General features: G+C 37.7%; 8 protein-coding genes and 1 long non-coding RNA gene across 9 annotated transcripts; 6 read left to right on the top strand and 3 right to left on the bottom strand.

The window, feature by feature from the left end:
- Window positions 1–12,133: 12,133 nt before the first annotated feature.
- On the top strand, window positions 12,134–44,082 carry Rad1 (Radiation insensitive 1). The gene is made up of 8 exons (XM_090369024.1): window positions 12,134–12,348; window positions 14,559–14,714; window positions 27,489–27,583; window positions 28,721–28,832; window positions 30,510–30,632; window positions 31,157–31,221; window positions 34,167–34,311; window positions 43,963–44,082. The coding sequence occupies exons 1-8, from the start codon at window positions 12,229–12,231 to the stop codon at window positions 43,987–43,989; spliced, it is 843 nt and encodes a 280-aa protein (XP_090225150.1). The 5' UTR covers window positions 12,134–12,228; the 3' UTR covers window positions 43,990–44,082.
- A 2,810-nt stretch (window positions 44,083–46,892) lies between these two features.
- Window positions 46,893–60,945, bottom strand: LOC150090220 (uncharacterized). Its single transcript, XR_016546699.1, has 2 exons — window positions 60,787–60,945; window positions 46,893–47,198 (listed from the first exon to the last, which is right to left on the bottom strand). It is a non-coding gene; the product is annotated as an uncharacterized LOC150090220 (long non-coding RNA).
- A 33,277-nt stretch (window positions 60,946–94,222) lies between these two features.
- LOC150090221 (NAD(+) hydrolase sarm1-like) lies at window positions 94,223–127,984 on the top strand. Its single transcript, XM_090389781.1, has 10 exons — window positions 94,223–94,390; window positions 103,449–103,792; window positions 104,852–106,285; window positions 108,131–108,307; window positions 112,718–112,842; window positions 114,131–114,366; window positions 118,462–118,561; window positions 119,983–120,172; window positions 121,662–121,783; window positions 125,545–127,984. The coding sequence occupies exons 2-10, from the start codon at window positions 103,598–103,600 to the stop codon at window positions 125,792–125,794; spliced, it is 2,829 nt and encodes a 942-aa protein (XP_090245907.1). The 5' UTR covers window positions 94,223–94,390; window positions 103,449–103,597; the 3' UTR covers window positions 125,795–127,984.
- Window positions 127,985–151,319: 23,335 nt separating this feature from the next.
- On the bottom strand, window positions 151,320–687,980 carry LOC150090222 (uncharacterized). Its single transcript, XM_090390210.1, has 18 exons — window positions 687,582–687,980; window positions 436,462–436,611; window positions 420,619–420,723; window positions 398,020–398,055; window positions 360,928–360,954; window positions 350,231–350,276; window positions 335,913–337,317; window positions 309,497–309,798; window positions 285,560–285,741; window positions 284,353–284,400; window positions 245,505–245,612; window positions 240,345–240,374; window positions 221,767–221,989; window positions 205,747–205,824; window positions 196,747–196,824; window positions 179,430–179,682; window positions 169,425–169,457; window positions 151,320–152,370 (listed from the first exon to the last, which is right to left on the bottom strand). Exons 1-18 carry the CDS (start codon window positions 687,831–687,833, stop codon window positions 151,320–151,322), a joined length of 4,407 nt encoding a protein of 1,468 aa, XP_090246336.1. The 5' UTR covers window positions 687,834–687,980.
- A 122,545-nt stretch (window positions 687,981–810,525) lies between these two features.
- LOC150090223 (monocarboxylate transporter 12-like) lies at window positions 810,526–813,386 on the bottom strand. The gene is made up of 3 exons (XM_090390211.1): window positions 813,329–813,386; window positions 811,266–812,183; window positions 810,526–810,650 (listed from the first exon to the last, which is right to left on the bottom strand). The coding sequence occupies exons 1-3, from the start codon at window positions 813,384–813,386 to the stop codon at window positions 810,526–810,528; spliced, it is 1,101 nt and encodes a 366-aa protein (XP_090246337.1).
- Window positions 813,387–855,965: 42,579 nt separating this feature from the next.
- Window positions 855,966–862,193, top strand: LOC150090224 (monocarboxylate transporter 9-like). The gene is made up of 4 exons (XM_090390212.1): window positions 855,966–856,092; window positions 856,285–856,425; window positions 860,946–861,953; window positions 862,084–862,193. The coding sequence occupies exons 1-4, from the start codon at window positions 855,966–855,968 to the stop codon at window positions 862,191–862,193; spliced, it is 1,386 nt and encodes a 461-aa protein (XP_090246338.1).
- Window positions 862,194–958,152: 95,959 nt separating this feature from the next.
- On the top strand, window positions 958,153–1,008,166 carry LOC150090225 (monocarboxylate transporter 9-like). The gene is made up of 5 exons (XM_090390213.1): window positions 958,153–958,225; window positions 968,342–968,485; window positions 986,798–987,730; window positions 1,006,338–1,006,482; window positions 1,007,962–1,008,166. The coding sequence occupies exons 1-5, from the start codon at window positions 958,153–958,155 to the stop codon at window positions 1,008,164–1,008,166; spliced, it is 1,500 nt and encodes a 499-aa protein (XP_090246339.1).
- Window positions 1,008,167–1,008,181: 15 nt separating this feature from the next.
- On the top strand, window positions 1,008,182–1,037,579 carry LOC150090226 (monocarboxylate transporter 9-like). Its single transcript, XM_090390214.1, has 4 exons — window positions 1,008,182–1,008,380; window positions 1,021,966–1,022,109; window positions 1,031,666–1,032,598; window positions 1,037,467–1,037,579. Exons 1-4 carry the CDS (start codon window positions 1,008,182–1,008,184, stop codon window positions 1,037,577–1,037,579), a joined length of 1,389 nt encoding a protein of 462 aa, XP_090246340.1.
- Window positions 1,037,580–1,098,406: 60,827 nt separating this feature from the next.
- LOC150090227 (monocarboxylate transporter 9-like) lies at window positions 1,098,407–1,117,578 on the top strand. Its single transcript, XM_090389782.1, has 4 exons — window positions 1,098,407–1,098,619; window positions 1,100,837–1,100,980; window positions 1,107,719–1,108,648; window positions 1,117,002–1,117,578. The coding sequence occupies exons 1-4, from the start codon at window positions 1,098,424–1,098,426 to the stop codon at window positions 1,117,094–1,117,096; spliced, it is 1,365 nt and encodes a 454-aa protein (XP_090245908.1). The 5' UTR covers window positions 1,098,407–1,098,423; the 3' UTR covers window positions 1,117,097–1,117,578.
- Window positions 1,117,579–1,153,433: the final 35,855 nt, after the last annotated feature.

Below are 1,153,433 nucleotides of genomic sequence, written 5' to 3' on the forward strand. Positions count from 1 at the left end.
ACATCTATGAGAGAGAGAGAGAGAGAGAGAGAGAGAGAGAGAGAGAGAGAGAGAGAGAGAGAGAGATTAGAAATAAGGGTAATCCCCAACAGAGATATATGATCTTGCCTAGAAATCGAAGTGTCATCGAAGATAAACATAGGAGCAGAAGAATCCTTTGTGCGAGATATAAGACAGGTTTTAGTTTTAGAAGGATTGAAATCAACTAAGTTAACTTTGCCCCACTGGAGAATTACCTGGAAATCAGCATTTAAGAAATTGGCATTGGATATTCGAGAAGTTGAAGTTGTTTGTGCAGGGCAAGGTTTCTCAAACTGGAAGGAAGAATACAATGTGCTATCATCGGCAAAACTATAGATAGAATTTCCAGTCAATGGAAGTAGGTCATTAATGTACAAGAGGAAAAGAGTGGGAGAAAGAACTGAACCTTGGGGGACATCAGCATTAGTGGAGAAGTTAGAAGACAGAGAGCCATCTACCATCACCCGCAGTGAGCGGTCAGAGAGGAAACTGAATACCAAATTACAAAAAACAGTTGGCAAACCATAAGATGGAAGCTTATTTAGAAGATCTTTATGCCAAACACGATCGATCAAAAGTCTTTGAAATGTCAAAAGCAATTTCTTGGGTTGAACACACAATGGACCTTTCTTCAAGTTTACTGTAAAATAAGTTACCTGAATCGCCTCTATCTTGAACTACTTCCAGGACCTCTAACCTCTAACTTGCAGGACCGCGCAAGTTAGAGGTTACCCCAGCGTGATCAGTCGACCATGCTATTGGAAAGACATAAAATGGGCCGAAGCGGTTACGTCGATAACATCATGTACAGGAGGTGGACAAAACAAAACACCTGATATGAAAGTAGTAGTTTTTGTAATGACTGTGACGTATGTATACGACCATGTAGATGATTATTTTTTGGTTGTTTCTTTCAAGTAATTCTGTGAAGGAGAGACGATAAAAACTGATGTTTATTTAGACTTTTTTAGAGTAATATAAAAATGTACACGAAAAAAAGATGACCTGTGTGAATTCCAAAGAGGTCAAACTGTTGGTGCACATTTATCAGAGTTACTGATGTTCGCATGAGGCTTAACGACACGAGGACTACTGAGGCCAATATTAAGCAGGGGCATCGGACTAAAACTGTTGATTTATTTAATGTGTCCAGGCCAATTGTATCGAAAGTGCTGTTTACATTCACCAAGTATAGTAAAACAAACTGATAGGACGAATTCTGGCAGAAAATCGCAACTGAGTGAAAGAGATTGCCGGAGACTGAAAAGGATTTTAACCAGAGAACATAAAAAACTATTGCCTCATTTACTGCAGAACTTAATGTGAGTCTCCGCAATCCAGTTTCTAGCAAAGCAGTTCGGCGAGATCTTAAAAAAAAAAAAAAAAAAAAAGGTTCTTGTTTATACTCCGGCATAAGGTGGTAGAAAATGAAAAAGACCTGGGAGTAATTGTGCAGTCAGATATGAAGTTTTCTGAACAATGCAGACAGGCTGCCAGGGCAGGTCATGGGGTTTTGTCAATGATATATAGGAATTTTGCTAGCAGGAAAAGGAGATGATTGTCCCTCTGTATAAGGCAATGGTCAGGCCACGCCTTGAGTACTGCGTACAGGTCTGGAGGCCTCATTTTAGGAAGGATATAGATTTACTTGAGCGTGTACAGAGAAGGGCAACAAGATTGGTGAGGGGAATGAAGGGATCCTCTTACCAAGAGAGGCTTAAGTTCTGCAAATTGCAGTGGCTGGAGACTAGGCACCTGCGCGGTGATCTGATCGAGGTATATAAGGCATTGAATGGTTTGAGCACGCTGAATTCTGATGGGATCCTTCCACTTGTTCAGATTACGAACCTAAGGGGGCATAAATTCAAATTAAGAAAAGACAGATGTAGATTAGATGTGCGGAAATTTGCCTTTAGCCAGCGGGTGCTTAATTGCTGGAACAAACTTCCATCTGTCGTTGTGGAAGTTGATAGGTTGAATAAATTTAAGGAGGAACTGGACAGGCATTTGGAGGGAATGGTGTGATTTTTTTTTTTTTTTTTTGGCTGATGCTGCATAAGCTCATACACTTGCTTTCTTGCATCAAATGCTACTACTACTATAATCATCAGGTCGGTGGAGTTTACAATAAATCACCACTATGTCAGGCCTCATAAAGCTGAAATTTATGGGAGCGCCGCTATTGCCAAGCCACTCATTACTGATGGTAATGTTACAAACAGGATACGATATGAGCACAAAACCTGGACACTCGATAATTGGAAACGTCATATTTTTAGATGAATCATCATTCACATTTTTTTCAACATCAACAAAGTTTACCTTTGGCGAATGCCAAAAGAAGCACATCATCCTAAGGATATGTATATTTCTTGCCTCATTGTTCTCCTGTTTTTAGCACCCTTTAAATAATAGCGCCCCGGGCAAACCTTATTAGCCCGTGCCTTAATCCGGCACTGCCGACACGGCCCCAATCGAGCATAACGAACTTTACAATCTGGCTAGTAAGAAGGAAAGGTAATGTATTCGAGTTTTCGATTTCTAATCAAGGACATAAAAAATTATTACGCTCGAATAAAGACGCGTGGACCTTACACACACACACATAGAATGTTTTAATTTATTTATCGTATAGAGTAAATTAATATCGTAAAACAACATTAACATAATTTTTATTCAAAATCACATACTGGGAGAGTTATTATTAGTCCACTGACAAGCAACAATAGCTTCCTATGTGATTCGAAGACATTCTCAAATTAATTTTCGTTAATGCATACTGTAACGAAGCTTGGTACACAGTATAAGACATTCAGTTATAAGTGTTTTGTGCTGAGCTAATTTTAAATTATTCAAAATGCATCTGTATACGGTAGGTATTAAAACATTAGTACATACTGCGCCTCTACTATTATTGGCATATACATTTTAATATGTACTAATATAGTATTCACAGAAGGTACATTGTAATATATTTAATATAGTATTCAGAGAAGGTACATTTTAATATATTTTATATAGTATTCACAGAAGGTACATTTTAATATATTTTAGCATTTAGCATTAGAATTAGTAGAGGCATTTGATGATATTTAATATATTTTAGCATTTAGCATTAGCATTAGTAGAGGCATTTAATATAGTATTGACAACAGGTAGAAGAAAGTGTACCTCACAATTTTAGTAACAATGATATTCAATTACTCAAAATTTATTAAATATTAATATATTCTAAATATAGGTAGGTTACGTTCCCTTTGATCCCATCATTTACATTCGTTAAATTTCGACCAAGCAATTCACGATTACGTAAAATGGCAGTATAAAAACTGGTAATGTGTATTTTATTATCAAAATACACATTACCATTTGAAAGTAATTTGCAGATCTTGCGCTTACCTTCAAAGCTGTCGAAAGGTTTCGAAGTTCTACTTTTGATAAATTGTATAAATCGTTGAAACATTCGAAATTGAAATGGAGAGTGTTTGACGTCGATAACAGAGCTCGAGTATCAACAAAACTCTGCAATGCCACGCTCTAACATGTGGTACAATACTGAAGCTTTACAAAAAAAAAAAAAAAAAATGACATAATTTTATTAAATATTAGATAACATCAAAAGCTTTAAAATCAATTTCAATATTTTATTCATCGAGTGAAATTTAATTATTTTCCTTTACTTTTAATTTTAATTTCATTCTCATTCAAAATATAACTTAATTTTTTTAAAAATTTAACTGCAAATTCAAATGTTAGTACCCGATATTCATTTATATCCAGTCATTACTTCGAAGACTGCAGTTCCTATTATTTAAAAGAAGAAAATAATAAAATATCTTCTTTGGAAAAAAAAATATATATTTTTTTAACCATGGAGGTCTATGCAAAATACGCAATTCATAAAACATTTGTGCAATTTTAAATAAAATTTGTAAGTTTTAAAGTTCAGTTCGCTAAAATCCTTAAACGTCTTAAACACACCAACAATGTACAAATATTATATATCCAAGCAACACCTATAGGAGCTTAGTTCTTATTATGTAGTAGTAGTAGTAGTGGCACGTGATGCAAGAAAGCAAGGGTATGAGCTTGTGCAGCATCAGCTAAAAAAAAAATTCACACAACCATTCCTTCCAAATGCTTGTCCAGTTCCTCCTTAAATTTATTCAACCTATCAACTTCCACAACGACAGATGGAAGTTTCTTCCAGCAATTAACCACCCGCTGGCTAAAGGCAAATTTCCGCACATCTATTCTACATCTGTCCTTTCTTAATTTGAATTTATTCCCCCTTCGGTTCGTAATCTGAACAAGTGGAAGGATCCCATCAGAATTCAGCGTGCTCAACCCATTCAAAAGGCCTTATACACCTCAATCAGATCACCGCGCAGGTGCCTAGTCTCCAGCCACTCAGTTTGGAGAACTTAAGCCTCTCTTGGCAAGAGGATCCCTTCATTCCCCTCACCAATCTTGTTCTCCTTCTCTGTACACGCTCAAGCAAATCTATATCCTTCCTAAAATGAGGCCTCCAGACCTGTACGCAGTACTCAAGGCGTGGCCTGACCATTGCCTTATACAGAGGGACAATCACTTCCTTTTCCCTGCTAGCAAAATTCCTATATAACATTGACAAAACCCCATGACCTGCCCTGGCAGCCTGTCTGCATTGCTCAGAAAACTTCATATCTGACTGCACAATTACTCCCAGGTCTTTTTCATTTTCTACCACCTTAAGTATAGTACCACACAGTTGGTACGTTTCTCTGGGGTTACTTCTACGCATATGCAGTACTTTGCATTTGTCAAGGTTAAACTTCAGTTGCCACTTCTTAGCCCATCTGCCCAAATTATCTAGATCCTGTTCCAGTAGCACACTGCCATTACTGTCATTAACAACCCTGCCAACCTTTGTATCATCTGCAAACTTCGACATTAAGCCTGATATACCTTCATCAATATACAAAACAACAGTGGACCCAACACCGAACCCTGTGGGACTCCATTAATAACATTAGTCCACGAAGAGCAGCACCCATTGATTACCACCCTCTGTCTTCTCCCACTTAACCATCCTTTTATCCATTGTAGCAACTTACCCTTAATACCATTCTGCTCCAATTTGTACAATAGTCTTCCATGCGCAACAGTGTCAAAAGCTTTCCTGAAATCCAAATATATGATATCAAAATTATTTTTTGCATCCAGTTCCTTTGTAATCACATCATAATATCCTATCAAATTTGACAGACAAGACTTTCCCTTAACAAACCCATGCTGTGTCTGAATAATTGCTGCAGGCTTGTCTAGATGATCCTGCAATGCATCTTTAACCAGTGACTCCATTATTTTACCCGGAGCAGAAGTTAAACTAACTGGTCTGTAATTACTTGTGTCACCCTTCGATCCCCCTTTGTGAATTGGGGATACATTTGCACATCTCCAGTCCGTGTGAACTTCCCCTGAGTCCAAGGATGCTCTCATAATTATGGCTAAGGGTTTGCTTAGTTGCTTTGCCGCCTCCTTTAATATAACTGGATAGATCCCAGGTGCTTTTCTTATGTTTAACTTTAACAATTTCTCCTCCACTTTGCTCTCAGTTATTACAAAATCATTAAGTATCCTGCTACAATTTGATAACCTTCTTCCATTTTCAAACCTTAATAATTCCTCATGTGTGAATGTAGATGCAAAATACTCATTCAGTTTGTTTGCTATCTAAGCAGGATCATCAACAGTTCATCCATCGATGTCAAGTGGACCAATCAGATTCATCCCCTTCCTTTTAGAGTTTATATAAGTAAAGAAATCCTTGCTGTTTTTCTTAGCATCTTTTGCCAAGTATTTCTCGTAATCTGCCTTCGCCTGCCTAACCTTCTTTGTGACCTGATTACAGACTAGCTCATATCTGCCATAGGCTTCTGATTCGCTTGATAATTTATATGCATCCCATGCATTTTTATTCTCTGTTACGAGTCTCATTAGTTCATTAGCTAACCATTTAGGCCTAAACCTTGAACAATATTTCTTTATAGGTATGAAACTTTTAGCAGCATCCACGATTAATTCCTTGAATGCTTCCCACTTAGAATTTACTGTTGGTAACATCGTCAGTTGATCCCACAGTACAGAATTTAAAAACTTTCTGAGACCACTGTACCCACCATATATACACTGAATAGCCACTTTATTTATAGTCGCACCTCTCCCATTTCCATGAAATAGAGTGCTCCTTCAGTAACAGGCCTTGGCAGGAGAGAAATGGTTGATGTCACCGTCCGCCCACACTGAATGAGAAAAGCCTGAGTTCCCATCATGTAAATAAGGCGAGAATTTTTATTTGTTTTTTTCTTCAATGTGACTGAGTTGGTCGGTCTCAGGCGTGGGAAAGGGTTGCATGACAGAAATTCGGGTATTTAGTCGAGCAAACATCAAATCGACGACAGAGCACACGAATCTACAGACATATTATATGTGGCGCAATATGGTCAAAATTGCGGATGAGTGTAAGCCTTGCAACAACACCCACCCACCACACCATTTTACCTCAATTTCAGTGGCAATGGCAGTGACAAACCTGAGCGATGGGTACTCAGCTGAGTTTACCATAGGGAGAGTGACATTAATGTTTGAGAATGATATTTAAATGCGTCGGATTCGTTGATTTCTGACGCCTATATCGGATGCATTGTTTTAGGAAACAACACCGACAGAACAACGGAAACAAAACGGTACAGAGAGACTTTATTCAAAAATGGCAACATAGCACAGGCTGCCATGATACAGATGCCTCACTGCCAAAGATGGAAAAAAGGGAAGAGGTGGTCCTCAGTAGGAGATATAGCCACCCCTAATGTCGATGCAGGCTTTGCACCGCCTGTCCATACTTAGAACAATGTTTTTGATAAGTTATTGCGGTAACATCGTCTATTCCTCTGTCGGACCCATTTTCAGCTGGTTAACATTTTCTGCTGGGTGTGGACGTATCGCTAGGCGTCTCCCCAGAGCATTCCATATGTGTTCGATGGGATTTAAATCGATGGAATGGGCAGGCCAATCCATACGAACAATGTCCTCTTTCCAAAAGCATATCAACAGTTGCAGTGCGATGGAGTGTGGCGTTATCATCCATAAACACGAACTCGGAGTCAGTGACACCTCGGAATAGATGCACATTGGGAAGAATTACCTCAATACAGTAGCGTGCACCAGTTACAGCACCGCCTTCCAGTATCTGGAGTTGTGTACGTCCATCTAAGATAATCCCTCCCCAGACGAGAACACCTCGACCGCCATATCGATCCCTTTCAGTGATGTTTGCGGGGTGATACCGTGTGCCAACCTCTCGCCAGATTAGCTGACATCCAGGATCGCTGCTGAGACTGAATCTACTCTCATCAGTAAAGAGTACCTTACCCCATTCCGCTGCTTTCTAGTGCTTGTGTTCGATGCACCACTGTAAACGGTGTCTCCGATGGGCAGGTGTTAAAGGAACACATAGTACTGGCCGTCAGACAAACAGTCCACCTATCTGGATTCGCCTGGCCACATGAAACCGCGATTTCCTGCGTTCTGTGAGCCAGTTCAGCTGGTTTGCAATGGATCCTGCTGTCTGGTGTCGGTCCCTCTTGGTCTGTAGGAGTATATACCGGTCATCATTGGGCGTTGTTTTTCGTGAACGACCACCACTGGTCCTTCGAACAGCTGTCGTTCTGAAGGTCGACCAGGCACGTGAGATGATGCTATGGGCGAACTCTGCAGCCACAGTCCTCGCACTTCGGCCTTCCTCGTGCTTCCCAATTATTCGACCCCCGGTAAAGTCATCCAAATGTTGTGAACTGGCCATTTCGTTGTCTGTAGCACTGTATGAATCTAATCGAACGTCTGTAACAATCGTGCTCACCATTCGGTAATTTGCATATAATTGCTGAACTGCTGCTTTTATCTGTTTATGTGGGCCCTCTCATCACGATTCAAATTTTTGCATGTGCACCAGCTTTCTACTGAACGGCCACAGTTATGCAAATCGTCAAAGGCTGCTTCGTTTGATTTTGTGGTTGTAACCTTTAGAAATAGAGTTAGTTTTAGGTTTGGCACACAAGTGTACTGAGTAAATTAAAAATATTTGCTGAACTGTGTTCTGTATTTTCATTTATCTTTCAGATTTATTGTTTTCAGTAGTGAATTAGCGCAAGAAACGTAACGCTGAAACACTAAAATACCATTAGAAAAAATATAAAATCCAGTTAAAGCCAGCCTCAGGCCAATTCAGCTGTTTGAACCCAATCGGGCCCAGCAACTTGGAAGAGCCTCATGTTTTTTTTTTTTTTTTTTTATGGACTGTTATCTGACTTTGAGTTTGCGAATCATTTGAGAAATAACATTAAGTGCTAAATTTCTACTTGTTGTTCTACTGTGTACCATGAAGTGTAGCAAAAACAGGGACAAAATAAACTGAAGTTACAAAGAGAAAATCAAGAAAGATTAGTATTTAATTTTAAATATAATCTCTGCAGTTATAAACTAAATGCAATTTATGCAAGAAGACAAGAGTCGTGACTGTGTACAGACCTATATCTGTTTAACATTAACGATCTATTGTAAAATAGTCCTTTGTCATGGAAATTGTATGAAAAATATCACACAGTTGCATACATATTTTTAGCATTAGTATTAGTAGTTGAAAATCATGCAAGAAGCAAGAGGTTATACAACATCAGACAGAAAAAAAAACAAAAAAACAAAACCAGTTTCCATATCACTTGTCCGTTCCCTCTAACAGTTTGTCTGTTTGGTTGTTGTTGTAGGGTTTTAGGATGATCAGCAAATTAGACAATATTATGTCGCATGTGTTATGTCTGCAAATAGCGTATGTTCTGTAGTCGATTTGCTGTTTGTTGAACGAAAAACCCGAGTTTCCGGGAGAAAAAGTCCACCCTCACCTACGTGAGGGTACAAGACTGCAGTAATAATTCAGACACAGCATGGGTTTGTTAAGGGAAAGTTTGTCTGACAAATTTGATTGGTTATTATGATGTGGTTACAGAGGAACTGGATGCAAAAAATAATTTTGATATCATATACTTGGATTTCAGGAAAGATTTTGACACTGTTGCGTATGGAGACTATTGTACCAATTGGAGCAGCATGGTATTATGGGTAAGTTGCTACAATGGCTAAAAGGGTGGTTGATTGGGAGAGGACAGAGGGTGGTAATCAATGTGTGCTGCTATTCGTGGAGTCCCACAGGGTTCGCTGTTGGGTTCACTATTGTTTTGTATATTTATCAATGATATTGACGAAGGTATATCAGGCTTAGTGTCGAAGTTTGCAGATGATACAAAGGTTGGCAGGGTTGTTAATGACAGTAATGACAGTGTGCTACTGCAACAGGATCTAGATCATTTGGGCAGATGGGCTAAGAAGTGGCAACTGAAGTTTAACCATGACAAATGCAAAGTACTGCATATGGATAGAAGTAACTCCAGAGAAATGTACCAACTGTGTGGTACTACACTTAAGATGGTAGAAAATGAAAAAGACCTGGGATTAATTGTCAGTCAGATATGAAGTTTTCTGAGCAATGCAGATAGACTGCCAGGGCAGATCATGGGGTTTTGTCAATGATATATAGGAATTTTGCTAGCAGGGAAAAGGAGGTGATTGCCCCTCTGTATAAGGCAATGGTGAGGCTACGCCTTGAGTAATGCGTACAGGTGTGGAGGCCTCATTTTAGGAAGGATGTAGATTTGCTTGAGCGTGTACAGAGAAGGGCAACAAGATTGGTGAGGGGGATGAAGGGATCTTCTTACTAGGAGAGGCTTAAGTTCTGCAAATTGCAGTTGCTGGAGACTAGGCACCTGCGAGGTGATCTGATTGAGCTGTATAAAGCCTTGAATGGGTTGAGCACGCTGAATTCTGATGGGATTCTTCCACTTGTTCAGATTACGAACCTAAGGGGGCATAAATTGAAATTGAGGAAGGACAGATGTAGAATGGATGTGCGGAAATTTTTAGTCATCGGGTGGTTAACTTCCATCTGTCGTTGTGGAAGTTGATAGGTTAAATAAATTTAAGGAGGAACTGGACAAATATTTAGTGGGAATGGTTGTGTGAAATTTTTTTTGGCTGATGGCGCATAAGCTCATACCCTTGCTTTCTTGCATCACATGCCACTACTACTACTACTACTACGTGGCTGAGTTAGTGGATCACACCAGAGATCGACCAACTCAGCTACGTTGTGAAAAGGGTCCATAAAAATTTCCCAAAAAAACAGGTTGTCTAGTTCTTCCTTGGATTTATTTAAACTACTTGGAAGAGCCCCATTAACCTCTAACTCTTAACCAGAAGCGGATTAAGGTCGGTTGAGGCCCCGGGCTCAGAAGGAAATATTGGGCCCCTTAAAAGAAAAAGAGAGAGAGACAGGGAAAATAACAAGACATGTTAACCATTTTTTAAAATAAATAAAAATATTTTATGTACTATTAATGTTTTATTTCCAATAAAATTTGAATATAATATATGTATTATATTATATTCTCGTCTTTTTTAAATTTGTCTCTTTTCAGCCCCTGATAGATGTCGTTTCATTTTTCCAGCTACCATTGGTAGCCTACCAATGAAAAGAAAAATATAAAATTTAAGTCTGAATGATTAGCATACTAGAGAAGAGATTTTTCGTTATAGTGCAATAAATTAATGATTAATTAACATTCAAAAATTATTCATAAATACGAAAATCCAGGCGCTGATGTAACAACAGGAATTAATTTCATCTTAATATAATTTCAACAATATACGATATACGCGTATTTGCGTATATCGTAAGTCTGCACTGTAGGAGAACCTTTGTAGCGCTGCCGCGCGGGGCATTTTCCATTTTTCCATTTATTTGTACACACAATTCTTTACATTTTATATACAAGAACTTACAGAGAATATATATATATACAATTTTATATACATTAGCATTATCATTCTCATTATACCTATATATATACTATATTATATATGAACACGTGTGTGTGTGTGTGTGTGTGTGTGTGTATTACCTGTATCAAGGGTGGCTCCTAGGCCTTAGCCCATCTCCACCTTGCACGTCTGTGGTGGTGCAGAAACTCAGCAAGCTTTTTATCGCTTGTGTATGTCCACCTTGCCACCAGGGAGCAGCCAACACCCAGGCAGCCGCTGCCTGCCCCCAGGCACAAGCAGCCAAGCCTGGGTCTACTATTACCTTTAGTGCCATGGGCACAAGCCGCGCGGGGCATACGCAGCGTAGTATGTGCATAATATGCAGCGTAGTAATGAAATAATGAAAATAAGCGAATTTAAATAGACTATCAGATTTTACTGCCGATTGTAAATTTGAACGTAATTAAAATTTCACATATGAAACCAAACTTGGTGTCATTAGAAAAAAGTGTAAAGTTGGGGTTTTGAGGGCCCTTCAGTGGTCGAGGCCCAGGACGCGCGCCCGGTGCGCCCGCCGTTAAATCCGCCTCTGCTCTTAACATCTACAACATCAGTAGGAGTTCGTTCCAGTCATCAAGCACCCGCTGGCTGAAGGCAAACTTCCTCACAGTTTGCAATCATAATGATAAAATAAAATATATCTATATTCGGAGGGTCACCCTAAATATAGGCAATTCTGAAATACAATATCAAAGCAATATAAAGTGATCGGAAAACAAGACGACTACCCTGTTCTTTTTTCCTACCATATTTGGTTTCGTTTTTTTTTTTTTTTTTTACTTTCTGTTTTCTTTTTTTTTCTACACTATTTTGTTAGAATGGATTAAATTAAAGGTAAAAATATTCAGTCAATTGTTGTCCCTTTCAATTATATCTAAAGTGCTAGTGTTTTATGTTTTAATTTATTTGTATTCTTGTAATGGATGAACAGGAACCGCAGAAAGGATATTTAATTAGCTACTTTGGGCTACCTGAGTGGAATTATTTGATTGGTTCCTTAAATTTTTCATGGTAGCTGGCTGCTGTAAAACAACGCGTTTTGAAACACTTTTTGAATGTTTTCTTTTACTTTCTGCTTTTTTCTCCCCCCCCTTATTTTGTTAGAATGGATTAATTTAAAGATAAATATTTAGTTAGTTGTTTTCCCTTTCAGTTATAGCTAAAATGCTAGTGTTTTATGTTTTAAGTTAGTTGTATTCCTATAATTTCTGCTGTGAGCAGTGTAAATCAGAAGAGATGTCTCAAAGTCTTCTTCAGACCCAGGAAAGTGATGACAGTGATTCTTATGTTCTTGTTGCTACTATGGACGATACTAGAAATATATCCCAGTTACTTAAAGCTATCCACTTTAAAGAGGTATGTGTGGCAACATTTTCAGGAAAGAATAACAGCAATATATTCAGGATCGACACTTATGGAACCAAGTGGAAAAATTACTGCAAGACCGGAGATTAATGTTCAGTCTTCTCCCTTTCCCCACCTAAATAAATAAATAGTATAAAATAAATAAATGCTCAGTATCATATACTTTCAGGAACAGAAACACGAGGTATAATTATAAGCTTCAGTTTACCGTGATCGATACGCGATAACCGTCGAAGTATGCTGCAGCACATACTTTGAAGAAGCCTAAGACCTCCCTATTAGTTCACGAGCCTTTTCCCTTTGCCTAGATACTAAAATCATAAATGCAAGAGGGAGAAGCTTTTTGTTTCCTCAAAATCTCTACACTACTTGACTTCAGCACATGTTCTGTGAAGTAGTAGTTGTGATCTCTGTGCCACCACATCATTCTGCCACCGAAAAATACTGGTAGTACTTGATTGACTAGATATTCGGGCATAACTTCCTGCAGCCCATTTGTTCTTATTCACATATCAACACAAAAACGAACTGTTCAGTTTACAGTGAGACACATTTTCAGCTGAATGGATTTCTGTTTTAATTTGGGCATTATTTGTATAACTTTTTCACACACACAGAAAAATTCCTAATGGCTTTTATCTAAATTTATTAAAAACAAAAGGCATATTTCACAATTCTAAATATTCGTAGAGCATGTCATTTTATAAATATAAGTAAAAATATCAATTCACCTCATGCTGACTGATATTATTCAATTATGCTATTCCGAAAATTCCTAAACCTTCAGAAGCAACACGTGCATTTATCAAAAAAAAAAGCACATTGATTTATAATATTTGTTAGAAAATGTTCTGTGATGAAGTCAAGGTTTAGCCATTAGCTTATTTTAATTTTTAAAAATTCTGTTTAAAAATATAGTGTGAACTTATGACAGTGGAACAAAACCTCAAAATTTGTGATTGCCCTACAAAAATGCAATATTTGGCCACTTTACACATAGATGCTGTATCAAACTGCAGGCAGTTTAAATCGTAGCACCTGCAGTATGTTCATATTGCACAATTAGAGACAAAAAGACCTACATTTCTAATGAAATGGACAACGCAATATTTGCAGTTATGAATTTTGACAGATCACTCCTATTCATTGATTTTTATTAGTGATGCAAAATGTCCAAGATACTTCATTTCCTTCAAAATTCATTATTTGGTTAATTTGGACAGAGATGTAATTTGGATTACATCTCTGTCCAAAATAATTTGGATAGGCATGTATCCATGCCTATCCAAATTATTTTTTTGTTAGAAGTGAAACATTCAGTGTAGAGGGAAATGAAAAAGACCTGGGGATAATTGTGTAGTCAGATATGAAATTCCCTGAGCAGTGCAAACATGCTGCCAGGACAACTCATGGGGTTTTGTTAATCATTTACAGAAATTTTGCTAGCAGGGTTAAGGATGTGATTATCCCTTTGCTCAAGGCAATGGTTAGGGTGCATCTTGAGTATTGTATACAGATCTAGAGGCTTCACTTTAGGAAGGATGTAGATCTGCTGGAATGGGTGCAGAGAAAGGCAACGAGATTGGTGAAGAGAACAAAAGGGTGTTCTTACCTAGAAAAGCTTTGGTTCTGCAAATTGCAGCATCTGGAGACAGGTAACTGTGAGGTGATCTGATTTAGATGTTTAAGGCCTTGAATGGATTGAGTAAGCTGATTGTTAATGGCATTCTTCCTCTTGCTGAGACCACACACGAGGGGGCATAAATTCAAATTGAGAATAGATGGCTGCAGGATAGATGTGCAGAAGTCTGCCTTCAGCCAGTGGGTGGTTGATTGTTGGAACAGGCTTCCATCTGTTGTTGTGAGAGTAGATGGCTTGAATAAATTCAAGGAAGAACTAGGTAAATTCTTGGGCAGTATGGATGGGTGAAATGGAAAAGTTTTTTTTTTTTTATTTGACTGATGCTGTATAAGCTTGCTTTCTTGCATCATTTGGAACTACTATTACTACTACTATATGTAAATACAGTTTTTTCAGAAAGAATAAAAAAAATGAATTGCTATTTCAAGAAAAATACAACTTTATATTCACTTTTCATTAAATGAAATAATTTCAAGCTAATGTTTGTGTTTTTCTGAAAAGTATTTTTGATAATTATACATAATATTCATAGTCAAATTGTTTACATTTACTCTGATAGACAGCCACCGTTTTTGCAAGTTCCAATGGATTAAAAGTTACTGTAGAAGATTTCAAATGTGTTCAAGCCAATGCATTTATTCAGGCAGCAGTTTTCCAGCAGTTCATATTGAAAGAAGATACAATTGCTTTCAGTATTAATTTAACAGTGCTGTTAGTAAGTAATCAATATTTTTTCTATAACATCTATATTATTCATAGGCTGAATTAGTTAATTCATAGGGAATAAAAAATTTATCTATTTATTAATTTAAAGTCTGTGATAAAGGCAGTTTTCTATTATGTTATAGGCATTCTTACTAAGCTTCACAAGTCAGAATGACACACATTTCAAAGTTCTTACTTAAAATGAAATTAGAATTTGCAATTATCTATTTCATGTTGTAGCTAATTGATCTTATGTTTGTCCCCATTTGTTGCTAATTGAAATTTTCCATTGATGTCGATGATCTTTTGTCAAGTAAAGGTGGAGTTGTTTCTCATTCACCAGTTACTTTTGACATCTTTAATAGTGTCTGGTGATGATCCAGCTAAGATATAATCTTTGTGTAGATAACAACAGAGCCTGCAATTCTTTTATATCTTCAAATCTAAAATCCATGGGTAGTGCAATAAGTGTAGTGCATAATGGGTAGTGCAATAAGTGTACACCATAAATTCCCTCCTTCCTTATGTACCCATGCATGTGTGAGTAATTGTGCACTACTTATTGATCTTCCCTTGTATAAGGTGGTGGTTAAAGGCAAATTTCCGCACGTCTATCCTACATCTGTCTTTCCTGAATTTGAATTTATGCCCTCTCAGGTGATTTTTCTGAGCTAGAGGAAGAATCCCATCAGCATTGAGCATGCTCAAACCATTCAATGCTTTATACACCTCTATCAGATCACCTCGCTGGTGCCTAGTCTCCAGACACTGTAATTTGCAAAACTTAAGCCTTTCTTCGTAAGAGCACCCCTTTGTTCCATTCACTAATCTTGTTGCCCTTCTCTGTACTCGTTCCAGCAGCTCTACATCCTTCTTGAAATGAGGCCTCCAGACCTGTATACAGTACTCTAGGTGTGGCCTGACCATCGCCTTATACAATGGAATAATCACCTCCTTATCCCTGCTGGAAAAATTCCTGTATATCATTGACAATACTCCATGAGCTACTCTTGCAGCCCGTCTGCACTGCTCAGAGAACTTCATATCTGCCTGCACAACCACCCCCAAGTCCCTTTCATTCTCTACCACTGTCAGTGTAGTACCACAGAGTTGATACGTTGCTCTGGGGTTGCTGTTTCCCATGTGTAGTACTTTACATTTGTCAATGTTAAACTTCATTTGCCACCTCTCGGCCCATCTGCTCAACCTTTCCAGATCCTGTTGCAGCAGCATAGTGTCAGTAGTGTCCTTGACAACCTTGTCAACCTTTGTATCGTCTGCAAACTTGGACATTAAGCCCGATATACCATCATCAATATCATTTATAAATACAGAAAACAATAATGGACCCAACACTGAGCCCTGAGGGACTCCACTAATAACATCAGTCCACGATGAGCAGTGTCCATTGATTACCACTCTCTGTCTTCTCCCCCTCAACCACCCCTTTATCCATAGCAGCAATTTGCCTCCAATGTCACACTGCTCCAATTTGTGTAGCAGTCTTCCATGTGCAACAGTATCAAAAGCCTTTCTAAGATCCAAGTATATAATATCAAAGTTATTCCCTGCATCCAGTTCTTTTGTGACTGCATCATAGTATCCAATCAAGTTGGTCAGGCAAGACTTCCCCTTAACAAAACCATGCTGTGTCTGAGCTATAACTGAAGTCTTGTCTAAATGATCCTGCAGTGCTTCTTTAACCAGTGCCTCCATTAATTTTCCTGGAACAGAAGTTAAGCTCACAGATCTATAATTACTTGTGTCAGCCTTTGATCCTCCTTTGTGAATTGGGGTCACATTTGCACATTTCCAGTCTATGGGTACCTCCCCTGAGTCCAAGGAAGCTCTCATAATTATGGCTAAGGGTTTGCTTACTTCCTTTGCTGCCTCCTTTAATATAACTGGATAGATCCCATCCACCCCGGGTGCCTTTCTTGTGTTTATCTTCAACAGTTTCTCCTCCACTTTACTCCCAGTTATTTCAAGATTCTGTAGCTTACTGCTAGAGTTGAATACACCTCTGGCATTCCCCTCGCTGAATAACTCCTCATGTGTGAATGTCGATGCAAAATATTCATTTAGTTTGTTAGCTACCTGAGCAGGATCATCAACAGTTGACCCATCAATATCAATTGCATTTCACATACAGTAGAATCTCGTTAATACAAACTCAGTTTATACAAAATACTCATTTATATGAAGCATATACCATTCCCCTGTGAAAGAATAAACTTTTCTAGGTAAACTTATTTGTTGATTACAAAATTTGATTAATTTGTATTACACATTAATCAAAGTCTGTTTTCACGAAGTGAAAATAAATGTTACTTTGTAAGTTTAATACAAAGCCCTGTACAGTTGTCACATTATTGCCAGTGAACACAGGCAATAATATGACAACTTCTGTAAACACAGACGCAGGCCAGTCTGTGTTTACAGAAATACAACACCGACTTTTTAGAATTTACTTTTATGTTAACAAAACTAGTATATGGTAGCTAGAACATAAATATGGTCTGAAAAACATCATTAGAGTTACTTGCAATTGTTAAGCTGGGTTCAAAGAGCCAATTTTTACAATTATGATCTATTTTGTGTGATTTTTACCACAGCTGTTTTTTTGGAACTTGTCTTTAAAATATTAGTTGAAAGTTTGCTTATGTTAAATGTCATCTAGCAGTGTTATGGCCAAAAAACATAAATGCAGAGAATTAAGCCTGGAAATAAAACTGAAAATAGGATGCTAATAGGATGGAATAAAGCAAAATGGATATTGCAAAGTAATACAACATACCTTTACTTACTTTATCTATGATACTGAAAAACCTAAAAGACTTGAAGAAGATTTTTATTGCGGCTCCATGACACTGGAGCTGCAATAAAAAACTGGAAATAAATTTGTGGTGCTAAACATAAGGAGCTTGAAACTAAACTTTTCAAGTGGTACAACAAATGCATGTATCAAATTTGCCAATATCAGGTCCAATTTTGCAAGAGGAATGGATGACTCTACTAATGCTAATGCTAATTTTGCAAAACTTAGTTATTTCTGTCCTTAAATCTTTGGAGCCAGCGACTGATGCATTTGAAGTCACTAACTCCATTTTGCTGAGCTAGATAAGTAGCCTTTTCTTACAAAATTGGACCTGATATTGGCAAATTTTAAATGTTTGCAGCAAGTGTGGATTAGTTGACAAAGAAAAGACTACAGACTGGTTGTGTTCTCTTAAGTTGATTCTTGAAAATATGAGGTAAAGGATATTTTTAATCTTGACAGGATGAGTTTATTTTATAATTTGCTGTTTGAGAAGTGTTGTAATGGTGGAAAATTAAGCAAACAAAGAATCACTGTTCTGTTATGCTGCAATGCAGATGGCAGTACAAAACTACGCTTTCTTGTAATTGACAAATTTTCCGAGCCAAGAAGTTTTAAAACAGTTAACCAACTTCCGTGCAATTACGAGGCCAATAGAAATGCTTGGCTTATGGTCAGAATTTTTCATTCTTGGCTATCAAAAGTGAACAGAAGAATGGCTTCAGGAAAAAAGGGACATTTTGATGATTATGAATCGTTGCACAGCACATTTTGCTGGGACTCTTTTAAGTTGACAAATATATGGCTGTTGTTTTTGCCTCCTAATACCACCAGTTTTATGCAGTCACTGGGATCAAAGAATTATTTATAATTTAAAGAGAGCACATAGAGCCTCCCTGATAAGGTACTTGATCTGAAACATAGGAGGAGAGAACAATTTGCAGCCAAAGTGGATGTGTCCTGGATTCTATCCATAATCTTGTTATTGCTTGGGACACAGTATTTCATCTAGTGTAATAATCAATTGCTTTGGAAAGAGAATGTTATTGAAAAACAGGATTCATCAGATGAATGCAATGGCAATGTTGAGGAATGGGGGAATTATGGATTTTGTTTGTGAATTTGAGGAGTGTTAAAGTGGACACGTACCCATTACACAAGATTCCAATCTGATTGTTTTCTTCTTTGTATTCACATATATAAAAGACTCCTTGTCCCTGTTCTTTTTCTCTCATAACCAGTGTTACTTTATGCTCTTCTTTTTTCCAACATAACCGTTTCTGTGGCATTATTGCAGATCAACTTGTAGCTTTTATATGCTTCAGTACTTTTCATCTCTCTCTAACTATCACATGCAATCCTTTTCTGTTCTGTTAGACTGCCCAGCTCTTTATTTATCCATCTTGACATCCTCTTTGTGCTATATATTCTTAATGGTATGCATGCATTTGTGGTTTCTGTGGCTATTGTTTTAAACAGTTATGATAGAAGCCATGTAGCATCTTAATGTCACAGTCCCTTTTCCTGAAATTAAAACATATGCCTTTAACAGCTGCAACCTCTTTCTTCATTGTCCAACTCAGAATTGCAGGATTACTTTCTGCTAATGGTTCTTGTACTGTGAATCGTATGATGTTATTGTTCGTGGGTGATGATCAAGTCTAAAATATTCTTACTCAACTCCAGTAATTTCTCTAACTGCTGATACAAATAATAATAATCTTGTTTATTCAATAATTTTGTCCTCCATGATGAGTTTCCCTTCTGCTTGTGCCAGTCAATAAGGAGGCAAATGGAAATTCCTTATAAAAAAACATTCACACTTGCTGGCCCATTCAATTTGCATGTAAAGACTGTCATCATGCTCCTCACAATCTTCTAGTCTGCAGCATACCCCCACTCTCATTTTACCTTTGCTTTCACCTGCCTCATCATACAGATTCTAAGCTGGCATGCCTAAGTTCTGAATCAGGGAAAATTTTTGTTGTACTCATGCTGCTTTTAATAAGAAACATCTCCCCAACTCTGTCTTGCCCATCATTCCTCAATACATTATATATGCTATTGTGAAACTCATCATACCTTATTTCTGTGTTATACCGTTAGTTGTTGAGGTGACACTATATGCTTCTGTTAGCTTTATTATGTAAGCAAGTTGTCCTAACTAGGAGTTCAAATTTGTTATTTTACTGCCACATGACATTGCTATAGACATAGTAAGAAAGGTCACTACATTTAGAGCATTGCATTCTTGCAGATGTGGCTTAAAAAAGTCCTGCACTGTAAATTTTCTATATTCCCAACCACATTTTCTTCATAAAAATTCAGACTGATGACAGATGAACCCATGAAGCTGCACCAGATAGTCACCTTTTAGCTGTGTAAGGGAACAAACATAGATGTTAGGGTTTTCAAAGGCCTAGATACAGAATTGGTGACAGCACATTATATTGTACATCATCTGATGAGAAAACTTTGGCCTAAGTCTTTCTATTAGCAACTTTATATAATATCGGTGTGTAGATACACCATAGACAACTCTTAAAAAACTACAAAGTAGTTGTTGTGGGCATCATTTGCTCTTTCTCATATTGTGCTCTGCCTTCACGACGAGTTGCCATGATATTGCACTACCTCAAATAAGTAACGCTTCACTAATAGAGAAGACTATTGTTACTTATTCTCAGTGAGTACTACCACCCAGACATGTTTCAAGGCTATTGGCCTATCATCAGTGGGTGGGCAGGTACCCTAGTATTGCAGACATGACGACCCAGTTGTGAAGATAATCACACAATATGAGAGATGCCAAAAGGTATATAAGACAATATTTAAAATAATTAAATGCAGAAGGCAGAGCACAATATGAGAAAGAGCAAATGATGCCCACAACAACTATTTTGTAGTTTTTTAAGAGTTGTTTATGGTGTATCTACACACCAATATTATATAGATATTAAACTCTTAATGTATTATGCCTTGTGCATTTAATTATTTTAAATATTGTCTTATACACCTTTTGGCATCTCTCATATTGTGTGATTATCTTCACAACTGGGTTGTCATGTCTGCAATACTAGGGTACCTGCCCACCCACTGATGATAGGCCAATAGCCTTGAAACATGTCTAGAGGCTAGTTTGTGAATTGTTTCGTTCATTGGTGTTCTACTCGTTCTGAAGTTTGAGGAAAGTGTCCGATCGTATCAAGAGGTTAGCGGCGGTCCTTTCAGCTGAGGTTACCCCGTTGTGGGGAACCTCCTTTAGGAGGGTAGTAAGTGATTGATTTTCTTTTGTTTTTCATTTCTTTGAAATTTATTTCTGCCAAGTTAGCTATTTTATTTTTTCGTTTTGCTGGTGTCAGGCAGGACACGGGATTTTTTAACTATTCATTTTCCTTAAGGAACCGAGATTAATTATGGCACAGTTCTTTTTTAGAGAAAGAACAGTGGAGTTTCAGACTACAGAGGTTTGTCCAATTAGAGAGGTAATGCGTGGAGTGAATCAGGTTGTTTCGGTTCACGAGATAAAAGGATTAACTCCATTACCGAGGCAGAAATATCAGTTGGTCTTGAAAACAATAGAGGCAAGAGAAAAGGTTTTGAAAGGGTTTTCTATTAGAAACGTAATGATCAAACCTGTGCAAATTGGTAACATACACAAAGTGGTTACTATTGACAGGTTTCCAGTAGAAATGTCTAATAATCCTGTCGAGAGTTTTTTTAACAAGTTTGGTAAAGTTGTAAAGATTCACAGGAAAGAATATGAGGAATGGCCAGGCGTAGAAACAGGTACGGTGCAAATTCATATTGACATGAAAATGCACGTGCCAAACATCATCGATTTGATGGGTCATAGATTATTAATAAATTACCCAGGAGTTCAGAAAGTTTGCTTGAGGTGTGGAGGTAAAGACCATTTGGGAGCAGAATGCCAAAAATCACGTTGTTTTAATTGTAATGGCACCGGTCATATTATGGCCAACTGCCTTAATAATTGTAAAAAATGCGGAGCTTCCACGCATAAATTCATTCAATGCCCGGAACGCACGTTTGCCAAAAGAGTTGCTGGTGGGGGAGGACAGCAGAAAGTGAGCGAGCTGCCAAAAGATATGCCTAACGCTGAGAGCGCGGAAACTATAGTAGCGCAGAGGGGTGAGACGCAGATTAAAGAAATCACACCAACGTTTACAATAGCGTACGATGTGTCGGTAACACAATCGGAACACGCAGAACTAACCGAGGATATGGAAGCAAAAAATACAGTACAAAATGTACATAAGCGGGGGGGAGAAGGAAGAAATAAGCGGTAAAACTAAAAGAGCAAAAGGGGGAACAGAGGAAATTCAAGAAGAGACCGAAACAAAACAAATAGAGGGGGAAGAGGTATCAATTTTGTCAGGCGGTAAGAAAGATTGCAAAACACTTTTGGGGTCTGATTCGGATTCAGATGGCATACAAACGAGGGAATACGAAGGAATAGGATGGTTAAATGTAGTAAGAAACACAAAAGAATACAGGGAATATAGGCGAAGCTTGGCGGAAATTGTTAAAACTCGAGGAGAACCAAATTTTCTTTAGAATGAAAACGAGGAGGGTCAAGTAGTTAATATTCAGTTCAATTGGGGCGATTTCGTTATTTCCAATATTAAAAACAAGAATGCTGGAGATCTCACCGTGTTGCTCACCAGTAACAAGTTAAAGTTAAATGCCAAACATAGGAATATCTTAGCAGAAGTTCTAGTAAAGTTCTGCTCATAATGTCCGGAATAACATTTATGTCGTTAAATGTACAGGGTCTGAGAGCGATTAACAAACAAAGGATGATATGGCAAATTATGATGAACATGGGGGTGAAGATTTGGTTTCTACAAGAAACCCACTTCGCAAGTTTAGCAGACATCCAGCAGTTTCAAAACAGATACCGGTTGTTAGGATTTTGGAGTTTTGGGACAAATCGATCTACAGGGGTGGGAATAGTAGTGGTTCCTCCAATTTTAGGGACTGTACAACTGGCGGGTAGGGATACAGAAGGTCGGGTTGTGGCAGTGGATTGGAAAGTGGATTGTGGCAGAAAGTGAAAATTAAAGAAAGTGGAGTTATGGGCGCACAATTAGACTAATCTGTGTCTATAGTCCAAATTCCACTTTAGGAAGGAAAACTCTGTTTCAGGGGCTGGGCAACTATATGAGGGGGGTGCAGTGGGTTATAATGGCAGGGGACTGGAACTGCGTTCCTGACCCCATTATGGACAAAATTCTGGCGGGTGCCCCGCATCATGGTACGGGGGGGGGGTTCGTGAATTAATCGAGGTGTGTACTAAATTGGACTTGGTAGACGTCTGGAGGGAAAAAAATCCAGGGAAACGAGCGGCCACGAGAATAGCCAATAATATAGGAACTAGGATAGATCGCATTTATGCAACAAGTCAGTTGAAGGATAAGATAACAATGATACGGCATGTGAAATTTGCGGGAGGTCGACAAGTTTCAGATCACATGGGAGTAATGTGGAAGGGAGATTTATTTACGAATGTTAGTCTGGGTAAAGGCTATTGGAAGCTCAACCCAGCAGTTCTGGAGAGAGAGAGGACTGGGACTTTACAACAGTTATTAAAGAGATAGTAGAGCAAGGTGGAAATGAGTGGGAAATGTTGGCGAAAATTAAAGAAAGTGCTAAATCATTTTATTACTCCAAAATTAAGGAAAGAAACGAACAACGCAGAAATAGACTGAAAGATCTCTTACAAGAAAAAAGAATTTACCAACGGTGCGGGGATGGAAGGGCAACAGCGGAAGTACAAGCGATTCTTGACTGTATGATATTGGAAGAAGAGAAAGAAAAGGCGTGAAAAGTACAGCTGAAATTTAGGGAGGCTGATAGTCCTTCAGCTGCGTTTTACCAAAGAAGACTAAGGCTAAATAATTTAGCCAAAACGGTTCAGGAAATTAAAGACGATGACAACACACATTCAACAACGCTAACTATTATGAATAATTTTGTAAATTACTATGAAAAAGAGCTTGCTTTGCAGAAAAAAGAGAGAGACGACTCCGTTTGGGCGATTAGACAATTCACACCTGAGCAAAAAGCATTACAGGACAGGGAAATAATTATGGGGGATCTAACTGTGGCTCTAAAATCATGTAAATTACGACGCGTGCCGGGACCGGATGGTTTGGGGGTTGAATTTTATAAGAAATTTTGGAACTTGTTAGCGCCTATTCTTCTGGCCATCTTTAACAAATTTTTTCGGGAAGGGGTTGTACCCGAAGGCTTTTTAAATGCCTATACTACTTTCATTCCGAAGCATGGACGGGATTTAACGAAAATTGCTAACTGGAGACCTATAACGTTGGCTAATTGTGACTACAAAATATTTGCAAAGATTTTGACAACTAAGCTAAAACGCAACGTAACCCAGGTAGTTAGAAGCACACAGTGCTACGGTATACCGGGGAGGCGGATAGAATATAACCTTTGGCTATTAAAAGATATATTAGAATATCGGAAAAGAAAGAGTTACAATTTAGCGTTAGTGGCAATTGACCTAGAAAAGGCTTTCGATAGAATCGATCACTACTACCTTTTCTCTATTATTAAAGATACGAACATAGGATCTAAGTTGTTTACAGTCTTGATAAATCTATATACACGTAGTAGCACACGACTTTTGATAAATGGAGAAATTTCGAAAAACAATAAAATTGATAGGGGAGTAAAACAAGGATGTCCGCTTAGTCCTTTGTTATTTACGTTAGCACTCGAACCACTACTGGGTAGAATAGACAGAACTGAGGCCATTCAGGGGATACCGTTGCCAAAGCTGGCAGAGCAGTGTAAATGTATAGTGTATGCGGATGATGTTACTGCCACTCTCACTACGAGTTATGCTGCGGAAGAATTTATGTCACTGGTTACTTCTTTTGGTAAGAAGTCAGGGTTAAACATAAACGAAGACAAGACTAGGATCAAATTGCTAGGGGAATGGGTACATCGGCCTTTACCACAACGAGAAGTGGAGTCTGATAAATCGATCCCGTAGGAGGGCTCACCACTAAAATACGGGAAAGTTTAAAAGAGTGGGAAGTGGGACAATTTTCTTTTGAGAACAAATCCATTATTGTCAGAACCGTAATTCTTCCTATGATCTTATACACGGTGTTTATAACAGGAATCACAGCTAGGACAATGAGACGATTTTACGTTCCAACATTTCAGTTTCTATGGGGAGGAAAATGGCAAGAGATAGCGCAGAAATTTTTATTTTTACTGTGGGAAGATGGGGGAATAAGTATTCCAAAAATTAATTTGAGGTGCAGCTGTAAGAGACTGCTGGATGTGGCTAATATGGTGCAATCTAACCATTTAGAAGCGGTGCTGATAAAATATTTTATGGGATTTAATACAGCCTTAATTAAAGGCGGCAATTATCTAGGGCCAAAAGCAGAGACAATTCCTATATATTACAAAAAAATTCGGGATATGTGCACGCTGTTAAGGGAGAAAGATATAGATCCTTTTAAGGGTGGTTTAAAACGACTCTACTGGACGCTGTTTAATTCAGAAAATCCAGAAAAGCCAAATTTAGGAAACCATAATGCACAATTGTTTTTTAAAAATCTAAAAATTGGCGGAAACTACCCATCGCGTATTGATTTTTCGTGGAGGGCTGGTTACGGAAATATACCAGTGAACGATATTACGTATAGATTTAGTCAGACAGGCAACAGATTATGCGATTTTTGTACTGAAATTGAAACAGTGTACCATTTATTTTATTACTGTCGATTCGCGCAGGAAGTTTGGAAAAGAATTTGTAGATTTTTGAGGATAAGACAGTTCACATTAGAGGAGGTAATTTACTTGCAATTCGATCATCCCTTGGGCAAGAAAAAAATGTTCACAATATTTTTAATTACAGAGGCAAAATATCATGTGTGGAAGCTTCGAAAACGGAAAAGGTTTGGGACCTTTAGGGGATATCTTTGGGACTTGAAACAATGTCTGCTTCCATGCAAAGGTTTTTACAGTTGGAAAAATGGCGTTTAGGGTCTGATAAGTTTCTGAAAATGTGGGGAGAGCCACCTCTTCTGTGCAGTTTGGTTGGAGATGAGGTTCATCTTAAGTACTGGTTTTAGTTATTTGAAAAAAAAAAAAAAAAAAAAAATTTTTTTCGTTTATTACAAAATTCAGTTTTCTTGATAAAAATGTAGATCTCTTAGGCTCTCATCAAAACAGTTCCATGATATAGGTTTAAATTTTATAACTCATTTGTTTGGTTTAATAGACCTGGTCCAATGGATTATTTTTCACATTAAATTCACAAATAGCTTTGAAATGATCATCTGAATTAAGATTTTTCATGATTTAGGTTTGGATTTTATAATTCATTTGTTTGATTTAATAGATCTGGTCCAATGGGTTTTTTTTCACATTAAATTCACAATAGCCTTGAAACATGTCTTGGTGGTGGTACTCACTGAGAATAAGTAACAATAGTCTTCTCTATTAGTGAAGCGTTACTTATTTGAGGTAGTGCAATATCATGGCAACTCGTCGTGAAGGCAGAGCACAATATGAGAAAGAGCAAATGATGCCCACAACAACTACTTTATAGTTTTTTAAGAATTGTCTATGGTGTATCTACACACTGATATTATATAGATATTAAACTCTTAATGTATTTTAAATTAATTTAATTATTTTAAATATTAGCAACTTTGGAGAGCATTCAGTCAATGAATTTACACCATTTTTGGAAATCCAGCAATATTATATGTTGTTTGAGCTCTTCTGTTTGTACTGTCTTTTACACAAAACTGCACATTTGCATCCTTAGTCTTGAAGAAAGCTTATTGAGTAATAAGCAGTTACAAATAGTATCAGTTCTTTTTGCAGCATGTAAGAAGTGTTTATGTAGTAGAGTCAGAAAGTTTTTTGAAACTTTCAAAAGTACCAGCAAAGGTGTTCTTGTATCGAAATTGAATAATGATAAAACATCAGATTATATGTAAGTTTGGGAAAGACTTTCCCACAGGACTTTCTGAGATGTTTACAAAACCTGATGCTTGTTTGTTGTTCAGATTGTCATGTCCTAACGTACAGTACAGAAAAGCTAGTTTCAGTGAAGAGCATATTGCACATAGCCATACCTGTCCTGTTTTTCACAAACTGACTTGGGTATACATGCCTTAACTATTCATGTATATCCATGCATATTTCCATATGTGCGTTGATATAAAGATGGACACAGGTACTTCCTTTGGCAGTTTTTTTTTTTTTTTTTTTATCACTCATGATAATTCTTACTCAGTTCTTACACAAATTTATAACAATGGATGTCACAAAACAAATATTGGTGGTAATTTTCAAGTGTCATTGAACAAGGGTTACTTGTAGTTTCAAAATGACAGGAACACCTTGCTCAGCAATACCTGTACATTTCTATTTTTCCCATTTCCAAAAATCCCAGCTATTGCTCTTAAGAACAAAGGTTAGGATTTTTGGAAATGAAGCCACTTTTCACATTCAGAAAATAAGATTTTCTGTTTTCATATAACCATTTAGAGAGAATTGTGGTTCATGTTTCCATTTGAATAACAATATGGTATGTATGCATACTGCTCCTTGCTTGAATTGCCTTTGTAATTCGAGCAAGGAGCAGTATGGTGGTAATCAAGCTTAATCACTTGATTACCCCCTTTGTTATCATGTTGTTAGTTAGAATAATTTTTTAATGATGGTTGGTGATGGTAATTTCACACATATGCTGAAATATTTTTATGCTTTAATACTCATAAGTTCAGTACTCATATTAAGTTCAATATATGAATAAAGTTTACAAATTTACCTTTACAGTTATAAATTGTTCCAGTTTTTAGTGCTATATATAATTGTAATGTTTGCATGCTTTAGTTACTTACATACATATATTAGAGTTCAGATTTTCTGCTACTGTTTGTATAGGAATGCTTAAACATTTTTGGAAATAGTAATATCCCTGGTATAACAACTGCTCTAAAGATGTGCTATGGTGGCTATGGTTACCCACTTATATTAGTGTAAGTATGTTTATTATGTGGGTCAAAATACATTTTAATTCCAAGCTTTTCACATGTTTTGTTTAGGTGATGAATTTTAAAATTCATTACTATATGTAATCATACATAATACTAGGTCTTACATTTAGAATATTGCTTTTTAACTTTTACCAAAAAATAAAAAAAAATAAATTATTCCTTAAAAAATCTGTTAAATCCTTGGAAACCTGTCATCTGTTGATGACAGGTTTCCATTAATATACATTAAATGGCATATTAATGTCATCTAATCATATTAATATACTAGAAATTGCATGTGTAATTTTTGTATATTAATTAATCATATTATAGTATTCCATTCATCCATGTTTTTTTTATATATATACGTCATAATATATAATATAGTACAAGCTACATTTTATATATATATATATATATATATATATATATATATATATATATATATAATAAATATATATAAGGATATACACAAATACTTTTATAATTTCAAACTAATATGAGAAATTGAGTGATACGAGTTAAAATGCTATGGTTTGCTACTTGTAACAAAACATTTCTCAAAATTTTATTGACATGTATTTTCCTTTCTAGGCATGATACATAAAAAAAAGTGTATTGACATTGTCATTTGAAATTTTTTATGGGAAACAGATGCAGTTGTGGATAAATATCAAATATTTTATGCACTTTTAGTATGCTCAGCATTTATATTTTGGTAATCTGCTTCTCCTACAATACACTATTGATCTCTGTGAATTTAATTTTTTGTGCCATCACAGGTTTTGATGGTGATTTTCTTGTTCATTGTTTTGACTTCCTTTTATGATCCTGTATATCTTATTTGGTCTTAATAAAACAGGTAATTTACACTTTCTTATATTAACATCACATGCAATAAAAACGACATTACAAATTACAGGGGGCCCATATGGGGAGGAAAACAAGAAAAATCTGATAAAACTTTTAAGTATTGTTTTCTTATATGAGCAAATTATACTTCTCTTTAGTCATTTTTAATTAGGTATTAACTTGTAAAGGCTATTTGCAAATAACTAGTGTGTTCTTAGATGTGTATGTATGTGCATGCATGTTGGTGAATATATGTGCAAGTAAGCTTTAGAACTTTTATTTTCTTAGTCTTGAAGAAGGAGGAGTTCTTACTGATTGCAAGATTCAAACTCAAGAGCCTGATGACATTGTTGATTTTGACTTTACTCCTGCTAATGTTGTAAACAAAATCATTATGAAGGTATTAAACACTATTATTTATATCTGTATATTATATTATTATTACCAAAAAAAATTTCCGAGTTACCCCTGAGAGAGAGAGAGAGAGAGAGAGAGAGAGAGAGAGAGAGAGAGAGAGAGAGAGAGAGAGAGAGAGAGAGAGAGAGAGAGAGAGAGAGAGAGTCAGAAATAGAAGGGAATCACCAAGAAAGAGAAGAATGATGATATTCAACTGAAGACCCTTGGTGTGCCAAGCCCATACTCACCAGATGTGAGCCCCTGGGGTTAAAACAGAACATTAAACAGAAAAGAGCATTTGTAGATTATGAAAAGGCATTTGACTCCATACAGCATAAGGCAATGTTTCGGGCATTGGAAAGAAAAGGCATAGTTCCCCATATGTTTTGATTTTGAAGAAAATATATGAGAATGCTAGCTCCTTTATTAGACTAGACAAAGACAGTAGCAAATTTAAAATTGAGAAAGGATTTCGACAAGGGGAGACAATGTCTCCAAAGGTGTTTACTGCTGCCCTTGAGGAAGCTTTCAGAAGATTAGACTGGTCACAGAAAGGAGTCAATGTGAATGGAGAGTACCTAAACCATTTACGATTTGCAGATGACATTATGGTTATAAGCCCCGATACCAAAGAATTAGAGGAAAATCTTAATTAGTTATGCAGAGTTAGTAAGGATTTTGGACTAAAGATAAATATGGCTAAAACAAAAGTAATGATGAACAAGTATGCCACAGAAAGGGATATAATGATTGAAGTAGTAGTAATTGAAAAGGTGGGGTCATATACTGGGACAAGCCATTAGCTGTAATAATGATAAATGGCTGGAAGTCAAGAGAAGAATAATTTTTGGATGGATGGCATTCAGGAAATATAGTCACATACTGAAGAGCAATATCCCAATTTGTCTGAAACGTAAAATAATGAACTGATGTATACTCCCCACCATGACTTATGGAAGTGAAACTTGGGCACTCACCAAAAGAATGGAAGAGAAGCTGAGAACAGCAAAGAATGGAACAAATTATATTGGGAATCAGACTGTTAGATAAGAAGAGAAACGCATGGATTAGGCAGCAAACTCAAGTAAAGGAAATTCTTATAAAAACTAAAGAACTAAAATGGTCTTGGGCAGGACACATAGCTCAAAGACATGATGACAGATGGACTAAGAAAATCACAGAATGGTACCCAAGAGGAGCCAGAAGAAAACCTGGAAGACAACGACAGAGATGGACAAATGAAATTCAAAAGTTTGTGGGTAGTAAATGGATGGCCATTGCACAAAACAGAAGGAACTGAAAAGTTGCTGGAAAGGCCTTCATTCTGCAATGGATTGAAAATGGCTGATGATGATGGGAGAAAAAAATGGTAATTGTGAATAATTGTTATTAATTTATGAAAAACTCAATAGACATTGAGTTTTTCTTTATCATTATACCTTATTTTCAGTGTATCTTTTGTTGTTTTTTTCTTAATAAATTATTGAAAGATCATTTGTAATCAGCTTGTATCTAGTTTTCTGATTGGTTGATATTGTTATCTCAGAGTAGATATGTGGACTCATTTTTGTTCTTTTCAGGGTCAGTGACAGGCTGAACTGTATGTAGCAGCCAGATCAGTATGGATTTTAGTATAAATGCAAGTTTTTTTTTTTTTTTTTTTTTTTTTTTTGTGTTTTAGTCAGAGGTAATGAAAGAGACATGGAATGATTTGGATATGAGTGGTGAGACCTTAGAAATCTTTATGTCACCTCAGACACCATATCTCAGATTTTCTACTGTGAGCCCTGCAGGAACTGTACACGTGAGTATTAATTACAGTCTTTGTAATACTATGAAACAGTATTCTTGGGTCTGATTGTAACATTGAAACCTACTTTTTTCATAAACTAAGATAGCCATTCTATAAACATAAGCAAGTGTTATTGTGATTATAAACACAATTCTTTCTTTCTCTCTCTGTCTTTTACATCCAGAATTAGCCATTTTCATTCAGTATTTAGAGTTTTTAAACTTCAAATAGATAAACTGACTTCAGAATATGGTACACCGACGTCTCATAGTCATGCATGTGCTATTACTGCATGACTACATTGCAACACTCTACATTTTGTTTTCCTTTGCAGTTCCCTCCATAAATTATTCTGTTACTTTTATGTCTTTCATGCCTACCCTTTAAAACCAAAATTGTTTTAAATGTTTTTAAAAAAAATTAATTTTTAAAACTTAACTTGCATTATAATTTTCTTATATTACTTTATATGTGCTTCTTTTATTTTTTTTCTTGCATCTAATTTTTTCTGTTCCTTCAAATTGATTTTATTGTAGATTGATTATTCCAAAGAATCTGACATGACAGAATGTTTTCAGTGTACTGAAACCCAAACCAACAGGTATTATTTTATAATTTGTCTCATAACAGAGTACATCTGTATATTCTCTTTTAATGTTCAAACAAAATAGTTATTTTTATATGAACTTTATTAATTATAATAATAAATAACACTTGGGAAAGTGATAAGTTGCAAGATATATTTGGATGATTTGTGGACAAATGCCACAACACGGGTTGGTAACACTAATTCAAAATCAATAATAGAAACACTTATACACCATGTTTGTCATTGTAATTATTTTATTGTGAAATGGAACGATGATTCAAATTGCCAAAAATATTTATATATATATATCTCAACACCTAGGTAGTACAATTCAGTTAAACTAATTTGACTGTTTGGTTACATTTTTTGCGGTTTGGAATCCACTTCAGAATTTCATCATCAGCTCAAAATTAAACTAAATTAAAGAAAAGGGATTATTAAATAACAAAACCAAGATTACTACTAAATGTTTACAAAGAACTATTAAGAATAAATATATAAATTATAAAATCTAAAATAAATTCTAAAAAATTCCCCAAACAACAATAGACAACTCTTACTGTTGGCACTTTCTTAAACCTAATCTGTAATCCCATATCATATTACAACCTTGGTTTTTCACACTGTTAACTTACTTCAGTTTGCAGTAGCTGCACGCAGGAGAGGTCAGCACCGAGAAACCAGCATTTGTCTTTTTCCACCTTGGGATATTTATAGTTAAGGGATGGTCTAAGCAATTAGTCATCATTGTGGGAAGTTGTTTGTTTTGCCTGGGGTAAGAATTTTTTTAGAAAATATCTTAGATTTTCTAATTCATATATATATATATTCTTAATAACTCTCTTTGTTAGCATTTAGTGGTAATCTTCTTTTTTAATATTTCATAATTGCTTTTATTTTTCTTTACTTTAGTTTAGTTTTCTTTTGACTTGATGATGGAATCCCAAAATGGGTTCCAAAATGTATCTCGGTAGTCAGTTAGTTTACTGAATGTACTTGGTGATGGGATATATATCAATTAGCAGTTCATATTAACAATTGTTGATATACTTCTGGCATCCCCATCCCCAAAAAATTCCTTGCATGTGAATATAGATAAAAAATATCTATTCAGTTTGCCAGCAACCTGGACGAGATGATCAACAGTTATACCATTTAGTCTTAATGGTCCTAATACCATTTGGATGGTATTAGGACACAAATATGAAGAAAAGGGAAAAAAAAACTCTTTGAAAATTAAAGAATTCAAATAAAATACAAATAATATTATTATTTAAACAAAAAATTTTAATTAATGCATTAAATATTGACCATAAATTTAATCAAATGTAGACAGCCCTTTCCCCATAATATTGTTGTTTATAAAGAAATAAAAATTTTTCCGAAAAAAGGTCCTATTATGTTGCCATCTCACTGTCATTTTTCATTTCTCCTAGAACATACATGAAAGTATTTTTCAAATTCCTCACAGGAATTAGCAAATTTTAACGAGTTTTGATGAAACATCATCAACACTCGTTAAAATTTGCTGTGAAGCATCTGGCTTTATGTAATTTAATTCCTTTTTTTCTACTTCATTTCCTGCTTTACATACAGATTTCCCTTTTCTTTGCTTTCTTTTCCTTCCATTACCATATGATATCCGTCCTCATCTTCTTCAAACAGTGTTCTTACATCCCAATTAATATGCTTTTCACAACTATTATGCAACATATTTTGACACACTTTTCATCTTTGATTTCATCTAATCATATTATAGTATTCCATATTCCATATCATATTATAGTTATTGATTTAATAACTTTTTCTTAAAATTGTTCTCTGCTTTATTTCATTCTAACTTGTAGCCCAGTTGTAAAAAGCACTTTTTATATTATTATTTTTAATATTGCCCAACATCTCCCCCCCTCCCCCCAGTATGCTTCTCTCTCTGTTAGAATCATCAAAACAACCAAACGGTCTTCAATTATTTCTTCAGTACGGATATTTACAGCTGAGTATGACTCCTGATTCATACATTATATGAGGGCTGTGGTACTGGACAGTATGCAAAGGAACTTGATATTGTCATTGTTGCTTGATGAAATCAGTGGAAGGATGTGAAAGTGCATTGTCTAACGGTAACAGTGACTTAATTTTTCATTTGCATTTTAAAATTTTTCCTGTTGGTTTTACTTCTCTTACAAAGTGATTGTGAAACCATTCTCTGAAATGACTTTTTGGAATTGTATCATTAAATTCTTGTTTGGGAAAAATCTCTGTTCCGAATAAATAAAATACAAACATAAAAAAGAAGGCCATCTGAATTATGAAGGATTCTTTAGTGAGGATTTCTCTAGGCTTTCTCTTTTGCTCTCAGTACTACCTCTCTTCTAAATAGCTCTTAACTCTGTGCAAATCAAAAATTTTCCCTACCAAGGATTACTGCTTTCACATTTGGGGTTATTCCTCTGAACTTCTGAAACTCCTTGACTCTATCCAGGTTTAAAGAGAGCAGTTAGTCATCTCTTACTGACTCACTTTACTATCACACAGATGTTCAATTTCTTCTATATGCCTTTTCTACTGATATTTCCATTATCATTGTTCTTTTGAATTAGTATCTGTGTTTCCACCTTTTTTTTTCTCCTAACCAGTCCAGACACATGCATCCATTAGACTAAATTTACACAAACTAACTCCTACTACTATTACTTCATTTATCCCTTCTGTTCTTTGGAACAAACTTCCTTAAGTATTTTTGAAAATTACAGTTTATAGAAATTCACATCCATTGTCAGTAAGTGAATTCTGCTTCTCAACCCATACCCAATACTAGAGTGCTTGAGGTTCCATCAACTTTGTGTGTTTGAGATTACCAGAAAAAAAAAATTCTTGTAAGAACAGGTTGACATTATTAAAGTTTGCAATAATTTAATACTTATTTCTTATACAGTATGATGGATTTTTTCCCTCAGGTATAAGATTAGCTTGCTAAAGCCATCTGTGAAAGCTCTTCACCAGTCAATAAAGATATCCATACGTACAGATGATAGGGGTTTTCTCTGTCTACAGTATATGATAAAGACTGAAGACGGAAACATTTGCTTTGTGGAATATTTTGTAAGTGTTACAATACAACATTAAATGTAGAGCATTTCAACTGCATTGTCATTTGTTAACTAATGCTCATTAATAATAAAATGTTAAGGTGTATGTACCATAATAGCAACTGGATTTAGTGTGCTTATTGTAATATTTTTATTACTATTATTATTATGTGTATATGCCTTTATTTTAGCATTAGCATTAGCATTAGCATTAGTAGAGGCATTTGATGCAAGAAAGCAAGCTTATGCAGCATCAGCCAAAAAAAAAAAAAAAAAAAAAGTAACATAAATAAATAAAAATAACCACTTCCACTTCACCCCTCTGTTCGTTCGAAATACCTGTCCAGCTGAGCCTTAAACTTATTTAGGCTATCAACTTCCACGACAAGGGATGGAAGTCTGTTCCACCCACCAACCACCCGCTGGCTAAAGGCAAATTTCCGCACATCTATCCTACATCTGTCTTTCCTCAATTTGAATTTATGCCCTCTCAGGTGATTTTTCTGAGCTAGAGGAAGAATCCCATCAGCATTGAGCATGCTCAAACCATTCAAGGCTTTGTACACCTCTATCAGATCACCCCGCTGGTGCCTAGTTTCCAGACACTGTAATTTGCAAAACTTAAGCCTTTCTTCGTAAGAGAACCCCTTTGTCCCATTCACCAATCTAGTTGCCCTTCTCTGTACTCGTTCCAGCAGCTCTACATCCTTCCTGAAATGAGGCCTCCAGGCCTGTATACAGTACTCTAGGTGTGGCCTGACCATTGCCTTATACAAGGGAATAATCACCTCCTTATCCCTGCTAGAAAAATTCCTATATATCATTGACAATACACCATGAGCTACTCTTGCAGCTCGTCTGCACTGCTCAGAGAACTTCATATCTGCCTGCACCACCACCCCCAGGTCCCTTTCATTCTCTACCACTGTCAGTGTAGTACCACAGAGTTGATACGTTGCTCTGGGGTTGCTGTTTCCCATATGTAGTACTTTACATTTGTCAATGTTAAACTTCATTTGCCACCTCGAAGCCCATCTGCTCAACCTTTCCAAATCCTGTTGCAGCAGCATAGTGTCAGTAGTGTCCTTGACAACCCTGCCAACCTTCGTATCGTCTGCAAACTTGGACATTAAGCCTGATATACCATCATCAATATCATTTATAAATACAGAAAACAATAAAGGCCCCAATACTGAACCCTGAGGGACTCCACTAATAACATTAGTCCACGATGAGCAGTGTCCATTGATTACCACTCTCTGTCTTCTCCCCCTCAACCACCCCTTTATCCATAGCAGCAACTTGCCTCCAATGCCACACTGCTCCAATTTGTGCAGCAGTCTTCCATGTGCAACAGTATCAAAAGCCTTTCTAAGATCCAAGTATATAATATCAAAGTTATTCCCTGCATCCAGTTCTTTTGTGACTGCATCATAGTATCCAATCAAATTGGTCAGGCAAGACTTCCCCTTAACAAAACCATGCTGTGTCCTAGCTATAACTGAAGTCTTGTCTAGATGATCCTGCAGTGCTTCTTTCACCAGTGCCTCCATTAATTTTCCGGGAACAGAAGTTAAACTCACAGGTCTATAATTACTTGTGTCAGCCTTTGATCCCCCTTTGTGAATTGGGGTCACATTTGCACATCTCCAGTCAATGGGTACCTCCCCTGAGTCCAAGGAAGCTCTCATAATTATGGCTAAGGGTTTGCTTACCTCCTTTGCTGCCTCCTTTAATATAACTGGATAGATCCCATCCACCCCAGGTGCCTTTCTTGTGTTTATCTTCAACAATTTCTCCTCCACTTTGCTCTCAGTTATTACAAGATTCTCTAGCTTACTGCTAGAGTTGAATACACCTCTGGCATTCCCCTCGCTGAATAACTACTCATGTGTGAATGTCGATGCAAAATATTCATTTAGTTTGTTAGCTACCCGAGCAGGGTCATCAACAGTTGACCCATCGATCTCAAGTGGACCAATCTGATTCATCCCCTTCCTTCTAGAGTTTACATAAGTAAAGAACTCTTTGCTGTTTTTCTTCGCATCCCTTGCCAAGGATCTCTCGTAATCTGCCTTCGCCTGCCTAACCTCCTTTGTAACTTGGTTACAGATCAACTTGTATCTATCATAGGCGTCCGTGTCACGTGTTAATTTGTATGTATCCCATGCATTTTTCTTCTCTGCCATATGCCTCATTAGTTCATCTGACAACCATTTAGGCCTAAACCTTGAACAATATTTCTTAGTTGGTATGTAAAGCCTAGTAGCTTCCACGATAAGTTCTTTGAATGCTTCCCATTTTGAATTTGCTGTTGGCAATATCATCAGTTGATCCCACTGTATAGAATTTAAATACTGTCTCAGTCCATTGTAGTCGCCTTTACGAAAGCAATACCCCTTCCCTTTACCCCTAATGGTAGTTACCTCTTTGAGTAACTCCCACTTCAGCACACTGTGATCACTGCCACCAAGTGGTTCATTTATCTGCAGATTCTTAATGCATGAAGAATCACTACTGATAATCAAATCAAGAGTATTACTCCCTCTAGTTGCCTCCCGAACATGCTGATGTAGAAAACAATCATCCAATAAATCCACAAAAGCCTTGCTACTGTGTGAGTGACCAGCCCCCAAATTCCAGTCAATATCTGGGAAATTAAAATCCCCCATTATAAGACTCTCTGATTTACTGGCCCACTCTATTTCTCCGAACAGTTTCTTATTATACTCATCAGAGTCATTAGGCCTATAGCACACTCCTACTCTCAATTTTGATCTCCCAATGCTTATGTCATACCAAACTGACTCGACACTGCACTGTCCAGCGATGTCGACTGGCTTCACTTCCTTGGATTTTATGTGTTTTTTAACTAATAGCATAACCCCTCCTCCCTTCCTATCCTGTCTATCCTTTCTGTAGACATTGTACTCCCCAAATTCCAGTTCTGCATTTCTTATATCTGTGTGACACCACGTCTCTGAAATCCCCACAATATCTGCCTTTGATGTTTTGAGCAATACCTCAAATTCATCAAATTTATTTACTAAACTCCTAGCATTGGTGTACACACAAGTATACATGCACCTGTTCTTTTTCTTAGCTACCCTAACACAACCCATGTGTTTACTTGTACCCCAATGATTCCCAGCAGTCTCTGAAATATCCTGCATCTTATTTTCCAGGCTGCGGCTCATTCCAATAGAAGCAGTGCAAGAATCACTTTCACCTCTGCCAGTGGCTACTGTTAATCTATTAGTCCTTGTATCCCCCCAATCTAGCAGTTTTCCGACCCACCTAACATTGCCTCGATAGCATCAGCAAACATTCTTGCACCCTTTCTATTTAAGTGTATCCCATCCCTGTAGAAGCAGTCTCTCCTGTTAACAAGTACAGACCAGGCTGAAAAAAATTCTACCCCTTGAGCCCTGCACAATCTTTCCAGGGCCGAATTGATTGACAGGGCTCTCATCATATACTCCCTCCTATCGTGTCTGGGCAGAATTGCAGACACTTTCAATTTCAACCCTAATTCACAGCTTTTTTTCATCAGTGACCTGTACTTGTCAAGTAATTCCGCCGGTCTCCTACTCTTAATGTCATTAGTGCCAACGTGTACAACTATATCACCTTTTGTGCCCTTAAAAGATGATATCCGCTCTACAACGTCATCAACTTTTGCCCCTGGCAGACATACCCTGGTCCTATTCCACCTATCCTTTTTACAAAGCATGTTTCCCGTTTCCCTGACAATAGAGTCACCAACAACTACTAGTTCCTTTGGGACCAGCGCATTCTGCCTTGGGGGTTGCCGCTGTGTTCCGCGATGACCAAGTGCAAGCTCTGGCATTGGTGTGGGCAGCTGAGAGCTTGATGGGCCCCTCACTTGTAATCCTTCGAGGGCATCCACCCTATCCTTCAAGCTCTCATATAGGCCCATAACAACGCTGAGTTGTCGCCTTATCTCCTTACACTCCTTGCATCGCACACACACAAAGACATCCCCCATGGCAGTATCATGTCCCATACTTGACTGCTCCGCAAACATCAAGCAAATAGTGCATCTTACAAGGCTGTGATTCAGAGGACAACTGCCCCCCTCAGTTCTCCCCTGGGCCACAGCATTCCCATTAGCTTGAGCCCTTTGCTTTGCTGCTCTGGTTTGAGTCATGATTTAGAGTTACTTTCAATAAAATTTCGATTTCTGTACAAAATTAAATCCTAAACTTGTATCCAAACACAGTTATAACGCTATATTTATGTTTCAGTAACGAGTGTTATCTACGGAATATTTACGTTTCAGTAACGAGTGTTATCTACGAAATATTTACGTTTCAGTAACGAGTGTTATCTGCGAAATCCCTTTATATAACTTTCGTATCAAGTTATGTATTAATTATTTGTTTTTACTAATTATTTATGTTACGTAACCTAAGTGGTTATATGTATAATTAATTATGTTAAATAAAATTAATTATATTACGTTTGTAATCTAAGTCGTTATATGTATTTATTTAAACGTACAATTTAACTGCTAACGAAGTTCAACTAACGCTATCTAGTACGGTATATCGTATACAAAGGCGGGAAAATTACGAACGGTTAGCGGAGTTGAAACACGTGGAAACCTTTACCGATACTTTTATGCAATTACAAGGCCGAGTAAAGAATAAATACACCAAATTAATCAGAAAATCACAAAATAATGTTATACTACTAAATTTAAATCAAAAGTTTTAGAAAAACAATAATTTCAAATCAATAAATAAGAAAAATCCACTTAGCGGCTTTGAAAACGACCGTCTGTAGTAGCCTCGTCAGCAGAACTTGAATTTTCTAATAATTTTTCTAATAATATTGTGAATTTTCTAATAATATTGTGATGTAAATGAAATAAAATTGCTGATATTATTACTGCTAATATTATATATAACACTGGTAATATTGCCTTTTAAACAGCATTCATAATGCAGGAATGTTACCACCAATCAAAGTTTTGCTGTGGTTCAAAATGTTACCACTAATCAAAGTTTTGCCTGTGGTTTAAATAGCTCTCTTCTCATTTTATAAAACTTTTTTAAAATATACTTCACAATGTTTGCAGTATTGAAAAGGACTGTACTCTTAAGAATTCTGCAAAAGAATTAATACAGATACTCATATTTTCAATTATCTGATATATTCACATAATATTAATTCATTGCCTTTATGCACTGCTATTATACATGAATATTTAAATAATAGGAGAGGGAATAACAGTTGTACCTACAGAGATATTTTAGGAAATGGAGAGGGAGGGCTAAACTTAACTGTACTAAAAAAGAATTTTATGGAAGTCACGCGCTCTTAATAACGTACATAGTATTATGGCATAAAGATAGTCACAAAATTTATGTGAAGAGAGCATAACAGAAACAAAAAAAAAAAAAAACTAGTTGCTTAGCGTTAAATATAAGATATATGAAAAAAAAGAATTAGCATTAGCATTAGCATTAGTAGAGGCATATGATGCAAGAAAGCAAGCTTATTCAGCATCAGCCAAAAAAAAAAAAAAAAAAAAAACACACCACTCCCATTTCACCCCTCCGTTCCCTCAAAATACCTGTCCAGTTGAGCCTTAAATTTGTTTAGGTTATCAACTTCAACAACAAGTGATGGAAGTCGGTTCCACCAACCAACCACCTGCTGGCCGAAGGCAAATTTCCGCACATCTATCCGACATCCGTCCTTCCTCAATTTGAATTTATGCCCTCTGAGCTGATTATTCTGAGCAAGATGAAGAATCCCATTGGCATTGAGCATGCTCAAACCATTCAAAGCCTTATACACCTCTATCAGATCACATGGAATTACATGGATAAAAATCAAAGCTTTCAAATTTGTCACCAAACACTAAATATACAGTTCTTCTTGCCAAAAAAGTTAAATAACATTCCTAATGCCAACATGACTTCAGATGAAGAATGGCAAAAATTCTTGAGGACTTTAGTGTAAGCTGCAAAAGAGATATATGAGGAAAAGTTATTTGCAGAACTTCTCTCCATATATTTCTTTTGCAGTTTCCACTAAAGGGAATTTAGCTGTGTTGGACCTAAGAAGTTAGAAGCAATTAGAGAAGAAAAAAATTACGTTAAGCAATTTTTGCAAATAATATTACTAATTGGCATTTTAAAGAACAAATTAGTTAATAGAATAGAATAGAATCTTTAATTGCAGCAATGATAGACATACAATTAGTCCCGTCACGGCATGGTGGTGCCAGGGGTTTACAAAACATATTTACAAAAGATACATGAGAAAAACATAAGTTACAACAGATTATTAACAAAGCACAGTTTTACATTTTCAGTTCGACGAGGATACCCTTCCTGTATTTTTTATTATTGACCACTTCTTGGAGGTCCCCGTCGATGGCTTGCAGTGAGGGCATCATTTGCTTTGGCAGGAATCTGTTGGTTAGTACTAGCCGGTTGCGGTTTGCTAGCAGCTGTGCTGAAGACCGGAGATAAGGGGGAGGAATGCGCCAAGAGCAGTGATCCCAGAAGTTCGGCTCTGTAATTTTACCGGTGGCCATCTTGATGGTGAACAGCAGCCTTCTTAATCTATGTTGCGTGTCACATTTTAGGCACATAGGCAATTAGTAATAATTCATGATTTACAACAACAACAACAAAAAAAAAAAAAAATAGCAAAATACAGTGACTTTTATGTGCAAACTGAGAACATTTTGTTTCTGTGCATCTGACATATTGACCATTCATTCCTCCAACCAACACATGGCAAAAAACAATATCTAGTACTTCAGCAGTATTATACAATATATGGGTAACCTGTGTGATAAGTATAAAAAAATAAATAAATAAATAAATAAAATAATAATTACAAAATTTCTAGTGGTCCAATTTAATGAAATTTGGGATGGCTCAAAACATCTTTCTAAAAGAGCCAAAAATAAAATTTTATGAAAATTCATCCTCTAAAAGTCCAATTATTACATGCAGACACACAGACATAGTGAAGACAATAGGCACTTTATGCATATATGCTAATACACCTAAAAATGTAAGAAGGCTAAGATATATGTGGAATAGGCTAAAGAAAAATCTTGAGAAGATTTTGGGAAAGATATGGAAAACAAGTATCAGGAAGGTGGAAATATATTTTGTCATTTAGTTAAAAATTTCAATGCAGGTGAAAAACTATAAGGTAATGAAAAATTATAAGGACAAAGCTAAAACAGATCAGAAGGAGCATGGAAGAAATGCCAAACAGAGAAGCTGAAGGCATCACTGAAGAAGAGGAAAGATTGCAATGGAAGATTTCATTATTAAAATCTATTGACATCCCTAGACAGCCATAGGCTGGCAGGATATAATCTGCAAGGAATATTAAGACTAACTTAGATAAAGGTTATAGACAATTTGGTGTGAAAATCAATTGCACAAAAACAAAAGTTACAAAAGATGGGGGCAGGAGAGATGGAAAGGGTAGGTGGTAGACTAAATAACCAAAAATGTGAATATGATAAATGAGTTGAAGGCCACTCTTCCATATACAACATGATTGATATAACTGAGGAAATTGAAGCTATGTTTATCAAGCAGTGGCTGTCCGGGAAGTTTACAAAATAGTGCCAAATGGCAGTATACAGCCAGAGGTAAATAATTTTAGAGCTGCATGGAGATAATCAAAGAAAGTAAAATAAGGTAAAATAAAATACAATATAACAGATTAAGATAAAATACAATAAAATAAAGGCTGGGGGGTGAGAGAGAGACCATATATTATGACTGAAATGTTACAGCCTTCATTGTCAGATTTGTTAGGGCGGGATTGAAGAAAACAAGGAAGAGCTGGGATGATATTGTCTTGCATCCTGATGAATGATCTGAACTAGCATTATAGAATGTTGTAGGCCCTTCTTAGTCTCCCATGTGCTGCATAGCTCTCACCTGGACCTAGATATGAGTCATGTCTCTCTGCTGGGTGGTCAGACTTTTTTTCTCAACTTTAGACCCGAACTTGTTTTTTATTGAGATAATACTGTACTGTATACAGGAAAAAGGTGCAATGTATTCATTAAATAAAGAATGCATCAACTATTGGTTTCCTTGTATCATTTGCTATTCTAGTACCAACCACTCTGTAATAGACTCGGGATTTTTGTTTATATATGGGAAAATCATCCCAATTTACAGACTTTCAAGTTGTGAACTACATTTTAAGAGTGCACAGCATTTGCAAAAATCAAGAGATTATGGTAAATTTTTCTTCTTCGTAGCTGAGCCTCTTAGGCTCTTAGCTGCAAGTGCAACTTCCCTCCATTTCTTTCTGTCCCCAACTAACTCCCTCGAGTTATTTATACCTGTCTTCTCAAACTAGTCATTACCTTTTTCTACCTGTTTTTTGGTCATCCTCTTGGTCTAGTTCCTTCAGGCTGCAGTACATAGCTCTTAACCACGCTGTCTTCTTCCATCCTTTCAATATGTCCCAGCCATAGTTGGTTGGTTATGATTTCTATAGTCAGAGTTGGTGTTTAGTTCAAAAAATAAATAAACTAGCAATCACATTGCTATTATGTATATTCCCTTTATATTTGTAAATTCCAAGTATGTAATATCTAGGATTTGAGAGATCAGGTTTTTATTAGCTAAGTAAGTTTTTGATTTCATAATATGATTGTCTCTTTGGTTATCTGTGTAAACCAGTTGCATATGAAATATTAACAAAGATAAAAGATACAGATTAGCTTTTGTTTTACAATAAGCGTGATCCAGAATATCTAATTTTTTGTTCATTGACTTGTTATAGAAGAATTGCTATATTGAAAGAAGCGCTTAGGAAAAAGAAATCATTTATTGCAAGCAAAATAAACAAAGAAAAGAGGAAGATATTTGTGAAAACCTATATATGGAGTAAACTGCTTTATGGTTGTGAAACATGGTCAATAACAACAACAGAGCAGAATTGAAGCATTTGAGATGTTTTGCTGGAGAACATTGATGAAAATCAACTGGAGACAAAAAGATATGAATGAATGAAGAGGTCCTCAGAGTAGCTGAACAAAGAAAACCATAATAAAGAGGAAGATGTATTCCTTGGACATTTCTGTAGGCACAATGATTGGATAGTAAACATACTAGGACAGCTTGAAGGGAAAAGAAGCAAAGGATGACCAAGAATCACACCACTTGATGATGTGCTCTGACTCTCAAGAATGAATTACAGGGAAGCAGAACAAAAAGCCCAAATGCAAGTTGAGTGGAGAAAAAAGATCTCTATGGTGACAGGGCTTGGTCCTTAGAATGATGATGACTTGTTAAGCCAGTCAAATGAAAGTTTAGATGAAAATATTTGCTTGAACTCTAAAACGTTACCAGATAAAGTTTTTGCTATCATTATATTATATTGTATTTTGTTTTGTTTTCTTTCCTTGTTTCACTTTTAGGAAATGTGGCAATAACTTTTCTTAATGCATATTTCTAATTTCCTTTCCTGTGATTAAGAAATGCCTAATTTAATTATTGTTTTGAAAATAGCCACCTCTGTGTTCAGTAGTATGCAGTTGCATTTCATACAGATCAGTAATATTAAAAATTTGTAATAATTAGTTAAGTGTGTAAATTGGTAGCATTTTAATATATTATCTTTACCTTTTTTACAGTGTGCACCAGTTGAGGAACCTGATTGAAATGGATGCTTATAAATGAAAGTCCTTTGTATTTATACTAATGTACAGTGACTTAATTTGCAGTGGTTGAAAATTAAAGAAGAGCACCATCAGCATGGTGTGATTGAATCTTTTCAATGTGCATGATGAAAGTGTAAATACTCAAAGTAAACTTTATATCAGAATTGCTTTGGTAGTCTGAAATAGTTAAAACATAAAGGAATAAATAGATAAAAATAATTGGTAATAATTCCTATTCATAAAAAAAGAGAAAATATCCTGCCATAATTATAGAAGGAATGCAATTTACACCAAAATTATTAACATTTTTGCTGCTGGCTTGATCTCCAAGCTTAATGAACTGAATCCAAAAATAACAGGGTTGTGGCAGTCTGGATTGGGGAGGGCAGAGACATTTTTGAGCTTTCTTCTCACTCTGTCTAAGTTAGTCAGGTGCTGGTGAAGGTTGCTTAACAGAAATATCTGGTTTATCATCAAGGTGGATTAAAAACCCCTTAAACCAGCAGCGAATGTGTTAAAGAACATATTTTAATGTGCTCAAAAATTTGTTAAAATATTGCTTGTTGTATTTTCATGTATCACAGAGTGGAAAAACAAAACATTTTTTGATGAACGAATCAAAACCTTTAAATTGCAAAGAAAAAACTGAATTTATAATTAGAATGACTGAAATTAATGTAAATTATTCATAAAGTTATATAAAGTAGATGTACATTATCAGACACATTTTAAATAAAGAATGATGTTAAAATAAAAATTGATGGAAACATAAAACATGAAAATTTTGGCCTTTAGACTAACTTCATTGAAGTAAATAGCTAGATAGTATGAAGAACACTCAAAATTACCAAAAGTTTGAATTGTTTAATAACATTGGAATTGTTTAAATGTCACATTTTGTTCACATTGTTTAAAATTTTTTAAGATAAGTTTTATGCCCACACCAACCATCTGATTTGAACACTGCATATTGCAACTTGTCATTCCATGGAACCTATTTCCACTGTTCCATGCCTCAAGAACAATGGGCTAGACACAACTGCAAATGATATCTGGCATCCTTTGGTGTGATATTGAGGCTTGTAAGCAACAGCTCTGCCAGCAAACCCATCTAGCTCCTCACAGAACATAGCTGATGGATGCACTTATAGAAGATACTTCTGGATATCCATCAGTTTTTTTTTTTGACCTATCTGTCATGCTTTGCACACCTATATCATCCTCATTCTTCCATCAGCTATGTTTGACTTTGTAAGATTCAAACTTTTCACACGCACAGAGTGAAAAATTGCTAACATAGCATTTGATAATCAAGCTTCAGTATATATAGTGATATATTGAAAGGGCAAAGGAGAAAACTGTTACTATTGAATTTACAGTACACACAAGAAATTAAGGTAAAACTGTTATAAAGAACAAGCAGAAAAGGAAATGAGGTAAAATAATATAAAATATGAAAAGATAACACATTGCCGTATTGCTCACAATTTCAGTGTCTTCGCAGTGTCCCTGGTCCGTAATACCTAATATTTCACTTTCTCTCCAATCCTTGTACATTATTATTATTAGCCATATGGTCAAGGAAGCCTGAGGCTTATGCTGCACCAGCCAAAACAAAAAAAAATTCCCTAGTTATCATGAGTGAGTGAGAGGGAGAGAAGTAGAAAGCAATCGCCAAGAAAGAGAAGAATGATGATATCCACCTCAGGACCCTGTGTGTGCTAAGCCCATACTCACCAGATGTGAGCCTCTGGGGATAATACATATGTACATTATATCCTTGTACATTATATACATACAGTAAACCCTTGATTTAACGGACCCCGATATAACTGATTTCGGATTTAACAGACAGGACAAATAATAATACAGTAATGTACATATTAATCTTGACCATATTTTTTTTTTAGGTTATACAAAACTTTGGTGTTATTATTAATTAAAAATCGATAATTACCTATTTCCATTATTGGTTTGATAATTACCTACTTTTATTTTTATAATCAAATTCAGGAAATTGTTTTTTATTCTTTCTGAAAACATGTTCAAATAGCTGTTTTCCCAGATTACAGATAAGAGCAGATGGTGACTTGCAAGCTGAACGGTGCTTGGGACACTAAACTGCAGGTCTACCAGCTCGCTTTGTTTCAGTCTGCCTCAAGCTGTCGTGCAGTCAGTTTGTATACAGAGTGTTTCTGTGATTTCTGAATTGACTTTATTTATTAAATAATTTTGCAATCCTTACAATTTAAAATGGCATCAAGTGATAGAGGAGTTAAAAGAAAGTGTGTGAACTTAAATGTGGCTCAGAAATTAGAACAAGGCATATCAGTAGCACATGTTTGTGAAATTTACGGCATAAAAAAACAAACTGTTTCTGATATCCGTAAATCAAAGGCCAAATTGCAACACAATTTTATATTGTATAATACTGTATATTGTATTAAAGCTTTTTTTTTACTTTAAGAACAATAAAAAATTCCCCCCCCAGGTTACATTCGATTTAGCAGACTTTTGCCATTAATGGACACCCCTTCTCCCCTATTAGTCCGTTAAATTGAGGGTTTACTGTATATATTGAAATCTTAATTATACAATATTTTATAAAATTATTTCACTTAAGCTATTAATATGTGGTGTCAATGTTATTGCTGTTATATACAATTAGTCATTATATGCACATGAAATTTGATATTGTAATATTTAAGATTAATGCATATTTTAGCATGGGAAAATTATGTGATATCAAATGTTTTGTGCAGTTGCATAATAGGCAAACTAAGCCTATATTGTGCTGACTAATAATGTGTCTAATGGCACAAATTAGCAGCAACATTTTTACCAGTTTAGAATGAACAATTTGTTTTTTTACCATAATGAGAATTTTGCATCAGCAAGGCCACTTTCACAATGAACATTTTATTAAAAAATTATATTATATTACACTACATGAATATTTAGGCACGAATTAGGCCTTTTTATTTGGATCCTGTTCCAGATTTCTTTGATGCAGAGGAAAGAGATAGGCAGACACAGTTGCACCCAGCTCCTCTTTGACATTTCCATTGACATCCTGGTTCTCTCTGACAACTCTCTCGAAATTCTTTACCCGGATTACTGCTACCTCGAAGTTGATAACGTGCTGCTGGCTTAGAGATCTGCACAAATTTCTTTTTATTGTTGGTTTCTCCAGTACACTGGTCTATGACCTAAGAGAAATAAGGAAAATATCACTATATGATCTTTTCATTTATAACAGTTTAAAATAAAATACTTTTTTTTGGTATCCTTTTGAGTATATGCATACTCAAAGACCAGAAAAAATACATATAGAAGCCTAGATCAAGGGTTCTTTAGTTGCTAATTGAAAAAGTTTAAAATTTTCAAAAATTGTCTAATTTTACATTCTCTGTGTACAAGGTTCCAAAGTGGTGTTCTTTGTATGTGTGATGGTTAAATAATTCTGAAAATTCAGTAATCTGTTTCTGGGAAATTAAATACTTTTTAAATATGTGGTAAGTTGTGAATATGAATGATAAATTTATAATTTATTAAAATCTCTTCTTCGCAAGTTAGCATTTCTTTGGCAATGTTTATAAAATAAGCTATTTTTGACTAAACTTGCTACACATCCTGAAAATGATAAGCAAACAAATGTAGCATGTACAGTTTTTTTGTTAACCATAGCATCTGAATATCAAAACCATTGAGAGATGGTATATAATATTTGCACATGTGAACTCCAAGTTTTCTTACCTTTAATTACAAAATTTTGACCTTATAAACTTTTCCGCAACTTCATAAAATATCACCTTTCAAAAGTTTTTGCTGATAAGAATGATGTATTCTTGGCTTTTATATACTACATTTAATATAATTAATAGTTTACATGTACTGTGTGGTTAAATATAAAGCAGTTAAAGCATATTTTTGATGAAATGTATCTCCTGTTAGATAAAATGAAATTTTGTTTACATTAGTTTAATAGCAGTTTCAAGAATAGCAAGCAGTTTTCCTTGGCAAGCAAAATCTATTTGCCCAGGAAAACTGCTTGCTATTCTTTTCAAACTAAATGCATTTTAGGGCTTATGCCTCAGCTGTTTAAAAGTTTAACTGATGTGCAAGTTAATGCAAGAGCATCATATTAGTACACAGCAAACTCTAAAATAGCCGAGAATGGCATCATTTTAAGTATATCTCACATTGTGAATGCCTTCACAAAGCATTGCCATGATTACGGCCGCTTAGCTGAGTGGTCAGGTGTGCGGATGCATAAGTGTACGTGCCTTGAGTGACTGGGGTTCAAGCCCGTGGCTGCTAAATACGGTGCTGTTTCTGTTAAGCTTGTGAACTCCTTTGACTGTTTGGTCATCCCGGAGTATAAACATTTATATTCCACTACCTCAAATAAGTAACGCTTCACCAATGGAGAGGAGAAGACTATTGTTACTTATTCTCAGTGGATACCACAACCCAGATGGCACTGTTTTAAGGCTATTTGGCCTTTCCTCTGTGGGTGGGTAGGTATCCTGGTGATGCAATGATGATATGTCATGGCAATAGCCTTGAAACAGTGCCGTCTGGGTGGTGGTATTCACTGAGAATAAGTAACAATAGTCTTCTCCATTGGTGAAGCATTACTTATTCGAGGTAGTGCAATATCATGGCAAATCATGAAGGTATTCACAATATGAGATATACTTAAAATTATGCTGTTCCTAGCTATTTTAGATTTAAAGAATAATTAACTTGTATGTCAGTTATTCTTTTTTGAAGTAATTTCCTGTTTACAGTAATAGGTATCTTTTTTTGATAATTTTATTGTTGCTATATAAGGTATGAAGAGCTTCCATTTTAGTCACACTTCAATTTGTAGAAATAAATGGCTGAGTATTAACCAGTCGTAAAAAAAAGTTAAAATTCCAAGCATACACTGTAATAAGGAAAAAAGCAATATGTTGCTGAAGATTACACACTAAGCTTCTCACCCTCACTATTGTAGGTATAGTTTTGACCTGCCTTTTTCAATAGAAAAAGTGTTACTCCCATGATTATTTCTATTTAAATTATCCAGTAATAACATATCCTACCTACCTGTCAACCTTGCAGCATTAATATTTTTGGAAAGCCAAGCAAACAATGGGAAAAATTTGCCCATTTTTTTTTTTACCCATCCTTTCACTAATTTGTCAAAACCTTCATTAAATTTGTTCAAACTATCCATCCACAGCACTAGGTGGAAGTTTATTCTAATGATTGATTATTCTTTGGCTCTGTGCAAACCACGAAATACACATCTCATGTTTAATGACACCTGGTAACCCCTACCATTGGTGCATAATGGCCTTTAGCTGCCGTTGTGCATTAAAACCTTCAACAACAACAACAACTCTGTGCAGTCACCATTTCCATTTTGTATTTTATTTGTAGTATACCTGGTTTGCTGTTGGCAAGATATTTTTTGGGTTTTCCATTGGGAGGATGGCCTTTGTTTCTGGATTATCATACACTCATGATTTGACAGCAAAGATGGATGAAACAAGTGTGAGTTGGCAGAAGCATGTTGATGAAATCCTGACATGCAAGAACTAACTGCTGTCTGTGATAATGAGTTTGGATGTGAGGCACAAACTTGGCTGAAGATGTTACAGATGTTCCCAAATCATGTGTTAAAGTTAGTTGACATGTCCAGAAACGTTAATCACACCTGATTATATCATGAACACAAGTGACAGAATCATTGGGCTTTGAAGATGAAGGGAGGTCAGAGCGTTGGTCATCTTGGATGGAACAATGGTCCATCTGAGCGGTAAAGATTATCTCTTGTGAGAGTGCAATTTTTAAAAAGAGTCCATTGCAATTATGAATAGCAAAATCACCAAAGGAAATTACCTATAGTAAAGTTGGACTGAAGAATGGTTGCTTCAATATTAAAAAAAAAAAAAAAAATTCCTAGCATTTTGTTGGAAAGCTAGAGAAGCAGTAAATCAGTTTGAACCAAAAGTGAAGATTGCAAGTTGGGTTGTCTATTATTAGAATAACAAACACCGAACATACACAAAATTATCATCTTCAAAATGGAAAGGATTGTTCAATGAAAAAGTGAAAAGAAAAGTGATTTTCAGGAGAGGTATTTGAGGCTAGCACATGGGGCAGGCTGAAATGGGTGAAAAAGTTCAGAGCTTCAGCAGTGTTCATATGATGTACATATTTGGGGAAGGGGGGCCTGAATGCTGAAATACCTCATTGCATCTTTGAAATATTTGCAGTTGCCTGCAATAGCAATGGTGGAAAAGCCCAATTGAATGAAATTAATGTGACTGCTCAAAAACACAGTCTTTTAGTTTAAAATATCACCTTGAACACTAGATACTCAGTACCCCCACCCAAATGGTATAAAAAGTGGAAAAAATTTTTGGTTAATACTTTTCAATATAGCAAGATCAATTTGAATTTCACTGTGTAATTCAAATTTCTCAATAGTACAGTTTAAACGGATTTTTGAAAAAACATAGGAATGGTATATACTTGTCTTTCTAATGCCAAGAACTGAATTTTGCTGTATTTGAAATTCTAATGCTTCTTTCACCCTCACACCAGTCATAATAACTTATAACTTATGATTAAGGGTTAACAAGAAAAGATCATCGTGATTGTAAAATCCATACCACATACCCCACAGTAGCAAATGAAGCAAAATTTATTTTATCCCTCAGTAAATATCTTAGGTATAAAATCAATAGACGAATTTCTTGCTGGATTTCGCTCTTTTTTTCCAATTACTGGTTTTCTGCTTTGGTCTGTTTAAAGAACTCTGTTATGCTTCACAGATCGGTTAGCACAGCCTCGTAGTGAGCTAGTATAGTACAGGTAAAGTGATGAAAATAACGTTATTGAACGCATCGATTTCTGTTAATGCTATCTGGTGTTTGGCTACATTCATAAGTCAGCCATCTCTTCTCCAGTTCCTTAAATATATGGTTCATGGCCAAAAGTTCCCTAGGTGGCAGAGATTTTCTTAAAACATTGATATAATTAACCCGAATGAGCTGTCCCGAGGGTGAAAGGGGTGCACTGCACTGCACCCGGGCGCCAACGTTCAAGGGGTGCCTGAAAACCTGAAACGTATAAATAAAATTTTAAACGGGGTGCCAAATTTTAATTGGCATCTGGGCATCAAATTGCAATTGCGAACCACATACCCTAGGAATGCCACTACTAATGACTGTCTTTGAACAACCAGAGAAGGACAAAGTTTCATAATAGTCATTTTTTCACTTTTAAAATATAATGAATATCCATACTCTTAAAACGAGACTGATTCAGATATGTGATTCAAAACGGTGGTAACGATATAAACTATTAATCTATACTGAAAACCAGTTTTTTGAAATTAATTATTACAATGGATTACTTCGAACTGAACTGTCTGACATCTGCACACTTCTAATCATACTCAAATAAAATAGGCGCGTGATGTTCTGGGCATGTGGTATTAAGTATCTCTAAGAATGGCTACAGCGCTTTGAGGAGAAACATCGTGTGGAGAATTTTCGTGGTATATTACGGTCCTATCTTTACTTTGAAGGGCCTTGGGGCGCGCCAGAGTAATAAGGGAGTATCATAACGTTCTTGTGGGCCAGCTTCATCCCATAATTGCGGACGAAGATGTAATGCAACAAACTTCGGGACATCAATACCCTCTCAGTCCCCTTTGACCTTTATGACATATTCTGTTCTTCTTGCAAAAAAGTACCCAGTTGAGCTACCGATGTGGGATGTGTTGGTCTGGCCCTTACCCAAAGTTCAGGTTCATCCATAAGTGTTTCATAGAATTCAAATTTAGACTCTGCATTGGTCACAAATTTAAAAGTTAGGCATTCTAATTTTTACATTTGTGACGAACAGAATAATGGAGCATTGTCCTGTTGAAACAAACAAGTGGTCTAGACCAAAGACCTGCCAGAGTGTAGAAAGCATGGAATTGTCCAAATGTTAAGGTGGGCAAAGGATTCACAAGTCCACACACAACCACTAAAAAATCCTAAGCCTCGCTAGATGAAACAGCTCCACATAATAATTTCACCTCCTCCAAACTTAATTATTGCACAATATATTCTGACAGTACACGTTCAGGCGTCCTCTGCACCCACACCTACCTACCTGATTGGAGATTCGTCGTTTCATAAACCTTATATAAAGGTTTATGAAAAAAAACGTCTATGGACCAATAATGGCAATCGTTGCCCCATGCAAGGCGAGGCTGCGATTGCCGTTTGTGATAAACGTCATGTGCTGCCGCTGTCTCATGAAAAACCGAGGTTGTAGAGCTCTGTACATAGTGTGCTCGTGTGGACTTTAACCCTGTTAACGATGTTCTGCAGGAATGTCTAATGAGATTGTCGTACTGTCTTTCCTGACCGGAGGGTCACGTAGAGTGAGCTTCTGTGGTCTCCCTGTATATTGCTTACGATGGCAGTATCCTCACGTTTCCATTTCATGATAACATTACCCGGTTGACTTTGAATGGTACATGCCAGTGGTTCCCAACAATGTACCCCGCACACTGATGCGGGGTACACAACATTTTTCAAGTGTACCAGAAGATTAAGAAAACTCCACTGAGCTCAATGGCAATCAATATTTAGGTTTGCCGTGAATATCTTAATTTCAAGTGAGATTTGAGTGACAAAATATTGGGAACCACTGGTGTAGGCTGTCAACAACACGTCGAAGGATACTGTTTGGAGCGTAATTGCATGAATAAAGATGTCAGCAATGTGACATCCGACACAAACACACCTCTCTCAAAATCAGTCAGTTCAGCTCTACTTGCCACGAAGGCTTCCTTATATACTAGTTTGAGTACAGTACAGGAACTTTACTATCAGGGACAAGGAAGTGATTATCCCATTGTACAAGGCATGGATCAGACCACGTCTTGAGTATCGCATACAGGTCTAAAGGCCTCATTTTAAGAAGAATGTAGATTTGCTGGGATGGATGCAAAGAAGGGCAAAGTTATTGGTGAAAGGAGCAAAAGAGTGGTCTTACCAAGAAAGGCTTCAGTTCTGAAAATTGCAGCATCTGGATTCTAGAAAAAAATCTGCAAGGAGATCTTATTGAGGTGTTTAAGGTCTTGAATGGAATCAATGGCCTGAGTAAGCTCAATTCTGATGATTCTAAATTCTTCCTGTTGCTCAGACTACGCACATGCGTGGGCATGACATGAATTCAAATTGAGGAGGGATGGTTTCAGGACAGATGTGTGGAAGTTTGCTTTCAGCCAGCAGGTGGTTGATTGTTGGAACAAGCTTCCATCTGTTGTTGTGGAAGTGGGTAGTTTGAATAATTCAAGGAAAATGATTGAGCCACATGTTTATCAGGGAAGGTACAATTGACTATGAAAATAAGAGTGCCCGAATTCTTTTTGGATCGTAGTGTAATATATATCGGCTTATTTTAGAATACCATTAAGATCAAGATAAATTTTACGAAACGGAATGCTCGTTAATTAACTATTTCAGGGTGACTAGCCTTTTCCTGCAACGTGTCACATATTTATATCGGAAATGTGTCGTGTGCCACCGAAGGCAAAAGAAGAGAAAGGAAAAAGAAACGCACGAACTACATACATTTAAGGATTCGGTTACCACTTATCTACAAAAAAAAAAAAAAAAAAAAAAAACATACCTCTAAGTAGTTAGCTGATATTTTTGCTAAGATATTTTTGGTAAGAGCACTCTTTTGTTTCCACTCACCAACCTCTCTGCCTTTCTCTGTGCTCGTTCCAGCAGCTGTACGTCCTAAAATGAGGCCTCCAGATCTGTATACAATACTGACGATGTAGCCTGACCATTGATTTATACAAAGGGATAATCACCTCCTTATCCCCGCTAGCAAAATTTCTCTATATCATTGACAAAACCCCATGAGCTGTCCTGGCAGCCTGTCTGTACTGTCAGAGAAATTCATACCTGCTTGCACAATTTGTCAATTTGCATGTGTCAATGTTAAACTGCAGGTGCCACTTCTGAACCCATCTGCCGAAATTTTCTAGATCCTGTTGCAGTAGCATTCTGTCATTACTGTCTTTAACAACCTCGCCAACTTTTGTATCATATGCAAACTTGGACATTAAGCCTGATATTTGATTGGATACTACGATGTGGTTAGAAAGGAACTGGATTCAAACAATAATTTTGATATCAAATCATCGGATTTCAGAAAACCGTTTGATGCTGTTGCACATAAAAGACTGCTGTATAAATTGGAGCAGTGTGTTATTAAGGACAAGTTGTTACTATGGATAAAAGGATGGTTGAGTGGGAGAAGACAGAGTGGTAATCAATGGACGCTGCTCTTCGTGGACTTCCTTTATGTGTTTCTGTTCCCACCGGGCCGTTATCCCCATCATTGAAATCCGGTTCGTAATTTCTAACAGTAAAAATACAGGTTAAAATGTTGTGTTCTTCTTAATTTCGAATTTTTCAAATCAGTTGTATAAATTTTTAAATTATTTTTATTCTATATCGAGAGGTGTACCGCAAACGAGCTGCGCGTGCCTAAAGTGGTACGCGTGCTGCGGTTGGCCATTGGCCATCCCCTGAACTATGTTATTCTTAATAATCACGTACTTAAAATACAATTTTAAGGACAAAAGCATTGTAGTATTTTACATTAATTTATAAACATTTCTTTTTCATTACCGTTTTCCATTTCATTTTCTTCTTCTTTTTTTGCTTTTCTGATCATTTTCCTATCACAGACAATTTATGTATTTCAGCAAAACCTCATTTGTTTACACTCAGTTACGAGTTACTAAAACACGGCTGTTTATAGTATATGGGAGAAGTACTCTACCCTCCTCCCTACTAAAGCCCCCGTTCAAACAGACACATAAAGGAAGTTCGGTGAATTAAGTTTAAGTAGGAAACTGGAAGTGATCTGGGAAGAGGATAAGCAAAGAAAGGCCGAACTAAAAATTGACAAAAGAACATTGACGTCTATTTTTCACTTGAAGAACATTCGAGCTGTTGGCAGTCAACAAATAATCTTTATATAAAAGTTAACTTTGGAACTATTATGTTTTAGTGAAACCAGTAATGCATTTTAGATTTTATATAGGAAATGAGATGTTTCACTTAAATTAATTATTTTAAATTAACCTAATATAAATTTTCAATTGTTTAGCTTTTACTTATTTCTATGTCATACTTATAACAGGTATCAGCTCCAGTCTGTAGGCTTTATCTAAAATTGATACTTTGATTTAAAAGTGTTTATGTATTTGACCTAATAGTCTGATGAAGGTAATACAACTAGTACGGATTATACTTTGAAATAAGTTTACTGGAATAAACTTATTTCTTTCAGTTGAATAATGTTTTGGGGTAAACTGAAATACAGCTCCTATACATTGATTGGCCATTTTATTAGGCACACCTGCCTAAAGTGGCCTCTTCGTGTATTACCACAAATGGTAAAAGTACATCCTATTACATTTTATGCCCTCTCCTCCACAAATCGACTTGAAGGCTCCGGTGCAGCTCTTTTTAAGTGTTCTCTCATGTTTACTTGCCTTTTGAATTACATTCTGAATTTTTGCCACCACGTGATGTACATGGTGGTTATAATGAACTGCGCCGCTTTGAATGCATGTAGACCGAAAATGGATAATCACAGATCTGAAATAAACTATGGACAATAGTGAGGTAATACAAAAAAGACTGGTGCAAAAAAAGTTCAGTAAGTGCCACAATGAGGTAAATTGCTCTCTACATTGAAAAGGGTGAATAGCTATGCAAACGGTATCAATGTTTCAACATTAATCTTCGTAAAATTTTCGATGTGATGATGTCCACATGCTGAAACATGTTGATCCTGATCCTGAAACATGTTGTCAATTGTCACTCGTATCATTTACTTAGAAAATTCCTAACAGTACTCGTTATGTTATTTACATCTGCCAGGGTCTCTGTGTTGTCTCAAATAATCTGTCCAAATAACATCACAATCAAAAATCGCATAGATTAAGAACGGTCAGTAAGGTGATCAAGCAACTGGAAGTAATTAGTAAATTATATAGTGAATTGCAAAATAATATGCAGTGGTGCGCTATTCTGCGTGATCCAAGCGGCCTCCAGCATGAAGATTCGGAATAATACACTGAGCAGAGCCATGCGATTGAGCTTCCTGAGAGCAGGGTCTGATAAGGACAGTTGCGTTTAAGTTGAACCACACAGTAACATACGGAAAATGCAGTGGAATTCCATCGACGACTCTTGGATATGATTCCCCACATTTGGCAATTGTGAGTGTTAATAATATTATTTAGTTGGAAGTGTTCCTTCTTAGTCCACAGAACATTCCAAAGCCAGTTAGTTGCAATGCCCGTCTCCATCCCAGTCACAAATTGAAGAGAAAAATCCAAATATTTCTCAGGATCATTAAATTCAGTTGCTACAACATGCTCGGTTTCTGCAGGTATAGTGTAGCACGCTTCGCAGGACCTTGTTGAGAGTTGACCATGAAAGGTTCAATTGTGTAAACACCCTGTCAATGGCGGACAATTTATCATCGTCATCATTGAAACAGCAATCGCATTAATAATACCTTCAAGAATGTCTGACCTCGCTGGATGCAAACTATTCGTCTCTTCAGACTTCTGTATTATATTGGCTAACCCAATTTGCGACAAAAACCTACGTTTCAATTTTGTGCGTCGAAGATATTCGGTCCTCATGTGTAGCACAGTTGGTATAATCACTGTCCTCCTTACACTGAGTGGAAAAGACCTGAGTTCGAATTCCGTCAATGATGTGAGGAATTTTTATGGGCTTTTTTTCACAATGTGGCTTAGTTAATCGGTCTCAGGCGAGGATGGCTTGTTTTTTACCTCCTGGTCTGATTTTAAGTGTTCTAAGTGCCAAATTTTGCTAAAATCGATTTTTGCCTTAGAACAGTCCTTTGTGCCAGTGCAGTGCCGATACTCTCTATGTGTTCTAATATGTATGCTAATTATAATCACCCTGTATAGTGTTAAATTCAGAAGGCTTCTAGGAGGGCCATTCTTTCCTGGAATACAGAATAGTAAATATGTTAAGTTAGAACGTTATTATTACTTACTCCTTGCTGACATTAAATTCCATCCTACGGAAAATTCTGGTCTGACACTCCCAAGAATTTCTTTACTAAAGACAGTAAATAAATATGGCAATAGCGGCAACAGAAAATAGGGTAAACTGTGCAAAAAAAAAAAAAAAAAATAGGATGTGCTCAGTGATCGATTTTTTGTCCAAGTTTTTGGAACATTGTGATGGTTGATTTGTTGTGGACCTTGCCCAGCCCAACAAAAGCTTTCGCATATGCCGATGATTTATTGGTTTTGGTGGAAGCGGACTCTAGGTATCAGCTGGAAACAAAGCCAAAAAGTATCCTCAACGTTGTTCAGGAGTGGACACGAGAAAATAAGTTGGAAAGCTCAATACCGAAGCCCAAATGTATGTTACTCAAAGGTAAGCTGAGTGAAAGAAGACATCTCACGATTAAGGAAGAACGGATCACAGTGGCATATTCTAGGACGTAATTTATATGAAATTACGAAGAGTGCTTCGCGAAAGTTGTGTGATAATATCATTGGCTGAGTTAATCGGTCTCAGGCGTAGACAGCAAAATGTTTCCCCAGAAACTGTAGTTTTCGTCCAGCAAAGTAGGCAAATCGACCAGAGAACACACGCAATTTACAGATATAAGCACGTGGGTAGATGTAATCAATTACGGATGACCCTAATAAATAGTATATTTTTTTGTATAATAAAATGAAACATTTAAATATGCTGTATGCATGTTTATTTGCTGTCATAATAACTTACGCGGCAGGATCATGGGGACACAGAGTTGATAAAGTTTCAATAAGAAGGTAGTTGTTACCTGCGCAAAGACCAGCCCTACCTTGTACTACCAAAGTGAATAGAACTTTGTCGAATGATGTTCGGCATGTTTTTTTCGGAACGATTCCACGTTGCACGTTTTATGTAATAATTCTGTTAAAAATTATATCCATGAAGTCCCCTGGACAAGAAATCAAGTAGATTGTTGTAGGATGTCTCTATTTTCAAGCATATGTAAAGTTGAAACAGGGCAATATTATGCAAATATATAATAATAATAATAATGATGTAAGTGCGTATAGACATCAGTCCAGAAACCACCGTATGGTTAAATAAATTAAATTAAATTTTAAAAAAAAGCGTCTTAATTTACGTTAATTAAGAGAGTTTTTTTTCTCCCTTCGGCCATAGATGTAAATGAGCCTTCCCCTTCCACAACACGTACGTTATGTAGATCCATTAATCTGTCATTGCCCTGATGGCTTCTCTTTAGTGGGGAACTCGCGTTGGAGTTCAATGTTTCCCAAAAAATCAATTAAATTGTAACATTTTCAATAAAACAGCATAATCGTCACACGTATCAGATTAGTGTCGCTCATTCCCTGAGCAAACGGCTTCAACTTCTCGAATATCCACTGCCAATTTCATAAATGCTGATCTCCAAGTAATTCTTCAGTGAAGCAAAGATAATTTAGTTGCTTTCAATATTTCTAAAACCCAGTCGTGTCTTATATCTTGCAAAAAGGGGTTCTTCTGCTCCTATGCTTATCTGTGACACTCTGATTTCTAGACAAGATCACATATCTCTATTAAGGATTACCCTGACTTCTAATCTCTCTCGGCATAAGCACATCACAAATATTGCTTCCTTTGCATCTAAAAAACTGAGTTTTCTCTTTCGCTGTCGGCGTTAATTTCTTTTCAAACAGCTCTTCACTCTGTACAAATGGAAATCCGCCCCACCATGAAATATTGTTCCCACGTCTGGGGCGGTGCCCCTAAAACTTCTCCCAGGCTTCTAGATTCCATTCAAAGGAGGTCAGTTAGGTTAATTAATGAACCATCTCTAACAAAGTCCTTCCATCCCCTCTCACATAGACCTCCTGTTTCTGCTGCATGTCTTTTCTGAAGATAGTTTCATGAGCACTGTTCATCCTCTCAACTTTGAACCCACGCACGGTAATAAGTACTATGAATTCTAATATCTTTCGTGTTAGGGGTTTTCATAAAAAAATAGCTCATACCCATAGATCAGAGGTTTCAAAAGTGTAGGGCGGGCTAGCCTAGGGTGGTGGCGCATTTAATATTTTTAAGGGGAAGGGATAAGTGTTGTTTTTATGAAGCACGTTTTAACAAAATATAGATAAACCATCTCACAAATCCAGATATGAAGCGTGTTTCATTTCATTCTTTGAGATTTAACGTATTGAAGTATGTATTAATTTATAAAAGTATGTACACTCATAGCTAAATTTTACATTAAATCTGTTTATTTTCACTTGTTCTGGAAGAAAGGGACGCCTGCTATTTGCAAATAGCAGGTAAAGATCAAAACCAATGTATCACTGCGCAGTTGTTTACAAGGATGAATAATTCGTTGAATATCTCAGCAGTAGTAGCCACACTCCATCATGAAGGAAGACATAGCGGAAGTTAGCGACCTTCTATCATTGAAAGGCAACTTGAGAAGCCTAACGAGGCTAGACAGGATGTCCCCAGTGATTCTTTCAATGTTCAACGCATTGCAAATCGATGCTGAATGTCTCTGTGATGACAAATTCTGATAGTGACCGACTGCACATTAACGTCTAACAAGCCCTTCAAGGTTTGCACCAACAATCCCTTTATAATGGGTAGAAGATCTTTTATAATAACTTTTGTGTACACTTTCTTTCGAACGCTTTTTTAAGTTCAAGATATTTTTTTTTCTATTTACAACACTCCCTCTGCTAATCAATCTATAAACATATTACCGTATGCAATTTCTAGACAAATGTAACACTCTAAGTGATATGCCGTATAGAGGTTGGCTGACATTTTAGCCAATTTTGATTTAAATAAAAATTTTAAAAAGTCACTCTGTTTGCTACCTTTTTATCCTTTTTTTTTCATAAACACTCATGAATACCCAATTCCATATTCGCCGATTTCAAAAATACTAATAGAACTTTATCATTTTGGGTTCCTGGCAGTCAGTAAATAAGTGGGTATATATAATAGCACTAAATGGCTTAGTTGGAATTAAGAGTTTATAGGCCTTTTATCAGATGCAATCCGATTTAGGATTATCTTTATTGCTTTAAACACCCCAACTCCCATTTAATTCAGTATTTTTAAACATATATATTTTGTTGTTATATGTAAAAACAGGTTTTTCAGCGAAAAGTATCGGTAATTCAGTAGCATTTTATCGTTCTTGGACAAACTGTCTATAAGGGGGATGTCCTCTATAGTATAAGTTAGGGAAGAAGTATCAACTACCATTTAAAATAATGTCAAGATTACAAGGTCATACATTATTTTTGTGTGATGTATAACTCTGAACAAATAGAACTATTTCGAAAAATAACATATTTATGGATAACTATTCAATTTTCTGATGTATATATTGAACAGTAATAGAGATTTGGGTACATATACTACTCTTAAAGGTGGCGTGAATACCAAACAGTAGACTACAATTACACTCCAACTAAGAGATTTAATGCTAAAGAACGTGTAGAGAGCTTTTAAAACACGAAATAAATACAATAAATTAAAGTTGCTAATAGGGTAATATTTCATAGTTTCATGGCTTTTTGTTCTCAATATATTTTTAATATTTTTAGCGATATAACCACGTATTTCTCCCCTTAGTAAAAGAGCTAATTCTTACTAAATTTAAACAAACAAGTCGCATACTTACTAATGTGATTAGTAAAATAGCAACCACAGTCAACACGAATTTCATTCTGTACATAATTTATCACAGTAGACCTTGGAGAATTAGAGGTAGAATCGTTATATTAATTATCTGGCACTGAGCAAGCTTGCTGTAATTGCTGCACAAATCCAAGCAAGAACTGACCTCTGAAGTATTTAAAGCGACTCGAGTGTATAATACTTACTTCAAGTAGGCCTTTAATAACTACAATCGTCCAATAGGAATGAAAATATTAAAACATGAGGGAGGAGACGAAAAAATATTAAAAAAAAAGGAAGAAAAATCACATCTGGATTCTATTCGTGTCCTCTACAACTATGATGTTATTCTGTACAGGGAAAGATTTCCACGCTGTTATTACAGTAAAATTTTAATGGCCAAATGAAACCAGATGTTGAATAAGAGAATTCTTTGTAAAATAAATGATCTTATGCTAATTAACCTATTTAATTATTCGTTCCTTTCTCGTTAACGTCATTACGTAGTCTTAAGAAAATTTTTTGTTCACCGAATATACTGCATGATAAATATAGAACTATGTCCAGAATCATTTATTAAGTTATGTAAGATTAAGTTACATTCTCAGAATGATAACTGTGTCCTGTAATGCATTCCAGCTGTTTGAAAGCGTAAACAAAAAGGAGAAGCAGATGGAGAATACATTTCTTAAATATCCGACAAAGTTGGTAATTTAAGATGGATCGGAACAATAATGTCTTTCTAAGCAATGACCTAAATGTCCATCTACAATGTCGTGTTGACAAAACAGTTTGTTTATTGTCAAGAGTTACCAGCTTCTTTTCGCCGATTTATTATTATTATTATTAGTATAAAATTAGGTTAACTTACAAAGGAACAACATAATAGAACCACGAACGTAAACGCATTCTATATAACGCACAATAAAACTAACAATTCAAGGTATTCAAAATGTAAAGATGAATTAACTTCACTGTCCTCTACAAACTATACATATAATATCAGAGACAAGTAAAATTTGGATAATCAACAAAATTAGGGAACTCATAATACAAAGGGGTTAACTGTACAAACAGTTCAGAAATTGTCCCATCGAGAAAATGAAAATTAAAAGAATTTAAGGAACAAAATAAACGAATGATTAAAACACTATGAGAATATTTATTGTACAAAACCTTACGTGGATAAAAGTATACCTCAAAAAGATAAATGGATTGTAATTAACCAATTATGTGGTGGCAACAACAACTTGGTTCGACACTAGAGGAATAAAAGTGTGATGATCGGGTGAGTCCAAATACCTGGTGCAACACGCCGACGGACGCCTTTGTGTGTGGTGTAAGCAACAGGAATTCATGGATCCATCGTGCACGGTGTCTACTATCCAGAGAGGTGGTGTGGTTGCTTAATATGGGACGTGTTTTGCTAGCAAGAACTAAGACCTTTGGGGCACATGGACCAACGTTTCGGTGAGGTCTACCGGCAGCTTTTAGGAGTCTGCACAGTAGCACAGTGGTATCGTCACCATCCTCCCCACACTGGGTGGAAAAGCCCCGGGTTCGAATCCCGCCGCGAGGAACTTTAATGGGCTTTTTTTCCCTCCGTGGAAGTGTTAGTCAGTCTCAGGAGTAGATAGCAAGGTATTTCCCCAAAAACTGGAAGTTTTTCGTCCAGAAAAACATAAAAATCAGCATGGAACACACACAATTAACAAACATAAGACACATAGCACGGCATATGAATTTAAATATTCGGGTGGCCTAATATAATAGTTTGGTTTGTTTTTTTGGCAGCTCTTAGAAGATCATGTGCACCCTGCCATGTTGCATCCCGGACAGAAACGGGATCTTCCAAAACGATAATGCTCCGTGTCGTCGGGTCAGCACAGTGCATAAGTGGTTCAAGGAACACAGTGAAGATATCACCCATCTTGATTGGCCTCCAAATTCGTTTGACTTCAATCCAATTGAACACCTGTGGGATGTTTTGGAACAGGAAGTGAGGTGTATTGACACGCAACCGTCATCTATTCTGACATTGTGGAAAGCCTTGCAGACAGCATGGCTGCAGATCCCTACAGACGTCTTCAAACATCTAGTGGAGTCAATGCCTAGGCGAATAGCGGGAGTTATCCGTGCGAACGGTGGCCCAACACGGTATTAGGTGGGTGGTTATAATTCGTGATCACTCAGTGTAATTGTACACACATTATTTGTCTGAGCTGGTAGTGCAGTGCGATGTGGCATTTTCCCACCTGATGTGGGAGCAACGGCGATTGTCCCCCAAATCGGGTGGGAAAAGGCCGAGCTCAAATCCCTTCAATAACGCGAGGAACTTGAATTTGCCTTTTCACTTCGTGACTGAGTTAATCGATCTCAGGCCTGTACAGCAAGGTTTTTCTCCCTGTAACTAGATTTTTTCGTCCATCAAAACAGGAAACTCGACCAAAGAACATACGTAAATTATGGACATAAAGCACTTGGGCAGTTGCGTTAATTCTGGGATAGTTCTAATATGAGACTTTACTTTCATCATAATCATCATCATTGGCCATTTCGATCTACTGCAGAATGAAAGCTTCTCCAGCAACTTTCCAGTTCCTTCTGTTTTGTGCAATGGCCATCCATTTACTACCCACAAACTCATGAATTTCATCTGTCCATTCTCCGTCATTGTTTTCCTGGTTTCCTTCTAGCTCCTCTTGGGCACCATTCTGTGATTTTCTTAGTCCAAATGTCATCATGTCTTTGAGCTATGTGTCCTGCCCAAGTCCATTTCAGTGCTTAACATTTGATAAGAATGCCCTTTGGTTGTGTTTGCTGCCTAATCCATTTGTTTCTCTTCTTATCCAATAGTCTGATTCCTAATACGATTCGTTCCATTCTTCGCTGTGTAGTTCTCAGCTTCTCTTCCATTCTTTTGCTGAGTGCCCAAGTTTCACTTCCATAAGTCATGGTGGGGAGTATACATTGGTTCATTATTTTACGTTTCAGACAAAGTGGGATATTGCTCTTCAGTATGTGACTATATTTCCTGAATGCTATTCATCCAAAATTTATTCTTCTCTTGACTTCCAGCCATTTATCATTGTTACAGCTAATGACTTGTCCAAGATAAGTATATGAATCCACTTTTTCAATTTCTATCCCTTCATTTCTACTGCATCCCTTATTCATTCCTACTGCAAAACTGATATTAATCAGGGTTTGGGGAAACAGGAAGGCGTGAATTGGTTGTTAAATAAGCAGATCGTAGCGCCCAACGCGCTGGAGAATATATTCCTCCATAACAGGGTGTATGCGGGTTCCCCTGTTGCAATTAACATTCGGACTTTGGACTCGCCACCTGAAATGGAACGGTTTGAACCACGAGGGAAGGCGATAATTGTGCATGAGGTCTATGATCTCAGTATGGGAACGTAGGTTAAGATTTATATGCTACTCTATCTAATAATGATTTGCAAAAGCAGAACGTTCAAAATTAGCCAGGCACATAGACCTCTGTCATGCAAGACACGATCGCATAACCTACGAACAATTTCACCTATATAGCAGACCTTACAATCTGTCCAGGAAATCCGATAGACGGATCCGTCTCGTTATAATAGGAGAATAACCGATTTTGTCCTAGAAACCGTGGATGGTAATCTCATTCCCGGTAGTTGAACGCAAACATTATGATAGCGTCTCAACACCCATACGACACGACCGGAAATTCCTGGACAGTAGGGAATGTAGGTGGTAGAAATAGTTTCATTTCTGTCTGTATTTTCATTTTTCACTGGGATTGCTCAGTCTCCATTTGAACTTTGTAAAGAACATGGGGAGAGTATCTGCATTTTTGCAAATTCATTGTAACTCTGGCTACAGAACCGGAGTGGGACTACGCCCTATTAAATGTAGTATGTGCAGGGCCATGCAAAGGGGATGGTGCACCGGATGCATCGCACCCGGACTTCGACATAAAAAGGAACCCAAAACATTTCTTAAATGGTTACAATACGACGATAGTTATAGATTAGTTATAGAGTTATAGCTATAGTTATAATACAGAATCCAACAAAAGAAAAGGCCCCAAAAACAATCAATCATGCATCCAAACCCTCTCCCCCAAATATCATTGTACATTCCTGCGCACGAGCTGTACTGTGTAAATGCCCCGAGGCATGCACAGATCCTTAATTTGTAAACTGCCCTCTCGGACATGATGAAGACAACAGGCGCATTATGCATATTGATGCTGACGCGCTTTAAAAATGAGGGAAAAAAAGCAACGACTTTTATGAGAAATGAGAAAATTCCGTTTCTACACATTCGCCCTATTAACCTTTCATTCCCTCAATCAGCGCACAGCAGTAAACATAATATCCAGTAGCCGACCGGCTAGCCAGGTGGATAAAATGCCTGCCTGGCAACGCAAAGGTCGCGGGTTCGAATCCCGACTTGGGCTTGAATTAGAGAAAAAAAATGCAAAAACTTTGGGAGGTGCATTATGGCCACAGAAGCCGATGCGCCAACAACTAATAATAAATAAATAATATCCAGTTCAATCGTTTTAAAAGAGCCAAATATAAAATTTCTTTAAATACATCCATTAAGAGTCTGGTTATTAGATGTACACGTACAGAAAAAGAAATGATACTTGTCACATTTCTATTGTTCTGATTTTAATGAAATTTGGAATGGCTGAACAAATAATTCAAATATCAAATTTCATGAAAATCCACATATTGAGAATCGAATTATACATGCGGATGGACGAAAGAAAAATAACAATCGCCAGAACTTTTGGTCGGATTTTAATCAAATTTGGGATGGCAGGACAAATCTTTCTGAAAGGCCAAATATCAAATTTTATAAAAATCTATCCACTACCAGCCGAGTTATTACATGCTGACGGACTGACACGGTGAACACAATAAAGTTTTACGTGTATATGCTAACGCTGTTAAACAAACTAATTTAGTATGTATTTTGAAAATTAAGGTTTAATTTATTGTTTACCTCTTCGCACTATTTCGGTCTGTGTCTTCCATTTAAATCACTGTTATCATTTAAATTTTGCATTTTAAAACTGTAAACTCTAAAATTCAAAACTGCAAAGGGATTGTCTTTTGTCTGAAATTGAAGCTCATAGCAGTGCCTTGCTTTCAAAATTTTAACATTAAAACATGCGAAGTCTTAAAAATAAAGTACTGTACTGTATTATATCTAAGTATATTCGAGGAATACACTGCTCCACAAAATTAACAGAACACAGAAAATGTGGTGTAACTCGTGCAGCTTGCGATAAAGCGGGACAAAATCTTGTATGGTGGTATACCAGAGAATAACGATGAAATTAGATGAGAGCGAGAAACTTCGGACAGGTATAAAGAACATCTATAGGGGTTGTATAAGAATTACCAACAAGATCACATTATAGAAGTCGAAAATAAAAGAAAGAAGTATATAACGCTATTTCTACAGAGCTTGTTTCGGCATTTTTGATGAGCCATTGAGAATATCAAGTGTCAGATCATTATCTAAAAGTAAAAATCTGAATTTTCCATCACTTGGTTTATAAATTTAATAACACGCCACTAGTACAATCTGTGGATCATTGCACAGAAGTTGAATCTAATTAGAATAAATGAGATTTGACCTGCCTTAATGTTTCCTATTTCATTTCTTCCGATGTTAAGCACCTGCTTCTTATCTCTGCACTTCCTGCCGTATCATTGATATCCTGTTCCAATGCAATCTTTTTCTCGAAATCATACACTTATCGTAACGAAATTTCTCTTGCTAAATTAATTCTTTGCGATGTATGAGAATCATTTATAACCAAGAACATTTCGTCCTCATTCATTTTGCTTTTGCCTTTCAAAGCCTTAAACACATCAAGTCTCCTCTAAGGTGCCTAGTTTCCAAACTGCGCAACCCACATATTCGAAGTCTATCCCCATATGCCATATGGACGCTCTTTTGCTGATCTCACCAGGCGAGTTACCCGTCTTTGGACCCTTTCAAGCAGCTCGATGTCTTGTTTCAGGTGCGATCTCCATACTTGAACACAGTATTCCAAGTGTGGTCTAACAATATCCTTGTATAATGGGATTATGGCGTCCTTATCTCTACTAGCAAATGTTCGATAAATCATGGATAAGATACTATGGGCATTCCTTGCAACCTGTCTACAATGCTCGGAGAACTTCATGTCTGGCCGTTCTGAAGAACTTCTGCTTGGCGATGATCATTAACTACTCTACCAATCTTTATATTATCTGCAAATTTAGACATCACGCCCTCTATCCCTTCATCGATGTCATATTAGAAAATCAGAAACGACAGTGGTCCTAATACTGATCTCTGGGGAACCCCACTTCTTACATTAACCCAATCTGAGAAATAACCATTTATCACAACCCTCTGCCTCCTGCCCTGAAGCCATTGAGCTATCTATTTAAGGTATTTTTCCTGTAATTCCAACTTGTTCCAGCTTATAAAATAACCGCTCATGTGGGACTGAGTCAAATACTATGCTGAAATCTAAATAAACAATGTCGAAATTATTCCCTAAATCGAGCTCATAAGTGACTCTGTCAAAATAGCTAACTAGGTTGGTTAAACATGGTTTTCCCTTTACAAAACCATGCTGCCTATCCTTCAGAATTCCAATTCTATCTAAATGATCTTGAATTCCACCCTTGATCATTGTCTCCATGATTTTCCCTACTGCTGGAGTTAGACTGGCCGGTCGGTAATTTCCTACTATAATCTTAGAACCGCCTTTATATATTAGCGTTACATTTGACACTTTTCCAATCCAACGAAATCTCTACTGAACCCAGGGATGCTCTCATAATTAGCCTTAATGGTTCAATGCGCTCACTTGCCGCCTCCCTTAAAATTATAGCGTACATGCCATTAATTCCAGGAGCTCGTTTCACCTCATCCCACAGCTGCTCAATTTGATTGAGATCTGAGATCTGATACATGGGGATGCCATCGAAGTTCGCTGTCATTCGCTTTCATGTTTCTCAAACCATTTCTGTCCAGTTCTACATTATAACATGGTGCCTTATCGTGTGTGTTCCAAGAACCCATTTGTAGATGGTTACACTGTAGCAATGAAGGGATTCACCTGGTCGGTAACAATTTCTGTATAATCAATGGCATCCAAATATTGCTTAATTGGTATCAAGGTGCCCAATTTGCACTACGAAAACGCTCTCCACACCATTGCATTTCCACGAACAGCCCTCAAGAGGAGCAAAACAGGGCCAAGCAACGTTTTTCCATGATGTGTTCAGTAGCAAGAAAAGGTGAGGAGGATATGCTGTATGAAGTAATGAAATTTTCAACCTCCGTTGTCCAGCATTGAGTGTTCCTGGGCTCACTATAACTCTACTTTCTTGAATTTTGCTGGAATGAAGTTTTTGCTGACTTGGAATCAAGTTCGGTCGTTGGTTGCGACATTTCATCCTTGACAAGGTACGATGAGTTGTGCGTTCTGAAATGTCTCTTTGTTACCAGTGTTGTACTGGATTGTTATTTAACTAACTGTAGCCTTTCTGTTATGCTACTCAAGTCTTGCCACATCAATGAGCCGTTTGCGAGCTCAGTATCGTCGTCGGCCGGATGTTATTTGGTTTTTGGACCAATTTCAATACACTGGACTGCACACGTACAGCATCTCTACGTATCTGTCTACCCCCCCCCCCTCGCGTGGAACGTGAGTTGCCTCTGTAGGATGCCCCTCAGTTCCCCATCCTTCAAATTCATGGTAAAAGTCTTCCTATCTTCCATAAAAAATGGTTATTTCTCAGATTCGGTAGTGTTCCACGGGTCCCTAGGCTAAGTGGCCAGATGAACACACACACACACACACACACACACACACACACACACACACACACACACACACACACACACAATCTGGCCTTTACAGAATTTGTATTACGTCACGATACGGAGTTGGGGGGAAACCCCCTGGCCACATGACTTGTAACACTATACCCTATGTATTCGCCCACCCACTTTACATCGCATCGTAAGAACACGTGATCTCTTTTCCCCCTTACTGTTCAGACGTGTCACCTTCAGATTTTTACCTCTTCACCCTTTCAAATGAATGTTCGGGAGGACAGAAAATTGGCAGCAAGTCGGAATGCAGGTGTGTATTCCAGTGAATGCGAACTCGCCCTAAAGAATTCAATAATACTGGATGGCTACTGGCATTCTCACAGTACTGAGAAAAGTATGTACATGCAGGGGGAAAACACCCCGAGAAGAGTGCTTCATACGAATGCAGTTGTACCCCGAGAAGAGTGTTTCATGCGATTGCAGTTGTACCCTCTGCAGAATGTGCAATCGCGAACTCAGCAGATTCTCCTCAACCATTCTTCTCAACGACAGAACAGTTAAGACGATTTACGGACACACACTACGATTGAAATTTGGACCAAATTTGAATCCCTTGGTGTTTTCTATACATGTTTTCTTGTAGGTAGACGAATAGCATACATTTATCCTTAGTACTTAATATGTGGTTAATAAAAGTTATCAAAACTGATTTTTATGTTTATATCCCCCCCTAGTATGCGCATAACATCTTGCAGATTTAAAGAAAGAAGATCCCATTCTTGCTTAAACTTAAAAAAAAACTATTTAAGGAGGGCAGGTAACGGACATTATAATTGTATAAGATACTTAAATATTATTTCAGCGCCGTGGGGCGCAGGTACACCAAGAAATGTAAATTGGTGAAATAATGAATATTACAAGAATTCACTGAAAAAGTGGTACAGGAAATACAATTAAACGTCTGAGAATAATCTGTAATTCTTTAAGAAATTAAAGGCAGATTACACTTCACGCAGGTTTAAGCGCTCATTATTTCACCAGTTTATATTTGTGGTACTTTCATTTTACACAGTGGTTATATTAAGTTAGTAAATATATCTCCAGTTATCTATCTCCATTTATAAATATCCAGGATAATGTCTCAATTGATGTGAAAACTCTAATAACGCAGATAACACTGTATCCAATGACCTTTGAAGTTAATGATAACAATGGAAAGAAGTGATATGGTTGCAACTTCCTCATTAGCAAGCGAGATTTGTCCAGTTATGTTGAGTATTTCCACAGCCTAGCGGTGATTCTCCAGCATCACTGATAGACTCTCAGGAACGCAAGGAATCAACTGGATAATAATTGTTCTGGATTTTGTTGTCAGTAATAGTTATCAATGAGTAATATCTTGGATGATGTATTTTTTAATATACTTCACATGGGTCACGATCCACCAAAACACCGAGCGTCTATTTAAAAGTCGAGCTCGGACTTTTGATTAGTGTAAATCGGTTTCCATCTGCTTACTTTTTTTTGCAGAGACACAAGAGTTCTATGAACCACCAACAATAGTGCATTCATCAAATTATTACTTATAGAACGTATTTTGAAATGAACTTTTTTAAACTTGCATATTTATTTATTTTATAAAATGTTTAAATTTATCCCATCCATTAAAATCTGTTGTTATGTTAAAATTTCAATAAAGGTTTGCATTAGATTTTAACGCAATTGAAATGGACAAAACTTTGATCTCTGTAGAGTATAATAACAGATACCTATTAATCATCTAACAAACTTTTATTGACTTTTGGCTATCCGTTGACATTGGCCACCAATAGTCAGGTTCAGCTTCTCCCAAAAATATTCGTAATATCCGCCTACGTGGTGTGTAGCAGTATATTCGTAATCAGAAGTCTGTAGAAGCGTGCGTGAAGTGTACCCAAATGAAATCATTAATTTTATTCATGGATGGAGGAATTATCGCAAAAAATCATTTATCACTTTAGGGAAGTCACGTTATCACAATATTTGAGAACCCCTGAGTTAAGGTAGGACAATGTTCAACTTAATTCCTGTATGTTAGTGAAGTATTTGTTAATTTGCAGTTTTGGAAACCATTGAGTTCTTTTGTAAGGTGAAGATAGCAAACAGAAGCTTCGATGAGGTGCACCATCCTGAATTACTTATAGGTTCGGAGACTTCATTTTAGGAAGGATGTGGATCTGCTGGAAAGGGTGCAGAGAAGGGCAAGGAGATGAGTGAGGAAGGCAAAAGGGTGTTCTTACCAAGAATGACTTCAGTTCTGCAAATTGCAGCATTTGGAAACTAGGCACCTGCGAGACATTCTGATTGAAGTGTTTCTGATTGACATTCTGATTGAAAAGTTTTTATGGGACCTTAAATCAGAGAATTTCTGCAGATGGAAGTTTGAAATATGCCTTATTGTGCGAGAAATAAAAGCATGGCAGTTTTTCAAAAAGCTTTGTAGACTTGTTTTTGAGTAACCACGGGTCTCCCGCAAACAATGAGTGCAGAAACTGCTCAATGCATATAAAGAAATGAGATGTCACATATCCGTCGTATTACGAAAACTCTCTGACAAAAAAAAAAAAAGTGAAAAACAGACCATATTTAAAATCAGTGGGCAAAACAGGTTTTAAAAAAGTTTGTTTACATTTTTGGTGGGTTATGAGATGGGTAATTTTTTTAAGCTTGCTTCCTTGCATTGTTACACTACCAATATTAAAAAGTAGCAAGGAAATCCTTAGCGCTCTGACTTATACCTAAAAAACATAAAAATAAAGAGCTTATTTGATGATTATGTGCTGCATACGGTTAAAACTAAGAATTTCAAGTGGGGTATACACTTCCTAACCTTTATTCACACTTTCAAGAACACCGATGGAGATACTCGAATCAAGCTGAGGTTAACGAAACTTAAGCACACGGATAACAGCTCCTTGATTTTTATATAGATCGAAATTATTTCAAAACAACACACCAATGTACGCAGTATAATCGCTGTATTTGATTTACTGTTCAAATCAGTCTAGAACAACTTCTTTGAGGTCATGCGTAGGCTGAGGATGTCTGAATCATACATCCATTTGCACCACAAGCAAGAAATTTACTCACGGGAAACACTAAAATTAAATTCAGCAAAGAGCGTTCGAAATAATAATCATTACAATTTATATTAATTATGACTGAGTCGATATAAATTAATTCAAAGTTTAAATGCTTCCTGCATAAACCATATAAACTGATCAAAGTGCATAAGTGTACATTGTTTGTTAATGACGCGTGTTCTTACGTCACTATGTGATAAGAAAACCGTATAGTAGTTGAAGATAAGCTTCAACTCCATCATAACTAACTTAATACGAAGCTGAGACTACCCACATAATCCGAAAGGGAATCAAAATATATAATATCGGTCACTACGTCGCCATCCTCCGATAAACCAAAGCCACTCGAATGGAGATTCATGTACCAGACTTTGCAACTCATGATAAAATACTAGTATGTGCTAGATTATTCTTTATGTCTTGGCTCATTGACAAAGGTTATTTGTATCTGTTTCTATCATTTTACATGAATGGGACAATCTCGCCCTTTGTGTTGCTCAACTACATAAGTTATCCCGGTTGAATTCCTTCTTTAACCAGCAAAGGTGAGTGGAAATTTTAAATGTTAATCTATACTTACGGAATTACTTTTATATCCTGAAACCTCTGGTATTTAGAAACAGATAAGGAGTTTGTAATACAGATAATACAATCTCTGGAGGAAATACTTTGATACCATTTTCAGGCTTCTTCGCATATATATGCGTATAATGCCTATTGATTTCACTATATCTGTCTGTCCGTCCACATATAATAACTCCACTCCCATTGATATATATATATATATATATATATATATTTCTATTTCATGTATTTCATTTTTCTATTTCATTTTTCTCTTCTATTAATCACGGGAAAAAAATCAATCAGTTTAAGAAATAAAAATCAAATGTCTCAAGTGTCTGGAATGCAACGCCCTCTGTACTTTACCTAATTTGTTAATAACAATTATCAGTGAAAAATAGTGGTGACTGAATTGCTGAAAGACGTTAAGTGCTTGTTTTTTCCTTTTTTATTCTACTATTTTGATTTTTAAAGTAAGATTTTAATCAGTATTTGATGTCTTTATGTAACGTCATTGCCAACTGAATGTTTAAAATCTCCTGAACGTTAAGAAACTTCCAGCCCACATAACCAATTAAGTAAATGAAATCATTGTTGGCTCTACGCCCACTCACCACATGTTAGTTTGAAAAGCCTTGCTCTGAATAATACAACAGCCCTTCGTTCTCTTTGCACGGTGCGAGGCCTTGAAGTCACTGACCTGAAAAGTTATTTGGAATAAAAGAAGGGAGTACATAACACTATTTCTACAGAGGCTTGTTTCGGCATTTTAGTTGAGCCATTAAGAATATAAAGTGTCAGTTCGTTATCTAAAAGTAAAAATCTAAATTTTCCATCATTTGGTTTGTAAATTTAATAACATGGCTGCAGTACAATCTTGGAGTTATTGCAGAGAAGTTGAATTTATTTATAAGAAATGTGATTGGACTTGCCTTAATGTATCCTATTTCATTTCTTCCAACGTTAAGCACCTGCTTCTTACCTCTGCACTTCCTGCCGTTTCATTGATATCCTGTTCCAATGCAATCTTTTTCTCGAAATCATACACTTATCATAACGAAATTTCGCTCCCTAAATTAATTTTTTGCGATGTATATAGCATCCCAGATTTATTCCACGTTTCATTTATAAACTGCTCGACAAAATTAACAGAACACGTAGAAAAACGTGATGTAACTCGTGCAGCTTGCGATGAAGCGGGACAAAATATAGTGTGGTGGTGCATCATAGAATAACGATGAAATAGGAATACAGTGAGAAATTTCGAGTAGGTATAAGGGTTGTACAAGAATCACCAAAAACGTCACATTAGAGAAGTCGCAAATATGGGCACATGACATCAGTATGGCGCATGATCCCCTACAACGGCTAAACAGGCCTGACAGCGGTGAACCATGATCGATATACGGGTGTCTATAAGATTCGGTGGCAACAAATCTATTCTTCCACCAGCGCAGACCTTAGTTCACCAAGTGACCGAGGAGTTGGCTGTCGGAGTACAATGTGACGCCCAAGGGCGTCCCACACATGATCGATCGGATTTAAGTCTAGTGATCGTGCTGGCCACGGCAGTCGTTGGATATCTTCAGTTTCAAGATGTTCCTCCACCACTTGATCTCTATGTGCAGTGGCGTTGTCACATGAAAAGAAAATCCTGGGCCAACCGCACCAATAAAAAATCGCAAATAGGGTTCGAGGATCTGTTCTCGATACCTCCGCGCTACGGTACCCCTATCAAAAACATGAAGAGGGGGTTCGGCCATTGATCATTATTCCACTCCACACGAGAACACCGCCTCCACCGTAAGCGTTCCTTTCTCTGATGTTGTAGGGATGGTACCGCATTCTTCGTTCTCTCCAGATGAAATAACGTCTAGAATATGTTTGTAGGCTTGTAGAATCCCGTTTTAACGGGACTCATCAGAGAACAGAATTGTATCTCATTTGTCAGGGCTCCAATGATAATGGAATCTAGAAAACAGAAAACATTTTTATCTTACAAATTCCGCTGACCGTGCTAACAAGAAATAAATGTGCTGTTTGAGTACATTGGCCTTTAATCACTTACGATGTTTATTTAGCTTAGTTAAATTTTTTTACCGAATAAAAGCAAAGTTGTAAACATTACCAAATGAAAGAAAATGGTGAAAATAATTTCCAGAACAGATTTCCTCATTGTTTTGAATAATCATTTTCATTCAGGTTTATCTTATTCCTATAGGTCCTAATAACGATGTAAAATTTGATTCGGATATACGTTTTTTTTTGTTTGTTTGTTTGTACAGCCTACATTTAAGACAAAGGTATTTTGTATACTCTTATTCTCACCTTTTCTTAAACACCAAGCATTGCCATTAGCACGATGATTAGCAGTAATAATGACAAATGCTGAAAGAAAGCAAGCTTATATAGCATCACCCAAAAAAAAAAAAAAAAAAATTCACACATGCGTGCCCTCCAAGGATTTGTCTACTTCTTCCTTTCTTCCTTTAATTATTCAACCCATCCACTTCCACAACAACAGATGGAAATCTATTTCAGCAACCAACAATTTGCTGGCTGAAGGCAAACTTCCGCACATCTATCCTGCAGCTGTCCTTCATGCCCCTCATGTCTCAGCAAGCGGAAGAATGCCATTAACATTCAGCTCACTCAATCCATTCAAGACTTTAAACACCTCAATCAGATCTCCCCGAAGGTGCCTAGTCTAGAGAAGCTGCAATTTTGCAGAATTGAAGCCTTTATAGCTAAGAGAACCCTTTTGTTCCCTTCTCTACACCCATTCCAGCAGATCCATCATTCCTAAAGCGATGCCTCCAGACCTGTATATAGTACTCAAGGTGCCGCCTAACGATGGCCTTGTACAAAAGGATAATCACCTCCTTATCCCTGCTAGCAAAGTTTCTGTATATTATTAACAAATCCATGCGTGATGTCCTGGCAGCATGTCTGCACTGCTCAGAGAACTTCATGTCTGACTTTTTCATTCTCAGCTACCCTTAGTGTACTACCATACAGTTGATAAGTTACTCTGGGGGTTACTGCTGCCCATATGCAGTACCTTGAATTTGTCAATGTTGAACTTCAACTGCCAATGTATTAGGTTCGTAGCGCCTCCGTAGCCAAGTGGGCAGGAGCAGCAGTGCGTAGCACACGCTTCTTGATTAGACCGGGGTTCGAGCCCGTGACCACCAAATACGGAGGATGCGGAAAGGTCAGGGAATGACCACCACATCTCCCCGGAGCAATATGGCCTTAGTTGCTGATGCTCCTAAAAACCAAATAACACCATTAGGTTCGCGTTGTTCCGAAAAAAAGGTGTGAGTACGAATCCTGTCTCTATGGAAGGAAGGAACTTTTATTAGCTTTTCTCACAATGTGGACGAGTTAGTCGGTCTGTAGCGTAGGTTTCATTGCTGTCCCCCCCCCCGGAAACTCGAGTTTTTTCATTCAGCAAACAGCCAAACCGACCGAAGAATATCATTACAGTATACTCACCCCCTCATTGCTTTAGTTGCTTTGGCGCTAAACGCACACCTAACACCTATTGGATATTGGCACCTTACTCCAAATTAAGAAAATATGAAAAGAGTTCAAAGTAAATATTAGTCAATCATATTATTATATGCAATACATACACTGACCAAAAAAATACGATTCTTTGTATTAACAATACTTCAAGTGCGAAGCCGTCGTAATCTAAGGAAGATTGTACGGAAAAATAAGACATCCAGTGTGCAACAAATAACATCTGAATTCAATCAGGAAATTGAAGAAATTGGGTATTGGGCAGACGCAAGCCATTGGTTTCAGAGAAAAATCAGAAAAATCCACTTGCAGTGGTGTCAAGAACATCGTCATTGGACAGTGGAGTTTGAACAGGCTAAGAGTAGAAAACTTGCTTCATGCCCTAATGGTAGCCGAGCATTCTGGTCTCTTGCCAAAGCTATTGGCCGCAACTTTTGCCCATCTCTGCTCCCACCTCTGTCCAAACCAGATGGTTCTGTTGTCACTTCAGCCAAGGATAAAACTGACCTGCTAGCATCCCATTTTTTTTCAACTCATGTATTAATGATCTTGGTAAAACACCTCCCCATTCCCAACACGCTCCATTCAATGTCTCCTGTGGTCTTCCGTCAAAAGGATGTCAGAAGGATTTTGACGAATCTTGATGCTAAGAAAGCTCCAGGTCCCGATGGTATTTCTCCACTTGTTCTCAAAACCTGTGCTCCTGAACTTACTCCTATTCTTTGCCGCCTTTTTTCACTTTCTTATTCCAAAGGTGATTTTCCTTCAGCTTGGAAATTTACTCATATCCAGCCAGTTCCTAAAAAGGGTGACAAATCCCTCCCATCCAATTATCTTCCGTTGAAATTACTTCTACTCTTTCTAAAGTAATGGAGAAATCAATTAACCGCCAACTTTTAAACTACCTAGAAACCTTCCGTCTGATCAATGATCGCCAGTATGGTTTCCGTCGGTGTTGATCCACTGGTGATATTCTTGCTTATGTTACCCATTTATGGACTAATTCAATGGAAAGGTTCGGTGAAACACAAGTAGTTGCTCTTGACATCTCAAAGGCTTTTGATCGTGTTTGGCATAAAGGTCTTCTAAAGAAGCTTCCATCATATGGTTTGCCAACTGTTTTTAGTAATTGGTTATCCAGTTTTCTCTCTGATCGCTCACTGAGGATGATGGTAGATGTCTTCTAACTTCTCTCTGTCTTCGAACGTCTCCACTGATGCCGGTGTCCCCCAAGGTTCAGTTCTTTCCCCCACTCTTTTCCTCTTGTATATTAATGACCTTCTTCCATTTACTGGAAATCCTATCCATAGTTTTGCCGATGATAGCACATTGCATTCCACTTTCCATTTTGAGAAACCTTGCCCTGCTCAATCAGCTTCAATTTCTCGAAAATCTGCTAACAATTCCTTAAATGCTGATCTTCAGGTAATTCTCCAGTGGGGCAAAGACAACTTAGTTGATTTCAATCCTTGTAAAACTCAATCTTTTCTTATATCTCGCAAAAGGATTCTTCTGCTCTTATGCTTATCTTTGTGACACTCCTATTTCTAGCCAAAATGATATATCTCTTTTGGGGATTACACTGACTTCTAATCTCTCTTGGCACAAGCACATTACAAATATTGCTTCCTCTGCATCTAAAAAACTTGGTTTTCTCTTTCGCTCTCGGCGTTACTTTTCTTCTAAACAGCTGTTCACTCTGTACTAATCGCAAATTCACCTTACCATACAATATTGTTCCCACATCTGGGGTGGTGCCCCAAAACCTCTCTCAGGCTTCTTGATTCCATTCAGAAGACGGCAGTTAGGTTAATTAATGACTCATCTCTAACAGAGTCTTTCCACTCTCTGTCTCATAGACGTACTGTTTCTGCTGCATGCCTCTTCTACAGATACTTCCATGGGCACTGTTCTTCTGAATTGGCTTCTATAATTCCCGCTCTCTCTTTCAAAACAGTCAGAACACGTGCTGCCACCAGCCAACATCCATTAACTGTCCAACTTCAAACTCACAGAACCAACTTTTCATCTTCCTCATTTATTCATTCAACTGCCGTTTTCTGGACTAACCTTCCTTCATACGTATTTCCTGAAAATTACAGTCTACAGAAGTTCAAGTCTAATGTCAACAAATATCTTCTCAGCCTCCAACCCAAGCACGGTACTAAGTACTGTAGGTTCTAATACCTCTCGCGTTTGGGGTTTACATTAAAAAAAATAAAAAAAAAACAGTGGAACAATGGAAGAAAGTCATGGGGTTAGACGACTCACAATACATTTTGTTTTACTGATGGTAGGCAAGAGTGTGGCGAGAACCTCCGAAGCAAATCGACCTTGTTAAGACAAACTAAGCATCTGAAGATGGTATCATGGTGTGGAGAATGTTTTGTTGAAACGGACTGGGTCCGTTGATACCAGTGAAAGGTCGAATGTCATCCAGAGATTACCTGAATTTTGTCTCAGATCTGCTGCAACCTGCAATGTTACACTATTATTCCGAAGGTGATGAACACTTTATGGATGACAACAGAACAGAATCGTGCAAGAATGGTTCGAAGGACATGGCACGGATTTCCACCATCTTCCCTGGGCCCCCACATTGAGCTAATCTTAACCCTATTGAGAATGTGTGAGATATGCTGGAGTGAGCTATTTTCCCACGAAGTACTCTTCCATTTTGTTGGAAGAATGGTTATAATAAGACCAAAACTCACTATAAAACTTTATAGATCCCATGCCTGACCGCTCACTTGTTGTTATTCGACACAAAGCCAGCCATATTCGATACTGAATAAAGGTTCGTACTTAGAAGTTTTACATTGTACAGAGCTAAGGGCAACCATTTACATTTGGTACATAATGCACCAAACTATTATTATTATCATTTTATTATTATATCAAAACATGCGGTTTGAAAGGAACATGGTACGTCTATAATATATAATAACTTTTTATATTTGCACTTTTTCTTGGTACTTAATTAATTTATTATCTTTCCTAATAAGCAATTAAATATATCAACATATTAATTAAACTGATGCCATAGCTACCAAAGAAACAACTTTTGTACGGTAGCGTTTCAAGAGAAGCAGAAAAACAAAAATTAATCAGAGAGAACGCATATTTGTGACATAAAACAGATCCTAATCTGAAAATTTGTATAATTCAACCCGAATCAGTCGCCAACGCTTGTTAAGATTCTCTGTGACACTAAGCTATAAACACTAAAAACGTTGTACCTTTATTTTTATCTCTTCCTCTAAAGAATTACAGATGCCATCGAATTGGAATAGATTTTTTTCCCTCTTTCGCTGGTGTAGCTTACCATCGATTATGAGCATGCATTAAGCTCGAAATCTGAGTTCAGTAAGACTCATTATTGGTAGATCAATTACACTCTGAGAGAGACAAAGCTGTGGAGGAAAGAGGCTAGCAAAGAAGGATACATAAATTTACATGAATTGGCAAAAACCTCTTGTGTACTGTAGATTAAGCAAACTAGGTTTTCTACAAAATGGAAAGTCATCTCATGTTATGACTTTCTGAATATGAGATGTTCGATGGGATATTTGATGAATTTTACTTTAGTTCCGAAGGAAGTACGTTTGCTTGTCTCCTCTGATAGATGGAATGGCCTTAATATTCCGTGTCAAATTTATTTATGTCGTGTGTTTTGAAAATAGTGTTGGATTAACTGCATAACTGTTCCCAAAAGAATGGGACTTCATATCGATAAATGGATGCTTTAGTTATGGACGGTCATCATCAGCAGTTGCAGGTATAAATCATAACTGTTGAGTATATTACTCAATACATTTAGGGACCCTTTTCATCATATTCGATTAAACCTTCTGTTATGTTTTAATGTATATGTTTGGAATTCTATTCTGTGTACTGGTTTTCACTTCCTCCAATGTGTTAATTTTATATACATTGCTTTTCAATGGGCCCTACAAATAATAATTCGGCGACGTTAAATCTGAAAATCATGAGTGCTACGATTTTTTCGAAGTAAGATGATCGTCGAAATATTCTTTTAGCATTTACAGGGTTTCATTGAATGCATCACTGAAGACCTGAGTTCGAATCCCATCGATGACGTTAGGAATCCTTGTGGGCTCTTTTAATTCTTATCGCCAAAAGAAAAACAAACACAGTAAATTCGACAATGATATGAAAAAAGACCATAAATATTGCTACTGTCTCGAAGGGATTCGAATCCTGTCCTGTTCCACACGGCGAGAAACATAACAAGAGCAGCTACTGTGCGGACTGTGAAGACTCAGTCGATTTTAAGGTAATCTGGGTAAAATAGTCATGAATATTCTTGTATTGCAGTAGTAATACTGCAATACAAGTAGTAATACTGCAATAAATTTAGAAAACAGAACTAAATTCTGCTTGCTTAAGATTGTTGTTGTTGTAATAGGGCAGTGGTTTTCGACCATAAAATATTCCACCTTAAAAAAAAACCAAGCTGAGCTAACACCGGTAATATGGACCACATTGGAGTTGGTAGCAACTTTAAGAATAGTCGGGAGCAGATAGGATTCATCTTTTTTTAATGATATGGTTTATCAAGATAACTTAAATGTTGTCCTCTAGTAAGAAAGATACAATTATTAGATAAACATATTGCAATAATTAATACAGCCTTATCATATAACGTTGGTAGAGGAAACGCATTCTTTGTCTGTGTGATGCGATAATTTAGTGATGTTTGTATTTGGAGTGGCAATATGGTGATCCGAAGCACTACAAGTCCAAGTCCTTGTTCCTCACTGTTGAGTGTTGCGAGTATCTGGAGTCTATACTGTTTCTGTTATCGCAGAATCTGTCTGACTCAAGCCAATTGTATTCAATGAAAACGTGCATTTGAAGTTTTCCACACTATTTTCACCAGTCTTAGAGGAAGACGAACGTCTATCTGGCTTTTACCAGCAATTCTGGAGCTCATGACCAAGTCTACGCTCCGAAGTGCATCTAACCATCCAGTTAATAGTCGAGCAAGGATGAGTAGCAACTATTGGTTGTCTGCAGCGGGTGATTTCCAGATTTATATACAGCATACAGTATATTTTGACATGGTAAGTTGATTGATTTTCTATCGTCTTAGCATCCAATATTGAAGGTTTATAATTTTGTTGATAGTTTGTTATCAGCAACTTGTTGATACATATAACAGGATGGGACATGCGTGATGGACAAAATAATTGAAACACCTGATATGAAAGTAATAATTTTGACGTATTTGTGAACATGCAGTAATGATTTTTTTTTTTTTTTTTGTTTCTTGCAGATGTGCCCAATAGGTGTCCAATACTGTGGAGGTAAAACGGTAAAAGTTTATTTAGAGGTGATACAAAAAGGTACATGAAGAAAATGACCGACCTCTGTGAATTCCAAAGATGTTAAATGCTTGCTTTGCTGGACGAAAACCCAGTTTTCTCGGAGAAAAAGCCTTTCTATCTATGCTTGAGACCGTCTAACTCAGTCTTGGAGTGAAAAAAGTCCATAAAAGTTCCTCGCGTCAACGATGGGATTCGAACCGGGGCTTTTCCACTAGGAGTGGGAAGGACGGTGACGATACCACTGTGCTATCCGCGCTGACGAACTGTGTCGAATGCGATATCTACATTCACCAAGAATGGAAAAACAAAGTCCGATAGGAAGAACTGTGGCAGAAAATTGCAGTTGACTGAAATATACCGATGGACACTGAAAAGGACTGTAGCCCGAAAATATAAAACTACTGCCTCAAAAATAACTACACAACTTAATGTGTCTCAGCAATTCAATTTTTAGACATTCGGCGAGAACTTCATAAAGCTAAAATTTATGGCAGAGCCGCTATTGCCAAGTTACTCGTTGCTGATGGTAATGCTAGAAAGAAGATGTAGTGTTGTGAGAAGCACAAAAAAAATCGACATTTGATCATTGGAAACTCATATTTTCAAATGAATCATGTCACACTTTTTCCAAATCAGAGAGTTTACGTTTGACGAATGCCAAAGGAAATGCATCATCATGACTGTCTTGCATCCAACTGTCAAACGTGAAGGAGGATAAACAATGGTTTGGGCAGCAACATCTCGATATTCTTCAGGTCCTGTCATCAACCTAAACTGGCGAATTACTGCCGCTAATTACCCTGATATTCTGAATGATCAGATTCATCCTATGGTGCGAACGTTGCTTCCCCACAAACGAGACCATGTTTCAAGATGAGGATACGCCAATGCATATAGCCAGATGTGTCCAATATTGGTTTTTGAGGAGCATTAAAATGAGCCTAAGCATCTCCCATGGCCGGCACAATCACCAGACTTAAAGGAGAGAAGAATAAGAAGCAGATTTCCTCCACCTTCATCACTCAATGAGCCTGAAATGTATCTCCACAAAGTACAGTCCAATTTTAAGACAGTTCAAGATTTATTTTAAATCTATTTCACATAGAATAGAAGCCGTTTTAATAGCAGAGGGTGGCCCAACACCGTATTTGTTCATACCTATAACTCTTATCACAAGGTGTTTCCATTTATTTTGTCCAACCCCTGTATGCAGTTTCATCAAAATGAGTTTGGTCTATTGTGATTTTCCTCCCACCAATGGTAACAATGTTAATTTCAACCCTTTCGTTAGTGGAAGGAATTTGCATCATTTTTGTAGAATTTAGTTCCGCGCCCGTCGGTATGATGTATCTATTCTTCTAATTGCTACTTGGTAACCTTCGTTTGATGGTTTATCTCTGCTACTTGATTGGGATCAGAATAAAATACGTATATCTTTTAAGTTGTAAGCAAAAGATATGAAGTTAGGATGTGAGGCTCTGAAGGGTCCCAGTGAAACAGCGGTGAAAAAAGCTACTGAAAAAATCCCCCCCCTCCTTTTGGGACATCCCTCTTCATTTGGCACTGGTACTAGTACTGGAAGTTGTGGCGGTTAACTGTCTGCGCATGTGTAGCACAGTGGTATCGTCACCGTCTTCCCCACACCAAGTGAAAAAGGCCAGGGTTCGAATCGCGTCGATAATGCGAGGAACTTTAGTGGACTTTTTTCACTCCGTGGCTGAGTTAGTCGGTCTCAGGCGTAGATAGCAAGGTTTTACCCACTAGAAACTGGGGTTTTTACGTCCAGCAAAACAGGCAAATCGACAAGAGAACACACAATTTACAGACAAATTAGGTAGATGTAATCATTTACGGGAGACCTTAATAATTTTTTTTTTTTTTTTTTTGTGGCGGTTAACTGATAAGGTTCTCTTGTCTAAACTATTCGCAGACTAGTTGGAAGAGCCGGTGGGAGATATTGAAATGGTGTTCGATAATATAGATTAAGGATGAGATGTCAAGTATATCGCGAGGTGCTTTAAATATCTCAAAAGATCAACTTAATATTGTGTCAAGTGGCTCGTGACTGAACTAAAATCTCGATAAACTCGGTGACATGGGTCAGGAGATTAGAGCACGCACATCTAGAAATACGATTTGCCTTGCTGCCTGCAGAATCCCACAGTTTTAACACATTAGTCGGTGGTGAAACATTTAGTGCGTACCAATAGCACAGTTTCAGGGAGGCGTTCACTTCCGAACACAACACCGTGCAGTTCAGACCCATTTTTCCATTCAATACAAATCATCTAGTGCAATAGTATGGCGCGTAGCAAACAATTTATACAGTTATTGCACAAAGATTTGCAAAATGATTACAATCGCCAGCAGTCTACACCATGCTGAAACGATCTGGATTTATATGTCGTCAAGATGGAGGGGACTTCCTATGGTCTTTTTTCTACCATGGCCAAGTTAGTTGGTCTCGGAGGAGAGTTGCAAGGTCGTAGGTGAGCAGTCAGAGAGAAAACTAGCTACTAAATTGTGAAAATAATAATAATAATAATAATAAAATAAATTGTAAAAAAAAATACTAAGCAAGCTTCATGTTGATCGAAAGTCGTAGAAATGTCAAAATTTCAAAAATAGCAACTTTCTGAATTTATGTGAACTTTCCTATGAAAATTGTTCAAGGACGAGTAACATAACTAAGGTATCCAAATTTACCAAGATCATCAACATTTACTGAATCTAATTTGTGATTATAAATCAGATAGAAAGTTTTGAGACAGTGTAAGAGACCATTTTATGGTATCTTAGTCGCAATGGAGCGATACTGGAAAGGCGGGATTTGTCATCCTTTCTAGAAATTGGCTGGATTTAAACATATTTCTCACGCAGAAGACAAAAAAAGAAGAACACAAAAGAGAAGTTAACTCGGAACACAAGTATTAAGAACAAATGGAGAAACATTTTTTAACATCAAGATTTTTCTAATATCTTTCTGTCGAAAAACCAGAGATGGAACTGAATGAAACATATTGGGTTCAAAATGAGAGGAGGTTTATCACGATCACAAGACATGATACATTGCTTCATAAATGGGGGTATAATCCCCATGGGCAAGCACACTGTGGGTGACCACCCAGATGTGAACCAAAATCAGCAGGGGTCGAGGCGTGACGCCCACACCACACAGAGTAATTAGGCCCCCCCCCCCGTGTTACTACGCAATACTATGTGGTAAGGAGCAGGGGAATGATGCCAGCAGTGGAGAAGATGGATTGCAAAGTAGCAACACATATGACATACCCAATATTCTTCCTGATGAGGTAGAACATGCATTGAAGAAAATGAAGAATCAGAAAGCCCCGGAGGAAGATGAAGTTACTGTAGAGTTGTTAAAATTGGGAGGAAGAGACATAACACAAAAACTGGCAAGGCTCTTCACAAAGTGCATTAGAAAAGGTGTGACGCCTAAGCAGTGGAATAATGCAATCATAGTTTTGCTGCATAAGAAAGGAGATAAATCAGAAATTGGAAATTATAGACCAATTAGCTTGTTATCCCACATCTACAAGTTGTTCACTCACAAGGGTCATTACTAACAGATTAGAAAGAATACGTGATGAGAATCAACCGAAAGAGCAAGCTGGCTTTAGGACAGGATTCTCAACTATGGATCACCTTCACGTAATATCACAGCTAATGGAGAAAGCAAATGAATATAAAACACCATTATGCCTGGCATTTGTGGATTATGAAAAGGCATTTGACTCCATACAGCATAAGGCAATGTTTCGGGCACTGGAAAGACAAGGCATTGATACCCCATATATTATGATTTTGAAGAAAATATGTAAGAGTGCTACCTCCTTTATTAGACTAGACAAAAGACAGTAGCAAATTTAAAATTGAGAAAGGAGTTCGACAAGGAGACAATATCTCCGAAGCTGTTTACTGCTGCCCTTGAGGAAGCTTTCGGAAGATTGGACTGGTCGCAGAATGGAGTTAATGTGAACGGAGAGTACCTAAACCATTTACGGTTTGCAGATGACATTGTGGTCATAAGCTATGATCCCAAAGAATTAGAGGAAAATCTTAATCAGTTATGCACAGCTAGTAAGGATTTTGGACTAAAGATGAATATGGCTAAAACAAAAGTAATGATGAACAAGTATGCCACAGAAAGGGAAATAATGATTGAAGGAGCAGTAATTGAAAAGGTGGAGTCATATACTTATCTGGGACAAGTTATTAGCTGTAATAATGATAAATGGCTGGAAGTCAAGAGAAGAATAAATTTTGGATGGATAGCATTCAGGAAATATAGTCACATACTGAAGAGCAATATCCCACTTTGTCTGAAACGTAAAATAATGAACCAATGTATACTCCCCACCATGACTTATGGAAGTGAAACTTGGGCACTCACCAAAAGAATGGAAGAGAAGCTGAGAACTACACAGCGAAGAATGGAACGAATCATATTGGGAATCAGACTGTTAGATAAGAAGAGAAACACATGGATTAGGCAACAAACTGAAGTAAAGGACATTCTTATCAAAACTAAAGAACTAAAATGGTCTTGGGCAGGACACATAGCTCGAAGACATGATGACAGATGGACTACGAAAATAACAGAATGGTATCCAAGAGGAGCTAGAAGAAAACCTGGAAGACAAAGGCGGAGATGGATAGATGAAATTCATGAGTTTGTGGGTAGTAAATGGATGGCCAATGCTCAAAACAGAAGGAACTGGAAAGTTGCTGGATAGGCCTTCATCCTGCAGTGGATTGAAAATGGCTGATGATGATGATGATGACTAGGTGGTAGGTGACTCTCATCAACCGGTGCAATACTACCACTTTGTTTATTGGAGTCTTTAAGTGGTGGAACCTATGTTTAGTCTCCAGAGCTAAGTTCCGGTCAACCCTTCCCCATCTCTTCCATCAATGCGGTATGACTGATGACTTTTGAGGTTAAGATGGACATCATGGCGAGATCCACTCTTTCTTACCGAGGATACAGCTATAAAACGATGTTCGCAGGCCGGCCACTAGTTAGTACACCGGACCGAATCTATTGCTGACTCTTTAGGAGGCTTCCAGATCAGCTAGTGTATAATCTTGCTACCTCTACTCTGCCAGATATTGACTGGAGGGAGTCCGAGTAGTGTGTATGCGGGGAGCATTGTCGAGGCCACGTTATGTCAAGGATCTGGGTATATTCTTACCATGTGCACGCCATATCCAAAAATTTCATTACTTCATACAGCATGTCCCACCCACTTTTTCTCACTATTGAATGCACCATGAATTGTCAAACTAACAGAGCAAGCTTATCTGCGAAAAGATCTAAACCTCCCAAACATTTCCTAGTTCATTTCACAAATATACGTGGTCTCAGTTCTAATCTCAACGATGTCAATTTTCACTTGCAGTCTGTCAAACCGCATGCACTTTTTCTGACAGAATCTCAGATATCGGTTGATTCAACCACTGCTCATCTCTGTTGCCCAATTTATTCGCTGTACTACTCCTTTCGCCTCAAAGGTGGTACTTGTGCATATGTCCGTTCCAATATTTCCTGTCAGAGACTTGGCAATTTGGAATCTCCTCTTTTCGATCTTCTCTGGCTTAAAATCTCTCTACCTCATTGTGGTAAATTCATCTGTTGTCTCTACCGTTTTCCCAATTCCGCTAATCGCTTGGAGCTGTTTGACTTCCTCTCAATGCAACTTGACTTTTTCCAGTCCAACCTTCCTAACAGTGAGTTAATTTTTTTCCTTGGTGATTTTAATGTTCAGAACTCTAGCACAGACCCAGCTGGTCGAGATGCTGAGGCTTTTGCAATTACTAATGACCTTGCACAGATTGTTCATTTACCTACAAGAATACCGGACAATCCTAATCATACAGCCAATACGCTTGATCTTTTTCTCACAAACAACCCTTCTAAGTACACGGTCGATGTGAGAGGTCCTTTAGGCACTTCAGATCACAACTTAGTGATTGTCTCTTCTCCAATGGAATCTTTATCTCATGGCTATTCCTAACCTCGTGTCGTTTGGCATTACAAGAATGCAAAATGGATGACCTGCGAGACTTCTTTTCTTCTTTTCCTTGGTCCGATCACTGTTTCAAAACTTCTGATGTCAACGTTTGCTCAGATCGTGTCAGTGAAATTATTCTCTTCTTTCTTTATCTCCTCCCTCTGGAATGGGCCCCCAGAGGAATCTGTCGCATCTTCTGGCAACACTAGGTGGGTCAGAGTCTCTCTTGAGACAGTACGTGTTTTGCTGGGACTGGCCCACCTTCCCGTGGGGTGGACGAGTACCCAGAATCATCTGTCCATGTGTCTGATGCTTCTGGGTAGCCAAGCGGCCAGAACATAACAACAGAACACACACAAACGTACGTCACACAAATATCTGGCCCATTTGTAGTCATACTACAAATATTCGCAGAGACACGAAGCGGAGTTGAACAAACGTTCTAGGTGCTGCCCTTACCTATACACATGTCCACATGTATTCTTGTAGGAATGGAATTCTTTATTCCACACTACACTTTAAAATCTCGTCCTTTATCTAAACCTTGGTTTTCCGATAAATATGCTAAAGCCGTTCAAGAGAAAAATGTTGCATATCGAAATTGGCTTATTTCCAAATCTCCAAGTTTATTTTCTGCCTACAGCAAAGCTCACAACAAATGTAAAACAATTGTTAACCAGTCCAAACTTGACTTTGAACAGGCTAAGAGTAGAAAACTTGCTTCTTGTCCAAATGGAAGCCGAGCATTATGGTCTCTAGCCAAAGCTATTTGCCGCAACTTTTCACCATCTCTGCTCCCAACTCTGTTGTCACTTCATCCAAGGATAAAGCTGACCTGCTATCATCCCATTTTTCTTCCAACTCATGTATTAATGATCTTAGTAAAACAGTTCCCACCATTCCCAACACGCTCTATTCAATGCCAGATGTGGTCTGCCTTCAAAAGGACGTTTGAAGGATTTTGACGAATCTCGATGCTAAGAAAGCTGAAGGTCCTGATGGAATGTCTCCGCTTTTTCTCGAAACTTGTGCTCCTGAACTTACTCCTGTTCTTTGCCGCATTTTTTCACTTTCTTATTTCAAAGGTGTTTTTCCTTCTGGTTAGAAATTTGCTCATATCCATATCCAGTCAGTACCAAAATATCAACAAAAAAAAAAAAAAAAAACAGTCAGTTCCTAAAAAGGGTGACAAATCCTTCCCATCTAATTATCATCCCATTGCAATTAGTTCTACTCTTTCTAAAGTAATGGAGAAATCAATTAACCGCCAACTCTTAAACTACCTAGAAACCTTCCGTCTGATCAATGATCGCCAGTATGGATTCCGTCGGTGTCGATCCACTGGTGATGTTCTGGCTTATGTTACCCATTTATGGATAAATTCAATGGAAAAATTTGATGAAAAACAAGCAGTTCCTCTAGACATCTCAAAGACTTTCGATCGCGTTTGGCATAAAGGTCTTTTAAACAAGCTTCCATCTTATGGTTTGCCAACTGTTTTTGTAATTGGTTATCCAGTTTTCTCTCTGATCGCTCACTCAGGGTGACAGTATTTGGCTCTCTGTCTTCTAACTTCTCCACTAATGCTGGTCTTCCCCAAGGTTCAGTTCTTTCCCCACTCTTTTCCTCTTGTATATTAATGACCTTCTTCTATTGACTTGACTGGAAATCCTATCCATAATTTTGCCGATGATAGCACATTGCATTCTACTTTCTATTTTGAGAAACCTTGCCCTGCTCAATCAGCTTCGGCTTCTCGAAAATCTGCTAACAATTCCTTAAATGCTGCTCTCCAGGTAATTCTCCAGTGGGGCAAAGACAACTTGGTTGATTTCAACCCTTCTAAAACTCAGTCTATATCTCGCAAAAAGGATTCTTCTGCTCCTATGCTTATAGTGACACTCCGATTTCTAGGCAAGTTGATATATCTCTTTTGGGAATTACCCTCTAATCTCTCTTGGCACAAGTACATTACAAATATTGCTTCCTCTGCATCTAAAAAACTTGATTTTCTCTTTCGCTCTCGGCGTTACCTTTCTTCCAAACAGCTGTTCACTCTGTACAAATAGCAAATTCGCCTTACCATACAATATTGTTCCCACATCTGGGGGGGGGGGTCCCCAAAACCTCTCTCAGGCTTCTAGATTCCATTCAGAAGAGGCCAGTTAGATTAATTAATGACTCATCTCTAACAGAGTCTCTCCACTCTCTGTCTCATAGACGTACTGTTTCTGCTGCATGCCTTTTCTACAGATACTTCCATGGGCACTGTTCTTCTGAATTATCTTCTATAATTCCCTCTCTCTCTTTCAAAACAGTCCGAACATGAGCCGCCACCAGCCAACATCCATTTACTGTCCAACTTCGAACTCACAGAACCAACTTTTCATCTTCCTCGTTTATTCATTCAACTGCCGTTTTCTGGAATAACCTTCCTTCATACGTATTTCCTGAAAATTACAATCTACAGAAGTTCAAGTGCAATGTCAACAAATATCTTCTTTCGTCTTCTCAACCTCCAACCCAAGCACGGTACTAAGTACTATAAGTTCCAATATCTCTCGTGTTTGGGGTTTTCATAAAAAAAATATATATATTAATAGTATTCTTCTTCCTTTGTTATCAATATAATTTGCCTTATAATCTTGAAATGAATTTTTTGAATGTGAACTCTCCCTTCAGATCTTTACTGTATTACTCCACTTAAATAATTACAAAATTTATACACAGTAATACTTCCACAACCTAGGGTTGCACCAGCGAATACAGCATTGAACAAATCCACATTAATTCAATTTGTCATCCTTTCTAGGATGACAAATTGTAGATTTTTAATAGATCATCAAATTTAAAAAAAAAGGAAAAAAGAAAACAAGGTTCAATTTATTAGCTTTGCTGAAATAAACATTTTTTTTTTCTTTTTTACAAATACAGGAAAATAGCTCAGATTTGCTATGGCACATAGAATAAATCTACTATAGTACATGTATTAATAGAATATAATACTTTAATACTTAACCTCGTGGGCAGCGTAGTTGGTAGAATCGCCATCATCCACTTACCGGGTGTAAAAAGACCTGAGTTTGGGTGACGTGAGGAATTTTTATGGGCCTTTCTCATAAAGTGGCTGAGTTAGAGAGTCTCAGGGAGGGTGGGGTGGTTTTTCTCTCGGAAACTCGGATTTTTCGCGAGGCAAACAGAAAATCGACCACAGAACACGCAAGTTAGAGACAGTATTTAGGGAGCAACATGGCCTTAGCCACTGATGCTGCTAAAACCCTACTATAGCAACTATACATACAAATCTTTTCACTTAACGATTATTTTTTCTGAATCTTTCTTCAGACAAAATCGAGATCTTTTATTATGTTGAGAGAAAATTTTTAATTAAGCTAGCTGTATTAACTGATATCAATATGCATTTCTCGGGAACTTTAAATGATAAAAATTTCAATAAAAGACATTGTTAATGAACAAAAAAAACTTCTCTGCTGGAAACAGCCATCTGTAATGAGAGGCTTATTGGTATAACCACTCCGAGATAGAAGTGCTCTTTCATTACTGATGAGGAGTTTTTATAAAATGGGAAGACTGAACATTAACCATATAGGTTGCTTTTTTTCGTGTTCTATTTCTTAGAATTAAAGTTAAATGAAATATAATAATATATGAAACTATGAAAATCTAGCTTTTGCAAGTTGGATTTTCGGTGTAGATCCGCGTATTAATGAATTATATCACACAGGTCACAAATATTTGTCAAATTTACCATGCAAGGTTGAATTCCGTTTGCAGGAAGATTCATTTTATAGGGAGATTATAAATTATCTTTCACATTTGAAGCCTTGTATGTTTATTAAAGTACAATGAAAAGAGTTAACTTTTTTAGAATGTTACTACAATAAGCATGCACTCGAGATATCCAACATGATATTAGCATAATTTAAATTTGTTCCACCAGATTTTTATTTATGATTATAATTTACTTGTTTTATTTATTTATGATGATTATTTATTTATTCTAAAAGAGAAAAGCAATCATTTATCCAAGCAACGGTACAATGATGAAGCTGAACTACATGAATACCAACGTGTGCATGTAATCCAGTAAAGCTCTGAGCAATTTGATAAAGAAATAATTGAGGCGACAGGCTGCATGTGCAATAGATCACGTAAAGAACACCATTATGCTAGTATGAAAGGTGTTTCTGAAATTTTAACTTCAAGCAGAACAGAAATCCAAAGAGTACTGTTACTGACAGAGCCTATAGCCACGGAAGGAACGGCTCTTTGAAAAATACTTAGCACATATTTTGACTTTGCACAAGAATTTTTTGCCAAGACAGGGTAAGTATGAGAAATGGCCAACAACGTCCTGTAGACATACAAACTATACTTCAATGTGTCAGATGATGTGAACATACAAACCTGTGTAATTTGATCAGAATCAATCTCGCATTCCACTGATCACATTTCCTTTCATGATGTAAAATTAGCAGTCTGGTGAGAATTCACTGCTCTTTTCATACGTAATCCGTAATTTTTTTAAGGAACAATCGGCGCACGGACAAAAACTTGTGTCGTCTGATGGTGGCCAGGTTTTTGGTGGCAAAGCGTGTATACCCAGACTACGCTTTGCAAGAGCAATAAGCGACGCGAGGGAAAAACTATTTTCGTTCAAGATGGTGCCCACCATGTATATTGGCCGAAGAGTCAAAGAGATCCTTAATAAATATTTTCCTAGACTATTTCCAGTCTCTTTCCATTCATTTGAATGGAAGCATTTGTAGGATTTACCAGTTTGCGTGGGCAGCACAGTAATTATGAGGTGCTCATATTAGGGCTAACCGAGAACTAACTCATCTGCCCTTAGGAGATATGTCCATCAACTGCTTGTGTTCTAGTCGATTTTCCCTGTTTTGCTGGACGAAAAACCCATCCACGCTTGAGCCTGACTAACTTGGCCACAGAGTGAAAAAAACCTATGAAAGTTCCTCGCGTCATTGATGAGATTCGAACCAGAGCCTTTTCTAGCCAGTGTGCAGAGGACGGTAATTATAACCACTGTGCCACTCGCGCGGGCTCGAGTGGCACAGTGGTTATAATTACCTTAACACCATGTAATTTCTAGTTATTGAGATTTTTCAAGTCCATAGTTTACGTTTCTACTGCTGTGAATCCGCACAACGGTACCAAAACAGAAAGCGGCTTTAATTAAAGAGAAAACAAACATCCTATGTGAAATGCTTTCATCAGCTGTTTCATTAGTGATTTCATTTCATTAGTGATAAACAATGTTTTTTAGACTTTAGGTGGTTGTCATGTCGAAGGAATGGTGTAAAGTTTGATCTCGTATTCAAGTTATTAAAGTAAAATGGGACAGCACACTACCATGAAGAATTTATCAAAGAAGGAGTTTATTAATAATTATATCATAAATGGAACTTTTATAAAATGTTAGTACTCCTTGTTTCTCCCCCCCCCCCTTCTACTCACGTGAATCCTTGTGATTTTTGGTGATGAGGTAATTTAAAGCAGTATGCCTGCTATGGAACATGCATCGTGAAAAGTCTGCACATATTCAGCGCTCCACTGCGGATTATGCGGCAAAGAGGTTCCAGTTTTTACTAGGACAAGGCTTATGCCTACAGGAGATTTGCTATAATGGATTCCTTTCGTACATAAAATTATATAGATGTAGAGTAAATCCACAGCCACTATAAAACATAAAACTTCAAGTTACATTTAGGAACACGAGAAGCCCGCCAACATTTTTTTAAATAAAGTTCAGTCTTTTATAACTAATGTTATTCAGTCCGAAAATCAAAACTGCATTATCCCACTTTTATATTTCTCACCACTGATGAAAAGCATCAAATTCAAGATTAGCAATCAAACATTAACTTAATGAAATTTTATTGTTAATATTATTAGCAAAATTTCGAAATAATATTAGTTTTTATCTTAAATTTTATAGAAATTTCATATTTATGATTTTAAAAATTAATATTTAAATGAAATCAATGCAAGCATTATAAGTATGTTCCCCTCCCATGTCTGTAGTTCTCATTAAAACGCCAGTCAGGAGATTCATTCAACATAACTTCAGATCAGCTGCTTTTATGTGAGTTGTGGAATAATCGAAGTCTCTCTTAACTGCGTTGCTCCATCATGCGTTATTTAGCTGGAGCGTGACAAATTTAAAGACTACGCATCAATACAGGTTGTAGTACAATGCGGTTAAGTAGGAGATAGGGTCTAATACCGCAGAAAATATTCAGGATTCTGGAAATTATCATAAGCTAATATAACACTAAAGTTTATTTTCTTTCACTTTCAACCCTTATACTACCATGCCATACAATATTGCGAACTGTGCATGTTCGTGTGTCACAATTAGTTGACTTTGATCCCCATTTTTTTAAATATTACTACTACGTTCTTCATTATGATTATCTGTTACTGAAATTAAAAAAGCAGTTCATATTGAGAGAAAAATATTTCGTTCTAGAAAATTAAAGCTGTTTTGATATTTAAAAGCATAATCTTCAAATTTAATCTTTATTAATATTGAAATGTTAGTAAAGTTTAGCAAAGTACACAGCTAAGGGTATAAAACTGCACATAATAAGCTATTCTATTTAATACATATTCCATTAATAACCTAAAAATAATTAAGGTTTTAAAATTGCATGGTGGTAATAACGAAAATGCGATATTTTAATATTTTATAATTAAGTTGCGATTTAAAAAAAATTATTTTCTACAGTTTTAAAAACGCAATATTATTCTGTGGGAAACTGACATTTTTGACTGATATTAGAAACATATATTTTCTTAATTTAAAGGTTTAATTAAAATTTGAATTTATGTTTTCAGAATGCTACAAAATAATAAAAATATATATATAGAATTATCTCTTTTGGGCTGTATTCTTTTTTTATCTCACGAGAGGGCGTTCGGGAGAATTATCTCTTCAGCTACAAGGATGCCGGAGAGACAAGTTTGTTGGAACGGATATTTTCTGTGTAAATGTGTGAACTAGGGGAGTGTGTAAACACGGTGATATCTGCAGTTAAACGGGTACTGATGAGATCTGTCTTATCTACCTCATTTATTAAACTACAAGACGTACAAATCAAAATTAGCGATGTCAGGTGGTGAGTAAATAATTTTCTACATGTGTCGCTAGTCCTAGTTAGGTAGGGCTAAGCTGACTTCATTTCGTTGGATTAAGCTGCATGCTGCTTCCTTTCAATATTATCAATACTAGTACCATAGTATAGCTATATTGTATCGAGGAATGATTATTTTTCACAAAATAATCTGCAGAAAAATATTTGCTGTGTTTGTATATTACTAAAATATATATTTATGAAAAGATAAAATTTATGCATTTAACCCGGAAATTGATGGATCGTAAATTTTTGAATTATTATTATTGTAAATAGTTATTATACTGCATTGTATTACATTTATTATAATATATATATATATATATATATATATAATTTTAATAATAATAATTATTACTATTATTGCATTTGTATATATTTCATAACTTGCTGATAAGGGTGATATATTTTAATAGACTGTATTGTATATATTCGATAAAATTGTTTACCTTTGCATTTTATCACCTTCACCATACATTTTATTTACAGTTTAAAGCATTTGATTTATTTCCCTTTTGTTTACTTATTAATAAATAGAGTAGATATATAGTCCGGCTAAAGGAAATAAATCAGATTTGCAACCAATGAACCTCAAACATCGGTAAAATTTACTGAAAATTCATAACAGTTTTCAGTAAATAATTGGAGTAAACAAAGCCAGATTTTTTGTCTATTTTTTAATAGACATAATATGATTATTCTGTATACCTCCAACATTTTTTTAATACATTCTAGTAGCTAAAACTTTTATGTAGTGGGTAAGTGCACAAAGTAAATAAGAAAGAAGAAAACAAATGATATAAAAATAACTTGCCAAGACTAAAATTTATATAAAATTGAATAACATTATTATTATTAATAATAATAAAGTATTTTACATAATTTCTGCTTATATTTAAAATTTTATAATTATTTTCTTTAATTTTGTTACTTTCTGCACGTGGTATTTACACAACGATGTTTTTATATGCTTTATTTCATTGTCACACTAAAGTGGATTTAGTTTTTCACCATCTATAAAATGTGTGTAATTACTACTTCAATGACACCACTTATTGGAATCAATCAACTTCATATGGAAAAGAACGAAAGGCCATGGTTTCCGTGATCGTGACTTTTATTGGATGCTCTCCATGAGAATGTTGTGGTTTCGCTGTACTGTCATATCATTCGTTTAGATAGGTCTAGGTTCGAATTCTTTTGGAGACTGGAATCCTCTTTATAGCCTCTTTAATTATGGTTCTAGTGAGATGATCTCAGGTTATGGAGTAGGGGTTTCTTTTTGAGTTTTTCGGGATTTTCAGCCTGCATACATGACGATACAGAGTTGAACGTAATACAGTGGCGTATTATGGCCTAAGGTAATGAAGAGGGGAAAGACCAGAGGAATAACACGATGTGTATTCATGTAGTTTTTTTTTATGTTTTTGTGCAGCCCTTATATTGTACATCACTTCTGGATTTTTGATGCGAGCTGATGGAAGGACTTTGTATTTTAATAGTTTTGTTATGGATTGTGGAAATTAGTTTATAAGTGTAGATGAAAACCAAGCATGCACGTACCAACTTTTAGGGACGGCATCTAGTGAACCTTTTCATGTACTGGGGAAGGGCGGAATTTTCTCATTTTTTTGTATCTAGGCTCTTAAAATACTTCACAGGCTTGGTAGGATAATCTAAAATTCAGGAACCTAACTTATTTACTGCATGTGGAAAACTTGCGCAATGAAGATAACTGAGTAGGAGCTGTACATGTTCACCAGCAACGCCCACACAAGTGTTTACTCGGCGACACATATTGTCAGAAATACGACATAAAATCCCACTAGGGATGTTTTCAATAAGATTCTTAATGATCTATTTAAGTTCTTCAAATGAATGCCAATTGATTTCAAAAGTATGTTTCTTGCATAGCATAGAAACGGTTGGTATGGTACGTTGTCCATGTTATTGAAATTAATCATAATGACAGTTATCCAGTTGAAAAATAGCTTGGATATTTTGTTTTCTACAAAGAAAGCTTTGTAGAAATTTTGAAAGTTTTCAAAATTTGACATGTTTTCCAAGATTTTTGGTCCGATCACATACATGAAATGTCTGTAGAATTCTCGCTCTCAAGATACTTTTGTTTTAGCTGCGTATGTGTAAACTGTGCATTTTGTCATCTCCAAATTATTCTTGGATGTAAATGAAACCATTAGCGATAAGCAAATCTCTACCATAATCGGGTTCTTTGAACAAGTAGACAGCACCGTTGCAGTAGGACTAATTTTTTTATTGTGTGCTGCTCTTTGGAAAGATCATACGTGATTGGGAGACCTACATGTATGTAACCCTCGATTGAATTTTTGCCTATACAGTATACGACAAATTTTTTTTCGACTAGAACTTACTCCTTTGCACGAGGCCTGGCCGAAAAGTAATGCCCAAGGATAAAAACAACGCTGTTCCAAAGTCATCACCATCTTTCAATTACTGTTAGTTGTTGATTTTCTATCAGCCCACTGCGCTATCAGCTACGCAAGTTTTAAACTGCATTTCTCATTTTCACAAGATCATCTGTATCTTATGTGTCATATTAATAACATGCAAATAAGCAAAATTATTTTGGTTCCGTGATCGTATATCAGTTATCAAGAAAGTTAGCCAGGATGCAAGTGAAGGAAAATAAAATTCAACAGTTCCGGAGGGTGAGGCCCTACATTCATAAAATAGATATCTCTTCTAATATCTATATTTTAAATTACTTTTAAATTAATAAAAGTTTAAACATTATGTTGATATTTGGTCACATTGTACGTTTATTTTTGCAATCTTTAATACTTGAATACATCAAATGTATTACATTTCTTATTTTTTAATTATTTCTTAATCTTTTAAAACTTCCTGATTTCAATATTGTAACTCTATTATTAGTTCTAATAAGTGTTCTGACCTTAACTAAAGAAATTACGCATATGTTTACTTTCTGCATATTTCAATGCGTGCAGGAAATAAATATCATCATTATTGTTATTATCTGTTATACTTTTGTTTTAATAATCCCATTTGTTTTATTCTATGTGGAAAATGTATCCTATTTGGTAATGAAAATTATCTCCTTTATTCATATTAGCTCCATAAGGAAGTAGTTTATCTTTTCCTGATAGTTTAGTTTTAGGTCACTTCAAAAATCAGAGACGCTGAGAAATGTATCCTGTTATGTTGATAAGGCAATTGAAGTATGTAAATATCTCTTATGCAGATATTTACCTGGTTTGTCATTAAAATATGAAATAATAGATATTTGCCTGTTTAATTTTTTGTTTCTGAAATAATGACAAATTATCTATGGGATTATGACATCATTTGTTGTACTTTACTAAGTATTAAGTGTTAGTAAGACAAATAATTTTCATCCAGGAATTTATTTAACCCCTTTTCCAATTTATAAAATTAAATGGTAGTTACTATTAATAATCCTAGTAGTATTAGGCTAAAATAAAATAAAATAAAAAAATAATAATAAAATAAAACAAGATATTCATACTCCTCCTATTGCCACAAGGTATTAACCATTCAATATTGCCTTGAACTTAGCCAGACTCAATTGCCTCTGTCACGTTAGAAGAAAACTTATTCCACTGTTCGACAGGAATAAGTGAACTTCATGAGATCCAATCTTCTGTTATTCTTTGAGAGTTTATATTTGTGCTTCCCGGTTCTTAGCTCGCCTACGAGGGAGAACAAACCTTCCTCATTCATTTTACTAATCCCCTTCAGCATTCCCCCTTCAGCGAGTAGATGACGCCAGGATTTCTATTTCAATAATTAATTAATTTTGGCTAAAATAAAAATTTCCTATTAACTAGTCTGCAGTTGTCTTTTTTTAATTTCTTACATGTAGTAACAGAAGAAAGAGAAAATATATCCATTAGTTCAGTTTACTCGCCTTTTAAAGCCTTCAAAAACCGCATTCAAATTTTCATGGATAATAATGGTTAGAATCACCCTTTTTCTAATAACTTGATTTCGAGTTGCCAAAACTTGAAAATATCTTTTAAGTTTTCATTACATCAAAGTCGGGAAAGCCCTTTGACCTTGGCTTCTCCTTGGCTTTCTTTTCGTAGACATCAGAAAACTTTGCCTTATTGAACTTTATATTTCGTGAGTCATGCATTTTTAGGTCAAGGATGTTTCCCACAAGGCTACTCATTAAACATCGAACCACAGTTTATTTCTTATCGTTGAGTAATTTCAGCTAACTTGGTTTTAAAATTTCACTTATCGCTCTGTTAAGTATTACCGTAAATCCCAGACTGTCAGTGCGTGTGTCACTGTGAAATGCTAACCCACTTACAGCTTTCTGGGCATCGTATGTCACTATGAAATGCTAACCCACTTGCAGCTTTCTGGGCATTGTATGTCCAACTTAACTTCAGCCCTCTGCATTTAGATTAGCCGCTATTTGGATCTTCTTACTCTTTTCGATTTCGCTGGCGGGTTAGATAAATACATTTCAAATAAACAAACTGCTCGAAGAGGAAGCCTGAAGTAATCCCCTCCCCTTCCTTTACCGCTGTGTGGCTTTGCCCACTAACCGAAATTCTCACGCGTATCTACGATACATTAGCTGTATTGCTACTGTAATTCCTTTTTAGTGTGGCAGGCTGCCTTTCGTCGCTAATGACAACTCAGCGATTACTGGTGGCAGCCAGGCAGTAGAGATAAGTCCAATCAGAACTGTTGCTACAGAAACGTAATTTAAATGAAACCTTTGTACCTCTTTTTGAGCATCATTTATAGTTGTAATTTGCACATCATAATTCATTATTGTGACCGCTGATGGGCGTTGGTTTGTAGGCTACTTTGGATCATAAATGTTCATTCGACTTATGGTGTTATGGGTAGAAATTTTTACGCTGAGTCAGTGCCGTTGGGTGAGTCAAAATTTCGTTGTAAAAAAAAAGTGTAACGCTGTAGTTTCATAACATCATTTGTGGACGTCAGTTGTGTAGAAAAGTATGTGAGTATAAACAAGTAATTAATGGTCCTGTGAATATGTGTCACTGGAAAGTATTGCTCAGCCATGAGTGGAAGAGAAAGAGACCACATCAGTTACTCTAGCCATTGGCCTATATTGATGTGGGAACTTGATGAGATCAACGGCCGCTTTGTTAGGATAGCGCTTATAATTACTTAATTTTCTGGAAGCACATGATTCCTTAATAAAAATAAGGACAAGAAAGAAGTAGTTAAAAACAGGCCACATCACTCAACAAACAAGTAACTTTGTAAAAATCATCATAGAATTATGATGGTAAAATAAATTATGCTGTTTATAACTGTTTTTTAAATGTATTAATATCCAAAATAAATCAACAAAGACTATATTTTCAGCTTTTCACATCTGCTTAACATCACATACGATTCTTTATTAACACAATATTAACGAACTTAAGTTAATTAAGAAAGTCAACTTAATTTTCATAAAATTAGCTTGAGCACTCGGTTTTTTCAGTAAAACCCATCACAAGATGAATGAAATGCGATGACGTGTGTTCGTCGGTGAAACTTACCCTTCATCAGTTTTTAGAACTAAGGCCAAGTAATTCATTAAATTGTTCAAGGTTTAAAAAATGAGGCAGGCTATTTCTTATGTCAATGAGAAGACAAGCAGGAAAGAAGATACAGTCGAACTGCACAAATATGGCAGCCCATTATTCGGCACCACCCATTTTTCCGACTATGTTTAGGAAAATGCGCGAATTCAGCAAACCACCCGATAATCAGCAAATTTAATCCTACAATTTTCCATTCGCCAGATCAGTGTTAGAGCTCACTGTGCAGGGTGGAGATTTCCCCTCAGATAAGTAAGTTTTTACTGCTCCTGACATCGACTAGTTTGTTATGTCATGGAGAAATCTAATTGCTATTCGTAAAAGATTAGCGGCTAATTATAATCAGAGATTCAGAGCTTCTGGGCCTCACGATTTGGGTTTCACGCCATATCCAAAAACTTCATTATTCATACACGCTTTCCCCCTCTACTTTTTACTTTATGTACTGAAAATATCATGAATTACTTGGTCTCAGTTCCAATCTCAATGATGTCAATTTCCACCTACAATCTGCGAAGCCCCACTTACTTTTTCTGAAAGAATCTCAATTACCATTTGCCTCAATCACTAATCATGTCAGTTGAATAGTGGTTAATTATTTGTTCTGTGATTCCTTTCGTTTCAAAAGTGGTACTTGTGTGCATATATTCGCGCTGACATTTCTTGTCAGAGACATCCTAATTTGGAGTGTACTCTTATTGATCTCCTCTGTTTTAAAATCTCACTGCCCCATTCCGTCAAATTCATCTGTTGCCGATGTCCTTTTGACCAGTCTGCTAACCTGTTGGAATTCTTTGAAACTCGACTTTCTCCATGCGAACTTTTCTAACACCAAGGTAATTTACTTGAAGATTTTAATATTCACAACTCCAGATGGCTTCAGTTTTTGAGTAACACGGGCCCAGCTGGTCGAGATGCCGAGGCTTTTACGATTAATAACGACCTCACACAGCTTGTTCGTTTATCTACCAGAATACCAGACAGTCCTGATCTTTTCTTCAACAACAGCTCTTCAAAGTACACTGTCAATGTCAGTGGTCCTCTAGGCACCCCAGATGGCAATTCGATTATCTCTTTTTTCTAACGTCTTCACTAATACTGGCGTTCCCCAAAGTTCACTTTTGCCTTCCATTCTTCTCATCTTGTACATTAAAGATTTTTTTCTTCCACTGACAGGGAATCATATCTATAGATTCGCTGATGACAGAACACTGCCTTCTAGTTTGAGAAAGTTTGCCTCGAACAAACAACTTCAACTTCTCGAATGTCTACAACCAGTTCTTAAATGTCGATCTACAGGTAGTTTAATGTGGGGAAGAAAACTTAGTTACTTCATTCCTTCTAAAGTTCAATATTGTCTTATTCTCCCAAAAAAGAGTCTACTGCTCCTGTGCTAATCTTTGGTGGCACTCAGATTTCTAGAAAAGATCACTATCTCTGTTAGGGATTACCCTGACTTCCAGTCTCTCCTGGCATGAGCACATCACTAATATTGCTTCCTCTGAATCAAAAAACTGAGGTTTTTTTTTTTTTTTTTTTCGTTCTCGGCGTTACTTTTATTCTAAATAACTGCTCACTCTGTACAAATCGAAAACGTCCTACCATGGAACATTGGTATAGTGCGCTCAAAACCTCTCTTGATTCCGTTCAAAAGAGAACAGCCAGGTTATGATCTATCTCTTACAAAGACTTCAACGAGTATCTCCTGTCTTCTTAGCCTTCAACCCATGCACGGTAATAAGTACCATAGGTTCTAATGCTTTTCGTTTTTTTTTTGGGGGGGGGGTCTTTAAAAAATTGTGCATGCAATGTACTTTTCCACGTACTGTGAATTATCTTTATTTCTCATAAAAAAAGGCTGCACTAGTTCAACATTATGCACATTAATTTTCACTAATAGAAATTAACTATGATATGACCACCGGAAATCCGGAAAATTCCAATATCCAGTATATACAGTCGAATTTCCCAAGTTCGGCATTTCGGATTTGAGAAGTTCGACTGTATATGGTAGCAAGTACATGTTTTAAATGGCGGTTTCGCTGATATTTTCTTATACTTTACTAACGTGTCCACTGGTGTAATTGTTTTCATTCAAAACTTTCACCCTAATGATCGTTTACATACTTTATAATTCTTTAAATTCGATCCGTAATGCTTTTACAAATCTTGTCATTCACTGAGATGGTATTTGTTGGGATTGTAATTAGTATACATAGTGAGAATGTTACTTATAAGTGCAGAAATCGTTGATTGCAACGACCCCTGAGGCTAGTATCTATAATTATCTTAACTCTACAAATCGATATCAATACATCCGTTATAGTAGTGCTTTCTTTCACTCTGTTTACCTCGTTGTGCAAGAAACACACATTTAAATAAGAGCTTTAGGAAGATACGTAGAAACATATACTCCTCACCTAGCCTCGTGGGTAGCATAGTTGGTAGGATCGCCTTCTTTTCACACTGCGTGGAAAAGACCTGAGTTTGAGTCCCTTCGATAACGTGAGGAATTTTTATGGCGCTTTTTCACAACGTGGCTGAGTTAGTCGGTCTCAGATGAGTTTAGCATGTTTTTCCCCCCTAGAAACTCTGGGGGGTTTTTGTCCAGCAAGCAGAAAATTGACCTCAGAACACACGAAATTTGCAGACAATATACACTGAGCATTCTTTCTTTCTTCTCATCCACCCCTCTTCTACTAGACACTTTATTTGTTCTCCTCTGCTCAAAAAGTTTAATTCTTGTTTAGAATTGTCGAGGGTTATACCGATAATGGTTAAGTATTGTCCTCTAGTGTCATAAGTCTGAATTATTTATGTACGAGTTATAAAAATTGCACTAGCAAGTTAATGTCTGATCAGTGTCTTGCAATCATATAGAACCTATGACTCAACCCTTTTGCTTCTTCCGTCGAATTTTATGGAAATGAAGTACGCTGATGGCATGCTATTGATCTGACATCTGAAGCTCACTTTTGAATCTAAAACTGTAGCATCTATATATCACGTGTACTTGTAACTAATAAAATCCACGGAAAAAATCTACCACACGTTGATTATAGTGTAATAACTACCACCTACGTCTAATATCCACATATTAATAACTACCATCCTTTCTCTTTTAAGCGTGCTATTATTAATTAATAGATTCAGTTTTTTACCACTTTTACAGATAGCCAAAAGGAAATTATGTGTTAATTACAACCGATTTTTAACAAGGTTAAAAATCCCTCTTAATTAATGTATCTGCCATTATCTATGCTCCGCTGTCAATCATCTTCGATGTGGATTAATTAACATTAGGCATTTTCTGATTGCCTCTTTTTTATATTCTTTCTGTTTCCATTTTCGATTAAAAATTTAATGAAAATGGTCGACTATTTAATTAACGAATTTGAAGTTATCTTCTTTGGAGTCTTCTAAGATGACTTTTTTGTTTGTAGATTACGGATTTTTCTCGGGATCCCGTGAAGCTTTCGCCATCATCCATCAATCTCCATCTATTGTTTGATGATTTGCGTAACTTTACAAAGCTACTCGTGTTTATTCAGCTCAGTCCTGCTTCACTTCTTTTACCCAGAAAGGCTTCGAAATGGCATCTTCCAACAATTCGAACTCGAAGACAGAGGTAACGCATTCCATTTCAACTCAAGAGTTGAAGCAGGACAAATCCTTTCAGAACCGCAACTTTAACCGCAGCGTCAGCTCGTGCACCAACAGTAACGAGTCGAACCTGCACACAATGTCCAGTGAAAGAAGGGTTTCTTTGGACAGTGTGCTGGATGAGGTAAGAAAAATGCAATGTCACAATTGGGTTTTTCATAAATGTATTTATTTATTTATTTAATCAGTTTAAGTACATAAACAGTTCCCCACGAAACAGTCAAGATATGAGGTAAAAATACCGGTGTTTACCTTGCTTGTTAGCTTTAAATTCATGTAATATCATCTTCCCTAAACAGCAGATATCATTCAACCTCAGTCTTTGAATTGGTTGGTCCATTGATAAGTAAACTCTGTGAAAATTAAAAGCCTTTAAATGTCTTTACGTGATTAACTTTAATCTGTATGTCAAATTAATTATAAAAGATATATTAAAACTATTACCAACACATCGAAGCAACACAAATCGAAACAGCACAAGAGATGTTTAATTTACGAGTCACTCCTCTAGTTACAAACACCCCACATACAACATCATGCGTGCGTATAAAGCTCCTTAATATAAATCGTTTAATAATTTCACGAATGAAAACATTTGAATATTTATTTGTTTTTATCTCTGATCAAATAAAAAAAAGGATAAAGTTGTTGTATCTATGATGAATAAGAAAAATGCAATGTCACATTACGAAATGCTCTCCATATAACTTGAATTTTCTCACTCTCCTTATTATCCGTTATGTTTTTTCAACCAGTAAGATTTGTTTCGTAAAATAATGCCGTCAATAGTTTTGCATCTATATTAAGAGTCCATCGTACTGTACCTTTGTCAAAACGTTGCGCCAATCGGAACACAGTGGTTGTCAAAGTAGATTTCTTAATTGTCATGGCGACCATGTTTGTCGAACCCTGACTAGGCCTGTTTAAATCATAAATAAATAAATACCTTTAATTTATTTCCTTTTCTGTAGTTTTTGAAGTTTATAGATTTGGGGGTGGATATGCGATGATTATAACATAAAGTTATAGACCGTTATATCCACATGATACAAATACTATACATGTATTTATGATAAATGCATCTATCTCTTCAGAAAGCTCAGAAAAAGTTACTTAAACTTAAATGCTTAAATGCTTGTTATTCATATGTTTTTATTATTATTTTTTTTTTTCATATCTACAGGAAATGACGATTTCTAAGTTTACCACGTCTTCCAACCGAAAGATGGCCAAAGATGGAATTACGTCAGAGAAAACGATAATCAGCTCTGACGAGGAGCTGAAGAATTGGGTAAAAGACCAGGAGAAGACCGAAGTGGGCGAGGAAAATTCAAACAGACTTACTTCAGATGGACAAAATGTAGAGGATACGGACTATCTAGAAAAGAGCAGGACTACTCAGGAAGCTTGCCAGAAGAGACTAAAATCACGACAAGAAGAGCGACATACATTCTCGCAGAAGAGGATTCAAGAAGAACGAAATTCTTCCAGGGTAGTGGTTTCTGCCAAAGGGATATCTATAAAGGGAGCCCACAGTGGAATTCCAACTTTCACAGCAGATCATAACATACCGTGTTCGCCCTCTCGGGCCCGAGGTGGTTCAGGACACTGCTCTACTCTAGAAACAGCGGTGTCGTCAACGAAAATAACAGAAATTCTGGAACATCTGGATGAAGACATTGACATCTTGAAGTGCTCGCCGACAGCAGCAGAGAAGGATGCAGCCGTGGAAAGGCTACTGAGTCGCATGCGCTCATGTTTGCAAATACTTAAAGCCGCCGGAAACGACGAGGCTGTTATTGTACTATCCACCATGAACGACATCATAAGAAAAGCTTGGGCCGTACCTACTTATGGGTACGATCTCGGATCAAACATGTGTAGCGTTCTAAGAAGCAACGGGGGATTGGACATCCTTATCGACAACTGCGTATCTGATGACGAACATCTGCAGTTCAGCAGTGCCTGTCTACTCGAGCAGTGTCTCTGCACCGAAAATCGAGCCTATGTGGTTCAGAGCGGTTTGCAAAAGGTTGTTCGAGTCGCTTGCACGTGCAGCATCACCTATTCGGTGGACCACTCTCGTATCGGCACTGGCATATTAGAACATCTCTTCAAACATTCCGAAGCTACCTGCAGCGAAATCATTCGAATGGGGGGCCTGAAAGCTATCCTTTACAACTGTCGCAATTCAGACGTGGAAACGCTTCGCCACTGCGCCGCCGCACTAGCCAATCTGTCTTTGTACGGGGGTCCAGATAATCAGCAAGTGATGATAATGCATCAAGTTCAGGTGTGGTTGTTCCCTTTGGCTTTTCACAACGACGACAACATTAAATATTACGCCTGTTTGGCTATTGCCACTCTTGTTGCTAACAAAGAGATCGAAGCTGCGGTTTTGAGATCGGGAACACTCGAACTTGTTGAACCTTTCGTGACCAGTCACAATCCGGAGGAATTCGCCAACAGTACAGTTGCTTACGTTCATGGGCAGTCAAAGAACTGGCTTCATCGTCTTGTTCCAGTGCTGAATAGTAAGAGAGAGGAAGCGAGAAGTCTTGCAGCTTTCCACTTTGCGATGGAAGCAGGAATCAAAAGAAGACAAGGATACACGATGGTAAGTTGTTATTTTGCAGCTCCTTTTATTCCTTATAAAAATATGTCTCTGTTGGTTGTATGTAAATTCCATTAGCTTCAATGGTAGGTCCTTTTTATTGTTCATGAAATTTTGTTTTGTTGGTTGAACCATTCATTATCGATGAAGATTTCTCATGGAACTGTTAGTCGGATGGGTTGGCCACATGTCTGACCAGTATGTCGTTCGGCATGACTTATGTATGTCATTTTACTAATTGTAACGTTGTCGATTTACTAAATCATGCAGAACAACATACTTTTCAGGAGTGAAGGGCGTGGGTGGAATGTCAATTGCTTGTTAATAAACAGCACTTTCTGCACGCCGTTTATGAGGCTATGAAAAAGAATAGGTGGAAATGATATCCATTGGTCAACAGCCCTCGTGGTGGATAACACAGTTGGTATAATCAGTCCTCCCCATACCGGGTGGAAAAGACTTGAGTTCAAATCCCGTCATTGACGCTAGCAGTTTTATGGGTCTTTTCATAACGTGGCCGAGTTAATCGGTCTCAGTTGAGAGCAGATGGTTTTTTCTCCCGAAATTCGAAATTTTCGGAATCGACCACAGAACACACACGATTTACAGACATATTATATACGGCGCAATATAGCCTAAGTTGCCGATACCCCTAAAACACTACAACACCAATTAACCAACTTTTGATCAACGAATATTCGACTGCACTTATAGCGAGTTTTGGATGTGACCGAAAGGAGCAATAAACCTTACAAGAACCTTCCAAGCATGTACTATAGGACTGTGGTTAAAATATCGAGTTGGCCACGTTATGTGAATAATGGCGTTCGTTATCTGATAGGGATCAACCAGTCTGTACGTGATGTGTTTGGCCATTAAGTCGCTTATGATGAAATTATCTCCTGTTCCACGTACTTAAGGTCTCGCTTAGGATCCAGGATGTCACTTCTGTACCTGCGCGCAATCATTGTTCCCCCTGAAAGCATATACTGCCACCCAAAGCGATGCCTACCCAAACTAACACACCTCCCTCCGTTCACCTAAGCGTTCTTTTCAGTGATATCAAGGAAATGCCGTACTCCTGACTCCCTTCATATGAGTAAACATCCTGAATCACTCTATAGAGCAAATATGAAAATTTGGGTTCATCACAAAAAAGAAATGCAGTTGAGGTGGTGCCAGTCTGTCGTTCCGTATCCTTCGATAACTCTTGGAAAATTCTCCAAAATCGCAGTGAACATTGGGCCATTTGGCTATATCTGCTTAAGATGGTTCAGACATTCATAGAACATTGGGCCATCTGGCTATATCTGCTTAAGATGGTTCAGACATTCATAGAACATTGGCATCGACAAATAAGCCCACTTTTCTGACCTATTAAGTGAGTTTGCCAAATAGGCTATACAGTGTCAAGCTATGTTAACTTACATACAATATGTGAAAGTACAATCTTTTGATCAGGTATCCATCCATTAAATGCACGTTTACAATATATGTGAAAAATTTTAAAAGTAGATATGCTGCTTAAGTTTTGGAAACCAGTGTATGTGTGTCCCAAAAAACTTTTATGGAGTAACTTGAAGTTGGTCGTGTTCTAAGGTTAGTTGTCTGTAGATTAAAGTATTGACAGAATTGTGTCTATACCTTTCGATGGCAGAACACGAAAATTTCTTTTGTGGGTTGATTTAGAATAATTTTCAAGGATCTAATTATGCAATTTCCAAATTGATAAGCGAAATTTCAAGACCTGCAGAACCAGGTCTCTGAAATTCTTCCATTAATGTTTTCTGTGAATTTTTCTTCATTAATGCATTTTTACTGCTTATTTCTCATCCTGGTTTCTTTCAGATATTTTATGAGATCGGCGCTGTAGAAGTGTTAAGAAAGGTCGCTAGCTCTCCAAACGCTATTGCATCGAAATTTGCTGCCCAGACTCTTCAGCTGATAGGTGAAGAGCTGCCACACAAACTGTCCCAACAAGTACCCCTCTGGACAGTGGAAGATGTCAAGGAGTGGCTGATTCAGGTGAATTCAATAACTTCTATATTCTTTTGTTTGTGATGAATAATTATCACATTTAAAGATTTTGCGAAAAGTCAGGAAATGTACTCAGAGTTCTGAAATCAATAATCAACGATCAATGAATAAAGTGCATTAATTTATTAACTTGACCTTAAGAATTTTATAAAATTTCAAGTTGAAATATTCAACTATATCCCGAGAATAGCGTTTCGCAATCTGTGAGTCGCGACCTACTAGTAGACCGCAAAAAAATCTGGATGGGTTAGTCGCAAAATTTTTGATAAAGCACCATGGTTACATTAAAAATATAATATAATATAATATAATATAATATGTATGTATATAAGTACTGTACTTTTTTAATTATATACTTTGGAAATGAAATAGTGCCACACTGATGATAACTCCTTTTGATAATGAAATATGACCAGAACTGGGGTAAGGTAAATTGGAAAGAAAAAAATCGTAGTTTTTGTAGACTACAAGTTTTTGGAATCTTAATCGATTTTTTTTCTCATTTACTCCAGATCTGTTCATATTTATGATCAAAAGGATAAAGAGAAGTAACGATATTCTAAGAATACTGTAGATCAGCGTTTGATTTAAATTAACTTGTTATTGTAGATGTTTTAGGCGATTAGCAACTTAGACTATATTGCTCCGTATATATATATGTTTTAATTGGGTGGGTTGTGTAGTCGGTTTGCCCGTTTTCCTGAAAAACCTCAGGTTACAGGAGAAAAAACTATGTAACCCTCCCTTGAGACCGACAACTCAGCCACATAATGAAAAAAAAAAGCCTTCCCGAAGAAAAACATTCATCGCGTCATTACGGGATTCGAACCTGGACTTTTTCCACTCGGTGCTTATGTGCACTATGTTACTGCGAGGGTATGTAAATTAAAGCAGATTTGCTATAACTGTTTGCAATAGTTGATAATATGTCTAGTCGCCTGCAACGTTTAATGTCGGAAAGTCTGTTGTATTCTTTTGCACAAGTATATCAAGAATTGGAATCTGGAGAAATGATTGAGCACTTAAACCTGCCTGGAGTGTAATCTGCCTTTAATTTCTTAAATAATTACAAAATATTCTTAGACGTTTCGTGGTACTTCTCGTACCACTTCTTAAAAGTGGAGGGGAAAAAAACTATGGTAAACTATGAAGTGCATGGCCCTCGTGGGTAGCACAGTTGGTAGAATTGCCATCCTCCACACATAAGGTGGAAAAGACCTGAATCCGAGTCCCGTCGATGATGTGAGGAATTTTTATGGACCTCTTTCACAACGTGGCTGAATTAGTCGGTCTCCGGAGAGGATAACGTGGTTTTTTCTCCCGGAAACATGAGTTTTTCGTCCAACAAACAGAAAATCGACCACAGAACACACGCAATTTACAGACTATTTACGGAGCAATATGGCCTTAGTTACCCCATGCTTCTCAAAAACCCTATTACAACATGAAGTGGAGGAGAGAAAAAACTATACCACTTCTAAAGAAGTGGCACGAGAAGTATCACGTTCCCGAAAATCAGTTACATTAAAATATTAATAATTCTCTTTAAAATGTTAATGGAAAATTTAAAGAAAACGAGATGTTTTTTGAAATCCGATTCTCGACAATCACGCATTTGAATCGAATCTTGACTTGAATGTTTTGATTCATAATAAACCGTTCATTATTTGAATGAACTAAAATGCATGAACTAAAATTAAAAAGCATGCTATTTTATTTTTATTAGTTTTGTGTTAAACGTATTTTGTAGTGTTTTATTAAAAATATTTACGAAATAACGTATATATGAAAACCCATTTTGAATTACATATACTGTTTATAAAAGCATTCAAGGGAATTTCGTATAATGCATTGAAGCTTTTATTTATTTATTTGCTCCTGAAGATCAAAAATTTATGCTAACCCTGAATGATACTTGTCCCGTAGTGTTACACTGCTAAACAGTGAAACTACATATACAGGGGTTATTTTTTGCTAAACAGCTCACACTATACTGTATTCCAGGGCTGGCTAACTTAATTTGTGATGCGATCTATTTTTTTTCTTCAAAAGGTGCCACAATCTACCATCTCAAGAATTTCTTTGCACATGGTTAAAAAAGTTAATTAACACATATCGAAAAATGTTGTTTATAAATTTTAAAATTCAATTCAGAATTCTTATTTTAAATTCATACGTATTTCAATTTTTAATTCATGTGAAGTTTGTCTTCATGTTATCTGCCAAGCTTTCAAAATCGGGGATATATTGCGATAAGGCTAACCGTAAAGAATCTTCTGTATGCAAGTCCGTAAGAGTAGAGCGATTCTTAATCTTTTTCAAATACGAAAAGGCCGATTCATATAGATATGTGGAACCAAAACAGGAATTTAAAAGTTCACTGCATTTTTTTTTTTTTTTTTTTAATTTAGGTACTTTTCTCGGAAACGTATTTCCAAAAGTCTTTTTCTAATGAGCTGGCTTTTAGGAAGATATTGTTTCTTAATGTAATAATTTCATTTTCAAGTAATATTTTCTACGTTTTTTCCGCAATTTGTTTCGTATCTAAGTCGACATTAAATGGATAAGAAATATATTGAACAATGCCTTCAATTGTTTTAAGATCACTGAATCTAGTTTCAAAATCGTCCACAACAGTCTCAATTTCAGAAAAATTTTTCTCACTATTACATTCAAAAACAGGATATTTTTGCAAATGATTTTGCGTATTTGCAAAATGATCGAATTCTTTTTCTTTTAGATCCTTAGCCATTGCCAAAAATTGATATTTATATGCATAAATACTACTAATCATGTCACCCACATTTTTATTTTTTTCTCGTAATTCCAAATTCAGATTATTTTAATTTACTGGTAAAATCTACCAAAAAAAAAAAAAAAAAAAGGCAGTTTACACAACCACTCCCTACCTTGCAGCTGCTGATAATCATCTCCCCTTTGTTGAACAAATTCTTTAATTTCATTCAGAAAATTTCGAAATCTCTGTAGAAACTCCGACTCAGCCATCAGATCTGTGTGTAATATCAGATCTGGTTCATTTTCATTGGGTTGCAGGGGTATCCGTAGCCAGATGGGCAGGAGCAGCAGCAGTGCGTAGCACACGCTTCTTGATTAGGCTGCGGTTCGAGCCCGTGACCACCAAATGCGCAGAAGTCAGGGAATAACCACCGCATAACGAACAATTGAGCTGTATCACTGACTGTAGATTCATCCAGTTGTAAAGAAAAGGATACACCATGAGCACGCAATTATTCGCTCACATCTTTACTCAATTTTTCAATGCGTCGCGTCACAGTATTTCGAGATAATTGCAGATCTTGAAGAGCACTTTTAATTTTATTTTTGTTCTTAAAATTTTCAAAAAGAGAATCTGTTATTTCTAAAAATGCGTCTTTGATGAATTTACCGCCAGAAAATGGTTTGCATTTTTTGCAAGAAGATGACTTACTTTAAATGATGCTACAGTTACTGCTTTAGATTGTAAATTAGGTGTCACGAAGAAATTTTGTTGTGCGAATAATCTGGATTTAAGTTCTTTTAATTTATTTTTTTTTAAGGTAGGCAGAAAATTTTACTCTTAGGCAGAAAATCCGATTGCCATTTACCATGGAGTGCTTTGAAGTGCCTTTCTAAATTTCTTTTTTTTTTGGGGGGATATAACCACGGAAGCACATTGCAAATCAAATGAAAATGAAAATTTTTTTCTAAAAATGAAAATTTTTATAAAAAAATTTTCATTTTTTTACTAGCTGATTTCTAAACGTAAACTAATTTTATGCTGTTAAATCATTTTCTGATTATAACGAAACAAAGATACTAAATTATTTTAAATACTTAAGTATTTAAAAATAAGATAATTTGTATAAATTGAATACTATCTCAATTAATGTTATTGCAATTTAATATAAGATATAGCTTTTATTTTTATAAACTTATGGTACATTTTCTGAGATAAATCACGATTTTGTACGAAATTTGTTAAAATAAATAATTTCCTAGTACAAATCAATATATTCTTAATGTTTTGTGAGAAATTGAGCCATCGTGTTATAAATATTAATTAATTAATTAATAATTAGTATAGAATTTACTGATTTGTATAATTGTTATTTCAATACAAAGGTATATTAATAAAATATTTTTACGAAATTAGTAGTTTGTGTCATTCACGACTGGTAATGAATATAATAATATTCATTATTCATTAGAAATGGTCAGTTATAATCTTAAATGTGCCCTATACTTTTTCCTGCGTAGTGTATAATAATTGTTTAAAATAGTTCCTGATATTATTAAGGAGTTACGTTATATCAATATACTTAGATTTACCATTTACCATTTCTACTGTAAGATTTACAGTAGAAATTTACCATTTTTAGCTCTACTATTTTCTTTCAGATTGGCTTCGGCGGTTATAGTCAAGAATTCGTGAACAGTCGGGTTGATGGGGACCTCCTTTTACAGATCACAGAGGATATGCTGAGTGATGATATCGGAATCAAAAATGGAATTCTGAGGAGACGGTAAACCTAAATCTTGTTCTATATATTTTATATTTATCATAATTTAATTGTTTAAACATAAAAGTTCTTAAAATGTATGAAAAACTTAAAAAATGAACAATCTCGAAGTCATCAAGTAAAAAAGCTCAGATATTCTAATATTATTGGAATATTTTAATAATAGTCACGTGGACTTCCATTTTAAATATTGAAAATGTTATCCTAAAGAAATTGCGATCAGTCAGTTATTTCTTCATTCAATTAAAAGACATATAAGACCAAGGAGTCCGTGTTAGCGGAATTGTAATAATAAAAAGGACACTAAAGTCTTCTTAACTGTCAACTATTCTTAAAAGGCTGGGTTTAGTTGGATATTAAACAGTGAATGGAGAGTTCGTATTTCGTACCCACTTTTCTCTTAGATAAATTAAGAAACGTAAGCTTATTTTTAAAATAAGGTTAACCAACCCAAAATTTAGTTCCTTCTTTGTTCTATAAAGAGTAGATGGAACAAAGGAAGGAACATATGTCCGCGGTAGTTGATCTCTCACAGGCTGAAATCTTTTTAATATTTCCAAACTGAGGAAATATTAAAAAGATTTCTTTTTAATGCCGTTCAAAGTTGCTTAATAAATAAAGTGGAGGTAATAGATAACATCAAAAAGAAAACGGTGATTGGCACAGATAGCTCAATTCTAATTAAACGATCTTATAGGTAACACAGTGGTTACGATCGGTGTTTTGCCGCATTGTGCAGAAAAGGGTTTTTTTACACCATGGCCAAGTTAGTCCTTGAGCGAGAATTTCAAGATTTTGTTTTTATTCCTGCAACTTCTGTTTTTCATCCAGAGTTTTGTAGACACAACACACCGACGCCTCATGTTCTTACTTGCCTTCCACAAAATAGCTATCCGAACTATCTAATTAAGCGTTGTTCTATTTTATACATCTGTATTGTCTACCCTTCGATGAAACAAACCTTTGGTATTCAATTATGAATACCAATATGAAATTTTAAAATAAAATTTAAATTAATCCAAAAATTCTGCATATTCTTCTTTTCGAATTTGATATCCCCATAAAAGACGAAGTTTTTATTGCAATAACGACGTGCGGTTACAGTAAACTTGCATTTTTCTTTGTGATTTCGGTTCAAAGGACAACGCGAGCGAGTTAAAGCTGAGTAGTTGTAACCATAATACTTCAATCCGAAGAATAACGGTTTCAGGGATAACACCTTGCGTGTTGTAGGAATTTTCCCTTCTTCATACAAACATTCTCAGTTAATCTTTATTTTAACATCTTTAAGGTTCGTGAGGGAGTTGAATCAGCTTAAAAGATTGGCTGATTATACGTCGTGTGACCCTACTTATGTGAATGAAATCCTGTCATCTCTGGGGACAGAGTTCTGCCAGTATACTTATCAGATGCTTCTCAGTGGTGTAAGAAGGGATACTGTCCGCTATCTGAACGAGGAACAGTTAACCGCAGAGTGTGGAGTTAACAACAGCATCCATCGGCAAAGGATCCTTCAAACTATAAGAGGTTAGTTTCCAGCTTATATATATGTGCTGTCACACGTTCCTGCCTCCTATAAACTAAATTTAAATAAGTTTTTTTTTAAATTTACATTATTTTTCAAGAGCGCAAAAGCTAATGCAGCATTTTTGAATATCATCCAAATCAACAGTGTTTATCGGATTTAGCCATTCCGTGTTTTTACACTGACATTTCATACAAGATATACTACACTCATCTAAAAAAATTAGAAACCTTTATTTAAAATCTAGTAAGGCCACCTTTACAGGCCGTGGCATGGATTCCACTAGGTGTCTGAGGAAGTCACCTCCAGATTTGACCTTTCCCACGTCAGGTGCCAGCTGCTCTATTCTAGTCGGTAGAGAGCCGCGAAGCCGAACTCCCCCTTTCCAACATATCCTAGACATTCTCAGTTGTATTCAGATCTGCAAAATTAGGCGACCAAGGTAGATGTTGTAAATCTTGGGAATGTTCCTCAAATCATTCAGATACAATTTTTGCACAGTGGATAGTTGCGTTGTCGTCTTGAAAGAATCCATCACAATACGGGTAAAAATGAAGCGCTGCAGAGTGAAGTTGATCCGATACGACAGAAAGATATTCATTGGAGATAACACGACTTAATGGTATGAGCTGACCTGGTCCGAACCAATAGAACATATCTCATACCATGATACCACATCCAGTCGCTTGAGTGGTGACGCAAGGTAGTCTGGATGCTTAGCTTCATGAGGTTCACCCAACATTTTCACTACACTTTCACATTGGCGCAAAAAGTTTTTATCAGAATGCGTTAGCTTTTTTCACTCTTCCACAATCCAGTCTTGGCGTTGGAGGAGCCAATTAGGACGACTCTTTTGGTTTTTTACTGAACGAAGCTGCTTTCGCGAAAGCACACGACTATCAAGTGCCGCCCCATGGTTTGGTTGGAAATGGGTCTTTGCTTAAATTTAATTTTCAGTCATTTACTGCACACTGGACCTTTAATTCTGACGGATAATTCGCTTTAGCTTCCTGCGATCTCGTTCTTGGAGATCTTTCTGCCGAGAGCTGTAAAAGAGATGCATTCTCCTTTCATCTTCTACTCGTTATATATTTTTGAGATTGTTGCTTTCGACACACCAGTGATTTCCTTTGTTATCTCTAGAATAATTTCGACATTGTTTATTTAGATTTCAGCAAAGCTTTTGACTCAGTCCCACATGAGCGGTTGCTTTATAAGCTGGAACAGGTTGGAATCACTGGGAAAATCCTTAGATGGATAGAAGGATGGCTTCAGGGCAGGAGGCAGAGGGTTGTGATAAATGGCTATTCCTCACATTGGGTTGATGAAAGAAGTGGAGTTCCCCAAGGATCAGTATTAGGACCACTGTTGTTTTTAATTTTAATAAACGACATCGATGAAGGGATAGAGGGCGTGATGTCTAAATTTGCAGATGACGTTAAAATTGGTAGAGTAGTTAATGATCATTGTCAAGCTAAGCTTCTTCAGAGAGACCTAGATAGATTTCGGGAATGGTCAGAAAAATGGCAGCTGTGCTTTAATCCAACAAAGTGTAAGGTATTACACCTGGGAAACAGTAATCCCAAAATAACTTATTCACTTGGTGAAGTTCAACTAAACCCAGTACTGGAGGAAAGGGACTTGGGTGTTACGATACGGTCAGACACGAAATTTCTGAGCATTGTAAACAGGTTGCAAGGAAGGCCCATGGTGTCCTATCGATGATCTATCGAACTTTTGCAAGTAGAGATAGGGACGTGATAATCCCATTATATAAGGCTTATGTTAGACCACACTTGGAATACTGTATTCAAGTATGGAGACCGCACCTAAAGAAAGACATCGAGCTTCTTGAAAGGGTGCAAAGAAGGGTAACTGGCCTGGTGAGATCGGCAAAAGGGTGTCCTTATGAAGAAAGACTTCGAATATGTGGGTTGCAGAGTTTGGAAACTAGACACCTTAGAGGAGATTTGATTGAGGTGTTTAAGGCTCTGAGAGGCATCAGTAAAATGAATGAGGACGAAATTTTCAAGATTATAAATGATGCTAGAACTAGGGGACATAAATTCAAGTTATGGGGGGAAATGTTTAGATTGGACTGCAGGAAGTTTTATTTTAGCCAGAGAGTTATAAATTACTGGAATAAGTTGCCTACATGGGTGGTAGAGGCTGACAGTTTGGGGAAATTCAAAGGTCATCTGGATAGTACCTTCGGGTGAGGAAAGCGCATAGGATGATAGGTTTAATTTCCTTTTATTTTATTAATTATTATTATCATTATTTTTTTAATCATTATTTTATTCGGTTTTTTTTTTTTTTTTTTTTTTTTGCTGGTGCAGCATAAACCATAGACTTTCTTGCACCATGCGGCCATTACTAATACTAATACTAATGTAGCTCCTGCTAAACGAGCTGCAGCTATATTCAGATATATTAATGAGTGTGTATTAATGTTTTTTTTTCTACACTCTATGAAGAATACGTATTTATGGACTTTATGGCGATTTCGAAGATTGCCAGATCACTGGTCGTTTTTCCTCCCGGAAACTCGGCTTTTAATCCAGAAAACAGAACATCGACCGCAGAACACACGCAATTTACAGACATATTTAAATACGGTGTAATATTCCTAGGTTGTTGATGCGTATAAAACCTTACAACAACAATTGGCAAAAACATACTAGTGAAAATATTAGCGTGCATATCTGAGTTCGACCCTCTCTCTCTACTTCACGGAATCTTTCAGGCATCTTACCTATACGGTATCGGTAAGATGCTTGAAAACTTGTGGGGCCCTCTTCAAAAATTACTTGCGGGCCCTGGGATCCTTTTTTTTAAATAACGTAATATGTTCGTTATCAAACGATACATACACATTGAGAATAAGGTATTCGCTTTACGTCTAGCAAGTTTCAAGTCGACTCGCGCAAGCGCTCTTGGAGTGAAGATAACGTGGGTAACTAGATATCAAGAAATACGGAAAAGACGCGGATGATATTATTTAGACCATTTGAGGGTGGGGTCCTGTTTGGCAGAACCGGTTGAACATTCTTGTGACCGGCCCTGCCGATATCCATCATCAGATCATGCTGTTAGAGAAACAGAAAATAGAAACGGTTGCAAATTTTGAATATATTACAATTACAATTAATGTTACAAAATTACAATATTTGTAATTGTAATAGTAATGTTGGTAATTGTAATACATTCAAATTTGTAATCCTTTCTATTTTCTGTTCCCCCAACAGCATGATCTGATGATGGGTATCGGTAAGATTCCTGAAACGTCACCTTAATGCATAGTAAAAAAAGTAAAGTGCAGCCATTATCAACCCACTGCAGGATGGGAGCCTCCTCAACAATTCATGCTGAGGGAAATGGACCATAACTGCCACGCTGGTCCAGTGCGGGTTGGCAGATCGACCGTATTCAGCAGTCAGGTGTTTGAACCGCGGTCTACTCAAAGAGCGTGTGCTACTGCACTCCCGCTCCTACCCACTCGGCTACGGAGGCCGTCCCTGCATAGTAGTTTAGGCGAATAGCTTAATAAAATATTAATTTCACGTGTTTTATGAGTGGTATTAAATATAGTAATAACTATATAGACCTTTTTTTTTTAGACTGATGTTTCAAAATCTCGTCTTTCTTGAGTGGTTAAAACATAGCTACAGTAAAAGCATGTATGATTGGAAGGTGGGAAGGTGGTATTTTAATAAAAAGAAATGTTCAAAGTCAGAGATTTCTCTACATTTTCCATTTCTTAAACTATTTATCTTTCTTAATCTAAATTATCCGCGGGAAACATCGCTTAACTTTTCCAACTTCATCTTTCCATCATTACTGGAATGCGTACATTATCCCGCTGTAAGAAGGCTTCGAGAAGTCACGTTCTGAAGCTATTACCGGCGTAGATCGATATTTCCTCTTCCCTGTCACATTCGCCACTCCTTCCGCAGTCATGTTTAGAGTAGCCACGTGACGTGATCACTTTAATTGAAACGTAACGGGTCTGTAAACACACACGCGGAAATGTAGTTGGGGATTGCGAGTGAGTGCAGTGATGTGAGTACACACTGATTCTGATTGCTCCTTTGCAGGTCTCTCCCAGTTCTTGGAAGATGGGGAAGAAAACGATAAAACTAAGTGCCTCGATGTCTTCATCTCCTATAGGAGATCCAATGGCTCTCAGCTTGCTAGGTAAACCTAATTTCAGTCAGTCATCTTGGATTTTATTCTTTCCAAATGTACAAAATAATTATGTTATTATCTTACCAGATCGCAGTGATAATTATAAAGCTTCGTTTTCGAGATTAAGAATTAATCTTACTCTTTACTAAAATGTCTGCAATAAGTTATTAAATGCATTAAATGCTCAATTAAGAATAGTTCACTACTACACTGCCCTAACAAAGTATTAAAGTATGAACATCCCGATAGGCGAATTCCTCCCATCGAAATTAAATGGAACAACTTGTTACTTAGTACAGTATGGATATGTTTTAGTTTATAAAAAGTGTTTTGCAGATTTATTGTCATTATTAATTGGTTACAATGGGAAAAGCAGTAAATATTAGCAAATTCACTACAGGCGTGATTATAGAAGCGAAGGTGACGTATATATCGGTGCAGACTGCACCAGGGATCTATAATCTATAGCTATCGTCGATCCCAATCGTTATATTTCGAGAATGGGATGGATCGATGTCATGACTTCTTTTTGTGGCTTAAGAAAAAATACTATGGCATCATTGCGTAAAATCACGGACACCCAAGCTGCTAGAAGAGAGGAACTCATATTGGCTAGAACATATCGCTCGGAGTTAAGAATGTCGGGCTACAGAACAGTATTGCTGCCTTTTTTCTCCTCTGAGCGGAAGATGGAAATCAATTTTGTAGTAGTGGCATCAGGAATGTCCAGGAAAGGTTAGAGCATTGTAAACATGTATTGTAGTCCAACTAATTTAATTTTTCAGAGGGCCATCTAGTTTAATATTGTTAACCTCACCTTAGGAAGCAGTAGATCCGTTTGTATCGTTCACTGCTTGGTCAAGCATGTAATGGTGAAGTTCTGACGCAGAAAACGCATTCTTCATATGGACTTTAATGGTGTCATATACGTATTGCAGTTCTATTCAGAATATGAAATGTCAGTTTGAGTTAACCCACATAGTTGTGTATTTATTGGTTCTCTGAGTTCTGCAGCTTTCAAAGGTACCAAAGTATTCTGTGTACATCTTCCTGCATAGATGACAATCTACTCAGATGGTAATATAATCTTCCAAGACGACAGTGCCATTGTGTATAGGGTAAGAACTATCCCTGGATTTGATTCCAATTGAAAACTTGTGAGATCACCTGAAAATACACCGGGAGAGTGAGAGCAACTGCCAATGTATATGAAAAACCTGAAGAGTTTGCACCTAAAGGAGTGAACTAATATAACCAGGCATACTGGAATACACTTTGGAGAATCGATGCTAAAACGGATTTTTCGCCTTTAAAGGATGACCAATATGCTGTTATTTGCAATCTGTAATATTTCAGTAGGGCAGTGTATTTTTTTCGCTCCGCTATTTCTTAACAATTAGAATTTTTATCTGTCTTGTTTCTTCTTCCAGTTTATTAAAAGTTCATCTCCAGCTGCGAGGGTTTTCTGTTTTTATTGATGTGGAGCGTCTAGAAGCAGGAAAATTTGACAACAACCTTCTGAACAGTGTTCAGCAAGCCAAACATTTCCTGTTGGTCCTCACTCCAAATGCACTGGACAGATGTATCGCAGATACAGAGTGCAAGGACTGGGTGCATAAGGTACGTTGTCCTCATGGATCATTCCTCCATGGAATGAAATTTGAAGTTTCGCAAAATTTGGTCATTAAAGATAACTGTTTATACTGTACACTGAGTGTCTGCTTTATTAGGTACATCTACGCTTTTCATGAAATGGAGCGCCCATGCAGTGAATATGGCATGGTAGTCGGCATCACACGCACTGATATGTCTCGGAAACTGCAGCCCTGCTGGGGTTGTCACGTACGTCTGAGTCTCCGGTTTATCGAGATTGGTCCAATAACCAAATTAACATCCAGCCAGTCGCATTCCCATGGTCGTAAACAGTTCGTTGATGCATTGGCCAACAGAGTCTGACAAGACTTGTGCAGGGTATGAGAAAGGCTATAATCAGTGAAATAACAACAATCAACAATGGCAGCCAAAGAGGTATTTCAGAACGAATAACTTGTCGTATCTTGTCACCGATGGCATACCGCAGCCAATGATCGAACCGGGTTCGGCCTCCCGTCAGCAAAATGTAAGAATGTATGGTTACAGTAGCTTTAGGAACACAAACATTGGACAAAAGAGGATTAAGGAAACGTCTGGGCTGACGAATCTCGTTTACAGGTGTATAGCCAAAACAGTATGGACCGTGGGCCCGTTTTGCAGATGTGAACTATGCAGATATCGGTGCAATGGTGTAGGAACCCTTTGATACCAGCGGAACAACATTTGGATGCCATGTGTTATCTGGAAATTTGTTTCGGGCCACACCGCTCATCCCATCTCAGCTGCAGTTATCCATCTGCGAAGGGGTTCTATAAACAAGATAGTGCCAGTTCTGTACAATTCTGGCCACTTCAGAAGGCCAGAATTGTACAGAACTGGTTCCAGGACACGAGAGTGAATTCAGCTTATAACAGGGGTCTTCCCAGTTCTCCGTCTAATTAAGCATATGTGGGATGAGGTAGAAAGAGCTCTTCGGAGTAGAGATATTCTACCATCCAATTTCTTTCCACAGTTGTTGCTGATCTCAGAAGCGGACCTACTAGTAATTAGGTAATGTACCTAATAAAATGGCCTCTCAGGGAATGCTTACTCTTGTAAAGTGATCCTCAATCCATTTATTTATTTATTCAGTTTTAAATATAATTTTATATGCTTTCCTCATGGCATACATTGTTCATGTCGCTGATAAAAATGAATGGTGGAACATCCAGAACACCGTAAACCTTACGTGTGTCGACAATTAACATAGCGTATTCGAATGAAAGGCACGAGTATAAGTGAGCCTCTTGATTAATCCAATGAACTGAAATAGAATGAATATAATGGAGTATGAAGAGTGAATTGAAAATTTAAAATCGGTTTGTTCTATTTCCATGTCAGGAAGAATTGGAAGCTATGACTATTTATACAGTTATTATAAACAGAAGAATATACAGATGTACAAGAATGTACGAACTGTATTATTTGTCATGTGTGCTTGCTAAGAGATATTGATCACTTTTTTAAATCCTTTCAGGAAATCGTAGAAGCTCTTCAGAGTCAATGCAATATCATTCCAATTTTAGACAACTTCCAGTGGCCAGACCCCGAGATGCTTCCAGAAGATATGAGGGCGGTCTGCTACTTTAATGGAGTCAGGTGTGTATTGCAATTCTATTCTGGATGTGCCAAATCGGTTTGAGTTGCCGGTGTTAATTTATTTCGATGTAATTCATTTGGTTCTTCTCTAACATCTCCCCCTTTCCTTATAAATTGTGATGTAGCGCATTACACTAAAAGGACAGAATTCATGGGATATATGGTTCCTGGGCAACGCGACGCTGTCACCCCTCTTGATAGAGGACGAACTCACCGCTTGGCAGGTATGTAGATTCACTGCATTCAAGTAGACGGTAATTCGATGTCAGTATAGATAAACGTCGTGAGTTAAGCGACTTTGAAAGAGATGATAGTGGGTGCCTGACGCATCGGTCACTCTATCGCGGAGGTGGTACAGAAATTGCACTATCCGCGTTCGACAGTATCAAGAATGTATCGGGAATGCGCCATTTCCGGAATAAGATCTCATCGTGGACAGCGCTGTGGGTGGAGTTCAATGAACGTGGCCGTCGACGTCTGTCTTGCATTGTTTCGGCCAACCGGAGAGAGACAGTAGCACAAATCACCGCTGACTCCAATTACGGGAGCCGCCGACTCACCAGAGTCCCATTGGTAACGCCGCGACACAGAACTCTACGTCTCAACTCGGCAAAAGAACATCGGCACTGGACCTTGGATGATTAGAGACAGGTCTCCTTCTCCGATGAGGCCCGTTTCCAGTTACTTCGAGCGGACGGGAGGGTGCGTAACTGGCGGAAACCGCACGAAGCTATGCACCCGTTATGTCAACAAGGAACTGTTCAGGCAGGTCGCCAATGCTCTGGGGCATGTTCAACTGGTACACGTTGGGACCTCTGGTACATCTAGACGTATCTCTGAACAATCCAGGTTACGTGTCCATCCTTGAAGACCATCTGATCCCTTCATGGTCATCGTGCACCCGTAGGACAATGGACTCTTCTAGCAGGACAATGCATCTCCCCACAGAGCCGTGGTGACTAGAACATGGTTCGAAGAACTGTCTGCAGATTTTACCACCATGGAATGGCCTCCCTATTCACCGGGCATGAACCCTGTGGAGCATCTTTGGGATGCTGTGGAAAGGTCCGTTCGAGCTTTGGATCCTTCGGCCAGGAATGCGACCGAATTATGGGCAGAGGTGCAGCAAGCATGAATGCAAATGCCTCTGGAACCCATTCGTGAACTAGTGGACTCAATGCCTCGCCGTATGACTGCCCTTATCCTGGCGAAAGGTGGGCCTACCCGTTCCTAGGTTGTTATCCCATGATTTCTGTCCGCTCAGTGTATAATCATAGTTGTTGTTGATCTTATGATTCCAATGCTTGATCTTATGATTCTTTTCAAATATTCTATCATAAGATAAGATAAAATATTCTATCATAAGATAAAGCATAAAGCATTTCGAGAATATGGAATTTTGAGTCAATTTCGAAAATGTAGAATTTCGAGAATTTTGATTCAATTTCGAGAATTTACAATTTCGGGTCAGTTTCGAGATTATCAAATTTCCAGAATTTAGGCAATTTTGAGAATGTCGAATTTCGAGAATTTAGAGTTTATAGTATTTATGTTACTAAAGAAATATAAAAGTCGAAAAAACTGTGGCGACATATTCATTGTACACTCACTCCAACAGCTGAACACACAAATCTTTCTTACAGTAGTGATGTCATTCGAAAACAATGTTCCTCATTCCATGCAATTCACCAGTGAAGAGATCGGATACCTCAGAATTATTTTCACAAACTTCTCATTAATTGCCCCAGACTTCCATTTAATATTAGTTCAATCTATTTTTTCTGGTTTCAAGTTTCATATTTATGCCGGCTCACCAAACCTTGCATTAAGTAACCTACAGAAAATGAATCAAGTCATCTAACAGTGCGTATTGCTCATCTGATTAAAACTGAATCACGATTATTGTGTCTAATTAACACATCATATTCACAACTGTGGCAATTAAAATGTTATTTTCCGTGTTCACGAGGATAGTTAGAGGCAGATGAGTTATGGAATTCGATTATGGAATAAAAAATAGCACAATAGGAAACAAAAAAAAGAGTTAAGTAATAATAAAATTAAATAAAATAAATACTTAATCAATAATAAAAGGAAAGGAAGTAGACAACCTATGCATTTCCCTCCTCCCGTAAGTAATTATCCCGCTGACCTTTGAATTTCCCCAAACTGTCAGCCTTTACTACCCATGTAAGTAACTTATTCCAGTAATTTATAACTCGCTGGTTAAAATAAAACCTTCTGTAATCTAGTATAAACATCTCCCCCCATAACTTGAATTTACGCCCCTAGTTCTAGAATAATTTATAACCGTGAAAATTTCGCCCTCATTCATTTTAATTTTCCCTCTTAGAGCCTTAAACATCTCAACAAGTCTCCTCTAAGGTGCCTAGTTTCCAAGCTCTGCAACCCACATATTCGAAGTCTTCCCTCATATGGATGCCTTTTTGCCGATCTCACCGGGCGAGTTACACGTCTTTGGACCCTTTCAAGAAGCTCGATGCCTTTTTTTAAGTGCGGTTAGTGTGAATCGGTTTGTGAGCTGCATAATAGAGGATTGGAAGACTGAGCAAACGTTGTCACACTTGTGTTCGACGTGGTATTAGAGAGACTGTGAGAGAAATTCCAGAGGTTTACAGAGACATGCGTTGGACTAAAACAGCAATTTGACAGCGGCACAGGTGCATTAACGAAGGTCAAAAACGTATGGCTCAACTACCATTCTCAAAGGCCTATCAAGAAAGGGCTTCCGGGAGTGCTTCTGCGAGTAGATTCATAGAACACTGGCAGACCTCAGCGACAAAGATTAAATTAAAGTAGGTCCATTTCGCGAATTAAATAATCAACTTGCGTATTTACAAACTCCTAACAATTTGAATATAAGAATTATAAACTCTAACAATTGTTATATTAGGTATAACAATGGAGTTCCAGGACAGAATTTTTTCTCTCCAGATAGTAGCTTCAGTTCTGGTTTTGCTTGGTCTTGGCGAATTATAGCCTTAGTAGCTAATGCGCCAATAAAATCAAAACCAACCAACCAATCTGTTTTGCTACTGGACGTTTTTACTAGTCTTCCTAACAGTATTATGAGAATGTGTAATGCCCATCGGTCATATTTTGCAGCCGTCTAGAGAAGTTAATTGTCTCCATCGGCATTTGAAGAAACTAAAAATCATGAACACAGGGTGGGGCTTTCAGGTTGATATCGTAACCGAAAATTTGGACGTGAGAAGAGTATGTACCAAATTTTCGGTTACGATATCAACCTGAAAGCCCCACCCTGTGTTCAGGTTGATATCGTAACCGAAAATTTGGACGTGAGAAGAGTATGTACCAAGATGGTTCCGAAGAGTCTGAAAAATGTACGAAAAAAGGAGGCTCTATATGTGTCGCTGGCCTGTTTGCTTGTTCCAAGAGCTAAAATGGCCTTTCTTAAAACGACTTTCAAGGGTTCTTTGAGCATGGTATCAAACGTTAACAAACGTATACACCTCACAGGGAGATCACTTTGAAGGCGATCCAAAAACATTATTGGTAAATTTGAATAAAATTTTATATATTAAATTAATCCTGAATCTTTATGATCCTATATTGGATTAATAATGGTTAAGGAATTCTATGTATGTTTGATAATTATTATATAAATTTAAATATAACTTTTAAATTTTAATTCGAATTATAAAATTGTAACGCCTTTTTAGTGTATAGTAATTATTTGGCATTGATGGATTATATTAGTAGTTGTTTCTGGTTTACAGATGGATCCACGACTATCAGGATGCTTGTGTTGACAAATTAGAACGTTTCATGAGAGGAGAAATGAATGTTCGAAGTGACGGGCCACTTGGTCGCTACGTTGGAATGGGACCTGGTACTCCTGGCACTCCCGGAAGTTTAATACGAGTGCCTCAATATCAAAGAAGTTTTAGCAATGACAGCGCTAAGGGAAGCACTGGCTCTGACAAAGAAATCAACGGTTGTGGAAGAGTATCAGAACTACATCATTGAAAAATGTTTTCATTCCTTCTAAGAGGTACTAGGAGATCAAAGTCATCCCCCAGGTGCTGAAAAACATGTTCCTTCCTTCGGGACACAATATAATATATGTTGGCGGTGAGGTGCAGTAGAAATATTTTTATTTGCGCTGCAGGGGTCTGTTTCGCAGTTGAACGTTTGTTTCTGCACCATAAGTTGTAAATAGTGTGAGTATCAAGCCAATCGTCTCTGTTAAGTTATTTGACCCAATTGTCACTGCTGAATTATCATCCCAGGTGGGACTGTAAACAGAGTAGTTGGGGTATGGTTCCAGTGCTGTATTAGTACGTAGCGTATGCATTTCGCCTAGTAGAGCGGTGTTTTGCTGATACTAATACACCTGGTAGCCAGAAACCCCCAGAAATCACGGTTTTCATTGTGCAATGGATTCAGTACCCATAGGGTATTAAATACGATTTATAGGGTAGTGAAACTATCCTGTAGCTCCACCCACATAACGAGCATTTTATGTGCCATGTTGAATAATATTTCGTGAATTGAATAAACATGGAAACATTACGAAGCGTGTTATGTGTGTACTGAACTGTCCGGATTCAGCACCTTTTTTTCTTTCCCTCTTAAATTTCTTGTTGTTGTCATCCAATTTTCCAGTAACCAGTGAAAAATCGAACTATAAAATTTCGATTTTTGACGATTTTGATTTATATTTTCTCGTTTATAAAGTGCACCACCTATTAGCTGTCAAAATATATCGTAATGAGCCAGCCTACTCTGTACTTAATTATCATATTTTTCGAAAGTCATAATATAGGTGGCGTCAAATGTCAGATGAGATCATGTTAAGTTACCAAGGCTAAATTTAAACAGAATTTACTGTGTGTTTGAAATTAGCTTATTGACCTAGGATAATGTTCTCTATTTGCGTACGGACAAAAGCCGAAGCAGACAGAAACTGCATATCAATAAAAGATGTAACGTTTCGAGTATTCTAAATCCATCTTCATGGCATGTGAGGCATGAAAATATACAATATCCAACAATGATTAATGTCCCAGCATAATAGTTAAAACTTAAATGCAGTTTTTTAATAAATGCATTGTTTAAAGGTATTCTAGTATGCTCCCGACAAGATACCATTTTTCCCTTCGCTCTCACTCCGTGACATACTGACTGACATTGGTGCTGCTAATCACTGATATGAGGAACGACAAATAAAATGAGGTTTGTTTGTAGATTCTAGAAAAGAAAGCTCTATTTCACTGGTGTTCTGTTTGCAGAAATTGAATTACTAGCCTACAACAGGGACCACCAAAAAAAATTTTTTTTTTAAACATTCTTGCCTTAAGGTTTTGCTCACGTAGCTGTGCCACCCATTATCGATCTAGAAAATGGTTGTCCATAATTAAAATAACACAACGCCCCCTCACGGGTCTGATAAACTCATTAAGCTGCGTGCTCTTGTATCGGTGGCACGTGTATAACGTAATGAAATAACAACACACGTATGGAAAATAAGAAAAAAGAAGGCGTCCGTCCAGCCGTTTGAATAGCGGATAGCCTGAAACGTTTATCGAACCATTTAGCGATAGAACCGATAAGTATGGAATGCATCATCAAATGGACAGCATAACCTTGATTAGTACCTGAATGAGTTCAAAGTACATAAAATATCAGTGATGTCAGAATGGCTTGTTCCATCCAGTTAGGCTACAGTATGTAGATGGCGAGTACTTCTAAAGATGTTGATAAAATCGTGGCCAAGTGTACAGGATTAATCACTAAGGAGATTGTAAATAGCGAAAGAATATATTTGGACAATGGCACGGTTCACTAGTCGATTTAGAATTAGAATGCCAAGTAACATTTGAATCTTTGAGCTTAAAGATTGTCATCTATGAGTTTCATTTGTCCGGTGGCTTTCTATTGGCGGGTTTTTCCAACTGGTTCATTTTTTTAACGTACCGTATGTTTTTCAACTTTTATGCAGGGCAGTCTTGCTCACTCCATGCACAAAACAGTACAAGGAAATACCCGAGTCTGATGGTAGAATCAGGTTATCTGTAGTTCAGTCCTTTTGTAATTGTTTACTGGGGATCAAATGTATACTTCGAAGTTCACATTCCACCCAACTGTACCGAAACATGCCAATTATCGAGGTATAAAAATATCCCTCTATAAAAAGCATGTTTGAATTTGCTTGCAAGCACCATTTTCATTTCCTTGCGGATAATTTATATTAAATACCAATGCAGCTATGCTGACTGCGTATTTCCGCATACTTCTTTATGTAACTAGGTGCTGGCGCCTTGTATTGAGCAATAAATTTTGTAAAATAAACATTTTTGTTGTGTATTGTGATATATTTTGCTTTCAACAAAACGCAGTTGCATGGCTGATGTCCAAAATCTGTTATACATTGCAAAAGAGTCATCTGTCCTGACATATGCAGAACAGACATGGTATGCATGGGCAGTTGTGGTTCCTACACCAGGTGGAAAAGACGTGAGTTCGAATCCTGTCGATGACGGGAGAAATTTTTGTAGGTCTTTTTCACAACGTGGCTGAGTTAGTCGGTCTTAGGCGAGGATAGCATGGGTTTTCATCCAGCAAACAGAAAACGACCTCAAAACATACACGGAGCAACGTGCCCTCAGTTGCTGATGCTCCTAAAACCGAACAACAACTCAACCTATTGAGGTTAGGTATGTATTAAGCGCCAAAATGACTAAGGCTAAGAGGCGTCAGTATATTAATTATGTCTTAGCAGCGTGTATTATTTGCTTGCTTTGCTATTTCTAGACGAAAAACCAGTTTCCGGGATAAAAGCCATATAACCCTTTAATGAGACCGATTACCTACGCCCCGTTGTGAAAACGTCCATAAAAAATTCCTCGCGCACTTAACGGGATTCAAACTCAGCCTCTTCTAACTACGGTGGGAGGAGGATGATTATAACGACCTCACTGTCTGCCAATGCATTTTTACTGTTCTTTATCATTTGTCTTCGTGGGTAGCACAGTTGGTTTAATGACCGTCCTCCCCCACACCGGGTGGAAAAGACGAGTTCGAATATTGTCAATGATATGAGGAATATTTATGGGCCTTTTTCGCGACTGAGTTAGTCGTTCTCAGGCGAGGACAGCATGGTTTTTCTCTCGGAAACTCAAGTTTCTCGCCCAACAAACGGCAAATCGACCACAGAACAGCAATTTACAGACACATATACGGCTCAATATGGCCTAAGTTGCTGATGCGCAACACACACCCTCATTTCACATTAAGTTTATTTGTAACTCTATTTGTTATTCAGTAAAACAGACATTTTCAAGTTGGTGTGGTCTGGGACATCGTATCTCAACCTCTGAGAATCATGACTCGCCAGTAAGCCATAAAAAACTAGATGGATCATGAAAATTTTGATAAAATAGACATTTAAAACTTTTTAATGGTGTGCTTAATAAATATGCTCATAAAATCATATTATGGACAACCTCGAACCAACTTATCTGCTCATATGTAATATGTCCATAAACTGCTTATACAAATCTTGTTGATTCGCCTATACCTTTCTGTCCACGCCTGAGACTGAGTAATTCGGTCGCAGAGTGAAAACAATCCCTCACATCATTGACAGGATTGGAACCCGGACCTTTTCCATTCTGTGTGGGGAGGACGGTAATTATAATGACTGAGCTACGCGCGCGGGCCAAAAATTAAGAAAAGCCAAAATGATAATTTCTTACAGGTCTGAAAATATAACTTCTAAAATGATTAACCGCAGATTTTGTTTACAGTTTAGTTGGGTCGCCTTATAAGAAAAGGGTTGAGAAAAGTTGATCTAGAGCCACACAGTGTTATTATTATTGTTTCCTCCGATGTGTCCAGCGCAATTCATTTACTAATTATAGGCACATACAGTCATGAATATGCTAATACTTTGTTTAAAATATTAAATGCAATTAATGATAATTCAAGTAGGCATGTTAATCATAGAACTATTTATAAATGCAGCTGATGCTAGTTCGTTTCGTTCACCCAATAACGCCGACCTTTATTATGAGTATATGTAAATAATTACGAACTTTGAAGAATAAATATTTAATTCACAATGTAGGCGGCAATACCCTGATGTATGGAGTTTTACTTCACAAACCTTAGTTTTCTTTAATTTCTTGACTTAGAAAAGTTTCTCGTCGATGAAGTGAGAAACTTTTACGAGCCTCTCACAATGTAGCTGAGTTAGTCGGTCTCAGGAGAGGACAGCATGGTTTTTTCTCCCGGAAACTTTGGTTTTTTTCGTCCAGAAAACAAAAAATCGACCTTAGAACACATGCAGTTTAAAGACATGGAGCAATATGGCCTTAGTCGCTGGTGCTCGTAACACCCTACTATAGTGGTTCCCAAACTATTGAGATCTACGGAACCCTTCAAAAATCAAAACGTTTGCGGACCCCTATATATATATATATGTGTATTTCTCTTTGTGTGTATACTGTATATGCATGAACACTGGGTTTTCTGAAAAGAAAATTAAAAGTTTTATGTTTAAAACAACTCAACTTTATTCTTATTTTTACATAAAAATATAATAACTTTATTTATCATCAATTTGCTATACATATAATGAATAATTTGATCAGTTCCAGAGGAACTGCTCAAATTATTCGTTTCCCAAACGGGTCCGCGAACCCTAGTTTGGGAAACGCTGCCCTACTACAACTAGAAAAGTTAAAATGAAAAAAAAAAAAAAAAAACAATAATTTTAAGAAGTTACTGAACAGATTAAAACAGTGATACATATTTTTAATTGATTAAACAGCTACAGAAATCTTTAGAAACGCCAAAGTCCAACTCTACCCTACAAGTTGTGGTAAAAAATTCTGAGAAGGGACTATAAAAGAAATTTATTTTTTATATATATTTAGTTTCTTCATCCCGAAATTAAATACATTTGTGTACTGTATTTAATTTCGGAATTAAGTTTTTAATCCTTCAAAAATTCAAAAAAAAAAAGTTCAGGTCGAACATCAAACAACGGTTAACTCTCCATCTTTAAAATGAATTCTACGAATATGAGATCAAATATCTTGAATTAAAAAATAAATATTTCCCTATTTTCGTTTATCCTAATCTTAAGATCAATTCCACGGAATTAAGAGATCATTTCTGTATAAATCAGACGGTTAACGGGGTGTGTGATCACCTGACAAAGTGATCACACTCCCTGTCATCAGCTCTCAAAAGGAGCTCCAAATGATGCTGTTTACAAGGTTTGTGAGATTAAATCGAAATTCGCCACAAGATGAAGCACATGAAAAGTGCTCAGAGCAAGTTGACAGGCTCCAGTGTGTGGGTGTGTAAACAAAATATGCAGATTTATCCGTTAATTTGATCTGCTGCGTGGTCTTTCCACTTTTGAAAAAATCTATGCGTCCATTTTTTAATGTTTTTTTTTTTTTTTTTTTTTGCTTAATGTGCGCAGTTAACTGAAAGGAGGAGGTGAGTGTGCGTTAAGCCCCAAAACAACTAAGGCTATGGGGTATATAAATATCTGCAAATACGTGTACCCTTTGGTCGATTTGCTGGACTAAAACCTGAGTTTCTGTGAGGGAAAACCATGCAACCTTCGTCTGACACTGACAATTCAACTACTTTGCGAAAAAAAAGTCCATAAAAATTCCTGGCTTCATTGACGCGATTCGAACCCGGGCATTATTCACCGGGTGTGGGGAGGACGGTGGTTATAACCACTGAGCGACGGCCGAAACAGAACAAAATAATAATCAGTGTACGTAAACATCAAAATAAACATCAGTGTATGTGCCTTGCACAAATAAAAATAATTCTTTTTCTATACCCTGTACTGTCACAATAGCCAGATTGTGCATTTTCTGTGACAACATATAGGTTCGTTCTCGCAATGTATGGTCATTATCAGAGGACTAGATGTGACCAGACATATCCGGGAAAATCCCAGTGAAAACAATGCAAATGCAGGAACCTTAAGAAGGAACGAAATTAAGTTACCATTGTGGGTACACAGTGGTTATAATCACCGTCGTCCAATTGTACGGAAAAGGTCCCAGTTCAAATCCCGTTAAGGTACTTTTATGGGCTTTTTTTCACAATGTGGCTTGGTCTCAGGAGAGGGTTGCATGGCTTTTTCAGCAAGTCGACTACAGAACACACGCAATTTAATAGAGATAATATATAAGGTGCAACATGGTCTAAGTCCCTGGTGCGTTTAACACCCAATAAAAACAAACAACTGGACATCGGCCACTCCGCTTCGACCTCTATGATCAGTTTTATTTATATTTTTATTAATAAGATACACAACAGGTAACCATTAACAGTGTATCTGAGAGAACAACAAAGACCAGAGTTGATAACAATAATAAGAAATCCAACAGTAAGATAAACCATTGATACAGATTCAAACATTGAAATTATATGCACGAAAGAAGTATGCATTAAATTAAGTTACCGGTAAAATAAATAATAAATAAATTAATTAGAGAATAGAAAATGGTAAAAGAAATAAAATAATAAATTACAATAATTAAATGAGAGCTAGTCACTTTGCAATTCAAGAGAAGAGGCAAACTTTTGGATGGAGTTCACCAGTGCTTGGGAGTCGTCAAAGAAGTCAATGAGAGAGTCATTTGCTGATTCTGTTCAGTGGACTGAACTTCATAAAGTCCGGTGGCAGAGTCAAGTCGAAACAATGCAAAGTTCCTGACTTGTCTACAAGGAGCATTGAAGTTAATTTTACTTCAATGCTCCTTCATAAGTTCCAGTGATTACTTTGGCTAAAAGGGTGAACAATAACTCTTCTAGTGCACAGAGGCCTCAGATGAAAGTAATCACACAACGATTCATAGTACGCTGAGTGATAAAAAAAAAAAAGAAGAGGATTATGAGACGTAAGGTAACGGACAAAATTTTTTTGGACTGCTTCAATTTTGTTAGTTAAAGTCTTTGTGTGAGGATTCCAGATAGGTGAACTAAATTCAAGGATTGGCAGAACAATAGTTTTATAAAGGATAACAGTATATCTGTAGTTTTTGAACTTGTATGTGTTCCGTTTGATAAATCCCAGTGTCTTAAATGCTTTACTGATGATTTTAAGGACATGGGCATCAAAGTTGAATATTGGTTACTGAAATGGCTAGTATACAAACATAAGCTCCAACAAACGCTCAATACCTCGGATATGATGAAAACTCTCTAAAATATATATATATATATATATATATATGAGCCAAGAAATAGAACCAAACCAGCCTTATTGACTATTCGAGATTGCTTTGAACTTCGTCAGATTCCTCCAAACGTAAAATGATCGACAACAACTTAGTTTGATGGGAGACCTTCAAAAATTTAGTATAAATACCAAATGCAGGAAATCTATTTTCAAACTAATGCTCAAATACTATATGACTTATGTGGCATCTTGTATACTGTGACTCCTGTTTTCCTTTAGCCAGCGGGTGGTTAATTGCTGGAACAAACTTCCATCTCTCGTTGTGGAAGTTGATAGGTTGAATAAATTTAAGGAGGAACTGGACAGGCATTTGGAGGGAATGATGTGATTTTTTTTTTTTTTTTTTTTGGCTGATGCTGCATAAGCTCATACATTTGCTTTCTTGCATCACATGCCACTACTACTACTACTACTAATACAAATGCAGGAACCTTAAGTATTCAAACATAAGCTCCAACAAACGCTCAATACCTCGGATATGATGAAAACTCTCTAAAATATATATATATATATATATATATATGTATGAGCCAAGAAATAGAACCAAACCAAACCAAACACATCACCACAGTACCACGCTGTGGCGATGCAGACACTAAAATATTAAATATTAGTCGTATGTGTTATTTAGAGCATATAACAGATTGAACGCATATATCTTTTATGCCGGTTTGCTTACAGCACAGAAATTACATTAGAAAATTAACCTGTTTAGAGTTATACCATCTGTGACAGAAAAAGTAAGGATTTTAACCATTTAACATTAAAAAAAAAATGTTAGTGAGTGAAAAAAGGGAAGTAATAACATTTGGCAGGTCTAAAGGACATCCTGTTAAAGAAGTTGGTAAATTTTGGTGTTTCAGAAAGAACAGAAATGTTTTTAAGGAAGGGTAAATCGAAATCAGCTGCAGAATGGTGGTCGGAAAGTGTGCCAAGTGATCGCAATCGGTGATGAATATCGCCTTAGTAAAAGAAAAACGATCTCAAACAAGATAAGAACTTCTGCGAGCAGTTAACCAAGTACCTTGTGAACCAATTTCTGAGATAACCAAATTCTGTAAAGAGAACTTCATAACACGGATATCCGGAATAGGATCCAGTAAAAAGAATAAATTTAACAGCTGCACATAAAAAGTCCGCCTAACATGGGCTGAAATGCATATTAACTAGACTGTTGATGATTGGAAAGTTGGGACTGGTCTGACGGATTCAAATTTTCTCTATAAACCAATGCCAGCTACTGGTTTCACGGGAGAAGCAATGGGGCATTTTATTCAGACTGTGCGCAACGTATCGTACAATCTGGTGGTGGGCTGATGCTTGGAGGATGCTTTTACTATTGTGAAGCAGGTCTCCTACTTGAAATACTAACCAGGATGAACATTCAAGGAATAGCCATGATTTCGATACTCCTGTATTCCAGGATGACAACTTTCTGGTTCAGCAGGATTTTTTTTTTTTTTTTTTTAAAGTCGCAAGAGGAACTCGGGGGAATGGGAAGGTATTTAATAATTTAAATATAATGGGATCACAGGAAGGCAGAAACTAAGCCTGAATGGCAGCAAGCCTTGGAGTACCAGCAATCCTATCTCAAGATGACTAACTAGTTGCGAATCGTGGTCGGCGATCCGCCACTAGTCATAGCGCATGCGCAAAGCTACACTATTGCACTATATTTTGACCTGCTGTCGTGAACATCATTAAGTTGACAGACACATCGCCTTGAAAGCTACTTACCTTGTGTATATTTTATCGCTTTTATTCTATTAGTATATATTTTCTCGCTTTACCCTAATTTTTCTTATATGATAGTTTATTTTAATCATATTCATTTTTATTATTTTAATAATACTTTTCTTATTTATCTGTTCGTCAGTAGACGCAATATTATTTCTATGTCTCCTCCCTGTCTAAGGATTTCATTGGTGACACAGATGATGTTGTCATCCAATGAAATGTTCCAACTTATGTTCCAACATGTTCCAACTTATGCAATAACCACTAGCGAAGGATAAAGTTAAATTATTTTCTAAAATCCAAATAAACAATGTTGAAATTATTTCCTACATCCAGCTCAAATAACTGTCGAAATAGTTAACCAGGTTATTATTATCCATATGGTACAAGGAAACCTGAGGATTATGCTGCACCAGCCAAAAATTAGCTGCTGAAAGCGAGTGATGTACACCACAGTTTAGATCCAAAACTCCTGTAGAAAAAAAAATGATGGTTAATTATGTACTAGAAGACTGGAACACGCGATAAAAAAAAATCCAACGATCGAAATCCTTAGACAGGGTATTACTGATGACTGTTGACTTGCATAATATGAACACATGTAATTTACAATAAACGATGGATGCATGAGTTACTTTGGTGACCGAAATGGAAAGTGATTGACCACTCCAACTGAAGTAGAATATTTGTCACTTCGACTGGCTCATATCGTCCATCAAAATGAATTTAAGGCCCATGTCAACTCTGAATAGCCTCACATATGGCTGACGGATCTTGTTCCCAGGGCCGGCGGAAGCGGGCCTGCATTGCAGGCGGGCGCCACTACAAAGTGGGCGCCGTTTCGAAATGTTAGTATGAAGTTTAGTATGTTTGGGGGCACCCGCCTTGCAATGCAGGAGCGCCCATTTCAGCTTTGCAGTCGGGCGACGTCCAGCCTAGCGCCCGCCCTGCTTGTTCCTATGCCTTTTTGCATTTAAAGTGCCTTCTCGAAAACTGAGAATAACAGAGTAGTTATGAACACTTCTACACTGTGGCAAAGGTAGTATTTAATATTAATCATATACTGCAAGGAAGCCATAGGCTTCTATTGTACCAGCCAAAAAACACAATACTAATAATAAATAAACAAACATAAAGTAAATTAGGTTTTTTAAAACTTTGTGACACCGCGACCCCCTTAAAATGTTAAATGAATTTGTATGTCCCCTCACCCCATCCTCCATGAGTAAAACGAATTATTAAGATATTTATTGCTTAATTTTATTCGAAATAAACAAAACAATATCAAATTTGGTATCCTGTAGTAAGAAATATAAATAGGGTTAACTAATGAACAGACGTCAAATAAAACTTCATTAACCTTAATTTTTTTTTACCGACTACAACACTATGATAAAAATAGAAAAAAAAAAAAAAAAAAACAATAATAGCATGAGCTGGAAAAGGGACTTGTAACTTGCGATTTGGTTAGTGAATTAATAACTATTTGAAATTTAACTTTCATTTTTACTATGAAGATTTTTTATACATTATGCATTCAACCGATCCAACTATGACACCCATGGGGTCGCGACTCTCAGTTTGAGAAACGCTGATGTAAATAAATAGTAAAAATGAATAATACAGTTAATAATAAAAATAAAAAAATATATAAAGAGAAAATTAACTACCTATGTGTTTTCTTCCTCATGTAGAGTATCGGGTATCCACTTGACCTTTAATTTTCCCAAGCTATCAGATTTAACCATCCATGGAGGCAACCTGTTCCTGTAATTAACAAGTCACTGGCTAAAATAAAACTTCCTACAATCTAATCTAAATCTCTTTCCCTGTGATTTGAACTTCTGCTCCTGGTTCATTTATAAAAATGAAAATTTTGCCTTTATTCGTTTTGCTGTCACCTATCAGAGCCTTCACTGAGGCTTTATAACCTCGATGAAAGAAGGCGTCTGGTTTCCAAGCTCTGTAACCCACATATACGAGTCTTTTCTGACACAGGTGTGTGCTCTTTTGAAGATCTCACCAAGTAGAATGTTTGTAGTCCTTGTCGGCCGTCTACACTATTTGGAGAACTTCATGTCCACCCGTAATCAGAACTTCCAAATCCCTTTCTTCTTCTGTTTGGGATTACTATTTCCAAGTGTAAGACCTTGCATTTTGATGCATTAAAATATAGCTGCTACTTGATTATCCTTGGAAGAGACCATCCTTCAAGTATATTTTAGTTATCCCGAAGTATGTCTTTGCACTGATCATTAATCACCCACTCAATCAGCATCAACAAATTTGACATCACGCCCTCTGTCCATTCGTTGATGCCATTTAATCACGACCCTCTGCCGCCTGCTCTGCAATCTATCCCAGACCATGAGCCCTAAACATGTTCCAACTTATGCAATAACCACTAGCGAAGGATAAAGTTAAATTATTTTCTAAAATCCAAATAAACAATGTTGAAATTATTTCCTACATCCAGCTCAAATAACTGTCGAAATAGTTAACCAGGTTATTATTATCCATATGGTACAAGGAAACCTGAGGATTATGCTGCACCAGCCAAAAAAAATTCCCCGAGTTAATGATTTTCCCCTTTATAAAACTGTGCAATTTATTCTTCAGAATTCCATTTCTATCTAAATATCGCTGTGTTGCTCTATTAATCATTGCCCTCGTGATTTTCCTCACTACTAAAGTCAGGGCCGGATTAAGGATGAAATAGGTCCCCAGCCATATTTAAATTTGAGGTTTCATATATATATATATATATATATATTACAAAAATACATATAAATATAAATAATACATAGGTTTTATATTTATATTGTGAATAATAATTCCTTGATAAAAATGTAACTAAGAGGTAAAAAATGTTTTATATTTTTGACTTGAAAAATAAAATAAAAAAAACAATTTTAATAGAAACTTATTTCTTGTACAATAAAAAATTATAAGAATAAAGTTTAAACACTTAACAACTAAGTTTAAGAATGCTTTTATATTACAAGTTTTCTTGGTTTATTATTATTATTATAAAGTTTTATCACTACTTTAGCAGATATTTACACTGAAACCGAGGCCCATTTTTGCGTGAGGCTCCCGGCAATGGCCGGTTTGTCCTTAGCGTTAAAGTGCACCTGACTAAAGTAAGTCAGATAAGCAGTCTGTAGTCACCCATTTCGCTCATAGAACCACCTTTGTACTCGTGACACACCGGAACTTTTCCGAACCAAAGGAATCTCTCTCTCTCTCTCTCTCAAGTCCAGCAATGCCTCATAATTAACCTACGACTCAGTGCATCCTCTCTGAAAATTAAAGCCCTGAAATATATGATAAAATCCAGGAGTCTTAGTTGCCCTTAGGCTTGAAAGTTTTTCTAATAAACCGTCTTCTGTAATTTCAGTATCGCTAATTTAATTCTGTCCAGCCTTTGCTCATTATGGAGGGTGTTTCATCTGTAAAGATCGAGGAGAAATACCTATTCGGCTCATAGCTGGAAGGCCAGCAATTGTAATAGCTGCGTTAATCGATCTCAGAAAGGTTTCCCTTTCGGAATCTCGCATTTTTTATCCAGATTAACAGACAAAACAATTTAAAGACATAATATTGTTGCTTTATATCCTTAATTTCTTTGGTGCAAAAACCAAACAATATGTGAAGATTAGTGCTATTATCTATCATGCCTCCCACTCCAGAATCAAGACAGAGGTCGCATTCTTTGATGTTCCATTCAGTATAAATCAGAACACAATGAAATTCAATTTTAAAACAAATCTATAAAGAAAAAAATAAAATTTGTTTATACTTTGGATGCCCACACAGTCAGAGGAGTTCACGGGGGAGGGAAAACAAAAAATAGCATGGTATTTAGTAGACACGTGTGCCTGAACCATGTGTACTTATGTATGCTCACACCTGACCACTCGGCTATAGGAACTCACCTGTGCAGCATATTGAATATGCCCTTTACAGATGAATGGGGTCATATTAGCATCATCCTCATGCTTTAATAACGGGAGGCCAATACTGATATGACCCCATTCCACAGTACTTCCACTTTCAGTGTACATAACACATAATTGTTCAAAAAGTTCAGTAGACCATAGGCTTCATCAAGGTTTCAGGCACTGCAAACTAATGGCAGTCTGTCAGCTGAGAGCACCATACAAACAGCCTGCCTGCACCAAGATTCATAATCAAGACATCAATGATAAAACTACTATATTGCCATGCCTGCTGTGAGGAAGAGATCAGAATATGCAGTTTCTTCACTCTACAGTATAACCTTCTGCCACAGTTTGAGTTCATGAATGTTGGGAATGACACCCCTCTCTAATCCATTTTGCATTGGTGACTAATATTGGACTTAACAGGTGCACGCTACTGAGCACAAGGCCAAGCTTCCTTCACATGATTGACATACTGATGTTCCTGACCTCTTGGACTGCTTTGTAATGTTATGAACTGCCCTCTTTATGGTTTGAGGAACACATTCTGCAAGTTTGATGTTGTCAACCTTTTTTCCCTTGAATTATCATCTATGGTCTTCCATCTTCAAATAACATCTTTTACTATGCAATGCTCATGTTTGGGAAGTTCAGATGTCACACTGTGTATGCAGAAATCTTACCACTGTGTTACAAGCATCCCACTTTGCAATCTGTAAATTCCAATAGATGAGCCATAGTGGAGTTTAATGTGCTGCTTATGTACAGGCAGGCACACCAAATTTATATTATGTTTGAGATGATGTTACTTTATCGTTTCCTTGAGCTAAAACTATGCAATGCTTGTTCAATATCAATTCCATGTGAGAAGGAAAAAAAAAAAAAAAAAAAAAATGCCAATAGCTCATCTTGAGACTAGACCTTTTTTGCACAAAGTGGAAGGATAGTGATCACAATCACTGTTCATTATGAGGGCAATATTTATGGAGGAATGTCAATACTTTTAGTCGCATACTATAGGTTCATAAAGCTAATCTTTGCCCTTGAATTATCCAAAAATAAATAACTATTATGTATCTCTTTCAATGTCCTTTTTTTACCAAAAAAAAAAAAAAAGGACATTGAAAGAGATACATAGTAGTTATTCAAATGCCCAATTGTGGACCACCTAAAATAGACTTATAGTACTATGTGCAGGAAGCCTTGTGGCAGAGAGATATACGACCCAGTCATGAACATTTCAGTGGATTTCAGAAGAAAGAAGTCTACCAGAGCACATACACTACTTACAGAGTATCCAGATACCCATTTTTATAGTCCACCAGACCTTCTTGAATAAACAAGTGACTCATACCAGTATATAGGGAGGGTGCATCAGCCACACAAGTTAGTTGTTTGTCACAGCATGCAGAGTTCATTTGAATGACTGAGATAGGTCACATTGCTAGCTTGTTGATTCATGCAACTGCTCACAGCCTACACCACTGAAAATCAACTGTCAGTAATATTATAATGAAATGGAAGTGCGATGGTACCACCACTTTCCATCAATGCACAGAAAGACCACAGAAGCTCATTCCATTTGACCGGAGGGTATTCAGAAGGGTAGCATGAAAAGTTTGTCAGACATTCCTGCAAAACATCAGACAGGAGTTGTTCTGTATGAACACATATTATGTACAGAGCTTCACAGCCTCAATTTTCATGTAAGAACAGTGGTGCATAAGCCAAATATCACCAACCACAATCAGTGGATTCACTTTGTATGGTGCAAAGAATGCCATAATTAGTCAGTGGGCACGCTTGCAGTCAGTTTTATTACTTGAGAACATGCAACAAAATCCAACCAAAAATGTGAAAATTTGAGGAGCAAAGGTTTCAATTCTGACAGAAATTTTCACACATTGATGGTGGCCAATGGTTTCATCCCACACTCTATATGCTTTAGTGTGTGCGAGTGTACTGGCACAAATGTTAATCACCAGACTTGACCTACTTTTTGCAACAAAACTGAAGGCTTAATATCTGGGACCAACAAATATTTAGTCAATGAATTTCTGTGTTTGTACTTCCATCCACTACAAATGGGACAATAAAAAATAATTATCATTATTCTGTGATAAGATTGTTTATATGTTGCAACCTCCTCTTTTGGAAGTCAAGAGTGATTACTTTATCACAGCAAAAAAAAAAAAAATTGCTAACTGCAAATTGAGTGATGTGTCTATACTGTCATTTGCACATTAGGGAAGCAAAGGGCAAGGACTGTGAAATCAAGCTGCCTATACCCAATTCTATAGTCACCTGCATTGGAACCCTCCTCTGGGCTTTTATAAAACAATTTATTTGGATAGTAACAGTATTCCTATTTTGAGTTTCTGTTTTAATTCCCTCTAACACCTATGGCTGGGGCTAAATTGACAATATCGTAATTAGAACTCTTGAGAATATCATAATGATGACAATGCACTGAAGAATGCTGTCTATGGTGACTAAACGTGTATAGAAGTTTGAGAGAGTGAGAGTCCCCAGCATTCAAATGTAAATAAAATAAATATTTTAATTTTGATGTTTTATAACTCCTTCAACTCGCACCACTCAAAAACTCAAACTCCTCGAATAGGCAATGCTTCCCCAGTGGAGAAGGCTGTTGTTACCTATTCTTGGAAACTCCGGACATCATCAGGCTCCCCCTGGTGCCGCTTCAGGGCTACTTTGTATATATGTGGGATAATAACTCAACTATCCACTTGTCCCTATTAGACTTAGAAAAGCAAAAAGGTAGAGGGAAAGTAATAGTGCCGTACATAAATAGTTCAGTACATAAATAAATGTTAAATGCTCTAGATTCTTTTTATACTCCTGTATGGTGCTTTGTAGTTTGAACTAATAAAGCACCATACAGGAGTATAAAAAGAATCTAGAGCATTTAACATTTATGTACTGAACTATTTATGTACGGCACTATTACTTTCCCTCTACCTTTTTGCTTTTCTAAGTCTAATAGGGACAAGTGGATAGTTGAGTTATTATCCCACATATATACAAAGTAGCCCTGAAACGGCACCAGGGGGAGCCTGATGATGTCCGGAGTTTCCAAGAATAGGTAACAACAGCCTTCTCCACTGGGGAAGCATTGCCTATTCGAGGAGTTTGAGTTTTTGAGTGGTGCGAGTTGAAGGAGTTACTGTCCCTTTCATTCTTCTGTTTGTTTGTTATTTGGTTTTTAGGAGCATTAGCAACTAAGGCCATATTGCTCCGGGGATATGCGGTGGTCATTCCCTGACCTTTCCACATCCTCCGTATTTGGTGGTCATGGGCTCGAACCCCAGTCTAATCAAGAGGCGTGTGCTACACACTGCTGCTCCTGCCCACCTGGCTACAGAAGCGCCTTCATTCTTCTACACTGTTTCTTTTCCTCTTCGACTCCTACTTTCCCTCTACCTTTTTTGCTTTTCTAAGTCTAATAGGGACAACTGGTAGTCAAGTTATTATCCCACACAAATACAAAATAGCCCTGAAACGGCATCAGGGGGAGCCTGATGATGTCCGGAGTTTCCAAGAATAGGTAACAACAGCCTTCTCCACTGAGGAAGCGTTGCCTATTCAAGGAGTTTATGAGTTTTTGAGTGGTGTGAGTTGAAGGAGTTACTGTCCCCTTCATTCTTCTACACCGTTTCTTTTACTCTTCCACTCCTACTATTACTTTCCCTCTATCTTTTTGCTTTTCTAAGTCTAATAGGGACAACTGAATAGATGGGTTATTATCCCACACAAATACAAAATAGCCCTGAAACAGTGCCATCTGGGCGGTGGTATCCATCTGAGAATAAGTAACATTAGTCTTCTCCTCAGGTGAAGCGTTACTTATTCAAAGCAGTGCAATATCTTGGGAACTCGTTGTGAAGGTATTCACAATATGAGATATAACTTAAAACGATGCCGCTTTGCTAATATTCTGTACATTCAGATTTGGCTATGTATTATTGATGCTTTCGCATTATACTTATACATGAGATATAACTTAAACGATGCTGCCTTTGCAAAAATTTGCTAATTCAAAGTTTAGCTGTGTACTAATATGGTGCATTTGCACTAACTTGTAGGTAATATTTATATTAGCCTATATAATACATCATTTTAAGGATATCCAACTAAAAAATTCTGATTAGGCAAAATCAGTTCATTTGGATCTGATACTGGATTTCAACAGCTCTCTTAAGTACTTTTTGACACCGGCCATTACGTGCCAAAATTTACTCTTGCAACTTGTGACAGTTTTAGTACTGGAAAAGTGTTGTATGGATACTGTATTTGACATAACAGAAAATGCCAAAGCAGAAACAGAAAGATAATAATAATAATGAAAATTGCTATAAAGAAGATCAGATTAACACCTCTTCTGGGGTGTTAATCTGAGCTCAAATGTTAGGGATCAGATTAACACCCCTTCTGGGGTGTTAATCTGATCCCTAACATTTGAATAGGTAAAATGGATCCTTGCATAGAATGAATCCTGAACTTTGCTATAAATGAACACAAAAATTAATAGTCTCGAATACTCAAAGTTAGTATATTTAACGCTAGCCATAAGCATGTTCATGCAGTTCTGTTGAATAGGGCCCCGTGCTTGAATGGTCTAAATAATAATACCCGCATCTTTTCTGCGTTTCTATCAATGAATCAAAATGAAAGGAGATTAGGCAGGCAAAGGCAGATTATGAGAAATCCTTGGCAAAGGATGCAAAGAAAAACAGAATAGAGTTCTTTACCTATTTAAACTCAAGAAGGAAAGGGATGAATCAGATTGGTCCACTGGAAGTTGATGGTTCAACAGTTGAGGATCCTGCTCAGGTGGCTAACAATCTAAACAAGTATTTTGCATCTACATTCACACATGAGGAGTTATTCAGGAAGGGGAATGTCATAGGTGAAGTAAACATTGGCAGTGAGCTAGATGATTTTCTAATAACTGAGAGGAAAGTGGAGGAGAAATTGTTGAGGATAAACATAAAAAAGGCACCCGGGGTGGATGGGATCTATCCAGTTATATTAAAGGAGGCAGCAAAGGAAGTCAGCAAACCCCTAGCCATAATTATGAGAGCTTCTTTGGACTCAGGGGAGGTACCCATAGACTGGAGATGTGCAAATGTAACCCCAATTCACAAAGGAGGATCAAAGGCTGACACAAGTAATTATAGACCTGTTAGTTAAACTTCGGTTCCAGGAAAATTAATGGAGGCACTGGTTAAAGAAGCACTGCAGGATCATCTGGACAAGAATTCAGTTATAGCTCAGACACAGCATGGTTTTGTTAAGGGCAGGTCTTGTCTGACCAATTTGATTGGATACTATGATGTAGTCACAAAAGAACTGGATGCAGGGAATAACTTTGATATTATATATTTGGATCTTAGAAACTTAGAAAGGCTTTTGATACAGTTGCGCATGGAAGACTGCTGCACAAATTGGAGCAGTGTGGCATTGGAGGCAAATTGCTGCTATGGATAAAGGGGTGGTTGAGGGGGAGAAGACGGAGAGCGGTAATCAATGGACACTGCTCAACGTGGACTAATGTTATTAGTGGAGTTCCTCAGGGTTCAGTGTTGGGTCCATTGTTGTTTTCTGTATTTATAAATGATATAGATGATGGTATATCAAGCTTAATGTCCAAGTTGGCAGACGATACAAAGGTTGGTAGGGTTGTTAAGGACACTACTGATGCTATGCTGCTGCAACAGGATCTGGAAAGGTTGAGCAGATGGGCTGAGAGGTGGCAAATGAAGTTTAACATTGACAAATGTAAAGTACTACATATGGGAAACAGTAACCCCAGATCAACGTATCAACTCTGTGGTACTACGCTGACAGTGGTAGAGAATGAAAAGGACCTGGGGGTGATTGTGCAGGCAGATATGATGTTCTCTGAGCAGTGCAGACAAGCTGCAAGAGTAGCTCCTGGTGTCTTGTCAATGATATACAGGAATTTTTCTAGCAGGGATAGGGATGTGATTATTCCCTTGTATAAGGCATTGGTCAGGCCACACCTTGAGTACTATATACAGGTCTGGAGGCCTCTTTTCAAGAAGGATGTAGAGCTGCTGGAACGAGTACAGAGAAGGGCAACAAGATTAGTGAATGGAACAAAGGGTTGCACTTACGAAGAAAGGCTTAAGTTTTGCAAATTACAGAGTCTGGAGACTAGGCATCGGCGAGGTGATCTGATAGAGGTGTATAAGGCTTTGAATGGCTTGAGCATGCTCAATGCTGATGGAATTTTTCCTCTTGCTCAGAATAATCACCTGAGAGGACAAATTCAAATTGAGGAAGGACGGATGTCGGATAGATGTATGGAAATTTGCCTTTAGCCAGCGGGCAGTTGGGTTGTGGAATAGACTTCCATCACTTGTTGTTGAAGTTAATAGCCTAAACAAATTTAAGGCTCAGTTGGACAGATATTTCGAATGAACGGAGGGGTGAAATGGGAGTAGTGGTTGTGCTTTTTTTTTTTTTTTTTTTTGGCTGATGCTGAATAAGCTTGCTTTCTTGCATCATATGCCTCTACTAATGCTAATGCTAATCTACCGCTGTCTTAATGCCTAGTTACCCACATTATTGTCACTCCAAGGGTGTTTGCACAAGTAGACTTGAAAATTGCTAGAAGTAGAATGTATACTTCATTCTCAAATGTGTATGTTTCATTTGATATTGAACATAGGCATTATTTAAAAATGTAATTTTTATGTTATACCCACTTTCGGTAATATCTGTATTGTTTTTAATAAGTGGCTGGCATTGAGTGAAAGATCCAACTCCAAGCTAAAAATAGTTTTTAAGGTCATCCATTTCCCAGGAAATAACTTCAGTATCAATTATTTACATTCAAAATGATGTAGCAAAAAAAATTGGTTATGACAACATCATTAATGACTTTGCAGCCAATTATTGTGTGCAATAATTGCTTTAATAATATGTAAATGTGTGTGATTATTTGTTCCTATTATTTATTCATGTTCCTATTTTTATAAGATGACTGCAATTGTTAAACAATATTGTTGATTAATGTATTAAATATTATTCATATTTAAAATTTTTGTTCAGTATAATATAAAATTATTTAATTATTTCTTAGTTACCATAAAATTTTAAAAAATAAAAAAATCACTATTACAAAAACACCCTATATAAGTTTTTTACAGTACCCCAAGGCTCGCAAGTAATTCTTGAACAGAGCCCCACAAATTTTGGGGCTTGCCCTGTGTATGATGGAAGGTTAGGCATAAATAGTTGAGTTGTTTGTCAGTATTGCAGTGTCCTCCATGACAGCTTAACATGCAACACATTACTGTCTGCCACTCGTTTGGTGTGATCTGGGCTTAATTCTCATTAGTAACTGAAAGATTTTCTAAAAATGCCCTTCAATCGAGGCTATAGTTAGACAATTTCGGATGGAGGGAGCAGGGTTTCTACCATTAGTTATTCTGGGTTTTTCATCCCACACATGAAAAGCAGCCCATAAAAACCTACTTCTACAGAGAAAATACACAAATACAGATATGAATAGCAAGGTCAGTAGCGCTAAAATAATAATCGGAATGTGAACTTTGCCAGTACTATAAAATACAGTAATGCAGAAATTGGCATACTAAGAAATACTATGAAAACATAGAAGAGAGTTCTGAATATATATATATATATGTGGTTAAAACATGGAATAAATGTTCTGCTGAATTAAACATATCAATGTAATGTACCATAATACTTGTTAACACTGAGAATCTCCAAAATAGGATATTTTTATCTTGATAAAGTTGTTCAAAATATTTATTATGTAACTGAAAAGGTTTAAATGAACTCTGACATGATTGACAAATGCTTTTAAAAATACACTATACCATAATCTTATGAAGTTGGAGTGAGTTCCAGAAAAATTCCTGATTATACAAGTCTGGATTAGGGGTGCTTACTCTATTTATAATCAGATGCTTGAAGAGTATTCCTTGTAATCTTTTATACATATCTATTTTATTCCTTTAAACTAAAAGTTACTTTCAGAAGCAGTCGTTCCTAATTTTTCTGAAGTCTGCCTTGATGTTATCCATACATCGGAAATAATAAATGGTCAATTAACATTAGCTTATTATCCAAAGTTTCTGAAATAAGTAGCTTACAAAAATTAGGGTGAAGATTTAAAACAGAAATACCGAGTTCTAGATCAGCTTGAATGCTCCCTAGTGGCCAGCCTCAACTGATTTTATATGGTTATACATCCCTATCCATAAGAGTGCAGTGAAATGAGCCTTGGTATGAGGAATTATATTAGGCATTCAAAGTTATGTCTGGTTAAAACAACATATGCTTAAAATAATTTTTTTTTTAACCAGACAGTGTAGTATATCGCACTGATTGTTCTGGATGCAATTTCTCATACAAAGGCTCAACTCATTGCACTCGTGTGATAGAATGTATAACCATATAAAATCAGTTTAGGCTGGCTGCTCAGGGACACCCAAGCTTATCTGCTCAGTATCCCAGAGCCACAGTTTCAATTTTGATAGTATTTCTATTTTAGATTATTAGCCCAATTTTTGTAAGCTACTTGTTTTGGAAACTGCATAAGAAACTACACTGGAATTTTATTAATATCTGTAGACCATTTATTATTTCCAACACATGGGGCTACAATAGCTTACATGAACAAGTAGTCTGCAGTTTCCACTGACCCATCCTGAGTCATAGTAGTTAAGTCCTGGTTATAGGTGCATTCCCTCAAAATCTGTCATTTATACTGTTCCCTTGATATCGATGTGAAAAGTAATTGTCCTGAACATAACGAAACAGGCCTACGCGCTCTGGATTCATTGAGGAATTTATTGTAGCTTAAACACAGAGCGTACAGATAAAGCAGAAATATATGAGCTTTCGGCTATATGGTAGCCTTCGTCAGAATTAAAATACATGAATGGCATTCATGTATTTTAATTCTGACGAAGGCTACCATATAGCCGAAAGCTCATATATTTCTGCTTTATCTGTACGCTCTGTGTTTAAGCTACAATAAATTCCTCAGTAATTGTCCTGATTTGGGGAAGTCTTTTCCACAGTTGTTATCAACAATACTAGTGCCAAGATCTCACTGTCCACGTGTGTGATAAAGTATGCATTTAACTAACTTGATGATTTCACTTTGGCATGCCTCTCACTAATAAACAGCAGCTTTTAGTTTTAGCTTTATTCTTACATCTGTAATATAGACATTTTAGGAAAGCTCCTGAATAAAATTCAGGAGCTTTCCTAAAATGTCACAGGCAAATTTGAAATATAAATTACAGAAAGAAATCTGATATCATCTATCATTGAAGTTCTTTACTCTTTTGGATCTAATTCAAAATCTGTAGATGATCACACAATCATTCCTGCCAGTTCCAGAGATTCATAGTTGACTAAATTAGGACAATGGTCTAAGGGGAATATCCTATGCACATGGGATTAACAGTTACAATGAAAAGACATTTAGATTTCTTTATGCATTTAACTTTTATTCCTATATATGAGGGTATCACCTTGAGCCACTGGTCAGCATTTGTAATATGGTGTCTAACTTTCTCGCTTCTAAGTGCAATGTCTAATTTTCACTGAAATTTTCAGGTGCGTTAAGTTAATTTGTACCACAGACTGCACAGTCAAATATCTTCTAGATTTCCATGCAGTTACAACTGGCAGAATTAATGAATGGTCAGTATGTATAAAATATATTAATATAGTACTCAAATATATTTTATACCAAAATATCTCCTGCTGTATTAAATAAATATCTAGATACTCACGTCTAGATACTTTATTAAATAAATGTGTAGAATTATGCTTAATAAGTTACAGGGTTTCTCAAAAGGAATGTTATATAGCTAAACTTAACACTAGTGTAGTGTAGTGTAGTGTAGTGTAGTGTCATCAAACCAAAAAGTCTGAACAATTGATTTGTATTATATTATGGTGTGAAATATAAATCAGGGGAAAAAATTATATACAGTAGACTGTTGAAATAACGAAACATTTGAGCTAACGACACATTGATATCAGATGTTTACATACAGCGAAGATGTCTTGCAGTGTAGAAAAAAGAAAATGGCAAGGTCATGTGATTACTGTATTTGTTTACATTCGCCACTTTCAAAGTGAATTCTGTACTGATATCACGGATTATAATGCTGTTTTACATTTATTTTAACTTAAAAACCCTTCACTATGACTACTAAAGTTAATAAACCTCATATGGAGAAGAACAACATTAAAGATTAGTGACAAACTTGATATAATCCAAACTATTACATTAGGGTCACCCAGAAAGTTAATTCATATACCCATGTGTATTGTGTCTATAAATTGCGTGCTCTCTGGTCGATTTGCCTGTTTTGCTGGACAAAAAACCCCCAGCTTCTGGGGGAGAACCTTGCTCTTTATGCCTGCAATCAACTAATTCAGCCACAGAGTAAAAAAAGCCTATAAAAGTTCCTCACATCATCGACAGAATTTGAACCCAGGCCTTTTCCACCCGGTGTGGGTTGGACGGTGATGATACCACTGTGGTACCCGTGCAGACTAAACTTGATATAATAAAGAAAATAGAATGGGGTGTAGGAATGCATTAATGGCAGAATATAACATTGGATCATCAATATGTTTATGTATGTGCTGTTAATAATATTGCATTTTTAACTTCTCTATTTCTTATTTAGCCTCATTATTTCTGCATTAAATATATTAAACATAAAACTTTCTAGATAACTGAAAAATCGAAATAACGGCACCACAAGTCCCTGAAGGTGCCGTTATTCTGAACGTCTACTGTGTGTATATATATATATATATAATTAAATAAAGAGATGATAGCATAATCTTAAACATGGACCTTACTATCAGTTCTTTTCATAAGATATAAACTATTTCTTACAGAGCAATAAGTAATGGTAAATGAAAGTTTTAGGTAATTTATATGTTATAAGCTGTTATATAAACATTTAAGAAAGTTCTAGATTTCTAGATTGCAAAGGATCATCACAATTATGAGTGAAAATTACTATTGCAAATAAAATAAACTTGTTTGATTGCTGAGCTTGTTTCCTAGGCATGTTTGGCTATCTTTAATCTGGAACGTGTTTGAAATGTATGCAATGTACAGTAAACCCTTGCTAATCCGGAGTAATGGGGGGAAGGGGGTCATCTGGATTAAGTGATAATCCGGATTAGTGAAGCAAAAGATAGCCTTAAAAGAGAAAAAAAACAAATAAATGAAAAATTAATGATATAGGTAGTGCTGATGAAAATAAATTTAAAAATATCACTGTAGAGCCTTTATTTAAAAACTATAAAAAGCCAATACATTTATCCATCGGTAGATGGAGAAATGTATTGTCTTTTGTCTTTTTATACATTTATCAGGTGGCGCTAGCATCGCATGCCAATGCCACTTAAATACAGCTTCTTCCAGCAACACTTCTTTTGAATTTTTTAATGTCTGTCTATTTGATACACCGATTTTATCACTCCACACATTGAATTTTAAAGGAGATGTCTTTATAGATTCTTTTTGTTTTTTTAATATCTGACACAGCCTGTTGGCCAATACCAAAATTTTTTTTTTTCCAGGAACACCATTTTGAAGTTGTTCTATCACTTTGAGCTTATTAATGACAGTTAAAGTATAAAGTGTTTTCTTTTTATTTCACTTTTTAATTCTTTAGAACCCATAATTATATAAAATGTTAACTTATGTACATATGTATACACGTATAAAGAAACGCAAATAAAGCTATATAAGAAATAACATCCATCCAACTCAGAGTCAACAATGATACTGAACGACACGCAAGACAATGTGATCTATGTTCTGTCCCTCCCTGTGCAGTCAATCAGCATGTAGTGAGAGTTACTCATCTGCCTTCCTAAATCTTGTATGTCTTTCAAAGTACTCACTGTGAACAGAATTTTTCATATTTCGATCCGGATTATCCAGCATCTGGATTAACTGTAACCAGATTAGCGAGGGTTTACTGTATTACAAAAGTTTTGGTCTTTATCTTCAAAAATACAAACAAGATTTTATTTATATTTGTGTAAAAAAAAAATATATATATATATATATATATATATATAAGAAAGTTTTTCTTTGTCTGCATGCATGTTCATGTATGTTTGTGTTTGTAATAAGAAATATAGGAAATATACAGACAACAATTAAATGATTCTGCAAATTATATTCTGCTACCAACATCTTTTATCAAAACCAACTGCGATGAACGATTCAATTCAACCATTTAACATAAATTATATAAAACAGATCTTTCAATCCACATGCCTTTAAGTTTTGAAGACTCATCACTGTACACAACAAGGCACATAGGTTGAAAGAAAGTACTTCCGATGTCGGCACAGCAACTTACGTAATTTTTCTTTGTAATGTGACTGAGGATAAACATCAAGGAGACCCACTTACTTCAGACATGATTCTATTGTCAGTGCATATTTTACATACAGAAAGAAAATATATACACAACTTTTATGTACCAGCTACTAACACGTTAGACATCTGTCATAATCGTAAATGTGAGTCCAAATCTGTAGGATGTCCATTCATTTCTCGCCTATCTTTTGGAAAGTATGCTTCATGTAAGTTTGCAATACTAGAGCCTGCGATGGCCCCAAGTTTGTGCGGAAGAGGGGAAGGGACTCTGTTGCCATGGAAATTTGCATGATTCTGTACAGGAAAAGTGCATGGGATAAGAGGGGGAGGAAGGCCATTGACTGCAACAGCAGGTGCTGTAGTCTTGGTTCTAACGGCAGAGGTACACAAACTGTTCAGATATGGACTAACTGGAGGAGAAAAGAAACCAGACACTGAGGCAGGGGGTAACGTTGAAGAGGGTGGAGCTATGTATGGAGGATCATTTGTTCTTAAGGGAGGAGGAAGTAGCTTGGTACGGTCATAAGCTACAACTTGATGTTCCCGATCAATTAGCTGACGATCAAGGTCAGTAACTGCTGGTCCAGCTAGCTGTCTAGTTAATTCAGTACTACCACAACAGCTTCGAGAGGACACAGGCATCACAGTTTGCAAAGATTCGTATCTACGTTCCTGCTCTAGATTTCTGGATTGCAAGAGATCTCTAGTACGATAGTGATCAGTGGCACCAGTTACAGTTGTAGTAGCACTTGGTGATGATACCACAAGAGGACCCCACGGTGATGACACCTGAGAATGTGGGTGGTCTTTTGGAACTAACCCGAGTGGTCCCACGGCATGAGTACGTTCCAGCGTATTCAAAGTCATGGAGTTGTGAGTAATGTTCCTAGTTAATGTACTTTCAATTTCGGTCTGAGGTGTGCTGCCAGTTCTTTTCCTTTCTCTGTCAACAAATAATTTGCTGCTGCTTTTAACCATATCTTCATCCCTCCTTTCTTGTTTCACTTTAATGTCTAATTTAGGAAGAGCACCATCATACCTAGAGGCGCCACTGTGAATTCCAAACACTGGAGATCTTTCCACTTCTCTTCTTTCTCTTATCCTATCCCATTCTCTAACTTCACCATTCTGTACATTTGTAGCAGTCCTAGCTTGGTGTAATAAGCGAACATCTCTATCTCTGAAAAATAAAACAATAATAATTACAAAAAAAAAAAAAGGAAAGTCATCAAAAATAGATCAACATATATAGTATTTTTAAAGATCAATATGATGAAATACTATGAGATGAGAAAAATATTTAACTATTTCAGGCATACATTACTTATTAATTGCACTTATTAAATGTCTATAATAATCTTATACATTTTAAAATATCAGAATGCAATGGAAAATACTTTATGAAACACTGACTGTAAAAGAGAAGTATATACTTAAAAATTTTAGACAAACATTTTACTTTCTGAATACAATATCACAAAAATAGCTTCCTCCACAATCTATATAGCATATTTGTCAGTATTGTCTGAATTTCTTCTTGGATTTGATATTTTAGTTCAACAATATTCTGGCAATGATATAGTTCAGAACAACTGCCATAAAACATTCACTGTCAAAATTACTATGACTTCTTGTCTCAACTTTCCAGAACCATATCTCTTTATGGTTCAAATGGAGATAGTGTTTGTTTGTTTGTTTGTTTTAGGATTTCATGGCACATTAGCATCTAAGGATATAATGCGCCAAGTCCAAAAGTTGTAAAATATAAAACTATAATATTACAATTGTTTGTATATTATTGTAAAAGAGTATACGATATAAAACGTTCATAAAGCATAAATGATAAAAACATTCTAGATAGAATTATTCAGATTAATAAGTTGTAAAAACTTAAAAACAGCTGACACGTCATTGTCCGATAAAATCTGTCTGAGTGTATAAGGCTCAGACAGATGGCTAAAACATAAACAACGGTCATTATAAAAAGACGGATATTCAATTAAAATATGATGGACTGTTAAAATGGTGTCACAATTTCTACACATAGGACGGTTGTCTGCCCTCAGCAGATAGCAATGTGTCATGTGACAATGTCCTATGCAGAGCCGAGATAGAACAACTTTCTCTTTTCGGTTCCTGCGCAGACTAGACTGCCAATGTTCAATTACAGGCTTAATCTCATATAACTTGTTTGCAGCCTGTCCATGACATGAGTGTTGCCATTGGGATACCAGTTTCTTTCGAATTACTTGCCTATAGTCTGTATAGGGGACTAACAGGCACGAGTTAAAGAGGTTTGCTGATTTGGCTGCAAAGTCTGCCATATCATTTCCTGAGATTCCAATGTGGTCTGGGATCCAGCAGAAATGAACATCAAATTCAGATTGTGCAAGGAAGTGCAGCTTCTGCTGAAGGAGATGGTGCAACTCTGGTATTAAGAAATTCTGTAGCATGTTGACATATTAAGTTGATGTAACAGTTATTGAAATGCGACTGTCATCCTCAAAAATATGAGGTCCAACAAGTCCAAATGATACTACTGGCCTCTATTAACTGGGTAGATATCTCACAGAGAGCAAATACAATTGAATTATGGTATACCTTTAAAACATTAATCACAGAAGCATTGAATGCGTATATATCATTAAAAAATATTCTGTGAGGAGGATTCCAAGTTGGATTAATATTGAAGTTGCCAGATTACTTGAGCAAAAAAAGACAACATGGAAGATTTACAGAGCAATAAAAAGTACTGGAGCCTATAACAGCTACAAATTGATCTGTAATAATGCCACAGAAAAGGTTAGGCTGGCAAAGGCAGATTATGAGAAATCGCTGGCGAAGAGAGCAAAGAGTGGGGATAAGGAATTCTTCACACATATATAAATGCTAAGAAGAGGACTAACCAGCAGGACCCTAATGTAATGGATGTCAGACAGTACAGTCAGTCCTCGTATAGCACAATAGTTCTGTTCCTAGAAACCCTCGTGCAATGCAAAATCATGCAATATAAACAACAGGCATTATGGGAAAAGTAGGGTTAGGTGCCAACCACCCAAGATTGAACATACATTTGTAACTAAAACATTACCAAACACAATAAATAATCGTAATAAAATACGTAAGTATTTTATTATGACTATTACGTAATAAAATATGGTCCTTGAGGTTGTCACAGACATTCTCTCAGATATGCCAGACAAGCTGTACTTGCTACCTGGGAGTTTAAAACGTTAATGGAACTGATATTCGGGTGACACTCAAGTCAAGTGGACCCAATTTCGGCGAAGACTGTACAGTCTGTGGCAGCCAAATCCTCTGCTTGCACCTTCACGATGGTGGGACTGTTAGTAATCTTGGGTATAACCTCCATGCACAAGTACATGGTGGGTGACCACCCAAGTGTGAACCAATGTAAGCAGGGAGAAATGCCGCCCCTCTATGTTACCAGGCAGTACTAGGTGGTAGATGACTCTCATCAACCGGTGCAACACCACCACTTTGCTTATTGGAGGCTTGAAGTGGCGGAACCCAGGTTTAGCCTCTAGAGCTAAGTTCCGGTCAACCTTCCCTATCTCTTCCATAATGCAGTATGATTGATGCCTTTTGAGGTTATGATGAACATCGTGGCGAAATCCAATATTCCTTACATTTCGAAGGTACAGCTCTAAAACGGTGTTCGCAGGGCGGCCACTAGTTAGTACACCGGACCGAACCTATTGGTAACTCTCTAGGAGGCTTCCGGATCAGCTAGTGTATAATCATGCTACCTCTACTATGCCAGATAGTAACTAGAGGGAGTCCGAGTAGTGTGTATGTGGGGAGCATTGTTGAGGCCACATTATGACAAGGATCTGGGTATATTCTTACCATGTGTACGCCATATCCAAAAATTTTATTACTTCATACAGCATGTCCCACCCACTTTTTCTCACTATTGAATACACAATGAATTGTCAAACTAATAGAGCAAGCTTATCTGCGAAAATATCTAAGCCTCCCAAGCACTTCCTAATTCATTTCACAAATATATGTGGTCTCAATTCTAATCTCAACAATGTCCATTTCCACTTGCAGTCTGCCAAACCCCATGTACTTTTTCTGACAGAATCTCAGTTATTGGTTGATTCAACTACTACTCATCTCAGATGCCCAGATTATTCGATGTATGATTCCTTTCGCCTCAAAGGTGGTACTTGTGCATATGTCCGTTCTGATAGACTTGGCAATTTGGAATATCCTCTCTTTGATCTTCTCTGCCTTAAAATCTCTCTACCTCATTGTGTCAAATTCATCTGTTGTCTCTACCATTCTCCCAACTCCACTAATCACTTGGAGCTCTTTGACTTCCTCTCTTTGCAACGTGACTTTCTCCAGTCCAACTTTCCTAACAGTGAGGTAATTTTCCTTGGTGATTTTAATGTTCACAATTCCAGCTGGCTTCCGTTTTCTAGTCACACCGACCCAGCTGGTCAAGATGCTGAGGCTTTTGCAATTACTAATGACTTTGCACAGATTGTTCATTCACCTACAAGAATACCGGACAATCCTAATCATACAGCCAACACGCTTGATCTTTTTCTCACAAACAACTCTTCTAAGTACATGGTTGAAGTGAGAGGTACTTCAGATCACAACTTGGTGATTGTCTCTTCTCCAATGGAGCCTTTATCTCATGGCTGTTCCCAACCTCATGTTGTTTGGCATTACAAGAATGCAAAATGGGATGACCTGCATGATTTCTTTTCTTCTTTTCCTTGGTCGGATTACTGTTTCAAAACTTCTGATGCCAATGTTTGCTCAGATTGTGTAAGTGAAATTATTCTTGCAGGAATGGAATCCTTTATCCCACACTCCACTTTAAAACCTCGTCTTTTATCTAAACCTTGGTTTTCCATTAAATGTGCTAAGGCTGTTCAAGAGAAGAATGTTGCATATCGTAATTGGTTTGTTTCCAATTCTTCAGTTTCATTTTCTGCCTACACCAAAGCTCGCAACAATTGTAAAGCAGTTATTAACCAGTCCAAACTAGAGTTTGAACAGGCTAAGAGTAGAAAACTTGCTTCTTGCCCTAATGGTAGCCGAGCATTCTGGTCTCTTGCCAAAGCTATTGGCCGCAACTTTTGCCCATCTCTGCTCCCACCTCTGTCCAAACTAGATGGTTCTGTTGTCACTTCAGCCAAGATAAAGCTGACCTGCTAGCATCACATTTTTCTTCCAACTCATGTATTAATGATCTTGGTAAAACAATTCCCACCATTCCCAACACGCTCCATTCAATGCCCCGTGTGGTCTTCCGTCAAAAGGATGTCAGAAGGATTTTGACGAATCTTGATGCTAAGAAAGCTCCAAGTCCCAATGGTATTTCTCCACTTGTTCTCAAAACCTGTGCTCCTGAACTTACTCCTATTCTTTGCCGCCTTTTTTCACTTTCTTATTCCAAAGGTGTTTTTCCTTCTGCTTGGAAATTTGCTCATATCCAGCCAGTTCCTAAAAAGGGTGAAAAATCCCTCCTATCCAATTATCGTCCCATTGCAATTACTTCTACTCTTTCTAAAGTAACGGAGAAATCAATTAACCGCCAACTCTTAAACTACCTAAAAACCTTCCGTCTGATCAACGATCACCAGTATGGATTCTGTCAGTGTTGATCCACTGGTGATATTCTGGCTTATGTTACCCATTTATGAACTAATTCAATGGAAAGGTTCGGTGAAACAAAAGTAGTTGCTCTTGACATCTCAAAGGCTTTCGATTGTGTTTGGCATAAAAGTCTTCTAAACAAGCTTCCATCTTATGGTTTGCCAACTGTTTTTAGTAATTGGTTATCCAGTTTTCTCTCTGATTGCTCCTGAGGGTGATGGTAGATGGCTCTCTGTCTTCTAACTTTTCCACTAATACCGGTGTCCCCCAAGGTTCAGTACTTTCCCCCACTCTTTTCCTCTTGTATATTAATGACCTTCTTCCATTGACTGGAAATCCTATCCATTTTGCCGATGATAGCACATTGCATTCCACTTTCCATTTTGAGAAACCTTGTCCTGCTCAATCAGCTTCAACTTCTCGAAAATCTGTTACCAATTCCTTAAATGCCGATCTTCAGGTAATTCTCCAGTGGGGCAAAGACAACTTAGTTGATTTCAACCCTTCTAAAACTCAGTCTTGTCTTATATCTCGCAAAAAGGATTCTTCTGCTCCTATGCTTATCTTTAGTGACACTCCGATTTCTAGGCAAAATGATATATCTCTTTTGGGGATTACCCTGACTTCTAATCTCTCTTGGCACAAGCACATTACAAATATTGCTTCCTCTGCATCTAAAAAACTTGGTTTTCTCTTTCTCTTTACTTATCTTCCAAACAGCTGCTCACTCTGTATAAATCGCAAATCCGGCCTGCCATGGAATATTGTTCCCACATCTGGAGTGGTTCCCCGAAAACCTCTCTCAGGCTTCTCGATTCCATTCAGAAGAGGGTAGTTAGGTTAATTAATGATTCATCTTTAACAAAGTCTCTCCACTCGCTGTCTCATAGACATACTGTTTCTGCTGCATGCCTCTTCTACAGTTACTTCCATGAGCACTGTTCTTCTGAATTGGCTTCTATAATTCCCGCTCTCTCTTTGAAAACAATTTTATACACATGCCGCCACCAGCCAACATCCATTTACTGTCCAACTCCAAACTCACAGAACCAACTTTTTATCTTCCTTGTTTATTCATTCAACTGCCATTTTCTGGAATAACCTTCGTTCATACGTATTTCCTGAAAATTACAGTCTACAGAAGTTCAAGTCCAATGTTAACAAATATCTTCTTTTGTGTTCTCAACCTCTAACCCAAGCATGGTACTAAGTACTATAGGTTCTGATACCTGTCGTGTTTGGGGTTTACATAAAAAAAAAAAAAAAAAAAATATTGCTAATGCTTTTGTTTCTATCGTAAGCAAACTTGTTTTTTTTTTTTTTCATTTTCTGTCCAAACAGATGACAGCCATTCCATCCCTTCCAACTCTTTGTGTCTTGATCTAATGGATTTTAATTACGCTTTGAGTTGTTCCTGCTATGAAAGCTTTTTTTCTCTGCATTCATTCTAATTCTCGGCGTTGCCTCATTTAGGCCTATAGCACGTGCAACAGGTCTTTCATTTCGCTCAAAGCGTTTCACAATTTCATATTTTTTTCTCTATTGACAGTGGTGGACTGGCCATAAGGCTTAACGGGGGAAACCCTGGTGGGCCGGAGGCCGGTGTGATTTTGGCCATAAACCATAGTATGAGGCCACTACAAATTTTCCCGGGTAAGAATTTTTGACCCAGTCTGCCTCTGTTTATCGATATTGCTCTTCTTTTTCTCTCTGAATCTATAGTGTATTCACCAGGACGCTTCCTTTTCACACCTTTTAAGTATTTCACTAATTTGGAGAGAATAAAGCACAATTACAAAATGAGAGGCACGCTTGATACACATAAACAAAGCTGCGCGCGTGTAGCAACTGAATAAACAACACTATAAAGGCAGAGATACACTATTAACACCTCACATTTTACTAAAGCACATTTCTGGGGATTACTACCATAAAACAATAAAAACAATTTCCAGTTGCATTTCTACTAGTTTGTTTTTTGTTATTTGGTTTTTAGGAGCATTAGCAACTAAGGCCATATTGCTCCTGGATATGCGGTGGTCATTCCCTGACCTTTCCGCATCCTCCGTATTTGGTGGTTTCTGCTAGTAGAATCTGTTATAAACTGGTAGTAAACTCGATCTAATGCTATTTGCGATAATACCGATAGCTGGAATTGTGTGGGTTTTTACTTTATTATGGTGAAATGTGTTTCCCCTTCACTGATATAAAAAACATAAATACATTTTCAGAATCTTCTCTTCATTCCTATCGTGTTGTGTTCAGTTTGGGTGATTCTGCATTCGACTCCCATTTATTGACAACACAAAGGCGAATCGTGCATAAGCGAATTCGGTTCGTGTTATATACGATATCGTTCCCCTATTTATAAATCGTGTATGATCTAATTCGTGTGGTGCAAGCATGTGTTATACGAGGACTGATTGTATTACATACCCCAGCTGATGTTGCAGATGAGCTCAATTTTTATTTTGCATTGACATTTACAGAAGAAAAACCCTTTATGTCAATGAGAATTCATAAGTGTGAAATTGAAAAATATGTAATTAATGATACTGAAATTTCACGATTTTTTAATTAAAAAACTTGAGCCTACAGGCGAGTAAGGCATATATACCCTATAATTTTAAGGGAGTGAATTGAACCATTAAGGCTAATTATCAGAGCATCACTGGACTCGAGAGAGATTCTGTGGGTGGAAAAGTGCAAATGTATCTCCAATACATAAGGGTGGTTCTAAGAGTGTAGTGGGAAATTATCAACCAGTCAGTCTAACTTCAGTAGTAGGGAAAATCATGGAGGCAATGATCAAGGGTGGAATTCAGGACCATTTAAATAGAAACGGTATTCTGAAGGATATGCAGCATGGTTTGGAAAAGGGAAAATAGTGTGTAACAAATTTAGTTAGCTATTTTGTCAGGATCACTCATGAGCTGGATTTAGGAAATAATTTTGACATTGTGTTTTTTTTTTTTTTTTTTTTTTTTCCCCAGCAAAGTATTTGACTCAGTCCCACATGAGCAGTTACACTGGAACATGTTGGAATTACAGGGAAAATCCTTATATGGATAGCAGGATGGCTTCAGGGAAAGGGGGGGGGGTGGCAGCAGAGGGTTGTGATAAATGGGTATTCCTCATATTGGGTTAATGTAAGAAGTGGGATTCCCCAGGGATCAGTATTGGGGCCACTCTTGTTTCTGATTTTCTTAAATGACATTGATGAAGGGATAGAGGGTGTGATGTCTAAATTTGATAATGATATAAAGATTGGTAGAGTAGGTAATGATCACTTCCAAGCACAATTACTTCAGTGACCTAGATAGACTTCAGAGATGGTCAGAAAAGTGGCAGCTTTGCATTAATCCAGCAAAGTGCAATGTCTTACACCAGGGGAACCGTAACCCCAAAATAACTTATATACTTGGTGGAGTTGAACTAAAGTCAGTAATGGAAGAAAGGGACTTGGGAGATACGATACAGTCAGCCATGAAGTTCTGAGCATTGTAGGTAGGTTGCAAGGAAGACCCATAGTATCGTATCGATGATTTATCAAACATTTGATAGTAGAGATAAGGATGTCATAATCCCATTATATAAGGCTATTGTATTCACTTGATTGAGGTGATTAAGGCTCTGAGAGGCAAAAGTAAAATTAATGAGGACGAATTTTTCATGGGTATAAATGACAGTAGTAATAGTAGGGGCATGTGATGCAAGAAAGCAAGCATATGAGCTTATGTAGCATCAGCCATAAAAAAAAGAAAAGAAAAATTTCACACATCCATTCCCTCTAAAAGTTTGTCCAGTTTCGCCTTGAATTTTAAGCTATCAACTTCCACAATGACAGATGGAAGTTTATTCAGGCAATCAACTATCCAATGGCTAAAGACAAATTTCTGCATATCTATTCTACAACTGTCTTTCCTCAATTTGAATTTATGACCTCTCAGGTTCATAATCTGAGCAAGCAGAAGAATCCCATCAGAATTGAGTGTGCTCAACCCATTCAAGCCCTTATACACCTCAATCAGATCACCTCGAAGGTGCCTAGACTCCAGCCACTGCAATTTGTAGAACTTAGGCCTTTCTTGGTAAAAGGAACCCTTCATTCCCCTTACTAATCTTGTTGCCCTTCTCTGTACATGCTCAAGCAACTCTACATTCTTCCTAAAATGAGGCCTTCAGACCTGTACACAGTACTCAAAGCATGGCCTGACCACTGCTTTATAGAAAGGGATAATCACCTTTTCCCTACTAGCAAAATTCTTGTATATCACTGACAATACCCCATGTCCTGATCTGGCAGTCTGTCTGCATTGCTCAGAAAACTTCATATCTGACTGCACAATTACTCCTGAGTCTTTTTCATTTTCTACCATCCGAAGTGTAGTATTACACAGTTGTTACATTTCTCTGGAGTTGTTGTTGTTTATTTGGCTTTTAGGAGCATTAGCAACTAAGGCCATATTGCTCCGGGGATATGCGGTGGTCATTCCCTGACCTTTCTTCATCCTCCGTATTTGGTGGTCACAGGTTGAACCCCGGTCTAATCAAGAAGTGTGTGCTACACACTGCTGCTTGTTAGTTAGTTAGTTTGTTATTTGGTTTTTAGGAGCATTAGCAACTAAGGCCATATTGCTCCGGGATATGCGGTGGTCATTTCCCTGACCTTTCCGCATCCTCCGTATTTGGTGGTGACGGGCTTGAACCCCGGTCTAATCAAGAAGCGTGTGCTATGCCTCACTGCTGCTCCTGCCCACCTGGCTACGGAGGCGGCCTCTCTGGAGTTACTTCTGCTCATATGCAGTACTTTGCATTTGTCAATGTTAAAACTTCAGTTGCCACTTCTCGGCCCATCTACCAAACTTCTAGATCCTGTTAGCATAAGCATTAGTTGAGGAATATGATACAAGAAAGCAAGATTATAGAGCATCAGCCAAAAAAAAAAAAAAAAAATCCCTTCCCATTTCACCCATCCGGTCACTCCAAATGTTTGTCTAGTTCAGCCTTAAATTTATTTAACCTATCAGCTTCCACAACAACAGGTGGAAGTCTGCTCCAGCAATCAACTAACCACTGGCTAAAGGCAAACTTCTGCACATCTATTCTACAACTGTCTTTCCTCAATTTGAATTGATGGCCCCTTAGATTCTTAATTTCAGCAATTGGAAGTATCCCATCAGCATTGAGCCTGCTCCAACCATTCACGGCCTTGTACACCTCAATCAGATGCCTAGTCTCTAGATGCTGCAACTTACAGAATTTAAGCCTTTCCTGGTAAGAGAACTCCTTTGTTCTTCTCACAATCTTGTTGCCCTTCCCTGTACTCATTCTAGCAACTCTACATACTTTCTAAAATGAGGCCTCCAGACCTATACGTAGTACTTAAGGTGTGGCCTGAGCCTTGCATTATACAAAGGTATCCCTGCTAGCAAAATTCCTATACATCATTGACAAAACTACATGACTTGCTATGGCAGCATGCCTGCACTGCTCAGAGAACTTCATATCCGACTGAACAATTATCCCCAGGTCTTTTTCATTCTCCACCTCCCTGAGTGTAGTACCATGCAGTTGGTACATTTCTCTTGGGTTACTGCTATCCATATGCAGTACTTTGCATTTGTCAATATTAAACTTCAGTTGCCCCTCTCAGGCTATCTACCTAACTTTTCTAGACACTGTTGCAGTAGCATACTGTCTTTACTATCATTAACAACCTTGCCAACCTTTGTATCATCTACAAATTGGACATTAAGCCTGATATTCCTTCATCGACATCATTAATAAATATGCTAAACAACAATTGGTCCAGCACCAAACACTGAGGGACTCCCCTAATAACATTAGTCCACGCAGAGCAGTATCCATTTATTACCACTCTCTGCCATCTCCCACTCGACCATTCCTTTATCCATTGCAGTAACTTGCCCTTAATGCCATACCACTCCAATTTGTACAGCAGTCTTCCATGTGCAACAGTATCGAAAGATTTCCTGAAATCTAAGTATTTGATATCAAAATTATTTTTTGCATCCAGTTCCTTTTGTATCCAATCAAATTTCTTAGGCAAGACTTTCCCTTAACAAACCCATGCTGTGTCTGAATTATTACTCCAGTCTTGTCTAGATTATCCTGCAATGCTTCTTTAACCAGTGACTCCATTATTTTCCCCGGAACAGAAGTTAAACTAACAAGTCTGTAATTACTTGTGTCACCTTTTGATCCCCCAAGTGGGATCAAAAGGTGACACTCAGGGTACCTTCCCCGAGTCCGAGGAAGCTCTCATAATTATGGCTAAGGGTTTGCTTACTTCCTTTGCTGCCTCCTTTAATATAACTGTATAGATCCCATCCACCCCAGGCGCCTTTCTTATGTTTAACTGCAACAATTTCTCCTCTGCTACCAGTTATTACAAAATTATTAAGCACCCTGTTAAAGTTTGATAAACTTCTGGCATTTTCCTCCTTTAATAACTCCTCATGTGTGAATGTTGATGCAAAATACTCATTCTGATTATCAGCTATCTGAGCAGGATCATCAACAGTCGAACCATCGATATCAAGCGGACCAATCTGATTCATCCCCTTCCTTCTAGAGTTTATATTAGTAAAGAAGTCCTTGCTGTTTTTATTAGCATTCTTTCCCAAAGATTTGTCGTAATCTGCCTGCGATTGCGTTGTCTAATGTAAGCCTAATTCCAATGTATGGTCAGTGGTACCTTCATCAATAGGCTATACGAACTGCACCGGGGGTGCCAGCCTTTCAGGGTGCCCTCCTTTTTTTTTTTTTTTTTTTTGTTGCTGTTACAAGAATTTCTATTGCTTTTATTATGAAATATAAATTCTATACTTAATTTAAAATAAATATTTAGCTAGTATTACTGAATATGCATTTTATGACTTTTATTACTTAATATGCATTTTACTGATTATAAGAGGGAGCATCATGTTATCAAGCATTCATATTTAAGATGGCCTTACCTTCAGCAAAAAATCACCATGCGTGTTCGCGTGCGTGTGTGTGTGTGAAAAAATTTGACTTGAAAATGTTTACATAAGTTGTTAGTGAATAAAACTGAAGATATGTAAAAACCATTTTTATAATAACTATAATACAACATTGGCTCATGTAGGTAGCACAATGCATAGCTGCCAAATCAAAGAATGAAATTAAACAAGCACATGAAGTTATCTTGGCAGTTACATTGGAGAGTGTTTGTCATTCAGCTGTTTACCAAAATGGACAATTTGATGAATAAATTGCACATCTGCACTAGTGCACAAAGTGCCACAAACTAATGTTTCTTTACACACTCAATAATAAGCTACTGAGGTTTATAATTAATTTTATCAATTTTCTAAAATGTGTGCACAACTTTATAAATCACTGTGTGGTAAAATGTCATATCTGCCAATGGAAATAGGTTGTTAAAATGGCTTCTCCATGGAGAAAGAGCATTTTGCATTGTCCATTTTCAAAGACAAATTCAGCGACTAGTGTACAACATGACTCACTTATGCTACTAAAAGGATTCACCTCAATGTAAGTCAATTTGAAATTAGTGTGAGCAGTTTGAAATCAAAGGCTATGTCTGCAAGGAAGGGTCTAAATTGCCCACACCACAGATGAAACAGTACAACATGTAAGAGAAGTCTTTCAGCAAAGTATACAAAAACACACTTACAGATGCAGCCATGAAATAAGTCAAAAATAACAGTCTGGTATATTCTTCAGAAGCATTTACTTTTGAAAGCTTAAAGTTGCAGTTAGTGCAGGCATTAAAAACCAAACGACTAGCATAAGCAGAGTTCTGCTGACTTTCAACAGAAAGCAGAAGAGAATGGCATGGCAAAATGGCCTTGCTTTCATTTCCAAAGCCACTTTCCACCTGAGCTAGAAAGTCAACAACCACAACATAATAATTTTCAGTTGGGTACCAAAAATCCTCATGAAGTCATCAAGAATGAACAGCACCCCCCAAACCCTGCAAAAATTGCCAACTTATAAACACCAGACTGTTGTGAGGCATATTTAGCTCATGTAGCCTTAAGCTGAATATGCCTCACAAAGTCTGGTGTATTCTTCTAAAGCGTTTACTTTACAGTTACAAGTTGAATGGGACACTGAAAAATCCATCAGGAAATTAATGAGAATGAATGGAACTCCCAAAAACAAATGTGCTTTGTGCCATTTCACATTTGGAAAATTTATAGGACTTTCTTTATTATAAAAAATATAATCAATGGGAACATTCACATGTATGTTGAATAACTGGCTTATGCCACAACTTCAATAAGATTCCCATGATTTCATCTTCCAGCAAGATGGTGCCTTCTCACTTTCATGTGAATGGGTGAGAGTATCTCAATAACAAGCTACCTCCATGACAGGTAGATGAGGCACTGAAGAAGGTAACCTTCTCCGCCCCCCTCAAGGCTTACACAAAACATCATGTGACTATGTAAATGGTGCTATTAGTGCCAACAGTCATTCATGAATCAAAATGCAGTATCACTAAGGCAGTGTCATCAATTACCACAGCCATACTGGCAAAGTCTGGGAAGAAATGAACCATGGAATTAATGATGGTCCATCTATCGTGTGACTCATGAGGCTTATAGTGAGGACCAATAGGTTCAATAAGAAACTTCTGGAGATTTTCTATCCATCTCTGTGTGTATTCCACAACAATAAATGGTAATTTTATTTCATTGATTTTTGAAACTATTTACTTCTAATATATAATGTTTAGATTTGCACAGGCTATCTTGATAAAATTTCTTGAAATGAAAGCATCTTACTTGTGAATGGTTTAGAATCTATTTATTAATAACAGTCTAAAAATCATGTGTTTTGTGAATGTTTTCCCACTGCTTCTTAAGTGACTGTACTCCTGCAGTTGCACTGTCACAAAAACACCAAAAGACCAAACTGATTAACTGTCAGTTTGGAAAACTGACTACTGCAGTTTGTCAGCTTAGTCCTTTGAAGTTTTTTGATGGTGCAATAGCACCATCAAATCATTGACTCCATTAGTACTCCAATCATTGACTCCATGAGTGGCCAACTTAATTTGTGATGCGATCTACTTTTTTCCTTCAAAATGTGCCACGATCTACCATCTCAAAAATTTCATTGCACAAGGTGCACAAATCAAGGGATGACCGTATATTTAAAATTCGTTGTGATTGACAGAAATTAAATCCGCAATCGACTCTTGGCCACCCCTAATTGACTCCATTAATAATAAATAGATTCTAAATTCTAAACAGGAGAAGTGCTTTCATTTCAAGATATTTACTTCTTTTTGAATAACCCTGTATATAGAGCTAGCACAAGGTATTTTGGTATTAATGACATATTTTAGTTCCTCTTTAATACAAGTAATGGACATGTCGTTGTGCCATTTTATATATATGGGGGAGCAGGGCTATAGTGGAGGGTACATGCTGTATACGCGCTGGATTCTTTTCAGTGAACAGCGTATACCTTCTGGTTTTTGAAAGACTTGAAAAAACAGATATTATTAAAATATTTACTGAAAATTAAAAAATAAATTTATTAGAATTGGTTTCTTAGGCAATACTTATAGTTTTATTATTTTTAATATATATGCCATATATATAAGTAAGTAAATATGCCATATATATATATATATGAAATATGAGATATAATACTGGGTTAAAACGTGGAGTAGTAGTGGAAAGATAAAAATAAATAAGATATGACAAATGCACCTGAGCACGCAAAGGATGCAAAAGTTTATGTGTATGTTTTAATAAATAAGTCAATTAGGTGTGACAGAAATATGAGAAATTGCATATGTGAAAAGGGGAAAAAGATTCTGAATATCCTATATGTTATAATGAATTAAGTAAAATTATAGGCTGAATTGTAAAGCCAATTAGAGAGGAATGACCTGTAAAGTAAAAATGATTAAATCAAAATGATAAATTAATAAAAGTAATGGTAGCTAGCATCAGATAAGGGTGGAGAGCAAGTATGCAATTAAATCTGATGTTAGCAAATGTAAATATTGATACATGATCAGGTATTTCATCAGGGGCCTACACCTGATCATGCATCAAGGACTGTGTTTCTATACTTGTCCATAACTGTGGAAGAGAAGAATTTTAAGAATAAATCAAGTGGGATTGAAAAGGGAAAGCAGTATAACTTTCACAAAGTATGGACAATTGAATATTTGCTCTACCCTCTTTTTGATTTTTGGCATTTTGTGTAATTTATACTTCCAGCTTCACACCTAACTGATTTATTTATTAAAACACACACACACACACACATATATATATATATATATATTCAAGTGGTTTATAAGCTATTATTCTTATTGTAATTGTTCTCAAATACTTGCTTATCTTGTGCAAGCTGCAAAGATAAAGCAGTAGGTAAATATTTTTATGTATTGACATTTCTAAGTGTGGGTAGTTTCTGCCCGTATTCCATGTCTGGCTATACAGCAAGTGGAAGGTGAAATTAGGTAAGTACTTAGGACAGCAATAGACACTCCTACTCTCGTATTGCACTAACAGCTCAGAGTGTTGGGGGGAAAAATTTAAGGGGAAGGATAGCAAATAGAATATGATTGCCGTATTAGTAATGGCCCTGGATTAGGTAGTTATTTGCTATTTGGTAAGGGTTATCTTTGTCTCTTTGTATATCCAGCATTTTTTATGTCTACTTTTAATTTAGAAATGACCATAAACTATAATAGCTTCACTAGTTTTAAGAGCTCAATTTTTTGCAATTTAGAATATTATTAACCAACAATTTTATGTTCTGAATAGTATTTACCATAATCATCTTATTTGTATTACAAACTAAATTTTTAACAAATATTAACCATCAATTTTATACTGAATAGTTTTTACCATAATAGCCTCCCTAGTATTAGGAACTCAATTACAAACTAAATTTTTAACAAATATTAACCATCAATTTTATACTGAATAGTTTTTACCATAATAGCCTCCCTAGTATTAGGAACTCAATTTTTATTAAAATCTTAAATTTTAAAATATTCACTTTATAACTACACTTTATAGTTTTTTATTAATAGACTTCCTAGCTTTAAGAACTCCATTTTTATTTTAATACAATTTATTTTCTGAATGGTTTTTTATTCCAAGATTTACTAGCTTTAAGAATTCATTTTTATATTTTAATTTTACAATATTAACTATCAAATTTGCTTTCTGAGTATGCTCACTAGTTTTAAGTATTCAATTTTTATATATGTTAAATTTAAATTTTAAAATATTAACCATTGTATTTACTTTCTGAGAAGTATTACAATAAAATAGGCTCACAGGCCTTACCAACTGAATATTAAATTTAAAACTAACAACCCGACTTGCATTTATAAAGGTTTAACATAAGCATTAAAAATTAGAAATTATTAGGTAACTGGCAGATATATGCTAAATGGTAATATGCTCTTCAGGATGCCACACCGTTTCACTATTTCAGCATATGTACTGAAATAGTACATATATGCTGCCATTAACATTTCAATTGTTTCCTGTCCATTTTTTTTTTTGTTTTTATTAGTGTTAGCCCTAACACTAATATTTAAATAAAAAAAAAAAAAAAAAAAATGGACAGGAAACTACTGAAACGTTAATGGCAGCATATATGTACTATTTCAGTACATATGCTGAAATAACGGACAGCAAATATTCTATTTGCTATCCTTCCCCTTAAAATTTTTCCCCCCAACACTCCGAGCTGTTAGTGCAATACGACAGCAGGAGTGTCTATTGCTGTCCTAAGTACTTGCCTAATTTCACCTTCCACTTGCTGTATAGCCATACATGGAATACGGGAAGAAACTACCCACACTTAGAAATGTCAATACATACATATATATATATTATTATTATTAGTAGTAGTATGCATAATCGGTTAGATTTTAGCTTATAGTTTAATGAATACTTTTGTGCAACGTTAATGCCATTGTAATTATGCCAATTGGACATTATACGTGCCTGTACATATATGTGAGTGTATGTGTTTTTCTTTTTAATGGCGCTTTGACATAAGTATTATTGTGCATACAAATCTGGTAATCAAGTTAGCCCAACTAGGTTATCTTAATTCAGCATGGCCTATACATATTAATTTTAAGAAGTATATTACTATAATGATAATGAATTTTTCATTACACTTTACTGATGAATTTTCATTACCTTCAGCTAAAATTATATTAAAACTAATGGTTATGTTTATGTCAATGCTAATTTTAAATAACAACGTTGATATAAAATATTTTTATTGTCTACATATGAGGAACTCATTCCTGAAGTTATGCCATGTATTTTTGAGACATCCTGTATATGGGTATGTGCTGTATACCCTCTGGAATTCCATTAATAACAAAGTATACTCTCTGCATACATAACATTCGCAGAGTATACCTTCTGCTAATTTTATGACTACAGCACTGTTGGGAGGGTTAATTTAGTCTCACAGCTTGTGACCCCTTTATAATCAGAAGTTGGTCACCCTGAGCAAAAAAAAAACCACAGAAATGATTTATACTTCATTCAAATATGATTAGAAACTAACCTTTCTTTCTGCCTTTCCTGCTCCTTTCTTTCCCTAAAGGAAAAAATAAAAAATAAAAAAATAATAAAAAACACAGAATAAAGATTGGATATCTAATTTTTATAATTCAATATACAGTAAACCCTTGCTAATTCAGATTGAAACAGGAAAATTCTGTTCACAGTTGAGCACTTTGAAAGAGAGGATTTAGGAAGGAAGGCAGATGAGAAACTCTCACTGCGTGCTGATTGATTGTGCAGAGAGAGATGGAACGTACATTACATTGTCTTGTGTGTTGTTCAGTATCGTTGTTCACTCTGAGTCGGATGGATGTTATTGCTTATATCGATTCATTTGAATACTTCTTTATACATATATCTGTACATAAGTTACCCTATTTTATATAATTATGGGTACTAAAGAATTAAAAAGTGAAATAAAAAGAAAACGCTTTACTTTAACTATTAACTTGAAAATGGTACTCCTGGAAAAAAAAAATAAAAAATTGCTGAAGAATTTGGTATTGGCCAACAGGCTGTGTCAGATATTAAAAAACAAAAAGAATCTATAAAGACATTTCCTTTAAAATTCAATGTGGGGAGTGATAAAGGCTGTGTATTAAATAGAGAGACATTTAAAAAGTTAAAAGAAGTGTTGCTGAAAGAAGCTGTATTTAAGTGATATTCACAGCAATGCTCAAAGTTGCATTGGTATGCAATGCCAGCGACACCTGATAAATGTATAAAAAGACAAAAGACAATTAACAACATAAAAACTATTGTCTTTTTATAGTTTTTAAATAAAGGCTCTACAGTAATTTTGATTTATTTATTTTTGTCAGCACTACCTATATCATTAAATTTTCCATTTATTTGTCTTCTAAGTTTTTTTTTGTCTTTTAGGGCTATCTTTTGCTTCACTAATCCAAATTCTCACATAAACCGGATGACCTATCCCCCCATTACTCCGGATTAGCGAGGGTTTACTGTATATATATTTTTTCAGTTTACATTATTACAGAGGCCATCAACTTTTCAAAGCTGAAGAGCCAGACTTCATGCTATTTTAGAAAAATTGATGTACACACAGTAATTGTGATTTTTTTTTTTTTTTTTTAATGCTTTGAGTGGGTGGAGGAGCTTCCATTAAAATTAAATGGGATTATGAGCATGCCCACACACTACACTACACTAATGCAGCCTTTACACTAGTAAGTGCAGTTAAGTTGCTGACCCCTGCACTACTGAATTATTCTTCAATCACTGAATAATATATATATCATACTAAATTTTGATGAGACTCAGTAATAATGGCTGCAAGGAATAGATGTTTTAAATACTACATATGCTAATAAAGAACTAACAAGACAATGTACAGAGAAATAGGATAACACAGATAATGATCAAGAGAAATATGAATATTTCTCATGACAATTACATACTTGAAGACTAGTTTTGATAATAAAACAGAAAAAATTAATATTTTTCAGTTTTAGTAGCCATTTTGGTTTAGTACCTCTCCTGCTTACTAGTAAAGAAATCAGAATTTATATCTTGTAATGTAGTAAGTTCAACAGAAACTTGTTCAGAGGTCACTTGCCTATGATCTGTTTAAACTGATTCATGCATCACCACTGTGTTAAGACACAAATCTTATGTTTCAATACGTGCCTTTCCCATACAAATCCTTTGGTATTGTAGAATTGTTTGCTACTGAAAATAATGAGTCTACTACATTTATGATCAAACTGGAATCAGCAACCTTTCAACACATTTTTTTTATATAGGCACAGAGAGATTTTAATATTCAATTTAACATAGTCTTGAATAAGTTCAAAACATTGGTGTACTACAAGGAGTGTACCCATTGGGTGCTCACTTACCTTGTGAAGAGTAAAATTCAACTACCAACATTCAGAGCTCCTTACATCAGCCCACAATAGTTACTTTGGAAACACAAATTTCCATGTCTGCATCCAAAAATCTCTGCTAACTGACAATCCAATGCACCACCAAAACTAAATCAGTATGCTGGTCACATCTGGATAGTAATGGAATTTTATACTTTTCAATTTGTGACTAATTGTCAATGAGAACTATAAGTAATATGATATGGGATGCCTGTCAAAATATTGTTTAATGCTGTGTACAGCTTTCTATTCAACCTGTACAGAGCATTATATAAAAAATAAATACTGTATATTATGGCAAATATGGTGATTGACTAGGAATATAACATATAAGCTGACCTGTTTCTTGCCTTCAAAAATCCATTCTTAATCATATATTCAGCATACAATCATCTTTCATGTCTTGTGTATTCCAGTAAAATCTTCATTAAGAACCACTGTCTACTTTTTACTTCAATTATTTCTACTCTTTCTTTAAAAGTTTACATTTTAATACGGTGCACTGTAAACTATAAACAAAACAGTTAGCGTATGCAGCACTCCCTTAGGAAGAAAGATCATGAAACCAAAACCTATAGGCATGGGTGACAACTATAGATGCTAAATGTGTGTACATGGGGATATTTGATTACATAATTGAACCATTCCTTCTTGCCTGTTTAGTACTCTCTGCAAATTGGTTTCTCTATAAATGCTTCAACATGGAAGCACTTTTGCTACATGAAATTGAAAATCTCTCTTTCAGGCTTACTTTTCGAGAACTTAGAAAGTAAGTCTGGAAACATAACTCCAATGAATTCCATGAATTGTTTTCATCCAATGAAGAAGTTGAATAAATTCTTGGTAGGGAAGGGGGATATTAAAAAGTGTGGAACAATATATATTTGTGTAAAAATTATACATAAATATATTTTAACAGAGCTCCTTACATGTGGTTTAAATATTAATTCATATTTTACTTATGGCATCCAAATATTGCTCTACTGGTATCAATGTGTGCTGTGAAAACACTTCCCAGACTATTACATCACCTTTGTCAGCCTGCATCATTAACATCTGTCAGGAGATGGATCCATGGACTCATGCAATTTATACCATATTCTAGTCCCCTCCATTGCCTGAGATTATTCAACCCAGGCAATGTTTTCTCAATCTCTACCACCCAGTGTGTTGGTGTTCCTGAGCCCATTATAACTGTACTGTCTTGATTTTTGCTAACAAGGGGATGGAATGTGGTTCATTTATCAGCGACAATATCTCATCTGTGATAAGGTATGATGAGCTGTGCATTCTGAAATGCCTTTTTGGTTATCAATGTTGTACTGAGTTGTTATTGGACTGACTGTAGCTTTTCTGCTATCTGCACAAGTCCTGCCAGCCTCCACTGGGATGTTATTGGCTAATGGACCACTCAGAATACACCTGAGACACAGTTAGTTGTACATGGAAACTCCTACAGGATTGCAGTTTCTGAGATACTCATATGCTGTGTCTGGTGTACCTGCACTGACTACCAACCATGTTCAAAATCACTTAAATCTTTCATCTTGCCCATTCTCGCACTGAATTACACACAAACAACACCCCTGCATATCAGCCCATCTGCTTTATATTGCATGGTATGAATATATGGCACTTTTACTGGAGGAAAACTCTGGTTCGTGAAAAGAGTAGGTGTATCTAATAAAGTGGTCATTCAGAGTATAGTATTAATAAATGAGAACAAATATCTTGAGTGGTGAGGAAGGCTGAATGTGATAATCATATAAATACATTTATTTTAAACATTTTCAATACTAAGTAAGTGCTTGGTAATGAAACAGACACAAGCAGTTTTTGGATTATAGCAAGTTACAGTCCTATAAAAAGTGGGTGCTACAAGCCAGAATGTTGCAAGTCAAAACCAATTTTCCAATAGACAAGGATATAATAAGGGATAATGTTCCTCTTCAAGGATCTGATATGTAACTTTTTATAGATATGAACAGAATCAGTGCTTGTTTTAACTTATCATTACTTGATAATCCACTGTCACTAAGTGTTATTACCTTTCCCATCATGTGTAAGGTAATAGGCTTTCTGCTGTTTTTTCAAGATGTTGATCATTTGGGCACTAGCCTTTCCTTTTATCAGACATTTTTTAAAGGACAAATGAAAAAAAAAAAAAAAAAAAAAGCTTAAAAATTAACAAAACCCGTATACACTGTATGTAGACTTTTTGTTCTGGAAAGCAGGCTGGCTGAGTGATTTATGTTTCTTTATGGATCGAGAAGCAAAACTGAGCCACCATTATGACAGCTCAAAGCATTTGCATACACCTAATGCTCAATTACCATACATCTGGTTATAGGTATATTGCATAATAACACAATCTCTGACCTGTGTGGTTGTCCTGGAATATAAATACAAAATTTATTTATTTATTTGAGATTAGAAGTTAATGTGTCTTATAAATCAAAAAGAAAAACTATACATAAAACTATACATTTGGTTTTGATTTTAGCAGCTACATGCTTGGTTACACATTCTCATGGTTATAGTCTAATAGCAACTGTAGAAATGCTTTTGTAATAGTGTTGTTTAACATGTGGTTCAGATGAATGAAAACAGAATACAAAATTCCTGGTTGTGGCAGAGTGAAAAAGAAAAGATGCAATTACTTTTGAAGAGAAAAACATGGTGTCTATTGGTTGTGGGTCAGAGTTAGTATGCTCAAAAATAATTATAGCATGATCTGTTATTCATCATATTATTTCTTTTCTTTGCAACTTCAACATGCATGATGGACCAACCAACAAACCATACAGTCTTGAGGTTACTGGATCAATCTGAGAGAGCAGGCAGTGTTTTAAATGAAATGAGAGGTCAAGCAGCCTGCTGCTTGACCTTTGCTATGAATCTTGCTATGAAGTTCAAGGAAGAGTTTGCATAAACTTTCACAACAGATGAGGATGTCTCACAGCACAGTAAGGAAGATTTAATGATGTGACTGGTCTGAAATATCCTTTAAAAATTCAGCTCAGCCAGCTAATAACACCAAATGTGAAAGAATGGCATGTTCAATTTGCCATGAAATTCAGTGCACTCTCAGTTCAAGAACCTGATATTATAAATTTGGTTTTCTGACAAAACACACTGTCGTTCAGATGGGTATGCGAATAAATAAAATGTAAGGTTTGGTCTCTGGAGAATCCAAGTTACTCTTGACAATCCATTACATGCACAAAGGATTATGGTGTGGTGTGCACTCTGTATTTGACATTTTTGGACCAGTGTTGGTCGATGGAATCATCTCAAGTGACTTCAATCTCAGTGTCATTAAAAACAATTTTGTGCCCTTTTTATGTCTATGGCACTGACGTGGATAACAGTGTGAGGCCCACACTACAGGAGTTGTCTTAGAGTTCCAGGATTAAATTTTGAACAACAGGATGATTTCTAACTGTCCCTGGGGTTTATGCCAAAGGAATGGTATAAGCCTAAAACATCACTTGATTTAAATCCATGTACTTTTTATTTCTGGGGTTATCTCAGAGAGGAATGTTTCTGAGGAATCTGTGAACCATTTCCACACTAAAGAAAGTGATATGACATGATTATCTGGGTCAGAAGAAACACTGGAGTATGTTCTTCAAAACTTCACACTCCAAGTGCAATGCATTATTGATAAATGTGGAGGATGCATGAACAAGTTGTGCCACGAATTTCCCAACACTACTAAATATAGTCTTGTGTTAATTTCTGTTTCTAAACAATATTTTACATCATATCATCAAAGTTTCTTGCTATTAACCGACTAAATGGAATTCACGAGAACGTGAAATATCACGTTAAAATACAATAAGATAAGTGCCTCTTCATCAGCTTGTGAAGCTGATGAAGAGGCAACCCACGCACAAGGCCTGTTTTCTAATATTTTACATTTTTTAGATGAAAAAAAAATTTTTTTTTTTTTTTAAATAAAAAATCACTGTGTACAACAGCAAAGGATAAAGAGTGAATTATGAAACATGTGAGAAAGTGTATGACCAGTCAGTGAATTTTTTTTACTCATGCACATAGTGGCATAATGGAAGAAATAGAAAGACTTGAAAATAGGGACTGATGAAAAATATATGCACCAGATTCCAGTTAACCTCAATGATTTGACAGAAAGCAAAACGTGATTTTCTGAAATCATTGTGGCTACATTGGGTAGGGACATTATTCTGGAAGAAGATACCTTCAAGTGCAAACACTGCAAATGAGGAGAAGAAATTGACTGGTTTCAATGCTGAAAAAAAACTGCTTGACCTTAGTGATAGCTGGTAATGCAAATGATGAGTTCAAACCAAAGTCACTTTTAGTGTAACACAGTGTGAATTCACAGGCTGCCAAGAATGCTCCAGTCTCCACTGCTAATAATTTAGAAATCAAATCTGAAAGCATAGGTTAATGCAATTATTTTCCAGGACTGGTTCATACACTATTTTGTGCCAAAAATGGAAAAATATTTATTGTAAAAGAACACTACATTTAAGGCTGTTAATTCTTAACAACACTCCTGATCATCTTCCTCGTATTGTGGATTTTCATCTTCAAGCAGTATTATTTGAAGCTAACCACAGCCCAAGCTACTGCTGGGAAGGAAGTAACTCTCCTGCAGTTTTGCAATGGGCAAAACATACTTATAGTATTGGGAAATATTGTTGCAAGCTAGAAAGATGTTAAACAATCTGCTAAGAAGTGTTGCTGGAGGAAGCTTTGCCTGCAGTTTGTTCATGACAATGAAGATTTCCAAGAAATGCATGAAAATATCACAGTGGAAATTTTAGATATAGCAAAACACCTTAACTTGGAAGTGGATACTGAAAACATGAATGAGCTGCTGGAGTCTCAACAGAGAAGATCACAATTTGGTCAAGCTGTAGGCAGAAATACAGAATGAAAAAAGGGATGATAGTAATAATGATATCTCCTGTATCCCTTCAAAGAGCATAAAACTCAAAAGTTTTAAGAGAAATCACAATGAAGATGGAAAGAGACAACAGAAGTCATAGTGGATTTGAATCTCAATGCTAAGAGAAGCAGCAATGTTCAGGAACATTCATGATGTCATGAATGTTCCTGAACATTGCTGGCTTACTATAAGTTTCTTTATGGTGAAAAGAAGAATGCCACTCATTAGTTTTCTTTGAATGAACTTTTCAGAGGATTAATGGGTCAGGTATATACAGTAACTGTATTTATTCATATTTAATTTTAAAAAACTATAGGACCTTGATTACCTGAGTTGACAAACCATAGCAAAAAAAAATAATAATAATAATAAAGAATGTTAGAAGCACAACTAATCTGGGGGTTGAAAGATTTCTAGTCAGCCAATGATGCTAATCTTGAAATTTTGCTTTATTCATCAGTGTACACTGATGAGTCATGCCACTAATAACCATAATTTAAATTATAAATATATTAACAACTGGAATGCTAGTATTTGGCAACAAAACAAGATTAATGTTTTTTGTTAAAATTTGATCCAATGTACACAAATACTATATGCCACTGTTTTCAGGTTCTAATAGTGAGATGCCACAATTAATTGCAAATGTACTTGAACTTGTAACATGGAATGGCTATTTTAAGATTCTGGAAAACTTTTTTGGGATGTCTTAAAAAACTGGAGTGCTTTGTGCTTAATCTAAAACAAGAAACCCAACAACTAATGCAATTCAGAAATTTCTACACAATCCCAGTCCATAAGCTACACACAACACTGGAAATGATGTTATCTCTCAGGGTAGTTAACAATGACCACCTAAGGTTAAGAAAGGAAATATGCATCATCATAACCTCATTCCTGCAACATTTTATATCTGCCGGTAAGAGAATAGACGAGTCAACACAATCTCATTCCCGGCAACAAAGGTTATCCCTAACCCCGACTTTCCCAGATAAAAAGAGAAGCATACTCTTTGTTGACATCAGAGACTTCAGAGTTGTTCCCATTTGTCAAGGCTGTGGCATAACAGCCAAAACATTACAGCACCATATTAATTTTTTGAATATTGTAATTGTGCAAGCCAGATTAAGATAATGCATTTTAAAATTAAAAATTCAGTGTTTGGTGTTTCTCCCTGAATTCAAAAAATCAAATTATTCACAAATCTTCAGGAATATATCCAGACATGTTGCATGAGTTTATATGGGAAATTTATACTCAGTTAATGTATGGTTTCCAGGACACCACACTGGCATGTTATTGGTACATTAAACCTGGCTAACCAAGAATTAGGTGTGTTTAAAACCAATTTTTTTTTTTAAAATACAAATACACTGAGTTGGTATAATGTTGAATCAGTTGTGCTTCTATATCCTTTTAAATTATTTTCATATGTATATACATTTTATTTTTATTCTGCTATATTGGTACTGTATGGATAAATATAGGATGGTTATAACTGAACTACATCACTGAAGGGATGTAGATGGAAAACACTTACTCACATAGAGTTGAAATTTAGCATGGACAGCAGTTGGGAAATGTGGAATGACACACACACAAGTTCTATAAAATGCCACAATGCTGTATAGAATAATTACACAAATTATAATATAATGTGATGATGTGTCCACAGATCAGCTATAAAAACATGACACCAAAAAACTCAAGCTTTGCTAGTTACTATGTGATCAGAATGATTGGAATTCCTTAGCTGCTCTTTGCAAATCATTGACCAAAGTGATTGACATGTGGACCCCTATCACAAAATGGTTATGCAATATGACAGAAATTGAAGGAGCAACAGACAGTTTGTCTATATGCCATGGCAGAGGATGTCAATCACTTTCTGAGGGCATCACTGATGAAACTACTTTGTGATCAACAAGAGCACAGCACATAGTTTGCTGCTTATCTGCATATGATGAATATCTGCATATTCATCTGCTAGTTGCCGAGCAGTTGTTATGCATAATTGTACATGGTGCAGTACCTACTCCAAGTGATCCATGAAAAACATTTCAATTTTGCTTTTCAGTTCCTGGTTGGGATGGAGGCAATGACACATCACCATTCAATTGCACTTCCAACTGAATGGTAATATCGGAAACAGAACTGTCAGATATGAAGAACATCACATCTGTGTGTCACTGATGAAATTCCTGTGGAATTTCATCAGTGACACACAGATGTGATGTTCTGTGACACACAGATGAAATGTTCTGTGACACACAGATGTGATGTTCTGTGACACATCAGTGACACACAGATGAAATGTCACTGATGAAATTCCTGTGGAATTTCATCAGTGACATTTCTACTGGCATTGCCTGATTAATGTCAATTTTAAATTAGCATTTTCTGTCTACAAATTTAAAGTTTATCATAACTACCATGTGTAATAAAAAGTGTGTCATACTGGAATAAGTAATAATATGAATGAAAATTCAACAAGTCAGTTAATGTATGCAGTGCATTACAGTCACAGTTCATGAGTTACAACAAAAAAAAACAAAAAAAGAACCAAAAAGGGCAAAAAGCAATGACTGTTTGTTTCTCAGTTCACATAAGTGAACATTTCATTTCTGTGCACCAGCCACATTGCCCATTCATTCCTCTAACTAGCACAATGTACAGTATATGGAGATAGCCCATGGAATATTTTTCACAAAACTTAATATTTGGGCCTTTTAATGAAATTTGGGAAGAGTCAACAAATCTTTCTAAAAGGTACAAATATGAAATTTTGTGAAAATCCATCCACTGACAGTCAAGTTGTTACATGTGGAAGGATGGATGGACATGGTGAAGATAATAGGCACATTATGCATTGCTAGCACACCAAATAATGACATAAGTGTGACTCAGTAAACTGAGGGCTACCTGTATATAAACATGCTTATCTATCTCATAAGTGTATTTCTATTTGAAATACCAACAAAATCAACATTTGTTAAATCATAACCACACTCAGTGTACCTATTAGTACTCATAGATACTCTGAGTACCTGAGTACCAATTTCTCATCAGAATTACTTTAATGGAATTTTTTTTTTATATTTTAATTCAAACCAAATAGGTCAAAATCATATACAGGTCAAGTTTTTCGGTGTGAATTATCATACTTGAATTATTTTACCTTTCCAGCTCTTTACTCCTTTCTAATTCTTTTTCACGCCGCTCACGTTCTCTCTCTAGTTCTACTCTTCTTTGTCTTTCTTCCTCTCTTTTACGTTCCTGTTCCCTTTGTAATCGCTCACGTTCTGTTTCTTCTTTCAATCCACCCCATGGTGCAGCACCAGAAAAGGCTAGTGGTGCATGTTGTGGCCATGGGTCCTGAGGTAAGCAATTCACTCCCAAATCACTCCCTAATACACTGCCACTAGGCAGTCCTATAAAGAGACAGGAAAGCAATATTAAAAAGCACACAGCTGTACTAAGCAAAATGAATTTAATAGAGAGCCATATTTATTTATCTAAGTAGAATTATTGCACACAAAGGCCAATAACTCCAAAAAAAAAAAACCAGTAAAGCAAACAACAAAGTTAGAATTGAATAGTAAAAAAAATAAAAATACAAGAAAGAATACAAATGTATGATTAAATTAAGTGAATAATAATAACTTGGGGGCTGTTCTTGCTTCTTTTGATAAAATACTTACAGAAGCTTTTGACACTGTGTGTGTGTGTGTGTGTGTGTGTGTGTGTGTGTGTGTGTGTGTGTGTGTGTGTGTGTGTGTGTGTGTGTGTGTGTGTGTTTGTGTGTGTGTCTTCCCCAGGTATGAATACATAAATATGTTACATATAGAAATCAAGAATAGTACTGCATGGTCATGTTAGATAAACATGGCGTGTGACCACTCTTAAACAGAAGCTTGTTTTACCACAGTAAAACGAGCCTTCTGTTACTATTTTAGTATTTGTTACATATTACCACGTAACCCACATCTCTCTTCTCCCATTAGCTGAATTAATATCACTAGGAGGAAAATTATTTTAATGTATAGAAAGCTGATAAAAAAAAACCAGTCCATTAGAGAGGAAATCCAGGATGTTTTTAAACTGTTGCTGAAATGAGTGTTAAATGTGTGCAAGATTGAGATAAAATTCAGACTTGCTTAAGTTTTTCACACCAGATATGGCAAGTGCAGTTCTTGTATAGCAGGGTGTCCACAGAAATGTGAAACTCAATTTCGTTGACTTTTCCTAACTTTTACAAAATAACTATTTGGATTTGAACAGTAAAAACATCAAATTTTATTCGAAGTCTACTTCATCCTCACAGTTGATCAATGCTCTCTTTTATTTTTGTTCATATTACACAATATGACACACACACACACGCACACGCACGCACGTTTATGTCATATTCATGCTTTTATGTGAAGGAAAATTCTTAACACCTTACAGCAAAACTTAAATAAAATTTAGAAACTGAAATTAACATGAACCTGCAATGTGATTACTGAGCTACAATACTACAGATCACTTTTTCTTGAAAACTTTTTTTTTTTTTTTTTTGAGACATACATTTACTAAATAGCAAAGAGTGCAATCATATATTACTTTCTTCTTATTTTATAACTGATATTTTTATTTGCAATACTTGATTCTTCTAGGTGATGTCCTTGATGTCTTTTTCTTTTATTTCAATTCTCTCAACTATTGGTCAATTTCTTTTTTTTTTGTTTTTCACTTTGTAACAACTTTTATTTTTCAAGGTAATCCTCATACTTTTTACATGAAAGAATTACATGCACTCCACTACCCCTACATTCTTGATAGCATTAAGGACTACACATCGCAAAATAAGCAGTTCTTCAACTGCAAAAACTGAGTCTTCAAAGTAGCTTCTTCTGCTTCCATGCATAAAGTAACACATACACACAAAGTGGAGGGGGGGGGGGGGTCCAATTTAAAAGCAGAAAAGGATGGTTACAGGACAGATGGTACAGAAATTTGTTTTCAAATAGAGAACAATTGTTAGAACAAACTTTAATTTATTTAAACTACTCATTTCCATATGGAAGTGGAAAGTCAGAATAAATTCAAAGGATTGAACAAATTATTAGAAAACATGGTCTTGGTGTTTTCCCACTTAGCCATTCTTACAAATATCTGATTTTGTTTAACACTGAACCAAACAAACAATATTCAAAAATAAATCAACCCACATGCATACTTAAAACCAATCTTAAGAAGGATGTAGAGCTGTTGGAATGAGTACACAGAAAGGCAACAAGATTAGTGAATGTAACAAAGGGTTGCTCTTATGAATAAAGGCTTAAGTTTTGCAAATTACAGTGTCTGGAGACTAGGCACCTACGAGGCGATCTGATTGAGGTGTATAAAGCCTTGAATGGTTTGAGCATGCTCAATGCTAATAGGATTCTTCCTCTTGTTCAGAATAATCGCCGAATAATCGCCTGAGAGGGCATAAATTCAAATTGAGGAAAGACAGTTGTAGGATAGATGTGCGGAAGTTTGCCTTTAGTCAGCGGGTGGTCGATTGCTGGAACAAACTTCCATCTGTCGTTGTAGAAGTTGATAGCTTAAACAGATTCAAGGCAGAACTAGACAAACATTTGGAGCGAGTGGATGGGTGAAATGAGAAGGGTGTGTGTGTGTGTGTGTGTGTGTGTGTGTGTGTGTGTGTGTGTGTGTGTGTGTGTGTGTGTGTGTGTGTGTTTTGTTTTTTGGCTGATGCTATATAAGCTTGCTTTCTTGCATCATGTGCCCTTGCTAATGCTAAACACAGGTTGTGCAACTGCACTCTAAACTTCTTAACTGAGAATTCCGAGAAGAGAGTATTTCTTTAAAGAAACCTACAGAAGATCAATTACAGTTTCTTAGTGTTGGGCTTTCCAGTTTTAGCACACAGGTTCAGATAGCTGATGCTTCTATGTTGACTGTACATGTGAATCTTATACATAAAATGAAACATAACATAAGTCGTCTGGAAAAAAAAGAACAACTGATTACATTTTTGTCTTCTAAACAAAACAATATTATTGCATAATTACAGTCTCTCTCATTTACCACAATATATTTTATGTAGAACTCTTATTCAAAGTGTTAAATTCATTAAGCCACTGATTAAAACTATTTTCATCTTATTACTAAATTTTGGAAACATTTTAAATAAGGGCAGTAATTCTTTCAAATGAAATCTCATTTCTAATTTCAAATTAAAAGGGGGAAAAAAAAGTCAAATTATTATTGGAAACTAGGCACCTTAGGGGACACTTGATTGAAGTGTTTAAGGCTCTGAGAATGTAGAATCTCAGAGCCTTAATGATGCTAGAACTAGGGGCATAAAAAATTCAAGTTGAGGGGGGGATATTTAGACTGGATTGCAGGAAGTTTTATTTCAGCCAGTGAGTTATAAATTACTGAAATAAGTAACCTACATTGGTGGTTGAGGCTGACAGTCTGAGGAAATTCAAAGGTCAGCTAGATAGTTACCTACAGGAGGAGGGAAATGTCCATTTCCTTTTCTTTTATTATTTACTTATTTTATTCTGATTATAATGTTATCTTTTTTTTTTTTTTTTTTTTTTTGGCTGGTGCAGCATAAGCCTTCACAAAGGGGAAACAAAAGGTGACAAGTAATTACAGACATGTTGGTTTAACTTCTGTTCCGGGGAAAATAATGGAGTCACTGGTTAAAGAAACAGTGCAGGATCATCTAGACAAGCAGTTATAGTTCAGACACGTCAACATGTCAGGGAAAGTACTAGAGGAAAGAATATTAGCATTTAGTATTAGTAGAGGCATTTGATGCAAGAAAGCAAGCTTATGCAGCATCAGCCAAAAAAAACCACTTCCACTTCACCCCTCTGTTCGTTCAAAATACCTGTCCAGCTGAGCCTTAAACTTATTTAGGCTATCAACTTCCACGACAAGGGATGGAAGTCTGTTCCACCAACCAACCAACCACCCACTGGCTAAAGGCAAATTTCCACATGTCTATCCTACATCTGTCTTTCCTCAATTTGAATTTATGCCCTCTCAGGTGATTATTCTGAGTGAGAGGAAGAATCCCATCAGCATTGAGCATGCTCAAACCATTCAAGGCTTTATACACCTCTATCAGATCACCTCGCTGGTGCCTAGTCTCCAGACACTGTAATTTGCAAAACTTAAGCTTTTCTTCGTAAGAGCACCCCTTTGTTCCATTCACTAATCTTGTTGCCCTTCTCTGTACTAGTTCCAGCAGCTCTACATCCTTCTTGAAATGAGGCCTCCAGACCTGTATACAGTACTCTAGGTGTGGCCTGACCATTGCCTTATACAAGGGAATAATCACCTCCTTATCCCTGCTAGAAAAATTCCTATATATCATTGACAATACACCATGAGCTACTCTTGCAGCCCATCTGCACTGCTCAGAGAACTTCATATCTGCCTGCACAACCACCCCCAGGTCCCTTTCATTCTCTACCACTGTCAGTGTAGTACCACAGAGTTGATACGTTGCTCTGGGGTTGCTGTTTCCCATGTGTAGTACTTTACATTTGTCAATGTTAAACTTCATTTGCCACCTCTCAACCCATCTACTCAACCTTTCCAGATCCTGTTGCAGCAGCATAGTGTCAGTAGTGTCCTTGACAACCCTGCCTACCTTTGTATCGTCTGCAAACTTCAACATTAAGCTTGATATACCATCATCAATATCATTTATGAATACAGAAAACAATAATGGACCCAACACTGAGCCCTGAGGGACTCCACTAATAACATTAGTCTACGACGAGCAGTGTCCATTGATTACCACTCTCTGTCTTCTCCCCCTCAGCCACCCCTTTATCCACAGCAGCAATTTGCCTCCAATGTCACACTGCTCCAATTTGTGCAGCAGTCTTCCATGTGCAACAGTATCAAAAGCCTTTCTAAGATCCAAGTATATAATATCAAAGTTATTCCCTGCATCCAGTTCCTTTGTGACTGCATCATAGTATCCAATCAAATTGGTCAGGCAAGACTTCCCCTTAACAAAACCATGCTGTGTCCAAGCTATAACTGAAGTCTTGTTTAAATGATCCTGCAGTGCTTCTTTAACTAGTGCCTCCATTAATTTTCCTGGAACAGAAGTTAAACTCATAGGTCTATAATTACTTGTGTCAGCCTTTGATCCTCCTTTGTGAATTGGGGTCACATTTGCACATCTCCAGTCTGTGGGTACCTCCCCTGAGTCAAAGGAAGCTCTCATAATTTTGGCTAAGGGTTTGCTTATTTCCTTTGCTGCCTCCTTTAATATAACTGGATAGATCCCATCCACCCCAGGTGCCTTTCTTGTGTTTATCTTCAACAATTTCTCGTCCACTTTACTCTCAGTTATTACAAGATTCTCTAGCTTACTGCTAGAGTTGAATACACCTCTGGCTTTCCCCTCGCTAATTAACTCCTCATGTGTGAATGTCAATGCAAAATATTCATTTAGTTTGTTAGCTACCTGAGCAGGATCATCAACAGTTGACCCATCGATATCAAGTGGACCAATCTGATTCATCCCCTTCCTTCTAGAGTTTACATAAGTAAAGAACTCTTTGCTGTTTTTCTTTGCATCCCTTACCAAAGATTTCTCGTAATCTGCCTTCGCCTGCCTAACCTCCTTTGTAACTTGGTTACAGATCAACTTGTATCTATCATAGGCTTCTGTGTCATGTGTTAATTTGTATGTGTCCCATGCATGTTTCTTCTCTGCCATATGCCTCATCAGTTCATCTGACATCCATTTAGGCCTAAACCTTGAATATTTCTTAGTTGGTATGTAAAGCCTAGTAGCATCCAAGATAAGTTCTTTGAATGCTTCCCATTTTGCATTTGCTGTTGGTAACATCATCAGTTGGTTCCACTGTATAGAATTTAAATACTGTCTCAGTCCATCGTAGTCGCCTTTACGAAAGCAATAACCCTTCCCTTTACCCCTAATGGTAGTTACCTCTTTGAGTAAATCCCACTTCAGCACACTGTGATCACTGCCACCTAGTGGTTCATTTATCTGCAGATTCTTAATGCATGAAGAATCACTGCTGATAATCAAATCAAGAGTATTCCTCCCTCTAGTTGCCTCCTGAAAATGCTGATGTAGAAAACAATCATCCAATAAATCCACAAAAGCCTTGCTAGTGTGTGAGTGACCAGCCCCCAAATTAGTCAATATCTGGGAAATTAAAATTTCCTATTATAAGACTCTCTGATTTACTGGCCCACTCTATTTCCCTGTACAGTTTCTTATTATACTCATCAGAGTCATTAGGCCTATAGCACACTCCTACTCTCAATTTTGATCTCCCAATACTTATGTCACACCAAACTGACTCGATACTGCACTGTCCAGCGATGTCCACTGGCTTCACTTCCTTGGATTTTATGTATTTCTTAACTAATAGCATAACCCCTCCTCCCTTCCTATATAGTCTATCCTGTCTGTAGACGTTGTACTCCCCAAATTCCAGTTCTGCATTCCTTATATCTGTGTGACACCACGTCTCTGATATCCCAACAATATCTGCCTTTGATGTTTTGAGCAATACCTCAAATTCATCAAATTTATTTACTAAACTCCTAGCATTGGTGTACACGCAAGTATACACGCACCTATTTCTATTCTTAGCTACCCTAACACAACCCATGTGTTTACTTGTACCGCAATGACTCCCGGCAGTCTCTGAAATATCCTGCATTTTTTTTTTTTTTTTTTTCAGGCTTCTGCTCATTCCAATAGAAGCAGTGCAAGAATCTCTTTCACCTCTGCCAGTGGCTACTGTTAATCTATTCGTCTTTGTCTCCACCCAAGCTAGCAGTTTTCCGACCCACCTAACACTGCCTCAGCAAATATTCTTGCACCCTTTCTATTTAAGTGTATCCCATCCTTGTAGAAGCAATCTCTCCTGTTAACAAGTACAGTCCAGGCTGAAAAAAATTCTACCCCTTGGAGTCTTGCACAATCTTTCCAGGGCCGAATTGATCGACCTAGACCTCACCATCACACATGAATTAGATGACATAACAGGGCTGACAGTAGAGGAACCAGTAGCAGGAAGTGATCACAGAGTTCTACGGTGGATGATGACAAGAGAGGTAGCAGAAGTAAAAGGCAAAGGAATGGGTTTTAATTTCAGAAAAGGAAATTACGATGCCTTAAGGTACTACATGGCCTCTATTAACTGGGTAGATATCACGCAGAGAATGAATACAATTGAACTGTGGTACGCTTTTAAAAAATTAATCACAGATGCCTTGAAAGCATATATACCATTAAAAAAATACTCCACGAGAAGGGTTCTAAGTTGGATGAATAGTGAAGTTGCCACATTACTTGAGCAGAAAAAGTACTGAAGCCTATAACAGCTACAAGGTGATGTGTAATAGAGCCACAGAAAAGGTTCGACAGGCAAAGGCAGTTTATGAGAAATCACTAGCAAACAGAGCAAAGAGGGGGGATAAAGAATTCTTCACATATATAAATGCCAAGAAGAGCAGAAAAAACCAGATCAGACCTTTACGTAAGGGAAAGGGGATAGTAATAAATACACCAGCTGCCGTTGCAGATGAACTCAAAAGTTATTTTGCATCGATATTTACAAATGAAAAGCCTTTTGTGCCAATGGGAAATTGTGGGAGCGAAGTTAAAAAATATGTAATTAATGATATTGAAATTTCGCAAGATTATTTAATGAAAAAACTTTCGAGCCTACAAACCAGTAAGGCTCCTGGAGTTGATGGAATATACCCTATAATCTTAAGAGAGGCCGCAAGCGAGTGCATTGAACCATTGAGGCTAATTATGCGAGCATCACTAGACTCTGGGGAGATTCCCTTGGATTCGAAAAGTGCAAATGTATCTCCCATACATAAGGGTGGCTCTAAAAGTAAAGTTGCAAATTATCGACCTGTCAGTCTGACTTCAGTAGTAGGGAAAATCATGGAGACAATGATCAAGGGTGGAATTCAGGATCATTTGGATCGAATTGAAATTCTCAAGGATACTCAGCATGGTTTTGTAAAGGGAAAATCATGTTTAACAAATCTGGTTTGCTATTTCGAAAGGGTAACTCACAAGCTGGATTTAGGGAATAATTTCGACATTGTTTATTTAGATTTCAGCAAAGCTTTTGACTCAGTCCCACATGAGCGGTTGCTTTATAAGCTGGAACAGGCTGTAATCACTGAGAAAATCCTTAGATGGATAGAAGGATGGCTTCAGGGAAGGAGGCAGAGGTTTGTGATAAATGGCTGTTCCTTAAATTGGTTTGATGTAAGAAGTGGGGTTCCCCAAGGATCAGTATTAGGACCGCTGTTGTTTTTAATTTTCATAAACAACACTGATGAAGGGATAGAGGGCGTGATGTCTAAATTTGCAGATGATGTTAAAATTGGTAGAGTAGTTAATGATCACTGTCAAGCTGAGCTTCTTCAGAGAGACCTAGATAGACTTCAGGAATGGTCAGAAAAATGGCAGCTGTGCTTTAATCCAACAAAGTGTAAGGTATTACACCTGGGAAACAGTAATCCCAAAATAACTTATTCACTTGGTGGAGTTCAACTAAACCCAGTGCTGGAGGAAAAGGACTTGGGTGTTATGATACGGTCAGACATGAAATTCTCTGAGCATTGTAAACAGGTTGCAAGGAAGGCCCATGGTGTCCTATCTACGATCTATCGAACTTTTGCAAGTAGAGATAGGGACGTGATAATCCCATTATATAAGGCTTATGTTAGACCACACTTGGAATACTGTGTTCAAGTATGGAGACCGCATCTAAAGAAAGACATCGAGCTTCTTGAAAGGGTGCAAAGAAGGGTAACTGGCCTAGTGAGATCGGCAAAAGGGCGTCCTTATGAAGAAAGACTTCGAATATGTGGGTTGCAGAGTTTGGAAACTAGACACCTTAGAGGTTATGTTGTTGTTATTATTTGGTTTTTAGGAGCATTAGCAACTAAGGCCATATTGCTCCGGGGATATGCGGTGGTCATTCCCTGACCTTTCCGCATCCTCCATATTTGGTGGTCACGGGTTAGAACCCCGGTCTAATCAAGAAGCGTGTGCTACGCACTGCTGCTCCTGCCCACCTGGCTGTTTGTTTGTTATTTGGTTTTTAGGAGCATTAGCAACTAAGGCCATATTGCTCCAGGGATATGCGGTGGTTATTCCTTGACCTTTCCGCCTCCTCCGTATTTGGTGGTCACGGGCTCGAACCCCGGTCTAATCAAGAAGCGTGTGCTATGCACTGCTGCTCCTTCCCACCTGGCTACGGAGGCGCCACACCTTAGAGGAGATTTGATTGAGGTGTTTAAGGCTCTGAGAGGCATCAGTAAAATGAATGAGGACAAAATTTTCAAGATTATAAATGATGCTAGAACTAGGGGACATAAATTCAAGTTACGGGGGGAAATGTTTAGATTGGACTGCAGGAAGTTTTATTTCAGCCAGCAAGTTATAAATTACTGGAATAAGTTGCCTTCATGGGTGGTAGAAGCCGACAGTTTGGGGAAATTCAAAGGTCATCTGGATAGTACTTTCGGGTAAGGGAAGCGCATAGGATGATAGGTTTAATTTCCTTTTTTTCTTTTTTTTTTTTTTTATTAATTATTATTATTTAGTTATTTATTTTATTTTATTTATTTATTTTTTATTTTTTTTTTTTTTGTTTTTATCATTGTTTTGTTCGGATTTTTTTTTTTGGCTGGTGCAGCATAAGCCATAGGCTTTCTTGCACCATGCAGCCGTTACTAATACTAATGGGTTTGTTAAGGGTAAGTCTTGCATGACAAATATAATCAGATATTATGATGTGGTCACACAAAGGAACTGGATGCAAAAAATAATTTCGATATTGTATACTTGGATTTCAGGAAAGCTTTTGATACTGTTGCACCTGGAAGACTACTGTACAAGTTGGAGCAGTATGGCATTAAGGGCAAGTTGCTGCTATGGATAAAGGGATGGTTGAGCGGGAGAAGACAGAGAGTGGTAATCACTGTACACTGCTCTTTGTGGAATAATGTTATTAGTGGAGTCCCCCAGGGGCCCATTGTTGTTTTCTGTATTTATCAATAATATTGATGAAGGTATATCAGGCTTAATGTCCAAGTTTGCAGGCAATAAAAAGGTTGGTAGGGTTGTTAATGACAATAAGGATGGTATGCTACTGCAACAGGATCTAGAAAAGCTGAGCAGACGGGCTGAGTGGTGGCAACTGAAGTTTAACATTGACAAATGCAAATTACTGCATATGGATAGCAGTATCCCCAGAGTAACATAGCAATTGTGTAGTACTACACTCAAGGTAGTGGAGAATGAAAAAGAACTGGGAGTAATTGTTTTTTTTTTTTTTTTTGTTAGTTGTTGGTGCATCGGCTTCTGTGGCCATAATGCACCTCCCAAAGTTTTTTTTTTTTTTTTTGTATTTTCTGATCCGAGCCCGAGGCGGGATTGAACCCACGACCTTTGGGTTGCCAGGCAGGCACTTTACCCACTCTGCTAGCCCGGTTGGCTGGGGGTAATCGTGCAGTCATATATGAAGTTGTCGGACAGTGCAGACAGGCTGCAAGAGTAGCTCATGGGGTTTTGTCAATGATATATCTAGGAATTTTGCTAACATGGATAAGGAGGTGATTATCCCCTTGTATAAGGCAATTGTCAGGCCACACCTTGAGTACTGCATACAGGTCTGGAGGCCTCATTTTAGGAAAGATGCAGAGCTGCTAGAACAAATATAGAGAAGGGCAACAAGAGTAGTGAGTGAAAGAAGGGGTTACTGTTACCAAGAAAGGCTTAAGTTCTGCAAATTGCAGCATACGGAGACTAGGCACCTGTGAGGTGATCTGCTTGAGGTGCACAAGGCCTTGAATGGGTTGGGCAAGCTCAATGCTGGTGGAATTATTCCTCTTGCTCAGATTCTGCATGTGAGAGGACACAAATTCAAATTTAGGAAAGAGTTGTAGAATAGATGTGCAGAAATTTGACTTTAGCCAGTGGGTGGGTGATTGCTGGAATAAACTTCCATCTGTTGTTGTGGAAGTTGACAGCTTAAATAAATTGAAGGCTGAACTAGACAAACTTTTGGAGTGAACAGAGGGGTGAAATTGGGTTTTTTTTTTATTTTATTTTAGCTGATGCTATATAAGCTTGCTTTCTAGGATCATATGCCTCTTTCTCTCACAATAATTCCTCTAAAAAATTCCTTCATGTGTGAATGTATATACAAAATCTTTATTCCGTTTGTCAGAAACCTGTATAAGATCATCAATATTTATGCCATTCATATCAAGTGGACCAATGTGATTCATCCCTTTCCTTCTAGTGTTAACATATGCAAAAAATTCCTTATTACTTTTCTTTGCACTCTTAGCAAAAGAGTGCTGTAAGTGAATGCAAGTAAGAATGCAAGTGCTGCAAGTAATGCAGATTCTCATAATCTGCATTCATCATCATCATCATCAGCCATTTTCAATCCACTGCAGGATGAAGGCCTCTCCAGCAACTTTCCAGTTCCTTCTGTTTTGAGCACTGGCCATCCATTTACTACCCAAAAACTCATGAATTTCATCTATCCATCTCCGCCTTTGTCTTCCAGGTTTTATTCTAGCTCCTCTTGGGTACCATTCTGTTATTTTCTTAGTCCATCTGTCATCATGTCTTCGAGCTATGTGTCCTGCCCAAGACCAGTTTAGTTCTTTAGTTTTGATAAGAATGTCCTTTACTTGAGTTTGCTGCCTAATCCATGTGTTTCTCTTCTTATCTAACAGTCTGATTCCCAATATAATTCGTTCCATTCTTCGCTGTGTAGTTCTCAGCTTCTCTTCCATTCTTTTGGTTATGTTATGTTATTTTTGGTTTTTAGGAGCATTAGCAACTAAGGCCATATTGCTCCGGGATATGCGATTGTCATTCCCTGACCTTTCCGCATCCTATGTATTTGGTGGTGACGGGCTCGAACACTGGTCTAAACAAGAAGCGTGTGCTACACACTGCTGCTCCTTCCCACCTGGCTACGGAGGGCCCCCCCCCATTCTTTTGGTGAGTGCCCAAGTTTCACTTCCATAAGTCATGGTGGGGAGTATACATTGATTCATTATTTTACGTTTCAGACAAACTGGGATATTGCTCTTCAGTATGTGACTATATTTCCTGAATGCTATCCATCCAAAATTTATTCTTCTCTTGACTTCCAGCCATTTGTCATTATTACAGCTAACAACTTGTCCCAGATAAGTATATGACTCCACCTTTTCAATTACTGCTCCTTCAATCATTATTTCCCTTTCCGTGGCATACTTGTTCATCATTACTTTTGTTTTAGCCATATTCATCTTTAGTCCAAAATCCTTACTAACTGTGCATAACTGATTAAGATTTTCCTCTAATTCTTTGGGATCGTGGCTTATAACCACAATGTCATCTGCAAATCGTAAATGGTTTAGGTACTCTCCGTTCACATTGACTCCTTTCTGCAACCAGTCTAATCTTCTGAAAGCTTCCTCAAGGGCAGCAGTAAACAGCTTCAGAGATATTGTGTCTCCTTGTCGAACTCCTTTGTCTTTGTCTAGTCTAATAAAGGAGGTAGCACTCTCATATATTTTCTTCAAAATCATAATATATGGGGTATCTATGCCTTGTCTTTCCAGTGCCCAAAACATTGCTTTATGCTGTATGGAGTCAAATGCCTTTTCATAATCCACAAATGCCAGGCATAATGGTGTTTTATATTCATTTGCTTTCTCCATTAGCTGTGATATTACGTGAAGGTGATCCATAGCTGAGAATCCTGTCCTAAAGCCAGCTTGCTCTTTCGGTTGATTCTCATCAAGTATTCTTTCTAATCTGTTAGTAATGACCCTTGTGAACAACTTGTAGATGTGGGATAACAAGCTAATTGGTCTATAATTTCCAATTTCTGATTTATCTCCTTTCTTATGCAGCAAAACTATGATTGCGTTATTCCACTGCTTAGGTGTCACCCCTTTTCTAATGCACTTTGTGAAGAGCCTTACCAGTTTTTGTGTTATGTCTCTTCCTCTCAATTTTAACAACTCTACAGTAACTTCATCTTCCCCAGGGGCTTTCCGATTCTTCATTTTCTTCAATGCATGTTCTACCTCATCAGGAAGAATATCGGGTATGTCGTATGTGTTGCTACTTTGCAATCCATCTTTCCCACTGCTGGTATCATTCCCTCGCTCCTTGTATAATTCTCTATAGTAGTCTTCTGCTATTTGAATTATACCTTCTCTGCTGTTTATAAGTACACCATCGCTATTCTTCAGTTTCAGTATCATTTGTCTTTCTGTATTACTGCTCATGGCTGCTGATTTAAATCCTTTGTTTTCCCTTAATGCTTGTTCTACTTTTCTTGTGTTAAATCTTCTTATGTCCTCTCTGAGTCTCTTTCTAATGGCTTTGCATAACTCAGTATACTCAATTTTCTCCCTGTCAGTGTTTTTCTTGCTCTTCATTTCTCGTCTTCGGTTCATCGTGACAAGTGTTTCTTGACTAATTTTTTCTTCTTTGGATTTCTGTTTCCCTATAGGTTTCTTGGGCTTTATCACTTTCAGAAAGTTGTAATATTCCTCGTCGATATCTTGGTCCTGAGCAGTCTGCAGAAGCTCATACTTGTTCTTGTATATACTGCTTTTTCTCCTCCTCTGTTATCTGAAAGACCTTTGTATTATTTACTCGAGTCAGTTTTTTCCTTTCCTTTCCTACATCTATATCAAGTGTACATCTTACCATTCTGTGATCACTTCCAACACTTACCTTATTCAGGATGGTAACATCATTCACAATATATCTTCTGTTAGTGAGGATGAAGTCGATTTCATTAGTTGTTAATCCATTTGGACTCTTCCATGTCCACTTTCTGTTCACCCTTTTCTTGAAAAAAGTGTTCATTACTGACAGTCCTTGATATATCATGCCTAATATGCCCTGGTATATCATGTTTAACCTCCAAGTTTGCTGACAAAACAAAAGATGCCGTGAGGTTTAATGACAGGAATCAGAATATGCTACAACAAGAAAATCTAGAGAAATTCTAGATGGCGTCGGACAGGCTGAGAAGTGTCAGTAACATTGACAGATGTATATGAATAGAAGTAATCCCAGAATAAAACAACAATTGGGCAATACTACACTCAAGGTAGTGGAGATGATTATCCCACTATATAAGGCAATGGTTAGGTTACATCTTGAATACTGCATACAGGTCTGGAGGCCTCACTTTAAGGAGGACGTAGATCTGTTGGTGCAGAGAAGAGCAACAAGATTAGCCAAGGACACAAGAGGGCACCCTTACCAAAAAAGGCTTTGGTTTTGAAAACTCCAGAAATTAACTGATTTCTGGAGCAATCTTCCAATCTAGCCAGCGAGTTATAAATTACTGGAATAAGTTGCCTTCATGGGTGGTAGAGGCCAACAGTTTGGGGAAATTCAAAGGTCATCTGGATAGTACTTTCGGGTAAGGGATGGGATGATAGGATGATAGGATAGGATAGGATGATAGGATTAATTTCCTTTTTATTTATTTTTTATTTCATTTTATTATTTTTATTTATTTATTAATTATTATTATTTATTTAATTTTTGTTTTTATCATTGTTTTGTTTGGATTTTTTTTTTTTTTTTTTTTTTTTGGCTGGTGCAGCATAAGCCATAGGCTTTCTTGTACCATACGGCCGTTACTAATACTAATACTAATATCTTCTGTCAGCAAAAGGGATGGAAGATTGTTCATAATTTTTTAAAACATTCCTTGTAAAGCTTACTGTTTCGTGTATTTAGGCTTTTTTTTTTATGTGAAAACATCTATGGTGACACTAGAGTAAAATTGATTGGTAATGAAATTTTCTTGTAATGGAAATGATGAAATTCATTGGTAATGAGGAAAGCTGACTGTTTAGCTCACCTCCTATTAGGTGGCTGTTAGATTTTAAATGATGCAAATGATGTCACTTCCTAAATGGTGCTAACTATGATAACTCAGTTGCTAACATTGATTCAGTAGAGCAAGTTCATACTAAGATACGGAAATGGCATCACTTCCTAAGGGCCACTAACTCAGTCACTAACGTTGATTCGGTAGAGTAAGCAGCGGGTAGTAATATTATGCAAGAATAAAAGCTTTGAAGCCTCTCATGCTGAAAAGGAATGAGTTCAAAAACGTGGAGAACGAATAAAATGCAGACTTTAATAAAACCTGCAGATTTTATTAAAGAATATTCTTCCAAAATATTCTTACACACAAGATCACTTAATTGCTTAAAATTTAAACGGCTTTAATTCATTAACGCAACAATAAAATAATCACTTCAACAAACAATAATGTCTTGCAGTAGTTTTTGGTTATGATAGCATACTAGTCTACAAATGGATTTCACAAACTATTGAATTGTAAAAATACCTATAAAAGTATTTCAAAGATGGCTAAAAGCTGAGGGAAATCAAGAGAAGTATGCAAGAATAAAAGCTTCAAAGCCACCGAAAAAGCTTCTCATGTCGACTAAAGAACGAGTTCAAAAACATAGAGAATGAGAAAAAATGCAGAGTTTAATAAAATCTGCTTCTCAAGATTTTGATCAACATCAACCTTCTACATAGACTTCTCATAAAGAAGCTACTTCAAAGCCATACTGCTTTGAAGGATTTCCAGGATCATCTGCGGTGGGTAGACTTGCTAGAACAAAGACTCGTCGGTTTGCTATGGCTAGAGAAATCAATTTAGAAGCTGTACCGAAATACGAATGTTTCATTGAATAACAACAGAAAGATCTCGGCTAAACAAAATCATTTTCCACTAATACCGGCTTGTGCTATTACCATCTCTAGATCTCAAGGAGGTACTTTTGATTCCGTAGTTCATGAATACGAGAAATGTCACGATATCAATGATCTTTACATTATAGCTGCAAATGGGGAAAAGTAATTTTATCATGGACTGAGAAACACTACATCTACTCTTGCACTTCAAGCTGAAAAGACCAGGTTGTCGAGTAATCCTCTATTTATCATGCAAGATACTTTATACGAGTTCATCAGTAAATGACAAGATCTTTCCATTCTAATGTTAAATTGTCAAAGTTTACTTGCTCACAGTGACAATCTCACTAATATAGTCACACAATACAATTTACTTCTACTTTCTAAAATGTGGCTAAATAACAAAGTAAACATACCTAACTTCGATTGTGTTGTTCAATTCAAATGAAAAGATCAACAAGCTGGTGGTGTAGCAGTTTATCATAAGAGAGAAAATCGTACTCATCTTGTTACTTCTCATATGGAAGTGATTTATCGACAAACTGTTGGCAAATCCATGAGTGTTAGACCTGTTGGAGACATTTGTGCAGCTGGATGCCTTCTTCCTGATGGTCAAATGATATTGTCGGTAGTCATTTACATTTCGCTTAATAAGAAATGTTGAAACTGTGAACTACCTCGAGCTAGTAGTTCGTGCGGTATCCGAGTATTGATGTTTTCCTGGAAAATTTAAAATATTCCACGGCACACAGTTTGGGAACTGCAATTTTATGCAATAAACATTTAATTCCATAATTATTTTCATTATCTTTTACATTGTATACAGTTAAAAAGTTATTTAAAATTCTTTATGGACGTTCCAGAAGGTCAAGGACCAATTATAATTTTTTTTGTTGATTATTATATTCGATTAACGCGTTTCCATTTTGTGCGATGCGCTCGCGGGACAAATTAATCGCATTAATCGAGGCCAGCCTGTATAACAAAGTCACATGGTGTTACATGGCAATTTCTGTTTACCAACAGCATAAGAGGAAATCTAGCTTTTAACTTTTGTTCCTCTGTTCTATAGTATACCCCACGGCTGTTATACAAAAATTTCCATGCAATAAGTGGGACTGCAATTCTAATAGGAGCTGCTTTTCAACCAATCAAGTCAGCCACATTTTCCAGTGGTTGATATAATGAGTCATGATGAACATCAGCCAAAGAGCGTCCACAGTTTAATAAATTCAACCTTTTTCACTAAAAATTGTTTTTTTTTTTTTGTTTTTTTTTTTTGTTTCTTTTTTTATTTCTCAATGAAAATATCCAACAGACTGTAAATGATAATTTCTTTGCTGCTAAAATTCTGTGAACAGTAAAAACAAAATTCTGACCTGTAAAAATGATGGACATGTGGGCATATAACAACAAATGTGACTTTCCCCAGTTTACCAAGAACCTTAAGAATTTTAGGGCCTTCTGAACGTGAGGTCCCATACTGTATATTTAATGAAATTCTGTGGGAAATACTCCTCAGGGATCACACACAAAAACACACACACACATATATATATATATATATATATATATATATATATATATATATATATATATATATATATAGGTACATACTGCAGAATAAATTAATAATATTTCAAAATTTCATAATTTTTTTTATCCTGCATTAAAAAAAAAAAAAAAAACTTACCTAATGTTCCCAGTCCTGTAAAACTATTTCCAGGTGTACCAAATCCTGGGTAGCTTGGACGGGCATACGTGCTTACACCTAGAAAGTAATTTTATTTATCATTGATATGATACAAGAGACATGGTTCTATGCAGATTTTTAATTGTACACAAACATTTATTTCTGTGTACATGAGAAAGTTAAGTTAAAAAAAGAAAAAGAAGAGAAAATATTTTCCACTATGTACTGGAACACTTCACTCCTAGGAAGTAATGGTTAATTCCAGGGGTTACCTGTTATAAAGGGCATGCTCATTCAATGACAGACAGATAAAGTATAATGGAATGAGAAAGAACCTGCAATGATAACAGGTTACCACACAGCAAACATGCCCATTCACCAGAAAGTTTGTGCCTGCAGCATGTTCACATGCTCTCTCTCATTGAATTACTAAAAAAAAATCGCATATCTTCAGTCAATAACTGGCATGAAATGTATTTATAGCTGCAGCAATTTTGCTTGTTTAGCATGAATGCTTTCAACAATTTCTGAATGTTATGCAAAAACCAAATTACAGTACTAGACACATGTACAGTAGGTCACATGATTTTGTCATGTGAATTGTTGCAATGAGTGGTACCAGTGGATTTTCTATTTAGCTTATACTGGTTTTGTTGTTTAACTGGTTGTATTTTCAGAGCAGATACACTTCAGTAACAGTTTCCACTCTGGGCAAATACCTCCAAAGAGAAAAATAAGTCATTAAGCAGTACAAAGGGTGAAGAAGGTCTGGTTTCTGCTGAATTTGGGATTCAATTGACAATTTCATTAAGGCTAGGATTCTTCCTGATATTTCATTGATCCAGAGATAGTTTCATTTCCTATACACAAAAACACTAAAAGAGTGAATGGAAGATGATTACAATAATGCAGAAGAGGGAATTAATGTACCTACCTGCCAGGATATTTGGAAGGCAGCAGATACATAATGTGTAGATTTACTGATGGTTATACAACTGAAAATAATCTCTGCAAAAAATCACACTGAAAATATTGTAGAACAGGAATCGATGAAGAAAATGCATCAGAATATTTTTAATGAATAACTAAATGAAGTGAATATATATATTTCAATTTACATTTTTAATACAGTGAATATTTTATGGACTGTACTCTAATATGGTAGTGCATCACTCCACAGAAATCTCACCCAGTCAACTCCATCTATAGCACAATGTAGGCATAGCCACCTGTGATCAACAATATTTGTTAGTTTCACAAAATATTGAATTTCAAAGTAAGTGTACTGTCTAATTTTTGCTGCAATTTACAAATAAAAATTTTATTAACTGATCCCAATTTTACTAAACTAACCAAACATAACCATTTTATCAAGATAAGCTAGGTGAAGGCAAGTAAGGAACAAGGGAAAACATCCAAACTCATCAGCAACACTAGTAGCAGCAGCACATATAATGCATTGGTAGAAAGCTCCTTTGGTAAACTCAGAATCTTGGGCCCTTACTGATACAAGGTCAGGCGTTTGCTATTGCTGTTTTCATTATACATTTTATATTAAAATATATCAGCAAAATACTGATTCTTGGCAAAGCATGTCATATTGCTATTAATCTTGTTCCAGCTCACTCCTCAAATGGGCATAATAACCAGACTGCTAGTTTAGTTTCTATCATTAACTATGGTATCCCAGGCCTCCACTGTCATACACAGTCTGACTCTTTTACTTAATTTTGGTTAGAATTTTGAAAATGTTCTCAAGGCCACTTGGTGTTCTCCCCCCCTCCCAAAAAATTCATTCACAGCAAGTGCACTGATTTTCGGAAAGTGTATCATGCTCTTTTTGAACATGTAGCTAAAATGTGGTTACATTCAGCACAGTCACAATTTGTAAAAGCTAATGGGATGGGAGGGGAGAGGGGATAGATGCCTAGCTATCAAATGTATTTAGTGAAATTCAATGAGAGCTAAATTCAGCTGTGCCAAAACAGTAAAAAAAATCGACGTTGGTTCCATGGAGCTGAAGGTGGATCCATGAATAACGTCATGTGAAATGAAAAAATACAATTTAAGCTTAATAAAATCAGTTTTATTTTATTCAGTATTTTCGTTTACAATCAACAATAAAAGTTGTGGTAACTAAAGTAGGATACATAGTTGAAACAATTCAAACTATTAAAATTGTGATTGAAGATCATGTTGATACATTGAAGCGTGTAGAAGATTTTGTAGGATTTGATGTGAGTTTAAGATCGAATGTTGAAATCACCCTCTAAAATTATTGAGATCTTTTGAAACTTGAATTTCCTTACAACTTTAAGTATGCCTCCAAACTTTGGCATATAAATCGCTAGATTGGATATTAAGAAAACTTTAATCTGCTCCAATGAATTAGGTGAGATGTAGAATGTTACAAGCAAAGTCTTCTGCCCATTTATTTCAACTTCAGCTGCACAAATGTTGCCACAATTATCTGTACCAGTCATTTGCCGTAGCGAGTCTGCATCCATGGTAATGAGAATATGTGGTGTACGTATTGTTGATTCAACTTTATTGTATATTGCAACACCATCAGATCACACAGAAGGTCTTTTGAATTGTGTGATACGTTTGTATCCTCGAACATCAACATTTACATTGTTTTCAAGCTATGTTTCATTTAATGCCAAGATATTCGATTCCATGAGAATTTGATTGGTTACAATGTCTTCACTATGAAGTTTCAAACTCTGTGTATTCAACAATATCATTCTGAAACTCGACGAAGCAACTTGATCCCATAATTGTAATGCGGTTGTAGAGAGCGTTTCCAAATGATGGTTATTCAAACGTTTCAATTCAGTTTGAAGATTGTGCATCTTAGGTGCGTTATAACTGTGAGCATGGTAGAATGTAAAGTGGTCTTTCTGATTTTTGATGTAAAGACCATCGTTGCTTCTAACTCTCGACAATGCAATGTATACCAGTTGCTGTTCGAGACTCTTATCGTAATTGAATACGATTTCGTTGAAAGTTCCACCCTGAGATTTATGAACTGTTATGGCACAAGCTTCAACCAAAGGAAATTGGATTCTTTTGCATTTTGCTTTTGAAAGATACTGTGGCTGAATGTTTCGTAATTGGAGTCCAGCCAGATTTTAATATGCCACGATGCGACAATATGTACAGGTGAGACTTGAGAGACTCTTAGTTCCAACATTTATGCTTTCAAAATATAACCACCATCTTTTGATTTCTGTTTCTTCCATCTCAACGTGCTGTGAAGTTCCGATCGCTCCACTGACCAAACCATCTTCAACATCGATGTTTGTAGTGATCATGTAACATTTTCCAGTAGACAGATGCAATACGTATGGCAAACCTCTGGTCTCTGCTACACTCATTTGATGGAGTTTTGTTCGCATACTAGTCAACTGTTCATGACTCTTGTAACCGGTGAAGTGATCGTCAGCTGTACAATCGATGTGGTGTTTCCTTCCAATGCTTGAGTGTTATATTGAACAACATTGTTATTACGATGAAACAAATGAACAGCATTTGGTACTTGTTCCACGACAAAATCTTGTGTTGCTAAATCGACTTTCGATTAACTTCTTTTCTTCAGTGTCTAAAGTTTCACCATTTCCAATTTTAGTGAATATGCCAGAGAATACAACATCACTCCGTCTCATCAATTGAACCAGTGGAAAGAAACTGAGAGACTGCCACAAAATTGCACCACCGACGGAATTCTTATGAGGCTTGAATATTTGCCTTGCATTCACTGGTGGCAACTGATGCAAATCTCCACAAAATATGATATCTAAGCCACCAAACTCTCGATCAAATTCTCCAGTGATCTCTTGCAGTCTGGCGTTGATCGTAAGCAAAATGTCAGCTCTGATCATGCTAACTTCATCGATGAATACTGCTTGAACATTTTGAAATGTGTTACGATAGAGGTGTAAAGTTTCTCATGCAAGACCACCATGTATTTGCATCATACCAACTTTGAACAGCAAATGAACTTTAGTACCGCTGAACACTATGGCTGCCTTCCCTGTTGACGCGCATGTGACGAATGCATTGGTAAGCAAGTTGTGCACCAAACTTAACTGGTTGTAAGTTTCCATCATAATAATTTTCAAGGTAAATGTCTTGCCACAGCTTGCTGGATCAGTAAAGAATATTTGAAGCGGTGTTGTGTTAGCTAGATCTGTTACTCGATGTATAACTTCAAGAATCAATGTGTTGTTCTCTATTCGTCATTCAAACCAACTTGTGTTGTTCTCTATTCATCATTCAAACCAACTTGCAGTAATCGTTGTTGGTCATGACATTATCTCGCCAACATACCACAGCAGATAGCAAGTTTGCCGAAATCATTTCAATATCATGATTGTTCTATTGAAGTCTGTTACTAGCATCCTCTGTGATTTGACTTGAACATATTCCTCGCATTTTGCTCGAGCATCCTCTTTATCGTCTATTTTGATGCAAAGTTTTCTGCAATACTCTAATGGTGCCTCCGTAGCCAGGTGGGCAGGAGCAGCAGTGTATAGCACACGCTTCTTGATTAGACCGGGGTTCAAGCCCATGCCTACCAAATACGGAGGATGCGGAAAGGTCAGAGAATGACCACCGCATATCCCCGGAGCAATATGGCCTTAGTTGCTAATGCTCCTAAAAACCAAATAACAAACAAACAATACTCTAATGTTTTGTCAATATCGATGTCCAACTTGCATCTCTTGCAGCAATTCATAAAGTACTCTTCATTTTCATCATATATCTGAAGACATTTGTTTGAATCTAAGATATCAACCATTTCATTTCCAAAAGGCCAGTAAAGTAAAACCATCTCACGTTTATACTTTGCCAATTCAGGCATTTCATAGTGGCGATTCCTTATGACTCGCATCTGTTTTCTAGTTTTACATTGTCCCTTCACAACACTGTATTTGTATTTTGTTGCAAAATCAGCCAAGCAAAGCTGACCAAGCTCTCAATCTTTTGGTCTTTTCTCATATTTCTGTATAATATTTTCCTTCCATATGTCAGTAAAATCATCATAGAGATTTTCTTGAGCCATTCGCTTCTTGCTCTTCTTACTTTTCTGATGCTTGTGAGGCCAAGTAGTTGGAATGTACACAACTACTCTACTAGCCTCAGGCATTGGCTGGTGAAGCCAATACACCAAGCTGCTTCTTGTGAGCTCATTCCAACACTGTTCAATATTTTAATGCTAACACATTTTAACAAGTCAGTGTAGTCTTGATCTGGATACTCTTCTTATAATTTGATTAACTCTCAATACAAATGGCTTATGCCTCTGTTGTTTTTGTTAACATATTCTACAACGTATGATGTGCACGAATGCTCCTCAAGTATGAACTGTAAATCCATGTTAGAATTTAATATACCAGCTATCCAAGGGTTGATGGTATTCGTCCAAAGTTGTGTTATATTGTTTTTCTTTAGAACGGTAGATCTCGTCAATCTTGATAGAATAACATCCAACTTGTGCTCTTCTAGAAATTGCTCAAGAGTATTGTAATGTTTCTCTTCAAGATCTTTCTTATATTGTTGAAAACGCCGTTTGGCACTTGAATGCCAATTGTCTTGTGTGTTCATCGGTATTAAAACTCAAGTTTGATCTATAGGCCAATATGGAATATTGAATCTGCATCGATCATCATTCTTCTTGAAACAAGTAAATGTATGCTTGTGCACTTGATTTGAGTAAAATATCGGAAGATCCGAAGCATCGATGCTGCACAATTCATCTATTATTTCTACAGTCTTTGGCATATCTTCCAAAACCAATTCTTTAGGATCGTTTTGTAGCCACAGCAAAATGTAAGCATGCAGACTGTCAAGATGCTGGAACTCTATACACTTGAAGAAATCGATTACTTTGAATTTCCCAAAAGGATTGTACCTTTTCGATTGCAGTATATGCATTATAACATCAACTAGCTTACTGAAGTGTATTACACATGTGACTGGATCCTCGTTGACTAGCTTCGTACACTTTCTTTTTTTTTTTTTTTTGTCAATTCTTTCATGGGATCATCAACTTCTGTATCTTCACTACTGTTTAGTCTGTGAAGTGTTTTCAAGAGATGTGGTCAGCGAACCTCCATCACACTCAATGTCAGAAACATGGGCACTTTACCAAGTTGTCTGATCATAGCAAAGACATCTTTCCTGCGTTGAGACCAGTAGTGTACAGAATTTGGAATGGATTTGAGAAACAACAAGTTATGTTTTACACATTTTTCAACAAATCTTTGGTCTTCTATCATACGTTTTGTTATGTTGGAAGTTTCTCCGATGCATTTTAAAGTGGAATATAAATCTTCGGTTATTCTCAAGAGTAAAATTTTCATAGCCATGTATAGAATATGATGTGGCATTACTCCTTGGCAATCTTTCCGTCTTATTTAGTTAGTTGCCATCATAAACGGAATAACACGTAATCCATCTTTAAATTTATGTGGATGGCCTAAGTATATCGCTGGAAACGACAGTTTCTCGGCATGTTCATCGTAAACTATTGACATCGGTTGATTTGTGTTGTCCAGGAGTAATTTCAAGATATTTGTCTTCATTCCAAAGTAAAGTGTGTTGCTGTGCCATAAATAATTCAATGTCACTTTCAGACGATACGATCTTCTCTACATTGTCTACTTGTTCGCAATTGGTAACTATCGATGAAACTGTAGCAAACAACTGACAATTGACTGTGATGTTATAACGTTTGTACAGAGAAGTATTGATTAAATACCTTAGCCATGATTTGACCATTTCTTTTCTCATATATCCTTGCAAGTAAGTCGATTTATGAATCAAATGCTTCTTGATGTGAATGTTGAATGCATAATCATCGTCTAAATCACAAGCAACTCTAACCATATTATTCATATCGACTGGAACATTTATGACTTGTCTGATGATACTATAACTGCCAGTTTCATATCGCAAATGTCAAATCTGCATGAATTGCAATCAAGTCGAAACCAACCGTTTGCTTATACAATCGAACGGCGGCAAATTTGATGGAAACGGATGATATGTGAAAACCGATGGACTTGGATAACGACAGTACATTTCCCAATTCTAAACTTGTGAAGAATGTATTGCAAAGCATAAACAATGCCACGTTCTCTGATTCTGGAAATTCATCTTCAAGAATTTGTATATGGTTTGGCTTTGGTAATCTCAAATCATTCTGCAACCACAGTCTGTCGCAAACACTGCAGACATACCTGAATGAGTTGTTCGAAAATGTTCTTTCAAATTCTTTTGAAGCTAACGTATAACACTTTTGATGATCTTCATTCGCTGATTGCACTGTTCCTTTCGATGTTGATGGCCAGACATCTGCCTCTAATTGATCTTGCTCGCATTTACGCTTACAACTCTCTCTCTCTTGCATTCTGCCACCGACTTTGGTGCTTGGTTTTCAACGTTAGATTTGTGATTTTGTCGAAATCTTTGAACACGTTTAGTTGATGTAACTTTCGGCATCATCACAACTTAACTAAATGAAACACTACACTTCTTGACAAATGTGAAGTAACTGAACGAAGTAGTTACTGTAACGAGTTGTTCTGCAACTCTTGAAAACTAAAAACCCGATTTGAAATCTAGTTATATATCCTTGTAGAGCTCTTGAGGGGCAACAATTTTTCTTGCTTACTGTTTTTGTCTAACATTTATAGTTTTCAAGATATTGCAAAAACAAATTTGAAAATGCTCAAATTTTTCAACTCTCTCAACTTTGCATCAGTATTACTTGGGAACCATAAGAGTTACATTGAAACTATTTATAGATGTAAAAACTATGTTTCCTACTGAACAATTTTGTCACTTACTGTTTGTCTATCTATCATAGTTTAGAAGTTATTGAGAGTGAAAGTAACCAAGGTGCAATGGCAAATGACCAAAATGTGAACGTTTTAGTTTTTTCGAAAAAAATTATATTAAATATCAAAATTTCTAATTGTTTCTTGCATATTTGTCGACGGCATAATATATACCCAACAAAATAAGTATAAACTGTTTATACTATTGTCTATTAGTTTCGGAGATATAACAGTGGTTAGACGTTTCACTTTTCGTGTCAGTGTGATCACCGTAGGGTATCCCCAGCATAGACGTTATTCACGTCAAAAAAAAAAAAAAAAAAAAACCGCTACTCTTGCTATATCTGAGTACAGTTCACAAAAACTCCCTGTATGTAGTACAATTCTATTAGTGTAGGTTTTCCTTTTTTTTTTTTTTTTAGGTTAAAATTTTAATGGCAAAGCAATTAATAAGGTCAACTGTATTTTAGCAGTTGTGTTTATACAATAACTTATTTTAAATAGAAAAGCATTAAGGTTAACAATGTATTTTTATATTTTACACACTGATGAAACTAAACTATCTAAGTTTTAGGAGTGGGACAAATAATACAGTTTTCTATTTTTTACATTATAGAACCCTGGTAATACAGACATTTATCAAATACAACACAATATTTAATTTGTTCTAGGTTAACCAGAATAAAGTGATAAATAAATTTCAAATTTAATCTCGGTGCAAAAAAAAAAAAAAAGCTGTAACAGAATATGTGTTATGAATATCTGTTCAAAATGAACTATCTAACCACTGCTTTAAGCGTATTTTAATATCACAAAGAAAATAATCATCTAGTCATGTTACAGAAATAATATGGAAATTGAAGAGCAATCTCTAACGACAGTTTAAAAAACATTATTAAAAGATCAAGGTTCAAATTGTAGTCAAATTATAACTCATAAGTCTAATTATATTTAACAAGTTCCCTTAGAGTTCTTAAGTTTTAGTTTAAAAGAACTGCTGTACATGTGATCCAGAATGGAAAGATGTTCTGAAACAATGTTGAGTTCTGTATAATTTGCTAGAATTGAAAAAATTAGGAACTCAATCTTATCATTACAGAAAGCTCAGATTTCATCAATCTGTTATAAAATTTATCAGAGTTTATCAATTTACCTAAATGTGCAGGAGATGGATTCAAGAATCCACTATGATGAGGAGATGACTCGAAGGGAGCTCTGGGATGTGTAGAGGCTAAATACAATAAGAAGAATAAACTATATTGGTTTTTGGAATTCTTGTAGTAACTTCAAAACTGCAGAACAATCTTGTATACAGCGTATAATCTCCACTGATCATATTACTGAGGTATACGCTTAATAATATCAGATTTTCAAAAATGATAATATTATAATAAACAAATTTGTATTGGTATTCCTGAAAAGAAAAGCAGCAAATATTAGCTTATTTTTTTTTTTCTTTTTTGTAATTATTGAGTGATATAGTGAATGAAGTACAAGAAGGGATAGTTCCAAATCCATATAACACGTTAGAATGGAACAAAGGGGTGCTCTTACGAAGAAAGGCTTAAGTTTTGCAAATTACAGTGTCTGGAGACTAGGCACCAGCGAGGTGATCTGATAGAGGTGTATAAAGCCTTGAATGGTTTAAGCATGCTCAATGCTGATGGGATTCTTCCTCTAGCTCAGAAAAATCACCTGAGAGGGCATAAATTCAAATTGAGGAAAGACAGATGTAGGATAGACGTGCGGAAATTTGCCTTTAGCCAGCGGGTGGTTGGTTGGTGGAACAGACTTCCATCCCTTGTGGTGGAGGTTGATAGCCTAAATAAGTTTAAGGCTCAGCTGGACAGGTATTTTGAACGAACAGAGGGGTGAAGTTGAAGTGGGTTTTTTTTTTTTTTTTTTGGCTGATACTGCATAAGCTTGCTTTCTTGCATCAAATGCCTCTACTAATGCGAATGCTAATATATTTATTTACATACTTGTAGTTAAGGCATTATTCTATACGGAGTGCCACCAAAATACACTAGAAAAACTGAGGCTGCTACACAAGAAATTTCCTGATTATTATTATTATTATTATTAGCCATATGGCGCAAGGAAGCCTGAGGCTTATGCTGCACCAGCCAAAAAAAAAAAAAATTTTCTGAGTTACCCTGAGAGAGAGAGAGAGAGAGAGAGAACTAGAAGGGAATCACCAAGAGAAAGAATAATGATGATATGCAGCTCAGGACAGGACCCTGGGTGTGTCAAGCCCATACTTGCCAAATGTGAGCCCCTGCGTTTGATTATATGAAAATTAATTCCTTCACAGCTTTGTTAGAAAACTACTCTTCTGATAGAAGCGCAATGGCACTCTGACACACTTCTTCAGTCAATTAACTTCTTTGATGCATAATTACTTGGAAAAATCTTAGCCTAACCTGATATACTATAAATAAAAAAAATATATAAATAAATAAAATAGCTATTTCACTAACACAACTTGTGAACTGAGAAGGAACTGGTAAAATTTTCTTATCATATGCTAAAACTGACAAAACAGATATCTGGACAGATTCATAAAATATAAAGAAAAATAGTACCTGTTTAACCAATAAATAACATGTGCTGAAACAATGCACTGGTTTTTCACCTCATGCTTGGTGCAGTGTAGACTATATAATATCTGCACTTAACTGTGAATGCATAACTGTCCACTTTTAAATGTAGACATGTAATTGTCCACTTCATGGATACTTAAGCTGTGCTTAACTATTAACAATAGTGGCAGGTGGATTTTACATTATACTGTACATATATATTTTACCTGTACTTGTTATATATATAACCTGTATTTGTTATATATATAACAAATACAGGTTATTTACCTGTACTTGTTATATATATTGACCTGTACTTGTTATATATATAACAAGTACAGGTCAATGTTAAAAAAAGTCGTAAGTTAGGGTTGAATTTGAAAGTGTCTGCAATTCTGCCCAAACCCTCAATCAATTCAGCCCTGGAGAGACTGTATCGAGACAGAGTTAGGTGAGTCAGAAAACTGCTAGCTTGTGAGGATACACAGAGTAATAGATTAACAGTAGCTGCTGGCAGAGGTGAAAGTGATTCTTGCACTGCTTCTATTGAAATGAGCAGCAGTCTGGAAAACAAGGTGCAGGGGATTCCAGAGACTGCTGGGAGTGATTGCGGAACAAGTAAATACATGGGCTGTGTTAGGATAGCTAAGAATACGAACAGGTGCATGTATACTTGTGTGTACACCAATGCTAGGAGTTTGGTAAATAAATTTGACGAATTTGGGGTGTTGGTCAAAACTTCAAAGGCAGATATTGTTGGGATAACAGATATAAGGAATGAAGAACTGCAATTTGGGGAGTACAATAAGTACAGGAAGGATAGACAGAATAGGAAGGGAGGAGGTTGTTAGTTAGGAAACACATAAATCTAAGGAAGTGCATCCAGTTGACATAGATGGACAGTGTAATGTTGAGTCAGCTTGGTGTGACATAAGCACAGGGAAAGCAAAATTGAGAGTAGGAGTGTGTTATAGACCTAATGACTCTGGTGAGTATAAACAACTGTAAAGAGAAACAGAGTGGGGCCAGTAAATCAGAGTGTCTTATAATGGGGGATTTTAATTTCCCACATACTGACTGGAATTTGTGGGTTGGTCACTCACACACTAGCAAGGCTTTTGTGGATTTATTGGATGATTGTTTTCTACAGCAGCATGTTCGGGAGGGGATTTCAGAGACTGCTGGGAGTCATTGCAGTACAAGGGTTTCTTAGCTACCCAAACACATGGGTTGTGTTAGAGTAGCTAAGAATAGGAACAGGTGCATGTACACCAATGCTAGAAGTCTGGTAAATAAATTTGACGAATTTGAGGTGTTGATCAAAGGCAGATATTGTTGGGATATGAGAAACATGGTGTAACACAGATATACGAAAAGCAGAACTGGAATTTGGGGAGTACAATATGTACAGAAAGGATAGACAGGAGAGGAAGGGAGGAGGGGTTATGCTATTAGTTAAAAAAACACATAAAATCTAAGAAGTGCATCCAATTGATGTTGGTGGACAATGCAATGTTGAGTCTGTTTGGTGTGACATAAGCACTGGGAAAGGAAAAATGAGAGTAGGTGTGTGTTATAAGCCTAATGAATCTGATGAGTATAATGAACAATTGTGCAGAGAAATAGAGTGGACCAGTAAATTGGCGAGTCTTATAATGGGAGATTTTAATTTCCCAGATATTGACGGGAATTGGTGGGCTGTAACTCACACACTAGCAAGACTTTTGTGGATTTATTGGATGATTGTTTTCTACATCAGCATGTTCGGGAGGCAACTGGAGGGAGTAATACTCTTGATCTGATTATCAGTAGTGATTCTTCATGCATTAAGAATCTGCAGATAAAGGAACCACTAGGTGGTAGTGATCACAGTGTGCTCAAGTGGGATTTACTCAAAGAGGTAACTACCATCAGGTGTAAAGGGAATGGGTTTTGCTTTCGTAAAAGTGACTACGGTGGTCTGAGACAGTATTTAAATTCTATACGGTGGGACCAACTGATGATGTTACCAACAACAAATTCAAAATGGGAAGCATTCAAAGATTTAACCTTGGAAGCTACTAGGCTTTTCATACCAACAAAGAAATATTATTCAAGATTTAGGTCTAAATGGATGTCAGACGAACTAATGAGACATGTGGCAGAGACGAAAAATGCATGTGATACATATAAATTAACAGGTGACATGGAAGCCTATGATAGATAAAAGCTGGTCTGTAACCATGTCACAGATAAGGTTAGGCAGGCGAAAGGCAGATTAAAAAGAGGGCACTGACTCTCTTTAAAAATTACAGCTGTGAGTTGCAGGCTCCGAAAAAATGATAAGTGTTTGCCTTTTTATTTACATAATTGTTATTTTATATTGTACTTAATACGTAGTCTTATAGTTATAGTTACGCTGGTTATTTTTATTTTAATTTAGATAAACAGTTTTTGTAGATATACGTAATACTTAATATACGTAAAACCGTTATTTCATTCGAATCTTGCAGCCATTGTTTTTGTATATAGTGGTAGGGAATTCAAATTTTTAATTGAGGTAGTTAGGTAGCTCTAATGTATAATTTATAGAGTAATATGCTTCACTGTTTCTATTATATAGCGTAGTACTGACATTTAATTAATTTAATTTATTGATTTTATTAATTTAAAGTATCATGCCCCAAACTAGAGCAGCAAAGCAATGGGCACAATGTGGCAGGAGTGCTGTGACTCGGGGGAGAACTGAGGGGGGCGATTCTCCAACGCATCAGAGCCTAAAAAAATGTGCGACTTGTCAAATGTTTGCCGAACTCTCTGGAACGGAACGTGATATTGCCATGGGGGATGTCTTTGTGTGTGCGCGATGTAAGGAGTGTAAGGAAATCAGGCGACAACCCAGCGTTGTAATAGGCCTATATGAGAGTTTGAAGGACAGGGTGGATGCCCTCGAAAGATCTAAATTGAGGGGCCCATCAGGCTCTCAGCTGCCCACATCAACGCCAGAGCTTCCACTTGGTCATCACGCAACATAGCAGCAACCACCAAAGCAGAATGCGCTGGTCCCACAGGAACTAGTAGTTTTTGGTGACTCTATTGTCAGGGAAACGGGAAACATGCTTTGTAAAAAGGATAGGTGGAATAGGACCGGGGTATGTCTGCCAGGGGCAAAGGTTGATGACGTTGTAGAGCGGATATCATCTTTTAAGGGCACAAAAGGTGATATAGTTGTACACGTTGGCACTAATGATATTAGGAGTAGGAGACCGGCAGAATTACTTAACAAGTACAGTCCACTGTTGAACAAAAGCCGAGAATTAGGGTTGAATTTGAAAGTGTCTGCAATTCTGCCCAGACACGATAGGAGGGAGTATATGATGAGAGCCTTGTCGATCAATTCGGCCCTGGAAAGAATGTGCAAGGCTCAGGGGGTAGAATTTTTTTCAGCCTGGACTGTACTTGTTAACAGGAGAGACTGCTTCTATAGGGATGGGATACACTTAAATAGAAAGGGTGCAAGAATATTTGCTGATGCTATCGAGGCAGTGTTAGGTGGGTCGGAAAACAGATAGCTTGGGGGGGGGATACAAGGACTAATAGATTAACAGTAGCCGTAGGCAGAGGTGAAGGTGAGTCTTGCACAACTTCCATTAGAATAAGTAGCGACCTGGAGCGTGGGGGTGTTGGGGGTTTTAGGGACGGATGGCAGTCATGCTGAAATAGGTGGATATATGGGATGTGTTAGGGTAACTAGGAATAGCAGTAAGAGCATGTATGCTTGCATGTATACCAATGCTAGAAGTATAGAAAATAAATTTGATGAATTTGAAGTGTTGGTCAAGACATCAAAGGGGGATATTGTTGGGATAGCAGAGACGTGGTGTCACACAGATATAAGGAATGCTGAACTGGAATTTGGGGAGTACAATGTGTACAGAAAGGATAGACAGGATAGAAAGGGAGGAGGTGTTATGCTGTTAATTAAGAAACACATAAAATCAAAAGAAGTGCATCCAGTTGATATAGATGAACAGTGCACTGCTGAGTCAGTTTGGTGTGACATAAGCACTGCAAAAGCAAAAATAAGAGTATTAGTGTGTTATAGGCTTAATGACTCGACTGAGTACAATGAACAATTGTACAGAGAAAGAGAGTGGGCTAGTAAATCGGAATGTCTTATAATGGGGGATTTTAACTTCCCAGATATTGACTGGAACTTGTGGGTTGTTCACTCACACACTAGTCAGACTTTTGTGGATTTATTGGATGATTGTTTTCTGCAGCAGCATGTTCGACAGGCAACCAGAGAAAGTAATACTCTTGATCTGGTTATCAGCAGTGATCATTCGTGTATTAAGAATTTGCAGATAAAGGAACCACTAGGTGGCAGTGATCACAGTGTACTGATGTGGGATTTACTTAAAGATTTAATTACCATTAGGGGTAAAGGAAAGGGTTTTTGTTTCCATAAAGGTGAATACAGTGGTCTCCGACAGTTTTTAAATTCTGTACAGTGGGATCAACTAACGATGTTACCAACAGAAAATTCTAAGTGGGAAGCAATCAAGGAATTAATCGTGGATGCTACTAAAGGTTTCATACCTATTAAGAAATATTGTTCGGAGTTTAGGCCTAAATGGTTATCTAATGAATAATGAGACTTGTAACAGAGAAGAAAATGCATGGGATGCATATAAATTATCAAGCAACTCAGAAGCCTATGGCAGATATAAGGTAGTCTGTAATCAGGTCACAAAGGAGGTTAGGCAGGCGAAGGCAGATTACGAGAAATCGTTGGCAAAAGATGCCAAGAAAAACAGCAAGGATTTCTTTACTTATATAAACTCTAAAAGGAAGGGGATGAATCTGATTGGTCCACTTGACATCGATGGTTCGACTGTTGATGATCCTGCTCAGATAGCAAACAAACTGAATGAGTATTCTGCATCTACATTCACACATGAGGAATTATTAAGGGTTGAAAATGGCAGGTTATCAAATTATAGCAGGATACTTAATGATTTTGTAATAACTGAAAGCAAAGTGGAGAAGAAATTGTTAAAGTTAAACATAAGAAAGGCACCTGGGGTGGATTGGATCTATCCAGTTATATTAAAGGAGGCGGCAAAGCAACTAAGCAAACCCTTAGCCATAATTATGAGAGCATCCTTGGACTCAGGGGAGGGTTCCCACGGACTGGAGATGTGCAAATGTATCCCCAATTCACAAAGGGGGTTCGAAGGGAGACACAAGTAATTACAGACCAGTTAGTTTAACTTCTGTTCCGGGTAAAATAATGGAGTCACTGGTTAAAGATGCATTGCAGGATCATCTAGACAAGACTGCAGCAATAATTCAGACACAGCATGGGTTTGTTAAGGGAAAGTCTTGTCTGACAAATTTGATAAGATATTATGATGTGGTTACAAAGGAACTGGATGCAAAAAATAATTTTGATATCATATATTTGGATTTCAGGAAAGCTTTTGACACTGTTGCGCATGTAAGACGATTGTACAAATTGCAGCAGAATGGTATTAAGGGTAAGTTGCTACAATGGATAAAAGGATGGTTAAGTTGGAGAAGGCAGAGGGTGGTAATCAATGGGTGCTGCTCTTCGTGGACTAATGTTATTAGTGGAGTCCCACAGGGTTCGGTGTTAGGTCCACTGTTGTTTTGTATAATTATCAATGATATTGATGAAAGTATATCAGGCTTAATGTCGAAGTTTGCAGATGATACAAAGGTTGACAGGGTTGTTAATGACAGTAATGGCAGTGTGCTACTGCAACAGGATCTAGATAATTTGGGCAGATGGGCTAAGAAGTGGCAACTGAAGTTTAACCTTGACAAATGCAAAGTACTGCATATGGGTAGAAGTAACCCCAGAGACACGTACCAACTGTGTGGTACTATACTTAAGGTGGTAGAAAATGAAAAAGACCTGGGGGTAATTGTGCAGTCAGATATGAAGTTTTCTGAGCAATGCAGACAGGCTGCCAGGGCAGGTCATGGGGTTTTGTCAATGATATATAGCGATTTTGCTAGCAGGGAGAAGGAGGTGATTGTCCCTCTGTATAAGGCAATGGTCAGCCCACGCCTTGAGTACTGCGTACAGGTCTGGAGGCCTCATTTTAGGAAGAATGTAGATTTACGTGAGCGTGTACAGAGAAGAGCAACAAGATTGGTGAGGGGAATGAAGGGATCCTCTTACCAAGAGAGGCTTAAGTTCTGCAAATTGCAGTGGCTGGAGACTAGGCACCTGCGCGGTGAACTGATTGAGGTGTATAAAGCCTTGAATGGGTTGAGCATGCTGAACTCTGATGAGATCCTTCCACTTGTTCAGATTATGAACCTAAGGGGGCATAAATTCAAATTAAGAAAAGACAGATGTAGAATAGATGTGCGGAAATTTGCCTTTGGCTAGCGGGTGGTTAATTGCTGGAACAAACTTCCATGTGTTGTTGTGGAAGTGGACAGGTTAAATAAATTTAAGGAGGAACTGGACAGGCATTTGGAGGGAATGGTGTGATTTTTTTTTTTTTGGCTGATGCTGCATAAGCTCATACACTTGCTTTTTTGCATCACATGCCACTACTACTACTACGAGAAATCTTTAGCAAAGGATACAATGAAAAACAGCAAAGAGTTCTTTACTTATGTAAACTCTAGAAGAAAGGGGATGAATCAGATTGGTCCACTTGATATCGATGGTTCAACTGTTGATGATCCTGCTCAGATAGCTAACAAACTAAATGAATATTTTGCATCTACATTCACACATCAGGGGTTATTCAGGGAGGGGAATGCCAGAGGTGTATAAAACTCAGAGAGTAAGGTAGATAATTGTAATAACTGAGAGTCAAGTGGAGAAGAAATTGTTGAAGATAAACACAAAAAGCACCTGGGGTGGATGGAATCTATCTAGTTATATTAAAGGAGGCAGCAAAGGAAGGTACCCATGGACTAGAGATGTGCAAATGTGACTCCAATCCACAAAGGAGGATCAAAGGGAGGCATAGGTAATTACAGGCCTGTTAGATTAACTTCTGTTCCAGGGAAATTAATGGAGGCACTGGTTAAAGAAGCATTACAGGATCATCTGGACAAAACTTCAGTTATAGCTCGGACACAGCATGGATTTGTTAAGGGGAAGTCTTGTCTGACCAATTTGATTGGATATTATGATGTGGTCACAAAGGAACTGGATGCAAAGAACAATTTTGATATCATATATTTGGATCTTAGAAAGGCTTTTGATACTGTTGCACATGGAAGACTGCTGCACAAATTGGAGCAGTGTGGCATTGGAGACAAACTGCTATTATGGATAAAGGGATGGTTGAGTGGGAGAAGACAGAGAGTGGTAATCAATGGACATTGCTTTTCATGGACTAATGTTATTAGTGGAGTTCGTCAGGGTTTAGTGTTAGGTCCATTGTTGTTTTCTGTATTTATTAATGATGGTATATCAGGTTAAAGTCCAAGTTTGCAGACGATACGAAGATCAGCAGGTTTGTTAATGACAGCATGCTGCTGCAACAGGATCTAGAAAAGTTGAGCAGGTGGCAACTGAAGTTGAACATGACAAATATAAAGTACTGCATAGGGGAAGCAGTAACCCCAGTGTAATGTATCAACTGTGTGGTACTACACTGACAGTGGTAGAGAGCGAAAAGGACCTGGGGGTAATTGTGCAGGCAGATATGAATTTTTCTTAATAGTGAAGATGGTCTGCAAGGGTAGCTAATGGTGTCTTGTCAATGATATACAGGAATTTTTCTAGCAGGGATAAGGAGGCAATTATCCCCTTGTATAAGGCAATAGTCAGGCCACATCTTGAGTACTGTATACAGGTCTGGAGGCCTCATTTCAAGAAAGATGTAGAGCTGCTGGAACTAGTACAGAGAAGGGCAACAAGATTAGTGAATGGAACAAAGGGTTGCTCTTATGAAGAAAGGCTTAAATTTTGCAAATTACAGTGTCTGGAGACTAGGCACCTGCAAGATGATCTGATTGAGCTGTATAAAGTCTTGAGTGGTTTCAGCACGCTCAATGGTGATGGAATTTTTCCTCTTGCTCAGAATAATCACCTGAGAGGGTATAAATTCAAATTGAGGAAAGACAGTTAGATAGGATAGATGTCCGGAAGTTTGCCTTTAGCCAGCGGCTGGTTGATTGCTGAAACAAACTTCCATCTGTCATTGTAGAAGTTGATAGCTTAAACAGATTAAAGGTAGAACTAGACAAACATTTGGAGCAAGCGAATGGGTGAAATGAGAAGGGTGTATGTTTTTCTTTTTTCTTTTGGCTGATGCTATATAAGCTTGCTTTCTTACATCATGTGCCTTATGTGTATATATATATATATAGAGAGAGAGAGAGAGAGAGAGAGAGTGAGTGAGAAGACTGATGAAGTAATGCAAAACCTTACCTGAAAGTTTCATGTAATCAAACTTTATAAACCAAACAACAGGGGGGAAAAATTTCAAAGAATAAACTCATGATATCTAACTAAACCTGAAATCTAGCCTTGTTCATCTTTTCTTGTCCTCAATCCCAGCTCACCCCAGAAACATTATTAATATCTTCAATAGTTTACTGGAAATAAAAAAATTGAGTATTACGAGAGGCAGATCATGCCATAGTGGTATATAGATTAAGGGTCAAACACCACTCTCTGTGTTGCTCGTGACATTTCTCCTGCATGGTCAATTTCTGATCAGGAATATGTAAAAGTAAATGGGACAATGTGATAACAAAGTGAATGTGGAGTTATTATCACTTGCTTTTTAGGTTATTATCACTTGCTTTTTGAAAATGCATAACGTGCTTATTGCCCTAACCATGTGTTCCATCTATCTGCATGAAACAACTTAACTCTAATAGATAGATGGCCATCTGCCCATTGCACTTCAACTTACTAAAGTGCAGCCCCAGCTGCAGATCTTGCAAGCTGGAGGAGGGGGGGGGGTTGGCATATAGTTGAGACTCTGTTGCCTCCGTAGCCGAGTGGGCAGGAGCGGGAGTGCAGTAGCACACGCTCTTTGAGTAGACCGGGGTTCAAGCCCCTGACTGCCAAATACAGTCGATCTGCCAACCCGCACTGGACCAGCGTGGCAGATTATGGTCCATTTCCCTCAGCATGAATTGTTGAGGAGGCTTCCTGCAGTGGGTTGATAATGGCTGCACGTTACTTTTTTTTTTTTTTTTTTTAGTATTTCTAATAAATATATTGTTAACTATGTATTCTACCACTCACAATCATCATTCACTGTCTGCTTTCATTCTGGTTTTATAATTTTTTCTTATATTTTATACTGCTATTGTGTTTTTTTTTTTTACATTTTTTGTTAGGTTATAAATTTCTCCCTCCCCCACACATCCATGTTCTTTCTCACACTGGGGGAATGCAATGGTGTGTAGCGTAATTACTATATTAAATATCTAATAATTAAAAGTAAGTGGCTAAAGACTAAGGGTTAGTAAATACTTATATTAATCAATATGTGGTGTGCACCCTTTCACACTCACAGACATAGCTCTCATTTATTCTGATGGCATTTGTCTCATTCTTTTTTACTGCACATCTCTCCCTGGGCACTTCAACTTACTAAAGTGCAGCCCCAGCTGCAGATCTTGCAAGCCCCGAGGGGGAGGCGGTTGGTATATAGTTCAGATTCTTTTAGTATTTCTAATAAATATATTGTTAACTATGTATTCTTGCAGCCAATTTCATTCATTCCTTCACTCACTCCCATTTACCAAAACACTCTCTCTCTCTCTCTCTCTCTCTCTCTCCCTTGCTGGGTCACTCTCTCTCTCTCTCTCTCTCTCTCTCTTTCAACAAAACTAACATTCATTCCCTTTTACCACATTTCCTATTTCACTCTATCATTCAATGCCCAGCTCATTCACTCAGTTTTATACACTCTTTCATTCATTCTACATTGCATCACTATGCTGCTAGCTTACTAATATTTTTCAGCTAAGCTGCTTCCCTGGCTGCCTGTACATCTAAATGAACAGCCAATATGATGGATATGCAGTGAGGAAAAATTCTTAGTTTAAACAGTGTGAATATGAAAGTGATTGCTGGGTGGTTTTTTTTTTTTTTTTTTTTTTTGAAGAGCTGCTTTTTTTCTGTTATCAGTTTGCTAAATGTAAATAATGAATGATTACTATTTTTTATTTTATTAATCATAGAAGATATGAGAAATACATGTTATCATAAAAATTCAGGAGGAAATAAGTAAAGTATTGCAGAGTTCAGGAAATATTACATTATAAAGTATATATACCATAAAATTAATTAGTTATTATTACTTTTAATTTCTGTTAATCATAGAAAAATAAAAATTTGATGGTGGGGGAGTTTGGAAGAAGAAACAGAATTAGGCTGATCTGAAGGCAGAAAATGCATGAATTTTTGGCATTTTCAATGTAGCAGTTTGAAAGAATGAATAGCCTTTTTATTATCATTATTATTAATATTAGTTTCTTGGCACCAAAAAAATTTACCCCTATACAACCTGTTGACTAGGAGCATGGGTGTTATTAGTGAAAAGTCATTATACAATATAACATATTATATATATTAGATGTATATATATTTATATACATCTAGTATTTTATATACTAAGCTCATTCATTTAAAATTTAAGTATTATCTCCAAGGCTCATTCATCTAAAATTTAAGTATTATTGACACCAAGGCATATTCATCAAATTTCTCATTCATTGAGAGTTTCTACTAGCATAAACCATTCTATGGTATTTATTTTTCCTTAAGTTAGACTATAACATGCAAACTGGTGAGAATAATATATAACAGCCTTTCCTGACCAGTGTTTTGCAAGAAAATTCAGATAAGCTTGGGAAAAAAATTTAGAAATTGAAATTTATTTCTATTTCTGAAATTCTTGCCATTATTTCAGTTTCTTTTTATTTATTAAAGAAAGGAAATATGAACTGCCCACCTTTCATAAGAAAACAAGCCTGTACATTTCTTGGTCTCTCATCAAGATTTGAATTAGCATTAGCATTAGCAGAGGCATACGATGCAAGAAAGAAAGCTTATGCAGCATCAGCCAAAAAAAAAAAAAAAAAAAAAAACCACTCCCATTTCACCCCTCCGTTCGTTCCAAATACCTGTCCAGCTCAGGTTTAAATTTATTATATTTAGGCTATCAACTTCCATAACAAAAGATGGAAGTCTGTTCCACCAACCAACTACCCGCTGGCTAAAGGCAAATTTCCACACATCTATCCTACAACTGTCTTTCCTCAATTTGAATTTATGCCTTCTCAGATGATTATTCTGAGCAAGAGGAAGAATCCCATCAGCATTGAGCATGCTCAAACCATTCAAGGCTTTATACACTTCAATCAGATCACTTCGCAGGTGCCTAGTTTCCAGATACTGCAATCTGCAAAACTTAAGCCTTTCTTCATAAGAGCAATCCTTCGTTACATTCACTAATCTTGTTGACCTTTTCTGTACTCTTTCCAACAGCTCTACATCCTTCTTAAAATAAGGCCTCCAGACCAGTATACAGTACTCAAGGTGTGGTCTGTGGTGATTATTCCCTTATACAAGGGAATAATCACCTCCTCCTTATCCCTGCTAGAAAAATTCCTGTATATCATTGACAAGACACCATGAGCGACTCTTGCGGACCGTATGCACTGCTCATAAAACTTCATATCTGCCTGCACAATTACCTCCAGGTCCTTTTCATTCTCTACCACAGTCAGTGTAGTACCAGAGAGTTGATACGTTTCACTGGGGTTACTGTTTCCCATATGTAGTACTTTACATTTGTCAATGTTAAACTTCATTTGCCACCTCTCAGGCCACCTGCTCAACTGTTCTAGATCCTGCTGCAGCAGCGTACTGTCATTAGTGTCCTTAACAAAACTGCCAACCTTCGTATCGTCTGAAAACTTGGGCATTAAGCCTGATATACCATCATCAATATCATGTATAAATACAGAAAACAACAATAGACCCAACACTGAACCCTGAGGGACTCTACTAATAACATTAGTCCACGAAGAGCAGTGTCCATTGATTACCACTCTATTGTCTTCTCCCACTCAACCATCCCTTTATCCATAGAAGCAACACTCTATTGTCTTCTCCCACTCAACCATCCCTTTATCCATAGAAGCAATTTGCATCCAATGGCATACTGCTCCAATTTGTGCAGCAGTCTTCCATGTGCAACAGTATCAAAAGCCTTTCTAAGATCCAAATATATGATATCAAAATTGTTCTTTGCATCCAGTTCCTTTGTGACCACATCATAGTATCTAATCAAACTGGTCAGACAAGACTTCCCCTTAACAAAACCATGCTGTGTCCGAGCTAGAACTGAAGCTTTGTCCAGATGACCCTGCAATGCTTCTTTAACCAGTGCCTCCATTAATTTCCCTCCATTAATAACAGGTCTATAATTACTTGTGTCACCCTTTGATCCTATGTGAATTGGGGTCACAATTGCACACCTCCAGTGCATGGGTACCTCCACTGAGTCCAAGGAAGCTCTCATAATTATGGCTAAGAGTTTGCTTACTTCCTTTGCTGCCTCCTTTAATATAACTGGATAGATCTCATCCACCCAAGGTGCCTTTTTTATTTTTATCTTCAACAATTTCTCCTCCACTTTCCTCTCAGTTATTACGAAATCATCTAGCTCACTGCCAGAGTTTAATTCACCTCTGGCATTCCCCTCTCTGAATAACTCCTCGTGTGTGAATTTAGATGCAAAATACTCATATAGTGTGTTAGCCAACTGAGCAGGATCATCAACAGTTGAACCATCAATATTAAGTGGACCAATCTAATTCATCCCTTTGCTTCTTGAGTTTATATAGGTAAAGAACTCTTTGCTGTTTTTCTTTGCATCCTTTGCCAAAGATTTCTCATAATCTGCCTTTGCCTGCCTAATCTCCTTTGTGACTTGGTTACAGACCAGCTTATATCATAGGCTTCAATGTCATATTGTAGTAGCAAAATTGTGCATATTGTAGTAGAGGCTCGTGATGCAAGAAAGCAAGTGTATGTGCTTATGTAGCATCAGCCAAAAAAAAAAAAAAAACACACACACATCCATTTCCTCTACAAGTTTGTCCAGTTCCTTCTTGAATTTATTTAACCTATCATTTTCCACAATGACAGATGGAAGTTTGTTCCACCAATCAACCACCTGCTGGCTAAAGGCAAACTTCCGCACATCTATCCTACAAATGACATTCCTCAATTTGAATTTATGCCCTCTCAGGTTAGTAATTTGAGCAAGTGGAAGAATCCCATCAGAATTCAGTGTGCTCAACCCAATCAAGGCCTTATACACCTCAATCAGATCACCTTGCAGAACTTAAGCCTTTCTTCATAAGAGCATCCCCCCCCCCTCTGATCCCTTCACCAGTCTTGTTGCCCTTGATGATGTAGTTAAAATCTTACGACTTACAGCATTAAGTACCATTAATATAATTTTTTTATGTAATCTACTTTTATTTTTCAGGCACTTTTAATTTTTTTTTCATTGTAGCTACACCTGTCAGGCCCACACTCCTGCTCATACACTTATCTAAACTATTTGCCTATATATATATAAAACTGTCTTATTTATTAAAAAAAAAAAAAAATATACATATAGGGTGATTCACTACCAGTGCGACAAACTTGCAGGAGGTGTAGGGGGCACAAAGATGAATCGGAATCACATAGCATTGCAGGGTTCGAAATACCTTCATCATGCGGTAGAGGACATTGAACGGGAGGTCGCGTGAACAGCGATCCCGCTGGAAGTCAGCATTTGCGAACCCTTTCTGTTGAAGAAACCAAGTAGCAAAAGTCCTCCGGAGTGGATAATCCACAGGCTCCAATAATTGGACGCGTTGCAGATGGTATGAACTCATTTGGTTTGTTGACAGTATCCTCCATACAGTGGATTGGGAAATACCCAATCGTTGGCCTATTGCTCGAGTACTCCTACTTGGATTGCCTTCTGCAAGACGTAGGACATTCTCCTCATTGTCTGGCGTCCTCGTCGTTCGCTCTCAATTCATGGTACCTCTCGTGAAACAACCAGTCTCACGTAACCTTCTGTGCACACTTGTGAAAATCGTATGATGAGGAGCACGCCTGTGCGGGAAACATTCCTGGTACAAGCGCAGAGTGGCGCGCCCGTTACAGTCCGCAGCTCCATACGCGAGGTGCATGTCGGCCAGTTCAACGTTTGAATACTCGTCCATCCTACTGCCTCGGGAACCGGTTCGCAAATGCTGACTTCCAGCGGGATCGCTGTTCACGTGACCTCCCATTCAACGTCCTTTACCGCACGACGAAGGCATTTTGGACCCTGCAATGTTATGTGATTCCAATTCGTTTTTGTGCCCCCTATACCTCCTGCAAGTTTGTCGCACTGGTAATGAATCACCCTCTATATGTTTTAATATATATATATGTTAAACCTACACCACTTCAAAGAGGTATGATGAGCATCAAACTCAATATACTGTCATGAAGGACTACAATCTGAAAAGAAATACTTAATTCAGCATTCTACTTTAAAAAAAAAAAAATAATAATATTTTTTAATTACCTGTTGTTCCAAGGAGTGTAGTAGAAAATGGTGATAAATCATGAGACCTTGGAAGTGAGGTAAATATATGACCAGCTGGATGTAAGGAATCTGACGGTGGTTTGACTGTGGCAGCAGACAGTGGTAATCCTGATTTATGAACTTCTACTCTCTTCTGCTTTTGCTGATGATTGTATATCTCCCAAGCAATACGTACATGCATTGCACACCATTTTCCAGGTTTCTGGATAATTATAAAACAAATTATATATAAGCTTCATATTCTGCATTCTACAGATGATAAGACTACACATTAAATGACACTTTCAAAATCTAACTTAATCTTAAAGTTACAGTACACTGAAAATAGATAGACTTCCTTCTTGAAGGAAGTCTGTCTATTTTTGTCTCAATACCCAGATTTCCTTCTTGAAGGAAGTTTGGGTATTTTCTTCCTTCTTGATGATTTGTGCAGAACCATCTTTACTTTCCATAAAAAGTCATTCATTTGTTTATTTAAAGAGGCTATATTGTCAAATACTTTACATGTGTTCACAAGAAAACATAAGGTAGTTGTCGTGTAGGGCAAAAAATAATAATAAAAGCTTAGCAGTTGGGGGGACGAAGAGTATTAAAAATGTTAGAAGTAATTTAAGTGCAAAAAGAAATTACAATTAAGAACAAATTCCCAATCAGTTATCAATGAAATATATAATCACATAAAGAAGCTCAATGACATTTGCTGCATTTTTTTAATTGAAAATTAAACTAAAATCATGCCCCAGACAAAGCAAAAAGCTCAGGGAAGTCAGAATGCATTGGCTTGGGAAAAAACTATCAAGGATGGTTTTCCTTGGATCAGGTTTTACTGTATATGCTATTTGTGACATGCATGCAAAGTTATCTGTATATTAAAATATATACAGATTAATCATGCATTACTTCAAGGTAAGCTTAATTAGTAAAGGCCAAATGGCAACATATTAACAGGTTGGCAACAGATTTGCAGGGCTTTTGTCCGGGGGCCCCTTTGATGAAACATTCTATTTTACACATGATTGGAGAAGCCTTTTCCCAAAGTTGAGTTTATCCTATACAGATGACTTATTGGTCCTTTTGGTCAAGCAATCCAGAGTGAAACTTGAGGAAACCTCCAATACCATTCTGGTAGAACTGGAAACAGGACCCCAATAGCATAGGAACGCCTTGGCAGGTGCCAAGGGTGCTGGTATCAGGACGCACTGACAGGCCACATCACTTATGTGTCAAGCTATTTCGAAACACGAGGCTAGCTGTCGAAATTCACTCTTAGATGATGTCGCATTAGGATGAGAGCAGAGGGCGGGGTGAAGCAGCGCATAGCACACGCTTCTTGATTAGACCGGGGTTCAAGCCCGTGACCACCAAATACGGAGGATGCGGAAAGGTCATGGAATGACCACCGCATATCCCAGAGCAATATGGCCTTAGTTGCTAATGCTCCTAAAAACCAAATAACAAACAACAAACAAACATACTGCATAGCAGCTTAGATCTATTTGCCTTCCAGAACCAAACTTTGAAGGGTCCGATCAAATGACTGCTTCATCAGCGCATGCTCGACTGCATAACAGTTTGCAATTCACACATTGTGTATGTGAATACACAATGTGTGAATTGCGAATACTGAATAAGTTAGAGGTTATAAATAATGTGTGTAGTGTTTTTGTGCTTGCTATATAAACAGGTAATCATGAATATTGTGATTTATAATTTAAATAAAACAACAAAAGCCCAATAAATTTTAGACATGCCACCAAAGAAAAAACCGGACATCGTTACTGGTAGAAAGACTGCATAAAGAGGAGATTTAAAAAAAAAAAAAAAAACATTCCGCCAGTTTACAAAACTGGTTTACAATATGCCACTCCAAACTTGAAAGTGACAACGAAAGTGCCACTGGTAGTTTCCCACATCTGCACCATAGTACTTTGTGAAGAAGTATAGAATCTCTGTAAAAGCCAGAAAAGTTTAATGTCTGGTTGCGTCAGGATACTGCTATGTTTATCACTGTCTCTGGCTGCTTGGCTGCAGGAACCCCTAGTGGGACTCTGCTTTGCCTACCACCACCACCACTGGGAGGTGCACCGGGCTGCCTATCATACTCTGTTCATTAAACAGAGGTCCAACTGTACTTATTATTATTTATTACGATTTTAGCAATTATCCAAACGAAAAAGGAGCATAACCAGGAATTTGCCAAGGGTGCCAAAAACCTAGCTACACCTCTGTAGAACGCAATGCAGACACTCCACATTTCCACACACAAGCTTGCCAGATGCCATCAAAAGGAAGAATGGACACCATCCATCAGATATTACAATAAAGCCATAAGGTATAGAAACACTCATAAGTACTTGGGTGTTACATTTGCCAAAATACTGTATTTCATTCCCCACACCCAATATCCCACAGAAAAGGTCAAGCATACATTCCAAAATACACTTAAGAGATACTTAAGTATACTTAATTACACTGTGATCACTGAATTATGACCACCTACCTAATAGCATATTGGGCCACTGTTCACTTGGTTAAAAACCACTATTCACCTAGGCACTGACTCCACTAGATGTCTGTAGGGATCTGCAGCCATGCTAACTGAAAGACTTTCACGGTGTCGGAATAGATGACAGTCCATGGGCATGTCCATACACAACATCTCCCACTCCAAAACATCCCACAGGTGTTCAATTGGATTGAGTTCAGAAAAGTATAGAGGCCAGTCAAGATGGGTGATATCTTCACTGCATTCCTCAAACCACTTGTGCAAAGTAGTGGCCTGATGACTTGGCACATTATAGTCTTGGAAGATCCCATTTCTTTTCAGGAAAAAATAAAACATGGCAGGGTGCACGTGGTCTCCCAATAGCTATTGGTAAACCTCACCAATGAAAGATATGCACCAAGAGTTAGCTCTTGCTAGCAAAATGAGCTCTTTTTGAACAGCCATGGCCAGCTGCTTGGATAGTAGGCACCATGCATGATGGGTCCATGGACTTGTGTTGCTTGTGCCACACACAACGGTGTCTGTGGACATGTTGCACCAGGTATTCGGACTCATTTCATTCCAGTTGGACACTGGAGTTTCCAGAACTCCAGAGTCCACCCTGTATGTTGTTGACACCACAATGTTTGCCATTGATGATAATCAGTGGTGAAGAGATGGTATCTCTTGGACTGTGATATGTGGAAACCCATACATCTGAATGTGCAGCAAGTTGTTTTTGCATTCCCCATATTGTATTGTGATGTCAACTACTGTACAGTGACCTGTTGTTGAGCCCACACAACATGCTACACCCTTCGCTCACCATGAACATCCACTTGGCATAATCCTTTACAGTTCTGTCGACAGGTGGTTGTTTGTCACTATCCTGTGTACACCTTAACCATAGTAAGCCATGAGCAACTGATAAGATGTGCTATTTCCGACATGGAAGCACACAAGCTCATACAGTTATTCACTTTTGAAACTCCACAATATCTTTACTACGTCCCATTACTGCTAATTTATCACTCTGGCTTACACAACCAGATGCAAATTACCACTATACTAGTGTATGAAGCTCTTTAGCTTTATATACTGCGAGCCTATGCGGAATTGTCCATTATACCTATTAAGAAATATTGTTCAAAGTTTAGGCCTAAATGGTTGTCAAATGAGACTTGTGGGATAGAAGAAAAATGCATGGGATGCATATAAATTATCAGATGACACAGAAGCCTATGGCAGATATAAGCTGTTTGTTTGTTTGTTATTTGGTTTTTAGGAGCATTAGCAACTAAGGCCATATTGCTCCGGGGATACGTGGTGGTCATTTGCTGACCTTTCCGCATCCTCCGTATTTGGTGTATACGGGATCGAACCCCGGTCTAATCAAGAAGCGCGTGCTACGCACTGCTGCTCCTGCCCACCTGGCAATGGAGACACCCAGATATAAGCTAGTCTGTAATCAAGTCACAAAGGAGATTAGGCAAGCGAAGGCAGATTACGAGAAATCTTTGGCAAAGGATGCTAAGAAAAACAGCAAGGATTTCTTTACTTATATAAACTCTAAAAGCAAGGGAATGAATCAGATTGGTCCACTTGATATCGATGGTTCAACTGTTGATGATCCTGCTCAGATAGCAAACAAACTGAATGAGTATTTTGCATCTACATTCACACATGAGGAGTTATTAAGGAAGGAAAATGCCAGAAGGTTATCAAATTGTAGCAGGGTGCTTAACGATTTTGTAATAACTGAGAGCAAAGTGGAGGAGAAATTGTTGAAGTTAAACATAAGAAAGGCACCTGGGATGGATGTGATCTATCCAGTTGTATTAAAGGAGGTAGCAAAGGAACTAAGCAAACCCTTAGCCATAATTACGAGAGCATCCTTGGACTCAGGGAAGGTCCCCACGGACTGGAGGTGTGCAAAGGTATCCCCCAATTCACAAAGGGAAATCGAAGGGTGACACGAGTAATTACAGACCAGTTAGTTTAACTTCCATTCCGGGTAAAATAATGGAGTCACTATTAAAGATGCACTGCAGGATCATCTAGACAAGACTGCAGCAATAATTCAGACACAGCATGGGTTTGTTAAGGGAAAGTCTTGTTTGACAAATTTGATTGGATACTATGATGTGGTTACAAAGGAGCTGGTTGCAAAAAATAATTTTGATATCATATACTTGGATTTCAGGAAAGCTTTTGACACTGTTGCGTATGGAAGACTACTGTACAAATTGGAGCAGAATGGTATTAAGGGTAAGTTGCAACAATGGATAAAACGGTGGTTGAGTGGGAGAAGACAGAGAGTGGTAATCAATGGACACTGCTCTTCGTAGACTAATGTTATTAGTGGAGTCCCACAGGGTTCGGTGATGGGCCCACTGTTGTTTTGTATATTTATCAGTGATATTGATGAAGGTATAGGCTTAGTTTTGAAGTTCGCAGATGATACGAAGGTTGATAGGGTTGTTAATGACAGTAACGGCAGTGTGCTAGAAGTGGCAACTGAAAAGTGGCAACTGAGAAGTGGCAACTGAAATTTAACATTGACAAATGCAAAGTACTGCATATGAGTAGAAGTAACCCCAGAGGAATGTACCAACTGTGCGGTACTACACTTAAGGTGGTAGAAAATGAAAAAGACCTGGGATTAATTGTGCAGTCAGATATGAAGTTTTCTGAGCAATGCAGACTGACTGCAAGAGCGGGTCATGGGGTTTTGTCAATGATTACAGGAATTTTTCTAGAAGGGAAAAGGAGGTGATTGTCCCTCTGTATAAGGCAATGGTTAGGCCACGCCTTGAGTACTGCGTACAGGTCTGGAGGCCTCATTTTAGGAAGGATTTAGATTTGCTTGAGCGTGTACAGAGAAGGGCAACAAGATTGGTGAGGGGAATGATGGGATCCTCTTACGAAGAGAGGCTTAAGTTCTGCAAATTGCAACGGCTGGAGACTAGGACCTTCGAGGTGATCTGATTGAGGTGTATAAGGCCTTGAATGGGTTGAGCACACTGAATTCTGATGGGATTCTTCCACTTGCTCAGATTACAAACCTAAGGGGGCATAAATTCAAATTGAGGAAAGACAGTTGTGGAATAGATGTGCGGAAATTTGCCTTTAACCAGCGGGTGGTTAATTGCTGGAACAAACTTCCATCTGTCGTTGTGGAAATTGATAGGTTAAATAAATTCAAAGAGGAACTGGACAAATACAGTATTTAGAGGGAATGGTTATGTTAATTTTTTTTTTTTTTTTTGGCTGATGCTACATAAGCTCATATGCTTGCTTTCTTGCATGACATGCCACTATTACTATTATGCATGGGATGGCCATAATTCAGTGATCACTGAGTGTATAACTGGGAGGAAAATAATTTTATGATAACTGTAAAAAAAAAGAAATGAAATTGCTGAACTAAACATAATAAGGCACTTGGGACTGATGGAATCTATTCAATTATATTCATAAAGTTCAGTAAAAGAGGTAATCAAAACTTCAGCCATAAATATGAGAATATTCTTGGGTTAGAGGGAAGGTTCCTATATACTGAAAATGTGCAAAAATCTCTTCTCATGAAGGGGTTGTCAAAGGGCAAAGTGAGTAATTACATATCTGTAAGCATGACTACTATTTCAATAAAAATAATGGCATTAATGGTTAAAGAAATAATGCAGCGATATGGCAATCACAGTATGGATTTGTTAAGGGAGATCTTTTCTAACCAATCTAATTAGCTACTATGAGGTAGCCACAAAATGAACTGGATACAAAGAACAATTTTTACATCATATACATACATTTTAATAAAGCTATTGATACTGTTCAGTACAAAAAATTGCTGTAAAAACTTGAGAAGTGTGGTGCTAAAGCTAAGTCACTGCTGTGGATAAAGGGATGGTTGAGTGGCAGAAGACAGTGGCAGAAGACAGTGGCCACCACTCTTCACTGACTAATGTATTGATGGGGAGGTTCTCTAAGATTTCGATGTTAGGGCACTTAATGTTTTTAATATTTATTAACAATACTGACTTTTGATATGTTAAGTTTAACGTCTACGTTGATGATGTTAAGGCTGGGAAGAGTGGTTAATGACAGTAATTGAGATATGCTACTCCGGCGAGACCTGGATAAATTAGGGAGATGGGATAAAAAGTGGCAATTTAAATTTAACAGTGCAAAATGTTAAACACTGTTAAGAACAAAAAAGACCTAGAGTTAACTTTACAGCCTAGGCAGGCTGATAGGACAGCCCGTGAGGTTCTGTCAATGGTATACAATAGCAGTTACCAACCTGTGCACCGCAGTGCCTCAGGGTGCCGCGAGATATTTTAAATTTTCAAGGGAATACTCAATAAATTTTCAAAGAAATACACAGCAATACTCAACATCTGTTGGACACCACGCAAACTACTAGCTCGAAGTAGTTCGCAGTTTCAACATTACTTAAGCTGTTTGGACCCAACTACTTAATAAACGGAACTGTTAGGTATTTCTTTTGGCCTAGGGGCACCGTGAAAAAATTGCTGAGACACTAAGGGCACCGTGAACCGAGAAAGTTTGGGAACCTTTGGTATACAGGAATTGTACACAAAATGCAGTGTGGCATTATTTTCTCAAATTTTGAGAAAAATTTATATTTATATAAACATGCACAATTTCTGGGTGGCATTGATCACAGTGTACTAATGAAGAATTTAATTAAAGGCATAACTACTATCAAAGGTAAAGGGAAAGGCTTTTTCTTTTGTAAGGGCAACTACAGTGGTCCGAGACAGTTTTTAAATTCTGTGCAGTTGGACCAACTGATGATATTACCAAAAGCAAATTCTAAATGGAAAGTAATGAAGCTACTAGGCTTTTCATAACACTGAAAAAATACTGTTCAAGGCTTAGACCTAAATGGATGTCAGATGAACTACTGAGACACATGGCAGAGAAGAAAACTGCATGGAATGCATATAAATTATCGGGTGATATGAAGCCTATGGTAGATATAAATTAGTCTGTAATCAAGTCACAAAGGAGGTTAGGCAAGCTAAGGCAGATAATGAGAAGTCTCTGGCAAAGAATTCAAAGAAAAAAACAAAGACTTCTATGCTTATATTAACAGTAAGCGGAAGGGGTTGAATCACATTGGGACACTTGGTGTTTCACAGGTTAACTGCTGATGACCCTGCTCAGATTGCAGACAAACTGAACAGGTATTTTGCATCTGCATACAAGCATAAAGAATTCTTTAGGGAAGGGGGGGGGGAGGCCAAAAGTTTATCAAACTTTAACAAGAAGCTAAATGACTTTGTGATAACTGAAAGGAAAGCAGAGGAGAAATTGTTGAAGATGGACATAAAAAAGGCATCTGGGGTGAATGAAATCTGTCCAATTATATTAAGGGATGCAACAAAGGAGGTAAGTAAACCCTTAGCCATAATTACGAGATCATCCGTGGATTCAGAGGAGGGATCCCTATGAACTGGAGATATGCAAATGTATCCCCAATTCATAAAGGGGAATCAAAAGGCAATGTGAGTACAGACCTGTCAGCTTAACGTCTGTTCCAGGGGAAAATAACGGAATCACTGGTGCAAGAGGTAATGCAGGACCATCTGGACAGGCATGCAATTATACTGCAATCACAGCATGGCTCTGTTAAGAGGCAGTCTTGTCTAACCAATTTGGGAGGTTACTATGATGCAGTGACCAAGGAACTGGATGCAAAAAATAATTTTGACATCACATACTTGGATTTCAGGAAGGCTTTTGATACTGTTGTACATAAAACACTGCTGTACAAACTGGAGCAATGTGGCATTTATGGCAAGTTACTGCTATAGATAAAAAAGGTAAACTGCAGCCATTATCAACCCACTGCAGGACAGAAGCCTCCTCAACAATTCATGTTGAGGGAAATGGACCATAATCTGCCATGCTGGTCCAGTGCGGGTGGTAGATCGGCCACATTTAGCAGTCGGGGGCTTGATTGTTATGTTGTTATTTGGTTTTTTTTTAGGAGCATTAGCAACTAAGGCCATATTGCTCCAGGAATATGTGGTGGTCATTCGCTGAGCTTTCCGCATCCTCCGTATCTGGTGGTCACGGGCTCGAACCCCGGTCTAATCAAGAAGCGTGTGCTATGCACTGCTGCTCCTACCCACCTGGATATGGAGGTGCCTCAGGGGCTTGAACCCTGGTCTATTCAAAGAATGTGTGCTATGCACTCTCGTTCATGACCACTGGGCTACAAAGGAATGGTTAAGTGACAAAGGAATGGTTAAATGGAAGAAGACAGGGAGTGGTTATCAATGGGCACTGCTCTTCATGGACTAATGTTATTAGTGAAGTTCCCCCAGGGTTCAGTGCTGGGCCCATTGTTGTTTTTAATATTTATTAATGATATTGATGAAGGCATATCAGGCTTAAAGGTTGGCAGGTGGTTAATGACAGTAGTGACAGCATGCTACTGAAAACAGGCTCTGGAAAAATTAGGCAGGTGGGCTGAGAAATGGCAATTAAAGATTAACACTGACAAATGCAAATTACTGCATTTAGGTAGCTATAACCTCCACAGTAACATACCAATTGTGTGGTACTACACTCAAGGTTAGTGTAGAATGAAAAAGATCTGGAGATAATTGCGCAGTCAGATATGAAGTTTTCTGAGCTGTGCAGACAGGCTGCAAGGACAGCTCACAGGGTCATGTCAATGATATACATAAACTTTGCTAGCGGGGATAAGGAGGTGATTATCCCTTTGTTTAAGGCCATAGCTATGCCACATCTTGTGTACTTTATAATAATTTGGAGGCCTCACTTTAGGAACGATGTAGATCTGCTGGAATGGGTGCAGAGAAGGGAAACCAGACTAGTGAAGGGAACAAAAGAGTGCTCTTACTTAGAAAGGCTTCAGTTCTGAAAACTGCAGCATCTCAGGACTAGGCACCTGCAGGGAAATCTGACTGAGGTATTTAAAGCCTTGTGTGGATTGAGTAAGGTGAATGTTAATGGCACTCTTCCACTTTCTGAGACTAACATGAGGGGGCATAAATTTTAAGTTGAGGAAGGATGGTTGCAAGATAGATGTGTGAAAGTCTGCCTTCAGCCAGCAGGTGGCTGACTTTTTGGAGCAGACTTCCATCTATTTTTGTGGAAGTTAATGGGATGAGGTGAATAAATTCAAGGAAGAACTAGCGAAATTCTTGAAGAATACAGATGGGTGAATTGTAGGGTTTTTTTTACTGATGTTGTATAAGCTTGATTTTTATAGCTGTGGGAATTTTAAAAAATGGCCATGGATTTTCAATGGTAAAAAACATTTTAAAAAATCAATAAGAATAAGCAAACATAAACCTAGTATGAATAAACATTTTACTGGGTATATGTCTGTGCTTCTTCTTACTTATTACTTTTTATGAATTTTTTATTGAACAACTCCATAGCCATATTTAGGCACATTAGCATATATGCATAATGCACCTATTGCGGTCACCATGTCCATCTAATGTAATAACCTGGCTCTCAGTGGATGGATTTTCATGAAATTTTATATTTCAGCTTTTTAAAAGATTTTTCAAGCCAGCTCCAATTTCATTAAAATCAGACCAACAGAAATCTGGCAATTATTATTTCTTTGTCCACATATAATAACTTGACTCACTGTGGCTGGATTTTCATGAAATTTGATATTTTGTTCTGTTAGAGCAATTTGTCAAACTTTCCCAAATTTCATTAAAATTGGACCAACAGGAATCTGGAAATTATTATTATTATTTTTTTATCATATATACATCTATCTATCTTTGGTCCTTGAGGTTTTCACAGACATTCTCTCAGATATTTACTGTTACAAACAGTAAATTCTAAGTGGGAAGCATTCAAAGAATTAATCGTGGAAGCTACTAGACTTTATATACCGATTAAGAAATAGTTCAAGGTTTAGGCCTAAATGGTTATCAAATGAACTAATGAGACTCGTGACAGAGAAGAAAAATGCATGGGATGCATATAAATTATCAGGTGACGCAGAAGCCTGTGGCAGATATAAGCTAGTCTGTAATCAGGTCACAAAGGAGGTTCAGCAGGCGAAGGCAGATTACGAGAAATCTTTGGCAAAAGATGCTAAGAAAAACAGCAAGGATTTCTTTACTTATATAAACTCTAAAAGGAAGGGGGGGATGAATATGATTGGTCCACTTGACATCGATGGTTCGACTGTTGATGATCCTGCTCAGATAGCAAACAAACTGAATGAGTATTTTGCATCTACATTCACACGTGAGGAATTATTACAATTTGAAAATGGAAGAAGGTTATGAAATTGTAGCAGTGTGCTTAATGATTTTGTAATAACTGAGAGCAAAGTGGAGGAGAAATTGTTGAAGTTAAACATAAGAAAGGCACCTGGGGTGGATGGGATCTATCCAGTTATTTTAAAGGAGGCGGCAAAGCAACTAAGCAAACCCTTAGCCATAATTATGAGAGCATCCTTGGACTCAGGGGAGGTTCCCACGGACTGGAGATGTGCAAATGTGTCCCCAATTCACAAAGGTGGATCGAAGGGTGACACGAGTAATTACAGACCACTTAGTTTAACTTCTGTTCCGGGTAAAATAATGGAGTCGCTGGTTAAAGATGCATTGCAGGATCATCTAGACAAGACTGCAGCAATAATTCAAACACAGCATGGGTTTGTTAAGGGAAAGTCTTGTCTGACAAATTTGATTGGTTATTATGATGTGGTCACAAAGGAACTGGATGCAAAAAATAATTTTGATATCATATACTTGGATTTCAGGAAAGCTTTTGACACTGTTGCGCATGGAAGACTACTGTACAAATTGGAGCAGAATGGTATTAAGGGTAAGTTGCTACAATGGATAAAAGGATGGTTAAGTGGGAGAAGACAGAGGGTGGTAATCAATGGGTGCTGCTCTTCGTGGACTAATGTTATTAGTGGAGTCCCACAGGGTTCGGTGTTGGGTTCACTGTTGTTTTGTGTATTTATCAATGATATTGATGAAGGTATATCAGGCTTAATGTCGAAGTTTGCAGATGACACAAAGGTTGGCAGGGTTGTTAATGACAGTAATGGCAGTGTGCTACTGCAACAGGATCTAGATAATTTGGGCAGATGGACTAAGAAGTGGCAACTGAAGTTCAACCTTGACAAATGCAAAGTACTGCATATGGGTAGAAGTAACCCCAGAGAAACGTACCAACTGTGTGGTACTACACTTAAGGTGGTAGAAAATGAAAAAGACCTGGGAGTAATTGTGCAGTCAGATATGAAGTTTTCTGAGCAATGCAGACAGGCTGCCAGGGCAGGTCATGGGGTTTTGTCAATGATATATAGGAATTTTGCTAGCAGGGAAAAGGAGGTGATTATCCCTCTGTATAAGGCAATGGTCAGGCCACGCCTTGAGTACTGCGTACAGGTCTGGAGGCCTCATTTTAGGAAGGATGTAGATTTGCTTGAGCGTGTACAGAGAAGAGCAACACGATTGGTGAGGGGAATGAAGGGATCCTCTTACCAAGAGAGGCTTAAGTTCTGCAAATTGCAGTGGCTGGAGACTAGGCACCTGCGCGGTGATCTGATTGAGGTCTATAAGGCCTTGAATGGGTTGAGCACGCTGAATTCTGATGGGATCCTTCCACTTGTTCAGATTACCAACCTACGGGGACATAAGTTCAAATTAAGAAAGGACAGATGTAGAATAGATGTGCGGAAATTTGCCTTTAGCCAGCGGGTGGTTAATTGCTGGAACAAACTTCCATCTGTCGTTGTAGAAGTTGATAGGTTAAATAAATTTAAGGAGGAACTGGACAGGCATTTGGAGGGAATGGTGTGATTTTTTTTTTTTTTTTTTGGCTGATGCTGCATAAGCTCCTACACTTGCTTTCTTGCATCATGTGCCACTACTACTACTACTACTACTACTACTACTACTACTATATGCCAGACAAGCTGTACTTGCAACCTGGGAGTCTAAAACGCTGATGGAACTGATATTTGGGTGGCACTCAAGTCAAGTGGACCCAATTTCGGCGAAGTCCGGACAGTCTGTAACAGCCAAATCCTCTGCTTGCACCTTCACGATGGTGGGACTGTTAGTAATCCTGGGTATAACCTCATGCACAAGTACATGGTGGGTGACCACCCAGGTGTGAACCAACGTAAGCAGGGGTCGGTTGAGGTGTGGCGCCCACACCACATGGAGGAATGCCGCCCCTCTATGTTACCACGCAATACAAGGTGGTAGGTGACTCTCATCAACCGGTGCAATACCACCACTTTGCTTATAGGAAGCTTGAAGTGGTGGAACCCATGTTTAGTCTCTAGAGCTAAGTTCCGGTCAACCCTTCCCTATCGCTGCCATAATGCAGTATGACTGATGACTTTTGAGCTTATGATGAACATCATGGCAAGATCCAATATTCCTTACATTTCGAGGGTACAGCTCTAAAATGGTGTTCGTAGGCCGGCTGCTAGTTAGTACACCGGACCGAACCTATTGGTAACTCTCTAGGAGGCTTCCGGATCAGCTAGTGTATAATCTTGCTACCTCTGCTCTGCCAGATAGTGACTGGAGGGAGTCCGAGTAGTGTGTATGCGGGGAGCATTGTCGAGGCCACGTTATTTTTTATTTATTTATTTTTTTTTTTATGCGAACCCCAAACACGAGAGGTATTAGAACCTATAGTACTTAGTACTGTGCTTGGGTTGGAAGTTGAGAAGACGAAAGAAGATATTTGTTGGCATTGGACTTGAACTTCTGTAGATTGTAATTTTCAGGAAATACGTATGAAGGAAGGTTGTTCCAGAAAACGGCAGTTGAATGAATAAATGTGGAAGATGAAAAGTTGGTTCCGTGGGTTTGAAGTTGGACAGTAAATGGATGTTGGCTGGTGGCGGCACGTGTTCGGACTGTGTTGAAAGAGAGAGCGGGAATTATAGAAGCCAATTCAGAAGAACAGAGCCCATGGAAGTATCTGTAGAAGAGGCATGCAGCAGGAACAGTACGTCTATGAGAAAGCGAGTTAGAGATGAATCATTAATTAACCTAACTGCCCTCTTCTGAATGGAATCAAGAAGCCTGATAGAGGTTTTGGGGGCACCACCCCACATGTGGGAACAATATTCCATGGCAGGGCGGATTTGCGATTTATACAGAGTGAGCAGCTGTTTGGAAGAAAAGTAATAATGCCGAGAGTGAAAGAGAAAACCAAGTTTTTTAGATGCAGAGGAAGCAATATTTGTAATGTGCTTGTGCCAAGAGAGATTAGAAGTCAGGGTAATCCCCAAAAGAGATATATCATTTTGCCTAGAAATTGGAGTGTCACTAAAAATAAGCATAGGAGCAGAAGAATCCTTTTTGCGAGATATAAGACAAGACTGAGTTTTAGCAGGTTTGAAATCAATAAGTTGTCTTTGCCCCACTGGAGAATTACCTGGAGATCAGCATTTAAGGAATTGGTAGCGGAAAACTTGAAGCTGATTGAGCAGGGCAAGGTTTCTCAAAATGGAAAGTGGAATGCAATGTGCTATCACCGACAAAATTATGGATAGGATTTCCAGTCAATGGAAAAAGGTGATTAATATACAAGAGGAAAAGACTAGGGGAAAGAACTGAACCTTGAGAGACACCAGCATTAGTGGAAAAGTTAGAAGACAGAGAGCCATCTACCATCATCCTCAGTGAGCAATCAGAGAGAAAACTGGATAACCAATTACTAAAAACAGTTGCCAAACCATAAGATGGAAGCTTGTTTAGAAGACCTTTATGCCAAACACGATCAAAAGCCTTTGAGATGTCAAGAGCAACTACTTGTGTTTCACCGAACCTTTCCATTGAATTAGTCCATAAATGGGTAACATAAACCAGAATATCACCAGTGGATCGACACTGACAGAATCCATACTGGTGATCGTTGATCAGACGGAAGGTTTCAAGGTAGTTTAAGAGTTGGCGGTTAATTGATTTCTCCATTACTTTAGAAAGAGTAGAAGTAATTGGAATGGGACGATAATTGTATGGGAGGGATTTGTCACCCTTTTTAGGAACTCGCTGGATATGAGAAAATTTCCAAGCAGAAGGAAAAACACCTTTGGAATAAGAAAGTGAAAAAAGGCGGCAAAGAATAGATGTAAGTTCAGGAGCACAGGTTTTGAGAACAAGTGGAGAAATAGCATCAGGACCTGGAGCTTTCTTAGCATCAAGATTCATCAAAATTCTTCTGATATCCTTTTGACGGAAGACCACAGGAGTCATTGAATGGAGCGTGTTGGGAATGGTGGGAGGTATTTTACCTAGATCATTAATACATGAGCTGGAAGAAAAATGGGATGCTAGCAGGTCAGCTTTATCCTTGGCTGAAGTGACAACAGAAACATCTGGTTTGGACAGAGGTGGGAGCAGAGATGGGCAAAAGTTGTGGCCAATAGCTTTGGCAAGAGACCAGAATGCTTGGCTACCATTAGGGCAAGAAGCAAGTTTTCTACTCTTAGCCTGTTCAAACTCTAGTTTGGACTGATTAATAACTGCTTTACAATTGTTGCGAACTTTGGTGTTGGCAGAAAATGAAGCTGATGAATTAGAAACAAGCCAATTACGATATGCAACATTCTTCTCTTGAACAGCCTTAGCACATTTATTGGAAAACCAAGGTTTAGATAAAGGACGAGATTTTAAAGTGGAGTGTGGGATAAAGGATTCCATTCCTGCAAGAATAATTTCACTGACACGATCTGAGCAAACATTGACATCAGAAGTTTTGAAACAGTAATCCGACCAAGGACACAACCAAATACAGAGGATGCGGAAAGGTCAAGGAATGACCACCGCATATTCCCGGAGCAATATGGCCTTAGTTGCTAATGCTCCTAAAAACCAAATAACAACAACAACAGCCTCCTGTGGTCTTCAACAGGATGTCAGAAGGATTTTGATGAATCTTGATGCTAAGAAAGGAAGGTATCTCTCCCGATGGTATCTCTCCACTTGTTCTAAAAAAATGTGCTCCTGAACTTACTCCTATTCTTTGCTGCCTTTTTTCACTTTCTTATTCCAAAGGTGTTTTTCCTTCTGCTTGGAAATTTTCTCATATCCAGCCAGTTCCTAAAAAGGGTGACAAATCCCTCCCATCCAATTATCGTCCCATTGCAACTACTTCTACTCTTTCTAAAGTAATGGAGAAATCAATTAACCACCAACTCTTAAAGTACCTAGAAACCTTCCGTCTGATCAACGATCGCCAGTATGGATTCCGTCAGTGTCGATCCACTAGTGATATTCTGGCTTATGTTACCCATTTATGGACTAATTCAATGGAAAGGTTCGGTGAAACACAAGTAGTTGCTCTTGACATCTCAAAGGTTTTTGATTGTGTTTTGGCATAAAGGTCTTCTAAACAAGCTTCCATCTTATGGTTTTCCAACTGTTTTTAGTAATTGGTTATCCAGTTTTCTCTCTGATTGCTCACTGAGGGTGATGGTAGATGGCTCTCTGTCTTCTAACTTCTCTCTCCACTGATGCCAGTGTTCCCCAAGGTTCAGTTCTTTCCATCACTCTTTACCTCTTGTATATTAATGACCTTCTTCCACTGACTGGAAATCCTATCCATAGTTTAGCCGATGATAGCACATTGCATTCTACTTTCCATTTTGAGAAACCTTGCCCTGCACAATCAGCTTCAACTTCTTGAAAATCTGCTGCAATTCCTTAAATGCCGATCTTCTGTAATTCTCCATTGGGGCAAAGGCAACTTAGTTGATTTCATCCGTTCTAAAACTGAGTCTTGTCTTATATCTCACAAAAAGGATTCTTCTACTCCTCTGCTTATCTTTAGTGACACTCCGATTTCTAGGCAAAATGATATATCTCTTTTGGGAATTACCCTGACTTCTAATCTCTCTTGGCACAAGCACATTACAAATATTGCTTCCCCTGCATCTAAAAAACTTGGTTTTCTCTTTCGCTCTCGGCATTACTTTTCTTCCAAACAGCTGCTCACTCTGTACAAATCGGAAATCCGCACTACCATGGAATGTTGTTCCCATATCTAGGGGCAGTGCCTTTGGCCAGTGGGTGGTTGGTTGGTGGAACCGACTTCCATCACTTGTTGTTGAAGTTGATAGCCTAAACAAATTTAAAGCTCAACTGGACAGGTATTTCGAACGAACGGAGGGGTGAAATGGGAGTGGTGTGTGTGTGTTATTTTTTTTTTGGCTGATGCTGAATAAGCTTGCTTTCTTGCATCATATGCCTCTACTAATGCTAATGCTAAAACTTCTCTCAGGCTTCTAGATTCCATTCAGAAGAGGGTGGTTTGGTTAATTAATGACTCCTCTCTAACAGAGTCTCTCCACTTACTGTCTCATAGACGTACTGTTTCCGCTGCATGCCTCTTCTACAGATACTTCCATGGGCACTGTTTTTCTGAATTGGCTTCTATAATTCCCGCTGTCTCTTTCAAAACAGTCTGAACACATGCCGCCACCAGCCACCATCCATTTACTGTCCAACTTCAAACTCACAGAACCAACTTTTCATCTTCCTCGTTTATTCATTCAACTGCTATTTTCTGGAACAACCTTCCTTCATACGTATTTTCCTGAACATTAAAGTCTACAGAAATATCTTCTTTTGTCTTCTCAACCTCCAACCCAAGCACGGTACTAAGTACTATAGGTTCTAATACGTCTCGTGTTTGGGGTTTACATAAAAAAAAAAAAATCTAGGCTATCCATATACCATATATTTGAGCTGAAGCACTGGATACTGTTTGTTGCCATCCACTGGTTGGAGAAATGATATAGCAGATGACAATACAGTGGATTCACAGAAACAAATTGTTTTCAGTTTGTGCATAAAAGTTGTTGCTTTTTGCTTGTGTGTGTATTTGTTTTTTTGTTATAAACTATCACAAATAATTACTATTTGCTAATGTACTTGAAATGTAATGCACAGCATACATTTATTTATCTAGCTTGTTTAAAGTTCAAACAACAACTTTTCTCATTGTTTTCAGGTCCTGAATCAATCTTTTTTTTCTTTTTTGAAGATAAATTTAATAAATCTGACTTCACTAGAATCACCTATTCCACTTTAAGGAGAGAATGAAAATGGTCTGAGTTTAAAATGTAAAATATGAAACATGACATAATCATCACTACAAAATGATACATCTAATTTTACATTTCTTTCTATGAACTGCAGATTTTCCTAACGTCTCCCACTCTAAGCTGAAAATAACATCTACATATAGTACCAAAGGCAAATGTGTTACCTTTTTCAGATTTTACAATGTGAAAATCTTGCATGTCTTCTGAAATTTTACTTTGTATTTCTTTGGCATCTTTATTAAAGATGTGTTAATTAGCTTTGCTCTACATAAATACAATGAAACTGTCACACATTACAAACAATACTATTATCCAGCATTCCTATCATGAAATGTAGAATAGCACACATGATAGCCAATTAATTTACAAAAATAAGCAAAAAACTGCAATTATTTTTAAAAAATTCAGATTCTAACAGTTTTAAAAAAAACAAGACAGAAAAAACTGTATTTTTAAAAAACAATAGCTTCTCCATATTAAACATGGGGAGTTAGCAGCTATGTATAAGTATTCCACTACTGGATGGAACAGTAATTTTTTTATAGAGCCACATTAAGATGGTGTTAATCCTTAAAGCTTTTTGTAACAGGATAAATGCTCTTCATTTTTTTCTACATGCCATTTCATAACCATGTAGGTACTACATGTGCATGTGTTGGAAAATGCTGTTTTGGAGGATAAAATATTTCCGAAAAAATATCAATTATATCTCTTCACAGAGGCTTACAGTAAAGTTACAATAGTAACACAGTAAGTTGGCTACAAAGAAAAAAAGGAAACTCAGGTTAATATCATTTCAGGTCAAATTCAGGTTAAAGTCATTTCAAAAACCTGTCAATGAAAAACGCTTACACTCAAATTTTCTAACAGATATGAAAAAAAAAATAATAAAATAAAAATAAAATAACAATTAGATATAAGACAAGGTGGATAAAAAATACTCACAACATGCTTATTCTTCACATTGGTGCTCACCTGTGAAAAAAGAATTAAACAAAAACTTAAAACAAAATATGATTTATTACATTTCTTGGGATATTAGCAATGGCAAAAAAATATACATAAGAAAGAAACAAAACTATGTAGTATATTATTCTTTATTTTTTTTTTCCCAAAACTAGACCATTCTCTGAAAAGTACTGAAGAATTGATTCTCTGAATTTGATATTAAAGTAAAGTAAAATGATATTTAATGCTTTTAGCACTTTTAACTGCATACGTAAACATGATAGGTTTAATCACAATAGAAAGTCTACTGACCACCAAGCAAAGTTCACAATTACTAAATTTATTTATTTATTTATTTTATTTTTGTAAAATTGAATACTATGTCTATACCTACACAGTATGTAAAAAAAAAGTAGAGGAGAAAGAAATTAGTACAAGTCATACAGTGCAAGGAAGCCACAGGCTTTTGTTGCACTGTCCCAAAAAGAAAAAAGAAAAAAAAAGAAGTAGATGATAAAAATACAAATTATGCACTTCCCTCGTTACATAGGTAACTATTCAATGACCTATGACTTTCTTCAGACTGTAAGAAGCAACTTGTTCCAGTAATCAACAACCCTGGCTAAAAGAAAAAAAAAAAAAAAACTAGACTTTTCCCCCTATTATTTGAAATTAGCATTAGTATAGGCATATGGTGCAAGAAAGCAAGCTTATGCAGCATCAGCCAAAAAAAAAAAAAAAAACCGCTCCCATTTTACCCCTCCGTTCGTTCCAAATACCTGTCCAGCTCAGCCTTAAATTTATTTAGGCTATCAACTTCCACAACAAAGATAGAAGTCTGTTCCACCAACCAATTATCCGCTGTCTAAAGGCAAACTTCCGCACATCTATCTTCCTCAATTTGAATTTATGACCTCTCAGGTGATTATTCTGAGCAAGAGGAAGAATCCTGTCAGCATTGAGCATGCTCAAACCATTCAAGGCTTTATGCACCTCAATCAGATCATCTCGCAGGTGCCTAGTCTCCAGACACTAATTTGCAAAATTTAAGCCTTTCTTCGTAAGAGCAACCCTTTGTTCCATTCACTAATCTTGTTGCCCTTCTCTGTACTCATTCCAACAGCTCTACATCCTTCTTAATATGAGGCCTCCAGACCTGTAGTACTCAAGGTGTGGCCTGACCATTGCCTTATACAAGGGGATAATCACCTCCTTATCCCTGCCAGAAAAATTCCTGTATCTCATTGACAAGACACTATGAGCTACTCTTTTCTGCACTGCTCAGAAAACTTCATATCTGCCTGCACAATTACCCCAGCTCCTTTTCGTTCTCTACCACTGTCAGTATATTACCACAGGGTTGATTCGTCACTCTGGGGTTACTGCTTTCCTAATGTAGTACTTTACATTTGTCAATGTTAAACTTCATTTTCTACCTTTCAGCCCAACTGCTCAACTTTTATAGATCCTGTTGCAGCACCGTATACTGTCAGTAGTGTCCTTGACAACACTGCCAACCTTTGTATCATCTGCAAACTTTGGACATTAAGCTTGATATACCATCATCAATATCATTTATAAATACAGAAAACAACAATGGACCCATCACTGAACTCTGAGGGACTCCATTAATAACATTAGTCCACGACGAGCAGTGTCCATTGATTACCACTCTCTGTCTTCTCCCACTCAACCATTCATTTTTCTTTAGCAGCAATTTGCCTCCAATGCCACACTGTTCCAATTTGTGCAGCAGTCTTCTATGTGTAACAGTATCAAAAGCCTTTCTAAGATCCAAATATATGATATCTAAGTTATTCCCTGCATCCAGTTCCTTTGTGACCACATCATAGTATCCAATCAAATTTGTCAGGCAAGACTTTCCCTTAACAAAACCATGCTGTGTCCAAACTATAACTGAAGTCTTGTCAAGATGATCCTGCAGTGCTTCTTTAACCAGTGCCTCCATTAATTTTCCTGGAACAGAAGTTAAACTAACAGGTCTATAATTACTTGTGACCCCCAATTCTGTAATTCTTTATAACAGTGAAAATTTCACTGTTGTCCATTTTACTAACCCCTCTCAGAGCCTTATAAACCTCAATCTGGTCCTCTCTAAGGTGCCTGGTCAACTATTAACCTGTATAATGCTCATGATGTAATCTGTACTTGTTTCTTGCTGGTCATTAAAAATTGTTGTTAGCAGAGTTTTGGTTCATATTTTTGAACTACCAACTCAGCGACTGGCAACTCTAACTTGCAAGAGATGCAAGTTAAGAGTTGCCATTCTATACATTTAATTTATTTGAAAAGTAATCTTTACTGATATTAATTTTTACTGCTTTCTAAAGTAAGGGAGAATAGCACCTCTGGGCCATATCATTTGCATTGCCCCATAAATAAAAAAACCTGCATCTCGAAGGCTCCATAATAAACATGTAGGAAAGTTTTTTCCGCAGTGTTTATTACATCCATATTCATTACTATTGCCTTTCTAATTACATACTGCGTACTTTATTAAAGGTATCTAACACAGCTATTGAGAACAGAATTATGTTCTTCATTTCCAATTTCATCCCATCTCAGGTTTACCAGATAAACTGACATCTGCATTATATGCCAAAAGATTATTATCCAGACTCCACATTTTAAATAAAACACATAATATTTCCTTTCTTAAAAGGTATTTTTTTTCTTTGCATTGATTTCAAGGTAATTGAAGTTGTTCTGATAGTTGGAAAACTTTCCCGTGGACACCAAAGCAGAGGCAAAGTGTGTGGCATCAATCATGTGAGGGGTTGGGTGGGAGGATCTGAAGCCTTTACTTTTATTCCTAATAAACTGTACAAAACATCTTATGGATTATTTTATTTTATTAAAATGGAATATTACTGGAGAAATTTTAGGTGATCACTTTGGTAACTTCATGGTGTCAAGTTTCTTTTTTCCAAATTTTTATCAATGGCCTAAGAGATAAAAGAATAAATGAGAATAAAATAATGTAGTTAATAAAAATAAGTTAATCATGTAGAAAAATTATCAGAAAGTAGATCTCTGCACTGTTGATGTATTCTTTCTACTTGCATGAAATGTCAAAATTCATGCTTGCTTGAATTTTGACATTTCACGCTAGGTTAAATATTTTATCCAAAAACTAGAAAAGTCCAAAACCAGCAATCTCAAGGTCCAGAGGCCCTAAAAAATACTCTTTTTATATACTCTCTGAATATATACACTATCCAGCTCAAGTAGTTTTACTGACAGCCATAAATTATGGATGACCACTGGTAATTCTGTACAAGCAACATGTTTCCTACTTTCAATCTGAAAGTTTGAGTAGTATGTGTCATCCTGTATGGCAATCAAACTCTACTAAATTTGGTAGTTACAAACAAGAACTTTCATTACTGCTTTTATGCAACTTAAATAACTAAGTCTGATGAAAAAGCATTTTTTTAATGTAACTTACAATTGTGAAAGATTCATATTGGCATAGAAAGCCATGTAAAACTCATAAATATAAATATAAACTGAACTTTTCTCACCAAAAAAAGTTATTTTATATATCTGGAAAAAAAGTTTGGCTGAGCTTCTGTTTAGTATTCTGTATCTTCATATAAATAACTGCAAAAAATCCATTTTAATGAAAATTTCTTAATTTAGTTAGTTTGGTAAATAATAATGTATAAGTTTTCTTTTGGGCTTTATACTGTACTATTTGGTTCAATTTCTTTTGTAATATCACTGTTATAATTTTATGATCCCTAGAATACAGTTATCATAAAATCATTTGCCTTCCAGTCAGTATTACTTAGGTTACTGCATCTTAAAGTTTAAAATGCATTCATTTTTATAATTTACATTGCAGTGGCCTGCTTCTTATCAAACTGTTCAGTCTTCATTAATGTTCCAGTTACTATACTGTGGAAAGCTAATACATGATCAGCACTTTCCTTCTAGTGCTCGTAAATACACTGTTTTGTGGTTATTCTTTGCACTATGGTACTATGGGGTCTCACATGCCTGCAAGACATTAATAACCAGTATTATATATATAAATCAGAAATGTTTGCAGTTTTAGAATCCAAAATATTAGCATTGGCCCAGTAGTATGAAAAATAAAAAAAATACATAAATCAGTTATTACAGAAGCAAATTCCCCTTGTGAGAAACATGACTTATTAAGACATGTACAAATTAAATTAAGATATACATGCCACCAGGCTTCATACATTCCATCTCAAGAGATGCGATCGAAACCAAAAAAAAAAAAAAAAAAAAGATAAGTAATTATCTTTGGGTTAAGTACCAGCTCCGATCCTCATTCCACTCCCACCCCGCTCCTCACCCAAAGAAAAATCCAAGCAGCATCACTGCTGATGACATTGGGAGTTGGGTCTATTATCCTAGAACTGTGTAAACAAAAAAGTGCCCATATTGCTCTGAAAACCCATTTCCATCCTTGGCCCATATGTTTCCTAAAAGAAAATTAAGTTTCCCAGAGAATCATACCCTTTCAACAGGATCTATTGTGGAAAGGGTTGTGTGTGTCAAAGATGTGCAATATTGGGGCTTCAGTAAAGCAACTGTGGGATATTTAACTTCTTCGCTTTTCCATACTAAACACTGTGAATGAAATGGTACATTTTGGAAGGGGATATAATTTATAATATAATAATTTTTGTTTTACTTTTATTTTAGATTTCTCCTCTTCTTTGTGCTGTATATGGAAAGAACAAAAAAAAAAAAAAAAAAGTTACAGTCCTACAGTACTATATAGAATAAGTTTCAGTGTAGAGATGAATATTTTTCATGGACTTTTTTTTGACTATGATATCTGGCAACAATGGGATCTCAAAGTTGCCAAATTCAGGAGGTTCAACTACATTGCAATTGTTTCTGATATAAAGAGTATTTGTACATTAAGTTAATTTAAATATTTAAACAATTAACACTAATAAGAAGTAATGTCATGAATATTTAAAATTTGTACACATTTAAAAATGGTATGATCATGAACAATGATTTGAATTAATAGTGCCTAATTTTTTACTCCTTCAAAGTGTCAAGCATTTTTTTTTAAAATGAAATTGCAATATTCCTATGGATTTTAAAATCTATTAGAAAATTTCAAGGAAATAAAAATATTTAACTCACTTTAGGTTGCAATCCTGCAAGATGACCAGGAGGTACAAATGGTGTTGATGTACCTGTTCCTGCACGGGCAAAAAGGGATGACATTCCCTGATAACTTGACAGTCCCAACTAGAGTGGAAAAAAGAAAACAACATATATATGTTGATATATATATATACATTGTACACAAACACACACCCGTATATGATATTAGAATTAAATGTATTCTATACATTATTAAATTTCAGAGTAATTCCTTTCCCAATGCAGTGCGTACAGTGAATACCCTTCAGGGAACACAGCCAAGTATGGGTAATTAATTAATTAGTTAGGAACTTGTGAATGGTTACATATATGTAATTACATTTTATGTCATATTTTAATGCTTTACTTTGTTATACCTTTGTTCAAAATTTTTGGATTGACAAAATGTAGTCTTCTGTTAGAAGGTGCTTAACTATCTTCTCCTAGAGAGCAGCCCAAGCCAACCATTAAAATTAATAAAGTATTTTCCTCTTTGTGAATTACCATGTGTGGCTGTGGAAAAGTCTCTCTCTTTAGCTTTACTTTACTATATATATTAAGTTGTTTAACATTATGAATATAACTTAAAAAATTCTTAATGGTTTTTAAGTTTTTAATATTATCAACTAGAGAGAAAATAATAGGTGTTATCTATAAATTATTAATCTTGGTAATGTAACATAGGTGGTACAGTTGCTTGTGCAAATGCCACTAAAATTTGGATTATGCTTGGTGCTGTGCAAGAAACTATCAAAATGTTAGAGGCTGCAAATATGGACTACTCAGTACAATTTATGGTAATAGTGAAATGATATGGCATCCTAAAGAGATATCATTTTGCATATATCAACCAGTACTCCTATAATTATAGCCATAGTCTTAATTAACATAAATATTAAATAATTAGCACATATGAAAATCTTAGTAAGCTATGTAATAAGATGGAAAACTGCTTCTTACTTGCTATTACCTAAATCTTCAACGTTCCTAATCATTAATGAATAATTTAATGCAGGAATGTTCATTTCTACTTCTATCATTAAATAATAATTTTCACTTTACTTTGAAAGAACTTTGATTGCTGAATAGGAAATAGTTAGAACTGCAAGAGCTCATTAGTCTCAATTATTTCCTAATAATCAGTCAACTTTCTTTATCCGCATACATACAATAACTATGCACCCAGTTGACATGGGTAGCCAGTTTAATGTTGACTCAGTTCGGTTTGATGTACAGCATGAGGTGCTGGGAAGACAAAATGTTAATAGTCATTTGGCTTGTAACATACAGGCCAAAAGACTGTGATGAGTAACAGCTATACAGACAAACAGAGAAAGCCAGTAATTAAAATATCTTATAATGGGGGGTTTAACTTTTCAGATATTGACTAGAATTTGTGGGTTGGTCACTCACACAATAACGAGGCTTTTCTGGAAGACTTTTCAACACCAGCATGTTAGACAGTCAATGAGAGAAGCTATCATGCTTGACGTGATTATCACCAGTGGCTCTTCATGCATTAAGAATCTACAGATAAAAGAACTACTAGGTTGCAATGAACACAATGCACAGTGCATTGACATGCTGTTGTTGTTGTTATTTGGTTTTTAGGAGCATTAGCAACTAAGGCCATATTGCTTCGGGATATGCGGTCGTCATTCCCCGAACTTTCCACATCCTCCGTATTCGGTAGTGACGGGCTCGAACCCTGGTCTAATTAAGAAGCGTGTGCTACGCACTGCTGCTCCTTCGCACCTGGCTACGAAGGCGCCTTGGGATTTATGTAAAGATGTAATTACTCTCAAGGGTTGAGGGGAGGGATTTTGCACTCGTAAAGGTGACTACAATGGTCTTAGATAGCTGTTTTTAAATTACAGTGGAACTTCTATTTAACGAATTTCTCTATATTACAAATTTCTTTGCAAAACATTGCACTTTGAAACAAAATTACATGTAAAATTAACCCCATATAGTGAAGTATTAGCCTTTCTATAATGAATTTTTTTAAAAACTTAGCATAAGTATTTTTAAAGATTTTCAAGCATTTACTGCTACACAGTCGCTCAAATATAATACAACCTCCTTCCCTCCAAAATCGCTCAATTAGCATCTGGAATTAACCATCCTTTTAGTGAACACTTGTGGCCACTGATGCCCATAGGAGGGCCTTTGTTTCATTTTTGTTACAGTTATAAAACCAAATGGGTTTTCTTAAAAGTGATCATAAACTTTGCAATAAGTAGGGTACGATTTGTAAATTGATGTTGGCTAAGGGGAAAACGAAATTCTCTGTGGGTAAACCTTTAGAGCTCTGCGGTGTCAATATATAGAATGCTTTGATACTCTGTTTTTAGTAACGTTTGAGTGACATTCTCTTCTCACCTCAACCATACCACGTGACCTTCCTGTCAATCATTATATGATAATTTTTGTATCTAACTGGACTCCCAGTAGATGATTTTCATGAATTTTTTTTTTTAAATTTCATTCTTTTGGAACGATTTGCCACCAATCACATAGGCTATGCTTTTTTTTTTTTTTTTCCTTTTTTTTTGCTGAAAAGTAACATACAGCATACATTAACCAAAAATTTTCTTTCAGGTATACATGAATGAAAGCTGAATAAAAGGAATTCACAAAGTCTCATATTTCTTCAAAGTGATTGATAGGAAAGGTCACGTGATACCATTGGATTGACAAGCTGATGTCATTGGGTAGACGGTACTAACAATTCACTATTTGGCCAGTGAAGGGAAGTTTGCAGTGGATACATGGTGTATGTATCGGCAGTGAGCTACAGCCTGTCGCTGTAGCTCACTGCCGATTAATTTTTACCGTTGCAGAAACAATGTTGAAGAGAAAGTGTTTAAGTATTAATGATAAAGTTAAGATTCTTCATGATATTGACCAGGATTTTAAGAAAAAAGATATTGTGGAGAAATATAGCATACCTTCAAGCAGTTTATCTATTATTTTAAAAAAATCAATAACCAATTTTAAATGCAATTGAAGGAGGAGCAGACAAGAAGCAAATTAAGCTGTGTGTATACAAAGGTGTTAATCTAAAATGGGTGCAAATGATACGTGAAAAGAATATACCGATATCAGGCCCAATAATTAAGCAACAAGCTCTGAAATTTGCACAGTCCCTTGGACATACAGAATTTAATGCAAGCACTGGGTGGTTAGATAAATTTAAGAAGTGAAACAGAATTGTGGAAAAGGTTATTTGTGGAGAAAGTGTTGATATAAGTGAAGAAGATTGCAACAGTTGGAGGCACAACACCGTAAAAGAAGATTTTGAAAGAATATGAACCTAGGGACATTTTTAATGCTGACAAATGGGTTTATTCTTTTAATATTTATCTAATAGAACACTTGCTTTTAAGGATGATAAATGTTTTGGCAGAAAACAAAGCAAAGAAAAAATCACTGTGCTAGTTGGAGCCAATATGACAGGAAGTGAAAAATTAAGACTTTTAGTCATCAGATAATCAAAAAACCCAAGATGTTTTAGAGGCACAAAATCATTGGAAGTTGACTACACCTTTAATAAAAAAAAAAAAAAAGTATGGATGACAAGTGATATTTTCGAAGAATGGATGTTAAAACTAGATAAGCGTATAACAAAAAAAAAAAATTGTGTTGATTACTGACAACTGTCTGGCACACATCCTGCCAGTATTTCTGCCAAACTTAAAATGTGTGAATTTATTGTTTTACCACCGAACATAACGTCAAAACTTCAGCCAATGGACCAAAACATTATTAGAAATTTTAAATTTCATAATCAAAAGAGAATATTAATGAAGATTGTTGAGGCATTACAAAAAAATAGAAACTTGGAAGTTACAACTAACCTTAGAAATTGCATCTCTGAACTGTCAAAAGTTTGGACAAACAATGTCAATGAATATACTATTCAAAATTGTTTTTCAAAAGCAGGATTTGTATTGAATACAGAAGTCATATGACAACCGGACAAACAAGATGAATTGCCGCTTTCACAACTAAAAAACTTTTGGACATTATTAGAATTGTCTGGAAACATCGAAAATCATATAACACTGGATGGTTGTGTTTATGTAGATCAACATCTGGCTACAACAGAACAATGAAATGAAGATGAAATACTGCTGAACAGTGTTAGATGCTACCATGATCATGAAGAAATTAACGATGAGGCTGAAGATGCATCAGAACAACCCACAGAAAAGTCATCCTGCAAAAAAATGATTCACGCTTTTAAAACGGCTTGATGGGTCTACAGTTTTGTGAAAATGTTCCTGATAATGTTTTTAATGCACTGAATAAATGTGAGATTTTCTTTGAGAATCAGAAATTTTTTAATTGTACTGTACAAACAAAATTTATTGATTCTTTTAAATTTGTAATACTTACCGGAAAAAATTGTGTAAATGTAATTTAAATAAATATGTTTTTGAAATAAAATACATTAAAAATAAATGTAGATTCGTTTTCATTATATAATTTCCAATAAAAAAGATATTCTCTATATAACGGAATTTGATGAATTTGAAGTGCTGATCAAGATATCAAAGGCAGATATGGTTGGGATATCAGAGACATGGTGTCAAACAGATATAAGCAGTGTAGAATTGGAATTTGGGGAGTACAATGTGTACAGAAAGGATAGACAGGGCAAGAATGAAGGAGGGGTTACGCTGTTAGTTAAGAAACACATAAAATCTAAGGGAATGCATCCAGTTGACATGGGTGGACAGTGCAATGTTGAGTCAGTTTGGTGTGACAAACACTCAGAAAGGGAAAATGAGAGTAGGAGTGTGTTATAGGCCTAATGACTCTGATCAATACAGTGAATAATTGTGTAGAGACATAGAATGGGCCAGTTGTTTGTTTGTTTGTTATTTGGTTTTTAGGAGCATTAGCAACTAAGACCATATTGCTCCGGGATATGCGGTGGTCATTCCCTGACCTTTCTGCATCCTCCGTATTTGGTGGTGACGGGCTCGAACCCCGGTCTAATCAAGAAGTATGTGCTACGCACTGCTGCTCCTTCCCACCTGGCTACGGAGGCACCAATGGGCCAGTAAATCAGAATGTCCTGTCAGAGGGGATTTTAACTTTCCAGATATTGACTGGAACTTGTGGATTGGCCACTCGCGCACTAGCAAGGCTTTTGTGGATTTATTGGATGATTGTATTCTACAGCAGCATGTGAGAGAGGTGGCAACAAGATGGAGTAACACTCTTGATATGATTATCAGGTGTGATTATTCATGCATTAAGAATTTGCAGATAAAGGAACCACTAGGTGACAGTGACCATAGTGTACTGATGTGAGATTTACTTAAAGATGTAACTACCATCAAGGGTAAAGGGAAGAGTTTTTGTGAAGGTGACTACAGTGGTCTCAGACAGTTTTTAAATTCTATACAGTGGGATCAACTGATGGTGTTAAAAACAGAGAATTCGAAATGAGAAGCCTTCAAGGAATTAATCTTGGAAGCTACTAGGCTTTTTATACCAACTAAGAAATACCGTTTTCAAGATTTAGACCTAAATGGATGTCAGATAAACTAATGAGGCTATGCAGAGAAGAAGAATATGTGGGAAGCATATAATTTATCAGGTGACACAGAAGCCTATGGCAAATATAAGCTAGTCTGTAATCAAGTCATAACGGAGGTTAGGCAAGTGAAGGCCGATTATGAGAAATCCTTAGCAAAGGCCAAAGTATTCTTTACTTACAAACTCTAGAAGGAAGGGGATGAATCAGATTGGTCTACTTGATGATGGTGGTTCAACCGTTGATGATTCTGCTCAGAGAGCTGACAAACTGAATGAGTATTTTACATCTACATTCACACATGAGGAATTCTGTAAGGAAGGGGAGGACTGAAGTTTACTAAACTCTAACAGGGAGTGTAATGATTTTATAATAACTGAGAGCAAAGTGGAGGAGAAATTGTTGAAGTTAAAAAAAAAAAAAAAAGAGGCAACTAGGGAAGACGTAATCTATCCAGTTATATTGAAGGAGGCAGTGAAAGAAGTAAGCAAATCCTTAGCCATAATTATGAGAGCATCCTTAGATTCAGGGAAGGTCGTCATGGACTGGAGATGTGCATATGTATCCCCAATTCACAAAGGGATTCAATGGGGACACAAATAATTATAGAATGTTAGTTTAACTTCTGTTCCGGGAAAAATAATGGAGTCACTGGTTAAAGAAGCATTGCAGGATCATCTAGATAGGGTTTGTTAAGGGGAAGTCTTGTCTGACCAATTTGAATACTACAATGTGGTCACAAAGAATTGGATGCAAAAAATAATTTTGATATCATATACTTGGATTTCAGGAAAGTTTTTGATGCTGGATGAAAGACTGCTGTACAAACTGGAGCAGTGTGCCATTAAGGGCAAGTTGCTACAAAGGATAAAGGGATGGTTGAGTGGGAGACAACATAGTGGTAATCAATGGATGCTATTCTTTGTGGACTAATGTTATTAGTGGAGTCCCCCAGGATTAGATGTTGGCCCCATTGTTGTTTTGTGTATTTATCAATGATATCGATGATGGTATATCAGGCTTAATGTCGAAGTTTGCAGATGATACAAAGGTTGGCAGGGTTGTTAATGACAGTAAAGACAGTATGCTACTGCAACAGGATCTAGAAAAGTTAGGCAGATGGGCTGAGAAGTGGGAACTGAAGTTTAACATTGACAAATGCAAAGTACTGCATATGGGTAGCAGTAACCCAAGATAAACGTACCAACTGTGTGGTACTACACTCAGGGAGGTGGAGAATGAAAAAGACCTCGGGGTAATTGTGCAGTCAGATATGAAGTTCTCTGAACAGTGCAGACAAGCTGCCAGAGCAGGTCATGGAGTTTTGTCAATGATATAGAAGAATTTTGCTAGCAGATATAAGGAGGTGATTATCCCTCTGTATAAGGCAATGGTCACGCCGCACTTTGAGTACTGTGTACAGGTCTGGAGGCCTCATTTTAGGAAGGATGTGTAGTTGCTAGAACAAGTACAGAGAAGGGCAACAAAATTGGTGAGAGGAACAAAGGGGTGCTCTTACCAAAAGAGGCTTATGTTCTGCAACACATCTGGTGAATATGGACTTGGCACACCCAGGGTCCTAAGCTGGATATCATCATTCTTCTTTTTCTTGGCGATTCCCTTCTACTTCTGGCTCTTGCTCTCTCTAGGTAAATCGAATTTTTTTTTTTTTTTTTTTTTGCTGGTGCTGCAAAAGCCTTAGGCTTCCTTGCACCATATAGCTAATAATAATAATAATAAGCTGCAGCATCTGGAGATTAGGCACCTGCGAGATGATCTTATTGAGCTGTATAAGGTCTTGAATGGTTTGAGCAGGCTCAATGCTGATGGGATATGTCTTCTTGCTCAGATTAGTAGTAGTAGCAGTAGTAGTAGTGGCACTTGATGCAAGAAAGCAAGTGTAGGAGCTTATGCAGCATCAGCCAAAAAAAAAAAAAAAAAAAATCACACCATACCCTCCAATTGCCTGTCCAGTTCCTCCTTAAATTTATTTAACCTATCAACTTCCACAACGACAGATGGAAGTTTGTTCCAGCAATTAACCACCCGCTGGCTAAAGGCAAATTTCCGCACATCTATTCTACATCTATCCTTTCTTAATTTGAACTTATGTCCCCGTAGGTTCGTATTCTGAACAAGTGGGAGGATCCCATCAGAATTCAGCGTGCTCAACCCATTCAAGGCCTTATAGACCTTCAATTAACTGCCTGATGCCTTATATTAACTGCCTGATGGGATATAAATTCAAATTGGGGAAAGACAATTGTAGAATAGATGTGCGGAAATTTGCATTTAGTGTGGTTGATTGCTGGAACAACTTCCATCTGTCGTAGAAGTTGACGGCTTAAATGAATTCATGGAAGAACTAGACAAACATTTGGAGCGAATGGATGGGTGAATTGAGAAGATTTTTTTTTTTATTTTTAGTTTTGATTTGATTTGGTTTTTAATGGCGCATTGGCAGCTGATGCCATAATGCGCCAAGTCAACTTTTTTTTTTTTAGTCTGATGCTGTATAAGCTTGCTTTCTTGCAAAGAAAAGCATAAAGAATTCTTTGCTTCTGAAAGGAATGGGATGAACCATGTTGTTCCTCTAGCTAAAAATGGCATAACTACTGATACTGTTCAGGTTGTTGACAAGTTTTTAGGGATGGAACACCAGAAATACACAGAGTTATAACTAGAAACTTAATGATGCTCTGATGACTGACAAAAAAAGTTAAAGAGAAATTTTTGAAGCTAAAAGTAAATGAAACACTGGGGCCATTATGGCATCTCCAATTATATTAAAAGCAGAAGCAAAAGAGGCAAGCAGGACCTTGCACATAATTATGAGAGTATCCTTGAATTCAGGGGAAGTCCCAATGGATTGGAGATGTGCAAATGTCTCTCCAGTTCACAAAGGGTGAACTGAATAATTAGACTTGTAAGCTTGGGTTCTGTATCAGGGAAAATAATGGAGTCACTGGTTAACAAAGTAATGCAAGACCATCTACACAGGAATACAGTTATATATCAGTCACAGCATGAATTTGTTAAAGGGCGATGTTGTCTGACCAATCTGAGTGGATACTAATTTAAAGTAACAAAGGAAATGGATGTAAAAAATAATTTTGACACTGTTCCACACAAAAGGCTTCTGCTATGGATGGCTGAGTGGGAGAAGACAGAGCGTTCATCAATGGGCACTGCTCTTGACTAATCAGAGTGCCTTGTGGTTCTGTGCAGAGGTCCATTGTTGTTTTCTATATTTATTAATGATATTGATGAAGGTATATTAGGCTTAATGTATAAGTTTGCAGATGATACAGAGGATGGAGGAGTGATTAATGACAATAATCAGGGTAGGCTATTCCAACAAGATCTAGAAAAATTAAGCAGATGGGCTGAGAGGTGGCAATTAAAGTTTAACACTGACAAGTGCAAGGTGCTACATGTGGGCAGCAGTAATCCAATAATAACATATAAATTTATGGTACAACGCTAAGGGTGGTGGAAAACAACAAAAGACCTGGTGATAATTGTGCAGTCAGACATGATATTCTCTGAGCAGTGCAGCCTGGCTACCAAGATAGCTAATGGGGTTTTATCACTGATATAAAGAAAGTTTGCCACCTGAGATAAGGAGGTAATTATTCTGTTATATAGAGAATGGTAACCCATATCTTTAGTATTTCATAAGGTCTAGAAGCCTCAATTTAGGAAGAATGAGATTTGTTGCAATGGGCAGAGAAGAGCAACAGAACTAGTGAGGGTAACAAACCAAAGGGTACTATTATCAAGAAAGAATTCATTTCTACAAATTGTGGCATCTGGAAACTAGGTATCTGTGAGGAGATCTGATTGAAGTGTTTAAGGCTCAATGGATTGAGTACACTAAATGTTGAAGCATTCTTACTCTAGTTCAGACAATACCCTTATAAAGGGGCACAAATTTAAACTGGGGAAGTATGGTTGCAGGATAGATAGATGCCACCGTAGCCAGGTGAGCAGGAGCAGCAGTGCGTAGCACATGCTTCTTGATTAGACTGGGGTTCCAGCCCGTGACCATCAAATACGGAGGATGCGGAAAGGACAGGGAATGACCACCGCATATCCCCGGAGCAATATGGCCTTAGTTGCTAATGCTCCTAAAAAACATCTATCCTGCTGCAAACAAACAGCAGGATAGATGTGCAGAAATTTGTTTTCAGCTAGAGTGTAATTGACTGTTAGAACAAACTTCCATTTAGTGTTGCGGAAGTGGGTAATTTTAATAAATTTAAGGAAGAATTATACAAATTAGAAGTGGATGAATAACTTTACTAATGGTATTTAAAGTGATGAGGATTCTCCTCAACAAGGGCAAGCACATTATTTTGTGGCACCAGAAGTAGCAGCAGTGGAAGAACTCATATTAAGGAAATTATCACATTACTATTGAAGAAACTCCCATGATGCACAAGATATTTCAGCACATACTATCGTCAGGGGCATATGCTCCCTAACCATGCGTATAAGTGTATACGTAAAAAAAAAAAAAAAAAAACACTCAAAAACCTGGTTGTCATGCTCCCCTTATGATGATACTTGGATACGATAGTGACTATCGTTAGCGACAAGTTTGCACTTTGGAAAAATCTTTGCTTAATGAATTCCTCATCTTTCAACAACATCAAAGCTGCAGGAAGGATGACTTAATGTGTTCCATGTTTTTGGAAGGTACAAGCACAAAGGCATATACCTTAGAACAGCAGTTCCCAAACTACTGAGATCTGCAGGCACTACATATATATATATATAAATAAGTATAATAATGGGTTAAAAAGTGAAGTGGCAAAGGAGAGATAAAATAAAGATGCTATGACAAATGCACCTAAGTGTGCAAAGCAGCAGCAAAGGAACAAAAGTTTATATATGCAAGGTGGAATTAATAGGCCTGATAATAAGTGTGAAGATGGAAGCATAAATAAAATGCCATAACTAATAGGAGAAGGATAGCAGAAATTGGAGATATTGTAGGTATGAAAAAGAAAGAATGTGAATATCCTATATGTTATAATGAATTAAGCAAAATTATAGGCTGAATTGAAAAGCCAATTAGAGAGGAGGGGAACTGTAATGCAAAAAATGATTAAATTGATATAAGGAGTAATAGCAAGCATCCGATATGGGTGGGTAAATTTGATTATAAGTAAAAAAAAAAGGGGGGGGGGGTAGAGAAAATATGAAATAAAATCTTATGTTAGCTGAAAGTAAATATTGATACATGATCAGGTATTCCATCAGGGGACTACACCTGATCATGTATCAAGGACTGTGTATCTATATTTGTCCATACCAATGGAATAAAAGAAAATTTAAGAATAAAACTGAATGAGATCAAAAAGGGGATAAAGAAGTATAATTTCACAAAATATGGACAAGGTAGTCCCAATGTAGTGTATGTTTTATAACAAAATAAATTAAGGTGAATTAAGAAGTAAAGTGGTAATAAAATAAAGTGTTTACAGTGTAACCAAGATGCAAAAATAAGTGGTTATAGGCAAATGATGTGATTTAGAATAAATTTAAGGAGAAAATGTAAATAGAATTTAGTGCAGGCAAATGGTATAAGGCAAGGGAGTGAATTGAGGATAGGGAAGGGATAAAAGTGTGGCTAAATAAAGGCAAAGACAGCGAGAGATTCGTATCACCCTTGTATTGCACTAATAGCTTTACGAACGGGAAAAAGTTGCAGTATAAAGATAAAAAGTTAAGAAAAAGAAAAAGATATTAAAAGTACTAGGTTAGCTGGGATTGTAAAGCTCATCCTTTTAATAAGAGCCCTGACTGTGCGAGCATTAGTAAGAAAAAAGAGACCAATACTAAATGCATGCGTTGTAGGAAGCTGAAAAATAAGAGCCAAAAAAATAAAATGAGCTGAAAACAAGAAACAAAAGTCTTATGAAAAAGTAGATAGTTGCTAAAATAGAGAATAAAATCGATGCTCGGTAAAAAGTTGAGGTGGGAAATAACAGTGAGAACATATCTGGCTGGATAGATAAATGTAGCTAAAGCAGTGACACATTCTCTAATGTGTCACTAATGTGTTTATATATATATATATATATATATATATATATATATATATATATATATATATATATATATATATAAAAACACATATCACTTGACGCTGAATCAGTAGCAGCATAGCTGAGGTCATGACAACCTGGGAAATTACAAGAAATACTGAAAATGGTTGGAAATTCAAAGACAGGCAGACTGGCATCAGTACTCCACATTTTTAAACCTGCACTGCAAATGTGTTGGCTATAATGGATACAATTTCTGGCAAATGTTTGTTTTCCATTTTTCTATTGTGTGAGGCTTATTCCTGTGCACTTTTCTCTTTAGCATGTTCCATATAATAAAGTTAAGTGGAAACAAATATGGAGACCTGGGCAGCCACCTCTGCTAATTACTACCAACCTTGAAAAAGTTTCAAATTCTGATAAACTTAAATACAAGTGATTTGTGACAGGTGGCTCTATCCTTTTGGAAATAACCACATGTCAACTCATTATCACTTAACTAAATATGGCAGGTCTGTTTGACATGACCTTGGGCACAATGCTACTAAATTTTTATGATATTTAATGCTTTATTAAAAGTTATTAGTAAAATTCTGGATCTAGCAGAAGAGGATCATCTGAAATAAGTTTAAAATCGAAATGAAGGCAATATGTGATTCCAATTAATGAAAATTTGGGCTGTCAAAATCTGCTGAAACAAACTTGACTAACAATAAAAAAAAATTAAATCAGCCACTAAGTCCATTTTTTTAGAAGACCACAAAATCACAATGGCTGGCAGAATAACTACTGCAAAATAGTTAGATAATTTAGTGCCGTGCTATAATTGATAATCAAAATTAATCAGCAAAATAATACAACTAATTTGAATAATGCTAGGAGAGAAAGCAGAAATGAAATAAAGCGATACCCTTGCAAGATTGTCCAACCATTTTGATAGTTGCCCAACCAACTAAAAACCCCTAAGATAGAAGAGGAGAAAGTAGTGTGTCAAACTAATTATTTTAATTATTCTGTTAGTGTATAAATAAAAAGGGTGTTACCATATTCTGGCATGTAATTTGAAAGAGATTTTCTTCTTTTGTAGGCTTGAACTATGATCTGAAGGTTAATATAGTGTAAGGTTGAATTAGTGTTACTGCATGTAGCTGGAATGAGCTGAAGGATGCCTGCACCTAATTTCAAAAAAGACAGAATGCATTTTTGATAAGGATCAGTTTTTTGTGAATGCCATCTGCAAACTTTCTGCATGCCTCCTAGCTCATTCTAACTACATGCAGCAATGCTAATTCAACCATCTCTTGTGGGGAATATGCCATATTGATCTTCAAAACATAGTTCAGGCCAGCAAAAGAAGAAAAGCTGTTACAATCCCATTAGGCTGGTATAAATACATCTGTAATGAACGACCAGCACTACTCAAAAATTAGTTTGAAATAATCAGTTAGTTTATCCTGGCAATCTTCAATCTCTTTTAATTTACTGGCCACTTTTTATCATACTTTGCTACTTGAAATAAGTTCATGCCCACTTTCCTTGTCAACTTAATGAAATTTTTTATTAAAAAAAAAAAGCTTAAAAGATATCAAATTTAACCATGTTTATTAATCCCCAAATCAATATTAAAATAAATATTTAACAAACAACAAGGTTGAAAGGGTTGTTATAGCTCCTCTTTGTTACTTGTAAGCTATTTCTTTTTTTGGACAGGAAATTTTGGGTACTTTTATTTATCACAGAACTCCATAAGCAAACACTTTTATTTGCCAGAATAACTGTAATAATTTAATTTTATTGAAGTCTTTAGCATATATACCAACCTGTATATATGCTAAAGACTTCAATAAAATAAAATTTAATTAAACACAGGATAAAACTGCATATTTAATATAAAACTATGGAGTTAATAGTGATAAAAATAAGAAACAGATAAAATTAAAAATATATTAATATTACAGAGTTAAAAGTGATAAAAACAACATCCAAGCTTTCAAAGGCAATTGCCTCCTTTGTCAAAAGAGGAACTTTTACAGCCACAATACATTCTTAAATCTTCTTCTTCAAGAGGAGTGTTTCCATTTACAATGGGTTTCCTCAGCCTACAAGTTATTTCTTGTTAGGAATTTTTTCCCGCCATAAAGTGCGGTTCAGGGTGTCTTCGTCGGTTAAGCCTCGGGCTGCAATGCACTCCTGTACTCCATCTATCCATGACCTCCTAGGTCTTCCTCTTCTCCTTCTTCCAGGAGGTATCCATTCCAGGATAGCATTTGGATATATGTTTTCTTGCATCCGTTTTACATGTCCATACCATGTTAGACGCTTTTCTTTAATGGTGTCAATAATAGTCTTTTTCACTTCTATTTTTTCGCTTATGTCTTCATTCTGTTTTCTGTCTCTTCTAGAAGTTCCTGCTGAGCGTCTCCAAAAATCCATTTCTGTGGAGAGCAATTTGTTTTCCGCTAGCCTATTCAATGTCCAGGTTTCCGCTCCATACAATCGTTTGAAATATGTTTCTTTGTTTTATTTAGTCAAGGATCTGGGTATATTCTTACCATGTGTACACCATATCCAAAAATTTCATTACTTCATACAGCATGTCCCACCCACTTGTTCTTACTATTGAATACACAATGAATTGTCAAACTAATAGAGTAAGCTTATCTGCGAAAAGATCTAAACCTCCCAAGCACTTCCTAATTCATTTCACAAATATACGTGGTCTCAATTCTAATCTCAACGATGTCCATTTCCACTTGCAGTCTGCCAAACCCCACGTACTTTTTCTGACAGAATCTCAGTTATCGGTTGATTCAACTACTGCTCATCTCAGATTCCCAAATTATTCGCTGTATGATTCCTTTCGCCTCAAAAGTGGTACTTGTGCATATGTCCATTCTGATATTCCGTGTCAGAGACTTGACAATTTGGAATCTCCTCTCTTTGATCTTCTCTGGCTTAAAATCTCTCTACCTCATTGTGTCAAATTCATCAGTTGTCTCTACTGTTCTCCCAACTCCACTAATCACTTGGAGCTCTTTGACTTCCTCTCTTTGCAACTTGACTTTCTACAGTTCAACTTTCCTAACAGTGAAGTAATTTTCTTTGGTGATTTTAATGTTCACAACTCCAGCTGGCTTCCGTTTTCTAGTCACACTGACCCAGCAGGTCGAGATGCTGAGGCTTTTGCAATTACTAATGACCTAGCACAGATTGTTCATTTACCTACAAGAATACCGAACAATCCTAATCATAAAGCCAATACGCTTGATCTTTTTCTCACAAACAACCCTTCTAAGTACACGGTCGAAGTGAGAGGTCCTTTAGGCACTTCAGATCACAACTTGGTGATTGTCTCTTCTCCAATGGAACCTTTATCTCATGGCTATTCCCAACCTCGTGTTGTTTGGCATTACAAGAATGTAAAATGGGATGACCTGCGAAATTTCTTTTCTTCTTTTCCTTGGTCGGATTACTGTTTCAAAATTTCTGATGTCAATGTTTGCTCAGATTGTGTCAGTGAAATTATTCTTGCAGGAATGGAATCCTTTATCCCACATTCCACTTTAAAATCTCGTCCTTTATCTAAACCTTGGTTTTCCAATAAATGTGCTAAGGCTGTTCAAGAGAAGAATGTTGCATATCATAATTGGCTTGTTTCTAATTCTCCAGTTTCATTTTCTGCGTACACCAAAGTTCGCAACAATTGTAAAGCAGTTATTAATCGATCAAAACTAGAGTTTGAACAGGCTAAGAGTAGAAAACTTGCTTCTTGCCCTAATGGTAGCCAAGCATTCTGGTCTCTTGCCAAAGCTATTGGCCGCAACTTTTGCCCATCTGTGCTCCCACCTCTGTCCAAACCAGATGGTTCTGTTGTCACTTCAGCCAAGGATAAAGCTGACCTGCTAGCATCCCATTTTTCTTCCAACTCATGTATTAATGATCTTGGTAAAACAATTCCAACCATTCCCAACACGCTCCATTCAATGGCCCCTGTGGTCTTCCGTCAAAGGGATGTCAGAAGGATTTTGACGAATCTTGATGCTAAGAAAGCTCCAGGTCCCGATGGTATTTCTCCACTTGTTCTCAAAACCTGTACTCCTGAACTTACTCCTATTCTTTGCCGCCTTTTTTTCACTTTCTTATTCCAAAGGTGTTTTCCTTCTGCTTGGAAATTTGCTCATATCCAGCCAGTTCCTAAAAAGGGTGACAAATCCCTCCCATCCAATTATCATCCCATTGCAATTACTTCTACTTTTTCTAAAGTAATGGAGAAATCAATTAACCGCCAACTCTTAAACTACCTAGAAACGTTCCGTCTAATCAACGATCGCCAGTACGGATTCCGTCAGTGTCGATCCACTATTGATATTCTGGCTTATGTTACCCATTTATGGACTAATTCAATGGAAAGGTTCGGTGAAACACAAGTAGTTGCTCTTGACATCTCAAAGGCTTTCGATCATATTTGGCATAAAGGTCTTCTAAACAAGCTTTCATCTTATGGTTTGCCAACTGTTTTTAGTAATTGGTTATCCAGTTTTCTCTCTGATCGCTCACTGAGGGTGATGGTAGATGGCTCACTGTCTTCTAACTTCTTCACTAATACCGGTGTCCCCCAAGGTTCAGTTCTTTCCCCCACTCTTTTCCTCTTGTATATTAATGACCTTCTTCCATTGACTGGAAATCCTATCCATAGTTTTGCCAATGACAGCACATTGCATTCCACTTTCCATTTTGAGAAACCTTGTCCTGCTCAATCAGCTTCAACTTCTCGAAAATCTGCTACCAATTCCTTAAATGCCGATCTTCAGGTAATTCTCCAGTGGGGCAAAGACAACTTGGTTGATTTCAACCCTTCTAAAACTCAGTCTTGTCTTATATCTCGCAAAAAAGGATTCTTCTGCTCCTATGCTTATCTTTAGTTACACTCCGATTTCTAGGCAAAATGATATATCTCTTTTGGGGATTACCCTGACTTCTAATCTCTCCTGGCACAAGCACATTACAAATATTGCTTCCTCTGCATCTAAAAAACTTGGTTTTCTCTTTTTCTCTTTCTCTTTACTTTTCTTCCAAACAGCTGCTCACTCTGTATAAATTGCAAATCCGCCCTGCCATGGAATATTGTTCCCACATGTGGGGTGGTGCCCCCAAAACCTCTCTCAGGCTTCTCGATTCCATTCAGAAGAGGGTAGTTAGGTTAATTAATGATTCATCTTTAACAAAGTCTCTCCACTCGTTGTTTCATAGACGTACTGTTTCTGCTGCATGCCTCTTCTACAGATACTTCCATGGGCACTGTTCTTCTGAATTGGCTTCTATAATTTCTGCTCTCTCTCTTTCAAAACAGTCCGAACACGTGCCGCCACCAGCCAACATCCCATTTTCTGTCCAACTCCAAACTCACAGAACCAAATTTTCATCTTCCTCATTTATTCATTCAACTGCCGTTTTCTGGAACAATCTTCCTTCATATGTATTACCTGAAAATTACAGAAGTTCAAGTCCAATGTCAACAAATATCTTCTTTTGTCTTCTCAACCTCCAACCCAAGCATGGTACTAAGTACTATAGGTTCTAATACCTCTCGTGTTTGGGGTTTACATAAAAAAAAAAATTTAGAATATTTTTGCTCCACAGAACAGAGTTTAACATGCCAATAGCCTTTCTGCTGTCTGCAATTCTCTTATTGATCTATGCTTTGGATGATCCATCACTTTGTAAGATTGATCCCAAATATTTGAATTTATCGACTTGTTTGATTTTAAAACCTGCAATATTTAGAACGTGTCCTGGTCCTGAAGACAACATTTCAGTTTTGCTAAAATTGATTTTTAGACCCCCATTGTTTATATTCCTCAAGCAATTGACGACATGCATACTTTGCATCTTCTAAGTCTTGTGCTATCACCACCTGATCATCTGCAAAAAGTAAATTGTGAATATAGGTGTTCTTATTAATCGGAAATCCCATTTTATTACCTTTTTTTGACCAGGATCTTAGGCAGATGTCGATATAAATTTTGAAAATGTTGGTGACATGCAACAAACCTTGTAATAAGCCTTTTGAAGTGTGGAATTCAGGTGACAAAGCTGATCCCACTTTAATTCTGCATCTATTATTCCTGTAAATTGCCTTAATAATGTAATCAAATGTCCATCAATATTTGCCTCTTTCAGTGCTTCCCATAAGTTTTCTTGAAACACTGTCATATGCCTTTTCAAGGTCAATGAAAATCAAAAAAGATTTTTTTTTCCTTTTGATTGGCATTTTTCAAAGATCTGTCATACTGTTGAGATACGGTCTATACGTGACCTCCCGGCTGAAAAACCACTTTGTTCTTCTGATACCTCGATTCACGCTTCTAAATGGTTCCTGATTCATTTTCCAAGGATCTTTAACAGCGGGTTCAGTACGCATATTCCTCTGTAATTTGAACAGCTTTTCCGATTACCCTTCTTATAAATTGATGTAATGTATCCTGTTATCATTTCTTTTAGTATTTCTTCTCCTCTCAGTACACTATTTAACAGTTTTTGTATCAGAACAGCCACTCCTCTTCCTCTATATTTCTGAAGTTCCATGTAAACTCCTCCAGGTCCAGGTGATTTGCCATTCCTTCCTTCCTTCCTTCCTTCCTTTAGTAGGAGTTCCACTTCCCTAACAGAAACTTTTAAGCCCGAGTCTTCTACACCAAAATCCTCCATCGTCTTGAACTCTTCCCGGTCTTCTTTTAAGTCTTTCATAGTACTCCATCCAGTCTTTCAAAGGTATTAATTGCAAACAAGCGTTGTGTTTATTCTGTTTTCTCAAATCTTTAAGGACCTTCCATGATTCCACTGATTGCTTGAAGCCCAATTTGCTATTAATAGTTGCACATTTCCTTTCCCATTCTTCATTTTTCGCTTCTACTACCAACTGATTGGCTATTTTCTTCTTTTCAACATAAATGTTCCTATATGCATCATTCCTATCACGCAGCCATTTCTGATATGCAAGTTTCTTTTCCTCTACAGCAGCTCTTACTTTCTCTGTAATCCAGGTCTTTTTTGGTCCCTGGCTCGTCTTTTTGCCTAGGATTTCATGAGCTATTTTTTTTAACAGTATTTTTTAAATATTCGTAGATTTCTTCCGTATTACCTTTTATCTCTATGTTAATTGCAGCATCCAGTCTTTGGGTGAAGTTTTTTCTAATGCTGTCATCCTGGAGTAGGTCAACGTTAAATTGATCCACTTGTAGCATTTCTTCTTCCCTGCATTGTTGGTTGTCCACACATATTTTCTTAATCCAATTCCACCTCAGTGTTGTTTTAACAAGAAAATGGTCAGATCCACATTCAGCTCCTCTATAAACTCTGACATCTTTCAATACGTATGTCCCTGAATGTTTTGAAATAATGTAATCTATAACTGATCTAATTTGTCTTGTCTCCTGTGACCAAGTATATTTATGGATATCCTTGAGTTGGAAAAATGTGTTGTTTATTCTCAAGTCGAACTGTTCACAAAGATTGCATAGTCTATCTCCGTTGTCATTCCTCTCTTTCTCTCCAAATCTTCCAATAACTTTGCTATTTTGTTCAGTTCCTACTCTTGCATTGAAATCTCCCATTAGAAATATCTCTTTGTTCTTAGGGATTTTTTCTATTAGTTCTCTTAGTTCCTCCCTAAATTCATCCTTCAAGGTATCGGCGGTGTCATTAGTTGGGGCATATATTCCCAAAATACATATTTTTCTCCCATACATTGTCAGTTCCAATGAGATCATTCTATCATTAATAAATTGCCAGTTTCTGATGTTGTGTCTCAATTTCTTTTTAACAGCAATAGAAACTCCTGCTCTTGCTCTTTCACTCTTATTGACTCCACTCCAAAAATGGTAGTATTCTCCCATTATTTCCTCTCCACATCCTTTTTTCTTTGTTTCTGATAACACGACGATTTTTTCTATTAGTTCTCTTAGATCCTCCCAAAATTCATCCTTCAAGGTATCAGCGATTTCATTAGTTGGGGCATATATTCCCAAAATACATATTTCTCTCCCATACATTGTCAGTTCCAATGAGATCATTCTATCATTAATAAATTGCCAGTTTTTGATGTTGTGTCTCAATTTCTTTTTAACAGCAATAGAAACTCCTGCTCTTGCTCTTTCACTCTTATTGACTCCACTCCAAAAATGGTAGTATTCTCCCATTATTTCCTCTCCACATCCCTTTTTCTTTGTCTCTGATAACACGATGATGTCTAACTTGAATTTTTGCAGTTCGTCCAGAAGAAAGTTTCTTTTAGTTGAAAGGCCTTAAATATTCCAGCATCCCAAAATCATAGTCCTTTTCCGTTTGCCAAATCGTTTCCGAAAGTGCAGTCCGTTTTCATTTTCACTTGTAGGTCGTTTAGCATTTGTGTATTTTTTTACACTGAACGAGGGGCTAGCTCGCTGCAGCAACCCCCAAGGGGTATCTCTCTTAGTCTGCCCTTTGACCTGTCTGGCTTGGGAGGCCCTACCAGTAGCTAAGCTACCGCCGACTTAGCTCTGTGGGTCACGCAAGGCCCCCCCCACGACAAGGTGGAGATTCTCACATTCTTAAATGTGACAAATAATTCCCGTGATCCTCCAGTAACACGTACTGAGAGCTGTGATCCTGCTGGTATTATTTAAGGATGTACTATAGTGGTAAAGTTCCACTGTTGACAAAGAAGGCAGTCGCTTTTGAAAGCTTCAGTGTTGTTTTTAGTGCTTTTAACTCCATAATATTCAGATATTTTTAGTTTTATCTATTTATTATTTTTATTGCTTTTAACTCCATAGTTTCATCAATGTATTCTATTAGTATTAGTATTGCCATATAGTGCAATGAAGTCACAGGCCTTTGCTGCATCGCCCAAAAAACAAAAGTAGATAAGAAAATACAAATTATGTGCTTCCCTCTTTTCATGCAGGTAACTATCCAGTTGACTCCAGAATTTCTTCAAACTACCAGCCTCAACTACCTGCAAAGGCAACTTGCTGGCTAAAAGAAAATTCCTAAAATCTAATCTAAACCTGCTTCCCTGTAATTTGAATTTATGGCCCCTAGTTCTGGAATTCTTTATAACAGTGAAAGTTCTGCCTTCATTCATTTTATTAACCCCTTTCAGAGCCTTATAAACCTCAATAAGGTCCATTCTAAGGTGCCTGGTTGTCAAGCTCTGTAGCCTACAATCAAAGCCTTTCCTCATAGTCACCCTTTTGCTGATCTAACCATGCGATCTTCTATGGACCCTTCAAGAAGCTCAAAGTCTTTTTTAAGATGATGTCTCCATAATTGGGCACAGTATTTGAAATGCACTCTTATGATTGCCTTGTACAGTGGAATTATGACCTCTCTATCTCGGATATTGTTCAATAAATCATCAGCAGGACATTACAGGCTTTCCTGGCAGCCTGTTTATACTGCTCAGAAAACTACATACCTACCCATATTGTAACTCCCAGCTTCCTTTCTTCCTTCTATACTGTTTTTATTTCAAACCCACCAAGTGTATAATTTATTAAAGTGTTGCTATTCCCCAAGTGTAAGACCTTGCATTTAGCAGCATTAAAGCATGCCGTTTCTCTGACAATTTTTGAAATCTTCAAATCTGAAGATTTCAAATCTCTCCCAATCTTTATGTTGTCAGCAAATTTTGACATCATGCCCTTTATCCCTTCATCAATGTTGTTAATGAAAATCATAAACAGCAATCCAGAACTGCTCTTGTGGTAACCCACTTCTGACATTACACCAATCTGAAGAATATCCATTAATCACAATCCTCTGCCTTTTGCCCTGCAGCCCATCTTTGCAATCCATCTTAGAATCTTTCCAGTAATCCCAATGTTCCAGCTTATACAATAACTTCTCACGAGGGATTGAGTCAAATGCCTTCCTAAAATATAAATAAACTATGTCGAAACTGTTCCCTACATCAAGCTCATGAGTGATTGTGTTAAAATAGCTTACCAAGTTAGTTAACATGAATTTCACTTAACAAAACCATGTTGTGCATCTTTCAGAATGCCAGTTCCATCTATATATATTGTAAGTTCTGCAAACTGCAACATCTGGAGACTAGGCACCTGTGAGATGATCTGATTGAGGTGTACGAGGCCTTGAATGGTTAGAGCAAGCTCAATGCTGATAGGACATAAATTCAAATTGAGGAAAGACCATTGCAGAATATACATGCAGAAATTTGCCTTTAGCCAGTGGGGTGGTTGATTGTTGAAACAAAGTTCCATCAGTTGTTCTGGAAGTTGATAGCTTAAATAAATACAAGAAAGAACTGGATAAACTATTGGAGTGAATGGATGGGTGAAATGGGAAGGGTGCTGTTTTTTTTTTTTTTTTTGGCTAATGCTGTATAAGCTTGCTTTCTTGCATCATATGCCTCTGCTAATGCTAATATGTCCCTGAACTGCACTCTTGATCATTGCCTCTAAGATTTTCCTTACTGCTAAAGTCAAACTAATTGGTCTGTAGTTCTTTATATATCTAAATTAAATCTTAACTTATATTCACCTTTGGACCAGTCGTAGTGCATATTCATTACTTAAACAGAGGACCAGAAATGTTGTTGCTTTTCATTTCAGTCTTAATGGTTGGCTCCACGAAAAAGTCATTAGGACTGGAGGTATACAACATTACATGTCCCCGAGTCACAGTTTAGAAAACAATAAAGGAGCAAAAAAACAAACTAAAGAAAATGAAAACTGACTGCACCAATAAAAAAAAACAGCAAAATACAAGTCCACTGGGGTTCCCACTAAGCATATACAAGTTTCAGGTCTCTAATTTTTTCTGCTATTATGCTGTCACTATTAACAAAGCAGCAATTGAAATCATTAGGCAAAAAAACAAAACAAAACAGGACACCACAAAATTGTCGCATTACTTTATATATTACCTTTGAAATTAAATAAATGACTTTACAATTGCTTGCCTTTAAAACAAATTTTTTTCAAACAATAATTACATTCATTGCATTTCAATTTTAACACGGTGGCAGTATCACACTGCCTGGTTGGGGGTTGGCAGTTGTTACTTTTTATACCTTCTGAATAGTGTCTTGAGTCTTCTATGTGTTGCTGCTTTTTTTTTTTTTTTTTTTTGTCCATTTATATTACTGTTCACTTTGTGTAAGCTGAGTGGGCCTGTGAGGCAATGTGATATCATTTACATTACTTCATTGTGTATGGCCAAATATATTTTGTCATGTAGTGACACACTGCTTTTCACTGGTAGAGTTTTTGGCCACAAACTGTAAATCAGCTAACTCCAGGGAATTTTCAGTAGTGAAAAGAACCTTGAAAAAATAAAGGATACAAATGATTTCATGGTACTATTTCATGTTTATAATATTTGTTACATAGTAGACAGGCAGCATTAAATTAATTAAACTAATTTATTTATTTATTTTTCATTGTAATATGCTAATTTCAAAGCAGCATTTTGTAAATATTGGATTAATTTGTTGTTTGAGTAGTGGTGAAGTTTCGTGCACTTTTATTTTAAGATTGGCTGACAGAGGATATGATAAAAGAAATGGAAGAAAGAAGGAAATCGAGAAATAATAATCTTGAAGATGACAGGAAGAGGTAAGAGAGAGATCAACAATAGGCTTACATGAATATCATATAAAACAAGAGTGAAATTGAAATGTGGGATGGGTTTTGTATGGAATTAGAAAAGTTAAGAAAATATGACTTAATGTATGAGAGAGTAAGGAATATGGGCATGACAAAAAAAGGGAAGAGGTCACAAGGTGGGTGGAATAAATTCTATTTCATGTTTATAATATTTGTTACATAGCAGACAGGCCCATATGCTATACGGGCCAAATGAACAGTACCAGAAAGAGGATGAAAGAGAAGGGAGGCAGGGAGGGAGAGAGAGAGAGAGCAAGGGCAAATAGAATAGATGAGCGAGTATGTATAGTTATTTAAGAAACCTAATAGTGAAAAAAGTAAAAAGCAAAAGAAAAATAAGAATAGCAATTGAGTAAAAAAAGAATATCATGGGAGAAATCAGGAACTGGTTTAAGAAAATGTTTGGTATGATGTCCATGTTTCTGCTCCATAAAATGTTACTTAAGGGAGCAGAGATATGGATATTAAGAATGGAAGACATTAGAAGACCAGAGAGTATTGAGATGTGGCTATAGAGGTGGATGTAAAAAGATAAGATGGGTTGATAAAGTGAGAAATGAGGAAGTGTTGAGATGAGTGGGTGAGAAGAGGTGTTTGATTGAAATCAGTAGAAGGCACAAGAGAACATGGATTGGATTGCTGTGAAGTGAGGGATTAATGAAGGATCTGACAGAGTGAAAAGCTGAAGAGAAGAGGCCCAGAGCAGGAGTGAGGAAAACTCTGAAGATTTGAGAGTGGATGATGGATATAAGGGCTGAGGATAGAGAGATATGGTTGTTGAGTTGTGTACTTGGACCTGCCCTTTGCAGAACACTAATGATGACAACACAGATGTAAATAGAAACAAGTCTTAGCTAACGCAAATGATGACTGTCTAGAATATTCGAGATTACCAATAAATGAATCTTGTAAAACCTACCACATTATCCTAAATCACAATCCAAACTGGAACACACTTTGGACTTTCTAGCTTAAAAATCAACATGAATGATAAGCCCGTAACCAACTTTCATTGTTCCAGAAATCACAATTAATATGTGATGTGATGTTGTTTTACTGCTTATTTTTTTTTTTTTTTGATAGAGAATGTATTCTATAATTATACAATTGTATACTATAATTTCATTAATTGTATACTATAATTTTGACATTGCATGCTATAATTATACAAGAAAAACTCTACAATATACCCCAAAATATTCCACTTATTACTGTCAGATTTTAATTTCAACTGCTGGTTGGAACACAACTCGCTTCAACAATGAAACAAATCCTTGCCCAGAATTTAAAGAATGCATGCTGTCCATCAACAAATTAAACAGTATTTCTATCTTGAAAGAAGTGATGAAAGACACGATGAAAAATCTCCCCTCCAAAGGTACTGCAGGACAAGACAATATACCGATCTTTATGATCAAAATTGCTAGTGTCTACATTCTAGATGTTCTTGTCTTATTTTTCGATCAGGCCATAAATAATAACTTTTCCCCTCCGAATAGGCTCACTACAAAATTTTCCCACTACCAAAATGCAAAAACATTAAAAGCAACAAAGATATCAGGCCAATATCAATCTCATCCTCTGTCCTAAAATTACTAGAAAGATCTATCCTACTAACAATTAAGAAACAACTCTTCCCAATACATCACAATCAGATCAACTATGGAATTATCGGCAGATCCACACTGACCAACTTTCTCACAACAAACCAAATAATTCTGAAGGCCATTAATTCTAAAAATCAAATCGACATAATTTACACAGACATCAGCTCCACATTCAATGCAGTCTCAACATACTCTCTCTTGATCTCCTTGAACAGTTTTACCTCATCAATGGTAACCTATTAAATCTCTTTGCCAACTTCTCAAAAAAAAAGGTTCCTTGTAGCAAACTTCAAAAACAAATCCTATCGTTCCATTTGCTCATCTGGAATCCCCCGGGGCAGAACACTATCGGCATTAATGTTCTCTGCAATCCTCCAACCGTTCTTACTAACCCATAAGCATGTAACATCTTATGCGGACGACGTTAAAATCATTGCCACCTCAGAGTCAAGTCAGTCAGCTACCTGCATTCAAGAGCTGATCTGCAACACCCTCCAAGAATTCGCCTCGTACCTCAAATCCTTCAATCTCTCGCTCAACCCCCTCAAAATCTAGTCACCTCCAAATTTCACTTAAAAAGAGCATCTTTCTGATAACCACCTAGTTGAATGTGCAAACAATTCCTACTGTATCGGACCATATGGAGCTGGGAATTTTCTACGACTCCAAATTCAATTTCTCTAGTCATCTAAACTATGTACGTGACTAAAAAACTCACAAGAACTATTTGCCTGGAAAAACAAAACCTTCGACATATCCATTCTGCCCATATTATAATCCATCTTCTCCAAATTCATCAAGCCAAAAATTCTTTATGCTTCCCCTATTTGGACTGGCATGGCCAACACAAATTTCAAAAAGGTCTCTTCTCTTGAATACTGGCTTCTTAAATGGACTTTTTTAAAGTCCAGCTACAAACCTGTCTCTTCCTGGACCTTCATGGTTGATTGTCTAAATTACTCGGATTTTCCACTTTCAATTTGGTACAACAACCTTTCTTTCTTGACAAAACTACAACTCTGACATTGACTGCCTAGAGATGTGGGAAGTCATAGTTTGGAGAATTCCTAGGAAAGCTGCAATATCCAAACCAGCACTGGTTCCTCTACTAACATGACTCAGTTTAATTCAAAAGCACTTTCCATTCAACACTCTCTTCTTGATTAACTTACTGAATCTAGACCCTGTCAAAATAAAACTTTCCTGTCACAAACAGCTAAACTTATACTAAGAAATCTCAACCAAACTAAAAATAACCACAATGTTACATCTTTCCTCTTCTTTCACCCTGACTTTACAGTTTAGATGTCCGTGTGATCACACATCTTCCACATTACAGGTAACTCCGGTTTTCATGTACTCGTGAACTCCATTTTTCTGATTAGCTATGTGTACATTTCAAAAATTTAGTGCTAGTCCAGTCATGTCAGTTGTTTGTACCTATTTTTTTTACTACTTGTGTCAATAATGTCGGTTTCCTATTAGTGATATAATTTTCTAAATGTATGTTTACATTCTACTATAAGCCCCTATAGTTGTCTCATTAGTTGTCCCAGGACAAGCTCAGCATTGTCAGTATATTTCTGTACAATATAAATGGTACGTCTCAACATGCCACACTGGCCCATCACTTTATCCACAAAGGCCTCTGGATACACTTGCAACCACTGGCCTGTTTGTAGCTGTTGCCTGGATGTATTGTTGGTACTCCTGACCAAGAGATAATAAACGGAATTTAGTTAAGTAATAATTTTGACATTGTATACTATAATTTTTAAAAAGATTGTATACTATAATTATGTAAATCTCAAACTCTACTTATAAGGAGACACGCAGTCGAACTATATCAAGGAACAATAATCACTGCAGTCCCTTTTAAGTTAAACTAAGAAAAGATATTACTATTTTAAAAATTTTTTCTCTGGCGTTTACAATTCCCAATGTATATTTTTCACAACTCCAGTCTTCTAGAAAGACCATAAATTGGCCATTTCTTTTCGAAATGTAAATTAAGCAAATAAATTAGGACACATCTTTGTTTAAAAAGAATAACATTAAGTTCAGTTATATTTTCTCTGATTAAGAAAGCTTGTACAGATACACAGAGTTGAGGCAAAAGAGAATAGATCTTTATGTCTTCTAAAGCTGTTGACTATTCTACTGCACAAAATGAGTGGTGATAATAAGTAATCCTTATAGATTTGGGATACTATAATACAATTTGAAGGCATCTGAATACTATAATGCAATTTTGAAGACATTTGAATACTATAATACATTACTCCATTTTTCATCACTGAAAAGGTTGTAATAGTTTTTCATATACATTTAAAGTATTTTCAGAAGGGGATAATGTGTTCATTGATTTCTCCATTTCCTTTTTTTTTTTTTTGTTAATAATTTTCCCATAGTAGCAAAATTTTACTATAAAAGTTACCCCTACCTTAGTTCTTCAGTTATCGGCAATTAGCCTTTTATCCATCTCATCACAAGGTAAATTTGTTTTTATTTTTGAATGTGATACTGAAGTTTTTCTAAAAATACAATTCTTCCAAAATTTGATTAGGCACTTTAATCACTGACATCACATATAACCAAAATTTCATTTCTGGTGATGTAGGGGGAAGTAGAAAGAGAGATCAATAACAGGCTTAGATGAGTAACATATAAAACAAGAGAGGAAGTGTGTGATGGGTTTTGTAAGGAATCAGAAAAGTTAAGAAAATAATAATTTTTCCAGTTTCATATAAAACATGTGCAAAAAATTTTAAACCGAAATATAACACTTTTATTCAACTTGATTTTATATAAATTCTCAATTTATATAAAAGCAATTATAAATCATACCACTAATTATAAATGATTACTTAAAAATAACAATAATAGTCTTAATTATACTAATTAAGACTAATTATAAAACATACCACTCCTACTTTTTATTAACATTTGCATTAACAAGCTTGGCCTTCCGTTTTTTTTTTTTTTATAGCCTTTCATTCTCTCTCTCTCCTTTTTAACTCTTCTCACTCATAGTGCCTTTCATAATTAACTATGTATTCTGCTTCAAATCTTGCATGTGCATGCTAGCATGAGTGCAGTGCATTATTGCCATTGTAGTTTATCACTGTGTAAAACATGTTTGTTTCTCTGATAAAAAGCTAACAATACCTATTTTAAAAGTATTGGCAATGAATATATAATGAATTAAGCTATCTATTTTACTTTTTTACAAATTAATAAAGCAGCATAAGTAATATTTATATATTTCAAATTTAGTCATTTTTTACATTACAAATATAGTCATTGCTGCTCAAGTGTGTCTTGAGCGGCAATTAGGTACAGTTCACATTTTGGGAGTCTCTTTAAAAAAAAAAAAAAAAAAAAACAGAAGCAAGCACTAATCCATGCACTAATTCAAGTTCTTTGAATTAGTGCATGGATTAACAAACAACATAAAGGTGAAAGTGTTCCCCAGTCTACATAATAACATTTTATAAAAAAACCTAAAAAATACTCAACCGTGACATATTACTCATATCCCATCTACCTTGGATTTTGTGAGCTTGGGAATGTACAAGTGCCGATGAAACAAGGCTGACATCCATGAAACTTAAAAAAGTAGCTGCTCATTTTTTTAAAATATATTTTTAAATTTTAATTATGTTGTATGAAGATTTAATTGATCAATTTTTTTCACTGCAAGAATTTTATAATGACGTGAAAAAGTATAGTCATTCAAAAGTTATTTTGAACAACTGTACTTTAGAAAAGTATTCACTAGGCTTATACACTAAACTTAAAAATTGATGAAAATAATCCAGTTTTTGTTTTTTATTCTACAATGCATTGCTACCTTAATATAATAAACATAATATACTTTCCTCCATTGTGTACTACATTGTGTACACAAACCAGGTTGCACATCGAGTAAACAATTGTAGCTGTGCTATCCACACCTCCAATGAGTTGAAGAAAGTAGTCTCATTGATTACTTTTTCTTAAGTAATTCCATAACCAACAAGCTGGTCCTAAACTAATTTCTTCTTGTGTTTTTATATTAAACATACAGTTTTATCCTGTGTTTAATTTTATTTTATTTTATTAAAGTCTTTGTTATATATATATATATGGGTTGATGTATTTATTACAGCTATTATGAATAGAATCTTTTCGTTGAATTTTTTTTTTAAATTTAATTCATACTACTACATGCATTGTGTCAATAAAATATGTTAATCATAAAACAAAGCACAGTAGACTGTTGAAATAACGGCATCCCAAATAACAACACATTCGAAATAATGGCACATTGAGATCGGATGCGTACATACAGCACAGATGTCTTGCAGGGCCAAAAAAAAAAAAAAATGGCAAGTCACGTTTGCCACTTTCAAAGTGAATTCTGTACTGATATCATGGATTATTCCACTGTTTTACATTTATTTTAAATTAAAAGCCTCTCACTATGGTTCCTAAAGTTAATAAACCTCATACAGAGAAGAAAAGAAGAACAACATTAATGCTTAGCGACAAACTTCATATAATCCAAACTATTACATTAGGGTCACCCGGAATGTTAATTCATATATCCATGTGTATCGTGTCTTTAAATCTCGATTTGCCTGTTCTGCTGGATGCAAAAACCCAGTTTCTGGGGGGGAACCTTGCTATCTATGCCTGAGACCCACTAACTCAGCCATGGAGTGAAAAAGCCTATAAAAGTTCTTCGCGTCATTGACGGGATTTGAACCCGGGCCTTTTCCACCTGGTGTGGGGAAGATGGTGACGATACCATTGTGCTACCCATGCAGACTAAACTTGACATAATAAAGAAAATAGAATGGTGCGTAAGCAGAAGTGTATTAATGGCAGAATATAACATTGGATCGTCAACATGTTTATGTTTTCTTATGTGCAGTTAATAAAATTGCATTCTTAATCTCTCTATTTCTTATTTGACCTCATTATTTCTGCATTAAATACATTAAAAATAAAACTTTCTAGATAACAGAAAAATTGAAATAATGGCACTTTGAATCCCTGAAGGTGTCGTTATTTTGAAAGTCTACTGTATTACCTTTTAAAAAATATTTTATAACCTTAGTAATCCTGTTTGTTTATCCAAATTAATTAATTTGGCCATGAACAAATTTTCTATTAAAATTTTTTTGAATTTCAAATTACAAGATGCTACATCTGTTTTCAGATTTCTTTGTATGCACTGCAAATGTCATTCTTATGCTGCTTTTTTTTTAACAAAAGTCTGATTACGTCGCATTTCCTGCCCACTGAAGATAAAATTCATATATCCACATATGGTACTCAAAGCAAATGTATTACTTATTATTTATTATTATTATTATTATTATTATTATTATTAAGAGCTACAAAACAGCAATCAAACATGCCTGAGGATGTAGCTACAAAGCATCATTACGCAGCTCCAAAGCAGAAGGTTGGAGTATAAATTTCCAATGTAAAAAGAAAAGTAAATGTACATAAAGAGAACACAAAACAGTAAATTGAAATCTACAGATAAAAATAAAACTAAATAAATAAAAAGAGGAGGGATCAGTCACACTGACTGAAGTGAACAGGAAGGAGAAAGGTTTAACACTGTTATTTCTTCACACACATTACAGAATCAGTCTTAGAACTTGTAAGAAGAGTCAATTTTAAGGTTCAGGTAACGGATGCAGTCAGCAATTTCAGTTGCTTTTTTGATTTTATAATAGATGAAAAATCTCCAACATATATCTTCTTATACATTGCATCACATTTCTTTGGCATTAACTGTTCACTGTTTAAAAATTTTGAATTTAATGACAAACCCAATTTTAAAGCTTTATGTGAAAAAGTTAAATAAAACTATGTTAGCATGGTGGGCAGAATAAGGTATCATAAATTAGAATTTCTGATTCTGATCAATTCAGAGTTGGCACTGTGTAACTAACAGGAACCGCAAATAGAAAAAAAAATTTCAGAAGCCAAGAACTTGTTTTTGGCTTCCGAATATAATCCTTTAATTTCTAAAAATAGTTTATGGAATGCCCTGTATCCTAACATATTTATACTATCACAAATGTTTTATCGATCAATAAACTAGTAGTGAGCAAAATTTATTCATTATTTTACCAGACTTTTCAATGTCTTAATCTTATCTCTCATATATAAGACAGCTTCAGAAATTTTTACATAGGGACCAACATCTTCAATCTAGTAGCGCTAAGAACCTCTTAAATGAAGTTGCATTAAAAGTATCCTTTGGGAGGTATACTTTTTCCAGTTGTGCATAGCTGTTCTATGTTTTTGGAAGCCACCATAAACAATCTTCTCCAATGGCATTTTCAAAACCTTTTGAGCCTCTGCTGTGGTTTAAGTGGCAGCCTTTCATCTATGAAAGGCTGAAAGAATACAATAACCATGCTCGGTGAATTGCTGCTGCACAAGCAGTAACTGATATGCTAGGGTATTCTCATGCAGGAATAGTCTCTGGTCAATCACAATGTGTGTGTGTGTGTGTGAAGGGGGGGGTTGGACAGGCAAATGCTTCCTGCAGATGGGTGTGCATCACCTTTGTACCTCTCCTCACTGCCTGTGGCATCCTCAGGAATAAATTCATAGTGCATAATGCCCTACCAGTCTAAAGTACTTTCAATCTCACCTTCCCGTCCTTTTGAACAATTCCGCCAAAACTTCTTGGCTCTCAGTAATGATGATGTGTTCCATGAAGATTATTTACCTTGGCAATCGTACAGGGAATACAAAGCTTTGTCACCCATGACTTCAGAGAAAATCTAGACATTATTATTTTCTGCACTGTTCCTACATCAGCATTCTCGGTATAATGTGTTGGAATACATAATGCATCTTCAGATTCTTTCTGTGACAAACACCAACTGAAATTCTAACTTTTTCTAAAATTGTCTCTGTCTCATGATGATCAGAATACCCAACTTTCTGCACCTGTTTCATAATGTTCTCATTCCACAGTGTCGCAAATAATCTATGTGTGAAGCTTATCCCAACAATTCATGATTGTCCATGATTCTGTGATGCCACTAAACTACCTTGGACTGGAATACTGTGTCTTTGCCAAATACTACCCCGAAGCATATGCAATGTTTTTGTTGTAGAGCTGATCAACTGCTGGCTAACTCTTATGTTTATCTGCAGCTCTAAGTATTCCATTTCTTCACTTTAAGATACTCAATACAATACACTCTCCTCTAGAGTTTGAATATCCAAATCTTTTGGAATCTTATCTCTAAATAGGCCTACAAGGCTGGGACACTTCATATTGAACAATTAGACTTTACACCAGCAGGTATTCAAATAAACAAATTCCAATCCTGCAACTAAAACACTTTATTTACAATAAAATAAAATACGAGCGTATAAAATTAAATGAAATAAAATAAAATATATAATAGTCTAAAACTGATGTGATTTAATTTACAATAAAATACAAAAATATAAAATATGATGATAAAAGCGATAAAAACAATTAATAAAATACCGTAACAACTGGAGCTTTCGGAGATAGCGATCCCCTTTCTCAACAGCATATTTCTGCTGTGTGGCACATCCTTAAATAGCAGATCCACGGCACTTGTCACATGGTTCCTCGGGAGTAAGGCCGGAATTTCCCATTTATGCACCGGAAATGGCTCGGGAGCGCGCTAGCTGAAACCGTTCATCTCGCCCAAGAACTACGGTTTCCAAGAGGAGATGTAAACGTACACCCTTGTCTCTATTAATGGAATTGCTAGCTGCCCCAATACGTAAACTCTCAAGCCATTTACGGTTCCAGAACCCCTGTGCATGATCCGTGATGACAGTATCCTCCAGGGAGATTTGATGTTGCTTCTCCCAGAAATGTTCTGCCACGGCAGACTTCCCATAATTTGTGGACTTTATTGCACTCATATGCTCCTCCAGACGGTCTTTCAGTTGTCACCACGTCTCACCTACATAACACACCCCACAATCCGGGCATTAAATCTCGTATACCACCCCACTGTTGGCTTCTTTTGTTATGGGGTCTTTGACACAAGATATCACTGTGTACAACCTCCATCCCGGGAGTTGCACACAGCGTATCTGGCACCCCCGAATTACTCGTGCAATGTGGTCTGAAAGGCCCAGATAGTAGGGAATGTATGCAGTGCTCACAGGGGCGAATGGCTCAGAATGGGTGGACTCTGCTCCTCTAATAATTCTGTCCAACATCCTCTGGGAGTAGCCGCATTTCTTGAGGTCTGCCATGACACGAATAATTTCGTTATCTCTGTCCTCGGAGGTGTTACAGTGAGACCACACCCTATCTACTAAAGCCTTGGCAACACTACCCTTGTGTTGGCTGGCTTGTGCCGAGGTATAATGAGTATATTGACCTCGGCACATGGTCTTGAGCCTACAACCATCCCTAATAACCAACACGTCAAGGAATGGTAGGGTCCCCTCTGCTTCCACCTCCGAAGTAAATTTAATAAAAGGGGAGAAGCTATTAAGTACATCAAGTATCTGATCCTCCCTCCCCTTTTGTATAATGGTGAATGTGTCATCAACAAATCTTTTCCATTTATGCATGGGAAATTCCAAACCCTCAAAAATTCGAACTTCCAACTCTTCCATAGCTAAGTTAGCCACTATGGCACTAATGGGGGAACCCATTAGTGCCATAGTGGCTAACTTAGGATATGGATCTGCTTATACATGACATCTTGGAAAACCATGGTGGTACTGGATAAACAGAACTCCACACCCTCACAAATATCATTAACACTAAGAGGAGACCTAGCACTTAACAAAACATCCTTTTCTAATGCCATTCTGACACACTGGACTCTGAATTTAATAGGGATACAAGTGAACAATGATGTAACATCAAAAGAAATCATAATCTCGTCTTCTCATATAGTCTGTCCTTTTATAAAATTCACAAACTCTTTGCTATTCTTGATAACCAAGTTCGAAAGACCTACTATGGGTGCGATCAACTTGGCTAGATACCTTGATAGAGCATACGTGGGACTATTTACAAATGATACAATTGGCTTGAGTGGTACACCCACTTTATGTATCTTGGGGAGCCCGTAAAATCTGGGTAAGCGGAATCCAGCAGCATGTAATGACAAATATACCTCCTTGGATATCCATCCTGACTTGTGCCAATGCTGTATAAGGTTATTCACTTGTCGTTCCACACTAACCAATGGATTTCTACGGACAACTTTGTACGTAGTGGTATCTTGCAATAATTCCAAAGCTTTATTAAAATATTGCTCCTTGTCTAAAATAACTGTGGCTCTACCCTTGTCAGTGGGTAAGACTATGATTTCATCGTCTTGTTATGTAGGTGAGACGGGACGACGACTGAAAGACCGTCTGGGGGAGCATATGAGTGCAATAAAGTCTGCAAATTATGGGAAGTCTGCTGTGGCAGAACATTTCTGGGAGAAGCAACATCAAATCTCCCCAGAGGATGCTGTCATCACGGATCATGCACAGGGGTTCTGGGCCCGTAAATGGCTTGAGAGTTTATGTATTGGGGCAGCTAGCAATTCCATTAATAGAGACAAGGGTGTACATTTACATCCTCTCTTGGAAACCGTGGTTCTTGGGCGAGATGAACGGTTTCAGCTAGCGCGCTCCCGAGCCATTTCCGGTGCATAAATGGGAAATTCCGGCCTTACTCCCGAGGAACCATGTGACAAGTGCCGTGGATCTGCTATTTAAAGATGTGCCACACAGCAGAAATATGCTGTTGAGAAAGGGGATCGCTATCTCTGAAATCTCCAGTTGTTACCGTATTTTATTAATTGTTTTTATCGCTTTTATCATCATATTTTATATTTTTGTATTTTATTGTAAATTAAATCACATCAGTTTTAGACTATTATATATTTTATTTTATTTCATTTCATTTTATACTCACATATTTTATTTTATTGTAAATAAAGTGTTTTAGTTGCAGGATTGGAATTTGTTTATTTGAATACCGGCTGATTGTTCAATATTTTGGAATCTTTTATCATGTGGAAATAAGACAGATTTCTAATGAGTGGCTAGTTACCTCAATAAAATGTGTGGAGTTACTACATTTTTTTGGTATTTGGTAATTGAAAGAAATGTACTGTTCATAACTGCATACTGATCTTCCTTAATAATCGTCACAACACAATTTTAAAACAAAAAAAATAACCCTTGAAATGGCTATATAGGTAATGCACACTACTCATAAAAAGCAATGCATTTTTCCATGGGAAGCAATGCTGTTTATTTGTAGTCTTAGACTGATGTAAAATTGAAACAAAAGTAAGCATGAAGTAAGACAACAGTTTAAGGAATTTAAATTTGTCAGTATTATCAATATACAATCTGTTAATTTATATATTTATTGGTGCCTCCGTAGCCAGGTGGGCAGGAGCAGCAGTGCGTAGCACACGCTTCTTGATTAGACCAGGGTTCGAGCCTGTGCCCACCAAATACAGAGGATGCGGAAAGGTCAGGGAATAACCATCACATATCCCCAGAGCAATATGGCCTTAGTTGCTAATGCTCCTAAAAAACAAATAACAAACAAACAATTTATATATTAAAAATTATATTTAAAAAATACACATATTAGAATGATGATAGCAAAATTAAACATAACAAACTTAAGCAGAAATACTATCTGCATAATTTATATTATGGATTAATTTAAATCCATATTAATTGCCTATAAGTATATTAACAGACAACTGAATATATTCTCGGAAAAGTTGTTTTCAACCAGTTCCAATAATTTGCCTATTATTCCAAAATATACATAATTTCAATATGTTATTATTATTATTATTATTATTTGTTTTTTTTTTTTTTTAGGAGCATTAGCAACTAAGGTCATATTGCTCCGGGGATATGCGGTGGACATTCCCTGACCTTTCCACATCCTCCATATTTGGTGGTCATGGGCTCAAACCCCGGTCTAATCAAGAAGTGTGTGCTACGCACTGCTGCTCCTGCCCACCTGGCTATGGAGGTGCCATTTCAATATGTAGTCTTCTCTCTACAACACAATCACCAATGTGGAAGTCATTATTTTGCCAGTCTTCATTAAATAATTTAGATTCACTGCAAAACTAAGAAATTGCATCTAATCAAGTGACTTGATTTCATTATAATATAATGAATATAAAAGTTGAAACTAAGTGAGAGAGAGAGAGAGAGTAATCAGAAGAAAAACACAAACCTTCCTTTAATTCATCCACAGTAACTTCAGATTTAAATGTTATATTAATTATCTCAGTTTACGCAAAACCTTTCAAATACTAATGTAGTAATCAGGGTCATAGCTGAAAAGGCCTGAATTGTGCAGTCCACGAACAAAATTACTTTAACAATTAAGGTAAAATAATCTTAAATTAAATTTAAAAAAAAAAGGCAAGGAAACCTACAAGGGATTGGTATTCCCAGAAGAAAGAGCTCATAAAGAGAGAGAGAGAGAGACTTTATTTAAATTGTTTTGTTTTACCTTGTTTTAAAATTAACTGTGGACATTAGGTATTTTCCCCTTCAATGAGCACCATGGAATGTTTTGGGCAGATGGGTTGTGAATTTGCATTTATAGAGGTGGTAATGGCAATTGCTTTTTCTTATCCCTTTAATTTAATTTGATGAGTAATTCATTTTGTTTTAATTGTTAAAGTAATTTTGGTTCACAAATAACAAAATTTGCATTTTACCAAGTATGAACTTAATGGCCACTTCAGTATGTGGTATAATAGTGTTCTTTTCTATGAGTACAATATTGATTATATAACCATATTTTGTTTTGTAATTGATTTAATATTGTACTCATATAATGGTGTTCTTTTCTATGAGTACAATATTAACGAACTAATGAGACTTGTGACAGAGAAGAAAAATACATGGGATGCATATAAATTATCAAGCGACTCAGAAGAATATGGCAGATATAAGCTAGTCTGTAATCAGGTCACAAAGGAGGTTAGCCAGGCGAAGGCAGATTACGAGAAATCTTTGACAAAGGATGCTAAGAAAAACAGCAAGGATTTCTTTACTTATATAAACTCTAAAGGAAGGGGATGAATCTGATTGGTCCACTTGATATCGATGGTTCGACTGTTGATGATCCTGCTCAGATAGCAAACAAACTGAATGAGTATTTTGCACCTACATTCACAAATGAGGAGTTATTAAGGAAGGAAAATGCCAGAAGGTTATCAAATTGTAGTAGGGTGCTTAATGATTTTGTAATAACTAAGAGCAAAGTGGAAGAGAAATTTTTGAAGTTAAACATAAGAAAGGCACCTGGGATGGATGGGATCTATCCAGTTATATTAAAGGAGGCGGCAAAGCAACTAAGCAAACCCTTAGCCATAATTATGAGAGCATCCTTGGACTCAGGAAGGTCCCCACAGACTGGATATTGGATATGTGCAAATGTGTCCCCAATTCACAAAGGGGGATCAAAGGGTGACACGAGTAATTACAGACCAGTTAGTTTAGTTTAACTTCTGTTCCGGGTAAAATTATGGAGTCACTGGTTAAAGATGCATTGCAGGATCATCTAGACAAGACTGCAGCAATAATTCAGACACAGCATGGGTTTGTTAAGGGAAAGTCTTGTCTGACAAATTTTATTAAATACTATGATGTGGTTACAAGGAACTGGATGCAAAAAAAAAAATTTTGATATCATATATTTGGATTTCAGGAAAACTGTTGACACTGCTGCGCAAGGAAGACTATTGTGCAAATTGGAGCAGAATGGTATTAAGGGTAAGTTGCTACAATGGATAAAAGGATGATTGAGTGGGAGAAGACAGAGTGGTAATCAATGGACACTGCTCTTCATGGACTAATGTTATTAGTAGAGTCCCACAGGGTTCGGTGTTGGGTCCTCTGTTGTTTTGTATATTTATCAATGATATTGATGAAGGTATATCAGGTTTAGTGTCGAAGTTTGCAGATGATACAAAGGTTGGCAGGGTTGTTAATGACAGTAATGGCAGTGTGCTACTGCAACAGGATCTAGATAATTTGAGCAGATGGACTAAGAAGTGGCAACTGAAGTTTAACCTTGACAAATGCAAAGTACTGCATATGGGTAAAAGTAACCCTAGAGAAACGTACCAACTGTGTGGTACTACACTTAAGGTGGTAGAAAATGAAAAAGACCTGGGAGTAATTGTGCAGTCAGATATGAAGATTTCTGAGCAATGCAGACAGGTGCCAGGGCAGGTCATGGGGTTTTGTCAATGATATATAGGAATTTTGCTAGGAGGGAAAAGGAGGTAATTGTCCCTTTGTATAAGGCAATGGTCAGGCCATGCCTTGAGTACTGCGAGTACTGCGTACAGGTCTGGAGGCCTCATTTTAGGAAGGATGTAGATTTGCTTGAGTGTGTACAGAGAAGGGCAACAAGATTGGTGAGGGGAATGAAGGGATCCTCTTACAAAGAGAGGCTTAAGTTCTGCAAACTGAGTGGCTGGAGACTAGGTACCTGCGCAGTGATCTGATTGAGGTGTATAAGGCCTTGAATGGGTTGAGCACGCTGAACTCTGATGAGATCCTTCCACTTGTTCAGATTACGAACCTAAGGGGGCATAAATTCAAATTAAGAAAAGACAGATGTAGAATAGATGTGCGGAAATTTGCCTTTAGCCAGCGGGTGGTTAATTGCTGGAACAAACTTCCATCTGTCGTCGTGGATGTTGATAGGTTAAATAAATTTAAGGAGGAACTGAACAGGCATTTGGAGGGAATGGTGTGATTTTTTTTTTTTTTTTTTTGGCTGATGCTGCATAAGCTCATACACTTGCTTTCTTGCATCACATGCCACTACTACTACTACTACTACTACTACTATATAACTATGTTTTGTTTTGTAATTAATTTACTTTAAAATATGATTTCATCAACATAAAATAAACCAAGCATACTTACAGATGGCCTTCCATAAAGTGAAGAATCAAGCTTGGGATATTTATCATACTAAAAAATAATAATAAAAAACATGAACTACAAATAGATAAATAAAATGTACATAATAATATGTGAATGTGTCAGAAAAAAAATTCTAAAATATTACAGGGTATGTTCATACATTATTTGCCATAGCACTACAATCCCCTAATATTGTTAAACTGGTTTTTTCATGTGGAAAAAACCAGTGGGAAAAAAAAAAATTTTTTTTTTCAGGGTTGACACAGACTTCATTTCATGGCTATCACCAAATAGGTATGAAACTATGATCACATGATTTTGTGAATCGAAGACATTATTAAGGGTTTATGGGCATTGAGTAATATGACATTCTTGGGGGGGAAGGGGATTCCATGTGACCTTAATTCAAAAATATCCCAATGGCAACAATGCACACCTGTAGAAGATGTTCCTACTCCCCCCCCCCCAATCCAATCCAATCCAATCCACAATTGATGTTGTCTTAGTCCTGTCCATTTGTTGTAGCAGCACTTTTATGGTTCAATCTGTTTTCATGGTCAAAAATAAAAAAGAAAAAAAAAATAATAAAATAAAATAAAAATATTCATGAATGATCACCCTACAAGTTTCTAATTCTGGAAACCAGTTATCTATACACAGCCTAACATAACAGAAAATTAAAGGGTGGGAGGAGACATACAGAATAAGAACATGAAAATTCACAACAGTGCTGAAAATTAGTCAGGTTTAAAATATTCTATTATTCATTTGCTTTTTCCCACACCTATACTATCTAAACCCAGGTAAAAGATATACTAGTCTTTCTTTAATCATAAAAGTCAATTCTAACACAAAAAAAAAAATAAATAATAAAGGTTATAAGGAACGTCATGGCAAGAAAAATATTAATTCTTTGACAGGAAAAGAAGAAAAAGTGCTAATATTAAACATCCAATAACTAAATCATCATGAATGAACAACTTTCTCTCTCTCTCTCTCTCTATATATATATATATATATAAAAATATATATATATATATATATAAAAATATATAAAACACATGAGAGAGAGAGAGAGAGATGTTGTTCATTCATGTTGATTTAGGTTTTTATATATATATATATATATATATTTCCCCCCCCCTGCTTTTCCCTGTTTAGGTTTCTATGTTCTAACTGCCCTATACAGAAATTTTAGAACACATACCAGGTGCGGAGAAGGCTGAGATACAAGAGATCCACCTATTGGTGTAAGGAAAGTGTTTTGTTGGTGCAGATGACTATGTTGATGCACTTCACTTTGCATATAAGGAGGTGGAGGTATTGGAATTGAACGATCTTGAGAAGCAAGAAAGCGAGTATCTAGTTCTCGTCGAAGTAGATCAGGATCTAAGTAATACAAATATTAATAGCATATAAATAAACATAATGACATTCAAAAATATATGCCTATTAAAAGTATGTCAATACGTTAATATTGTATATTCCTCTACTACAATATGATGTCCAGGGGGGAAAAAACAAAAAAAGGTTGAGGAATTGGTACTGGTTTTGCTCTTTTATATTATAAAATTGATGTTTAGAGGAAAAAGTATGACTGAATTTTACTTTTCAGTAAAACTGAATCAAAGGTATATTTGATTATTCTCTTATATAAATAAATTATTCTGCTTCATATTGCTTAATAATATCAGCTTAAAATAAATAATATAAAAATTATCCCTTGGAAAATTTTTCTTTCCAAGGGCCAATTTTTTTTTTTCCGGAATTCTTCCTAAAGTCCTTCAAAGTATCCTAAACTAATATACACAGTTGGTTCTGTTATAATGTGGTACATGTGTTCCTAAAAATCTCCGTGTTATGGTATTTCGTGCATTAAAAACAACAGGGCATATGGGAAAAATAGGGACAGGGACAGTGCACTCAAAAAAATGTTCAGTCTGGTAATTAAAACACTAAAAAATGTTAAAAAACTGATAAAATTGCTAACACAGGTTTAAACATCTTAAATTTCTAATAAATAAATAAATATTATAGTAAATATAACACCTTACCAACAAGACACAAGATACCTTGTATTGGTCAGAGACTATGAACGCTTATGTACATAGCTTAATTAATACTGTAATATAGGAATAATAACCGATATTTCAAAATGGAAAAAAAAAATAAGCAATCAATAACAACGAACATGGCACACACAAATTGTACAAGTGAGACATGGAGTAACACGTTTACGAAGCTTAAAAAATAGGAATAAAGAGAAGATTCTGAAAATTTATTTAAAATTTTTATATGATTAAAGATTTCGTGAAAGGGGAAACACATTTCACCAAATTAGCAATCAATAATGTAAAAACCCACAGTATTCCAGCTATCAGTATCATCGTAAATGCAATAAGATCTAGTTTACTACCCATTTATAATTGGATTGCACTAACAGAAAAGCCCAATATACCAGGAACTCCAGGTTGTTTTATGGTAGTGACCTCTAGAAATGTGCTCCTCTGCTCATGCTATCAAGCCTCGCGAAATAGGTGCCTCTGTAGTCAGGCGGGCAGGAGCAGCAGTGTGTAGCACATGTTTCTTGATTAGACTGGAGTTGGAGCCCGTGACCACCAAATACGGAGGATGCAGAAAGGTCAGGGAATGACCACCACATATCCCAGGAGCAATATGGACTTAGTTGCTAATGCTCCTAAGAACCAAATAACAAACGTGCCTCACAAAATTTCTTTTTGAACAGTAAAATGTGAACTCCTGAAAACATAAGTCTGCCTACAATATCACCTGTTATCTTTTGAATAAAACGAATGACAACAGTGTCTCCAACCAATAAAATTACAGTAAATGGGAAATATAGCTCTCACGATTTGACATTTTTTAAGCTTCGTAAACTTGTATGTATTGCTGCACAGGTTGCAATGTTCACCTTGGTGCCGGGTTTTGTGTTCACTTGGTGTTACTCACAGATGAAATCATATAATGAGTCAATGTGAAAATCATGTTATAGTCACATTGTTCCCTAATATATCAGTCGTGTTGGAGCAAATTTGTGTTGTGAAAATACGTGTTATAGCAGAACTGACTGTACATTTTTGTGTGTGTGTGTGTGCGTGCGTGCATGCATGCGCGCACGTGTGTGTGTGTGTGTGGAGTCACTATATTTTTTGGTATTTGGTAATTGAAAGAAATGTATTGTACTTAAGTGCATACTGATCTTCCTTAATAATGGTCACAACACAATTTTAAAACAAAAAATACAGAGTGTTTCTTTATTCATTGAACCATTTTAGTTATTACACATATTGTTCTAATCCTTAGTCTCAGAAATGAAACTTTAAAAGACGCTATATACATATCTGGAATTTTTTCTGGCAACTTTGAACTGGGTTAGTTTAACTCCAAGCATCATGGTGGCTTATAGAATGTAGAAAAGTTTTCACTATACAAGGGTACCATAAAAATAAAATTCTAAGGTGCACCAACAAAAACTACTGTTCAGCATTTAGTTAAGTTTAAAGAAATGGTTTACCTTTCTGTATCAGCAGAAAGGACATGCTGAGCAACCAGTATTGAGAAATCTTAAGAAAAGTTCATGACATCTCTCAAAAAATATGAATATACCTCATATTCATGTTTTGGCATTTATTTTAGGCAACAGCACATTCACGAAATTTTGACCCTACTTCACTGTATTACCATTTTCATAATCCTAAGAAATTGCTGTTGGATATTACACAATTTGTAGATGTTTATGCAGAGCAAGGTTTACTGAACTTTAAGGAACACTGCTAACATGTACTCATCAGAAAAACTACAGATGGCATTTCCAGTCGGCAGAAAAGGTCATTAATATACAAGAGAAAAAGAAGGGGTTAGAAAACAGAAACTTGAATAATTCCAGCATTAGCTGAAAAGTTTGAAAACAAAAAGGCATTCACCAACACTCACAGTGAGCAGCCTGAGAGAAAATTGGCTATTCGGCTGCAAAAACCAAAAAAAAACGGACTATGATCAGGGAATCCTTAGAATAAAATCTAAAGGTAGTAAGTAAAATCTAATAAAATCTAAAGTAAGCTTCCTTAAATCCATCTTCAAATCTAAAATAAGCTTCCTTACATCAAAGTCTAAGAAATGCCAAAAGCAACCATTTGAATTTCTTCAAACTTTCCAATGTAATTTGTCCGGAGATGAGTAACATAAGCAAAGACATAACTGGAGAATTGACGTGACAGAATCCATCCATCATTAATCAGGCTAAAGATTTCAAACCACCATAAGGAGTTGGTAATTGATGGATTTCTCCATTATTTTGGAAAGATTTGAATTAAATGCAATGGAACAATAATTGGAAGGAAGGAAGGAAGTTAGTATTATTACTAGTAGTGGCAAATGATGCAAGGAAGCAAGCTTATACGAAAAAACAAAAAAGGGGGGGGAGTTTGAGTAAATTCTTTTACTCAAAGAAAACTATGCACTCCCACAACACCAGTTGGAAATTTGTTCCAACAATCAACTAGCCACTGGCTGTAAGCAACTTCCTGCACATCTATCCTGCAACCATCCTCCCTTAATTAAAATTTATTCCCCCTCACGTGTGTTGTCTGAGCAAGAGTAAGAATGCTATCATCATTTAAATTACTCAAAACTATTCAAAACCTTAAAACTTCAACAGATCTCCTCATGAGTGCCTAGTTTCCAGATGCAAGTTGCAGAACTGAAGTATTTCTTGGTAAGAATACCCTTTTTTTCCCCTTCACTAATCCTATTGCTCTTCTCTACACCCATTCCAAAGATTCACAACTTTCTTAAAGAGGAGCTTGCAGATGTGTATGCAGTACTAAAGATATACCTTGCCATTTCCTTATAGAACAGGATAATCACCTCCTTTTCTCTGCTGGAAAAATTCCTGTACATCATTAACAAAACCTCATGAGCTGTCCTAGCAGCCTGTCTGCACTGCTCAGAGAACTTCACATCTGACTACATAATTACTCTGAGGTCTTTTTCAATCTCCACTATTCAGAGTGTGGTACTAATAAATGAAAAGTACTACCAATATGTAGTACTTTTCATTTATTAATGTTAAACTACAATTGCTACAGTTCAGCCCATCTTTTCTAGATCTTGTTGCAGTAGCATAAATGATTAACCACCCTACTTAGACATTAAACTGGATATGCCTTAAATAATATTAGTAATAAATATTGAAAACGGCATTGTGACCAGCACCAAACCCAGGAGGTCTCCACAATCACCCAGAAGTCCAAGAAGAGCAATGCCCATTCTCTCTCTCTCTTTTTTTCCAATCAACTGGTTCTGTATCCATATCAGTAACTTGCTACTAATGTCACGCTGCTCCAATCTGTACAGCAATCTTTTATGTAAAAAAGTAGTAAAAACTTTTCTGAAATTGTGTACAACAATAAAATCATTTTTTGCATCCAATTCTTATGCTATTATAGAATAGAATAGAATAGAATAGAATCTTTAATTGCAACAATGATAGACATACAATTAGTCCCGTCACAGCATGGTGGTGCCAAGGGTTGTCACAGTACCCAATCAGATTGGTTAGACAAGTTCGCTCCTTAACAAATCCAAGCTGTGGCTGCTGTATAACTGCATTCCTGTCTTGATGTTCCTACATTACATCTTTAACCAGGGACTCGAATGTGATTCATCATTTTCCGTCTAGTGTTTACATAAGTAAAGCTGTTTATAAGTAGAGAAGTTATCCTTTTTTTTTTAGGGGAAAAAAAACCAGAAACAGCAAATTCAACACCGAAATAAATCAGAAATGGAATAATTAATGGGGTGTGAAAAAGGACAAGTTGCTACAATGGATAAAAGGATGGTTGAGTAGGAGAAGACAGAGTGGTAATTAATGGACATTACGCTTTGTGGACTGTTATTAGTGGAGTCTCCCATAATCAGTGTTGAGCCCATTGTTGTTTTGTATATTTATCAATGATATTGATGAAGGTATATCAGGCTTAATGTAGAAATTTGCAGATGATACCAAGCTTGACAGTATCCTATTGCAACAGGATATAGAAAAGTTTGGCAGAAGGGCTGAAAAGCGGCAACTGAAATTTAACATTGACAAATGCAAAGTACTACATATAGGTAGCAGTAACCTCAGAGAAATATACCAACTGTGTGGTACTTCGCTCAGGGTAGTGGAGAATGAAAAAGACCTGGGGGTAATTGTGCAGTCAGATATGAAGTTTTCTGAGCAGTGCAGACAGGCTGAAGAGCAGGTCATGGGAGTCTTGTCAATGATATACAAGAATTTTGGTAGGAGGGATAAGGAGGTGATTATCCCCTTGTATAACATAATGTCCAGGCCACATCTTGAATACTGTGTACAGGTCTGGAGGCCTAATTTTAGGAAGGATGTAGAGTTTCTAGAATGAGTACAAAGAAGGGCAACAAGACTGGTTAGGGGAACAAAGGGATGCTCTTACCAAGAAAGGCCTAAGTTCTGCAAATTGCAGCATCTGGAGACTAGGCACTTGCGAGGTGATCTGATTGAGGCTTTGAATAGTTTGAACAGGCTCAATGCTTATGGAATTCTTCCTCTTGCTCAGATTACGAACCTGAGGAGGCATACACTCAAATTGAGCAAAGACAGTTATAGAACAGATGTGTGGAAATTTGCCTTTAGCCAGCGGGTAGTTGATTGCTGGAACAAACTTCCATTTGTCGTTGTGGAAGTTCATAGCTTAAATAGCCGACCAGGCTAGCCAGGTAGGTAAAGTGCATGCCTGGCAACCCAAAGGTCGTGGATTCGATTCTCGCCTCGGGCTTGGATCACAGTAAAATGCAAAAACTTTGGGAGGTGCATTGTGGCCATAGAAGCTGATGTGCCAACAACTAACAAGAAAAAAAAAAAAAAAGCTTAAACAAATTCAAGGAAGAAGTGGGCTTTTGGAGCGAATGGATGGGTGAAACGGGAAGGGTTTTTTTTTTTTTTTTTTTTTTGGCTGATGATGTATAGGCTCGCTTTCTTGCATCATATGCCTCTGCTAATGCTAAAGGTAACAAAAAACAGGAAGGACTAAATTTTAGAGCACAGGTTTTCAGAATAAGTGAAGAAATGCCATCAGGATCTGGAAGATTCTTGGCAATAAGATTATTTATCATTCTTTTTTTTATATATATCTTTATGTCAAAAGAACAAGGGAGCACTGAGTGGAACGTGTTTGGTATGGCAGGAGGAAATTTACCAAGGTCATTGGGTTACAGGAAAAGTAAAATTCTAATAGGTCAGCTTTACCTCTACGGGAGAAATCAGCAGAGTCATTACATCATAATGTAAGAGGTGACAATCTGGATAGCCATCACTCTAGCTAGAGACTAGAATGCTATATTGGGGCATTGAAATTGCAAAAAAAGTCAACACCAAAAATCATAATGGCAACAATGAAAATGTCGAGTAAAAATGCTCACAGCAGTAAAATATCCAAACGTTGAAATGTCAACAAGGTCAAAACAGACACCTCAAAAAATCGTCAATAAAACAACAATTCAAACCAATGACTACTCAGATGCCAACCAATTCATTATCAACACTATCATTATGTCAAAAGTGTGTATTAATACTGCAGTTGAAAAATTTCCTATCATTCACATCATGGGTGCATAACAGGGTAAATTTTTCAACTGCATTTCACCCAGTATTTCATCATAGGTGGTAGATGACTTTCATCAACTGGTGAAATACCACCACTTTGCTTATTGGAGGCTTGAAGTGGTGAAACCCATGTTTAGTCTCTAGAGGGAAGTTTCCAGCTCCCCCCCCCCATACTTCTCCTTCAACCCATGCATGGTACTAAGTACTATAGGTTTTGATACCTTTCGTGTTTGGGGGTTTCATAAAAAAATATATATATATCATTTCATTAGTTACCAAAAAATCTCTTAGAGATGATAAAGGAAATGATACAAAACCATATCTCACCAACTGTTTTTGTTAGTGTCAAAAACAACTATACCATACATCTGCCATATTAAAAGTATTCAAAATATAATTTGTCATATTCCCAATATTAACTTACAAACACATAATAAAGAACTGATTTAAAAAAATAATACAATATATTACAATATAATACAATACAATACAGTAATACCCCGAAGTTATGCGATAGGTGGGTCCGACGAAAATCGCGTAAGTCGAATTCGCGTAAGTCGGGGTACAACTTTGCATATAAATACATATAAATTTTGCTAAATTGGGACCAAGGACTAACAAAAACACTAGTTTAGAAGAAAAATATTAATAAAATTGCAGTTCTTTATACATATTAATACAAAATATGTATTAAAAAACAAATGACTTACGTTAAAAAGTTATTTCGATGTCGATGGCTTCATAAAATCTAACAAATTCGTCTGACGACACAGCGCCTTCTTTTTTTCACGCAGAATTTCTTCGTAGCAAGCTAATAATTTTTTTATTCCTTGCTTTGTAGCTATAACGCGTTCTTCGTTGGAGTCTATGTTTTCTAAAATTTTTAAGCCCTTTACAATTGAGCCCTTTTCAATTTTCAACCTGTCAAGTTTGCAATTGTCATGTGCTTTTCGCCGTTGCTTCATTTAGGCCTGTAGCACGTGCAATATCACATGGTCTTTCATTTCGCTCAAAGCGTTTCACAATTTCATATTTTTTCTCTATCGACAGAGGCGGATTGGCCATAAGCCTTACCGGGGAAACCTCGGTGGGCCAGTGTGATTTTGGCCATAAACCATAGTATGAGGCATACTATAATAATTAATGATAGACACCAGCCAGGAATTAAACTAAAAATTTACTATACAATGAAATAATATACAATGAAATATGATGCAAATAAAATAAAACACTGATTAAATTATAGTTAAAATATAGTTAAAAACAATAAAATTAATTAAAATAAACTAGGTTAAAAGCGATAAAACAATACAATCTTTCAGAACGTATTGTACGGGCATTGCGGGAGTGCCAGACTCGCTGTGTGCAACTTCCGGGTCGGAGGTTGCACACAGTGATATCCCAAGTTAAAGATCCCGTAGCCCAGGACCATACTAGCAATGTGGTCTACGAGATTAAGTGCCCGGATTGTGAGGAGTGTTATGTGGGGGAAACGGGCCGACGTTTAAAGGACCGTCTGGGGGAACACACGACCGCTATCAAGACTGCTAACTATGCGAGGTCTGCTGTGGCAGAGCATTTCTGGGAAAAGCAGCATCGGATCTCCCCTGAAGACGCGGTCATTACCGACCGCGCCCATGGATTTTGGGAACGCAAGTGGCTCGAGAGTTTGCGAATCGGTTCATCCAGTCACAATACTATTAATAGGGACAGGGGGATCCGTTTACACCCCCTGTTTGAGGCAGTTGTCCTCAGAAGGGATGACCGTTTCTGTTTGACACGCTCCCAAGCCACTTCCATTTCCGATACGCGCATGGAGAATGTAGATCATGTGTCTGATGATCACGTGCATGAGTGCCATGGACCGGCTACTTAAGGATGTGTTTTAGCACTGGTAGTATGCTGTTGAAGAAGGAGACGGCAGTTCTCCGAAAGCTCCAGATTTTATTGTTTTATCGCTTTTAACCTAGTTTATTTTAATTAATTTTATTGTTTTTAACTATATTTTAACTATAATTTAATCAGTGTTTTATTTTATTTGCATCATATTTCATTGTATATTATTTCATTGTATAGTAAATTTTTAGTTTAATTCCTGGCTGGTGTCTATCATTAATTATTATAGTATGGAAATTCCCAGCCCCATAGGCCTGTTTCAAGACATAGTATGAGGCCACTATAAATTTTCCCGGGTAAGAATTTTTGATCCAGTCCGCCTCTGTTTATCGATAATTGCTTTTCTTTTTCTCTCTGAATCTGCAGTGTCTTCACCAGGACGCTTCCTTTTCACACCTTTTAATTAAGTATTTTACTCATTTTTAGGGAATAAAGCACAATTACAAAACGAGGAGGCACGCTTGATACGCATAAACAAAGCTGCGCGCATGTAGCAACTGAATAAACAACACCATAAAGGCAGAGATACACTATTAACACCTCACATTTCTAGGGGTTACTACCATAAAACAATAAAAATCCAGTTGCGTTTCTGCTAGTGAAATCTGTTATAAACTGGTAGTAAACTCGATCTAATTGCATTTGCGATTATACCGATAGCTGGAATTGTGTTGGTTTTTACGTTATTATGGTGAAATGTGTTTCCCCTTCACTGATATAAAAAACATAAAAGCAGCAAAGTTGAATTTTGTTCATCTTTCGCTCTCATTCTCCGCCGTCGCACCGTATATCGATAACATATGAAAAACGACCTTGAAGATAGTGGGCGGCAGCGTTGCCAAACGAAAAAATCAAGAACCGCGTAACTCCGAGTTCGCGTAAGTCGGGGTATTACTGTACAATAAATAATACAAAATACAATATAATACTTATTTGTCATCATTAGTTACAATTACTTATCCAAACTCATTAGGGATTAGCAGATTTATAAAATCCGTATCAAGTGATTGTTAAGCATTTCCAATATTAGTAATATATAAAATTTTTATTCACCATAAAATGAAAAAAGAATAAAATAAAATTTAAAAAAATTATGGAACAACATGAAAACTGCTTGATCCTCCAAAAATAGAAAAGGAAATAAACTATTATGATTCTAATATAAGAATAATAATAATCAGTCGGTAATACAAGTAAGTTCTTCATGAGTTATCATGAGTTGGTGACCCATCAAAAAATTTCTATGAGAAATTTTAATATCACATATATTTTATGTAACTACAACCTATTATAAGCAGTCAGAATTTCGTTCAGTTGGCATTTCTGAAGCATATGTTTTCAGGGCTGGCCTATAATGACTTATTGGTATTTTGATCCACTTGAACTTTTAATTGTTGGCATTTTGATATTTTTACTCAATAATTTTAACTAAATCCAGAATTATTATTTGTAAAAGAAGTTTTCTATTCTTAGCCTTTTCAAAATCAAGTGGATTCACTGATAATTTATTTACAATTGGTGCAAGCTTTAGTGTATGCAGAAAAATAAAGCTGTAGATCTGGATACAAGCCAATTATGATATGCTGTATTCTTATGTTGAACAGCCTTAGCACATTTACCAAAACACCACAGTTTATGGTTCAGGTAGAGGATCAGAATTTAGGGGAATAAGGAATAAAAGATTTCATCCCTACACGAATAATGTCACTGACACCATCTGATAGTATAGAAATAAAAATCACGAGATCCTATTTTGCATCATTCAAGTCTCCATACATAGGAAAAATGGTCACGTTTTTAACAAACTGTCACTTTATTCACAAAACATGCTCTACGTGGTTGCCATTCCTTTGAAAACACATACAGATGCATCTCTCCCACTCACATTGAACTTGCATTAACACATCTGGTGTTATGCACATAACTGCATTTCAAATGCATTCCGCCGACCGGGCTAGCCGAGTGGGTAAAGTACCTGCCCGGCAACCCAAAGGTCGCGGGTTCGATTCCCGCCTCGGGCTTGGATCAAAGTACTGCAAAAACCTTTGGAGGTGCAATATGGCCACAGAAGCCGATGCGCCAACAACTACCAAATCAAAATCAAAAAAATGCATTCCTTTAGAAGATTCATGTTTTGTATCTTTTCCTGGTACACCATGGCCTTCAAGTGCCCCCACAAGTAAAAATCGAGTGGGCTGAGGTCTGGGGACCGCGAAGGCAACCCCGCAGGACCACGGCGACTAATCCAGGAACCCAATCCACCAACCTATATATGGAGACTTTTGAATCACCCTGTATTAGTACTCAGATTTATGTTAGGGTTCCCAATAAATGAGACTCAAAAGTAAAATTGCACATCATGATACCATTTCCCATGGTAAAAGTTGGAAATATCACAGATTAGTTCTTGTAATAACACATCAAAACACTTTACACTATATAAATTTTATACTGTTTCAACATATAAAATGTTGAAACAGTATAAAATTGAAGAAGTAAATAATACATACATTATTAATGAAAACAAACATTTGATTTCAAAATAAGTGACTCCATGAATTGAATCACCATAAAAAACAAAAACATACCAAAAACTTAATTTACTGTGATCTTATCTACCAGCTATCCGAAGTTAGTTAAGATGGCTGCTGTTTTTTCTTCTCCACATATTTTATATTTTGTTCGTAACAATTTATAGTGTCTGCTAAGCTTGTTTGAACCTCACTCTGGAGCATCTTCGGAAAAGATCTCCACAACCATATCAATTAAGTGCATTTCTTGAGATGTGTCCTCCATAGCAGCATAGTCGGCAAAATATATCACCATCTGTCACTCATCTGGAAAGGTCTGGGTTCAATTCACTTCAACAACTGGAGTAATTTCTAAAGTCCTCCTTGATTGAGGTTGTAGTTAGCTAATTTCAGAAGCAGGGAGTAGGGGGCTTACCTCCATGAATTTTTCTGGATTTTACATCCCTTGCAACGTGCAAATCAGTCCATAAACACACTTTTCTAGGATCAAAAGATGAACTAATGAGACATGTGGCAGAGAAGAAAAATGCATGGGATACATACAAATTAATGGGTGACATGGAAGCCTAAGATAGATATAAGTTGGTCTGTAACCAAGTCACAAAGGAGATTAGGCAGGCAAAGGCAGACTACGAAAAATCCTTGGCAAAGGATGCAAAGAAGAACAGAAAAGAGTTCTTTACATATTTGAACTCGAGAAGGAAAGGGATGAATCAGATTGGTCCACTGGATATTGATGGTTCAACAGTTGAGGATCCTGCTCAGGTGGCTAACAATCTAAATGAGTATTTTGCATCTACATTCACGCATGAGGAGTTATTCAGGAAGGAGAATGATGTAGGTAAAGTAAACATTGGCAGTGAGCTGGATGATTTTGTAATAACTGAGAGGAAAGTGGAGGAGAGATTGTTCAGGATAAACATAAAAAAGGCACCTGGGGTGGATGGGATCTATCCAGTTATATTAAAGGAGGCAGCAAAGGAAGTATGCAAACCCCTAGCCATAATTATGAGAGCTTCTTTGGACTCAGGGGAGGTACCCATAGACTGGAGATGTGCAAATGTAACCCCAATTCACAAAGGAGGATCAAAGGCTGACACAAGTAATTATAGACCTGTTAGTTTAACTTCTGTTCCAGGTAAATTAATGGAGGCACTGGTTAAAGAAGCACTGCAGGAACATCTAGACAAGAATTCAGTTATAGCTCAGACGCAGCATGGTTTTGTTAAGGGCAGGTCTTGCCTGACCAATTTGATTGGATACTATGATGTAGTCACAAAAGAACTGGATGCAGGGAATAACTTTGATATTATATATTTGGATCTTAGAAAGGCTTTTGATACTGTTGCACATGGAAGACTGCTGCACAAATTGGAGCAGTGTGGCATTGGAGGCAAATTGCTGCTATGGATAAGGGGATGGTTGAGTGGCAGAAGACAGAGAGTGGTAATCAATAGACACTGCTCAACGTGGACTAATGTTATTAGTGGAGTTCCTCAAGGTTCAGTGTTGGGTCCGTTGTTGTTTTCGGTGTTTATGAATGATATTGATGATGGGATATCAAGTTTAATGTCCAAGTTTGCAGATGATACAAAGGTTGGCAGGGTCGTTAAGGACACTACTGACGCTATGCTGCTGCAACAGGATCTGGAAAGGTTGAACAGATGGGCTGAGAGGTGGCAAATGAAGTTTAACATTGACAAATGTAAAGTACTACATATGGGAAACAGTAACCCCAGAGCAACGTATCAACTCTGCGGTACTACACTGACAGTGGTGGAGAATGAAAAGGACCTGGGGGTAATTGTGCAGGCAGATATGAAGTTCTCTGATCAGTGCAGACGAGCTGCAAGAGTAGCTCATGGTGTATTGTCAATGATATACAGGAATTTTTCTAGCAGGGATAAGGAGGTGATTATTCCCTTGTATAAGGCAATGGTTAGGCCACATCTTGAGTACTGTATACAGGTCTGGAGGCCTCATTTCAAGAAGGATGTAGAGCTTCTGGAACGGGTACAGAGAAGGGCAACAAGATTAGTGAATGGAACAAAGGGTTGCTCTTACGAAGAAAGGCTTAAGTTTTGCAAATTACAGAGTCTGGAGACTAGGCACCGGCGAGGTGATCTGATAGAGGTGTATAAGGCTTTGAATGGTTTGAGCATGCTCAATGCCAATGGGATGCTCAGAATAATCACCTCAGAGGGCATAAATTCAAATTGAGGAAGGACGGATGTCGGACAGATGTGCGGAAATTTGCCTTTGGCCAGCGGGTGGTTGGTTGGTGGAACCGACTTCCATCACTTGTTGTTGAAGTTGATAGCCTAAACAAATTTAAAGCTCAACTGGACAGGTATTTCGAACGAACGGAGGGGTGAAATGGGAGTGGAGTTTTTTTTTTTTTTTTTGGCTGATGCTGAATAAGCTTGCTTTCTTGCATCATATAATGCTAATGCTAATGCTAATGAGTGAACAAGCTCCAATGACATTAAATAATGCTTTCAATTTGCTTGAAATATGCATTTGCATTCAAAAGTAATTTCTTGGGAACTGCAATGGCAGTATCCTCATCATAGGCATAGTCTGGTGTGTTTGACATCATTCAATTTTATCTCATATTGTGGCTACCTTCATAATGAGATACCAGGTATTGTGCTACTTTGAATAAATAATGCTTCTCTAGTAGAGGGGGCTATTGTTATTTATTCTCAGTGGGCACCACCACCCAGATACGTTTTGAAGCTTGTTGGCTTACTCATTGGTGGGTGAGCAAGTACCCTGATAAAGCAAACGTGCCATCACAGTTGCAAAGAAAGTAAAATTCCACAATATGAGAGATGCCAAATGGTGAACAGAATAATACTGTATTTAGACTAAATAAATCATAATATACATACAAGGTACCTCGTTGTAAAGGTAGCCACAATATGAGATAAAATTAAATGATGCCTTTACACTACATATGTAGTAAATTTATGGGTAAACTATGGTGTATCTACACCGATATTATATAGTTAATTTAAACCCATATCACATTATGCCTTGTGCATTTCATCTTTAAATACAATATCATTCTGTTCACCATTTGGCATCTCTCCATTTGTTCACCATTTGGCATCTGGAATTAATTTCACAACTGTGATGGCATGTTTGCATTATCAGGGTACCTGCCCATCCACCGGTGAATAGGCGAACAAGCTTCGAAACACGTCTTGGTAGTGGTGGTGCCCACTGAGAATAAATAACAGTAGCCGCCTCTACTAGAGAAGTGTTATTTATTCGAAGTAGTGCAATACCTGATATCTCATTGTGGAGGTAGCCACAATATGAGATAAAATTAAATGATGCCTTTACACTACATATGTAGTTAAATTTATGGGTAAACTATGGTGTATCTACACCGATATTATATACTGGTAAATAGTATAAAGTATAAAGTTGAAAATTTATGAAGTGTATATGCTGTACACATGATATTTTGTATTGCAACATGTATAGCATTTAAAAACACACAAGTCAATATTATCTTAAATCTTGGAAAACAACCCAATCATTACTCTTTTTCCTCTTACTGTTAAATGCATACTATCTAGCAGCAAAATGACTGGATATTCCCAGAAAAAAGGTAATGCAACTCTAAATTTTAATTATGCAAAACTGAGTTTGTCATATTTTGTGAATAATACAACTTCAAAACAGCACAAATCAGGGTATTTGTGTAATGTCAAAGGACACAAGTTAGAGAACGGCCATGACGCAGGCACCACCAAGTGAGGACAATCACCAAGTTGTAACCTGTGGTACCTAGATAACATCTAACATTAACTGTGTACTATGAAAGATTGCTGGTGAGAAAAGATCAAGAATGTTAGGTATGTCATTAGAACTATCCAATATTCTAGCAGGTATATAAAGAAGTGTGAGGTCACTAGCAGCAAAAGCCTGTCTGTTTCTAGTTGTGCGGATCCATCTCTGTCACTTGGATCCGCACAACTAGAAAACGGGAACCAACTGGAGTTGTGAATGTCATTAAAGAAAATTACCCCACTACCAGCACTGTTTAGGTACAGAAAGCCAAATTTCAAAGAAAGAGAGGCAAAAAATTCTGAGTGATCTGTAGAGTTGGGAGAATGAAAGAGGAAACAAATGAATCTGACTTAAAGAGATTTTAGCCTATAGGAGATCAAAATGAGGAGGTTCCAGATTAGGAAGTCTCTGATAAGGAATATCAGAGTAGAACAGTGCATAAGTACAATTTTAAAGTAATCTAGCAGGCAGAAAGGAGTTGCAAGTTGTACGAGTTTATCTAGTTCAGTATGGTTGATTTGATATAAGATATATCAAGATACCAGAGTAAGAATAATTACAAGTGCAAACTGTATATTGCAACTCTATCTAAGGAAATCTGTAGTGGTGTATGTCTAGAGGGGACTTGGGTATCCAATAGTACTGCCACTCAACCATGTACATTATGGGCAGAGATCCCATCTTGTCTAAAGAGAATGTAGTTTTCGAGTGTGAGGAATACAGTCAAAAATTACAAGCTTAAAATGCAAGATAGGATTTTTTTCTTATAGACAGATGCCTAGAGGACTAAACTGATTGATTAAGTTACAAATATCATCAATGTTGTTATACAGACATCTGTAGTTCAACTATAATACTGTCTACTAATTGGTTTTAGAATTAGTCTGGTTCTGGCTGCTTTTATCAATCCAATTTTAGTTTGAGAAAACATAACACAGCACTGCATTATGTTTTTCTGTAATGACTGCCTGGGGACTCTTCTTCTGCCCCACTCCAGTGACAAACTTTGGGCTTATTCTTTTTAGAAATGGCTATGTCAATCTATGAGTCAACCTAAAGTAACTAATCTAACTAAATATCATTTTTAATGGAATAACATCAAGTAGCAGAATCCATTATTAGTTAAAAACTTGAAGGCACTGTTGTGACTGGTTTTGGACTGCATTATACCCACTAATGGTCACCAATCAGATAAGTTGCCTCAATTAATGAGTTTCAATCAGAAGTTTTTGTTCTGCACACCAATTTTCAAACTTTGATAGGTGTAGTCCCTTCAATTTCAATTTCTGGAGGGAGAGATGTAGCAGCTGGAGGTACTGTAACTGGGATGTTATTAGCTGGATTGATGAACATGATGAGACTGCTGGGGAGTCTATAGGACAGTCTGAGCCCAATCAACAAGAGATGTGCTTGGAGGTATAGACACTTCAGTTTACATATCTTTTGATTGATATTCCTTGGTTGCAGGTGAATATGAGTATTTTGGCTCACTTTGTAAAATTTATTTCCTGCTTCCTGATAGGTTGCTTTATGTACTATCTTATATTTCTGCAATAATTTTATTCAGTTTCTCAAAGCTCAAAATCCTTAGAAGCTGGATAACTGCTTTTACAATTCAGCCAGACTCAAGTTTGTGCCATACAATCTGTTTGTATGTCTATTCTTTAGATCCATGGTAGTACAGTATTGAGAGTGTCATGAAGGGAAGGAGCACACTGAACAGACTTTTGAATATATGATTGTGTATAACAGCTGAAGTATCCAGCTTTAACTGTTGGAGCAGAAAAGATGAGAATTACATCATGTGTACTGAAACAACAGATCTTGTAACTATAAACAAAATGTAAAAATATAAAATTAAACTTTATTAAAATATAGTGAAAAATATAAAGTACAATATACGGAAACTTTATAAATAATAGAAGCTAAGACATATAGAAATAAAATATACAGGTAAATGCTAAATGTGATAAAAACAAAATATACTAAGAAGCTTTCAGAGTGATGTGCTCCTTTATCGATGATGATATGTCATACAAGTAGTATGACATATCCTCATTCACTCTGTATTCACTCTGACATTCACTCCGTATAAATCGCAAATCTGCCCTGCCACGGAATATTGTTCCCACATCTGAGGTGGTGCCCCCAAAACCTCTCTCATGATTCCATTCAGAAGAGGGCAGTTAGGTTAATTAATGATTCATCTCTAACAGAGTCTCTCCACTCGCTTTCTCATAGACGTACTGTTTCTGCTGCATGCCTCTTCTACAGATACTTCCATGGGCACTGTTCTTCTGAATTGGCTTCTATAATTCCTGCTCTCTCTTTCAAAACAGTCCGAACACGTGCCCACACCAGCCAACATCCATTTATTGTCCAACTTCAAACCCACAGAACCAACTTTTCATCTTCCTCATTTATTCATTCAACTGCCGTTTTCTGGAACAATCTTCCTTCATACATATTTCCTGAAAATTACAATCTACAGAAGTTCAAGTCCAATGTCAACAAATATCTTCTTTCGTCTTCTCAACCTCCAACCCAAGCACTGTACTGAGTACTATAGGTTCTAATACCTCTCGTGTTTGGGGTTCACATAAAAAAAAAAAAAAAAAAATTATATTTTTCAGAGTGACATATACACATGTGCTACATAGACCAATGTAGCCTGTGAATGGGGAAAGAAAGAAAAAAAAAGAAAGAGAGGCTGAGAATGGGGGGGGGGACAGACTCTGAGGAAGTAGGATGATGTATTTTTTCCACGTTATAAGCTCACTATCTCTCATCATGCCCTGCAATAGCCACTTCCATAACAGAGTGTATGCAGGTTCCACAACTGTGATTAATGTTGGAACCGGCCATAGCTATATGGAGTGCTTCCAACCAGGAGTGATGATGAGAATCATGTGCATAGTCCAAAATTTCAACACTGGACAGTGGATTACAGTTAACATGCTGCTCATATCAAAAATGCTCAAGAACAGCAGAGTGGGTGAAGTTGGCCTGATGAATAGCCCTATGCTCCAAGATGTGATCACAAAGCCTACGATCTGACTCACCAATATAACAAACCCCATAATCTAAGTATGTGATCTGAAAAACAGAATCTCTATACTGCAGCATGAGAATAATAGATTTAACTTTGAAAACCACTGACTGCAACTTCCTAACAGAGAGCTGCACACAACCAATATGGTGTTGTAATTGTGAATGTGTAGCCGCTTTGTGTGGGGCTACAAGTTCACAGACTTTTCTGGTTTTATTTTTTATTTATTTATTTTTTTTTTTGCTGTATAACTTTTTGTTCCTGTAGTTCCTGAGCTAGTCCATTTTCAGAAACATTTAGCAAGTGACATTCAGATAGGATACCTTTTGAAGTACAGCACTGAGAATTGCATGAGGGGTAACTTTTACAGGAATACCAGCAAGTTTGAAAGCCTGAGATTCAGAGTCTATAATTCATAGTTTTTATAAGATATCCAGAATAGCCTTTTCACCATTCTCAAGACATTTTTGTAAGAAATGGTGAAAGGGAATTCACAGATTGGCTAATTTGCAAACAGTGGATGAGAAAAGGTGGCGATTCCTTTCAGAATACTTCAGTTCTGTTTCTTGCATGTGATTTGAGATGGAGGCTCAAGTGATGAATAACTTTTGTGATTCATTTTGGCTTATTTTAGTTCTGAGGGGTGACTTGCCACTCAAGATTCTGGCCCTGTCATGTAAGGGCAAGAGTGGTGCTCCCAGTGACTTAAGTGATAAGGAGAAGTTAGTCATTAGTATGTTAATAAAATTATATAAGATGAAGAAATGTATTTTTCTTTTCTTTTTAATAAGCTCTTCCCTTTTCTTTTTAATAACTTCTTTAGCAGAGCTTTAGAAATTAAAAATCTCCTTATTTACAATGAAATAACTGTATAAATCAGAAGTTCATACATTTATTTCATTGTGTAAATCAGAAGACTTTAATACTTTGTATAATCAACTGATTTGAGAGAAAAGGTGCTTAGAAATCGCTATGGTCGCTCATTTGGCATTCAGGGCTTGGGGGGTGGGCAAAAATTTCAAAATAGAATTATGCATATTTTGTAAATTTTATGTCAGTTCTGAGTGCTTTGTCATAACACAGCTTTTCACACTTTAAACTCAATCTGTTGACACTACAAACAAACAAACAGTGTCTGTCAAGATCATATATTATAGATTTCTTAATGACCACAGATCCTTCCACAATGCCGCTTTTACCATGTGAATGCACCAGAATTGCATCTATGTCTAAATGAAAATCAAGACTACATAATAGCAATTTTGTCTAAGGCAAACTTGCTATCGTGTAGTCTTGATTTGCTGCATTGGCTCTAATTAGAATTGACTTCTTGGGTAATAATTAGCAATGCTTTTGTGTATAATACTTGAATTTTGGCTTAATTTCATTAATCACAAAACCTTTTACTAGAATGAATTAAACACATAGATCCACAATTGGAGAACCCTTCTTTAAGCAAGCGACAATATTATGCTCACTCAAATACATCAAAAGTGTATTTGTCTGTACACTATATATATATATATATATATAGTGTACAGAATAGTGTATTTACATACTAGTTACAGTTACTTTCGTTTTAACTTTCTTTACTTTTTTATCAATAATTATAATTATACACAAAAGCTTTGCTTGGGTTAAGTACACACTACCTAAGATTGCTTTTTCTTCTTTTTCTATTTTCTTAACTGCATCGATCCTTCTTAATTTTACCTTCATGGATTTATGATTGCGCATCTTGATTTTATTTTATATTAACTTTGCTTTTACTTTATTTTATATTAACTTTGCTCTTATTTTATATTAACTTTGCTCTTATTATGTCACTTAAATATAATAATAATAATATACTACATCGGCAGAGTAGGATAAAAGTGACCGAGGATACTATTGTTGCCCTGGATAGTAATCCTAACCATGTTAATACATCGACACATACACAAATATCACACACTTTACAGAGCAGTTTAGCATATAATGCTTCTGGCACTAATATCCGATCACCATCTCTTAAATTTCAACCTTGTAACAACAAATTATGTCTTACTTGCCCCTATATGCATCCAAATCATGCTACAATTAATACGAATTCACATATATTCTGTAAAATGAATAACGTCATATATATGATCACATGTCGCACTTGCAATGTTAAATATATTGGTCAAACTAGCAATAAACTAAATATTAGAATGAACCTTCATCGTTCCGATATTAAAACTTATAATAACAAATCCAGCAAGAAAACAGGTAATTTGGAACATGATATTGAATTCAGACATTTCCAAAAACATACTTTTGGTAATATTTTCATTTCAATACTTAACGTAATTAATAACGCAAATGATAGATTATTGCAAGAAGATATTAGCATGTTACAATATAAAACACTATATCCATACGGTCTAAATAATAAATTTAATCAAAAATATTTGACGAATAATTTAAAAGATATTTGCGTTTATAATATGTTTCAAATTGCCAAACTTCGTAAATATAATCGCAATAGAAAATATAGTAAATCCAACACATATAATAGCAACCGAGAACATCTAGGAGACTTCATAGATTTATTCAAAATGTGGGACACGGATCCTATAAATATTAGTAAAATACACAACACACTTTTCAGTATTAAACTTAGTGTACTCAAAGCACTAAATAGAAAAACCAATGATTGCGTCTTTGTATCTTCTCATCTTATGCACATCATATCAGACATTGTCAAATTCAGATGTCATATTTTGAATGTTAGCAAGCAGCCGGAAAATTCTGTCCTCATCTTATACTTTCAAAATAAATTAATGAATGATTTAGATATACATAAAACTATTAATTTACGTAATGACTTGCTGCCTATTAATAACTTACATATTAATATCAGATTTAGATATTCTAGACCATTTGGTCTTAAAGCGTGTAACTATAAAACAATAGCTACAAACCTTCACAATATTAACATCGGACAGGATACATGTGTTTGCCACAAACCTTCATTTCATAGATACGTGGATCCTAACCATAATCACATTATAACCGGCAATTTAGATATAATCCCATATCCTGAACTTAGAGATATTTTATCACTGGGTTTTAAATTTCGACCTAATTTACCTATTAATAAATCTAATTTTAAAAAATTGTTATATCTAGATTTACTTAAATATTGCATAAGATCAGCATACAACCATAACATACCGGTTGAAGCATACCACATGTGGCTATTTACAATGCTTAATATCATATCTAGCAAATATAATCAATTGAAATTCATACAAGATAATCTATATAATACCAAATTAATAAATAGGCAGCTCAAAGATATACATGAACATTTTGTGATTACTCCCGTTGACAAAGCTGCTTGTAATTATGCTGCTTGTAATTATGCAATATAATATGTAAATCATATTATATAGAAAATCATTAAAAATGAACTACAGTCTAGCCATACATATAAACAGATAGCATCTTCCCATAATATAATAATCAAAAAATTAATTGCATTGCATAAAAAATTAAAGTTAAAGTATAATAACCTAAAATTTCCATTTATATATGGCATACCCAAATTTCACAAAACACCAATTGCTTTTAGATTCATAACATCATGTAGAGATAGTTATGCTAAATTTCCCGGAAAAACGTTAGAAAAGTTACTTAAAATTATATTAAATAACTTAAATAAAACTATTATAATAAATAATAACTTACCTATTGATATTTTAAGGAGTCCTTATGTGCTGTAATGTAATAACTGAAAATTAAGCTAAGCTATACGTACGATCTAACTTACCTATTATAAATGCTCTAAAAAATAACAATATTTATCAAATACAAACATTTGACTTTAACAGTCTATTTACGAGCATTAATCTTGATAACTTAGAAGTCGTCCTCCAGAAACTATATTTAGAAAATAAAAATGCTATAAAGGTTGATTTAACCTATTGGGATTCTCTAATAAAATTATGCATCTTTAATAATTATATATATGACGGAACATCGTTATACCTACAAGTGACTGGCACCCCTATGGGAAGTCCAGCATCAAGCATAATCGCAAACCTTTATCTACATTATACAGAAAGAGAATTCCAAGATAACCTACTTATATATAGATACGTAGATGATATATGTGTTTTTAATTGTCCACATTTTGTCCAGGATTACAGTAAATTATATCCAGTAGAACTTGTATTAGAAAAAACTAATAGTTCTGATACTATAGCAAATTATCTGGATCTTCATATAGAAATATTGCATAATAATAATATAGACGTAAACGTATATAATAAAAGAGATGCATTCAATTTTAACGTAGTAAGCCTTACAAATTGGAAATCCAATATATCAAAATCAGTGCATGCTAATACAATTTTATCACAATGTCTAAGGATTGCTTATATCTGCAATAGTAATAAAAATTGTTCAGCGGGCTTAACAGTGTTGTACGGCAGGTTGATCAATAATAATTTCCCTATTGCTTACCTGAAATATCATTTCAGGAAAGCGATAAACATTATTAATTTCAAAAATTTGTTTTCTGAACCTATTGTTTTAATATAATATAATCGTTATATTTAGTGCCATGTATATAGGTAAATAGGATACACTTTGCATTCTTGGTGTCTTACGGCGTAGAAAACTTGTACCCACCGGCTTGCAAATTACAGTGTATCATTTTTTTTTTTTTTTTTTTTTTTAAATATATAGTTAATATATAGTTAAATTCATTTAAATTTACTTAAATTCACGCTGAGATAACATGCAAATTCAGCTCAGGGTCCTACTATAGGAAGGGGTTTGCGATCCCGGGCATATCCGAGCCACAACTTATATCTTGTAATGTCTTTAAACTGTCCTACACTCTTTATTTTTATTTCTCCGAAATTATTAGGGAAATCCGAGGACGTAGGAGAAACTATTTCTTATCTATACCACTATTTTTCGCCTTTGTGGAGTTCAGGTTCTATTATTCCTACTCCTTTAGTTTTTCTTCTTACTATCTGCATGTTTCTCTATGCGTTAATTTAATTTAATTATTTATTTTTACCGTATCCATCACATAGGGGGCACCACATATTATTTTGACGACTATTACATTATGTCCTAGATATGGTCAATATGTAGTATGTATTATATATTTAATCTTATTTTAATCATTAAATTACGTTCTCTGTCGGGTCAACGATGATTAATATATGCTTACATTTATATTTTACTTATATTTCTTACCTTTGATTCTAATATTTCTAAATTTTATTACCATCTTTCGATTTATATTCGATTTATTTTCGGCCTATACCGGTTTACATTTGGTTTAGATTTAAATTACTTAGCATATATTGATCATCACAGAAACAGAGAACCTTGTCGTTTTTTGCCTTCATTCTGGGTGGTTGGCCCCAGTTGACGTCATCTAGATTGTCGGTAAAAAGCGATAATAATTTTTTTTTTTTTTTTTTTTGCGTTGTCTTAGGTCCCTGATGGTATTATTGTTGGATTTATTTTCTTTATATTATCCGTAATATTATATATATATATATATATATATATATATATATATATATATATATGTGGTCAATTTTCTTGCTGCTAAACAAAAATTCAGTTTCTGGCAGGATATACATGCTTTTCCTCAATCAAGGCCAGTTAACTTGCCCACAACAAAAATAGCTCACAGTATAGATCAACTCACATCCAACTGATTGATCTCAGACAGACAGAATGGGATTTCCATCACGAGTCATTTTTAGCCAGCATATCATGCAAATCAGTCAGTTAACACACACACACACACTTTTTTTTTTCATATGTAGTAAAGTACTCAAGTATGGGAAAGAATTAAAATTTTGTTTAATTAACAGTGCACACCTAAGATTTCATGTGATCCTACTCATTTCCCAAACTGTATGCCACAAAATTAAGGAAAACTCCATTGAGATCAATAGAAATCATTCTTTAGGTGTCCTGGTATAGGATCTTTTAACTCAATGCATGGATGAAATGACAAAAGTGTGGGAACCACTGATATGAACAATATTTGATTTCTCATAATCAAAATGAGTTTTATCCAGATATTTTTCTGGTGCAACACAACATAACTGTGAAGAAAATCAGCTGTTCATTCTCTATCATTCAACGAAGCAAAACTTGTAATTCAAATTATTTTATACCATTATATATACATTACAATGATATATTACAAAAACCACTCACTTGGCTGTGTGAAGATAGATTCACTTCTAAAAGTTGAAGGTCCAGCACTTGCTTCCAAAGGAAGTGTAGGAGTCAAGGAACCATGTGGAGGAATTGGAGAAGCAAACATACCATGATGAGAGGCTACTGGTAGAAGAGGAGGCGGGGGTGGTGCAGGATGAGTACTGAATGTTGCAGAGTGATGTGAAGAATGAACTGATGGTGGCAACGCTATAGTAGAATTCAAAACCGGTGATGAAGGGCACGTAGGAAGAGGTGGAGTGATGTGTGAACCAGAGCTGGATAAAATGTTGGCACTTGAGCTAGAAAGACATCAATTCAAAAAAGACATATCATATCACCAAACATCTCATATTTTTAAATTACCAATAAACTTAAGTTTAATGTTTAAGTCTAATATTTACAACTAGAGAGGGAGGGGCATTAAGAGGTTAGCAAATAGCCCCTTGCAGCTACAGCCATGCTCGACCAGTTCTATCTGGTTTATCTCCATGCTAGCCATGAATAACTTTGTGCTAGACCAGCTAGTGTTCATGTACAACTATTTTGTGCCACATATTCTGCTAAGAAGCGTAGTATCCAAATTCCACACAAGAATAAAATTAATAACTTAGTAAATAAGATGACCACCAAAGGTATATAACTAAATACTAAAACCAAAACAAGACAAGCAAGCATTAACAGAGGCAAAATTAGCAAAAACTGATGCTTGTCTAACATTCATTACAAAAGTTTTCTAAGCATCTAGCACAAGAAACAGGAATGTCAAAGAGTACTTCAAGAATGGCAACAAATCTGTTAAAACATTGGTCATACAAAAAAAAAAGTAGTGCAGTCTTTGGAGCCATAAGATCCCATAGCCAGAGTCCATTATTGTAAATGGTTCCTTTACTCAGTTCATCATGAACTGAATAAATTGACCCAGAATTTACTTCTTTTAAGATGAAGCATGGTTTTATTTGAATAGATAAGTGAACAGCCAAAATGAGAGATATAATATTTAAATAGACAGAATAGAATTTTAAACACACTTCGAAGATGGATGTGATATCATTAAGGATGATGCAAGGCATGGACTTGCATCTCAACAAATGAAAAACTTCTCTCTCTCTCACATTGGAATCATTATTTAGGCCAATCATAAAATAAGAATTTAAGGCATCCTCTCAAGTTGGAATATGATATGGTAGTTGCCGATCCATCATATCTGATATTTTAAATATGAAAAGATTATGCAACTTATTTGTTCCCAAAGCTTGGACAGCAACAGCAGCTGAAATTTTGGTTCTGTGGCCAGAACCAAGATTTTAAAAACAACAACAGAAGATGAGATGGGGTGTTACCTTTACAACTTGTAGGGAAAAACATGAATCCTCTGAATGCAAGCCTGCATATCAATTAGGAAGAGAAAAAAAAAATCAGATTTACGGATCTAAAGGTAAAGTTATGCTACAATTATTTCTTGACTATAAACGCATAATTCATTTTGAATTTATGCTAGGAGAACATACTAATAATGAAAAGTACACAGCATGTACTTAGAAATCATTAAATGATTGAAAGGTGCAATCAGAAGGAAGAGGCCTGATCTGTAGCATAATTACTCAATGACAATGCTCCAACTCATCATGCAAAAATAATTTCTCAATATCTTTCAAGTGTTCTGTGAACTGTCATAAATCTTCCTTATTAACCTGACTTTAGGTCATTTGATTTTTATTTTTCTCCAAACTAAAGAATTTTTACTCATTTAAGGGACAATGAATTTCCAGTATAGCAAAAGGTGTGACAGTTATGACAAATGCAATTGAGGACTTTTAATAAAAGAACTTCAAATAATCTTTTTGCAATTATATATATATGAGATATGAAAATGAAGAAGTGGAAGGAAAAAAAAAAAAGAAAGAAAGAGAAAAAAATACAAAAACAGAACGTGTACCTGAATGCGCCAATCAGCAAAACAGGATATATGTATATAAATAAGTGTTGCAAATGAAAGTAAAATAAAATAAATATAGATGGAGAAGTTATTAATCACAAAATGCCAAGCCTAGTTGAAGAGAAAAAAAGAGAGAAAGAATGTTAAGAACCTATATTAAAAAAAAAAAAAAAAAAATCATTAAGTAGAATTAAGTCTGAATTAATGCCGAATTAACAGGCTAATCATATGTACAAAAGCTGAAAGAAAAAGAGGGAAGGGTAATATAGATAAAAATTATAAAATTAAATTCAAAAATAAAAATTAAATTTTTTTTTAATTTAAAATATTTTTAAAAATTAAAAATTGGTACACTGGAATAGAAACAAAGTGTTTGGTACATGATCAGGTGTAGCCCCCTGATGAAATACCTGATCTATGTACCAATTTTTAATTCTTTAATTTTTATTTTTGAATTTAATTTTATAATTTTTATCTATATTACCCTTCCCTCTTTTTCTTTCAGCTTTTGTACATATGATTAGCCTGTTAATTCGACATTAATTCAGACTTAATTCTACTTAATGTTTTTTTTTTTTTTTTTTTTTATATATAGGTTGTTAACATTCTTTCTCTCTTTTTTCTCTTCAACCAGGCTTGGCATTTTGTGATTAATAACTTCTCCATCTATATTTATTTTTATTTTATTTTCATTTGTAACATATATATATATATTATTCTTTTGTATTATCATTCTATTGTGGTTTAATCCGTCTTTTGTGCATCGTTAATGCCATTGTTTTTCGCCATGTTGTATCTATCCATCTATCTATCATGTATCTATCACAGCTTTGCTATTTTATTTAATTCTAGATTCTAATTGAACATTATACGTGCCAGTATATATTCGTTTCCAATAGTTCGATTTTCTTAAATACTGGTGTTTTTTACATATAGGTGTTATTGTTAATACAGTACTGGTCTTTAAGCTAGCCTTATCTCGGTTATCTTAATTTCCCATGGCCTATACATTTAGGATTTAGAAGCTTATTGCGTATTGCTAAAGAAATTTTCATGATAATTATTGATGAAAATTTTATTTATTTTTATTTAAATCTGTAACAATAGGCAATTATCAATACTATTTTATAACTATATAATATTATTTATACATTTTTATACATTTTTGTATTACATCACGTGGACGTCAATCCCCTACTTCATCGGGGGCTTTGAGTGGATTGATGGCCCATTCGATGTAATGCATTTTTTACTTACTCGTTTCTGTTTGTATCTATCACAGCTTTGCTATTTTATTTAATTCTAGATTCTAAGGTTCTTTTTAAAATTTTTTGAACTTATGTTTATATTATTCTTCTTAATTGTTGTTAAGAATTTAATTCATAATTAATACTAATTTAACTAACAACAATTAAGAAGAATAATATAAACAAGTTCAAAAAATTTTAAAAAGAACCTTATTAAGAATTTAATTCATAATTAATACTAATTTAACTAACAACAATTAAGAAGAATAATATAAACATAAGTTCAAAAAATTTTAAAAAGAACCTTAGAATCTAGAATTAAATAAAATAAAATAACAAAATAATAAATAAATAATAAATAAATAAATAAATAATAAAATAGCAAAGCTGTGATAGATACAAACAGAAACGAGTAAGTAAAAAATGCATTACATCGAATCGAATGGGCCGTCAATTCACTCAAAGCCCCCCGATGAAGTAGGGGATTGACGCCCACGTGATGTAACACAAAAATGTATAAAAATGTATAAATAATATTATATAGTTATAAAATAGTATTGATAATTGCCTATTGTTACAGATTTAAATAAAAAAAAAATTTCATCAATAATTATCATGAAAATTTCTTTAGCAATACGCAATAAGCTTCTAAATCCTAAATGTATAGGCCATGGGAAATTAAGATAACCGAGATAAGGCTAGCTTAAAGAACAGTATTGTATTAACAATAATACCTATATGTAAAAAACACCAGTATTTAAGAAAATCGAACTATTGGAAATGTGTATATATATATATATATATATATATATATACACATACATGGGTATTCAATGTAACACCTTAAAGGTAATGTTTAAATTACATATGAAAAGAGGTATACAGTTCATGAAATGGTTTCAGTGAATGCAAGATTAATAAATCAGGTTCATAATAACTGCACAATCATACACCAACCATTATTAAAATTATAAATAGTGTTATGTTATATTAAAATAATGATGTAGATAAATGAAATAAATAGAATGATAAAATTCCACTGGATAAAACTAATAAAAAGGTAACTGTCTGTACAATAAAATATGAAATTTTAAACTGCAAAGAATTATTTACAATAAAGCAATGTAGATAAAACACAGGATGATAAAAGTGCTAAAACACCGTGTTTTATCGCTTGAGGCTGCTATTCCATGGACTGCTTTTTACTTTCAGGGTCGATATGGTGTATCCAACTTTCTTCCTGAGTGATTAGTTGAGAGAAAAAGTCTTCCTCATTTTTTTGGCACAGGGCTAACAACTCTTGTGATTTCTGTTGTCGATCAGCCTTCTGGAAACCAGTCAATAATCAGGGAATCCATCTTGCACTCAATTTCTGTAAATGGAGTTGGTCATGAAGGACTGTTTCAACAGAACCCACACTAATCTTCACCTCCTGGGCCAATTCACACACAGATATCTGGCGATCTTCCAGAACTAACAACTCCACTTTTCTGATCATGCTGTGATCAATGGCTGAATGGGGATGACCTGGAATGGGCTCAGATTCAACCGATGTCCGACCACACCTAAACTGTCTATGCCAGTGCTTCACACTGCCATAGGATGGGGCTTCATCCTTATATACAGCGGTCATCTCCTCATGGATTTCCCCTTCAAGAACAGATACCGGATTACAGCTCTGCATTCAACTTTGTCCATGATGCTACTTTGTCACACATTCAGCTCTGTAAAATAAAAACAAATTAAGACACAGGGCTGAAATTTTACACCTTTAGTACAGAGATACATATGATGCTACTCACAAAATATCGTGACTCTGCGATACGTGGATTGTTTGTTTGTTTTTGGTTTTTTATTGGCGCATTGGCAGCTGTGGCCATAATGCGCCAAGACTATGCAATATTTAAAAGTTTAAATTCTCGGTGACCTAATTAGTTAGGTCACCATGTCCAGATAAATAATAACAAATATATAAAAATTAAATCAATAAAGAGATAACAATAACAAATTTTAAATACAATTAAAAACTTTTATTGATTTAAAATAGCTAAAAACAGCAGACACGTTGTCATTGTCGGATAAAATCTGACTGAGTGTATAAGGCTCAGTCAGATGACTAAAAGCGGTAAAACGGGTGCTGCTAAAATCTGGACAGTCAATTAAAAGGTGTCTAATCGTTAGGATTGTGCCACAGGACACACACATAGGAGGGTCATCAGCCCTCAGCGATACGTGGAAGTAGGTGAGGGTGATTCTTTATTGAACCACCCTCGTAAGTAGTATTAATATATTCAATTAATTTTGCATAAATGGATGTGAAAGTTACACAAAGTGCCAGTAACTAGAAGGGTGAGGAAAGTAGAAAAAGAAGTGTAGTAGATTTGTGAAAGTTGAAAGAATGTTAATATCCTAGAGGTTATGATGAATTAAGAAAATTATGGGCTGAATTACCAAGCCAATATAAAGTGGGGGAACTGTTAGTTATTTATTTAGTTAGTTAGTTATTTGGTTTTTAAGAGCATTAGCAACTAAGGCCATATTGCTCCGGGATATGCGGGTCATTCTCTGACCTTTCCGCATCCTCAGTATTTGGTGGTGACGGGCTCGAACCCCGGTCTAATCAAGAAGCGTGTGCTACGCACTGCTGCTCCTTCCCACCTGGCTACGGAGGTGCTGGGGGAACTGTAAAGTAAAATTGGTACACCAAAATACTAATAAAATGCAAATAAAAATAAAATGAAAATGGTATAGCTGTCATCAGATATGGGGGAAAACATTTTTAGTAAATGGTCTAATATAGATAATACAAAAATGCTTGATCTGATGTCAGCTGAAATAAAGATTGATACATGGTCAGGTATTTCATCAGGGGACTACACCTGACCATGTATCAGGAACTGCATTTCTATACTTGTCCATAGTAGTAGTAGAAGAAAAGTGAAAGGCCAAAAAACACAGCAACGAAAATTAAATTAGCACTTTCTAATACAGTATTGACAAGGTAGTCCCAACACAGTGTAATTTATTTAGGTAAAAATAAGTATCAAGTTGGGATAAAAATGGTTAATATCAATATGTTTAATATAAATATGTAGAATTTAGTGTAAGATTTAATTTTGAATAGATAGGAAATAATTTATTTTAAAAATAGATTTAGAACAAGCAAATGGTATAAGGGTGAGGTATTAAATTGAGGATGGGGAAAGGAAAAAGGAGTATTTTAAATAAATAAAGACTAAAAGCAGCAACAGAAGTAGGATAGTAGGAACGTTCGTGTCACCCTTGTATTGCACTAATAGTTTAACGAATGGGAAGAACTTTAGAATTAGACAGCAGAAAGATAAAAAGCATAGAAAAAGTTATTAAATAACACTAAGCTTGCTGGGGTTGGGAAGCCCAACCTTATAGTAAAGCTCTGGCATTTGTAAGCGTTAGTATAAAAGGGAGCTAATACCAAATGCTTGTATTGAAAGGAAAAATGTGTCGAAACATGCCGAGAAATGAAACCAAAAGTATGATTTTTTTTTTTTTTTTTTTTATGAAAACCCCAAACACGAAAGGTATCAAAACCTATAGTACTTAGTACCGTGCATGAGTTGAAGGAGAAGTATGGGGGGAGGGGGATGCCGGAAACTTTGCTCTAGAGACTAAACATGGGTTTCACCACTTCAAGCCTCCAATAAGCAAAGTGGTGGCATTTCACTGGTTGATAAAAGTCATCTACCACCTACCATAAGACAGTGAAAGTGTACGATGCCTGGAGTATTTCAATAGAGTAGATGAATGCATGCAAGCTTCAACCAAATGAGCATTATATCAACATGATAAAGCAATTTATAGCAGCAAAGCAGACTTAATAGTAAGCTGTGAAGAAATTCAAAATAGCGGGAAAATAGTGACCTCTATAGTCGTATTTAGAATACAAGTGCATGGAGATAATTTATAATTAGTGCTAGAAAAAGAAAAGGGGTTGGAATAGTATGGCTTTACTGTGATAAAATCGTACAAAATTAAACATTACCATTAATCTATAAAGAAATATAAGGTGGCAAAAAACATATACGTTAGACCAAATGATGAAGCTACTTTATAATAAGCTGAAAAGTAAACGTATCAGAGTATGGGAAACAAGAATAAGCAAATATTTTGAGATATAAATAAATTTATAATTATAATCTATCCAAATTTGCATGAAAGTACAGCCAAGGAAAAGGAACTGGTTTAAATCCATAGAAATAAGTAACACGGTGACTTAAGATCCAAAGGTGGTGTAGTTAAGGATCCGATTATAAAAGAACATGAAATAAGTCCATGTATGTGAAACAATTCCAAGGAAACACTTATAGTATAGCAGAACAGGAAATAATTCCATGTATATAAAACTGGACAAATCCACACGTAGTATCAGGTGTGAATTTATTGTGGAAATAGTAGTAAATGAAACCAAGGAAAAAGAATCAGTTGACATTATATCCAATGGTAGAATAATCCAGTAATGAAGAATCCAGTTATGAAGTGATATAATTTCAGGGATATAAGTAACAAGGTGACTAAAGATGAAATAAGTCCATGTACATGAAACATTTATAGTATAGAAGAACAGGAAATAATTCCATGTATATAAACCCAGGGACTCACATCTGGTGAGTATGTGATTGGCAAACCCAGGGTCCTGAGCTGGTTATCATCATTCTTCTCTTTCTTGCTTTCTTGGTGATTCCCTACTTCTGACTCTCTCTCTCTCAGATTAATGCAGGATTTTTTTTTTTTTTTTTTGGCTGGTGCAGCATAAGCCTCAGGCTTATTTTCACCATATGGCTAATAATAATAATAATAATAATAATAATAATCCCGAAGTTTCTGACTCAAGGAATCACACATCTGAAGCCTAAAGACAAAGATACAACAAACCCAGTGAAATATAGGCTAATCACCTGCCTCCCAACAATGTATGGGATACACTTAAATAGAAAGGGTGCAAGAATATTTGCTGATGCTATCGAGGCAGTGTTAGGTGGGTCGGAAAACTGCTAGATTGGGGGGGATACAAGGACTAATAGATTAACAGTAGCCACTGGCAGAGGTGAAAGTGATTCTTGCACTGCTTCTATTGGAATGAGCAACAGCTTGGAAAATAAGATGCAGGATATTTCAGAGACTGCTGGGAGTCATTGGGGTACAGGTAAACACATGGGTTGTGTTAGGGTAGCTAAGAAAAAGAACAGGTGCATGTATACTTGCATGTACACCAATGCTAGGAGCTTGGTAAATAAATTTGATGAATATGAGATAATGCTCAAAGCATCAAAGGCGTGGTGTCACACAGATATAAGTAATGCAGAACTGGAATTTGGGGAGTACAACGTCTACAGAAAGGATAGACAGGATAGGAAGGGAGGAGGGGTTATGCTATTAGTTAAAAAACACATAAAATCCAAGGAAGTGAAGCCAGTCAACATCGCTGGACAGTGCAGTGTCGAGTCATTTGGTGTGACATAAGCATTGGGAGATCAAATTTGAGAGTAGGAGTGTGCTATAGGCCTAATGGCTCTGATGAGTATAATAAGAAACTGTACAGGGAAATAGAGTGGGCCAGTAAAATTCATGAATTAAAAATCTGCAGATAAAGGAACCACTAGGTGGCAGTGATCACAGTGTGCTGAAGTGGGATTTACTCAACGAGGTAACTACCATCGGGGTAAAGGGAAGGATTATTGCTTTCGTAAAGACGACTACGATGGTCTGAGACAGTATTTAAATTCTATACAGTGGAACCAACTGATGATGTTGCCAACAGCAAACTCAAAATGGGAAGCATTCAAAGAACTTATCTTGGAAGCTACTAGGCTTTACATACCAACTAAGAAATATTGTTCAAGGTTCAGGCCTAAATGGATGTCAGATGAACTAATGAGACATATGGCAGAGAAGAAAAATGCATGGGATACATATAAATTAACATATGATACAGAAGCCTATGATAGATATAAGTTGATCTGTAACCAAGTTACAAAGGAGGTTAGGCAGGCGAAGGCAGATTACGAGAAATCTTTAGCAAGGTATGCAAAGAAAAACAGCAAGGAGTTCTTTACTTATGTAAACTCTAGAAGGAAGGGGATGAATCAGATTGGTCCACTTGATATCGATTGTTCAACTGTTCATGATCTTGCTCAGGTAGCTAACAAACTAAATCAATATTTTGCATCTACATTCACACATGAGGAGTTATTCAGGAAGGGGAATGCCATAGTTGAAGTAAACACTGGCAGTGAGCTAGATAATCTTGTAATAATTGAGAGTAAAGTGGAGGAGAAGTTGAAGATAAATACAAGAAAGGCACCTGGGGTGGATGGGATCTATCCAGTTATATTAAAGGAGGCAGAAAAAAGCAAGTTTGGTGGTTTTTTTTTTTTTTTTTTTTTTTGTTTTTAGGAGCATTAGCAACTAAGGCCATATTGCTCCAGGATATGCTGTGTTAATTCCCTGACCTTTCCACATCTTCCGTATTTGGTGGTGATGGGCTCGAACCCCGGTCTAATCAAGAAGCGTGTGCTACGCACTGCTCTTCCTTCCCACCTGGCTACAGAGGCGCCAGTAAAGGAAGTAAGCAATCCGTTAGCCATAATTATGAGAGCTTCCTTGGACTCAGGGGAGGTACCCACAAATTGGAGATATGCAAATGTAAACCTAATTCACAAAGGAGGATCAAAGGCTGACACAAGTAATTATAGACCTGTGAGTTTAACTTCTGTTCCAGGAAAATTAATGAAAGCACTGGTTAAAGAAGCACTGCAGGATCATCTTGAGAAGAATTCAGTTAAAGCTCAGACACAGCATGGTTTTGTTAAGGGAAGGTCTTGCCTGACCAATTTGATTGGATACTATGATGTAGTCACAAAAGAATTGGATGCCGGGAATAACTTTGATATTATATACTTGGATCTTAGAAAGGCTTTTGATACTGTTGCACATGCAAGACTGCTGCACAAATTGGAGCAGTGTGGCATTGGTGGCAAATTGTTGCTATGGATAAAGGGATGGTTGAGTGGCAGAAGACAGAGAGTGGTAATCACTGGACACTGCTCATCATGGACTAATGTTATTAGTGGAGTCCCTCAGGGTTCAGTGTTGGGTCCATTGTTATTTTCTGTATTTATAAATAATATTGATGATGGTATATCAAGCTTAATGTCCAAATTTGCATACGATACGAAGGTTGGCAGGGTTGTTAAGGATGCTACTGACGCTATGCTGCTGCAACAGGATCTGGAAAGGTTGGCAGATGGGCTGAGAGGTGGCAAATGAAGTTTAACGTTGACAAATGTAAAGTACTACATATGGGAAACAGCAACCCCAGAGCAACGTATCAACTCTGTGGTACTACACTGACAGTGGTAGAGAATGAAAAGGACCTGGGGGTAATTGTGCAGGCAGATATGAAGTTCTCTGAGCAGTGCACACGGGCTGCAAGAGTAGCTCATGGTGTCTTATCAATGATATACAGGAATTTTTCTAGCAGGGATAGGGAGGTGATTATTCCCTTGTATAAGGCAATGGTCAGGCCGCACCTTGAGTACTGTATACAGGTCTGGAGGCCTCATTTCAAGAAGGATGTAGAGCTGTTGGAACGAGTACAGAGAAGGGCAACAAGGTTAGTGAACGGAACAAAGGGTTGCTCTTACGAAGAAAAGCTTAAGTTTTGCAAATTACAGTGTCTGGAAACTAGGCACCGGCGAGGTGATCTGATTCTGATAGAGGTGTACAAAGCCTTGAATGGTTTGAGCATGCTCAATGCTGATGGGATAGTGCCTCTTGCTCAGAATAATCACCTGAGAGGGCATAAATTCAAATTGAGGAAAGACAGATGTAGGATAGATATGCAGAAATTTGCCTTTAGCCAGCGGGTAGTTGGTTGGTCGATACCCTAAATAAATTTAAAGCTCAGCTGGACAGGTATTTCGAACGAACGGAGGGGTGAAGTGGAAGGGTTTTTTTTTTTTTTTTTTTTTTTTTTTGGCTGATGCTGCATAAGCTTGCTTTCTTGCATCATATGCCTCTACTAATGCTAATGTACATGATCCTGACCAGCTGCATAACCAGGAAGATAACAGACCAATTGAAGAGCCAAAGCATAATGGCCGAACAGCAGAAAGGATGCAAGGAGCAATTAATTATGGATGCTGCAGTTATGGAGCAAGTATACAAGAAGCAGCACAACCTGTACACAGCCTACATCGATTACCGCAAGGCCTTCGACTCCGTGCCTCATAGCTGGCTAACAGAGGCGCTGAAAATCTACAAAGTCAATCTGATAGTGACAACTTCCTAGGAGAAACAATGGCGAAATGGAGTACCACCATTAAGGTCGAAAACATCACAACCAGGCCAATCCCCATCAGGAGAGGAATCTGTCAGGGAGATGCCCTGAGCCCACTGTGGTTCTGTCTAACACTTAACCCGCTATCTACCATGCTCAACAGTAGCAAGTATGGATATAACCACAAAGAAGCAAGGAGGAACCTATGCACCCTCACTCACCTGATGTATATAGATGACATCAAGCTCTACGCGGGAACCGAGAAGCACCTTCAGCAACTACTCCAGATGACCGAAGAATTCAGCAAGTATATTAGGATGGAATTTGGTCTAGACAAATGCAAGACCCACGGATTGCAGCAGCACAAGGAAATAAGGCCTGCCTGACCAAAAAATGCCATCAGAGACTCAGAAGCATGTTGAAAGCAAAGCTGAACGGAGGGAACACAGTTAAAGCCATAAACACCTATGCAGTCCCAGTGCTAACATATTCCTTCGGGGTCAAAGATTGGACTAACACCGAGCTGGAGAATATCATGAGAAAGACAAGGACAATGATGAACAAGAGCCGCCAACACAACCAGAAATCTGCCATGGAGAGAGTGACAATTGCCCAGACCGAAGGTGGAAAGGCCCTGATAGACCTCATTGAGCAACAGAAGACAACGATAGTTAACCTGAAGGATTACTTCCAGAAACACACAGCAGCACTCCACCAGGCCATAAGGAAGACAGACAAGCAGTATACCCCACTCAACCTAAGCGAGGATTCCCCCCCCAACCAGGAGGTACAAACAAAGCTAGAAAGATGGGCAGAGAAAACACTCCGGGGCAGAAACTACAATGATCTCCATCAGGGTAACATAGATAAAGCTGCTTCAAATGCATGGCTCACAAGCGGGATGCTCTTCCCCGAGACTGAAGGATTCATGCTCGCCATCCAAGACCAGGTAATCAACACCAGGAACTATAGAAAATATCCCAAAATCAATCAATGATTTGGAAATTATTAGAATGATGTGTTGTACAACATTAATGGCTAAAAATTATGTTTATTTCAATATTATTTACTTTAATTAAAATTTGTTTCTTTTTCTTTTTCTGTTTTTTTTTTTTTTTTTATGAAAACCCCAAACACGAGACGTATTAGAACCTATAATACTTAGTACTGTGTGGCGCCTCCGTAGCCAGGTGGGAAGGAGCAGCAGTGCGTAGCACACGCTTCTTGATTAGACCGGGGTTCGAGCCTGTCACCACCAAATACGGAGGTTGCGGAAAGGTCAGGGAATGACCACCGCATATCCCCGGAGCAATATGGCCTTAGTTGCTAATGCTCCTAAAAACCAAATAACAAACCACAAACAACATACTTAGTACTGTGCTTGGGTTGGAGGTTGAGAAGACAAAAGAAGATATTTGTTGACATTAGACTTGAACTTCTGTAGATTGTAATTTTCAGGAAATACATATGAAGGAAGGTTGTTGCAGAAAATGGCAGTTGAATGAATAAACAAGGAAGACGAAAAGTTGGTTCTGTGAGTTTGAAGTTGGACAGTAAATGGATGTTGGCTGGTGGCGGCATGTGTTCGAACTGTTTTGAAAGAGAGAGTGGGAATTATAGAAGCCAATTCAGAAGAACAGGGCCCACTGAAGTATCTGTAGAAAAGGCATGCAGCAGAAACAGTATGTTTATGAAACAGCGAGTGGAGAGACTCTGTTACAGAGGAGTCATTAATTAACCTAACTGCCCTCTTCTGAATGAAATCTAGAAGCCTGAGAGAGGTTTTGGGGTCACCGCCCCAGATGTGGGAACAATATTCCATGGTAGGGCAGATTTGCAATTTGTACAGAGTGACCAGCTGTTTCGAAGAAAAGTAACACCGAGCAAAAGAGAAAACCAAGTTTTTTCGATGCAGAGGAAGCAATATTTGAAATGTGCTTGTGCCAAGAGAGATTAGAACTCAGGGTAATCTCCAAAAGAGATGTATCATTTTGCCTAGAAATCGGAGTGTCACCAAAGATAAGCATAGGAGCAGAAGAATCCTTTTTGTGAGATATAAGACAAGAATGAGTTTTAGAAGGACTGAAATCAACTAAGTTGTCTTTGCCCCACTGGAGAATTACCTGGAGATCAGCATTTATGGAATTGGTAGTGGATATTCGAGAAGTTGAATATAATTGAATGTAGTGAGAAGATAAGGTTTCTGAAAATGGAAAATGGAATGCAATGTGCTATTATAGGCAAAACTGTGGATAGGATTTCCAGTCAACGGAAGAAGATCATTAATATACAAGAGGAAAAGTGTGGGGGAAAGAACTGAACCTTGGGGGCACCAGCATTAGTGCAGAAGTTAGAAGACAGAGAGTCATCTATCATAACCCTAAGTGAACGATCAGAGAGAAAACTGGATAACCAATTACTAAAAACAGTTGGCAAACCATAAGATGGAAGCTTGTTTAGAAGACCTTTATGCCAAACACAATCAAAGCCTTTGAGATGTCAAGAGCAACTGCTTGTGTTTCGCCGAACTTTTCCATTAAATTTATCCATAAATGGGTAACATAAGCCAGAATATCACCAGTGGATCGACACTGACAGAATCCATACTGGCGATCGTTGATCAGACGAAAGGTTTCTAGGTAGTTTAAGAGTTGGTGGTTAATTGATTTCTCCATTACTTTAGAAAGAGTAGACTTAATTGCAATGGAACGATAACTGGATGGGAGGGATTTGTCACCCTTTTTTAGGAACTGGCTAGATATGAGAAAATTTCCGAGCAGAAGGAAAAACACCTTTGGAATAAAATAGTGAAAAAAGGCAGCAAAGAACAGGAGTAAGTTCAGAAGCACAGGTTTTGAGAACAAGTGGAGAAATACCATCAGGACCTGGAGCTTTCTTAGCTTCAAGATTCGTAAAATCCTTCTGACATCCTTTTGAAGGAAGACCACATCTGGCATTGAATGGAGCGTGTTGAGAATGGCAGGAGGTGTTTTACCAAGATCATTAACACACGAGTTGGAAGAAAAATGGAATGCTAGCAGGTCAACTTTATCCTTGACTGAAGTGACAACAGAGGTGGGAGCAGAGATGGGCAAAAGTTGCAGCCAATAGCTTTGGTAAGAGACCAGAATGCTTGGCTACCATTAGGGCAAGAAGCAAGTTTTCTACTCTTAGCGTGTTCAGAATCTAGTTCTGAATTATTAATAACTGCTTTACAATTGTTGCAAGCTTTGGTGTAGGCAGAAAATGAAAATGAAGAATTAGAAACAAGCCAATTACGATATGTAACATTCTTCTCTTGAACAGCCTTAGCACATTTATTGGAAACCAAGGACAAGATTTTAAAATGGAGTGTGGAATAAAGGATTCCATTCCTTTAAGAATAATTTCACTGACACGCACTGAGCAAATGTTGACATCAGGAGTTTTGAAACAGTAATCCGACCAAGGAAAAGAAGAAAAGAAATCTCGCAGGTCATCCCATTTTGCATTCTTGTAATGCCAAACAATATGAGGTTGGGAATAGCAATGAGATAAAGGCTGGTTTGGTTTGGTTGGTTTTTAGGAGCATTAGCAACTAAGGCCATATTGCTCCGGGATATGCGGTGGTCATTCCTTGACCTTTCCGCATCCTCCGTATTTGGTGGTGACGGGCTCGAACCCCGGTCTAATCAAGAAACGTGTGCTGCGCACTGCTGCTCCTTCCCACCTGGCTACAGAGGCGCCGTAGAGATAAAGGCTCCATTGGAGAAAAGACAATCACCATTACAGACAATGACCATTATACAATTGCCATTACAGTTTGTTTTTCTTATTTTTGATTACATGCATTCCCTATACATAATTTTATCTTAGCATACCGGTTGTAAAATAATTTGAATATCACCACTGATTATAAGTACACACCAAATTTGGAGCAAATCAAAATAAATGGTTCTGAAATCATCAGGAATAGTAGGGTTTAAACATTTAGGGATCAGAATGGTTTCATAACATTTTCAGTTGGTTAGCAACTTGCAAGAGTTGAACCATATATGCCTTCTTAACATCATTCATCTTAGTTGAATAAGCTTATTCAGCATCATATGCTGAATAAGCTTGCTTTCTTGCATCATATGCCTCTACTAATGCTAATGCTAATGCTAATAGTTGAATGATGATAAGAAGCTCCCAATTTTAAGAGCAGAAGTATAGACGATATTTTCCTCATTGTCAGAAGCAATTATCACAAAAAAGAGATACAAAGATAGTCCACAGGGCATCTGGATCTGCCCAATGTCAGAGGACTTTACCAAGATGAACATTCCTGCATTTTGTTAATGCTAGGATCTGATACAACATGCTAATTTGTTTTGGATTTGCTCCTATAATAATTTTTCAAAGGTGGATCACAGAGAATCAGTTGTCAAACAGGATATGCAGGCAGGCATTAAATTTTAGTTGTATAATTGAGTAGTGGCATCTTTCTTCTGATACCGAGTGGAGGTACATGGGTCTCAACATACAGACTGTGTTTGAAATTTTAAAAGCACATAGGGAAATCCCAAGGGCAGAATATTGATAGGGTAAAGCAAGTCAAACCACTCTTCATGACAGATTCAGAAACAGGTGTGCCACAGTCTAGATGAGATTTGACTGTGGATCTATAATCATACGATTATAGATCCACAGAAAAAGCAATGAGCCATGTAAGAGAGATCGATTCTTTCAGGTTAATAATGCAGACAAACTTGCAAGTCTAATAGTCTAATTAGCATTAGCATTAGCATTAGTAGAGGCATTTGATGCAAGAAAGCAAGCTTATGCAGCATCAGCCAAAAAAAAAAAAAAAAAAAAAAAAAAGTAACATAAATAAATAAAAATAACCACTTCCACTTCACCCCTCTGTTCGTTCGAAATACCTGTCCAGCTGAGCCTTAAACTTATTTAGGCTATCAACTTCCACGACAAGGGATGGAAGTCTGTTCCACCCACCAACCACCCGCTGGCTAAAGGCAAATTTCCGCACATCTATCCTACATCTGTCTTTCCTCAATTTGAATTTATGCCCTCTCAGGTGATTTTTCTGAGCTAGAGGAAGAATCCCATCAGCATTGAGCATGCTCAAACCATTCAAGGCTTTGTACACCTCTATCAGATCACCCCGCTGGTGCCTAGTTTCCAGACACTGTAATTTGCAAAACTTAAGCCTTTCTTCGTAAGAGAACCCCTTTGTCCCATTCACCAATCTAGTTGCCCTTCTCTGTACTCGTTCCAGCAGCTCTACATCCTTCCTGAAATGAGGCCTCCAGGCCTGTATACAGTACTCTAGGTGTGGCCTGACCATTGCCTTATACAAGGGAATAATCACCTCCTTATCCCTGCTAGAAAAATTCCTATATATCATTGACAATACACCATGAGCTACTCTTGCAGCTCGTCTGCACTGCTCAGAGAACTTCATATCTGCCTGCACCACCACCCCCAGGTCCCTTTCATTCTCTACCACTGTCAGTGTAGTACCACAGAGTTGATACGTTGCTCTGGGGTTGCTGTTTCCCATATGTAGTACTTTACATTTGTCAATGTTAAACTTCATTTGCCACCTCGAAGCCCATCTGCTCAACCTTTCCAAATCCTGTTGCAGCAGCATAGTGTCAGTAGTGTCCTTGACAACCCTGCCAACCTTCGTATCGTCTGCAAACTTGGACATTAAGCCTGATATACCATCATCAATATCATTTATAAATACAGAAAACAATAAAGGCCCCAATACTGAGCCCTGAGGGACTCCACTAATAACATTAGTCCACGATGAGCAGTGTCCATTGATTACCACTCTCTGTCTTCTCCCCCTCAACCACCCCTTTATCCATAGCAGCAACTTGCCTCCAATGCCACACTGCTCCAATTTGTGCAGCAGTCTTCCATGTGCAACAGTATCAAAAGCCTTTCTAAGATCCAAGTATATAATATCAAAGTTATTCCCTGCATCCAGTTCTTTTGTGACTGCATCATAGTATCCAATCAAATTGGTCAGGCAAGACTTCCCCTTAACAAAACCATGCTGTGTCCTAGCTATAACTGAAGTCTTGTCTAGATGATCCTGCAGTGCTTCTTTCACCAGTGCCTCCATTAATTTTCCGGGAACAGAAGTTAAACTCACAGGTCTATAATTACTTGTGTCAGCCTTTGATCCCCCTTTGTGAATTGGGGTCACATTTGCACATCTCCAGTCAATGGGTACCGCCCCTGAGTCCAAGGAAGCTCTCATAATTATGGCTAAGGGTTTGCTTACCTCCTTTGCTGCCTCCTTTAATATAACTGGATAGATCCCATCCACCCCAGGTGCCTTTCTTGTGTTTATCTTCAACAATTTCTCCTCCACTTTGCTCTCAGTTATTACAAGATTCTCTAGCTTACTGCTAGAGTTGGATACACCTCTGGCATTCCCCTCGCTGAATAACTCCTCATGTGTGAATGTCGATGCAAAATATTCATTTAGTTTGTTAGCTACCCGAGCAGGGTCATCAACAGTTGACCCATCGATCTCAAGTGGACCAATCTGATTCATCCCCTTCCTTCTAGAGTTTACATAAGTAAAGAACTCTTTGCTGTTTTTCTTTGCATCCCTTGCCAAGGATCTCTCGTAATCTGCCTTCGCCTGCCTAACCTCCTTTGTAACTTGGTTACAGATCAACTTGTATCTATCATAGGCGTCCGTGTCACGTGTTAATTTGTATGTATCCCATGCATTTTTCTTCTCTGCCATATGCCTCATTAGTTCATCTGACAACCATTTAGGCCTAAACCTTGAACAATATTTCTTAGTTGGTATGTAAAGCCTAGTAGCTTCCACGATAAGTTCTTTGAATGCTTCCCATTTTGAATTTGCTGTTGGCAATATCATCAGTTGATCCCACTGTATAGAATTTAAATACTGTCTCAGTCCATTGTAGTCGCCTTTACGAAAGCAATACCCCTTCCCTTTACCCCTAATGGTAGTTACCTCTTTGAGTAACTCCCACTTCAGCACACTGTGATCACTGCACTGTGATCATTACATTTAATAAAATGTCAGGTTGCATGTACCTAATACATACAATCTGACATTTGCAATATCAATTGAAAATAATAAACTATATGCAGAAATATAGTAATTCCTGTTTAACACAAAAGATGATGTGAAAAGTACCATGAATAGCAAAAATGCATTAAGTGAAAATGTTATTTAGCCTAATCAGGAAACATTCGAGGCTGGGATACACTGAACAGGGTAGAAAACTCAACATTAGTCTTTCCTGATTGGGCCTGATGACAAGATTCAAGAAATAATAGGAAAAAAAGTGGTGGCTGCATCTCCATATGAAATTTTACAATGAGACATTTTTAATGAATTAATTTAAAATGTAAACAACACTAATTAAACTATGTGACTTGTTTTCAAGTGATGTTTACTGTGTATTGCAATACATAAATTAAACTCCCACACAATAGAGCCACTTATAATTGATTAAGTGGGGATATTTCTGGATTGCAAGTTGAATCTTGTTATCAGACCTAATCAGGAAAGACTGAAGGCTGTACAGGATAGAAGTGGAGCTTCCTACACTGTAGAGTTTATCCCAGCCTTCAATATTTCCTTACTGACCCTTATTATAAAATACACCGAAAAATATTTTTAAATATCACATGTCTGAGAGCTATATATTATAAAAATAAATAATTACATGAAATGCTTTATGGAAAGAACATATGACAACAAAACATTTAATCACACTGACTATGTTTATACACTTTGGATAAATAACAACATTAATACAGAAAGCTGAATACAAGTCAAACACAAAATCCTTAAATATAAGTATTATGGGGAATCATGATTCACTGAATAAGTTAAGTATATGTGGGAAAGTATTAAAATAAAGATGATAATAGATACTTTTTATTCTGATAATATCCAGAACTTTCTGGATATTATCAGAATAAAATTCCTTAATCAAACTACAATATTAAGGTTGGAAATTTTAAAAGCACATAGGGAAATCCCAAGGGCAGAATATTGTATACCAACACCAAAAATGTTTCTGGCTTGAAAATAGTCAATTCTTCTTAATTTTAGCATGAGAAAAACGAATATAACATTTAAAACTCTTAGTTAGCTCTCGGTTCCATGATATAGCTCCTCTTTTGATTTAGGGGAATATTGGTGAATACTAGGGAATTTTGGAGTCTAAAAAATAGACAGGTTGGTAACACTGAAACAGAAACTGATACGGCATGTTGTTTTTTTGTATTTCTGTTTATCATTTACCTTGAAAGTGATGTTACGAGTGATGTTCATTTCTTTCTTTCTTTCTTTCTTTTTTTTTTTTTTTTTTTTCAGGTTTATGGACAAAAATTACGTAAAAAGCCAGGATGCCACGTAAATGTGTTAACAGTGTTGACAATTTTTGTTATGTGTGTGGTGATGTGACATTTTCCACTCAAACGCCAATTGACTCCACTTGTGAAGCCAGCCTACTAACCACTATTTTAGCTTTAAGGGATGAAGACAAACCCTGGGCACCTCATATTTGCTGCAACATGTGCTGTAAATCTCCATGGATGGTTGAATAACAATGGATTTCAATGCCTTTTGGCATCCCAACAATTTGGAGGGAGCCTTCAAATCATGTAAATGACTTATTTCAACATGGTGCCTCCTCCTGAGCATGGCATGTCAAAAAAAGGGAAGTGGACTGTGGAATACCCCAACATCCCATCAGCTATCCGACCAGTGGCACATGGGGATGGTCTGCCTGTACCTCACCCTCCAGAAGAGCACGCTTTAGAGTCTGATGAAGATGGGGACCATGTAAGGAATGATGGTCAACCTGGGCCTTCAACATCACAGGATCCTGATTTTGTGCCAGAACCTGAGTTGCTGAATGAGTCACACAGAATCACTCACTCAAGGTAAACTAAGTGGTCTAATTCGAGACCTAGATCTATCGAAAGATAAAGCAGAGCTTCTGAGATCAAGACTGCAATAGTGGAATCTTCTGCAACCAAATGTCAAGGTGTCCACGTACAGAGGCAGGCAGAATGCTTTGACTCCATATTTTAAAAGTGAAAAAAACTTTGTTGCCTGCTGTGATGTCAATGGTTTGATGACAGCTTTGGATGCGGAGCACAACCCACAGGACTGGAGGCTACTCATAGACTCATCAAGAGTTTAAAAGATGTTTTGCTCCACAATGGTAACACTCTTCCTTCAATTCCTCTAGGCCATGCTGTCCACACGAAAGAGACATATGAGAATATGTCTTGGAAGCTACTAGGCTTTACATACCAACTAAGAAATATTGTTCAAGGTTTAGGCCTAAATGGATGTCAGATGAACTAATGAGACATATGGCAGAGAACAAAAATGCATGGGATACATACAAATTAACACGAGACACAGAAGCTTATGATAGATATAAGTTGATTTATAACCAAGTTACAAAGGAGGTTAGGTAGGCGAAAGCAGATTACGAGAAATCTTTGGCAAGGGATGCAAAGAAAAACAGCAAAGAGTTCTTTACTTATGTAAACTCTAGAAGGAAGGGGATGAATCAGATTGGTCCACTTGATATCGATGGCTCAACTGTTGATGATCCTACTCAGGTAGCTAACAAACTAAATGAATATTTTGCATCGACATTCACACATGACGAGTTATTCAGCGACGGGAATGCCAGAAGTGTATTCAACTCTGGCAGTAAGCTAGAGAATCTTGTAATAACTGAGAGTAAAGTGTAGGAGAAATTGTTGAAGATAAACATAAAAAAGGCACCTGGGGTGGATGGGATCTATCCAGTTATATTAAAGGAGGCAGTAAAGGAAGTAAGCAAACCCTTAGCCATAATTATGAGAGCTTCCTAAGACTCAGGGGAGGTACCCACAGACTGGAGATGTGCAAATGTGACCCCAATTCACAAAGTTGGATCAAAGGCTGACACAAGTAATTATAGACCTGTGAGTTTAACTTCTGTTCCAGGAAAATTAATGGAGGCACTGCTTAAAGAAGCACTGCAGGATCATCTAGACAAGACTTCAGTTATAGCTCGAACACAGCATGCTTTTTTGTAAAGGGGAAGTCTTGCCTGACCAATTTGATTGGATACTATGATGCAGTCACAAAAGAACTGGATGCAAGGAATAACTTTGATATTATATACTTGGATCTTAGAAAGGCTTTTGATACTGTTGCACATGGAAGACTGCTGCACAAATTGGAGCAGTGTGGCATTGGAGGCAAATTGCTGCTATGGATAAAGGGGTGGTTGAGGGGGAGAAGACAGAGAGTGGTAATCAATGGACAATGTTCATCGTGGACTAATGTTATTAGTGGAGTCCTTCAGGGTTCAGTGTTGGGTCCATTATTGTTTTCTGTATTTATAAATGATATTGATGATGGTATATCAAGCTTAATGTCGAAGTGTGCAGACGATACGAAGGTTGGCAGGGTTGTCAAGGACACTACTGACACTATGCTGCTATAACAGGATCTGGAAAGGTTGAGCAGATGGGCTGAGAGGTGGCAAATGAAATTTAACATTGACAAATGTAAAGTACTACATATGGGAAACAGCAACCCCAGAGCAATGTATCAACTCTGTGGTACTACACTGACAGTGGTAGAGAATGAAAGGGACCTGGGGGTGATTGTGCAGGCAGATATGAAGTTCTCTGGACAGTGCAGACGGGCTGCAAGAGTAGCCCATGGTGTATTGTCAATGATATATAGGAATTTTTCAAGCAGGGATAAGGAGGTGATTATTCCCGTGTATAAGGCAATGGTCAGGCCACACCTAGAGTACTATATACAGGTCTGTAGGCCTCATTTCAAGAAGGATGTAGAGCTGCTGAAACGTGTACAGAGAAGGGCAACAAGATTAGTGAATGGAACAAAGGGGTGCTCTTACGAAGAAAGGTTTAAGTTTTGCAAATTACAGTGTCTGGAGACTAGGCACCAACGAGGTGATCTGATAGAGGTGTATAAAGCCTTGAATGGTTTTTTAGCATGCTCAATGCTGATGGGATTTTTCCTCTAGCTCAGAATAATCACCTGAGAGGGCATAAATTCAAATTGAGGAAAGACAGATGTAGGATAGACGTGCGGAAATTTGCCTTTAGCCAGCGGGTGGTTGGTTGGTGGAACAGACTTCCATCCCTTGTCGTGGAAGTTGATAGCCTAAATAAGTTTAAGGCTCAGCTGGACAGGTATTTCGAATGAACAGAGGGGTGAAGTGGAAGTGGTTTTTTTTTTTTTTTTTGTTTTTTTTTGGCTGATGCTGCATAAACTTGATTTCTTGCATCAAATGCCTCTACTAATGCTAATGCTATTTCTCTGTACAATTGTTCATTGTACTCATTCGAGGCATTAGGGCTATAACACACTCCTACTCTCAATTTTGATCTCCAAATGCTTATGTCACACCAAACTGACTCAATAGTGCACTGTTCATCTATATCAACTGAGTGCACTTCCTTAGATTTTATGATTTTCTTAATTAACAGCATAACACCTCCCTTCCTATCCTGTCTATCCTTTCTGTACACATTGTACTCCCCAAATTACAGTTCTGCATTCCTTATATCTGTGTGACACGTCTCTGCTATCCCAACAATACCCACATTTGATGTCTTGACCAACACTTCAAATTCATCAAATTTATTTACTATACTTCTAGTATTGGTATACATACAAATATACATGTACCTATTCTTATAAGTAGTTACCCTAACACATCCCATATACCCACCTGTTTCGTGATGACTGCCATCCGTCCCTGAAACCCCCAGCACCCCTCGCTCCAGGTCGCTACTTATTCTAATATAAGTTGTGCAAGAGTCACCTTCACCTCTGCCTGCGGCTACTTTTAAACTTTTAGTCTGTGAATCCCCCCCAAGCTAGCAGTTTTCCAACCCACGTATATGGCATACACATGGTAAGAATATACCCAGATCCTTGACGTAATGTGGCCTCGACAATGCCCCTGCATACACACTACTCGGACTCCCTCCAGTCACTATCTGGCAGAGTAGAGGTAGCTAGATTATACACTAGTTGATCTGGAAGCCTCCTAAAGAGTTACCAATAGGTTCGGTCCAGTGTACTAACTAGCAGCCGGCCAAGGAGTTAAGTAGTCCCCCCCTTTTTTTTACTTTCCCCCCTATTAACCCTTTGCAGTCCAGCATAATTTCACTGTCTTCCCTAAGCAGTCTCGCTATAATAATAATGATAATAATAATAATATAAAAATGACTAGCTGAAATGTGATGTTCAAAAATTATTTATTTTTGAGTTTACATGAACTAACATATAAAACAGTATGCTCTAATACCTACTATTTTATATGTTAAAAGGTCTAATGCAATATTTCTTCCTGGAAGAAAATATTCACAAACTTTTTATCCAGGTAATCAAACATTTTTTTTTTTTTAGAGCACCTGCTTTGAATTCTTTTTGTAGGTGGGAAAGGGATGTGCAACTTCCAAAATATCTGCAGAAATTTCTTCTACTAAATAAATTCTTGAAAAAGTGAATTCTGTCTGTCCATTCTCAGACTAATATTTCTTTATATCAATTATTTTCATTTAGCTGCATGTTTATAATAATGCCAAAAATCTCCTAGTTCATTTAGTGAAAATAAAACCTACTAACACCATATGGAACAGTCGGAAAGCATTTTATTTGTAAGAGGTTTTTTTTTTCCCTGAAATTCTCAATTTCATCATCAGTTGTGACTTCTACACTGAAAAAAAAAAAAAAAAAAAAACTGTCTGCCACTAACAGCTGATTATAAACATCAATACAGGTTGACTTAGCGTTTTCAGATAATTTATATGAAGTATAAGTGGATGGCAATACAATGGGAAACCAAATTTGATAATTATTTATATAAATAATACTTCATTTATATGAAGTATAAACAGATGACAGTAAAATAATTGAACCAGTAGAGCAGAAGAAACATATTTCATTACTGGAAATGTCAACGGTCACAGTACCAGGACACGACACACCCTACTGAAAGAGGACTTGAAAAAAAAAAAAAAACCACAAAACTTGCCATTAACAATTGAATATAAACATCAATTTAGCTTTTCAGATTGTTTATATAATATATAAATAGATGATGGTAAAATAATTGTGCCAGCACAGAAGGAAAACAAATTCTGTAAACAGAAATGCCAATGAGCATGGTGGGCACAACATTAGAACATCTGTAAAGCAGTGATTCTGACAAGATTTACAAAAGTGAGTCTTTTTATATCACATATTGTTACTAATCCTAGTTTCTACCCATTTGAATTAAAATGCCACCAATTCACAGTAATAATTTATTTTTCAATGACCATTATTACTCAGGCTCAAAGTTAAAAGATACAGGTGTCAATCTACATTTGCAGTTTATCTCACAGTCAGTTTTATGTAGGCATGTTCAACAGTAAGTAATTTGCATACTTTTTTCCCACATGGAAGACCATTAACATTGTCTATAAAAAGCACTGTATTTGTAAAGGCTTTCTGGTATACTTTTAAAATTATTTGACTCAAATAATAATAGCCTAACCTAGATGAAGACTAGATACATCAAATAAAACTTTTATAAAAAATTAATGACAATTATTAATAAAATTTAAATAGTAAAAATTATAAATTATAACAAACTGTAAATTACTGCTAAGCAACATCTTCCAAAAATTAGTTTGTCATCACCACAAAAGCCACAATAATGAAATCAGTAACATAAAACTGCATTAAAAGGGGAATTACTTTACATTATTAATATTGTAAATGTACAATTTATAACATATTTAATCCATGGGGCAAATTAACTTTTAAAATAAATTATTTTAGTAAGTTTTAATGATTACCTCAGAGCCACTAAAGTTGTCAATTGTGTCACTTGCATTGAACAAGTCATATGAATGCTGACTGACTATTTAAATATCAACAACTATTTATTTCCATTTGGAGTTTTATGATGTTAGCCTACCTTAGTTCGCAACATTTCCTCTGGACATGAACCAATGTGTTTTCTTAAAGTGGAAACATCAACTGGTATAATTTCAAATACTGGGATGGTGAAAATCATCATTTTTATATTGAGTTACAGCTGAATAAATGGTTTGGTATGGAATTTATATAAATACCTCATTGGGGGGGGTAATGCATATACAGTAGAACATCGGTTATTCAGAAGTCAGTTATCTGGAACATCAGTTATCCAGAATAATTTGAAAGGCTAATTTTTCTTCTTTTTTATTAATGGTAGTATTTGAGACATGTTTATTATGTTATGAGAGTAATTCTGTCTGTTTTTTTTTTACTTTGTATGAGTGATAGAATTTAGTCATTTGCTTCGTGAACCCAATTTTCCATGGAATATTTTGATCTCTTCATTTCATATTATGTTTAGCTTAACTCCAGATTTGTTAAGAATAATATTGGTGAAACTGTGCAATTTATTATTTTTCTGTATCTTTAGGTAAAATGTCAACAAAAAGAAACAGCACTGAAATGGGCAGAAAAACAGGAAGAATGCAATATGATTATGATCAAACTGATATTGTTAAAGAACTTGAAATATTTAGTAGCAAAAAAAAAAAAAAAAAAAAAAGTCAAACAAAATCCAAATATACATGCATATGGAAATGTGCAAATTATTTTTTTAATTAAATAAATTCGTTTTTTTTCACGATATTTTAAAGTCTTTTTCTTTTACCTTAATACATTATAATAGAATTTAATCTTACCTTGTGTTCGATTATCTGGTAAATTTGGCTATCCGGAAAAGGTCTTGACATTAATTATTCCAGATAACTGATGCTCTACTATATACATATATCAAAAAAAAAAAAAAAATTACCTAACTCATTGTAAGATTTTATACATACCTCACCCAATTATGTGATTTTGAGAAGACAAGACTAGTAAGATTGCTGCTAGCACTGTAGGTGGCTCCACTTGATGCCGAAGCTGCACTAACAGAAGGAGTATTGTTTCTTGAACTACTACGGCTACGACTTGTTGCACCCTCTCTGCTGGCATCTTTATGAACTGGTGTGCTTAACTGACTAAGGCTCGAGAGGCTGCTGTTACTATGTGAACTATGAGTGTCTCGTGCTGGAATAGGAGTTGGAGTGTTTGGATGAGAAACTGTTACGACAGGACTACTGCTGCTCCTTCCAAGAACAGCATGGGAAGACGTAGAAGTAATCGTTGTAGATGAGCTAGTGATGGAAGCACGAGTACTAACAGGCGTCACAGTTGCTGAAGTCAAAACATTAGATACACAGAGTGATGACAATGATGATGCTGATAAAGTTGACGATGGCACTGTTGCTGCTACAGATGATGGTAGAGATACATGTAAACGAGGTGCTAAGGGAGATGGTGGTCTTTGCATCTGTGAGGTAGAAACAGGGATGGAAAAATGCAGCCTTGCCTGAGATGAAGAAATCTGTCGATGTTCATTACTTATAACGGGCACATTGTTTACAGAAATGTCATTTTTAATGCATGTAACTGGCTTGCTCATAGTTTCGACCATGTTTTTGTGATTATTGTGGCTAAGGGAAGTGGTCAGCACAGGCACTGGTGAAACTGTGTGAGATGATATGACAGTCTGCCCATTGATTACTTTGTTTTTCTCAGCAATACTTTCCTTGCCAGTATTAGAAATGGGTGGAGGCACCACTTTGTGGTGGAATTTGGACTGGGAAAGAAAGACAACACCATCTGGAGATGAAGGTGCAGAATGATCTGATACAAAATCATACACATTAATTGCAGACACGTTAGAATTATTTTCTCTATTGGCTGGTACAGGTGGTAACCTTTTATGGAGAAACTTGTTTGGAGATAGCTTATTGGTAAAATTCACTGGTGTTGAATGATTAGAGACAAAGTCATATCCATTACTTACAAATTTACTAGTAGATGCAGTGTCTTTGGAGGCAGAAGAGGAGGGTGGCTCTCCTCTATGCAGGAATGGAGGTGATACACGTGGAACAATGCCACCTGGTGGAGATGGTGGGGAAGAACATTTTAAGGGTGCCATTGCAGGACTACCAACCTGAGGCTCTTGTGGACTAGTGGCACTTATAACCACAGCAGCCAGAGTATTAGTGGGGCTAGTTGTTGCTGTTACTGCTGCCACTGCCATGGAGGGTTCTAGATGACATGGATCATTCTGGAGTGGTGGCATGGGTGGCAATACAGGTGGTGACCTACAACTTTGTGAATGATTATGGCTACTTGTGATAATAGTAGGAAGCACTTCTAAAATGGAAACTTTTTCTGTAATAAAATAGAAAATAACATTAATTACTAAATAAAGTATAAATAACCTACTATTAAATAAAATTTAAAAGAAAATCTTCATAAGTACAGAATTTTGTACAATGCTACAAGGGGCATTTGAAAAGTTTGTAGCCTGAGTATGAAGGGTTTATTCGAGGAATCTGGTAATATGTTACTTTTCAGGACATTCCCCTTTGGAGTCACTTACCATTTTACCCATCCATTTGCTCCAAAAGTTTGTCCACTTCTTCCTTGAATATATTTAAGCTATCAACTTCCACAATGACAGATGGAAGTTTATTCCAGCAATCAACTACCCGATGGCTAAATGAAAATTTCCACAGTTTGTCCCTTCGGGTTTGTAATCTGACCAAGAAGAAATGTAGTATTCACAAGATATAAACAGCACTAATTTCATCTTGTATAACCACAGAATTCACCTTTGTATATCACTTGGTTTGTTTTGTGATAATCAGTGAACAAGCTGCTGTTGTTTTTCATGATTTTATTTTTTGGGAGGGTGGTTCCTTGATACATCATTCAGTATTAGCATTAGTAGAGTCATACTATGCAAGAAAGAAAGCTTATGCAGCATCAGCCAAAAACACTCCCATTTCACCACACCATTCATTCCAAATGTCAGTCCAGCTCATCCTTAAATTTATTTAGTCTATCAACTTCCACAACAAGAGATGGAAGTCTGTTCCACCAATCAACTACCCTCTGGCTAAAGGCAAATTTCCACATATCTATTCTACAACTGTCTTTCCTCAATTTGAACCTATGCCCCCTTAGGTTATTAATCTGAGCAAGAGGAAGAATCCCATCAGCATTCAGCTTACTCAACCCATTCAAGGCCTTATACACCTCAATCAGATCACCTCGCAGGTGCCTACTCTCCAGATGCTGCAATTTGCAGAACTTAAGCCTTTCTTGGTAAGAGCACCAATTTGTTCCCCTCACCAATGTTGTTGCCCTTCTTTCTACTTGTTCAAGCAACTCTACATCATTCCTAAAATAAGGTTTCCAGACCAGTACACAGTACTCTAGGTGTGGCCTGATCATTGCCTTGTACAACGGGATAATCACTTCCCTGTCCCTGCTAGCAAAATTCATATATATCATCATTGACAAGACTCCATGACCTGCCCTGACAGCCTGTCTGCACTATTCAGCAAACTTCATATTTGACTGCACAATTACCCCCAGATCTTTTTCACTTTCCACTTCCCTCAGCGTAGTAGCACACAGTTGGTAAGTTTCTCATGGGTTATTGCTACCCATATGCAGCACCTTGCATTTGTCAAAGTTAAACTTCAGTTGCCACTTCTCAGCCCATTTGTCCAACTTATCTAGATCCATTTGGAGTAGCATACTGTCTTTACTGTTGTTTACAACCCTACCAACCTTTTTATCATCTGCAAACTTGGACATTAAGCCTGATATACCTACATATGAGAACACTTCCTCCTTTATTAGACTACCAAAGACTGTAGCAAATTTAGTATTGAGAAAGGAGTTCGACAAGGAGACACAATATCTCTGAAGTTGTTTACTGCTACCCTTGAGGAAGCTTTCAGAAGATTAGACTGGTCGCAAAAAGGAGTCAATGTGAATGGAGAGTACCTAAACACTTTGCAGATGACATTGTGATCATAAGCCATGATTCCAAAGAATTAGAGGAAAATCTTAATCAGTTATGCAGAGTTAGTAAGGATTTAGGACTAAAGATGAATATGGCTAAAACAAAAGTAATGATGAACAAGTATGCCACAGAAAGGGATATAATGATTTAAGAAGCAGAAATTGAAAAGGTGGAGTCATATACTTATCTGGGACAAGTCATTAGCTGTAATAATGATAAATGGCTGGAAGTCAAGAGAAGAATAAATTTTGGATGGATAGCAATCAGGAAATATAGTCACATACTGAGGAGCAATATCCCAATTTGTCTGAAATGTAAAATAATGAACCAATGTATACTCCCTATCATAACTTATGCAAGTGAAACTTGGGCACTCACCAAAAGAATAGAAGAGAAGCTGAGAACTACACAGTGAAGAATGGAACGAGTTATATTGGGAATTAGACTGTTAGATAAGAAGAGAAACATGAATTAGGCAGCAAACTCAAGTAAAGGACATTCTTATCAAAACTAAAGAACTAAAATGGTTTTGGGCAGGACACATAGCTCGAAGACATGATGACAGATGGACTCAGAAAATAACAGAATGATACCTAAAAGCAGCTAGAAGAAAACCTGGATGACAACAACGGAGATGGACAGGTGAAATTTATGTGTTTGTGGGTAGTAAATGGATGGCCATTGCACAAAACAGAAGGAACTGGAAAGTTGCTGGAGAAGCCTTCATCCTGAAGTGGATTGAAAATGGCTGATGATGATTATGATATTTTCACGATAGCTCCATTTATTCCTACGGGATGCAAAATACGTTTCCATGATTTTTTAAAGTTTGCACTGGCCGGCAAAAACTTACATAAAGTCGAGTATTACGTAAGCCGGGGAGTGGCTGTATAGACCTGTTTTAACTTCTGTTCCAGGGAAAATAATGAAGTCACTGGATAAAGAAGTGTTGAGGGGATACCTAGACAAGACTGCAGTAATAGTTCAGACACAGCATGGGTTTGTTAAGGGGAGAACTTGTCTTTTGATATCATATACTTGGTATATGATATCATAATTGTATAGTGAATTTATCAATGATATAAATATCATAAGTGTATTTATCAATATCAATGAAGGTATATCAGTCTTAATGTCCAAGTTTCCAGATGATACAATAGGTTGGCAGGGTTGTTAATGACAGTAAAGACAGTATGCTACTGCAACAGGATCTAGAAAAGTTAGGCAGATGGGATGAGAAGTGGCAACTGAAGTTTAACATTTGCAAATACCAAGTACTGCATATAGGTAGCAGTAACCCAAGAGAAACATACCAACTGTGTGGTACTACACTCAAGGAAGTGGAGAATGAAAAATACCTAGTGGTAATTGTGCAGTCAGAGAAGTTCTCTGAGTAGTGCAGACGGGCTGCCAGAGCAGGTCACGGAATCTTGTCAATGATATATAGGAATTTTGCTAGCAAAGACAAGGAGGTGGTCACGGCAATGGTCAGGCCCCACCTTGAGTACCGTGTACAGGTCTGGAGGCCTCATTTTAGAAAGGATGTAGAGTTGCTAGAATGAGTACAGAGAAGGGCAACAAGACTGGTGAGAGGAACAAGGAGGTGCTCTTACCAATTCTGTAAGTTGCAGCATCTGGAGACTAGGCACCTCCAAGGTGATCTGACTGAATTGTATACGGCCTTAAATTGTTTGAGGAGGCTCAATGCTGATGGGATTCTTCCACTTGCTCAGAGTAAGAACCTGAGTGGGGGCATAAATTCAAATTGAGGAGCAACAGATGTAGGATAGATGTGCAGAAGTTTGTCTTTAGCCAGCTGTTGTTGTTGTTGTTGTTATTTGGTTTTTAGGAGCATTAGCAACTAAGGCCATATTGCTCCGGGATATGCGGTGGTTATTCCCTGACCTTTCCACATCCTCCATATTTGGTGGTGACGGGCTCGAACCCCGGTCTAATCAAGAAGCGTGTGCTAACGCACCGCTGCTCCTTCCCACCTGGCTACGGAGGCGCCTCTCTTTAGCCAGCGGGTAGTTAATTGCTGGAACAGACTTCCATCTGTTGTTGTGGAAGTTGTTAGCTTAAATTTAAGGCTAAACTAGACAAACCGCCCCTTTCCCATTTCACCCATCCAGGTGAAATAGGAAGGGGTGTTTTTTTTTTTTTTGGCTAATGCTATCATAAGCTGGTTTTCTTGCATCATATGCCTCAATTAATGGTAATGCTGTATCCAGCTACAGTCAGGTTTGCATACATGCCATACTCAGTGCAAGTAATAAAGCCTCCATCATTCATTGACCTGCCTTCAGCAGTAGCCCACCCTCCCTACACAAGGCATGCTCACGGTCCTGGGGCATATGCTTTCCTGTTCTATTTCATGGTATAATTCCATTTAAAAAATTAAATTAGATGTACAGTACTTTACCTGAATACTACACTACTGCCACAGTAACGCTATGCAATATATTCTAGTACAATAATAGTAATACTACTAAATGACTCAGCAATACTACTCTACACTCAGAAATATACATATATATGTATATGCATTATGTAAAATTTATAAAACACTATAATATTAAATACGGAACCACACAAAAGAAATATTCAAGAATTATATTTATCCATTCTTGTTTAGAAATTTACTGGTAATAAGGTTAATAACTGCACTATTATATCTGGACTCCACAATGTTCATTGGCAACTGTCGACTTTATATTAATATAGACTTCTGTGCAATTAAAGTGCTTAAAACTTTACTGCAGATCAGAACATTTGATAAGCAAACAAACACTGAAATCATTACAAAAAAAAAGTGCTGAATAACTGCACTATTATATCTGGACTCCACAATGTTCATTGGCAACTGTCGACTTTATATTAATATAGACTTCTGTGCAATTAAAGTGCTTAAAACTTTACTGCAGATCAGAACATTTGATAAGCAAACAAACACTGAAATCATTACAAAAAAAAAGTGCTGAATTTATGAGGAAGCACTAAATGCCACAGATAGTCTCACGTTCCCATTTAGTAATAAAACTGCCTCTGAATTTACTTCAGCTGAATCAAATAGCCAATACTTTCCATTTTTGTACTGTAATTCCAATACTTTCATCAGTCCATTTATAGTTAGGTGTAAACCCAAAGTGAACCCTCAGCAGTATTTATTATTAATTTTTTAAATTTAGACTGTATTTTAATTTGATTTTAATTTTAAAATATATATATGCATTAAGTAAAATTTATAAAACACTATAACATTAAATATATATATACCAAAAGAACTACACAAAAGAAATATTCAAGAATTACATTTATCCATTCTAGTTTAGAAATTTACTGGTACTATGGCTATTTAGCCATAGTACCAGTAAATTACCATTAATTGAGGCATATGATGCAAGAAAACCAGCTTATATAGTATTAGATAAAAACTGAATTAGTATTTTGCATCTACATTCACACAAGGCGTTATTAAGGATTGAAAATGCCAGAAGGTTATCAAATTGTAGCAGGGAATGATTTTGTAATAACTGAGAGCAAAGTGGAGGAGAAATAGTTAAACATAAGAAAGGCACTGGGGTGGATGGGATCTATCCAGTTATATTAAAGGAGGTGGCAAAGGAACTAAGCAAACCCTCAGCCATAATGATGAGAGCATCCTTGGACTCAGGGGATACATTTGCACATCCTCACGGACAGGAGATGTGCAAATGTATCCCCAAATCACAAAGGGGGGATCGAAGGGTGACACGAGTAATTACAGACCTGTTAGTTTAACTTCAGACATGACAAGACTGCAGCAATAATTCAGACACAGCATGGGTTTGTTAAGGGAAAGTCTTGTCTGACATTGATAGGATATTATGATGTGGATACAAAGGAACTGGATGCAAAAAAATAATTTTGATATCATATACTTGGATTTCAGGAAAGCTTTTGACACTGTTGCGCATGGAAGACTACTGTCCAAATTGGAGCAGAATGGTATTAAGGGTAAGTTACTACAATGGATAAAAGGATGGTTGAGCGAGAGAAGACAGAGGGTGGTAATAAATGGATGCCGCTCTTCGTGGACTAATGTTATTAGTGGAGTCTCACAGGGTTCAGTGTTGGGTCCACTGTTGTTTTGTATATTTATCAATGATATTGATGAAGGTATATCAGGCTTAGTATCGAAGTTTGCAGATGATACAAAGGTTGGCAGGGTTGACAACCTTTGACATTTTGACATTAATGACAGTAACTGCCATTACTGTCATTAACGTTAATGACAGTAATGGCAGTGTGTTACTGCAACAGAATCTAGAAAATTTCGGCAGATGGGCTGAGAAGTGGCAACTGAAGTTTAACATTGAAAAATGCAAAGTACTGCATATGGCTAGAAGAAACCCCAGAGAAACGTACCAACTGTGTGGTACTACACTTAAGGTGGTAGAATATGAAAAAGACTTGAGAGTAATTGTGCAGTCAGATATGAAGTTTTCTGAGCAATGCAGACAGGCTGCCAGGGGAGGTCATGAGGTGTTCTCAATGATATACAGGAATTTTGTTAGCAGGGAAAAGCAGGTGATTGTCCCTCTGTATAAGGCAATGGTCAAGCCACGCCTTGAGTACTGCGTATAGGTCTGGAGGCCTCATTTTAGGAAGGATGTAGATTTGCTTGAGCGTGTACAGAGAAGGGCAACAAGATTGGTGAGGGGAATGATGGGATCCTCTTACCAAGAGAGGCTTAAGTTCTGCAAACTGCAGTGGCTGGAGACTAGGCACCTACGAGGTGATCTGATTGAGGTGTTTAAAGCATTGAATGGGTTGAGCACGCTGAATTCTGATGAGATTCTTCCACTTGTTCAGATTACAAACCTAAGGGGGCATAAATTCAAATTCAGGAAAGACAGCTGTAGAATAGATGTGCGGAAATTTGCCTTTAGCCAGCGGGTGGTTAATTGGTGAAACAAACTTCCATCTGTCATTGTGGAAGTTGATAGTTTAAATAAATTTAAGGAGGAACTGGACAAACATTTAGAGGGATTGTTTGTGTGAATTTTTTTTTTTTTCTTTTTTTTTTTTGGGCTGATGCTACATAAGCTCATACGGTAGCTTTCTTGTATCACATGCCATGATTACTATTACTACTATTACTATAGTACCAGAAAATTTCTAAACAGGAATGGCTAAATGGATAAATAACTGCAACTGTTATTTATTCACAGGGGCAATACTCTACACAGTGACAATTCTCCATAGTTACAGTTCGCAGTGACTATATTCAATAATATTCACAGTGACAATTCTCCATAGTTACAGTTCACAGTGACTACATTCAATAATATTCACAGTGACTGTAAGTAAAAAAAAAGTAAAGTGCAGCCATTATCAACCCACTGCAGGATGGAAGCCTCCTCAACAATTCATGCTGAGGGAAATGGACCATAATCTGCCACGCTGGTCCAATGTGGGTTGGCAGATCGACCGTATTCAGCAGTCAGGGACTTGAACCCCGATCTACTCAAAGAGCGTGTGCTACTGCACTCCCGCTCCTGCCCACTCGGGTACAGAGGCCGTCGACTGTATTCAACAATATTCACAGTGACTATATTCAACAATATTCACAGTGGCAACTGTGGACTTTATATTAATTTGGACTTCTGTGCAATTAATGTGCTTAAAACTTCACTACAGATCGGAACATTCTCCATTTTGCACTGTAATTCCAATACTTTCATCAGTCCATTTATAGTGAGGTGCAAACCCAAAGTAAATCCTCAGCAGCATTTATTATTCATTTTTCTAAATTAGACTTTTTAAGAAATGCTGATATTGTTAGAGAAAAAAAAGTTGTCTGGTATCATCAGTGCATTCTTTAAGTAGGCATCAGGAATGATAGAAATTCTTTTACTTTCCCAGAAAGGTGGTTTCACTGTAACAAAACCAGGTAGTACAGAGAAACATGCACAGCCTTGGGAACTAAGTAGATTTTATTAATAGAACCAATATGTGGATCATTTAATGGCAGCTGGCAGAGTGTGTGAAGCTCAGCCTACACAAAAAATTCAGTATGTGGCAGGATGGGGTATCAAATATTCCAGGGTCAGTTTGACTGTAGTTGTGTCCAGAATCACTAAACTTAAATGGATTTTACTGTTATTCATTCACGGACTTTCTTATGAGCTACTGGAAATATATACATCCATTATGTACATATTTCCAATTCGGATATAAACATAATAATACCAATGTAGGTTTTGAGTTTCTTTGTTATCTTCAAACAAACTACTCCCTGTATGTTAAATGAATAAAACCATTTTGATTGTTAGTCATCAGAGTTCAGTCAATATAATTTGCTATATTCGTTAATCTAGGATACTTTAATAAGATACTGATAAAGTGAATATTACTTTGATATGACTGGCCATATAACTATCAGTTATATGGCAAATCATGACTTCATTCCGAAACGGAATTTTAAGGACACAATAATAAAGATACTTTTGAAATTCACAAAGCATGAAATTCAAAACAAACACTAGCAGAAGCAAATTTCATATACTTCACAGAGGGAAATTTGCTATTACAATATTTGGCAAAGTGTCAACCACTGACATACTGCATTCTCTTCCACAGTTTTAACTTAATTAGACAATTAATTTTTATCAAACAACAGTAAATATTGAAAAGTAATTACTACAGATGATCAGTTTCTTTCCTGTCTTGCCTCAATTAGAGATACAATAAAAAATACATCGATGAAACATTAAGTGCAAGTGGGACCCTACCATCATAAAACAACAATTTTCATCTGAGAGAGGAAGCAGTACCATATTTGGTAGTTGCAATATGTTAAGTATTAGATATATTTATAATTAACAGAATGTGACATTCTTTTCATGGATGATAAAAAAAAAAAAAAAAAAAAAACCAGCTAAAGGCAAAATTCAAAGTGTGCACGAATTGGCAAACAGATTGTATATCTTTATAAGGTGCTGCTACCATGGGCACCGGCAGGATATTTTTAAAGGTGGTGCAAAAAAAAAAAAAAAAAAAAAACTACAGTAGAACATTGATTGGGCCTCTGTAGCCAGGTGGGCAGGAGCAGCAGTGCGTAGCACACGCTTTTTGATTAGACCGGGGTTCGAGCTCATGACCACCAAATACGGAGGATGCGGAAAGGTCAGGGAATGACCACCGCATGGAGCAATATGGCCTTAGTTACTAATGCTCCAAATAATGATTCATGAGCAGTTTCTTTATAAGCTGGAACAGGTTGGAATCACTGGGAAAATCCTTAGATGGATAGAAGGATGGCTTCAGGGCAGGAAGCAGAGGGTTATAATAAATGGCTATTCCTCAGATTGAGTTGATGTAAGAAGTGGGGTTCCCCAAGGATCAGTATTAGGACCACTTGTTTTTAATTTTCATAAATGACATCAATAAAGGGATAGAGGGCGTGATGTCTAAATTTGCAGATGATGTTAAAATTGGTAGAGTAGTTAATGATCACTGCTGAGCTTCTTCAGAGAGACCTAGATAGACTTCAGGAATGGTCAGAAAAATGGCAGCTATGCTTTAATCCAACAAAGTGTAAGGTATTAAACCTGGGAAACAGTAATCCCAAAATAACTTATTCACCTGGTGGAGTTCAACTAAACCCAGTACTGGAGGAAAGGGACTTGGGTGTTACGATACGGTCAGACATGAAATTCTCTGAGCATTGTAAACATATTGCAAGGAAGACCCATGGTGTCCTATCGATGATCTATCGAACTTTTGCAAGTAGAGATAGGGACATGATAATCCCATTATATAAGGCTTTTGTTAGATCACATTTAGAATACTGTGTTCAAGTATGGAGACTGCACCTAAAGAAAGACATCGAGCTTCTCGAAAGGGATGCAAAGACGGGTAACTCGCCTGGTGAGATCGGCAAAAGGGTGTTCTTCTGAAGAAAGACTTCGAATATGTGGGTTGCAGAGTTTGGAAACTAGACACCTTGGAGGAGATTTGATTGAGGGGTTTAAGGCTCTGAGAGGCATCAGTAAAATGAATGAGGACGAAATTTTGAAGATTATAAATGATGCTAGAACTAGGGGACATAAATTCAAGTTATATAGATGTTTAGATTGGACTGCAGGAAGTTTTATTTTAGCCAGCGAGTTACAAATTACTGGAATAAGTTGCCTACATGGGTGGTAGAGGCTGACAGTTGGGGGAAATTCAAAGGTCATCTGGATAGTACCTTCGGGTCAGGGAAGCGCATAGGATGATAGGTTTAATTTCCTTTTCTTTTATTAATTATTATTTATTTATTTTATTATTTTTTTTTTATCATTGTTTTATTCGGGTTTTTTTTTTTTTTTTTTTTTTGGCTGGTGTAGCATAAGCCATAGGCTTTCTTGCACCATGTGGACATTACTAATACTAATAAGAACATAACATAACATAACATAACAGAACATTGATTATCTCCCCCCTCCCCCTCCCCAAAATTATAGTATCTACTTTTAATGCATTGGTTGTTATGCTGAAATATTACTCCTGGCACTTAATGTATTTGTTTCTGATTATTTGTTCAAAGATATATGCAATTTAGCATAGAAATAGTCTTAATTGGTCATTACAGGAGTTAAAAATAAAATGTTAGCTTTAGCTACTGTGTGGACCCAAGACAGTCTTCCGTGACCGTGTTGCATCGTTGTCTGTGTGGGGGGTGGTTAACTTTCACTCAGTCTGCCACGAACCACTGCAGTGTGAGGTTATTTCAGACATTTTGTTTCTAATCACTCAATGTTCGAGTTTTTGTTCGTGGCTATTTCAAAGTGAAATATTGTGCCATTTTGCTTTTTAATTTTAATATTGCTGCCCCTTTGTGTTAATAATGGCATCTACAGGCAAAAGAAACTGCAACATGTTGTCAATAGAAAACAAGATAACAATTATTAATAGACTGGAAAAGGATGAAACCAATGTATCTCTTGCTAAGATCATTAACATTGATAAAGAAACCATATCTGACATAAAGAGCATTAAAAATAAGTCTGAAGTTTATTTCAAAGTTAGACGATGAATATGGCTCTAAAAAAGGAAAACTATGAAAAAGGGTAGTGATGAGAAATTAGAAGACTATTTATGGTTTCTACAAAAGAGAAGTCAAGGCGAACCTATTTTTGGACAGCTATTATGCGAAAAAGTGTGACAATTGAATCAAAAGTTTAAAAGCCAATCTGAATCTAAAACTAGTACAGGATGGCTCAAAATTTTCAAATCTTGCCACAGTATAAGGGAGCTTGAAATTCAAGAAGCTTTATCAGGTGATGTCCCAGAAGCAGAAGCTTTTAAAGAGTCTTTTCTGAAAATGGTGGAGGAAGAAAGTTTTCCAAGTATGACATTTACAATGCATTTGAAACTGGTCTTAACTGGACGTCACTCCCTCGTAAATAATGTTCATCATGACGTGAAATGGCTGTTCCTCATCTGAAAGTTAACAAACAGTGTGTTACAGTTATGGTGTGTGCAAATGCAAGTGGATAGCATGTTTTACCATTGCTGGTGATTGGAAATTGCAAGAATTCAAGATGCTTTAAAGGTGTTTCATTATTTACATTCTTAAGGTGACACAAGTCACATTAAGAATGAAAATCACTCAAGCCAGATGTGACACTGTCAATTTTAAATTGTGAATATCTTGTTAAATTAGTGTTAGATTGAAACACAGAATATATTTGGTTTATTTTTGGACGAGGAATCATTTACCATGCTGACTACATGGCGTTAACAATAGATGCTGTACAAACACTGAAAGGACAGAATTCATAGGATACCTGGTTCCTAGGCAATGCGATGCTGTCACCCCTCTCACTAGTGGATGAACCTACCACTTGGCAGGTATATAGGTACACTACATTCACACAGTTGGTAATTCGATGTCAGTATGGATAAACGTCATGAGTTAATTGACTTTGAAAAAGAGATGATAGTGGGTGCCCAATGCACGAGTCACTCAATCACGGAGGTGGTACAGAAATTGCACAATCCCCGTTTGAGAGTATCAAGAATACAGCATTTCCCGAATAACATCTCATTGTGGACAGTCCGTGGGCGGAGAAAGGTGGTGGATGAACATGGCCATCCACGTCTGTCTCGCATTATTTCAGCCAACTAGAGAGCAACAGTGGCACAAATCACCACCGACTTCCATGAGGAAGGTGCAAGAAATGTCTCTACCAAGACCATCAGGCAATCATTAGCCACAATAGGTTATGGGAGCTGCCGACCCACCAGAGTCCCATTGCTAACACAGGATTTAATGCCTCGACTGGGTGAAAGAACATCAACACTGGACCTTGGATGATTGCAGACTGGTCTCCTGGTCTGATGAGTCACATTTCCTGTTATTTCAAGCAGACAAGAGGGTGCATATCTGGTGGAAACCACACGAATCTATGCACTCGTTGTATCCACAAGGAACTGTTCAGGCAGGTGGACAGTTGCTAATGGTCTGGGGAATGTTCAACTGACACATGCTGGGATCTCTAGTACGTCTAGACACATCTCTGAATGGTCCAGGTTACATATCCATCCTTGCAGACCATCCACATCCCTTCATGGTCATCGTGCATCACAGGGCAATGGACTCTTCCAGCAGGACAATGTGCCTCCCCACAGAGCCAAGGTGACTAGAACATGGTTCTAAGAGCATTCCACAGATTTTACCACCATGGAATGGCCTCCCCATTCACCAGACATAAGCCCTGTGGAGAATCTTTGGAATGCTTTGGAAAGGTCCGGTCAAGCTTTGGATCCTCCACTCAGAAATGCGATGGAATTATGGAAAGTGGTGCAGCAGGCATGGACGGAAATACCTGTGGAATGTTTTCATGAACTAGTGCACTCAATGCCTCGGGGATGTGACTGTCCTTATTCGGGTGAAAGGGCGGGCCTACCCATTACTAGGTAGGTATCCCACGATTTCTGTCCACTCTGTATTTCCTGAAAAGTACGATTGAGAAAACTTAGGATGAATATCAAGTACAGATGTGTTGAAAAGTGAACATCTCTGGCTTTACAACTCTTCTATTCTGTGCTTGAATATTAAGTAGTTTTCAATAACCTTCATATTTGTTATCACTATTCAAAAAATAATAAAAATATATACCAATATTTAAGTGAACAAATAATTCCAGCATTTCCAAGACATATTAAGAATTAGATTTTATATAAAGAATACAAAACGGAAAAAGCAATTATTGATGTAGAATTCTTACTTACTTTCAGTAGGATTATTACTGAACAAGTCAGACTCTGCATCAGAACCCTAAAGGTGGTGGGAAAAAAGGAGTTAAAATAAAAGAAAGTAAAGTTTCATGTATTATATATATTTCAAAGCTAAATTTTTAAAAAAGAATGTCAACATTTGCACAACATTTACTGATAGTATATTGTTATGTTTCTATGTTTCAATTTTTTTTTTTCATACTAATGTTTTTGTAAAAAAATGTCACAGTTGTTCTCCACCAACAGCTCCAAGGGTTTAACAGCATATTTCAGGGAATTTCTAAATCCATGAAAGAGAACCGCGTTTAAAGTGTGTTTAGCAGCAAGATTCAAACCTATACTTCTCTAATCTTTGAGAGCAAGATTACTAAAATATATGACATAGTGAAAACAAGTTCAAATTAAATATTTGATTAATAAGCAAGGTTTGAATCTAATCAGATTCTCCATTGTATCAAACTGTCTTTAGTATGTCAAAATTCCAAAAATTCTGGAATATTACCAAAATTTAAGTAAATATTCTCCTATATTGTTATTATAATATTATAAGAGGTTCTTCCGTGATGTCAGCTTTCATGAAATTGAACAGATTCTATAGTACATTGAAATTAAAAGCACAAGTCACATCAGTAAAAAAATTTTCTAAGAATGTTTTTTTTGTTTCGTTTTGTTTTTTTAAATCTAAATTCAGTGTAAAGGCATTTTCCAATTACTCTTTTTTCTTTATTAGCATTAGTAGAGGCACATGATGCAAAAAAGCAAGCTTATACATATAAAGGAAGACAAATCCCTCCCATCCAATTATCGTCCCATTGCAATTACTTCTACTCTTTCTAAAGTAATAAAGAAATCAATTAACCACCAACTCGTTTTAAACTACCTAGAAACCTTCGTCTGATCAATGATCGCCAGTATGGATTCCGTCAGTGTCGATCCACTGGTGATATTCTGGCTTATGTTACCCATTTATGGACTAATTAAATGGAACGGTTCGGTGAAACACAAGTAGTTGCTCTTGTCTTTCACCGAACCGTTGAAACACAAGTAGTTGCTCTTGCTTTTGATCATGTTTGGCATAAAGGTCTTCTAAACAAGCTTCCATCTTATGGTTTACCAACTGTTTTTAGTAATTGGTTATCCAGTTTTCTCTCTGATCGCTCACTGAAGGTGATGGTAGATGGCTCTCTGTCTTCTAACTTCTCCACTAATGCCGTTGTCCCCCCCAAGGTTCAGTTCTTTTCCCCACTATTTTCCTCTTGTATATTAATGACCTTCTTCCATTAACTGGAAATCCTATCCATAGTTTTGCCGATGATAGTACATTGTATTCTACTTTCCATTTTGAGAAACCTTGCCCTGCTCAATCAGCTTCAACTTCTCGAAAATCTACTACCAATTCCTTGAACGCCGATCTTCAGGTAATTCTCCAGGGGGCAATGACAACTTAGTTGATTTCAACCCTTCTAAAACTCAGTCTTGTCTTATATCTCGCAAAAAGGATTCTTCTGCTCCTATGCTTATCTTTAGTGACACTCCGATTTCTAGGCAAAATGATATATCTCTTTTGGGGATTACCCTGACTTCTAATCTTTCTCTCTCTCTCTTGGCACAAGCACATTACAAATATTGCTTCCTCTGTATCTAAAAAACTTGGTTTTCTCTTTACTTTTCTTCCAAACAGCTGCTCACTTGTATAAATCGCAAATCTGCCCGACCATGGAATATTGTTCCCACATGTGGGGTGGCGCCCCCAAAACCTCTCTCAGGCTTCTTGATTCCATTCAGAAGAAGGCAGTTAGGTTAATTAATGATTTATCTCTAACAGAGTCTCTCCACTCGCTGTCTCATAGACATACTGTTTCTGCTGGATGCCACTTCTACAGATACTTCCATGTGCACTGTTCTTCTGAATTGGCTTCTATAATTCCCGCTCTCTCTCTCTCTCTTTCAAAACAGTCTGAACATGTGCTGCCACCAGCCAACATCCATTTACTATCCAAGTTCAAACTCACAGAACCAACTTTTCATTGTCCTCGTTTATTCATTCAACTGCTGTTTTTTGGAACAACCTTCCTTCTTAGGGTTGAAATTGAAAGTGTCTGCAATTCTGCCCAGACACGATAGGAGGGAGTATATGATGAGAGCCCTGTCAATCAATTCGGCCCTGGAAAGATTGTGCAGGGCTCAAGGGGTAGAATTTTTTTCAGCCTGGTCTGTACTTGTTAACAGGAGAGACTGCTTCTACAGGGATGGGATACACTTAAATAGAAAGGGTGCAAGAATGTTTGCTGATGCTATCGAGGCAATGTTAGGTGGGTCGGAAAACTGCTAGATTGGGGGGATACAAGGACTAATAGATTAACAGTAGCCACTGGCAGAGGTGAAAGTGATTCTTGCACTGCTTCTATTGGAATGAGCCGCAGCCTGGAAAATAAGATGCAGGATATTTCAGAGACTGCTGGGAATCATTGGGGTACAAGTAAACACACGGGTTGTGTTAGGGTAGCTAAGAAAAAGAACAGGTGCATGTATACTTGTGTGTACACCAATGCTAGGAGTTTAGTAAATAAATTTGATGAATTTGAGGTATTGCTCAAAACATCAAAGGCAGATATTGTGGGGATTTCAGAGACGTGGTGTCACACAGATATAAGAAATGCAGAACTGGAATTTGGGGAGTACAATGTCTACAGAAAGGATAGACAGGATAGGAAGGGAGGAGAGGTTATGCTATTAGTTAAAAAACACATAAAATCCAAGGAAGTGAAGCCAGTCGACATCGCTGGACAGTGCAGTGTCGAGTCAGTTTGGTGTGACATAAGCATTGGGAGATCAAAATTGAGAGTAGGAGTGTGCTATAGGCCTAATGACTCTGATGAGTATAATAAGAAACTGTTCGGAGAAATAGAGTGGGCCAGTAAATCAGAGAGTCTTATAATGGGGGATTTTAATTTCCCAGATATTGACTGGAATTTGGGGGCTGGTCACTCACACAGTAGCAAGGCTTTTGTGGATTTATTGGATGATTGTTTTCTACATCAGCATGTTCGGGAGGCAACTAGAGGGAGTAATACTCTTGATTTGATTATCAGTAGTGATTCTTCATGCATTAAGAATCTGCAGATAAATGAACCACTTGGTGGCAGTGATCACAGTGTGCTGAAGTGGGAGTTACTCAAAGAGGTAACTACCATTAGGGGTAAAGGGAAGGGGTATTGCTTTCGTAAAGGCGACTACAATGGACTGAGACAGTATTTAAATTCTATACAGTGGCATCAACTGATGATATTGCCAACAGCAAATTCAAAATGGGAAGCATTCAAAGAACTTATCGTGGAAGCTACTAGGCTTTACATACCAACTAAGAAATATTGTTCAAGGTTTAGGCCTAAATGGTTGTCAGATGAACTAATGAGGCATATGGCAGAGAAGAAAAATGCATGGGATACATACAAATTAACACGTGACACGGACGCCTATGATAGATACAAGTTGATCTGTAACCAAGTTACAAAGGAGGTTAGGCAGGCGAAGGCAGATTACGAGAGATCCTTGGCAAGGGATGCGAAGAAAAACAGCAAAGAGTTCTTTACTTATGTAAACTCTAGAAGGAAGGGGATGAATCAGATTGGTCCACTTGAGATCGATGGGTCAACTGTTGATGACCCTGCTCGGGTAGCTAACAAACTAAATGAATATTTTGCATCGACATTCACACATGAGGAGTTATTCAGCGAGGGGAATGCCAGAGGTGTATTCAACTCTAGCAGTAAGCTAGAGAATCTTGTAATAACTGAGAGCAAAGTGGAGGAGAAATTGTTGAAGATAAACACGAGAAAGGCACCTGGGGTGGATGGGATCTATCCAGTTATATTAAAGGAGGCAGCAAAGGAGGTAAGCAAACCCTTAGCCATAATTATGAGAGCTTCCTTGGACTCAGGGGAGGTACCCATTGACTGGAGATGTGCAAATGTGACCCCAATTCACAAAGGGGGATCAAAGGCTGACACAAGTAATTATAGACCTGTGAGTTTAACTTCTGTTCCCGGAAAATTAATGGAGGCACTGGTGAAAGAAGCACTGCAGGATCATCTAGACAAGACTTCAGTTATAGCTAGGACACAGCATGGTTTTGTTAAGGGGAAGTCTTGCCTGACCAATTTGATTGGATACTATGATGCAGTCACAAAAGAACTGGATGCAGGGAATAACTTTGATATTATATACTTGGATCTTAGAAAGGCTTTTGATACTGTTGCACATGGAAGACTGCTGCACAAATTGGAGCAGTGTGGCATTGGAGGCAAGTTGCTGCTATGGATAAAGGGGTGGTTGAGGGGGAGAAGACAGAGAGTGGTAATCAATGGACACTGCTCATCGTGGACTAATGTTATTAGTGGAGTCCCTCAGGGTTCAGTATTGGGGCCTTTATTGTTTTCTGTATTTATAAATGATATTGATGATGGTATATCAGGCTTAATGTCCAAGTTTGCAGACGATACGAAGGTTGGCAGGGTTGTCAAGGACACTACTGACACTATGCTGCTGCAACAGGATTTGGAAAGGTTGAGCAGATGGGCTTCGAGGTGGCAAATGAAGTTTAACATTGACAAATGTAAAGTACTACATATGGGAAACAGCAACCCCAGAGCAACGTATCAACTCTGTGGTACTACACTGACAGTGGTAGAGAATGAAAGGGACCTGGGGGTGGTGGTGCAGGCAGATATGAAGTTCTCTGAGCAGTGCAGACGAGCTGCAAGAGTAGCTCATGGTGTATTGTCAATGATATATAGGAATTTTTCTAGCAGGGATAAGGAGGTGATTATTCCCTTGTATAAGGCAATGGTCAGGCCACACCTAGAGTACTGTATACAGGCCTGGAGGCCTCATTTCAGGAAGGATGTAGAGCTGCTGGAACGAGTACAGAGAAGGGCAACTAGATTGGTGAATGGGACAAAGGGGTTCTCTTACGAAGAAAGGCTTAAGTTTTGCAAATTACAGTGTCTGGAAACTAGGCACCAGCGGGGTGATCTGATAGAGGTGTACAAAGCCTTGAATGGTTTGAGCATGCTCAATGCTGATGGGATTCTTCCTCTAGCTCAGAAAAATCACCTGAGAGGGCATAAATTCAAATTGAGGAAAGACAGATGTAGGATAGATGTGCGGAAATTTGCCTTTAGCCAGCGGGTGGTTGGTGGGTGGAACAGACTTCCATCCCTTGTCGTGGAAGTTGATAGCCTAAATAAGTTTAAGGCTCAGCTGGACAGGTATTTCGAACGAACAGAGGGGTGAAGTGGAAGTGGTTATTTTTATTTATTTATGTTACTTTTTTTTTTTTTTTTTTTTTTTTGGCTGATGCTGCATAAGCTTGCTTTCTTGCATCAAATGCCTCTACTAATGCTAATGCTAATGCTAATGCTTACGTATTTCCTGAAAATTACAGTGTACAGAAATTCAAGTCCAATATCAACAAATATCTTCTTTTGTCTTCTAAACCTCCAACCCAAGCACAGTACTAAGTACTATAGGTTCTAATGCCTCTCGTGTTTGGGGTTTATATTAAAAAAAAAAAAAAAATTCCCATTCAGCAACTGACTGGAACACAGCTGGAATGTTGTTCAGAAAGGGTTCGGTATTTGTTTCAGGTGTGGCTCATTTCTGTTAATCTGGTTATTATTGACTGCTAAGTTAGTTTAGTTACAGATCACATTTTACAGAGTTTTGGCTGATATTTTGAAAAAACTATTTTTGAAATATTAATCTGAATATCTTGAGAGCAAATGCCAAAGTTCTGGGTTTGAAACATTATCATTAAAATGAGTGAGGTTATCAAGTAGTTGAGTACAGGATCAATTTATTCATTAATTAGCTTACTAAATTGTAATTTAGTAAGCTTACTAAATTGAATTCTATTCAGTACCTAAGAAATTTTCAATTTAAGATCAAATTTTATGAAGAGTTTTTTTTTTTTTTTTTGTTTTGTTTTTTTTTTGGTAGTTGTTGGCGCATCAGCTTCTGTGGCCATAGTGCACCTCCCAAGGTTTTTGCAGTACTTTGATCCAAGCCCGAGGCGGGATTCAAACCCGCGACCTTTGGGTTGCCAGGCAGGCACTTTACCCACCTGGCTAGTCCGGTTGGCTTATGAAGTTAAATGTCCACCATTTGGGACATTTGGGAGTTTATTCTAAGCAATAATTATCTAGACTTTAGTTTCCCATCCCCATATATGTTTTTCACACAACATTTAAAATTCAAATTCAAATCTACACATCACGCAGGAGCTCATATAGCATACAATATTTTGAAATGTTACACATCTTGTATAAAAATATAGGAGAACATTTACTTAAATTTTGGTATTACCAAAAAACAAGTAAAATATGGTGGAGAATCTGTGCCATACTATATTCTCAGATGTCAACAGTATGATGCTGACATCTGAATATTGATGTCACAATGGACTGTGCCCATTTGCTGGCAATGTGGTTCCCATGTTTTACTTACTATTAATATAATCAAAACCTAGAACTTGCTTTCTGGAAAAATCCAACAGTACAATATATGATACCCTTTTCTAAACACGTCTACATCCTTTTTTTTTAAACATGTCTGTGATTGCCAATTTGCTCCATTTCTGGCAAAATACCTCTGAAGCTCTTGATAATCATCTTCAAGTTGACGCTATTTACATAGACATCTCCAAGGCATTTGATAAAGTCCCTTATGAACAACTAATTGAAAAACTTAAGGTACATGGTAACTGTAACATTCCCTGAGCATTATCATCAACCAAGTGAACTCGGACCGTTTTATCCCACTAAGTAGAGTATTCCTTCCTTGTTCCTCTCCTATTCATAACTTTTATTAATGATCTTCCTTCTTTCATCAACACCCCCAGACATCCAAGCTTCTCTCCATGCAAATGACCTCAAGATCTATTCAAGCTGTGAAGGAGATAACTGATTCTCAATAGCTTTAATGCACTCTCAATAAATTCTCTCTCTGGTTATCTCTGAATGGATTGTCTGCTAATCCCTTGAAGTGTAAAGTAATCTCTTTCTCATCCTGCAGATCCTCACAACTAATAAATATAGAATACATTGTAAGTCTAAGATTAGAAAGATGTGACCATGTCAATGACTTGGGGTTCTTCTCTCTAATAGCGCTAAATTTGATGTCCATGTCCCTAAAATCACTAGTAAAGCATTCAAAACACTGCGATTTATTAAAAGGAAAACCTATAAGTTCAAAAACTACAGATGTGCTGTTACCTTATATAAAACCATAGTACTGCCAATCCTTGAATTCAGCTCACACATCCGAAACCCTCATACCAAGAGTTTACTTAACAAAATTGAAGCAGCCCCCCAAAATTTTGCCCACTATCCCATGTTCCACAAACCTCTATTTTATCACCCAGTACACTGTGAATTGCTGGGTGATTACTTTTATCTGACAATCTAAGCACCAGAAGAATTATCACTGACATCACTCTTCTTGCCAAAGTAAACACTGGAACCTACAAAGAAACTGGTATCCTAAGCAATATAAACTCATGCTCCTCCTAGACAAGTCAGGAGTCTCAAGCTGTTTTGCCTTGACTCTGCCAACGTGGACTTGACATGAAATTCAGTCCACTGAACAGAATTACCAGATCAGCAAATGACGCTCTTACTGACTTTTTTGACAATTCTCAATCTCTGATGAACTCCATCCACAAGTATACCTCATCTCTTGGACTGAAAAGTGATTAGTTCTCATTTAACCTTTGTGGTTTATTATTTATTTATTTAATTTTTTTGTGTTTTTCTTTTATTTTCTTTTATCAGTAATTAATCTTACTGCACACTTCTTTTGTACATATGATTTTAATGTTTGAACCTATTTAAATAGTTTATTTTAATGTTGAATTTCAATCATTATTATTATCAAACTCTGTTACCATTAACAGATACACTGTTAATGGTAACTTGCTGTGTATCGTGTTATCAATAAAATAAAATAAAAATAGAAATCTAATATTTTAGATGTCAAAAAAAAAAAAAAAAAAAGAAAGAAAGAAAGGGGGAAAAAAGAAAGTAAGAAAGAAAGGGGGTGAAAGAAAAAAAGAGGGAGGAAGAGTAATGCTATGTTGCTAAATTATTTTATTGATCAAATTAAACTGAAAATTGAAAGTATTACAGTTTTATACAAAGAATTTGCTCACTTTAATTTACTTTTTAACAGATGGTTGAGGTACTAATGGATGTTCCTATGACCACTTGGATTAGCTCTGGGACAACATGTGTGAGGCTCAACCCACCCTCTTTATGGTTTGTCAATTTCAAACCAGGTTCGTGATTTCAGAAGTTGTTCAGATCCCCCCCTTTATTAGGGTATCATCTATGGTTTTCCAACACTGGATTTTGTGAGGTCTTGGTGAACTACCATTGCTGAAGAGAAAGGGTACCAGTGTGGCATCCAAAAAAGCCCTTCCTTTTACTCTTGACATTATGTCTTTAAGTAAATCTCACACCAGTACATTGTAATCGCTGGCGCCCAGTGAGTCTTGCAAATTTATAATGCATAAAGAATCACTGCTGATAACCTCTCTAACATGCTGCTGTAGAAAACAGCATTCAATAAATCCATTAGTTACTAGCATAAAAGTTATACTAGTAACTTTTGTTGCTAGTGACCAACACACAAATTCCAGTCAACATCTGGAAAATTAAAATCCCTATTATAAGATATTCTGATTTACTGGCTCACTCTTTCTCTTTATAGTTGTCTGTTATACTCATCACAGTCATTATCCCTACAGCACACTCCTATCGGTGCCTCCGTAGCCAGGTGGGCAGGAGTAGCAGTGTGTAGCACACACTTCTTGATTAGACCGGGGTTCGAGCCCGTGACCACCAAATACGGAGGATGCAGAAAGGTCAGGGAATGACCACCACATATCCCCGGAGCAATATGGCTTAGTTGCTAATGCTCCTAAAAACCAAGAATAACAAATAACAATAACACTCCTATCTCATTTTAGTTTTTCCAGTGCTTATGTCACACCAAACTGACTCAATGTTGTACTGGGCAGCCATGTTGACTGGAAACATTACTTTGAATTTAATACGCTTCTGAACTAACTACCTGCCACCTCTTCTAAAGTGCTAAAGAAAATTAATGCAGAGATGTAAATTAGTCATGGGCATGAAAAATTACTTTTGGGACAATTTCTCCTTGACAGACACTGTCATCAAAGTTTCTCCTTGTCATAAATGGGAAATGCTTTGTAGCATTAGAGTAGGGGACAACTTATATAACTTTTAAATTTAAAAATTCATGCTAAAGCTAAGTAAAAAGCAACTGGTGGGAGGGATTAGGCCTGTCAATCATTGATACTCGCAATGATCAATTGGAAGGGGGTACCAGATTGCTCAAACACAGAAAATGGGCTCTTTGGTGTGAGAGATAAAAACATATAAGTATATAAAAATGTAGTACTGCATAAACGAGGAACACTTATTCACAAATATCGAAACACCAATCAATATTGAGGAACTTCATTATGAACACATAAAATGAAATTATTAACATAAATGTAATATTATTAAGCATTATTATAATTCTTAATGATTTTACTTACAATATGACTGCAAAATTTCAGCAGCTTTAACACTATTCAGAAATACATGCACTTGGTCTAAACCAGAGGTTCCCAACCACCGGCATGTGAACTGGTACCGGTATGCAGGCTGTGAATAAAACCACCTGCACTTTTCCTCATGGGAGAGTAAACTTTTTAAATATTCATAACTTACTAAAGCCAAAACTTCTTTTTATTTTTCACAGTTCGTATCTATGCGAGTATTTCACTTGGAAAATATACCTCTTTTCTTTCTTGTACTTCTTAATTCATATAACTTTATCTCTTTACTTCCACTCTTTTTTTTTTTCTTATTGTATACAGTCAGTTTTCCTTCAGAGGTTGGTTAGTGAACATTAAAAGTGGTGTTTGCAGTTATAGTGATTTTCACAGGTAATTTATACAATTTATAAATTGTATACTCTTAATTAATAAATGTTTTTCTGTTTTTAGTATAATAGCTCGGCTTTACTTACCTAATTATTTATGTGACTTTTCAAAACAGATTTATGTACTCATTACTTAACACACCAGTATGTCATAAGATACCAATGTGGTTGACTGGTATGTGGGCTTATAAAGGTTGGGAACCTCTGGTCTAGACAACACATGAAGAAGAAGAAGAAATTACTTTATAAGATATCTTTATAAGAACTAATACATTAACTTTAGTGTGGAATGTTAAAACCCTCACAGGGAAATGACAGATATGTCATAAGCTTAGAATTGAGCAGATGCAGTCAATATACAACACATAATGGAGGGGTTAAGCTAACCATGGAAACAAATATTGCATTAAAATCAGAATAAACATACTGAAAGTCAAGCAAATCCTTATTCTTTTGCCTGAGAATGTCAGCGATTTTGGATTATTCAATGCTGAATTGATGAGGTTTTCTTGTACAAAAATAAATATTTTTTATTCTATTTATGGAAGATAACTGAACACATTTTTGGAATAAAAACTGGTATAATTAGCTTTCTCTGACTTTGGCATACTATGTAGTTTGTCATTATCTATTCAAGTTATCTACTTTAGTTATATAAACCAAAATACACTTACCCTATCATTTCCACTCTCACTGTCACACTGAAAAGTAAAAAAGAGATGCACATTAAATATTAAAGGTTATGAATAATTATAATTAAAAATAAATTTTACTTACAATGTAAATGCAAAAATTCATCAGAGTTTAACACTTCAAAAACACATGCACTTGGATTATCTTAATTGAATTATTTAACTGATTATATTAATCTTAATTGATTATCTTAATCTAATTGATTATCTTAATCTAATTGATTATCTCAATCTTGGATTATCTTAATTGAATTTCCTATACTGTTTCCCATTCTACACAGATGGGTATCATCATACTTAATATGTATCATGCTTAGTCAATATGCATCACTAGGAAAATGCATTTCATAGTTTTCTTTCTCAGTGAAAGAACCATTAGAAAACTTAAAATGCCATCCATATGTGTTTAATTCTGAGAAACAACCATAATTCAATGATGTAAAGTTTTTGGTACTTAGCATTTTTGGTACAAGAATGCTGTGGGCTTTTGCTGAACCAGCCAAAAAGTAATAATAATAATAAAATGAAATAAAAATAAACTACCTATATGACTCCCTCCTCACACATATCTATCCAGCTGAGCTTTGAATTTCTCCAAACTGTCAACCTCATCACCCATCCACGGAGGCAATTTATTCCAACAATTAACAGCTCACCAGCTGAAAGAAAACTTCCTGCAATGCACTTTAACCCCCCCCCCCATTAATTTGAATTTATGACTTCTAGTTCTGGAATTATTCATAATAGTGCAAATTTCACCCTCATTCATTTTACTTTTACCTCTTAGCCCCTTGTACATGTCAATCAAATCTCCTATAAGGCATCTAGTTTCCAAGTTCCAAGGAAAAACTTTGCCACTATTTGTTATTTAATCTCTGAAATTACACTTCACATTAATATAAAAAATCTCACCCAAAAACTTCCAAAGCTGTATGTACATGAGGAGAAGGTTATAAAATTCTAAATTTCTATTTACATTCTACTTTCACAAGGGAGCAGAATTCCTGACTTCATCATAACTGCTTTATTGCAGCTGATAAACCACCACATCAGTTAACAGTGGCTGTGTATTTTAGGATGGCAGTATATGGACTTGATCTCATATTCTGCACAAGAATCCATCTAAATACATTATATCAGAACTATAACAATTCAGATATGATCATTATTATCAAAATCATCAGAAACATTAACGTTTATCATACATAAATATAAAATAAAAAAAACTGGATCTCTTTTCAAATATCCATTTAAAATTATTTTGGACTTCATTTAGCAGACTCCTAGTTTATTTTTGTATATAAAATATTTTCATTTCACAGAAACATAACATAGATGGTTCAACTATTGATGATCCTGCTCAAGTAGCCGATAAACTGAATGAGTATTTTGCATCTACATTACTGTATCACAGAGTAACTATAACAACAGTACAGATTAACTCCTTCATTGCCTATCAGCCAAGGGTAATCAGTATCTAAAAGGTAATAAAAGGTCTTTCCAGCAATCAATAGGTACAAGATGGATGTGCATTGGCAGATCCCAGCATTTCTAGGATCTGCCAACGATGACTGGAATTGTTTTATAGTTTAGACACCCACTGTGTGCCACAAATCACAACTAATTGAATGCATAGTGTTCCATTAGTCATGTTATTTATATTATATAAAGATATAAACAGAACAAAAATGCATGGGATGCATATAAATTATAAGGCAACACAGAAGATAGATGCTAGTCTGTAATCAAGTCACAAAGGAGGTTAGGCAGGCAAAGGCAGATTATGGAAAATCTTTGGCAAAGGATGCAAAGAAAAAAGCAAAGAGTTGTTTACTTATGTAAACTCTAGAAGGAAGGGGGATGAATCAGAATGGTCCACATAACAGATGGTTCAACTATTGATGATCCTGCTCAAGTAGCTGATAAACTGAATGAGTATTTTGCATCTACATTCACACATGAGGAGTTATTCAAGGAGGCGAATGCCAGAAGTTTATCAAACTAACAGGGAGCTAAGTGATTTTGTAATAACTGAGAGAAAAGTGAAGGAAAAATTGTTGAAGCTAAACATAAAAAAGGCACCTGGGGCAGATGGAATCCATCCAGTTATATTAAAGGAGGCAGCAAAGGAAATAGGCAAAGCCTTAGCCACAATTATGGGAGCATCCTTATAGTCAGGGGAGGTCCCCATGGACTGGAGATGTGCAAATATATCCCCAATTCACAAAGGGAGTGCAAAGGGTGACACAAATAATTATAGTTTAACTTCTGTTCTGGGGAAAATAATGGAGTCAGTGGTTAAAGAGGTGATACAGAATCACCTCTTTAACCTCAAGGCGTGGCCTGACCATTGCCTTAAACAGAGGGATAATCACCTCCTTTTCCCTGCTAGCAAAATTCCTATACAGGGTGATTCACTACCAGTGCGACAAATGCAGGAGGTGTAGGGGGCACAAAGACAAATCGGAATCACATAGCATTGCAGGGTCTGAAATGCATTCGTCATGAGGTAGAGGACGTTGAACGGGTGGTCACATGAACAGCGATCCCGCTGGAAGTCAGCATTTGCAAACTATTTCTGTTGAAGAAACCAAGTAGCAGAAGTCCTCCGGAGTGGATAATCCGCAGGCTCCAATGATTGGACGTATTGCAAATGGTATGAACTCAATTGGTTTGTTGACAGTATCCTCCATACAGTGGATTGGTAAATACCCAATCGTTGGCCTATTGCTCGAGTACTTGTACTCAGATTGCCTTCTGCAAGACGTAGGACATTCTCCTCATTGCCTGGCATCCTCGTCATTCGCTTGCAATTCATGGTACCTCTCGTGAAACAACCAGTTTCACGTAACCATCTGTGTACATGTGCAAAAATCGTATTATAAAGAGCACGCCTGTGCAGGAAACGTTCCTGGTACAAGCACAGAGCGGTGCGCCCGTTACAGTCGGCAGCTCTGTACGCAAGGTGCATGTCGGCCAGTTCAACGTTTGAATACTCATCCATCCTACTGCCTCGGGAACCGGTTCGCAAATGCTGACTTCTGGCAGGATTGCTGTTCACGCGACCTCCCGTTCAACGTCCTCTACCGCATGACGAATGCATTTCAGACCCTGCAATGCTATGTGATTCCGATTCGTCTTTGTGCCCGCTACACTTCTTGCAACTTTGTCGCACTGGTAGTGAATGACCCTGTATATCATTGACAAAACCCCATGACCTGCCCTGGCAGCCTGTCTGCATTGCTCATGAGTTCTGCAAATTGCAGTGGCTGGAGACTAGGCACCTGCGCGGTGATCTGATTGAGGTGTATAAGGCCTTGAATAGGTTGAGTACGCTGAATTCTGATGGGATCCTTCCACTTGTTCAGATTATGAACCTAAGGGGACATAAATTCAAATTAAGAAAAGACAGTTGTAGAACAGATGTGCGGAAATTTGCCTTTAGCCAGCGGGCGGTTAATTGCTGGAACAAACTTCCATCTGTCATTGTGGAAGTTGATAGGCTGAATAAATTTAAGGAGGAACTGGACAGGTATTTGGAGGGAATGGAGTGATTTTTTTTTTTTTTTGGCTGATGCTGCATAAGCTCATACACATGCTTTCTTGCATCACATGCCACTGCCACTACTACTACCTAGACAAGACTGCAGTAATAGTTCAGACACAGTATGGGTTTGTTAAGGGGAAGTCTTGTCTGACCAATTTGATTGGATACTACGATGTGATCACAAAGGAACTGGATGAAAAAAATAATTTTGATATTGTTGCACATGGAAGACTGCTGAACAAATTGGAGAGGTATGGCATTAAGGGTAAGTTGCTACAATGGATAAAGGGATGGTTGAGTGGGAGAGGGCAGAAAGTGGTAATAAATGAACACTGCTCTACGTGCATTAATGTTATTAATGGAGTCCACCAGGGCCCATTGTTGTTTTGTGTATTTATCAATGATATCGATGAAGGTATATTAGGCTTAATGTCCATGTTTGTAGATGATAGAGGGTTGTTAATGACAGTAAAGACAGTATGCTACTACAACAGGATCTAAAAAAGTTAGGCAGATGGGCTGAGAAGTGGCAACTGAAGTTTAACAATGACAAATGCAAAGTACTGCATATGGGTAGAGGTAAACCCATATGCAGAGATACAAGAGGTACAAGCTAAAGGTTAGAATGATTTATGCACCAATATCGATGATGAAAAGGCTGAAGAAATGTACACCGAAATTGAGAGTCTTCTAGATGAGCGGAAAACCCACTACACTATCATTATAGGAGACTTCAATGCTAAGGTTGGAAAAAGACAAAACAGTGCAGAAAGGGGAACTATAGGAAATTTTGGAATTGGTGAAAGAAATGAAAGAGGTGAAAGATGTGGAATTTGCAGAATTGAGGATTGTCAGTAATAAACACTTTTTTTCAAGAAAAGGGTGAACAGGAAGTGGACATGGAAGAGCCCAAATGGATTAACAACTAATGAAATCGACTTCATCCTCACTAACAGAAGATATATTGTGAATGATGTTACCGTCCTGAACACGGTTAGTTAGTTAGTTATTTGGTTTTTAGGAGCATTAGCAACTAAGGCCATATTGCTCCGGGATATGCGGTGGTCGTTCCCTGACCTTTCCACATCCTCCATATTTGGTGGTGACGGGCTCGAATCCTGAACAAGGTAAATGTTGGAAGTGATCACAGAATGGAAAGATGCACACTTGATATAGATGTAAAAAAAGAAAGGAAAAAACTGACTCAAGTAAATAATACGAAGGTCTTTGAGATAACAGAGAGGAGAAAAAGCAGTATGTACTGGAACTTCGGAACAAGTTTCAGCTTCTGCAGACTGCTCAGGATCAAGATAACGAAAGATTTCGAAAATTTCAAATATTACAACTTTCTGAAAAAGTGATAACGCCCAAGAAACCTATAGGTAAAAAGAAATCCAAAGAGAAAAAATTAGTCAAGAAACACTTGTCATGATGAACCGAAGACAACAAATGAACAGCAAGATAAACACTGACAAGGAGAAAATTGAGTATACAGTCAGTCCTCATATAGCACGATAGTTGTGTTCCTAGGAACCCTCGTGCAATGCAAAATCGTGCAATATAAACAACAGGTCCTATGGGAAAAATAGGGTTAGGTGCCGACCACCCAAGATTGAACACACATTTGTAACCAAAACATTACCAAACACGATAAATAATCGTAATAAAATACGTAAGTATTTTTTTACGACCATTACGTAATAAAATATTGCTAATGCTTTTGCTTCTATCATAAGCAAACTTGTTTTTTGTTTGATTTTCTACCCAAACAGATGACAGCGGTTCCATCTCTTCCAATTCTTTGTGTCTTAATCTAATGGATTTTAATTACACTTTGAGTTGTTCCTGCTATGAAAATTGTTTTTATTTTCTCTGCATTTTTTGTAATTCTCGGCATTGCCTCATTTAGGTCTATGGCACCTGCAATATCACATGGTCTTTCATTTCTCTCAAAGCGTTTCACAATTTCATATTTTTTTTCTATCGACAGAGGAGGACTGGCCATAAGCCTTACCAGGGAAACCCTGGTGGGCCGGAGGCCGGTGTGATTTTGGCCATAAACCGTAGTATGAGGCCACTATAAATTTCCCCGGGTAAGAATTTTTGACCCAGTCCGTCTCTGTTTATCGATATTGCTTTTCTTTTTCTCTCTGAATCTGCAGTGTCTTCCTTTTCACACCTTTTAAGTATTTTACTCATTTTTAGGCAATAAAGCACAATTACAAAATGAGGAGGCACGCTTGATACACATAAACAAAGCTGCTCGAGTGTAGCAACTGAATAAACAACACCGTAAAGGCAGAGATACACTATTAACACCTCACATTTTATAAAGCACATTTCTGGGGGTTACTACAATAAAACAATAAAAACAATTTCCAGTTGCGTTTCTGCTAGTTGAATCTGTTATAAACTGGTAGTAAACTCGATCTAATTGCATTTGCGATAATACCGATAGCTGGAATTTTGTGGGTTTTTACGTTATTATGGTGAAATGTGTTTCCCCTTCACTGATATAAAAAAACATAAATACATTTTCAGAATCTTCTCTTCATTCCTATCGTGTTGCGTTCGGTTGGGGTGATTCCACATTCGAATGCCATTTCTTGTAAACACAAAGGCAAATCGTGCATAAGCAAATTCGGTTCATGTTATATAAGACATTGTTCCCCTATTTATAAATCATGCATGATCGAATTTGTGTAATGTAAACATGTGTTATACGAGGACTGACTGTACTGAGTTATGCAAAGCCATTAGAAAGAGACTCATAGAGGACATAAGAAGATTTAACACAAAAAAAGTAGAACAAGCATTAAGGGAAAACAAAGGACTTAAATCAGTAGCCATGAGCAGTAATACAAAAAGACAAATGATACTGAAACTGAAAAATAGCGATGGTGTACTTATAAATTGCAGAGAAGGCATAATTCAAATAACAGACGACTACTATAGAGAATTATACAAGGAGCGAGGGAATGATGGCAGCAGTGGGGAAGATGGATCACAAATTAGTAACACGTATAACATACCCGATATTCTTCCTGATGAGGTAGAACATGCGTTGAAGAAAATGAAGCATCAGAAAGCCACAGGTGAAGTTGAAGTTACTGTAGAGTTTTTAAAATTGGGAGGAAGAGACATGACATAAAAACTGGCAACTCTTCAAAAAATGCATTAGAAAAGGTGTGATACCTAAGGAGTGGAATAATGCAATCATAGTTTTGCTGCATAAGAAAGGAGAGAAATCAGAAATTGGAAATTATAGACGAATTGGCTTGTTATCCCACATCTACAAGTTGTTCACAAGGGTCATTACTAACAGATTAGAGAGAATACTTGATGAGAATCAACCGAAAGAGCAAGCTGGCTTTAGGACAGGATTCTCAACTATGAATCACCTTCACGTAATATCACAGCTAATGGAGAAAGAAAATGAATGTAAAACACCATTATGCCTGGCATTTGTGGATTATGAAAGGGCATTTGACTTCATACAGCATAAGGCAATGTTTCGGGCACTGGTTGACAAGGCATAGATACCCATATATTATGATTTTGAAGAAAATATATGAGTACGCAACCTCCTTTATTAGACTAGACAAAGACAGTAGCAAATTTAAAATTGAGAAAGGAGTTCGACAAGGAGACACAATATCTCTGAAGTTGTTTACTGCTGCCCTTGAGGAAGCTTTCAGAAGATTAGATTGGTCACAGAAAGGAGTCGATGTGAATGGAGAGTATCTGAACCATTTAAGATTTGCAGATGACATTGTGGTCATAAGCCACGATCCCAAAGAATTAGAGGAAAATCTTAATCAGTTATGCACAGTTAGTAAGGATTTTGGACTAAAGATGAATATGGCTAAAATAAAAGTAATAATGAACAAGTACGCCACAGAAAGGAACATAATGATTGAAGGAGCAGTAATTGAAAAGGTAGAGTCATATACTTATCTGGGACAAGTTATTAGCTGTAATAATGATAAATGGCTGGAAGTCAAGAGAAAAATAAATTTTGGATGGATAGCATTCAGGAAATATAGTCACATTCTGAGGAGCAATATCCGAGTTTGTCTGAAACGTAAAATAATGAACCAATGTATACTCCCCATCATGACTTATGCAAGTGAAACTTGGGCACTCACCAAAAGAATGGAAGAGATGCTGAGAACTACACAGCGAAGAATGGAACAAATTATATTGGGAATCAGACTGTTAGATAAGAAGAGAAACACATGGATTAGGCAACAAACTCAAGTAAACAACATTCTTATCTAAACTATAAAGAACTAAAATGGTCTTGGGCAGGACATATAGCTCAAAGACATGATGACAGATGGACTAAGAAAATAACAGGATGGTACCCAAGAGGAGCTAGAAGAAAACCTGGAAGACAACAGCGGAGATGGATAGATGAAATTCATGAGTTTGTGGGTAGTAAATGGATGGCCATTGCACAAAACAGAAGTAACTGGAAAGTTGCTGGAGAGGCCTTCATCCTGGAGTGGATTGCAAATGGCTGATGATGATGATGATGATGAACCTAAGAGAAACATACTAACTGTGTGGTATGTTACATTCAGAGAGGTGGAGAATGAAAAAGACCTGGGGGTAATTGTGCAGTCAGATAAGAAGTTCTTTGAGCAGTGTAGACAGGCTGCCAGAGCAGATCATGGAATTTTGCTAACAGAGATAAGGAGGTCATTATCCCTTTGTATAAGGCAATGGTTATGCCTCACCTTGAGTACTGTGTACAGGTCTGGAGGCCTCATTTTAGGAAGGATGTAGAGTTGCTAGAATGAGTACAGAGAAGGGCAACAAGATTGGTGAGAGGAACAAAGGGGATGCGTTTACGAGGAAAGGCTTTAAGCTGCAAGTTGCAGCATTTTGAGACTAGGCACCTGCAAGGTGATCGGATTGAGGTGTATAAGGCCTTGAATGGTTTGAGCAGGCTCAATGCTGATGGGATACTTCCTCTTGTTTGAATTAACAACCTGAGGGGGCATAGATTCAAATTGAGGAAAGACAGTTGTAGAATAGATGTGCAGAAGTTTGCCTTTAGCCAGAGGGTAGTTGATTGCTGGAACAAACTTTCATCTGTTGTTGTGGAAGTTGATAGCATAAATAAATTTAAGGCAAGACTAGACAAACATTTGGAGTGACCGGATGGGTGAAATGGGAAGGGTTTTTTTTTTTTTTTTTTTTTGGCTGATGCTGTATAAGCTTGCTTTCTTGCATCATATGCCTCAACTAATGCTAATATCACCAAAAGTATTTTGACATAGGTAGTTGCAAAAAGTGGACTTTTAATTCAAAAACTTAAGTAGTAATAGGGCCACTTTTGGTCTGTATGACAGCCTCAATCCTCCTAAACATATTTTTTTGTTAGCTTCCGGTAGGTGTGGCTCGACGGAAGAAATATGTTTTGGTTGCAGCCTAATTCAGTGCACCAATTTGTCCAATAGGTCTTTTCTTTTTCTTTTTTTTTTTTTTGATAGTTGTTGGCGCATCGGCTTCTGTGGCCATAATGCACCTCCAAAGTTTTTGCATTTACTCTGATCCAAGCCCGAGACGGGATTCGAACCCACGACCTTTGGGTTGCCAGGCAGGCACTTTACCCACCTGGCTAGCCCAGTCGGCTGTCCAATAGGTGTTCAGTGGAGTTGAGGTTCAGGCTCTAGGCTGGTCAGTTCAAATTTTCAACATCATCATCCACAAACTAATCCTGTTTGATATGAAGCAGTTGTGCCGATATCAACAAAGCCCATTATTAATATTCACAATATTACTACAGTATAGGTAGGATAAAATTGTACAAATGTCCAAGTATGTCATGAACTTTGTGGTTTCTGGCACTAGCACCAAGGGACCAAGTCCGAACAAGCTGAAACATTCCTATATCATCAGACTACCTCCTCCATACTTCATGGTTCAGACAATACACTCCGACAGAAAGCACTCCTCAGGCATTCTCCATGCCCAAACAGGTCCATGGAATGAAACAGCTTAGTGAGATATGTCACTCCATGGTACCTCCTGCTGAGTTCTGGAGCCCATGAGCACTGAAAACAATACCATCCGAAATGCCATTTCATACTGGTAACTGTGATGTTGGTTTATGTGCAGTAACCTTCTTACTGAACCCAAAACTATGTGGCTCCCCCACATATAGCTGAAATACTTACAGATGTTCAGTGACCTCTTGGATCTATGATGAGTGTGACAGATAACATGGATAAGGCACAAATCACTACTTTATAGTTCATCGAACAAGTTCTGTGACTTTGTGAGGCCATCTGGCTCTTTTCTTTTTTCACTGAGGTAAAGCCTACAATTTTTCCATCTTTTAGTTTTCCATCTTGGATTCCTTCCAACAAATCTATGCATAACTGCATTAAATGATTACCAAATTGCTAGTTCAGTATCCTGTAGCTCTCTTTCAAATACATCATCTTTGGGGAAACTTCTTTATTTAAGGCATAATGAAAATTCCAGTTTAGCAACTGTTAAATTGGGAAAATTCCCTCAGATAGCAGTGTTCACTTCCTTCTTTATCCAGAGCCTTAACAAAATCTTTCATTAATTCTTTTTTTGGTTCAAACAGTGGAAGATAATTTATATTACTTCTCCTTGGTAAAGATTTCTCCCTCTTTTCTCGCTGCTGCACAATGTTTTTATATATATATATATATTAGATGCTATTATTCGCTTGCACTTTCAGACTTTTTTCCAAAATTTATTTCAAATGTGGTATGCTGCACAGTGCGTGAAATTGGAAACTACGCATCTTTTTTCCTGCAGTGTAGCAGCCGTCTGGAGAGATTATCAGGTTTCATGTTCCCGTCTTTGCAATGTGAAAACAATAATAAATCTTTCAAAAACAACTAGGGTAAGACTAGATGTTTATTGAACTAATTAGCATTAGCAGAGGCATACAATGCAAGAAAGGAAACATATAGCATCACCAAAAAAAAACTTTCCTGTTTCACCCAGCCATTCAATCCAAAAGTTTGTCTAGTTCGGCCTTCAATTTATTTAGGCTGACAACTTCCACAATCGCAGATGGAAGTTTGTTCCAGTAATCACCCGCTGGCTAAAGGAAAATTTCCACACATCCATTCTACAACTGTGTTTCCTCAATTTGAATTTATGCCCCCTTAGGTGTGGAATCTGAGCAAGTGGAAGAATCCCATCAGCATTGAGCTTGCTCAAACCATTCGAGGCCTTATACACTTCAATCAGATCCCCTCACAGGTGCCTAGTCTCCAGATGCTGCAATTTGCAGAACTTAAGCCTTTTTTGGTAACAGTAACCATTTGTTTCACTCACTAATGTTATTGCCTTTCTCTGTACTCGTTCTAGCAGCTCTACATCTTTTCTAAAATGAGGCCTCCAGACCTTTATGAGGTACTCAAAGTGTGGCCTGATCATTGCCTTAAACAAGGGGATAATCACTTCTTTATCCCTGCTAGCAAAATTCCTATATATCATTGACAAGACCCCCCCCCCATGAACTACTCTTGCAGCCTGTCTGCACTGCTCAGAAAACTTCAATATCTGACTGCACAATTACCCCCAGGTTTTTTTTTTTTTTTTTTTTTTTGTCATTCTCCACTATCCTGAGTGTAGTACCACACAGTTGGTATGTTACTCTGGGTTTACTTTGCATTTGTCAATGTTAAACTTCAGTTGCTACCTCTCAGCCCATCTACTCAACTTTTCTAGATCCTGTTGCACTAGCATACTGTCATTACTGTCATTAACAACTCTACTCACCTTCGTATCATCTGCAAAGTTGGACATTAAGCCTGATATACCTTCATCAATATCACTGATAAATACAGAAAACAACAATGGGCCCAACACAGACCTATGGGGGGACACCACTAACAACATTAGTCCGCGAAGAGCAGTGTCCATTTATTACCACTCTCTGTCTTCTCCCGGTCAACCATCCCTTTATCCATAGCAGCAACTTGCCCTTAATGCCATACTGCTCCAACATATATAGTAGTCTTCCATGTGCTATATGATATCAAAATATTTTTTTGCATCCAGTTCTTTTATGACCACATGACAGTATCCAAATAAAATTGGCCAGACTAACGGAAGAGTAAAAACGAGTAAAATGAACTATAAAAAAACACAATTTGAAACTTTGTGATGGGTAACCTGACAGGTTCTTATACTCAATTGCTATATGAAAACTGTAAAAAATCACTTCAGAGATGATTGCACTAAAAGATTGTCTATATTTCGGAAGGGACAAAAATATTTCATATTTTTTAATCACTAATTAACAGTTAATGCAGAATTGTTATTTCTGAGGGTCACCTGTCAGGTGACTCACCAGTTTAATCTCTTCCACAGGTAGGTCTGTGCTGTGCATGGGTATTTACCATACATGTATTGTTTTGTATATACAGTTTGGTAAAGTATATAAAGGCTTTTTTTTGCAGCTGCCATGTAGCTGATCCTTTAACAACCTTACAGGAGTTAAAGAATCTGCTGGTTATGTGTTGATACCAGATACCACAAGACACATTTAGAAGTATTGTAGCGTCCATGCCTCGCCAGGTACGAGCTGTTTTGGCTGCACATGGAGGACCAACATCATATAGGTAGGTGGTCATAATGTTTTGGCTCATCGGTGTATGTGTGTGTGGGTTATTTATAAATATTTATTTATTTATTATTTTTTTTTTAATGTATATATGTGGTTTTCGCTATTGAGCAGGTCTATTTACTAGCCTATCTTGCATATGCAGCAAAGACAGTGCTTGGTAGTATTACATGTATATATTAGTTTTTGTGTGTGCATGTTGTATGCTGTGGTCACAGGCAATGATATAGCAGTTTAGCTAATAGGAGGCACAAAATACTGTAGATAGCATCCTCTTGAATAGTCTTGGCTATTCAGGAGGATGCTATCTATAGTATGCATTACATTAACCCTACTTTTAAGATTGAGGATTTTGCTATAGCTCACTACATGTTGTTTTGTCATATGACAGAACTGCATAGTTTATCATATTGCAGAAGTGTCAATTTGCATGTTCTTGTGTCACATTAGGGATTTGTTGTACAGGCAACTCCCGTATAACACGGTACTTCTATAACACAGTTTCGCTCTAACACAGTTAGAGAATTGTGGCAACCTCGCATAACATGGTATTTTTCAGCTTTTGTGCAGGGAAAATCTGCTATTATGTTGGATGGAAATTTTCAACATTTCCATTCTTTTTTATGAATCCCCGCTTTTGGCTTGCTAATCGTTATGCAAAAAAAATTATTGGGAAATCCCCGTGTTAGGTTTTGTGATATTGAACTTGTGGAAAAATCTAGATTTCAAAGTTTTATTACTATTGGATAATGAGCCAAGCCATCTAAAAGATTTAAGTCATCCAAAAATTGAAGTAATGTTCCTAGCACCTAATACAACTTCTTTAATTACATCAAAGCATTATATCTACCACTGAACCTCATTACAACAGAAAATCATTACAGTGGATTTTGGAAAAAAAATTATCCCAAATTGAATTGATGGAAAATTGAAGTGATGGAGGCATGAAAACATTTTTAAATTGTGAACTGTACCAGAATCATAGCTTTATTGCTCAAAGAAGTAAAACTGCCAACATTAAATGTGTGTTGGAAAAATGTATGGCCAGAATCAGTTCATTCAGGAAATGCGGTGAAACCGACAGAAAACAGAATCCATGCAATAGATTCCATTTTGAGGAGGGGAAGGTTTTGATGATATGACTACTGAAGTCCTTGTGGGTATCACAGTTGATAGAATCGCCACCATCCCCACACCGGGTGAAAAAAGACCTAAGTTGGAATCCCGTCGATGATGGGAGGAATTTTTATGGGTCTCTTTCACAATGTGATAGAGTTAGTTGGTCTCAGGCGAAGGTAGCATGGTTTTTTCTCGAGGAAACTCGAGTTTCTTGTCCAGGAAAAACAGAAAATTGACCTCAGAACACACGCAATTTGAACACATGGAACCACATAGAGCCTTAGTCGTCAATGCTCCTAAAAAAAAAAAATATATATATATATATATGATTACTGAAGGCATTCAAGAATTACTGGTAGAAAAAGAGCTGGCAAAAGATTTGGTGGAAACAGCATCAGAGGCAAATCAAATCAATTCAGAGGATGATAGCGCAGATGAATATTTGAACTTCTAAATTTTACACTAAAAAGTATATGGAAAGGCATAAAGTTGGCATATTTCTGTTAGCTCTTAGCAATTAGAATCTTATTTTTTGAATTCAGATTCTTCAACTGAAAGGAGCCCAAAGTTCAAAAGGGAGCTTCAAAAATGCAGAGTTCCATAAGATGAAATTACAAAGATCTATCAAGCAGAAATAAACAAACCCAGATTAATGATTTTTTAAAGTGAGCAGAAGATACATGAAATCTAGAATGGTGTATTTTTGTCAATTTTTTTAACATTTTGTTAACGGTGTATTTTTGTCAAGTTTTTTTAACATTTTGTTAACGAAATGGCATATTTCTGTTAGCTCTTAGAACGTAACTCCCATTTTTGTACTGGTTTGCACTACATGAGATTTTATAGGAACGTAACAACCGTGTTATACGAGGATTACCTGTATTATGTTTATTGTCAGGTATCACTATGGTCTAATAAGAGAGGGCTATGGAAAACAATAACATGCTAACATACTGCACTTTCAAAGTTAAAAAAAAAAAAAAAAAGTAATTATATTCTACATTGAATATACACAGGATAAAAGTGTCTGTTTACTCTTTTGAATCCCAATATCTCAGAATCACCTTCCACTACTGACAATATTAAGGCACATAAAGAGAATTTCTCTACTGCCCATGATCAAATGAAACTCCACCTCAGAAAGGTTAGCTGGCTTGTGAGGATCACATGAAGCCTAACTCTCAATAATCCACATGCCGATAAAAATGAAGATATCTTTTCATTAAACTACAATATTCAAAAATCCATCCGTGAGATGTAGTGTGTTCCTACGTTGATGCCATATTCCTACTAGATGCCATTTCTGAGCTTTGAAATTTCCTTAATATCAAGATATTTATTGGATTCCTCCTCAATCCAGCAAAACAGAATCCTAGAACTAATAAGAACACAAAAAAGTAAATGGCACCTATAGTATTTTGGAACCATGTATTAGTTTAGGAATGAGAAGATACAAGGTAATTGTCAATGAACTTTAATTTCTGAAGAATGATTTTCAGGACATGCATAAGAAGGAATGATGTAACACAGAATACTGTAAATGAGATAAATGAAGAATAAAAGTTAGTTTGGTGAGTTTGAATTAAAATATGAATGGATGCTGACTATTTGATGCATATCTAGGACTGATCTTGAAGAAAGAGTTGAAAGTCTCCAAAAGAATTATATGCATACAACAGAAACTGAACACATATGAACAATAAGGAGTAGAATGAATTTGTAACAGAGGAATCATTAACTAACCTGGCTGCCCTCTTTTGGATATAATCATGGAGTGTAAGAGAAGTTTTCATGGTTCCACCCTAGATTTATGGGAAGAATACTCCATACAGATTTGTATAGAATCAGCTGTGGTTTAGAAGAAAAGTAACAGGTAGTTGAGGCTGACAGTTTTAAGAAATTCAAAGGTCAACTAAATACTTATCCATTAAGTCACTGGTTAAAGAAGCATTTCAGGATCATCTAAACAAGATTGCAGTAGTAATTCAGACATAGCATGGATTTGTTAAGTGGAAGCTTTGTCTGATCAATTTGATTGGATACTATGATGTGGTCACAAAATAACTGGATGCAAAAAATTAATTTTATACTGTTGCATATGGAAGACCACTATACAAACTGGAACAGCATGGCACTGATGGCAAGTTGCTAAAATGGACAAAAAGATGGTTGAGTGGGAGAAGGAAAAGAGCTGTAATCAACGGACACTGCTCTTCATGGACTATTTTTTTTTTTTTTCGGTAGTTGTTGACTCATCGGCTTCTGTGGCCATAATGCACCTCCCAAGGTTTTTGCAGTACTTTGATCCAAACCCGAGGCGTGATTCGAACCCGCGACCTTTGGGTTGCTAGGTAGGCACTTTACCCACCCGGCTAGCCCGGTCGGCTCTTCATAGACTGATGTTATTGGCGGAGTCCCCTACGGTTCATGTTGGGCCCATTATTGTTTTGTATATTTATCAATGATATTCATCACTGATAAATATGCAAGGTTGAAGTTTGAAGATAAATATTACTGTCGGAAGTTTGTAGATGATACAAAGGTTGGCAGGGTTGTTAATGACAGAATGCTACTGCAACAGGGTCTAGAAAAGTTGGGCAGATGGGCTGAGAAGTGGCAACTGAAGTTTAACATTGACAAATGCATAGCATTGAATATGGGCACCAGTTAACCCAGAAAAATGTACCAACTGTGTGGCACTACACTCAGAGTTGTGGAGAATGAAAAAAGACCTGGGGGTAATTTTGCATTTGGATATAAAGTTTTCTGAGCAGTGCAGACAGGCTAACAAAGTAGGTCATGGGGTTTCTCAATGATATACAGAAATTTTGCTAGCAGGGATAAGGAGGTGATTATCCCTTTGTATAAGGCAATGGTCAGGCCACACCTTGAGTACTGCATACAGGTCTGGAGGCCTCATTTTGGAAAGTATGTAGAATTGCCACAATGTGTACAAAAAAGGGCAACAAGATTGGTGAGGGGAACAAAGGGGTGGTCTTACCAAGAAAGGCTTAAGTTCTGCAAATTGCAGTGTCTGGAGACTAGGCACATGCAAGGTGATCTGATTGAGATGTATAAGGCCTCGAACAGTTTGAGTAAGTTCAATGCTGATGGAATTCTTCCCTGTGCTCGGATTACGAATTTGAGGGGAAATGAACTCAAATCGAGGAAAGACAGTTGTAGAATAGATGTGCAGAAATTTGCCTTTAGTCAGCGGGTGGTTGATTGCCTGAGCAAACTTTCATCGGTCATTGCAGAAGCTTAAATAAATTCAAGGAAGAACTGGAGAAACTTTTAGAGCAAATGGATGGGTGAAATAGGAAGGGGTTTTTTTTTTTTTTTTTTGGTTGATGCTGTATAAGCTTGCTTTCTTGCATCATATACCTCTATTAATGATAATGCGAGGAGGAAAGCACAATTTATATTTTCCTTTCTACTTTTTATTCCCCCCCCCTTTTTTTTTTTGGCTGCTGCAAAAAGCCTGTGGTATCCTTGCACTATTACTGCTAATACTAATCCTAACACAGAAAGTGAATGAGGAAACCTTAATTTTTCAATGTAGAACAGAGTAATATTTGTGATATGTTCATGCCAAGTAAGGTTAGAAGTTATGGTTATGCGCAGTAAAGATAAGCGATCCTGTCCAGCAATCAGTGAGTAGCAGACTCAGTATTTGCATAAAATTAGACAAGATTAAGTTTTAGAAGGATTCAAGTTTTCTTCTCTTCCACTGGAGAATTGTCTGTATATATGTGTTATAACAATTAGTGCTAGAATTTGAGTTGTCATTTGTACAGAGCAAGGTTTGTCCAACTGGAAATCAGAATGTAGTGTACTATTATCAGCAAACTATGGGTAGGATTTCCACTCCATGGTCATTAACATATTGGAGGTAAAGAGAATATTAGTTGTATTTCAGTATATAAGGCAATGGTTAGGCCACATTTTGAGTACTGCATATGGAAGCCTCATTGAAGGGTGTGGAACTGTTGGAATGAGTGCAGTGAAGAGCAACAAAATCAGTCAATAACACAAAAAGGGTACTCCTAAAGACTTCAGGTCTGTAAATTGCAGCTGTTGGAAACTGGACACCTGTGAAGGGACCTGCTTGAAGTGTTTAAGGATTTAAATGGCTTGAGTAAACTAAATGCTGAGGACATCTTTACTCTTTCTGGGACAGAGTAAGGATGTCCAAACAAGGAGAGAAATTTTAAGTTGAAAAAGGATGTCTGTAAGATAGATGTGAGAAAATTTGCTTTTAGTCAAAGAATAACTGAGTGCTGCAACAAACTTACATCTAGTATTATGAAAGTGTGCATAGTTTGAATAAGTTTAAGGAAGAATTAGACAAATTATAAGAGGGAAAAGAAAAGAGGTGTGTTTTTTTTTTTTTTTTTTGGCTGATGCTGTATAAGTCTGCTTCCTAGCATCATTTGCCACTACTAATTGCAGAATTATTTGAGAAAGCATGCTCAGGTCATTACACCAAACCCAATCACATGCCTTAGAAAAGTCAACTGCTTCTTGCAAGTGACATTTATCTTCAAATTCTGCAATAAAAATTATAACTGCTATTAAATGACATACCTTTCACTACACAATGTTGTACTATATATTCTGGAAAATAAGTCAACTTTATTTTTTGCCTTGCAAATTCATGCTTAATCATATATTCACCACAGAAGTCGATTCCCCTTTTTACTGTCATCTTTTGCATCATGCCAATGGTATATAATAAAAACTGCATTAGCAACCACTGCCTACTTTTTAATTCTAATTATTTCTGCTCCTGCAAGGTTACAATAGCATTTTATTACACTGCACAGTAAACTGGAAAGAAAGAGGTAAGCAGATACAGTACTTCCTTACATAGATAGTTACAAAATTAAAACCAACAGGCATAGGTGACAACGTGACATTGCTCTTTTACTGATGCTAAGTATATATTGTGTATGTATATGGGAGGCTTTGACTGTGTAACTAAGCCATTCCTTGTTACCTATTTAGTACTGTACTATAAAGTGGTTTATCTTTAAAAATGCCTCACTGTGGAAGAATAATTACTATAAAAAAAATTGATAATCTCAAAAGTTTATTTTTTAAGAATACAAAAAAGTACACTTAAAAAACATAATTCCCAATTAATTTGATGAACTCATGAAAGAGTTCAGACTGGAGCAGCAAAGCAAATAACTCAAAGTAGTGGGAATGCTTTGGCTTGGAGGAGAACTGGAGAAGGCAGTTCTCCCATGAATCAGGATTTTATAATGAATACTAAATGCTGCATGTTTGTGAAGTATCTGTAGCAAGAAATGATATATACAGCCAAAGGTGTGCCTTTGTGAGTTTTTGAAAAAGTACGAGTTATCAGAGTTTTGAAAGAGTATGAGGAGATTAATCACAAATTCAGAGATAATGATAATGAGAACCTGAAGGGATAATCTGCTCAAAGGAATCAAATGAAAGACCAATTAAAGCAGTCAGCAGCACAGCTCAATGTCTGAGCCTATGCTTGTGCATCACACAACACAGTGGAATCCCCAATGGTAGAAGGCACTGGTCTTACAGAAAGTAGCTACTGTTATAGGGACTATATAGTCAGAGAAATGAGAAATATACTGTGCAATAAAGGACAGGTGGAATAAGACTAGGTTCTGGCTGTCAGGGACTAAAATAAAAGGTATTATACAAAAATTGGCATCTTGAAGGGGCACAAAAGTTGGCAATAATGATATTAAGAATACAGGCATACCTCGATTAACGAATAGGATGCGTTCCACGAAATTACTTCGTTAAGCGAAACTTCGTTTTCAGAGGTAAAAATACTATGGCCAGAATAGGGATACGTTCCTACTTAAAGAAAATGAAAAGCTTTTTTTCGAACAAAGAAAAAAGTTTTATTAAATAAACAGTCAACTTACATACAAAGTGAAATCACATTTTAAAATATGAGGTTAAAGTTGATTGTTTATGCTTTTTTTCTCTTTCATTTAACAATTGCCTATACGGAGTTATTGCATTTAACACTGATCGCTTAACTATAACACTTCTTCCTAAATCAGGATCATTTTCACTAAAAAAATTTAAAACGTTTTCAATGTCATTTAAGCACCTTTTTAAATCTTTGGTTGTTAACACTTTTTCGGCAGGAACTTCTTTAACTTCGCCTTCATTATCTTTGTCTTCGTTGCTAACAGGGTTTTCTAAATCTTCCACTGAAAAACCATCATCTTCTGCATTCAATAAATTTCTAACATCCTCTTCATCGACATTTTCGAAACCTATTGATTGAGCCATCTGGATAACTTCATTTCTAATTTCTTGGATGTTATTTTCTTCTTCTAGTACAACTTCTGGCCATATTTTGCGCCAAACTCCATTTAAACATTTCTTAGTGACTTCTTTCCAAGAACTATCAATGGTTTCAATTGCGTTTTTAATAGTGTAGTTTTTCCAAAAAGTTTTAACTGTCATTTCCTCTTTATCCTCTAGTTCAGGTAAATTGCTTAAAATTCGACGCAGATAATAAGCTTTAAATGATGCTATTACTCCCTGATCCAATGGTTGAATCAGGAAAGTTGTGTTTGCTGGAAGAAACACAACTTTGACAGGAATGCATGTGTCCAACGTGTTAAGATCAGTAGGATGTCCCGGAGCATTGTCTAACAACAAAAGAGCTTTTTCTTCAAAGTTGTTTTTTTTTTTGACAATACCGTTTTACTCCAGGACAAAAGTGGTTAACAAACCAATCAGTAAATAACTCCTTGGTAACCCACGCTTTTCTATTTGCTTTCCATATTACAGGTAAATTCATTTTTATGTTACCTTTTAACGCCCTCGGATTTTCTGAATGGTAAACTAATAACAATTTTAATTTATAATCGCCAGAGGCATTTGATCCAAAGGGTAACGTTAAACGGTCTTTGGCTGCTTTGAACCCAGCAGCTGATTTTTCTTCAATAGAAATGAAGCTTTTTGTTGGTAGCCGTTTCCAGAACAAACGGCTTTCGTCAACATTTAACACCAAATTTGGTGGAAAATTTTCACGTTCAATTATTTCCTTTAGTTTTTCTGGAAACTTATTTGCAGCTTCTCCTGTTAATTTTACACTATGAATCCTGGCCCGTTTTTTTAAATTTCTCGAACCAACCACGAGAAGCCCTAAAGGTTTCCGTAATTTCTTCAGTTTGTTTAGATTTCGGGTGATTAAACAAAAATAATGCTTTTTCTTGAATCACCATTTGACTTAAAGGCATATGACGTTGTGACATATCATCTATCCACAAACTTAACATTTTCTCCATTTTTTCTAAAATTGGATTCCTTAAGCGAGTTAATTTTGCCGCTGTAACATCTGTACAATTCTGAGCAGACTGTTTTATTTTTTCTGATTGACTTAGTATGGTTGTTAAAGTTGATTGCGCTAATCCTAAAGAATGTGCCACATCGGATTTTCTTTCGCCGCTTTCAACACGTCGTACGATATTTAGTTTAGTTTCCAAAGAAATTGCTTTTCTTTTCTTTGATTCTGACATTTTAATTAACTAAAACAAAAATATTTCTATTAAAATTTACAAAATCTAGGTTATGTAATGCTACAAAGAACCTACGTCGATTATTGCAATGCGCCACACTGAAACAACGTCAAATCATGTAAGCAACAACTAAATTATGCGATTGACGCGCAAAACTGTTATAATAGACACGCCCGCAGCTCGGGAATACGTAACGAGTCGCCGTCAGTCACCAATCGAATGATTGTCGGGCGTTGGTCTTAAATTGGAATATTTTTTTATGTTAAATGGGGCTTGAAATTGCCGACTTCGTTATATCGAGGCTTCGTTATCAGAGGTAACGTTAACCGAGGTATGCCTGTAGATCTGAAGATTTACTTAAGAGTTTATAGTGCAACGTTGAGAAAAGGCTACAGGTTATGATTAAATTTGAAAGTTCTGGGCATTTTTCCTACACAACAGGAGAGAGTACATGATGAGAGCTTGCTCGAACAATTTAGTCCCAGAAAGTTTCATAGTATATAATTTTTTCTCAGCACAGTCTGTGTTTGTCAATTGGATAAACTGTTTTAACAGGGATGAGATACCATTTAAATAGAAGGGGTGCAAGAATATTTGCTGAAAATTTTTTCTCAGCACAGTCTGTGTTTGTCAATTGGATAAACTGTTTAAACAGGGATGAGATACCATTTAAATAGATGGGGTGCAAGAATATTTGCTGAGGCAATTGAAGCATGCTAGGTGGGTCAGAAAACTGCAAGGTGAGGGGATAATACAAAGACTATTAGTTTAACAGCAGCTGCCAGAAAATGTGAAACTAATCCTTGCCCTGCTCCTGTTGGGACATGCAGCTTCCCGAAAAACAAGGTGGAGAATTACATGGCCTGACTAGGGATATTCATGGGACAAGCATAAAAAAATAAAACCATGTGTGTACCCTGTACCCACAAAAGAGGTTTTATTTTATGCGAAAACATCTTTGAAGAAATTCAAAATCATTTAAATTTTTAAAATCGAACAGCTTGAACCAAAGTTATGAACGATGTTCACAATGACTGCATTCTCCTACAAGAACCATTATAAACTTTTATTATATAAAATAAAATAAATTAGAGTTGTTAAGATGATAATAATAAAATGAAATAAAATTAATAGTAAAATTATATTGGATAAAACTGATAAAATAAGATACCTGTCTGTACAATAAAAATAAAATAAAACAATGTAGATAAAAGCGATAAAACACCGAGGCTTTTAGAGGCATCCGCCTGCTTTTTTGAGAATGAAGCTTAACATACAGTACATCCTTAAATAACAGCAGGCTCACTGTTCAGAGCACATGTTTCTACAGGAGCATGGCCAGTATTCTCCATATGTGCACTGGAACTCGAAATGGCTCGGAAGTGTGCCAGGTGGAACTGTTCATCCCGTCCAAGAACCACAGCTTCAAAGAGGGGATGAAGGTAGTAGTAGTAGTAGTAGTAGTAGTGGTGGCATGTGATGCAAGAAAGCAAATGTATGAGCTTATGCAGCATCAGCCAAAAAAAAAAAATCACACCATTCCCTCCAAATGCCTGTCCAGTTCCTCCTTAAATTTATTCAACCTATCAACTTCCACAACGACAAATGGAAGTTTGTTCCAGCAATTAACCCTCCGCTGGCTAAAGGCAAATTTCCGCACATCTATTCTACATCTGTCCTTTCGTAATTTGAATTTATGCCCCCTTAGGTTCGTAATCTGAACAAGTGGAAGGATCCCATCAGAATTCAGCGTGCTGAACCCATTCAACGCCTTATACACCTCAATCAGATCACCGTGCAGGTGCCTAGTCTCCAGCCACCGTGCAGGTGCCTAGTCTCCAGCCTCTCTTGATAAGTGGATCCCTTAATTCCCCTCACCAATCTTGTTGCCCTTCTCTGTATATGTTCAAGTAAATCTACATCCTTCCTAAAATGAGGCCTCCAGACCTGTACGCAGTACTCAAGGTGTGGCCTAACCATTGCCTTATACAGAGGGATAATCACCTCCTTTTCCCTGCTAGCAAAATTCCTATATATCATTGACAAAACCCCATGACCTGCCCTAGCAGCCTGTCAGCATTGCTCAGAAAACTTCTTATCTGCCTGCACAATTACTCCCAGGTCTTTTTCATTTTCTACCACCTTAAGTGTAGTACCACACAGTTGGTACGTTTCTCTGGGGTTACTTCTACCCATATGCAGTACTTTGCATTTGTCAAGGTTAAACTTCAGTTGCCACTTCTTAGCCCATCTGCCCAAATTATCTAGATCCTGTTGCAGTAGCAGGACTCCCCTGTCTCTATTAATAGTGTTACTCTCAGAGGAGCAAATTCGCAAGTTCTCGAGCCACTTGCGTTCCTAAAATCTGTGTGCCTGGTCGACGATAACAGCTTCGTCAGGAGAGATTTGATGGTCCTCCCAAAAATGCTCCGCCACAGCAGACCTCCCATAATCCGCGATCTTTATTGCACTGATATGCTCCCCCATACGATTTATAAACCGACGCTTTGTTTCACCAACGTAACATTCCCTGCAATCTGGGCATTTTATCTCATATACGATCCCACTTGCACATTACATAGGTATGGGGTCCTTAACCTTTGATACAACTGTGTGCAACCTCCACCCTGGTAGCTGCACACAGCATGTCTGGCAATCGCGCAACACCCAAGTTCTAGCTCAATTAAGCCTGTATAGTAGGGAACTTAAGCAGTGGCAATGGGTGTAAGCGGCCCCCCCAAAGACCATGCTCCACTTCTCGGATACATTTATCTATGATCCTCTAGATGTAACCTCATTTCCTGAGACCTGCTATGACACATTTAATTTCTTCTTTTCTATCCTTATAGATGCTGCAATGGGACCCAGTCCTATCCAGTAATGCCCTACCAACACTATTCTTATGATGGTTGGCTTGTGCCATATTGTAATGTGTGTATTTGCCCCGGCACATGGGTTTCCTATACACACTAGTTTTCACTCTGCGGACCTTCCTATGTACCAACACATTAAGGAAAGGGGGTTACCCTCTATTTCCACCTCCAAGGTGAAGTAAATAAATGAAGAGAAGCTACTAAGGAAACCAAACACCTCATCCTGTCTCCCCCTCCGAATAACTGCAAATGTATCACTGATGTATCGTTTCCATGCGCGCATGGGGAGAACAGACCCATCAAAAATCCTGGACTCAAGATCTTCCATAGCTAAATTTGCTATGACAGAACTAATAGGGGAGCCCATCACTGCGGCGTGAACCTGCTTATACATAGTGTTTTGAAATACCAGGTTGGTACTCAAGAGACAGCTCCACCCCACTACAAATATCCTCCACACTTAAAGGAGTCCAATTCCTTTATCATCTTTCTCTAATGCCATACATGCACATTTCACCCCATGGTCAATAGGAAATACATATAAAAAAAGGATACCACATCAAATGACACCATGGTCTCACCCTCTTCTATAATCTGATTCCTTACAAATTGTACGAAATCTCCACTATCCCTGATGGTAAAATCGGAACATCAAACAATAGGAGAAATTAGTCTGGCTAAGAACCTGGACAAAGCATGTGTAGGGCTGCCCATAAATTACATAATCAGCCTAAGCAGAACCCCACCTTAGGAATCTAAATAATAAACCAATAAACATCTTTAGAACTCCTCTCAGCCTTCAGCCAACCCTGTAAAGTCTTGTTTACCTGTCGTTATAATCTCACCAACGGATTCCTACGAGTAACCCTGTATGTCGTTCTATCATTCTAAAGTTCCAAGGCTTTTTTACAATACTCTTCTTTGTCAAGGATCACCGTTGACCTTCCTTTATTTGCAGACAAAACTATGATGCTATCATCTTGTCTCGGCTCCATAAGCGCCTTCCTCTGACGAATACTAAGATTGAAGGGTGCTGCCCGAGCCTGACTCAAAATCATCGAGGTTCTTGTATGGATTTCACTAGCCACAACAAAAGGCAATTTACTCACAGCTCTTTCAATGCCTGCCCATAGCCACTTCCGCTATTGGCGGATTTGGGGGATCACTGCAAACTTCGGACCTAGGTTTAAAATCCCCTCTTGTTCTTCAGTTAATTGATTGCTGCTCAAATTACATATAAAGTTACAGGTCACATTCCCATTTCTGATATTACATTCGGCTGTAGTCTCCTCCATTAATCTATTAATACTGATGCTATGCTGCTCTGGAAAGGTTGAGCAGATGGGCTGAGAGGTGGAAAATGAAGTTTAACATTGACAAATGTAAAGTACTACATATGGGAAACAGTAACCCCAGATCAACGTATCAACTCTGTGGTACTACGCTGACAGTGGTAGAGAATGAAAAGGACCTGGGGGTAATTGTGCAGGCAGATATGAAGTTCTCTGAGCAGTGCAGATGGGCTGCAAGAGTAGCTCATGGTGTCTTGTCAATGATATACAGGAATTTTTCTAAAAGGGATAGGGATGTGATTATTCCCTTGTATAAGGCATTGGTTAGGCCACACCTTGAGTACTGTATACAGGTCTGGAGACCTCATTTCAAGAAGGATGTAGAGCTGCTGGAACAACTACAGAGAAGGGCAACAAGATTAGTGAATGGAACAATGGGTTGCTCTTACGAAGAAAGGCTAAGTTTTGCAAATTACAGAGTCTGGAGACTAGGCATCGGCTAGGTGATCTGATAGAGGTGTATAAGGCTTTGAATGGCTTGAGCATGCTCAATGCCGATGGGATTCTTCCTCTTGCTCAGAATAATCACCTGAGAGGGCATAGATTCAAATTGAGGAAGAACGGATGTCGGATAGATGTGCGGAAATTTGCCTTTAGCCAGCGGGCAGTTGGTTTGTGGAATAGACTTCCATCACTTGTTGTTGAAGTTGATAGCCTAAACAAATTTAAGGCTCAGCTGGACAGGTATTTCGAACGAACGGAGGGGTGAAATGGGAGTAGTGGTTGTGTTTTTTTTTTTTTTTTTGGCTGATGCTGAATAAGCTTGCTTTCTTGCATCATATGCCTCTACTAATGCTAATGCTAATGCTAATTAAACTTACTCACTTGCCTTTGTCTCTAAATATCTAAAATTTGGCTGCTTTGGCCGACACTACCCTCATAATAAGTAAAAGGTGTGCAGGAGTCACACTACCACTTAAATTACCCAAAAATAAATCTTTTCGTGTCCTAATATAGTTCAGACTATTATAGCTTTCCGATCCAAATTTTTAACACTCTCTTCTGGCACCATTTAGCAGCACAAAACAGATGATCATCATCAAAGGGCAACTTAACACGGAATCCATGGGCATAAGACCATATCCTTTGCAAGGATTTTTTATGGGTCTGTTCACCCCATCTGCAATTCTGCCCAGACACGATAGGAGGGAGTATATGATGAGAGCCCCGTCGATCAATTCGGCCCTGGAAAGATTGTGCAAGGCTCAAGGGGTAGAATTTTTTTCAGCCTGGTCTGTACTTGTTAACAGGAGAGACTGCTTCTACAGGGATGGGATACACTTAAATAGAAAGGGTGCAAGAATGTTTGCTGATGCTATTGAGGCAGTGTTAGGTGGGTCGGAAAACTGCTATATTGGGGGGATACAAGGACTAATAGATTAACAGTAGCCACTGGCAGAGGTGAAAGTGATTCTCGCACTGCTTCTAATGGAATGAGTCGCAGCCTGGAAAATAAGATGCAGGATATTTCAGAGACTGCAGGGAATCATTGGGGTACAAATAAACACATGGATTGTGTTATGGTAGCTAAGAAAAAGAACAGGTGCATGTATACTTGCGTGTACACCAATGCTAGGAGTTTAGTAAATAAATTTGATGAATTTGAGGTATTGCTCAAAACATCAAAGGCAGATATTGTGGGGATTTCAGAGACGTGGTGTCACACAGATATAAGGAATGCAGAACTGGAATTTGGGGAGTACAATGTCTACAGAAAGGATAGACAGGATAGGAAGGGAGGAGGGGTTATGCTATTAGTTAAGAAATACATAAAATCAAAGGAAGTGAAGCCAGTTGACATTGCTGGATGGTGCAGTGTCGAGTCAGTTTGGTGTGACATAAGCATTGGGAGATCAAAATTGAGAGTAGGAGTGTGCTATAGGAATAATGACTCTGATTAGTATAATAAGAATCTGTACAGGGAAATAGAGTGGGCCAGTAAATCAGAGAGTCTTATAATGGGGGATTTTAATTTCCAAGATACTGACTGGAATTTGGGGGCTAGTCGCTCACACACTAGCAAGGCTTTTGTGGATTTATTGGATGACTGTTTTCTACATCAGCTGTTCGGGAGGCAACTAGAGGGAGTAATACTCTTGATTTGATTATCAGTAGTGATTCTTCATGCATTAAGAATCTGCAGGTAAATGAACCACTAGGTGGCAGTGATCACAGTGTGCTGAAGTGGGATTTACTCAAAGAGGTAACTACCATTAGGGGTAAAGGGAAGGATTATTGCTTTCGTAAAGGCGACTACGATGGACTGAAACAGTATTTAAATTCTATATAGCGGGACCAACTGATGATGTTACCAACAGCAATTTCAAAATGGGAAGCATTTAAAGAACTTATCTTGGAAGCTACTAGGCTTTACATACCAACTAAGAAATATTGTTCAAGGTTTAGGCCTAAGTGGATGTCAGATGAACTAATGAGACATATGGCAGAGAAGAAAATTGCATGGGATACATACAAATTAACACGTGACACAGAAGCCTATTATAGATACAAGTTGATCTGTAACGAAGTTACAAAGGAGGTTAGACAGGCGAAGGCAGATTACGAGAAATCTTTGGCAAGGGATGCAAAGAAAAACAGCAAAGAGTTCTTTACTTATGTAAACTCTAGAAGGAAGGGGATGAATCAGATTGGTCCACTTGATATCGATGGGTCAACTGTTGATGATCCTGCTCAGGTAGCTAACAAACTAAATGAATATTTTGCATCAACATTCACACATGAGGAGTTATTCAGCGAGGGGAATGCCAGAGGTGTATTCAACTCTGGCAGTAAGCTAGAGAATTTTGTAATAACTGAGAGTAAAGTGGAGGAGAAATTGTTGAAGATAAATACAAGAAAGGCACCTGGGGTGGATGGGATCTATCCAGTTATATTAAAGGAGGCAGTAAAGGAAGTAAGCAAACCCTTAGCCATAATTATGAGAGCTTCCTTGGACTCAGGGGAAGTACCCATGGACTGGAGATGTCCAAATGTGACCCCAATTCACAAAGGAGGATCAAAGGGCGACACAATAATTATAGACCTGTTAGTTTAACTTCTGTTCCCAGAAAATTAATGAGGGCACTAGTTAAAGAAGCACTGCAGGATCATCTAGACAAGACTTCAGTTATAGCTCAGACACAGCATGGTTTTGTTAAGGGGAAGTCTTGCCTGACCAATTTGATTGGATACTATGATGCAGTCACAAAAGAACTGGATGCAGGGAATAACTTTGATATTATATACTTGGATCTTAGAAAGGCTTTTGATACTGTTGCACATGGAAGACTGCTGCACAAATTGGAGCAGTGTGGCATTGGAGGCAAATTGCTGCTATGGATAAAGGGGTGGTTGAGGGGGAGAAGACAGAGAGTGGTAATCAATGGACACTGCTCATCGTGGACTAATGTTATTAGTGGAGTCCCTCAGGGTTCAGTATTGTGTCCATTATTGTTTTCTGTATTTATAAATGATATTGATGATTCTATATCAAACTTAATGTTCAAGTTTGCAGCCGATACGAAGGTTGGCAGGGTTGTCAAGGACACTACTGACACTATGCTACTGAAACAGGATCTGGAAAGGTTGAGCAGATGGGCTGAGAGGTGGCAAATGAAGTTTAACATTGACAAATGTAAAGTACTACACATGGGAAACAGCAACCCCAGAGCAACGTATCAACTCTGTGGTACTACACTGACAGTGGTAGAGAATGAAAGGGACCTGGGGGTGGTTGTGCAGGCAGATATGAAGTTTTCTGAGCAGTGCAGATGGGCTGCAAGAGTAGCTCATGGTGTATTGTCGATGATATATAGGAATTTTTCTAGCAGGGATAAGGAGGTGATTATTCCCTTGTATAAGGCAATGGTCAGGCCACACCTAGAGTACTGTATACAGGTCTGGAGGCCTCATTTCAAGAAGGATGTAGAGCTGCTGGAACGAGTACAGAGAAGGGCAACAAGATTAGTGAATGGAACAAAGGGGTGCTCTTACAAAGAAAGGCTTAAGTTTTGAAAATTACAGTGTCTGGAGACTAGGCGATCTGATAGAGGGGTATAAAGCGAGGTGATCTGATAGAAGTGTATAAAGCCTTGAATGGTTTGAGCATGCTCAATGCTGATGGGATTCTTCCTCTTGCTCAGAATAATCACCTGAGAGGGCATAAATTCAAATCGTGGAAGGACAGATGTAGGATAGACGTGAGGAAATTTGCCTTTAGCCAGCGGGTGGTTGGTTGGTGGAACAGACTTCCATCCCTTGTCGTGGAAGTTGATAGCCTAAATAAGTTTAAGGCTCAGCTGGACAGGTATTTCGAACGAACAGAGGGGTGAAGTGGAAGTAGTTATTTTTTTATTTATTTATTTTTGGCTGATGCTACATAAGCTTGCTTTCTTGCATCAAATGCCTCTACTAATGCTAATGTGCACGTGGAAACAATACATCGACGATACATTTGCAATTATTTGGAGGGGGAGAGTGGATGAGGTACTTGGTTTCCTCATTCAGTTCACCTCAGAGGTGGAAGCAGAGGGTACCCTCCCTTTCCATGATGTGCTGAAAATGAAGATAAATACAAGAAAGGCACCTGGGGTGGATGGGATCTATCCAGTTATATTAAAGGAGGCAGTAAAGGAAGTAAGCAAAGCCTTAGCCATAATTATGAGAGCTTCCTTGGACTCAGGGGAGTAAAAACCAGTGTGTATAGGAAACCAGTGTCTAGAGTGAAAACCAGTGTGTATAGGAAACCCATGGGTCGCGGCCAATACATACATTGCAATACGGCATAAGCCAACCATCATAAGAATAGTATCATTAGAGCATTACTGGATAGTACTGGGTCTCATTGCAGCACCTCCGAGTATAGAAAAGAAGAAATTAAACGTGTCACAGCAGAACTCAGGAAATGTGGCTCCCCCTCACCCCCAGAGGGGCATAGATAAATGTATCCAAGAAGAGGGGCACGAATTTAGAGAGTCGTTCACACCCAATGCCACTGCATACATTCCTTATTATCTGGGCTTAAATGAGAGTATAACTCGTGTGTTGTGCGATTGCAAGACATGCTGTATGCAGCTACCAGGGTGCAGATTGCACACAGTTGTGTCAAAGGTTAAGGACCCCATACCTATGGAATGTGTAAGTGGGGTCGTATATGAGATAAAATGCCTGGATTGCGGGGAATGTTACATTGGTGAAACAAAGCATTGGTTTAAAGAACGTATGGGGGAGCATATCAGTATGATAAAGGCTGCGGATTATGGGAGGTCTGGTGTGGCGTAGCATTTTTGGAAGGAGAACCATCAAATTTCACCTGACGAAGCTGTTATCATCAACCAGGCACACAGATATTGGGACTGCAAGTGGCCCGAGAGCTTGTGAATTTGCTCTTCAAAGAGTAACACTATTAATAAATTTTTTCGGGCTTAATATTCAAATTTGCAGCTGATACAAAGGTTGGCAGGGTTGTTAATGACAGTAAAGACAGTATGCTACTGCAACAGGATCTAGAAACGTTAAGCAGATGGGCTGAGAAGTGGTAACTGAAGTTTAAAATTGACATATGCAAAGTACTGCATATGGGTAGCAGTAACCCAAGAGAAACGTACCGTGTGGTACTACACTCAGGGAAGTGGAGAATGAAAAAGACCTGGGGGTAATTGTGCAGTCAGCTATGAAGCTCTCTGAGCAATGAAGACTGGCTGCCAGACCGGTAATGGAGTCTTGTCAATGATATATAGCAATTTTGCTAGCAGAGACAAGGGGGTGATTACTCACTTGTATAAGGCAATGATCAGGCCACACCTTGAGTACTGCATACAGGTCTGGAGGCTTCATTTTAGGAAGGATGTAGAAGGATTTAGGAAGGCTGCTAGAGCGAGTACAAAGGGCAACAAGATTGGTGAGAGGAACAAAGTTGTGCTCTTACCAAGAAAGGCTTAAGTGCTGCAAGTTGCAGCATCTGGAGACTAGGCACCTGCGATGTGATCTGATTGAGGTGTATAAGGTGTTGAATGGTTTGAGCAGGCTCAATGCTGATAGGGTTCTTCCACTTGCTCATATTACCGACTTGAGGAGGCACAGATTAAAATTAAGGCAAGACAGTTGGCCTCTAGTCTGCGGGCAGTTGATTGCTGAAACAGACTTCCATCTGTTGTTGTGGAAGTTGATAGCTTAAATAAATTTAAGGCTTAACTAGGCAAACATTTGGAGTGACCGGATGGGTGAAATTGAAAGGTTTTTTTTTTTTTGGCTGACGCTGTAAAAGGTTGCTTTCTTGCATCATATGCCTCGAGTAATGCTAATGCTAAATAGAAACAGGTGAGTCCGCATTCATCCCCTCTTTGAAGCTGTAGTTCTTGGATGGGATAAACAGTTCCCCTTATCATGCTCCCGAGCCATTTCTAGTTCTAGTGCACATATGGAGAATACTGCCCCTGCTCCTGTAGAGAGAGACATGCTGTGAACTGTGAGTCTGCTGATATTTAAATATGTACTGTATGTTAGTTAAGCTTCACTGTTGAAAAAGGAAGCAGACACCTCTGAAAACACCTCAGTGTTTTATCGCTTTTATCTACATTGTTTTATTTTATTGTACAGACAGGTATCTTATTTTATCAGTTTTATCTGGTGTAATTGTACTATTCATGTTACTTATTTTATTTCATTTTATTATCTTAACAACTTTAATTTATTTCATTTAATTTACTAAAAGTTTATAACGGTTGCTGTAGCCAGTGGGTAGTTGGTTGGTGGAACAGACTTCCATCCTTTGTTGTGGAAGTTGATAGCCTAGATAAATGCTTTCTTGCATCATATGCCTCTATTAATCCTAATGCTAACTTTAACTATGGTGGCTCTCGAACACCCCACCAGTTCAGCCACTTGGGAAATCGAGGCCCCAGTTCGTCGAGCACCCACAATCTTTCCTTTATCGAAGTCCGATAAATCCTTCCTTTTACCCATCGCTCTGGATTTTACTACCTACTGAACCACTGACACTTTATCTATGCTACGTAGGTCGACTAACTCTGACTCTTGTACCTCACATGATCAACGGGTTGCATTCAGTTTTCATAGGGGGTGGTCATAATTCAGTGATCACTCAGTGTATATCTGCTTATACTAATACTAGGCATATAGTAAATAATTTCATGAATTTGAAGTATTGGTTAAGTCCTCAAACACAGACATCATAGGTATATCAGAAACATGGTGCCACTCAGAAATAGGGAAAGCTGTTGTTGTGCATGGAGACTAGGGCAGCTAAAGCCTAAATGTGTGTCTCTGAAATTCACTCAAAAATTGAATTATCAGTAGCATGTCAATGTGAATAACAATGCAGGCACAAAGTTTTATCTGTCTGAGAAAATTTTTGAGGTTCAGTTTTAATGTGACCAAGTTTGTTATAAGTTTGTTCTGTCCATATCTGTGCTCACTGAAGGCTACACGCTTTATGGGTAATGCTCTTAAAATACATGTAGGGAACTAGAGAAGAAGACTGAGCCAGTTTGTGGTCAGTCTTCTTCTATAATTTGTTCAGCTGCATGATCTGCTGTTTCATTTCCTTGAATACCTGAGAGTCCCAGTATCAGAAGAGTATTATTTCTTTACCTTGTTCTTGATAGTGCTGAAGATGACTTCTGATGTTTTTCAAAACTGGATGAGAAGAGAACAGATTATTTTGAATAGCTGATACTACACAGAGGAAATCTGTATAAATTATGGCAATCATACGGAAAACTGCAGGTTTCTATTAAGGATAGCTGGATTGTGAACAGCTCAGCTGTTCATATGCTACATTCCACGGATAGTGAAATACTGTCTGTGAAGGAAGAAAAAATTACTGTTGTATCTATGTGACTGTCAGATGCCACACCATCTGTGTATACTGTAAATTTATATGAATTTCTAAGGAATAGGCAGCATGCAGTTGTTGAAAACTATGGACTGGCACACTAAACTATTTTTACCTCATTGTGTGTAGGTTTGTTTGTTTGTTATTTGGTTTTTAGCAGCATTAACAACTAAGGCCATATTGCTCCGGGATATGCGGTGGTCATTCCCTGACCTTTCCTCATCCTCTGTATTTGGTGGTGATGGGCTCGAACCCCGGTCTAATCAAGAAGCGTGTGCTACGCACTGCTGCTCCTTCCCACCTAGCTACGGAGGCGCCCATTGTGTGTAGGAGTCATCAGAGTGAGGAGTAAGAGTCCTCCATGGTGAATTAGGCAAATAAGTATCCTGATGAATGTTACTGAAATCCAAATTCCAGTTGTGTATTTTTTTTAGCATACAGACATCAGTGTGTGGGGGGAGGGGGGGGGATTGCCTTCAAAGAGATAATGGTGTTCATTAGCTTCAATATACAAACTGTGCACTGAGAAAATTCTAAATGCTCCAAGAGCTGTCTGAAGAACACTATACTGAATGGTACAAAGTCATTGAAAAACACTTTTCCTGGTTGAGGGATCTGTAATCAAGCCACAACCTGATTAATGCCTTACAGAGATATAATAGTGAATATCTTATAATATAATATAATATACTATTATAATATAACAGTGATATAATAGTGAATATTGTGGGTCTGCGCCCCACAATGTAACTGATACCATTTGGAGAATATTTTGTTTCTTTAAGCAGTAAATTCAGTGTCATGTTGTTACCTGAGCCTGAAATTTAAGTTTATTATCCATTATCAAGCCCAGAAAATTAGAACTGGGATCAGATTATTCTTTATTCAAAGTTTGAGGTCATGATATTATTATTAGACATATGATGCAAGGAAGCCTGAGGCTTATGCTGCAACAGCCAAAAAAAATTATTTCCGAGTTACCCTGAGAGAGAGAGAGAGAGCAAGTCAGAAGTAGAAAGGAATCACCAAGAAAGAGAAGAATGATGATATCCAGCTCAGGACTCTGGGTGTGCCAAGCCCATACTCACCAGATGTTAGCCCCTGGGGGGGTAATGATATAATGCATGTTGTTTGCAGAAGTGGATGGCTGTACTTTTCCTCATATATTTAGTCTCCATTTTGCAGAGTCCAATATTGTAATTTTTTTTAATGCCAATTGGAGTTGTCTTTCTATGATAATTATATTTTGAGAGTGACAGGAAATGGTGAGATAACATGTATGCTTCAACAGTGGCGAGGATGTCTTGGGTTATGCTGTTTTACTCTGACTGCAAATAATGTTGCACTGAGAAGGGAATATTGTGTACACTCTCTTCTTGAACACATACGGAGTATAATGAAGTCTAGCAGCAAACCTGAAAAGTCCTAAGGTTGAGGGAGTTCTGTATCATTTGGGTCAAGTAACTGCTTAAGCCAAAATTATGTAGGTCTTTGATGATGCCATGTCTCCATGTAGTGTCAGAGGCTTTTTCAATATCTAGCAATACTTTCACCAAACATTGTCTCTTAACAAATGCATTGCAGATGTTAGCTTCAGCTTCAATATAAAGTTCTTTTGAAAGCTATACTGAAGGTCAAGGATTGGTTCTTTTGAAAGCTATACTGAAGGTCAATTGAGTGTTTTTTAGATCCTACACATCTCCAATATACCATATTTTCCAGTATCTTGCCTAAGCAACTAGTAAGGGAGATTGGTCTATAATTATTTGGTAATGAAGAGCTCTTTCCCTGATTTCAGGAAGGCCAATACAACTGAATATCGCACACCCTGGGAGGGATATATGTTTTCTCTCAAGATCCAGTTGTAAAAGATCAATAGGGAGGGCATAGCTTTCTCATTAAGATGTTGCAGCATGATGTAGCAGCTGCTATCTGGATATGCAGCAATGCTAGAAGAATTGTATCTGTTTAAGTTCTATTAATGTAAAAGGTTTATTATATGGATAGGAGGAACCTGTTTGATCTTTCATCTGATTCACCATGCTTCAGCTTTTTTTTTTTGTAATTAATGAGGTTCGAAACTGTGAGAAATTTATGGAATTGGTTCTAGGCTGTAATCCTCCTTGATTTCAAAGTCACTCTCCCTATTCCACCAGTGATTGCAAAGTTGTCTACCTGCTCATGATTTTGGTAATAACATAGTGGCAACAGCTAATAATTGGTTAGTGATATATGAGGTTACATTTTCAATAGGAGAAGACTGAATTAACTGATCATCAAGATGGGTGTGTTTTGAGTAATTATTCCAATTTGTCATATGGAAGTTTCCATGGAAGTGTGACTTGAAAACTGAGGAGTCAGCTTAGTTTGTATTTTAGAGATAATAGGGATGTGACCACTATGATAATTAATTGTTAAAATAACCACTCTTTTACCATGCAAGATAATAATATAGTTTATTAAGCTTATAGCCCAAACCACTATACCAGTGGTTTTCAACCGGGGTGCCACATAATTTGGGCTTAAATGACTTAAACTTAATTCTTTTTTTTTAAATTTATATGTTTATTTCATTATAAAAAGGTGTACAGTATCTTTTTAATTTTGTGGTGATCTATAATTGATGTTTACTTAGTACCTCTACATAAAGAATAAAATTATTATATACTGTATATATATAATTTGTATTATGAAATTTAATTTTTATAATTATATTATTGTAATAACTATCATATAACATATATATTTTTAATATTATATATATATATATATATATATATACAGAGAGAGAGAGAGAGAGAGAAAATCCGGATCGAACAGACAGAAAATTGAGTAGGGGTGCCACAAAATAAAATAAATTACTTAGGGGTGCCGTTATTAAAAAAAAGGTTGAAAACCACTGCACTATACATTTATCTACCTACCTATCATCAGACTATACACCGACTGCTGTCTGGCTGCTGCCTGCCAATGCTAGCAAAACTTGTGGTGCATACTGGTAGCATTGGCAAGTAGGCACTCAATCCACTTAAAGCCTTAAACACTTCAATCACATCTCTTCACAGGTGCACAGTTTCCAACAGCTGTAATTTACAGACCTGAAAGTTTTTTTGTGGTAAGAGTGCTCCCTTTGGTTTCTTGACTAATCTGGTTGCTCTTTCTGCACCCGTTCAGTAATCAGAGTGCAGTCTAACTACTGTCTTATACAGTGTGTTAGTTGTCTGACGGCACAGGGGGGTATTATACAATGGGATAATCACCTCCTTGTCCCTATTATGAAAATTCCTCTATATTATTGACAGAACTCCATAAGCTGACCTAACAGCCTGGTGGTACTGTTTAGAGAACTTCACATTGGTCTGGACAATTACCCCTGCTGCTATCTCCTACCTGTTTCCAACTGATAGTACACAGTTTTAATAGATGGCAACACAAAAATAGTTTTGTAAATTAAAAGAGGAGATCACATCTCTTGGTAGTTTTTTTCTGATTTTGGTTTAAAAAAAGCTGATATTTTCTGCATTTCTGATCAAGAAATGATAAATAAATAGATATAGCAGATTGTATTATTATTGTATTAAGCTTCTTTATATGATTTTCATTTTAATGATTTTTTTATTTGTTTCAAATTTTTTAATAGTTTTTAAACTTTTTGATTCGATTTTTAGCATAATTTCATATAGTCATAATTTTCATAATTATTTCATAGTTTTCTAAAAATTCCACTAAAAAAAAGACACCCCACAGAGCTAGCCATAGTTAAAACATCACTAATTGAACCCACTCATTCAGCAAGCTCATGAACGAAAGTGCTAAATAAATAATGACTCGAATATAGGTTTGGCTAGCACATAATTATTTTTGCTCCAATCACAAGAAAATTGTTCCTTCATGTATTACAATGCAGTAATGCAGAAATTTTTGACTCGAATATAGGTTTGGCTAGCACATAATTATTTTTGCTCCAATCACAAGAAAATTGTTCCTTCATGTATTACAATGCAGTAATGCAGAAATTTTTATAATAAAAAAAAAATAAAAAAAAGTAATTCTTAAGAGAACTGAAAAATACAGAAACTGGTCCAATAAAACCAATTTAAAAATGATATTATTATGCAACTTTTACATTACTTTTACAAAGGATGGAGATATGGCAGATGTACTCACCATGTATCCTTTTTCTAGACTTTCATGGCTACTGACCTAAATAAGAAAAGAAAATATATCAATAATTTAATATTGACTTACACACACACACACACACACACACACACACACACACACACACACACACACACACACACACACACACACACACACACACACAATGCAACCTCAATATAACATGGGTTAAGGTGAAAACTTTAATAACTGCATTATAAGCATATAAGCAAAGCACATTATAGCTAAAAAAAATTTACCATTTTTTTTCCCAGTTTTTTTTTATTATTTTTTTTATTTCAGAACAGATGCGTAGACAATGCTGTTGTGTTTACACATCCAATCTAAAACAGTCATGTAATTTAGTTTGTGACAAAACACAGTTTTTTTAGTACATAATTTTTAATGGTCATATGTAATAAATGAAGATGTTCACTATCACTCTGACGTTCTAACCACACCATCACCTCGTTAATATTTTCAAGAACTTTGATAATTTCTGGTGCTGTTTTCCTTTCAAAAATCATCCATATTATCTTTTGAGTCACTCCCCATGTCACTGGCCTTTTGTTTGTCGATTGTCTTCCCACTGTTCACAGAGGCTGCAATTTCTTCCTCATTAAGGTAATGCACAACTGGAGTTTCTGCATCCATCTCAATCTAAGTAAGCAGGTCATTTGCTCCAAGACTGCCACCAAGTATATTACAGGCAGCCTTTGCTTCTTGTTCTGAAAATACTGCTAATTGAAGGTTATTATTAGTGATCTCATCTTTTCCAACACAATCTTTCCAGCAGTTTTCAGTTGCTGTTGAACTTATTTTTCTCCCCATGCTAATCCAATAGTGTATGTTAATGTTTCCAGCTATTCTAGAACATGAATTTTTGAGTTTGCAACACTAGCAAGTAGCTCATCGCAACAGTAGGCTTTGAAGCCTTGGATAATGCCCTGATCCATGGGCCAAATTAGTACAGTTGTGTTCTGTAGCAGAAATGCAACTCTGATCCTGCAATCTTTCGATTCCAGGACATTAGCCAAAGAATGAGCTGAGCAGTGATCCAACAGTAACAGAGCCTTTTCTTCAAGTTTTTTGGAAAGCAAGTAGCATCTCACCAATGGTACAAACTCACTTTCAAACTATGAACCAAAATTATCACTCATCATCCAAGTGTTGGAGCTATTTTTATAAATCACAGGCAGAGATTTCATGGTGATGTGCTTAAAACACTGGGGACTTGGACTTTTCCTCAATGCACAATGGCCTTGGCCTGTGATTTCCAGTCTTGTTTGTGCAGAGTAACACAGTAATTCTCACTTTGTTAGTTTTCATGCCCACTTTTTTGGTGAAATTAAAAAGGTGCCTTTTTTAATGGTGTCTCTTTAATTAAAGGCATTTTTTCAATGCCTTCAAGCTCCAAAGCCATCGTTCAAAAACTGCAAATGTGTCATCATCTCCAACAAGCAGCTTATGAAACTTAAGTGCTTGTGCTTTAAAATTTACCCCATTTATTGGTACTCCTTCACTACACTTCTAATGAAAACACCTGTATAAGCATTGGTGCATATCACTGTTTTCACAAAGTCTAGTTTTCTTTCCCTAATTAATCTTCTACAGAGTATAGGAATAAATGCAATTTTAGTTCCTCTTTCATCCAACCATAAATTGTTCCTTCTGGAATTTCAGACTCATGAAGTATACTGCATTTTGTTCCACCACTCCTATCTCTATCGATTATCTTTAATTTTCAGTATTAGTATTAGTAATGGATGCATGGTGCAAGAAAGCCTATGGCTTATGCTGCATCAGCCAAAAAAAAAAAAAAACCCAATAAAACAATGATGAAAAAAAAAAATAAATAAAAAAATGAAAAAAAAAATAAAATAAATAAAAAAATGAAAAAAATAAAATAAATAAAAAAAAATGAAAAAAATAAAATAAATAATAATTAATAAAAGAAAAGGAAATTAAACCTATCAACCTATGCGCTTCCCTCACCTGAAGGTACTATCCAGATGACTTTTGAATTTCTCCAAACTGCCAGCCTCTACCACCCATGTAGGCAACTTATTCCAGTAATTTATAACTCGCTGGCTAAAATAAAACTTCCTGCAGTCCAATCTAAACATTTCCCCCCGTAACTTCAATTTATGTCCCCTAGTTCTAGCATCATTTATAATCTTGAAAATTTCGTCCTCATTCATTTTACTGATGCCGCTCAGTGATCATTAAATACCTCAATCAAATCTCCTCTAAGGTGTCTAGTTTTCAAACTCTGCAACCCACATATTCGAAGTCTTTCTTCATAAGAACTCCCTTTTGCCGATCTCACCAGGCGAGTTACCCATCTTTGCACCCTTTCAAGAAGCTCGATGTCTTTCTTTAGGTGCGGTCTACATACTTGAACACAGTATTCCAAGTGTGGTCTAAGCCTTATATAATGGGATTATCACGTCCCTATCTCTACTTGCAAAAGTTCGATAGATCATAGATAGGACACCATGGGCCTTCCTTGCAACCTGTTTACAATGCTCAGAGAATTTCATGTCTGACCGTATCATAGCACCCAAGTCCCTTTTCTCCAGTACTGCGTTTAGTTGAACTCCACCAAGTGAATAAGTTATTTTGGGATTACTGTTTACCAGGTGTAATACCTTACACTTTGTTGGATTAAAGCATAGCTGCCATTTTTCTGATCATTCCTGAAGTCTATCTAGGTCGCTCTGAAGAAACTCAGCTTGACAGTGATCATTAATTACTCTACCAATTTTAAAATCATCTGCAAATTTAGACATCACGCCCTCTATCCCTTCATCGATGTCGTTTATGAAAATTAAGAACAACAGTGGTCCAAATACTGATCCTTGGGGAACCCCACTTCTTACACCAACCCAATCTGAGGAATAGCCATTTATCACAACCCTCTGCCTCCTGCCCTGAAGTCATCCTTCTATCCATCTAAGGATTTTCCCAGTGATTCCAACCTCTTCCAGCTTATAAAGCAACCGCTCATGTGGGACTGAGTCAAAAGCTTCGCTGAAATCTAAATAAACAATGTTGAAATTATTCCCTAAATCCAGCTCATGAGTGACCCTTTCAAAATAGTGAACCAGATTTGTTAAACATCATTCTCCCTTTACAAAACCATGCTGAGTATCCTTGAGAATTTCAATTCGAACCAAATGATCCTGAATTCCACTCTTGATCATTGCCTCCATGATTTTCCCTACCACTGAAGTCAGACTGACAGGTCAATAATTTCCCACTTCACTCTTAGAGCCACCCTTATGTATGGGAGATACATTGGCACTTTTCCAATCCAAGGGAATCTCCCCAGAGTCTACTGATGCTCGCATAATTAGCCTCAATGGTTCAATGCACTCACTTGCCACCTCCCTAAAGATTACAGGGTATATTCCATCAACTCCAGTATCCTTACTGGCCTGTAGGCTCGAAAGTTTTTTCATGAAATAATCTTGCGAAATTTCAATATCATTAATTACATTTTTTTCAACTTCGCTCCAACAATTTCCCATTGCCACAAAAGGTTTTTCATTTGTAAATATCAATGTAAAATAACTGTTGAGTTCATCTGCAAAGGCAGCTGGTGTATTTAATACTATCCCCTTTCCCTTATGTAAAGGTCCGATCTGGTTTGTTCTACTCTTCTTGGTATTTATATATGTGAAGAATTCCTTATCCCTCCCCCCCTCTTTGCTCTGTTTGCTAGTGATTTCTCATAAACTGCCTTTGCCTGTTGAACCTTTATTGTGGCTCTATTACAGATCATCTTGTAGCTGTTATAGGCTTCAGTACTTTTTATTGCTCTGTAACCTTTCCATGTCATCTTTTTCTGCTCAAGTAATGTGGCAACTTCACTATTCATCCAACTTGGAACTCTCCTTGTGGAGTATTTTTTTAATGGTAAATACACATTCAAGGCATCTGTGATTAATGTTTTAAAAGCATACCACAGTTCAATTGTATTCATTCTCTGTGCAATATCTACCCAGTTAATAGAGGCCATGTAGCACCTTAAGGCATCGTAATTTCCTTTTCTGAAATTAAAACCCATTCCTTTGCCTTTTGATACTGCTACCTCTCTCTCTTCATCCACCATAGAACTCCATGATCACTTCGTGCTACTGGTTTCTCTACTGTCAGCCCTGTTGTCATCTGATTCATGGATTATTATGAGGTCTAGGATATTCTTTTCTCTAGTACTTTCCCTGACATGTTGATACAAATAACAGTCATCTAGTTGATTTAAAAATTTTGTTCCCCATGTCGAGTTTCCTCCCCATTTACTCCAATCAATTAGAGGCAAATTGAAATCACCAATAATAAGACATTGACGCTTACTTGCCCATTCCATTGCATGTAGAGGCTTTCGTCATAATCTTCACAATCACCTGGTCGGTAGATTACTCCTACTCGCATTATACTTTTGTTTCCAACTATCTCACACCATACAGATTCTATACTAGCATGTGAAACATCTGAATCCGGGAAAGCTATCATCGCACTCAGGCTGCTTCTGATAAGAAGTATTACCTCACCACCCCTTCTATCTACCCTATCCTTCCTAAATACATTATACAAGCCATACTGAAACTCATCATCCCCTATTTCCAGGTGGCACCACATCTCCGTAAGCCCTATTATGTCCGTGTTACTTGTTTTAACCAGCAGTTCAAATTCGCTCATTTTATTGACGACACTTCTAACATTACTATATAAACAATTAAGACTTACTGTTCTTGTATATTTAATTACTCTAACACAACCCTTGAAGTTTTTTAGGCTCTCTTCCCTGGCATTAGCTACCCACTCACTTCAGACGTTTCTGCTCCCAGAACATCAAGATAATATGTCCAGTTGGGGTAAAAGATAACAACTCTTGAGGTATATGCAAGAGTTACTTTAACCAATATTATCAGATATATGCATGTCAGTATTATCCTAACTAGCAGTTCCCCTGAACCTTTAAGGTATCCTCAATAATACTGGCAAAAACTTTTGCACCACCTTTGTTTAAGTGTATCCCGTCTCTACAAAACAAATTCCTTCTACCTACAAGTGTGGGCCATGCTGATAGAAATTTTCTTCAACTGTATAATTTTTTCTTTTGAAAGGCTTTACTTCGGTCCTACTGATTTACTAATTTTGCCATGTATTTATTTTTGATGACCCAGACTTTACTGTGTTTTGAGAAAACTAAATCAAAACCAAACTGTCTGACCTATTATAGTGCTGAAGTGAAGTCGCATGACATTAGCATAGGCACATGATGCAAGAAAGCAAGTTTATATAGCATCAACCAAAAAAAAAAAAAAAAAAACCCACCCTTATTTCACCCATCCACTCGCTTGAAATGTTTGTCAAGTTCCGCCTTGAATCTATTTAAGCTATCAACTTCTTCAACAGATGGAAGTTTGTTTCCCTAACCAACTACCCGCTGTCTAAAGGCAAACTTCCGCACGTCTATCCTACATCTGTCTTTCCTCAATTTGAATTTATGACCTCTCAGGTGATTATTCTGAGCAAGAGGAAGTATCCTATCAGCATTGAGCTTGCTCAAACCATTCAAGGCTTTATACACCTCAATCAGATCACCTCACAGGTGCCTAGTCTCCAGACACTGTAATTTGCAAAATTTAAGCCTTTTTTCATAAGAGCAACCCTTTGTTCCATTCACTAATTAGCATTAGCATTAGTAGAGGCATTTGATGCAAGAAAGCAAGCTTATGCAGCATCAGCCAAAAAAAAAAATAAATAAAATAAAATAAAATAAAATAAACCACTTCCACTTCACCCCTCTGTTCGTTCAAAATACCTGTCCAGCTGAGCCTTAAACTTATTTAGGCTATCAACCTCCACCACAAGGGATGGAAGTCTGTTCCACCAACCAACCACCCGCTGGCTAAAGGCAAATTTCCGCACGTCTATCCTACATCTGTCTTTCCTCAATTTGAATTTATGCCCTCTCAGGTGATTTTTCTGAGCTAGAAGAAGAATCCCATCAGCATTGAGCATGCTTAAACCATTCAAGGCTTTATACACCTCTATCAGATCACCTCGCTGGTGCCTAGTCTCCAGACACTGTAATTTGCAAAACTTAAGCCTTTCTTCGTAAGAGCACCCCTTTGTTCCATTCACTAATCTTGTTGCCCTTCTCTGTACTCGTTCCAGCAGCTCTACATCCTTCTTGAAATGAGGCCTCCAGACCTGTATACAGTACTCTAGGTGTGGCCTGACCATCGCCTGATACAATGGAATAATCACCTCCTTATCCCTGCTGGAAAAATTCCTGTATATCATTGACAATACTCCTTGAGCTACTCTTGCAGCCCATCTGCACTGCTCAGAGAACTTCATATCTGCCTGCACAACCACCCCCAAGTCCCTTTCATTCTTTACCACTGTCAGTGTTGTACCACAGAGTTGATACGTTGCTCTGGGGTTGCTGTTTCCCATGTGTAGTACTTTACATTTGTCAATGTTAAACTTCATTTGCCACCTCTCAGCCCATCTACTCAACCTTTCCAGATCCTGTTGCAGCAGCATAGTGTCAGTAGTGCCCTTGACAACCCTGCCAACCTTTGTACCGTCTGCAAACTTGGACATTAAGCCCGATATACCATCATCAATATCATTTATAAATACAGAAAACAACAATGGACCCAACACTGAGCCCTGAGGGACTGCACTAATAACATCAGTCCACGATGAGCAGTGTCCATTGATTACCACTCTCTGTCTTCTCCCCCTCAACCACCCCTTTATCCATAGCAGCAATTTGCCTCCAATGTCACACTGCTCCAATTTGTGTAGCAGTCTTCCAAATCAAATCAGTATCAAAAGCCTTTCTAAGATCCAAGTATATAATATCAAAGTTATTCCCTGCATCCAGTTCTTTTGTGACTACATCATAGTATCCAATCAAGTTGGTCAGGCAAGACTTCCCCTTAACAAAACCATGCTGTGTCTGAGCTATAACTGAAGTCTTGTCTAAATGATCCTGCAGTGCTTCTTTAACCAGTGCCTCCATTAATTTTCCTGGAACAGAAGTTAAGCTCACAGGTCTATAATTACTTGTGTCAGCCTTTGATCCTCCTTTGTGAATTGGGGTCACATTTGCACATTTCCAGTCCATGGGTACCTCCCCTGAGTCCAAGGAAGCTCTCATACTTATGGCTAAGGGTTTGCTTACTTCCTTTGCTGCCTCCTTTAGTATAACTGGATAGATCCCATCCACCCCGGGTGCCTTTCTTGTGTTTATCTTCAACAGTTTCTCCTCCACTTTACTCCCAGTTATTTCAAGATTCTGTAGCTTACTGCTAGAGTTGAATACACCTCTGGCATTCCCCTCGCTGAATAACTCCTCATGTGTGAATGTCGATGCAAAATATTCATTTAGTTTGTTAGCTACCTGAGCAGGATCATCAACACTTGACCCATTAATATCAAGTGGACCAATCTGATTCATCCCCTTCCTTCTAGAGTTTACGTAAGTAAAGAACTCTTTGCTGTTTTTCTTTGCATCCCTTGCCAAGGATTTCTCGTAATCTGCCTTCGCCTGCCTAACCTCCTTTGTAACTTGGTTGCATATCAACTTGTATCTATCATAGGCTTCTGTGTCATGTGTTAATTTGTATGTATCCCATGCATTTTTCTTCTCTGCCATATGCCTCATTAGTTCATCTGACATCCATTTTGGCCTAAACCTTGAACAATATTTCTTAGTTGGTATGTAAAGCCTAGTAGCTTCCAAGATAAGTTCTTTGAATGCTTCCCATTTTGAATTTGCTGTTGGTAACATCATCAGTTGGTCCCACTGTATAGAATTTAAATACTGTCTGAGTCCATCGTAGTTGCCTTTACGGAAGCAATAACCCTTCCCTTTAACCCTAATGGTAGTTACCTCTTTGAGTAACTCCCACTTCAGCACACTGTGATCACTGCCACCTAGTGGTTCATTTATCTGCAGATTTTTAATGCATGAAGAATCACTGCTGATAATCAAATCAAGAGTATTACTTCCTCTAGTTGCCTCCCGAACATGCTGATGTAGAAAACAATCATCCAATAAATCTACAAAAGCCCTGCTAGTGTGTGAGTAACCAGCCCCCAAAATCCAGTCAATATCTGGGAAATTAAAATCTCCCATTATAAGACACTCTGATTTACTGGCCCACTCTATTTCCCTGTACAGTTCCTTATTATACTCATCAGAGTCATTAGGCCTATAGCACACTCCTACTCTCAATTTTGATCTCCCAATGTTTATGTCACACCAAACTGACTCCACACTGCACTGTCCAGCGATGTCGACTGGCTTCACTTCCTTGGTTTTTATGTGTTTCTTAACTAATAGCATAACACCTCCCCCCTTCCTATCCTGTCTGTCCTTTCTGTAGACGTTGTACTCCCCAAATTGCAGTTCCGCATCCCTTATATCTGTGTGACACCACGTCTCTGATATCCCAACAATATCTGCCTTCGATGTTTTGAGCAATACCTCAAATTCATCAAATTTATTTACTAAACTCCTAGCATTGGTGTACACGCAAGTATACCTGCACCTGTTTCTATTCTTAGCTACCCTAACACAACCCATGTGTTTACTTGTACCGCAATGGCTCCCAGCAGTCCTCTGAAATACCATGCATCTTGTTTTTCAGGCTTCTGCTCATTCTAATAGAAGCAGTGCAAGAATCTCTTTCACCTCTGCCAGTGGGCTACTGTCAATCTATTGGTCCTTTGTCTCCCCCCAAGCTAGCAGATTTCCGACCCACCTAACACTGCCTCGATAGCATCAGCAAATATTCTTGCACCCTTTCTATTTAAGTGTATCCCATCCCTGTAATCTTGTTGCCCTTCTCTGTACTCGTTCCAACAGCTCTACATCCTTCCTAAAATGAAGCCTCCAGACCTGTATACAGTACTCAAGGTGTGGCCTGGACCATTGTTTTTATACAAGGGGATAATCACCTCCTTATCACTGCTAGAAAAAATTCAAGTATATCATTAACAAGACACCACGAGCTACTCTTTCAGACTGTCTGCACTGTTCAGAAAACTTCATATCTGCCTGCACAATTACCCCCAGGTCCTTTTCATTCTCTACCACTATCAGTGTAGTACCACAGAGTTGATACGTTACTCTGGGGTTACTGCTTCCCATATGTAGTACTTTATATTTGTCAATGTTAAACTTCATTTTCCACCTCTCAGCCCACCTTCGCAACTTTTCTAGATCCTGTTGCAGTGCACTGTCCTTAGTGTCATTAACAACACTGCCAACTTTCGTATCGTCTGCAAACTTGGACATTAAGCCTGATATACCATCATCAATATCATGTATAAATACAGAAAAACAACAATGGACCCAACCCTGAACCCTAAGGGACTCCACTAATAACATTAGTCCCATGATGAGCAGTGTCCATTGATTACCACTCTCTGTCTTCTCCCCCTCAACCACCCCTTTATCCATAGCAGCAATTTGCCTCCAAAGCCACACTGCTCCAATTTGTGCAGCAGTCTTCCATGTGCAACAGTATCAAAGGCCTTTCTAAGATCCAAATACAACAGATTCCAGTTATTTTGGGACACATCAGGACTAGTGCATTTTGGCCCGATTAAGCGGCTGCCCCAATTATCCGAAGTTTCACATAAATAGATAAAAATACAATGCCCCCCTCCTTTACAATTGGTTCAGTGTACAATCAAATCACATTACGATGGAGTCACCATTGTAAAGTACCGTTCACTATATGATGTGTAATAAGCACCGATCATTGTGATAACGTTTGTGAATTGAATTTTAATTCAATTAAACAGCGATTCTAATTAGCGAAAATAGGAGGAATATTATCCACAGGCTATAAAAGTAAAGATACATGTATATTAAGTATAAATTTACCCTCTACTACCTTACCAATTAAAAAATTAAATGATACGTGAAATTCGGAAGAATATATGTGATAATCAGAAGAATTAATACATACTGTAATATGTACATACTAACTAAACTAGTTGACATTCCTGTTCACTGTCATTTGTGGATGGGGGTTAAAATTTAAAACAGTAAATTGCAAGTAACACAATATGGGCAAGTGGGAATGGAGTAACAAATTACGAAGCTTTAAAAATAGGAATAAAGAGAAAATTCTGAAAATTAATTTTTTTATATGATTGAAGATTCCATAGAAGTGTAAACACATTTTACCATAATAACCCACAGAATTCCAGCTGTCGGTATTATCGCAAATTCAATAAGATCGAGTATACTATCAGTTTATGATAGATTTCACTAACACAAAAGCCCAATACACAGGTGACTGCTAATTTTTTTTATTATTTTATGGTTGTGACCTTCAGAAATCCGACCGAACTACGTGGTACGGTCAGAGACAATCGCAGGGTAATCTTCAGTGCTGCGGTCTCCTGCCCCGATTAAACAGTATTTTGTCCCAATTAAGCGAAGCAAACCTGGCTATTTTCTCGATTGGGTTCTGTTTTTTAAGATTTGCCCCAAATAAACGGCTGCCCCGATTAACCGGTGGCCCAAATAACCGGAATCCACTGTATATGATATCAAAATTATTCTTTGCATCCAGTTCCTTTGAGACTACATCATAGTATCCCAGCAAATTGGTCAAACAAGACTTCCCCTTAACAAACCCCGAGCTATAACTGAAATCTTGTCTAGAAGATCCTGCAATGCTTCTTTAACCAGTGCCTCCATCCCTGGAACAGAAGTTAAACTAACAGGTCTGTAATTATCTACCCACTTGCATTTAGCCAGCGACTAAGGCCATATTGCTCCAGGAATATGTGGTGGCCATTCTCTTGACCTTTCCGCATCCTCCGTATTTGGTGAGCTTATACCTATCATAGGCTTCTGTGTCACTTGTTATTTTATATGTATCCCATGCATTTTTCTTCTCTGTCACATGTAGTAGTAGTAGTAGTGGCATGTGATGCAAGAAAGCAAGTGTATGAGCTTATGCAGCATCAGCCAAAAAAAAAAAAAAAAAAAAAAAATCACACCATTCCCTCCAAATGCCTGTCCAGTTCCTCCTTAAATTTATTCAGCCTATCAACTTCCACAACGACAGATGGAAGTTTGTTCCAGCAATTAACCACCCGCTGGCTAAATGCAAATTTCCACACATCTATTCTACATCTGTCCTTTCTTAATTTGAATTTATGCCCCCTTAGGTTCGTAATCTGAACAAGTGGAAGGATCCCATCAGAATTCAGCGTGCTCAACCCATTCAAGCCATGTCTAATTAGTACATCTGACATCCATTTAGGCCTAAATCTTGAACAATATTTCTTAGTTGGTATGAAAAAGTATGGACTTTTATTATTATTTGTTATTATTATTACTAGCCATATAGTGCAAGGAAGCCTGAGGCTTATGCCGCACCAGCTTAAAAAAATTTCCAAAGTTACAGAGAGAGAGAGAGAGAGAGAGAGAAAGAGAAGTAGAAGGGAATCACCAAGAAGAGAAGAATGATGATATCCAGCTCAGAACCCTGGGTGTGCCAAGCCCATACTCACCAGATGTGAGCCCCTGGACTTCTCATGAATCACTTGAATCAATATACTCAGTTCATGTATATTTTTGTCTATTTTAGCCCTTAGCAATTTTTGCTATTTTAAGTGTAACTTCTAGTTGAAGGAAGGATGCCATGTGCTACTGTTTACAAAAATTTACTTTGTAACTAATGTAATGCACTTGACGAATGGTAGCCATATTCCCCTCTAGAGATAGCTCCAGAAGTTTGTAATTAGCATTCCACTGGCATACTCTTTTATTGCATCTCTAGGTGAGGGGAGAAACATTGTCTACAGTAATTAGTCTCTGAGGAGTCCCGTTGTTTACAAAAAACTGAATAATGAATATATTGAAGCAAATATACAGCCAATTTTTAACTAATCTATAATGGATACAAGTATAAACAGTATTCACTTTTATCAGTTTCCAATATGAAATTGCTAGCTCTTTGAACACTACTTTTCATCAAAATTTGTCTCGGAGAACATGATCATACTCATTGTATATCCAAAACCATGGTATGAAGATGCAAGTGATATTAAGGTTGCACTGTGTATATATACACAGACAAACCCACCGCTTTGCAGGTATATAGGTACACTGCATTACTGCTTTCACATACACGATAATTCGATGTCAGTATGAAGAAATGTTGTGAGTTTACCGACCTTGAAAGAGAGATGATGATACAGGGTGCCCGACACATGGGTCACTCTATCACAGAGGTGGTAGAGAAATTGCACTATCTTGCATTGTTTCAGCCAACCGGAGAGCAACAGTGGCACAAATCACCACCGATTTCAATAAGGGAGGTGCCAGAAATGTCACCACCAAGACCATCAGGTGATCATTAGCCACACAGGTTATGGGAACCGCCAACCCACCAGAGTCCCATTGCTAACGCCACAACACAGGACTCTAGCCTCAACTGGGTGAAAGAACATCAGCACTGGAACTTGGATGATTGGAGACGGGTCTCCTGGTCCAATGAGTCTGGTTTACAGTTATTTCGAGTGAACAGGAGGGGGCTTATCCGGCGGAAACCACACAAAGCTATGCAGACATCATGTCAACATGGAACTGTTCGGGCAGCTGGACAGTCGGTAATGGTCTAGGGCGTGTTCAACTGGTACATGTTGGGACTTTTGGTATGTCTAGCCACATCTCTAAACAGCCAGGCACCCATGGAGCAATGGACTCTTCCAGCAGGACAATGCACCTCCCCACAGAGCTGTGGTGACTAGACCATGATTCGAAGAGCATTTTGCAGATTTTACCACCATGGAATAGCCTCCCCATTCATCAGACATGAATCCCTGTGGAGCATCTTTGGGATGCTGTGGAAAGAAGGTCCGTCCGAGCTTTGGATCCTCCACCCAGGAATGCAACAGAATTATGGACAAGGGTGCAGCAAGCATGGATGGAAATACCTGTGTAACACTTTCATGAACTAGTGGACTCAATGCCTTGCCAAGTGACTGCCCTTATCCGGGAGAAAGGTGGGCCTACCCGTTACTAGGTAGGTATCCCATGATTTCTGTCCACTCAATGTATAACATGCTTGGTGACCTCTATGTTTATCTCTGTGAGCACCTCCCATAATATGCATGTGTCATGTTAAGGTAAACTTTAAAAAATTAAGAATTCTGTTGTCTTGGCATTAGTACATTAATATAAAAATAATATATTAATTTATACATGTAAGATTTAGAGCTAACAAGTCTCAGACTGTGAGAAGAGTTTACAGTCATATAAGTTAGTGCAATAGCATCATTTCTATATGCAGTAAACCAACAACAGAAGTTATGCAGTGGCATCATTATATAACATATGATATTGTGAATTCTTTCACAAGTTGCCTAGCTCATTATACTTTGAATAAGTAACGGGTCCCTGGTATAGAAGACTATTGTTACTTAATCTCAGTGGTATCACCCAAGCCACTGAGAATAAGTACCTCCACCTAAACAGCTGTTTCAGAGCTATTTGGCCCGCTTATTGGTGAGTGGGTGGATATCCCGATACAACTGACAACCCAGTTGTGGATTAATTTCACAATATAAGAGATGCCAAGTGGGGTAGTCTGATACATATAAGATTTAGGGCTAAAATGCCTCAGACTGAAAAGAGTTTACTGTCATATAAGTTAGTGCAATACCATCACTTCTATATGCAGTAAAACAATGGAAGTCGTGCAGTGGCATCATCACATAACATCCCATATTGTAAATTTGTCTTGCCTATCTCATTATACCTCAAATAAGTAATGCTTCCCTGTTGAAGAAGTTAAGTAACAATAGTTTTCTCTATCAGGGAAGCATTATTTATTCAAAGTATAATGATATAGGCAACTCATTGTCAAGGAATTCACAATATGAGATTTATGTAAGGATGCCACCGCACAAATTTGATTTTACTGCATATAGAAATGATGCCATTGCACTAATTTATATGACAGTATATATTAATTTATTTATTAGCTATAGAAAATTGCATTTCTATTAATTCGATGTACATCCTGAATACTAAATTACAATTTTTTTTTTTACTCTCCAATCAGAGGGGTCTTGAGATTTTGGGCTACTATTCCCCAAGCATAAGACCTTTGTCACATTAAAACAGCTGCCACTTTCCTGATCATCCCTGAAGCCTACCCAAAACAATCTGAAGAAGGATGTGCTGCTTGGCACTATCATTAACCATTTTCCCAATCTTCACATCATTAGCTAATTTTGGAATCACACCCTCTATCCCTTCATTGATATCATTTATGAAAACCAGAAACAACAATGGTCCCAGAACCAATATCTTTGAGGGATCCACTTCTAACATCAGACCAATCTGAAGAGTAATCATAAGTGCAACCATGTGCTTCCTCCTTACAGCTGCAATGTGATCCATGTTAGATTCATCTTAGAATCTTTCTCGTGGTCCCAACATGTTCCAGCCTATACAGTAACCTCTCATAAGGGACTGAGTGAAATGCTTTGGTAAAATAAAAAGAAACTAAAATAAAAATGTCAAAAAATTAAGAGTAACTGTGTCAAAATAACTAACTAGATTATTTAAATATGATTTTCCCTTAGTAAAACTATCTTATGTGGCCTTCAGAATTTTATTTCTATTTAAATGTTCCTATATTGCACTATCACCGACTCCATGATTGTCCCCTACCACCGAAGTCAGACCGACAGGTTTGTAGTTACCCATTTCACTCTTCTCCAATCCAGAAGGGATCTTTTCCAAGCCCAATGATGCCCTCATAATTAACCTTAATTTTCAAAGAATTCAACTGCCACGTCCTTCAAAATTATTGGGTATATGCCATCAAAAGCAGGATCCTTATTGCCTTCAGGTTAGAACATTTATCTAATAAACAGCTGTAATTTCAGTATCCCTAATTTCATGCTGCTCAGCCTCATTCACACAACCTCAACTCAACTATGAAGGGTCTTTCATTTGTAAAAATCAACGCAAAGTAACTGATCAATTCCTCAGCAACATCAGCTGGATTATCTAAGACTTTTCCACACCATTATACAAGGGTCCCATCTGATTAATTTTGACAAACACAAAAAAACTACTCCCATTCTTTGCACTATTAGACAATGATTTCTCATACTCATCCTTTGCCGATCTCACCTTTTCTGTGTACTATTACAGATCAACTTATTGCTGTCATAGGCTCTGTTACTTCTCATTGCCCTGTTACTGACCCATGCCTTCTTCGTGCTTTATGTTTCAGGGTTTCCTCCCTTTCCACTGCTTTAAAAATATTCCATAACTCTAATGTATCAATCCTCCCTCTGCTATTTGCCCAGTTTATAATGTCTATGTAGCATTTTAGTCCCCCTTCCTGAAATTAAACCCTATGCCTTTACCTTTAACAACTGAAACTTTTTTTCTTCATCTTCCAACTAAGAACTGTAAGAACTGTGAGATCAGTTCTTGCTAACGGTTCCTGTACCGTGAACCCTATTATGTCACCTGGTTTCTGGGTAGTGAGCAGGTATAGGATAATCTTACCTGTGGCATTTTCTCTAACATACTGATACAAATAATAATCATCTACATCTAATCATACTCTTTACAATATTCTGGTTGGAAGTATACTCCTATGCTCATTTTACGTCTCATATCATGTTTGGGCAGAACTGCAGGCACAACAAACCTAACTTGTGGCATTTTTTAATGCATGATTCTATATTTATCCAACAAATCATCAGTTCATGTGCTTTTAATATCATTTTGTCCCACACAAAGAATAAGACATCATCCAATTATTTCACACCACACAGATTCTATGTTAGCAAACATAAGTTCTAAATTGCACAAAACTTAATTGCACTCAAGCTTCTTTTGATAAGAACCATGACTCTCTAACTCCCTTCTATTTTGTCTATCCTTCCTAAATACATTATATATACCAGAGTGAAACTCATCATTGCCTATTTCTGGGTGACACTGCATTTCTGTTAGCCCTATTATATTGGCATTAGTTGTCCTAACCAGGAGTTATAATTCAATCTTTTTATTAACAAACTCCTGACAATACTGTAGACCAAGTTAAGACTAGAGTTTATTACACTGACACACCATTTGAAGTTATTTAAGTTTGATTCCTTAGCATTAACTTCCCAATTGTTTGCTACATTGCTACCCTTGGCACATATTGTCAAATCATCTGTTGTGGCAAAAAACCAGTGCTAGTGAGATGTGTTCGAGCATTACTGTTTGACTCGTATCATTAGATAAATGTATATCTATGCTCTAAAAGTCTCCTCTTCTATATATGCATATCCATATTAACTCTTCTATATATGTGTATCTATATTACCATCCCTAACTAGCAGTTTCCCTGAGCACAGTACCATCAATAATATTGGCAAAAACCCTTGCACTACCATTGTTCATATTGATCTCTACAAAAAAATAGATTCCTTCTACCTACTATGCAGGTGACTTTGACCAAAAACCTTTCAGAATTCCTGAAGCCTTAAGTTAACCAACAAAGCTTTCAGCATAAAGTCTCTCCTAGCATGCCTGAGCAGAATTGCACACACAAACATTCTGACCTAACTCACGGCATTTTTTAAGCATGGTTCTATATATATCCAAAAAACATAAGTTCATGTGCATTTAATGTCATTTGTCTGCACAAAAAAGAGTGAGATATCACCTTATCCAGACAAGCTTCAAAAGAATGGATCAAGGCATTAACACTTTCACTGCCAATGCCAATCTCTGTATAATTGCTGATTAGCATGGTGATATCAATTCTGACATAGTTACTAGTTGAAAGCAAAAATAATTTATCATTTTCAGTTATAATATTTTAGTTAAAATTCATTATGTCTACAAAAAAATGTGGATTCTGCATGTTGTCAACATAAAAAACTAAGTGATGCTCTAGAAAGACGAAACTGAATAAGGAGAAATGGAAGACTTATACAATATCTAGAAACACAACAATAGCAGACTTTCTTGGATTTGATATGCGAAACCATTTCTATTCTGCCAAACAGTTTGATTTTATTGCTACTCATTTGCCAATACTTGGGACCATCAAATGGTGGGTTCAGGGTTACTTGCTACCAATTATGGCCAGATTGAATTAGGCAATACTGAGAAAAATCTCAGCGGCCCTCAGCCTCCTCTGGTGCAACAATGAAGTCTTTCACACACAGATCCAAATAAAAATACCTCTATTTTCTGTGGGACTTTGTTCCGAGCACTGTAAAATCGTAAAATGTCTTGGTACTAATCATGGTCAAACTGGAATGAAAAAATACCAAGGATAATCTCTGGGGAGCCCGCTAAGATCATATATACATTTGCTCACAGATCTAAACAAAAATACTATTAATTTTCTTGGGGAAACTTTTTTTTCCATTTCAATCCCATAACCATTCTTCTGATTCAAGTGCATATTATGGTATTATGACCAGCATTGTAAATATACTCTGTATATTTACAATGCTGGTCATAATATATAAAAAGAGAAAAGTTGAATGCAAAAATCACAGAGCAGTTTTACTCCTTAGTGTACAAGGTAAAATCTACACAAGTAACTTAGAAAATAGTTAAGTATTACTAAATGTATCCTGTAGCTGGCTGCTGCAGGATACAGTCAGTAATCCATTCTACAACCTGGAAGTTCTTCAATGTTCTTTTAGGCTAAGCAGGGAATGCCAGGATCAAATATTCATTCTAATGCCAATATAGAAAAGTAATGGAAACGTAACCAGAACCTGTACTTAGGATGTGGTGATCTCTAAAAAGCATATAACAAAGTACCTGGCAATCTGCTCTTTAAAATTTTATAAAAATATCATATCAAGCATAACATTTTAAGGGAAACAAAAAGTTTGTGTAAATATGGCAAATCCACAGTTTGAATTTCGATATTGCCAAAGAATGATATTTTTGGCAATATCAAGAGCCTGTACGGCAATTTCAACCAGTGACTTAACAGGTAACTTACCCCTGGACCTGGCAGTCACTTACAGAAGATTCCTTTACTGCCTGAGGAGGCAGATACCAGCAAACTTCCTGGGAATAACAATAGACCTTACAAGAGATGCAAAGACAGAGGAAAGAGAAATTTTATAAAGAACTTACAGAAATCTTAAATCAAAAACTTAAAAGAACCCTACATTTCACGACATTAACAACACATCACACACTTTCTGGCTTTTACAGGGAACTGTACCTCAACACAAGAGAACACAGCACAGTTTAATGTGTAAATGTTTAATGAGCATGTTTAATGTGTAAATTCTAATGAATTTACACATTAAACATGTACATATCAATGAATAATAACCTTAGTAAATGGATGATTTAAGGCATGTGTTTGACTGAAAAATGATCTATGTGCAGATTTTCAAATGTTGGCATAACATATAAAAGAAACATGCAAAATGCCTTATTCAAACCAGAAGAGATGAACACAAATAAAACACAAATCTCCTGCACACGAGGATAAGCTGCCTAGAACTGCTTGGATTGTTTAGGATACCCGTGCAACAGAAGTTCTTTTCCTTAAGGAATTCAATAATCGTCTTATTTCAAACATTTTTTTCTAGATCATGAGTTAGATTTAATCATGAGTCAGTGTCTCATACTAGTGACTGCTTGTATTTTTCAATTTGGTAACTTTTAACAGTGCTTATGGCTTTTTTTTTTTTTTTTTCAGAAATTCTAATGTCTTCTTTGAATAGATTTGTCAGATGTTGACACTGTTCTACCAATCTAGTTAAACATTTATGCAAAGACAGTCAACACGTATACACATGATTCAAACCCTTTTTGACTTCAGTGGCAAGCATTAACTGAAACTGTTTCAATTAGCATTTACAGTAAATTTCCAGCAAATATTCATCCACTTTCAGAGGAAGGTATGCATCCCCCTTTTAAACACACGAATTAATCAGATGCCAGGGACACAGCCTATCACCACCAAGTGTACAATCTTTTTTTTTAATGCACTTGCTACCCCCAGCTCTCAAGCTTGCAGGGGGATTATCAAAACTAAGTGCTAGACAGTTTTCTAAAGGAATGAATATTTGGTGGAAATTTACTGTAAAGGCTAATTGAAATAGTTTCAGTCCCACATGCATTAAGGTTGGCAAGAAAAAGATGCCAAATACTGTATCTGGAAGAGACACCTCCCACAAAAAATTTCAAATTTCTTCTGGCTTGGCAATGAGAGCAAGCTAGTTTCAATTTCATGAATTCTTTTGTTAGGAAGTCACCACAATGGGATAAAGCTTACAATCACTTTTATTAGAGCTGAACATTTTTCAAAGATATCACTACCTGTCCTTTCCCTCACTGTGCAATTTCACTAAAAATGCCTGTGCTGTTTTTATCCTTCCAAATCCTTTTTTTTTTTTTTTTGATTTTGCTATTTCATAATCAGGAAACATATTTCAGACCAATGCCCCTAGATAATTAGCAAAGTTCAAGAGACAATTATGGTCTCTAATAAATGATATGAATTAACACTTAGCATGCATGACTGCTATTTTTGTGGGAAAATACATTGGAACAGTGTTCTGGAACCTCACTTAAAACAGATGTCAGGTGCAATGAAATACATGCTATATATCAATAAGCTTTAAGATTAAAATAATAAAATATTGTTATTTATTTATTATCATATAATTTATATATAATAATAAATAATTATATAATTATATTGTCTAAAAGTAATTATATAGTATATATATACTTATAGTTTATAAGTAATTTATTATTATAAGTTTGATTAAAGTATGTTATTAGCAACTACACCACCAAAAGAATGATTTCAAATTTCAGTACAGTTGCAGAGAAGCTGGCTATGTGTTTGGCCAAATCACTTTTGAAGTAAATGACCAATAACAGCCCAATAGACATATTTTAACATGTATAACAAACAGGTATATAAAATATAACTAAATATATAAATAAATAAAATATAACATATAATAACTTTTATATAACAGATATATAAAATATATATACAGTATATTCTGTGATATATAATATCGTTTTGCATGTTCCACACATTTTATACTATTAAGCTAGCACACCTGATAGCCAATTTGCTAACAAGATAGCCAATTTACTAACAAAATTAAACAAAAATTCATAGAAGTGTTTTAAAAATTAAATTTAATAGCAAAGCCATTGTATTTAATAGCCAGTGATTCTACAGTTGGTAGAATTGCTGTACTCCCCCATATCAAGTGGAAAAGACCAAAATTCAAGTTCCATCGACAGCGTGAGGAATTCTTATGGGCTTTTTTTTTTAAACATGGCTGAGTTAGTCAGTCTCAGGAGAGGGTAGCATGGATTTTTCTCCCAGAAACTCTTGTTTTTCATCCAGCAAACAGAAAATTGACCACGGAACACACGCAATTTACAGACAGTATACATGGAGTGATATAACCTTAGTTGCTGATGCTCCTAAAATCCTACAACTACAACAACAACATCCAGGAGAACAACATCAAGCTCCATAGTTTTTTGGGTTACCAGAGCTAATACACTTTGGTTAATACAAAACTGGAAATTGATGGCTCAAAATCCATGCAATTATTTATAAGTCAGTTTCAAGAAACTGCATGCAGTCTGCACAATGACTGGAATAATTAGCGTCACATTCTCATCATGAGAAAACCACAAATCATTTTGGTAGGATCCAGATGGCTGCAGTGGTTTGTCAGACACCAGGGCATCATACTGGTTCTATCTTAGGAATCACTAGGTCCTACTTAGGTTCGGGTAGTTCTGATAGGGGTAGGTACAGTTTGCATAACATCTATGATGAGTGATTGGAATCAGAGTATATATTTCTGCAAAGTCAATTGATAACAAATTTCATGAAGCCATTCTTAATATTCTGGACTTGTTCGAGCAGCTGGCAAGATACAATGCAGAGGGAAGCAGGTGATAACAAGGGCAAATTTTCAGGATTGCTCTAAGCCAAGCAGGCAGCATCCTCCAGCCACACATATATCCTAGAATAAGGACGATGGGATTAGACCAATCACCGCAATCACTGCTGTAATAACAAATCACTTTTTATCTATGAGAAAGGGAAGTTGAAAGATTCCCATAACCTTCCCTGTGATATGAATCTGAGTTGCAATCCTATATTTTAGAACTGGCCACTTGAGGAGGCAGAAGTAATTCCCCTGCAAAAATCCATTTGGATTTTTGCAGGGGAATTACTTCTAATTGAGAGAGTTGCTAATACCTAGATCTCTGCTGCATAAAACAATAGGGATACACAAGAGCCTTATCTGAAGCAATGTAGATGCTGTAGATGCTGTTTTGTTTTTCATCCAAGGCATGCAAGCACAAGTGAGGAGGTTACCATCACAATGGATGAATCTTAGCTTTGTACCAAAAACAAACACCAGATCTGAATGAAAAAGTACTCCTCCAATCATGGGTGAGATGGTTGTCAGATTTTTCTCCAATTAGGAAAATAACAGCAGTATAGAGAGGATGCCAGAAAGGAATCTTGCCACACAAGAAGTGGTGTTCAAGCAGTCAGAGGTACTTGAACAGCATAAAATACTGCTTCAATGTCAGGGTAAAGTTATAAAGGATGTTGTGGATTGTGGCCAGAAGATAAACGTTGGCTTGTTCAGTTACCAGGAATGAATTTGAGGAGGAACATCCGGAGTACTTCCAGATGTTTGTTGTTGTGAAAATAAAAAGGAGCTTCCTCTTTTTTTGTGTGCCAGTAAATTTAAATTTGCTGGCACACTTCCCAAATTTTGTTTCAAATTCATGTCATCTTGCACTGCCAGATCCTGACTAGTTATCAAATAACTGAGTCAGAAGATACAATCCTCAGATTATCAGGCCTTCCACAAGCCACATACATGAATGACAGTGCTGCAACTCAACTGGCTGTCAACATACAGAATAGAGGTTTTCAAGTGCATAGCCTACCAGCATCTCCTATGAGATGCTGGTAGGCTATGCGACTCCAACAACTGGTGAATTTCCTCAATCAAAGACCACCCAGATAACCTCATTGAATTGATGGTGTAGATGTGAAGACCTTATCTAGGGGTACCAGGAGACCATATGCTGTACTGGTGATTTGCTATCATGAAGTCACGAGTTACTGCTAATTACCGTTTGTTTTTCTCCTCTTCAATTCATTTCTTATTTAAGTCTTTCGTGTTTAACTCAACATTTCACTGTTTATTTTTCCTTAAAGCTGAAAACTAGCTTGATATAATGTTTGTGAAGACAAACAGATTTTGTTGCAGAATAAGGCTGACTAAGATATCTACTAATTATTCTGATCAATGTATGATAAAAATTTCTGACGTTATTTGTTGCTTGACATTCAAAGTGAAAATATCAACACAAATGCAAAAGTGTAATGTGTTCCTTGAAACCTATGTAGCTATAAAAATTCTACCTTTCCTTCATAACTTCAAAATGACTAGTCATAAATTTCCTGCCATTTTAAGATCATATTATTTTCAAAAATTAAGTAAAGATCTGGGTAAATAACTTACATCACTCAGTTGGTCCCTGGAAACACTACATGGAGAATAATTAATATCCTCACTAGGTCGGGAGCTCTCATCATTGGAGCTTGTATCTTTGTGATTTGAGTAAACCTAAGGGAAGAAATAACACAACTACTTATAAGAAACAGAAATTATTATCAAACAGAGGAAAGTAAAATTTTAAACATGGGATTCTGTGGAAATACACTTCCCACAGAATGCCAAAAAATTTCTAAAGCATATGCTCCAAGGATAATATAAAATAAATTTATTTATTTTATATTATATTATATTAATTTATTTATTTTATATTTTAAGGGTGACGACATTTTAGTGACGACAGGGTGACGACATTTTACCTCTCTATATTTCCTGGGATACTCTAATACATATATATATCTCAACGTAGACAAATATCATGGGAAAACAGGGTTATGTATGAAATATTAAATCTGGCAATCGACTTTAGAACACTAGTAATTGAACAGTGGTACATAAACAACTTGGAGGGAAAGTATGTGAAAATATTAAACCAAATATTTTTATTGTTCACTACACATATATGTTCCTTATACTTTCATATAAGGAAGAGCTAATGCAATGTAATTAGTTTAAAACAGGCTGACCAGATTTTCGGGGATGAAAATCACAACTCATTCTCAGAATTTGAAAACAAATTCTAAGGATGAAAAAATCATGACAAAACAAATTCTGAAAGAAATCAGAATAAAATGCGATCTAAAGAAGAAAAACTGGGACACTGCTAGAACACATCTATACAAACCAGAGCGATTTCATTTTTAACTCAAGCTTTTCTAGGACACCCTTTTAATAAAGCAGTGCATAAAATGATCTGTAATCTCATTTTTTTTGAGTCCATGGTGAACAGTTCATAGTTCATTGTATGCACACTGTGCCCTTTTCATACTTTCAGAGTTAACTGCAATAACATGAAAATCTTAATGCAGGTAAAAATATCATGGTTTATATGAAATTAATAAAATTTAATGCAGTGAACAAATATCAAAATAGATTTTACGTTTAAAAAAAAAAAAAAAACCAAGATAATCTAACTAGTCATATCAGCTGTGTTCTTCAGCAGATTCCATTTTGTTAGAAGAGTTTTTATTTTATTACAACATTTTAAAATTTCACCTATCAGTTACTTCAATTGTAGAGATTTACATTTTATTTCACTGGTATTTCCCCCCCCCCCCAAGAAAATAGGCAAACTAACTGAAGAATGCCCACAACTACAGATACAATATACTGATTTCTCATACACTTAGTTGCTTTAGTGCTTAACACACAGCACTACCTTTTGGGGTGGTGCTGTGAATTAAGCTACTAATTTTTTTTAAAACAATACTCATTTTACTTAGCAGTGCTCATGGTGAGAAAAACTCAAAAATATTTTATATAAATCCTTCATTTAAATACTAAGTATAAAAAAAAAATAATTATGATTTATTGATTTTGAAGAACATTCAATCAAAGCTGTGCTAACATGGAAGCCAGGGTGGATGCTGCATTCAGACCTCAGCCCTGAATGCAGAATCACCATGTGAGCAAAACAGTATTGCTGTTCTGCAACTCACTGTATGAAAAAGGTGCCTTTTTTGCATAGTGAGCAGTGACATCTCCATGTTTGCATCCAAGTGCTGAGATAGCTTGACACGGTCCTGCCTGCAGGGCCAATTTTTTGGGTGGCAGAACTACATACTGCCAGGTCTGCACTGTGGGGGTGCCCAAAGAATCAGGGGAACTGACAGTTGATATGGTAAGGTTGTTGTTAAAAACAATGGGGGCTAGAATTTCCAGTTTCACCTCTGCAATTTTGTTTATGTTTTCTTTATTTTAAGTGGGCTTTTATATCAGCATAACTAACTATGTCCAATACTTAAAAACTATATGCATACTGTAGTTAAAAACTATGTGCATACTATAGCTAAAAACTATATGCACATTCAACTTTGTTGTCAACACAAAATTTTTCATTAGTCCATTCCTTACAATATTCTTCCTTATATAGTAAACCCTCACTTTAATGGACTTGGGTGTAATAGACTTTGGAAATAACAGACAGTGTCTATATGGGACCTGACACCAGGTTCTGTATGGACACTGTCCATTAAAATATTTTTACAAAAATACAGCGTGACTGGGAATGTAGAGTGTGTTTACTGTCAAACAGCACCAGGGGTTCCCCCCATCTCCGTGTAGTATACTTTGTGGGTGTGAAACAGAACACTGTCAATGCCAGAGGTTTAAAGGTGTATGCATTTTGTATACGTGTAGTGTCGTGTACCGTTGTTCCTCTGGTCATTTAGCCGCTGGGCCCCAATGTTGCCCCACTCCACCCTGTGAAGGCAGACCAGGTACACAATTATTATAATTATTTACTCTGGCAGGTCCTGCCACCTAATTTTCTGAGTATTCAGTGGCAAGCACCTAAAAAAAAAAAAAAAAAAATTAAAAACCCGTAGGGGAACGCTTAAGTTGGAAAAGCCCAAAACTGGAGATCGCGGTTAATTTGACATGTTTAAATTTAGACGTGTGGGGCATTCGCTTGCATATAGATACTATGGGGGGGTAGGCTGAAGACTGGGAGGAAAAGACAGAAGTATGGGTATGTTAGGGAAGGCAACCGCAATCAGTCAGTGAGGCAGGCCCATGCCTCACCAGAAGAAGGGGGAGATAGAACTCCCCCTCCCCCACCAGGGGTGACTGGGAGCGAGGACTTTTTTCATCATTACCTTTCATCAACCTGCTGAGTGTATCAGAGTAGTACCTTCAATCAATCATCATCACAGCCGTTTTCGATCCACTGCAGGATGAAGACCTCACCAGCAATTTCCAGTTCCTTCTGTTTTGTGCAATGGCCATCCATTTACTACCCACGAACTCATGAATTTCATCTGTCCATCTCCATCATTGTCTTCCAGGTTTTCTTCTAGCTCCCCTTGGGTACCATTCTGTTATTTTCTTAGTCCATCTGTCATCATGTCTTTGAGCTATGTGTCCTGCCCAAAACCATTTTAATTCTTTAGTTTTGATAAGAATTTCCTTTACTTGACTTTGCTGCCTAATCCATGTTTCTCTTCGTATCTAACAGGCTGATTCCTAATACAATTTGTTCCATTCTTCACTGTGTAGTTCTCAACTTCTTTTCCATTCTTTTGGTGAGTGCCCAAGTTTCACTTTCATAAGTCATGGTGAGGAGTATACATTGGTTCATTATTTTATGTTTCAGACAAATTTGGATATTTATTTTTTGGATATCAATTTATTTTTCAAGTGACTCATGGAAGTTATCAAATTTTTTTTTTAATACAGAGTGTTTTTTAATTGACTTTGTTTTACAATCAAATTCAGAGACACAATTATAAGTGTGAACAAAATTTCATTTATTACATTTTTTCTAGTTATTTTTTTCTAGTTAGTTGTCTTTCCAGTGCCCGTAATGTCCTCGTTTGACCATCCTCAAACGAGCACATTACTTGTTACTGTATATAAGTTTTATTTTTGTTTATAGTGACATAAACTGGGCAATAATGGAACCAAAGACATTGGAAATCAAGAATCTAATGATAATGAGGTTTTTGAAATTTCCATATTACCTCCAAATTTGGACGAGTTGACAGATTGTGAAGAGTTTGATGAAGCTGTTTTACAGGACCTTAATTCATTTTCAAAAGAAATTCCTGGTTCTACGGAAATTTCATGATGTTCCAGAAGATAAAAGTAGTAGTGATTCAACAGCATATCTTGATTTCACAAAAGCATAATGGCCGAAGAGACATCCGAAATATGCACCTTTTGGAACAAATGAACATTGTTTTACAAGTGAGTTAGATGCTGTGAAAAATGACTTAAAAGAATTGTCTCCACCCAAAATATTCGAAAAACTTTTTAGTGATGAAATCGTAGACTATATATGCGAACAAACGATAATATACTCTTGACAAAAAAAACAATCATGAATTTACCATCGCCAACAAAGAAATGTGAAGTTTTATTTCAATATTGCTTTTGACACGATATGTATTGATCGCTGGAGGAGGACTTTGGTGTCTCGTGCATTTATAATGCCATGGTAAGAGACTGATATCTAGAAATAAAGAGAGTTGTACATCTGGCCAATAATGATGAATTTGGAAATTGTCACGATCGAATGTACAAAGTTAGGCCAGCAATAAATAAGCTCCTAAAAGAATTTTGCCAGTGGGTTTTTTTTCCACAAAGATCTGTCAATAGACGAGTCAATGGTGAAGTATTTTGGCTATAATCCAGGCAAACATTTTATCACAGGGAAACCAGTGAGGTGAGGTTACAAAATTTGGATGGTAAGTAGTTCTTCTGGGTATTGTTATGCTTTTGACATCTATTGGGGAAAAGCAACTAAAGAAACCAAAAATGTGAAGAGTATACCTGTAGGTGCAAGAGTGGTCATTGATTTATTGGAACATGTGCCGGATCCATCAAATCACATAGTTTTCTTTGAAAATTATTTTACAACGCACTCGTTGATGATATTTTTGAAAAAGAAGAAAATAAGAGCTACAGGAACTGTGAGGAACAATCATGTTCAACACTGTCCTATTATGGCATCTAAAGAAATGAAAAAAATGGAAAGAGGTGCTTATGACCATAGGTTTGATGTCATCAATGGCATATTATGTATAAAATGGAAAGATAACAACATATGTTCTATTCTTACCAATTATAATTTTGTTGAACCATTACAATACGTAAAATGTTGGTCAAAAACTGCAAAAACTAAGGTCAATGTAGAACAACTTGCATCATTTGCATTGTACAATAGTGGAATGGGTGGCGTAGATACCAATGACCAGTGTATATCTTTGTACAGAATAGCGATAAGAGGCAAGAAATGCTGTGGTGGAACGAAATACATGTCTTACATACATGTTACATATGACCATCACTAATGTGTGAAAGTTGCATCAAATGACAGCACAGATAAAAATTAATCTATTACATTTTTGTCGTAACATTGTACGAAGTTATTTGAAAAGATGCTGCATCAACAAGAAGAAATAAAGAAGCAAAAAGCCGGAAGTTCCATGAAAATTAGTGAAGGCCATCACTTTCCGGAAAAACATGATCGACAATTAAAATGTTGTGCTTGTCATATGATAGCTAAGTGGTCATGTAAGAATTGTCAGAAAACAATGTGTATTGAAAAAGGTTGCTTCGAAAAATACCACTTATCTGCCTAACATCCCCATTTGAGGATGCCTGATTTTCTAAAAAAATAAATATATTGTCTTTGAAATTTTGGTATTGTTTGTTTCCTTGACTTATAATCTCATCATAATATTAAACGAAATGAGTTTTGATAGGTAGTTTTTTCATATGCATTAAGTTAATTAACCTAACTTCATTCTTTTGAATGAAATCTAGAAGTCTGAGAGAGGTCCTGGGGGAACCACCCCAGATGTGGGAACAATATTCCATAGTAGGGTAGATTTGTGATTTGTACAGAGTGAATAGCAGTCTGGAAGAAAAGTAATGCCGAGAGCAAAAGAGAATACCTAGTTTTTTTGATTCAGAGGAAGCACTATTTGTAATGTGCTTATGGCAAGGGAGATTAGAAGTCTGGGTAATCCCTAATCGAGATAGATATATGGTCTTGCCTAGAAATCGGAGTGTCGTTCAAGATGAGCACGAGATCAGAAGAATCTTTTTTTGCGAGATATAAGACAGGACTGAGTTTTAGAAGGATTGAAATCTTCTAAGTTATCTTTGTCCCATTAGGGAATTATCGACAGATAAACATTTAAGGAACTGGAAGCAGATATTCAAGAAGTTGAAGATGTTTGAGCAGGGCAAGGTTTCTCAAACTGGAGAGTGGAATGCAATGTGCTATCATCAGCAAAACCATGCATAGGATTTCCAGTCAATGGAAGAAGGTCATTAAATATACAAGAGGAAAAGAGTGGGAGAAAGAACTGAACCTTGAGAAAGACTAGCATTAGTGAAGAAGTTAAAAGACAGAGAGCCATCAACCATCACTCGCAGTGAGCAGTCAGAGAGAAAACTGGATACCCAATTACAAAAAGCAGTTGGCAAACCATAAGTTGGAAGCTTATTTAGAAGATCTTTGGGGCAAACACATTTGAAAGCCTTTGAAATGTAAAGAGCAACTGCTTGAGTTTCACCAAACCTTTCCATTGAATTTTGTCCATAGATAAGTAACATAAGCCAGAACATCACCAGCAGATTGATGCTGACAAAATCCATACTGGTGATCTTTGATCAGATGGAAGGTTTCTAGATAGTTTAAGAGTTGGCAGTTAATTGATTTCTCCATTACTTTAGAAAGAGTAGAAGTACTTGCAATGGGACAATAACAGGATGGGAGGGATTTGTCACCCTTTTTAAGAACTGGCTGGATATGAGCAAATTTCCAAGCAGAAGAAAAAACTCCTTTGGAATAAGAAAGTGAAAAAAAAGACAACACAGAAGAGAAAGATCAGGTGCACAGGTTTTGAGAGAATTCATCAAATTCTTTTGACGGATGACTGTAGAAGGCATTGAATGGAGCGTAAAGGGAATGGTGGGAGATGGTTTACCAAGATCATTAATACATGAGTTGGAAGAAAAATAGGAAGATGGCAGGTCAGCTTTATCTTTGGCTAAAGTGGCAATAGAACCATTTGGTTTTTACAGAGGTGGGAAGAGAGATGGGCAAAAGTTGCGGCCAATAGCTTTGGCAAGAGACCAGAATGCTTGGCTACCATTTGGACAAGAAGCAAGTTTTCTACCCTTAGCCTGTTTGAAATCTAGTTTAGATTGATTAATAACTGCTTTACAATTGTTGTGAGCTTTGGCGTAGATAGAAAATGAAAACTGAAGATTTGGAAACAAGCCAAAACAAACAACATTCTTCTCTTGAACAGCCTTACCACATTTATTGGAAAACCAAGGTTTTTAGATAAAGGATGAGATTTCAAGATAGAGTGTGGAATAGAGGATTCCTCCCTAAAAGAATAATTTCACTGACACGATCTGAGCAAACATTGACATCAGAAGTTTTGAAACAGTGATTTGACCAAAATAAAGAAAAGAAATCTCAAAGATCATCCCATTTTGCATTCTTGTAATGCCAAACAATGTGAGGTTGGGAATGGCCATGAGAGAAAGGCTCCATTTGAAGAGCCCATCACCAAGTTGTGATCTGAGATGCCTAGACGACCACTCACCTTGATCACGTACTTAAGAAGGGTTGTTTGTGAGAAAAAGATCAAGAGTGTTGGCTGCATGTGGTTAGAATTGTCTGGTATTCTGGTAGGTAAATGAACAATCTGTACAAGGTAATTAGCAATTGCAAAAGCCTCAGCATCTCGACCAGCTGGGTCCACATGACAAAAAAATGAAAGCCAGCTGGAGTTGTGAACATTAAAATCACCAAGGAAAATTACCTCACTGTTACAAAAGTTGGACTGGAGAAAATCAAGTTTCAGAAAGAGGAATTTAAAACGTTCCACCAAGTGATTGTTGGAGTTGGAAGAATGATAGAGGCAACAGATGAATTTGACAGAATGTGGTAGAGAGATTTTAAACAAAGATTTAAAATCTCTCTTGATCTTCTTTAAAAGAAGATCAAAAAGAGGAGATTCCAAATTACTGTCTCTGACAGGGAATATCAGAACAGACATATGCACAAGTACCACCTTTGAAGCGAAAGGAATCATACAGTGAATAATTCAGACAACTGAGATGAGAAGTAGTTGAATCAAACGATAACTGAGATTTTGTCAGGAAAAGTACATGGGGTTCGGCAGACTGTAAGTGGAAATGGACGTCACTGAGATTACAACTAAAACCATATATATTTGTGAAATAAACAAGGAAGTTAAATTAACAAATTGGACATTACTAATTTTAACTCGTATATTTAGTTCCTCCAATAGTCTGTCTAGTTCTTGCTTGAATTTATTTAAATTATCAACTTCCACAACAACAGATGGAAGTTTGTTCCAGCAATCAACCACTCACTGGATGAAAGGCAAACTTCTGCACATCTATTCTGCAACCATCCTTCCTCAATAATATATTGTGAAATAAGGACAGGCAGAAAAAGAGCATGTTATGTCTATCAGAAACCACAATTAATTATAACACAAAACAATTATTATCTTTTAGGGCAAAGGTCTCAAACTAAGAAGTGCTTGTAGGACACAGAAACAGTTCTCAGGGTGCTAATGGATCACATTAATGTGTATGACATATACCGGTAGCATGATTGAGAGAATTCTACGTATAAAATATTTTCACATATGTCTTCTTGTGTAAACATATGCAATCCCATTACTATCAATATTTATGATGGTTCTTATTAGTTATGAAAACTAGTATGTCCCTTTAAGTATTATTTTCACATAGGTTCTCACACAAATGTCAAAGGGTAACCGGTTTAACATGCCTGTTTCAGAGGAATGAAATGTGACATTGTTATACAGTAGACTCTCGATTTTCTGGGATAGATGGTAAAAAACAAATCCCAGATAACTGATTTCCCGGTTAATACAAAAATATAGAAGTCCCCGACATACATAAGAGATAAGTTCCAGGACTTCTTACTTCGTCAAGTTTTACGTAACTCGGGAATGACTAGTAACATATTGCTACTATATTATTATTGACAAATCTGAATTCAGCACAATACTTGTTAATGTTTGACCATTTTCATACATTCTTATTAGTTTAATTTTTTGATCCAAATCGATCGCTTTCCTTTTGTTGGTAGATGTACCAGTACCACTGTCACTTATTCTCTTAGTCGGCACCATGATAACGGTCAAAATGAAATTTTCTGTAAAGAACTTCACAGGGTTAAGGCAAAACTCACTATTATCACCCCACATGAGCTCACATTTTACTAAAGCACATTTCTGGAGGTCAACAAAAAACAATAAAAACAATTTGCACTTTCCGTTTTATTGGGCGTTTTTGTTAGTGCAATCTACTATAAACGGGTAGTAAACTGATCTTATTGCATTTGTAATAATACCAATAGCTGGAATTCTGTGGGCTTTTACATTGTTATGGTGAAGTGTGTGTGTGTCCCCTTCACCGAAATCTTCAGTCATATAAAAAAAAAAAAAAAAAACCCATAAATAACTGTAAGAATCTTCTCTTTTTTTGCTCGTTACTCCAATCTCACTTGTGCAATTTGTGCCTGCCGTGATCGTCGTTATTGATTGCTTATTATTATTATTTTTTTGTTGTTTTAAATTTTACAATCCTAAAAAAAAAAACTGAGTGAAAACAAATTTACGTAAATCCGTAGTTGCGTAAATCGGGGACTTACTGTATCGAAAAATGTTCAGCAACCTACGTACAAAATATGGCGATAGATAAAAAACTTACCACGCACTACTCATGTGTCCAATATGATGCTTCCTTTATTTTTTGCGATGTCGATTTTTAAATCGAATAGTTCCCTTTATTTTTTACAATGTCGCGTATGGTTTGGTCAACCAACATTATAATGGTTCATTAGAGATTTAACGGATAACTGTTTTCAAACTTTTGAATAATTTCAAGTCTTTGTTTAACTGAAAGCGCAACTCTTTTGCGTTTACCCATCATTTTCGCGATTTCTAAACAAAAAAAATTTTGACATCCCTGACATAAATAATGAAACAAAATTTGTCTTTTTGCGGTGCAATGGAACACAACAATTGACGCGACGCACTAAAAAAAACTAAACATTTAGTCTCTCCTTTTTTTTTTTTTTTTTTTTTTGAGTGGTGGGTGTGAAGACAGCAGGGGTTGCAAGATAATAGGCACATTAATCTCCCAATGACTACTTATAACACCACTTCTTGTCGCTTATTTACGACTTGCAAAATATCTGTTTATACCTATTCTAGTTATTACTTGAATTTTATGATTTCTGGTTGACTTTTTTTATTTGGAGAATTATCTTGAATTCTCCTGGTTAATCCAATCCCGGTAAATCAAGAGTCTGCTGTATATGTAAATACCACTTATATTAAGCATAGCAATTTCAGGACTGCATTCAAAGCTATGAGGCGATGTTGCGATTTCACTACAAGTTGGAATTTAATGTGAAACATCTAGAATTTGCCCTAGGCCTAATCAGGGATTTTATGTCCTGAAAAAATGGAAATAAAACCAAGCTTCAGGAAATTAAGCATTACTCATAATGTTGAGAAATAGCTACTTCAAGTAGACTACAGAAGAACACTTAGTCTTAACTGTGTCTACAGTATTGTCAGGAATGTTGTCAATAAAATGGAAACTAAAGCTGACATAATAGGACAAACATGGTGCCACCCAGATATTGAAGATGAAAAGTTCCACTATGGTGCGTATAATGTATTTAGGAAGAAGGAAGACAGTAAGGTGAGGTGTGGTCATGCTTCTTGTCAAAAGCAGCCAGAGTTCAAAAAAGGGACTTCTGCTGAGTCAGAAGTTACACTTACCAGCATCGAATCTGTGTGGTGTGAGTTTCTTGGAAGCAAAGATATAATGAGAGTGGGAGTAATGTACAGACCAGAGGCAAAGAGTATGAGGAAGATCTCTATATGCAGATAGAATAGGCAAGCAAGTGTGAATATTTTATTTGGGTGACTTCAATCTTCCCCTAATTGAATGGAATGGGACACACCATGGGGAACCAATTTTTTAAATAAACTAGATGGTTATTATTTGTACCAGAATGTCAGAGAAAATACTAGGAGTAAAAATATCCTAACTTTCATCATTACTCATGAAATAAATGACATCACAAAGCTTACAGTACAGGAACCACTGTGATCACACAGTTATGTGGAATATGAAGAAAGATGTAATAGTAATAGAGGCATGTGATGCAAGAAAGCAAGCATATGCACTTATGTAGCATCAGCCAAAAAAAAAAAAAAAAAATTCACACAAACAATCCCTCTAAAAGTTAGTCCAGTTCCTCCTTGAATTTATTTAAACTATCAATTTCCACAATGACAGATGGAAGTTTGTTCCAGCAATTAACCACCCGCTAGCTAAAGGCAAATTTCTGCGCATCTATTCTACAACTGTCTTTCATCAATTTTAATTTTTGCCCCCTTAGGTTTGTGATCTGAGCAAGCGGAATTATCCAATCAGAATTCAGCATGCTCAACCCACTCAAGGCCTTATACACTCAATCACATCACCTTGCAGGTGCCTAGTATCCAGCTGTTGCAATTTGAAGAACTTAAGCCTCTCTTGGTAAGAGGACCCCCTTTGTACCACTCACCAATCTTGTTGCCCTTCTCTGTACAAGGTCAAGCAAATCTACATCCTTCCTAAAATTAAGCCGCCAAACCTGTACGTAGTACTCAAGGCACGGCCTGACCATTGTCTTATACAAAGGGATAATCACATCCTTTTCCTTGCTAGCAAAATTCCTGTATATCATTGGCAAAACCCCATGATCTGCTCTTGCAGCCTGTCTGTATTGCTCAGAAAACTTCATATTTGACAGCACAATTACCCCCAGGTCTTTTTATTTTCTACTACCCTAAGCGTAGTACCAGACAGTTGGTACATTCCTCTGGGGTTACTTCTACCGACAGGCAGTACTTTGAATTTGTCAATGTTAAACTTTAGTTGACACTTCTCAGCCCATCTGCCCAAATTTTCTAGATCCTGTTTCAGTAGCACACTGCCATTACTGTCATTAACAACCCTGCCAACCTTTGTATCATCTGCAAATGTCGACACTAAGCCTGATATACGTTCATCAATATCACTGATAAATATACAAAACAACAGTAGGCCCAACACCGAACCCTGTGGGACTCCACTAATAACATTAGTCCACGAAGAGCAGTGTCCATTGATTACCACTCTCTGTCTTCTCCCACTCAACCACCCTTTTAACCACTGTAGCAACTTACCCTTAATGCCATTCTGCTCCAATTTGTACAGTAGTCTTCGATGCACAACAGTGTCAAAAGTTTTCCTGAAATCCAAGTATATGATATCAAAATTATTTTTTGCAACCAGTTCCTTTGTAACCACATCATAGTATCCAATCAAATTTGTCAGACAAGACTTTCCCTTAACAAACCAATGCTGTGTCTGAATTATTGCTACAATCTTGTCTAGATGACCCTGCAATACATCTTTAACCAGTGACTCCATTATTTTACCCAGAACAGAAGTTACACTAACTTTCCGTAATTACTTGTGACACCTTTCGATCCCCCTTTGTGAATTGGGGATGCATTTGCACATCTACAGACTGTGGGGATGTGCAAATATGTCCAAGAATGTCCCTGAGTCCAAGAATTATGGCTAATTATGGCTAAGGGTTTACTTAGTTCCTTTGCCACCTCCTTTAATATAACTGGACAGATCCCATGTTGCAGTAGTTAATGGTAAAGGCACAGGTTTAACTTCAGAAAAGAGAACTATGACAGTTTAAGACTCTACATGACATCTATTAACTGAGCATACTACAGAGGGGAGGGCGAATATTAGAATTATGGAACACCTTTAAAGCAATAATCACAGAACGAAGAATGCATATACATGAATACTATTAAGTAAATAGAGCATGAGGAGGATGGCAAGATGGATGAATAAGAGCTGACCAGTCTTACAGAACAGAAAAAGATAGCATGGGAAAGTTAGAGAGTGAGGAAAAGTACTGAAGCCTACAACAGATAGTTGATCTGTAATAGTACCACATGTAAGGTTAGAAAGACCAGGGCTGAGTATGGGAAAGCACTGGCTAAGAAAACACAAAGAATGGGGTCAAGGAGTTTTTCATGGATGTGAATACAAAAAAGAAAATGAACAGATCAGATGCTTATGGGTGGGTATGGAAAAGTCTTAAATAATCAGGATGAATTCAATAGGTATTTTGCATTGATCTTTATTGATGAAAGAGGAGAGGCTGTGCTAGTGGGGCTAAGCCATATGAAATCAGTGATTTCAAAATTACAGATGACTGTTTATTAGAAAAACTTTTGAGCCTAAAGGAAAGTAAAGCTCCTGGAATTGATGGAATATATTCAGTAATTTTGAGGGAGGCAGCCAGAGAGCATGTTGAGCCATTGAGATTAATTTTGAGGGAAACATTAGACTCAGGAGAGATTCCTTTGTCTCTCCTGGTGCTATGCTTTTAATCCCCTGGAGATAGTCTCCATCCCTCTCCTCCCTGTTTCCATCTCTAAAAGGCCTCTTCTCTGTGGCCTGCTCTTATTTAACTACATTCTGGCCCACCTGATGCTATTTCCTTACTCACTCCTTCCAAACTGAGTTGTTTTTTTTTTTTCTCCGTCAGGAAGCTCAGGCAACCCTCGCAGAGGCCAGCTAGAGTATAATAGGCAGCCTGGCTCAGCTCCCAGCGGTGGTGGAGGGCAACGTAGAGTCCAACTAGGGACCCTGCAGCCAAGTAGCCAGAGACACAACAACAACAGAACATAACACTACTCTGACACAAAGAAGACATTATACTTTTCTGGCTTTTACAGAGGTTCTGTACTTCTCCACAAAGTACCATGGTGCAGATGTGAGAAACCACCAGTGGCACCTTCCACAAAACACTATGCCACTATGTATCGCCAATACATAAAGATAGGTCTAAGAGTGAAGGCAGTAACTGCAGACCAGTTAATTTGACTTCTAGGGAAAATCTTATAGGCAATGATTCAGAGTTCAATCCAGGGACATTTAAAGAGAAATGGCATTTTGAACGACACCAACATGGTTTTTAACAGGAAATCATGCTTAACTTACCTGGTAAGCTATTTTTAAACAGTTACTCATGAACTAGATGTAAAGATGTAAAGAACAATTTTTACAGAATTTATTTGGATTTTTGCAAGGCAATTTGCAATTTGACTCAGTCCCTCATGAGTGGTTACTATATAATCTGGAACATGTTGGGATTACTGGAAAAATGCCAATATGGTTTGCAGGGTGACTGCAGGGCAGAAGGCAAAGGGTTGTGATTAATGGATATTGTTCAGATTACTGTAATGTCAAAAGTGGGGTCCCCTAAGGATCAGTTCTTGGACCACAGTTATTTCTGATTTTCATAAATAATGTTGATGAAGGGATAAAGACGATGTAAAGATTCGGAGAGTCATTAATGATCAGAGCCAAGGCTTCAAGAATGGTCAGAAAAGTGGTAGCTATGTTTTAATGTAGCAAAACAGCTGGAATAGTAACTCCAAAATAGCTTATGCATTTTCGCATTAGTAGAGGCAAATGCAAGAAAGCAAGTTTATACAGCATCAGTCAAAAAAAAAAAAATCTCATTTCACTCATCCACTCACTCCAAAAGTTTGTCCAATTCTTCCTTTAAATTATTTAAGCTATCAAATTCCGCAACAACAGATGGAAGTTTGTTCCAGCAATCACATACCTTCTGGCTAAAGGCTAATTTCTGCACATCTATTGTTCCTCAATTTGAATTTGTTCCCCCTCAGGTTCGTAATCTTGAGTAAGAAGAAGAATTCCGTCAGCATTGATCCTGCTTAAACCATTCAAGGCCTTATACACCTTAATCAGATCGCCTCACAGGTACCTAGTCTCCAGATGCAGCAATTTGCAGAACTTAAGCCTTCCTTGGTAACAGAACCCTTTCATTTCCCCCTCACCAATCTTGTTGCCCTTTCTGTACACGTCCTAGCAACTCTACATTCTTCCTAAAATGAGGCCTCCAGACCTGTACGCAGTACTCAAGGCATGGCTGACCATTGTCTTTATATAAAGTGATAATCACCTCCTTTTCCCTACTAGCAAAAAGTTCTGCATATCATTGACAGGACCCCATGACCTGCTCTGGCAGCCTGTCTACACTGATCAGAAAACTTCATATCTGACTGCACAATTATCCCCAGGTCTTTTTAATTCTCTACCATCTTGGGATACATACCAGCCTTGTGGTAGTAGTGCCACACAGTTAGTATGTATCTCAGTGGTTACTGCTACCCATATGCAATACTTTACATTTGTCAATGTTAAACTTCAGTTGCCACTTCTATGCCCATCTGCCCAACTTTTCTAGATACTGTTGCAGTAGCATACTATCATTACTGCCATTAACAACCCTGCCAACCTTTGTATCATCTGCAAACTTTGGCATTAAGCCTGATATACCTTCATCGATATTATTGATAAATATACAAAACAACAATGGGCCCAACAGCAAACCCTGGGGCACTCCACTAATAACATTAGTCCACAAAGAGCACTGTCCATTGATTATCACTATCTGTCTTCTCCCACTCAACCATCCTTTTATCCATTGTAGCAACTTGCCCTTAATGCTATACTGCTACAATTTGTACAGTAGTCTTCCATGTGCAACAATATCAAAGGCTTTCCTGAAATCCAAGTAGATGATATCAAAATAATTTTTTGCATCCAGTTCCTTTGTGATCACATTATAATATCCAATCAAATTGGTCAAACAAGACTTCCCCTTAAGAAACCCATGCTGTGTCTGATTTATTACTGCAGTCTTGTCTAGATACCGTATTAGATATTACAAGGGGGGGTTCACTTTCAGCCCTCATTACAATCAATATTTCATTTTAAAAAGTTTGATATAACTAAACCACCATTGGTGGTTTAGTTATATCAAATGATTGTACAATGGTGATTATATCAAATATCAAATTTGATCAAATGTGATTGTGATTGATCAAATGTGTTATATCACATGTGATTATACAATGGTGATTTAATCATATTTATTCAATAAGGATAACTGCAGTCCAGTCTCCACAAGTTTATTAACACCTAAAATGCATCAAGTATTTTTTCTTTCAAATGCATAACTTTAATAATACAAAGATTAAACAGCAATACCTTATTTAAAAAGTTCTTTTTCTTCACCTTTTGGTCATCATTTTTGCTCTTATTACAATTAGTCTTTTGTGCATCTTCCTTTGGTGGAGAATTGTTGATAACTTCTTCAGAAATTTCCACATCCTTCTTTTCCACTTTATTCACTGTCTTCTGAAAATATTCATAAAAAAGTTCAAATTAGCTTTTAAAATTTTCCTTTACACATGCATGCATGCAATAAATTCTGGAAATATAAAAGAAATTCTTCTCAATGTGCATGTTAATTATTTCAGGAAAAAGCAAAAAGAGAGAGCTATTTGCTTTTTCCTGAAATTTAAAAATTTAAATTTAAAATCAGCTGACTGAGTGTCATCATTTGAACTAATTATTATAACACAGCTTAAGTTTTTACATTGAAGGTCTGTAGAAGTATATTCATCATAGGGAATATGCAATCAGTGTAACACTTCTCTTCCCCCCCCCTGAATTTATTAGTTAAATTTTAAGCAATGAACCAACAATACTCATGGACTGTGTTTTCTTTTCACAATGGTGTTTGATGAAATAAGTTGCAAGTGGCTACAAATCAGCATGGACACATTCATTAAGCAATAATTTTTTATAAAAAGGTACTGCATTTTTTTTTAACTGATAACTACAAACTTGTAATTTATGGTTATTTTTTGTATCATCTACTAAAGCTATACTCTATTAGTCAGCTGACCCAGAAAATGAGTTTAGGATAAAATGGAGAATAACAGATTTAATTCCTATAAGAATAATCTCAGTGATGTTACATTATTAGCATTAGTAGAGGCATATGATGCAAGAAAGCAAGCTTATACAGCACCAGTGTAAAAAAAAAAAAAAAAAAAAACTTCCCATTTCACCCATCCATTCGCTAATTTAGAATGGTAATTTCCCAATCATTTTTCACTCGAGTCTAGACCCCACAAGATGACAACATGACTACCATGCCCCTATATAGTATTATAAGTGATATACGTATTCTATAATTTTGTCAATTGTATTCCTCGTGAAGAAATGTTTCATATCTGAAAAATGTATATATTTTATGGTTGGTTTATTCATTGACTATATGAAAATCAAAAGTTGATTTTCATATAGTCGGATTTTCGGATACAAAAACTGGTGCCTCATAACAGACTACCTCAGCCCTGTTGTGCAAGGGTGGGAGGGACTGAGGAAACCTGTAAGAGATCTTCCTATCCCACCAGGTAGTATTTAGTATCCTTCAAACTCGAGATTAGCATTAGCATTAGCATTAGTAGAGGCATATGATGCAAGAAAGCAAGCTTATTCAGCATCAGCCAAAAAAAAAAAAAAAAAAAACCCTCTCCCATTTCACCCCTCCGTTCGTTCGAAATACCTGTCCAGTTGAGCTTTAAATTTGTTTAGGCTATCAACTTCAACAACAAGTGATGGAAGTCGGTTCCACCAACCAACCAACCACCCGCTGGCCAAAGGCAAATTTCCGCACATCTATCCGACATCCGTCCTTCCTCAATTTGAATTTATGCCCTCTGAGGTGATTATTCTGAGAAAGATGAAGAATCCCATTGGCATTGAGCATGCTCAAACCATTCATTCAAAGCCTTATACACCTCTATCAGATCACCTCGCCGGTGCCTAGTCTCCAGACTGTAATTTGCAAAACTTAAGCCTTTCTTCGTAAGAGCAACCCTTTGTTCCATTTACTAATCTTGTTGCCCTTCTCTGTACCCGTTCCAGCAGCTCTACATCCTTCTTGAAATGAGGCCTCCAGACCTGTATACAGTACTCAAGATGAGGCCTAACCATTGCCTTATACAAGGGAATAATCACCTCCTTATCCCTGCTAGAAAAATTCCTGTATATCATTGACAAGACACCATGAGCTACTCTTGCAGCTCGTCTACACTGCTCAGAGAACTTCATATCTGCCTGCACAATTACCCCCAGGTCCTTTTCATTCTCCACCACTGTCAGTGTAGTACCGCAGAGTTGATACATTGCTCTGGGGTTACTGTTACCCATATGTAGTACTTTACATTTGTCAATGTTAAACTTCATTTGCCACCTCTCAGCCCATCTGTTCAACCTTTCCAGATCCTGTTGCAGCAGCATAGCGTCAGTAGTGTCCTTAACGACCCTGCCAACCATCTTTATCATCTGCAAACTTAGACATTAAACTTGATATCCCATCATCAATATCATTCATAAACACCGAAAACAACAATGGACCCAACACTGAACCTTGAGGAACTCCACTAATAACATTAGTCCACGTTGAGCAGTGTCCATTGATTACCACTCTCTGTCTTCTGCCACTCAACCATCCCCTTATCCATAGCAGCAATTTGCCTCCAATGCCACACTGCTCCAATTTGTGCAGCAGTCTTCCATGTGCAACAGTATCAAAAGCCTTTCTAAGATCCAAATATATAATATCAAAGTTATTCCCTGCATCCAGTTCTTTTGTGACTACATCATAGTATCCAATCAAATTGGTCAGGCAAGACCTGCCCTTAACAAAACCATGCTGCGTCTGAGCTATAACTGAATTCTTGTCTAGATGATCCTGCAGTGCTTCTTTAACCAGTGCCTCCATTAATTTACCTGGAACAGAAGTTAAACTAACAGGTCTATAATTACTTGTGTCAGCCTTTGATCCTCCTTTGTGAATTGGGGTTACATTTGCACATCTCCAGTCTATGGGTACCTCCCCTGAGTCCAAAGAAGCTCTCATAATTATGGCTAGGGGTTTGCATACTTCCTTTGCTGCCTCCTTTAATATAACTGGATAGATCCCATCCACCCCAGGTGCCTTTTTTATGTTTATCCTCAACAATCTCTCCTCCACTTTCCTCTCAGTTATTACAAAATCATCCAGCTCACTGCCAATGTTTACTTTACCTACATCATTCTCCTTCCTGAATAACTCCTCGTGCGTGAATGTAGATGCAAAATACTTGTTTAGATTGTTAGCCACCTGAGCAGGATCCTCAACTGTTGAACCATCAATATCCAGTGGACCAATCTGATTCATCCCTTTCCTTCTCGAGTTCAAGTATGTAAAGAACTCCTTTCTGTTTTTCTTTGCATCCTTTGCCAAGGATTTTTCGTAGTCTGCCTTTGCCTGCCTAATCTCCTTTGTGACTTGGTTACAGACCAACTTATATCTATCATAGGCTTCCATGTCACCCATTAATTTGTATGTATCCCATGCATTTTTCTTCTCTGCCACATGTCTCATTAGTCCATCTGACAACAATTTAACCCTAAACCTTGAACAATATTTCTTAGTTGGTATGTAAAGCCTGGTAGCCACCAAGATTAGTTCCTTGAATGCTTCCCATTTTGAGTTTGCTGTTGGTAACATCATCAGTTGGTCCCACTGTATAGAATTTAAATACTGTCTCAGACCATCATAGTCGCCTTTACGAAAACAAAAACCCTTCCCTTTACCTCTGATGGTAGTTACCTCCTTGAGTAAATCCCACTTCAACACACTGTGATCACTGCCACCTAGTGGTTCATTTATCTGCAGATTCTTAATGCATGAAGAATCACTACTGATAATCAGATCAAGAGTATTGCTCCCTCTTGTTGCCTCACGAACATGCTGATGTAGAAAACAATCATCCAATAAATCCACAAAAGCCTTGCTAGTGTGCGAGTGACCAACCCAGAAATTCCAGTCAATATCTGGGAAATTAAAATCCCCCATTATAAGACTCTCTGATTTACTGGCCCACTCTATTTCCCTGTACAATATATTATTATACTCATCAGAGTCATTAGGCCTATAGCACACTCCTACTCTCAATTTTGATTTCCCTATGCTTATGTCACACCAAACTGACTCGACACTGCCCTGTCCATCGATGTCAACTGGCTTCACTTCCTTTGACTTTATGTGTTTCTTAATTAATAGCATAACCCCTCCTCCCCTCCTGTCCTGTCTATCCTTTCTATATACATTGTATTCCCCAAATTCCAGTTCAGCATTACTTATATCTGTGTGACACCACGTCTCTGATATCCCAACAATATCTGCCTTTGATGTTTTGAGCAATACCTCAAATTCATCAAATTTATTTACCAAACTCCTAGCATTGGTGTACACGCAGGTATACATGCACCTGTTTCTATTCTTAGCTACCCTAACACAACCCATGTGTTTACTTGTAACGCAATGACTACCAGCAGTCTCTGAAATATCCTGCATCTTGTTTTTCAGACTTCTGCTCATTTGAATAGAAGCAGTGCAAGAATCACTTCCACCTCTGCCAGTGGCTACTGTTAATCTATTAGTCCTTGTATCCCCCCCAACTAGCAGTTTTCCGACCCACCTAACACTGCCTCGACAGCATCAGCAAAAATTCTTGCACCCTTTCTATTTAAGTGTATCCCATCCCTGTAGAAGCAATCTCTCCTGTTAACAAGTACAGTCCAGGCTGAAAAAAATTCTACCCCTTGAGCCTTGCACAATCCCTCCAGGGCCGAATTGATCGACAAGGCTCTCATCATATACTCCCTCCTATCGTGTCTGGGCAGAATTGCAGACACTTTCAAGTTCAACCCTAATTCACGGCTTTTTTTCAACAGTGACCTGTACTTGCTAAGTAATTCCGCCGGTCTCCTACTATTAATATCATTAGTGCCAACGTGTACAACTATATCACCTTTTGTGCCCTTAAAAGATGATATCCGCTCTACAACGTCATCAACCTTTGCCCCTGGCAGACATACCCTGGTCCTATTCCACCTATCCTTTTTACAAAGCATGTTCCCCGTTTCCCTGACAATAGAGTCACCAACAACTACTAGTTCCTGTGGGACCAGCGCATTCTGCCTAGGGGGCTGTCCCTGTGTTGCCTGATGACCAAGTGCAAGCTCTGGCGTTGATGTGGGCAGCTGAGAGCTTGATGGGCCCCTCAATTTATTTCCTTCGAGGGCATCCACCCTGTCCTTCAAGGTCTCATAAAGGCCCATAACAACGCTGAGTTGTCGCTGAGATGCCAACAGGAATCAAAGTTAGGCCTTTCTTTTACTTCCCTTTCATACCAGGACGATGTAGGAATAAAAATAGGCATAAACTGGCAATACTGCATTAACTGCACAAGATTTTATAATTCTGAAAAATATAAAGTAAGTTTATATTTTTCATTTCACTTTATACTTCCCCAAATATAAAATGATAAAGTCATATTCAGGAAAATTATCAGAATCTTACTGTTCTCTAAGTCAGGAAAAATAAGATCTAATAAGGGAAAAATTAAAATGCTAATAAGTTGGCTTTGTCTTTAGATAAAGATCCAATAGAACTACTAGCTAGTTAACATAGGTGGAAGTATAGATGGACAGGATCAGGTGCTTTGGCAAGAGACTGAAAGGCTTCACTACCATTTGAAAAATAATAAAGTTTCCCATTTGTTTTGAGTTATGATTTGTTAAACAACTGGTTTACAACTGTTACAATCTTTAGTGCATGTACAAAAAATGAAGCTGGAAAATTGGATGCAAGAAAATGAAGCTTGACATTTGGATTCAGATTTGATACATTTTTTTGAAAACCTTGGTTTAAATGCGGAATGGAAGTTTAGCTTGAAATGGGTATTAAAGGATTACAATACCTACAAGAATAATATCGCTGATGGCAAAACCTGAGAAGGCAAAGTATTAGGGTAGGCAGATTTAAAACAGGAGTCCAAACATAGAAAAGAGGAAGAGAAATTGCACTGATCATCCCATTTAGTGTCATCGTTAACATCAAACAACCTGAGGCTGAGAATGGCCAAGAGACATTGGAGATGAGATCAAGCTGTGATGTGAGGTACCCAGAAGACAACTAATATTAACTTTGTACTGTAGAGGATTTTTGATGTCATTTATCACCTTCTACTCCAGAAAAAAGAAGTAGAAGAGATAAATGAGGAAAAGTTTGTTCTGTGAGTATGGAATCTGACTGGTTGTAGAAAGTGTTCGAACTGGTTTGGAAGGTGGGGGGGGGGGGGGTTACAGATGCTAATTCAGAAGAACAGTGCCCCATAGAAGTAACTACAGAAAAAATCATGAAACTGAATGTCTATGAGACAGAGTGGAGACTTTGTAAGCAATGGGCCATTAACTGACCTGATTTCCCTCTTTACAATGGAGTAAAGAAGCTTGAGAGAGAGAGAGAGAGAGAGAGAGAGAGAGAGAGAGAGAGAGAGAGAGAGATTTTGCAGATATCACTCCATATGTGGGAACAACTTTCCATGATAGGCAGATTTGAGAGTTGTACAAAGTGAGCACATGCTAATGTAGTCACTTGTAAGATGAAGAAGATAATATATAGAATATCTATTCTAATATAGGTTGAAAGTGCTTTATAACTCTTTTGACAAGATTATTTTTCTTCGATTTAGATTCTATTCCATCTAGTATTTTTAATTCATTATGATACCTCCAGATCTCAATCCCTGTTGGGTAGGTTGCAACCACCATATACTGTTTCCTAACCACTTAAATCCTGATATAAACAAATCAAGTAAAATGCTCATTGGTCAGTTGCTAAACAATACAGTGGTACTTCAGCAGCTGACCAATGAGAGTACAGATAACCGTTGTATAACCCAGTATACGAGGGTTACCTGTATATGTGTTATACAGGTATCATGGAACAACATTCCATGATAGGCAGATTTGAGACTCAGTCTTGTCTTATATCTTGCAAAAAGGATTCTTCTGCTCCTATGCTTATCTTTAGTGACACTCCGATTTTAGGCAAAATGATATAACTCTTTTGGGGATTACCCTGTCTTCTAATCTCTCTTGGCACAAGCACATTACAAATATTTCTTCCTCTGCATCTAAAAAACTTGGTTTTCTCTTTCACTCTTGGTGTTACTTTTCTTCCAAACAGCTGTTCACTCTGTACAAATCGCAAATCCGCACTACCATGGAATATTGTTCCCACATCTGGGAACAATATTCCATGGTAGTGCACCCAAAACCTCTCTCAGGCTTCTAGATTCCATTCAGAAGAGGGCAGTTAGGTTAATTAATGAATCCTCTCTAACAGTCTTTCCACTCGCTGTCTCATAGACATACTGTTTCTGCTGCATGCCTTTTCTACAGATACTTCCATGGGCACTGTTCTTCTGAATTGGCTTCTATAATTCCCGCTCTCTCTCTCTCTCTCTCTCTCTCTCTCTCTCTCTCTCTCTCTCTCTCTCTCTCTTTCAAAACAGTCTGAACATGTGCTGCCACCAGCCAGCATCCATTTACTGTCCAACTTCAAACTCATAGAACCAACTTTTCATCTTCCTTGTTTATTCATTCAACTGCCATTTTCTGGAACACCCTTCCTTCATACGTATTTCCTGAAAATTACAGTCTACAGAAGTTCAAGTCTAATGTCAACAAATATCTTCTTTCATCTTCTCAACCTCCAACCAAAGCACAGTTACGTTCCAAAAGCTAACAAAAAATACACAATTTTTTTTATAACTATTGGAAACTTAATTTTTATTAAAAATAGCAATAATTGAACAAACACCTTACAAACTGTGATACATATATGTCAGATAATGTACATTCATTTAATTTTCTTCCTATTCATCGCTGCTAAGCAGAACCAAACGAGAACATTTTCTCTGTTGCAGAATATCTTCGCCTTCTGAACTTTTTTTGCAGCATCTAGATTTTGTGTATCTTCTGCTCTCTCTAAAAAATCAATAATCTGGTTTGTTTGGTTTTGCTTGATAGATCTTTGTAAATTTCATGATATGGAGCTAAACATTTTTGAAGCTCCCTTTTGAACTTTGTGCTCCTTTCAGTCAAAGGATCTGCATCCAAAAAATTAGGTTCTAATTGCTGGGCTAAGTTTATGAATTCCCATAAGCTTTTTAGTGTAAAATTTGGAACTTCAGAATTTTCATCTACGCTATCATCCTCTGAATTGATTTGGTTTGGTTTACCTTCTAATGCCATTTCTACCAAATCCACTTTGCCAGCCTCTTTTTCTACCAGTAATTCTTGAATGTCTTCAGCAGTCATATCATCAAAACCTTCCTCTCCTATCAACTTAGCAAGTTGTACTATCACACTGATTCCATTTTCTGCTGGTTTGAGCATTTTTCCTGAATGAAGTGACTCAGGCCATACATGTTTCCAACACTCAGTTAATGTTGATGGTTTACTTTGAGTGATAAAGTTATGATTCCAATACAGTCCACAACTGAAAAATGTTTCCATGCCTCTATCACTTCAATAGATTTGGAATCCAATTTTTTCCAAAACCCATTATTACGCTTTTCTGATGTAATGAGTTTTAAAGGTAAATTAAAGAAGTTGTATTGGGTGGTAGGAATATTACTTCAACATTTGGATGGCCTGGTGCATTATCCAACAGTAATAAAACTTTGAAATCTAGATTTTTTTTCCCACAAATTCAATAGCACAGAACCTAACATGGGGATTTCCCAACAAAAATAAAAATATGAGAATTTCTTTCTTTTTTTTTTTGCATAACAACTAGCAAGCCAAAAGCAGGGATTATTCACAAAAGAGAATGGAAACGTTGAAAAATTATATCCAACATAATAGCAGGGTTTCCCCCTGCACAAAAGCTCAAAAATACCTTGTTATGAGAGGTTTGCCGCAATTCCCTAACCATGTTAGAGCAAAACCATGTACTTTATGTAAGTACTGTGTTGTGTGAGGATTTCTGCAATTTATCAATCGTGCCGGAGCGAAACTGTGTTGTAGAAGTACCGTGTTATAGGGGGTTGCCTATATTAATCAATGCTGTATATTTGTTTATGTCAGTATTAAAGTAAACAAGGTATAGCTAAAATCTGCGCTTTCGAACAGTGGTTCTCGACTTTTTATCACTCAAGGCACATTTTGATTAAAACATGCTATATATGCAGCAGACCTAAAAAGTGACCGACAATGAACTCAGTGGAGTTTTTCCCCAATACCATGGCCCACTTGAAGGAAGTTGTGGCACACCAGTTGAGAACCAGTGCTTTAGTAAACTCATTAAGACAGGCAACAGAATGTACATGCAATTCTTTGGCATATCGTTACTATTCCTACACAATCGTGGATAGTTTTTTTTGAGAAAAGCTTCTTCTGCTCGGTTCATTCTGTTGATAATTTCTCCCCTGCTTTTTCCATCTGTTGCTCTCTTGCTCCCAGGTACTTACAGGGCTCTACTTCCCTATTTGCACGAATCCCAAAAGCTAAACTACTGTTCATATGTTTCCTAACCAACAGCAAACTTCAAATGCATTCAACTATACTGTTTTGACATTTCTTCAAACGTGAAAACTTGTTCTGTCTGTCTCTGAAATGAAAGTGTGCGCGCGTTGTTTTTTTTTTTTTTTGCCAAATTTTTAACCAAAAAGTTTACATTACTGCTGACAACGAAAACAACGCAAACGTAACGTAATACAGTAGTTCAGTTTTATTAAACCTAGTTAACTGAAGAGTCTAAGCGCCACGCACTACCTCGTACGATGCGCAGCACACGAGAAATGTAGGAAGTCAATACCAGTCGCTTCTCAGTATTTATAAGCCTGGCCTCTCTGCGTCAAGTGTAGTGTAGACCACTTGACGCAGTGCATCCGGCTGGTTGAGTTTTTGCCTTCGCCCGACTAAGCCTGCACGCGGTTAATTTATGGCCTAGCGCACCGTATTGAGCCGTCGTAATAGGATTCTCGGCTTGTTTACCGTCTGGGAAGAGGAACGATAGAGTGTTTTGCCGATTAGGTTTTATTGTCTGTGTCAAACCTCGCAACGAATCTCTATGAAAGGGAGAATGGCTTTTATAAAAATGACTAATACGTAGAATCTATATGAAACAATAAGCTTTCGTGACAACCTTCGCAGAAATATTAAACCTTACGGAATTAGTGCCGCCTAGAAATCACAATCATACATATTATTTATTCATTCAATTTGAGATCATCGTATCACTTTAGGGCAACTCAGATTATTATTTTAAACGGCGCCCGAACTTGTCGCTCATATGGTTATGTGTAGCTGTAAGAGGCGGATTGTCCATAAGACTTACCGGGGAAACCCCGGTGGGGCGGAGACCGATGGACGTCGGTGTGATTTTGGCCATAAACACTAGTATCAGGCAGCTACAAGTTTTCCCCGGTAAGAATTTTTGACCCAGTCCGCTTCTTGTCCGTATAAATAGGTATTCACGGGCCGATTTGCATGTTGTTGTGGGGGATATGCAATGTCTTACGATGGAAACTACATCCCGCCGCCGCCCGAGATCGGCTCACTACAACTCCGATTGAAATTGGTTAAGAAGCAGATTAGCTGAAAAATGTCAGTAAGTTAGTAGCAAAGGGGTGCAATTTAGAATGAATAAGCTGAAATAAGCTTAGAATGAATAAACTGATTGAAAGAGGAATTATGGTAAAAGGGAATAAACGTCAGTTTTGGTGAAGGAAAGAGAGAATGAATGAGTGTTATGGTGAATGGGAATGAGTGGAAGAGCAAATGTAATTGGCCGAAAGAATACAAAGTTAATATACTAACAAATTAATACACTAACATTTACTAACAACACAAACACTATCACTGCATTCTCCCATGGGCTGTAAAAAACTTGCGGCTAGGCCTGCACCACAACTGAAGAATAACAGTAAGTTGAGGTGCCCAGAGAGAGAGAGAGAGAGAGCAGTGCAGAAAGCAAAAGTCAAATAAATGAAATGAAAGCCAGAAGTATGAATGAGAATGTAAGTGTGGGAGAAAAAGAACACAAACCATAAATGTTACAGTTAAGTACACACTAACTTTTATAATCTTATCTTTATAATCTTTTATATTCTTGCTTATTTAGCTTATCTATTGTGGATTAGTATTTAAATTTACATTACACACACACACACCATTGCATCCCCCCTGGTGTGTGAGAAAAAGATGAATGAGTGAGTGAAAAAAATATATATACAGTGTATATATATATATATATAATACCTAACAGGAAAAAAATATAAAATATAAGAAAAAAGTATAAAAATAGAATGCAAATAGAGTGAGAATGCAGATTATGTATGAAGTAAATGCGTGCCTCTCCCACCCCCCTGGCAATGTGGAGGAGATTACTCTCCTCACTGCCAGCTAACATATCCTACCCCTATGGCAGGATGAGTAGTTTGACCATCCTACCGGATTCAACTACTTACGTGGACCTGACAACGATGACCAACTGCGACATGCTGCAGCTCCGCTGCCGACAAGCCATTTGGCGATCTGAACTGGGTACTCAAACCCGGTTCCCTTTAAAACCCCATCCCCAGACGGGGGGAGACGGGCCTCCCTGCTTTCCGCATACTTCGCCTGGTATTCGCTCGGACTGTAGAGGCGAAAAGAAAAGATGTATGAATGAAATAATCAATTTATGGCAGACAAGATGGGATACCATACCTGCTGGAAGAGTGACCAACTTGTTTATCACGAACGTGACTTTTCTGAATGATAAAAAGGTTCGCAATTGGTTTACACCTAGTTTACAGTCGTCATTTTTGTTAACAGGGCACGGGTCAATGAAGGAGAAATTATATGTATTAGGACTAAGTAACACGGACCTTTGTTTTTGCGGGGCCAGGGAGGGCTGGCAGCACATACTATATGATTGTCGAATATATGACAATGCCAGGACAGCGATACGTGAAATTCTTGAGAGTATAGCTCCAGGAGAAGAAGCCATATTTTTAAGAGACTGTAGTAAGTTTCAGATGCTCCAGGTATTTGCTAAAGAAGTGTTTGAACTAAGGAAAAGTAAAATTCCAGTGATACGAGGTTGATCAAATCTATCTGGCTGGAGGCACCGAAGTGTTTTTATGCTGCCGTTCTTATTTGTTGCACAACTGGAAGATCTACTCTTTTCTTTATCTCTCTCTCTCTCTCTCTCTCTCTCCTTGGTTTTTTTTTACCCTTTCGATTTTTGGTATATATATATGTATGTATGTTTGCGTATATATGCTAAAAAACCAATATATATACTGTATATATATATATATATATATATATATATTTTTTTTTTTTTTTTTTTTGTTATCTTAGTTAATTATTTTTATTTTTTTCTTTTTCTTCCATTCGGGTTCCCCCCCCCCCTCTGGAGTGGGCCCCAGAGAAGGAATTTTTTTTTTTTTTTTTTTTTTGTTGTTGTTGTCTCATACTCTAAGACCATAGGTGTCCCATCTACTGGAACTGGCCCACCTTCCCGTGGTGTGGACGAGTACCCAGAATCATCTGTCCAGGTGATTGATGCTTCTGGGTAGCCAAGTGGCCAGAACATAACAGAACACACACAGAATACACACAAACCTACTTCCCACACATATCTGGCCCATTTGTAGTGATACTGTTCTTCAGAGATACGAGGCGGAGTTGAACTGACGTTCTAGGAGCCGCCATTTACATAAACACATGTCCACTTCGCCTGGTGAGACTCGTCCCCACTGACCTCTTTGGGGATGCCTACTCTATCGTCCCCAGCCTTCAGTCTCCCCCCCCCTCCCACTTTAACTAAACCGACCGAATACGCCTCTAACAATGCCGCCAAATTCTAATCAATGTCTAAATCCAACCGCTTTCTTGTAAACCTATTTTATACCTTTCCAAATTCTAGTGTTCACCCCCCCCCATATATATATATATATATATATATATATATATATAATTGAATTTCCACGTGCTGCGTATATTTCATGTCAGAAACAGAGGCTGTACTTCTTGCCGTTTTTATCTTTGATTTAGGCGGCTGGCCCCAGAAATCATAGGCCACACAGTATTAAGTACTTCTAATTACTGATTATTATCATCTTTCTCTTCTTTGTTCTCCGTAATTACAATTTCAGTTACATTAGCACTTTGACACTGTCTACCTATCTTTATACTCTCCACTTTATATATATATATGTGTGAAAAATTGGGATAAATGTAAAATTTATGTCAGATCAGATTAATGCCATCAGTAGTAGATTGAACATTACATCAGTCTGTAATCTAATTACTATAGTAAGAGTATAATAGATCCTATATAGGTACTCAAAGTGTATTAAAACATAGGCATAAAAGTATACAGCCAGCCGTAAGGCCAAAAGAACCTATAAAGACGAAGATAGCCTGTGTTGTATTAGTATTAGTAACGGCCGTATGGTGCAAGAAAGCCTATGGCTTATGCTGCACCAGCCAAAAAAAAAAAAAAAAATCCGAACAAAACAATGATAAAAACAAAAATTAAATAAATAAATAAATAATAATAATTAATAAATAAATAAAAATAATAAAATGAAATTAAAAATTAAATAAAAAGGAAATTAATCCTATCAACCGATGCGCTTCCCTTACCCGAAAGTACTATCCAGATGACCTTTGAATTTCCCCAAACTGTCGGCCTCTACCACCCATGAAGGCAACTTATTCCAGTAATTTATAACTCGCTGGCTAAAATAAAACTTCCTGCAGTCCAATCTAAACATTTCCCCGCGTAACTTGAATTTATGTCCCCTAGTTCTAGCATCATTTATAATCTTGAAAATTTTGTCCTCATTCATTTTACTGATGCCTCTCAGAGCCTTAAACACCTCAATCAAATCTCCCCTAAGGTGTCGAGTTTCCAAACTCTGCAACCCACATATTCGAAGTCTTTCTTCATACGGACGCCCTTTTGCCGATCTCACCAGGCGAGTTACCCTTCTTTGCACCCTTTCAAGAAGCTCGATGTCTTTCTTTAGGTGCGGTCTCCATACTTGAACACAGTATTCCAAGTGTGGTCTAACATAGGCCTTATATAATGGGATTATCACGTCCCTATCTCTACTTGCAAAAGTTCGATAGATCATCGATAGGACACCATGGGCCTTCCTTGCAACCTGTTTACAATGCTCAGAGAATTTCATGTCTGACCGTATGGTAACACCCAAGTCCCTTTCCTCCAGTACTGGGTTTAGTTGAACTCCACCAAGTGAATAAGTTATTTTGGGATTACTGTTTCCCAGGTGTAATACCTTACACTTTGTTGGATTAAAGCACAGCTGCCATTTTTCTGACCATTCTTGAAGTCTATCTAGGTCTCTCTGAAGAAGCTCAGCTTGACAGTGATCATTAACTACTCTACCAATTTTAACATCATCTGCAAATTTAGACATCACGCCCTCTATCCCTTCATCAATGTCGTTTATGAAAATTAAAAACAACAGTGGTCCTAATACTGATCCTTGGAGAACCCCACTTCTTACATCAACCCAATCTGAGGAATAGCCATTTATCACAACCCTCTGCCTCCTGCCCTGAAGCCATCCTTCTATCCATCTAAGGATTTTTCCAGTGATTCCAACCTGTTCCAGCTTATAAAGCAACCGCTCATGTGGGACTGAATCAAAAGCTTTGCTGAAATCTAAATAAACAATGTCGAAATTATTCCCTAAATCCAGCTCGTGAGTGACCCTTTCGAAATAGCGAACCAGATTTGTTAAACATGATTTTCCCTTTACAAAACCATGCTGAGTATCCTTGAGAATTTCAATTCGATCCAAATGATCCTGAATTCCACCCTTGATCAATGCCTCCATGATTTTCCCTACTACTGAAGTCAGACTGACAGGTCGATAATTTCCCACTTCACTTTTAGAGCCACCCTTATGTATGGGAGATACATTTGCACTTTTCCAATCCAAGGGAATCTCCCCAGAGTCTAGTGATGCTCGCATAACCAGCCTCAGTGGTTCAATGCACTCGCTTGCCGCCTCTCTCAAGATTATAGGGTATATTCCATCAACTCCAGGAGTCTTACTAGTCTGTAGGCTTGAAAGTTTTTTCATTAAATAATCTTGCGAAATTTCAATATCATTAATTACATATTTTTTAACTTCGCTCCCACAATTTCCCATTGCCACAAAAGGCTTTTCATTTGTAAATATCGATGCAAAATAACTGTTGAGTTCATCTGCAACGGCAGCTGGTGTATTTATTACTATCCCCTTTCCCTTACGTAAAGGTCCGATCTGGTTTGTCCTGCTCTTCTTGGCATTTATATATGTGAAGAATTCTTTATCCCCCCTCTTTGCTCTGTTTGCTAGTGATTTCTCATAAACTGCCTTTGCCTGTCGAACCTTTTCTGTGGCTCTATTACACATCACCTTGTAGCTGTTATAGGCTTCAGTACTTTTTATTGCTCTGTAACGTTTCCATGCCACCTTTTTCTGCTCAAGTAATGTGGCAACTTCACTATTCATCCAACTTGGAACCCTTCTCGTGGAGTATTTTTTTAATGGTATATACGCATTGTTCTACATTGCAATACCCTAGAAATAAACATATAATTAGCAATAATATAATATAATATAAATATATAATAAAAATGATTATGTAGCTAATTATTGATATATGGATACAGTGAATGGAACTTTTTCAAGGGCTAACCCCATTCAATATATTCCACCAATAATTAGCAAGGCTATCTGTTTCTGATTGCTATCTACCAGTTTAACTAGGTCCAATTAATAAACAGAAGGGCGATTTATGCTTAACTTTAAATTTAACAGCAAACAGACAAGATAAGCTAGCCAGACAGATAGCTTTGAATCGAATGCATGTATACAGAATATAATACAGAAAATAGAGGGCCAGCAATAATTTTCATTTCAGTTGTGGCGATATTTTATTTAATTTATACTTGTGAGAAAGAAAGCTAGTGCTGACATGAGGAGAAAGGAAGTAAGAACAAGTATAGTAATAGTACCTCAATTTCCCTCGAATTTCCTATTTATTTATTTTTAAATTGGTTATTCTTAATTAACTGTTCTGTAAAGAGTGTCTGCTATTTGGTAGTAATTGGTTAATTTAACAGTTCTGTAAATATTGTCTGCAATTTATTACTATATCAGTTAGGATGAATTATATTAATTATAAAATTATTACAAATTTCAATTTTTATTTAAATATTCAACATTCTGGTATTTGGAATTACGCTCCCAGTATATCCCAAGTACCATTATATAAAGCTATTTTCTTTACTTTTCACTTTTTGCTATCTAACCCTAAATTTTTATACCTCAAGATCTATTAGAGCAAATTGAGGGAAACTATTTATTGGTTATTGTTGAAATAACCAATTTCAACAATAAATCAATAGAAAATTCGAGGTACTATTACTATACTTATTCTTTAAGTATAATAATAGTTTAATTAGCTACATCATCGTTATTGTATTTTATATTATATATTTATATTATATTATTGCTAATTATATGTTTATTTCTAGGGTATGGCAATGTAGACCAACACAGGTTATCTTAGTCTTTATAGGTTCTTTTGGCATTAAGGCCGGTTGTATACTTTTATGTCTATGTTTTAATACACTTTGAGTACCTATTATACTCTTACTATAGTAATTATATATATATATATTATTTATTTATTTATTTATTTGTTATTTTTATTTATTTGTATATAATTATTTTTGAATATTGTTTGCTTCCTCAGTCCCAGTTCATTTTTGTACTAGGTTTTTCAAATTCTGTCACTTTTTCCCCACTTCACTTCAAACCACTCACCATACACTTTTTAAATCTCTGGCCTCCACAGAGTTTTGTGTCACACGTACAAAGAATACAACGCGGAGATGGGGGACCCCCCTGGTGCCGTCAGACAACTAACACACTTTACGACTCCGATTGAAGAGAACTTTAGAAATTCCTCCAGTCGTCGACGGAATCGAACCCAGACCTCTCTTAATGAATGAGATGTATCGTGCCGATTAAGTTGGTATGGAGAATTCACCTCTGGACAGCCAGATGCTAGGTATTTCGACCACAGTAATCTTTAATAAATCTGGATTTACATATTCAGATAATTCAGTTAATGCAAAACTGAGATATTCTGCAGCAGAGCCGTAGCAAGCCTCTCGATACTTGCTTTGGAGAGGCTCCCACCTTTCTTTTAATCTTGCTCTTACCTACTGAAGTAACTTATCTCATTTAAAGGTCAAACATCAATCACAATACAGTACTAAAGAAACTTGAGATTATGTTTAACTTGTTCAAGGAATGAAAATAAATTGAATTCATAATTTAAAACTTTTTTTTTTTTTTTTTTTTCTCAATACGCCAATATAACTCTAAGGTGAACAGGGGAGTTTACAACTTCGTCTCAATTGTTTTTGGCGGACAGTATACTAACTCCACAGTTACGGGCCACTCCAATGTCGTGGAAGCCTACGGCTCGATCTCGAAATGTCCGATTTGGTATCGCACTAACATGTTTTGTTTGTTTATTTTTATAGGCTTCATAAATCAAATGCAGCACATTACAGATGACAATGTCTTCAATCCTGATCTTGAAATAAAGAATAGAAACAACTGATGGCAGATGAAATGGATAAGATATTGAACAATTATTACTGACATCTAAAGACTCTAGTAAAGATCTTGATCTCTATGTATCGGAAGAATATAAGTCAAATGAACCACTGCCTGAGGAAAAACGACGATTATACACAACATGAACGATACTATCTCCATATTTTGGAAGATCATGACATTTTTAGAGGCCAAAAAAGCAGTAAAAATTATCGACTGCGTCAATCAACGATTAATGCAATCGGTTCATCTCAACTAACGCTATATGTTGTTTGCTGATTTTTGGCGCGCTGTGATCAAACTCGACTATTTTGTTCATAGTACACCAGTGTTCATATGGTAGTTCACTTGGTTTATCACGTATTATGTAACACCACGGGAACTCATTCTTTCTGCCTTTTCATTCTTTATTATTTATTTATTTATTTATTTTTATTATTATTTTATTTTTTATTTTATTATTATTATTTTATTTTTTATTTATTTTTTTATTTTTTCTTCTCCTCTGGAGTGGGCCCCCAGAGGAATCTGGCTCACCTTTTGGCAACATCAGGTGGGTCATGGTCTCGAACTGAGACAGTACGAGTACTGTGGGACTGGCCCACCTTCCCGTGGTGTGGACGAGTACCCAGAATAATCTCTCCAGGTGATTGATGCTTCTGGGTAGCCAAGCTGCCAGACACAACACAGAATACGGTACACATAAACCTACGTCACACACACACATATCTGGCCCATTTGTAGTGATACTGTTCTTCACAGAGATACGAGGCGGAGTTGAACTGACGTTCTAGGAGCCGCCCTATAAAAAACACATGTCCACACACAACACACGTACAAGTGTGTATTCATAGACTGATCTACATGTATATGTTGTGTGATTTGAGAAACTCCACACCCCTTCCACCTGAGATCGACTTAACTACAGGGTACCCTGAAAGTCTTGTTATACCTATATAAATGCTACTCCAGTGTTGTAATTATATTCTATTTAACTAACACCACTTAATAATTCACACGTTGTTTTTGCTTATTTATTCCTTTGTTCATGTGGCCGCTACTTGGTTTCATGAGAAACAAATATCTCCTAAATGCTTACGAGAAACATTTCGAAAAACATTCTGATCGTGAACCTCCTCCCAGGATGACGGAGAAGGTATCTCAGAGGCCAGCAAAGTGGCCTCTGAGAACCTCAGATCTCTCGAGTTGTGACAATGCATTATGAGGATTCATGGCGCCTCCGTGGCCAGGTGGGCAGGAGCAGCAGTGCGTAGCACATGCTTCTTTATTAGACCGGGGTTCGAGACCGTGATCATCAAATACGGAGGATGCGGAAAGGTCAGGGAATGACCACCGCATATCCCCGGAGCAATACGGCCTTAGTTGCTAATGCTCCTAAAATAAAAAAAATAACCAAATGAGGATTCATAAAGAAAAAAATTTCTCAAAAAAAGTTAATTTCAATGTCGAACTAAAAAAGCCATGAAGGATGCTTTTAAACCTGTAACATCTAAAGTTCTGAGGTGCATAGAACACCTATGTTCTCTGCACGTGGCGTAAAATCATTCTATTTTCTCTGCAGAGAACATAGAACACCTATGTTCTCTGCACGTGGCGTAAAATCATTCTTTGCAGAAAGAATGATAGTTGTACAGATCCACTGGATACATGTAAACTTGTTTACAAGTACTGTAAACTAGTACTAAGGTGTCCAATTATGTATACAATAAAACAGTTCACAGTGTTTTCTACTATAACTCATTATCATAAGTATAGAACACTGGAGTAACATTTACATAGGCGTAACAAGACTTTTCAGACCTCGTACATCCTCGATTGAATAGGATGTACAGGGTGTTCTGGAGGGATGCAAATCTCATTTGAGATTCACATCTAAACATTTAAAACGAGCGAAAAGTGGTAAACCCGCAAACAATTAAAGAGGCAATCACTAAACGAAGCAGCCAAAGCAGAGGAAAGAGATAAAATAATCTGTTATGATACACTCAAATACGATAGAGGTTATGGTACGTTGCTGTTTGTTTATTAAGTATCATCTCTTTCTTATCGCATGTAGAAAACAAGCCATATGAAATGTAATCCATTATACATTATCAAAACCGTTCTATAATATACGTTTGTTCACGATATTGGCCTCGAGTTCTACATCTACAAAGAATAATCACACATTACATGAAATGTCTCAACCAGGTATCGTTTATGATACAAGAATTTAATACGTTAATTTTTTTTTAAATATGAAATTAAGTAATTAATTTGTATGCGCTAATGACTAACTGATTTGTAAATCAGGATATTTTAAGCACAGCGATAACAGTCGAACCAGCAGTTTAATGGATAAAAGGTTTTCGTGAGTGTTTTTATTACTTCGACATAGTCTTTTTTTTTTTTTTTTTTCTGAACTTCTGCATTCCTTGATTCTTCTGGGAGGAGAAAAAAATGAACGAAGTTATATACAGTATAAGGATAATTATAGAGAAAGAAAAAGAGAGAGGATGGGGGGGGGGGGGGGAGAAAAAAAAACGATAACAGCCGGGAAGGCAAATTGCTGATTATGAAACTAACCACCGAACTGGGACCGCACTTTTTACATCTATATTAGAGAGATAATTTAGTTAAGGTTTATAGTTTTTAAATTATAATTTATATTTTATGCCCTTTGTAATCTCATGCAGAAATACAAATTAACTAAGAGTAACGCTACTGATATTTCCCGAAATGCTAGCTATATACAAGTATAACATGCTATACATGATACAAAACGCTAAACATTATTATTACATTACCTTATATTTTTACATAATACGTTTATGTTACTTATCATTAATTAACTGAGGGCTCTTTTTACGGCCAGCCTAACATTTTATTGTGTAATACACTGTATTCATTTTTTTTTAATACATGCTGTTATGACATATAAGTAAATAAAATATCTCGAAACACACAATGCAGAAATATAACTGTTATCTGCTCCTCTAAAAGCATACATTAGTTTCCATTAAATGAAATGCAACGTTATGTAAAGCTTCTACAAATACTGTAACACTGAAAATAGAGTACTGTACTGTGCCAAATGAAGGCTGAACTTCGTATTACTAACTTTTCGCTATTTAGAACTAATAGATGAAAGGATAACGTAAAATATTTCTTATAAAATAGCTGGGAAGGTGGTGGTGGGTGGCATTAAGAGGGAAGACTAACGTTTTCGAAGTAGCAGATCCTCGAAAGCACAAAAGTTTTTTATGTACATATTTTTAATTTGCATACTAGCTGAGGTACACACCTTCACCTGTTAAGTTCTATTCAAAATAATATGCACTGCTAAATTGTCGTCCGTTAGTCAATCAGTACTCTATTTGATTCATAATATTGACATTAATTAATATCGTAAATTTAACGACTAAAATATTTCAAGCAAAATGATTTAAAGCTTCCCCCACCTCATACTGTACGTAGACATGAAATATTTACAGACAATATATGAAATACCATCGGTTTCACTCCGAGAAACATATCTACAATCGATAATGGTGTCCTCTGGGAAAGACGCAAAATTAGAGATTAGAAATTTTTGACAGTTCAAAAATAATAATAAATAAATACATCCACTATACCCACTCTCTAGTATGGATGCATAGCTTTTGGGTCTCTAGGTTTTTCCGTAGTCTCGGATCTATGGCACTGACACATAGAAGCTCTTTTATTATTATAAATTTCTTACTTTCCTTCATATATAACTTAAGTATTCATTCTCTTTTTTATTATTATTTTTGATGTCTCATTAACAGCATCGTTTATTAATACCAGATTTATGTAATCTGTTTCAACTTTTAAGTAGACGTGCTAATAAAATAAAATATTTCAAGTAATTTCATAGAGCTTTTTTAAAAAAAGGGAAGAAGAAAAAGACACTTGTGGTGTTACAGATAAAACAAGAAAAAAATTACAAAATATGTATACCAATATTTTCCAAAGGCTTTCCTAAATGATGAATTCAAATATAAAAATGCTTTTCTTTTTATAATACAGTACTTACCTTACAATCACAATAATAGTTCTCCCGTCTTGGTTTTGTAAGGATTGCTATACGCAATTCTTACAAAACCAAGCTGTATACTTCTGCATGCTGTAGTTGTTAGGTTACAGAATAAAGAAAAACTCGATGTAAATCAACGTTCATTGGTGAGACCCATGAAAACCACTGGGAAGACTTCTATCACAAACGGGTGTCTTATTCAAGTACACCAAAGGCTGTTAAAAAGTTAGGCCTCCATCCCTATCGTATTCGTGTATGCATGAACGTAATTATCATATTCATTTTAAGTAAACCGGTGACGAGCTTTTTGCCACTGACTGTAACGGTCGTAGTGCGACAGTTCCTATGGCAGTAATGGACTGACTCTGATCTGTGTTTTGTCTGTACGATGCCTATGATGTTCATTAATCATTATACATGTTGTTTGGGGCTGAAAAAAAAACCTTGAATAACCAATGGGAGGGGAAACCTACTTTCTGTACCTGAAATTGACTAACTACAGTCCCGAATGAAGGCGCCTTTAAGATGTCTTCTGTGAGAGTCACAAAATATATCAATAAATGGAGGAGTTGACTGGAGTTGACGCCGGAATTGACTGGATACACTATCATCATGAAGGGATGTACTTGGTCGGCAACAATAGGAAGGAAGGCGTTGGAGCAGTTCATTAACGGTGATCAGAGGATATACAGGGAATGCCATGAAACCAGTCCCCAAACCAGAACAATACCGCCTCCGACCTGTCGAATACCAACAGTGCATTCAGATGCCACGGACTCGTGTTGCTTTCCAGAAATGCGGATAAACCGGCACGACAGAGTTGGAAATGGGATTCTTCAGACCAAGCGACTAATTTCCAATGTCGGTTGTTGGCAGTTTAGAGATGCTGGCACCTACACAGAGTGTTGAGGGAAGGCGCCTCCGGTGGTTTCCTGCACTTATCTCCCCCATAATCATTCCATATTCGAAGTCGGAAAGATCTCGACGATGACCCATCCAATTTTTTACTCGCTGACACTGAAAAACTGATCACCACGTGTATGCGCGAACTACAATCTTATATCAGCTGTTCCCCACTTTGAGCCTTCACCAGCATCACACACCAATCCATTCCTACAATGGGGTGTTGCTAATGCAAAGCCAACTCAGTGTAGTTATCATCAGTTAATGTGTGAAGGCAATTCACCTTCAAACAGTCGACAAAATTTCCTCAACGATCTAGGAATTGTGTTTTGCGACGAACATGTATCCTTACACGCTAACAAAAGTCTGCTGCAAATGTTTCAGTTTCATTTTTCTGTTGTAATGCATTTAATTAAATATTACGTGGCGGTCGCTGAGAAATTTCACGGGGGTGCAAGAATTCATAGTCTCGCCTGAAAAATGAGAATAAAATATTTATCAGTTATCACAAACACATTGGCAATAATATTTATAGCCTCCTTTGCAATTCTATCGATAAAAATCTTGAGATCTGTTTTAGAAACGCACATCTACTGTAGCGATTCAACACTTCTGGGCCGTAAAAAGGATTATACATTATTCACTGTATCCAAGAAAAACTTAACCAGCAACTACTCTGATAATTAAAGTGTTACAAGCCCCCCCCCCCCCCCCACACACACACACAAACACGCGCATCTAAAAAACAATGGGGTTTTTCTAAAAAATAAATTAATTTGTAATTTTTTTTGGGGCGTGTAACTTTTTGAAGAAGTATCTTTATTGCAACGCGTAGGAAATGATATAAACATACATTTGTTGTTACAATAACAAATCACGGCATTTTGACTAGGGGTTAACAATAAATATGGGAAAACCTATAAAAAAAGAACATGCTGAATGAAATCTAGTTAAATTAAATAAAATTAAATTAACACATATAAGGCGGAAATTACAGTACAAATGTCAAAGCATGCAAGTTCAGATATTTACAGTAAAACATTAAGATGTGCCAGAATTAATCGGGCTTAGATGAACTGTCCAGTCAGGCTTAAATCCGGGAAGAATACAAATTATTAGGCCGTAGCTTAAGATTGTGGTGGTCTCATTCGACGGTAACAGAGTATTCTCCATCTGCATACGCGATCCAGAGCAAATTTCTTCATATCCTGGGCGCGTGAAAGCATCTGCTGTGGCTGTGGAAGAAATCCTTCGGATAGGTTAAAGCGTGCGTGAAAAGCGAACAGCTGCGGAGCTGACCGAAGATAAGACACTGGGATCCTCCAGACACAGGTATCCCAGGAGGGTGAGGAGACGAACCGGCCAGAAATTTAACAACAGTAAAAGTAATCAGTTTTGGATCAAACACAACCTCTATCTCGGTGTGGCTTTGAACAAGTTGGATGTGACTCCTCCCAAGATAAGCTGGTTGATTGTTGAGTGCCGTTTTAATCATGGTTTCTGACTTCTATCGATTGATGACTTTTTTTTTTTTTTTTTTTTAAAGATAGGGTGGTTTCAAGCCAGACTATGGAAACGCGCCACGTGTTTATGTACACTACTGTAACCAACGGGCCGTTCCGTGTAGTGTCACATATCCACATTCTGCTCCATAGCAGACTAGTATATTGTTCTTACACAGTGTATATAAGTCATACATAAGTTATTTCTAGTACATGCTCAGTATATAGAGTCTTACTATCCAATTCATCGGTCTTGTTATGTTATTTGGTTTTTAGGAGCATTAGCAACTAAGGCCATATTGCTCCGGGGATATGCGGTGGTCATTCCCTGACCTTTCCGCATCCTCCGTATTTGGTGGTCACGGGCTCGAACCCCGGTCTAATCAAGAAGCGTGTGCTACACACTGCTGCCCCTGCCTACCTGGCTAAGGAGGCGCCTCAATTCATTGGTTCTTCCCATGTCTTCTTGCCTTATGCACATTACTAGGAACTGCAGCAGTTAAAACTCAGTAATCAGCGGACTGATTTAAAAATCCTAGGTGTCCTGGATGCAATGAAACCGTACAGAGGCCAGATAGTACAGCTCCTTGCGCAACTCCAGACGAGATCACTTTTGGGCGAAAAGTGGCCGCCTTCCCGTCTATGCTTGAATCAGTGGGTCTCAAAGTGGGTGCCGCTTACTCTTTATAGGGGTGGCGCGACGTCAAATTTAGCATCGGCTTACATCGTCGCCGTCGCTACAAAAGGTCGTTGATTTTCATGCAACTGTGTAAATTAGAAGTCGTCATGAAATAATTGCTGACCGCATCGCAGTGTTTATGTACATACACCTACATATATGGACCAGCCGAGCCGAGTCGTCCGTCGCGTACTCTGTATTTGAAACAGTAGTACTTACAAAATATTCTGCCAGCGCCCATTGCACCCGGTGCTGAGGTTGCCGGAAAATTTTCATAATGGATTTAGAGTGTCGTCACATTAAAAAGTTTGAGAACCACTGGCTTAAATCTACTAATGCACCTTGTACATAATGGAATCCTTATTTAATAACTACGCTCATTTCGCTGACCATCCCCCTTATCTCAATTGAAAATTTTATGAATTTTTGAGTTTAATGAAGCCTCGATAACAACTGTATGCTGTATCTGTCTATCCAAGTCGAGGTGCTGCAGTGATAGCACTAAAGTAAAAGTCTTGCATTTTTTTTTTGTTTTTTTTTTTTTGTTGGCGCATCGGCTTCTGTAGCCATAATGCAACTCCCAAAGTTTTTTGCATTTTTACTCTGATCCAAGCCCGAGGCGGGATTCGAACCCGCGACCTTTGGTTTGCCAGGCAGGCACTTTACCCACCTGGCTAGCCCGGTCGGCAAAGTCTTGTATGACAATAGTAATACTTCATCCGCCGTGGCATTCCCTGTTCTTTTCTGAATATAGTGGACATTTTGGCAGATCCCAGGAAGGAAAGGACAAGAATCTGGGATGCTTTGGTAAAAGTCTGGTAAGAGCGTTGGAGTGTTTGTGATAAAGGGCAGATTACACAAAAATTTTTCCCTGATTTAAGAAATGCAGCCTCGATAAAATTCAAATGGTTTGCCCCAAACTTACAAGCTATGTTCTTATTAACTGGTCATGGTTCGATTAATGCAAAGTTGCATGATTCAGGAATTAATGAAAGATCTAGTTGCCATTGTGGCGAAAGAGAATCATGGGAACATATTATGTACAACTGTGAGGAGTACTGCGATCTACGAATTGAATTGGTATCTAGGGTTAGTAATCTCAATCTTATGGCACAAAGCTGCGAGACAATTCTAGTTGATAAACAGGAGAACTTCTTGGCTTTCCAAGCCTTTGCAACTGCAATATTTCTTAGGCGGAAGACTCTTCTGCATCTGGAAGCCTTGGATTTGTAATGCGGTATGGTGTATGCCGAATTACTTAGAATTCTGTGAAATCGTGGAGGCTTGAGTCTGCTATATCCACTGCAATTTCAGCTCCTTGTGCTGGCATTTCTGTTCTCGGCAGCTCCTAGCGCTGCTGGCTTTCCAACAGACTGTGAACAGATGCAGATCTTTCCAATAAAGTCTGGACTTTGTCTAAAATTTAAGTATATGTATATTTTATTTTTTATGTAATTTGATTATTTTTCAATTTGTTCATATCAATCTGTTTTGGTCATGGCAGGTTTTTTCTCTCCCTATACTTGGGCAAACAGGAGAGGTAGTATATAAGAGTACTGCTAAATTATGTGTAACTGACAGCGGGATTGCCATTGGTTGGCTGGGACCGCTTTAAGTAATAAATATCAATATCAATAGTAATAATAAAGTCGCCACTATATTAATCGGAAGTACAGTAGTACAAAACTAAATGGCCGCCTCCGTAGCCAGGTGGAAAGGAGCAGGTGCGTAGCACACGCTTCTTGATTAGACCGGGGTTCGAGCCCGTCACCACCAAACAGGAAGAAGGCGAAAAGGTCAGGGAATGACCACCGCATATCCCGGAGCAATATGGCCTTAGTTGCTAATGCTCCTAAAAACCAAATAACAAACAATAAGAATAACTTGATAAAGACCTTTATTGATTAATCCTGATCTTTTTTTAAGAGATTTATAATTCGCTAGCAACTTTTACATCATACGAAAGTACATTTATATATTTCATTTTTATTTATTTATTTATCTGCTTCTCACTTACTTCTTTTAGTACATTTTCATTTTCCGGCGAAGAATTTCCATAAAAATTATAATGCCTTAAAGAGATTCGAATTCAGCTCTGTTTCAGATCAAAATATGGCAGTGGCAAATAACAATGCTCTCCCCATTCTTAATGAAAACTGCGAACACGTGATGTGGTATAATGGTATCATGAGAGTATTGCAATTATCACTACAACTATTATCCAGAAATACTAACAGAAACAGAAACTGTGAAAGGAAGCAAGCTTATGCAATACTAAAAGAAGAAAAAAAAAGTGACACAATCCTCACTTCATTTACCCGTTTCTTTCATATAAGTTCAGATAAACTTTCAGTCGCCAAAAGAGTAATCGAGCATTCATTCTGACAATCAATCACTATTTGGCTATATCAAAATTTTGGTTTCAACACCTATAGTACAATTATCTACTCAATTGAATGCCGTGCCTCTTTTTATGTCACGTGACTATGTGACAAGATACTCTCTGCATTTAGTTTACTCAACCCGTTTAAAGTCTTCATTTTGTAATAGAATAGCTTTATATCATAAAATAATCACCTGTTTCTCCTTGCCGAGAGAAAGAGGTGATTATGACAGGCAGAATTGTATGAGCAGTCTCTTTACACCGTTCAGAGATTTTCATAACGGATTTAATGTTTTTTTTTGTCCTCGCCTTTTTCCCATTATATATACTGTATATATTAGGGCTTGCATAAAACCGAGAAATTTCAAACCCGGCTTTAACCGAAGTTTACTCTTAAAACCGGTTTTAAAACCGATTTTCTCAGACTTAGGGAAAATAATTAAAAGCTTATAACACAGGTATTTTTTTTTTTATCTTGAGTAGATTGTACAAATCGTAATCAAATCTTTTAAACAAAATCTATCACCTCTTATAGTAAATAAAATAAAAAAATTAAAATGCTCCAAAAAAGTAACCGGCTTGAGATTATACAAAATTACAAATTGTATTCAAATCCTTTGAATAAACTATCTTCTCGTATAGTAAACAAAAAAATAATAAGCCGTATAATAATAATAATAAATAAATAAAAATAATGTGAAAAAAAACAGCTTGGGGAAATTACTTTACTATTTATTGCTCAGCTTTTTTCTGAAAATGATCCTTTAAAAAACAGTATATTAAGCATTTTTCCTGATAGACTTGACCTTATTTTTGTGTTAAAGAGAACAGTGATCGAAAACACTCTCTCAGATTGGACACATGTTGGTTTAATGGTCAGCAGTGCTCTATAAACTTTCTCCAGCTTTTCACTTCTACTGCTAGTTGCCTCCAAAAGTTTAAATTCTTTGCTTATTTCCAATTCACTCGGATATTTTGAAGGCTCTTCAGTTAATCTCTTTATTACACTATCATACCCTCGCATGAGTGTATCTCCAACATCGGAACTAGACGAGTCTTTGTTTTCTTCTAAAAGAACAGTTCGTTTATTTTCAGTTTCTTCATTCAACGTGCTCTATAAACTTTCTCCAGCTTTTCACTTCTACTGCTAGTTGCCTCCAAAAGTTTAAATTCTTTGCTTATTTCCAATTCACTCGGATATTTTGAAGGCTCTTCAGTTAATCTCTTTATTACACTATCATACCCTCGCATGAGTGTATCTCCAACATCGGAACTAGACGAGTCTTTGTTTTCTTCTAAAAGAACAGTTCGTTTATTTTCAGTTTCTTCATTCAACGCTAAGACTCCTTCGGAATGTTTTGCAAATAATCTCTAATAAATCTCTTCAGCGTGCTTTTTCAAAATTTGACTTGGAAAATCAAAAGTTCTTGAACCTGAATCTTCTTTCTTAAACTTTTTGGGGTTGTGTAGATAGCTCAGCAAAGCCACAGTTTGGCAATTTCGTCTTGCTTTGTAACGCTGCAAAAGGTTTTGGTGAAACTTTAAAGCAAATCGGTTTTCTGCTGTATCAAGCTTAGCAAGCAAAAATTCTATTGAAGACTGCTTTAAGTAAGTCTGTATCTTCTGAGGTTATAGCCTTCAGAATCATTTCAACTGGTCGTAAAGTTTCACATAGCAATTCAAGTGTTTTCCAGTCATCGTCAGACACAGCTTCAGTTGACAGTACTGCACATAGAGCATTTGGAATGCAATTTTTCAATTTCAAAAATCTCTCAATCATATAGAATGTGCTATCCCATCTAGTCTTGCAATCTAATATAAGTTTATATTCTTTCCCATTAAATTTTTCTTTAACAAAATTTTGTAATATGTCATTTTTGGTAGGCGATTTTCGAAAAAGCTTGCAATTTTTTCTGACTTTTTTAATAGTTTGTGCAATATTGGCCATTGGATTGAAGAAATAAATGAGCTCATCGGTAAAGTCGGTTTGATAAAGCATGACTTTCTGTCTTTCTTCAACTTCTTCATCATCACTACTTTCTTCATTATTTTCATTTTCTTCATTGTCTTTGGGAGACTCAGAGACTGTGGCACCATAATTGATTGCTTTTTCATAAAGTACATCTATAACTGACAGATGTATACAATGGGCTATACATTGTTGATGATAGGCGTAATTTGCTTGCCAAACTTAATCATCATTGCTGCTCCTTCGGTGGTGCAGGCAACAATATCCTCATCCAAGTTCAAACCAAATTCCTTTAAGTGTCCCTTCACAATTTGCTCAGTTCTTCTGCTATCAAGTGAACCATTAATCTCCATAAGACCTAACGACCAATGATTGTATTTTGAATGCACATTTATATTCATATACCTTTTATTTTGTATAGACGTATATTCGTCTAGAGTCGATGAATACCGTGCACCCAAAATCAATGAATTTTTGAAATGCTGAATGAGTTCTTCTTTCTTAGTTTTATAATAATTCAGAACCATATTTTTAATTCCATTCACTGAGGCTGGTGGTAATTTATAGTATTTATTTCTCTGAAGGTGAAGACTTGATTGTATAAACTCACTCTTGGCAATTGAATTAAAAGAAAATCCATCTAAAGCAGCTAATTTTGAAATCTCTTCTTCCACAGATTTTATAACGATAAAGTTTACTAATGTTCTTACCATTTTTACGGGAGGTTCACTGTTATCTTGTTTAATGTCAATCTGATGCATTTTCTTTAAATGCAACATCAAAGATGATGCAGATCCTCCAGACGACTTCATTATCTTCTGACATTTCGAACATTGTGCTTCATCTTTGCTTTTTCGAGCAAAATAATTCCATACATTTGATTTCATCTTAGAAATATTAAGAGAAATAAATATTAATTAGAAGGAATTTATATCGCCGACAATTTTAAATAAAAATATTGAAGATAACAAAGGCACAATACTATGCGTCACTCCCGAAAGCACCGAATGAAGAGTCTAAACGAGGCAAGTTTCAAAATTTTCACGAAAGAAAATTTTTATTTATTTACTTGCAATTTTTTTTCCCCAATTAAATCTATTGTATTTTCAAAATTACATAAAAGATAAATTTCGTGAAGCTGCTTTTTGGAGAACATTTGATCGCAAATTTAATAGGAATAAAGAAGCAAAAAACTTTCTACGAACGAAATTTGATGCAATATTCAGTGAATCTGTTTCAAGTGGGTAACCATCAATAAGGCGCGTTCCATAACTTGCCTGGCGAACAAGATAGATGGAACAGAGAAATGTTGAGCATTTTCTTTTAGGCTATCGCTCTGACTCACTCAGTCGTAAATGAGTACACCTACATCGTGCCATGATACAGGTGGGAAGATAAAAAGGTACCCCTCCTAGATTTGGACCACTTGCCCATGAGATTCGTACCTAAACATAAAATAAAATAAAAAACATGTTTAAAACATAAAGCAATTGAACGATCCAGACAAACAACGAAACAAAAGAAAATGTGCGTAACAATAAACTATATTCGAGGGCTAACTAAGAAAATATTCGAATCCGGTTTTAGAAGCTCGGTTTCGGTTTTAGCAACTCAATATGAAAACCGATTTAACCGGTTTTATAAAACCGGTTTGCAAGTATATATGAAGTCAGCGTTTTTACTGTTTTGGCATGCAATTTTTACGGTCGGATGCCCTTCCTGACGCCAACCCTCACCCTTTATCCAGGCTGGGGATATGCGGTGGTCGGTCCCTGACCTTCCGCATCCTCCGTATTTGGTGGTGACGGGCTCGAACCCCGTTCTAATCAGGAGCATGTGCTACCCACTGCTGTTCCTGCCCACCTGGCTACGGAGGCGCCCATAACGGATTTAATGGTAACTGCACAAATTCTTTTTGGTATCAGCTACGCTGCCTAGCCACTTTAGCTTTCTCAGAATACAACCAATTCATAAATGCAAATCGACGAAGTTACATGGTATGTGACGTGTACAGGAAGGCACTGTAAAGCCATTTGGCTGAACTAGTACCCAAATCAATTCGCCGACAATGGGGAACGGACAGGATCTGCTGTATTTGTCGAGTGTTTTAAAGACTAGTGTCACTGGAGTCTTTAACAAATGGAAAAACGCTTGAAAAAATACAGTGAACAGAAGCTATTGTTGCCGAAAACGAAGAGTGACAGAACGAGTGCTCTACGTCTTGAACGGATTATCGAATGAAATCGTCAACAAATGACAGGGGGGTAAGAGATAGTCATGAAAGCCACTAATTCTCGGCTACCAACCGGAAAAGTTGGCTCTACTGGTGCCAGTAGCGCAAAGGATGAACACAGGAAGACTGGGGGCAAATAGCGTGGTTCGACAAGTCTCGATTTACTCTTTTTCAGCACAGATAGTACTGAAAAAGAGTAAATCGGGACTTGTCGTGATGTGTGCACATACGGAGGAAACGAGAAGATACTCATTTCTGTCAACAATTTCCAGGCCCTTCAAACCTTCTGCAATGCTGCTTTTAATCGCAGGAAGGCTTTCAACCTCAATGTTAATTCAAGAAATCAAACTGAAAACACATAATAAATCATAATACAGCCTGTTGCCTCGTCTGTCGTCCTGATGACGTCATATACAAAATTGTTGTGGTTTTCAAGAACACGCAAAGGTTTTAACAGATGCTGCATTTTTCTGACTCATCCTTTATCAAGACTCTCTACAACTAAATCCTTCCTCTGCTCAGTGATACCGTCATCGACCAGAGACTTCTGATACCACTCCAGATTAACAGAATTCAGAATTACAGTATATCTAGAACTTGTTCCTGCTGATCTTGTTTGAATGACATTACTACTTCTGTTTGACAGTACACCTTTTCTCTTTGCGGACTACTTTGGGCAGCACTGCATAAAGACGTGGGCAAAAACATGGATAAAGATTTTATTTATTTTTATTTTATTTTATTTTGTTTTTTTATTCTTTTTTTTTGCTATTCTCTTCCTTATTTCTTCGTCTTCTGATGTCCTGTTTCCTCTGTGTGTGTGTGTGTGTGTGTGTGTGTGTGTGTGTGTGTGTGTGTGTGTGTGTGTGTGTGTGTGTGTGTGTGTGTGTGTGTGTGTGTGCGCGCGCGCGCGCGTTGTTGCCGGCTTGCTGGCACAGGATTCTTTTGAATGGCTCCAAACTCTCTTTGGAGATTCAGTGCGTGACTGTTGAGGTTGGCCATGGTTCATGCGTAGTTGTGGCCTACCTCCCCGTGGTGTAGACGGACACTGGGCTGGCTTTCCAGGTGATCGCCTGCCTGGTAACAAAACGGCCAGAAACAACTAAACAACGCAACAACACACATACACTGCACGAACATAATATTACACACGTTTCTGGCCTGTTACAGTGCTCTATAACCATCACATTGTACAAAGACGGAACTGAACTTTCGTTCAGGTGCCGTCCTACATAAGATACTATACATGTCTACATACGGAGAAAACGATCCTATATGGATAACAATAGTACAGGCTGCTGAAGGAGATGTAATAGTGCAAGACATGTTTTCGCGGCACATCCTTGGTCCCCCTGATACCGCTGGAGATCAGCGGGATCAGGGGAACATCGTAAACATCGTTGCGGATCGAGTATACCTGACAATTGTTGTATGCTTCCTCCTTTTCTAGACATGGGTACTTTCAAGAAAACAATACAACCCTTCACAGAACCAAGTGTGTGAAAGAGTAGGTTGAGGAACACGAGGAAGACTTCGAGCATCTGTAGCAACCAGCCCAATCATCAGGTCTCAATCCCATCAAGCATCTCAATGGGACTGAGAGCTGAGGATTGAGAGAATTGTGTATGTTCATCAGCACAATCCTCTGCCCACATCACTTCAGGATTTGCGGACACTTTTAAAAACATGAATGGTTCAGCATTCCTCTGTCACTTTTCAACACCTTGTTGACTCCATTCTACATCGTGGCGGAGCAATGATTCGGGTCAACGGGAGCAGAACACACTATTAACTCACTGTCATCTGTACTCACTGTACAGATAACAGTGTGTCTTGAGTTTAGTACCACTTCGGTGGTTACGTTACTCTAGGATTATCATTACCTAGATGTAATCTCTTATTTTTCAGTGTTGTACCTCACTTGCCACTTTCTTAGCCCCTCCCAATAATTTATCTACATCTCGTTGAAGCATACCCTGATTCATCAGCAAACTGAGATATTAACTTGGAACATCAATAATAAAATATTTCGAAACAGTAATTGGCCCAGTACCTCTCTGTTTCCTACTGCTTAGCCAGTCATTTACCCATAGTAGTAACTAATGTCCCCAATGCCACATTTATCCAATTTATAGAACAATCGTTCAAGTGGGACTGTATGAAAAGCTTCACTGAAATTTAAGTAAATGATATAAAAATTATTCTCTGCATCCAGTTCTTTACTGACGAAGCCACGATGGCTAATGAGAATAGTTAGGCATTATCTCTCCTTTTAACAAAGCAATGCTGTGATTCCCTCAGAGGCTGAACCTCCCCCCTCCTAATTTATAACCCTACTTTGAATAATGGTTAACAAAGACATCTATAGAAACTTTTACTACTGATAACATATAATTTCAGCAGAAGCTAATTTAATATTTTTTATAACGTGGTTTCGTTTTAAATCAGAAAGGAGCTCAACAACCAACTGTTGACTCTCTCTCTTTCGCTTCCATTTACAGCTGGTTACAGTCAAAGAAAATTGGAGAACTAAAGTGTGGCATTTCCCTCAGAGAGTATAAAATTAAACTAATACTATGTGAATCACCTTGGGAAAATTATTTTTATTACACTCTCCACAGAATAGCCACGGAGTTTCAATCGATTGCCGCAGTTCACCACGGTTCATTCCGATATTCCACCTATCCTTGTAACACAAAGATTATCTCCCTCGTACATCCAACTTCTTGTATTCATATTATTTCACAACAGCTAACTAGTTACATTTAATGTTGTTAGAGAAGCAATCGATGTGCATTGCCGAGCCTGCCGTGGAACGGCCATACGTCCGAAACCAATTAATTTACACAATAATGAACGAAGGCAGAGAGAATGAAGCTCAAAGCAGTTCTCGCGCAGAGGCAGTTCTCTAGCTTCGTGTAGTCCCTGCTCAGTACAGATTAACTTGATACCAGAGCAGAGTTATAAATCGTAAATAAGACAAAAACTTCAAATCAATCAATCATCGCAGGATTTCCTTGATGAAACCATGCTAATAGTTACTTTGAAACAAATTGACTTAAGCCAAGTAAAGTTCTTAATAAAAAAAAATTTTTTTGTGTGAGAGAGAGAGAGAGAGAGAGAGAGAGCTGGCATGAAAGCTGTTAAGAACAAATATCACATTATAAAGGTATCATAGGGGTATTCTGATACCCCTATACAAATATACAATATACAAAATACAAGACGACTGCAACCAAATTCCACATCGTGCCAACTCTTAATTTTCATCTCAAACGTACTGTACAACAAAACGCGCCAACTTCAACGGCTCATTTTATTTGAATATTTTACATTTCTCTGTTTAAATGCAGAAGATGTAACTGTTATTGAGGAGCGCCTCAAGACACACTCATAATTTTCACACAGACCTGTTTATTATGGCACAGAATACAATAAAATAAAATAAAAAGTGGTGGTAGCTCGCGCTAATCCGTATACGACCGAACAGGTAACGCCTACCCACTGAAATTAAAGCGACAAATAACACTCTTCAGTTTCATTGGCCTGTAGTGGAACACCCAACCTAGACATACACACCACTGGAACTACCTCTCGTGACGGAGAAAAGTATCACCGCACACTTGTGTTAAAAGAAGAATCTTTATTGCAACGCTTAGAATGATAATTTACATAATAGTAGTTGCAACAGCCAGTCACGGCACGGTGGCCAGGGGTTAACAATGTACTACAGGGACATCATTTTGCCTCAAAAAGCCAAACATACATAAATAAATAATAGAATAATAAATAAGTGAAATACAGTACAGGAAAATGGAGAAATGACTTGAGTATACTACATATATACAACATTAAGTGAGTGTAGAACCATTTGTTTCAAAATACATACTATAAGGATATACATTGAAGTGCATAAATATGTACTATTATAAATCAACAGGGATTACCTTTATTTTAGATAAATATGTACGTAATTGGTTGGGTTAAGAATATACATTGCTCAAGAATCAAATTATAATAGTAGTAGCCTTGGCTACCCGACAGAGTATTCCTTTCCTATACATGTATTGTCTATCACGACAGAACTTGCTGAAGTCGACATAAGTCCTTGACTCGAGATAGCATCTACTGAGGAAGAAACCGGTCCGACAGATGAAGGCGTTTTTGCAGAGGACATAACTGGGGGATTGCTCGTAGACGTTCCGCTGGGATCCTCCATGAACAGTTTTCCCAGGAGGGGGAGGAGATGAGACCGGTCATGAGTTTGACTGTTGTGACGAGCCTCCTTTCATTAATGAGCGACATAAGCCTTGGGATGTTAAGTGCATTGGCCACATCGGTGGTCGAGAGCTGAGGAGGCAGGCTAAGTTTGTGGCACACCCACTTGAGAAGCCAATATTCGGATGAGAAAACTGGTTTGGTGGTAGAGGGAGATGCAGTTGCCCAAATCTCTGCAGCATAGAGAAGTGGCAGATACAATATTGTTGAAATGTATCTCACCATGATTGTCTGTTACATGGTGCAGATGTTGCTTACATAACCATCTCAGTTTGGCGGCTTTTGTAAGGAGTACATCTACATGCTGGCCGAAAAGAGGCTTTGGATCGGATCTTATTCCTAGGTCAATTGTTGGACAAGAGGGATGGAGGCTCCATTGAGGGTTGGATAAATTTTTGTTGGCTGTTTCTTTAACGAGAAGACCACGATTTCTGACTTCTCGGGATTGATATGCAGACCAAATTGTTTGAGGTAGATACATATTGAGGAGAGAGTGGAGGTTAGCTCTTCTGAGATTTGGTGAGGGTCTTGGTTTGCCTTTATTGACCTGAGTACCTTTAGATCGTCAGCATATACCAGGATATTTAACTTTTGGAGCAATAAGGGCGGTGAAGAGGAGGCCAGATAGCACTGCCCCTTGCGGGCCTCCTGTATGATAATACTGTGTAACAAAACGCTGTGCGTTCACGTGCGTGAAAGAATAAAGACAAATATTAATTAATTAATTAACTATGTAAAGTTATGTACGAGTGGTAGATCAATTTTAACTGAGTGAATGACATTGTCCCCGTGTGTGTGTGTGTGTGTGTGTGTGTGTGTGTGTGTGTGTGTGTGTGTGTGTGTGTGTGTGTGTGTGTGTGTGTGTGTGTGAAAGTATCTTGTGTTCCTGAACCAGATGTATTACGAGTGGATGAAGAAATGGGGTGTCAAGTCTATATTCACATAATATGTTTGTATAAATAGACAAGTGCCAGTGTATGTAGGTTGTTGATTTGAGCGTATTTAGGGGGGGGGGGGGCGTATGTATAGTCGTCAATGGTGTGATGTTTGGTATTCATGCATCTTCGTGAGTATTTAAGAGTGAGAGGCTATGTATGTTTGTTCTTTCGTACTTGATTGTTGATCCTGGATATGCTTAAATAAAAATGTGCAAGTATGTATGTAAAAAAAAAGTAAATTGCAGCCATTATCAACCCACTGCAGGATGGAAGCCTCCTCAACAATTCATGCTGAGGGAAATGGACCATAATCTGCCACACTGGTCCAGTGCGAGTTGGCAGATCGACCGTATTTAGCAGTCAGGGGCTTGAACCCCAGTCTACTCAAAGAGCGTGTGCCACTGCACTCCCGCTCCTGACCACTTGGCTACGGAGGCAGTATGTATGTACGTTTGTATTAAAAGATTAAGTGAGAATGTTTATGTGCGGCTGATCTGTGTGCAGCCCCTCCATACATGACTTACAGCTGGGGTGACCAGTCTGGGCCTGCCCTCATGCTGATTCCTCTGATGGACCCTATCACCACATACGCTATCCCCCCCCCCCCATCTTCAAATTCCTAGTGGATGTCTCCCTATTACCCTTTTTAAAGCCCAGAAAACGAAAAAATGGCATTTACAGATGTATTACGTCACATAGAGGGGAGTTTTCCCCCAACTGCGTATAGTAGTACGTGTCCACTATACATTGTTTTCAAAGTTTCAGGTTCAAAAGATGCCCTTTCTCGCACGTTTCTCCAATATGATTAGCCAACCATCGTCACAGTGAGTTTAACATGCCCATCCACTCCGTATATGCAGATACCAGAGATAAACACTGGCGTAACACGTGATAACTGGGCCTTGGATATCATGTTCCAACAATTTAAAATTTGCAAGCATTACCAATAATTTATTCTGTGGTATTTCTTCAGACTCGAAAAACGTGCATTTTCTTTTCAGTTTGCTGAAATGACTCCCTCTCCCCTTCCTCTATTTTTTATTGAATCACCATCTTGATAGCCAGGTTGGCAGCTATTGTCAGGTTCAGAGTAATATTAATGATACAGAAATAACAATATTGTATATTGTTTACAGCGCGTTACATTTTAGGCGCATTCAATTTTATTTTAACTAAATTTTTATTTTCTGTGATTAACAGAAGTAAAAAAAAGTAAATAACTAATTAACTGGTTGCCTATTAATTACTAATTAACTAAAATATATAACTAACGTTTACACAACTTCGTACTTCAACATAATTAATATTCACTCAACTTTTTGAATGTACTTCACTCATTTCCTTCTGGATTTTAATAAAAATTGAAATGAAACATGTATTCCACGCTCTGTAATTTAATAAATTAAATCAATAGTGACACGTACCAGATCGTATGATGCGGTCAAAACTTTCGTAATGCAATTTACTTATTTCTTCCTGGATCTTCACAACAAGTATTTCACGTTTCTAATGTGAGCAATATGATACGCAAATAGTAACAATGTAGAGAAAATTTCGAATTACTGAATAAAAAACGAATAGAAAAGGTAACCACAGAGACAGCAATAATAGATCCTTAGAGCCTTGATCGAAACTTTGAAGTCACGTATGCAAGGCTTTGGTAAAATATTTGTTGGGAACAAGAAAAATTCTGTATATTTGGAGTGTTAAATTTACAACCTTCATACAGTTGTTGCCACCACACAATTACCACAAATAATAAATCAACAGTATCAATCACATTCTATGTCGGTTTATCCTCTGATATTTCCACACTAATATTTAACCAATTGCAGACCGTACATTTAATTTGTGCCTTCAAGGAACCGTCGATAAAATAAGACATTTGACAGCTACAATTCGTCATCGTATTATCCAAAGGCAGTCACGCACGAACTGCAGTGGAATGCTCAGCTTGTTCATCGACTTGTCTCACATAGAGGAAGAGAAAACGAAGAAACAGTGGTACAGAAATTATTAATAAAGGGTGTAATATCGAACTTACCAATAGTTATTTGTGTTCTTTTCTTAAATAATCTCGGAAGTTCTTAGATCAATTAAATTTAATTTTTTTTTCCGTTCGACATTCTTAGAAACAGATATTAACAATTAACAGAACATATAAAAACAGCATTAACGTGCTAGTTTCGATGCCTAGAAATTAAAAAAAATTTCGAACGCATGATCAAGTAAAGTACAAGGCTCTATAGTAAAAAACCGAAGAGCATGCAATGAAATATAACAATAACACTAAATAAAAAAATAATAATAATTAATAAGTAATTCGATAGAGGCATGCTCAATGGTTCACAGAACTTTTCGTTCAGATACTGTATTTGAGAGTAATTTACGCTCAGAATTAAATTATATTATTTTCCTAAATACACTTTATTCACGCAAACAGTATAATTATGCTGTTTGCGTGAATGTACAGAAATATACGCGTACGCAGGCACACATTTATTTGGATATATGGGGGGAGGGGGCTCGGCAAACATGTTCAAGATCTAAATGCCACCTGCGAAAAGTTGGTCGCCAAGTGGTGATAGGAGATAGAACGGCATACTAAAGTCTTCTGTAACAGTCATTACCGAGAAAATTCTCCGCCTAGAATCACTTGATGAGTTGAAAATACCGGAGTTTGCCTTGTTAGCGCAAAATTCACATAATGTGGACTTCCCAAAGTATAACAAACAATAGTGCGAGTTTGATAACAATCGAATTCACACTATGATGATACTGGATAAGTTGCTGGTAATTAAACACTGTGAAAATTGAAAGCTTTTAAATTTCTTTATGTGGTCAACTTTTACCTATTAGTTAAATTAATTATTCCAGCTTATCGAAGTAACGCACATCGAAAGAAACGAAAGATGATAAATTATTGTATCACTCCCTCAAGTTATGAACACGCGACTTACAATCATCCTGAATGAGAACAAAGTTCCATAAGATGATGTTTTCACGAATGAACAGTCTTCGAATATTTCAAAAAGAAACACGAATTACCACGAAACAAATGCAGCAAATTAATACTACAGATCTACGATTTATATATTTATTTTTCTTCTAATCAAATACAAATAGATAAAAGCTGAGGATAATTTAGCCTCGGAACTTAGAGAGTCCATAGCGCTGTACCTTAGAAGTCATACCAACCCTTTACAAGATATAAAACAATGATTCTAAAACAAAGAACTTCCCGATAAACAATTATAACCCTTGATCTGTAAAAACCATGCACCAGTCCAAATTTCTTAGTTGCCAATGGCGATCACGAAAATACACAAAGAGCGGAGGGGATTAGGATTCAGATATATTTTTAAGGCATTGAAAGAACTACGTTTATTGGCTTTGTGAAAAACTGCCAACATATCAGGATTTAAGAAATTGGTTGATATTCCACTAATTATTAGCATAGGCATATGATGCAAGAAAGCAAGCTAATATAGCATCAGCCAAAAAAAAAAAAAAAAAAACCTTTATTTCACCAATCCACTCGCTCCGAATGTTTGTCAAGTTCAGCCTTGAATCTATTTAAGCTATCAACTTCTAGAACGGCAGATGGAAGTTTATTCCAGCAATCAACCACCCGCCGGCTAAAGGCAAACTTCCGCACATCTATCCTACAACCGTCTTTACTCAATTTGAATTTATGCCATCTCAGACGATTATTCTGAGCAAGAGGAAGAATCCCATCCGCATTGAGCATGTTAAAACCAAATTCAAGGCTTTATACACCTCAATAAGATCACCTCGCCAGCGCCTAGTCTTCAGACACTGTAATTTGCAAAACGTAAGCCTTTCTTCGTAAGAACAACCCTTTGTTCCATTCATTAATCTTGTTGCCCTTCTCTGTACTCGTTCCAACAGCTCTACATCCTTCTTAAAATGAGGCCTCCAGACCTGTATACAGTACTCAAGGTGTGGCTTGACCATTGCCTTATACAAGGTGATAATCACCTCCTTATCCCTGCTAGAAAAATTCCTGTATATCATTGACAAGACACCATGAGCTACTCTTGCAGACCGTCTGCCTACCTTTTCTAGATCCTGTTGCAACAGTGTACTGTCATTAGTATCATTAACAACCCTGCCAACCTTCGTATCGTCTGCAAACATGGACATTAAGCCTGATATACCATCATCAATATCATTTATAAATACAGAAAACAACAATGGACCCAACACTGAACCCTGAGGGACTCCACTAATAACATTAGTCCACGAAGAGCAGTCTCCATTGATTACCACTCTCTGTCTTTTCCAACTCAACCATCCCTTTATCCATAGCAGCAATTTGCCTCCAATGCCACACTGCTCCAATTTGTGCAGCAGTCTTCCATGTGCAACAGTATCAAAGACTTTTCTAAGATCCAAATATATGATATCAAAGTTATTCTTTGCATCCAGTTTCTTTGTGACTACATCATAGTATCCAATCAAATTAGTCAAACAAGACTTCCCCTTAACAAACCCATGCTGTGTCCGAGCTATAACTGAAGTCTTGTCTAGATAATCCTACAATGCTTCTTTAACCAGTGCCTCCATTAATTTCCATGGAACAGAAGTTAAACTAACGGTCTGTAATTACCTGTGTCTCCATTTGATCCTCCTTTGTGGATTGGGGTGACATTTTCACATCTCCAGTCCATGGGTCCCTCCCCTGAGTCCAGGGAAGCTCTCATAATTATGGCTAAGGGTTTGCTTACTTCCTTTGCCGCCTCCTTTAATATAACTGGATAGATTCCATCCACCCCAGGTGCCTTTCTTGTGTTTATCTTCAACAATTTCTCCTCCACTTTACTCTCAGTTATTACAAGATTATCTAGCTTACTGCCAGAGTTGAATACACCTCTGGCATTTCCCTCCCTGAATAACTCCTCATGTGTGAATGTCGATGCAAAATATTCATTTAGTTTGTTAGCTACCTGAGCAGGATCATCAACAGTTGAACCATCGATATCAAGTGGACCAATCTGATTCATCCCCTTCCTTCTAGAGTTTACATAAGTAAACTCTAGAAGGAAGAAACTCTTTGCTGTTTTTCTTTGCATCCTTTGCCAAAGATTTCTGTAATCTGCCTTCGCCTGCCTAACCTCCTTTGTAACTTGGTTACGAACTAGCTTATATCTATCATAGGCTTCTGTGTCACATGTTAATTGATATGTATTCCATGCATTTTTCTTCTCTGTCACAGGTCTAATTAGTTCATCTGACATCCATTTAGGCCTAAATCTTGAACAATATTTCTTTGTTGGTATGAAAAGCCTAGTAGCTTCCAAGATTAATTCTTTGAATGCTTCCCATTTTGAATTTGCTGTTGGTAACATCATCAGTTGGTTCCACCATACAGAATTTAAATACTGTCTCAGACCGCCGTAGTCACCTTTACGAAAGCAAAAACTCTTCCCTTTAGCCTTAATGGTAGTTACCTCTTTGAGTAAATCCCACTTCAGCACACTGTGATCACTACCACCTAGTGGTTCCTTCATCTGCAGATTCTTGATGCATGAAGAATCACTTCTGATAATCAGATAAAGAGTATTACTCCCTCTAGTTATAAGTTTGTGCAGAGCAAAGACAGGAAACTACCCACCAAATCTGTAACATGCACGAGGGGGTATTAAAAAGTTCATTCCCTTACCTAGAAATAACAGCCCTAGAAAGGTGTTGAAACTTCACAGGAACTTTAATCCGTTTCTATGTACTCTACATGTATAGTAACACATTTCTCCCATCTATGGATCAGTTGTTTAATGCCTTGATCACATAAGTCCGCACTTTTTGCCTGAAACCACGATTCCACTTCATTGATGACTTCCTGAGACGAATCAAAGCGGCATCCATGCAATGGTTTCTTCATTTCTCGAAGCAAGAAGAAGTCTGACGGTACTAGGTCAGGAGAATAGGTTGGGTGCTGCAGTAGTTCGAAGCCGCACATAAATCCAACAGTTGGATTTATGTGCGGGATATTTTATGGCGAACATTGCATTTGAATTCGACATTGCTTCCGCAAAGGTGTCAGCAATCTTGGAACCCATCGTGCAGGGACCTTAGACATGTGCAGATGGTCATGTAAAATGCTGTGGGCAGACCCATAACTAATTCCCACTGCATTTGCGATGAAATGAATTGTCACGCATCTCTCACTCAGCACTAGCTGCTCAACCTTAGCAACCGTCTCACTGTCTGTGGATGTTGATGGCCTTCCTTCTCTTGGCTCGTCAAAGACACTTGTACAACCGCACTGGAACTCCCGTTTCCACTTTTTTACAGTTCCATAGGATGGACAGTTCTGTCCATACACAGCTTTCATTTCTTCGTCAATTTCCTGGGCTTTTTTGCCCTGCAATGCAGGAACTTGATCACTGCCTGATACTCCAATTTGTCAACCATTGCGTCCTTACTCAGATTCCGGGCTCCACCTCTGGTGTACAATCACCTACGGGAATGAAATTTCACATGTTAGTTATTGAATATGTAGACAACTTATATTAAAAATGGCATCTTCCCACTGATGTTTTATCTAGGTCAGGTACGAACTTTTTGATACCCCTTCCTCGTATATATGTACAGTAATAATTTTCGTATCACAATAATCTAAGGTCCAAGAACGTTCTTAAAGGCTGCAGCGTCCTACTATCAACAACGCGGTACTTGCTGTTTTTGAATCCGTTTCCCCACACTTTTTTTTTTTTGCTCTCCCTACAACTCTATAGTGGTAGTTAATAAAAATATATATATATAAATAAATAACAATTGCTGTCTAGTCACTTTGACCCTGAGGGTTTCATGAATTCCTACAGAACTTCCTCAGAAAGCATATTTTATGGTGCGATAATTTATTATTATTTTATTTTTAAGTTCGAGCAACTAAAATATTAATTTTAGTTTTAATTTTATAAATTCGAAATATTAATTTTAAATTATAAAAGGTTTTTCGGGTCACAGATGGCAATTAAAAACGTAAATCACATGCTTTACTGGTTCAGGTTAAAACCGATTACTTTTTAAACAATACTGATATGTTGATGAGTTTCACCATGTTTTCAGGCGCCTCCGTAGCCAGGAGCAGCAGTGCGTAGCACATGCTTCTTGATTAGCCCGTGACCACCAAATACGGAGGATGCGGAAAGGTCAGGGAATAAACACCGCAGATCCCCTGAGCAATATGGCCTTAGTTGCTAATGCTCCTAAAAATCAAATGACAACCATGTTTTCAGACAAAATATTGGGAACCACAGCAGCCTAAAGTTCGAAACCTGCTGATTTAAACAAGCAACAACTGATCGCTGCAATCAGTGTTTATGTTATCTAGTTACAACTACATAACTTAAACACTGACAGTTGTTTTGTTTTCAAATATTTCAGTTTTCATTTAGAGGCAGTTCATTTTTGCAAAGTTAAGTCATGATGTTTTCTACTCCGACATTGCACTTTTGTCAATTTTAAAACCCTTTTATGAGTAATGGAATACCTGGAAGGTATTCCATTCCAATATGTACTAATATGTACCTGGAAGGCCAGGTGAAAGAAACACTGACTGAACTTCAAAATGCACAAGTGGTTATCAGAATTTACTCCTAATGGTTAAGATTTAAAGAATTAATAACTTGCTACTCTCTAATGCTGTCAGACCTGACAATACCCCCAACTTTGCCATTAAACTTACCAATGTTTATATTTCAGAGTCATCAGTTTTGCTGTTTCACAGAGTGAGAAATTTTCCCCAATCTTTGCGAGATTACTATCTTTCACATTCCTAAAACCACCAGCCCCAAATGTTTGAAAGGCTGGCAGCCTATTCTTCTCGTTTAAAATGTCTCTTCTGCCCGTTCTTACCTCGAAAATTTATCTCCGCCGTTCTCCATTATTCGCTATAGAGAAAAGAGTGTCTCAACTATCACTGATCTACTTTTCTCACGTTAACAGCATGATCAGTCACCTGGACTTTGTTTATATCGACTTATCTTAAGCATTTCATACGGTTTTCCTATCAATACTCTACCTTCTGGAAAAAACTTTATGGCATACCAAGTAATCTTCTGATTCCTCTTCTGTTCAGTCGAAAGAGTCTTTGCTTATTAAAGAAGTGTCTGTTGGAATTGCGCAAATAGCGCTCTTTTAGCTCTTCTCTTTTCTGCCTTAATTCTTACCCCTCGTGTTATGAAGTGGTGTTCATTGCTTACTCTGACGATATAAAATCCCGCACAAGCTTCACCTCGTCCAAGGAGGTGCAATGAATCAATTCATGCATCAATGATGCAATTGCAGCGGTTATTAATTATTTTAAACTTTTTGTCATACAAACTAACTCGGATAGGTGTGCTTATATTTATTTTTTTCAAATAAAATCTTCCAATTTGAACACAACTCGTAAAATTGGTACTTTCCTTAATAGAGGACCTGGGGAACTTTGAAATAGAATATTATTTCAAACAGACACTTTGAAAATGAAAATTTTCTTTTCATTCTTACATCAACTTTATTAAAACTCCGTAATATGTAGTTGCTGTGACGACAGCTTCTTCATCTCCAGTCCGAGTAATGCGTCAAAGAATTTACACGGGGGGTTAAAATTATCTCTGAAGGATTCAAGATAGCACACAGCTACTAATACAGAAAAAAGGTGATGTTTCTGTTAGTTCTTGAGGAGGAGGGCCTTTCCCTGAATGAAATCGTCCAGATCTTTTATGAACATCCTATACACACAAAGTTTTAATACCTATTATCATTTCAATAATCTTTATTTACACTAAAATTTTAATTACAAATAGACAATTACAATAAATGTATTAATAGAAATAATACTTTTTATATCCAATAAAGTATTAATAATAATATTCTATCGGAATTTTTAAAAAAATGAATATAGCAGCAGATGAAATGAAACAGGCTTTGAGATTTGTCAAACTTTTACCGCTCTAGCAGCGGAAGACCCAATCGCACATTGCTGCTGTATACACGTAATACAAAGAGCAGCCGCAGTGAACCAAGGATCACTGCTACGTTGGGGGGGGGGGGGGAGGTAAAGCGTTTTGTGCAAGAAATTTGGTTCCAATTTCATCATGTTGTTAGGATCGGCTTGAAGTGGGTGCTAGCTAACAGTGTGATGGTGGTGCCCTGCGCGTACAAAGTTTATGTATATTTTTTTTAAGATAACTTTTGTAGTCAGAAAGTTTTTTTTTTTTTTTTTATATCATTCGCAAAGTAACACGATCATGGAACTGGTTTCCGACAATAAATTAAAACAGGGGTGTTCTTTTCCTAGCAGAAAGGCAAAACCTAGAACATTTTTATATAAATATAAGAGAAAAATATATATACTGCACATGGTAAATGAAACACACAAAAGAAATGCGAACGAAGGGCTCTACATCTCAGTAAACACAAATATATCGTGTTCATAAAAGATATCAATGATTTTTTTTTTTTCTGCTAAGTGATATATGTATGACAGAAACGGTTGCACTGATAGACGCAGCAACTGCAAAAGTTATACAAAACTGATTTTCCATTTTCACTCCAGGTGGCGCCACGGTAGTGTAAAATGAAAAATGGTGACGTTTAATTTAAAATGACGCAAAGCGTGGAATGGTTCATTGAAACGAAACCAGTTAATCAAACCCACAAAAACTTCCACGTATTAAAAAATAAATACGGTTCCTTTGTCAAAGAATACCATAAACTAGTATGCAAAATTCAAGGCAACCGGAAGTGTTTAACACAGGAAAGTTCTGGTCATCCAGGCATTAATACAAAGTGGTAGGGCAAGTACGCGAGCCGCTACTAGGTACCCCCCCCCCCAAAAAAAAAAATCGATCAGGAGGACGTCGACAGAATTACGGTTACTACTTACATCGACCCACAAAGTTTTATACAGGCAACCATGACTGTGTGACAAAGTTCAGCTTGTGCAGACGCTACAGTATAACCAAATGATACGAATACCTTTCACTGTAAACATTTTCAACAGAAATTATGATGCTGACCGGCTTCTGCAGTATGCTCTCTTCTCTGTGGAGGCGACTTTCCATGTGCGGGGATGGTAAACTAATGTAATGGTTGCTTTTGGGGTTTACAAAAGCTCCGTGCAGCCTTCGAACTTCAGAAACAACAGCCTTAAACTTAATAACAGGTATAGCCTAATGCGCAACTGTGCCATTGGTCCTCTATTCTTCGCTGAAAACACTATAATATCCGCTGCCTATTTTGATATGCTGGAGAATTTCGTATTGACACAGATATAGAAAATGAAGTCTGCCTCACCTTCCTTTCACCTGGCCACACATAAGAATAAATTTGTTTCTTGGCTCCGTACGAATTTAAATGGAAACTTCCTGACCGCTCTCAGGCGACTTCAACCAACTGATGTCAGGGTATCAAGACTTCGAGGAACAACTTGATCATACACTTGAAACCTTTGGCCTCAGAAAATAAGTTGCAACTCCCACCAGAGGGACTCAAGTTCTTGATCTCTTCTACCGTAATCTTTGCACCATAAAACTGATTTAACTTCTCCTTCAGTTGAACTCTCACCACACTCCTCTATTTCAAAGAGGAAATTTCTACAAGCACGCGGTCAAAGAGCATCATAAATCTCAGGGTTTTTTTTAAATTTTTTTTATACCAAAATTCATTAAAGAGGATATCATTCTTAACCTTCCTAAAGCCTACAACTGGAACAACTTAAAGATGCCAGTACTTGAAGCTGGCCACCTTAGGAGCTTCTGGAAGTGTTATATTGGGCAGTATACATAACAGGTATGTATTATTACCTGATTATGTATCAATATTTATTTTTAGCTAACATCAGATTTTAATTTTATAATTTCTCTACCATTTTCTTGGACTTATAACCAAAACTGCCCACCCATATCTGATGCTTGCCATTACTCTTTATATTAATTTAATAATTTTTTGCTTTACGGTTCCATTCTCTCTAATTGGCGATCCAATTCAGCCTATAATTTTGCATTTTGCTTAATTCGTTATACCATATAGGATATTCACATTCTTTCTCTCGCCTTCAACATCTCCAATTTCTGCTATCCTTCTCCTATTACTTTTTGCATTTTGTGTAATTTACGCATCCATCTTCGCACTTTTCAACAGACAAAAAAAAAAAAAAAAAAAAATCTGATGCAAGCTAAACTTCATCAGGGGATTACACCTGATTATGTATCAATTCCTGCGTCTCTATGCTAACCCGTAAACCAATAGTATAAATTTAAAACTTTTGTCTTCAAAAGTAAGGGAATGCATGTGGCTTTTAATATTTATCAATTTGTTTACAAATTGGTAAAATAAATTGCTTTATTACTCACTATCAAAATTACAGTTATTTATTGGCAAGGGAAAAAAATACGTTCTATATTAAAATTCGTTTTAAGCAAACACAGGACAGATGCATAATAATATATTACATTATAGAGAAAAATATGTAGCAGGTATTGTGTTGCACAATATTACATAATGCACAGTGAAGCAGTACGCAGTGAGCAAGTACACACACCATTATGGCAGGTAGCAATTTGGCAAAAGTATTTCAAAGTATTTTATTATTTTTTTGGCGGGCTCCAGGGTTTCCCCTAATTTGGCATTCGGAAATACCTTGTTCGTTTCGTGATTGGGTATTTTTTTTCTATCGCGATTTATAAATAAAAATTGTTTAATACCGATATGTCGCCAAAAAGAAAATGTGTTGTGCTAACGTTAAAAGACAAAACGGCATACTGAGGCCTTAAAAAGGGGTGAATCGGGATGCTTTTTTTTTTGGCTGAGAAATAGGGAGTTGGGACGTCCACAATCTCGGACATAAAGGAAAATAGCGAAAGCATTATAAAATTCTCTAATCATCTGATGAACGAGGATGGCAATTTAGCAAATTTTTTTTAATACAAAATTAAATGTAGACTTGAACTTCAAAGCAAGTTCCTGTTGGCTCGGAGAGCATAAGGCGCGACATGGTATTAGAGAACTTGAATTCACGGAGAAAAGCTTTCTACTGACATATCTTCAGCAAACGCTTTTATAGAAACATTGAAGTTGTTTGTAGAGGAAAAAGGATATGACGAACATTTCATTTATAATGATGAGCCTGGTTTAAACTGGAAAGAACTCTCTAGCAACTCATTATCCTCACGCCGTGAAAGTACTGCACCAAGGTACAAAACAAGAAAAGAACTTGTAACCATAATGGTTTGTGGCAATTCAACCAGCAGACACCGATTTCCGTTGTATTGGGAAGTCAAAGAATCCTAGATGCTTCAAAAACATGTCTTCCAGTTACGTATAATCACATCATCAGAAAAAATCATGGATGAAAGGTGAAATTTTCAAAGAATGGTATAAAAAAAAAATTTATTCTGTAAGTAAAAGAATATCAAAAATCGATTGGTAAAGAAGGAAAAATATTATTATTATTATTATTATTTAATAACGCACCTTCACATCTGTCGATAGAATGCTTAAACCAGATTGACAAAATGGTAATGCAACCGATGAATCATTGTGTAAAGAAACACTAAAACCTGTATCGAAAACTCCTTCGACGGCTCTTTCGAACTGATGATTATGATGAGGAATCTCTTATAAATTTCTTTTAAAAAAATCAACTTAAAAAACTGTACATATTATCGAAAGGTTGAAATTCTACAGATGTTTCAACGTTGAAAAACTGATGGAACAAAAATTTCAAAAGACTGTTGGGAAGTTCTAATGACAGTAACACAGTCATAGAAACAGTAAAACAAATTTCAATATGCAAAGAATGCAATGAAGATGTCAGTGCGTGGTAATTTTTACTATCCTGTATTCCAAATTTTGAACGATGATGAAATAATTGAGTCCTTGTCGATTATGGAAGTAGAGAAGGAAAAATATTATTGGTCCTTTACATTCTGAAGCTTTTCAATGTTTAGAGGTTGCTATGAAGTGGTTTCAGAGACAGGAAGAATGTGACACAAAACAACTTTTATGTTTAAAAAGTGTACGTGATTTAGCAACTACGAAAATAAGACCGATGTCAATAAGTGACTTTTTTCTAGAAACAATATTTTTTTGTGTACATATATATGTATTACTATAAAAATTACTTGTAAAACGATTTTTTATTTGTTCGATTATACGGATTTTTCGTTATCCAGACATCTTACATCGCCGGATAATCGAGTTTCTACTGTATAATTAAAGAAATTTTGTCACACTAAAAACGTTTTAGTACGCCCAGCAATACACTAACTGAAAAGTTAGTGTAAATATCCAATCAAATACCCACATAGCGAGTGAGTGTTCAGTTATAACAAAATATCTTCGATTGTACGTAGATTTACACATATCCACGTTCTATAAAGTAAACATTCAATCAAATATCAACTTTCACTTTGAAGCCTTCGAGCTGTAAAAATTTGAATAAACCTCTTTTCTCTTTATGAGTGCAAATATGTATGTAAATAAGGCTGGATGAAATGACAGCTGTTTTATGTTGACTGAAGAAAAGCTTTTGGTCCTTGGATAATATTCCTTCCTCTATGGAATTGCTAATGGAAATTGCAATAAGGCTTAGGTCTTAATAATTCACGGCGATTTCAGGAATGTATCCACAGCGAATATCGAGGATTCACTGTAATAATAATACGTTGATAAAGGTTTAACCTTAATTTATCTTAAAAAGCTCATGAATACTGGTCTATAATACTCATAAAAGGAACTTGCTTCCAAAGCATTTCATTTTAATTGAAGCAGTCTGGAGCAAGAATTTTAAAAAGCAGTACACAGTTTAATATCCGATTCTACAGAATCCTTGAATGGAGGTGGGGGGGGGGGCTTAGTTCAATTAAGGTAAATGAAACTGAAGTATCTGCGTATTCTAGCAAGGTTAAATTCCCGTTTTACACGTGAGAAAATGTCTTTAAGTAAAATATAATCGGCTGAACAATTCAAGGCAAACTTAAATTATTGTGCAAAGTGCGGACGATTACTTGAAAATTTTCTACCTACTACGCTGCTCGTACTTCCATTTTCCTTCAATACACAGAAATAATCACACCAAATTAAGAATTGATATACTGTAATTAGGGAATTCAGTGCTAGCTTAATACAGACATGAATATGCCATTATTATTCGGTTTATTGATCCAAATGGTTTGCGCCTACATTCATTTGTTTATGAATGGTAAAACTACGCACAATATTACACATTTACATAACTGCCTAAATTTAATATTTGAATTTTTAAACATTAGTGGAACGTGCTTATAACGATTCCCATTTCTTTGTACTTTTAACAATCATATCTGCTCTGGGCACATGCCCCGTTAATCTTATAGATTAAATTTAGTGGACGGAGCAGGAAATTTGTTTAGTAGTTCCCATGCAATAGTAGCTACATTTAATACTCTAGTACAGTAGTTTAAATATTTTACATTCAATATTTTACTAAATATATTTAGCATTATGTTATATTATTATATTAAGTTGCTTAATATAATTATTAAGCAACATAACATAAGTATGTTGCTTAAAGTCCTTAAAATTAAGGACTTTACATGAATAGATGGTTGGTATCTTCAGCAGCAGGCTTCTCTCTTACTTGGAACTTCAAAACAGTTCTAAGTAACAGAAGGTTTACTGCAGGCTTATTCACATGACGCAATTTGAAGGGCAGGTACCTCGCCGTATTGGCGTGGGACGTTATGTGTCGTTCATTGACATATCAGAGTTCTGTTCATCTTGTTCTCTGGTGCGGTTGTCCTCAGACCTAAAATTGTTTCTCTTTTTTACTACACTGTAGGCACCTCCGTAGCCAGATGGGAAGGAGCAGCAGTGCATAGCACACGCGTCTTGATTAGACCGGGGTTCGAGCCCGTCACCACCAAATACGGAGGATGCGGAAAGGTCAGGGAATGACCACCGCTTATCCCGGAACAATATGGCCTTAGTTGCTAATGCTCCTAAAAACCAAATAACAAATAAATTACTACACTGTTTTCCGGGTTCGTGCCGTTTCGATTATGTTCCTTCTCAGTAATAATATATACAAGCTCGTTTTGCCAAATCTCAATTGCTGGTAGATATTTTCAAGTTTCTGTCTTCTATAGCTGCTGTTATCTCAATATATTTTAGGCTCAGTACCCATTTCGTTATAGAACTTTACTGTGTTTGTTAGGAACATGTACACATTCCTTACCTCGGGCGTGATTTATGAAGGCGAATCAATCATTTCCGTAATATCAAAAATGCTTTGCAAGCATTTTTGAAGCCGTAATTTCAAGTTTGGGAGGAGTCAGGCTAAGTTCGAGTGTAAGACTAACCTGTGTCCTATTATTATTATTATTATTTATTCACTTTAATTTGCATTTGCTCTTGTGCAGCCCTGCTTTGGCTAGTAGGACAGTAACAAGCACATTGCTTAATTCCATCTATCACTTTAAAATTAAATTATATAATCCAATCTATCTCAGGATCCAATAATCAAATCAACAGAACCCAATGTTGTGTGTGGCTTATCGATCAAATAGCTTGTTTATTTGTTATTTGGTTTTTAGGAACATTAGCAACTAAGGCCATATTGCTCCGGGGATATGCGGTGGTCATTCCCTGACCTTTCCGCATCCTCCGTATTTGGTGGGCACGGGCTCGAATCCCGGTCTGATCAAGTGTATGCTACGCACTGCTGTTCCTGGCCACCTGGCTACAGAGGCGCCCGATCAAATAGTATCATACTCGTATTATGTCTTTGAGTTTGTGCAATAAGTTCTTTTAAATGTCATTCTTTCGTTCCAGACATTATATTCAAGTTTTCACGGGGGGTAGCTAACAAATTATTTTTATGAGGCAGTAGCTTATCGACGAAATTGAATGCACTTCTAATGGCATAACCGAACAGCAAAATAAGAGAAATCACTATACCTCTGCAAATATAGCACAAAAAGTGAAAGTAAATCGCAAAGATTCACTGGTCCTCAAATTTTCGGACTTGCATACAAATAAAACTTCGACGAAGACGGAACCATGGGCAGAATCTAATAATTTTGACTGGCGCCAGAGTACCACTATACGATCATAGTAAATTATATGCTACAATTATGTACTTTGTATCCTCCAATAAAGTCAAGGTAAATAAAAGATTTTTTTTATTATTATTTAATTTCAGTTCGATGTTTACAATTATATACATAAACAGAGTAAATGTTTAAATTTCCAATTATGTAGATACAAATGATCTAGAACACAGATTCTCAACGGTGGCGAAAATTGGCTTTTGGGGGGGTGAAAAAATCATGGGTATTACAATGGTTTCTGGCACTCCGAAGTTCGACCCTACCCGACGACATCTTATTCCTTAATACATGTATTTGATTTCTCTCATTGGGTTTTCTTTTCTCCTGAGACAACTGATTTTTAACATTTAGGTGTATTATATTAGGAGTGAGTGAGTGAGAAATTTTGATAAAAGGAAGACAGTGGGCGTGATTTAATTCAACTACCTTTTTTTGCTTTTTTTATCTAACTTCGTCACTAGCGGGAATACTTGCCAGGGCCTCTGCCTGGGTGTCACCTTCTCTTCTCAGACAAGTATTCCTTTCTTTAATTCAGCCGCACCTCACCTATGGAATCATCTCATGGGGTACCACCAGCCAAGAAAACCTCGCGAGAATCAACTCCATTCTCTATCGATGCGTTCGTTCAATTTTGGGCCTTCCCTGGAACGCATCGGTTAGTTCGAGATACAAGGAAGTGAGACTCCTAAGCATCTACCAGCTATTGCGGAAAGCCGAGGCAATCCTTGTTTACAATGCTATGAAGATAGCAGACTTTCCCCCTCTCTTCAGATCCTTTTTCATAACCACAGACGAAGAAGAAATATACAATCTAAGAAATGAAGCCAACCTGAAGATTCCGCTTTTCAGAAAAGCCATAGGTCAGAAAAGCATAAAATACAGAGGTGCTAAAACCTGGAACAAACTTCCTGCAAAAATCAAAAATGTCACTTCACTAAATCAATTCAAGAAACTACTGATTGAACACATCAGCAGGGATGTCTGATTCAAATTACCTTCCACTCAACTCCTGGATTTTAAAAACACCAACATGGAAATAATGTACAAATGTTAAGAGAAGCAGTTGGCAAATAGTTTGTAAATTTCTGTGCATGTATCTCATCATTTTCATTTTCTCTCCTCACTTAATTGTAAAAATGTTCACAATGATGTTATAAGTAGTGATGCTTTTTGAAGTCTTCTGTAAAGAAATGTATAAAAAAAAACTCAAATTTATTTATGTCTTTCCTGTTGAACATTACCTGTACAATTTCAGAACTGTACATTTTTCAATTGTATATTTGTATATTCATAATTTTTTTAAGGGAACACCCCATAAAAAGCCAATGGCTTATGTGTTCTCCCTCCCTTTTTGCTGTTATCTCCCAAAAAAGTGTAACATAAAATAAGGATAAATAAATTATTATTATGCTTTTCATAGTCATTAAATGCCTAAGTGCTTTCAGAGGTAATGTCTGCGCAATTCTTGGCGTTTGCGCCTTTCCGACAGCTGCGACCTTCGCGGCGGCGTGATAGGCGTGGTTTATTTATTTATTCTTTTGTTTCATTGGTCAATATATGAGACATGGATGGGATGAGAAAATGTTTCAGTCTATTGTTTCTACTTTCTAAGCCACAATTAGTATTGATTTGTTGTTTCCTTGTGGAAGTTGTTTATTTTGGTGCACAGTGCTTTGCTCATAGTCCACATGGGCTATGAGAATTAAATATATTATTAATTCTATTAATTCTTTGTAGTTATTCGCTCATCATCAATCATGGCAAGTTCCCAAAAGAAAAAGTGTTGATAGTATCTGGATGGATATCTAGCTTATGGTTTTATTGAAAGCCGATTCGACTCAAGACAGCCAATGTGTTTTATGTGTAATAGTTCCTTTTCAAATGAGGCTATGAACCATCAAGACTTTTAGAGCACTTAAAAAGGAAACATCCTGATAAAGTTGGTAAACATATCGAATATTTTAAAAAATTAAAAACAGAATTTTGAGCAACGTGACACTGTTACTTCCTTATTTAAGAAGACTATACAAACAAATGACGATGGAATGATTGCTTCTTATAAAATTGCAGAAATCTTTGCAAAAACTGGTAGTGCTCATACAGTGCTGACTGTTATACGACCTGCATTAGAGACTAATTTCAACAGTTAGGCATCAAAATCCTTTCAGTATTTTAAAAGCATTGCCATTGAGCAACGATTAAATTCGATGACAAATCGATAAGATATCAGTTAACATTGAAGAACAGCTAATTGAAAAACTAAAAACGATAAAATGTCTATTTATACTAGAGCATCCCTTTTTGCTGCTGTAAAAACACGGTTTGATGAAAAACAAGTACCACTGGAAAATTTGGTATCTTTGCCACTGATGGTGCTACCTCCATGGTTGGAAGACAAAGGTTTTATAGCCCATCTAAAGGAAGTATGTCCCAAAGTTCTTGCAATACACTGCAAAAAACATTAGTCCAGTTCTTTATCAATCTCTCAGTATAGTTGTTAAAACTATCAATAAAATAAAGTCACATAGCAAATATGATCGCCTTTTCAGAAAATTTTATGTTGATAATGAATAGTATGCGAGACTTCTTTTACATACAGAAGTCAGATGGCTTTCTAAAGGAAACTCTCTAACAAGATTTGTAAACCTTTTTGATACGATAATTAGTTTTTTAGAAAGCGAAGGAGGCACAGATTTAACAAAGAAGATCAACAAACACAAAAACAACATATACTATATGGCTTGGATTTTTCGAAAACTTAATGAAGTATCACTTCAACTTCAAGGAAAATTAATTGCAGTAATAGCGATAAAAACGCGTATTAAAAGCCTTCAATGAAAAACTGGAAGTAACTGAAAGCAATTTAATGAGAAAACAATTTCATGGTATGCAAGAATTAGATGAAATCGATAATGTCTCACCGAGAATAGTCCTAAGAATTATTCAGATCATTTGTATTCTTTAAAAGGTGAAATGAAAAATAGATTTCAGATTTATTTTCTTTTGAAGTGAAGCCATGGATGTTAGATCCAATTGGATGCGATTCTGGGTCTGTTAATGAAGAAATTCAAGAACTCATTGAATTAAAATGTAACGAAGAATGCAAATATAAATTCGAAAAAAATGAGATGGCTGAGTTGTGTAGATCAAAAACAACTAAACTTTTTTATCCAACAATGTGGTCTGAAATAGCCAAAGTGCTTCTTTGTTTTCCGGCATCTTATACGGTTGAACGTGGTTTTAGTTCAGTAAATAAAATATTAACAAAGGAAAGAAATAAAATTGATGTATGCTCAAGAGGAGACATTAGAATTAAACTTACTAACATCATACCGAACATTGAACATTTTGCTAAGCATCAAGTTCAGGGATCCCATTGAATAAAAAGACTAAGTATAAAGTATTTTCTTGTTTAAAATTTATTGTGGGCTATTAGAAAAAAAAAAAAAGTCTAAAAAAGCCCTTAAGCGGGCGATAATTAAAAAAAGGTTAAGAAACACTGGTCTAGAAAAACAATTTTCGATTCAACGGACACCCCTCCATTGATCAGTAAAATCGAGGGTTTGCTCTATGTGTGTGTTTGTTCTAAACGCCATAAGAAACGAAGATGATTACTATTTCAAATATTTACATTCTCTGTGTGCAAAACAAACACATTCTAAAATAGTTTACTCTCCACAGAAGATTGTTTTACTTATTTTTATATTTTACTTTTCATTGCATATTAATTTTAATCTTGTTTTTGGTAATGTTCCTAACCTGGGTATAAGTGATAGGAGATTTATTTCTTGGATGTATGATGGAGTGAGTACATTTTCCAGGAAGAGTTACTTCGTGCTGTATCTTTGATTTCAGCTCTGATTTTACTCATCACCTCTGTTATTTCCTCTTTTCTTGTTCCCCATTTTGAATTGAAGCTTTTTTTCGTTTTAGTGTCTGAGATTCTGAAGTCAGTATCCCTTTCTGGAAAGGGGATACTGCCTTCAGAAACCCAATATTTAAAACTAATAATTATATTAGAAAACTATAACACAATCCAATTATCTGCACTCAAAGATATCAATATTTAAAACTAAATTATTAAGTTTCAAATTAGTTAGATTAACTAATTTAACTATATTAAATATATTTTAAATTTAAATGTGTTAAAATTAGATTTAATTCTATTTATGTTTTAAAATTCTCTGCTCGAAAATTACAAACTACGGATTTTAAATAAGCGATATGAAAGATGGGCATTCTTGTTGATCTTTTTCAGCTGTATATTGGTTTGGTTGTATACATCTATGGAGCCTGAATCAACACCGACGCTATAACAATACACACTATATTTTTCTAGGCTAGAGAAGGAGAACATTTTTAAGACTAAATGCAATAACCGGCAAAGCGTATTTGACTATTTAAAAAGGTACAACAAAAAGAAAAGCCACACAAATTCCCTTTGCGTGTCACTTGAGTACGCATGACCAAAGTTTTACATTCCCGTTACAGATTCCACGGCGGTTTCTGTGATAGTACGGTATAAACTGATTACACTGCCCAACCATTAATATTCGGACACCTGCACATCTACAAATAATCTTTATTTACATGAAAACTAATGACGTATGCTCAAACCTGTAGCCTTTATGACAGTCTCTAAGTTCAGCAGACCACTCTACAAATTTTCTCTTGAATATTTTCTGCCATTCGGCTTTCATTCACAACGTCGAAGATTCAGGTCAAGGAGCTAGGCTGGCCAATCCAACTTTTTGATACTCCTCAAACCAGTCTGTCACAATGCGAGCAATATGATATGGAGCATCGTTCTGCTGATACAGGTATGGGCCTCCCCCGACGTGCTTCCACAAAGTAGGTAACGTATTATTGTCCAGGATGTCTAGGCAGACCTCGGTTTATGGTTTTGTTTGAAACAATCATTGGGCCCAGGCCAAACCATGAAAAACAGCGACAGACCATCGCGCTGCCTCGGCCAAACTTCATTTTCGGGATGATACAGTCCAGAAGGTAACATTCTGCGGGCATCAGCCACACCCATACGACCGTCAGATTGGTAGACCATGTACTGTGATTCAGCATTCCAAAGCACAGCCTTCCATCGATCTACAGTCCAAGAACAGCGGGCCTTACACCAAGCCAGATAGCATCCAGAATTAGTCGGTGTGATTAGTGGCTTGTGAACGGCTGCACGACGGCGTAACTCATACCATGCAACGTACTATACGGGTGCTAAAATGTGTCCCAATCGTCTCACTTAGAGTTTGTACGTGCTGCAACAATGTCGATCTGCGTTCTGAGCGGACGATTCTTTGCAGGATTCTCCTATCACGTTCCATCAGCTTCGGAGATTTTCCCGATCATTTCGTGACGGTTTCAGAGCCATTTTGCTTCCATCTGCAGATCACATCACCAACAGTGGACCTAGTAACGGTTCAGTGCCACTCACGTACAGACCAACTGCTTATGTGTTACCCTATTATCATTCCACGCTGGAAGTCTGTTAAATCCATTGATCGCGACATCTTTGTCTGCCACGTCTTCTCGGATAGAACGTGACCAACTATCAACGGAGTGGGTGTCCAGATATTAAAGGCAGGGCAGTGTATATTGGTAATCCAGCAGTGAAACAGTTGATTTACTGGGAAGAAAAGCATACTGATGATTATTGAAAAAAGATAATTGAATGTAATGCACTGCGTAAAAATTAACTTATTTTGTACTACTACTAACAAACGCAAAACTGAAGTATTGGCTGACACAGATTGTTTCTTCCATACAGTCTGGCCACATAATTAGGACCATAAGTTAACAGCGTGTTGGATCGCTTTGATTCGGACCCGAATCACTGGAAGTAGTGATTCGGGCCTGTGTTACTGCACCTTTCATATAACAAAACTGTCCTCAATTTCTGGAAATGCATTCCAGAAATTGAGGACAGAAATCATCCTCGTGTTCCTGAAACCATTCTCTCAAACATTTGACGCCGTGGATGGTTGCATTATCATGTATGTATATCCTGTCGAGAGAGGAAAAAATGCAACACTGCCACAGAAACATACTCCATCATTACATTTTTTGCTTCCATCGGCAATGTAAAGCGTGAACCGAGATCCAAGGGACCACATGACTTGTGCCAAAATTCCTGCGTCTGTCGTTTACGTTCCTAGCACCAACGCAGTAATATTTTCCGGTTCGTGTCCGAGCTCAGTGGTTTCCGTGATGGCTATCCTATAGTGGCCTAGTTTTCAACCTTTTTTAAATAACGGCACCCCTAAGTAATTTATTTTATTTTGCGGCACCCCTAAGTAATTTTCTGCCTGTTAGATCCGACTCTGTGTGTGTGTGTGTGTGTGTGTGTGTGTGTGTGTATATATATATATCCCATATTTTAAATTAAATAAAATAAAACAAAACATAAGCCAGTAGTATGGCAAAAACTGTAGAGCGAAAATTAACATAAAAATAACCCAAATAAACAAACGAACGAAAAAAAAAGAATAGACTTAATAGTAGCCCGATAACCCTTGTATAATTTCGAGTTTTAAATCCGATTAATAAAAACTATACAAATTTTAAGATAATGCCAATTATATAATAATTTAGCGGTACCCCCCCCCCCCCCGATAGGTACCAGTTCCGAAAGACGTGAAATATCACCAGAAGAGAGTTAAAGGAGCTACTTTAACCCTCTTCTGGTGATATTTCACGTCTTTCGGGGGGGGGGGGGTATCGCTAAATTATTATATAATTGGCATTATCTTAAAATTTGTATAGTTTTTATTAATCGGATTTAAAACTCGAAATTATACAAGGGTTATCGGGCTACTATTAAGTCTATTCTTTTTTTTTTCGTTCGTTTGTTTATTTGGGTTATTTTTATGTTAATTTTCGCTCTACAGTTTTTGCCATACTACTGGCTTATGTTTTGTTTTATTTTATTTAATTTAAAATATTGGATGTATTTCAGCTTCATATGGAGGAATTGCATGTCGCTGCCTCTAATGAACGCCTAATTATTTATTTATTTATTTACTTTATTATAATTTAATTTATGTTAATATTTAATATAATTCAATGATAGTATATATATATATATACAGGATGTCTCAAAAATATTGGTACAAACGTTTAGGGGGAGGTGGGTAATATCTAAAGGAATGTGAATCGCATAGGAACCCATAACCGGAAACGTCACGGGAAGGTAGTAGCAAAGGCACAAGAAGCAGAAATGACACAAGACAGTAATTAGTGGCAAACATTTATTAACATAATATTAACAAGGGAGTACGAGATGGATGCATTTCATGATGTTACAACAGATGCTCGAAGGTTCCACCATGAGACGCGATGCATGCGTGACACCGACACAGCATGGATTGGCGGACACGGTCGAACACACCTGGAGTTTCTTTGACAGTAGCAGCAGCGCAGACGAGTCTCGCCACGAGATCCATTTCCGTCTCCACAGGCGATTCGTACACGATAGATTTGAGGGCCCCCCACAGAAAGAAATCAAGGCTCGATAAATCAAGTGAGCGTGGAGGCCAGGCAACGGGTTCACCACGACCAATCCATCGACGCCCAAAACGCCTGTTCAAATGGTCACTAACACACCTTTCATAATGGGCAGGCGCCCCGTCATGTTGAAACCAAATGTTGCGTCTCACATTTGCTGGAAAATCGTCAAGTAACCTTGACAGAACTTGTTCAAGAAAAATCCGATATTTAGCGGAGTTCATGCAGGATGGTAACAGGTATCTGCCCACACACATTTATTACGAAGCGATGTTGTGCCCCATGGGGGCGCACACCGTGTGGGTTGTCGTGAGACACATGAGCATTGTGCTGATTGAATAAGCCTTCTCGAGTGAAATAAGCCTCATCAGTGAACAAAACATAGGCCGGAAAATTCAAGTCTTGAACACTTTCTTGGAGAAACCCCTGCGCAAAAGCCACACGTGCAGGATGATCTTGGGGGAGCAGTAACTGAACCGTTTGGAGATGAAAGGGGTATACGGAATCGTCGTGCCAGACACGCTGTACACTGCAACGAGACACTCCTAAAGCGGAGGCAACGGCACGTGTGCTGGTAGTAGGATTATTCTGGACGGCATTCAACACACTTTCTTCCATGGCGGGAGTTCTCGTCGAACGTGGTCTGCCTGCACTACTCCTGTTACCTCTAAATGACCCATAATCGCACAAATTTTGATGCACAAGTGCAAACGGTGGTCCGGTACATGTCTGTCTGGGAATAGTTCTCCATAAATTCGTTGACCGGTCCATTGTTCTCTGCTAATCCATACACTAGGTGCATGTCTGCCAGCTCACAGTTCGTATATCGTTGCATGCTCTTCGTGCGGCGACTACTGCTTGAATTAGTAAACCAGAAATTTTCTCTCTCGCGAACTGATGAACAGCGCCGTCTACCGACTTACGGTGACGTTTCCGGATATGGGTTCCTATGCGATTCACATTCCTTTAGATGTTACCTATTTGTTGTTATTGTTATTAGGAGCATTAGCAACTAAGGCCATATTGCTCCGGGATATGCGGTGGTCATTCCCTGACCTTTCCGCATCCTCCGTATTTGGTGTTGACGGGCTCGAACCCCGGTCTAATCAAGAAGTGTGTGCTACGCACTGCTGCTCCTTCCCACCTGGCTACGGAGGCGCCTAGATGTTACCTACCTCCCCTAAATGTTTGTATCAATATTTTTGATACCCTGCATATATATAAAATAAAATAAATTTTCTGTTTATACTCCGGGACGACCGAACGGTCAGAGGAGTTCACAAGATAGACAGAATACAAGAAACAGCACCGCATTCAGCAGTCACGGGCTTGAACCCCCGGTCACTCAAGGCACGTGTACTTATGCACCCGCGCGCCTGACCACTAGGCTACGGCAGCCTTTCTATATATATATATATATATACACAGGGCGATTCACTACCAGTGCGACAAACTTTCAGGAGGTGTAGGGGGCACAAAGACGAATCGGAATCACACAGCATTTCAGGGTCCGAAATGCCTTCGTCATGCGGTAGAGGACGTTGAACGGGAGGTCGCGTGAACAGCGATCCCGCTGGAAGTCAGCATTTGCGAACTTTCTGTTGACGAAACCAAGTAGCAAAAGTCCTCCGGAGTGGATAATCTGCAGGCCCCAATGATTGGACGCGTTGCAGATGGTATGAACTCATCTGGTTTGTTGACAGTATCCTCCATACAGTGGACTGGGAAATACCCAAACGTTGGCCTATCGCTCGAGTACTCGTACTGCCTTCTGCAAGACGTAGGACATTCTCGTCATTGTCTGGCGTCCTCGTCGTTCGCTCTCGATTCATGGTACCTCTCGTGAAACAACCAGTCTCACGTAACCCTCTGTGCACACGTGCGAAAATCGTATGATGCGGAGCACGCCTGTGCTGGAAACGTTTCTGGTACAAGCGCAGAGCGGTGCACCCGTTACAGTCCGCAGCTCCATACGCGAGGTGCATGTCGGCCAGTTCAACGTTTGAATACTCGTCCATCCTACTGCCTCGGGAACCGGTTCACAAATGCTGACTTCCAGCGGGATCGCTGTTCACGCGACCTCCCGTTCAACGTCCTCTACCGCATGACGAAGGCATTTCGGATCCTGCAATGCTATGTGATTCTGATTCGTCTTTGTGCCCCCTACACCTCCTGCAAGTTTGTCGCACTGGTAGTGAATCACCCTGTATATAATATTAAAAAATATATATATTATATGATATTTATTATAATAATATAATTATAAAAAGTACATTTCATAATACAAATTATATATACATACAGTATATAATTTTATTCTTTATATAGAGGTACTAAGTAAACATCAATTATAGATCACCACAAAATTAAAAAGATACTGTACACCTTTTTATAATGAAATAAATATATAAATTTAAAAATAATAATAAGTTTAAGTAACTTAAACCCAAATTACGTGGCACCCCTGGAATGTTGTTGCGGCACCCCGGTTGAAAACCACTGCTATAGTGTATTCTTTGTATAGCTTTGCACATGGTGGGATACTGATGCTTTGTGATGTTTCCGCATTACATGCAGCAGTGATTAATTAATTGCTCCATCATTTGGCAACGGCTACACTTGGTAATCCGCTTCAGACGGCGAACGCTTCGCTCCAATACCTTGCATTTTTTTTTTTTCGGTCACAGCTGTGTCTGTTGATGTTTTCCGTGTTTTGCCACCATTGATTAAAAACTGTGCATTAGACTTTGAACATCGAAAGTGCAGCTGTCCCCTCAAATGTAGCACCTGCTACAGCAGAGGGGAGAGGCACACACCAACAATCATACCTCTTTGGGAGGTCATGAGATCTCCGTTTCCCATTAGTAGTGAAATGATTTGACACTAGTCCGTTATAGCGCTTTATTGGACACGTTACACACAATATAACCTATTTGCTTTAGGGTGTGCGTACAGCCTGTTGCACATACTGCCCAAATCTATGTGACCCTAATAAAGAGATCAGCCAGTGTACACAATTACACTCTTAAAAGAATTCGGAGGCCTTTCCAACAGGTAGAATGAAAAGAATAGTTACAATAGTCGATACTGTATTGTATCTCCTCTTGAATATTGTAAATCAGATGGAAATTCACTTCGCGATTCTATGCATTCATAATTTAACATAATTACTTTCAGTATTAAATATAACGTGACCTTACCTATATAAAAAATAAAGTTACCTGAATACCTATTAGAAATCCTAACTTTAGTTATGTAAAATGTTGAGTTGCACTGATAACGTTATCTTTCATATACAGTAATTCGTTTACAAATTACGAGTATATGAAAGATAACGGCAAGAGTAAAGCTTCATACTAGAAAGATTGATAGCTGCTATCATCATTCAGCAAACCTAGCGCTCGGTTAACATACGCAATGCGTTCTTGAAAAACCGTACGTTAACGGAATAATTTGATTTTTTTAAAAAGAAATTTAAAAAAACTCAAATTTAATAAATACAATTACTGTATTTATCTAATAATCCAATTCTGTTTAAATAAAACTCATTCAAAAAAAAAGGTGACGAGTTGACATGATGAAAAAAAATTGTCGTGTTTTTTTTTTTTTTTTTTTACATCATGAAGAAAGATTACAGCAAACGATGACATCACTAAGCCCTTTGGCAACATTACTGCTTTCAACACCGAGATCGAATCGTCTATGACTCCTATTATCCCTTCCACCTCCATCTTGATTTCTCTTAAAGGTTTGAGGCTCAAGCCCTCTTTGAAGGGGTACTGGAGAGTACATCATCACTATCATTTCTTTCAAACTTGCATTTCTGACTGCATTTCAATCATATCGTTAGTCGTGAAGTCTATGAAAATCCACAAATTCATCATATCTTCGATATCCACTTCCAGGTTAAGGTGTTTCGCACATCTAAAATTTCTTTTTTTTTTTGGGGGGGGGGGATTATCTTTATTTCTTTCTTATCTTCATAGTCATGGATAAACTGCCGACAGTTTTCTGAATCCTACTTAATAGATTGTTGAGTTGGTGCTTCCTTCTCGTCAGTAGCAGAAAAGAATGGTGCTTCTCAATGATGATGCTTAAAGGTGAAATTAAACTCTTGTTCAAAGCTCTTTTTTTTTTCTCCACCTCATCAGTGCCGGGGGCACCCTCACTCTGTTTTCTCTTTTCACTCATGTGAACATCTGAAGATGTTTCAGATGAGTGATAAAAAGCACTTCTACACGTTGGTTATTGTTCTACTAAAACTATGAAAATTGAGGATTCTGAGCAGCAACGTGCATGAGACTGCCCAGATGATAAGCGAACACGAAACCAAAGCCTTGGTTTTAGTTTCGCTTTCAGGTTTAAAAGCCATATTAGCTTCTAATTTCATAAATAAATAAATTTTCATATTCAGGACAATCACAAGAATTAGGAATGTACAATTATTCTAGTTGTTTATTAGGATAACATCACAGTCGCAAAGATGCGAAATTGTACGTACCAATATAACTTAGGCCTGGCGTAGCCCAGTGGTTAGGAGCGAGAGTGCATAGAACGCGTTCCTTGAGTGGACCGGGGTCCAAGCCCGTGACTACTAAATACGATAAATATTTGTATCGACGATTTATTGTAAACTCTACTGGCTAGGTTGTCGTGCCGGAGTATAAACAGAATTTTTTCTTCTTTTTTTTATTGGTATATTGGAAAAATGTATAAGTATGGAACGTACGTATCGCTCGATATACAGTAAACGAGCGTTAGATGCATCAGGAACAGTAGAGAGAGAGAGAAGAGAGAGCGCGCCAAATTTGATTTACAATGAAATCCAATCACGTTTCCCGTGATCGCATTTATAGTCAATTTATAACTGATCACACATAATAATGCTAAAGAAACAACAGCAATATTCGAAACTCGCGCAAACAACATAAAGCATAAAGTACAGCAAATAGAAAGGCCTCGTTATTCGTCGCTACTTGTCTATCACGTTCCAGCTTTAATCAGCTTGTTCTGTGTATTTATTCAGAATATTTCAAAATTTTCTTATAAATTCCCTTGCAATATTAATGTCACTTTCAATTGAATATTTTCAAGAAGATTTTTAAAAGCTAAAAATATCTTCAGATGTTTCAATACAGTTCTTACTTATTAATAAAATTTGATAATGAAGTTTATGGGTGCAAAGCAAGAATTTGGCGGAAGTGCAGATGAAGGAGCTTTTAATGCTAGTCATGGATGGTTTTAATGCTTTAAATGCAATTTCGTGCTACAAAGAGAAAGAAAAACAAATAAAAGAAAACAACTGAAAATAAGTTTTCTTTAAGAAGAATGAGGATACAATATCCAAGTCTTTGCAGAAATAAACTGTTTACTTTTTTTGTTCATTTATAGTTCACGTTACATGAAGTTCATTATAAGGAGAAACAGGGGCGACTCGAGGACACGAATTATGTGAGGAAGGTGTAGAGACGCGAATTGTTTTTCTATTTAGTAATTCCTCCCTCCCTCACTGGAGCATAACTTTTACACAATACATATCGCACGCAAGTAAACACAAACGGAGGTATATCAGCCCCGTTGTTCATCGTTTTCGTTCTTCATCGCGGTTCTATAAACGTAACTACGACTAACAACGAAAACTGTCAGTACATTACTTTAAAAATAAATAAATAAATAAAAGTTTATGAAAAATAATCCAAAAATTCTTGTTTTAAATGCACATCTAACCTTTTGAAAGTCCAAAGCTTTCTTGATCAACAAGTAATTGCAATGACATCAGCGGTGGTTCGTGTACTAGAAAGTGGTGCTTTCAATTTGCGGATGATTTTTGAAATTTTCTGGTTTCAAAAATCATCCGCAAGTTGATTTTTGAAACCAGAAAGAGGTCAAGTTTTGAAATTTAAAACTAAACTACAGTAAACCCTCGATTTAACGGACCCCGATATAACGGATTTCACGGACCAGACAAATAATAATACAGTAATGTACATATTAATCTCGACCATATTATTTTTTTAGGTTATACAAAACTTCAGTGTTATTATTAATTAAAAAGTAATAATATTACCTATTTCCATTATTATTTTAATAATTACTTACTTTTATTTTTATAAGCAAATTCAGCAAATTGTTTTTTATTCTTTCTGAAAACGTGTTCAAATAGCTATTTTCCCAGATTACAGATATGAGCAGACGACGACTTGCGAGCTGAACGCGACTCGAACTAAACTGCAGATCTACCGACTCTCTTTGTTTTGGTCTCAGTCTGCCTCAAGCTATCGTGCGGTCAGGTTGTATACAGAGTGTTTCTGTGATTTCTGAATTGACTTTATTTATTAAATAATTTTGCAATCCTTACAATTTAAAATGACATCAAGCGATAGAGGAGTTAAAAGAAAGCGTGTGAACTTAAATGTGACACAGAAATTATAGCTAAGTGAGAAATTAGAACAAGGCATCTCAGTAGCACGCGTTTGTGAAATTTACGGCGTGAAAAAACAAACTGTTTCTGATATTCATAAATCAAAGGCCAAATTGCAACATTTTATATTTACAACAGAATATTATATATTATTTATTATAATTTAATATTGTACAGTACTGTATATTGTCCCTTCTCCCCTATTAGTCCGTTAAATCGAGGGTTTACTGTATATTCATAAAGCTGCTACAAATATATAAATCTGCACTTCTCTTTAACAGTTCCACAGACCCATTTCCACATAACTTCTCCACTTCACAGGGTGAGAAGTCCTTTTAGCATTATTCTAAACAGGGGCGTCTCCCAGGGCGGAGTACTGTTCTCCTTTCTCTTCTGCTGTCGCCCGTTACCCCTTCATATTTTTCTTGAATATGGACTTCGATTTCCTATGTAGATGAACATCTTAAGTATATTAATATACTCAAGATGTATGTTCACCTACTCCTAAGATTCAACAAATGTCTTAAAAGTCACCACGAATGTCACTCTGCAGATTTCAGAGCTGAGTTTCTCAAAACTATTGGATTGGACCTAAATCCAGTAAAGGCCAGGCAAATCGCATTCACTAAGAAAAGGCTACAAGAACAAAGTCGCATTCTCCCAGGAGGGACACATTAAAAAGTTCAGCAGCATCTCTCGACTTCGGGATAGTTTGGGACGACAACCAAACTGCTCTTTGCCACGGTCAAGAGATAATAAATCTTAAGTACACTGCAGACAGCCACACAAGAGCTCACGGGGTTTCGCACCCATCACCCGTCAATATATTGTGAGAGTGTATCCCCCGGAAACTAGATATGCCTCTGTGATATGTGCCTCAGCACCAAAAACCCAGTTTAAAAGGGAAATAAGTGTGTACATGTATAGTGTACGTAAATTGCGTGTATTATATGATTGGTCTACCTATTTTGCCTGATCAGACATCCTAGCTTCCGAGAGAAAATCGCGCATTCCTCGCCTAAGACCATTAACTTGGCCACGATTGGGGGGGAGAGATGATTCCTCCATCGTGATAAGATTCGATACCTTTCGCACAATGGTGTAGGAGAGCGAGCATATCACTGTGCTGCCCAGGAGAAGGAGAGATTTCATAATAAATTTAAAAAGTCTTGAGTTAAAAACATTCAGTTACTGGAACTTATAGTATTATATTTCACTTTCTTACTTCCGCATTTCCCCTTCCAGATACAACCTACAGTTACAATCAAACAGTTTGAGGAAGAGTGGTAAGTGGTTCTTAATAGGGAAGGACTTTATATTTTATTTCAGCATGACGAACGAACTCTCCAGCTCTTTCACCGCTTTCTTCTTCGTGCTATTTTGTGCAGTACGAACTATGACGAGACGGAAAAGCATACTCTCGGTGAAATTAATAGCGAATTTAGTGTATCTAGAACTGAAACAATGATGATGACATGAAAGCACGCTACAAAACATAATTGAGATCCATGTAACAGCCCACTCTCGACATTTCCAAAAGCAGGTGGATGGGGAAATAATTAGCAATGAATCACAAACTGAGCTTTACACAGCTGTTCACGCTCTTTAAAGGAATAACAAAACACTCTTGTATTCTATTATTTCTCTGGAACAAAGGCAAAATATGACACTAAAACCCAAGTTTGAATAAACAGAATTAAAACAATGAAAAGAGCTCCGCCAATACAAGTGGTGATTGATGAAATATCGATCAACATTTTATCGGGAGGGTGATAAACTTTCATTCATTAAGAGGATGTACGGCGAAAACTCTTAAACAGAACCTTAAATAGAAAACAACCTTAAAACTGAACTTCGCGTTAACAAGTTTCGTAATAACGAATATCAATCTTCCACGACACGTTTCCGCCCTAAGCAGTTGACAACTAATTTGTTTGTCCTCCGCCACAGAACAGCGGGGTTCACCAATCGTACCATTCATTTAGAGAGGTCTCGGTTCGAATCCCATAGCCGACTAGAGGAATTTTTAAATGCATCTTCATCGGAGCTTTAGTTAGGCCCGCGAACACGCACCTGTACAGACATAATAAAAGATCCGCAGAGCAACCCTCGCAACAAATAAGTTAATGTACGCAGTGCGTTACATTTTAAGGGCGTTGGATATTTATTTCTTAAATTAATTGAAATTTTCTCCTTTTTTATGATTTGTAGAAGCGAAAAGTAAAAAATTACCTTCCTACCAAATAACTGCTAACTGATTAAAAATATATAAAAGTAATTGTCTTCATTTCACTGCGCATACCTCCCAAAGAAATATTTAAGCCACATTTTGCAATATTTTATAATAAACAGCAAGTGAAATGCAGTACATATTTCACGCCGTGATTTAATAAATCAAACAACGCAATCATGTATACTGTTAAAGCTTTCATGATGCAGTTTTACTTATTTATTCCTGAATTTTAATAACAATTTAAATAATAAGCATTTAATGTTTCTGTTGTGATTCATATAAGCAAACAGTAATAATTCATGATTTGCGTATTAAAAGGACTATCATAACATTTGTTATGATAGTCCTTTTTTTTAAAAGGACTATCATAACAAAATCGAGCAAAAAGCAACAATGTTTATGTGCAAACAGAACACTTCGTTTCTAAGTAGCAACATTATTTGCCCATTCATTCCTACAATCAGCGCACGGCAACAAACATAATATCCATTTCTTCAATTGCAATATAAGATATATGAACAGCTTACGTGATATGTATAAAAAAAAAAGATAAAATAATTTACGGATTTCTGTTGGTCGGATTTTAATGAAATTTGTGATGATTCGACACATCTTTCTAAACGAGCCCAATATAATATTTCCACGAAAATCCACTGGGGGATCGAGTTATTACATGTGGGCGGACGAACACTGAGAACAATAGGCACTTTTCGCATATATGCTAATGTGCCTAATGGCCAACCATTCTATATATATATATTTTTTTTTTAACTGGGCAATGTTTCCAAAAACAAAAGAAAAGTGAGCAATACAGCTCGGGGGGGAGGGGACTACAGCTTAAAAATATGGAAGCGATTGGCGATTGCCAAAGGAATAAAGAATCACAAAGAATAAGATTAAATATACAGACGCATACAATTAAAATAAGTGTTATTAGTATTAGCAATGGCCACATGGTAAAGGAAGCCTATGGCTTATGCTGCACCAGCCAAAAAATAAATAAATAATAAAAAAATAAATAAATAACAGTAATAATAAAATAACAAAAAAATAATTGAAATAAAATGAAAAGAATAAAATAATAATAATAAGAAATTTTTTAATAATTATTATTAAATAAGAGAAAAGGAAATGGACAACCTAAGCGTTTCCCTCCTTCCGTAGGTAATTATCCAGCTGACTTTTGAATTTCACCAAACTGTCAGCCTCTATCACCCATGTAGATAACTTATTCCAGTAATTTATAATTCGCTGGCTATAATAAAACTTCCTGCAATCCAGTCTAAACTCCCCCCCCCCCCCGTAACTTGAAATTATGGCCCCTAGTTCTAGAATCATGAGGCCGCCGTAGACTAGTGGTCAGGCGCGCGGGTGCATAAGTACACGTGCCTTGAGTGACCGGGGTTCAAGCCCGTGACTACTGAATACGGAGCTGTTTCTTGTATTCTGTCTATCTTGTGAACTCCTCTGACCGTTTGGTCGTCCCGGAGTATAAACAGAAAATTTATTTATTTATAACCGTGAAAATTTCGTCCATATTCATTTTGCTTATGCCTCTCAGAGCCTTAAACACCTCAATCAAGTCTCCTCTAAGGTGCCTAGTTTGCAAGCTCTGCAGCCCGCATATTCGAAGTCTTTCCTCATATGGACGCCCTTTTGCCGATCTCACCAGGCGAGTTACCCGTCTCTGGACCTTCAAGAAGCACAATGTCTTTCTTTAGGTGCGGTCTCCATACCTGAACACAGTATTCCAAGTGTGGTCTAAAAATAGGATTATGACGTCTGTGGGGGTTCTGTTTTTTGTTTGATCTAATTTGTATTTTGAACCCTACTGAAGTCACAATCCCAACCCCACAAACGCAAATCTGACTGCAATTCACAGAAAATTCTAGATTCTAGGGTGTGTAAAGCAAGTGTTAGCAGAACATTAAAGACACACATTTATTTACAAAAAAAATTACAACCTTTAATGAACATTGTATACAGCATTTACATAAAAAACAAATAATTACATACAAGCATACCAATTTCCATATATTTGAACCATATAAAAAAAAGAAAAAAAAGGTAAACTGCAGCCATTATCAACCCACTGTAGGATGGAAGCCTCCTCAACAATTCATGCTGAGGAAAAATGGACCATAATCTGCCACGCTGGTCCAGTGCGGGTTGGCAGATCAAACGTATTTAGCAGTCAAAGAGCGTGTGCTACTGCACTCCCACTCCTGACCACTCGGCTACGGAGGCCATACTACAGTTCAAATGCACTATATCTCTCTCTCATCAACTATTCTCAATTTACAAATTATTAACATCAATTTGTATCAGTTGTATCTTACTTCCTCGATTTATCATTAACACATAGTCATTAACACATGAAGGGTATTACAACTGGTATCCTCTTGCATCAGTAATATTTACTATAAATCACTCATTCTACCTTAATTACTCTCTAGTTATCATCTTAGTCATCCCTCTTTACTCATGAGGTTTCTCTATTAATAAAATTTCTTTCTCTTTACATCTCATCTGGTATGTTATCTTGTGTTGGCACCTGGCCTAAATTAATAATACAGGTTAATATATCCTTACAATACTACCTTATAAATATAATTTCTTTACTAATCCTTTTATACTATTACTCTCTCTTTATTTACCCCTCTACCACACTTTCGTTATTTCATAATCATTAACATTCATAACAAATTATCTCAACCTTAGTAACTAACTTGCCTAGTACAACATGAATGTTCTTTTTTTTTTAAAAGGACTATCACTCAATTCTTTACAGAGCTAGATTATGGGACCTTCAGTTCAGGATTCGAGAAAAAAAAAAGAGGAACAAACTTACGTTCCGGAATGGCCGCTACTTCCAATTTCCTTTGGGTTCAGGCTTCCTTCGTGGCAGACAGGCTTTCTTCCATTTCTTGGGCACACTGCTTTCCTTAGTGGCAGACATTTCTTCCATTTCTTGGACACACTGCTTTCCTTAGTGGCGGACAGGCTTTTTTCTCTTCTTGGCTCGCTTATCTGCACAACTGGCCATTATCGCTGCCTTCCGATGCCGTGCCAGGCTTTCTTTTTCTTCTTGGTTCACTTATCTGCACAACTGGCCATTATCACTGCCTTCCGATGACGGACCAGACTTTCTTTCTCGGCCCATTTATCTGCACAACTTTCAACGCACATATTCCCACTCTTCCATACCTCCAAAAAACCATCCTCACTTTCAGTCCGCAGTTACTCGCGTGCTCTACGCCTCACTATCCCTTTCTCTCGCGTTTTTTCTTCTTCATCTTGCTACCACGAGATGTGAACTCCGACCACCAAAAAATCTACTCCCACTTCAACACGCAAACTCACGACTTTCTCCCCTTGACCACAGAGAAGTCAAATACAGAGTGGACGCTTGCTGAAATTACTCCCCCCCCACTCGAACTTTTCTTCTTCCCTCAAGTTTGGAACGCCTTCCCAGGACTCGCAACCAATCCTCACACTGTTTAATTTTTTATTCCTTCCTATTCGCTAAATCATCTCAACCCCGCTGTCTCCACAGCGCACAAACCAACCCTTTTCTAGAAATTTCTTATTTTTTTTCACACGGCAGTATGACCTTTTCATGTTTGCCGGTCACCTCCAAAACACTCATTTTCGTGTTCACACTTTCTCTGCTAAATATGTCCAATTTACCCAAAATATCAGCCACCCTGACGCCGTTTACTTTTTATGGGAACACTGGACGTCCACTAATTTCCTGTCTACTTTCTAACGGTGGCTTAGATCAAAAGAGACGCTTCGTAATCCCATGTCACGGTCCTATTGTTTGCCCTCAGCAACCCTTTCACGCCTGTTCTCAAATGGCACTCCTTCCCTGGTCCTGCTGTCCCTGTTTGCTCTTTTATATTACTGGAAATTACTTGTTTCCATTTAGCTATTTAACATATACGTCTATAACTTTCCCATCCTCAAATCCAGTGTTTCATCAAACTTTATTAACCTTATCTACATTAAAACTAAATATCCAATCTTAATACTTACTATTTTTATACTTAATGCTCCTTTTCATCCCTTCCTGGATTTATTTTAGCAAAACAGATATTTCTATTATATTTGTAAGATCTTACACATCCTTATCTCTACTAGCAATTGTTCAATACATCTTCGATAGGACACCATGGGCCTTCCTTGCAACCTGTCAGAGAACTTAATTAGTCTAACCATATCTTTAGTTCAACTCCGCCAAGCATATAAGTTATACGCTTGGGGTATAACTTATAGGTGCAATACCTTACACTTTGCTGGATTAAAGCATAGCTGCCATTTTTCTTACCATGCCTGAAGTCTATCTAGGTCACTCTGAAGAAGCTCTGCTTGGCGGCGATCATTAACTACTCTACCAATCTTTATATCATCTGCAAATTTAGACATCACTCCCTCTATCCCTTCATCGATGTCATTTATGAAAATCAAAAACAACAGTGGTCCTAATATTGATCCTTGGGGAACCCCGCTTCTTACATCAACCCATTCTGAGGAATAACCATTTATCACAACCCTCTGCCTCCTGCCCTGAAGCCATCCAGCTATCCCTCTAAGGACTTTCCCTGTGATTCCAACCTGTTCCAGCTTATAAAGTAACCGCTCATGTGGGACTGAGTCAAATGCTTTGTTGAAATCCAAATAAACAATGTCGAAATTATTCCCAAACTCCAGCTCTTGGGTTACCCTGTTCAAAACAGCTAACCAGATTAGTTAAACATGATTTTCCCTTTACAAAAACATGCCGAGTATCCTTCAGAATTCCATTTCTATCTAAATGATCCTGAATTTCAACTTTGATCACTGTCTAATCATTGAATCATTATTTCAGTGGAGCAGACTGATTAGCCGTTTCTGCTAGATGTACCACCAGTTTATTATTGCACTTCAACGTATACAAAAAACCACAATAAATGTGAAGTGACTTTTTTATAAGCATTTTAAGTGAATACGTAGCTCACTAAAGATTGACGCCGAAAGGCTTTGCGAAGATACCGCATACCTAAGACAAGTTTTTGAGGACTCTTTTTCTCTTCACTCAATTGTGAAGAATATCTATCTCCAAACTGATGTTCTCGGTTCAGTGTCTCTATGCGTGCAAGCAAAACAGGCTTTGTGAGTCTGCAAGGATAGTTCAAGATATTCCCAAGCTTAAACTCTAGGAATAACAGACAGTAGGTTTCGCTGAAGTCTAACGATGTCCATATCGACAGATTACTGCGGCGTAATGTTTATTGTTGTGTATCTAAGTCACATCAAGTTGATCCAGCTAGCACTCACCCGACTTGTTTCCATTTCAATTAAATGGCTTTCATTAGTAAATTTAAAGATATTAAGAATATAAGCTGTTGTTATAGATAAGAATTTATAAGACTTTTTAAGAATTTATAAGATTTATAAGAATTTTTAAGACTCATGATGACAATTTTTTTTTTTTTTCACACGCTTATAATTAAATACCAAGTTATAAGCTAGTATATTTGTCCTCCATAATAGTATAGCGAATTCACAATTTACTTATTTAGTAAATGTTGGTGTTTAGGTTCGAATCACGTCGGAGAAAGTGTAAAGTGTAAAGTGTAAAGTGTGTTCGTGTCAAACGGCACCAGGGGTTTCCCCCATCTCCGCGTGGTTTTCTTTGTGGGTGTAACAGATCACTGTTAAGGCCAGAGATTTAAAAGTGTATGGGATTTGGAAGTATTGTGTTGTGTATCGTTGTTCCTCTGGCCATTTAGCCGCTAGACCCCTGCTGGGGCCCAACGTTGCCCACACTCAGCCCCGTGGAGGCAGACCAGGTACACCCAGCATAATTATTTACTCTGGCAGGCCCTGCCACCTAATTTCCTGAGATTTCAGTGGCTAGGGCCTAAAAAAAAAAAAAAAAAAAAAAAAATAGTAATAATAAATAAAAATAATAATAATAACGCGATTTTAGGGGGTGGTTCGCTAATGAGGTTAAGTTTCGGAATTGATGCACGATTTGGCTGTTATAATTTGGAAGTTTAAGTTTTTGTCGTGTGGGGCGTACACTGTGATGTATAGAGAGAGAGAGTGGGGGAAAGACTGAAGACTGGAGGGGAAAGACAGAAGTATGAGGCCAATAGGGTAGACGACCCCAGATATCAGTGTGGCATGCCCATGCCGCACCAGGAGAAGTAAACGGGGGAGACGGGGGAGGGGACGGTCCCGGCCCCTCCCACCGCCAGGATATGGAGAGAAAGTGGGCCAGACTAGGTGTCCAACCCAGATCGCCAAAAGGCGAGGCAACAGCGTAGCTGCAGTCACAGTCATGGTTTTTGGATGTTCAGTTCAGTGTTGCTTCAGGTGGGTCACAGTCTTGGTTCAGTCTCACTTGTCTCGTGTTCATCTTATGGGATCAGGAAGAGGAGTGATGACTCTGGTCAGTTTGTAGTACTGCTTTGATGTCAATTCAGGTAGTCATATTCGTTGAGAGCATCAGTCCTGGCCATTTGCACCAGGTCATGAATGGAGAGTTATCTTTGTTGGTAATTTCTTCTGATCGGTTGTAGTCATGCGGTATGTTCATGCTGTAGTCTCCTCCTTGGTTAGTTTCAATGGAGTTCTTCTATTCAGATGTTTCCATATTGTTGCGGATAGCGATTTCTGTGTTCTCCTTCTGTTAAAGATGTCCTGGGCGTAGCGGCTGAACGCGGTGTACTCGTCTTCCGAATCCAGGAGGTGATGCTCATTGTCTTTTGGTACAAATTTTATACTGGTGATGAGTACTGATCTTTGTTCCTCATAGCATTCACATTTGTGCATGATATGTTGCCACGTCTCCATATTGCCACAGGTGCAAGTTGGGTCCTCGGTCAGTCCGAATGAATTCAGTTTTGCGTTAAAGGGCCCATGGCCCGTCAGGAGGAAGGTGGTGTTCAGTCCTGGGTAGAACCATTTGGGGGCTTTTGGATAGGTCTTGTCTACGTAGGGTATAAATTTCCGTGTGACTTCACCCTTGGTCGTCTCTTGCCATCTCCTCTGCCAAGTTTCTTTCAGGTGTTCCATGATTTTCTGTTTTTCCATTCGGTGGTTGTTTGTAGGGTCCAGTGTAAAAGTGTCAAACATGGTCGGTGTTCCCTTTGCCAGGTAGTACATCAACCCACATCTCGCCACCTCCAGGTCCAGAGGGAGAGTTCCCGCCAGGACCTGCAACGCACAGGTACTCACCGTGTTACACGCCCTGGTGATGGTGAGGAGTATTTTTCGCTGTATTGTATCGAGGATTCTTTTATTTACTGCAGTTCTTGCTTTGACGTACCATATTGGGGCTCCATAAGTAATTGCTGGGACGAAAATTGCTTTATAGTAGAGGGATAATGTTCTTTTGTTTAGTCCCCAGTCTCTGCGTGTTACTCTGACTACTAGTGCTGCGTATTTTCTCAGCTTCTCCTTCAGATATAAGAGGTGTTGTTTAAAGGACAGGTTGGAATCTAGGATAATGCCTAGGTATTTCATCTGTTTTGCCAGTTTGATTGTGCTTCCCCTTACTTTTATCTGGGGCGGCCGTCTGATGTTGAGTGTTCCTCTCAGTAGAATTGAGTTCGTTTTGGTCGGGGAAATCTCCAGTGTATGCAGGTTTGCCCAGTCCTGGAGCACTTGCAGTGCATGGTTTGCACGGGCTTCTAACTGTGATCTAGAGCTCGCTGCCACCGTTAGGACGAGATCATCCGCGAAAGCTTGTGCGTTGACATCACCCAAGTCGAGTGCCAGGAATTCATCAAAAACAATGTTCCACAGGAGCGGCCCCAGGACAGATCCCTGCGGGCAGCCCCTGCGGACCGATCTTGTCAGGCTCCGGAACGGTGCCATTACCCTGATTTTTCTATCTGAGAGGTAGGATCTAATGCAATTATATAAATTCATGGGGATTTTTGCCTTGCGGAGTCTGCCCAGGACGCTCGGCCACCAGAGGGTGTCGAACGCCCCAGCGAAGTCGACCGCAATTACCAGGAAGTACTTTTCATTACATTGTGCTGCGCTTTCTAGGAGGTTCCGAATTGCTTCAATCGTGGAGAGTCCGGGTTTGAACCCATATTGTCTGGGTGACTCTAGGTCAGCTTCTTTGTAGTGGCTGAGTATTCTTCGATGTAGTATTCTCTCCAGGAGTTTACTTAGTGTTGATAGCAGCGCTATAGGACGGTAAGAGTTTGGTTGTTCAGGTGGTTTAGTTGGGTTTTTCAGGATGAGCTTGAGATGTGCTGTTTTCCAGCTAGTTGGGAAATGGCCCACTCTGAGGCAGCAGTTGAATAGGTGCAGCAGGGGTTCCGGTATGTGCTCCACCGCCCTCTTAACGAGTTCTGGGTCCAAGAGGTCAGGGCCAGGGCATTTCTTGTTGCGCATTTGTGTTGCAGCTTCCTGCAGCTCATCCATGGTAATTGGCGGCTCCATTTGTTGGGTGTTATAGGTCTCGTTTGCCTGTATGATAGCTTGTTGGTCTTCCGTGAGTATATTCGGTGGGTCTTTTATAATGGTGTTCAAAATGTTGGCCACCGAGTCGTCCCATGTTGTGGTGAGGGTGCGTTGCGGCGTTATAGTTGCTGTGGTTATTTCCCCCCTGGGGAGTTTATTTGTTGTGATCTTGTAGACCACTCCCCAGGGATTCTCATTACCTTTAGTTGAGACCAGTCGTTCCCAGGAGGACTTTTTACTTTTCTTTATACTCTCGGTATAAGTATTTCTCAGTACTGTATATTGGCGGCGCAGGTAAGTGACCTCAGCGGGTGGCCACGACCTCCGTGCTCTCTGATATTCCTTCCTTTTTTGTTGGACTAATCTCCTTTGTCGTTGCAGCTCTGGGGTCCACCAGGGCATGGTCTTGCTCGAAAGCGTTTTTCTTTTTATGGCAACTTCAGCTGCCTTGGTTATGATGTTTGTTATTATTTGTTGCAGTTCGTCTGGGTCCTCTCTTATTTCTTGGCCATACTGTCTGGTTTGCCCAATTCTATCATGTTGGGCTCTACTAATAAGCTGTTCTCGGTAGAGTTCCCAATTGGCTTTGGAGATTGCAAATCTGTTTAGCATCGTCCTTTCTGTTGCGATTCTTGCTGTGGTTCTCTGTATCCGGTAGGTGATGGTACGGTGATCCGACGTGGTCCAAGCATTTTGCACCGTCCAGTCGGTCACGTGGGAATCGATATTTCTTGTGATTAGGGTGATGTCAATGGTCGCCTCCCAAAGTGTATTACAGAAGGTTGGGAGGCAGAAAGGTTGATTTTTAACCGTCAATATTGAGTTAGCCAGGAACTCTTCCAGTCTTTGGCCGTTTCTGGTGCCTTGCCGGTCCGGCGTGGCGCTGTGCCAGACTGGGGATCGGCAGTTGACGTCGGCACCTATTATGATCCTCTGTCCTGCTAGGGTAGTTTGGACATCCTGGAGATATGTAATGGCGAAGTCAATCTCGACGCCAGGTCTGCAGTAGAGAGAGACTGCATATAGGCAGCCGACAGAGCTGATTATATGTGCACATGCTGCCCATGGCGTGCATAACTGTGGGATCTTGGTTACTGTTATTTCTGGGTTGCGGACTATAATTGCTGCCCACGGTGTATCTTCGTCACTCTGTACTATTTTAAACCTGAGCGGGTATCCCCTAACCTTCTTCATGTGAGTGTAGGGCTCTTGAATAAGGATGAGATCAGCATTGTCTTCTTCTGCTTTTAGGCATACTTGGGCGACCACTGCTTTCGCACGTTGCGCATTTATTTGGTGAATTTTTAGCACTCCATCGTTATATTTTTTACGTTGCGTACCCATAATCGGTTCTGAGTTGATATATACACTTGAACTTTTGATATGTCGGACATTTTGGATCTCTTATGGAATGCGTATGATCTAGCCTTAGTAGCTTGCAGTTGACGCATACAGGGTCTTTTGCTTTGTTTGGGCAGCTACTGAAGTTGTGCCCCTTTTCGGAGCAGTGGCCGCAGGTTGGTTCCATTTGATTACATGTGTGTGTCGTGTGCCCATATTTGCAGCACCTAAAACACTTTACTATAGCCACGTGTTCTCTGTACCTGTGGCTACTCCACTCTATATAAATTGATCGCTGTTCCCGAAGGACTTGCCAGGCCTCTGGGGCCAGCTCCACTACCCAGTTACAGTTTCCGCTGCTTCTGGCCCTTGTTTTATACTTGGGCATTACCATTAGCTTTTCATCCCTCTCTGGTAGTCCTCTCTGTAGGTTTTTCCTATAGATTTCCCCGGTTAGAGTCTCGGGGGTGATGTCTTGGTCCACGTCAAATATTATGACAGATGGCCCTTTTCTTCTTAGGGTTTCCGCAGTAAGGCCCAAGGTTGGGATCTTTGCATTGGACATGATTATTTCCGCTTCTTCCTTGGTCTCCGTTTCTATTACAATCCCTGGGTTTCTTGTTTTCCTTATTGCTTTAATTCGGGTAGCTTCGAGGTCTTTCCGCAGGTTTTCCATTACCACCTTCTTTATTTCTTCGCTTGTATGTTCATCTTGTCCTGTTGACTTTAGGATGACTATGTTGGGTGTTGGTAGGAGTGTTCTTCTCGAGGACACTCTTGCAGGTTTGGCAGCAGGTTCATTTATGTTTGCAGTGGTGGTTTTGTTCCTCAGCGCTTCTGAGAAGGTCGGGGCACGCTGTGGCATTTCTCTTGCCCCGCCTTGCAGGTATGCCTCTAATGTGGCGTTTATTTTTTCGTTCTCTATGTGGGTTTTGTACAGGATAGTTTCCAGTTTTGTCCACAGTGAGACAATGTCTGCTCGAATCGTTGTTGTAACTCGATTGTTCTGCTTTGCAAAAATTTCCTCCAGTGCAGACCTGAGTATGAGAATCTGGTCTGGTACTGGGCCCCCTGGTAAGGTGTGGTCTAGGGTTTGCGTTTCTTCAGTCATCTCAGTCAGTTGGTTTTGTTGTTCCAAATTACTTTTGCTCAGGTCAGATTGCGACCTGGTTTCCCGTTCGAATTTCGGGACGCCCGGTTTCTTGTTCCTTTTTTTTGAAAGTGGGGTCGGTTTTTGTTCCTCGGTGTCGTCCCTATTGCCATCAATCAGGATGGGTTCTGGTTCTTTTCCGATGTTTTCTTCGGTTTGGTTGGGGTTTTCCGAAGGCATTTCTGGCCAGATCGGAAAATCGGAGTATTCGGATTAGCGGGGTTCTGTTTATATATTCTTGTAGCTGATTTAAAAAGACGAAGTTTGGTGGGTCACACAAGTTCGTGCGTTGTATGGTTGTCACACAATACCCTGGCAACGATTTCAGCTATCCCCAAGGTCAAATCATTGGGGGGGGGGGGAGTCAAGTGTTAAAATGCCCCTAGAGCAGTGGGATTACCTCCGCATGGGGTTTCCTGTGACATCTAAAATATTGAAATAGGCACGTGAGAGAAGATTCCACAACATCATGGAAGTTTATGGCGGGGGGGAGTCACTAAAAACATTATTCACTGTCTTTTAAAACAGTTGTAAGCACAGCTTGTTAGAGCAGCTTTTGCTCTGGATATATCACAGATCGTGGCACCCTCCCCAGTCAAGTACAAGGTACCAACGTGGCTTCCGCGTTAAAATCGGTGCCTCTCTATATCCCTGCTGCCAGCCACATGGTGACCAGTGTAGGTCTGGCAAACAAAGGAAACAGATAAAAAACGCTGGTAACTTGCAAAATTCCAGTTAAATACTCAAAAGTTCCTCACCTATAGAGTCCACTGTAGTTTATAAATCACTGGACATACTTTTCCTGAAATAAAAGCACTAAGAACTCATAATTTAATCCATAAATCGCAGAGCGCTGTTTCAGCGTGGCAGTAACAACGGCAGCCATATTGGCGATCCAATCACGTCGGAGACTGGAAGAATTCGTAAAGGAAAAAAATTGCTGCTAGCCATCCTGATCAAACGCTTACCAATTTAGCAAACTTGTTAAAAGACATCGCCTGTGAAGGGGCCTCCAAATCTGTACGCCTGTCTCCCAGGACCAAGAACTGGTTTACCAGCGACGCAAAACTCGCCTTCATCATGAAACAGAAACTATACAGGAAATGGCAAAAAACACGGGATCTAGCCGACTACCAACTCTATAAAAAACATCGGGCACGCTTCCTACGCATTCGGAGGAAGGCGCAGAATGACTGGATTGCACACAGAATGAAACTTGGGAAAAGAATCTTCACCAACAAGAATCAACAGTCCCCCATGTCCACTGACACCTTCCTTGCATGGGCTAACTCGCTCGCAATTAAGCCCCTATCTGCCCCAAACCCCTTTATTCGGGTTAATCCACCAGCTAACCAGACATCACTGGATAAAATAGCCATCACAAAGGAACGCCTTACTGAGGTCATCAACAGTCTTCCCAACAAGTCTACCACTGGCCCGGATGGATTCCCTATTTTCATGGTTAAACTGTGCAGTGTATATATCATTGATCTCTTGCTTGATGCATTCAATTCCGTCCTCGTAACAGGAGTTTACCCTGCTATCTGGAACACATATTATGTTTCTCCAGTTCCAAAAAAGTCTAACCCAAAATTGCCTAATGACTACAGACCAATTTCTGTAGGATGCACTTTTCTCAAAATCTTGGAAAGAGCCATACTTCCTGCTCTCATCCATCACATGTTCGGCCACAAACCTCCATACCTCCATAGTGTACTACCTGGACGTTCCACGATCACCAACCTCTTGGACACACTGTTCAGAATTGAAAGTACCTTAAGCAACAAAGAGCAACTGGATATTGTGTTTCTCGACATTAAGGCGGCCTTTGACAATCTGTCCACCCATGCATTATGTACCATACTGTGCAACTATTTCAAAATCTCTGGCAACATCTTAGTTCTCCTTAGGAAACTCCTTCAGTCCAGGATCCTATGGATCAGAAATCAAAACCATAATCACCACATTCTCTGCTCCAGAGGGCTCCCCCAAGGGGGCGTTCTCTCTGCCGCCCTCTTCGCCGCATCTTTAGAACCCTTCCTATCAAACCGTACTAATTTTACCACCTACGCAGATGATATTAAGTTCTTCGTCATCACAAAATGCCCCCAGTCTCTCCAGTCTATTACTGTGAGCTCCAACCGACAGCTACATGAACTGGAAAACTACCTTCATGCGATTGGGCTCTCCATTAATAAAGAGAAAACTGCACAACTCTCTATCACCAAGAAGAAAAATACCAACGAGGTGGACATCATTATTGCGAATTCTCCAGTTAAAAAAGTCACCCAACATAAAGATTTGGGTATCATCTGGGACAAAGACCTCACCTTCTTGCCTCATTTTAATGCCACTCGAACGAAAACATATTCGGCTTTATGGGCAGTAAAACAAGAGATCTCCAACTTCCATAACCCGGACCTTATCATCAAATACATTCTTCGTTGTATTTTCCCAATTCCATTATATGCCTCGACTATATGGTCCTCAGCACCCTCATCATACCAAGCCAGGTTCCTCTCCCTGGAATTCTGGATCTTGAAATGGCTAAATAGGGTTGCTGGGCTAACACCTACAATCTCAAAATCTGTTCTGGTCACCAATCTTAATACGCTTCCTTGGAGGTATCACATCATCTCAAGGAACCTTCTTACCCTCTCTCAGCTTCTATCCGGAAAACTGAAGTCACCCGATATTTGGGATATCATCGCCAGACCGTCCGACAGTAGAAGATGCCAGTCCAACACCTCCCCATACAGGTCGAAGCTGCGTAGCATGTCCTCCTTGGACAACATGTTTCCACACAACTCCTTCCAAATATTTAACAGATTAGCCATAGACGCTGAGAAACTTTGCAAGGACAGAACCTACAGATCTTCCATTCTTGCAGACATGTATGCCTTAGTCAAGCTCTAGGTGGACTCTCTGCGATACCGCAATATCCACGCTTCGATGTATCCGGATGCACTTTTATTTGTTGTAACTTTATGTTTTTGTATTTCTTATAACTTATGTTTTTGTATCTTCACCAGTGGCTGTTTAAGGCCGTATATTGTATCTGGCTCTGTATGCAATGCATATGTCTGTATTTTATGTTTTTTTCTCTGTATATAACTCATGTCCTCTAGCTGCATAGCTGTAAAAGGACAGTTCTTCGGAAATAAATTGATATTAATAATAATAATAACTACAGTTCTTCAATCAGGACTGCAGCTCGACGATCTCAACCGGATAGAGTAGGTCACTACTCCCCGACTCAATAATACACTATAAAAGGTCACAATAACTAACATACTACATGAACAGGCAATAAAATAAATTAAAAAAAAAAAAAAAAAAAAAATTGGCGTGACAACCAGTTTCGGAGGTGCGTAAACCCAATACTGGTCGTTACGCCAAAATTCACCAACACCTAGCAATTCACCTAAACAGTTTAACATGTGCCCGCTCCTCCAGAAAATTTCTGGCGGTATTCATGAACGTAAGCAATAACAATCTATAACTTAACTAGTGGTGGGCACAATCGATTAAAATTAGATCAATAAAATATTTACACGTCGTTGCTATTTGGGAAAATTGTTATATGAAGAAAGGAATGGGAGCGCAATTAAATCATCGCCGAGCTGGAGGGGGGGGGGGGGGTTCATGGCTGCTATATTTATTTTTCTGGACTCTGCTGATGTAATGAAAAGTGTTTTCATTCTAATGGACTCGAAGAGTTCAATACGTAATTAGATATGTGCGTTTATGCTCGATATAAAGTAAATTAAGGACCATTACTAGATGCAATTGAATCTTTACATTTTTTACTCCTTTTGGTTGAACTATTTCAAAAATGTACTCCAAAGAAACGCGATTCTTTCAAGCATTTTCTTAATTAAAATATGAACGTTAAAACTTTGTATTTGAAAACAAGTATAGTATTTAGCAAATATATTTCATAACGATTATATAAATGTCTTTTAGGTTCTTAATAATAACTGCTACAGTTGCTAAGCTAAACCTAGTTTTAAACCACAAGTTTTTTTTTTCGGTTCTGCACTATAAATGCTAATTATATTATATTATTTTTTCCAAAAAGTGAATAACTGACAAACTGTTTGCTTCATGTTTAGTAACGATGTAATGAAATTTCATCGTTTTTTCAATTATCTGGAACTTCGCATTCATAACTCACCTGGGAACAACCACTAAGTCGAATGAATTCGCTTACATACTACGTCTTGTTTTCTTTTAGGCAATTCATCCTTCAGAAACCCAACAGATGCCAACGATGAATGAAACGAGTTTCACTAAGTTTTTTTTTTTTTTTTTTTCCCTTACACCAAACACTGTTAACCTTTGAATAATCTTAACGCATAGTTACTTTATCTGTGTGTCAGCTTTGTAGAAGCCAGATATTAAATTTCTAGGGAAGGATGGGGGGGGGGGAAGTAGGAGAGAGAAAAATAAAATAATAGAGGTCAATATTAAAAAGAAAGAGACAAGCACTCCTATTGCAAACAACAGGTTTTGATAGGCTGAGGAGTTTACCAGTGGTTTTCTTGCCCCTCTTTCCAGAGGTTATGTTTCTCAACGTTGAAAGTGTTATTCTATTATCTGAAAAGAGGTCACCTTAGAAATTGTTTTCTATTTTCTCTTATCACTTCGCTTCTGAATTCCTACTGAGAGTTGGGAGTATTTCAAATGTCATATTGATTGCGTACATAGTTTTATGGCATTATATTTGCATGCACAAAAAAAAAAAAAAAAAAAAAATTAAAATCTTATCACACTGTTCAAAAAGACGGCGCTCTCTCTCCTGAATCACAACAAAAAATAAATAAACGAACATATTACAGTACTTAATTACACACATTTTCATGTGAGATGAAGAGACACCAAGACGTGAAGAAACTATGCAACAGCATATATATATTCTAATACACGCTCAATTTCTTGATTATTTAGAAACTAAAGTAGCCATTATTAGTACACTCGAAAGTTGGCATATATACACACATACTGTTTACAACATAACCCATATAATCTATTTCTATGACATTGTGTTGGGGGGGGATTACAGACAACGGTAAGCACTGATAACGGCAATTCAAACCCAATGAATAGTCACAAGAGGAAAAAATGAAAAAATAAAAATAATCAAATAAAATGTTTAAAAAAAATTTGCTAATGAAAAACTTGTCTTCTCGCATTTCTGCCGAGATATTTCAAATCACCATTAATTCTGAGTGCGGCTAAAGTTCTTAAATTATTTTCCAAATTGGTTCGATTTTTGTTTTTGCAAAAATCTATTGATTCCCCCCCACCCCATAAAACTTTCTTAGTTGTTTAAAAATTCCAAGAGGTGAAGGAAGTAGACATAAGAAAATGGTTTACCTACTAAAATTGATTTCAGATGGTATAAACACATTAATATTCTGCATGAAGCTTAGTTCCATTTAAATGGATATGCGTTATTAGTCAGAATTCCAGCATATGGGCCACATAAACCCCGCATCATCCACACGAAGCTTCCATACGTAAAAAAAAATAACTCTCTGGTGCAATCTTCCGTCGCCCTATCGTCAAATGTTGTTCTTCACAGAAACCATCGCTTCGACATATGAATCGATTTGTTGACCAGCTGGATGAGAAAAAACATGCAGAAGGCTTTTTCCTGTGACACGGCACTACCGCCCACACTGCCATTCATCAGGTGGAATCTGTGTTTTCGGTGACTGATTTCGAAGGGGCTCCGGCCATTAAGATGGCCATAGTAAACTTCTGGCTGTGAGAATCTTTGAATGAGTGCGTTTTTAGAAACATTCCCGCTAAATACAGGAGTCAGCGTAATGGTCAGTGTTGCCGAGGTCATGAATTAAAATTCCCGTGGATACGGTGTGACTAACACATGCATAACCGAGGGTGGAAAGAATTTGCAACACCTACTGAGAAAAGCTATGCACGCTAATGACTAAGATTAACATTTATAAATCTGATGACCGAATTATTCGGAATTCATAGTAACAAGACTGGATTAATCTATGGTATGTGTGTGTCCATCTTACAATAAGAATAATTCACAAAACAGGCAAATCAAGCACACCCAAAAATAGGTTAATGTACATAGTTACCAGATGGTAATGTATAAAGTGCTGCCAGGAAGACAAGAAAATGTAGTTTTTATTTGAAACTTATGTGAAAAATTCTGGTTAGGGTAACATTCCATATAAATATTTATTTATTTTTGTTAACAATGAACGTGTCGCAGAAACCAAAGAAAGATAATGACACTGAATATTTATCGAGAAACATTTAGGGCATTCTCTCATTCAAAACATTGCAAATTTGCTATCAGTTAAATTCAAAAATGCAAAAACACCCACCAGCAAAGTAAAGTTAGATATGGCTCGGACTGGTCGCCAATGGGAAATTTAGACCTTGAGGTTGTTAATTTTAACTAATGACGATGAAGTTAATCAATTAAAGAAATCTAGAAGAACAAGAAACCGTTGAAAGCTACACCAAACAGTGGGAACCTAAAGCGGAACTGATTTGCAGCTACAGGATTAATTGCTTTAACTTCAAAATCATCCCCTCCTAGTAATAGGGCTTGATCTCTAAGCCCTTTATCAGTCACCAAATAAAGCTTGATCTCTAAGCCCTTTATCAATCACCGTTTACAAAGGTTGTTCTTTTCAGTTAACTACATTTGTGAGGCTCTCCAATTTTGATTGCTCCAATTAAAATGAACAGAAACTGGGCTTGACTTAACTACCCGGTTCCCTACATTTCTCCTAGATTAATATTAGCATTTCCACCGTTTATCTCCAACTTTTCATATTAACTAGTCCATCATACCATCAACCTGTTTATGCACTTACCCTCATCCCCTTCTCAGTTTAATAGTTACTGTTACAACCCCAACTGCACGATTCACGACGAGATTCAACGTAATCTCGAAACGTAGCAAATTCATAATGCAAACTGGATACTTTTAAGTGAATTTCTTGAGTGATATTAATTTTAATTGTAACATTTTAATAAGCATCTTATTAATAACACACAGTAAGGGTCCTTTCACATTACATCCTTCTGGAACAGTCAAAAAGTTTTGTATAAATAATAGTTTATGTAGCAACAGCATAATGGATGAAGAAAAAAAAAATATATATATATATTTTTTTTTTTATGTAGACCCAAAACACGAGAGGTATTAGAACCTATAGTACTTAGTACCGTGCTTGGGTTGAAAAGACGAAAGAAGATATTTGTTGTTTAATTGGACTTGAACTTCTGTAGACTGTAATTTTCAGGAAATACGAACGAAGGAAGGTTGTTCCAGAAAACAGCAGTTGAATGAATAAACGAGGAAGATGAAAAGTTGGTTCTGTGAGTTTGATGTTGGACAGTAAATGATGTTGGCTGGTGGCGGCACGTGTTCAGACTGTTTTGAAAGAGAGAGCGGGAATTATAGAAGCCAATTCAGAAGAACAGTGGCCATGGAAATATCTGTAGAAGAGGCATGCAGTAGAAACAGTACGTCTATGAGACAGCGAGTGGAAAGACTCTGTTAGAGAGGAGTCATTAATTAACCTAACTGCCCTCTTCTGAATGGAATCAAGAAGCCTGAGAGAGGTTTTGGGGGCACCACCCCAGATGTGGGAACAATATTCCATGGTAGGGCGGATTTGCGATTTGTACAGAGTGAGCAGCTGTTTGGAAGAAAAGTAACGCCGAGAGCGATAGAGAAAACCAAGTTTTTTAGATGCAGAGGAAGCAATATTTGTAATGTGCTTGTGTCAAGAGAGATTAGAAGTCAGGGTATTCCCCAAAAGAGATATATCATTTAGCCTAGAAATCGGAGTGTCACCAAAGATAAGCATAGGAGCAGAAGAATCCTTTTTGCGAGTTTTAGAAGGATTGAAATCAACTTGTCTTTGCCCCACTGGAGAATTGCCTGAAGATCGGCATTTAAGAAATTGGTAGCAGATTTGCGAGAAGTTGAAGCTGATTGAGCAGGACAAGGTTTCTCAAAATTGAAAGTGGAATGTAATGTGCCATCATCGGAAAAACTATGGATAGGATTTCCAGTCAATGGAAGAAGGTCATTAATATACAAGAGGAAAAGAGTGCGGGAAAGAACTGAACCTTGAGGGATACTGGCATTAGTGGAGAAGTTAGAAGACAGAGCCACCTACCATCACCCTCAATGAGCGATCAGAGAGAAAACTAGATAACCAATTACAAAAAACAGTTGGCAAACCATAAGATGGAAGCTTGTTTATAAGACCTCTATGCCAAACACGATCGAAAGCCTTTGAGATGTCTAGAGCAACTACTCGTGTTTCACCGAACTTTTACATTGAATTAGTCCATAAATGGGTAACATAAGCCAGAATATCATCAGTGGATCGACACTGACAGAATCCATACTGGCGATCGTTGATCAGACGGAAGGTTTCTAGGTGGTTTAAGAGTTGGCGGTTAATTGATTTCGCCATTACTTTGAAAGAATAGAAGTAATTGCAATGGGACGATAACTGGATGGGATTGAATATGCTTATCATCTGGGTAGTGTCATGCACGTTGCTGCTCAAGATCCTCATTCGTTCTAACCTCAATCAATCCATCGACCCGAGAACTGAACATTTAAAATTCTTGCAGGCATGCACAGTACTGCAGGGGTACAACTTCCTATTAAAAAACTGATCTTATCATGGATCATCATTTTGATCTGCGGCATCATAAATTTATCGAAACATATCACATTCGAACATTTATATACATAATAAACACATAATTACAATGACCACACTTTCCAAGGAAAATAAAAAGTCATAAGTGTGTATTACTCATTCGCAAAACACATTCAACTTACTGCGACATGATCTAAAAAATTTGGGCAGATGGGCTGAGAAGTGGCAACTGAAGTTTATATATTGACAAATGCAAAGTACTGCATATAGGCAGAATGTACCCAGAGGAAAGTTCTACCCATATGCAGTAAAATGGCCCAATCAGTTGGCCATTTTACACTTTGTACCACACAGTTGTACTACACTTAAGGTGGTAGAAAATGTAAAAGACCTGGGAGTGATCATGCAGTCAGATATGAAGTTTTCTGATCAATGTAGACAGGCTGCAAAAGCAGGTCATGGGTATTGTCAATGATATACAGGAAGTTTGCTAGCAGGGAAAAGGAGGTGATTATCCCTTTGTATAAGGCAATGGTCAGGCCACGCCTTCAGTACTGCGTGGTCTGGAGGCCTCATTTTAGGAAGGATGTAGAGCTGCTTGAGCATGTACAGAGAAGGGCAACAAGATTGGTGATGGGAACGAAGGGATCCTCTTACCAAGAAAGGCTTAAGTTCTGCAAATGCAGTTGCTGGAGACTAGGCATCTGCGTGCGAGGTGATCTGACTGAGGTGTATAAGGCCTTGAATGTGTTGAGCATGCTGAATTCTGATGGGATTCTTCTGCTTGCTCAGATTATGAACCTGAGGGGGCATAAATTCAAATTGAGGAAAGACAGTTGAAGAATCGATGTGCCTTTAGCCAACGTGTGATTAATTGATGGAACAAACTTCCATCTGTCGTTGTGGAAGTTGATAGCCTAAATAAATGCAAGGAGGAATTGAACAAACTTTTAGAGGGTATGGATGGGATGTATGAAATTGTTTTTTTTTTTGTTTTTGTTTTTTTTTTGGCTGATGCTGCATAACCTCATATGCTTGCTTTCTTGCATCAATGCCTCTATTACTACTACTAACTTCGGAATGTCACAAATTTCTGCACGTACTCGTGAGTACTTTCGTATCACCAAATTATTACAGTGGTGTGTGTGTCTCCTTGACACACACCACTGTAATAATTCAAGGAGATTCTTATCATTTCGTCGAGATAGGATGTCCACAAAGAATATCTGACGTTGCCTTTCAAGGGCATCTCTGATGGCTTGTACGATTTGAATGTTTACAGTTGTAAACAAGGGGCAACACTTTCCCTACTCTTTAATGAAGTACCATTCATTAATTGCATCTCCTGTCTGGTAGTCGGAGAAAAAATGATTTTCTCCGACTACCAGAGAAGCACATCGTCAACCGATCCGACGTTTCCACGGTCACAGTCCTTCTACCAGTTTCTTTGCATGATTTGCACAACACCCAAACAAAATTCTTATGACAACTGTAAATTAGAGGCCTATCAGGAAGTTTGTGGAGTAACAACGTATAGGGAATTTTCCCCATGTATACTTTGTTTCTTTGAAATTCAGATAAATTGCTTAGCACCATGAAAGAGTCATTTTGTTTCATAATAATGCAGCCTAAACGGTAACAATGTAACGTACTAAACACAAACTTAACAAAACAGAAACTGAAACATCATATCATTCCAATAAATACTTTTAAACTAATGTGAAATTATGGTGATTATTAGTCTCTAATAGGTACTTCAACTTGTAAAGTTTTTTTTGTTCACCCTGTAGAGAAACCCACACATCATCCATCAGCATGATTAGTGAAGTTAATTATTCTTTCCCTGTTTTTATTTCGCAAACAGTTAACTTTCCAGTATGAAATTTCATCACTGATCCTTATTTATTTTTTTTTTAAACGATCTGGCGCTTTTGTTGTCCTGTCAGGGCAAATCGTTTGTTTTCATATTATGTTCTTAATAATCAATAAATACAGGAGACGTAGCACTGAAAAACACGATAAAACAGTAAAATAAAACAAGAGGTTTAAAAAAAAAAAAAAAAAGAGAAACGAATTCCAAACAAAATGAATAGGAATCGTAGTAAGAAAAAGATTTCGCATGCACACAGAAATAAAACAGCACTGTGATTCCTTGGATCACAGAGACGGATTATTTGAACAATGTATCCGCAAGCAATCGAGAGTTGGTTAAAAGTTATTTGAAATACGTCAGACATTCATTCATACACAAATTATTACTTTTAAACAGAATACGATACCCATGGATACTGGCTTCACTAGAAACAAAAAAATGTCACACCAAAATTAAGATAAGAATAAGAACAAATCAGGTTTAGATTGAAACAGTGCATGCAAAAACATGATAATCCGCACTCAATCTGAACGGTCGTATGCAAAAGAAAAATTCATCCAATTAATAACTTGTAATGGTAGGTAACGAGTTTCTTCGGAGTGATTGGAATATCAAAGTTAGGAGAAATTGTCTTCTATTGTACACTAAAGTTTATCACCAGCGTATCTCAAATTGCTCCAGCTTTTATAACTTTTTGAGTGGACCAAACTAATTGAGAATGTTGAAGAGGGTAAGCAGATTAAGAAACACACGGTTTCTCTATACTTTTCGTATTCATTGTACTGTATATGTAACTATACTAGTATACAAACAAAAAACGAAAGTAAATCAAATCAAAAGCATTTTGATTTGATTTTGATCATCAAATCAAAACCAAATGGGAACTGATACTGAAGGTATCAATTCCCATTCTGCGTAAGGTCTGACAGAGCAAGCAAAATGAAATTTCTTGGAATACACCTAGCAACCCTCCTGTCTAAAGCATCCTGAGTATGATCTATTAAAGTATGGTCTGGGGATCAGCCTGGCCATTCTATAAGGGAAGTGATTCATTGAGAGAGCTTTTTGAGGGCATATACTATCGTCCATCAAATGAAAGTCTGAACCAACTGCCACTGCAAAATGGCGCACATAAGGATTCCATATTGATACCTTAGAACCGTGAGAGTTCCTTGTGGAAACAAACAGAGATCTGTCCGGCCAATGACAATCATTCCAACAAGTATCAATAAACTGCAACCTCCAAACTTGTCTTTTTTCGCAAAATTAGCGGGATGGGATCTGATTCCTTGTTCTCTCCAGAAGAAAGTATTCACGGTTATAAGACTATATCTCAATTGATAGAGCACCATGGCCCGCTCCCGGGTTCAGTAAACGTACTTTGCTACAATTCAAACATGGTATTTTGTGTACAGGGATCGACTAACACATACAGCTAATCGTCGTACATAAATACCCCATCTCATCAAGATCCCTATAGACAGTATGCCTGAATACAAGCTCCTGTAGAGCAAGTTATCATGGTGTGAAGTTTCTCTGAAAACTCGCACTTAGGATAATATAATGGACATTTTCCGTTGAAATGACATGATAATCTCATAAAGGTCTTCGAGAAACAGTTTGCATATTTTAGAACAGTTTCGAAAGTCTGCTTACAACGCTGCGGTAACATTCGGCCACTTCAACATGACTTTGTTCTACCTCAATTCTTCCCACTGTTCTCACATCAAAAAAAATCTTACAACAATACCATTGTGGCATTTTCGCAATGATGGCTTTCTTCGTATGGTAGCGCACATGAAATGCTGAGATTCCGAAAACACTGTTTCTATTTGGCTACCTGGTTTGCATGGTTGTGCGCGACTTCGTTTAAGGGATCAAATAGACACTTCCGTTTTATAAATGAAAAATCTTTGGTTCTTTTTTTTTTTTTTTTTTTATATTCTCATTTTTACAAGAAAGCAATATTTGCTTTCTTGTCATAAGATATGCTTATGATATGAAAGATTATAGGTCACTAAAGATATGTGATCTTTTCTAGAAATCTGAGAGGTTGAAGATGAGCATGGGAGAGGCTTTTTTTTTTTCTTTTTTTTTTTTTTTGCGATAAATAAGACAAGACTGGGTTTTAGGACTACAGTTAACTAAGTTTGCTCCTACCCACTGGAGAATTACTTGAAGATTAGCATTAATTTAAGAAACTTGTGCAACTATTGATACAATTTCCGATGAATGGGTCATTAATATAAAGGAAAAAAATATTGAGTGAAAAAGCAGAACTTTGGGCAATTGGTGCATTACTTGGGAAGTTAGAAGACAAAGAACCATCTACATTACTATAGATACGCGATAAGCAATCAAGGAGAAAACTGGCTATCTAGTTAAAACAAGCAGAAAGTAAACAATAAATATTTATGGAAACTTATTTAGAAGACCGTTATATCATACAAGATCAAAAGCTTTAGGTATCTCAAGACAAACTGCTTCATTTTCTCTGAACTTTTCCGTGGAATCTGCCTACATGTGAGTAATATAAGCTAACTTATCCCAGACGGAATTCATATCAGCGACTGATGGATTTCTCCCTTACACTGGAAAGAGTTGAGGTACATGCAATGGCGATAACTGGTAAGAGAGAGATGTGTCATCCTTTTTTTAAAAATTGGCTGGATATGAGCAAATTTCCAGGCAGATGGAAAAACACCAGTGAAACAAGAATGTAAAAAGGCAACCCAAAACAGAAGTTAACGCTGGAGCACAGTTTTAAAAAACAAGTGGAGAAATTTTATCAGGCCGTGGAAACTTTTTTTGAAATCTAGATTTTTTTTAATATCTTTCCGTTAGAAGAGCAAGGGAAGAAGTGAATGGAATGTTCGGTATGGTAGGAAGAGAATTACCAAGATTATCGATGTAAGGGTTACAGAAAAAGTAAAAATACTAATATTTTATAACGCCTGATCTTACATGAGGAGAAAGCAAAACCATGAGGATGTTACGTAAGGTGCAAATATGGATGGATGAATAGAAGCTGCAGCTCCAATAACTTTGGCAGCAGACCTGAAGGCGTAACTCATTCGGGCAAGGAGTTTTCCATACTCTTAGCATTTTCGAAATCCAATTAAGCTTACAATTAGTCCCTGACTTGCGTAAGACTGAGTTACGTAACTTCAGACTTACGTAAAAAAATTTTGGTAAAATCGTAAAAATACTTTCTGTACAATTTTTAATGTATTAGAAGACGATATGCACTAGGCATAATTTCTTGTATCTGCACCGATATATAATATCGGTGCAGATACACCATAGTTTATTCATAAATTTAAACTACGTAAACTACGTAAAAGCATCGTAGTAAAGTTTTAATTGCATCTCATATTGTGGGTGTCTTCACAACGAGATAGCTGGTATTGCACTACTTCGAATAAATAACGCTTCTCTAGTAAAGAAGACTACTGTTATTTATTTTCAGTGGATACCACCACCCAGACGATCGGTTCGAAGCTAGTTGGCTTCACCATCGGTGGATGGGCAGGTACCCCGGTAATGCAACATGCCATCACAGTTGCGAAGTTATCCACTAAAAATAAATTAACAGTAGTCTTCTCTAATAGAGAAGCGTTATTTATTCGAAGTAGTGCAATATTAGCTATCTCGTTGCGAAGACACCCACAATATGAGATACAATTAAAACGATGCCTTTACACTACATACGTAGTTTAAATTTATGGGTAAACTATGGTGTATCTACATCGATATTATATAGTTAATTACCTAAACCCATAAGAAACTATGCCTTGTGCATTTCGTCTTCAAATACATTATTATTTATTCACCATTTGGCATCTCTCATATTGTGGAAATAACTTCGCAACTGTGATGGCATGTTGCATTACCAGGATACCTGCCCGCCCACCCACCGATGATGAAGCAACTAGCTTCGAACGATCGCCTGAGTGGTTGTATCCACTGAAAATAAATAACAGTAGTCTTCTCTACTAGAGAAGCGTTATTTATTCGAAGTAGTGCAATAACAGTTATCTCGTTGTGAAGACACCCACAATATGAGATACAATTAAAACGATGCCTTTACGCGTAGTTTAAATTTATGGGTAAATTATGGCGTATCTACATCGATATTATATAGCATAATTTTTATGAATGAAGTCGAACGAAGGAACAATAAGTTTTTATTTTCGTTCTCATACAAACTATGTTGGATAATAACCTGCGGCGTAACTAGATCTAGGTAAATAACTAGAGTTAACATTTCATTTTCTGCTTTAAAAATTCTGAAGAAATATTCGACATGTGTTTGAGACGGGTGAACTACGTTGAAGCACTTCAGAGAAACCCCCACAACGTTTAAGCTACGTGGAATGTCTCATCAGCTATTTCTTCGGAGAATTACACTCTAGCCTAGTAGTGTTCAACTGGGGTGCCACAACAACATTCCAAAGGTGGCATGTAATTTGGGTTTAAGTTATTTAAACTTATTTATTATTGTTATTTTATTTTGAAATTTATTTATTTAATTATAAAAAGGTGTACGGTATCCATTGTACTGTATCTTTTTTAATTTAGTGGTGAACTTTAATCGATGTTTATTTAATACTGTACCTCTATATAAAAATAAAAACGCACGCGCGCGCACAGAGAGAGAGAGAGAGAATTGGATTATTAAAAAGTCGAAACCACTGTGTTAGGTATTTCTTTTGACCTAGGGGCGCCGTGAAAAAATTACTGGGACACTAAGGGCGCTGTGAACTGAGAAAGTTTGGGAACCTCTGCTCAAGAGCCTGGAATGATGTGACAACTTGTATGAGAGGAGTTTGGAAAAATCTAAAAAATTCCGAGCTGAACAACGAAGGCTTCACCAAAGATGAGCTGATGTCTTCTGTTACCAAAGAAATTGTAAACTTAGCTCAGGAGTTGCAGCTGGTCCTGGAGAACGAAGATGTAGACGAGCTTGTGGATGAGCAAGGTGAAGATTTAACAACAGAAGACCTAGCCCAGTTGAACGCGCAAATAGTTGAGGAGCAAGTGAGAGCCGAATCCGTTAAGGAATCGAAGCGACCCAAGAAGCAGTTCAAATTAAAGGAAATGGAAGAAGCGTTTCGTAAAATTCAGGAAGGTCCCTATGATCGATGGAATGGATGAAAATACCAAACGTTTCTTGAATATAGAAAGAAAAGTTCAAGTTTGTTTATCGGATTATTGCGAAATTTATGAAGAGAAAAAAAAAAAAACATACGAAACAGATGAAGATCGAAGAGTTCATATCACATTCTATCTCCCTGAACTATACTCAGCCTACAACACACTGTGATTAATGTGTGTTATTAATGGTTTATCACACCTGAAGTGTATAGACTTTGATTCGTTGTGTGGTTTAGACCAATTTTCTTAAATATATACACTTTGGTTTTGATTCCCTTAGTAGCCCTTATAAAGTCTACACGGCTTACGAAATACATATCAGTTTTCACAGTACAATAACATGGTTTTTCCCCCCCTTTTAATGTTTTCTTTTCTTATGTGCCACTCCACTCAATTCGCCGCTGTCCCGAGATAAAGTTTTTAATTGTTATGGTATACAACTATTTTCCTTCATTCTTCTGAGGATTTTATGTGGTTCATGTAAAGTTCAGACACAGCATAGGTTTGTTAAAGGGAAGTCTTGTCAGACCAATTTCATTGGATACTACGATGTTGATCAACAAGGAACTGGATGCAAAAATAATTTTCATATCATATACTTTGATTTTAGGAAAACTTTTGATACTGTTGCACATGGAAGACTGCTATACAAATTGGAGCGGTATGGCATTAAGGGCAAGTTGCTACAATGGATAAAAGGGTGGTTGAGTGGGAGAAGACAGGGGGGTGGTGGTAATCAATGGACACTGCTACATGGACTAATGTTATTAGTGGAGACCCCAAGGATTCGGTGCTGGGCCCATTTTTGTTTTGTGTATTTATCAATGATATCGATGAAGGTATATCAGGCTTAATCCCCAAGTTTGCAGATGATATAAAGGTTGGCAGGGTTGTTAATGATAGTAAAGACAGTATGCTACTGCTGCAACAGGATCTATAAAAGTTAGGCAGGTGGGCTGAGAAGTGGCAACTGAAGTTTAACATTGACAAATGCAAAGTACTGCATATGGGTAGCAGTAACCCAAGAAAACGTCCACCTAAAATGAGACCTCCAGACCTGTACGCAGGTCTGGAGGTCTCATTTTAGGAAGGATATAGAGTTGTACCGAGAAGGGCAACAAGATTGGCAAGAGGAACAAAAGGGTTTTCTTACCAGTAGAGGCTTAAATTCTGTAAATTCCAGCATCTGGAGACTAGGCACCTGCGAGACAATATGATTGAGGTGTACAAGGCCTTGAATGGTTTGAGCAGGCTCAATGCTGATGAGACATTCTGCTTGCTCAGATTGAGAACCTGAGGGGGCATAGATTCAAATTGGGGAAAGACAGTTGTAGAGAATAGATGTGCGGAAGTTTGCCTTTAGCCAGAGGGTAGTTGATTGCTGGAACAGACTTCCATCTGTTGTTGTGGAAGTTGATAGCTTAAATAAATTCAAGGCAGAACTGGACAAACATTTGGAGTGACCGGATGAGTAAAATTGGAAGGGTGTTTTTTGTGTGTGTGTGGGGAGGCTGATGGTGTATGAGCTTGCTTTCTTGCATCATATGCCTGTACTAATGCTAATTTTGACATATCAGGTATATAATAGCAATATTTTATTAGTCATTCCAGAGTTACGTAAAAATCGACTTACGTAATAGGTCCTGGAACGTATCTCTTACGTATGTCGGGGACATACTCTATTTTACTGTTCAGGGTTCTTAGTGCTCGGCAGGAAATGAAACCGAAGATTCAGATACAAGCTAATATTGCGATATGCTATATTCTTATCTTGAACGGCCGCAGCATAATAAAAATCAGTTTATATAAATATGAGAGTTGGATGTAATGAGGAATTACGGATTTCATCGACCTGATCTGAGAAATATTAAGATCCAAGAATTTATAAACATTAATCTAAGTAAAGAGGAATATAAATCACACACACTCTTGTAATACTAAACAACATGAGGCTAATAATGTCCATGAAAACAGAGGCTCCATCTTAAAAGAGACCATCACCGAATTGTGACCTGACATTAATTGTGTACTTTTAAGGGCAGTTGTTTCAATGATATAAGCATGATCGTCATTCCATGAGAGAGCAATATTATATAGTGATTTAAAAAAAATTATAAAATAATATTTAACAAAAATGCAAATTATAGAAGTGATCTTATTACAGAATTGCAACTGGTAATAAACGGGCTAGTATGTCAAAGGGTGACATATACTACCAAATCACAACGTAAATGAACTCAGTCACCACTGGAAACAAAACAAAAGGGGTACACCAAGAAAGTCTTCAGTTCTGCAAATTGCAGCGTCTGGAGACTGAAAGTGATCTGACTGGGGTGTTTAAGGCTTTGAATTGATTGAGAAAGTTCAATGCTCATGTTATTCTTCCTCTTGGTCAGACTACACACAAGAGGGAGCATATATTCAAATTGAGGAAGGATGGTTGCAAAATAGATGTGTAGAGGTTAATAGCGTAAATAAATTCAAGGAAGAACTAGGGAAACTATTGGAGGGAATGGATGCGTAAAATGGGAAGTCTTGGGTTTTTTTTTTTTTTTTTTTATTCTTTTTTGCTGATAAGCTTGCTTTCTTGTATTATTTGCCACTACTGATGCTAATTTATTTTAAGAGTAAAGGGAGCACCTGGTTAGTGTAACGGAGACATTTTCTGCAGGCTCCAGGGTTCTCCTATCCGCCGAGTGTAAAGGAGACTATCTTTAATGATTTTCAGTTATTTGAAATTGCTATTATTACAAAGCATTTCAGTAGCGTTTATCTTATTTTTGTTAATATCGCTGTATTATTATAAAATTGTCACCAATCCCTTTACTTCTAAAGGGATTAGTGAAGTAGGAAAAGGTGATGATCAGCTCATTCTCGGTAAGACTAAATAATATTTAAGACTAGCAAAGAACAACCATTCCATGGATGACAACATTTAAAATTGAAACGGATAGCGAAATAAGTTTCGATTTCAAATTTTGATTTGCAATTCATCGCTGAATGAGTCACATTCAGCGGGGTTCACAAGTAACTATTTCGCGGACCCTTGTGTGCCAATTACTTGGGCAATCTGACTGGGTGGATATATATATATATTTGTTATCTAAAGTATGACAAATTATATAAATGTCATACTTTGTATAACCAATGTATTAAGGAGAACAGTATACAAATATCCCAGCTACTTTAGTAATTTGAATCCAACATGACAGACTGAAAAATCTCGACAAAGATTACTTCGCCTTTAGAACTATAAATTACGAATCTAAAGGTCGGTTATGGACAGAGAATAACAGAAATTAGATTGCCTGAGTTAACATTAAGACAACTCGGACTATAAAACGTCACTGTATTATACTACTAAAACGCATTCTAAGGTCGATTATGGGAAGAAAGTCCAGGAATAAAAGAATTCCTGCAACGATGAACGAGAATACCTTTCCGCACCTAATTTATGACTAAGACAAGGAAGTCCTGAAAAAATAATAAAATAAAATAATAACCCTGAACTGTAAGAAAACTGACAAATCACACATATAAACTACTTGATTTCGTTTCTATAGCTCTAAAACTTCGACAAGGTTGTCAATCCACTTTTTTTTATCGATAGAGTAATAAAAAGGTCTGAAAAGATTTCAATAAAATTTCAATAAAGAAACACCAGCTCCCATTTATATATCTATTTGTATTAACTAAGCACGGTGAATGTCAATCAGTTTTAAATTACGCAAGTTTTATTTTAATTTTTTAATTCAGCTTTTCCGCGTAAAAGAGTACATACAGTACCCGTAATTTCGTGCATTTTGATTTAGAACAGCTGTTATCAAGGCTGTGACCCACATCACATCACGTTATCTAACGGGTATGAAGTAACGTATTAGGTTAGTAAGCCATGAGAAATTGGATCACTAGTCTATTACACTTGAAAAATTAGACAAGTTACATACTGAATAGCAAATACGCAAAATTTTATTCAATTATTCGATAAGCAAATAAAAGAGGAACAACTTTTGATTTTCGTTTCCTGCCTAGAATGCACTAAGCAAACTACAAATATCTAAATAACGATTTTAAAAACATCGTTATTTGGGATTGTACAAACAGGCAGAAATTAAATATCAAATTTCAGTTAATTAATATAAAATAAAATTTGGTATTTGGAGTAGACCCTCTTTGAAGCACGAAACTCCCTTTAAGACAGAAGTTCTAAAACTTTTTTCTCGTGTTCTCATCTCTAAAAGAATGGGTCAGCACCCCCCCCCCCCAACCCATCGTTTAAAAACGAGACAGTTAAAAGTTTGAAATCTCTCCCCGTGTTGCCCCACCACTACAGAAAACCGCAACTCTCCAACACGGACACATCCCCCAGAGTTCAAGGGTTATTGCTTAAGGCTATATTCTGCAACAATTTTAAGTTCGCAGTGCACCAAATCATGCTTGGAGGCATGGGCTATGTCCGACATTTTTGGGTGGAAAAGGCACACATACGTTATGAGTTCGACGTTTCTCTGTCGAAAGACAATGTACAAAAATTCACTGAATAGCTCCCTTATTAGATACATCTACCTACCTAATATCGAGTAGTAGCACTCAGAACGACCTGAATCCGTCATGGCACAGACTCATCGAGATGTCGAAAGTGTGTCACATCCCTGTGGCATGCTTTCAACAATTGCTTCCCACAGTTGTAGATTGGATGGTTGCAGATCTCTACTCCGAAGAACTCGCTCCAGCTGGTCGCAGGTGCTAAAATACTCGTAGACTGAGACCTGATGACTAGGAAGGACTCCACAGTAGGCTGAATTCGCTCTCATGTTCTGTACAATTCTGGATTCCTGATATTCTCTTGTTGGAAGAACCCATTTGCAGATGAATACACCACAGCCATGACTTTGGATGCCACAGGTTATCTGGAAATTGTTTCAGACCGGAAACAATTTCAAAATAACCTATGGCATCCAAATTTTGCTCCACTGGCATCAGTAGGCCCAATGTACACCATTTTAATATTCCCCAAACCATTACATCGCAACCACCAGCCTGCATTGTTGACACCTAGCAGGATGTGCACATGGATTCATGCTGGTTTCGCCATATTCTGATCTTCCCATCAACGTAAAACAGCAGGAACCGGGATCCGTCAGAACAGGAAACGTTTTTCCAATCATCCACTGTCCTGTGTTGCTGTTTATGAGCCACTGAAGCCATACCTTGTTTACTGCTGACAGGAACCCGGTTCGGTCGTCGGCTCCGATTCCTCACACGTGACAAGGTACGACGAGTTGTGCATTCCGAAGTGCCTCTTTGGTTACCACTTGACTGTAGCTGTTCTCTTATCCTGCACAAGTGGTTTCAGCTTCTGTTGGCCTCTCTCATCAACGAGATTTTTCGGACCACAGGCTCACTGTTATTTGGTCAGTGGCCAATCTCGATATACCTGAAACACAACTGCAGGCGGTATAAATATCTCGGAAACTGCTACGCCAGCAGGGTTCCTTTATCCGAGATACTCATACCGCTGTGCCTGACGCCAACTACCATATACTAAGTTCAAAGTCACTTAAATCTTTCGTGCTGCCCATTCTCGCACTGAACTGTATACATACGCATCGCTACGTATCTTGTCATGTTATATCGCATGGTATGAACACGTGATATATTACTGAAGAAGCGCTTTATTTCATGAAAATGTAAGTGCACTACATTAAATAGCCACTAAGCGTAGAACTGTAGTTTACTGTCATTCTATTTTTATGATTGGGAGATTTTCTGCACTTACTAAAAATATTTCACAGTATACCCAAATCCTCGTGGCGAAACACTATTCAAAGCAATGAAATAGACCGAAAAATAATAACTGGTTGGCTAGTAAGAGAGGTAAATCTTGATGTTTTGTTTTTTATAAACATCTTTCATTTACTCGGGCAGAAGAATGTCTACTTCCACTGGACCTGAATGGATAGTTATTAAAAGTGAATATATTAAAATGAGTTGGTTAATACAAGAGCGATTACTGTTCTCAAATAATGTGTCATATCAGATTTATTGCCGACGATTTGCTGATCGCACCATTCCTGGCTTTTTGCCGAGTATTTGCCTGCGAATGTGAGGCAAAATGCCAACATCTACATCTTGTCTTGAAAAGCCTAACCCTTCTGGTTGGTTGCAAACTATTAAAACATTAAAGAAGGGCCTCTCATAAATGCCACATGATTTTGAATTTAAACGCTTCTTTATAGATACTAAAGAGCATAATCATTGGCTTTCCAATTTCTAAAGTGTACTTAACCTGCTTAACTCTCGGAGCAACAGAATCATCAAAATCAGTCATAAGGAATTTTCGCCTAGTTCATTAATGCGGTCAAATAATTAACTGACATGAACGGTCGGACGGTTTGTAAAAAAATAGTCTGATGCACCACCTATAATTTTCACGGTGATGGAGTGGGGTGGGGAGGTGTGTTTATTCAAAGAAATTTCTTTAACGTATTATTATAATTTATAAATGCTACCTCCCTCATGATCCAGACAAGTTATGTTATTTTAAAGAAGTTATAAGTTAAACTTCTTGAAAGTAAGTTCATATTATCGACATGCATTAACCCACCCATTTCTTACACAAAACAAATGCAGTTCAGAAGACACTTGGGGGTGAATCGTTTGTTTTCACTGTTTCCACAATTTTAACACCAAAGCAACTAAAGCGCCAGCGGATTGCGTCTGTAAATTTGCTAAATGAAAACCCGCCAATTTTCCAGGAGGAAAAAACAGGGTAACACTCGTCCCAGACCGATTTGGCCACGGTGGGGAAAAGCCCATAAAAATTTCTCTCTTCCTGACACGATTCGGGAAGGCCCAATCGAAACCACAGTGCTACCGTGAGAGAGAAGAAGCAGATACAATGGACGACCTTTACGCGCATGGAAATATTATGAAGATATCATGTATTCAGAACGCTATAACTTTACAAAAGGTGCGCGATAAAAGAAAATTGTTGAAGTAAAAATTACTCACTTTGATAAGAGTTTCAGAATATGCAGTCGTTCACCACCTTGTAGTATTTAAAAAATTTTATAGTAACACGTTGTGTTTTGCTGTCGGAAAGATCTTGGAGGTCCATACTGGAATGATGTGAAATACCATGCGTGGGTTGAAGGTTAAGAAGGCGGGGAAAAGGGAGTACATGTTGTAAAAGAGATGAGGAGATTTCAATGCTTTATTCTGGAAAGCAAACATAGTTTTCTTTGCTCCATTAAGTAAAGTGCTACACAGGGTAATGAATACCATTTAAGTAGAATTTGCGGGGTGTGTGTGTGTGAGAGAGAGAGAGAGAGAATATGAATCAGCGTAATGTGACTGATGAGTCATGAATATGAAAAACTACACAATTATAATATAAAACCTTTACTTATGAGTAGCAAAATGAAATCCAACTAACTGCTAATGCAAAAAAGAGATAACTAATCAGTTTCTTAATTTAAAAAATAAAGCCATAACAGAGAATTTACAAATAAAAAAAAATTACTAAACTAGTAACAGCAAATACACTCAAATAATCACTCATAAACCATGTGAAAATAATAATACTGGAACTCCAAAATATTACATATCACGTAACTACTGTTTTTGCCATAACAAAAAATAATAATAATAAATAAATAATAATAATAATAATAATACATAAAAAAATCGAACCAATCGCCTAAACTACTATACATTAAGGTAATATTTCACGAATCTTACCGATACCCAATCATCAGACCGTGCTGCTGAGACTCCTCTTGCCGATGCTCCCAGAAACCTGATGTGAATGCACATCAGGTTTCTGGGAGCATCAGCATGAGTCTGTCAGCAGCACGGTCTGATGATGGGTTTTGGTAAGATACCCGAAACATTACCTTAATGTATAGTAGTTTAGGCGAATAGCTTAATAAATTATATTATTAATTTCATGTGGTATGAGTGGTATTATAATTAGTAATAATCTTAATGGAAAACAACCACGTAACGTCCTTCCTTAACTATAAATGAAAACGTACATACGCCACGGGAAGAGCCCTTCAGTCCTTCAATGGTATTCCCAGCATTATTGCTTTCACATGGTTTAAGAATGATTATTTTAATAAAACTGTTTGTTTATTTGAGTAGCCATACCATGTAAGTTTTTTCTTTTCTTATATGAAGCAATTACACTCTTTTCGCTATCAACCTCTTATGATCCGTAACTTCAACTGCATTAATATTTTTAACCAGTAACCTACAAGGAAAATCCCTTTATCCCCTCAAGAACCTTGGTTATTCGGTTTATGATGAATTCATTTAAATAAAGATAAAAGTATAAACACCAAAGGAGATCCGTCAAATGTATACAGTACTTTCACACGCGACCAGAAAACAATGGGATATGCTTAATGCGTTGTGCATTATTCGACTGGCGAGTTGCCGATCGAGCAGCATATCTTCTTGTCACTATTAGAAGAGATATCACTGGAACTCACGAGGAAATCTTTGATCCTTTAATATTACATTTTATTTAAAATGTAAATACCCAACATATAATACGAAGTACATTTAAAAAGTTCCCGGAATATTACTAAAAAAGTTTATTAAGTGAACAGGTTGGCTTACTAACCTAATCACCTTCAAAGTACCTTCCTTCTGCACACGCACACCTGCTCCATCAGTCTTCCCAAGCTTTGAAACGTTCTTTAAAATCGTGTTATTTTTAGCGCACGTAGGGCTCTTCAGCGTTTTCACTGATGTCATCCACTGTAGCGAAACGACGACCCCGAAGCCCCATTTGTAGTTTTGGAAACAGCCAGAAGTCAGATGGTGCAAGGTCGGGGGTGATAGGGAAGTTGTTGCGTGACTAATTTTTTTTTTTTTTTTTTTTTTCCCGCAGCCAAGAACTGCTGAACTGCCATCGCCATGTGACAGGGCGCATTGTCATGGTGCAGGATCCAGCCATCCTTCCATTTTTGAGTTCATCTTCGCCTCATATTCTCAAGCAAAAGTGAGAAATGTCAACGTAGCAGTGATGCTTCTCCCCCTAGTCACAAATTTGTGTTGCAAAATGCCCTCATCACCGAAAAAAACTGACCGGCATGACTTTGAATTTTTTTCACGAGACCTCTTAGGCCGTGGGAACATTTCTGTGTGTCATTCGGATGATTCCACCTTGGTCTCAGGGTCGTAGGCGAACATCCGACTCATCCCCAGTGGCCACTTTTCTTAGGAAGCTCGAATCCCGTAGATTTTTCAAACAAATCATCTGCGATGACTTTCCTGCTGTCCATTTGATCGTCCGACAGCAAGCGTGGAACAAACTTGCACACACGTGACACATCGCCTATCATTTCGCACGAGTTCCTTCACTTTCCTGATATTTTCGTTTCATGACATCAAGGGCGTCCACTGCGAGTTTCATCTCCCAGTGTTCCCTATCAGTTTTTAAACTGATTAAACCAATCGTAAACTGCTGTTTTCTTCAAAGCATCACTCCATAAACTTTCTGTAATGCTTGCAGCGTCTCTGTAGCACTTTTCCTAAGTTTAAAGAACCTGATGTTAGCACGCAATCATTTCTGTAATCAATCAGCTGTACACACGAGTGAAGTGGTCGAGCCAGTTCCCATTTGGCATGCGTGCGCATCAAGGTCAGCATAAACGCCCCACGAAACCTTACGGCCAGAGCGAAAATCATCTAACTACTAGCGTGCGATTCCGAGAATTTTCTGAATGTACTAGGTACATTTTTGGTTACTTCAACATTTTGTCTGGTTATATATTTTCTACACATACAAGTACCAAACGAAGAACATAATTAGGTTGGAGTCAATGGCGGATCGAGAAAAAAATTACAAGTAGGTTTGTTTGTTTGAGGATTTATTAGGCGCATCGCATCTGTGGCTATAGTGCGCCAAAAAATGACAGGAGGGGCACTATTTATGACATTATTTTGTGCCTAGGCACAAAATAATGCACAAAACAAAACAAATACAACACTCAAACGTAATGTGTACACAGGCTAAACTCTGAATTAATTTTAAGTAAACATTAGTATTAGTAATGGCCGCATGGTGCAAGAAAGCCTATGGCTTATGCTGCACCAGCCAAAAAAAAAGAAAAAATGAATAAAACAATGATAAAAAAAAAAACAACTAATAATTAATAAAAGAAAAGAAAATTAAACCTATCATCCTATGCTTTTCCCTCAAACATCCTATGCGTTTCCTAGATGACCTTTGAATTTCCCCCAACTGACAGCCTCTACCACCCATGTAGGCAACTTATTCCAGTAATTTATAACTCGCTGGCTAAAATAAAACTTCCTGCAGTCCAATCTAAACATCTCTAACCCCCCCCCCCCCCCCGTAACTTGAATTTATGTCCCCTAGTTCTAGCATCATTTATAATCTTGAAAATATCGTCCTCATTCATTTTACTGATGCCTCTCAGAGCCTTAAACCTCTCAATCAAATCTCCTCCAAGGTATCTAGTTTCCAAACTCTGCAACCCACATATTCGAAGTCTTTCTTCATAAGAACGCCATTTTGCCGATCTCACTAGGCAAGTTACCCGTCTTTGCACCCCTTTCGAGAAGTTCGATGTCTTTCTTTAGGTGCGGTTTCCATACTTGAACACAGTATTCCAAGTGTGGTCTAAAAAAAGCCTTATATAATGGGATTATCACGTCCCTATCTCTACTTGAAAAAGTTCGATAGATCATCGATAGGACACCATGGACCTTCCTTGCAACCTCTTTACAATGCTCAGAGAATTTCATGTCTGACTGTATCGTAACACCCAAGTCCCTTACCTCCAGTGCTGGGATTAGTTGAACTCCACCAAGTGAATAAGTTATTTTGGGATTACTGTTTCCCAGTTGTAATACCTTACACTTTGTTCGATTAAAGCATAGCTGCCATTTTTCTGATCATTCCTGAAGTCTATCTAGGTCTCTCTGAAGAAGCTCAGCTTGACGGTGATCATTAACTACTCTACCAATTTTAACATCATCTGCAAATTTAGACATCACATCCTCTATCCCTTCATCAATGTCGTTTATGAAAATTAAAAACAACAGTGGTCCTAATACTGATCCTTGGGGAACCCCCACTTCTTACACCAACCCAATCTGAGGAATAGCCATTTATCATAACCCTCTGTCTCCTGCCCTGAAGCCATCCTGCTATCCATCTAAGGATTTTCCCAGTGATTCCAACTTGTTCCAGCTTATAAAGCAACCGCTCATGTGGGACTGAGTCAAAAGCTTTGCTGAAATCTAAATAAACAATGTCGAAATTATTCCCTAAATCCAGCTCATGAGGGACCCTTTCAAAATAGCGTACCAGATTTGTTAAACATGATTTCCCCTTTACAAAATCATGCTGAGTATCCTTGAGAATTTCGATTCGATCCAAATGATCCTGAATTCCACCCTTGATCATTGCCTCCATGATTTTCCCTACCACTGAAGTCAGACTGACAGGTCGATAATTTCCCACTTCACTCTTAGAACCATCCTTATGTATGGGAGATACATTGGCACTTTTCCAATCCCCCAGAGCCTAGTGATGCTCGCATAAATAGCCTCAATGGTTCAATGCACTCACTTGCCGCCTCTCTTAAGATTATAGGGCATATTCCATCAACTCCAGGAGCCTTACTGGCCTGTAGGCTCGAAAGTTTTTTCTTTAAATAATCTCGCGAAATTTCAATATCATTAATTACATATTTTTCAACTTCGCTCCCACAATTTCCCATTGCCACAAAAGGTTTTTCATCTGTAAATATCGATGCAAAATAACTGTTGAGTTCATACTATCCACTTTCCCTTACGTAAAGGTCCGATCTGGTTTGTTCTGCTCTTCTTAGCATTTATATATGTGAAGAATTCCTAATCCCCCCCCTTTGCTCCGTTTGCTAGCGATATCTCATAAACTGCCCTTGCCTGTCGAACCTTTTCTGTAGTTCTATTACAGATCATCTTGTAGCTGTTATAAGCTTCAGTACTTTTTATTGCTCTGTAACTTTTCCATGCCACCTTTTTCTGCTCAAGTTATGTGGCAACTTCAATATTCCTCAAACTTGAACCCTCCTCGTGGAGTATTTTTTAAATGGTATATACGCATTGAAGGCATCTGTGATTAATGTTTTAAAGGTATACCATACTTCAATTGTATTCGTCCTCTATGAGGTATCTGCCCAGTTAATAGAGGCCATGTAGCACCTTAAGACATCGTAATTTCCTTTTCTGAAATTATAACCCATTCCTTTGCCTTTTACTACTGCTACCTCTCTCTCTCTTCATCATCCACCGTAGAACTCCGTGATCACTTCCTGCTACTGGTTCCTCTACTGTCAGCCCTGTTATGTCATCTGATTCATGGGTGATGATGATGTCTAGGATATTCTTTTCTCTAGTACTTTCCCTGACATGTTGATACAAATAACAGTCATCTAGTTGATTTAAAAATTTTGTTCTCCATGCCGAGTTTCCTTCCCATTTTCTCAATCAATTAGAGGCAACATTACACACGACCAAACTGCGTGACGCCTCCAACTAGTGTTGCCAAATGTAGTCAGTTGAAAATAGCTAGGACACAAATGCAAAAACAGCTATAATGTTAACAGCTATATGTTAACAGTAATTTTTTTTTTTTTTTTTTGTAGCTAAAGGAAATTTAAACGATTGGCGTATATTTTCCGAAAAACGACAGGGGGGCACGCGCCCCTACTCTGAATCCGCCTATGGTTGGGGTTAATTACATTAAAAGAAATATAAAATACCTATCATATAATCTAACCATAAGTTAAATTAGCAGTTTGGCTATAATCTTTATACATCACCTATTGGGGATGAAGAATAAATAAATAATTTTGTTTATACTCTGCTTTTGCAACATCGAATCAAGGGAGCTTACAAGACAGAGACTAAAAGAATAACACCGTATTTTATGATATCACGTGGATTCGAACATGCAGGATACAATCAGCTACCTTCAAAATTACACATATACACTGGAATAAGTATATGAACAACTATGTACTGGAATAAGAACACCGAGGTAAGTGAAATTTTATTTTAACGTAGAGCATGTACTAATTAATTACAGTATTCTATTTTGTGTGAGAACACTGGGAGCCAGGTTGATTGCTGAGTGTCCAGCAATCAACTTGCTGGACAAAGATAAGAGAATGTTTTAAAATAGTCCTCCAATGAATGTGCACGCATACACTATAATATTATCAGTGCTATTCAATTAAAGGCATGCAATGAGCTTTCTTCTGTTACGCTGCTGGCTCAGGACAAACGTGCGCGAAAATAAATAAATAAATAAAAGTATTTAAATTCTAAATTAATAAATGAAAAGTTTCTTCGTTTTTATGTACGTTTTAAATATAACAAATTTATTCGTTAGTTTTTACGTTTCATTTTCAACCCTATCTATGAAACTAGTCTGCATATGTTAATAATACTCAGGCAAATAGTGAATATTTTTTTACATTAAAAAACAACAACATAATTATAGTGGCCGATTTAATACTAATTGAATAGCTCTGTACACAGGGAGTTTCACAACTTGTATTTTTAGGATCAATTCAGGACCTGAAGGCAATGAAAAAAGTTTACTCGTATATAAATATGTGTAGATTGCTGGAGGGTTTCGGAAATATGGTATTCGAATTTTCAAAATATAGCCATATTTCTTAAAATATAGCTATATTTTAATAGTTAAATTGGATTTTAATAGTTACATGAAGATTTTAATAATTAAAAAATATATAGTAAATAAGAATAAGCAGACACATACCCTGCAAAATGTTTATTCATAATAGATATCTTATTTGCTCGTATTTATTTATTTTTTAAATTAAACAAAAATAAGTAAATATATATTAATAAAGATAAACATACTTATTTTAAAAATATGCGAATATGTACCTAGTATGAATAATATTTTGCTGTGTGTCTGCTTATTCTTATTTATTATTTCATTATTTTTTACCAATTGAAAACTCATAATAGTTCCATAATGGTTTAAAATCGGACAAACAATTTCAGGTCCTGGATCTCTCCTGAAAATATGACCCGCGTGTTATGAAATATGAAATATAAATAGTGGCGGACAAAAATAAACTGCATCACCTTAAAAAAAAAGTAACATTTGTAGTGAAACGTATAAAATATTGTTTGATTACAGTCATTTCGTTTGTCGCAAAGCAAAGGTATTGCGTCAGATAACGCTTCTATTGCATCAGACAGTAATTGTAAGGTATTAGCTGTTTATAGCCGCATTTATAGAAACGGCTGATGCAATCAGCCGTTTCTATAAATGCGGCGTTGGAAGGGTATACACGCTCATTAGTATCCTGTTTTGCGGAGGTGTAAGCATGGCTCCATACGTTCCGTAGACACTAAGAAAAAAAAAATGTAGCTGTTGCTCTGTCCCAGGAAGGGCTTTCTACGCGTGCTATCGATGATAAAATAGGCTGCACCAGTCAACAGTATCCCGGGTGCTGAAATTAAAGCGTGAAACCGGTGATGTGAAGAGAGAGGACCTGGATCAAGCCGTAAGAGAGTGACTACGCCTTCCCAAGATCGATATTTCCAAGATCGACTGTGCCTTTGTAATCGCCATACTAGTGCTCCTGATCTAAAACTGGACTTTGAGACGGCCTCTGGTGTTGAAACAAGCGCACGAACTATCGAAAGACGGCTTTCGGAATGTGGTCTGCATGCCTATCGGCCCAAGAAGAAGCCTTTGTTGACCCAACAAATGAGGAAGAAGCGACTTGCTTGGGCTAAAACGCAAGTTTCTTGGGCAAAAGAGCAATGGGACACCGTCATCTTTTCTGACGAATCGAAATTCAATCTGCATGGCTCGGATGGGAAGCGATATGTCAGAAGACGAAAATCGGAGGCATACCATCCTAACTGCATTACACCGACTGTAAAGTTCCCCACCGGTCAGATGATCTAGGGATGCATAACAAGCAAAGGGGTGGGGCGAATTAAGTTTATTAACGGAACGGTGAATGCAGAAACCTACACTGCTATCCTGGAGGAGTGCCCGAAACCTGTTATTAGGGATCACCACACAGACGTCCAAAACTGCATTTTTGCAAGGACTCAACACCTTGCCACAGAGCAAAATTGGTCAGTTTTATGCTATATAGATTTAATGATGAGTTTGTCTTCTTGTCTCACAAGGCTTAAAACATACATACACCAATGTTTTCCTTCGTTTTTCTCGCTTAAGGTGCAGTCATACCTCAGAAATGCTAGCATTACAGTGTTGGACTGGACCGGCAACAGTCAAGATTTGAACCCTATTGAAAATTGCTGGTACATAATGTCGTCTAAAATTGCTCAGAAGAAGCCAACAAGTAAGATTCAGCTGCAGGAGAGCATTGTAAGGGTGTGGTACCAAGAAATTGGGCAACCGTATATCCAGAAGTTGATTAACTCTATGCCAGATCTTTGCAAGGCTGTAATCGCAGCTCGAGGAGGAACAACAAAATATTGAGGACTTATTTTGCTGATTAACAGTACATGATACAATTACGTTAACTTGTCATTTTCAGTTTGTACACATAAATGCAATAAAATGTGTTTGGTTGTCATGATTGCCATTTGCATGATTTCTTATATTTCCATTAATTACGCATTTTACCCTTTGGGAAGATATTTATGGCAATTAGGCATATCAGGTGAAATCTTTTTATTGGATTTCATTCACAGAGATATACACTGAGTGATCACTGAATTACGACCATCCCTATGAAAACTGAATGCGACCCGTTGACCACGTGAGGTACAAGAGTGCGGAGTTAGTCGACTTACGTAGCACAGATAAGGTGTCAGTGGTTCAGTAGGTAGTAAAATTCCGAGCATGACGGGTAAAAGGAAGGATTTATCGGACTTTGATAAAGGACAGATTATGGGTGCTCGTCGAGCTGGTGCCTCGATTTCCCAAACGGCTGAACTGGCGGGGTGTTCGAGAGCCGACGTAGTTAAAGTGTACTAGGACTGGCGTCAAAATGGTCAAACAACGACCCGACGGCAAAACTGCAAAGGTCAGCGAAAGGTTGATATTAGAGGTGGGCGCCGGGTCCGACGACTCGTACAGGCGCAGCACTATTGAAAAGTTGACTACCCAATACAACATGGGCCAACCCGGAACAATATCTGGCATGACCATGCGTCGCACGCTCGCATGTATGGGCTATACCAGCAGACGACCCCTATGGCATCCTTTCCTAACCAAGGTTCATCAGCGTAAAAGACTCGCCTGGTGCAAAGAGCATGCAAGTTGGACGTTAGAAGACTAGAAGGTGTTGCTGGTCGGATGAGTCACGTTATTTACTCCACACCGTGGATGGTCGTGTACGGATTTGGCGCCATCAACGTGAGGCTCTTGATCCATCATGCATGGTATCAAAAGTGGAGGCGGTTGTATGGTGCGGGGAATGTTTCACTGGCAAGAACTTGGACCTCTGGTGCATGTGGGACAACTTATCAGTGGTCTCCGCTATCGTCAACTGCTTGCTGACTGTGTACATCCGCTATGTTACCCTTTTTCCCGAATGGCGATGGTGTCTTTCAAAATGACAATGCGCCGCGCCATCGGGCACTTGTGCAGGAATGGTTTGAGGAACACAGTTCTGACTTCCAGCATATCGACTGGCTCTTCCTTTTTTTTTTTTTTTTTTTTTTTTTTTAGGTCCTAGCCGCTGAAATCTCAGGAAATTAAGCGGTAGGACCTGCCAGAGTAAATCTTAGTCTACTGGTGTTACCTGGTCTGCCGCCACGGGGCGAAAGTTGGGCAACGTTGGGCCTCAGTAGGAGTCTAGCGGCTAAACGACCAGATGAACAACGGTACATGACACTACTCATATACAGTATCCATACACTTTTAAATCTCTGGCATTTCCCAGCGAACTGATTCACCCACAATGAAAACAACGCGGAGATGGAAGAAACCCCTGGTGCCGTTTGACCCTAAACACACTTGACACTTTATATCGACTGGCCTCCAAACTCCATCGATATCAATCCCATAGAGTACTTGTGGGACACTATGGAAAGGCATATCAGGCGTCTGGATACACCAACCACTTCCATACCTGTATTGCTGACCACATTACACACAGCTTGGTTGGCCATACCTCCCGAACGCTTCCGACATGTTGTTGAATCAATGCCACGTCGGACAGCTGCTGTACTGAGAACAAAAGGAGGACCTACGAAGTATTAGGTAGGTGGTCATAATTCAGTGACCACTCAGTGTATATCGCATCTAACAAATGCATTTAGAACATTTCTGCAACCCACAATGCAGCGCAAAACACATTATTTGCAAAATTCACAAGTGATGCAGTTTTTTTGTCCGCCACTGTACGTTCAAATATAATCTTTTAAGTTATAATTAGAGTTATGCTTTTAAGTATATGATTAAGTTATCAGTTATGTGTATCTAATAAAAAATTATTTTCAAAGAAAAGATGGCGTAATTACGCATTGTATGTTTTAGTAAAATTAAAAGCAATTATTCTACCTCATTTGTTAGACAACTTGTACCAGCGATAGCCAACATAATATATGCCTAGAAGCAACTTTGTTCCGTTCTTCCCCCCTCACATCACCACTTTCCGCTCATGATAGTCGGAAACTGCTTAGAATTTGATATCAATTTACAAGAATGAAATATTTAAACCTAGATATAAACAACTTCATAAAATGTATAAATAAAACAAATTATTAAAAGATATGCTTTGAATTACTTTTTCTTGTTCTGAACACAAAATGAGATATTACAATAACAAGAGACAGCTGACGTGAACATTTGAAGAGTCGGATAAAAGTAATCTACGCGGGACTTTCTTTTTAAGGTCCTTGCATATCTTGAAATTTATTTATTTTGTTTGTGTTTGTGTGTGTTCTTTAAATAAACACACAGCACTGTAAATTAAATAATATGCATATTCATACACAAGATTTTGTATTTTCATATTCAAATAATTTTAAAAAATCAATACTATAATCATATTACAATAGATATGAATTCTTACATTCTTATATATTATCTTAATATCTTATATAATTATCTTATATTCTTATATATTATCTCAATACCTTATATTCTTATATATTATCTTAATATCTTATATTGCTTATATTCTTATATTAATAAAATTAGCTTTAAAAATAATAATTTGCATTTCTATATGCCGGATACAAGTGTACATTTATACGTATTTAGATGTACATTTTTACATTGTTAACCCTTAGCCTTTTTTGGCTGTGAAAGGCTTATGCAACAGTAGTGATTAATTTTTTTCGTTGTATAGTAAAGAGTATTTATATATTTATTTATGCTTTGCCGTTATTACCACACATATCCTGGCGTATAAGTCGACCTTTGAAGAACGAAAAAATTGTCTAAAATTTTTGACGATTTTTTTTTTTTTTTTGGGAATAAAATCTTACATGAATTAATGCCAGTATATTTACAATACGTTACACATATATTTTTACACAAATATACATTGTTGCTGACCTTTTCAAATCCAAGGATTTGCATACCTTCGTCAGACAAAAAAACTTCATGGAATTCGTCAGGAGTTACGATTTAGAGTTTATTTTTTCGAATAATAAATTTGCAGTACAGTACTAAACAGGCAACAAGCAATGGCTCAGGTACATAATCAAAGCCTCCTATGTACACATAAAATCAATAAGAGCGATGTCACGTCGTCACCTATGCCTGTTCATTCTGCATGGGGGGGGGGGGCGCTGTGTACGCTTTCTTTATTGCTTGCTGTGTAGCAATAAAATATCCCAGTGCAGCCTTTTAAAAGAAAGAGCAGAAATAATTGAATTAAATGTAGAGTGGTTCTTAATACAGATTTTACTGTAACGAAATACTACGTGAGATGCGAAAGTTATCTTCCAACAAGTTGGTTAATGTACGCAGTGCGTTACACTTCAGGGTCGTTCGATTTTTTTCTTAAGTTAGACTTTTTTTTTTTTTCCCCCATTTCATTGTCTCTGATTAATAGATATGAAAAGCAAATATAGTTACCTCCTTTTCAAATAATAACTAAGATTATAACTTACAGAACAAAACTCCATTGATTTACGTTCTCTAAACTTAGCCATTTAGTTTTAAATTACAACTGTATATTTATTACTCTCCTCTAGTATTACTCATTTTCTTTCAGTCTCTTTTCTTTCTGTATATATAATGGTGCTCAAAAAATTGCATCACCTCATTTTTAGGTTGTTTTCCTTGTAGTGGCAGCTAATCTTTCAAAAACAGCTGAAAGAAGGTAAGTAATAACAATACACATATGGAACTATTGCAAAAAGATGTACTACGTATGAGTAAATATACAATTGAAATAAGTACTTTTCTATAAATTAACAGCATGTCACTTATGGTTCATATCGACCATGGTAGAAAAATTCTATGAAAGCTGTGTTTTTTTTTCTTCTTACTTTGCTCATACTAGGACGACAGGCAGCTATATAGCCAAAAAACACAATGAACTACACGTTAATATTTTATTGGCCCATCCCCTTGCTTTGATAACTGCTGCACATCGTCGTGGCCTCGAATGGATAAAGTTCTGGTGGAAATCTCATGGTATCAAACACAGTTTAACATCTACAGCGCTCTATATATTTTTGGTTGAGTTACTGAAACCATTTTGTTCCAACAAATTAACTAGACTGAGATCTGGTCTATTCTCAGGCCATGTTATTGCGCAAATTGATTTATCCTTCAACCATTTTTGCAACCGTGGACAGTAAAGACAGTGAAATAAATTACATTTATTTAATCAAGAGTGAGACGTTTCACAAATTTAAAACTTTTGCTAATTTATGAAGTAGTACTAATAGTTTTGGCTTATGACATGAAGCAGAACACTGCGTGACTCATTAAGCCAACATGGCACCTCCCCATGCAATTGGCCGGCTTCAAGTCATTCAACGACCTGCCACTTCAAAAAATCAACTAAACGACGATGATTTCCCAACCTGAGTACAGAAGATGTGGCTATCCCACTGAGCAAGCCAAGAAATGGGAATGAAGTGATTTGATGGCGACCCGTACTTTTATAGGCATGAAAAATTGGCATAATGTGTGGTTAAGGTGGTAGATCGATTTCTATTGGATACTCGGAATTTGCATGCCAGGATGCCTATTATATTAATATTCGTCTTCGGCGACACTGTTCACGATAAAATATTCATGAAAAACATTTTGTTCTGTTAATTTTGTCGAGCAGTGTACTTCTAGGTGAATACAAATCTTTTTTGATTCCCCCCCAAAACATATATATATATATATATATGTGTGTGTGTAGGGGTTTTTTTTTTTTTTTTTTACTTGATTCATCTTTAAAGTGTTAAAAAAAAAAAAAAAAAAAAAAAAAAAAAACCTTTTTCAATTTAAAATTGTTAGTCAGGAAGTGGTTCCATAACAACCTTACTTTTTCGAATCATATAAGAAAAATATATATAAAGGTAATGTTTAAAAAGTTACAAAGGTATTCAGTTGATGAAATGGTTTCAGTTTGTTGTTTGTTGGTTTTTAGGAGCATTAGCAACTAAGACCATATTGCTCCGGGATATGCGGTGATCATTCCCTGACCTTTCCGCTTCCTCCGTATTTGGTGGTGACGGGCTCGAACCCCGGTCTAATCAAGAAGCGTGTGCTACGCACTACTGCTCCTTCCCACCTGGCTACGGAGGTGCCTAATGGTTTCAGTAAATAAAAGATTAATGAGTCAGGTATGACAGATGCACCTGAAAGCGCAAAGCAGCATTAAAGGATGAAAAAGTATATATAAGTTTGTATTAATATATTGAATAAAGTGTGCATAAATGGACGTGAAAGTTACACAAAGTGCCATTAACTAGGGTGAGAATACTGTAGTTGAAAAAGAAGTGTAGTAGATATGTGAAAGGTGAAAGATTGATCTAAAAGTTATGATGAATTAAGAAAATTATGGGCTAAATTACTAAGCCAATAGAAGGTTGGAGAACTGTACAGAAAAATTAGTACAGCAAAATACCAATAAAACAAAAATAAAAAGTGGTACAGCTGTCATAAGATATGGGGGGGGGATCATATTTAGGTAATGGTCGAATATAGGTAAGGCAAAAGTGCCTGATCTGATGTCAGGTGCAACAAATATTGATACATGATCAGGTTTACCTGATCATGTATCAATATTTAGGGTTATTGAAATGGGTCAATAACAAGCTTCGTCAACCTCCCGCTACCACAACCACTCAACATCCCGAGGATGAAGTTCCTGATCGTGAAAAATCTTCACAACCAAACTCATCACAGGCCAGATATCATCTCCGAATATTCGGAACGCTTGCTCTTGGAGGATCCCACATTTTCATTCATTTATTAATTACACACAATATACAGTCTCAAGATTACGTACATCAAAGTATATACATGATTTATATACAAGATATATTCACATATAATTATATGCTCTGTACATATCATTAAACACTCGTGGTGTGTGTGTGTGTGTGTGTGTGTGTGTGTGTGTGTGTGTGTGTGTGTGTGTGTGTGTGTGTGTTCTTTAATCACGGTTTCTCGCATGAAATCCCGCCCACTGGAAGTAGTGCAATACCAGTTGAGTGCCAGCAATCCCGCTCCCCGGGTTGCCCATACCAGGGAGCCAGCAGGGAAAAAAATAAATAAAACAACACTAATATTCAATAGTCTGGATGGCACAACTATAAACTTCAAAAATCGCAGGTCGACTGAATATTTTCTCATTTGCTATTCTACATGCACTGGAACCTCCAAACCCAATAAAGGTACTGTCCAGCAAATGTCCAACTATACGCCATGAATAATAGAACCATTAGAGCACCAGACCCGACGCAATGAATCAGGACCAGCACCCCAGAAGGGAGTATTCATGATCGCAGCACAGATCGGCACCTGCACTTGCACCTGCACTTGTGGCTCACCACAACAGGATTGCACTCACTGAGAGGTTTCTCCCCAAGCAGATGCTCACCGCCCTGAACAGTGTGGACGCCGACATCGACAGGCTAATAAGTAACAAGCAGGACAGACACAACTTTATTAAATCCCTTGACCCTGAATCATTGCCAAGTTGTATTCTGTTTTTCTGTATTTGTGTTCAGTTCTGTGTTTTTATGCTGTATTTGTATTTCTTTTTGCATTCGTAATCTGTATTGTGTAGCCGTTTGTATTTGTACGCTGTACTTTATTCTGCTTTCTCTAACTGCTATATGTGAATCCCTTGCGCTCGTCGCCATGATGGGATATTGTGCTGTAACTCTACTTCACAATAAAGATTTATTTATTTATTTGTGGCAGCTGACATCAGATCAGGCACTTCTGCCTTACCTGTATTCGACCATTACCTAAATATGTTCTCCCCATACCTGATGACAATAAATAACAATAAGTCTTCTGATGACAGCTGTACCACTTTCTATTTTTATTTTCGTTTTATTGGTATTTTGCTGTACTAATTTTTCTTTACAGTTCTCCAACCTTTTATTGGCTTAGTAATTTAGCCCATAATTTTCTTAATTCATCAGTGGTTCCAGAGATACAATGCTGTGAGGGACGGACGGACAGACAGACGACCGAGTGACATTATAAGGGTACTTTGTTAGACTGCGTACCCTAAAAAGCAAATTTATTTTATTTAATCTAGCAAAAAAAAAAAGCATACTTATTTTAATACGCAATACTAATTGAATAAACGCACAAGGCGTAATAGGCTACGGACTGGTAATTCACTATAAAAATATCAGTGATATATCACCTTATATATATCCGTAGCGTAAATGGCATCGACTTAATTATATCTTATATTATGACTACCTTCACAACGAGTTACCATGTATTGCACTGCCTCGGGGCAGTGCAATACATGGTAACTCGTTGTGAAGGTAGTCTAATCAAGAATTACCGTGTATTGCACTGCCTCGGGGCAGTGCAATACACGGTAATAAACCCGCCCACCGATGATAGGACAACAAGCCTTGAAACGGTGCCGTCTGGGTGTTGGTATCCCACTGAGAATAAATAGAATGAGCTGTAAGCGGGTGTCTCTTAGGAGAAAATAAAGATAATAATAATAATAATAACAATAATCTTCTGCATTGGTGAAGGATTACTTATTCGAGGCAGTGCAACACATGGTAATGTGTTGCACTGGTAATTCTTGTGCAACACATGGTAATTCTTGATTAGACCGGGGTTCGAGCCCGTCACCACCAAATACGGAGGATGCGGAAAGGTCAGAGAATGACCACCGCATATCCCCGGAGCAATATGGCCTTAGTTGCTAATGCTCCTAAAAACCAAATAACAACAACAAGCTTAATATGGGGAATGCTTTTCTGGCAAGAACTAGAACCCCTGGTGAGTATTTGCCAACGTTTCGGTGGTGAGGTCTACCAGCAGCTCTTAGAAGACCCTGCCATGTTGCATTTTTTCCAGGACAGAAATGCGATCATCCAGAAGATAATGCAGCCTGTTAACAGGCCTGCACTGTGCACGAGTAGTTCATGGAACACAGTGACGATATCACCCATGTTGATTAGCCTCCAAATTCGCATGACCTCAATCCATTTGACCGCCTGTGGATGTTTTGGAATGGGAAGTGAGGGAATGGGCACACAGCGGGAATCTATTCCTACACTGTGGAAAGCCTTGTAGGCAGCACGGCTGCAGATCCCTACGGACGCCTTCAGACATCTAATGGAGTCCATGCCTTAGCGAATAGCGGCCGTTATCCGTGCGTACATGGTATTAGGTAGGTGGTCACAATTTTGGTAGGTAGTATACTTTTCCATTTTAGTAATACTTTTTTTTTTTTAATAGTAGTTCAATACCGAGACAACCGGTGGGGAAGGGCCTCCGCCAGATGAGATCGGTAAACTAGATGTAAACCTAGTTTGCTCATTGCTACGTACATAAATAGGCTGTGCCCTACTTGTACAATTCTATTTTATAGCTCTTTTAGAATGAGTCTTTGTGAGGCTTTATGACCTTAAATTTACTTGAGTTTTTAATGTGCTCTAACATTTTGCATCTCACGTATCCTGTATGTACCTCCTCACTGGCTTGTTCAGAACTTAACGGTGGCTGCTGAACGCCTACAGGACTCTAATAAGAGTTGAAATAATGGTAGCAGACCTGACACTTTGGACACAGATTGTGGAGTTTGGCCTCGTATGCTTCTTGCTGCGTTTTCTTGTCTCATATCTATGTTTTCTTCTCTATCCTCAAACTGTTTGCTTTTGTTTACCATCAGAATCCTTTTCTGAGATTTTGAGCCTTTTTTTTTATTATTATTATTATTCCAAAATTAACACCTCGGTATGGGTAATGACATACATTTTAAATGAGTATTTTAAAGTACACATCTCCACTGGATTAGATTTTTTTTTTTTTTTTTTTTTAATTCAGAGCAGTAATTCAATAATTGACTGAACTCGTGGCTAAAAGCTTCCAATATGGGCGCTGGATGCACCTAGTTTGCTCATTACTACATACACAAATAGGTTTTGCCTTACTTGTATGATAGAATAGAATCTTTAATTTCAGTACGAGATGGTGGTGCCAGGAGTTTACAAGTTAATGTTTAATGATAATGTTTTATAGCTCTCGTAGCATGAGGCTTAATGCCTAAATTTACCTGAGTTGGTAAGAGCATATCATAATGCTGCCATGGGACCGAGGGAAAAAAAAAAAAAAAGAAAAAAGCGACACCCCTAATGAATCCCTTTGTTAATATGCAATCCAAAGCTTTTTTTATCAGATGTGTTTTATGGATTATATAGTAATAAAGAGTAAAGCTATAAAGCTGCTACTAAGTTTGCTTAACTTAGCAGAAGCTCGATGCATAGAGTAAAAATTACTACGAGGACTAAAGGCTGTGTTATTCTCTGTTCGCGCTCATATTGCGAAGTAGCGCAATGGAATGAGTTTTATGAATACCACTTTCGTCATATGCAATAAAAACAAAATCCATAACTTCATAAGGTATATCAATAGCACATCAAAAGAAAAACCATGACACCTCCGCCTCCCAACTTCACATTTGGAGAAGGGTATGTCTTTCATTTGAATGTAGATATTTCTTTATCTTTCACTAATTAACAGTTTAGACTTAAAAAAAAAAAAAACTCCCAAACCCACAATCACATTAACTAAAAAGCACCAGATAAATTTTGATTTATTAAGAGTACTCGGCATTTTGTTGCTGCTTTTATTACAAGAACTTATTCTTATAGTAAAAGTAAGTTTCATGAATAACAGTTAAACTGTTATTAATGAAACTTATTCTCTCCTATTGTCCTTCTGATAGCAGAGTAAATTTATTGATAATCTCAGTTGCAAATAGTCTCCTTATTTTAATAACAAATAGTAAAGCTAAAAAGAAAACAAAAATATATCGCATATCGATTCTATAAAAATATACACTTTAATTGCAAATAATATTGAAGGGTAGACCCGAATGTTGAAAAAATTTGTATTGAAATAATTTATGAACAAGGTGATTATTAATAAAATTACTTCGTCTTTCTTGATAGCAAATCTTGCGCTTCCGAGCCTCTAGGAGGCATTACTGTATTGGCCGGAACATTTAGAAAACAATTACAGATTATCAGATTTTTAATCGGTATTCCAAGATTACTTGGAAACGTGGAGGTAAATATATACCTGGCACTATTTTTGGTTACACGCACACACACCTTCTCTACACTGAAAAATTATAATTTTCCATGTCATTTTCTTTTGAATCCTTTGTTACACAACTAAACACAAAAATGTACTGATCTACTATTTTATGTCCCACTGAATTTAGAATATGAATTATTACAACTATCATTTGAAAATTACAAGTATTAGAGCAAAGAAAAAGATAATTATTTACTACCTGCGTAAATGCATTGCAACAAAGTATTACTTTCCTGGTGTCATAATAAGACCTTACACATGAGTCGTCATGCTCATTTTCACTGCTGAAATTGTACACTCGTAGTAATGTAACTTTGTTTGACATTAAACATAACAATAAATAAATATATAAAGTAAAACACTAGGAAACAGTCTCAGTAAGACGCACGATGCTGCTTTCATCTATAATGCACATGAAACCGGTCTCAACTAAAAACTCTCTCAAACAAATTACTAACGTCAAGGGAAAAAAAAAAAAAAAAAACAGCATCCATTTACAAACTGAATAGACGTTTAATGGGCTTATACGGTATAATAAGGAAGTCGTTGTTCTGCGGTATTTTCTCTTACAATTAGCGCAATTTCTAGAATCCCTTAAAAATACTACTCTACAGATGGAAAGAATGTTTAAAATATCTGAAGAGGAAGCAGAAAACGATGGAGAAATCAAATCGTCAGTGTAAAAAAGAAGTAAACTGCAGCCATTATCAACCCACTGCACGATGGAAGCCTCCTCAACAATTCATGCGGAGGGAAATGGACCATAATCTGCCACGCTGGTCCAGTGCGGATTGGTAGATCGACCGTATTCAGTAGTCAGGGGCTTGAACCCCGGTCTACTCAAAGAGCGGGTGCTATTGCACCGTCGCTCTGACCACTCGGCGTTCACGCGCTCTGCCTTGAGATCCCACTCTAGCGCAGCCGATTTATTTACTTATTTTATTATTTTATATCTATTTTTTTTTTCACGCGCTCTGCTTCGAGTTCCCACTCTAGCGCAGCCAATTTATTTATTTATTTTATTTTATTTTTATTTCTATTTTTATTTTTTATTTTATTATTTTTATTCCTATTATATATATATATATATATATATTTTTTTTTTTTTTTTTTTTTTTTCACGCGCTCTGCCTTGAGTTCCCACTCTAGCGCAGCCAATTTATTTAAATTATTTTTTTCTTCTTCTTCTTCTTATTTCTTTATTTTTTATTATTATTTTTTTATCATTATTATTTAATATATATATATGTTTTTTATTAATTAATTTATTATTATTATTATTTTACTTCTTTTTTTTTTTTTTCCTAACTGCACCACGGGTGGGTTTTTTTTGTTTTTTTTGTTTTTTTTTGGGCTCTTCTGTCTTTATCTCCTCCCTCTGGAATGGGCCCCCAGAGGAATTTGTTCCACCTTCTGGCAACACTAGGTGGGTCAGAGTCTCTCTTGAGACAGTACGTGTTTTTCTGGGACTGGCCCACCTTCCCGTGGTGTGGACGAGTACCAGAATCATCTGCCCAGGCGACTGATGCTTCTGGGTAGCCAAGTGGCCAGAACATAACAACAGAACACACACATAATACACACAAACGTACGTCACACACATATCTGGCCCATTTGTAGTGATACTGTTCTTCACAGAGACACAAGGCGGAGTTGAACAAACGTTCTAGGTGCCGCCCTTACATATACACATGACCACTCGGCTACGGAGGCTCAGTGTAACTTAACTGTAACACTAAAAGAAATTCCCAAATGCTTGGACTGTGACCCATGAATAAGACAATGCTAAACTGCGATGATTCTCGCTAACGGCGAGAAGATCGTCAAAGTTCTATGATAAATGGGGAAACCCTCAAGAAGGAGATCAGGAAGAGGATAAGGATAAAAATTACGAAGTATTATCACATTCATTTCAAATGTCTTATGGTGCATTATAGCCTTAGTTGCTAATGCGCCAATAAAACCCAACAACCAACCATCAAATGTCTTAACACTGCAATAAAAAGATTACAATATAAATAATGTTTAATGTACTGTATTTACAAATATAGATTGTACTGTAATACCATACTTGTTTTAATCAACGTACAATTACTTTATTTGTCCTACCAAAATAAAGATTCTCGAATTAGCTCGTAGTTAATCGTCTAAAACGATAAAACTGACACTCAAGTGAAGTGGACCCAATTTCGGCGAAGTGCAGACGGTCTGTGAGAGCCAAATCTTCTGCTTGCACCTTCACAATGGTGGGACTGTTAGTAATCTTGGGTATAACCCCCATGAGCAAGCACACTGTGGGTTGTTGTTTGGTTTTTAGGAACATTAGCAACTAAGGCCATATTGCTCCGGGGATATGCGGTAGTTATTCCCTGACCTTTCCGCATCCTCCGTATTTCGTGGTCACGGGCTTGAACCCCGGTCTAATCAAGAAGCGTGTGCTATGCACTGCTGCTCCTGCCCACCCGGCTACGGAAGCGCCACACTGTGGGTGACCACCCAGGTGTGAACCAACGTAAGCAGGGATCGAGGTGTCGCGCCCACGCCACACGGAGGAATGCCGCCCCTCTGTGTTACCAGGCATTACTAGGTGGTAGATGACTCTCGTCAACCGGTGCAATACCACCACTTTGCTTATTGGAGGCTTGAAGTGGTGGAAATCACATGTTTAGTCTCCAGAGCTAAGTTCCGGTCAACCCTTCCCCATCTCTTTCATCATGTAGTGAGTGACTGATGTCTTTTGAGGTTATGATGAACACCATGGCGAGATCCAAACTTCCTGACATTTCGAGAGTACAGCTCTAAAACATTGTGCACAGGCCGGCCGCTAGTTAGTACTCTGGGCCGAACCTATTGGTAACTCCCTAGGAGGCTTCCGGATCAGCTAATGTATAATCTTGCTACCTCTATACTGCCAGATAGTGACTGGAGGGAGTCCGAGCAGTGTGTATGCGAGTGGCATTATCGAGGCCACGTTATGTCAAGGATCTGGGTATACTCTTACCATGTGTACGCCGTACCATGTGGCTTGGCACACCCAGGGTCCTCAGCTGGGTATCATTATTCTTCACTTTCTTAGTGATTCCCCTCTCTCTCTCTCTCAGGGGAATTCAGAAATCTCTTTTTTTTTTTTGGTTGGGGCAGCATAAACCTCAAGCTTCCGTGCACCAAATGGCTATTAATAACAATAATATCCAAAAATTGCATTACTTCATACAGATGTCCCCCTCCCCAACTATTTCTTACTATTGAATACACCACGAATTGTCAAACTAATAGAGCAAACTTATCTGCAAAAAGATCTAAACACCCAAACACTTCCAAGTTCACTTCACAAATATACGTGGTCTCAGTTCTAATCTCAACGATGTCCATTTCCACTTGCAGTCTGCCAAACCCCATGTACTTTTATTGACAGAATCTGAGTTATCGGTTGATTCAACAACTGATCATCTCAGTTGCTCAAATTATTCGCCGTGTGATTCCTTTCGCCCCAAAGGTGGTACTTGTGCATATGTCAGTTCCGATATTCCCTGTCAGAGACTTGTTAAATTGGAATCTCTTCTGTTCGATCTTCTCCGGTTTAAAATCTATCTACCTCATTCTGTCAAATTCATCTATTGTCTCTACCGTTCTCCCAACTCCACTAATCACTTGGAGCTCTTTGACTTCCTCTCTTTGCAACTTGACTTTCTCCAGTCCAACTTTCCTAACAGTAAGGTAATTTTCCTTTATGATTTTAATGTTCACAACTCCAGCTGGCCTCCGTTCTCTAGTCACACAGACCTAGCTGATCGAAATGCTGAGACTTTTGCAATTACTAATGACCTCGCACAGATTCTTCATTTACCTACCATAATACTGGACAATTCTAACCATACAGCCATTTCCACAAGGAAACTTAGCCCTCTAGTCTCCAATTGGGAAGTCATTCCCAACTGGACAATTAGCGATTACAGAGTTATCCTGTTCCCCATAACATTAACTACAACCATAAACACCAATGAAACTAGGATTCCGGACTTTGTCAGATTCTCCATCAGAAATGTTGACAGGGAAGCTTTCGAAAGATCTATTGTCTCAGATATCCCTCTCACGGATCCAACCCAATACAGTGTCTGCACTGCTGACGAATTAGTTACCACCCTTCAGCAAGTTGTCCTGGAGGCGTCTTATAAATCTGCCAAGAAGAAAATCTTCCGCCCCACTGTATGCCCTTGGTGGATTCGGGAACTCACCTTGCTTAGACGGTTTGTCCACCGAGCTTGCTGATTTTACCAGTGACACCATGACTAGCCAGCGCCAGAAGTAGCACGACTATACAGCGACTACATCGCTAAGAAAAATGAATACACACACAGGCTATTGCAGCTAGGAAGAAGGCAACATGGTCTGACTTTGTCAGAGAATCTGGTATGCAGAATCCGTGGTGCCTAGTCTACAAGATCATATGGGACAAAACCTACACTCCGGACATCTTCAGCACAGTGACTGCAGACTCCAGGGAGACTTCCAACTGGCAGGACTCATAGTCAATCACATCCTTGATAAGCTATTTCCACCAGACAACACTGCTCAGGACTTTTCTGAACATACTGCCATTCGTACTACAAACAACAGTTATGAATCAGATGAAACCACCGAACCTTTCACCTGGGAAGAATTATCAGCAGTTCTCCAAAATATTAACATCCAAAAATGTTCAGGATTAGATCTCATCGAATACAGTTTCATTCTCCGTCTCCACAAGCTTCAGCCAGAGTATATACTCTTACTGTACAACAAATGTCTTTAGGAGGGATGTTTTCTTGTGGACTGGAAGATCTCGCTACTGAGACTAATTAAGGAGCAGCACAAAAACCCTACTGACCCGCGCTCTCACCGTCCGATTGCGCTACTTGCAAACTTTGGCAAAATACTGGAGCAGCAATAGCGCTCAGGACCACAGCTCTCTTTCAAGCACAGAATTTGCTCTCCTCCTGCCAGTAGGGATTCACTCCAGGACGATCCTGTGAGGAGGCTCTCTTCGATCTAGTTGTGCACATAGAAAACTCCAAAGCAAAATTTGAACTTGCCATCTTCATTGACTTTGAGGGCGCGTTTGACACTGTCTGGTGGGGCAGTGCTCTGGCATGCCTCCGGACAGCCTCCTGTTCCAGCCATCTCTATAAACTTTTCAAAATCTACTTTTCAGATAGAACAGTAATTCTAAAGTCAAAATACCATCATGTCTCCATGCCAATCACTCGGGGGTGCCCTCAGGGCTCAGTCCTGGGACCTCTCATGTGGAACATGATCCTACAAGACTGGCTTTCCTGCTCCTTTGCCAATACCAGATTGTTGCTTTTGCGGACGATCTCACGATAGCGGTGTCCGGCCGTTCTCGCAAATCCATAGAAGACAATGCTAATCGGGTCCTTGACGACCTCTCTTCCTGGGCTGCCCTAAATAAACTACGGATAGATCCAAGCAAAACTAAAATGATGCTGTTTAAAAATAAGCTGGACCTCCGGCAGCCTCCGCAAGTTAAAGTCTCTGGGGTACAACTTCCCATTGTCGCACAGACCGCTGTGCTTAGGGTGGTTCTGGATCATAAATTAAGCTTTCACTCCCACTTCATCCATCTCAGTTCCAAGGTGAAAAACTTTTCAGGATCAATCATCAGAATCACCAGGAACGAATGGGGCCTGTCCAAGCGGTCGCTTCAGCTGTACTATAAAGCCATCTTCCTTCTGTTCGTGACGTATGCTGCAGGTGCTTGGTTCCACCGAGCTAGATTGGTAAACATGATAGGCAAATTAGGCTCTATACAACGGACAATGCTCCTGGTTACCCATAGGGTATGCAGGACAGTATTCACTACTGCTATCCAGGTCTTAGCTGGGACCATTCCACTGGACTTATATGTAACCTTCCGTGGCTTGACCTTTAGAATCAACAAGAAAATTCCGACCAAGATATTAGACATTGAGCTAAACCTGGACACCAACCCTAAGGCAGAGAAAACACGCTGTTATAATGAGATGTTAAACATCTGGATGTTTATCATCTCATTATAACAGCAAGATGGGATGGGACACTTCCACCAAGGGAGAAGTTACAAGGAGATTCCTGCCAGATGTGACTTTCCCCTCCTCTAAATCAGTGCAGAAGTGGCTCTGTCCGAGAGCCACTTCTCTCTCTCTCTCTCTCTCTCTCTCTCTTTTTTTTATTTATTTTTTTTAAATTACACCGTGGGATTTTTTTCCCCTCTCTTCCTCTGGAATGGACCCCCAGAGGAAACTGGCCCACCTTTTGACAACATCAGGTGAGTCAGAGTCTCTTTTGAGACGGTACGTGTTTTACTGGGACTGGCCCAACTTCCCGTGGTGCGGACGAGTACCCAGAATCATCTGTCCAGGTGACTGATGTTTCTGGGTAGCTGTTGTTCTTGTTATTTGGTTTTTAGGAGCATTAGCAACTAGGGCCATATTGCTCCACGGTTTTACGGTGGTCATTCCCTGACCTTTCCGCATCCTCCGTATTTCGTAGTCACGGGCTCCAACCTCTGTCTAATCAAGCAGCGTGTGCTACGCACTGCTGCTCCTGCCCACGTGCTTATGGAGGCGCCTCTGGGTAGCCCAGAGGCCAGAACAGAACAACAGAACACACACATAATACACACAAACCTACGTCACACACATATCTGGGCCAGTTGTAGTGATACTGTTCTTCACAGAGATACGAGGCAGAGTTGAACAGACGTTCTAGGAGCCACCCTTTACAAAAGCATGTCCACATGTATTCTTGTAGGAATGGAATCCTTTATTCCACACTCCACTTTAAAATCTCGCCTTTTATGAGCACAACAAACCTTGGTTTTCCAATAAATGTGCTAAGGCTGTTCAAGAGAAGAATGTTGCATATCGTAATTGGCTTGTTTCTAATTCTTCAGTTTCATTTTCTGCCTACACCAAAGCTCGCAACAATTGTAAAGCAGTTATTAATCAGTCCAAACTAGAGTTTGAACAGGCTAAGAGTAGAAAACTTGCTTCTTGTCCCAATGGTAGCCGAGCATTCTAGTCTCTTGCCAAAGCTACTGGCCGCATCTTCTGGCCATCTCTGATCTCACCTCTGTCAAAACCAGATGGTTTTATTGTCACTTCAGCCAAGGATAAAGCTGACCTGCTAGCATCCCATTTTTCTTCCAACTCATGTATTAATGATCTTGGTAAAACACCCCCCAACACGCTCCATTCAATGCCTCCTGTGGTCTTCCATCAAAAGGATATCAGAAGGATTTTGACGAATCTTGATGCTCAGAAAGCTCCAGTTCCTGATGGTATTTCTCTGTTTGTCCTCAAAACCTGCGCTCCAAAACTTACTCCTGTTCTTTGCCGCCTTTTTTCACTTTCTTATTCCAAAGGTATGTCTCCTTCTGCTTGGAAATTGCTTATATCCAGCCAGTTTCTAAAAACGTGACAAAACCCTTCCATCCAATTATCGTCCCATTATAATTACTTCTACTCTTTCTAAAGTAATGGAGAAATCAATTAACCGCAAACTCTTAAACCACATAGAAACCTTCCATCTGATCAACGATCGCCAGTATGGATTCCGTCAGTGTCGATCCACTGGTAATATTCTAGCTTATGTTACCCATTTATTGACACATTCAATGGAAAGTTTGGTGAAACGCAAGCAGTTGCACTTGACATCTCAAAGGCTTTCGATCGTGTTTGGCATAAAGGTCTTCTAAACAAGCTTCCATCTTATGGTTTGTCAACTGTTTTTTGTAATTGGTTATCCAGTTTTCTCTCTGATCGCTCACTGAGGATGATGGTAGATGGCTCTCTGTCTTCTAACTTCTCCATTAATGCTGGTGTCCCCCAAGGTTCATTTCTCTCCCCGGCTCTTTTCCTTTTGTATATTAATGACCTTCTTCCATTGACCAGAAATTCTATTCATAGTTTTGCTGATGACAGCACATTGCATTCCACTTTGAGAAACCTTGCCCTGCTAAATCAGCTCAAACTTCTCGAATATCCGCTACCAATTCCTTAAATGCCGATCTCCAGGTAATTCTCTAGTGGGGCAAAGACAACTTAGTTGATTTCAATCCTTCTAAAACTCAGTCCTGTGTTATATATCGCAAAAAGGATTCTTATGATCCTATGCTTATCTTTGGTGACACTCCGATTTCTAGTCAAGATGATATAACCCTTTTGGGGATTACCCTGACTTCTAATCTCTCTCTCTTGGCACAAGCAGCAGAAACAGCACGTCTATGCAGAGGAAGCACAAATATTGCTTCCTCTGCATCAAAAACCCTGGATTCCTCTTTTGCTCTCGGCATTACTTTTCGTCCAAGCAGCTGTTCACTCTGCACAAATCGCAAATCTTCCCTACCATGGTATATTGTTCCCACATCTGGGGCAGTGCTCCCAAAACCTCTCTCAGGCTTCTAGATTCCATTCAGAAGAGGGCAGTTAGGTTAATTAATGACTCCTCTCTAATAGTCTCTCCATTCGCTGTCTCATAGACGTGCTGTTTCTAATGCATGCCTTTTCTACAGATACTTCCATGAGCACTGTTCTTCTGAATCGGCGCCTATAATTCCAGCTATCTCTTTCAAAACAGTCCGAACACGTGCCACCACCAGCCAACATCCATTTAGTGTCCAACTTAAAACTCACCGAACCAATTTTTCATCTTCCTCGTTATTTCATTCAACTGCCGTTTTCTGGAACAATCTTCCTTAATATGCATTTCCTGAAAAGTTAGTCTACAGAAGTTCAAGTCTAATGTCAAATATCTTCTTTCGTCTTCTCGGGCTCCAACCCAACAACGGTACTAAGTACTATAGGTTCTAATACCTCTCGTGTTTGGGGTTTTCATAAAAAAAAATAATAATAATAAAAATATAGCAGCACAGCCTGATGCATGCAACGGAGACTTCAAATATAACTTCCATGAAATTTTATCAACTAAAAAGAGCAAACTACTACAATTTTCCTTTGAATCTATGTTACCGACCAAATATAAAAGGAAAATTGTGATTATCAGAATTGAAACTGCGAAATTTTTACTGGTATCTGTTTTTTTTTTTTTTTTTTTCTTTGTTACTGTTGACACATCTATAAAGCGTTCACGTTTATAAGGAATTTAATATATAACATTTATTGCAATAATAATGAATAATCCAAATTTTGGCTACTGATATCTTAGGGTAAACAGCGACAAGTTTAAAAAGTTTAAAAGAACGGAATTCTTTAAAAGTACAAATAACTAAGCTTACTTTATTTTTCAAAATAAAGTAAGCTTAGTTACTTCGTTAATTACTGAATTTTACTAAGTTTACTTCTTAAGATGCACATAACTTAATTAAAGTTACCTGTACTTTTAACGGGTAACTTTAAGTTTAGAAGTAACAAATCATAATCAATATAAAATTAATATCTTTCCGAAGTCGTTAACTCTAACTCTCATTTTTATATATTCATGCACAATGCTCTTACCATGCGCTTCTCAGTTGAAAAAGAAAACCTCCCCACTATTCAGCCAAGACGCGATCGATTAAAGCAACAGAATTAATACAGTGAATTATACTGCCACATTTACATATTACTAAATTAGCCTGAATTAAAGAAGCATTTCCTACAACTACTTGAACGGCTTTACAAACTTCACACGCATGATTGAAATGTAAACTTTATGCAGCAACATAAAAAGTACGATATGAAGTTGTCAACATCGGCGACTAAACAACCATAGTTTTTAAAATTGAAGGAAAAGAAACTGTGCACTTCGTGTCCGCCTACAATATAAAAGGCATGCTTTCCAGCTAATCGGGAATAAACAAACCACACCTTGTCAAATATTGAAAATTTAGTATTCTGAAATGAGCTGGCCTATTTACAGATTAATAATATGTTAATATTTGCTCAATTGTACTTGTTTAATTCTACTTTACATCGATATTTTTTATTTATTATTATTATTTTTTTTATGTAAACCCCAAACACGAGAGGTATTAGAACCTATAGTACTTAGTACCGTGCTTGGGTTGGAGGTTGAGAAAACGAAAGAAGATATTTGTTGACATTGGACTTGAACTTCTGTAGACTATAATTTTCAGGAAATACGTATGAAGAAAGGTTGTTCAAGAAAAACGGCAGTTGAATGAATAAACGAGAAAGATGAAAAGTTGGTTTTGTGAGTTTGAAGTTCGACAGTAAATGGATGTTGGCTGGTGGCTGCACGTGTTCGGACTGTTTTGAATTCAGAAGAACAGTGCCCATGGAAATATCTGTAAAAGAGGCATGCAGCAGAAACAGTACGTCTATGAGACAGCGAGTGGAGAGACTCTGTTAGAGATGAATCATTAATTAACCTAACTTCCCTCTTTTGAATGGAATCAAGAAGCCTGAGAGAGGTTTTGGGGGCACCACCCCAAATGTGGGAACAATATTTCATGATAGGACGGATTTGCGATTTATACAGAGTGAGCAGCTGTTTGGAAGAAAAGTAACGCTGAGAGCGAAAGAGAAAACTAAGTTTTTTAGATGCAGAGGAAGCAATATTTCTAATGTGCTTGTGCCAAGAGAGATTAGAATTCAGGGTAATCCCCAAAAGAGATATATCATTTTCCCTAGAAATCGGAGTGTCACCAAATATAAGCATAGGAGCAGAAGAATCCTTTTTGCGAAATATAAGACAAGACTGAGTGTTAGAAGGATTGAAATCAACTAATTTCTCTTTGCCCCATTGGAGAATTACCTGAAGATCGGCATTTAAGGAATTGGTAGCAGATTTCCGAGAAGTTGAAGCTGATTGAGCAGGCAAGGTTTCTCAAAATGGAAAGTGGAATCCAATGTGCTATCATCGTTAAAACTATGGATTGGATTTCCAGTCAATGGAAGAAGATCATTAATATACAAGAGGAAAAGAGTGGGGGAAAAACTGAACCTTGGGGGACACCGGCATTAGTGGAGAAGTTAGAAGACAGAGAACCATCTACCATCACCCACAATGAGCGATCAGAGCGAAAACTGGATAACCAGGCAAATCGCCGTAGCCTAGTGGTCAGGCGCGCGGGTGCATAAGTACACGTGCCTTGAGTGACCGGGGTTCAAGCCCGTGACTACTGAATACGGTGCTGTTTCTTGTATTCTGTCTATCTTGTTAACTCCTCTGACTGTTTGGTCGTCCCGGAGTATAAACAGAAAATTTATTTATTTATTTTTAATTACAAAAAACAGTTGGCAAACCATAAGATGAGAGCTTGTTTAGAAGACCTTTATGCCAAACACGATCGAAAGCCTTTGAGATGTCAAGAGCAATTACTTGTGTTTCACCAAACCTTTCCATTGAATTAGTCCATAAATGGGTAACATAAGCCAGAATATCACTAGTGGATCGACACTGACGGAATCCATACTGGCAATCGTTGATCATGCGGAAGGTTTCTAGGTAGTTGAAGAGTTGACGGTTAATTGATTTCTCCATTACTTTAGAAAGAGTAGAAGTAATTGTAATGGAACGATAATTGGATGGGAGGGATTTTTCGCTCTTTTTAGGAACCGGCTGGATATGAGCAGAAGTAAAAACACCTTTGGAATAAGAAAGTGAAAAAAGGCGACAAAGAATAGGAGAACTTTAGGAGCACAGGTTTTGAGAACAAGTGGAGAAATACCATCGGGACCTAGAGCTTTCTTAGCATCAAGATTCGTCAATATCCTTCTGACATCCTTTTGACGGAAGACCATTAGAGGCATTGAATGAAGCGTGTTGGGAATGGTGGGAGCTGTTTTACCAAGATCATTAATACATGAGTTGGAAGAAAAATGGGATGCTAGCAGGTCAGCTTTATCCTTGGCTGAAATGAAAACCGAACCATCTGGTTTGGACAGAGGTGGGAGCAGAGATGGGCAAAAGTTGCGGCAAATGGCTTTGGCAAGAGACCAGAATGCTCGGCTACCATTAGAGCAAGAAGCAAGTTTTCTACTCTTAGCCTGTTCAAACTCTAGTTTGGACTGATTAATAACTGCTTTACAATTGTTGCGAGCTGAGGTGTAGGCAGAAAATGAAACTGAAGTCTTAGAAACAAGCCAATTCCGTTATGCAACGTTCTTCTCTTGAACAGCCTTAGCACATTTATTGGAAAACCCAGGTTTAGATAAAAGACAAGATTTTAAAGTGGAGTGTGGGATAATGGATTCCATTCCTGCAAGAATAATTTCACTGACACGATCTGAGCAAACGTTGACATCAGAAGGTTTGAAACAGTAATCCGATCAAGGAAAAGAAGAAAAGAAATCTCACAGGTCATCTAATTTTGCATTCTTGTAATGCCAAACAACACGAGGTTGGGAATAGCTATGAAATAAAGGATCCATTGGAGAAGAGACAATCACCAAGTTGTGATCTGAAGTGCCTAAAGGACCTCTCACTTCAACCGTGTACTTAGAAGGGTTGTTTTTGAGAAAAAGGTCAGACTTAAATGAATAATGTTAACGTATATATCCAGTAAAAATATTTTTTAATTATAAATAACTACTTTGGAGCTTTCGAGACAATCGTGTCTCTTTATCAACAAATTTAATAATTAATGGATACAGTTATGTGTGCAGTGAGGCCAGTGAAGGCACATTATTCATTAAACTGGTGTCTATTGTTGCTGCACGGACACGCGCTGTTTTACTCCAGCGTTTGTCAAGGCATAAAATGGTTGTCTCCAAGATGGGGTGCAATCTCATGCTTTTGCAGCGGTTCATGGCTTAGGCATGAGATTGCACCCCATCTTGGAGACAACCATTTTATGCCTCGACAAACGCTGGAGTAAAACAGCGCGTGTCCGTGCAGCAACAATAGACACCAGTTTAATGAATAACGTGCCTTCACTCGCCTCACGGCACGCATAACTGTATCCATTAAGTTCAAATTTGTTGATAAAGAGACACGATTGTCTCGAAAGCTCCAAGGTAGTTATTTATAATTAAAGTATATTTTTACTGGATATATACGTTAACGTTATTCATTTAACCATGGACCCCAGTACACCAGGCCCATTTATCCTAAGGTCAAGCTTGTTGGCTGTATGTTTAGGATTGTACGGTATCCTTGTAGGTAAATGAACAATCTGTGCAAGGTCTTTAGTAATTGCAAAAGCCTCAGAATCTCGACCAGCTGGATCGGTGTGACTAGAAAACGGAAGCCAGCTGGAGTTGTGAACATTAAAATTACCAAGGGAAATTACCTGTGTTAGGAAAGTTGGACTGGAGAAAGTCAAGTTGCAAAGAGAGGAAGTCAAAGAACTCCAAGTGATTAGTGGAGTTGGGGAACGGTGGAGACAACAGATGAATTTGACACAATGAGGTAGAGATATTTTAAGCCAGAGAAGATCAAAAAGAGGAGATTCCAAATTACCAAGTCTCTGACAGGGAATATCAGAACGGACATATGCACAAGTACCACCTTTGAGGCGAAAGGAATCATACAGCGAATAATTTGGGCATCTGAGATGAGCAGTAGTTGAATTAACCGATAACTGAGATTCTGTCAGAAAAAGTACATGGGGTTTGGCAGACTGCAAGTGGAAATGGACATCGTTGAGATTAGAATTGAGACCACGTATACTTGTAAAATGAATTAGGAAGTGTTTAATGAATCCTTTCATGAATTAGCTTCAGAAGATAATGGCAGTCGAAAACAGACGAAGCGTAAAATCAACAGAAAGGTGTGTGTGTGTGTGTGTGTATGTCCTAAAAAGTTGTAAAGTCAGTTCTGAAAGATAAATTCATGGCGTGCTTTCTCAATACAATCAAGGCGTTTAGTAATCAGAACGACACAACTTTACTTAATCAAAAACGACATGAATGCTTGACAGCTTCTGCTACAAGAAATCACAATCGGTCGTCGTTTAGCTGTAACTGCGAAGTCGTGTTATAATGAGCGCTATTCTATATCAAAGACACAGATTACTGTAATCAACAAGAGATTAGATGCAGATGATGGAGAACTGTTCTCAATATTTTCAAATAAAATTGTGAAGAAAACGAAGCAGAGCTATCTGCAAATGCAAGTCTCGCTCACGGCTTCAGGATCAATTAACCAAGAGTACTTCGCGGAAACAGTAACAGCATTAGTAAGCGGGGTGGGCTGCAGAGGGCTCACGCGAATCGGTTGTTACATTTTCGGTTTTGTCGAGCTCCCTGTTAACTGATTGGCAGCATATCCTGATTAGTAGCATGCCATTCAAGTAATGGAAGACTTCTAAATAATAAGCATTTAACCGAAATAAGCCAGAATCTCATTTCTTTCTGTTAAACCTTTCTATGCACATAAAAAAAAATAAATATATACTGTACACATATTAATCAGAGTCCAACAATTTTAAATTCTGTGACATACTGTGAGAGGGAGAGATTACAAATGTGTTATAAAGCAAATTGGTAAACAGCATAGACTACTCTTCTAAACTCTTGGTAAGGAGATAAAACCAATAAGGCTGAATAGCGTACGATACCTTTCTTACATTCTGAAATTCAGAGATACATAGTGTCAATTTAATATGACAACCAATGAAAATGCGAGTAACTTTAAGGAAAGAGTGCTAGAGACATGAAAATTACAACATTCTTTATTTTGCACAGGGTGTCGCCATCTGTTTATAATCTGCAAAACCACGAATGCACAAGCTCGGTACAAAGAGTTAATGAAAATGGCGTTCAGCGCAAAGGACCATGTGCTCATGATGGAACACCACCTCAAAACAGAGTCGTTTACACCTACTCAAAGTGATTTTAGTACGCAATTAAGATGTCGTAAGATACCATCAAAATCTTCAATATGGAAGCTTGAAAATGTGAATGTTGTGAGACGTGCTCACATATCAGCGGTTGTTGTGACTGGGAAACATTTAGCCCCAGTCAGGGAGGAAGCAAATCCACGTAAGTCACTACAGCGGCTTGCACCAGAAAGGAATGTCCTACAGCAATTGTCATGCAAGGGTAATAAAATTAAGTGTTTTTTTTAAAAAGTGCATGTCATGAAGCAAAATTTGCCATCAAACTGTAGAAAACGAAGCCATTATGTGAATGGTCAATTTATGCATATAAAAAGTAGATGAAGACTATCAGATCAGATATTGGCTAGATTTTCTTATCCCATCAAGACTGGTTCATCTCACCGAGAATCAAATCTCTCTGAGTATTCGTCTATAGTGTTCGGATATGAAAAGATGGGAGGTATATGAAAATATAAAATAATAGTATATAATTAAGGAACAATACATGAGTATCTAAAGTTTAAAACTGGGGCTGGAAACTGAGGACAGAGATATGGGCGAACGCAGTTCCCCTCCCCCATTGTAAACAGCGATTGTAATTTTGGCCGATTAAGCGATCTGCATAAATTATACAGCCCCATCATCAGTGTCATTATATGACACGTAACATTTTAGGGTTACAGTTTCGCACCGTCTTTGTTAAATGTATTCTACCCCTCTGCTGTAGACCTAGAGGGTGTAATTTTTGCCATCCTTGCCAAGTGCAGTAAGCGAAAGAGCTTTCTGCATTTGGAGGCTGGACTTTGGAATAGAAGTCCAGAATCCAGTGACTCTAATAGAACTGAATCTAAAAACTGTTTATGCTCTCTTTCTTCACGTCAACTTACTAAAAATTTGTAAATTATACGAATTTTTCATTTTTTTATTTTTTTTATTTAGACCTAATTATTGAATTATTATTGACGTGTACAAATTTTAACACCGTGTGCGCGCGCGATGTTGTAGTTATTGCGGGTGTGGGTCTAATACAGTGGACCTGCGCAGAACTTTAGTTGAGGCTAACTAAGAAATTTAAAGTTGAGGGATGGAGGCAATGACGTGAAACAAACTGAGAAGCAATATAAAAGCAGAAACTTGTTGCATCCAAATTGTTAACTGGTGCTTTGCAATGTTTACGTTTTCTTCCAGCCACTCGTGCAGAGGTTTCCATGGCGTTAACATTATCAGCGCTTCTACTTCTACTAATGAGTGGTCGTTCAGTACTTAACCAGCAGTGAAGACCTGATTGAGGTGAACCGTGACCGGAAGTCGTCAGTGTGACCCCTGCATGACGACTTCCCATCGCGGAAAACTCAAAAGAACAATTCATGCAGGAAGTAACTGATATATATATATATATATATATATATATATATATATATCAGGTTTTTTTTTTTTTTTTTTTATGAAAACCCCAAACACGAGAAGTATTAAAACCTACAGTACTTATTATCGTGCTTGGGTTGGAGGTCGAGAAGATGAAATAAGATATTTGTTGACATTAGACTTGAACTTCTGTAGAATGTAATTTTCAGGAAATAAGAACGAAGGAAAGTTGTTGCAGAAAACAGCAGTTGAATGAATAAACGAGGAAGATGAAAAGTTGGTTCTGTGAGTTTGAAGTTGGACAGATGGATGTTGGCTGGTGACGGCATGTGTTCGGACTGTTTTGAAAGAGAGAGAGCGGGAATTATAGAAGCCAATTCAGAAGAACAGTGCCCATGGTAGTATCTGTAGAAAAGGCATGCAGCAGAAATAACACCGTCTATGAGACAGTGAGTGGAGAGACTCTTAGAGAGGAGTCATTAATTAACCTAACTGCCCTCTTCTGAATGGAATCAAGAAGCCTGAGAGAGGTTTTGGGGGCACCACCCCAGATGTGGGAACAATATTCCATGGCAGGGCGGATTTGCGATTTATACAGAGTGAGCAGCTTTTTGGAAGAAAAGTAACGCCGAGAGCGAAAGAGAAAACCAAGTTTTTTAGGTGCAGATGAAGCAATATTTGTAATGTGTTTGTGCCAAGAGAGATTAGAAGTCAGGGTAATCCCCAAAAGAGATACATCATTTAGCCTAGAAATCGGAGTGTCACCAAAGATAAGCATAGGAGCAGAAGAATCCTTTTTTGCGAGATATAAGACAAGACTCAGTTTTAGAAGGGTTGAAATCACCTAAGTTGTCTTTGCCCCACTGGAGAATTACCTGGAGATCGGCATTTAAGGAATTGGTAGCGGATATTCGAGAAGTTGAAGCTGATTGAGCAGGGCAAGGTTTCTCAAAGTAGAATGCAATGTGCTTCCATCGGCAAAACTATGGATAGGATTTCTAGTCAATGGAAGAAGGTCATTAATATACAAGAGGAAAAGATTGGGGAAAAGAACTGAACCTTGGGGGACAGCATTAGTGGTGAAGTTAGAAGACAAAGAGCCATCTACAATCACCCTCAGTGAGCGATCAGAGAGAAAACTGGATAACCAATTAGAAAAAACAGTTGGAAAACCATAAGATGGAAGCTTGTTTAGAAGACCTTTATGCCAAACACGATCGAAAGCCTTTGAGACGTCACGTGCAACTGCTTGCGTTTCACCAAACTTTCCTTTAAATTTGTCCATAAATGAGTAACATGAGCCAGAATATCACCAGTGGATCGACACTGGCGATCATTCATCAGACGGAAGGTTTCTAGGTAGTTTTAAGAGTTTGCGATTAATTGATTTCTCCATTACTTTAGAAAGTGTAGAAGTAATTGCAATGGGACGACAATCGGATGGTAGGGATTTGTCACCCTTTTTAGGAACTGGCTGTATATGAGCAAATTTCCAAGCAGAAGGAAAAACACCTTTGGTATAAGAAAGTGAAAAAAGGCAGCAAAGAACAGAGGTAAGTTCAGGAGTACAGGTTTTGAGAACAAGTGGAGAAATAACATCAGGACCTGGAGCTTTCTTTGCATCAAGATTCATCAAAATTCTTCTGACATCCTTTTGACGGAAGGCCACAGGAGGTATTGAATGGAGCGTGTTGGGAGGTGTTTTATCAAGATCATTAATGCTCGGCTACCATTAGGGCAAGAAGCAAGTTTTCTACTCTTAGCCTGTTCAAAATCTATTTGGACTGATTAATGACTGCTTTACAATTGTTGCAAGCTTTGGTGTAGGCAGAAAATGAAACCGAAGAATTGGAAACAAGCCAATTACGATATGCAACATTCTTCTATTGAACAGCCTTAGCACATTTATTGGAAAACCAAGGTTTAGATAAAGGATTCCATTCCTACAAGAATAATTTCACTGACACAATCTGAGCAAATGTTGACATCAGAAGTTTTGAAACAGTAATCTGACCACGGAAAAGAAGAAAAGAAATCTCGCAGGTCATTCCATTTTGCATTCTTGTAATGCCAAACAATACGAGGATGGGAATAGCCATGAGTTAAAGGCTTCATTGGAGAAGAGACAATCACCAAGTTGTGATCTGAGGTGACCACTCACTTCGACCGTGTACTGAGAAGGGTTGTTTGTGAGAAAAAGATCAAGCGTGTTCGCTGTATGATTAAAAGTTTCCGGTATTATGGTAGGTAAATGAACAATCTGTGCAAGGTCATTAGTAATTGCAAAAGGCTCAGCATCTCGTCCAGTTGGGTCGGTGTGACTAGAAAACGGAAGCCAGCTGAAGTTGTGAACATTAAAATACCAAGGAAAATTAACTCACTGTTAGGAAAGTTGGACTGGAGAAAGTCAAGTTGCAAAGAGAGGAAGTCAAAGAGCTCCAAGTGGTTAGTGGAGTTGGGAGAACGGTAGAGACAGTAGATGAATTTGACAGAATGAGGTAGAGAAATTTTCCATATTATTTTGAATAAATAATAATAATAATATTATTAGGTTAATTGAGAGGGAAACAATATTTTTTCGATTTTTTATATTGTACTGGTTTTTTTTTTTTTTTTTTTTTTTTTTATTTGTATTCCGTGCATGTAGTGTGTCAACCAATGACCAACAGGTCAAAGTGAAGGCCATTTCTTTAAAACAAGGCAAATATCCGTAAGAGAATAGTCAATCGCGAGGATACAAGCATACATGCACTCAGGGCCGCCGCACGTGAGCAGGCGAGGTAAGCGTCGCTTACTGGCGGCAGTTCAGGAGGCGAAAATTTTTTTTTTTTTTTTTTTTTGACATATACAAGTCAGACCTGTTTAACGAACTTACTTAAAACGAAATTTTTTATTTAACGATATTTTTTGAATTCCCCTTGATAATTACATTTAAGATAGTTTCCGTAGAAAAAAAAATTCCATATAACGAACGAAAGGCTTAACTGGGAACTCATAGACGATGGCCGTAGCCTAGTGGTCAGGCGCGCGGGTGCATAAGTACACGTGCCTTGAGTGACCGGGGTTCAAGCCCGTGACTGCTGAATACGGTGCTGTTTCTTGTATTCTATCTATCTTGTTAACTCCTCTGACTGTTTGGTCGTCCCGGAGTATAAATAGAAAATTTATTTATTTATTTATTTATTTATTATTAATAGTTCGCACCTCTGGCCTTGAGACAATTAGTACTGCTACTAAGCACGAATTAAGAGTTAAAGGGATTACCATTCTGTAACTTAGTGGTACTCATAAAACCTATACAACCTCCTGTTCCACATACCCAGAAGTCGCGCTGGTCAGCTGATTGATTAACGTTTATCAATATTCAACACCGCATGCAAATAATTCATTTTAATAAATACAGTATATGACATTTCAGACTTCAGTTAATTTTCTTATTATCTGGATCTGTGTTCAGTGCAGGATTAAGGTACGGGCTTGCAGGGCTCTTTTTCGGGGCTCCAAAAACAGAAGAAAAATGAGGCAAAAAATATATATCCTTAGTAAAGGATGCCAAAAAATCTTTCTGCCCGAGGCACGGAAATACCTTGGTCCGACGCTGTCTGTGTTTCATATTTATATTTCGCAGGGTTATCCTCCAGAACATGGGTACAACACCGTACTTCGGCGAGAAAGAGTGGAAGAAGGCAGAGATAGGACGTTGAGGCAACTCCCACTCACTGCTATCCCCCTTTCCTCCATATTACTGCGGGATGTCAAGTGACATCACAATATGTCGGAGCTAAAATGAAGAAAAAGAAACGCCAAAACGGCAATTTTTTTAAACAAATAACAAAAATTACCATTACATACAACTACTATCACTGATTCTTCTCCTGCATACATTACAAGACGATTTCACGTATATTGAGGATGAGAATTGCTCATGCACGTCAACAAAAATGTGTTTGTTTGGTTTTTTTTTTTTTTTGTTCTGCGGGCTGCTTTCCCCACACTCCCGCTAATATAAAGATAACATGATCTAACAACTCATACATAAAATTGCTGCGAAAAACATCAAATCGTCAAGAAACAAAGGGATTACCATTCTGTAAAAGCAAAACAACAAAAAAAATAAAAAGCTAACTATCAGTCCTCGCATGCCATCAAATCACCGCATGCCTCGCACTTCATCAAACATCCATACCGAAAACATGTATTCCTAAGGTATCAAAAATTCACACTCATACACCATTCAGTTACAGTCTTACATCCATCCTTTAGCAAACGGAATAACACGAAATAAGAATAACACACAATAACCGAGGGCAGCAGAGCAGCACGACGACGACTAAACAACAGCACGATAATTTCACATTTCCCGCTAAAATCAAGAGCGAATTTTCATCCAATCACAGAACTCGACCGGACAATCATTCCGTTCTTTGCCATGCCAGCAACGGAGATATACATGTTCTGGAGTTCCGCCAGAATAATATACTGTATATGATACTATTTTTAGCAAGGCACTGTATAGCGTTCAGGGGATCTTCAAAAGATTTATATGAAAATGACAATGGTAATTTTTTAAAACTTTCTGAAAAATATCATTTGGGTGATCAAATACAAAATAAAATTATTGAAATAATTTCACAGAATATTACAGATAAAATACTAGAATTGAGTAGAGAAGCTAGTAATTTCTAGTATTTTGCTATAGTCACTGAAGATGGTGAAAATAAAAATACAAGGACTCATGCTAAACCAATAGCTTTAAAAATAACATCTTATAAGTTTCTTTGTTCAATTATAATTTGGCATGCATATTTTAAATAAAATTAATCCGATAAGCAAAATGCTCAAAGAAAAGGATTCTGATATACAGGGTTGTTAAAATTAAAGTATCCCTATGTAGAGGGCTCTGGAGCGAGTTCTAAGGCTCATACTGAAGAGAAATTTGGAAAACAGGTACTATAAAGAATGCGCTCGCCAATTATTGGGGGGAAAAAAAGTTACAAAATTTGTCACTGTATGGCGCGTAACTAAGATAGTTAAGCGCCATACGATTATGCATAATCGTAAGTTATTGCCACTACTCAGCTCTACTGTACTGTATAAAAGCAAAGCAGTCTTCAAAATCATACAGTAGATGTTTGCCTACACTACAGCAGCAATGCCAACAACGTTGCAGGAAAAGGCGCTATTAGTGAAGCTGTACTATCAGAACAGCAACAATGCAGATGCGGCTATCACACAATTCCGGCGTCAGAAGCGCATATGGCTGTCAGGACCTATGACTGTGCTGACCGCAAAATTTGAAGCGACAAGACACTTTGGTGTTCAACCAGGTAGAGGTCAAAAACGAGTGGACTCCTCTCCTGTTGAAGATGTGGCTATGGCTGTCGTGGATTTATTAAGTCAATCTCCATGTGGAAGCGCAAGTGTGCCAGCTCTTTCTCGCGAAGTGGGCATGCCGTATTTCACTGTAAGGCTAGTAATGAGTCAGGTGTTGCGCTACTATCCTTACAAGATGCACATGCCACAGCAGCTAAAGATTTACATATTAAATATTAAGATTGCAATTACATATTAAGATTGTAAAGATTTACATATTAAAGCATGGTGATGCAGATATTCGTTTCACATACGCACTTCAGTTTCTGGCGCGAATGACAGTGGATATCACTTGGCCATGGAACATCCTTTGGAGTGATGAAGCCCACTTCTGCTTAAATGGACAAGTGAATACGCACAACTATCACATTTGGGCAACAGAAAACCCTCGGATTATCCAAGAGGTCCCGTTGCATTCTCCCAAAGTAACAGCGTGGTGTGGATTTACGGCTATATTCATGATTGGGCCATATTTTTTTTTTTTTTTTTTTGAACAGGTAACACCGACACCATAAGAGTACTTCACCTGTTCTGTCACTGGACAGCGATATTATGAAATGTTAGCAAATTTCGCAATACCAGAGCTGCAACAACGCGGGTGCCTTCAGGGGACCATATTCATGCAAGGTGGTGCGCCACCCCACATCCACTGTTGTGTCCAAAGATTGCTAAGGCAACACTTTACAGAAGAACGGGTCATCAGCCGTTGTTTCCAGACGTCTTGGCCACCCCGATCACCGGACCTCACCCCATGCGACTTCTGGTTGTGGGGTTTTTTGAAGAACCAGGTGTATTGGGAAGGATGTCAAACTCTGGCAGATCTGAAGGACAGCATTACACGTCATATACTGGCTATTCCAGTTGACATGTTATGTTCTGCTGTATAAAATGCTGTTCTTCGAATGGAAACTGTTGTTGCTCAAAATGGAGGACACATTGAACAATTGTAGCGCTGTTCAAGTGATTTGTACTGCCAAAGCGCCATATGGTGACAAATTTTGTAACTAATTTTTCCCCCAATAAATGGCGAGCGCATTCTTTATTGTACCTGTTGTCCAAATTTCTCTTCAGTACGAGCCTTAGAACTCGCTCCAGAGCCCTCTACATAGGGATACTTTAATTTTAATAACCCTCTATATGAAGCTCTTGAATGTCTACAAAATATCACAGAATCTTTTAAAGAAAATAGAATAGAGGAAGCGGTCAGAAAAATTCTCGATTCGACTAATAATATGGATGCTATCATTGGCACTGAAGCTTCGTTTCCAGAAGTAAGCACTGAAAGGAAAAGATTGAAAAAACGTCATTTCGATTATGAAAGTAGAGAGGAAGCTATTTAGGATCAGCAACAAAATTTCAGAAATATTTTTTTTCTTTCAAATTATGGACACAAAAATTTTCTCGTTAACTGAAAGGTTTACAAATATGAAAGAACATGTAGAAATATTTAAAATGTTTTATATTTGTGAATTTAAAAAAAAAAAAAGGGTCAGATAACGATTTATTGAATCATTGCAAAGATTTACATATTAAGTGACATTGGTCGTAATGAGTCCGATATTATTATCAACCATATGGTACAAGGAAGCCTGAGGCTTATGTGCACTAGCCAAAAAAAATTCCCGAGTTACCCTTAGAGAGAGAGGTAGAAAGGAGTAACCAAGAAAGAGAAGAATGATGATATCCAGCTCAGGACCCTGGGTGTGTGTCAAGCCCATACTCACCAGATGTGAGCCCGTGGAGTTATATTGATGATTTTGCATTATCTGAAGAACATAAGAGTAAAAATAAAAAATAAATTTTCTGTTTATACTCCGGCACGACAACCAAGTCAGTAGAGTTTACAATAAATCGTCAATACAAATATTTATCGTATTTAGTAATCACGGGCTTGAACCCCGGTCCACTCAAGGAACGTGTGCTATGCACTCTCGCTCCTGACCACTGGGCTACGTAGTACTTCAAATTTATATTTAATATAAATTTATATTCTCCATTGAAGCGTTACAATATTTTTTAAAAACGATTTTACAGATACTTTTCCGAATGTAGTAGTTGCAGTAAGAATTTTTCTAACTTTACCAGTTTCAGTTGCCTCAGGTGAACGGAGTTTTTCAAAATTAAAATTAATCAAATATTATTTACGATCGAAAATGTCTCAACAACAACTCTCTAATTTGGTAATAATTTCAATAGAAAATGATCATTTGGAAAAAAATAAACATAAATGAAATAATTAATAAATTCGCATCTCTTAAAGCAAGGAAACAAATTTGTATAATTTTCCTTTTAATTTTATTATTGTACGATTACTGCTATTTAGAATTTAAAGTTTATTTTCAGAATGATTTTATTATACTGTATTTGTTTGTTATTTTATTATATTATATATGAGATATGTTGTAATTCTTTTCTTTTCAATAAATGAATAATAATTAATTTACGCCTTATTTCATTTTTTAATCCAAATATTTTGGGGCGGCAAATTTGATTTCGCTTACTGGCGGCACATACGGTTGCAGCGGCCCTGCATGCACTACGAGTGATTACTAACTACGGTAGAATGTTCTTGTATTCTCTCTATCTTGTGAACTTCTCTGACCTTATGCGGTCATCCCGGAGAATAAACAGAAATTTAATTTATTTATTAGAGGTAGCCCTAGTAGAATGGCCAGGCGCAAGGATATAAAATACACAAGATTTGGTTGACCGTGTTCGAACTCCGCTGAGGTGGTCGTTCCGGAGTATAAACAGAAAATGTATTTATCTTCTCAAATCTTTTTTAATGAAAATACAAATACTACTCGTATACAGGGTGTCTCAAAAATATTGGTACAGACGTTTAGGGGAGGTAGGTAACATCTAAAGGAATGTGAATCGCATAGGAACCCATAACCGGAAACGTCACGGGAAAGTAGTAGCAGAGGCACAAGAAGCAGAAATGACAGAAGACAGTAATTAGTGGAAAGCATTTATTTGACATAATATTAACCATGGAGTACGAGATGGATGCATTTCATGATGTTACAACAGATGCTCGAAGGTTCCACCATGAGACGCGATGCATGCGTGACACCGACGCAGCATAGATTGGCGGACACGGTCGAACACATCTGGAGTTTCTTTGACAGTAGCAGCAGCGCAGACGAGTCTCGCCACGAGATCCATTTCCGTCTCCACAGGCGATTCGTACACGATAGATTTGAGCCCCCCCCCCCTCGAAAGAAATCAAGGCTCGATAAATCAGGTGAGCGTGGAGGCCAGGCAATGGGTCCACCACGGCCAATCCATCGACGCCCAAAACGCCTGTTCAAATGATTACGAACACACCTTCCATAATGGACAGGCGCCCCGTCATGTTGAAACCAAATGTTGCGTCTCACATTTGCTGGAACATCGTAAAGTAACCCTGATAGAACTTGTTCAAGAAAGATCCAATACTTAGCGGAGTTCATGCGGGATGGTAACAGGTATGGGCCAACTAAGCAGTCACCGACCATACCTACCCACACATTTATTGCGAAGCGATGTTGTGCCGCATGGGTGCACACACCGTGTGGGTTGTCGTGAGCCCACACCTGATCATTGTGCTGATTGAATAAGCCTTTTCGAGGGAAATAAACCTCATCCGTGACCAAAACATAAGCTGGAAAACTCAAGTCTCGAACACTTTCTTGGAGAAACCACTGCGCAAAAGCCATACGTGCAGGATGATCTTGGGGGAGCAGTAACTAAACCCTTTGAAGATGAAAGGGGTGTACGGAATCGTCGTGCCAGACACGCTGTACACTGCAACGAGACACTCCTAAGGCAGAGGCAACAGCACGTGTGCTGGTAGTAGGATTATTCTGGACGGAATTCAACACACTTTCTTCCATGTCGGGAGTTCGCGTCGAACGTGGTCTGCCCGCACTACTCCTGTTACCTCTAAATGACCTATAATCGCACAAATTTTGATGCACACGTGCAAACAAACGGTGGTCCGGTACATGTCTGTCTGGGAATCGTTCTCCATAAATTCGTTGACCGGCTCGTCCATTGCTCTCTGCTAATCCATACACTAAGTGCATGTCTGCCAGCTCACAGTTCGTATATCGTTGCATGCTCTTCGTGCGGCGACTACTGCTTGAATTAGTTTTTTTTTTTTTTTATTTTATTTTTTATTTTATTAATAGCAAGATACACAACAGGTAACCATTAACAGTGTATCTGAGATCAGATCAATAAACATAATAAACAATAATATGACGTCCAACAGGACGATAAACATTGATATAGATTCAAACAATAAAAGCATATGTACAAAAGAGGATTGTATTAAGTTCAGTTACCGGTAAAACAAGTAATAATTAATCCGTTAGAGAATAGAAAAATAATATAACAAATAATAAGCTACAATAATTAGATGTGAGCTAGTCACTTTGCAGTTTAAGAGAAGAGGCAAACTTGTGGATGGAGTTCATCAGTGATTGGGAGTTGTCAAAGAAGTCAATGAGAGAGTCATTTGCTGATCTGCTGATTCTGTTCAGTGGACTGAACTTCATAAAGTCCGTGTTGGCAGAATCAAGGCGAAACAGTGTAAGGTTCCTGACTTGTCTACAAGGAGCATTGAAGTTGATTTTACTCAGGATAAACCAGAAACCTAGTAAACCAGAAACCTAGTAAACCTAGTAAACTAGTAAACCAGAAATTTTCCCTCTCGCGAACTGATGAACAGCGCCGTCTACCGACTTACGGTAACGTTTCCGGTTATGGGTTCCTATGCGATTCACATTCCTTTAGATGTTACCTACCTCCCCTAAACGTTTGTACCAATATTTTTGAGACACCCTGCATATTCTGAACACTTCCTGTACAATACTGTACGTTATACAAAACCATCTGAGCATTTTTAATTATCCCTTTCTTCATGCACTGTGGCGTTCGTTGGTCTTATCTTATCTTATATTCACTATTACAAATGATTTAACTTGTTGTGAAGGTATTCACAATATGAGATATACTGTATTTAATGATGCCAGTTTATAATTACTTAAGTAGTTGGCTACGTACAGAAATGATGCAATTGCACTAACTTGTACGCTGATTTAACTATGTTGAGCAATATTTGAGGAATCATACCTATAAAAACAACCGGGAGGAGGGGAGATGGCTATAATTGGCCTTGGCGGCTCCCAACAATTTTAGGCATTTTTTATTTAATTTTATTTTATATATATATATATATTTTTTTTTTTATTATTTTATTATTTTTTTTTTTCTCTCCCAGCGGTAACGCGCTACAAACACCCGAGTCAGTCGTCCCTTAAAAAACAATCTTGTTGCCTTCGTGTCTTGTTGGCATTTCACAATACTATATTAATGTATCACAGCTAAAGATGTGTTGAATTTATAAAGTAATACTTATGAGACTGGAATCTAAACACTATCATAATATCACTGATAATCTCACTTGAGTAAAATTTAGTTTAAATTCGTTTAAACTGAGCACAAATGATGCACAACTGCGAAGCGTTGACGTTTCAAAGGATTATGCTTCCTCAACTCCCCCCCACCCCACGCCAAGTTTCTTCACGTTTAGAGCCAGGCAGAAAAGGAGCAAAATCCTTTGAAACGACGAACTCCGCAGTTTATCAGTCTATTATCTGTTCTATGTTTAGTTTCCAAGAGTAAGAAGTAAAGCTGCGAAGTTATCATTGACAACGTGGTGAAGTGCTGTAATTTTAAGAGGTAGTACAATTACCCAAGAAATAACGGAATCACTTAATAGCCTCAGAGATAATATTGTCTCCTTAAAAACTAATAACAGTAAATAAATAAAAATAAATAAATTCTACAGAAAACTATTATGATAGTGCATTAGGCAGACGCCTCCGTAGCCAGGTGGGAAGGAGCAGCAGTGCGTAGCACACGCTTCTTGATTAGACTGGGGTTCGAGCCCGTCACCACCAAATACGGAGGATGCGGAATGGTCAGGGAATGACCACCGCATGTCACGGAGCAGTATGGCCTTAGTTGCTAATGCTCCTAAAAACCAAAATAACAAACAAACGCATTAGGCCTGACGTAGCCGAGTGGTCAGGAGCGAGAGTGCATAGCACGCGTTCTTTGAGTGGACCGGGGTTCAAAGCCCGTGACTACTGAATACGATAAATATTTGTATTGACGATTTATTGTAAACTCTACTGACTTGGTTGTCGTGCCGGAGTATAAACAGAAAATTTATTTTATTTCATATGTTCGTACAATGTATGCAAACTTCCGTGCAAGTACAGTAGCGTTGCCGGGTGGGTAAAGTGCCTGCCTGGCAACCCAAAGGTCGTGGGTTCGAATCCAGCCTCGGGCTTGGATCAGAGTAGAAAATGCAAAAACCTTGGGAAGTACAATATGGCCACATAAGCCGATGTGCATGTTTACAAAGAGGTGTTATCTTTTGCAGTTATCTAGTTTTAAGGAGTGTTGGTTTTTCTACCCTGCCAAAAACTCTGATTTTCCCTCACACATGCAAACCAGAATACACACTCATTTTACAGACTTAATATACTGATCATATGCAACATTAAGTCTTAAATTCTTACGCTTACTTCAAACCAGGGTATCAAATATACAGCCAGCGAGCCGAATACGGCCCGTGTGCTCAATCAATCTGGGTCCCATAAGGTCTTAAAAATACTTATAAAATTAAAGTACAAATACTATAAAACTAGTAAAGGTGGAGATACTGCTCACAACAAAGGAGCCGTGCAATGTAAACAACTGTCACGAGACTATTCGAGAATATACACAATACATGAAACGTTGTGGAGTGTGGAGCTCTTGAATGGATTGAACGTTTCGCGATTGTTCTAAAACCTTCGAAAAGCCGGGCCGCTACATGAAGTCCAGGCATCGCGCGACAAAAACATCAAGACGAAAATACAGGCGATAAATGTATGCTCACTCAAGTGAGATGTGCTACAAGTCACTGATACAGCTGTGGGGAGATGCGGAATGATACCGCTACGTTTATGAAAGAAATGTCAATAGAATCAAATTTCATTGTATGATAAATTTTATAATTACATACCACCCATATTGCTTAAATCAAGAAAAGTAGATGTTGAATGCCGAGTGTTCTCCGATAAATATAAACTATATATATATATATTTTTTTTTTTTCATTGAATGGGAATCCATTAAGCTTAATTTGAGGCGAAATGTTGCAGTTACAAAGGAATACAACATTAAAAAGTATTACAACTCGTATCATATATCTCAATATTAACAACCAGTGGCAAAACTGCGGAATAAGAAAGTTGAAGAATTAGAAAAGGCTTTGAAATCACAGCCATATATTTTTACAAATATGCCTAATAGTAGTTATGCAGCAGTGAAAGCAAGTTCGACTGTAACTTCATCAAAACCATTTCCTGAAGGCTAATTACTCAAAAACTGCATGATTAAGCTGCAAGGATCGTATGTTCAGAAAAACAACGTTTCTGATATCGCGCAATTAGCAGTGATATTGACACGGAAATGAATGTCACTGAAGAATTCGTTGGGCTAATACCTAAATGATGCCACTGGAGATGATTTTTCAGTGCCATCCCCAAAATTTTTTTTTTTTTTTATATACAGTATTTGGTGCGGAATGATCAAAGACGGCGAGAACTAAAACAGACAGAGCGCGGTCACTATTCGGTTTATGACCTTGCATAAAGCCAATTCTGTATTTAAAATATTAAGGTGGAAGGTTGTAAAATGGAAGCAGCTTCTAGATAAAAAGATAAAATTCAAAATATGAATGTGAATCATGAGTTTACTGCTTTTGAAACTTGTAATGAGCGGTGTTATTAACACAGTAACTTTTATACGCAACTCAACTATCAACCAATGTCAGTTATTACAATTAATGCAAGAATACGATTATCAACAACGTTTACTTTAATACCGATGTCAGATGGTAAAGTCGCGGTAACGTTTTAAAACGCTTTTTCGAAATGCGAGTAGAAATGCTGTCAGGACAGCCCATGGGGTCCTGTCAACGATATACAGGAATTTTGCTAGCAGGGATAAGGAGGTGATTATGCCCTTGTATGAGGCAATGGTCAGACCACACCTTGAGTACTACGTACAGGTCTGGAGAGCCTCATTTTACGAAGGATTTAGAGTTGCAAGAATGACTACAGAGAAGGGCAACAAAACTGGTAAGGGGATAAAGGGGTGCTCTTACCAAGAAAGACTTAAGTTCTGCAAATTGCAGCACCTGGAGACTAGGCACCCGCGAAGTGATCTGATTGAGGTGCATAAGGCCTTGAATGGTTTGAGCAGGCTCAATGCCGATGGATTCTTTCTCTTGCTCAGATTACGAACCCGAGGGTGCATAAACTCAAATTGAGGAAAGACAGTTGTAGAATAGCTGTGCGGAAATTTGCCTTTAGCCAACGGGTGGTTGACTGCTGGAACAAACTTCCATCTGTCGTTGTGGAAGCTGACAGCGTAAATAAATTCAAGGAAGAATCGCTTGTTCAACAATATCCAACATTTTTGTTGGATATTGTTGAACACCTTAATATTTTAAATACAAAAATGCAAAGGTCGTAAACCCAAAATAGTGACCGAATTTTGTCATAATATCTGTGCTTTTCAAATGAAATTAAATCTTTGCGTAAGACAAATATCCCTTGGTAATCTAATCTACTTCCCTACACTGAATTCAATATCGAAGAAAGCTAACTTATCTGGAAATAAATGTCACAGAAATTTATGCTGTGAAAGAGGAGTTTCTTAGAAACTTTTCAGATTTCAGAAGAAGTGAGAAACGATTTAAATCATTCAGTATTCATTTTCTTTCGACATTGAAGACCCCAAAAAAACCGCATACTGAACTTATTGATCTTCAGCGCGACACGACATTCAAAGGAGAAATTAAATCAGTTACCGTTCAAGAAGTTTACAAACATTTTAAAAATAAAAATTACAAATAATTACAAACAAATCAAAGTGTTTGCAGCCACTATACTATCCATGTTTGTGACCACTTAATGTGTGATCAATCATTCTTAGTGATGAACATTAATAAATCAAAACTACGTTTAAGCCTAACGGAAAATAATTTGAATTTATTCTGAGAATAGCAACTGAGCAATCACAGGAACCAAACGTTGATAGATTAGTTTCGAAGAAACGACGACAAGTTTCCGGAAAACAGCAAATCAATAATTTAAAATGTTTTAGTGAGTATTTGTATTTTGGGTACTTTTCACTATTTATTTTTAATGTTACAAAATTATAATATATTTGTGAAAATTGTATTAGAGCAGTTCCAAATTTTTCAACGACTGGAAATAAAATAAACACCCCCTGCTTTAAACAATTCAACCCAATGATGCGTTTTATAAGCATACGAAATTGTTAGCTTGATATTTCATATCGTGCCTTGGAATTTTAATTTAACCCTTCAAGTAAGGAAATCAGATGATTTATTTATTTATTTTTTATTTATTTTTTTTTTTTTTCCTGTTTATACTCCGGCACGACAACCAAGTCAGTAGAGTTTACAATAAATCGTCAATACAAATATTTATTTAGTTTCAAATATTTATTAAATATTTATTTTACGCATTTAGTAGTCACGGGCTTGAACCCCGGTCCACTCAAAGAACGTGGGCTATGCACTCTCGCTCCTGACCACTGCGCTACGTCATTTAACTATTTAAAAGTAAACTAAAATCAACGGACACGATTAAAATCGCCATTAATGAATCAAGAAGGAAGAGCTGTCATCATGACAGCCGTTTCTGTTCTTGGTTCCCTAAGTGCGAAGTAATGGTTTTTTTAAAGGCTAAAAAGGGTTGGGCAAACTTAATGATGGTGCAGATTTTCTCTTTCTAGGATAATGTAAACAAGGGAACATATATTCACATTAAGCTAAGATAACTGTAGAATGGATATAAGAAAACTGCATTTAGTGAAAGGCAATTTTCTTATATCAAATAGTAATCAAATAGTTAATTTAGTTGGTAATTCTTGTTTCATCCAGAGCAGGTTTCATGGAATGAATTTAAAAAATTAAAAAAAAAAATTGTAGTATATTTATTTTTATTTATTATTATATTTTATAAAAAAAATTTAAATAAAAAAGTCCTAAAACAATATTAACTCATGCATAACTAGCATGATCACAAAATCACCTGCATTCTATAAGGCAAGAACGTTTCCCATTTTCATAAACTGTTTGTTTGTTTGTTTGTTTATTTATTTGGTTTTTAGGAGCATTAGCAACTAAGGCCATATTACTCCGGGATTATGCGGTGGTTATTCCCTTGACCTTTCCGCATCTGGTGGTGACAGGCTCGAACCCCGGTCTAATCAAGAAGCGTGTGCTACGCACTACTGCTCCTTCCCACCTGACTACGGAGGCGCCTTTATAAACAGAGAAGCAATTAAGCAACTTCGTAAATTTTTAAACTTATCAATGCAGTAAATCCTCAATTTTACACAATTCGATTTAACGGAAGAACTTGACCACTATGCAGTCAAGGCAAATTATATAAGATCTTCACTGCAAAAAACCTTACTGCAATAACCCTCCAAGGTTTAGGAGTTTTACTGAGTATATTGCTGAAATAATAACACAAAAGGAAATATAATTAAAAGTAAAACGAAAGTAAAATAAATGAGAAGTGAATTAAAACTAAAGAAAAAAAAAATAGCTGGCAACAGAATACCACTATGCAGTCAAGAAAAATTATATAAGATCTTCACTGCAAAAAAACCTTACTGCAATAACCCGCCAAGGTTTAGGAGTTTTACTGAGTATATTGCTGAAATAATAACACAAAAGGAGATTAAATTAAAACTAAAACGAAAGTAAAATAAATGAGAAGTGAATTAAAACTAAACGTGGAAAATTAAAAGCAAAGGTCAACCATCGAGATATCTGGCTTTTGGAATACAGTGGTCGGCTTAGAATTTTACATCAGATGAAATGGAAGTTTTTTTTTTTTTTGTTTTTTTTTTGCTGCTGCTGCATAAGCTTGCTTTCTTGCATCATATGCCTCTACTGTTGTTGTTTGGTTTTTAGGAGCATTAGCAACTAAGGCCATATTGCTCCAGGATATGCGGTGGTCATTCCCCGACCTTTCCGCATCCTCCGTATTTGGTGGTGACGGGCTCGAACCCCGGTCTAATCAAGAAGCGTGTGCTACGCACTGCTGCTCCTTCCCACCTGGCTACGGAGTCGCCATATGCCTCTACTAATGCTAATTATATGACAAACAAGTTTACCAATGTACTGGGCCTAATGTAGACAGATCAAGCGCTGGTTTACTCTGGTTATCAGATCTAGTTATGTTATGGATGATTTTAAGTCACCTGGTTGCGGGCTATGAATATCTCTCTCCTGTTTACGAGCTGAAGCCGTTCCTTGTTAGCTGGGAGGGTAGTTTCGACCGAAGAGCTGGTTGAGATATCCTCCACTCAGTGGAGGAGGATACCTCAATGTCTCGACCACAAGTAAAATGAGGATTCAAATCACCAATGGGCATTTTAGTAGCTATAAACAGCCGTGAAACTTAATTTTTGACATTTAACCTCTGACAGTCAAGAACTCTTGCAAATTGTGATGTGTAGTTCTGAATGGATACGATGTTTGTATCCACGAACATTCTGTCAATAGTTGTGGGAACAGTGGATGCCCAATTTTCCAATGAAAACAGGATTACTTACTGGGTGGATAATTCTGTCGACATATTTAAGAGTGGTCTTAGGATCACAGATATGAAGTGTTGTTTTGCTCGCCATCCCATTGTGGACATCTGTACATTTATTATTATTAATATCAATTTATTTCCGAAGAAATTTCCCTTTACAGCTATGCAGCTAGAGGACATGAGTTACATACAGAGATAAAACATAAAATACAGACAAATGCATTATATACAGAGCCAGATACAATATACGGTCTTAAACAGCCACTGGTGAAGATACAAAAACATAAAGTTACAACAAATAAAAGTGCATACGGATACATCGGAGAGTGGATAGTGCGGCATCACAGAGAGTCCACCTAGAGCATGACTAAGGCCAACATGTCTGCAAGAATGGAAGATCTGTAGGTTCTGTCCATGAAAAGTTTCTCAACGTCTATGGCTAATCTATTAAATATTTGGAAGGAGTTATGTGGAAACATGTTGTCCAGGGAGGACATGCTACGCAGCTTCGATCTGTATGGGGAGGTGTTGGACTGGCATCTTCTCCTGTCGGACGGTCTGGCGATGATATCCCATATATCAGGTGAGCTCAGTTTTCCAGATAGAAGCTGAGAGAGGGTAAGAAGGTTCCTAGAGATGATGTGATATCTCCAAGGAAGCGTATTAAGATTGGTGACCAGAACAGATTTTGAGATTGTAGGTGTTAGCCCGGCAACCCTATTTAGCCATTTCAAGATCCAGAATTCCAGGGAGAGGAACCTGGCTTGGTATGATGAAGGTGCTGAGGACCATATAGTCGAAGCATATAAAGGAATTGGGAAAATACAACGAAGAATGTATTTGATGACAAGGTCCGGGTTATGGAAGTTGGAGATCTCTTGTTTTACTGCCCATAAAGCCGAATATGTTTTCATTCGAGTGGCATTAAAGTGAGGCAAGAAGGTGAGGTCTTTGTCCCAGGTGACACCCAAATCCTTAAGTTGGGTGACTTTTTTAACTGGAGAGTTCGCTATAATGATGTCCACCTCGTTGGTATTTTTCTTCTTGGTGATAGAGAGTTGTGCAGTTTTCTCTTTATTAATGGAGAGCCCAATCGCATGAAGGTAGTTTTCCAGTTCATGTAGCTGTCGGTTGGAGCTCACAGTAATAGACTGGAGAGACTGGGGGCATTTTGTGATGACGAAGAACTTAATATCATCTGCGTAGGTGGTAAAATTAGTACGGTTTGATAGGAAGGGTTCTAAAGATGCGGCGAAGAGGGCGGCAGAGAGAACGCCCCCTTGGGGGAGCCCTCTGGAGCAGAGAATGTGGTGATTATGGTTTTGATTTCTGATCCATAGGATCCTGGACTGAAGGAGTTTCCTAAGGAGAACTAAGATGTTGCCAGAGATTTTGAAATAGTTGCACAGTATGGTACATAATGCATGGGTGGACAGATTGTCAAAGGCCGCCTTAATGTCGAGAAACACAATATCCAGTTGCTCTTTGTTGCTTAAGGTACTTTCAATTCTGAACAGGGTGTCCAAGAGGTTGGTGATCGTGGATCGTCCAGGTAGTACACTATGGAGGTATGGAGGTTTATGGCCGACCATGTAATGGGTGAAAGCAGGAAGTATGGCTTTTTCCAAGATTTTGAGGAAAGTGCATCCTACGGAAATTGGTCTGTAGTCATTAGGCGATTTTGGGTTAGACTCTTTTGGAACAGGAGAAACAATGTGTTCCAGATAGCAGGGTAAACTCCTGTTACGAGGACGGAATTGAATGCGTCAAGCAAGAGGACAATGATATATACACTGCATAGTTTAATCATGAAAACAGGGAATCCATTCGGGCCAGTGGTAGACTTGTTGGGAAGACTGTTGATGACCTCAGTAAGGCGTTCCTTTGTGATGGCTATTTTATCCAGTGATGTCTGGTTAGCTGGTGGATTAACCTGAATAAAGGTGTTTGGGGTAGGTAGAGGCTTAGTTTCGAGCGAGTAGATGACTCATATGAAAGATCAACTTGGGATCGAAGATGATTCCCAAGTCAGTGTGAAAAAAAGCCCTGGAATGGGTGCTCCCAGTGTGGGTGATGAAGGTAGGTGGGCTTTTCTTGAGAGAAAAGGTCGATATGGCTGATTTATTAGGGTTTGTACTAAGACCAATATTGACACAAATGTTGAGACATTCCATATAGAATAGCATTCAAGTGGTGAATTAGGCCTCTGAACAACTCTGTTCTTGATATTGTCTGCATAACTCTGCACAGCAGACAATATCAGGAACAGAGGTGACAACAGGAAAAAGCACAGCTGTAAAAAGGAGGCCAGACAACAATCCTCCTTGAAGAATATCTGTATGAATAGTTCCCATGAGAATCCTGGAGCCTATTTTTAGAGAGCATGTTCATGATGTAAGAAAAGATTGGAGAAAGGCAAGCAAATCCCCCTTGTGGTAGTGTTCCTAGCAGAGATAGAGGAGGCCATCAATACTGAGTATGTCAGATGTTGACTTCAGATCCAAGTAAACAACTGTCATCTCTGTAATTTCTTCAAAGCCTTGAGAATTCTAAAGGAAGTGTCCAACAGATTCGTAACTGTGGACCGCCCCTTTATGCCATAGTGGATTTCAGGGGAATTATTTGATAAGAACTGTAAGGACAAAGTTGGGAGCTGCAATCTTTCCAGTAGCTTTATTAGGCAGGATGCTTTGGCAAGCGGGTCTGAAATCTGCAGGTTGGCGTGGTCTCAGAAGTTAAATTTTGGCATAACTTCATAGATATTGCACTGGGGTGGAAAATATCTGTGGGCCAGAATATCGTTAAAGATTCTAAGGGGACAATCGATAAGACATGGACTTGCGCATCTCATCAAAAATTGTGGCACTGTATCTTTCCTTACTGTTATCGTTGGAAACTGCGTTATCTTCTATTAATTATGAACTACACATTAATCAATAAATGCAAGGTAAATAAAAACGAGTTTTTTTATTGTTAAGCTTTATTTCGGTATTTCTAATGCACACATATACAGAATGATCGTAAATTTTCAATTATGTTGGATACAACTGATCTTATCTCTTCATAAAAAGGCCAAATTTTATCTCAAAATGCGACATTCTAAAAAAAAAAAAAAAACACACACACGGAATAAAATTTTGCACATGTGCAACCACTTACTGTAAAAACATTTTCGACATTCCATGTTAAAAAAAAAAAAAAAAAAAAGTTTTTCTAATTCGACGTTCAGATATTTTTAACAAATCAGTCCTGGAACTTTCATGAACCTATCTTTCAACCGGAAGAAACCGGAAAGCAAGAGGAGTACAGTACTGTAAAATGCACGGGAACTGCAATAAAAGTTTGTGTAGGTCAGGCCTAACTGTCAGGCTATGTTAATTATACCGATAGAGAAATTTAAAAACAATCGAAAATGAAGATAATTTAATTGCTGCTAATTGCCTGCAGTATTACAGTTCATAAAATTAAATTGGTGTCAGGAAACTGATCAATATAACGAAATTACAAAGGACACATTATACTACTGTGAGAATTGTTTTTAAACGAATCCTTAAGTACTTCCACATCAATCTACACTTAATACAGGGTTGGCGATGTTTCAGGGTTCTGAACCCCGCATTCAGACCTCTGTTGGGGAGCACAAATAGCAAAATAAAATTACAAAACAAATCTTAGTAAAAATAAAGACTAAAACAGACAACTAAGAGTAAAACTTATATACAAATTAAATTGGAATAAATTCATAGAAGCTTATGTATAGAAGCTAGTATCTTGAGTATAAAGAAACATGACTATAGTGTTAATTTTTGTTCCTCTTTTAAAGGGTGCTATTACCAATGAAATAAATAAATAAGAGGATTAGCTATGACGATGAAAAAAATTTGCTAAAAGACCAAATAACAATCTTGACTTTCTCATCCTCATTCACTGATAATAATACCTTTTAGAAGAGACAGAACTAACTTTACATTCTTATTCCTCTTCTAAAGACACTAGTGAATTTATGAATTTATTTAAAATTATTTAATTTACACATCAATTTTACACTTATATGCATATTTTAATCTTCAATTTTGCTAAAATTTGTTTTGTAATTTGATTCTTTCGCTATGATCCTTCCCCCCAAAGATAAGATTAAACAGAATCGTGAAAGGTCAAACCTGGAAACACTTCAATAATTATCTCAAAACAAAATTTTCAGTGGCATAATTTTCTTTATTTCATTTAACTAACTACGTCCTTTCAAATAATTAAGTTTACAAAGTAATTGACGTAAATTTGAGCTTAACTGTGAGGTTTATTGGATTCCAATAGAGTTCTATTATACAGTGCAACAACGAGGATTAGGACGACAATTTTAATACCCGCGTTATAAGCGATGCACGTTATAGCTGAAAACAGTTTACCATTTTTTTCCAGTTTGTATTAACTTGGAATAAATTTATACAAGCTTATGCTAGTATCTTGAGTATAAAGAAACATGACTATAAAGTTAATTTTTGTTCCTCTCTTAAAGGGTGCTATTACCAATGAAATAAAGAGGATTAGCTATGACGATGAAAAAAAAATTGCTAAAAGACCAAATAACAAACAGCTGTTATGCTAACAAAAATACATTTTACTTAGTGCTAATGTTTAATGAGTATTCAAACTAAAAGACAAAATGTTAAATGTTAAACATTTGTTTAACATTCAACAAATGTTAAACAAAATGTTAAAAGACAAAATGTTATATCCTTCCCTTTACATTCTACTAATACACAATGCTGTTACGGACTTACATTTTAAGCATCCGTTCTAAAATAGTAGTGCAATTTAGTTTGACGGAACTGATGACAGCGATTTTTCAGTACGCAGTTCCCAATAGTAGTCAGATGTAATAAATGAAGATGTTCACTATCACTTTGACGTAATAACCACGCCATCATTTCATTAATGTTTGCAAGCACTTTATTAATTTCTGGTGCTTTTTCCTTACAGGAGTCATCCACATTATCTTGAGTCACTGTCCTGTTTGTCTTCCCACTGTTAACAGAGGCTGCGATTTCTTCCTCGCTCAGGTAATGCGCAACTGGAGCTTCTGCAACCACCACAATCTAAGCAGCCTTTGCTTCTTGTTCTGAAAATGCTGCTAATTCAAGGTTAAATAGTGATTTGTCTTTTCCAATAAATTTTTACCAGTAGTTTTCAGTTGCTGTTATGCTTACTTTTTCCCACGCTAATCCAATATTTTATGCAATGTCTTTTAGTGTTAATTTTTTTCTGAAATTCTAGAAATTCTGAGTTTGTGAACTCAGAATTTCTGAGTTCACAACACCAGCAAGTAGGTCACCAAGACAGTAGGTTCTGAACCCTCGAATAACGCCCTGATCCATGGGCTGAATTAGTGCAATTGTGTTGCTTGGCAGAAACGCGACTCTGATCTTGTCATTTTTCGATTTCAGGACATCAGCCGAAGGATAAGCTGGGCAGTGATCCAACAGTAACAACAGAACCTTTCTTCAAGTTTTTTGAAAAGAAAATATCACTTTCAAACCCTGAAGCAAAATTATCACTTGTCATCCAAGCATTGGAACTATTTTTATAAATCACAGGTATAGATTTCATGTAGACGAGCTTAAAACACCAGGGACTTCGACTTTTACCGATGCACAATGGCTTTAGCTTGTGATTTCCGGCCTTGTTTACGAACAGTGACACAGTAATTCTCACTCTGTTAGTTTTCATGCCAGCTTTGTTGGGTGCCCTTTGTGACTTGTCGTTCAGAAGTTTATAGTATGGTTGTACAACTGTTCATCTGTGAATTCACCATCTTGAATCAGAAATTCATCCGTTATCTGTGAATTCACCATCTTGAAGCAGAATTCTGGAAATGCTTCAGCTGCTGTAATGTCACCAAATGAGCCTTCCATCTCCAAAGCCACCCCTCAGCAGCTTTAAATGCGTCATGATCCCTACCAAGTAGCTGATGAAATATAAATGGCCGCGCTTTCTAAATTATCCCATTTATCGGTACTCCTTCACTACTATTCTGTAGAAACCACTTTTTTATTTTAACCACTTCCGCATCACTGTTTTCACAAAGTATAGTTTTCCTTCTTTGGAGGCCTACATCATTTTCTATGGAGTCTAAGAATGAATGAAATTTTTCTTCCTCTTTCATCCAATTGAGTATCGTTCCTTCTGGAATTGCAGACTCGCAAAATATACGGCATTTTGTTTCGCAACTCTTAACTGTTTCGATAATATTTAACTTTTCTTCAACTGTATAATTTTTTTTCTTTTGGAAGGCTTTACTTCGGTCCTATTGATCTGCTAATTTTGCCGTGTATTTATTTTTGCCGCCCTGGGATTTACCGGCGTTTTGAGAAAACTAAATCAAAACCAAGCTGTTCGAACTATCATAGTGCTGAAGTGAAATCACGTGATTTCTCCATAAATCATTTCTCGGTTCATGTATATTTTTGTCTAGTTTAGCCCTTAGCAGTTTTTGCTATCCTAGATGTAACTTCTAGTCGAAGAAAAAACGTCATGTGCGGTTCGTTACACAAATTTACTTTGTAATTAATGTGATTTCCACTTGCCGAACGGTCGCCATATTCACCTCCAAAGGTAGCTGTTTGTAATTAGCGTTTCAGTGATCTACTCTTTTCTTTTTTTTATCGGTACTCTTATCGCAACTGAATACATCGAAGAGAATATACAGCCAATTTTTAGCTAATATCCGCTTTTGAAATGCGGTACTAGAATGTACAGTACGAGTATATACATTATTCACTTTTTTCAGTTTCCAATATGAAACTGCTAGTTCTTTGAGCCCACTATTTTTTCATAATTCGTTTTGGGAGACACGATCATAACCGCGGTATGAAGAGGCGCGTTATAACGAGGTTGCACTGTACTTATAACTAATTAGTAAATTAAGTAGGCGCTGCACTCAACCATTCTGAGCAAAATTGTCAGAATGGTTGAGCACAGAGCCTCCTTCATTCACTCATTAGGTGTAAAGTTTAACAGAACCTGCTTGGTAATAAAGTTCAAATCTTACCTAGAGTTAAGTGTCAATTACTTTGTAATTTTGATTTAGTGATCTGGAATATCCCACGTAGAAGGTTTCTCACAACATTAAACTGATTAATATTATTACATTTCATTCAAACACTTAACGGTGGGCACGCACACACAATAACATGGTACTAACTTCAGTATAATGCAGGCACGTTTCCAAAAGTATAGCCGTATGTGAAAAGCTTTTCAGTTCGAATTCTGAAGAATTCCTATTTAATAGTTGTATAACGGATTATATAAGGCAACTGTTCGCAAACACAAAAGCAAGTTACCAAATGAAAAAAGTATGATTTAATGAACAAAACGGCCGCCGTAGCCAAGTGGTCATGAGCGCGGGTGCATAAGTACACGTGCCTTGAGTGACCGGGGTTCAAGCCCGTGACTGTATCTTGTGTTCTGTGTATCTTGTGAATTCCTCTGACCGTTTGGTCGTCCCGGAGTATAAACAGAAATTTTATTATTTTATTTTAATTTGTGAGGCTTTAAATGGTGAGGAACGCTGCGAACAAAAAATAAACATTCAAATTTCACTCCTTTTTTTTTAATTTTTTAAAAGAAAATACTCAACTCAGAGAGAGAGAGAGAGAGAGAGAGAGAGAGAGAGAGAGAGAGAGAGAGAGAGAGAGAGAGAGAGAGCACTTCTAAAAATGATTTTTTTTTCTTTTTTTACTACAGTGCCTGACACGCAATACATTAAAAGAAAATAACATTCCCAGCAAAAATAAAATAAATACATAATTTAGTTAATACACGCAGGACGTTAAATTTCAAATGCGTTGGCAAATAGTAATAAATCATGGGTTATAACAAAATAAGTCAACCCATCGACATGAAATTTATTATAAAGATTCCTAAAATACTCTGAGTAAGCATTGCAATTTTGAAATGGATCAGGGCTCCCGTTCCAAATTTACAGTAATACTTCTGTAGGGGGAAACTGGGGAGAGAATGCTTTGAAATCGGGTTTGAATTTAGAACTATCTAAGGAGCAAACAGACTATATGTTGAATATTTGGTAGCAATCAGCATTTTTCTTGTCGATTAATGTAAAAAAATACTTTCATTTATGCCGATTTTTGTGGGGGAGAGGAAGAAAAGAAGGCTGTGAAATCGTAACTGGACAAGAAGTTTTCCCCAAGGACCAACACACAGTTTGCAAATTTTACTCGATCTGACTTTTCATTCTAGAGTAATACGTGAAATATACGGTACTTTCATTTATATGAAGAGATTTACGGGGTGGGATGGGGTGGAGGGCTATGACTGATCTTAAAAGCTTTCCAGGAAGCAATGAAACACGCTCAAAATGTGATATGCATTGTACTTTTCCTTATTGAGTAATTTCTATACATTCGATAACGTACTTCATTAAAAGTTAGGTAATGTAAGCAGTGCGTTACATTTCAGGCATTATTTTTTTTTTCTTTTTCTCTGATTAAGAGAGGTGAAAAGTAAATACAGTTATCTTCTTATCAATTAATTACTAAGATTATAACACAAAGAACACTTAATAAAACTGTTTACATTCTCAAAACTTAGCCTTTCAATTTAATTGTAACTCAATGAGATTTATCTCTTCTTCCGCGTACTTTTTTTTTTAAAGTTTTTTTTCTCTATATATATATATATATATGTGTAAACTAAAGATAACAATAATGCATTAAAACTATTTAATCTGCGAATTTCTTTTTTCCGTACAATTTGTATGGAAAACAAGAAATAATTGCCAAATTTCAATTTGTTCAATTTTAATTAAATTTGGGATGGCTCGATAAATCTTTCTATATGAACCAAATATAAAATTTCATGAAAATCCGTCCACTGGGAGTTAACTTGTTACATGCAGACGGACGGACATGGTGAAAGACAATAGGCGCTTATGCATACATGCTAACCCACCTAAAAATCAGTCCTCGGGCAAGCTGTACCATGCCGAAAACATTTTTAAATACCATAATTAAGAAAATTACTCTTCAGAAATGAATAATAAATCGATAATTACTACTGATACCACAGGGTTACCAGCCTTTGAAAAGATTGGTATTAAAAAAAAAAAAAAAAAAGCGATGCCGCGTTGATACTTGGTACTACAAGACGTCGAAGAGTGTACAATCAAAAGTCTGCTAAAGTGCCCATTTTGTTTCGTATTTGATTTGAATTCATTACAAGGTAATCCTTTCAAAATGAGTCAAATGACAGTACTCGTGCATAAGATGGATGTTTATTTATTTTCAGCATATTACAATTTATAACACATTATAAATTCCCCAAAACCTGTGTGAAATCAGAACAATAATCATTCATATATAAGCCTCTGAAAATTTCTACGTACTATTTTTACGGACGATTGGAAATCCTGCGCTACTACCCAGGAAAAATGAGAGTATACTGAGCACATGATTTGATATTCTGCGCGCAAAACATAAGCAGAAAAATTCACTACTCTAAAGTTCACGTTGATAAATAAAACCTAGTAAGACAGGTGTATTTGCATATTTGAAAGATATTATTATTATTATTTATTCAATTGATTGCTATTTACAATTGCCCCTTATACAGCGTGCAAACTTGAGGGGATAAAAAAATTACAACTTAGAGAATAAATTTACAAAAAAATCGACAGTTTAAAAATAAAACAGATTCTTCGTGTTGGGTGTCTCAAGGAGGAGTATCCACAACATGTAAAGCTTGACAAACTACGAGCACGAACTGTTTGATGGCAGCATAACACTGAGAAGCAAAAAGATTGTGTTGCTAGGCAGTCGACCTCCAAAACGACATCCGAAACCACGGCAGATAATAATAATAGACTGATATCATTAAGAAAAGTGAACTTTCTATAAAACTGTAAAAGACACAAAGACAAGCAGATACCAGAAAAAAAGAAGAAAAGTTGGCTGGTGAAGAAGTAGCAAGTTGCTGAAGAATGTGAAAAAAAAAAAAAAATCATTAAAAAAAAAAAAATTAGTCCTCATAGCACTCCTCTGTGAGTAACTCTTACTAAATTGTGCCTACGGAAAAATTTCATTTCTCAATCATCACTAAAGAAATGCTCCCCCTGACTCCAGAAAACTAATGCATGTTGAATCTTAATCAAAGGTTATATACAGGGTGGTTACAAAACCCTTTCCCACTTGTAAAAATTAACTCGAAAACTATAGGTCGTATCGAAAAATGTTTAGACACGTTCGCATATGCGCCTATTGTCTTCACCATGTCCATCGGTCCGCATGTAACTCGACTCCCAATAGACGGAATTTTATGAAAGTTTATATTTGGTTCATATAGAAATTTTCTCGAGCCGTCCAAAATTTCACAAATGGAAATCTGGCAATTATTATTTCTTGTTTTACATACAAATTGCATTGAAAAAAGAAACTCGTAAATTGAATGTAGTTTTTAATGCAGTATTGTTAGCTTTGGACAGTCTGTGATCGCTTCGCTTGTGAACAGATACATATTCTATATAGAGAAAAAAAAAAGAGGGAAAAAAGTATAAGCGGGAGAAGAGATAAATGTTATACATTAAACTGAACGGCTAAGTTTTGAGAATGTAAAACTATAGAATTTTATTAAGTATTCTATAATGGCATAATCATAGTAATTAATCGACAAGGAGATAACTGTTTACACTTCTATTAAGAAAAAAAAAAGGGGGGGGGGGGAATCGATAAATTTAAGGAAAAATCGAAAGCGCTTAAGATGTAGCGTACTGCATACATTATTAACTTGTTTTCACTGTAATCAAAGTATGCGAGAGTTCTTTAAATAATAAAAATTGGTTCGAAATTAAACCACCAGAGGGTGAGCGAAGTGATTAATTTAGAGAAACAGCACAAGGGTAAGTAAATTTTTCGCCAATCTTTATTAATGATCATGTCCACGTGTTCAGCATTATTTTCCAATAAGCAATCAAGAGGGGGCGCGGTGTTCTACAAAGCTGCCCTCAAAATTTCCGATGGAATTTTCACTAACTTCCAACCGAATGCGCCCTTCAAATTTGAAAGAATTGTTGCACCTCAAAGAATTGATTGGGGTGGAATAACAAAAGATTCTGACAGTCGTCGCCAGTCACTCCCCCCCCTTTTTTGTGATGACAGACAACCACTTCTAGGCTTAGCAAAATACATGTGTATTTGCGTATTTGAAAGATGTTAAAAATAATAGTAAAAGGTCAAGTGCAGCCATTATCAACCCACTTCACGATGGAAGCCTCCTCAACAATTCATGCTGAGGGAAATGGACCATAATCTGCCACGCTGGTCCAGTGCAGGTTGGCAGATCGACTGTATTCGGCTTCAACCCCGGTCTACTCAAAGGGCGTGTGCTACTGCACTCCAGCTCCTGACCACTCGGCTACGGAGGCGCAAAAAAAAAATAAAATAAAAATAATTATAAGCTAGCCTTAAACTAAAAAAATGAATCTACTGAAAGACCGTAAATGACATGTAAATACTAGACCGGGAAAAACTAGAAAAGTTGACTAGTGTGCAAAATGTACGTTGCTAAATTAAGGGGAGGGGGAAACCACTTTAAAAAAGAATAGTCCTTATAGCACTCCTTTGCGAGTAACTAAATAGTGCCTACGGAAAATTTTCATTTCTCAACCACCATTACATAAATACTCCTCATCACTAAATATAAACATTTCAATAAATTCTGCTTTTTCTTTTCATTTGTGTCCAAATACCATTTATATGTTTGCTGTGCTGTCTTAATTTTCTTGTTTTTATGAAAACATACATATATTTAGAACTCTTATGCAATTTGGAAAACAGCAATAGTATTTGTATTTTACAACTGGTATTTGAAATCACGATCCGAGATAGAATAAACTGCTGCATACTGCAAAAGACCTTAAAAATGCATGCGTTAAGATATTTAAAGATGATTAAGATGAAAACTACACTGTCCTTTTTGAAATACGGCATTTAATACTTATGGGGGGAGTTTTTTGTACTAAGTTTCTACTTAATACAAAGATTATACGATATTATAAGAATAAGTCCTCCAAATCCCTGATGAATTAATTTTAGATTTATGATCAAGGTAAAATGTGTTAAAGCTGATAAAAATTAAGCAACTACTCACAAAGTGTTTTTTTTTTTTTTTTTATCTCTTCGTTGGGAACATAAGATGGAATCGATAATGAAAATACTGATGAAGAACGCGCTACTTTACATATTAACAAGAAAAGTCAACAAAATAATATGTAAGCATATCGGCTGCAGTAAAAAGTAATCGGGAGACCAGATTTTTACACTGTGTGTGAGAGATCCATACACATAACTTAACGAGATAATTAACAACCGTGTCGTTTAATTCAAACAAACAAACAAAAAATTGTTTGAGAGCGGTTGTTTTCTAACATAATTGTCAGATGCAATATTATTTTATTTTTTATTTTTCTGTTGTTAAATGGCCTTTTTCATTATGCGATGATTTAATAACAGTAAGTGTACTGGAGAAAGAACCAGATTTGGTGAGAAGTGCGCTTTAGAAATTGAACTTTTGCACTCTTTCTCTCCCCCCCCCACCAAAGGCTGTCAACTGTGAAAGCAAACCTCCAACACCGAAAGTCTGTTTCATCCCTTTCCACCTGTACAGCCACCCGAATAGTTCTTAGATGGTAATATTTTAGTTCATGCGGCCTCCGTAGCCGAGTGGTCAGAGCAGGAATGCAGTAGGCCAGTAGCACACGCTCTTTGAGTAGATTGGGGTTCAAGTCCCTGACTGCTAAATACGGTCGATCTGCCAACCGGACCAGCGTGGCAGATTATGGTCCATTTCCCTCAGCATGAATTGTTGAGGATGTTGTTGCTATTTGGTTTTTAGGAGCATTAGCAACGGCCATATTGCTCCGGGGATATGCGATGGTCATTCCCTGACTTTTCCGCATCCTCCGTATTTGGTGGTCACGGGCTCGAACCCCGGTCTAATTAAGAAGCGTGTGCTACGCACTGCTGCTCCTGCCCACCTGGCTACGGAGGCGCCAATTATTATTATTATTATTATTATCTGTTTATTTCCATAAGGAAATCACCCCGGGACGGCAAAGGGTGCAGGAGGGTGCAAGTACATATCAGGGTACGAGATACTACGTGCAGTGGGTTACATATACTGAACACAGTCTCGTCCCGAAATATTATGTACACATTTTATGCTTAATATATACAGTATTTACACATTAATGATTCTGTACATACATTATACAAATCATACAATTGTTGAGAGGCTTCCATCCTGTGTGTTGATGATGGATTGATAATGGCTACAGTTTACCTTTTTATTTCAGTTCAGTTTTTTTATTTTATTTATTTATTTTATTTTTTATTCAACGTGATTTTAAACCATAATCCGTGAGCACAGGCACTCGTGAAACAGTAGAGGGTGTGGGGAAGACGGCGATTCTACCAACTGTGGTACTACCGCGAAGCTTAAACGTTGCATGGCAGTAGTAGTATGCATGCAGTACGGAGTAATTCTGAGCCTTTAAAATGTTGTTTACTCTAGTGTGCGAGGGCAAGTCAAATTGAAAGGGAGTTATTTTTTTGCTAATAATCGAAAGTTATTTTTAAATAACTCTCGACCACAGTGCACTGGATTTTTATACCTTGCTCATAAAAGTCTTTTGGGCTGGAGTTGGATACTACCGTTTGATGGATTCCTTCACTTCATCGTCCCTGTGGAATCAAAATCCTCCAAGATCATTTTTCAATCTCCCAAAAACATGAAAATCACAAGGCGATAAGTCTGGTCAATGCGAAGGTTGCTCAATCACTTCCCAGCACAGTTTTTCTGCCATAGCCAGCTGAGCGTGTGTGGTCGTACAACTACACATGGCTCAGCAATATTTGGTATAAATCCAACTTAACCTTATCGAGTAATGCTTAAACGTCTAAAACATAGTTCCACTTACCATATATCCATGTATATAAGTCAACTTATACTTTTTGCTTTGAAAATTTGTGCTTAATTTGTACTCAATTTTTTCAAAATTTGTAATCAATTCACAGTATTACTCAAACCCGCACTTTTTTTAAGTCACCTTTCGCGTCAAGCGAAGTGATGAATTACAATAAAACCTGCATTAAAAATCACTGTCTACTTTTAAATCCAATTATTTCTACTCTTTTGATAACTTACACCCACATTTTATTAAACTGAAAACTATTTAGGTCTGACGTAGCCGAGTGGTCATAGCAAGAGTGCATAGCACACATTCCTTCAGTGGACCGGGGTTCAAGCCCGTGACTACTAAATACGATAAATATTTGTATTGACGATTTATTGTAAACTCTACTGACTTAGTTGTCGTGCCGGAGTATAAACAGAATTTTTTTTTTATTTTTATAAAAAAAAAAAAAAAAAAGCCGTAAGCGTACAAATCAAAACCTACAAGCATAGGTTACGACGTGATTTTGCTCTTACTGATATTACGTATGCATTAAAAGTTTTCATTAAGTAGTCAAGCCAACACTGTTGCCTGTTTAAACACTGCACTACAAAATGGTCTCTCTGTAGACAATACCTCAATACGGAAGCGCATTTGCTGGAGTAAACTGACAACCTCGAAACGTTGCCTGAACAGACGAATCCCGGTTTCTGCTGTTTCACGCTGATGAGAGGACGAGTATACGCGAAAATAGCATGAGTTCATAGATCCATCCCACCTGGTGTCAACAACGCAGACTGATGGTGTGGGTGCTTTTGTGATGAACATATAACCCCGTGGTATCAATAGAGCACGTTTGGTGGTACTTTGCTGAGTCGATGACATGACAAAGCCAGATTGTTCCAAACTTTAAAAGGAGAACTACTCACTAGTAGGTAGCTGTACCTAAGTAAAGTAGCCACACAAACACTCCGGCACAACTACAATTAATTATTTTGTCAATGAATACAGTCATCAAACGTGTTCAGCAGTCAAGCGAGCTTGAACCACGGCCCACTCGGCTCAATCAACCTAATTTTACTTATTAAAGTTCGTAATTATACGAAAGGTTATTTATATGAAAATAAATAATAAATATTCATTTATTGCAACTACAGCAAGCCCATCCACAGCACTAGGCTAGGAACATAAATTCAGTACAAAGGAGACAAATATATATATATAAAAAAATACATAGCATATTCTATATATACATTAACAACGAATATGAATTATAATGATCAAAAATATATATTGCAGAACATCACATTTGGCTCTCGGATGTAGTTACTGGGTTCCAGGCAGGCAGCTGTTTGTATTTCTCATAATTTGTTTGGAAATGAGACTCCTGTAGGCTTCAGAGTTGAGCAACCTCTTACAATCAATGTTGTGATAATTTATGAGGTGAAGGGATGCATTGGGGAACATCCTGTCCATTTGTTTTAGTCTGGAGACTTTGGATTCGAATTGTTGTTGGTTTCTTGAGTTTTCTCTGTTGGTGGGAGCTATTATGTTGGCTAGGTTTGGTGAATTGGTTGCAGAAGTAATTAACTTTGCAAGACGCATGACTCCAGACTCGTTGATCATCTGTAGCAGAGGCTTTGTTTTTAAGTTTTTATAAAGCTGTTGCCTGGATACTGTACGGGGAAAACGAAGTTTATTGTTCAGCCATCTAAGAACCCAATACTCTAGGGCAAGGAATTTTTTTACGGTAACTTGAGGAGCGCCAGACCAGATTTCGGAGACATAAGAGAGAATGGGAAAAATGCATCTCTGAACATGGTTTATGACTGTTTTTCTATCTTGAATCGCCGCTGTTTCTTGCTTGATCAGCCATTTTGATTTTTGAATTTTTTTAGCAACATATACATAGTAAGAATTAAATGAAAGATTTTTGTCAAAAACAACTCCTAGATCTTTGTGAGCATATACGTTGGGAATTGAAGCATTTGCAATTTTAATTTCTACGTGGTTTGGTTGTTTCTGTAAGGAATAAGTTATTTGAACAGATTTTTTTGTATTTATAGTCAGATTGAGATTCTTCAGATACTTGATTCCGTACATCTGTAAATTCGCATCATGGCTAACCTTGGAAATGTCATCACAGGATTTGGAAATAATAAACAGCTTTAAATCATCGGCATAAACCAGCAGATTTGGATTTTCTTGTAGAAGTGGTTGTAGAGATGCTGAAAATATAACACTGGAGGGAACACCTCCTTGAGGAATGCCTGTTTTGGTTGTGACGAGAAAATGTAAGATGCATACAGTTGCGTTGTCTGTAAATATGAAACGAAAAGTAGGCATCTGCATACACAAAATGCCACAAAATAAACTCAAACGCCTACAATGCCTGGACAGCCTGATATCTGTATTACATATACGAAATAATGGCAGCTATACTACGCGAAATTCCAGCTATAAGAAACAATGAGAGCCACAGCTGGGTGTGGCTAAAGGTGAGCGTTGTACAGTTAAAGCATACAAAGTAATAAATATGATGGAAAGTTACTTAAATCAAACGAATGGGACAAATTTGAAATGTTCGCATATCTAATATTAGATTCAAGAATTAATGATAAGCATGAGAATTTCGTCTTATTTCAAGTACAGTAGATCTTTAGCCGCTGTGTTGAGACCCAGTTTGTCTACTTGAAGGTTTTTGATCTAGAAATAACCAACGGAGGAAAAACCTTCGCACTTCCGGCTTGAAATCGGCTAAATACAATTTAGCCGATTACGAATTAAAATACAATTTTAATAAAACAGTAATTATGCAGATTTCACGGTCAAGTATTGCAAAAAAAATAATAATTCAAAATAATGTAGAAATTCTGTAATATTAATTCAGTTTAATGTGATTCTTTAGAAATGAATCCCTTTTTTTGGTGTTAGAGATATACCTGTAAATTTTTTCACATTTCCTCGTTAATTCAAGCTACTGCTCGTTTTGCTGAACAGACTAAGCATATCTTCGTGTATAGGATTAAACAAATAATATGAGGTCCACCTTGAACACCAATCATATTTGCGACATACGTATAATAAAAATTAATTGGATATTTTCCCCTAACCCTTCAGTTTCCCTTTCAGTTTTTATTTGGCTGCAGGGCCAAATAAAAAACTGAAGCTATAATGAAGTAGTTTTTTGCGAAACCATCGATTAATTTATGTCGCATACCAAGAAACAATTTGTTTAAGCACTTTGTTTTCTCGAGTATAAAATGGCACCCACTATCTTTCCCACAGATACCAGACGACACTTATATAAACGTATGCACCCAATTTAAAACTGGGTATGTTGTAAGTATAACATACATAGTCTATAATTACAAATATATTACTTTTTTTTTTTACTTTTTTTAGTAGTTGTTGGCGCATGGGCTTCTGTGGCCATAATGCACCTCCCAAGGTTTACAGTACTTTGATCCAAGCCCGAGGCGCGATTCGAACCCGCGACCTTTCGGTTGCCAGGCAGGCATTTTACCCACCCGGCTAGCCCGGTCGGCAAATATATTACTACTCTTGTAATTTTAAAATAGGAAACTAAGAGGTAAAAAGGTGGAATCACATATTTTCGGTTAAGTAAAACTAATGTTTGTAAGAATAGTTATACCAAAGCACCCATACTGTATGAGAATTAAGTATTAAAACACGAACTTTCATCTTTCAGAGAGATCTGGATTTAAAAAAAAAAAAAAAAATCAATTTCTAAACAAAAACAAAACTATCCAGGTTAATAACTAGATTTTTCTCAACACTCGGCCAAGCGTCTATAACAATTGAATAAAACAGATTTCGCTATAACAAAAATTGATCTTCTGTAACCATTTCACTATAGTGTGTGTGTGTGTGTGTGTGTGTGTGTGTGTGTGTGTGTGTGTGTGTGTGTGTGTGTGTGTGTGTGTGTGTGTGTGTGTGTGTGTTGGTATGCAAATGTATGAATAAAAGTGTCTATGTGAGTGAATTTTTGTAGGTATTCTTTTTTAAAACCTTTTCCTTCTCTTAGCAGCCTCTCCACCCCCCCCCCCCGTGGAGGATGGGTCCTTACACAGGGGTACCCCTCTATCCCTTTAACTTCCTATTTCCAGGTGGAAAGTCTTCCTATCATCCAACTTCTTTATCTTCAACTGTTCCTCTGCTCCTCTTCTGTCTCCCCCACTCCCTTTTTCACTTTTCAGAGTTATGGTTCTCCCTATAGGGGCCCGCCCCCTGGCAACTCATGCGGCGTCCACGGTTCGACCCCGCCAGAGACGGGGTCGAACCCTTTTCTATTTCCTACTACACCCGGCCTGCCTCCCAGGCAGATGACGAGCAACGTGGAGTTCCATTAGGGGCCCTGCGGCTAAATGGCCAATGAACAACGGAGCAACACCAAAACTCACACAATCTCTGGCCTTTACAGAGTTTGTACTGCGAAACAGAGTATACAAACGCGGAGTTGGGGGAGGGACCTCCCGTGCTACTTGGCAATCAACACTGTACACTATAAGATTACAACTGGGACTATGAACTTTTTCTCTCATTATAAAAAAAAAAATTGTCCGAGAAATAACAGATAAAATCGCTCACTAACGACAGTTAGATTGTCACTTGAGAATTACGGCGCACTAGTGCCATTACTAAGAAAAATATATTAAATATTTTAACGTATTTCTATCCCCTTACAAAAAACAAGCGAGCTCTGACCATCAACATCTATGAAAGTCAAAGTTATGAATCTTATCTAAATTTCATATTAGTATATCTTCTTTAAGTACCAATACCAAAATTTAACGTTATTTTCCTATAGGTTTAACAGTGTTAACCCAGTGAAGATAGGTTAACAACACTAGAAGAACAGCACAAGAAACGTCTGGGGGGTCGCCAGTTTGTTGTGTGTGTGTGTGTGTGTGTGTGTGTGTGTGTGTGTGTGTGTGTGAGAGAGAGAGAGAGAGAGAGAGAGTGAGAGAGATGGAGCAGTTCTCCGTTACCACCTTCTCCTATGATTTTTTTTTCAGCGAATTCATCCAGATCCGCTCCTATTCATTTATGATGGTTATCTAGGAACATCGAGTGGAAGGTCTGAAATGGTAATAAGGGTCACCTTGATGAGTAGCCTAGGATTCTCTTTGTTTCTCTGAGGATATCACGAACAAGACAATATTTCCGTTATATTGGATATCGCTTTTCCAGTAATCAGTTTTGTGTCAATGTAAATACATTTTGTTATCATTTGACACCTTCGAAATGTAATGTCTAGATTTGTGTTCACCACTCATCTTGAAAGGGTGAGAAGGTTGCCAAGTGTCCTATTCATCCATTACAAATGGTATTAAGACGTGAGTTGGCTATTAATGACCAGAACACACAAACACAGAGGGGTTGGAGTCAAGGAACTCTATGTATTTGATCAGTGGCTCAGGATTATTGATCCCAACAAGCATTATTGATTACAGGGAAACATACGTTCTCTTTCTGCTGTTTTGAAAGTGCAGTAGTCGTTAAACGCGAGTTCTTCATTCCATATAAGATCTAAGTCAGGTTGGAAAATATCTTGAACCTTTTGTTCTTTCACCCAAACTTGGATGCTATTTTTAAACCTTATTTTCCTGAAGATCATCTTTGAACTCTTGGTGTGGTTCAGTTGGACAATGGCATCACCATCTTCCCGTGATGAGCGCCTTTTCAAGAAATGGATCTTCTCGCCCTGTAATATGTGACACATTATGCCTCTAACAATGGTGCATGGACATTCATCAAGACAAAGAAGAAATTACTTTTTTGATTCAAATACCACATAATTCATATATTAAAATTTTACAACTTTTATAAACTAGGGTTAAGATCTACGATTTAAATTGGATAGTATGAAGCAGACAAATGGTTCAGTAATGAAAATACGAAAAATTGCATTTCATTTGCACGTAAGGTCATGAGAAATTTTGCTAACTAATTTAGCTTGTTGGATTAACACTTCTTCCCTGGAAAGGTTTAACACTATTGTTCTAACCGAGTGGTTTTCAACCAGGGTGCCGCAACAATATTCCAGGGGTGCCACGTAATTTGGGTTTAAGTTACTTAAACTTATTGTTATTTTTTAATTTATATATTTATTTCATTATATTTTGTTGTGTATGTCTAGTCTGAAGGAGTTATTCTCATGAGATGCAGCAGTTATAAATAAATCAAACAAAATTTTCCTAATTGCAACCACAGATATCATTTGGTTATATCATAGAGAATGTTACTTTATTTTATTTTTATTTTTTTACAGTATCTTTTTAATTTTGTGGTGATCTATAATTGACGTTTACTTAGTACTTCAATATAAAGAATAAAATTATATATATATATATATACACACACAGAGAGAATCGGATCAAACAGGCAGAAAATTGAATAGGGGTGCTGCAAAATAAAATAAATTATTTGGGGGTGCCGTTATTAAAAAAAGGTTGAAACCACTGTTCTAACCATTCAACCAATAGCATTCCCAATCTACTGGGTTGCCGATGCCAGCACAACCAAAACAATTAGCCACAGGTTCGTTTTTCAAATCTGAACAGTCCTGCAATCTATTTAACTCGTTCACAATCCCTCCCTGGTCAATATCAAGGTATCAGTGCATTCAGTTGCATTACACATAAAAAAAAAAAAAAAAAAAAAAGCTGAATAAGTTTCTACTGTTAGAAAACCATTCTATTGCCCAGAAAGTTCCACATTACTCTGATTTTATAGCAGGACCCACAATTAACTGATGTAATCCTTATAATGACTGACTGACTACATAAAAGCGCAGTCTACTGACTGATCGCGCTTATTTATTTATTTATTACAGTATTATTATTTTATTTATTTATTTTTTTTGCATATTATTTCTTTGATATTTTGTTGTGTATATCTAGTCTGAAGAAGTTATTCTCATGAGATGTAGCAGTTATAAATAAATCAAACAAAATTTTCCTAATTGCAACCACAGACATAATTTGGTTATATCATAATGTTACTTTATTTTATTTTTTTCTAAAAAAATATATACATAACACTTCGTATATCTTTAAAATTTTGCATTTTAAAATTTAATAGAACCAACGAATAAGAACATTTATTGTCACGTAAAATTTATGCATTAAGACTATACAAGTCGATGGAGAATAAATATCATTTCAAAAACTTCGAAACATTAAATGGCTTTAAATGGCTCCCATGATATAATTATTTTGGGCGGAGGAATCCACATTGCCACTCTCGTTTCTGGCCCCAGCTTGTTCGTTTTCTGAACAGGTTAAAGAACTTATAATTATTAATTAACTTCATTGCACAGGTGCAATGAAGTTAAATAGAGAGCTGTGTGCTTTTATTGATCGGAAGTTACTGGTCTTATGTCAAGATGCTTTGAAATGCAATGTTATAACATTGTATGAAATTTATTTTTCTCGTAAAAATCCACTGGATCGGGATCGGTCACAACGGGAGTATGACCTCATTTTATTTTATTTTATTAAGTGCACCCACAGCATTCTTCCCCCCCCCCCATTCCAACCCGGGAGAGGAACAAAAGTTTTTAAAAAAGTGAAAGCCGAAACAGTTCCGGGAGAAAATCTCTCTCACGACATGTTTTGTTTGTTATTTAGGAGCATTAGCAACTAAGGCCATATTGCTCCGGGATATGCGGTGGTCATTCCCTGACCTTTCCGCATTCTCCGTATTTGGTGGTGACGGGCTCGAACCCCGGTCTAATCAAGAAGCGTGTGCTACGCACTGCTGCTCCTTCCCACCTGGCTACGGAGGCGCCCTCTCACGACATAACCAATTCGGAACAGCAAAAGCATACAGAAAATATTCCATTAAAGCAGGAGGTAAATATTCACCTCTTTCCATTCGATAAAACGGAGTAAGTGTGCACTGCTAGACTTCATACTAATCCCAAACTGGCACCGTTAAAGATTTACTTCCAAGTATAATACATATTACATATTACATAATTCATTACATAATACAAAATTTTAAAAATCTTAAGATGTGGTCGGAACAATAATATACTAACAAAGAAAAATGTATATTTGCTCCACAAGGAATACACAACATAAGATAGTTTTAGATTATGTTTTAAAATATTAACTAAACCGAAGAAAGAGCATCCATTGATTTAATGACAAAGTCGGTTTACCATAACACTATTGCAAAAGATCTATCGCAATTGTGTTACTCTCGCTGTTTCGCATAAAAACTAAGTTGCATTTTACTCCAAATGTCCATAGAAAATAAAAACCAACTTAAAACCCACTTCCACCAGACATTCAGCTCGAAGGAAACTGCCGTTCTCTACTGGCTGCTCGCCAACGCATACAAGTTTGATGAACTGCGGTCTCCAGCCATGAGAACATGAACAGCAAAGATTCTCTTCTTGCTGCATAAGGTAACTAAAAATCGATAACAGACAACTAGTATTGCAGCTTGTTTTTCGTATGGCAAATAAGCATAGCTCACTCCTCCTATCACTTATTTTGTGGCTTAAAGGCATATATTTTTACTTCCGTTTTTATTAATTATTACTTATTTTTACTTTTATGTTGCCCACTCCTGGTTAACAAAGACGAATATAAGATAAAGAGAATTTAATAATTAACTGCAAACATATGAAGAATTTCTAAAGGAAATTTCAAAGTACATTTTAAACTGAATATTTTAGAATAAGTAATCTCGAATCTTCTGGAATGCTGAGTCAGCAGGTTACGATCAGGAAGAAATCATTTATGTATAACCTAGAACAGGCTTTCTAGAATTTGTATCAAGATCCTTGCAGCAATGTAGTAAACATATGAAGGTGCCAGCAAAACTCAAGCTTTAAAGAGAGGAGAGGAGGGCGATAGCTAGCAACCCATCTCTCTCTCTCTGCACACACACACACACACCATTCGTGATTACTTAAGACCCTCCCCTTTAACTTAGTAAAAAAAAAAACATTTTCATTTAAGAATGTGAATTTGCAAAAGGAACCGTAGCAGAGTTCAACATTGATTCATCGAAATCCTGTAATGCCGGTAGGGGATATTATAGAGAACCACATCGAATAAATTTTTCATTCTAAGTCCAGGTGACTGGGAGAAGTTAGAAAGAAAAAATAAATCAGAGTATAAAAGTGACATGATTTTCTGAATAACACCGTGATTAAGTTCGACTCCTGAACACAGGTTGGACCAACCGACACTCAAAAATGACATGCAATGAATAATAGGAAGATTTATTACATAAACTGAGTAAAGTTTACGTGGATTGTACAAACTTAAATAAAAAATGAAAGGGGAGACACTGTTTCCACATGAAAACCAAAGTTGAGTTCATTTTTATAGTTGTCAAGCACATATTATTCCACATTTAGTACAACAACTTACTAAATTATCAGGTAACCAAAAAAAAAAGTTTGTGGGGTTTTTCAAAGTTAGTAATTTAACAAAAATTATGTTGAAACCATTATAGATGGCGATTATCCGTCAATGCACTTCGGAAGTACCAGTGACATTGAGTGTCACCTGATGCCTAGTAAGGGTGAAGTGCAATTCGGTAAAACAGTGAAAAGCGACGAAAAGATGACTGCTCCAATTACAATTCGAGCCTGTTTATGAGTATAAACTGAGCACAGAGGCTACATAAGCGGCCCGTAAGATATGCGCAGCATTATTCGGAGAAGATACAGTGGGTGGAACGCACAGCCCAAAAATTATCCACTTAATGAGATTCAAGCCACACATACCAGAGGTGCTTGCAGAAAAATACAATATGAACGATGACACCATTCGTTTTCATCGATGGGAAAGGTGACAAAATGAGCTTCACATAAACTCAAAAGCCGATAACAAATTAATCATTATCTCCAAAGACTATCAATTTCAGTATACTGTGATAATTTTTATAATTTTAGTTTAAATTTTAAGGGGTCATTTTAAATTCACTAGTGATTTATTTTGACATTTTTATTATTTAAATCTTTATGTAATTATGATTTTAACTGGAAAGGGACCCATAACATGTCACAAGATGTCACGACTGAGGGAAATTGTCACTGACAATGTGATGGGGATTCTTTTTCTGTGTGCTACATAAAAAATTGCGATGACCTTAAATTACAATTCGATGTACTGTTAGGCGAGATTTTCTCTGAGAGCACGAGTTGCCTACAGAAAAATCGACTGGAGGCTCCACAGACACCCAAGTGTCTCATTCTATACTGAGCTACGCTCTTCCGAGTCCCGTCCCACGACTCAATCTTTCGGTGTAGGATGCTTTGGTTCCACAGGAGGAGGATCCAAACGTAAGGGAAACAGTAATATATTCTGTAACAAATACAGATGGAACAGAAACAGAATGTCTGCCAGGTGCAAAAACACAGACACGAATAACCAGCTATCAACTGGTAAAAGTAATAAAATGTATGCAGTGATCCATGTGAGGAAATAATGACTTAAAACATAAACAAAATTATGATTAGTCAAGAAATATAAGGTTATAAGGTAATAATCAAAAAATGTTGCGAGAAAGGAAAAAATGTTCTTACGTCTGCAATTCTGTCCAAACATATTAGAAGAGAATGCACGATGAAAGCCTTATAGATTAACTTGAGATCTGAGGGCCTGTGCAAGACTTATGGGGGAAAGGAAGATTTTTCTCAGTGTGGCTCACTCTAGTTAATAGGAAAAAAAAAATTTGTTTTGTAAAGGCGGAATTCATTTTAATAGAGAAAGCACAAAAGTTTTTGTAGTGTCATTAAGGATGCATTAATGACACTCGTTTTCGTTGCAGCATTTAGTTTTAATCTATAGATTAAAACTCATGAGAAAAACTAATCTCAGTGACTCAGTACACTATAGCTTGCTATGGAATTTTGAATGGGCCGGCTGAATTTTGGATATTATCGCCTACTTTTGAGTGGATATACCCCATTCTCTGTACGGTACTATAAACTGTATCTGTAATACTGTATGTATGATATTGTAAATATACGACGGTATTACCAGAATTTGACGATAACTAAAAAAATAATAATAATAAAAAAATAAAAAATAAGGATGCTTTAATGTTTCAGGGGAAACTGCTAATTCGGGGGAGGAAGAGTAGGAAAGCCACTGGAATGACGCAGTGTCATGGTCCAAGATCACACTTGTAACCTTTCTGTGTGTGTGCCTGTGTTCTGACCTATGCACAGAAAGAAACATTGAAACAGGTGTAGAAACCACCAAAAGTCACATACTACGGGGGAGGGGGGTTGTTGTTTAATCCACTATAAGGGTTGTAAAAATAATGCCAAAAGTAACGCCAGGCGTATTGTAAATAAATTAAACAAATCTGAACTTTTAATTGTTGTTATTGTAGCAGGGTTTGAGGAGTATCAGTGATGAAAGCCATATATTGTGTATCTCCATGTTTATTGTCTGTAAACTGGGTATGTTCTGAGGTCAATTTCTGTTTGCTGGAAGAAAAACCCGAGTTTCCGGGCGAAAAAAACCATGATACCCTCCCTCCCTCGAGACTGACTAAATCAGCCACGTTGCGAAAAAGACCCATAAAATTTCCTCCTGTCATTGACGGGATTCGAACTCAGGTATTTTCCACCTGGTGTGGGGAGGACAACGATCCTAACTGTGCTACCCATGAGAGTGAACTTTTCATTAGGTCAATCAATGCTGATCATAAAGTGTCACGGGATGAAGCATTTAATTATGGTGAATATAGTGTATTCAGGAATGATAGAGAGAGTCGAAGGGAAGAGAAATGATGTTCCTTATCAGAAGCGATCATACTATACGCAGAGTCGGATATAGTTCAGATGGCGTCTGTGTGGTGCAAGGGTAGGGTATGTTACAGACCAAACAATTCTAAGTAGTATGACAAAATCTCTACGGGGAATTTGAATGAACAGACAAGCATGATTGCCCTGTAGTGTCAATATGTCAAAGAAGGTACAAAGGACTCTACTATCCTCGACCTGGTTCTCATCAAGGATCCAAATTTAATCCAAAATTTATCCTGAAAGCTACAAATGAATTTGTTCCAGTGGGGAAGTTTCACAAAAGAAAGATGTCCAAGCGGATGACCAGAGAGGTTAAAGGTTTAATTTAACAAAAGAAAAAAAACATGAGATAGTTATAGACTATCGCAAGATACTGTTTATATGAGTAATATAAGCATAAATGTAACAAAACGATACGACAGGCGAAAGCTGAGTACGAGAAATCACTAGCAAAGATAGCTAAAAATGAAGACGAAAAGTAATTTTCGTAAGTGAATACAAAAAAGAAGAGTGAATCAGATAGGCCATTACAACCTGGCCTATCTGATTCACTCAAAAAGTTAAAAGCCCAGTAGCAGTGGTAGACGAGTTTAATAGGCACTTTGCAACTATCTATACAGTTGTAAGACCATTCGAAACACGAGGAATCAGTGACAGTGAATCAAACTGCTGTCGATTAAGTGATATACCAATCTCAGAGAACAGAATATGTGAAAAACTAGTGAAGCTCAGAAAAGGTAAGGTTCCAGGAATGGGCAATATACACAGTTATACTGAAAATAAAATAATAAGCTGTATGAGAATGCAACATACCGATGGGTATGTTAGACTGCGGGACAATCCTAAACTGGAGAAGAGCTATCTCCGTTGAATCAAGGGCTGGCTAAAAGACGTGAGACAGAACAGTCAAATTGACCAGTGCAGCATGTGGAGTCCCTCAGGGACAGGTATTGGTACCACATCTGTTTCTATCTTCCTCAATAACATTGATGATGGAGTGCAGGGGAAGTTGTCAGTGTTGGTGATTTAAAAGGGTCTTCATGATCAGAACCAGGCCATTTTGTTTCAAAATGACTTGTATCACAAATCCAAATGGTCTAGAAAGTGGCAATTGAAGTTTAATGCCTCTAAATGTAAGGTTTTGAAATCCAAGAGTTACTTACAAGCTAGAGAAAAATGGAATAAAACTAGTTCAGAAAGAAAAAGACTTAGAGAGAAAAGGATGAAACACTTATTTCATATCGGACTCAATTGTAACGTTTTAGCGTTACAATTTAGACATGAAATTTGCCATGCAATATAATGAGACTAGGACACGCAGTTTCTATGATAACAGGACCTTCACAAGTAGATAAAAGGCTGTCGTTGTCCCTTTATATAACACAATGGTGAGGCGACATTGAAGAAAAGCATAGAACTTCTACAAAAAGTTCAAAGAAAGGCAACCAAGGTAAGGTAAGGTAAGGTAAGGAGTGATATTTAATGTCCATATGAAGAACGGCTGAGAAGGTGCAGACTATAAAGCTTGACAACTAGATATTTTGGGGGTGCCCAAACAGAGGTATATAAGGCCCTTGAGAAAATCAGTGAAATGAACGAGGGGATTATTTTCAATGGTAGAAGAAGATTTAAAAGTTTTAATGACCAGAACCAGGCCATTTTGCTTCGAAATTAATTGTATCACAAATCCAAATGGTCTGAAAAATGGCAATTGAAGTTTAATGCCTCTAAATGTAAGGTTTTGAAATACAGGAGTTTCAGGGCACAATAATGGAGCATTTTTGTAAAGGTTGTTGAGGTGCGATGAAAATAGCTTATGCCAGAAATATAAAACGATTACCTTCTTGTTTATCGTTCTGTGAACGTGTACCGAACACAACGAAGCCTGCACTTCAACGTTTTCGCTGTCTGGTGGAATACAGCTGGTATCGTCCATCAAGAACCTCTCACCTCTAGCTAAAAGATCATAGGACTAATGAAGTGTGTATATATATATATATATATCTCACAGGACCTACACACACACGTGTGTGTGTGTGTGTGTGCGCGCGCGTGCGTGCATAGTCAACCAATAATTGTTATAGACTAAGTTTCGGCTCAAACAAAAAAAAATTAGCATGCATCGTAAACAGGCATGTGGTGTCCTGTCTATGATTTATTGGGCGTTGCAGGTGTGAAGAAGGATACCATTATTCCTAAGTATAATGCAATGCAGAGAAATCTTCAGAGTTCTTTCTGAGGATTTCTCACCTAAAATAACAAGCTTCTAGTAAAAGTAATGGTATTCGCCATATAGTGCAAGGAAGCCACAGGCTTTTGCTGCACTGGCAAAAAAAAAAAACGAACCAAGTAGATAGAAAACACAAATTTATATGCTTCCCTCCTCATACTGGTAACTATCCAGTTGACATTTGAATTTATTCAAACTGTCAGCCTCAACTACCTGCAAGGGTAGCTTGTTCCAGCAATCAACGACTCGCTGGTTAAAAGAAAACTTTCTACAATCTAATCTCAACCCCTGGAATTTGAATTTATGACCCCTAGTTCTGGATTCTTTATAACCGTGAGAATTCCACCCTCATTTTACTAATCCCTCTCAGAGCCTTGTAAACCTCAATCAGGTCACCTCTGAGGTGCTTGGTTGCCAAACTCTGTAGCCCAGATAATTAGGTCTTTCCTCATACGGTCGTCTTACTGCCAATGTCAACATTCTAGTTGCCCGTCTTTGGACCCTTTCAAGAAGTTTAATGTCTCTTTTCAGATGAAGTCTCCATAACTGAACACAGTATTCCAAAACTGAACGTTCTAGAGAATGTTCAAAGGATTGTTGAGAGGTGCTAATCGATATTCATATGAAGGATGGCTGAGAAGGTGCAGACTGCAAAGCTTGGCAGCTATTAGTGATGGGCAAAACAAATCAACTGGCTGATTCGACTCAGTCAAGTCATTACAGAAAAGTGACTCGAGACGTCTGTAACGTTTTAATAACTATAATTTCTCTTTTTTACCCAAAAATAGAATATGTTGCCATTCTGGACTTGAGACAGAATATTGGACCAAGCGATCTTTTATCAGAATGGAACGGCCTCGCATATTCAACAGACAGCTACAGCATCATTTAGAAAACATTTGGGTGGAAGAAACATCGATAGATGTTTATGAAACAAAGTGGCCACCTCGCAGTCCAGATTTGAACCCTGCTGGCTGTGGAGTTATTTAAAAGGCTATCTATAGACATTACCCAAAAGATCGCACACAAATAAAGAAGCAGATCCAAATATGTAGAGATAATGAATGTGTCCCGAGATCAGCTTTCCTCCACTGTCCTCGAATCATGGCTGCTATTGATTCAGATGAGCAACATGTTGAGTAATATTTGTAGCCATGTATATTGGGGCTCCATAATAAAACTTGTAAGAACGTATAGAACGTTTACGCCAAAACATTAAATGTATAAAAGAGCCTCCAAGAATAACAAAGGACGACTGGAGGATGATTACTGACCTTTCATTTCAATTGCTATTTGACTGAAAAAATAATAAAATAATACTAGGATGGTTCGAAAAGTAAAGTAAGAGTTTATTTTGTGAAACGTTTAGTCATACGGTTATGAAATCACATGACAATCGAGATAAAAGTACATTATAGCGTTTCTGAAAAATGCAAACAGATGGCACTGTTTTTCATTGTTCACATATGGCAGAGGTGTGTGTATGTGTCTTGGTATCGAGGGTGACTCCTAGACATGCGCCTATCTCCACCTTGTTCACCTGTGGTAGCATAGAACCTCTGCGAAACGGGCCTGAAAAAAGTGTTAGTATTATGCGTGGTGTGTTGTTTTTACATCACATTCACGGGGTGAATGTGATGTCAAAAAGCATAGGTCTGTTTCTGGTATAATGAATTCGACAAGGTGTATGTGAACATTTCTCAAGAAGCAAGGGGTGGCAGACATTCAACAAGCCGAAGAGAGATGACAGCAGCAGCAACGGGGCAACATGTTTTATCAAACAGGCGTTTGAAAATTCGAACTACCCAGGAGTTTGGTTTACCCAAGCCAAATGTGTAAGAGACTGCCATCCAGCAGCATGGAGTTTGTGAAATATGTACACTCTGGGTACCAAAGCAATCGACAGACCAGCACAAGACAGCACTCAACGGGAGATGATCCGACAGTTAATGACTAAATATGGTAACGAAGAGGACCGTGATAACCCAACAGAGATGTAGATGCATCATCACACCACGAAAATGATACAAAATTCGATTACATGGAAGCTTCCTGAATCCCCTGCAGCAAAAGGGAAAAAAATCAGAGAGACTGCAAGGAAGGTCGTGTCGAGTGTTTTGGTATCGTAGAGGTATTCTTTTAAATGACTTCATGGAACGTGCGTCCATAGTCGATGCTGACACCAACGATATGATTAATATTCTTCCCAAAAATACCACATCTGTATTAACTTACTTTTCAAACAACCCTCATAATTTGAAAAGGTGTGATTATGCCATATCACAAACAAGGAAACAAAGACCAACTCCTCCAGTGGGTTGGCATTAAAAATATTAAACAAATTTAATAAAGTAAATAAAAAAGATATAATGGAAACACTCGCTCTACGTTTAAAGAACTCGGAGCGAATGCTTTCTCTTATTATGTCGTTTTATTATGATGAAAACAAAAAAAAAAAAAAATGAATTACGTTGTCGAAACTAATAACGAAAGAAATGAATTCAAAGGGAGAGGGGGGACAGGAAGAAAACCATACTGCTCAAGAAACAGATTAAAGGACTAATGTCTTTGAATGATTTATTGTGCAGGTTTTCCCTTCTACAGCGATGCACACACGAAATGTCTGGCAGGTTGCCAGAAGTTACTGGCCATACCACACTGAGAAGAATGCCGATAAAGGAGACTTAAGATGTTTATCTAACAGAAAGGGTTTGAACAGTGTCATTTCAGAAGTTTTAACAAAATAACAGCGCTATAGAAGCAGCATAAAACGGTACTTTCATCAACTGTTCCAAACAGTATATTAAAACGATATAATATATATATATATATATATATATATATATATATATATAACATGCAAACATAATATTTGAACTAATCGCATTACGAAGCCGCTATGTTATTTTTAATAAATAAAATACAACTGCCGGCATTATTACTTAAATCGAATTAGATCTCTGGAAGCAGAAATCTTTTTTATATACTGAAATAATATATAAAAATATAACATCACAAATAATCAATCTGAACAAAAGAGTAGTAGTGTAAAAACTTCGCTTTCACGAAATACTGTATTGAAAGTACTCCTCTGGAACCCGGTTTCAATTGAGTCAGCAGCCACAAGAGCCAGAGCTAGAATTCCAGCTGTGCTAATTTGCAACAAGCCAAAAAAAAAAAAAAAACTCTACACCTAAACAGACTCCATTAAGTCAATTAAGGCCTAACTAACGCAGTCAAGGTCCTACAAAGGAGGAGAATTAAAATAATTTGCCTTTCAATTAATATTGGTATTACTGGCAAAGAAATGAAATCAACAGATAACAATGAATGCATAAATAGATTTTAATCATGAAACTGTCAGCGATTCGATTTTAAAATCTGCTTCAGGGATTGCTGAACTTTTTGCACCTGTGTCAGGATCCAGTCTCTTGAAGAAAGTCAAGAGACTGGATCCTGATAGGGATGCAAAAAAAGCAAGTACCTCTCAAGCACATCATTTCAAATAAAGTGTAGAATCCAAAATCTCCAACCATTACTACTCCTACTACAGTATTTCGGCAAAGGAGAGAAAGGTACCTGAATTCTTGCTTGATAGGGAATACTTATGCGAATCTCACAAGACTTAGTAATCGCTGGGAGTCAGGTATATTCGCAGTGTGTCGCAGATCTTAACCTGTTATTTTCACAATGTAGAAGTATCACAAAAAATGAATTACACTTTTGCAAATATTACTCTTCTATAAACAATTTAAGTTTTATTCTCGTATGCTTAACGGAAACTTGGCTCTCTAACGAGAACTTTTGACTATACACAACTTAATGCTTAGATGGAAACGAAAGAACTAGATGATGAGGAGGGGAAGCCCTCGTAAACCACAATGAGTTCTGTTCAGTCAGAATTAGACACACACACACACGTGTGTGTGTGTGTGTGTGTGATGTCCTCAGAAAACTGATGCATTCTGCACATCTTCAAACTGAACTGGAACGCATACAACTGTATGATTTATCTCTAGATTAAGACGGAGACACATTAGCGGATTGCTCATAACCTTCAAACTATTGTATCTACTTTCTTCTTCGAGATTAATATTCCGAACCAAAACAAAAAATTCAAATTCACTTCGGTTTACCTGCTAATCTCTTTTAAGTTATACACTACCAAAGAGCAAACCACTTAATCACAGAACGTTTTCTGCTAAATTCATCAACGATGATGTCGTACCTGCGACAAACGAAAGCTGACAACTGGAATGGAATGAGCGTATAAGCAACACACTTTCTATGAACTCACAGAGATGGCTCTCGTGGGAGCAAAACAATCAGCATCCCTCCCCACCCAAACCAAAACAATAGTTTGCTTTACTAGGAAAATAAAAGAAAACAGAGTACATTCAGGAAGTGGTTATAAAAAAAAATAATAATAAATAAATAAAATGCACAATCTCGTAAGAGAAAGCAAGCAAGATTCCTGAAGTAAAAAGTATTCATCATACAGACATTCGAACATTCTTTCAAGAGAGAGAGAGAGAATTTCTCTAAAGTATAAGGAAGAACAGAAATAAATAGAAATGAATAAATTTGCTAAAATTTTAAAATAATTAATTTATTAATACATACATATTGGAAAACGACTACTTACAAAAAATTCAATGCGCACAATGTATTAGTCCACTTTTAAGAATTATGTTGTAAAATATTTGGTTATTTTTTATTGTACACTGGATTTTACTCTATATCGTTCATAAAAATATTCACATTTATTTAAACTTTTGGTTATTTGGTTGTTTTTTTTTTTAGGAGCATTAGCAACTAAGGCCATATTGCTCCGGGGATATGCGGTGGTCATTCCCTGACCTTTCCGCATTCGAAATTTGAAATCCACTGTTCAAAGATTTCACTTGTCATCCAAGATTTTTTGTTGTAGTCCAACTTTAACGACTTTACTCCTTTGAAACATCGGGGTTGTTTACTTTTACCTATTACCAGAAGCTTCAGTTTTTCATTACTAGCCATATTTGCACCAAACAAAGGGTATAATTCTCTCCTTACTATTTTTACCACCTAAACATTTATAACCTTTAAAAGGCAATGTATTGTTGAGCAAACATTTAAAAAATAGACATGTTTCATCAATGCTGAATATGTCTCTGGGCTCATAATCCTCCATAATTTGTTTTCAATTCTTTCCAATGGGTAGTCTTCTTCGATTGCAACTCCCCTTTCCATTTTCTCTGTACAGCTGTTCGTTGTACTCATCAGCATCATTAGTCCTATAGCACACTCCTACTCTCTCATTTTTGATATCTCAGTGTCACATCAAACTGACTGAACGTTGCACTGGCTACCCATGTCAACTGGATGCACTGTCTCAGATTTTATGTGCTTCTTAACTTAGAGCACAAATCCCCTTCCTATCCTGTCTGTATACATTGTACTTCCCATATTCAAATTCTGCATCCCTTATATCTGAGTGATGCCACATCTCCCAAGTCCCAACAATGTCTGCATTTGATGTCTTGAACTGCACTTCAAATTCATCATATTTATTTACTATACTCATAGCATTGGTATACATGTACTTTTTCCTATTCTTATTTACCCTAACACAGCTCATGTATCTATTTGTTTCATAACTCTCAGCAGTTCTTGATATCCCCAGTACATTGCTTTCAAGGATGCTACTCATTCCAATAGAAGCAGTTTTGTTATTGGTAGAGCCATTTCTTGATTTATGTGCTTTTCATTTAAGGTTTTCAAGTTAGCATGCTCAAATACTGCATATCACTTCTCAATTTTAGTTAGAAATGAATCACATAACAGGCAACCACATGGTTATTATGGTCAGCACTGGACTCAACTGATGATATTTTGTGAATTTTTTTAATTTTGGTGAATTGTGTATTAACTTGTACTGTAACTTATTATTAACTGTATAATTTTATTTAACTGCAATTAACTGTATAATTTCATTTAACTGCAATTAACTGTATAATTTCATTTAACTGCAATTAATTTTGTACTGGCTAAAAATTATCTTTTTAGCGGAGTGGCTAAAATTATCTTTCCCGGTCAAAACAGTGCTTAGTGGGTGGGGGGGAAGAGGGGTGACAAAATCGCGGCGTGGATGTTTCTCGCTAATCCTTGTTCAGTGTGTGTTATGCGCTTGTCATGGAAGGTTTCGTCGTTTGCTTTTAATTTATATGCTTATAAATTGAATAAAATTTATCTTTTTGTAAATTAATATGCTTATAAAAGTGATAAATCTAACGTTTTGCAGTGTAAAACAGACTTTTTCGAGTGTGTTAACGGAAGAAAGTGACTTTATCGTGGACAAGTTCTTTCTAACCCGTAAAAAAATATGGCTACGAATAACAAAGGAAATTTGAAAAGATCAAAGAAGGTGATGACATTAGCGAATAAAATTGAGTTATTAGGCAAAATTTCTAATGGTGAAAGTGTCTCCTCAGTGGCAAAACATTATAAAATCAATGAGTCAACGGTACGATCAATCAAAAAATCGAAAGAAAAAATCCGCCGTAGTGTCCGTGAAAACGCGCTAATTGCTTCAAAAATTTGCTCTGTAACTCGTGATGTTAAATTAGAAAAAATGGAAAAGGTTTTAAATCTGTGGATAGAAGACCGAACTCAAAATAAAATTCCCTTAATTTCACTCATCATTCGTGAAAAGGCAAAACTCCTTTATCAACACTTTAGCGAAATTGGTGATAGAACTGGCGGGATAAGTTTTTAAGTTAGCAAAGGCGCTGGTTTGAAAGATTTGTTTGAAATTTCTAATAAATATTACATTTAATATTAAATTGTTTCTTATTTTCATTTCGATGCCATATGCTTGCATTTCACTATGTACTGTCTATGTACATAGTCATATTATGAAGGTACATATAATACATACATAGACAAAATTTTAGACTAGTTTTTCTTATATATTTCATACTTTGGAACGGAACTCCTTTATTACTATGGGAACCATAACTCAGTATTCGCGACATTTCTCAGGAACGTAACCCCCGCGAATAGCGGGGGTTTACTGTATATGAACATTTTGATGTTCTCATCTTTTTTATCAGCAGGACAGAATTATATAAAATACAATAACAAAATTTTTAAAAAAGATAAAAGCAATGAAATAAGAACTGGCAGCCACCAACGCATAGCAGTGCTGCATTGAAATTTCATGCACTGTGATTGAAGTGCATTTAAAAAAAAAAAATATATATATATATATATATATATATATATATATATGTTAGTACTACAGTACTTGACATATTTTATATGAACAAATGTCTATAATTTTCTACTGTTTGGGGATTCAGCCCTGTGTATTATTATTATTATTATTTATTAGCTATATGGTGCAAGGAAGCCTGAGGCTTATGCTGCACCAGCCAAAAAAAAAAAAAAATTCCTGAGTTACCGTGTGTGTTTGTGTGTGTGAGAGAGAGAGAGAGAGAGAGAGAGAGAGAGAGAGAGAGAGAGAGAGAGAGAGAGAGAGAGAGAGAGAGAGAGAGAGAGAGAGAGAAGTAAAAAAGAATCACCTAGAAGGAGAAAAATGACGATATCCAGCTCAGGACCCTGGATATCATCTCAGCTTGGCCTTTATATACAACTGATCCCTCCCCCTTCCATTATTTCTTATGGAAAATTAACTGTTAATTTATGCATTTTTAATTTACAGTGCTTTATAAATTAAAAAGTAATTGACGGTAAAAGAAAGTACAATGATTGTACTTTCTTTTGTTATTTGTTATTTTGGTTTTTAGGAGCATTAGCAACTAAGGCCATATTGCTCCGGGATATGCGGTGGTCATTCCCTGACCTTTCCGCATCCTCCGTATTTGGTGGTGACGGGTCTTTCTTTTGTAGTTACACCAAGACCTTATGAACTACCCCTTCTATGTTTACACTAAGTAATGCCATAAAATTAGCATGTCTTTATCTTAGCAAAAAAAAATTAAATTAATGCAAATCTGAGATTTCAGTTAGATTCATTATGGCTTCAATTGCTTGATGCACCATGAAACCGCCATCAAACAACTGAACAACTCTCAACAGTTACCATCTGATTGATGACGGTTCAAATTGGAACAAACTTTCATCCACAAAAGATGAAGTATAAAAAAACATTCACAGAACAATAAATTAATTTTTAATTATAAAAATAATTTTTTTACTATATGTAAAACATAGCTGATTAGTTAAATGCTAAAATACAGAAGGGAATGCCAATGAACAGAGGTCGTCCATCTGCCTATGATTGTTTACACTGTTTTGCTATATATGAGCAAAAGCCCTACTCATATGCTGACAGTCCAGAAAAAAAAATTTCAACTAGTTGTAGAGGTAGGTATCTCAAAAAAATTTAGGGAAGATTGGGAAAAATTACTGGAAAGAATGGGGAAATGATCATTGAGAGGAGATAAATTTTATGAAGGATCCTGATTTGGATTAGTACTTCTAATTTATCCTTATGAATAAAGTCTTCTCCATATTTTAAAGTTCACTCACCAACAAGATCTTTGATAAAATGTTTATTTTAATTCTAAAGATTATGTAGAGTAATCCATCATGTACAATAAATGAAAGAATACTAATTCTATGTTATTCAGAAAAATATTCTTCTTTAATACTTTTGCTACTTGCTTTCGACCCAGTATTGAGTCAATCTGGACTGGAAAGCGCAAAAACATTTTCTTCTCACTATGACCGAATTAATCAGCCTCCAGTGAAGGTTGCTTGAGAAAAATATCTGGTTTTAGTTACGTCAAATTAGAAGTAGTTCTAAAAGTAGGGGGTTCTTTACCCTCCAAGCAGATTAAAATCTGAAGCCACATATTTGCATTCAGGAAGCAGTGAATGTGTTAATCCCTTAAACACATGATACACGAATGTTTTAAAAATACTCTCTTCGTTATCAGTAGATTATATATTATTCTCTCAGTATATAACTATATGAGGAAATCAAAATTTTCGTTTACAGTGCTTTAAAGAATTAAAGCAGACTATTTTGCTTTAATTCTTTAAAGAATAAAGCAATGTAGAACTCAGTATTCTTTCAGTACTCTTAACATGAAAATATAATATAAAACTAGGAAGGCATTTTAGTAAAGAAGCAGGGTGATATTTCAATGCAGGTACTGAAATGAATTTGAGAAAATAACAACAACACTGCCCGGTTTTTTTGTTGTCACTGTTTGGGAACACTTTTGGCCCATCAGTTACAGGGCTTGGACTATGTTTTACTGGGTGATGTTATTCTATTCTTTATTATTATTAGCCATATGGTGCAGGAAGACTGAGGCTTATGCTGCACCAGCCAAAAAAATTCCCGCATTACCCTGAGAGAGAGAGAGAGAGAGAGAGAGAGAGAGAGAGAGAATCAGAAGTAGGGAATCATCAAGAAAGCAATAAAGAGAAGAATGATGATATCCACCTCAAGACCCTGGGTTTGCCAAGCCCATACTCACCAGATGTGAGCCCCTGGGGTTCACTGAATTCAACATCATCAGCCATTTTTAATCCACTGCAGGATGAAGGCCTCTTCAGCAACTTTCCAGTTCCTTCTGTTTTGCGCAACTTACTGCCTACAAACTCTTGAATTTCGTTTGTCCATCCCCATCGTTCTCTTCCAGGTTTTATTTTAGCTCCTCTTGGGTACCATTCTGTTATTTTCTTAGTCCATCTGTCATTATGTCTTTGAGCTACGTGTCCTGCTCAAGTCCATTTCAGTTCTTTAGTTCTTCAAATAGGCCTCTGGGGTTGGGTATATTCGTACTATGATTTTTAGCGTTTCTCACCAATCATTGAAGTAAAATTCTATTTGTATAATATAATAATTGTATAATAAATATTTGTATAATAAAATAATATTTTATTTGTATAATCACATTTATTTTGTTTGATCTACTCTAAATTTATTGTAAATTTAAATATAAAGCTTTTTAAGATTTTGGTTTTCGTTTTTACTTCAATGGTTGGTGAGAAATGCTAAAAATCATAGTATCAGTTCTTTAGTTTTGTTGTTGTTTGTTATTTGGTTTTTAGGAGCATTAGCAACTAAGGCCATATTGCTCCGGGAATATGCGGTGATCATTCCCTTGACCTTTCCGCATCCTCCGTATTTGGTGGTGACGAGCTCGAACCCCGGTCTAATCAAGAAGCGCGTGCTACGCACTGCTGCTCCTTCCCACCTGGCTACGGAGGCGCACCTTTAGTTTTGATAAGAATGTCGTTTACTTAAGTTTACTGTCTAATCCATGTGTTTTTCTTCTTATCCAACAGTCTGATTCCTAATATAATTCATTCCTTTCTTTGCTGTGCAGTTTTTCATTCAATTAAACACAATATTAGTTACTTTAAGTCATTTCTAAAGAGCATTAGTCCAAGCTCTGTCATTAGAAGGTCAAAAAGTATTCCTAAACATTTTTCTGTTGTGACAATATATTAGCAGGGTAAACATAATCTGTATGTATACAATAATGATAATTAAAGACACTTATTCGGTATCCCACTGGCCTAACCTTTATAACAAAATTTGTAAACTTAACCTATCTAATTTATTATTGCTTACATTTGTTTACAGAAACAGAGGATTTGAATACTCATAAAAACAACAGTATGCAGGTCCTCTGTTTCTGTTCCTCTCAGTTTCAATGTTTGATCCTTGAAAAGTTCATTCAAACTGTACAATTTTTAATAATATGGCCTTTACATATTTAATTCAAGTTTTTAATCATTAGTATGAATTTTAATTGTGTACTCAGCAGATTAATTTGGTTATGTCATTTTTCATTCAGACAGTGTCTTCCCACCCAAACACACAAATCAACAACAAATTCATCATGGCTGTGGAGTTTAATTGCTTTTGCAGTATCCCTAGTCCATAAATCATGTATAATTACTCATATCATAATATAGTACTCAGAAAAATAGTACAACAATATATATATATTGTTGTAGTATTTTTATATACATTATATGTCCTTCCTAAAATGAGGTTTCCAAACACATACAGTACAATATTCAAGATGTAGCCTAACCACTGATTCAATACAATGGCATAATCACCTTTTTTGTCTCTGCTGAAAAAGTTCCTATATATTGTAAACTGAACCCCATGGGTTGCTCTAGCTGTACACACTGCTCAGAGAACTTCATGTCAGACTGTGTGAAAGGTATTTCTCATTATTGCTTCCCAAGTGCAGTATTAGATCTTATATTAGCAACAATGCAAGAGGGCAAAGCTTATAATGCATCATTTAAAAAAAAAAAAAAAAACTTCATTTTGCCCATTCCTTCCAGTAATTTAACCAAATCTTTAAATTTATACAAAACTACCTACTTCCACAATACCAGGTGAATGTTTATTACAGTAATCAATTCCTCTCTGCTGAAACAAATTTATGCATTTTGCAACAACCATCCTTTTCAACTTAAATTTATGCCCTCTTATGCAGTCATCTCAGAAAGAGTAAAGATGCTACCAGCATTTACTTTACTTAATCCTTTTGCATTTATTATATTATTAATTATAGCTGTGGTGATTTAACTGAATCCAAAAACACATCAATTAAATCACTGCACTGATGTCTAGTTTCCATAGGCTACCAAGTCTTTAATATTCCTTGATAACCTCATTGTGCCCAACTAATCTTGTTGCTCTTCTTTGCAACCTTTCCAACAGAACCATGACCTTTCTAAAATAAGGTTTCCAAACCTGCATACTATTATATTATTATTAGTATTCTAGATGTGTTTTTATACAACAAGATAATCAACTCTTTGTCCCTGGTGGATGACTTCCTATATTTCACTGACAAAACTCGGTAAGCTTTTTAGAGAGCCTCATGTTGGACTGAATAATAACCCGTGGTTCTTTTTCCTTATCAGCTATGTTGAGTTTAGTACTATCCAATTTGTATCTAATCCTGCAATTACTGCTACCCAAATGCAGTACCTTGCATTTATGAGTGTTAATACCTCATTACTACTTTTCAGTTCATCTATACAGGTTATTTTGGAGTAGCATACCCTGATTACTATCATTAACCACCCTACCACCTCTGAATCAGCAAAAAACTAGACCTCAAACTTGAAACAGCTACATCAATATTATTAATACACTGTATATTTAAAAAAATGAAACTAAATATCAAAACATTAATATAATAATCAGCAGAATTCAAAAACAGTAAAAGACCTGGGAGTAACATTCAGCAAACTACATTCAATAACAAATCAACAGAGAAAGACAATGAGTTAGGCGAGGGGAACAAAGGAGTGCTCTTACTAAGAAAGGCTTTAGTTCTGCAAATTACAGCATCTGGAGCCTAGGCACCTGCGAGGTAATCTAATTGAAGTGTTTAAGGTTTCGAATGGCTTGAGCAAACTCAATGCTGATGGGATTCTTTCTCTTGCTCAGACTATGTACATGAGTAGGCATAAATTCAAATTGAGGAGGAAGGATGGTTACAGAACAGATGTGCAGAAGTTTGCCTTCAGTCAACAGGAGGTTGATTGCTCGAACAAGCTTCCGCCTATTGTCTTGGAAGTGGATAGTTTGAATAAATTCAAGGAAGAACTATACAAACTATTGGAGGGGGGGCCTTACGAAATAGTGACAGGAAACTACACTTTACTTGAACTTCTAGATAAGATACAGTGGTTGGTTGATATGTTGTTTAATGGCACAAGGGCTGCTAAGGCCATATTGTGCCTATAAGATATAGTGCATGCTGTTTATTGTTATCATGGATAATGTTATCATTTGTGCAATATTATCATTTTTATGGAGCCCCAATCAGATGTATACTAATACACAGAAAAAACATCATTTATTCAATCAGTGCTTCAGTTTTTGTCATCACTTTTTTACCTTATCGTAGTTTACAAGCACAACAGAAGTGATTATATAACATCTTGATTTGTTCTTGAAATCCTCACACAAAGACTTTAACTAACAAAATTGAAGCAGTCCAAAAAAACTTTGTCCGTTACCTTACGTACCGCAATCCTCTATTCTATCACTCAGTGTATTATGAATCGCTGTGTGATTACTTTCATCTGAGGCCTCTGTGCACTAGAAGAGTTACTGCTGACATCGCCCTTCTAGCCAAAGTAATCACTGGAATTTACGAAGCATCTGATATCCTGAGTAAAATAAACTTCAATGCTCCTTGTAGACAAGTCAGGAACCTTACACCGTTTCGCCTTGACTCTGCCAACACGGACTTAATGAAGTTCAGTCCACTGAACAGAATCAGCAAATCAGCAAATGACTCTCGCATTGACTTCTTTGACAACTCCCAATCACTGATGAACTCCATCCACAAGTTTGCCTCTTCACTTAAACTGCAAAGTGACTAGCTCACATCTAATTATTGTAGCTTTTTATTTGTTATATTATTTTTCTATTCTCTAACGGATTAATTATTACTTGTTTTACCGGTAACTTAACTTAATACAATCCTCTTTTGTACATATGCTTTTATTGTTTGAATCTATATCAATGTTTATCGTCCTGTTGGATTTCATATTATTGTTATTATGTTTATTGATCTGATCTCAGATACACTGTTAATGGTTACCTGTTGTGTATCTTGTTATTAATAAAAATTTCAAAAAAAAATTTCAAAATTTCAAACCCTGACATGTTGCATGGCTAATTACTGATGTTGCTTCATACAACCTGTATGGCTGTCAGTGTTGTTCTTCCGTAAAAGAAATTACTGTATCTGTGCTCCTACCAATCTGTTTTACATCATATTGAAAACATTTTAAACCATGCCGTAAAAGCTCCAATAACATTTTCTTGAATGATCTTTGCTGCATGAGATGATCCTCCAGCTAAATCACACTGAAATTGTAATTCCAAGGTGTCACCAGTTCCTACAACATGATGTGCTAAGGTGAGCTGTTTCACTTGTCAATCATTAGATTACAGCAAGGCAATTCCTTGTGCCGTGGACGACAGCTATGTGATGCAGTTCCTAATACCAGACACGAGCTTTGGCAGCTACTAGATAATCACTAATGATTCAAGAGGACTAGTACAAATAGGCCAGACAAACATCCCTAATTAGCCCACATTTCATCACTGAGCACTCTTTCAAGGTGGAGTATTTGAGGATAGGTGCGTGGTATCAGACTTGAAATACCACCCTGAGTGGTATTTCAAGTCTGAGTACTCGACAAGGATAGGTATTTCAGGTTGTGCATTTCATCACTGATTGGTCTTTTTAAGTCTGTGTACCCGACAAGTCGATTGGAAACATCAAACTGTAACTAAACATATTACAATGCTTATGAAGATGTTGTATTTGCAATAGACCTGTGTCTTCTGACTACAATTTACTGATGAGAATACTTTTCCGGCCTGTTCTCTCTCTCCAAAGTATTCTCCAAAGTGCAATTCACTTTGGAGAATACTTCCATGGTGTGGAATTCAGCTTTCCAGGTAATATTTCATTTATTAAAAAGACTTTTCTTTCTCAGACTGGACATTACATTGAAACTGTATGCACTGACAGCAATTTCTCACTAACTACTTTCCGTAGCAGGAACTCCAAATTCATTTTATATGAAATGCAGCTCTTCAATGTCTTATACTTTTGCGGGAGCATGAACTGCAGAACTTCAATATCTTGTAATGGAGCAGGAATTAGTGATGTAAATCTGTAAATATCTGTACAGTATTGTGATTAGTGGCAGGGATACCAGGAAAGCTGGCTGGGACCACCTAGTACAATAAATAAATTTAAAAAAAAAAAAAAATCTGTTTTACAGTGGAGAAAAGTTAGAAAAGAGCATTAACTCTTTTCTAATTCTTGATTTTAATATTTCCTTTATTTATTTTTAATGGTTTGATGAATTTCTGTTAACATTATGACAGTTTAGTTTTATTGATGACTTTCTATAAAAAAAAAAAAGTGGACAGTCTAATTATAAAGTATTTTATGTTTTTTGATTTTAATGTTTTCTTTCTGTCCACTTACACCTTTTTATGGCCACATTTCCACTCTGCATCAAATAAACAATGCTGAACAGCTGCATTCTTGTTTCTTCAGTTACTGTTATCAGTTCAGCCGAGTCCCAATGCAATTACAATAAGCAGCATCCAATGTACACCATAATTACTCGCTAGCAGGAGTCCGTAAAAAGTAGATATCTTTAAGAATTTCCGAACCTATCAGGGAAAGAAGAGCATCGTTAACAGACTGATCAGTATTGCAAAATATGATTGAGATATGTTCCAGGATCAAGCTAACTCCTTCAAGAATCCAGACAACTGAAAAATGCTGCCTGAAGTACCTTCATTTCCAGGATTCTTAAGTTATGTTACTGTACCCAGTTTTTTTTCCATCTTTTTATAATTTATAACTATTTATTATTCTATTCTATACTAATTTATCATAATTATTTATTTTTTATGTTCTGTTATCCTGAACTGTGTACTGTATGCTACTAGTGGCTTCACTGTTGGGTATGATATTATCAATAAAATAAAATAAAAACAGTAAGGAGCCCATCACTGACCACATTGACATATCATTTATCACCTCAGCCCACAAAATGAAGTAGCTATTTATAACTGCTCTTTGCCTCTTACCACTCAGTCAACCCTTTATCCACAGTAGTAACTTGTCCATAATGCACAAGTATTCTGATTTACACAATACCATGTCATTTAGAAATTTAACCTTGTGCCTCAAGTACCCAAGTTCATCATAAGCAAACTTAGATCTTAAACCTGAAATACATGAATATCATTAATAAATATTAAAAACAGTAAGTGGTTAAAACACCGATACCTCTGGTATCCCACTCATAACATTAGTCAATGAAGAGTAGTGGCCATTTGTAACTAATCTTTGTCTCCTGCCACTTAACTATCCCTTCATCCACAATGGTAGCTTGTCCCTAATGCCATACTGCTCCAATTTACACAATAATCATACGTGTGGTATTGTACTAAAGGCATTACTGAAATACAGTATATGATGTCAGAATTATCCTTTGCATCCAATCCTTTTTGTGGACAGCAGCTAATCAGATCAGTCAGGCATGATTTTCCCCTTAACTAATCCACATTGTAAATGCCTTATAACTCCATTCCTAACCAGATGATTTCATTCTTCTTTAACTATTGACTCTATTATTTTCCATGGCACAGTTTCTCAGCTCACTTTGAACCACTGATGTGAATAGGGAATAGAGAATTGGGAATGTGAATAGACATTTGCATTCTCCAATGTGTAAGGGACTGATTATACAAATGCTTTCATTATTACAGCTAAAAGTTTAATTACCTCTGTTGCTGCTTCTTTTAATATAATTAGATAGCTCGTATCAGTTCCAGCATTATTTACTTTTAGATGCAACAATTTCCCCTTCCAGCTTCCTGTCAGTTATATAAGTCATCTAACGCCCAACCAGCATTACAATTAGACCTAGCCTTCCCAAATTAGAAAAATAGGTATTTTTTCATGAATGAAAAATCCTTGAATATTCATTTATTTTTCTTCAGATTAATGCAAATAGGTATTTACCATTAACAAGTTAACATTGGTACTTAGAATCTGTCATACCATACCATACCTTTGAGACAAGTCATGCCAACCCTTGGCAAGATAAGTAACACAGTGATCCTAAACATATATAACTTGAAGTTCAAGCCTCACAGCTGCTAGAAGGATCACTAAAATACTAGTTTCCAGGCCAGATTTCTTAAGGCAAACGAATCTATCAAACCATGGTTATGCCATTCACATCAAGGTGGACCAATATGGTTCATCCCTTTCCTTTTGGTGTTAAAATAAGGAAAGAATTCCTTGCTACTGTTTTTTGCACTCTAGCTAAGAATCTCTCATAATCTGCCTCAGAAGGCTTGAACCCCCCCCCCCCACCACCACCAAGTATATTATAAACTAATTTAACAAGATTTTGTGATTCCTGAAAATTTACAGATTCCATAAAGTTTTAATCCTTGCCATTGAACTTACTGGTTCATTTAACATCCATTTTGATCTAAATCTTGGACAATATCTTCTACTGCTAAATTAGCAATCATCTATTCATTTTTAAACTATATCTCTCTGTTCACCCCTTTTTAAAGATAATGAATAAAATTTTTCTTATTATCATTGTTTATTATTTTCCATTAAAGCCATATTCATTACATTATGCCACAGTATTCCAGATCCACTGTTATACATCTTGCTTATCTAGTTTCATTAATTTTCCTAGCTTGAAATGATAATGATAAACAGGTGTTTTCGGGTTGGTGTTTTTTTTTTTTTTTTTGACTACCATGACTAACCATGCAATTTTTCATATTGTTGCAGTTTCTGCTCTGTTAAAATTGTTTAAGGTGTATTCTGTTGATGATCAGTTTTATAGCTATCTTTTTTATCATTTAAGAATACCTTAGCTTTTCATTCCAGTTCCAAAGTTAATGTACTACTAGTATTTGTTTATCTAAGAATGGATCCTCATCTGTTTTCTATGATTTTATTTCCATTTTTACAGTCAGACCATTTCTCTTATGTCGATGTTTTTATTCATCTAGTTCACAGTACAGTACTCAATAGTACGGTAGTATGCACTTAGTTTTTAAGGTGATTCTATTGCTGAAATCATATCACTATTTATATCTCATATTGAAAAATACTGAACAATTACTGCATCCATACCGGAGGTAGCAACCTTTACTTCATCCAGCGGGGAAGTACATTACCCACTGGATGAATCCAACAGTACAGTTAACATCTAACATCCATTTTGATTTAAAGAGATATCATTTTGGCTTAATGCTAACAGCTGTCATTCCATGCAGATTATAGGAATCAGAGCTATTGTGTTATCTAATAAAAATAACAAATCTTCCCTGAATACTTAGGCTATATACATAATCTTCAAAAAACCATAAAACATGCTATGTCTCCAAAGTTGAGAGATTTATAAGATTCTTATTGTATGTTTTATACTTTATATGTGCCTCGATTATTTGGTTGTGGTTTCCCAAATTAGTATTAAAGCCAGCCTTGTGAATGCTATATGTTATGTTGTTTGAATTATAAATCAGTTTTCAAGAATATTAAGGAACATTCCTTAAAATTATAGCTATATAGGTCTCATAGAGTATAAAAGTTATTACATACACTTCAAAGGAAGTGTATGAAATAACTTTTAAGCACTGATGTTGTTCCGTGACATAATTAATATGGGCAGAGGATTCCATTTCATCACTCCTGAGATCAGCTGAAGTTGATTCCTTTACTGAACAGATTGAAGAAGATGGCCAGTTTTTTCTTAATTATGGACTAAGATTGCTCAATGACTATTGCACTGACCCCATGCATTGGTGCCATGAATATATACACAGTAAACCCTTGATTTTAAGGACTAACTGGGAGGAGAAGGGTGCCTGCCAAATGTCCAGAAAGCTAAATGTTTTTCCTCTTTTAAGACCATTTGTGTCTTACATAAAATATGGTGGTACGTATTAATTTAAGTCATTTTAAAATGGGTGGAATAAAGAACTTGGTTGATTTCTATCTTTTTAAAAAATTCTTTTTCTTGCAAGGAAAAAAAAAAAAAAAAACTGCTACAGCTATGCTCATCATAACTCCTTGAGTAACTTTATTACAAACAAATTTATATTTATAGAAGAGAGAGAATTCTCGATAATTTATAATCATCAGTTCTATTGACATCAGTTTTGGTCTAGATCTTTTTATATTCTTTTGTTGGTATAAAAAGGTTAGTTGCTTCCTAAACAACTTCCTTGAATATTTAGCATTTGTATATTTGTTAAAATGATTCCATTTGATTCTTCTGAAAAGAACTTGTGTGTCAAAACCATTGTCATCCCACTTGTGAAAACAAACACTGTTCCTTTGACAGTAATTATTTATTTAAACAGATCCACAAAAATACACTATAATCACTGCTTAATATCTGATGAAATCTGACTGATAACTAGTCAAGTTAACAGTCAAGTTTTGACTGATAACTTATTCTTTCTTTCTTTTGTGTCATTTTAAATGTATTTATAGAAGACGATCACCAAGCAAATCTAGAATGTACTGCTACTAGGTGAGTAACAAACCTACAAGTTCCAGTTAAGCTCTGTAAAATTAAAGTATTATTATTAGCATAACATATAGTGCAAGGAAGCCACAGGTTTTAGCTGCACCAGCCAAAAAAAAAAAAAAAAAAAAAGGTAATAAAAAAATAAAAATATGCACTTCCCTCCTCACATAGGTAACTGTCCAGATGACCTTTGAATTTCTAACTACCTGCGGAGGCAACTTGTTCCAGTAATCAACAACTTGCTGGCTAAAAGAGAACTTCCTACAATGCTAGTCTAAACCTCTTCCCCCTATAATTTGAATTTATGGCCCCTCGTTCTGGAATTCTTTATAACAGCTTCTACCCTCATTCATTTTAATAACCACTCTCCGAGCCTTATAAACCTCAATCAGGTCCCCTCTAAGGTGCCCGGTTACCAAGCTCTGTAGCCAACATAATCAAAGTCTTTTCTCATATGGGCACCTATTTGCCATTCTCACCATGCAAGTCACCTGTCTTTGGACCTTTTTTTATTAGACAATATCTCCATACTTGGACACAGTATTCCAAATGTGATCTCACATGCCTAATACAGTAGGATTATAACCTCCTTATCCCTACAGGATAATGTTCAATAAATCGTCAATAGGACAATTGTGGGCTTTCCTGGCTGCCTGTTTAAACTGCTCAGAAAACTTCGTGTCTGCCCATATCATAACTCCTGAATCCCTGTCTTCCTCTACAGTTTTTAATTCAATTTCACTAAGTGTATAATTTATTTTGGTGTTGCTATTCCCCAAGTGTAAGCATTAGCATTTGCACTTTGCTGCATGCATTAAAACATAGCTGCCGCTGCCACTTTTCTGAACATTCTTGAAGCCTGTTCAAATCATCCTGAAGGAACAGTGCTTGGCACTGGTCATTAACAACTGTCCCAATCTTTACGTTGTCTGCAAATTTTGACATCACACTAATATCATTAATGAAAATCAGAAACAACAGTGGTCCTAGGACCAATCCTTGGGAGACTCCAATTCTGACGTTACACCAATCTGAAGAATGTCCGTTGATCACAACCATCTGCCTTCTCCCCTGCAATCCATCTTGGAATCTTTCCAGTAATCCCAAGGTGTTCGGGCTTATATAGTAACCTCTCATGAGGGACTGAGTCAAATGTGTGTGTGTGTGTGTGTGTGTGTGTGTGTGTGTGTGTGTGTGTGTGTGTGTGTGTGTGTGTGTGTGTGTGTGTGTGTGTGTGTGTGTGTGTGTGTGTGCGCGCGCCCACCCTTCAAAATGCCATTTTTTCTAAATTTCCCTGGATTGCATTCTTACTCACAGCTTCTAAAACTTTCCCTAAAACAAGTCCAATGATGCCAACATAATTAGCCTTACTGGTTCAATACACTCTCTGGCATATCTCATTAAATTACTGGGTATGTGCCATCAAAAGTCCCCCATAACAAGATATTCTGTTTTGCTGACCCACTCCATTTGCCTGTAAAGGTGTTCATTATACTTATCACAGTAATCTGGTCTGTCTGTAACATACACCTACTCTCATTTTTGTTTACCCAATATTCACATTACATCAGACTGGTGAAGTAATCTACTTGATATACTTGTCTTCAATGTATGCTTGACAATTAAAAGTATAACCCCTCCTCATTATTGGAATAATAAGGAGGGGTTATATTTTTATTGTCCTCCTTATTGTCGGAATAAGCGTGCATCGAATGTTGTAGAAGTGGATAGTTTAAATAAATTTAAAGAAATATTACCAAAATTATTTTGGTAAAGAAACTGATCTGTTGGAAAGGGTATAATGAAGAGTAACAAGGTTAGTTATTGGTACAAAGAGATATTCTTACAGGGATTTCAGCTATGGTTGCAAAGTCTAGAGACCATGCATCTACTTGGAGATATGTTTTAGGTTTTTAAGGCCTTTTAAAAGATTACGCAAGGGGGCTGCCTGGATTTTAGAAAAACTAGAATATGCGCATTTCAGTATGATATGATAACTGCAAGACAAGGTTTTATCTTATGCCATAAAGTTATTGGAACAAACTGCTACTCAAACCATGTGCAACTGGTGTGCCTTTGTAAATTTAAAGAGGGTTGGATAAATAACCAAATGAAAAAGGTAACAGAAGACTGATGTGCTAATACATAATATAGTTAAGAAGTTCCCAGTCTGGGTGCACATTATTTTGCTTTTAAAATTTTCACAGCAGTTAATAAACATAACACAATTTACTACTGTCAAAATGCAATTTTAACCTGATAGAAGTCTGTTAATTAATCAGCACATGTTTTGATGCTATGTGTATTTGAAGCACATTTGTTTTATCATGATTTCTAAAGTATCAAAAATGTCAAATTTGAAATATTGTGCAAAAATCAAATTTGCTAATAAATATTAGGGAAATCTGCTTCTGAAACATTTGGAGCTGATGCATCAGCTTTACAGAGAGGACTCTTCAACTCATATTACCATGTTTGAATGCCATCACAAACTCAAAGAGGGAAGAGAAAGTTTAACAAATGATGACTGTGCTATAAGACCTTTGACTAACTGCAGACTAGAAAAGATTGAAACAGCAGGACTTCTCATGCATCAATACAACTGTATGTGTGAACACTGATAAACTTGCAGAAGCTTTAAACATTTCTTACAGAAGTTGTAATTAAATCTTAAGCAACAATTTTAACATGTGTCACGCTCAGCATGTAGTGCCTTGGATGTTTACCAATAATCTCATAAGGTCATCTGATAATAAACTATCATTCCTACAGTCCATCATTACTAGGGGTGAGATAACATTTCTTTAAAATCCATAAACAAAGTGGGATCATCAACTGGGAAATCCACTGTGATCAAAAAAAATTTCAGCAAGACAAATCAAGAGGGAAAGTGATAGCAGTTTTTTTAATCATTGTGATATTGTGCATACAAATTCATTCCTCAAGATGCCACTATGAATAAGGAGAGATATGCCCAAGTGTTGTACTGGCAGCAAGAGAAAATTTAATAAAGGCATCCAGAATGGTGGTCAGACAATGCACACCACTTATTTTTGTGTAACTATAGCTTGCTACACACAATACCACTATGTTACCAGATTCCATCTTTACTCACCTGACTTCCCACCATGCAATTTTTTCTTTTCCTGAAAATGAAACAGCACTTATGAGATCATCGCTTCTGCAGTGAACAAGAGGCTCCACTGCAACTCACAATACTTTACAAACTATCCAGCAAAGAACAGTTTCAGCACTGCTACCAGCAATTGTACCAATAGTGAAAAAAGTGCATTACTTCCCAGGTACAGCACTTTCAGAATAGCAATGTTTAGATTTAGCTATGCTTAATAAGAAAGTCCAAAAATTTGTCTGTGCCATGTATAATGATTTTGTAATTACAGATGCCACACAATACAAAGTGAAACTTCTTAGTACCATAAAGTATACACTACAGCAAACCTCACTAATTCAGACTAAAGGGAGAAGAGGGAGTCTGAATTACTGAATAAAATTATGTAAATATTTTCAAGTTCATAAAAAGAAGTGCATTTATTCACAATTAATTTAGATAGTATCAGGATACAAATAATGATATAATGAAAAATAAAAATGTTATGAAAATGTTTACATTAAAAACAAAATGGAATAAAATGAATTCAAATCAAAAATACAAACAATATGATTTTTTAAACAATAAACCTTATTGTGTTAAACATTAGCAATTATAAACTCTCTCAATTTTATTGTCTTTTTTGAATAAATATGTTCTGATGAATAAATCGGTGAGATTTATCTAAAGATGTAACTACTGCCAAGGGTAATAAGAAGGGATTTTGCTTTTGTAAAGGTGATTACAATGGTCTTTGAATTTAAATTTAAAGACCCTTAAATTTAAATTCTTTTCAGCAGAACCAACTGATGATGTTAACAACTGCAAATTCTAAATGGAATGCATGCAGAGAATTAATCATAGAAGCTACTATGCATTTTATACCAACTAAGGAATAATAATGTTTAATACTGTTTAAAGTTTAGAACTAAATGGATGTCAGATGAACTGATGAGACCACTGGCAGGAAAGAAAAAAATTCATGGGATAATATTAAAAAAATATCAGGGAAGAAAGAAACCCAGAGTAAGCACAAACCAGTCAGCAACCAAGTCACTAAGGGGGTCACAGCAAAGAACTATTTGCTTACATTAACACTAGAAGGAAAGGGATGAACCTCATTTGCCTAGTGAATATGAATGGCATAACTATTGATGATCCTGTTCAGATTGCTGTAAAAATGAATGAATATTTTTCATCTACATTCACAAATGGCATTCCCATCTGTGAATGTAGATGAAAATGTAGATGAATCTGGTATTCCCATCTCTAAAAATGTTTTTAGAGATGGGAATACCAGAAGTATCCCAAGACATAATCAGGAGATAAAAAATTTTGTAATAACTGAAAAGAAAGTAGTAGCGAAATTGTTGAAGCTAAAAGTAAAAAGGAACCAGGGTTGACAGAAGCTACCCAATTATATTAAAATAAGCAGCAAAAAAGATAAGCAAACCCTTGGCTATAATTATGAAAGCATCCTTCATTGCAGGTGAAGTACCTTAAGACTGGAAATGAGCAAATATCTCTCCTATTCACAAAGGAGGATCAAAGGGGGAAGTGAGCAATTACAGACCTGTAAGCTGGACTTTATTCCAGGAAAAATAATGGTGTTAGTGATGACAGAGGTATAGCAGGGTCATCTTGACAGGAATGCAGTTATACAGAAATCACAGCATAGATCTATTAAGGGGAGATCTTGTCTCACTAATCTTATCAGCTACTACAATGCAGTGACAAAAGAAATGGATGCAAAAAATAATTCAAAATTATAAATTTTTTACCTTATTTTCAATCTTTTCTGAACACAACTATGAAAAATTCATTTTTATATTAATAACATATTTTTAATTAATTTTTGCAATTAAAACTCCCTTTAGACTTGTCAGCAAGCAAAATGCAAATTGAAAAACCCATGCACTTCGATGAACGCATGCAAGGATGGCAGTCTGTCAGTAACAGGAGCACTCATTGCATAAAACATGAAGTGTGTATGTCAATAGTATGATTACATATGATGTTTTGATATCATGAAGCCAGAGAGCATTACTGATTGGAGGAAAGCACAAGTCAGTAAAGCCAGCTTAATATCAATAACTGTATGTGACAGATGCCACTGAACACATGCAGCATATAATTAGGTTTAACTTAATTCATGAATTTTTTCTAATTGTGTGATAATTAACAGAAATTTCTAGAATTTTCAGTGAAGAAATCAAAGAAAACATTTTCAAAAACATTAGGAATTTCAGGTGTGTGGACAGAGTAGATGAAGCACAAATTTCTGAAATGTCTGGGGTCTCAACAACCCTGTGCACCTGACTCAGAGCTAAATTTCAGTACAGCTTTTGACACTGTTCCATGTGAAAGACTGCTGTACAAACTGGTGCAGTGTGGCATTAGGTACAAGTTACTACTATGGATAAAGGGATGACTGAGTGTCAGACGGCAGAGAATAGTTATAAATAAGGTACTGTCTTCTTGAACTAATATTATTAGTGGCATCCATCAGGGTTCAGTGCTGGGCCCTCTTTTGTTTGATATTTATTAACAATATTGATGAAGGAAAATCATGCTTAATGTGTAAGTTTTCAGATGATATAAACCAAAAAAAAAAAAAAAAAAAATGTTCGTGGGGTGGTTAATAACAAGAATCAAGTTCCATTATTGCAACAAGACCTAGAAAATTTGGGCACATGTACCGAGAAGTGGCAAATGAGTTTAACATTGATAAATGGAAGTAGCAATAACCTCAGAATAACACACAAATTAGGTGACATCACACTCAGGGTGGAGGAGAACAAAAAGGTATCTAGAGTGATTGTACAGTCCAAACATGACATTTTCTGAGCAGTGCAGACAGGCAGCTAGCACAGCTCATACAGTTTTGTGATATGCAGGAATTTTAACAGTAGGTACAAGGGAAAAAAAATTATTCCATTGCATAAAACAACAGTTTTATGCAATGGAATAATTTTTTTTATATATTTATTAATATTAATAATATATTTTGTATGCAATAGAGAATACTGCATACAGGTCTCGAAGACTTGTTTTAAAAAGGATGCAAAACTGTTGGAATGGGTGCAAAGAAGAGTAACAACATTAGTCAAGTACATAAAAGAGTATTCTTACCATAAAAGACTTCAGTTTTGCAAACTGAAACACTTTGAAACTAGGCACCTGATTTGCATGGATTGAATAAGCTAAATACTAATGGCATCCTTACTCTTCCTTAGCCAGCACATCTATCTTGCAACCATCCTTTTTCAATTTATGTTGAAGATAGATGTGCATAAATTTTCTGTTGGAGAATAATTGATTTTTGAAACAAATTTTCATCTGGTGTCAGTGGGTAGTCTGAATAAATTTAAGAGAAAATTAGACAAATTATTAGAAGGGATGGGCAGATGAGGTGGGCAGGTAGGGTTATTTTTTTGTTGATGCTGCAATAAGCTTGCTTCCTTGTATCGCTTGTCACTAAATGTTAATGGTCCTTCTCTATTTCATTTCATAAGATTGTTCTGTGTTTGTCTTATAGTATAGACAAAATACAAAATGTCTTAGGTTATAGCAAAATTTGCTGTCTGCTGAGGATTTTTTAAAATCCTCAGCAGACAAAGCAAATTTACATGCCGGTGCAATTTCTGCCTTCGTGTAATTCAACTTTTTATTAAATTTTTTCCACTGAAATTTAATGCTATTCAACTTCTCTAGACACTTCCTTACATCACACAAATTAATAATTCTTTGCTGATTCCTTTTATCAACTGATTCCTTTGACAAACATTTACAGCTGAATATGACTCTCCATTCTATAGGTTGTAGGACAGCTGTGGTACTCAGGGTTAAGAAAAGGCATCTGATATTACCATTGTCTCATGATAAAATTTCATTGGTAGGATGCAACTGAACATTGTGTTAATAAAAATGTCTTAATTTAATTAATTCATTTATTTTTCCTTCCTTTCAAATTATTTTACTTCTTTTGCAAAGTGAATGTGACACCATTTGGAAAAAATTTCAAAATTTTATTATTAAACTACTGTTTAGGAAAAATCTCTGTTCTGCACAAATTTAATGCACAAAAAGAAGACAAAATTACACAGGATCCAAATTAGTGAAGTCCTAATTAGTAAGATATTACTGCACTTTATTTCCTCTGGTTTCATTTTAAAATAACACTATTTTTTCACTTCTTTCTTATCAGACTTGTCCTTTTATATTATGCTGCTGAAGAGGCAACATCCTACTCTTTCATAAGTACATTACAATTTTCACCCATTTCTAGTCTTCTTCAAATATCCATTTCTCTTTAAGGTTAACACAATACATCTACATTTTTCACCAACTTTCCAGTCTTTTTTTGATGCAACTACAGATGGATGGGTTACAGATATGATAATATAAATAGTATTAGTATTACAATGGCTAAATGATGCATGGAAGCAGGCTTTTTAATGAATCTGTCAAAAAAAAAAAACCATATCATTTATACTTTCCTTGATTCCAAAATGTGCCTATCCAATTACGCTTTGAACTTTACCAAACTATCAACCTTGACCATGGTTGCAGGAAATTCATTCCAATGGTCTAAAACACACTATACAAAAGCAAACTTTAAGAGATCCAGTTTCTGTTACCCCCAAAAATTTCGTATTTGTGCCTTCTGATTCTTCACTCTTTTGCCTACTTTGTATATTTTTGTGAAAATATACATCCCTCATTCATTTTACTGATTCCCATCAGGACCCTCCCCTAAAATGTCTAGTTGCTAAGCTTTGCAATCTGCACTTTCTAAGCTGTTCTTCATATGGACATCAGCTAGCAACCTTCACCAATCTGGCTGCCCATCACATACACTTGCTGAAGTAACCAATACTTTAATGGTGGCAGCCAGATGAAAGAAAACAGACTTCAGACCCACTGGTGATCACTTTTGATGTAAACAGTAAATACAGTATTTATTAACTTTCTAAAAATTTTACGTTGATTTTTGAATATAAATTAATGTCTTGTTAAATATTGTTTTTATTTATTGCTTTTTGCAATGTTTAGTTAATTAATTGATTGTCTCTTTGCCACTGAGTGGTTCCACCTTAAAATGTGTTAAGTTGCATAAGCTTTCGAAATGAATGGATGTAGGTTAGTTGAACTTCTAATGCAGGGTGCATTTGAAAAGTTTGTGGTCTGAAAATGAAAGGTTTATTGGAGGAGATTGGTAACATGTTACATTTAAATGTAGTTCCCTTTGGAGTCAATACACTTTTACCATTGATGCTACAATGTGTTGATTCCAGCTGTGAAGAAACATTTCTCTTGGCCCTCAAGAATGCATCTGCAGACATTACTGTTGGTGGGGAAATAGATGGGTAACCAGCCAGGTGTTTTTTCAAATCAGGAAATGGGTGAAAGCCCGATGGTGCCAGATATTATTATTATTATTAGCCACATGGTACAAGGAAGCCTGAGGCTTATGCTGCACCAGCCAAAAAAAAATAAATTCCTGAGTTACCCCCCCCCCCCCGTGTGTGTGTGTGTGTGTGTGTGTGTGTGTGTGTGTGTGTGTGTGTGTGTGTGTGTGTGTGTGTGTGTGTGTGTGAGAGAGAGAGAGAGAGAGAGAGAGAGAGAGAAGTAGAAAGGCATCACCAAGAAAGAGAAGAATGATGATATCCAGCTCAGGACCCTAGGTTTGCCAAGCCCCATATGGGGGATGGTCTAAGATTTCAAAGCTGTACTAATGCAGTGCAGTCATGGCAATGACAGACTTCCAGACAGAAACACTGTCCTACTAGAACACTCTTTTGCTGAGTATGCGTTGATGTTTGTCTTTGATGTTCTCACACAAACACATCACAAGGTCAGCATAATATGCCCCTGTGGCTGTCTGGCCTTTATGAAGTTAATTCACTAGTAAGAAACACTTCATTAGCATCCCAAAACACCAATACGACCACCTTGCCAGCAGAAGAAATCAATGAATTTCTTTGGTGGAGAAAGAAGAGCTCTGTTTCCACTGCTCCTTTGCCCCTGGATGAAAGTTCTCATCCATAGTCACAAATCTTGAAAGGAAGTTTGCTGGATCTGCTTGAAAATGATGTGAATGCTTACCTGACTTGACAACTCTTTGTGCATTTTTGATCTGCTGTCAATAACTTTGAGATCCATCATGTTGACACCTTTTTCATAGCAAGACTGTTATTATGTGGTACATGTTCAGATCAGGTGACAAACAAACTGGCAATGTGATGAACTGCCACCAATCAATCACTGACCACCAAATTATGCACACTGTCAACAAATTCTAGAGTGAGATTAGCCGTAGCATTAGTAAAGGCGTATGATGCAAGAAATCAAGCTTATGCAACATCAGCCAAAAAAAAAAAAAAAAAAACACTCCCAATTTACCCCTCCGTTCGTTCGAAATACCTGTCCAGCTGAGCCTTAAATTTATTTAGGCTATCAACTCGCACAATAAGGTATGGAAGTCTGTTCCACCAACCAACTACCCGCTGGCTAAAGGCAAATTTCCGCACATCTATCCTACATCTGTCTTTCCTCAATTTGAATTTATGCCCTCTCAGGTGTTTTTCTGAGCAAGAGGAAGAATCCCATTGGCATTGACCATACTCAAACCATTCAAGGCTTTATACACCTCTATCAGATCACCTCGCCAGTGCCTAGTCTCCAGACACTGTAATTTGCAAAACTTAAGCCTTTCTTCGTAACAGCAATCCTTTGTTCCATTGTTCCTCTGTACTCGTTCCAGCAGCTCTACATCCTTCTTGAAATGAGGCCTCCAGACCTGTATACAGTACTCAAGGTGTGGCCTTATACAAGGGAATAATCACCTCCATATCCCTGATAGAAAAATTCCTGTATATCATTGACAAGACACCATGAGCTACCCTTGCAGCCCGTCTGCACTGCTCATAAAACTTCATATCTGCCTGCACAACAATTATCCCCAGGTCCTTTTCATTCTCTACCACTGTCAGTGTAGTACCACAGAGTTGATACATTGCTCTGGGGTTACTGTTTCCCATTTGTAGTACTTTACATTTGTTAATGTTAAACTTCATTTGCCACCTCTCAGCCCATCTGCTCAACCTTTCCGGATCCTGTTGCAGCAGCATAGCATCAGTAGTGTGCTTAACAACCCTGCCAAACTCCGTATCGTCTGCAAACTTAGGCAATAAGCTTGATATACCATCATCAATATCATTTATAAATACAGAAAACAACAATGAACCCAACACTGAACCCTGAGGGACTCCACTAATAACATTAGTCCACGATGAGCAGTGTCCATTGATTACCACTCTCTGTCTTCTCTCCCTCAACCATCCCTTTATCCATAGCAGCAATTTGCCTCCAATGCCACACTGCTCCAATTTGTGCAGCAGTCTTCCATGCAACAGTATCAAAAGGCTTTCTAAGATCCAAATATATAATATCAAAGTTATTCCCTGCATCCAGTTCTTTTGTGACTGCATCATAGTGTCCAATCAAATTGGTCAGGCAAGACCTTCCTTTAACAAAACCATGCTGTGTCCGAGCTATAACTGAAGTCTTGTCTAGATGATCCTGCAGTGCTTCTTTAACCAGTGCCTCCATTAATTTTCCTGGAACAGAAGTTAAACTCACAGGTCTATAATTACTTGTGTCAGCCTTTGATCCTCCTTTGTGAATTGGGGTCACATTTGCACATCTCCAGTCTATAGGTACCTCCCCTGAGTCCAAAGAAGCTCTCATAATTATGGCTAAGGGTTTGCTTATTTCCTTTGTTGCCTCCTTTAATATAACTGAATAGATCCCATCCACCCCCCGGGTGCCTTTTTTATGTTTATCCTCAACAATTTCTCCTCCACTTTCCTCTCAATTATTACAACATCTAGCTCACTGCCAGAGTTTACTTCACCTCTGGCATTTCCCTTCCTGAATAACTCCTCATGTGTGAATGTTGATGTAAAATACTCGTTTAGTTTGTTAGCCACCTGAGCAGGATCCTCAACTGTTGAACCATCAATATCCAGTGGACCAATCTGATTCATCCCTTTCCTTCTAGAGTTTACGTAGGTAAAGAACTCTTTTCTGTTTTTCTTTGCATCCTTTGCCAAGGATTTCTCATAATCTGCCTTTGCCTGCCTAATCTCCTTTGTGACTTGGTTACAGACCAGTTTATATCTATCATAGGCTTCCATGTCACCCATTAATTTATATGTATCCCATGCATTTTTCTTCTCTGCCATATGTCTCATTAGTTCATCTGACATCCATTTAGGCCTAAACCTTAAACAATATTTCTTAGTTGGTGTGTAAAGCCTAGTAGCTTCCAAGATAAGTTCTTTGAATGCTTCCATTTTGAATTTGTTGTTGGTAACATTATCAGTTGGTCCCACTGTATAGAATTTAAATACTGTCTCAGACCATCGTAGTCGCCTCTACAAAAGCAAAAACCCTTCCCTTTACCCCTGATGGTAGTTACCTCTTTGAGTAAATCCCACTTCAGCACACTGTGATCACTGCCACCTATTGGTTCCTTTATCTGCAGATGCTTAATGCATGAAGATGGACATTGTGGTTCTTCTACAGTACAGGTCATCTTCTAGGCTCTCCCTCCCACTCTTGTTTAAATTCTGCTGCTTAACCATGGAATAGGCATCCTCCTCCAACATTGTAACCATATCCTCATGAATTGCCTTTGGTGTTAGTCCTTTTTTTCACCAAATATTGTATGAATTTACAGTGACTGATTTTGTTCATCTTTCCTCCTCCACGCAACTCTGTTGACTTGAGGACCTATAATTAAAAAAGATGTTAATGAAACTTGGTGGGTTACTATTTCAAGGGTTATACATTAAGTACAGAAATTTTTAACACTGCATCACTATTCTTTCATACTCAGGCCATGAACTTTTCAAATGCCCCTTGTATATTTGAAGAAGAGGGAAATATAATATGCAAAAGACAATTGATAACATTGTAATTGCTGATCCTGTCATCATTTGATGACAGGATCAGCATTACAGCTCTCCTGAAATGCCTGTGAGAAATACTATCTCAATTATGGCAGTGCACTGACCTTTCTGTCTTCCCTTTTTGCAGTAGAAATTTACAGCTAACAATGGAGAATATAACATACACATCACTATCTCCATTGGCATTCCAAAGGGAGGTGTATTGTAAGGATTACTATTTACTGCAATCTACTGCCATTCATCTATGATTGACATAAATTTATCTGCTATGCAGCTCACCTCAAAGTTGCATACCTCCACCAATTCCCATAACTGCTGAGAAATAATTAATCACAAGTGCTAAATCAAAATTTACAACTAACTATCTGATTGTCTCAGTTTTCTCTGCACATAAAATTCTAACAAATTTAATTTTTGGCCTCAAACATTAATCCATGCAGATTGATCCTGCTCTTCAATTCTGATTTTCCACATTACAATACATACAGATTAGAACTGAACAACCAGATGAGCTTTGACTATTAGATACATCTCGTACATTATCCATATGATACTAATTGGTGTGAATTTAATCACACCAAATTGATAGTTATTCTCACTTTATAATTTTACATAGATGAAGAAGTTTTAAGCTTTGGACAAGATGGGAAGGATGTCACACACCAATAACAAAATGTTGTTAAATGGGGTTTTGGTTTCAAGAATAATACTACAGTTACTAGTACTAATACTAACTAGCACCACTACCAATATTAGTATAATATAACGCCAATAATATAATACTATAATACAATGCTAATACTTACTAGTATTAATACTAACACTAGGTAGTAGATAACTTTCATCAACTGGTGCAATACCACCACTTTACTCACTGGAGGATTGAAGTGGTGAAACTAATGTTTAGTCTCTAGAGCAAAGCTTCCAGCATCCCCCCCCACTCCTTCAACCATGCAAAGTACTACTAGTATTAAACTAACTAGTACCAATATTATATAATATAATATAATACAATATAATACTAGCACTAGGTGGTAGATGACTGTCATCAACTGGTGTAATATCATCACTTTGCTTACATTATTAGAGACTTGAAGTGGTGAAATCCATGTTTAGTCACCAAAGCAGAGTTTCCAGCATCCCCTCCCTCTCTACTCATCTCCTTCAACCCATGCACAGTACTAGGTACTATAGGTTTTGTACCGTTTGTGTTTGGGATTTTCATAAAAATAATAAATAAATAAATAACCCTATTTTGTGCAAAAATGTTAGAAACCTATCTGGATATATTGATATGACTGTATATATTGAAACTGATATCTATAACCTATGACAGAATATGAAATATACAAAAAATAAAGGGCAAAACTCATGCTGTGATCTGTAGGTTAGGAACAACATGCTGGGTCATAAATAAATTCATAAATAATGTGCACCCATCAAGATACTTATCATGAGATTACTAGCACCAATCGCCCTGAATTTCTTTGTATATCATTCATCATATACATATTTAACGTCACATACATTAAATATGTATATGACAATGTAGCAGAAAACCATTTCAATTCAAAATATATCTCTCGTAATAATTCTTATTAACTCATTTCCTCCAGGAATTGGGTTAATAAGAATTATTATGAGAGATATATTTAGTCTGGAAACCAGGAAAAAATAATAAAAAATTATCAGTAAATATCTTCAAAGGTGATTTTGGTTCAGCAAAATTCAAGAAAATTTGATTTCCTATTTTGAAAACATTACAAAATCCAAGCAAGAAGAAAACTGTTGTTTGCTGCTACTTTCCTCCACACCACTTCATCCTGGTGACATCAAAAAAAGCACACTGAAATAATCACTTTATTAAATTAAGTTCTCCAGTTATGATTAGAAAAAATTAAAAGATAAAACAGAATCTAACAATAAAATAAACCAGTTTATTGAGAATGATATCTGTCATTGCCAAACCCAGATTAAAACAATACAGCATATACAGAAAAACACCTTAATTGGACTATTTTGATCATGATTACATATTTAATATTTTAATACATAGAGATCAATCAGCCCTCCTTTGTGCTTACCCAGTCACAACCTACTTTTTTTTTCTTTTTTTTTTTCCAAAGTTTTCATTTATTGAATGTCACCATTGTGGATGCTTGTTTGTTATTTGGTTTTTAGGAGCATTAGCAACTATGGCCATTTTGCTCCGGGGATATGTAGTGGCCAATCCCTGACCTTTCCGCATCCTCCGTATTTAGTGGTCATGGGCTCGAACCCCGGTCTAATCAAGAAGCATGTGCTACGCACTGCTGCTCCTGTCCACCTGGCTACAGAGGCGCCCACCATTGTGGAACAGGACATGATATAGCCAAAGGGAATGTTCAGTGCACGGGGTGTGAAGAAATTATGTGCCAATTCAGTGTTCTGATGAGTGTTTATGATGGCTTGAAAAGTAGGACGGATGCCCTCAAAGGAATTAAAAGTATGTCCCATCAAGCTCTCAACTGCTCAAATCAATGCTACAACTCACATGCACATCAGGCAACATAGCGGCAATCCTCAAGGCAAAAATGCATTGGTCCTACAGGAGGTAGTTATTGTCAAGGAAATATATTGTGCAAGAAGGACAGGTTAAACAGATCAGAGTATGTCTACTAGGGATAAAAGTAGATGATGTCATTGAGTAGATATTTTTTAAGAGCACAAAAGGTAATATTGTTGTACATGTTGCCACTAATGATATTAAGAGTAGGAGAAAAATGAGGATTTACTTAACAAGTACAGGGCAATGTTGGGAAAAAGTCAGGAGTTAGGACTAAATCTGCAAGCTTCTGCACTTCTGCCCAGATAAAACAGGAGAGAGAGTACATGTTGGGTGCGCTGTCAATCATTTTGGCCCTGGAGGGAATGTGCGAGATTCATGGGGTAGAATTTTTCACAGCGTGGTTTGCATTTGTTAATAGGAGAGACTGTTTTTACAGGGATGTACTTGAAATATAAGAGGTGCAAGAATATTTGCTGATAATGTCAAGGCAACGATAGGCGGGTCAGAAAACTGCTAGCTCAGAGGATATATAGACTAACAGATTAATTAGAACTGCAGGCAGAGGTGAAAATACTGCTTCTACTGAAACATGCAACAGCCTGCAAAATAATGTGTTAGGAATTTCAAGCCCTGCTGTGGTTCATCATAGAACAAGTGAATACATGGACTGTATTAGGGCAACTAATACAGTCCATGCTAGGAAGCCAAGGCAGATTACAAGAAGTCGCTGGCAAAGAATTTCAAAGAACAGCAGCAAAGACTTCTATGCTTATATTAATGATATGTGATTAAGAGTAAGAATAGGTGCATGTATACTTGCATGTACACTAATGCTAGGAGTATTGTAAATAAATTTGAAGTACTGATTAAGTCATCAAATGCAGACATTGTAGGGATATCAGAGACATGGTATCACTCAAACATATGTCACCTGTGCAAAAGCACACAGGCATCTGGAGCACATCTTATTTTGTACTCTTAACCAATATGTATCAGTAAGTTATATTAAAACAATATGAATAATAAATAGGCCACCACTTTTGGTCAACTTAATCAAACTGAAAATAAAAGATTTTTATATTTGTGATGTATTAAATTAGATTAGTGATATGTAATATGCTTCTTAGTTAAGATGCATATTAAATTTAAGGCAGTCCATCCACTGAACATGAGTGGCCAGTGCAATGCTGAGTCTGTTTAGTATGACATAAGCACTGGGAATGCATAAATGAGAGTAAGAATGTGTTATAGCCCTGATGACTGTGATGAGCATAACAAAAAATTCTACAGAGAAATATAGTGGGCCAGTAAATCAGGATGTCTTATAGTGGGGATTTTAATTTTCCAGGTATTGACTGGAACTTGTGGATTGGTCACTCACACAGCTAGCCTTTTGTGGATTTATTGGATGACTGTTTTCTAAAGCAGCATGTTAGAGGCAACAAGTGAAAGTAGTACTCTTGATCTAGTTATCAGCAGCAATTCTTCATGCATTAAAAATCTGCAGGTAAAAGACCCACTGGATGGTACTGATGTGGAATTTCCTTAAAGACATAACTACAGCCAGGGGTAAATGGAAAGGCTTTTGCTTTCGTAAGGGTGACTACAATGGTCTCAGTTTGTAAATTCTTTGCAGTGGGACTAACTGATGATGTTACCAACAGCAAATTCTGAATGGGAAGCATTAAAGGAAATAATCATAGAAGCGACTGGGCTTTTCAAACCAACAGTGAAATACTGTTCAAGGCTTTTTTCTTTTTCTCCTTTGCCACAAGTCTCATCAGTTCATCTGACAAAGGAGAAAAACGTGTGGGCTGCACATATACTATCAAGTGCTGATACAGAAGCCTATAGCAGATATAAATTAGCCTATAATCAGGTCACAAAGGAGGTTAGGAAGCTAAAGCAGATTACAAGAAGTCTCTGGCAAAGGATTCCAAAGAACAGCAGCAAAGACTTCTATGCTTATATTAACCGTAGAAGGAAGGGGCTGAATCACATTGGGGCACTTTATGCCAATGGTTTAATTGTTGATGACCCTACTCAGGTTGCTGTCAAACTGAATAGACATTTTGAATATACATTCTCGTGTGAGGAATTCTTTAGGGAAGGGGATGCCAAAAGTTTATCAAATACTAAGGAGGAGCTAAATTATTTTGTGATAACTGAAAGCAAAGTGGAAGAGAAATTGTTCAAGCTAAACAAAAATGCATTGGGGTGGATGGGATCTAGCCAATAATATTATGGAAGGCAGAAAAGGAAGTAAACAAATCCTAAGTTATAATTATGAGAGCATCCTTGGATTCAGGAGGTCCCCACAGACTGGAGATGGGCAAATGTTTCCACAATTCACAAAGGGGATCAAAAGGTAACAGTAATTACAGACCTGTTAGCTTAACATCTGTTCCAGAGAAAATAATGGAGTCAACAGGTTAAAGAAGTAATGCAGGACCATCTAGACAGGAATGCAATTATACAGCAATCACAGCATGGATTTGTTAAGGGGTGATCTTTAACCAATCTGATTTTGGATACTATGCTACAACAACAACAAAGGAACTGGATGCGGGGAAAGAAAAAAAAATTGATATTGTATACTTTCAGGAAAGCTTTTGACACTGAAAACTGTGGGAAAGAGTCTTGGGGGGGGGAGGAAGAGAGAGAGAGAGAGAGAGAGAGAGAGAGAGAGAGAGAGAGAGAGAGAGAGAGAGAGAGAGAGAGAGAGAGAGAGAGAACTATATTATTCACAGATTATAAAACCTAACAGGGTCTTTGAAAGAAATATCTTCAATTGATCTGTTTTTTCATTGATGTTCTTGAACTGTAAACAAAAGTATTCATTCTCATTTAACCAGTTATAAGTTGTATAGATGAACAAATAAACAAATCACCATGTCAATATAAAAAATAAAAATCAAAAACACATTTTGAAAGAGAGTGAAAGCACTTTTATATTTCAGATCTAATAACTGTAGCACAGCTAACTTTTTTTCAAATTATCAGATAACAAAATCAAAGATACCTAATCAAAGCACAAAACTTTCTGCCCAAGAAGGAGGGTAATGCAATCTTTCACAGCCTCAAACCCTTCTCTCAAGATAAACATGCATCAACACAGAAAATGAGCTGCAGAGGATAGCTGCCACATTAAATGACAGTAGTAATAGAGATATGTGATGCAAGAAAGCAAGTGCATGAGCTTATATAGCATCAGACAAAAAATAAACCAAAACCAATTTCATACATCCATTCCCTCTAAAAGTTTGTCCAATCCCTCCTTGGTTTTATTTAAGCTACCAACTTCCACAACAACAGATGGAAGTTTGTTCCAGAAATTAACCACCAGCTGGCTAAAGGCAAATTTCCACACATCTATTCAACGGCTGTCTTTCCTCAATTTGAATTTATGCCCTCTCAGGTTCATAATCTGAGCAAGCAGAAGAATTCCATCAGAATTCAGCATGCTCAACCCAATCAAGGCCTTATACACCTCAGTCAGATCACCTCGCATGCAGATGCCTAGTCTCTAGCAACTGCATTTGCAGAACTTAAGCCTTTCTTGGTAAGAGGATCCCTTCGTTCCCCTCACCAATCTTGTTGCCCTTCTCTGACACACTCAAGCAACTCTACATCCTTCCTAAAATGAGGCCTCCAGACAGTGTTGAGAGTATAGGAAATTCTTGACAGTCTGCTCATGAGTGGTTTTTGCTTCACCATTGAGGACCACAAATTTTTCATTCACTGTTTCATTACCCTTATTCTTTCTGGCAATATCAAATTAAAATCCACAAACTCACAATGATACATCATGACTGTAAGATGGCTTAGGCACTATATATATATTTTTTTCTTTTAAGAGTAATCCCCCCTCTCGCATTAACCAAACAAAAGGAACTAGACTATTATTAGAACTAATAGTACTCTAGTACAACCATGTATGAAGAATTAATCAGCTCTGTGAATTTGGAGTTGGGCAGTAAATGGATGTTTACAAGTTATGGCAATATGTGAACTCTTTTGGAAGAAAGAGGTGTGATAATAGTTGCTAATTCAGAAACACTGTCCATGAATATATCTAAGGAAGAAGCATGCAGTAGAAACTGTGTGTGATAGGAAGTGGAGTGAGACTGCAAGTGAGGAACTGTTAATTAACCTGACCCCACTGTTATATAGAGCCTAGTAGTTTAAGAGAAGTTTTGGAGGCACCAACTCAGATACGGGTGAATTTCTGATTTATACACAGTCGGTAGGAGATCAAAAGAAAAATAATGCTGAGAGTGAAAGAGAAAAATCTAGTTTTTGCAATTCAGAGGAAGCAATGTTTCTAATGCTTATGCCAATAAGGGTTAGAGGTCAGGTTAACACAAATGGAAATGTAACCTTGCATCTTTTTTGTGAGAAATAAGATAGCACTGGATTTTTGAAGATAGGATGTGTTCAGTATAGCAAGAGGAAAGTTAGCAAGGTCACTGATGCAAAAATTAAAGTATGATGCTAATAAGTCAGCATTAAAAATAGTGGGAGTACTGATGAACAGCAGTTGCAGCTGATAGCTTTGAAAAGAAAATACAGAAGGCTCAACTACCATTTCAACAAAAAGCAAGTTTACAATTTATGACAAGGTGCAAGTTTACAATTTATGACAAGGTGCAAGTTTACAATTTATAAGTAGCACACTACTCAAACGACTTTTTAAATTGAGTTTGTATTTATTAACAACCTCATTACAACTATTGCAAACATTAATGTAGGCAAAAATGGAGCTTAATGTGTGGATACAAGCCAATTGTGATATGCCATATTCTTTTCTTGAACAGCCTCAGCACATTTACTGGAAAATATGGATTAGAAAAAAAAAAGACAAGTGCTTAAGGTGTAATGAGGAATAAAAGATTTCATCCCTACAAGAATAATTTCAATGACATGATCTGGACAAATAACTGACTCTGAAGTTTTAAAACAGTGATCTAACTGAGGAAAAGAGGAATGTAAATTATGCAGATCAATCCATTTCATCTTCCTGTAATATCAAATGATATAGGTTGAAAATGGCCACGGCTCTTGAGAGAAGCTCCACTGGATAAAAGATCAGCATAAAATTATGACCTGAAGTATCTAAAGAAAAATTAATTGCATACTTCAACGGTTTGTTAGCGAGGAAAAAATAGAAAGTATATGAAAATGGCCTAAAAAACTAGACTGATTATGCTAAACAACAATGTAAAACTTTTTTCAACAAAATATGGTGGTCTTGGTGCATTTTTTAATGCTGATTTTGAATGTGCAGACTGTTTTTTTTTTTTTTTTTTTTTCATAGTATCTCAGTACACAATATATTTCATATTTTAGTTTTCGTGTACTTGGATTCTGGTCTATCTCTTCACATTAGTTGGGCTGATTATTGACAAGTTCTGGAGTAGGAGTTCTCTAAATCTTACTGAAATGGTTAGTTTCCAGCAGTGTCTAGACCAGTGGTTTTCAACGGGGGGAGGGGGGCACAACATTCCAGGGGTGCCATGTAATTTGTGTTTAAGTTACTTAAACTTATTTTTTTATTATTTATATGTTTATTTCATTATAATATGGTATACAGTATCTTTTTAATTTTGTGGTGATCTATAATCAATGTTTACTGAGTACCTCTATATAAAGAATAAAACTATATACTGTATATATATAATTTTTATTATGAAATGTAATTTTTATAATTATATTATTGTAATAACTATCACATATATTTTAATATTTTACACACACACACACACACACAGAGAGAGAGAGAATCGGATCTAACAGGCAGAAAATTGAATAGGCGTGCCGCAAAACAAAATAAATTACTTAGGGGTGTGGTTATTAAAAAAAAAAAAAAAAAAAGAGTTGAAAGGGGTTGGAAGCACATGGGGGGGGTTATGAAAAGCAAACCTCCCAGACAGGTTAATTAGCCAGAACTGCAAATTAACATTGTTACATGTTGATAAATCAATTGCTGCTGAACATGCTTTTAAAAATGTCACATCAATGCATTATAACCAGATAGTTATGCATGTGTGATTATACAAATAAATCTCACATTCAGTCCATAACACCCCTATTAAAGAAAGCATATGAAAATTGGATGACCATGACAAGAAGCAAATTCCTAGTATATGCCGAACTGTGTATCAGAGGCTGGTTAAAAAATAAACATAAAGCATCACTTCCATTCGCTGTTTCCATGGTGTGGAGTGGGAGGGACCAAATAATAGTGAAATAGAAGTTTCTTTTAACCAGTGAGTTGTTAATTATTGGAAGAGGGTTGCTTCCATGGGTTGTTAAGGCTGACAGCCTGTGAAGAGTCAGAGTGCAGCTGGATAGACACCTATGTGAAGAGGGAATCAGGCAAGTGGTTTATTAATTTTTTTGGGCAGTAGTGCACGGCTTCCTTGCAGCATGCAGTTAATACTGTTATTTCTGCCTAATTCAAATTGACATTCAAATTGACAAAAAAAAATTGAGTATTCAAATATCCAAAGGGGGATCGAAAGGTGACAAAAGTAATTACAGACCTGTTAGATTAACTTCTGTTCCAGGGAAAATAATGGAGTTACTGGTTAAAGAAGCATTGCAGGATCATCTAGACAAGACTGCAGTTATTGTTCAGACATGGCATGGACTTATTAAGGGGAAGTCTTGTCTGACCAATTTGATTGGATATTACAATGTGGTCACAAAGGAACTGGATGCAAAAAATAATTTTGATATCATATACAGGCAACCCCCATATAACACAGTGTCGCTCTAACATGATTGATAAATTGCAGCAATCCTCACACAATGCAGTACTTATACAGCATAACACGGTTAGAGAATTTCGGTAAACCTCACATAAAAGGGTATTTTGAGCTTTTGTGCGGGTAAAAACCCTGCTGTTATGTTGGATGTAATTTTTCAACACTTACACTTTTTTGGAAGAATCCCTGCTGTTGATCGCTAGTCAAAAAAAAAAAATTATTGAGAAATCCCTGTATTTATTTTGTTGGGAAATCACTGTGTTACGTTCTATGCTATTGAACTTGTGCTTGTTGAATTTGTGGAAAAATCTAGATTTCAAAGTCATCTAGATTTAAGTCATCCAAACATTGAAGTTATGTTCCTACCACCATAGTTGTTGTTGGTTTTTTGGTTGGTTTTTTTTTTTTTTAGGAGCATTAGCAACTAAGGCCATATTGCTCCGGGATATGCGGTGGTCATTCCTTGACCTTTCCGCATCCTCCGTATTTGGTGGTGACGGGCTCGAACCCCGGTCTAATCAAGAAGCATGTGCTGCGCACTGCTGCTCCTTCCCACCTGGCTACGGAGGCGCCTCCACCATACTTGTACTGGGTTAATACAACTTCTTTCATTCAGCCATTAGATCAAAGTATTATATCCACCTTTAAAACTCATTACATCCAGAAAATCATTACAATGGATTTTGGAAAAAATTTATTCCGAATCTATTGACGTAATGGAGGCATGGAAACATTTCTCAATTGTGGACTGTATCAGAATCATAGCTTTATCGCTGAAAGAAGTAAAACCGTCAATGTTAAATGTGTGTGTGAGAAAATGTATGGCCAGAGTCAGTTCATTCAGGAAATATGCTCAAACTGGCAGAAAAGGGAATCGATGCATAGTAGAACTTGCCACATCGGTAGGAGGGGAAGGTTTTGATGATATGGCTACTGAAGCCCTCATGGGTAGCACCGTTGATAGAATTGCCCTCTTCCCCACACCGAGTGGAAAAGACATGAGATTGAATCCCGTTGATGATAGGAGGAATTTTTATGGGTCTTTTTCACAACGTCGCTGAGTTAGTCGGTTTCAGGCGAGGGTAGCATGGTTTCTTCTCTCGGAAACTCAAGTTTTTTGTCCAGCAGAACAGAAAACCTCAGGACACAAGCAATTTATAGACAATACACAGAGAGTAACTGGACTTAGTAGCCTGAAAAATAAAAAATAAAAGATATGATTACTGAAGACGTTCAAGAATTACTGGTAGAAAAAGAGGCTGGCAAAGCGAATTTCGTTGAAATAGCATTGGGGTAAAACCAAATCAATTCAGCGGATGATAATGCAGATGAAAATTCTAAACTTTCAAATTTTACACTAAAAAGCATAAGGGAAGACAAAGTTAGCCAAGCAATCAGAATCTTATTTTTTGAATGCAGATTCTTGAATGAAAGGAGCCAAAAGTTCAAAAGGGAGCTTCAAAAATGCTTAGTTCCATACGATGAAATTCACAAAGATTTATCAAGCAAAAGCAAACAAACCCAGATTACTGATTTTTTAAAGAGAGTAGAAGATACACAAAATCTAAAATGGTGTATTTTTGTTAGTTTTGTTAACATTTTGTAAACGAAAGTGTATTTTTGTCAGCTTTTGGAACAACCCCCCCCCCTTTTTGTATTCTTTCTTAGTCCTATATAACATGGTTTCGCACAACACGACATTTTATAGGAACCCAACTACCATATTATACGAGGGTTACCTGTACTTGGATTTTGGGAAAGCTTTTGATACTGTTGCACATGGAAGAATAGACACTGCTCTTTGTGGACTAATGTTATTAGTGGTGTCTCCCAGGGGTCCGTGTTGGGCCAATTGTGATTTTCTGTATTTATCAATATCATTGATAAAGAAATATCAGACTTAATGTCCAAGTTTGCAGATGATACAAAGGTTGGTAGGGTTGTTAATGACAGTAAGGATGGTACGCTACTGCATCAGGATCTGGAAAAGTTGAGCAGATGGGCTGAGAGGTGGCAACCGAAGTTTTAACATTGACAAATGCAAAGTGCTGCATATAGGTAGCAGTAATCCCAGAGTAGCATACCAACTGTGCAGTACTATGTAACACTCAAGGGTAATGTACAGTCAGATATGGAGTTTTCTCAGCAGTGCAGACAGGCTGCAAGAGTATCTCATGGGGTCTTATCAATGATATATAACTATTTTGCTAGCAGGGATAAGGAGGTGATTATCTCCTTGTATAAGGCAATGGTCAGACTGCACCTTCAGTACTACATGCAGGTCTGGAGGCTTCATTTTAGGAAAGGTGTAGGGCTGCTGGAACGAGTACAGAGAAGGGCAACAAGATTAGTGAGTGGAACAAAGGGTTGCTGTTCTGCAAATTGCCAAGTATGAAGACTAGGCACCTATGAGGTGATCTGATTGAGGTGTATAAGGTACTGAATGGTTTGAGCAAGCTCGATGCTGATTGGATTCTTCCTCTTGCTCAGATTTCACACCTGATGGGGCATAAATTCAAATTGAGGAAAGACAGTTGCAGAACAGATGTGTGGAAATTTGCCTTTAGCCAGAAGTTGCCCTTGTGTAAGTTGACGGCTTAAATAAATTCAACACTGAACTAGACAAATTTTTGGAGTGTATGGAATGGGTGAAACGGGAAAGGGTGTTTTTTTTTTTTTGGCTGATGCTATATAAGATTCCTTTCTTCTATCATATGCCTCTGCTAATGCTAATCCCCTCTGCTATTAGACGAGTTAGTCAGTGATGAATTACCTATTCCTCCAGAAACCTGGTCATTAGTAGCTGAAAACACAGATAACTTAACAGAAACAGCCCATACAAGCTCTGAATCAGAATACTAATGTCCAGAATGGCCAGACTCAAACAAGCCTCAACCACCACTTTGCTTATTGGAGGCCTGAAGTGGGGAAACCCATATTTAGTCTCTAGAGCAAAGTTTCCGGCATCCCCCTCCCCCCATACTTCTCCTTCAACCCATGCACGGTACTAAGTACTATAGGTTTTGATACCTTTTGTGTTTGGGGTTTTCATAAAAAAAATAAAAATAAAATCTTATAACAAAGTGAATTACACAATCTTTTCCATGATTTATATCTATCTAAGATATCTGCTTGTGCATATGTTTGTTCCAATATTCTGTTAGGGACTTGGTAATTTGAAATCTCCTCTTTTCAATCTTCTCTGGCTTAAAATCTCTCTACCTCATTCTGTCAAATTCATCTGATGTGCCTACCGTTCTCCCAACTCCACTAATCACTTGGAACTCTTTGACTTCCTCTCTTTGCAACTTTCCTAATAGTGAGGTAATTTTCCTTGGTGATTTTAATGTTCACAACTCCAGCTGGCTTCTGTTCTCTAGTCACACAGACCCAGCTGGTTGAGATGCTTTTGCAATTTTGGCTTTTGCAATTACTAATGACCTTGCACAGATTGTTCATTTACCCACCAGAATACCGGACAATCCTAACCATACAGACAACAGCTTGATCTTTTTCTCACAAACAACCCTTTGAAGTACACAGTCGAAGTGAGTGGTCCTTTAGGCACCTCAGATCACAACTTCGTGATTGTCTCTTCTCCAATGGATCCTTTATCTCATGGCTATTCCCAACTACGTGTTGTTTGGCATTACAAGAATGCAAAATGGGATGACCTGAGAGATTTCTTTTCTTCTTTTCCTTGGTTGGATTACTGTTTCAAAACTTCTGATGTCAACGTTTGCTCAAATTGTATCAGTGAAATTATTCTTGTAGGAATGGAATCCTTTATTCCACACTCCAGTTCTGTTGTCACAAGAATAAAGCTGACCTGATAGCATCCCATTTTTCTTCCAACTCGTGTATTAATGATCTTGGTAAAACACCTCCCACCATTCCCAACACGCTCCATTCAATGCCTCCTGTGGTCTTCCATCAAAAGGATATCAGAAGGATTTTGAAGAAACTTGATGCTCAGAAAGCTCCAGGTCCTGATGGTATTTTTCCACTTTTTGTCAAAACCTGTGCTCCTGAACTTTGCCGCCCTTGTGCTCCTGTTCTTTGCCGCAATTTTTCATTTTCTTATTCCAAAGGTGTTTTTCCTTCTGCTTGGAAATTTGCTCACCAGCCAATTTCTAAAAAGGGTGACAAATCCCTCCCATTCAATTATCATCCCATTGCAATTACTTCTACTCTTTCTAAAGTAATGGAGAAATCAATTAACTGCCAACTCAAACTACCTAGAAACCTTCTGTCTGATCAACGATTGCCAGTATGGATTCCGTCAGTGTTGACCCACTGGTAATATTCTGGCTTATGTTACCCATTTATGAAAAAATTCAATGGAAAAGTTTGATGAAACACAAGCAGTTGCTCTTGACAGCTCAAAGGCTTTCAATCGTGTTTCGCATAAAGAGGTCTTCTAAACAAGCTTCCATCTTATGGTTTGCCAACAGTTTTTTTTGTAATTGGTTATTGTTTTCTCACTGATCGCTCACTGAGGGTGATGGTAGATGGCTCTCTGTCTTCTATCTTCTCCACTAATGCTGGTGCCCCCCAAGGTTCAGTTCTTTCCCCCCACTCTTTTCCTCTTGTATATTAATGACCTTCTTCCATTGACTGGAAATCCTATCCATAGTTTTACCGATGATAGCACGTTGATTTCCACTTTCCATTTGGAAAAACCTTGTCCTGCTCAATCAGCTTCAACTTCTCGAATATCCGCTACCAATTCCTTAAACGCCGATCTCCAGGTAATTTTCCAGTGGGGCAAAGGCAACTTAGTTGATTTAAATCCTTCTAGAACTCAATCCTGTCTTATAACTCACAAAAAGGATTCCTCTGCTCCTATGTTTATCTTTGGTGGCACTCTGATTTCTAGTCAAGATGATATATCTCTTTGGGGATTACCCTGACTTCTAATCTCTCTTGGCACAAGCACATTACAAATATTGCTTCCTCTGCATCTAAAAAACCTGGATTCCTCTTTTGCTTTCGGCATTACTTTTTATCCAAGCAGCTGTTCACTCTGTACAAATCGCAAATCTGCCCTACCATGGACTATTGTTCCCACATCTGGGGCAGTGCTCCCAAAACCTCTCTCAGGCTTCTAGATTCCATTCAGAAGAGGGCAGTTAGGTTAATTAACGACTTATCTCTAACAGTTTCTGCTGCATGCCTTTTCTACAGATACTTCCATGGGCACTGTTCTTCTGAATTATCTTCTTTAATTCCCACTCTCTCTTTCAAAACAGTTCGAACACGTGCCGCCACCAGCCAATGTCCATTTACTGTCCAACTTCAAACACACAGAACCAACTTTTCATCTTCCTTGTTTATTCAACTACCATTTTCTGGAACAGCCTTCCTTCGTACATATTTCCTGAAAATTGCAGTCTACAGAAGTTCAAGTCTAATGTCAATTTCTTCTTTCCTCTTCTCAACCTCCAACCCAAGCACAGTACTAAAGGTTCTAATACCTCTCGTATTTGCCGTTTGAATAAATATATATATATATATATGCAATACTTTTAAGATCTAGACTGAAGAAATGGAATTTTATGCAAAAAAGATACAACTATACTTTAGTTTTTTTTAGTTTTGTATTTCAGTTTTTGTATTTTTTTTAGTTTTGTATTTCACAAATAACTAAAAAAATGTTTTGCTATGGAAGATTGTAATGTTGACAGACTGCTTGATACCCTTCAAAGATAATACAAAATTAGAAGAATGTAGGCATTCATGAACTCTGAAATTAAATCCAAAAGCTATGTTCCTATTCCACAGCGAAACATTCATTTATCTATACCAATTGGTCATGCAGTTCACATGAAATACCAATTGGTCATGCAGTTCACATGAAATACCAATTGGTCATGCAGTCCACATGAAAGAGTACAATATAATAAATACAAATGATACATGTACAGAGATTTCAAAGTTATTGGCATCTTTTTAAGTCAAAATTCTAGCTATATAAATTTTTTTTTTTCTTTTTTTTTTGTGCAAATGGGACAGTTGAGTCAAAACCATTCATTGAGAAACTGAGGTTTGCCTCCACCCTTGCATGAACATTCTATGAGCAAATAAAAATGTCATCTATAAGTCACTAGTTTATTGAACAAACATTTTTATTACCACTTCACATGAAGTTAGGTCTAATGAAGAATTCCATAAAAGCCATGGACAGGAATGGAGATAACTAGCAATTAAAATTATGTGTTCCACACATCAGTGATGGCAAAATCAAAGATGTATTTTGTATTTGTCAGTCTGCAGAGTTACCAAAAGATAGAAATTTTGAAAGTGTTAACTCCTTTGGAGTTGGAAATCCTTCAAGAAAGTTTGTGAATTTTTTTTTTTTTTTTTTTTTGCAACAACAGGGTTTACAACTATAAATTATTGATTGAGAATTTATAACAAGACTACTATCAAAATCTCAGTTACAATATATATGTCTAAAAATACACTTCCTGAATTCACAGTAAATGTTTGAAAAAAACATTCTTCACTACTATGAAGAAATGTTGCCAAAGCGGTTGGAAGCCCAGTATGTCAGCAGACTACTGATGGGCACTGACCAGAGCTTACTGATCATGACAAAAAAGAAAAAGCAAACATAAAAAATTGAAATTACTATATTTTTTATGCCATTTATTGTAATATTTATTAAAATTTCAAATAAAGTATAACCTGTATTGCTTTCTAAATCTGTGGGTTCTATGCAATATTTAACTTCAACTGTGGATTCAGCTCATCAAATTCCATGAGATGTATTGTATTTCTGGATGAAAAAAATCAAAAGCTTAAAATTTATTGTCCAGTGTTATATAAATAGCAATTTAACAAAGGAACTCTTGAAATATTGAGTAATACAATGTTTAAACAGCATGCTGCACAGGCTAGCTTTGTATAAATATTTGAAATGAAAAAACACTTCACTGTGTAAAGTTTTGGTGTTTCTGCAACAGTGTAACAGCAGGATTACAATCACTGAAAAAGTGGAGAAGAAAACATCTGCAAAATGTATGATTTTTAGACTCCATTAGTAATAAACAGATTCAAAACTTTACACAGGTTGCTTTCATTTCAAGTCAACTGTGTTAAGTGTGTAGTTATGAACAAGTTGTATGAGGTCATTCGCAATAACTTTTGTCTTTACATCTAGAAAACTAAAACTAGCTGGAGATGTGAATATTAAAATCTTCAATTAAACTAGTTTACTTGCAAAACAGTTAAATGGGAAGAGTTGAGTTTCAAAGAAAGTTGAAAAAAAGAGGAGTTCCATATTTAGGAAGTCTCTGACAAAGAATATCAGAGTTGATGTAAGCATAATTACCACCTTGAAGACAAAGAATCAGAGGAAATAATAAGAACAAATAAGATGAAGTTGAGGAAATAAATAACTAGGTTCTATCAGAAGACAACGTAAGTGAGGTTTGGCATACTGTAACCAGAAATAGACATCACTGAGATTAGAATTGAAACTGTATTCATTTCTGAAAAATTAGGAAGTTTTTAGGAGGTTTAGTTCTTTTCAAAGATAAGTATGTTCCATTAGTTTGACTATTCATGATGCAATGGAGTAGATAAGGTAAAATTTATATCAGTATTTACTGTATGGCACAAGGAAGCCCCAGGCATTTGCTTGGGCTTCCTTATGCCATACACCTCATTCAAACCAAAAAATAAATAAAATAAACTAACACTGTGATTCCTTCCTCAAATAGGTACCAATCCAGCCGACCTCTGAATTAACCCAAGATGTCGGCTTCAACCACCCATGGAGGCAAATTATTCCAAAGAAAATTTCTTACAATCTAGTCTATACCTCTTTTAACATAATTTGAATTAATGGCCTCTAGTTCTAGTATCATTAATAATTGCAAAAATTTCACATTCATTCATTTTACTTTCTCCTCTCATAGCCTTATAGACCTCAGTTAGGTCCCCCCTCTAAGGTGTTTAGCAAATAAGATTAGTAGTCCAAATTTCTGAAGTCTTTCCTTGTATGGATAAGACTTGTAGATAACATGTTATATGAATTGCTGAAATTTTTAAGATAGAGCATAGTAAGATATACCCAGCTAACCCAACCTTACCCCTATAGTGTCCCCTGCAAATATACACTACTCAGACTCCTTCCCTCAAGTATTAATTGGCAGAGTAGAAAAAACAAGAGGTTCAATTCAGTGAATTGAAAGTGCCATCTTAAAATATATAAACCCCACAAGGTTATGATAACAGACATCATTGCCCATCATTATAACTTCAAAAATGTATACTGAGAGAGAGAGATGCTTCTCTGAATATCACAATGTGGTTTTTCAAAATTTTGAGCCTCCATGAAGTGAAACAGTGGTAAGGCATCTGTCACCTAGTACTACTGCGACCTAGATGCAATGCCTTGTATTTATCAACGTTAAACATCAGTTAACATTTTTCAGCCCATCCATTTTATCTGGACTTGAAGTAGCATACCTGTCGTCATGTCATTAACCACTGTACTCACCTTTGTATCATCAGCAATCCCAGACATCTAACTTATACCTACATCAATATCATAAATAAATATTAAAAACAGTAAGGACCCAACACCAACCACTGTGGTACTCTACTCCTCACATTAGTCAACAAAAAGCAGTGGCCATTTATAACCACTCTTTGTCTATTACTTAACAATCCCTTTATCCACTTGCTCCCGTTACACTGCTCTGATTTATACAACATGTATGATCGTTATGTGATGGTACAACAATCATAGATATGGTATAGTATCAACAGTTTAAATCTAAATATATGATGTCAAAATTATTGTTTGCATCCAGTTTCTCTGTGATAATCTCAGAGTAGCTAATGAAATTGACCAGCAGCATGATCTCACTTAAAAAAAATAGATTCTGTGTTGCTTATGGCTCCACTCCTATCAAGATGATCTTGAATTACTTTAACTATTCATTCCATTAATTTCCCTGGCACAAAGGTATAACTTATAGGTCTGTAGTTATCCACTTCACCCTTCAAAACAACCAAGTGAACACCTGCAATCTGTAGGGACTTCTTTGGCTAAAGGTTTAACTACCTCTTTTGCAGCTTCTTTTAATATAACTGGATAGATTCCATCAGCCCCAGGTGCTTTGTTCAATTTCAGCTGCAGCAACTTCTCTTCAACCTCAAAATTATTTCTCATTTAATCATTTAACAAAGTTTTAGAGTGAATGGATGGGTGAAATGGGAAGGGTTTTTTTTTTTTTTTTTTTGGCTGATGCTGTATAAGCTTTCTTTCTTGCATCATATGCCCCTACTAATGCTAATCCCTTGTTGTGGAAGTTGATAGCCTAAATAAATTTAAGGCTCAGCTGGACAGGTATTTCGAATGAACAGAGGGGTGAAATGGGAGTGGGTTTTTTTTTTTTTTTTTTTTTTTTTTGGCTGATGCTCCATAAGCTTGCTTTCTTGCATCATATGCCTCTACTAATGCTAATTCCAAATCAGTATTTGAAAGATATCTACTAACCTTGTCTTTATAAACTTCTTCATGTGTGAACACATGCAAACTATTTATTCACTTTATCAGCAATCTGTACAGGATCATTAACAGTTATGCAATTCATATCCAGTGGACTAATGTGATTTATTCTTTTCCTTCTAGTGTTAACTTAACATACGCAAAGAATTCCTTGCTACCTTTCTTTGCATTCTTAGTGAATAACTTCTCATACTCTGCCTTAACCTGCCTAACCCTTAAGTAATTTGATTACAGATCAGTTTGTTTTTTGTAGGTCTCAGTATCCTGACACTTTATAATCATCCCATTCATTTTCCTTCTCATCATCATTTTCAGCTCATCACTTCATCTGATATCCAATTGAACATATCTATTAGCTGGTATAAAATGCTTAATGGTCTCTATGATTACCTCTATGAACACTTTCCACACTTTTTAACAACATTAATTAGGTGGTCCTACTGCAGAGAATTTAAACCCACATAAATACACTATGATCACTGCCACCTAAAAGTTTCTTTACTTGATTCTTAATACATGATGAATCACTGCTGATAATGACATTTGCAGTGATTCATCAAGAATTCTGCTTCATCAAAAATACTGCTTTCTCTTGCTGCCTTTCTAACATGTTGGTTCAGAAAACAGCCATCCAGCAAATCAAGAAATGTTCTATTACAAAATGCAGAGGTGTAACCAGAAGATTTGGCAACTAGGGACAAATATCAGAAATATGTCTTTGATTTTTCATTAATTTTTATTAAATTATTTAATAAATAAAGAAATCTTCTCTGAGTCTACTGAAGATATAACTTTATTAATCTTATGGTTTAATAAATAATCATTTAATGAAAATTAAATAGTTAATATTAATTTAAATTACTAGCATTAGAATTAATATTGACTTAGGTGCAAGAAAGGCTTTACTGTATCAGCCAAAAAAAAAAAAAAAAAAAAAAAAATATATATATATATATATATATATACACCGTAGTTTTTTTTTTTTAAACTGGAGTCCATAATTCTGGTCTATAAATACTAAGTTGATATCCACTAAGCTGTACTTACGTATTTTTATTCATAGGCAACAAAACAAATGGAACTTTCAGCCACAATAACCCATATGTATAGGCCTTTAACAAAAATAATTACTTATTTTTTTCTGCACCATTTTCAAACTTTGTTTCTGTTGGCAGATCTCTCTCTTTTCAGCAAGAGTAGTTGAGTTGGACAGTATTCAGCTTGTTGCTCATACCTAGCCCTCATGGATAGCACAGTTGGTAGAATCACCGTCCTCGCCACCCACAGTATAAGACCTGATTTCCAGACCCATCAATGATGGGAGGAATTTTTATGGGCCTTTTTTACAGCATGGCTGAGTCAATCGGTCTCAGGTGAGGGTAGATTGTTTTTTTTTCTCCCAGCTCAGGTTTTTCTTCCAGCAAACAGAAAATTGACCACAGAACATGCAATTTACAGACAGTATACACAGAGCAATACAGCCTTAGTTGTTGATGCTCCCAGAACCCAACTAAAACAACAACAAGCAGCATCTTCGAGGGTTGGTTCATTAGCTGTTCTCATAGTTTTTTTTTTTTTTTTTGTGCCAGCATCATCAAGTTTCAATGTGGACTTTAAAATTTTTTCCTTGTTGTTTTTAATTTCTATTATGGTTGACTTTCCAACCTCATAAAATCTTGCTAACAAAAATCCACTTTCTCCCTTGGAAAGTGTTTAAAATCTCAATCTTCAATTTAATTCTTAAACATTTCTGCTTCATTTTAAATGAAGAAGACCATAACTTCAGTATGGTAAAATAAAACTCTGTAAATGTTCAGAATCTCAATTCCTATATCTAAACTTTGTAAACATTTTACAACATATCTCACTTACATGTATCATGTTAATTGTAATTTCTGAGTGCCTTGTGCTTTGTTCTTGATTGACGCTTATCTTTTTTTAATTGTTTTAGATTTTACAACCAAAAAAAAAATATATATAAGTTAAGTATATATATATATATATATATATATATATATATATATATATATATATATATAAAATATTATAAAATATTACGGCTCAGTCAAATAATGATACTATCAGGGACTTAAGAAAACGCAAAAAAAAAAAAATTATTATCGCTTTTTACCGACAATCTAGATGACAAAATGCTTGACTCTACATGGTAGTCCTACAGTATAAGCAGAAAATTCAGTTATTTATTTATAATACAAAAGTAAAAAGGATCCCATCAGGATTTAGCAAGTTCACTGCTGATGGGATTCTTCCTCTTGCTCAGACTACACACAAGGGGCCACAAATTCAAATTAAGAAAGGACAGTTGCAGAATAGTTGCCATTAGCCAGTAGATGGTTTGATTGCTGGTACAAACTTTCATCTGTTGTTGTGGAAGTTGAGAGTTTAAATAAATTCAAGGAAGAACTAGACAAACTATTGGACGGAATGAATAGGTGAAATTGGACGTGTTGTGTTTTTTTTGTTTTTTTTTTGTCAGGCTGAAGCAGTATAAGTTTGCTTTCTTGCATCATTTGCCACTGCTAATAATAGACATTCATAGCACAGTATTGATAGTATTCTTGTCATGCAACAAGAACTAGCTGCCTTTCTCTCAAAATTGCAGCTACACCTGGAAATGCACTTCAATAATCTTTGAAGTGCCTGTACATAGAATGCAGCATTGGCTCTCTCCCCCCCCCCCTTCAGGCACACATTCCTTGTGAATCACACCCTATTTGTCATAAAACATGATCAGCATCATCTTGATCCTGGACTTCTGTAAACAAAAAACTTTTTTGGGCTTTGGCGATGATTTTGAAGTCCACTGTATGCTCTGATGCTTCATCTTCTGGCCGTACTGAAATATCCAACACTCATCTCCAGTGACAATATAGTTGAGGAAATTAGGTTTGTCTTGACAAGTCTGGATGAAGTCTTTGCATGATGACATTCTTCATTGCTTCTGCTCATCCGTGAGGCTGTGCAGCCAATTTTGCACAGACTTTCCTTTTCTCTAAATCCTCATGCACAATTTGACGAATCATCCCTTTTTTCACATCCAACTCGTCAGCCATCATTATGAGGGTCAAACAACGATCTCTTGTCATAATTTCCTGAACTTTTGCAACTCTGTCCTTATTTTGAGAGGTTGACAGATGCCCACTCTTGGGTCATAGCAAACATCCTCATCTCTGTCTTTGAACCACTTACATCATTCAAACACATTAGCACGACTTAACATTTCATCACTATAAACTGTTTTTAACATTTCCTACATTCCTGTTGCAGATTTTCTCAGTTTAAAGCAAAATTTAACATTGATTCATTGCTCTGTTGCCAAAATCGTGACATGAAACATTAATGTTACTAATGAAACTGGTTCTTACTTGCAACTTGTCAACCTACTGGGCAATCTCTGTACCACCATCTGTTAGAGGAAGTTTGAACTACAATATACAACTGCCATTTATTTTAAAACTCATTTAACACAACCACAACAGCACCAGTCCAGAAATGTATTGCCTCATATGGGCATAACTTTCAAAAATCCAGTATGTGCTATATCAGATGAGTTGCAAAAAAAAAAAGGATAATCAAGCCTACATTAAAATATTGCAAACATTTTTTTTTTTTTTTTGTTTGGTTTTTAGGAGCATTAGCAACTAAGGCCATATTGCTCCGGGATATGCGGTGGTCAGTCCCTGACCTTTCCGCATCCTCCGTATTTGGTGGTGACGGGCTCGAACCCCGGTCTAATCAAGAAGCGTGTGCTGCACACTGCTGCTCCTTCCCACCTGGCTACGGAGGCGCCATTGCAAACATCCTCAAATGCATAAGTTACAACAGATTGAAGATGCACAAATGTCTCTCCTATTCACAAAGGTAGTTCAAAGCATGAAATTAGCAATTGCAGAGTTGTAGGTTTGACTTTTGTGCCAGGGAAAATTATGAAGCCAACATTTAAAGAAGTAATGCAAAATCATCTAGACAGGAATGGAGCTTTAAGATAATCACGACATGGATTTGTTAAGAGGAGATCACATCTAACCAATTGATTAGTTACTATGAGGTTTATCACAAAAGAACTGAATGCAAAGAATAATTCTTACTTAGATTCTGCTATACACTATGCATAAATAGCACCATTATTTGTGCAAACATCCCTTTCCTTGAATCAAAAATTAGCCACCTAACATCTTCATTCTTCAAATAAAAATCTTTTTATCCTACTCTTTAAAATTCATTTGCCATCTCCACTCATCAATCTCCTAACTTTACGAATCATCTGAACTTTTTATTTTTTCTCAAATATGATTTTCACAACAGACTCATTTTGCTTTGCGACTTCAGTTTAAAACTCATATTAATCTAACACAAACTGTATAATTATCTACAAGATTACAATAACCCTAACTAATCATGGTGGTGAACAAAGATACTATACCACAATAATGTTACAGTCTTTTCATAATCACAACATATGGCTTCTGTCACTGCCAATCCATCATTTCAAAGCATCAGAGTGGCAGAAGAGTCTTCAAAATAAGTTCCCATTTTATAGTTTATCTTCTAACCATTTCAAATGGATGACCAGTCTCTCTCTGAAAACTCACTGAATGATAATTACTGTTATTATTTATATGGTGCATTAGCATCTAAGGCCATATTGTGTGCTGTATATATTACACCTGTATAAGCATATGTTCACAGGTCAATTTGAGTGTTGTGGGCGGAAAAACCCAGAATAAATCATAGAAGAACACTATTCCCTCCATATAATATCAGTTAATTATAAATAATAACAATGATTATAATTAAGTACATATAGAGGGGGGAAGAGAAAGAGAGACTGGTCATTCATTTGAAATGGTTAGAAGGAACTACTTAAGAATTCCTCCAATCATCAACAGAATTCTCTAACTCAGACATTTCTAAACCAGTGACTAGTGAAGTGACCCTTCTACTGACTGATAAACCTATCCAGTTTAATGATACATAGACTTCACACTTCCTCCACCTCATCTGATGCTGTATTCTACACAAATGCAACCAAAACAAATATCTTTTGCCTCGTTATTAGTCATTCTCCAGAATACTTTTCAATGAAATATGGATAATTTGATTAACATCGATACTTGATTCAAAGAAGCATTTATAATACTTGTATACACAAAGAGTTTATAAAATAAAAAAATAAAATAAAAACTTGCAAAGTTTAGTCATCTTATTTCAAGGGTCAAAAAATGCTTTGTTTGTTTGTTATTTGGTTTTTAGGAGCATTAGCAACTAAGGCCATATTGCTCCGGGATATGCAGTGGTCATTCCTTGACCTTTCCGCATCCTCCGTATTTGGTGGTGACGGGCTTGAACCCCGGTCTAATCAAGAAGCGTGTGCTACGCACTGCTGCTCCTTCCAACCTGGCTACGGAGTCCCCCATCAAAAAGTGCCATACAGGAAGGGTGCATAGGAAAGAAAGGGAAAGAGGGTTATACTTTTAATTGCTAGGCATATATATTCATGATGAGAATATCCAGTAAATAACTATAATGAGTCAGTGTGGTATGACATAGGTACTGCAAAAATGAGTAGCTGTAAATGACTCATAATATAATGCACATCTTTACAGAGAGAGTGGAGCAGAAAAACAAAATGTCTTATTATGAGGAAACTTAAATTTTAGGAAGACTAACTGCAACCTGTGGGTTGGTCACTCACCGAGCAGCAGGAAATTTCTGGAATCCCTTGGTGACTATTTTCTATATCATCAGGTTTAAGATGCCACAATGGAAAGAAATTCTCAAGCTGGTTAATTAGTAAAGATTCATTGTTATTGATTTTAGACACATTAGTGACTTAGACAATATGGCACCATTGTGCGGTGTGAACTAAAAACCCATAATAACTCACAAGAAAAATCCCTACTTCCTCTGCCTGAGATCAGCTAACTACTGCCCCAATTGAAGACGCCTTTAGAAATTTCTCTACTCTACAATTGGACTCAAAGTGGTGAAAAAATCACTATACAGTTGTTACAAAGAACCAGTATACAGTACATTCATTGGGTATTAAGAATCTTAAATAAAAAAAAAAATAATAATAAAAAAGGAGCCACAGTCAAGAGGTAATTACAGTGTATTTATGTGGGACCTAATCTGAGAAAAACTAATCCCAAACAAAAGGGAAGAGTTTTTTTTGTTTTCACAAATGGTATTACAATGGTCGTAGATGATAAATTCTTTTTCAATGGGACTAAATGATAATTTTAACGGATACAAATACTAAATAGTAAATATTAAAGGAAGTTATTCTGGAAGTTAGTTACTAAATGTTTGATATCAACAAAAGGGCATTGTTCAAAGTCTAGACCAAAACAGATATCAAATAATTGACAACCTTAGGGAAGAAAAAGATGCATGAGATGATTAGAAATTATCAGAGAATCCTATGGCTTCTACAATAAATATAAAGCAGTTTGTAATAAAGTTATTCATGAGTTTAAGCAAGCTATGGCAGATTATGAGAGAGAAATTCTTAGCTTAGAATGTAAACAAAAGTAATAACAAATTCTTTGCTTACATTATCAGTAAAAGGAAAGAAATCAATCACATTGGCCCACTTATATCTATGGTAACAGTATTGATTATCCCACACTGGTTGCTGATAAATATTTTACATCCAAATTTACATATGAGGAAATTATTAAACTTGAGGATACCTGGCTAATACTGAGAGTTAAAAGATATTATGACAGATATTATACTTAACGCAGCAGAAAAAAAAAAAAAAAAAAGCAGCAAACCTATGCTATTATAAGAGCATCCTCGAATTCAGGCCAAGTTGCCATTTTCATATATCTAGTCCACAACTAGCCTTTTTTAATTTAAGTACATATCTTCTAAGTTTGTGCCACCTCCAATATCCCCACTGTTAAATTTACTAAGGCTTACACCTCAATTACACCATAATTTACTATTCCTGAAACTGGAGAGAAATCTTTGCTATCTGGCTATGATTACATAACTCTTCTGTCTGTTTGAAAATAATGAAGAAATCCAACAAAGCCAACTTTTATATTACTCTGAACACTCAGCAATTTATCACAAATATGGCTTCTGTCACAGCCAATTCACAAGGGAGAGCAACTGTTATCATTTCAAAGCATCAGATTAGCAAAAGGTGGGTTTTGAATAAAGATGCACAAAAACCTCTCCTTTCACAAAGGTAGCTCCAAAGAGTTAAATGAGCAACTTCAGATCTGTAAGTCTGACTTTGTGCCAAAAGAGATTATGGCATTCCTTCATTAAAGAATACCTGCATAGGAATGGTATTATAAGGGAATCACAGCACAGCTCTGTTAAGAGGAGATTATTATTATTAATAGTATTACTGGCAAATGATAACAAGTAAGCCAAAAAAAAAAAAAAAGCACTACTCATCTCATCTGTCCATCCTCTCTAATAATATGTCCAATTATTGCTTAAATTTATTCAAACTACCCATTTCCAAAACACCAGATGATAGTTTGTTCCAACAATCAAATTTTTGCACATTTATCCTGAGATTACATCTGACTAATCTAATTAGGCTACTATGAGGCAGTTAATAAAGATAACTGGACACACAGTGAATAATAATAACATTATTTACATTGCTTTCTTTATTTATTATTATCTTTTTTGTGATATAATTCCACAAGAACAGTTATATAAATTGGAACAATGTGGCTTTAGGGACAAGCTACTACTATGAATAAAACAATGGTTAAGTGGTAGAAGACAGTAGTAATAAATGACCACTACTCTTTGTGGACTAATGTTATTAGTGCAGTTCCACTGGGTTTGCTGCTGGATCCCTTACTGTTTCTAATATTTATTAATGCTAGCAATGTAAGTACTTCAAGTTTAATATCCAAGTTTACTGATGACACAAATGTGAACAGAATGGTTAGTGATGGTAATCAGGGTATCCTACTTCAATAAGACCGAGATAAATCATTTGGATGGGATGAGACATGAAAAATGAGTTCTAACAAGAAAGTGAAAGGTCCTACACCTGGGTAGCAGTAATCCTAGAATACCATACCACCAAACTCAAAGCAGTTGGCAAAGAAAATGACTTCAGAGTAACTATATAATCTGATATGAAGTTCTCTGAAGAGTTTACACAGGGTACTAGAGAATTCATGGTGTTCTGTCAACAATAAACAGCAACTTTGTCAGCAGAAACAAAGAGATGTTTATTCTGTTATATATAAACCAATTGTTAGGTCACATTTGAATACTGCATACAGGCTTCAGAACTGAATTTTAAGAAATATGTGAAAAGGCACTCTTTCTCTGTTGGAAAAGGTACAGAGAAGAGCAAAGATATTAGCAAGGGACACAAAAGGGTATTCTTACCAAGAGAGACTACAGTTCCATGAAGTTAGTGTTTGAAAATCTGACATCTTGTGGGGTGACCAATTCAATGTGTTTAAGGTTTTAAAAGGGTTAAGTGAATTAAATGTTGAAAACATCTTTACATTTAGTCAGTCATGTGGTATACGTAACTGGGCATAAATTTAAACTGAGATGTAATAACTGTAGAACATATGCCAAAAATTTACCTTGGCCAAAGAGTGATTACCGTATTTCCCCATGTATAAGACGCACCTTAATTTTGGGGGCCGAAATTTGAAAAAAAATGTATTACATAAAGTTATTGAACTCAAGTTTTATTCATCATAAAATTCATACAACTCCTCATAACTTGAATTCAGCACTGTACGAAAATCTTTTCTGAGCCATTTCTGGGCAGAACGTGGCAAAACGTAACCTAATATACCGGTAACAAGTGTGAAACAATGAGCGCAAAGACAACAAGCATGAAAAAGCAGGAAATGCAAGTAAAAAAAATCTACAACCACTATATAAGATGCACCCAGTTTTTTGACCCCAAATTTTTCGAAAAAAGGTGCATCTTATACATGGAGAAATACGGTAATTCTTGGAATGAACTCTTATTTACTCTTGTGAGCACTGAAAAATTGTCTAAATTTAAGAAGGGGCTAGACTTAAAAGAAATAGTACTTTCACAAAACTTAAAAGCCTTCAGCTATAAAAAAATTTTGGTTAAAAGAAATAGGTAAATAAAGTAATAAGAAAGTGACACGGTTACTCCATTTTTTTTGGCTGCTGCTACATAAGCAGTTCTAGTATCATTTTACCAATACTATACTAATACTCTACACAAAACTTTAAAATAATATCAAAAGCAGTAGTAATAGTAGCAGTAGTAAAGACAAATTATGCAAAAAAGCAAGTCACCCAAAAAAAAACAATTCACCCATCTACCCTCCAAGAATTTATCTAGTTCTCCTTTGAATTTATTCAACCCATCCACTTCCACAACAACAGATGGAAACTTGTTCCATTAATCAACCATCCGCTGGCTGAAGGCAAACTTCCACACATCTATACTGCAACCATCCTTCCTCAATCAACTTGAATTTATGTCCCCTTGTGTGTAGTCTCAGCAAGTGGAAGAATACCATTAACACTCAGCTTACTTAATCCATTCAAGGCTTTAAACACTTCAATAAGATCTCCCTGCAGGTGCCTGAACTTGAGCTGCAATTTGCAGAACTCAAGCCTTTCTAAGTAAGAGCACCCTTTTGTTCCCTTCACCAATCTGGTTGCCCTTCTCTGCACCCATTCCAGCAGATAAAGTATGAACAATAATATATTATTTCCAATGGCTAAACATAAGTGCCTCCTGCAGTACAGTACAGAATAACTGCTTGTTGTAAGCACATAAGCCCGTGAACATCACCATTAATACCTAGCTGCATCAAAAGATCAGTTTGTTCCACAGTGCCAAAGATAATGTTCTAGCAGGTTGCTGGCTCGAACAGGATGAAACTCCTACGCACTATGCCATCAGGGATTTTTACACATCTTTGGGGATAGGCAGATAGGAAGAGGAACAAAATATCTGGAAGCAACAACTGATTGGGCTCCCGTAAGTCCTGGTTTTTCTTTAAAGTCCTTAATAAAGTCCCACAGTGCAATAATGCTCTGTGGACCATTAAGACTCAATTTGCAAAGTATCCAAGAGAAGACACCAGACAATAAAACAATTGAAGGAGGCTATAATGGTTCCACATAAACAAAACGACCAGACTATGTTACACAAATATCTCACCAGACATAACATAATATCAGTTTGGAGCAAAAGTGATAGTTGTCATACTGACCGTCGGAAACCTTAAAGACAGCCCTTCCTAATAGGATGTAATAAAGCCTGCATGTATATTTTATCCCTTTGTACAAGAACGATAAAGCACTTGTGTGTGTGTATTTCATCCCTTTGTACAAGAACGATAAAGCACTTGTGCGTGTATATTTCATCCCTTTGTACAAGAACGATAAAGCACTTGTGCGTGTATATTTCATCCCTTTGTACAAGAACGATAAAGCACTTGTGCGTGTATATTTCATCCCTTTGTAGAAGAACGATAAAGCACTTGTGCGTGTATATTTCATCCCTTTGTACAAGAACGATAAAGCACTTGTGCGTGTATATTTCATCCCTTTGTACAAGAACGATAAAGCACTTGTGCGTGTATATTTCATCCCTTTGTACAAGAACGATAAAGCACTTGTGCGTGTATATTTCATCCCTTTGTACAAGAACGATAAAGCACTTGTGCGTGTATATTTCATCCCTTTGTACAAGAACGATAAAGCACTTGTGCGTGTATATTTCATCCCTTTGTAGAAGAACGATAAAGCACTTGTGCGTGTATATTTCATCCCTTTGTAGAAGAACGATAAAGCACTTGTGCGTGTATATTTCATCCCTTTGTAGAAGAACGATAAAGCACTTGTGCGTGTATATTTCATCCCTTTGTAGAAGAACGATAAAGCACTTGTGCGTGTATATTTCATCCCTTTGTAGAAGAACGATAAAGCACTTGTGCGTGTATATTTCATCCCTTTGTAGAAGAACGATAAAGCACTTGTGCGTGTATATTTCATCCCTTTGTAGAAGAACGATAAAGCACTTGTGCGTGTATATTTCATCCCTTTGTAGAAGAACGATAAAGCACTTGTGCGTGTATATTTCATCCCTTTGTAGAAGAACGATAAAGCACTTGTGCGTGTATATTTCATCCCTTTGTAGAAGAACGATAAAGCACTTGTGCGTGTATATTTCATCCCTTTGTAGAAGAACGATAAAGCACTTGTGCGTGTATATTTCATCCCTTTGTAGAAGAACGATAAAGCACTTGTGCGTGTATATTTCATCCCTTTGTAGAAGAACGATAAAGCACTTGTGCGTGTATATTTCATCCCTTTGTACAAGAACGATAAAGCACTTGTGCGTGTATATTTCATCCCTTTGTACAAGAACGATAAAGCACTTGTGCGTGTATATTTCATCCCTTTGTACAAGAACGATAAAGCACTTGTGCGTGTATATTTCATCCCTTTGTACAAGAACGATAAAGCACTTGTGCGTGTATATTTCATCCCTTTGTACAAGAACGATAAAGCACTTGTGCGTGTATATTTCATCCCTTTGTACAAGAACAATAAAGCACTTGTGCGTGTATATTTCATCCCTTTGTACAAGAATGATTACCCAATGTTCATGCTAGTCCTTTTGAGGATGGAGGCAAGAACACTTTCACATGACCCTATCACACACACACACCTGAAAAAATAATTATTACAAAAAAAAATAATAAATTTTGGTACTATACTGCAATACCAAAACTAAAAATAAAAGATACTATTTAAAATTTTTGTTAGATCATGCTAAAAGACAATATAATTTGTTTTTTTCAGTTTAACTCCTGTTTTAAAACATTTGATATAAAATTTATTATAATAATCTATTAAATATTATTCCTATGTTATGACTGCTTTCATTCCATCAGGGCTGGGTGCAATAAGACCCAATACAATGATAACAAATATGTTAAAAAGTGAATGGGTGAACCACACAGTGAGCTAGCTACTTGATTAAAACAATATGAAAAATAAAAAATCCCTCACTTTTCATATAGTTTAACTATACTATATATTTGTACTTATAGAGCAGGGGTGGCAACCTTTGTTCAATAGTGATTTTCATAAGTTTCCACCAGCCAATGCACACACACATGTGTATGTGTATATATATATATATATATATATATATATATATATATATATATATATATATATATATATATATATATATATATATATATATATATACACACACACACACATAATACTATCATTGTATGTATAATTATATACATATATATACACACACACACACCTGAAAAAATAATTATTACAAAAAAAATAAATAAATAACTGAAATTATACTGTTAAAAATATAGCAAGAATAAATATTGTTATACATTTATTAATTCAAATCAAAAGGGACTATGAAGCCCAATAAGTCCTATTATTATAATAATCTTAAATTATAGGTGAAAACCTCATACCTTTATTGTAGGACTGTTAATCTCTCAACACTCAATCACAAATGATTATAATATAAACTTACCCCCATGCATAGTCATAAATAAATCAAGTTAAAATAGCTATTAATTAAAATAATCATGCCTTCAACTCTCACATCACGTCAAGGGAATCGGAAAGAATTACAGAAAGACGGTGGCCACCAACCTCCAAAAACTAACCAACATCACAAGCTATTTTAACTTGATTTGTTTATGACTATGCACAGGGGGAGAGGTAAGTTTATATTATAATCATTCGTGATTGAGTGTTGAGAGATTAACAGTCCTACTAAAAAGGTATGAGGTTTTCACCTATAATTTAAGATTGTTATACATTTATATTCTTTCAATCAAGTGAATATACAGGAGGATATGGTACCACTACCAAATTCTGAGAACTGGTCCTCAGAAATTCTCATAAAAGTTAAAATTTTATTGCACAATAAGGATTTGATACCAATTATTTTCTGCAGGTTGCTGCAGGTAACATGAAAAAGATGTTTTGTACAGTCATAACAGTTAGGGCTACAGAAGTTCTTTTATTTATGTTATTACTGATATTAATACTAATGAAAAGGAAACCAAATGTCTCTGTTTTCTACAATTTTGGAATAATGCAAAAATTTACAATTTAAGTCTGATGAATGGATTATTTTATATTTCAGTTGGTTTTTTTTTTTTTTTTTTTTTTTGGCACAGCAGTTTGTGAAATACTGCTTCATGTTTAAGTCAAAATTTCCAGCCAGATTTCTGTTTGGCCTATGTATTTGGTTTATCTTCAGGCTCTACTCAGTACTTTACTTTATACAATAAATTTTCAGTGTCAACTTATTTCTCAGTGTAATTTAATAACAGTACACTTTTTCAAGCAAAAGTTTTCTAACAAGTCCACAATGATCAAACAGGTTGATACAGTTGCTAATAAATGACCACTACTCTTTGTGGACTATAATTATTTATTCTGAACTAAACTGAACTATTATAACAAACTAAAAGTGATTTTTATTACACCAATTAAAAAGAAATGAAATTTTGTTTTAATTTATTAAACTTCTGTTTCATTTAATTTTTTTTATTAATATAACTAATGTCAACCTTTCTAAGGTATCATATGTAAATGTTTCATTTACACATGATACCTTTTAACAACTACCTAGAGGTTCCATACTGCTAAAGAGGCACTGTATTAGGGCATCCGCTTGATTTATATTTAATAACTGTATAAATAAAGAAATAAATAAATTATTCCCACTTTTATAACTTCAATTTAGCTAACTGTTTAAGTTCGCTTCCTGAATTAAATTAATCTTTTCCACAAGATTAAGTAGTTCTGCTAGAGTAACACACACACTGCAAGGATTGACCCTGTACACTGCCACAAAAAGTCCCCTTGATAACTGTTGCACTGGCATACTTGATGCAAAAAAGAAGTTACAATGGTGATCACATAAGTTCGCCAAGCTTTTCAGCTTCCCAACATTTTCCAGCTCAACAGTGGAATCTAAATTTCTATTTTCCTTTGCACCATCTCCCTTTGTAATAATTTTAACTATATTCTCCATGTTGCTGAGTTTTATACCCTGTATGCTGTGTTTAGCTGCTTGTAACTGAATTATTACAGTGTCATAATGCAACTCTTACAAAGCTCTTACAAAGAAAGGCTTAAGTTCTGCAAATTGCAGCATCTAGAGACTAGGCGAGATGATCTGACTGAGGTATATAAGGCCTTGAATGGATTGAGCAGGGCCAATGCTGATGGGATTCTTCCTCTTGCTCAGATTACAAACCTGAGGAGGTATAAACTAAAATTGAGGAAAGACAATTATCAAATAGATGTGCAGAAATTTGCCTTTGGCCTGTGGGTAGTTGATTGCTGGAACAAACTTGTGTCTGTCATTGTGGAAGGTGATAGCTTTAATAAATTCAAAGAAGTGGACAAATTTTGGAGCAAATGGATGGATGAAATGGGTTTGTTTGTATATATATATATTTTTTTTTTTGGCTGATTCTCTATAAGCTTAAGCTTGTTTTTTTGCATCATATACCTCTGATAATGCTAACTCCTTATGTTATTCTATGATATAGTGCCTTGTATTTCTAGATAACTGATGTGTCCAATAGCAATAACTATTGATACTATTAATCTATATTTGTATGATATTATCTGTACAATATTGTAAACAGGTGGCTAGGTTACCAAAAAAATTAGCTGGGACCATCTAGTATAATAAATAATAATAATAACTATAAAAAAGTGACCATAATTATTTACACAGTATATAAAAAAGTTTATTTTCTAATATGCTTTTACTCTAATTGGTACTATGAATTAGAAATAAATATGCCAAGCCATTCACTTCTAACTTAAAATAAGTATTTCTTTAGTTCTTAATTTCATATTTTTAATCATATTACTCAACTTCTTTGTTCTTGAGGCAGTAGCTTTACTATTCAAAATACTACTACTACTGTGCTTATATAATTAGAATTCAAGTACGAATTTTATGAAACAACAGCAGAATTATATTAAAAATTGCTCCTTAACACAAAGTGATAATTATTTCATAAAATAGGAAAATAGGCTAATGACTTTTTAACACAGTGTTTAGAACATTATTGAAATAAAAAATCCCATGCATGCATGTGCATTATCTTCTCCAGTTATAAATGATATATATATATATATATATATATATATATATATTTTTTTTTTTTTTTTTAACTAATATATTTCAAGGAATGTCCATAATATCAGCAATTATAGGCACAGATGTATGTAAGCAATTATGAAGTCAAATGTTACATGTTCTCCAGTAATTATAAATAAATTTGAATACTCAAGTAACTTGTAAAGAAGTGCCTCCACAATATACACTCTCCTAGTTATGTCTGTGCAGGGGTCAGATACATAATAAAAAAAAAAAAAAAAAAACCACAAGTTAAATAAAAATATAAGATTAACACAGTTCATATCAATCTTAGTTTGTTGAATAGTTACATCCGAAATTGAGGCTATTGCTTTAACCTATACAAAAAAAAAAGTCCTTAATGCTCTGAGTGCAGATACATTAATTAAGAATGAAATCAAATAAGAAAACTGCCTCTAAAACCCCTAAAATACAAATTGCTTTATAAACACAGTATAAATAATTTCAAGGCTGAACTAGACAAACTTTTGGAGGGAATGGATGGGCAAAACAGAAAGGATTTTTTTTTTTTTTTTTTAACTAATATATTTCAAGGAATGTCCATAATATCAGCAATTATAGGCACAGATGTATGTAAGCAATTATGAAGTCAAATGTTACATGTTCTCCAGTAATTATAAATAAATTTGAATACTCAAGTAACTTGTAAAGAAGTGCCTCCACAATATACACTCTCCTAGTTATGTCTGTGCAGGGGTCAGATACATAATAAAAAAAAAAAAAAACCACAAGTTAAATAAAAATATAAGATTAACACAGTTCATATCAATCTTAGTTTGTTGAATAGTTACATCCGAAATTGAGGCTATTGCTTTAACCTATACAAAAAAAAAAGTCCTTAATGCTCTGAGTGCAGATACATTAATTAAGAATGAAATCAAATAAGAAAACTGCCTCTAAAAACCCTAAAATACAAATTGCTTTATAAACACAGTATAAATAATTTCAAGGCTGAACTAGACAAACTTTTGGAGGGAATGGATGGGCAAAACAGAAAGGATTTTTTTTTTTTTTTTTGACTGACACTCATAAGCTTGCTTTCTTGCATCATATACCTCTACTAATGCTAATGCTAAACAAATATGGTTAAAATATTTCTTTGAGCTTATATTTAAAATATAGTGAAATGGAAAAACATCATACAGACAAAACAGCTGAATTTATTCCCAAGAATAAAACAAATCAAGGTTCTATATAATCTAACAATACTTTTCTCTTTTTACTTAAAAACTTTGAAAGTATTCAAGAAAGTTAGTTACTCCTATTTCACTTTACCAGATTTCTTACCAGCAAAAAAAGAAAATTACATTTATTTCACTACTTAAAATCTATATTTTATTATAGTTATGAATGATTTATATTTTATTATAGTTATGAATGTCACCACATTAAAGACAATAAAACGTGGCATGTGAAAGTGGAACAGTGAGAAAATTACAGTGCAACCCTCTAATCATATTTAGATATTTTTGCTTCAAAATAATAGAAGAATGTCTTTGAAACATTTAAAAAGAATTATCAGTACAAAAAAAAAGTTAGAAGTCCATGTGTGTGGACTACTTTTGAACTGCAAACACTCCAGCAGCTTACTTCTTGTCTTTTGAAGATGCATAACAGTAGCTGAATAAAGGCATTGTATATGAGGATTAGACTAAGTATGGAAAAATAAAAAATAAATGTGAACTCCATATCAAATTAACTATATTTAAAATTAGCAGGTTAATTGACAGTTTATTGTTTAAAAAGGACTTGCTTTTTTTTTCATATCTGAAAAAATTAAATTCAGTGTTAATATGCTCATGTTCAACTCAATTTGTACTAAATTCCTTCATTCTAGTCATTTCAGATGAATGAGATGTCAAAGTCATGCCTATCTTTATACAAGTATGTAATAATGCCCAAAAAAAGAAAAAGACTAATGCAAGAAAATGTAATCAAACCATATGTGAACTGAAGACAATTCTTACAAAGAATTTCAATGTAAATACTTGGAGTTTGCCCTTTTTATATTTAATGGAAGCAGCTTGGTATTTTTGTCTTTAATCCCATCCCTCTCTATCACAAAATTGTCACATAATTACATATTATCAGATCAATATTTTTAATATTTTAATACATAAAATGTAAGTTATGCATACAAAGTTTTATTACTCTTATTTTGAAGATATCGTTGAAAACGTTAAAATAGCATTACTGTAATCGATATATCATTTATATAATGTGTGTACATGTATGGAGGTCAGGTATGTGTATCTTATATAAACATATATGTATATACACATATCCCTTAGGCGCGGTGTGTGTATAAACATACCCTACTAGCTTGCTAGCTGGATCGGGGTTAGCCTTTTACAAAACTGAAAAAGGAAATAATAATACTATGCACATATTAAAAATTGTACTTCAAAATCGATTGACTGGGTTGATATATTTTCCTTTGCTATTAAAACAGCCTAAAGTGATAACATCTTGATAAATTAATATGTATACGCATATTTCAAATATATACTTTTTAAACTGCTTCTCGCGAAATTGTTTTCTAAATATGCACTGAAAGATTATAAACATTTTAATCAACAAATTCCGTAATCGACTCCATATACAAATTGAACTAATTGAACTCTTCAATTTAATAAGCATATTACGGTGTAAAGTGAACACAACGATTACGAAGATGCATAAAATGCAAAATGGCAGGTACGGTGATGTGAATACAGCTATATTAAAACTAGACAGTCGTCGTTTGACATATGTAGAATGAAAATAGCGGCTTCAGTGAACAGATGTCTAAATGTAATTGTACTGTATCGGCAGCAAACTAGATTTCTCTTTGCATATTCGACGAAATGAGATGTTCTTCACTTCGTAATTTAGCATGGCAGCTTTGCAAACATTGTCATTTACGTAAAACAATATAAGGTAATTGTCAAGTAATGTAACTGCAAAGGAATACAATTTAATTATCAACTTAGCCAAGTTTCAAGGATGATGAATTACACACACACACGATTAAAGTAGGTCACAAAACGGTAGTAGGTATGTAAACGTTTTCTTCAGAAAGTCAACAGTTCATATTTTATTTTTTTTGTCAATTCACTTACCAATCTTGATAACGGCAGAAAGACTGGGATAAATTTTAAATACTTATGATATTTTCAATATGGTAAATTCATAAATGTCATAATTATGAGATAATCGTTTTAACATTCTTGTAATGAAAAAATTATACTTAATTAAAAAAAAAAAGAAGCAAACTATTAAATTAATGCTAGCAAGTAAACATAACCATACATTATTAAAATTTAACTTCTGTTATTTTTTAATATATACTCTTTCGTAAATATAGATCACATCCCCCCCCTCCAACACGGGTCGTGTTTTTTGTTCGCTTGTTGTGCATTAAATAAACCCTCAAGAAAAAAAAAAAAAAAGCATAACGTCTTTCAAAGAAGTATAAGAAATCAAATGTGCATTTTATATAGAAGATGAAAGGGAAAAGAAAACTCGAGTGTAAAATGTTGGTTTGCATTTCGTTAGATGAATTTTATTCCACTCAAAGTTGTTAAACATTACTCTTCAGTAAGGCCGTTGACCAGAAACGTCACTCAATTTATAGCATGGTTAACCGTTTCCTTACCTCTAAATCTTCGTACGTCTTAAAGCTGAGGAATGCAAATCCATCAACAATATCCTCTTGAAAAAGTGGCTCTTTAATCCGTTTCTTGCGATTAGGGGGCCGTTTTTCTCGAACAGGAGAATCATCTCCTTCGTCTGCACTTACAACATCACCTCGACGACGATCCTGGGCCGCTTGCTTCTGCTTTAGCATTCTTGCAGCCCTGTCTCGGCGTTTGTGCCTTTGATTTCGTTGCTTTGGGTCACTATCCATGGCGATCACTCTCTTGTGGTCGCAGAATTCCTATGCACATTATCCGTACGGCATTCTCTGAGATGTAAGGAATATTCCACAATCACCAAGGAACAAATTGATTCACAATAAATAATCAAATTCCCCGTAAAAACTACTTGCACTGCACCATACTATCAAACTTGATTGTTCAGTTGTAATGGCGGAAAATACATGGGGGCCGCATCACTCAGGCACTGACCCCGGATATAGTTACGCGTTGTACTGTAGCTTATTAAATAGTTCTATATTTTAGTTTCATTTGACTTCGTTTGTTAGATCAAAATCCATATTTCGTTATAAATTATGGTCAGTAGTGAAATTATAAGAAATGATATTGTGCAGTTTCGGTAGCCAATGCTCTACAAACAAGCCTTCGAATATTAGTGATATTATCAGATCAATACTTTTCGCACCTGCTGTTAAAAGAGCCTAAATCATGCATTTAAGCAGAAATTCCTCATAAATAGCAGTAATAGTACTATAATGATGCTTATAGTAGCATAACCGAATTAACCATTTTTGTTATTTTATGCACAACAAATAAAAGTGCAAAATACTGAGGTTTTTACTTAAGTATATGAGAAAAATTGTTAACTGACTGGAAACTTGAGTGCTTTTCTCATTAGAAAAACTAAAACTAGAGAAATCAGTAGAATTTTTTTTTTTTTTTTTATTGAACAACGTACTTTAAACAGAGCAGCATTACTTTAACAATATATAAATTACATAAAAAATTACAATACTTCAATTTTGCGTTAAAATAATTTTAATTGAACTTTAGTAAAAATTAATTCATTATTATTTGACACTTTCGTCATAGATAGCCTATCTTTTTCAACTGATATGTCAATAAACTCCAGTTAGACATCGATTATTGCACCTCTGTTCCAGTTTAAAATTTCTGCTTAATAAAATAATTCCCTGCAACGATTGATTATAGACCATCCTACCACAATAATGGGGCACCCCCTCTGATTTCAGGAAATTGTGTGTGAAAACAAAACAGCCAAATATAATAAATAAATTTAACTGGTTTATTTAATGATTTTATTTAACAAATAAATACGTTTATTTATTGTGCCAGAGAATTGTATAACCATTAACTGGTAACAACCCCGGGCAGCACACCGTGATGGGTACATTGTATCGTAACTTTACGTACAATAAAGATTAATCTACTCGTTAAGTCGAGGCCGGAAGGGTTCACTGCAGATAACAAAATCTACATAAATAATAATAGAACGAGTTGCATTTATATGAAGAGTCGGGTATATAAATACTATACCGCCAGGTCCACTATCGTGAGGAGTCAGGGTGCAGGACAACTAGTTTGGTATGGTTGTTAAAGCTCAGTATGTTTGGAGAGCACAGAATTCATAGTTTCCCCACTGGACGATTGGGTGGCATCAACAGTTTCCTTGCGGTGTTGCTGGTCTTCTGAGAATAAGAATACTGTATGTCTACGGTGACATGCTGAATCAATTTGAACTAGAGATAAAGAGAGATTCTATCCAGAGAAAGCATTTGATTAAAGAGAAGAACTGATTAAGGCTTCTGCCTAGTACTCCTGGGATATAGGCGTTCTACCAATTTCATAAAAAAGGGCTCGCTTCAGAATTTCAGCTAAGGGTCACCCTCGGGTTAAAATTGTATATTAAATTTTGTCAAACTAATTTTTAGCAAGAGATTCCGATAATCTCCAAAAATTTAACAAGGGACTAGTGTGGATCGCCTCCAGAAACACCCCTGCCTATGGGGAATAAGCTAGCCATTACCCCAAATAGAAGGGACTTGCGAAGCATTCAAAAAGTTTGGACATTGCATCTAATTTTGACTTCTAAAGGTAATATGTGAAATTCATTTCAAATGGCTGCACCAAAGCGATGAACACAAGGAAAGAGTTAACGGGATTTTCGGAGAGAGAGAGAGAGAGAGAGAGAATTCGAATTGAAATTATTATTTTAACGGCACCGAAGCTTGTCGCTCATATCCATATTGCTGAGTTTGTGTTCAGTAGCATCCGCTGGTGATTTCAACCATTCCCAGATTTTATTCTTTAGAGCATTCCTTTTTCCATAATATTTAAATCAGGCAGAGGTCTGCGTAATCGTTTAATTTCAAGTTTATTGTTGTATGGCTCTGACGAAAAGCCCCCCTTCCCCATAAAATAAATTGCTTATCTTACTCATTGCGAATAAACACTAACAAAATATGACAAACTAGAAGCTGTTGTGACTCAACTTTCATCATTCCGTGCGCTGGTTGAGACCTCCAAAGCAGCGCTATGCGCATGCGTGAGTTATTTACTATATGTTAGCATGAGAGCCAGTTTTCTGGCTCTCATGCTAACATATAGTAAATAACTATATTTTTCATTAGTGGCACTATATACATAACTATATTTTTCATTAGTGGCCTCCATTCATTAGTGGCACATCACTTCGTTCTCGACTTTAGCATGAGAGCCAGTTTTAAAGTGCCGCGCAAGATCTGATTTACCGAGGTGTAACGGTGCATTTTTCTGGGATCCCAAGTTCGAGAGGGTTTCGAAACAATACAATTACTACTGGTCCAGAGCCCAAGAGACCTTAATTTTTTTTTAAATTTTAAATTATTAATAAGTGTGTGCCAGGTCCCCAGACTACCTAAATCCATTCATTAGTAGCACATCACTTCGTTCTCGACTTTACGAATATGACTATATAATGTTTAATCATTTATCATAAATATAAAATAAATAGAAATCAGTAATACATATAATATAAATAAATACTAAATACAAAAAAAAGTATTTACTTTTTTTTTTTTTTTTTTTTTGCCATGCTCAATAGCAATTTATAAAGCCGGCTACCAGTAATAGGCCAATTGAATTGTTGTCAGGATAAAATTTAAAAAAGGAATAACTAACGGGGGAAACTTCCACTCTCTCTGCCTGTGTTTGCTAACTATTAGCCTCAATTGAAGACGACTCTAGAAATTCCTGTAGTCATCGACGGAAATCGGACCCAGAATTGTCCAAACGAGTGGCAGACAGCGAATATTGCCGCCTAAACTGCCCCGAAGAACTGGTTCAGAAGTGAACGATGGGTGGTCACAGAGCTGGCCCCAGATTTTTCAGGGTCCTGGGGTACTGTCTTCTCTTCTTCGTGTTCCTTGTCCGGACGTTGGCGATTACTAAGGAGAAAGCATTCCTGTCTTCCGCTAGTCTGAGCAGTTTTTCTGTGTTTCGAATGTTAGTCCATTGTTGGATATTATGTAGCCAAGACAGGACCCCAAAAAAGTCAAGATTGCCTTCAATCTTGACTTTTTTGGGGTCCTGTGCAAAATTCATATGGAGTGTTTTTGTAATAGTTATTTTTTTTTTATTTTTTTTTTTCAATTTTAAAGAAATAGAAATAATTAAATAGTTTTATATTATACTGAACAAATATTTTAAATACGAATAATGTTTAATGCATTAATCAACAATACTGTTTAACAATTGCAGTCATGTCATAAAAATAGGAACATGAATAAAGAATAATAGGAACCAATAATCAATAAGTAGGCTCGTTGATAGAAATGCGCAAAAGACGCAGATGTTATTACTGTATTTAGACCATTTGAGTGCGGGCCCTGTTCGATTGAATCTGTTGAACATGCTTGTGGCCGGCTCTAATGTGGGGGAAAATGTCTGTGCATGCCATTCTCAGAAATCAAATACCAATTAGTAACGTCAATAAGTCGCAATTTAGTAACCTTGAAGACATGAAATTCGAGGATGATATACTAAGTTCAAGAAACTACCAGGTAGTAACCAATGCACCTTAATATGGCAGGTTATCTCAACTTGCCATCAAACCCACGAAAACCTGAGGTTACACCCAGTGGCGGCTCGTGACTGATGTATAGGGGTGCTGCTTCTTAAAGTTATACTGTATTAAATTGCCTTGGTTATAAGACATGTAGACATACGGTATAGTAATAACAATAAGCAAATTAAAAATACTACAAAACATTAACTGGACACTTATCATTAACAGACTTAGATAATCTTGAAATTTTATTTAAAAATAAAATCCATTCTTCGGTTTTTATTTGTTGAAAATAGATTAATACCTTTTTCATTCAAGTTTGGTGCACTGTTCAAATCGGCACTGGTCGTTCCGCAGTTCCCTTGACTCGTTTTGTCACCTCTAAAAAATGCGTATTGGCAGCCTGCCAACTAGGAATTGACTCAACCAACAAGAGCAAAATGTGGAACTGTCTAGTGCACAGTTCCGCCTGCGGTTAAACTTAAAAGTTGAAAACGGTTTCTTATTTTTATTCGTTTATTATTAAAATGATCATTGGAAATAGTTGTTTTCCCATGAAACAAAGGCCATGGTTGGGCTTGGTGCCCCGGACTCTGTTTAATACTTGTATTAAATAAAGTATTATTTATTATTTATTTTTTATTTATTTATTTATTGATTATCGGAAATAGAGGATGAGTATACTAGATGCGGGACCTAGTAATAAAAATATTCATTGCATTTTTCTTCGCAAAACTTCATATAACTCCGTTGACTGTATATTAGATTTAAAAAGCTGGTGGTGCTGCAGTCCGCAGTGCCTATCAACGAGCCGCCCCTGGTTACACCTTCGAACGGCCTCAGGCTAACTGCGAGGATTTCCCCATATGTAGAAACTGCAAGGCGTGAATTTTTACAGAATATCTGCAGCCCGTAAGCCTTTGACAACAAAAAGAAATACAGTATGCACTGTCGAATAGTGCAATGGAAAGCGCACTGAACCTGGACTGTGGATCAATACAAATCAGTCTTGTCAAACGACGCGTAACATCACACACTCTTCCAGTTTCATGGACGTATGTAGGTATAGAAGGTGTCTGTAGGACGCTTACTAACTGAGTATGCTCTCCTAGCTATGAAGGAGAAAGTGTCATGGTCTGAGATGTTTCTTGTGGTGTATACTAGGTCCATCATAGCAGTGAACGCAGGGGACTATGGATGCTGCTGCATCTTACATTGACTGTCTGGACAATTCTTGTGCCCTGCATTGTGACAATTTTATGGAAGTGACCCTTACGCCTTTCAATTCGATACGACAACGCACCGTGTCACAAAGAAACGATTGTTTCTTAAAGATTTTTCAAGGATTTTTTTCTTAAATTGTCGCACCAGTTGGCTGAATGTAAAAGAAAACATGAATAAATCTATTCAAATGTTAATTCAGTAAGTGGATTTTTCATTAAAAATAAAAAATAAAGCATTTGACTGAAATATACAGAAATTTTATTTATGTATATTATCTAGGTGGCAGAGCCTGACCATGAATTATAGCCATAGGTACAAACTAGTGGCGAAACTACCACACCGTGGTTTGGGGGGGGGGACTGAAGAAGGGCAATCCAGGCACTCCCCAAGAGTACAGAAGGGAAGCATTCAAAACCTCATGGGGGAACTCACTTCGGGTTCCTTAAAAGGTTGCTTATTAATAGGTTTTGTTTTCAAGAGAATATTTTTCCTGATAACTCTATCTCCGGCTACTAAGAAACTGTCCCCGCTTTGCCTTCCATGATCACTGGCGTAAATGTTGCATGGTCGAATATATTACAATGTCACCACAAGAAATTCATGATCCACTATTAACTAAGAGACCTTGTTCAATATGCAATGTAAAGCAGTTTGTTATCAAATTGCTCCTGAGCGAGATAATCAAAGCAGATTTTTGGCAAAGAGGTCTAAGAAAGATATTGAAAGAATTCTTTGAATATGACAGCACCAAAAGGGAAGGAATGCATGAACTGAATTAGCCCACTATTATGGGATTAGTGGGATCAATATTGATGACCGCAAGCAAATAGCTTGATGAATTGAACTGGTTTTTTGGGTCTATATTATTTACCAAGGGCATATCTAGAGAAGTGGGGTGGCCGCTAGGATTCAGCCTCTTCCAAAGAAATTTGATTAAAATGAAAAAAAAAAAAAACATGAGCAACTGAGAAATTTATTCTAGATCACAGCAGCAGTTCGGATCATTAGTTCCCCACTGATATTACAGGACCATAAGTATTCGGATAAGCACAGACAATTATATAAATTGCTTTTAACTGAAAAACCTAATACACAGTGGACCACCATCGTACTCCATCACACCCCATAATACTCCATCATCCTCCTATAGCTATCGTCCTCCGTTCCTCTTTCAAAGCAACTTCCGGAACTGGTTTCTATGAATGTGGTTTTGGTCACAGCTTAATCCAGCATAGATGTTCAATGGGGTTGAGATCCGTGTTCTGAGCCGTCCAGTCTAACTTTCGACGTCACTATCCACAAATCAGTTCTGTATAACCCTTGTTGTATGACATGGAGAGGTGTTTTCTTTTTTTTTTTTTTTTTATGAAAACCCCAAACACGAAAGGTATCAAAACCTATAGTACTTAGTACCGTGCATGGGTTGAAGGAGAAGTATGGGGGGAGGGTGTAGCACATCATTGCCCAAAACATTCAAGTAGGCCACCGGAGACTTAATGATTTTAGGCGCTACCATCAACGACCCAAGTCCTAACCAGTTAAAACAGCCCAGCACCATCATACCACTTCCACCAAACTTCCTGGTCGGGATGGAACTCCGACAGGGAGCGCTCTCTGGCCAATGTGTACACCCAGACCTATCAATCAGAACTAAACACTGTAAAATTGTTTTGCGAGATTCGTTACTCCATAAAACACCTTCTGCCGCCGTTCTAGAGTCCATGTACGTCAGGCACGACATTACTCCAACCATGTGCCGACGGGGCTAGCCGGGTGGGTAAAGTGCCTGCCTGGTAATCCAAAGGTCGCAGGTTCGAATCCCGCATCGGGCTTGGATCAGAGTAGTGCAAAAACCTTGGGAGGTGCATTATGGCCACAGAAGCCGATGCGACAACAACTAGCAAAAAAAAAAAAAAAACCCCAACCACCGTTTTGCCATTAGTGATATTCAACAGCTTTTGCTCATCTGCCAAGATGTTTTCGTGATGTTTCACACAACATGCACGAGGTACAAACTACTTTCTTTATGTTTTGCAAAAACATGTACCGTGAATTTGTGAGGCCATCCACACCTTTGTTTAGTTGAAGTATTACTTGCAGTATTCCATCCATATAATAATAATAATAATAATCTTGGAACAATAACATTCTTCACAGTGGATTTTGAAAGTTCAAGCAAGTCCCAGTTGTTGTGTGCGCAGAAAGGTTACTGATGTGGCCAGTGGCGGACTGGGTCTAAAAATATTGCTTGCCAGGAGACAAAGGAAGCCCACCCACAACTATTATATTTTCAAGCTACTAAAAGGTCATTAACATTTTTAACATATTGTCTAATGTTATTGCAAAGGGGCCCACTTGCCATCGGGCAAGCTGGCACCCTGACCAGTCCGTCACTGGATGTGGCATTCAACCACCAACCTACGTTGAAAGTCTGTAAGTGCCTGTCCATAACTAATACTGGCTTCTAACGTATACTTCTCCTACTCAGACAGACCAACGAGATTTTCATTTGAAATAAGCGAAAAAGCTCTGGAGAGAAATTAACAGATTTAAAAGTGAAGAAAATGCAAAGGGCTGATGGTATCCATCAGATTGTACTCAAATAAGTAGCTAAGGAGGTCCTTAAATTCTTATTTATGACAGCAGCACCCTTTAATTATGTCTTTAAATGAGACGTTTTTTCTGTTCGTGATATCCATCAACAAATAAGCTATTCTAACACTTTACGTACCACAATAAATATTTTAATAAATGAATATCACGTTAAAATCTTTTACCAGATTCTTGTTTATATACACAATAAATAAGAACAAGGAATTTGCGCTATGGTGCAGGGATGGCCTACCACGCACTTGAGCCTGACCACATGATGAGATAAAAAAAAAAAAAAAAAATTCAAATTATTATATTAAGGTCACCCGTAATTTCTTACATAAAATAAACCTGTATTTGTGTCTGTAAATTGCACATGTTCTCTGGTCGATTTGCCCGGGGGGGGGGGAACCTTTCTATCTACGCCTGAGACTAAGTCAGCCACTGAGTGAAAAAAGTCAATTAAAGCTCCTCGCGTCATCGACGGAATTCGAACCCGGGCTTTATCCACTCGGTGTGAAGAGAACGGTGAAAATACTACTGTGCTACCGCGCTGACCACATCATGACATCAAAAGAAAAGAGAAATTGAAAAAGTTACATAAAATAGATAAATTGAACTGGGCCAAGGTCCAAGAACCATTTGGTACGCCACTGGACTACAGACAAAGTTTGAGAAGATCGGATATTTCTCTCATAAATAAAGGTGGTTCCTAAAGTAATCCAGGCAACTAGAGGCCTGTATGACTTCTGTCAAAGGAAAATTTATGGAATTTGATTAATGATGCAATCAGTGCAAGGTTATCCCGATAGTAATGATATTTAAAAGGGGTCACAACATGGTTTTGTTAAGGGTGGATGTTGTCTAACCAATCTGGTAAGGTACTACGAGGTATTCACTTTGTCAAATTTGACATAATCTGCTTATATTTTAGAATGGCTTCGGATATATTCTCATACAAATGTCTTATGCATAACCTAGTGAAATATGGAAATGGTGGTAGGTTGCCACAATGGATAAAAAAAAAAAAAACAATTTATTAGGGTCACCCGGAAAGTTATTTCATCTACCCATGTGTATTGTATCTGTAAATTGCGTGTGCCCCTGGTCGATTTGCCTGCTTTGCTGGACGATAAACCCGGGTTCCGGGGGGAGGAGCCTTGCTATCTACGCCTGAGACCGACTAACTCAGCCACGAAGTGAAAAAAGCCCATAAACCTTCCTCTCGTCATCGACGGGATTCAAACCCGAGCCTTTTCCAGCCGGTGTAGAAAGGCCGACGATGATACCACTGTGCTATCCGCGCAGACTGCCACAATGGATAGTCATATTGGATGGTTAACTGGTAGAAGATAAATTGGTCATTATAAATTGGCAGTGGTTTAGGACTCTGTTCTGGGGCCATTGTCGCTTGTGACTTAATTAAAAATATTGATGAGGTTCACGAGAAAATTTGATGATGAGTGGGCAGTGGAGTCAACAACAAGAACCAAGAAATGTTGCTGCAACAAGACTTGCATAAATTAAACTGATATAAAATGAGTGATATTGGGATAGACGCGGAGTTCGCGTTTAATTCTAATTTAAACGCGAAGCCTGCCTCTGGGTCGTGGTAATCCCAAGTTAAATTATAAGCATTCAGCACTGTTCAATATGAAAATGACCTTGTAGTTGTAATACAGTGTGGTACCAAGTTCTCCATAAAATTAAGGAAAGATAGCTGTAAACTCGCTGTTCGAAAATTTACCTTCACTCAAAAAGAAATAACTTTTAGAATTAAGTTACCATAGCCTTCTAGAGTCTGAGAGCTTACATAGATTTAAAGAGGGACTATATGAACATTTAGAAGAAATATACATATTATTTTATTTCACTTTTTATTTATTAATGTATTTTATTTAATTATTACCATTTTTACTACAGGTGCTCTATGAACTTTACTTCCTTCCATTGTTCTATTATTTTATTTTAAAAAAAAATTATTATTATTTGAATAATCGTGTTTGGAAGGAATGCAAACTGTTCTTAATGTCCAAGGTATAAGAAAGGGCGAGGAGGTAAATTAATCAATGCAACCGCAGAAGTGCTACATGACAGGTTTCAAGAAAAATAAATAGCGTGGCTTGAGTTTAAGTAAATCCTTATGTTACAATGAAGGGGTCAAAGCTCTTGTTACTACATGTACCCTTACATAGTTTTCGAATTGCCCGTACCAGTAATGATTGTAAAAGCAGTACATGATATATTCCTTGAAGCTTTAGCCAAGTGGTCAAAAGCGAGGGTACACTTTTTTTTCTAACCGACTTAATCACTGAATACGGTGTTGAATTTGTATTTTGTCTATGTTGTAAACTACTCTGAACCTGTGTGGCCGTCCAGGAGTATAAACAGAAATTTATTTTTATTTCATAATAATAAATTATGGTTATTTATTTCAATGAACATCTAAACATCTAAAGGTGCAAAAGATAATGGTGACCCACGCGAAATTTTTTTTTCCTGAAAGGTGGTCAGTAACGTCAAAAATTTTTAAAAATCTTTCTGTCAAAATATACTCTCAGCTACTTTTCGATCCAACTTCCGCATATTTCGCTTTACCCTTCCAGATAATTTTCGTTTGTCTCGTAAACTATCGTGGTCTTTGTGGAGTGGAACTCGCTGAGTCTACTGCACAAAGCATTTCGCATGAAACTGTGTTCGTTACTTCAATCTGTACTCGTGAACTACAGCGCCCTCAACATCATTGGTATGGTTGATATTTCACATATTATGTGATTATCTTTCTGTGTTCCAATATTTTTTATAATATAGCGCATACATGACACTGTTTATTGTTTTTTGTCTTAAAAACAAAGTAAAGTGGTATGATGTAGCCGAGTACAGTCGTTCATTTGGTTGATCATGGTTCGAGCATACGGGACCACTAAATATGATAAATATTCTTGTACTCTCTATCTTGTAAACATCCATGACTGTGACCATCCTGAATATTATTATAAATTGTTTATTTAAACTAACCAAGGAATGCTTACAAAGAAAGATAAAAGAGTGGGAGAATCAATTGTTATAAAGATCAATATCACACAAGAAGAAAGAATGATAATTAACATGCCGAATTTGACCGTTAAGAGAGGCTTAGAGATGGAAGACCTCAAATCAAAAGTTGATAATGCGTAAATTGCTGTCTGTGTGATATAAAGTTGGAACAGAAAGTGATATTCCATTATTTAGTACAATAATGAACTCTTGTAGAAAAAGAACAATAACTATACCACGAAAATAATACATCAAATTAAAGAAACAATCAGAGTTATACTTGGAAAGGAGCACAGACAATTTTTAATGTGATTATTAGAGTATCTTTGCACTTAGGTAATCATCCCTTACCAAGAATAATCCTAATTGTTGCATTAGCCTCGTGGTATAATTAACGTTCTTTTTCTATTCCTCCGAGACTTTTAGAAAAAGTCTCGGAGGAATTACCATGTTTGTCTTTGTAATGGAAAACCTTTGTTTAAAAAGAAGACAATTTCAGGTTCGATGTCAAATAGGAATAGAAGGTTGTTTCCATTTATATCATTAAGTAGCGAGGATGTTTTCTATGACGTGTGAAATGTATTGTGGGTTACTTGGTACAGTTAGTTACTAAGTCCCCATATCGTTTGACGTATTTGCACCGGTTCCTTGATTGATCATCAGGTAATTCTCAAGTGGGAAGAAGGAAACTTAGTTTCCTCCAGTTCTTCTAAAACCCAAGTAGTCTTATTTCTTGGGAAAAAAAAAAAAAAAAACAAAGTCTGCTGCTCCAGTGGCGAAAGTACCATACCATCAGGTCCGCCATCGCGGGGCAGACAAAGGATCAGGGGTTCACAGAAGGATGGTTTGACATGGTTCTTAAAGAGCATAAGACCCTGTAGGTAGGCGAAGTAACGGGGATCCTAGTACTGTAGTTTCGCCACTATTCTGCACCCACACTCACGTCAACAACTTTCGCTTTTCTAGATAACTTTACCTTTCTTGGAATCAAAAAAAACTAGGATTTCTCTTTGCTGTCAACATTACTTTTCATGTAAACTCTACAGAAAAATATACAAAAAGAAAAAAAAACAACCAAAAACTGCCTTACCATGGAATATCGGTCCAACATCTGGGACAGTACCATAAAAATTTCTCCTAATTTCTCCAAAAAAGGTCAGTCAGTTTAATTAATCATTCCTCACTTACAAATTCATTTGAATTCACACAGTTGTTCAGTTTCTGCTTCAATCCTTTTCTATGGATACTTCCCAGGACACTGTTCTTCTCAATGGGCATCTGTAATTCACCATCCTTCTTCGAAATCAGATCACTGCCTTAAGTAGTCAACATCCTCTCACATTTTAATTCCCAAAACACCAAACTAACTCTTTCTCTTTTATCTTTTTTACTTATTTTCTTTGGAACAACTTTCCTTCGTTTGTATTTACTGAAAATTATAGTCTAGAAAAGCTGAAGTCCAATGCTAACATGTATTTTCTTGTCTTCCCAAACTTCAACCCATATACCAGTATATCTCGCTTAGTGGCAGGCTTAGGTTCCTCGAAAATGAGTCGTTTAGTGATAACAAATCATTGTTATCGTAATAGACACAGTGAAGGACAATCCACCAATATCAATGAGTACATGATTACAACATGAGGATCATTTCAGAAGTTTCTTATGTGCGATCTCACACATTATACACAAGAAATTAACGGGAACTTTCTTCTCCCTATTCAGTGTAATCACTATCAAGATAATCAGTTGCAACGTTGTAGTCGGCCATGGTACTAAGGACGGGAGATGTTTCTTCGACAGCCATATCGATGGTTGTGAACATTCGAACGTTCAACAGAACCGTTATGCTAGCTTCGTGAAAGCCAAATGCCCAACCAGACACAGAAAAAAGACCTTCAAAGACGCATTATTCAGAACAGTGGTTGAATTTTGTGAGAAGTCCAGAAGTCTTTGTTGTTGTAGGATGGATTTTTCAGCCGCATCAGAGACTTAGAACATATTGTGCCGTATATAATTGCTGTTAATTGCGTGTATTCTGTAGTCGATTTGCCTACTTGCTGACGAAAAACCGAGTTTCCTGGAGAAAAAACCATGTTACCCTCGCCTGAGACCCATTAACTCAACCATGTCGTGAAAAAGACCCATAAAAATTCCTCCCGTCATTGACGTCAGTCGAACTCAGGTCTTTTCCACCCGGTGTGGGGAGGACGGTGATTATACCAACTGTGCTACCCACAAAGATACATTATAAGGGAATCGCAATAAAATTTTGTTAAAAGGAGATCATGTGTCAATAATACATGTTTGTCACAAACGAACTGGATGCAATGAATTATTTTCTATCATTTTCATTTAGATTTTGGCAAAGCTTTTGATACAGCCCCACATGAACGATTTGCATAAATTGGAGTAGCGTGGTATTAGGGATAAGCTACTACTATGAATAAAGGGATGGTTAAGTAGTAGAAGATGCCTTTCTTCTTAATAGACCAATGTTACAAATGAGGTTCCAGAGGATTCTGGGCGCCGTATTTCAAGTTTAATGTCTCAGTTTTCTGTTGAGGTTTGGTTAATGACAGTAATCAGAGCAGGTATAATTTTTTTTTTCACAAGCCAGATGAATTATTTGGTGAGCTTAAAAATGGTGGTTAATGTATAGCATTGAAAAATGCAATATCATGCATCTGGGTAACAGAGTCATATAGTGTAAAGTTTCCACTTCGGTAGTGTCATAACTCAAGATCGTTGATAACTGAAAGGGCTTAGATAATACTGTTACTGAGCATTCATTTAAAATTGATATTACGTACATGATATTTTCCATGACTTAACATTATAGACAGCCTGCTACGACAACTCATGGGCGTGTGTGTGTTCGTGTGTTTGTGTGTGTGTTCGTGTGTTTGTGTGTGTGTGCGCGCGTCAAGCGTTCTAGTAACCAAGGCTACAAAGCATTCATCCTTTACATCTGTACTGTAATTGCGAGTATTCTTCGGTCGGTGTGCTTTTTTGCTAGAGAAAAAAAACCCAAGTTTCCAGGCTAATTGTAGAATAAGTATCCAAAAGTTAATACTTTAACCAAACAGTGACTAATTGTGGGAATAACGTATACTTTTATGCAAGTTGTAAGTTTATTGAAATTTCAGGAATTTCTTTCAGGAGAAATAAATACCTGAGAGAAATAAGTAGATGAAGTGAGTGAAGGTGAGTGACATTGCTTTTGGTTGATTTTACATAAGCTCGCTTCCTTGCATTAGTTACCAATATTAATGCTACTGTAATTTGTTGATTCTGCTTGGAGATTTAATTATAGGAGAGAGAGAGAGAGAGAGATTGGCACAAGTGGATAGAAAATTTATTGTTTTTTTTTTTTTAATTTTTATTTATTTATTTTATTATTATTATTATTTTTTTTTTTTTTTGTAGCTGTGACATGAATCTATCCCTAAATCGAACAGCTGTTATTGTTATTGTTTTAGGCACATCACAGACTTAGACAGTGCACCGTATATATTATGTCTGTAAATTGCATGTATTCTGTGGTCGATTTGCCTGTTTGCAGGACAAAGAAACCCAACTTTTCAAGAGAAAGAACCATGCTAACTTCGCCTGAGACCGACTAACTCAGCCACGTTGCGAAAAATGACAATAAAAATTTCTTCTCATTGACGGGATTCGAACTCAGATCTTTTTCACTCTGGGTGGAGAGAATGATGATTATATGAATTGCGTTACACTCAAGGGGAGAGGGAGAGATTGGCACAAGTGAAGAGAGATGTAGAAAATTTATTTATTTTTATTTATTTAATAATTTTGCAGCTGTGGCATGAATATATATGAATTTATATCTACATGAAATATTAATTGTATTTTTTTCCTGAAATCAAAAACAAGGAGAAATATGTTGAGTTTATAAACACCACAGGACTCCAATAACAACTGTAAATGAAAGTGGAAAAAAAAAAAAATCAACTGTGTAATCGTAGCAAGTCGAACAAATATCAGCAAAGTTGCATTTTTAATGTGGCGTGTGGTCTCCTGCCACTTCTACAGAAGTTTTTAATTCTCCGTGGTAATGAGGAGTACTTCCAGTTGATTAAGCGTCACAGGTCGGACTGCAATGTGTCTGCTCAGTGCCTTCTGCGCATGTCAAATGAAGGTCAGAAGAGCCAGTCCATGCGCGCAATACTTCCTCATTCAACACGTTGTCAACCAGCCGTGCCCTATGAAGTAAAACTTTATCATCCATGAAAAAAAAAAAAAAAAATCTCTAATTGCTGGGACGAGAGCCGGAGACTACTGGTCACAAGCTCTCATCTCTATACTTCTGACCTATAGTTTCATCCAGTGGTTTCCTTATTGATAATATACATGGCGTGTTTATTCTAGAAGTTTACGAATCCCCAAATCATCAGTTGTCCTCCGCCAAACGGATGCTACTTCTGCATCTAGGAAGGGTGGCACATTCGACTTTCGCGTTAGATAAGGGCTAAGGGCTCTTTGAGCATCGTGCAACATTGAACGTTGTCTCGTCTGTGAAAAGAACTCAACTCCATTGGCCATTAATCTAACCAGGACGCTTTTGAGTCCAATATTTGGACGTTTTAATCCAATATTTGGGCAACTTATTGTGTATATTGTGTATATAAAAAGTGAGTGGTCGGTGAGTTTAACGACCACTCACTTTTTATACTCTCTCTTTAGCCAAGACCATTTTATATGGTTTGGCTCAATATATACTCTGGCGACGCTGAATACGTTACTGTCTCGGTGGCATTATATGCCACCGAGACAGTAACGTATTAGTAACAAAGACAGTCACAAAGCGCATAAAATGAATTATTCTATGCGCTTTTTTGTGTCATTGTCGAGTTAGTCGATCTCGTATGATAGGTACACGATCCTGTTCCCACTGTCTGTGTGGTAGCACAGTGTGCGTGGTAGGACCTCACCATCCTCCCCACACCGGGTGGAAAAGATTCGGGTTCGTCACTGACGCGAAGAACTTTTATTGGCTTTTTTCACTCCGTGGCTGGGTTAGTCGGTCTCAGGTGAGTTAGCAAAGTTCCCGCCCGGCAACTCGGGTTTTTCGTCCAGCAAACAGGCAAATCGACCAGAGAACGCACTCAATTTACAGACATAATATACAATGCACAGCAGATGAATGAATATTCGGGTGGCTTAATATGATAATTTTACCCTGCTCCCACCCAGAAAGTTAGGATTCTTTATCTACCTTGGAGCAACATGAGAAACCAGTACAATAAATAACGGTAGAGAAAAAAAAAAAAAAAAAAAAAATTGGAAACAAACAAAAATAAATGAGGTTTCAAGATTTTCTCAATATGATAGTTAAAGATTGTCTTAAAATTCAGGATTCAGTTTAAGATTGTGTCAAAATTCAGGATTCAGTTTAAGATTGTTCAATCTTATAATCTTCAAAACGAAGAGTACAGTTATTTTTTAGAGCTGTTTCAATTTGTTAATTACTTTGTTCAACCTTCAATATAGTTCAAGATTGTTCAGTATCCAATATAGTTCAGGATTGTTCAGTTTCCAATATAGTTCAGGATTGTTCAGCCTTCAAGATTGTCTCACGAAAATTCAAAATCATCTTCAATATAGTTCAAGATTGTTCAAGACTGTCTCAATTTGTCTCAAAATGAAACAATCGATTGTTTAGTCGAATTATTTCAATACTGTTTTAACTTTTTTTTTTTTTTTCATTTCGCATACTCGAAGAAAATTATTTAAATTTAAAATCTCATTTCTAACTGAGTTCAACTGATTTGCTTGATATCAAATTTTGGAAGCAACTTTCTTCTTTGATATCATGTCGCTCGTATTGGCTGTAACAGCATTTCAGAAGTTTTACTATTTGCTATGCCTTAGTAGTGGTAGTGGCAAATGATGGAAGAAAGTAAGCTAATATAGCATCAAAAAAAAAAAAAAAAATCACACACACATTTCACCCATCCATACCCTCCAAGAATTTGTCTAGTTCTTTCTTGAATTTATTCAACCATCCACTTCCACAACAACATATGGGAGCCTGTTCTAACAATCGACCACCCGCTGGCTGAAGGAAAACTTCCGCTCATCTGTGCTGCAACCATCCTTCTTCAACTTGAATTTATGCCCCCTCATGTGTTCAGCCTAAGCAAGTGGAAGAATGCCATTAACATTTAGCTTACTCAATCCATTCAAGGCCTTAAACACCTCAATCAGATCACCTCGCAGGTGCGTAGTCTCCAGACGCTGCAATTTTCCTTTATAGGAAAGAAAACCCTTTTGTTTCCTTCACCAATCTGGTTACCCTTGTTTGCACACGTTCCAACAGGTCTACATCCTTATCCCCTCCTCCATCTCTTCCTTATCCCTGCTCGCAAAGTTACTGTATATCACTGACAAAACTCCATGAGCTGTCCTGGCCGCATGTCTGCACTGCTCAGAGAATTTCATGTCTAACTGCACACTTACCTGCAGGTCTTTTTCATTTTCCACTACCCTGAGCGTATTACCACACAATTGATAAGTTACTCTAGGATTACTGCTACCCTTTCTATATGCAGTACTGTGCATTTGTCAATGTTAAAATTCAACTGCAATTTCTCGGCACATCTGCCTAATTTTTTGATAGCTTGCTGCAGTAGCTTACCTTGATTAGGGTCGTTAACTCCAATTCCAACCTTTTATTATCTGTAAACTTAGACATTAAGCCTGATATACCAGTTCGTCAATATCATTAATAAAAATTGAAAATAATAATGGGCCTAGCAATGAACTCTGGGGATCTCCGCTAATAACATTAGTCCACGAAGAGTGTCCATTGATAACCGCTCTCTCTGTCTTCTTCCACATAATCATCCCTTTATCCACAGCAGTAACTTGCACGTAATGTCATATTGCTCCAGTTCATAAAGCAGTCTTTTATGTGCAACAGCATCAAAAAGCTTCCAGAAATCCAAGTACATGGTGTAAAATTATTTTTTGCATCCAGTTCCTTGGTCACTGCATCATAGTAACCAACCAGATTCATAAGACATCACTGCCCATTAACAAATCCATGCTGTGACTGCAGCATAATTGCATTCGTATCCAGATGGTCCTGCATTACTTATTTAACCACTATTATATAATGGAGTTAGATTACAAAGAAGTAATCTAATTATATAATAAATATAATGGAGTTAGATTACATTACAAAGAAGTCTTAATAGTTACATTACAAAGATATGTTTCATTTTATCTTCAAACACTTACTGTTTTGATAGTGATATTTCCGCTTTTTCCACTGATGTGTAACTTTTTGTGTAGAAGATTTTCATTCTTCTACGAATCAATGAGTCTGCAAAGTTACTGTTTTCATCCCGAGAGCATTGAGTTTAAAAACGTTATTGCAGAGTTGATTATTTTAAAACTTTTCTTCTGTTTTTCTTGATATCCTGGGAATTAAATTTATGCCCTAACAAAAGGAACGTTTCATTTGTGGTATCGTTTCCTCTGCTGTAGTAATTTATTGGTTGTTGTTATTTGTATTGATTAAACGAAGGATATTATCAGCAAATTTGCCATTATTACCCAAACTCCTTATTATACAAAATACATAAACATTAAGGAAAAATATAACTTATGTTGCCAGCCAATAATTATAATGTAATGCCAATTCTCGGAAAGGCTATCGATCTTTTCACTTGACGCTAGGCACAAAAGGTCACGGACAAGCTTTTCACAGAGAATGTCCGGAAATGGGGGCAATTTCACAATATGTGCTCTGGAGAATAGTCCTGTTCGAACAGCATGTCTGAAATTGGTTCTGAAAAACTAGTGAAATACTATAATATTTTTTACTGCAAAGTGGAGAATCTATTCTAAGCAATTACTAAATATATGTTTGCTCAAGATATTGGCTCGATTTTTGAATCTACAAAGATAAATCATATACCATTCGAAACGTCTCAACTAGGAACTGAGTTTATAATATTAACAAGAATTTAAAGAATCCATTTTTAAATATGAAATTGCAAATACTAAAATATTAAGGTAATCATATGATTGCCTTAATATTTATAACTCCAGGGGCTCCCATCTGTTGAGTACGGGCTTGGCACACCCAGGGTCCTGAGCTGCTGGACATCATCATTCCTCTCTTTCTTGGTGATTCCCTTCTACTTTTGGCTCTCTCTCTCTCTCTCTCTCTCTCTCTCTCAGGGTAACTCAGAAATTTTTTTTGGCTGGTGTAGCATAAGACTCAGTCTTCCTTGCACTATATGAATAATAATAATAATAATAATAATAATAATAACCACCCTGTGTATTTGGTAGCAATACCCGTCACGAGGTGGAACCCCCAATCAGGGAGAAATAATATAATAATAATAATAACAACAAGCAAATTAATCAAGGAGAAATAATATAAGAACAACAATAATAACAACCACCCTGTGTATTTGGTAGCAGTACCCGTCACAAGGTGGAACCCCAATGCATGGCTCACAAGCGGGACGCTCTTCCCCGAGACTGAAGGATTCATGCTGATTATCCAAGACCAGGTAATCAACACCAGAAACTATAGAAAATACATCGCAAAGGAGCTCGGAATGTCAGATGACACATGTCGACGAGGCCACCTGGCCTCAGAAACGATCCAACACATCACCGCGGGGTGCAAGGTGATCACCTAGACTGAGTACACTCATAGACACGACCAGGTAGCCAGGATAATACATCAGAAGCTAGCGAGGAAATACCCGTTGACCAAAACAAGTGTACCATACTACAAGTACGATCTCCAGGCAATACTAGAGACTCGAACCCACAAGCTGTACTGGGACCCCGCCATAATAACGGATAAGACCGTCACGCACAACAGACCGGACATAACCCTTGTAGACAAGATGGAAATGGCTACCTACCTGATTGACATAGCGGTGCCCAACACTAGCAATGTCCAGAAAACCCATGAGGAAAAAATTAGGAAGTACACGAACCTGAGACATGAGATCAAGGAGATATAGCATATGCAAGAAGTATCGACCATCCCGATCATCGTGTCAACCACCGGTATGGTGCCAAAGACTACATAGCAGCCTAGCAGCAATAGGTCTCCCAGAGAACACCTACAAGGAACTCCAGAAAGTCAATCCTGAACACCTGTAATATAGTCAGAGATTTCCTCGAAAAACAGTAACACCAGACATTACAACCACCTGTGTACTTGGTAGCAGTACCCGTCACAGAGTGGAATCCCCCAATCAGGGAGAAATAATATGAGCAACAATAATAATAACAACCACCCTGTGTATTTGGTAGCAATACCCGTCACGAAGTGGAACCCCAATCAGGGAAAAATAAAATAATAATAATAATAACAACAAGCAAATTAAGTCATCACCAAGCAGACTCAGATTTCCATCAAGGAAAGTCTACAAAGAAATATTTTCTATCAAGTGGTTTTATAAAGTAATGCATTCTAGCAAAAATGCCTCTAATGACTAAACTAAACTAAAATTCAAGCATTGTACGTAAAGATATTGCTAATTCCATTTTTTTTCTTTTTCCGTAAATAACTGGTTTCTTTTACTGATTAACAATCTTTAATAATATTTAATATGATAATAAAAGATTTTTGAAAATTTGATTTATATAAAGATATTTGAGAATTCTAGCCGAGTATGAATTTACAAACATGTCGTCCGCTTTTGATTTTTTATTATAAAAATATAATTTTCAGTAGTAGTCCAATGTCGTGTTCAAATTGTAACAGACATTCTCGCAGGTATACCAAGCTGCGTTTCGTACTTGGTGGTCTAAAACACTGATGGAACTCATATTTAAGTGACACTCAAGTCGAGTGGACTAATTTCGGCGAAGTCCGGTCTGTCTGTGACAACCAAATCCACTGTTTGCACCTTTACGATGATGGGACTGTTAGTAACCCTGGGTATAACCCCATATGCAAGTCCCGAAATACAGCACCTAGCATGTTGGAGGTGACTACCCAAATGCGAACCAACGTAAGAAGGGGCCGAGGTGTGGCGCTCATACCACACGGAGGAATGCCGTCCCTCTGTGTTACCAGGCAGTATTAGTATTAGTATTAGTAACGGCCGCATGGTGCAAGAAAGCCTATGGCTTATGCTGCACCAGCCAAAAAAAAAAAAAAAAAATCCGAACAAAACAATGATAAAAACAAAAAAAAAATAAATAAATAAATAAATAACTAAATAATAATAATTAATAAATAAAAAAAAAAATAAAAAATAAATAAAAAGGAAATTAAACCTATCATCCTATGTGCTTCCCTTACCCGAAAGTACTATCCAGATGCCCTTTGAATTTCCCCAAACTGTCGGCCTCTACCACCCATGAAGGCAACTTATTCCAGTAATTTATAACTTGCTGGCTAAAATAGAACTTCCTGCAATCCAATCTAAACATTTCCCCCCGTAACTTGAATTTATGTCCCCTAGTTCTAGCATCATTTATAATCTTGAAAATTTTGTCCTCATTCATTTTACTGATGCCTCTCAGAGCCTTAAACACCTCAATCAAATCTCCTCTAAGGTGTCTAGTTTCCAAACTCTGCAACCCACATATTCGAAGTCTTTCTTCATAAGGACGCCCTTTTGCCGATCTCACCAGGCGAGTTACCCTTCTTTGCACCCTTTCAAGAAGCTCGATGTCTTTCTTCAGGTGCGGTCTCCATACTTGAACACAGTATTCCAAGTGTGGTCTAACATAGGCCTTATATAATGGGATTATCACGTCCCTATCTCTACTTGCAAAAGTTCGATAGATCATCGATAGGACACCATGGGCCTTCCTTGCAACCTGTTTACAATGCTCAGAGAATTTCATGTCTGACCGTATCGTAACACCCAAGGTGGTAGACGACGCTCATCAACCAGTGCAATACCGCCACATTGCTTATTAGCGGTTCAAAGTGGTGGAACCTATGTTTAGTCTCCAGAGCAAAGCTCTGGCAACCCCCCCATCTCTTCCATCATGCAGCATGATTGATGTCTTTTGAGGTTATGATGGACATCATGGCCAGATTCAATCTTCCTTACATTTCGAGGGTACAGCTCTAAAATGGCGTTCACAGGCTGGATCGTCCACCAGACCGAACCCATTGGTAACTCTCTAGGAGGATTCCGGAACAGTTAGTGTTTAATCTCGCTACCTCTAGTGTCGGAGGCATTGTCGAAGCCATGTTATGTCAAGGAGTTGTATATATTCTTGCCATGAGTACGCCCTATCCAAAATTTTTATTACTTCATAAATATGTCCTCCCCACCTTTTCTTACTACTGAATATACTATGAATTGTCAAACTTATAGAACAAACATATCTTCGAAAAAATCTAACCCCCACAAACACTACCTCGTTATTTCACAAATATGCGTGGTCTCAGTTCTAATCTAAATGATGTCCACTATCACTTATAGTCTGCCAAACTCTATGTTTCAGAATCCTAGTTATCGGTTGATTCAACCACTTCTCATCTCAGTTGTCCAAATTATTCGCTTTAAGATTCCTTTCGGGTCAAAGGCGGTACTTGTACATATGTCCCCTGTCAGGGACAGTAATTTTCAATCTCTTCTTTTTGATCTTCTCTGGCTTAAAAGCTCTCTGCCCCATTCTGTCAAATTCATCTGTTGCTTCTATCGTTCTCCCAACTCCACTAATCACTTGGAACTCTTTCACTTTCTCTCTTTGAAACTTGACTTTCTCCAGTCCAATTTTCCTAACAGTGAGGTAATTTTCCTTGGTGATTTTAATGTTTACAACTCCAGCTGGCTTCCGTTTTCTAGTCACACAGAGCCAGCTGGTCGAGATGCCAAGGCTTTTGCAATTACTAATGAGCTCGCACATATTGTTCATTTACTTACCAGAATGGCAGACGATCCTAACCATGCAGCCAATACGCATGATCTTTTCCCCACAAACACAAAAACTAAGTACACATTCGAGATCAATGATCCTCTAGGATCATTGATCTCGAATGATCAATGATTTGAGGTCAATGATCCTCTAGGATCATTGACCTCAAATCAAAACTTGGGGATAGTCTCCTCTTTTTCAATGGAGCCATTCTCAACTTCGTGTTGTTCGACCTTACAAGAAGGCAAAATGGGATGATCTGCAAGATTTATTTTCTTATTTTCCTTGGTCGGATTGCTGTTTTAAACCATATTATGTCAACATTTGCTTAGATCGTGTCAGTGAAATTATTCTTGTAGAAATGAAATCATTTATTCCACACTCCACTTTAAACTCTCGTCCTTTATCTAAACATTGGTTTTCCAATAAATGTACTAAAGATGTTTAAGATAAGAATGTTGCAAATCGCAATTAGCTTGTATCAAATTCTCCAGGTTCATTTTCTGGAGAATTTTTATGGGCTTTTTTCACAACGTGGATGAGTTAGTCGGTCTCAGGCGACGGTAGTTTGGTTTTTCGTCCAGCAGACAGAAAATCGATCACAGAACACACGCGATTTACAGACAATATACACGGAGCAATATGGCTTTAGTAGCTGATGCTTCTAAAACCCTACCACAACAACGACATCTAGATTCCATTCAAAAGAGAGTAGTTAGATTAATCAATGACTCATCTCTATCAGTGTCTCTCCACTCTCTGTCTCATAGACGTTCTGTTTCTGCTGCATTCCTTTTCTATAGATACTTCCATGGGCACTGTTCTTCTGAATTGGCTTCTATAATTCCCGCTCTCTCTTACAAACCAGTCCAAACACGTGCCGCAGCCAGTCAACATCCTTGTACTGTCCAACTTCAAACTCACAGAACCAATTTTTCTTCTTCCTCATTTATTCATTCAGCTTCCGTTTTCTCGAACAACCTTCCTTCATACGTATTTCCTGAAAATTTCAATCTACAGTAATTCAAGTCTAATGTCAACAAGCATCTTCTTTCAACTTCTCACCCTTCAGCCCTTGCACGGTACTAAGTACTATAGGTTCTAATACTTCTCGTGTTTGGGGTTTTCATAAAAAAAAAAAATTAAAAAAAAAAAAAAAGGAAATGGAAGATATTAACAGAAAAGTTAATATCGTCTATTTTTAATAAAATGTTTATCAAATGTTAATTAAATTTTAGCATTCCCGGAATGCTAAATTTAAATGCAAAAATTTTATTAAAACACGATAAATCTTATTTATTTGAATAAATAAAAATAAAAATATATTTATCTGTCTAAAGCAGTGGTTCCTAATCTTTTGTCACTCGAATCACACTTTAAGTTAAAAGACCAATATTAACGGCACACCGAAATAGTTATTGCCATCGAACTCAATGGAAATTTCGTTAATCTCGCGGAATACTTGAAAAAGGTTGCGGCACACCAACATGCCTAGGCACACTGGTTGGGAACCACTGGTCTAAAGTTTATCTAACACATGGAAACGTTATACACCGTTCTGTTGCGTTCTGGTCAAATTAGTGCATTGGCCCAGTACCCAAAATGAACAGCGCTAAAATATTTTGCTCTTTATTATGTTCTGATTTTTTTTCTTCTCGGATGATTTATGAGAAAAAGTCATTGTAAAAAACGAATAGAGAGCCAAACAGAGACGATTTAAATCACTGGTGAGAGCCTGTTTTTACGTAGGAACAGATGAAAAACTCATAAACTACCCACTTGCTACATCTAATATTTAAGTGCGTAGGTTAGTGATGTCATTTTAGCGAAGAAAAAGTAGGCTAGTCTGGTGAATCAAACAAAGCATGGCATGGAGAAGGCACTGTAATTAACGATCTTATCGTGTTATCTCGTACAGCTAAGCCTGTAGCTAATTAACATAAAAACAGTGGCCAAAAAGGTATTCTACCTTGTAAAATATCGTAAATAAACAGCAATATCAAAGTTAGCCACAGGCTACGACAATAACCTCACGCAATCGAGAGAGTACTTTAATTATCTCTAGTTTAATAGACAGTTCAAATATTACGTCATCACCAGGGAGTGGTCGGTTGTTACCTCACGATTTCCATGACAATAAAGTACAGTTTTAAAAAAACCTCTTTAGTATAAGATCCTGTTTCTGTGATACAAAGTCATCTTTGACAAATAAACACGTACTCATCACGTAAACAAATGAGCACAGGTGATAAGAAGTGGTCTGAAACGGTTACATTTATAGAGGAATTGGAGGAAAATTTGAAAGAAGAATTGAAAGGAATTGAGAGAAGCACTGGAGAGAGCTAGATGGAAATTTATAGCAGAACTCTAAGGGAAAAAAGTTGAAACCTATATAATTATAACTGAAGAATAAATTATTATTTATATTTCATTCAGTAAACCGATTACAATCCGATCTCAGCGAGTCCTGTGGATCAACAAAATTATTCAAATTTATTTATTTAATTATATTTATATTTATTTCATATTTTTCACATGCTGGCTTTACTTGCACCTGTACCCTAGTATTCCATATGAGCCCTTGAGGGTGGCGTGTGGTTTTAATTTCAGTCCTCCCATACAGGGATGGAAAGGCCGGAGTTCGAATATTGTCAATGACGCGAGGAATTTATAGTATTTTTTCCCCCCTCAAAGCGGCTGAGTTAGTCCGTCTCAGACGAGGGTTGCATGTTTTTCCCTTCCCAAAATTCTTATTTTTCGCCTATCCAAAGAGCAATCCGACAGAAGAATACAAACAGTTACAGACACAATATACTGAAGCCTCATAGCCTTAGTTTCATTTGCACCTAACATACACCTAACCTAACTTCAGCTGTTAACAAATGGCATGTTTTATTTTTATAAATATGGTTTTATCAAATAGTCAGTCTATTTCGTTTTAAATTATATTATTATTTATTACTTCTTACAAATTTCATCTATTCACACAAAATATTGCAATAGCCTGGTGTGCACTACAGATAAAAACCAGAAAGAATGTGAGATACGGCATGAGCACTCCCCACACCGGGTGGGAAAGACCCGAGTTCGAGTCCCATCGATGAGGTGAGGAATTTTTAGGGGCCTGTTTCTCACCGTGGTTTAGTTAGTCGGTCTCAGGCGAAGGTAGCTTGGTTTTTTCTCCCGAGTAAAAACCAGTTTCGTTTGTACCATTAAAATCCCCTGTCATGATTTTGCAATGGAGCAACGTTGTTGTTGTTGTTGGGCTTTAGGAGCATCGGCGACTAAGACTGTTTCGCCGTGTATGCCGTCTGCGTGTGTTCTGAGATCGATTTTCTGTTTGCTAGACGAAAAACCCGAGTTTATGTGAAAAGATAGACGACTGAGATTATATAATGGTGTCGCTCTTGATTTTGTAAGTTGAGAAAATTAACGGATGGGGATTGACAAAACCTGGAAAGGTAGGCAACACATCCGTAAAACGTCCCTACAAAATTGGGCGCACCACTTGTCAACAGGACCGTCCAAAAGTGCAAACACTAACTACAGGAAGTTACATCGCCTTTGTTTTCGTAGATTTTCAGCTTACAGTCCGATATAGTATCAAAAGAAGTCATTTACAGTAGAGTAATGCATTGTTCGTGCTTGGACTCTGAAACAAAAAGACGTCTTGTGCTGTGAATGGTTGATCTACGCAATGTTCTGGTCTGACGGTCGAGTTTAGATATACGGAGAATGCTAAGAAAACCTTATTTACAAGTGGCGCATTGGTGTAATAGATTCGGAAGGAGAAGAAGCATCATGACGTATGGAGACTTTTCTCGATTCTGATACTACTGATTACAATATAGAAAACCCTCAGTGCAGCCTCTTATATTTTGGACAACTTTATGGTATCTGCGCTCTATCAGATCTATAGAACTGGGCTTTTCCTGTCAGGCTTGTATTCATCTAGTCGAAGAAAACGAGACTTCTCAATCGGCTAGTTCTCACAGTCCTATTGCGAATCCCACAGAACACCTTTTGGACGAGATGGAATGGAGGACTAGGGAGACCAGTACAGCTCGCTTCAAACTTCTACAACGTCAAACCGCATTAAAGGAGGAATGGCACTATATTAGATCTGTCTTCTGTTGTGAACTCTTCAAGTTAACGAAGAATCAATGCTGCTGCTGTCATTCAGACAAAAGATGAGTTACGCATTATTAATTTCGTTAATAAAAATACATTTTTCCGTAAATACCGGTTCGAATACTTTTGGGAGAATAGTGTGGGCAATTAAACATTATTAATCAATCGTATTCACTCAGCGCATCTTATCTCAAACTTGAACTCACTAACAAGAAAAGGACAAGCGATAACTTTGGTTGAGAAAGTTGCGCAAAGAATTGGCGGAGGGGGAGTGGGAAGCTCAATTTCAGAAGTAAATAAAATGAAACTGGGCATAATTTAAATAAAGAATATTCCATATAACCTATTAATCAAACCATATAGATTTTGTTATATTAAATTATTTTATTTTAGTACAAGATTTTTATTCTAATTTTTTTACCAGCAGTCTCAGTCGCTGCAGTAAAAGCAGACTGTAGTTTACTAATACTGTATATAGTTAGGCAAGAGAAAGACGATGGTGAAGAATGTTTGAGTGTCAGTTAACCTGAAAATCCGGAATAAAAGTACATAGTCGATGTCCACAGTATTGCCCTGGAGTGCATCATTAGAATAAACAAAAACAAGTTCATCTCTGAAAATGTTTATTAATAAGCTGACTTATTTTTCATCCTAGAATTTTTTTTTTTTTTCGTATTAAGGGAATGCTTCTGGTTCTGTCACAGTGATGAGAAAATCTTGTTCATCTAGTTGCAATAAAAATGTTCTCCCTCTCCTCTTAGTTGTCTAATGTAACCCTTCATATGTACATTAATAGTAGTAAAGATTATTTATTATTATTATTTTATTTCAGTACAATTTTGTCTGCATGAATTGACATAAATTTTAACTGATGGGTTTTGTTGAAAAATGGGCAAGTCTGAAAAGAAGTATGAAGTAATTTGAGCTAGAATAAAAATAAATTAATTTGAACACAACATTAATGTTATTTATGAAAGTACTAGAATTGAGCGCTACATTGTTACAATGATTTACAAAAAATATAATTTATATTTTTTGTAAATAAAGTTCTTATCCATCCTGTTCTTATCTTATCCATCTTTATCTTTTATTTGTTAATTGATTCATTATATGTTTGATATTATAACGAATGAAAGATGCAAAAGATCATTTTCACTTTTTTTCGAAACCGATATATTTTTGTCTTCTGCTGGGCAACTTAACAAACGATTGTGTTGAAGAAGCAGTCGAAAGTAAAACGTTGGCATTATCAGCCGCTGCTGTTTAGAAGGATTTGACACGTCGCCCACTTTGGTTATAGTGCGTCAGTTCCTATGGTATGTTACTTCATGTAGTCTTTATTGTGTCTATACTCTTTGTAGAGAGCTACCCAATCCGCCCCTGCAGACGACGACAGACACAAGCAAGTTGTAAACATGCACACTACCAATTTGAAAGTGGTGTCAGCACAAACAGACACCAGTTGTGTCAACTGTTACAAATTTCCGTAAAGTTGTAAATTCTGAATGTTATAAATGTTTTGAAGAGGTTGAAGAGTTTTGAATGTTTGCTTGGGTCTGTTTGCACACATTTGCAGAACTTGTTTCATTATTGTCCAAGTGTGATTTTCAGGTGCATTTAAATGAAGGCAACAGAAAACAAGTATTTGCAGAAGCAGAGAACAATGAAATTTGGAGAGGCTGTAATGGAAATAACTTATCGCGTTGACGGCTTTTTAAAAATGTTTCGTCTACCAACGCTTGCTTGTCAGGGTACAAGCAGGAACTGAACGCCGCTGGGAAGACGGGTGGGCTAGTATACCCCCAAATAAAATTTTATGTTTTTACTCCAGTTGGCCATATAACACAAGAGGAGTTTGTAACTGTCGGCCACTGTTCGTTCACTGTTAACCACCAGAAGTACTTTTTGGCGCAGTGTGGATTTGAGCAAGTAACACGTGAAATACCTGCGCTTATAAACACCAGAGAGGAATGAGGGGTAGGGGAGGACAAATCACTCGTGTTTAGACTGCATTTTTCATTACTTATATCTTTTATTAGCCTATCGAAGGTATCTACTTTCATTCCCCACACCGCGTGGAAAAGACCTGTGTTCAAGTTCCGTCGATACCGTGAGGAATTTTTATGGGCCTCTTTCACAATGTGGCCAAATCGGTCTCAGGCGAGGGTAGCATGGTTTTTCTCCCGGAAACTCGAGTTTTTCATCCAGAAAACAGAAAATCGACCACAGAACACACGCAATTTACCGACAGTATACACGGAGCAATATGGTCTTAGTCGCTGATGCTCTTAAAACCTACTACTAGTACTACCTTCTTTCATAAAGTCTGACTTTCATAAAGTAGGTAGCCTTCTCTCTGATAGTTGTCTCATATATCGCTTGGGATCTCTATTTAAATTTGTCTGTATTAGTGATGGGCATAATCCAATGGTTAGTAATCGAGGGTCAATAATAAATAATCGAATGATTAGCAGTTACTAACTACTCATCATCCGAATGATAAAGAATTCGATTATCATTCAAATGATATAAATCAGTTGTAGGAGCGAATCATCATTCGAATATAATTGATTTATATAATCGATGATTCGATTATACACTGCCTACCATTATTATCTGGATACCCCCCCTCCATGGATGGGGAAACAGGTCCTATGCATGCAACACGTCACAGAACCTGCTATAAATATGCACAATGGGCTTCAAACAGACAATTGCAAAGTGGGCATGCAAGATGACACGTTCAACAGAATTACCTCAACAGTTCAACAGAATTGATCACCTCAACAAATGCTAAATGCCGATTAACATCGTGTAAGGAGCCCAAATCCTGGACTGTAGAGCAGTGGAAAACAGTCCTATGGCAGACGAGTCGAGGTTCGCATTCTACCAGTCTGATGGCCGTTCTTGGGTGTGGCGAATGCCAGCCAAGGGAACAGTTCCTTCCTTCCTGATTGTATCCTCCCAACAATGAAGTTTGGTGGGAGTAGTGTCATGGTATGGGGCTCCTTTTATGGTTTGGCTTGGGCCCATTAGTCGTTATCGACAAAACCATGAATGCTGTGCAATACCAGGACAGCCTAGACAATTATGCACTTCCAACATTATGGCAATACTTCGGGGACGGCCCATACCTGTATCAGCAAAACAATGTGCCAAGCCATACTGCTCGGGTCGTAACAGAGTGGTTTGAGGACATAGGTGTGGAAAAGTTGGATTGGCCAGCTCAGAGTAATGATCTGAATCCTATCGAACATCTTTGGGATGTATTGGATCGTCGGGTACGTGCACGTCGAGATCACCAAAAGAACAAGGCCGAACTGGTGGTTGCATTAAAGGCCGAGTGGAGGAACATATCACCTGACATTTATAAAAAGCTGGTTGAGAGAATACCGCGAAGATAAGATTGAAAGCAGTCATAAAAGCAAAAGGTTTCAGCACAAAATACGAAATGACACAATAAAAGCCCTTTTTGTGTCTAAAGGCAGGTGTCCGGATATTAATGGTAGGGCAGTGTATAAATCAATTATATAATCCAATTATCATTCGAAAGATATAATCGAATAATATAATTCGATTATATTCGGATATAATCGATTATATCATTCGAATTATATAATCGAATGATACTTTGCGCTACCCAATATATGTTAGTAAATTCTCGCAGTACGAGGCATTAAAGTACATAAACTGTTTCATATAATGAAATGATATAATTCGATTACATCATATGAATGATTAGTAGTTACTAACTACTAATCGTTATTATGGATGATTCAAATGATTGGTATTATCAAATAATTTTACAGAATCGAATGTTATGAGGATAATAGAATTATTTGACATAATTGAATGATATGAGTATAATCGAATGAGTTCATATAATCGAAATATTCGATGACAGCGATCAATAGTCTATATTTCGCCTTCTCCTTCCTGCAAACCATCAGCTGATGACAACTATGTGCAAGTTTCTCAACATTGATCAGTGGTTGCTGTTGTATGGTTTTAGGTGCATCAACAACTTAGGCCATGTTGCACCGCATATGTTATGTCTGGAAATTGTGTGTTTTGTGGTCGAGTTGCTGTTTGCTGGACGAAAAATATGAGTTTCCATGGGGGGTAAACCATGCTACCTGAGACCGATTAACTCAGTCACGTTGTAAAAAAAGTCCCATAAAAATTCCTAGCGTCATTGACGGGATCTGAACTCATGTTTTTCCCACCCCATGTGGGGAGGACGGTGATTCTACCAACTGCGGCTACCTACGAGGGCTTTGATCAGTCGCGTATTGCAATGTAGCGGCACTAGGGACCCTGAGCTCGGAATGAGGGGGAAGGTCCAAAAGGAAAATATAAAAATTACCTTGAGGATCAATAAACGTTGCAATCGGGCCAAGCTCATGATGGTATTCATATGATTCTGTCATGTTGCGCCACCTTGCAGAACATAAACTAAATGATAAGCCTTTCTTTTTTTGTTTCCTTTCCAGAACAATAAAAAAATTTTAAAAATAGCAGAGAGTAGGATGACGGAAAGATAGAGATATATGACCAACGTTTCTAGACTTGAAACCTGCAGATCATACCCAAAGCCATATTGAGCATTGCCAACTCTAGAGAAAATGCTAATGAGATGCTGGAGTAAGTGCTCCATACTCAATCTCCGCTCCCCAGATGATTTTGCCCACTGGAGGCAAGAATCACAAGGAAACAATCACTACGAAGCTTTAGAGAGTAAATGAATCACTACTCCAGTATTCTGACATTTCGTTTTGTGCAGCAACTTGTTCCTTTATCGGAAATTTTTGAATTCATAATAACACTGAAATACGTTTTCATTTCACTGGACGACTAAAGTCAGATTTTCAAAGGCATTACAACTGTTAAAAGGCCCTCCTCCCTTTATGATTATACACGAACTGTACAAAGTGACACTATCAAATCATGACTGGGCGGTGGTGGCAAGAGGACAAAACACATTTCCCCAGTTCATGGAAAGGTCATAATAAAGACACTGACGGAGCTGGCCTTCGACTTTTAACATATTCGGGATCCGCCTATTTCGCGATTCGAAGTACGAAACATAGAACTCTCGCTACTGAAATACATTGTGCTGACCTAGAAAAGCCTGTTGCCTTGTTTGTTTAATACAGCACATAACGGATTGCAAACCGTTTGACCTATTTAAACCTCTTATGCTCATCACAGTTGACGGAAGCCGTAATGAGAATTTGCTTTGACATATGGGTATTTTTCAGAAGGATTTAACTTGATTTTATTGGGAAGATGCTCCTAATAAAACAGAGGGTCAAATGGCTCAATAAGGTAAAGACTGTCCAGATCTCTATGTTTTCCATGATTATTTCGGCTTCAGAGATAGAAGAGAGACAATTGACAAAATGGAATTGATAAACTTTTCATTTGCCCGGATGGGCATTGACAGACATTCAAAACTTAGTGAAATTGATAGGTATTTCGTAGGTGTCTTGTATGTTTATCTTCATCATATAGAGACTTCCGAAATAGTCAATGACATGCGAGGACCATTTTCTTTCGTCACCTAATTTATAATCAACACTTTCTGGCCAATTTATTAGGATATTAGCTAATATCGTGTTGGGCCGAATCAACGCTTCAACATGACGTGGCATGTTGTCATCATGGTTTTGAAAAAGTAACACGACAAATAATGGACCATTCATGTAAGAAAAGCATCCTCAATTTGGCGTAATCATAGGATTGTGATGTCGAAGTCGCCTTTCCAGTTTCACGTATGCTCAACACGCTCTCGAAGTTTGTCAGGGGAGTTCCAGATCGCCATCTCTATATAGCTGCACATCTAGAAGACAGACGCCCTGTCTGTCTTCTAGATGTGCAGGTCTCCATTTGTCTCACGTTTGGAGAGGTCTTGGTTGAAATCCCGCTCGAGACTTGAATTATTCAAGATCCTTTCAATAAGGACGATTTCGGTAGGGGAACATATGTCCCTTCCCCTTGAACTATTTCGGGTTTTCCAGCCGATACAACACACATATCCGAAGAGAAACACACGTATGCTATATGAATCGGTACACTGCAAACAAAGTAGTCGACATAAAACTCTAGAAACAATTAATCAACGACGGAAGCAAACTATTGTGCTTATCGATAGATGTTTTATCTTGTTTTATCAAGCAGAATTTCCTTTCCACGCTACGAATAGCCGGTATTCCCTAAAAAATGCTGAAAGGCTTCATTTATCTGACAGTTTTCAACAAATTTTATGGCCGGTATTGAGAAACAGGATATCATAAAACAATGTGTTTATACTCCGGCACTGCTATATACATTGTGCTGCAACTTTATTAGGTACACCTACCTAGTAGCGTGTTGAGCCTCCTGTAGCCTTCAAAATAGCCTGAATTCGTCTAGGCATGGATCGAACAAGATGCTGAAAACGTTGTGCAGGAATGGAGTATCACACAGACATGAAGGTGTCATGCAATTCCTTGAGATTCGACGTAGGTGTAGCCTGCAGCCAACAGCACTTTCCAGTTCATCCCAAAGATGTCCAATAGGATTGAGATCTGCGGAGTGAGCGGGCCACTGCAGCAAAGAAAAGTCATTGTCATGTTCCTGGAACCATTCCATAGTGATTAGGGCTTTCTGCACCAGGCCATTATCCTGCTGGAAGTAACCATCTGACTGAGGATAAACTGTCAACATGAACGGATGCACTTGGTCAGCAACGATGTTTAGGTAAGATGTGACATTCAGACGTGGATCTATGGGTTTCAATGGACTCAACGTGTGCCAAGAAAATATTCCTCACACTATAACACTGCCCCCCTCCACCTTGCCCAGTACTCGTCAGACCTGACAGGTACATGAATTCATGTTGTTTTAGCCAAATTCTGAACCTTCCATCAACATGATGCACCAGGAACTTCGACTCGTCAGACCAAGCAACTGGTGTTGCTGTGCCCACAGGAGGCGTGCTCTCTTATTCTTCATTGATAACAAAGGTACGCGATGTGGCCGCCGGCTGTTGTAGCTCATTCGCGACAAAGTGCGACTAGTGGTCCGTTGCGATATTTTGTTCTGCGCACCAAGGTTATATTCAGACGTAATGTGCGGCATTGTGGCCCGTCTGTTTTCTTGCATAATTCTAGCCATCCTCCTCTGACCTCTCTCATCAACAAGAGATTTTCTTCAGAGGAGTGCCGTTGAGAGGATGTTTTCTGTTCGTTGCACCATTCTCGATACACCCTTGAAACTGTGGTGCGTGAAAAGTTCAGGAGAACTGCCGTTTCAGAGATGCTTTGTCCAGCACGCCTTGCACCTACTACCATGCCACATTCGAAGTCCGTTAGATCACTCCTTTTCCCCATTTTTGCTACGATTTGTGCGCTTAACTGATACTAGAAAGGTTTTCTGCTGCATTATATCCACAACTGTGGTCATTTGAGTCGCAACATTGTGGGACAAACCATTTTATTTGTGTGCACAGCAGGGGTGTACCTAATCAAGTAGCAGCACAGTGTAGATCACAGTTTAAAATTAGCCATTTTAACAAGAACATTATTATTAATCGTATTTGGCAGTAACGTGAGCTCAACTCAAATGCGTGTGCTACTGCGCTCAAGTTTGACCACTCAGCTATGTCAGGCCTTACGTTATTAAAATATGCACTGAATAATAACAAACTTTTTTTTTTTTTATCTATTTGAATATTTTGCATAGATCAGAGTGTTGGGTAATGAACATTACCCATTACCCAACACTGTGACCAAAAAATATGTAAATTGGAGATGTCGCGTAGTCTATACATGTGCAGAAAAGTGCTTTAAAAAAAAAACAAAAAAAAAAAAAACCCGGTTTGACCTAACTAGTGCCCAAAGAAGTTGATCGACAATGGGGAACGGACAGGATTTCAACGAACTTCCAAGAAGGTATAATTGTCAGAACATCAAAGGACATCAATGCCGCACCACACGAAGAACTATACAAAAGGGAAAATATGACTTTATTGGTGCCAGTAACGCAAATGATGGATACAGGAAGAAAGACTGATTGTAGGCAAGTCATGTGGCCCGATGAGGTCCGATTTACGCTCCAGCGCCGATGGAAGAGTGCACATATGGAGAAAACCGCACGAAGTACTGGAACTATTTTGCTGTGTTCCGACAATACAGGCTGCTGGAAGAGTAAGAAAGGAAAAAAAAAGTTATGAAACACCAACTGGCTGCTAGATAAATGAAAAGGAGTTAAATAATCTTATATTTGTTTATTACATGTATCTATTAATTTCCTTCATTTTTACATACAAACTAAAAAAATTCTAAAATGCTAGAAATGTCCAATCTCAGCTGGAGTCATACCCCGCACTACATTTTTTAGTAACTCCTGAATGGATACTTTCCTTACCTGATGGAATTATATTGTGGAGTGGAGGCAATGTATCCTTTCCTCCCAACACAACTAACCCACCACTGAGAGAAAGATAAAGCGAGCCAGCCTTTAGCTACCTTTCAGAAAATTTCAAATATTCAAGGTGGGCTAAATAGATGTTGGACTCACTATGCATGTACTTTCTTTCCTTTTTTTTTCAATGTTTCACAGAGCTGAATGCCTGCAGGATCTCGTCATTGAAATCCTCTTCAAAAAGTTAGTTACGTAACGTACTTACTGTGTTGCATTTCAGGCACTTTAACTTGAAAAAAACGTACTTTTTTCATGAAACGAAAGAAATTAATACAAGAGATGAACTTTTTGAGATTTTTTTTATCGCAAAATCAGCTATCGTTACGAAAACGCGAGATTACGAACGAGGTACTCCACTCTCCACCACTTTAAACATTTTGCTTTGTAAGCACAAAAGATAAAAAATAATATTATAATCAGCTTAGTGATGATTAAATCTGCTATTACGACCTCTTACATACGGCTTTGCGAAAAAAAAAATATTCAAGGTAATTTTGATCATTCATTTACATCTATCCACAGAAGTCCATATATATATCCATAAAAATGAATTCACCGAAGGACCTAAGGTTTACAGGAACTTAATACCGCCATAAGTGCAATGGTCGGTCGTGACAGAAAATTCGTGAACTTTGTTAAACATCAATAATTTATATTTAAAGACCATGAAACAGTTGCTATGCCTAGATTCTAGTTTAGAATTTCTGGCGTACTACAAGTACCGAGTATGACTGACTGATGTCATGGGGACTATCCATGGGTACCTTTAATGAACTGGAGTTGTAGGGACTGCTTATTACCTGCTGCAAATTCAGTAACAAAACTCACATTCTGGATATCCCCCTCTCTCCCTTGCAATATTATCGAAAAAGCTTCCATTGCGTTCTTTAAGGAAAAATTAAGAAGTCATAGCACCCACTGTTCCTTCAAGCCCTCTTTTTCCAGCGTAGCACCAGACCTTGAAGTGTGGTAGTTTCATCAATAAATTGCTTAGGGGGAAGAACCAGCATACCCAGAGTCGTTCTTCGTATGAATTATTTTTTTGATTGAAAATGCAGAATTAAAATAATAATTAAAAATTGCAATTTCTATATTAAAAAGAAAAATAATAAAATATTACACATTATTACATACATTTCCCATATGAGAGTTTGGATTAGCGATAAATTAAACACCTTTATACTGTTTTTTTTTTTTTTTTTTTGCCAATAAATCTATCTTAATTATTACCACGATTATTTCAGCTGAACTGTATTTTCTTGTTTTTATTATGTAATAATTATGAGTCTTCTAATAAAGAAAAATGAATTACTTTTTTTTTTTTTTTGCATTCATTGCGAGAGACACAGAAACACGTTTTTCTAACTAAAGTGATGGGCTCCCTCTAGCGGTGGTGCGTGACAACCTGTCACTTACTAAACATTTATGAAGGTTAAAGATACGTCACTTCCCCGTTCAGATCATGTCTTATCTTTCTAAAGCCGAGCGTTTCAAGAGGTTATTGCCACTTTCATCAAGTTTTTTTTTTTTTTTTTATCGAAGTGCATTATTAAACTTTACACTCTATTTCCAGTTTCTTTTTTTTTTTTTTTTGGCTGAATTAATTTTCGGGTTTTAAATTAGGGGCAATTATTTCTTAATTATTACAAAGCTTGGTTTATTTTCTTAGTATAATGTGCGTTTTTTTTTTTTTTTCACCCTCTCAATTCAATCAAGACGATCTCGAATCTTCAGTAGCCAAAATACGAACATTTTCAACAACTTTCAAAAAAATTAAATAAAATATCTTAAAAAAAAAAACACAGAATCAATTACTTCAACATATCTGCAGTTTTATTTTTATAGCGATTCTGTTAATTATCCTAAACTTTTATGAATTATACCAATATCTTTCCTAACACTCCTGACGATATAGTAATCTAAATATGATTGTTGCTTGTATTATTTAACTTAAATCTTAATTTATACAGTAAAAATGCATTTTTAGCGATGCAGCCTTAGTAGTAGGCTACGATGGCTTAACGCTAAATTTGGAGCCCTCTTTTCGACCTTTATTCCTCGAAAATAAGTCCCCCTTCAAAATATAACTTGTGCCCTACAGCTGCCTCATGTCTCGTGGCCCTGTTTGTAAGTTAATTGCATTGTGGACAGAATTATACCTACTACTAGATTGTATACTTGGAAAAGATAATTATATGATAAGCTACATAAGCTGTCGGCATACTGGCCCCATTAATTCAACGGTCCACTGGGATTTCCCCCTGTAATTCTTATAGCCAGTCCGCCCCCGCATGAGATGTCACGATATCCATGCTGTGAATACTTTGTTAAGAATTCAGCAAAACTAATGTTTGCATACGGTTAAAGAACTCAATATTCGTGAACCTAGCTTCGAGTCCTTGAACCCACTCGACTATACTAGGCACAATCACTAGTCTTCTATATTGGGTTCGAATGCTGTCTAGCGAGTAGGAACTTTTATGGGTTCTTTTTTCTCTCACGTAAACTCTGGTTTTTCATCCCGATAAACAGGCAACCCGCCCATAGAATACTTGCAATTTAAAGATACGATATATTGGCGCATTATAGCTTGGTCACCTAGGAACTTACTTAAAAAACGCCATCCAAACATAACTACCTTCCCCTTACAAAATTAGCATGATTCTGAATTTCTGGTAGTCAATGTTTTATTCGACAATAATATCTGGTTATTTCGTGTTCAGAATCACAATCAGATCGATATTTTATTTTATTTCGTCAGATTTTTAAAAGTCTATTGGAAATCTGTCCACTTCGTTTACAAAAAAAGCTGAGTACATAAAAACTCTCTTTGACGAACAAGAAATCCTTCTTAGCTTTAGGGAAAGAACACTTTTTTTACAGATTGGAATATACAAACAGGAAGTTGGGACTTTCGTTAAGTGACCCAAAACCGACCTCTCAATGCGACACAGAAATGAATAGAGAAAGTGCTTACAGACAAACTGCTGCCAATGGCCATTTTTGACCAACTAACCTCCGACCGAAGTGTAGGAGGTATTAGCAAATGCCAGAAAGGTTAATTAGAAGGTGGGGATTCGAATAGGGATGGTTCTGAGTAAAGTGGTTGAACGTTCAGGTGATTAGGTTGGCGGACGGCGGCGGCTGTATGGTGTTACTACATAGGGCTGCGTGAGGGATAGAATACTTAAATTCCCCCGGCAGCAGCAACAGCTGCGCTGTGTGTGTGTTGTGGTCAACATGACGTCAGTCCTGCGGTCAGCGATCAGCCAACGTGAGAAGGCAACTAGATGATGCTCGTGACGTTTGTGGCCCGAATATTCAGTACAAAGAGAGAGAGAGAGAGAGAGAGAGAGAGAGAGAGAGAGAGAGATTAGCCTTGCCTTTGCTGTGTATTGTATAAGGCAGTGGTTATTTAGCTTCGTTATATTGTAAGCTGCATTGTTTTCTATCACATTAAAAAAAGTTAATTTTGATTTGATTTATATTAGTTTAATCATAAACATTCACTAGCAGAGACGGTAAACATATTGACATATTAATGTAAAATTTATTGAAATTAATAACTTGGTAGCTGATTTCGAAATGACGAAAAGAAAGCAAAAAAAAAAAAAAAAAAATGACAAATATCATGCAAACTATTTGCATTTCAATTCAAAACATCGCTGTTAAAAAAACATAACACAAAACTATGCTATACAGAGGAACCACTATTATTATACAGTTCCTATTAACATATCAACCCCCATGAAATATTGGAACAGTAAAATAATAGTAAATTGCAAAACGCATCGAAAATATTTTTAACTAATTGCTTCTGGCCCACGATTGTTTAGTGATCAGTTTGAGTATTCATTACTTTTAATTTCTTTAGCTCAAAGATTTATTTTCACAATTTGCTTCGTAGAACTACGATGTTTGCCTTGTTTTTATATCATGTATCAAACATGGACTTATATAACTATTATGAGGGCTTTTCAAAAACTAGTGGCAACACAGCTATAACTATAAAAGAACAAGCTTAATTTGCAAGTATTTAACTACGTTCTATCAAAGTTAGTCAAATACTCTTTGAGCAAACTGGGTTTCCTACTTAGTGCATAGATCTCATACGTAATTACAGTACACATGCACACTGTTCATAAAGCATCACCCTCTTGACACCGGTGGGATAGGCCCTGCTTCGAAATCTGTCACTGACGGGAGGAACTTTTATGGGCCTTTTTTTCACAGTGGCTGAGTTAGTCGGTCTTAGGCATGGATTGCATAGTTTTTCCTCCCGGCAAAATGTACAGCGAAGGTCGATGATGTGCCTAAAACCCTACAACCACAATAACAACACACGCACTGTAATTGGGTGCTTTGTAATGTATGTTCCTTTTTAATTAAATAAGAAAATAAAATAATCCATTGGCCGTAAAAGCAATATGCCATCGTTCACTTTTTGGAGATAGAGAGAGAGAGAGAGTTTGTGGTGTAATGTGCCGAATATTGACCTAGAAAGACAGTAATCTCAAATATGTGGTAATCTGCTGTTCTTGTAAGTTATTTTCAGGGACACATTCAAAAAATCCGGTACATTCCGGGGATGTCTGGTAATCCTAATTTACAGTTCTCCGTCCAGCGAAACATTTTTCACATTCATTTACGAAACTTCTACTGATGCGGTACAACTGTTGTATCCTTTTATACGTGGCCTATACCACCTGATTTCTTCTCTCGAGGGCAAGTACATGGAAGAGTTGATACTACTCTTTCAACCACCCTTGTACCTTCTCCTCACCGAACCAACGCATATAATTAGCTGAAAAATACAACATTTAGGGATCAAATTTCAAAAATAAATAAATATGCTAAAAAGCGTTCCTTTATGCAAATAAATTTACAGATTTTGATAAAACCTGTGAATCATTTGGCATTACTTATATTTTGTAATGAATACTGTTAAGCCTTCTTTATACAAATTGCTACCCATTTATAAAATATGGCTGTGTCAGGACAGGGCGATTGTTTTTCTAGGTTTAGTTATTCGCACTTTTGCCCGGGTATAGTTTATTCTTCACATATATCATTTCTTAAAGTTATTATTTTTTTACCATTTTTCTCTAATATGGATTCCATACGATGCACTTAATCTCTCTCTGTTTTTTTATTATGAACACAATTTCGAGCATATTTTATATAATTAAATAAGGTATGAAATCCCCATCTTGCCTCCCCCTAATCATTATCAGCTATGCTGCTTGTCGCGTTCTCTCTCTCTCTCTCTCTCTCTCTCTCTCTCTCTCTCATATTATGGAAATATCATCTATCATCTCTTTTGTCTTTTTTCTACTTCTTCCTGTCAGAGGTTGCGTGGAAATTATATCGAGACAGGTGACCTGTCCGATCTCATTTCCCGCCATCTCTTCACCGAGATTTGGTTTTTTCTTTTCCGTTCTTATACGCTTCATCATTGTCTAGAATTCTAATATTCTTTGGGTTGACATTCTTGCTAAATTAGAGTCAATATATCATCGTATTTTGTTCTTATCTCTAAAATAAGCTCTCTACCGCAATTTAACAACGTGAGATTGAATATTTATCCGTTTTATCATCGCTATGATCTTAATTTTTTAAAAGTCTGTGTATCAGTCAATGTCACATACTGGTAGAGATTTAGTCTTCTCAATATTTTACAGATTTATGTTTAACTTTATTTTCAAGAAAGTTCGCCAGTGCATAGAGCTCCTACTATCTTCACCATGTCCGTCCGTCCGTCCGCATGTAGTAACTTGATTTTTAGTGGATGGATTTTCGTTATATTTTGGCCTTTTAAAAAGGTGTGCAGTACCATCCCAAAATTTAATTAAAATCGGGCTAATAGGAACTCTTTAGTTATTTATTTTATTATTATTATTTTTATTTAAATTTATTTCTTGAGTTAACTGTATAGGAGGGCTGATCAAAAAAGTCCTAAGCTTAACATGGAAAACAGTATAATTGGATGTTGTAATGACAGCATATAAAAATATAAATGGTTTTAGAATTCTTACCACGGCGTGAGTTTAAAAATGAACGGTTTTGTTAAGGTGCCACATATGACAGACGAAAACTAGTCCTGACAATGGAACTGATCAATCAAACCCATGATAGGTTGAAGAATTATTGATAGATCATTATCTGAAAAAAAAAAAAAAAAAAAAATTGTGGCCACAATTTTAGGAACAGGGCAATCCATATTGACAAAATAATTAGGTATGAAATATTTATCAGCCACAAGGGTCCCACAAACGCTGACACCTGATAAGAGTGAAATTTTAAGAAACACTCCTAACAAAATTCAATAAAGATCCTCTGTTTTTGTAGACAATTTGTCATTGTGAATGAGGCTTGGGTTCGTCATTTCGGTCCTGAAAAAAAGGACATCAAAACAGTGAAATGTAATTTAGTTCAGAAACTGCATGTGGAAATTAAACAGAAAAGCAGGGAAGTTGCTTCACCATGTGCTGTTCCATCAAGGCAATGCATCAGCAAACAAATATCACGTTGCGCCCGCCATTCGTAAAACAGTACATCACTGATCATTCACGCTCTTCGATAGATCTTACCACCAATGAACTTTGTTTCCTGAATTGAAGGATTAGTTGCGTGGACAAAAATTTCAGCGTAGCAGCGATATGGTGCATTCGTAAATGAATAATTTCATGGACTTGAGAAATCTTTCTTTCTGGAAATTACAGAAATACTACGACACCAACGGGAAAAGTGCATTTAGCTTCGAGGGATGTGGTGGCATGTGTGTTAGGCGCCAAAACAACTAAAGCAACTACTGATGCCCCCAATATATTATGCCTGTAACTGCGTGTATTCTTTGATCGGTTTGTTATGTGCTAGATTAAAAAAAAAGTTTCCAGAGAGAAAACCATGCGATTCTCAGTTGAGAAAGCCCACAAAAATCCCTCGCGTCATTAACGGGATTCGAATCCTGAAATTTTCAACCTGGTGTAGAAGAAACGGTGATTATAACCACTGTGCTATTGCAAGGGTAATTATGTGGTTCTATTACAGAACCACAGAATTTCACAGTGCGTATAAACATCGTCTTTCCACATCGGGTGAAAAGGACCTGAGTTCGAACTCCCTGTCAATGACGCCAAGTAATTTTATGGGCATTTTTTCATAATGTGGCTGAGTTCGTCGGTCACAAGCGTGGGTTGCATGGTTCCCCCTCCGGAAACTCGGGTTTTTCATCTGGCAATTGTTTGTTATTTGGTTTTTAGGAGCATTAGCAACTAAGGCCATATTGTTCCGGGATATGCGATAGTCATTCCTTGATCTTTCCGCATCCTCCGTATTTGGTGGTGACGGGCTCGAATCCTGGTCTAATCAAGAAGCGCGTGTCATCTGGCAAAGAGGCAAATCGATTACAGAACACGCAATTTATAGAAATAACATATACAGCGCAGTATGGTCTAAACCGCTGATGTGCCTAAAACCCTAAAACAAAAAGTGTTCAGTAACTGTCCCATGCTGTGTTATTTTGTTCTATTAAACTAGCTAGTTCCTCATTCATTCATCTTAGCCTCCTCCTCCTCCTCGTACTACATTTCCTTAAAGAACTCTTCGATTTCAAAGAGAGAGAGAGAGAGAGTAGGATTCTCCAGCTCGCACTACATATATATACATACTGTATATATCAGTCAGTGAAGATAAACAATGAAAACAATCAAGCCGATTTCTAGTATCGCGGTCAATATTCCATACTCATTGTGACAGAAACAACACTTATGACGAAAGCGTATGCAGTAGTATTACAAGCCAGTGTCAATCACAATCAACAGGAGGATTGCTGTATGAAATAGCAGACGAAAGGCTTTGGAAAAAGAGAGAGAATGAAATAGTGAATACTGTATTGGATTTTTCCAAGTGAACTACTATATCGGCACTTCAAACAAGATGGTAATCCCTCCCTCTCTTCGTCCCTTCGAAATAACCTTGTGGTCAAACTACACAACGTACAAAAGGGATCACCTGCTGGCGTGGTTAAAATGACCTCCACCGCCCCAGAAACTGTCACTTTTCTCTCCATTCAGTCCTGAACCACACACACATACAATGGAATGACCCATCCTCAGTGGTGGTACAGTGCAGTGTACATATTCAGAACCTGGTGGCAGCTTTGACTTTTCAGAATTGAATGATCCTTTCCTCATGCCCACTTTCCTTTTATACCTTAATAACCATGGTCGTGTATTGAGGTTAAATCGGTTAATGTTATGCATTTGCACAGAACACACGCACTTTACAGAATTTCTATTGTTTATTTACGAACAATAAAATCTACATTTACTTTTAAAATATGTATTTAGTATTTGTAATAACAATATGTATTCCATCGATTATAAGAGATGCAACATGTTTTAGCCCAGATTTTCCAAATTTCTCAAGACAGTCTTGTGTATACAAAGTTTTAAAACTTATTTCTTATAACGTACAAAGTTTTAAAGCTTTGTATCATTGTATGTATTAAGACAATTCACAAACACGACTGATTGCTCACACACGTCCATTCCCTCCTCTTTTGTCCGCAACTCCTCCTCCTCTCCTCCATAAACCACCTGGGGGAAAAATGAGGCTCCCACTCTAATGGCCATTTCTTAGCAATAAAACTACGAGTACTGACAGCGGTCGACCTGTTAAATAAAATGTCCTTTCTTTTTCTTATTGTCAGAAATTGTACTGAGTCCCGTTGGAGACGGGCGAGAGCATTAAATGTCTCTTCAATGGACGCTGTAGTTAGTTCTAACGATCTGAGTTATCATGTCTTTGTGTCGTTTTTGTATAATATTTAATGAAATGAAATTTCATCCCACATCTGCGCAACATTTATTCTGGTAGCACGATGAGTTGTCGGTCAGTTAAAAATGGATGTTTCTTTATGACAACGGACTCATTTAATTACTAACTCAACAAAATCTGACGTTAAACTATTGAGAGCAACTAGAAATACTCCTTGCGCAACTGCAAAGCTTTCATTAATATAATCTATTATTAAACCCTTAGCACATTGGAATTTTAAACCTAGGTTGTTGAATGGTTTTAGGTGCATCAGCAACTTAGACCACATTGCGCCTTATATATGTTATTATGTCTGTAAATTGCGTTTCTTCTATGGTCGATTTGTTGTTTGTTGGACGAAAAATCCCAGTTTCCCGGAGGAAAAAACAATGCTACCTTCGCCTGAGATCGATTAACTCAATCACGTTGTGAGAAAGGTCCATAAAAATTCCTCGCGTCATTACAGGATTCGAACTCAGGTCTCTTCTCTTCCACCCAGTGTGGAGAGTACGGTTTAATCACCGTCCTCTCCATACTAAAGGGTCCAAAGAAAATGCTAATTCTAAACAGCCATTGGAATGATGCAGGTTAGTGACATGAGCTAACAATCACGCCCTCCCGGTGACTACTTGTGTCTAACCTGCAATCAGATCCGGATTTAAACTTGTTGTGGCAAGAGCTATAACAAGTGTGAGGCCCTTCACTCTTACAGTTCATCCGTGACAGTATTAAAAAAAAGGATTTTTTTAAGATGGATCGAGGCCCTTGTAATATGCGGCCCTAAGCTGTAGCTTGTTTATCTTATGTGCAAATCCGGCCCTGCCTACAATTACCTAATATAAAAACAACAAACATTGAAATAGGTGCAAGACCCACCAGCAGTCACATACCAACGGGAAAATCGCGCTTTGGCTTGTACAACCTTAACGGATGGGTTAGGGTTATATAATCCAAAAGATATAAAATTTAATTTATTTATATAGTAATGTCAGGCGTGTTATAAATAACTTAAACGAATTTGAGCTTTTGATTAGGTTAATCAATGTTGATATAATAGGACTAATGAAGACATGGTGATATCCAGAGATAGGGGATGAAGAATTTTATTATAGTGGGTATAGCGTGCTCAAAATGGATAGGGAGAATCGACAGGAGGAGGAGGAGGATATACTATAATGTTGTTGTTGTAGAGTTTTGGGCACATCGGTAACTTAGGCTTCTCATCAAAAGCTCTCTGAAAGCAATCAGACTGTACCGCGAGTCAGATGAAGTTCAGATGGACGTTTGAGCCTGTGTGGTGCAGGATGACATGCAATAAAGGAACATATGAACCCCTGGCGCTCGTTGCAGTGATGGGATATTGTGTTCTAATTCTGTACTTCGCAATAAAGATTAATTTAATTTAATTTAATACGATGATCGGGGTATGTTATAGACCAAACGAAGGAGCGTGACAAAAATCTCTGTACGCAACTTTAACGAGTAGACAAGTGTGATTACTGCATTGTGGGAGACTTGAACTTGTCTCTTATACGTAAATCGTGCACCAGGAATACACCATGGAGGGGGGAACACAGATTTTTTGGCTATTTAGATGATTATTAGCTTAAGAAACATGATCGCGTTTCATCAGATTGGATCCTACGCGGCTAGTCGGAAGAAATAAACTTTAATTACCTGTGCTAAGCTCTCCTGGTAGCATAGTTGGTATAATCACCGTTTTCCCCACACCGAGTGGAAAAGACCTGAGTTCGAATCATGTCATTGACGATAGGTACTATCATGGGGCATTTTTGTACCAACGTGAATGAGTTAGTCGGTCTCAAGAGAGAATATGTTTTTTTTTCTCTCCTGGAACTCTGGATTTTCGTCGAGAAAACGGCAAATCAACCACAGAATAGACGCAATTTACAGACATATTATATACGGCGCAATATGGCCTAAGTTTCTGATGCGTCAAAAACCCTACAACACAACAATAACTGCCTTCGTGTGTAGCACAATTAGTAAGATGGCCGTCCTCCCCTCACCGGGTGGAAAAGACTCGAGTTCGCATCTCGTCGATGACGGAAGGAATTTTTACGGTTTTTTTTCACAATCAGGATAGCATGGTTTTTTCTCCTGGAAACTCGGGTTTTTCATCCAACAAAACAGAAAATCGAACTCGGAACACGTGCAATTTACAGCCAATATACAAGGAGCAACATGGTCTTAGTCAACATGGCCTTGCATTTCTGTTCAAATGAATGAAAAAAAAAACAAATTTCTTTTATTAACAAGAACAGGACACGCTGAATAAAATGATCCTCATGAAACTTGCAAAGTCTCTTAAGTCCACAAAAAAAATATATTTTCATCATATATTTACTCCTATCATGTCTGGGCATAGTTGCAGCCACAAGAATATTTTTTCTTTTCGTGCAATTTTTCGAGTATGACCTTATATTTCTTGACCAAGTCATGGTTTCGTTTATGTTTTAACCCTTTAACTCCATATGGATCATACACCATACACCCTTTAGCCCTTAAAAACCGATAGCTGATTAATCCATCTGTCTTTTATTACAGAATATATTTTCAAATGAATCCCGCACAATAAAATTACCTCTAGTGGAACAAGAGCATTCTGCACTGTAAAATCCAGTTGTGGGACCGGACTCGGAAGAGCGTCTCCTGGCATACATACAGACACCTAGTTCTTTGTCGAGCCGCAACTGGATTTTTCTTTAGGGCCCCTCGTGGGCAGCACAATTAGTAGAATCGCCGTCCTCCCAACCGGCTGGAAAAGACCTGAGTTCGAGTCACGTCGATGACGTCAGGAATATTTATGGACCTTTATAGGAATGTCGAACTTTTTAAGTTCGACATTAAAACTAAAATTACAAAAATTATCAAAATATGCTGCAGTCCAGCCATTTTTGTCGGACAAAAACATTCTTATTTTGCACCACGCATATCATTGGATAAAAGACCATAATTTTTTTAAACATTCGCAGAACTTTTTCATCAAACCTTATATACATAATTGCACGAATTGTTACCGAACAACAGTGGTAGGAAAATTATTTATTTAACTGAAAAAACAAACAAACAAATATTTTAATCATAGTGAGAATGCACTTTTGTGAAATATATATTTAAATTATATTTGAACAGTCTGTGACAAAAATGCTTCGAAATAGGCAAATTTTAATTAGAGACACTCTGAATTAAATTAAATTTCAGTCTTCACAATGTTATACCCAAAATAACAGCTTTAATTACGATCTCTGCTTTCATTTATCATTCATAACAAATAAACATTTGCTGCAGATTTGTCGATAATTTTTTATTCTCTTGCACCATCTCGCTGTACACGCTTGTAACATTACCATTAATGGAATGAAAGAGCTGCATTTTTCTATTTATAATCTTTAACGCGGCTTTATTATTATGCTAAACACGTGAAGTCCATCCTGTTTTTTCAAAAGTGTGCATCTTTCGCGAGGAATATTAATTCAAACGTAATTACGAATTATGAACCCGAACTAGAAACCATAAATAGAGGAATAAACGTAGAAGAAAAAAAATTAAATTAGGTAGGAAAGATTTTGCAATAACAACTAGCGTATATGAGCCATGAAGGAGAAGTTCATTAAATTTAATGGATGTTTTCTTATGGTATTATCGTAATATTGGTCTTCAACTTTAAAAGAGTGAATTGTCGATTCTACAGACCTCTCTCAGCTATGATTTTTATCAGGTTACTAATACCAGTCATGAATGGCAATGGCCGATGCAAATAGCTCTTTTCTTTAAAGATTAGTCCTATTTTAAGAATCAAAAGAAATATTCTGACAGTCTGTATCCCGTTATATAAGCTTTAATCTCTTTCTGCGTAACAGATCTATGGTGGTATGCATACCAATCAACTCTACAGTAATTGCTTAATTGTCCAGATATACGTTGCCTTACCATTAATATCTGAGCACTTGCATATCTACAAACAATTTTTATTTATAGGAAAACTAACAGCGTGTGGTTATAGTTGTGTCTGGCATATCTGACACCGGGTGCTTGGGTAGGAGGCCATCAACTATCAACGGAGGAGTGTCCGGAATATTAATGTAGTGTATGCATAATATTTTTATAAAAAAAAAGCAACACAATTAATATTAATGAGTTTATTTACTTGAATTTATTAAAACATTGTCCTTTATCGCGAGTGGTTTCGTAAAACTAAATTGTGGATTAAGCCACACAATCTGGATTCCTCTGAAGGCAATTGAAGAGAGCAGACGTGTTTTAAGTTGGTTCCATAGAATTAATTTAAGGCTTTGAACCAACTGTCTGGTAAACAAAATTTCTGTAATTATTAAATCTTATTTCACTAATTTTGTAAATTTTATTTCAATAATTTTGTGAAATTAATTTCTACAATTTTCGTAAATTTAATTCTTACGGATTAATCAAGAGTTGAGAGACTCTGTAAAGGCTCAAAGTTAAAAAGTTGCTTATATCATTGAGGATACATTAGGGGTTCAGTGAAACTGCTAGTTGGGGGTAGAAGGGTAATATAGACACGCGCTTACCTGATGATATGGGAAAGTAATTCTTGCACAAATCTCAAGAATTCTTGTCGCAACAGCCGATGTTGGCAAAGATGTTCTGAGGGTGGCAAAGTTTTAAATGGGCGGAAGGATAAAGCTAGGGGGAAATAAGCCCAAATAACTTCAGGGGTGAGTCAGAGTGGTAAACTATAGAATAATACTTAATCTTAACTGTGTCTACAGTCAGGAGACACAGTTAAGATTAAATATTCGAATTCAAACTCCTAGTTGGGAGAAAATGCTGACATAATAGAGCTTGGTGCCACCCGAAATTTGAAAATGACGAGTTCCACTATGGTGTATATAATGTATTTAGGAAAGACAGAAGAGGTGATGGCGTCATGCTTCTTATAAAAAGCAACCCGAGCGCGAAAAGAGCTTTTGGTGAGTCAGAGGTTACGCCTACCAGCATAGAATCTGTGTGCTGTGGGTTAGTTGGAAGCAAAGGTATAATGAGAGGGGGAGAAGTCTACAGATCAGAAGATTGTGAAGAGTATGATGAGTCTCTACATGCAGATAGAATGGTCGAGGAAGTGTGAATGTCTCATTATGACTTCAATCTGTCGATAATTGATTGGAATAAGTAGGAGGAAATCTTAACATGAGGAATCAAACTTTTAAATAAACTAGATGATTATCTGTACCAGCATATTAGAGAAAATAATAGGGTTAAGAATATTCTAGACCTAATCATTACTCACGAATCAGATGATATCACAGGGCTTAAAGTACAGAAACTATCAGCAGTGATCACTCAGTCTTTAGTTGGAAGAAGAAGAAAGATTTTGCAGTAGTCAAAGGTTAAGAAACAGGTTTTAATTTCAGAAAAGGGACATTCTACACATGAAATAGCTGAAAGGATTCACTCTACTCAGTCAACAGCGGCACCTTTATTAGGAAAATTATCAGAAACTGGTAGTCTAAACAGAAAGAAAGGAAGTGGACCTCCACGAATATCTTCTGCAGCGCAGGATAGATTTTGAAAACACCATGGAGGAAGAGGATATAGGAATGAAGGCAAGTACTGTACTGCTACAGGGCGTAGACGCCTTTTCTCATCGGGATTAGTAGCACGTCGCCCAAGGGGGAAAAAAAAGCCACTTTTGGTGCAAAAAATGAAAGCCCAGCGTCTAAAGTGGGCAAAAGAAAATTGTCTGAGGAAATCTGAGGAAATTAGTGGAAATATGTTATTTTCTCCTATGAATCAAAATTCAACTTATATGGTTCGGATGGTTAACAATTAGGCAAAGAAAAGAACTTCATCCTAACTATATCATCTCCACAGTGAAACATTCTGAATCTCAATATACTAATCATTTACAATGGGCTGTATTTCACATGGAGGAGTTGGTTGCCCTGAATTTGTGAAGATCATGAATGCTGAGGTGTACAAGGACATTCTCGAGACAAAATTATTTCCCACAATTCGAGATCACTATGGGAATGTTGTCAATGGCATTCACAGGTTCAAAAATAGTTGAAGGTTAAATCAATTCGCGCAATATCATGTCCTCGGAACGGTTCAGAGCTCCTAATTGAAAATTGTTGGAACAAAGTGTTGTTTGAGTAAAGCAAAAGAAACCAAAAACACTTAAAGAGCTGCGGGGAACATTAATCCGTGTTTGATCCCATGAAATTTCCCAGAAATACATTGAGGATCTTATCTGGTGGATGCTACAACGATGCACAGCAGTCATCAAAGCAAGGGGTAGGCCAATGAAATATTAGTGTGTATTTTGTTGTGTTTTTTTGGTTATGTAGCTGCCTTAATGAAAAAATCCTGCTTTCATAGAATTTTTGTTATATGAACCATATAACAAAAGATACTCTTATTTTGGAGAAAAGTATTTATTTCATTGTTTATTTAACATATAAGGCACAAAAGTAAATTTTTCTGCAATTAATAGTTTCATGTGTGTAATAAATTGTTTTCATAAATTGTTATTCATTTATGTTTTTCCAGCTATTTCTAAAATATTAGCTGCCAGTACAAGGACAAACAACCTAAAAAATGAGGTGATGCAATTTTTTTGAGCACTATTGTATTTAATGCCTGATATATTACCTATGTAAAGATTTCAGGAGAATATTTTTATCTTTCATACTTTATAGCTTATGTATTTTACATATGCTTTAACCTAATATACACATCTCTTTATATTTTGAAGCATCTTCTCAAGAATAATGATAACGGCAACCTGCAATAGTTGCTTCCTCGAAGAAGCTAATGAAAAGAGTAATAATTGCTTTTTATGTCAAATCTACAGGGAAGTAATTTGTTTTGTAAGTAATATAATGTTTTATCCTCCTCAATTACTAGTCTGGTTATTATTATTTTTCTTTAGCATTGGCGAGAGCCTCTGGGCGATTTGATGCAGCATTAAAAAAGCACTCCGATCTTTTACAGAAATAGGAAAATGATTGTGAAATGCCTTCAGCTATGTTTTTTCATTGCCCTCACAGCTACTACTTGTGCAAGGCCCTGAATATTCAGTAGATGAAGGCAGTTGCTTTGAGTCACGCTATGATAAAGATCGAAAAGTGAGCTAGTTTCACTCTAATTTTTCATCATCACGTGACCACCGTTTCTTAATGTATCTGGTGGCTCCAAGTTGGTCTGTTTCCTTTTCAAAAAAACATTTTGCCAATCAATTACGCGCGAAATACTGTATCAGTGCATAAAGTGAACGAGAGAAATTTAGCTTACCTATCAGAACAGAAGAATAAACGTTAATAGTAAAATCTGAATGTAAATTTTAAATCTTCATTTTTTTTCCAAACGTTCTTTAGATGTTTCTGCTTTCGATTTGATGTTTACCAACCACTAATATTTTAACTTTACTCTAACCCAAAACTTAACCTATTTACAATGGATTAGTATACTCCTACCATTTACAATGGATTGGTATACTCACAAGCCAAAAAAATTAGAAACAAACCTTTTTTTCAACATTTGGTAGGTCTACCTTTTGCCTATACACCACATAGCATGGATTCCACTAGGTGTCTGAGGGAATCTAGCTCCAGATTTAAATATTCTTCCATCAGTTATTTGTCAGCTGTTGTATTTGGGTCAGTAGAGAACTGCGAAGCCCAACTGCCCTTTCTAACATATCCCAGACATTTTCAGTTGGATTGAGATGTGGAAAATTAGACAACAAGGGTAAATGTTGAAAATCTCGGAAAAGTTCGACCATTTGGATACGATTTTTGTACTTTCGTCCTGAATCCTTCATCACAATCCGGGTAAAAATAAAGCATTGCAGAGTGAACTTCGTCTGATACTATATTCATTTGAGGTAACACGACCTTCTAAAAGTGTGAGCGAATCCAGTCCATCATCAACAGAACAACATACTCCCATACCGTGATTTCACCTTGAGTGGTGAACATGAGAGTCTGGATGACTGGTTTCATGAGGTTCACGCCACACTTTCGCCCTACCAGGTGGTGCAAAAAAAAAAAAGGGCATAAATCAGACCACACGATCTTTTTTCACTATTCTACAGTTCAGTCTTGGCGTTGGCGATACTTCAGTCGAATCTTTCGATATTTTACAGAAAGAAGTAGCTTTTGTATAGGCACACGCCTACCAAATCCCAGATCCTTCACCTCTCGACTCAATTCAGTTGGAAATGGGCCTTTCGTTAGGTAAATTGAATTTCTCAGTTATTTGCTGTACACCAGACCTTCCATCGTGATGCATAATTCTCTTTAAATAATTGCGATCTCGGTCTTGGAGTACTGATTTTCTGCCGCATTTCTTCCTTTTAGAGCTGCATTCTCCTTTAGTTTTCCACTCACTGTACACTTTTAAGATAATTACTTTCGATAGACCAGTGATTTCCTTTGTTTTTCTCAATTGAGTCTTCTGCTAAACGTGCTCCAACAAAAAGATCGACTAAAAAAAACCCCTAGGAAAGCGTATAGTATTCATCTGATACCAGCCAACTTTGATCAATACCATGTGACAACTTGTGTTTGTACACCGCAATTATCTGTCGATGCCAGTTGTAAGAGATAAAGTAAGGAGTAAAATCGAGTTTTACTCGATTTTACTCCTTAAGTTTCGACGTTTTAAATCTGCCCATGCCCTCCAACCGACTTTGATCAGCGATTTTTAAAAAAATTTGTTTCTAAAGTTTTCGCACTTCTATTTTTATGTTTAAATAAATATATCTTTATTACAGTAAGTGTCCACCGCATTGTCTTCATGGCAACAGGACCATCGTAGTTCGTATTATTCGTCCAATTTATCGTGCAAAACATAAAATTTTGATCAAATATTTATTGCAATTTAAACTGCAATCTTCGTTTGCGTTAAATTTTATCGATTATACTATGGTTTCGAAAGCTTTACTGTTGCTGATGATATGAAGTATCGAAACGTTCAACCATTATAACAGAATACACTGTCGATAAGAAATGTGCAGGTTTTATTTATCCATAATAGTGTGTTTATCTGGAAACTGAAGAAATCAGTTCTTATCAGTGAAAATAATAGCTCGAAAAAGGCAGATGTCTTTGAGCAATCTGCTTTGCTCATTACTTTGTTAATACAAAATTGCACGGATTTCTCTGGTAACACCCTATTTTAGCCTATACTCTAGAGATTGCATTGGAACTGAGATACCATCCGAGATTATTGTTTTCAATAATTCATCGTAGACGTTATGAAGATGAGCTTTGATTTCACAACCGATTCATTTATCGATTTATTACCTCTCTACTCCATTGGAATGGATTTACATTATTCTATTCAATAACGACCACTCTCTCTGTTTTCTGGGTTCATTACACTAACGATCTAATGCCATACCAAACAAAAGCAACGTATGTTTAGTTTATTTTAAGACAGTTATAAGCATTTTTATTTCCTTAAGTTCAGGTGGATCCAAAATGTTTAGATTGAAAAAAGTGGTAGGTGCGATCCAACCATGGTCCTGCAGTGGTTTCTTCTGTCCTGCAAATAGAGAACAATATTTAACTGAAAAAGATCGGCCAATTTTATTTTTTAATACAAAAAAGACATTACAATGTTTTGTTTTTTTAAAAATAGATCTGTTATGTTATCAAATATATCAAAAATACTAAAGAATAAGTATATTTGATGCAAATTGTTAGTTATACAAATATTGTGGTCCAGTATAATAAGGGACACTGCAGAAACGGAAGGTTTTATTTACAATTAAAGCGAACGCGGTAGCAAAATGCCTATGAGGGATTTTTATGGGTTTTTCACAACGCAACTACTCCAGTCGGTCTCAAGCAAGAGTACCACGGTTTTTCCTGGATTTTTCTCCAGCAAACAGCAAATCGACCACAGAAACACACAATTTACAGACATATTGCATCATACGAGGAAATATGGTCCAATACGCTGATGCGCTTAAAATCCTACTACAACAACCATGCCTACAATCAGAAATTTGAGAGGACCGTTCATTGAATCGAATTTGAATGTGGGCAGGTGGTTGAATGTCACAGGGGAGAATTAAGTGAACGGATTTCGGAACTTTTCGTCATTACAGAGACCACTGCGTGGAATATATAACGAATGAAATGCAACTGGACATGCCAAAGTTCAACATCGTGGTCTGGAAACACCAAGTCCAAAGGTGCTAAAGAATCACTCAAAATTTCTGAGGACGTAAGGAGCAGTTTATGATGCTCATACTGTACGCAGAACGTTAAACAACAGAAGAGTTGCAACAATAGAATAATAGGTGTGATGATGTCGTGGTTGCAGAAACCGCCTCTGAAGGGGTGTAAAAGGATTCTATTGAGCGATGAATCTCAATATAAGATAAATCTCGGATAGAAGAGCTTGGGTGTGAAACTAACTTGCAGAATCTTTTGAATCGATCAAGCTGTTAAATCATCTTTGTATCTACTTTTTGTGGTATGGCTGTTGGATTGCTGGATGATTGTTTAATGGCTGTTGAATTGTTTGGCTGCTGGATCGTTTTTGTCGATGGAATCTTGAAAAAAGAGACCCTGTACCTAGTCCGGATTTGAGCATGATGAGATCCTAGCCAAAGCAGGTGGAAGCCCAAAATATATATTATAAATTTTTATCTTCACATAAGGAAAGGGAAATAGATAGAGGCCCGGCTTATTTGGCTTAGGCTCAAATCCTCCCCTGTATGCACTTTATTAAGCTCTGATCTGCCTTTTTTTTTTTTAGCATTCCACTACTTTTAGTTAACCAGTGTATATTTCTGTATGTTAGTCGTAGAAACATACAGGAAGTCGTACGTAGAAACTTGCATTACGTTGCTACGAAACTGTTGCCACCACCTCAATCAATTAAATTTAAAGATTTTAATATAGTCGTAAAGATTTATATATTTATTTATGAACCAGCGTTCTGTGCACCATGGAAACAGCAACGGCGAGTGCCCACGATATTTATTTCTCCTTTATCCTCTGCCTTTTCCTTTCATTTCAAATCGTTCAATAGTTAAACCTCTCTAAAATCTCACATTTCTTGAGAATCCTTTGCTTCACCGCATTTTACACAGTAAACATATTCTGAGATCTTTCAGCATGTATGGCCAGGTGCCACGCGTCTTTTGACTGTACGAAAAGCTAAATGCAAATTCCAGGCGTATGTGAACGTGTGTGTTTGTTTACTCGTGATCTGGCAGTGTAGTTAAAGTTGAAATTTGGCTTCCTTCCGGCTAAGTGACATAACGATTTCTACCTAAGGTGCTGTTCATGATTATTCTCGGAATGCGCTCCATTCCTGTAGCGTTTGGCAGTAAAAACTTCCCGCTCTAATAAAGAATAGTTCCTGTCCGTAGAAGCTGCGGAAACCGGGAATAAATATTGATCAATTCAATCTGCCTTTATACGTGTGTCCACTAAAACGCTATCAATGATATTTCCCTGAGCACGCTTCAGAACAAAAAATAGGGCGGAGGGGGGGGGTGCTTACCCTGAGATTATTTATTTTATTAGAATTATAATTTTAAACTAAAATCAGTGTTCTCTGTCATATGACATTTTTTAGTCATTGGATAGAATGATTCTTCCAAAGCAGAAATTGGCAACATCGATCCACTCACCGAAGACATTCCAAATGGCTTGAAATGATCTTTATTGGAGGAGGGGAAGGGGTGGATATTGCTAGTTACCCACTATCTGTGAATTGCGTGTATTTCTAAAGTCGATTTCTTGTTTGTGGGATGAAAAACTTCAGTTTCCAACAAGGTAAAAAACACGCAATCTTTGCACAAGACCGACTAAGCCGGTCATGGTCTGAAAATAACCTATATAGAATTTTCTTTATCGAGATGTGGTTTGAACATAAGCTTTCTCCGGGGATGAGGAAGGACACCGATTATAACCACTTTGCTACTACCAGGTAGCACAGTGGTTATAATCGAAAATTGACATGAATGCCATCGAATATAAAAATGCAAAGTCTTTTACAACAATTAAGCTAGTTTTAAGGAAGCTCATTTTTCTAGGTGACAACATTTATATTAAATTTATTGGTAAGTCAGAACAATTTTTTTTGGTTCCAGTCATCGTCAATATCTATATTAAAACTACGATTTTGAATTCCCTGTTGCCATCACTGCCATCATCAGACGTGGGGAGAGATTGAGTTCTGTAAGGCAAGACTAAGCAGGTTATTATTTGTCTCAGAAGAGTCCAGTCGCTTTTACAGCATAATAAAATGTCTCTTTAACGGATATTAAAGCAGATCCGGAACTTCAACGTTGATGTCGACGTTTCGGATTTGCATGTGGTTTCCTTGAATTCAACGTGCTTTTTTGTTGGAAAGCTCCCTTTTCACTTTTAATATCAATAAATTACACTGCTCGACAATATTAGCAGAACATGTGGAAAATGTGCTGTAACTCGTGCAGCTTACAATGGCGTGGGACAAAATTTGGTGTGGTGATATACCGTAGAATAACGATTAAATGAGGAGACAGCGAGAAACTTCAGGCACGTATGAGAGACGAAGGTCACATTACAGAAGTTGATACAAGATGCTCGAAAATATATGGTCACATCACAGTACGGCGTATAATCCCCTCAAACAGCTAAACAGGCCTGACAGCGGTGAACCATGCTCGATATATACGGGTATCTATAAGATTCTGTGGTAAATCCCATTCGTCCACCAGCACAGACCTTAGCTCACCAAGTGGCCAAGGAGTCCGCTGTCGGCGTACAATGCGATGCTCAAGGATACACCTCACATGTTCAAACGGATTTACTTCTGGTGATCGTGCTGGCCGCGGCCGTCGTTGGATATCTTCAGTTTCAAGATATTCCTCTACCACTTGGGCTCTATGTGCAGTGGCTTTGTCGTGCATGAAAAGAAAATCTGGGCTAATCGCGCCCCTAAAAAGTCGCACATAGGGTTCGAGCATCTGTTCCAGGTATCTCTGCTCATGAAGAGGGATACGGGCGCTGATCATTATTCCGGTCCACACGAGAACACCACCTCCACCGTAAGAATCCCTTTCTCTGATGTTGGACGGATGATAATGTATTTCTCGTTGTCTCCGGATGTGAATAACGTCTAGAAAACTGTTTGTAGGCTAAAACGGACTCATCACAGATCAAAACCCCATTTGTCAGGGCTACAAGTGATATGACCATGGCACCAGTTTCAACGAGCTCTGCGGTAGTTTGTGGTTAATGGGATCCCAACCGCTGGCTTCCTTACATAGAATCGACTTGAATTGAGCCTGCTTAACACAGTCCGGTTGGAAATGTTTTCGTCTAAGGCCGCAGCAACCTTAAGAGACATAGGATTCCATCTTGCTGTTAGAGCTAGATAGCGGTCTGTTGTGGTTGACGTAGCCCTCTGGAGACCTTGACCTGCTCGTCTTGTAATGGTTCCTGTCTCCTGAAATCGCTTCCATAATGCCAAGACGAGATTACGTGACACATTAAGAAAACGTACCATCTCCGCCTGCGTCTGCCCGGCTTCAAGTCGTCCAAAGCCCAAGGAATCATCTAAACCAGTGGTTCCCAAACTACTGAGAACTATGGACCCTTTCAAAAATCAAAAAACGTTCACGGACCCCTACATATAACATATGCATATGTTATTATGCATGTGTATAATAATATATACTGTATATGGTCGACCACCGTTTCGCGGACTCCCTACACTGGTATACGTACCCCCAGGGGTACACGGACCCTAGTTTGGGAAACGCTGATCTAAACGACTATGACTTGCCATCTTGAGTACTGGAGATGTGGCTTTGCATAATGTACGGCTCTGTAAGGTGGTAGATCGATTTCTATTGGATACTCGAAATTTACATGGCAGTGTGCCTAAAATATCAAATATTCACCTTCGGCGACACTGTGCACAATAAAATATTGATGAAAAACATTTTGTTCTGTTAATTTTGTCGAGCAGAGTAATTTTTGACTCCATATTGTAGCCTAGATATTTAACATCGTTGCCATTTTTCCCCCTCAGGTCTGTACTTTCATATCTCATTACTTCATTTGTGATCAGGCTAAGTATGTTATGTCTCTAGAAATTTCAATTTTTATGTCTACATAACATATTATTTACTCTTCGAAATTTCTAGATTCTAGTAAAAATTTATTTCCAGGTGTCGCTGTTATTTAGTTTTAAATTTATATTTCATTTTATTTCATTTTCAGTGAAAGCCGTTGTTTATAACTTTGCCTATGTATAATCTCATTGGATAACATCTCTTTTTCAGTTGTTATTAGCTCACAAGCTACCTGGCTGCTATATTTATTCTGTCACAAAACATTCTGGGCACTGAGGATATATTTATTCCCCTTGTATAGGTTTGGACTGAGTGCAACATTTTTTGAGGGCAGTGTATATTTCTCTTAGAAAAACGAAGAACTTATTTGAATTTCTAAACATAACAAAGGTTTATTTCAATATCAACAAAATTTACACATCTTTATCACCTTTAAGGTTAAGAAACATTATCACCACCTTCCTTCTGAAAATTTTACGACACTACTTTTAATTAATGTTAACTTCAGGATTAATAAAAGCTTTCCTTCTACCTCCTTTATACATATTCATCATACATTTTTTTTCAATTAATCTAAAAATTTTCTTTCAATTTTCTCTCTTTCTATCTACCTATCTAACCCAGTTTCTTACTATGTGCTTCTGTTCTAGGCCTATGCCAAGCTATCTGTTGATAAGGTTAATAATTATCAGTCCTGAGTGAATCCTAACCATTAACCAAACTATTGTCAGGGGGACTTACCTTGTTTTGCCTTTTCTTTACTTCGGAAGCTACCAGTAGGTTGAACTTCCACTTCTGGTTTTTCTCTGCGGTCCTCTTCCTTGTGCTTGGCTTAAGGATTCAATAGGCATTCCTCTCCTAGATTCTTCCTTAGAGGAATCCATTGGCGACGGTCTGCATCCATTTTATTTTCTTATTATGATGAGGCTCGGGCTCCTTAAGCATTCAGCAAGCCATTCATCAGACACACTTCTCATTTTCAGCAACTATCTTCACTCCTCCAACGTCTACATCAAAACACAGGTACTTCAACTTGACCATTCTTTCCGACAGGACGTTACAACGTTATTTTTCAGACATTCCCAAACCAAATTTTTTTCCGACGACACCCTTTCTCCTCATGCTCCTGCTTTTTGTTTCCATTCTTCCACCTATTTAACCATTCGCAATAACCTTCTCTTCCAGCATCTTTACTGTAATTCGTCCTTCATCTGAAATCTTTGTTTCCTCCATGTTCTATGTGGCTGGGCATCCCCCCCCCCAGAAGTTCAAAGGCTGTGAAGCCACTTCCTTCTGGAACTTTCCCCTAACTGTACTTTCCCTTAATCCGGTTTGTTCTGCTCGTAGTCAGAAACAGATACCCTTCTGTTTCCCAAATTCATTCTAGGGTCAGTTTCACTGTATGTACCTGAAACTTAAGTTATCTTCTATTACTAGGCTCACAGTCCATTGCGCTACTCATGCCCATACCAGGATTCATGGATAATTTGGGACTGTGAGTTTATTCCTTCCCCAGCATATCTTTCCTGCCATTGCCTGCATTCCTAACCATTGTTTTTAGAAATCAAACTTGCCATCCATTGTCACATTACAATTGTTCTGTACTTGCTCACATTGGCATAACTAATCAGTAATCTGCTTCAAATGAATATCTGTGCAGATTTAGATGAAAGAGCACTAAGCTTGCCCTATCTTGGATTCTTTGTAGCTAACTACAAAGAAGAATTTGAAAATTTTGTTATAAATTTTTTTTCTAACTAATTAATATAAAATTATTCCTTTTATTGGGATCTTACAATACGTCTCTAGAAATATTATTATTTTTTTTTAGCTTTAGTTTTGTGTCTTCGCTGTGTCAACCATAAAGTTCACAAGCCATGTTTTTTTAAATTCCTTTTAATTGTAGTAATTTCTATTTTACATCTTCCATTATATTGGTAACTAAATTTTATTCTAATAAAATGCTTGTGGTTGACATCAGAAATGAAGACACGATGGTGCTATTTTGCTTGATAATTTACAAAACCGATGAGAGGTTGGTTTTGTAAGTTATGTGGAAATATCCTCATTTGATAAATTTTTATTATATATAAGTATTTATAAATTATAAGTATTATATATTAAATTAAGTATTATACATTCCGTTTCATTCATCAAATGAGTTAAATTAATTAGACAATTAATTAAGTATTGTTTTAAATTTCAAAGAATTTCTTATTGATTAATTTATTTTGTGAACAGCTCCTCTGAATGTTGAATTGCGTACATTTAAGCAGAGTTCCAGAGGACTATGGAGAAATGTGCCATCTGTTCCATCACTTCCGAATGCGTGTTGGTATAGCTACACGCTGACGCATTTATGGGGGCGTGATAGAAGTTTTCATTTAAGGTAACTCTGACAGAAAGAATTTCAGTTTTACAGATGAGAGTGTTATTTTTTTTTTTGTTATTTCAAATATTGCCATACACGACAGTATTTCAGATTTAGATTCGTTGTTTATCATCTAACGTGCAGACGCCATTTGGCAGAAGATAGAGATAGTCTTTCAGTCGGCTGCCATTTTTAATTTTTTTTTTATATTTTGGAGATGACAGTTCCCCCACCTGGAGGCTGTAAATAACTTTTATATAACAGAAAATACTATATCAAAATAAATAAAATTCTGTACTGCTTTAGTAATTGATAAAATTGCCATTTTATTATTTTTTGTTCTCTAATTGTTTGTATTGCCTTGAACTTTCTGCGTGAATTGGCAGAGACGGTTTTTCTAAGAACCACTTCAACTAGAGCCAACAAGCACGTGTATGTATAAAACACGCGATTGTCATTCTTTATGTGCATTTAGTTAAAAATAATAATAAATAAAATCCTATTAAAAAGATTATTTCGTAAATTTATTGCCTTTTAGCTTCCAACACATTCTGCTAATGAATAGTATTTTTAAGTATTTTCTCAACATATGTAGAAATAACTATTGATTTGAATCATAATATCACATCAGTGGCCAAGACCATTAGAAATTAAATTTTTACACTTTCGTTAATAAAAAAAAGTTAAAATTTTCTTTATTATTATTATTTTTTAAATACGAAACTGATAATTATATCACTAACTTCTAACATTTATCAGCATACATTCTGAAATATCTTTCAAGAAAGTTAAATTTTCAAAAATAATTTTATTACCAAATTGAAGAGAGGAGTAATGTAAAGATAAAAGGTAAGATTCCAGTTTAATGTTCAGTTAAACTGGTATCTTATCTGTTATATTAGTCTGTTAAAAGAATGAGGAAATAGTTGTTAGAAGAATACAGAGATATTTAGCGATTATAATGCCAATACTAACTTGCAACCAATAGAAGGGCTCAAATGCTTGTCGTTTTATGCAAGGAACTTTTTGAAATATTTTCAAGCCAGACTGAGTTAGCTCTGTGTCGCCTGAGAGAATGTACACTAATTCGATAATCCCTTCGGCAAGTATAAATAAGAAATAATAATAAAACAAAAAAGAAATTTAAAAATGAAATAATAAAAATAAAATAAAAAATAACATTTGTAAGTATAAACAAAAAAAAATTATATCCTCCAAAGAATATAAGGATACACATCGGTTTCACGTCATTGCCACTCACTTTAACAGCATGTCGATTCCGCTTTTCCCGCTATAACGCATTCCATCCTCCTGGGCAGGCTTTCCACAAACGCATAATTTAGTCCTTCTACTCACCTCGGGTATAGCCTTCCTTTCCTCCTGTAGAATAGTGACCAGTTCTGATGTGGGATAGGTTTATCGGGCCCTCACCCAACGCTCCAGTTCATCGTCTAGATGTTCCTTAGGGTTCAAATCGGCATTCTTCGCGGCCGGTCCAACTTTTTTTACATTTCATATCCACGAACCATTCTCAAACAGCATCAGTTGTAATGCATGGGACATTATCCTGTTGAAGCAAGCATGTATCTGTACCAAAGAACTGGCACAACGTATTGAAAATGGAACTGTCCGAAATGTTAAGGTTAAGTGCTGACGTACGTTGTTCTTCACAGGACCGACAAAAGTTTTTGACCATACCACGAGCACCACACTGTAACCCAATCTTTTCCGAACTCCATTATTGGCACAATTCACTCAGGTAGCCTTCGATCCAGGAGCCTCCTCTACGTTATCCCACCGAAATCATGGAAACTTGGAGAAAGTGTCCCAAGACTTTTGGTAAGACAGTGTATGCTGTATGTGCATTGATTTGCTCTCCTTTCTAAAATTCACATCGTTAGCGAGATCATACACACACAAAAAAAATTTAATATAACGAATTATAAATAAACTTTAGTAAAATAACAATATTACTGATAATTTTAATAAATAAAATATATAATCTTATAATAATAAAATAAAAATAAATATACATAACAAGAAAAAAAAATAATGCAATATTAATAGGGGACACCAAAACTCTCACTTCGGTTTTGTTTAATATTCTCAATTTTTCTTAAACGATGCTCTTGGATAAATTTAAAATTCATTTATCGGAAAGAAATGCTACGAATTTTAATAACTTTATTATTAAGATGTTCCAGCGATGGTTATAAAATGAAGCAATGTGGCACTCACCGCACGTAACTCCATTATATAAATGTAATGAACCTGTGATATTTAAACAGAATTACCAAAAGAACTGTGACAAAAGAATCAAGTAGTGACAACCATAATCCGTTATATTGTATTCCTGAAGCTTTTCGTTAAATGACGTACTATTTATTGTGACTATCACCTGTTCCTTCGTCCAATACGGAATGTGTGTGTGCACATTAACTACAGCTGGTAAAAGTTCCGCTGGTAAACAGACCTTCATTGTATAACGCTTGATAGTGTAACGGCGAAATTGCTATAAAGCAAGCTGGCAAATATTTGCTACTGTGTGGTAATCACGATTCTGGTTTAGATTACGACGCTTTATGTAAACACTGGCACTTGATTTAGATGAGAAATTATTATCGCCCAGTCCTTTACGAAGACACAAAAAGGTAGAAATAAAATGGTCAAAGATTAATGTTATAGCAAACAAAAGAACGATATGAAATACATTGTTTTAATCGATTTGTATTCAACAATAAATGTTTGTTTGCCAGGTGGCGCAGAGGTCGAATTAGAGATAATTATACGTCTATCGACTTTTGTTTATGAAAAATAGATAATGTAAAATAAATTAATTTATATATTAGAATATTTTAATCATTAAATAACGGGATTGTTAAATATTTTGTTTCAAATATTAAATTTTTAGATATTTAATTTAAATGTTATTAAAATATAATGTAAATGGATTTTAAATACAGAGATGCAACTTTACAAATTGTATGCGTATAGGTTTATCGGGTAGAATTTCAGTGACCAAAGAAGGAAAATGTAAAACTGGGGCAGTGAAAATTCTCTTTCAAAAAACAAATATAAAATAAATAAATAAACAGCAATAAAATATGTTAATGTGATTTAATACGTTCAAAATCACGGTTAAGGTTTAAAATGATTTATTTTTAAATTTAGTGGTCGGTCGTTAAAAGATGTGGGAACGAGTATGAACGTATTGTACTACTTTCAAAAAAAATCAAGTAAATGGCACATTAACCTTTTGTTTATGTCGTTTTTTCGAAAGTAGCTGAATAACAAAAAAATGGCATCGTCAAAAGGATATTCTATCATTTACTTAAAAGATTTGTTCGAAAGTAGTGTAGTACAAGGGAACTCGTTAAACAGTCACTAGCTATTTCTGTTAAACAAGCACAAGTTTTACCCACCAGCAGACATTTTAAAACACACACACACACACACAAAAAGCTTAAATAACAGAAAACTTGGTTTTTCAAAGGCATATTTGACGGGAAATATATAAACTCTGAAAGGAAGGGGATGAATCTGATTGGTCCACTTGACATCGATGGTTCGACTGTTGATGATCCTGCTCAGATAGCAAACAAACTGAATGAGTATTTTGCATCTACATTCACACATGAGGAATTATTAAGATTTGAAAATGGCAGAAGGTTATCAAATTGTAGCAGGATACTTAATGATTTTGTAATAACTGAGAGCAAAGTGGAGGAGAAATTGTTGAAGTTAAACATAAGAAAAGCACCTGGGGTGGATGGGATTTATCCAGTTATATTAAAGGAGGCGGCAAAGCAACTAAGCAAACCCTTAGCCATAATTATGAGAGCATCCTTGGACTCAGGGGAGGTCCCCACGGACTGGACATGTGCAAATGTATCCCCAATTCACAAAGGGGGATCGAAGGGTGACACGAGTAATTACAGACCAGTTAGTTTAACTTCTGTTCCGGGTAAAATAATGGAGTCACTGGTTAAAGATGCATTGCAGGATCATCTAGACAAGACTGCAGCAATAATTCAGACACAGCATGGGTTTGTTAAGGGAAAGTCTTGTCTGACAAATTTGATTGGTTATTATGATGTGGTTACAAAGGAATGGATGCAAAAAATAATTTTGATATCATACATTTGGATTTCAGGAAAGCTTTTGACACTGTTGCGCATGAAAAACTATTGTACAAATTGGAGCAGAATGGTATTAAGGGTAAGTTGCTACAAAGGATAAAAGGATGGTTAAGTGGGAGAAGACAGAGGGTGGTAATCAATGGGTGCTGCTCTTCGTGGACTAATGTTATTAGTGGAGTCCCACAGGTTCGGTGTTAGGTCCACTGTTGTTTTGTATATTTATCAATGATATTGATGAAGGTATATCAGGCTTAATGTTGAAGTTTGCAGATGATACAAAGGTTGGCAGGGTTGTTAATGACAGTAATGGCAGTAATAACAATAATGCTACTGCAACAGAATCTAGATAATTTGGGCAGATGGGCTAAGAAGCGGCAACTGAAGTTTAACCTTGACAAATGCAAAGTACTGCATATGGGTAGCAGTAATCCCAGAGAAACGTACCAACTGTGTGGTACTACACTTAAGGTGGTAGAAAATGAAAAAGACCTGGGAGTAATTGTGCAGGCAGATATGAAGTTTTCTGAGCAATGCAGACAGGCTGCCACGGCAGGTCAATGACATATAGGAATTTTGCTAGCAGGAAAAAGGAGGTGATTGTCCCTCTGTATAAGGCAATGGTCAGGCCACGCCTTGAGTACTGCGTACAGGTCTGGAGGCCTCATTTTAGGAATGATGTAGATTTACTTGAGCGTGTACAGAGAAGGGCAATAAGTTTGGTGAGGGGAATGAAGGGATCCTCTTACCAAGAGAGGCTTAAGTTCTGCAAATTGCAGTGGCTGGAGACTAGGCACCTGTGCGGTGATCTGATTGAGGTGTATAAGGCCTTGAATCGGTTGAGCACGCTGAATTCTGATGGGATCCTTCCACTTGTTCAGATTACGAACCTAAGGGGACATAAATTCAAATTAAGAAAGGACAGATGTAGAATAGATGTGCGGAAATTTGCCTTTAGCCAGCGGGTGGTTAATTGCTGGAACAAACTTCCATCTGTCGTTGTGGAAGTTGATAGGGTGAATAAATTTAAGGAGGAACTGGACAGGCATTTGGAGGGAATGGTGTGATTTTTTTTTTTTTTTTTTTGGCTGATGCTGCATAAGCTCATACACTTGCTTTCTTGCATCACATTCCACTACTACTACTACTACTACTACATAGAAATTATAAGAAAATAAATAGGACCAGAATAAAGTATCATAAATAGTAAGAAAAAGTAAATATCGATAATATAAATACGGATTTTTATTTTAACTGGTACAAGGCAACAAGACAGTATGCTACTCCAGGACCAGCCCCAAAATTTGTGGAGTCCCTGTTCAAGAATTATTTGCGGGACCCTGGAGTCCTGTGTAAAACATAAACGGGATATTTTTGTGTTAGTGATTTTTAATTTTTTCAAATTTTACAGCTTGATAGAAATTCGGAAAAGACACGGATGATATTACTATTTAGACCATTTAAGTTGGGGACCTGTTCGACAGAACCGATTGAACATGCTCGTGGCTGGCGCTGCTGCATTCAAAATTTTGTGAAACCCTAGATTATAATTATAAATAAGTGAACAAATAAAACGCCCCAAAAAAAGATTTAATCATCTTGTGAATGAATTACTGGTAGCATGTTGTTGTTGTTATAGAGTTTTAGGAGCAACGGCAACTAAGGCCACATTCGTCGTATATACATTGTATATTGCATGTGTTCTTGGTCTATTTTCTGTTTGCCGGACGAAAAACTCCAGTATCCGGGAGATAAAAAACCATACCACCCTACCCTGCGACCGACTAACTCAGTCACGTTGTGAAAACGATCCATAAAAATTCCTCACGTCATCGACCTCCCGTCTTTTCCACTGGGTGGGGAGAGAACAGCGATTCTACAAACTGTGCTACACAGTGCCCCAGTTGTAAAATCAGCAGAAAGGATAAGAATGTCATACCTTCTGCCACTTATACTCTATGAATGTTATGAAAAGCAGGGAGTATACTGTTACATATCAGGCTTATTAATCGAATTCCAGAGGGTATACGGCGTATACTTGTGCATACGGCTTTATTAGGTACACCCCAATGGTTTCTACCACAACGTTGCAAGTCACATGACCACAGTTGTGGATATAAATGCAGCAGAACAACTTTCCTAGTATCAGTTAAGCGTACAAACCGTAGCAAGAATGGAGAAAAGGAGTTATCTAATGTACTACGAGCGTGGCATGGTAGTAGGTGCAAGACATGCTGGACAAAGTATCTCTGAAACAGCAGTTCTCCTGAACTTTTCATGCACTACAGTTTCAAGGGTGTATCGAGAATGGTACAATGAACAGAAAACATCATCTCAACAGCACTCCTGTAGAAGAAAATCGATTGTTGATGAGAGAGGTCAGAGGAGGATGACTAGAATTGTACAAGCAAACAGACGGGCCACAATGTCGCACATCACTTCAGAACAGACCTTGGTACACAGAACAAAATATTGCGATGGACGACTAGTCGCACTTTGTCGCGAATGGTCTACAACAGCCAACGGTCACATCGCGTACCTTTATTATCAATGTAGAACAAGACAGCACGCCTACTGTGGGCACAGCAATACTAGCACTGGACTACCGAGGATTGGAAAACAGTTGCTTGGTTTGACGAGTCGAAGTTCCTGGTGCATTATGTTATTGGAAAGCTTGTCAGAATTTGCCGAAAACCGCATTAGTACATGGACCCGTTATGTCTGACGACTACTGTGCAAGGTGATGGGGGCAGTGTTATGGTGTGGGGAATGTTTTTTTGGCATCTGAATCTATGAGTATCAATGGACTCATAGTCTATTGATACTCATAGATTCAGGTCTGAATTCCACATTGTACCTAAACATCGTTGCTGACCAAGTGCATCCGTTCATGTTGACAGTTTATCCTCAGTCAGATAGTTACTTCCAGCAGGATAATGCGCCGGTGCACAAAGCCCGAATCACTATGGAATGGTTTCAGGAACATGACAATGACTTTTCTTTGCTGCAGTGGCCCGCTCAGTCTGCGGATCCCAATTCTATTGAGCATCTTTGGGATGAACTGAAAAGGGCTGTTTGCTGCAGGCCTACACCTCCATCGAATCTCAAGGAACTGCGTGACGCACTCATGTCTGCATGGTACTCCATTCCTGCACAACGTTTTCAGCATCTTGTTCAATCCATGCCTAGACGAATTCAGGCTGTTTTGAAGGCTAAAAGAAGCTCAACACGCTACTACGTAGGTGTACCTAATAAAATGGCAGCACAGTGTAGAGTGCGGAAATTTGCCTTTAGCCAGCGAGTAGTTGAATTTTGGAACGGACTTCATCTTTTGTTGTGGAAGTTGATAGCCTAGATAAATTTAAGGCTGAGGTGGACAGGCATTTGGAAAGAGTGAAGGCGTGAAATCGGAGGGTTTTTCTTCTTTTTTTTTTTTTTGGCTGATGCTGCATAAGCTTGCTGTCTTGCATCGTATGCCTCTACTAATGCTAATGCTAATATATACCCTCCTGTACAGCCCTGGTGCCACCCACGAGAGCACTTGTAATATGAAAGAACCAAATGTTCCTTGGATATCGGAGATTGTCCAAGGAACAATGCTGTCGATGTAACATGTCGATATCACGTACAGCTTTTTACCGGAATTGACTTCTAAAAATTTATTTTTCATTTTTATTTTACTAGAGTACCAGAGAAGTGTCTACGCGAGTGGCACAGTGGTTATAATCGTCATCCTCCCCACACTGGGTGAAAAAGGCCCTTCGGTTCGAATCCTGTCCATCACACGAGGAAATTTTATGGGCTTTTTCCACTTCGTGGTCGAAGTAATCGGTTTCAGGCATGGCTAGTAAGGTTCCCCTTCCCGAAATATCGAATTTTTTGTCCAAAAAAACAGACAAATCGACCATAGCATACATGCAATTTAGTAACATGGGTACGCGAGTTCATTCATGGGTGGTCCTAATATGACAGATAATACAGAGAAGTTTCTGACAATATGCCTCTGTTGGTATGCAGGTCAGACTGTGGTGCTGATAATCAGGTGATTTGACGTCACTATTCTTACTCCTGTGATGATGAAATATGGCAGATGAATGCAATCTGAAAATACTACAAGAAATGCAATTTCAAGGAAAATTCAGTGTTGTTTTTGTAATATTTTTGTAAGACCTAATAATGCTCATTTCAAATTTATAAACACATTTCCACAAATTTGACATATCAAGATGTCCTTTTTATATCTATCCCTATTTACTCATCGACTACGCCTCTGTGGCCATGAGAGGGATGATCTGTCAATGTCTTGTGCATCATTAAAAAAATCATCCTCTCCTTTTTTGATCTCGTTTTCCAATAAATAAGGCATTCGCGAGAAGAGATATGTAAACCTTTTTCAAAAGTTTTGTTCGCCAGAGAAATGTCTTTAAGACATTAAATAAATCTTTGAACCAACCAAGTTTTGGTAAACACAAATTCATGCGAAGTATAAATTTTATTCTGCGATGTCTGGTGCAGCTGCGCTAGTTGCAAGTACTCAATACCGCACGGACGTTTTTTGAAATGAAAACTAGGGCATGTCCTGGGAACCCGGATATCTGACATCTCTGTCTCTAGTTACGCGGTTCTTTACATCCGATAAAGCTTAAAACACAGCCGCGCAAGACAATAAAACAGATTACCGTTATTATTGCGTTCAAGTTTCCAATTGGGTAAAAAGGACATAAGTTACGAAAATACGTTTTAAGTCCTTTTAGATTCTTTCTTACAGATACGTAACTTTTGGGGCAAAAAAAAAGTTGTAAATATTTTTGCTCTTTGGAAATAGTCGCACAATGAATTTGGTGGACTACTGTCTGTTTTTCGTTGTTAGATTTTTTGTAACCGCATTGCTGCAGCTTTCAATATGCATTGAATATTGTTTGGAGTCTTAAATTCTTTGAGAATAATGAAATTCCAGTTGTTTTAATTGCAATTGTTACTAAGTTCATATTTATTCAAGACACCTTTTCTTTATTTCTAAGATAGCACTTTGAGCATCGGTACATTAATGATGACCAAGGAGGACTACAGAAAACGGTGATAGCTTTTTTTTTTGCAAGATGTCATTCACGAACCGGAAATTATCATCAACGGAAGGGAGAAAAGTGGGAAAGTCAGGTGGAATATATGTTTCTGAAGTAACATTCAGATACAGATTACTTGCTGTCGATCTAACAGGATGCAGGACAAGAAAGAGACCAGTTTTTAACTGAGAGCCAAAGAAAATACAGATTTTCTTGGAACTAATGATTTAAGTGGATCTCAGTGCTGTTTTAATGAGGAATCGACCTCCACAACCAATCAGGTCGAGCTTATGTTCTTTGTTTCTGTAATGGTGTATTTTGTCACGATCGCCTTGTTCTTTCAATTAAATATTCTGTTGGGATTATGGCGTGGCGGTACATATCAATGTATATCAACAAGACTCGCCACCATTGACGAAATGAATATTATTTATTTATTTATTCAAGTAAAGGAAAAGGAAAGGTTACATACACCCCTAGACAGCAAAAAATTTCTAGGAGGGTAAACATAACTATAACAGATTAACAATATATACATTAATATAACGGATACAGATCAAATAAATTACAGCAGCTAAGACAATATTCGAGATAAATGTTCTAAATAAATTCCTCATCCCTCGAAGCACTGTGCGGGAGAGCCGGAAAGTTGTAGAAAGCTGTCCGGAACTGGAGGGGGAGCGGAGTTTGTCCTCACAGAAGCCTACAGAGAGCTAAAGAGACCTGAAACATCTAAAATTCCAACATTGAGTAGGTGTCCGCAAGGACCTTGAATCTCTAGATCTTGTCCACGCAAATCGCCTCGGGGTTAATATTTAGGTCGTTCAGGAAACCAATCGTATTTGCTGGAAACATATGACTGAGCTAGCTGATTTGGTTGAGGGCTGGTCGGATCTTAGACATTTGGTAATTATTTGTTTTTCTGTTATCTTTGGCTAGAATGATGAGCCTATCGATGATTGGAGCATCTAGTCTACCCGAAATAAGCTTGGAGAGGTAATTATATTGCGAGTGGTGATTATTTGTTTCCAAGGGGTCATTTCATGCAATGAATGTAGTATAGCCCTAGAGATAGTAAGGTGATGTCCTCAAGACCAATTGAAGGATGGCGGCAGCCAATACTCAAGCCCTAAGAACTGCTGCAGGTAGGTTGGAGGAGCGAAAGACCAGATTTCCGACGCGTAGAGAGCCACGGGTACAACACAAGTTTGGACAAATCTAGATATTAGTTTCTTATTGCCGTAACCAACCGGTTCCCTGTCGAGCAGACCAAAGGGCTGCGCAGAATTTGATTCTTGCTTCCTTGAAGTGCTCCAGAAAAGGCAGGAGATGAAAAATTACGATGGTAAATAATCATAACGCCTCCCCCTCTTCTTCCCATACGATCATTAGTAGCTGCATGGTAAGATGAGTTTCTGAACAACGTGTCGAGCTGTTTGTTGGATGACATCCAGGTCTCTGTGAGGCAAATAATCTCAAATTCTTCAAGGAACAAGAGTGATTGTAGGGAGTGGCGCTCATTGCAGATGCTCCTGACGTTCTGGGTAAAAATCAAGCACAGTCTGTCGGTTCCAATGTTCTCAGTTCCCTTTAGTTGCTAGCGACGGTTTCTGGGGTCAGATATTCGAGAATTTTCCCGAAATTCCATGACCCTTGAGACGATGACCACAAGTGAGGGCTAAGAATAGAATCTAAATCCGAGGGTGAACAAGCTACATCGAAAGATGCATAAGAAGGGTGTTTTGTATGCATTTTAGGAACGCAGGTGTGCACTTCAGCCTTGCTTAAAATCAAATTCCAAACGTCTTGTGAGACTGTATCGGGGTAAAGCCTAGTCACAAAAACATGCCCTAAACCAGGGACCGATTTGAATTCCGAAGAGCCGCTAATCCCATGGATGAAGCCATCGCGTGCGGTTATAGCCACTACTCTGTTGTCAGTGCTGGAAGTGGACATGATTTCGACGTTGGGCATCAAGGAGAGTGTGGCATCGCCAGGAGTCGCTTCATGCGGTGGTAATGGGAGAGACTGGACGCTCCCGCTCATTGCAGGGAGGTTCACCTCCACATAATTCGGAGCTGTTTGTAGTAGATCCCCCCCCTGATTGGTGAGCAAGGGTGGCTGATTTGCTGTAGATTGAAGGGCAACTGGCTGCGAGGACTTAGGATGAGGAGGGAGTGCTGCAATTTGAGCCCAGGAGCCAGCGAGAGGCTCCTTCAGAGGAATAAGACTAGGTAGCGCTTCAGTAGGGCGAGGCTGGCCGGAGGGAGAAGCGCTCCAATCGATTCTTCTGATCTGGGAAGAATCGATAGTAGAAGGTCGTATCGAAAGAGCATCCGGATGTTTGGTTGTAGCAGAAGGCTGCCTAGTACGAGAAACAGGAGAAGCCCTGGTAGGGATATCCATTGCTGCTGACTGCATGTGGGGTGCACTGACTAGATTGGGTTTCCTATTATGTGGAGACCGAACACAGATTCCCTTTGAACAGGAGTTTTTATTTACTCTTTGTAGTTACGAAGAATTTTGATTTTTATCCAGAGAATAGACATAATCTAATACTTCATGCATTTGTGTGTCAGTCAGATCCATCATCGCTTTATCAATTTGGCGTCTTTTCTCTAAGGACTTCAAGAATTTACAGTATTCTGTTTCATTAAGGAGTGATTCTCGGGCGCTTTCATTTGCACAGGAAGCTCTGTTGGGATTAACGGAGATCTCCATGACAGAAGTGCCAGGTACTTGTCCCGACCTGGTGGATTCTGTCTGAGTGGCTACATTTAATTTCTTGGCTGGATTGACGTTATGACGAGTTTCAATTCTACAGAGGACTTCGTAGAGTTTGCCTGTAGCTTGCTCAGGTGAAGCCGTGTGTTTTCTCCTACCATCCTCCTGAACTCTCTGAATCAGTTGCGTAAATTCCTTTTCCTTTTTAAGTACATGTTTTTTCATCAAGGCGAGCTCTTTGCGCATCGCCGCCAGGTCAGTTAGGTGGGATGCGCGCAGCTTTGATGGTAATCCGATCGGATCAGTATGGCTGATAGCAGGAAGTTTATTATCATTTGGGAGTGGGGAGGGAAGAATCTTGCTTTTCACCGACGCCCTACCGCAGGCCTTTTTAGGCTTACGCATTTTACTAATTCGTTTAGTACAATTTGCTGTCCATTGAGTGAAGGGACTATTCCGCGATGCCGATGCATTTGGATGACATGAAATAGTTTTCTTCACTTCATTAGAATTACACATGTCCCCAGGTGGATCAGCAGATCTATGCTTGGGCGCGTTTACAGTGGAATTGACCAACGAGCTTTCCGCTGGATTCATCATAGTGAGTGTGCAGATTTGTGATTTAACTAAGAATTAATAAAGGCTGAACAGTAACCTTGGCAGGCGAGATGGCCTGAGCTCTTGTGACTTTGGAGAAGTGGCACCACACAGCGTTAAACAGCTCACACACGACCCTGAGTAGGGATTAAGCAGGAGGGGAAACAATGCCACACATAGCAGACTAGATAGTTATATGGAAAGATTAATACAAAAATCAAAATTTTTTATTTACCTCGAACTTCCACAACTGATTCGGAGAGAGATCCACACAGATAACTTGATTCTGAGTCGATTGATATGAAACTTACTGCATTAATTAACCATACCACTGTATAATATCACATCGAATGAGGCGCAAAGTCGGACACGACTCTCACGTCCGCTAAATATTTAGGTCCTCTCACGACGACCTAAATATTTAATTATATTCTTGAGACACGTTCAAGGACTGGTATTCAGATGTAAATTACTAAGTTTCCCAACAAATCCATGCAGAGAAGATGCAAATTTAGGCATAGGACTGTTTCGTCAAATATCGTTTCTTTGAATTATAGCTGCAAAACACAACGCCACCGATTATCGTAATGAATGGTGTGAAATTATCTCAGTCAGATTTACTGAGGTCTTCTGCTCGGAAAGTCATCGGGAGATTGGAGCTGAGGCAGTGACACTGTCAACTTGTCGCATGGCTTGATGTGTCACAAAGTGTCATGAGCAGGTTGTGGAATTGATTTTAAGCAATCCAGACAGTCCATAGACGTTCGGGTTAGGGTCGTAGACAATCAACAATATCGAGGCAAGATTATAGTCTCTCTTTCTCCGTAGGTAGCAATTTGCGCTTGAATGCTTCCCAACTATTTGGACACTTTGCAGCACAGAAAGAGACAAGGATGTCAACACACTGAAATCGTCTGCACATTAAAATTGGATTGATGACAACGGCGTCGCAAATAAATCCACGCACAGTCCGCATTGGATTCTCGTCGGGTCCTAGTGTGGCGTGAAAAAGGAACCCGAAATACTCCTGTGTATATATACGAACCCAATCACTTTGGTGGAGGAAAATTGCCGGTATTGGATGGAATTAGTCTCTGTAGTTCTACAAACCTTCACATTATCAGGAATGGGATTTTGAGGGCACACGAGCATGCAGATGAAATTCTGAGAACCATGGCAAAGAATTCCTTCTGATGAACAACAAAGCATACTCCAAGAGGGCACTGCTGGTCAACAATGTTAGAAAATGAGAGTGTTGACCGTGTGGATTTCTCTTCTCACCTGAATCCCATCGACCACGCCTGGAACTCCCAAGGAAGATGTGTTGAAATTTGTTCGAACTCTCCAGTGACGCAACAACTCGTAGATTCCTTGATATTATCGATGCATCTAGTGGGGAAACATATCTGGCGGTTTCCTATGGACCAAAGTCCTTGTTCGTTCACGTACTCCTCAACAGAAGTGCAGTAACTATCAGTATTAAGAAAGTAAATTTCATATTCAATTTAATCGAAAATTTAAACGTTTATTACTATTTTTTTTTGTTGTTGTTCATAAAAAAATCACAAAATTTAAGCGGCAGCAATACCTCTTATTTAAGACAAACTTAATACAGTATTTGTACAGACATCAAAGTGTCGCTTTTATTATAAAGAAATCGACCCTTTGCAACCCCATTACATTATAATGAGGCGTGAACGTCCGCGAAGCTTATTACGAATTATGAAGAAATTGCGCATTTTCCGGACAGCCTCAGACGAAAGACAAACTCCCCCGAACTATCGAGAATAAATACACAGAACTCTGTTAGACCGATGGCAAACCAAAAGAGACAGAATATCGAGAAACGATTGGCAGAAATAAACGGATTCGCCAAACTCCATGTTACACATTTACGTGGTATTCTCACGGGTTCTGAAGAAGGCTACTTTTCTTGAAATCTTTTCAACTTAGTAAATATCACGAAATCACGTACTTATTCGACTACCGCAGTTTTTCAGTTTACGCTTTAATGAGAACTATCGTAGCAGACCGGCACGTATCAAGCTTCTTCAAGACAGGTAACAAAGAAAGGCACGCCTTCCTAATACATTGGTATTAGGAAGGGCTGCTTTCTCTACACGACACTGGAAACAAGTTATAACGGGCTTTCGCGAAAGAAAGAAGGTGGATCAGCTGCGTAAAGTTCCACTCTATTCAATGTAGCGAATTTGTGGATGCATCTTCTTCTTTCTTAAATTAATTTATTAGAAACACTTTCTTTTATGTCCAATTGAAATAAATTTATCAGCGAGTTAATTTGTTTTCGCGAGAGGTGGAAATATCGGTGACTTGTGCTCAAACGGTACTTTATGATCGAGACCAATGACTTCTTTCCTGATGAAGTAAGCAAAAATTGAAAGGCAGCTGCGTCAAATCACTGACATTTTCAACGCTGGACAGAATGTAATGGAGTAAACCAGCATCACATGCAGGGGAGCTGAAGACAAAAGATTTATACGCAGCTGTATTACACTAGCTAGCTAAAAAATTAAAAACTTTTTTTTAATTGCTAAGAAGAATCAGAAGACAACGACTACAATGGATCGGACACACCATGAGGCGTAGAGGGATGTTACTGGATGTGCTGGAAGGCAAAATACGGGGAAAAAGAAAACAAGGAAGACCAAGAAACACCACCATAAATACAATTCTGATGGAAACTGGGCTTCGAAGTTATGCAGAAGTGAAACACCTAGCACAAGACCGGGAGAAATGGAGACAGCTCATCAAAGGGGCAAACCAGTCGATAAACTGATACACTGAAGAAGAAGAAGAGGTTTTGTAGGAGGCACAATTCAGAAAACGAAGGAAATCATTGGTGTGTCGAAAGCAACCCTCTCAGAAGCGCACAATGAGTGGAAGATGAAAGGAGAATATAGCTCGAAAAGGAAGAAATGCGGCAGAAAGTTGTACTCCAAGAAGGAGACCGTAGGAATTTAAAACGAGTTGTGCTTCAGAATAGAAGGTCCAGTGCGCAAAAAATGACTGGAAAATTCAATGTGGCCAACTAATGACTTATTTCTAACCAAATTACGCGCCTGTAATTGAGGAATTAGGGATTTGGTACTCATGCGCCTATACGAAAGCCACTTTTTTTTTCTGTAAAAATTAGAAAGATTCAATTGGAGTGGTACCTTGTGGAATAGGGGAAAAAGGAAATTAGACACCTTTATATCGAGCATGTTTCACCGCTGTTAAGCCTGTTTAACCAATCGAAGAGACCATACGCCGTGCTGATGTCATGTGACCATGTTTTCGAGTATCTTGAATCGACTTGTGTAATGTGACCTTTTGGTAATCCTTATACAAATACAACCTTAATAAATGTCCCTTATACCTGTCCGAAGTTTCTCGCTCTCTTCATTTCATCTTTATTCTATGGTACACCATCATACCAAATTTTGTCGTGCTCCATCGCAAGCTGCACAAGTTACACCAGTTTTCTACGTGTTCTGTTAATTTTGTCTAGCAGTGTAGTAATAGTATTCACCGTATAGTACAAGGAATCCACAAGGTTTTGCACTGGAAAAAAGAAAACAACACCAGGTAGATAAGGACAGTTAAATTATACAGAACTATCTACGAGGGCAACTTCCGTGATACTTTTGTATAATGAACATTTTACTGTAAGAAGGCAAAAGATAGAAGAACTGCTATGTATCCAAGTATAGATCTATTGTTAAAGTACCTTCCAGTGAAGACCTGCCAATTCTCAGTCCAGTTTGCTTAGAAGCTACCTCATAAGTGAAAGATGCATCTGATGGTAATTGCAATTTCTGTGAAATATGCTCAAAACCAAATCTGTCTATTTTCATAATCAGCAAGAATTAGGATGACCAGTGTGGACTTAAGCCTTACCAAGTTAAATACGGATTTTGTTATTTCATCTAAAAAATATCTGTCATGTTATTCCCATAAATTGCGTGTTTTCTCTGGCCTGTTTTTATGGATGAAAAATCCGAGTTTTCAGAGGGGGAGAACCTTGTTGTCCAGGCCTGCGACCGACTGACTAGGCCAGGGAGAAAGTTCCTCCCTTCAGTGAAGGGATTCGAACCGAAAGGCTTCGGTTCCCCACAGCGTGTGGGAACCGCTTTCCACACGCTGTGGGGAAAGCGGTGATAACCACTGTACTATTTCATCTAACACTGGGCCATTTCATCTAAAAGAGCGAATTTACTAGATTCTTAGTGCACCACATCTATCTAGCTTTCCCAACCTTTCTGCATACTTGTTGATTCTTTATGCTATTGCTCGGATTTGAATGGTATTTTTGAAGAAGTTGGCATTGACTACAATCCAGTAGATTGGCGGCTGTTCATTGACAGTCCAACGAGAATTCTGAAAAATTTTTTGGTTCACAACTGAGTTGATTTTCAATCGATTTCTGCAGTCCACATCTCATATCAAAGGGTGCTCATGCCAACATAGGCGGCACAATACATTCCAGACTGCCGTTTGTTTGGAGAGGGTTGGCTCAATTCCAGTTGATGACTGGAGGAGCCCATCTGATGTGGAGGGAAAAAGGTTTTTCCCCATGAGTTATTCTAATTTTTTTTAGTTCGAACAACATGAAATCGTCCCGTTAACATGAAGGGGCAGATACACGGAAAGTCGAGTTATAGTCCTGAAAGAATCCATCGCAATCCGGGTAAAAAGGTATTGTAGAGAAGTTGGTTCCATACGACACAAAGATATTCGTGGGGATAACACGATCTTCCAGCCCTCGTGTGCAGCGCAGTGCGTAGAATGCCGTTTTCCTCACACCGGGTGTAAAATACATAAGTTCGAGCGTCATTGATGACGGGAAGAATCTTTATGGACATTTTTTACAACGTGGCTGAGTTAATCAATCTCAGGAGAGGGTAGAATGGCCTTTTTTAATGCTTCTAAAACCCTACTACAACGTCCTTCTAACTGTATCAGCGGACCCAGTCTGTACCAATAGAACATTCCCCATGCTGTGATACCTCCAGCTATTCTAGTGGTGTGAAGATGAGACAGTCTGGCTTCATCAGGTTCATGCCACATTTTCTCCCTTTCGTTAGTGCAAAAAAAAAAAAAAAAAAAAAAGAGTGTAAACTAAGACTCACCAGACCCTTTTTCCACTGTTCCACAGTCCAGCCTTGGCGTTAGCAGCAATACTCCAGTCGAATAGTTTGATTTTTTTGCACACAAAGGAAAACTATCGCAGTCCAGATTCTTCAACTTTTGTTTTTTAATTGAGTTGGGAATGAGCCTTTCTTTACTTAAATGGAATTTTTCCGTAACTTTCTGTATACTAGTCCTTATATTCTGACGCACAACAATTCGCTTTCAATTCCTACGATCCGATTCATAGAACACCAACTGTTTGAAGAAGAAAATCTTTATTGTACAGTAAAGATACAATAATGTGCCCGCCACAGCCAGGAGGCCAGGGGCTTGACAATGATATAGGGTAATATAAAAATATGTACAGTATAAAAATATGTGCAGTATAAAAGATTACATAACAATTAAAAACGTAGCATTAGCCATTCAATAGATATGAGTATGTACATAGTTGTGAGGCAGACAGTGCACCAAGGTATGTGCACGTTCATATGTACAAAGCACATATTTAAGCATATTCACACAAGTCAGAATATTTCACAGTGCCAAATTGATGTTCGGTATTGCATTTTCTTGTGAAGACAGTTCGTCGATTTGCCTGCGATGTGCCGTTATGCGCCTCATAGGAGATAGCAGATGGAGATATCGGTATGAGTCGACATCAGGGGCCAAACAAAAGGGGAACAAGTTCGGCCAACGAGCGCCTGTAATTGCGATCAGAAGCGAATTTCTGCAGGTCAACTCCGATCATTAGCAGGGCTTGTATTGTCGGAAGTACTTGCCACATTTCTTCCTTTTAGAGCTGCATTCTACTGTCGTGTTCCAGTCATTGTATACTTTTCAGATGGTAGCTTCCGACACATCAGTGATTTCCTTTGTTTTCTCAATTTTCTCAATCGTAGATCCTGACAAACGTTGTCGAAAAACAATACCTTTCTGAAAATCAGAAAAATCATGTCTGTGTCATGGCCGAATTGCCAAGAAGCCCAGGAAAGCGAACAGTATTTTTTTGATACCACGGAACTTATGATCATACTACACTGCCCTATCATTAATATCCGGACATCCCTCCATGAATGGGGAAACAGGTCCTATACATGCAACACGTCACTAAACCTGCTATAAATATGCAAACTGGGCTTTGAACAGACAATTGCAAAAGTGGGCATGGAATATGACACGTTCAACAGAATTACCTCTACAGTTCAACATAATTTATCACCTCAACAAATGCTAGACGCCGATTAACATGGTGCAAGGAGCCCGAATCCTGGACTGTAGAGCAGTGGAAAACAGTCCTATGGACAGACGAATCGAGGTTCGCACTTTACCAATCCGATGGCCGTTCCTGGGTGTGGCGAATATCAGGGGAACAGTCCCTTCCTGATTGTATCCTCTCAACAATGAAGTTTGGTGGAGGCAGTGTCATGGTATGGCGCTCCTTTCATGATTTGGCTTGGGCCCATTAGTCGTTATCGACAAAACCATGAATGCTGTGCAGTACCAGGACAGCCTGGACAATTATGCACTTCCAACGTTATGGCAATACTTCGGGGAAGGCCCATACCTGTATGTGCACGTAGAGATCGCTCAAAGAACAAGGCCGTAACATATCACCTGACATTTATAAAAAGATTGTTGAGAGAATGCTACGAAGATTGAAGGCAGTCATAAAAGCAAAAGGTTTCAGCATAAAATATTAAATGACACAATAAAAGCTCTTTTTTTGAGTAAAGGAAAGTGCCCGGATATTAATGGCAGGGCAGTGTATGTGACAACTTACATTTCCATATCGTGTGTTTAATTATCTGTTCACACCAATTAGAAAAGATGTGCACTCGTGAGTAGCACAGTTGGTAGATTCGCCGTCCTCCCCACACCGGGTGGAAAACATCTGAGTCCGTCGATGACAAGAGAAATCTCATAGGCCTTTTTCACAACGTGGCAGAGTTAGTAGGTCTCACGCAAGCGTAGTTTGATTTTTTCTCCGGGAAACTTTGGTTTCTTCGTCCAGAAAATCAGAAAATTGACCACAAAACACACGCCATTTATAGACATAATATATACAGGGTGTTTCAGTTAAACGTATTAGAACTTATAAGAGGGGTAGGGTACATCCTGACAACTCGAAATCATATAGCAATGTGGGGTCGGAAATGCTTTCCTGAAGCGGTGTTGTACACAGAAGCACCATAAAGAAAAGAGACCGTAAGTGAGAAATCGTTTTAATAATACATGAAAAGAAGCAAAAGGTACATGGATTAAAGTAAGTGTTCGAAGTTTCTTCCACGGGCTACAATGCACGCCTCACATCTCCGACGCATGGACATCCGAACATTCTGGAATACTCCAGGCGAATTTCTTCGGCAGCTACTGCGATTCTTGCAACCAGCTCCTCAGCATTGTCAACAGGGGCGTCATAAACTAGGGCTTTCATATGACCCCAGAAATAAAAATCAAGACATGATAGGTCGGGTGACCGAGCAGGCCAACGCACGGGACCACCACGTCCGATCCACTGTTGACCAAAAGTGACATCCAGGTAGTTACGAACATCTCCGCTATAATGGGCAGGGGCTCCATCGTGTTGGAACCACATTGTCTGTTGCGTCGATGCAGAAATCTGTTCATCTCTCAAAAGTTGTGGCAATACTTGCTGCAGAAAGACCAAGTAGATAGGTCCGGTTAGACGACACGGTAACAGGTAAGGTCCGATGAGGTGATCTCGCAGGCCAACGCACGGGACGCGGTGGTCCCGTGCGTTGGCCTGCTCGGTCACCCGACCTATCATGTCTTGATTTTTATTTCTGGGGTCATATGAAATCGCTAGTTTCCCTGTTGACAATGCTGAGGAGCTGGTTGCAAGAATCGCAGTAGCTGCCGAAGAAATTCGAAATTCGCCTGGAGTATTCCAGAATGTTCGGATGTCCATGCGTCGGAGATGTGAGGCGTGCATTGTAGCCCGTGGAAGAAACTTCGAACACTTACTTTAATCCATGTACCTTTTGCTTCTTTTCATGTATTATTAAAACGATTTCTCACTTACGGTCTCTTTTCTTTATGGTGCTTCTGTGTACAACACCGCTTCAGGAAAGCATTTCCGACCCCACATTGCTATATGATTTCGAGTTGTCAGGATGTACCCTACCCCTCTTAGAAGTTCTGAAACGTTTAACTGAAACACCCTGTATGTTGCAATATGGCCGCTGATGCTTCTACTACAACAGAAGATTTCTAATTTTTTGGCTAGTGAGTGTATGAATGAAAAAACACTTCATAAAAAAATTATATTAATCCATTTGTTTACACATTAATATAGACGAATGTGCCTGTTAATTGGCATTGTCTTGTTGTAATATTTAAAAATATTTTTTTACGCATTGCTTAGTCCATTACTCGACGGGAGTTGCTCCAATCAAGGTCGATTCTGTACCTGTCCCATATCCGGGTATGTTCAACGCTGGTGTCCGCGGGCCTTGTTCATTATACTCGAAGTGTGTCTATTCATGCGCGCCACCCAAGTATTGGGGGATACCACAGCAGAACAATTACAAATAATTTAAAAAGATGAAATGTTACGGTAGGCCGTTTTAATTTTTAGCATTTTGACATTTATTTTTTAAATCCTGCTAAGAAATTCTCGTTTGTGTTGTTAACAATTTTATTCTGTACGTTGGTTAGATGAATCATTTTCATATCAGCTTCTACGTGTACAAAGTGAACATCTGTGTTGAGCCACGCATTGTTCGCTTTTTTTTGGATAATGAGTTAGTGCTTTTCAGTATTGGGAAATTCATTTCCGGTTAGTATTCTGTTGTTCATGAAAACACTTTTGGATTATTTGTATGAAAGTCAAGGTGATTCGTACCATAAAACATAAATGTGCTGTTTTTTGCAAATACGTGTGTTTGAAGACATATTTTTCTATTTCGGGGTGAAAAAATTAGGTGAAGTACCGAAAAGACTCTTCATCTACTCCTAAGGTTTTGGCAACTGGATAGTAGTAATCCTCCTCTCTACCTTTTGGAATCATCCCGGTTCGAATCGCGCTGAATACAATAGGAAATTTAATGACCATTTCAAGATAAGGATTAGCAAGTCTGAATAGGTTTAGCATCATCCAATTTTTGTTTTAATCCCAAACAGAAAAGGATCAAGTGGACTTAGAAGACATCTAAATTGCGCAACATATTGGAACGAAATATTCCGAGATGCTTTGATACTAATATAAATTCAATCCTTCCTTCTAAATTCAATCCTTGAGATCGGCTATGGAGTCCAATGCAAAATTACTCATGTTTAAAATGTATGAGGACCTTTCGTTGACGACCATGTACCATATTCGTCCATTTGTCGGTGGCAACGATGCTAATGGCTTAAACAGCTTATTCTAGTTTATACAAGTAGATGATACATATTAGTCACATATAAGGTTGTCCTCGTGGGTAGCACAGTTGGTAGAAAAGACTGCGTTCATGGCAGCATGTTTTTTTTTTTTAACCCAGAAACTCGAGTTTTTTCGTTCATCAACCAGAAAATCGACAACAGAACACACGAAATTTATAGACAGTATACACGGAGCCATAGGACCTTAGTGGCTGATGTTCCTAAAACTCAACAACAACGTATTGAAGGGATTGTTAGGATGTCCTACTGTAAATGGGAACGTTGCTATTCAAGTGATCATGCTTGCCTTAGGTATTAACGCGCTGTATCAGAGACTGTGAAGCGAAGAACTTTAAAATGTTTTTTAGAGTCGAAATGTAGACGCTATTTTACAGTGTAAAAAAAAAATAATAAAGGTTTTTGAAGAAGAATGCACGCATGCATCAATCTCATTGAAGTCACGCGATTACAGACTCGATTTCAAGACTATGTTGAAATCCACTTTAATGAGACAGAAGTAACCTTTTCAAGGTCTAACGAAAAATATTGTGTTTCAAGTGTCGTTCCAATCTTTGGTATTTCCCTTTGTTTCTCTTCTTTTCAACTTCAGAAGTAATTTTCATTGCGAAAGTGGAAGAAAAGCTAAAAGACGAAAATTTGGCTATTGTTAACAAATGATTGCTAAATGCCATAAGGGTTAAGAGGATGCAGGAAAGTTAATAAGGCATCTTAAATATGAAACGAAGATTTCAAAATCAGTAGCACATCACTTCTAAACAAGGAACAGAATAGCACTTAAATTATCAGGCGTTTCCTTGTGCCTGACTGAAAATGATCTGATCAGTGGCTTCAGTTCTGCAAGTGGGTTTCGTCACGCTTGGCTAGTAAGTGGCGTCGACCAGTAATTTTTTTTTTTGGTTGATGGGGCAGCGTTTCATTTGAATGGTCGTGTTAACAGCTGTTTCTTCAGTACCATTATCTTTCGCATCGTCAAAAAGAAACTTTATAACTTTATTGTCATAATTAAAATTAATCTTATGGTAATCAAAGCACACACACACACGGATAAGGTTGTTGTAGTAGGGATTTAGGAGAATCAGCGACTAAGGCCATATTGCTCCATGTATACTGTCTCAAAATTGCATGGTTCTGCGGTCGATTTTCTTTTTGATGGATGAAAAACCCGAGTTTCTAAGATAATAAACCACGCTACCCTCGCACGAGACCGACTAATTCAGTCACGTGGTGAAAAGGCCCATAAAAATTCCTCACGTCATCGACGGGACTCGAACTCATGTCTTTTCCGCTGGTCTGGGGGAGGACGGCGATTCTACGAACTCTGCTACCCACCATGGCAGATAGGGATATTCTCGGAATAATCCTAATGTATGAAAGATTTATACAGCCATTGCCCAAGAGGGTGACGTTGTGTATGGGTGTATGTATTTTTGTTTTTTTAAACATTCAGGGGAGTATTTAATATTGATATTTCATTTATATTTGTTTTCAAGTAAAAATTATTTTGTTAATATGAAACTAAATTTAATTAATACTCCAAAAGTTTTTATTACAGTTTAAAATGTGTTTATGTACAGGAGGTGCATTCACTTTTACAATTTCATAACATAGACGAGCGTTCCATTGAAATATTCAGATATTTTAGCGTGTAATTTGCCTTTATTTTAGGATATATGTCCCAAACACTTATGAATCACTGTGTTCATATTTTAAAAATTTGCGAGATGACATTGAAGTTATTTGGCACCAGGGACAATAGGGAACACCGTTGTCCCATTTACAATGTTTAATGTCACCAGTGATTTCAGTTGGTTGGATCAGCTTGGTGAAACAGGGGGTATCTTCCTTGTTAAGTTCTCCAGTTTATTCATTTTACTCATTTAATGGAAAAAATGAAATAAAATGAAGGGAGTTTGTTGTGATACACCCCTTTCATTGACCTTACACTATCGATTGCGAAGTTCCTTTTATATTTTGAAAATCACAAGGATCTGTAAAGGCGTAGCGAAGTTCTGATTTTGTGGCATCCTTGCCTCCCTCTTATATGTGTCATCTTCGTGTAATATTCCACATTTCAGTCTCTTTTTAGGGACATTATTGATAAGATAGATTGTGCAGAGCACAGGTGCATCCATGAATGAATGCACTTGAGATACCTTGAATTAGAGTATACAGTGGCTCTGAAAGTGGAGGAAGAGCTTTGTGTAATCCTATTTCAATATTCGAGAAGTTACTGTTCCAGCCCGAGCGCAGAACACCAAAAGTTGGTGTTCTCATCGTCCTCTCTCCACACTGGGTGGAAAAGTCCTGAGTTCGAATCCTGTCAATGACGCGAGGAATTTTTGTGGGGCTGTTTCACAACGTAGCTGAATTAGTTGATCTCAGGCGAGGGTAGCATAGTTTTTTTCACCTGGAAACTTGGGTTTTAAGTCCAGCAACAGCAGATCGATTACAGAACACATGCAATTTATAGACATATCATGTACGGCGCAATATGGCCTAAGTCGCTAATGCGCCTAAAGCCCTAAAACAACCAGCAAGTTCGGGCAAGAGCTGCATAGTCTTTTATCTCTTGGAAACTTGAGTTTTTCATCCAGAAAACAAAAAGAACGACCAGAGAACATAAGGTTACAGACATAATATATTAGCACCTCATAGTCTTAGTTGGTTTAGCACTGAACGCACATCACTGAGGTGGTTATTCAGTAATGATTTATAAAATTGAACGCTGTTATATTGCATTGAAGAAATTGTTGCAATTTGCAACCACTGAAGAGATGCCAAATGTCACTTCATTCAAGCAAAAGTTAAAAATCAAGCTACAAAAAAATAATAAATAAATAATATTAAAAAAAAAAAAAGAGATCAAAAGTACTCCCTTCTAATACTCTACCAGACATTAATAATTTTCAGGGGTTGATTCAGCATCGTGGTAGAATCTGTAATGTTTGGTGGGCAGTGACAAAAATGATGTATCATTCGTCCTGACAACATTCAGTTCCTGGTAGAGTTCGTGCTGATGACGTATGCGCGGTGTAATTAACATTGGTTGTTCAATCTTCTGCAGATGTAGGGGTTCTCTACAGCAGTGAGTATACAGTGAGTGTACGTACAGCTATTCAATATAATACAATTACATGTACTTGACTACAGTGATGTGTTACTGTTATGATGAATAATGATATGCTCCAGTGATTTATTTGACAAACAAACAGGAAATTTATAAATTCCTTTACTCAAATCTTTATCAAAAAGCTTCAAGAGATGGTATCGACTTACGCGATGCTTACCTCGGATTATAAAATTGCTGGATGAAAAATAATCTTTACTTCTAAAATCTTATTTAACGTTAAAAATAATCTGCTTCAATCATTCTTACCTTTAACAACGCAGACTTCCAAATAATAATTTCTTTAATTGTATATAATTCAATCAGCAAGTTTCTTCCCAACCTATCGTAATAGAACAGTGTATGAGTTCTAGACCTCTTCCTGTTCTGGCTGTAATCCTTCGTGGTCATGAATTTAAAAAAAAAGCGAGTTGACTTTAAAAAGGTACTGGTCAAAATAAAATGGCTTTTGTCAGTTATCTCAAGACTTCTTCCACCATACAGGGGGGTGAAAAATAATGGAAACATCTGTTGGGCCACCGTTTGTTTTTAGAAGAGCGTATTCTGCGTGGAATAAATTCAAATATATCTTATAAGAAGAATATTGGACCATTCTTCATGGAGGAACGTTTCAAGCTCATCGAGTGATGAAGGTGGAGGAAATATGCCCACAGTGGCTCAATAACCTTTAAAGTCTAGTGATTGAGCAGCGGATGTTTAGCCTCAGTGTCATGCTCCTCAAAACAAGATTGCGCACACATAATCTTGAAACATGGGAAACAATGTTTGCGTCATGGGATGGACCTGGTAACTCAGAATATTCTTCTGAAAATATGACGTTTCCAAAAACAACAACAAAAAAAATCACACAATCATTACAAAAACTACTACTTTCACATCGAGTGTTTCTATTATTTTGTCCACGTCTTGTACATTTATTCCAAACTTGGTTTAAATACGACTGTAAATAAAAAAGTTATTACATACACAAACGAAAGATCTCGTAAGTCTGCGTTCTTATCGGAAAGTACATTAAAAACAGCTAATCATGAAAGCATGAAGTTCACCGTATAAAATTTAATGAGAGGTTTAATAAGTCGGTTGCAGATTTATTCATGTAATGAGATTTAAATTAGAAGCAAAAAAAGAAAGATGTCTGTTATTTCACAGAAATAAATTTAACGTGAAAAACAAACTGCAAAATTTTCATTGTTAAACTTGGCCTTCTGCAAAAGAAAAAAATTGACATTCTCTCTCTCTCTTTCCTTTTTCTTTTCTTTTTTTTTTTTTTTTTTTCTTAAAGCATGCATGCGTAGTCTATTCTACTGCAGCTGCCGGTATTCCCTTCGCGTTATTCGATGTTCTGGAAGAGTAATAACGACCTCCCTAAGAACACCGACCTAGTTGTATTGTTACTGGAAAGCTGTTCCTTGCTAGAAAAATGGAGTACGTGCATCGTCTGCTAGTTTGTTCAGCCTTTCGATTGGTCCGGAATCATAAGAGCAGTGTTACTGTTTTTTTTTGCACTTCTTTTTTTGAGCATGAATCTGCTCAGAACTATTTAAATTTTTGTGACAGGCATTAGATATAAATATGCAATTCAAATAATATTGTCTCTGACGATTCCCACATATAAATAATACCAAAAGATTTGAATGTGGTAAAACAGTAGTTCGTTTGGTTTTATTGTAAAATCGTTTGGTTTTATTGTAAACCCAGCAGGAAGCTGAGGCCTAGAACGCTCCTAGAATTTTTTTTTTTTGAGAGAACGCGGAAAATAAACCTTGTGAAAAAATTAATGGCAGAAACTCGGTAAGGGAATTCTCATTGTATATTTTATATAAAAAAAGTAAATGAATAAATTTCCAACTAAAGGAGAGGTTCACAAATTACCTAATGCAAGTAGGAGAGTGGTCAGATAAAATGTTACGATGTGTTACGGGTGGAAAGGGGTAAACGAATATTACGCGGTAAGTTTTTGGAAAACATTTTGTGGTGGCGACTGTTTTTAACGCGATTGCGTTATAAAGAGGATGTACGTTCTCCTTACGAAAATTTATTTGTTATTTATTTTCTTTCTTTTTTTTTTACTTTTTTTTTATATTAAAATATCTGCATGTGTAGGACAGTGGTATCGTTATCCTTCTGCCCATACCGGCTGGAAGAGGCCCGGGTTCGAATCCCGTTAGTGACGCTAGAAATTTTTATGTGCTTTTTCACTCCGTCGCTGAGTTAGTCGGGTTCAGGCATAGAAAGCAGGGGTCCACCGGAATAGGCAAATCGACCCTAATGTACTATATATATTTTTTTTCTATAGAAATTAAATTGAAAAAATCTTAATACCAACACTTAAACAATTCGGGGACGATCCAGGAATACACTCGTTCCCGTCTTCGGGCCTGTTGAGGTGGTTCCTTGACAGGATTCGAAAGTAGAATAAACTGGGTTTATGTACTTTTTGAAGAAGTACATTTTCAAATGTACTTCTTCAAAGAAGTACACTCTTGTACTTCTTGAAGAAATACACACACTGAAAGTACACCAACTAAAGAAAGTGAATTTGTGCGCTTCTTGCAGTATTGATGATGGGTAACAATGCTTTAACAATTTGTCAATGCTTTGAAATACTTTACTTCTTTCCTCCTGAAATTTTAATAAAAATTGAAATTGAACACATATTTCATGAGTGTCTCCTGTGATTTAATGAAATGAACAAATAGCAACAAGCAAGTCGGATCGTAATAGGACGTCAACATTTTTGTAATACACTTTACTTATTTCCTCCTGGATTTTAATAACAATTGAAAAATAACACGTATTTCACGTTTCTGCTGTCGTTAATATAATAAACAAATAATAATAATTCACGATTTATATACACTGCGCTACCAATAATATACGGACACCTGCCTTTAGACAAAAAAGAGCTTTTATTGTGTCATTTAATATTTTGTGCTGAAACCTTTTGCTTTTATGACGGCCTTCAATCTTCGCCGCATACTCTCAGCCAGCTTTTTATAAATGTCACGTGATATGTTCCTCCACTCAGCCTTTAATGCAACCACCAGTTCGGCTTTGTTCTTTGGACGATCTCGCCGTGCACGTACCTGACGATCCAATACATCCCAAAGATACTCAATAGGATTCAGATCAACACTCTGGGCTGGCCAATCCAATTTTTCCACACACATGTCCTCAGACCACTCTGTTACAACCCGACCAGTATGGCATGGCGCGTTGTCTTGCTGGTACAGGTATGGGTCTTCCCAGAAGTATTGCCATAAAGTTGGAAGTGCATAATTGTCTAGGATGTCCTGGTATTTCACAGTATCCATGGTTTTGTCGATAACGACTAATGGGCCCAAGCCAAACCATGAAAAGAGCCCCATACCATGACACTGCCTCCACCAAACTTCATTGTTGGGAGGATACAATCAGGAAGGAACTGTTCCCCTGGCATTCGCCACACCCAGGAACGTCCATCACACTGGTAGAGTGCGACTTCGACTCGTCTCTCTATAGGACTGTTTTCCACTGCTCTACAGTCCAGGATTCTCACTCCTTACACCATGTTAATTGGCGTTTAGCATTTGTTGAGGTGATCAATGGCTTGTGAACAGCTGCACGACTATATCATGGAGTGTACTTCGTATTGTACTAGTGCTGATATTAGCCCCAATACTCTCACAGAGGGTTTGTGTGATTTGAGAAAATGGCAAATTACGATTTGTGTGCACAGTTCTTCGCAGAATTCTCTTGTCCCGTTCTGTTAGTTTTAGGGGTTTAGCGCGCCGTTTTTTGACCGAATCAGTTCCATTCCTCTTCTATTTCCATATGACGTCACTAACCATTGCCCTAGGGATCCCCAGAGTGACTGTAATGTCTCGTACAGAACGCTTGCTAATGTGGCATTCTACTATCATTCCACGTTGGAAGTCTGTTAATTCTGTTGTTAATTCATCTTGCATGCCCACTTTTGCAATTGTCTGTTCGAAGCCCAGTGTGCATATTTATAACAGGTTCTATGGCAGGTTGCATGCATAGGACCTGTTTCCTCATCCATGGAGAGGTGTTGGGATATTAATGGTAGGGCAGTGTATTTAGTAAACTGAAAACAAAAAAAGAAATTATCTCATCAAAAAATCATCCACTTCATATGCGCGAGAACCGAAAACATTTTTTTTTTCTGGGAAGCGGTCATATTGCCAAATCATTCTTCCGATCAGCGCACAACAACAAACATAATATCCAGTATTCATCTACATTAGTTTGATCTTTATACGTATTGTTGGCGAGTTGTTTTTATTTTTATTTATTTTTTTATTTTATTATTATTTTTTTAACTCTAGAGTGAAAAACATTTCAAAAAGAGCCAAATATTAAATTTGAAGAAGATCCCTCCACTGGGAGACGAGTTATTACATGCGGACGGATGGACAGACAGATGGACGAACATGGTGAAGACAATAAGGGACATAATGCTCCTAAAATCAGAACTGTACTGCTAAAAGTAGGTCTTGTTACAGTTTGTGAATGGCTCTGAAGTAGGTTGCAATTTGTGAATGGCTCCGAAGTAGCAAAACGACTTGATGACAACGATAAATCGTTTCTAAATCAGCTGCGGTTATACAATCCTGTTATGTACAGAACAAGTTATTTTAACAGCTTAAATTCTAATCAAAATTCATTCGACTATTAACTTTTATTATTATTATCCATTATAACAGTCAACTGAACTTTTAGAATTGGTAACGAGCGATTAGAGAATGTACTTCGTCTTCATTCATATAAAAGGCTAATACTTCTTTAAAAAAAGTAACCGACTGCTTAATTAATTCTTTCCCCTAAACTTTGTAATTAATAATCCTTAAGTTATTTGCAAAAGGCATGCATGGATGCGAATATTAGGATGTTATTAAAGTTGGAAGACAACACGAAAAGAAAGAAATGCGTATACTATATAAATATGTATAGTTCTATTAATTTTAAAGAAACTGGATAATCCTGTTTCCTTCCGAGTTTTCAGGGAAATCGAAATAATTACGTAAATGAGAAGCTTCAGTCATGCAAATACACCAGGAAGAAATCTGTATTAGGGTTCTTTGGAAAGCACGATAAGATGAATGTTCTTCATTACTATGCGCGTGGATTCGCTCTTTAAAATGTTGCGTGTTGAAGAAGTCTGGTAAAACAGTATTTTGTAGTCGCTGGCTAAATTTACTTTAGTGCTCTGAAAGAATGAATAAAACATACGGTAACACCGCATATATTTGCAATATTAAAAATAGCGACTTTTTTCTTTTTTAATTTAACGCCACAGAGTATGTAGTTAGGGAGAAAACCTAATGCGCATGCGGCTAGTTTGGACAGAAATAAAAATTAAAGTGGGTTAACGGATTACAGTAATATTACATCACGTTATAAAATGTTAAATGTTCGATAAAGAGATTTTAATACGGTTGTAGTACTTGCCATGCGCCATCTGATTGATGTTAAGAATAAATTGTCTGATGGCGATGTCTACCATCATTAGCCAGTTGGTTTATCAGTTTATCGACATCTGGTATGAGGTTGGGCATCTGTTATTAATGGAATTTCGACACAGTTTAGAAACAGTTGGGCGGTTGTACAGTTGTGCCGGCTTCGAGGTAGGATTGGTATAATTGGACGGGAATCGAGAGCAAGATTGGTAGATTTGGATGGGATTCGGGAGTAGGATTGGACGTGGTGGTTCCGAGTAGGATTTTTTCTGCTGAAATCGATTTTAGTGTGTATTGGAATTCATTTAATATATTGTGACAATAGTCGTGGACGGGGTTCGAAAGTAGGACTGTAAAACTGGACAGGAACTGTGAGTAGGATTGTTGAATTGTATAGGGTTTGTGAGTGGGATTATTAGAATTTGGTAGAACTGAATTCTTTGAAATACAGTTTCAACATTTAGAAATAGTTGCGCAGTTATACAGTTGTGCCGGATTCGTGAGTAGGATTGGTATAATTGGACGGGAGTTGAGAGTAAGATTGGTAGATTTGGACGGGATTCCGATTGGACGTGGTGATTCCGAGTAGGATTGGACATGTTTATGGGCGCCGGCAGGATATTTTGCAAGGTGGCACATGTGGGAATAAATTTTTTGTTTACCATATTTTCGAATACACGCAATATCTTAATCAAGTCAAGTTTGACTGATTTACATGTACAGTCGAGCCAAAGTTTTGTGTAGAATTTTTTGTAAAATTTGCATTGTTTTAAAGTTTCAATAAATTAATGAAAATATTAAAAATTATGTATTACTTCGAAATCCAAAGGTGGTGCATCGCACCACTGCCGGTGCCCATGGACATGGTGGTTCCCGAGTAGGATTATACGACGATGGAGAGTAGAATTGGTGCGATTAGACGGAGTTCAAGAGTAGGACTAATTGGGGATGACTAATTTCTTATAATTGATTTTAACACTTTCTTTTCTTTTCTTTTTTTCCTTCTAAAATCGATTTTAGTGTGTATATTAGAATTCGTTTAATATACTGTGACAACAGTTGTGGATGAGGTTCGAAAGTAGGATTGTACGACTAGACAGGCTTCGTGAGTAGGACTGGACAGGGTTCGTGAATAGGATTGTCGAATTGTACTGGGTTCGTGGGTGGGATTAGTAGAATTTGGTAGCAACGAATTTTTTGAAATACTCTCAGATGTCAGCTTTCAGCGCCTACCCTAAATGAAATCAGATGGTTACTATCAAAACTGTTAGTGCTGTGAAATTGGACACAGAATGATTCTTTTCACAGGCAAGAAAATCTTTACTATTGAAGAAAAATTTTGTAATCGAATTGATCAAGTTTACGCCCTACAATTCTAGGGAGGGTTCTGCAGTTACACACGAGGATGAAAAATGTCACCGTACAGAGTTATAGCAGGAGAAAATAATAGGTGGCTCAAGGTCACTCACTACGCCTTCTCTTCCATAGTATTAGTAAGGAGTTGTGAGCCAAGTGAGTGACCCTGAGCTGTCCGTTGTTTTTCTCCTTTCTTTAGTGATGTGAGTTGCGTGGGGGTAAAGTCAATTCGTTGTCCAACGGTTCGGCGTGCGAGTGAATGATCCTATTAAAAAAGTGCCAAGGACAAGTTAAATATTGGGATTGAAGAGCCCCTTGTCCGGACTTTACTTTCACATCTGTAAGTTGCATTTTTTGGTGGTTGGGGGAGTTTTTGTAAAGACCACAAGTAGAGATCATTAATGGATGCTGGCTGGGTAATGCGAGTGTACTGACTTTAGGTTTTCAACCTCCGCTATAGTTTTTATTGAAAGGAGTTAATAGTAGTCTTCTACAGTGGATGGGTTAAGAATAGGCGGATAACTTCTTTGGAGGTTCTGTAGGGGTGGGATTTGGAGTCTGAGTCCCCTACATAGAAAAGCGCTCTGGCCCAGTGAGGCATTTTCACCAGGGCCAGTGGCGATTCTCGACGCTACTGACTAAGATATGGTACAATGTTGTGTTCCTTTGACCTGAATCAATTCATGCTGGATAGGAAAAGCATAGGATTCAACTGAGTTGGTATGCTAAAAAAATTAATACACAATCTTATCTGGATTAAAGGTGTTACAATACGGACGGAGTTATGCTGAAATAGGCACGTACTCACTTTCCAACCTGCTTATGAGAAGGATCAGTGTGCATCTTATCCTACCCTTCTCAGACAATTTGGAGAAGAGTATAAGGTCTCTAAATTTATGAACATAGTATGTAGTCTGTTTGGCGAATTCTTCGTTTATTATTGTTTTTAGGTTCTACAAGGTTTCCTGAAACAATAGTAGTGGCAAAGAAAGCGAGCTTATGCAGCATCAGCCAAAAAAAAAAAACCCTGCCGAAATCTTAATAACCGCATCATCTGTCCATCACTCTAATAATATGTCTAATTCTTCCTTGAATTTATTCAAATTGCTCACCTTAACAACACGGGATGGGAGTTTGTTTCAGCAATAAACCACCCTCTGGCTGAAGGAGATAAATATAATCTTTTAAATAGTTCCACAGGAAAAAAAAAACCCTACAGAGGTTAAATTTGGTGACCTGCGGCCACTTGATACGACCTCATTCGGGTGCTACCAAATTCTACTAATTCCACCCGCGAACCCAGTACAATTCGACAATCTTATTCACGAACCCTGTCCACTCCTACACACGAAGCCTGTCCAGTCGTACACTTGTTTGTTAATTTTTGATTTTGAAGTTCGAAAGAAAAATGTGCCTGAATCCCGACCTGCATGATAAAGAAGTCTTTTCCTTCAATTTTGGGATAATTCGTCTTGTAACGTATATTAATAAATGTTGTCTTAAAAATTAGCCAATGTTTTAGAGAAAATTCTGGCCCCAAACACGGGAGTTTAGTTTGGACAGTAGAGACTTTCCCCCAGTGGCTCAATAAACACAACTTTGTCAGACAACATGTCGGTTGATCTAGAAAAATTGCTTCATTAGACCACAAGATTTCATTGGGGAAAATTTCGTTATAGTCGGACATCTGGAGAAACTAGTCTGTAGCCTCGTGGGTAGCGAGTTTGTAGAATCTCCATCCTTCTCACAGGTAGAAAAGACCTGAGTTCGAGTCCCGTCGATGACGTGAGGAATTTTTATGGGCCTTTTCACAACGTGGCGTAGTTAGTCGGTATCAGGCGAGGGGATCATGGTGTTTTCTCCCGGGAACTCGGATTTTTCGTCCAGCAAACAGAAAATCGACCACAGAACAAACGCAATTTACAAACAGTATACACGGGGCAATACGGCTTTAGTCGCTGATGCTACTAAAACCCTACCACAACAACAATTTCATTTGCATCTTCGTTGGTTTTCTTCGCTTTGCCTATTTTTGCTGATTTTCCAACCACTAAAACAGGCAAACCGACGAAAGAACACAGGCAATCTTAAAACGCTATACAACCGACTTCTTTAAGCCTTAATAGCTTTCTTGAAAAATAATGAAGACAGCATCAGCACAACAGCAAACTGTACATGCGCCAGCTCAAAGTGATAAATTCGTTAGACGATGAACCGGCCTGCATTGCGCACACGCACGATTCTTCGCTGTGCAGAGCCAGCATGCTTTTCGATAGATAGCACAAAGCGATACCGGAAGCACCATGAATGAAACCTGATTGTAATTTATCAATTATGGGTTAACACGCTGATTTTGATTACTTTGCAATAGGACCCCCCTGGAGGTGGAACCTGTACGTTTTAAATGCAGCTATACCACTGCCTAACAAAGCTATAGTTCGATCGCTACAGTACTTTTATTGGAATGATTTGACTAGAAAAAACTTGTAATACGTCAGTTTCGTTGCAAACGCAAAGTTTAGCAAATAGAGGGTGGTGAAGTCTATGCAAAAAAGGGTTTAACGGAAGTGAAATTTTACTATTTTTTGACAGTTACGAGTCGACTTGCATTAATGATATACAACTTGTCGCACACATTCTGTCTTGAAGAGTCACATCATTGACGCACGATCTTTGAGAGTAACTGGAAAATTATACGAATCTCATTTAATGCTTTTTCTCTTCAAGTCGACGCATAAGTGGACGTGACAGGTTCTTGGCAGTTGGCACTAGATGCAGACGAGGAAAATGCACTGGGGCGAATGAGAAAAACAGGGGTGATGTTCGCAACAGGGTTATTTAAGCTGTTTTCGTGGCGCTTTCTTTTACTGGATAAATAAAACCATTTGAATTGCAAAATAACTAACTCGGGGATTACAGATACAAATTTTCTTTCATTTCTCAAGTTAATGTGGAGCCCGACGTCAGCTTAAGTGTACCATCGCCTTTTTCCCGTATTTGTTATTTTTTATAACTTAGTTGGTGTTTAAAATTCCAAAAAGAAAGTGTTTCTGAGTAGCTGAAAAAGGAAAATCTGTTACAACTTAATAGAATAACTTAGCTGATTTATGGATTAAGTTAATGAACGGAATCATGGTTAAATTATTATCTCTTTCCAAAAATAATGGAGAAATCCATCAACCGCCAGCTCTTAAACAATCCCGAAAGCTCCCTTCTGATCAATGATCGTCAATATCGATTTCTGTCAGTGTCAATCCATTGGTGATTATACTGGCTTATGTTGCCCATCTGTGGACAAATTCAATGGGAATTTTTTTCACAGAGGGATAAAACTTAAGCAGCTCTTGACATTTCAAGAGGTTTCGATCGTGTTTGGCATAAAGGTCTTCTAAACAAGCGGGTGGGAGGTGCTCCCTGTCTTTGAATTTCTCCACTAATGCTGGTGTTCCCCAAGATTCAGTTTTTTCTTCCACTCTTTTCCTCTTGTATATTAATGACTTCTTCCACTGACTAGAAATCCTGTCCATAGTTTTATAGATGATTGCACGTTGCATTTCACTTTCCAGTTTGAGAAACCTTGTCCTGCACAAGCAGCATCATCTTTTCAAATATCCACCACAAATTTCTTTAATACTGAGCTCTAAGAAATTCTTCAGTGGGGCAAATATATCTTAGTTAATTTCAATCCTTCTAAACTCAGTTCTGTATCTGAGTGTCCCGCAAAAAAGATTCTGTTTCTATGCTTACCTTTGATGACATTCCGATTTCTAGACAAGATCACACATCTTTAGTAGGGATCACTTTGACTTTCAATCTCTCTTGACATAAGCACATCAAAAATATTGCTTCTTCTGCTTCTAAAAATCTGAGTTTTCTCTTTCACATAAGCGATGCCCCTTAACCGAGAGAGAGAGAGAGAGAGAGAGAGAGAGAGAGAGAGAGAGAGAGAGGTTACGGTGCCCGTAACCTTTCTCTCCGTTCAGAAAAGGGAAAGGGCAGTTAGGTTAATTAATGACCCATCTCTTAAAAAAAATTAATCACCCATCTCTATAATTTTCCCCACCTCTCTTTTTTCCAAACCATTTCGAATACGTGCCACAGCCAGTCAGCATAATTTTACTATCCAACTTCAAACTCACAGAACCACATTTTTACCCTCATTTATCCCTTCAACTTTAGTTTTCTAGAACAACATATTTCACACATATTTCCTGAAAATCTACAGAAATTCACAAATTCACTTAAACTATTGTCGAAAAGTTGACATTATTTGTTCTAATGTCAACCAAAGCACGGCACCCAGTACTATAGGGTCTAACACCATTTGTGGGATTTAAAAAAAGAAATAATTACACAATTTTTAATCCAGTGGTGTTTTCCTTCTTCATAGATATGAAGAAGGAAAAGGAAATATGGATATCAAGACGAAGGATAAATCTCTGCCAACCAATTACGAATATTCGTATTTCCCTTATACTATTTCAGACCCTCCCATTGATTAATGATTTACAAAATGAATTTCCAACGAATAATGGATTAGTATATAAGGTGACGATCGATCGATATCTGTTGTGTCGTTTCACTCATCTTCAGAAAATTCCACAGAAAACTTTAGAGAAATTCAGCAGAACACTGAAAGAATGAAATTGCGTATTTAGTTTAGTTTCGTTACCCTGTGGAAGTAGGGTAGGGACTGAAAGATCTCCAGGGTGGGAGAGGTCAGAACTTAGTTCGAAGCCAGATCTTCAATATTATCCAAATTTCTACAGCACACTTACGTTAACTTAGGTCGTATTCAACTGCCGAGAAGTACTAGTTAGCATATCAATTTCCATTTTATCCTGCCTAAAGTGTAGTTTGTTTTGTTAATTATTAAAATGAAACAATGATTTTATGATTATAATCCCAAAGTCGTTTTTTTAGTTTAAAAGATTAATAATTTTTAGTTCAAAAGATTAATAATTGAATGCATGATATTATAGTTAAAATATTATTTAATAATTTAAATTAGTTACAATATCATTTTAATAAATTTCAATTAGTTATAATATTAAAATAAATTTTAAATTAACTATTAAATTATATCAATTTAGGCGAACTATCTTGTTCTTTTTTTCGTGTTTTCAACTACAGAATACATTGTTGATACCTCTTGTCTGTTCACAACAGAAAGTCTTGCTGTTCACAACAGAAAAACTTTCCCTTCATGACTTGCCCCGGTATTGTATTACTTTTTGAACAAACGATATCGCCAAAAGGTTAATCTGCCAGTTGCATTACTATGGAAAAATGTGTTTGAAAGTAGTACAATACCAGGGCAATGTTCAGTGAAGGGGCCCTCGTGGATAGCACAGTTGGTATAATCACCGTCCTCCTCACACCGGGCGGAAAAGACCTGAGTTCGAACCCGTCGATGACTGGAGGAATTTTTATGGGCCTTTTCCATAACATGAGTCGGTCTTTTCCATAACGTGAGTTAATTGGTCTCAGGGGTGAGTAGCATGGTTTTTTCTCCCGGAAAGTCGGGTTTTACGTCCAGCAAACAGACCACAGAACGCACTCATTTTACAGACAGTGTAGTACATAAGGTGCAATATGGCCTAAAACAGTACAGCACCCAACCTCAGCGAAGGCAAAGTTTGATCTGCTGTGGACATTAAGACTATTGCTTGTATATGTTTTTTGAGCCTTAAGCTTAAATGCCGATGTGAATCAATAAATTTACAGAGCATTGCAGATCTCGTCATCCAATTTCGCGGCGTGTTAATTATATTTGGCATGTTAGATGATGTTATGGTGTCCCCACCAACTGTATGGTGGGGACACCATGACATCTTATTATGAAGTTAGTCTCAATTGAATCTGAGACATACTGTAGACAAAAAGTACGTCTCTTTACTAAGCTTTACTTTTCTCTCTCTTCTTTTTAATTTGTTTTCATTTATTTCCTACGTATAATCTTTCTTCGAGAAATATGAGAAATATATAAAAAATAGTTGACGGTTCCTTTTTTTTTTCTTCTAAATACGACCAATTTGTAGTCATCAAGAAAGGAAAAGTATTCCCTTCCACTGCTGCTATAGTTTTTCATCTTCTATACGAAGGTATAAGAACCAAAGAAATGTCACATGAAAGGGATCATGGAATTGTACAGAATGGTAAGGCAGTCGTCATCGTTCATGGTTCTCCCACACAATCACCAAAGGTCCTAAGCCATGAGACATTTTCGACACGGTGCAGTAGACCAGATGCAAATTACCACTGCTCAAACATGCGAAGCTGTTCGGCTTTATGGATGGGGTGGTCATAATTCAATAATCACTGAGTGTGTATTCTAGTGCGCAAAATAAATTTTCTATAATGATTTTATTTCAATTAGCTAAAAAGAAAACAGAATAACAATAAACCAAAGCGATTTTGGAAATCAAAACGTACTATCGACGAGTTTCTTCTGTCTTCTTAAACACCATCCCATCCAGGGTACTAGAAGTCACTGTGAAACAACAAACTCGTTTGATGTACTGTATTTAGAAACAAAAATACATTACCTAATCTAGAATGCAGCCAACCTGACTCATTACGTAGTCCCTTTGGTATACAGTAACTGAGCGGCTTCCCAGACTAAGGCTATATCAGTCAGATGCAATCTATAACCGGATTAAAAAAAAAAAGAAAAAAAGTAAATAAATAAAATACAGTAGTTGCAACTCAGTGGCTTAAATGAATCACAAGACATCGGTTTAATCAAATTTTTGTTGTTAACATGTCAGGGGATTTCATTTTCAGGTATAATTTCCATTTTTCCTTTTGTTTCTTTTGCAACTTAGGTATAATTAAATCGCAGTAGTTCCTGCTCTCAGCAGCCCACGCAAAAGGCTTCTGCACTCATTTACTACCAGGACCAGTCCTAGTCCATAAATACCGGTCATAAATTTAGCATTTATGTTTATTTACAACGTAATAGTTAGTCACCACCCTCCAGACCTAGCAATAGCTAGCGAGTGAGGTGATTCAGTGACTCCAGTCATGTAGCTGAATGAGTGAATCGAGTCATCAGTAATCGAATGATTCGAGTCATTGAGCACGGCCATAGACACATAAACATGTTTGCGATGATATCGAAAGCATACAGTCTTCAGTTACAACAACGAAATTATCAGATCCGACTATGTATATAATCCCATACTTCAAAATTGAAGAAATTTCAACTAGATTCTAGGAATTAGATCACAATTTTTCAAATTGAAAACTGTAGAGCATCCAGCATTATTAAGCAGAACTGTATTTAAATATCAGCTCACTTTTGTATTGTATTAAAAATATTTCTGAAGATATTTTCGAATGTTTTTACTTTTCTAGGAACACTAGACATATTGATGCCTCGTTGCCTTAATTATCGGGACGCTTATTCTAAAAGCAACCAAGTTCAATCCACTGACAAGAGCTGTTTTAAATAAAGAAATACGTCATTGGTATTAGAAATACTACAACTTTCCAATAAGGATAATTTTCAGATATTTAATTTTTTCCTTTATGAGGCAACAAATTACTTCCATTGTCAAATCAATTGCAATACTTTTTTTATTTTTCCTTATCATGTTTAACGCATGTCCTTTTTTTATTTTTAGCCTTAGAGAGTAATCTAAATTTACATTTAGATTACAAACGCTTTTCACTCGCTTATCTTGAAAAAGCCTCTGTCATTTAAAAAGTAAAATGCTGTCAGGTCTTAGCGCTGTAAATAACTTTGCTTAAAATGCGAGAATGAGACATTCTAATCACACTTACCATTCAACTAGAAACTTGACACTGTCATTGGATTGTTGGGATCATGCATTTATTACATGATGCTGCATTTTTTGAATGCATACTTTAGAAGATTTAAAACAAGGTAAGCATTCTCAGGTTATGTACAGTACTTAAGAAGGAATCCTCAAAATCGTGTTTCAGATAAACTCCTACTGAATGCAAACAATGATCTGACAATGACATAGTTAATAAGTCCTGATTGTGAGGGCGCTCAGATGGCCGTTTGGGCTTGTGCGTTGAACATAAAATGGACAATAAAGAGAATTGTATTTTTAAAAATTATAATCGTTGGATATCAGTCATCAGTTGGTTTATCGGGTCATTAAACCATTGGATACACAATGAATAAAGATTGTGCGTGAGTTGGTAATCGGTCTGGGCTGCATAGGTTGCGCAATGATGATTATCAGAATTCTGTAAAATTTCACAAGACTCTTTTAACATAGCTAGCGTGTGAATTTTGTACTGCATTTCAATTTCTGTTGAAGTCTGTGGCACTCATTTTATTTCGTTGGGCGGATTTTGAACAAGCGATGTTTTTGGCTCCAGACTTTCCATTTTAGACAATGGAACCGAAGTGATTTTATGGCTGCCGTAATTGTCACTGAAAACTGTTTTATTCTGAAAGCGAATTATTTACTACCGTTAATAAAAAGCGTTTTACAATGTAGGAATTCGATAATGGCTTATATTTGGCTTTAGTCCAACTTGCACTGGTTGTTGAAGCGTTAGTCGCTTTTTCTTAAGACTCATTTTTTGTTTCTTAATGATAACGGCGCGAAAATCCTCTATTAGCTTGCGTATGGAACCCTGAATCACGTCTGCAGGAAATGTCTCAGTAGAATTAGCGCATGAAAGAGAAAATAGTAAAAAAAAAAAAAAAAAATAGTGATTTTATGAACAGGTCCAAAGCAGATGATTGCAATATCTCTAAATCATTATGTTTTCAGTGACACCGCATTATCGTGTTGACTGTGATAGTGACTTCATATCTGAGAGTCACAATTTTGTTCTTTCAGGGTTTTTCATCCAGCAAAACAAAAAAATCGCCGTTGAATACACGCCATTTACGGACACGATGAAGGCCGCCGTAGCCTAGTGGTTAGGCGCGCGGGTGCATAAGTACACGTGCCTTGAGTGACCGGGGTTCAAGCCCGTGACTACTGAATACGGTGCTGTTTCTTGTATTCTGTCTATCTTGTGAACTCCTCTGACCGTTTGGTCGTCCCGGAGTATAAACAGAAAATTTATTTTTTATTTTATATATTGACACTTCATGACCTTAATTGCCTCGGTATGTATTCGAAATAACCAAGCTGACCCCAATTAACTATTCTTATCGACATAATCTCCATCTGGGAGTCTTCCAATGAGTAATCAGCACTATTCTGGTGCTGAATTTATCTCTTTTGAGAGCACGTCAAAGTATGGCAACATTTTTATGGGACACACAGTATACGGTGGCATGAGTGTCTTTGAAAATGCATGCCATACTTGGAAATGATCAGGAGGTAGCTGGATTGCTTCATTACAATGACCTTGAATTGATCACCATAATAATAAACACATGCACGGTCAAATCTCCAAAAAGCATTAAGTAGGGATCCAATGGGTCCTTTGGCTAGTATATTTTTATGAAAACAATCAGTTAAACGTGTTCTCTTGTATAAAATATTTCAAATGGTGATCCTCGCTTATAAACAAAAAGTTGAACTCCAGGAGAGAGAGAGAGAGATATACATCAAAATCTTTTGTTACCCACGAGACAGGACTTCTACTTGAGACCTCATATATACAGTACCCATACGCTCTGCAGGCATATCTCCTTACAAAGCTAAGAGGCAGTCATTACGATCTGAAAACGAAGCTGTTGGTCACTGAGTATTTATAGAAGCACTCGACACTGAGGGAAGCGGTCTAGAATTACTCTCCCGGGTACTGTAGGTGCTGTCATCATGACTCTATTATTATAGCATGATAAACACATTGTAACAACAAACACCTTGTTTTTATCCCTATCTGTTATTGCCCACTTTTTTTATGTTAAATGTTAAAGTGATAACTGGAGTTTGTTTTCAAACACGCGAAACTATTCAGTCAGTTAGTTGGTAAGAACTTTTGCACAACCATCTCCGGTTACATAAATAGCCAACGTGTACTTTTAGATATTTATCTCATTACACTTTCGTTTTCAGAATTGCAATTCATTCCTTCCATCATTTCTGAACAGGTGCTTTTGGAATAGCATGCGTATATGCAATTACATCCCTTTGTGATTAGCTCACAATACATTTTTCGATTTTAACTTACGAAAGTGGACTTAATACGTTTAAGTATAAAAGTCAGTGGCCACTGAAATACGATAACCCACCTAATAACGTGTTAGACCTTCCCGGAAGGGGATATCATATTATACTGGTTTTACGAGATGCTTATAGTAAGGAGTGAATTTATAAATTTGAGGTCCCTGGAAGGAAAAGCTGTACAAGGGTCCATAACAAAGGAAGGACCAGAATTTTTCTTTTAAATAATGAAGTATGGTGATGTAATCATTTTTAAATCTCGTTATATAGTTTAAAAGAATAAATATTTGAAAAATATTAATTTTATGGAAAAATCAAAGTAGCCGACAGTTTAATTCTATTGCAGGCAGCGCCCCAGTCGGTAAACTGACTAATATTAATTGCTAAATATAGTCAGTACATGTCGCGTTAAAATGAAAACAAGACAAAACTGACAATAGATGCGTAGTTGAATCTTATTTCCCAGAAATTTAAACGCTATAGTTAGTCACACAGTAGTAGAAAAATGACTCATTAGGTTATTTTTGTTTTTCTCGTGAAATTACAGTATATACAGTCCTGGAATTTTCTTCTTCGAATGTATGATATACATGTAATTTAATGGAAGCTAAATATAAGTAATTATATTGAGTTAAATATGTCTGTAAATTAATCACCTGATTATGAAGGGATTTGCTGCTTCTATCAAAGCAACTCAATGAGTTTTTCCACGTGCGTTTGTCAGCCTTAATCCCAGGAAGCATTGAGGAAGTACAGCATTAAAATGCAGCAGTGCAGGAGAAAGTAATGTGCGTGTCGTGGCGGTGGGATACCAAATGTCCCGTGACTGTAAAGAGAAGTTTTCAACGGGAATTCCATAAAGATCCACCTACGGAACAGTCATTGATGGTTTAAACCAGATATGCTCGAATTGAATGCAGAAGATATGCTGGAAGATATGCAGCCAATTATGTTCTGTCATAGAAAAAATATTCGTAACTAATGGATCCGCCGGGATGGTTCCATTCCTTGGCCTTCTCGTTCCCCAGATATCATATGGATTTCTTTGTATGGGGCTGCATAAAGCTGCCAAAAAAGTGAACAACGTTACAGAGTTTAAAGAACAGATTGAACAGACAGTGACTTACATTTCTCAAGAGATGCTTCGAAACACTTGGAATGAAATCGGCTACCATCTTGACATTCTGCGTACTGCTAAAGGTACCCATGTGGAAGATTATCGAAGTGCTCTTGTGTGATAAGAAAATTTTGACAAACGTTAGTGCCCAGGGTTGGATTAATTTCTGAAAAATCCTCAATGATTATTGGTTATAGCTTGTCTAGGTTTACCACAATATGCCATCATATCAAAAGTTTCCATTATTCTGTAAACTGTATAAAAAAAGCATTAGTTTAAAACCTGACCAAATAAAAGGGATTATTTCAGTGGCTTCTGTTTAGATGTACTGTAATAGACCTCCCGAATTACCATTATAACTTTTAAATCAGTTATAATGATTGATACTTCAATACCGCATATAATTCATTAAATAAATGTAGAATAACAAAGGTCCCCAAAGAGGCACCAACTTCCGCTTTAGAAGAATAAGAAACAACCTTTGAAAAGTATAAACATCTCTCTCCAATCCAAATATTTGAAATTCGATAAAATGTTGGCCCGTATTATTGATATATTGATGCAGTTACTGCAGTTATTTAGAGCCTTTTATTAAATTAAAGAAGACGGGCCCCCATTTCTCTCCCCCACCTGAGAAATACCAATTACTAAAACAAATGTCCGTGTGGGTAGCAAATCACCTGACATACCCATCAATATCCAAGAAATAGGATGTTTATTCACGATTTTAAATACGTGTACGGGTCATGCATTTAAAGCCAAAGGCGCCCCCCCCCCCTCCTCTGGCCTTAATGACAGTCGTGATTTGCCTGGGAACATTTTCGACCAGTTTACGGCAGCTGACATTTGGCCCCACTTCTCCTTTGAAGCAGTCGTCAGCTGCACACTCGAAGAGAGGCCTCAGGACCGACCCATCCTACCTTGCGACCGCAAGGGGAAGACAGGGGTGGGTACCGATAAAGCAAGAAGTCGTTATCTGAAGTAAGCTTATGAAACAGATATTCATTACATAATTCGTTTAGTAATTTTAGAATTAGGTAATTACTTCCAGTATTCTCAGCGTGCCATATTGCCGTGGTAGTTGGTTTCTTAATTAATAGAACTGCACTTGCCCCTTAAAACTTAATTTTTTTTTTTAGGATTATTCACAAACCTGACTGGGTAAACGCATGTAAATAATGTACAACGGTATCCAAAAGTTATTTTACACTTACGAGATCAGAATAATCAGAATACTATTTTTAGTTCCAGAAAGTGCATATGAACAGCACTACTCATTTTTAATTTACATGGTACAGGGGGCCCTCGGAACATTACACATTTTGGAATGTCGCGTTGTGTTCCAAAGAAGCTTCGCTACATTTTGGCATCATATCAGCATTGTTTTCACTCGGATTTCCTTTTATTGTGAAAATTTAAGATTTATTTCTTCACGTGCTTCATATTAGGCGGTCAGTAGCTCTGGACAGTTTTTTTTTTTTTTTGAAAGTTTATAACCGATGTAGTATATTCTCGTAAGGTGGCTTTGGTTAAGTTCAAACTTAATCAAAGCCATCTGTCCTCCCTCTTTTACTTTTATTTACATTTTGTCCCGAAACAAAGGAAGTTGCGAACCGTTGCATTTACTTTTAACTGACTTAACCAAACGCTAGACGGTATTGTTTTTGTTACGTATAGGAACAAACTTTGCACGAATTTTCTCTATGCTTTAGCCATGAAACTCCCATTTTTGTAGTATTCTTTCTTTCATAATGAAAACGCTCTGCTACATACTGTTGGCTGTCATGGTGTTTGGAATAAAAATGGCAAAATGGCAAAGTTACAAACATAAATTTCAAATATGCATTAGACTCTTTTCGATTTTCAGTTCCAAGACTCCCTGGACTACATTACAATATAGGACTAAATTATTTTTTGAATAAAAAATAACTGTGAATTTAGTGTATACAGTATTTATAATATATAGAGTAATAAGTCTGCTAACCTGCAAAGAAAAAAAAATAAATTTAATTATAGGTTAATGTTTAACATTTATTAAATTATATAACAAATGTTTTTCTAAACTATTGTCTATTTATTGATATTAAGATCGTTGAAGTATGGAAACTATTCCAAAAAAAAAAGTTTCGAATTTACATTTTATTTTAAATATTGCGTGGTGTAATCCCTAGGCCCTCGCGGTAGCACAGTCTCATATTAATAACAATTTTAATTATTTTAAAAACATATCTAGAACTTTTATTTTAATTAGATTTAAAAATATATTAAAATATTTTAAAAACTTCTACCAGATATTCATGTATTAGTGGTATTTAAGTATTTACATTTTATTTACATTGTTTAAGTAAATAAAAACTAATATTTTTCAAAAATATACAAGTGTTATTTAATTAAAAATTAATATTTGAAAGATTTACTAAGTACTTTTAATCATATTAATGAATCGCATGTAAATTTTGCTTTTGCTTAATTTCATAATGATAATTAATATTTAAAATAAAAAAAATCTTGATTTATGGCATATTTAATCTGGGCTGGATTGAAGGATGAAATAGGTCCCCTGACCATATTTAAATTTTAGGCCGTTATATATTATATATATTAAATTATATATATATATATTAAAGTAACAATAAAAACAATTTTAATAGAAACTCTTAACTTATTTATTTTACAATAAAAAGATATGAGAATACAATTTAAACACTTAACAAGTTGTGTTTTAAGTATTCTTTTATATTACACGTTTTCTTGGTTTATTATTATTATTATTAGAAATTTTTATCACTACTTTAGAAAATATTTACACTGAAAATGAGGCCCTCTTGGGGTGAGGGCCATGGCCGATTTGGCCGCAGCGTTAACGCGGCCCTGTATTTAATAGTATAAAATTTATATGATAACAAATACGGCAAAAAAAAAAAAACAACCAAACTTTATTATTTAGAATCATATAGATACTTACTCTAAATCAACAAATGAACATAAAATAAAAATCCGAAAAGATTGTTCTAATCATTCCAACGTCCGGTATGTATATTAATATAAAAAAAAAAAAAAATCTTGGTTTATTGTACATTTAATGGTATAAAATGTATACGATACGAAATATTGCAAAAAAAAAAAAAAAAAAAAAAAAGGAAAAAAGCTTTATTATTTAGCATTATATGAGTACTCTAAATCCAATGAACATAAAATAAAATCAGAAAAGATTGTTCTAATCATTCCAACTTCCGGTATATATATTAATACTGTATTTAAAAAAATATATATCTTGATTTAATAATAAAAGCAATAGTAATATAGTCATGTGATGCAAGAAAGCAAGCGTATGAGCTTATGTAACGTCAGCCAAAAAAAAAATCGCACAACCATTCCCTCTAAGTACTGTATTTGTCCAGTTCCTCCTTGAATTTATTTCAGCTGTCAACTTCCACAGTGACAGATGGAAGTTTGTTCCAGCAATTAACCACCCGCTGGCTAAAGCAAATTTCCGCACATCTATTCTACAACTGTCTTTCCTCAATTTGAATTTATGCCCCCTGGTTCGTAATCTGAGCAAGTGGAAGAATCCTATCAGAATTCACCGTGCTCAACCCATTCAAGGCCTTATACACCTCAATCAGATCACCTCGCAGGTGCCTAGTCTCCAGCCGCTCCAATTTGCAGAAATTAAGTCTCTCTTGGTAAGAGGATCCCTTCATTCCCCTCACCAATCTCGTTGCCCTTCTCTGTACACGCTCAAGCAAATCTACATCCTTCCTAAAATGAGGCCCCAGACCTATACGCAATACTGAAGGCGTACAGGTTGACCATTGCCTTATACTAAGTGATAATCACCTCCTTTTCCCTGCGAGCAAAATTCCTGTATGTCATTGACAAAACCCCATGATCTGCTCTTGCAGCCTGTTTGCATTGCTCAGAAAACTTCACATCTGACTGTACATTTACTCCCAGGGCATTTTCATTTTCTACCACCTTAAGTGATCTATTGCATATTTAATGGTATAAAATTTATACGATACGAAATATTACAAAAAAAAAAAAAAAAAAAGAAAAGAGAGAAAAAAGAAAAAAAAAAAAGCTTTATTACTTAGTATGAGTACTCTAAATCAAATGAATATCAAATAAAAATCCGAAAAGATTGTTCTAATCATTCCAACTTCCGGTATATATATTAATATTAAAAAAAAATCTTGATTTATTGCATGTTTAATGGTATAAAATTTATACAATACGAAATTCTGCAAAAATAAACCAAAAAAACTCCAAAAACTATTATTTAGCATTATATGAATACCCCATCAAAAGAACATAAAATAAAAATCCGAAAAGATTGTTCTAATCATTCGACTTCCGGTATTAAAACACTCAACGATTAAACTGAATATTATTGTTTTAGTGCGCTGTTTGACATGTAATACTCTAGTAGCCACATAAAGGAAGTTTATTGCTTCATTAGTTGGAGAAAACAATGATAATCTCTCATTTTGTCTGTTAACGAGGCTTTGACGATCTTCCCACACTCTAATTAAAAGCTTTAAATCACAATAAATTCGGGTGGTTGTTTATGCATTCATTTAATAGCTTTAAAAAATGTTAAACACGACAGAAGAATGCTTATCTTAACTGCTGCATTAATTTTAGTTTTTAAAAGATGCTCTACTTATTATTTTCTGCTGGGAACGCTTCCTATTTTAATTGCATCATTTACAGCATTAAAAAAAAAAAAAAATTCTTACCCTTCGGCTACAAGTTAATTATACGATGGAATCTTAATTATTTCTAGGTTCAAATTTTTTTCATCTTGTTTACTATAATTTTTTCCAATTTTTTTCTCTGTGGATTTCATTTAAATTTTTTTTTTTTTTTATTCTGTGTAATCACAGTTGAAGTATTTTAGGGAAATTATTTCGGTGTTCCTTGAAATAAATATATTTATTACTATTTTCCCGTATACTCTTTTATTTTATTTTTTTTAAGTCTCTTTTCCCTCCTTACAAGCGACAGTCTTACAAAGATACACGCAAATTGTGCATGGACTGTCAGAAGTTAACGAAGATTCATTAAAACCACATTTAATCTATGAATATCTATTTTTTAAAAATCAAATTTACATGGCAAAAAGAAATATTAATTTCCAGATTTCTATTAGGCCAATTTTACTGAAATTTGGAAATATAAAATTTTATGAAAATCCTTCCACTGTTACATGCGGACGGACAGACATGGTGAAAACAACAGCAGCATCAACACTGTAATTTTTTCTTTATTTAATAATGGTAGCTTATAGCTTCTAACAGAGGGAACTCGGTGAAAATTCCATTAGGTCTTCTATCTACCAAACATTGCCACGCCTTATTTAAAACACTTTTTTAATAGACTGTAAATGGCACGTTACCATACATAATCACTTTTGTATTAACCTATTTGAAAACGTGAAAATATAAAACCTATTTCTGACTGGAGGCTTTTTATTTATTTATTATTTTTTTTTTAATGCACTGAGATACACAAGACCGGATATTGGATTGATATATAGCCCTCTGGCGGTATGACATACGAGAATGACCCCAAAATTTCCTGATTAACTGTTCTTTTTTTTTTTTTTTTTTTTTTTTTTCTCCTATATATATATATATATATATATATATATATTTTTTTTTTTTTTTTTTTTGAACAAGCTAAAGTAGGGCACTCATCATAACACATGCTTGGTGCCGTCTGTTTGAGCTGTTGTTTTTATGACTTCATGTCCTTGATTGACAAGCAGATGTAATAATGGATATTGTAAATAAATCTTGTTTGTAACGCATGCGCCTTAGAAGGACGGATATGGTGAGCCGTCGGTATTCTGTGGGAACAGCTGACTTTTGGCCATTTATATATTTTTCATTTTTTTCTTATTGCTCTTTGTGGTGAGACAGGTGGAAGCCGATATAGGCAGCTGGCAGATGGCGACAGTACAGGGCGACAGGTGTCGCTGTGAATAGTGGGTAAGTGAAGTGGTGTAAAACGGATTTTTTTTGGGGGATGGGGGAGAGAGGGATGATTATTACTTTGGAATTATATCCTTAAATGCTTCCTGCTCTTTTAAAATGTTCTAGTACCTTTTAAAGAACATCAGAATAGAGCAGTTTAGAGGAGGAAAAAAAACGTAATTTAATCAGTTGCGTGTGTTATATATGAAATCATATAACAGTGGGCAGCCATTTTAACACGATATCCAGTGATTGTAATTGCACAAAAGAAAATTCACACTGTATTTTGCTGTCGGTTTTTTCGTCTAAAATAAAAAAAAAAACATTAATAAAATAAATTTTAGTATTTTAGATGTGTTATATGCCACATATTGCATGTTTAAATCTTAAAATAAATATATATAGTCTTGTACAAATTAATGTAAATAAAATGGTAATTTTGGTATATTGCCTTTCATCAACTTCTTAACAGTTATTTATAACAGTATTTGAATTCGTTTCTTTACAGGATTTACGCCATTAGAAGTGCGTTTTGAGGAAGAATTGAATGATTAATTCAGAGGGCTGTGTTTTGAAATAGAAAACCTATGAAGTATTTAATTTTAGTGTTCGTAGAACTTTCGTTGGACAGATGGAGTTTACTCCTAAAAACGGTGTAAGGCTGTATGTACCCTTACATACTTCCCTTACTCAGGAAAGGGGAGAAAAGTGTAATGTTAATTTGGGAGCTGTTAACGAAATAATCAAGCTGAAACATTTGGGAAGTGTCCAATTTCACCTCAAAGAAAAGGCTGATTTGGATGGAAGAGGAAAACAACTCCTAAAACTGATGGCTATATAATCAGAGTAAGCAAAATAGATCGTCGTGTGACCAGTTCTAACTTACAAAAGGAATTCGCTGGAATTGGTTGAAAATCCATTGCAGACTTTAGAGGTTGGCTGGAAACATCGTAAGCTAATCAAACAGCAACTTTTGACTTGAACAAACTATGAATCAAAAACGACTGAACGAACGGGGCCAAACAGCATAACAGCTGAACCGAAGAAGATTGGAGAAAAGTTCCCTTTTTTGATGAAAGCCATTTTGAAGTGCAGGGAATGAGACTTACATCTGTAAGAAGGTCAGGTGAAGAAAGTGTATCTGCTAAGCAGATGCAGCCTATTAAACACCCCATTAAAATGCTTTGGAGTTGTTTTTCGTATCAAAGTACTGTACTGGATCCCTTGTACCCATTTATTAAAAAAGTTTTGACAGAATTGAATAAGCTAGATGCAACTGAGAATGCCATTTTTCAGCAGATCCCTTCTTCCTGCCATTCATCCAAAAAAAGTCATGTTATTTTTTGAGAGGAACTAACAGAAAGTGATAGGAACAGCCTGGAAACTCCCTTGACTTCAATACATTTGAAAATATATGGGCTGTCTGTATAATTTATCAAAAGATAAATTATACAGTGAAAGAAAAAGATGATTTCTGCTGTGATAAAGTTGTGGTTTCACGATCCAAAAATAAATGAAACTTGCAAAACAAACTGATTGATTCCATTCCAAAATGAATAAAGATGGTTATAAAGGCCGAAGGAGGTCATAGAAAACAATAAAAAGTATATTTCTTTGGTCTTTGTATTTGAATCATGAAATAAATATACCTTTTTAAAAAATACTTCTCCTTTCACATTAATTTGTACATGACCGTACAAGCATTTCTAGTACACGTCCACACAAGGAACTCATAAAAGATATAATCGAATGAAATTACAGTTGCAAACTGTAATTTCATTCGAGGTGGTCATGCATGCTGCTCCACGTTACAAGCGATCTCTACTTGATACGTGCCATTATCCTGGTCTGACACGTTCCATTCAGGTTTTGGCCTTGGTAAGCCTTACAAAACTACACAGGACTTACAAGCACTAACGTTATAAGGATAAAACAGAGGAAATAACTTCTTGGAGACAAATGCTCTCTGTGTGTAGCCAAGTTAAAAAGCCAGTGCAGGTTGTGAAGAGGGTGGAGCAGAGAAAAGCGACCGTATTTATTGTGTTTTCAGTATTTATCGTTATCAATACCTCCAACAATTTTCACGTTTATATGCAAATTTATGTGTTAGTGATGTTCTATAATACACTACATACGTTTATATAGAAAAGTTGGCGGAACTGCAGTACTATTGTTTTGACGCAGGGGCAAATATCCTGCAGCTTGTATCTGGTACTTAACGAGTGTGATATGAAACACACGCGAGCTTACAGCTCGTGACGATAAAGCGGAACCTTGTCGGGGTGTACCGGTCTTCTATAAAGTAAGTCACGCGAGGAAGAAAAAAAAAAAAAGAAAGCAAAAAAAAAAAAAAAAAAAAAAAAGGATATATATATCACATCTTCCCCTGTTCGTGTCATAGTTACGTCACAAGGTGTCACCATCGCGTTCATAACTCCTCCTTTTGCGTGACGTAACACCAGGGAAGATCCCACTGCTAGAATTAAGGGGAGGGGAAAGAGGGTACGATTCAAAGCTGTCATTCGTAGTGTCATGGTGAACAAGCAGAGACGTATCCTTGTGTTACTTATGATTTGGAACTATTGTGGCTCATTCTCAATGTTTATTTATTATTTATTTTTTGTGCCTGTATTGTGAGAGAAGTGGATGCGCTGAGCTTTATTTTTGTGTGATCAATTTTTAAATGATTTATTTCTGGATTTTAATAAACTGAATGTCAAGTGAAATTAAGGGTTAACATTTGTGTTTAATTATATTCCGTTTCAATTTAAAGGTCATGTACATAGAGTTTTTTATTTTTTTCAGAAAAATTATCACATAAAATAAAAAGGCAGTAAAAAAATGATTTCTATAATAAATTAAACTCCGTGAAAATGATTATATTTTTGTTGCTATACAGTGGTGCCATCTAGTGTTTATAATATAAATTGGAATGACAATTTTTCTTTACTGTCAGTTGAACCAACCACATGTTAAAAAGCAAAATAAACAAAATTAAATCACTGATAAAGTTAAAATAGTGTTATTATTTTTTTTTTATTTGCACACTATTTGTGGTTGTTTTAGTAGATGTTTTGTATATTTATTTGAGTTCATTTTTTAATATTTTAATGATAATTTTAAATTATTATTATTATTAGTAGTAGTAGCTGTATGTTAAGAAGGAAGCCTGAAGCTTATGCTGCACAAGCCAAAAAAAATTCCCGAGTTACCCTAAGAGAGAGAGAGAGAAGTAGAATGGACTCACCAAGAAAGAGAAGAATGATGATATCACACTCAGGACCCTGGGTGTGCCAAGCCCATACTCACCAGATGTGAGCCCCAAATACTAACTATAAACTACAAATAACTATACATTTAAAAATACACGTGAATAAATTTATTCAGAAATCCTTTCTTTTCTGATAACTGGTTTCCTGAAAAACCAGGAGCACCTTGAAAAAGTGGTACTCCTTTGAAAAAATGCATTCTTAAGTGGGATTATTTACTATATTTGCTGAAAATTTTTTCTGATACGTTCTTCATTTTTTTCTTTTCTCTCATACGTCTTTCATCTCTAAAGGTCAATTTGGTTTCAGTCTGGACGGGGCACCGAGAGGGCCTAGTTGAATTATTCTCTTATGGCCAAACCTCTACTTCTGTCTCTTGGGATTTTGATTTTTCTGGAGCTTCGACCTGCTATGGCAGCCAAGCCTTTTCGCACGACTGCGAATTGTAGGCTATCCTCTGTCCCTATATAACCTTACTAAAAGTTATTTTGACAACCGCGCTGTTGTTCTCACTCTCTCTCGTGGCTATTCGCAAGGATTTGTTTTAGGTCCACTCGTCTGGAACCTTGTCCTGGACAAGGGGCTCCTTAAATCCATTCCAAACGCTACAAAACTGCCTTATGCTGATGACTTCACTCTTCTCATTCACGGACAATCTCTTCTGTCTGTAGAGGTCTCTGAAAATATTATTATGGGTGATCTTCTTTTACAAACTGTCCAGCTTACAAAGACTAAAATTATGCTTTTAAAAGGCCCCTTTCATATAACCCATCCTCTCGTCATTAAACTACAAGACAAATCATTTTCCATAAGTTCTTGGTCTAGTAATTGACTCTAAAATGACTTTCACAAAAATCTTTATCATATTTTGGTTAAAACTGAAGTCTATACAAACGTCTTTCCAAACAGTCCACTTCACATAGTGATCAAAACCACTCTCAGATAGATGAGGTAATTCTTGGATGGCCCTAATATGGCAGCAATGTATTTTTGGCAGCACAATTAGATGATATTTTTAAAGATATTTTATTTTCCATGATATTTATGAATCTATTCGTGGGGTTTCCCCCTGTATATTCAGGGTTCCCGCAATGTGAAGGGGAATATTCGATCCTCCGCCATTGTTTCTAGAAACTCCCACTCAACCATCCAGAAAGAAATGTTTTCCACCATTTCTTTCGGGATGGTGGAGTGGGAGTTTCGAAATGGCTGACAATAAAAAGTACTGCAATGGTAATAATCATAAGGACACATAATTGCCTGACACGGCGAGTCCTACAAAAAAAAAAAAATAAATAAATAAAAAACCAGTGGTGGAATTAGCATGCTATCTGGTCCGCCATCTTTGGAGGCCCGAGAATTAGGGTACTAACGGCTGGTTGGTTGGTTGTTAAAGATCAGGTTCAAGGAGTCACCAACTGGCGGGGGGGGGGGGGGGGGTGGCTTTATGTACTGCGACCTTGAGTGTCATATAACAGCACCGAATACGCAAAGGCTCTTATGGTATGGCAAGTGGCGACATCTGTCGAGATTATCTTACACCATGATGAACCCGATATATTTTAGTAAGATTTGGATTTTTATTTTTCTAAAAAAAGAAAAATACACCAATTTTCGTATTTTAGTACTGCATATGAGCGGTGACCAGACTTCTAAGGAAATTTTACTTTTAATATTAAACTGAAGAACAATTTTAAAATGTTTTATCAGTTGAATATTGGAATGAAAGTGGTTTGTTTAGGCAGCAATACGTGCTCCAGCCATTAAACCATTTTTAAAAGAAAATAGCCTTAAACTAGATTCGAGTACGAGTATTTAAAATTTTTTCCCTGGGTCCTCTTCTCTGAAAGGATCCGTGTATGGATATATTGTCTAGGACAAAATATTTATAGATATTTTTATTGGTCGACTCCTCTGACCTTTTGGTCGTCCCGGAGTATAAACAGAAAATTTAAATTAAAATTTAAATACCTAGAGAAATATTTCTAAAAAATAAAAATTTATAAATTTCTCTAGGACAGTTTTATAAAAGTGTCCAGTGGGGACCGGGACATGATAGTATAGAAAAGGAGTCACCAATTGGTACACCACGGTGTACCAAGTGGTGACTCCTTTTCTATACATCCTTTTCTTATCTTTCTATACTCCAGTTGGTACACCGTGGTGTACCAACTGGAGTCGCCAATTGGTCACCAATTGATATCTAATACACCTTGCTTCGTGTTCTGAAATAAAAGGAAGCCAAAATCTGTTATCATAATGTTTACTTGAGATTTAATTGATTTTATGCCAAAAGGGATCCGAACGACTTTTCCTTTTCATCGTCAAGTTTAATGCAGGCCTAACAGTAAGTTGGGATGCACTTAATGGTTTGCCAAAGTAAACCAATGGAAATTCCGCACGATCTATTTCTCATAATTCAGTTATACAATTCATTTGGATCATTATTTCTTCAACGAAGGTTCTGTAGCTCATAAGGTCACTACAATCAGGATTTGGCGTTATATTTTGGCATAACTACAGATTCAGCCGCCTCATCTCCTGCATTATAGACACCTACCAGTTCATTGGTTTTATAAAATGGAATACATACCATTTCGAGGATTTCAGATATCCATAGTACTGCTTAATCTAGACTTTAGATTTCTGTTTGGACTTTACAAGAAGATAGATGTCAGTCAACTTAACTCTCTCCAATCCAGCTTCGTTAGATACATCATTACAAGATATCCCCCTGATCAATGAAACAAGAAACCTCACTCAACTCCCATCTTAAACTGTTATTGTTCCATCTATTTTCCCATCCATTCTAAGTTTGTTTGTTTGTTTTTTTTTTTGGCAAAGACTGTTTCCTACAACAGCACTCAACAGTGACGTACCAACCCCAGACTTTTCAATATATATTCAATATACGCTGAGTGGTTGGTCACTTTATTAGGTACACTTAAGTAATACTAAGTTGATGTTCCTTTATTCCTCGAAACAGCCTGGATTCGTTGTGACCGGACTCAACAAGGTGGCGAAAGTGTGCCACAGAAATTTTACTTGATGTTGACTGAATTGATTCCCACAGCTGTTGCAAATTTGATATTTGTGGATCTATACTCCTAAGGACTCGTTTTACCTCATCCCACAGGTGTCCAGTTAGATTATGATCTGGTGAGTGGCAGCAAACGCAGTAGGCTGAATTCACTGTCCTGTTCCTGGAACCAATTCAGTTCAATTTTGGGATTGTGAAATAGAGAGGTTTCCACGTACCAGACAGTTATATGCGGAAACCCCAGCGGGGTTCAGTTTTCGAGATACTCATACCGGCGCATCTGGCGCCGACTACCATGCCACGCTCAAAGTCACTTAAATCTTCCATCGTGCGCATTCTCTCACTGAATTGCACACGTAAATCACACAACTTATTTGTCCACCTACTTTTTATCGCATGGTACGAACACGTGATAATTGTACAGAAAAAAAAAACACCCCTTTTCATAAAAAGAGCGCGTGCACCTAATAATGTGACTACTTAATGTATAATATTTTATCTATTCCATGGGCTATGGTAAATACAGGCCGATTTCTTCGTGTATGTTTCATTTAAGTGACGTTTCAGACATTTGGTACGTGTTTTGATTCAGTGACAGCTGTCGACTTAAACCACCAGGGATTCCTCAACTCTTTTCTCGCTGTCACAGACTGATCAGCTGTGTGAGCACGTAAACACTTTTTCTGGGAGCTTCGTCGCAAATATCGTAACACTTGGCACTTTAATGACACTCCCTCGCCTGCGTGCGTGTCTTTCAGCCTGACATTCTTAAACGGACTCTTTTAAAGATATCCTTACTGCTTGGGTGGTGTCAGAAGGATCAGAATCAGTAGAACGTATCTGTAGAAAGACATTTTGTTCAGAAATAATTTAAAACCAGAACAGGAGGGAGGGGAGGGGTTATGTTATAATCATGTAGCAGTAGAAAAATTTCGTGTTAATTTTACATTGGGGACTATAATCCCTTTAGCCCCAAACCTGTGACCTTTCCTGGAAGCATTTTTACGTTCTTTTGAGTGTTCTCTTTTCTATTTAGCGTTATCATTTTTGGACTAGCTGTCTTTTGATTTCTACTCTTAGCGCTATCTATTGGCAGAGGTGAATGACTTAAGGAGAATTTGTTATCCGAGGATAGCGTTCTATTTTTGATATTCCAGATAATTGTTGAAGGTTACATAAGTGTTATCAATATCAAGTATACAAGGACGGTTATATCATTCATGGTGGGTGGGGGAGAGCACTTCAGGTATATCAAGAGTTGCGAACTTGGCCTACTTGGCATTCTTCCGCTTGTCAACACTGGTGTATAAACACTGATTAATGTTCGAACATACATTGCTGAAGAATGTTTACTTTCTTGTTCTCTTCGCTGATATAATTCTGTGATCGAAATCTGTTCGATAATGGCTGAAATGTGGTATTACACCTAATCGCAAAGATTATCTCAGTTTATTAGCTTCATTGGAGTAGAAAAATGCATAGATGGGGACAGTAAATACCTTCTTGGAATAAAATGACACGAATAATTATGCAATATGTTTATTTTTATGCGAATAAAAAGGTTAATAGAAAAATATTGATATAAGATGTACCTAAAGTCAGCGAAAATCAACCAATATTAGCTATGTTGAACTCTCTCGCGATCAATCTAGATTTTTTTTATCGTTCCTTATAGATTTATACATTATAAACGTATGCAAATTTTATTATTATTTTTTTTTAGGGGGTTTCGGAATGATTAAAGCATCTATTGTCTTCATCTTCACCATGTCCATCCGCATGTGACAACCACTCCCAGAGAACGGATTTCATGTTATTGTTGTTGGACTTTCGTTCCATCAGAGATGGCACGGTATGGATAGGATTTCCGGTCAATGGAAGAAGGGAATTAATATACAAGAGGAAAAGAGTGAGAGAAAGAACTGAACCTTGGTAAACACCAGCATTAGTGAAGAAGTTAGAAGACCAGCATTAGTGAATTAGTCATCTACCATCATCCGTGCGAGCCGTCAGAGAGAAAACTGGATGTTACAAAAAACAGTTGGCAAATCATGAGATGGAAGTTTATTTAGATCTTTTATGCAAACACGATTAAAAGCTTTTGAAATGTCAAGGGAAACTGCTTGAGTTTCACGAAACTGTTCCATTGAATTTGTCCATAGATGGGTAACATAAATCAGAATATCACAAGTGGATCGACACTGACGGAATCCATACTGATAATCATTGATCAGAGGGAAGGTTTATAGATAGTTTAACAGTTGGCGGTTAATTGATTTCTCCATTACTATAGAAAGAGTAGAAGTAAGTGCAATGGGATGATAATTGGATGAGAGGGATTTGTCACTATTTTTAGGAACTGGCTGGATAGGAGCAGATTTCCAAGCAGAAGGATAAAAAACACCTTTAGAATAAGAAAGCGAAAAAGAAAGGCTACACAGAACAGGAGCAAGCTCAGGAGCACAGATTTTGAGAACAAGTGGAGAAATACCATCACGATCTGTAGCTTTATTAGTATCGAGAGTGTTCAGAAATAATTTAAAGGATGTCAAAAATTCTTTTGACATCCTTTTCACAGAGAAGGCGTTGAATGGATTGTACTGGGAATTATAGCATGTGATTTACCAAGATAATCAATACACGAGTTGGAAGAAAAGTACGATGCTAGCAGGTCAGCTTTATCCTTGGCTGAAGTGGTAATAGAACAATCTGGTTTCGATAAAGTTTGGAATAGGGATGGAAAAAATTGCGGCCAATAGCTTTGGCAAGTGACCACAATGCTCGAATACTATTTGGGCAAGAAGCAAGTTTACTACTCTTAGCCTGTTCGAAATCTAATTTGGACTGATTAATAAGTGTAGTAGGGAAAGTCATGGAGGCAATGATCAAGGGTGGAATTCAGGATCATTTGGATCGAATTGAAATTCTCAAGGATACTCAGCATGGTTTTGTAAAGGGAAAATAATGTTTAACAAATCTGGTTCGCTATTTCGAAAGGGTCACTCACCAGCTGGATTTAGGGAATAAATTCGACATTGTTTATTTAGATAAAGAACGACATTTTAAGGAGGAGTGTGGAATAAAGGATTTCATCCCTACAAGAAAAATTGCACTGACACGATCTGAGCAAACGTTGACATCAGATTTGGAACAGTAATCCGACCAAAGAAACGAAGGAAATTAATTTCGGAAATTATCCAATTTTGCATTCTTGTAATGCCAAACAACATGAAGTTGAGAATGGACACAAGAGAAAGGCTCCATTGAAGAAGCGACCATCATTAAGTTGTGATTTGAGGTCCCTAGAGGATCACTCACCTCGACTGTGTACTTAGAAGAGTTGTTTGTAAGAAAAAGATCACGCGAGTTGACTGCATGGTTAGGATTTTCTGGTACTGTAGTAGGTAAGTCAACAATCTGTGAGAGCTCATTAGTAATTGTAAAAGCCTGAGCATCTCGACCAGCTGGGTACGTGTGACTAGAAAATGGAAGTCAGCTGGAGTTGTGAACATTAAAATCACCAAGGAAAATTACCTCACTGTAAGGAAAGTTGGACTGCAAAAAGTGAAGTTTCAAAGAGAGGAAGTTATAGAGTTCCAAGTGAATAGTGGAGATGGGAGAATGTGGTAGAGAGATTTCAAGCCAGAGAAGAGAGGAGATTCCAAATTACTACAGTCACTAACAGGGAATATCAGAACGGACACATACACAAGTACCACATTTGAAGCGAAAGGAATCATACAGCGAATAATTCGGACAATTGAGATGAGCAGTTGTTGAATCAACCAATAACTGGGATTCTTTCAGAAAAAAGTACATGGGCTTTGGCAGACTGTAAGTGGAAATGGAGATCATCGAGATTAGAATTGAGACCACGTATATTTGTGAAATTAGCGAGAAGTGTTTGACAGGTTAGATCTTTTCGCAGATAAGTTTTTCTATTAATTTGAAAATTCATGATCCACCTTTTCTTACTGTATTCAGCAGTAAGAAAAGGTGGGGAAGACTTTGAACATGGCAAGAATATACCTAGCTCCTTGATATAACGACGCTTCGACAAGCCCCCCTTCCCACCATACACACTACTCAGACTTCCTCCATTTAGTATCTGCCAGAGTTGAGGCAGCGCGGAATAGAGCACTAGATTATACACTAGCTGATCCGGAAGCCTCCTAGTGAGTTATCAATAGGATCAGTTGGGTGGACTATCTTGCAGCCGACCTGGAAACATCGTTTTAGAGCTGTACCCTCGAAATGTAAAAAAGATTGGATCTCACCATGATGTCCATCATAACCTCAAAGGACAAGATGATAAATACTGCTGCGTGGAGCTTTCAAGGTGATGAAACAAATGTTGAAGAAGGCAATGTTGCCGACATGTGAAGATTTAGTTTAGGCTATATTTAATTTTGGGATCTTGAGGGACACAAATTCGTTAGAAATAAAAAGATCACCAAAGAAAGCTCTCAACATTGCTACTGCTTCATTGGATGTGTGAGAAGTCAAGAATGCTACTTGACTTCTCACTAGAATATTTTTCTCGAAATACGGTTTTTATGTTCACATTTTGTTTTGAACAAAAGTATTGTTTGACTGCAGGCCTTCAGACAGAGTTACATGATGGCTTCGTCACGAACAAACCGTTATGGATTAATTTGTGTAAGAACCTAAAAACTGTTGTTCTCAATGCATAATATAGTGTTGCTACAGGAGCTGTAATGTAAAGCTCTACAGACATTTTTTAAAACTTGATGGGAGAGTGCCATCTGGTGGTTTATTTGTAGACAAACAATACTGAATGGTAGGATTTGCGTTAAACTTCTCTCTACTTTCCTCTATCGCTAGAGGCTCGTAGTGATATAGCCGTAATCGTGTACTATCTCTACTAAATAACCTTTGACACGGATCGATCGCAACTCCTGATACAGAGTTCTTGAACAATCGACTCCGGCAGTAACATCACATTAATATTATCGTTAGATGGACATCCCTAGAGAACGAGGAGGCTCTAGAGGAGATGAAATCAATAAATCATTATCAGAAGAGGAAACATTTCAGGACGCCAAGCACGCATCAGAAAAATCGCGTTGGAACGACAATACTACAAGAGAGAAGAAATTGTTGATATTTCTTAAGACGTCTAAGAAAAAAGGAAATCGAGTACCCATAATGATCATGTGTTTCCTTAGAGATAAATTGTAGCGGTTTCATTACATTGATGTGCAATGTTCAGTGGATGAAATATTCGCAATATTTCATCCACTTAATTACGTTTATTTTAAGTAATTACAATGAGTTTATAAATTGGAAGATCTGAGGTTATTGTGCTCTAAACTTTACTGAGGTTGGTGTATAAGTGGTATTTGTGATAGCTTTCCTTCTTCTTGGTATAGGAGGATGTCTTGCGGTGTTTGATAGGACTGAGAGAGAGAGATGGTTAGCGTTATACATTCGCAAACATTCAGCAAACTGAGATTCAGTGGTGCAAAAGAGTACATTTGTATCGACCGTAGATGTATACATAATTGTAAAACAATACATGCACAACATGTACATGTACAAATTCATGAATACAAAATGAATATCGCTCACCATGCGGTGGGCGATATTCATTCTCCAAATACATATATTCCAAATTCGTCTATCATTTCGAACAAAAATGTTAAATCTCTGCACTACTCAGTGTTATATTTTTTTTTTTTTTTTTTTTTTTAGTTTATATATATATATATATATTTGTGTGTGGGTGTGTGTGTATATATATTTTTATATACATACACACTCATGCCCCCACAGGTCTAAATCTAAAAACATCAAAATTACTGCCCGACCTATTTGGCCCTAGAACAAGTTATCAGCGAACAACCCTACGCTCTGTTAATTACAACCGTTGCTCAAGAAACAGCGATCATCTCATTCTTAAATCTGGTCCTAGCCACTGAAATCCCAGGAAAGTAGGTGGCAGGACCCGCCAGAGTACTCTAGCTACAGTGGTACACCCGGTCAGCCTCCCCGTGGCATGGTGTGGTAACGTCGGGTCCCACTAGGGGCTCGGCGGCTAATAGACCGGAGGAACAAAGGGCACAACACAATATACAGCACATGACCCCCACACACTTCAAATCTCTGGCCCCGATACAATGTACACCCGCGGAGATGGGAGAAATCCCAGGAGCCGTTAGACACTAACATACCTTATACCTTATACCTTATACCTTATATTAAATGCCATTATAAGTCCCTCAAATGTTTTTCCCAGTTGTCATGCAAACCTGAATTCATATATGCTGTTTGGGAGACTCTGACGTAATGATGGAAGATACAGATGATCTTATTGCAACTGCAGTAAGATTAGTTATCCCATCACAGAAGACTGGGAAAGTGCTATCCGCTTCAAAGCTGTCTAAGTTTGTGCGAACATGTACAGGCTTAATCAGAAAATTCGTGACTTGTACCATAAATGTACATTTCGTAAAGATAAACGTACTGTTTTTTTTTTTTTTTATCGTATACGTTTTCGTAATAACCCTGTGTCACAACAAATCCTGTAGTACAATGATATACAGGATGGCAGTATACTTCAAATATATATACTACAATAACATGCAGGTACCACAGAATTATAAAGTATATCAGTAGACTGAGACAACAGAATCACTTCCAGAATGTCACTGATTTACGACTTCCAGTTGGATTTCATTCTTTCTGCTCTTTTGCATTTGAGTGATCATCTGTTCACTGGAGATGCTTAACTTCTTTAAGACAGGGTTTCAGAGTCAGAGCAAGTCCTCCAATGATTGACAAAGAAGACAGAGTATAGAAGAAGCCACTGTAGCTCAAGACAACGTCTCTGAAATAACCTGAAAGAAGGTAAAAAGAGTGAATTAGACTTGAAGACGACTTGTATACATTTCGGGTAGTCTAAAGAGAGTACTGTTTAGATATAGGAACTAATATTATTGATTATGCATGAACTTACAGTTTGGTAGATAATTACTGGTGGGGGTACTTGGGTACAGTAGGAAGGATTTTGTGCTGAGGGCCGAGGGGAGGAACTTTTTCAAGATTTGAAGAATTCTGAAAGCCTTTTTGGGAATTTTTTTTTTATAGGCGTGGCTCACTCTAGTAAGTAGAAGAACCTAACCCTTGAAATCATAGGATGTCACGATGCCATATTCAGCAATCAATTTATTCGTACCATTGCAGCAAAGTACATAACCCATAGGTTCCATGCGGAATGCGATTGCTCTTGTATCCCTTCCTGACATGTGGATGGAGGGCGTGTTTCTTTATCACGAAAAACCCAAGGGTGTCTGTATACTTTTGGTAATATAGTGTGTACACTATACACACAATATGTTTTTTTTTTTTATAATTAAAAAAAAAAAATTACAGCTACTCAGCTTTCTCAGTTCTCCAAAGTACTATTCAAATCTATACAGTAGTTAAAAATAAGAAACCGGCAGAATACTTACCTATTAGAACTGGCGCTAGCACTGATGAACATCCGCAGATGAAATAAGAAAGTCCCAATGAGAGTGCATATGTTTCTTTGCCGACATATTGCTCCACGACAAGGGGGTACAGGGGAGCGATAGAACCTTCGCACAGTCCATAAAGGACAGCAACAGACATGAGCGCAGTATGACCCCAAGTGGAAGGAACACACGCTTGAATGATCCCTATGCTCAGCATCATCAACAGCACGAAGGAATCCCTCTTCAGGAATCCCTTGTCTGTCACCCAGCCGAGACTTATTCTTCCCAGAAAGCTGGCTACAGAGCATGCAGTGGCGAGGAAAGTGGCCTGTGGAAGGGGAACCTGCCTGTCTCTTCCAAAGTCGATGATCACTGTGTAGAAACAAGCCATAGTGAAATAGTAGGTAGTTTGAGAGAAGGCGATCACGAGAAACGTAGGAGACAACAACAAGCCGAAAATCAATTCGGTGGTGGAAAGAAAGGATTTGGAAGAGACCTCAGAAGGTTTATCGGCATTCACTTTTAGGGTGACTCCAAGGCCGGAGTTTGTACCTTTCACGATTTGTTCTTCTTCTCGAATTCTGTTCGGATCAGTAATCTCATTTGTTGGAAGCTGATCTTCACGATGGCTGCACTGTGGCGCTTTGGGATGATGGGAGGTTAAACGTGCATTGGCATCCAGGGGAACTCCCATGATCAAGCTCGTTACGATCAGATTCATTCCAATACCACCCAGAAGCAGAAGAGAACCTTGCAATCCATAGATGTCAATCAGTTTTTCAACTATGCTCGGTAAGACAGCGCCACCCACGGAGGCCCCGCAGAAGGCAAAGCCAAGAACGGTACTTTTCAACGACTGGAAATTCTGACAGATGATCACAGGAACTACGTTCATCAACAATCCAAAACCGACACCTGAAGAGCAATAAAATGAGGCCAAATTAGTTGGATTTAAAAGGCTTTGGGTATTCGATATTTGTTCAATTATTCAGGAAACAAAATTCTTTAAGAAGAGTTATGTCTACATAACTTATGTAGACATTCTTTTATCAATGAAATCATAAGTGAAAAGGATGTGTGTTTGATTTAATTTTTTGCAAATGCATTGAGACAATTTTTAGAGGTTTTGAGATATTTGTGATCAATGATACCAGAATATCAGGCAATTCCAATCATTAACCACTTTTCAATCATTAACTACTCTTCAAAGTTAATATTAGTATCCTCTGGATACTACAGACTAAAACTTGGTGGTGATTTCTTCTCTCAAGAAAGCTCTTATTCGCGGCCAATCTCGTACTGTGCTTGGCATTACCATCACTTACACAATTTCTTACGTACAGTTGTTGCACAAGCGTTTCCACACTGTTTGGAAAAGAACAGGGTTCGACTCTTGTACCGATGGGAAACACTTTTATAGGTATTTTTGCATATTAATCGAATTGTCGGTCTCGGGAGAGGGTCATGCAGATTTTTCCTTTCTGAAATTCATTCTGGTTTTTCATCCCACAGTACAGGCAAATTTACCTTTGAATAGCGCAATTTATAGACAACATATACAAATATATAGATAGATATATTAACGCTTCACAGCCTTAGTTACCTTGGCAAAAATTCAAAACAACCAAACAAACTAAAGCTCTCAGTAGTTGTTAAAAAGTTATTCAGAATCTAAAGTTGAAACTTTAGATCTATGAATTTTTAATTTTGATTTTGGAAAAGTCTAAGAGTAGACGGACTAGTTAGCTTGATTTTTCAAATAAATAAATTAAATAAATATATATATATTTATTTATTTATTCTCAAACACAACAAATAAACGCACAAATTAAAATATATTTTAAGTTACAGACTAAATAAAAGTAAATGTCACATAAATTTAAAATAATGTGTCACCAAATTTTATAAAATTAGCGCTATTTTGTAGCCAGTTTAAAATTAAGATGAAAGAATATAAATATGAGTGGTTATGTTGTTTGCTACCTTCTATGATTTAAAGAAATAATCGAAAAATACGCAGTGGTAGGGTTAAGTGCAAGGTATTAAAACTTTTAACTTACCAAACAGAATTCCATAAAAGAATATCAACCATGCGATACTTCGTCCAAATAAACACATCGTTAATCCAAATGTCAAGATAACGCTTCCCAGTAAAGCCACTTTACGGTTACCAAAGTGATATATTAACATACCAGCAGGTAGCGCTGCAAGAACATTAAAAAAAATATATATATATATATATTAAAAAAAAAACGCATTTAATTGTGAATAACTTTGAAAACATAAGAGGCATGGCAAAAGCATTTACTAATTCGTTATGTTAAGCTACATTATCCTACCAAAAGTCAAGAGACACCTTATGGTTGCAAGAAATTGTGTGACTACGAAATACAAATATTTTGGCTTATAAAGATCGCAGCGGTTCAATTAATTTCTTACTTGTATGCCGAAAGATAAACCCATGAAAAGAGCTAACAGAATTTCAGAAGGGAGGGAATGATAGCACTACCCAACATGATTTTTACCTCCAGCAAATCAATGATTGTTTCTGGTCAAGTTTTATGTACAGAATTTAAAATCAATCATAAAAATTTCCTATCACGTCTTAGTTTTAAGATATAGATAGATAACTGGATTCTATACAAAGATATCATTACTGTTCGAAATACAATTTTTAAACTTATTAACTTTTGGTTGGTTTTGGTTATTGGGCTGAAAGTTAAGCAAGTATATCATTACTGTTCTTGCAATATAGTATATTTTGATTTTGATGCACTTTTCCAGACCATTCAACTGTTCAATATACAGTGTATGATAAACTACGCTACAAGAATTCACCTTCTGTTCAAATTTACCATTTGCTTTTACTGTTTTTAGGTTGATGCATTGTTAAAATTGAAAAGATAAAGCACAGAACTTGCGCCAATCACCTAGACAACTTCTGCTATGTTTGTAGACACTTAACCCCAAAAACTCGGAGGAAGAAAATATACAATATCACGAAAGTTGCATATTCATTGTATTACGACTGCAAGATCGATGACCAAGAAAAAATGTGGGCTCTACATATCTATTGTATTACTTGTACAACGAACTTAAGACTGTGATTACATTACCTTTTGCCGTCCCTATGGTGTGGTGCGAGCCCGAGAATCATTTTGACGACTGCTATTTCTGCATGACAAAAATAAAAGGTATTTCCAAAAAGAGCAAGCACTGCATCAAATATCCAAATATCTCATCAGCAATTAGACCAGTGTCACACGGTAAAGAACTGTCAGTACCTGTGCCACCAAAATCTTGGGGCATTGGAAGTAGTGATTATAAGGTACAGAAGAAATCGTTTTACCAGATGTTGCGGAACCATGTACTTCACGTGATTTGGACTGCGAACAAGAAGAATTAGAAGAATTGAACAAGAAGAATTAAGCGACTTGATCAGAGACTTGGGCTTACCCAACGAGAAGGCTGAATTACTCGGATCGAGACTACAACAGTGGAACTTACTCGCCAAAGTTACAAACATTACAATATACCATAAGCGAAATGAAGAGTTTTCAAAATATATTGCAATGGAAAACAACATGTGTGTCTGCAAAGACATCGTTCGTCTTATGCACGAACTGAACATTGATCACAATACCTCTGAATGGCGTTTGTTCATTGATGCGTCAAAGCTAAGTTTGAAAGCAGTATTGCTTCATAATGGAAATAGTTTACCATCAATTCCTCTTGTTCATGCTGTTGGCTTGAAAGAAACTTACGATAGTATGTCCCAGATTCTTACTGCTATACGTTACAATGACTATGGTTGGAATATTTGTGGTGATCTCAAAGTGATTGGACTGCTTGTTGGGCTGCAATGTGGTTTCACTAAATACTGTTGTTTCCCGTGTTTGTGGGATAGTCGTGCAACAGCCAAACACTACATCGTACGACTGGGATAAGAGAGATGAATATATTCCCGGCAAAAGCAATGTAAAGTATGTTCCATTGGTTGATCCACAAAAGGTTTTTCTTCCCCCTTTACACATCAAGCTTGGACTGATTAATAATTTCACTAAGGCACCGGATAAAGAAAGCAGAGGATTCGAATATTTACTGGAAGTGTTTCCAAATTTATCTCATGCAATGCTGAAGGAAGGAATTTTCATAGCTCCTCAAATAAGAAAGTTCCTAAAATATGAAGAATTTCAAAGAAACCTGAATGACGTTGAACTGGCTGCTGCATGGAAATCTTTCAAGGTTGTGGTACACGGATTCCTCGGAAAGAGAAAGAAGAGAACTATGAGCAACTGGTGACAAACTTGCTGAAATATTACAAAAACATGGGGTGCCGAATGTCATTGAAAATGCATTTCTTTCATTCCCATCTGGATTTCTTTCCTGAAAATTTAGCAGATGTCAGTGATGAACAAGGAGAGCGCTTCCACCAGGACGTATCTGCAATGGTAAAACGATACCAAGGTCGCTGGAACTCTGCCATGATGGGAGATTATTGTTGGTTCCTTAAACGGGAAATAATATGGAGTATAAAAGGAAATCATTGAATGGGAAACATGTCTAAGTAACATATATTGCGTGTAATAATTACAACCGTGTATGCTGATATTGTATAAAATCAAAGAATTTAAAAAATGCGTAATTTGACGTAGACGTGACAGAAGTAAAAGATTGATATTTTTATATCAGGACATTAATTTTGTTCAGAATAACCAACTTTCGTTTTAGAGGTATGAAGAAAAAAAAAATTGTCGAGTAGTGTAGTTGGATGCTAAGTGGGGAAAATGGAGTGCCTTGTCGGGGAATTAAACATAAACAGTTCCAAGTGGAAAACTCCAAGAGATAAAAAGCATACTATTCATATAAAGAAAAACTTAAAAACTCTGAAGACTACATGTCTTGCTGAATCGGAATATTCTCAACCATTTAAAAATGAAGATATCACGACAGCCATGGGCAGTGTTAGAATAGGCAAGGCGCCAGGATTCGATGGAATCCATCCTGAATTTCTGATAAACTGTGGCAAACATGCTAAGGTGCGGCTTTCGAGATTTTTCTCAGATATTTTTAAGACTGGTAAGCTGCCTCGATCCTTTAAACAGACAAAAATTATTGCTATTTTAAAGTCGGGTAATTTGAGCGATAAACCTGAAAGCTATCGCCCAATTGCCTTACTGAGCGTCTGCTAAAAGCTTTTGGAACGGCTACTGATGAATAGAATCGGTCAGAAAATTATAGAACATGTTCCTGTTGAGCAAGCAGGATTCAGACCAGGGCGCAGCTGCACTGATCAACTCCTCTCGCTGACAACCTACATAGAGGCTGGATATCAACGATGTTTAAAAACCTCTGCTGCCTTTATAGATTTAACATCTGCATATGATACAGTCTGGAGAGAGGGGTTAATTTATAAACTTCTTCAAGTGATACCATGTAGGACTATAGCACGTCTAATTAATAATGCGATGTGTGATAGATTATTTAAGGTTGGCAGGGGTAACACAGTTAGTGTACAGAAGAAGCTGAAAAATGGCCTACCACGAGGCTCTGTTCTGGCCCTTCTTCTGTTCAGTCTGTCTATAGCAGATATGCCTAAAACAAGATCAAGGAAATTTGGTTATGCTGATGACTGGGTTCTGGCTACAAGACACGAAACTTTAAGAAAGACTGAACAGACACTTACAAGTGATCTTTCGATCTTAGGAGAATATTTCCGTATATGGAGAGTTCAACTAAATAAGAATAAGACGGAAGGAACATGTTTCCACTTTAATAACAAAATGGCAAATCATGATATTGAAGTGTACCTTGATGATATTTTATTACATAATTATAGATGCCCAAAATATCTGGGCGTCACTCTTGACAGAACTTTATCCTATAAATATCATTTAACTAAGACTGTAGCAAAGTTAAAATCCCGGAACAATATTTTTCAGAAACTCTGTGGAACGACTTGGGGCTCTAAGGCAGAAACTCTTCAATGCTCAGCTATGGGTCTTGTTTATTCCGTGGCTGAGTGCTCCTGTCTGCATTAATAGTCCTCATACCAAATTAATCGATACACACCTTAATAGTACGATATCTGATTTCAGGCACAATCAGATCAACTCCAACTCAATGGCTGCCAATCTTGAGTCATATCCCTCCACCACACCTTCGAAGGAGTAAAGCACTGCTAAAGGAATGTCAGAAAATTATGGCAAATCTGAATTTACCCATTCATAATGACCTACCAGATATAGGTATAAATAAATTAAGATCTAGACATCCTCCTATTAGAACAGCGGAGAGATTGAAAATTATTAATTTTAACCTCTTAAAGGAATGAATGTAGCCAACTTTCTCCTCCAAGATTTGAAAATACTAAATGGATTACGGAAAGCCCGGATGGTTTTAACCTACCTCGGAGGATTTGGACCAAAATAAACCGAATAAGAACTAGCCATGGCAGGTGTGCGGATTTCCTTTCTAAGTGAAATAAGAGTTATACTTCACGATGTGACTGTGGTTTTGATAGAGAGACTGTGCTACACGTCACCCAAGATTGTATCCTGAGAGCGTTTTGCGGAAAACCGGAAGAGTTCGTGATACTGACTCGGGAATCAATTGAATATGTTATTCATTTGGATATACAATTGTAAATATATGAATTTCTCTTTTTAATGCTGTCTTCCTTTTTTGTTATATGTATTCATTTATGTGTATTTTTCCTCCATACGATAAATAAGTGAAAAATTGGTAATGTGAAAAAATGAAAAAAAAAAAAAAATATATATATATATAAAATTCTTTATTACTTTAATTTTTTTCTTTGCAGTAATATCTTGTACGCTTATACGCGTATTATTTGATTCAGTTTTATCAAAGTTGGAATTCGAATTCCACAGAATTGCTTCAATTTTGGTCTGTGTAAGACAACAGGGACTCGAAGCTTGTTAAATGGGCCACATTCTCCTATGCTGGTTTTCGGAACTATCGTAAATATTTAAAAACAGTTACTATTATTTGTAAACAAAGTTCATTGATGATAGCATGTGTCCATAAAGTTTAAAGAGAATCTGTGCATATAATTTTTTTGTACAGCGTTAACTGTCATCGCGGGTAGCGTAATGGCTATAATCACCTTTCTCCACACACTGGATGGTAATGGCCCTGGCTAGAAACCCATCAATGAAGCGAGGAACTTTTATGGGCTCTTTTCACTCACTCCCTGGCTGAGGTTAGTCGGTCTTAGTCTGGATAGCAAGGTCCCCCCCCCCCCTCTGGAAACTCGGTTTTTTCCGTCCAGCAAAACGGGCAAATCGGCAAATTTATGGACATATTATACACGGGCGAATAGATACGTTTTCAGATGTCCTTAATATGACATTTTACAGTACTACGTTGACAAATCCTTTTAAATGCATAATTGGGAAGGGTAAAAGGAGAAGCGAACCGCAACATCTCCAGCATTCTACCAGAAATCAGTGCAAAATCTTCCACTACACGTTTAAGCAGTCGTTACGGCCAAAAGGGGAGGCAACATGCTGTTCCTTTCTGTGTAGAAATACAGTAGATGCTTGATAGATACAAGTGTAGAGTGACTTTTGATATAATAGCGTAAGACATTAATAAGAAGACACTAATACCAAAATAAAAAAGAATTCATCACTTCTGAAGTCTACAAGAAAGGACATTGATCTCTTATAGTAAGTAGACATTAATATCAGATGACCAATTTGAAACAAGCTATATATATAAATAGCCTTCGTCCATCTTGTGCAGCTATTTTAGGATGCTTCCATATGGTATCATTTTCAGTGCTTGTATATGAACATGGCTAGTGAGACCTTCTTGTGTTAAGAGAACCTGGGAAACATCTATACGGGGTACCGCAACGTTGTTTTGTTTATTATTATTAGTATTAGCATTAGCCAAATAGTGCAAGATAGCCATAGGCTTTTGCTGCACCGGAAAAAAAAAAAAAAAAGGTAAACAATCCTCAACTACTTGCGGAGGGGCAGTTTATTCAAACAGGCAAAATTACTCTGACTAAAAGAAAACTTCGTACAATTTACTCTAAACCTGTTCCCCTGTAATTTGAATTTATGACCCTTCGTCCCGGAATTCTTTATAACAGTGAAATTTCCGCCTTCTTGCATTTTTATAAACCCTTTTAGACCCTTATAAATCTCAGTCAGGTCCCCCTTTAAGCTTTTTAGTTGCCACACCAGACAGAACGCAACCCCCACACCAGACAGTAACTCTCTCACTGAGAAGAGGACATTGATGGAACTGTTTTGGATTTTCAGCTGCCCAATAGTGAAAATTCTATTTGTTGACGCAACTCGACAATCCAAAATGTGCCTCGTCTCTCATAAAGAACGTTTTCGACATCTTCCTCAGTCATAATCCAGAGGAATTGCTCAGAAAAATCCTGGCGATCCAAGTTCCTATTACATTTTTTGGTCTGAAATGTTTACATTTCCGACCAAAAATGTTTACATAGTCATTTAAATGACTATGTAAACATTAAAAAAAAAAAAGAAAAGCAACATAAACGTTAAAAAGGACAAATGTACTTTTTATTGTTAATATTTTTTTTCATCCCTCAAATGCTGACGTTATGGCGTACGCTGCTTCGGCAAGGTAAAAATAATGACCTTATCTTTAGCTAAAAGACAGCTCTTAAGAACAGAAATAGTATAAAATTAATGCAAATAAAATAACTGAAATAAAATTGAACTAAATTATTATTTAGTTTAATTTCGACGTCTTGAGATTCAAAAGATAAAAACTTACACGTAAACTGGAACATAGCCGGAGCAATAGTGAACGGCCATGCGGACCTTTCCCTGGATTCATTGAAGGTGATCATAGTGGCCACGAAGAGCACGCCATTTGCTCTCATTAGTCCCAAGCCAAAGAAAAACGAAAGGAAACATGACAGAGGTATGAGTAGCGCGAAGACATTAGGAAAAGTGGTTACTGTCTGATTCATATTTGGCACGAGCAGTCGTTCAAGTCTGAATGCGATACGATCAGCTCATTTGAAAGAGCCTAAGCTACTTAAAGGACATCGTAATACGTCGGCATGACCTCAGTTTTCGTATTTGTTTACGCAAGATATTTGATAAAAGACACGTGTGAGCAAAGTCTACAGAAGAATTGCTACAGCGTCCGGTTAGTTAATCTGTTGCAATCCCTTTTCGATTTTCTTTCACCCAGTAAGGATTTCTTATATTTGTCCACTCAGGGCAACGGTTAAAAAATCATTCTTTTCCTGGTTAAACTGAAAATTAATATTTCTAATAACATAATTAAATATAAATATAATATAAGCATAAATTATAATAATATAATTATAACCGTTAATTATAATATTAATTTAATATTAATTTCTGGAATACAGTCCTGTTTCAGGTCGGGTTCCATTGAGAGGTTTCTGTTACTTCTAATATATTCTGTTTTGGATCAAGAAATATGAGATTAATGTTCATTCAGTTTTAATGTACATAGTAGTAGTGGCATGTGATGCAAAAAAGCAAGTGTATGAGCTTATGCAGCATCAGCCAAAAAAAAAAAAAAAAAAATCACACCATTCCCTCCAAATGCCTGTCCAGTTCCTCCTTAAATTTATTTAACCTATCAACTTCCACAACGACAGATGGAAGTTTGTTCCAGCAATTAACCACCCGCTGGCTAAAGGCAAATTTCCGCACATCTATTCTACATCTGTCTTTTCTTAATTTGAATTTATGCCCCCTTAGGTTCGTAATCTGAACAAGTGGAAGGATCCCATCAGAATTCAGCGTGCTCAACCCATTCAAGGCCTTATACACCTCAATCAGATAACCGCGCAGGTGTCTAGTCTCCAGCCACTGCAATTTGCAGAATTTAGGCCTCCTTTGGTAAGAGGAACCCTTCATTCCCCTCACCAATCTTGTTGCCCTTCTCTGTACACACTCAAGTAAATCTACATCCTTCCTAAAATCAGGCCTCCAGACCTGTACGCAGTACTCAAGGCGTGGCCTGACTATTGCCTTATACAGAGAGACAATGCTACGCCCTTGCATGACACCGACTAACACACTCACGCGAAAAAGGCTCATAAAAATTCCTCATTTTATCGACACGACTCGAACTTAAGTCTTTTCCATCCGCTGTGGGGAGGACAGCGATTTTACCAACTATGCTACCCACGAGGGCGACAGTATAGCAACTTCTCATAGCGTTAGTTGCTGTGGCGATTAACAACAAACAGGCTTTTGTAATTCGGAAAACAGAAAGACGTAATCATTCCTTAATTCCTTTGGCATGCTAAGGTAAGGAAGATATGAGAAATCCGTGAATAAGAGTGGATGCTATTAAAAGAACAAAAATTCTTTGCTATTTTGACATTGGCCTACTTGATATGAATGACATAACTACGGATGATCCTGTTCAGATTTCTGAAAAATTAAATAAATATTTTTCGTCTACATTCATGCGTGAAGAAGTCTTTACAGATGGGAATACCAGAAGTATACCAAGTTGTAACTTGGAACTGAATGATTTTGTTATAACTGCGAAGGAAGTACAAGAGAAACTGCTGAAGCTAAAAGTGAATAAGAACTTTGGGCATATGGGAACTGTCCAGTTATATTAAAAGAAGCAGCAAAAAGGGTTAAGCAAATCTTTGGTCATAATTAGGAGAGCTTCCTTGGATTCAGTTAAGCTTCCTGTAGATTGGAGGTGTGCATATGTCTCTCCTTTTCACGAAGGGGATGAGAGAGTGAAACGAGTAATTACAGAACTGTAAGCTTGACCTCTGTTTTAAGGAAAGAATTGAGTCTGTGGTTAAAGAAGTATTGCGGGATCATATTAACAGGAATGGAAAATATACGGAAATCACAGCATGCTTTTGTTAAGGGCATCCTGTCTGACCAATCTGATAACATTAACAAATAAACTGGATGTTAACAATAATTTCGACGTCACACATTTAGATCGCAGCAAAGCTTTTGACACTTTCTTTGCTTGCACAGAGAGTGATTTCTCATACTCCGCTCTTCCAAGTCACTTTTTCTGTGGCATTATTACAGATCAATTTGAAGCTGACAGAGACTTCAGTACTTTTTATCGTTCTGTTGTTGTCTCATGGCAGTTTTTGATGCGCTGTTAGGCTGGCCATCTCACTAAATCGAAATGGTACTCTTGCTATATTTTCTTATATCGATATCTTTCTTTTGGTATTTATTGTTTAATGGTATAAATCCGTTCATGATTTCTGTGACTATTGTCTTAAAGATATTCCAAAATTCTAAGATATTAACCATTTCTCTCTCTCTCTCTCTTTATTTGCTTTTTGCCATTCTCCTTTCTTGAAATTAAATCCTGTGCCTTTAATTTTAACAACTGCAACCTCTTTCTCCATCTTCCAAGTAAGCACTGAGTGATCATTACTTCCAATATTTCCTGTATTGTGATCTGTTTGATCGTATGGTTCGCACTTATTGGTGAAGTATAGATTATTATTACTCAGTGTGTTTTCTATAACTTGGTGCAACTAGCAATCATCTGGTTTATTCAAAAATTTTGATCCTCATGGTGAGTTTCCATTCCACTTGCTCCAATCAATAAGGGGAAATTAAAAGCACTCATAATAACACATTCACATTTACTCGCCCAGTCCATTGCACGTCAAGGCTTCCACCAAAATCTTCATAAACTTGTGATCTGTAGGTTAAGCTAATGCTAGGGAAATAAGCTGAAAATCTTGCCCTCACAATATCATGCCAATATTGTCTTTTCAGCAACAAACAAGAGCTCTCCAAATTAATAATAATGTCCTCTTTAGTCCCATAAAAATCTGATTCCTCACGAGTAGCACAGTACCACACTCCCAAAACCGGATTGAAAGACCCTGGTTCGAATCCTGTCAATGATGCGATCAATTTTTAAGGGCTTCTTCATTACGTAGCTCAGTTATTCTGTTTCAGGCGACGGTTGCAAGGTTTTTACTCGCTGAAATTCGGGTTTTTCATGCAGCAAACAGACGTACAGCGCGGTATAATGTAGCCAATGATGCCTCTAAAACTCTACGACAACAACAAATTTAAAATCTATACATTATTTTGGTGAGATTATTAATTGTTGCTTCCTACAGAATTTTGAGGGAGTGAGAGCAAGTGTGCATTGAACCATTAAGGTTAATTATGCCGGAATTATTGGACTTAGGAGAGATTCCACAGCATTGGAGAAGTATCAATGTATTGCCACCACATAAAGGCAGTTCTCAGTGAAGTGAGTAACAGCAGTCCAATTAGTTTGACTTCAGTAGTAGAGAAAACATGGAGGAAATTAAAAAAAAAACTTTGATTCAACAACATTATTCAAAAGCAGTTTTTCTCCATCCAATATGACAGAACAGTGATTATATACATTGTGCTACATACGAGGGCAAACATAAATTAGACAGATTAGAAGAGTTAAATTGCGGATCAGTCATAAAATTTTTATTTTTATTTCATCAACACTTGTGTAATATACTTCTGATAAAATTTGCTTCAAGGACAGCGTGTGCAAACAGTCACAAGGTAAGCAGTATTTGGTTCCACTTCACTTAAAACCCACTGCAGTTCCCGTGATGTGCATATGAAGTGGCTGCGTCCAGAGTTTCAACGATAATTAACTTTTGATCCATTTTTATTAATGCTTCTTTTTTTATTAATGTCTTCCTTAGCAATGAAAGCATTGGTCGAGTGGAGTTCTACCTGAAGTCACGATCGGGATTTTAGAGGAGCAAACACAAAAAAAAAATCTGCTTAAGTCTCCCTGCCAACATCTGCTTAAGATTCAACTGAAATGTAAGTGCTTCTTTGTCCTGAAATAATTAATAGCTATCAATTATTACAATAATTAAAGTTTAATTGATTATCGTTAAAATATTTGAAGACAATGTTTTTTTTTTGATGAGAAATGAAGCTAATTTCTAATTAGCAATTTCATTATGCAGAAGTAGAGAAAAGATTTGCATCCTCCGTGTAAATAATATGATAATGTGAATAACTTAAACTAAAATCAAAAAAATACAAAATGGCATGACCAAAATAAACTCAATATTTATATTATTATTTAGAATTTATTCTAACAACTTAGACAATAGTTCGCATTATATATTATTTGCCTGGGATCAATTAGCCTGTTCGTTGGGCCCTCGTGGGCAGCACAGCTAGTAGGAACGCCTTCATCCCCACACCGGGTGGAAAAGACCTAAGTTCGAATCCCGTCGATGACCGGAGGAATTTTAATGGGTCTTTTTCACAACGTGGCTGTGTTAGTCACTTTCCGGCGAGGATATCGTGGTTTTTCTCCCGGAAACGCAGGTTGTCGTCCAGCAAACAGAAAATCGACCACAGAATACAGACAATTTACAGACAGCATATAAGGACCAATATAATCTTATTTGTTAATGCCCCAAATACAACAACAACAGTCTGGAGAATTCCAAAAGAAGGACACCATCCCGACTACCTTGTGCCAACTGTCAAACACTGAGGAGGATCAACAATGGTTTGGGCAGCAATAACTTCGTATCCTTAAGTCCTATCACCTTGAACGGTCGAATAACTGCCACTGATTACCTTGATGTTCTGAGTGATCAGTTGCACCCCATGGAGCAAGCATTGTTTCTCACAAACCATACCATTTTTCAGGATGACAATGTTCCAATATACACATAGCCATACGTGTCCAGTCTCAGTTTGACGAACATGAAACTGTGGGCTAAGCATCTCCTATGGCCTGCATAATCGCCAGACTTAAACGCTGTCTGTGTTTATATTTGGAGTATATTTGTGGGTATATTTGGAGAGGAGAGTGAGAAGCGTATTTCGTCCAACTTCATCACTCAAGGAGCTTGAAACATTCCTCCATGAAGAATGCCGTAATATTCCTCTTAAGACTCGAGTAAGAAATGTGTAAATTTGAGATTTTTATGGGTTAATACAGTTTATTTTATTACGAATCTTCTCCGGGGAACAAAGGATCGATAAATACCTACTAGATTTTTAAATTGCTGTGATGCAATATTTAATAATGCTTCTTTCATCGTATGGATAATGCTAAATTCTTGAAAAAACATAGTAGCAGGATCAACAATAAATTTGTTTCTCTTAATGTCAATATCTGTTATCGGTAAGAAGGAAAAATTTTATTAACATTTTGGCTAGCGATAATGGTATCTTTAACATTTAAATATCTATACCATTTAATACAATTTAATTAACTATCATTCAGTTTACGGTTTCTGGGATGAAACGCCCACCATAAATTGAAATTACGGTGGATGTCATAATCTCATGAAATGTATGAAAAGAAGTAGCAAGACAACTATCGCAATCATGAATCGGCATTGGAATTCAGTTGTTGGGGTTTTTCATGGTCTCAGAGTTGCAGTAGATTAAACTTCCATTATGGATTCAGTCAGAGTTATTTTTTGAGTCCACCGAGCTTTCCGTTCTCATTTTTCTGTCACTGTAAGAATAAAAAGACCTAATCATTATTTGTAGCCAAATAACCTGAGTTGCTTTTAAAGGGCGTTCAATGGCTGATAAGATTTACAAAAGAACTCCATTGACATTCCAACGATCAAAAGTTTCCCATTTGGTATTCAAAATGTCGTGCTTTACCGGATGAAGAAATTTTTGATACATTGTCGTTTCACCACCATGTGGAAAAGATTTGGGTTCGAAACGGTGAAGACAAGAATTTTGGGGAAATATTTCATGCCGTGGCCAAATTATTCCGTCTCAGACAAGCATTGTAATGACTTTGTAATGCAATTTATTATCGATAATATAGGCTCCTAGCTATGCTAATTGAAAATCGCCATAATCTCGATTAGGCAATTTATTTCCTTAACTCAGACTTTCTCTTGTGTGACTGCTAAAATCGTCAGAAGTTGAGAAGAATGTCTTCGCAAAGAACTTCGAAAAAGGCAAGGAGATGTATCTGGACGGTACCCATAGCTTGTTTCTTAACGGCGATGATAGTTTTCGGATTCATCAGGATAAGTGGTGTGCTGTTTATAGCCGCGATGGGTACCTTTCATTACAGCAGAGAGATATCCGTTTGGCCATTCAGTCTCTACGAACTGATGGTGCAGTTCACAGGTAAGAAAGTCCTTTCCTCTATCCTTTTACAATTTTGCGATCAACGCATTCTTTCATTTTGATCAGTCAATAGGCATGTAATTTCTAAAGAAGCAAGTATTGTGTCTTTAACATATATATATTTCTAATGTTAGACATGAATAATTTGTCATTTGTTTTAGGAACGTTGATCGATATTTTTCATGCTTTCAGCACTTCCAGCTGGTATAATGATTTCCCACTTGGGATGCGGAAAAGTGGCAATGATAGGAAGCATATTATCTGTAGGACTGCCATTGTGTTTCTTTGCAAGAGATATTTACTGGTTAATAATCTTCTATGGGCTTGTTCTAGGTAAGAAAAATCCAAATAAAGTTTATCGCTGGTGGTCCTTCTATGATGCACGATGTATAAAAGGTACAGCGAATTAATAATGTAAAAAAGAAAACCATAAAAATGAAATAGAAGAAAATACAAAATAACAGTAAGAAAATCAACGGTGGTTTCAATAAATCATCAACTACATGTTTTCTGAATACATCAAATTTATAACACAAATCAGGAACATGTTCTGAAAGTGGACACACCAAGTAAGAAGAGATTACGCAAAAAAAGTGTTTTAGTACGCAATAAAAGATAATGGAGAGGGGTAATCAATTAGGAATTATGAAATTTTGGAGAGAATATTATGCTAAATTAAATTAAGAGGTTATAGACAATGAAAACAAATTTATCGGCGCCCTCGATAGCAACCACACCTAATTTTACTTTCAAAGATATACCAAGAGCACTTGGAAGCGATAATCTGCAGCGGCTTCAGACATTAAATGCAAGGATCTGTCTTGGCCATTAAGTGGTAGGAGATGGCAGCATGATGTGAACATTATACCAGATCACCTGAATGTTCGATAAATATGAATTGAACACAATTTAATGTATAAATACGTGTATAAACAGGTACAATGAAACTTCGACATTTTCTAGCACAACAGTTATTATCCACACAGCATATAATGACAAATTAGTAGGCACATTAGTAAGAAAAAATAATCCATCTTGATTTACGTAATCAAAGGTTTTATCAATAACACTGAATAAATTTATTTGTAGCCTGAAAAATATCAGAGGATGTATTGTAATAAGATATCTCAATTAATTTATTAGAAGTAGTTGTTTGATTTTTTCCCAAGGCCACAAGCGACACGTACCATGTGTCCTTAATGCTTCTCTGCTTTACAATTTTTTCACAACCCTTCTGTTTTTCTTTCTAGGTTTCGGCATGGGAGTCTTAATTGCCGTCGTTCCTGTGATAATCTGCCAGGAATTTAAAGAACTAAAGTCTACAATGCTTGGGTTTGCGTACTCTGGAAGTTTTGTTGCTGGATTCGTATTTCCAAATATAGTGGAACAACTGTACGCAACTTATGGATTACAAGGCTGTTTGTTAGTTTTGGGAGGAATTTCAATGAACACAGTGGTTACCAGCATGGTGATGAGAACAAGTCACCACAAAGAATCTACTCCACTAAAGGAAAGGGATCCAGAAACAGAGTTAAGACATTATTCGGGCACCACTTTAGATAAAAGGACACAGATGAATGCATTCTGCAAATTATGGCAACGGTTGACGAAGAAAAGTAATGCAGAATCTTCCAGAGAAAATGAAGTAAACTCAAGTAGCAATCAAAAAGATGCGACTACACAATTCCAGTCCAGAAACATTGCGAATGAGGATAGCGAAGAAGTGAAAGATATGTTTCAAGAAGCAAGTTCTCTTTCTACGTCTCCTCAGTCTGTGTTAGCTACATTCCAAATAATGTTTAAAATACTTACAACCCCCATATTCATTGCGCTCTCCATCACTCATGGCGCATTCTTCTTCGTTGATCATTCCTTTTATACCGTGATTGTGGATTTTGCTAGGGACAGAGGTATCTCAGTACGTGATTCCACTTTCCTGATCATGGCCGTCTCTGCTGCAGGTTTGTTTTCCAAACTGGGTTTGGGATGGATCACTGACAAGGGCTTCGTCAGCAGGAAGAATTACGTGATCTTAGCCATGCTGTTAATGGGAATATTTCAAGCTTGTATCCCACATGCTTCTAGTTACACGGTGTTGTTGGTTATTTTGATTTTGTACGGAGTAAGTGACGGGGGAAATTCTCAGCTGCTTCATATATTGGTCCAGGAATATATGGGACTGCAAACATGTGCATTATCAATAGGACTAGCACGATTTATTACTGGTTGTTTTACACTAAGTGGACCGCGTATTATTGGTGAGTACAGTGCCTTGTGTATTTTATTTATTTATTTTTTCGTTATATAGAGTATGGTTAAGTAGAATAAAATATATGTTTTCCGAATGAACTACTTATATAACTGTGCGATGATTGGTCAATAATTTAGAAACGGTTTGCAACCGACATCAACAGTTTATTAAACGTACATTATGGTAATGTAAGTTGTCATATTGCATGATCACACGACTTTTGATATCAGACCAGTTATGTAGGCTTTCATGGCTTCGATTACATCTGTTCATAGAGAGGACAGGAGATCTTTCTGATTTCCAGAAAGATGCTATTGTTGTAAAAGGTTTACCAAGAGCCACAGTTGGAAAAATTGTGGCTCAATCTCAAAACACTTCAAACTCGCATTTTGTATTTTTATTTAGACCGAATTTCATCTGAGTATAAAAGTGAAAATTAAAATCCAAAAAGTACCCCTCGGCATAGAGTCAGTATGTATGAATACACACTATATATATCGTATATCCAATAGATTTTTTCTTAACCTTGTTTTCTAATATTTTAATTAGGCTCCCTCTAATATAATTGCCATCTGTCGACTTTCAAACATTATTTTAAAAAAATTATATTTTATTAAAGTTGTAAAGAATATTGAAAATTTATACTTCACTGTGACCATAGAAAGAAGAAATCTTCTTGATACCCTCTTCAGAATTCAGCACACCCTTAACAACAAATCACAGATTGATATCATATTCCTCGACATAAAATTGGCTTATGACAGAATACACCTCCCAGCTCTTTTTACCATTCTGAAACACTACTTCGGCCTGGCGGAAACCTTACTTCAAATTTTGAAGTCTATTTTACTTCCTAGACATCCGTCTGTGACCCACAATGACTTTCAAGTAACCATTGACGTCTCAAGAGGCATTCCACAAGGAAGTGTACTGTCAGCTATACTGTTTGCAGCAGTTTTGGAGCCTTTCCTTGCTCAGAATCCGAACTTTGTTTCCTATGCCGACGATCTGAAGTTCTACGTGAGCTCTGATCACAATCATCAGATTCATGATATCAACCAACAAGCTTCTAGACAGATATTGAGCTTGGAAAGTTATCTTGCCACAATAGGGCTGCATCTGAGCCCTTCCAAATCAGCACAACTGACAATAACCAAGAAGAGAGCCAAAAATGATATCCAAATCTTTGTGAGTGGGGAACCGGTGCAAAAGGTGACCTCTCATACTGATCTTGGCCTAACGTGGGATGTTGGGCTCACATTTCAGCATCACTTTGCCAGGATGAGGCAGAAGACGTACGCTGCTCTTTGGGCAGTGCGTCAAGAGCTCGTTGGTGTGCATGAGCCAGCACTGCTTGTTCGGCACATCCTGAGGTGTATTACGCCGATTCCTCTCTATGCTTCGGAAATTTGGTCATCTGCCCCTGCCTCATACCTTCAGAAGTATCTTAGTTTAGAGTACTGGTTGCTTAGATGGATGAACAGGATGGTAGGCCACCCCCTAACTATCTCCAGATCTATCCTACAAGCAAATCTAGGCACCACTCCTTGGACACATACCATCATGACAAAAAATGTTCTCACGCTTGCACGGCTTATAACGAGGCGAATTGATGCTCCATCAGTATCCGCATTAATGTCTGGCTCGAGGAGGGCAAGAGGGAAGCACCCCGACTCCTGTCTCCCTCTACGTCTTACTCTGTCAAACATTGATTCCCTGAGAAACATGTTTCCAGCCAATTGTCTTCGGATCTTCAATAAATTTAGGATCCACCCTGATAGGTTCTGTGAAGACAAGCCCTACAACAAATACTTGAACTACTTGAAGGAAATCCTCAAGAACTGTTACCAGATTATGAACCTATAATACTCCCCTGCTCCTGGACAGACTTTTTTTTTTTTTTTTTTTTAACTTGCCTATTTGTATATGGCAAAGACTTTCTGTCTTCATGTAATCATGTATATTACTGTATATTTTGTAGATTATTGTTTATTTCACCCTGTAAAAGTCTCGGGTCGAGCACGAATGTACCCTTGTTTATTGTACATTGTGTTCCTCGCATCTTAGTCTGTATTCACACCATTCTGGCACAGAGCCGTCCCGGGGTGACCCAAGGTTTCTTGGGAAATAAACTGATTTTAATAATAATAATAAAATGAAACATTTGTTTTTCTACTCACTTTAGGATATTTCGGAGATAATTTGAAGAACTACGATGGAGTTTTCTATACATTTAGTGGATTGTGCATTGGTGGAGGACTTTTGTTGCTATTAGAACCGTGGCTTAGGAAAAAATGACTACCTCTTCGATTCAGAAGCGTTGTTGGTTTGACAGAGAAAAGCAACCACTGTTTTTCACAGTTCGTAATGTTCGATAAAATAAACTATTTTGATACCCATTGTTTTCGCTTCACTTTATTAAATAAGATTTTGACAAACAGCGTAGAATAATAGAAGGAATGAAGTCGGAATTAATTATACGTTGTGGGAAACTTTAATACCACAAAATATGTGGCACAGAAACTGCACGCACGTTTTATGGATATAAATTGGTAGCATTAACTCTAAATCCTAATATTTCTTGTACAATTAACATAGCAGAACAAAGCTGGACGAGTCTTATTTATTTCAGACGAAGAGGGTGGAAGTCAATATTTAAATTCTGTGTTTTTATGGCTCATACATGTGGGATTTGAGGGATTTATTTACAATAAAAAAGGTAATAAAATGTTGATTTTTGCGCAGCTCAATGATTTAATGACTGCAATAAACAAATTAGTTCGTCGAAATGTTATTTTCCGTCCTCAAATAAAGTGCTTCAAACTATAGCCTTTACCTAAGTAACCATGCATCATTAAGTTCGTTTTAAAACCTAACTCAATACTGAAGATAATTTGAAACAGCTGGAATGAAAAGTTTGCGTGGAGGAATGAACTGCCAGTTGCCATTTACCATATTCCTGGCCTGCACGATCGTCCTACCTAAATCCAACAGAATATTTGTTATGGTAATATGTGTAACACCATGTTTACAGAGATTTCTCTTCAACCGTTTTATGTTTGAAAGACTGAAACCGTCGGAGATAGCAGACAGATTCCATCGGAGATTCGTGGGGCAGTTATGAAGAGTACAATGTTCCACGTTAATTATTATTAGAAAATAATGGTGGAGACAGCAAGGTTTAACTGTCAATAAACGAGTGACGTAGACTAGTTTTGTGAACTTCTTAATTGAATATTTGGTTTTAAAAATTCTGTTTAAGGCTTTGTAAATTTTTTCTTTTAAAGTCCTTCTCACTCTTGACTTTTGCACAGTTTCTTTCGTTTACATTGCGACCCTTCCGCTTCCGAAACCAAATACGGATGGTAGATATTTAATAACACCATATGCATTTCATTTCTACCCATGGATTACGTACAAAACACACTGCGTTTAATTATGAATTAATTCCGAGATATCACTCTGTTAGAGATGGGTTATTAATTAACCGAACTGCTCTCTTTTGAGTGGAATCTAAAAGTCTGAGAGAGATTTTTAGGGGCACCGCCTCAGATATGAGATAAATCTTCCATGGTAGGACGGACTTGCAATTTATACAGAGTGAACAGGTGTTTGGGAGAAAATTAACGCTTTGAGCGAAAGAGAAATCCCAGTTTTTTAGATGCAGAGAAAGCAATATTTGTATGTGCTCATGCTAAGAGAGATTAGACGTCAGGATAATCCCCAGTAGAGTTGTATGATCTTGCCTAGAAATCGGAATGTCATCGAAGGTAAAAATAGGGGAAGAAGGATTGTTTTGCGAAATATAAGACAGGACTGGGTTTTAGAAGGATTGTAAAACCTAAATTAGCATTGAAATCAACTAAATTATCCTTGCCCCACTGGAAAATTACCAGGATATCAGCATTTAAGGAAGCTGTCGTGGATACTGGAGAAGTTGAAGTTGTTTGAGCAGAGCAAGGTTTCTCAAACTGGAAAGTGGAATGTAATGTGCTATCAAGAAAAAATATGGAGAGGGTTTCCGGTCAATGGAAGAAGGTCATTAATATACAAGAGAAAAAAGTGGGAGAAGAACTGAACCTTGGGGAATTCCAGCATTAGTGGAGAAGTTAACAGAGAGAGAGATCATCTACCATCACCCGCAGTAATCGATCAGAGAGAAAAGGGGATACCCAATTACAAAAAAACAGTTGGCAAACGAAAAGATGGAGGCTTATTTAGAAGACCTTTATGCCAAACACGATCAAAAGCCTTTGAAATGTCAAGAGCAACTGCTTGAGTTTCATCAAACTTTTCCATTGAATTTGTCCACAGATGGATAACATAAGTCAGAATATCACCAGTGGATCGATACTTACGGAATCCATACTAGCGATCGTTGATTAAATGAAGGTTTTTAGGTAGTTTAAGAGTTGGCAGTTAATTGATTTCTCCATTACTTTATAAAGGGTAGAAGTAATTGCAATAGGACGATAATTGGATGGGAGGGATTTGTCACCCTTTTTAGGAACGTTTTTTAGGAAATATAAGCAAATTTCTTAGCAGAAGGAAAAACTCCTTTGGAATAAGAAAATGAAAAAAAGGCGGCAAAGAATAGGAGTAAGTTCAGCAGCACAGGTTTTGAGAACCAGTGGAGAAATGCCATCATAAAGCTTGTCTCCTACGCTCAAATTAACGCAAGACAGTTAGCAGATAGATATGCAGACATCATCATCATCATATAAAACTCATCAAATGCGTTTCATAAGCAATAGCTCAATAACGCAATAACACTAATTTTAAAATCGACCTACTTAGCTTTCTCTGTCACCGAAATATATTTCAAGCGTCACACAGAAGTTACAGTCCCTAGCCACGCAGAAACGGGTCGCTACTATCTAGATCACTTTCTTTCAGAGAATTTGATTGCTTTAAGCTTGACATCTTAAAATTTTCGCAACTCGCAATAAAATTATGCTCGGCATAAAATACACTATTCACAGGAGAACTTGCTCCCATGACACATATAAACTTCAAGTGATACAACTTCAAACAATAAATTAGCTGTACAATTATCCATACCCCATGTACATCCTCTAAGTTAAAGATCTAATATTATACACATCAGCCAAGAAATCAATAAAAACTATATGCAAGTCTCGCTCAACAAAAAGCCGTTGCAGCTTGGAAGGGGAAGAACATCCTAACCTCCTTATCAACTTCATTCGAGGCACTTATCATCATTGACAAGCTATAAATGGCGCAACTTCTTCCTCAGCCCAAGCCCGGTAGTCACCATTGTCTGGAACAACCCTACGAGGCCATTTCTCCATCTGTTCCACCTGCCAAACTTCGGGGATCAGCTCATATGTCACTCTGCCTTTATCGAACGGCCTCCTTCCTCTCTTGCCATATACTCATCACTGTTTCTATAATACTTCTAGCCGCAGCCCTGAAATCCTGCTGAGAATAAACTTCACCCTCCTATGGATATGACCTAACCTCCAGTATCTCCGAGGGAAGGTTCTTCTTCGTTCAATAGAGCAAACATTGCTCTAATATAATCAAATCAACAGGAATTTTACAGGCAATGACCTGCAAGACGTCATTAGAGACAGTTCTGCAGGCTCTCGTAACACAGAGCAAAGCTGACCTCTATGCCGCTGTTTCAACTCCGACTAAGCCCCAAGCATCACAAGCATACGCTATGAGGGGAACAAATATACACTTGTACGTCAAGTCAAGATTGTTTTCCTTTAAGTCCCCATTGTACTCTAGTTACCGTCCTCAATTTTTCGTAGATAATCTTGATCCTTTCTCTAAGCGACTTAACATGTGGAAGGAAACACAGCAGCGGATGCAGAAGTACGCCAAGGTACCTGATCTCAGAGGAAAAGCCCAATGCTAGCTCACCCGATCTCAATGTGCGGTATCTAAGTGTACTCAAGTTCCCCTTCATCATATATATAACACCAAGGAATAACACAAATGATAACACTTAGTCGAGGAAATCTGAAGCTTATGAACATCAGCCCAGGCTTACACTTTCTACAACACACTTACCGCCTTTTGTTCTAGTTCCAATCTGGAACTACCATACACAGTAATAGCCACTTCATCTGCATAAGTCCAAATTGACGCCGTCCCAGTTTTGGTTAAGAAGTTCATCTAAGACAAAGTTCCACATATAAGGGCCTATAATGGACCCTTGTGTGAACTCCTCTTGTCACTTCACGCTGTACCTTTTCATATTTATTTCTAATCACCACGCGTCGCTGATCGAAGTACTTACGCAACGCATCAGCTTAAAAATACCACCCGGACAATTCACTCGCCTCAGCCTCTCCAAAACATTCTCCCACCACAGGAGATCAAAAACCCCTCAGAAGTCCAGAAAAATTCCTATCACATACTTATTCAAAGACAAGCGCATTCAAGTTAATAACTCCACAACAGCATCCTTAGCTGACCGCTCCTTTCTCCAGTCGAACTGCTTGTGCGACTCCTGATGTCCTTCCTCATACATCTTACGCAGGCACTCCATAATTAACTTCTCAAACACTTTACCTACCACCGATAACGAAGTCACTTGAAGATAGAAAGCAGGATCTATTTTTCCCCTATCTTTACCCTTAACTCCATTGCCTCCAACAGTTCGGAAACTCTTACAATAACAGACTACATAAATGCCATCTTGGACCAACTGCTGCCTAATGATGATCTCACTATTGACAGTTTACACCATCTATCTATTCGAGATTTAAACCAAAAATACCTTCCTTTAGAAGAAACAAGTCCATTCACTGCAGAGGAACTTACTTCAATCTTGAATAAAATTCAGTCACACAAATGTCCTGGCGATGTCGTGATTGACAATATATTTATCAAACACTTTTATGACCAAAAGCCCAAAGTTATACTTAAATTATTCAACAACTGCTTAAATACTGGAACGTTTCCCAAACCATGGAAACACGCCATTCTTAAGATTTTACATAAACCTGGTAAGCCACTAGATAATGTCAGATCCTACCGCCCTATAGCCTTGCTCTCTCACCTGGCAAAAGTGTTAGAGAGATTAATCGCTAATAAAATTACCACAGTGCAGGAGCCACAAGCTCCACATCCTCTCTTCAATACGGTTTTAGGCAAGGGCTTGGATGCGAAGACGCCTTATTAGAACTTCACCACTTCATTGACAGCTCCACTTCCAAGTACGTTATGGCGATCTTTACCGATTTTGAGGGCGCTTTTGATACTTTATGGTGGGAGATTGCCCTCAGTAGACTCCATTCCAATCACTGCTCTCTTCAGCTTTATAAACTTGTTAGAAACTACTTTTCCGATCGCACCGTCACCGTCATCACTAAAAGCAAGAAGATTCACAGATCTGTCTCCCGTGGTTGCCCCCAAGGATCAATTTTGGGTCCCTTGATTTGGAACCTAGTTCTCGATGTCCTAAGCAGCCAATCGATGTTTGGCTGCTTAGGACAATTGAATTTCAAAATGTGCAACAACTTACGTATGCAGATGACATTATCATTTTAGTGAATGGAAACTCAAGATCTGAATTAGAACTCTATGCCAATAAAGTACTCTTTGAACTATCGTCTTGGTCCTCTAAGAACAAATTAAAATTATCCCCAACCAAATCGAAGGTCATGATTTTTAAACACAAATTAGACTATGGCAGACCACCAGTTGTAAAATTTGACAAGAAATCACTTCCACTTGTCTGAAGCACCAAATTTTTAGGAGTCATCATCGACGACCGCTTTTCCTTTACTGAGCATATTCAACATCTGTCCGTCAAAGTTAAGCGTTTTACCACAATGCTGCTCCAAATTACCAGACAAGACTGGGGATTGAACATTAAAATCATACATCTATTTTATAATGCTGCCATAATCCCAATTACAACCTACGCTGCCAGCCTTTGGTTTAGACGTACTGCACTTAAAACTGTACAAACTAAGTTATCCCCTATTCAACGTTGTTTTCTCCTTAGTCTACTTCACGTTTGCCGAACAGTATCAACTCGAGCTCTACAGACTCTTGCAGGCACTATACCACATGACCTGCATGTTGTGTTTAGAGGGCTTTGCTTTTACATCCGCAAAGGCATTTCTACGGAATTTCAGGGAATCATTGTTAACCCTCAGGCTGATCCGAAAACTGAGCGAACCAGATGCTGGAATTTGTCAGTGAACACCTGGCAGAATAGATTGAATTTACCGAAAAAGGAGCTATCACCAAAAACTTCGTTCCCGACGTAACTGAACTACTCTCATCATCCACCAGAAAATGGTTTTCACCCTCACTGTTTACCTCCTACATACTAACTGGACCTACATACTAACTGGTTCGCTTAACGCAAAACTCTACCAATTCAGACTTTCCAATACAGTCTGCTGTCGATGTGGGCTACCGGATGACTCTCCTCACGTACTTTTTGAATGCTCCATTTACGAGGATCTAAGATTGGCTCTTAAGGCAACAGTACCAAACTTGTGTCCCGGAGGTAAGAAGATATTCATTTCTGTCAACAATTTCCAGGCCCTTCAAATCTTCTGCAATGCTGCTTTTAATCGCAGGAAGTCTTTTAACGTCAATGTTAATTCAAGGAATAAAACTGAAAACACATGATAAATCATAATACAGCCTGTTGCCTCATCTGTCGTCCACACAAAGGTTTTAACAGATGCTGTTAAAACCTTTGTGCACATGTTGCACTTTTCTGACTCACCCTTTATCAAGACTCTCTACAACTAAATCCTTCCTCTGCTCAGTGATACCGTCATCGACCAGAGACTTCTGATACCACAGATTAACAGAATTCAGAATTACATCTAGAACTTGTTCCTGTGTGTGTGTGTGTGTGTGTGTGTGTGTGTGTGTGTGTGTGTGTGTGTGTGTGTGTGTGTGTGTGTGTGTGTGTGTGTGTGTGTGTGTGTGTGTGTGTGTGTGTGTGTGTGTGTGCTGTTCTGGCTTGCTGGCACGGGGTTCTTTTGAATGGCTCAAAACCCTCTTTGGACATTCAGTGTGTGACTGTTGAGGTTGGCCATGGTTCATGCGCAGTTGTGGCCTACCTCCCCGTGGTGTAGATGGACGCTGGGCAGGCTTTTCAGGTGATAGCCTGCCTGGTAACAAAACGGCCAGAAACTACTAAACAACGCCAAAACACACACACACACACACACTGCACGAACATAACATTACACACATTTCTGGGCTGTTACAGTGCTCTGTAACCATCACAGTGTACAAAGACGGAGTTGAACTTTCGTTCAGGTGCCGTCCTACATAAGATACTATACATGTCTACATGTCTCCACATCTTTACCCTTAAGCACGATTTTAATGCCAGCTGCTTTCCATCTAGCGGGAAAAATACTCGCCTTTAAACACTCATTATACGATGATAACACCAAGTCAGGGCCCTGCCGCGCAAAGTGCTTAAAAGTCTCAACTGGAACATTGTCGAGAGGCGCCTCCATAGCCAGGTGGGCAGGAGCAGCAGTGCGTATCACACACTTCTTGATAGACCGGGGTTCGAGTCCGTGACTACCAAATACGGAGGATGCGGAAAGGTCAGGGAATGACCACCGCATATCCCGGAGCAATATGGCCTTAGTTGCTAATGCTCTTAAAAACAAAAATAACAAACAAACAACAAACATTGTCGAGATCAGGCTCCTTCTTATTCTTGGTACTCTCAAGTGCCTTTGTTAGTTCACCAACAGAAAACTCATCGCAATTAATTGAGTTCTCATACTGCAAATTGGCCTCTCTAATGCTCCGTTGCACCACTATTTCTTCTTCCAGCACATCACCAGGAAACTAACACCTTAAAATTCCTTCTGTGGTATCCCCCGAAGACGTAGTCTCCAGGGGCCCCCTCAGCACAGAGTACTGTACCTGATCAACTGTACCTTATCCATAAACAGCTGGTATGGCAACCCCCAGGGGGTTCATATTTCCATTATCAGCAACAAATTATCGCCATGCTTGATCTTTCTTGACTTTTTTGGCTGCGGCATATTGCTACCTATACTCCTCAAGATACCCCGACTTCCTGGCCCTGTGGAACTTCCTCTTTTTTTATTTATCAGCCTCCTCAACATGGTCAAATCCCCGCACCAAGGAACAGATCTTTTCCTTTTCTTTCCCCTCCTAATTGAGCCACAACAAGCCTTCTGTAACAATTTATTTAGCATGTTTGCCCGCACTGCTGCCATTCCATCTTTGTCTCCATTCATCAGTTAAATGTTCATCTATTTTTTGCCTAAATTTCCCCTATTTCGCGGTATCCACCGCAAATCTAGATCTGCAGCCATTCCATTTTTTCCATTTATTTATGCACACGATTATTTACAAATGATATACAAAGGAGATATACATATATATATATATATATATATATATAAATATATACAATTTATACACATTAACATTCTCGTTATACATATATGAGATGCTATATTGTATGTGACCTCTTGGTGCTTTGCGTATGTGTGACACTGAATCAAGGGTGGCTCCTAGGCAAAAGCCAATCTTCACATAGTTAATCTGTTCTGGCATAGAGCCTCTACGAAGGTGGCCTAAACTGCTCGGTGCCCTTCTCTAGTCCCGGATTTACACTATGTGTTCTTGCCAAAATGCACAAGTCCCACACCCACCGGAGGTAATGCAATACCGGTGGGTGCTAACCATTTTAATCTCAAGTGAAGAAACCTCTGCAAATTATCCTCAGTACCACCGAGAAACAGTAACTATTATACAAAACAATTATATACAACACTTGTTTTAAATATGCTAAGTGTCAGAATTCCTTCTGTTTTCACATAAACCCTTTGTCTTTTGTAAAGTCAATTCCCCGGAGAAGCCGAAATTCTTAGCTGAGTCCTCAATGTAAAGACAGTTCTTGAGACGGTTTGCAGAGCATTAACTAACCGTAGTGTTCCACTACGATATTTACATTGCTCTCTAATAAGTTTGGAACCACAGACATTAAAACCGCTCTAGGTTGAGAGTACAATGAATCCACGTTTCATATTGCCCACATTTGCAGTACGAGTCAGGCTCCAGACCACACTCAAATAATTTAGCCCAGAGGAACCCATGGCCTGTTAGCATACAATAACTTGTCATAGAAGGCTTAAACCACGAAATAACTCCAGGGGTTGTTGAGAATTCCACTTGGGCGACATACTTTCTTGTAACAAACCCGAATTTGCTACCATCCCATATTTTTTGCCAGGCAACAGTAAATTGCTTCCAAATCCTTTTCTTCTCCCTTTGAAAGTCACTGGCTGGGTCAGTTGTAACTCCAAGAAATGTCTTAGTCTGACCTTTTTTTACAAATCCACGTATTTGTATTTTACAAAATGTATTTTACAAAATACAAATCCACGGGGATCATACCGCCTAGTATTTGAAGTGTTTGAAACAGTCCTTGGAATATTATTGATCGACAGAAGAACTGAACTTTGTGTGGAGATAAGTTTCCGTTTCACTTTAACCTTTGATACTTTTTGGTCCCAAACACTTGCTGCATATGATATAATTGACAAGAATATGGTCTAATAGTAAAGGTTCAAGGGTTTCTTTGATAATCCCCACTCTTTCCTGGAGATTTTGATGACAGAAGCTGTGAAAAAACGAATTTTGTCCCAGAGTTTTGACACATGAGGCAGAAAACTGAGTGTGTCGTCTAAAGTTATATCCAGATACTGGGATACATAAGGGATTTAAAAATTATTCAATCGGATTCTTGGCGGTCTATTCTGGATAATATGGTTCTTAAAAGTCATAAAACTGGTTTTACTGGGGGGATATTTTCAGTTTGTTGACTGAAGGCCATGCCATCAAATAATTCAAAATAAGCTGTATTTTATCTTCAGTTATTCTCCTTGTGCTTCTATCAGCCACGATTATCAAGTCATCCACATAAGCAATCTTGCTGATACCATTGTGTTACTTCAATAACCACTGATCAAGAACAGTGTTCCGGAGGAGAGGTCCCAACACTGATCCTTGGAAACCTCAGCTGTATACGTAAGATGTTTCCTTAATATATCTATCACTAAAATAAGATCGCAGAACAATACAGATATACACATCACAGTCTGTCGATCTCAAGCTCCTGAGTGCACTTTCTCCCCATAAAGTGTCAAACGCGCCCACAAAGTCCACAAACACACCAAGGGGCTATTTAGCAGGTGAGTTGGACACAGTTAATCAGGAGATTTATGGCTTCCTCAGTCGACCGCCCTTTCTTGAAGCCATATTGTGCTTCTGAGCATAAATGATGTTCTTCTAGCATTTTTAGGAATCTGGGGCTAACATTCTCTCAAACAACTTTCCCATATTGGCTAAAAGCGAGGGTGAGGCCCGTGGATCCGATATTGATTTCACAGGCTTGTGCAGTATCTTTAGTAAGGATATTTTCCATTGATGTGGAAATATTCCTTGTAATAGACACCTATTCATCAAATTTAAAAGAATTAGTGGAAAAACTTCAAAAAATGTATTTATCAATGACTGTATTCTCAATCAGATCAATACCTGGGCATTTTTTCCATTTAGCTTTGCCACTACAGTGCCCAATTCCAGGAGTGTGAACGGTTCAGTGTCCGATAGTCCTTCATAAATTCCATTAACATCACGTATTTGATTTTGTTCAGGTGAATCTCGATCCGCTAAATCTTTGCGGAATAGGTTGTTAATTATGGAATCCACCTTAGAGATTCAGTCTTGAGTTGCTTGATCATCGACTTTAAGTGTGTTAGAAACATTCCCGCAAGTCATTTTGTTCCTTGATATTCGGTAAACCAAACCACACGGCTCTTTGTTTCCAATATCCATAACGAAATTTTGCCAACATCTTTCTTTTGAGTTGGCAATTGCTTTCCTCATAGTTTTTCCTTAGTTTACTGTATGCTTCCCTAGATATTCGAACATCATCAGCTGAAAGGTGCCTATGTCGCTGGAATTCTTTTGTAGCCAGTTGTACTTGTAGCCAGGTTACTTAAATCTGAAGCCTACCATGGGACAGAAGCTCATCTGCTTTGCTTTCTTTCTTTTTGGCTGAGTACTCAATTGCCAAATACAAGTGAATCTTGACAAAATTTGTAAACTCCATTGCCGTCATAACGTTTAAACTGTCTACAACAGCTGCAGTGAAAATGTTAAAAAGGTGATATCTGACTTTGTTCCATTTCATGGTAGTCAATGAAAAACATCTAAGGTCTTGTGGTTGTGAATTATTATGTTACTGTCGTGGTTTCAAACCAAATACAATAGCGCGGTTGTCGCTATTTACAAGGTTGGGGACAACGTCCCAGTTAGTTAGAATTTCATCTATTTTTACCGTGTTAAGAGTGACGTCTATGTTGATCACCATTCGCAGTAGAGAAGTGAACGGCTTGTCAGACAAGTTTTGCACACTTTAAGTTGAAGGATAAAATTAAATCCTCCAGTGCTAATATTCTAAGGTCAGTAAAACCGCTGTGCCTGAAGTTGTATTTGGTGTTTAGATCCGCTGTTATTATAAGATTTTTAGATGGAAAATTAGTACATATATTTTCCAAACGATGGAGTCAATTGTATGTCTTTAGATGGCGGACAGCAGACATACGCAATATAAAAACTTATCAAAGGCATGGAAATCGTTGAACAGGCCACAGTGTCCGTGCCCAATCCTGTAATGTTGGTAACAACCAGATCATTATTTAAAACAACTATTGCACTTTTTGGAGTTTTGTCAAGCGAATGAATAATTCTTGGCGAGATAGGAAATCCCATTACTTTATGGGCAAACCTGCGAATGAAAGGGTTCCTGTATGCAAATAATATCAAAATTATTTTCAAATGCTGTTATTCTAATTTCATCCATTGCCACTCTGGAGCGCTGACCATTTATTTGCAGAACTTTTATACCCTCATATATATTATCTAACATTGGATTCTTATCGGCCAACTCTGTTGCTGAATTTAAATTAATATCATTCATGTTTGCTGTCCGTAAGTTGTACCGCTATCAAATATTCTGGACACTTGGCATCCTTTACGGAATGATTGTAATCTCTACCACGTCTTGTAAAGTTGATACATTTTGGAGAATCTTCTTTATGGGGACATCTCCAAAGACATGACCACCCTCTGCACAGTGTCCACAAAAAACTACGTTATGGGAACAAAATGTCTGAAAAGATTCCTTATCAGGAGCTGATACATTTTGGAGAATCTTCTTTATGGAGACAATCTCCAAAGTCATGGCCACTCTCTGCCCAGTGTCCACAAAAAACTTCTTTGTGGGAACAAAATGTCTGTTTTGTTGCAAAGTCAACAGAGGAAGAATATGCTTCAAATTCGTGAGACCAGGTAATATCTCAGTCTTCTTGAGACATTATGTTGAGTAAAAAATAATTGAGTCAACAACCACCAATTAATTCCAACCATTTTATCAGTATATGTCTATATAGACATTTTCCTCCATCCGGGATGAAATCTGCATAAGAGTTGGAGATTTCACCAAGCTGGGTTTTCAGATCTCAGCTCCTATTTGATAGGGGGCACCACAAAATTATTCACCAAATAAGTAATATCAAGGAGCTTCTTATCTTAAAACATAAGATCCTCAGCTCCAAAATGAAGAGGGTTATAATCACTTTAAGTTTCTTTAAAAGTAGCCCAAAACTAGCCCCATGTTAACCTATGGGACCTTTCCAAGATATAAATATGAATTCTAATTAATAAGAGACTGATATGTTCACAGTAATTAATGACATATTAATATTTAAAGCCTTCTCACTAAAGAAGGCCCCCCCCCCGAAACCAGTAAATCTCCAAGGCAATGAGATATCAAGTCTCTATTTTGTGTAATGTTATCTCAACGGGACAATGTAAAGTCTATGGGAATTTTCAGAAGAGAAAATCCTCTATGGTACGCCTATGAGGCTATAGGCTGTATATGTGCCGCTGCTGGAGTTCAAAGACAAAATTTTCAAACACCAATATCTTGTGTGTCTCTTCAATACCTGCAATAAAATTTTATCCTATGACTCATCAATGTTATCTCTATCTATTTCATATATTTTATAAACCTAATTACTCTTTAAATCACACCTACACATCAAAAACAAAAGGAGCACTGTTTCATAGACACTTAGCACTACCATCGCCACGCCACCTCCAGATCTGCAGAAAATCCGATAGAGCGAGTTATCAGAGCCCGGTCATGCACTCAACAGAAAAACAGACTCAGGCCCTCAGAGACTGGTGATCAACAACAGCCGCACTCTCTTGAAGAAGTATCACAACCAGAGAACCCACCAGGAAATAACAAAAACACCGAACAAGTCCGACAACTTAACAATCATTCAACTAATGATCTCATAAGCTGGTAAGCTTACCAACAGCCATACTAGTGATACCTACGTTCCATCTAGAGGTGTGACTCCCAAACCAGGCAAGACCAGCAGAAAAAAGAACTTTTTCGTCTGAGGAGAGAATAACCGCAACACGGTCATTAGCTCCTACCTTAACACACGATGTATCACATTCGTACAGCGAACAGGAAGGAGGCCAAGGCCCTCCAGTATATTTATAAGCAGATTAAGTCCGGAAACAACGGTGGAACAAATCACAACCCTTCTCAAGCAACTCGACATAACAGGTATGTCTCTCAAGTCCAAACAGGGATCGATCTTATGCCTCTTTCCGGATAAAGATCGAGGATTCCAAGATCGACGAGTATTTAATAACAGCAATGTGGTCTGCCTCCTGGTTATGCCATTCTTTGGCGACCATAAGGAAGAACTGGATTCACAGGCCAAACCAGAAGGGGGCAGTATGCTTCTCTCAGCATAGCTAGCCAGCAAACCAAGGAGTCCCCTTCAACCGTCTGCGTGGGCAGCACAGTGGCAGCGTCACCGTCCTCCACACTCCCGGTGGAAAAGATCGGGGTTCCAGCACAAGAAAGAAGAAATTTGTAATTGGGTCAGTTTAGGGCCTGAAGTTGTAATTGACTTTCATTTACCTTAGGATCTGTGGTCTTCAGCTCTTTTGACGAATTTATGTATATGGATAAATATTCATTTTCTGAATCATCTAGTCTCCTTCTGTTTGATTCCGAGGAGCTGAAAATCTAAAAATTAACTTTCTCAGAAGTAGTTTTCTTGTTTGTGGACTGTTGAAGTGAACCTCGATAGGTACCTCATTGCTACAGCCAGTACCGTGGAAATCATACCTCTTATAGCTTTTTATGATATACATACATAGAAGTTTATGTAATTAGTATGAAATTTTTAGAATTGGGCCCCTTTTGGGTCTGCAGTTAACGGTAAGTAACAAGACCCTTTTGGGTCTTTTCTCCCAGTCTTTAGTCTCCCCCCCGCACTTTACCTATACGCAACCGAACGGCCCACACGTCTAAATTTAATTACGTCAAAATTGAAGTGCACTCACTAGCATTTGGCTTTCCACTTCCAGCGTTCCCCCACTTTTTTTATGCCCTACTGTTTTAAACTGGAACGAGGAACACAAGGGAATGGTAAGGAATTTGAATTGGGCAGCCAATTGAGTAGATTTAAATCCTATACAGACCATAAAGGATTATTCTGAATGGAAAGTGAAAAATATAATAACAGCGTCCACGAAATATGAATAAATTAGAGATCTGCTGTTTTTAGAATGACTTAATATTGATATAAACTATTTAAGGGAGTCGTCTAGTTGAAGCACTACCAACGAAAATTTTCAGATATTATTGAAAGAGTTACACATTAATGGATAGGTTACATATTATTGGAAGAGTTATATATTACTAATTAAAAATATTACACGGGTGAGAAATTTGTCTGGTCTCTGTATCTCACCTATATCGAATATTAAAGGATTCACCACCGCTACTCTACACAGCGCTGGAGCTCTCTTTCTGTGTTCTTGCAGTCGTAAAGGAAATAGCTGAGAGACATCGCCCTTACAGAAAGAGCGACTCTGGAGTGTTCCTCAACGCTGGCTAATCGAGAAGAATCAGTAGAGCATGACTATCGTTAGAGTAGTGGTTTGCATTCCAGGCATGCAAGTCATGCACTGCATGTCCAGTGATGCCAAGCCATTGCTCTACAGATGTTCACGCTTTGCTGATTCTTCTCGATAAGCCGGCTTTAAGAATTTTTTCTTAACTATTAAAGTTTTAACTTATTCTTAAATTCTAACTGTTTGGTTAAAACAATATTCGATATTTTAAGCCCATTTTTAAATAACAAAAGGTAAGATTTTTTACCTTTATTATTTATTTGTTTATTTTTGTGTATTTATTACTATAAAATACATAATAATTCCCTTTCTGAGGTTTGAGAATGTTAAAATTTCCGTCTCCGAAGTCTCAAAAAAGTTGAAAAGCTTTAGTATGACTCATGTACGCAGAAAGAAGCACTGTCGATCGCATGGTGATGTCACATATACGCAGAGAAATACTGCCCATGTCATGCAGAGTTTTCAGTTTTTATGATGGTATGATACGATATGATATGATACGGCTTTTATGATGGTACGATACAATGAAATATTGCCAAATAATTTAATACAGCACAGTTTTTTTCGACACATTCAAACAGAATTCAAAATGACTTGATAGACGCAATTAAAAAGGTTACGTTGAATGAAATACAAACTGAAATTAAGAAGTGATATATAGATACAAATCCAAACAAGAGATTCAGAAAAGAACATTCTGTTGAGTCACAGAAGCACTATATAATGTTATTCTCTGATATCATAAACACAACTGTTAAAAGTACGGTTTCATCATTAGAAGAACTTGTATTCTTGGAGCTATTAAATTTCAGTAAATTTAAAAGAACATTTGCCACTACAGTGCCCAATTCCAGGAGTGTCAACGGTTCAGTGTCCGATAGTCCTTCATAAATTTCATTAACATCACGTATTTGATTTTGTTCAGGTGAATCTCGATCCGCTAAATCTTTGGGGAATAGGTTGTTAATTATGGAATCCACCGTAGAGATCCAGTCTTGAGTTGCTTGATCATCTACTTTAAGTGTGTTAGAAACATTCCCGCAAGTCATTTTCTTCCTTGATATTCGGTAAACCAAACCACACGGCTCTTTGTTTCCAATATCCATAACGAAATTTTGCCATCATCTTTCTTTTGAGTTGACAATTGCTTTCTCATAGTTTTTCCTTAGTTTACTGTATGGTTCCCTATATATTCGAACATCATCACTGAAAGGTGCCTATGTCGCTGGAATTCTTTTGTAGCCAGTTGTACTTGCTTTCGCAGGTTACTTAAATCTGAAGCCTACCATAGGACAGAAGCTCATCTGCTTTGCTTTCTTTTTGGCTGAGTACTCAATTGCCAAATACAAGTGAATCTGGACAAAATTTGTAAACTCCATTGCCGTCATAACGTTTAAACTGTCTACAACAGCTGCAGTGAAAATGTTAAAAAGGTGATATCTGACTTTGTTCCATTTAATGGTAGTCAATGAAAAAAATCTAAGGTCTTGTGGGTGTGAATTATTACGTTACTGTCGTGGTTTCAAACCAAATACAATAGCGCGGTGGTCGCTATTTACAAGGTTGGGGACAACGTCCCAGTCAGTTAGAATTTCATCTATTTTGACCGTGTTAAGAGTGACGTCTATGTTGTATTCACCATTCGCAGTAGAGAAGTGAACGGCTTGTCAGACAAGTTTTGCACACATTAAGCTGAAGGATAAAATTAAATCCTCCAGTGCTAATACTCTAAGGTCAGTAAAACCGCTGTGCCTGAAGTTGTATTTGGTGTTTAGATCCGCTGTTATTATAAGATTTTTAGATGGAAAATTAGTACATATATTTTCCAAACGATGGAGTCAATAGTACGTCTTTAGATGGCGGACAGCAGACAGACGCAATATAAAAACTTATCAAAGGCATGGAAATCGTTGAACAGGCCACAGTGTCCGTGCCAAATCCTGTAATGTTGGTAACAACCAGATCATTATTTAAAACAACTATTGCACTTTTTGGAGTTTTGTCAAGCGAATGAATAATTCTTGGCGAGATAGGAAATCCCATTACTTTATGGGCAACACCTGCGAATGAAAGGGTTCCTGTATGCAAATAATATCAAAATTTTTTTCAAATGCTGTTATTCTAATTTCATCCATTGCCACTCTGGAGCGCTGACCATTTATTTGAAGAACTTTTATACCCTCATATATATTATCTAACATTGGATTCTTATCGGCCAACTCTGTTGCTGAATTTAAATTTATATCACTCATGTTTGCTGTACGTAAGTTGTTTTTTTTTTTTTTTTTATGAAAACCCCAAACACGAAAAGTATCAAAACCTATAGTACTTAGTACCATGCATGGGTTGAAGGAGAAGTATGGGGGGAAGGGGGTGCCGGAAACTTTGCTCTAGAGACTAAACATAGGTTTCGCCACTTCAAGCCTCCAATAAGCAAAGTGGTGGTATTTCACCTGTTGATGAAAGTCATCTACCACCTACCATAAGTCAGATTTGGAAATGGGTATAATTGCTGCAGTGAACTTCTTAATCTTCGAGGCAAGGTGATTAATATGAGAGGAGAAGGTTAACCTGTCATCTAAAGTTACGCCATGATGTTTTAATTCAGGTACAAAAGGGATTTGCTTACCGTCTATCTTTATATTAGGAAGTCTTCTGTAATCTAACTTGCCCTTAAAAACCATCAGTTTTATTTTTGTGGCAGATATTCGCAGTTTATGTATACTCGACCATTTGATTAGTTCAGAAAGAGTTATATTGGCTGATTGTTCTAGTTGAAGACGCGATCGACCTGGAATTAGAAGAACCAAATCATCGGCGTAGGCGAAGGCAGAGATATTGTCAGGTTTTTGCATAAGCCAGCTGTTCAAAACTATGTTCCAGAAGAGGGGTCCCAGAACTGATCCCTAGGAGCGTCCTCTTGAGACGGTCCTTGAGAGAGAGACCTCTGTTTCGAGATTGCTTGGATGAGTCTATTTTGGATGTAGCTTCTAATAACTTGGAATAGTTTCTGAGACCACTTGGCTTTGGTAAGACAAATGAAAGACCAAAAGAGACCAAGGCGTCTTCACAGGATTTTCCCTTCTTGAAGCCAAATTGGGATGGAGACATTAAGTTTTGACCTTCAATTCAATCTGCTACTCTGGGTGATAACAATCTTTCAAATAGTAGAGAAGGGTCTGTATGCTTTGGGATAAAATTTATTTCTATCAGGCTTGTGAATAATTTTAATCAAAGCTACCTTCCAGAGATTAAGAAATATCCCCTGAGGAAGACATTTGTTGTACATAGAAGTATTTCTGGAAAACTTTCGGCAAATTTGATAATTACAGAATTTTCCACAAGATCTAAACCTGGACATTTATGGATATTTATTTTGCTTAGGGATCCTTTTGATATGAGGAGTGGTAGGTTAAGTTGCTATTCCTAATAGATATTTGTTCTAGAGTTTCTATGGTGAGATCATCCAGGGAAAGCGAGCGATACAGGATGGCGTTAACTGAGTCATTCCAGTTAGTGGTTTTTGTGTTGTTGTTCACTACGGTGTTGTACACTTCATGAGAGTGAAATTTTGTTTTGCTAATTTAATATTATAGACCCCAGAGATCAGAATTTCCTGTGAAGTGAACTAAGTATTGCCAAGAGGCAAGTTTTTGTTTTGCAATTGTATTTACGTATTCTTTCCGCTGGACTTTATAGATATTTTTTTAGTCTGGTGACTTCTGGTTCAGGCCAGGACTCTCTCCGTTCAAAGTCTCTGCGTGCTTTGTGTACTTTTTTGCGCAGCGTAGAAAGTTCAGCTGTCCACCATGGAACTGTAGTATGCTTGGTAATTTTCTTCTTAACGGAGCGTTCTGTAGCACGAAGTAAGGCAGCCTGTACATAGATTGCATATTCTGAGGCATTGAACTGGTTCAAAGACCGGCGAGTGTCAACGTTAAAATCCTGGTGAATTGAAGACATAATGGTGGACAATACAGTGACAATAAGGGACAGTAAGCAGAATGAGAAAGTTGATGTAGAGACTAAAATACAGGTGGAAATTTGATTACACAAGCCAGAGATAACAGTGATATCCAGCTTGTTGTGAATATGATGATGGCAGATTTAAGATCTGTTGCAAAGGACTGAATAATTCTTGTAATCATGGGCTATCCCATAACTTTGGAAGATTGACCATAAAAGTGCTTAAAGACATAAGGTTCCTGAATACATATAATATCAAATAAATTTTCTGTCGCAATGAGCCTGATCTCATCAGCAACGCATCTAGAGTGTTGTGAATTGATCTGAATGATCGGAAGTTGGAAGGGACAGTCTGGTTCACTGCCTAGCTACGCAGAGAGAGAGAGGCACACGAGATCTGGTGCCGAGATCGCTTGTACCGCTTGTTGGTCATTATGATTACCAAACAATGGCATTACCAAGAGACCTGCGGGCCAGATAGCTGTATTTAGATATCTTTCTATATTGGGGCCTTTAATCAGGAAAGGGATCTTAATCAGGAAAGAGGAATAGGATGGATGTCTAGTGTGGACCTTGATGGGGGTACCTCGTATGACGAGCCGCTTCAGAAGGGTTTCAATTTTTTCCACCGTTGTTTCAGGACATAATCCACTTATAAAAATGCTGAAGGGCCGTGACCTCCTTCATCTACGCTGCGTCGTTTTAATACTCAGTGTGTTAAGGTTACAGCCAATAACTGCATCACGATTCTGAGCTGCTTGGGTGAAGAAGGTCTCCTTGCCTTCCTTGGGAGTAACTTACTGCTGATAGGTGCTGATTTCATCCCCCATAATGGAAAATAGATTTTCTACTCATGTAAATCTCCAGTCATATGGATATAATGGATATAATCACCGTCCTCCTTACGCAGGGGGGAGGTGGATGTCTGGGTTGGAATTCCGTCAATGACAAGAGAAAATGTTATAGCTTTTTTTTTCATAATGCGGATAAATCAGTAGGTCTCAGGCAAAGGTTACATGTTTTTTTCTTCCGAACTCGTATTTTTCATCAATATACAATGTTGCTGTTGCAGTAGGGTTTTAGGAGCATCAGCGACTAAGGCCCCATTTCTCAGTGTATATTGTCTGTAAATTGCGTGTGTTCTTTTTTTTTTTTTTTTTTTTTTGGGTAGTTGTTGGCGGATAGGCTTCTGTGGCCATAATGCACCTCCCACGGTTTTTGCAGTACTTAGATCCAAACCCCAGGCTGGAATCGAACCCGCGACCTTTGGGTTGCTAGGCAGGCACTATACCCCAACCGGCTAGCCCGGTCGGCTACATGTATTCTGAGGTCGTGAAAAAGGCTCATAAAAATTCCTCATTTTATCGACAGGACTCGAACTTAAGTCTTTTCCATCCGCTGTGGGGAGGACAGCGATTTTACCAACTATGCTACCCAAGAGGGCCACATTATAGTAACTTCTCATAGCGTTAGTTGTTGTGGCGATTAACAACAAACAGGCTTTTGTAATTCGGAAAACAGAAAGACGTAATCATTCCTTAATTCCTTAGGCATGCTAAGGTAAGGAAGATGTGAGAAATCCGTGAATAAGAGTGGATGCTAATAAAAGAACAAACATTATTTGCTGTTTTGACACTAGGAGGAAAAGGATGAACAACATTGGCCTACTAGATATGAATGACATAACTACGGATGATCCTGTTCAGATTTCTGAAAAATTAAATAAATATTTTTCGTCTACATTCATGCGTGAAGAAGTCTTTAGAGATGGGAATACCAGAAGTATACCAAGTTGTAACTTGGAACTGAATGATTTTGTTATAACTGCGAAGGAAGTACAACAGAAACTGCTGAAGCTAAAAGTGAATAAGAACCTTGGGCATATGGGAACTGTCCAGTTATATTAAAAGAAGCAGCAAAAAGGGTTAATCAAATCTTTGGTCATAATTAAGAGAGCTTCCTTGGATTCAGTTAAGCTTCCTGTAGATTGGAGGTGTGCATATGTCTCTCCTGTTCACGAAGGGGATGAGAGAGTGAAACGAGTAATTACAGAACTGTAAGCTTGACCTCTGTGATAAGGAAAGAATTGAATCAGTGGTTAAAGAAGTATTGCGGGATCATATTAGCAGGAATGGAAATTATACGGATATCACAGCATGCTTTTGTTAAGGGCATCCTGTCTGACCAGTCTGATAACATTAACAAATAAACTGGATGTTAACAATAATTTCGACGTCACACATTTAGATTGCAGCAAAGCTTTTGACACTTTCTTTGCTTGCGCAGAGAGTGATTTCTCTTACTCCGCTCTTCCAAGTCACTTTTTCTGTGGCATTATTACAGATCAATTTGAAGCTGACAGAGACTTCAGTACTTTTTATCGTTCTGTTGTTGTCTCATGGCAGTTTTTGATGCGCTGTTAGGCTGGCCATCTCACTATATCGAAATGGTACTCTTGCTATATTTTCTTATATCGATATCTTTCTTTTGGTATTTATTGTTTAATGGTATAAGACCATTCATGATTTCTGTGTCTTAAAGATATTCCAAAATTTTAAGATATTAACCATTTCTCTCTCTCTCTCTCTTTCTTTGCTTTTTGCCATTCTCCTTTCTTGAAATTAAACCCTCTGCCTTTACCTTTAACAACTGCAACCTCTTTCTCCATCATCTTCCAAGTAAGCACTGAGTGACCATTACTTCCAATATTTCCTGTATTGTGAGCTGTTTGATCGTATGGTTCGCACTTATTGGTGAAGTATAGATTATTATTACTCAGTGTGTTTTAGATAACTTGGTGCAACTAGCAATCATCTGGTTTATTCAAAAATTTTGATCCTCATGGTGAGTTTCCATTCCACGTGCTCCAATCAATAAGGGGAAATTAAAAGCACTCATAATAACACATTCACATTTGCTTGCCCAGTCGATTGCATGTCAAGGTTTCCACCAAAATCTTCATAAACTTGCGATCTGTAGGTTAAGCTAATGCTAGGGAAACAAGCTGAAAATCTTGCCCTCACAATATCATGCCAATATTGTCTTTTCAGCAACAAACAAGAGCTCTCCAAATTAATAATAATGTCCTCTTTAGTCCCATAAAAATCTGACTCCTCACGAGTAGCACAGTACCACACTCCCAAAACCGGATTGAAAGACCCTGGTTCGAATCCTGTCAATGATGCGATTAATGTTTAAGGGCTTCTTCATTACGTAGCTCAGTTATTCTGTTTCAGGCGACAGTTGCAAGGTTTTTACTCGCTGAAATTCGGGTTTTTCATGCAGCAAACAGACGTACAGCGCGGTATAATGTAGTCAATGATGCCTCTAAAACTCTACGACAACAACAAATTTAAAATCTATACATTATTTTGGTGAGATTATTAATTGTTGCTCCCCACAGAATTTTGAGGGAGTCAGAGCAAGTGTGCATTGAACCATTAAGGTTAATTATGCCGGAATTATTGGATTTAGGAGAGATTCCACAGCATAGGAGAAGTATCAATGTATTGATAGCTGTTTATCAATACATTGATAAATAATCTATCTATCAATACATTGAAGTATCAATGTATTGATAGCCACTACATAAAGGCAGTTCTCAGTGGAGTGAGTAACAGAAGTCCAATTAGTTTGAGTTCAGTAGTAGAGAAAACATGGAGGAAATGAAAAAAATGACTTTGATTCAACAACAATATTCAAAAGCAGTTCTTCTCCATCCGATATGACAGAACCGTGATTATATACGTTGTGCTACATACGAGGGCAAACATAAATTAGAACAGATTAGAAGAGTTAAATTGCTGGTCAGTCATAAAATTTTTATTTTTATTTCATCAACACTTGTGTAATATACTTCTGATAAAATTTGCTTCAAGGACAGCGTGTGCAAACAGTCGCAAGGTAAGCAGTATTTTGTTCCACTTCACTTAACTCCACTGCAGTTTCCGTGATGTGCATATGAAGTGGCTGCGTCCAGAGTTTCAACGATAATTAACTTTTGATCCATTTTTATTAATGCTTCTTTTTTTATTAATGTCTTCCTTAGCAATGAAAGCATCTGTCGAGTGGAGTTCTACCTGAAGTCACCGTCGGGATTTTAGAGGAGCCAACACAAAAAAAAAAATCTGCTTAAGTCTCCCTGTCAACATCTGCTTGAGATTCAACTGAAATGTAAGTGCTTATTTGTCCTGAAATAATTAATAGCTATCAATTATTACAATAATTAAAGTTTAATTGATTATCGTTAAAATATTTGAAGACAATGTTTTTTTTTGATGAGAAATCAAGCTAATTTCTAATTAGCAATTTCATTAGCAGAAGTAGAGAAAAGATTTGCATCTTCCGTGTAAATAATATGATAATGTGAATAACTTAAACTAAAATGAAAAAAATACAAAATGGCATGACCAAAATAAACTCAATATTTATATTATTATTTAGAATTTATTCTAACAACTTAGACAATAGTTCGCATTATATATTATTTGCCTGGGATCAATTAGCCTGTTCGTTGGGCCCTAGTGGGCAGCACAGTTAGTAGGAACGCCCTCATCCCCACACCGGGTGGAAAAGACCTAAGTTCGAATCCTGTCGATGACGGGAGGAATTTTAATGGGTCTTTTTCCCAACGTGGCTGTGTTAGTCGCTTTCCGGCGAGGATATCGTGGTTTTTTCTCCCGGAAACGCAGGTTGTCGTCCAGCAAATAGAAAATCGACCACAGAATACAGACAGTATATAAGGAGCAATATAATCTTAGTTGTTAATGCCCCAAATACAACAACAACAACAGTCTGGAGAATTCCAAAAAAAGGACACCATCCCGACTACCTTGTGCCAACTGTCAAACACTCAGGAGGATCAACAATGGTTTGGGCAGCAATATCTTCGTATCCTTAAGTCCTATCACCCTGAACGGTCGAATAACTGCCACTGATTACCTTGATGTTCTCAGTGATCAGTTGCACTCCATGGAGCAAGCATTGTTTCTCACAAACCATACCATTTTTCAGGATGACAATGTTCCAATATACACAGCCATACGTGTCCAGTCTCAGTTTGACGAACATTAAATTGGGGGCTAAGCATCTCCTATGGCCTGCATAATCACTACACTTAAACACTATTGTGCCACTGTGGGTATATTTGGAGAGGAGGGTGAGAAGCGTATTTCGTCCAACTTCATCACTCAAGGAGCTTGAAACGTTCCTGCATAAAGAATGCCGTAATATTCCTCTTAAGACTCGAGTAAGAAATGTGTAAATTTGAGATTTTTATGGTTTAATACAGTTTATTTTATTACGAATCTTCTCCGGGCAACAAAGGATCGGTAAATACCCACTAGATTTTTAAATTGCTGTGATGCAATATTTAATAATGCTTCTTTCATCGTATGGATATTGCTAAATTCTTGAAAAAACATAGTAGCAGGATCAACAATAAATTTGTTTCTCTTAATGCCAATATCTGTTATCGGTAAGAAGGAAAAACTTTATGAACATTTTGGCTCACAATAATTGTATCTTTACCATTTAAATATCTATACCATTTAATACAATTTAATTAACTATCATTCAGTTTACGGTTTCTGGGATGAAATGCCCACCACAAATTGAAATTACGGTGGATGTCATGAAATGTATGAAAAGAAGTAGCAAGACAACTATCGCAATCATGAATCGGCATTGGAATTCAGTTGTTGGGGTTTTTCATGGTCTCAGAGTTGCAGTAGATTAAACTTCCATTATGGATTCAGTCAGAGTTATTTTTTGAGTCCACCGAGGTTTCCGTTCTCATTTTTCTGTCACTGTAAGAATAAAAAGACCTAATCATTATTTGTAGCCAAATAACCTGAGTTGATTTTAAAGGGCGTTCAATGGCTGATAAGATTTACAAAAGAACTCCATTGACATTCCAACGATCAACATTTTCCCATTTGGTATTCAAAATGTCGTGCTTTACCGGTTGAAGAAATTTTTGATACATTGTCGTTCCACCACCATGTGGAAAAGATTTGGGTTCGAAATGGTGAAGACAAGAATTTTGGGGAAATATTTCATGCCGTGGCCAAATTATTCCGTCTTAGACAAGCATTGTAATGACTTTGTAATGCAATTTATTATCGATATTATAGGCTCTTAGCTATGCTAATTGAAAATCGCCATAATCTCGATTAGGCAATTTATTTCCTTAACTCAGGCTTTCTCTTGTGTGACTGCTAAAATCGTCAGAAGTTGAGAAGAATGTCTACCCAAAGAACTTCGAAAAAGGCAAGGAGATATATCTGGACTGTACCCATATCTTGTTTCTTAACGGCGATGATAGTTTTCGGATTCATCAAGACAAGTGGTGTGCTGTTTATAGCCACAATGAGCACCTTTCATTACAGCAGGGAGATATCCGTTTGGCCATTCAGTCTCTACGAACTGATGGTGCAGTTCACAGGTAAGAAAGTCCTTTCCTCTATCCTTTTACAATTTTGCGATCAACGCATTCTTTCATTTTGATCAGTCAATAGGCATGTAATTTCTAAAGAAGCAAGTATTGTTTATTTAATATATATATATTTCTAACGTTAGACATGAATAATTTGTCATTTGTTTTAGGAATATTGATCGACATTTTTTATGCTTTCAGCACTTCCAGCTGGTATAATGATTTCCCACTTGGGATGCGCAAAAGTGGCAATGATAGCAAGCATATTATCTGTAGGACTGCCATTGTGTTTCTTTGCAAGAGATATTTCCTGGTTAATAATCTTCTATGGGCTTGTTCTAGGTAAGAAAAATCCAAATGAAATTTATCGGTGGTGGTCCTTCTATGAAGCAGGATGTATAAAAGGTACAGCGAATTAATAATGTAAAAAAGAAAACCATAAAAATGAAATAGGAGAAAACACAAAATAACAGTAAGAAAATCAACGGTGGTTTCAATTAATCATCAACTACATGTTTTCTGAATACATCAAATTTATAACACATAAATTAGGAACACGTCCTGAAAGTTGACACACCAAGTAAGAAGAGATTACGCAGAAAAGTGTTTTAGTACAGCAATAAAAGATAATGGGGAGGGGAAATAAATTAAAATAAATTAAGAATTACGAAATTTTGGGAGAGAATATAATGCTAAATTAAATTAAGAAGTTATAGGCAATAAAAACAAATTTATCGGCGCCTTCGATAGCAACCACATTTGATTTTACTTTCAAAGATATACCAAGAGCACTTGGAAGCAATAATCTGCAGTGTAGTAGTAGTAGTAGTAGTAGTAGTAGTGGCACATGATGCAAGAAAGCAAGTGTAGGAGCTTATGCAGCATCAGCCAAAAAAAAAAAAAAAAAAAAAAATCACACCATTCCCTCCAAATGCCTGTCCAGTTCCTCCTTAAATTTATTTAACCTATCAACTTCCACAACGACAGATGGAAGTTTGTTCCAGCAATTAACCACCCGCTGGCTAAAGGCAAATTTCCGCACATCTATTCTACATCTGTCCTTTCTTAATTTGAACTTATGTCCCCGTAGGTTGGTAATCTGAACAAGTGGAAGGATCCCATCAGAATTCAGCGTGCTCAACCCATTCAAGGCCTTATAGACCTCAATCAGATCACCGCACAGGTGCCTAGTCTCCAGCCACTGCAATTTGCAGAACTTAAGCCTCTCTTGGTAAGAGAATCCCTTCATTCCCCTCACCAATCGTGTTGCTCTTCTCTGTACACGCTCAAGCAAATCTACATCCTTCCTAAAATGAGGCCTCCAGACCTGTACGCAGTACTCAAGGCGTGGCCTGACCATTGCCTTATACAGAGGGACAATCACCTCCTTTTCCCTGCTAGCAAAATTCCTATATATCATTGACAAAACCCCATGACCCGCCCTAGCAGCCTGACTGCACTGCTCAGAAAACTTCATATCTGACTGCACAATTACTCCCAGGTCTTTTTCATTTTCTACCACCTTAAGTGTAGTACCACACAGTTGGTACGTTTCTCTGGGGTTACTTCTACCCATATGCAGTACTTTGCATTTGTCAAGGTTGAACTTCAGTTGCCACTTCTTAGCCCATCTGCCCAAATTATCTAGATCCTGTTGCAGTAGCACACTGCCATTACTGTCATTAACAACCCTGCCAACCTTTGTGTCATCTGCAAACTTCGACATTAAGCCTGATATACCTTCATCAATATCATTGATAAATACACAAAACAACAGTGGACCCAACACCGAACCCTGTGGGACTCCACTAATAACATTAGTCCACGAAGAGCAGCACCCATTGATTACCACCCTCTGTCTTCTCCCACTTAACCATCCTTTTATCCATTATAGCAACTTACCCTTAATACCATTCTGCTCCAATTTGTACAATAGTCTTCCATGCGCAACAGTGTCAAAAGCTTTCCTGAAATCCAAATATATGATATCAAAATTATTTTTTGCATCCAGTTCCTTTGTGACCACATCATAATAACCAATCAAATTTGTCAGACAAGACTTTCCCTTAACAAACCCATGCTGTGTCTGAATTATTGCTGCAGTCTTGTCTAGATGATCCTGCAATGCATCTTTAACCAGCGACTCCATTATTTTATCCGGAACAGAAGTTAAACTAACTGGTCTGTAATTACTCGTGTCACCCTTCGATCCACCTTTGTGAATTGGGGACACATTTGCACATCTCCAGTCCGTGGAACCCTCCCCTGAGTCCAAGGATGCTCTCATAATTATGGCTAAGGGTTTGCTTAGTTGCTTTGCCGCCTCCTTTAAAATAACGGGATAGATCCCATCCACCCCAGGTGCCTTTCTTATGTTTAACTTCAACAATTTCTCCTCCACTTTGCTCTCAGTTATTACAAAATCATTAAGCACACTGCTACAATTTGATAACCTTCTTCCATTTTCAAATTGTAATAATTCCTCACGTGTGAATGTAGATGCAAAATACTCATTCAGTTTGTTTGCTATCTGAGCAGGATCATCAACAGTCGAACCATCGATGTCAAGTGGACCAATCATATTCAACCCCTTCCTTTTAGAGTTTATATAAGTAAAGAAATCCTTGCTGTTTTTCTTAGCATCTTTTGCCAAAGATTTCTCGTAATCCGCCTTCGCCTGTCGAACCTCCTTTGTGACCTGATTACAGACTAGCTTATATCTGCCACAGGCTTCTGCGTCACCTGATAATTTATATGCATCCCATGCATTTTTCTTCTCTGTCACGAGTCTCATTAGTTCATTTGATAACCATTTAGGCCTAAACCTTGAACGATATTTCTTAATCGGTATATAAAGTCTAGTAGCTTCCACGATTAATTCTTTGAATGCTTCCCACTTAGAATTTACTGTTTGTAACATCGTCAGTTGATCCCACTGTACAGAATTTAAAAACTGTCTGAGACCACTGTACTCCCCTTTACGGAAGCAAAAACCCTTTCCTTTACCCCTGACGGTAGTTACCTCTTTGAGTAAATCCCACTTCAGCACACTGTGATCACTGCCACCTAGTGGTTCCTTTATCTGCAAATTCTTAATACACGAATGATCACTGCTGATAACCAGATCAAGGGTGTTACTTTCTCTGGTTGCCTCTCGAACATGCTGCTGCAGAAAACAATCATCCAATAAATCCACAAAAGTCTGACTAGTGTGTGAGTGACCAACCCACAAGTTCCAGTCAATATCTGGGAAGTTAAAATCCCCCATTATAAGACATTCTGATTTACTGGCCCACTCTATTTCTCTGTACAATTGTTCATTGTACTCATTCAAGTCATTAGGCCTATAACACACTCCTACTCTTATTTTTCCTTTCGCAGTGCTTATCTCACACCAAACTGACTCAACAGAGCACTGTTCATCTATATTAACTGGGTGCACTTCCTTTGATTTTATGTTTTTTTTAATTAACAGCATAACACCCCCTCCCTTTCTGTCCTGTCTATCCTTTCTGTACACATTGTACTCCCCAAATTCCAGTTCTGCATTCCTTATATCTTTGTGACACCACGTCTCTGCTATCCCAACAATATCCGCCTTTGATGTCTTGACCAACACTTCAAATTCATCAAATTTATTTACTATACTTCTTGCATTGGTATACATGCAAGCATACATGCTCCTATACCTATTCCTTGTTACCCTAACACATCCCATATACCCAACTATTCCATGATGACTGCCATCCGTCCCTGAAACCCCCAACACCCCACGCTCCAGGTCGCGACTTATTCTAATAGAAGTTGTGCAAGAATCACCTTCACCTCTGCCTGCGGTTACTGTTAAACTATTAGTCTTTGTATCCCCCCAAACTAGCAGTTTTCCGACCCACCTAACACTGCCTCGATAGCATCAGCAAATATTCTTGCACCCTTTCTATTTAAGTGTATCCCATCCCTGTAGAAGCAATCTCTCCTGTTAACAAGTACAGTCCAGGCTGAAAAAAATTCTACCCCTTGAGCCTTGCACAATCCTTCCAGGGCCGAATTGATCGACAAGGCTCTTATCATATACTCCCTCCTATCGTGTCTGGGCAGAATTGCAGACACTTTCAAATTCAACCCTATTTCACGGCTTTTTTTCAACAGTGACCTGTACTTGTTGAGTAATTCCGCCGGTCTCCTACTCTTAATATCATTAGTGCCAACGTGTACAACTATATCACCTTTTGTGCCCTTGAAAGATGATATCCGCTCTACAACGTCATCAACCTTTGCCCCTGGCAGACATACCCTGGTCCTGTTCCACCTATCCTTTTTACAAAGGATGTTCCCCGTTTCCCTAACAATAGAGTCACCAACAACTACTAGTTCCTGTGGGACCAGCGCATTCTGCCTTAGTGGCTTCAGACATTAAATGCAAGGATCTGTCTTGGCCATTAAGTGGTAGGAGATGGGAGTATGATGTGAACATTATACCAGATCACCTGAATGTTCGATAAATATGAATTGAACACAATTCATGTATAAAGTACGTGTATAAACACGTACAATGAAACTTCAACATTTTCTAGCACAACAGTTATTATCCACACAGCATATAATAACAAATTAGTAGGCAAATTAGTAAGGAAAAAATAATCCATCTTGATTTACGTAATCAAAGGTTTTATCAATAACACTGAATAAATTTATTTGTAGCCTGAAAAATATCAGAGGATGCATTGTAATAAGATATCTCAATTAATTTATTAGAAGTAGTTGTTTGAATTTTTCCCAAGGCCACAAGCGACACGTACCATGTGTCCTTAATGCCTCTCTGCTTTACAATTTTTTCCCAACCCTTCTGTTTTTCTTTCTAGGTTTCGGCATGGGAGTCTTAATTGCCGTCGTTCCTGTGATAATCTGCCAGGAATTTAAAGAACTAAAGTCTACGATGCTTGGGTTTGCGTACTCTGGAGGTTCTGTTGCTGGATTCGTATTTCCAAATATAGTGGAACAACTGTACGCAACTTATGGATTACAAGGCTGTTTGTTAGTTTTGGGAGGAATTTCAATGAACACAATGGTTACCAGCATGGTGATGAGAACAAGTCACCACAAAGAATCTACTCCACTAAAGGAAAGGGATCCAGAAAAGGAGTTAAGACATTATTCGGGCACCACTTTAGATAAAAGGACACAGATGAATGCATTCTCCAAATTATGGCAACGGTTGACGAAGAAAAGTAATGCAGAATCTTCCAGAGAAAATGAAGTAAACTCAAGTAGCATTCAAAAAGATGCGACTACACATTTTCAGTCCAGAAACATTGCGAATGAGGATAGCAAAGAAGTAAAAGATATGTTTCAAGAAGCAAGTTCTCTTTCTGCGTCTCCTCCGTCTGTGTTAGCTACGTTCCAAATAATGTTTAAAATACTTACAACCCCCATATTCATTGCGCTCTCCATCACTCATGGCGCATTCTTCTTCGTTGATCATTCCTTTTATACCGTGATTGTGGATTTTGCAAGGGACAGAGGTATCTCAGTACGTGATTCCACATTCCTGATCATGGCCACTTCTGCTGCAGGTTTGTTTTCCAAACTGGGTTTGGGATGGATCACTGACAAGGGCTTCGTCAGCAGGAAGAATTACGTGATCTTAGCCATGCTGTTAATGGGAATATTTCAAGCTTGTATCCCACATGCTTGTAGTTACACGGTGTTGTTGGTTGTTTTGATTTTGTACGGGGTAAGTGATGGGGGAAATACTCAGCTGCTTCATATATTGATCCAGGAATATACGGGACTGCAAACATGTGCATTATCAATTGGACTAGCGCGATTTATTAATGGTTGTTTTACACTAAGTGGACCTCGTATTATTGGTGAGTACAGTGCCTTCAGTTTATTAACGTACATTATGGTAATGTAAGTTGTCATATGGCATGATCACACGACTCTTGATATCAGACAAGTTATGAAGGCTTTCATGGCTTCTATTACATCTGTTCATAGGGAGGACAGGAGATCTTTCTGATTTCCAGAAAGATGCTATTGTTGTAGAAAGTTTACCAAGAGCCACAGTTGGAAAAATTGTGGCTCAATCTCAAAGCACTTCAAACTAGCATTTTGTATTTTTATTTATAACGGATTGTATCTGAGTATAAAAGTGAAAATTAAAATCCAAAAAGTACCCCTCGACATAGAGTCAGTATGTATGAATACACACTATATACCATATATCCAATAGATTTTTTCTTAATCTTGTTTTCTAATATTTTAATTAGGTCCCCTGTAATATAATTGCCATCTGTCGACTTTCAAACATTATTTAAAAAAAAATTATATTTTATTAAAGTTGTAAAGAATATTGAAAATTTATACTTCACTGTGACCATAGAAAGAAGAAACATTTGTTTTTCTTCTCACTTTAGGATATTTCCGAGATAATTTGAAGAGCTACGATGGAGTTTTCTATACATTTAGTGGATTGTGCATTGGTGGAGGACTTCTGTTGCTATTAGAACCGTGGCTTAGGAAAAAATGACTTCCTCACCGATTCAGAAGCGTTGTTGTCAGTTTGACAGAGAAAAGCAACCACTGTTTTTCACAGTTCGTAATGTTCGATAAAATAAACTGTTTTGATATCAATTGTTTTCGCTTCACTTTATTAAATAAGATTTTGACAAACTGCGTAGAACAATAGAAGGAATGAAGTCGGAATTAATTATAAGTTGTGGGAAACTTTAATACCACAAAATATGTGGCACAGAAACTGCACGCACGTTTTATGGATATAAATTGATAGCTTAAACTCTAAATCCCAATATTTCTTGTACAATTAACATAGCAGAACAAAGATGGACAAGTCTATTTATTTCAGACGAAGAGGGTGGAAGTCAATATTTAAATTTTGTGTGTTTATGGCTCATACATGTGGGATTTATTTACAATAAAAAGGTAATAAAATGTTGATTTTTGCGCAGCTCAATGATTTAATGACTCCAATAAACAAATTAGTTCGTCGAAATGTTATTTTCCGTCCTCAAATAAAATGCTTCAAACTATAGCCTTTACTTATGTAACCATGCATCACTAAGTTCATTTTGAAACCTAACTCAATACTGACGATAATTTGAAACAGCTGGAATGAAAAGTTTGCGTGGAGGAATGAACTGTCAGTTGCCATTTACCATATTCCTGGCCTGCACGATCGTCCTACCTAAATCCAACAGAATATTTGTTATGGTAATATGTGTAACACCATGTTTACAGAGATTTCTCTTCAACCGTTTTATGTTTGAAAGACTGAAACCGTCAGAGACAGCAGACAGATTCCATCGGAGATTCTTAGGGCAGTTATGGAGAATACAATGTTCCACGTTAATTATTATTAGAAAATAATGGTGGAGACAGCAAGGTTTAAATGTCAATAAACGAGTGATATAGACTAGTTTTGTGAACTTCGTAATGCAATATTTGGTTTCAAAAATTCTGTTTAAGGCTTTGTAAATTTTTTCTTTTAAAGTCCTTCTCACTCTTGACGTTTGCACAGTTTCTTTCGTTTACTTTGCGACCCTTCCGAAACCAAATACGGCTGGTAGATATTTAATAACACCATATGCATTTCATTTCTACCCATGGATTATGTACAAAACACACTGCGTTTAATTATGAATTAATTCCGAGATATCACTCTGTTAGAGATGGGTTATTAATTAACCGAACTGCTCTCTTTTGAGTGGAATCTAAAAGTCTGAGAGAGATTTTTAGGGGCACCGCCTCAGATATGAGCTAAATCTTCCATGGTAGGACGGACTTGCGATTTATACAGAGTGAACAGGTGTTTTGGAGAAAATTAACGCTTTGAGCGAAAGAGAAATCCCAATTTTTTAGATGCAGATAAAGCAATATTTGTATGTGCTTATGCTAAGAGAGATTAGAAGTCAGGATAATTCCCAATAGAGTTATATGATCTTGCCTAGAAATGGGAATGTCATCGAAGATAAACATAGGAGAAGAAGAATTCTTTTTGCGAAATATAAGACAGGACTGGGTTTTAGATGGATTGGACAACCTAAATTAGCATTGAAATCAACTAAATTATCCTTGCCCCACTGGAAAATTACCTGGATATCAGCATTTAAGGCAGCTGTCGTGGATATTGGAGAAGTTGAAGCTGATTGAGCAGGGCAAGGTTTCTCAAACTGGAAAGTGGAATGTAATGTGCTATCAAGAAAAACTATGGAGAGGGTTTCCGGTCAATGGAAGAAGGTCATTAATATACAAGAGAAAAAAGTGGGAGAAGAACTGAATCTTGGGGAATTCCAGCATTAGTGGAGAAGTTAACAGAGAGAGAGAGAGAGAGAGATCATCTACCATCACCCGCAGTAATCGATCAGAGAGAAAAGGGGATACCTAATTACAAAAAACAGTTGGCAAACGATAAGATGGAAGCTTATTTAGAAGACCTTTATGCCAAACACGATCAAAATCCTTTGAAATGTCAAGAGCAACTGCTTGAGTTTCATCAAACTTTTCCATTGAATTTGTCCACAGATGGATAACATAAGCCAGAATATCACCAGTGGATCGATACTTACGGAATCCATACTAGCAATCGTTGATTAAATGGAAGGTTTCTAGGTAGTTTAAGAGTTGGCGGTTAATTGATTTCTCCATTACTTTAGAAAGAGTAGAAGTAATTGCAATGGGAGGGATTTGTCACCCTTTTTAGGAACGTTTTAGGAAATATAAGCAAATTTCTTAGCAGATGGAAAAACTCCTTTGGAATAAGAAAATGAAAAAAGGCGGCAAAGAATAGGAGTAAGTTCAGGAGCACAGGTTTTGAGAACAAGTGGAGAAATGCCATCATAAAGCTTGGCTCCTACGCTCAAATTAACGCAAGACAGTTAGCAGATATATATGCAGACATCATCATCATATAAAACTCATCAAATGCGTTTCATAAGCAATAGCTCAATAACGCAGTAACACTAATTTTAAAATCGACCTACTTAGCTTTCTGTGTCACCGAAATATATTTCAAGCGTCACACAAAAGTTATAGTCCCTAGCCACGCAGAAACGGGTCGCTACTATCTAGATCACTTTCTTTCAGAGAATTTGATTGCGTTAGGCTTAACTTCTTAAAATTTTCCAACTCACAATAAAATTATGCTCGGCATAAAATACACTATTCACAGGAGAATCTGCTTCCATGACACATAGAAACTTCAAGTAATACAACTTCAAACAATAAATTATCTGTACAATTATCCATACCCCATGTACATCCTCTAAGTTAAAGATCTTCTAATATTATGCACATCAGCCAACAAATCAATAAAAACTACATATAAGTCTCGCTCAACAAAAAGCCGCTGCAGCTCGGAGGGGGAAGAACATCCTAACCTCCTTATCAACTTCATTCTAGGCACTTATCATCATTGACAAGCTCCAAATGGCGCAACGTCTTTCTCAACCCAAGCCCGGTAGTCACCATTGTCTGGAATAACCCTACGAGGCCATTTCTCCATCTGTTCCACCTGCCAAACTTCGGGGATCAGCTCATATATCACTCTGCCTTTATCGAACAGCCTCCTCCCTCTCTTGCCATATACGCATCACTGTTTCTATAATCCTTCTAGCCGCAGCCCTCAAATCCTGCCGAGAATAAACTTTATCCTCCTCTGGGCATGACCTAACCTCCAGTATCTCCGAGGGAAGGTTCTTCTTCGTTCTATAGAGAAACATTGCTCTAATATAATCAATTCAACAGGAATTGTACAGGCAATGACCTGCAAGACGTCATTAGAGACACTGCAGGCTCTCGTAACATAGAGCAAAGCTGACCTCTATGCCGCTGTTTCAACTGCGACTAAGCCCCAAGCACCACAAGCATACGCTATGATGGGAACAAATATACACTTGCATATCAAGTCAAGATTGTTTCCCTTTAAGTCCCCATTCCACTCTAGTTACCCTCCTCAATTTTTCGTAGATAATCTTGATCCTTTCTCTAAGCGACTTAACATGTGGAAGGAAACTCAGCAGCGGATGCAGAAGTACGCCAAGGTACCTGATCTCAGAGGAAAAGCCCAATGCTAGCTCACCCGATCTCAATGTGCGGTATCTAAGTGTACTCAGGTTCCCCTACATCATATATATAACGCCAAGGAATAACACCAATGATAACACTTAGTCGAGGAAATCTGAAGCTTATGAACATCAGCCCAGGCTTGCACTTTCTACAATACACTTACCGCCTTTTGTTCTAGTTCAAATCTGGAACTACTAAACACAATAATAGCCACTTCATCTGCATAAGTTGCCAAATTGACGCCGTCCCACTTTTGGTTAAGAAGTTCATCTAAGACAAAGTTCCACATATAAGGGCCAATAATGGACCCTTGTGGAACTCTTCTTGTCACTGCACGCTGTACGTTTTCATATTTATTTCTAATCACCACGCATCACTGATCAAAGTACTTACGCAACACATCAGCTTTAAAATACCACCCGGACAATTCACTCGCCTCAGCCTCTCCAAAACACTCTCCCACCACAGGAGATTAAAAACCTCTCAGAAGTCCAGAAAAATTCCTATCACATACTTATTCAGAGACAAGCGCATTCAAGTTAATAACTCCACAACAGCATCCTCAGCTGAACGCCCCTTTCTCAAGTCGAACTGTCTGTGCGACTCCTGATGTCCTTCCTCATACATCTTACGCAGGCACTCCATAATTAACCTCCCAAACACTTTACCTACCACTGATAACGAAGTCACTTGGAGACAGAAAGCAGGATCTATTTTCCCCCTATCTTTACCCTTAACTCGATTACCTCCAACAGTATGGAAACTCTTACACTAACAGACTCCATAAATGCCATCTTTGACTAACTGCTGCCTAATGATGATCTCACTATCAATAGTGAGATGATCTTTACAAAATCATTACATCATAAATTACAAAAAATATCGGCTTCACCAACAAAGACGCCATTATTTTTAATGTAGACAAAGTACCTTTAAAGAACTTAAAACAGTAATTTTCTTCTTTGTCAATTACTTCCCGATGCGATGTTTTTTCTTTGGAACTAGATGGTGTTTCTCTGGATAACACGTTCATATTTTGAGTAATTTCTGGCGTTCCATATGATTTAGAATCATGACACTGGGCATCTGAAGAAGTTTCTTTTCGATCACTATTATCATGATTTCTTGGAGATTTAACAGAAGGCTCTCCCATTACGATTCCAGACATAGTAATCAGAAGAGCACCTAGAATTATAAACGAGCCACGCAATCCATAAAACTCGATCAATCTTTCCGTAAAAGCTGGTAAAATTAGACCTGCGAATCCATTTGCCGAGAATACGATCCCAAATACCACAGACTTCGTAGTTGCGAAGTGTTGGCTGATTGTGACGGACACTGTCGGATACAGCAAACCCATTCCAAGACCTGTGAAAAGAAAAAAAAAACAGTACATTTGAGGTACAGAATAATAATAATATGGTAAATCCGGTGGAACAGATTTATTTGTTGTTGTTTGGTGTTCTTTCAATTTTGCAGAAAGGCAACTAAGAACATGAAGCATCGTGTATTCTCTCTCTCTCTCTCTGTAAATTGTGTCTATTCTATATCTGTGTGCCCGTTTCCTAGATGAAAAGCTAGAGTTAATGGAATGTACTGGAGAATGAACAAGACCTGGGGATAATTGTACAGTCAAACATGAAGTTCTCTGAACAGTGCAGACATGGTGTCAGTACAGCTCATGGAGTTTTGTCATTGATACACAGAAATTATGCTAGTAGGGATAAGGAGGTCATTATCCCTATGTGTAAAACCATGATTAGGCCTCACCTTGAGTATTGTATATAGCTCTGGAGGCCTCACTTTAAGAAGGATGTAGAACGGCTGGACCGGGTGCACAGAAGGGCAACCACACTGGTGAAGGGAACGAAAGGGTGCTCTTACCTAGAAAGGCTGCAGTTCTGCAAATTGCAGTGTCTCGAGACTAGGCACCTGCGTAGAGATCCGATTGAGTTGTTTAAAGCCTTAAATGGATTGAGTAAGTTTAATGGCATTCTTCCTCTTGCTGAGACTACACACTTGATGGGGCATAAATCAAGTTGAGGAAGGAATGGTTGCAGAACAGATATGTAGACGTTTGCCTTTGGCCAGCGGAAGGTTGATTTAAAAAGTTTCAAAAGTTTAACGTAGAACTTTTACCGTCATAAATCCTCAGCGATATGATACTACGTCGCTGAAAATTTATTCCTCTGTACACTAATTTGTGCATAGAGGAATAAACCCGTGGAATTATTTCAAAAAATAATTCCACGGATTTAATCCTTGTAAAACTCAGTTCTGTCTTATCTCACAAAAAGGATTCTACTGCTTCTGTGCTTATCTCATGTATAATTTGCTTGTATCCCTCTGTTCGTGACGCTCTTTGAACTCAAATAACTCAAAGCCCCAACAAGCAATAGTTTAATTACCGTAATAATTAATTTATTAACTGTCTATCTCTAATATTTTTACAAATTACATTTGAAACCTAAACACTCAATATTTCGATTTTTTGATGTAAAACCTCTGGCTATTGGCCATGAAGGTTCGTTTTATTGAAATGCATTAAAGAGTTAAACTTACCAAGGACGAATCCGTATAATATCGACAACCAAAGTATGCTTTTCGCCAGTGCACACGTTGTTAGTCCAACCACTGCAATAAAACTGCCAGCGAATGCTACTTTTCGAGTACCGAAGTTGTGTGTCAACATTCCTCCAAGCAGCGCTGTAAGATTAAAGAAAATTCACGGTATTCATGGCAAATGTAGAATCCTCATTCAAAACATGATTCACCATTGTTTAATTATTATTAAACTCAGTCTTATTATTATTATTTCTCCCTGATGGGGGTTCCACCCCTTGATGGATACTGGTAAAAAAATGCACTTCGTGGGTGTTATGTTGTTGTTGTACATTGCTCCGTGTATATTGTCTGAAAATTGTGTGTTCTGAAGTAGATTTTCTGTTCGCTGGACGAAACACTTTGTTTCGTCCTGGAGAAAAAAACCACGTACCCTTGTCTGAGGCCAACTAACTCAAACAGGTTGTGAAAAAGGCTCAAAAAAATTCCTGCAGTCGTCGAAGGGACTTGAATTCAGTATTTTTCAATCCGGTGTGGGGAGGACGGCGATCGTACCAACAATGCTTCCCACCAACTACGAAGTCGGTTTTTATGTCTAGAATTGTGGACACATAATTACGCTGATATACCATTCTTTTGATAAAAATACGGATTCTACTTTGGATTATCAATTCCCTGGACTGTGACGACCATTTCAGTGGATGCAGCATCGCTTTCTCTACATGCAGGTAAAATTTTATCTTTTATTTGATGTGGGAAGGCCATTTTACAAGCAAGTGAAATATATCGTCGTATCTTCCCTATGGAAACCCACGTGGTCGCCGTAGAGATAGTGTCACTGAGGCAGTGAAACCTGTAAACTGTGAAACTGACTGGGAACGGAGTTCTCCCAGGAAACTTTAAACTGGTCACCTCACATACAACGTCTTTATTTTAGATCATAGCAGTTTATTTTACCTTTTACCATGTTTATCGCCAGTCTCCTTTGTTCGCCACCATATTGTTTCACTTAGCGAACCTACGTTTTTCGAGTTGGCATTAAGAAGCTTCCTGCTAATTGGCTATAAATTCTAGCTGTTTTGAACAACTTCAAAAAAAAAAAAAAAAATAATAATAATAAATAAATGAGTAATAATTATAATACATGGATAAATAATAATAGGTGAATAATAATAAATAATTGATAATAAATAAAATAGTAATAATAAACAAAAATAAAATTAAAGAAAATATGTCAAAAATCGAATCTCAAACGGGAAACAGTACTCCCGTAGTTGTGCTGTTGCGCCCTTCATGCAGAGCACGGCACACCTCAAGCAACCAGGAACTACTTGAAAACACCTGCCCAAACTCAGCTCTGATTAAACAGCTCAACAAACAACCAGCTAAGTTAGGCACTGATGTTTCCTCGCAACGGGATCCAAATAATAGCAATATTATTATTGATGAGGAGGTCGCGGGTGTGGACACCAATATGAATAACCCCACCCCTCCAGCTGAGCGAAAACGGCTAAAACCCAAAAAAAAGGTCAAGAAATCCACTAAAACCTGTTCTCCTTCAGCTACTCTCTGGGAGAACCTAGAAGAAGAACTGAACTCCATGCAGTCCTCACTAGATAAGGATTGCTCTCACTTGGAGAAAATTATGATCCTCAGGTCCATGATGGAATGCTGCCTTCGCTTTGAAGGAAGTAGAGTAACCAAGCCAGCTGCCCAAAAAGTTACAGGCTACTGGGGTACCCTCGAGAAAATGTTACATGACCTAATACTACAGAATGAACAACTAATTGCAATCAATGAACAACTGAGGGAAACAAATTATACTTTGACAAAGGCCCTCAGCAGTCCAGCTTGGACCAGCCATAGCACTCAGAACTCTTTCCTCCCAGATCTGACAGCACAATCAAACCGCCAGACACGACCAGCACTTCTCCCTACACCTATCCCAGAATCAACCTATGCTGCTATGGTACAGCGGCCAAAAATTAATGCCCATCCTCCCAATCACACTGACTGCCACCTTATGGACAGTGAACCGAATATCACAGTTAATGATTATCACCAGACCAAGAACCGGGAACCAAGTGAAATGCCACAGCGCCCCCGGTCCTATTCAGATGCGCAGAGGATCCAACCAATGGCAGATAAGCTATTTGCCCCTCCCAACACCAGACAGAATAGAGAACAAAACCTAGTCATCCTTCGTGCGACCCAAGAGGGTTGCTTTACTTCAAGCGAGGCTGTCAAGGAGGTTGTTACTACCAACTTGAAACCTCAAATGAAAACCATAAAAATTAAAAGCCTCAGAAAAATCCATAATTCTGGAATCATCATTGAGACTGCTTCCAAAAAAGATGCAGAAAACATTATTCAAATCCCACAGATAAATGAACTGGGTCTTAGCGCTGAGATACCCAAACCAAAAGGCCCATCAATTGTAATCTTCGATGTCGAAAAAGGAATTTCCAAAGATGACCTCCTTGAGGAAATATATGACAGGAACCTTGCTGATCATATCACTAGACATGAAATTCAAAGTGAACTTAAAGTCAAGTACTCCACCAAATCCAGATCGGGTACTTGTTGCAACTGGGTAGTCGAACTCTCCCCGAAGATATGGCAAATATTATTCCAACAACAACGAATATTTATTGGCTGGAGCTCTTGCCGGTTCAAGGAGCACATACCTACCATCAAGTGCTTTAAATGTCTCCGATTTGGACACACATCCCATGTCTGTGCCCGACAAGACTTCACCTGTGGCCACTGTGCTGAACGCGGACACACCTACAACAATTGTCCAAACAAACATCGAGCCCCTAACTGCGCCAACTGCAAAGCAGCAAAAATGGATCCCAATCACTCCGTCCGGGATGTCAAATGTCCAATCTATTTAAGGGTATTGAGAACCATCCATAACAAAACCGACTATGGCTGTACACCATAATCGCCATTCCACCAACGTCCTCAAAATTCTCCAACTGAATGCCCAAAGAGCTAGAAATGTGGTCGAACAAATTAGAATGAAAATGGATGAAGAAGAAATTGATATCCTTTGCGTTCAAGAGCCCTACACCCACAAGGGACGGGTACAGGGCTACCCTCGCGCTTATAGGATCATTGAGACAACCACAGATACTCCATGGGCAGCCATCATTATTAGGAATACAACAATTACAGTCACAAAGATCGACTCCTTATGCACCCCCTTTGGTGGTTGTGCACACATTATCTGCCAACAAGGCTCTCTGCACGTAGTCTCGTTGTACTGCCGACCACGAACTGATATCGCAACATATATTGAATATCTCCAGTCAGTCATAACCCTCTTACCTTCCAGCAAAATCCTAGTAACGATGGATGCCAATTGTAGATCTCGCTTGTGGCATAGCCGTGTGGATGGCCACATAGTTTCCCAGAATGGACAGCAATTAGAAGATTTCCTTTCATCTTCCCCATTTGAAGTCCTTAACAAACCACATCACCTTTCTACCTTCAGCAATACCCTGTGGGAAAGCAACATTGACGTTACGCTCGCCACACGGTCCATAGCACAAAAGTTCTCATCATGGATGGTTCATGAGGCCTGGACCACCTCAGACCACAGGGCCATCTCCTTCCATCTATCTAGACAACTTGATAGTACTCCTCCCACCTACCACGATATCATCAGATACTCCACCAAAACAGCTGACTGGAATGCCTTCAAGGACAATATAAAATCAAAGCTACAAATGGATACATCCCAACTAAACCATCTTGATCCACAGGAGCACCTCTCCCTCCTAACAAGCACACTCCAACAAGCATGTGAGAGAACTATGAAAAAACGTCAGAAGCACCTAAAAGCTGTCCCTTGGTGGTGCAGGGAACTAGAAAACCTAAGGCGGCAAGTCCACACTGCCCGAAAAGCCTTCCAGAGAGCGAGGCACTCCTGGCCTCCTGCTGAGGTCCAGGCTCTACGGGAAGCATATAGAAGATATCGTAACGACTACACAAGCCTCATTCGGCAGAAAAAGAAAGTGTCTTGGCAGAACCTTGTGACAACCACTGGTAACGCAGATCCTTGGGGGGTCGTTTATCGCATTGTTATGAACAAGCTGCCCAGGGGAGAGATGTTAAATGCAACCCTGACTCCTGATGGCAATCCAACACACACATGGGCTGAATCCATGAATAATATTCTGAATGCCCTACTTCAGACAGATGAGAGTCCCCTCAATGATGAACAAAAGCAAATTAAACAAGACAACCAGGCCTTCTCCAACAATAAAATAGAACCTCCTTTCACCTCTGAGGAAATGAACAAAGCACTTGACAGAACAAAAATGAATAAATGCCCTGGTCATGATAATATTGAGGTTGAGGTCATCAAGAAAGCAGCAACACATCTCCCAAACCACCTATTAGCACTATTCAACAAATGCCTTGCGAAAGGAATTTTCCCTGATTCTTGGAAACAGGCAGTGCTTCGACTCATCCTAAAAGGTCCAGATAAAGATCCTACTCTACCCAAATCTTACCGCCCCATTGCTCTTCTCCCGGTCTTGGGAAAGGTAATGGAGCGGCTGCTTCAATCCAGATTATCCACCTACTACCAGACAGCCAACTTAGACTCTCCAAAGCAGTATGGCTTTAAGCCAGGATGCTCCACTGAAGATGCTATGAACAATCTGCTCAACACAGCAAACTCAACCACAGAAAAATATCTACTGGCTATTTCCATTGACTTTGCTGGTGCCTTCGATTCCATCTGGTGGCCCAGCATTGTCAGGAGATTACGTCAAATCAATATTCCACTCAACCTCTACCACTGTCTCCAGAACTACCTCTTCAACCGCTCAGTCACTGTTCAAACAAATGTTCAGAAAACCTCCCGACCAGTTGTTAGAGGGTGTCCACAGGGCTCGGTTCTTGGGCCCTACTTCTGGAACTTGATACTAGATGAATTTCTTCTTATGGATTTGGGTCCTGTGGACTGCATGGCCTATACAGATGACCTCATCCTCCTTATCAAAGCTGATTCTAGAACTCAGCTTGAGCAAATTGCCTCCCCTGCCTTAACGATCCTCCAAAATTGGGCAAACAACCACAAGTTAGTCATCTCTGGGGAAAAAACGAAGACAATCCTCCTCAAAGGATCCTTGGACATAAGAAGACCACCCCAAATTAAAATCTCTGGGCAGACATTGCAACTCAAAACAGAACTAAAATATCTAGGAGTAACCTTTGACTCCCGATTAACATTCTTACCTCATCTTAATTACCTCTCCAATAAAATACGTCGTTATACTGCCATGATCGTAAGAATTAGCAGAGCAGACTGGGGTTTGAAGAGGAGGACTCTCATGCTACTTTATAAAACCATCTTCTTACCAGCTGTGTGCTATGGTGCAGCCATATGGTTCCCTCGTGCCATCATTGCACGTAATAAAGCAAAGCTACATACAATTCAACGCAATATCCTACTCACTGTGACTAGAGCATGCCGCACAGTCAGTAATCCTGCCCTGCAGGTCTTAGCAGGCACTCTTCCTCTGGACCTGGAGGTTATTCGTCGCGGCCTTGCATACCGCATAAAGAGAGGAATTGCCACCACCATTCTGGATATAACACTCGATCTAGCTAATGATCCAAAAAACGAAATGAAACAGATTTACTCTAAGCTCTTCCAGCATTGGCAAAGATCTTGGGAGCAAACAACCAAAGGTGAAACAACTAAAAGATTTCTTCCACAAGTTATGATAACTGCACCAAAACCTCCTCCGTGGTACTCACCAGGTCTTCACGTCTCGTTCTTCCTCACTGGTCATGGATCGTTTCTGGCCAAGCTGCATGCCCTGGGTATCACCGATTCTCCTCTCTGCACATGCGGTGACAATGAAGACTGGATTCACCTCATGTATAATTGCCCTCTTTATGATTTACCCAGAAGTCTCCTAATTACCAAAACTGGAAATATACCCAGTGGGCAGGAACACCTCTACATAATTGACGAAACCAACTACAAAGCCTTCACTACTTTTGCCCAGACTGTATTTGAAATGCGTCAAATTCACCTACAGCAAACTGTTCAACGCACCCCCATCTTATAATGAGCCCAAAACTCAATTCACAGAACATATCCTGAATGGAATCAAAGAAAACACAAACAGAATATTGATCTTTGTCATGACCTAACAGGAATCTCTCGACGTTCACAAAGGAAGCTATCTGACAAACCCACGAACCCAAAAAGGACTTTTCTACAATAGCCACAAGAACTCCAAGCAATCCTTGAGTTTCATGAATCCATGTGCCTCTTCTCATCCCCTAAGAGAAGATTATCCAAGTCCCAGTGTGGGACACTGCTCATTGCCTACAAGTCACCCTTGGATGAAGAAGATTAAATTGCTTGACACTGGGCCCCTTGCCCATTGTGGGACCCACTCACTTGCTGGCACCTCTTCTCTTCAAGGTGTATGACAATATCTGATTTTCCTACTTGTGCAGGAACTCATATAAATACTCCTCTGGGAGTGGGGCTGGCATTTGACTTTCAAATGCAGGATCATGCTATTAGGCAATCTGACTTTGTGGGTCACTTGACCTCACAACCTTTTCTCTTCTTCCTGAGGTAGGGTGGGCTCCCCCCAGGGGGGAGGTAGGGTGGGCTAGGGTAGGTGAGGTAGGGTGGGCTGGGAGGTAGGTGAGGTAGGGTGGGCTCCCCCCAGGGGGGGAGCCCACCCTACCTCACCCTCTCTCTTCTGCTTACCTTCTTTCTTCTCCTCAATCTCTCACCCCTTCTCCTATTTCAAAAAAAAAAAAAAAAATTTATTTTATTTATTTTTTTATTTTTATTTATTTTATTTTATTTATTTATTTATTTATTTTATTTTATTTATTTATTATTATTATTTTTTTATTTTTATTATTATTTTTATTTTTTTTATATTATTTATTATTTATTATTTTTATTTTATTTTATTTTATTTTATTATTATTCTTTTTTATTTTATTTTATTTTTTTTTTTTCGGCCCTCCCTGGGAAGCTCAGGCTAACCCCAGGGTCGGCCAGCCAGAGTTCTCTTTCCACATACCTGGTCCAGTGACGGTAACTAGCAGTCTGTGGTGTTCCACAGACCCTAGGCTAAGCGGCCAGATGAACAACATAACCCGCACTAAGCAAACATGAACATACACTAACATATGATATCTGGCCTTGACAGTACTGTACTGTCTTACTTCACAAGAGATTCAAATGCGGAGTTGTGCGAAAGCACCGGTGCCGCTTGTCAAAAAACACTATGTCACTATGTCTTTTGATTGGGCGGTGGAAGCACCCAACGCACGAGCTCCCACAGTCATCCCCTTTTTGGAGGTTAAAATGGCCGCTTTCTAGCGTGCACGTGTGTGTGTGACAGCTCCGTAAATTGTGACCTGGTTTACTAATTTAAAGTTAGCGCCAAACTCTGGATTTGTGTTGGATCAAAGCCATTAAGGAACTGGAACAGCTTGGTGAGTTTTGTTTGAACTTTCTTTGGGTAGAAGTGAGAGTCTGTTTGAATGGATCTGCCGTTAATGGATCTGCCATTGTCCAATTCTAAGACAACGGCGTTAAGTGCCATTGTCTCAGAATTGGAGAGAGTGACCACGTGACAACATACGGTCACCACGCCTGAATCACACTTATAGACTGGGGATTATTGCCCCCCCCGCGTGCTACTATAGCGTCGGATTGTGCTCCCTCAACTCTATGACCTTGTAAACAACATAGTGAAGTAAATGGTTCCTCAAGGAACTCCCCCTCCTTCCCTACCAATAGTCATTACATGGGCGAGCTGCAACTTTTCTTCCGTTGCTCCCACACTGAAATAACTATAATTTCTGTGATCGGCGTCACTTCAGCTCAACCAAACTGCACCGTTTCTGTAGGAGCATTTTCAAATCCGGATATCCCCGTCCCCCAGTGACCTAAACAGTGAACTGTACGAGAACCAAAAGGGCTACGGACTTGTAGCGGGTATCGTTTTATAACACTTCCGATTAACCGTAAACGCCGTTTATCCGAATCTAAGGAGAATGGAGGGAAAAATAAAAAGTTGAGTGGTACAAAAATAGAGCGGGAAACACGTTCCCAAACTGAAGCAAGGGAACACCCAGAGAGTATCGCATCTAAAAAGGACACCGGAGAAGATAAACCACCAGAGGTTCCCTTGGATCCTACCATGCCTGAAGGCACAGTGTAAGAAAAATCTCTAGCCTGGAATACGGCATTAGAGAATATTTTCAAAGAACCATCAAACAGAATTACAACAGGTATTAGATCGCAGATTGCAAACATTTTCAGTAAGATGGAAGCCATGCTGATAGAAACCTTCCTAGAAAATGAAAAGGCAAACGTTAAGGTACAACTCTACAAACAATGTGGTGCAAATCAAATGCAACAGCGTGCCCCCACATATGCTCAGGCGTTGAGCAATGGCTCAAACTAATTACAACCAAACCAAACAAAGAAGGGCAACAAGAAAAAAGGCCACCACTTTTGAAAACACCAAACTTGGTGGTACTCATACCGACAGCCGTGGAAAACAATAAAAATGTCCAATCCAGCGAAGAACTAAAGGCTAAATTTATGAAACAGATGAAAGATGACCTGAGGACTACCAGAATTAAAGCAGTAAGAAAAACAAGAAGCACAGGACTAATAACAGAAACAGAAAATAAGGAAGATATACAGACAATAATGGAAAACCCAAACTAAGTTGGGTTTTCCATTATAAGATATACAGACAATAGTGGAAAACCCAAACCTAAACCCAAACTAAGTGCCAAGTTAAGGCTAATAGTGGAGCCGCCAAAAAAGCGTGGGCCTGCAATTATAATATTTAATGTAGACAAAGACGTAACGCCTGAACAACTAGCAACTGAAATTGTCACCAGAAATCTAAGAAATTTAGCCCAGGAAGCACAAGAAAAATGCACGGTAACACCAAGGTATTGAACCGGTACTAGAAAGGTATTTCAGCTGTTGCCATCTGCATGGCAACAGCTGAAAAACTGCAACAGAATATATATAGAATGGGAATCTCACCGGTTCAGGAAGCATGCAGCAGTGCCGAAATGCTTCCGGTGCTGCAAGTTCGGACACACAACCCATACCTGTACTCAGGCAATGTCTACCTGCGGCCACTTCTGGCAAGGGCCATGAGTACAAAACTTGCCCCAACAGGGAACAGGATCCAACCTGTGCCAGTTGTAAAAAAGCCAAAATGGAATACACACATTCGATTAGAGATCCAAACTGCCCGGTCTATATCAAAGCAAAGGGTCAATATCAAAAAGAGAACCGACTATGGAGACAAACAATAAGAAATATAATACATCCAAAATAGAGATCATCCAACAAAATGCGCAAAGAGCAAGGGCAGTGGCAGAACAGCTAAGGATAAAAGCTAACGAAATCAATGCAGACATTCTCCTACTCCAGGAGCCGTACACCCACTCTAAACGGGTGTGCGGATACCCAACCACGTATAAGATAGTAGACGAAGAGGAAGATACCCCTTGGGCGGCGGTAGTGGTGCGCAACCCAGACTACCACAGTCACGAAAGTTAAACAACTGTGCTCGTCATGGGCAGCTTGTGCCCACTTATTGACGCCGCTAGGCCAGTTCTACATAGTAGCACTGTACTGTAGACTGGGGAAGGATATTACCCCAACTACACAATACATTCAAGCTTTGGTGGACATGCTCAAGGACCAGAAAATAATCATAGGGGGATGTCAATTGCCGATCCCCCACCTGGCACAGCCTGACTCCGGACAGAAGCGGAACTCGGAACGGGCAAATACTAGACGAATACCTTTCCATCTCCTCGATCTTGGTGCTAAATAGGCCGCACTAACTGCCCACGTTCTGTAACACATTGTGAGAGGCCACGATCGACATCACGCTGTCCACTAGGAACGTCGCAGGCTATATAAAGGACTGGCTTGTTCGGGATTCGTGGACAACGTCCGATCACAGAGTAGTTACCTATCAGATAGCAAGGTCACTTGACAGAGCCCCAATATCTAAGCAAATACAAAGCTGCTATGCCATTCGCAAAGCAAATTGGGAACGTTTTAAGGAAATCCTAATACCAGCAACGGCCCAACACCTAACTGAGATAAATCAGCTCGAGGAACCCAATAAAACCCAAACTAAAGTAATCAAGATAATAACAGAAGCCAGCAATGCAGCAATAAAAAGAAGAAGCCCGATCTGGGGGCTGTCCCCTGGTGGACCCTGGAAATTCAACAGCTCAAACGGGAAACAATTAAAAGAAGAAAACAATTCCAACGGGCAAGGCGCACGTGGCCGGCCCATGAGGTTCAAGCTGTAAGGGAAAGATATAGAGAAGCCAGAAACAGCTATACAAATGCGATCGTTAAGAGCAAACGCAAGGCCTGGGAGACTTTTGCCAGCGCAACAGGGAACACCGAACCCTGGAGACTGGTATACGAGATAGTCACGAATAAACTTCCCAGGGGGGGAGTCATTTCAACCACCCAGACACCACAAGGTGATTATACCACTACGTGGCAACAATCTATAAGCAATATATTGGATGCCATCTTCCCGGAACCAATAGAGCCAACACTGCCAGAGCAATTTATCGTCTGTCAAGATAATGAAGCTTACTCAACAGACACTCAGGAGCCACCCTTCACACAGGATGAACTGCAACAAATGGCAATCCAGATAAGAAACAATAAATGTCCAGGCATGGACTACTTAGAACCCAAAATTATTAAGAAGACTATGGAGATAGTTCCAGACCTCCTTTTACACCTGTATAACAGCTGTTTGGCTAAGGACATCTTCCCCAAAAAAATGGAAGACAACAAAGGTAAAATTAATCCCCAAAAATTCGAACAAACCACCACACCTGCCACACTCCTATCAGCCCGTTGGGCTTCAGTAGGGGTCCAGCGGCTAAATGACCAGATGAACAACGGTACACGACACTACACATGTACAATATCCATACACTTTTGAATCTCTGGCATTTCCAGTAAACTGGCACACCCATCACAATGCAAGCAATGCGGAGATGGGGGAAACCCCTGGTGCCGCTTGACACCAAACACACTTTACACTTTACACTTTGCACTTTACTCCTATCAGCCCGTGGTGGTCGCAAGAGCTCGACCAGCTTAGAAGAGCAATGAACGAGAAGAGAAGCGCTTTTCAAAGAGCCAGACGGACCTGGCCACCCACTGAGACGGATACTCTCAGGCAACAGTACAGGGAGGCCAGGAACACCTATACTGCGATGATCAGGCAGCGGAAAAAGCTGTCCTGGGAGCATCTGGTCTCTACTGTCGGCAACTCTGATCCCTGGAGCATTATTTACCGTATAACCACAAACAAGCTGCCTAGGGGGGAGGTAACCCCTTCCACCGTAACGCCACGTGTCATGACCAACAACTGGCATGACACAGTTAATAACATACTAGACGCCACTTTCAAAACAATCGAAGGCAACAACACTCCTGAGCAGCAACTGCTATGCCAGACCAATGAAGTATATAAATCCCCTAGAACGGAGGAGCCTTTTACCCACCCAGAACTACAAACTGTCATAAGCAAGATAAGAAATAGGAAAACTCCAGGGCTAGATATGCTTGAGCCAGAGCTGGTTAGGGAAGTGGCTGAATACACCCCAGACCTGCTCCTGGACCTTTACAACCACTGTCTCCATTGAGGCTGTTTCCCTCTCGACTGGAAAGTGGCAAACATCAAATTGATCCTAAAAAATCCATCCAAACCACAGCATAAACCAGACTCCTATCGACCAATTGCCCTACTGTCTGTGCTCAACAAAGTACTGGAGCAGCTGCTCAGACAGAGGATTGAAGTGCACTATACCACTGCTAGCTTAACAGCCAACAAACAATTTGGATTTAAGCCAGGAAATTCCACTGTCGACGCACTGGAATCCATCCTTAACATGGCGGAGAGCTGTCGGCAAAAATACTTTCTCCTCATCTCTATTGACTTTGCGGGGGCGTTCGACGCCCTTTGGTGGCCGAGCGTCCTCGCAAAACTCAGGGCTGCCCAATTGCCGACAAACCTCTATGATTGCGCAAGAAGCTATTTGACCAACCGACGGGTCCTGGTACAGGCCCCCTACTGCAAGGTTGACCGACAAATACACCGGGGATGCCCGAAGGGCTCTGTCTTAGGACCTCTCCTGTGGAACTATGTACTGGATGAGTTCCTCTCCCTCGACTTAGGGAGCGTACAGGCATTGGCATATGCAGACGATCTGACCCTAACGCTTACTGCAGATTCAAGAGCTCAACTAGAAACTCTCGCGAATGCAGCAGTAACCACACTGCGAGAATGGACGGAAAGGCTTCGACTCACCATATCGGCCACCAAGACCAAATCCATCTTACTTAAGGGCTACCTAACCCCAACTAGACCGCCGCAAATAAGAATCAACAATAGAACAATTCAGCTAGCCACAGAACTAAAGTATCTGGGTGTTATCCTGGACCGTAATCTATCTTTCACCCCACACCTAAAATATATACAGGCTAAGATGAAAAAATATGCTGGCATGCTTACGAGAGTCACACGTCGCGACTGGGGCCTAAAAAGGCGCACCCTTGCCATCCTTTATAAAGCAGCCATTATTCCAGCAATCACATACGCCTCCGGTGTCTGGTTCCACAAAGCCTCAACAGCGGTAAACCGCAGACGACTGGATATTATACATAGACCCATCCTATTGACCCTCACCCGAGCATGCAAGACAGTCTCTACCCATGCACTACAAGTGATCACGGGTGCTCTCCCTCTTGACCTTGAGGTGACTCGCACCGGCATGCTTCAGCAACTCAGACGCGGCAAAGCCACAACCTTCCAGGACCACACCACGGACCCGGCAAATAATTGTCAAGCTGAGAAGTACAGGCTGCAAACCTACTTAACATCAATATGGCAACAACGCTGGACGATGTCTGACAAAGGAGACGTCACCCGAAGGTTCCTCCCAAACTTGCAACGAGTATACCCAAAATACCCACATGGCTCTGCCCTGGTCTCCATGTCATCTACCTTCTCACTGGACATGGAGCCATCCGCTTTAAGCTTAACCTCTTCGGACTAACAAATAACCCAGCATGTGCTTGTGGCTCCCTTGAAACCTGGGACCGCCTGCTGCACGAGTGTGAATTGTATGAAGATCTTTGGGGTAACTTCATCACACGAGTCCGCTTCAATCCTAAAAAACAAGAGCACCACCTATTAGAAGACGAGGCAACCTACAATGCCCTCACTAACTTTGCGCAGTGCTTATTTGCAAGGCGACAGACTCTACCTATGCCACCAAACCCAGAACAACCAGAATAACACAGCATACATACCGAAACTGAATATTGATCCATGGACGGGACATTGATCCCATGAGAGAACTGAACCAAAGAATGACATAATCTGCATGGACTGCCACCAAAATCCTGGCTGACTGTCCGGATTTCCTAATTGCCGATCTATGGACGGAGTCACCACCGAGGAGGACAAACTCGCTGAACAACGGACGGGACTTGTACCCCATGAGTGAATGCGTAACCAGAACTTACATAAATCACTACCAAACCTAGACCAAAACCTTGGATGGAAACACCCTCGCTGGGTTCCCGGATGGCACAACCCTGTTGCCTCGGCACGTGGCCTGCAGCCTCTTGCACCCATGCCCTATTTGCGATCTGGGCCAGTCCCCTTGACTGGCCTACTATTTTTCCCTCTCCCTGTGTGGGAGGGGGAGGAGATGGTTTTGCTGTCTCCTCCCCCTTTTTCCATCCTTTTTTCCCTCTGGTGGGGCATGGGCATGCCCCACTGTAAACTGGAGCTGCCTTCCCTTTCGGCTCCATACTTCTATCTATCTTCCCCCGGTCTTCAGCGTTCTCCCCACTCTATCTGACAGCAACGTGAACACGCCCCACACAATCTAAAGTCACCAATCTAAATTAATTTCGCCGAACATTCTGGACTTCTCCCTAGCGTTTCCCGCGACGCGTATGCGATCATTTTTTTTTTTTTTTTTAAAGTTCCTAGCTACTGAAATCTCAGGAAATTACCTGGTCTGCCTCCACGGGGAGAAAGTGGGGCAACGTCTGGCCTCAGTAGGGGTCTAGCGGCTAAACGACCAGATGAACAACGGTACACAACGCTACACATGTACAATATTCATACACTTTTAAATCTCTGGCTTTTCCAGTCAACTGGTTCACCCACAATGTAAACTACGCGGAGATGGGGGAAACTCCTGGTGCCGTTTGACCCTAAACACACTTTACACTTTACATTTTGCTCCTATCAGCCAATAGCCCTACTTCCGGTTCCAAGCAAACTGCTAGAAAGACTACTCTACACAAGAATAAACTGGCATTACCAGACAACGAAACTCACAGAGACATCGCAATACGGATTCAAACAGGATTCGTCTACTGTGGAGGCCTTGCGCAGCCTATTGGAATCAGCAGCAAACTGTAATAATAAATATCTACTAGTCATCTCGGTTGACTTCGGTGGGGCGTTCGACACCATTTGGTGCCCGAGCATCCTGGCAAGACTAAGGCACATGTTCCGATCAACTTATACTCCATAATTAGGTCATATCTCTCCGAGTCCATAATTAGGTCATATCTCTCCGAGAGCCGCATCATCGTGGAAGCACCTTATGGTAAATTGAATCATGATGTCCGCAGCGGTACTTTCCCAACAGCATCATCGGCGCACTGAGCTCCGCCGACATTCTTTTTGATTTGTGGTCCAGTGATTCCGCCTACAAGAAAAAAAGAGAAAATCGATATTCACTTGCCGTCAGCATTCCTGCAACTGTCATTAAAACTAATGCTGGCTCCAAGAGAAAGATGACCAGACTGGTTCAAACTGTTCAATCGGGTTGTACTCAGATCGTACTCCACGATACGGCCCTATATCATCAGTAAACCCTAGATCAGAGAACCAGTTCAAAGGCAATTATCTATAACTCAAAGCTGCTTAAGTTATGTTGGAGCAAGCGATGATTTCGATGTGATTTATGTATTCTGTGAATGTTATATGCATCATATTGTTGTTCTATGTATTCTATGGATGTTTTTTGTGTTCTATAGATGTTGTATGTATTCTATGGATGTTCTATGCAGTTTTTCTGTTTTAGGAGTTTGTATATAAGTAAACAATGTCTCCAATTAGACTGTCAGATTCCTCTGGATGCCTGTAACGGGAATCGTATCCTTGTAAAATTTTTTGAATAAAGAATTTTATTATTATTATTATTATGCCGAATTGACAGGTAATGAGGTGCTTCATCCAGTTCATTGTCGTACAAACTGCTGGTGCTGGGTCAGAGTTGTTTTAGGGATATATTACGATGTGGTTCCTCTACATGAAATACCACCCGGGATGATTCAGGGGCTAGTTCTGTATGATCATATTCTGAATGATCAGGTTATGCTTTTTTTGCTGAACATTTGGAGGACATTCATGATTTCGATACTCCTGCAATCCAAGATGACTACAATCCGGTTCCCAAACTCTCTACTGTTTTAAACTGGAAAGAGGAAAACAAGTGAATGGTAAGGAATTTGAATTGGGGAGTCAATTAAGTAGATTTAAATCCTATACAGACCATAAAGGATTACTTTGAATGGAAAGTGGAAAAAATAAGAACAGCGTCCACAAAGATGAATAAATTAGAGATCTGTTGTTTTTGGAATGACTTAATATTGATATAAACTATTTAAGGGAGTCGTCTAGTTGAAGCACTACCAACGGAAATTTCAGACATTATTGAAAGAGTTACACATTAATGGATAGGTTACATTTTATTGGAAGAGTCATATATTACTGATTAAAAGGAAGAGTCATATATTACTGATTAAAAGGAAGAGTCATATATTACTGATTAAAAGGAAGAGTCATATATTACTGATTAAAAATATTACACGGGTGACAAATTTGTCTGGTCTCTGTATCTCACCTATATCGAATATTAAAGGATTCACCACCGCTACTCTACACAGCGCTGGAGCTCTCTTTCTGTGTTCTTGCAGTCGTAAAGGAAATAGCTGAGAGACATCGCCCTTAGAGAAAGAGCGACTCTGGAGTGTTCCTCAACGCTGGCTAATCGAGAAGAATCAGTAGAGCATGACTATCGTTAGAGTAGTGGCTTGCATTCCAGGCATGCAAGTCATGCACTGCATGTCCAGTGATGCCAAGCCATTGCTCTACAGATGTTCACGCTTTGCTGATTCTTCTCGATAAGCCGGCTTTGAGAATTTTTTCTTTACTATTAAAGTTTTAACTTATTCTTAAATTCTAACTGTTTGGTTAAAACAATATTCGATATTTTAAGCCCATTTTTAAATAACAAAAGGTAAGATTTTTTTAACTTTATTATTTATTTGTTTATTTTTGTGTATTTATTACTATAAAATACATAATAATTCCCTTTCTGAGGTTTCAGAATGGTAAAATTTCCGTCTCCAAAGTCTCAAAAAAGTTGAAAAGCTTTAGTATGACTCATGTACGTAGAAAGAAGCACCGTCGATCGCATGGTAATGTCACATATACGCAGAGAAATACTGCCCATGTCATGCAGAGTTTTCAGTTTTTATGATGGTATGATACGATGAAATATTGGCAAATAATTTAATACAGCACAGTTTTTTTCGAGACAATCAAACAGAATTCAAAATGACTTGATAGACGCAATTAAAAAGATTACGTTGAATGAAATACAAACTGAAATTAAGAAATGATATAGATACAAATCCAAACAAGAGATTCAGAAAAGAACATTCTGTTGAGTCACAGAAGCACTACAAAATGTTATACTATTAAATCTTCCTTCTTCCACTGCAACTGTTGAAAGAGCATTTTCCGCGTAAAAGAGAATCAAAACTTTTCAAAGAAATGAATGAATGAAACAAATTAAAGGGATGAAATTCAAAATGATACTCGGCTATGCTATAGCATGACCAACTTAAAAATTTACTTCACACCACTGCTGTAGAGAATGTAGGTCAAGTGTTCATAAATGAGGCTTGCCGAAGAAATTATTACATTAGTTCTCACTGTCCTAACAGCAAATAGAAAGATCTTCACTTGATGAAGTTCTTTCTATTTGCTGTTAGGTTCCACCCACATCTTTCTAACGTGGGTTTATTGCGTGTAAAATCCAACAAACCTACCCATGTGATAGCGTTCACAAACAGGAGGTCACAAATGAAAGAGTTTATTGTTACTTATGAAGATGTGGAACACTTAAAGAGGAAGATCGATTTCGCAATTGCCTGAGGACATGGTCGTGGAGAGGTGTTCAATATTTGGTAGAATAGGGATTAAGAAACATCATCATAAAGGAAATTCTTTATTAACAAAACAACAAGCGGCCCCTAGCCAGAAACTGGCAAATCCGCTATGTACATACATAGATATATATACAATGATATATATATATATATGATACATACAATGATATATACATAGAATTCTGTTAATTACAATGTCATAAGTGTAATGAACATGTAACATGTTCACACAGCAAATCACATCACGCAACTAATCAAAAGTATAAATTGCGGCACAGGAACCACGAGACAGCAGTCTTTTTCTGTCCTAGGAAGAACGAAAAAAATAGTAGATGGCAGGCGATCATCAGTTTTAAGATATATCGATAGACATTGCAAGTGTTGGGTTGGTTGCTTGTTGATATGTTGATAAACGTAAGAAGAGTTTCTTTCTTTTGGTGAAAATAGCAGAGCAGAATTGTTGTAGAGCTGAGAACGGTTGAGAATTTTCGGTCAGCGCCACTTCATTTCCTTCAGAGAAGTTGCTGACAGCAGCTTGTAGTGTAGATCTGTCATCGTGGTACAGGGTGCAGGGATACAGAATGTGCGTCCAGGTTTCTCAGCACCACACAAGCAGAGATTGGTGTCAGACAAGACAAATTGAAATAGTTTGGAGTTGATGGAGCCGTGCCCAGTAAGTATATACGATGTTGTTAGGCTGGGAGAAAACCATTGGCAGACGTTCTTGTTGAGAGGGAAGGTAACTGCAGGAACAAAAGAGTGAGTGATTTGACCAGTATTACATGAATCCCATCGTGATTGCCACACACTTATAAGTTCATTCCAGATTCTCCTTGTCTCGTCTTTGATGTTAGCAGTTAGGTTGCATGAGATGCTGAGAATCTCGCCGGGAACTCCGTGCTTTAGACGATAGTATAGTCCTTTTAAGATGACATGCAGGTCTAGTGGTAAGACTCCAGCAAGAACCTGCAGAGCAGCAGAGGACAGTGTCCTGCAGGCCCGAAGCATGGCAAGCAGCATAATCCGTTGAATGGAGACGAGCTTGGAATGGAGTTGAACCTTAACGGCTATATGAAACCAAACTCCCGAAGCATATGTTGTTATTGGTACGAATACTGCTGTATAATATAGTAAGAGAGTCTTCTTATTTAGTCCGCAGTCAGATTTGGAAATGGGGATAATTGCTGCAGTGAACTTCTTAATCTTCGTGGCGAGGTGATTAATATGAGAGGGGAAGGTTAACCTGTCATCTAAAGTTACGCCATGATGTTTTAATTCAGGTACAAAAGGGATTTGCTTACCGTCTATAGAAATCCAGATGCTTTAACGAGCTAATTAGCATCTGGCAGACCAGATGGGACACCACCGCACTTGGAGCGACGACAAGAAAGTTCCTGCCTGATGTGTCCTTCTTGCTCTCTAAATCGGTTAAAACCTGGTGCTCTTTAACTATGCAAACTTCCTTTCTGATAACAGGACATGGCTCTCTCAATCATAAACTCTTTCCGTTCGCTTGCATCACACCGATCTCTGCAGCTGCGGGTATACAGAAGATTGGAGTCACCTGCGCTTTAACTGTGCAATCTACGACGATCTTAGAGTGAAGCTCCGACCTGACGTTCCAGATCTCTCTCCAGGGAAAGAGGAAATGCTTCTGCATAATAAGAATCATCTCTCAGCGCTTCAGAACTTTGCCTCCGAGGTGCTTGCTCGCAGAAGAAGAATCAACGCCAGACTAGCGCACCAGAACAATCCACCAAATCCACCAAACTGTGTGAGGGGGACAAGAGTTTGCTTCTCTGATTTATTTTCTTCTATGGTTCATGTCTGCATGAATTGTCATTGCACTGATCCTAAAGGTCATCAGTTCCACATCTGAATTATTCTGGATACAAAAGTATTTATTGAAGATAACCCTTTTTTTTTTTTTTTTTTTCTCACCAGCGCCAGTCTGTGTTTTTTTTTCTTTTACTATTAGTTTATTCTTATTTTATTTTATTCTTTCATTTATTTAGTATTTTTTTTCCCTCGCTAATGATTTTTTTTTTGACCAGCACCACGGGTTGTGTTTACTTTATTATTATAATTATTATTATTTTCTTTCTTTTTTATTACCATTATTTATTTATTTATTTTTCATTTATTTATTATTATTATTTATTTATTTTTTCTTTTCTCTCTCGCTCCTTCCTTTTTCCTCTGGAATGGGCCCCCGGAGGAATCTGGCCCACCTTTTGGCAACATCAGGTTTAATTTCCTTTTTATTTATTTTTTATTTTATTTTTTTATTTATTAATTATTATTAATTAGTTATTTATTTTATTTATCTATTTATTTATTTATTTTTTGTTTTTATCATTGTTTTGTTCGGATTTTTTTTTTTTTTTTTTTGGCTGGTGCAGCATAAGCCATAGGCTTTCTTGCACCATGCGGCCGTTACTAATACTAATACTAATATCCAGCTTGTTGTGAATATGATGATGGCAGATTTAGGATCTGTTGCAGAGGACTGAATGATTCTTGTAATCATGGGCTATCCCATAACTTTGGAAGATTGACCTTAAAAGTGCTTAAAGACATAAGGTTCCTGAATACATATAATATCAAATAAATTTTCTGTTGCAATGAGCCTGATCTCATCAGCAACGCATCTAGAGTGTTGTGAATTGACCTGCATGATCGGAAGTTGGAAGGTCTGGTTCGCTGCCCAGCTACGCAGAGAGAGGCACACTGCCCACTTCTGGTCTCGAGATCGCTTGTACCGCTGGTTGATCATTATGATTACCAAACGATGGCATTACCAAGAGACCTGCGGGCCAGATAGCTGTATTTAGATATCTTTCTATATTGGGACCTTTGATCTTAATCAGGAAAGAGGAATAGGATGGATGTCTAGTGTGGACCTTGATGGGGGTACCTGGTATGTCGAGCCGCTTCAGAAGGGTTTCAATTTGTTCCACCGTTGTTTCAGGGCATAGTTCACTTATAAAAATTCTGACGGGCCGTGACCTCCTTCCTCTACGCTGCGTCGTTTTAATACTCAGTGTGTTAGGGTTACAGCCAATAACTGCATCACGATTCTGAGCTGCTTGGGTGAAGAATGTCTCCTTGCCTTGCTTGGGAGTAACTTACTGCTGACAGATGCTGATTTCATCCCCCATAATGGAAATAGATTTTCTACTCATGTAAGTCATATGGATATAACGGATATAATCACCGTCCTCCTTACGCTGGGGGGGGGTGGATGTCTGGGTTGGAATTCCGTCAATGACACGAGAAATTAGCATTGTATATTGCTATTGACACGAGAAATGATACGAGAATATAGCATTGTATATTGATGAAAAATAAGTTTCCGGAAGGAAACTCGTATTTTTCATCAATATACAATGTTGCTGTTGCAGTAGGGTTTTAGGAGCATCAGCGACTAAGGCCCCATTTCTCAGTGTATATATTTACTGTAAATTGCGTGTGTTCTGAGGTCGTGAAAAAGGTTCATAAAAATTCCTTATTTTATCGACAGGACTCGAACTTAAGTCTTTTCCACCCGCTGTGGGGAGGACAGCGATTTTACCAACTATGCTACCCACGAGGGCCACAGTATAGTAACTTCTCATAGCGTTAGTTGCTGTGGCGATTAACAACAAACAGGCTTTTCTAATTCGGAAAACAGAAAGACGGAATCATTCCTTAATTCTTTTGGCATGCTAAGGTAAGGAAGATATGAGAAATTCGTGAATAAGAGTGGATGCTATTAAAAGAACAAAAATTCTTTGCTATTTTGATACTAGAAGGAAAAGGATGAACAACATTGGCCTACTAGATATGAATGACATAACTACGGATGATCCTGTTCAGATTTCTGAAAAATTAAATAAATATTTTTCGTCTACATTCATGCGTGAAGAAGTCATTAGAGATGGGAATACCAGAAGTATACCAAGTTGTAACTTGGAACTGAATGATTTTGTTATAACTGCGAAGGAAGTACAAGAGAAACTGCTGAAGCTAAAAGTGAATAAGAACGTTGGGCATATGGGAACTGTCCAGTTATATTAAAAGAATCATCAAAAAGGGTTAAGCAAATCTTTGGTCATAATTACGAGAGCTTCCTTGAATTCAGGTAAGCTTCCTGTAGATTGGAAGTGTGCATATGTCTCTCCTATTCACGAAGGGGATGAGAGAGTGAAACGAGTAATTACAAGAACTGTAAGCTTGACCTCTGTTTTAAGGAAAGAATTGAGTCAGTGGTTAAAGAAGTATTGCGGGATCATATTAACAGGAATGGAAAATATACGGAAATCACAGCATGCTTTTGTTAAGGGCATCCTGTCTGACCAGTCTGATAACATTAACAAATAAACTGGATGTTAACAATAATTCTGACGTCACAAATTTAGATCGCAGCAAAGCTTTTGACACTTTCTTTGCTTGCGCAGAGAGTGATTTCTCATACTCCGCTCTTCCAAGTCACTTTTTCTGTGGCATTATTACAGATCAATTTGAAGCTGACAGAGACTTCAGTACTTTTTATCGTTCTGTTCTTGCCTCATGGCGGTTTTTGATTCGCTGTTAGGCTGGCCAGCTCACTAGTTGTCCATATCGCAATGGTACTCTTGCTATATTTTCTTATATCGATATCTTTCTTTTGGTATTTATTGTTTAATGGTATAAGTCCATTCATGATTTCTGTGACTATTGTCTTAAAGATATTCCAAAATTCTAAGATATTAACCATTTCTCTCTCTCTCTCTCTCTTTCTTTGCCTTTTGCCATTCTCCTTTCTTGAAATTAAACCCTGTGCCTTTACCTTTAACAACTGCAACCTCTTTCTCCATCTTCCAAGTAGCACTGAGTGATCATTACTTCCAATATTTACTGTATTGTGAGCTGTTTGATATCGTATGGTTTGCACGTATTGGTGAAGTATAGATTATTATTACTCAATATAGATTATTATTATAGATTATTGAAACTCACCATGAGGATCGAAATTTTGATCCTCATGGTGAGTTTCCATTCCACTTGCTCCAATCAATAAGGGACAATTAAATCACTTATAATAACACATTCACATTTGTTCACCCAGTCCACTGCATGTCAAGGCTTCCATCAAAATCTTCATAAACTTGTGATCTGTAGGTTAATCTAATGCTAGGAGAAACAAGCTTAAAATCTTGCCCTCAGAATAACTTGCTAATATTGTCTATTCAGCAACAAAGAAGAGCTCTCCAAATTAATAATAGTGCCCTCTTCAATCCCATAAAAATCTGACACCTCACGAGTAGCAGAGTACCACACTCCCAAAACCGGATTGAAAGACCCTTGTTCAAATCCTGTCGATGATGCGATTAATTTTTAAGGGCTTCTTCATTATGTAGCTCAGTTATTCTGTTTCAGGCGACGGTTGCAAGGTTTTTACTCGCTGAAATTCGGGTTTTTCATGCAGCAAACAGACATACAGCGCTTTATAATTTAGCCAATGATGCCTCTGAAACGCTACGACAACAACAAACTTAAAATCTGTACGTTATTTTGGTGAGGTTATTAAATGTCTCTCCCCACAGAATTTTGAGGGAGTCAGAGCAAGTGTGTATTGAACCATTAAGGTTAATTATGCCGGAATTATTGGACTTAGGAGAGATTCCATAGCACTGGAGAAGTATCAATGTATTGCCACTACATAAAGGCAGTTCTCAGTGGAGTAAGTAACAGCAGTCCAATTAGTTTGACTTCAGTAGTAGAGAAAACATGGAGGAAATGAAAAAAATTCTTTGATTCAACAACAATATTCAAAAGCAGTTTTTCTCCATCCGATATTACAGAACAGTGATTATATATGCTGTGCTACATACGAGGGCAAGTATAGTATAAATTAGAACAGATTAGAAGAGTTAAATTGCGGGTCAGTCATAAAATTTTTATTTGTATTTCAAAAAACACTTATGCAATATACTTCTGATAAAATTTGCTTCAAGGACAGCGTGTGCAAACAGTCGCAAGGTAATAGTGTTCTGTTTCACTTCACTTAACTCCACGGCAGTTTCCTTGATGTGCATATTGTGAGTGGCTGCGTCCAGAGTTTCAACGAGAATTAAATTTTGATCCATTTTTATTAATGCTTCTTTTTTATTAATGTCTTTCTTAGCAATGAAAGCATCGGTCGAGTGGAGTTCTACCTGAAGTCACCATCGGGATTTTAGAGGAGCCAGCACAAAAAAAAATCTGCTTAAGTCTCTCTGCCAACATCTCCTTAAGATTCAATTGAAATGTAAGTGCTTATTTGTCCTGAAACGATTAATAGCTATCAGTTATGACAATAATTAAAGTTTAATTGATTATCGTTAAAATATTTGAACACAATGTTTTTTTTATGAGAAATCGAGCTAATTTCTAATTAGTAATTTCATTATGCAGAAGTACAGAAAGGTTTTGAATCCTCTGTGTAAATATTTTGATAATGTTAATAAATTATACTAAAATGAAAATACAAAATGGCATGACCAAAATAAACTCAATATTTAGAATTTATTCTAACAACTTAGACAATACTTCGCATTATAATAACGTGTCTAGGATCAATTAGCCTGTTCATTAGGTCCTCGTGGGCAGCGCAGTTAGTAGGAACGCCTTCAACCCTAGTCCGCGTGGAAATGACCTAAGTTCGAATCCCGTCGATGACCGGAGGAATTCTAATGGGCCTTTTTCGTTTGGCTGCGTTAGTCGGTCTCCGGCGAGGTTAGCATGGTTTTTTCTCCCGAAAACCCAGGTTTTCGTCCAGTAAACAGAAAATCGGCCACAGAATATTTAAAATTTACAGATAGTATATAAGGAGCAATATGATCTTAGTTGTCAATGCCCCAAATACAACAACAACAACAGTCTCGAGAATTTCAAAAGAAGGACACCATCCCAACTACCTTATGCCAACTCTCAAACACTGAGGAGGATCAACAATGGTTTGGACAGCTATATCTTCTTATCCTTAAGTCCTATCACCTTGAACGGTCGAATAACTGCCACTGATTACTTGATGTTCTGAGTGATCAGTTGCACCCCATGGAGCAAGCATTGTTTCTCACAAACCATACCATTTTTCAGGATGACAATGTTCCAATATACACAGCCATACGTGTCCAGTCTCAGTTTGACGATCATGAAACTGGGGCTAAGCATCTCCTATGGCCTGCATAACCGCCAGACTATTGTGCCACTGTGGGTATATTTGGAGAGGAGAGTGAGAAGCGTATTTCGTCCAACTTCGTCACTCAAGGAGCTTGAAACGTTCCTCCATAAAGAATGCCGTAGTATTCCTCTTAAGACTCGAATAAAAAATGTGTAAATTCGAGATTTTTATGGGTTAATACAGTTTATTTTATTACGATTCTTCTCCGTGGAACAAATGATCGGTAAAACCTACGAGATTTTTAAATTGCTGTGATGCAATATTTAATAATGCTTCTTTCATCGTATGGATAATGCTGTTGTTGTTGATTAAGGGTTTAATGACACAAGGGCATCAATGGCCAAGATGTGACTTTGGATAATGCTAAATTCCTGAAAAACATAATAGAAGGATCAACAATAAATTTGTTTCTCTTAATGCCAATATCTGTTGTCGGTAAGAAGGAAAAACGTTATTAACATTTTGGCTAACGATAATGGTATCTTTACCATTTAAATATCTATACCATTTAATACAATTTAAATAACTATCGTTCAGTTTACGGTTTCTGGGATGAAATGCCCACCATAAATTGAAATTACGGTGGATGTCATAATCTTATGAAATGTATGAAAAGAAGTAGCAAGACAACTATCGCAATCATGAATCGGCATTGGAATTCAGTTGTTGGTGTTTGTCATGCTCTCAGAGTTGCAGTAGATTAAACTCCCGATATGAATTCAGTTGGAGTTATTTTTTGAGTCCATCGAGCTTTCCGTTCTGATTTTTCTGTCACTGTAAGAATAAAAAGAAGTAATCATTATTTGTAGCAAAATAAACTGAGTTGCCTTTAAAAGGCGTTCAATGGTTGCCTGAGACAAAATATTTCGTCTTAGGCAAGCATTGTAAGGACATTGTAATGCAATTTATTATTCGATAATATAGACTCCTAGCTATGCTAATTGAAAATAGCTATAAATCTCGATTACGCAATTTATTTTCTTAATTCAGGCTTTCTCTTGTGTGACTCTTAAAATCGTCAGAAGTTGAGAAGAATGTCTTCGCAAAGAATTTCCAAAAAGGCACGGAGATGTATCTGGACGGTACCCATAGCTTGTTTCTTAACGGCGATGATAGTTTTCGGATTCATCAGGACAAGTGGTGTCCTCTTTATAGCCGCGATGGGTACCTTTCATTACAGCAGAGAGATATCCGCTTGGCCATTCAGTCTCTATCAAATGATGGTGCAGTTCACAGGTAAGAAAGTCCTTTCCTCTATCCTTTTACAATTTTGTGATCAACGAATTCTTTCATTTTGATCAGTGATTAGGCATGTAATTTCTAAAGAAGCAAGTACTGTTTCTTTTAAATATCATAGTATAACTTGATGTGGTAAGCGTTAATAATGTTAGATTATATTTCTAACGTTAGACGTTCGTTGTCATTTGTTTTAGGAATATTGATCGCTATTTTTTATGCTTTCAGCACTTCCAGCTGGTATAATGATTTCCCACTTGGGATGCGGAAAAGTGGCAATGATAGGAAGCATATTATCTGTAGGACTGCCGTTGTGTTTCTTTGCAAGAGATATTTACTGGTTAATAATCTTCTATGGACTTATTCTAGGTAAGAAAAATCCAAATAAAGTTTATCGGTGGTGGTCCTTCTATGAAGCACGATGTATAAAAGGTACAGCGAATTAATAATGTAAAAAATAAAACCATAAAAATGAAATAGGAGAAAACAGAAAATAACAGTAAGAAAATCATTGGTGGTTTCAATAAATCATCAACTACATGTTTTCTGAATACATCAAATTTATAACACATAAATTAAGAACATGTCCTGAAAGTGAACACGCCAAGTAAGAAGAGGTTATGCAAAAAAAGTGTTTTAGTACATCAATAAAAGGTAATGGGGAGGGGAAATAAATTAAGAATTACGAAATTGTGGAGAGAATATGTTCCTAAATTAAATTAAGAAGTTATGGGCAATGAAGACAAATTTATCGGTGCCCTCGATAGCAACCACACCTGAATGTTCGATACATATGAATTGAACACAATTCACATATAAAGTACGTGTATAAACAGGTACAATGAAACTTCAACATTTTCAAGCAGAACCTCACGTGTACAGTTATTATCCACACATCATAAAGTGAAAAATTAGTAGTCAGGCTGGGTGGTTAAGGAAAAATAGATCATCTTTGATTTACGTAATCAAAGGTTTTTCTCAATAACGCCGAATAAAATATCAGAGGACGCATTGTATTAAGATATCTCAATTAATTTGTTAGGATTAGTTGTTTTTTGTTTTTTGTCAAAGACACATACTGAGATATCAGGTGTCCGAGTATTATTTTTATATATTTTCATATTTCAAATAAAAAAAAACAAAAATAAAAAATGGAATGTTTCTCTGCTTTACCATTTCTTCACAACCCTTCTGTTTTTTTTCTAGGTTTCGGCATGGGGCTCTCACTTGCTGTCGTCCCTGTGATAATCTGCCGGGAATTTAAAGAACTAAAGTCTACGATGCTTGGGTTTGCGTACTCTGGAAGTTCTGTTGCTGGATTCGTATTTCCAAATATAGCGGAAGAATTGTACGCAACTTATGGATTACAGGGCTGTTTGTTAGTTTTGGGAGGAATTTCAATGAACACAGTGGTTACCACGAGGGTGATGACAGCAAGTCACCAAAAAGATTCTACTCCACTAAAGGAAAGGGATCCAGAAAAGAAGTTAAGACATTATTCGTGCACCACTTTAGATAAAAGGACACAGATGAATGCATTCTCCAAATTATGGCAACGGTTGACGAAGAAAAGTAATGCAGAATCTTCCAGAGAAAATGAAGTAAACTCAAGTAGCAATCAAAAAGATGCGACTACACATTTTCAGTCCAGAAACATTGCGAATGAGGATAGCAAAGAAGTAAAAGATATGTTTCAAGAAGCAAGTTCTCTTTCTGCGTCTCCTCCGTCTGTGTTAGCTACGTTCCAAATAATGTTTAAAATACTTACAACCCCCATATTCATTGCGCTCTCCATCACTCATTGCGCCCTTTCCTTCGTTGATCTTTCCTTTTATACCGTGATTGTGGATTTTGCTAGGGACAGAGGTATCTCAGTACGTGATTCCACTTTCCTGATCATGGCCACTTCTGCTGCAGGTTTGTTTTCCAGACTGGGTTTGGGATGGGTCACTGACAAGGGCTTCGTCAGCAGGAAAAATTACGTGATGTTAGCCATGCTGTTAATGGGAATATTTCAAGCTTGTATCCACATGCATCTAGTTATACGGTGTTGTTGGTTATTTTGATTTTGTACGGGGTAAGTGAGGGCGGAAGTTCTCAGTTGCTTCATATATTGATCCAGGAATATATGGGACTGCAAACATGTGCATTATCAATTGGACTAGCCCGATTTATTACTGGTTGTTTTATACTAAGTGGACCGCGTATTATTGGTGAGTACAGTGTCTAGTTTATTTTATTTATTATTTTTTCGTTATATAAAGTATGATTAAGTAGAATAAAATATATATTTTACAAATGAACTACTTAGATAACTGTGCGGTGATTGGCCAATAATTTAGAAACTTTTTGCACCAGGCCTCAAAGGTTATTAAAGTTGTCATATGGCATGATCACGAGTTTCTTCATATCAAACAAATAATGTAGGCTTTCATGGGCTTTTATTCCATTCGTTCATAGGGAGGACAAGAGATCTTTCTGATTTCCAGAAAGGTGCTATTGTTGTAGAAGGTTTACCAAGAGCCACAATTGTAAAAATTGTGGCTCAAACTCAAAACACTTCAAACTAGCATTTTGCATTTTTATTTAGAACGGATTGTATCTGAGTGTAAAAATGAAAATTAAAATCCAAAAAGTACTCCTCGTACTTTTGGATTTTCTTGACCTTGTTTTCTAGTATTTTAAACTGTTTTAATTAAGTCCCCTATAATATAATATAATTGCCATCTGTCGACTTTCAAACATTATCTTAAAAAAATTATATTTCATTAAAGTTGTAAAGAATATTGAAAATTTATATTTCATTATGATTATAGAAGAAGAAACATTTGATTTTCTATTTACTTCAGGGTATTTCCGAGATAATTTGAAGAGCTACGATGGAGTTTTCTATACATTTAGTGGATTGTGCATTGGTGGAGCACTTTTGTTGCTATTAGAACCGTGGCTTAGGAAAAAATGACTTCCTCACCGATTCAGAAGCGTTGTTGTCATTTTAACAGAGAAAAGCAACCACTGTTTTTCACAGTTCATAATGTTCGAAAAATAAACTATTTTGATATCAATTGTTTTCGCTTCACTTTATTAAATAAGATTTTGACAAACTGCGTAGAACAATAGAAGGAATGAAGTCGGAATTAATTATAAGTTGTGGGAAACTTTAATACCACAAAATATGTGGCTCAGACAAAACGAAGGTGCACGCATGTTTTATGGATATAATATTCGGTAGTATAAATTCAAAATCCCAATATTCCTTGTACAATTAACATAGCAGAACTGAGATGGACGAGTCTATTTATTTCAGACGAGGAGGGTGGAAGTCAACATTTAGATATTTATGGCTCATACACCCTTTTCGCTTTTAAAATTGATTATTCAGAAAACAGTATTTTGAATTATAATCACAATATGAGGGATTTCGTAACAATAAAAAGTTAATTATAGTTTGAATTCCGGCGGCTCAATGATTTATTGATTCCAATAAACAAATTTTCGTCAATCTTATTTTTCGTCCTCAAGATAAAATTCTTGAAGCCTTTACTTAAGTAACCAGGCATCATTCAGTTCGTTTTAAAACCTAATCGAATATTGACAATATTTTCGTAATTTCGAACAGCTCAAATGAAAAGTTTGATTGAAGGAGTGACTTGTCAGTCGCAATTTACCACATTCCTGGCCTGCATGATTGTCCTGCCCAAATCCAGCAGAATATTGGTTATGGGGATATCTGTAATGCTATGTTTACAGAGATTTCCTTTCAACCCTCCTAGGTGTGCAAGACGGAACCCGTCGAGAGGTAGTGGAGGTTCCATCGGAAATTCTTAGGGCAGTTAAGGAGAATACAATGACCTGTCTTGATTGTTATTAGAAAATAATGGTGGACACATCAAGATTTCACTGTCAATAGACTAGTTTTGTGAAATTCGTAATTAAATATTTCATTTTTTAAAATTCGGTTTAAGGTTTTTAAAATTTTCTCTTTTAAAATCCTTCTTATTTTTCACTTTTGGAAAGTTTCTTTCGTTTCCATTGCTTCCGTTCCAAAATCAAATACGGCTAGTAGACATTTAATAACACCATATTCATTTCATTTCTACCCATGGATTACGTACAAAAGACTCTGCGTTTAATTACGAATTAATTCCGAGATATCACTCTGTTAGAGATGGGTTATTAATTAACCGAACTGCTCTCTTTTGAGTGGAATCTAAAAGTCTTAGAGAGATTTTTAGGGGCACCGCCTCAGATATGGGATAAATCTTCCATGGTAGGACGGACTTGCGATTTGTACAGAGTGAACAGGTGTTTGGGAGAAAATTAAAGCTTTGAGCGAAAGAGAAATCCCAGTTTATTAGATGCAGAGAAAGCAATATTTGTAACTGCTTATGCTTAGAAAGATTAGAAGTCAGGATAATCTCCTACAGAGATATATGATCTTGCCTAGAAATCGGAGTGTCATCGAAGATAAACATAGGAGCAGAAGAACTTTTTTTGCGATATATAAGACAGGACTGGGTTTAGAAGGATTGAAATCAAAGTTGTCTTTGCCTCACTGGAGAATTACCTGGATATCCGCATTTCAGGAAGCTGACGTGGATATTGGAGAAGTTGAAGTTGTCTAAGTAGGGCAAGGTTTCTCAAATTGGAAAAGTGGAATGCAATGTGTTATCATCAGAAAAACTATGGATAGGATTTCCAATCAATGGAAGAAGGTCATTAATACACAATAGAAAAGAGAGGGAGAAAGAACTGAACCTTGGGGAATTCCGGCATTACTGGAGAAGTTAGCAGAGAGAGAGATCATCTATTATCACCCGCAGTAAGCGATCAGAGAGAAAACGGGACACCCAATTACAAAAAACATTTGGCAAACCATAAGATGGAAGGAAGCTTATTTAGAAGACCTTTATGCCCAACACGATCAGAAGCCTTTGAAATGTCAAGAGCAACTGCTTGAGTTTCATCAAACTTTTCCATTGAATTTGTCCACAGAGGGGTAAGCCAGAATATCACCAGTGGATCGATACTTACGGAATCCATACTAGCGATCATTGATCAAATGGAAGGTTTCTAGGTAGTTTAAGAGTTGGGGGTTAATTGATTTCTCCATTACTTTAGAAAGAGTAGACGTAATTTCATTGGGACGATAATTGGATGGGAGGGATTTGTCACCCTTTTTAGGAACTTTTTAGAAATATGAGTAAATTTCCTAGCAGAAGGAAAAACTTCTTTGGAATAAGAAAGTGAAAAAAGGCGGCTCAGAATAGGAGTAAGTTCAGGAGCATAGGTTTTGGGAACAAGTGAAGAAATACCATCAGAATCAGGGCTTTCTTAGCGTCAATATTCGTCAAAATCCTCACGAAATTCGTGGAGGACTACAGAAAGCATTGAATGGAACGTACTGGGAATGGTGGGAGATGGTTTAACTAGTATATTAATACACGAGCTGGAAAGAAAATAGGATGCTGGCATGTTAGCTTTATCCTTGGCTGAAGTGGCAATAGAACCATTTGGTTTTCACAGAACGGGGAACAGAGATGGTCAAAAGTTGTGGCCAATAGCTTTGAAAACAGACCATAATGTTCGGCTACCATTTGAGCAGGAAGAGCAAGTTTTCTGCTCTTAGCATGTTCGAACCTCGTTTGGACTGATTAATAATTGCTATGCAATTCTTGCGAGTTTGGTGAAGACAGAAAATGAAACCGACGATATGGAAACAAGCCAATGGCGATATGCAACATTTTTGTCTTGAACAGCCTTAGCACGTTTATTAGAAACCCTGGGTTTAGCTAAAGGAAGATGAGACCTCCTAGCCTTATAAAGCTTGGCTCCTATGCTCACATTCATGCAAGACAGTTAGCAGAAGTTCTAAAAAGTTCCTAAAAAGGGTGACAAATCCCTCCCAACCAATTATCGTCCCATTGCAATTACTTCTACACTTTCTAAAGTAATGGAGAAATCAATTAACTGCCAACTCTTAAAATACCTAGAAACCTTCCGTCTGATTAACGGTCGCCAGTATGGATTCCGTCAGTGTCGATCCACTGGTGATATTCTGGCTTATGTTACCCATTTATGTACTAATCCAATGGAAAGGTTTGGTGAAACACAGGTAGTTGCTCTTGACATCTCAAAGGCTTTCGATCGTGTTTGGCGTAATGGTCTTCTAAACAGACTTCCATCTTATGGTTTTGCCAACTGTTTTAGTAATTGGTTATCCCATTTTCTCTCTGATCGTTCACTGAGGGTGATGGTAGATGGCACTCTATCTTCTAACTTTTTCACTAATGCTGGTGTCCCCCCAAGGTTCAGTTCTTTTCCCCACTCTTTTCCTCTTGTATATTAATTACCTTCTTCCACTGACTGGAAATCTTATCCATAATTTTGCCGATGCACATTGCATTCCACTTTCCATTTTGAGAAACCTTGTCCTGCTCAATCAGCTTCAACTTCTCGAATACCCGCAACCAATTCCTTAAATGCCAATCTTCACGTAATTCCGCAGTGGGGAAAAGACAACTTAGTTTATATTAATCCTTCTAAAACTCAGTCTTGTCTTATATCTCGCAAAATGGATTCTTCTACTCCTGTGCTTATCTTTTGTGACACTCCCATTTCTAGGCAAAAGGATATATCTCTTTTGGGGATTACCCTGACTTCTAATCTCTCTTGGCACAAGCACATTACAAGTATTGCTTCCTCTGCATCTAAAATACTTGGTTTTCTCTTTCGCTCTCGGCGTTACTTTTCTTCCAAGCTGCTGTTCACTCTGTACAAATTCCAAATGCGTCCTGCCATGGAATATTGTTCCCACATCTGGGGTGTTGCCACCAAAATCTCTCTCAGGCTTCTTGATTCCATTCAGAAGAGGGCAGTTAGGTTAATTAATGATTCATCTCTAACAGAGACTCTCCACTCGCTGTCTCATTGACATACTGTTTCTGCTGCAAGCCTCTTCTACAGATACTTCCGTGGGCAGTGTTCTTCTGAATTGGCGTCTATAATTCCCGCTCTCACTTTCAAAACAGTAAGAACACATGCTTCACCAGCCAACGTCCATTTATTGTCCAACTTCAAACTCACAGAGCCAACTTTTCATCTTCCTCGTTTATTCATTCAACTTCCTTCATACGTATTTCCTGAAAATTACAGTCTACAGAACTTCAAGTCTAATGTCAACAAATATATTGTTTCATCTTTTCAACCTCCAACCCAAACACGGTACTAAGGTACTATAAGTTCTAACATCTCTCGTGTTTGGGGATTTGATAAAAAAAAAACAACAGCTGCAGTGAAAATGTTGAAAAGGTAATCTTTAACTTTGTTCCATTTAATGGTAGTCATTGAAAAACGTCTAAGGTCTTGTGGCTGTCAATCATTACGTTGCTGTCGTGGCTTCAAACCAAATACAATAGCGTGGTTGTCGCCATTTACAAGGTTTGGAAAAACATCCTAGTCAGTTAGAACTTCAACTATTTTGACCGTGGTAAGAGTGACGTCTTTGTTGGATTCGTCATTCGCAGTAGAAAAATGAACGGCTTTTCAGACAAGTTTTGCACACTTAAGTTGAAGGTTAAAATTAAATCCCCGAGTTCTACTAAGGTCAGTAAAATGGTGTGCCAGAAGTTGTATTTGTCGTTTAGATCCGCTGTTATTATAAAATTTTTAGATGAAAAATTAGTACATATATAAACGATGGAGTCGATTGTATGTCTTTAGATGGCGGACAGCAGACAGACGCAATATAGAAACTTATCAAAGGCATGGAAATCGTTGAACAGGCCACTGTGTCCGTGCTCGATCCTGTAATGTTGGCAACAACTAGACCATTATTTAAAACAAATAAAGCACTTTTTGGAGGTTTGTCAAGCGAATGAATAGTTCTTGCCGAGAGAGGAAATCCTATTACTTTATGGGCGCCACCTGTATGTAAATAATATCAAAATTATTTTCAAATGCTGTTATTCTAATTTCATCCATTGTTACTGTGGAGCGCTGACCATTTATTTGAAGAACTTTTGCACCCTCATATATATTACCTAATATTGGATTCTTATCAGCCAACTCTGTCGCTGAATTTGAATTATTATCACTCATGTTTGGTTCTGCTGTCCGTAAGTTGTACCGCTTTCAAATAGTCTGGACACTTGGCATCCCTTACGGAATGATTATAATCTCGTACATTTGATACATTTTGGAGAATCTCCTTTATGGGGACAACCTCTAAAGACATGACTACCCTCTGCACAGTGTCTACAAGAAACTACATTGTGGGAACAAAATGTCTGAAAAGATTCCTTATCAGGAGACACCTGTTTTGTTGTAAAGTTAACAGAAGAAGAATGTACTTCATATTCCTGAGACCAGGTAATATCTCGGTCTTCTTTAGACATTATGTTGATTAAAAAATAATTGAGTCAACAACCACCAATTAATTCCAACAGTTTTATCACTATATGTCTATATAGACATTTTCCTCCACCCGGGATGAAATCTGCATAAGAGTTGGGGATTTCACCAAGCTGGGTTTTCAGATCGCAGCTCCTATTTGATAGAGGGCGCCACAAAATTATTCACCAAATTACTAATATCAAGGAGCTTCTTATCTTAAAACATAAGATCCTCAGCTCCAAAATTAAGAGGGTTATAATCACTTTAAGTTTCTTTAAAAGTAGCCCAAAACTAGCCCCATGTTAACCCATGGGACCTTTCCAAGATATAAATATGAATTCTAATTAATAAGAGACTGATATGTTCACAGTAATTAATGACATATTAATATTTAAAGCCTTCTCACTAAAGAAGACCCCCCAAAACCAGTAAAACTCCAAGGCAATGAGATATCAAGTCTCCATTTTTTGTAATGCTATCTCAATGGGACAATGTAAAGTCTGAGGCTTTAGACATTCTTTGTCTAAAGCCTCAGACTTTGTCTTTGTCTTTAATTTGTCTTTAGAGAAAATTTTGTCTTTAGAGTTCAAAGACAAAATTTTCAAACACCAATATCTTGTGTGTCTCTTCAATACCTGCAATAAAATTTTATCCTATGATTCACCAACGTTATCTATATCCATTTCATATATTTTATAAACGTTACTACTCTTTAAACCACACCTACACATCAAAAACAAAAGGAGCACAGTTCCGTAGACACTTAACACTCCCATCACCACGCCACCTCCATATCTGCAGACAATCTGATCGAGCGAGTTAGCAGAACCCGTTCATGCACTCAGCAGAAAAACAGACTCAGGCCCTCAGCGACTGGTGACCAACAACAGCCGCACTCTCTTGAAGAAATATCCCAACCAAAGAACCCACCAGGAAATAACCGAGCAAGCCCCACAACTTAACAAAAATTCAACTAACGACTTCATAAGCTGGCATGCTTACCAACAACCCTCCCAGTGATACCTACGTCCCATCTAGAGATGTGACTCCCAAGCCAGGAAAGACAAGCAGAAAAGAGATCTCTTTCGTCTGAGCAGCGAAGAACCGCAACACAGTGATCAGCTCCAACCCTAGCACACGATGTATCAAATTCGTACAAAGCAGAGGAAGGAGGCCGAGGCACTCCAGCATATTTATAAGCAGATTAAGCCCGGAAACAACGGTGACACAAATCGCAGTCCTTCTCAAGCAACTCGACATACCCGGTACCCCTCTCAAGGTCCAAACCAGGCATCCATCCTATGCCTCTTTCCGGATCAAGATCGAGGGTTCCAAGATCGACGAGTATTTAAACACAGCAATCTGGTCTGCCTCCTGGTGTTGCCATCCTTTGGCGACCATAAGGGAGAACTGGATTCACAGCCCAAACCAGAAGGGGGCAGTATGCTTCTCTCAGCATAGCTAGCCAGTAAACCAAGGAGTCCCCTTCAACCGTCTGCGTGGGTAGCACAGTGGCAGCGTCATCGTCCTCCCCACTCCCTGTGGAAAAGGCCCGGGTTCGAACCCATCGATGAAGCAAGCAAAGAACTTTAATGGGTTTTTTTCACTCCGTATCTGATTTTGTCGCTCTCAGACGTAGATATCAAGGTTTCCCCTCCAGAAACTAGGGTTTTTTTGTCTAGCAAAACAGGCAAATCGACCTGAAAACACACCAATTTACAGACAGAAATAAGGGTTGATGTATTGAATTGTGGGTAACTAATATTATAATTTGATTTTTTTTTTGTTTGGTCCCATTCAACCTGCCTTAATCATATTCTCAGCACAAGATAGAAGAAATTTGTAATTGGGTCAATTTAGGGCCTGAAGTTGTAATTGACTTTCATTTGCCTTAGGATCTGTGGTCTTCAGCTCTTTTGACGAATTTATGTATATGGATACATATTCATTTTCTGAATCATCTAGTCTCCTTCTGTTGATTCCGAGGAGCTGAAAATCTAAAAATTAACGTTTTCAGAAGTAGTTTTCTTGTTTGTCTGGACTGTTGAAGTGAACCTCGATAGGTACCTCATTGAGATGGTATCTACTTGAGATACCAACCAGGATGATTCAGGGGCTAGGTATACAAATATTCTGGATGAGCAGGTTATGCTTTTTTGCTGAACATTTGGGGGACATTCATGATTTCGATACCCCTGCAATTCAGGATGATTACTGTCCGGCTTCCAAACTCTCTACGGTTTTAAACTGGAACGGGGAACAAGAGGGAATGGCAAGGAATTTCAATTGGTCAGCCAATTCAGTAGGTTTAAATCCTATACAGACCATAAGTGATTATTTTGAATGGAAAGAGTGGAAAAAATAAGAACAGCGTCCACGAAAGATGAATAAATTAGGGATCTCTTGTTTTTAGAATGGCGTAATATTGATATAAACTATTTAAGGGTGTCGTCTAGTTGAAGCACTACCAACGAAAATTTCAGACATTATTGAAAGAGTTACTCATTAATGGATAGGTTACATATTATTGGAAGAGGTTACGTATTACATATATTACTGATTAAAAATATTACACAGGTGACAATTTTGTCCGGTGTCTGTATCTCAACTATATCGTATATTAAAGGATTCACCACCGCTATTCTACACAGCGCTGGAGCTCTCTTTCTGTATTCTTGCAGTCGTAAAGGAAATAGCTGAGAGACATCGCCCTTACAGAAAGAGCGACTCTGGAGTGTTCCTCAACGCTGGCTAATCGAGAAGAATCAGTAGAGCATGACTATCGTTAGAGTAGTGGCTTGCATTCCAGGCATGCAAGTCATGCACTGCATGTCTAATGATGCCAGCCTACAGATGTTCACGCTTTGCTGATTCTTCTCGATAAGCCGGCTTTGAGAATTTTTTATTTACTATTAGAGTTTTCACTTATTCTTAAATTCTAACTGTTTGGTTAAAACAATATTCGATATTTTAAGCCCATTTTCAAATAACAAAAGGTAAGAATTTTTACCTTTATTATTTATTTCTTTATTTTTGTGTATTTATTACTATAAAATACATAATAATTCCCTTTCTGAGGTTTCAAAAAGTTAAAATTCACCTCACCAAACTCTCAGAAAAGCTGAAAAGTTTTAGCATGACTGAGTATGTAGAAAGAAGCGCGGTCGATCGCATGGTGATGTCACATATACGCAGAGAAATATTGCCCATGTCATGCTGCTCTCATAAAGATTTTTCAGTTTTACAACGGCCTTTATGATGGCAAAGTATGATGAAAGATTGGCAAATCATTTAATACAGCACAGTTTTTTTTTCAGGACGATCAAACAGAATTTAAAATAATTTGATAGAGGCAATTTAAAAGGTTACGTTGAATGAAATACAAATTTAAATTAAGGAGGATAAGTTTGCAATTCTCTTTATAAATTGGCTACTTCTCAAAATCACCTAAAAGAACTATTGGGCAATATTATAAAGAAAATATTTCCAAAAACTGCACCATCTAGGTGGAACTACTCCTCCTGCCAAGTTAATACAGTACCGGGAAGGAAACTCACGCTTCATTAATTAGTCTTTTGGAAAAACCCTGAAAAGTGGGAAGAAGCAACCGTTGACTGTGCAATCGGATTCAAGCCCAAATTTAATACTCCTGATTTCGTATTTCTCTTGGAACTGTTCAGTGAAATATTTTCGTTCATTTATGTTTTATTTAATAATATTCAAACGAAAAATACTTAGACATTGTGTGTCCCTTACTTGAAATAATAAAAAGCGATATAGATACAAGTCCAAAAAAAAGAAATTCAGAAAAGAAAATTCTGTTGGGTCGCAGGAGCACTACAAAATGTTATACTATGAAATCATAGACATAAAAACTACGGTTTCATCATTAGAAAACTTGTATTTTTGGAGCTATTAAATTTTAGTAAATTTAAAGAATATTTCAAGAATTTTACTGAGAATTCTTTAAGAGCAACATGCGGCCATTTATTTGACAAACCCCAAGTTTCTCTCCATAAATTCTTGTTTCTTTGATAGGTCCAGCCACCAACAGTTAACATAATGGTCCTGTTGGTCAGTAGAGACTTTAGGAACTTGAAGAGTTGACCTTCAATATTATAGAAGGATTGAAGATGTTTTAAGAGTGGCTGGCACTGTCAAAAGCCACTTCCAAGAATTCCATGTCCAGATAGGTTATCAATACTTTAGATCTTTCTTCCAATGCAGTGATAAAATGGTTGGTTGTCATTTGGAGGTTACAGATCGTTGATCTGTCAGGTAGTGCGTAGTGCTTAATGTATCTGAGAATGTTTCTGAGGAAGAATGTGACTGGTCATTGTTGTGAGCATTGTTTTCTTTAGCAGTTTGAGGTGAGGAAGCATGAAGACTGAGAGACTGGCCTTAAATGGTTAACAGCAGTCAGCGTACTGACCTTTGGCAGTGGCCTTCTGGTGTAGACGTTCCAAACAGATGGGAAGAATTCTCCACACAGAATGACATTGAATATTAAGAGGAGTGAGTTGATAATGAAAGGGCTCAAATACTTAATCATGTACTGCTATTTCGTCAACCCCCATAACGTTCGTTGCAGGCATGTTTTACATACATACTACCCTATTTGTACAAAAATTCAAATTATTATATTAGGGCCACCCATAATTTCTTACATATGCCGGTATATGTATTATGTCTGTAAATTGCATGTGTTCTCTGGTCTGTTTGCTTTTCTTGCTGGGCGAAAAAACCCCGGTTTCTGGGAAAAAAACCTTGCTATCTACACCTGAGACTCAGCCCAACTCAGCCACGGAGTGAAAAAATCCCATTAAAGTTCCTCGCGTCATCGACGGGATTCGAACCCGGGCCCTTTCCACTCGGGGTGGGGAGGACGGTGACGATACCACTGTGTTACCCTCGCAGACACCCTATTTGTACAAGCAAAAGTTCGTTAAATCACCGATAGGACGCTGTGAGTATTCCTTGCCACATACTCTATCTACATTGTTGGTTAATTTGATATCCGACGCCCTCATGGGTGCACAATTGGTATAATTATTGTCCTCCCCACACCGAGTGGAAAACACATGGGTTCAAATCCCGTCTCAATGGCTGGAGGAATTTTTATGAGCTTATTCACAACTTGGTTGTGTCAGTCTCAGGCGAGGCTAGCATGGTTTTTTCTCCCAGAAACTCGGGTTTTTCTTTCAGGAAACAGCAAATGGAACACAGACAACACGCCATTTACAAAACATATTATATATACTGAGCAATATGGCTTGAGTTGCTGATGCGCCTGAAACCCTACAACAATCAACATGAAGAACGCCTTGCCCCTATTCTTCGCTTGAATAGAGAGTGAGTTCTCATACTCCGCTCTTCGAAGTCACTTTTTCTGTGGCATTATTACAGATCAGCTTGAAGCTGACAGGAGCTTCAAGATTTGCTTAAAGGATATTCCAAAATTCTAAAGTATTAACCATTTCTTTCTATTTACTATTTGCCACTCCTCTTTCTGAAATTAATCTCTGTGCCTCTACCTTTAACAACTGCAACCTCTTTCTCCATCTTCCACGTAAGCACTGAGTTATCTTTACTTCCATTATTTCCTGTACTGTGAGCTGTTTGATATTGTATGGGTCGCTCGTAGTGGCGAAGTATAGATTATTATTTCTCCTAGTGTTTTACATAACCTGTTGATGCAACTAACAATCATCTGGTTTATCCAAAAATTTTGAATGGTGAGTTTTCATTCCATTACTCCAACAAATAAGGGGCGATTAAAATCACTCATAATAACACATTCACATTTGCTCGCCCAGTCCATTGCCTGTCAAGGCTTCCATCAAAATCTTCATAACCTTGTGATCTGTAGGTTGCTCGCACTCTCATTATATCTTTGCTTCCAACGAACTCACACCCTAAACATTCTAGCCTAACATTGTAACTTCTGAATTTTCGAAAGTCCTTTCGCACTATGGTTTTTTTGATAAGTAGCACGATCCACCACTCTTAAGTTCTTCTTTTTCTTCCAAAATACTTTGCACATATCGTAGTGAAGCTAATCATTCCCTATTACGGTATGACATCTCTTTTCCGTTATCTCTAGGGTGTCAACGCTAGTTGTCATAACCAGGAGTTCGAATTCATTCCTTTTTTACTTCACTCCTGAAATTACTGTACACACAGTTAAGATGGTGCTGAAATGACTTCAAGAACTCCTTGAAGCTTAAATAACTTTAAGCACTCCTTGAAGTTATTTCAGCTTGTTTTCCTAGCATTAGCTTTCCGTTGGTGTGAGACGTCGCTACCCTCAGAATATCTTGGAAATATTGGCTATTCAGCAACAAACAAAAGCTCTTCAAATGTATGCAAGCGTTATTTTACCCGTATATCTGTATTACGGCTCTCCCTCCGTGACTAGCAATTTCCCTGAATCACTATAGTATCCTCAATGATATTGGCATAAACCCTTGAACCACCTTTCTTCAAAGTGTTCCGGTTTTGTTAAAGGAAAGCCATGTTTAACTAACCTGGGTGGCTATTTTGAAAATCGCTCCTGAGCTAGAGGTTTGAAATAATTTTGACATTGTTTAATTTGAAAAACGCATTTGACTCAGTCCCACCTGAGTAGTTACTGTATAAACTGGAATATGTTGGAATTGCAAGGAATATCTTTAGATGTGCTGCAAGGTGGCTGCAGGGAAGGAGGCAGAGGGGTGTGATTAATAGTTATTTTTTCACATTGGTATAACATATGAAGTAGTATTGACCAAAGAGATCGATACTAGGACTACTCTTGTTTGTGATTTTCTTAAATGGCATTGACAGAAGAAATAGAAGACTTGATGTGAATGTTTGCAGATGAAATCGAGTTTAATGGAGTAAATAATGATCACCGCAAGAATCTCTTCTTCAGGTCTTCTATAGACTTAAAGGAAATAAAAACATCATTGTAGAAGGCAATTGAAAGAACATACCGTTGAAATACCATTCATGTACGGAGACCACTCCTAAAAACGTTGTTGTGAGGTTTCAGGCGCATCTCAGGCCCTATTTCGTCGTATATATATATATATATATATATATATATATATGTCTGTTGTCTGTAATTTGCCTGAGTTCTGTTTATTCTGGTCTATTTGCTATTTGCTAGACGAAAAACCCAATTTTCTTTAGGAAAAACCACACTACCCTCGTCTGAAACCGACTAACACAGCAACTTTTGTGAAAAAGGCCCTAAAATAACTCTAACTTCTTGAAGGAGTTGAAAGAAGTGCAAAGCTCCTGAAATCGGAAGAAACCCATTCATGTGAGGAAAGAACTTCAAATATTCGGGGTACAGGGCTGGGAAACTAAACACTTTAGAGGAGATGTTATTGAGGTGTATAAGGCGCGGATTGGAGAAAGTAAAATTAATGAGGGTAAAATTTTCGCTGCTCTGAATGATTCCGGAAGAAGGAGATATAAACTGAAAACACAGTGTAAGACATTTAAATTGAATATTTGTTAAAGTGCTGGTGTTTATTCCATACCTTGTTTCTTCTATCATTACTGGTGACCAATAATGTTCATTATATGGCCCTTGGAACAAAGGCACACTCCTGTCAATGGAAGATTCCGTCTTCTCCAAGGCTCTTCCGAAAAAAAGACAACCTAGATCATTTTTTGCCTCAAAGGCAATTATTCATTATAACTTTTTTCCTTAAGGGTTGAACAGTGAACCAGGAATACTACAAAACAGTTCCACGGCGATTGCGCTCTGCTTTCCATAGAAAATGACCTAAAAATTAGATTTTAGGGAATTGGCGCTTTTATCATGACAATCGGAACCTTTTCAGAATCAAGAGACTATTTCCAAATTTAGCGTCAATTTTTCACTCAAATAGTCAGTAGGCTTCATAATTTCCCAAAAGTTTCATAATTTCCCAAAAGTTCCACGAAATTTATGATTTCGCACTGTTAAATTTCATCGCATATTAGTATAATGTACAGGTGTATAGCGCGTGGTTAGCGATGAAGCAAATAAGACAATGAGGAATCAGTATTTTAATTGGAGTTGCGATATTCTGTGGTTGTTCTCTGTTTGTTGTATGAAAAATTTCGAGCTTTTGCGCGAAAAAAAGCAGGCGGCCTTCGTCTGAGATCAGATAACTCGGCCATGCCGTGAAAAATGTCACCACAACTTCCTCGATTCAACAACAATATTCGAACGCAGTCCTTCTCCACCCGATATGAGAGAACAGTGGTTATATTCGGTGCGCTACATACGAGGGCAAGTGTAGCGGAAATTTGAACAGATTAGAAGAATTAAAATGCCGGTCAGTCATGAAGTTTCATCTGCATTTCATCAACACTTGTGTAATATGCTTCTGATAAAAATCCACTTCAAGGACGACGTGTGCTAAGAGTCTCAAAGCAAGCAGTTTTCTGTTTCACTTCACAGTAGTAGTTTCCGTGATGTGCATATGAAGTGGCTGCAGCCAGAGTTTCAAAGATAAGTAAATTTTTGTTCATTATATTAATGGTTTTTTTTCCCTAATGTCTTCTTTAGCAATTGGACGAGTGGAGTCCTTCCTGAAGTCACCATCGGGATTTTAGAAGAGCCAACAGAAAAAAATCTGCTTAAGATTCAACTGAAATGTAAGTGCTTATTTGTCCTGAATTAATTAATAGCTCTCAATTATAACAATAATTAAAGTTTAATTGATTATCGTTAAATTATTTGATGACAAAGTCTTAACAAACCAAGCTAATTTAATTTCATTACGCAGATGAAAATTAATGGAAATTCTATTAATGGAATTTCCATTATTCCTTCCCCTACATATCTTTTGAAGGACAGTTGATTAAGGAGAGATATGGAATACGTTAACCTTATATCATGTAATTTACTACAGTGTTTAAATTGATATTAGATTACTTAGATATGCACGTAGAAAGAATTCGAGCAAGAAATGTTTAAAGTTTAGATTTTTATGAGTGTAAAGTTAATGCAGTTTAGTTTATAACAGAACTTCTCCAAGGAACAAATGATCAGTAAATACCTACTAGATTTTTAAATTTCTTTGATGCAATATTTAATTACTTAATGCTTCTTTCACCATTTGGATAATGCAAAATTCTTGAAAACATAAAGCAGAGTCGCCAATAAATTCGTATCTCTTAATGACAATATCTGTTATCGGTAAGAAGAAGAAAACTAACTATTAATATTTTTGCTAACGATAAAGGTGTAATTTAAATAACTATCGTTCAGTTTGTGGGATGAAATGCCCACTATAAATTGAAATTACGGTGGATGGCATAATCTTAAGAAATGTATGAAAAAAAAGTAGCCAGACATCAATCGCAATGGTGAATCTGCATTGGAATTCAGTTGTTGGGGTTTTTCATGGTCTCAGAGTTCCAGCAGATTAAACTCCCGTTATGAATTAAGCCACACCTATTTTTTGAGTCCATTGAGATTTCGGTTGTGATTTTTCTGTGTTACTGTAAGAATAAAAAGATCTAATCGTTATCTGTAGCAAAATGAACCGAGTTGCCTTTAAAGGGCGTTCAATGGTTGATAAGATTTACAAAAGAACTCCATTGAAATTTCAACGATCAAAAATTTCCTATTTAATATTCAAAATGTCATGCTTTATCGGGTGAAGAAACTTTTGCTAAATGATTGCTATCGCATCGATATGATGACGTCATCGATATCAAAAACAAAAAAAGCAGACCTGGTCACATCTATAGTGTTCATGATCTTTGTGTTTCCACAACCACGTGGAAACGATCTGGATTCGAATGGATCAAGACAAAAATTTTGGAGAAATCTTTCATGCCGTGATCATAATATTCGTTCTCGGGCAAGAATTGTAATGTCTTTGAAATGGAATTCATTATTCGATAATATATGCTCTTAGCTATTCTAATTGAAAATCGCTATAAATCTCGATTATGCAATTTATTTTCTTAACTCAGGCTTTCTCTTGTGTGACTGCTAAAATCGACAGAAGTCGAGAAGAATGTCTTCTCAAAGAACTTCGAAAAAGGCACGGAGATGTATCTGGACGGTACCCATAGCTTGTTTCTTAATAATGATGATAGTTTTCGGATTGATCAGGACAAGTGGCGTGGTGTTTATAGCTGCGATGGGTACCTTTCATTACAGCAGAGAGATATCCGCTTGGCCATTCAGTCTCTATCAACTGATGGTGCAGTTCACAGGTAAGAAAGTCCTTTCCTCTATCCTTTTACAATTTTGTGATCAACGAATTCTTTCATTTTGATCAGTCAATAGGCATGTAATTTCTAAAGAAGCAAGTATTGTTTCTTTAAAATATCATAGTATAACTTGATGTGGAAAGCGTTAATAATGTTAGATTATATTTCTAATGTTAGACATGAATAATTTGTCATTTGTTTTAGGAATACTGATCGATATTTTTCATGCTTTCAGCACTTCCAGCTGGTATAATGATTTCCCACATGGGATGCGCAAAAGTGGCAATGATAGGAAGCATATTATCTGTAGGACTGCCGTTGTGTTTCTTTGCAAGAGATATTTACTGGTTAATAATCTTCTATGGGCTTATTCTAGGTAAGAAGCTAAATTCTAGCCAAATAAAGTTTATCAGTGGTTGTCCTTCTACAATGTATGATGTATAAAAGGTACAGCGAATTAATACTGTAAAAAAGAAAACAACAAATTAAGAATTACGAAATTGCCGAGAGAATATTTTCCTAAATGAAATTAAGAAGTTATAGGCAATAAAAACAAGTTTATCAGCGTCTTCGATAGCAACCACACCTGAATATTCGATAAATAAGAATTGAACACAATTCACATATAAAGTACGTGTATAAACAGGTACAATGAAACTTCAACATTTTCTAGCACAACCTCACGTATACAGTTATTATCCACACAGCATAAAATGAAAAGTTAGTAGGCAGGCAGGTTGATTAAGAAAAAATAATTCATCTTGATTTACGTAATCAAAGGTTTTCTCAATAACACTGAATAAATTTATTTGTAACCTGAAAAATATCAGAGGACGTATTATAATAAGATATCTCAATTAATTTATTAGGTGTGGTTGTTTGATTTTTTTTCTAGGACATTAAGGACACATACAATGTGTTCTTAATGTTTTTCTTTTTTTGCCATTTTTTTCATAACCCTTCTGTTTTTCTTTCTAGGTTTCGGCATGGGACTCTTACTTTCCGTCGTTCCTGTGATAATCTGCCAGGAATTTAAAGAACGTAAGTCTACAATGCTTGGGTTTGCGTACTCTGGAAGTCCTGTAGCTGGATTCGTATTTCCAAATATAGCGAAACAACTGTACGCAACTTATGGATTACAGGGCTGTTTGTTAGTTTTGGGAGGAATTTCAATGAACACAGTGGTTACCAGCATGGTGATGAGAATAAATCACCAAAAAGATCACCAGGAAAGGGATCCAGAAAAGGAGTTAAGACATTATTCGAGCACCACGTTTCATAAAAAGACACAAATGAATGCATTCTCTAAATTATGGCAGCGGTTGACGAAGAAAAGTAATGCAGAATCTTCCGGAGAAAATGAAGTCAACTCAAGTAGGAATCAAAAAGATGAGACTGCAGAATTTCTGTCCAGAAACATTGCAGATGAGGACAGCAAAGAAGTGAAAGATATGTTGCAAGAAGCAGGTCCTCTTTCTACGTCTTCCCAGTCTGTGTTAGCTACGTTCCAAGTAATGTTTAAAATACTTACAACCCCCATATTCATTGCGCTCGCCATCACTCAAGGCGCCTTTTTTTTCGTTAGTCTTTCCTTTTATACCGTGATTGTGGATTTTGTTAAGGACAGCGGTATCTCAGTAGGTGATTCTACTTTCCTGATCATGGCCATCTCTGCTGCAGGTTTGTTTTCCAAACTGGTTTTGGGATGGATCACTGACAAGGGTTTCGTCAGCAGGAAGAACTGCGTGATCTTAGCCATGCTGTTAATGGGAATATTTCAAGCTTGTATCCCACATGCTTCTAGTTACACGGTGTTGTTGGTTGTTTTGATTTTGTTCGGGGTAAGTGATGGGGGAAATAGTCAGCTGCTTCATATATTGGTACAGGAATATATGGGACTGCAAACATATGCATTATCAATTGGACTAGCGCGATTTATTAATGGTTGTTTTACACTAAGTGGACCGCGTATTATTGGTGAGTACAGTGCCTTGTGTATTTTATTTATTTATTTTTTCGTTATATAAGGTATGCTTATGTAGAATAAAATCGATATTTTCAGAATGAAGTACTTCGATAACTGTGAGGTGATTGACCAATAATTTGAAACTTTTTGCATCCGGCATCAACAGTTTATTAAATGTACATTATGGTAATGTAAATTATAATTTGGCATGATCACAAGTTTCTTGATATTAGACAAATAATGTAGGCTTTCTTGGGCTTCTGTTCCATCCGTTGATAGGGAGGACAGAAGTTCTTTCTGATTTCCAGAAAGGCGCTATTGTTGTAAAAAGTTTACCAGGAGCCACAATTGGAAAAATTGTGGCTCCTGCTAAATTCTGTTTCGAAAACAACCATCTCAAAAATATACCATGAGTGGAAGACTAAAGGAGCAGGCAGCTTTAAAAGGAAGAAAAACGCAATAAGATGGGAGCATTACTAGTAATGTCCGTGGAGGGTAATTTTGACAAATACAATTGTTGAAGAGCAAATATTGCATGAGTGTCTCCAACCAGAAGATTCTCAGGTTTTGTGAATGATACATCTAACGAAAAGTACACGTACACAAATTGTATCAATGTCATATTTGGTCTGTAAAAGGATATTTGCCACAAGATATGAATAAATGTAGAAATTGTTGTCATTTTTCGGTGTTGGAGACCTGATTGAGTTCTATTAGGCTCTGAGATGCGGATAATAAAATGAATGGAGGCAAAATTTGAAGTTGCAAAGGGAGGGAATTAACTGGATTGTTGAAAGTTTTCTATTACCTGGAGGGTTGTGAATTACGGAATAAGTGAATTCCATTGGTAGTTTGAAGCTGATATCTTTGGGAAATTCAATAGTCATTCAGATGATTACCTACTTAATTACTTAATTAATTACTTAAGTGAGGAGGATGTATTAACTTCAAAGTCCTATCCTTTGTGTAAACAAGAGTTCACTATTTTAAGATATATAGTTCTTAAAACCAGACGTGCCTTTCAGAGACACACAGAAATCAATAATACTTCAAACTAGCATTTTCTATTTTTATTTAGACCGGATTATAATTATGTATAAAAGTGAAAATTAAAATCGAATCAGTATATCCAATAGATTTTTCTTAACTTTGTTTTCTAATATTTTAATTAGGTCCCCTATAATATAATTGCCATCTATCCACTTTCAAACATTATTTTAAAAAATTATATTTTATTAAAGTTGTAAAGAATATTGAAAATTTATATTTCACTGTGACCATAGAAAGATGACACATTTGTTTTTCTACTCACTTCAGGATATTTCCGAGATAATTTGAAGAGCTACGATGGAGTTTTCTATACATTTAGTGGATTGTGCATTGGTGGAGCACTTTTGTTGCTATTAGAACCATGGTTTAGGAAAAAATGACTTCCTCACCGATTCAGAAGCGTTGTTGTCATTTTAACAGAGAAAAGCAACCACTGTTTTTCACAGTTCATAATGTTCGATAAAATAAACTATTTTGATATCAATTGTTTTCGCTTCACTTTATTAAATAAGATTTTGAGAAACAGCCTAGAACAATAAAAGGAATGAAGTCGGAATTAATCATACGTTGTGGGAAACTTTGATACCACAAAATATGTGGCACAGAAGGTGCACGCACGTTTTATGGATATAAATTGGTAGCATAAACTCTAAATCCCAATATTTCTTGTACAATTAACATAGCAGAACAAAGATGGACGAGTCTATTTATTTAAGACGAGGAGGGTGGAAGTCAATATTTAGATTTTGTGTTTTTATGGCTCATAAGTTGTAAAGCCCTTTTCCTATTTAAAAATTGATCATTCAGAAAACAGTATTTTGCATTATAATTAGAATATGAGGGATTTCTTATGAATAAAAAGGTAATTAAAATTTGAATTCCGCGTGGCTCAATGATTTATTGATCCCAATAAACAAATTAGTTCGTCGCAATCTTATTTTTTGTCCTCAAGATAAAAAGCTTGAAGCTCTAGCCGTTACTTAAGAATCCAAGCCTAGTTAAGTTCGTTTTAAAATCTAATCCAATGTTGACAATAATTTCAAACAGTTCATATGAAAAGTTTGCACGGAAGAGCAAATTTTCAGTCGCCATTTTTTACATTCCTGGCCGGCATGATTGTCCTACCTAAATCCAGCAGAATATTGGTTATGGGGATATCTGTAACACCATGTTTACAGAGATTTCCTTTCAACCCTCCTAGGTTTGAAAGACGGAAACCGTCGAGAAGTATTGGAGATCCCATCGGAAATTCTTAGGGCAGTTAAGGAGAATACAATGAGCTGTCTTGATTGTTATTAGAAAATAATGGTGGACACATCAAGATTTAACTGTCAATAGACTAGTGATATAGACTAGTTTTGTGAAATTCTTAATTGAATATGCGATTCATTTTAAAATTCTGTTTAAGGTTTTTTGAAATTCTCTTTTAAAGTGCTTCTTGCCTTTTGGAAAGTTTCTTTCGTTTTCATTGTGATCCTTCAAAAATCAAATACGGCTAGTAGACATATTAACATCGCATTCATTTCATTTCCACGCATGGAATATCACCTAGCTAGGGATTAACTTGCCCTCAGAAAAGTCCGATAAAAGGGAGCTGTTATCAGTGGGGAGAAAACATAAAAAAACTGTGAAACTGTTATCAGTATTTACTAATATTAAGTAAACACGTAATCCGAAAGTCCGAAAACCAAATGATAAGCTTTAATAATGACGAAAGCGATTTTTAAATATATTAAGAAAGAGAACATCGTTGATGGCTTTGCTGACAAAGCTGACATTTGCATTGGGAGCCACCAACGTGACTCCCAATACAATAACATTACTGATGTGTATGGCGAAGTGGAACTGCTGTTTTATTTTATTATTTTTTTATGAAAACCCCAAACACGAGAGGTATTAGAACCTATAGTACTTAGTACAGTGGGTTGGTGGTTGAGATGATGAAACAAGATATTTGTTGACATTAAACTCGAACTTCAATAGATTGAATTTTTAGGAATGCGTATGAAAGAAGATTGTGCTTTGGAAGACAGAGAGCGGGGATTATAAAAGCCCATTCAGAAGAACAGTGCCCTTGGAAGAATATGTAAAAAAGGCTGCAGCAGAAACAGAATGTCTGTGAGATAGAGTGGAGAGACTCTGTTAGAGATGGGTCATTAATTAACCGAAATGCCTTTTTTTGAATGGAATCTAGAAGGCTGAGAGCGGCTTTGGAGATTGCCCCAGATGTGGCATCAACATTCCATGGTTGCGATTCGAACAGAGGGAACAGCTGTTTGGAAGAAAAGTACCAACATGCGCGAAAGATAAAACCCAGTTTTTTAAATTCAAAGGAAGAAATATTTGTAATGTGCTTATGCCAAGAGAGATAAAAATTCAGGGTAATCCCCAATAGAGATATATCATTTTGCCAAGAAATCGGAGTGTCACCAAAGATAAGCATAGGAGCAGAAGAATCTTTTTTTTGCTAGATATAAGACAGTTCACAGTTTTAGAAACATTGAAATCAACTAAGTTATCTTTGTCCCATTAGAGAATTACCTGGAGTTCAGCGTTTAAGGAATTGGTAGAGGATATTGGAGAAATTAAAGCTGATTGAGCAGGGCAAGGTTTCTCAAACTGGAAAGTGGAATACACTGTGCTATCATCAGCAAAACTATGGATAGGATTTCCAGTCAATGGAAGAAGGTCATTAATATACAAGAGGGAAAGAGTGGGGAAAAGAATTGAATCTTGAGGAACACCTGCATTAGTCGAGAAGGGAGAAGACAGACAGCCATCAACTATCATCCGCAGTGAGCGGTTAGAGAGAAAACTGGATACCCAATTACAAAAAATAGTTGGTAAACCATAAGATGACAGCTTATTAGAAGATGTTTATGTCAAACACTGTAAAAAGCCTTTCAAATATCAAAAGCAACTGCTTGAGTTTCACCAAACTTTTCCATTGAATTTGTCCGTAGATGGGTAACATAAGCCAGTATATCACCAATAGATCGACATGATGGAATCCATACTGACAATCGTTGAACAGATGGAAGGTTTCTAAATAGTTAAGAGTTGGCGGTTAATTGATTTCTCCATTACTTTAGAAAGAGTAGAATTAATTGCAATGGGATGATAATTGGATAGAAGGAATTTGTTACCCTTTTTAGGAATTGGCTGGATATGACCAAATTTACAAGTGGAAGGAACAACATATTTGGAATTAGAAAGTGAAAAAAGGCGACACAGAAAAGTAGTAATTTCAGAAGCACAGGTTTTAAGAAAAAGTGGAAAAGTAACATCAGGACCTGGAGTTTTCTTAGCATCAAAATTCGTCAAAATACTTCTGACATCCTTTTGACTGGAGGCCACAGGAGGCATTGAATGGGGGGTAGTAGGAACGGTGGGAGGTGGTTTTACAAGATCATTAATACACGAGTTGGAAGAAAAATAGGATGCTGGCAGGTCAGCTTTATCCTTGGCTGAAGTGGCATTAGAACCATCTAATTTTCACAGAGGTGGGAACAGAGATGGGAAAAAGATGGGAAAAAATGCTTGGCTACCATTTGGACAAGAAGCAAGTTTTCTACTCTTATCCTGTTCAAAATCTAGTTTGGACTGATTAAAAACTGCTTTACAATCGTTGCGAGCTTTGATGTAGGCACAAAATGAAACTGAAGATTTGGAAACAAGCCAATTAAGATATAGAACATTCTTGTCTTGAACAGCGCTAGCAGGTTTATTAGAAAACCAAGGTTATACAGGACGAGATTTTATGGTGGAATGTGAAATATAGGATTCTATCTCTACAGGAATAATTTCATTGACACGATCTCAGCAAATATCGACATCAGGAGTTTTAAAACAGTGATCCGACCAAGGAAAAGAAGAAAAAAAATATTACAGATCATCCCATTTGGCATTCTTGTAATACAAACCAACACGAGGTTGGGAAGAGACCATCCCAAGATGTGATCTGAGGTACTTAGGGGACCACTCACCTCGACCGTGTTGGACTGGAGAAAGTTAAGTCTGAAAGAGAGGAAGTCAAAGAGTTCCAAATGGTTAATGGAGTGGTCCATTCCGAGTCTTGAGCGAAACTATGACAGGTTTAAAAAAATTCTTACAATGAACAAGCGATTTTATAATGCTGTATATGCTTGTTATACTAACATGAACAACGTACTGCGTTAAAATAAAACAAGTTAGCTGATGTATGCAGTGCTTTACAATTCAGTCGCTTAAGATCTCTTAAATTAATTGATCATTTCTTCTTCTTCTGTGATTTAATAGAAGCGAAAAGCAAATAACTAATTATTTTATTACAAATCAATTAACTTAGTTAACTTATAATACGTAAAAGTAACGTACTATAACAGCTAATGTCAACGTAATATTCATTCCACGTTTTTTAATAGTTTATAATCAACAGCGCGTGAAACGGAAAGCATGTTTCAATCAGCACATGGCAACAAACATTATATCCACGCTTCAGCTACAATATACGCTATATGGATATGTATATTTTGTCTTTATACTCTGAGACCACTAGAGGGGTTCAGAAGATAGAAAGAATATAATAAACTGCACCGCATTTAGTTATCATGCGGGCTTAAACCACGGTCTCTCAAAACACGTGTACATATGTACCATCGTGCCTTATCAATCGGCTACGGCCATATGTATGAAGAAACAAAAAGAAATAATAATGTCCAGATTTCTATTAGTCCGATTTTAATGACTTTCAGGAATGCTGGATAAATTGTCCTAAAAGAGCGGAATGTAAATTTACACGAATATTTGTCAAATGGAATCGAGTTATTACATGCGGACGGACGGACAAAGGAATAATAACTGCCCGATATTTAGTGATCAGTTTTATTTAAAGTTGCAATGGCTCGACAAATCTTTCTGAAACAACCAAATATAAGATTTTACAAAAATATAACTAAATTTCTTTCTATAAATAACACTGCATAATTATTTCAATGAGTGACTGCGTTAATGTGGATCTGAAAAATTCCTTGACCCGTTTAAAAGCACCGATTTTTTCTCTACATTAACGGTACTTATTCGCAAGGTTAGAATATTCTACTCAACTCCATCCCCGAAAAGAAGCCTTCTCCTTCTAATCTGCCTCAATTATAAGTATTAAATAATCCAACACCCGCTTTATCGCAGATTATCCCAATTCGATAAAACAGCAGTCAATTCGCTGTTTCATTTTATACGCTACTGATCTTCCATTAAAGTAATAATAACTTTCCACTGAATAACATCGGGTCGCTGTTTGGTTGTTCCCTTGGAGATTTTAGGTCTAATTCCTATTCCATATCTCAGCCTTCCCCAAGAAACATTGCGATAAATTTGGGAAAGTAGTCGCGAACATGTATAGATTTTTAGTGGCCAAATCGAGCCAGATTAAAGTCAGTTAAAGTTGAAGGTCTAAGTAACTGATTTGTTGTTTGCACATCTCATAAAATTACGTCGCTCGTTTCATTATTATTTCATCAGAAGTTGAGTAATTGCTTCTGATAAAGCGTGCAAGAGCAGTTGGAAGCTTAACTATCGATTGCTTCACTCCACTCCAAAGTGGTTTCTGTGATACTCGTCTGAAATTGGAAATATTTGCCATTTGTAAGTTTAAAAATTCTTTCTATCGTTATTTATTTTGTGCAAGTGCATTATCTGAAACGTTTTGTGTTGGCTACTCCTAAGGTTTGCAAACATGAGTCAAAATATATGCAAAAAGTGCAACCTACCGCTGCACGTGCAAGAAGTGGTATGTCATGGCTGCAACGATGGATATCATTATAGGTGCTCGTTGAAAGATGCAACCTATAAAGGAATGGCGAAGCATAAGAAACAACAGTGGAGGTGTATCTTATGCAGGAAAGAAGAGAGGGAAGAAAGAAGTGAAAATTCCTACTCGGCAGAAGAATTTCACGATTCGCTGCATCCACCAAACGAAGGCTTGGAGTTAGCACAAAAGCGGACGAACACTCTTAACATAGAAGACATACTAAGAAAGTTATCCAGCAAAATTCATTTGCTCGATTTACTAATAGAAATTGTTCCAATAAATAAGCAAATGGAGGACCTGAAGACAGAAGTGGAAGATATCAAGAAATCGATTTCGTTTGTCTCGGAATCATTTGACAAAATACAACAAAGCATAAGCAAACTGCAGGACTCCAACGCTGCAATCACCAAAAGAATTGTGGATCTGGAAGATTCATTCAAGCAAAATGAGGAAAATTCCAACTTACTTAACTTAAGGATTGACTCGATGGAACAGCAGATGTTATCAAATAACGTAGAAATAGTAGGATTAACTGGATTAGCAGGCCAAGATCTAAAGCTTGTAATACAGCAGCTAGGACATGCATTGAAGCTACAGCACAATGAAGAAGTTGAACACTATTACATACCCAACAATAAGAAATCAAACGACAAGCCTACACTAATTGTGAAATTTTCAAATCATGTGGTAAAGGAAAAATGGATGAGAAAGGCAAAGGAGATCCGACTGACAGCAAATGATATATATCAGAACAATAGCAATATTCCAATCTACATAAATGACCAACTAACAACTCACCTCAAGCAATCGTTTTGGGAAACAAAACAATTAGTAAAAAAACACAGTTACAAATTTCTATGGTTAAAACATGGAAGAATTTATGTGAAGAAGAATGAATCTTCAAGAGCCATAAGAATTTTAAGTTCAAAGGATTTTCAGTATATAAAATAGACTTCTTTATTGTGAATAATTGTAGTTACTTGAAATCTGGTACTAAGGTAAAATTAAGACATCAGGTACGCTTTTTGAGGAATCACAGACTTTCAATTCAACTTTACATTTTTTAAATAATCCTAGTATTCAAGCGCTTATAATTGATAAAAATCAGTTCTTTATGGTAGCTCTAAATATCAGATCATTAAGAAAAAATTGGTTTAACTTCTTACAATATATTAATGTAATGAAAGAATATATTTCATGTATAGTTTTAACAGAAGTTAAGATAAAAAGTGATGAAATTTCAAATTATAACATATAAGGTTATGACAAGGTCTATATTTTGAGAGATTTGCGAAGGGGTGGAGGAATAATAATATACTATAGAACATGCTTTAAGGCAATACAGGTCAACCACTTAACTCAGTCTTGTGAAGGGCAAGAGCACACAGACATTATTAGAGAGTTTAGTAGACTCTTTTAACTTACATTTAAACAACAATAACTTCATAATGATTTCAGATTTGTCAAATCTAGTCTTTGGTCAAATCTAGTTATTAGTATTAGTATTAGTATTAGTAACGGCCGCATGGTGCAAGAAAGCCTATGGCTTATGCTGCACCAGCCAAAAAAAAATAAAAAATAAAAAAAAATAAATCCGAACAAAACAATGATAAAAACAAAAAAATAAAAATAAATAACTAAATAATAATAATTAATAAAATAAAAAATAAATAAAAAGGAAATTAAACCTATCATCCTATGTGCTTCCCTTACCCGAAAGTACTATCCAGATGACCTTTGAATTTCCCCAAACTCTCGGCCTCTACCACCCATGAAGGCAACTTATTCCAGTAATTTATAACTCGCTGGCTAAAATAGAACTTCCTGCAATCCAATCTAAACATTTCCCCCCGTAACTTGAATTTATGTCCCCTAGTTCTAGCATCATTTATAATCTTGAAAATTTTGTCCTCATTCATTTTACTGATGCCTCTCAGAGCCTTAAACACCTCAATCAAATCTCCTCTAAGGTGTCTAGTTTCCAAACTCTGCAACCCACATATTCGAAGTCTTTCTTCATAAGGACGCCCTTTTGCCGATCCCACCAGGCGAGTTACCCTTCTTTGCACCCTTTCAAGAAGCTCGATGTCTTTCTTCAGGTGAGGTCTCCATACTTGAACACAGTATTCCAAGTGTGGTCTAACATAAGCCTTATATAATGGGATTATCACGTCCCTATCTCTACTTGCAAAAGTTCGATAGATCATCGATAGGACACCATGGGCCTTCCTTGCAACCTGTTTACAATGCTCAGAGAATTTCATGTCTGACCGTATCGTAACACCCAAGTCCCTTTCCTCCAGTACTGGGTTTAGTTGAACTCCACCAAGTGAATAAGTTTTTTTGGGATTACTGTTTCCCAGGTGTAATACCTTACACTTTGTTGGATTAAAGCACAGCTGCCATTTTTCTGACCATTCCTGAAGTCTATCTAGGTCTCTCTGAAGAAGCTCAGCTTGACAGTGATCATTAACTACTCTCCCAATTTTAACATCATCTGCAAATTTAGACATCACGCCCTCTATCCCTTCATCAATGTCGTTTATGAAAATTAAAAACAACAGTGGTCCTAATACTGATCCTTGGGGAACCCCACTTCTTACATCAACCCAATCTGAGGAATAGCCATTTATCACAACCCTCTGCCTCCTGCCCTGAAGCCATCCTTCTATCCATCTAAGGATTTTCCCAGTGATTCCAACCTGTTCCAGCTTATAAAGCAACCGCTCATGTGGGACTGAGTCAAAAGCTTTGCTGAAATCTAAATAAACAATGTCGAAATTATTCCCTAAATCCAGCTCGTGAGTGACCCTTTCGAAATAGCGAACCAGATTTGTTAAACATGATTTTCCCTTTACGAAACCATGCTGAGTATCCTTGAGAATTTCAATTCGATCCAAATGATCCTGAATTCCACCCTTGATCATTGCCTCCATGATTTTCCCTACTACTGAAGTCAGACTGACAGGTCGATAATTTCCAACTTCACTTTTAGAGCCACCCTTATGTATGGGAGATACATTTGCACTTTTCCAATCCAAGGGAATCTTCCCAGAGTCTAATGATGCTCGCATAATTAGCCTCAATGGTTCAATGCACTCGCTTGCCGCCTCTCTTAAGATTATAGGGTATATTGCATCAACTCCAGGAGCCTTACTGGTCTGTAGGCTCGAAAGTTTTTTCATTAAATAATCTTGCGAAATTTCAATATCATTAATTACATATTTTTTAACTTCGCTCCCACAATTTCCCTTTGCCACAAAAGGCTTTTCATTTGTAAATATCGATGCAAAATAACTGTTGAGTTCATCTGCAACGGCAGCTGGTGTATTTATTACTATCCCCTTTCCCTTACATAAAGGTCCGATCTGGTTTGTCCTGCTCTTCTTGGCATTTATATATGTGAAGAATTCTTTATCCCCCCTCTTTGCTCTGTTTGCTAGTGATTTCTCATAAACTGCCTTTGCCTGTCGAACCTTTTCTGTGGCTCTATTACACATCACCTTGTAGCTGTTATAGGCTTCAGTACTTTTTATTGTTCTGTATCCTTTCCATGCCACCTTTTTCTGCTCAAGTAATGCGGCAACTTCACTAGTCATCCAACTTGGAACCCTCCTCGTGGAGTATTTTTTTAATGGTATATACGCATTCAAGGCATCTGTGATTAATGTTTTAAAAGCGTACCACAGTTCAATCGTATTCATTCTCTGCGCGATATCTACCCAGTTAATAGAGGCCATGTAGTACCTTAAGGCATCATAATTTCCTTTTCTGAAATTAAAACCCATTCCTTTGCCTTTTACTTCTGCTACCTCTCTCGTCATCATCCACCGTAGAACTCCGTGATCACTTCCTGCTACTGGTTCCTCTACTGTCAGCCCTGTTATGTCATCTGATTCATGTGTGATGATGAGGTCTAGGATATTCTTTTCTCTAGTATTTTCCCTGACATGTTGATACAAATAACAGTCATCTAGTTGATTTAAAAATTTTGTTCCCCATGTCGAGTTTCCTTCCCATTTACTCCAAGAAGTTATAGATTTGACCAAAGCTTAATTGATATTCCATTATTGAAACAGAAACTACTGAAATATGGTATAAGGAGAAGAATCAATCAACTCTTAGCAAGTTATTTAACCAATAGAAAAATAACAGTTGAAGTAGAAAATACAAAGGGAAAATCATATAACGTAAAGAGAGGAGTACCTCAGGGCACTCATGCAGAGCCAATCATGTTCAACGTCTTTTATAAATGACATATTCGAAGTAATAAAGAACTCCTTTATAAAAATCTATGCAGATGATATAATCTTATATAAAATTGGAAAGAACCTGACAAAAATGGCTAAAGATTTACAGCAGGATGTAATAAATTTACGAAATTGGTTGCATGACAATAAATTAGCACTCAGCTTTGAAAAAACAAAATTTTTGGTAATTAGACCTCCTCATCAAACCTTGAACATTCATCCCTCTATTAAATTACACAAACACGAATGCCTACATGATCAGAATTTCCAGAATTGCAAATGTCTAACTGTGGAAGAAGTTTCAAATCATTGTTACCTTCGGTTAAGGATTGACTGCAGTCTGAGTTGGGCAATGCATGTAACAAATCTGTACAGAAAAATGAGATTTTATGTGTTCTTTTTTTACTACATTAACTAAAATAAGGGTAATAAACAACTTACTTAACAGGATTCTTAAACTTTTAATGGGGACAAACTCTTGGAATGATCTGAATAAGAGAAGGCAATTTTTGTTGAAATATAAAATACTTTATCCAGTTCAAAAACTGAAGTTAAATTTAATCTTGAAAAAAATCTTAACACTATTGTTGAAGAGTCGAATCTCCAAAGAAATGTCTCACATAATTTAAGGAACCCAAAAGCAATTGTTTTGCCTCACCCTAGGGTACTAAATAGATTTGGAGATAGGCACACAATGAATATTATAAACAACTTGCTGGCTAGCGTAGATTTCAGACTCAGGAGAAGTTATTCTAGCTCTAAATGAAAATTTCTAATAAGAAAATTCTTGATACTCAATGATACAGTGTATTAAAATTGCTATACAGATAAATTACTATCTCTGTTTACAGCGTGGAATGTAGTATGAGTAGAGACTTCATTGTCTTTTCTGGTAGTAAAAGAATTTGTATACAAAACTGTTGAAAATGAAGAATTTCAACTTGTTGTCAAGAAATTCACTTTTCTTAACAAGTTCATTTATTGTAAACATATTCTCTTGATAAATAAATTGTATTGTATGTAGAAGGAAATCACCAAGAAAGAGAAGAATGATGATATCCCTGGGTGTGCCAAGTCCGTACTCATCAGATGTGAGCCCTTGGGCTACTTGTGATTTAAAACAGCATTTCGTGTGAAGTTACGAAGTTTGCTGAATATCCGAAAGAACAGTCGGTATTCGAGATATAGCATTCATGGTATTAAAAATTTCCAGAAGGATATAAAACTGTTATTATGTTTAATGAATGTAGGATGACCATTCATTTTCGAGTGATAACTTAAGTTGACGGGGCTAGTTTTAAAGTGTTTGGAGTTTCAGCTGTTGGAGTCTCAGCTTTTACAGAACAGTAGGTATTCGTGAAGCTTTCATGTTATTAAAAACATCTCTGGAGGGTTTAATAAGGTCATCTTGAAACAAATTAAATTGAATTGAATTTAGATCGGCTGCAAGAAGGGAATCAGTTAGAAGTCTATGGTCCTTACATACCGTGGAGACAGCTTCAGTAGGGCTTTTTGATTTGACGTAAGTCCTATGTAGAGCATGTTATTCTCTACCACCCAGAATAAATCCCAGATTAAGAATTCTAAATCCTTAATTTTACATTGATACAACCAATAGATTTATAAATAAATCTATTTATCTATTAATCTATTAAAATCTATTAAATCTATTAAATTAATTAAATCTATTAAATCTATTAAATTAATTAAATCTATTAAAATTAAATCTATTAATCCGTGACCAATAGATTTATAAATAAATCTATTGGTCACGGATTAATTCTAACATTTATCTGTCAGTTACGAGTCAATTCTAATCTGTTGGATATGAGTTCAATTTTCGTTTCCTCCATTGTACCAGTTATATCTTTTTATTCATCCAACGCGAAGTAAACAAAAATGATACGTTTAAGAACAGGATTAAGAAAAAATCCATTGTTTTTTTAGAGAGGAGTCTTTCACAATAGTAGTAACATGGGTTTCTTGCAAAACGATCACCACTTTAACTAGGAAATACACTCAAATGCATCATATTATTGTAGGAGAGCATAATAAAGTGGTGTGGCAAAATTATGTATGGCTGAAACCTTGAAAAGAAGCAATCAGCGTGTGCTGTCGTAATTGGTGGTATTTTGTAATCTGCAAGGCTGTTGGCTTATCGAAAGTTGCAAATCTTAATGCATCATTGGTTTTAATAACGTTGGAATATTTGTTTGCTGCCCAGATAGGAGTATCTGTTTTCTTCAGTTACAGTTTCCTCAGGTAAATTCCATTCATCGTTTTTGAAAGTTTTTATTGCGTGTTATTTACTCAGTATCCAACAAGTGAACTTTGAAGATTCTGTACGAGATATGGCACTTCAAGGTGACAGCTTCTCATAAAGTACTATCACTACCGCAAAAATAGAGAAACCTTCGAATCCTGGAACATACCGGTATTTTACTCTTTTAATTTTGTTGATAGATTAATCGTTAGTTCTGTTTTGGAAATAAATCTACAGTTTTAGAATTGATTTGAGGTCAGTGAAAATGTGGAAAGGATTCTGCCTGGGTTCATTACACATACCGCATTTAGCCGATGGATTTCGAGGATTCGTTTCTGGTGTATATGTTGCCCTTGAAGATTTTTGTGTAAGATGATAAAAACCTTATAAAGTGATTGTGTTTAGCGATAGGAGATTGCAAACAAAACAGTTTATTTTCACTTATGGTGGATCATAGGACGTCAAATAGCTTAACTGAAAAGAATTCAATTGAATTACTTTCAGACCAAAGAAAAAGTAACAAATCATTCCCTGTAACAAAACGTTTTACAGTGAATGATTATGTAACAACGCTGAGTGGTCTTGAAAAGAATTTTTCATGAAATTCACATGAGATCCAGAGAAATTCCAAACAATAAAAGAGTTCTCAGATTGTATTAAAATATTGAAACTTACCGAATAATCTACGTTGTTATCCTAGAAGCTATTCCATTGGCCAGAGCTGTCTTATTCTTGGTCAGAAGTTTCACATATTTATATTGGCGAGCAGTAATCATTCTCTAGAACACTGTCTTCCAGAACTTTTCATAGTACTCAGTTGCTGTAGAACTTCTTTGTAGAAATGCTGACTGGACACTTTGGCTCAATGGAGTAAATTCTTCATGCACGATCTTATCGTCGATATAAAAAGAAGACTCTTGGCATTTCAGAGGATTTGTCATCATGTTTGGACCTGGTCTAACTCCATTAAATCTCAAATCCTCGCTGTAATTCAATAATTAAGATCGCTGTCCTTGCGCACCGTATGGTCTAGACCTCGAATCCCGATTCCCGTCAAGATTCCACATTTTATTTGTGGCTACAGACTTATCTGAGGTATAACTGCGAACGCTGAAATGATTGTATGATTTTGGAATTTGATAACAAGATATTCTGGAAATTATGCGGAATCTGGCTGAAGTACTGTACTCCAGGAATGCCTTTTTAATCACTTTGGTATCGAGTAAGACTTTCATTTGAAATATCGGAAGAAGACCAAAAAAACTGTTATACAGAGGTACAGAAAGTTTTTCATGTGTAAATGTAGCCGATAATAATTAGATATTATTTAAATGTTATTTTCGTAATATATTTCCTTTATTTGAAATGGAACCAGCGTAAGTGTTTATGGTCAGAGCCACAAACACTTACGTAGTCCCAGTACTAATAGTGTAGTAGTGTAGTGTAGTGCAGTGTTTTTATCAAGCGGTTCCTATGGTTCCCCACAAATCCGCGTTGAGTACTCTGTGATGTATGCACAACATTGCAAGGCAGTGTGTGTTACGTGTGAGTAGTGTGTTGTTTGACTGGCCTCTTAGTTACTGGGAGGATCGATCACCATGGAAGGGGCCTTTCAGCATCTGCCCACCGGCACGAGGAGCCGGGCCAGGAAGGTAGAAGGAACGCATGACGGTCTCTATCCCCGCTTGCAAAGCGAGAGAGTAGAGAGGCCAAGTTAGAGGAACAGAGCGATTTGGATAAGAAAGATAAGAAAAGTGAAGGAAGCAGGGGTAGGCAGAGCGGAAGGCTACCCCCAGCAGAGGGCCAAAAGGCCAGGTGAGCCCACGCCTGTCAGTTGACTAGCGTCAGCAGAACCCCTTCGATGAGGACTCATCGAAGGTGGTTAAAATCCCGCCTGGGGAGTGTCCCAGGTCAGCAAAGGAGCTCGAAAGCATCTAAACCCACGCCGATGGAGAGGCGGCGTCAGAAAAGGAACTTCAAGGAGAAGAGGTGAAGGCAGGGAACCCCTTGATTTATCCCCTGCAGAGAGAAGTGTCGGCGTCGGCAAGAATTTCTGGTGGAAGCTTTGTCAAGAGAAGTTGAGTATCACCCGATGAAGTCTTCTAGGAGCAGGAGGAAACAGGGAGCATTGCAGGAGAAGATGAAATTACTGTGGATGGACAGGGCAAAGCTGGAGACGGCTCTCGAGTGGTCACATAATAGAGACTTGGGGATGTAATTGCAATGGTACATCCTGTGGAGCACAGAATCATTACTGGGATTGGTATATCCCTATGGCTGACTAGACAAATTATTTCATTTCTGGTGTGACGATCCCACCATTAGAGATTCCCATCTTTGGGCTCTTTCAAGAAGCTCAGTGACTTTTCTTAGATGAAGTCACCATACTTGAACACAGTATGCCAAATGTGGTCTTATAATTGCATTATACAGTGGGATTATCACCTTCCTATCTCTGAAAGATAATGTTCTATAAATCATCGATAGTACACTGTGGGCTTTCCTGTCTGCCTATTTATACTGCTCAGAATACTTCATATTTGCTAGTATTGTAACTCCCAGATCCCTTTCTGCCTTCACTGTTTTTAATTCAACCCCACAAAATGATATTTTATTTTCGGGTTCCTATTCCCCAAGTGTAGTTCACGTGGGGAATAGTTCCTATTCCCCACGTGAACACACTTATGCGTGTTCACGTGGCCTGACAACTTGAAACAGGCTTCATCTGACCAGATGATCTTATCAAGAAGGTCTGGTTGGTGAGAAATTTGGTTACGCATTATCTCACAGAAATGCAACCGACGGTCTGAATCGTCCTCCAAAAGTCTTGGATGGGTCGGCTTCAATTTCAATTTACGCATTAAGCGTCGCAAGGACATTCTCGGTATGGATAGCCCCTGAGACGCACGTCGCGTGGACTTTTTCGGACTGTTCACAAATATCAGGGCGACTCTCATCTCATTCTCCTCTGTCACAGATGTTCGAGGACGTCCAGATTTCGACGCATTAACCACTGAATCCGTTGGATAAAATTTATCTCTGATACGATAAATTGTCAGACGTGTTGGTGGAGCAGTGTCAAATGCCTCTTGCCGCGCTCTTTTCGGCATTTTTAGTCTTCCAATACTGCTTCAGAATCCACTTTCTTTGTTCTTCACCCAGACTCCCTCCCATCATTCTCAATTCCTGTAAAATAAAAGAAATCATAATGAAAAATAAAAATGCCATGACACTTTTGACCCAACCTCTACATTAAAGTGGAATGATGCATTAATCAGTTTCAACAGAGACAAGAAAAAATGAAGAAAGTTAGATACATAGTTGTCAATAAATAATTTAATGTCATAGGTATGTAATAAATAACCTCGTTTTCTTTTCATAGCGGACACAGTGTGCTTTTCTGGCGGTGCCAGTGGTTTCCACAAAACCGCAGTTGGTGGAGCTGTGAAAATGCAAAGTCAAATGAATATGAGTTGTGTTAGGTACCGTGAACAAAGTAGTTGTAGTAGGGATTAGGAGCATCAGCGAATAACGACATATTGTACCTACTGTCTGTAAATTCGTGCATTCTGTAGTCGATTTTCTGTTTGTTGGCAAAAAACCCAAGTTTCTGGGAGAAAAAAACTTACGCTACTCTCGCCTGAGACTGATTAATTCCGCCATGTTGTGAAAAATGCCCATAAAAATTACTCATATCATCAACAGGAATCAAATTCGGGTCTTTTCCACCCGGCATGGGGAAGACGGCGATTCTATCAACTATACTACTCACGAGGGCTTAAATAGTTAGCCTGGAATAAAAGCATGAACCAAAAATTTAATCGTGCAATTTCAGAAACAAAATGAAGTGCAATAGTGCATGCGATTTTAACTGACCATTGCTAACGTGACTGCTAAACACAATGATAACTGTATTCTTGTCAAAATGATTAGTTTTAAACTCCTCCGACTGATATGGTTGCGTGATATGAGTAATTACTGACAGGTCTCTAATTACTCATATCACCTTTTGATCTCTCTTTATAAACTAGGGGATGCATTCAAACATCTCCAGTCCATAGAGACCTCCCCTGAATCAAAAGATGCTCTCATAATCATGGCTAAGGGTTCGCTTACCTTCTTTGCTGTCTTCCTTAATATGATTGTGTAGATCCCATCCAACCCAGGTGCCTTTTTTATGTTCAGATTCAACAATTTCTCTTCCACTTTCTTTTCAGTTATCACAAAGTCATTTAGTTCCCCGTTGGAGTTTGATAAACTTTTGACATCCCCTTCCATAAAGAATTCCTCATGTGTGAATGTCGATGCAGAATATCTATTCAGTTGTCTGAAAAGGGCTTAAATAGTTTGAATTAGCCTAGAATAAAAGCAGGAACCAAGTGAAACTAAATCATACAATGTCAGGAACAAAATGAAATGCAAGAGTACATGCGATTTTAATTGACCACAGCTCTCTTAACTGCTAAAAGTAATAATAATTATAATCTAGTCAAAATTATTGGTTGTAAACTTCTCTACTTGATATGGTTGCTTCCGAGTATAAACTGAACATTTTATTTGTTAGCATAAAATTGGAATTCCCAATTTAACGTTAATTCCACTAATTCGGCAGATCAAAGAATTTCATTAAACTTTTTTCAAATTCGCCGAATAATTTGCGCTCTTTTAGGGTGCAAAGACTATTATTTAATATTTCATTCCTCGATTCCATAACTCGATTTGTGAGTGGTCCTAACCGTTCATTGGAGAGTTCCAAACGTGCGAAAGTTCAATCCAATGACATCAGTAACAGAGAACTTTTTTTTTCACCGAGTTATCGATTTTTATCATCGCGCGGCGCACACAAAATATGAAGGTCAGTATTTATCATTATTTATAGTTTTGTTCTAGTCCAGTATCGCTTCCACTTTTCTAAAGAGCTGGGGTTTAAAGGGTTACCGTTTTTGCATTTCTCGTGCAACGTGCCTGCTGTGATGAGTTCTAACACGCGGGTGACCAAGATTTCTAAGTGCACGATGATTGCGGCTTGCTTTCTCATTATATTCTTCAATTTTGGATTCATGAGTATCAATGGAATTCTGTTCGTCACCACCATGAGAGTTTTCGGCGAATCTAGAGAAAAATCAGTGTGGCCATTTAATCTTTATACAGTAATTTTTCAGTTTACAAGTAAGTGGTTCTCTTCGAAAAAGTCGATTATAATCTTTCAGTGTTTTCATCTCTTTCAGTAGGCCTAATATTGGACTGAAATAATTTAGGTCAGAAACTTAATTGTTTTAAAAATATTTAAATTATACTGGTTATATTGACCTTTACATTGAATGATTTACATTCGTCTCTCTCTTCTGCATTTAATTATAAAATTATACAAAAGAGGGTTTCTAAAATCCGAAAACATTCATGTGTACATGACAGGCATCGAAAGTTAAAGTTGTTTTTCTCGTGATTGTGAAATTGCTTAACCCGTTTGAGGCCAGTTGCAAATTTCTTTAGCAGGAATTTCTTGATTACTGCTAAAGAAATAAAAAAGATGATAAAAACAAACATCATCTGTCTTTACCACTCGTACATTGGACTAGAATATTATAGGATTTAAACAACCGTTCACATTTCAGGCTATCGTAGCAGTAGCCATTAAATTTTAGTTATTTGTTTATAAATCAACAGAAAGCTAATTTACAATCTCTATAACAAATAATTATCTACAAAGTATATTATCTAATTGTAATAATATTAGTATTCGCCAATTAATGCAAGGAAGTCACAGGTTTTTGCTGCACTGGCAAAAAAAAAAAAAAAGGAAATACAAATATATAAGGTATATAAAGAAATACAAATTATATGCTTCACTCCTCTTATAGGCAACCTTCCAAATCATCGATGGGACACCATGGGCTTTCCTGTCTGCCCGTTTACAATGCTCAGAAAACTTCATAAAATTGCTATTATTGTAACTTCCAGTTCCCTTTCTGCCTTCAATGTTCTTAATTCAACCCCACAAAGTGAAAAATTATTTTGGGGTTGCTATTCCCTTGCATTTTGCTGCATTCAAACATAGCTGCTATTTCTGTGACCATCTTTGTAGTCTGTTTAAATCATCCTGAAGAAGTATTGCTTGGCAATGATCATTAAGGACAACACCAATCTTTACATTATCTGCAAATTTTGACATCAAGCCTTCTGTCCCTTCGTTGATGTCATTTGTGAAAATGAGAAACAATAGTGGTCCAAGAACCGATCCTGGGAGGACCCCCACTCCTGACATTACACTAATCTGAAGCATATTCATTAATCACAACCGTTCTGCCTTCTGCCTGAAGGCACCCAGCAATCCATCTTAGAATCTTTCCAGTAATCCCAACGTATTCTGACTTATATAGAAACCTATCTCTCATGAGGGACCAGGTTAAATTCTTTGCTAAAATCCAAATAAACTATATCGAAATTGATCCCTACATCCAGCTCATGAGTAACTGTGTCAAATTACCTACTAAGTTAGTTAAACATGATTTTCCCTTAAAGGGACCTTTTTTGTTTTTCAGAATGCCATATGTATCTAAATATTCCTGATTGCACTCTTAATCTTTCCCTCTAAATTTTCTCTATCGCTGCAGTGAGATTAACCGGTTTGCAGTTACCAACTTTACTCTTAGAACCGCCTTTATGTATTGGCAATACATTGGCATTTCTCTAGTCCAAAGGAATCTTCCCCGAGTTCAAAGCTACCCACATAATTTACTTCAATGGTTGAATATACCCCTGGAGATCACCCCCAAAATTATCCGATATATGCCATCAACTCCACGAGCTCCAAAGCTATCAACAGAACATGTAGTAAGACTGAATAGTTTGATAAGTCGCAGATAAGAGATTCGTTTATTGTGTTCATTGGAAAAACAGAACATGAAAACTATTATAACTTGTAGTACTTTATTACCGCCCATTTGTTGAAGAATGAGAAGATAAAAAACTTTTGACATTAGACTTGAATTTCTGTAGATTGTAATTTTCGGGAAATATATGTGAAGGAAGTTGTTCCGGTATACAGAAGTAGAAGGGATAAAAGAGGAAGAGAAAAAAGTTGGTACTGCCAGTTTGGATTCGGACAGTGAATAAATATTTAATGTGGTTTCCGTTCAATATTGGTTTCTAAGGAAGTGGGAAAATTATAAATGCCAATTCAGAAGGACAGTGTCCATGGAGGTATTTAGAAATGGTATGCAGAAGAATCTGAACGTCTATGAGGGAAGTGATTGTGTAAGAGATAGGTAGTAGTAGTAGTAGTAGTAGTGGCATGTGATGCAAGAAAGCAAGTGTATGAGCTTATGCAGCATCAGCCAAAAAAAAAAAAAAAAAAAAAAATCACACCATTCCCTCCAAATGCCTGTCCAGTTCCTCCTTAAATTTATTCAACCTATCAACTTCCACAACGACAGATGGAAGTTTGTTCCAGCAATTAACCACCCGCTGGCTAAAGACAAACTTCCGCACATCTATTCTACATCTGTCCTTTCTTAATTTGAACTTATGTCCCCGTAGGTTCGTAATCTGAACAAGTGGAAGGATCCCATCAGAATTCAGCGTGCTGAACCCATTCAAGGCCTTATACACCTCAATCAGATCACCGCGCAGGTGCCTAGTCTCCAGCCACTGCAATTTGCAGAACTTAAGCCTCTCTTGATAAGAGGATCCCTTCATTCCCCTCACCAATCTTGTTTCCCTTCTCTGTACACGCTCAAGTAAATCTACATCCTTCCTAAAATGAGACCTCCAGACCTGTACGCAGTACTCAAGGCGTGGCCTGACCATTGCTTTATACAGAGGGATAATCACCTCCTTTTCCCTGCTAGCAAAATTCCTATATATCATTGACAAAACACCATGACCTTCCCTGGCAGCCTGTCTGCATTGCTCAGAAAACTTCATATCTGCCTGCACAATTACAAACTCCCAGGTCTTTTTCATTTTCTACCACCTTAAGTGTAGTACCACACAGTTGGTACGTTTCTCTGGAGTTACTTCTACCCATATGCAGTACTTTGCATTTGTCAAGGTTAAACTTCAGTTGCCATTTCTTAGCCCATCTGCCCAACTTTTCTAGATCCTGTTGCAGTAGCACACTGCCATTACTGTCATTAACAACCCTGCAACCTTTGTATCATCTGCAAACTTCGAGATTAAGCCTGATATACCTTCATCAATATCATTGATAAATATACAAAACAACAGTGGACCTAACACCGAACCCTGTGGGACCCCACTAATAACATTAGTCCAAGGAGAGCAGCACCCATTGATTACCACCCTCTGTCTTCTCCCACTTAACCATCCTTTTATCCATTATAGCAACTTACCCTTAATACCATTCTGCTCCAATTTGTACAATAGTCTTCCATGCGCAACAGTGTCAAAAGCTTTCCTGAAATCCAAATATATGATATCAAAATTATTTTTTGCATCCAGTTCCTTTGTAACCACATCATAATATCCTATCAAATTTGTCAGACAAGACTTTCCCTTAACAAACCCATGCTGTGTCTGAATTATTGCTGCAGTCTTGTCTAGATGATCCTGCAATGCATGTTTAACCAGTGACTCAATTATTTTACCAGGAACAGAAGTTAAACTAACTGGTCTGTAATTACTCGTGTCACCCTTCGATCCCCCTTTGTGAATTGGGGATACATTTGCACATCTCCAGTCCGTGGGAACCTCCCCTGAGTCCAAGGACGCTCTCATAATTATGGCTAAGGGTTTGCTTAGTCCCCTTCCTTTTAGAGTTTATATAAGTAAAGAAATCCTTGCTGTTTTTCTTAGCATCTTTTGCCAAGGATTTCTCGTAATCTGCCTTCGCCTGCCGAACCTCCTTTGTGACCTGATTACAGATTAACTTATATCTGCCATAGGCTTCTGAGTCGCTTGATAATTTATATGCATCCCATGCATTTTTCATGTCAACGATCAGGTCATTGATCAACCTGATCGTTCTCTTTTCAATGGGGTCTAGAAGCTTGAATGAAGTTTTGTGAGTACTGCTTCAGATATGGGAACAATATTTCATGCTCGTGTGTACAGAATAAGTAGTTGTTTAGAAGAAAAATAACTCCCTGGGCGAAAATGAAAACCCGTTTTCTAATGCAGAGAAAGCATCAAAATCATTGTAACTCCTATTAGAAATATGTGATCTATTACACTGGTGTGCAAAACTAAAGGACCAGCCAGGTTTTCACCTGTAGCTTCTCATAGGGGGTGGCCTAGATATGGGAAAATCATACCAAAGGAACCTCTTGATGTACAGAAATGATGAAGAAAACGACACCGACACAACAACGGAAACAAAACGGTACAGAGGGACCTTATTCAAAAATGGCAACTGGCTGTCATGATACAGATGCATCACTGTCAAAGATGGAACAAAGGGAAGAGGTGGTCCTCAGTAGGAGATATGGTCACCCCTAATGTCGATGCAGGCTTTGCACTGCCTGTCCATACGTAGAACAACGTTGTTGATAAGTTCTTGGTAACATCGTCCATTCCTCTGTCAGCGCCGTCTTCAGCTGGTGAACATATTCTGGTGGGTGTGGACGTGCCGCTAGGCAACTTCCCAGAGCGTCCCATATGTGTTCAATGGGATTTAGGTCGGTGGGAACGGGCAGGCCAATCCATACGAACAATGTCCTCATTTTCCAAAAGCACCTCGGAACAGACGCACATGGGGAAGGATTACCTCAGTACAGTAGGTGCACTGGTTATAGTACCTCCTTCCAGTGTCTGGAGTTGTGTGCGTCCATCCAAGATAACGTCTCTCCAGACGAGAACACCTCGACCGCCATATCGATCCCTTTCACTGATGTTTGCGGGGTGATACTGTGTGCCAATCTCTCGCCAGATTAGCTGACATCCAGAATCGCTGCTGAGACTGAATCTAGTCTCATTCTTAAAGAATACCTTACCCCATTGCGCTGCTGTCCAGTCCTTGTGTTCGATGTACCACTGTAAATGGTGTCTCCGATGGGCAGGTTTTAAAAGGACACAGCGTACTGGCCGTCGGGCAAACAGTCCGCCTTTGTGGAATCGCCTGGCCACAGTAAACCGCGATATCCTGCGTCCTGTTCTCCTATGCAGCTGGTTTGCAATGGATCCTGCTGTCTCGTGTCGGTCCCTCTTGGCCTGTAGGAGTATATAGCGGTCGTCATTGGGCATTGTTTTTCGTGGACGACCACCACTGGTCCTTCCAACAGCTGTAGCTGTCGTTCTGAAAAGGCCGACCACGCACGTGAGACGATGCTATGGGCGATACCGAACTCTGCAGCCACACTCCTCGCACTTCGACCTTCCTAGAGCTTCCCAATTATTCGACCCCGGGTAAAGTCACCCAGATGTTGCCTACTGGCCATTTCGTTGTCTGTAACACTGTATGAAACCAATCGAACGTCTGTAACAATCGTGCTCACCATTCGGTAATTTGAACATAACTGCTGAATTGCTGCTTTGACCTGTTTATTGAGCCCTCTCATCGCGATTCAAATTTTTGCATGAGCACCAGCTTTCTACTGAACGGTCATAGTTATGCAAATCGCTACAGGCTGTTTCGTGTGATTTTGTGGTTGTAACCTTTAGAAATAATGTTGGTCCTTAAGTTTTGCACACCAATGTAGGAATCTTAGTGTCTTCGGAGATGAGCATAGCAACTGTAGACTCTTCTTTCCAAGAAATAAGACAGAACTGAGTTTTAGAATTAAGATTGACCCTAAATTTTTTTTTTTTTTTTTGCCCAGTTGGAGAAGTGCTAGAGACCCGCATTTGAGGAATTTGTGACTGATATTCAAGAAGTTGAGGCTATTTTTGGAGTAGATGGTTTCTCAAATTGGAAGGTGGAATGTAGTCTGCTATCATCAGAAAAACTACGATACGATTTCTGGACAGTAGAAGTAAGGCATTAATGCTAGAGGAAAAGAGTGGAAAGAGGACTGAACCTTAGAGCGTTCAGAGACAAACTGGGACCGCACCATAATAACAGACAAGACAATCCCCCACAACAGATCCGACCTTTGTCGGCAAGAAGGAAAAGGCTACCTGTCTGACTGACATAGCGGTGCCCAACACCAGCAACCTCCAGAATACCCAGGAGGGAAAGATCAAGAAGTACACGGACCCAACGCAGGTGATCAAAGAGATGTGGAATATGCAGTCCCGATCATCGTGTCTACCACCAGTATGGTGCCAAAGACCCTACACAACAGCCAAGAAAGAATAGGTCTCCCAGAGAGCACGTATAAGGAGCTCCAGAAAGTCGCACTCCTGAACACCTATTCGATAGACAGAATGTTCCTTGGCCAACAGAAACGACAGAGATAACAACCACCCTCTGCACTTTGTACCAGTTCCCGTTACGGGGCGTTCCCCTATCAGGAAAAAATAACGTAATAATAATAATAAGTAAATGAGTCTTGAAACATAATTTAAATGTGTATTTGATATTCTACATTTACTACGAATGCAGTGAAATTTCTTTATTCTTACAGTGTTACTTGGGGGAATGTTGACACATAATTTTGGCACTCGTAAGGTGGCACTGGCTGGCAGCTTTACTTCAGTAGTTGGACTAACAGCGTGTGCATTTGCTAAAAGCGTACAGTGGTTAATTATCTTCTATGGATTCGTCTTAGGTAAGTATTTAAGGGTGAATATGACAGCTGTGAATTGCAAAATTATTATTATAGAGTCAATTGAAAAGTACTGAACAATTCATAGTAAACATTTATAGCAAACATAGTAAATTTAGAGTGAACATAAAAAACTGGGATCTCGTCTACGAATGTTCATATTTTAGTAATATTACTGATAACCTCATACCAACAGCGGTTAAAGAGGTAATCGATGCCAATGTTCCTAAAAACAGTCTTCATCTGGTTTAATAACAGTTAAAACGTACCATACCAAAGAAAGAAAGAAAGAGCACATAAGGAACTTAAAAAATTGATAGATGCAGAATCCAAAAATAAAATTTCCAGGTTAAGAAAAAAAGAGACTAAATTCCTGTTTGCTCAGTTCATAAAATGACGTCGCATATCTTATAAGACGGTCTCTTCAAAATTAAAAATACCCAATACTTTTGGAAATTGACGAATTATTCTATAACCATTATTTAAAACACTTATTCATTTAAAGATGTAAGGAAAACAGAGCTAACACCTCCCCGTTGACATAACGAACATGTTTGAAAATTATTTTGAATAAATCAATGTGTATTGAATCAAACTCTGTAACAAATTTTGAAATAAATCGTATAATTACCGATCTATTTTCGAAACAAGAACGAGATATTAATACAACGAACCTTCCCAAGAACCTTTCAATATTCCCTTGCTCTCGTGCAACTACTAAGTGGATCACTATTCAGTGAGAATGTTTTGTTTAAATTAAATAAATCTCTAAAAGTGGGTGTTTATCCAAACACCTTTCATTAAGTATTAGCATTAGTATTAGTAGAGGCGTATGATGCAAGAATACAAGCTTATATAGAATCAGCAAAAAACAAACAAACAAAAAAAGAAACTCACGCATCCATCACTCCAAAGGTTTGTCTAGTTCTGCCTTGAACTTATTTAAGTTGCCGACCTCCTCCACTTACGACAGATGGAAGTTTGTCTCAACAAACAACTACCCGCTGGTTGAGGGCCAGCAATGGGCCCAACAACGTACCCTGAGGGACTCCACTAATAACATTAGTCCACGAAGAGCAGTGTCCATGGATTACCACTCTCTGTCTTCTCCCACTCAACCATTCCTTTATTCATTGCAGCAACTTGCTCTTAATGCCAAACTGCTCCAATTTGTACAATAGTCTTCCATCTAAAACAGTTTCAAAAGATCTCCTAAAATCCCAGTATAAAAATTATTTTTTCATCCAGTTCTTTTGTAATCACATCATAATACCCAAACAAATTGGTCAGACAAGACGTCTCCTTAACAAACCCATTCTGTGCCTGAACTATGAACAGAAATTTAGATTCGAATGACACCTACCATGTAACGTCCTTTTTCAACTATATCAAGCTTACATTCGTTATATTTATCTAATTCATAAAAGAGATTAGAAGATAGAAGTTATAGCTATTTGCCAATTACACTGTTAGACCTCAACGACTTTCCGGATATTTTAACCAGATTTTATCAAGTGATTTATATGGATTCTGCTCAGGTGGTCTGCGGCCATAAACTTCAAACTTTCTTCTGGTATTCCCTCTTACTACCGAAACTGCTAGGAGGAATTGGTTGAATGTCAATTACACCAACTTATCTAAGGTCTTTGATTCAGTAAGTCAGAAATTTATTATATTGAAATTACAATTTCTCAGCGACAGTCCTCACGATTAGATCGGTTATTGCTGGTTTTTTTTATTTTTTTGGTTTTAGGAGTATGAGAGACGAAGGCCATACTGTTCCTGTTATATTATTTGTAAATTGCCTGTGTTCTGAGGTCGATTTTCTGTTTGCTGCACGAAAAACCCCAGTTTCCGGGAGAAAAATCGACGCTACCCTCGTCTGAGGTAGAATGAATCTTCCACTTTTTGAAAAAAGACGCATGAAAATTCCACCCGTCATCGTCTTTTCCACCCATGTGGGGAGGACTGCAATCCTACAAAATGTGCTACCCACGAGGGCGTCGGTTTTTGCAAGCAATATCAAAAGAGCTACAGAACGTGGTAACTATTTGTTATATTTGGATCTCAATAAATAACTTGGATTGAAGAACGTGCAAACACGTACAACTAACGGAATACACCAATTGCAATGATTCAACTAAGAAGTGAAGTTAATCCACTTATATTTGATTTAACGCTGTCCAGCATTGGCGTTTTTGAAAATAATTTTGCTGAAATTCCTCGACAGATCGACAATCCAGCAGAAGAGTGTTCTTCAGCGTTGGCACCAACGCAACGAAAATTACTTTATTTTATATAATTAGGGATCCTCAAAGAGTTAGGAAGATTACTTTGTCAGTTTTAATCAGTTAGGAAGATTACTTTGACAAGCAACACATTTTAATCGATAAGTAAATAAATCTATTTCCCTGCCGACTGGTACAAATATTATGATTGTCTTTCTTGAATACAAGGAAGAAAAGCCTAGGTTTGATTCCGGTTGAAACCGGAGAAAACAAAATACTGGTGACACTGACGGTGACGCTTCATGACCTTACTCTTCTGGCGAAAATCCAAAACAAAAACAAGAAAACCAGTTTAATTTGATTTTCTTCCGTATTATTGATATAGTTATTTGCTTCATGCGGCCTTTTTGTTTTCTTTCTTTAGGTCTTGGAATGGGTTTGCTCTTTCCGACAGTTTCCGTGACAATCAGCCAACACTTCAAAACGAGGAAATCTACGATATTTGGAATCGTATTCTCTGGAAATACTTTTGGAGGTATGGTTTTACCAGTCATTACGGAAAAACTGGTCGAAGTGTATGGATTACGAGGATCCTTTCTAATTCTTGGTGCAGTTATGATGAACGTTTTTATTTCGGCAATTGTAATGAGACAGCCTTCCTTTAAGTGCCCAAGAACTCATCTTGATAATGATAATCAAAAAGTAGCTCTTCCTACAACCTCCCAATGTCAACCTAGTACGTCAGATGAAGACGCAGATAAGACTCTAAACGTCGATGCGGCTTTTCAAGAGACGGTATTGAATCGCCAAGAAAGAATATCTCCTCTTGAAGAAATTGACCAAGGAGGAAACGACCCTCATAAACCCTACAAAGCTGCTTTGTCTACATTAAAACTTACAGCAACTCTACTCCTTACTCCAATATTCATTATAATTACCTTTGGCTTATGGGGATTTATCATTTCTCTCAATATTTTTCACCTCACTGTAGTAGATTTTGCCAGTGACCACGGAGTCAGTGTGGAGGACAGTGTTTTTCTCTTATTTTCTGATTCTGTGGCAGGTTTTATCTTCCAGCTAGTTGTGGGGTGGGTGGCCGATAAGGGATTAATAAGAAAGCCAACAGTTGTTATAGTCCTCATGCTAGTAAGCGGAGTAAATATGGCTTGTATTCCTTCAGCTAAAAGTTATGTCTCTCTGATGGTAAACTCCATTGTTATTGGATCAACTGCTTGTCTTATACCATTCTACCAAATGTTATACGAAGACTATGTGGGACAGAAATTACTTGCACTTTCAACCGGTTTGTCGAGGTTTATTACTGGATGTTTCTTTATTTTTATCCCAACTTTTATTGGTAAGTATTCAATATTTATTATGCTTTATTTTCGCACAAAATGTTCATGTGATCATTGAGACTAAGTGTAGAATTTGTGTATAATATTTGAGCCCTCTCAAAGCAGTTCAACCAATTAAGTTAGCCATGAAGTGGATTTAGGCAAAAATTTCGATATAGTTGATTCGGACTTCAGAAAGGCATTTTGGAACATGTTGGAATTACTCGAAAGTTTCTGAGATGGATCAGAGATTGGCTGCACGGCAGGAGGCAGAAGTTTTGATTGATTGATGCAAGAAAGCAAGCTTACATGACATCAGCCAAAACACACACACACACACACACACACACACACACACACACACACACACACACACACACACACACACACACACACACACACACACACACACACACACACACACCCTAATATGTGTGTAGTCTCAGCAAGAGGAAAAATGGCATTCACGTTCAGCTTATTCAATGCATTCAAGGCCTTAAACAAATTAGCCATGTCACCCCGCAGGTGCCTACTCAGCAGACTCTGCAATTGAAGAACTGAAGCCTTTCTAATTAAGAGTACCCTTCTGTTCCCTTCGCCACTTTTTTTACTCTTTTCCGTACCCATTCCAGCAAATCTACCTCCTTCTTAATGTGAGGGCTGCAGACCCGTGTACAATACTCTAGATGCAGCCTAACCATGGCCTTTTTCAAAGGGATAATCACCTCATTGTCCCTAAGAGCAAAGTTTCTTGAAATCACTGAAAACCCCATCTGCTGTCCTGGTAGCGCGTCTGAACTGCTCCGAGAATTTCATATCTGACTGCCCAAGTGTTTTTCATTTTCTCCTACACTGAGTGTAGTTCCACACAGTTGATAAGTTATTCTCAGATTATTGCTATGCATTACGCATCACCTTGCATTTGTCAATGTCAAACTTTAGCTGATTTTCAGCTCCCAATCTAATTTTTTCTAAATCGTTTTGTAGTTGCATACCGTCATTAATGTAGTTAACCATCCTGCGAACCATCGTATAATCTGCAAACTTTGACCTTAAGACGGAGATACCTTCAACAATATCGCTAATAAATATTGAAAACAACAATGGGCCCAGGACTGAACTCTGTTAAACTCCACTGATAATATTAGCTCACGAAGAGCAGTGCCCATTAATAACAACTCATGTCTTCTTCCACTTACCATTCCTTCATTCATAGCAGTAAGTTTCCCTTAATGCCCCATTTCTCTACTTTCTTCAGGAATCTTTTATGTGCAACTCTATCACAGTGCAGGTCAATGTTGAAAAAAGTTGAGAGTGAGTCAGGGTTAAATTTGAAAGTGTCTGCAATTCTGCCCAGACACGATAGGAGGGAACATACGATAAGAGCCTTGTCTTTCAATTCTACCCCACAAGCCTTGCATAAACTCGGGAGAGATTATGCAAGGCTCATGGGGTAGAATTTGTCCCCAGCGTAATCTGTGATTGCTAACAGGAGAGATTGCTTCTACAGGAATGGGATTCACTTAAATAAAAAGGGTGCAAGAATATTTGCTGATGCTATCGAGGCAGTGTTAGGTTGATCGGAAAACTGATAGCTTGGGGGAGTATTCACAGAATAAAAGATTAACAGTAGCCGCAGGCAAAGGTGAAAGTGATTCTTGCACTGCTTCTATTGGAATGAGCAGCAGCTCAGAGAGCAAGTTTCTGGGGATTTCAAGAGTTCTTGGAAGTCATCATGGAACAAGTAAATGCATGGGCTGTGTTAGGGCAACTAAGAGTAAGAACAGGTGCATGTATACACCAATGCTAGGATCATAGTAAATAAATTTGAAGAATTTGAAGTGCTGATCAAGGCATCAAAGGCAAATATTGTTGGAACATCACAGACATGGTGTCACACAGATATAAGGAATGCAGAACTGGAATTTGGGGAGTACAATGTGTACACGTATGATAGACAGGATAGGAAGGGAGGAGGGGTTATGATATTAGTTAAGAAACATATAAAATCCAAGCAGGTACAGCCAGTGGACATCGCTGGACAGTGCAGTGTCGAGTTAGTTTGGTGTGACATAAGCATTGGGAGATCAAAATTGAGAGTAGGAGTGTGTTATAGGCCTAATGACTCTGATGAGTACAACGAACAATTGTGCAGAGAAATAGTGTGGGCCAGTAAATCAGAATGTCTTGTAATGGGGGATTTTAACTTTCCAGATATTGACTGGAACTTGTGGATTGGTCACTCTCATGCTTGCAAGACTTTTGTGGATTTATTGGATGATTGTTTTCTACAGCAACACGTTCGAGGGGCAACCAGAGGGAGTAATACTCTTGATCTGATTATCAGCATTGATTATTCACGCATTAAGAATTTTTATATAAAGAACCCACTAGGTGGCAGGGATCACAGTGTTCTGCTGTAGGATTAACTTAACGATGTAACTACCGTCAAGGGAAGGGTTTTCTTTTTGTAAAGGTGACTACAGTGGTCTGAGACAGTTTTTAAATTCTGTATATAATCTGTGCTCCGCTGCTCTCGACTTCGTTAATATCTGGGAATTCGTAGGCTGGGAAATCCCTAGTAGAGTCCTCAGAAACCGTCCAGTGCTCTGTTCTAACCTGCAAAAAACGCTCGCAGAGAAATATGACATCTCTGTCGCTTTGCCCAGAACCAAGATATTTGTCTCCCGGTTTGGACCCTCAACAAGCCCCGATTCCATAAAGAGAATGTTTCTTGTGGAACACAATGTCCGCATCGAAGTAAAACAGCTTAAAACTAGGCAAACTGGCTACGCCTCATTTCTAGTAAGATGTTCACCCTCTGCCTACGAAAAAGTTCTGGATCCCGACTTCTGGCCTCCAGGCATACTTATCAGACCTTTCTCTGACGAAAAAAGGCCATCCCCTCAGCAATCCCTGCTTACTCGTCCTCTACAATAGCAATCATCTAGTCCAAAAAACCTCCATCCATGCCACACAATCAGGGTCTTCTCGCAAAATGTGCGCAGCATTGTTAACAAATTGGCCCCCCTGCAATCTCTCCTCCTGCTCGACGAATATGATTTCATCTGTATCCAGGAAACTTGGCTTAACCATGGAAGACAACTCACCCACTTGGCCACTCCTCACCATTACAAAAATGTTTGCAACGGCAGGGACCACAAACGTGGAGGTGGCGTCTCCATCATTTACAAAGACATCCATCACCTTGTGTGTGCACAACTCAGCGACTCCCCTGCATTTGAAGCCATTTCTGCAATTTTTACAGTTAAAGAAGTGAGAACTCAAGTTGTAGCGGTATATTTACCTCCTGACCATAATCCCGACACAAGGGATGAGCTAACTACCTGGATTATAACCCACCTCAAGCCTCACATGCTCACCTTTGTTTTAGGAGATTTCAACATGCCCTCCCCAAGACACGAAGCTGCTTTGAAGGACGTCGTACGCTCCTTCTCATCTCTAGGCCTTAGACTAACCCATACGCAACCTACAAGACGACATCAAAACCTAGACCTCTTCTTTCATAACCTTGACCATCTTACTCTCACAACGCCGATTTTTAAGTTTGCATCAGATCACCTCCCAATTTCCTTTGATAGTGAATGTCTATGTTCTCCCCGACAACTTGAACAACATGACCATAAAGAATCCCAACTCAAGATCTTCTCATTAAAATATATGCAACCTCAAATCATCCTACAAAGACTAAAAGCTACAGACTGGAAAAAAATTGCTGCTAGCCATCCTGATCAAACGCTTACCAATTTAGCAAACTTGTTAAAAGACATCGCCTGTGAAGGGGCCTCCAAATCTGTACGCCTGTCTCCCAGGACCAAGAACTGGTTTACCTGCGACGCAAAACTCGCCTTCATCATGAAACAGAAACTATACAGGAAATGGCAAAAAACACGAGATCTAGCCGACTACCAACGCTATAAAAAACATCGGGCACGCTTCCTACGCATTCGGAGGAAGGCGCAGAATGACTGGATTGCACACAGAATGAAACTTGGGAAAAGAATCTTCACCAACAAGAATCAACAGTCCCCCATGTCCACTGACACCTTCCTTGCATGGGCTAACTCGCTCGCAACTAAGCCCCTATCTGCCCCAAACCCCTTTATTCGGGTTAATCCACCAGCTAACCAGACATCACTGGATAAAATAGCCATCACAAAGGAACGCCTTACTGAGGTCATCAACAGTCTTCCCAACAAGTCTACCACTGGCCCGGATGGATTCCCTATTTTCATGGTTAAACTGTGCAGTGTATATATCATTGATCTCTTGCTTGATGCATTCAATTCCGTCCTCGTAACAGGAGTTTACCCTGCTATCTGGAACACATATTATGTTTCCCCAGTTCCAAAAAAGTCTAACCCAAAATTGCCTAATGACTACAGACCAATTTCTGTAGGATGCACTTTTCTCAAAATCTTGGAAAAAGCCATACTTCCTGCTCTCATCCATCACATGTTCGGCCACAAACCTCTATACCTCCATAGTGTACTACGTGGACGTTCCACGATCACCAACCTCTTGGACACACTGTTCAGAATTGAAAGTACCTTAAGCAACAAAGAGCAACTGGATATTGTGTTTCTCGACATTAAGGCGGCCTTTGACAATCTGTCCACCCATGCATTATGTACCATACTGTGCAACTATTTCAAAATCTCTGGCAACATCTTAGTTCTCCTTAGGAAACTCCTTCAGTCCAGGATCCTATGGATCAGAAATCAAAACCATAATCACCACATTCTCTGCTCCAGAGGGCTTCCCCAAGGGGGCGTTCTCTCTGCCGCCCTCTTCGCCGCATCTTTAGAACCCTTCCTATCAAACCGTACTAATTTTACCACCTACGCAGATGATATTAAGTTTTTCGTCATCACAAAATGCCCCCAGACTCTCCAGTCTATCACTGTGAGCTCCAACCGACAGCTACATGAACTGGAAAACTACCTTCATGCGATTGGGCTCTCCATTAATAAAGAGAAAACTGCACAACTCTCTATCACCAAGAAGAAAAATACCAACGATGTGGACATCATTATTGCGAATTCTCCAGTTAAAAAAGTCACCCAACATAAAGATTTGGGTATCATCTGGGACAAAAACCTCACCTTCTTGCCTCACTTTAATGCCACTCGAACGAAAACATATTCGGCTTTATGGGCAGTAAAACAAGAGATCTCCAATTTCCATAACCCGGACCTTATCATCAAATACATTCTTCGTTGTATTTTCCCAATTCCATTATATGCCTCGACTATATGGTCCTCAGCACCCTCATCATACCAAGCCAGGTTCCTCTCCCTGGAATTCTGGATCTTGAATGGCTAAATAGGGTTGCCGGGCTAACACCTACAATCTCAAAATATGTTCTGGTCACCAATCTTAATACGCTTCCTTGGAGGTATCACATCATCTCTAGGAACCTTCTTACCCTCTCTCAGCTTCTATCCGGAAAACTAGGTCACCCGATATTTGGGATATCATCGCCAGACCGTCCGACAGGAGAAGATGCCAGTCCAACACCTCCCCATACAGATCGAAGCTGCGTAGCATGTCCTCCTTGGACAACATGTTTCCACACAACTCCTTCCAAATATTTAACAGATTAGCCATAGACGCTGAGAAACTTTGCAAGGACAGAACCTACAGACCTTCCATTCTTGCAGACATGTATGCCTTAGTCATGCTCTAGGTGGACTCTCTGTGATACCGCAATATCCACGCTTCGATGTATCCGGATGCACTTTTATTTGTCGTAACTTTATGTTTTTGTACTTGTTGTAACTTTATGTTTTTGTACTTGTTGTAACTTTATGTTTTTGTACTTGTTGTAACTTTATGTTTTTGTATCTTCACCAGTGGCTGTTTAAAGCCGTATATTGTATCTGGCTCTGTATGCAATGCATATGTCTGTATTTTATGTTTTTTCTCTGTATATAACTCATGTCCTCTAGCTGCATAGCTGTAAAAGGACATTTCTTCGGAAATAAATTGATATTAATAATAATAATAAAAAAGCTCTCGACCTTCAAGCAGCACTTTCCGAACAGCATCATCGGCGCGCTGAACTCCGCAAACATTGATTTGGATGTGTGGTCCAAAGATTCTGCCTACAGAAGAGAAAAGCGTAAATCCATAGTGAAGTGCATTCAGCCTTCCTGCAATTGTCAGCAGAACTAGTCAACTCCCAGTGAAAGTCTCCAGACTGCCTCAATGTGTTGCAGCTTGGATGTCATAACTATAAAATCTATATAATACTATAATGCAATGTAAGCTCTGTATAATCAATCTATTATAATAACTACAAAATCCATTTATTGCAATATTATCTGTGTATATTGCACTGTCTATGTATTTTATGTATTTGCTGCGTACCCACAGAGTTTTTTTTATGTACTGAATGTAATGTGTCCACTTAATTGTAAGATTCCTTTGGTTGCCTGTGGCGGGAATGGTGTCCTACATTTCTATCAATAAAGAATTTTATTATTATATACAGTGGGGGGGGATCAACTGGTGATGTTAAAAACAGCGAATTCTAAATGGGAAACCTTCAGGGAATTAATCTTGGAAGCTACTACGCTTTCATAGCAACTAAGATTTTTTTTTTTTTTTTTTGGCTGATGCTGCATAAGCTTGCTTTCTTGCATCAAATGCCTCTACTAATGCTAATGCTAAAGATATACTGTTCAAGATTTAGACCTAAATGGATATCAGATGAACTAATGACGCTCGTGGCAGAGAAGAAAAATACGTGGGATGCATATAAATTATCAGGTGACGCAGAAGCCTATGGCAGATATAAGCTAGTCTGTAATCAATTCCCAAAGGAGGTTAGGCAAGCGGAGGCTGATTACGAGAAATCCTTCGAAAAGGATGCAAAGAAAACCAACAAAGACTTCTTTACTTATATAAACTCTAAAAGGAAGAGGATGAATCAGATTGGTCCACTTGATGTTTGTGGTTCGACTGTTGATGATCCTGCTCAGATAGCTGACAAACTGATTGAGTATTTTGCATCAAAATTCACACATAAGGTATTCTGTAAGGAAGGGAAAGACAGAAGCTAACTAAGCTCAAACAGGGAGCTAATTGATTTTGTAATAACTGAGAGCAAAGTGGATGAGAAGTTGTTGAAGTTAAACATAAAAAAGCCACTTGGGGCAGATGGAATTTTTCCAGTTATATTGAAGTTATGAGAGCATCCTTAGATTCAGGGGTGGTCACCATGGACTGGAGATGTACAAATGTATCCCCAATTCACAAAGGGAGTTCAAAGGGTGACACAACTAATTACAGACTGTTAGTTTAACTTCTGTTCCGAGCAAAATAATGGAGTCACTAGTTAAAGAAGTGATGCAGGATCACCTAGACAAGACTGCAGTAATAGTTCAGACAAAGCATGGGTTTGTTAAGGGGAAGTCTTGTCTGGCAAATTTGATTCGATACTAGGATGTGCTCACAAAGGAACTGGAAACAAAAAATAATTTTGACATCATGTACCTGGATTTCAGGAAAACTTTGGACACTGGATGAAAGACTGCTGTACAAATTGGAGCGGTATGGCATTAAGGGCAAGTTGCTGCAACGGACAAAGGGATGGTCGAGTGGGAGACGACAGGGAGTGGTAATAAATGGACACTGCTCTACGTGGATTAATACTATTATTGCAGTCCCCCAGGGTTCCGTGTTGGGCTCGCTTTTGTTTTGTATATTTATCAATGATATTGATGAAGGTATATCAGGCTTAATGTCGAAGTTTGCAGACGACACGAAAGTTGGCAGGGTTGTTAATGACAGTACGCTACTGCAACGGAATCTATAAATTTTAGGCAGATGGGGTGAGCAGTGGCAACTGAAGTTTAACCTTGACAAATGCAAAGTACTGCATATGGGTAGCAGTAACTCCAGAATAACCTATCAACGGTGTGGTATTACATTCAGGGTAGTGGAAAATGAAAAAGACCCGGGGTAATTGTACAGTCAGATATGAAGTTCTCTGAGCAGTGCAGACGGGCTGCTAGAGCAGGTCATGGAGTTTTGTCAATGATATATAGGAATTTTGCTAGCAGAGACGAGGTGGCGATTATTCCTTTGTATAAGGCAATGGTCAGGCCACACCATTAGTACTGCATAAAGGTCTGGAGGCATCATTTTAGGAAGGATGTAGAGTTGCTAGAACGAGTACAGAGAAGGTCAACAAGATTGGTAGGAGGAACAAAGGGGGGGTGTGGTGTTACCAAGAATGGCTTAAGTTTTGCAAGTTGCAATATCTAGAGACTAGGCACCTACTAGGTGATCTGACTGAGGCGTATAAGGGCTTGAATGGTTGGAGCAGGCTCAATACTGATGGGACACCTCCGCTTGCTCAGATTCAGAATCTGAGGGGGAATGGATTCAAATTGAGGAAAGTCAGTTGTAGAACAGATGTGCGGAAGTTTGCCTTTAGCCAGCGGGTAATTGATTGCTGGAACAGATTTCCATTTGTTGTTGAGGAAGTTGATAGCTTAAATAAATTTAAGGTTGAACTAAACAATTATTTGGAGTGACCGGATGGGAGAAATGGAAAGGGTTTTTTTCACTGATCTCTGTATAAGCTTGCTTTCCTGCATCATATGCCTCTACTGTGCTAATGCGAATGCTATCATAAGCCTTCCTGAAACCCAAGTATATTTAAAAACAAAATTTTTTTTTTCCATCCAGTTACTACATCAAAGTAACCTATCCCATTGGTCAGACAAGTCCTTTAACAAATCCATACTGTAACGGCAGTATATGTGACGGCCTTCCTGTCCAGATGGTCCTGAATTACATCTTTAACCAGTGATTCCATTATTTTCCCTTGAACAGATGTTAAGCTGAGAGGTCTATAATTACTCAAATCACCATTTGGTCCACATTTATGAACTGGGGATACATTCGCACATCTCCAGTCCATAGGGACCTCCCCTGAATCCAAGGATGGTCTCATAATCATATCTAAGGGTTTGCTTACTTCCTTTGCTGCCTCCCTTAATATAACTGCATAGATCCCATCCACCTCAGGTGCCTTTTTTATATTCAGCTTCAACAATTTCTCTTCAACTTTCCTTTCAGATATCACAAAGTCATTTAGCTTCTCGTTGGAATTTGATGAACTTCTGGCATACCCTCCATAAAGAATTCCTAGTGTGTGAATGTAGATGCAAAATACCTATTCAGTTCATCTGGAACCTGAGCAGGGTCATCAACAGTTAACCCATATACCCCAAGTGGCCCTATGTGATTCAACTCCTTCCTTCTACTGTTAATATAATTAGAGAAGTTTTTGCTGCTTTTCTTGATATTCTTCGTCTGAGACTTCTCATAATCTGCCTCGCCTTGCATAACCTCCTTTGTGACTTGGTTATAGACTAATTTATATCTGCCATAGGCTTCTCTATCGGCTGGTAAGTTATTTGCATCCCATGCACTTTCTTATCTTCCATGTGTCAAGCCTTGAACACTATTTCTTTGTTGGTATGAAAAGCCTAGCAGCTTGTTTAATTACTTCCCCTTCATGTCTGTTGCATACACACCAGTGTGGCCAGTTAGCACCCTAATCAGGCCTCTAACCAACCAATTCAACTTCATCTTGTGAGCAAAACCGAAGGATGACACGACGTCCCTCCTCTGCATGCTAACAAATTGTGAAATTGCACTAGTGTTTGTCGACTGTCGAAAACCACTGCACCACATGTCCAGCTCCAATCACTATCTTGCCCCAGCTACTGCTTATAATCGTGCTGATGTTACACCTCATAATCCTGCTTTTCAATGACAATCAATTCATAGTATAATTCCCACTAGGCCCAATCTTTTGAGGTATTCAAAAGCATCAACAAATAGATCAGCACTTCTAAAAATTCCCTTTCAACTCACCCTTAAGAGTATTATATCAAAATGTCCGGAGCCTCCGAAATAAGCTTGATACCCTCGAACAACTCTTGTTGTCCAATAGCGTGGATGTAATTTGTCTATCAGAAACATGGCTCGAACCTGACCAGGAGTCAATAGCCTGTGTTCCGGCCTCTGGATATTCATCGTTTTTCACATCAAGATCTCAACCCAGAGGCGGCGGTGTTGCCATCTTCGTCAAAGATTCCAACCTGAAACTTGTGCACGTCTCATCTAGCAACTCCTTATTTTATGAAGCAATACTCGTGACTGTGAAGTTTAATGCCTGTTTAATCGATTTAGCGGCAATCTACATCTCCCCCAGTTCCAGATATTGCAACAATTGACGATGCTACCGGCTGGATAATGAGCAAGTTACGCCCCATTGCTACTCACATTCTCTGTGGCGATTTTAACCTTCCACCGCATCTGAGCCCTCTCCTTCAACGACTAATGAACAATCTCTGTCCATTAAAGTTTACGATTATCAATGAGGAGCCAACGAGAGGCACTAATCGTCTCGACCTGATTCTATGTTCTGGCATTTGCAGAGTGGACATTCCACCAGAAACGTTCTTCAAATCAGATCACGACCCAGTTGCATTACTTCTTGTTCTGTCTATGCCCAGCTTCAATTTCCATAATACTGTGGAAAGGAAAATCATTTTTTCTCCGACTTTTCTTGATCCCAAAAAGTGCCTCGAGGCAGCACAGTGTATTCCATAGCATGTGCTTTGGCTTTATGGATGTGACCCAATCCTCGCAGTTGACCTAATCACAAGATGGATAAATACAGTCACCTTCTATGCGTCAGCCAAAACCATACGCTCTTCTCCAAGGACTAGAGCTTGATGGACCAAAGATTTAGTGCGCAGTTTCCACAATAAATAGTACCTTCACAGGCAATGGAAAATCTCTGGCACAACTCAAGATCGGATACTGTATACCAGAGCAAGAGCTATTTTCAACCGACTCAAGGCATCAGCCATAAAGAGATACACCGATGGTACCTTGTCTAAAGGAAAAGCGCCATACTCATCCAGACAAAGTGTCATTAATCCCAATCTTGATCTAGATAACTGGATGGACTACATTTGAAGATTCAAAGCCAGTTCCACTTCTACAGAAATTCTTCTCCAAGACTCTCAATTTGCTCCTACTGATGACCTCTCCATCATCTCCATCACAAGACAGCAACTGATAAATGCTATAAACTCCCTGCGTCCATCTAGTACAGCAGGCCGAGATAAAATACCTCATTTCATAATTAAGTGCCTTAACCCCTACATCCTATATACATTGCTCTCAATCTACAACTCGGTTCTTTCCACGCGAGTTTTCTCTGCTCAATGGAATGAATACTCTGTGAGTCCCCTGCCTAAGGTTCAAGCGCCAACAAGCCCAAAAGATTTCTGACCAATATCAACTTCTTCCACACTCCTCAAACTCCACGAAAACGTACTTCTTCCCGCATTAAACACATAGCTTTTGCCACAGAAACCGAAACAGTTTCACTTCGCAGTCGCAAATAGATCCACCACAACAAACATCATGGCAGCACTGACATCAATTCTTCAGGCCTTCGACACTAAATCCGAATTAGCTATTGTGTACGCCGATATTGAAGCTGCTTTTGACAGCTTAGACATCACAGCCCTTCTCAGCCTTCTGCAATTCTTGTTCAGGATAAATGGAGATCTACTAGCTTTCTTCGCTGCTTTATTGAGGAATAGAAGTGTCCACCTCACAATGAAGAAAACCCACTTTACAAGGAAATCAATGCAGGAGTCCCACAAGGTGGCGTCCTGTGTGGCCTCCTTTTTTCAGCCATTCTAATTCCGTTCATGTGTCCCGTGATGATGCTCTAATATATGCCGATGATATAAAGTTCCTTACCGTAATCTCACCGTCTGCAAATCCAAAGACAATTACGAATCACTGAGAACTTAACCGCTCTTTCAACTTACTTGATGTTTGGATTAAACCTTAACCCTTCAAAATCTGCAATAATGATTTACTCATTGAAACAGCAACCAAAAGTTATTCAACCATCAGTTTCTGGCACTCTCATCCCAGTGGTTACTTGCTATAAGGACCTTGGTGTCAATTTTGATTCGAAACTGAGATTCGATGCGCACACAGAATACTTCCGGAAGCTATTTATCACCCTACGCTGGAGGGCGAAGCAACACTTGCTTCGTTCCAACGATGCCGCAACCACTAACAGATACCTTCAAACCACTGTTTATCTGGTTATTTTATACGCTGCTGAAATTTGGGCATCTGCGTCGTCCTCACTTCAAAAACCGGTGTTCGTGTGTGAATACTGGAAAGGGACCCTGAAAGGGACCACAAATAAGCATCGCCGACCCCCCTCAATTGAAAACAACTGACATGGCTGAGCAGCTAAATGTAGCGAGGCTCCCAAAGGTAATTGACAGGAGGCGTTATGTACACATGAGTGATAAACGCCCCAAACATCTGGGATTTCTGTCAGTGGCACAATCCTCCGCCATCCTTGAGGTTTTACCCCACACTAATCCTCAAATACAACCGGCTCAAACTGTGTAATCGTTTCTTGGCTGCCCAGGCACTCTCCAAAATTCAGGAACTGCTCCATCTTGGAATTAACCTGCAGAAAATGGTTACCGACTACAAATACCATCGCATTTTACTTTATATTTTTTTGTCACTACTTTTTTATGGTTAATGCGAATACTAATCGCTCATGCCCCTAAAACCCGTCAACAATCAATCTACACAGACAGCAAAAAATGTTGGGTAAATAGAAAGTTTGCTGAATGGTTTCAATCAGAATTTGTTCCATTTGTAAAGAGAAAGACAGATGCCAGAAAATGCTCTTTCAATTTTAACAACGCGCCAAGTCCTATAGATATAAATGAATTACAAAGGGATGATAGCAATGACGTTGTATCAATGTTTCTCCCTCCTAATTGCACATCTCTAATGCGACGAAAACTACCAAACCACATCTTGTCGATGACGTTACGCCACTCTAAATATCTTCTTCGTGGAATATCGGAAATTGAATACTTGAGATATAAATAAAATATTTTAAATTAAGTACAGTGAAACTAATATTTAAGATTAAATTAGGATTAGGAAGTAACTTCTTCCTTGCTGTAACTACTATTCATTTATTTTGTTGTTATCTGTGGAAAGATTTGCTGATATTAATTTGTTTTAAAATCTTGCAGGTTACTTCCGAGATACCTTGAAGAGCTACGATGGAATTTTCTATACCATAAGTGTCATTTTGCTTGTCGGAGGACTGTTGTTGCTTAGCCTTAGGAATTTTAAGAAAGCATAGAGAAGTACACTCAGTTAGCTTTACATTACCAACATCTGCATAATACCTTTTGAGGCCACCTTTTCTCGTAATGCAGTTCGTACATTTCTTGGAATCCGCAATGTGTTGCAAAGGGTTCTGTGGGAGTACTACCCATGCGTTTCACAATGTGTCTAGTAATGCCCACACATTGTCAGTACATGGTCATGTCATCCAAAGTTCCTTTTCAGCAGGTCCCAAACTTGTTCAATTGAGTTGAGATCAGCTGAGTTAGTTGGGCGACTTTGAATCAGCCATGAAAATGGAACCATGGAACCAGCAACGAAAAATGACGGAACGAGCATGAAACAAAGCTAAGGATCTTCCAGAGCCTTGTGGCATAGCGCGTTGTCGTGTTAATAGATGCCGCTGCTTTCTGGATATACTGTCATCATTAAGAGGTGCACTTGGTCGTTGATGAGAAAAAGGCAGGCGCCACATGGAGCCGTTCAGTGATCAGAGAACCCAGGGCATGCGTTAAAAACAGTCCCTATACCATAATACCACCATCTACAGCCTACAGAACACCAATAGTGAATCCAAATGTAATGGCCTCATTTTGACTTCTCTAAATGCAGATATTCTCATCATCATTATAGCGTTGGAAACGTGATTCCCTAAACCATACAGCAGATTTTGTCGACATGTTGGTCATCCAGTTTTGGAGCTACCGTGCCCATGTAAGGCGCAGTTTCTTTTATCTTGCACAGAACATCGATATTCGTGATGACCGTCGAGTGCCATAGCCTATGTGAGCAAATGTTCGGCGTGTAGTCCACGTGGATATTGCTCTTGCTTTTCAAAATTTGTACTGGGTGATCAGCTGAGCAACTGTATTGCGTCACTGCAGTGTTCTGAGACGAGACATACAACACTCGTTAGGACCGTCGACAACACGTGGCCGTCTATTGTGACTTTATTTCGTATACTGCTGTGTCTGTCACAGTGGACTCGGGACAATACAGAACGGGAGAACTTAACCACGTTGAATGTTGTTGAGATACTGGCACCTGCATAGACCAATCCATTTCTATACAAGATGTCGTTCCCAATGCACAGCCATTTTAGTTAATAAGGCAAAAAAAAAAGTGAACTGTACAGTTCCCTATGTTGGAAGATTTTCTAAGATAAATAAACTGATCTTTAAATTTATTGGAAGTAACTTCATGATCTTGCGCCTTTTCACATCGATATAGTTGACTCTAGTAAAATGGGTGAAGGCGGTGGACCTCTGCAGGTAGGATCTCAGGTGGATGTCTTCAGAAGCAGAAGAATTCAAGAGGGTACGTCTTTTAGTAGGGGCTGTTCTTTAAAAAAAGCAACTGTTCATCAGAATCCACAGAGAAGCTTTCATTTAAAATGATATCTGTATTCTACTCAATGTACATATTTTATAATGTACATTATAAATTATTTTTGAAATAAAATATTAAATTTAAACATTTTGTAAATTATTAAACTTAAAAATTTCATTCTTCATCCCAATTATCATTGTAGTAGACGCTAGTTCTTATTGTTCCATTCACCTTAAAAATCTCCCCTAATCAAAATTTAGTATCCTGGTAAAAATTCAAATGTATTTCACTTTTATAATTTTAATCTGGAACTCAGTTGCAATTCGTGCAAATCAACTAGATTATATTCGGATGTCGATTTGGAGTGTTTCAAGTATGCATACATTTTTAAATAAAATGTGTTTCTTCGATAATTCACCGGAGCATGTCGTTTTAATAGATTTCTCAACTTTCTGTATGAATTTTGGTGATGATTACATCTTCCCTCATAACTTTTCAATTTATACACTTCTCACAAAAAACTTAAATGATGCATGTATTATTAATTAATTTTTGTTGAAAATAGAAAAGAGAAACGTAGAAAGTTATAGGTATTTAAGTTATATAGTTTTCAATAAAGAATGAAATGTTAGAAGTAGGTAATAAATATGTAAATTTTGTAAAGTCCGTGGTGTGCTTATCATTGCGGACATAGTGTCCTTTTCGGAAGATGCTAGTTGCGTTCCAGAAAGCCGCAGTTGGTGGGCGCTGCGAAGATGCAAGAGTCTGCAAAGTGAAGTGAATGTGGGTTTTGTTAGATACCCGGAGCAATGATTTTGTGTTGTTCATCTGGCCACTTAGTTACTGGGAGCCGCGATCGCCAAGGAAGATACTGCCCAGCATTTGTCCATAGAATGAGGAGCTTGGCCAGAACAGTAGAGCAGTTAGAAGGCTTAGCAAAAAGAAAGGAAAAAAAGCGGGGAATCGTCAAGTTGGCTTCACTAAATCTACCCCAGAAAGGTGTTTGTAAGGACTGGATCAAAAACTTAGTAATCCCATGCTGTTGTCCAGTTTGGGGTTGAGTCCTAGTTGGAATCGTTTTTTGACGAATAGTGGCAGCAACGATCTTCTCCTGTTGAATAGAGCTGAGCTGAACTGAACCAAAAAAAAAAAAAAAAAAAAACCCGACGCCTCACATTTAACCTATTGAATAGTTTGTCTAGTTCTTCCTTGAATTTATTTAAATCAACTTCCACAACGATAGATGGAAGTTTGTTCTAACAATCAACTACCCACAAACTTCCGCACATCTATTCTGCAATCGTCCTAGTAACACACAGGTAAGTATCCAGTAGACCTTTGAAATATTCAAACTTTCAGCTTCAACTGCCTATGAAGGCAACTTGTTCCAGCTATCGACGACTCCTTGGATAAAAGAAAACTTTCTACGATCTAATCTAAACCTCAACCCCTGTAATTAGAATTTATGCCCTTGAGTACTGGAATTCTCTATAATAGTGAAATTTCCGCCATTCATTCATTTTACCAACTCCTCTGAGATCCTTATAATCCTCAATCAGGTCACCTCTGAGGTGCCTGGTTGCCAAGCTCTGTAGCCCACATAATCGAAGTCTTTGCTCATACGGTTAACCTTCTGCCGATCATCCCATTCGAGTTGCCTGTCTTTGGACCCTTTAAGAAGTTCGATGTCTTTTTTCAGATGAGGTCCTCATACTTCAACACAGTATTCCAAATGTGACCTTACAATTGCCTCATACAGTGGGTTTTTGATCCCTCTATCTTTACAAGACAGCGTTGGATAAATCATTGACAGGACACCAGGGGATTACTGGCTGCCTGTTTACACCGCTCAGAAAACTTCATATCCGCCCGTATTGTAACTACCAGATCCCTTTCCGCATCCACTATTTTAAATTCAAGCACACGAAGTATATAATTCATTTGTGGTTGTTTTCCCCAACTGTAAGACATTTAACTGCATCTGAAAAACTTGGTTTTCTTTTTCGCTCTCGGCGTTACTTTTCTTCCAAGCAGCTGTTCACTCTTTACAATACGCAAAACCGCCCTACTATGGAATATTGTTCCCACATCTGGAGTGGTGCCCCCAAAACCTCTCTCAGGCTTCGTGATTCCATTCTGAAGAAAGATGGCAGCTAGGTTAATTAATGATTCATCTCTAACAGAGTCTCTCCACTTACTGTCTCATAGAAGTACTGTTTCTGATGCATGCCTCTTCTACAGATACTTCCATGGGCACTGTTCTTCTGAATTGGCTTCTATAATTCCCGCTCTCTCTTCAAAACAGTCCGAACACGTGCTGGCACCAGCCAACATCCATTTACTGTCCAACTTCAAACTCACAGAACCAACTTTTCATCTACCTCGTTTATTCATTCAACTGCCGTTTTCTGGAACAACCTTCATACGTATTTCCTGAAAATTACAATCTACAGAAGTTCAAGTCCAATGTCAACAAATATCTTCTTTCATCTTCTCAACCTCCAACCCAAGCACGGTACTAAATACTGTAGGTTCTAATACCTCTCGTGTTTGCGGTTTACATAAAAAAAAAAAAATCGAGGGATATCTCTAATTGGCGTTCAATGAATTTCATATTCTGAGAATGGCAAGAAACAGAGAGAGATCATCAGCGTAAAGGTAGGTCTGAACAGTATTTGCGAGTTCTTTTGTGATGGAATCGATTCTAATGGCAAAAAGGGTTGCACTCAGTACAGAGCCCTGTGCAGTACTCCTTCTTCCTGTAAAAATATTATAGAAAGCGAGTTGTGGTATCGAACTTGGAACGAACGGTTCTGGAGAAAGTTGCTGATGAATATAGGCAGGTTACCTGGTAGACCAAGAGCATGGAGGTCCCTGAGAATGCCACGACGCCAGGTAGTGTCAAACGCCTTCTCCATATCTATGGAAACCATAAGAAAGTGTTCATTTTTTACAAAGGCATTACGAATTGCACACTCAGCTTTGATCATGAGATCGAAAGTGGACCTGTTCTTTCCAAATCCATGCTGATTATTACTCAAAATATGTTGCGTTTATATGATCCAAACAAGTTGATTATGGATTATTTTTTCAAGTAACTTGCCGAGGGAACTGGAGAGAGAAATTGGTCTGTAACTGTACGGATTGGTAGGATCTTTTCCAGGTTTCAAAAAGGCCAGAAATATGGCTTGGCGCCAAGAGGTGGGGTAAATGTTTTCAAGAAAGATTCGGTTATAGAAGACCAGCAGTATTTTTAAATTTTTTTCTTCAAGATGTAGTTCATTATATAATATATTCCGTCTGGCCCAGAGGCACTATTGTGTGTTGTTTTGATAGCATGAAGTTGTTCAGATTATTGAAGTGGTTGATTATATGGAAGGAGTACAGAGGTTCGATTGTTGATGGAACGCTGTTCAAACATGGTCTTAATTTTCTGGAAATCCACAGAGTAAGTTGATGCCGCCGAAACTTGAGCGAAGGTTCTGCCCAAGGCATTTGCTATGTCCTCAGGAACACAGGGATCTTGTCCATTCCACGAAAGAATTGGGGAAGGGGGTGGTTGAAAATTTGTCCGAAATCTTCTTAATTTTCTTCCATACTAACCTGGATTTAGTGTTTTTGTTTACGGTAGAGGCAAACCTAATCCAGGAATTCTTTTTGGCTTGTCTTTGTGTGACACGTGCTTTTGCCCTTAGTTTCATATAGGTAATAAGATTAACCGTGATTGGAGATCTACGAAAAGAATTCCACGCTTTATATTTTAACTTCTTTGTTTTTGTGCATTCTTCATTCCACCAATAATTATGGTGCCGTCGAGAAGGAGGATTTGAAAATGGAATTGAGCATTTAGCTGCAGATAATAGGTATGACGTGATATAATCTGTGACTTCATCTATCGGCTGTGTTGGTATAAATTTCTCATGCAGACTGTGATAATGGTAGTTGGGTAGTGAGCAACTCGCAAACGATCGGCAAATGGTCACTTCCCATGGGATCATCCTGAGCGAACCATTCCATGATTGGAAACAGAATCGGGGAGCATATTGATAGATAGATTGCAGAAGTTCGTCCAGTTAGTAATTGTATGTGAGTGGGTGTACCAGTATTAAGAACAGAAAGGTTTTGCTTCTCCAGAGAGGTGTCTATTAGTCGGCTATGCCTATCTAATTTAGTCGATCCCCCCATAAGGGGTGGTGCTCATTGAAATCCCCCAAGAGACAGACAGGGGAAGTTAACTGCATTAGAATATTTTCAAAATTTTGGTAAGACAAGGTATGACTTGGTGGGAGATAGATTGATACTAGTGTTAACGCAATCTGGGCTATCAAACATATGGCATCAACTTCAATATCAGTTTGCGAAACAATTTGTTTGGTCGGGATCTTTGTACTGACCAAAATTGCCACGACCCCACTGGCCGCAATTGAAGTATTACGATCTTGTCAATAGACAGAATAGTTCTTTATGTTAGTAGAAATTTCCGACGTTAGGTAGGTTTCTTGTAGACAGAAACCAACTGGAGAGTAGTGGTGGCTTATGACGTTTAAGCTTTGGTTTGTCTTTTTTTGAGAAGAATGGCCGACTAGTGTCCATATCTTTTTCCACATACAAATTTTTTGTATAATTCTAGGATTTGGTCTTCTTGTCTGGATGAGTCAATTGTATCCATAGACGTTTCTTGGATATACTTTTTTAAGTTTGAGCTTCGATTATTCTATCTAGAAGCAATCAGTGGTGGGAGGAGAAGGACATGTAGCTGGTTCCGTAAGTGCAGTATTACTTACCTGGTTCAACTGTTTCGGGACATTGGACTGTTGCTGAGAGAGAACAGTCCGAGCCCAGACAGAGATTGAGGTGTTTGAAGGGACTGTAACATCAGTTTGCGTGCAACGTTGCAAGTCACATGATCACAGTTATGGATATAAATGCAGCACAACAACCTTTCTATTATCGGTTAAGCGTACAAACCGTAGCAAGAATGGGGAAAAGGAGTGATCTAACGGACTTCGACCGTCGCATGGTAGTAGGTGCAAGACGTGCTGGAAAAAGAATCTCTGAAACGGCAGTTCTACTGAATTTTTCACGCACCACAGTCTCAAGGTTGTATCGAGAATGGTGCGACGAACTGAAAACATTCTCTCAACGGCACTCCTGTGGAAGAAAATCACTTGTTGATGAGTGAGGACAGAGGAGGATGGCTAGAATTGTGCAAGCAAACAGACGGGCCACAATGTCGCACATCACATCAGAATTCAACCTTGGTGCGCAGAACAAAATATCGCAACCGACCACTAGTCGCACTTTGTCGCTAATGGGCTACAACGGCCGACGGCCACATCGCGTTCCTTTGTTATCAATGAAGAACAAGAGAGCATGTCTGCTGTGGGCACAGCAACACCAGCACTGGACTATCGAGGATTGGAAAATTGTTGCTTGGTCTGACGAGTCGAAGATCCTGGTGCATCGCGTTTATGGAAGGCTCAGAATTTGGCGAAAACAACATGAATCCATGGACCCGTCATGTCTGACGACTACTGTGCAAGGTGGGGGGGCAGTGTTATGGTGTGGGGAATGTTTTCTTGACACACGTAGGGTCCATTGATACCCATAGCTTCACGTATGAATGCCACATCGTACCTAGACATCGTTGCTGACCAAGTGCATCCGTTCATGTTGACAGTTTTTCCTCTAGTAGTAGTAGTAGTAGTAGTGGCATGTGATGCAAGAAAGCAAATGTATGAGCTTATGCAGCATCAGCCAAAAAAAAAAAAAAAAAATCACACCATTCCCTCCAAATGCCTGTCCAGTTCCTCCCTAAATTTATTCAACCTATCAACTTCCACAACGACAGATGGAAGTTTGTTCCAGCAATTAACCACCCGCTGGCTAAAGGCAAATTTCCGCACATCTATTCTACATCTGTCTTTTCTTAATTTGAATTTATGCCCCCTTAGGTTCGTAATCTGAACAAGTGGAAGGATCCCATCAGAATTCAGCGTGCTCAACTCATTCAAGGCCTTATACACCTCAATCAGATCACCGCACAGGTGCCTAGTCTCCAGCCACTGCAATTTGCAGAACTTAAGCCTCTCTTGGTAAGAGTATCCCTTCATTCCCCTCACCAGTCGTGTTGCTCTTCTCTGTACACGCTCAAGCAAATCTACATCCTTCCTAAAATGAGGCCTCCAGACCTGTACGCAGTACTCAAGGCGTGGCCTGACCATTGCCTTATACAGAGGGACAATCACCTCCTTCTCCCTGCTAGCAAAATTCCTATATATCATTGACAAAACCCCATGACCTGCCCTGGCAGCCTGTCTGCATTGCTCAGAAAACTTCATATCTGACTGCACAATTACTCCCAGGTCTTTTTCATTTTCTATCACCTTAAGTGTAGAACCACACAGTTGGTACGTTTCTCTGGGGTTACTTCTACCCATATGCAGTACTTTGCATTTGTCAAGGTTAAACTTCAGTTGCCACTTCTTAGCCCATCTGCCCAAATTAACTAGATCCTGTTGCAGTAGCATACTTCCATTACTGTCATTAACAACCCTGCCAAACTTTGTATCATCTGCAAACTTCGACATTAGGCCTGATATACCTTCATCATATCATTGATAAATATACAAAACAACAGTGGACCTAACACCGAACCCTGTGGGACTCCACTAATAACATTAGTCCAAGAAGAGCAGCACCCATTGATTACCACACTCTGTCTTCTCGCACTTAACCATCCTTTTATCCATTGTAGCAACTTACCTACTCTGTCAGATGGTTACTTCCAGCAAGATAATGTGCCGGTGCACAAAGCTCGAATCACTATGGAAGGGTTCCAGGAACATGACAATGACTTTTATTTGCTGCAGGGGCCCGCTCAGTCCACGGATTTCATCGTATTGAACATCTTTGGAATGGGCTGGAAAGGGCTGTTCGCTGCAGGCCTATACCTCCGTCGAATCTCAAGGAACTGCGTGACACACTCTTGTCTGCATGGTACTCCATTCCTCCACAACATTTGCATCTTGTTCATTCCATGCCTAGACGAAATCAGGCTGTTTTGAAGGTTAAAGTAGGCTCAACACGCTATTAGGTATGTGTACCTAATAAAGTGGCAGCATAGTGTAAATACTTATACATTTTTGATGGTAAACTAATGACCCAATTGGTTACTTTAAGGTTTAACCCAATGTTAAACCTAAAGATTATTCTTTCCTTCACCTCCTGCTCACTAAAACCATAGTCAACTAAATTCTTGTAATACAGATCCTGGAGAATTTCCTCTTTACTGATAAATCTGAGTACATCAAAAATTAATGTAGTTGGGTTTGTCAGCTTTACCTTTTCTGCTTTAATACCTTTATCATGAAATTGCTCAAGGCTGGCTATTCTGTTTAAATCCTCCAATTTCTCTGTCTCTAATAGAACCCCTTTATTTTTAACAGTACGTAGGTAAGGGGAGTTCTTGATAAAAATTCATTCCTGATGTAAATATTTTTCGGAAAGTCTTTTGTTTTTGTCGGCAAGGGTCTATTCTTGGACCCTTGTTTTGGAATCTTGCTCTCAACCAATGGTTGCTAAAGGTTTCTGAAATTATTCATCACTTGCATACGCGGATGATTTAGTATTTTATATGGAAATTTAGCCATTCATCAGAAGAAAACGCTAATTCTGTTCTTCAACAACTTTCTGATTGTTCAAGGCTTAGCATTTGTCACAGTAAAACTTGTATGATTGTCTTCAAAGGCACCCTTTCGCCAACTCGTCCTCCTCTCATAAAAATTAATGGCAAAGCTCTCCCTTTTGTAACTGCCACAAAATTCCTTGGATTACTGATTGATTGAATCACCTTACCTTTCTCCCCCATCAATCATCTGTCTGACAAAGTGAGAAAATTTGTCTTTCAAATTGTTCGCATCTGAACCATAAGATCCTGCATACACTGTACGAAGCTGTTATTTTACCAGTTACCACTTATGCTGCTGCGGCCTGGTTCAGAATCACTAAATTGCTTACAGTTCAGTCCAAGCTTGGTTCCATCCAGCACAATTTCCCCTAGTAAGAGTTAGGACATGTAGAACTGTCTATCCACCTATTTCCTACAAGTTCAATCTGGTTCACTACCTTTAGACTTGTATTTAACTGGGCTTTCTTACTTTAATTTTAAGGGCCACCTGCAGAATCAATGGAATTCAAAATGACGTGTCGTAAACACGAAAAACAACGAATTTTAAAAATTCTTCATCACCGTTGGCAACTTCTCTGGTCTGACTCCCAAAAAGGTTTAATTGAAAAATTATTTATTCCAGAAGTTACATTTGTTAATAAAAACCCTCGTAAATGTTTTTCTCCTAGCATGTTTTTCATCTTTCTTTTAACAGGACACGGTTCCTTCAATTTCAAACTTGCTTATTTTCTCCTTTCCAACTCTAAACTTTGTCTTTGCGGTTTTGTCGAGGATTCTACTCATGGCCTTTTCTTTTACGTCATTTACGATGAATTTCGTTCACAGTTACTGTCTGACACTGGTCTTGCTGTTCCAGATAAGGAATTTGTCTTCATTTTCTCTTCTACTTTCTTTCAGTCCTTTCAGAATTTCTCACGCTCTGTCTTTCTTAATTCATCAGCAAATATACTTATATAGTCGTTAAAGAATTAAAATATAACTTACTTTAGGATCAAGAACGTGCAAGAAAGTTGCCAGACATCAGATGCAGTATTCCAGCATGAGAGCAGCATATCTATTTTCAGGGCCATGCAAAAATTCGAGTTCAAAGAAAAACATTTAATATCACTTATAAACCAGGAGCCAAAAAAGAATGTGACCCACCGCACGCAACTTGATGTTTTGGACAGCCACTCTTCAGCTGATCACACCAAATGCTCTTAACAACAGCTTTCATGAGTCCTCTACCTTTGTTATATAATGAATTAATCAAATTCGCCGCATAAATTGGAAACTTTTATGGAGCATTGTGTCGTGTAATGTTCCCCCTCTTCTGCCACTGCATAACATAATTTGTGAGCGGTCATAACCCTTCGCTAGGAAGGAGCAAACATACAGTCTAAAGTTCAATATTATCAAATCAGTAATTCCATCTCCAAAGAATTTTTTCTTCAGCAAGTCATATATTTTTACCAACGTGTGACGTACACAAAATGATAACTCCAGGTCAGTATTTACAGTTTTAAACGACTGTAGTATCACTTGCCCTTTTCGCATGTCTGGGACGTTTCCGCCATGATGAGTTCTAAAATGAGACTGCCTAACATTTCTAAATGCTTGATGGTATTTGCGTGCTTTCTTATCATGTTTTTTATTTTTGGACTAATGATATCGAACGGAATTCTGTTTGTGTCCGTCATGAGTGCTTTCGGTGAATCTAGAGAAAATTCCATCTGGCCATTCACCCTTTCGGCAGTGATGTTCCAATTTACATGTAAGTGTTTCTTTTCTAAACGAATACTCTTTCGATGTTATAATCCACATTATTTATGGGCATAATATTGCACCGAAATCATAGAAGTATATTAGAAGCATAATTGTTTTAAATATTTTTCATTACATTGCTCTTTACCCTGACTGATTATATTATCCTTCCTTCTAAATTTAATTATAAAACCGTACAAAACAGATGTGTAAAATTCCAAAATATTCATGTGTATAACAAATTTATTTTCCTCATATGAAATGTCTTGTAGAAAAACCTTTACTGAATCTGTAATTTTAGAGATAAGAAACAAAAGACCACTTCTTCCTGCCTTGGAATAAACTTGCATTTTATTTCTCTACGATTATTATTCAGTTATTTGTATTTGTATTCATTTAGATTAAAACGAACAGTTATCGAAATTCAAGGTTAACAAATGCCTTCAGTCTCTTCAACTCGCACATAGTTCCAGGGTATTATAGTCTCTAATAATTTTCCATTCTTGGATTACGCTGGAAATAATCATTAAATTTCCATTTCTGTCTTTATGAATCAACGTAAAGCACACTTACATTCGCTATAACAAATAATTATCTTCGAGGTGTATAAGCTAATTAGAATTACGTTTTTAAAATGCTATGAATGCAGTGAAATTTCTTTATTCTTACAGCGTTGCTTGGAGGGATGTTAACACATAACTTTGGTACTCGTAAAGTAGCATTGGCTGGCAGTCTTACTTCAGTGGTTGGAGTAACAGCGTCTGCATTTGCTAAAAGTGTACAGTGGCTGGTGATTTCCTATGGATTTGCCCTTGGTAAGTATGGCGATAACAGAGGTGAATGCCTTGTAAATACACTGCTAGTGAACTATCCAAGCACCTCCCCTCTCTTCATGTTCTTTATTTACAATGTTTGGTTAGTCAACATCTTGACTAAAATTGCTTTTTTTAGTGTCGGAAAAAGTGAATTAGAGGAGTTATTTCGCGCTCTTTATATCCGTAGAATTGGTTTGAAAAGTTGCACATCGAATTTGAAGTTCGCAGTATACCTGTGGTGAGAAAAAAGTGGGTGTTAGGGAGTCAGAGAAGGATTGGAAGTACCGTTATCTGAACCCAAAAAAAACCCCAGTTTTTCGAGATTCCGTCTCAAGTTTTTATGTCTAGAGGCTACTAATAATATTTGTGGGCAGAAAGCTTGAAACTAGATAAATTTCTACCTATAACATTGGTTAATGTATTTGCATTCAGTTTGTACACCGGCATAATTATTAAAGTACTTCGCATTATGAAATCCCTCACGACTAGTTGCCCTACTACATGAAATACGTATCGTTTCCCCTTTAGAGAATACACAGAAATAAGTAACAGGAGTCTTCTCTCTGATGAGGAAGCATCACTTATATACATCGATTTATCTACAGTGACAGACAAAAAAACTGTATCACCTTAAAAGAAGTAACATTTGTAGTGAAACGTATAAGATATCGTTTGCTTACAGTCATTTCGTTGTTTGAAAAGCAAAGGTATTGCGTCAGACGAGGCTTCTATTGCATTAGACAGTAATTTCAAGGCAGTAATTGCATCAGCCGTTTCTATAAATACGGCGTTGGAAGGGAATACACGCCCATTAGTATCCTGTTTTGTGGATGTGTAAGCATGGCTCAATATGTTCAGTTGACACCAAGAAAAAAAAGTGTAGCTGTTGCTCTGTCCCAGGAAGGGATTTCTACGCGTGCTTTCGCTGATGAAATAGGCTGCCACCAGTCAACAGTATCCTGGGTGCTGAAATTAAAGAGTGAAACCGGTGATGTGAAGTGAGGACCTGGATCAGGCCTTAAGAGAGCGACTACGCCGTCCCAAGGAGCGATATTTGAAACTTCTTAATCGCCATGCCAGTGCTCCTGTTCTAAAACAGGACTTTGAGATGGCCTCTGGTGTTGAAACAAGTGCACGAACTATCCAAAGACGGCTTTCAGAATGCCTATCGGCCCAAGAAGAAACCTTCGTCGACCCCACAAATGAGGAAGAAGCGACTTGCTTCGGCTAAAATGCATGTTTCGTGGACAAAAGCGCAATGGGACACCGTCATCTTTTCTGACGAATCGAAATTCAACCTACATAGCTCGGATGGAAAGCGATATGCAGAAGACGAAAATCGGAGGCATACCATCCTTACACCGACTGTAAAGTTCCCCGCTGGTCAGATGGTCTGGGGATGCATAACAAGCAAAGAGGTGGGGCGAATTAAGTTTATTAACGGAACGGTGAATGCAGAAACCTACGCTGCTATCTTGGAGGAGTGTCTGAAACCCGTTATTAGGGATACCACCCAGACGCCCACAACTTCATTTTTGAACAGGACTCAGCTCCTTGCCACAGAACAAAACTGGTCCGTTTTATGCTATATTGATTTAATGATGAGTTTGTCTTCTTGTCTCACAAGGCTTAAAACATATATACACCAATGTTTTCCCTCGTTTTTCTCCCTTAAGGAGCAGTCATACCTCAGAAATGCTGGCATTACAGCGTTGGACTGGCCCGGCAACAGTCGAGATTTGAACCCTATTGAAAAGTGCTGGTACATAATGTCTAAAATTGCTCAGAAGAAGCCAACAAGTAAGGTTCAGCTGCAGGAGAGCATTGTAAGGGTGTGGTATCAGAAAATTGTGCAACCGTATATCCAGAAGTTGATTAACTCTATGCCAGATCGTTGCAAGGCTGTAATTGCAGCTCAAAGAGGAACAACATATTATTGAGGTCTTATTTTGCTGATTTACAGTACATATTACAATTACGTTAACTTGTTATTTCAGTTTGTATTTATGGCAATTAGGTATATCAGGTGGAGTCTTTTTATTCGATTTCATTCACAGAGATATATATCCCATCTAACAAATGCATTTCGAACATTTCTGCAACCCACAATGCAGCGCAAAACACATTATTTGCAAAATTCACAAGTGATGCAGTTTTTTTGTCCGCCACTCTATATAATTGATCTATTTGTAGTAAGGAGTTTGGTTCTTTGATTGAGTTATATAATGCATTCATGCATAATATGGTTTCAATCTTTCAGAAGACTGGAACCATAGTCATTTGCAGAAGTTACAACCGATGTATTTTGTTAAGTTGCCTCTGCAAAGTTGAAATCGCACTGCAGCACCTACAGCACCGTAGGTTACAACGGGAATAAAAACTAACTTGTATAGAAGACACAGGTCCTGCCTGCGGCTCTAAGGACTTGAACTCAAGTCTTTTCCACACGGTGTGAGGAGGATGACGACCCTACAAACTGTGCTACCCAGGAGGACAAGGGTGAAAGCAGAATCATTCGAAGAATCATTAAGCTTTAATCATCATGTAGCAGTAAAACATTAATTTGATCATATGGGATGCTAAGTTCTCTTTACTCCTTCCTGGCACCACAATATATTGCTTGATCTTGTCCATAATGTTGTTGCGGTGTGGAAGAAATTATTTACTGTCATCAAGATTTATCCCCACTTACTTGACTGATCGGTGATTAACAGGTGAATAGTCTTTATAGTGTATGGCGGGAGGGCCGTTCACCTTGTGCTTTATCCTTTAACGTAAGAATCTTACATTTTCAGTGGCAACAGTAACCCTGTAAGTGCTGGAATATTCCGCCAAGGCAGAGAGATCGGATCTGGCTTGCCGTTCCAGCGCAATCGATGGAATTTCTAGAAATATAACAAGGTCGTCTGCGTACAATATAAAGATTGTGTTCTGACTAGTCATTGAAAGCCCGTCACCCAGCATCATACTCCAGACTCGTGGACTCAGGATAGAACCCCAAAGGCAGCCTCTGGTAAGCGAAGAAGCGATACTGTGGAATTTAGTCTTTATGCTGGTTTTTCGCTTGAGAAAATAGCTGTTCAGACAATGATGGATCTCTGAGAGTGTTCGGCAAGTCTAATTGATAGCTTGCCGAATTGATAGCGCATTATTGATAACTAACTAAAATACGGTGTCCGTTTATGCTGCTGATAGAAATTTAATTTTAGATAGTTATACTTAACTTTATAGAATGATTCGCCCACCAGTGAATTCCTCTTCCTCTGCTCAAGCCTCATGTGGTATCTTCGTGATATAATGAACAGGTATTTCTAATTTTTAAATATTCCTGCTCACTTTTGAATTCCTCCATTACATTGTATGCATAGCGCTTTAGCCTTCATGAACCAGGAAAAGTCCCCGCTACTCTAAAGGCGGCATAAGGTGACAATGCGTCAACCTTGACCAAGTGACAAAGCATCGCATTACCAAGATCCCTAGGGAAATGCTCCCTCTCTTCAATCTTTTGTGTTAAGTACACCTGTCTCAACCATTTAAGCTTTCTTGTGTTCTTACAGTCATCACTGTGGAACGCGAATATAAAAGCTGCAAGCTTAACAGTACTAGAGGGAAAAACTACTAGGAATTAAAGACTAACTCCTAAAAGTGAGCATTATTTACTCCTTCCAAGTGATTTTAAACCCGAAATCAGGCATGTCACAAAAACAGAATAACTTGCAACAATCTGTCTGCCTAGCCTGCCGCGACGGGAAGGAACCAACCATTCGATGTCACATGTGCAAATTTACCTTTTGTGCCCACTCGGTTAAAACAGACATCACACATCTTTTCAAACAACGTCGGAGAAGGTTCGCTTGTGACAAATGCCTTGGAGATCTCTCTGAATTATCTGAACTTATAGCATTAGCAGAGGCATATGATTCAAGAAAGCAGCTTATGCAGCATCAGCCAAAAAAAAAAAAAAAAAACACTTCCATTTCACCCCTCCGTTCGTTCGAAATACCTGTCCAGCTGAGCCTTAAATTTATTTAGGCTATCAACTTCCACAACAAGGGATGGAAGTCTGTCCCACCAAACCAACTACTCGCTGGCTAAAGGCAAATTTCCGCACATCTATCCTACATCTGTCTTTCCTCAATTTGAATTTGTCCTCTCAGGTGATTATTCTGAGCAAGAGGAAGAATCCCATTGGTATTGAGCATGCTCACACCATTCAAGGCTTTATACACCTCTATCAGATCACTTCGCCGGTGCCTAGTCTTCAGACACTGTAATTTGCAAAACTTAAGCCTTTCTTCGTAAGAGTAACCCTTTGTTCCATTCACATACTACAGAGTTGACACGTTGCTCTGGTGTTGCTGTTTCCCATATGTAGTACTTTACATTTGTCAATGTTAACCTTCATTTGCCACCTCTCAGCACACCTGCTCAACCTTTCTAGATCCTGTTGCAGCAGCATAGCGTTAGTAGTGTCCTTAACAACCCTGCCAACCTTTGTATCGTCTGCAAACTTGGACATTAAGCCTGATATACCATCATCAATATCATTTATAAATACCGAAGTAAACAATGGACCCAACACTGAACCCTGAGGGACTCCACTAATAACATTAGTCCACGATGAGCAGTGTCCATTGATTACCACTCTCTGTCTTCTCCCCCTCAACCATCCCTTTATCCATAGCAGCAATTTGACTCCAATGCCACACTGCTCTAATTTATGCAGCAGTATTCCATGTGCAACAGTATCAAAAGCCTTTCTAAAATTCAAATATATGATATCAAAGTTATTCCCTGCATCCAATTCTTTTGTGACTACATCATAGTATCCAATCAAATTTTTCAGGCAAAACTTTCTCTTAACAAAACCATGCTGTGTCCGAGCTATAACTGAAGTCTTGTCTAGATGATCCTGCAGTGCTTCTTTAACCAGTGCCTCCATTAATTTTCCGGGAACAGAAGTTAAACTAACAGGTCTATAATTACTTGTGTCGCCCTTTGATCCTCCTTTGTGAATTGGGGTCACATTTACACATCTCCAGTCCATGGGTACTTCCCCTGAGTCCAAGGAAGCTCTCATAATTATGGCTAAGGGTTTGCTTACTTCCTTTGCTGCCTCCTTTAATATAACTGGATAGATCCCATCCACCCCAGATGCCTTTTTTGTGTTTATCTTCAACAGTTTCTCCTCCACTTTAATCTCAGTTATTACAAGATTATCTAGCTCACTGCCAGAGTTGAATACGCCTCTGGCATTCCCCTTCCTGAATAACTCCTCATGTGTGAATGTAGATGCAAAATATTCATCTAGTTTGTTAGCTACCTGAACAGGATCATCAACATTTGTACCATCGATATCAAGTGGACCAATCTGATACATTCCCTTCTTTCTAGAGTTTACATAAGTAAATAACTCTTTGCTGTTTTTCTTTGCATCCCTTGCCAAAGATTTCTCGTAATCTGCCTTCGCCTGCCTAACCTCCTTTGTAACTTGGTTACAGACCAACTTATATCTAGCATAGGCTTCTGTGTCATGTTAATTTGTGTGTATCCCATGCATTTTCCTTCTCTGCCATATGTCTCATTAGTTCATCCGACATCCATTTAGGCCTAAATCTTGAACAATATTTCTTAGTTGGTATGTAAAGCCTAGTAGCTTCCAAGGTAAGTTCTTTGAATGATTCTCATTTTGAATTTGCTGTTGGTAACATCATCAGTTGGTCCCACCGTATAAAATTTAGATACTGTCTCAGACCATCGTAGTCGCTTTTACGAAAGCAAAAACCCTTTTCCCTTTACCCCTGATGGTAGTTACCTCTTTGAGTAAATCCCACTTCAGCACACTGTGATCACTGCCGCCTAGTGGTTCCTTTATCTGCAGATTCTTAATGCATGAAGAATGACTACTGATAATCAAATCAAGAGTATTACTCCCTCTAGTTGCCTCCCGAACACGCTGATGTAGAAAACAATCATCCAATAAATTCACAAAAGCCTTGCTAGTGTGTGAGTGACCAACCCACAAATTCCAGTCAATATCTGGGAAATTAAAATCCCCCATTATATGACTGTTTGATTTAATGGCCCACTCTATTTTCCTGTACAGTTTTTTATTATACTCATCAGAGTCATTAGGCCTATAGCACACTCCTACTCTCAATTTTGATCTCCCAATGCTTATGTCACACCAAACTGACTCGACACTACACTGTCCAGCGATGTCGACTGGCTTCACTTCCTTTGATTTTATGTGTTTCTTAACTAATAGCATAACCCCCTCCCTTCCTACCCTGTCTATCCTTTCTGTAGACGTTGTACTCCCCAAATTCCAGTTCTGCATTCCTTATACCTGTGAGGCACCACGTCTCTGATATCCCAACAATATCTGCCTTTGATATTTTGAGCAATACCTCAAATTCATCAAATTTATTTACCAAACTCCTAGCATTGGTGTACACACAAGTATACATGCACCTGTTCCTATTCTTAGCTACGCTAACAAAACCCAGTGTTTACTTGTATCGCAATGACTTCCAGCAGTCTCTGAAACATCCTGCATCTTGTTTTCCAGGCTGCTGCTCATTCCAATAGAAGCAGTGCAAGAATCACTTTCACCTCTGCCAGTGGCTACTGTTAATTTATTAGTCTTTGTCTCCCCCCCAAGCTAGCAGTTTTCCGACCCACCTAACACTGTCTCGATAGCATCAGCAAATATTCTTGCACCCTTTCTATTTTTTTAAGTGTATCCCCCCTTTCTGTAGAAGCAGTCTCTCCTGTTAACAAGTACAGACCAGGCTGAAAAACATTCTACCCTTTGAGCCTTGCACAATATTTGCAAGGCCGAATTGATCGACAAGGCTCTCATCATATACTCCCTCCTATCGTGTCTGGGCAGAATTGCAGACACTTTCAAATTCAACCCTAATTCCCGGCTTTTTTTCAACAGTGACCTGTACTTGTTAAGTAATTCTGCCGGTCTCCTACTCTTAATATCATTAGTGCCAACGTGCACAACTGCATCACCCTTTTGTGCCCTTAAAAGATGATATCCGCTCTACAACGTCATCAGCCTGTGTCCCAGGCAGACATACTCTGGTCTTGTTCCACCTATCCTTTTACATACCATGTTCTCGTTTCCCTGACAATAGAGTCACCAACAACTACTAGTTCCTTTGGGACCAGCGCATTCTGCCTTGGGGTTGCCGCTGTGTTGCGTGATGACCAAGTGCAAGCTCTGGCGTTGATGTGGGCAGCTGAGAGCTTGATGGGCCCCTCAATTTAGATCCTTCGAGGGCATCCCCCCTGTCCTTCAAACTCTCATATAGGCCCATAACAACGCTGAGTTGTCGCCTGATTCCCTTACATTCCTTACATCGCGCACACACAAAGACATCCCCCATGGCAATATCATGTCCCGTACCCGATTATCCACAAACATCAAACAAGCAGTGCATTTTAAAAGGCTGTGATTCAGTGGGCAACTGCCGCTCTCAGTTCTTCTCTGAGCCACAGCACTCCATTAGCTTGAGCCTTTTGCTTTGCTGCTCTGGTCTGAATCATGATTTCTATTTAATTTGAATAAAATTTTAATTTCAGTACAAAATTAAAGCTCTAAACCTGTATCCCAATACAGTTATAACGCTATATATATTTTTAAGTATCAAATATTATTTACGAGTTCCGTTTATATAACTTCCGTATCAAGTTATGTGTTAATTGATTATGTTACGTTTGTAATCTAAGTTGTTATATGTATTTAGTTGAAAAGTACAATTTAATTGACAATGAAGTTTAACAAGATTAATAGATTTTACTGATTAATTGACAATATTATACTATACTTACTAACGCTATCTAGTTCGGGATATAACGTTGTATCGTGTAACAAAGGCGGCAAATTACGAACGGTAAATCTGCGGACACTTAAGTATTAATTAGCTTCCAAATCTTGCGTGTCAGTTCAGAATAAACTAAGGATCCTGACTAGATTTATAAGCTACTTATAGAAAATAATTTGTTTGATTTAACAGTTAGTCAATAAAGCGTCTAAATATGGCTAAAAAACTTCTCGTTCAGCGGAGCTGCAACTTGTAACACGTGGATTTGATACCCTTACCGATACTTTTATGCAATTACAAGGCCGGGTAAAGAATTAATACACCAGATTAATCAGAAAATCACAAAACAATGCTATACTACTAAATTTAAATCAAAAGTTTTAGAGAAAATAATTTCGAATCAATAAATAAGAAAATCCACTTAGCGGCTTTGAACACTTCTGACTCCCACTAGCCTCGTCAGCAGACTTCATCTTCATCTCTCCCGGACTGAAACTAGCCCTAGCGACTAGACAATCCCTGATCCAAATCAGTACTCTCAGTCAAATACCGGTTTGCCTGAACCTTCACTCATAACCGTCTCATGTGTTGAAGCGGTGGGCAACGCGACGTCACATGACGGCACTGCCAATCACGTAATATGCAGCACTAATCACCCCAATTTTCCATCAGATCATAATAACGATCAAAATTGTGCCTCGAACGCTAACGTATTCTCCACCTCAAGCCAGTCATTAGTCATAACAGATACTTTCCAAGTCGAAGGTAATTCTCCAAGAATTAATGCCGAAATGACAGTGTCGACGCCTCCTCTACAGCAGACAGTGCAGATTTCGTGATCCACCTAATTTACCAATTAAGGTCCCAAACTGAAGATCTCAAGGATGAGGTTTACTCACTGAGGAACCAAAATAAGTATATCACTCATATGCTCTCGGACCTCTGTTCTTTGGCTAGCCAAAATGGCAAGCTGACATCTCAGGCACCAATAATACCCAAAAGGACAAAAACTACTCATCCAGTAAAGCCTCCTAGCCATATAAAGCCTGGCTCCCACATCTAAATCCAATCAAGATAATCAGTAGGGAGTTCTGCAGACACTCCGACTGAGCACGGACCGATCATGCACTCATCAGAAAGACACACTCAGTGGCTGGTGAGCAACCACAGCGTCATGCTACAGAAGTATCTCAGCGAGAGAACCGACCAGGAAATAACAAAGACTCCCTACAGGCTCAAAACAAAACAATAATTTAACTAACGCCCATCATGTTTTCTGCCCACCTCATATGATGGCGTGCTTACCAACAGCCTTTCTAGTCATACCTACGTCCTATCTGGAGATATACAAAATTCCCTCATTCCAGCAGCCAACCCCGCCCCATATTCCTCAGGATGCCGCCGAGCTACCAATAGTGATCGCCCTCCCCATCATGCTGTTATCACTAACCAGGCCTCTTTATCCCGCCAAGTAACAGCCTCCAAATCTCGTCTGACACTGGCCGAGAAATATAGTATCTCCGTCGTTCCCACCAGAGCCAAGATCTTCGCCTCCAAATTTGGACCTAGAACCTCTCCTGAATCTATTAGGGGAATGTTTATTAAGGAGCATAACCTCTCAGTTCAGGTTAAACGGCTTAAAAGTCGGCAAACATCCTATGCCTCCTTCCTTATAATGTGTTCACCCGCTGTCTACCAGAAGGTTGTAGATCCTGACTCCTGGCCCCAAGGAATATATATCAGACCATTTTCTGAGGAAAACAGACCCCATCAACAATCTCAACTAATTCACCCTCCTCGATAGCAATCAAGGCCTCAAGGAGACAAGTATGAATGCTCTACGCTCCAGGCATTGTCTCAAAATGTGCGCAGCATAAGTCGCAATTATACTAGTGGTGAACCACATCGGCATCATCAAACTGATTCCATCAGCCTGAGATCACCAGTAATAAACAGTTCGGGAATGCTCATCCCAATATGGGTCACGAATCTACGAACTTGAAAGCCTGCTATCAATAAAAACGAGGTATGTGCCTTAAAAAAGATCTCCCGAAATTATGCAGTCAGAGTCTTGTACCAGAATGTTAGAAGCCTTCTCAATAAGCTGGATACCGTTGACCAAATTCTCCTCGCCAATGATATCGATATCCTCTGTGTCACCGAGACCTGTCTTGATAAAGACCAAGAATATTTTATATCCTGTGTTCCTGCTGGATATAAATCTGCTTTCACTTCTAGAGTTGGGCAAAGAGGAGGTGGTGTTGGAATTTTCTTTAAGAGCTCACAAACCTCACTCATTCATCAAGTCTCTAGCCAAACATCAGCGTGCGAAGCGCTTGCTTTTACTCTCAGCTATCATAGGGTCCTCCTAGATGTAGTTATTATATATATACCCCCAGCGCCTTCTTATGAAGCTATCCATGAAATATCTAACTGGATCATCAACCAGCTTTATCCTTCAGCCTTGCACTTCGTCTGTGGAGATTTTAATCTACCTCCTCAGCTAGCTAACCTTCAGCAAAAGCTCCTATCAAACTTATCTTGTTTTTTTTTTTTTTTTTTTTTTTTTTTGGTAGTTGTTGGCGCATAGGCTTCTGTGGCCATAATGCACCTCCCAAGGTTTTTTTGCAGTACTTTGATCCAAGCCCGAGGCGGGAATCGAACCCGCGACCTTTGGGTTGCCAGGCAGGCACTTTACCCACCCGGCTAGCTCGGTCGGCAACTTATCTTGTACAGGGTTACAAATGATCAACGATCTCCCCACAAGAGGTAATAACCAATTAGATCTCATTCATGCTTCTTTTACCAGCCAGAGACTTATTTCAATTCGGACCACAAGCCAACTGAATCGGTGTTCTTTTACACATACCTGCTCAAAACTTCAATGTTGTGAATTTGACTAATACCAAAGTAATAGTTAGTCCCAGGTTTTTGAGTATTTTTAAATGTGTTGAGGCTGCCTCTGTCATCCCATGGACAGTTCTAGAAAATTGTGATCTAGAAATTGCAGTGAATTTGCTTACTAGCTGGCTTAAGACTATGACGACATTTTCAGCATCAAAGAGAATTTCCATCATGCCTCGGTCCAGAGCATGGTGGACTCCCCATCTTAAAATGAACTTCAAGTTAAAGCAGCATCTGCACAAAATGTGGAAGCAGTCACACAGTATCCAAGACAGGATAGCCTACTCCAGAGCTCGCGCAACATTTAATAAGCAGAAATCAAAAGCAAATAAGCATTATATGGATAGAACCCTTCGTAGCGGAAAATGCCCCTACTCTGAGCGGCCTTCTGATTTCCCCCTAAATCTTGAACCTGACCAGTGGCTTGACTTCATATCTAGATTTGCCTCGAACACGGAACAATGTCCTGATCTTCATACTCCAACAACTAGAATCCCGCTTGACACTCTGTGGGCAGTATCAATCTCCAGGGAACAGCTTATTGCTGCCATTAATCCCACATCAGCTTCTGCTACGGAGATTCGGTGCTGACGGAATCCTCCAATTCATTATTAAATGTCTTAGTCCATATACAGGGTGTCTCAAAAATATTGGTAGAAACATTTAGGGGAGGTAGGTAATATCTAAAGGAACGTGAATCGCATAGGAACCCACAACCGGAAACGTCACGGGAAAGTAGTAGCAGAGGCACAAGAAGCAGAAATGACACAAGACAGTAGTTAGTGGCAAACATTTATTTAACATAATATTAACAATGGAGTACGAGATGAATGCATTTCATGATGTTACAACAGATGCTCGAAGGTTCCACCATAAGACGCGATGCATGCGTGACACCGAATTGCAATGAACGCATTCATACCAACAAGAAAATATTGCAGCAGGATGATCCCAAAATCGATGAATGCAGAGCTGGCCACTCAAATAGAGCAGAAAAAGTTAGCATGGGACAGTTACATAGCGCTGGAGCCTACTACAAGTTGATTTGGAACATTAAGAGGGCGCTGACTCTCTTTAAAAATTACAGCAGTGAGTTACAGGCTCCGAAAAAGCGATAAGTGTTTGCCTTTTTATTTACATAATTGTTATTTTATATTTTACTTAATACGTAGTATTATAGTTATAGTTACGCTGGTTATTTTTATTTTTATTTAGATTAAAGAGTTTTTTTGTAGATTACTACTTAATTTACATAAAAACGTTATTTCGTTCGAATCTTGCAGCCATTGTTTTTGTATATAGTGGTAGGGAATTCAAATTTTTTAATTGAGGTAGCTAGGTAACTCTAACGCATAATTATATACAGTAATACGCTTCACTGTTTCTATTAAATAGCGTAGTATTGACATTTATCAATAAATAAATTTAATTTATTGATCTTATTAATTTAAAATAACATGCCCCAAATTAGAGCAGCAAAGCAACGGGCACAAAGTAGCAGGAGTGATGTGACTCGGGGGAGAACTGAGGGGGCGATTCTCCAACGCATCACAGCCTAAAAAAATGTGCAACTTGTGAAATGTTTGCCGGACTCTCTGGAACGGAACATGATATTGCCATGGGGGATGTCTTTGTATGTGCGCGATGTAAGGAGTGTGAGGAAATCAGGCGACAATTCAGCGTTGTTATGGGCCTATATGAGAGTTTGAAGGACAGGGTGGATGCCCTCGAAAGATCTGAACTGAGGGGCCCATCAAACTCTCAGCTGCCCACATCAACGCCAGAGCTTGCACTTGGTCATCACGCAACACAGCGGCAACCCCCAAAGCAGCATACGCTGGTCCCAAAGGAACTAGTAGTTGTTGGAGACTCTGTTTTCAGGCAAATGGAGAACGTGCTTTGTAAAAAGGATAGGTGGAACAGGACCAGGGTATGTCTGCCAGGGGCAAAGGTTGATGACGTTGTAGAGCGGATATCATCTTTTAAGGGCATAAAAGATGATATAGTTGTATATGATGATATATACTGAGGGGCCCATCAAACTCTCAGCTGCCCACATCAACGCCAGAGCTTGCACTTGGTCATCACGCAACACAGCGGCAACCCCCAAAGCAGCATACGCTGGTCCCAAAGGAACTAGTAGTTGTTGGAGACTCTGTTTTCAGGCAAATGGAGAAAGTGCTTTGTAAAAAGGATAGGTGGAACAGGACCAGGGTATGTCTGCCAGGGGCAAAGGTTGATGACGTTGTAGAGCGGATATCATCTTTTAAGGGCATAAAAGATGATATAGTTGTACACGTTGGCACTAATGATATTAAGCGTAGGAGACCGGCAGAATTACTTAACAAGTACAGGTCACTGTTGAACAAAAGCCGAGAATTAGGGTTGAATTTGAAAGTGTCTGCAATTCTGCCCAGACGAATTCGGCCCTGGAAGGATTGTGCAAGGCTCAAGGGATAGATTTTTTTTCAGCCTGGTCTGTACTTGTTAACAGGAGAGACTGCTTCTACAGGGATGGGATACACTTAAATAGAAAGGGTGCAAGAATGTTTGCTGATGCTATCGAGGCAGTGTTAGGTGGGTCGGAAAACTGATAGCTTGGGGGGATACAAGGACTAATAGTTTAACAGTAGCCGTAAGGAGAGGTGAAGGAGATTCTTGCACAACTTCTATTAGAATAAGTAGCTACCTGGAGCGAGAGGTGTTGGGGGGTTCAGGGACGGGTGGCAGTCATCCTGAAATAGGTAGGATATGGGATATGTTAGGGTAACTAGGAATAGGAGTAGGAGCATGTATGCTTACATGTATACCAATGCTAGAAGTATAGTAAATAAATTTGATGAATTTGAAGTGTTGGTCAAGACATCAAAGGCGGATATTGTTGGGATAACAGAGACGTCGGGTCACACAGATATAAGGAATGCTGAACTGGAATTTGGGGAGAACAATGTGTACAGAAAGGATAGACAGGATAGAAAGGGAGGAGGTGTTATGCTGTTAATAAAGAAAAACATAAAATCAAAAGAAGTGCATCCAGTTGATAGAGATGAACAGTGCACTGTTGAGTCAGTTTGGTGTGACATAAGCACTACAAAAGCAAAAATAAGAGTAGGAGTGTGTTATAGGCCTAGTGACTTGAATGCAATGAACAATGTACAGAGAAATAGAGTGGGGTAGTAAATCGGAATGTCTTATAATGGGGGATTTTAACTTCCCAGATATTGACTGGAACTTGTGGGTTGGTCACTCACACACTAGTCAGACTTTTGTGGATTTATTGGACGATTGTTTTCTGCAGCAGCATGTTCGAGAGGCAACCGGAGAAAGTAATACTCTTGATCTGGTTATCAGCAGTGATCATTCATGTATTAGGAATTTGCAGATAAAAGAACCACTAGGTGGCAGTGATCACAGTGTACTGACGTGGGATTTACTTAAAGATTTAATTACCATCAGGGGTAAAGGAAAGAGTTTTTGCTTCTGTAAAGGTGAGTACAGTGGTCTCAGACAGTTTTAAATTCTGTACAGTGGGATCAACTGACGATGTTACCAACAGTAAATTCTAAGTGGGAAGCATTCAAGGAATTAATGGTGGAAGCTACTAAAAGTTTCATACCTATTAAGAAATATTGTTCAAGGTTTAGGCCTAAATGGTTATCAAATGAACTAATGAGATTCGTGACAGAGAAGAAAAATCCATGGGATGCATATAAATTATCAAGCGACTCAGAAGCCTATGGCAGATATAAGCTAGTTTGTAATCAGGTCACAAAGGAGGTTAGGCAGGCGAAGGTAGATTACGAGAAATCCTTGGCAAAAGATGCTAAGAGAAACAGCAAGGATTTCTTTACTTATATAAACTCTAAAAGGAAGAGGATGAATCTGATTGGTCCACTTGACATCGATGGTTCGACTGTTGATGATCCTGCTCAGATAGCAAACAAACTGAATGAGTATTGTGCATCTACATTCACACATGAGGAATTATTAAGGTTTGAAAATGGCAGAAGGTTATCAAATTGTAGCAGGATACTTAATGATTTTGTAATAACTGAGAGCAAAGTGGAGGAGAAATTGTTGAAGTTAAACATAAGAAAAGTACCTTGGGTGTATGGGATCTATCCAGTTATATTAAAGAAGGCGGCAAAGCAACTAAGCAAACCCTTAGCCATAATTATGAGAGCATCCTTGGATTCAGGGGAGGTTTCCACGTACTGGAGATGTGCAAATGTATCCCCAATTCACAAAGGGAGATCGAAGGGTGACACGAGTAATTACAGACCAATTAGTTTAACTTCTGTTCCGGGTAAAATAATGGAGTCACTGGTTAAAGATGCATTGCAGGATCATCTAGACAAGACTGCAGCAATAATTCAGACACAGCATGGGTTTGTTAAGGGAAAGTCTTGTCTGACAAATTTGATAGGATATTATGATGTGGTTACAAAGGAACTGGATGCAAAAATAATTTTGATATCATATATTTGGATTTCAGGAAAGCTTTTGACACTGTTGCGCATGAAAGACTACTGTACAAATTGGAGCAGAATGGTATTAAGGCTACGTTGCTACAATGGATAAAAGGATGGTTACGTGGGAGAAGACAGAGGGTGGTAATCAATGGGTGCTGCTCTTCTTGGACTAATGTTATTAGTGGAGTCCCACAGGGTTCGGTGTTGGGTCCACTGTTGTTTTGTATATTTATCAATGATATTGATGAAGGCATATCAGACTTAATGTCGAAGTTTGCAGATGATACAAAGGTTGGCAGGGTTGTTAATGACAGTAATGGCAGTGTGCTACTACAACAGGATCTAGATAATTTGGGCAGATGGGCTAAGAAGTGGCAACTGAAGTTTAACCTTGACAAATGCAAAGTACTCCATATGGGTAGAAGTAACCCCAGAGAAACATACCAACTGTGTACTACTACACTTAAGGTGGTAGAAAATGAAAAAGACCTGGGAGTAATTGTGCAGGCAGATATGAAGTTTTCTGAGCAATGCAGACAGGCTGCCAGGGCAGGTCATGGGGTTTTGTCAATGATATATAGGAATTTTGCTAGCAGGGAGAAGGAGGTGATTATCCCTCTGTATAAGGCAATGGTCAGGCCACGGCTTGAGTACTGCGTACAGGTCTGGAGGCCTCATTTTAGGAAGGATGTAGATTTACTTGAGCGTGTACAGAGAAGGGCAACAAGATTGGTGAGGGGAATGAAGGGATCCTCTTACCAAGAGAGGCTTAAGTTCTGCAAATTGCAGTGGCTGGAGACTAGGCACCTGCGCGGTGATCTGATTGAGGTGTATAAGGCCTTGAATGGGTTGAGCACGCTGAATTCTGATGAGATCCTTCCACTTGTTCAGATTACGAACCTAAGGGGGCATAAATTCAAATTAAGAAAAGACAGATGTAGATTAGATGTGCGGAAATTTGCCTTTAGCCAGCGGGTGGTTAATTGCTGGAACAAACTTCCATCTGTAGTTGTGGAATTTGATAGCTTGAATAAATTTAAGGAGGAACTAGACAGGCATTTGGAGGGAATGGTGTGGGTTTTTTTTTTTTTTTGGCTGATGCTGCATAAGCTCATACACTTGCATTCTTGCATCACATGTCACCACCACTACTACTACTACTAGTATCGCAGCACAGATAAAGTTAGAGAGGCCAAGGCTGCGTGTGAGAAAGAACTGACCAAAAAGAACAAAGAATGGGAAGAAGCAATTTTTTATGTATGTGAATACTGAAAAAAATCGAATCAGATTGATCCCTTGTGCACTGGGTGTAGGAAAGCCTTAGACAGCCCAGCCGATGTTTCAAATAAATTGAACTGGTAACTTGCATCTGTTTTTACTGAAGAAAGACCTTTCACAGTGAGAAGAGGCTCTGAAAGTGAGCCTGAGTCATATTAAATTAGTGATTTCGAAATTACAGATGACTGTATATTAGAAAACTTTTCGAACTTCGAACATAAAGGCAAATAAGGTTCCTGGAGTTGATGTCATATGCCCAGTAATTTTGAGGGAGGTCGTCAAAGAGTGTATTGAAACAAGGTGTTAATTATGAGGGCATCTTTGGATTATGGAGAGATTCCTTTGGATTGGAGACGTCTCAAAGTATCACTAATAGACAAAGGTGGCTCTAAGAGCGAAAGAAGTGACTACAGACCGGTTAGTCTGAAATAGGAAAAATCTTGGAAACAATGATTAAGAGGGCAATCCAGGGACATTTTGATAGATATTGCATTCTGAATAACACGCAACGTGTTTTTGTTAAGCGAAAATCATGTTTAACTAACTTAGTCAGCTATTTTGACACGAGTCTCATGAACTTGATCTAGCCAACAATTTCGACGTAGCGTGTTTGGATTTTAGCAATGAATTTGACTCGGTAATCGTTGAGAGGTTATTGTATAAGCTTGAACATGTTAGGATTGCTGGAAAAAATTTAAGTTGGATTGCTGCAGGGCAGAAATCAGAGGGTTGTGATTAATGGATATACTTCAGAGTGTTGTTAAGTCAGAAATAAGATCTCTCAGGAATCGGTTCTTGGACCACTGTTGTTTCAGATTTTCATAAACGACATCGACGATGGGATAGAAGGTTTGATGTCAAAATTTGCAGATGGCGTAAAAATTGGTACAGTAGTTAATGATCAGTCCAGCTTCTTCAGGATGATTTGAACAGGCTTCAAGAATATTCAGAAATGTAGCAGCAAAATGCAACAAAATTCAAGGTCTTACACTCGTTGGAACAGAAACCCCAAAATAAATTTTACACTTGGTGGAGTTGAATTAAAAACTGTCGAGAAAAAAGGAATCTGGGAGCTACAATACGGACAGATATGAACTTTTCTAGGCAGTCTAAACTGGCAGCCAGGAAGTTCATGGTGTTCTATTGATGATTTGTCGAACTTTACTTGAAGAGATATCGAGGTTATAGTCTCTCTGTATAAGGCAATTGTAAGACAACATTTGGAATGCTGAGTTCAAGTATAGAGACCTCAAAGAAGACACTGCGCTTCTTGAAATTGACCATCATATGAGGAAGGACTCCGAATATGTGGGCATTTCAAAAGTGACTGAGGTTTACAAAACTCTGAGAGGGGGGTTGGTAAAATGAACCAAGGCGGAATTTTCACTGTTATAGAGAATTGCAAAACTCTTCAGCATAAATTGAAATTACATAGGAAGAAGTTATACTACATTATAGGAAGTCGTTGATTGCTGAAAAAGGTTGCGTTCAGAGGTAGTTGCGACTGATAGTTTCAACAAATTCACAGCTCAACTGGATAGTTATCTCTGTGAGTTTGGAAGCAAATAATTTGTATTTTCTTATCTACTAAATTTTTTGGTCAATGCAGAAAAACGTTCTGGCTTCCTAACACTGTACGGCTACTACTATTACTACGTGACATTATCACTATATGTGACAACAACAGTAACGCCTCATGGCCTTTCTTGTTCTGGAGAAAATTCGAAACAAAAACAACAACAGCAAATCAGTTTCATGTGATTTTTCCCTTTATTATTATGATTATTATTACGTATTTAATATGGATTTTCTTTCTTTAGGTCTTGGAACAGGTCTGCTCTATCCGACAGTTTCCGTCACAATCAGCCAACACTTCAAAACGAAGAAATCTACGATATTTGGAATCGTATTCTCTGCAGCTGCGTTCGGAGGAATGGTTTTATCAGCCATTACGGAAAGATTGATCGAAGTTTATGGATTACGGGGTTCCTTTCTAATTCTTGGGGCAGTTCTGATGAACCTTTTTATTTCAGTAATTGTAATGGGACAGCCTTCCTTTAAGCCTTCAGCAATTCGTCTTGATAATGATAATCAAAAAGCTACTTTTTCTACACTCGCACAATGTCATCATAATACGTCCGATGGAGACGAAGGTAAGACTCCAAATGTCGATGCGGTTTCTGAAGACACTGTGTTGAATCCCGAAGAAAGGCGATCGTCTCTTGAAGAAATTGAAAAAGAAAGAAACGACCCCTCTAAACCCTACAAAGCTATTTTGTCTACACTAAAGCTTACAGCAGTTTTGTTAGTTACTCCAAAATTCATTATAATTACATTTGGCTTATGTGTATTTGTGATTTATAGTAACATCTTTCTCCTCACTATAGTAGATTTCGCTACTGATCACGGAGTCAGTCTGGAGGACAGTGTTTTTCTCTTATTTTCTATTTCTCTGTCAGCTTTTTTCTTCCAGATAATTGTGGGGTGGGTGGCCGATAAGGCATCAATAAAAAAAACAACGGTTGTTATAGTCCTCATGGTAACAAGTGGAGTAAATATGGCTTGCATTCCTTCGGCTAAAAAATATGTAGCTCTAATAGTTAACTCCATTGTTTTGGGATTATCCATGTGTCTTCACCCATTCTACCAAATATTGTATGAAGAGTATGTCGGACTGAATTTACTCGCACTCTCAACTGGTTTGTCAAGGTTTATTACTGGATGTTTCTGTATTTTTATCCCAACTCTTATTGGTAAGTATTCCATATTTATTATCCTTTATTTTCGCATAAAATGTTCATGTGCCAGCATGAGAAAGTGTAAAGTTTGTTTGCATATAATGTTGTCAGTCACCTTCCGCTCAATTTCCCCATCACGGCTGAGTAATGTTCGCAGCTTATCGTGGAATTGCAAAGTACTTGTCGGGCCACTGTTGCATGAAGAGTTTTTTTAGTCGCGGCCACTGATGATCGTTTTAAAGCAAGTATCATGTCGGACAAACAGATTGAACAGCTATATGTAATTCGGTATTGGGTCAGAAGGGACTTAAATGCATCGGAAACAATTAAAAAGATGAATGAAGCGTATGGTAATGAGTTTCTATGGTAAAGTGGTTTCTTCATTAAGACAATGCCAGGCCCCATACGTCTAATATTATGCAGGCAGTGAACCCTGCCACATCCCCCTTATTCACCGGTTTTAGCCACGTGTGATTTCTTCTTGTTTCCACATCTGAAGAAGCTCTGTAAAGCAATCGTTTCCCATCCCATACAACGATACTCGAAGAGCCACAACGGAAGCACTTCGCAGTCTTTCGAAAAATGGCTTGCAAGAAGCATTTAACACGTGGATACCACGGTGGCGAAAATGTGCAAAGTTCAAGGGATTGTATTTCGAGAAGGAGAAATCCACAGAAGTTTCAGATGATGACAATTAAGATAAGATCTTGCACCAGTCCTCGATTAAATGATCGCCCCTCGCATACACACGCCCCATTAACAGAATTTCCTTCAAAACCCATCAGAATTTCTTGAAAACATATTGAGGTTTATAACTCACTCGTTTCGAAAACGCTCGAGCAGACAATACTGTTTTTGTTTCGTTCCCTCTTAGCAGAAAGGTGGGGATTCGCTCTTCAAACTGATTCCTGATATTTTTTCATTTGAAAAGAAGTGAAACGCGATCGTTTCCTTCTAACGTCAAGGGAAAGGGATTCTTATTTCATTGATTCTACCTAAAATTGCTTCCTTGGGAAACTGCTGCTCCTATAGTCATTACTTGACTGCTCAAATGGAATAGTAATGCTATCCTTAAACCAATGAACAGAATGTTTCAAGTCTTTAAGTTGTAGAGTCTTTACAGCGATTGCAAAGTTCCTGCGTTTCCTTTCATGAGTAATAATATTGTTTCATTCAGGATTCAGCTAGTTCACGAATTCTTTTAAATAATGAATGTATTCTTCAGAGAGAATGTCCACTCATTCTTTCACTCTATTATTCTTTCACTCTGTAAGGTATTCTAAGACTGGATTTGGATTATTATGATTAAGTACGGAGGCTCAGCTGAAAAAAAGACATTGAGCTTCGTGAAAGGATCGAAAGACGGACAAATCACAGGTTGAGATAGGAAAAAGCCGACCATTCTGGAATAATATCCATTATTATTTATTTATTTATTTAATCGGGCGGGCAAAGAAAAGTAAGTTACATCCACTCCTTGACAGCAATCAAATGCTAGGAGGGTAAACAGAATTATAAAAATGAATACAATATCAATATTGGATAAAATAAAATATACAGAGATCAAGTCAATAATTAATTACACAAGTTAAGACACATTAGGTTGGACATAATACTCTAAATACATTCAGCGTCTGTCTAAGAAAAGTGCGGGGTTGCCGGCAAGATGCTGCAGGCTCTCGGGAAGAGGAGAAGGAGCGCATATCATCCTCCAACACAGTAGCCACGTAAAGCGATGGTGACATGAAAGATCTAAAATTGCAGGATTGTGTAGACTGTGTGTATCAGCTAAAACTTTTGATCTGTAGGCTTTGTCGATGCAAATCGTCTCAGGGTTGATATTCAGGTATTTGAGGAGTCCAATCGTGTTTTCTGGGAACGTATGACTGAGCGAGATGATTTGGTTGAGGGCAGGTCTGATCAAAGATGCTTGCCGGTTAGTTATTCTGGTGTTCTTCGTGGGCAGGATGATAAGACTATCGATGTTAGGAGCATCCAATCTACCCGAAATGAGTTTGGAGAGGTTAATTAAGTTGCGAGTGGTGATTCTAAGGAGTCATTCCATGTAGCGAATGTAGTGTACCCCTAGAGATAGTAAGGCGATGCTCTGAAGTCCTATTGAGGGATCGCAGAAGCCAATGCTCAATCCCCAAAAACTGTCGCAGGTAGGTTGCAGGGGTAGAGGACCAGATTTTCGATGTGTAGAGTGCTACACAAGTTCGGACAAACCTAGTTATTAGCTTTTTATTTCCGTAACCAATCAATTCCTGTCGAGCAGACCAAAGGGCTGCGAAGAATTTGTTTCTTGCTTCCTTCAAGTGCTCTAGAAAAGACAGTTCGAATCCCAGACCAAACCTAACTGCTTTTGAGAGTTGACAAGTTTAATTCGATGTCCATTTATAGAGATGCGCATTGAATTTATTCTTCTTCTCTCTATAAACGTCATCTGGGCAGATTTTTCGGCATTTAGCTGAAGACCAATGTACTGAAGAAATGTGCTTATTTGAGAGATTTGTTTTGTTGCTGTTCTTTGGACAGAGAGGGTTTGCTCCGGCTGATCTGAATGAATGAAGAACTTCAGATCGTCTGCGTACGATATCAAGTTTTCGAAATTTGCTAGCAGAGGTTCGAAAGCTGCTGCGAACAGTGCTGCCGACCAAACGCCACCCTGTGGAAGCCCTCTGAAGACAGTAAAGGATCGTGAGAGACCGTTCTGCTCAACAAGGAGCCGTCTTTCCTGAAAAACTTTTTTGATTACAGTGAGGAGATTATCGGAGATCCTGAAGTAGTTCTTCAAGACGTGATGGAAATCCTATCATATGCAGATTTAACGTCTAGAAAAATTATGTCGAGCTGCGTTCGAGAATTCAAAGCTTCCTGTATGATAAACAGCGTTTGAAGAAGATTGGTGGTAGTAAATCTCCAAGGGACAAAATTCTGAAGGTGATATGGTCTGTGCTGAAAACAGTGCTCAAGTTGCGCTAGGATTGTCTTTTCAAAAACTTTAAGCAGCGAAGAGCCCACTGAAATCTTACCAAAATCGTTCGCAGTTCTTCCAAATGGGTTTGATGCAGTAGTGTGTTCAAACTTGAGGCACCGAAGGTGTTCGCAAAATTTCATTAACGATATGTAAAAGAACATCCACAATAAAGACACAGGATATTTTAATGATAAACAAAGGAAATCTATCACGCCGGACGGTAGCTTTGTTCGGTAACTCATTTATTACTTTCAACAGATTTTGCTTTGTGATATTAAGTGTAGACAGGGGAGTCAAACAGCGTAATGGGATGGGATAGGGACGATTAGATTCTTCCTTTACGCAACTCTCACCAAAAGTACTGTCTGCCCATTCTATGAAGAAGCTCGCATCCATCGAAAATTCTTGCAGTGCTTTGCAAATGACCGCTTCGAACATACTAATCTGTTAGCTATATAGCTATAGTTGGCTTGTCGTTCTTGCTTCAGAAAAGATGCACGTTTCTTTTTAAAGTTAATAAAATCGTGTGTGGTTCCTGAACTCTTCCATTTGCATTGAACTCTTGCATTGAACCATTGAGGCTAATTATGCGAGCATCACTAGACTCTGGGGAGATTCCCTTGGATTGGAAAAGTGCAAATGTATCTCCCATACATAAGGGTGGCTCTAAAAGTGAAGTGGGAAATTATCGACCTGTCAGTCTGACTTCAGTAGTAGGGAAAATCATGGAGGCAATGATCAAGGGTGGAATTCAGGATCATTTGGATCGAATTGAAATTCTCAAGGATACTCAGTATGGTTTTGTAAAGGGAAAATCATGTTTAACAAATCTGGTTCGCTATTTCGAAAGGGTCACTCTAGAGCTGGATTTAGGGAATAATTTCGACATTGTTTATTTAGATTTCAGCAAAGCTTTTGACTCAGTCCCACATGAGCGGTTGCTTTATAAGCTGGAACAGGTTGGAATCACTGGGAAAATCCTTAGATGGATAGAAGGATGACTTCAGGGCAGGAGGCAGAGGGTTGTGATAAATGGTTATTCCTCAGATTGGGTTGATGTAAGAAGTGGGGTTCCCCAAGGATCAGTATTAGGGCCACTGTTGTTTTTAATTTTCATAAACGACATTGATGAAGGGATAGAGGGCGTGATGTCTAAATTTTCAGATGATGTTAAAATTGGTAGAGTAGTTAATGATCACTGTCAAGCTGAGCTTCTTCAGAGAGACCTAGATAGACTTCAAGAATGGTCAGAAAAATGGCAGCTGTGCTTTAATCCAACAAAGTGTAAGGTATTACACCTGGGAAACAGTAATCCCAAAATAACTTATTCACTTGGTGGAGTTCAACTAAACGCAGTACTGGAGGAAAGGGACTTGGGTGTTACGATACGGTCAGACATGAAATTCTCTGAGCATTGTAAACAGGTTGCAAGGAAGGCCCATGGTGTCCTATCGATGATCTATCGAACTTTTGCAAGTAGAGATAGGGACGTGCTAATCCCATTATATAAGGCTTATGTTAGACCACACTTGGAATACTGTGTTCAAGTATGGAGACCGCACCTAAAGAAAGACATCGAGCTTCTTGAAAGGGTGCAAAGAAGGGTAACTCGCCTGGTGAGATCGGCAAAAGGGCGTCCTTATGAAGAAAGACTTCGAATATGTGGGTTGCAGAGTTTGGAAACTAGACACCTTAGAGGAGATTTGATTGAGGTGTTTAAGGCTCTGAGAGGCATCAGTAAAATGAATGAGGACAAAAGTTTCAAGATTATAAATGATGCTAGAACTAGGGGACATAAATTCAAGTTACGGGGGAAATGTTTAGATTGGACTGCAGGAAGTTTTATTTTAGCCAGCGAGTTATAAATTACTGGAATAAGTTGCCTTCATGGGTGGTAGAGGCCGACAGTTTGGGGAAATTCAAAGGTCACCTGGATAGTACTTTCGGGTAAGGGAAGCGGATAGGATTAATTTCCTTTTTATTTATTTTTTATTTTATTATTATTTTTTTATTTATTTTTTATTTATTAATTATTATTATTTAGTTATTTATTTATTTTTTGTTTTTATCATTGTTTTGTTCGGATTTTTTTTTTTTTTTTTTTTTTTTTTTGGCTGGTGCAGCATAAGCCATAGGCTTTCTTGCACCATACGGCCGTTACTAATACTAATACTAATACTAATACTAATTTTCTGAAGGCACACTGCTTATCTAGAAAGGCGGGCTTCAGGTCTCTTGAGACCCATGGTTTTGTCTATTTGAGATTTTGATGGTTTTTGAAACTCCTTGAACAGCTATTGCTGCCAGGTGGGAAGCAAGGCCATTAGAGGCTTCATCGATTGGCAAGGTGGAAAGATCATTCCAGTTGGTTGAGGTGAGAAAACTTATAATGATATCTTGCGTGATGAAATTAACTGAAATAATTGTTTTGGTGAGGACTTCATCATCATGATTAGGAGGTATTGACGGGAACGTAAAGGCAAAGGTTAGTGGTTTGTGGTCTAAATTAAAGGCAAAGGTCGAGATTGTGGGAGTCAAATCTGCAGTACGATGAAATACTAGGTCTAAAGCCTGGTTGCCCCTTGTAGGCTGTGATTCAAGGAAATCCAGTCCCAAATTCTCGATGAAGATAATGAAGTCTCGTCTAGATTCAGAGTGTTTTGTGGTAGACATATTGAAGTCCCCTCTAAGAAAGTTTGGTTTATCAGCGGTGAAATGGGTTGCGAGCCGTGACTGCAGTTCATCCTTGGAGTCTTGTGTATGATCAGGTGGAAGATAAATAAGACAAATTTAGATTAGGTGATTTCTACATGTAACATCGGCACATAAAGCTTCAAAGTGTTCTGAACTGCTGATTTTAGGCAGTAAAGTGAAAAATTAAGATGTTAAATAATCATAACGCCTCCTCTTCTTCCCGTACGATCATTAGTAACTGCGTGATAAGATGAGGAACTCATCAGGGTATCAAGCTGTATATTGGAAGACATCCAGGTTTCTGTAAGACAAATAATCCCAAATTCCTCGATGAACAAGAGTGATTGCAGGGAGTGTAGCTTATTGAGATGTTCCTGACGTTTTGAGCAAAATGCTAAAGACACTGACAACCAAACAGATTAGAGGGGACCTAACTGAGGGTTATAAGGCTGTGAGAAGGGTTAAGAAAATGAATGAAGGGAATTTCCGCTGTAACAAAGAATCCTGTAACCAGGGGAAATAAATTCAAATTACAGAGGAAAAAACTTCGATTAAATTGTAGAAATTTTATTTCAGCCGCTAGAGAGTTGGTGATTACCGGAACAAGTTGCTTCTGCAAGTAGCAGAAGCTGACAATTTGAAGGAATTTAAGTAAACTGGTTAGTTACCCAGATGGGAGAATGAAATGCGTAATTATGTTTTTGTTTATTTCCTTTTTACACTTATTTTGGCTGATGCAGGAAAACCCTGTGCTTCCTTGCACTTAAGTTGTTGTTGTTGTGCTTAAAATACTACATAACCCAATCAATTAATCTATACAGAACAAAAAAATGTAGCGGAAATAGAAAATTGTTCGTTGAATGGTTTGACTTAGAATTTTTTTCTATCTGCAAATAAATGAAGATGACAGAAAAGGTTCTGCCAATTTTGAAAAAAGCTCCAAGTCCTTCAAACGTAAATGAATAGCAACAGGATGAGCACTGACGTTGTATCAATGTTTCTTCCTCTTAACTGCACAATTCTAATGCAGCCAAACAGACCTGTTATCAATGAAATTGCGCTGCCCTAAAAATTGTTTATAGAGTAACGGAAATTCAACACATCACAGCTAATTAAATTCAGTTAAATTAACATTACCAGATTAAATTAGAATATAACTATAACCGTGGTGCTTTCTCTTGCTGAAACTATTGTGATTGATTTTCGTTATTTGTGGAAAGATTTGCTAACTTCCATCTGTATTATATTTTCACAGGTTACTTCCGTGATACCTTAAAGAGCTACGATGGACTTTTCTATAGCACAGGTGTCATTTTGCTTATTGCAGGACTGTTGCTGCTCTCCCTTAAACATTTTAAGAAGGCTTAGAGAAATACACTCAATTGGCTTTGCATTAGCAACACCTGGCATGGAATCCACCACCTGTTACATGGTGTGGTAGTCGAACCCATTCGTTGTACAGTGGGTCTAGCAATGCACGACATTGTTAGTGCTTGGTTATAGCATCGAAAGTTCTCTTCCAGTACGGTCAAAATTTCCTTAATTGTACTGAGATCAACTGAGTTGAGTGGCTTTGAGTCATCCACGAAAAAGGAACCAGCAACAAAAAGCGACACGAAACGAGTATGAAATAAGGCTCAGCAACCTCCAGAGCTTTGTGGTATGGTGCGTTGTCTTGACAGATGCCGTAGTTTTCTGGATACATTGTCATCATTAAGAGGTGCACTTTATCGGCGACGACAGAAAGGCAGGCGTCACATGGAGCCGTTCATTAACAGTAATCAGAGAACCCATAGCATGCATTGAAAACAGTCCTTACACCACAATCTGCAGCCTACAGAACCATTAATACTCCGAATGTAATAGCCTTATTTTAAATTCTGGAAATGCAGATATTCTCGAGTTGGAAACGCGATCCCACCCATTTAAGGCGCAGTTTCTTTTATCTTACAGAGAGCATCGGTATTCGTGATGACCGTCGATTGCCATAGCCTGTGAGCAAATGTCCGGCATGAAGTCCATATGGATATTGGTCTTGCTTTCCAAATTTGTACTGGGTGGATAGGTGTGCCACTGTACTTCGCCACTGCAATGTTACCAGACGAGACATGCAATGCTCTTTACGACCCTCGACACTTATGACTGTTCCATATGTGGTGTTACTTCGTCCGCTGTTGTATCAGTCATAGTGGGCTCGGGCCACCACAGAACGGGAGCGCTTAACTATATTGAATGTGGCCAAGATAAAGGCACCTGCCTAAATCCATTTCTAAACAAGAGGTTGTTTCCAATGCAAAGCCATATAAGTGTACCCATTTAAATGTATATGCCACCAAACACACACAAACAGAATTATGGGCCTAATAAGGCCAGGTGGTGTAATAGTTATTAACGTATCTTTGATATATTGTAATATTATTAATAAATAATGCAAAAAATATGTAAACTCTACAGTTTCCTTCTTTGGGAGATTTTCTTAGATAAACAAACTGTTCTGTAAATTAATTATAAGTGACATAATGACCTTGCACCTTCTCATATCGATGTAGTTGACGCTAGTAAAGTGGGTGAAAGCGGTGGATCTTTTCAAGCATCAGAAGCAGAAGAATTCAAGGGTGCGTCTTCTAGTAAGGACTGTCCTTTAAAAAGGCAACTCAAGAAACAGTTTATCAAGAACTACTGCGAAGCCTTCTCTTAAAATGACCTAGTTATATGTACAATGTACATTAAATGTGCTCAATGTACATTAAATGTGCTCAATGTACATATTTATTACTATAGTTATTCTCGATATTCAAATAAAATATGAAATTTAAACATTTCTATAAAAATTTTTTTGTAAATTATTAAACTTCAAAACTTCATTCTTCATCCCCATTATCTTTGTAGTTGATTCTAATTTTTATTGATCCTTCCACATAAAAAAAAATAATAAAAATTATATTAATCTCTCCTGACCTAAAATTTAGCATCTTTTTCAAAATTTAAATTTATTTCACTCTTATAATTTTAACCTGGTATTCAGTTGCAATTAACGCAACTTAACTAAGTAATGTTCGGATGTCGAAATTGTGTAAATAAAATACGTTTTTAAGAGAATTCAACTAAGCTTTTTGAACTTTGTATATTAATTTTGGTGAAGATTATGCATGTATCATTAGTCAGTTTCAGTTTTTCAACAGAGACAAGAAAAAATGAAAAAGTTATAGGAATTTAAGTTATATAGTTGCCAACAAGCAACGAAGTGTCACACATACATAATAAATAAGTAAATTTTGGAAATTATCTCCTTCTCTTATCATAGCAGACAGTGGGCTTTTCGGGTGACCCAGTTGTTTTCCATAAAACGTTGGCGCTGTGAATGTTCAAGAATCTGCAAAGCCAAATGAGTGTGAGTTGTGTTAAGTACCAGGAACAATGTAGTTGTATAATCACGACCCACCTCAGGGACCGCCAGCAACAGCACTCTCGATTGACCCCCCTGAGGTCTCCATGGTCGATGTTGAGCCTACAGTAGAAGAAGTGAAAGCAGCCATACAATCCCTGAAGAATGGCAGGGCACCAGGAGTGGACCAAGTCACCACAGAAGCGATCAAAGCCGGGGGAGATGTACTGCTTCGCCGACTACACTTACTCCTCAAAACCATCTGGTGCACTGAACAAATTCCGTTAACATGGAGGAAAGCCATTATCGTACCGATCCACAAGAAAGGTGATAACCGGGACTGCAAGAACTACCGTGGCATCAGCCTCCTTTCCATCATCGGAAAGGTCTTTATGAAGATCATCCAGTCAAGACTGCAAAAACATCGCGAGCAAACCAGTCGAGAAGAACAGGCAGGATTTAGACCCGGGCGAGGATGCTGTGATCAAATCTTTGCCATTCGTCAGCTGATGGAGGAGAGGATCCGGTGTGGACAGCGAACCGTCATTGTTTTCATTGACTTTAAGTCTGCTTTCGACTGTGTCCACCGGCCTGCCTTATGGAAACTACTAGAGGTTGAACATGTACCTCGAAAAGTCATCACACTCCTCCAAACTGCATACAACGGTTTAACCAGCCAGATGCGCATCCAGAACGATTTATCTGAGGAATTTACCATCCAAACTGGAGTCCGCCAAGGGGATGTAGCCTCCCCATTGCTTTTCAACATCGTGGTCGACGCCATTATGAGGCAAGCATTCAGAAATAGACAGGGCATACAATATGACAAGGATCACTATGTGACTGACCTGATGTTTGCTGATGATAGTGCTATCCTTGCCGGTAACGACGCTGAAGCCACGAACATCCTCTACGACATTGCCCGCATTGCCCGGCCATACGGTTTGAAGATGAATGCTGGTAAGACAAAGGCCCTGACAACAGATGGGTCGCAAGCCACCATCTATCTCGAAGGCGTCCAGATCGAGCAAGTGCAGGACTTTAAATACCTTGGGTCGCTGGTCCAGGAGAAGAAAGTTGCATCCACCATGGAAATCCACAGCAGAATTGGACAGGCGGCCACTGCGTTCGCCTCGCTCAAATGGTGTCTATGGAAGAGGACCAACATTTCCACAAAGACTAAAATCCGACTCTTCCGGACTTTGATCCTGCCCATTCTTCTTTACGGATCGGAAACATGGATTTGTCTCAAGTTAGATTTGAACAAACTTGAGGTATTCCAAATGCGATGCCTGCGGCAGATCTTGGGCATCTCTCTTCGCGACCGCATCACTAATGATACCATCCGCGCCAGATGCCAACAGCAACCAACCATTGCCGACCAAATCCAGAAGCGAAGGCTCAGATGGTTTGGCCACGTATGTAGAATGGGCACGAACAGAATACCATCCACACTCCTTTGGAGACAACGACCCACCCAATGGAGCATCCAACGGACCGCGCCTAGGAAAACGTGGGCCAAGCAAGTGGAAGATGACTTGAAGAGCCGACGTCTCGACCTTAACCAGGCCAGGACTGAAGCCATGGATCGTAAGGTATGGAAGAACATCACAGAGCAAGTCCGAAACCCTGCGGCACCTACAGCAGCATACTGGTTGCGTGGCCAACCGCCTCCCCCAGCTGCCAGCTAAGGACCAAAGAAGAAGAAGAAGTTAGAGTAAGATTTTAGGAGCATCAGCGACTAAGGCCATATTATAAGGCCGCAGGACCTCTGTTATCCTCAGTTTGTACTAGTATGGTGCCAATCTTTCCGCTTCTCACGAGCAATTGTGTTTACATACACTCTGTCAAAGGATTTAAATTCTTGGGCGAGAGGTAGTGATCCGTTGTTTCTGCCTGCTCGCTAGACTGACCCTTTTAAGTCGTTTTATTGAGTATTTAATTGTTTCCGGAGAGAGGTGAGTTCCGGAGTCCACCATAAGACGCTTTTTTGATGGCTTGGGAAACAGTTTTCTGCTGATGACTGAATTTTTTCAACGCATGTAGATAACCTGCGACACCACCCGGAAAACATTCGAGTTCTTGAAGTAGGAGTATGTCTAGATTTCTGTCTTCAATAATGTGGTGTAGTTGGTTGGCAACTGAAATTGCCTTTTCGGCATTTACTTGAGAAATATTTAGCCTGTAAGGGTTTCTCGTACGACTTTTATCCATAGTTGGTTGATTGTCTGAGATTCTCTACTACTCTGCGATGGTTCGGGCTGATACCATACCTGACTGAGTGTTCACTTGGTCTATTGAAAAATTTACAGTTGGCACATTTAGCCGGAATGGGATTATTTTGGCACTCTCTATAGACATGACCTTCCATGAAGTACGCAAAAAACTTGTTGTTTGCGAATGCATTTGGTAGATGTGTAGCGGTAACCATGGCACTTGTAGCACTTGTACATGGAAGTAAATTCCATGAATTTGTGGAAGACCCCAACCCATGATTATACTATCTTTACTGTGGAGTATCTTTCTCAAGGTCGGAGTGAATTCAACAACCCAGTTATTTGTCCACGCTGTTCTACACTTTGTCGAAAACAACACCTCTTGGACATTTTCTGGCTCAATGTAGTCTTGTATGTTACGTCTGCTTATTTCTAGTCAGCCCACATTGGTGACTGAAGAATCCACGTCAAAAAATAAGGAATCTTGGTCACGCTGCCTTGGAATTTCTGATGATCTTCACACCCTCGCAACTCCAGATGTATTCATCATTCTCCCTGGATGCGACTTTCATAACAATGCCCCTGTTACTGATTGTCCCAATTGCTTTTACCTTAATGTTTGTTAATCGTAGTTTGGTGATTTCGTTTTTGCTTCTTCACTGCTGCCCAGCGTGCTATCCTGATATGTTTTGATTATTGCAACGTTCCTGGGGTCCTTGGAGGCGGGAATGGGGAAGATTGTTTCAAAGTGGAAGCAAATGATTAAAGTGACCAGACGTCCCGGATTTCCGTCATTTTCCCCGCATTACAAACTGTCCCGGAAAATGTCGCGGATTGGACTTGTAACCTCCATATGTATTGGAAACGTAATGCAAATCATTGCATTATGTTTGCCAGGAACCAGTGGTACAACGGAAAGAGTTTATTCGATAGTAAATAAGCTGAGGACGTGAACGAAAACACAGCTGACCGTAGAAACGCTGAAAGCAATATTACAAATTAAGTGCAATTTTGCTGCTTCTTGTGAAGGATTTTACGAAGAAATAGCAAATAAGGAAGAATTATTAAGAAAAATTCACTCAGCAGAAAAATATATTTAATTATATTATTTATTATTATTATTATCAATTTACTATCCCAGGAAATTGTGGGCCACCCCTGGACGGCAATGTGCCAGGAGAGTGCGATATTTACATAATAAGTGGCGAAGAACCACAGGTATAATGTACAAGAGCACGTGTTACTCGATCTGAAATATTTACAGAGATGAACTTACAAGAGCTCGAAATAAAAGCAAAGTTTGTAATAAACAGCAAGATAAATGCAGAGGTCAAAAAAGTCCAGGTGTAGTTGAACGTCATAGATTCAATAGCTTGTAACAATTCTTAAGTATTTCCTTTCTGTAGAGCCTGTCCTCACAGAACGCATCAGGGAGGATGCCTAATTTATTGTAGATCTGAAGGCAATTGGTCGGGAATATGTCCCAAGGGAATCGATGTTTGTAAGCTGCAGAGAGAGGTAGGAATCGGGATGTTCTCCTCTTGTCTTCTTTGGCCCAGAGATTAATGGAGAAATAGATGGAGCATCAGTTCGACCTGTGATAAGCCGAGCAAGCGTGAGTATATTTCTTTTTGTGATGAGAAGTCTCCAGGGAGTGGTCCCTAGATTAGCTTGGAGGATGGATCTGGAGATAGTAAAAGGGTGAACCGCCACCTTGTTCGTCCATCTGAGCAACCAATATTCCAGACTGATGTACTTTTTTAGGTGGGAGGCAGGAGCAGATGACCACATTTCAGATGCGTAGAGAGGGCGAGGGGTAATGCATCTTAGGATGTGCTGAACGACTAGCGCTGGCTGATGCACACCAACGAGCTCCTGACGCACTGCTCAAAGTGTCGCGTACGTCTTCTGTCTCATCCTGGCAAAATGAGGCTGAAATGTGATTCCAACATCCCAGGTGAGGCCTAGGTCTATATGGGAAGATAGCCTTTGCACCCTTTCACCGCTAACGAAGATTTGAACTTCATTTTTGACTCTTTTTTTTTTGGTTATTGGGTTGAAGAAATTTGGAAGGGTTCAGCTGCAGACAGTTTTCCAGTTTCGTTATCTGTGTAGAGGAATGTTGATTAATATCAAAAATCTGATGAGGATGATTTGAACTAACCTAGAACTTCAGATCGTCGACATTAGAAACAAAGTTAGAGTTACATGCTAGGAAAGGTTCCAAAACAGCTGCGAAGAGGACAGTTGAAAGCACACTCCCCTGAGGGATTCTTCTTGTGACGTCGAAAGTTACCTGGATGTCGTTCACGGTAAATGACAGATGCCTGGGAAGTAGAATTGACTTCAAGATTTGTAGCAAGGTATCTGCCAGACCGAAGTAATGCTTAAGTATGGTAAACAGACCTGGTAGGTATATTCTGTCATATGCCGATTTAATGTCCAGGAAGATGATGTCGGTCTGAGATTTGCTGTTGAGAGCTTGTTGGATTCTGAATAGAGGCATGATACCTATGTTATGCTGATGATATGAAACTCCTCACACTGATTTAACCACATGATGATCTTCTTATGATAACAGCATCAATTAACAATATACTCCTGGAATTTGCAAACTACCTCAACCACTTTGGACTAAAAATAAATCCAGAAAAGTCTGAATTTATGATATTCTCAATAAAGAAAACGCCTTCCTATATTCAGCCAACACTATGCAATTCCCCTATTCCCATCGTCAAGAAACATACTGATTTGGGGGTTGTTTTTGATTCTAAGCTCTGCTTTGGTAACCACATGGAAAAGCTGCTCACCCAAGCAGCTCGACTCCGATGGATGGCCAAACAGCATTTGCATTATATTAATGAAGTAACGACCACCAGAAGATATATAAAAAGCACGGTATACTCTCCGCTTCTATATGCTTCAGAAGTATGGACATCTGCCGCCCCTAGCACAATTCGACCACTCTTTTCTACTGAGGTTTGGCTCTTAAAATGGGCCATAAACAAACATAAACGTCCTCCACAGTTAAGGACAACTGAAATGGCCAGTTTGATAAAAATTCACAGGCTTTCCACGCTGATTAGGGTAAAATGCCTTACCACAACTGTAAAAATGATCACTGGAAAGATCTCGGCACCATCATTCTGGGACCTGTGCTCTTGGAGAGTCCCTCAGCCTTCCCTCAGAGCGACTCCAACTCTATGACCACATCTCAGCCGTGTCCATCTATCCGATAGGTTTCTGCCGTATCAACTACTTTCATGTGCCCAGTCTTTGGATGCTGACCTCAATAAGTTTTCCAGTGATAAGAAGTACAGACGCCGCATCCTTAAATTGTACTTCCCTGTCCCTGATTCTTCTCCTTGAAGATCGCCTTAACGCCGCAATCCAGCAACGCGACATGAAGGTGGCTTACCAACCAACCTTGCAGTTTTCCACCTATATATTCTTTGTACATTGTGATGTTTTTAATTGCATTATACTTTGAGTGTTGAGCTGTATTTACTTTTTATTCGTTCACATATGTATTTTTATATTTAATTTATTAATTTCTTTTTCTTACATATTGTAATATTACTGTTAACCCCTGGCCTTGCGGCCGTGAAGGGCTTATTGCAATGTATCCATTGTATTACTATTATTATTATTATTATTGCAATAAAGATTTCTTAAGTATCTAGAAGATGGGTGGTTATTGATCTCTTTTGCAAAATGGTATGAAGGTACTAGGGCCTGTGACCAAGCAGTGCGGGGCAATTGCTGGCTGAATCGCTTTTTCAAAGATTTTAAGTAAAGAGCAACTGATGGAGATTAGTCGTAGATATTTCGGAGATTTAGGTTTCTTAATCTTTAGAATGGGCTTGACATGGTAAGATGTCCAAATTGATGGAACGATTCCAGATTGTAGGATTCGTGTGAAAATATGAAGTATAAGGTCAACTATGTATGTGTTGCATATTTTTACTATGAAAGTGGGAAACCGTCTGGTCCTGCAGTAGTTTTATTGGGTAATTTGTTAATGACATCAATCGGGGTATCTCTAGATATTTCTGTGTCATTCATCCGCGCCCTAGGTAACCAAGTCCTCCTGTGAGAGAGAGGAAACTGGATCGGGGCAATCTGCCTGCAGGAAGCTGCACTATGTCCATTCCTGCACGAGCTTTTGATCAACGACATGATGATTTGTATGATGTGAAAGAATCCTTCTACCCGTCTTCAACCGATCGAGAACAACTTGGTTTAGACCTTGCCTTTTCTTTTTCAGAAAGTAAGCTCATTCTTTCTTAGGGTAGGGTCTGAGGAAAGTTGTGATTCCTTCATTTTCGGTAGGCCTTCTGCTTCCTGATGAAGGCCAGCTTGATTTCCTTATTAAAACACCGATTCGATCTGCTAGAAATCCTGACCATCTTGGCTGCACCACGGAGTGCAATCAACTCCAATTGCTCAGATAAGACCGTGATGACGTTATCTGTGGACTCAGAATATAGGTGTCCCTCAGTCAAATCCGTTCAGGCACTGTAAAACGATGTCCGGCTTCAGATATTGAGTACAGAAGGCAATTCAGCGGCATACTCATCCGATAACTCAGGGAAATTGCCCTGTATGGATAATTGACTTGCCATTGGCAGGTGATCCGATTGGAATTTGAAATTGCTAGGCAGGAGCTGGATGCCTGGTAGGTTAGGAATATTAGGTGAAGTGCTTGACCTCTTATAGTAGCCGGGGCCAAGAACTGTGTAAGATCAAAGGTATATAATTAATATAGTTTTTATTATTAAAGGAAGTATTATTATTTCTAAGAAAAAACATAACCTTTTTTCACTAGTCTGCGCAGTAGCACAGTGGTATCGTCACCGTCCAACCCACACCGGGTGGAAAAGGCCTGGGTTCGAATCCCGTCGATGACGCGAGGAACTTTAATGGGCTTTTTTCACTCCGTGGCTGAGTTAGTTGGTCTCAGGCGTAGATAGCAAGGTTTTTCTCCCCTGTAACTGGGGTTTTTTCGTCCAGCAAAACAGGCAAATCAACCATAGAACATACGCAATTTAGTATTAGTATTAGTAACGGCCGCATGGTGCAAGAAAGCCTATGGCTTATGCTGCACCAGCCAAAAAAAAAAAAAAAAAAAAAAATCCGAACAAAACAATGATAAAAACAAAAAAATAAATAAATAAAATAAATAAAAAAAAAATAAAATAAATAATAAAAAGGAAATTAAACCTATCATCCTATGCGCTTCTCTTACCCGAAAGTACTATCCAGATGACCTTTGAATTTCCCCAAACTGTCGGCCTCTACCACCCATGAAGGCAACTTATTCCAGTAATTTATAACTCGCTGGCTAAAATAAAACTTCCTGCAGTCCAATCTAAACATTTTCCCCCCGTAACTTGAATTTATGTCCCCTAGTTCTAGCATCATTTATAATCTTGAAAATTTTGTCCTCATTCATTTTACTGATGCCTCTCAGAGCCTTAAACTCCTCAATCAAATCTCCTCTAAGGTGTCTAGTTTCCAAACTCTGAAACCCACATATTCGAAGTCTTTCTTCATAAGGACGCTGTTTTGCCGATCTCACCAAGCAAGTTACCCGTATTTGCACCCTTTCAAGAAGCTCGATGTCTTTCTTTAGGTGCGGTCTCCATACTTGAACACAGTATTGCAAGTGTGGTCTAACATAAGCTTTATATAATGGGATTATCACGTCCCTATCTCTACTTGCAAAAGTTCGATAGATCATCGATAGGACGCCATGGGCCTTCCTTGCAACCTGTTTACAATGCTCAGAGAATTTCATGTCTGATCGTATCGTAACACCCAAGTCCATTTACTCCAGTACTGGGTTTAGCTGAACTCCACCAAGTGAATACGTTTTTTTGGGATTACTGTTTCCCAGGTGTAATACCTTATACTTTGTTGGATTAAAGCACAGCTGCCATTTTTCTGACCATTCTTGAAGTCTATCTAGGTCTCTCTGAAGAAGCTCAGCTTGACATTGATCATTAATAGGTCTCTCTGAAGAAGCTCAGCTTGACATTGATCATTAACTACTCTACCAATTTTAACATCATCTGCAAATTTAGACATCACGCCCTCTATCCCTTCATCAATGTCGTTTATGAAAATTAAAAACAACAGTGGTCCTAATACTGATCCTTGGGGAACCCCCACTTCTTACATCAACCCAATCTGAGGAATAGCCATTTATCACAACCCTCTGCCTCCTGCCCTGAAGCCATCCTTCTATCCATCTAAGGATTTTCCCAGTGATTCCAACCTGTTACAGCTTATAAAGCAACCGCTCATGTGGGACTGAGTCAAAAGCTTTGCTGAAATCTAAATAAACAATGTCGAAATTATTCCCTAAATCCAGCTCGTGAGTGACCCTTTCGAAATAGCGAACCAGATTTGTTAAACATGATTTTCTCTTTACAAAACCATGCTGAGTATCCTTGAGAATTTCAATTCGATCCAAATGATCCTGAATTCAACCCTTGATCATTGCCTCCATGAGTTTCCCCTACTACTGAAGTCAGACTGACAGGTAGATAATTTCCAACTTCACTTTTAGAGCCACTCTTATGTATGGGAGATACATTGGCACTTTTCCAATCCAAGGGAATTTTCCCAGAGTCTAGTGATGCTCGCATAAATAGCCTCAATGGTTCAATACACTCGCTTGCCGCCTCTTTTAAGATTATAGGGTATATTCCATCAACAGACACAAATACGGGTTAATGTATTTAATTACGGGTAACCCTAAAATAACAATAATTTTTTTTAACCTTTTTTCACTAAACAAAAATAAAAATCGATTAAAACATGATCCCTCTAATAAATGTTTTTTTTTTCTCAGTTCACATCTTTTACGCAACCTTTTGTTGGTTACGTAGCGTACCACGAGGGATGCCGTATACTGAATTTCAGCCTTTTCGACGAAAAAAAATAATAAAAATAAACTGACACTTCTGTCATTTCATTGTTATCAGCAACTCTAAGATGCTGATGGGGGCAGGACAAATCCAAACAGTTAACTACACATGTATGTACTGTACTTGGTTTTGGACTTCAGTTGTTCAATTTCAATGACTTTTTACAATGTCTTCTCTAATAAACTGCAGGCGCGAGTAATCTTGATTACATCTTCCTTTGAGATTTTTATCTTCGCTGCTAAGCAGAATTAAACTCTGCGACGCAGAATTTGGATACTGTCAAGATAAGCTCTGCAGAAGATGATGCATCAGTTGCTAGATATTCTGGCCCTTTTTTTGGGAATCTGATTTTGTTTGTAAATTTTAGTGACTTTTTTTCCAGACTTATTTTAATCTTTTTCTTCCGCTTTAGAGACTGGAAGCGCCGGTGGACATCAACAGGCTTATTTCCTTTATTGTCATTACAGATATTTTCCATTTGTTGTATTCTATCACCATCCTCTAGGTCTGTTTACTTCGGAGATAATTCTGTTCTATTCTTTAGCTTTAATTGCAAGGTATTAATGAGTGTAAGGCCATAATGGAGATGGAGCCTGGTGGGCTCTAAGCCATGTCGTTTCTGTCCTGGAGACACACACTTGTGGTTACACTCACTATCTCATCCCTGAGAGTGAAATTGGTAACTACACACACCGATAGTCTGGCTTCAGTGGTGGGGAAAATCATAGAAACAATGATTAAGAGTGCAGTCCCTGAACATTTTGATAGATATAGCATTCTGAACAACACACAAAATGGTTTTGTTTAGAGAAACTCATGTTTAACTAACTTAGTAAGCTATTTTGACTCATGAGCTGGATGTAGGGTACAATTTCGACATAGTGTATTTGAATGTTAGCAAGGCATTCGGCTCAGTCCCTCATGAGAAGTTATTGAATGAGTTGAAAAATTCTAAGATGGATTGCTACAGGGCAGAAGGCAAAGGATTGGGATTAATGGATATTCCTCAGATTGGTAAGTCAGAAGTGTGATCCCCCTGGGATCGATTCTTGGACCACTGTTGTTTCTGATATTCATAATCGACATCGACGATGGGATAGAAGGATTGATATCAAAATTTCCCGACGACATAAAGATTGGTTGAATAGTTAAGGATCAGTACCAAGCAGCGCTCCTTCAGGATGACGAACAGACTGTAGGAATGGTTAGAAACGTGTCAGCTAAACGCATTTTACATTTAGGGAATCGTAACCCCAAAATAAAGTATCACTTGGTGAGATTCTGGGAGTTATAATAATACCGGCAGATATGAAGTTTCCTGAGAAGTATAAATAGGCAGTCAGGAAAGCCCATGGTTTTCTATTGGTGATTTATTGAACCTTATCCTGTAGAGATATGGAGATCATAGTCCCACAGTAGAAAGCAATTGTAATACTACATTTGGAATACTGTGTTCAAGTACGGATTCCTCAACTGAAAACGGACATTGAACTTTTTGAAAGAGTCCAAAGACGGGCAACTATCATGGTGAGATCGGCAAATTGGCGACCATACGAGGAAAGACTCCGAATATGACGGGTGCAGAGTTTGGCAATTAAGCACATCAGAGGTAACATGATTGAGGTTAGTAAAATAACGAAGGCAGAATTTTGGCTGTTATGGAGAATTCCAGAACTCGTGGGCATAATTCAAATTAGAGAAGAAGACATTTAGACTAGATTGTAGGATTTTTTTTTTAGCCAGCGTGTCGTTCATCGCTGACAATTTCATAAATTCAAAGGTCAACTGGGTTACCTGTGAGAGTAAGGAAGCAATAATTTGTATTTTCTTATCTACTCGTTTTTTTAATTATTGTTGGCCAGTGCAGCAAAATCGTCTGGCTTCCTTACACTGTAAGCCTATTACTAACACCAGTCACCTTAATTTTCTGGAGATAATTCAGAACAATAGGAACAACAAATTAATCAGTTTAATTTGGTTTTTCCCCTTATTATAATTATAATTACATATTTAATATGGATGTTTCGTTCCTTTAGGTCTTGGAATGGGTTTGCTCCTTCCGACAGTTTCCGCCACAATCTGCCAACACTTCAAAACCATGAAGTCTGCGTTATTGGGAATCGTATTCTCTGCAACTCATTCGGAGGAATAATTTTCCCAGTTATTACGGAAAGAATGATGGAAGAGTATGGATTACTGGGTTCCTTTCTAGTTCTTGGTGCAGTTCTTACGAACGTTTGAATTTCAGCAATTGTAATGAGACAGCCTTCGTTTAAGTCTGCAAGAATTCGTCTTCATAATGATAACCAGAAAGCAACTTTTCCTACAATCACACAATGTCATCATCATACAACGGATGGAGACCCACTTACGACTCTAAATGGAGTTGCCGTTTTTCAAGACACAATGTTGAATACCCAAGAAGGTACATTGCATTTTGAAGACTTTGACAAAGGTGAAATCCATGCCTGTAAACCTTACAAAGCTTCTTTGTCTACACTAAAGCTTACATCGATTATATTCTTTACTCCAATATTCATTAAATTACCATTGGATTTTGAGGATTTTATTTTTCTTGCAATATTTTTTACCTCACATTTGTAGATTTTACGAGAGTCAATGTGAAGGATAGCGTGTTTCTTGTATTTTCTGCTTCTGTGGCAGGTTTTATCATCTAGTTAGTTGTGGGGTGGGTGGCCGATAACGGATTAATAAAAAAGACAACGGTTGTATAGTCCTGATGCTAGGAAGCGGAGTAAATCTGGCTTGCATTCTTTCGGCGAAAAGTTAAGTCGCCCTGATGGTAAACTGTATTGTTGTTGAATCAGCTGCGTATCTCCATCCATCCTATCAAATGCTGTATGAAGAGTATGTGGGACAGAAAGTACTCGCACTTTCGGCTGATGTACCATTCTTTATTTCTGGATGTTTCAATATTTTTGTCCCAACTCTATGTGTCATTATGAGAAAGTGTAGAGATTGTATATAATGTTGTCAGCTGTCTTCCTCTCTCTCAAATTACCCCATCCAAGAACAAGAGTTTCAAGGTTGGGTATTGTTCACAGTTTATCGCAAAACTTGAAATTATTCAAAGGAGGTTTCAGAAACAGGATCAGCATGATTTGGTCCACTGGTTGCGTTCTGTTCAAAGTAGACCATTCTCTATTAGCTCTTTCTCTTCTTTAACCTTTTGAGTATTAATAGTTTTTGCTTGGAATCAGTTTTAAAACAGTTAATAATTTTTTAAAATAAAATGAACGTACTGAATTTATTGGAAGGAAAGCGCCTGTGAAAGCGCCTGTTACGCCTCGTAATAATGTATGCTAAAATGCTTACTTCATATTCTGAATTCTGCTAGTCACCAGTTTGCACGTATTAATATAGGATTCAGCTGGTTCATGAATCCTTGTGAATAATGCATATATTGTTCAGACAGAGTGGCCAGCCCAGTCTTATCGACTTCAATCAAATCGAGCATTGTGTGTGTGTGTGTGTGTGTGTGTGTGTGTGTGTGTGTGTGTGTGTGTGTGTGTGTGTGTGTGTGTGTGTTATGGGGGTTGAACGGCGCATAAACTGTTGTGGCTATAATGCACCTATTCACAGGAAAATGCTAAAAACAAAATTTCGGCATAACAACTTGGTTGTGTATACAGAGATATTTTAGAATTTATCATATAGTCCAATTATTTTCAGATAAGAGAAAAACTCGTTGATGTTTGCATCATCTCCAATAATATATTGTAATGTCATTGGTTCTCGTAGATTTCTCAAGGAATACAGGACGGATTTTCTGTCCTGTTGATAGTGAGGGCAGTCAATCAGAATATGTTTGCCTGTTAAATTTTTTGAACAGTATCGACACCGAGGAGGATCTTCGTCTCTGAGAAGATGGTGGTGGGTCAGATATGCGTGTCCGATACATGCCCGTGCAAGAACCACTTCTATTTACACTGTTTTGGTGCTAGAGTGCCAACGCTTTGGATCGTGTTTCAACTGGTAGAGTTTATTATTGGTTTGGGTGTGCCACAGCTCTTTCCACTGCACGAAACATGCTGTTTGTATGATGTGACTGTAGTCAGAGGCTGGAACCGGAACGGAGATTAAATCAAAAGTTGATGGATTTTTTGCAGTTTGATCAGCAAGTTCATTCCCCTTTATCCCCGAATGTGCTGGGATCCAGCAAAAGGTCACTGATTGGTGACATTCTTCAATTTGTAATAGGAGTCTTCCGATTTGTTTTAACACAGGGTGAATCTTGTAGGAGGAGTTTTGCATTGCTGTAATTGAGCTGAGAGAGTCCGTATATACAAAATATTTTAGAGATGGGTAGAGATTCAGGTTGTCCAAAGCTAATTTTATTGCATGAAGTTCTGAAGAGAAGCTGCTATACTCAGGTGGAAGGGCAGCCGAAATGATATTAGAGGGAAATACTGCCGCTGCTCCAATGGCTGAATGTGATTTTGAGCCATCATGTATATATTAGCAAAAAATCAGCGTTTTTCTGAATATGGCTTGCATGGAGTTGTTTCACATTGAGTGTCGGTAGACGATTCTTTCCCCACTTGTGAAGGTAAGTATCGAAAGATAACTAATGAGGGGGAATCCATGGCGGTTGGGAGTAATTCATTAATTGTTGCCTGTTGAAAATTTGAACATTCCAACTCTGCATTAATTCAACAAGGCGTAAGCTTGCCTGTCTTATTTTACTGGGTTTATTTCTATAGAGGTTTTGTAGTGGTAGATTCAAGAGGTATGGCTCAATAGGATGCTGATAACAGTTTTGTATTCGGGCTGCCTACTTAAGAAGTAGTGTTTTTCAGCGGAGGGGGTTCATGAGCTTCAACATATAAACTATGGGTACGACATGTCCTGAAAACACCAAAGGCAATCCTCAATGCACTATGCTGTATAGGTTTCAGCCAGCGGAATGAACTCTTTCGGGCAGAATCATAGATTGGAGCCCCATAATCCAAACGGGAACTGATCAATGCTCTATATAGGAGCAGCAAAGATGAATGGTCTGCTCCCAAAGACAGGGCAGATAAAGCTTTTAGCATATCCAGCTTTCTGAGGCACGTATTACTCACAAATTTAACGTGCTCAAAGAAATTTAACTTCCTGTCAAGGATTAATCCCAAGAATCTGACCTTGTCAGTCACTGGAATGGTAGAGTTTGACATCTGAATTTCAGGATCTGTATGTACTTTACGTTGATTGCAAAAGTGAAATGCAACGGTTTTCTGCTATGACAGACGAAAGCCATTGCACATTGTCCAACTTTGGACTTTATTCCTTGGCTCTTAAGGTTGTCACAGACATTCTCACAGATATGCCAGACAAGCTGTACTTGCTACCTGGGAGTCTAAAACGCTAATGGAACCGATATTCGGGTGACCCTCAAGTCAAGTGGACCCAATTTCGGCGAAGTCCGGACGGTCTTTGACAGCCAAATCCTCTGCTTGCACCTTTCGATGGTGGGACTGTTGCTAATCCTGGGTATAACGTCCATGCCCAAGCACATGGTGGGTGACCACCCAGATATGAACCAAGGTAAGCAGGGGTCGAGGTGTGGCGCCCACAACAAATGGAGGATTGCCGCCCCTCTATGTTACCAGGCAGTACTAGGTGGTAGATGACTCTCATTAACCGGTGCAATACCACCACTTTGCTTATTGGAGGCTTGAAATGGTTGAACCCAGGTTTAGTCTATAGAGCTAAGTTCCGGTCAACCCTTCCCTATCTCTTCCATCATGCAGTATGATTGATAATTTTGAGGTTATGATGAACATCGTGGTGAGATCCAATATTCCTTACATTTCAAGGGTACAGCTCTAAAACGGTGTTCGCAGGCCGGCCGCTGGTTAGTACACCGGACCGAACCTATTGGTAACTCTCTAGAAGGCTTCCGGTTCAGCTAGTGTATAATCCTGCTACCTCAAATCTACCAGACAGTGACTGGAGGGAGTCCGAGTAGTATGTATGCGGGGAGCATACACACTACCCGGTCTGCCTCCTTATATTCTTACCATGTGTAAGATTAATCCAAAAATTTCATTACTTCATACAGCATGTCCCACCCACTTTTTCTTACTATTGAATACACCATGAATTGTCAAACTAATAGAGCAAGTTTATCTGCAAAAAAGATCCATGGGCTTCCATGGCCACTGTTCTTCTGAATTGGCTTCTATAATTCCCGGTCTCCCTTTCAAAACAGTCCGAACACGTGCCGCCACCAGCCAACATCCATTTACTGTCCAACCTCAACTCATAAAACCAACTTGTCATCTTCCTCGTTTATTCGTTCAACTGCCGTTTTCTGGAACAACCTTCCTTCATACATATTTCCTGAAAATTACAGTGTACAGAAGTTCAAGTCTAATGTCAACAAATATCTTCTTTCCTCTTCTCAACCTCCAACCCAAGCACGGTACTAAATACTATAGGTTCTAATACCTCTCGTGTTTGGGGTTTACATAAAAAAAAAAAAAAAAAAAATGAGGGATATCTCTAATTGGCGTTCAATGGATTTCATGTTCTGAGAATGGCATGAAATAGAGAGATCATCAGCGTAAAGGTAGGTCTGAACTGTATTTGCGAGTTCTTTTGTGATGAAATCGATTCTAATGGCAAAAAGGGTTGCACTCAGTACAGAGCCCTGTGCAGTACTCCTTCCTGCAAAAATATCATAGAAAGCGAGTTGTGGTATCGAACTTGGAACGAACGGTTCTGGAGGAAGTTGCAGATGAATATAGGCAGGTTACCTGGTAGACCAAGAGCATGGAGGTCCCTGAGAATGCCATGACGCCAGGTAGTGTCAAACGCCTTCTCCATATCTATGGAAACCATAACAAGGTGTTCATTTTTCACAAAGGCATTACGAATTGCACACTCAGCATTGATCATGAGATCGAAAGAGGACCTGTTCTTTCCAAATCCATTCTGATTATTACTCAAAAGATGTTACGTTTTTATGAACCAGACAAGTCGATTATGGATAATGTTTTCCAAGTAACTTGCCGAGGCAACTGGAGAGAGAAATTGGTCTGTAACTGTACGGATTGGTAGGATCTTTTCCAGGTTTCAAAAAGGCCAGAAATGTGGCATGGCGCCAAGAGGTGGGTTAAGGTTTTCAAGAAAGATTCGGTTATAGAAGACCAGCAGTATTTTTAAATTTTTTTTTCTTCAAGACGTTGTTGTTCATTATATAATATATTCCGTCTGGCCCAGAGGCACTATTGCGTGTTGTTTTGATAGCATGAAGTTGTTCAGATTATTGAAGTGGTTGATTATATAGAAGGAGTAGAGATTCGATAGTTGATGGATCGCTGTTCAAACATGGTCCTAATTTTCTGGAAATCCACAGAGTAGATGCCGCCGAAATTTGAGCGAAGGTTGTGCCCAAGGCATTTGCAATGTTCTCAGGAGCAGAGAGCTCTTGTCCATTCCACGAAAGAATTGGGGAAGGGGTGGTTGAAAATTTGTCAGAAATCTGCCTAATTTTCTTCCATATTAACCTGGATTTAGTGTTTTTGTTTACGGTAGAGGCAAACCGAATCCAGGAATTCTTTTCGGCTGGTCTTTGTGTGAGACGTGCTTTTGCCCTTAGTTTATTATAGGTAATAAGATTAACCGTGGTTGGAGATCTACGAAAAGAATGCCACGCTTTATGTTTTAACTTCTTTGTTTTTGTGGATTCTTCATTCCACCAATAATTATGGTGCAGTCGAGAAGGAGGATTTGAAAATGGAATTGAGCATTTAGCTGCAGATAATAGGTGTGGCATGATATGATCTGTGACTTCATCTATCGGCTGTGTTGGTATAAATTTCTCAATCAGACTGATAGCTGATTGAAATTTGACCTAGTTGGCTTGAGAGAATTTCCATTTCCTACAGGGATGTGATAATCGTAGTTCGGTAGTGAGCAGCTCGTAAACGATCGGAAAATGGTGACTTCCCATGGGATCATCTACAGCGGACCATTCCATGATTGGAAACAGAATCGGGGAGCATATTGATAAATCGATTGCAGAAGTTTGTCCAGTTGGTAATTGTATGTGAGTGGGTGCTCCAGTATCAAGAACAGTAAGGTTTTCCAAACCTTCTCCAGAAAGGTTTCTATTAGTCGGCTGTGGCTATCTAATTTAGTCGATCCCCATAAGTGGTGGTGGCCATTGAAATTCCGAAAGAGACAGACATGGGAAAGTAACTGCATTAGAAGATTTTCAAGATCTTGGTAAGAAAAGGTATGACTTGGTGGCAGATAGATTGGTACTAGTGTTAACGCAATCTGGGCTATCAAACGTACGGCATCAAATTCAATATCAGTTTGCGAAACAATTTGTTTGGTCAGGACCTTTGTAGTGACCCCCAAGGGCCGCATTTGAAGTATTACGATCTTGTCAATAGATAGAACAGTTCTTTATGTTGGTAGAAATTTCAGACCTTAGGTAGGTTTCTTGTAGACAGAAACCAACTGGAGAGAAGTGGCTACTTAAGATTTGAATATCATTAAGGTTGCTAGGATATCCTCTACAATTCCATTTTAGAATGTAAGGCATTACTAATGTTTAGTAGAAGCTGTATCTGACTGTTTCTTTAACTTTGCTGCCTTATAGCGTTCAGGCTTTGGTTTGTCTTTTTTTGAGAATAATGGCCGACTAGTATCCATATCTTCTTCTACATATAATTCTAGGATTTGGTCTTCTTGTCTGGATGAGTCAATTGTATCCATTGACGTTTCTTGGATATTCTTTTTCAAATTTGAGCTTCGATTATTTGATGTAGAAGCAATCACTGGGGGAGGAGAAGGAGATGTAACAGTACTGTAAAATGCAGTATTACTTTCCTGGTGCAACTGTTTCGGGACATTGGACTGTTGCTGAGAGAGAACAGTCCGAGCCCAGTCAGAGATTAAGGTGTTTGAAGGAACTGTAACATCAGTTTGCATGGCCACTTATTGATATTTTTGCGCAATATTAGCGTACGCACTTTTATTTATACTGGAAACAATTAATATCCGTGATTCTTGAAAGATTACTTTATTTTCGATCTTATATTTAACGATTTCCTTTTCAGTTTTCCGTCTGTCACATGTCCTTGAGTAAGTAGGATGGTTTCCTTTATAGTTGAGGCAAGTCATTTCTTTTGCCAAGCAGTCACTTTGGGTGTGGTCCGAGAACACTCAATTAGGACAAACTTTGTTTCCTCTGCATGACGTTTGAGAGTGGCCATACTTCTGTCACTTAAAACATCTCAATGGGTTAGGAATGTATGGTCCATTGCGACAAAGTAGACAGTCTGCTTTTATACATGCACCTGTTCTTACTCTTAGTTACCCTAACGCAGCCTTTGTATTTACGTATTACATGAGGACTCCCTGCATTTCTTGAAGTCCCCAGCACCTTTCTTTCAAGGCTGTTGCTGATTCCAAGAATCATCGTGTTGATGGAAGCAGTGCAAGAATCACTTTTACCTCTGCCTGCGGCTACTGTTAATTTTTTAGTCTGTCAATAATTTAGTTTTCCGAATTATAAAGAATGGTTATGCTTTCTGATGTTCTAGAACGAAAAGAAAGTTCCCAAATGATTCATAAGCGCGCAATTTTGTTAGGTTTTTCAAATATGTACCATAAAGTGACAACTGACTGTTTATGTTTATGCAAGGAATCATAAATATACGCGAGTATGATATTCATTTGTTTCCTGGTGCGCATCCCTGATAAACATAACCCTTTTTAACCCATGTATAAACAGGAACTATACTGTGCTGCCATTTTATTAGGTACACCCCTGCTGTGCACATAAATGGTTTGTCCCAAAACGTTGCAAGTCATATGACCACAGTTGTGGATATAAATGCAGCAGAACAACCTTAATAGTAACAGTTAAGCCTACAATCCGTAGCAAGAATGGGGAAAAGGAGTGATTTAACAGACTTGGAACGTCGCAAGGTAGTAGGTGCAAGACGTGTTGGACAAAGCATCTATGAAACGACAGTTCTGAATTTTTTACGCACCACAGAGTCAAGGGTGTATCGAGAATGGTGCAACGAACTGACAACATCCTCTGAACGGCACTCCTGTGGAAGAAAATCGCTTGTCGATGAGAGTGTATTTAGTGTCAAGCGGCACCAGGGGTTTCCCCCATCTCCGCGTTGCTTTCATTGTAGGTGTGCCAGTTCACTGGAAAGGCCAGAGATTTAAAAGTGTGTGGATATTGTATATGTATAGAGCTATGTACCGTTGTTTTTCTGGCCATTTAGCCGCTGGACCCCTGCTGAGGCCCAACGTTGTCCACACTCAGCCCCGTGGAGGCAGGCCAGGTATATCAGCATTATAATTAATTACTCTGGCAGGTCCTGCCACCTAATTTCCTGGGATTTCAGTGGCTAGGACCTAAAAAAAAAAAAAAAAAAAAAAAGATTTGATCTTCCGCGTGGGGGAGGGGGTTAAGAGCGCTAGGATTTGAAAGACCGAAACTATTGGCAAACAGTAATTTGGACATGATTAAATTTGGACGTGTAGGGCAATCGCTTGTGTACAGATAGAGTAGGGGAGGGAGACTGAAGACTGGGGGGGACAGACAGAAATATGGAGTCAATAGGGAAGGCGACTCCAATAGGTGTCAGTGGGGCATGCCCATGCCCCACCAGAAGGAAAAATGGGGGTGGCGAGGAAGGGAGGAGACAATAGGACAGGCACCTCCCCCCCTGCCAGGGAAGTGGAGTGGAAAGAAAGCCAGGAAAGAGTGCCCAGCTCGGTCGCCAGTTGGCGCACTGGCAGCAAATCTGCTGTTCAAGTTGGGGAAAAAGATATGGGTCCAACGAAGCAGTCGGAACCAGTTTCCCGATGTCATTCATTGGCTATGTGTCCATCCAGGTAAGTTGAGGTCAGTCACATTTATGGGTTATATACACGACCAGGGTAGTCTCGTGGAGTGTCTCTTTTGCATCCCTGATGGGTCTGGTCCGTTGATCCTGTTTCCATCATCAGGAAGGGTGGTCTAGTGCTGCTTATAGTCCGGTGTTGTGGAAGTTTAATGTCTGCTACAAGGCGTACTGTGCCCTTAGTTCCTGATCGCAGAACAGGTTCTTCTTCTGGCAAAGAGTTCCTGTGCAAATCTGGTGAGGTTCTTATATTCTTGGCTTGTGTCCAAGAGATGATGCTCCTGACCTCGCGGCACGTAGGTCAATCTTGTTATTAGATTTCCACGTAAGTCCTCGTAGTTTGTACATTCGTGCATGAGGTGGGTCCAGCTTTCCGGTTCGCCACATGAACAGTTGGGGTCTTGGAGGACGCCCAGAGATGTTAGTTTCTCGTTGAAGGGGCCGTGACTAGTCAATAAGTAGGTGGCATATAGGCCTGGGTGGAACCATGCCTATATGCCACCTACTTATTGACTGGTCACGGCCCCTTCAACGAGAGAGGTCAGAGAAGGATAGGTAGAATTGAACAAGCAAACAGACGGGCCACAATGTCACACATCACATCAGTATACAACCTTGGTGCGCAGAACAAAAGATCGCAAAGGACCACTAGTCGCACTTTGTCGCGAATGGGCTACAACGGCCGACGGCCACATCGCGTACCTTTGTTATCAATGAAGAACAAGAGAGCACGCCCCCTGTAAGAGCAGAACAACACCAGCACTGGACTATCGAGGATTGGAAAACAGTTGCGTCGTCTCACGAGTCGAAGTTCCTGGTGCATCGTGTTGATGGAAGGCTCAGAATTCAGCGAAAACAACATGAATCCATGGACCCGTCATGTCTGACTACTACTGTGCAAGGTGGGGGGCAGTGTTATGGTGTGGGGAATGTTTTAGACATCGTTGCTGACCAAGTGCATCCGTTCATGTTGATAATTTATCCTCTGTCAGATGGTTACTTGCAGCGGGATAATGTGCCGGTGCACAAAGCTCGAATCACTATGGAATGGTTCCAGGAACATGACAATGACTTTTATTTGCTGCAGTGGCCCGCTCAGTCCACGGATCTCAATCGTATTGAACATATTTGGAATGGGCTGGAAAGGGCTGTTCGCTGCAGGTTTACTCGTCAGTCGAATCTCAAGTGTGTCACGCAGTTCGAGATTCGACTGACGTTTACACGTCAGCCGAATCTCGAACTGCGTGACACACTCTTGTGTGCACAGTACTCCGTTCCTCCACAACATATTCAGCAACTTGTTCACTCCATGCCTAGACGAATTCAGGCTGTTTTGAAGGCTAAAGGAGGGTCATCACGCTACTATGTATGTGTTCCTAATAAAGCGGCAGCACAGTGTAAATACTTATACATTTTTTATGGTAAACTAATGACCCAATTGGTTACTTTAAGGTTTAACCTAATGTTAAACCTAAAGATTATTCTTTCCTTCACCTCCTGCTCACTAAAACCATAGTCAACTAAATTCTTGTAATACAGATCCTGGAGCATTTCCTCTTTACTGATTTCTTTGGGTACATCGAAAATTAGTGTAGTTGGCTTTGTCAGCTTTACCTTTTCTGCTTTAATACCTTTATCATGAAATTGCTTCAGTCTGGCTATTCTGTTTAAATCCCCCAATTTCTCTGTCTCTAACAGAACCCCTTTATTTTAACAGCACGTAGGTTGCTAACTGTAAGTTCCTTAAAGTTCTGTCTCAGGGACTCCACCACAACTTTCGTTACTTCCTGACTAGTATCATATGACGCGCCTTCCTCAGCTCGCAATATCAAAGTATTATTAATTTTACACTTGACAACCTTTGGTTTCACATTGTCTTTTCTAACCTGTCCTCTATAGCAAAGATTTCCCATGCCATGTCATACAGATAGATATTCGATCACTTAATCGTAATTAATTTACTTCCTCGTTTGCTATTCCTTTTACCCCTGTTGATTATCTTCTGTCATTGCCAGGATTAAACCTAATCGGTGTCCTGGCTAAGATCTTATCCAAGGGGAGTTCTCGATAAAACTTCATTCCTGATGTACAAATGTTCTTCTAAGTTTATATAATAAAAGGCCACAATGGTCTGTTATCCCAAATTCCTTGAAATCTGCCATCTTAAGAATTATGTTGAAACCTGGCAAGTCTTCTAATCTTCCTCGGTCTTACAGACCTATTGCTTTGTTATATAATTTTGGTAAGATCCTAGAACATTTGATCTCAAATAGAATCCTGGCTTTGTTTCAGGACACAGACAGCTATTCTAGTAATCAAAATGATTTTCGTTCTGGAGTTGGTGTTGAAGATGCGCTTGTTAATTTTGAATTTCATTAATGAATCGTCTTCTAAATACGTCCTCGCAATTTTTATCGACTTCGAAGGCGCCTTTGACTCTCTTTGGTGGGAAAGTGCCCTCGAAAGTCTTGGAACTCTGAACTGACCTGCTAACCTTTACAGTCTTATTAGGAATTATTTTTCAAATAGATCTGTTAAGGTTACACCAAATTTCCACACAGTTTTTCTGAAAGTCTTTCTTTTATGTCTGCAAGGGTCTATTCTTGGACCCTTGTTTTGGAATCTTGCTGTCAACCAATGGTTGCTAAAAGTTTCTGAAATTATTCATCACTTGCATACGCGGATGATTTAGTCCTTTTTATGGTAATTCTAGCCATTCATCAGAAGAAAACGCTAATTCTGTTCTTCAACAACTTTCTGATTGGTCAAGGCTTAGCATTTGTCACAGTTAAACTTGTATGATTGTCTTCAAAGGCACCCTTTCGATAACTCGTCCTCCTCTCATAAAAATTAATGGCAAATCTCTGCGTTTTGTAACTGCCACAAATATTCTTGGATTACTGATTGATTGAATGACCTTACTTTTCTTCCCCATCAATCATCTGTCTGACAAAGTGAGAAAATTTGTCTTTCAAATTCGCATCTGAACCATAAGATTCTGCGTACACTATACGAAGCTGTTATTTTACCAGTTAACACTTATCCTGCTGCGGCCTAGTTTAGAATCACTAAATTGCTTACACTTCAGTCCAAGCTTGGTTCCATCCAGCGAAATTTCCTTTTAGTACGAGTTAGGACATGTAGTACTGTCTATTCATCTATGTCCTACAAGTTCTGTCTGGTTCACTACCTTTCGACTTGTATTTAACTGGGCTTTCTTACTTCAATCGTGAGGGCCCCCTGCAGAATTCAATGGAATTCAAAATGACGTGTCGTAAACAAGAAAAGCAACGAATTTTAAAAATTCTTCATGACCGTTGGCAACTTCTCTGGTCTGATTCCCAAAAAGGTTTGATTAACAAATTATTTATTCCAGAAGTTACATTTGTTAATAAAAACCCTCGTAAATGTTTTTCTCTTAGCATGTTTTTCAGCTTTCTTTTAACAGGACACGGTTCCTTCAATTTTAAACTTGCCTATTTTCTCTTTTCCAACTCAAAACTTTGTCTTTGCGGTTCTGTCGAGGATTCTACTCACGGTCTTTTCTTTTATCCAATTTACGATGAATTTCGTTCAGTTACTGTCTGACACTGGTCTTGCTATTCCAGGTAAGGAATCGGTCTTCATTTCATCTTTTACTTTCTTTCAGTCCTTTCAGAATTCCTCACGCTCTGTCTTTCTTAATGCATCAGCACATATACTTAAATAGTCGTTAAATAATTAAAAAATAACTTACTTTAGGATCAAGAACATGCAAGAAAGTTGCCAGACATCAGATGCAGTGTTCCAGCATATCTAGTTTCAGGGCCATACAAAAAATTCCACTTAAACGAAAAACACTTAATATCACTAATAAACCAGAAGCCCAAAAGAATGTGACCCCACCGCACACAACGTGATGTTTTGGACAGCCACTCTTCAGCTCCTCACACCAAATGTTCTTAACAACAGCTTTGATGAGTCCTCTACCTTTGTTATATAATGAATTAATCAAATTCGTCCCATAAATTGTGCACTTTTATGGAGCATTGTGTCGTGTAATATTCGCCCCCCCCTCCACCAGCTGCATAACATAATCTCTTCGCTAGGAAGGCCCAAACATGCAGTCTAAAGTCCAATATTATCAAATCATTAATTCCATCTCCAAAGAATTTTTTTCTCAGCAGTTAAATTCTTACCAACGTGTGACGCACACAAAATGATAACTCTAGGTCAGTATTTATCAGTATTTACAGTTCTAAACGACTGTAGTATCACTTCCCCTTTTCGCAAGAGTTAAAAGTGTTACCGTTCTCGCATGTCTGGAACGTTTCCGCCATGATGAGTTCTAAAATGGGACTGCCTAACATTTCTAAATGCTTGATTATATTTGGGTGCTTTCTTATTAATTTTTTTATTTTTGGACTAATGAAATCGAACGGAATTCTGTTTGTGTCCGTCATGAGTGCTTTCGGTGAATCTAGAGAAAATTCCATCTGGCCATTCACCATTTCGGCAGTGATGATCCAGTTTTCATGTAAGTGTTTCTTTTCTAAACGAATACTCTTTCGATGTTATAATCCACATTATTTATAGGCATAATATTGCACCGAAATCATAGAAGTATATTAGAAGCATAATTGTTTTAAATATTTTACATTACATTGCTCTTTACCCTGACTTTACCCTGATTATAAAACCGTACAAAACAGATGCGTAAAATTCCAAAATATTCATGTGTATAACAAATTTCTTTTCCTCATATGAAATGTCTTGTAGAAAAACCTTTACTGAATCTGTAATTTTAGAGATAAGAAACAAAAGACCACTTCTTCCTGTCTTGGAATAAACTTGCATTTTATTTCTCTACGATTATTATTCAATTATTTGTATTCATTTAGATTAAAACGAACAGTTATCGAAATTCAAGGTTAACAAATGCCTTCAGTCTCTTCAACTCGCACATAGTTCCAGGGTATTATAGTCTCTAATAATTTTCCATTCTTGGATTACGCTGGAAATAATCATTAAATTTCTATTTCTGTCTTTATGACTCAACATAAAGCACACTTACATTCGCTATAACAAATAACTATCTTCGAGGTGTATAAGCTAATTAGAATTACGTTTTTAAAATGCAATGAATGCAGTGAAATTTCTTTATTCTTACAGCGTTGCTTGGAGGGATGTTGACACATAACTTTGGTACTCGTAAAGTAGCATTGGCTGGCAGTCTTACTTCAGTGGTTGGAGTAACAGCGTCTGCATTTGCTAAAAGCGTACAGTGGCTGGTGATTTCCTATGGATTAGCTCTTGGTAAGTATGGCGATAACAGAGGTGAATTGTTTTTTTTTAGTGTCGGAAAAAGTGAATTAGAGGAGTTATTTCGCGCTCTTTATATCCGTAGAATTGTTTTGAAAGTTGAACATCGAATTTGAAGTTCGCAGTATACCTGTGGTGAGAAAAAGTGGGTGTTAGGAGGTCAGAGAAGGAATCGAAGTGCCGTTATCTGAACATACAAAAAAAAAACAAAAAAAAAAGAAAAGTTTTTAGAGATTCCGTCCCAAGTTTTTATCTCTAGAGGCTACTAATAATATTTGGAGGCAGAAAGCTTAAAACTAGTGTATTTGCATTATTACTACACAGTCGAATATTTTAGACAAACTGAAGTTTGTACACCGGCATAATTATTGAAATCCCTCACGACGAGTTGCCGTACTACATGAAATAAGTATCTCTTCCCCTTTAGAGAATACTCAGAAACAAGTAACAGGAGTCTTCAATCTGATGAGGAAGCGTTACTTATATACATCGATTTATCTACAGTGGGGTACAAAAAAAATGCATCACCTTAAAAAAAAGTAACATTTGTAGTGAAACGTATAAGATATTGTTTGGTTACAGTCATTTCTTTTGTCGCAAAAGCAAAGGTATTGCGTCAGATGAGGCGTCTATTGCATTAGACTAATTTCAAGGCAGTAATTGCATCAGCCGTTTCTATAAATACGGCGTTGGTAGGGAATACACGCCCATTAGTATCCTGTTTTTTGGAGCTGTAAGCATGGCTCAATATGTTCAGTTGACACCAAGAAAAAAAAGTGTAGCTGTTGTTCTGTCCGAGGAAGGGCTTTCTACGCATGCTATCTCAGAAAAAATAGGCTTCTATTTCCACCATTCAATTCTATTACCAGACAACAGTATCTCGGGTGCTGAAATCAAAGCGTGAAACCGGTGATGTGAAGAGAGGACCTGGATCAGGCCTTAAGATAGTTAGTACGCCTTCCCAAGATCGATATTTGAAACTTCTTAATCGCCAGGCTAGTGCTCCTGATCTAAAAGTGGACTTTGAGACGGCCTCTGGCGTTGAAACAAGTGCACGAACTATCCAAAGACGGCTTTCAGAATGCCTATCGGCCCAGGAAGAAGCCAATGAGAAAGAAGCGACTTGCTTGGGCTAAAACGCATGTTTCGTGGACAAAAGAGCATTGGGACACCGTCATCTTTTCTGACGAATCGAAATTCAACCTGCATGGCTCGGATGGGAAGCGATATGGCAGAAGACAAAAATCGGAGGCATACCATCCTGACTGCATTACACCGATTGTAAAGTTCTCCGCCGGTCAGATGGTCTGGGGACGCATATCAAACAAAGGGGTGGGGCAAATTAAGTTTATCACGGAAGGTGAATGTAGAAACCTGTGCTGCTATTTTGGAGGAGTGCCTGGAAACCCGTTATTAGGGATACCAAACAGACGTCCACAACTGCATTTTTAAACAGGACTCAGCACCTTGCCACAGAGCAAAATTGGTCAGTTTTATGCTATATAGATTTAATGATGAGTTCGTCTTCTTATCTCACAAGCCTTAAAACTGCATGTATGTTTTAATACATACACCAAGGTTTTCTCTCGTTTTTCTCGCTTAAGGGGCAGTCATACCTCAGAAATGCTGGAATTACACTGTTGGGCTGGGCCGGCAACAGTCCAGATTTGAATCCTATTGAAAATTTCTGGTACATAATGTCGTCTGAAATTGCTCAGAAGAAGGGAACAAGTAAGATTCAGCTGCAGGAGAGCATTGTAAGGGTGTGGTACCACGAAATTGAGCAACCGTTTATCCAGAAGTTCATTAACTCTATGCCAGATCGTTGTAAGGCTGTAATTGCAGCTCGAGGAGGAACAATAAAATATTGAGGACTTATTTTGCTGATTTACAGTACATAATACTATTAAGTTAACTTGTCATTTCAGTTTGTACACGTAAATGCAATAAAATGTATTGCATTTACACGAGGTTTGTACACGATTGCCATTTGCATGATTTCTCATATTTTATCCTTTGGAAAGATATTTATGGCAATTAGGTATATCAGGTGGAGTGTTTTTATTGGATTTCATTCACAGGGATATATATCCCATCTAAGAAATGCATTTCGAACATTTCTGCAACCCACAATGCAGCGCAAAACACATTATTTGCAAAATTCACAAGTGATGCAGTTTTTTTGTCCGCCACTCTATATAATTGATCTATTTGTAGTAAGGAGTTTGGTTCTTAGATTGAGTTATATAATGCATTCATGCATAATACGGTTTCAATCTTTCAGAAGACTGGAAACATAGTCATTTGCAGAAGTTACAACCGTTATGTTTTGTTAAGTTGCCTCTGCAAAGTTGAAATCACACTGCAGCACCTTAGGTTATAACGGTAATAAAAACTAACTTGTATAGCAGACACAGGGTTCTGCCTGCGGCTCTAAGGACTTGCAAGAATATTTGCTGATGTTATCGAGGCAGTGTTAGGTGGGTCGAAAAACTGCCAGCTTGGGGGGATACAAGGACTAATAGTTTAACAGTAGCCACTGGCAGAGGTGAAAGAGATTCTTGCACTGCTTCTATTGGAATGAGCAGAAGCCTGAAAAACAAGATGCAGGATATTTCAGAGACTGCTGGAAGTCATTGCGGTACAAGTAAACACATGGGTTGTGTTAGGGTAGCTAAGAAAAAGAACAGGTGCATGTATACTTGCGTGTACACCAATGCTAGGAGTTTAATAAATAAATTTGATGAATTTGAGGTATTGCTCAAAACATCAAAGGCAGATATTGTGGGGATTTCAGAGACCTGGTGTCACACAGATATAAGGAATGCAGAATTGGAATTTGGGGAGTACAATGTCTACAGAAAGGATAGACAGGATAGGAAGGGAGGAGGGGTTATGCTATTAGTTAAGAAACACATAAAATCCAAGGAAGTGAAGCCAGTTGACATTGCTGGACAGTGCAGTGTCGAGTCAGTTTGGTGTGACATATGCATTGGGAGATCTAAATTGAGAATAGGAGTGTGCTATAGGCCTAATGACTCTGATGAGTATAATAAGAAACTGTACAGGGAAATAGAGTGGGCCAGTAAATCAGAGAGTCTTATAATTGGGGATTTTAATTTCCCAGATATTGACCGGAATTGGGGGGCTGGTCACTCACACACTAGAAAGGTTTTTGTGGATTTATTGGATGATTGTTTTCTATATCAGCATGTTCGGGAGGCAACTAGAGGGAGTAATACTCTTGATCTGATTATCAGTAGTGATTCTTCATGCTTTAAGAATCTGCAGATACAGGAACCACCAGGTGGCAGTGATCACAGTGTGCTGAAGTGGGATTTACTCAAAGAGGTAACTACCATTAGGGGTAAAGGGAAGGGTTTTTGCTTTCGTAAAGGCGACTACGATGGACTGAGACAGTATTTAAATTCTATACAGTGGGACCAACTGATGATGTTACCAACAGCAAATTCAAAATGGGAAGAATTCAAAGAACTTATCTTGGAAGCTACTAGGGTTTTCATATCAGCAAAGAAATATTGTTCAAGGTTTAGGCCCAAATGGATGTCAGATGAACTAATGAGACATATGACAGAGAAGAAAAATGCATGGGATACATACAAATTAACACGTGACACAGAAGCCTATGATAGATACAAGTTGATCTGTAACCAAGTTACAAAGGAGGTTAGGCAGGCGAAGATTACGAGAAATCTTTGGCAAGGGATGCAAAGTAAAACAGCAAAGAGTTTTTTACTTATGTAAATTCTAGAAGGAAGGAGATGAATCAGATTGGTCCACTTGATATCGGTGGTTCAACTGTTGATGATCCTGCTCAGGTAGCTAACAAACTAAATGAATATTTTGTATCAACATTCACACATGAGGAGTTATTCAGCGACGGGAATTCAAGAGGTGTATTCAACTCTGGCAGTGAGCTAGATGATTTTGTAATAACTGAGAGTAAAATGGAGGAGAAATTGTTGAAGCTAAACACAAGAAAGGCACCTGGGGTGGATGGGATCTATCCAGTTATATTAAAGGAGGCAGCAAAAAGTAAGCAAACCCTTAGCCATAATTATGAGAGCTTCCTTGGAGTCAGAGAAGGTACCCATAGACTGGAGATGTGCAAATGTGACCCCTATTCCCAGAGGAGGATCAAAGGCTGACACCAGTAATTATAGACCTGTGAGTTTAACTTCTGTTCCAGGAAAATTAATGGAGGCACTGGTTAAAGAAGCACTGCAGGATCATCTAGACAAGACTTCAGTTATAGCTCGGACACAGCATGGTTTTGTTAAGGGAAGGTCTTGCCTGACCAATTTGATTGGATACTATAATGCAGTCACAAAAGAACTGGATGCAGGGAATAACTTTGATATTATATATTTGGATCTTAGAAAGCCTTTTGATACTGTTGCACATGGAAGACTGCTGCACAAATTGGAGCCGTGTGGCATTGGAGGAAAATTGCTGCTATGGATAAAGGGGTCGTTGAGGGGGAGAAGACAGAGAGTGGTAATCAATGGGCAATGCTAATCGTGGACTAATGTTATTAGTGGAGTCCCTCAGGGTTCAGTGTTGGGTCCATTATTGTTTTCTGTATTTATAAATGATATTGATGATGGTATATCAAGCTTAATGTCCAAGTTTGCAGACGATACGAAGGTTGGCAGGTTTGTCAAGGACACTACTGACAGTATTCTGCTGCAACAGGATCTGGAAAGGTTGAGCAGATGGGCTGAGAGTTGGCAAATGAAGTTTAACATTGACAAATGTAAAGTACTACATATGGGAAACAGCAACCCCAGAGCAACGCATCAACTTTGTGGTACTACACTGACAGTGGTAGAGAATGAACGGGACCTGGTGGTGGTTGTACAGGCAGATATGAAGTTCTCTGAGCAGTGCAGACGGGCTGGAAGAGTAGCTCATGGTGTATTGTCAATGATATATAGGAATTGTTCTAGCAGCGATAAGGAGGTGATTATTCCCTTGTATAAAGCAATGGTCAGGCCACACCTAGAGTACTGTATACAGGTCTGGAGGCTTCATTTCAAGAAGAATGTAGCTGCTGGAACGAGTACAGAGAAGGGCAACAAGATTAGTGAATGGAACAAAGGGGTGCTCTTACGAAGAAAGGCTTAAGTTTTGTAAATTACAGTGTCTGGGGACTAGTCACCAGCGAGTTGATCTCATAGAGGTGTATAAAGCCTTGAATGGTTTGAGCATGCTCAATGCTGATGGGATTCTTCCTCTTGATTGGAATAATCACCTGAGAGGGCATAAATTCAAATTTAGGAAAGACAGATGTAGGATAGACGTGCGGAAATTTGCCTTTAGCCAGCGGGTGGTTGGTTGGTGGAACAAACTTCCATCCCTTGTTGTGGAAGTTGATAGCCGAAATAAGTTTAAGGCTCAAATGGACAGGTATTTCGAACGAACAGAGGGGTGAAGTGGAAGTCGTTTTTTTTTTTTTTTTTTTGGCTAATGCTGCATAAGCTTGCTTTCTTGCATCAAATGCCTCTACTAATGCTAATGCTAATGGTAACTCAAGTATTTTCCACACGGTGTGAGGAGGATGACGACCCTACAAACTGTGCTACCCAGGAGGACAAGTGTGAAAGCAGAATCATTCGATGAATCATTAAGCTTTTATCTTCATGTAGCAGTAAAACATTAATTTGATCATATGGGAGGCTAGGTTCTCTTTACTCCTCCCTAGCACCACAATATATTTCTTGATCTTGTCCACAATGTTGTTGCGGTGTGGAAGAAATGATTTACTGTCATCTAGATTTATCCCCACTTACTTGACTGATCGGCGATTAACAGGTGAATAGTCTTTATAGTGTATTGTGGGTGGGCCGTTCACCTTGTGCTTATCCTTGAACGTAAGAATCCTACATTTTCAGTGGCAACAATAATTCTGTAATTGCTGGACTATTCCGCCAAGCCAGATCGGATCTGGCTTGCCGTTCCAGCGCAATCGATGGAATTTCTAGAAGTATAACAAGGTCGTCTGCGTACAATATTAAGATTGTGTTCTGACTAGTCATTGAAAGCCCGTCATCCAGCACCACACTCCAGACTCGTGGACTCAGGATAAAACCCCAAGGGCAGCCTCTGGTAAGAGAAGAAGCGATACTGTGGAATTTAGTCTTTATGATGGTTTTTTGCTTGAGAAAATAGCTGTTCAGACAATGATAAAGTTCTGAGAGTGCTCGGCAAGTCTAATGCAACGTAGTACGCTCGCGCACAGTATCGAATGCCCGATTGAAATTAAAAAATGGCAACAGTGTATGCGGCTGCTAAGCTGTCCATCATCTGGAAGATCTTGGATAAGGCATATACAATTTGCCCAAAGAACAAGCTGAAAGGTTATGTTCTAGGTTACAGCAGTGAAATGTACTCGCAGCAGAAACAAATATTTCAGTGTTTCAAAAAAGACACGAAAACCTTTTGAAATATTTTGCTACGGAGGACAGCGTGTGCTTATGCAAAGACATTTTATTGGACTTCTGAAAGAACTAGGTGTCGTGCATGAGTCAGATGAATGGCGTTTATTCTCAGATGCCTCAAAATTAAGTTTAAAAGCAGTTTTGTTTCATAATGGCAACAAATGTCCCCCATCAGTTCCTGTGTTTTATTCAGTTTGACTTAAAGAAAGTTATGAAAGCATGTCAAAGGTTCTACATGCTGTAGATTACCAGGATTATGGTTGGTACATATGCAGTGGTCTTAAGATTATTGGTCTGCTCGTTGGTTTTCAGGGGGGGGGAAATCACAAAATATATATATATATATATTTGTATTTGTGGGACAGCGGTGCGACAGAAGAACATTATATTGTGCAACGTTAGGAAAAGCGGGACGAGTTCATACCAGGACAATGTAATGTAAAATATATTCCTTTATTGCACTCAAACAAAGTTCTTCTTCCAACCACGCACAATCCTGTAATGATGGGGGATTACCGCTGATTCCTTGTGAAGGAGAGTAAGCAGAAATACAAGAGAAAATTCCTTAGTAGCAAACATTTTTAAAGACAATTACAGGTATGCTGATTATATATCATTTAAATATAACTATTTCGCTATGATTTACGTTAATCGTTTCGGAGTTATATCAGATAATTATAGAGAACGTATAATATTTTTTTACTCTTGTATTACAAACTTGAATTATACGTATATATACAGTATATCATATGGAAAAAGTAGGTGTGATTATTGTTTATATCGGAGACTGACACTTACCAGAGGCATTATATGCTAAAAGCCTAGTGTATTGCTGAAGTCTTGAGGGAATCTGTAAGATTCTACAGGGGAAATTTATATCAGCGTGACCCGCATTTGTAGGCAGAAGGAATCTTTGTAAAGATGGTATTCATTTGAACAAAGGTGAAGCAAGGACTTTTGCCAGTATCACCGAGGATACTTCAAGGGTCCAGGGAAATTGCAATGAACACATTCATACCAACAAGAAAATATTGCGGCAGGATGATCCGAAAATGGATGAATGCAGAGCTGGCCACTCAAATAGAGCAGAAAGAGTTAGCATGGGACAATTACATAGCGCTGGAGACTACTACAAGTTGATTTCGAACAGTATCACAGCACAGATAAAGTTAGAAAGGCCAAGGCTGCGTATGAGAAAGAACTGACCAAAAAGAGCAAAGAATGGGAAGAAGAAATTTTTTATGTATGTGAATACTGAAAAAAATCGAATCAGATTGATCCCTTGTGCACTTGGTGAAGGAAAGTCTTAGACAGCCCAGCCGATGTTGCAGATGAATTGAACGGGTAACTTGCATCTGTTTTTACTGAAGAAAGACCCTTCATAGTGAGAAGAGGCTCTGCAAGTGAGCCTGAGTCATATTAAATTAATGATTTAGAAATTACAGATGACTGTATATTAGAAAGCCTTTCGAATTTCGAACATAAAGGCAAGTAAGGTTCCTGGAGTTGATGGCATATGCCCAGTAATTTTGAGGGAGGTCATCAAAGAGTGTATTGAAACAAGGTGTTAATTATGAGGGCATCTTTGGATTATGGAAAGATTCCTTTGGATTGGAGACGTCTCAACGTATCACCAATAGACAAAGGCGGCTCTAAGAGCAAAATAAGTGACTACACACCGGTTAGTCTGAAATAGGAAAAATTTTAGAAACAATGATTAAGTGAGCAATCCAGGGATATTTTGATAGATATTGCATTCTGAATAACACGCAACGTGGTTTTGTTAAGGGAAAATCATGTTTAACTAACTTATCAGCTATTTTGACACGAGTCTTAACAATTTCGACGTAGCGTATTTGAATTTTAGCAATGAATTTGACTCGCTAATCGTTGAGATATTATTGTATAATCTTGAACATGTTAGGATTTCTGGAAAAAATTTAAGATGGATTGCTGCAGGGCAGAAATCAGAGGGTTTTGATTAATGGATATTCTTCAGAGTGGTGGTAAGTCAGAAATAGGATCTCTCAGGAAACGGTTGTTGGACCACTGTTATTTCAGATTTTCGTAAACGATATCGACGAAGGGATAGAAGGTTTGATGTCAAAATTTGCAGATGACGTAAAAATTGGTAGAGTAGTTAATGATCAGTCGAGCTTCTTCAGGATGATTTGAACAGGCTTCAAGAATATTCAGAAATGTAGCAGCTAAATGCAACAAATTCAAGGTCTTACACTCGTTGGAACAGAAACCCCAAAATAAATATTACACTTGGTGGGGTTGAATTAAAAACTGTCGAGAAAAAAGGAATCTGGGAGCTACAATACGGACAGATATGAACTTTTCTAAGCAGTCTAAACTGGCAACAAGGAAGTTCATGGTGTTCTGTTGATGATTTATTTATCGAACTTTACTTGTAGAGATACGGAGGTTATAGTCCCCCTGTATAAGGCAATTGTAAGACCACATTTGGAATGCTGAGTTCAAGTATAGAGACCTCAAAGAAGACACTGGGCTGTTTGAAATTGACGACCATACGAGGAAGGACTCCGAATATGTGGGCTACAAAGCTTGGTAATCAGCCATTTCAAAAGTGACTGAGGTTTACAAGACTCTGAGAAGGGGTTGGTAATATGATGCAAGGCGGAATTTTCACTGTTATAGAGAATTCCAAAACTCTTCAGCATAAATTGAAATTACATAGGAAGAGTTTATACTACATTGTAGGAAGTCGTTGATTGTTGGAAAAGGTTGCGTTCAGAGATAGTTGCGACTGATAGTTTCAACAAATTCACAGCTCAACTGGATGGTTATCTCTGTGAGTTTGGAAGCAAATAATTTGTATTTTCTTATCTACCCATTTTTTCGGCCAATGCAGAAAACATTTCTGGCTTCCTAGCACTGTACGGCTACTACTATTACTACGTGAAATTATCACTGTGTATGACAACAACAATAACGCCTCATGGCCTTTCTTGTTCTGGAGAAAATTCGAAACAAAATCAACAACAGTAAATCAGTTTCATGTGATTTTTCCCTTTATTATTATGATTATTATTGCGTATTTAATATGGATTTTTTTTCTTTAGGTCTTGGATCAGGTCTGCTCTTTCCGACAGTTTCCGTCGCAATCAGTCAACACTTCAAAACCATGAAATCTACGATATTTGGAATCGTATTCTCTGCAGCTCCGTTCGGAGGAATGGTTTTATCAGCCATTATGGAAAGATTGGTCGACGTTTATGGATTACGGGGTTCCTTTCTAATTCTTGGGGCAGTTCTGATGAACCTTTTTATTTCAGTAATTGTAATGGGACAGCCTTCCTTTAAGTCTGCAAGAATTCGTCTTGATAATGATAATCAAAAAGTTACTTTTTCTACACTCGCACAATGTCATCATTATACGTCCGATGGAGACGAAGGTAAGACTCCAAATGTCGATGGTGTCTCTGAAGACACAGTATTGAATCCCCAAGAAAGAAGATCGCCTCTTGAAGAAATTGAAAAAGAAAGAAACGACCCCTATAAACCCTACAAAGCTATTTTGTCTACACTAAAGCTTACAGCAGTTTTGTTAGTCACTCCAAAATTCATTATAATTACCTTTGGCTTATGTGTATTTGCGATTTATAATATCATTTTTCACCTCACTATAGTAGATTTCGCTATTGATCACGGAGGCAGTCTGGAGGACAGTGTTTTTCTCTTATTTTCTACTTCTCTGTCAGCTTTTTTATCCCAACTAATTGTGGGGTGGGTGGCCGATAAAGGCTTAATAAAAAAACTAACGGTTGTTATAGTCCTCATGGTAACAAGTGGAGTAAATATGGCTTGCATTCCTTCAGCTAAAAAATTTATAGCCCTAATAGTCAACTCCATTGTTGTGGGATTATCCATGTGTCTTCAACCATTCTACCAACTGTTGTATGAAGAGTATGTCGGACTGAATTTACTCGCACTCTCAACTGGTTTGTCAAGGTTTATTACTGGATGTTTCTGTATTTTTATCCCAACTCTTATTGGTAAGTACTCCATATTTATTATCCTTTATTTTCGCATAACATTTTCATGTCCCAGTAAGAGAAAGTGTAACGTTTGTTTGCATATAATGTTGTCAGTCACCTTCCTCTCAAATTCCCCATCCAGGAACGACAGTTTCAAGGCTGAGTAATGTTCGCGGCTTATCGTGAAACTTCAAATGTACTTGTCCAGCCACTGCTGCATGGAGAGTTTTCTTTAGTCGCATGCCACTGACTATCGTTTTAAAGCAAGTATCATATCGGTCAAACAGATTGAACAGCTATATGTAATTCGGTATTGGGTCAGAAGGGACTTAAATGCATCGGAAACAGTTAAAGAGATGAATGAAGCGTATGGTAATGAGTGTCTTGGTAGGACGGCCATATTCTGGTGTGAAGTGGTTTCTTCATCAAGACAGTGCCAGGTCCCATACGTCTAATATTATGCAGGCAGTGAACCCTGCCACATCCCCCTTATTCACCGGACTTAGCCTCGTGTGATTTCTTCTTGTTTCCTTCTAACGTCAAGGGAAAGGAATTCATATTTCATTGATTCTACCTAAAATTGCTTCCTTGGGAAACTGCTGCTCCTATAGTCATTACTTGACTGCTCAAATGGAATAGTAATGCGATCCTTAAACCAATGAACAGAATGTTTCAGGTCTTTACGTTGTTCAGTCTTTACAGCGATTGCAAAGTTCCTGCGTTTGCTTTCATATGTAAAAATATTGTTTTATTCAGGATTCAGCTAGCTCACGAATTCTTTTAATTAATGAACGTATTCTTCAGAGAGAATGACCCCTCATTCTTTCACTCTGTAAGGTAATTCTAAGACTGCGTTTGGATTACTGTGCTTAAGTACGGTGGCTCAGCTGAAAAAAAGACATTGAGCTTCGTGAAAGGATCGAAGGATGGACAAATCACAGGTAGAGATAGGAAAAAGCTGACCATTCCGGAATGATTTCGATTATTATTTATTTATTTATTTAATCGGGTTAAGAAAAGTAAGTTATATCCACTCCTTGACAGCAATCAAATGCTAGGAGGGTAAACAGAATTATAAAAATGAATACAATATCAATATTGGACAAAATAAAATATACAGAGATCAAGTCAATAATTAATTACAAAAGTTAAGCCACATTAGCAAGCTAGTAGCCACGTAAAGCGATGGTGACATGAAAGATCTAAAATTGCAGGACTGTGTGGAATGTGTGTATCAGCTAAAACGTTTGATCTGTATGGTTTGTCGATGCAAAACGTCTCAGGGTTGATATTCAGGTAGTTGAGGAGTCCAATTGTGTTTTTCTGGGAACATATGGCTGAGCGAGCTGATTTGGTTGAGGGCAGGTCTCATCAAAAATGCTTGCCGGTTACTTATTTTGGTGTTTTTCGTGGGCAGGATGATAAGGCTATCGATGTTAGGAGCATCCAAACTACCCGAAATGAGTTTGGAGAGGTTAATTATGCTGCGAATGGTGATGATTTGCTTCTAAGGGGTCTTTCCATGCAGCGAATGTAGTGTACCCCCAGAGATAGTAAGGGGATGTCCCGAAGTCCTATTGAGGGATCGCAGAAGCCAATACTCAATCCCCAAGAACTGTCGCAGGTAGGTTGGAGGGGCAGAGGACCAGATTTTCGATGCGTAGAGCGCCATCGGTACTACACAAGTTCGGACAAACCTAGTTATTAGCTTCTTATTTCCATTACCAATCAGTTCCTGTCGAGTAGACCAAAGGACTGCGAAAAATTTGTTTTTTGCTTCCTTCAAGTGCTCCAGAAAAGACATGTTCAAATCCCAGACCAAACCTAGATGCTTGTAAGAGTTGACAAGTTTAATTTGATGTCCATTTATAGAGATTCGCATTGGATTTATTCTTCTTCTCTTTGTAAACGTCATCTGGGCAGATTTTTCGACATTTAGTTCAAGACCAATGTACTGAAGAAATGTGCTTATCTGAGAGATTTGTTTTGTTGCTACTCTTTGCACAGAGAGCGCTTGCTCCGGTCGTCTGAATGAATGAAGAGCTTCAGATCTCCAGCGTACGATATCATGTTTTGGAAATTTGCTAGCAGAGGTTCGAAAGCTGCTGCAAACAGCGCTGCTAACATAACGCCACCCTGTGGAACCCCTCTGAAGACAGTAAAGGATCGTGAGAGACCGTCGTGTTCAACAAGGAGCCGTCTTTCCTGCAAAATTTTTTTGAGTACAGTGAGGAGATTATCAGAGAGATTATCAGCTTTCGAGAATTCAAAGCTTCCTGTATGTGAAACAGCGTTTGAAGAAGATTAGTGGTAGTAGAACTCCCAGGGACAACATTGTGAAGGTGACATGGTCTGTGCCTCAAACAGTGCTCAATAAGTTGCGCTAGGATTGTCTTTTCAAAAATTTTAAGGAGCGAAGAGCCCGCTGAAATCGGACGAAAATCTTTCGCAGTTTTAGGCCTCGAATTCTTCGGAATGGGTTTGACGCAGTAGTGTGTTCAAACTTGAGGCACTGAAGGTGTTCGCAAAATTTCATTAACGATATGTAAAAGAACATCCACAATGAAGACACAGGATATTTTAATGATGAACAAAGGAAATCTATCAGGCCGGTCGGTAGCTTTGTTCGGTAACTCGTTTATTACTTTCAACAGATTTTCCTTTGTGATATAAAGTGTAGACCGGGGAGTCAAACCGCGTAAGGGGATGGGAAAGAGACGGTTAGATTCTTCCTTTACGCAACTGTCACCAAAGGTACTGTCTGCCCATTCTATGAAGAAGCTCTCATCCATCTGAAAATTCTTACAGTGCTTTGCAAATGGCCACTTCGAACATACTAATCTGTTAGCTATATAGCTATAGTTGGCTTGTCGTTTTTGCTTCAGAAAAGATACACGTTTCTTTTTAAAGTTAGTAAAATCGTGTGCGGTTCCTGATCTCTTCCATTTTCTGAAGGCACACTGCTTATCTAGAAAGGTGGGCTTCAGGTTTCTTGAGAACCATGGTTTTGTCTATTTTGAAGATTTTGATGGTGTTTGAAACTCCTTGAAAGCTATTGCTGTAAGGTGGGAAGTAAGGCCATTAGCGGCTTCATCGATCGGCAGGGAGGAAAGAGCATCCCAGTTGCTTGAGGTGAGTGACCTCATAATGACACCTTGCGAGATGAAATTAACTGAAATAATGGTTTTGGTGAGGACAAAATCATCACAATGCATAGACGGGAACGGAAAGGCAAAGGTTAGGGGTTTATAGTCTGAATTAAAGGCAATGGTCGGGATGTGGGCGTCAAATCTGCAGTACGATGAAATACTAGATCTAAATCCTGGTTGCCTCTTGAAGGCCGTGATTCAAGGAAATCCAGCCCCAAAATCCCGATGAAGATAATGAAGTCTCGTCTAGTTTCTTGTGGTAGGCATATTGAAGTCCCCTGTAAGAAAGGTTGGTTTATCAGGGGTAAAATGGGTCGCGAGCCATTACTGCAGTTCATCCCTGGAGTCTTGTGTATGATCAGGAGGAAGATAAATTAGACAAATTTAGATTAGGTGTTTTCTTCATGTAACATAGGCACATAAAGCTTCAAAGTGTTCTGAACTGCTGATTTTTAGGCAGGAAAGTGAAAAATTACGATGTTAAATAATCAAAACACCTCCTCCTCTTCTTCCTGTACGATCATTAGTAGCTGCGTGATAAGATGAGGTACTCATCAGGGTATCAATCTGTATACAGCAAGTGGTAGATGACTTTCATCAACCGGTGAAATACCACCACTTTGCTTATTGGAGGCTTGAAGTGGTGAAACCCATGTTTAGTCTTTAGAGCAAAGTTTCCGGCATCCCCCTCCCCCTCCCATACTTCTCCTTCAACCCATGCACGGTACTAAGTACTATAGGTTTTGATAACTTTCGTGTTTGGGGTTTTCATAAAAAAAAAAAAATATTGGAAGACATCCAGGTTTCTGTAAGACAAATAATCCCAAATTCCTCGATGAACAAGAGTGATTGCAGGTTATTGAGATGCTTCTGAGGTTTTGAGCAAAATGCTAAAGACATTGACAACCAAACAGATTAGAGGGACCTAAGTGAGGGTTATAAGGCTCTGAGAAGGGCTAATAAAATGAATGAAGGGAATTTTCATTGTAACAAAGAATCCTGTAACCACGGTCAATAAATACAAATTACAGAGGAAAAAACTTCGATTAGATTGTATAAATTTTATTTCAGTCAGAGAGTTGATTAACGGATCAAGTTGCTTCTGCAAGTAGCAGAAGCTGACAATTTTAAGGAATTCAAGTAAAATGGTTAGTTACCTAGAAGGGAAAATGAAGTCCGTAATTATTTTTTGTTTATCTCCTTTTTACACTTTTTTGGCTGGTGCAGGAAAACCCTGTGCTTCCTTGCACCTAACTTGTTGTTGTGCTTAAAATACTGCATAAACCAATAAATTAATCTACACACAACACAGAAATGTAGCGGAAATAGAAAATTGTTCGCTGAATGGTTTCACTCGGAATTTTTTTCTATGTGCAAAGAAATAAAGATGACAGAAAAGGTTCTGCCAATTTTGAAAAAAAGCTCCAAGTCCTGCAAACGAAAATGAATAGCAACAGGATGAGCACTGACATTGTATCAATGTTTCTTCCTCTTAACTGCACAATTCTAAGGCAGCCAAACAGACCTGTTATCGATGAAATTGCGCTGCCCTAAAAATTTTGTTTATAGAGTAACGGAAACTGAATACATCACAGCTAATTAAATTCAGTTAAATTAACATTACCAGATTAAATTAGGATATAACTGTAATCGTGGTGCTTTCTCTTGCTGAAACTGCTGTGATTGATTTTCGTTATTTGTGGAAAGACTTGCTAACTTCTGAATTATTTTTTACAGGGTACTTCCGTGATACCTTAAAGAGCTACGATGGAATTTTGTATAGCACAAGTGTCATTTTGCTTATCGCAGGACTGTTGCTGCTTGGCCTTAAACATTCTAAGAAGGCTTAGAGAAATACACTCAATTGGCTTTGCATTAGCAACACGTGGCGTGGAATCCACCACTTTTTGCATGGTGTGGTAGTCGAACCCATTCGTTGTACAGTGTGTATAGCAATGCACGAACATTGTTAGTGCTTGGTTATAGCATCGAAAGTTCTTTTCCAGTACGGCCAAAACTTGCTTAATTGGATTGAGATCAACTGAGTTGAGTGGCTTTGAGTCAGCCACGAAAACGGAACCAGCAAAAAAACGACATGAAACGAGCATGAAATAAGGCTCAGCAACCTCCAGGGCCTTGTGGTATGGCGCGTTGCCTTGTTTGCAAGGCAACGCGCCATACCACAATTTATCAGAAAACTACGTAGTTTTCTGGATAAATTTGACAATTTATCCAGAAAACTACGGCAGATGCCGTAGTTTTCTGGATAAATTGTCATCATTAAGAGGTGCACTTTGTCGGCGACGACAGAAAGGCAGTCATCACATGGAGCCGTTCATTAACAGTAATCAGAGAACCGACGGCATGCATTGAAAACAGTTCTTACACTACCATCTGCAGCCTACAAAACCAATAATGCTTCAAATGTAATAGCCTTATATTAAATTCTCTAAATGCAGATATTCTCAGAGTTGGAAACGCGATTCCACCCATACAAGGCGCAGTTTCTTTTATCTTGCAGAGAGCATCGGTATTCGTGATGACCGTCGATTGCCATAGCCTGTGAGCAAATGTCCGGCATGAAGTCCATATGGATTGGTCTTGCTTTCCAAATTTGTACTGGGTGGATAGCTGTGCCACTGTATTTCGTCACTGCAATGTTACCAGAGACATGCAATGCTCTTCACGACCCTCGACACATATGACTGTTCCATGTGTGATGTTGCTTCGTCCGCTGCTGTGTCAGTCATGGTGGACTCGTGCCATCACAGAACGGGAGCGCTTAACCATGTTGAATGTTGCCGAGATACTGGAACCTGCATAAGTCGATTTCTAAACAAGCGGTTGTTTCCAATACTAAGCCATATAAGTGTACACATATAAATGTATATACCACCAAACACACACAAACAGAATTATGGGTTTAATAAGGCCAGGTGGTGTAATAGTTATTAACGTATCTTTGATATATTGTAATATTATTAATAAAGAATGCAAAAAATATGTAAACTGTACAGTTTCCTTCTTTGCGAGATTTTCTTAGATAAACAAACTGTTCTGTAAATTAATTATAAGTGACATAATGACCTTGCACCTTCTCATATCGATGTAGTTGAAGCTAGTAAAGTGGGTGAAAGCGGTGGATCTTTTCAAGCATCAGAAGCAGAATAATTCAAGGGTACGTCTTCTAGTAAGGATTGTCCTTTAAAAAGGAAACTCAAGAAACAGTTTATCAAGAACAACTGCGAACCCTTCGCTTAAAATGACCTAGTTATGTTTACAAATATGTACATCGAATGTGCTCAATGTACATATTTATTACTACAGATATTCTCGATTTTCAAATAAAACATGAAATTTAAACATTTCTATAAACATTTTTTATAAATTATTAAACTTAATCTTCATTCCTCATCCCCATTATCTTTGTAGTTGATTCTAATTTTTATTGATCCTTCCACATAAAAAAAAAAAATAATAATAAAAATAATAATCTTCTCTCCGGACCTAAAATTTAGCATCTTTATCAAAATTTAAATTTGTTTCACTCTTATAATTTTAACCTTCTATTCAGTTGCAATTAACGCAACTCAACTAGGTTATGTTCGGATGTCGAAATTGGTTATGTTCGGATGTCGAAATTGTGTAAATAAAATACGTTTTTTAAGAGAATTCAACTAAGCTTTTTGAACTTTGTATATTAATTTTGGTGAGGATAATGCATGTATCATTAATCAGTTTCAGTTTTTCAGTCAAGAAAAAATGAAAAAAGTTATAGGCATTTAAGTTATATAGTTGCCAATAATCAATGAAGTGTCACAAGTACATAATAAATAAGTAAATTTTGTAAATTACCTCCTTCTCTTATCATAGCAAACGTAGTGGGCTTTTCGGGCGACGACAGTTGTTTTCCATAAAAAGTTGGCGCTGTGAATGTTGAAGAATCTGCAAAGCCAAATGAGTGTGAGTTGTGTTAAGTACCAGGAACAATGTAGTTAGAGTAAGATTTTAGGAGAATCAGCGACTAAGGCCATATTATAAGGTCGCAGGATCTCTGTTATCCCTAGTATGGTGCCAATCTTTCCGCTTCTCACGAGCAATTGTGTTTACATACACTCTGTCAAGGGATTTAAATTCTTCGGCAAGAGGTAGTGATCCCTTTTTTCTGCCTGCCCGCTACACGGGCCCTTTTAAGTCGCTTTCTTGCGTATTTAATTGTTTCTGGAGAGAGATGAGTTCCGGAGTCCACGGGACGCTTTTTGATGGCTTGGGAAACAGTTTTCTGCTGATGACTGAATTTTTTCAACGCATGTGGATAACCTGCTACACCGCCCGGAGAACATTAAAGTTCTTGAAGTAAGAGTACAGCCGTACAACTGAAGAGACCTGCTCTTCAGTTGTACGGCTGTGTGTCTTTGTTGCTCCGGTTAATCAGATAAATTAACAAAATTATGCTTAGGTTTATATGATGATTTTGTTGTTGGTGTATTCCTAATTTGACGCTGAACAAGAGGATATCCATTGTGTGGCGACCTGGTCATCCAGGTATTTATTATTTATAGTTTTCTCATACTGCAAAATTTGCTGTTTTGCTACTCACGGCTGACCAGAGATATCTATCGCTTCCGGCTACAGATCAAGAGCCGACCGGGCTAGCCGAGTGGGTAAAGTACCTGCCCGGCAACCCAAAGGTCGCGGGTTCGATTCCCGCCTCGGGCTTGGATCAAAGTACTGCAAAAACCTTGGGAGGTGCAATATGGCCACAGAAGCCGATGCGCCAACAACTACCAAATCAAAAAAAAAAAAAATACAGATCAAGGTCAGGCAAATGCGCTAAGGGTTTGTACTTGCGGTCATTTACATTACATTTGAGTGAGCTTCCATCTCAGTTGCCACCCGGATTTTCATCCATATGCAACCAATTCTCATTTAGTATATCAGTCTCAACCTTAGTTGTAAAAACCAATATATAAAGACCAAATGGTCAACTCAAATCAAACAAACAAAATAACATTAATCGACCATTCAGCCTTGTGGTGGGGATGGGTAATCACACTTCTCACCACAAGTTACCGTCCCCACCACGAGGAGGTAGGTCACTACTACCATCCGGGCATCGCCCGGCAGCGACTATAAGCCAGCTTAGCAAATCTTAAAAAAGAACAAAAGAATTCATAATTATCAAAAATATACATCAAATTAACTTCAGTGAGAGCCAGTGTCCCAAAGTCCAACCTCACTCTTAAATCCTCATATAGAGGACAATATAACAAGATATGAAGGCCAGTCTCCGTCTCTCCACACTCACAGAACTCCGTAAGGGTCAACCCCAAACGAAACAGCCTTGACCTCAAGCCATGCCCCGTAACGACGGCAGCAGCTGCAAACCCAAATTGGAGCCAGGAGCGTCGCTCCCTACTCACTATATGGACCAAGGGCATAAAGGTATACAAATGACGACCTTTCTCAGAGTTTGTCCATTGGAATTGCCATATGGTACTCAACTCATCATTGATTCGCCCCCGTTCTGCTGTTATATCAGGGAAACCAGCCAACCGCCCCACCGGGCACGACTGGACGCCAAAAATCACTCTGGTAATCCCCCGCTTAAGGGCATACCGTAAAGCAAACTGTGCCACAACCAACTCCGCAGGCATCTTCCCTGCAAGGACGCACAAGGCATCTGTGGAAACAGTTCTGCAACCCCTGGTTATACCTAAGAGAGCAAACCTCTGTGCCGAAGACAAGATTCTACGAACTGTTCTATATATCCTCCCCAAGCCCCAGCAGCGTAAGTCAGAATCGGAATAAAGATGTTATCATAAAGTAAGTGGAGGGCACCACCCTTTATACCCCATTCAACACGCGTAACTCGCTGGAGCTTGGCATATAATCGTTTCACCTTATCTCGGACAAAGGCAGCATGAGCTACCATAGAAAGTCGCTCTCCCAGGACAACACCCAGATACCTGGTCTTATTAACCACTCTAAGCGAGAAATCACCAGAACGACACAAAGGAGGTCGAGTTCCACTGAGGCGTCCCCTCAGAAGCACTGCTACAGATTTCTCTGCAGAGACCTCCAGCTTATGCTGAGCAGACCAATTCAACAATTGGCCTAGAGAAGCAGCTATACGCTCCTCAAGCATCCGGCGGGACTCTCCACACACCAAGATGACTAAATCATCAGCATAAGCTATTCTGATCGTACCGTCCACAGCTTGCATTTATAGGAACTCATCGAGAACCCAATTCCAGAGAGTCGGCCACAGAACCGAACCCTGTGGGCATCCTCTATAAACTCTTCTCTCACACTTCATGAAAGGAGTACAAATGAGCACATATCTCTCTCGGAGATAGTCCTCAAGAAGACGGTAAAAATTTCCTGGACAGAGGGACGCCCTAGCCCTGCGTAGGACACTGCCCCACCACAGAGCATCAAACGCCCCCCTAAAGTCCATGAACAAGCCCAGGACATATCGACCAGGCAGCTCATTGACGCCTTTAATCAAATTGTAAATGGCATCCTCAGCAGAGGAACCAGCCTTAAAACCGTACTGATTGTTAGCCACCAGCCCCTGACCAGCATAATGAACCATCAGCCGACCAAGAACAAGCCGCTCCAACAACTTTCCGATAACTGACAAAAGAGCTATCGGGCGATATGAACGAGGCTCATCCACGGGCTTCTCAGGACTCTTGAGAATAACCCTCAAATTAGCCGTCTTCCATACTGCCGGAAATACTCCTTCACGAAGACAAGTGTTGAAAAGGTCTAGGTACACATCAGGACTCGCCTGACACGTTTTCCTCACCACAGCGGTGTCAATATTGTCCAGTCCGGGAGCACGACCTTCTCTGGTCTGCTGTAAAGCTAACTCGAGCTCAGCGGGAACAAAAGGAGACTCGCTCCCACTAGTAACATAATCTAAATTCTCCCGAACAATCTGACTCTGCAGCAAATTATCCGGAGAATCCTCAACTAAAATTGAATTGATCAAGCAGGAGACAGAGTCAGCCCATCCCAAAGTCACGCTGTCCGTCGCCACAAACGTGGACATAATTTCACCACCACAGATTTTATCAGTGACTATTTTATACACAGAAGACCAAGGATCAGCCGACCCCCTCTCCTGCACATAATTTCTCCAAGAAGCCCGTTTTAATAACATAATCTTATTCTTATATTCATTCCTTTTAATCTGATACTGCAACCGCAACTCAAATGATTCTTGAGAGTAACACCTCCTCTCATATTGATACTGCTTACGCGCATGTTGAAGATCTTGCCGCATACGCGTAAGTTCTGGTGTCCACCAAGGTACCGATCTTTGCGGCCTTCTCTTCTTTCGCAAACACTGTTTACATAGGTCCTGCAATACACTAGTTAATTTCCAGGCTTTCTCTGACGCAGTCAGATCATGCCACATCTCTAATTGATCAATTTTGGAATTCCATAGAGTGAGAAACCTGATCCAGTTTACACCACGCATAGAATATCTACCAACATCACTCCAGTGCCTCATTGGCTCCACTGTAGTAATAACAAATGTGATCACTCTGTGATCACTAGTTGTGAGACAATCCCGCACTCTCCAATTTTTATCCATCCTCAAGATGGATCTAGAACAAATAGTGACATCAATAAAGGACTCACCAATTACAGAGGAAAAAGTTGGCAGTTGTTCTGAATCATTAATCACCTCCATGTCAGTAGTAGCCAAAAACTCTTCCAGCTCTATACCTCTGTCATTTGAGCTCTGGCCACCCCATAGAGTATGTAGACATGTAGACATGTATAGTATCTTATGTAGGACGGCACCTGAACGTCAATTCATCTCCGCCTTCGTACACTGTGATGATTACAGAAAGCACTGTAAAAGGCCAGAAATGTGTGTAAAATTATGTTCGTGCAGTGTGTGTGTTGTTGTGTTGTTTAGTTGTTTCTGGCCGTTTTGTCACCAGGCAGGCGATCACCTGGAAAGCCTGCCCAGTGTCCGTCTACACCACGGGGAGGTAGGCCACAACTACGCATGTATTGCGACCGCCCTCTAAACGCTCTGGTTTACCAGCTCTTACTGCCCTAGTATCAGGGCAAAAACAATAAAAATAAAAAAAAAAAAAAATAAATAAATAAATAAAATAATAATAATAAAAAAATAAAATAATAAATAATAATAAAAAAATAAAATAATAAATAATAATAATAAAGTACTTATATGTAAGAAAATAATAAAAACTAGATAATAAAATCTGTCCATCGGGCAGCCCAAACCCAGGGAACCAGCAAAAATAAATAAGTAAATAAATACAAATAAAATGTGAAAAAAAAAAAAAAAAATATATGTATATATATATATAATAAATTTTTAAAAAAATAAATAAAAATAGAAATAATAATAATTAAAAAAATTAGAAAACTATTTTTAATAGTAAAAAAAAATAAATAAAAATTAGAAAACTATTTTTGGTAGAAAAAAAATTAAATAAATTAATTAATAATAAAAAAAAATAAATAAAAATTAGAAAACTATTTTTGGTAGAAAAAATTAAATAAATTAATTAATAAAAAAAAATAAATAAATAAAATATAAAATTGAAAAAAAAAAAAAAAGAGAAAAGAAAAAAGAGAGGGAAAAAGTATAGATATATATCTGATCCCGCACTGGCCAGAAGCCAGTGCCAGCAGGGTTCTCCACTAGGAAGTCTAGGAGGTATTCCGTAGTTGAGTGAGAAGGCATCTCCGGCGATCAAAAGCATGACGAGCAAATTCTTGCAGGGACTGGAAATTTTCTGTGGTGCTTAGGAAGTCCGGCTCATTTCCAGGGACAGTGATACTGGTGGAGAGAAGAAGGTTCTGTCGAAGATCTAGGTACTGATGGCAGTGGTATAAAATATGTTCCCAGTCTTCTGGGTCACCACAAGAACAGAGAGGTGATTCAGCAAGGTTGAAAGTTGCAAGTTTCGCATTAAGGGAGCCATGACCAGAGAGCAAGTAGAGAGTGTACAGACCAGGATGAAACCATTTCTGAGTGGACTCTAACGCGGCAAAGGTGACGTTAGGGATGAATTTTAAAGTAACAAGACCCTTAGAGGTAGCGGTCCATCTGTCTTGCCAGCTCTGCATCAAAATATTCCAACAGCGTCTTTTCTCTGCCTTGGGATCCACAGTGACATCGATGGTAATGCCAAGAAAGGTGACAGGGATAGCGTGCCTAATGTAGAAGCACAGGCCTCTGTACATAAGAAAGAGATCGAGGGGCAGACAGCCGTTAAGGACCTGCAAAGCAGGAGTAGACACAGTCCTACAGGCCCTGCACATTGCCAAAAGCATTTTACGTTGAATGCTGTGAAGTTTGGTCCGTACTGAAACCTTCTTAACATGCCAGAACCAGGCGGCCGCGCCATAGGAACAAATTGGTAGAAACACAGCTTTGTAATATAATCGTAAAGAACGAGAATTGAGACCCCAAGATTGTTTAGAGAGACGCAGAAGTGAGAAGGTAAGTTTTTTGACTTTCTCTGAGAGATCTTCCAAGTGTTTAGTAAACGTAAGTTTACTATCAATGATCAGACCAAGAAATTTTAGAGAAGAAACCATGGAAAGTGATTTGTTTTGAAGTTTTACAACAGGTGGCCGTGAAATATTAAGCGAACCCTTAACCAGCATCATTTTAGTTTTCGTGGAGGATATGGATAATTTATTTGTGGTTGACCATTGAGAGAGATCTGACATGACTAGGTTGGCAGTACTTTCAAGGGAGGCACGGGAATTGCCCTGGATCAGCAGGGTGAGATCGTCTGCATAAGCCAGTTTGGAAGTATAAGGAATAGTTTTAAGGAGCCATTCGTCAAGAACGATGTTCCAGACAAGTGGTCCAAGAACAGAGCCTTGGGGGCAGCCCCTAGTGACAGAGCGGGAGATGGAGTTAGATCCAGAAATAACAGAAACTGTACGGTTTTCAAAATAACTTTTTAAAAGGTTATAGAGAGGAAGAGGACAATCAGCCGCACGTAAGCGAGCAAACAAACTAGACCACCATAACAGATCAAACGCCGCAGAAAAATCAACAAAAATAGCAAGAACGTATTTAGTATTTGCAGAGTTAACTCGAGAAAGGAATTCAACGACTGCTTCTTCAGTTCCTCGTCCAGTTCGGAAACCATATTGATCGTCTGATACAAGAGAGGTGTTCGTGAACAGTGAAGTGAGTCTTATAGCAATCAGCCTTTCAAGTGTTTTGGCCAAATGCGATAACAGAGCAATAGGACGGAAGGACTTGCCACTTTGGGTGTTTGAAGGTTTAGGAATTAGTTTAAGAAGAGCTGTCTTCCAGATAACAGGGAATGTGCTTTCATTCAGACATTTGTTGAATAGAGTCGGAAGAACCGTTGGACGTAGCTTGTGGAATTGTTTGATAAAGATGCCCTCATGAAGGTCGAGGCCCGGACAACCAGAGTTGTTAATTTTTAGGACAGCTGTGTCCACCTCCAGCTGCGTGAATGGCTGAGATTCAGAAGTAGTAGTGTAGGAGTTATTGAGCAGTCTTATTTGTTGATGAGTAGTCAAGTCATCCTCTGGGCGATCAGAAGGAAGCAGATTGTCCAAGATAGTGTTGATGGTGTCCTTCCAAGTGAGAGTTTCGGTGCCGTTTGCGGGTACCGACCAATAAACAGTAGGGGAATAGGATTTGTTCCTTCTTATAAGGCGATAAACAAGGCCCCATGGGTCCTGATTGCCAGTAGAAGTAACCAAGTTCTGCCATGATTTTATTTTACAGGTAGTGATGGTTTTGACGTATTGTCTTTTGAGAGCCTGATATTCTGTTTTAAGACTTTCGACGTCGGGAGGTGGCCAGTTCCTGCGATGTCGTTGGTAAGTACGCCTAGCCCGATGCACTTGCTGACGAAGCAGAGTAAGTTCTCGGTTCCACCATGGAGTGGGATGGGAAGACTGAATTTTCTTTTTGGCTGCTTTATAACAGGCGTGGCTGAGAGCATCATTAACATAGGAAGCTAATTCAGAAGCTGTAAAGTGATGGATGAAGTTTATGGTTTCAATTGGGAAATCAGTGTTGATTGAGTCATTAAACCGGTTCCACATGATGCGACGCAAAGAAAATCTTCTAAGGTCCTGTAGTGGAGGATTATATGATTGTGCAGAGCAAGTCACGGAGAAGGTGATCGCACGATGGTCACTTGAGCAAATGTTAGTATTTACTGTCCAGTCATTAATATTTGAAGAAACGGAGTAAGAAGTAGCAGTTATGTCTATATTTGATTCGCCATTTAGAGAGCTGAAGGTATAAGGTGAGCCGGGTTTATTTAGAACCGTCAGCTCATGTGAAAGGAGAAAGTCTTCTATGAGTGAACCCTTGTTATCAGTATGGTCGGAGTGCCATAGACTGGATTTGGCGTTAACGTCTGACATTATAATAAGTTTGGCAGTACCTACCAAAGAAATAACTTGATCGAGGTAGGCAAGATGAAGTGTAATGTCGGAAGTTGGTGGGCAGTATAGTGAAACTAGAAAGTAAGAGCCATGAGGAGTAGACACACTTATGCACACAGCATATTGATTGGTAAGACTAATTATCTTGACTACGTCCAATTTAGAATTAACTATGACGAAGGCCGTACGTGGTTCAGCATGTTCCGGTTGAACCCCATAGAGTAGATCCAGCATTAGAATCCATACCAACAATTAAATGAACTGATCCAAGTGTACTTACAACCTGCTCAAGATATCTTATAAACACCGCCATAAATTCCGATGGTCTACAATACAAGGACACAAAATACACTCGACCAAATCCCCCTATAACCTCCACACATACACCATATGATGTAATCAAAGTAGACACAACAGTTACTGTCAACTGTGGGTCAGCTATTATTATTGCCGCACAGGGAGGTCTGGGAGCAGCCACAATTCTGTATCTTGATGGATAACAAACCACCTTATCTCTAAGCATATAAGGTTCTTGAAGTAACACTAGATCAGCTCGTTCCTCCTCTATAACTCGTGTCAACTGCGAGGCCACACTAATCGCTCTCTGACCATTAAACTGAATTATGGAGTAACTATTCTTACTCTAAATAATCTATTCTGCGTTTCAAAATATCTAAAGCCCTTGCGTATTCTGGGCATATCTTATCAACAGCAGAATGGTCAGAGGGAAGTTTCCTCCTCCAGCAGTTAACACATTTCGGAGAGTCCCCCCGCTTGTCACAACTTCTAAAGGAGTGCCCCCTCTCAGAACAGTGACCACAGAACGACTCACCTTTACAATGTTTAGCAACATGGCCGAAAGCCATGCACTTATAACACTGCGTGGGAACAATAAGATCCCTCACCCTATGGACACTCCAATCCACAAAAATTCTTTCCCGGGCGATCAGAACTCGCCTGATCAAGCCCGAAGTTTCAATAATAAAATTATAGCCAGTTTTACCTCTGGCTTTATTTTTAGTCACTACAGCTGTCTCACTACGAAACTGCTCCTCCGAAACCTCAGATCCACTAAGATTACGGGTTCAAATCTCCTGCAGGAGATGTTCTTGATTGACCTCCTGATCTAAGTCAAAAATAACAAGTTTCGGTTTGATCTTCAAAGATTTTTCCACTACCAAGCCTAGTTCACCAAGCCGGGAGCACTCTTTGATCTTACGAATGTCTTGTTCTGTGGCCGCCTCCAGGGCAACTCGACGATCCCGAATAGGCCTCACACCTATCACTTTCGTGTCACTCAAAGCCGGACGGATAGTCTTCAGGAGCTCCGACTTCACGTCTTCACTGGTCCTGAATTTCTCCGTTGTAGCCTTAATGATCACAGTCTTTGTCGCTACTCTCTGTTCGGTAAAAGCCTTTACCGCATCAGAATATGTTCTTTCAGCTGATAGTCCACCAGCAGTCCTCTCTTTCAATAAAGCCTTCAGCACAGCATTATCTACTAGAGTTCTTTGAACCACCTCTTCGAGGTGGTCCCAAAGCGTTAATATCTCATTTAACGCCGTTATCGGCACCTTATGCCTCAAAACTAAAGTTCGTAAGCTTTGCCTCGCTTGCTTGAGGTCCTCAAGCCCATCACGGGGAGTACACTCTTGACTTTTATCCTGAGTACCCACTTCCTCAGCTATTTCCTTTTCTTTAGCCCGAGAGCGCAAGGATCTTGTGACACGAGATTCACTCACATCTTCTTCATCCTGCACCTTTTTCTTAACCTTATGTTTTCGCTTTTTCTTAGGGACAACTCCCTCACTAGGCCCAGCAGCTTCTATCTGTTCTTCCTGAAGCTGAGATTTCATCATGAGTTCTTTCCGCTGTATAAAGTCACTTAATTCTTCATCGCTATCACTATCAGAATCCCCACTATGGAAATCCCCGCTACGAAAACAAGCGACTACGAGAACACAATGAAGGCATACACAAAACATTGGAGGCGTAGGGGAAAAACTTTGATGACCTGCAGCAATCTGTTTGTGATCTTGCGGTTCAAACTAACCATCATGAGCAGCATCCTCCAGACGGACACTTTCACGCGAAACCGAGAGCTTCTACCCAAACCACCCCATCTTTATTACCACATGACCCCTCTCCATCCCCCATTCTTACAATATGTGAGTCCGAAGTTGTGTGCCCTGAAATCACAGCAGATGCCAACGCTGAAATCATATGCTGAAATCACAGCAGATGCCAACGGATACTCAGGAAATACTGCCTCACAGAAGATCCAAAGAAGTCATCAGGAGCCAAATTGCACCTATTCGCGATCACAAAACTCACATATGGGGTCCTCGCGCTCGAAACCGGATAATGTTTTGGCTGCTGAAGTACATCGCAATTGTGGCTCCGCCTCAAACAACGTGAGAGGTAACCATTATACAGGGACTACGATTGTACCTAATGTAAAGACCCATAGAGACACTACAACGTATGCAATGATTGCAAGCCAACGAACAAAAGAACAAACACTGACCCGTAATCCAACTCTTAAGGAACTGAGCCCCAATCTTAAAGTTATTGGAACCAATTCGCACTTCAGCAAGATGCAAATTGCAAACACTCAAATGATGGACAAGCGGATGCGTAATGTCTTCATTAGTAGGCTCTCCCCTGCTACCACAGCTGATGATGTGGAAAACCTTCTTGCTGCATTCAAAATGAATGGTAGAGTCACCAAACTGTCCACGAAATATCCCACCTACGCCTCCTTTAAGATCGATGTAGCTGATGCAGATTTTGAAGCACTCTTCAATCCTGAAATCTGGCCTGCTGGAGCTCTTGTTATGCCATATCTCGGGCATAAAGGGCAGCGATATAGAAGTAATGGAAAGGACTCCCACCAATGGTACCCTGATTCATAGCAATCCCAGATCTAGTTACCGCAACCAGAACCACAGATACAGAACACCAATATGCCGATCTCTGTGCTCACCAGTCCTAGATACACCCCGCAGAATCGAGTAGTGCCATGTCAGAGACCACCCGTCCGCATCAAAGTACCCAGAGTACCTGCCTGCACCATCTTTTATCAGAATGTGCGTAGTCTTAGGAACAAGCTTGACACTATGGAGAAAATTCTGCTCCCCGGATATTTTGACCTGCTCGCCATCACCGAAACCTGGCTCAATGATGATCAAGAATTCCTAGCGGCAGCTGCCCCAGCTGATTATGGGGTCGTATTCACATCTCGGATTGCACGCAAGGGTGGAGGCGTCACAATATTTTACAAGAAATTCGCTTTCAAGCTATTGGATAATAAATCCAGTAACTCCCCTAACTATGAAGCAATCCTCGTTACGTTAGGATACAACTTCGTGACGTTTGACATCTGTGTGGTGTATATACCTCCAACGCCTTCCCAGCAAATCATTCTTGAAGTTTCCGACTGGATAATCAATCAGCTGCATCCCACAGCTTCTCACGTTGTTTGTGGTGATTCCAATTTACCTCCTCAGCTATGTAATCTGAAAAAGGATCTTCTGGCACATTTGAGATGTGCTGATCTACAACTTATTAATGAAGCTCCAACCAGGGGGATTAACCTCTTAGATCTAGTTCTAGCCTCTATCCCTTGCACCCTTGATTACATTGCAGAAACGTCATTTGACCCTGATCATGTCCCAAAACATGTGACTGCTTATCTGCCAGCCCCCAAATTAGAAGCCAGAAGGACAACAAAAAAGGTTGAAATCACTAGCCCCAACTTACTTGATGTAGATAAGTGCATCAGAGCCGCCTCTCTCATTCCCTGGGTGGCCTTAGAGACTTGTGACCCAGAACTAGCTGTGAACATTCTCACAAACTGGATCAACACGGTTGCCAAATATGCTGCCTCTAAAAAAATCACAATCAGTCCATATCCAAGACTTTGGTGGAATTCTGAACTCAAAATGAGTTTCCAGCTGAAGCAACAGCTCCAACGCACATGGAAACAGTCGCAAAATGTCAATGATCGCATCGTTTATTCAAGGGCACGGGCTCAATTTAATCGCCTAAAACCTGAGGCAATCAAATTATACGTTAACCGTGATCTGGCTAAAGGAAAAATTCCATACAAGAAAGTGAACCTTCATTTTCCTTTGCAACTTAATTCTGAATTGTGGCTCGATTTCGTCACAAGATTTAACCGTAATCCTATGCCAAGCTCAGATCTGGCTCTACTAACAGAGCCCACCCAGCAAGAAGTGTTGAACACCATTCAGATCACAAAACAACAGCTGATCGTAGCCATCAATTCTCTACCTGCCTCGTCAACCACCGGTGATGATGGAGTTCCCCAATTCATGCTCAAATGCCTAAGTCCGTACATTATTCAGCCACTTTTAATTATCTTCAACCAGTTACTCTCGAACCAGATTTTCCCACAACAATGGAAAAACTATCTCATCAAAGCTTTAGCCAAAGTTCAGTCGCCATCGAAACCTAAACACTTCCGACCCATCTCCAACTCCTCCAGCTTGCTGAAGCTCCTGGAGAGGACCTTACTCCCCATCCTCACCAAGCAGATCTTGCCCAGTAATCCAGCCCAAATTCACTGTTCCCTTCCAAACAGATCAACGATCACCAATCTGCTAGCCACCACGAATACTATCTTGTCAGCATTCGATAAAAGGCACGAACTAGCTGTTACTTACTTAGACACTGAGGCTGCATTTGATGCCATCCAAGTAAACCAACTACTCACTCTCCTGGAATGCCACTTCCAGATTACAGGGAACATATTATGTTTTCTATCCTCTCTTCTGCATAACAGAGTTATAAATCTTCATACAGGAGATCGCACCCTTACTAGATCCGTCACCGCAGGAGTCCCACAAGGAGGGGTACTTTCCGGCCTTCTGTTCTCATCTATTATCTTTCCACTGGTTGCACATTCTCGATGTCTGCTGAGCTATGCGGATGATATCAAGATACTCACTCCCATCATCCCTGGTCAGGACCTTGATCTGGTAAAAACGGAAATTAACAACACTCTCACTGTAGTCACATCTTACCTCTGCCAGTTTGGGCTCAAGATCAATCCTGCTAAGTCCGAATTCATGGTGTATTCATTGAAGAAAACTCCTTCTCTCCAGCCTTCGGTCGGCAACACACTCATCCCAATTGTGTCCAGCCATCGTGATCTTGGCGTTGTATTCGACTCCAAACTTCGATTCAACGCCCACATAGACATGCTCCTCACACGTGCTTCAAGACTCCGGTGGATAGCAAAACAGCATCTCCTTCATATCAGAGATAAAAAGACAACCGTGAGGTACATAAGATCAGTTATCTTTCCACCTTTACTCTATGTTGCTGAAATTTGGGCATCAGCGGCACCTTCAATAAAGCGGCACCACTCTTTGCCACAGAATTCTGGCTCCTAAAGTGGGCCAACAGGAAGCACAACCTTCCAGCTCTGATTCGCACCGCGCAGCTTGCCGACTCTCTCGGGATTCCACGGCTTCCCACCTTAGTCGACGACAACGCCTCCTAGCAACAGTCAAGATGATAACAGGCATAATTGCAACACCTTCATTCTGGGATACCTGTGGCTGGAGGATCCACCGTGCTGCCCTTAGGGCCAATCCCGAGCTCTACTCGCATTCAGCACGACTCCATCTCTCAGACAGGTTCCTCCCTCAGCAGATGCTCAAGCAAACCCAGGCACTTGACGCCGACCTGAACAAATTCGCTGTTGACCGGACTTACCGGAAAAAATTATGACTAGTAGGACTAAACAGCAATGACTGATGTGTACCTTGCATCTGTTCCTGTCTGATTCAGCCGGTGCTCTTTATCTCGATGTTAAGCCAGCTCAATCAGACTTAACTCTCGTGAGGAGTTCTCTCCTTTGGATTAAAATATGTTTTTATTTGTAAAATTACCTTTTTTTGTAAATAATTGTTTGATTTTCCCGGAAGTTTTGGGAGGCTGTAAACCCCTAGCTTTTTGGCCGTGAAGGGCAATAAAGATTATCTCTCTCTCTCTGAGTATGTCTAGATTTCTGTATTCAATAATTTGGTGTAGTTGGTTGTCAACTGAAATTGCCTTTTCGGCATTTACTTTTACAATTTACAATTCTTAAGTATTTCCTTTCTGTAGAGCTTGTCCTCACAGAACTCATCAGGGTGGATGCCTAATTTATTGTAGATCTGAAGGCAATTGGCCGGGAATATGTCCCTAAGGGAATCGATGTTTGTAAGACGCACAGAGAGGCAGAAATCGGGATGTTCTCCTCTTGTCTTCTTTGGCCCAGAGATTAATGGAGAAATAGATGGAGCATCAATTCGACCTGTGATAAACCGAGCTAGCGTGAGTATATTTCTTTTCGTGATGAGAAGTCTCCAGGGAGTGGTCCTTAGATTAGCTTGGAGGATGGATCTGGAGATAGTAAAAGGGTGATCCACCACCTTGTTCATCCATCTGAGCAACCAATATTCCAGACTGAGGTACTTTTTTAGGTGGGAGGCAGGAGCAGATGAGCAAATTTCAGATGCGTAGAGAGAGATAGGGGTAATGCACCTTAGGATGTGCCGAAAAAGCAGCGCTGGCTGATGCACACCAACGAGCTCCTGACGCACTGCCCAAAGTGTCGCGTACGTCTTCTGTCTCATCCTGGCAAAGTGAGGCTGGAAGGTGAATCCAACATCCCAGGTGAGGTATATGTCTGTGTGGGAAGTTACCCTTTGCACCCTTTCACCGCTAACGAAGATTTGAACATAATTCTTTACTCTTTTTTTGGTTATCGTAGTTGAGGAGATTTATGTCTAGCCCAATTGCGGCTATATAGTTTTCCAGTTTCGTTATCTGTGTAGAGGAATGTTGGTTAATATCAATAATCTGATGAGGACGATTTGAACTAACCTAGAACTTAAGATCGTCGGCATAAGAAACAAAGTTAGAGTTACATTCAATGAAAGGTTCCAAAACAGCTGCGAAGAGGACAGTTGAAAGCACACATCCCCTGCGAGATTCCACTTGTGACGTCGAAAGTTACTTGGATGTCGTTCACGGTAATAAGGACAGATGTCTGGGAAGTAGAATTGACTTCAAGATTTGTAGCAAGGTATCTGCCAGACCGAAGTAGTGCTTCAGAATAGTAAAGAGAGCTGGAAGGTATATTCTATCGTATGCTGATTTAATGTCCAGCAAAATGATGTCGGTCTGAGATTTGCTGCTGAGGACTTGTTGGATTCTGAAGAGAGTATCTAGATGATGGGTGGTTATTGATCTCTTGTGCAAAACGGTATGAAGGTACTCGGGCCTGTGACCAAGCAGTGCTGGGCAATTGCTGGCTGAATCACTTTTTCAAAGATTTTAAGTAAAGAGCAACTGATGGAGATTGGTCGTAGATATTTCTGAGATTTAGATTTCTTAATCTTTGGAATGAGCTTGACATGATAGGATCTCCGAATTGATGGAACCATTCCAGATTGTAGAACGATTCCAGATTGTAGAATTATGTGCTGCAGATTTTTACTATGAATAGTGGGAAGCCGTCTAGTCCTGCAGAAGCGTTATTGGGTAATTTGTTAATGACATCAATCGGGTATCTCTAGATGTTTCTGTGTCATTCATCCACGCCCTAGGTAACCAAGTCCTCCTGTGAGAGAGAGAGGAAACTGGATTGGGGCAATCTGCCTGCATGTAGCTGCACTGTGCCCATTCCTGTACGAGCTTTTGATTGATGACATGATATGAAAGAATCTTTCTACCTGTCTTGTACCGATCGAGAACAATTTGGTTTAGAACGCGGCTTTTCTTTTTCTGAGGAAAGTTGTGATTTCTGCATTTCCGGTAGGCCTTCTGCTTCCTGATGAAGGCCAGCTTGGTTTCCTTATTAAAACTCCGATTCGATCTGCTACAAATCCTGACCTTCTTGGCTGCACCACGGAGTGAAATTAACTTCAATTGCTCGGATAAGACCATGATGACATCCTCTATGGACTCAGAATATAGGCGTCCCCAGTAAAATCCGTTCAGGCGCTGTAAAACGATGTCCGGCTTCAGATATTTAGTAGAGAAGGCAAACCCAGGCAATTCAATGGCATACTCATCCGGTAACTCAAGGGATAATTGATGTATGGATAATTGACATGAAATTGGCAGTTGATGCGATCAGAATTGGAATTTGCTAGGCAGCAGCTGGATGCCTGGTAAGTTATGGAATATTAGGTCAAGTGTTTGACCTCCTCTAGTAGCTGGCGCTAAGAAAGTTGTAATATCAAACGTATTTCATGTATCGTGTTTTTATTGTTAAAAGAAGTATACATTATTAGCCTTTTTTCACTAAACAAAAACGAAATTCGATTAAAAACATAACCCTCTAATAAGTGTTTTTTTTCCTTTCTAATTACAATTATTTTTATCAGTTCACATCCTTTGCGCAACCTTCTGTTCGTTACGTAGCGTACCACGAGGGGTGCCGTATACTAAATTTCAACCTTTTCTGTGAAAAAAAAAAAAAAAAAAAATAAATAAAATAAATAAATATATATATATATTTATTTATTATTATTTTTTTAAGAAGTCTGATATTTTATTTTATAAGTTTAGTTCAAAAAAAATCAATACATTTAATTTATAGTTTGTATGTGCATATTTTTTATATATAAAGAAATTTAAAAATATATGAGTATACTCTTTCTGGGGGAGGGTTTAAACCCCCCTTAGATGTCTCGCATTGGAATGCTAAGGATCTGGTCACTTTACATATGATACAACTTCATTGATGGCGTATTGGGATGAATCTCCAACTGACACTTTGGTCATTTCATTGTTATCAGCAACTCTAGTAAGATGGGGACAGGACAATTCCTAACAGTTAACTACACATGTATGTGCTGTACTTGGTTTTTGGCCTTCAGTTGTTCATTTTCAATGACTTTGTACAATGTCTTCTCTAATAAACTCCAGGCGCGAGTGATCTTGATTACATCTTCCTTTAAGATTTTTATCTTCTTCGCTGCTAAGCAAAATTAAACTCTGTGATGCAGAATTTGTATACTGTCAAGATGAGTTCTGTACAAGATGATGCATCAGCTTTTAGACATTCTGGACATTTTATGGGGGATCTGATTTTGTTTGTAAATTTTAGTAATTTTTTTCCAGACTTATTTTAACCTTTTTCTTCCTCTTTAGAGACTGGAAGCGCCGGTGGACATCAACAGGGGCTTATCTCCTTTCTTGTCATTACAGACATTCTCCATTTGTTGTATTCTACAACCATCCTCTAGGTCTGTATACTTGAAGATAATTCTGTTCTATTCATTAGCTTTAAATTGCAAGGTCTTAATAAGTGCAAGGTCTTAATGGAGATGAAGCCTGGTGAGCTCTAAGCCATGTCGTCTCTGTCCTGGAGAGACACACTTGTGGTTAGACCCACTATCTCATCCCCAAGAGTGAAATTGTTAACTACACACACACACACACACACACCGAAGATATTGACAAAGGAGGATTCGATACTTCTAAACTCTACAAAGCTTCTTTGTCTACACTAAAGCTTACAGCGATTATATTTTTTACTCCAATATTCATTATAATTACCTTTGGATTTTGAGGATTTTATTTTTCTTGCAATTTTTTTTAGTAGATTTTACCAGTGACCACGAAGGACAGCGTGTTTCTTGTAATTTCCGCTTCTGTGGCAGGTTTTATCATCCAGTTAGTTGTGGGATGGGTGGCCGATAACGGATTAGTAAGAAAGACAACGGTTGTATAGTCCTGATGCTAGGAAGCGGAGTAAATCTGGCTTGCATTCCTTCGGCGAAAAGTTAAGTCGCCCTGATGGTAAACTCTATTGTTATTGAATCAGCTGCGTGTCTTCATCCATCCTATCAAATGCTGCATGAAGAGTATGTGAGACAGAAATTACTTGTACTTTCGACTGGTGTACCATGCTTTATTTTTGGATGTTTCAATATTTTTGACACAACTTTTACTATGTCCCAACTCTACGTGTCATTATGAGAAAGTGTGAAGATTGTATATAATGTTATCAGCTGTCTTCCTCTCTCTCAAATTACCCCATCCAAAAACAAGAGTTTCAATGTTGGGTGTTGTTTGCAGTTTATCGTGAAACTTGAAATTATTCAGAGGAGGTTTCAGAAACAGGATCAGCATGATTTGGTCCACTGGTTGCGTTCTATTCAAAGGAGACCATTCTCTATTAGCTGTTTCTCTTCTTTAACCTATTGAGTATTAATAGTTTTTGCTTGGAATCAGTTTTAAAACAGTTAATAATTTTTTAAAATAAAATGAACGTACTGAATTTATTGGAAGGAAAGCGCCTGTGACACATGTTACGCCTCTTAATAATGTATGCTCAAATGCTTTACATCATAGTTTGAACTCTACTAGTCACTACTTTTCACGTATTAATGTAGGATTCAGTTGGTTCATGAATTCTTGTAAATAATGCATATATTCTTCAGACAGAGTAGCCAGTCCAGACTCATCGACTTCAATCAAACTGAGATACTTCAAGGGCGAGAAATGGAGCACCAGAACCCTCTATTGAGATAAGATCTGCTGTTGTATAGTGGAGTGAAACTCGTTACCCTCAGCACCTGTCATCAGTCTGGTAAAAAACGTGGGAGAGTTGTGACTACAGCTGTTAAATGCATGAAATTGACTGGATTAGTCCCTCAGTTGTGTGTGGTCGTCATCCTCCGGTACATCCTGGACTAGACCTCCCTGCGATGAACTTCTACAGTTCGTGGTGATATTCTGTTCCTTTACCGTTTGTCTTGTAACCGTGCTACCCTTTCTTACTTAATTCTAGTCTAAGTGTTTTAATAAATATTTATACAGATTATCATATAAAAGTCTGAGCACCTGGCTGTGAAGGGCTGTTATAGTTAATTAGGGGAGGAGAAAGAGGAGCTAAAAGAGAGTTCAAGAAGAAAGAGAATTCAGCGTTATGATTCAGTATTAGAACTCTTCTGTGCAGAGCAAATAGGCAACCCTGAAGAAACATGGTGTCCTGTCCATGATTTATAAGTCTTAGCTATCAGATAGAAAAATGCCATTTATCCTCTGTACAAAACGGTGGCTAGCCTGCATTTTCTATATAATAATGATGCTTGGAGACTACACATAAAAAAGACAGAACTTTTGAAGAAAGGCGACCCGATTAATGATGAATGCAAACAGATGCACATACGAAGAACGCGTTTAAAGGTGTGGAGTGCAAATTTTGACAACTATAAAAGCCTAATGTAGCCGAGGGTGCGAGATTGCAGATAAACTGGTAACCTGGTAACTGAGGCACATCCCTTTCGAGTTTCAGAGCAAAGCAGACATGTGCATACACCTCTGGTTGAAGGAGATTTAATTTTGTTGGGAGACTCTATTGTTGGAGAAACGGGTAACTTTTTTTTTTGTAATAGAGATAGGTGGACCAGAACCAATGTGTCTTTGGTTCTGGAGGGAGAGGTAAAGAGAGCATTATTATTCGACTAACGATATTAAACGAACATAAGCTGTTGGATAAATATAGGACAATATTGAAAGTTCATAAAACCATATTGAAAATTGCTGAACTGGAAAGCCAATGCAACTTCCACCTGCCTGTCTGTTTTACAGCCATCATTATACAAATGTATACAGTTGGAGAATTGCATTAAATTTTCAGAATGCAACTGGCTGATCGGAGGGATTATATGCTGAAAGTCTCGTGGATTAAAGACTTCAGCGTATCCGCATGGCTTTGGTAGGATGGGGGGATTTTTATCAGCGTGACTCGCACTTGTAGGTAGAAGGAATGTACTTTGTAGAAGCGGTGTTCATTTCAACAAACTTGGTGCAAAACGTGATGGACTTTGCCAGTATCGTAGATGATTTTTTAACAATTCAAGTAAACTGCTAGTTGTGGGGGAGGGTAATATAGACTCGCGTTTATCTGATGATATGGGTCGAACTAATACTTGTACACATCTCAAGAAATCATGCCACAACAGCCGATGTTGGCAAGACGCTCTGATGGTAGCAAAGTTTCAAATCAGCGCGATGACAAAGCTAGGGAAATAAGCCCAAATAACTTCAAGGGGTGTGTCAGGGTAGTGAACTATAGAAGAATACATAGTCCAGGGCCAAACTAAGATAAAAGATTATTTTGGCGCTCATTTGCATAGCCTAGAAATCTTCGTAAGGTTTTGTAAAAAATACTTCCATTACTCTTCAGCTTCTGGCGACCCTGTAAGAATGGCGCCCTGGGGGCCATTCTTACAGAGTCGCCAGAAGCTGAAGACCAATGGCAACTTAATACTAAGTTGTTTTTGCACATAAAATTCTGCAGTAATCAATCGATTCATCTACACAAAACACAGAAATGTAGGAGAAATAGAAAATTGTTCGCTGAATAGTTTTACACTCATAATTTGTTAAGAAGGCAGAAAAGGCTCTGCCAATTTTGCAAACTCACAAATTCCTGCAGATTAAATGACTCGCAAAGTGATGATGGCATTGCCGTTGTATCAATGTTTCTTCCTCCTAACCGCACAATTCTAATGCAGCAAAAATGTTTGAACTGACAAAAGTAACTTTTATTTTTCCTCATTTATCCCTTTAACTTCTGTTTTTGTGGAACTATTTCGACATGTATTTCCTAAAATTTTCAATCTACAGAGATTCAAGTAAATTCAAGTCAAGTCAACAGTTATTTATCTCTTCTCAACCTTCAACCCATGCCTGGTACCATGTACTACAGGTTCTAATACTATTCGTCTTTAGCAGTTTCATAAAAAAGCTGAAATATCTATATAAAATAAGAGAATAAGTCTTTAATTTATTTAATTATCTTCTTTTATCGGTATGACTATCGGAAGGGGCCGAGGATTCGCGAATAAAAATTACTGATCGTTTAGGTAACGTAATACCCACACATTCTCACGAAAATCAACTAATAAAACATGGTGTGTGTGTGTGAATTGCCATATCAACAGATCTATAATTGCCAGTTTTGGTTTTCCATCATTTTGGTGTGAAAAAAAAAAAAAAAAAAAACATTTCGAATTAAAGATGAAGCGAGCCAATTGTTACAAGATTTAATTGCTTTCAAATTCGCGTAAATATTAAGTATTTCTGTAATTTTTACTACCTTCCCTGAAAATGTTCATAATTGGCCTAATGCAACAGTCACAAGTTAAAAAAAGCGACCTTTCGACATTTTGAACAGCTTCCAAGTAACATGATCACTATAGAATCGACGAGTTACCGCTATGTGGCGCATACATGAAAATGCAGGGTCACCATTTATCATAATATATATTATAAAGATGAATAATGATAAACGGGAAAGGCAAGGTCTCTTTTTTGATTACATAAATTGTTTTACTTGTATCTTTTCGCCTTTCGTAACAGGTAGCGTAGAGTGCTACTGTTTCCGTTTTCTGGTGTAGCGTGTCTGTGGTGATGAGCTTGAAAATGGGAGTGACAAAGATTTCCAGGTGTTTGATGGTTATGGCGTGTTTCCTTATTATGTTCTTCTGTATTGGATTAATAAGAACGGGCTCAGTTCTGTTTGTGGCCACCATGGGAGTTTTCAATGAATCCAGAGAAAAATCAGTCTGGCCATTCAGTCTTTATATGGCAATATACCAGATAACATGTAAGTGGTTTTCTTTTCCAATCAGTTAATCGCAGTCTTCAGTGCTCTCATGTGCTGGTAGAACTAATATTGATGGTCGCTGAAATTATTTAAGAAAGTTAGAAACACGAATGTTTTTAAATGTAAGCGTGTAATCTCTGTGCTTATGCCTGTGCCATTTTGGAATATAACTCTTCGTATTATCTTAATTACATTACTCTTTCTTCCATATTTATTTAATCATAAAATCATGGAAAGAGTATAAAATACAGAAAAGTATTCATGTGCACAAGATATGAGCGTTATGACCTCGACTGTAAACTCTTGATTTCTCAATGCTAAATTTTCTTAATTTCTGAAAATATTTTTAAAGTTGGTGTGTGTCAAGTTTAGATCCAAATGTCGATCAGTACCCTGTTGGGTAGCACAGTTGGTAGAATCGCCGTCCTCCTTACTTACCAGTGGAAAAGATCTAAGTCCGAGTCGTGTCGATGTCATGAGGAATTTTTATGGGCCAGTTTCACAATGTGGCTGAGTTATTCGGTCTCAGGCGAGTGTAGCATGGTTTTTTCTTCCTGAAACTAGTTTTTCGACCATCAAACAGAAAATCGACCACAGAATACACGCAATTTGCAAACAGTACATACTGATCAATATACTCTTATTGCTAGTGCTCCTAAAACGCTACCACAACAACAAGTCTACCGGCTTCAAATAAAATATCTTTATGCTAATAAATCTTATTTAAAAAATAAATTAAATATTATTCATTGGTTCTGTACAATCGAACAAAGCGCCAAATAATTATAATTTTATTATGATGTATTATAAGTTTTTATAAGATACCATACGATAATAAAAGGGGATTTAAAAGGGCATTTTAAAGGGTAGACAGAGATATAATTAATGATTCCATCATCTTACGTATTCAACAACAGAAAAAGGAAAGACAAAAAATTCTCGTAATATAAGTACATTTTAGATAATATACTTTTTTACTAAAAAGCTTCAGTTGGAAGGCTAAATTATTTCTTAAATTTTCCAACAATTTGTCTTAAAATAATTCCACGATAATATAGAAAGTTTACCTAAATCATATCTGTTCTGTGGTAATAGTTGATCTAACACAGGGGTTATTTGCGATCTAAGCGAGTGAATGATTGTATTAACTATACTTTTTAAGCCTTAAATTTAATTTTAGTTATTAAAAGGGGAACAAGTTTAAACTTCAGAAATATCTGAGTCTTCAAATTAGTGTTATTCCGGATTTGTTAACCGATAAGTAACTTCAATGTTCTTTTAGGAAAATTATTAACATATTTTGACTGTGTTGTATTAACTCTGCTCCAGAAGTAGTAGTAGTAGTAGTAGTGGCATGTGATGCAAGAAAGCAAGTGTATGAGCTTATGTAGCATCAGCCAAAAAAAAAAAAAAAAACACACTCCTTCCAAATGCCTGTCCAGTTCCTCCTTAAATTTATTCAACCTATCAACTTCCACAACGACAGATGGAAGTTTGTTCCAGCAATTAACCACCCACTGGCTAAAGGCAAATTTCCGCACATCTATTCTACATCTGTTTTTTCTTAATTTGAATTTATGCCCCCTTAGGTTCGTAATCTAAACAAGTGGAAGGATCCCATCAGAATTCAGCGTGCTCAACCCATTCAAGGCCTTATACACCTCAAGTCTAGAGCATGGTTTAAAACTGAAGCTATTAAAGCAAAGCAGATGGAAATTGTGGTAGTCAGATCCAGCTTATTTTGTATATGATAAAATAAGTACCGGAAGAACCCAGTTTTCACTGAATATAAACAATACGTTTAGCACAATCGAAAGAATGGTCCGTCTACAACGCCATATAATTATGTTGAGATACTTGTTCTATTTGATTACAAGACCACGAATTATATTTTTACAAATAATAATAATAATAATAATAATCCCGGTCATCGTGTCACCCACCGGCATGGTGCCAAAGACAGCAGCAATAGGTCTCCCAGCGAACACCTACAAGGAAATCTAGAAAGTCGCAATCTTGAACAACTGTACGATAGTCAGAGTTGTTCTAGACCAACAGAACATCAGACAACCCCCCCCCCCCTTGTGGGTAGTACATTTGGTACGATCGCTGTCTTTCCCACATAAGGTGGAAAAGAACATGAGTTCGAGTCCCGTCGATGACGTGAGGAATTTTTATGGTCCCTTTTTCAAAACGTAATTGAGTGAGTCGGTCTAAGGCGAGAATAACATGGCTTTTTCTCTCGGAAACTCGAGTTTTTCGTACAACAAACAGAAAATCGACCTCAAAACAGCAATTTACAGACAATATTCACGGAGCAACATGGCATTAGTCAGTAAGGCTCCAAAAACCCTACTACAACAAAAACAACATAACACTTATCCTGTGCAATTTTGTTACCAGTACCATCACTGCATGGAACCCCTTATCAGAAAGAAATAATAATAATAAGACTGAGTGTAAATAATAATTAAATAAGTGGTGAATCATGTTTTGAATGAGGATTCTACGTTTTCTAATACGCTGAATTTTCTTTTTTCTTACAGCGTTGCTTGGAGGAATGCTGACATATAACTTCGGTACACGAAAGGTAGCATTAGCTGGCAGTTTTATTTCAGTGGTTGGACTAACAACGTGTGCACTGGCGAAAAGCATATTGTGGTTGTCGATATTATATGGATTCGTCCTTGGTAAGTTTAAATGTTTATTGCATTTCAATAATATGAATCTTCTGGACAATAGTCAGGGATTTTAGATCAGAATTTTAGATTGAGGTTGGCGGGCTCACATCGAAATCCTCAGTCATTAGGCTTCAAGTGTAATTTGTCAAAGTATTGGAGATAGACAATTAATAGATTAATTATTACAGTAATTAAGCAGCTTTATAAGTATAAAGTAACACAAGTGCCTACAGAAAAGGCATGCAGCAGAAACAGAACATGTATGATACAGAGAGTGGAGAGACTCTGTAAGAGACAAGTCATTAATTTACCTGACTACTCTGTATTCAAGGGAGTCAAGGGGTTTGAGAGATGTTATGGAGGACAACAACATGCACAATTTCAGATGTGCATGTTGTTGTTCTTGGGCAGCTGTATATTTAAATGGCAACAAGTACAATGAAAAATAAAATAGGAACTATATTGCAATGTAGGACGGATTCAAAATATAAAACACTTTTTTTTTTTTTTAATGCAGTGGAAGCATTATTTTGATGAGCATATGCCAAAAGAGATTTGGAATGATGGGTAGTGACATTGTCTAAAAATTCGAGTGTCGTCGTCGAAGATTAACATAGAAACAATTAAATTATTAAGCGAATATTAAAACAGGACTGGATCTTATACGACAGAAATAAGAGACGACTTTAGAAAGATTGAAGTTAACTAAGTTTTCATTGTCCAATTGAAGACTTACCAGGAGAGCGGCATTTAAAGAACTGATGGTGAATATTCGAGAAGTATAAGCTGTTTGTGCAAGTAAAGGATTCTTAAAATGGTAGGTGAAATGCAATGTGCTATCAACAGCACGACTATGAATAGGCTTCCAGTCAATGGAAAAAGGTTATTAATATACAGAGGAAAAGAGTTGGAGAAAGGGCTGAGTGTTGGAAAACACCAGCATAAATAGAGAAGTTAGAAGATAAAGCCATCTACCATCATCCACGGTCAGAGAGAAAACTGGATACCCAATTGTTAAAAAGACAAATTGCAACCTAATCTAATAGATTGGGGCTTCTTCAAACACAATCATAAAACTTGGAAAACGCCAAGAACAACTGTTTGACTTTCACCTTGTGTTTCAGTTGTATTTGTCCAAAGTTGAGTATCAAAAGCGAACATAAAGTTTTGACGAGCTGTTTTTTTGGCAAGAGGGAGTAAATTCAAAAGGACGCTGACACAGTTTCAGTTTCTCTCACGTAGTCTAGTAGTTGCAAACCGGCCTTAAGTTAACTACTGTTAGTGCATTTTGAAAGATTTGACGATTGGGAAATATATGTTTTGTACGCTATGGTGTTCTATGTGGTACTAGAGCCACAGAAAATGTGAAAGAAATGCCGATGGTTAAAGGATTCAGCTGTTTGATGAAAACTGGAATATTCAACTGGCACAGGCGCATTAAAGGGGATTCAGAATTTGTGGTTGACGACCGTTGGCCCGGGCAGCCACCTTGTGCAAATTGAAAATGCTGAGCAGATTCTGGATGACAGGAATCAGACTCTGTCAGTAAGTTGAGCAGCAAGTAAAAGTGCACAAGCGATAGTAACAAAACACCTTAAAATGAAAAGAATCTGTGCTGGCTGGATTCGACACCGTTTGATATCCGTTCAGAAACAAAATGTTTTTGTAGTAGCTTCAGCGAATAAGGTCATATTGCTCCGTGTATATTGTCTGTGTTCTGAAGTCGATTTTCTGTTTGCTGAACGAAAAATCCGAGTTTCCTGAAGAAAATATCATGCTTCCCTCTCCTGAAACCGACTAACTCATTCACTTTGTGAAAACGCCCATCAAAATTCCTCCCATTGTCGACAAGACCCGAACTCAGGTTTTTTCTGGTCCATGTGGGGAGGACGGCGATCCTACGAGTACCAACTGTGCTACCCACGAAGGCTCAGTAATAAAATCACGTGATAGTATGTATAGACACAATGTCGATACCCTGTAATTCAAGGCCACTTTGCGACAAGCAGACATGTTATAACTTGCCACTGTGTCAGTTGTAAGTTCTAAGTTGTCACCAGTTCTCGCAAGAAACAATTGAACGAATTATTAAGCTCTTCATGATGTAAAAGATTTTTGAAAAGTTGCACTTCAAATTTAAAGTTAATAAAACGAATGTTAAATGGCAGAGAAGGAATGTAAGTGTCATTATCTTAAGAATACTCCCATCTGACTGGCTTAGCAACGTCGAATACAGGTATATTTACATATTTCTGGCACCATACTCTCTCTCTCTCTGTCTCAATAGGCACACCTTGTTTATTGCGAGAACTGGTCTACACTGGAAGAAAAGTCTACACCCAGTTTGAAGTAGAAACAATGGGTTTTAATCAGAGTGTTAAGCAGATTAGTGATGTAATTTCCGCTTCTAACGTTTTATGTATAATAGTAAATTTATGAAAAAAAATCGTTATGAAAAGCACCCACTTTAAATTAGAAACATTTTTTTTATGTAAAAACGTTTTTGTTTTATTCATTGCTAAGTATCTGAATAATGATAATTGTTCTGTACATGGTTAGCAACAAATATTCGTTGATTAAAATGTAGCTATGAATTTGAAGAGCACTCAGAAACTTAATAACCTTGTACAGCAAGAGTAAAGGAATTCATCAAGGGTAAAGGAATTTTGTTAGTACTGCAGTCAAACTAGCACATGATCGAAACAAATACCATGTGGGAGGAGACACGCTTCATCACAGCTTGACAAGGAATCCAATACACGTGCGAGTACACTGTGTCGTTTCTAATAGCAGCAGCAGCTTCCTGGATCCGATTCAACAGGTCATCTCGGTTGTTAACCCCGGAACGTCTTCCAGAAGTGTTGGCAATAACCTCTGCAAAAACTGTAAGTAATGACAGCATTTAGGCGGTCAGGTAACTGCAATTTCGACACACATATTGACGCTAAACTCCACTGAGAAGAGGGATAGCGGAATGGTGTGAAGGTTTTCCACTGACCATATATGGAGACTGTCCATGTTATCCCATCTCATGTAAATGTTGCCTCGTCGGTCCAGAGGATATTGACATGAATGTCAGGGCTGCTGCTAATACGATTATATTAGGTATCCATAAATAAAATTACTCAAGTGAAAATGAATCTCCTGCTTGCAGAATAGTCTTCATATGGTATGCATACAGTATGTTCATGCAGTGTGCGCCAAACGAAGGTTTTGCGATGATTGGTTCTTGCAGCAACACTTCCTGTGCTAGTGGAGGGATCTAATGCCACGATATCCTGCACCTTTTAACTCTAGCTTTTCATCTAGGAAACAGACACACAGACATAGAATAGGCAGCACAATCTACACAGAGAGAACACAATGATGCCTTATGCTTTTAGTTGCCTTTCCGCAAAATTAAAGGGACACCAAACAATAAAAAAATCTGTTCCAGCTGATTTGCATATTATTATTATAACTTACTTCATATGTACTGTTTTTTTTTTCTCTTTTCCAGGTGTCGGTATGGGACTGCTGTTTCCGACAGTTTCCGTCACAATCAGCCAACACTTCGAAACTACGAAGTCTATGGTATTTGGGATCGTATTCTCGGCAAATGGGTTCGGAGGTCTAATTTTACCAGCTGTTACGGAAAGATTGATCGAATTTTATGGTTTGCGTGGCTCGTTTATAATTCTAGGTGCTCTTCTGATGAACACTATTATATCTGGAATCGTAATGAGTGAGCCTTCTGTTAAGTCTCCAAAAAATCATCATGGTAATAGTGATCTACAAGAAACTTCATCGAATGCCCAGAATCTTCATTATAAATCATGTGGAAAGTCAGAAATTACTCCAAATATGAACATTTTCTCTATAGAAGCACCGTCGAATTCCAAAGAAAGAACATCGCATCTGGAAGTGATTGACAAAGAAAAAAATGGCTCTTTTAAATTCTTCAAAGCAACTTTGTCTACACTAAAAATAATAGCGTCGTTGTTGATGACGCCGATATTTTTGGTAATTACCTTTGGATTAGTTGTATTTACCATTTCAATACTTGTTTTTGACACAGCTGTAATAGATGTTGCCATTGACAACGGAATCAGTGTAAAGGACAGTGTTTTTCTTGTAATTTGTACTGCTGTGTCAGGTATTATCTTCCAGATTGTTGGTGGATGGGTGACCAATAAGGGATTTATAAGAAAGCAAATTGCCGTTATAATTGTCATGTTAACGATGAGCGTGAACATGGCTTGCATTCCTTCAGCTCGAAGTTATATTGTATTGATGATAAACTCCGCTGTTATGGGATTATGTTCATGTCTTCAACCGTTCTACCAAGTCTTGTTTGAAGAGTATCTGGGACGAGAAGTCTTCGCACTGTCAACTGGTTTGTCAAGGTTTATTATTGGATGCTTCAGTTTTCTTATACCAGTTATCATTGGTAAGTTTTTACCACATGCTATTCTTTACTTTTGCACTGTATTTTTATGTGATTTGTGTTAATATTAAACAAAATACATAACAAAGTAAGCTTATGCAGAATCGGCCAAAAAAAAAACTTCCCTTTTAAGAAATTTTAGCATTAGCATTAGCATTAGTAGAGGCATATGATGCAAGAAAGCAAGCTTATGCAGCATTAGCAAAAAAAAAAAAAACTCCCATTTCACACCTTTCGTTCCAAATGCCTGGACATGGAAGCCTGTTCCACCAATCAACTACCCGCTGGCTAAAGGCAAATTTCCGCACATCTATTCTACAACTATCTTTCTTCAATTTGAAACTGTGCCCCCTCAGGTTCTTAGTCTTAGCTAGAGGAAGAATCCCATCAGAATTGAGCTTGCTCAACCCATTCAAGGCCTTATACACCTCAATCAGATCACCTCGCAGGTGCCTACTATCCAGGCGCTGCAATTTGCAGACTTAATCCTTTCTTAGTAAGAGCACCCCTTTGTTCCCCTGACCAGTCTTGTTGCCCTTCTTTGTACTCGATCTAGCAACTCTACATCGTTCATAAAATGAGGCCTCCAGATCTGTACACAGTACCCTAGGTGTGGCCTGACAATTGCCTTTTATAACGGGATAATCACCTCCCTGTCCTTGCTAGCAAAATTCCTATATATCAGGGGTGGCCAACTTAATTTGTGATGCGATCTACTTTTGTTCTTCAAAGTGTGCCGCGATCTACCATCTCAAGAATTTCATTACACATGGTTAAAAAAGTTAATCAACAGATATTGAAAAATGTTGTTTATAAATTTAAAAATTAAATACAATTCAGAATTATTAATTTAAATTCATACGTATTTAAAATTGTAATTTATGCGACGTTTTTGTCTTCATGTCATCTGCCAAGCTTTCAAAATCGGGGATATACCCTGATAAGACCAACCATAAAGGATCTTCTGCAAGTCCCTAAGAGCAGAGCAATTCTTTGTCTTTGTTTGTTTCAAATATGAAAAGGCCTATTCATTATTATTATCAGCCATTTGGTGCAAGGAAGCCTGAGGCTTTTGCTGCACCAGGCAAAAAAAATTTTTGAGAGTTACCCTAAGAGAGAGAGAGAGAGAGAGAGAGAGAGAGAGAGAGAGAGAGAGAGAGAGAGAGAGAGAGAGAAGGGAATCGCCAAAAAAGAAAAGAATGATGATATCCAGCTCAGGACCCTGAGTTTTCCAAGCCCATACTCACCAGTGTGAGCCCCTTAAGTGGAACCAAAACAGGAATTTAGAAGTTCCTGCATTTTTTTTACATTTGGGTACTTTTCTTGGCAAAAATATTTCCAAAAGTCTTCTGATGTTGTAGCTTTTAGGAAGATATCGTTTCGCAATGTAATAATTTAATTTTTAAGTAATCTTTTCTCCATGTGAAAGATCTGAGCTATTTTTTCTGCAATTTGTTTCGTATCTAATTCGACATTAAATGGATAAGAAATATACTGAACAATGTCTTCAATAGTTTTAAAATCACTGAATCTGGTTTCAGAATCATCCACAACTTTCTCAATTTCAGAATCATATTTCTCACTATTGAAATCAAAAACAGGATATTTTTGCAAATGATCTTGCATGTTTGCAAAATGATCGAATTATTTTTTCTTTGGGATCCTTAGCCATTTCCAAAAATTGATATTTATATGCACATCAGAAATACTACTAATCGGTGCGTTGAAGTGCCTTTCTCAATTTCATTTTTTGGGTATAACCACGGAAGCATTGCAAATCAAACAACATTTTTCTTTTGTCATTACAAAAAAGTTTTCTAGTTCCCACTCTTGATGAAAATGATACTTTTGCTCTTTTTCGTAGTATTCATTTTAAACCAAAGGTTATTAAATTAACGTACAAATACTGCCCAGTTATTAATATTAAGTAAGCTAAATAAGAATTCACACACACTCTGCCCTCCACAACGTAACTGCGTGAATTTTCACTAGACAAAAACCTAGCGGCGACAAGAGTAGTCACGTGGATCACCGGATTTGTAATAAGTGTATACAGCGGAGCGCATAATGATATTTAGATTTTAACTAATCTATTTTTTATTTGTATTTAAAATTCGTCGTGATCGACCGAAATTAAAACCGCGATCGACTTGTTGGCCACCTCTGCTATATATCATTCACAAGATTCCATGACCTGCCCTGGCAGCCCGTCTTCACCGCTCAGCGAACTTCATATTTGACTGCACAATTACCCCTAGGTCTTTTTCACTTTCCACTTTCCTGAGAGTAGAAACGTACCACAGAGTTGGTACGTTTCTCTTCGTTTATCACTACCCACATGCAGTACTTTGCATTTGTCAATGTTAAACTTCAGTTGCCTCTTCTCAGCCAATTTTCCCAAATTATCTAGATCCATTTGGAGTAGCATACTGTTTTTGCTGACGTTAACAACCCTGCCAACCTTTGTATCATCTGCAAAGTTAGACATTAAATCTGATATACCTTCATCAATATCATTGATAAATATACAAAACAACAATGAGCCGAACACCGAATCCTGGGAAACTTCACTAACAACATTTGTCCACGAAGAGAAGTATCCATTGATTACCACCCTCTGTCGTCTCCCACTCAACCATCCCTTTATCCATTGTAGCAACTTACCCTTAATGCCATACCTCTCCAATTTGTGCAGTAGTCTTCCATGTGCAACAGTATCAAAATCTTTCCTGAAATCCAAGTATATGATATCAAAATTATTTTTGGCATTCAGTTCCTTTGTGACCACATCATAGTATCCAATCAAATGGGTCAGACATGACCTGCATTTAAAAAACCCATGCTGTGTCTTAAATATTTCTGCAGTCTTGTCTAGATGATCCTGCAATGCTTCTTTAACCAGTGATTCCATTATTTTCCCCGGAACTCAAGTTAAACTAAAAGGTCGGTAGTTACTTGTGTCACCTTTTGAACCCCCTTTGTGAATTGGTGATACCTCTGCACACCTCCAGTCCATGAGGACCTCCCCTGATTCCAAGGAAGCTCTCATAATTATGGCCAAGGGTTTGCTTGCTTCCTTTACTGCCTTCTTTAATATAACTGGGTAGATCCCGTCCACACCAGGTGCCTACGTTATGTTTAACTTAAATAATTTCTCCTCCACTTTGCTCTCAGTTATTACAAAATCACTTAGCTTCCTGTTAGCGTTTGATAAACTTCTGGCACTCCCCTCATTGAATGACTCCTCATGTGTGAATGTAGATGCAAAATACTCATTAAGTTTCTCAGCTACCTGAGCATGATCATCAATAGTCAACCCATCTATGTTAAGTGGTCCAATCTGGTTCATCCCTTTGCTTCTAGGGTTTACATAAGTAAAGAATTCTTTATGTGTGAATGTAGATGCAAAATACTCATTAAGTTTCTCAGCTACCTGAGCATGATCATTAATAGTCAACCCATCTATGTTAAATGGTCCAATCTGGTTCATCCCTTTGCTTCTAGGGTTTACATAAGTAAAGAATTCTTTGCTGTTTTTCATTGCATCCTTTGCCAAAGATTTCTCGTAATCTGCCTTCGCCTGCCTAACCTCTTTTGTGACTTGATTGCAGACTAGTTTATACCTGCCATAGGCTTCTGTGGCACCCATTAATTTATATGCATCCCATACATTCTTCTTCTCTGCCACTGCGAGGAGCCTCGTTAATTCATCTGACATCCATTTAGGCCTAAACATTGAACAGTATTTCTTAGTTGGAATGAAAAGTCTAGTAGCCTCCAAAATTAAGTCCCTGAACGCTTCCCATTTTGAATTCAAGGTTGATAACGTGATCAGTTGATCTCACCGTACAGAATTTAAAAACTGTCTGAGCCACTGTAGTCACCTTTACGAAAGCAAAAACCACCCTTCCCTTTAGCCTTGATGGTAGTTACATCCTTAAGTAACTCCCACATCAGTACATTGTGATCACTGTCACCCAGTGGTTCCTTTATCTGCAAATTCTTAATGCATGAATAATCACTGCTGTTAATCAGATCAAGAGTATTACTCCCTCTGGTTGCTTCTCGAATATGCTGCTGTAGAAAACAGTCATCCAATAAATCCAAAAAATTCTTGCTAGTGTGCGAGTGACCAACCCATAAGTTTCAGTAAATATCTGGAAAGTTAAAATCTCCCATTATAAGACATTCTGATTTACTGGCCCACTCTATTTCTCTGCATAATAGTTCATTATACTGATCAGCTTCCTTAGGCCTATAACACACAGCTACTCTCATTTTTCCTTTCCCAGTGCTTATTTCACACCAAACAGACTCAACACTACATTGTCCCCATCATCAATTGGACGCACTTCCTTAGATTTTATGTGTTTCTTAACTAACAGCATAATCCCTCCTCCCTTTTGTCCTGTCTATCCTTTCTGTACAGATTGTACTCCCCAAATTCCAATTCTGCACTGCTTATATCTGTGTGACACCTCGTCTCTGATATCCCAACGATATCTGCCTTTGATGTCTTGACTAGCATTTCAAACTCATCAAATTTATTAACAATACTTCTAGCATTGGAGTACATGCAAGTATACATGCACCTGTTCCTTCTCTTATTTACGCTAAAACAGCCAATGTATTTATTTGTACCACTATGACTCCCAGCAGTTCTTGAAATCTCCATTTCCTTGCTTTCCAGGCTGCTGCTCATTCTAATAGGAGCAGTGCAAGAATCACTTTTGCCTCTGCCTACGGCCACTGTTAATTTTTTAGTCTGTGTATCCCTCCCAAGCTAGCAGTTTTCCGACCCACCTAACACTGCCTCGATAGCATCAGCAAATATTCTTGCACCCTTTCTATTTAAGTGTACCCCATCCCTGTAGAAGCAGCCTCTGCTGTCAACAAGCACTGATCAGGCTGCAAAAAAAATTCTACCCCTTGAGCCTTGCACAATCTTTCCAGAGCCGAATTGATCGACAAGGCTCTCATCATATACTCCCTCATATCGTGTCTGGGCAGAATTGCAGACACTTTGACATTCAACCCTAATTCACGACATTTTTTCAACAGTGACCTGTACTTGTTGAGTAAATCCGCAGATCTCTTACTCTTAATGTCATTAGTTCCAACGTGTACAACAACATCACCTTTTGTGCCAGTAAAAGATGATATCCACTCTACAACGTCATCAACGTTTGCCCCTGGCGAACATACCCTGGTCCTGTACCATCTATCCTTCTTGCATAGTATATTCCCCTTCTCCCTGACAATAGAGTCACCAACAATAACTAGTTCCTTTGGGATCAGCGCATTCTGCCTTGGAGATGGCCTCTGTTTTGCCTGATACACAGGAGTGAGCTCTGTTGAGCTGGGCAGCTGAGAGCTTGATGGGCCCCCTCATATTAATTTCTTCGAGGGCATTTACTTTACACCTCAAGCTCTCATCAGAACGCTGAGTTGGCGTCTAATTTCTTGACACTCTAAGCACCTAGCACACACAAAGGCATCCTCCATGGCTAGATCACGTCGCCAAAAATTTCACATTTCGCACATTCTTTGAGACTGTGATGCATTGGAGAATCGCCCCTTTCGTTTCTCCCCAGAGGCACAGCACTCTCGCTAGTCTGTGATCTTTGCTTTGCAGCACTAGTCTGGGTCATGATTTCCGTTTAAATACAATTTAATTAACAATGAATTTGAATAAGATTAATATTATTTTTGATTAATTGATAATAAGGTAACAGATTCCTCATTCCTTATGCTATCAGTTCGAGATATATATACGTTAAGCTATTTCTTATCGACTACAATATGGCGGCTAGTTCAACAATATTGGCGCCAACACCGGGAATTGGAACTTCCAAAAATCGCTGGTTAAATTCAAAATAAGAAGCTAACGAACGCCTATTTAATATCTCTATAAAACACAATGTAGTATGTTAATTAACGAAGAGTACGGTAAAAAATTAAAAATACTTATCCCTTCACAGCAGCCAAAAATCCACAGATTTTTCTCTTCCGCGACCCTAGCGCACTCTGCTTAATATAATAATAATTGTCTACTTATTTCTCGAAATTATTGAAGATACCCACTTCCAGAGCACGAGATGGACTCCTCTTTTTCCGTTTGTTTCATCAATCAACCATCCGCTGGCTAAAAGCACATTTCCGCATATCTATCCTACAACTATCCTTCCTCAATTTGAATTTACTCGCCCCACAAATTTCCAGTCCATTGGGACTTCCCCCTCGAATCTAAAGATGTCTTATAATTATGGCTCAGGATTTGCTTGACTCATTTGTTGCTTCGCTTAACGTAACTGGATAGATCCTCCCCAACCCAGGCGGCTTTTTCATGTTTCTTTCAACCATTTCTCTTCTACTTTTGCTTCTCAGTTATCAAAAAATGACTTACCTCCCCCTTATAAGTTTGATAAACTTGAGGCATTAACTTTCCTAAAGAATTCCTGATGTGTGAATGTAGATACAAAATGTCTGTTCAGTTTGTCAACAACCTGAGTAGGAGAATAACATTTAAAGCATCGGAATGAATAGGACCAAAGTGACTCAACACTCCTCTTTTTCCGTTAATATAAATCAAAAATTCTTTGCTGATTTTCTTTGCTTTCTTTAGTTGTAGGGTTTTTACACGCTTTAGCAACTTAAATCAAAATGCGTGTGTTCTTTGGTGGATCTCCTCTTTGCTGGATGAAAAACCGTGTTTCCGGGAGAAAAACAATGGTAACCCCTCGGCAGAGACCGAAAACTCTCCTAAATTGTTAAAAAAAAGACCCATATATAATCTCAATCTTCATTGACGGGATTCGAACTCAGGTCTTTTCCACGTGGTGTGGGGAGTTCGATGTTCATACTAATTTTGCTACCCACGAGGGATGAGTTCTTTGCCTTAGACTTCTACACTGGTGGGCAAAACTTAAGGACCAGTCAGGTTTTCACTTGTGGCTTCTCATAGGAGTGGTCTGGATATGGGAAAATTATACCAAAGAAACCTCGTGAGGTACAGAAATGATGAAGGAAACAACACCGACTCAAAAACGGAAACAAAACGGTGCAGAGTGACTTAATCCAAAAATGGCAACATAGCACTGGCTGCCATGATACAGATGCATCACTGCCAAAGATGGAACAAAGGGAACAGATGGTCCTCAGTAGGAGTTATGGGCACCCCTAATGTCGATGCAGGCTTTTCACCGCCTGTCCATACTTAGAACAATGTTCTTAATAAGTTCTTGCGGTAACATCGTCTATTCCTCTGTCATCGCCATCTTCAGCTGTTAAACATATTCTGGTGGTGTGGACGTGCCGCTGGGCGTCTCCCCAGAGCGTTCCATATTTGTTCGATGGGATTTAGATCATTGGAATGGGCAGGTCAATCCATAGGAACAATGTCCTCACTTTCCAAAAGCATGTCAACAGCTGCAGTGCGATGGGGTGTGGCGTTATCATCCATAAACACGAACTCGGAGCCAATGGCACCTCAGAACAGACGCACATGGGGAAGGATTATCTCAGTACAGTAGCGTGCACCGGTTACCGTACCGCCTTCCAGTATCTGGAGTTGTGTACGTCCATCCAAGATAACCAAACTAAAAAAAAAAAACCAAACTATTATATTTAGGCCACCCGAATAAAGAAATTCATCTGGCGTGCTGTGTGTCTTATGTCTGTTAATTGCGTGTGTTCTATGGTCGATTTGTCTGTTTTACTGGACGAAAAAAACCCAGTTTCTGGGAGGAAAACCTTGCTATCTTCGCCTGAGACCGACTAACTCAGACACGGAGTGAAAAAAGCCCATTAAAGTTCCTCGCGTCAATCGACGGAATTCGAACCCGGGCATTTTCCACCCGGTGTAGGGAAGACGGTGACGATACCCCTGTGCTACCCGCTCAGACTATTCAAGATAACGCCTCCACAGACGAGAACAGCTCGACCGCCATATCGATCCCTTTCAGTGATGTTTGCGAGGTGATACCGTGTGCCATCTTCTCACCAGATTAGCTGACGTCCAGAATCGCTGCTGAGACTGAATCTACTGTCATCAGTAAAAAGTATCTTACCCCATTGTGCTGTTGTCCAGTCCTTGTGTTCGATGCACCACTGTAAACGGGATCTACTATGGGTAGATGTTAAAGGGACAGCGTACTGGCCGTTGGGCAAACCGTCCACCTTTGTGGAGTCGACTGGCCACAGTAAACTGCGATGTCCTGCGTCCAGTGCTCCTGTGCAGCTGGTTTGCAAGAGATCCCGCTGTCTGGTGTCGGTCCCTCTTGGCCCGTAGGAGTATATAGCGGTCATAATTGGATGTTGTTTATCGTGGACGACCAAAGTTGTTTATTGTGGACGACCACCACTGGTCCTTCGAACAGCTGTAGTTGTCGTTCTGAAGGCCGACATGCACGTGAGACGATGCTATGGGCGATACCGAGCTCTGCAGCCACACTCCTCGCACTTCGACCTTCCTCGAGCTTCCCAATTATTCGACCCCGGTAAAGTCATCCAGATGTTGTCTATTGGGCAATTCGTTGTCTGTAGCACTGTATGAAACCAATCGAACGTCTGTAACAGTCGTGCTCACCATTCGGTAATTCGAACATAACTGCTGAACTACTGCTTTGACCTGTTTATTGAGCCCTCTCATCATGATTCAAATTTTTGCACATGCAACAGCTTTCAACTGAACGGCCAGTTATGCAAATCGCCACAGGCTGTTTCGTTTGATTATGTGGTTGTGATCTTTAGGAATAGTGTTGGTCCTGAAGTTTTTCACAACAGTGTAGTAATCTCCCTTAACTTGCCTAACCGCCTTTCTGACTTGATTGCAAGCTGACAATATCCAACAATATGCTTCTGTATCACCTGATACTTTGTATGCACGTCATGAATTTTTTTTCTATGTCACAAGTTTCATTGGTTCTTCTGACATCCATTTAGGTCTAAGCAATAAACAGTGTTTTTTACTTGACATGAAATTTAAGTAGTTTCTATAATTATTTCCATGAATAGTTCCGATTTATCTTTGTTATTGGTGACGTCATCAGTTGGTTCCACTGCAGGGAATTTGAGAATTGTCTGAGACCGATGTAGTCACCCTTGCGAAAGCAAACCCGGTTCCCTTTTTAAATCATATAAAGCATCAGTCAAAAACAAACAAACAAACAAACAAAAAAAAAAAAGATCATCTGTCCATCGTCACCTGTCTGCGCGGGTAGCACAGTGGTATCGTCACCGTCTTCCCCACACCGGGTGGAAAAGGCCTGAGTTCGAATCCCGGCGATGACGCGAGAAACTTTAATGGGCTTTTTTCACTCCGTGGCTGAGTTAGTTGGTCTGAGGCGTAGATAGCAAGGTTTTTCTCCCCAGTAACTGGGGTTTTTTTCGTCCAGCAAAACAGGCAAATCAACCATAGAACATACGCAATTTACAGACACAAATACGGGTTAATGTATTTAATTACGGGTAACCCTAAAATAATAACAATTTTTTTTTTGTCCATCGTCCCCTATAATTTATATAGTTCTACCTCCTCCAGGATTCCTTTTCTTATCTTTTATGAGGGCTGTGTACTGATTCCTGAGAACTCTGTAAGAATTTCTCAGGGCATCCGCCTCATTTTGTGGCCAAGATGTTCTGGCCCTTTGAAAATGCCTCCTCGCCTGGTGCATCCCTCTCCTGAGTATAGTCAGTTCAGGGCACCACCAGTGGACTACCTGCTTCCTCGGTTTTTCCGCGGGATAGGCAGGTTTACTGTTCTTGTTAAAATGTTTGTTATAGTCAGTGCCTGCTTATCCGGGCTACAATTGTTTCTGATGTAGATCACTCATTTTCCAGTTTTTACAGCTCAGATGCTGTAAGTTCTGTGAAGATCTGCCAGTTTCCCTTTTTAAGGTTATACTTTTTGATATACAACAAAGAGTGTTTATTATTATTTTACTATTATTATTATTATTATTATTATTATTATTATTACCCATATGGTACAAGGAAGCCTGAGGCTTATGCTGCACAAGCCAGAAAAAAAAAAAAAATTCCTGAATTACCCTGAGAGAGAGAGAGAGAGAGAGAGAGAGAGAGAGAGAGAGAGAGAGAGAGAGAGAGAGAGAGAAGTAGTAGGAAATCACCAAGAAATAGAAGAATGATGATATCCAGCTCAGAACCCTGGGTTTGCCAAGCCCATACTCACCAGATGTGAGCCCCCGAGGACGGACGTAATTGCCTGTTTAGTTTAAAGTTGATGGCTCTATGATCTGATGTGGTCCAGGCTCGCTGGACACAACAGTCTGTAATTCTATAAGCTATTGAATCAATGGCAAGAGTAACATCAATATTAATCTCCCACAGGATTATGCTAAAATTTGGGAGGTTATTTGGTTGGTTTCGCACTTGAAAGGGTGAGGTGGCTATATAGTCTGAAACTATCTGACTGTTTTGTGTATTATTCTGTCTTCTGTACGACTATGCCATAAGGCGAACCGGCAGTTAACATCAGCATACACTTTGATATTTCCAGATCAGTACACTGTGATCACTGTGAACTGCAGATAAAAGAACCACTGCCATCCAGTGGTACTTTTACCTGAAGACTCTTGATGCAATAAGAATCCATGCTCATAATAAGATCAACAGTACTGCTTTCTCTCTAACATTCTCTTGTAGAAAACAGTCTCCAACAAATCCATAAAACTCTTGTGAGTGTCTGAGGTCTATTCACAAGTTTCAGTCAACATCGCAAAAGTTAAAATCCCCCATTAAAAGACATTCCAATGTTCTGGCCTGTGTAGTTGTTTGTTATACTAATCGCAATAATTAGTTTATAATACACCTCTACTCTCGTTCTTTTTTTTCCAGTGCTTATGATGGTGCTTGTATACATGCACCTGTCCTTGCCCTCTGTCAGCTCATGTATTTGCTCAGCTAACTCACCTAACTCAGCTCATGTATTTGCTTGATCCATGACGATCCGTAGCAGGGCTTGAATTCCCCGACACATTTATTTCCAGGTTGCTCCATGTTCCATTTGAATCAGTGAAAGAATCACTTCCATCTCTGCCTGCGGCTCTATTTTATATACTGTATTAGTATTTTTTTTTTTTTTTTTTATGAAAACCCCAAACACGAAAGGTATCAAAACCTATAGTACTTAGTACCGTGTATGGGTTGAAAGAGAAGTATGGGGGGAGGGGGAAGCCGGAAACTTTGCTCTAGAAACTAAACATGGGTTTCACCACTTCAAGCCTCCAATAAGCAAAGTGGTGGTATTTCACCGGTTGATGAAAGTCATCTACCACCTTCCTGCACGCAATAAATTTTCCGACGCACCAGCATTGACTCTATCTCATCGGCGAATGGTCTTGTGCTTCTATTTAAGTGTATCCCATTCTAATTAAAACAGTGTCTCCTGTTAAGAAGCACAGAACACGCTGAGAAAAATTCTTACCATATCAGTCTTCCACATTCTGTCCAGGGCCGTATTGATTGAAATGTCTATTTTCATATACTCCCTTCTATCGTCTCTGTACAGAATTGCAGAGAGTTTCAAATTTAATCCGAACTCCGACGTTTTCCGAACATTGCCCTGTACTTGTGTACTTGTTAAGTAAGTCCTCGGATCTATGATTTGGGAACTGTTTTCTTTGCCCCTCCCTAGTCCTGTGATCACCGTTAATCAAAATAAATAAATAAAATACAACACAACACATTGGAATGGTAATGAGCATTATTAGGTGTGACTAGGGCCTGATTTACAAATGTCGTCCACTCCTCCAGTCTCACTTCCGCGGAGGAAATGGGCTATCAGATGCCAAATAAAACTGTAACCATCAGGTAGCTGGATGTGAGTCAACGAACTCTTTTCTTTCTCTTTTCAGGGCCTGCCGAACCATCTTTATGAACGCAATGCGTGTTCTTACTGGCACTATGTTTCTAAATCGGGAAGTGAAATATAGCGCTCAGACCTTCCATATTAGAAAGAATATTATTGTCGACTTAGAGGGATTTGCCTTACAACGAATGCCAAAATGAAACAAGAAAAGGCTAGAGTGTGCAAAGAATTAATACAAATCTGGCACTCTAAATGGCCTTAATCTCAGAAAAGACGCTTCACGAAAATAAAGGACTTTCTTTCAAAAAGGCGCTTTGACAAATCATTTCATTCCGGATGTCTCCTTGGATATAGGCAAAGAACCTTGTTTTCTGCCCAGCTACGTGCTGCTTTTCTCTTATTCAAGACAGGATAATTTAACCCAAAGCTCGCAAATCTTGCTTCAGCTGCCATAAATGTTCAATACGTGCCATCGATATGTAATGAACCCGCACTTACTGCTACACTGAAAGGAAAAAAGACCGTCAATAGCGGACTCAATTTCTTCACGATATATGTAGACTCGAGGAAAACGCCGCTAGAAAAGAAAAATACTACCAGTTGCTAATAAACAGAACCCCAACAGGCGACGGACCTGAATGGTTTGCACTAAACTGGTTGGTAGACCTTGGTTTTCGGGAGAATTACTCCAATCTCGCTGCTCATGTATCCCCCTCATCCCTGAGTGGAAAACTTCGCAATCCCTGCTCGTGGTAGGATCATCATCATCATCCACGTACCCTTTCTATGAAGGATGATGACGATGCCATTTGTCTTGCGATTGTGGCCTTTCGTCTCGATCGTGGATTACTTGTCCTACTATTAATCCCTTTCGTTCCTTCTTTTGAGATTGAATGCGTCCTACTCTTTCCCCTGTCGTTAACTTCTATATCCCTCCCAGCTATGTTTATGGCATTCCTCCCCTCCCGGTTTCTCACAATCCACACTCTAACTTATGTCTTCTACATCACATTTATTGGTTTTAAATGTAAATTAAATATTTTAATATTATAATCATTCTACTAAATCTATATACTCTATATACATATTGCGAATATTATGTGGCCGAATTACCTTTTTAAAATAATTTAAATTTTAAAAAATTACCTTTTAAGAATGATTTACATTTTTCATGGATATTCACCAAAGACCACATTTTAAGGTATGACATTATCGCGAGGAGTAACAAGAGATCTTTTGTGCATTAGGAAACTCACTGTGGGAAAGATTTTCTAACGTTCATTTCTTTATTTTCATTTTTTTCCAGGTTTCTTCCGGGATAATCTGCAGAGCTACGGTGGTCTTTTCTATACACTAAGTTCCATTGTCATTATCGGAGGACTGTCGTTGATTTCCCTAAATAAATTGAAGAATACATAGAGAAATACAATACATCAGTTATTGTTCGTACTAGGTAGAAAAAATGGCGCATATCGTAGGGAAAATTAAAACAAAAGTCGGGAACTGCATTTAAGTAATAGTTTATCAATCTCTTTAGATGATAATTATTCTTTTTTTTCGGTAACTATATTGCAGATAAATTAAATGTATGCTTTAACAAAGAATCAGACACAAGTAACAATATATACTGTGCTACCACATTATTAGGTACACATATCTAGTAGCGTGCTGAGCCTCCTTTAGACCATGTAGACAAAAGTGTGTCACGCAGTTCCTTGAGATTCGACGCAGGTGTAGGCATGCAGCGACCAGCCCTTTCCAGCTCATCCCAAAAATGTTCAATAAGATTGAGATATCGGGATTGAGTGGGCCACTGCAGCAAAGAAAAATCATTATCATGTTCCTGGAATCATTCCATAGTGATTCGGGCATTGTGCACAGGCGCATTATCCTTCTGCAAGTACCATTTCACTGAGAAATAAACTGTCAACATGAACGGATGCACTTGGTCAGCGACGATGTTGAGGTACGATGTGGCATTCAGACATGAATCTGGACCCAACGTGTGCCAAGAAAACATTCCCCACACCATAACGCTGCCCCCCCACCTTGCACAGTAGTCGTCAGACATGACGGGTCCATGGAGTCCTGTTGTTTTCGCCAAATTCTGAGCCTTCCATCAACATGATGTACCAGGAACTTCGACTCGTCAGACAAAGCAACTGTTTTCCAATCCTCGATAGTCCAGTGTTGGTGTTGCTGTGCCCACAGGAAGCGTGCTCTCTTGTTCATCATTGAAAACAAATGTACTCGATGTGGCCGTCGGCTGTTGTAGCCCATTCGCGACAAAGTGCGACTAGTGGTCCGTTGCGATATTTTGTTCTGGGCACCAAGGTTGTATTCTGACGTGATGTGCGACATTGTGGCCCGTCTTTTTGCTTGCACAATTCTGGCCATCCACCTCTGACCTCTGTCATGAACAAGCGATTTTCTTCCACAGGAGTGCCGTTGAGAGGATGTTTTCTGTTCGTTGCACCATTCTCGATACACCCATGAAACTGTGTGAAAAGTCCAGGGGAACTAACGTATCAGAGATGCTTTTTCCAGTACGTCTTGCACCTACTACCATGCCACATTCGAAGTCCGTTAGATCACTCCTTTTCCCCATTTTTGCTACGGTTTGTACGCTTAACTGATACTAGGAAGGTTGTTCTGCTGCATTTATATCCACAACTGTGGTCGTGTAAACTTGCAACGTTGTGGGACAAATCATTTGTGCGCACAACAAGGATGCACCTAATACAGTGGCAGCACAGTTTAAGTGGGTATTATGAAGTTTGGATTGCTTCAATTAGATCAACCCAACCAATACATTCTGTAATGGAAGATAAAACCCTTTATGGAATACAGAAGACTAGTCTTCCAGTAGACGCTGCTCATTCAGCCCATCTTTCTAGCCACTTGAAATCTAGAATTCCCAGAGCTCACCATCTGCAGAGACCAATTTATAATAAAGAAGCCATTTGTAAATAAATAGTAGTCCAAATGGATATGAGCTCTTCGTTCCGCAAGTATGTAGTATTTATATATTTGATATCCCGGTTTTTGTATATTTTTAGTGAAATCCTTGACACCGACGAACCTCCAGAAATTTTGAGGTCATATCCTGTGCGACATATACCCAAGCATCCCAAGAGACTAAAGAACTTCAGGCCCAAATCCATCAAATGCGGCACTCTAAAATCCTTTCAGAAGGCTACACAGCCACGTTAACTTCGAACACAGGCCTCCATACCTAATCACTGTATTTAAAGGTAGGTCTACCAGAACCTTCTGGACCAATCACCCAGTTGGTTCCAAAGAAGTGTTTCCGCATGGGATAATTCTAGTCCACGATCTGTAAGTCGCCCATAATCAGAGAGCCACTCGTTCGTGTCTATTCGGATTACTTAAACAGATTTCCCTGTCGCTGCTTTGTCATCAATTGTAGTAAGCAGAACGTTCGACTGTTAAGAACAAGGTGCTTCAGGCCAATAAGATTTACAAAAGCTAGAGGGACGCCAGAAATCGTAAAGCAAAGGATGAAGTTTCTTTTATTAAAATCATCATCATCATCATCAGCCATTTTCAATGAAGGCCTCTCCAGAAACTTTCTAGTTCCTTCTGTTTTGAGCACTGGCCATCCATTTACTACCCACAAACTCATGAATTTCATCTATCAATCTTCGCCTTTGTCTTCCAGGTTTTCTTCTAGCTCCTCTTGGGTACCATTCTGTTATTTTCTTAGTCCATCTGTCATCATGTCTACGAGCTATGTGTCCTGCCCAAGTCCATTTCAGTTCTTTAGTTTTGATAAGAATGTCCTTTACTTGAGTTTGCTGCCTAATCCATGTGTCTCTCTTCTTTTCTAACAGTCTGATTCCCAATATAATTCGTCCCATTCTTCGCTGTGTAGTTCTCAGCTTCTCTTCCATTCTTTTGGTGAGTGCCCAAATTTCACTTCCATAAGTCATGGTGGGGAGTACACATTGATTCATTATTTTACGTTTCAGACAAATTGGGATATTGCTCCTCAGTATGTGACTATATTTCCTGAATGCTATCTATTCAAAATTTATTCTTCTCTTGACTTCCAGCCATTTATCATTATTACAGCTAATAACTTGTCCCAGATAAGCATATGACTCCACCTTTTCAATTACTGCTCCGTCAATCATTATTTCCCTTTCTGTGGCATACTTGTTCATCATTACTTTTGTTTTAGCCATATTCATCTTTAGTACAAAACCCTTACTAACTGTGCATAACTGATTAAGATTTTCCTCTAATTCTTTGCGATCGTGGCTTGTAACCACAATGTCATCTGCAAATCGTAAATGGTTTAGGTACTCTCCGTTCACATTGACTCCTTTCTGCGACCAGTCTAATCTTCTGAAAGCTTCTTCAAGGGCAGCAGTAAACAGCTTCGGAGATATTGTGTCTCCTTGTCGAACTCCTTTCTCGATTTTAAATTTCCTACTGTCTTTGTCTAGTCTAATAAAGGAGGTAGCACACTCATATATTTTCTTCAAAATCATAATATATGGGGTATCTATGCCTTGTCTTTCCAGTGCCCGAAACATTGCCTTATGCTGTATGGAGTCAAATGCCTTTTCATAATCCACAAATGCCAGGCATAATGGTGTTTTATATTCATTTGCTTTCTCCATTAGCTGTGATATTACGTGAAGGTGATCCGTAGTTGAGAATCCTGTCCTAAAGCCAGCTTTCTCTTTCGGTTGATTCTCATCAAGTATTCTTTCTAATCTGTTAGTAATAACCCTTGTGAACAACTTGTAGATGTGGGATAACAAGCTAATTGGTCTATAATTTCAAATTTCTGATTTATCTCCTTTCTTATGCAGCAAAACTATGATTGCATTATTCCACTGCTTAGGCGTCACGCCTTTTCTAATGCACTTTGTGAAGAGCCTTTCCAGTTTTTGTGTTATGTCTCTTCCTCCCAATTTTAACAACTCTTCAGTAACTTCATCTTCCCCCGGGGCTTTCTGATTCTTCTTTTTCTTCAATGCATGTTCTACCTCATCAGGAAGAATATCGGGTATGTCGTATGTGTTGCTAATTTGCAATCCATCTTCCCCACTGCTGGCATCATTCCCTCGCTCCTTGTATAATTCTCTATAGTAGTCTTCCGCTATTTGAATTATGCCTTCTCTGCTGTTTATAAGTACACCGTCGCTATTCTTCAGTTTCAGTATCATTTGTCTTTCTGTGTTCCTGCTCATGGCTGCTGATTTCAATCCTTTGGTTTCCTTAATGCTTGTTCTACTTTTCTTGTGTTAAATCTTATGTCCTCTCTGAATCTCTTTCTAATGGCTTTGCATAACTCAGCATACTCAATTTTTTCCTTGTCTGTTTATCTTGCTGTTCATTTTTCGCCTTCGGTTCATCATAACAAGTGTTTCTTGACTAATTTTTTCTTCTTTGGATTTCTTTTTCCCTATAGGTTTCTTGGGCTTTATCACTTTCAGAAAGTTGTAATATTCCTCATCGATATCTTGGTGCTAAGCAGTCTGCAGAAGCTCAAACTTGTTCTTAAGTTCCAGTATATACTGCTTTTTCTCCTCTTCTGTTATCTCAATGACCTTGGTATTATTTACTGGAGTCAGTTTTTTCCTTTCCTTTCCTGCATTTATATCAAGTGTACATCTTACCATTCTGTGATCACTTCCAACATTTACCTTATTCAGGACGGTAACATCATTCACAATATATCTTCTGTTAGTGAGGATGAAGTCGATTTCATTAGTTGTTAATCCATTTGGACTCTTCCACGTCCACTTTCTGTTCACCCTTTTCTTGAAAAAAGTGTTCATTTCTGACAATCGTTGAGATTTTGCAAATTCCACAAGTCTTTGGCTTCTTTCATTTCTTTGACCAATTCCAAAATTTCCTATAGTTCCTCTTTCAGCGCTGTTTTGTCTTTTTCCAACCTTAGCATTGAAGTCCCCCATAATAATAGTGTAGTGGGTTTTCTGCTCATCTAGAAGACTCTCAAAATCGGTGTACATTTCTTCAACCTCTTCATCGTCATGGCTCGATGTTGGTGCATAAATCATTATAATCTTTAGCTTGTACCTCTTAGAAATCTTGAGTATTAGTCTTGACACCCTTGGTGATGTACTTTTGAATTCCAAAATGTTGTTTTTTAAATCTTTATGGACCAGAAACCCAACTCCACATTCACTCCTTTCACTGTTTCCATTGGTGTACAGCAGATTTCCACTTGATAAACTTATAAGTGATTCATTTCTTCTTCTTGTTTCAGCCAAACCGATGATATTCCAATTCACATTTTCTTTCCAGCTTTAATATCCTGTCTTCACCGATGAGTGATCTTACGTTATAATAGGCCAAGTTCAGTTTCCGTGCATGGCGGCCTGGTCGTACCCAGAGATTCCTAGCACCCTCTGCTTCCACAATGATCCTCTCGCTGCCGTAAGAGGGGGAGTGAAAGCCGCTGGGGACTGAGGGCCATTTGTTTTGTTGTGTTGTCATATGCTGGAGGGTTTGGACTTTTCCTCTTCACGCTGACCAGGCGTCTTGAAGAGAACCACTCTACACGTTCGTTGCCACCTAAGTGGCGGCGCCTCCGTAGCCAGGTGGGAAGGAGCAGCAGTGCGTAGCACACGCTTCTTGATTAGACCGGGGTTCGAGCCCGTCACCACCAAATACGGAGGATGCGGAAAGGTCAGGGAATGACCACCGCATATCCCGGAGCAATATGGCCTTAGTTGCTAATGCTCCTAAAAAAACCAAATAACAAACCACCTAAGTGACGTAACAGGGCTTACCATCGAGAAGGTGTACATGAGTGATTTTAGGGAGGCAGTCCAACCGGACTTCTCCTAAATCTTCTGTAATAGAAAGATATTGGATTCATCAGCGTTTTAGACTGAGTGTCTGATAACACACACACACACACACACACACACACACACACACACACACACACACACACACACACACACACACACACACACACACACACAGGATACCTGTTCCTCTCTAAGCCCCTTTTCAAAAGGGGCTTAGAGGGGAAAAGGGGTATAATTGGAAAGTGCCTTTATTGAAAAGCACTTTCCAATTGGGCGCCTCCGTAGCCAGGTGGGAAAGAGCAGCAGTGCGTAGCACACGCCTCTTGATTAGAGCGGGGCTCGAGCCCATCACCACCAAATACGGAGAATGCGGAAAGGTCAGGGAATGACCACCGCATATTCCCGGAGCAATATGGTCTTAGTTGCTAACGCTCCTAAAAACCAAATAACAAATAAACAAACAAAACTTTCCAATTATACCAGAAAAAAGTTGAAATACATTTAATGGCAGTTGGAAGGTTTTGTAAAGCTTTGATGAATACAACATCGCGCTCAACGTAGTATTGCTTCCTTGCAACACCATCTAAAGTGAATGAAATAAGAGTGTGGTAAAGAAACGAAATGCATTCTGGCATTCCGGAAAAATATCACTGACATAGAATTTCAAATTGTGGAAAAATTATCGAAAAACTAATCACGCTTGCAAAACTATTAATAGGTCTGAATCCCCCAAGATTAAGGCTTTAATTGCACTCTCAATCAACTGAGACTGCAATTAAAAGTCCTCCCTAGACAGCGACATAAAGAAAGTTATAGGTGACAACTCACTGACCTCCACTGCCTCAGAGACATGTAACCAGCAAATACGGTTGAATTAAACAATCTACAAATTAAACCAAATAAAATGATCGACGAAAGATATACAGGGTGTGGTTTCTGGAAGACGAGCACAGGAACGTTGATCTACATTGAGTGTTAGCTAACACCATCTAGCGACTCCTGCAAGTTCATTACTTTGCTTGTTTCTAACTGTGTTTTTATTATTGTTTAATCTCTGTACCTTCCAGCAGGTTCCAAAGTAGACCATCGATATAGAGCAGTTCTCTACCGATATGCTTCACAAAAATCAAATTCTCAGTGACTTTTCATATTTAGTTAATATAGTATTTACCTATGAATGTATCAATGCATTAATATGTATTATAATTAATACGTATGTATGTACTTAATCTAATGGATAGCGGAGTGTACGTTACCTGTTCACCCTCCTGGATCGCGGGCTGTAAAGGAGTGCATTTTTGTTCAATAAAGGGATTTTTTATAATAGTAAAATATAATAATAACAAGATGATCCAGATGAAAAGACGATCCCACAGAACACACCAGATATAACCATTTCGAAAAAACGGAAATGGCCACCTACATGATCGACATAGCTGCCAAACATCAGCAACCTCCAGAAGACACACGAGGAAAAGATGAAGAGGTACTGAGACCTAAGACAGGAAGTCAAAGGTAGGTGGCATATGGAACAAATAACGACCATCCCGATCACCGTCAGCCACGTGACTCTTCTCCCCATCATCCTTTGCGAAATCTCCTCTCCTTGCTTCGATATCGTGTGCCTTCCCATGATGCTTTGCGCGACACATCTCCGACTTTCTCTCCCATGATCCTTTGCGAGTCATTTCTCAGACTTTATCTCCCCTGATCCTTTGCGCGACATTTCTTCGACTTTCCCTCCCATTATCCTTTGCGCTTGCCGAACTTAGTTAATTTTTTTAAAATTTTGCCGCTGGATGGCGCCACGGGTTTTTTCATAAAAAGATCATGAAAAAGAACCTTAGAGGCAAGTGCTTTAAACACTGGGCTACTGTGATATTTACTCACATATCTGCAAATATGGTGTTTGAACATATTCAAAAACATTAATTGTTCAAACATACAAAAATGTATGTTTGAACATACATTTTTTTTAGTGAGAAGTATCATTTCAACATAATTATTTTAATCAACGAGTTAGTCATTTTATTTTTAAATTAATGAGTATTGAACCAATAAATTAATGTTATTTTGAACAGTGTATGGTTTTAATTCTTTTTTAAAGTATTCACGAGCAATATTTTTAACCAATGGAATTTTTTTTCAACTGAAAGTGATTTTCAATTTATTTTTAATGAGACACAGATTTTAACGAATGAGCTCTTTTAATGAATACTGAGCTACAGTTGCTTTTGAATAGATTTTATTCAGTTTGTACCTCAAACTACTCGTCAATATCGTTTGCCGTACAATTAATTTAATTTCGATTAAATTAATTCGATTAAATTTAATTAATTCAAACACATCCATGCACACAGCTGGCAAGATTTCACTGGTTCTCTTTATTTCGAAAGCAATTTTAAATTAATTAGTGTTAGTTTGAGCACAATTACCGTGTTTTTTTCATAATTATAAAGTTTGAAAATTAATATAAAAGGATTCAATTTTAAGGAAAAATTAAAAAGTTAAAGGAAATTTCCCAAAAGTTGTGTGTAAATTAGAAGATAAACATTGTAACTTCCAAGCTGTATAATGTTCTTATTATTATGATTAAAATTAATATAAAAGGATTCAATTTTAAGGAAAAATTAAAAAGTTAAAGGAAATTTCCCAAAAGTTGTGTGTAAATTAGAAGATAAACATTGTAACTTCCAAGCTGTATAATGTTCTTATTATTATGATTAAAATTCTAAAATCTTCACACAGTTTTAACGAATGAAAGACTCTTACATGCATTCTAAAGAGACAATACCAATGTGCACAGGTCTTTGCTACTAATAAAGTTCTTAATTCAGATGGCATATCATTATGAGCATCGTCCATTCTTTTTTTTTTATTCTATATGAATGTTCACGTATAGTTCGGAAAAGTGTTCACCACTTGTTTGCAGTATGGAAAAATTTTCGATTCCACAAAAAATTATACGTGAAATTAGATGATGATGTTAAGTTTAAGTAATTATTTTTAAAGTATTCACGAGCATTAGTTTTAATCGTGAAATTAATTAACCAAAGTGCTTAAACACTATTAAAACATCAATTTATTTTTAAACTGTTTAAATATGAGGTATTATCTGAATATATTGATTTTTACCCGTACTTAATCAACATGTTAATTAACTCTGCTTAATGAACAAGGTAATATTTTCCCGAAAATATAGCGTGTATTTTTTCAATTGTTCATGAATTAGGAACAAAGCAATATTTTTTAAATTTCACATTTAAACTAAATAACTGAAGCATAAATTTTAATGAACGAAACAGTTTTATTGGGTTATATACAAATTTATGTGTTCACAAAAAAATTGTCAACCATCTATGGTACGCCAACACCTCTAACATGGCGCAGTGGCAAAACTCACCATTGCGAAGTGGTAAGTGGAACCCGCAGCCCTCTCTACCTACCAGCAACATACATTTGTAAGTCTGAAAACTTAGGGCACTTAAACAACCCTAAATTTACAAAAGGTATTCTTAGTTTTTGTAATAAATCACTTTCTATGTGACCACCCTTATAAGCCACCATATATTTACCACCATGATGAGGTGTAAGCATTGTACATTTTTTGTACAACCTCTTCTGCGCTACAACGCTCTATTGGTTCACGATATGTGGAGTGCATATCAACCAAACCACAGCAAAAATCATGAAACGCACCAAAAAAAAGTGTTCGTCTCCAAGAACCATCGGATTTATATAGAGTTTATAATCGCGTGATACAAAACTCATATTCCTGAGAGATCCATTTCCAAGTAAGCCACAATCACGAAAAATTTCAGATAAAGACAATTGAAATGGAACTATTTTATAAAAAAAAAACTGTTTTGATGGAAAAAATTTTATTCAATAGCATAACACACAACCCCAAATAGCATAAAATTCTACCAAATACAGCCAAACGTCGGAAAATCTAAGACGGAATTTCGCACAACCCAAGTTCACAGGTGGAACCAAAATAAACCTGAACAATAAAATAACCGGCGCAGATGGACACTCAATAAGACTGAACAGCACCAACCTGAGTCAAAACGTTTGATTTAGTGAAAAATGGGACGCATAAGCAACAGCCTAAAAACCTGGAAATAACCATTACACTCATTCACAATGCTTCGTTGCACGAAAACTAAAGAATTTTCATTTTAACCAAGATAGCGTGAGATCGCAGGGGGGCTAAAAGAAACCCGAACCACAAAATAGCCGTCGAGCGCGTGTGGGAAAAAACAAAATATATTTCATTTCGAAGAAGGGAAATAAATATCAGGTTATATTTTCAACCGATCAGCACACACACAAAGTGTTTAACTTTACTTTGGAATAGATTTTACAAACCAATATTGCAGATAAATTTCATAACACTTCACGAAACACATAGGTTTATTTTTCAACTTTTCAAGAACAGGTAATAACCTTTTAATTAAGAGTTCGATTTTAAATCTTACCCTGGAAGAGATTTCACACAAAGTATACAGAGGTTACAAAAAAAATTACAATCATTGCAGATAAACTAGACAAGACTTCAAGCACGCACACACGCACAGGTTTAATTAGCTTTTCAAGAACAGATAATAACCTTTTAACAACTGCTTAATTTTATTTTGGAATAGATTTTACACATCAACGTTGCAGATAAACTTCATAAGACTTCAAGGAAACACACAGGTTTAATGTTTCAGCTTTGTAACAGGTGGAACTTTTGTCAAGATAAACTAAGAATACAGATTTTATTTTCAGGTCCCAACAACAGATGGAAACAGTAGGGTATTTATCTTTCATAAAAAAAAAAAAAGTTTTTCATTCCGCACACAAGGTGCCGCGCTTGCAACGCGGGCCGGCTCCCACAGCATAAGCATCCCTAAAATACACCTTCGCAACATACAACTTCCCTATTAAGACAAGAAGTTCCCTATTAAGTAACACCAGGTGGAAGAAAGAGCAAACGTGGCACTCAAACAACTGCAGGAATGGGCGCTAAACCACATGCTCAAAATCTCGGCAGAAAAAACTAAGTGTATCCTTCTGAAAGGAAATCTAAATATAAGACGACCATCAGTGATAAAAATAGGTAATACTTCAATTCACATGGTCCAAGAATTGAAATACTTCGGCATAATTCTAGACTCCAAATTAACATTCTGTCCACACCTGTCGTACTTGGCTAAAAAGTCCAGAACTATGCCGGAATGATTGCCAGAATCAGCCGAGCCGATTGGGGTCTCAAGCGCAGAACTCTGGCACTCATTTATAGAGCAGTTTTTTTACCTGTAATTTCCTATGGTGCTGTCGTATGGTTCCATCGCAAAACCATATTTAGAAAGAGAGCAAAATTAAATAGCATTCAAAGAATAATCTTATTAACAATAACTAGAGCATGCTGTACAGTTAGTATCCCGGCCCTGCACGTTTTGGTCCCTACCATTGCACCTTGAAATTGCAAAAAAGGGCTATATTATAGACTTAAAAAAGCAATCCCCATGGGTTTCCTAGGCATAATCCCAAACCTTGCCAATGACATCAATGCAGAAAAACTACAAACTGCCACACGACTACATCAGTATGTCAAACTGAATGGGAGCAAGAGACCAAAGGTGCTACTACCAAAAGGTTTTTTCTACAGGTGGCTATCGTTAGCACAAAACCACCTAAGTGGTATGTTCCAGGACTTTATTCCACATTTCTATTGACAGGTCATGGATCTCTTAAAGCTAAATTGCACTCTTTGGCGCTGGCTGATGACCCCCATTATACCTGTGGCGAAAGTGAGGATTGGGCACACGTTCAATATGACTGTGTAATCTAATGAAAATCAACGTAGACAGTTAATCACAGAAATTGGACCCTTGTCTAGGGATCAAGAACACCAATTCTTCATGGAGGACCCCTGCCTAGGGGCCAAGAACACCAATTCTTCTTTTACAAGGCCTTCACCAAGTCTTGCTCAAACCATTTTTGAAATCCGCAGAACCTTGCAGAGACAGGCTCTTTAACCAGTCCCTGTAGCAAACCAAAAGACCAAATATATAACCAGCCCATTTCCTTCTCCATGCCCAGTGAATGAAAAAAATCTCTACATGATTGAACATATCTGAATTGACTCAGAAATTACCGGGACTTTACCAGACTTGATACCCTGCCCCTGGGGACTCTTTTGGCTCTCTGCCAGTGAACCATAGAGGTAGGAAAATAACCAAATATGACTGATGGGAATAAAGGCAGGCTGGTACTGCCCTCATCATAGCATACGTCCAACCAAAACAGACTGAGTTCCCAAACATGACAACAGGTACAGACATGCAGCCAGGATTACCTGTCAGCTGGAGAAAACTAGTAAGCTGCAGGTTTCTGAATTATGCTAGTATGAATGAGAACTGGAGTGAATGTAAAGGCGAGAGTATGAAAGGAAAGACTAGGAAGGGTGAGTGAATGATAATTTATGCCTCTGCGTGGGTGAGGGAAGAATGTATGAGTGCTGAAAAAGTAAATATGGAAATTGAGTAAAATTAGCGAGTGAAACGGGCTGTGTGAACGTAAGGGTGTAAAAGTGTGTGCCTGGATAAGTGAATGAATGCGAGAAATGTTGTGTTGAATGTATAAATGTCGAAAGCAGAATGTAAAAGTATGACAGGAAGTTTGTTTAAAAAAGAAAAAAAAATAGCATTATTATAATTGTTATATAAATGTGTGTTTTTTTTTTTTTGATTATTTGTATGGCATTTAAATTGTGTGAGCTTTCTTTAAATTATTACTTGTTTAAATTGTTGCTTTGTCTTTAAAGCAATGGTTAAACAAGCATTAAATTATTTTAAAAGCAATAATTGGACAGGCAGGATTGACAGTTTGTGCCAGTCAGTTTTGCTTGTTTAATAAGTCACCTTTCCTTGGTGTGAATGAAAACGATGGATGAATCGAAAAAAAAAAAGTATAAAAAGTTGCGAAATGTAAAAACTATATCTAGGGAAAAAGAAACTATAAAATGTAAAAAAAAAAAAAAATTGTGTGTGAGCGAATGATATAAATTGCAGCATGTTCTATTCCAGCCGCTCCAAAAGATGGACGGATGGCCATGGGAACCTTAGGGACCACAAGGTCATCAATGCTGTTGGCTGTTCCTAGCTGGCATGCTGAGGAATGCTGTCCCAGGTGGGACGGCATTCCACAGCATGCCAGCTAGGAACAGCCAACAAACTTTGATGAAAAAAATTTGATGCACACGCGCAAACAAACGGTGGTCCGGTACATATCTGTCTGGGAAGCGTTCTCCATAAATTCATTGAGAGGCTCGTCCATTGCCCTCTGCTAATCCATACACTAGTTGCATATCGGACAGCTCACAGTTCGTATATCGATGCATGCTCTTCGTGCGACGACTACTGCTTGAATGAGTAAACAAGAAATTTTTCCTCTCGCGAACTGATGAACAGCGCCGTCTACCGACTTACGGTGACGTTTCCGGTTATGAGTTCCTATGCGATTCACATTCATTTAGATGTTACCTACCTCCCCTAAACGTTTGTACCAATATTTTTGAGACACCTTGTATATGCTTATAAACCGGTTTCTGAAGTGAGGGCGATGCAGATGCCTCAATTTAAGCAGCGCAACTGTATTAACACCTAGATAATGCAGAACACCTAGAGTATGGGGCTTTTCACTTAGACAAGGTAGCGACCATATAATGTTTGTTTGTTATTTGGTTTTTAGGAGCATTAGCAACTAAGGCCATATTGCTCCGGGATATGCGGTGGTCATTCCCTGACCTTTCCGCATCCTCCATATTTGGTGGTGACGGGCTCGAACCCCGGTCTAATCAAGAAGCGTGTGCTACGCACTGCTGCTCCTTCCCACCTGGCTACGGAGGCGCCTGTCATATAATGCTTTATTGCCAATGCTTTGTGTAGGCTGAAAATATCCCTTGCTCTGGAATACAGGATTCTATCTTGAATGCTGCCTGTGATTTTTCACTGCCTGTAAAGAGGGACCTTATTGTCAAAATTATAGGCAAAAATCTTTAGTACCCCAAGCCCCTGTTGCTCGAGAAAATGCGAACTGTTTTGGCCGATGCATGGTGGTATATTAACATATTAGATCTCGTGATGAGATCTACTGCGAAGATTGGATCACATACTTCTCTTACGTGCCATGGAATAAACTGTGCTGCTCTAAGCGCTTTTTGGATCAAGAAAAAAGTCGTTGAAACTATGACCCAATTTACAGTATTATGGCTATTGCAGCTAGGCACAGGCAGTGATTTTCCCTTCAACGTATTCCAATCAATTAAGGACCAAGTAGGGATAGACTGAAGTCAAACATAATACTTACTTGCCCATTCCATCTGCATGTAGACTCTCGTCGTACTCTTCTCGATACTCTGTTCTGTAGACTCTCATTATACCTTTGTTTCCAGCTAGATTTTGGCGGGCAAGTTAGCATTAGCATTAGCATTAGTAGAGGCATTTGATGCAAGATGCAAGCTTATGCAGCATCAGCTAAAAAAAAAAAAAAAAAGAAAAAGAAAACCACTTCCACTTCACCCCTCTGTTCGTTCGAAATACCTGTCCAGCTGAGTTTTAAACTTATTTCGGCTATCAACTTCCCCGAAAAGGGATGGAAGTCTGTTCCACCAACCAACCACCCGCTGGCTAAAGGCAAATTTCCGCACGACTATCCTACATCTGTCTTTCCTCAATTTGAATTTATGCCCTCTCGGGTGATTATTCCGAGCAAGAGGAATAATCCCATCAGCATTGAGCATGCACAAACCATTCAATGCGTTATACACCTCTATCAGATCACCTCGCTGGTGCCTAGTCTCCAGAAACTGTAATTTGCAAAACTTAAGCCTTTCTTAGTAAGAGCAACCTTTTGTTCCATTGACTAATCTTGTTGCCCTTCTCTGTACTCCTTCCAGCAGCTCTACAGCCTTCTTGAAATGAGGCCTCCAGACCTGTATACAGTACTCTAGGTGTGGCCTAACCATTGCCTTATACAAGGGAATATTCACCACCTTATCCCTGCTAGAAAAATTCCTATATATCATTGACAATACACCATCAGCTACTCTTGCAGCCCGTCTGCACTGCTCAGAGAACTTCATATCTGCCTGCACAACCACCCCCACGTCCCTTTCATTCTCTACCACTGTCAGTGTAGTACCACAGAGTTGATACGTTGCTCTGGGAGCAACGGATTCCCATATTACTTTACATTTGTAGTACTTTACATTTGTCAATGTTAAACTTCATTTGCCACCTCTCAGCCCATCTGCTCAACCTTTCCAGATCCTGTTGCAGCAGCATAGTGTCAGTAGTGTCCTTGACAAACCTGCCAACCTTCGTATCGTCTGCAAACTTGGGCATTAAGCTTGATATACCATCATCAATATCATTTATAAATACAGAAAACAATAATGGACCCAACACTGAACCCTGAGGGACTCCACTAATAACATTAGTCCACGATGAGCAGTGTCCATTGATTACCACTCTCTGCCTTCTCCCCCTCAACCACCCCTTTATCCATAGCAGCAATTTGCCTCCAATGCCACACTGCTCCAATTTGTGCAGCAGTCTTCCATGTGCAACGGTATCAAAAGCCTTTCTAAGTTCCAAGTATATAATATCCAAGTTATTCCCTGCATCCAGTTCTTTTGTGATTGCATCATAGTATCCAAGCAAATTGGTCAGGCAAGACTTCCCCTTAACAAAACCATGCTGTGTCCGAGCTATAACTGAAGTCTTGTCTAGATGATCCTGCAGTAGTGCTTCTTTAACCAGTGCCTCCATTAATTTTCCTGGAACAGAAGTTAAACTAACAAGTCTATAATTACTTGTGTCGCCCTTTGATACTCCTTTGTGAATTGGGGTCACATTTGCACATCTCCAGTCTGTGGGTACCTCCCCTGAGTCCAAGGAAGCTCTCATAATTATGGCTAAGGGTTTGTTTACTTCCTTTGCTGCCTCCTTTAATATAATTGGATAGATCCCATCCACCCTAGGTGCCTTTCTTGTGTTTATCTTCAAAAATGTCTCCTCCACTTTACTCTCAGTTATTACAAGATTCTCTAGCTTACTGCCAGAGTTGAATACACCTCTGGCATTCCCCTCGCTGAATAACTCCTCATGTGTGAATGTCGATGCAAAATATTCATTCAGTTTGTTAGCTACCTGAGCAGGATCATCAACAGTTGACCCATCGATATCAAGTGGACCAATCTGATTCATCCCCTTCCTTCTAGAGTTTACATAAGTAAAGAACTCTTTGCTGTTTTTCTTTGCATCCCTTGCCAAAGATTTCTCGTAATCTGCCTTCGCCTGCTTAACCTCCTTTGTAACTTGGTTACAGATCAAGTTGTATCTATCATAGGCTTCTGTGTAACGTGTTAATTTGTATGTATCCCATGCATTTTACTTCTCTGCCATGTCTCATTAGTTCATCTGACATCCATTTAGGCCTAAACCTTGAACAATAATTCTTATTTGGTATGTAAAGCCTAGCAGCTTCCAAGATAAGTTCTTTGAATGCTTCCCATTTTGAATTTGCTGTTGGTAACATCATCAGTTGGTCCCACTGTAGAGAATTTAAATACTGTCTCAGACCACCGTAGTCGCCTTTACGAAAGCAATTTACGAAAGCAAGTTGTAATTAATATCTGTGGTGGGAATCAAAAATCTCTTTCAGGCTTCTACATTCCATTCAAAAGAGGTCAGTTAGATTAATTAACGACCCATCTCTTACAAAGTTTCTCCACTAACTGCTTCATAGATGTTCTCTTTCAGCACCATGCCTGTTATTTAAATATTTTCATGATCACTGTCTTTTTGACTTGGCAGTTCTGTTTCCACTCCCTTCCAAAGAATTCTAAACTTGTGCCTTAACCAGCCAGCATTTATTTACTGTCCAGCTTCAAACTCAAAAAGTAATTTTTCTTTTCCCTCATTTATTCCTTTAACTTCTGTTTTCTGGAACTATTTCCACATGTATTTGCTGAAATTTTCAAACTACAGAGACTCAAGTGTAATCAAGTAAATTCAAGTCAACTCAACAGTTATTTAACTCTTGTCAACCTTCAACCCATGCCTGGTACCATGTACTGCAGGCTTTAATACTATTCGTCTTTAGCGGTTTCCTAAAAAAGCTGAAATATCTAAATAAAATAAGAGAATAATATATTTAACTACATTCTTTTATCAGTAGGGCTATCGGAAGAAGGCCAAGATTCCGTGAATAAAAATTACGGAACGTTTAGGTAACAAAATACTCACACATGCTCACGAAAAGCAACTAATAAAATATGGTGTGTGAATTTCCACATCAACAGATCCATAATTGCCAGATTTTTGATTTCCAGTTTTTTTGGTGTGAAAAAAACAAAACAAAAACATTTCGAATTAAAGATGAAGCGAGCCAATTGTTACAAGATTTAATTGCTTTCAAATTCGCGTAAATTTTAAGTATTTCTGTAATTAATGAATGCATTTTTCCTACCTTTCCTGAACATGTTCATAATTGGCCTAAGGCGACAGTCACACGTTAAAAAAAAAGCGACCTTTTGACATTTTGAACAACCTTCAAGTAACATGATCACTATAGAGTCGACGATTTACCACTATGTGGCGCATCAATGAAAATGCAAGGTCACTATCTATCATAATATATATATTAAAAATGAATAATGATAAACCGGAAAGGCAAGGTCACTTTTTTGATTACATAAATTGTTTTACTTGTATCTTTTTGCCTTTCGTAAGAGGTAGCGTAGAGTGCTACTGTTTCCGTATTTCTGGTGTAGCGTGTCTGTAGTGATGAGCTCGAACATGGGAATGACAAAGATTTCCAAGTGTTTGATGGTTATGGCGTGTTTCCTTATTATGTTCTTCTGTGTTGGATTAATAAGAACGGGCTCAGTTCTGTTTGTGGCCACCATGGGAGTTTTCAATGAATCCAGAGAAAAATCAGTCTGGCCATTCAGTCTTTATATGGCAATATACCAGATAACATGTAAGTGGTTTTCTTTTCCAATCAGTTAATCGCAATCTTCAATGCTCTCATATGCTGGTAGAACTAATATTGATGGTCGCTGAAATTATTTAAGAAAGTTAGAAACACGAATGTTTTTAAATGTAATCGTTCAATCTCTGTGCTTATGCCGGTGCCATTTTGGAATATAACTCTTCGTATTATCTTAATTACATTACTCTTTCTTCCATATTTATTTAATCATAAAATCATGGAAAGAGTATAAAATACAGAAAAGTATTCATGTGCACAAGATATGAGCGTTATGATCTCGACTGTAAACTCCTGATTTCTCAATGCTAAATTTTCTTAATTTCTGAAAATATTTTTAAAGTTGGCGTGTGTCAAATTTAGATCCAAGTGTCGGTCAATACCCTGTTGGGTAGCACAGTTCGTAGAATCGCCTTCCTAAAACTCTAAGTTCGAGTCGTGTCGATGCCATGAGGAATTGTTATGGGCCAGTTTCCCAAAGTGGCTGAGTTATTCGGTCTCAGGCGAGTGAAGAATGATTTTTTCTCCCGGAAACTCGGTTTTTTAATCCATCAAACAGAAAATCGACCACAGAATACACGCAATTTTCATACAGTACATACTGATCAATATACCCTCATTGCTAGTGCTCCTAAACCGCAACCACAAGTCTACCGGCTTCAAATAAAATATCTTTATGTTAATAAATCTTATTTAAAAAAGGAAATTAAATATTATTCATTGGCTCTGTACAATCGAACAAAGCGCCTAATAATAATAATTTTATTATGATGTGTTATAATATTTTATAAGAATGATATATAATACGATAATAAAAGAGGATTTAAAAGGGCATTTAAAATGGTAGACAAAGATATAATTAACATGATTCCATCATCTTACGTATTCAACAACAGAAAAAGGAAAGACAAAAAATTCTCGTAATAAAACTGCATTTTGGATAATATATTTTCTTACTAACAATCTTTGGTTGGAAGGCTAAAATATTTCTTAAATTTTCCAACAAATGTTCTTAAAATAATTCCACGATAATATAGAAAGTTTACCTAAATCATATCTGTTCTGTGGTAATAGATGATCTAACACAGGGATTATTTGCGATCTAAGTGAGTGAATGATTGTATTAACTACACTTTTTAAGCCTTAAATTTAATTTTAGTTATTAAATCGGGGAATAAATTTAAACTTCAGAAGTATCTGAGTCTTCAAATTAGTGTTATTCCGGATCAGTTAACCGATAAGTAACTTCAATGTTCTTTTAGAAAAATTATTAAGATATTTTGACTGTGTTGTATTAACTCTGCTCGAGAAGTCCAGAGCATGGTTTAAAACTGAAGCTATTAAAGCAAAGCAGATGGAAATTGAGGTAATCAGATCCAGCTTATTTTGTATATAGTAAAATAAGTACCGGAAGAATCCCAGGTTTCACTGAATAAAAACAATACGCTAAGCACAATCGAAAGAATGGTCCGTCCACAACGCCTTATAATTATGTTGAGATACTTTTTTCTATTTGTTTACAAGACCAGGAATTATATTTTTACAAAAAATAATAATAATCCCCGTCATCATGTCAACCACCGGCATGGTGCTAAAGACCATACATAACAGCCTAGCAGCAATAGGCCTCCCAGCGAACAACTATGAGGAATTCCAGAAAGTCGCAATCCTGAAGACCTCTACGATAGTCAGACAGTTCTCGACCAAGTAGCACCAGACATACCCTCCCTCTTGTGGGTAGTACAGTTGGTACAATCCCCACATAGGGTGGAAAACAACATGAGTTTGAGTCCCGTCGATGACGTGAGGAACTTTTATGGACGTTTTTCACAACGTTCCTGAGTGCGTCGGTCTAAGGCGAGTATAACATGACTTTTTCTCCAGGAAACTAGGGTTTTTCGTCCAGCAAACAGAAAATCGACATCAGAACACGCAATTTACAGACAATATACACTGAGCAACATGGCCTTAGTTAGTGATGCTGCAAAAACCCTACTACAACAAAAACAACATAGCACTTATCCTGTGTAATTTTGTTACCAGTACCCATCACTACGTGGAAACCCTTATCAGTAAGAAATAATAATAATAATAATAAGAAGAATAAGAATAAGACTCAGTGTAAATAACACTTAAATAAGTGGTGAATCATGTTTTGAATGACGATTCTACATTTTCTAATACGCCTAATTTTCTTTTTTCTTACAGCATTACTTGGAGGAATGTTGACACATAACTTCGGTACTCGAAAGATAGCATTAGCTGGTAGTTTTATTTCAGTGGTTGGACTAACAACGTGTGCACTGGCGAAAAGCATACAGTGGTTGTCGATATTATATGGATTCGTCCTTGGTAAGTTTAAATGTTTATTGCATTTCAATAATACGAATCTTCTGGACAATAGTCAGCGATTTTATATCAGAAGCGAATTGAGGTTAGCAGGCTCACATCTAAATCCCCAGTCATTAGACTTCAAGTGTAACGTTTAAAAGTATTAGAGATAGACAATTAATAGATTAATTATACAGTAATTAGACTGCTTCATAAGTATAAAGTAACACAAGTGCCTACAGAAAAGGCATGCAACAGAAACAGTACGTGTATGATACAGAGAGTGGGGAGACTCCGTAAGAGACAGGTCATTAATTGACAAGACTACTCTGTATTGAAGGGAGTCAAGGACCTCGAGAGATGTTTTGGGGGTCACAATTTAGATGTTCATGTTGTTGTCCTTGGGCAGCTATATATTTAAATGGAATCAAGTACAACGAAAAATAAAATAGGAACAATATTGCAATGTAGGACGGATTCAAAATATAAAACAGTGTTTTTAATGCTGTGGAAGCTGCATTAAATTTTGATGACCTTATGCCAAAAGAGATTTGGAATGATGGGTAGTGACCTTGTTTAAAAATTCGAGTGTCGTCGTCGAAGATTAGAACAATTGAATTTTTTTTGCGAATATTAAAACAGGACTGGATCTTATAAGACAGAAATAAGAGAGGACTTTAGAAGGATTGAAGTAAACTAAGTTTCCATTGTCAAATTGAAGACTTAACAGGAGAGCGGCATTTAAAGATCTGATGGTGAATATTCGAGAAGTATAAGCTGTTTGTGCAGGTAAAGGATGCTTAAAATGGAAGGTCGATGCAATGTGCTATCATTGGACAGGCATTTGGAGGGAATGGTGTGATTTTTTTTTTTTTTTTTTTTTTTTGGCTGATGCTGCATAAGCTCATACGCTTGCTTTCTTGCATCACATGCCACTACTACTACTAATTTATTTTTGGTAATTGTTGGCGCATAGGCTTCTGTGGCCATAATGCGCCTCCTCAGGTTTTTGCAGTACTTTGATCCAAGTCCGAGACGGGAATCGAACCCGCGACCTTTCGGTTACCAGGCAGGCACTTTACCCACCCGGCTAGCCAGGTCGGCACTATCAGCACGACTATTAATAGGTTTCCAGTCAATGAAAAAAGGTCATTAATATACAAGAGGAAAAGAGTTGGAGAAAGTACTGAGCGTTGGAGAACACCAGCATAAGTAGAGAAGTTAGAAGATAAAAGGCCATATATTATCATCCACGGTCAGAGAGAAAATTGGATACCCAATTGTTAAAAAAGACAAATCGCAACCTAATCTAATAGATTGGGGCTTCTTCAAACACAATCATAAAACTTGGAAAACGCCAAGAACAACTGTTTGACTTTCACCTTGTGTTTCAGTTGTATTTGTCCAAAGTTGAGTATCAAAAGCGAACATAAAGTTTTGACGAGCTGTTTTTTTGGCAAGAGGGAGTAATTTCAAAAGGACGCTGACACAGTTTCAGTTTCTCTCACGTAGTCTAGTAGTTGCAAACCGGCCTTAAGTTAACTACTGTTAGTGCATTTTGAAAGATTTGACGATTGGGCAATATTTTTTGTACGCTATGGTGTTCTATGTGGTACTAGAGCTACAGAGAATGCGAAAGAAATGCCGATGGTTAAAGGATACTACTGTTTGATGAAAACTGCAATATTCAACCGGCACAGGTGCATTAAAAGGAATCGAGAATCTGCGTTTGACGACTGTTTGCCCGGGCAGCCACATTCCAGTGCAAATTGAAAACGCTGAGCAGATTCTGGTTGGTAGGAGAATCAGATTCTGTAAGTAAGATGAGTAGCAAGTAAAAGTGCACATGCGATAGTAACCAAACACCTAAAAATGAAAAGAATCTGTGCTGGCTGGATTCCACACCATTTGATATCCGTTGAGAATGTAGTAGCTTCAGCGACTAAGGCCATATTGTTCCGTGTATATTCTCTGTAAATTGCCTGTATTTTAAAGTCGATTTTCTGTTTTCTGAACGAAAAATCCGAGTTTCCTGAAGAAAATATCATGTTGCCCTCTCTTGAAACAGACTAACCCCTTTAATTTTCGAAAACAACCATCAAAATTCCTCCCATTGTCGACGACAAATGTTCTCCACTAAATTAAAAGTAAATTGCAATTCACTTCCTTATAATAAAATCGGACTTGCTGTGTTTGACCCATAATTTCAATTTGGTTAATTTCAATACTTACTTTCAATTTCAATGGTCCTTGAGGTTGTCACAGACATTCTCTCAGATATGCCAGGCAAGTGTACTTGCTACTTGGGAGTCTAAAACGCTGATGGAACTGGTATTCAGGTGACATTCAAGTCAAGTGTACCCAATTTCGGCGAAGACCGGACGGTCTGTGACAGCCAAATCCTCTGCTTGCACCTTCACGATGGTGGGAATTTTAGTAACCCTGGTATAACCTCCATGTACATGCACACTGTGGGTGACCACCCAGGTGTGAACCAACATAAGCAGGAATCGAAGGGTGGCGCTCGCCCCATATGGAGGAATGCCAACCCTCTGTGTTACAAGGCAATACTAGGGGGTAGATGACTCTCATCTTCTTCTTCTTCTTCTTCTTTGTCCTCGCCTTCTTCCCACGTTCATATGGGGTGGGCAATTCTAACACTTTTCAACTCCTTCTTCATCTCTAGCTGAACTAACTTCTTTAACCGGACCCGTCCTTTGTTCGGTAGCACTGACACATCTACTTTCCATCAATCACCTTTTGTTTTGGCATAGTTTTTACGACCGGATTCCCTTCCTGACGTCAATCCTCACCATTTATCTGGGCTAGGGATTTAAGATGCCGATCTGCCAAGCCTTACGCAGCTATATAGAAGTGGTAGCTCTTATACAATGGTGATGTCGAAATTTAATAATTTTACGCAATTTATGCCGAATTTCTAATCCCACTGAACAAGTAGGTGGCACTGCTGTAGTTCTTTTATCTCATGAAAATGGCTGACTCGGTAGAATGACTGTAACCTTGAAAATAACAGTAATAAATAACTCAGCAACAGGTGAGTATTTTTACATACAATTTGGTATCCTGAAAACTTCTACCGCAAAGCTATCAGGTAGCACAACTATTCCGCTAATAATTCCCAGTGACTGATTACAGTTCCTTAAAAATTTAATGACCTTGAAATTTCTTGTGTTTTCCTATATCCAAGAATAGTAATGATAACCATTTTAAACAAAGTTCACAGTCGGAAAATGAAACAACCTTTAGGTCCCAGATCTTAGCCTACCACTCACCAACACTTATTTTATCTAAAATATAACTTTTTTTTGAGCAACGCTTCCTAAAACCTTCTTTATTAACTAATTTTAATAGCGCACTAATTTAGCTAGCGTACAGCTGGTGCCACCAGCGCTACGGTAGATGACTCTCACCAAATGGTGAAATACCACCACTTTGCTTATTGGAGGCTTGAAGTTGTGGAACCCATGTTTAGTCTCCAGAACTAAGTTCCGGTCAACCCTTCCCCATCTCTTCCATCATGAAGTATGACTGTTAACAGGAGAGACTGCTTCTACAGGGATGCGATACACTTAAATATAAAGGGTGCAAGAATATTTGCTGATGCTATCGAGGCAGTGTTAGGTGGGTCGATATAGATGATTTGATATAGATGAACAGTGCACTGTTGAGTCAGTTTGGTGTGACATAAGCATTGCGAAAGCAAAAAAAATAAGAGTAAGAGTGTGTTATAGGCCTAATGACTCGAATGAGTACAATGAACAATTGTACAGAGAAATAGAGTGAGCTAATAAATCAGAATGTCTTATAACGGGGGATTTCAACTTTCCAGATATTGACTGGAACTTGTGTGTTGATCACTCACACACTAATCAGACTTTTTTGGATTTATTGGATGATTGTTTTCTGCAGCATCATGTTCAAGAGGCAACCTGAGAGAGTAATACGATTAGGTATCCCTAAATAAAAATACTCTTGATCTGGTTATCAGCAGTGATCATTCGTGTATTAAGAATTTGCAGATAAAGGAACCCCTAGGTGGCAGTGATCAGAGTGTACCGATGTGGGATTTACTTAAAGATTTAATTACCATCAGGGGTAAAAGAAAGGGTTTTTGCTTCCGTAAAGGTGAATACAGTGGTCTCAGACAGTTTTTAAATTCTGTACAGTGGGATCAACTGACGATGTTACCAACAGTAAATTCTAAGTGGGAAGCATTCAAGGAATTAATCGTGGATGCTACTAAAAGTTTCATACCTATTAAGAAATATTGTTCAAGGGTTAGGCCTAATTTTTACCATCTCTTTTGCCGATGGTAGCACTTTGCATTCCACTTTCCATTTTGGGAAACCTTGCCCTACTCAATCAAGTTCAACTTCTCGAATATCTGTTACCAGTTCCTTAAATGCCGATCTCCACGTAATTCTGCAGTGGGGCAAAGACAACTTAGTTGATTTCAATCCTTCTAAAACCCAGCCTTGTCTTATATCTCGCAAAAACGATTCTTCTGCTCCAATGCTTATCTTTGGTGACACTCCGATTTCTGGGCAAATGATATATCTCTTTTGGGGATTATCGTGACTTCTAATCTCTCTTGGCACAAGCACATTACAAATATTGCTTCATCTGCATCTAAAAAACTTGGTTTTCTCTTTCGCTCTCGGCGTTACTTTTCTTCCAAACAGCTGCTCACTCTGTATAAATCGCAAATCCGCCCTACCATGGAATATTGTTTCCACAACTGGGGTGGTGCCCCCAAAACCTCTCTCAGGCTTCTTGATTCCATTCAGAAGAGGGCAGTTTATTAAGGTTAATTAATGATTCATCTCTAACACTCTCTCTCTCTCCACTCGCTGTCTCATAGATGTACTGTTTCTGCTGCATGGCTCTTCTACAGAGGCATGCAGCAGAAGAGGCGTGCCTCTTCTACAGATACTTGGGCACTGTTCTTCTGAATTGGCTTCTATAATCCCCGCTCTCTCCTTCAAAACAGTCTGAGCACGTGCCGTCACCAGCCAACATCCATTTACTGTCCAACTTTAAAATCACTGAATCAACTTTTCATCCTCATCTTTCTGGAACAACCTTCTTTCATAAGTATTTCCTGAAAATTACAGTCTACAGAAGTTAAAGTCCAATGTCAACAAATATCTTCTTTCGCCTTCTCAACTTCCAACCCAAGCCCGGTTCTAAGTATTATAGGTTCTAATACCTCTCGTGTTTGGGGTTGTCATAAAAAAAATACTCTCCTTAGCTAAATTGAACGGTTTCATTTTCGTTAATAATTGTAATAACGTGTTCAGATTCAAAACTGTTAGTATATTTGCAATTATTTTGTGCTCAACTGATAATTCAAGATTTGTAATTCATCACGCGTCAATGAGAAATCAGCACCAAGGAATTTTTTAAAAATTTTTATTGAATGTCTAATCATTGTATTATATAATTTATTTTTATATAATATTTTTAGATTATTTCAAATCTCATTGCTTATTAGTGCCTAATTATCTTGTTAATTACTGCATTTACATTCCGTACAAAAGAAATTATAAACCTTTATTCGGTATACAGGGTGTCCTCAAAATCGATTTAGATTTCGAACACCACAGCACAATTATTGAGGGAATGATCATTAAAATAGAAGAAAAGTCTACACTCAATTTTAAGTAGAAACAATGGGTTTTGAGTGTGTTAAGCAGATGAGTGACGTAATTTCCGCTTCTAACGTTTTGCGTATAATAGTAAATTTATTAAAAACAACCATTGTGAAAGAGCCCACTTTAATTAGAAACTTTTTTTTATGTAAAACGTTTTTCTTTTAATCATTGCTAAGTATCTGAATAATGTTAATTGTTTTGTAAAATGTTATCAGTAAATATTCGTTGATTAAAATGTAGCTATGAATTGAAGAGAGGTCAGAAACTCAATAACCTTGTATATCAGGAGTAAAGGAATTTTGATAATACTGCAGTCAAACTGGCGCATATAAAAAAATGCCATGTGGGAGGAGACAGGCTTCAACACAGCTTGACAAGGAATCCAATAGATGTGCGAGTACACTGTGCCGTTTCTAATAGCAGCAGCAGCTTCCTGGATGCAATTCAACAAGTCATCTCGGTTGTTAAACTCCGGAACTTCTTCCAGAAGTGTTGGCAATAACCTCTGCAAAAACTGTAAGTAATGACAGCATTTAGGCGGTCAGGGAACTGCAATTCCGACCCACATATTGACGCTAAACTCCACTGAGAAGAGGGATTGCCGAATGGTGTGAAAATTTTCCACTGACCATATTGGAGATTGTCCATGTTATCCCATCTCGTGTAAATGTTGCCTCGTCGGTCCACAGGATATTGAGATGAATGTCAGTGCTGCTGCTAATACGATTAGGCATCCCTAAATAAAATTACTCAAGTGCAAATGAATCTCCTGCTTGCAGAAGAGTCTTCATATGGTATGCATACAGTACGTTCACGCATTGTGCGCCAAACGAAGGTTTTGGGATGATCGGTTCTTGCAGCAACACTTCGTGTACTAGTGGAGGGATGTAATGCCACAATATCCAGCACCTTTTAACTGTAGCTTTTCATTTAGGAAACAGCACACAGACATAGAATAGACAGCACAATCTACACAGCGAGAACACAATGATGCCTTATGCTTTTAGTTGCCCTGTTCCAGCTGATTTCGATATTATTATTATAACTTACTTCATATGTACTGTTTTTTTTTTCTCTTTTCCAGGTCTCGGTATGGGACTGCTGTTTCCGACAGTTTCCGTCACAATCAGCCAACACTTCGAAACTACGAAGTCTATGGTATTTGGGATCGTATTCTCGGCAAATGGGTTCGGAGGTCTAATTTTACCAGCTATTACGGAAAGATTGATCGAATTTTATGGTTTGCGTGGCTCGTTTATAATTCTAGGTGCTCTTCTGATGAACACTATTATATCTGGAATCGTAATGGGTGAGCCTTCTGTTAAGTCTCCAAAAATTCATCATGGTAATAGTCATCGAAAAGAAACTTCTGTAAATGCCCAGTGTCATGATTTGAAATCATATGGAAAGCCAGAAATTACCCAAAATATGAACGTTTACTCTATTGAAACACCGTCGAATTCCAAAGAAAGAACATCGCATCTAGAAGTGATTGACAAAGAAGAAAATGGCTATTTTAAATTCTTCAAAGCAACTTTGTCTACAATAAAAATAACAGCGTCCTTGTTGGTGACGCCGATATTTTTGGTAATTACCTTTGGATTAGTTGTATTTACCATTTCAATACTTGTTTTTCACACCGTTGTAATAGATGTTGCCATTGACAAGGGAGTCAGTGTGAAGGACAGTGTTTATCTTGTAATTTGTACTGCTGTGGTAGGTATTATCTTCCAGATTGTTGGTGGATGGGTGACCGATAAGGGATTTATAACAAAGCAAATTGCCGTTATAATTCTGATGTTTACGCTTGGCCTGAACATGGCTTGCATTCCTTCAGCTCGAAGTTATATTGCATTGATGATAAACTCCGCTGTATCAGGATTATGTTCATGTGTTCAACCGTTCTACCAAGTCTTGTTTGAGGAGTATCTGGGACGAGAAGTGTTCGCACTATCAACTGGTTTGTCAAGGTTTATTATTGGATGCTTCAGTTTTCTTATACCAGTTATCATTGGTAAGTTTTAACACACGCTGTTCTCTACTTTCGCACTGTATTTTTATGTGATTAGTATTATTATTGTACAAAATATATAACAAACCTAGATTATGCAACATCGGTCAAAAAAAAATTCCCCAAATCACCTGTCGACTCTTCTAAGAATTTGCTTAGTTTTTTCTTAATATTATTGAAGATACCCACTTCCAGAACATCAGATGGAAATTTGTTTCACCAATCACCCATCCGCTGGCTAAAAGAAAATTTCCTTACTATCATGCAACTATCCTTCCTCAATTTGAATTAGTATTAGTATTAGTATTAGTAACGGCCGTATGGTGCAAGAAAGCCTATGGCTTATGCTGCACCAGCCAAAAAAAAAAAAATCCGAACAAAACAATGATAAAAACAAAAATTAAATAAATAAATAATAATAATTAATAAATAAATAAAAATAATAAAATGAAATTAAAAATTAAATAAAAAGGAAATTAATCCTATCATCCTATGCGCTTCCCTTACCCGAAAGTACTATCCAGATGACCTTTGAATTTCCCCAAACTGTCGGCCTCTACCACCCATGAAGGCAACTTATTCCAGTAATTTATAACTCGCTGGCTAAAATAAAACTTCCTGCAGTCCAATCTAAACATTTTCCCGCGTAACTTGAATTTATGTCCCCTAGTTCTAGCATCATTTATAATCTTGAAAATTTTGTCCTCATTCATTTTACTGATGCCTCTCAGAGCCTTAAACACCTCAATCAAATCTCCTCTAAGGTGTCTAGTTTCCAAACTCTGCAACCCACATATTCCAAGTCTTTCTTCATAAGGACGCCCTTTTGCCGATCTCACCAGGCGAGTTACCCTTCTTTGCACCCTTTCAAGAAGCTCGATGTCTTTCTTTAGGTGCGGTCTCCATAGTTGAACACAGTATTCCAAGTGTGGTCTAACATAGGCCTTATATAATGGGATTATCACGTCCCTATCTCTACTTGCAAAAGTTCGATAGATCATCGATAGGACACCATGGGCCTTCCTTGCAACCTGTTTACAATGCTCAGAGAATTTCATGTCTGACCGTATCGTAACACCCAAGTCCCTTTCCTCCAGTACTGGGTTTAGTTGAACTCCACCAAGTGAATAAGTTATTTTGGGATTACTGTTTCCCAGGTGTAATACCTTACACTTTGTTGGATTAAAGCACAGCTGCCATTTTTCTGACCATTCTTGAAGTCTATCTAGGTCTCTCTGAAGAAGCTCAGCTTGACAGTGATCATTAACTACTCTACCAATTTTAACATCATCTGCAAATTTAGACATCACGCCCTCTATCCCTTCATCAATGTCGTTTATGAAAATTAAAAACAACAGTGGTCCTAATACTGATCCTTGGGGAACCCCACTTCTTACATCAATCCAATCTGAGGAATAGCCACCATTTATCACAACCCTCTGCCTCCTGCCCTGAAGCCATCCTTCTATCCATCTAAGGATTTTCCCAGTGATTCCAACCTGTTCCAGCTTATAAAGCAACGGGTCATGTGGGACTGAGTCAAAAGCTTTGCTGAAATCTAAATAAACAATGTCGAAATTATTCCCTAAATCCAGCTCGTGAGTGACCCTTTCGAAATAGCGAACCAGATTTGTTAAACATGATTTTCCCTTTACAAAACCATACTGAGTATCCTTGAGAATTTCAATTCGATCCAAATGATCCTGAATTCCACCGTTGATCAATGCCTCCATGATTTTCCCTACTACTGAAGTCAGACTGACAGGTCGATAATTTCCCACTTCACTTTTAGAGCCACCCTTGTGTATGGGAGATACATTTGCACTTTTCCAATCCAAGGGAATCTCCCCAGAGTCTAGTGATGCTCGCATAACCAGCCTCAGTGGTTCAATGCACTCGCTTGCCGCCTCTCTCAAGATTATAGGGTATATTCCATCAACTCCAGGAGCCTTACTAGTCTGTAGGCTTGAAAGTTTTTTCATTAAATAATCTTGCGAAATTTCAATATCATTAATTACATATTTTTTAACTTCGTTCCCACAATTTCCCATTGCCACAAAAGGCTTTTCATTTGTAAATATCGATGCAAAATAACTGTTGAGTTCATCTGCAACGGCAGCTGGTGTATTTATTACTATCCCCTTTCCCTTACGTAAAGGTCCGATCTGGTTTGTCCTGCTCTTCTTGGCATTTATATATGTGAAGAATTCTTTATCCCCCCTCTTTGCTCTGTTTGCTAGTGATTTCTCATAAACTGCCTTTGCCTGTCGAACCTTTTCTGTGGCTCTATTACACATCACCTTGTAGCTGTTATAGGCTTCAGTACTTTTTATTGCTCTGTAACGTTTCCATGCCACCTTTTTCTGCTCAAGTAATGTGGCAACTTCACTATTCATCCAACTTGGAACCCTTCTCGTGGAGTATTTTTTAATGGTATATACGCACTCAAGGCATCTGTGATTAATGTTTTAAAAGCGTACCACAGTTCAATTGTATTCATTCTCTGCGCGATATCTACCCAGTTAATAGAGGCCATGTAGTACCTTAAGGCATCGTAATTTCCTTTTCTGAAATTAAAACCCATTCCTTTGCCTTTTACGTCTGCTACTCTCTCGTCATCATCCACCGTAGAACTCCGTGATCACTTCCTGCTACTGGTTCCTCTACTGTCAGCCCTGTTATGTCATCTGATTCATGTGTGATGATGAGGTCTAGGATATTCTTTTCTCTAGTACTTTCCCTGACATGTTGATACAAATAACAGTCATCTAGTTGATTTAAAAATTTTGTTCCCCATGTCGAGTTTCCTTCCCATTTACTCCAATCAATTAGAGGCAAATTGAAATCACCCATAATAAGGCATTGACGCTTACTTGCCCATTCCATTTGCATGTAGAGACTTTTGTCATAGTCTTCACAATCACCTGGTCTGTAGATTACGCCTACTAGCATTGTACCTTTGTTTCCAACTATCTCACACCATACAGACTCTATACTAGCATGTGAAATGTCTGAATCTGGGAAAGCTATCGTCGCACTCAGGCTGCTTCTGATAAGAAGCATTACCCCACCACCCCTTCTATCTACTCTATCCTTCCTAAATACATTATACAAGCCGTACTGAAACTCATCATCCCCAATTTCCGGGTGGCACCACGTCTCCGTAAGCCCTATTATGTCCGCGTTACTTGTTTTAACCAGCAGTTCGAATTCGCTCATTTTATTGACGACACTTCTAACGTTACTGTATAAACAATTAAGATTTACTGTTCTTGTATATTTAACAACCCTAACACAACCCTTGAGTTTTTTAGGCTCTCTTCCCTGATATTAGCTACCTGCTCACGTGAAACGTCTTTGCCCCCAGAACATCTAGATAATACGTCCAGTTGGGGTAACAGATAAGAACTCTTAAGGTATGTGCAAGAGTTACATTGACCAATATTATCAGATAAACGCGTGTCAGTATTACCCACATCCCCCCTAACTAGCAGTTTCCCTGAGCCTTTAAGGTATCCTCAATAATACTGGCAAAAACGTTTGCACCACCTTTGTTTAAGTGTATCCCGTCTCTACAAAACAAATTCCTTCTACCTACAAGTGTGGGCCATGCTGATAGAAATTTACCCCCTAAAGCCTTGCAGATTCCTTCAAGTCTTGAGTTAATCCACAAGGCTCTTAACATATAATCCCTCCTATCGTGTCTGGGCAGAATTGCAGACACATAGACATTATGGCCTAGCTCGCGACATTTCCTCAGCATGGTCCTGTATTTTTCCAACAAATCGTCAGATCGTGTACGTTTAATATCGTTTGTCCCCACATGAATAATAATATTTTCTTTACCCCCTTTAAAATCTGACAGTCTGTTGGTGACATCATCAATAGTTGCTCCCGGCAGACATAATTTACTCTCCCCGCAAATTTCCAGTCGATTGGGACTTCCTCCTCGAATCTAAAGATGCCTCATAATTATGGCTCAGGATTTGCTTGCCTCCTTTGCTGCTTCGCTTAATGTACCTGGATAGATCCTCTCCAACCCAGGCAACGTTTTCATGTTTACTTTCAACAATTTCTCTTCTGCTTTGCTTCTCAGTTATCAAAAAATTACTTAGCTCCCCATTAAAAGTTTGATAAGCTTCAGACATCAACTTTCTTAACGAATTCCTGATGTGTGAATGTAGATGAAAATGTCTGCTCAGTTTGTCAACAACCTGAGTAGGATTATCAACATTTAAACCATCGGAATGAAGATGATGAAAGTGACTCAACCCTGCTCCTTTCCGATTAATAAAAAAAAATAGTCATTGCTGATTTTTCTTTACTTTTTTAGGTATAGGGTTTTTAGACGCATCAGAATTTAAATCAAAATGCGTGTGTTCTTTTGTGGATCTCTTCTTTGCTGGATGAAAAACCAAGTTTCCGTGAGAAAAAGAATGCTACCCTCGGCCGAGACCGAAAACTCTGCCAAGTTGTAAAAAATGACCCATAAATAATCTCAACCTTCATTGACGGGATGCGAACTCTGGGCTTTTCCAAGCGGTGTGCGGAGTTCGATGTACATACCAATTTTGCTACCCACGAGGGATGCGTTCTTTGCCATAGACTTCTACTGTAGTAGTCTCTCTTAATTTGCCTAACCGCATTTGTGACTTGATTACACGATGATTATATCCAACATATGCTTCTATATCATCTGATACTTTGTATGCACGTCATGAATTTTTCTTCTATGTCACAAGTCTCATTAGTTCTTCGACATCCATTATAAGAGAATTTCTTACTGGCATGAAATTCAAGTAGTTTCTCTAATTATTTTCCTGAATAGTTCAGATTTATCGTTTGTTATTGGAGACGTCATGAGCTGGTTCTATTGCAGAGAATTTAAGATTTGTCTGAGACCGATGTAGTCACCCTTGCGAAAGCAAACCCAGTTTCCTTTTTAAATCATTTAAATCATCAGTCAAAAAGGAAAAAAAAAAACAATACAATACACAACATCTGTCCATCGCCTCCAATAAGTTATACTGTATAGTTCTACCTCCTCCAGGATTCCTTTTCTTGTCTTTTATGAGGGCTGTGTACTGATTCCTGAGAGCTCTGTAAGAACCTCTCAGGGAATCCGCCTCATTTTGTGGCCAAGTTGCACTGGCCCTTTGAAAATGCCTCCTCGCCTGGTGCATCCTTCGCCTCATTTTGTGGCCAAGATGTACTGGCTCTTTCAAAATACCTCAGCGCGTGGTGCATCCTTCTCCTGAGTATAATCAGTTTAGGGCACCACCAATGGGCTACCTGCTTCCTCGGTTTTTCCGCGGGATAGACAGCTTTACTGTTTTTGTTAAAATGTTTGTTATAGTCAGTGCCTGCTAGTCCGGGCTACAATCGTTTTCTGATCCAGATCACTCAATTTCCTGTTTGTACAGCTCAGATGCTGTAAATTCTGCGATGATCTGCCAATTTGCCTTTTTAAGGTTATACTTTTTGATATCCAACAAGGATTGTTGGGCTGTTTGTAACTGCATGTTTAGTTTGAAGGTGATGGCTCTATGAACTGATGTGGTCCAGGCTCGCTGGACACAACAGTCTATAATTTTATGAGCTATTGAATTAATGGCAAGAGTAACATCAATATCAATCTCCCACAGGGTACTGCTAAAAGTTGGGATGTTATTTAGTTGGTTTAGCACTTGAAAGGGTAACGCAGCTATATAGTCAGAAAGTATCTGGCTGTTGTGTGTGCCTGATTCTGTCTTCTGTACCGCTATGCCATAAGGCTGACCGGCAGTTGACATCAGCATACACTTTGATATTTCCAGATCAGTACACTGTGATCTGCAGATAAAAGAACCACTTCCATCCAGTGGTACTTTTACCTGCAGATTCTTGATGCAATAAGAATCCCTGTTCATAATAAGATCAACAGTACTGCTTCCTCTCTAAGATGTTCTTGTAGAACACAGTCTCCAACAAATCCATAACAGTCTGGTGAGTGTCAGAGTGTCCAATTCACAAGTTACAGTCAATATCGGAAAAGATAAAATCTCCAATATAGTTGTTTGTTGTACTCATCATAGTGATTAGGTCTATAATTCACCCCTACTCTCATTCTATTTTTCCAGTGCTTATGATGGTGCTTGTATATATGGAAGTATACATGCACCTGTCCTTGCTCTTTGTCAGCTCATGCATTTGCTCAGCTAACTCATCTAACTCAGCTCATGTATTTGCTCAGCTAACTCACATAACTCAGCTCATGTATTTGCCAACTAACTCAGCTCATGTATTTGCTTGATCCATGGTGATCTCTAAGAGGCCTTGAATTCCCCGACACCTTTATTTACAGGCTGCCCTATTCTTAGTAAAACAGTCTCTCCTGAGGATACATGGGTCTGTTGTACTGGAATCCATTGTTTATTTGTTGAATGGCGTACCTCGTGCCCTCGCACGCCTCACTGCTCACACAACACTGTGTCCGTTAAAATAATTTTTATGTCTGAAGTTTCCATTCCATTTGTTGATAAAGAGGCATATTAACCTTGAAAGCTCAAAAGGGTTTATATTTATAATTAAAGTTAGTTATTTTACTGGATATATACGTTATAATTATTTCATATATAGTCGCTCCTATTAAAAAGCACAGAACACACTGAGAAAAATTCTTACCATATCAACCTTCTACAGTCTGACCAGGGCCGTATTGATTGAAAACTCCATTTTCATATACTGCCTTCTATCGTATCTGGACAGAATTGCAGAGAGTTTCAATTTTAATCCTAACTCCAACGTTTTCCGAACATTGCCCTGAACTTGTGTACTTGTTAAGTAAGTCCTCGGATCTATGATTTGGGAACTGTTTTCTTTGCACCTCCCTGGTCCTGTGATCACCGTTAATCAAAATAAATAAATAAAATACAACACAACATATTGGAATGGTAATGAGCATTATTAGGTGTGACTTGGGCCTGATTTACAAATGTCGTCCAGTCCTCCAGTCTCACTTCCGCGGAGGAAATGGGCTATCAGATGCCAAATAAAACTGTAACCATTAGGTAGCTGGATGTCAGTCAACGAACTCTTTTACTTTCTCTTTTCAGGGACTGCTGAACTATCTTTATCATTGCAGTGCGTATTCTTACTGGCACAATGTTTCTAAATCGGGAAGTAAAATATCGCGCTCAGACTTTCCATATTAGAAAGAATATTATTGTCGACTTAGAGGGATTTGCCTTACAACGAATGCCAAAATGAAACAAGAAAAGGCTAGAGTGTGCAAAGAATTAATGGAAATCTGGCAAACTAAATGGCCTTAATCTCAGAAAAGACGCTTTACGAAAATAAAGGTCTTTCTTTCAAAAGGGCGCTTTGACAAATCATTTCATTTCATTTCGGATGTCCCCTTTGGATACAAGCAAAGAACCTTGTTTCCTGCCCAACTAAGTGCTACTTTTCTCTTATTCAATAGAGGATCATTTAAGCCAAAGCTCGCAAATCTTGGTTCAACTGCCATAAATGTTCAATACGTGCCATCGATATGTAATGAACCCGCACTTTCTGCTACACTAAAAGAAAACAAAGACAGTCAATTGCGGATTCAATTTCTTCACGATATATGTAGACATGCGGAAAACGTCGCTAGGAAAGAAAAATACTAACAGTTGCTAATAAACAGAACCCCAACAGGCGTTGGACTGAATGGTTTGCACTAAACTGGTTGGTAGACCTTGGTTTTCCGGAGTATTACTCCAATCTCGCTAATCATGGATCCCCCTCATCCCAGGGGGGAAAACATCGCAATCCGTTCTCGTCGTGAGATCATCATCATCATCCACATACCCTTTCTTGCGATTGTGGCCTTTCTTCTCGATCGTGGATTACTTGTCCTACTATTAATCCCTTTCGTTCATTCTCTCCTTTCTTCTTTTGGATTGAAAGTGTCCTACTCTTTCCCCTGTCGTTAAATTCTACATCCCTCCCACTAACCTAGCTATGTTTATGGCATTCCTCCTCTCCCGCTTTCCCACAATCCACACTCTTACTTATGTCTTCTACATCACATTTCTTGCTTTTAAATGTAAATTAAATATTTATAATCATTCTACTAAATCTATGTACTGCATATACATATTGCAAATATTATGTGGCCGAATTACCTTTTCAAAATAATTTACATTTTAAAAAATTGCGTTTTAAGAATGATTTACATTTGTCATGGATATTCACCAAAGACCACATTTTAAATTATGACATTATCGCGAGGAGTAACAAGAGACCTTTTATGCTTTAGGAAACTCACTGTTTTTATGTTATTTGTGAAAAGATTTTCTAATATTCAGTTCTGTTTAAATTTTTTTTCCAGGTTTCTTCCGGGATACCTTGCAGAGCTACGGTGGTTTATTCTATACACTAAGTTCCATCCTCATTATCGGAGGACTCGTTGATTTCCCTAAATAAATTGAAGAATACATAGAGAAATACAATACATCAGTTATTGTTCGTACTAGGTAGAAAAAATGGTGCATATCGTAGGGATAATTTAAAAAAAAGTCGGGAACTGCATTTAAGTAATAGTTTATCGATCTCTTTAGATGATAATTATTCTTTTATATCGGTAACTGTATTGCAGATAAATTCAATGTATGCTTTAACAAAGAATCAGACACAAGTAACAATATAAGTGTGTATTCTGAAGTTTCGCTTGCTTCAATTCAATCAACCAAACCAATACATTCTGTAATGGAAGGTAAAATCATTTATGGAATACAGAAGACTGGTCTTCTAGTAGCCGCTGCTCATTCAGTCCATCTTTCTAGCCACTTCAAAACTAGAATTCACAGATCTCACCATCTGCAGAGACCAATTTATAATAAAGAAGCTATTTCTAAAGTAAATAGTAGTCCAAATGGATATGAGCTCTTCGTTCCGCAAATATGTAGTATTTATATATTTGATATCTCGGTTTTTGTATATTTTTTGTGAAATCCTTCCTACCGACGAACCTCCAGAAATTTTGAGGTCATATTCTGTGGAACGTATGCATTCCAAGAGACTAAAGAACTTCAGGCCCAAACCCATCAAATGCGGCACTAAAATCCTTTCAGAAGGTTACTCAGCCACGTTAACTTCGAACATAGGCCTCCATACCTAATCACTGTATTTAATGGTAGGTTTTCCAGAACAAACCTTCTGGACCAATCATCCAGTTGGTTCAAAAGAAGTGTTTCCGCATGGGATAATTCTATTCCGCGATCTGTAAGTGGTAGATTAAAGTCGCCCATAATCAGACAGCCACATGTTCGTGCCTGTTCGGATTACTTAAAAGAGATTTCTCTGTCGCTGCTTTGTCATCAACTTTAGTAAGCAGACGTTCGACTGTCATGAACAAGGTGCTTCAGGCCAATAAGATTTACAAAAGTGAGAGGGACGCCAGAAATCGTAAAGCAAAGCCTGAAGTTTCTTTTATTGAAAATCACTTTCCAATTATAGCAGAAAAAAGTGGAAATACATTTAATGGCAGTTGAAAGGTTTTGTAAAGCTTTGCTGAATACAACATCGCGCTCAACGTAGTATTGCTTCTTTGCAACACCATCTAAGATGAATGAAATAAGAGTGTGATAAAGAAACAAAATGCATTCTGGCATTCAGGAAAAATATCACTGATATAGAATTTAATTTAGTATAGAACTTTGTTTGTTTCTAACTGTTTTTTTATTATTGTTTAATCTCTGTACCTTCCAGCAGGTTCCAACGTAGACCATCGATATAGAGCAGTTCTCTACTGATATGCACCACAGAAATCAAATTCTCAGTGACTTTTCATTATTAATTAGAATAGTATTTACCTATGAATGTATCAATTCATTATTTGTACGTATGTACTTAATGTAATGGATAGCGGGGTGTACATTACCTGTTCACTCTCCTGGATCGCGGGCTGTAAAGAAGTGCATTTTTGTTCAATAAAGGGATTTTTTATAATAGTAAAATATAATAATAAGAAGATGACCCCACAGAATACACTAGATATAATCGTCTTGGAAAAAAGGCAATGGTTATCTATATGATCGGCATAGCTACCCGACATCAACAACCTCCAGAAAAAATACGAAGAAAAGATGAGGAAGTAGTAGTAGTAGTAGTAGTAGTAGTAGTAGTAGTAGCAGTGGCATGTGATGCAAGAAAGCAAATGTATGAGCTTATGCAGCATCAGCCAAAAAAAAAAAAAAAAAAAAAAAAAAAAATCACACCATTCCCTCCAAATGCCTGTCCAGTTCCCCCTTAAATTTATTTAACCTATCAAATTCCACAACGACAGATGGAAGTTTGTTCCAGCAATTAACCACCCGCTGGCTAAAGGCAAATTTCCGCACATCTATTCTACATCTGTCTTTTCTTAATTTGAATTTATGTTCCCTTAGATTCGTAATCTGAACAAGTGGAAGGATCCCATCAGAATTCAGCGTGCTCAACCCATTCAAGGCCTTATATACCTCAATCAGATCACCGCGCAGGTGCCTAGTCTCCAGCTACTGCAATTTGCAGAACTTAAGCCTCTCTTGATAAGAGGATCCCTTCATTCCCCTCACCAATCTTGTTGCCCTTCTCTGTACACGCTCAAGTAAATCTACATCCTTCCTAAAATGAGGCCTCCAGACCTGTACGCAGTACTCAAGCCGTGGCCTGACCATTGCCTTATACAGAGGGATAATCACCTCCTTCTCCCTGCTAGCAAAATTCCTATATATCATTGACAAAACCCCATGACCTGCCCTGGCAGCCTGTCTGCATTGCTCAGAAAACTTCATATCTGCCTGCACAATTACTCCCAGGTCTTTTTCATTTTCTACCACCTTAAGTGTAGTAGTACACAGTTGGTATGTTTCTCTGGGGTTACTTCTACCCATATGGAGTACTTTGCATTTGTCAAGGTTAAACTTCAGTTGCCACTTCTTAGCCCATCTGCCCAAATTATCTAGATCCTGTTGCAGTAGCACACTGCCATTACTGTCATTAACAACCCTGCCAACCTTTGTATCATCGGCAAACTTCGACATTAAGCCTGATATACCTTCATCAATATCATTGATAAATATAGAAAACAACAGTGGACCTAACACTGAACCCTGTGGGACTCCACTAATAACATTAGTCCAAGACGAGCAGCACCCATTGATTACCACCCTCTGTCTTCTCCCACTTAACCATCCTTTTATCCATTGTAGCAACTTACCCTTAATACCATTCTGCTCCAATTTGTACAATAGTCTTCCATGCGCAACAGTGTCAAAGGCTTTCCTGAAATCCAAGTATATGATGTCAAAATTATTTTTCGCATCCAGTTCCTTTGTAACCACATCATAATATCCTATCAAATTTGTCAGACAAGACTTTCCCTTAACAAACCCATGCTGTGTCTGAATTATTGCTGCAGTCTTGTCTAGATGATCCTGCAATGCATCTTTAACCAGTGACTCCATTATTTTACCCGGAACAGAAGTTAAACTAACTGGTCTGTAATTGCTCGTGTCACCCTTCGATCCCCCTTTGTGAATTGGCGATACATTTGCACTTCTCCAGTCCGTGGGAACCTCCCCTGAGTCCAAGGATGCTCTCATAATTATGGCTAAGGGTTTGTTTAGTTGCTTTGCCGCTTCCTTTAATATAACTGGATAGATCCCATCCACCCCAGGTGCTTTTCTTACGTTTAACTTCAACAATTTCTCTTCCACTTTGATCTCGGTTATTACAAAATCATTAAGTATCTTGCTACAATTTGATAACCTTCTGCCATTTTGAAACCTTAATAATTCCTCACGTGTGAATGTAGATGCAAAATACTCATTCATTTGTTTGCTATCTGAGCAGGATCATCAACAGTCAAACCATCAATGTCAAGTGGACCGATCAGATTCATCCCCTTCCTTTTAGAGTTTATATAAGTAAAGAAATCCTTGCTGTTTTTTTTAGCATCTTTTGCCAAGGATTTCTCGTAATCTGCCTTCGCCTGCCTAACCTCCTTTGTGACCTGATTACAGATTAACTTATATCTGCCATATGCTTCTGAGTCGCTTGATAATTTATATGCATCACATGCATTTTTCTACTCTGTTACGAGTCTCATTAGTTCATTTGACAACCATTTAGGCCTAAACCTTGAACAATATTTCTTAATAGGTATGAATCTTTTAGTAGCTTCCACAATTAATTCCTTGAATGCTTCCCACTCAGAATTTACTGTTGGTCACATCGTCAGTTGATCCCACTGTACAGAATTTAAAAACTGTCGGAGACCACTGTACTCGCCTTTACGGAAGCAAAAACCCTTTCCTTTACCCCTGGTTGTAATTAAATCTTTAATAAATCCCACGTCAGTACACTGTGATCACTGCCACCTAGTGGTTCTTTTATCTGCAAATTCCTAATACATGAATGATCACTGCTGATAACCAGATCAAGAGTATTACTTTCTCTGGTTGCCTCTCGAACATGCTGCTGCAGAAAACAATCATCCAATAAATCCACAAAAGTCTGACTAGTGTGTGTGAGTGACCAACCCACAAGTTCCAGTCAATATCTGGGAAGTTAAAATCCCCCATTATAAGACATTCCGATTTACTTGCCCACTCTATTTCTCTGTACAATTGTTCATTGTACTCATTCAAGTCACTAGGCCTATAACACACTCCTACTCTTATTTTTGCTTTCGCAGTGCTTATGTCACACCAAACTGACTCAACAGTGCACTGTTCATCTCTATCAACTGGATGCACTTCTTTTGATTTTATGTTTTTCTTTATTAACAGCATAACACCTCCTCCCTTCCTATCCTGTCTATCCTTTCTGTACACATTTTACTCCCCAAATTCCAGTTCGGCATTCCTTATATCTGTGTGACACCACGTCTCTGCTATCCCAACAATATCTGCCTTTGATGTTTTGAGCAATACTTCAAATTCATCAAATTTATTTAATAAACTCCTAGCATTGGTGTACACGCAGGTATACCTGCACCTGTTTCTATTCTTAGCTACCCTAACACAACCTATGTGTTTATTTGTACCCCAATGATTCCCAGCAGTCTCTGAAATACCATGCATCTTGTTTTTCAGGCTTCTGCTCATTCTAATAGAAGCAGTGCAAGAATCTCTTTCACCTCTGCCAGTGGCTACTGTCAATCTATTGGTCTTTGTCTCCCCCCAAGCTAGCAGTTTTCCGACCCACCTAACACTGCCTCGATAGCATCAGCAAATATTCTTGCACCCTTTCTATTTAAGTGTATCCCATCCCTGTAGAAGCAATCTCTCCTGTTAACAAGTACAGTCCAGGCTGAAAAAAATTCTATCCCTTGAGCCTTGCACAATCTTTCTAGGGCCGAATTGATCGACAAGGCTCTCATCATATAGTGTCTGGGCAGAATTGCAGACACTTTCAAATTCAAACCTATTTCACGGCTTTTTTTCAACTGTGACCTGTACTTGTTAAGTAATTCTGCCGGTCTCCTACTCTTAATATCATTAGTGCCAACGTGTACAACTATATCGCTTTTTGTGCCCTTAAAAGACGATATCTGCTCTACAACGTCATCAACCTTTGCCCCTGGCAGACATACCCTGGTCCTGTTCCACCTATCCTTTTTACAAAGGATGTTCCCCATTTTCCTGACAATAGAGTCACCAACATACCTAAGACAGGATGTTAAAGGTAGGTGGCATATGGAACAAATAATGACCATCACGATCACCGTGTCAGCCATCGGCATGGTGCAAAAGTGCCACTATGAGAATCTAGCAGCAATCGGGCTTCCCTGAGAACACTTACATGGAATTCCAGGAAGGCGCGATCCTTTTGAACCGTAGGATAGTGAGTACCTCGATCAACAGTAATAACAATTATAATGCGCTCGACAAAATTAACAGATCAAAATGTTTTTCATGAATATTTTTGGCAAAAAGTGTTGTCGAAGGCAATAGTTGATGAAAATGTCATTCTGGAATGCAAATTCCGAGTATGTAAGAGAAATCGATACAGCATCAGACAGAGCCACACATTATGCATATTAATCATGCCTTTAAACACAGATCACTTGTGTTGCCATCCACATCACTTCAATTTCCGTTTTTTTTTTTGCTCAGTTATATAGCCACAACTCCAGTATTCAGGATGGGAAGTCGTTATCGTTTAGAGGACTCTTTGAGATGGCAGGCCATTGGACCACTTGAAGCTGGGCAGTCGCAGGCGGAGGTGGCACATTGGCGTATTGGTTCACGCATTGTCGTCTCTGAACTACGAAGCAGATTTCTGCGTGGGTAGCACAAAGGTATCGTCACCATCTTCCCAACCCAATTGATGACGAAAGGAACTTTTATGGGCTGTTTTCACTCCGTGGCTAAGTTAGACTGCTCAGGCGTAGACTGTAGGGCAAGAATACCCAGCCCAACCCTCTGGTAATGCTTCCTGTGCAAGTGTGCTAATCTTTAAAGCTCATTAACATTTAGAATTTTGATATATACTTTAAAAATCCACTAGTTTCCGCCACCACCACCACCTGATAAATCTGGCAGAGGGGTGGAGTTACCGCCCATGCCACCGGGGAGGCGGGATTCTATTATCTGGCTATTTTTGTGGGCTTCTTGTATTCGCATGTATTCACTCTTCGAGCGTGACTTAGGGCTGAAAGCATAAAATCTCGACATAACAATTTCGATGGTATAGAAAAACAAGAAATGTATACGCTATTTACATACATGTATATACACTGTGCTGCCACTGTATTAACATTCCCTGCTGCCTGCTGTGCACACAAATGGTTTGTCCTACAACCCAGGGGCTCACATCTGGTGAGCATGGGCTAGGCACACCCAGGGTCCTGAGCTGGATATAATCATTCTTCTCTTTCTTGGTGATTTCCTTCTACCTCTCTCTCTCTCTCTCTCTCGTTCTCTCTCTCTCAAGGTAACTCAGAAATTTTTTTTTGGCTGGTGCAGCATAAGCCTTGGGCTTCCTTGCGCCATACGGCTAACAATAACGGTGCAAGCCACATGACCACAGTTGTGGATATAAATGTAGCAGAATACCCTTTCTACTATCAGTTTAGCATACAAACCGTAGTAAGAATGGGGAAAATGAGTGATCTAACCGGCTTCGAACGTGGCATGGTAGTAGGTGCAAGACGTACTGGACAGAGCATCACTGAAACTGCAGTTCTCCTGAACTTTTCACTAACCACAGTCGAAGTTCATGGTGCATCATGTTGATCGAAGGCTCAGAATATTGCGAAAACAACATGATTCCATGGACCCGTCATTTATGACGACTACTGTGGAAGGTAGTGGGGCAATGTTATGGTGTGGGGAATGTTTTCTTGGCACACGTTGGGTCCACTGATACCCAAAGATTGACGTCTGAATGCCAGATCATACCTAAACATCGTTGTTGACTAAGTGCATCCGTTCATGTTAACAGTTTATCCTCAATCAGATGGTTACTTGCAGCAGGATAATGCGCCGGTGCACAAAGCCTGAATCACTATGGAATGGTTCCAGGAACATGACAATGACTTTTCTTTGCTGCAGTGGCCCGCTCAGTCTCTGGATCTCAATCCTATTGAACATCTTTGGGATGAGCTGGAAAGGGCTGTTCGCTGCAGGCCTACACCTCCGTCGAATCTCAAGGAATTGCGTGACACACTGATGTCTGCATAGTACTCCATTCCTGCACAACGTTTTCAGCATCTTGTGCACTCCATGCCTAGACGAATGTAGGCTGTTTTGAAGGCTAAAGGAGGCTCAACAGGCTACTAGGTAGGTATACGTAATAAAGTGACAGCACAGTGTATATCACTCTATATCAATAAATACTGAACAAATATAAAACAAATACTGTCCAAAGAGAGATATTATAAAGCCCTAAAATGAAGTTCGAATCTCAAAAACTTGTTTAACAAAATTCAAAAATACTTTAAAATTTTCGAGATAGGAGAACACAACACTTAAAGACTCCTCCCTCAAATCTGCGGCCATGCGGAACAGTTCCCTTCGGAACCGCCCATCGTTCTCACAATGCAAGGTTATATGCACACTGTCTTCTATTGTTCCACAAGAACAGCACTGGCTGCTCACTACTCTCAATTTTTGTAATCTTGAATAATCTGTAATTACAGATAAAATGTATGTCAAGGACCAGTACGCTGAAATTAAAAATGTTCGTGAGGGTAGCGACAGTGGTATTCACCAGTGATTGAACTTTTTTTTAAAGTCAAAAGCGGTAGAAACGTTAGGAAGGTTTTGACTGGATTTGTGTCATCAGCCTAAATATCCCGTTAACAACGCCTCCCTCTGTTTGCGATTAGTGAAGAGTTTTCCGGAATTTTATTTGATTTTCAGCGATTCCTCAACCACCAAAGTGAATATCGTGGAAGATTTGTTAATTATACATAAATTGTGGACAAGTACCCAGAATCATCGGTCCAGGTGACTGATGCTTCCGGGTAGCGAAGAGGGCGGAACAGAACAACATAACACACACATAATACGCACAAATGTACACTGCTCGATTCTAGCCTTTCTACAGTGGTACTGCTCTTCAAAGAGATACGAGGCGGAGATGAACTGACATTCCTGGTGCCACCCATTACAAAAGCACATGCCCATATGTGCATAAATTGAAACTAAATCCTCAGGTTCAACTTGCACTACGATCATTCTCAAGAAGAACCCACTCGAGTATAGCTTGTGGACTGCACCGTGTTTTCTAACTCACAGGTGTCATGGCTTAACCATGCAATGATATTATTGCCACCTTGGATGTAATCGACCACTTAATTAAACGAAATTTAAAAAGAATAGTTTCTTTATTTACATGCTTATCCACTGAATCTTCTTTCCTCTCAAACTAAGGGGAGAAGTCAGAATTGTCGATTTCCTCTTTGCTCGTTTGGGGGCCACCACTGCCGGGGTTTCTGGAAGAGGCCTGTTTTTCTTCTTCAGTCCCAAATATGCATGTAAAATTGAAGATAAGACTTCAACTTGGATTTGAAGGACATGTCCTGTCTCTTTAGAATTTCGGACCTCTCTTCGTCCAGAGATATCAGTTGTTGGTGTTCTGGGGGTACCAAGAGTAAACGTGTTTTGAAAGAGTTATTCATTTAGTTATGAACAATGTTCTCAGTGGAATTATCAAGCTTCCTATTAAGCGAAACAAACTGCCCCTTGTTGATGAATAAGTCTCTGTCATGTATGAAGAGTACCTTTGTATATCTTCTAGAATAGGAAGAAGCTTCTTTTATCGCCCAAGTCCCCATAATTCTAGGGAGGTGACTGGAATGTTACTTCTGGGCAGGTATTTACAGATTTCACAGGTGGTGGTAATCTGAGTGGGAGTCTCTTGTTTCAATAGGGCACCTGCCTGTTTGGGAGGATGTCCGAGTGAAAGGTGATGGAATTTCCATGTCAACTCAGTCTTGTAGCTATGTAGGCACATCAACTGCCATGAGAGCTTCTTCCGGTAAAATGCAGAAGCATAGTAACAGATGTGAATGTGGAATTTGTAGTTTCTTTATAAAGACCGACAAGCATGCTCAAACGACCCAGAAATACTTGTGATGCTAAATGAGAAATTGTTGGTAATCTCTGTGATTTTTGAAAATGACTAAATGCTGAGAATTAAGGCTGATGGTTCAGTATTGAGTTCCTAGACAGAACAAAGTTTGAGAGGGAAGACGCATACACACACAGACATTGATCTTCCTGTGATGGTTCCCTTTAATGAATATATCCTCAATTTCAAAACTGTCTTTTGTCTAGTGAATGAGATCATATATTATGAACAGAGTTTGAAGTCCATATCGAATTCAGGCAGAGGTAAAACTTTTAGAAATTCAACGTGGGGAAACTGCAGAAACCTATCATCCTTTTCCAAACAGCAATAAACTATCGTTTCTATGGGCGGGGAGATCAGTTGCCTGCTATTATTTATAAGAAACAAGACAAACGTATTTTTATGGACTGAGTACCGCCCGAGATTAGACACGAAGGGATGGAAGAACATGTTCAAATTGACGGGAACATTTATTGTTTTTCACAGAAATATCTGAAAGGAAAAGTATGGGTATCTTCCCCCAACTACGTGTTTCGCCAATCTGTACCTGAATGGACCCGCTGGAAGACAGCAAGTCCGTTTCTCGCAATTGAGTGAAAATGGTACTGGAACTGTGTCATCAACGGCTTTACCCTTTCCAGCCAAAGTCATTACATCCAAATTTACTAATCGGTTGTTGTTGACATAAAGTTGTGCCATTGCATTTTGTCACTGTTTTTCCTCTTCTGGTCCTGTAGGAATATGATTTGGAGCCCGAAGTTGCAAATTTAATAATAACGTTGCCATTAATTTCATCTGACAGCTCACGTAGCGAATGACTAATTGCAGCTCATGTATCACCACGACTATGTGTAAATGTCAAACACTCCATATCATTATACGGAACGCGTTCTTTTAAGTGCGATGGAATTATAGAATTCCATTCTCCCGTAGGATGCAACGAAGGAGCCAATGATGGCATTTCCTTTCCTGTAGAGAGGTTCTGTTTTGTCCACAGCACTAGGTTCTTAATATGTTGGGTTCTGTGACCAGTCTTGCCTAATGAATAATTTCGGTTTTGTCAAGGAAAAGTTCCACAACACCCCGTATGTCAAACAGACTATAGTGTTCATGCAGTTGGTTAACATAGCCAGGCACCCCACAAGGAGTTTAAATTTGGTTTGGTCAATACACGTTTTGATAGATTTTTCCTGATTTGGCTAATATAAATAACTTCTTGGAAGCCCACACATCACCAAATTCAAATTATTACACTACACGTGCCCGTTTATATATGGTGTCCTAAATTGCGTGTGTTCTCTGGTCGATTTGCCTGTTTTGCTAGACGAAAAAAACCACAGTTTCTGTGGAAAACCTTGCTATCTATGCCTGAGACCGACGAACTCAGCCTCAGACTCTCTACGAGAAACTCACAAAAGCAAAGAGAGACTTTTTTGATTCATTATTGCCAGATTTTTGATTTCCAGGTTTTTGGTTGTAAAAAAATATTTCGAATTAAAGATGAAGCGAAGCAACTGTTACAGGATTTAAATGCTTTTAATAAATTCCGTTAAGTTTTAAATATTTTTGTAGTTAATAATGCATTTTTACTACGTTTCCTGAATATGCTTATATTTAGTCTAAGCAGACATTCACGAGGTACGATAAGCGACTTTTGGCCATTTTGAACAGCCTCCAATCGACTAAGTAACATGACCGCTACAATGCAGAGTCACTATTTATCATCATAATATGTATTATAGAGATGAATAATGGCAAAAGAAACAGACAAAAGGCAAAGTCACTGTATTTGATTACATATATTATTAAGAGACGCGTATCTTCTTGCTTTTCGTAAGAAGACAGCGTGGAGCACTACGTTTTCGCATTTCTGGTGTAGCCTGTCTGCTGTGGTGAGCTTAAAGATGGGAGAGACAAAGATTTCTAAGTGTTTGATGGTTATGGCGTGTTTCCTTATTATGTTCTTCTGCGTGGGATTAATAAGAACGGGTGCAGTTCTGTTTGTAGCAACTGTGGGAGTTTTCAATGAATCCATTGAAAAATCAGTCTGGCCATTTTATCTTTATAAGGTGATGTTTCCTATAACATGTAAGTAGTTCTTTTTTCGACATATTTTATCACAATCTTTCAGTGCTCTCGTAAACCGAGTGTTTGTAGAACCAATATTGGTATCCGCTGATTCATATTTATTCTTTCATAAAATCGTACAAAAATAGGTTTACAAAATCCCGAAAAGATTCACGTGCACAAGATATGAGAAAAACAACGAGCGTAAAATTTCTGATATCGATCGTAAAATTGCTTGCCTCTAGACTCTTGATTTTCCAATGTTAAATTGTTTTCAGTTCTGAAGATATTTTATAACTTGGTGTGCGATATTATAGATCTAAATATTTACAAGTGCCCCGGTGGGTAGCACAACTGATAGACTCGCCGTCCTCCCCACACCCGGTGAATTTTCGTGGACCATTTCCACAACGTGGCTGAATTAATCACGTCTCAGGCGAGGGTAACGCGGTTTTTTCTCCCGGAAATTCGAGTTCTTCATTCGGCAGAGAGAAAATTGAACACACGAAATTTACAGAAAGTGTACACGGCGCAATATGGCCTTAGTCGCTGATTCTCCTAAACCCCTACAACAACATAACAACCACCCAGCGCACTTGGTACCAGTACCCAACACGGGGTGGAACCACCATCAGGGAGAAATAATATGTAAGAACAACAATAATAATAATAAGACCGAGTGTAAATAAAAATAATAAATGAATGACGAATCATGTTTTGAATGATGTTTTCTACATTTTCAATGAATGCAGTGGAAATTCTTTATTCTTACAGGTTTGCTCGGAGGAATGTTGACGCATAACTTCGGTACTCGAAAGGTAGCATTGGCTGGCAGTTTTACTTCAGTGATTGGACTAACAGCGTGTGCCCTGGCGAAAAGCATTCTGTGGTTGACGATATTATACGGATTCGTCCTTGGTAAGTTTAAATGTTTATTGCGGTCCAATAATACGAAATTTTATTGCCTGATAGCCAGGGGTTTTATATCAAAAGCTGAATTAAGTTTAGAGGGCAGACATCGAAATCTTGAGTCTTTTTGTGTCAAAATTTGTCAAAATATTAGGTAAATTAGAGATAGACAATTAACAGATTAATTATTACCGTAATTATACTACTACTACATAAGTAAAAATTAAGATAAAATTATAGAAATTTAGAAAGAGTTGTCAGCAGTTAGTAGCCAAGTGAGCGGGAGTGCAGTAGCACACGCTCTTTAGTATTAGTAATGGCCGCATGGGGCAAGAAAGCCTATGGCTTATGCTGCACCATAAGCCAAAAAAAAAAAAAAACCGAATAAAATAATAATAATTAATAAAAGAAAAGGATATTAAACCTATCATCCTATGCGCTTCCCCCACCCGAAGGTGCTATCCAGATGACCTTTGAATTTCCCCAAACTGTCAGCCTCTACCACCCACGTAGGCAACTTATTCCAGTAATTTATAACTTGCTGGCTAAAATAAAACTTCCTGCAGTCCAATCTAAACATTCCCCCCATAACTTGAATTTATGTCCCCTAGTTCTAGCATCATTTATAATCTTGAAAATTTTGTCCTCATTCATTTTACTGATGCCTCTCAGAGCCTTAAACACCTGAATCAAATCTCCTGTAAGGTATCTAGTTTCCAAACTCTGCAACCCACATATTCGAAGTCTTTCTTCATATGGACGCCCTCTTCCGAGCTCACCAGGCGAGTTACCCGTCTTTGCACCCTTTCAAGAAGCTCGATGTCTTTCTTTAGGTGCGGTCTCCATACTTGAACACAGTATTCCAAGTGTGGTCTAACAGAAGCCTATATAATGAGATTATCACGTCCCTATCGCTACTTGCAAAAGTTCGATAGATCATCGATAGGATACCAATGGCCTTCCTTGCAACGTGTTTACAATGCTCAGAGAATTTCATGTCTGACCGTATCGTAACACCCAAGTCCCTTTCCTCCAGTACTGGGTTTAGTTGAACTCCACCAAGTGAATAGGTTATTTTGGGATTACTGTTTCCCAGGTGTAATACCTTACACTTTGTTGGATTAAAGCATAGCTGCCATTTTTCTGACCATTCCTGAAGTCTATCTAGGTCTCTCTGAAGAAGCTCAGCTTGACAGTGATCATTAACTACTCTACCAATTTTAACATCATCTGCAAATTTAGACATCACGTCCTCTATCCCTTCATCGATGTCGTTTATGAAAATTAAAAACAACAGTGGTCCTAATACTGATCCTTGGGGAACCCCACTTCTTACATAAACCCATTCTGAGGAATAGTCATTTATCACAACCCTCTACCTCCTGCCCTGAAGCCATCCTACTATACATCTAAGGATTTTCCCAGTGATTCCAACCTGTTCCAGCTTATAAAGCAACCGTTCATGTGGGACTGAGTCAAAAGCTTTGCTGAAATCTAAATAAACAATGTCGAAATTATTCCCTAAATCCAGCTCGTGAGTGACCCTTTCAAAAAAGCGAACCAGATTTGTTAAACATAACTTTCCCTTTACAAAACAATGCTGAGTATCCTTGAGAATTTCAATTCTATCCAAATGATCCTGAATTCCACCCTTGATCATTGCCTCCATGGTTTTCCCTACCACTGAAGTCAGACTGACAGGTCGATAATTTCCCACTTCACTCTTAGAACCACCCTTATTTATAGGAAATACATTTGCACTTTTCCAATCCAAGGGAATCTCCCCAGAGTCTATAGTGATGCTCGCACAATTAGCCTCAGTGGTTCAATGCACTCGCTTGCCGCCTCTCTTAAGATTATAGGGTATATTCCATCAACTCCAGGAGCCTTACTGGCCTGTAGGCTCGAAAGTGTTTTCTTTAAATAATCTCGCGAAATTTCAATATCATTAATTACATATTTTTCAACTTCGCTCCCACAATTTCCCATTGCCACAAAAGGATTTTCATCTGTAAATATCGATGCAAAATAACTGTTGAGTTCATCTGCAACGGCAGCTGGTGTATTTAATACTATCCCCTTTCCCTTCCGTAAAGGTCCGATCTGGTTTGTCCTGCTCTTCTTGGCATTTATATGTGAAGGATTCTTTATCCCCCCTCTTTGCTCTCTTTGCTAGTGATTTCTCATAAACTGCTTTGCCCCTCGAACCTTTTCTGTGGCTCTATTACACATCACCTTGTAGTTGTTATGAGCTTCAGTAGGCGCCTCCGTAGCCAGGTGGGCAGAAGCAGCAGTGCGTAGCACACGGTTCTTGATTAGACCGGGGTTCGAGCACGTGATCCGCCAAATAGGGAGGTTGCGGAAAGGTCAGGGAATGACCACCGCATATCCCCGGAGCAATATTGCCTTAGTTGCTAATGCTCCTAAAAACCCAATAACAAAAATAAACTTCAGTACTTTTTATTGCTCTGTAACCTTTCCTTGCCACCATTTTCTGCTCAAGTAATGCGGCAACTTCACTATTCATCCAACTTGGAACCCTTCTCGTGGAGTATTTTTTTAATGGTATATACGCATTCAAGGCATCTGTGATTAATATTTTAAAGGTATACCATACTTCAATTGTATTCGTCCTCTATGAGGTATCAACCCAGTTAATAGAGGTCATGTAGCACCTTAAGGCATCTTAATTTCCCTTTCTGAAATTAAAACCCATTCCTTTGCCTCTTACTACTGCTCTCTCTCTCTGTTCATCATCCATTGTAGGACTCCGTGATCACTTCCTGCTACTGGTTCCTCTACTGTCAGCCCTGTTATGTCATCTGATTCATGTGTGATGATGAGGTCTAGGATATTCTTTTCTCTAGTACTTTCCCTGACATGTTGATACAAATAACAGTCATCTAGTTGATTTAAAAATTTTGTTCCCCATGTCGAGTTTCCTTCCCATTTACTCCAGTCAATTAGAAGCAAATTGAAATCACCCATAATAAGACATTGACGCTTGCTTGCCCATTTCATTTGCATGTAGAGGCTTTTGTCATAATCTTCACAATCACCTGGTCTGTAGATTACTCCTACTCGCATTATACTTTTGTTTCCAACTATCTCACGCCATACAGACTCTATACTATCATGTGAAATGTCTAAATCTGGGAAAGCTATCGTCGTACTCAGGCTGCTTCTGATAAGAAGCATTACCCCACCACCCCTTCTATCTAACCTATCCTTCCTAAATACATTATACAAGCCGTACTGAAAGTCATCATCCCCAATTTCCGGGTGGCACCACGTCTCCGTAAGCCCTATTATGTCCGCGTTACTTGTTTTAACCAGCAGTTCGAATTCGCTCATTTTATTGACGACACTTCTAACATTGCTATATAAAAATTAAGACTTACTGTTCTTGAATATTTAACTACCCTAACACAACCTTGAAGTTTTTTAGGCTGTCTTCCCTGGCATTAGCTACCCGGTCACTTGAAACGTTTCTGCCCCAGAACATCTAGATAATATGTCCAGTGGGGGGGGGTAACAGATAAGAACTCTTCAGGTACGTGCAAGAGTTACTTTGACCAATATTATCAGATAAACGCGTGTCAGTATTACTCCCATCCCCCCTAACTAGCAGTTTCCCTGAACCTTTAAGGTATCCTCAATAATACTGGCAAAAACGTTTGCACCACCTTTGTTTAAGTGTATCCCGTCTCTACAAAACAAATTCCTTCTACCTACAAGTGTGGGCCAGGCTGATAGAAATTTCCCCCCTAAAGCCTTGCAGATTCCTTCAAGCCTTGAGTTAATCCACAAGGCTCTTAACATATAATCCCTCCTATCGCGTCTGGGCAGAATTGCAGACACATAGACATTATGGCCTAGCTCGCGGCATTACCTCAGTATGGTCCTGTATTTTTCCAACAAATCATCAGATCGTGTAAGTTTAATGTCATTAGTCCCGACATGAATAATAATATTCTCTCTACCCCCCTTAAAATCTGACAATCTGTTGGTGACATCATTAATAGTTGATAAAGGCAGACACACCCTGGTTCTACTCCACCTATCCTTATTACAAAAAGTATTCCCAGTTTCCCTGACAATGGAGTCTCCTAATAAAACAATGTCCTTTTTAACCGGAGTAGTTTGCACCTGGTTTTTCTGTTTTGAGGCCCGAATCGGGTGTGCATCGCTTGGTAGATTGCTGGAGTCACCCGTTTTTCTTAGTGACTCAAATTGTTCAATCAGTGCACCAAATTGTAATTTAAGATCGGTGCACTCCTTACATCCATCACAAAGAAAAGAATATCCAGGTGAGCTATGGTTAGTCACCATGTTGACCTTGGAAAACATACCACAGGTTCCGCAACGGATTAAAAATGACTCACCCGTAAATCGACATCGTCAATTTCCGTGTGAGTCACGATACCCTGTGAAGTGTTTAAGGCAGATCTCGTAACTACCATTATAAAATTAGCGAAATATCAATGAAAATTAACTTTAAAAAATTATATCTATAATATTATTAAAATTAATATGTTACAGGAAAACCTATAACAAAATAATCCAACAATATCTAAATAAATCAAATATTGAAAAGCACTAATCAACAGTAATCCAATCCACTTAACTGAGGAGCCCTGACGAAGCGCGTACGCTCATCTAGAATGCCAAAACTCGAATTCTTTGAGAAGACCGAGGTTCAAGCCGCTGACTGGTAAATACAGTCGGTCTGTCAACCAGCACTGAACCAGAGTGGTAGATAATGGTCCATTTCCCTCGACATGAATCGTTGAGGAGACTTTCATCCTACAGTGGATTGATAATGGCTTCGAGGTTTTTGATTTTTGTTGTTTTTTTTGACTTAGGAATTTCTCAAACACGAAAGGACTAATAACATATAGTGATTAACAACGTACATGATTTGAAGACAGCTGTTGACACTACAGAAGACATTTCTAGACACTACAGAAGACATTTCTAGACACTACACTTGAATGTCTGTAGATTGAAAGTTTCAGGAAATATACGCGAACGAAATTTGCCTCAAAGAACAGAAGTAGAAGGAATAAATGAAAAATGGAAAAAGTTGGTTCTGCGAGTTTCAATTCGGACAGTGTATGGTTGCTTGACTGGTTATTAGTATTAGTATTAGTAATGGCCACATGGTCAAAGAAGACTATGGCGTATGCTGCACCAGAAAAAAAAAAAATAATATATATATATATAATAAATATATAAAAAGAAAAATAATAAAAAATAAAATAATAATAATAAAAAATAAATAATAATAATAAAAAATAAATAAATAACAATAATAATAAAATAAAAAGAATAATTAGAATAAAAACAAATTAATAATAATAATAAGAAAAAATAATAAATAAGAAAAAAGGAAATAGAGGACCTATCCGTTTCCCTCCTCCCGTAGGTAACTATCCAGCTCATCTTTGAATTTCCCCAGACTGTGAGCCTCAACCACCCATGTAGGAAACTTATTCCAGTTCTTTATAACTGCCTGTCTAAAATAAAACTTCCTGCAATCCAGTCTAAACAACTCCATCTGTAACTTGAAATTATGGCCCCTATTCTAAAATCATTTATAACCGTGAAATGTTCGTTCTCATTCATTTTACTTTTGCCTCTCAGAGCCTTAACCACCTCAATCAAGTCTCCTCTAAGGTGTCTAGTTTCCAACGTCAGCAACCAACATAATTGAAGACTTTCCTCATAAGGACGCCCTTTTGCCGATGTCACCAGGCGAGTTACTCGTCTCTGGACTCTTTCAAGAAGAATAATGTCTTTCTTTAGGTGCGGTCTCCATATTTGAACACAGTGTTCCAAGTGTGGTCTAAAAATAGCCTTATACAATGGGATTATAACGTCCTTATCTCTACTAGCAATTATTCGATACATCATCGACAGGACACCATGGACCTTCCTTGCAACCTGTCTACAATACTCACAGAACTTAAAGTCTAACCGTATCGTAAAACCCAAGTCCATTTCGTCCACTACCGGCTTTAGTTCAACCCTGCCAAGTGCATAAGTTACTTTGGGGTTACTGTTCGATAGGTGTAATACCTTACTTTTTGCTGGATTAAAAACATAGCTGTCATTTTTCTGAACATCACTGAAGTCTATCTAGGTTATTCTGAAGAAAGTTTACTTGGCGGCAATCATTAACTACTCTACCAATCTTTACATCATCTGCAAATTTAGACATCACGCCCTCTATTCCTTCATCGATGTCATTTATGAAAATCAAAAATAACAGTGGTCCTAATACTGATCCTTGGGGAACCCCACTTCTTACATGAACCCAATCTAAGGTAATAACCATTTATCACAACCCTCTGCCTCCTGCCTTGAAGCCATCCATCTAAGGATTTTTCCTGTGATTCCAACCTGTTCCAGCTAATAAAGTAACCTCTCACGTGAGACTGAGTCAAATACTTTGCTAAAATCCAAATTAATAATATCGAAATTATTCCCAAAGTCCAGCTCTTGAGTGGCCCTGTAAAAATAGCTAACCAAATTAGTTCAACATGATTTTCCCTTTACAAAACCATGCTGAGTATCCTTCAGAATTCCATTTCCATCTAAAAGGTAAAGTGCAGCCATTATCAACCCACTGCAGGATGGAAGCCTCCTCAACAATTCATGTTGAGGGAAATGGACCTTAGTCTGCCAAGCTGGTCCAGTGAGGGTTGGCAGATCGACCGTATTCAGCAGTCAGGGGATTGGACCCTGGTCTACTCAAAGAGCGTGTGCTACTGCACTCCCGCTCCTGACCACTCGGCTACGGAGGCATTTAGATTTCCATCTAAATGATTCTGAATTCCAACTTTGATCATTGTCTCCATGAATTTCCCTGCTGTTGAAGTTAGACTAACCGGCCGGTAATTTCCCACTTCACTCTTAGAACTACCCTTATATATTGGAGACACATTGACACTTTTCCAATCCAACGGAATCATTCCCGAGTCCAGTGATGTTCGCATAATTACCCTTAATGATTCAATTCACTCACTTGCTGCTTCCCTTAAGATTATAGTATTAGTATTAGTATTAGTATTAGTATTAGTATTAGTAACGGCCGTATGGTGCAAGAAAGCCTATGGCTTATGCTGCACCAGCCAAAAAAAAAAAAACAAAAAAAAAAAAAAAAAAATCCGAACAAAACAATGATAAAAACAAAAATTAAATAAATAAATAATAATAATTAATAAATAAATAAAAATAATAAAATTAAATAAAAAATAAATAAAAAGGAAATTAATCCTATCATCCTATGCGCTTCCCTTACCCGAAAGTACTATCCAGATGACCTTTGAATTTCCCCAAACTGTCGGCCTCTACCACCCATTAAGGCAACTTATTCCAATAATTGATAACTCGCTGGCTAAAACAAAACTTCCTGCAGTCCAATCTAAACATTTCCCCCCGTAACTTGAATTTATGTCCCCTAGTTCTAGCATCATTTATAATCTTGAAAATTTTGTCCTCATTCATTTTACTGATGCCTCTCAGAGCCTTAAACACCTCAATCAAATCTCCTCTAAGGTGTCTAGTTTCCAAACTCTGCAACCCACATATTCGAAGTCTTTCTTCATAAGGACGCCCTTTTGCCGATCTCACCAGGCGAGTTACCCTTCTTTGCACCCTTTCAAGAAGCTCGATGTCTTTCTTTAGGTGCGGTTTCCATACTTGAACACAGTATTCCAAGTGTGGTCTAACATAGGCCTTATATAATGGGATTATCACGTCCCTATCTCTACTTGCAAAAGTTCGATAGATCATCGATAGGACACCATGGGCCTTCCTTGCAACCTGTTTACAATGCTCAGAGAATTTCATGTCTGACCGTATCGTAACACCCAAGTCCCTTTCCTCCAGTACTGGGTTTAGTTGAACTCCACCAAGTGAATAAGTTATTTTGGGATTACTGTTTCCCAGGTGTAATACCTTACACTTTGTTGGATTAAAGCATAGCTGCCATTTTTCTGACCATTCTTGAAGTCTATCTAGGTCTCTCTGAAGAAGCTCAGCTTGACAGTGATCATTAACTACTCTACCAATTTTAACATCATCTGCAAATTTAGACATCACACCCTCTATCCCTTCATCAATGTCGTTTATGAAAATTAAAAACAACAGTGGTCCTAATACTGATCCTTGGGGAACCCCACTTCTTACATCAACCCAATCTGAGGAATAGCCATTTATCACAACCCTCTGCCTCCTGCCCTGAAGCCATCCTTCTATCCATCTAAGGATTTTCCCAGTGATTCCAACCTGTTCCAGCTTATAAAGCAACCGCTCATGTGGGACTGAGTCAAAAGCTTTGCTGAAATCTAAATAAACAATGTCGAAATTATTCCCTAAATCCAGCTCGTGAGTGACCCTTTCGAAATAGCGAACCAGATTTGTTAAACATGATTTTCCCTTTACAAAACCATGCTGAGTATCCTTGAGAATTTCAATTCGATCCAAATGATCCTGAATTCCACCCTTGATCATTGCCTCCATGATTTTCCCTACTACTGAAGTCAGACTGACAGGTCGATAATTTCCCACTTCACTTTTAGAGCCACCCTTATGTATGGGAGATACATTTGCACTTTTCCAATCCAAGGGAATCTCCCCAGAGTCTAGTGATGCTTGCATAACCAGCCTCAGTGGTTCAATGCACTCGCTTGCCGCCTCTCTCAAGATTATAGGGCATATTCCATCAACTCCAGGAGCCTTACTGGCCTGTAGGCTCGAAAGTTTTTTCTTTAAATAATCTTGCGAAATTTCAATATCATTAATTACATATTTTTTAAATTCGCTCCCACAATTTCCCATTGCTACAAAAGGCTTTTCATTTGTAAATATCGATGCAAAATAACTGTTGAGTTCATCTGCAACGGCATCTGGTGTATTTAATACTATCCCCTTTCCCTTACGTAAAGGTCCGATCTGGTTTGTCCTGCTCTTCTTGGCATTTATATATGTGAAGAATTCTTTATCCCCCCTCTTTGCTCTGTTTGCTAGTGATTTCTCATAAACTGCCTTTGCCTGTCGAACCTTTTCTGTGGCTCTATTACACATCACCTTGTAGCTGTTATAGGCTTCAGTACTTTTTATTGCTCTGTAACTTTTCCATGCCACCTTTTTCTGCTCAAGTAATGTGGCAACTTCACTATTCATCCAACTTGGAACCCTTCTCGTGGAGTATTTTTTTAATGGTATATACGCATTCAAGGCATCTGTGATTAATGTTTTAAAAGCGTACCACAGTTCAATTGTATTCATTCTCTGCGCGATATCTACCCAGTTAACAGAGGCCATGTAGTACCTTAAGGCATCGTAATTTCCTTTTCTGAAATTAAAACCCATTTCTTTGCCTTTTACTTCTGCTACCTCTCTCGTCATCATCCACCGTAGAACTCCGTGATCACTTCCTGCTACTGGTTCCTCTACTGTCAGCCCTGTTATGTCATCTGATTCATGTGTGATGATGAGGTCTAGGATATTCTTTTCTCTAGTATTTTCCCTGACATGTTGATACAAATAACAGTCATCTAGTTGATTTAAAAATTTTGTTCCCCATGTCGAGTTTCCTTCCCATTTACTCCAATCAATTAGAGGCAAATTGAAATCACCCATAATAAGACATTGACGCTTACTTGCCCATTCCATTTGCATGTAGAGGCTTTTGTCATAGTCTTCACAATCACCTGGTCTATAGATTACCCCTACTCGCATTGTACCTTTGTTTCCAACTATCTCACACCATACAGACTCTATACTAGCATGTGAAATGTCTGAATCCGGGAAAGCTATCGTCGCACTCAGGCTGCTTCTGATAAGAAGCATTACCCCACCACCCCTTCTATCTACTCTATCCTTCCTAGGGTATATAGGGTATATGCCATCAACCGCAGGAGCCTTACTGGCCTGTAGACTCGAAAGGGTTTTATTAAATAAACATATCAAATTTCAACATCATTAATTACATTTTTTTTCAATTTCACTCCAAGAATTTCTCATTGACGTGAAGGGTTTTGCTTCGGAAATATCGAAGCAAAGTAACTGTTGCGTTTATCTGCAAGGGAGCGTTGGAATTCCTGATGCGGGTCATGGAAGTATCTACAGAAGAAGGCATCCAACGCTTTTCTGTAGATTTGGTGATTTGGAACGCTGGGTAGTCCCTAACAGAAAGATGTAGTCTTGTCTAGAAATTTGATAAAGAGGAATGTCGTCGAAGGAGACCATAGAAACAATTGAAAATTTTGCGATTATTTAGACAGGACTGGGTCTTATAAAGCAGAAATAAGAGAGGATTTTAGAAGGATTGAACTTAACTAAGCTTTCTTCGTCCCATTGGAGAATTACCAGGAGAGCGAAATTTAAGGAATTGATGCTGAATATTCGAGAGGGACAAGCTGTTTGCGCAAGGAAAGGTTTCTTAAACTGGAACGTGGAATGAAAGGTACTGTCATCAGCAATCTATGAATAAGTTTGACACTCAACGATAAAGTCATTAGTATACAAGAGGAAAAGAGTTGTAGGAAGGTCTGAATATTGAAGAACATTAGCGAATAAGTTAGAAGACAGAGAGCCATCTGCCATTACTCGCAGTGAGCAGTCGGAGATAAAACTAGACATCCAATTGGGAAAAAAAAACCGTTGGCATGTCCTAGGGCAACCTTGTTTGACCACTTTTACTGGATTCAAACTGTGGTCACAATGGTATTGGATGCAAAAAATTAATTTGATATCATCATCTCGGATTTCGGAAAGATTTTGATACTGTTGCACATAATTGACAGCTGTACAAATCGGAGCAGTGTGGCATTAAGGGTAAGTTACTGCTGTGGATAAAGGGATGGTTGAATAGGAGAAGACAGAGAATTGTTTTCAATGAGCTCTTCTCATCTTGGATTGATGTTATCAGTGGAGACTCCCAGGGTTTGGTGCTGAGCTCATTTTTTGTTTTCTCTATTTATTAATGAAGTTGATGAAAGGTATATAGGCTTAATATCTAAGTTTGCAAATAATTTGAAGGTTGGAAGGATGGATAAAGGTGTAATGACTGTACCCTATTGCAACAATAAGTAGAAAAATTAGGTGGGATGAGAACTGGTAGTTGAGGTTTTAACATTGATGATTGAAAGCATAGCATAACGGCTAACGTTCCAACAGTGTGGTTTTTCATTAGACCCTCAAGGAAGTGGAAAATGAAAAAGACTTAGGGGAATTGGGGTAGTCAGATTTGAAGTTCTTTTAGCAATGCAGACAGACTGTAAAAATAAGTCATGGGATTTTGTCTATGATATAGGAATTTTGCTAGTAGCGATAAGGAGAATTATTCTGTTGTTTATGGCAAAGGTCAGGCCTCACCTTGAGTACTGCGTGCAGGTCTGGTGGCCTCATTTTAGGAAGGATGTAGAGCTACTGGAATGAGTACAGAGAAGGGAAGCGAGGTTGGTGAATGGAACAAAGGGGACCTCTTACCCAGAAAGGTTTCAATTCTGCGTATTGCAATGTCTGGATGCTAGGCACTTGCGAGGCGACATGATTGCGGTGATTAAAGCCTTGAATGGACAGGCCAAGCTGAGTGGTGATGCAATTCTTCCTCTTGCTGAGACTATGCATTAGAGGGGCCATAAATGCACAAATTCACACTGACCGAGGATGGTTGCAGCCTTCAGCCAATGGGTCATTGCTGCAACACGTTTCCATCCGGGGATGGATAAGTGAACGAGAAGGGTTTTTTTTTTGGATGATGCTGTGTAAGCCTCTTTTCTTGCACCAGTTGTATTTTGTACGTTAGTATTAGCAATTCTAATACAAACGTCAGAAATAAAACATTGACAATTTATCTTTTGTATTATTATTAAGTAAATACTGTTGGTTCACTGACAGAGTTCTTTGCTTAGTTAACTTAATAATTATTAGCTTTAGTTATCTTTTAGACTTCGAAACTCCTTTAAATAGAGGGACTTTCCAAGATTATGAAGGAAAGAAGTTATGAAGCTGTAACTTCCCAACTTCTTTCCTTAGGTCACATCTTCTTGATGTTCATTCTGGATATCCTAGATTTATCGAAATTTCATTACATAACTTTTTATATCTCTTTAAGAATATTACTTTTCTACCCTTCCTCTTTATCAAATTTTCTTTAACTGGTTTATTGAACCTAACTCTATTTGCAGGGAACAGTCTCTCTAGATTATTCAATTAATTTAATTTCAGTTTCGTTTCTGCATCTCGTGTTTCTTTCTCTGGACATGTGATTCTTTGTTAATTGATTTATGCCACTTAGGTCTGGTGCGCCAATATGTAAATTGTTTTGCTAGGGCAAAAAAAAGGTAAACTGCAGCCATTATCAACCCACTGCAGGTTGGAAGCTTCCTCAACGATTCATGTTGAAGAAATGGACCATAATCTGCCACGATGGCCCAGTGCGGGTTGGCAGATCGACGGTATTTAGCAGTAAGAGGCTTGAACCCCGGTCTACTCCTGCTAATGAACAATCGGCTACGGGCGTACTTATCTTTATTTCTTGTAATCTATATTTCCACGGTTAAAGGTTGAGGTTAATGCACAACATCGGTCTCGACCTGGTGTTTGGTTTGTGTGTCACTTTGTTCAGCCATTTGAATGCCATCTGGCCCACATAAATCTGTCCATGTTCACCCGATGTCCATATACCTGATCCATGAATAGCAACTGGATAAACACATTTCTATATGGAACTGTTAATTGAGGTATCGTGTGACTTGTTGCTCCTTCTTCGACAACCCCCAGAATTTCTGTAAATTTCTCTTTAATTTCTCAAGAGTCTATATGATTGCTGAAAAAAGGTTTAGGATCCCAGTTAAGCTCAGGTCCTTATAGTATTGAATCCTATTAAAAATGTGTCCATTGACTGCTATTTGAAGGTGTGCTTGCTTCTTAATTTGTGTAAATGTTAATAAGACCAACTTTCGTGAGTTGATTTTTAGATTTAATAATCTTAGGTAGATTTCGTCGCTTTGGATAGAATTGCATGCTCCTTTCGCCTCAACTCCCTTTTGAGATGATTGCTTTCAACACACTAGTGGTTTCCTGTATTTTCTCAATTGTGTCCTCTACGATTCGTGTCCCAACAATAACAGCTTTTGAAAATCGGACAGATCACCTGTCTAAGGAGCCCCAGGAAAGCGTACAGTATTTATTCTGTACCAAATAACTGATCATACCATGTGGCAAACTTGCATTTACATATTGTAGTTTTAATTAAGTGTTGACACCAATTGATAAAGATTTCTAATTTTTTTAGCAGTCAGTGTATATTTAACAGTAAACGTCGAATGAAAGAAGCTGCTTCAGTTTAAATGGAATATATTTTATGATTTGTACAATAATATGTATTTTATAATAATATACAATAAGGATTTTGTTTTAATTTACGTAATAGACGTGAGAGAACGATCTGTCAATGGAAAACATGTTTAGAATGGGCATTACCCTGCCTAGATTGATTTTTGATTAAAAGAAATTGAGTTTCTTCTTTTATGTCATAAACTGTGTGTGGGAGTCTTTCTGTACGCACAACCTTCTTGCGTAACTCTTGAATCGATTATACTGTCTAAACATGCAATGCTAAAAATAAAAACAACAAAAAATAATACCTAAATTAATACCCTTTATTGTGTAAGCATCGGCAACTAAGGCCATATTGGTCCGTGTATACTCTCTGTAAACTGGGTGTGTTATGAGGTTGATTTTCTGTTTGCTGGACGGAAAACCAGAGTTTCCAGGTTAAAAAAAAAAAGATGTAAGTTTCCAGTATCCAGGTGTAAGGACCAGATTTTGCAGCAGTAGTAGTAGTTGTAGTAGAACAATAGCAATCAAGGCAGCTTATATTCCATCGGCCAAAACAAACAAACAAAAAACCTACTACACATTTCACTCATCCGTCTCTCCAAGAATTTGTCTAGTTCTTCCTTGACATTTATTCAAACGACCCCCTTCCACAAGAACAAGAACAGATGGAAGCCTTTTCCGACAATCCATCACCCGCTGACTGAAGGAAACTTCCGTCATCTATGATGCAACCATCCTTCCTCAACTTGAATTTATGTCCTCTCATGTGTGCATCTCAGCAAATGGAAAAATATCATTAATATTCAGCTTGCTCGATCCATTCACGGCTTTAAGCATTTAATTCATATCTCTCTGCATGGTCACGAAACACTGAAATTTGCAGAATTGAAGTCTTTCTAGGGAGAGCACCCTTTTGTTCCAATCTGGTTGCCCTTCTCTGCACCCGTTCTAGAAGATCTAGGTCATTCCTATAGTGAGGCCTCCAAGCCTATATACAGTACTCAAGATAAACCCTAACCATGGCCTTACACATAGGAATAATCACCTCCTCATCCCCGGTAGCAAAGTTTCTGTATATCATTGACCCTATGAGCTGTCCTGGAAGCATGTCTCCACTGCCCAGAGAATTTCATGTCTGACTGCAAAATTACCCACAGGATTTTTTTTCATCTCCACTACACTCCAACTCTAGCTTTTCATCTAGGAAACAGATACACAGACATAGCATAGACACAATTTAGAGAGAGGGCCAAATGCTACTGAGGCCAAATGCTTTTAGTTGTCTTACCGCAAAATTAAAGACACCAAACAACAACAAATAAATCTATTCCAGCTGATTTTACATATTACGATTACGAACCTGATATATACTTTTTTTTTCTTTTCACAGGTCTTGGAATGGGTTTGCTGTATCCGACAGTTTCTGTCACAATCAGCCAACACTTCAAAACTACGAAATCTGTGGTATTTGGGATCGTTTTCTCGGCAAATGGGTTCGGAGGTCTAATTTTACCAGCTATTACGGAAAGATTGATTGAATTTTATGGATTGCGTGGGTCGTTTATAATTCTAGGTGCTCTTCTGATGAACATTATTATTTCTGGAATCGTAATGGGAGAGCCTTCTGTTAAATCTCCAAAAATTCATCATGGTAATAGTCATCGAAAAGAAACTTCTGTAAATGCCCAGTGTCATGATTCGAAATCATATGGAAAGCCAGAAATTACTCAAAATATGAACGTTTACTCTATTGAAACACCGTCGAATTCCAAAGAAAGAATATCGTATTTGGAAGTAATTGACAAAGAAGAAAATGGCTATTTTAAATTCTTCAAAGCAACTTTGTCTACAATAAAAATAACAGCGTCCTTGTTGGTGACGCCGATATTTTTGGTAATTACCTTTGGATTAGTTGTATTTAGCATTTCAATACTTGTTTTTCGCACCGTTGTAATATATGTTGCCATTGACAAGGGAGTCAGTGTGATGGACAGTGTTTTTCTTGTAATTTGTATTGATGTGTCAGATATTATCTTCCAGATTGTTGGTGGATGGGTGACCGATAAGGGATTTATAACAAAGCGAATCGCCGTTATAATTCTGATGTTTACGCTTGGCGTGAACATGGCTTGCATTCCTTCAGCTCGAAGTTATATTGCATTGATGATAAACTCCGCTGTATCAGGATTATGTTCATGTCTTCAACCGTTCTACCAAGTCTTGTTTGAAGAGTATCTGGGACGAGAAGTGTTCGCACTATCAACTGGTTTGTCAAGTTCTATTATTGGATGCTTCAGTTTTCTTAGACCAGTTATCATTGGTAAGTTTTAACACACGCTGTTCTCTACTTTCGCACTGTATTTTTATGTGATTAGTATTATTATTGTACAAAATATATAACAAACCTAGATTATGCAGCATCGGTCAAAAAAAAAAAAAAATTCCCCAAATCACCTGTCCACTCTTCTAAGAATTTGCTTAGTTTTTTCTTAAAATTATTGAAGATACCCACTTCCAGAACATCAGATGGAAGTTTGTTTCACCAATCAACCATCCGCTGGCTAAAAGAAAATTTCCGCATATCTATCATCATGTAACTATTTTGCCTCAATTTGAATTTACTCTCCCCGCAAATTTCCAGTCGATTGGGACTTCCTCCTCGAATCTAAAGATGCCTCAGAATTATGGCTCAGGATTTGCTTGCCTCCTTTGCTGCTTCGCTTAATGTACCTGGATGGATCCTCTCCAACCCAGGCGACTTTTTCATGTTTACTTTCAACAATTTTTCTTCTACTTTGCTTCTCAGTTATCAAAAAATTACTTAGCTCCCCATTAAAAGTTTGATAAGCTTCAGACATCAACTTTCCTAACGAATTCCTGATGTGTGAATGTAGATGCAAAATGTCTGCTCAGTTTGTCAACAACCTGAGTAGGATTATCAACATTTAAACCATCGGAATGAAGATGACCAAAGTGACTGAACCCTCCTCCTTTTCGATTAATAAAAAAAAATAGTCTTTACTGATTTTTCTTTACTTTTTTAGGTATAGGGTTTTTAGACGCATCAGAATTTAAACCAAAATGCGTGTGTTCTTTGGTGGATCTCTTCTTTGCTGGATGAAAAACCAAGTTTCCGGGAGAAAAACGATGCTACCCTCGGCCGAGACCGAAAACTCTGCCAAGTTGTAAAAAATGACCCATAAATAATCTCAACCTTCATTGACGGGATTCGAACTCTGGGCGTTTCCAAGCGGTGTGCGAAGTTGGATGTACATACCAATTTTGCTACCCACGAGGGATGCGTTCTTTGCCATAGACGTCTACTGTAGTAGTCTCTCTTAACTTGCCTAACCGCATTTGTGACTTGATTAGACGCTGATTATATCCAACATATGCTTCTATATCATCTGATACTTTGTATGCACGTCATGAATTTTTCTTCTATGTCACAAGTCTCATTAGTTCTTCGACATCCATTATAAGAGAATTTCTTACTGGCATGAAATTCAAGTAGTTTCTATAATTATTTTCCTGAATAGTTCAGATTTATCGTTTGTTATTGGAGACGTCATGAGCTGGTTCTATTGCAGAGAATTTAAGATTTGTCTGAGACCGATGTAGTCGCCCTTGCGAAAGCAAACCCAGTTCCCTTTTTAAATCATATAATGCATCAGTCAAAAAGGAAAAAAAAACAATACAATACACAACATCTGTCCATCGCCTCCAATAAGTTATACTGTATAGTTCTACCTCCTCCAGGATTCCTTTTCTTGTCTTTTATGAGGGCTGTGTACTGATTCCTGAGAGCTCTGTAAGAATCTCTCAGGGCATCCGCCTCATTTTGTGGCCAAGTTGTACTGGACCTTTGAAAATGCCTCCTCGCCTGGTGCATCCTTCGCTTCATTTTGTGGGCAAGATGTACTGGCCCTTTCAAAATACCTCCGCGCATTGTGCGTCCTTCTCCTGAGTATAATCAGTTTAGGGCACCACCAATGGGCTACCTGCTTCCTCGGTTTTTCAGCGGGATAGACAGGTTTATTCTTTTTTTAATTACATTTTGTTAAAATGTTTGTTATAGTCAGTGCCTGCTAGTCCGAGCTACAATCGTTTTCTGACCTAGATCTCAATTTCCTGTTTGTACAGCTCAGATGCTGTAAATTCTGCGATGATCTGTCAATTTGCCTTTTTAAGGTTATACTTTTTGATATCCAACAAGGATTGTTGGGTTGTTTGTAATTGCATGTTTAGTTTGAAGGTGATGGCTCTATGAACTGATGTGGTCCAGTCTCGCTGGACACAACGGTCTATAATTTTAAGAGCTATTGAATTAATGGCAAGAGTGACATCAATATCAATCTCCCACAGGGTACTGCTAAAAGTTGGGAGGTTATTTAGTTGGTTTAGCACTTGAAAGGGTAACGCAGCTATATAGTCAGAAAGTATCTGGCTGTTGTGTGTGTGCCTGATTCTGTCTTCTGTACCGCTATGCGATAAGGCTGACCGGCAGTTGACATCAGCATACACTTTGATATTTCCAGATCAGTACACTGTGATCTGCAGATAAAAGAACCACTTCCATCATCCAGTGGTACTTTTACCTGCAGATTCTTGATGCAATAAGAATCCCTGCTCATAATAAGATCAACAGTACTGCTTCCTCTCTAAGATGTTCTTGTAGAAAACAGTCTCCAACAAATCCATAAAAGTCTGGTGAGTGTCAGAGTGTCCAATTCACAAGTTACAGTCAACATCGGAAAAGATAAAATCTCCAATATAGTTGTTTGTTGCACTCATCGCAGTAATTATGTCTATAATTCACCACTACTCTCATTCTATTTTTTCCAGTGCTTATGATAGTGCTTGTATATATGGAAGTATACATGCACCTGTCCTTGCTGTTTGTCAGCTCATGTATTTGCTCAGCTAACTCACCTAACTCAGCTCATGTATTTGCTTGATCCATGGTGGTCTCTAACAGGGCTTGAATTCCCCGACACCTTTATTTACAGGCTGCCCCATTCTTAGTAAAACAGTCTCTCCTGAGGATACATGGGCCTGTTGTACTGGAATCCATTGTTTATTGGTTGAATGGCCTACCTCGTGCCCTCGCACGCCTCACTGTTCACACAACACTGTGTCCGTTAATATAATTTTTATCTCTAAAGTTTCCATTCCATTTGTTGATAAACAGCCTTGAAAGCTCAAAAGGGTTTATATTTATAATTAAAGTTAGTTATTTTACTGGATATATACGTTATCATTATTTCATATATAGTCGCTCCTATTAAAAAGCACAGAACACTCTGAGAAAAATTCTTACCATATCAACCTTCTACAGTCTGACCAGGGCCGTATTGATTGAAAACTCCATTTTCATATACTGCCTTCTATCGTCTCTGGACAGAATTGCAGATAGTTTATGGTATTCTTCCTCTCCCGCTTTCCCACAATCCACACTCTAACTTAAGTCTTCTACATCACATTTCTTGCTTTTAAATGTAAATTAAATATTTTAATATTATAATCATTCTACTAAATCTATATACTGTGTTTACATATTGCGAATATTATGTGGCCGAATTACCTTTTCAAAATAATTTACATTTTAAAAAATTGCCTTTTAAGAATGATTTACATTTCTCATGGATATTCACCAAGGACCACATTTTAAGGTATGACGTTATCGCGAGGAGTAACAAGAGACCTTTTATGCTTTATGAAACTCACTGTTTTGATGTTATTTGTGAAAAGATTTTCTAATATTCAGTTCTGTTTAAATTTTTTTTTCCAGGTTTCTTCCTGGATACCTTGCAGAGCTATGGTGGTTTATTCTATACACTAAGTTCCATCCTCATTATCGGAGGACTGTCGTTGATTTCCCTATATAAATTGAAGAATACATAGAGAAATGCAATACATCAATTATTGTTCGTACCGGGCAGAAAAAATGGTGCATATCGTAGGGATAATTTAAAAAAAAGTCGGGAGCTGCATTTAAGTAATAGTTTATCGATCTCTATAGATGATAATTACTCTTTTATATCGGTAACTGTATTGCAGATAAATTTAATGTAGGCTTTAACAAAGAATCAGACACAAGTAACAATATAAGTGTGTATTCTGAAGTTTCGCTTGCTTCAATTACATCAACCAAACCAATACATTCTGTAATGGAAGGTAAAATCCTTTATGGAATATAGAAGACTGGTCTTCCAGTAGCCGCTGCTCTTTCAGTCCATCTTTCTAGCCACTTGAAAACTAGAATTCACAGAGCTCACCATCTGCAGAGACCAATTTAGGAGGTCTGAATCCCCCAAGATGATGGTTTTAATTGCACTCTCAATCAACTGAGACTGCAATTAAAAGTCCTCCCTAGACAGCGACATAAAAAAAGTCATAGGTGAAAACTAATCGACCTCCACTGCCTCAGAGACATGTAACCAGCAAATACGGTTGAATTTTTCAAGAATCTACAAATTAAACCAAATAAAATGATCAATGAAAGATATACAGGGTTTAGTTTTTGGAAGGCGTGCAACAGAATATTGGCCTGCAGTATGTGTTAGCTACCACCATCAAGTGACCCCTGCAAGTTCATTACTTTGTTTGTTTTGAACTGTTTTTTTATTATTGTTTAATCTCTGTACCTTCCAGCAGGTTCCAAAGTAGACCATCGATATAGAGCAGTTCTCTACTGATATGCACCACATAAATCAAATTCTCAGTGACTTTTCATTTTTAATTAGAATAGTATTTCCCTATGAATGTATCAATTCATTAATATGTACGTATGTACTTAATGTAATGGATAGCGGGGTGTACATTACATGTTCACCCTCCTGGATCGCGGGCTGTAAAGAAGTGCATTTTTGTTCAATAAAGGGATTTTTTATAATAGTAAAATATGATAATAACAAGATGATCCCACAGAATACACTAGATATAATCATCTTCGAAAAAAAGGCAATGGTTATCTACATGATCGACATAGCTGCCCGACATAAGCAACCTCCAGAAAACATACGAAGAAAAGATGAGGAAGTACTCATACCTAAGACAGGATGTTAAAGGTAGGTGGCATATGGAACAAATAATGACCATCCCGATCACCGTGTCAGCCATCGGCATGGTGCAAAAGTGCCACTATGAGAATCTAGCAGCAATCGGCTTCCCTGAGAACACTTACATGGAATTCCAGGAAGGCGCGATCCTTTTCAACCGTAGGATAGTGAGTACCTCGACCAACAGTAATAACGATTATAATGCACTGCTCGACAAAATTAACAGATCAAAATGTTTTTCATGACTATTTTTGGCAAAAAGTGTTGTCGAAGGCAATATTTTATGAAAATGTCATTCTGGCATGCAAATTCCGAGTATGTAAGAGAAATCGATACAGCATCAGACAGAGCCACACATTATGCATATTAATCATGCCTTTAAACACAGATCACTTGTGTTGCCCTCCACATCACTTCAATTTCCGGTTTTTTTTTGTTTGCTCAGTTATATAGCCACAACTCCAGTATTCAGGATGGGAAGTCATTATCGTTTAGAGGACTCTTTGAGATGGCAGGCCAATGGACCCCTTGAAGCTGGGCAGTCGCAGGCGGAGGTGGCATATTGGCGTATTGGTTCAGGCATTGTCGTCTCTGAACTACGAAGCAGATTTCTGCGTGGGTAGTACAAAGGTATCGTCACCACCTTCCCAACCCAATTGATGAGGAAAGGAACTTTTATGGGCTTTTTTCACTCCGTGGCTGAGTTAGACTGCTCAGGCTTAGATAGTAGGGCGAGAATACCCAGCCCAACCCTCTGGTAATGCTTCCTGTGCAAGTGTGCTAATCTTTAAAGCTCATTAACATTTAGAATTTTAGCATACACTTTAAAAATCCACTTAGTTTCCACCACCACCACCTGATAAATCTGGCAGAGGGGTAGAGTTACCGCCCATGCCACCAGGGAGACGGAATTCTATTATCTAGCTATTTTTGTGGGCTTCTTGTATTCGCATGTATTCACTCCTCGAGCGTGACTTAGGGCTGAAAGCATAAAATCTCGACATAACAATTTCGATGGTATAGAAAAACAAGAAATGTATACGCTATTTACATACATGTATATACACTGTATTAACATCCCCTGCTGTGCACAAAAATGGTTTGTCCTACAAACCAGGGGCTCACATCTGGTGAGCATGGGCTAGGCACACCCAGGGTCCTGAGAGCTGGATATCATCATTCTTCTCTTTCTTGGTGATTTCCTTCTGCTTCTGACTCTCTCTCTCTCTCTCTCTCTCTCTCTCTCAGTCTCTCTGAAGGTAACTCAGAAATTTTTTTTGGCTGGTGCAGCATAAGCCTTAGGCTTTCTTGCACCATATGGCTAATAATAATCATAATAATAACGGTGCAAGCCACGTGACCACAGTTGTGGATATAAATCTAGCAGAATAACCTTTCTAGTATCAGTTAAGCATACAAACCGTAGTAAGAATGGGGAAAATGAGTGATCTAACGGGCTTCGAACGTGGCTTGGTAGTAGGTGCAAGACGTACTGGACAGAGCATCACTGAAACTGCAGTTCTCCTGAACTTTTCACTAACCACAGTCGAAGTTCCTGGTGCATCATGTTGATGGAAGGCTCAGAATTTTGCGAAAACAACAAGAATCCATGGACCCGTCATTTATGACGAGTACTGTGGAAGGTAGTGGGGCAATGTTATGGTGTGGGGAATGTTTTCTTGGCACGCGTTGGGTCCATTGATACCCAAAGATTGACGTCTGAATGCCACATCATCCCTGAACATCGTTGCTGACCAAGTGCATCCGTTCATGTTAACAGTTTATCCTCAATCAGATGGTTACGTGCAGCAGGATAATGCGCCGGTGCACAAAGCCTGAATCACTATGGAATGGTTCCAGGAACATGACAATGACTTTTCTTTGCTGCAGTGGCCCGCTCAGTCTCTGGATCTCAATCCTATTGAACATCTTTGGGATGAGCTGGAAAGGGCTGTTCGCTGCAGGCCTACATCTCCGTCGAATCTCAAGGAATTGTGTGACACACTCATGTCTGCATAGTACTCCATTCCTGCACAACGTTTTCAGCATCTTGTTCACTCCATGCCTAGACGAATGCAGGCTGTTTTGAAGGCTAAAGGAGGCTCAACAGGCTACTAGGTAGGTATACGTAATAAAGTGGCAGCACATCGTATATCACTCTATATCAATAAATACTGAACAAATATAAAACAAATACTGTCCAAAGTGAGAAATTATAAAGCCCTAAAATGAAGTTCGAATCTCAAAACGTCTTTAACAAAATTCAAAAATACTTTCAAATTTTCAACACTTAAGTACTCCTCCCTCAAATCTGCGGCCATGCGGAACAGTTCCCTTCGGAACCGACCATAGTTCTCACAATGCAAGGCTATATGCACACTGTCTTCTATTATTTCACAAGAACAGCACTGGCTACTTACTACTCTCAATTTTTGTAATCTGGAATAATCTGTATTTACAGATAAAATGTATGTCAAGGACCAGTACGCTGAAGTTAAAAATGTTCGTGAAGGGTAGCGACAGTGGTATTCACCAGTGATTGAAATTTTTTTTAAAGTCAAAAATGGTAGAAACGTTAGGAAGGTTTTGACTGGATTTGTGTCATCAGCCTAAATATCCCGTTAACAATGCCTCTCTCCGTTTGCGAATAGTGAAGAGTTTTCCCGAATTTTATTTGATTTTCAGCGATTCCTCAACCACCAAAGCGAATATCGTGGAAGATTTGTTAATTGTACATAAATTGTGGACAAGTACCCAGAATCATCGGTCCAGGTGACTGATGGTTCCGGGTAGCGAAGAGGCCGGAACAGAACAATGTAACACACACATAATACGCACAAACGTACAATGCTCGATTCTGGCTCTTCTACAGTGGTACTGTTCTTCAAAGAGATACGAGGCGGAGATGAACTGACATTCCAGGTGCCACCCTTTACAAAAGCACATGCCCATATGCGCATAAATTGAAACTGAATCCTCAAGTTCAACTTGCACTACGATCATTCTCAAGAAGAACTCACTCGTGTACCCCAGCAATCACTTAAACGTCAGTTACTTCTCGGTGCCTAAAGGAACGGCAGAATAGACTAAGGATAACATTTCCCGAGAACATATTCCATTGCATTTGACCGTGGGACTGGTGTCGAGTGAAGCTTTCAACGGATCGTCCACTCGGAACCCATTTAATTTCTCTCACTTCAACCCGCGTTACTTGCACATGTCAGTTGATGGTATTCATAACCATCACTACCTTTAACACCTGATATCAAAGTAGGGTAGTACACAAGATCGTGCCTCTCCCTTTTTTCTTCATTAAATAGATGGAACCAGGAAGTCCATAATGATATTTCGTATCTGGAATTAGTGGCTGGTAATGCCCTGTACGCTTTTAATTTAATGCCAAAAGAAACCACGGTCAGTGATCATATCAGTGCCGCGCATTATGGAAGCCTATTACTCGAAATGAAATTTTTTATTGGAAAACGTCACGTGTGTCTTGTACAGCGAATTAAGAATGTCTTTTCTTTGACGAAATACAGGTCTATTCTTCTCGACTATAAATACTGAAGTAATTGTATGTGTGTTTGAAGCCACTAAAGAGTATCCCGTAGCCATGTGCACTCGAGACGAACTGCTGAGAAGAACTCTGATTAAACTTGCACTTCTCACAATGAATTCCTACAAGTCTGACTGACCAGGCACGCAATGGATAGCAATGTCCCAAGCAGAAAACGAAGCAGAATATTTTGACATGCTCTCTGTCTAAGGGATTTTGCTGCTTTTTTAAAAGGCAATATCAC

The sequence above is a fragment of the Mastigoproctus giganteus genome, chromosome 2 (genome assembly GCF_048544385.1).
Source record: "Mastigoproctus giganteus isolate SK-2022 chromosome 2, ASM4854438v1, whole genome shotgun sequence".
In the NCBI taxonomy this organism is placed as follows: domain Eukaryota; kingdom Metazoa; phylum Arthropoda; class Arachnida; order Uropygi; family Thelyphonidae; genus Mastigoproctus; species Mastigoproctus giganteus.

Excerpts from the sequence above, each read along its gene's own strand:
- LOC150090221 (XM_090389781.1), top strand. The coding sequence starts at position 103,598 with ATGGCATCTTCCAACAATTCGAACTCGAAGACAGAGGTAACGCATTCC. Across the intron at positions 106,286-108,130 it reads GAAGACAAGGATACACGATG|ATATTTTATGAGATCGGCGC; the intron begins GTAAGTTGTTAT and ends GGTTTCTTTCAG. Across the intron at positions 114,367-118,461 it reads GATCCTTCAAACTATAAGAG|GTCTCTCCCAGTTCTTGGAA; the intron begins GTTAGTTTCCAG and ends GCTCCTTTGCAG.
- LOC150090222 (XM_090390210.1), bottom strand. The coding sequence starts at position 687,833 with ATGGATAGTGACCCAAAGCAACGAAATCAAAGGCACAAACGCCGAGAC. Across the intron at positions 309,799-335,912 it reads AAATCACATAATTGGGTGAG|CTCAAGTGCCAACATTTTAT; the intron begins GTATGTATAAAA and ends ATGTCTTTCTAG. Across the intron at positions 285,742-309,496 it reads ATCTATCTTCACACAGCCAA|ATCCTGATCTACTTCGACGA; the intron begins GTGAGTGGTTTT and ends TGTATTACTTAG.
- Rad1 (XM_090369024.1), top strand. The coding sequence starts at position 12,229 with ATGTCTCAAAGTCTTCTTCAGACCCAGGAAAGTGATGACAGTGATTCT. Across the intron at positions 12,349-14,558 it reads AAGCTATCCACTTTAAAGAG|ACAGCCACCGTTTTTGCAAG; the intron begins GTATGTGTGGCA and ends TTACTCTGATAG. Across the intron at positions 31,222-34,166 it reads ACTGAAACCCAAACCAACAG|GTATAAGATTAGCTTGCTAA; the intron begins GTATTATTTTAT and ends TTTTTCCCTCAG.
- LOC150090227 (XM_090389782.1), top strand. The coding sequence starts at position 1,098,424 with ATGAGCTCGAACATGGGAATGACAAAGATTTCCAAGTGTTTGATGGTT. Across the intron at positions 1,098,620-1,100,836 it reads GGCAATATACCAGATAACAT|CATTACTTGGAGGAATGTTG; the intron begins GTAAGTGGTTTT and ends TTTTTCTTACAG. Across the intron at positions 1,108,649-1,117,001 it reads TCTTATACCAGTTATCATTG|GTTTCTTCCGGGATACCTTG; the intron begins GTAAGTTTTAAC and ends TTTTTTTTCCAG.
- LOC150090224 (XM_090390212.1), top strand. The coding sequence starts at position 855,966 with ATGATAGTTTTCGGATTCATCAAGACAAGTGGTGTGCTGTTTATAGCC. Across the intron at positions 856,093-856,284 it reads ACTGATGGTGCAGTTCACAG|CACTTCCAGCTGGTATAATG; the intron begins GTAAGAAAGTCC and ends TTATGCTTTCAG. Across the intron at positions 856,426-860,945 it reads CTTCTATGGGCTTGTTCTAG|GTTTCGGCATGGGAGTCTTA; the intron begins GTAAGAAAAATC and ends TTTTCTTTCTAG.
- LOC150090226 (XM_090390214.1), top strand. The coding sequence starts at position 1,008,182 with ATGAGACAGCCTTCGTTTAAGTCTGCAAGAATTCGTCTTCATAATGAT. Across the intron at positions 1,008,381-1,021,965 it reads TTTTGAAGACTTTGACAAAG|CGTTGCTTGGAGGGATGTTG; the intron begins GTGAAATCCATG and ends TTATTCTTACAG. Across the intron at positions 1,022,110-1,031,665 it reads TTCCTATGGATTAGCTCTTG|GTCTTGGATCAGGTCTGCTC; the intron begins GTAAGTATGGCG and ends TTTTTTCTTTAG.
- LOC150090225 (XM_090390213.1), top strand. The coding sequence starts at position 958,153 with ATGGGTGAAGGCGGTGGACCTCTGCAGGTAGGATCTCAGGTGGATGTC. Across the intron at positions 968,486-986,797 it reads TTCCTATGGATTTGCCCTTG|GTCTTGGAACAGGTCTGCTC; the intron begins GTAAGTATGGCG and ends TTCTTTCTTTAG. Across the intron at positions 987,731-1,006,337 it reads TTTTATCCCAACTCTTATTG|AGACTGGAAGCGCCGGTGGA; the intron begins GTAAGTATTCCA and ends CTTCCGCTTTAG.
- LOC150090223 (XM_090390211.1), bottom strand. The coding sequence starts at position 813,386 with ATGTGTTTATTTGGACGAAGTATCGCATGGTTGATATTCTTTTATGGA. Across the intron at positions 812,184-813,328 it reads CTTTTATGGAATTCTGTTTG|GTGTCGGTTTTGGATTGTTG; the intron begins GTAAGTTAAAAG and ends ATTGCTCTTCAG. Across the intron at positions 810,651-811,265 it reads GCTAGCGCCAGTTCTAATAG|GTTATTTCAGAGACGTTGTC; the intron begins GTAAGTATTCTG and ends ACCTTCTTTCAG.